Source organism: Narcine bancroftii, chromosome 1, assembly GCF_036971445.1.
Source record: "Narcine bancroftii isolate sNarBan1 chromosome 1, sNarBan1.hap1, whole genome shotgun sequence".
NCBI classification, from domain to species: domain Eukaryota; kingdom Metazoa; phylum Chordata; class Chondrichthyes; order Torpediniformes; family Narcinidae; genus Narcine; species Narcine bancroftii.
The window spans coordinates 278,895,990-279,739,323 of NC_091469.1; the positions used below are offsets into that span (position 1 = coordinate 278,895,990).

The 843,334-nt window shown below is 40.4% G+C and overlaps 9 protein-coding genes, 2 long non-coding RNA genes, 1 other non-coding gene and 1 pseudogene across 55 annotated transcripts; 9 read left to right on the forward strand and 4 right to left on the reverse strand.

The window, feature by feature from the left end:
- Positions 1 to 18,028: 18,028 nt before the first annotated feature.
- LOC138744444 (receptor-type tyrosine-protein phosphatase eta-like) lies at positions 18,029 to 189,658 on the forward strand. Of its 3 annotated transcripts, XM_069900620.1 has the most exons (27): positions 18,029 to 18,265; positions 76,337 to 76,355; positions 90,060 to 90,323; positions 94,657 to 94,914; positions 95,594 to 95,863; positions 103,244 to 103,501; positions 104,123 to 104,392; positions 108,100 to 108,357; positions 108,978 to 109,247; positions 113,059 to 113,316; positions 113,937 to 114,206; positions 127,958 to 128,215; positions 128,838 to 129,107; positions 130,264 to 130,539; positions 131,120 to 131,389; positions 136,382 to 136,648; positions 141,531 to 141,806; positions 143,813 to 144,085; positions 167,706 to 167,978; positions 168,694 to 168,954; positions 171,318 to 171,605; positions 173,638 to 173,784; positions 176,204 to 176,402; positions 181,182 to 181,297; positions 183,772 to 183,859; positions 185,508 to 185,558; positions 189,306 to 189,658. In XM_069900620.1, exons 1-27 carry the CDS (start codon positions 18,209 to 18,211, stop codon positions 189,319 to 189,321), a joined length of 5,781 nt encoding a protein of 1,926 aa, XP_069756721.1. In that variant the 5' UTR covers positions 18,029 to 18,208; the 3' UTR covers positions 189,322 to 189,658. The 3 variants fall into 3 exon arrangements, with proteins under 3 accessions (XP_069756721.1, XP_069756731.1, XP_069756740.1); XM_069900630.1 differs by lacking the exon at positions 127,958 to 128,215; XM_069900639.1 differs by lacking the exon at positions 95,594 to 95,863.
- Positions 183,488 to 189,026, reverse strand: LOC138744453 (uncharacterized). 2 transcript variants are annotated; one of them, XR_011345546.1, is made up of 3 exons: positions 188,777 to 189,026; positions 187,213 to 187,282; positions 183,488 to 183,900 (listed from the first exon to the last, which is right to left on the reverse strand). It is a non-coding gene; the product is annotated as an uncharacterized lncRNA (long non-coding RNA). The 2 variants fall into 2 exon arrangements; XR_011345542.1 differs by having other exon boundaries at positions 188,773 to 189,025.
- Positions 189,659 to 190,311: 653 nt separating the features above from the next.
- On the forward strand, positions 190,312 to 213,803 carry LOC138744461 (receptor-type tyrosine-protein phosphatase eta-like; the record flags this gene model as incomplete). Its single annotated transcript, XM_069900664.1, has 8 exons — positions 190,312 to 190,413; positions 194,580 to 194,670; positions 196,814 to 196,887; positions 198,187 to 198,321; positions 200,280 to 200,399; positions 202,602 to 202,762; positions 205,215 to 205,350; positions 209,699 to 213,803. Coding segments are annotated over 8 exons (975 nt in total), but the record flags the coding sequence as incomplete, so codon positions are not given.
- A 49,222-nt stretch (positions 213,804 to 263,025) lies between these two features.
- On the forward strand, positions 263,026 to 364,033 carry osbpl5 (oxysterol binding protein-like 5). Of its 12 annotated transcripts, XM_069900684.1 has the most exons (24): positions 273,127 to 273,267; positions 283,762 to 283,859; positions 305,037 to 305,119; positions 315,269 to 315,416; positions 316,536 to 316,609; positions 317,379 to 317,459; positions 320,632 to 320,733; positions 321,739 to 321,942; positions 326,620 to 326,704; positions 327,743 to 327,905; positions 333,886 to 334,114; positions 334,473 to 334,657; positions 342,921 to 343,002; positions 345,572 to 345,670; positions 346,227 to 346,323; positions 347,052 to 347,150; positions 348,078 to 348,175; positions 349,295 to 349,384; positions 350,602 to 350,738; positions 352,005 to 352,190; positions 352,364 to 352,499; positions 355,940 to 356,060; positions 362,500 to 362,596; positions 363,211 to 364,033. In XM_069900684.1, exons 3-24 carry the CDS (start codon positions 305,111 to 305,113, stop codon positions 363,344 to 363,346), a joined length of 2,658 nt encoding a protein of 885 aa, XP_069756785.1. In that variant the 5' UTR covers positions 273,127 to 273,267; positions 283,762 to 283,859; positions 305,037 to 305,110; the 3' UTR covers positions 363,347 to 364,033. The 12 variants fall into 12 exon arrangements, with proteins under 12 accessions (XP_069756862.1, XP_069756817.1, XP_069756780.1 ...); XM_069900708.1 differs by lacking the exons at positions 273,127 to 273,267; positions 283,762 to 283,859 and adding an exon at positions 263,410 to 263,424; XM_069900691.1 differs by lacking the exons at positions 273,127 to 273,267; positions 283,762 to 283,859 and adding an exon at positions 264,414 to 264,480.
- On the reverse strand, positions 308,046 to 387,876 carry LOC138744506 (uncharacterized). 15 transcript variants are annotated; one of them, XR_011345599.1, is made up of 5 exons: positions 387,761 to 387,875; positions 346,207 to 346,369; positions 327,595 to 327,930; positions 313,991 to 314,126; positions 308,046 to 308,317 (listed from the first exon to the last, which is right to left on the reverse strand). It is a non-coding gene; the product is annotated as an uncharacterized lncRNA (long non-coding RNA). The 15 variants fall into 15 exon arrangements; XR_011345597.1 differs by lacking the exon at positions 308,046 to 308,317 and adding an exon at positions 308,958 to 308,975; XR_011345600.1 differs by lacking the exons at positions 308,046 to 308,317; positions 313,991 to 314,126 and adding exons at positions 314,133 to 314,553; positions 316,817 to 316,959 and having other exon boundaries at positions 387,761 to 387,876.
- Positions 355,229 to 355,335, forward strand: LOC138752133 (U6 spliceosomal RNA). The gene has a single exon (XR_011350403.1). It is a non-coding gene; the product is annotated as a U6 spliceosomal RNA (small nuclear RNA).
- A 35-nt stretch (positions 387,877 to 387,911) lies between the features above and the next one.
- cars1 (cysteinyl-tRNA synthetase 1) lies at positions 387,912 to 487,038 on the forward strand. Of its 3 annotated transcripts, XM_069900777.1 has the most exons (23): positions 387,918 to 388,012; positions 394,315 to 394,560; positions 413,747 to 413,838; positions 419,067 to 419,155; positions 419,778 to 419,874; positions 421,607 to 421,705; positions 424,300 to 424,449; positions 430,700 to 430,840; positions 432,886 to 432,974; positions 435,307 to 435,428; positions 438,365 to 438,477; positions 441,345 to 441,473; positions 443,128 to 443,257; positions 443,629 to 443,732; positions 453,109 to 453,206; positions 459,122 to 459,311; positions 460,299 to 460,367; positions 461,580 to 461,661; positions 464,191 to 464,271; positions 466,201 to 466,268; positions 475,225 to 475,284; positions 482,362 to 482,445; positions 486,336 to 487,038. In XM_069900777.1, exons 1-23 carry the CDS (start codon positions 387,997 to 387,999, stop codon positions 486,459 to 486,461), a joined length of 2,475 nt encoding a protein of 824 aa, XP_069756878.1. In that variant the 5' UTR covers positions 387,918 to 387,996; the 3' UTR covers positions 486,462 to 487,038. The 3 variants fall into 3 exon arrangements, 2 of the variants coding, with proteins under 2 accessions (XP_069756885.1, XP_069756878.1); XM_069900784.1 differs by lacking the exon at positions 394,315 to 394,560 and having other exon boundaries at positions 387,912 to 388,012; XR_011345578.1 differs by lacking the exons at positions 466,201 to 466,268; positions 486,336 to 487,038 and having other exon boundaries at positions 387,916 to 388,012; positions 482,362 to 482,380.
- On the reverse strand, positions 439,803 to 440,261 carry LOC138754126 (small ribosomal subunit protein uS9-like; annotated as a pseudogene).
- Positions 487,039 to 492,499: 5,461 nt separating the features above from the next.
- On the forward strand, positions 492,500 to 581,467 carry nap1l4b (nucleosome assembly protein 1-like 4b). Of its 5 annotated transcripts, XM_069900899.1 has the most exons (16): positions 492,500 to 492,603; positions 508,410 to 508,443; positions 511,491 to 511,555; positions 517,240 to 517,339; positions 520,697 to 520,838; positions 531,250 to 531,336; positions 538,530 to 538,661; positions 539,680 to 539,751; positions 552,136 to 552,275; positions 553,754 to 553,899; positions 564,042 to 564,067; positions 564,823 to 564,942; positions 567,166 to 567,201; positions 568,602 to 568,655; positions 569,827 to 569,881; positions 572,031 to 572,070. In XM_069900899.1, exons 2-15 carry the CDS (start codon positions 508,427 to 508,429, stop codon positions 569,851 to 569,853), a joined length of 1,164 nt encoding a protein of 387 aa, XP_069757000.1. In that variant the 5' UTR covers positions 492,500 to 492,603; positions 508,410 to 508,426; the 3' UTR covers positions 569,854 to 569,881; positions 572,031 to 572,070. The 5 variants fall into 5 exon arrangements, with proteins under 5 accessions (XP_069757000.1, XP_069756991.1, XP_069756971.1 ...); XM_069900890.1 differs by lacking the exons at positions 569,827 to 569,881; positions 572,031 to 572,070 and adding an exon at positions 580,493 to 581,467; XM_069900870.1 differs by lacking the exons at positions 569,827 to 569,881; positions 572,031 to 572,070 and adding an exon at positions 580,497 to 581,467.
- Positions 573,650 to 800,354, reverse strand: slc22a18 (solute carrier family 22 member 18). Of its 6 annotated transcripts, none has more exons than XM_069900925.1 (10): positions 799,722 to 800,086; positions 793,902 to 793,999; positions 780,833 to 780,978; positions 780,608 to 780,740; positions 735,519 to 735,628; positions 733,985 to 734,095; positions 721,479 to 721,579; positions 665,039 to 665,140; positions 663,056 to 663,176; positions 573,650 to 574,716 (listed from the first exon to the last, which is right to left on the reverse strand). In XM_069900925.1, exons 1-10 carry the CDS (start codon positions 799,830 to 799,832, stop codon positions 574,652 to 574,654), a joined length of 1,098 nt encoding a protein of 365 aa, XP_069757026.1. In that variant the 5' UTR covers positions 799,833 to 800,086; the 3' UTR covers positions 573,650 to 574,651. The 6 variants fall into 6 exon arrangements, with proteins under 6 accessions (XP_069757026.1, XP_069757018.1, XP_069757024.1 ...); XM_069900917.1 differs by lacking the exon at positions 573,650 to 574,716 and adding an exon at positions 652,131 to 658,419; XM_069900923.1 differs by lacking the exons at positions 573,650 to 574,716; positions 799,722 to 800,086 and adding exons at positions 652,131 to 658,419; positions 797,708 to 798,052.
- LOC138751558 (endogenous retrovirus group 3 member 1 Env polyprotein-like) lies at positions 591,591 to 596,039 on the forward strand. Its single transcript, XM_069913996.1, has 2 exons — positions 591,591 to 591,955; positions 593,600 to 596,039. Exon 2 carries the CDS (start codon positions 593,956 to 593,958, stop codon positions 595,567 to 595,569), a length of 1,614 nt encoding a protein of 537 aa, XP_069770097.1. The 5' UTR covers positions 591,591 to 591,955; positions 593,600 to 593,955; the 3' UTR covers positions 595,570 to 596,039.
- phlda2 (pleckstrin homology-like domain, family A, member 2) lies at positions 647,737 to 649,402 on the forward strand. The gene is made up of 2 exons (XM_069901000.1): positions 647,737 to 648,272; positions 649,087 to 649,402. The coding sequence occupies exon 1, from the start codon at positions 647,847 to 647,849 to the stop codon at positions 648,255 to 648,257; it is 411 nt and encodes a 136-aa protein (XP_069757101.1). The 5' UTR covers positions 647,737 to 647,846; the 3' UTR covers positions 648,258 to 648,272; positions 649,087 to 649,402.
- tssc4 (tumor suppressing subtransferable candidate 4) lies at positions 800,147 to 810,318 on the forward strand. 5 transcript variants are annotated; one of them, XM_069900954.1, is made up of 3 exons: positions 800,147 to 800,536; positions 803,352 to 803,421; positions 808,865 to 810,318. In XM_069900954.1, exon 3 carries the CDS (start codon positions 808,944 to 808,946, stop codon positions 810,009 to 810,011), a length of 1,068 nt encoding a protein of 355 aa, XP_069757055.1. In that variant the 5' UTR covers positions 800,147 to 800,536; positions 803,352 to 803,421; positions 808,865 to 808,943; the 3' UTR covers positions 810,012 to 810,318. The 5 variants fall into 5 exon arrangements, with proteins under 5 accessions (XP_069757055.1, XP_069757063.1, XP_069757072.1 ...); XM_069900962.1 differs by having other exon boundaries at positions 800,147 to 800,447; XM_069900971.1 differs by having other exon boundaries at positions 800,147 to 800,364.
- Positions 810,319 to 843,334: the final 33,016 nt, after the last annotated feature.

Below are 843,334 nucleotides of genomic sequence, written 5' to 3' on the forward strand. Positions count from 1 at the left end.
ATGTAAGATTCCTTATTGTCATGTAATGATATAGGAAATGTCATATTAAGCAAAATTTATTTCTGCCTACCATAAGGCAAAGAATCGGTGTTGGTATTGCCCAGCTGTGAAAGAAAAAGAATAGCAAAAGAGAGTCCCTTCATTGACACTGAATTGATTCAGCTCTAGTGCTCCTGCAGCTGCACATTGTGGATTGTCTTCTGTGAATGTTGTCTGACCCACTGAGTTCCATGTTTAATTCCACTCCTTCTTAAACCTCTGCAAATGCAGTGCTTCAAATTTCCACGGACTAAATGACCAGGCTTTTGATAATTTCCAAGTGGTCCAGAGTTTTTGTCCTCATTGCAATTGCCCAACCAAACAAAAATAAAAAGTAGGAAATACTCAGCGAACCAGACAACACCATAGGAGAAAGAAAGTTAATGTTTCAGATTGATGACCATTAAGCTCTAATTCAAGTTGAAATGTTGTATTGGCTACTACTAATCACCAGCAAGCGTAACCATGGAGATCTGTTGGTATGCTTCAGAGTACCCATTAGCATGTTCCAGATTCATTGTGTTGGGATCAGGAAGCCCAGAGCATGCTGGAAGCCAAATGTGTTTTCAACTGACCTTCCACCATAGAATCCAGGGTTTCACTTGAACAATAAGCCGAGGGCCAGATGCACTTCGTTCCTGGCCCCTCAGCTTTTCTCCAGCCAAAGCTGTTGCAGTAGGGCCACCAACCTTCATTAAAAAGGTAAGTGAAGGTCAATAATTTATTCTTCTTAAATATTTTAAATTAATATTTTTTATTTTAATGTAATTGTTCAAAGTGCATATCATTTTAATTCTTTATTAATATATAATTTAAATTATTAATATAAATATTTTCAGCTGATTGTCACCAGTCAAATATATGGAAATGTGTGGAGTTAGAAGGACATTGAGACATTGTGTGAGGAGGGCTTTAGTTTTAGTGCCTAGATACAGCTCATGGTATACAATATACCCTTTGTTGCTACAGTAGTGAGATTATGGAGTCATTGGGAGCCATGTGCCACACAGAGGACTAATGTGTGTTGGAGGATAAGGGAGCCTGGAATTGACCATGAGGCACCATCCAGATATATTTTTTTTCCACAGCTACTGCTTCAGCATTTTCTGTTTTAAATTTCCAGCTCCCAGAAAAACTTTGTACACAATGATAAGATTTGAAGAGGCATGAATTGAGATTAAGATGTGTGCAGAATTGTTTGCCAGGCAGAAAGAAAATGGCAATGAAGTCTCTGTAAAATTTTCCAGCAATGGAGATAAGTACTTTTGTAATCAATTATGAAACTCTATCTGGCAGCCAGATTCTAGCTTTAGTTGAAAAACCAGTCAAACATGTAGGCCAGCCGTTGGCATTGCAGTGACGGTGAAAGGCTTGTGAGCTGATCAAAGCTACTTTAACGTTGACAAGATTGAATAGCAACACAGAAATCAGAGGAACTGGCCCTTACCATGTGGAACCAAAGAAAAAGATGCATATAAATGTGAAAAGAGAAAGGGTAAATGCATTTAGTATAGTTTACCACACAGTGATCAGACACCAAATGCCTTGTTTCTTTGTGACTTCTAAACCTAATATTGACACGTAGAAAATAACTTGAGAGGCTGAGACCAAGTCACTGATCTACAGGTTTTTATTCACAATGGACAGGAACCTCATCCTGAACCATGACCCAAGCTTTCTGGGGAAGGGTTAAGGTGTTAGAGGCTTTATTCAAGGTCAAAAGAGGGAGGGGCCACAGGTAAGTCACAGGTCGGGGAGGAACCAGGTGATCAGAAATACAACAGTTCACCACACTTATTCAAGAGGAATAGATGCTTAGTTGGGAAATTACAATCATTCCATCAGAGAAAAAAACTTGGGTGTGGGAATGGGAAAACACGCACTATATGTTGATGACTTTATGCGGAAGATGCAACAAGCTGGAAATAGATCATTAACAATGATTAATCAGCTCTTGCCACCTTTACTTAACACATACCAAGGTCAACCCAAATATCTGTTTATGTTTCACATGAAAAATAACCTTTTGTTTCTGAGTTTGGAGGTTATTACTTTAATCGATGAGATCAATTCAAAGATAATTCAGAACAAAAGCCAGACAGTTGAAAGAGAGGTTTCTATCTCACCAGAACCAATCACATTGGTTCAAGATCAGAAATGAAAATTGTCCAATCAATTAATCAAAGCATGAACTTGGAGCAGGTGTGTTACTTTCAATTTGGGATCGGGGTCAATTGCAAGCATCACCAGATTATGGAAAGCTGTGATTTATCATGGATTTTTAAATTTCAAATAATTATGGTACTAAATCCATGTTCCATTCCTGAAAACTTTAATGATGCAGTATGTTAGACACCAGAGATGAAAATTACTGTTCTCCATTTTAGTGCTAACATGAACACAAAAATGATAACCTGAGAAGGGTTATGAGCAGAAGCCTAATAGCCTGAATACACCTGAGATTGTCTGATCTCGGAAGCTAAGCAGGCTCAGACCTGGAGGGGAGACGGCCTCGGAACACCAGGTGCTGTAGGTTTCTGTGAAGGGTGATGATAAAGTGGCGACACTCTGTCTTATGGTAGACAAAAGTCAAAGAATTTCATGGATGTTACATTCTAAATGTTGTATTAAGTGACAATAATGGAACCTTTCTCTTTGCAAATATTTAAAACATTGGCATCAAGCAATCTGCTACAGGAGCTTAGCAGGTTGAGCCGCATCAGTGGAAGAAAAAGAATGGTCAACAATCAGGCCTGAAATTTTAATCTTTATGTTGTCCAACTGATGCTGCATTGAGTTCCTCTAGCAGATTGTTGATTGTTCCAGATACCAGCATCTGCAGTCTCCTGTGTGTCTCCATTTTCTACGTGTGGTGTTTATTGACATCCACATTTTAACCTCAAGCTTTAATTTTAAAAATCCACAGAAAATATTTGAAATACTCATGATCTTATCAGTTTGGAAACAAAAGTGATCAGATCAATGTTTTAATGCGATCCTTCATGACGTTAATACATTTTTATCATTGGCTTTGGATTTTCATGCTATTTATTTGGATTCCATTTCATGTGGTCTTTTCCATAACTGTACATTTTATTCCTTAGTAATCTGACCTTGTAAATTATATTGCAGACAACAGATCTGTGTGGTTGTACAAATATATTACATTTCTTTAAAACTTTTTTTTATTAATCAACTCTTAATTACTTACAAATCCATCATTTTCAATAGTTAAGTCAGCACATCCTCCTCTTTGAACTTCCATGGACTTCTGAATAGCATTTTTTTTTGTTCCTGTGAAAGTAGAACACACTCCTGGGCAGAGTCAGGCTCTCCAAACAACACAAGTGCAAGTTGCACTCTATGTACTTTAGCCCGACTTATGAGCTTGTGTTCCATTGCATTTTATTAAACATTTTTATGAAAACAGAAAATGTTAGAAATACTCAGCAGACCAGAGAGCATCTGAAGAAAGAGAGAGAGTTAATGTTTCATGAAAAGTCTCAGACTGGAAAAGTTAACTACCTTATATGTCGGTGTATAAGACAATGCCCAGAAGTTCCACTTAAAATGTAGGTTTTAAGCTATACTTGGTGTACAAGAGTACCACAAGTCTAGCACTTACTGGTGTGAGCTTACTGCCCAAATCTCTTTCTCCCTTTGGCTTGGCTTCGTGGACGAAGATTTATGGAGGGGTATGTCCACGTCTGCTGCAGGCTCGTTGGTGACTGACAAGTCAGGCAGGCAGGCACGGTTGCCCAAATAGTCCTATACCAACCATCCCACTAACCAGTGGACTGATGCTTTTCAGCACACATACTAAGCAACAAAGTCTCGTTTATTTAAAATTTAGCAATTTATTTCAAGTAATGGCAAAACACTATCAATTACCTTCCATAATACCCATCAATCATTCCCAGCTGGTGTAACATTAGCATCGGTTCTTTTATAGGAACAAACATGGTATTTAGTATAATTTTACCATTCACAATATTTTAAAAGCAAATTGCACAGTAAAAGTTTAAATTTTAACAGCATATTTTAATAAAATTATTACTACTTGAGCCTTTCCAAGAAACCTTGTCAGGTATGTTAGACAGGTTTATAATACATTTTTATTTTTTTTAATATAATGTTACTATGAATCCAGTTTCCCAAACGCAAGTTTCAGAAGAAAAAATATTTAGTGGTAGGACCATAGGAGTTATACTAGTGTTTTAGTCTGTTTGCCATGGGGGGCAGGATATTAAGGTTTGGATTTTATACTTTGGCATATAAAAAGACCTCTGGTTTTGGGGTGAAATTTTTAAGGATCAATTCCATCTTATTCGCTGACATATACGGAATGTTTCTCTGTTCACCAATGCTCCCTAACCTGCTGAGTGTTTCTGGTGGTTTCTGTTTCTAATGGACTTGTATTCACGCCTTCAGAAGAGCTGTTTTTCATTGCACACTGCTTGTTGTGAAATGTGGTCAATGTCATAAAGGTTAACTGGTATTCAGAACCACCGTGAAAAAAAGTCCATCTGGGGCATACACTCGCTTTGAAAGAGTTTTCAATTAGTCCCATGCCTGTGCTCTTTCCTCTGGCCCGAAAAATATTTATTTTATAAACTTTTCTTTGAATCTTCTACCATTCCCCTTTCAGTAATTACATTTCAGAGCACAGCAATGTTCTGAGTGAAATGTATAAGATCTATTTCTCTATCCAATCAAACCTTTCAGCAATACTTCCTGCTACTGGAAACAGGTTCTCCCTGTCAACTCTATGCTAAAACTATTCATCAGTTTGGCTATGTCTACTATATAACATGCTATACATTTTAAAGAGCAAAATACTAACTATAGTTCTACACATAACTAACATTCCTCTTCCTTATAACAAAGGTTCACAAGCAATAACAAAATGACTGGCCAGTTAACATTGTTTTTGATGATGCTTTGAGAGAAAGGAATGTTGCCAAACATGAAAAATAAGGCCAATACCTGTATACACAATTGCTTTTGAGCTACCAGCTTGAAGTTCAATGACGTGTAAAACAAGGTTTTTTTAAAATCTTTAGTTCAGTCTGACTTTTTTCATTTATTTTACTGTTTCAGTTCCTAAATCATTCCATTCGAAGTACATAGACTTTTATCTCTATGATACTCATCTAAGTTGAAACTGTAGCGGCGGCTACACTGCTCCTGCAATAACACACGCAACCAGACAGGTTGAGCTCAGTGAGCAGATTAGTTGATTGCAGGCTGCTGGGCTGCATTTATACTCCCAACCCAGACCTGGCTGAGAACTGCGCTGGAGGGCGCTGACGTCATCTGGGCGACACGTGGTCACCAAGCGTGGGTTTCTGAGCCCCGAGCTGGAAGGAAAGCAAACCCCCAACGGCGCCATTTTGGCTGGCTGCCCCGCCGCGTGGCTTACAAGCGGGGCCAGTTCGCCTGCCTTGTGGTGAGTCGGCACACAGCCCTCCCCACCCACCCACCCCCCAGAACCGACGCCAATGTCCTTTTTTGCCAGGCGGCCTCGCTTCTTGAGCTGGCCAACAACCACTGGCTCGGTGGGATCGAGGTGCGCTGGCTTCAGCCTGTCCATGGTAAACAGCTCATGTCTGCTGCCCAAGTCCAGCATGAACATCGAGCCGGAATGTTGTATAACCCTGTACGGCCCCTTGTACGATCGCTGCAGAGGTGCCATGGTCGGGCCCTGTGAAACGAAAAGGAACTCCGTGGAAAGCAGTGCACCAGGAACGTGAGTCGGGAGGTTGCCATGTCTGAGTGGCGGCGGGGGTTTGAAGGAGTCCAAGTGTGCCCTGAGGTGAGGAAGAAGTTTGTGCAGCGACCGCTGGGAATTGTGAGGTGTGTTGATGAACTCACCAGGTAGTGCCAGCGGCACATTGTAGACCAGCTCAGCTGATGATGCCTGCAGATCTTCCTTGGGAGTGGAGCGGATGCCCAGGAGCACCCAAGGCAGTTCGTCTGTACAGTCAGGAGCGGTGAGGTGGGCCATGAGCGCCAACTTAAGGTGGCGGTGCAGATGTTCGACCAGTCCATTGGCCTACGGGTGGTAGACCGTGGTGCAGTGTAGCTGTATCCCCAGCCTGTTGGTGAGCTGTGCCCAGAGCGCAGATGTGAACTGGGCGCCCCAATCGCTAGTGAGGTGAGCCGGGATGCCGAACGGGGTGACCCAACCATGCAACAGGGCTCGGGAGCAGGAGTTGGTGGAGGCGTCTGGCATCGGGATCGCCTCGGGCCACCGAGTGGTGCGGTCCACCACTGTAAACAGGTAATGGTTGCCCCGGGAAACGTGTAAGAGCCTGACGATGTCCACGAGAATGTGGCTAAACTGTTCCCAGATGTGCTCGAAATCCTGTACGGGTGCCCTGATGTGCCTGTGCACCTTGGATGTCTGGCAATGTCTGGACAAGCCTGCAATCTGCTACTGCAGCCCATGCCATACAAACTGTTCTGCCACCATGCGGACCATAGACCTGATGGACAGATGTGAAAGGTCGTGGATGTGATGGAAGACCTGCCTGCGCCACTGCTGTGGAACCAGTAGCCACAGGGTGCCCAAGGAGATATCGCACAGGATGGTGCTTCACCTCTCGGAATCGGGAGGTCTTCGATCCGCAGGGTGACGATGGCAGTCTTGAAGGCCCTCGTCTCCTCATCAGCTTCCTGGTCCCGGGTGAGGCCGGGCGTCACCGCGCAGATGGCCGGTTGCGAGAGTGCATCGGCAACTACATTGTCCTTCCCTGCCTTGTGCCAAATGTCAGTGATAAACTCTGACACGAAGGAGAGGTGATGCTGCTGGCAGGGCGACCAGGGATCCTTTGTCATCGCGAGCGCCTGGATGAGGGATTTGTGGTCGATGAAGATGGTAAAAGTCATCCCATCAAAAAAATAGTGCGGAATGCCGCACTGCCAGGTACATGCCCAGTAACTCACGGTCGAAGGCACTATACTTGTGTTCTGACGGGCAGAGCAGGCGTCTGAAGAATGCCAGCGGCTTCCAATGCCCATTCACCTGCTGCTCCAGGACAGCACTGAATGCTGTGGCAGAGGCATCGACAGAGAGTGCCATATTCAGGTCGGTGTGCGGGCGGACGAGCATGGTGGCCTTCACGAGGGTGTCCTTGGCGGCCTTGAATGCGGTGCAGGCTTCTGGGTTCCAAGCGAACATCTTGTGCTTGTCTGCGATGAGGGTGAACAGCGGCTGCTTGATGCGCACAGCTCCTGGGATGAAGTGGTTGTAAAAGTTGACCATACCCGTGAACACCTGCAGCCCCTTGAGGCTGTTCGGGTGTGGGAACTCACTGACGGTGGCAACCTTCACAGTGGCGGGTGTGGCTCCTTCTGGCATGATGTTATGGCCCAGGAACTGCATGGACTCTTTCCCAAACTGGCACTTGGCCGGGTTGATGGTAAAGCCGAAGTCGGCCAGCCGGGAGAAAATGGCACGTAGGTGGACCTTGTGTTGCGCCCGGTCCTTGCTGGTAACAAGGATGTCGTCCAAATAAATAAAGACGAAATCCAAGTCCCTGCCCACTGAGTCCATGAGGCACTGGAAGGTCTGAGCAGCATTTTTGAGCCTGAACAGCATGTGCAGGAATTCGAACAGGCCAAAGGGGGTGATGAAGGCCATCTTGGGTATGTCCTCAGGGTGCACCGGGATCTGGTGATATCCGTGCACCAGGTCAACCTTGGAGAAGATCATCGCGCCGTGCAGGTTGGCCGTAAAGTCCTGGATGTGAGGGATGGGGTAATGGTTAGGAACGGTTGCCTCATCGAGCCGTCAATAGTCTCCGCAGTGATGCCAGCCACCGGAGGCTTTCAGGACCAGGTGGAGCGGCGAGGCCCATGGGCTGTTTGACCGCCGAATGATCCCCAGCTCCAACAGGTGCGAAAATTCCTCCTTCGCTACCTGGAGCTTGTCAGGTGGGAGCCAGCATGCCTTGGCGTGAATCGGCAGGTCCTGGGTGGGGATGTGGTGGAACACCCCGTGGTGCGGCGAGGCAGCAGAGAATTGCGGCTTGAGGAGAGTTGGGAACTTGTCCAGGATCTGCTGGAACTCATCTCTGGGCATGCTGATCGTGGCCATCTGTGGTTGCAGAGGCGTCAAGGCAAATGACCTGGAAGGTACAGGCGTCCACCAGCCACCTACCTCGAATGTCCACCAGAAGCCCGTGTGCGAGGAGGAAGTCTGCACCCAAGATGGCAATCAGGAGGGATGAGACGGTGAACCTCCACGTGAAATTCTGTTGGCCAATCTGGAAGTGGACTGTCTTGTCTCCATAAGTCCGGAATGCCATTGCGTTGGCCGCATGGAAGGGAGGTCAGTTCCTGGATTCGATAGCCGTGGCCGGTATGACGCTGATCTGGGCTCCAGTGTCAACAAGGAACTGCCGGCCGCCTACTGAGTCCCACAGGTAGAGAAGGCTGTGTCCTTGGCCAGCTGCTGCAGCTATTGACAGCGGCCAGCCTGGTTGTTTCCCTGGAACAAGCAGGGCTGACGACACTTCTGAGTCTTGGCTCCCCAGCACTGGTGGTAGAAGCAGAGGCCTGAAGGGGATGCCATGCCCCTTGGTTAAGCTCTTGGGAGCCCCTGCAGGGGCCGGGTGCTCTACTGCAGCGCTAGGGGCGGTCTTGGCGTGGTCGTCCCCATGCCTCATGACCTACTGGACCACTGAGCCTTCCGAGAATCATGCGAGCCCTAGCTCTTGGGCCTTCTGGGCAACCTTCCTCGGGTCAGTGAAGCTCTCCTGAACCAGCAGTGGGCGGATGTCCCCAGGCATATGTTCGAGGAAGATGCGCTCGAAAAGTGGGCAGTTGGTGTGCTCACCCATGAGCACGAGCATCTCATCCATCAGGGTCCTGTCCCCCAGGGCATTGAGGTACAGCATCTGAGTGGCACACTGTTGTCTGGATAGTCCGAGGGACCCAGTAAGCACTCGCTTGATGGTCTCGTACTTGTCCTCGGCGGGTGGATGCTGAACAAGGTGCAGCATGTGTCTGGCGGAGGCCTGGTCCAGGGCAGCAACCACATGGTAGAATTTGGTCATGTCCGATAAAATCTGGTGGAGGTGAAACTGGGCCTCTGCGTGGACGAACCAGGTCTCCGGCTCCTGTACCCAGAATTCAGGCAGTTTCTCGGCTTTAGCGTTTATCCCATGCTCGCTCATGATGGGTTCAAAGATTTTTGAACCAGTTGGGGTCACCAATTGTAGCGGCAGCTACACTGTTCCTGAAAGAACACACACAACCAGACGGGTTGAGCTCAGTGAGCAGACTAGTTTATTGAAGGTTGCTGGTCTGCACTTATACTCCCAGCCTGAACCTGGCTGAGAACTGAGCTGGAGGGTGCTGACGTCATCCGGGCGTCATGTGGTCCCCAAGCGCGGATTTCTGAGCCCCAAGCTGGGAGGAAGGGAAACCCCCGAAGGCGCCATTTTGGCCGGCTGCCCTGTCGCGTGGCTTACAAGCGGGGCCGGTTCGCCTGCCTTGTGGCGAGCCGCCACACAATGATGAATTCAAAGCAACACATAGGTATTTAAAATTATATTTACCACTGCCTAGCAAGTCCTTGCCATCACATCAGTGACCAAAGCATCCCACTTATAAATGGGATGGGCCAGTCTTCTATATGTACAGCCTAATTAAAATTAATTTTATTTTAAAACTAATTAAAATTTAAATATATATATATATATATATATATATATATGTAGACATGAAAATTTATTGCTGAAACATAAAAAAATTATTTTCCAGGGACGCCTATGTGTTTTTTTGTATTTTACGTTCAAACCCTGAGTATAATTTGATTCACAGCAAATACTTCTACAGCTACCTTCTCTTAATCTTTATGGACACCTTCAAAACCTCATTACAGCTGTCCAGTACCTACGAATTTCAAGACAGCCACCATCATCCAGGTACCAAAGAGGGCAACAGTAACAGGCCTCAATGACTACCACCCCATGGCACTGACCTCCACTATTATGAAATGCTTTGAGTGTCTGGTAATGGATTACATCAAATCACACCTCCCAGAGACATTGGACCTATTTCAATTTGTCTGTGGGAGAAACCATTCCACTGTTGATGCTATAGCCTTATTCCTCTGTATGTGCATTATGCCTGGTTGTGTGTCTGCATGTTTTGCACTGAGGACTAGAGAATGCTGTTTCATTAGATTGTACTTGTACAATTGGATGATAAATAAAATCTTCAGGCCTTTTTGTCATTTCCCCACCAAACCCCTCTCAACTTTCCAGCAACTTCACATTGAACCAAGACATTTAGGTTATGAACCCAGCTCTGTGACTCCATTGTCCATCCCCACTAATCATCCCCAATACTCATCCCCTGATGGCAGCAAAGACTGGATCTCCATCTCCACATTACCCTTCACGAACATGCAGGCCCCAAACAGACCTTCCAAGTGCAGCCACATGTCACCTGTAAATCATTATGGGTAATTTATTGTCTCCAGTGTGTCAGCCAAATCAGATACAGTTTAGGCAATCACTTCATTGAGCATCTTCTCTCTATCTATTGCAACAACCAGGATCTCCCAGTGTCTAGCCACTTTAATTCCACCTCTCATTCCCATATTAACAAGTCTATTGCCTACTTTTTTCCCCAATCTGAAGCTACATGCAAATTAAAAGAGCAACGCCCAATATTCCATCTTGGTAGTCTCCAACCTGACAGTATCAACATTGTAGCGTGAATAAAAACTCTCACGACTGGAAGGAGAACATACGCTTTTATTAGCTTATAACTAAGGGTAGAGACTTACAGTAGTCTTCAGAAGTGCTAAGGGTTTAGGCGGGAAACCAGGGTTATATATGGGTAGATGGGGGTGGAGCTGGGAGGTGGAGCCAGCCATCAGTATAACACACCACCAGTGAATCTCAGTTCACTGCATTCACCCCTTTCTGCAGAATTTAGGGTCTATGGATGAAGACAAAGAACATTGATTCAGAAAAAAAATACTAAAAATATACAGTTATTTACAAATTTAAGTGATCTGGGGGTCTGGAGATCCTGGTGGAGCACCTAAGCACAGGAGGGCCTTGGGCTCCTTGGGTCTCCTGATCCCCTTGTGAGGGAGGAGTGGCAGGCAGGGTCTCTGGCTCTACAGTGGAGGGGGATGCACTTTCCTCCTGAACCGGATTCCTTGAGGCCCTGACTGGGAGTGGCAAGAATGAGCTCCACGCCTCATAGGGCACTTGAGGGAATGGACATTCTGTTCCAGCAGGTGCCAGGTCCCTGATGGAGATGGTGTCCTCCTTGCCATCCAGGTGTATGTGGGATTTGCATGGAGGAGTTTTACCATTTCCATTAGGGTGTCGGTCTTGCTTTTCCTCACATCCTTCCTGAGAAGGACCGGGCCATGAGTTGGGAGTATAGTTCCCGATGCTGACCTTCTCACAAAATTTAATAGGAGCTTGTGAGGAGTAGCATTGGTCACTGTACATAGTAACGACTGGATGGAATGGAGTGCCATAGGGAGAACTTCCTGCCAGCATGAGTCTAGAAGGCCTCTTGACTTGAGGGCCAGTTTGACAGTTTTCCAGATCATGGCATTTTCCTTTTCAACCTGCCTGATCCCCCAGGGATTGTAGCTAGTAGTCCTCTGGATGTGATGCCTCTTGCCACCAGGTACTAACGTAGCTCTTTTCTCATCAAAGATGAGGCCCGGCTGCTATGTATCTAACTGGGATACCTGAACAGGGCAAAAATGGAATCTAGGGTCTTTATGACTGACAAAGTGGATGTGTCTGGACATGGGATGGTGAACGTGAAGTGGGAGTACTCATCAATGACAGAGAGGAAGAAAGTGTTCCCATTCGTGGAGGGGAGAAGTCCCTTAAAATTAACACTGGGCCATTCTAAGGACCTGGATGACTTAATCAGGTGTGCCTTTGCAGGGCAATAGAAGTGTGGCTTTCACTCCACACAGACCTGGCCATTTCCCAGACACCTTCCATGGAGTAGGGCAGATTGCATGCCTTGACAAAATGAGCCAGCGAGTGCCTCCTGGATGGCAGAGCTCATTATGTAGCATCTGCAGTTGAGCTTCCTCTGGATAAGGCATCTAGAGGGTATTTAAGGGCTCCTGGCCAATAGGCAATGTCATAATTGTAGGTGGAGAGTTCAATCCTCCACCTAGTAATTTTGCCATTTTTAATTTTGCTCTCTTGACACTACTAAACATAAATGCGACAGAGCGCTGGTCAGTGAGAAGTGTAAATTTCCTGCCACCCAGGTAGTGTCTCCATTGCTTCATGGCTTCTACAATGGCTTGAGCCTTCTTTTCCACAGAGGGGTTTCAAAGCTCATGGCCTTGCAATGTCTTGAGGGGAAAAAAATGAAACCAGCCTGGCCCCTTGGTTGAGAGTAGCAGCCAGGGCTACGTCCAAAGTGTCGCTTTCCACCCGGAAAAGTACATTCTCATCCACTGAATGCATGGCAACTTTTGCAATATGGTTTTGGAGGCAGTTAAAAGCTGTGGCTTTTAAGAGAGGTTGAACCTTATCAGCATATTGAGGGATCCACTGGGCATAAGATGAGAACATCCCTAGGCATCTCCTCAAAGCCTTTGTGGTCCTGGGAATGGGGAGCTCTAGCAGGGAGCACATCTGATTGGGCCAATAATGCCATTCTCCATCACATAGCCAAGGATAGCCAGCTGTTTAGTCCTGAACACACACTTGCTAGAGTTATAAATGAGGTTCAGGGCTTTCACTGTGTGGAGAAGATTCTGAAGATTAACATCATGGTCTTCCAGATGGCCACAGATGGTGACGTTATCGAGGTAGGGGAAGGTAGCCTACAACCCATACTCATCGACCATTCTGTCCATCTGCCTCTGGAACATAGAAACCCCATTAGTAATGCTGAAAGGGACCCTCTGGAATTGATAGAGATGACTGTTAGCCTCAAATGCCGTGTATGGATGGTCCTCAGAATGGATTGGCAGCTTTTCAGGTCAATGGTCGAATGGACCCAATACAGTGCAATATCATTCACCATGTCCGCAATTCAAGGGAGGGGATAAGCATCCAGGAATGTGTACTGATTAATAGTTTGACTATAGTCAATTACTAGCCTGGACTTGTTATCCCCTTTTACACAACCACTTTCGCTCTCCACGGGCTAGTGCTAGGTTCGATGATACCTTCATTGAGTAGACATTGTGTCTCAGACTTTATGAAGTCTCAATCTGCTGTGCTTTACCTCCTGCCCTTGGTAGCAATAGGTTTGCAGTCCAAGAACTAATTCAGGAAGAGAGGCGGGGTGGGGGGGGGTCGATATTCAGAGTGGAGAGGCTGCCTGTGTGTTCTGATTTTAGAGGCCCTCCGTTCCGAACCATTATAGGGTGGAGGGGACCAGAATACTCCAAGAATACCGAACCATTATAGGGTGGAGGGGACCAGAATACTCCAAGAATATGCTTTTAAGGTGACACAGGAAGTCCAGACTCAACAGCATAGGAGCACACAATTCATCAAGTACATACAAAATTCCCCCCCCCACCACCCTGAATGACAAATGTACTATACAATGTTCTCGAATACAAATGCCGTGCGAATGACCCGCAAGGAATATATAGTAACTGGAAGGATAATCTTTAGGTTGTATTCTTGTACAGTCTGCGAGTCTATGCAGCTTTCAGTAGAGCTTGTGTTGATTAGACATTTAATGGAGTATCTGTTTACCTTAACAGTCACTATGGAGTTCCTAAGCTGGTGAGGTCAATCCTGATCTAGAACCATCGAGGCTAGGACTCCAGAGACTCCATACTCCTCACATGAGTTGCCCCCATGTTCCTGGGTTGCCCATGGGCAAGATGGCGTCGACCTCGTGGCACAGCAAGATGGCTGCCCTCATTCCTTCTCTGACGATGATGGTGCCAAGTTTGAATTTGAGTCATGGCAAAATAGCCGCTGAGACTTTTCACGCTGTTTTCTCACAGCCACCCTTCTTTGGCGCATAACGCAGCAAGTGGCTTCAAGCGAATTTGGGGCCGAAGGCTTGGGGCTGGAATCAGATCCGGGAGCAGTGCAGGCCATGGATAAACCCTTGCCCAATGTCTTTTCTTGCCACAGCTGGAGCAAACTGCGTCTTTAGCCAGGCAATGCGATCAGGGGTGTTGGCTCTTGCCACAGAAAGAGCACTCCCTAGTGCGGGAGCACTCCCTAGCATGGGAAGCGGCAGCCATTAGGGCTGGGGTAATGGGAGCAGCCGGTCCTTGGAAGGAGTCACCTAGGTGAGCGAGCTCACTAGCTTCGATGTCGACATTCTCGAGCTTGGCCTGTTCCAGCGACTTGGCCAATTCAACGTGGCTAGCCAGGTCCTTCTTACCTGACTCGAGCAGTTGCTGCCTCATGTACCTTGAGTGGACCACCGCGAATAGAGTGTCCCAGATCTGTTCTTCCTCACGAACATGACCCGTAGCTGCTTCATACCTGCACTTCAAACGTCCACAGTTCCAGGCCATTGGTGACGTAGAGCAAGTCGGTACCTCACTAGGACCTTGTTTTGCGACTTCAAGTACCAAGCCTTCAAAGCCTCGATGGCATATGTAATGCAGTCCTTAATGACTGCGTACCCTTTTGTTCCCACCCTCGAAATGAGTGCTGACCTCCGAGTTCATCGGTATGGAAGAAGTCTCTGGTCGTGTTCAGGTAGGCCTGGAAGCAGTCTAGCCAATGTGTGAACTCTTCAGTCATGTCAGAGGACAGAGGGTCTATCAGCAGCATACCTCGCTTGAGTAGTGCTTCCATCTTCTAGGGAATGAGCTAATAAAATTGTAGTGTTAATAAAAGCTCTCACAACTGGAAGGACAACATACACTTTTATTAGCTTTTTACTGAGGGTAGGTTCTTGCAGTTGTCTTCAGAAGGGCTCAGGGTTTAGTCAGGAAACCAGGGTTATAAATGGCTAGATGGTCGTGGAGCCAGCCATCAGTATAACACACCACCAGTGAATCTCAGTTCACTGCAAACATTGACTTCTGCAATTTCTGGTAACCTCCCACCCCTTAATTATTCAAATCCCCTTTGCTTTCCCTGATCCCCCTGGCCCCTTTTCTTTCTCTTCCCCTCTCATTGTCTCTCGATCTGCCCATCTCCCACACCTTCCTTCCTCAACCTTCCCACCTCTTTCCCTTCTTGCCTTACTGTCTTCACTTAACAGTGCATCTTCCTCATCCCTTTACCTCCTCCTTCTTTCACCTCTTAGCTCCTATATTATTTCCATTTCTTCCCCCTCATCTCCCCCACCTACCACTGTACTTCCACCTGCATGCACCTAAACCCTGCCAACCTGTGCTCTTCTCCTTTCCTGCACCCTGGCTACTGACCTCTTTCTTCCAGTCCGGAAGGCTTTCAGCCTGAAATCTTATTAGTGTCCATGGATGCTGCCTGACCTGCTGAGTTCCTGCAGAATGTATTGCCCCTATCAAAGTGGAAAAAGATACCTGATGTATCTGTGACAGTTTTGTTTCTACTCTTTATTGCTGCTTTCCATGATGGAACCTTTCTTTGTATTCTCCAGTAGAAGCTTCTCCCAATAATGCAGCTTGATGGAAGTATCCTCACTTGGATGTCTTCTCATCAAACCAATTGTTGCCTTTCTGTTAGTTTTGGAGTCTCTCGAGGATTTATCCTTGAATCCCTCCAATTTTTCATGTACAGAGACGTCAAAAATATAACATCAATTCCATGAGTAGGTTAAAAAGACCAATCTTCATCATACCAACACTGCACTCAACCTCTACAACACTGATATGTCAGGCTGCTTGTTCAACATATAAGTGAGCGTACTTTTCATCCAATTAAAGAGATTGAAGTCATTATCTTCACCCCCATTGAAATTTTGTTTCCAATCACCCACTCAATCACTCTCCCTGACCGCAATGCAAATTTGAAACAAATTCTTTACCTTTCCATCCTCAAGCAGAAACAGAAAATGCTGGAAATATTCAATAGGTCAGGTCGCATCTGAGGTAATGTTTCAGTTGAAGGCCCTTCATCAGAAACAGAAAATGCTGGAAATATTTAATAGGTCAGGTCGCATCTGAGGTAATGTTTCAGTTGAAGGCCCTTCATCAGAAACATTAACTCTGGTTTTCTCCACACCAGTATGGCCTGATCTGATTATTTCCAGCATTTTCTGCTTATATTTTTCATTTCCAGCATCTGTAGTTATTTTATATTTATTTACCTTTCTACCCTGTCTGACCATGATCTAAACTTTCAACACAACATTCTCTCCATCCCAAAGCAAGCTCCCTCAGAATCTGTCATGTTGCCTATCTTCCCAGCTCATATCAAGTGCATCATCTGTGTTTTCTTGCCCTGATTTACATTCTCCAACTGCTATTCAGTCCAGTCATCTTCCCTCTAACAAAATGGGGGACAAACTCGGCGAGTCAATCAGCATCTGTAGAGGCAAAAGGTGTAAATTGATGCTTAAGTTTTGATGCAGGGTCAAAACCCAAGTCAGGTGGTGGAGGCAGGGTCAATTTTGTCATTTAAGAAAGAGTTGGATAAATATATGGATGGGAGGGAGATGGAGGGATATGGGTAGAGTGCTGGTAAGTGGGATTAGAGGAGGGTACTTGGATCAGTGCAGACTAGAAGGGCCAAATTGGCCTGTTTCTGTGCTCTAATTGTTATATGGTTATATATTACATTTTGCCTTCACAGATGTTGATTGACCTGCTGAGTTTTTCCAGCATTCAGCTTTATTTTAGATTCCACAACATCTAGTGTGTTTTGTCTTTGTCCTTATCTCCAACTTGCCAAGACTCTTGGACAGTTGTGTACTTTTCAAATTTTGGACCCTGATTGTCATCGGTGATGACATGTTCTGTCACTTAGCCTTTAGCTCTGGGTTTCCTGCCCTCCATCTCTAGTAGTGCACCAAAGTCAAACATGCTGCCAAACAGAGCGGGGCCAATTGCTATGTTCCACAAGAGCTGCTCAAAATGTACTTCATCAAATTATATTCTGAAATGCCTGGTTAAATGCCTCAACTACCTCATTTCACAGCAAGTACCAAATTCTAACAACTCTTTAGGTCAAAGAGTTAAGAAGTCAATTTTATGTTCCCCTCCATCAATGATTGAAGATCACCTTTTGACCAAACTGTTGGGAACCTGTCATGATATTCTTTTTATATGGCTTGGTGTCACAGTTTTTCTGCACTATGCCTCAAAATGTAACTGCAAAGTGTCCAGAAAATGGCCATAACATGAAACCAAGTTGATACAGGGAGAACTTAAAAATGGTGGGGTGGGTGGGAGTAGGACTAGTGTAAATGGGTGGTTGATGTTTACACCGATTCAGCTGTTCAGTCATATTTCATGGAAACAGGCCATGTTCACACTGACCAGTGGGTACCCATCTGTTTTCATGGCACGGAACTTCTATGCCCAGACCATTCAAGGGCGAGTCCGAATTTCTCATGGAGATGTGAGCACCAAAATCCGGGCTGTTTCACAGGTGTGCGACAAACGAGGAGTTTGATTTATCACTACAACTTCCAATCAAACGAGCCTGCTTTCGGAGGTGTTCCTCCTGGGACCCGGACCTCCAGCTGGTATCACTAAAATCGACGAATCTTTGTTGGAGCTTGCTGCTGGCAGATGCTTTGTCTCCCCTGTTTGAATGGTCAAAATGCGCGAGGAGTTTCCAAAAGAGATGCAAAAGGTGCCTTGGAAATAACACTTTAAAATAAACCTTGGCGGGCAGCAAGCAACCTATTACCCCGCTGCTCGAAGCTCCATCTAGTTCCCCGGGGTGCCCGCCGTGCCCCAAAGCGCGAGCAGATCCCCGGGGTGCCCGCCGTGCCCCAAAGCGCGAGCAGATCCCCGGGGTGTCGCCGCCGCCCCGCCCCTCCCCTCTGACGTTTCCGAGTCCCGGCCCCACTCTTTTCCATTCAACTTTCTTCCTTCTTTCGGTCCGGGTCGGTGCCGAAACGCAACTCAGCGCCAATTACGCGCTTGGATTGAGTGGCCATTGCAAACATTTGTTCTTCCCCCCCCCCCCCACCCTTTCCCTTCCCGTTCGAAACAAAAATAGTTGACCAAGTCCGCTCGGCAAATGACGTGACGCGGAAAGCGAGGAGTTGGTCTCGTTTCCTGGAGGAGATGGCACCGAGTTGGTGGAGGGCTCCGTGGCTGCTGGGCAGCGTCTTCCTTCTCCAGGTGAGGATGCAGGGCGAGCCGGTGATCGGGCGGGGAGGGGGGCTTTCGCGGAGTGGACCTGCTCTCTGCACCTGTCAAGCTGCGTCGCTGCCTCCTCCACTCACGGAAGAACTCTGCGGATGGCAGAGACTCTGAGTTTGGCTGGAGAGTGTTGAATTCTTCCTGCTCCCTAACGCCCAGGGACTGTGAACTTCAGTCGGAATTGTCTCGACGTAATGTTTTACTTAACCAGCACTGAAGGATGGAACACTGAAGGCTGCAAATTCTGTTTTACTCGAACCCTGTGATGTGATGTGTGTAACCTGCCCTGTACTGTTTCAACAGTAACTTAAAAATACTTTTATTTATGTAGAACCAAGTAGGCATCTACCAAACTTTAAGCGGGAAATGTATTTTTAATGTTGATCTACCATAATAATCATCTACCAGCTTTTTTCCTGTTGCATGTTTAAAATCTAAATAGGTGGTGAAAACTTAACCCTCATGCTTTTCCTTTGTTTCCACTGTTCTTTCCAATAGGCAGAAACCAGTTTCACCTCCAGTATCTGTGAACGGCAATCTAATGTTAAAAAAATGTGGTGACTTGCACTTGTGGATACTGGAAACTAGAGCAAGTCGGTAAATTAAGCAGGCACCTGTGAGGCAAGGGGACGATTAACTGTCCCTTTGTCTTCGCAGATGCTGCCTAACCTCCTGAGATCCTCTGACAAACTTGTTGTTGCTTCCAGGATCGGTCTTCCTCAGAAATATTGCTCTACAGTAGATGGTTTCCTTTCCAATAAAGTAACACCAAATAACATGTAATAACTACTTGTATTAACACTTTGTATTCAGTCTTGGTTGCTATTAGGTATTTACGCCTGCGTGTGTATGACAGATGCTCCGCGTGATGGTTTCGTGGCCTCTCTTATATACTGTGCATCTCAGGGAACCATTTTAGTTCTGCATTAAAGAATGAATGAAGCATTCAAATACATATGCAGTTGTCTCCAGCCAGACACATCAACATTGACCTCCAATTTCTGATAGCTTTCCCCCTTGATTTTCAACACCCCACCCCCACCTGCCCACCACGATTTCTCTGATCCCTCTATCCCATTCTTTTTCTTTAGCCCCTTTTCCACTGGCATCCCAGTTAATTGGCTGTGATAGGAAGCCCTTTGTGCTATTTCCACTGGTACACTAGTTACTTTCCCACTGAACGCCCTCATCCCTGGTGATTGGAATGTTCTACCTTCAATTGGAAATGGGTAACTTGCTGCTGTCCTTTTTCCACTGGTTTTATCAGCATATAGATGTCAGATGTCATGAGTAGGGGTAGAGGCAGTTAATCCCTGGCGTGAAATGATCTCATTTGACGCCAGCATTCGGATAGTGTTCCTTTTCCACTGGTACCCCGTCCCAGTTAATTCCTGGGACAGGGTACCAGTGTGTAAAGGGCTTTATTCTCTCTTCTCCACCCTCCCATGCCTTCTCTACATGCCCATCATACTTCTTCTAGCTCCCCACTCCTCCCCTTTATTCCATGATTTACTGTTTTGTCCTATAAAGTGCGCCTTCCTTAACTCTTCCTCCTATCACCTCCTAGACATTTTTCCCCCTTTCCCCCTCCTACCTATACTCAAATATCATCTACCAGCTCGTGCTCCTCCCCCTCTGCCAACCTTTTATTCTGGCTTCTGCCCTCTTTCTTCCCATACCTGATGAAGTGTTTCACTCCAAAAATTATAGTGTATTGCCTTTGATGGATACTGCCTGACCTGCTCAGTGTCTCCAGCTTTTTCCAGTCTTTCTGGTTTCCTGCCTTAAATATCTTTAATCATGGGTCTATCTGTTTTTGGTGTCTAACTTCATGTGAATGATGACAGCAATTAAAATATTTTGCCTGTAAGCAGTAAAGTTAGGCACAATTAATCAAATTTATTTCAAAAATATAACATATTGCTTTACAATTTATGAATGATAAAATATTGTATTTATTTGAAAAATGCAATTGTTGCTCTCAGTGAGAATGCATTGCAAACAGTGATCATAATAGGCAAACACTTTATCAATTTCATGGGCAATGGTGCACATCACCATTATGATTAACTGCTTTTAATGAGGGCTGGGTGCTTCTCCACCCACCTTTTATTATTGTTGGATAAATGGACTGGAGATGATAAAGGTTTGTTTACTTTTAAAAGAACTTGAATAAGCCAAAACAGAACATAGCCGAAGTAATGACACATGTATACAAAGTCCCAGTTGACAATGAGCAAAATTCCAAGTCAACTACACTTAGTTCAACAATTTTGTTTATTAAATAAACTTCCTCTTGTAGTTTTTATTTTTACTGTAGTTTCGCATGACTGCTAAGTCTGGCCTAATTTTTGCCATTTTGGGCACTTCATTAGCTGTCTGGAGGGCCTATTTTCCAAATAAAATTATCTCACTGTCACAATCTGGAAATTTACTCATATTCATCATTCAACTTTTGGAATTACGATTACTTAGATTAAAATGACCATTCAGTTCATTTCAAATCAGTGGCATTACTGGTTTAATTGCTAAATTAAAATTTGAAAAATTAAGGTGCTGTTTACTGTTCATGTCATCGTAGTTTTTTTCTGTTTTTTCAAAAAATCATAGTTTTACATTCTTTAATCACCACATTTTATCAATGAGTTCTTTATCTATTTTATTTTGACTGACCTTGCTCTTGTCCTGCAAGAGGAGAAACTGATAACTATTTGCCACCTTTCACAGCTTTGGAATGTCTCAAAATACTTCATAGCCGAAGAAGCATTTTTAAAAAACATATTGTTGAAATATAACACGGGTCACTTCCACAAACACTCTCTTTCTCTTTATATTGACTGGGTAAAATGCACAATTGAACATTGATGTAAGTCCCTTCATTTCTCAAGAAATGTTTTAAGTCCCTCTTGAGAGGGCAGACTTAAGCTTATCAGTCCTAATTTTCACTCATGAGTCTCTGGTGTGTTGTTATGACCAGAGGGGCTGCCTTCCAAGCTAAAAATGACATTCCCAGAGGTCATATTTCTTTTAGTTTTATATTTTAGAAACAAATAGAAAATAGGCAATTCTGCTCCATTTAGAACCTTACATTTCATGTTGCAACTGAAAATTCACTGGTGGATAGATTCAATGTAACACTTTCTTGAAGGATCTTTGATGTCTCATTTGCATGGAAAGACTGAACCCCAACTGATCTTACAGGACTACTAGATGTTAGGCTTGCTACCTCTGATTTCCATAATTTTGGAGTATATCTTGTTTAAAGTACTTATTGCAGAGGATACTTTCATTATTTTGTACCTAGGTCAAGCCAGCTGATGACAGAGTGGGAATTTTAAGGAATGTTACAGTGCAGGCAGGTTGAGTTAGCATAGTGGGTTTTCTCCAGATTCTCCAGTTTCTTCACACCCTCCAAAATCTATTAGGTTGGTTGGTTAAATGGATGGAGCCTGAGTATCATGGGCTGGAAAGGTCTTCTACTGTCATGTATTGTTTTTTATTTAAAAAGTGCATCTCACAGAGGAAGAATAAGGACAATTTTTTTGTTTATTCTTTAATGAAATTACTTTGAGTTCCAGCAATTATTGCTCATACTAACTGACTTTGAAGAGCTGCTGAATAGCCATTGTATCGAATTACAACAGTCACAGTATTTCAATTCTGTGATGGTGGAGGAGGAGGTATACTTCCAGTCAGCAAGTTATAAGACGGAGTGAACTTGCTCACGCTCAGGTGCCTGTTGCCCTTGTCCTTCCAAATGGTGCTGTCAAAAAAGGCCTGGCAAATTGCTGCTATATATTTTGTAGCCATGGTTTCTGGTGGCAGAGGGTTTACACGCTTACAGTGGAGGATTAGATGCCAGTTCAGTTGTGAAAAGCTTTAAGGTGTTCAGAAATGAGTGTCCACTATAGGAGTCCAAACTCTGACCTGCTCTTATAATGTCCAAGTATTTATGTGGATTGAATGTCTTGTCAATAATGACAATACAAAGACAGGAATGTATTGGCACTAGGCCTTTACACATTGGCAACCTGCTAAATTGGTGTGTCAATGACCTGTTTTGAAATACCAGTAGGACCGTTCACACTGGACTAGGAAAAACTGGTTCTGTGCACCCTTTCACATTACCAACCCGGTATTGTGGAGCTAAGGGGAGCCCAACCTCCAGTGGTGATGTCCTGAGTGACATATTACATACTTGCAGGTAGTAAATGCTTTGTTCTATAAGGAGATTACCCTCACCTCATTCCAGCCCCTCACTCTCCAGATGGCAAAGGTTGGGGAGGGGGTGGGGTGGTGTGCGGGTGTAAGTGTGGGTTGTTATGAGTAAGAAAACAGATTTGATAGGTCTCAAAAGCAAGGACTCTGAATGCAGTTTTGTAGTAAATGATTTTATGTACAAAAGATGGGCATGTATACGTATACACATACGTATACAATTTAAAGTGAGCATGGGAAAGTGGTAGCGGGAATAAAACATATACGAGCATGGAAAAGTTGCACCGGCAATGAAACATGCATAAAAAATGGTATCTTGCCACCCAACCATCAGAACTGCTGTAAGTAATTGAGCATCATTTTTGCTCCATACCACAAATGTTCAATTTGATGAACATTTGTCATTCCAACAAGTTTCTGTTGTTGTTCTCTTTCTGCACTCTTTCCATATGCTAGTTAACCGTGTTCTCTGCTGTGATCTCACTTTTTTGCTCTTTTCATTCCTTGCCTCTCTCCTCCCATACACGCAAGAACATCATCACAAGTGGGACTGGGCATACTGGGTCACCCATTCACACTGAAGCTGGCTTGAAATGATCCTGGCTCTAATTCTACCTCCCTAGGTGCGTCAGTCCCAGGTTGATTTGGACCACCCACCCCCCCAATACCAGGTTGGGATCATTCACACTGGCAGGTGGCCCGGTTAACTGCTGGTTAATTCCCACTTTCAAGTGCCAGTGTGAAAGGGGCTACAGTAAATCTTGAATGTCAACTAGTTCGATTCCCTCTTCCTGAAGAATAATGAGGCCTGAAACTTGTGTGTATGAATGATGATTTCCACAAGAACCTCTGCTTGAAATGATCCAAGTCTTGTTGCACTTGTACATAAATTACCTTGTTATCTGGGCAACTTTATTGGTGATTTCACAATAGCAGAAGACACCTATCAAGAAGCTAAAGATGATTGGGTACAAGAATTCTTGCAATGAAAAGTTGGAAAAGTGAAGCTGTGAGTAGGGTCAGGCAAATGGAAGGTGAACATTGACATTATTTTCAAGTGGGTATGATTTTGAAAATGTGTCATCCAGATACACAGATACTTATGCAGCAAACATTGAAATAATTTTTTTTTAAAGTAAAATGACATGCATTATAGATGAGGTGGTGCATAATAAAGGTGGTCAAGAACCCAGTTAACCCTGATGTTTATTGTAGTATACAATGTACATATGCAGCAAAATTCTTAATTGCTATAGAAAACATACTTCCTGAAGGAAAAAAAGAACTACAATGGAATGTCTTAAATTAAATTTAAAAGTTAATAAATAGAAAAGGTGGATGATAATGTTTACATTTACAGTGTAAGAAAAAATGGCATTATAGTAGTACATAGTCCTTTTTGTGCTGTCGGGACAGTCCATGTTAATGTAACAAGTGAAGAGCCTGACAGCCATTGGAAAGAAACTGTTCAAACCTAGAAGTACTGGACTTCAGACTTCGGTATCTTCTGCCTGAAGTAGCAGTGAGAGGAGGGTGTGATTGGGGTGGTGAGGACCCTTTTATGATGTTGGCTGCCTTCTTGAGGTAAAGCCACGCATAGATCTCTTCAATGGATAGGAGTCAGAGCCTGTGATGAACCTGGCTATGGTGGTTAGCTTCTGCATTCCTGGGCACTCAGATTCCTAAACCAGGAAATGATGCAACCAGTCAGTCTACTTACCACAGAGCACGTGTAGCAATTTGATAGAATATTTGACATTGTGTCAAATATCCTCAGATTTCTTAGAAAGTATGCATTCTTCACTATTACCTCGATGTGCTGGCTCCAAATGTGGTCTTGTGGAAAAATAATGAAGCCACTGCATGAGCTGTAATGGCAGCGTTGCCACTGGTGTGGACCTGGGGGAGCAGGGAGTAGAGACACAGCGCTGGTTGGCAAGGTCCAACCATCAGCTCCTAACGCCGGTGGCTTCTTACAGGCTATAAAGAGCCCGTTAAAGAACCTGATGGTGTTTTTAATTAAAATCCTGCAGCAGTGGATTCAGTGTCCAAGATGGTGGTGCCTGTGCTCAGCAGCAGTCATGAGGGATTGCAGATCCAGGAGAGCAGTAGAGCAGCACAGGGCACTAGAAAAGGGGAGAACACCCCAAGAAGGAGAAGCAAAGGACATGACCCAAAAGGATGGTGACCATGGCAGTGGACAAGCGAGAGGCCCAGGCGCTAAAGGACCCACACAGGCTTCAGGTGGTCAGCAATTTGCAGTCGAGGGTCTCACACAAGCTGCTTGCTGCTGTCAACTTGTAGTCAAGGGACCCACATGGGCTGCTGGAGACTGGTTCACGGGAACCAGGTATTGGTATCAGAATGGGGATTCATGAGGGTGCTGAGGGCAAGAAGAGTCTCAGGTACTGAAGGCTTCCTGATCATGTCGGAGGTTTGGATCTGGAGCTCAGGATGCAAATGCATCGAACAAGGGCCTGTGTGATTTCAGAGGCTGGAGGTGAATCCACGGACACTCAGTATATCTGAAAGGACTCTTTTGCTCCTCTTTCTCTCTTAGTAAGGGATGGAAGCAATACTAATGGTGACTCATTGTGTGCCTTAAGGTAGGCAAAAGAAAATTTCATATATGACATTTTCTGTATTAGTACTTGAAAATAAAGGAATCTTGAATTTTAATATATGGAGTCCCAGAACTTGAAACTCTCTCCACCTCCGTCCCATCAAAATGTTCAGGTGCATGATCCCTTAGCCTCCCCATCCTAAACTCAACAATAAGCTCTTTTATCTTGGTGGCATTGAGAACAAGTTTGTTATTTTATCACCATCTAACTGGGTTCTCAATCTCTATCCTGTATTCTGGATATATTTCTAGTTATTCAGCCAATAACAGTGGTATTATCAGTGAATTTATAGATTGTGTTAGAGATGAGTTTGGCTGTGCAGTCGGTGACCATGATTTCAGCAATATGATGGATTATGTAGAAATTGAGTTGAGTGACACAGATGGAAGGAGATTGTTTTTTGAGGGAAATATTAAACATATTTTGAAGATGTGAATGGACTTGCAGCAGTGAGATGTGATTAAAGTCATTTATTGGTTTTATTGAGGGATAGAATGCACTAGTTACTAAAATATATTGCAGACTTGCGATTCGGGAATAAAACTATACTTTTGCAGAATCTGGCTAATTTATTTGGCATTTTTATTGCTGTGAGTGGCTCATGCAAACTCTTAGCTTCCATCCAACAGGACAGCCAAATATTTTGCTTGCTGTGGTTCACCATTGCATTTCCCTAATGCCAAAAATGTAGCAGTTTTCTGCCATGCCCTCATCGTGATAACACAGTTTTCAAGCAGTGCCCCCCCGCCCCAAAAATAAATTTGAGATGAACATGAAAGGAGATAAGACTACTTCACACATTGAAACACAACATGCTGGAAGGAATCAATCCAATGAGGCAATGGAACCAGACAACAAACCTGGTCGGGTACTGAAGGACTGCACAGATCAATTGACGGAGGTCTTCACAAACACCTCCAACGCCTCACTGCAGAAGTTCAGCATTTCCACAGGGTTCAAGACAGCCATCCAAGAGATTGTCACTAACAGACCTTAATGACTACTTTGAGCATCTGGTGATGGAATGTATCAAAGCACACCTCCCAGAGATACTGGACCCTTTTCAATTTGCCTATAGAAAAAGATCGTTCCACAGTTGATTCTATAGCCTTTTCCATTCACTCTGACCTGATCCACCAAGAGAATGATGCCTCATACGCCAGGATGCTGTTCATTGACTTTAGTCTGGCATTTAATTGTTTAATATGGTCATTCCTCAGAGGATGGTAGAGAAGTTGTTCTTGCTGGTACTCAACTTCCCTCTCTGTAACTGGATCCTGGACTTCCTAACAGAAAGACCACAGTCTCCCCAGGTCCGTAGCAGAACGTTAAGCACCATCGCTGGTGAGCCTCAAGGCTGTGTGCTCAGCCAACTCCTGTTCATGCTACTGACCCATGTCTGCATCACCAGATCCAGATCCAAAAGAATCATCGAGTTTGCAGATGACACAACAGTACTTGGCCTCATCCGGCACAACGATGAGTCGCACTAGAGAGAAGAGGTGGAAAATCTCGTGAAATGGTGCAAGAGTAACAAACTGAGTCTCAATATGGACAAGATGAAGGAAATGATCATGGTCTTCAAGAGGACCAGGACCGACAACCCTCCACTATACATGAACAACTCTGTAGTGGAGACAGTGAGAGCACCAAGTTCCTTGGAGTTCACTTAACCAGTGACTGCCCTTCCTGAGGAATTGAAGTGGGCAAGGCCACGAGCCAACATTATTTCAACCTTATACAGAAGCTCTATCAAGAGCATCCTGGCTGGCTTCATAACAGTTTGGTATGAGTGCTGCAGAGAAATGGACTGGAGGTCAATCCACAGGACCATAAGAGTGGCAGAGAGGTTCACTTCACGTGATCTGCTGGGATTATTGTCTGAAAAAGGTGTGCAAAATAATTGAGAACCCCTTCCACCTTGCTCACAGCATCTTTCAATTGGTCCCATCAGAAAAGAGATATAGGAGTATCAGAGCCAGCACCACCAGGCTGAGGGACAACTTCTTCTCTCGGGTAGTGAGAATGCTGAACAACCAAAGAAACTGCGCACACAAACTATAAGAGACTCTCATATTCATGAAACAATATTTATTTATTTGTATATATGAATACTTTTCCCACATATGTATTATTTGTCTATACATGTGTTATGTCTGGTTGTGTGTCTACAGGTTTTTGCACCGAGGACCGGGGAACACTGTTTCATCGGTTGTACTTGTGCAATCAGATGACAATAAACTTGACTTGACAAGTCAGCCTCACCTGTGGGAGGAGCTAACATTTTAGGCTTTTTTCCTTTCCGTGGAGCCTTCAAATTATTTCCTCGCTACTATGAATTTCACAAGTTGCATCACAATGTAGCTGAAACCTTGTAATAATGTACTAATAGGAGTTATTTCACTGGCAATCTGAGTTTCCAATTACAGGCACTCCCACATGGTGAAACATTGAGTTGACTGTCAAGTAGATTTTCTCGTGTCTTACAGATACTTAAACAGTCCAACTGAAGGCTTGACAAAAAGACCTTGTCTGCAAAAATTGTTATGAAAGATATGAAAAAATTCAGAAAGTCAAAATGTTTCTTTTAAATTGTGTATATTGATTATAAGAAATATGAATGCCATTGGTTCTGTGTCGTCTTTTCTGAATTTACTGACTTCCAGTAATCTCTTCACAAATTATCATTACAAATTTTGGTAATTCCTCCTGTCAATATAACAGGCCCTTCAGTGGCTTTCGTTGTCCTGTTCACCTGGTTTTGGTGCTAATTGTGTCTCTTGTACTGATCCTTTTTGATGGAGTGTCTCTGAGGTGACATGTCAGGACATGGTAAAAGTTTTTTTTTAAAGTCAAAGCTCACATGCACTGAGATTCAGTTAAAAAAAACTTTGTTTTGTGTTCTATCAAGGCAAGTGTTACAATATAAAAAATAATGCAGGGTATAGTGTTAAATGGAGAAATATATGATGCAAATCATCCGACTGCTCTCTTGGGAGGTCCATTCAAGAGTCTGGAACAGCAGGAAATTCAAAGGTCCATGCTTTCAAATGTACATCTTCTGCCTGAAAGGTGTGGGGAGAAAAGAGATTATTGTGTTTTCCCCCTCTCACTCCTCCCCCCCCCCCTCCACTATTGAGATAGAAGGAATAAAAGCATTGATTATTTTCTAAGAGGGAAGATAATTCAGAAAGTGGAGGTCCAAAGGGACTTAGGAGTCCTAGTGCGGAATTACCTGAACTTGCAGGTTGAGTCAGTGGTAGGAAGGCAAATGCAATGTTGGCATTCACTTCAAGAGGACTAGAATATAGAAGCAAAGATGTAATGTTGAGGCTTTACAAGGCATTGAGCAGACCACATTTGGAGAATTGTGAGCTGTTTTGGGCCCAATACCTAAGGCAGCACATGCTGGTGTTGGAATGGGTTCAGATGAGGTTTATGAGAATGATCCCAGTGATGAGAGGATTAATATATGAGGAACATTTAATGGCTCTGGACCAGTACTTGCTGGAGTTTAGAAGAATAGAAGGGAGGAGTATCTCAGTAAAACATAGCAAATATTGAAAAGGCTGGATTGAATGGTTGTGGAAAAGTTTCCATTAGTAGGAGAGTCAAGGACCAGAGATCACAGCCTCAAAATAAAAGGGCATCTTTTTAGAACAGAGTTGAGGAGAAGTTTCTTCAGCCAGAGAATGATGAATCTATGGCATTCATTATTACAGATGGCTGTGGAAGCCAAGTCTTTAAATACATTTAAAGTCAAGGTTCATAGGTTCTTCATTAGTAAGATCATCAGGGTTATGGGGAGAAGGCAAAAAAAATGGGGTTGAAAGGAAGAATACATCAGCCATGATTTGAATGGTGGAGGAGACTTGGATTGAATGGCCTAATTCTTCTTCTCTCTCATATGAACCAAGATGGGATGTGCCCTTCAATATGTTGGCCGGTTTCCTGGAGGGGTAGGTGGTTTGTGTGATGGCTTAAGCTGCGCTATGACTCTCTGAAGTGTCTTGTGGTCTTGCAGAGCATTTCCAGTACTTGCGGGTTTGTAGATTTAATTGGGAACCAGATAGTATACTTCCTCTGTTGTACCTAGAAAAATAGTTGGGAAGGGTCATGTAGAATTTCTTCAGGCTTCTGAGGAAGTAGAGTCACTACTGCATATTCTCAACAGTAGCATCAATGTGGTTGGACCAGGACTGGTTGATGGTTAATCCTAAAAAATTAAAGCTCTCCACCATCTCCACTTCAGTATCATTAATGTGGTGTGTCTCCTCAGGAGCAATGATTCCACCTCTCTTCGTAAAGATGATGACTAGCTCCCTCATTTTACCTGCTTTGTGGGTAAAGTTCTTGTCCTGACACAAAGTACCAGGGCCTCCATCTCCTTCATTTTGACATTGTTTGAGATCAGAACTGCAACAGTGGTATCCTCTGTAAATGTTTCACTGGACACCTCTAATAATCAGCTGGTCTGGCTCACAATAAAAAGAGAGACCTTGCAACAGGATCTTCTGATAACATTAGAAGTTCCTTACCAAATGGGGTGCCCTTAACTGAGTGCACAGCTTGCGGATGATTTCAGCTCATTGATCCCCAACAGCAACTGTGCACATTTAGCCTAAACCTTTTGTAGGCCCAAATCTCTACTGCCTGGAACAATGCAATTAGGATGTATCCAGGTGGAGAAAGTGTATCAGCACTCACTATCTGATGTTAATTTCTTAATAATGGGTTAAATATAGTAACTGATGTCAGCATTTGCAGCTAATTTAGAATTTGTAAATCTAGTAATTTAAAAATAAGCATATTCTATTTGGGACTGGTAAAGAAAATAAACTGTTAATACCTGATTTCAAAATAAATACGGATTATGCTAGAAAATGAACTGTTTATTCGCTAAACTTAACCAAAACTTGTTCCCCATCTGTAGCCCAACCTAAACTCAAATGTTCAAACGCTTGAGGGGTTTGAGTTCAATCTATTTGTAAAATAATGTGAGTTGAAGGCTAAAAGATAGTTGGTAAAGGAAACATTTGAATGATTATGTATGATTTCAATTATTTTTCATTAATGGCTCATAATATCTCATGTAAAATTGTTCTACTGTTTTCAGCAGACAAGCAGGTGATTTTGAACAGGATTTCTTTTGTATTTATGTGGAAAATTGATTGGTATTTATAGATTGCTTGGGTTGTGACCTTTTTATAAATATTTGAGCCACATGGGATTAAATACTCTGAAAAGGGGAAGTGCCTAATACAGCTCTCAGCTGCTAGTTCTAAATGCAAAACTAAATTCCTATAAATATCAAGGGCTGTTCTAATTGCAATTGAAATATTTAAAGAGGATGGGTGTGGTCTATTATCCTGCTTCTTCACTGTTGGTAAGTTTCATTTGTTCAAATTAGTTGATTTTTTAAAGTCAGTTTGTCACTCCTTCCACTAACACTGTCCCCTCTGAACAATGCATCTCCCACATCAAAGAAAAGCTTGCTCATTGAGCAGTTCCCAATCAAATATAAAATTCTAAACAATGGGAGCCTCAGTATACTGTCCCCTTTCTCGATCTCTCTGTTTCCACCTTGGGAGACAAACTCTTAACTGACATCTTTCACCAAACCCACCAACTCCCACAGCTACCTCAACTTCACTTCTTCACACCCTTTCCCCGTAAGGATTCTATTCCTTTCTCTTAATTTCTCCTTCTGCATCACATCTGCTCCCAAGATGAGGTCTTTACTGCCAGATCATCTGAGATATCCTCCTTCTTTAAACAACGTGGCATCCCCTCTACCACTATCAACTTAGCCCTCACCTGCATATCCTCCATTAACTGTACATCTGTGCTGGCCCCCTCCACCCCCACATGCAACAAGGACAGGATTCTCTCTGTGTTCACCTACCATCCTACCAGCCTTCACATTCTCTGCCATTTCCACCACTCCCAGACACGTCTTCCCTACTCCTCCCATCTCTACATTCATCAGGAGCCACACCCTTGGTGACTCCCTCATCCACTCTTCCCTTGGCACCTACCGCTGTGACCACAGGAGGTGCTCCACTTGCATCCACACCTCCTTCCTCACAACCATTCAGGGCCCCAAGCAACACTTCACTTGTGAATCTGCATCTGATGCTCCTGTTGTGGTCCCCTCTACATTGGAGAGACTGAACACAGAGCAGGAGATTGTTTTGTTTGGTATCTCAACTCTGTCCACTGTATTAGTAGGGATCTCCCAGTAACTGACTACTCATTTCAATTTCCTGCCCCATTCCCTTGCCAACACATCTGCCCATGGTCTGATGCACTGCCAGACTGACACTACCCGCAAATTGGAGGAACGATCCCTCTTATTCCGTCTGGGCACCCTCCAACCAGATGGCATTAACGTCAACCTCCAGTTTTTGATGGACCCCTCCCACTCCAACTCTTCCTGATAGGAAGCTGTGAAGCATCAAATTAAGCAGAGAGTAATTCACCACACCAAGAAATTGCTGGAAATCATATGTTTGGATTGGCAGAGGGTGGAGTTAGGAGTCAAGCTAACGGAAACCTCCAGTTTCCGTTAGCCTCTCCCCACCCCCATCTCTTCCCATGTTTCCTTTCCTCTAGCTCTCTTCCCCTTTCCCTCTGTCTCCTTTACCTCAGTTCTGCATTCATAGAGCTAAACCCCCCCCCCCCCACTTCAATTCTCACCTTTCCTTTTTCTTGGTCTCCTCTCCACAACCAATTATCATGATTATCTGTTGGTCTGTAGTCCTTCCCCTGCCATTTCTTTTATTCAGGCGCTTGCCTGCTTTTCTCATACTTTGAAGAAGGGCTCAGGTGCGGAACTTTGGTAATGCATCTTTATCTCCAATGGACACGACGAAGTCTTCTGAGTTCCTCCAATATTTCTGTGTTTATGTATATTACATGATGTCTGGTTATATGGGGAGTTTTAATTAAAAAGAACATACCTGTAACTCTAGGTATCTGAAAGCCAAGTTCCAACAAAAACTAGTGAGCCAACAAGCAAATGGTAGATGGAAAATGTGCACCCACTCATGACAATGCTTGGATCGATTCTTCAGCAGTCAAAAGCATGCATGGTCAAAAAACTGTCTCTTGGGTGAAACAGTGACATTGCTGGTATTGGTGCTCTTTTGGACATCCAATGGGCCAAGGATAATCCTGACCGCAGGTGGTGAATGTGTGGTGTTTGCATGTTCTTGCTGTGACTTCCTCAAGATGTTTGTTTCACATTCAGATTTATTGTCAGAGTACAAACATGACATCACATACAGTCTTGAGATTCTTCCTGCGGGCAAGGCAGAATTACCACTTATTGGCAATGTTAAATACAAAACTAACTCAATGTACACATGTAAGCAATAAAGGAATATAAACAAACTACTGTGTCGGTACGCCATTAGGCAGATGAACCGGCCCCGCTTGTCACGCACACGGCGGGGCAGCCAGCCAAAATGGTGCCGTCAGGAGCTTCCTCCCAACCTCGACACCAGGCTCAGAAGCCCGCGGTTGGCAACCCATGTGACGCCCTGGTGACGTCGGGGCCCCCAGCGCGGTTCTCAGCCAGGTCCAGGCTGGGAGTATAAGACCAGCCAGACAGCCTGCAATAAATCAGTTTTGCTCACTGAACTCAACCCATCTGGTTGTGCCATACTTCAGTTAGCAATGTAGCCGCCACTACAATTTGGTGACCCCGAAAGATTCAAATGTCTTCGAACTCGACATGAACAACCCTTCGATCAACAATATAGCCATCAAGCTTCCTGACTTCTGGGTTCAGGAGCCAGAGACTTGGTTCAGCCACACAGAGGCTCAATTTCACCTCCACCAGATTTCATCAGATTTGACCAAGTTTTACCATGTGGTCGCCGCCCTGGACCAGGCCACCACCAAACGAGTACTGCTCCTCATTCAGACTATCAAGCGGGTGCTCAGCCTCTCCAGGCGCCAGCGGGCCGCTCGGATGCTGCACCTCAATGTCTTGGAGGACAGAACTCCAATCAAGTTGATGGGCGAGATGCTCACGCTCATGGGCAATCACACCAACTGCCCACTCTTTGAGCGCATCTTCCTCGACCATCTGCCTGAAGACGTCCAGTCATTACTGTCCCAGGAGAGCTTCATCGACCCTAGGAAGGTCGCTCAAAAGGCTCAGGAGCTTTGGCTCGAATGATTCTCAGAGGGGTCAGCAGTCCAGCAGGTTACGAGTCATGGGAATGACCATGCCAAGCCTTCCTCTAGCACTGCGGCCCCTGAAGGGGCCTCAAAGAGTATAGGCAGAAGTAAGCCATTCACTTCAGGCCTCTGCTTCTTCCACCAGCACTGGGGAGCCAAGGCTCGGAAGTGTCGTCAGCCCTGCTTGTTTCAGGGAAACGAGCAGGCCAGCTGCTGTTAATTGCTACGGCAGCTGGCCAAGAACACAGTCTTCTCTACCTCCAAGATTCAGTCAGTGGCTGACGCTCTCTTGTCGACACCGGGGCCCAGATCACCGTCATCCTGGCCACCGCCATCGAGTCCCAGAACCGGCCTTGAGGACTTCCCCTCTGTGCAGCCAATTCAATGGAGATCTGAACGTATGGAGACAAGACCATCCACTTCCAGATCGGTCAGCAGAAGTTCTCGTAGAGGTTCACCATTTCGTCCCTCCCAACCACCATCCTGGGTGTCGACTTCCTCCTCACCCACGGACTCCTGGTCGACATTCGAGGTAGGTGACTGGTAGATGCCCGTACCTTCCAATCCATTCGCCTCAATGCCTCCCGCACAGAGCACCCGCAGATGGCCACAGTCAGCATGCCCAAAGACGAGTCAGCATGCCCATTCCTCCTCAAGCCACAATTCTCTGCCGCCTCACCATGCAACAGGGTGTTTCATTACATCCCCACCAGTCCACGCCAAGGCACGCCGGCTCCAGCTGGATAAGCTCCAGATAGCGAAGGAAGAGTTCTCGCATCTGCAGGAGCTGGGAATCATTTGACAATCCAACAGTCCTTGGGCCTCACCACTCCACCTGGTCCCGAAAGCCTCCGGCGACTGGCACACGTGCGGAAATTATCAACAGTTTAACGACGCGACAGTACCTGACCATTACCCGATCCCTCACATCCAGGACTTTACGGCCGACCTGCATAGTGCGAGGGTATTCTCCAAGGTCAACCTGGTGTGCAGGTATCACCAAATCCCGGTGCACCCAGAGGACATGTCCAAAACGGCCAACATCACCCCCTTCATGCTGTTCGGGCTCCCAGACCTTCCAGCGCCTTACGGACACAGTGAGCTGGGATTTGAATTTTGTATTCATTTACCTGGACGACATCCTTGTTGCCAGCAGAGACCGGGCACAACACAAGTCTCACCTACGCACCCTCTTCTCCCGACTGGCCAACTTCAGCCTAATGATCAATCCGGCCAAATGCCAGTTCGGGAAAGAGTCCATGCAGTTCCTGGGCCATACCATCACAGCCGAAGGAGCTATACCTGCCACTACGAAGGTTGCTGCAGTTCGGGAATTCCCACACCCGGACAACATCAAGGGGCTACAGGAGTTTGCGGGTATGGTCAATTTTTAAAACCGCTTCAATCCAGGTGCTGCGCGCATCATGCAGCAACTCTTTGCCCTCATTGTGGCCAAAGAAAAGATACTTGCCTGGACTCCAGAGGCCAGCAGGGCATTCGAAGCCATGAAAGATGCCCTCGCGAAGGCTACCCACGCACCGACCTGCATGTGGCGCTCTCAGTCAATGCCACTGCCACAGTCATCGGCACCATCCTGGAGCAGCAAGTGAATGGACAGTGGAAACCATTGGCATTCTTTAGCCGACTTCTTTGCCCGCCAGAGTGCAAGTATAGTGCTTTCGATCGTGAGTTGCTGGGCATGTACCTGGCGGTGCGTCATTTCTGCTATTTCTTGGAGGGGAGGCCTTTCACCATTTTTACTGACCACAAACCTCTCACTCAGATGCTCACTATGGCAAGAGATCCCTGGCGGCCCGCCAACAGCGTCACCTCTCCTTAGTGTCGGAGTTCACCACCAACATTAGGCATAAGGTGGGGAAAGGCAACATGATGCCGACGCACTCTCACGACCGGCCATTTGCATGCTGACACCGGCCTCGACTTCGATCAGCTCACCCGGGACCAGAAGTCCGACAAGGAGACACAGGCATTCAGGATTGCCATCCCAGGCCTGCTGTTCTAGGACTTCCTGACTCCTCACGGTGAGAGCACCATCCTGTGCGATGTCTCAATGGGCACCCCTCGACCAGTAGTTCCCCAGCAGTGGTGCAGGCAAGTCTTCCACCATATCCATGACTTTTCCCACCCTTCTATCAGGTTCACGGTCCATATGATGGCAGAACGTTTCGTCTGGCACGGGCTTCGGAAGCAGATTGCGGACTGAGCCAGAACCTGCAACCATTGCCAGCTTTCCAAGGTGCACAGGCACACCAGAGTGCCCATACAAGATTTCGAACATGTCCGGGAATGGTTCAGCCACATACATGTGGACATCGTCAGACTCTTACCCATTTCCAGAGGTAACCATTACCTTTTCACAATGGTAGACCGCACCACTTATTGGCCCGATGCCAGATGCCTCCACGGACTCCTGCTCCTGAGCGCTTTTGAACAGTTGGGTTGCCTGGTTCAGCATCTCGAACCACCTCACCAGTGATCGAGGCACCCAGTTCACCTCCGCGCTCTGGGCACAGCTCACCAACAGGCTGGGGATCAAGCTACGTCACACCACAGCCTATCACCTACAGGCCAATGGGCTAGTCGAGCGATTTCACCGCCACCTTAAGTCAACACTTATGGCTCACCTCACCAGCCTTGGGTGCTCCTGGGCATCTGCTTGACACCCAAAAAAGACCCTCAGGCATCATCAGCCGAGCTGGTCTACAGTGCACTGCTAGCCCTACCCAGTGAGTTCAACAATGCACCTCACAACCCCCAGCAGTCACTGCACAGTCTACTTCCCTGCCTCCGGACCCAGTTGGACTCTTTCACACCCCCACCGCCATCCAGACACTGCACACGGGCCTCTTACATCCCTAGTGAGCTGTACTCCGCAGAGTACGTTTTGATCAGGCAGGGCCCATCCACAGCACCTCTACAAAGACCATACGAAGGGCCGTACAAAGTCATCCAGCATTCAGGATCCACTTTCACACTGGACATCGGTGGTAAGAGGGAACTGTTTACATGGTCAGGTTAGAACCAGCCCACCTTGACCCCACCGAGCCAGTAGTTGTGGCCCAACCCAAGAAGCGAGGCCACCTGGCAAAAAAGGACATTGACGCCGGTTCTGGGGGGTGGGGGGCGCTGGGTGGCAGTTTGCCATTAGGCAGGCGAACCGGCCAGCGGCAGGGCAGCTGGCCAAAATGGCACCGTCGGGGGGGGTTTCCTCCCGACCTCGGCACCGGGCTCAGAAGCCCGCGGTTGGTGACCCACGTGATGCCCCAGTGACATCGGGGCCCCCAGCGCGGTTCTCAGCCAGGTCTGGGCTGGGAGTATAAGACCAGCCAGGCAGCCTGCAATAAATCAGTTTTGCTCACTGAACTCAACCCGTCTGGTTGTGCGTTCCTTCAGTTAGCATTGTAGCCACTGCTACACTACAATACAAATAGAAAAATAATCAATAAAGTGCAAAAGTGCATTTCACTTCTGGGGTCGGACACGGACAGCTGCCGCCTCTGCAAACTAGCTGCCAGTGCAGGAGGGCTGTCCCCGATGGCTCAGACCCCATTACGTCCAAGATCCGCCCCACTTCATTGTCCGGGGCATGGATTGCTGTGGGAACAATGCTGGTTGACACTACACAGACCTTTTGACGTCTTCATACAAAGACATGGGAAGTTCACAGAAAGTCATTCCATCTGTAAGCAGCAGTCCTGCATCCAGGCTGTGACTATACTGTCACATGATGGCCAGCCCCAATGTATGTGCGCTGATATCATGGGGTCTGAACACTAAGGCTGAGTGCTGTTGTTCCAGCCACAAGCAGGTTCTCGGAAAGGACACGGCTCATGTATGGAACCCAGCATTGGAGGTGAGATGTGCGACGCCCTGGGAGTGGAAGTGCCCAGTGCCAGGACATAGTGGAGCAGGGCCGCTGCTGTTTTTAATTTGTTTATCTTTTTGCTTTCTCTGTCTAAATGTTTTTTCCCCTCTTGCTCTCCCCAAATTTTCTCAACTGTTTTGTGAGGGCAGTTTCCGCCCCCCACCCCCCCCCCAGATCGTATACCTATGATCCCACTTGTCTGTATTAACTCCTTGTCTCTCTATTCTGTGCTCATTCAAGCGCCAGCCTTGATACCTCTTAAATTTTGTCTCTGTTCTGGTACCCCATGCATCCTCTGCCAGTTTAGCCCAGATGCCAACTATACTGTACATCTATTTGTATGGAAACAGCACCTCCAGTTAACTTTTGAGAGCTCTTTTTTTTTTAAATTATTTTTCACACTATGAACCATATTAATTAAAATACACACAAACATTTCCCTTTTGAATTATTTTTCTTTGGCTTGGCTTCGTGGACGAAGATTCATTTTCTCCCCTTTTTCCCCCCTCCCTTCCCTCCCTCCTTCCCACCCCCCTCCAAACCCATTAAACGTTCAACATATACAATACAATAAACCCATTAAACAATGTCATCACACAATGAAGCTCCTGGTTTTTTTTTTGGTTTTTTTTTATTTTTTATTTTTCACACGATAAACCATATTGACCAAGATACATACAGACATTTTTCTTCTTAAATATATACCGTGTCATTTTCTCCCCCTTTCCCCCCCTCCCTTCCCTCCCTCCCTCACCCCCTTCCCCATTTATTTGAAGTTCACTCTATAAGATACATTAAACCCGTTAAACAATGTTGTCACTTAATAATAATCCTGGTTGATGTTATCAAAATTATAGCCTTTCCCCATTTTATGACAACCTGAGGACCATAGAACCTAGAACACTACAGGCCCTTCAACCCTTGGTGTGGTGTCGACCCATATATTCCTTAAAAAAAAGTACTAAACCCTCCCTATCCCATAACCCTCTATTTTTCTTCCATTCATGTGCCTGTCTAAAAGTCTCTTAAATGCCACCAATGTTTCAATCTCCACCACCATCCCTGGCAAAGATTCAGGCATCCACTACTCTGCATTTAAAAAAAAAACTTACCCCTGATATCTCCGCTAAAATTCCCTCCCTTTTCTGTGGGAAGTTTAAAAAAAAACAAAATGATGAGTGATTATTGTGCTGTTATTGAGAATGACCTTGTGTTCTGGTACACAAATCACTGAAAATGAAAATACATTTGCCAGACATTAGACTTTATTGCAAGAGGGTTCAAACGAACCAGGTATTGGAACCAGGGGCTCAAAAGGGTGCTGAGAGGAAGAAAGGGCTCCTGTAGGGCCTTAGGCTCTGAAGGCTTCCTGATCAAAATTGAGGTTTGGATCTGGAGCTCACGTTGCCAACGAATAGAACAGGGGACTGGGCAGCTGCAGAAGGGCTGGAGGTGAATCCACAGACACTCAGTTACTCTAAGGAACTCTCCTTTGCTTCTCTATCTCTTACTGTAATGGTTGCTGGACAAAACTAACAAGACCATAAGACATAGGAGCAGAAAGAGACTATTCAGCCACTCAAGTCCTCCCCACCATTTAATCATGAACTGAACCATTTCACCCCTCAACCCATAACCTTCTCCCCATAACATTCAGTGCCATGGCTAAAAAAGAATATATCAATCACTTCCTTAAATGTACCCAATAACTTGGCTTCCACACCACCTGTGGCAACAAATTCCAATGTTCACCATCCTCTGGTTAAAGAAATTTCTCTGCATCTCTATTCTAAATGTACTCCCTTCAATCCTTGCGGCAGATCAAAGAAAATTTCATGAAATATTATATTTTCTGTTATATAAGGATCTTGAATCTTGAAAATCTTGAGGGTTTGAGTACAAGAGTAAAAACATCTGACCAGCATTGCATCGGACTAGATGAGATTATGCCTAGAATATTCTGTCCATACCTGATCTTTCTAATTAAGGATGTGCTTGGGATAGAGAGTCCTACTAAGGTTCAACAATCAGCTCTTGAGATTCAAATATACCTTGCAGTTTAGAATGAGATGGGAACCAGATACAGGAATTGAAACAAAAATCTGAAAGGATATTTGTGAAATGGATAGCATTCAATGAAGATTGAGCACTAGGATGAAAAAGTTTATCCTGTAAGGAGAACTTAAGTGGACTGGCCCTTTACTCCCTCAAATTTGAGGAAATGAGAGTTAGTATTAAAATATTCACATGGGACTTTGACAGAATAAATTTAGAGGTGGTGTTTCCCCAGATTGTCTAGATCCAGGAGAAATCGTTTCACAATAAGAATTTGACCTTTCTTTTTTTAACCATTTTTTTAATGTTCTTACATTTTTATCCCTCAATGGAGTAGTCAAGGAAAACAATAATCACAGCAATCCTTTTCCCTAAAACTTTTCATTGTAATATTGCATTTCACCTCCAACAAACTTCCTGCTAGAATAGAATTAATTGATAGGAATGAATGAAAAGCAGTCCTTATTGGACACAGCACAGTTAGATGCTTATATATGCAATGACAACCTCAGAGATTATTGTTATTTCAAGCATTGTGATCTCTTCCACTTCCTTAGCCAACCTCATAGTGATCTCTGACCTTGTTGCAATATGATTGAGATGACCAATAACCTTGTGGTGTACAAATGCATGTTGCAGACAATACAGTATTTTTGAAATGTGGTGACAAATATGAGAAATAAGACAACCAAGTTTGCACTGCAACCATCTGCACATCATTTTGGTAATTAACCAATAGTCCTCGGGTATGATGTTGATTGAGAAATAAATGTTGGTTTAGACCCCAAGCATAATTCCCCTGCCCTATGCAATCTTTAAACTCCATTTATGAGATGAGACAAAGCCTTGGCCTAATCTTCCATCTGAAAGATTGATCTGATTTGACAAAATAATGCATCTGAACAAGGATCTCTGTAAGTGCCTTAGTTGGTCAAAGTATCAAAATCTTTTTTAAGTGGTGCTCTCAGCTGATGAAACTATAGGAATGTAGTTGCATTTGATGTTACCAAGAAGAGGAATTAGCAAGAAAAATAATGTCAGCACATGAGGTTGCAGCGGCCACTTTGGCTCCATACAGTGGTGAAATCCTATACCCTACACATATGGACTTGGACCAGTAAGTTATTGAGCAGTTTAAACTTCCTGAAGGAAGTGAGCCTGACTGCAGTAAACCACAGAGTGGATCCCTGGAGACTGTGGAAGGTCGTCGGAAGCAAAGTGTGAAAAGATAGAAGCACTGCAAACAGACCGATATCAGGATTAGACTGCGAGTTCACCAATTTAGACCTGTACTCTCAACAATCTTACTCACAATTGTAAGATCATAGAGAAAGAAATGGATGACCTGAGGCTGCACCTGAACCAGGAAGAAGTGCAGGGGCTGCTGTGCTCTGGTGATTACAGAAACGTGGCTCCGGGATTCCATTCAGCTAGATGGCCTTATCTCCTTCAAGGTCGACAGAAATGCTGCTACTTCTGGCAAGACTTGAGGAGAGGATCTGTGCATTTACATCAGCGAGATCAGGTGGAAAGAAGTGTCTGTTTAAAAACATTCTGCTCATGGACAGAATGCACAGTTTGCCAAAGAAAGATTCTTCTCCCCCTGAACAACAGGCCTCTTGTATAGCCACAGCCAAGGTGAGGAGAATCCTATCGAGGATGAACCCACACAGAGCAGCAGGACAAGATAACATACCCACCTGTACTGAAGGTCTGCACTGACAAATTGACGGAGGTCCTTGTGAAGATCTTCAGTATGTCATTGGAGCAGTCCATCGTTGTTGTGGTTTCAAAACAGCCACATTCATCCCAGTACCAAAGAGGACGACAGTAGCAGGCCTCAATGATAGCTGCCCCGTGGCACTGACCTCCACCAATATGAAATGTTTTGAGCATCTGATGATGGAATGCATCAGAGTGCACCTCCCAGAGACTCTGGTCCCATTTCAATTAATTTCCTACAGATGGAACCATTCCATTGACGATGCCATAGCCTTGTCCTTCCACCTGTCAAATGATGTCTCATACACCAGGCTGCTGTTCATTGATTTCAGCTCAGCATTTAATGCAATTATGCCCTAGAGGCTGGTGGAGAAGGTGTCCTCACTGCGACTCCACACCCCTCTCTGTACTGGATCTGGCTTTCCTAACATAAACACTGCTATCTGTCCTGTTGGCAGCAGAACCTTGAGCAACATCATGCTGACCCCTGGCACTCCTCAGGGCTGAGTGGTCAACTCACTCCTATTCACACTACTGACCCACGACTGCAACATCAGATGCAGCTGCAATAGAATCATCAAGTTTGCAGATTCAATGACAGTAGATGGCCTCATCTGCAAAAATAATCAATCAATATACAGAGAAGACTGAAAATCTCATCAAATGGTGCAAGAATAAACAACCTGAGCCTCAATATGAAAATACAAAGGAGATGATTGCGGACATCAGGAGGACCGGGGATGACCACCCTCCACTATACCTTAATAGTTCAGTGGTAGAGAGAGTGGAGAGGACCAAGTTCCTCAGAGTCCACTTAAGAAGTGACCTATTCTGAACCCATACTCTTTCCTCACCTCTTTCCTCAGGAGGCACAACAGTGACTACACTTCCTTAGGAGGCAGGCAAAGCTATTGGCTACCATTCTGTCAACTTTCTATAGGAGCTCTATCGGCTGCGTCACATTGTGGTACAGCTGCTGTAGAGCATCGGATCGTAGGTCAATCCACAGGACCAGAAAAACAGCAGAGGTTCACTGGGGGCCCCCTAACCCCCCCCCCCCTCCCCCCTGCCCATTGAAGAGATTCACAGCGATCATTGTTTAAAGAGGGATTGCAAAACCGGGGAGGTCCATGGCCACCTCACACACTGCATCTTCCAGCTACTCCCGTCAAGAAAAAAATACTGAAGCATCAGAGCCAGAGCCTCCAGGCTGAGAAACAGCTTCTCACGGGCAGTGAATTGATGAATGACTGCTAAAACAATTCTCCATGACTTGAATATTTAATATATGTACATATGTACAGTGTTTATGCATCATTTCCCTGTTTGTGTGTTACATCTGTCCTCGTTTGCACTGTGGACTGGAGAATGTGGTTTTGTCAGGTTGTATTGGTACAATCAGATGACAAATAAACTTGAATTTGATCTCCTGTTGCATTTTTTTCAAGATGTGCCATGAGCTGGGAGCTCTTTTGAAGTTCCTTGGTCATGCAATGTACTAACCAAGCTATCTTTGGCTTGGGTTTCCTCAACCTCTTCTACATTTAAATTTCACTGACTTTGGAGTTAGAATTAACATTTATGTTCAGGTTCACATTTTGTAATTTCTTATAGCTCATCACTCACTGCTGCATTTACCCATAGTGACCAATTCATTTTTCCAAATACAGTACTTGGCTGCAGTGTAATCTGGTCAGAAAGTAGTTTCCATTGCCATGCCCATATTGTTGCTGGGGTTTGAGGGTTGGAGGTGGAAATGCTTGGGGTCACCTCTCTATCCCTGGTCTCAGTCTCTGTCACAGTCTGTGAAACTCTGCACAGTTGAGTTTGAAGGGGTGTTGACCTCATTGGGGGTGGGTGGTGTTGGCCATTTGCCCCCTTGTTGCCTGTGTGGTCATTCATGCTTGCTGTTCAACTTTCTCTGATTCTCTATTCTTTGTTCCAACCATGTATCCTGTGCCAGTTTCTTAATATTCTAAGATGACTCCACCTGGTGTGAGAAGGGCTGAGTCTCCCACTTTGAACATTGAATCCTTTAATGTCCAGTACCAGGTTCTTTCTCTCCACATCAGCACATTTTATCAGAATTTTGTTATGTTCTTTTGCATAAAACATAAGGAAGGGGAGTCATTTAAATTGAGGTCCAGAGGAATTTACTCTATGGTGTATGTCTGGAATTCTCTTTCTTGGAGGATTTGGAGGCTAGATAATTCGAAGAATTTGAAGAGGAAGTAGATACATTTTAGGAAGATTTAGGCCATTAAGAGCAACATGGAACTTAGGGTCTACAGCACATCCCATTCAAGGTGAAACAAGCTAATAGGCCAAATGATCTATCCTGTTCCAGTTTTATTGAGTTTGCATTCTTTGGCTGCTACTCTTATTATAATCTCACCTTCCCTCCACTTCCCCCTTATTTCCTTCAAAGCCCTCTCTTTTCTGTTATGATGCTTTGTTTCATCTTGGGAACTCAGTCATCAGAAATGACCATTTTCTAATCCTTTGACTCACTTTGACGTCATGTTATAGGAATGCCTTGGGTTGAGCAGGTGGGGGGGACGGGTTTGGAAGGGAAATTGTCTTGATGAAGGGCTTCAACCTGAAACATTGACAGTTCTTTTCCCCCTCACTGATACTGCTCAATCTGCTGGAGCAGACTTATTTGCTCCAGATTCCAAAATCTGTCATCTCTTGTGTTTCATGGAAAATTATTTTCCAATTTTCAACTATCCAGTCTCTGGTTCCACATACAGGATGATTGATTCACTTGCCTTCATCCCTAATACTTTTATCCCTGATGAAATACTGCCTTTCATAGAAATAGATCTCATCTATTTCTTTTGGATGAAGGGAAGCCTTTCTTTTCAGATCTTTGGTCATCGTCCCTCTGAAATAAAAGCTGAATCTGCTCCTTAGTGCTGTTTCTTTTTCAACATGCTATCCCTCTCCCACCCCCGCCCCCAAATCCTAAATCCCCCCCCCCCCAAATTTTCTATCATGTCCAGTTTTATCCAAATAGCAATCTAGCTGAGTATTCACCCCTTTCCCAGTACTGGTGATCCTCATATAATTACTGTAAATTATTTTTCTTAATCCATCTCAACTTATCTGTATCTTTTAGAACTCTCCAAGCAATCCAACTTTAATACTTCCCTCTGTTCCTGTTAAGCTCACTTCTCTTAACCAGTTCCAGTTTCATCTACATCTACTCCCAGTGTATGTTTCTCAATAGTTCTACTTCCCTTTATTGCATTGTTACAAAGTACCCTTTCAGCTTTCTACCTAAACGTTGCACCTTAAAAATGGTGATTGAACCACATTGCATATGTACCTTGACAATGCCCTTTCCCCCCCTCCTCTGCCTCATGACAATCTCTCTTGACTCTAATTTGTTGCTTCTATAAATGTAACCTGTATGAGCAGTAATTTCTTCCATCTGAAGATTGCTAAATTCACCTTGGTTCGGGCTGAACTAGGCTACTTGCAAACATAGTTTCATGTGTAACCTAGACATTAGATTCCATCTGGTCCACTTAATTCTAACCACATCTGACCCCAATCTTGTCTCAGCTCACCTGCTGAAACTTGATTCATGCATTTTATCCATGGCATTGATTTCTAGTGCTACCCTGACCAGCTTCTCCACCTCCAACCAAATCTCTGCTGACGATGCCTTGCCTTGGAAAAAAATATTTTACTTGCCTGTATTTACTGATCCACAATGATGACTTATATAGTTATATCTTGTCTTTAAATTTCTTATTTTTAATTTCCTATCCATCTGAGTCCCCCTTTATCTCTTGAGCTTCCACCAGCCCTAATCTAAGCTTGTAATGCATCATGCATTTTGGCCTCTATATACTTAATTCTAATCAGTCTACTATTGGCACCTCAGCTCCCTTGGTCCTCAGTTCTGAAATTCCTTTAATAAATTGCTCTGCTTCTGTTCCTCTCCTTTTTATGCTTTTTGAAACATTCCTTTTTTTTCCTCTATCCTGATCTGCCATGACTCAGTGTCAAACCATATTGGTTGGTACTCCTATGAAAAGCTGTGGTCAAATACAAAGTGTTGCTTGGTGAGGATTGCCTTTATCTCATCTATAAGGCTAGAAATCTCTTTAGAATCAACACTTACTTATCCTATCCAATCCTATCCACTCTCAAGATCATGAGGTAATTGCTAACAATTAGTGCAAATCTGACCATGTTTTTCATAACTAAATTTCTGTGAGGGGGAAGAAGGTTAAAAATAAAGTAAGGGGAGGAAAAGGCTTGGTGGAGGTCACTTTAGTTTTAGTGCATTTTGAAATGTTGCCATGTCCCTTGCTATTATATGTCTGTCACCATTCAAAAGACATTAGCTTTCTATTAAAAATTAAATCTGCTTTCCCATTTGGCTGTGCTAATTTGAGGCTGTACATTGGGGTTTAAGCTTCATGAAAGATAATAAATTAAAGAGATCTTGCTGCAAGATTTATAATCAGATTAAGGGGTCCAAGGAATGCCATCTCTTGTTGGGTGGAATGTTGTTGCTTGGAAAGCTTTAAATTGCTCTTTATTCAGATATGTCAATTGAAATTCCATATAATTTCCCCATAATTTTGTATTTGACAGATGGGACACAGATTTTTTCAAAAATAAATAAAATGATGAATTTTTATCTATTGTACAGATTCTCATTTTATTCATTTTCCAAAGTCCTCAAGAAAAAATGAAGGGATTAAGTTATCTTCAATTCTGCATTAATTCTGTCCAGGACACAATCGTATCCTGGCCAACTTTACAAAATGAGACCAATGGTAGTTAAACGTAGCCCATATCTTCAACAAACTTCAATTTAAAAACTGGACCCATGCCACATAAAATACAGACTTTTCAGGAACTGGGTCTGATACTTTTCCTTGGCATGATCTGAAAAGAATTAAGAATCTGTTTCTGTTCCAACCTGATCCCTTCCAAATACACCCCCCCCACCGCCCCATCTATTTGTATTCTTTCTCCTGTCCAAAAATGGTTGCATAAAACTATTTAGAGTATTCTCAGCTTTGGCACCAATTTTGAATATTCAAATTTGCTTTGTTGTTCTCAATCCAGGTACACAAATGGCTGCAAGGTTTTAGATGAGACAATGTAGTAGAAGGAGTTTTTGAGACCAGTATTAGCGCAAATTATGACGACCTGAAAATTTGCTGTTTATTGAATGTTGCTGATGACTTCAAAGTTTTAATGGTGTGATGTAAAGTAGCTTTACTTTGTACCTAACTTGAGAAAGTCTTATAGAACAGTGTGGAATAAATAGTATTTAACCCCTTCTGCGCTAGGCATACGAGTGCATTATCCCTGTGCTAAACGTCAGTATCAAGACTCCCAGCATTTACATCCCCTTGCTTCACTGAGCTCAAATGTTTACCAAAAAACAAATGTTTGAGATTGTAATCATGTCTCAAGTTAGAATTATTTAATTTTCAGAATATACGTAGGATTTCTCAGCTACTTCAGAATTCTGGTGTATCAGCAGGAGCTTTTTCCTTCAAAGTCTGAGTTAACTCGCACAATTTATTGAAAAGTTGTTTTTGATTATGAATTCCACATCTTATGATCACAGGCTGTGACATTGTGCTTCTGTTGGCAGCATCCAGACATACTTAAATGACCTATCACTGCCACTCCCTCATCCTTGTATTATTGATTGCATTTTTTTCTCTATTCTGCTGTGTAAACATTTCTCATTTTCCTGTGGTTGACTTCTCTTTTATAATCCACTGCATGTAGAAGGAATCTTAAGAAAGAAATTAGAAAGGCCAAAAAAAGGCACGAAGAGGCTTTGGCAGACAGAGTAAAAATAAATCCAAAGGGTTTCTATAAGTACATTAAAAGTAAAAGATTAGTGAGGGATAAAATTGGACCCCTTGTAGATAGTGAGGGTAGGCTGAGTGAGAAGTCAGAGGAAATGGGGGAAATTTTGAATGATTTCTTTGCCTCGGTATTCACTAGGGGAAAAAAATATTGAACCAGTTGAGGTCAAGAAAAATAGTGGGGAGATATTGAAGCATATAAGGATAACCGAGGAAGTAGTGATGGCTGTGTTGAAAAAGATAAAGGTGGATAAATCTCCGGGACCGGACAAAATATTCTGAAGGACACTGATAGTGGGGCCATTAACAGAGATATTTAGAATGTCACTGGCCACGGGGGTAGTGCCAAAGGATTGGAGGGTGGCGCATGTGGTTCCGCTGTTTAAGAAAGGGTCTAAATGTAAACCTGGGAATTATAGGCCTGTGAGTCTGACGTCTGTGGTGGGCAAGTTGATGGAAAGTGTTCTGAGGGATGCTATTTACAATTATTTGGAGATACAGGGATTGCTAGGGAGTAATCCGCATGGTTTTGTCAGGGGTAGATCATGCTTGACAAACCTGATTGAGTTTTTTGAGGGGGTTACAAAAAAGGTTGATGAAGGGAAAGCTGTGGATGTTGTCTATTTAGACTTTAGTAAAGCTTTTGACAAAGTTCCCAACAGGAGATTAGGAAAAAAGTGGAGGCATTAGGTATAAATGAGGAGGTAGTGAAATGGATTCAGCAGTGGTTGGATGGGAGGTGTCAGAGAGTAGTGGTAGAAAATTCTTTGTCCAATTGGAGGCCAGTGACTAGTGGAGTTCCTCAGGGATCGGTCCTCGGTCCACTATTGTTTGTTATATATATTAACGATCTGGAAGTAGGGGTGGAGAATTGGATAAGCAAGTTTGCGGATGATACAAAGATTGGTGGTGTTGTGGACAGTGAGGAAGATTACCGTAGATTAAAAGGTGATTTATGAAGGCTGGAGGTGTGGGCTGAGAAATGGCTGATGGAATTTAATACAGATAAGTGTGGGGTGTTACATTTTGGAAAGGCAAATCTAAATAGGTCATATGCATTAAATGGTAGGCTATTGAGATGTGCAGAGCAACAAAGGGATTTAGGAGTTGTGGTAAATAGTACCCTCAGGGCTGATATTCAGGTAGATGGTGTGGTGAAGAAGACATTTGGAATGTTGGCCTAAATTGGAGTATTGAATTCAAGAGTAGGGAGGTTATGATGAAATTGTACAAGGCATTGGTGAGGCCAAATTTGGAGTACTGTGTACAGTTTTGGTCACCAAATTATAGGAAAGATATAAACAAAATAGAGAGAGTGCAGAGAAGGTTCACGAGAATGTTGACAGGATTTCAAGGTTTTGAGTTACAGGGAAAGGTTGTGCAGACTGGGGCTTTTTTCTCTGGAGCGTAGAAGATTGAGAGGGAACTTGATAGAGGTGTTTAAGATTTTAAAAGGGACAGACAGAGTAAACGTGGATAGGCTTTTTCAATTAAGAGTGGGGGAGATTCAAACTAGAGGGCATGGTTTAAGATGGAAGGGGGAAAATTATAAGGGGAACATGAGGGGAAATTTCTTTACGCAAAGGGTGGTGGGGATGTGGAATGAGGTTCTGACAGACGTGGTCGAGGCGGGATCATTGGTTACATTTAAGGAAAGACTAGATAGTTACATGGATAGGAGAAGACTGTAGGGGTATGGACCGGGCGCTGGTCAGTGGGACTAGGAGGGTGGGAATTTGTTACGGCATGGACTAGTAGGGCTGAACTGGCCTGTTCTGTGCTGTAAGTGGTTATATAGTTATATGTTGATAACCCGTGGCTAGAAAATGCTGACGGCCAACTGGGACTTTCATAGTGAGCGGCCAGCTCGCTGCCCCATGTATGTCAGCGCATTCTAGACTTTGGTGCACAATTTTGGACCAGCCTGAAAGTCAATTGTCAATACATCCTCCCTTTAGCCTCACCTCTCAACTGTCAAGACCAGGGTCACCCCATAATTTAATTAGCTGAGAGGTGGAAAGGCTATACCTGACTTCCCTGTTCTCTACTCACTATTGTCAGTGCATTTAATTAAATGGGGCCATTGATCTAAATGGAAAGAATAAACTTGGGTCTCTTTCTTTAATTCCATATCTATATATTTTATTTAGCTGTAATTTGATGTTTTTTCATGTCTTAACTGTTTTTTGATCTTCTTATTGAATTAATCTCAACAGTTATTAAATATTGCTGGGTGTTAGGGACATGCAAGAAAGGTGAGCCAAACCTTGCACAGCACAAACAAACAAGTGCTAGTGCAAAGAAGACTTGATCGCCTCTTACAGCCACTGGCTCATTGGTAGATGGTTGCCATGAGACTGGATGCATGGGGATATCTGTGCTGCACAAGGGCTGATTTAATTTGTTTTTAACTGCACTCAGGGAGCTTCTGTTCATTGGTTCATCTTAAATGTAAGCACTTTTAAATATCAGCTGAGTTTGCACATAAAAGCCTACAATATCTTTTATGATTTCATGATGTTATTTTTAACACCTGTAATAGCATGGTCTCTCAAGCTTTGCTCAAGGGTATTTGCTCCCAGTTAAGACTAAAACACATCTTGTCCAGTACGTACCATTGCTGGACCCATGTGGTCACAAGCCATTAATTTTATAGGAAAAGTTTAATCAGGGGCTGAAGCTAATTCTGAGAAATCTGAAACTGAATAGGTCATGGCCAAAAATGTATGCAAATTAAGTAATATTTATTTGAATAATTTATTTCTGAAGTGCTCACTCACCAGAAGCACAATTAACTGTTGTTAATCAGAAAGTCCTCCTGGAAAATAAATGGACTTGCAACCATTCTGGAGAGAAATTCTGGCTAGTTGCTAGGCGTGAGTTGCTCTATTCCAGATTTCTTCACCTGTACAGTGGCAGAGGGAGAAGTGATGGAGAATTCTATCTTGTGTACCACTTCTGGTCCATTGGCAATTAAGAAACATGTACTTCATACCTTGATCCTCTGTTTTATTACCAACAATGCTGCCACATCTATGGTGGCCTCATTCACTTGAATGAATGACTTGAGCCTAACAAAAGTTTCAAGCACATGCAACTGGTTTGTTTATTTTATTTTTATTAATAGTGACATCTTTAATTTACATTTAAAAATAAACTTTTTTAACATTTTAATATAAATATCATTGTTTTTCAATTGTTTCTAATTATCTCAGATGACCAGAGGTCAGCAAGAAAAAGTGCAACAGGTCTATTGCAATTATTGGCACTACTGTTATATAGGGTTCTCTTAAACAGGTACTACGCCAGTGTTTGTGTATTTCTGAAAATAACTGTTTCATTTATGATTAGTTTAACTATTCCAATTGGTCTCATGGAATTCCTCTCCCTCACCCATAGCTTCTTCACTTCAATATCTGTCCATATTTAGAGTTACCAAGCAGAATTACTGATGCTCTGCTTGCATCATTTTTTTTCTGCTTGGGAGTGTCCTTCAGCTAGTGATTGATGTGTTTTGTATATATTACAACTGCATCAGGCTGCACTTTGTATTTGTTTTTACTTGGTCCTTTGTGGTGCATTAATTTCTCATCTGTACTTTTAAGTTGGTTGCTCTTTGTCAGGGAAGATTGATAGATGGGTGACCAAGATTGCCAGATCTGGACTTATTGTGAAGTCATGAACTTCAACAATCTTCGATCATTATGTTCATTGGCAACTAGGAATCTAAATAATATTAGTGAGAGCAAATGAAATTTTATCATTTAATTATATATAGGTGTGAGATTCGTATGTTATGAGGAACTGCTGCACAACTGGAAAGGGCTAAACTAAGATCTATTCTGCCCTTCGTACAGATGCTGAAGTTCCTATGTTGCAATTATAAGTAAGAAGAGGAGAGTGATCCATAATATCCTTGCCAAATTTTAGTGCCAGCTAACGTCATGGAAACTGATTAGTTAATTCTCATTGCTTTATGCAACATTGTAGTTTGAAGTGGATTGTCATATTGGCAATAGCACGACAGTAATTATGCTTCAAAGGTACATAATTGAACACATATTATTTTAGCATATGCTCAATTCTTTAATTTTTCATATTGTGACAGAATATATAGATATTTTTTGGGAGATAAGTTGGGGAAAGGTTTGTAAGAGTAGGTTACATACAAACACTTTAAAACAGATCTTATGTGAAATACTGGAGCTCTGCTAATGCTAGACAAATCGGCTCCATGGCTTTTACAGGAGCTTTGGAGAGTGCTCAAGAGACTTCACTAATGAATTGTTTTTTTACAAAAGGCAACATATGAAAGATCTTGTTGGAGCCACAGATTGTCTGGAAGAGAACTTGCTGTTTAAGAGATTCATGTGGTTTTTCAAACAGAGAGTCAAACAGGCTTTCTCTCAGGGAGAGAGAGAGAGAGAGATCATTTCTACTGTGTTACAGCCAGCAACAGAAGCAGCTGGAACTAGAACAGGACAAGCTGGCAAGCATATGGAAAGCCCCATTTGGAAGACAGCCTGGTCAAAGCCCTTGTGATTCATGCAAGATGGGAGGACTGGCTGTGTAATGTTTCTCTTGAAATAGGAGATACAAAAAGGAGCTCAGTGGTGACCTGAAAGAAAGACGTTATCATCTGGAGAACCCTGAAAGAGAAAGTTTCGACAATAAGACACTGGAGTGGCTGATTAAAAAGGAATCAGTTGTGGCTGTCCTGGAATAACTACTCTCTCTCTGAAAACCAACAAGAACCATCCTGAGCGGTAACCATTTACCTTTCAAGCACCAAAGCTTGGTGAATTTTATAAATGTTAAATTCTGTGCATAGTATAAGAATTGCCTGCAACCAGTGAACTTGAAGGAATGAGAAGTGAGATTAGACTGTGAACCAAAGAACCTTTCTGAACTTACACACACGTGCTCTTAGAATTAGAAGGGGGTTACGTTAGGTTAGTTAAGTCAGTAGTGATAAGTTAAAGTGTGATTCTGTTTGCATGTTTAAAGATGATTAAAAGCAACTTTTGTTTAAGTTACCATTTGTCTTGGTGAATATCTATTGCTGCTGGGTTTATGGGTCCTCTGGGCTCATAAAAATATATTATCATTTTGTGCTTTCCCTTTCCTTTCTTTGAAAGTAGAATAGGAACTAATGAGAAGGTTCACTTTCTATGATCTAAGCAGCACTTTCAGATTATCAGGACATAGCTGAATGGAAGGGTTTTTATTGTGTGAAACAGTTTTGCACAAATAACATCAAAATGTGCTTTCCAAGATATTGACATTACTGCACACACCAAGAGGTACATATGTACATCCTGCACAGGAAATAAATAAAAACAATGCTCAATTAATCAGTGTTTCTCACACTTTGCTTTTATTTCAGATTTTCAGCAACAGGCTTAAAATTTCTACACGGGGAAAACCTGGTGCTAAACAAATTTCTGAAAGTTCTGTATAAGTTATGTGGTCCATTAACATTCACTGATGGAATTTAAAATGATGAGCAAAGCAAAATAATTTCTTGCCCAGAGTCACAATTAATTTACCTCCATCTCTTTGATTATATCTAACTGAAGTGTCAGTTGATGAAGTAGACAAAGACGATGCGGTCAGACAATATTCATGGCTTTTATTAGCAGAAACTTATGGTACAATAATGAAAGACAATGGGTGCATACACAGTTATACACAAGAGGAGTGTCTATAAAGGTGGAGATAATGCATCAGGGCAGAGAATGGAGAGGGAAGATGGCAAATATAAAGAGAAGAGGGGAACAGCTAAGACAAGGCCCAGTAGTTGATAGGTGGACCGAGGAGGAGTGAAAGATGATGGGGCTGGGTGGGGGAGTTGAAAGTGAAGACAACTGATGGAGGGTGATGAGCAGGGATGCAATCAGCGCTAGAGTCTGCTTGGTATAGAAGATAATCATTGGAAAAGAGGTGAAGGGCAGATGAAACCTTGTGGAGGAGAGTTATAGATTTATGGATGAATGATGTGGAAGAAGCCAATGGTGGGAGGGGAGGTATGAAAATGGAAGACAGGGGGCTGGATAGGACCAGATGTGGATGTGAGGGAAATGCATGAGGAAAGGGTTACTTGAAATACTGGTCCAAATTAATAATCATTTCAAGTTGTTTGTATCCTGTTGAACAACTTCTTGAAGAATTTCCCCTTTGCTATCTTTGCTAAATTTCAAACACCCTATTACAAAAATAGATAATAGTTGTTGAAGGATTTTTTTTGCCCAAGAAAGGAACAATCCTTTCTTCCCAACTCTTCCTTCCTTACCCAATTAGCCTCAACAATTGTAGGGAAAATAAACTGGGGTTACTATTGTTGATATCTTTCCATGTACCACTGCTGAAAATGAAACCAGTTCAAGCAGTGAATTATGATTTGATCCAACGACATTCCGTATCCAGCTTTGTTTGTCAAAGCAGGATGATTGACACCTCTGAAACTGAACTCAAGCAGACCTGGTGCTTCAGTAAAGAGGAAATAAAGACCTATCAGAACAAAGGTCTCCTTTTAAGCTAAGCTGGGCCTGCATGCACCTTACAGAACATGAATAAAACTCCTTTGTTGGAGAAATGCAAAGCAGAGGACTAACGTGTTTTGTTTTCAGATTTCAGATTATTTGCCAGAGTACATACATGACATCACACACAACCCTGAGATTTTGCCTGCGGGTGCGGCAGAATTACCACTAATTGGTAGTGCACAAAAATGTACACAGCATATACATCTAAACAAATAAAGAACAGTAAACCGATAACAAATGTAAACAAACTGTACGATACAGAGAGAATAAAATGAAAAACAATAAAATGCTCAAGTAAGAGTCCTTAAATGAGTCTCTGATTGAGTTTGCCGTTGAGGAGTCTTATGGTGGAGGGGTAGCAGCTGTTTCTGAACCTGGTGGTGTGAGTCTTGTGGCGCCTATGCCTCTTTCGTGATGGTAGCAGCGAGAACAGAGCATGTACTGGGTGGTGTGGGTCTTTGAAGATAGTGGGGAGGGTTTTGCCTGTAATGTCCTGGGCTGTGTTCACAACCTTTTAGAGGGCTTTATGTTCAGTGGTATTGGTGTTCCCATACCAGACCATGATGCCGCTGGTCAGCACACTTTCTACCAGACCTCTGTAGAAATTTGTCAGGGTTTCTGATGTCATATCAGACATCCACAAACTCTTGAGGAAGTAGAGGTGCTGACATGCTTTCTTCACTATGCCATTGGTGTGATGGGTCCAGGAAAGATCCTCCAAGATAGTGACTCCCAAGAACTTAAGTTTGCTCTCCCTCTCCACCTCTGATTTCCCCCAATGATTACTGGATTGTATACCTCTGGCTTTCCTTTCCTGAAGTCAACAATCAGCTCCTTGGTTTTGGTGACATTGAGTGCAAGATGATTGTTGGTGCACCATTCAGCCAAGTTTTTATCTCCCTCCTGTATGCTGACTCATCACCTTTCTTTATACAACCCATTACTGTGGTTTCGTCGACAAATTTGCAGATGGTGTTACTGTCGTACCAAGTCACATAGTCGTAGGTGTAAAGTGAGTAGAGCAGTTTTCTTCTAAATCCACCTCATTCTCTATGTACTGCATTTCTTTCTTGTTTGTTTGTATTTATATTCCATAAAGCTGTCCACACCTAAACTACTAAAGGAACAGCAAAAAAGTTCACAAACTCGGTGGGCCAAGCTGCATCAATGGGCAGAAATTGTCAATCAATAACTTGAGTCGGGACCCTTCATCTGCAGTTTTTGTGGTTCACACCTAAATTAAACCATGTCCAACAGCAAGATAAGTATACAACATAATTGAATGGTTCCATAAAGATATTTGCGAATGGAGAGTGAATAGGGAAGAGATTATTACTCCTCTGCCCTCTCTCCACCCTCTTCTATCCCTACTGTTTCAAGTCTGTGAAATCTTTAGATTCTAGCCCAGTCTATCTTTGTCTTTCACTTTTTAATCTTAATTATGCATTTGACGTAATGAATTTTTCTAACTTTTGAATTTTTAACATTATTTGTTGAACTATCCTGCAGCTCTGTGTTATTTCTGAAGTCCATTGTTGCCTTCAGCGAGTAGTGACATCTATTTCAATGCTGTTACCTATATTGTGGTCATGGACTCCCACTGAAATCCAATGGGACAGCATGAACCTGCTCAGATTTCTTTCCTTTCAGACAGGGATATCTATCTATTCAGGTGACACATTTTAAAACTTGGCACAAGCAGGTTTGGGAAGAAATGGCTCCCAGGAGAGTGTTAAATATACCTATGCATTAGATTTAATTCAGTCTTCAGCATTTAAACTTTTTCAATTTTTCTTAATACTCATAAGATTTTAAAATTTATGACCTTGGGAGTTGGCAATGCCTTACTGGAAGACATTTTAATAAACAGGTGTTGCAGGAGGAGATGGGGAGGAACACCAGCCAAACAGATGAGATGTAATAATAGGTGGATACAAGTGAGATACAAGCCCACCTCACTGACAAAAGACAAAGGAGGAAAAACCAAACGCCCAACCCCAACCAACCAATTTTCCCTTGCAACCGCTGCAACCGTGCCTGCCTGTCCCGCATCGGACTTGTCAGTCACCAACGAGCCTGCAGCAGACGTGGACATACCCCTCCATAAATCTTCGTCCGTGAAGCCAAGCCAAAGAAGACAAGTGAGAATGGAGAAGAGAAAGAAGCTGAGAAGTGATAGGGCTAATAAAGATGGCTCTCATATAGGAGAAGGAAGGGGAGAGAGTGGGGAGCTTGAGGAAAGATAGAAAGGGATGAGGGAAAGAGCGAGACTGAGGGAAGGGTTTAGTGGAAGATGGAAGTTGATATTGATGCCATCTGCTTGGAGATTGCTGAGAAGGAATATAAGACGTTGTTCCTCCAATTTGTGGGTGGCCTCCACTTGGCCGAACATGAGGCAGTGAGTGTGGAGTTAAAGTAGTTGGCCATGGGAGGTCTTTGTTGTTTCAGAAGATTGAGCAATTGCTCAACGAATATCGAGGTTCTCTCCTAGGCCAACAGAGTCAGCAATGAGGCCCTAGTTACTCTTGGTCATTAACATGGACAGGACAGATCATTTACGTGATGACAGCTGCTCAAAATAGACGCTGTATTCTGAGCTCTTAGGAGATTGACAGGTGGACAAAGAAAAGGATTCAAGGCTATGGTTAAAAATTCTCTGTACAGTGGAACAACTTCATTGACTCATGGAAGGAAGCATTGGAGAGTGGCATACCTTTATATGTTTATGGATTTAGCAATCACACGCTAAGGTTTGCTCAGCAGTACTGGTATTGTGATGTTTTTACAAGAGAGGATACAAATAACCTCCCAAGGATGTTGGGAAACATAGAGACTAATGCAAGGGAGGAACTGAAAGAAATCAGTATCTCTAAGGACATGGTCTTGGGGAAATTGATGGGATTGAAGGCAGATAAATCCCAAGGGCCTGATAATCTACATCCTAAGGTACTTAAGGAAGTGGCCATTCAAATAGCAGATGCTTTAAGAATTATTTTCCAGAACTCAATAGACTCAGGATCAGTACCCATGGATTGGAGGGTAGCTAATATTACCCCACTATTTAAAAAGGGGGGGTAGAGAAAAAGCGGGGAATTATAGGCCGGTGAGCCTTACATCAGTAGTGGGCAAAATGATGGAATCCATTATTAAGGATGTAATAGTGGAGCATATGACGAGCAGAGAAGGGATCGGACGGAGTCAACATGGATTTACAAAAGGTAAATCGTGCTTGACAAATCTATTGGAATTCTTTGAGATGGTGACAGGTAAAATAGATGGGGGAGAGCCAGTGGATGTGGTGTACTTGGATTTCCAAAAGGCCTTCGATAAGGTCCCACATAAACGACTGGCTTCCAAAATCAAGGCTCATGGGATTGGGGGCAAAGTATTGATGTGGATTAAGAACTGGCTGGCAGGTAGAAGACAGAGAGTTGGGATAAATGGCTCGTTTTCTGAGTGGCAGGTGGTGACCAGTGGGGTGCCACAGGGATCTGTACTGGGACCCCAGCTGTTCACAATTTACATTAATGATCTGGATGAGGGGATTGGATGTAATATCTCCAAATTTGCAGATGACACTAAGCTAGGAGGGGTTGTGTGCACGGAAGAGGGGGTCAGGAAGCTCCAGTGTGATTTGGATAAATTGGGGGACTGGGCAGATACATGGCAAATGCACTACAATGTGGATAAATGTGAGGTTATCCACTTTGGTAATACAAACCGGAGGGCAGATTACTATTTGAATGGCAATAGATTAAGAGATGGGGAAGTGCAGAGAGACCTAGGGATACTTGTAAACCAGTCTCTGAAGGCGAGCATGCAGGTACAGTAGGCGGTTAAAAAGGCAAATGGTATGTTGGCCTTCATATCAAGAGGGTTTGAGTATAGGAACAAGGATACCTTACTGCAGCTGTACAGGGCCTTGGTGAGACCACACCTGGAGTATTGTGTGCAGTTTTGGTCACCTTATCTAAGGAAGGATGTTCTTGCAATGGAGGGAGTGCAGAGGTGATTCACCAGGCTGATACCTGGAATGGCAGGAATGACTTATGAGGAAAGATTGCGCAAATTGGGATTGTACTCGCTGGAGTTAAGAAGATTGAGAGGGGATCTCATAGAGACCTATAAAATTCTGGCAGGACTGGACAGAATGGATGCAGATGGGATGTTTCCAATGATGGGAAAATCCAGAACCCGGGGCCATGGTTTGAGGATAATAGGCAAACCATTTAGGACCGAGATGAGGAGGAATTTCTTTACCCAGAGGGTGGTGAATGTGTGGAATTCATTGCCACAGAGGGCAGTAGAGGCAGGTTCATTAAATATATTTAAGAGGGAATTAGATCTATTTCTTCAGTATAAGGGTATTAAAGGTTACGGAGAGAAGGCGGGGACGGGGTACTGAACTTTAAGATCAGCCATGATCTCGTTGAATGGCGGAGCAGGCTCGAAGGGTCGAATGACCTACTCCTGCTCCTATCTTCTATGTTTCTATGTCACTCTTGTGTGATGACTGACCATTCATTTCCAGATTCACCGTGATTTTGAGTTCCCAATCATTGTTTATAACTTCTTTGTGTTCTACAGTGGCATCGTCTCAGTGTGCCATCAATTATTGAATTTTGAGAATCATGCACAAATGGAAAATGATATGCATCAGTCATTCTCAATGGGGGCTGGACTCCCCCTTCCCCCTCCCTCCAGGGGCCACAGACTGAAATCATAATTTTTAAAATGTTTTAGATCATTTGTAAGAAAGAAGTTTGGAAGAAACCAACTAAACCTGACTGCTTCACAAGGAAGAGGGCCCATAAACTTTGAGCAAAGTACAGGGAAGTGGGGGCATAGCCAAAAAAAGGTTGAGAATGGCTGATCTCTATGATTATCCTGATCTTTCATCACCATTTAAGTAGTTCTTGGTTCTATGCCAAGATATCTTCCTGATCTCATCCGGTTGTGCATGCCTGACTAGGAAGTGTGTATACTCTCACCTTTTCAACCATTAAAAGATGGCTCCTTTCGTTGCAAATGGAAATGATTTCTTTGTCTACATTTCCTCTTCTCCACTTTAAGTTGGCTATGTCAAGTTCAATTTGGTTCTAAAACCAACAGTTCCACAGACTCAGCCAAGGTGCAGTGGAATGTTCTACATGTCAGAAGGACTTGCTAACCATTGTTAATTTTTTTCCAACATCCCCTCATCTGTTTGAACAGCCCATTCTCTTTCTCCATTCATCTCATGATATGAGCATTTAAGCTGAATGGAGTTGTCCATGTGAATAACAGATTCAAGTTGTACATCATCCTGACTTGGAAATCTGTTGTCTATCTTTCTTCATCACTGGAACAAATCCCAGAACTCTATGTTTGACAATACATTGGGAATACCTGTGCAAAAAGGAATACAGTTGTTGATCAAAGCAGTTCACTACCATCTACCGGAGGGCAGTTCCAGATAAATATTACACATTGAACTTGTCAGCAATGAGCAGATCTTGCAAATGAAGATAAAATCATGAAAAGAAAGTGTCTGGTCACTCAACAAGAAGTCATTTATCTCTTCATACCTCCTATTCTTCCATGCACTGGTTCAAAAGGATATTCAACACTGATTTGAATAAATATTCATGCCTATCTAATCTCAGCTCAGAAAGATTGGTGTAGTCAGATCAACCATTTTTTTTAATAAACTTTATTTATTCATTAAAAAAAATAATATATGACATATACAGCAATTAAACATGAACATTTTATATATATATATATATATATATATATAAAGAAAAGAAAATAACCCCTCCCTTCAGCCACCCTCTTAAGGAGAGCCATAAAAAAAGAAAAAAGAAAATATTTAAAAAAAAGAGTTAAATATACATGTTAAAATCTAATCAATATAAATTGAAATGTAAATATTCCGAGTATAAATGCCATTTATTAATAAAAAAATTATAATTATCATTTCAAAACATATGTAATTTTTTCCCATTATTAAACAATATTTCATCTCATTATGCCATATATTAATATCAATCATATTTGTATCTTTCCACATACTAGCAATACATTTTTTTGTTACGGATAAAGCTAAATATACAAAAGCAAGCTGGAATTTATCTAATCCCAAACCTTTCAGAGGTTGCAAACTATCCAATAAAAATACTGTTGGGTCTAAAACTATTTTAATTTTATACAGATATTCTAAAAACGACTGAATTTTCTTCCAAAAAGATTGTATATGTATACATAACCAAACAGCATGAAAAAAAGTTCCAACCATATCACCACATCTGAAACACAAATCTGATTCATTAAAACCATATTTTTTAAATTTTTCAGGTGTCAAATATAATTGATGTAAAAAAAAATTAATTAATCATTGCATAACGTGCATTTATCAATCTAGTTATACTATCGTAACAGATATCTAACCAATCCTCTTCAGAAAAAATAAAACCAATATCCACTTCCCATTTAATTTTAGATCTATCCCAACCCTTTTTATCCATACCATCCTGTAATATTTGATACATAAATGAAATATAACCCTTCTCTGGTGCCTTCATAAGAAAAGTCTCAAATTTAATCATTTTAGGTAAAGTCATATCTCTACCAAACATACATTTTACCAAAGATCGAATTTGATAATAAAGAATTCTTAGCAAACCAAAATCTTCCCTCATCTGATTAAAAGACAAAAAACTTACCCTCTTTAAAACAATCTCCCAAATTTTTCACACCTTTAAATCTTCAATGCAATAAACTTTGATTATGTAATGAAAAAGAAATAAGTTGATTATTATACAATGGAGTCAAAGCCAATAATTTACCCCTAGAGCCTATCATTTTATTTTTCTTTATCCATAACTTCATTAAATGTTTTAGATTAGACACATTATATTGTAATAAATTTATATTCCACCTAAACAAAAATTGATGTATTTCAAATTCAGAAATACTCGCCATCTCAATTTTAGCCCAACAAGGAGGCTGTACCAAATCCATCAATGAACTAATAAATTTAAATTGGGCTGCCTCATAATAATTTTGAAAATGTGGTAAACGTAGTCCCCCAACTCATATTTCCAAGTTAATTTATTCAAAGCTACTCTCGAAAATTTACCCCTCCATAAAAACTCCCTAACCATTTTATTTAAATCTCAAAAAAAATGTTATCAAGTAAATACGGAATAGATTGAAACAAATGTTGTATATGTGGAAAGATATTCATCTTAATTGTATTTATCCTTCCCATTAAATTAATAGGTAAATCTTTCCATTTAATCAAATCAGTTTTAATTTTTTTCATTAATGGAGCATAATTTAATTTATATAAAGATTGATAGTTAACATTCAAAATTATACCCAGATATTTAATTTGATCAGTCCACTTCAAATTAATAATATTCTTATAAACTGAATAATCTTCTTCACTTACCGGTAATATTTCACTTTTTTCCCCCAATTAACTTTATATCCAGAAAGACATCCATATTGTATTAAACATTCCTTCAAATGCAAAAATGACTGAGCTGGGTTTATTAAATACACCAATACATCATTAGCAAATAAATTAATTTTATACTCCTCATCTAAAACTTTCATACCTTGTATCTGTGTATTTTGTCTTATCAACTGTGCTAAAGGTTCAATCACTAACGCAAACAAAGCTGGTGATAAAGAACAACCTTGACGAGTTGATCGAGTTAACTTAAAAGATTCTGAAATCAAACCATTCGCCAATACTCTAGCTAACGGTTTACTATATAGAGCCCTACTCCAACCAATAAAAGAAGGACCAAACTTAAATTTCTCCAAAACTTTAAACAAAAAATTCCATTCAGCTCTATCAAATTATTTTTCTGCATCTAAGGATATCACCATCGGATGATCTTAAGATTGTCGAAATCTATTAATCAAACTAATCACGTGCAAAACGTTATCTGAAGCATATCTATTCTTTATAAAACCTGTTTGATCAATATGAATCAACTTTGGTTAAAATTTAGCCAATCTATTTGCTAATATTTTAGCTATTATTTTATAATCTACATTTAACAACGAAATTGGTCTATATGAAGATACTTTCAAAGGATCTCTATCTTTTTTAGGAATTACTGTAATTAAAGCACTAGAAAGATCAACCATGATCTTACTGAATGGTGGGCAGGTCTGAGGGACTAATTCCTACTCTTGTGCCTAATGTCTTCACAGTGTTACAACTCAGGAAGTAATGAACCAGTTGACAAGGTACAAGGGATACCAACCTTAAAGTGACAATCATTCTTTCACCTCATACAAAGCAATCACAAATGCAATCAGCAACTATTGATGATGAATCAATATAATGGAATCCGTAGCCACTTCACATTCTGAGATAAAAATAAGGGGCACCTGGTTTTGGAGCTCAGGGAAGGACACTCTAGATCATTGCCTGGAATATTCTGTAATTTTATGGAGAGATGGGGAATTCCTGTCTGCAGCAGGAAGCTGACTTGTATTGTCTTGGGCAGTGATGAAATCCAGTGGGAATTGGAGTGAATGGATGAACTGAGAAAGAGCACTTAGAGGAATGCCAGTATGGACTGACCTGGTGGAAAAGAGCTTGTGCAACCCAAGGTCTGGTGAAATAATGCCAGAAAAATTGAAGAAGTAGAAGTACCAAGTTGAAACAAATCAGAGAGGGAGAGGAACATAATTGAGTCCTGCCATGCATCTGTGATCATAAGCAACCAAGAGCTGTTATTATCTCAGCAGTTTAGATGACCAAAGTCCACCCTATAACAATCCTGTGATACTAATGATATCATTTAGTAATTGAGAACATTTTGGAGTTTGCATTTTAGTTGAGCCATTAGCCTTTCTGTTCTTCCCCACCTCTTTTAATTTAATTCAACCAGTTTACCATTATAGTTTTTCTTCACAAGTACCTATTTTGCTGCAGCAATTAAGAATTTTGATACAAATGTACAATTTACAGTGTGCAGGGCAATAAACTCAATATCATTATCATTAATTGTGGCTACAGTTCTATTCCAAGAGGACCTGTGCCCTTTTATGGTTTGTTCTTGTGGTTATTCTTGTACTTCATGATATCTGACTCTGGAGGGCAAATCTATCCTTGTACAGCATCAAAAGAAAATACTTTTCAGCAGTGATTACAGGACAACGGTCTCTCTTTTTCTTTCTCTCTCTCTCTCTCTCTCACACACACACACACACACACACACACACACACACACACACACACACACACACACACACACACACTAAAATCTAAAAAGAACTGGATTTGAAAAATGTTCGTTATTAAAATTGTGGCATTTCAAAAGTATCTCTTTTACTTAAAAGCATTTTAAAAATATATATTTTGAATGCATCTGAACATTGCTTACAAGACCAGCACTGACTGTTTGCCCATTGAAGATTGAATGGAGAATTCCAGTATTTAAATGTAACTGCATGATGTGGGTCTGCTCAACCCATACTCATTGTTTTGAACTGGCCCAATCCCAAAAGAGCAAGTGAATCTGAAGGCCTTGGGACCACAGATGAGATATCCGACTTAGTATGACCTTCTGGACCAAGTTCAGAGCCAGAACCATGTCAGTCTATGATAGAATGTTGAATAGTCCAGCATAGAATCAGTCCCTTTGGCCCAGATGTCTGATAGGGTGGCCATTCCAAAGGAGGACATGATCATAGGTTACCATATATTACCATATGCAGTGTGTTTGCATTTGTTGTTTTTGCAATACTGTTTAAATATTACAGAAACAACAATTCAAAAACACTGTATGTGTGTGTGTATAGATATATATATATATATCTGAAAGAGAGTAACCTTTGACCATGTCCTCCTTTGGAATGGCCACCCTAGCAGAACCTGATGTCTAAATCAAACTATAACTGCTCCTTGCACATGATAGATATCTTCAATGCCCTTCAAATCAGTTTCTATGTTGAAGTCTTTTAAATGCAAGAATTGTATCTACTTCCACCATTGTTCCTCATAGCCCATTCCAGGCATCCTCCACTCTCTATGGTTCATTTTTTAAAAAAACACCACTTGCCCTTCACATCCCCCTTAAACACATCTCACCCTTATCTTAAACATATCCTCTACTATGTGACATTTTACATTGGGGACAAGATTGTAACTGTCCACTTACTAATGGATCTCATAATTGTATAAACTTCTGTCCACCTTGACACTCCAGAGAAGATAACCCAAGTTTGCCCTCTCCCCACAACTCATTTTCTCGAAGCCAGGTAACATCCTGATAAAACTCTCTGTACTTTTTACAACATCTCCACATCCTTTCTGTAAAGGGAAAACCAGAATTGCATGCACATTTCCAAGCTTTACCTCCCTATGGCTATTTTGATGATGCTTTGGGCCTGGACCACCAGATCCTTCTGCACATCAATGCTTTTAAGTGTTCAGCCATTCACTGTGTACTTTCCCCTTACATTTGACCTCCCAAAATGCAATTCCTCACACATCCTGATTAAACGCCATTTCTCTGCCCATATCTAACTGATTTATATCTTTGATAGCCCTCTGCACTGCCTACACACCCACTTTTTTTCAATATCGCAAACAACAGGGGTCGCAACACAAATCCCTTCATTACACCATTGGTCAGGGGCCTCCAGCCGGAATAACACCCTTCCACTGCTCTCCATCTTCTATGGGCCAGCCAGTTCTATATCCAAACTATCAATTCGCTGTCAGTCTCTTTCATCAGTACCTTCTAGATCAGCCTGCTACCAAGGACCTTGTCAAATTTCATCTGTCCCTTCTGGGTCAGCTTATCATGAGAGGCCTTGTATAAGACTGACTTAATATTGATTCACATTTGAGGGCAGTATTACTAAATGCAAGTCGAGCAAAGAAGAAAGGAACACTGCACATGTGGTGAATAGAGCAGCAAGGAGGCAGCAGAATGGTAGCAAAAGGACCATTGAAGGGATAGTCAATGGAAAAGCAAGAATTAAGGGACCATTAAAAATCATTAAAAATGATAAATATCACCCTGTAGTTATGCATGGTTAAAATAAATTATGTCATCCAGATGAAGACCATTGATTTAAAAAATCAAGTTTTGGGTAGACTTTGATAAAGGGAGGAAATTTGTCCAGTGCAACAGTTTGCCAAGAATCCTGAGCAATATCACCACAGAAACCATTATGATCATGGAAATAGCAATTCAGTCATTTCAAAGTATCCATGACAATTTCTATCAAAAGAAGAACAATAATTTTTGTGCTACTCATAGTACACTGTAATAGGATTGAAGTCGGACTGCAAGATTCTTGCACAACACAGGAATATATCATTGAAGAATTGAGATAGATTCTTGTTGTACTTGGAAATTTGGTAGATTTAATGTCTGGCAGTGGACCATAGTTCATTCTTCATTTACCTGAGACAAAAGGCATCAAATAATGATAGATTCCTCTATATCATTCTGGCTCCAGTGGATAATAACTGAATGAGTGATAAAATGAACCTTGAAGCAAATGTTCAAAGTCAATACCGTTTTGTGATGAATCACAATTTTGGCCAATTGCCCACACACTCCTGCTGTCTTTACTTTGGAAAAAATCTTAATGCATTGTCTTTACATGCATTTGAGTGTGGTACAGCTTGATTTAAAGTGGAAGGTAGAGAGATGGATATTGAAATACAAAGTGACATTTTAAGGTAAAGGAAAGCCATTTCGATTGATTTATCAGGCCAGTGATCAAGACTTACAGAAAGATTTGGTGAAATCCACCCTGTGCATAATCCAAAAATATTATTATTTTATTTTGGAAATCATGTTAGAAATGATACATTTTTAACGTAACAGCATGAGATATACCTATAATGACTGAGGTAAAACATGATAATCTATTTCTGATGTCATTAAAGTTGATTACTGTTCTCAGTCTATACCATATATGAGTGCTTGTGTGATGGTTCTGCACTCCTTCTGCTCCATAAAATATTTTTTTAACCATCATCAAACCCCTGACAAAAGAGATTTCTTTCTTTGTTAAAGCCGAATTAAATTATTTTTGGAAGTATTTTGTTCATGCCTGTAAATGAGAAATCTTCTGGTCTTCTTGATGTCTATGCCTCTTGTTTTGTCTTATAGCCCCTTCTATTGTTGAATCTATCTTTATCAAATGAATATTTTCTTGCAACTAAAACTATTCATAATAAGTTGTACATCATCCTAGAGCAGTGATACAAGTTGACTTGGTAACAAGCAATTTTTAAACAACAAAATGCACCTCTGTTCTTTAATCTCAACTGTAGAACCATTTCTGTAATTTTTTTTAGATCGTGCTGTTCATCCTTTTATGCTTAATGTAAGGTTGCAAAAGTTTTCATTCTGGTAGATACCATTTGGGAAGCCAATATCTTGACTTGTTTGGCATAATTATTTTAAGGAGATTCAGAAAAGTAAAATTTACCCTAAATCTAAATTGCTCACAGTGATTATCTTGGGACCGAGCTTTTGGAGAAAAAATCAGATGTTTGGCTGAATTCATGGTACCCAAATAATTTAGACATTACAAAGATGGCATAGCATCTTCATAAATTCTCTTTCATTTGGATGGCAAAGTTAGCATTGCTGTAAGCACAATCCTATTACAGCGCCAGCAACCTGCGTTCAAATCTTCTGCTGTCTGTAAGGAATTTGTATGTTCTCCACATGGGTTCCCTTCAAGTGCTCCAGTTTCCTCTCTCATTCCAAAGACATGCAGAGCTAGAAGGTTAATTTGTCACATGGGTGTATTGGAGCGTCATGCGCATGTGGGCCGCAAAGACCTGTCACCGTTCTATATCTCTAAAAAATATATATCTATTTACTCTCTTCATGATACATTTCTTTATTAATTTTGTTAAGCTAAGTAGGTATTATGAACATTGTCCTAGACTTGTGAGCACATTTTGAATTTAAGTTTGATGCCTTTGTTTCAAAAGTTCCTTTTAGATTGTAATAAACTCTGAATGCTCTATTCTGTTCAAATTACTTCTCAATAAATTGAGGATCTAAGAATCATTGAGACAAAAAACACTGTTGAAGAATCGAGAAGTTAGGCATAATGATGTTCCCTCTTATTCTATTAATAAAAAAGCAGCTTCTGGTTTTAAATGTGTGCTTTTTTTGGATAGTGTAGTATAGAATAGATAACAATAATGGAAGGATCATTGTGTAGAAGCTGAGTCACATCCTGATGCTCAGAGTTTTTCTTAACAATATTCTATTGTGATGTGTGTGACATGTTGAGTTCAAAAGATGTTTGTAGTTTGTTTCTATTGGGATAATCATTATTGCTTTATTGTGTTTATTTCAGAAAAACAATTTTCTTTATCAAGCACACTTCCGTATGCTTTCTGACAGCATAACTGTCTCCCTCTTCCATGGTCCATTGTGTTAATTTTCAGGCCTATAGTTGATGTAAAGGAAGTAAAGACACTGAAATGCTGGAGGAACTTGGCCAGTCTTTTCAGCATCTATAGGTTTCCAAGAGATATCGCCGGAGTTTTGGGCCTGAGCCCTTCTTCAAGGAAAAATCAGAAAAAGCAGACACGGGATATAGCAGAAAGTCTCAGAATTCAAACAATGCGAGATGAATCCAGACCAACAAAAGGTGTTAATTGGATATGATAAGGGATGAGGTAGAATTTATTATGTCTGTGTGAAAGGAGAAAGGAAATGGAGAGATGATGTGGGAAGAAGAGGAATTTAATGTAACTCAGTGAAATCGATATTAATGCTATCCAGTTGGAGGGTGCCCAGTCAGAAGATGAGGTGTTGTTCCTCCAATTTACAGGTGGTGTCAGTCTGCAATACATGAGACCATGGACAGACCTTTTGGTAGGGGAATGAGATGGGAAATTGAAATGAGTGGCCACTGGGAGATCCACAATATTACGGTGGGCAGAGCCGAGGTGCTTAAGAAAGTGATCTTCCAATCTGCGTTCAGTCTCTCCAATGCAGAGGAGACCACCACTGGAGAACTGGATGGAGTAGATGACCCCTGCAGATTCACAAGTGAAATGTTGCTTCACTTGGAAGTACTGTTTGGGGCCCTGAATGGTGCTGAGGGAGGAGGTATGGGCACAAGTGGAGGATCTCCTGCAGTCACAGGGGTAGGTCTCAAGAAAATGATTGGTGGGGAGGGAGGAATGGACAAGCAAGTCACGGAGGGAGCAGTCCCTACGGAAGGTGGAGAGGAGAATATGTGTCTAGTGCTGGGAGCACATAGTAGGTTGTGGAAATGGCGGAGGAGGATGTGTTGGATGTGGAGGCTGGTGGGGTGATAGGTGAGGACAAGAGGAATCTTGTCCTTGTGTGTTGGGGTGGAGGGGGCCAGGGCAGATATGCAGGTAATGGAGGATATGCTGGTGAGTGCCATGTTGATGGTGGTAGAGGGAAAGCCACATTGTTTGAAGAAGGAGGACATCTCCGATGATCTGGCAGGGAAGGCTTCATCCTGGGTTCAGATGTGATGGAGAGGGAGGAATTGAGAGAATGGAAGGGTATGTAAAGGATCTTGTTTGCTTATTTAAAGGACTGAATTGAGGGATCTATTTGTATTAGAGACAGTTCAAAGATTCACTAGATTGATTCCTATGCTGAAGATGTTCTCAAATTTGAAAAAAAAGATTAAACAAAGTTGGACCTAAACTCATGGGATTTTGGAAAAATAAAATGTGAACTTGTTGTTTGGAAAAAAAAATAGATTAAATAATTAATATTTACAGCAACTGCAGCTGATTTTAATCAAATGTTACTTGAAATCTTGCAAATTTTTTAATATGGAATTTCTCTAGGGAATGATGATTACCTGGTCTAAAAGCTAAAAATTACAAACTACTCTGCAAGATCTGTAGTTTGTCCACAGTATCCAAGTACAAGCAAATATTTATGATGCCTAATGGCAGCCTTTAGGTGGCCACCTACAGTGGCTATGTAAACATCAACAAGCACATGAGCTCAGCAACTGGCTATATTAGCAAATGAAGATGGAGATGCAATGCTACACCGCCAGGGCTAACCATAAACCATGGTTGGATGCAGAGGCCCATGCACTTCTGAGAGCTTGAGATGCAGACTTCAGGTCAGGAAACAAATTGGCATTAAGATTAGCCAGAGCTGAACAATCCAGAAGTCAAAGCCAGGGTATGCAGAGAGGATCTTTAGGCAGCTGTGCGACATTGGGAGCATGAGGCATATGTGCCAAGGTATCAAAACAATAACAGACCCTAAAAAAAACCTTGCATGTCAATGACCAATGACAATGATGCCTCCCTTCTGGACAGCAGAACATCTTCTACCCATGGATCAACTAGAAGAACAGGCTGACACCAAAGAAGTTTCTTTCTACCCCTGAAGAACAGGCCCCTTGTGTAGCTGGAGAATACTATTCAGGGTGAACCCACAAAAGGCAGCAGGACCAGACAACTGACTTGGCCAGGTACAGAAGAACTCTGCTGATGAACTAACAGAGGTCCTTAAGGGTCCATCGTCCCAGCAGGTTCAAGAGAGCCACAATCATCCTGGTGCTAAAGAGGGTGATAGTAATAACTACCAACCAGTGACACTGACCTCCACCATTATGAAATGCTTTGAGCATCTGGCGATGGCATGCATCGAAGCACACCTCCCAGAGACACTGGAGCTATTTTAATTTGCCTAAAGACTGAAGAGTTCCACCGACTATGTCATAGTCTTGTCTGTCCACTCTGTCCTGTCCCATCTGGAGAATGATGTCTCATTTACCAGGCTGCTGTTCATTGAATTCAGCTCGGCTTTTAATACAATCATGCCACAGAGCCTGGTGCAGTGGTTGTCCTTGCTTGGACTCAAACACCCTCTTTGTATTTGAATTCAGTGCTTTCGAATGGAAACACTGCACTGTCCAGATTGGCAAAAGAACGTCAAGCATCATCTCGCTGAGCACTGGCACACGTCAGTGTGCACCGTCAACTTCTGTTCACGCTACTGACTCACAACTGCAATGCCAAATCCACCTCCAATAGGGTCAACCAGTTCATAGATGACATGACAGTAGATGGCCTCATCAGCAACAATGAGTCAAAAAAAACCAGAAAACGGGTGGAAAATCTCATGAAATGGTGCAAGAATAACAACTTGTCTCAACCTGAACGAAACAAAGGAGATGATCGGGGCTTTCAGGAGGACCAGAGATGACCACCCTCCACTAACCATTAATAGCTCAGTGGTAGAGAGAGTTGAGAGCACTAAGTTCCTTGGTCTACTTAAGAAGTGAGATATCCTGGACACATCACTTCTCCTCACTTGTCAGGAAGGCACAACAATAACTGCTTCCTTAGAAGGATGAGATGGGCAAGGCTATCAGCCACCATTCTGTCAACTTGCTACAGGAGCTCCATCATAGTGTGGTACAGTTGCTGAAGAGAAGTGGTTCCCAAACTTCTTTGGGCTTCCACCCCCTTGGCTCCCAGGCCATCCTAGTGCCCTGCCACCCCCCCACCCCCACACACACATCCAACGAACACACACCTCTTTTTTGGTATTAGGTCTGCTGCAAGTTTAAAATAACAACTAATCTAACATTATGAATAAACGTATGTATTTCACAAATAAAACTTACAGTAAACCAATTAATTTTGCAATGTGAAAGGGTAATATTTACATCTCACCTCTAACTAACTTGTCTTCACAGTTTTCACACTATATCGTCCTGAGTGGTCCCGTCCCAGGCAGTCACCATCCCCAGCCATCACCATCCTGGGCAATCACTGTCCTGGTCATCACCATCCCAGGCAGTCACCCCCACCCCCTCCTCACATGACAGATAATGCACGAATAGTGTTGCAGCCTGAGTTTGCCGTAACATTCGGACCTCCTCCTTTTTCCTCACCACCCCCTGACTGTTCCCTTTTTCCTCACCGCCCCCTTAGAACTTTCCACCACTTTTAGGAGGGTGGGGCTGCCCCCTTTGGAAATTACTGCTGTAATGGATCGGATCGGAGGTCAATCCTCAGGACCATAAATGTGGCAGAGAGGATCACTGTACTCGCCCTCCTACCCCTTCTCCCCATCAATAGGATTTAATAGGATTGCTGTTAAAAGAGGGCTTGCAAAATCAAGAAGGATCCCTACCACCTTGCACACAGCATCTTCCAGCTGCTCCTGTTGGAAAAAGAAACAGAGTATCAGACCCAGAACCACCAAGCTGAGGAACAGCTCCTTCCCATTGCATTAAGACTGTTAAAACTATTCTCTGGCTCAACTTTTTATTAAGAATATTTATTTTAATATATGTGCACATGTATTGTTTGTCTCTGTGTGTAATGTCTGTACGTGTGTTTTGCACTGTTCTGAACCGTGAACTAGAGATCGCTGTTTCGTCAGGTTGTACTAGTACAAGTTCGTGACAAATGCACTTGAAATAGAACTTGCTGAAGTTTGCATAAATGCTGATCTTCTGATTATAACCTAAGGCTCTTGGATTTTACAGTCAGTACATTAGAAAGGAAAATTTGTTTCCTGTTTCCTTGTGCCTTGCACTCATTATTTGCAAATTCTGGATGAAAATGGAAACAATAAGGGATACCCAATAGCTGTGGCAGGGCCTAAATTGCCATGACCTGCTACAAGACTAAATCTGGTGAAGTGGCAAATGGCAAAGCTTCCCTCCCAAAGGAACTCAGTGACTTCTACGCCCAATATGATGACAGTAACAGTGAAGGACCACCCCTCCGCACCCTCACACCATCTGATAATCCCACTCTGTCCATATCTAAGGATGACGTGCATGTTGCTTCAGGAGAGTGAATCCAAGGAAAGCATGGAGTACCCAGCGAAATAGTAAAAATCTATCCTTACCAACTTACCATTGTTTCAAACAGACATCAATCATACCAGTCCCTAACCTGCTTTAATGACTATTGACCAGTGGCACTTACATCAACAGTGATGAAGTGTTTTGAAAGGCTGGTGTTGAAGCATATCAGCTCCTGTCTGAGCGGTGACATGGATATGTTTTAGTTTGCCTATCATGGCAACAGGTCTATGGCGGATGCTATTTCACTGGCTCTACGCAAAGCCCTGGAACACCTGTTTGTAAAGGTGCATTCATCAGGATGCTCTTTATCAACTACAGTTCATTTTACACTGTCATCCCCTTAAACCTGATCTGCAAATTCTAAGACCTGGGACTTAACACCCCACTGTGTAATTGGATCATGGTGAGTATTGGGAAGAGCATCTCCTCCACCAGCACCTGAGCACCACCAGGCTGCATCCATAGCCCACTTTAAACCTATGACCATGGTTCGGTACCACAATAACACCATCTATAAGTTTGCTGATAATACCATGGTCGTGTACTGTACAAGAAAAGGTGATGAGTCAGCATACAGGAGGAAGATTGAAAACTTGGCTGAATGATTCATCAACAGCAACCTTGCACTCAATGCCACCAAAACTAAGGAGCTAATTGTTGACTTCAGGAAGAGAAAGTCAGAGGTGTACAATCTAGTGATCACTGGGGGATCAGAGGTGGAGAGGGTGCGAAAATTTAAGTTCTTGGGAGTCACTATCTCAGAGGATCTTTTCTGGATCCAACACACTCAAGGCATCATGAAGAAAGCACCTCAGCACCTCTACTTCCTCAGGAGTTTGTGGAGGTTTGGTATGACACCAGAAATCCTGGCAAATTTCAACAGATGTATGGTAGAAATTGCCCTGAATGACTGCATCACGGTCTGATATGGGGACAGCAATATCCCTGAACATAAAACCTGCAAAAGGTTATGGACACAGCCCAGGACATCACAGTTAAAACCCTCCCCACTATCGAGGACATCTACAAGGTACATTGGAGCAGCAGCAATCATCAAGGATCCATACCACCCAGAACATGCTCTGTTCTCGCTGCTGTCATCAGGGAAGAGGTATAGGAGCCAGATTCAGAAACAACTGCTACCCCTTCCCTCATCACCCACCATCAGATTCCTCAACAACCAACACAATCAGGGACTAATTTAACAACTCTTACTTGTGCATTTTATTGAAATTTATTTGTTCTCTCTGTATTGCACAGTCAGTTTGTTTACATTTGTTATCTTTTTTTACAATTCTTTATTTGTTTACATGTATTCACCGTGTACAGTTTTTTTTTGCACTACCAAGAAGTGGTAATTCTGCCCCGCCCACAGGTAAAAGAATCTCAGGGTTGCAGGTCATTGCAATGACAGTGACAGGGTTACTTGCTATAACAGTTCAGTTATTGAACTATTCATTTCTTTTCTTTTGGATTATTCTGGGTGTCCCAGTGTAATTGGTATCACTTCTGGATCCAGATTTTTAGGTAGAGAAGCATAGCATCCAACAGAAATTGAATCATTGATAATTTTTAATGTGACTCTTGAGGGAATTGTTGTCAGTGAAGTTTTACACATTTTTGTAAATATCGCTGTGGAATATTTCATGAAAAGAACCCTTTTCAGTGTACTTGGTATTTTGTCACAAATAAACTTATGTCTGCACTTCAACTTAGAGAAAATAGTTTTGAAATCATATTGGAAAGGCAATATCTGCAACAGCTCTCTCCATGCAATACTGAAATTTGTGTTTGGGCCTTTCAACCTGTCATCTCTGGTGAGAGGGAATGCTAACATGATGCCATCTGGCATTTACTTTCACTTCCTATTAATGTTGACCTTGTTTATTTACAGCCAGTTCACCAGTTTTGGAGATTATGTCCAAATTAAGTTGCTCCTCAGGACTGATTAAGGAATTCCATGTACCCCAAATCCACCTGCATTTTTTGTGAGTGTAATGGAAGATTTAAACTTTTTTTTTACTTTTGCAGCCTTTGCTTCTGCAAGGCTGAGAACCTGCCTGTTTTTTTAGAATCAGCAGACATAATCTAATTTACACTATGAGGCCAAGGGATGCAGTTAAATAGGAAGACATAATCTAATTTACACTATGGGGCCCAGGGATGGATATGAATTAGTAGATACACCTAAATTCCACCATGGGGCCCAGGATGTAGTTAAATTAGAAGACATAATCTAATTTACACTATGAGGCCCAGGGATGCATGTGACACATCTCAATTCCACCATGAGGCCCAGAGATGTAGTTTTCTTTTGTTGGTCGCAGACTGTCAGGAGACCTTGAAGATAATTAAATCATTTGTTCAAAGAGATAAGCTATGAAGTAAACAACTTTTGGGTAATATAAGCCATGGTCCCACTGCTGAAGTTTGAGACTCTCCGAGAGGTGGCAACATCTCTCAGCAAGAAGAAGAACTTCAAGATTCCAACCAACGTCCCAGTCGGGGGAGGTGGAGAAGCTGCTACCCAGACAACCTACTACAAGTGTGCAGTCGTTGCCTCGCTTCGGCAGTTGGGACCAGTGCAACTATAAGTATAGTTGGGAAGGGCTAGCATATTGTAGTTTGAAATCAGCTTTTGAATTTGTAATAAACATTTGTGTAAACTGAACTGCTCTCGGTGTGTGTGTCTATTTTCTTTCGGTAGCTCAAACACTGTGACCAATCTAAAATGAACAAAGTGAGAGGTACAAGTTTACACAGGACAATGAGGTGTCAAGATGAGAAGAATGGTCAAAGTTTACCCATCAGTGGACAGTAAATAGAAGGCTCCATGTTCAAAGCATGCTCACCAATTTGGTTCCAATTTTTTTTTGTGGTTTATATGCTGGGACTTCCAAGAATTGAATTCAAAATTGTTAGGCTGGAAAGAGGAGAAAATGGTCATTTGTTATCTATCTCTTCCTTCATGTGGAATAATAGGTTAGGGATAGGATTGAATTTATAAGTTAAAAGTGAAGACTAATATTAATACTTGAAGAATTTCAGTTTGAGTGAGTGCCAATTGATGATAAATGATACTCCAGTCAGAATAAACACAGGAAAATTTGTGTTATGTGGCATTAGATATTAGAGATTAACAGCTTTTTCCATCAAATGTTTTTAATGTTGTTTGGAATGAAAGTATTCTCATCAAATATTAGTTAATAAATTTCATGGTTCATAAGTTGGAGTTGATCAATTTCAGTGGGACTCTCCTAGATTTCTAAGACTATGTGTAAATCAAGTTTTTAGTATCAGAACTGACAATAGCATAGGTCAGGAATGCCCTATGATCCAAATTGCTCTTGTCACTTGCTCAGATTTCTATCCTTTTTATTTTTTCACGTTCCTGCCTTATTAGAATATGTTTGCGCATGTTTTTCCCCACTGAATTTTTTTTTCAGGGACTAGTATGTATCCAAAATTCATTTCACTCGGCATCTTATCATGTAAACTCTGATCAATTGGCATAACGTGCAAAGGTATGAGGACTGTGAAGAGGAGATGGTTTCATTGTCTCTGATCTGCCATCACAATATAAGTAAAACACAATAGTTCTAAGGTCAACAGAATAGAAGCAATCATAAAGGTTCTATTATCTGGAAGATTATAGTTAATAAGGGGGTTATGCTTCATGATGCTAACCCACATAAAAAGAACTACAAGAAATCTGAAATAAAAGTAGAAAATGTTAGTGACATCCAGCAGGTCTGAAAGTTTTTGTGAAACTTTTCAGGTTCTGACAAAGGGGGTCAGTCCTGAAAAATTGTTTCTTTTTCTTTCCACAAATGCTATATGGTCTGCTAAGAATCCCCAGCATTTTCTCAGTCCACTATGGGTCCAGAAGTTTGTAGTTTCCAATCTTAATCTCTCCTAAAATAACTAAATACATTTGAATAAGTATTCACACTCAGGAGAATAGAAGGTCAATGATTGCTGTCAGTAATCCAGTTGGAAGATGCACCAAATGGTGATTAGATGAGTTCTGAATAAACTTCCCTTCTAATATTTAGTTTGCGTGTAGAATAGAAAATGACTGTTAGACATGTTTAAAATCACATGTTGGTAATGTCACCAGATAAAAATCTAGAGACCAGGAGTAACATTTCCAAGGAAAACTGCAGTCACTGTGGTTGAAGTAAAAAACTTAACGCTGGAGAAACTTAGCAGGTCAAACAGTGTCCTTTATACAGCAAAAGTAAAAATACATAACTGATGTTTCGGGCTTGAGCCCTTCACGTACCTTAATGGTCGATGTCAGCCCCTCAGTGTCTGGTAATGGGAAGACTCTGGACTGTGGTCCTTCCCCACAGCACCCTTGCGTTGGCTGCACCAAACTTCAGTACATCACTCAGCATGTACTCCTGCATCCTGGAAAGTGCTAGTTGGCAGCATTCTCAGACTGTCATCTCAGTACTTTATTGAAAGACCAACAGGTTTCAGGCAGACCAAAGGGCATCTTTCACCAAGTTGTTTTTCCTTCAGAAGTTCTGGATGTCGGACAATTCCAAGATATTAAAAATGCTACCACAGCATCAAGTTAAACATTTGAATTAAAAACAATCCACTGTATGGTGAGGCAGCACATTTAGCATAGTGTAAACTAGGAGATGGGTAATGGGGTTCGAATCCCACGCTGTCTGTAAGGAGTTTGCATGGGTTTTCTCTGGGTGCTTCGGTTTCCTCCCATCATTCAAAACCTACCAGGGGTAGATCAATTGGTGTAATTGGGCGGCATGGGCTCATGGGTTGAAAGGGCCTGTTACCATGCTGTATGTCATTAAAAAAAATGTTAAGCATCTTCAAGGGAAAGAAATCTGTCATGTTTTATGTTCAAAGATAAACACCAATGTACTTGTACCTGAAATGGACCCATTTCTGAAATGAACTTGTAAAATATTTAAATCATGGGCAATTAGCAATTATGGATAAGTATTGGCAATGCACATCCATTGAAAGAATAAAGAAATAGACCTTGCAAAGATTTGGCAAAGGGAAAATGCTACCCAAACTAAAATGGGGAAGAAAATTGAAGAAATTTTCTAATGTGTCTTTATTTCTTTTTCCCACTTTAGGACATCATCACTTCTGAATGTAAGTATTTTTAAAGATTTAATATAAATTATTTTATTTTGCCAATCAGTATTTATTGCATAAATATTTGAAAAAAAACCTCAAAGTAGAAAACGGCCAAAAAGTGCGAACAGAGGATTCACTTTTTAGAGAAAAAAGTTTTGCCTTTTGCTCTTTATTTCTCAAAATATTTCTGCACCAACCAGTCGACTCCACTGTTCATTGCACCATCTAAGTACCATGGTTCCAATCAAAACTACTGATTTTTTTTTTAGCCCTGGTGATTTCCTCTGGGTTTAGTCCTTTGCTACTCTGAGGATCACCAAGAAGTGAATAAGCCATGCAGCTGGTGTGGTCTTTCACAAGTTCCAAGAATGTTACTCTCCTCAGTTAAACTTAGTGTACCAAGACTATCATAAAATGTACAGTTAGCCCAAAATTTCTTTGTTGTTCCAAAGCCTGTTGTCTTGGATCTATTTTGTTGTTTCCGACATTTTGAGAAACTCGGGATTTTCATTGAAGTCGGGGGTAATCTGTTATCCGCTCCTTCCCTCTAATGAATTTGTCAACATCCATGATTCCTCCCAATTTAAGACCAGAATTTTTATCCTTCTGTTATTTCACCCTACCCCACCACCATGAGACCCAATTTTGTATACACTGCAAGCCCCTAACTTTCTTTTCATGTTCTCATGTTCCTAAATATGTGCCACTTCAAATCCATTGGGGTCTTGTACCTCCTCATTGATCACCTCATATCTTCTTCCTTGCAAACCTTGCAAACTGTTGCACCATCCCCTACATTCACTTTTTCTTTAATCTTGCCTTTCCAAAATGCAGCACCTCACATTTATCTGTATTAAATTCCATCAGCCATTTCTCAGCCCACACCTCCAGTCTTCCATTATTGTCACGTAATACTACATTTAGAATGTAACATACATGAAATTCTTTGCCTTTTGTTTACTGTAAGGCAGACAGAGAGTGGCCACTTTGTCTAACGCTCCTCACAGAAACCTACAGTACCTGGTGTTCTTAGGCAGTCTCCCCTCCAAGTACTGACCAGTCCTGAGTCTGCTTAGCTTCTGAGATCTGACAATCCCAAACTTGTGTTGGTCTTTTAACCATATAACCATATAACCACTTACAGCACAGAACAGGCCAGTTCGGCCCTACTAGTCCATGCCATAGCAAATCCCCACCCTCCTAGTCCCACTGACCAGCACCTGGTCCATACCCCTCTAGTCCCCTCCTATCCATGTAACGATCCAGTCTTTCCTTAAATGTAACCAATGATCCCACCTCGACCACGTCTGCCGGAAGCTCATTCCACATCCCCACCACCCTCTGCATAAAGAAATTTCCCCTCATGTTCCCCTTATAATTTTCCCCCTTCAATCTTAAACCATATCCTCTAGTTTGAATCTCCCCCTTTCTTAATTGAAAAAGCCTATCCACATTTACTCTGTCCCTTTTAAAATCTTAAACACCTCTATTAAGTTCCCTCTCAATCTTCTACGCTCCAGAGAAAAAAGCCCCAGTCTGCACAACCTTTCCCTGTAACTCAGACCCTGAAATCCTGTCAACATTCTCGTGAACCTTCTCTGCACTCTCTCTATTTTGTTTATATCTTTCCTATAATTTGGTGACCAAAACTGTACACAGTACTCCAAATTTGGCCTCACCAATGCCTTGTACAATTTCATCATAACCTCCCTACTCTTGAATTCAATACTCCGATTTATGAAGGCCAACATTCCAAATGCCTTCTTCACCACACCATCTACCTGAGTATCAGCCTTGAGGGTACTATTTACCATAACTCCTAAATCCCTTTGTTGCTCTGCACTCCTCAATTGTCTACCATTCAATGTATATGACCTATTTAGATTTGCCTTTCCAAAATGCAGCACCTCACATTTATCTGTATTAAATTCCATCAGCCATTTCTCAGCCCACACCTCCAGTCTTCCTAAATCACCTTTTAATCTACGGTAATCTACCTCACTGTCCACAACACCACCAATCTTTGTGTCATCCGCAAACTTGCTTATCCAATTTTCTACCCCTACATCCAGATCGTTAATATATATAACAAATAAAAGTGGACCCAGGACCGAACTCTGAGGAACTCCACTAGTCACCGGCCTCCAATTGGACAAACAATTTTCTACCACTACTCTCTGACACCTTCCATCCAACCACTGCTGAATCCATTTCACTACCTCCTTATTTATACCTAATGCCTCCACCTTTTTTTCCTAACCTCCTGTGGGGAACTTTGTCAAAAGCTTTACTAAAGTCCAAATAGACAACATCCACAGCTTTCCCTTCATCAACCTTTTTAGTAACCCCCTCGAAGAACTCAATCAGGTTTGTCAAGCATGATCTACCCCTGACAAAACCATGCTGATTACTCCCTATCAATCCTTGTACCTCCAAAAATTTGTAAATAGCATCCCTCAGAACACTTTTCATCAACTTGCCCACCACAGACGTCAGACTTACAGGCCTATAATTCCCAGGTTTGCATTTGGACCCTTTCTTAAACAGAGGAACCACATGCGCCACCCTCCAATCCTTTGGTACCACCCCCGTGGCCAGTGACATCCTAAATATCTCTGTTAATGGCCCCACTAACTGTCCACTAGCCTCCCTGAGTGTCCTAGGGAATATTATGTCCGGTCCGGGAGATTTGTCCACCTTTATCTTTTTTAACACAGCCATCACTACCTCCTTGGTTATCCTTCTATGCTTCATGACCTCCCCACTATTTTTCTTTACTTCAACTGGTTCAACATTTTTTTCCCTAGTGAATACCGAGGCAAAGAAATCATTCAAAATTTCCCCCATTTCCTCTGACTTCTAACTCAGCCTACCCTCGCTATCTACAAGGGGTCCAATTTTATCTCTCACTAATCTTTTACTTTTAATGTACTTATAGAAACCCTTTGGATTTATTTCTACTCTGTCAGCCAAAGCCTCTTCATGCCTTTTTTTGGCCTTTCTAATTTCTTTCTTAAGATTCCTTCTACACTCCTTGTAGTCCTCCTTCAACTTCTCAGCTCCCTGCTCTTTATACCTCTTGTACACCTCCCTTTTTCTCCTAACCAAATTTCCAATATTCCTCGAAAACCAAGCCTCCCTATGACTTCCAGCCTTTCCTTTGATCCAGACTGGGACATAACTACTCTGTACCCTCAAAATTTCTCTTTTGAATATCCTCCATTTTTCATTAACATCCTTACCTGAAAATATCCTGTACCACTCAATACTCCCCAAATCCCTTCTTATTCCTACGAAATTTGCTCTTTTCCAATCCAGAACCTCAACTTTAGGCCTCTCCGTGCTCTTCCTTAAAACTACCCCAAAACTAACAGAATTATGGTCACTAGACCCAATTGGTTCTCCAACATTAATGTCCGCTACCTGACCTAGCTTGTTCCCTAACAGGAGATCCAGTATTACACCACGCCGAGTCGGTTCTTCTACTAACTGATTTAGAAAACAATCCTGAACACATTTAACGAACTCCAGCCCATCCAGCCCTCTAACCGTATGGGTATCCCAATCAATGCGTGGGAAGTTAAAATCTCCCATGATCACTACCCTATGATTTTCACACATATACATTATCTCCCTACAAATTTGTTCCTCTAATTCCCTTGGCCCATTTAGTGGTCTGTAATACACCCCTATTAGCACCCTCTTGCCTCCTCCACCCCTCAATTCCACCCAAACAGCCTCACTGATCGATCCCTCCATACCATCCTGCCACCTCACGGCAGTAATGTCCTCCCTAACAAGCAGAGCAACTCCTCCTCCTTTTTTAGCCCCTGATCTATCACATCTAAAACAAATGTATCTCCGAACATTAAGTTGCCAGTCCTGCCCCTCCTGTAGCCAGGTCTCACTAATTGCCACAATATCGTGACCCCAAGTATCTATCCATGCTCTCAGCTCATCTACCTCGTTCACTATGCTTCTTGCATTAAATTATATGCATCTCAGAGAATGACCCTCACATATATTCTCTTTTTTACCTTCTACCCTAATCTCCATCCTATCTTTCTTATCTTTTTTATTCCTAGCTAGGTGGCCATACTCCCTGGACACTGCTCTCACCCTCTGTTCCCCACCCTCCTGCCAAACTAGTTTAAACCTACCCCCACAGCTCTAGCAAATCTACTTGCTAGCACATTGGTCCCCCTCCAGTTCAAGTGGAGTCCGTCCCAATTGTACAGGTCCGACCTTCCCCAGAAGAGATCCCAATGATCCAGAAATCTTATCTCTTGCCCCCTGCACCATCTCTTTAGCCACGCATTCATCCTCCACATCCTCCTATTTCTACCCTCACTAGCTCGTGGCACGGGCTGCAATCCAGAGATTACTACCTTGGAGGTCCTGTTTTTTAACTTCCTACCTAATTCTACATTGTTTTAATCATTCCAATTTTATTTCTGCCTTGTCCTGTAACAAAATGATGTTTTGTTTCCTGGAGCTGTTATCTGTTAATGTTAGGGTTAGTTCTCATTTTCCTTGTGGTGCTGTGCCATGCTACCTTTCTCAAATGCACATCCAGCTGAATGCTTCTTTATTCACGGATCAATTTTTAACACTCATCTATTTCTTTTGTTTCATGGACTAGTCTTGTTTCTGGCCTGTCTCCTTTAACAGTGAAAACTTTACAGACTATTTCTCAATGTTTTTCATCTCTTCCCCCTCCCCCCCACCCCCCCACCCCCAACTTTGTGGCTGACTTCTATTAGTTTCCATTTAAACAAGCTCAAGTTCAAAACTTTCATCCACTTTCTAAATGCCTGCATAATTTCTCTGCTCTCAGTCTCTAAAATTGTCTTCAACTCTCTGCCCTGCAGATGTCTGTTGTTATGAGCCCAGAGGACCCAAAAACCCAGCAGCAATAGCTATTCACCAAGACAAATGGTGACATAAACAAAAGTTGATTTTAATTATCTTTATACATGAAAATAGAATCACACTTTATTATCACTATTGACTTAACCCCCTTCTAATTCTCAGCGCACATGTATGTAATGTATGTGTAAGTTCAGAAAAGTTTGTTGATTCACAGTCCAATCTCACTACTCATTCCTCCAAGTTCACTGGTTGCAGGAAATTCTTATACTGAGCACAGAATTTAACATTTCTAAAGTTTACCAGGCTTTGGTGCTTGAAAGGTAAATGGTTACTGCTCAGGTCTTGTCAGAGAGAGATTTGTTGTTCCAGGACACCCACAAATGATTTACTTCCATCAGCCACTTCAGTGCCTTGCTGACAAAACTTGCCCCCTCAGGGTTCTCCAGATGATAACCTCTTTCTTTCAGGTCACCACAGAGTGCTTTTTTGTTTCTCTTTTTCCAAGTGAAACATTGGACAGCCAATCCTCTCCTCTTGCATGAACCACAAGTTCTTTGACCAGACTGAACTAAGCACTCACAAACCATCTTCCAAAATGGGGTTTTCCATAAGCTTGCCAGCTTGTCCTGTTCCAGTCCCAGCTGCTGCTGCTGACTGTAGCACTGCAGAACTGATCTCTCTCTCTCTCTCTGAGAGAAAAGCCTCTTTGACTCTCTCTGCTTGCAAAACCACATGACCCTCTTAGAACAGCAAGTTCCACTGCAGACAATCTACAGCTCCAACAAGCTCTTTCATCTGTTGCCTTTTTGTAAACAACAATCCATTAGTGAAGTCTCTTGGGTACTCTCCAAAGCTTCTGCAAAGACTGTTGGCCCCGTCATGTCTAGCATGGGGCAGAACTCCAGGTTTTTAAATAAGATCTGTTTTAAAGTTTTTGTATGTGACCTACACTAAAAACTCTGCCCCAGTTTATCTCCCCAAAACATATCTATATTCTGTCGCACTGTGCACCTATAGTTCTGCCCCCTTGATCATCCTGGATTTGTAATTTGTCTACCATAAGCAATCAGCTCCTAAGGTCCATGCTAGAATCCTCACTATTAATCTGGTTGTATCTTGTGTTTCTGCTTTTAAGATCTTTCTTAAAACCTCTTTCTCAACCAAGCCTTTGATCATCTCTCCAATGAGTTCATTTTTTTAATGAAACATTTTGGTATGTTCCACTATATTTAAAGTGCTCAAGAAATGCAAGTTTTTGTTGCTGTCCAATATAAGTCTATCACTCTCGTTTCCAAAACTCTCATGTTGGATCTTTCTTCATTTCTAATTTTTCTCTGTCAACATCTTACATTTAACAGGTTGCAGATAATTTTGGGCATCAAAGGGAACATGAATTGTTATCAGGATATCAGGATATTTACAAACTCCAAAGTGAACAGAATTGGAAAGTGGTTCCAAAAGATGATGGGACTCTTAATTGCGGCTGAAGATGTGTACGCTGGTCCTATCACTCCTCAGCTTCTCACAGATAAATGTGACCCAGACTTGCACAAACCTGATGCAAGAGTGGAACCAATAGTCTGATGGATCTCAGTACATCTGTTATATTGCAGTTGCAGTGCCAAAACATGCCATTATTCCCTGGCTGCTTGCTCTTGATCCATCATTAAACATTGGCATGAGTGAGATTACTTATATGGGGTGATTTGACATGAAGATGAAGAGGGAAGAGCCTAGAGTTTAGATTTAATCAATTTTGTTTTTTTTTATCATATTAGCCACTCCTGGCCTTTTTTAGGAGGTGAAAGCCTCCACCTTGGTTTTCTTGTAGCAGAGACTAGGTTGCCACTGAAGTCCTACAAGGGTCACACAGTGCTGCAGCACAAAAAATGGGCCCTTCAGCCCAACGTGTTCAGACTGACTATACTAGTCCTGTGTTCAGCCCATATCCTTCCAAAACATTCCTATCCATGTACCTGTCCAAATGTCTCTTAAACGTTACAATTATTCCTACTTCTACCACTTCCTCTGACAGTTTGATCAACAGGCCCACCATGCAAAGAAGATACCTCTCAGCTCCTTTTTAAATCTCTCCCAGCTCCCAGCTCAATCAGCCTGCCTCATACAGTCGAGGCAAGGGAACGTAAACAGCGGCAGCAGGCCATATCCATTTCGACCACCCATTATTCACACTTTCTCTTGTACTTCAGAAGATTTAATTGAAACAACTACTTTAATGGTTCCTAAACCCACCTCCGCTGAAATATTTGTGAGAGCACTCAAAGAGCCTCTGCAGAATGCTGCACTGATGAGCTGGGAGCCACCCTTCCAATGAAAAACTGTATCCAGAAGCCCACTAGTCAGCAAATCGTTGGCCGCATATGGAAATGCAAGACTTTCCATTTGGTGAAGTTTTTGTCATTGTTAAAATAACTCCCACGTGAGATAAGTATTTGTCAATCTTCCCACTGCAAGCTACCTTGTTTTTTTTGTGTCTGTGACTCTATCAACACTTACGGGAAACAGTAGATAACTATTTGAGAAACAACTAGTGCTTGGCGCTGCTTTGTATTAAGTGTGTTTACAGCACCGTGACCCAGGAGTAGAACATTAGCACCACCTTGTGATCTGAAACAGATGTGGTGTTTCCGGCACCAAATTCCCATCCCCTTCAATCTCTCAGCAGAAAGAGAGAAACCCCTCAGTGAGATGACACCTGCTAAAACTTGATGGAACATTTTCTTAACCAGCTGTTAACATTGACAGTAATATTCTGGATATTTTGTGCTCACCCTCAGCTCTAAATGCAAAGCATGTGAGCTTTGGGCAGACACTAGGAGCTGAAATGGAAGATTAATTATGATCTTATCAAATGTCAGAACCACTCAAAAGACTTTGTGGTTTCCTCTTGATTTGAATACTATTTCAGAGTTTTAAAATGGTGGGGGGGGGGTGAAATTGATAACCATATGGCATGTGATAGCCACATATTATTATGGGCAGCCACATTTGCTCTGTGGAAAAATTCTACGTTCAAACCTCTTCTGAACTTTTCATTCTTCTAATGAGAATTAACAGCCAGTTCATGGTATTTCTTTTTCCTATTCTTTTTGAATTCTCACCAGATTTCTTTCTGTACCAGATAATTTAATGTGTGCTATTGTAGTTAGTGAACCTTGTGTTCCTGTTTGGCTGAATCAAGTCAGAATTATGGTGAATACGTACATTGTACTTGTGAATATGGCAATAAACTCATTATCAGGTGATTGGGCCAGCAATGCCTTCACTTCAGGAGTTCACTTCAGGAGCCAAAATGATGATCCCCAACTTGCAGCCTGTGCCACCCTTCAAACAAAATACAAGTGAAACCCACGGTATCCGGATTTGAGAATTTTCCATTTGCCTGAGACTCACTCTTACAATGCCCAACTAATACACCTGCATTTAGAATAAAGTTTAGAAGACAAAAAACAGTGCAAAATGTAAAGTAATTTGAAAAAAAATTCAAAGTTGTAATTATGTAAATATCACTTTAATCATAGCTTACAAAATTTAAATTTAAATTCAAACCCCAGTCACTTGCGCTGTAACAGGGTTGCACTAGCTGCTACGCTAACTGTGCCGCTGTCATAATTAACCCCTTCCCTCCCCTCCCCCAAGTTTACAAATAAATCTCTACTAATATACTAATAAAGATAAAGACTCTTGCTAGACACTTTGAGAGAGTCACCCCAATGGCAAGAAGCATTGGCTGATTCTTCATTCTGGACAATGCCATTTTATTCAAACACAACTTTGTTCAAACAGCTGCTGCAATTGGGGTGCGACCAGGGCACTCCGCTGGAACGTTTGCTCCCATTTTCATCAAGGAGTTGTGTGTTGCTTCGGAGAACAGTTACTTTTACAATTTTAAACTTGTATTGAAATTTTCATTTATTTATTTTAATTTATGATTATTTCCTTGATTTTTTTTAAGCTGGTTGCTGGTTGCTTGAATTCCAGATAACAGGGATTTTACTGTATTCTCAGCATAACTTTTAAATTTATAGAAAATGTCTTTTTAAATGAGAAATTGCAGATCTGTAAAAGCTTATGCTACCAATTAGTATTAATATGTTCAAATAACACAAGGCAAGTGCATTAATTGTATATGCCTTTCACAAAAAATGCACAACTTATGGGGCATCTTTCTTGCATTGAAAAGGCAACTAGCTAGATCCTGACAACCACAGCTTATTAGTAATTTCAGGTCCTAAAACCCACCGATTCAATCGTTTTAGTTAAGACTCCTATGTAGTCCCTAAAGGTCACCATTTCTTATTCTAGTGTAATGAAAATTAATTGAAAATTGTGTTCTGTAAAAAAAAAGGACCATTATTAATCTTCATTAGTGCAGTCATTAAAAATGAGGGAAAAAAACCAAATCTATACAGGTATGTGTAACTTTGTTGTGCTCTTCAATAGTTGGGTGGGGGGGGGGGGTGGAAACAGAGCAAGAAGTAGAATGTAAGTTAAACAAGAAATCTACAAATGCTGTGTTTATAGTGTACACAAAAATGCTGGAGAAACTCAGCAAGTCACTCAGCATTCTTTATGTAATAAAGATAAAGATACATAACCAAGGTTTCTAGTCTGAGCCCTTCATCAAGGTATATTGATTATCTTATCATACCTTAATGAAAGGTTCAGGCCCAAAAATTTGGTTATGTATCTTGATTTTTGCTGCATAAAGAGCACTGCTGAGTTTCTCCAACATTTTTGTGTAAACTATAAACACAACATCTGCAGATTTCTTGTTTAACTTACATTCTACTTCTTGCTTTGTAAGATTCTGCAATACCATCCCAAGTTCCCCACCATCAATATCCTGATATTAACCATTGAACTAACACTCAGCTGGGCTAGTTATATTAATATTTTGGCTATGCAAGCAGGTTAGAAGCTGGGTATCCTATTGCTGGTGATTCCACATCCCCAGACTTGTGCACCATCTACAATGCACATTAAGAACATGATGGAATACTTTTCATGTGGCTGGAAAAGTGCAGTTTCAATTTAAAAATTCAAATTTAAAATTAAAATTAAATTTAAATTTAAATCAACAACTCTCAAACTCAACACCATCCAAGACAAAGTATAATAAAACTCTGATAATCTGGCGACTTTGGGATTTCGGAACTGCAAGACTTACAAATCTTTGAAAAGATGCAACTCTTATTTGTACCTGATCTCTGTTTCATTTCACTTTTCTTTGTAATTTGATGTATTTAAAGGAAGCTTAAAATGTACAAACACTCATTCCTGAATCTGGTGGTTTGGATTCCAGAAGGCTCTGATCCTTTACTCTGGACCCTTGTTTCACATATGAAATCAGGATTTCAAAGCAATCAGATGGCCAGCTTGACTGGTAGCCCATCAAACAATGTAATTATTTATTTGCTCCACCATTGGCTCAAAACATGCACCATCGACAGCATGTATTGCCCTTATTCACAGCAGGATCTCACAAACCTGCTATATGGGAATGCTGCCTGCCAGATTCTCCACTAATTTGCACACCATCCTGACTTGGAAATACATTGCTGTCCCTCATTGTTGGTGCCTAACACTGAAACTTGCAGTTGTAAATGGAGTTTTACACCATGGGAACAGACACTTCTGCCCCAACTTATCCATGGTCTAAGTTGTCGATCTACCCAGGCTAGTTCTGTTTGCCCATGTCATCCCTCAAAACCTTTCTTATCATGTACCTACCTAATGTCTTTTAAAAGTTACAATTCTTCCTGCTTCTGTCACTTTCTCTAGCAGCTTGTTCCCAATACTTACTGAATGAAAAAGGTGTCCATCAGGTCCCTTTTAAATCAATCCCATCTCACCTTAAATCTATGTCCTCTAGTTTAGACTCCCATATCCTGGGAAAAAGACCATGGTTATTTTACCTCCTCTTTTATAAAACTCAGTACCTCCTCAGCCTCCTGTAATCCAGGGAGAAAAATTCTAGCCTACCCAGTTTCTCCTTATAATTTAACCCTGCCAATCATGGTAGCATCCTTGTGAATTATTTCTGTACCTTTTTCAGTCCAATGATAGTTTTCCTATAACTGGGAGACAAGAACTGTGCACAATACTCCAAGTGCAGTCTCGCCGATGACTTGTACGATTGTAACATGACATTCCAGCTCTGGACCGATAAAGATCACATCCAGTCAATGAATAAAATAAGAGCCAGTTCAATATTGTTGTGAGTGAATAACCGTTTTAGGACTATCTCAGCTCACTTTACCAGGTTCCCAACATTCCAATGTACATTTCCTCAACTCTCTTCTGATAAATTCTGGTCACTCTGGAGATCCTGTCTATTGTGGATCACTTCTCATATTTCATGAGTAAACAAGGGCTGAAAGTGAAGACAAATTCCACCATCTCCTCCAGTGAGCCAACACAGCTTTTGATCACCTGAGCATCTTAAAAGTCATGAAGCACTTTGAACCTTTCTGATGGAGTATGTGAAGGCAGTGGCTCCCCTTGACCTCACCCTTTGTTGAATAGAATAAAGTGATATTAAATGGAATTAAATCAGGGGTCCACAAACCTTTTTAGACCATGAACCGCAGGCATGTACAAAAATAAATAAATAAATAGACGGGCAGTTTCCATGTGCATTAGTGAGAGAAACTGCATACCATATGCATAGTGTCTGGGCCTCCCAGCAACAACCCAAACTTTGTTTTCACACTCCAATCATCAAGAAACAAATCTGTAAAGTAAGCAAGCAAGTGATTGCAATAACAGTTTAAATAAAAATCCTTTGCTTCTGGCTGGAAAGATGCCAAATGGAGCTGGGTCCAAGTCTTTAGCATTGGCGACGACAACTTCATTCTCAACATTGGGTGGGGTACCATCCGCATTGAAGAATTCACCTTGGGCTCCTGAGCAGAAGCTGGGATGGTGGGCTCCTGGCAGGAGTGGGGACCTCAAGCTCTTAGCAGGAGCAGGGACCAAATAAACCATATTTTTTGCTCTCGGCCTTCCACCCTTCCAGGTCCCTAGGTTTAAGCCTACTCAGCCTAATGGTTAATCTGCCACTGTGTGAAGGCCTGCAAAAATGAGTGTGCAACAATCTGAACCCATAGAAACCAAGTTGCTGATCTACATCAATAATTTAGATGTGGGGACCATCTAATTTATCCAAGTTTGCTGATTATTATAAAGTTGGGTGGAAGTGTAAATTGTAAGGAAAATGTAGAGGATGCAGGGAGGTATAGACAGTTTAAGTGAATGAGCAAGAACACTGCAGATGATTATAACATGGGAATTTGTGATTTCATCAACTTAGACAGAAAAGCAGAATGCTTTGAAATCCTGTGGGGCAGAAAGGTGTTAGCATTCATAGAGACTCAGGAGTCATTGTTTGTGAATCCCTGAATGTTATTTCTGTGATGGGCGCAGGACAAAGTGGAAACTCTCTGTCTTCTTTACGGTAGACATAAGTTAAAGAATTTAATGTATGTTACATTCTAAATTTAGTATTACGTGACAATAATGGAACCTTTACCTTTTAATATGTAGGTACAGCAAGGACATAGAAGTCTTTGCTGCAAGATCATTTGTATGCAAGGTTAAATCTGACAGTTATGTAGGATCTGACAGAAAGTGTATTTGGAATCTTGTTTGGTTATCTGAACTCCCTACCAAACAATATACTTGTGATAGAGGGAATAAAAATGAAAGGTCACCCAGTCCTTGATGTGGGGTATTTATTGCTTTACAAGGAGATACTAAGTCTATACCAGTGGTTCTCAACCTTTTTCTTTCCACTCACATACCACTCTAAGTAATCCCTATGCCATGGGTGTTCTGTGATAGGTAAGGGATTGCTTAAGGTGGTATGTGAGTGGGAAGAAAAAGGTTGAGAACCACTGCTCTAGACCCAATTGTTACTGAGATATTTTGCTTGAGAAAAATTGTCATTGGCCCATTTCCTTTGGAGTTATGAAACCATGCACAGAACGAGTCAATGATTCAAACAGTGGTTTTCAAACTTATCTTTCCACCCAAATACCACCTTAAACAATCCTTTACTAATCATAGAACACCCATGGCATAGGGAATACTTAAAGTGGTATGTGGGTGGAAAGAAAAAGGTTGAGAACCACTGGTCTATACCCAATAGTTTAGAAGATGATTTAATTGAATCATGCAGGTTTGATGCAAGAATTAAAGCAGCAAGTACTAGTGATACTCAACAGGGCCATGGCTATAGGACTGAAATGAGAAGGAATTTCTTCACCTAGGGAATAGTGAATTTTAGGAATATTCTCCCCAGAGAGCTGTGAAATCTCAGTCACTGAGTAAATTAATTCTCTCATTCTTGAGATCAATTGGATATTAAAGAAGATGTGTTTAGTATAGGATAGTAGTTCTGGAGTAGACAATCAGCCATGTTCTGATTGAATGGTCTATTTCTGCATTAACTTGTGTTTAGAGGACCATTGGAACATTGTAAAGTGCTGTATATTCATGAAAGCATTGCTGATCCAAGGGGTTTTGGGATAAAACTTTGAGTAAAATAAACATATGATCAATGAGCTGAATTATCAATCAGTCACATAAATTCGGCAAAAGTCCTCATTATTGCACAAAATGTTGACATTGCAAATACAGTATGCTTTCTGTTTCAAAGTAAGGAATGCTTTTGTTTTGCCAATCATCTTTGCTTTGAAACATGTGTTTAAACACGGGATGTAAGTATTTTGCAATACCTACTGTATCTGTTATGAATGAACCTTTCACTAACATGGTAAGCTTTCAATTCTTGTATTACATTCACTGTTTTGTTTTACACAGCTGTTCCCAAGCCTGGAGAAATTGAAGTGAACAGTGTTACCAACAATTCCATCTCTCTGAGTTGGGGCCAGCCTATAGGCATAAACGACACTCAATATAAATTCAACATTACCTACAGTTCTGATGAAATAAATTCCATCATAGAAGCTGAAAATTCTACCATGCTAACCAACTTGTTGTCTGGAACTAATTACACTGTCATGGTAGCAACTCATTCTGTTAATAGGATAAACAGTGATCCTGTGGTTAAAAATATTTTTACTAGTAAGTAAACAGTGCTTTAAATTTTCTATTGGGCTGAAAGTGTAATTTGTACTAAAGACAGCAGTAGTTTGGAGTGAGGAAATAATACCCAATTTTAAAGCAAACATGAGCATGAACTTGAATGTACAATCTCCCTTTGCATTCCTGCATTCAGACATGGGATCAATTGTATTGGACCTTGTGCCTGGACGGAATAAGGTAAATGGGAATTCAAGTGCCAAAGTGGGATGAAAAAAATACTAAAAAGAAAAATGTATTACTTTCCATGCAAGATGAAAGTTACAAGGGAAGTATTTCTTCGCTCTGTGTTCAAACTGAATTCTGCTGTAGAGGGGCCTGCTCCTTCTTTTGCTTATTGTCCATGAGCTGTTCTTGTGCCTGAGACTGGACATAATGTGATGAGCTCCTTTTATGCCAAACAGCTGATGCATTTTGAGTTTTATCAGCAGTTGTATTTTGAGGAAAGGCAATGATGCAAAGTGTATTTGAGCATTGAATAGTTTTTTTAAAAAATTTAATTTATTTTTTTTTAAATTTAGGCGTAAAACACAGTAACAGGTGCTTTTGGTTCACGAGACCATTTCACCCAATTACACCAAATTGACCTACAACCCCCGGAACATTTTGAATGGTGAGAGGAAACTGGAGCCCCCTGGGAAAATCCACACAGACACGGGGAGAATGTATAAACTCCTTACAGACAATCACTGGCGCTGTAATAGCATTGCGCTAACTGCTATGTTAACTGTGCTGCCCCGGGTTACTAGGACAAAATGTACACTATTTCAATATTTCTTTTCATTCTGCCATGATTGCATTCTTTAGATTCCACCCAGATAAATTTATTATTCTACAGCATTCATGCAAAAACACCAATAATTTTTGTACTGAAATCTTGTTAAGTTGCTTGTGAAGGTGATCACAGTCCATATTTCATTGCTTTGAAGTTTTCAATTTATGTAATTATGGAATTTTCCCCATTCCATTCTTGGATATTTGACACCATATGTAATGGCTGTATTCATTGTGGTATACCAAGTTAATAAGCACACCTTGCCAACCAATGAATTTTACAGTTGCCTTGTACAAGATAAATTAATGTCAAGATAAAATATGAACAGATTTTAACAATAAATTCTGACATATACTTTAGCTATTCATTATATCAATGACACCTCTAATTGCTTTTTAAATAGGACTTAGTTTCAAAGGTCAGAGTGTTCTACTGCAGTTGGAACATTTTGGAAATTGTTAATCCTTGTCTGAGTGTTGTATGTTCAACATGATTGTCCTATTGATGCAAAATTAGATGAAGCTGCTTTTATTTCCATAAGTTCTGTGGGCCACATATTCAAAATGCCTTGAATTGCTTGATAAGTTATTTTGTTTCCTTTTATTTTTCATTTTTAGCAAAGGTCAAAATGACTACCAACAGCAGTTAATGCACTCATCAAAAGTACAGCATGGCATTTCATAATTGAAATATGCACCACATTCTCTTCCATTGGCCCTCTCTTTGCCAAAGCACAAAATTAGGGGCTCCATTTAAATGTTCTTGTTGGTCAAATTAAAAGCCCATTCAAAATTTACCACCTTAAAAAGGTACAATTAGTTTACTTCATTTTGTGTCTGAAAGTGGTGGGTACTAAATTGGCTTTCGCATGGTGGTGCTTGGAATAGTTAGAAGCACTTGGATTTAAAACTGGTGTTAATGGTGGTAACATCATTGTTTGAAGTAAATATGGATTTGTTATTAAAATTAGGCGGCATGGTTGGAGTAGTGGTTAGCATATGCCTTTACAGCGCCAGCAATTGGGACTGGGGTTCAAATCCTGCACTGTCTGTAATGAGTTTGTACGTTCTCCCCATGTCTATGTGGATTTTTGCCAAGGCCTCTGGTTTCCTCCCACTGTTCAAAACGTGCTGGGAGTGAAGGTTGATTGGGCGAAATTGGGTATCACAGACTCGTGAGCCAAAATGGCCTGTTACCATGCTGTATGTCTAAATTTAAATCTAAATTGATTACCAGAAAGTACTGAGATCATACTTATTTTCCAAAATCTCTGAACAATGTAGTGAAGAAATTTAGAGCTATTTAGTAACTGGAATATGAAGATGGAAGGAGTAAAATTGGTTCACATCCTCAAAGTGTCATTCAAGTAACAGCACAGTGGCACTTCATTATTGTATTTATAATTGATTAGTATCAATAATTCTTGCTTTAAGCTTGCTGTGGGATATTTTTGTAATATTGACAATGATACCAACGAAGGAAGCATCATCTATATACTTAATTTTTAGCAAAAAAACTATACATTCCAAATGGAGGGAATACATAAATTAAATCATTTTTTCTAACTCAAAGAGTATGATTTCACTAAAATCTTTATAAAGATGCAAATCAACCACCAAAAAGGCACTAAAGTCTGTCAATTCACCATGCAGAGTGTTTGGACATGATAGTGGTAATGCTACTTTCTGATCTCCAGCATCTTCAAGGTGTTTACAAATGCCTGTTACGAGCCCAGAGGACCCCAAAACCAGGCAGCAATAGATATTCACCAAGACAAGTGGTTACTTAAACAAAAGTTGCTTTTAATTATCAATAAACATGCGAACAGAATCGCACTTTAACTTACACTATTGACTTAACTAACCTAACTTAACCCCCTTCTAATTCTAAGTGCATGCAAGTTCAGAAAAGTTATTTGGTTCACAGTTCAATCTCACTTCTCATTCCTCCAAGTTCATTGGTTGCAGGCAATTCTTATACTGTGCGCAGAATTTAACATTTATAAAGTTCACCAAGCTTTGGTGTTTGAAAGATCATGGTTACCACTCAGGAGGGTTCTTGTCGGTTTTCAGAGAGAGGTTTGTTGTTCCAGGACATCCACACTGATTCCTTTTTAAACAGCCACTTCAGTGTCTTGCTGATGAAACGACCCCACTCAGGGTTCTCCAGATGATAACCTCTTTCTTTCAGTTCACCACAAAGTGCCTTTTTGTTTCTCTTATTCCAAGTGAAACATTAGACAGCCAGTCCTCTCCTCTTGCATGAACCACAGGGGCTTTGACCAAGCTGAACTAAGCACTCACAACCCGTCTTCCAAATGGGGTTTTCCACAAGCTTGCCAGCTTGTCCTGTTACAGTCCCAGCTGCTGCTGTTGACTGTAACACTGTGGAACTGATCTGTGTGTGTGTTTGTGTGTGTGTGTGTGTGTGTGTGTGTGTGTGTGTGTGTGTGTGTGTGTGTGTGTGTGTGTGTGTGTGTGTGTGTGTGCGTGTCTCAGAGAAAGCCTGATTGACTTTCTTTACTTGCAAAACCACATGACTCTCTTAGATCAGCAAGTTCCCCTCGAGACTGTCTGCAGCTCCAACAAGCTCTTTCATCTATTGCCTTTTTGCCTTTAAGTCTCTTGGGCACTCTCCAAATATTTTGCAAAGGCTCTGAGGCCCCGATACATCTATCATTAGCAGAGCTCCAGTATTTTAAATAAGATCTGTTTGAAAGTGTTTGTATGTGACCGACACTAAAAAACCTGCCCCAATTTATCTCTCAAAAACATATCTATATTCTGTCACACACCAATATCCAAACTGTCATATTTTCAAATGTAAATCAATTATGGAAAGGCACTAGATGTTCAAAGGGCAACTGAATGTTTCATGATTCACGTGCTCATCAATTTACAAATTTAAAAACCTAAAGGAGAAAGTAACCCAAGTAAGCAACTTATTCAACTTTGTCAAGTGCAGTGGTTCTCAAACTTTTTCTTTCCACTCACATTACCACTTTAAGTATTCCCTATGCCATAGGTGCTCTGTGATTACTAAGGGATTACTTCAGGTGGTATATGGGTGGAAATAGAATGTTTGAAAACCACTGTTTTAATCATACTCAATTGACCCGTTATGTGCACAGTTTCAGAACTCCAAAGGAAATGGGCCAATAACAATTTTTCTCAAGCAAAATATTTCAGTAACAATTGGGTCTCGAGCAGTGATTCTCAACCTTCCCTTCCCACTCACATACCACCTTAAGCAATCCCTTACCAATCACAGAGCACCAATGGCATAGGGATTACTTAAAGTATTATATGAGTGGAAAGAAAATGGTTGAGAACCACTGGCCTAGAGGAGTAACAAAGATAACAATAAATAACTGAGGAAAATATACAACTGAAGTTGAAAATACATGTCCACAATTAGTAAATAAATTGATTGGTGCGATGGACACAGGATTAATAGGCACAGATGCAGCAGTAGTTTTCATAGATGGTGCAGAGAAACATGACATTAATGTTATTCACAACATCTCATTAATAATTTCAGAACCAAACCCTGTGAGCAGCGTAACAGTTTCAAATCACACCACCACTTCAGTTACTCTGAGCTGGGACCGACCATTCAAACATAAGCCAGAGTATACCTACAAGGTAACAGTAAGCGAAAATATCCCAGGAATGATAACTGCTCAAGAATCAATTACTGTGACACAACTGAGCCCTGGAACTGGATACTCATTCAGTGTGTTCACACTGGCAGCAGATAACACATCGGCAGATCACGTCAATGTCTCTTCTACTACAGGTACAGATAAGTTCATTTGGAATTTGATTCAATGAGATCTTGTGCATGCCCAATCCACATTGAGTAAAATTAGAACCAAACTTTTCTTATATGATCCTTTGTAAGAGAATTCATGTGAACATGATCAAAGCATCAAGTTAAATATTCCATGTTGTTTGATAAAATTAATTCCCAAATATTCAACATTTGGGAATGAAACAGTGTTACATGCCAATTGTATGGATTCATGGAAGTATTGAATTGTCTTCTTCAGATGTTGAGAATCTTAAAGTGTGGAGGAAATTGAGTGATTTGCATGGGAAAATAACAGAAGTTTTGAAACAGAATCTTCTGAGCAAAGGAAAGTGTATCCAAAATTCAGTTCATTCGGTTATTGCTAGAGATGTGTCACAGTGAAGAATTTGAGCACTGAAGAGCACAGTGACCCTTGCCACATGTTGAATGAACCTGTTGTTTCCAGTCTTACCTGAGAAGTCCAGTATTTCCACGGTTTGAAGATGTTGAGAACTGTTTAGGAATGAATGAAATATTTTCTTATCCACAAAATTGAGACTAGCTAAGCATTATTTTGATGGTTTTACTACTGAGCTCATGATCAATGTCATCTAAAATTAAAAATAAAGGGGAAAAATAATCAAATAATTCAACATTTGGAAGATAATAATTTATTTTTATACAGTTCCTTCCAAGCCTGCAACCATTACTGTGACAGCCTTCAGCAACAGTTCCATCTCCTTGAGTTTAGGAAGACCTGTGGACATGACTGTAACCCAGTACAATTTCAGCATCACTTACGCAGCTGCCAACGGTCCTGAACGTTTCTTGATTGAAAGTACAAATTCCATCACAATCCAGGATCTGCAGTCTGGAACCAATTATACCATTGTGGTGACAACTGTTGTTCATGGTGGACTGAAGAGTCAAGCTGTGGTTCTGAATCAGTTTACAAGTAAGTGGGAGGCAATTTCTGCTGTCAGCTGAGGTGCAGCCCACAGGTGAGAAGTGTCTCAGATTGAGGTCAATAGATTTCAGATAATGTGATGAAGGGAGTGTCAGATATTTGTTTGAATATATTCTGATGAGTAAATACTTGGTTTTAGTGTGTGCTATGAACGGGTATGAGTTTCTGTACTTTGGCCCCTTGGCAGTAGAGAGCCATTTCAAATACTTTCAGTTTGTTAGCATTGCACCAATTTAGAAATCCAGCCCAGTTACAGACCCTTCCAGCCCATAAGCCCCTGCTGCCCAAATGACCTACAGCCCTCGTATATTTTTGAAATAGAGCATTGTCATCTGAGTATGGTTAGATACTCTGATCACTGAGTTTTTAAATCTCAGCAACACAGAACTAATCATGATCCTGGCAATAGCTATAATTTAGAGATTAGAGCAAGTCCATCTTCAAATCAAAGTTTTCCATTTAGTTGTGGTGAAGTGGAATGATCAGACTTATAGTGACAAGCATCCTCTCGATAGCACACCATTCAAAGAGGTTACGTTGGCAGATCTTTATTTTCAGAGTGAATACAAGGTGGCAAAAGTGGACAGGATAGAGATATGCAGCAACTAATTTGATCTTCACCTGTTCTTTGAATTTTCTATTCACTTTTCAAGATGTGAGATGTGGAAGAAAGGCATTTTTCTTTCATTCCACTGATATCGCAGACTGAATCAGTGTTTAATTTCCCGTCCCTCATTACCCATGATAAGGTAATAGTCATCAGCCTTGAGATGTGAGTATATCCACAACACTGCAACGGAGAGAATTCTAGGATTTTGACCCAGCAACAATGAAAAATATATCTTTCTAAGTGAGGATAGTGTGGGGCTTGGAAATCAACATCCAGGGAGTAAAGGTCCCATCCTTCTGCTACACTTTTCCTTTTGTTACAAGTCCTGGATTTGGAATGCACTTTCTAAGAAGTCTTGGTGAGTTGCTGCAGTGACCATCCCGGTTTCTCTTTGATAAAATCTTGCTTATCCACCACCTGATGTTCTACTGGTGGCAGCACTCATTGTTGTGGACATCAGGGCTTCTATTGCAGAAGTCACTGACTGCATTACATTGCTTCATGTGCACATGTGCACAATACAATGTGGTCCTATTATAACACGATTGTTGGGGTCCATAAAATGTCATCATGGAAAAAACAGGGTCACGCTAAATTGGGGTACAAGAAAATCAGCATTCAAACTGACCCAATGTTGACCTAACATCCTAAATCACTCCTATTTTAGCCCTTTTTGATGTGTTTTTTTCACGTTTACCTTCTGGCAAGTAAATTGCCTTTGAATTAAAGAATTCCGCGAATAAATTGTTGTTGTTACAGTATAAATTAAAGCACAAATTAATTTTTATGAAACAAAGCAACAAATAAAAACATACAAAAATATTAGCAATCATCATATACAGTTTATTTCTTTAAAAAGAGATTGCATGTTCCTTTCTTGAACGTAGCTGGTGGCAGCCCTGTCGGCTGAGTGAATTTCTCCTGACTTTAACTCTTGAGAAATCCCATGATGGTGTTTAAACCGGTCTAGCTATCCATTGCAAGCTTTGAACTGTGACATTTCTCCATTGATCTGCTTGTCAAACTTCTCAGCTTGAGCTTTGAGAATAAGATCAAAAATTTGAAGGTCATCTGAGCAAGCTTGAACTAATCACACGTACAGGGAGTCATCACTTTGCAAAGCAATGCATGTAACCTTTCTTCTTGAGATTTCCAGCCACAAAGTGTTGATTCCAGTATCCCAAGATTTCATGCAACTTGAGTTTGTCTTTTAGTCCTGATTGCATCAAGTGCATGAAGCTTATCCTTTACAGAAAACTATTTTCTTTTTCTAGCAGTTTGTTCCACTTTGATCTAGTTCACTAAAAAACTTCTCAGTTCCATAAAGAGCCAAAAAAAAGGTCTAATGACTCATTGTGTTACCTCCAAATTTGTGTTAAATCATGGTATCTCTGTACAGGCATTGGTTCCTTTGTGTAGAACTTTATACTCTTTCAAATTCAAATCTGAAAATTCTGACTCTTAAACTCAATGCCGTGGTTAACAAATTCAAAGGTCACCCTAACTTCCAGAACAGAATGGAATTATTAATAAATCTTGTCACCAAATTCTTCTGAGGATTTATCTAAATTGGTTCAGTGGTTGAAAGAAAGCAAACCTCCCTTCAAGAATGTGCAAATGTGAAAAAAGGACTTAGAAACTCAGTATTTTGTATGGCCATACATTTCAGCAGAATGTAGGAATGGAAAAGATATAGTTCCTGGAAAAAGTCCTCTGAGAAATGAAGAGTTGGAAGATTGCAAAGGCTTGGTTCCTTGCTTATCGATGATCCTTCGAAGTGCAGGAAGAAATACGGGCAAAAAACTTGGCGATGCTGAAGCTGCTATAATGACAGATTTACTACTGGTGCAGATCCACAGAGAAAGGGATTGGAGACACAGTAATTCCCCCGCGTGGTCCAATCTCCCAGTCTCACCACCATCATGCCCTTACAGACTTTAAATGGCCCATTAAAGGTGCTGATGGCGGTATGGGCCCAAGATTGCTTTGCCTATGATTGGCAGCTGCCACAAGGGGTTGCAAACTCTGAGGAAGCAGAGAACTGGCAGATAGCAATAGAAAATGGGGAACCATCCCCATTTGAGAAGGAGAACTAGAGGAGATGACCTGCAGGAGGATGACCAGGGCAGCAAACAAAAGAGGAGATCTTTTGCTGAAGAACACATAGGCAGTGGCTGTTGGTGACTTGAGGCAAGGAACCCATGTATGATGCCAGCTGCTGGCGACTGCGATTAAGGGACTCACATCAGGCTGCAGACTGCTGCAGCAGGTTCGAGAAGGGATAACAAGTATCAGAACCGGGGCACGAGAGGGTGCTGAGGGTGTTGGAGGCTTACTGATCATGTCAGAGTTGTGCATCTGGAGCTCGGCTTGCTGATGGTTTGGACTGAAGGGTGGGTGGTTGCAGATATTATGGGAGTGCAGGAGACAAAGCCATGGACATTCAGTAACTCTGGGGAGCCTCTATTTTGCTTCTCTTTCTTGGGCTGTAAGGGGAAATTTCTGCTGATAGCATATCTTTGTCTGCCTTATGGTAGACTAAAAGAAATTTCATGTAATATCACATTTTCTGTTTTATTGCATGACAAAAAAAAACTTGAATCTTGAAAATGCTTAGAAAAAATTGCTGATTGTCAGCACTTTCCTGGAAATGTGCATTAATGGATTGTTGCTCGTGGTCACATATCTGCTCGGTGCTGAGGGGATCAAGAGATTGCTATGATCTGCCTTCTTGGTCAGTTAAAAAGACAGATGTCTTGTTGACTGGGACAACTTACTGAGCACCTTTGGTGATTATGATTAAATACCCCTGTGCAAACAAACAAGAAGATAAAGGATGATTCATTGTGGTTACCAGGTTTAGATGCTGGAATTTTAAAAAAGTAGAGATTTGAAGTACGCAATGCTGACTTAAAAATGGAAAGAGATAAAAATGACATGGATAAATGGGCCATCAGTTATCAAACATAATCCAATACAGTATGTTATTCTCAACATCTCATTATTGATTGCAGAACCAAACCCTGTGAGCAAGGTAACAGTTTTAATTCACAACACAACTTTCGTTACTCTGTGCTGGGACCGACCAATTGTACATAGTTGGAGTATACCTACAAGGTGACAGTGAGTGGAAATCACCCAGTAATGACGACTGCTGAGTCCTTGAGTCATTTGAGTCCTGGAACAGGATACACAGTCAGCGTGTACAAAATGGCGGCAGATAACAAGTCAGCAAATCCCATCAATGACTATTCTACTACAGGTACAATAATGGGATCTCCGCCATGACAAATCCACATTGGGTAAAAATGGAACCAAACTTTTCTTATATAGTCTTTTGTAAGAGAATTCATGTGAACATGATCAATATTCCATGTTTTTTGATAAAATTAATCTTCAAATATTCGATATTTGGGAATGAAATAGTGTTTCATGCTAGTTGTGTTGATGCATGGAAGTATTAAATCATCTGGACAATGAAGATTTTGTATCCTGAACACTTTTGAGTGTATTTCGTCGATTTTTAGCTGCTTAACTTGAACTGTTTCTATCACGTATCAATTTTAAGAAAAAACCCATTTTTGATACTTTAAGTCCACTGATATATTGCCCATAAATCAAGCGGTTTTGGTCAGTCCAAGCATGTTTGGACATGCACAGTGCAGGTACTATGTCAATATTGTATTAGGCCTGAGTATGCTTAGTCAGGATATGTGCAGACAGGCAATAAAAGCAGCTCATGTGTATAGATGCTGTGCATTTCATTGATAAATTGAATGCAGGTTAATGGACATGTTCTTCAGGCAATAGCCTAATGAGCATACTTAACAATAGCATTTATTGCCTTCAAGAAAATTCAATATAGCAGAAATATCTTGTCACTATCACAACAGCTGTGATACATTGTTTTACATTTGTGGCGAGTAATCGCTTAAGGCTCAAAGACGCAGCATGGATGCACTTATTGAGAAAACCTATGAGTTCTACTTTGGTTGTAAAATTGGTGACTAAGACTAATCCTGAGCTCCTCACATTTGTTGTGCAACATGTACAGTCAACATGAGCACTTGGCTTAGAGGTATTTGGAAATCAATATCATTTGCAGTCCCGATGATATGTAGAGACCAGAAGGATCATGTGACAGACTGCTATTTCTTTCTGATCAATATATTTGGCTTCTCCATTAAAAAAATAAGAATTCTATTCAATATCCCAATCTGCTTTCAGCCATGAGACCAATGCCACATGAAGACAGTTTTCCAGTTATGAAGCCACTAGAGAAGTTGAAGGATTTCACAATTTGAGACTCGTTTCCAAGAATAATTAATGCTAAGTTTAAGCAAAACATATCTGTTGGTCCACAAATCGGAAACTTTATCAACGACAGGCGATTTGAAGATCTGCTCGAGGCTGGAGAACGTAAAATGGAAAGCATTTAAAAATGTTTCTGAGAATTTTCTTGTGAACAATAGAGCACCAAACTACATCCAGCTGATTGACCACATGCTTCAAGATCACAAAACCATGAAGTGCAGCGTCATTGAAGTTTCATTTTCTGCATTCACACTTGGATTTCATGACGTCAGAGATGAACATGGAGAGATTGAGACCATGGAAAAGCAGTATCAGGCCAAATGGAATCCATGAATGCTGGGCAACAAGAGGCATGTTGAACTAACCTAATGTGGTATTATCATTATGCTGGTGTGGCCCACGCACTGAGACACGGACCAGCCCACAAAATAACCGATTAACGTGGTGACTGCACTGACCTGGTGGTGACACCTGCCATCGTCTGAGGTGACCTCCCGCGCAACGGGAAGATGGTGAACTGTGGTGAGAACACTGGCCAATCCCAGGACTGTGCTCAGAAGATGCAGAGCCCTGACATCAACTCCTGGGGCCCATAAAAACACAACGGCAAATGACGTAAATCAATCTCGACTTCAAGGCTTAGGTCTGCGTGTCATTCTTCTCCACGTCAGCTTGATGAGATCGCTACATTGGTGACCTCGACACATCAAACCGTGAGTTAGACCCAAAGGTTACAGACCAGGCAGAACATGCAACCATCCACCTAGTCTCACGCAGGCTTCAATTTAGCGTGTTACAGCCACATGTCTGGTTCGAGCAGGTCAAGGCTCAGATCAAGATTCAACATGCCATCAGCAATGTCACCCGTTACTCTTATGCTTTGAGCACCCTCAATCAAGATACAGCGACAAGGGTGGTAGACTTCCTATGGCAGCATCTGGAACATTTCAAATATGGGACACTCAAACAGCTGTTAACCCACACTTTTGAGCTCTCCCGGCATTTGCATGCTACCTGATTGCTGCATATGGACAGATTGGGGGACAAGGTCCCGTCCACCCTAATTAGTGAGTTGCTCCCTTTGACTGAGAGCCAGAAGACTTGCATATCTTCAAACAGATCTTTCTAGAGCAGCAGCCCAAGGATATCCTTCTTTTGCTCACGGACGAGCAAATCAGCGACCTCCAAAGGGTTGTAGCCCGTGCGGACATGCACTGGAAAGCAAAGAAGAACACCAGTGCCATCGTAGACCATATCAGCAAGCACCACGACCAAGACCAGCCATTTCCTCTTGTACAGAACACAAGGGTTTTGAACAAGCTGAACTCAGAACACACAACCCATCTTCAAAATGAGGTTTTTAAATAAGCTGGCAGTCTGCCATGCAGCAGAAACCACTCTCTCTCTCTCTCTCTCTCTCTCTCTCTCTCTCTCTCTCTCTCTCTCTCACTCTCTCTCCCCTCCCCCTCCCCCCTTGCAAAACCACATGACCTTTTTAGAACAGCAAACTGCATTCCGACAGATTGTGGTACCATTCATCTATTGCTTTCACAACAATAATCCATTACTCCACAGCATATCCAATTAACACCAACTTGTGAAGTCCTTCAGCAAAGCCGTTTCCATTGCCTTAACAAAGGCACTGGGCCCGGTGTGTCTGGTTTGAGCAGAGCTATTGTATTTAACATGAATTCTGTTTTGTGAAGCGTTTGTTTGTTTGTGACCTACACTACTCCCACAATCTATTTCCTTTAAAACATATCTATAGACAACATGAAATATGCTGTAAATCCATCACAATATAAAAGCACATCATCAGCAAATAAACTAGTTTCATGTTCGTCTTGTCCAACTTTCAAGCTCTTTGTATCCAGATTTCTTCTTATAATCTTCACTAGTGGTTCAATATCTATGGTGAATAATTCTGGTAATAGGAGACACCCCTGTCTACTCAATCTACTCAAGAGAGAAAGTGATAACATTTGATTATTAGTTATAATTTTTGCTTGTGGTTTATGATCAAGGGTTTTTATCCAATTTATAAATTTTCTACCTACACCAAATTTTTCCCATGTTTTAAATAAGAAAGACCATTCTTATTGATCAAATGCCTTTTTCTGCATCTAAAGAAATAGTTATGTATGGGTTTAACCTTGATTTTGACATAGGTATTATATTGAATAATCTACCTAGGCTATTTGAAAATTGATCTTTAACAAATCCAATCTGTCTGGTTATACCTCCTACCTAAGATACACAAATCCAATTATCTATGTTTCTCCAACATTGGGTTTTTACTTCAATCTGAGTGTCTGCAAACTTTTGTGTTTTACTCTGGAGTTTGGAATGACATAGATCAATGAAGCATCAGGTGTCATAGTTAATTCAATGCACACATGTATCAGGCAGCATGAAATTGATAATATTCTCATTAATAATTGCAGAACCAAACCCTGTGAGAAACATAGCAGTTTTAACTCGCAACACCACTTCAATTACTTTGAACTGGGACAAACCAATCAGCTATAAACCAGAGTATACCTACAATGTGACAGTGAGCGGAAATTTCCCAGTAATGTTGACTGCTCAACAATCAATTACTGTGACACAACTGAGTCCTGGAACTGGATACACATTCAGTGTGTTCACACTGGCAGCAGATAACACATCAGCAGATCCCGTTAATTTTTATTCTACGACAGGTAAGGACAGATTTCTGTAGAACTTCTTGTTATTGGAGCTCCTCTCTGATTATGCCAGATGCTTAAGCAATTATCCTATAAAATCAAAGGGTATGAACATAATTGAAAAATCAAGTTGAAAATTCATGTTTGGTAATGAAAATAGTCGTTTAGATTTACAAATGAAATCTTGTCACATCCCATTGATATAACAAGGTGGGGAAAAAGCCCGTGTCGTACCATTTTCATCTGTCTCAAAGTAATGGGGCATTGCTGCAATATCATTTGTGGGATCCATCAGCAGAAGGCTTGATAGAGGGTTAACATGGTGTTGACCTGATAATCGTCACATGAACACTGAATGCTACCAACTTGTGGTTCCATTCACCCCTTTGACTTGACTATTTGTCACATGGATGGAGAATGTTTCAAGTTGCTCATCATCACAAGGTGAGAGCAGTAGGAATGAAAGTCACAGAAAGCTTTTTTAATTTGGAAGTAAAACACAAAATTTGAAAAGGTTTTGCTGAATATTTCTGAAAAATATTATTGTTGAAGGATGTGGATAACTTGCATAAATGTTTATTATTTCTGTTTTGCTCTGTCACTGATGATCATCATTCAATTACTTGCCTGTGACAGTTCCTTCCAACCCAACAACCATTGCTGTGACGGACTTCAGCAACAGTTCCATCTCCTTGAGCTTAGGAAGACCAGTCGACATGAATATCGCCCAGTATAATTTCAGCATCACGTACGCAGCTGCCAACGGTCCTGAACTTTCCTTGAATGAAAGTACAAATTCCACCACAATCCAGGATCTGCTGTCTGGAACGAATTACACCATCGCGGTAATGACTGTTCTTGATAGTGGATTGACGAGTGATGCTGTGTTTCTGAATCAATTTACAAGTAAGTGGAATTCAGTTACCCTGGTAAGTTGAATATTCCATGTTGTTTGATAAAATTAGTCTTCAAATATTCAACATTTGGGAATGAAATAGTGTTTTATGCCAGTTGTGTTGATTCATGGAAGTATTGAATTGTCTGGTCAACGAAGATTTTGCTTTCTGAAAACTTTTGAGTCTATTTTATTGATTTACAGCTGCTTAACAGGAAATATTTCTATCACTTACCAATTTTAAGATAATGTATCGGCAGCTACACTCCTCCTCAAAGAACATACCCAACCAGACGGGTTGAGCTCAGTGAGCAGACTATTTTATTGCAGGCTGCCAGTCCGGACCTGGCTGAGAAACGCACTGGAGGGTGCTGACGTCAATCGGGCGCCACGTGGTCCCCCAGTGCGGGTTTCTGAGCCCCGTGCTGGGAAGAAGGGAACACCCCTGACGGCCCCATTTTGGCTGGCTTCCCTGCCACGTGGCTTATAAGCAGAGCCGGTTTGCCTGCCTAGTGGTGTGCCGCCACAATAAAACACATTTTTTATATTTTATGTCTTCTGGTAAATTGCCCATAAAGCAAGCTGTTTTGGTCAGTCCAAGAATGTCTGGGCATGCACTCAGTGCAGGTACGATGTCAATATTGTATTAGGCCTGAGTATGCTTAGTCAGGATATGTGCAGACAGGCAATAAAATCAGCTCATATGTACAAATGCTGTGCATTTCATTGATATAGATTGAATGCAGGTTAATGGACATGTTCTTCAGGCAATAGCCTAGTGAGCATACTTAACAATAGCATTTATTGCCTTCAAGAAAATTCAATACAGCAGAAATATCTTGTCACTATCACAACAGCTGTGATATATTATTTTACATTTGTGGCGAGTAATCACTTAAGGCTCAAAGACGCAGCATGGATGCACTTATTGAGAAAGCCAATGAGCTCTACTTTGGTTGTAAATTGGTGACTAAGACTAATCCTGAGCTCCTCACATTTGTTGTGCAACATGTACAGTCAACATGAGCGCTTGGCTTAGAGGTATTTGGAAATCAATACCATTTGCAGTCCCGATGATATGTGGAGACTAGAAGGATCACGTGACAGACTGCTATTTCTTTCTGATCAATATATTTGGCATCTCCATTGAAAAAATAAGAATTCTATTCAATATCCCAATCTGCTTTCAGCCATGAGACCAATCCACATAACGACAGTTTTCCAGTTCTGAAGCCACTAGAGAAGTTGATGGATTTCGCTATTTGAGACAAGTTTCCAAGAATAATTAATGCTAAGTTTAAGCAAAACATATCTGTTGGTCCACAAATCGGAAACTTTATCAACGACAGGCGATTTGAAGATCTGCTCATGAGGCTGGAGAACGTAGAATGGAAAGCATTTAAAAATGTTGCTGAGAATTTTCTTGGGAACAATAGAGCACCAAACTGCATCCAGCTGATTGACCACATGCTGCAAGATCACAAAACCATGAAGTGCAGCGTCATTGAAGTTTCATTTTCTGCATTCACACTTGGATTTCCTCCCTGCTGATCTTCGTGTCATCAGTAATGAACATGGAGACATTGAGACCATGGAAAAGCAGTATCAGGCCAAATGGAATCTATGAATGCTGGGCAACGAGAGGCATAAGATGTTGAGTACAAAGGATAATCAGTGGCATAACATTTTTATGTACATTGAACTAACCTAATGTGGTATTATCATTGTGCTGGTGTGGCCCATGCATTGAGATGCGGACTAGCCCACAAAATAACTTATTAACGTGGTGACTGCGCGGACCTTGTGGTGACACCTGCTGTTGTCCCAGGTGACCTCCCACACAGCGAGAAGATGGTGAACTGTGGTGAGAACACTGGCCAATCCCAGGCCTGTGCTCCGAAGACGCGGAGCCCTGACATCAGCTCCTGGGGTCCATATAAACACGATGGCCAATGCAATAAATCAATCTCAACTTCAAGGCTTAGGTCTGCGTGTCGTTCTTCTCCACATCTGTTTGGTGAGATCGCTACATTGGTGACCTCAACACATCCAACCATGAGTTAGACCCAAAGATTACGGACCAGGCTGAACTTGCGACCATCCACATAGTCACACTCAGGCTTCGATTTTGGATGTTGCAACCACATGTCTGGTTCGAACAGGTCAAGGCTCAGTTCAAGATTCAACATGCCATCAGCGATGTCATCCGTTACTCTTATGCTTTGAGCACCCTCGATCAAGACACTGCGACAAGGGTGGTAGACTTACATATGGCAGCATCTGGAACATTTCAAATATGGATCACTCAAACAGTTGTTAACCCACACTTTTGAGCTCTCCCAGCGTGAGCATGCTGCCTGCTTGTTGCATATGGACAGATTGGGGGACAGGGACCCATCCACCCGAATGAGCGAGTTGCTCCATTTGACTGAGCGGCAGAAGACTTGAATTCCCTTCAAGCAGTTCTTTATAGAGCAGCTGCCCGAGGATATCAGCAACCTCCAGAGGGTTGCAGCCAGGATAGACATGCACTGGAAAGCGAAGAAGAACATCATCACCATCATAAACCATATCAGCAAGCACCACGACCAAGACCAGCCATTTCCTCTTGTGTGGACCACAAGGGTTTTGAACAAGCTGAACTCAGAACACACAACCCATCTTCAAAATGAGGTTTTTAAACAAGCTGGCAGCCTGCCATGCAGAAGAAACCAGTCTCTCTTTCTATCTCTCTCTCTCTCTCTCCCTCCTCCCCCCCTTGAAAAACCACATGACCTTTTTAGAACAGCAAACTGCATTCAGACAGATTGTGGCACCGTTCCTCTATTGCTTTCACAATAATCCATTACTCCACAGCATGTCCAATTAACACCAACTTGTGAAGTCCTTCAGCAAAGCCTTTTCCATTGTCTTTACAAAGGCACTGGGCCCGGTGTGTCTGGTTTGAGCAGAGCTATTGTATTTAACATGAGATCTGTTTTGTGAAGCGTTTGTTTGTTTGTGACCTACACTACTCCCACAATCTATTTCCTTTAAAACATATCTATGGACAACATGAAATATGCTGTAAATCCATCACAATATAAAAGCACATCATCAGCAAATAAACTAGTTTCATGTTCGTCTTGTCCAACTTTCAAGCTCTTTGTATCCAGATTTCTTCTTATAATCTTTACTATTCATCTATGGTGAATAATTCTGGTAATAGGAGACACCCCTGTCTACTCAATCTACTCAAGAGAGAAAGTGATAACATTTGATTATTAGTTATAATTTTTGCTTGTGGTTTATGATCAAGGGTTTTTATCCAATTTATAAATTTTCTACCTACACCAAATTTTTCCCATGTTTTAAATAAGAAAGACCATTCTTATTGATCAAATGCCTTTTTCTGCATCTAAAGAAATAGTTATGTATGGGTTTAACCTTGATTTTGACATAGGTATTATATTGAATAATCTACCTAGGCTATTTGAAAATTGATCTTTAACAAATCCAATCTGTCTGGTTATACCTCCTACCTAAGATACACAAATCCAATTATCTATGTTTCTCCAACATTGGGTTTTTACTTCAATCTGAGTGTCTGCAAACTTTTGTGTTTTACTCTGGAGTTTGGAATGACATAGATCAATGAAGCATCAGGTGTCATAGTTAATTCAATGCACACATGTATCAGGCAGCATGAAATTGATAATATTCTCATTAATAATTGCAGAACCAAACCCTGTGAGAAACATAGCAGTTTTAACTCGCAACACCACTTCAATTACTTTGAACTGGGACAAACCAATCAGCTATAAACCAGAGTATACCTACAATGTGACAGTGAGTGGAAATTTCCCAGTAATGTTGACTGCTCAACAATCAATTACTGTGACACAACTGAGTCCTGGAACTGGATACACATTCAGTGTGTTCACACTGGCAGCAGATAACACATCAGCAGATCCCGTTAATTTTTATTCTACGACAGGTAAGGACAGATTTCTGTAGAACTTCTTGTTATTGGAGCTCCTCTCTGATTATGCCAGATGCTTAAGCAATTATCCTATAAAATCAAAGGGTATGAACATAATTGAAAAATCAAGTTGAAAATTCATGTTTGGTAATGAAAATAGTTGTTTAGATTTACAAATGAAATCTTGTCACATCCCATTGATATAACAAGGTGGGGAAAAAGCCCGTGTCGTACCATTTTCATCTGTCTCAAAGTAATGGGGCATTGCTGCAATATCATTTGTGGGATCCATCAGCAGAAGGCTTGATAGAGGGTTAACATGGTGTTGACCTGATAATTGTCACATGGACACTGAATGCTACCAACTTGTGGTTCCATTCACCCCTTTGACTTAACTATTTGTCACATGGATGGAGAATGTTTCAAGTTGCTCATCATCACAAGGTGAGAGCAGTAGGAGTGAAAGTCACAGAAAGTTTTTTAATTTGGAAGTAAAGCACAAAATTTCAAAAGGTTTTGCTGAATATTTCTGAAAAATATTATTGTTGAAGGATGTGGATAACTTGCATAAATGTTTATTATTTCTGTTTTGCTCTGTCACTGATGATCATCATTCAATTACTTGCCTGTGACAGTTCCTTCCAACCCAACAACCATTGCTGTGACGGACTTCAGCAACAGTTCCATCTCCTTGAGCTTAGGAAGACCAGTCGACATGAATATCGCCCAATATAATTTCAGCATCACGTACGCAGCTGCCAACGGTCCTGAACTTTCCTTGAATGAAAGTACAAATTCCACCACAATCCAGGATCTGCTGTCTGGAACGAATTACACCATCGCGGTAATGACTGTTCTTGATAGTGGATTGACGAGTGATGCTGTGTTTCTGAATCAATTTACAAGTAAGTGGAATTCAGTTACCCTGGTAAGTTGAATATTCCATGTTGTTTGATAAAATTAGTCTTCAAATATTCAACATTTGGGAATGAAATAGTGTTTTATGCCAGTTGTGTTGATACATGGAAGTATTGAATTGTCTGGACAACGAAGATTTTGCATGCTGAACACTTTTGAGTTTATTTTAATGATTTACAGCTGCTTAACAGGAAATATTTCTATCACTTACCAATTTTAAGATAATATATCGGCAGCTACGCTCCTCCTGAAAGAACACACACAACCGGACGGGTTGAGCTCAGTGAGCAGACTATTTTATTGCAGGCTGCTGTGCTGTACTTATACTCCCAGTTCGGACCTGGCTGAGAAACGCGCTGGTGGGCGCTGATGTCAACCGGGCGTCACGTGGTCCCCCAGTGCGGGCTTCTGAGCCCCATGCTGGGAGGAAGGGAACACCCCGATGGCGCCATTTTGGCCGGCTACCCCACCGCGTGGCTTACAAGTGGGGCCGGTTCGCCTGCCTAGTGGTGACCCACCACAATAAAAAACATTTTTTATATTTTATGTCTTCTGGTAAATTGCCCATAAAGCAAGCTGTTTTGATCAGTCCAAGCATGTCTGGACATGCACAGTGCAGGTACTATGTCAATATTGTATTAGGCCTGAGTATGCTTAGTCAAGATATATGCAGACAGGCAATAAAAGCAGCTCATGTGTACAGACGCTGTGCATTTCATTGATATAGATCGAATGCAGGTTAATGGACATGTTCTTCAGGCAATAGCCTAGTGAGCATACTTAACAATAGCATTTATTGCCTTCAAGAAAATTTAATACAGCAGAAATATCTTGTCACTATCACAACAGCTGTGATATATTATTTTACATTTGTGGCGAGTAATCACTTAAGGCTCAAAGACGCAGCATGGATGCACTTATTGAGAAAGCCAATGAGCTCTACTTTGGTTGTAAATTGGTGACTAAGACTAATCCTGAGCTCCTCACATTTGTTGTGCAACATGTACAGTCAACATGAGCGCTTGGCTTAGAGGTATTTGGAAATCAATATCATTTGTAGTCCCGATGATATGTGGAGACCAGAAGGATCATGTGACAGACTGCTATTTCTTTCTGATCAATATATTTGGCATCTCCATTGAAAAAATAAGAACTCTATTCAATATCCCAATCTGCTTTCAGCCATGAGACCAATGCCACATGATGACAGTTTTCCAGTTCTGAAGCCACCAGAGAAGTTGATGGATTTCGCTATTTGAGACACGTTTCCAAGAATAATAATTAATGCTAAGTTTAAGCAAAACATATCTGTTGGTCCACAAATCGGAAACTTTATCAATGATAAGCGATTTGAAGATCTGCTCATGAGGCTGGAGAATGTAGCATGGAAAGCATTTAAAAATGTTGCTGAGAATTTTCTTGGGAACAATAGAGCACCAAACTACATCCAGCTGATTGACCACATGCTTCAAGATCACAAAACCATGAAGTGCAGCGTCATTGAAGTTTTATTTTCTACATTCACACTTGAATTTCCTCCCTTGCTGATCTTCGTGTAGTCAGTAATGAACATGGAGAGATTGAGACCATAGAAAAGTAGTATCAGGCCAAATGGAATCCATCAATGCTGGGCAATGAGAGGCATCAGATGCTGAGTACAAAGGATAATCAGTGGCATAACATTTTTATGTACATTGAACTAACCTAATGTGGTATTATCATTATGCTGGAGTGGCCCATGCACTGAGATGCGGACCAGCCCACAAAATAACTGATTAACATGGTGACTGTGCGGACCTGGTGATGACACCTCCTGTCGTCCCAGGTGACCTCCCGCACAGCGGGAAGATGGTGAACTGTAGTGAGAACACTGGCCAATCCCAGGCCTGTGCTCCGAAGATGCGGAGCCCTGACATCAGCTCCTGGGGCCCATATAAACACGGCGGCCAATGCAATAAATCAATCTCAACTTCAAGATTTAGTTCTGCCTGTTGTTCTTCTCCACGTCCGCGGTGTGAGATCTTTACATTGTTGACCTTGACACATCCAACTGTGACTTCAACCCAAAGATTACGGACCAGGCAGAACATGCGACCATCCACGTAGTCTCACTCAGGCTTCGTTTTTGGATGTTGCAGCCATGGGTCTGGTTCGAGCAGGTCCAGGCTCAGTTCAAGATTCAACATGCCATCAGCGATGTCACCCATTACTCTTATGCTTTGAGCACACTCGATCAAGACACAGCGACAAGGGTTATAGACTTCCTACGGCAGCATCTGAAGCAATTAATTATATGTGGGGCACACAAACAGCTGTTAACCCACACTTTCGAGCTCACCCGGCATAAGAATGCTGCCTGATTGCTGCATATGGACAGGTTGGGACAGGTTCCCATCCACGCTAATGAGTGAGTTGCTCCCTTTGACTGAGTGCCCGAAGACTTGCATACCCTCAAGCAGATCTTTCTAGAGCAGCTTCCCAAGGATATCATTCTCTTGCTCACGGATGAGGAAGTCAGTGACCTCCAGAGGGTTGTAGCCTGGGTGGACATGCACTGGAAAGTGAAGAAGGACACCAGTGCCGTTGTGGACCATATCAGCAAGCACCATGACCATTGTTGCACCACAAGGGTTTTGAACAGGCAGAACTCAGAACACACAACCCATCTTCAAAATGAGGTTTTTAAACAAGCTGGCACTGCCATGCAGCAGAAACATCTCTCTCTCTCTCTCTCTCTCTCTCTCTCTCTCTCTCTCTCTCTCTCTCTCTCTCCCTCCCTCTCTCTCTCTCTCTCTCTCTCTCTCTCTCTCCCTCTCTCTCGCCCCCCCCCTTCCAAAACCACATGACCTTTTTAGAACAGCAAACTGCATTCAGACAGATTGTGGCACCATTCCTCTATTGCTTTCACAACAATAATCCATTACTCCACAACATGTCCAATGAACACCTACATGTGAAGTCCTTCAGCAAAGCCGTTTCCATTGTCTTTACAAAGGCACTGGGCCCGGTGTGTCTGGTTTGAGCAGAGCTATTGTATTTAACATGAGATCTGTTTTGTGAAGCGTTTGTTTGTTTGTGACCTACACTACTCCCACAATCTATTTCCTTTAAAATATATCTATAGACAACATGAAATATGCTGTAAATCCATCACAATATAATAGCACATCATCAGCAAATAAACTAGTTTCATGTTCGTCTTGTCCAACTTTCAAGCTCTTTGTATTCAGATTTCTTCTTATAATCTTCACTAGTGGTTCAATATCTATGGTGAATAATTCTGGTAATAGGAGACACCCCTGTCTACTCAATCTACTCAAGAAAGTGATAACATTTGATTATTAGTTATAATTTTTGCTTGTGGTTTATGATCAAGGGTTTTTATCCAATTTATAAATTTTCTACCTACACCAAATTTTTCCCATGTTTTAAATAAGAAAGACCATTCTTATTGATCAAATGCCTTTTTCTGCATCTAAAGAAATAGTTATGTATGGGTTTAACCTTGATTTTGACATAGGTATTATATTGAATAATCTACCTAGGCTATTTGAAAATTGCTTTCTGTGACAAATCCAATTTGTCTAGTTATACCTCCTACCTAAGATACACAAATCCAATTATCTATGTTTCTCCAACATTGGGTTTTTACTTCAATCTGAGTGTCTGCAAACTTTTGTGTTTTACTCTGGAGTTTGGAATGACATAGATCAATGAAGCATCAGGTGTCATAGTTAATTCAATGCACACATGTATCAGGCAGCATGAAATTGATAATATTCTCATTAATAATTGCAGAACCAAACCCTGTGAGAAACATAGCAGTTTTAACTCGCAACACCACTTCAATTACTTTGAACTGGGACAAACCAATCAGCTATAAACCAGAGTATACCTACAATGTGACAGTGAGCGGAAATTTCCCAGTAATGTTGACTGCTCAACAATCAATTACTGTGACACAACTGAGTCCTGGAACTGGATACACATTCAGTGTGTTCACACTGGCAGCAGATAACACATCAGCAGATCCCGTTAATTTTTATTCTACGACAGGTAAGGACAGATTTCTGTAGAACTTCTTGTTATTGGAGCTCCTCTCTGATTATGCCAGATGCTTAAGCAATTATCCTATAAAATCAAAGGGTATGAACATAATTGAAAAATCAAGTTGAAAATTCATGTTTGGTAATGAAAATAGTCGTTTAGATTTACAAATGAAATCTTGTCACATCCCATTGATATAACAAGGTGGGGAAAAAGCCCGTGTCGTACCATTTTCATCTGTCTCAAAGTAATGGGGCATTGCTGCAATATCATTTGTGGGATCCATCAGCAGAAGGCTTGATAGAGGGTTAACATGGTGTTGACCTGATAATCGTCACATGAACACTGAATGCTACCAACTTGTGGTTCCATTCACCCCTTTGACTTGACTATTTGTCACATGGATGGAGAATGTTTCAAGTTGCTCATCATCACAAGGTGAGAGCAGTAGGAGTGAAAGTCACAGAAAGTTTTTTAATTTGGAAGTAAAGCACAAAATTTCAAAAGGTTTTGCTGAATATTTCTGAAAAATATTATTGTTGAAGGATGTGGATAACTTGCATAAATGTTTATTATTTCTGTTTTGCTCTGTCACTGATGATCATCATTCAATTACTTGCCTGTGACAGTTCCTTCCAACCCAACAACCATTGCTGTGACGGACTTCAGCAACAGTTCCATCTCCTTGAGCTTAGGAAGACCAGTCGACATGAATATCGCCCAATATAATTTCAGCATCACGTACGCAGCTGCCAACGGTCCTGAACTTTCCTTGAATGAAAGTACAAATTCCACCACAATCCAGGATCTGCTGTCTGGAACGAATTACACCATCGCGGTAACGACTGTTCTTGATAGTGGATTGAAGAGTGATGCTGTGTTTCTGAATCAGTTTACAAGTAAGTAGAATACATTTACCCTGGTAAGTTGAATATTCCATCTTAACTGATAAAATTAGTCTTCAAATATTCAACATTTAGGACTGAAATAATGTTTCATGTCAGTTGTATTGATATATGGAAGTATTGAATTCTATGAAGACTTTGCATCCTGAACACTTTTGAGTGTATTTTATCACTTTTCAGCTTCTAATCACGAAATGTTTCTATCATGTACCGATTTTAAGATAAAACCCATTTTTTATATTTTGTCTACTGGTAAATTGCCCATAAAGCAAAATGATTTGGTCAGTCCAAGCATGTCTGGACATCCATTCAGTGCAGGTTCTATACCATCATTGTATTAGACCTGGGCATGCTTCATCAGGATACATGCAGGCAGGCAATTAAAGCAGCTCGTAGGTACAGATGCTGTGCATTTCATTGATATAGATTGAATGCATGTTAATGGACATGTTCTTCAGGCAATAGCCTAATGAGCATACTTAACAACAGCATTTATTTCCTTCAAGAAAATTCAATGCAGCAGAAATATCACAGCTGTGATACATTGTTTAACATTTGTGGCGAGTAATCGCTTAAGGCTCAAAGATGCAGCATGGATGCACTTATTGAGAAAGCCTATGAGCTCTATTTTGGTTGTAAAATTGGTGACCAAGACAAACCCTGGGTTCCTCATATTTGTTGTGCAACATGTACAGTCAACATGAGCGCTTGGCTTAGAGGTATTTGGAAATCAATACCATTTGCAGTGCCGGGAATATGTGGAGTGCAGAAGGATCACGTGACAGACTGCTATTTCTTTCTGATCAATATATTTGGCTGTATGATCAATGTATTTAGCTTCTCTGTTTAAAAAAAATAAGAATTCTATTCAATATCCCAATCTGCCTTTGGCCATGAGACCAGTGCCACGATGACAGTTTTCCTGTTCTGAAGCCACCAGCGAAGTTGATGGATTTCACTATTTGAGACTGATTTTTCCAAGAGTAATTAATGCTAAGATTAAGGAGGGCATATTTGTTGGTCTACAAATTGGACAGTTTATCAATTACAGGTGATTTCAAGATCTGCTCATGAGGCCAGATAAAATAGAATGGAAGGCATTTAAAAATGTTGCTGAGAATTTTCTTGGGAACTACAGAGCACCAATCTACATCCAGCTGATTGACAACATGCTTCAAGAACACAAAACCATGAAGTACAACATCATTGAAATTTCATTTTCTGGATTCACACTTGGATTTCCTCCCTGCTGATCTTCCAGTAGTCATTGATGAACATGGAGAATGTTTTTATTAGGAAATTGAGACCATGGAAATGCAGTATCAGGCCAACTGGAATCATTCAATGCTGGGCGATGAGAGGCATCAGATGCTGAGTACAATGTATAATCAGTGGCATAACATTTTTATGTACGTTGAACTAACCTAATGTGGTATTATCATTATGCTGGTGTGGCCCGTGCACTGAGATGAGGATCACCCCACAAAATAACCGATTAATGCGGCAACTGCGAGGATCTGGGGTTGATACCTGCCAGTGACCCAGGTGACCTCCCGCACAGCGGGATAATGGTGAACTGTGGTGAGAACACTGACTAATCCCAGGCCTGTGCTCTGAAGACGTGGAACGCTGACATCAGCTCTTGGGGCCCATATAAACACGATGGCCAATGCACTAAATCAGTCTCTATTTCAAGGTTTTGGTCTGTGTGTTGTTCATCTCCATGTCCGCATACTGCAATCACTACAATGGTGACTCAGACACATTCAACCAGCAGTTAGACCCGAAGATGGCAGACCAGGTAGAACCTGCATCCATCCATGCGGTCTCACTCAGACTTCCATTTTGGATGTTGCAGGCACATGTGTGGTTCGAGCAGGCCAAGGCTCAGTTCAAGATTCAACTCATCGTTGCCGATGACTCCCGCTTCTTTTAAGTGTAAGCACCCTCAATCAAGACTCAGCGGCAAGGATCATAGACTTTCTATGGCAACCTCTGGAGCAAGGCAAATACGTGGCCCTCAAACAGCTGTTAACCCGCACTTTCGGGCTCTCCTGGCACAAGTTCACCAACCGATTGCTGAATATGGACAGATTGGGTGACATTGCCCCGTCCGCCTTAATGAGTGAGTTGATCATTTTGACCGAGGGCCAGAAGCTTTGCCTACTCTTCAAGTAGATCTTTCTAGAGCAGCTGCCTGGGAAAATCTGGCTCTTGCTCATGGACGAGGTCATCAGCGATCACCAGAGGGTTGCGGCTCAGGCTGACATTTTCTGGAGAGTGAGGAAGGACAGCAGTGCCATTGTAAACCATATCAGCAAGCCCTACGAACAGCAGACTGTGAAACCAAGCCCACCAGAAAGGCAAATTAATACCCATGACAATCCTACTACTATCATCAGCGAGGGCCCGTTGATGTCCCCACCCTGTGGGTTTCTGGGAAACATCCTGGCCAACTGTCATTGACGGCTGCGATGGTTGGCCCACATGATAGCCTCCGCTACATTTGGGACTCATTGTCGGCCTGGCATTTCTTGGTCGACACCAGTGCTGAGTTAGGCTTCCTGCCCCCGCAGGCCTTAACACCTGCAATGGCAGGAGGAGTCACGTGATGGAGTAGTGGCCGGTCGTATAAAACCAGCCCTCTCCGAAAAAAAAAATTTAAAAAGTTTGGAAAAGACAAAACTCAACAAATATAAATTATCAGAAATAGAAGATAAATTTACAGAGAAGAGAAAGAAGATGACACCCAAGAAGGAGAAAGTAAAAACAACCGAAAAAAAAGAAAAGTCACCGGAGAAGAAAGAAGAAGGCCTTATCTGCATGAAGGAACAGGGAGCTGTGGTGGCGAGGAGCGCCTGATCCCCGAGGTTGGTGTCTGCCCTGCGGAGTCGTGACCTCCCGACCGGTGAACTTTAAAATGGCTCTCTGAACCAAACAAAAGTGCACAGTGCTCAATCAAGGGAAAAAGAAAACACCGAAGGGAGGGGGGCTCAGCAGAGGAGCGGGCAGCCACAGAACAACTAGCTGAGGGATGCCCAACACCAGGACGCTCAGCTGGAGGATGAGGATGGCGGCAGGGGAGGGATCGAGGAAACAGACGAGAGAGAAAGACGGCAGGGTGACCGACAAGAGGATCAAAAGCCGAGGCCCGACAAATGGGCACCCCAGGAGGGGAGGACCAACAGCAAGAGTCCCAGCAAGAGGAGGCCCAACAAAGAGATATAAGCAACTCATCAGGAAAAACAGAAGAGACACAGACACAAAGAAGAGAAGAAGACACAGAAGAAGAGGAAGAAGAAGACCAAGATCTTCACAGAGAAATAGAAAGTAAAACAAATGGACAGAATATAGATAAAGCCTTTTTTGAAGAACATATGAGATCATTAAAAGAATGGTTATCATTAGAATTTAGTGCAATTAAAAGAAAAACGAAAAGAGCAGAAGATAAAATGCAAAGATTAGAAATGGTCATGACATAAATAGGGAAAAGAGTAGAGAATGTGGAAGAGTGGGAAACAGCTGTAGAAATGTAAGAGAAAAATTGGAAGAAAGTGACAAAAAAATTAAGGAGACACAAGAGTTGTTATCTCATAAAATGATATGTTGAAAAATTATAGTAGGCGAAACAACATAAAAATAGTGGGCCTGAAGGACGGTGAAGAAGACACAGATATGAAGGAATTTATAAAAGGATGGATCCCGAAGATCCTGGGAATGACAGAAATGCAGGAAGAAATGGAAATAGAAAGGGCACACAGAGCATTAGCTCCAAAACCACAGGCACATCAAAAACCAAGATCCATCTTAGTAAAATTTTTGAGATACACGACAAGAGAAAACATACTGGAACGGGCAAGAAATAAAGTTAGAGAAGATAATAAACCATTGGAATACAAGGGTCAACAAATATTTTTTTACCCAGATATAACTTTTGAACTCTTAAAGAGGAGGAAGGAGTTTAATACAGCAAAATCGATTTTATGGAAAAAAAGGTTACAAATTCATATTAAAACATCCAGCCAAACTTAAAATATTTATACCCGGGGAGCAAAACAGGCTGTTCGCGAATCCAGAGAAAGTACAAGAATTCGCAGAACATTTGCAGGAAAGGAGAAGAGATGAAGATATGTAACAAGAATGAAGAATAGCAATAAAATATTTATAAAGATGTAAAAACAATGTATATGTAAAGAACTAAAGAGGGAAAAGAAAAGGGAAGGAAGGAAGTAAGGGGGAAAAAAGAGAGAGCTTTGTTATATGTGTAAAAATAAAGTGTTTTCTGGGGGGGCTGGGGGGGAGAGGGAATAACTCACTGCAAAATCAGTTGACGCTTGCGAGCAAGATCACAATCCAAATGGTAAGGGGAGTTGTGGTTGCCCGGCAAGGGATAAGGGGCACCTCAGAGAGGGGAAAAAGCATTTGGGGTTAAGGTATTATGGGGTGTGGGAATTGTTGAAGTATTTTATGTTGTAAATGTGTTGTCGTACATTGAGTTTAAAAAGGCAAAACTAAGAGATGAAAATGGGAAAAAGAGGGATGGAGGTGGCGAGGAAGCGGAAAAGAGGTATAAGCAAGATATAAGATGGCCATGTTGAACTATATGACTATAAACATTAATGGAATACATAACCAAATTAAAAGGAAGAGGCTACTAAATTTACTGAAGAAAGAAAAAATAGATATATCATTTGTGCAGGAAATGCACCTAACTGAAGTGGAACATAACAAATTAAAGAGAGACTGGCAGCATCCTATAATTCAAAAGCTAGAGGTGTATCCATATTAGTTAACAAAAATGTACCAATCAAAATAGATGAGGAAATAATAGATCCAGCAGGGAGGTATGTAATGATAAAATGTCAGATATACTCAGAATTTTGGAATTTGTTCAATATATATGCACCTAATGAGGAGGATCAAAAGTTTATGCAGGATATTTTTTTGAAGATTGCAGACACGCAAGGAAATAGGAGGGGATTTTAACGTTAATTTGGATCCAATGTTGAATAAAACTGGACAAAAGACAAGCAAAAAGAATAAAGTAGCCAAATTTATGGTTAAATCAATGCAGGAAATGAAACTAATGGATATATGGAGGAGGTAACGCCCAAGAGAGAAGGAATATTCATATTATTCAAGTAGGCATAAAGCATACTCAAGGATTGATATGTTTTTGTTGTCAGCCCATATTCAAGGGAGAGTTAGAAAAACTGAGTATAAAGCTAGATTACTATCTGATCATTCACCCCTGTTATTAGCAATAGAACTGGAGGACATCCCACCAAGATCATATAGATGGAGGTTAAACTCCATGCTACTTAAAAGGCAGGAATTTAGAGAGTTTATTGAATGCCAAATTAAAACATATTTTGAAATGAACACAGAATCAGTGAAAGACAAATTTATATTATGGGATGCATTGAAAGCCTTCATTAGAGGACAGATAATAAGTTATGTTACTAAGATGAAAAAGGATTACAACCGGGAAATAGAGCAGTTGGAAAGGGAGATAGTAAGTACAAAAAAGGAACTAGTAAAAGGGGATGATGTAACGAAAAAGAGAGAATTGGCGGACAAAAAAATTAAATACGAAACATTACAAACATATAAGGTGGAGAAGAACATAATGAAAACAAAGCAAACGTATTACATACTGGGAGAAAAAAACATAAAATATTAGTCTGGCAACTTAAAACAGAACAAGCTAAAAGAACTGTATTGGCATCAAGGAAAAAGGACAAACAAATTACATATAACCCAACAGAGATTAATGAAAATTTTAAGGAATTTTATGAACAATTATACCAAACTGAGAATGAGGGGAAAGATGATAAAATAGAAGAGTTTTTAGCTAAAATTGAACTACAGAAATTGCAAGAAGAGGAACAAAACAAACTAATAAAACCATTTTAAATAGAGGAAATACAGGATAGAAGAAACACAAAACTTGCCGGATTCATGTAAGACAGCAATAATTACAGTAATACCAAAGACGGGGAAGGATCCATTAACACCAGCATCATATAGACCAATATCTCTACTTAACTTAAATTATAAGATAATAGCAAAATTATTAGCAAATAGATTGGCCGATTGTGAACAAAAAATAGTAAAACAAGATCAAACTGGATTTATTAAGAAAAGATGAACAGAGGATAATGTCTGTAAGCTTATTAATCTAATTCATGCAGTTCAAGGAAATAAGAAACCAACAGTAGCTATTGCTTTAGATGCAGAAAAAGCCTTATTTAAAGTATTACAGAAGTTCAATCAACCAGAAAAATATATTAATTGGATTAAAGCATTGTATTATGGACCGTGACTGAAGGTAGCAGTAAATGGATATGTATCAAGCCAATTTAAATTAAGTAGGTCAACTAGACAGGAATATCCATTATCCCCCTCATTGTTTGCCTTAGCAATAGAAACTTTGGCAGAACTGATAAGAATAGAAAATAAAATAAAAGGGATAAAAATAAAGGAGAAGGAGTATAAAATTAGCCTATTTACAGATGACATCATAGTATACCTAACAGAACCAGAGATATCAATAAAAGAATTACATCAGAAATTGAAGGAATATGGAGAAATATTGGGGTACAAGATCAACGCAAAGTGAAGTGATGCCAATGAGTAATGCGGATTATACAGAATTTAAAAAAGAATCACCATTTAAATGAGAAGCACAAGCAATCCGATACCTGGGTATCAGGTTAGATAATAACATAAGCCACTTGTATAAACTAAATTATCAGTCACTAATAAAGAAATTGCAGGAAGACTTAAAACATTGGAAAGAATTACCACTAACGTTGATAGGGAGGGTAAACTGCATTAAAATGAATGTGTTCCCAAGGATACAATACTTATTTCAAATGTTACCAATTCCCTTAACAGAAAAATTCTTTAATGAACTAAAGAGAATAATAAGGAAATTTTTGTGGAAAGGGAGGAAACTGAGGATAGCATTAGATAAATTAACAGAGAGGTATAAGCAAGGTGGTTTGCAGTTACCAAACTTTAGAAATTATTATAGAGCCGCACAATTAAGGTATTTATCAAATTTTTACCCGACAAGGGAAAAACCAGACTGAACTAAGATAGAACTAGATAAAATAGGGGAGAAGGTATCAGAACAAATACTTTATAAGTAGGATGAAAAGTTGGTGCAATATAAAAGCTCACCAGTATTGCATCATTTACTTAAAATATGGAACATCCACTTATAAAGGAAAAAAAAACAAATTACCAAATACCAAAATTATTATTGATGCAAAATCCACTAATCCCTTTTACAATAGATAACCTTTCCTTTAGAGAATGATAGAGAAAAGGAATAAAAAAATAGAAAATTGTTTTTTGGGAAATAATTTATTAACATTTGAACAGTTGAAGTACAAATATGGAATAACTCATGGTACAATGTTTGCATATCACCAAGTGAAAGCTTAATTAAAGGATAAATTGGGAAACAGACTGAGATTACCAGAAGGAAGCATCTTTGAATATGTAATAACAGACACAATGATAATTAAAAGATTTATAACGAACATGTACATTAAGCTACAAGATAAGGAAAATGATGAAATAAACTACAAACCTAAACAAAAGTGGGAAAAGGATTTAAACAAAGTTAAAAAATGAAGCGTGGGAAAAGTTACGTTCTGGAACTATGAAGAATACAATAAACATAAGGTTACGCATGATACTGTACAATTGGTTACACAAGGTATATATCACTCCTCAAAATTAAAAGAATGGGATCCAACATTATCGGATAGATGTTTTCGCTATAAGAAGGAAATGGGAACAACAATACATACAATTTGGGCATGTACAAAAGTGAATACATTTTGGGAAGAACTAAATCAGATATTAAATAAAATCACAAAAAATAACATACCAAAAAATCCAGAGATCTTTCTTTAAAATAACATAAGAATTAAAAAATTAGGCCTCAAATTGGATGAAGTGCAAATAAGATTCATTATGATAGCCTTAGCAGTAGCAAAAAAATGTATAATGTCAACTTGGAAAATGGAAGAGAGCATGAGAATACAACAATGGTACATGGAAATTAATAAATGTATTCCATTGGAAAAAATAACATATAATTTAAAGAATAAATTCACATTGTTTGAACAAATTTGGAAACCATACATGGAACAGAGAGCTTGCCTCGGACCTCCATCCCCTAAAATGATAAGAAGACAAAACGATTCAGTGTGATTCAGTGTGTAACAAATAGATGATGCATTTTTCTTGTTTATTTTCCTCTATGTGAAGATATTGTTTTATGGTTTTATTGTATTGTATATGTTGAATATTTACAGGTTTTGGAGGGGGTGGGAAGAGGGGAGGGAGGAAGAGGGGGGAAAAAGGGAGAAAATGCCACTGTGTATATTTAAAAGAGAAATGTTAGTACATATTTTGGTTGATATGGTTCACAGTGTGAAAAATAAAAAAAATATTTAAAAAAAACACCTGCAATGGCAAACAGGGCTCAGCACTGAGGGCAGCTAACAGTCCCTCCATCCAGACTTTAGATACCCTCACTATCCCTCTTCTGTTCGGTAACAGCCGGTTACATGGACCATTACCCTCGCGCCAGTGGCACAACCACACTGGAGGAAAATTTCCTTCGTGCCCTCTGCCTACCTGTAGACCTCAAAGGACAGCATTTGGTGCACGTCAGAACTTTTCTGACTCTACCTTTGGGGGAAGCCAAACTACCCGCCACCCACCTTGACTCTATAATGCTTTCAGATGACAAGTTCACTCACATCCTAGCAGAGGTGCCCTCAATAGTGGAGCCACAGTTCTCTGTAGCTGGGCCAAACCACGGGGCAAGGCATCACATTCTGTCTGAGGATCCCCGCTCCATGCCAGAGCACGCTGGCTCCTTCCTGAAAAGCTCAGCCGAGTGAAAGAAGAGTTCAAGAAAATGGAGGAGCTATGCATCGTGCGGCACTCCGACAGTCCATGGGCCTCCCCCATCCACATGGTGCCAAAAACAGCAGGGGGGTGGATGCCATGTGGTGATTACCACTGTGTCAACAAGGCCACCATGCCTGGCAGATATCCCATGCCCTGCATCCAAGACTTTGCCGCCAACCTGCATGGGGCACAGGTGTTTTACAAGGTGGACCTTATCCGGGAGTACCACCAAATCTTAGTTCATCCCCAGAACGTCCTCAAGACCATAATTATAACCCCTTTTGGCCTGTTTGAATTACTACACATGCCTTTCAGTCTGAGAAGCGCGCCGAAACCTTTCCAGCAGTTGATGGATGCAGTGGGCCAGGACCTCCTATTTGCATTCATCTATATAGCTGATATCTTCATCACCAGCTGTAGGTACAAAAACCACACAGCTCACCTGAGACAACTGTGCACCCAGTTGAGCAAGTTCAGTTTGACAATTATCCCCACAAAGTGCCGATAACATCGAAGCAGTCTGGCACTTTGCCAAGCCACGTACAGTAAAAGGGCTACAGGAATTCGCTGGCATGTTAAATTTTACCATAAATTCATCCCTGCAACGGCCGCATCGTGCGCACCCTCTTTGCTCTGATAACGGGCAAGTCAAAGGACATTACCTGGGATGATGAGTCTTTGAGAACATTCTAGAATGCCAATGACATACTGGCCAATGCCACCCTTCTGGTACACCCCAGACCACAGGCACCTATTGCTCTGACAGTCGACGACTCCAGCACAACAGTCGGAGGTGTACTGGAACAGCTCATTAAAGACCAGTGGCAACCCTGGCCTTTTTCAGCGGGCACCTCTGTCCCCGCAAAGCTCAAATACAGTGCTTTCATCTGAGAGCTATTGGTGCTGTACCTGGCAGTAAGACATTTTCGTTACTTTTTGGAGGGTCAGCAATTCAAGGTCTTCACCGATCATAAGCCGCTGTCCTTCGGCTTCTATAAGGCATCAGACCCGTGGTTGGCCTGACAACAGAGATACTTGTCCTATGAGCCTGAATTTATCATGGACATACAGGGGAAAAGCGATGTGGTAGCCAACGCTCTATCATGCACTGCAATTGAGTTGGTGCACGCCCTGTCCCAAGGGGTTGACTACGTGGCGCTCATCAAAGCGCAGCAGCAGGACCTTGAGATTCCTGAACATAGGACAGCCATCTCCAGTCTCAAGGTGGAAGACATCCCTGTTGGCCCAGGTAACCTGGCGGTACTGTGCAACGTCTCTAAGGGCAGCCCTCACCCCATTGCCTCAGCCACAAGGAGGAACAAGGTTTTTGAGGCCATACACAACCTGGCACATCCTGAAAACTGAGCCACGATGAAGATGGTGGCTGGCAGGTTTGTTGAGCATGGCCTCCATAAGCAGGTCAGCCAGTGGGCCAAGACCTGTATAACCTGAGAGTCCTCAAAGGTGCAGACTCTCACAAAGGTGCCCACATAGAATTTTGAACCAGCACAGTGCAGGTTCAGCCACGCACATATTGACATAGTGGGGCCGCTGCCAGTTTCCCATGGGGCGAAATATCTGCTGACCATAGTTGACTGCTCCACGAGGTGGCCTGAAGCAGTCCCACTGGCTGATACCACCATAAAAATCTGCACCAGGGAACTCATCGGCACATGGGTGTCCAGATTCGGGGTCCCAGAGCACCTAACCTCAGACAGGGGAGCACAGTTTACTTCTGGGCTCTGGCAGCACTGGCTATCTTCCTGGATACACAGCATCGTCAACACACCATATCATGCCACCCTTAGGCCAATGAGTTGGTGGAGCAGACTTGATGGCCCAACTCAAGGGTCCCAACTGGGCGGACAAACTGCTTTGAGTTCTGCTGGGGATTTGCACTGCTATGAAGGATGATTTCAACACCTTGATGGCAGAGATGGTCTATGGCGCACCCTTAATCATTCCAGGGGAGTTCCTGGCCCCTGTCAAATGCCCAGAAGACCCCTTGAGAATTTCTGGTGACAACTGTGGTCCCTAGTCCTGCAACAATCCCCATCACATGGCCAACCCAAACATAACATCCCCAGGGACTTGTCACTATATGTTCATGCAAAGGGGTACTCCAGCCGCCCCTACAATGACTCCACAAGGGGCTCTACAGAGTTAGCAGGGACAATGGCTCCACTTATGTCCTCGACATGGGTGGTAAGGAAGAGACCTTTACTGTCAACTGCCTAAAGCTGGCATATCTGGATTGTAAAGAGCTGGTCTCCACTCCTCCCCCACGATACAGGGACAGACCACCCAAGTCAATGGATCCAATGGCCCGATTGCTGGTTCTGGGGGGTCATCGTGTAGCGGCCCGAGCATGGAGATGCGAACCAACCCACAAAATGGCTGACAAACGCGGCAACCTCGTGGACCTGGGGATACACAGGCCGTTGTCCCAGATGACCTCCCACATGGCAGCACAGTGAACTGTGGTAGGAAAGCCTGCCAATCCCATGCCAGTGCTCCGATGATGCAGGGCCCTTACTTCAGCGCCTGGGGCCCATATAAACATGATGGCCAATGCAGTAAATCAGTCTCGACTACATGGCTTTGGTCTGTGTGTCATTCTTCTCCACGCCCACGTATCGCGAACACTACATTGCGATTAAACATTCTATATTCAATAAAAGTTAATTTCCTAAGTGATACAGCAAATCTGAAATTATCTTTGTGTTCAGCTTGAAATTGTCTATTATAATCCCTATATTTTTCAGGAAGCAAACCTTTTGAAAAATTATCGTTGTCCAGATTTTTTTAAAGATGTTCTACTGAGTAATTACAGGTAGTTTTTAGCATGTGTTATAAATGGGTATGAGTTTCTGTACTCTTGAAGCTTGGCAGCAGAATGCCATTTCTAATATTTTCTGTTTAATTATCAGCATTGCATTAATTGCATCAAGTGATAGGCCCTTCTGGCCCATGAGCCCGTGCCGCCCAATTACCCCCAATCAACCTACAACCCCTGGTACGTTTGAAAGGTGGGAGGAAACTGAAGTCCCTGGGGAAACCCCACGCAGACACGGAGAGAATGTACAATAATGTTGCAGACAGTGCAGGATTTGAACCCCGGTCCCGATCTCTGGCGCTGTAATGGTGATGCGCTAATTGCTCCGCTAACAATATCACCACTTTTAAATTCCATCCCGAAGATTCTGACTCTTAATCTTAATGGTCCCCATATCTTCCAGAACAGAATAGAATTATTGGTAAATCTTGACTCCAAATTATTTTGAGGATTTTTCTAAACTGGTTCAGTATTTGGAAGAAAGGACAGCTCCATTCAACATAGTGCATGTGTCAAAAAGGACTTCTGAAAGTCAGTATAAGATTGTGTGACCATATATTTTAGTTGGAGGTAGGTGTGGAAAAGGTATGTTTCCTGAAGAAGTCCTCTGAGAATCAAAGAATTAGGTGATTGCTATGAACTTTGTAAAGACTTGGTTGCTTGCTTATTGATGATGAGAGTACAGATAAATGCTTCTTCTTTCTTTTTCAATTTTTTAAATTGTGTTTTAACATACATAAATTACTGAGGTGTATATGATAATAATAAATAAAAATATCAAATAACGGTGAACAAACTACAAGTGAATCCATGTTATTAAAATGGAGAAAAGGGAAAGAAAGAAAAAAGAAAACCATATATTGCTAAACTAAGAATCTAGTCTCACCTTATGAGGAATGCTGGCCAAGTTAAGGAGTCCACTACTTTCTTTTTCAATCTTTTTATTGTGTTTTTTTGGAAATACAATGAAGAAAAGGAGTCTACCTCTAATAATATTAGTAACAATGGGGGTTAAGGGAAAAAATTAACTAATCTGTCAATTTTGAAAATAATTGATAAAAGAAACCCAAAGAGAAAGAAAGTTAAAATCCATTGTAGCAGTAGACACCTAATGTTTTTCTAGAGACAGACATGCCATCACATGCAACAACCATTGAGTATGTGTGGGAGGGACAGCATCTTGTCATCACAGCATTTATAGTGTGATTGTTAATGCCACCCTAAAAATGTGCTTCACTTGTTGTTGGTGGTGGTCACCTATCTTCTGGGTGCTGGTGGGTTCGGGGAATTGGTATGATCTGCCTTGCTGGTCAGTTGAAAAATTAGATTTGTTGACTGGGATAGTTTGTTGATTACCTTTAGCGATTATGATTAAATATCCCAGAGGAAACAAATTAGGAAATTAACAGGATGATTAAATGTGGTTACCAGGTTTAGAAACTGGTATAAAAAGCAGAGATTGGTCATACAGGATACTAGGTTAAAAACAGAAAGAGTTTGGAATGAGTAGGCGGAAGCACAAATTCCAACCTCATCATCAAAACTGAAGACAAGAGTGGAACTGCTGTGGTTTGGCACACTGACTTCTACCTTGCTGAGGCCAGGTGACAGCTCTCAGACATCTCCTCTTACCTACCCCTTCAACCGGATTCCACCAAAGAACATCAAGCCACTGTCTCAAGGACTATCTCTATCAATACCACTTCCGGTCATCTCCCTCTCAGGGCCTCCAACCTCTATTTCCCGTCCCCTGCACTGCCTGATTATATCTCCTACCCACGATACACAAATCCAATTATCTAGGTAGGACCTACTATGTTTCAGAGTGTCTGCAAACTTTTGTGTTTTACTCTGAAGTTTGGAATGACATGGATCAATGGAGCATCAGGTATCATAGTTAATTCAATGCACACATGTTTCAGGCAGCATGAAATTGTCATTATTCTCATTATCTCATTAATAATTGCAGAACCAAACCCTGTGAGAAACATAGCAGTTTTAACTCGCAACACCACTTCAATTACTTTGAACTGGGACAAACCAATCGGCTATAAACCAGAGTATACCTACAATGTGACAGTGAGTGGAAATTTCCCAGTAATGTTGACTGCTCAACAATCAATTACTGTGACACAACTGAGTCCTGGAACTGGATACACATTCAGTGTGTTCACACTGGCAGCAGATAACACATCAGCAGATCCCGTTAATTTTTATTCTACGACAGGTAAGGACAGATTTCTGTAGAACTTCTTGTTATTGGAGCTCCTCTCTGATTACACCAGATGCTTAAGCAATTATCCTATAAAATCAAAGGCCATGATCACAATGGAAAAATCAAGTTGAAAATTCATGTTTGGAAATGAAAATAGTTTTTTAGATTTGCAAATGAAATGTTGTCACATCCCATTGATACAACAAGGTGGGGAAAAGTCCCACGTCATACCATTTTCATCTGTCTCAAGGTAATGGGGGCATTGCTGTATCAATTGTGGGATCGATCAGCACAAGGCTTGATAGAGGGTTAACATGGTGCTGACCTGATAATTGTCACATGGACACTGAATGCTACCAAGTTGTGGCTCCATTCACCCCTTTGACTTGACTATCTGTCACATGGATGGAGAATGTTTCAAGTTGCACATCATCACAAGGTGAGAGCAGTGGGAGTGAAAGTCACAGAAAGCTTTTTTAATTTGGAAGTAAAACACAAAATTTGAAGACGTTTTGCTGCAACATTTCTGAAAAAAAATATTGTTGATGGAAGTTGAAAATTTGAATGAATGTTTAAAAATTTTTGTTTTTGTTCTGTCAATGACGATCATCATTCAATTACTTGCCTCTGACAGTTCCTTCCAAGCCAGCAACCATTGCTGTGACGGACTTCAGCAACAGTTCCATCACCTTGAGCTTAGGAAGACCAGTCGACATGAATATCGCCCAGTATAATTTCAGCATCACTTACACAGCTGCCAACGGTCCTAAACTTTCCTTGATTGAAAGTACAAATTCCACCACAATCCAAGATCTGCTGTCTGGAACGAATTACACCATCGTGGTAACGACTGTTGTTGATGGTGGATTGAAGAGTGATGCTGTGTTTCTGAATCAGTTTACAAGTAAGTGGAATACAGTTACCCTTGTAAGCCTAGGTGCAGACCACAGGTGAGAAGGCCATCAGAAAGGATCATGTTCCAACTTGTGATTGTTATTGTAGTCTTGAAAGTATTTGTAGAGCAATGTTTGGTTGAAGGTGTTCTGCAGAGAAATTGGTTAGTTGGGGCTTGAGTTTTACTTCACCACTCTTTTAATTTTGGCTTTCTCCTTGGCGTTAGGAAGTCACATTTTGACTAGTCTTGTAACCAACACACTAGAAAACCTATCAGCAGTCATGTTCTAAGTGGAAAGTTGAATGTTGTTGAAATTCTGCAATGATCTATCTATCATCAGATCCAAATATTCCTTCTGATTTTTGTCTGAACTCTGGTACTTGAAAGCAGATTTTGCTTGGAAGATGGGGAAGTCTTTAGTGAAGGGAAATAATATGAAGACTAAGGATTGAAAAATGTGTCTATGGTTTGTAATTTTATACAAAATCACTGCAACAAGGCTTTCGGGAAACAAGAGGAGGACTAAAAATATCCTGAAAAGTTTTAATTACCAGAAATAACAATGTGCATCGGAATCCATAATTACTGCTGTAATAAGCTGATTGCTTTTGCATTGTAGCTCATCTCTTTCTTTCCACTTCTTTCTTTGCCTCTTTCTTTGGATTTGAAATTCTAACAGGTTAACTCACACTGCACTGCGTGAAATTTAAACAGATAATCACCACAGTAAAGCAAGGCCTTGTTCATTCACTATCTATGCCTATCTCTGATTCATCCTAATTATTTTGCCAAAAAATGTCATCCTAGGATTTATATTTAATTATCCATTAAATTAAAAAATCACATGGTCTTCACATGGTTTACTGTGAAATCCTAATGACAGCTTTATGAGATTTTTCATTCACTCATCCTTTCCCTCATCAACTAGGCAGTTTGTTGCTGATTTGTTTCTTAAACCCCTGCTATCTCCTCTGCTTTCTTCTTCCTCTTTCTTTTTTCCTTCCGAGAATGAACATTTTTTTTAAAGTATATAACTCCCATTCAGTGCAACCAGATATGTTCTTTGCTTTTAAGCTTGCTTGCAGGCTTCATACATTCTTCAGTAAGACTTTGTTCTGCATTCATCTTCCCTTTGAGAAATATTTGGGGTGCATTTTCTTGACAGAGCCTAACAAAGTGCAGAATGTGAATGTGAAGGTTTCTAGCACCAACTTCATCATCCTACGCTGGACGCAGCCAATGGATTATAAAGAAGGGTATCAATACATGATATTGACTGAGGGAAACCCAGCCCCTACCGGTAACAATGGAAATATAACTGTAAGGGTTGAGAATGCCACAATAGAAGGTCTCACGTCTGGAACCGACTACAGCTTTTCTGTTACCACATTGGTTGCAGATGGAACTCGAGCAGATTCAGTGCAAATTTCTAGTTACACAAGTAAGTGATGTTCTAATGATAACAGATCTTAAACTTGGATCTATTAAACAATACAATTTGTTTGGAACCTTTTTGCTCTTTGCATGAAAACATTATTGTCTGTTCCAAGACTTCGATGTGATGATAGAGATTAGATTGAAGTGAAATGTATAATGTATAATTTTCATGTTGTACCTTTTTTTGGGCCATTGAGATCAAGTTTGAAAATAGATGTTGTGTTCTCAACATGACTTTTGTTGGAAACTTGGAATTGCATCTTGCTCTGAAAGCAATACATGCACTTTTTTTCATCCTAAATCCCTGTGCTTAGTAATGTCAGATATTTTAACAAAACTTCAGCTGAATATGACAACAATAATGGATTTCACTATTATCTTTCATTGGGGGAAGCTGGGCAATTTCCAGTTGTGACTTTTCTGTCTATCTAATTGGATGCAGTTATTAATTTATTTTTTGTCAACTTAATGTGTTAATTCCATAAACACACCTGTGTGTATGATTGTATGTTTGGAGATAATACCAAAGAATTTGCAGTTTACATTCTTCTGTTCAAGCAGAAACTTAATCTTGTTATTCTTAGAACCTGAACAGATACCAAAAGCGAACATCAGTGTGAGTAACAATGGGACACTGGATATGCTGTTTGTCATCTGGACTTCACCACCTGGCAATATCGAGATGTACTTTGTCACTCTTCAAGATGTGAAAAATTCAGACATGAGAATCAATCGTACGAATGCCACATCTGTAAGTTTCAATAATCTTCGGCCTGGCCGGGTGTACAATGTTACAGTGACAACAAGCAGCGGACCTTTCAATATAACCTCTGGAAATGTGCAGGGTATCACAGGTATGTGGAACATATGAAAAATGGTTTCAATTTAATTCAGAAATGGCAAGTGCTGAACACTCCAGTATGTATTCCTACATATAAAGGTAAAGGTTCCATTATTGTCATGTAATACTACATTTAGAATGTAACATATATGAAATTCTTTAACTTTGTTTATCGTAAGGAAGACTAAGAGTTGCCATTTTGTCCAGCGCCCCTCACAGAAATGAGGCCCCAGCGAGGAACAAATTCATGACCCATGGTTTACAAGACCAGTGCTCTAACCACTAAGGTATCGGAGCCTCATATAGAAGTTAAATCACTACAGCTAAGAAATTTGACCTGGAACATAACATTATCACAGATTGTTTGACAAAGATTTGATCTGATTTTTGTGGCGGGGGAGAGGGGTGGTGTGGAGTGTTTCAGCCAAGAAAAAAATAGAATATGGTGATTTTTTTTAACTACAATAGTTTGTCTCAAAACACATGACACTCAAGTACTTTTGAAGTGTAATCAGAATCAGGTTTATTGTCATGAACATGTGTCGTGGAATTTTTTTGTATTGTGTAGCAGTACTCTGTATGACAGGTGCAAAATTGTAATAAATTATGCTTCCATAAATCCAAATTTTAAAATAAATCATTAGTGCACAAGGAAAAAAGTGAGGTTGTGTCTACAGGTTCATTGTGTTGTGAGCCCAGAGGACCCCAAAATCCAGCAGCAATAGATATTCTCCAAGACAAATGGTTACTTAAACAAAAGTTGTTTTTAATGATCTTCAAACATGAAAACAGAATCACACTTTAGCTTATCAGTATTGACTTAACTAACCTAACTTAACCCCCTTCTAATTCTAAGTGCACATGTATTTAATGTGTGTGTAAGTTCATAAAAGTTCTTTGATTCACAATCCAATCTCACTTCTCATTCCTTCAAGTTCACTGGTTGCAGGCAATTCTTATACTGTGCTCAAAATTTAACATTTATAAAGTTCACCAGGCTTTGGTGCTTGAAAGGTAAATGGTTACCGCTCAGGAAGGTTCTTGTCAGTTTTCAGAGAGAGATTTGTTGTACATTTAATTCCATCAGCCACTTCAGTGTCTTGCCAAATAAACTTACCTCCTCAAGGTTCTCCAGATAATAACCTCTTTCTTTCAGGTCACCACAGAGTTCCTTTTTGTTCCTCTTATTCCAAGTTAAACATTAGACAGCTAGTCCTCTCCTCTTGCATGAACCACAGGGCTTTGACCAGGCTGAAATAAGAACCTGTCTTCCAAATGGGTTTTCCACAAGCTTGCCAGCTTGTCCTGTTTCAGTCCCAGCTGCTGTTTCTGGCTGTAACACTGTAGAAATGATCTCTGTGTGTCTATATGTCTCTCTCTCTCTGTTTGACTCTCTCTGCTTGCAAAACCACATGATCCTCTTAGAATAGCAAGTTTCCCTTCCAGACAGAAGGCAGCTCTAACAAGCTCTTTCATCTGTTGCCTTTTTGTAAACAATAATCCATTAGTGAAGTCTCTTGGGGCACCCTCCAAAGCTCTTGCAAAAGCTGTGAGGCCGATATGTCTAGCTTCAACAGAGTTCCAGTATTTCAAATAAGATCTGTTTTAAAGTGTATGTGTCCTATTCTAACAAACCTTTCCCAATTTATCTCCTAAAAACATATCTATATATTCTGTCACAACTGTCCATTCAGAAATCTAATGACGGAGGGAAGAAGCTGTTTTTGTAATGTTGGGTGCATTTCTTCAGGTTCATATACCTCCTTCCTGGTGGTAGCAGTGAGAAAATGGCATGGCCTGGGCGGTGAGGGTTTATGATGATAGAGATTGATTTCTTGAGACACTGCTTCTTAAATATGTCCATGATGGCTCTGGCCAAGTTTAAAAACTTCTGTAGACTTTTTCTGTCCTATGCATTGGCATCTCCATACCAGATAGTGATGCAACTAATCAGAATGCTCTCCACGGTGTACCTATAGAAGTTTGCAAGAGGCTTTGGTGTTGTACCAAATCTCCTCAAACTCCTCATAGTGAGCCTTCTTAATGGATTCATCAACATATAGGCCCCAAGATCGATCTTCAGAGATTTGAAATCCAGGAATTTGAAGTTCTTTACACTTTCCACTGCTGACCACTCAAAGAAGACTCAAAGAATCTTCTCCTGATTTGCCCTTCCTGAAGTCCACAATCAATTCCCTACTGTTTCTAATGTTGAGTGGAAGGTTGCTGTTATGACACCACTCAACTAGCTGATCTAATTCATCACTGTGTATTTCCTCATTGCAATCTGTGATTCTCCCAAAAACCATTTATAGATGGCATTTAAATTGTGCCCAGCCACACATTCATGGGTCTAGGGAGCAGAGCAGTGGGCTAAGCATGCATCCTTGAGGTGCGTCTATGTTGATTGTCAATGAGGACGCGATGCTACTGATTGTGATCTTCTGATGAGGAACTCATGAATCCAATTGCAGAGAGAGGTGCAGAGGCCTGGGTTTTGAAGCTCGCTGACCAGTACTGAGGGGATAATTGTTGAAATTTTAGCTATAATCAATGAAAAACAGACTGATGTAGATACTTCTGTTGTCCAAGTGATCTAGGGCTGATTGGAGAACCAGATTATGGCGATAGGCAAATTGCAGTGGTCCAGGTCTTTTGTTAGGTGCAAGTTCATTAGGGCTATGACCAACCTCTCAAAGCATTTTATTAAAGTGGACGTGAGTGCTACTAGGCGAGAGTCATTAAGGCAGCTAACTCTGCTCTTCTTTCACACTGGTGCAAATGATGCCCTTTTGAGGCAGTTGAGAACTTCCAAATGCACCAGTAAGAGATTGAAAATGTCCATGAACACTGTAGCTAGTTGATTGGCAGAACCCAGTCAGATATGGCATCAGTGCCTGATGCCTTGAAAGGGTTCACCTCTTTAAAAATGATCTGATGTTGACCTTTGAGACAGATATCACAGGGTCACCAGTTTCTGCAGGGATTTTCACAGGTACAGTTGAATTCTCCTTCTCAAAGTGAGCATAAAAGATCTTCAACTCATTGGGGAATTGAACATCACAACCATTTATGATGCTAGGCTTTACTTTGTAGGATGTAATGACCTGCAAGCCTTGCCATAGCTGGAAAGTATCTGATTTCTAAATATACATGGAATTGCCTCTTTGCAGTTAAGATGGCCTTTCATAGGTCGTACCTGGACTTTCTGTATAGATCTGGATCACCGGTCTTGACCTAGCCCTCAGCCAGTTACAAATCCTCTGGTTCAAGTATGGCTTTTGATTAGGGTAATCACAGTTGGTGTGGATGGACACACATTCATCCACACATGTCCTGATGAAGTTGATGACAGCTGTGGCATATTCATTCAAATTGATTATGATCCAGTCTACCAATTCAAAGCAGTCCTGAAGGCACTTCTCAGCCTCCCTTGACCATACTTTCACCATCTTCACCACTAGTGCTGTAGTCCTCAGTCTCTGCTTGTATGCCAGGAGTAGAAGAACAACCAAGTGCTCAGATTTGCCGGGCATGGGTGGCTCAGTAGATGTTCTTCAAGGTGGTGTAACAATGGTCAAGGATCTTGGCTCTTCTGGTTGCATAGGTAATATGTTGGTGATAGTCATGATGGCCTGGTAGGGGACCTACAATGATTGGCAAGGCATCAGGGTGTGCTGTCTCATGGCTGCTGATTGCAGTGCTCAGCCCCTTGAGTGCCAGTCTGATGTTAGTCTAGGGTAGTACACAGTGACCAAGATAATGGCAGAGCATTCCCTCAGTAGATAGATTGGACCACACTTCATCACCAGATGTACCAGGTTGGGGGAGCAGGAGTGGGACAAACCATCACGTTTGTGCACTGCAATGAATTGATGATGAAGCAAACACCCCAGCTTCTGACTTTATCTGATTCCGGTATCAGGTCCAGGTGGTGGAGAGTGAAGCCCTTGGGCTGTAGTACTGTGTCTGGAATGCTTTCATTCGGTCATGTGTCAATGAAGCACATCACGGCAATCCCTGATGTCCCTCTGCTGCTGCAGTCTGGTTTAAAGTTTGTGCACCTTATTTTCTAAAGACTGCACAGTAGCCAGGAAGATGGTATTGAATGGAAGTCTCAGGGCATGGCGTTTTGGTTTAACTTGATGCCCTCATCTCCCCCACCAAACCACCTCCATGTGTCTACATGGTCAGATCTTCCTTAAATCGTCCATGTTCCGGTCCACCGGAATTTCCCATTTCTGTCGATTGCTCAGTTTTTTTAACTTATTGATACAACATTACTTACTTGTATGTCAGTTTCTGTGGCTTTGGTTACAACCTATAGTCATTCTAAATGTGAATATTTGATGATTCCCATTGAAGTTACACGCCAAGAGTCACATGCAAGGCATTTTTTTTTACATAACGTCAGGTAGTAAGGATTATGAACAGTGCTTCATTCTCATCAAAAGCTCATAGTGAAGTTTCTCATTGGGTCTTTTAATAAGCAATATCAGTTTTTCATTTGTGTTTCAACATTTTCTTGAGCTGTGATTGGACACATGATTGCTGTTTACCTTGATGATTGCTGTTGGTTTGAAGCTGTTAAACCTTGGCTTATTTGAATCTAAGAAAATAACACAAACACAGATAAAGAATTGAATTTTAACATTTTCCTCAAAAATGGGGTCATTAGGCCTCAATTAAATTTCTGTCACTTCTGCTCTCACAAGATTTCTATTTTCCTGATTCTGTCTCATTTACCTTAAATTATGCTTTAGAGCATAATTTTTAAGGGACAAAATGTGGAAAAGTATCTCAAAACACTTGGAAAATCTTTAGGTGCTGGCCAGACTGAAATAAATTTGTACATTTTCTTCTATTCTGACCTTAAGTCATGCTTCATATTGGAAAGATAATTTCCAAGTGAAAAAATAGCAATGAAATATCTCAGAAACACTTCTGAAACCTGTATCCATTTGTACTGATTGAAGAAATTGTGCACTTTTTTTTCTCCATTTAGTTCCAAGCCTTCCTGGTATGATCAAGGTGTTGAACTTCAGTACCAGTTTCATTTCATTTGAATGGGGAGCACCAGCTGATATGGATGATGGCAGCTATTCCTTCAATATAACCTACAGCAACAATTCTAATACAGAGTTCTTTGTGCAAGATTTAAATGTCACCACAATTTCAAACCTTGCCTCTGGCACAGAATACACAATATCTGTGGCTACCATTGGACCTGGACATCTGGAAAGTGGCATTAAATCGATTAAGTTCTTCACCCGTAAGTGTAATTAGTTGGAAAATATATAAGTTTCTATTTTGCTAACTCCAAAAATGAATCTTCTTGCCAGGGCACTTTGCAAAATATAGCACCATCTGAGATGAAAAGGTTCTGCGTGTGTGAGTAAATGATTGGCCGATGCAAGTACCAGGATTTGGATGTTTTAAAAGGGATCACAGCTACAGAAAGAGAAGATATTGAGGAGGGATTGTCTACTGCAGTGGTTCTCAATCTTTTTCTTTTGACTCAAATACCACTTTAAGTATTCCCTATGCCATAGTTGCTGTGATTAGTAAGGGATGGCTTAAGGTGGTGTGTGGGTGGAAAGAAAAAGTTTGAAAACCACTGTTTTAATCGTACTTCATTGACTTGTTATGTGCATGGTTTCATAACTCCAAAGTAAATGGGCTAATGATAATTTTTCTCAAACAAAATATCTCAGAAACAATTGGGTCTAGAGCAGTGATTCTCAGCCTTCCCTTCCCACTCACATACCACCTTAAGCCATCCCTTACTAATCACAGAGCACCGATGACATAGGAATTACTTAAAGTGGTATGTGAGTGGAAATAAAAAGGTTGAGAACTACTGGTGTACTGAGTCAGTATGGATGGAAGTCAGAAACAGGAAGGGAGCAACAACTGTATTGGGAGTAGTCTATAGGCCCCCAAATAGCCTTCAGGACACTAAGGAACAGATAGGCAGATTTTGGAATGGTGCAGAAATAACAGGGTTGTTGTTATGGGAGACTTCAACTTCCCAAATATTTACTGGCACCTCCTTACTGCAAGAGGGATAAATGGGGCTGAATTTGTCAGGTGTGTCCAAGAAGGATTCCTGAAATATATGTGGACCTGAGGAGAGACGATATTGGACCTAGTACTGGGCAATGAACATGGTCAAGTGACAGATATCTCGTTAGGTGAGCATTTTGGTGCAAGTGACCTCAACTCCCTGACCTTTAGCATAGCTATGGACAAGGATAGGAGTAGACAAAATGACAAAGTGTTCAATTGGAGAAGAGCTAATTACAATGGGATTATGCAGGAAATGGGGAGAGTAAATTGGGAACAAATGTTCTTGGGGGAAAAGCATAGAAGTAATGTTCTAGATATTTAGGGACCACTTGCGCAGGGTTCAGTTTGTCCCACTGAGACAGGGAAAAGATGGTAGGAAAAGGAAAAGTGGTTGACAAAAGAGCAAAGACTGCTAATTAAAAGGAACAAGGTTTAAGAAGCAAAGTGAAGATAGAGCCATACAAGAATATTTAGAGCCATACAAGAATATTTAGAGAAGTATAGTTTTCTCAGGGATAAACAGCATAGCTTTGTGAAGGGTTGGAGGTGCCTCACAAGCCGAATTGAGTTTTTTTGAGGAAGTAACAAAAGAAATTAATGAGGTAGGGTGATAGATGTGGTGTGTATGAATTTTAGTAAGACATTTAACAAGATCCCCCATGGTAAACTCATTCGGAAAGTCATGAGGCATGGGATCTTGGCTGTGTGGATTCAGAATTGTCTTGCCTGCAGAAAGTATTAGTAGATGGAATGTATTCTGTCAGAGTTCAGTGATGAATGGAGTTCTATGAGGATCTGTTCTGGGACACCTTAATCCTTGTGATTTTTTTTAATATATAAATGACATGGACAAAGAAGTAGAGGGATTGGTCAGTAAGTTTGCTGTCAACATGAAGGTTGGAGATCTTGTGGATAGTGTAGAAGGTTGTCGTAGGTTACAACTGGATGTAGACAGGATGCAGATTTTGTCGAAAAAATGGCAGATGAAGTTCAATGCGAATAAGTGTGAGGTGATGCATTATGGAAGGTCAAGCTTTAAAGCTCTGAGTATATTGTTCATGGCAGGATTCTTAGTGTGGAAAAACAGAGGGACCTTGGGGTTCAAATCCATAGATCCTGATTGGGGGGTTGAGTTCAAGAGTCATGGGGCAATGTTCCAGCTCAATAAAACTCTGATTAAACCACACTTGTAATATTGTGCTTAGTTCTGATCACCTCATTACTGGAAGAATGTGGAAGCTATAGAGAGGGTGCAGAGGAAACTGAACAGGATGTTGCATGGATTAGAGAATAAGCCTTATGAGGCAAGGTTAACAGAGCTAGGGCTTTTCCCTTTGGAGCAAAGAAGGATGAGATGGGACTTCATAAAGGTCTACAAGCTTATGAGAGGCATAGATATGGAGGGCAGCCAGCACTTTCCCACCCCAGGCTAGAGTCATAAACACCAAAAGACATCTGTACAAGATGAGGGGAGGAAAGTTTAGGGGAGATGTCAGAGTAGACTTTTTACAAAGAGAGAAGTGGGTGGCTGGACTCCATTGCCAGGGAAGTGGTGGAAGCTGGTTCAATAAGGACATTTAAAAAATTTGTAGGCACATGAATGCAGGAAAAATAAAGGGTTATGGGTGTGAAGTAGGGAAGGTTTAGTTTGTTAAGTAGGTTAAAATAAGTCGGCAAAACATGGAGGGCTGAATGACTGTATGATACTGTAATATTCTATGTTCTAAGAATGATTACGATTAACTGAGGGGTTGTGAATGGAACTGCCCTATCTTCCGTCATTACTGGACATTTGACATGGAGTGAAGGTCATTGCAAAAACAGTTGAAGTTAGTTTGGCTTGGAAATTGTTCTGAAAAACCCCTGAATTCTTGCAGCTGAGATCACCCCATGGCCATAACTATTTTGCTTTGCACTGGACTATGTTCAGTGGGAATTAAAGTAGGAAATACTGAAGAATCTCAGCAAGGCAGACAATAGCAGTTGAGAGAGAAATTAAGCTAACGTTTTGAGTCAATTACCTTTCATTAAAGCATGCTGTAATCAGCAGAAATGTTTCCTGATACTCATTAACTACACTCTTATTTGAGCTGCTTGCCCTAGTCAGCTGTGTTGATTCATTATTTACTTGCATCTGGGATTTAATTGTGAAATTAAAGAACCATAATGGGTGTGGTTATGCAAAAGCCAGATCAGTCAGTTCACAAACTGCTGGGGAAACTCAGCAGGTCAAGCATCATCAGTGGAGACACAGGGAAAATTGATGTTTCAGGTTGAGACCCTGCATCAAGGCATGACCCAAAATGTCAACTGTCCCTTTGCCCCAACATATAATAAACATATAATACATGATCGCCAACTTCATCAATCAGTTGGTTTTTTTTTGCTCCAGATTCCAGAATGTGCAGTCTTTCTGGTGTCAATTCACATCAAGTGATTTTATGAAATGACTGAGCACTCTACAGACACAATAAAAACTGAGGAACCTGATTATATTCCAGCCATAATAATGAGGGATTGTATTCCAGGTCTAGTTGACAGTTGCAGTTTTCATACCTCTCTGGGGCATGGCATTTTATTCTGCATCCTTCCAACAGGCACATTTTTTATCATGATATTTAATATAATGAGTCCTATCCATCGGCTGATGGAGAGAGCATAGTGGTAATCATCTGGAGGCTTTGTGCTTGCATTTGACCTGATGATGTGAGATTTCTTGAGTTCTAATGTTAAGGAATCCCAGGACTTCTGCAGATTGTACACCATCACTAATGGTGATTCCTTGCTGCCAGAAGGCTGCAAAGTTACTTAGAACTGAGGGTTTGCAATGTTACCGGAGAAATTTTCCTGTGAAAATGATATGCTTGATTAGTGGATTGAAAAGCCCTTCTAAGTTTGATGATATTAGTGAAGAGGACTTTGCAGGTCAATTTTGATTTGACTTTGTATGCTTTTATCATGCTTGAATCGGATGCAATGTTAATACCGCTTGCTTTGTTTTATTTCTTGTTTATCATACTAGTTTGAATCAACCTTTGGCTTGGCCAACTTTTAAGTCAAACACACTGATCTATATCTGGAATTGCACTTTGTCCAGATGTGTAACAATGTAGAGTTGTGTTGGGAAATCAGGACGTAACAGACACATTGAGAATTTAATTCTGTTTTCCAAGTCATCATCCCATATACAGTAACTGGATTACAAATCCAGTTATAATGCTGTTACAGTGCTAGTGACCTGGATTCTAATCTGGCGTTGTCTGTACATTTTCCCCATGTCTGCGTGGGTTTCCTCCGAGTGCTCCAGTTTCTCCTCACCCTATGGAGTTGTCGGACAATTGGATGTAATTGGGTGGCGTGGACTCATGGCCGGGAGTCCTTGTTACCATGCTGTAGGTCTAAATTAAACTTATTCAAGATATTATTCCATTCAGAGCTCACCTAACAAATCAGATACTTCCATTAAAACTAGTGCAGTGCACTCGAGCAGACTATATCATCTTTTCATGCACAGATTGGAATGGACATTAAATACCACCTGCGCTTCCCCAATAAATAATTTGAGGCAAGCCTTTCAAATTGGCTTACTTAGTTTTTGATGTCTGTCCTTTGCAACTGGACTTGTAATTCAAACTTCATTTAATCATTCCAACACAACTTTGTTGTGCTGGCAAATGAAAATAAGAGTGGTTTATTCAGGTGCCTTTTCTTCAGTGAAATTCCCCTTATGTGTTCCCTTGATTCCTCTTTTTTTGTCAATTGATTTTTTTTTATTGGCAGTTTAATTAAAAGACAGAATATCCAGTTAAGCATGACTGAGTTTATTTGCCCACTAACTAAAGCATTTCAATAATATGATTATCTGACATCTTGAAATCACAGTAAATAAACTGTTCTTTTAGTTTGCAGTCCTGCAGAATTCTTTCTTTCATTTGGATAATAAATGATTCATGTAATTTCTCTGATATTTATGCTAAGTAATTTTTGCATCAACTCCAACTTGATTTGGTTGAAAGGCATTCAATGGGGTTTGAGTAGCTATGTCCTTATAAATGCTGCAAAATATCTCTTATTATTTTCAACAGAGCCAAACCCTGTTCAGAACCTGGAAATAGTGAACATCAGTACAAGCAGCATTTCCCTACAGTGGGCCAAACCAGTTGAGTATAAAAATAAGTATAGGTATAGAGTGGTGACAAACGGAAACCCACCACCCAGGGACGATAATGGAAATAAAACTACAGCAACTGAAGCTTTGACTGTGCAAGGGCTGACACCTGGAACCATCTACACCTTTTATGTTATCACACTGGCCATGGATGATACTCAAGCTGAATCAATTAATATTGCCAATTATACAGGTAATGCTCTGGAAATGAGAGGATCAAACTAATTGCGCAGAATTGTTATTTAATTTTTGAAACAAATGTTTGTTCTCATTTTACAGGAATAAAAGTTATGCTGTTCCTAACCACACACCAGTGAGTTCCAGTGTTTATTTCTTGGTCTTTCAGTTAGCAATTTCAACAGTGGTTGGAACTATTACACAGCACAGGAATGAGCCCTTTGGCCCATCATGCTTATGCCAATACATAATGCTAATCAAACTGATTCTATCTGCCTGCATGTGGTCTGTAATTCTCTATTCTCTCTACCTGTTCATCCATTTTTTAAATGCCTCATAAATCTGCAAAGTACTCAGTTCAGACCTCTGGCTCAAAGTGTAAATTCCATCTTTTGTCCTTGTTGTCCTACATTTCCCTAGGGGTCCTCTTGCTTCTAATACACTTATTTCATAGCCCATTTTAGCCCCGATAATTCCTTCCTTTAGTTTGTTCCTGTTTCCTTTATGTTCCTCAAGGGCCTTGTCCGATTTCAACTTCCTAAACCTAACATGCACTTAATTTTCCTTTTTAAAATTTACAATGCTCCTTGTCATCCAAGGTTCCCAAACCTTGCCATCCTTATCCTTCACCCTCACATGCTGGTCTCTGAAAGACTCTCACATGTTAGATGACGATTTACTCCAAACATCCACTCCCAATCTACTGTTCAGTTCAGTGACTTTGAGGGAGGGAGGAGAAACCAGAAAAATATTTCCACCTCTAAATTTTTTCAAGCAATCTCTTGGTGCCTGCCACATTGACCACCGCCAGTGGGCTGATATTGCCTCAAACCGTGCATCTTGGCGCCTCACAGTTCGGCGGGCAGCAACCTCCTTTGAAGAAGACCGCAGAGCCCACCTCACTGACAAAAGACAAAGGAGGAAAAACCCAGCACCCAACCCCAACCCACCAATTTTCCCTTGCAACCGCTGCAACCGTGTCTGCCTGTCCCACATCGGACTTGTCAGCCACAAACGAGCCTGCAGCTGACGTGGACATTACCCCTCCATAAATCTTCGTCCGCGAAGCCAAGCCAAAGAAAGAAAGAAAAGAAATAGAGAGGACTGATTATGATGTAGATGCACATAAAATGAACACAGTCCATTCATGTTCACATTGATAATGAATAGTTATTAGGATAGGGTAATAGAGAGATATTCTTTTTTAAAACTATGTCTCAATGTGATTTATCAACATCAGAAGAAGAATACAAATTACAGCAGTCAATAAAGTGCTTGGCTCCACAGTTTCCTTTTGATCTTTCATCATGTGAGCCAAATATGTAATCATTAGAGCAGACTTAAGAAGAAAGTTTCTGCAGGTCTGAGACAAGTTCATATGCTGCCACAGGAGTTTGTCAATTGGCCTCAAGCTAAAAGACCTTTAGGATCAGATTTATGTGAGCTACATTTGAAACTCCAATTGATGATTCCGGAGCATATCTGTGATAGGTACATTAACAAAAAACACAGGGAAGAATGGAAAATGGTTGAGCCAATTGTTTCTGGTTCTACTGTCACCCCAAGCATCAGGGAGAGGAAAAAAATTGAGGAATGCATCAGCTGCAGTGGCTACCATTCAGATTACTAAAGCAAATCCTAATTTACTCTGTTTACAGTATATTTTGTTGAATATGTATCAGGATAGGATTCCCTCCATTTACTGTAAAAGAAATTTGCAGAATGCTTTCTTTCCTCTTGTTAACCAAATCTGCTTAACTATTTAAACTTAACATGAAGTCTGAAGGAAGATTGAGAGATGTATCTTAAATTCAAAGTATTTTCAGAAATTTAGTTCGAGTCATTTGATCAATCAGCATTATGAAATGAAATATGGAGTTATCATTTCAGTCAAGGACCTTCATCAAAGCTGAAAATTGATCAGTTTGTAAAAAAAGATTGAAAAACATTAGAAAGCAAAGGACAAATGAAAAAATGTTAAGATCTATTATAATGCATTAATTTTGCTTTATTTCCACACAGAACCTTTGAAGATACCATTAGAAAACATCTCTCTGAGCAATGAGAACACAACTAATTCATTGAAAGTTTCCTGGATCCGACCACCAGGAGGTGTTCAGAATTTCATTGTCAGCAGAAATGATTCGGAAACATACAACATCATGATCACTGTTCCGCCTTCAGAAACCACATTTGTATTTTATGACCTTCGGCCTGGGAGGCTGTACAGTGTAACTGTCACAACGATTAGTGGGCCCCATCACATATCCTCAGATGAAGTATTTAAAGCCACCTGTAAGTATTACAATTTGCTTTAGTAATCTAAATATTTTTTTCTAGTTTGTAATTGAAAATGGAATGTTGTACAGTAGTAGTTTCCATAGGTCTTCACTTTTTATTTCTCACCCTCTTCAATCTCTGCACCGTCCAACCACAACTCTTCTCGCTTATCTGGCTCAGATTCCTTTCCATATGGCAACACTGGCCCACAATTGTTCAATTTCTGGAAGTTTTACAGATCCTCTTTTGTCTGAAACAGAGATCCGTTCCTTTGCCCTCCATTTGGCAGAGTAAGCATTTATCTTTTTCAACCACTGTGTTTTTTTAAAAAGTATAGTTTAATACCCTTTGGATTACCAGTCCAGATTTGCAATGCTGGTTCTATATTGGCACTGGTTGTAATTTTATTTAATCAAGTGAGATCTTAATGGAAGTAAATTTGAAAATCATGCAATTTACAAATTCCCTAAGAATTTCTGACCCATTTCCCCATTAAATCTTAGATTATAGGACAGAACTGGAAATTCAGAGAATTTCATCCAGAACCTGCCATAAATGTTGGGTCAGTGGATGACTGCAGACTTCTATCAGCAGCTGCCCAGGAGATGGCTCTAAAATTTTCTAACCAATACCTCTGCCTGAAACCACTTCAAATGTCCTCTATTTTTCGAACTTTCATTTGGGATTTTTTTTCATTCATACCCCTTTCTGAGCACCTTATCAAACCCCTCATTAACTATATTCTAATAGAGTTCACTGATTTTGGTTGTTGTTACTCAAAGCAACTTGGGATCTAAAGATATCCAATCCATACCCAAGCTATCAAGGTTGTGATAATTATCAGCCTCATTCCAAATATCTTAGCCATAGCATTTATCGTGAGATTCTTGCAAGGTTGTTGCAGTGTATGGATTGTTCAGTCATTCATATTAAGATGTCATAAATTTCACTCATTTGATTGGCCTCAGGGCCAGGTGACTCAAAGCAATTCCATGGCAACTTTTTTTTGTCATCCAACTCCCTGTACTTTTCAGTGTTTGCTTTGTCCCCAAAGCTTGTTATTCACAAGATTGCAAGATATAGGAGCAGAAGTAGGCCCATTGGTCTATTCAATCTGCTCTGCCATTCTAATCAAGAATTGATTAATCCACCCACTCAGCCCCACTCCTCAGCCTTTTCCCTGGAACCCTTGATGCCCAGTCAATCTCTGCCTTAAATACACCCATCGACCTTGCTTCCAAAAAGTGACAAAAAGTTCTATAGACTCGCTACCCTCTGACTAAAGTCATTTTTCCAATCTCTGTTTTAAATTTACACCTTTTTATCCTGAAATTATGCCCTCTTGCCCTAGAATCCCCTACCATGGGAAAAATCCTTGCCATATCTTCTCTGTTCAGACCTTTCAACATTCAATATGCTTCGATGACACACATGTCAAACTCTGGCCCGCGGGCCAAATTTGGCCCGCGATATAATTATAATTGGCCTGCAAGATAATTTCAAAAATGTATTAGAGGTGGCACGCTGGCCGCCGCGCCAGTATAGCGCATGCACAGTAATACAACAAATTCCAGAATGCATTGGCATCAGCCCGCTAATCGCCCCCACCTCCGCTGTTTACGTTGCAGGGTTACACCGTGGACTCTGGTTTTGGGGCCTGGCCGGTGTCAGGGGAAGCCAAGGCCGCTTCCCAGCGCCCGGAACCAGAGGCCTCGGGCTTGACCTCGCCAGGACCGTTGCCCACTCCCCCTCCCTGCCGCAGGCCGACCCGCGACTCATGGTGACGGGGCCGCTGATCCACCAAGATGCCGCCCTGCAGCAAGAGCCAATGCCCCCGCACTGTTGTGTCCCCCCACCGCAGCGCGGCCTGGCCGGTGTCAGGGGAAGCCAAGGCCGCTTCCCAGCGCCCGGAACCAGAGGCCATGGGCCTGACCTCGCCAGGTCCGTTACCCACTCCCCCTCCCTGCCGCAGGCCGACCCGCGACTCACGGTGACGTGACCGCTGATCCCCCGAGATGCCGCCCTGCAGTGAGAGCCGATTCCCCCACACTGTCGTTGTCCAACCCAATCGCCCGCACACCCCGCCCTCCCGCACACAGGCCTGAAGAAGTATTATGAACTTTAATCTCAGGATAAAACGATCTTCCAATAGTTTCATGTCACAGTGATAAATATATTCCTGGTTAAAAATGGTCCTGCACCTGGATACAAGCTCATTAGGCATAAAACTTGAAAAGTGTGTCAATCAAAAGATATCTGTACCAATGGAAAAAGGGCATGGCAAATAACCCTGCTAGAGTTCATGCCCACAATCAGTCACCCATTTGATTGTTTCAGGAATCATGTTATTCTCCCACATTCTCAATAGCCCTCAGATTTTACTATTCGACAGCACACTAGCAACATTTGACAAATCCTCTATAGAGAAATATTATTTATTGAATATTTTATTTCTCATTTGTTAATGCTGCTGGAAAGAGTTTATCCAAAACTATTATTAAACATTTATTTTAATAAGAAAAAGTTTAACATTACATATGTTGAAAGAAGAGAAAACATGCAGATGTTGTTGAAAATTTTCAATAAATATTTAGTTCGGCCCTCGACTTAGTCCAAGTTTTTAATTTTGGCCCTCCGTGAATTTGAGTTTGTTCTATGAGGACCCCTCACCCTTCTTAAACAGCAGAGTGACATTTGCAATCCTCCAGTCCAACTGGTCCATGCCAGATTCCATTGACTCCTGGAAGATCATTACCAATCCCTCCACAATCTCTACAGCTGCCTCCATCCAGTCTGGGAAAGATATCTACCCTTAGACTATTTAGCTTCCCAAGTACCTTCTCTCTCGTGATCTTGATGGCACTTGCTTCTCTTCCAAGAGAGCGATGAGAGTCCAGTATGCTACTAATGTCTTCCACAGTGAAAACTGATACAAAAATATTCATTCAGTTCTGCCATCTTCTTGTTTCCGATTACAATTTCTCCAGTGTAATTTTCTATTGATTTTATGTCTACTTTGGTCCTTTTATTCTTTATATATTTTTTAAAAAGCTCTTAGTATCCTGCTTGATATTACTTAATAACCTCCTTTCATAATTCATCTTTTCCTTCCTAACTACCTTCTTTTCCAAGTCTTTAAATGTTTCCCAGTCTTCTAACTTCCCACTTATTTTTGCTTCCTTGTATGTTCTCTCTTTGCTTTTACTTTGGCTTTAACTTCCCTCATCAGCCATAATTGTCTCATTTTTCCATTTAGAATTTCCTTTCTTTTTGGAATGTACTTTCCTTATTTCCTGCATAAACTCCAGCCCTGGCTGATCTGCTGTCTTCCCCATTAGTGTGTTTTTCCAATCAATTTTTGCCAGCTCCTCTCTCCCTTTGACTGTAATTTCCTTTACTCAACTGAAATACCAATACATTAGAGTCTACCCTCTCCTTTTCAAATTTCAAAGTAAACTCAATCATATTGTGATCACTCACTCTTAAGGGTTCCTTATGTTAAGATCTCTGATCTCTAATCTCCTCTTGTTCATTACACAGCTGATCTGGTGGGCTCATCAACAAGCTGTTCCAAAAAGCCATCCTGTAGGCATTCTACAAACTCTCTCTACTGAGGTCCTGCACTGACCTGATTTTTCCCAATCTACTTTCATGTTAAAATCCCCCTACAAGTATCCTTCTGGCATACCTTATCTATTTCCAGTTGTATTTTGTAATCCACATCCTGGCTGCTGTTTGGAGGCCTGTATATAGCTGCCATTAGTGTCCTTTTATATGAACTCAACCATAGCAACTCTACCTTTTCTGATCCTATGTCCCTTTTTTCCAATTATTTAATAGTGGTTCTCACCAGCAGAGCCACACAGCCCCCTCTACCTCCCTGCCTATCCATCCGATACACTGTGTATCTTTGGATGTTCAGTTCCCAATGACATCCATCCTTTAGCCACAACTCAGTATTGGCCACATTATTGTACCCTCCAACCTGTAGTAAGATCATCCACCTTGTTTATAATACTGCGTACATTTTTTTTTTAATTTTTTATTTTTCACACCATAAATCACATTAACCATGATACACACTTTTCACACATATACAATGCCATTTTCTCCCCCCCCCTCCCTCCTCCCATCCCACCCTCCCTACCTCCCCCCTCTCGTCCATTTAAAGTACAAAATCTAGGATACATTAAACCAGTCAAACAATGTTGTCATTCAATAAAAATACACAAGAAATTCCACTGAGTCCATTCTTTTCATTTCCTTCTCCTTCCGTTAATTTAGGTAGTGATTGTCCCCGGTAGGTTTTCGCTATTGTGTTTCATGTAAGGCTCCCATATTTGTTCAAATATTTCAATATTATTTCTTAAACTATATGTTATTTTTTCGAATGGAATACATTTATTCATTTCTATATACCATTGTTGTATTTTCAAATTATCTTCCAATTTCCAGGTTGACATAATACATTTTTTTGCAATGGCTAGAGCTATCTTAACAAATCTTTTTTATGCATCCTCCAAATCAATTCCAAATTCTTTATTTCTTATGTTACTTAGGAGGAAGATCTCTGGATTCTTTGGTATATTGTTTTCTGTTATTTTATTTAATATCTGATTTAGATCTTCCCAAAATTTTTCTACTTTCTCACATGTCCAGATTGCATGAATTGTTGTTCCCATTTCTTTTTTACATCGAAAACATCTATCAGATACTGTTGGGTCCCATTTATTTAACTTTTGAGGTGTAATGTATAGCCTGTGTATCCAGTTATATTGTATCATACGTAACCTCGTATTTATTGTATTTCTCATCGTTCCAGAACATAACTTCTCCCATGTTTCCTTTTTTATCTTTATATTTAAATCTTGTTCCCATTTTTGTTTAGTTTTACCATTTGTTTCCTCATTCTCCTTTTCTTGCAGTTTAATATACATATTTGTTATAAATCTTTTGATTATCATTGTATCTGTAATCACATATTCAAAGTTACTTCCCTCTGGCAAACTCAAACTGCTTCCTAATTTATCCTTCAAGTAGGATCTCAATTGGTAATATGCCAGCGCTGTATCTTGAGTTATATTGTATTTATCTTTCATTTGTTCAAAGGATAATAATCTATTTCCTGAAAAACAATTTTCTATTCTTTTAATCCCTTTTTTCTCCCATTCTCTAAAGGAAAAGTTATCTATTGTAAAAGGGAGTAACTTGTTTTGCGTCAATATTAGTTTTGGTAATTGATAATTTGTTTTATTTCTTTCTACATGAATCTTCTTCCAAATATTGAGTAGATGATGTAATACTGGAGAACTTCTATGTTGTACCAATTTTTCATCCCATTTATATAATATGTGTTCAGGTATCTTTTCCCCTATTTTATCTAATTCTAATCTGGTCCAATCTGGCTTTTCCCTTGTTTGATAAAAATCTGATAGGTATCTTAATTGTGCGTCTCTATAATAATTTTTAAAGTTTGGCAGTTGTAAGCCTCCTTGTTTATACCATTCTGTTAATTTATCTAGTGCTATCCTCGGTTTCCCCCCTTTCCATAAAAATTTCCTTATTATTTTCTTTAACTCCTTGAAGAATTTTTCTGTCAGTTATATTGGCCTATTAGTGTTAGTGGTAAATCTTTCCAATGCTATAAATCGTCCTGTAATTTTTTCATTAGTGGATAATAATTGAGTTTATATAGTTGGCCGAGATTTTTGTTTATTTGTACACCTAGGTATCTTATTGCTTGCATTTGCCATCTAAATGGTGATTCCTTCTTAAATTTTGAGAAATCCGCGTTATTCATAGGCATTGCTTCACTTTTATTTACGTTGATCTTGTAACCCGACATTTCTCCATATTCCTTCAATTTCTTATATAATTATTTTATTGATCGTTCTGGTTCTGTTAAGTATACTATAACATCATCCGTGAATAAACTGATTTTATATTCCTTGTCTTTTATTTTTATCCCTTTTATATTATTTTCTGTTCTTATCAATTCTGCTAATGGTTCTATAGATAACGCAAACAATAAAGGTGATAGTGGGCATCCCTGCCGTGTTGACCTGCTTAAGTTAAATTGCTTTGACACATGTCCATTTACTGTCACTTTCGCCAATGGTCCCTTATATAATGCTTTAATCCAATTAATATACTTCTCCAGTAAACTGAATTTTTGCAATACTTTGAATAAATAATTCCATTCTACTCTGTCAAAGGCCTTCTCTGCGTCTAAAGCAACTGCTACTGTTGGCGCTTTATTCCCTTCTACTGCATGAATTAAGTTAATAAATTTACAAATATTGTCTGTTGTGCGTCTTTTTTTGATAAATCCAGTTTGGTCTAGATTTACCATTTTCGGTACATACTCTGCTATCTGTTTGCTAATAGTTTAGCTATTATCTTATAATCTGTGTTAAGTAAAGATATTGGTCTATATGACGCTGATGTGAGTGGATCTTTCCCTTGCTTTAGTATTACTGTAATTATTGCTGTTTTACATGAATCTGGTAAGCTTTGTGTTTTATCAATCTGGTTGATTACTTCCAGGAGGGGCGGAATTAATAAATCTTTAAATGTTTTATAGAATTCTATTGGGAATCCATCCTCTCCTGGTGTCTTATTATTTGGTAATTTTTTTATTATCTCTTGTATTTCTACTATTCCAAATGGCTCTGTTAATTTATTTTGTTCCTCTATTTGTAGTTTTGGTAGTTCAATTTTAGTTAGAAATTCATCTATTTTCCCTTCTTTCCCTTCATTTTCAGTTCAGTATAATTGTTCATAGAATTCTCTAAAGCTGATTATATGTAATTTGTTTGTCTTTTTTCCTTGATGCCAATACCATTTTCTTAGCTTGTTCTGTCTTAAGCTGCCATGCTAGGATTTTGTGCGTTTTTTCACCTAGTTCTTAATATTTCTGTTTTGTCTTCATTATATTCTTCTCCACCTTATATGTTTGTAGTGTTTCATATTTTATTTTTTTATCCGCCAATTCTCTTCTTTTAGTTGTATCTTCCTTCATTGCTAATTCTTTTTCTATATTTACTATTTCCCTTTCCAACTGCTCTGTTTCCTGATTATAGTCCTTTTTCATCTTGGTTACATAACTTATTATTTGCCCTCTAATGAATGCTTTCATTGCATCCCATAGTATAAACTTATCTTTCACTGATTTCGTATTTATTTCAAAATACATTTTAATTTGTCTTTCAATAAATTCTCTAAAATCCTGCCTTTTAAGTAACATGGGGTTTAATCTCCATCTATACATTCTTGGAGGGATGTCCTCTAACTTTACTGTCAATATTAAGGGTGAATGGTCCGATAGTATTCTAGCTTTATATTCTGTTTTTCTTACTCTATCTTGCATACTAGCTGATAACTAAAATAGGTCTATTCTTGAGTATGTTTTATGTCTAGCCGAGTAATATGAATATTCCTTTTCCTTTGGGTGTTGTTTCCTCCATATATCCAAAAGTTGCATTTCTTCCATTGATTTAATTATAAATTTGGTTACTTTGTTCTTTCTGTTAATTTTTTTCCCAGTTTTGTCCATATTTGAATCCAAATTCAGGTTGAAATCCCCTCCTATTAATATGTTCCCTTGCGTATCTGCTATCTTCAAAAAGATATCTTGCATAAACTTTTGATCTTCTTCATTAGGTGAATATACATTGAGTAGATTCCAAAACTCCGAATATATCTGACATTTTATCATTACATATCTCCCTGCTGGATCTATTATTTCCTCTTCTATTTTAAATGGCACATTTTTACTAATTAATATAGCTACTCCTCTTGCTTTTGAATTATACGATGCTGCTGTTACGTGTCCTACCCAATCTCTCTTTAATTTCTTGTGCTCCAATTCAGTTAAATGTGTTTCTTGCACAAATGCTATATCAATTTTTTCTTTTTTCAGTAAATTTAGCAGTTTCTTCCTTTTAATTTGGTTATGTATTCCATTAATATTTAAAGTCATATAGTTCAACGTAGCCATTTTATACTTTGTTTATCTTCCCTTTCCATTTCTCCATCGTTACCTTTCCTTCTTATCCATTTCTGTTTTCTTGTTTTGAACACTTTATAAGACAACATTCCTAAAACATCAAACATTTTCCTTATTCTCCTATTTAAAACTTCTTTAGCCCCAATCTCCCCTTCCCCTCCTGAGTTGTCCTTTACCCCTTGTCGGACAACCACATCTCCCCTCTCCATTTGGATTTGCGAATTCACTCGCAAGCGTCAGCTGATTTTGCAGTGACCGTAACTCCTCCCCACCCAGCCCCCCCAGAAAAGATTTCACTTTTCATATGTAACAAAGGTCACTCTTTTAATTCCTTCCCTATTCCCTCTATTCCATTTCCTTCTCTTATTAATTCTTGTCTATACTCTCTATATTTTCCTCTAAATATGGATACATTTATATATGCACACTATATATCTTTGGCTTGGCTTCGCGGACGAAGATTTATGGAGGGGGTAAAAAGTCCACGTCAGCTGCAGGCTCGTTTGTGGCTGACAAGTCCAATGCGGGACAGGCAGACACGATTGCAGCGGTTGCAAGAGAAAATTGGTTGGTTGGGGTTGGGTGTTTGGTTTTTCCTCCTTTGCCTTTTGTCAGTGAGGTGGGCTCTGCGGTCTTCTTCAAAGGAGGTTGCTGCCCGCCAAACTGTGAGGCGCCAAGATGCACGGTTTGAGGCGTCATCAGCCCACTGGCGGTGGTCAATGTGGCAGGCACCAAGAGATTTCTTTAGGCAGTCCTTTTACCTTTTCTTTGGTGCACCTCTGTCACGGTGGCCAGTGGAGAGCTCGCCATATAACACGATCTTGGGAAGGTGATGGTCCTCCATTCTGGAGACGTGACCCACCCAGCGCAGCTGGATCTTCAGCAGTGTGGACTCGATGCTGTCGACCTCTGCCATCTCGAGTACTTCGACGTTAAGGATGAAAGCGCTCCAATGGATGTTGAGGATGGAGCGGAGACAACGCTGGTGGAAGCGTTCTAGGAGCAGTAGGTGGTGCCGGTAGAGGACCCATGATTCGGAGCCGAACAGGAGTGTGGGTATGACAACGGCTCTGTATACGCTTATCTTTGTGAGGTTTTTCAGTTGGTTGTTTTTCCAGACTCTTTTGTGTAGTCTTCCAAAGGCGCTATTTGCCTTGGCGAGTCTGTTGTCTATCTCATTGTCGATCCTTGCATCTGATGAAATGGTGCAGCCGAGATAGGTAAACTGGTTGACCGTTTTGAGTTTTGTGTGCCCGATGGAGATGTGGGGGGGCTGGTAGTCATGGTGGGGAGCTGGCTGATGGAGGACCTCAGTTTTCTTCAGGCTGACTTCCAGGCCAAACATTTTGGCAGTTTCCGCAAAGCAGGACGTCAAGCGCTGAAGAGCTGGCTCTGAGTGGGCAACTAAAGAGTAGTTCACGGACAAGTTTCTCTTGTGTCTTGGTGTGAGCTTGCAGGCGCCTCAGATTGAAGAGACTGCCATCCGTGCGGTACCGGATGTAAACAGCGTCTTCATTATTGGGGTCTTTCATGGCTTGGTTCAGCATCATGCTGAAGAAGATTGAAAAGAGGGTTGGTGCGAGAACACAGCCTTGCTTCACGCCATTGTTAATGGAGAAGGGTTCAGAGAGCTCATTGCTGTATCTGACCCGACCTTGTTGGTTTTCGTGCAGTTGGATAATCATGTTGAGGAACTTTGGGGGACATCCGATGCGCTCTAGTATTTGCCAAAGCCCTTTCCTGCTCACGGTGTCGAAGGCTTTGGTGAGGTCAACAAAGGTGATGTAGAGTCCTTTGTTTTGTTCTCTGCACTTTTCTTGGAGCTGTCTGAGGGCAAAGACCATGTCAGTGGTTCCCCTGTTTGCGCGAAAGCCGCACTGTGATTCTGGGAGAATATTCTCGGCGACACTAGGTATTATTCTATTTAGTAGAATCCTAGCGAAGATTTTGCCTGCAATGGAGAGCAACGTGATTCCCCTGTAGTTTGAGCAGTCTGATTTCTCGCCTTTGTTTTTGTACAGGGTGATAATGGTGGCATCACGAAGATCCTGAGGCAGTTTACCTTGGTCCCAACAAAGCTTGAAAAACTCATGCAGTTTGGCATGCAGAGTTTTGCCACCAGCCTTCCAGACTTCTGGGGGGATTCCATCCATACCTGCTGCTTTGCCACTTTTCAGTTGTTCGATTGCCTTATATGTCTCATCCAGGGTGGGAACCTCATCCAGCTCTAGCCTTAGGGGCTGTTGAGGGAGCTGGAGCAGGGCGGAATCTTGGACTGAGCGGTTGGCACTGAAAAGAGATTGGAAGTGTTCTGACCATCGGTTGAGGATGGAGATCTTGTCGCTGAGGAGGACTTTGCCGTCTGAGCTGCGCAGCGGGCTTTGGACTTGGGGTGAGGGGCCGTACACAGCCTTTAGAGCCTCGTAGTAACCCCTGAAGTCGCCAATGTCCGCGCTGAGCTGTGTTCGTTTGGCGAGGCTAGTCCACCACTCATTTTGGATCTCCCGGAGTTTGCGCTGAAGATGGCTGCATGCGCGACGGAAGGCTTGTTTCTTCTCTGGACAGGACGGCTTTGTAAGGTGAGCCTGGTGGACAGCTCGCTTCTTTGCCAGCAGCTCCTGGATTTCCTGGCTGTTTTCGTCAAACCAGTCCTTGTTTTTCCTGGAGGAGAAGCCCAGTACCTCTTCAGTGGATTGCAGTATGGTAGTCTTCAACTGATCCCAGAGGGTTTCAGGGGACGGGTCCGTGAGGCGGGTTGCAACGTCGAGCTTTGCTTTGAGGTTTGCCTGGAAGTTTCCTCTCGCTTCGTCTGACTGCAGGTTTCCAACATTGAACCTCTTTCTGGGGGCTTTATTGTTCCTGGGCTTTGGCTTGAAGTGAAGGTTGAGCTTGCAGCGAACCAGCCGGTGGTCAGTGTGGCATTCCGCGCTAGGCATGACCCTGTATATGCTAGGCATATACACACATATACCTCTTTACCCACATACATATAAATCGTGGTCATTTTTACTCTTATTACATGTTTTCATCTCTCTGCTTGTTTTGTAGTTGTTTTGCAAATTTCCTTGCTTCTGGATCAGAGAATAGTTTTTTTCCATAAGATCGTTTTCGCTGTATTGAACTCCTTCCTCTTCTTCAGGAGTTCAAAACTTATGTGTCTTTTTAGTTCGCAGTCTTTTGTACTCTCGTTACACGTCTTCATCTCTCAGTCTATTTTGTAATTGTTCTGCAAATTTTCATGCTTCCTCTGGATCCGAGAATAGTCTGTTTTGCTGTCCTGGAATAAATATTTTCAATACCGCTGGATGCTTTAGTATAAATTTATACCCTTTTTTCCATAAAATCGCCTTTGCTGTATTGAACTCCTTTCTCTTCTTCAGGAGTTCAAAACTTATATCTGGATAAATGAAGATTTTTCGCCCTTTGTACTCCAGTGGCTTGTTGTCCTCTCTTACTTTCTCCATTGTTTTCTCCAGTACCTTTTCTCTTGTAGTATATCTTAGGAATTTTACTAAAATAGATCTTGGCTTTTGTTGTGGTTGTGGTTTAAAGGCCAATGCTCTATGTGCCCTTTCTATTTCCATTTCTTGCTGTAGTTCTGCAGATCCTAAGATCCTGGGGATCCAATCTTTTATAAACTCTCTCATATTCTTGCCTTCTTCATCTTCGTTAAGGCCCACTATCTTTATGTTATTTCTTCTGTTATAATTTTCCATTATATCTATTTTCTGAGCTAACAGCTCTTGTGTCTCTTTAACTTTTTTATTAGATTCCTCTAATTTCTTTTTTAAGTCCTCTACCTCCATTTCTACTGCTGCTTCTCGTTCTTCCACCTTGTCCATTTTCTTTCCCATTTCTGATATGGTCATATCTATTTTATTCACTTTCTCTTCTGTACTGTTTATTCTTCTTCTTAAATCATTAAATTCTTGTGCTTGCCATTCTTTAAATGAATCCATGTATACTTTAATAAGAGAAAGTATATCCTTTGTCTTGCCTTTCCCTTCTTCTTCTATTTCACTGTACTCTTCCTCTTCTTCTTCCTCTGGGTTGGCCATCTGTTGTTTCTTTGTTGTCCTTTTCTTCTCTTCTTTCTTGTTTTCGTTGTCTTCTATGTTCTACTCTTGCTGCAGCTGTTCTGCAGCTGTCATTGCCGGCTGTGGAGATCGACTCCCCAGCTGGTCCCCCCTCCCGTCGGTGTGTTTTTTTGCATGCGCATCGCGCATGGCGAGGAGTCACGCATGCACGGTTGCGCACTTTTACTCGGCTCAGCGAGCCATTTTTGTAGTCCACTTTCTACCGACCTGAGGGAGCGGGTTTCTCTCTCCACTGCGGGCCTCTTCGAACAGGTAAGGCCTTCTCCTTCTTCTTCCGTTGTCTTCTCTTCCTCTCTTCTTACCGTTGGTTTCGATTTTTCTTTTTTCGTCGCCATCTTCTTTCCACCTTTATACTCACTTTACTTTAATTTTTATTTTTGTGCCTTTGTGTTTTCCTTTATTTTTTCCGACTTTTCTGGAGAGGGCTGGAGTTCACCGTCCGGCCACTACTCCATCACGTGACTCCCCAATACTGCGTACATTTAAGTATAATACCTTCAGAGCAGTTTATGAATGTACTGTGTCTTTGTCATCCAGCTATTATTTTGTCTCGTCCACCTTGCTACACACTATCTTCACTTCACTGCTGTTTTCCCCTTCTTCAGCCCAAGCACTCTGGTTCCCATCACTCTCCCAAATTAGTTTAAACCCTCCTGAACTGCTATATTAAACCTGTCTGCCAGGATATTGGTTCTATTTGGGTTCAGGTCCAATGATCCAAGAATCTGAAGCTCTGCCCCATGCACCAGTTTCATAGCCATGCATTTATCTGTCTGATTTATCTATTTTTGCCCTCACTAGCATGTGGCACAGGCAATAATCCTGAGATTACCACCCTGGAGGTCCTGCTTCTCAGCTTCCCCCCCGTATTCCTTCTTCAGGACTTCCTGACTTACCTTACCTATATCATTGGTACCAACATGTAGCAAGACTTCTGACTGTTCACCCTCTCCCCTCAGAATGCTCCAGTTCCAGTATGAGACATCCCATATCCTGGCATTATTGCTTCTTGAGGTTCATGTTTAGTTGGACATTGCTGACCTATGAGGATCAACTCACGGATCTATGCTCCGAGATCACCCAAGACAGATTTGACCCTGAATTTAAACTTGTGCTGAGCCACCCATGCTTGCCTCTTACTTCAGAAGAAGTTCATCCTTGCCTATAACCCACTTTTGTAATCCTAAATTACTACTGCGTATCGGGATAAGGCATTGAAGACTAGCACCTTCTGCAAGTTAATTCTACTAAGCTCCACCCACATAATGTTTCATTCTACATAGAATAGTACAGTACAATAAGGATGAATAAATCCTCAGGGCCTGACAAGATATTCCCTCAAAACTTGAGAGAAGTTAGTGTAGAAATTGCAGGGGACCTAGCAGAAATATTTAAAATAGGATTGAAGGGTAGCTCATGTTGTTCCACTGTTTAAAAAGGCTCCAGGAAATTATAGGCCAGTGACCCTGATGTCAGTAGAAGGTAAGTTATTGGAAAATATTCTAAGAGATCAGATATACAATTATTTGATACCCAAGGACTGATTAGGGATAGCTAACATGCCTTTGAGCATGCTAGGTTGTGTTTAAGCAATATTATAGAGTTTTTCAAGGAGATTAACAGGAAAGTTGATTAAGGAAAGCTCTTGACAAGGTCCCACATGGGAGGTTAGTCATGAAGGTTCAGATACTTGGTATTCATAATGAGGTAGTAATCTGGATTCAACATTCGCTGAACAAGAGAAGCCAGAGAGTGATAGTGGATGATCGTTTCTAAGACTGGAGGCCAGTGTCTAGTGCTGTGCATCAGGATCAGTGCTGGGACAATTGCTGCTTTTCCATATCAATGATCTGGGTGATAATGTGGTAAATTGGATCAGGAGGTTTGCAAATGACAAAAATATTGGAGGCGTTGTGGACAGCAAAGAAGGCTTTCAAGGTTTGCTGAGGGATCTGGACCAGCTGGAAAAATAGGCTGAAAAATAGGAGATAGAATTTAGTGTAGACCAGTGTGAGGTGTTGCATTTTGGAAGGACAAACCAAGGTAGGATATACACAGTAAATAGTAGGGCACTGAGGAGTGAGGTAGAGCAGAGGGATCTGGGAATACAGATACATGATTCCCTGAAAGTGACATCCTGGGTAGATAGAGTTGTAAAGAGAACTTTTGCATATTGGCCTTCATAAATCTAAGTATTGAGTATAGGAATTGGGTTGTTATGGTAAAGTTGTATGAAGCATTGGTAAGGTTAATTGGTCACCTAATTACAGGAAATATATCAATAAGATTAAACAGTGCAGAGAAGATTTACTTGGATGTTGCTGGGACTTCAGGAACTGAATTACAGGGAAAGATTAAACAGGTTAGGACATTATTCCCTGGAGCGTAGAAGAACGAGGAGAGATTTGATAGAGATACACAAAATTATGAAGGGTGTAGACCAGGGGTTCCCAACCTTTTTGTTCCTCTGTACCCCTTGGGCATTTTTATAAGTTTTCATGTACTCCTAAAATTTGGTTTCACCAATGTCTTGTGCAACCTCACTATAACATCCCAATTCCTGTACTCAATACTTTGATTTACAAAGGCCAAGATGCCAAAAGCTTTCTTTACAATTCTGTCTGCATGTGACACCACTTAGAGGAAATTATGTATCTATATTCCCTGATCCCTTTGTTCCTCCGCACTCCTCAGTGCCCAACCATTTGTTATATAGAGAAATTGCTCTTCATTGGAATGTGGTGGAGATTTAAGCCAAAAATTGGTAGATATTACCATCACATTAAAAATTACAATAATCTCACTCTTTGTGGTGGTGCCAGATTGATAGACTTTCTGAACTATTGAATGTTATTCCTACTAATACTCTCCCAAAACATTTAATTAGTGTATGAATTCATAGATATAGCAAAATAATACAATACACAGTAGTATAACACACTTTCCAGGCAGATTTAAAGGGGATACATTAAACTGATAACTGGGAATTTAAAAGGAGCATGAGAATGGGACACTAATGAATCAAACTTAAGCAGAGAATATGGGATCCTTTTGAGTTTAAAGGGTCCATAGTAGCCTGATGTGTTTAGAAGGTTAGAATGGGGTCTCAGTGAGTGTTGAAGGAGCACAGAAAGGACTTCAGAGGTAGTGTGACAAACAAAAACAGGTACTGCAAATGCCAAATCAGTTGTGGCATTGGAAGGGATCATGAGCAAGGAGTGGAAAGTAGTGTTGAGGTAGGTTCAAGGAGTTGAATGGTCATCCACTCTTCCATTTCTTGCATTCTTCACTCTTTGGAAATGCTGTACTTTCAGCTCATGGTAAAGTTCCCCTTTGGTTTTTTTCAAACTATTTAAAAGATAATAAAAACATAGCATACAATCTAATAACAATCAAAAATTAATTTTACAGAAATATATATATAAAAAAACAACCCAACAAAACAAAAAAAACCATCCCACCCACCCACCCCATCAGCCAGCTCCCTTAAGGGTAGCCAAAAATATGAATTATATTTTAAAAAATTATAAGTATTAATAACAATTCAAAGTATATCTAAATGCATATACTCCAAATATGGAAACCATTTATCAACAAATAAAGAATAATTATCATGTAAATTATAAGTAATTTTTTCCATAATAAAACAAGCTTTCAATTCATTATGCCAGCGTGCTATATTAATCTCTGTCCTATCCAGGTACTAGCAACACATTTACGCACTACTGATGGCACTAAATGTACAAAAGATATTTGAATTTTATCCAGCCCCATTCCTCTCAGAGAAGCCATATCACCCAACAAAAAAATCATTGGATCTAATGGTAATTTAAAGTTATGTAATTTTTCCAAAACTATCTTAATGCCTTGCCAAAATCGTTGAACTTTAACACAAGACCAAACAGCATGTAAAAAAGTTCCAGTACATAAACCACATCTAAAACAAGAATCCAAATTACTAAACCCATATTTTTTCAATTTCTCTGGGGTCAAATATAATTGATGTAGAAAATTATAATTAACCATTCCATATCTTACATTAGTCAATTTAATTACATTATCCTGACACATATCCACCCAATCATCTTCAGGGAAAATAAACCCTAAGTCACTTTCCTATTTAAGTTTAGATTTTTCCCAATCCGCTTTATCCATATTATCCTGTAACAAATGGTATATAACCCTTCTTTGGTACAGAGGAAATCAAAGATTCAAATCTCATCAAAATAGGTAAATTCATCTCTCTACTATAATTATCTTTTACCAAGGCTCTGAGTTGATAATACACAAACAAAGAATTTACAGATATACCAAATCTTTCCCTCTTCAAAACAATCCTGTATTGTCTTTATACCCTTAGAATCCCAACTCTTTAAATAATTATTAAACATTGATAAAGGAGTAAGCTGGTTATTATACAATGGAGTTAAAATTGCTAATTTACCTTTTGATCCCCAAAACCATATTTCTTTTAATCCAAATCTTTAACAAATGTTTCAATACTGGCATATTATGTTCCTGTAACAAATTTGAATTCCAACAAAGTATAAATTGATGTACCTCAGCCTCAGAAATACACGCCACTTCCACCCTGGCCCAGCTAGGGGGTTGATCTAAATCTATCAATCTACTAATAAATTTCAACTGGGCCGCTTCATAATAATTTTGAAAAAGTGGTAATTGAAGTCCACCCAATGCGTATTTCCATGTAAGTTTACGCAATGCCACTCGTTCTAATTTACCCTTCCATAAAAACTCCTGCACTGCCTTATTCAGATCCTGAAAAAAGCTCTTTGAAAATAAACAAGCTATTGACTGAAATAAATATTGAATTCGTGGAAAAATATCATTTTAATACAATTGACCCGGCCAATCAAAGTTAATGGAAGATCTTTCCATTTAATCAAATCCACTTTAATCCATTTTAATATAGGCACATAATTTAACTGATACAATGACTGATAGTTAGCATCTACAAACACACCCAAATATTTAATTCTATTTGTCCACTTTAATTTTGTAATAATTTTTTATTCAGAATAATCTCCTATTCTGACTGGTAAAATTTCACTCTTATCCCAATTAATTTTATATCCAGATAATTCTCCAAATTTTGACAAACACTCTTGTAACTGCTTCAATGACCATTTTGGTTCCGTCAAATATATCAAAACATCATCCGCAAATAAATTGATCTTATATTCTTCATTCATAACCTTCATCCCTCTAATTTCATCATTTTGCCTAATAGTCTGAGCCAATGGTTCAATAGCTAACGCAAATAGGGCTGATGACAATGGGCAGCCCTGCCGAGTTGAACGAGTCCACTTAAATGGTAAAGAAACCCAACCAATTTGTCACCACCCTGACAATCGGGTTTGTATATAAAGCTTTAACCCAACTAATAAAAAAAAGGGCCAAATTTAAACTTTTCTTACACCTTAAATAAAAAAATCCCATTCAACCCTATCAAAAGCCTTAAGTTGATTTTGGTATGCATTAACCAAAGTAATTAAATGAAGAATATTATCTGATGCATTTCTATTTTTAATAAAACATGTTTGATCAGTATGTATCAACTTGGGTAAATACTTAGCAAGTCTCTTAGTTAATACTTCAGTATAATTTTATAATCCACATTTAATAGGGAAATAGGCCTATATGAAGACACTTTTAGTGGAACTCTATCTAAATTTCGGATAACAGTTATTAAAGCACTTGATCAAGATTTCAGTAATGTCTGATCCTCAATAACTTATTTTAACACATCTCCAAATACATTAGATAAATCATATTTTAAAAATTTATAAAATTCCACAGAAAATCCATCATCCCATAGAGACTTTCCATTGCGCATTTCCTGTATAGCTTCCTTAAATGGAGATTCCAATTCCTGAACATCTTTCTCTTCTAATACCAGTAATGTTAATGTAGATAAATAGGATTCGATAGAATCATTGTCCTGCTTCCCCTCAGAAGTATATAATTTTTGATAAAATGAATAAAACTGGTTATTAATTTCCTGAGACTTATAGGTAATTGTTGAATTCAGTTTAACAGCATTAATAGTCTGAAATGTCTGTTCAGTTTTCAGTTACCAAGCAAGTACCTTATGAGCACTCTCTCCCAACTCATAATAATGTTGTTTAGATTATTTAATTAAGTGCTCAAACTGATAAGTTTGTAATGTATTATAACATAATATCAACTTTGCTAAGTCAGCTTTTTTGTCTTCTGTCACATCCTTCTGAAAATCTTTCTCTAACTCAGCAATCTGTTTTTCCAACCTTAAACTTTCTGCCAAATATTGTTACTTAACTTTCGTAGAATAACTAATGATCTGCCCTCTCAAATAAGCTTTCAAAGCGTCCCATAATACAAAATGACTATCCACAGTGTTAACATTCTCAGTCAGAAATAAAGAGATATGTTCTTTAATAAAAGTAACAAAATCTGTTTTTTTAGTAACATTGCATTAAACCCTAACGAATGTACTACTTCTAAACCTTCACAAGAAAAGAATAATAACGAATGATCTGATATAATTCTTTTATATTCAGCTTGCAATACTCTACCCTGTAGGTGTGCTGATACCAAAAAAAATCTATTGTAGAAAATGAATCATGTCGTGAAGAATAAAAAGAAAAATCTTTCTCTGAAGGATTAACCTTTCTCCAAATATCTACCAGATTTAAATCTTTCATCAACACACCAATTTGTGTTGCTATCTTTGATTTCCTTATACTTTTTGGATTTCTATCCAATAAAGGATCCAAAATACAATTAAAATCTCCCCCAACTAAGATATTTTCGTTAGCTCTAGTTAACAATAAAAAAGCTTCTGAAATAAACCGCTCATCATCTACATTAGGTGCATAAAGATTAAACAAATTCCAAGATTCAGCAAAAATTTTACAATTCACTCATAAAACTCTCCCAACATTTCCCTCTGATGATTCCAGTTCAAATGGTAATTTTTTTTATGAATCAAAATCGCTACCCCTCTTGCCTTAGAATTAAAAGAAGAAGAAAACACATGTCCAACCCAGTCTCTTTTCAATTTCAAATGTTCTTTTTCAGTCAAATGTGTCTCTTGTAAAAAGGCAATATCAATTTTCATTTTTTTATATAAGCCAATACCCGCTTTCACTTAATTAGATTATTTAATCCCTGAACATTAAAAGTTGCAAAATTCAAAGTAGACATTTTTACTAACTACTAATATATTTACAGACTATAAAATGACGCTCTCCCTTATAAATCTTCAAAATCAAAAAAACCCGTAATAAACAAAAAGAAAAAAAGAGAGAAAGGAGAAAAAAATATATTTCCCCATTTCTCCCCCTCAAAAAGTAAAATTAACCCAAAAATTTTAAAAACCACCCAAAGGTAGTAACACCCTAAAATTCTGGGTGTGGTAAACCCATTAGTGGCAGATGACTATCAAAGCTGTCGGTGCCATCCACCCCCCCCCCCAAGCCAGACGCATACTCATTATTAAAGTAAGCACAAGAAAATATAATAGATACATTCAGCCCAATGATTCCAAACCCAGTGATTGTTCTGGGTCTTCAATGTCAAGAAGACTTTGTGTCAGCTCTTCTTTTTTTCCATTCTTCCCATACCCATTCCCATTTCCGTTTACCCTCCTCTTAGGAGACGATGGTGAAGACCGACCATTCCTTTGCAATTTTTGCAATGAATTAGCAAAACCCAAAGCATCATGATCATTCTCAAAAAATTGGGATTGAAAATTTCCATTAAAAACTTTCAAAATCACAGGATAACGAAAGGCAAACTTATAACCCTTTCGCCACAGTACATCTTTAGCCAAATTAAATTCCTGTCATCTTCTAATAACCTCCTGGCTCAAATCGGCGTAAAAAAACTCTTGTTATTTTGAACCATCAACGGAGATTGACTTTGCCGTGCTTTCTGTACCGCCATTCGTAAGATCATCTCTCTATTTTGATATTTCAAACAACGAACCAGAACCACTTTTGGTGTTTGACCTGGAAGTGGTTTCTTCCTCAACACTCTATGAGCTCGATCCAATTCCAAACCTTCAGGAAAAATCTCCTTGCCCAATACTTCAGGAATCCAGTGCTTAAAAATTTTTATTGGATCAGAACCTTCAATATCCTCTGGAGGACCAACTATTTTCACATTATTCCTCCGGCTTTGTTTTTCCAACGAATCAATCTTCTTCAATAAATCCTCTTTTTGAATCCCCCAGTCTACAAAGGAATCCTCCACTTTTTCCATTTTTCCCTATTACGTTCCGACTGATTTCGACATTCAGAGAAAGCTGTTTCAATTTTTTTTAAATTATCTTGTACAGTATCAACAGATTTTATGCATCTGTTAATATCACTTTTAACTACAGTCATTACTTGTTTCATAGTTGTCATTTCATCACACAAAGTATTCATTTTTGTTTTCACCTTCATAAATCCTTGGGTCATTTGAGTTGACATTTGTTTTGATATATTCTCCATTTGACAAGCAATCCCTTCCAAAACAGTGAACACTGAATCTAGTCCAGGATCCATAACCATCTTTTGCGGCCTACCTTCTCTAACTTCAGACTCCTCATCCTGAGCAGATTCCAGCAAGGTAAGTCCTCTTCCTCCTCAGACACAATAGGTCCTTTACCTGTGTGGCTGACGGTTTGGATACCCAATGGCAGCACATGACCTCGTCGTGTTGCCGCCATTCGGGCTCCCCCACAGTCCACACCTTTTCCAAAAGTTCACGTACCTGGGAGGCACCGCACATGCCCGGCAGAACCACTAAACACGCAGGTGCGTCATCAGATGCTACACTGCACGTCCCCAGGCCACCAGGCAGTATTGCGGGCTCACAGGATCCTCTGTCAGTTGGGCCGCCCGCGTGCCTGGCATCATGTGCACGTGGGTCGGCAACAGCCAAGCTTACCAATGTGCCGGCGCCATCTTGCGACTGCAGGGTCGGTGCTGGCGTCAAACTCAAGCAGGCAGGAATTCTCTGAGGTTTGGAGGCTCCCAACGACGACTCCATGGATTCAACTGTGAAGGTAGGCCTTGTCACATTTGTGGCCCGAAATGTGAAGTTAATGAAACATTAAACACAACTTTTATCAGGTAAACTTCTGAGTGTCTTTATTCTCCCGTTTCCTTTGTTCTCTTGCTTGTGTTCTTATCTCTCTCTCATACCACGTGACTTCCAGTACATCTCATACATATTCATTATCATGACATCCTCCTTTAATCAGAAATAAACTTTACCTTCACTTATCAATATCCCTCGGAAACATACAAACATCGTAACTAATGGTAATACTATAACTCAACTACATAAAATTTACTTCCTACTGCACTCATACATGCACTTTATGATATAAGATTAAAATACTGTCCCAAAGTTCTTATTAAAACTATGGCACAAAGTCTTCGTATCGTTTGGGCACTTTCCGGTTTAGTTTCGGCCTGCCTGCGATATTGTCGTCGCTTCTCGGTTGTTCACTCTCGGCGTCGGAAATACTGCTCGCCACGGCTTCGGGTGTTTCTGGTGCTCTAGTCACTTCATCAGGAGTGCTGGTAACTGCCTCTGGAACATCATCAGGTCTCTCAGTTTCAACATCTCGTATTGGCCTTTCAACCTCTTCGCTCGATGTATCTCTGGACTGGTACCTTTTTACACTTGATACATTTCTCTTATACAGGACTCCAGTCGGAGACTTGACTGTCACCATACTGCCATTTCTGGATACGACAGTATAGGGTTGATGATAATAAGGTGTGTCTAGCTTACCACCAGTTTCATGCCTCACTAGAACATTATCTCCTGGCATGATGTCTGAGTACTTGGCTCCACGTTTCGAATCTGTGTACAGCTTTGCTGCACCTTTCTCTTCAGTATCGTGGTCTCTCATCTCCTGGTCATCTCGGATTTCCTTTATTTCTGGCATTTTTGTGCGGATTTTTCTCCCAAAAAATGCTTCTGCAGGACTTGCTTTTGCACTTCTTTGCAAAGTGGTCCTTGCCTCACACTTTCTGCAAACTTTGCCTTTAGCCGGGCAATATGAGTCTTTTCCAAAGTGACCTCGGTTTCCACATCGATAACACTCCACGTCATGTGTCGGCGTATATCTTGGCTGGTTATGGCGATGTGAGAGCCTCTTAATTTGCTGGCTTGAGTTGTCTTTCAGGGTCATGGTATGAAATTGCCCTTCAACAGCCTCTAATGCAGCAGCAATGGTTAAAGCATCGGTGAGTTCCAACTCACTCCCTCTTTCCAGTAGTCGTCTTCTGAGTTTATCTGATCTGCAGTGCTGTACGACTTGATCCAGTAATTGGTTGTCCAAATCAGCTGGCATGTAATTGCATCCAACAGCTAGCTGGCGTAGTCTCGTCACGTACTGAGCAATTGTCTGGCCATCTTCTTGTCTCGTTCTCCGAAACAAATGGTGTTGAAATGTAGCATTCGGTGTCACTACACAGTGTGCATTTAATGCATCTACCGCTTTCTGGTACTCATCCTTTCTTCCAGTATTCAAAAGTGTCTTAAATGTTTCCCGAACTGAGGGTCCTGCAGTCAAAAGAAGTAACGCCCTTCTCTGCGCTTTTTGTTCAACTGTACCGGTATCTAGAAATAGGCCATGACTGTCGGCGTAGGATTCAAATTCTTCCAGCCATGCCTTCCACTTCACACTTACAGTGCTTGCATCACCCGTCGGGTCAAAATGAGCAATTCCACTATGTGTTAGAAAGTCACCGTCTGTCCCAGCCATGAGGAAATATTCCAGCCCCCAAAGTACTGAGACAAAGAGAAAATTCTTATCACCTTGAAGTTGTCTGTAAACCTCTGTAATCTTGTTTAGTCTTTAATTTTCTTCAAGTTTATCCCATCCTCGTCGCCAATGTCACATTTGTGGCCCGAAATGTGAAGTTAATGAAACATTAAACACAACTTTTATCAGGTAAACTTCTGAGTGTCTTTATTCTCCCGTTTCCTTTGTTCTCTTGCTTGTGTTCTTATCTCTCTCTCATACCACGTGACTTCCGGTACATCTCATACATATTCATTATCATGACAGGCCTCAATTCTTCTACACTTTTATAAGGTAGTTTCTTCTGAAGTTGAGCTTTAGATTTCTTCACATTAGCAGCCATATTAAATCGTTCTTATTCAGAAGGCTGTAAATACTATTTTTAACCACTTTTGTAATTTTTTAAATTGGGTGCTTAAGAATCTAGCTGGGGAAAGGTGGAATTACACGTCTTTCTTCTACACTATCTTGCCACGCCCCCCATAAAGTTCTCCTTAGTGAAATTCATGGTAAAGATATGAGCGACATGATCATTTTGGAGCACCAATATCATTGAATTTCTTTTGCTTGACAAGCCCATTTCAGGCTAATTCAGTCTGCCTCTGTGAAAGCTACAGTAACAGTATCGAGTGTATTCTGCTTTTGAGATGATAAACTGCATGAATTTTATTCATATTTCAGTATAAAATCTACCATGATGTAATTTTATTTTTCTCGTAGTTCCTTCACCGCCCGGAAACATAGTGGTGACCAATGTCACTAATTCATCCCTTGAATTTAGCTGGGGGAGACCAGAAGACATGGATGTTGAGGATTACAAATTTATTGTTGCCTACGAAATATCTGAAACCAAAAATAGGAATTACATTTCTGTAGCAGAGAACAAATCTACTGTAACTAACCTTAACTCTGGAACCAATTACACCATAATTGTTCTGACCATTATTAGTCAGAAACTGAACAGCAGTTTTGTGACAAAATCCATCTTTACCAGTAAGTGTCTATATTCTTATGCAAGGTTGGAACATTTTGTTTTTCTATGGAAGTTTTTTTTTTCTCTCATTTTGCTTCTTATTGATTTAATCAGAGTGAGTGTTGTTTATAAATGGGGGAAGAAAGTGAAATGGTTGGATCAGGTTTTGAGGTGACAGATTAAAACTTTCATTCCATTTGTTATGGTACTGTTGTTAAAAAATATTATGTTTTAATTCACTAATCCTTGGCTTTATCTTAGCAAAGATTACTTTGTTCCTCCTTTGCAGTTGAGTAATTAATTTTGTTTTGGTCCTGATAGTAAGGTTTCTCATTGATAAAAGAATCTGTGGACCCTTTTGCTTATCTGCCATGCGCAGCTGAATGTGAGTTGTCATGGACCTTCTCAAATTAAATAATATTCAAATAATGCTATGCATTGTAGTATCCTAAATGATTGAGTTACTTTATAGTTTTAATCCAAAATTCCCAAGAGTAATGTATTCCAAAATGACCATCAAAGAGAGCTCAATTTTGATAATGCTGTCAGGGAAATTCTTCTCCCACTGATGAAAGGACAACTTATAAATTGTCCAACTACCTGGCAAGCTTCTGACAGACTTCTTACATTATCTTACATGACCCAAACTTTCGGCGTTGACAACTGAGTCAGGGAGGAAAATTAGACAAGGGAACAAAAAATACATGACGAGTTAACATAAACTTTTATTTCCAGGACCAAATCCTGTCAATAATTTGCGTGTTGTGGAAAAGAAGACCACTTCAATAAGCCTATCCTGGGATCAGCCACTTGGGTACCAGAATGAGTATAGATACAGGGTACAAACAAGTGGAAACATATCTTCCAATGAAACAGTCAGTGGTGAAAACGTACTTGTTCAAGGCTTGAACTCTGGAGATAGCTTCAGATTCACCATCTTCACCCAGGCAGCAGATGGCACAGAAGGCACATCGGTCAGCTTGATCCAGTGCACAAGTGAGTATTAAATCCATTGGCATTTTAAGTGGCCCTCATCCTGATGACCACCTATGTGTGTGGCTGCATCAGGCTGTGTGTGAAATGAAGGAATGAGGGCACCAAATACTGCTATGTGTTGAGGTTCTACCTGTCCCAGGTGTTGCAAAGGATAGGCCTGGCTCCATTGGTGTACAATGTTCCAGTCAGCTGGACATTGCTAGACCACCTATCCTTCATGGAAAACTTTTTCCAGATGAACACCTTGACTGCAAGGCCATCATCAGCCACTCAGCATGGAACATCCTGCAAACAGTGAGAGACAAGGTCTCAATGGACATGGTGAGGTGGTTCCCTGACCAGACCGTCCAGGTCATCTGAAGGAATGCTTCATTGCCAATGCTCATTAACAAGCACCATGACTTGACCTCGCTGGAGGTGAGAAGAGTACTTCCAATCAGATCTTTTCTGTACAACCAGAAAATCACCTATAGCACATGTCATACCCGAGATGACTGCAGTGGAGTGGATATAGTTACCCATCTCTTTGTAAAATGCAGATTCTCTAAAAGTGTGTGGAAACGAATGAAAGGGTCCTTGTCATGGTTCATCTCCAACAAAAGCATGACAGGACTCTCTGATTTACAGGCTGTTCTCAGAGACACAGACAAAGTCAGAAATCCAAAACTCTGGAAGATCATCAGCTCAGTGAAAAACACACTTTGGTGTGCTCAAAATCTGTGGGTCTTTCAGCACATGGATATGTGGGTGAAGGAATGCTGCCCACTGGTAAATTCCAGGCTGCAGATCATGCTAATGGATGCACTGAGGCTTGGCACAGCCAACATGATGGCCCTGTGGGAAAGGACCACAGTCTAGAGCAGCCATTCTCAACCTTTTATGGTTTATACCTCCTTAGCACTCTACTCAAAGTTTATGGACCCCTTTCTCTGTGAAGCAGTCAAGTTTTAGTTTCCGTACCTCTCTCCTATTGACTATATAAAAAATATTAATGTCAGGTGATATAGTTTTTACCGAAATGTGCTAGGAAGCTATTGAGAATGGCTGATCAGGAGATCTGTTCCCAGCCATTGACCGAAGGGAAGCCCCTCAAACAACAGAAGGAAGTAACAAGTTGACAAAGTGGTGGCAATGTTGCTAAATAGAAATGAAAGTAACAATGTGCAGTGATGGATAGGTGTGGTTACGAAACTAAGGGTGGGAAGAAACTTTGAACGGTTTTCTGTTTGTAAATAATTTCCTGGGGAATGTGAATGAAGTCTATTTTTGGTTTTAAAAAAATCCATACAATTGGACAGCAGATGATCACACTGCTTTCGCATGTCTGTTCTGAAGTGATGTTTCACCAGTTGCTACAATAATTATTTAGGATGGCAACGTACAGAGGAGGCCATTTGGCTTGTTGAACTTGTGCCAGATATTTCAAGAATTACCTCAACACATTAGTATTCACAGGCACATTTTCAAATATACCCTTCTTTATGAGACATGACAAAAACTTATTTGAATAAAAATCAGAGCAAGGCATTAGCAAGACTAAGAAGTAAAATCCATCCATCACATTATACTTCCAAATGAAGAATAATAGGACCATCAGTGTTTAACTATAATTGAAATAGATTAACGGACTGATGAAGATGTCCTAGAATTCATCCTTTTCAATCCTGAGCTTAGTTTATTAGCCACACATCTCCATCACTGCACATTGTTACTTTCATTTCTATTTAGCAGTATTGCCACCATTTTCCCTCAAGTTCATGGATGTGTTCTGACTGCCAGTGTCAGCTTGTGGGTGAAGATGTTGTGGAACAGATGTCCCTCAAATTGTGCTGATAAAGATCGCCCTGACCAAAACCCTCTCTCTACTGTATTAGCAAAACCAAATGATCACTTATTAATTTTATAAATTAACTAAGTAACCTAAATTCATGCTAAAGATTTACAAATAAAATATTAAATAACTTCTGGTATTGAACAATCAGAAGTGAAAATCATGATGCTTTCCTTCCTACTTGTTTCACTAAAAATTTAGGTGCAATTAAACCTCAAGTCCCTAGGCCAGAGAACCAAAAAAAAGTCTGTCCCCAGCATTGGGGTCATACAGTAAAGTATAGATTACACACAATTGCAATGTTTCCCTGTGATTAAACAGATTGCCAAGTCTATTGCTGGGTTTATGCATGCAAATCTAGGTAAGGATTGGAAAGGAGTTAATGCCATGAGATAACGAAGCAAATAATTTCTTTAGAGAGGAACAGAATGCAGGAGAAATGGAGCTGGATTAGAATTTTATTTCCCCAAACTATAAATTCAATAGGCAAAGATTTTAATTCTGATACTAATGTGTTTTTTTCTTCCTGTAGATGCATCTGCTGTTTCTTCTCTGAGTTGTGAAGGTGTGAATCTCAGTCCCATACTTATTTTGAAGTGGATGTGTCCACGTGGACGAAGCCAAAGCTTTTGTGTCCAGGCAGAACAAAACTCTGTCATTGTTGTAACCAAAACTGCTCCACAATGTTCATCAGGCCAAATGTATCAATTCAACCTGACCAGTGTTGAATTCTTCACAAACTATGATGTGAACATTACAACATTGTCATGTGGTCTCCCGAGTACACCAACCTTCACAACATGCAAGACTGGAATTTCATGTAAGTGAATACTCCGAAATATGTCTGAGGGGGATGAATTGGTGTAGTCCAAAAATATTTGTGTCAGATGACTTCCCTGACACATCCCCAATATGCATTTGACTGAAGTTGTTTTCTTTCTAACCCAATTGCTGTCATTCCATTAAAAAAGTAGAAAACTGTGGATACTGGATATTTGAAATATTCCGTAATACAGCCATGCATCTATTCCAAAGGTTTACTCTTTGGATCCCAATGCATCCCATCCTTCCTTTTGCAATCCTCTTAATGTTATTCAACATTTATTTATTTATTTTGACACTTCTCCGAGGCACTTATTACACTGAAGTCTGTACTGTTTATGAATGCAACCCTTATGATGGCTCTATATTTTAATCCTGCATTTCAAGGTTTATTCAGGAGGCTCTAGTTTTATAGGATTTTATTTTCCTTTGAATTAATATATTTAATCTGTCCTTGAACAATTTCCTTCATGAAGGGCACCCTTTATTTACTGTCTACCTGCCGATCTTTATTTCCTACATACATGACAGATTCCATTTCCAGTCACCTAAATTAACTCATTTGAGTATCTTAACATTTTATTGTTAATTTGCTTTTCATTTTTCTCCCATTCGATCCTTCCACTATTTGGATTTGCCTTCATTCTGATATGTACTTGATTCCTAGACTTTTACTTCTTCATGTCTTTGGTTGTATAGTTGTTCTTTATTCACCTCCTGCTGATTAACTTATTTGATGTTCCAAATTTTGTGAGTATATTTCACATTATAAATGAAGAAATAGAAATAGAGTATCGATCGGACAACAGAAAAGGGAAGCATTAAAAGAATTAGTTCAGGTGGAATATTACTGGACATTAGAAAAACCTAAGATATTAAATACCTATTCCACAGACAGAGCTTTTAATATCTTTTCCAAAGGCCACATCTTTAATAATGCAACAATTACTCATTACCATCATTATGTGCTGGCAGACTGGAACTCTTAACTTTCTGGTTAGAAGGAGCTGGGTAGGAAACAAGTTAGGCTTTGATTAACATTTGTCTATCCTGACTTTCTCTGCACATTGTCTAGTACTTTAGAAGACTTTGTTGTTCTAAGTAGATGCTAATCGTAATCAGAAATGTTGCTGTTTTCTAACATTTAATGGACAGGAACTTGGAGGCTGAGATTGGATAGAATAGAGATGGTTTGGGGACAGTGAGGTATGAATGATATTGATATACCTATCATGAAATTACTTGAACTGCTGAAATGTTAAAAACAGAATAGTTGAGATATCAGTCGACTGATTCTGTAAACCTTTTATATTTTTCTAATCTAATTATATTCAGTTTTCTTGCTATACATATATTTACTCTCCCAATCCAGTCTTGTTGATAATATCCATGAACTCAGAATTCCGAGGCAATTGTATAGGTGTAAATACCTTCATAGTTCTTTCAGCTGTGTTCATGGCCAGAACATTGATCACACCACTCAGCTTATGTTAAAATGCATGTTGGACTTGAGAAAATCAAATCATCCTTTTTGCCTTGCCATTAGCTGGAGTAGATTAATCAGTCAAAAGGTAATATTGACTTTAAATTGGCTACCTTACTGGAGCCTTGTGTTGTCACTGATTTATGGTTCTACCCAGGTTATGTATAAGTATTTATTCCCATCTATCTTTGGAAAGTGAAGTGAAATTAAATTCTCAATAACTATATACCATGAATTTATTTTCTGTAAATACAAGCAAGAAGGAAAGGCAAGCAGAAACATTTCACCCAGAGCAAAATACCTGATAAGCTGTTGAGTAAAGTACAGTAATCAAAATACAAATGGATTTGAGATGGTTTTTGAAGAGTTAGTAAAGGAAGGGTATAGAGAATGAACAAGTATAGTAAAGTCTTGAATAAGTAGCAATTTTTCTCTTCTGCCATTTTCAAAACTTCACACTTTCTAAAACCCCTCCTCTCATTAATCATGTGCACAAGTAATTCAGTGTAACATATAATCTAACCATATTTGTCTAATTTATTTTCAGCTCCTCCTTCACCTCCCACTAAATTAGATTTGCCAAATCTTGAAATCACCCACAATAGAGTGAAGTTCGATGTCAGAAAGGAAGCATTTAATTCCACCAATGGTCCAATTGTGGCAATTGCTGTAATTGTTACAAAGGATCAAAACAGTAAGTACTCATAGTTTTAAATTATTATTATCCTTCTCCTGGGTAGACTAATACTTAGTGATCCTGAACACAAGGGATTTGCAGCTCATATTGTATCAGAAGTCAAAAATATTCTTGGCTCAGAATTTTTTTTAACTTTGCTTGAGATTGCCCACCAAGCTATAGCATGACATTGGATTTTTTATGTAGATGAGTTTCTGTAACATTTAGAGAATTCCATGGTAACAGGGACCTTCTTGTCCATCCAAACCATGATACCTGCCTACTCTAATCCAATTTGCCCATATTAAGCCTACCCCTTTACTTTTTCCCTATCTGAGTACCTGGCCAAATATTTTTTAACGTGGTAGTTGTATCTGTTGCCACCACTGATTCTGGAAACTAGTACTGGCTACTCACCACATCTGTGTGAGAAATGTATCACTCAAATTTCATTTCCTGCAATCCCAGTAAATTGGCATGTCAATGACTCGTGTCAACGATCCATGTGTTCACACTGAACCAAGAAAAGCCAGTTCAGTGCGACCTTTTACATAGGGACCCTGCATCCCAGTACAAAAGGAAGTGGGACCTGCAGCATAACAGTCCCAGGAAAGTGGGTAAGCGTTTTACACTGGAGCCAATGCAAAATGCATCAGCTTTGATACTATCTAATTTGGCAGGTAGGTACCAGGATGAAAATGACCACCTCATACCATTTTGGTCATGTTCACACAGGTAAGTGAAATGGTAAAAAGGCGATTAATTACCATCTTTCATTGGCGGTCTAAATGGGCATAATCTATACCCTCTCACCTTAAACCAATGCCCTCTAGTTGTAGACACTCTACCCTGGGAAAAAGATTTTGACTACCTATTCTTTATAATTTTATATAAAGGTAACCTCAGCCTCATGCATTCCAATGGGAATAAACCCAGCCTATCCAATCTCTCACAACTACAGCCATCCCTCCTAATGAATCTCTTCTGCACTTTCTCTTGCTACCACACCCTTCATGCAGTGTGTTGACCAGAAGTTTTATTCAATACTCCTAATGCAGTCCAACCTATGTTCTCTAGAGCAGCAACATGATTCTTAAATTCAATAGCTTAAATTATGAAGGCAAGCATACCAGAAGCTATTTTCAAGATGTGGACTTTCAAACCAAGGAATCTTTGCACTTCAATGTTCCTAAGACCCCTGTCACTTACTTTATTTGTCCTGCCAGAATATTGACTCTACAAAAGCATTACCTCACACTTGCCTGCACACTTATCTGCCACTGCTATATCCAACTTTCTAGCTGATATATGTCCCACTATATCCTTGAATATTCTTCTTCATGATATATAACTACCAATTTGTATGTTAACAGCAAATGTACAAATCATTTTGTCTATATTCTCATACATGCAGTGTACCACTTGTTACAGGTTTCCAGTGAGCAAAACACCCATCCACTGCCTCCTACACACAACTAATTTTGAATCCAGTCAACAAGTCTTGGATTCCTTATGCCTACCATGTGGATCCTTATGAAAAGTCTTACTGAAGTCCACGTAAACTGTGTCTGCCTGTCTCTCCGTCAGTTTCTGAGTTAATCCTCAAAAGCCTCAATTTTGGACATGATATCCACTGCTCTAAACCATGCTGACCCCTTCTAATTAGTCTCTGCCTTTTCAAGTGAACATAAACCCTTACCCTCAGAATCTTCTCCCAATTTCCCTGCTACTGATGTAGGGTTCACCACCCTGTAGTTCTGTGACTTGTCCCTGCTGCCTTTTTTGAACAAGGGGAGAACATGAAGGTGCTCTCTTAAGACTTACTGATTTCCCACATTCCCTCTAACCTAACGGGGAGTCCAATATTCTATGCTCTCTTTAAACTAACTGCATTCAGTGGAAATTTATGACCTGATTGTGCTATATCCTAAAAATGTAAATTAAATGCACGACCAAAGTCAAAGCACACCAGATTTAAAAAGTTTTACTGCTCTTTGGGCTGCAAACCATAATGTATTTACTTGAACTATACCTGATCACTTTCATGATGTTATCAGCCAAACTCTCAAAAACATTATCTCCACCAGGTTCTACTGATGAATTTTGCAATTCTTTTCCAGAACTGTCAACATGACGTTCGAGTTTACATTCGCACAGAGTTGCTCATTTTGATTACAATTGGTGGTTGAAGTGGTTCAGAATCAAAAATGTAGATATTGTGGAATATCATAACTTGAGTTATTGCAATTATGAAAATATTAAACTAACCGTGTTTACATGGTTTCCATTTTCAAGAAAACAAACTTTGATGGAAGATTTGTTGAATTAAAATTAAAATATGCAATGATGGGAATTCTATGAAAGGATTCAAATTGATAGATTTGGATGTGGCTCATTCCCTGCTTTATATTCTTAAGATGTCTATTCTATATTACAGATCCTGCTCCTAATGCTGAATCTCTTGAAACAGCATTTAGCCCTGATGTTACTACCTATGTGGCAGAAGTGATACAATTCCAATCTTCTCAAAACACCAGAGCATCTGCTCCAGAAGATCCCATCTCTGTCAGCATAGGAAGTAATACTAAATATTTAGATTATCTTAATCATGAGTTAACTCCTTTGACTGATTATCGGTAAGTTATATGATGATCATCTACCTATTATGGCTGTCTGGAAAGAATATTGGTGTATGATATTGTTATGTTATTGACTATCAGCAATAGAAATTCACCAAGACAATGGTATCTTTAAAACATTATTTTTATTAATAATTACTAAAAATATAACATCTTACTTAAATCTAAGCTTAACCCCAAATATGTGTGTGTGTGTGTGTGGATAACTCAAACCATCACAGTTTAAACACAATTCTGGAAAGTCAATTCCCAAACTTCAGACTAAGAAATCTTGTGTTGAAACTCAGAACTTTTAAACTGTTGTTGAGAAGTAATTACGAAGTAGGTGAGACGCTGTGTGATCAAATTGTTAAAAACTCACAAATTACAAGTTACTTCCAGAGAAATATTCTTTCATCCGAATGATGGTCCCAACTCCCCTCTTCCCTGCATAGGGGAAAAGAAACATTCGATTTCCACAATGCTTTCCAAGACCCAGGCAAGAGTCAGATGAAATAATAACCAGAATGGTCACAATCCAAATCCAAGACTGATCCTGCTTTCTCTACCAATATATGGGTCAATCACAAATGACCATTAGAATGGTCATTTTAGATCACTTCTTTTCCTGAAAAAGAGTAACAGCAGAAAGTGTCCATCTCACTCAAAGTTACTTCATTTTTGTCTTTTCAGATGACTGGCTGATGAGACTGAATTTTGCTCTTTAAGCATCTCAATCACATGACTTGCTTGATCAATACTGGTTTCAGCTTCTGTTTCAATTTCCCAAAACATGAGTCATGATCATATGGCCTATAAATGTCCCATCTGGGCCTTTTTCTTAAATAAACAATCCTTGTTCCCTTTGTTCTTCCAAAGCATTAACTTTGTTTATGGTTTGGACTTGGGACACTTAAAGGATGCCAGGCTATCTGGAAAATGTCGTGAACTCTGTGTATGTTTTGCAACTTGAATTAAACCCCCACCCCCCACCTCCCCTGCCTAAGTAACACTCACTAAAACAAAAGCTTGCAACAATATGCAGGGTGAAAATAGTTTCTGGAATTAAGATGTCCTTCATTCATCTCAGAAAGCATTAGTTAACCTTCTATCCATTAAGGAAGTGGATTGAATTGAACAATTTATTTTCTCACGCAACGTGCAATACCAAGATCCAACATGTTAAGTGTTGGATTAATATACATCCATCTGATCCCTTGGCAAACTTTTAAAAAAATGCCTTGCTGTGGCATATTCTGCTGCAAGACCTTTTAGGTGCGAATTGATCAGATTTATGACGCAATATGATTATTGTGCTTTCATCTGGCTGTGCAAATTTATCGGTGCTCACCTTATCACTAAGATGTATTTTTTAAAGAGACACTGCATGGAAACAGGTACTCTGGCCTACCATACCCTGTTAACCATTACATGTCCATCTGCACTAATCCCACTTTTTCTCTTCCATCTCCATCAACTCCTTCTCTCTCTCCCCCATACCAATTCACCTGCCACTCATTTGAAGTAGGTGCACATTACTGTCACCAATAAACCTCCCAACCATCATGTCTCCGACATGTGAGAAGAAACCAGAGCATTGAGGAATAGGTACACTATTCAGACAGTCCCTACAATTGAACCTGGTCAATGAAATTGTCTTGACATATTTTGGGACATAGATCACATGTAATCTACATTTAATGTAGAGAGCAGCTTGGCATCATTAGTTGTCCTGTGGAGAATTATTGTCCATTCTCTTCTTTTCTTATTCAGAAACATGGCTAAAATGTGGATATTCAGGTCACAGCACTGCAGCCCAAGGGCTACACCCTCCATCACACTGACTGAACACCAGTGTCTGGAAAAACAAGGGGAGGGGTGTTTGTGTCATCATCAATTTATTGTGGTGCACAGACATGATGGTCATGTCCCAGTCCTGCTCTCCCGACCTGGAACATCTGGCGATCAAGTGTCGCCCATTCTACCCACCGAGGGAGTTCACCACCATCATCCAGGTTGCAGTGTCCATTCCGCCCCAGGCTAATGTCAGGCTAGCACTGGAGGGACTGAGCACTGTGATTAACAGCCATGAAACAGCACATCCTGTTACCTTCCCAATCATTGTTGGGGACTTCAATTAGGCCAACCTGAAGAAGTCCCTGACAAACTACCACCAACACATCACATGTGAGACCAGACACTCAATCACTGATACACCACCATGAAGAACGCACATTGGAAAGTGTGATCACCTGGCTGTATTTCTACTCCCAACATATATGCAGAAACTGAAGGCCACAGCACCAGTGGTGAAGATGGAAAAACTATGGTCAAGAGAGTCGGAGGAGGGTCTGCAGGATTGCTTTGAATCGGTGGACTGGAACATATTCAAGAATTCAACCATAGACGTGAATGAATATGCAACAGGTGTCACCGACTTCATTAAGACCTGAGTGGATGAGTGTGTGCCCATGCACATATACCAGGTGTTCCCCAACCAGAAGCCCTGGATGAATCAGAGAATTCGCAACATGCTGAAGGCAAGAACAAGGATGTTTAAGGCTGGGGATCGGGATCTTTACAAGAAGTTCAGGCACGACCTGTGGAAGGCCATCACAGAAGCAAAGTGGCAATTTCAGAGGAAACTAGAGACAGATACATGCTAGCTATGGCAGGGAGTGCAGGCCATTGCAGGCTACAAAGTGAGTGTGAACACTATAGATGGCTGTGATGCTTCATTACCCAATGAGATGAACATCATTTATGCCCGCTTTGAGAACCAAACAGTGCCTAGAATCCCTGAAAAGGCTTAGGAACATATAATATCTGTCTCTGAGGGCAATATCAAAACATAATTCAAGAGAGTGAACCCTTGCAAGGCACCAGGCCCTGATGATGGACCTGGCAGGGTAATGAAAATCTGTGCCAACCAACTAACCAGAGTGTTCATTGGACATTTTCAACATCTCATTGCTTCCGTCAGAGATTCCCACCTATTTCAAAAGGGCATCAATCATCTCGATACCCAACAAGAGAAGTTGGGATCTGACCTGGAGCCTCCACATTGATACAATCACAAAGAAGGCTTGCCTCAACACTACTTCCCAGTACCACTTGCTTCTTCTGTGATGAAATGCTTTGAGAGTCTGGTCATGCGCAGAATTAACACACACCTAAGCAAAGATCTGGACCCATTGCAATTCACCTATCGTCACAGTCGCTCCACAGCAAATGCAATATCGCTGGCTCTCACCTCAGCTCTGGATCAACTCGAAAACAGCAATTCACATATATATGGCTGTTCTTCATTGGCTTCAGTTTAGTCTTCAATACCATTATTTGCTCAGTGCTGGTCAAGAAGATGCAAACTCTAGCCTCTGTACCCCCCTCTGTAACTGAATCCTTGACTTTCTCATCAGAAGACAAGTCAGTGTGAGTTGAAAACAACGTCTCCTCCTCATTGATTATCAACACAAGCCCATCCCAAGGATGCATGCTTATCCTACTGCTGTGTAGCTGGATGGCCAGGTACAATTCCAATGCTATCCACAGTTGTCGGAAGAATTACAAACAGCAATGAGGAAGTGTACAGGAGGGAGACAGATCAGCTCATTAAATGGTGTAACCACAACTTTGCACTCAACATTAGCAAAGCCAAGGAGATGATTGTGGACATTAGGAGGAAGTCAGGGGAACGCGACCCAGCCCGCATCAAGGACTTAGTAATGGAGAGGGTCAAGAACATCAAATTCCTGGGTGTCAATAACTCTGAGGATCTGACCTAGAGCCTCCACAATGATACAATCACAAAGAAGGCTTGCCAGCAGCTATACTTTGTGAGGTGTATGAGGAGATTCGGTCTGTCACCAAAGACTCGCAAACCTCTACAGGTGTATCATGGAGAGAATTCTAGCGTGTTGTATCACTGTCTGGTATGGAAGTGCCAACTCTCTGGACAAGAATAAATTCCAGATGGTTGTTAATTCAGCCTGCAACATCACAGGCACCAGACTTCACTCCATCGAGGACATCTTCATGGTGGTGGTGGTGAGGTGGTGTCTTAAAAAAACAGCCTCTATCATCAAAGATCCCCACCACCCAGGCCATGCCCTCTTCACTCTGCTACCACCAGGAAAAAGGTAGAGAAGCCTAAAGTCGACCACTCAACTGCACAAGGACAGCTTCTTCCCCACTGCCATCAGATTCCTGAATAATTGATGAATCAAAGACACTGCCTTACTTTTTGTGCACTATTATTTGACACTGCTGCAAAACAACAAATTTCATGATTTGTTCATGACAATCAATTCTGATTCTGAATATTTCCATAGGCAGTTACTGTGGTGATACGACCACCAGTCTACTGCAGGGGGCAATCTCTGTACCTGCAGGAACACCACCTAAGGGCTGACTCCACCTAGCCGGCTATCAATCAGCCGACCCAAATATAGACCTGAGCTGGCCCCTCCTGAGCCAGTTACACGGGAGCCACCGAAGCATGAACTGGTGTTCAGACTTTTACCTGAATAAAGCCTGTTGTAGTCTGAGTTTTGTGCTTGCTCACTGCTACCTCGGCGCACCACAGTTACAAAGAATTTAACTAGCACAATTTGAACCATGATGTCTGTTACCTCAAACTTACCATTTGAAAGTAGATGGCCCAATTCTATTTTCTTTTCTAAATGCAACAAAAACATATTTCCTAACATATTGAATTCATACCTGACAAAATTCAAATAAATCAGTTTTAATCTTGAGTGTCTTCTCTGATATGTTTCATTCTGTGCTTTATTTCAGATTTAGTTTGGCTGGATTTACACAAATGAACATTAATAAATCGAAAATTGATTCAAAAGCATCATTCTTTGTAATATATGATTATTCGCAGAGGGTTACAATGCAGCAAGATCCAGGTTTATATGATTTCAGATTTATTTCATGCATGGTTGGAGTTTTTACTATAATTATTTGATGGTTGTTTTGCCATATTTTACGATATTATCCCTCACTTTGTTTGTGTTCAGTCAGTCCTCTTGCATTCCCTTTCTCCCATCTCCAGTATTACTCATATGATAGTCTGCTGTTGTACCTCTCAAGGCCCTAAATTTGCTGCTTGGGTTTTCTGGGTGTACTTCTATTTTCTAACAATCAGAAGCTGAGACGTGAAGATATTATGGTAAATTTAATGTATCACTAGTCTAAGGAAACAGGTGACATTCAATGTGATTGCATTAAGTCAGTGGACTGGTCCACATTCAGGGACTCAATGACCGATATTAACAAATATTTCACCACTATCACTTAATTCATCAGGCAGTGTCTGGAAGACTGCATGACAAAGGAAACAATCTAAAATCACCTGCAACAGATCCACAGCAAACATCATCTCCTTGGCCCTAGACTCAGTTGTGGATCACCTGAATTTTTTTAAAAAAGGCATCTATGTCAGGCTATTCATTGACTACAACCCTACCTTCAATACCATTGTCCCAAATAAAATCATCTCCAAATTCTGAGATCTTGGTCTCAGCAGTTCCCTCTGGGACTGATCTAAGACTTCTTGTCCTATAAACAGCAGTCAATGAGGATTGGTGATAGCACCTCCTCCATAATGAACCTTACTCAGTGCATTGCAAGCCCGTGTATCCTTCCCATGATTGTGTGACCAAACACTGCTCCAACTCCATCTGCAAATTTGCAAATGGCATCACTGCCATAGGATGGACTTCAAACTATCACAAGTCAGAAGGGAGATGGAGACACTTGTGGCTTTGTGCTGGGACAACAACCTTTCCTTCAATGTCAGCAAAACTAAGGAGCTGGTGAGAGACTTCCAGAGGAGGGGGGAGCTATCTCCCAAGAGTACAGAGGTGAAGATAGTAGACCACTTTAAGTTTGTCAGGGTAAATTTCTCCAGCAGCCTGACTTGGTCTAACCACATCAACACAATGGCCAAGAATGTACACCAGTCCCTCTACTTCCTCAGAAGTCTGAGTAAAGTCAGCATGCCATTTGCATCCAACAACTTCTACAGGTGCACCATTAAAAGTATTCCATCAGGATCCATCATTGCTTGATATGGGAACTGCTCCATCCAAGATAGCAAGAAATTGCAGAGCATTGTAAACACAGTACAGACATTCATGCAAACCACACACACCCCTCCCCCAGCCCTCCCATTAACCATCTACACTTCCACCACCCCATTAAAAGCAGCTAATGTACTAAAACACTCATCCCACCTTGCCACACACTCTACAGCCACCTTGTTGGGTAGAAGTTAAACATGTGAAAGATCACACACCACTTGCCACATTCATCACCACTTCTCACCACTCATCCCACCTTGCCACACCCTCTACTCCTCCTTGTTGGGTAGAAGTTACACATGTGAAAGATCACACATCACTTGCCACACTCATCACCACTTGTCACCACTCATCCCACTTTGCCACACCCTCTACTCCATCCTCGTTGGGTAGAAGTTAAACATGTGAAAGATCACACACCACTTGCCACACTCATCACCACTTGTCACCACTCATCCCACCTTGCCACACCCTCTTCTCCCACCTTGTTGGGTAGAAGTTACATGTGAAAGATCACACACCACTTATCACCACTCATCCCGCCTTGAATCACCCTCTACTCCCACCTTGTTGGGTAGAAGTTACACATGTGAAAGATCACACACCACTTGCCACACTCATCACCACTTGTCACCACTCATCCCACCTTGCCACACCCTCTTCTCCCACCTTGTTGGATAGAAGTTACACATGTGAAAGATCACACACCACTTACCACACTCATCACCACTTCTCACCACTCTTCCCACCTTGCCACACCCTCTACTCCTTCCTTGTTGGGTAGAAGTTACACGTGAAAGATCACACACCACTTGCCACACTCATCACCACTTCTCACCACTCTTTCCTCCTTGCCACACCCTCTACTCCCTCCTTGTTGATAGAAGTTACACGTGAAAGATCACACACTACTTGCCACACTCATCACCACTTATCACCACTCTTCTCACTTTGCCACACCCTCTACTCTTCCTTGTTGGGTAGAAGATACACACGTGAAAGATCACACACCACTTGATTCAATGACTGTTTATTTTCACTCTTATCATACTCCTGAATGAAACCTCTCATGAGTAAAATAATGTAGCCTTGGCTCGATTCTAACTGATCTCTCTCTTACTCTGTAATCTGTATTTTTTACTTCTGCACTATGAATGGGTTGAGATTGCACACCAAATGAACCGACTCATTGTGTCTCAGCACATATGTTGGTAAACTTGATTCGAGAGATTTTTTTCCTCAGACTTTCAGATACTTCAAGACCATTTGGACTCATGGCTTTGTTTTGTTTATTGCAGCTGTCATTATTGGAGCGGTGGTAGGAACAATTCTGGGTGCGCTTGTCATAATCGTCTTGGTGCTGCTGCTTTTCTGGTGGAAGAAACGGTAAGCTGTCCCCTGGATGGTGTGTCTGTTGGGTTTGTGTCCTGTCATCAATCAGATAAGATAACTTGTAAGAGCTGATTCTCTGGATTTGCAGAAAAATGAAGTGTCTGCTCACTTAAATTTAAACCCATTTCCCAGATAAATGATTTGAGCAGTTACATGCAAAGGTAATTCAGACAAATTGTTTTAGGGGGTTGATTTGAAGTGGTTCTAAGTTAAGTTCACCACATGTACCCAATTTATCTAGACCTACTGGATCTCTGTACACACAATAGAAAGATCAATATGAACATTTTTGAACCATGGATATTAGCAAACTGCCTCAAGTCTTTCTTTTGCATCACTTTTAATTTTCCTTGTGCCTTGGTGATCTGCATAGAAATGCTAATCAGGATTCAACCTGATTAGAACAAAGTCAGCAGGACTGATTATATTCCTCTCAACCTTTTGAAATGGTTTGACATGGTCTTTTTTAATTGCTGCTTGGCAATGACTTAGACAGGGGTTCGTTTTGAATGTATTGCGGTAAGTTTAACACCACTGATTAATAACATAGCTGGCGTGAGTCAAGCTTAATCACCATCTTGGAATTGATTCGATGATGATGACTTTCACAATCCGAAAACCTTTTATGCCCTATGGGAATATTCATCCAATGAAACAATGGCATAGTACTTGCCTGTAAGAAGTTTGCCTAGCCTCCATCAAAACCTTGCCATGTTGCAGTGGACGCGACACAAAGCTATTTTGAATTAATAAAAAAACAGCATGAAGCCCAAATTGTGAGAGAATTGGGCTACTCTATAAATTATTAGTGTAGCCATATTTTTGACTACCTTAGGGTCAAAAATAGACTTAGATTCAACGAAAAGGTGAAGTGTCCCCAGTTTGATTGTGGAAATGGAGACACTGGATTATTTGAGCATTTAGATGAATAGCTGACTTTCTTTTTGGAAATGGAAAGGCTGGGGGGGGGGGGGGTGATAATTTTGCAATATTGGGGACGCTGAAGATACTGCAATAATGTTGAAATGGCAATCTATTCCTGTGATAGTACAGATCTATCACCAATGTACATAGTGTATATAGTTACTGTATCTAGACTGTGCTTACAGCAATTGGCTGAGAGCTAAGCCATGCCTATTGTCTGGGCCTTAAAGAGTTGTGTCCCTAGCCAGGTCGGATCATTCCGGACTGGTCGGCCACCTGTGAAGAGCTCCTGTCTTTTGCTAATAAAAGCCTTGGTTTGGATCAACAAGTCTTTGATTTTTTCGACGAGCTCTACAATTCCACCTTATCTAGAACAGCAGAACCCACAGAATATGGGTTCCTTTTAAAAATGGGTTGGAGGGGGGGTGTATTCGAACCAATCCTCAGTACTTTATTTCTGTTAGTTGTGATAAATATATTGCAAACCTCCTATAGAATTTGCAGGCTGTCAAATAATTATACATTCACATACAAAATCATTTTAGGATATGTTATATGATAATATGAAGCATAACATATTCTAGTCAATAGTGATTTACTCCCACTGTTAATCAAGAACTCATTTGTTAAATGCAGTGACCTTTGAAGGCAAAATAGAGACTATGGTATTACTCTGAAGAACCTGTCTTATTTACCTCTTGTTTCTGTCTATTCACAGAACAAAGTCCAACAAGAAGGATTTAACTCAATTTCCAATCTCAAATCTCAGGTAACTTTTGGGTAACCCAAGACAAGGACTGACACCACTCCTGCAGACAATCTTTTAAATTGAAAAGAACTTGAACATAGTTTTAATTTTCTGAAAAAATTATTAATTAGAATGGCACATGAGGGGGTGATTATTCAAATCCAACACCCAGTATATGTTGACAGGATTTCAAGGTTTGAGTTACAAGGAAAGGTTGTGCAGACTAGAGCATTTTTTCTCTGGAGCGTAGAAGATTGAGGGGGGACTTGATAGAGGTGTTTAAGATTTTAAAAGGGACAGACAGAGTCAATGTGGATAGGCTTTTTCAATTAAGAGTGGGGGAGATTCAAACTAGAGGGCATGGTTTAAAATTGAAGGGGGAAAATTATAAGGGGAACATGAGGGGAAATTTCTTTACGCAAAGGGTGGTAGGATGTGGAATGAGCTTCCGGAAGACGTGGTTGAGGCGGGAACATTCATTACATTTAAGGATAGACTGGATAGTTACGTGGAGAGGAGAGGACTGGAGGGGTATTGTCCGGGTGCTGGTAGGTGGGACTAGGAAGGTGGGAATTTGTTGCGGCATGGACTAGTAGGGCCGAACTGGCCTGTTCTGTGCTGTAAGTGGTTATATGGTTATATGGTTATAGTGTGGAGTTTTTATGTGGCAACATAAATAAATTAAGGGGAAGAAAGATTATAATTGTACTAATATAGCTAAGGTTAAGGTTGAAGTGTAGAAGCATTCAGAGATACTGGCTGATGAATAAGAGTGGACTTGAGAAAGAAGTAACTAAAAGACCTCCTCATAACAAAAGGGAATTGGCAAAATGTTTTAAAACAGTGGTTGGACTGACATTACAAAACTAAAAAGGGTGTAATGGGAGGCTCTAACTTTCATATCTTCTTTGGCTTGGCTTCGCGGAGGAAGATTTATGGAGGGGGTAAAAAGTCCACGTCAGCTGCAGGCTCGTTTGTATTGATAAGAATAATACATGCAAAAAAATAATGTTTTTTTTTAACACAGTCAAGGCAGTTTTTTTGATTTTCATCTGCAAGAATGTTGGGTGTAAAAATTACAAAAAATTAGTAAATGCAGAATTATTTAATAATTTTAAATCTGATATTGTTAGAATTCTGCTTGCAGCAAAATCATAAGGGATATGAAATCAACCAGGAAATTGGATTTATGATGCAGTTCATTTATAATTTAATTGAATGGTGCAAATAGGTTGGAGTAGGCGATAAAACTTAAAGTAGACCTCAACAAAATCTAACCACAATCAATTCAAGTAAACCCTAAATTTGTATTTTAGTACTCCAATGCACGTAGTGTGCAGAAGGTGCATGATAATATGAGGAAAATTTATCCTGATTTGGATAAAATAATTAGCTGAGCAATCTCAGGACCTGACCCCAAATGTTCAATCAGAATGTACATCAGACTGGAGCTGAACCCAGCAAAGGTGCCATCAGGCACTGGTCATGCAGTGAGACTCTTGGTCAATCAACCCACATGTGTAACATTGCTCAGACACCAGTGATAGTCTGAGTGCAAACAGTATGCATCCAGTTGCTTTATAACAACAGACAAATGCTACTTGACCATGGGTGATATACAATCACCATCTTTTAGCTGGTCTGTTTAAGTTACCAGTCACAATAAAGAACATACCTGGGGAAGGAAGACCACTTTACATGTTTCTGCATCCCTCTGACATAGTGATTTCACAATGTGCCTGAAACTGAGAAGCAAACTGAAAAGTCACTGCATGATGTGACTCCAGGAAAGACACAGGAATTACTTTTATAGAAAATAATTGTTAATTTATCCTTCCTCAATGAACAACAGACACACTATAAAGTGACACTATATTTGTTCTGTTAATCCTCTCTACATGGTCAATGTCACTGTTGACTTTATTTTGCAAGAATGTCAAAGGTATTCAAAGATACTCAAAATTAGAATTTATTGTCATGAACATGTCACAAAATTTGTTGTTTAGCAGCAACATTGCAAATATTACTATAAATTATGTTTAAATAATAAATTAGTGCAAGAAAAGAAAATGAGGTGATGTCTGAGGTGTCCAATCAGAAATCTGATGCCCAGGAGAAGTTGTTTTTGTGCTGCTGGGTGTTCATCTTTAGGCTCCTGTACCTCCTTCCTGATAGTAGAGTGAAGAGGGCGGTGGGATCCCTGAAGATAGAGGCTGCTTTCTTAAGACACCACCTCTTTTAGATGTCCTCGATAGAATGGACTGGTGCCCGTGATGTCACAAGCGGAGTTCACAACCCTCTGTTGTTTTTTTTCCTGTCCTCTGCATTGGCACCTCAATACTAGACAGCGATGCAACCAGACAGAATGCCCTCCATGGTAAACCTACGGAAATTTACAGGAATCTTTGGTGATATACCAAATCTCCTCAAACTCCTCACAACGTGTAGCCACTGGTGATTGCATCTACATGGAGGCCCCAGGACAGATCTTTAGAGATGTTGTCACCCAGGAATTTGAAGTTCTTAACCATTTCCACTGCCAACCCCTTGATGAGGACTGGTTTGTGTTCTCCTGATTTCCCCTCCTGAAGTCCACAATCAGCTCCTTAGCTTTGTTAGCATTGAGCAAAACTAAGCAAAAATTCATTATTACTCATGAATAACTGAAAGGAAAATAGATAAATAAATTATTAGGAAGGAAATTAAAGTATCAATGTATTTAAGATGTCTTAAAGGTAGATATAAAAATGGAGAACAGGAACCAGAGAGTTCCTGCATGTGTAGAGAATTGTTTGGCAACATAAAAGCCAAAAATGAGTGAAGTTGGAGATGCACAGACAGCCACAATTATTGTAATAAACTTGTGTAGATGATACATGTGGAGGAAGTTGCATTGAGTGAGAAAAGCAGGGCCATGAAATAATAATAGTTAATAATAATGAAAGAAAAAGAACATCAAACATAGAATAGTACCATACAGGAACTAACCTTTGGTCCCACTTTGTCTGCAGTAACCAAGATGCCAGTTGAGGACATTATGGAGTTGCATCCCAAGAATCTGTTCTACATTTCTGTTCCTAAGATCCCCTACCATTAACTGTATACTTTCCTCTTATATTTGACCTTCCAAAATGCAACACCTTGTACTTTCCCAGTTTGAACTCCTATCATGATATTAAAAATGATAACAAAGAATTAACTGATGTTAAAAAGAATTTTAAATTAAAGTCGTTACCTACTCGATGCCAATTCAGTCAATAAAGTCAGGCCTTAAAAGCAGAAGCAAGTTGATGCTGACTGATGTACTGGAAACAAATGAAGGTATTCCTTGAGATTTGTGAGCTAGATCAGTACATGTTGGAATATTTGCATCCGGGGGAGGAAATCAGCAAATTCTTGGACTTCGATTCAGCAGAATTTAGAGCTTCTCATTGCTAAGATGTAGCATTGCAGGAACAAGAATGTCAAGGGCAATGTGGTAAAGAGAGCAGTTCTGCCATCCTCTCAACCACCAATTTCCTGGCATCCAAACATGATTCATCCTGATGGAGACATGAATATGCAGAGAATAGAAGGATATCTGTCATATGCAAGCAGCAGAGCTTCATTTTGACTTTGGCATCATGTTCAATGCAGATACATGGCCAAAGAGCCTGTTCTTATCCTTACTATTTCTAGGTTCTAAGTTCAAATATTAAAGTAAAAATATCTTTAAATAATTGTAATATATTGGTTAACAATTAACTCTTTCTCTTTCCCTTTCAACAGGGTAGTAAGGAAGTAAGTATAACTCTTAGTTTTTTAATTTGGTACCTTTTCCACACTGCACAGTCAAGTTGCTTGCTGTCATGTCTGTGGGCAGTAACCACTTGACAAAAATCTAGGGACCATTGAACTAATTTGAGAGTGTCAAGCTGGTGAAGGGCATGAAAGGGAACTGGGGAAAGAGTGAGAAGGTGCAAGTCGATATTACAATAGCTTTATGAAAGTACATACCTGCATGTAGAATGAAGGTCTGTAAACGCTGGATGCCATTATACAGGTGACTCCTGTTGTCATGGTTGCTTAGGTTATGGAAATCTGTTCTTACAGAATTCACAAATCAAAACCCCAAAAATTTGAGATGCTGAATAAAATCTGCATTCATAGAGTTTGTGTGGGGGGGGGGGGGGGGGGGAAGAAGTGCATAAATTAACATTTTAAATTTGCATTTTTTTGTTACATGGGCTGATGACATCTTCACATTATGGAAAAATCAAGATAAGGCCCGTTTTTGAACAATACAAACTATCTTTCCCTTCCCATCCCCCATCTCATAATATAAGGGTCACCTGCATCGCATGCTTCATGGATTATGGAGGTTTCATCTTTTTCATTTTACCAGTGACATTTCGGTGTGATAAGATTCATGTAATTCTGGAATCCACTCAGCATGCCATACTGTAAGTCCATGTGCGAAACCTGAAAGTGGTGATAAAATAAGATTCTTTCTCCTTAATTGTTACCTCTCTCAGATGGCTCCAGTGGAAATGAGAGTAATTATGCATTAATCTGATCTGGAAGTATTGAGAGAAGTTAGAAAAGGTAGTTTAACTTCACAATTGATTTATTTGGTTATTAATGGAAATAAGGTAGCGGGATGTTTCCGTTGCATCTCAGCTGCTGCAGGATGTTGACGGAGTTCTGCTGCATAGCCAATTATTTTAAACCTAATTAAAATTTTAACAATTCCAACATTATAAATAAATTATTTCTCTATCCTAGGAACTGATTATTTTGCTTCATTTTTCTCAGTGCCATCAACGTGGAATACTTTGAAGGATATTTCGGCAAGCAACATGCTGATTCTGATTGTGGATTTGCTGAAGAATATGAGGTTTAAATATTATTCTATCCACGTTATCTGTCCTCATCCACATCTAATGGTTTTAATACAAAATCACAAACTTTCCCTTTCTTTCGTAAACCAACCTAAGATTATTTGCAATGCTGTTACTGTCTGATATCCTGGTTTTTATTACATATAGCCTCCTTTACTGTAACCTCTGCCACTGCAGTTTGATGCCCTTTTATTTACTGTTAAAGGATTGATATGTGAATCTGTCCATCTCCTTCAACCATTTTGTTGGATGAGCAGATTGACAGCTATATTAGTCATTTGAAGAGTTCTGAAAAGTGGTGATCCAGAGTTCATCATTGTTTCTGCTAATTTGTGTATTATATTTTTCAAATGTAAGCAAATGTGTGTTATTTGTTATTAATATTAGATTATATTGATTTTGTATATTAAATATATAATATTGTGAGATTGGGTTTCCTTGCCTGGTGTAACCTTGTACGCATAATGATGTTTGTTCCAATTTAGTACTGATGGATCATGAATCAAGTATTTTTATAACTTAAGATCAAGTGACAAATCATGGAGACTGTTAAAATATACAATGCCCTCCATAATGTTTAGGACAAATACATATTTTCCTTTATTTGACCTTGTGCTCCATAATTTCAAATTCATAATGAAACAATTCACACGTGATTAAAGTGCACATTCCAGATTTTATTCAAGGTCACTTGCGTGAATTTTGATTTGATCGTTTAGAAATGACAGCACTTTTTATACATAGCCTTGTAGCGAGGTCGCTATGGCTACAGCTAGGTTATAGCTCTCAGTTATAGCCCGAAGGCTGAAGCTCGAATCCGCCGTAGAACAAAGATACACACACCAGTAGAGTGTATTCGACACTGAGTTTATTCAGTGGCAGCTCTGCCTTTTATAGTCAGCTCAGCCACATCACCACCAGGCCGTGGCTTGAGCGGGCCGGCTGCTGATTGGTTACCTCAGATGCCTGGACCCCGATTGGGCCTCCTGTGATCCACCAATGGTGATTGGCCAGTTTCACCGCTCTGCCAACGGCCTATGTAAACGGGTATTTTAGCCCACAGATGGCCATTTCCTGTGTAGGCCTGAGGTGTGGGATTGAGGCATATGATTTCACAGGTGTTTGTGATTACTCAGGCGTGTTCAATTGCTTCATTGGTACAGGTATAAGAGAGCTAGATTTGGTTCTAAGCTTTGGAGTCTATAGTTGCCATTTTTCAACAAGAGGAGCAGAGTTGTGCCAATGAAAGTCAAAGAAGCCATTATGAGGCTGATAAACAAGAATAAAACAGTAAAAGACATCACCCAAATCTTAGGATTACCAAAATCAACAGTTTAGAACATCATTAAGAAGGTGAGCTCAGTAATTGCAAAGAAGACTCCACTGCTGATGACAGAAGAATAATGAAGAAAATCTCCAAACATCTGTCCGACAGATCAGAAACACTTTTCAGGAGGTGCGTCTGGATGTGTCAATTACTGTTGTTTGCAGAAGACTTCATGAACAGAAATACAGAGGCTACATTGCAAGATGAAAATCACAAGTTAACCAAAGCTACAAACTGGAAAATTCTTGAATGGCCAAGTCAGTCACCCAATGTAAATCCAATTGAGCATGCCTTCTATATGCTGAAGAGAAAACATAAGGGGACAAGCCTCCATAATGCGCAGGAGCTGAAGTTGGCTGCAGTAGAGGCCCAGCAGAGCATCACCATAGAAGATGCTCAGCGTCTGGTGATGTCTTTGAATCACAGCCTTCAAGCAGTCATTGCATGCAAGGGATATGCAATAAAGTACTAAACTTGCCTACCATTTCTATGTCACTCATCTGAGTGCTACTGGTACCATGTAACCCAGTACTACCTGTCACATGGTCGGTGACTAAATCGGCTCCCTGGACTAGGCTTGCCTGGTGCAGAATTTGGATTAACACCCTGCAGGATGAAAAACAAGATCTGTCAAAGGGTGGATGAACCCTCTCATAGGATCAATGGCCATCTAGCAAACTCGTGCTGTGAAGTACAAAAGGACATCCATTGCATTGAAATTTAGTCTGGCCATTCACTGCAACAGAGCTACCCCCAGCCATCTTCGACCTCACCATGCCACTGGATCCAGGAGGTAATGTCGACCTGCGAAGTCCCCTACTCACCTAAAATCCATTCACGCATATGCTGCTCTTTTCTAGGGAGTGGGGTATAAACCCCACAAACTGACTGAAAGGAACCATCATCATCCTACGGGATGGATATCCAGAAGAAGAAGATATCCCAGAGATTATGATGCCCTGAAATGAGGGGACTATTATAAAAGAAAGTGCTGTAATTTCTAACTGGTCAAACCAAAATGTACACAAATACCCTTGAATAAAATCTGGAAAGTACACTTTAATCACATGTGAATTGTTTGATGAACAATTTTAAAACTGTGGAGCACAGGGGAAAATTAAAGAAAAAGTGTCTTTGTCCCAAACATTATGGAGGGCACCATAGATCGATGTCGTAACCAAATTAATGAACCTGCTTTATAGCTGAAACTAGTATGGTATATCTGTCCTCCCTTTCTCATTATCTTCCCCAATTTCAAAGGCTTCAGACACATAGAATTTCTTTGTCTTCCTTTCACCTACAAGTTGTATTTTGAACTTCAGACCTTCTCCAGTTCTGTCTGATGTTCTGCTAACTCCTTGTCTGGACATCCTGTCCCCTACAAGGATTCCATCCCTTTCTCCCAATTTCTCCATCTCTACTGCATCTGTTCCCAAGATTAGGTCTTCCAGTCCAGATCTTCTGAAATGTCTGCCTTCTTCCACAAACGAGGTTTCCCCTCCACTACCATCAACTCACCCCTCACCTGTACCTCTTCCATTTCCTGCTCATCTGCCTTGGCTCCCTCTGCCCCAGATGCAACAAAAATAGAATCCCCCTCATCCTCACCTACCACCCCACCAGCCTCCGCATCCAACACATCATCCGCTAGAATTTCAGCACTTACTACAGAATACCACCACCAGACAGATTTTTCATTCTCCTCCCCCCTCGGCCTTCTGCAAGGACCGCTCCCTCTGTGATTCCCTCATTCACTCATCCCTCCCCACTCATCATCCTCCAGGCACCTTCCCTGTGCCCGCAGGAGGTGCAACACTTGCACCCACACTTCCTCCCTCACCACGGTCCGGGGCCCAATACAGGCCTTTAAGTGAAGCAACACTTCACTTATACATCCAGAGGACTTATTCCCTGCATCCATATCTCCCCTTGTGACATTCTCTACATCAGAGAGACTGGTTGCATATTGGGAAATCGCATTGCTGAGCACCTCCTGTCCATCTGCAACAACAGCGACCTCCCAATAACCAACCATTTCAATTCCAAGTCACACTCCCAGACTCATGTCTATTTACTATCCCAACCAGATTGGAGGAACACCACCTTATTTTCTAACTGGGCACCTTTCCAGCCCCCATTCCCTGCAGCAGCCCGAAGTCTCCATACCCCGTCGGCAGCCCAAGGACCCTGTTCCCTGCGGCGCACACACACACACACACACACACACACACACACACACACACACACACACACACACACACACACACACACACACACACACACACACACACAATGTAAAAATATGTGTATGTACACAAACAACAAAGGTTCCAATTGCTATGTTACACCACTTTTTACAGACTTCCGGTCAGGAAAACACTCATTCAACACAATCCTCTGTCTTCTACCAGCAAGCAAATTTTGGATTCCCTTTGGCAATGTGCTTCAGATCCTTTAAGCCTTCAACACATCTAATTTCCCTTGTGCCTTCAGCTAGTTTGATTTAAATATGTTTTGTATTTTGAATGTAAAATGAAAATCTTGTTAAACTTTATATTAATATTTTAACTGGCTGTATGAAAATGTAAAACATCTTCGCATGCATTCAGTAACCCAGGCACACTAACATCTTCAATGGCCCATGATTCAGGATGAGAGGGATTTTGTAGATCAAACAATCACACTGACTTGCTGGGAATAGGGTTCCAATGGAGCATGTTGGGATGGAAGTGTGGCACAGGAGCAGAAAGTCGGTGATTTCAGACCAATGAAAATCTACCCCAATATATGTTTCAAGTGAGGAACCATTAACACTCATAAATATTTCCTTTTCAGGAACTAAAGACAGTTGGAACTTTGCAGTCAACCCAAGTCTCTCAGCAAACTTTGAACAAGCCGAAGAATCGTTACAACAATGTTTTACCATGTAAGTGATCTTGACTGTGTGTCTGGCAGTCTGCCCATTTGCCTCTGTTTCTCTCTTCCTCACTCAATCTGTTGATATTTTCAACACCCTTCTCCTCCTTCTTAACTGTATAAATTAATCTCCTCCCCCTCTTCATACCCTGCTATTTTGGTTTAATTGTTGCCCACCTTTTCATTTCATATTTACCTTCCTTAAGAGACAGCCTGAATAATGATGACAATACCACTGCTAGAATGAAATATGAGAAATCTGGCTTTTTGCTATTTACTGTGAAAGAGGGATTTTCAATTCTTTTATTGCTTTGATTTTACGATTTATTAAGTAGTGAATTTCCTCCCAATGCTTCCTGCAGTTCTCTCTCCTCTTCCACTGTGAAACTTCTGAGTAAAAACTAATTTCCATTTATACCAGGCTGGACCAAGCTGGTGTTGGCTGAGAGTTTCATTCAGAAGCTTCAGTAAATTCCACATTTCCACACCAGTGCTATTAGTCATGTAAGTTTAAGAAGACAGAATCCACCAGTTTACTTCCACTGAACCCCTGGTAAAGTTTAATGGTGGAGATGAGGTTGCTTAGATGACATGGAGAGTGAATGAAACAGACAGGGCTCCTAAATACTGTACAGAACAGTTCAGCACAGAGACAGGCCCTTTGGCCTATGATGTTTGTTCCAAATTAAACTGAAGCTCATCTGCCTGCATACGATCTATATCCCTCCATTCCCTGCATATATTCAATAAATAATAGATTTCTTTCAGCTGATCCATTCTTATTACAGAGTCTGCCACTTCAGTGTAAACTCAGCAAGATCCCAGCCGGAAGAAGTTATACTCACTCACAAATATGTATATTTTAAATAAATGTTTGGATATCTTCACTGGAGGTGGAATTGGGGTTGAATACAATAGATTGACACACACCTCACACTCCCATTAGCTAATTCTCAGCAGGAATTGTCTAAAAGAGCCAATCAGCCCTTCAACAAATCAATCCCATTAATCCCACTCCCATTCTCTTTTCCCTTCAGCATTTATTCTCTCACAGATATTCTCAACAGGGACATTCTCATGGTATTGTTGAGATGAGGAACAATGAGCTTACACAGAAATTTGGATTTTTTTAAATGCACAGAGTCTTTATTCAAGTCTAAGATCAATGCATTTATTGACAGTGTGAGAGAGAGGGAGGGAGGGAGGTTATGCTGCAACTGGACAAAGTACTGATGAAACCGCATCTGGAGTACTGCATGGTTCTGGTCTAATATAAGGAAGCATGAACTGGCTTTGTAGGCCGTGCAGAGGAGGATCATCAGGTTGTTTCCAGGGATGAAGGGGTTGGCCTATGAAGAGAGAATGTGTCATCTGGGACTGTACTTACTGGAATTTAGAAGAATGAGAGGGGATCTTATAGAAACATATGAAATTATGAAAGACATACTGGTAGATAAGATGTAGATAGGTAAGTTGATTCCATCGGAAAGGAAAACCAGAACTATGTGGGAACATAGCCTCAAGGGTAGTAAATTTAGGACATAGATGAAAAGGAACTACTTTTCCCAGAGAGTGGTGAATCTGTGGAGGTGTTGCCCATTGAAACAGTGGAGGCGACTTCAGTAAATATATTTAAGACAAAGTTGGATAGATTTCTACATAGTAAGGGAATTAAGAGATATGAGGAAAAGGCAGGTAGGTGGAGATGATCAGTCATGATCACATTGAAAAGCAGAGCAGGCTCAACAGGTCAGATGACCTACTCCAGCTCCTATTTCTTATGTCTTTTGGGCTCCATATTCAAGGATGGATGTGAATGGCATTGGACCAGTTGAGAGAACGATTATTAGACTAAATGGGATATGATTTTTGTTTCTTCCAAGGATTCTACCTTTGATGCTCTAAAAGTAGTGGAATATTTTTGAGAAGGAGAGAATCAATTCTTGATTAAATCAAAGGTGGAAAAATGCAAATGGTTTTCAGCCATCTGTGTTGCCAAGCAATGACTAACAAGGCTTGAATATGCTCCATAGTGTCAGAGCAAAAGCCAGAGCCCATTGAAAAATCTGAAGAACTCTAACCTCTGGTCAATATGTTACATGTCCTTACATGTTTTATGGTGGTAATATGTTTGTGTTTCAATTCATTTCTAGATGATATCAGTCGAGTTAAACTTTCTCTCACTTCAGAACCATGCAGTGATTACATCAATGCTAATTTCATGCCAGTGAGTTTAATTAATTTATTTTATCTGTTAATGGGTATACATGAAATTTTAAAAGGCCGGTGATTATGTCAAAATAACTGATACTATCTCAGGTCTAGAAAAGTTACAGAACAGTAACCGGACTGTTATAAATTCAGAAAATCTGGTGAACATAAGAATTAATTTGCGGAATTGTTTATAAATAATTTTAACTCAAAAGTATCTCCAGAATTTTCTGATGATGTTAGTATTTATAGTTTTATACTCAGCTCAACTGTGACAAAAGATAGTTTTCCAATTAGAAAATGAATTTCAATATATATTTATGTTAGATGATGCTTTTTGGTGGGAAATATGTGGAAATAACTTACTGTTCGGAAAACAATAATCTAAATCAGTGGTTATCAAATTGCCCCCCAAACTCACATTCCAACTTAAGCAATCCTTATGCCGTAAGTGCTCTGTGATTGGTAAGGGATTGTTTAAGGTAAAAGGTAAAGGTTCCATTATTGTCACGTAGTACTACATTTAGAATGTAACATACATGAAATTCCTTAACTTTTGTCTATCGTAATGCAGAGTCGCCACTTTGTCCAGCGCCCCTTTTGTGCAGGTGGTAGATGAGTGGAAAGGAAAGGTTGAGAATCACTGCTCTAGACCCAATTGTTACTGAAATATTTTGCTTGAGAAAAATTGTCATTGGCCCATTTCCTTTGGAGTTATGAAACAGTGCACATAACAAGTCATTTAGGTACAATTAAAACAGTATTTTTCAAACTTTTTCTTTCCACTCACATACCACCTTAAGCAATCCCCTACTAATCACAGAGCAGTTATGGCATAGGGATTGCTTAAGGTCAAATGTGAGTTTAGGGGGGCAGTTTGAAAACCACTGGTCCAAATGGAATAGAGGCACAAGGAGAAGAAATTAAAATGGCAAACAGGTTTGCAAATCTATAAAATGCAACAAAACATTGAGGCTTTATTCATTGAAGGGTTGGAATTCAGAAGAAGAGATGTTACATGAAATTTAAATGGTACCTTGTCAAGACTATGTTTGGAATATTGTGCATTTTTCCAGTTTCACTAAATTACGATCTGCTATATTTTTTAAAATTTCTGAATAAAAAAAAGGGCATGATTATTAAACAATTTTAAAACAATTTAGCTGTCAAGAATATATTTTTTATCCAGTTAAATTGAAGTGTTCTGCAAGAAATAAGAGAAATCCCACTTACTTTTCCCACATTTCTGATTGACCTTTTGTGTTTGGATATTGGGTAGTTTAACCATTTAATCCAATGTCACATTTCCTTCAAGGGATATAACTCAAAGAAAGAGTTCATTGCTGCACAAGGGCCATTGATGAATACAGTGAACGATTTCTGGCGAATGATTTGGGAATACCATGTACCAGCTATTGTCATGCTTACCAAGTGTGTGGAGCAAGGGAGGGTATGTTTAGCATTTTCATTTTTACTGATGTTTAAAATACTTCATGTTATGTTGCAAGTGTAAAAGAAATTCCTGTTTTCCTATGGCTACCAGCTTGATTTTAATATTCTACAGAAGTTCTTACACTCTTGATTTGTCAGCCCGAGGTAGATAATGAACTTGAATATTAAGGTGAGATCCACCTTGAATGCTGCATTTAGATTGAAACCTCCTGTTATTGTGGGCTCCAGTGGTTTTACAATTGTCATTGCTTCATTTGCTAAGATATTCAGAAAACATTGCATTGTGTTAAACGTGCAATACAATAATCTATTGAGCTCTGCCTCTGCAGTTCGCTCGATTGACTTTAGTGGAAACAAGTTTCAAAGGCACAACTCGATGTGTCAACTGTTTAACACATTCAACAGAGGAGGAATTTGCATCTTGGGTCTTGGAACCAAACAAGGAGGGTCATTTTTATTGTCATGCAACAACAACTCACCCTTCTATTCTTGAATCTGACTGATTATCAGATTTATATGCTGGCAAAAATTTTATCAATTGGGGAATTGACCTCTAAGTTCTTTTTACAATTTGCCATTGCACTCTAGTGCACTGGTTGTACGTCATCCCATCCTTTTATAAAATCAATGTGAGATTTCATGAAGGAGGTTGACTTAGGGACGGTGTCTCTGTGAAACTAATGCAGGTCTCCCAGATGCAAAAGATATTTAACCTTGTACTGGAGCTTTGCATGTCAAGCAAGGAAGAAAGTCACTTGTGAACCAACACTGATCATAGAATGCTGTCTCTGAGAAGCCAATAGATTTAGGGGTGGCATGGTTGGCTTAGTGGTTAACTACTAAATAATGCGATCAGGACTAGCGATCAGGACCAGGGTTCGAATCCACCACTGTCTAAAGAGTTTGTATGTTCTCCCCATGTCTATTTAGGTGTTCCCAGGCATTCTGGTTTTCTCCCACCATTTGAAACGTACCAGGGGTGTAGGTCAATCAGGTGTAATTGGGCGGCATGGCTCACTGACTGAAATGGCCTGTTACCATGCTGTTTTTATAAATTTAATTTTTTAAATTAAAAATTTACATTTAAAAATGTGGGAGAACTTCTACATCTGAGGAATCCTGATGTAGAATGAATAATTGGCTGCAAATAAATTGTTAATCCGCTCATTTGGTATTGTCTGACCACTTTGGCTAGATAAGTGTAACTTATTTTTCTGTAACAGATGGGAAGGATATCCTGACAGGAAGTGTCAATGGCCTCTGGAGTGAAAGATTAAGGAGCAATAAGGATTTCCAGAACAATCTATTTAATTACTGAACCTTTCAATGGTTTTTTTCTCTTTGACTTCCAAAATGTTTGGGTATCTTGTTATGACTTGAATTGACTGACTAAGACTTGATTAATGTGAAAGGAAACTGATTAATAATCCATTGAAACATATTATGAGGATGTAGTAATATTTAAGAAAGAAAGGCATCAAAATAGGTGATGTTTTTAAATCCTCAATATCCTTAGCTTTAGAAGTTGTACATGAAATAAATTAACTGAGGCCTGTATTCCTCTTATTAGGTTAGGTCTACATCGCTCTTGCATAACTTGAAGCACATGTGGTTTTTGAACAGATAATGAATAAAAACTTTACTCTCAGCTATGAAGAAACAACATTCAGACATTGGGTTAATAAGACTAGCATTTAAACTGTAGAATCAATGACATGTTTATTACTCATTTAAATCTTTGTCAATTACAATAAGAAACTACTTGGCATTTTTGTTTCTGGGCATGTCTCTCATGTGAAACTGCTACCTGGACTGCCACTTATTTTATCTGTAGAATGTACAATAAAGAACTATTACCTCTGAATTGATATTCTGGTCTTTTATGAAATGAACCAATTCTTGAACTTTGTGATATTCTTGTCAATTTTGATTGAAGTATTCTATGTCACTTTCTAGGCAAAATGTGAGCAGTACTGGCCAACTGAACGTCCTCTCATCATCGAGGACAAAATTGTTACTTTGACATCTGAAGTAATTGATCAAGATTGGACCATCAGGAACTTCTCAATAGTGAAGGTGAGACTTCAAGGGTCAAAAACTTACATAATATCATGGAATTCATTTGGGAGTAGTTGAGTCAGTCATCATTGTTTAGATTTTCACAATCTGTAAGAAGGTGTAAAATGGATCCAAGTAAAGACCTTGAATGTTACAACTGCTGTCATCAACCAGAACATAATTATTGGTGCATCATTCTCCAGCATCACTATGTCAAGAGGCTTGGACAACCTCCACTAAGATATCTGTTTCTCGATTAGTGTAAAAGTTGTCTGAACATTGTTGGGGAAATTCTGATGACATAGAGCAGAGAATATTACCGCACAGTAGAGACCCTTCAGCCCACAATGTTGTGCCAACCTATGTAAATCTACTTCACAACAAGCCTCTCACCTCCATAACCCTCTATTTTCTTTACATTCCTGTGACTATCTTCTTCTTCTTTGGCTTGGCTTCGCGGACGAAGATTTATGGAGGGGGTAAAAAGTCCACGTCAGCTGCAGGCTCGTTTGTGGCTGACAAGTCCGATGCGGGACAGGCAGACACGATTGCAGCGGTTGCAGGGGAAAATTGGTTGGTTGGGGTTGGGTGTTGGGTTTTTCCTCCTTTGCCTTTTGTCAGTGAGGTGGGCTCTGCGGTCTTCTTCAAAGGAGGTTGCTGCGTCTTTTGAATGTCCATATTGTACCAGCCTCCACCACCAACCGCAGTAGCCTTATCTCTGATGTCTCCACTAAACTTTCTTCTACTGCTGTCCTCTGGTGTTAAATGAGAAATTCTGTAGCCACTGTGATTGTAGTTTACACAAAAATGCTGGAGAAACTCAACAAGTCATGCAGCATTCTTTATGTAGCAAACATAAAGATACATGACCAACAATTCAGGCAAAATGCTGGCAGGCGCCAGAATGAAATAATGGGGGGAGGGGCAGGGGAAGGATCAGAGCCCCACAGGCAAGTGGTCAAAGGTGAATATGGGTGGGAGGGCACAGAGATAAAAAAAACTGAGAATTGATGGTGGGGGATAGCTCTCTGAATGGAGAGTGAAAGGAATGGAGAGCTGGAGGAAAGGATGGAGGAGAGAGGCAAGTGGAGACAATGGAGTGGCCTAACAGAAACTAGAGAAGTTGATGTTAATGCCATCCAGTTGGAGAGTGTGCAGATGAAATATTAGGTGTGTTCCTCCAATTTCCAGGTGGGCTTGGGTTGGCAGCTTAGGGAGAAAAAGAGATGTGTCTGGTGGTGGGATCGTGTTGCATCTGGGGAGGGTGGATATAATCTCACCACCAGACATGTGTTTCCTTCTCCTCCACCTGTGTGGGTCCTTCAGCCGCAGAGCCCTTCACTGGTCCGCTGCCATGATCACCGTCCTATGGTTCTTCTGCTTCTGCTTCTGCTTCTCGGGGGGGGGGGGGGTAGTCTCCCCCATTTTCTGGTGCCCTGCACCAGTCCTCCGCTTCCCTAGAGTCTGCAACCCCTCATGGCTGATGCTGATCATATGCGCCGGCAATGTCACTTTGATTTGGATTACGCAACAGTGGTGCTCCACCAAGTCTGAGATGTGGTGAATAGACTCGTTTGATATGGCACAGAACTGTAAAGCAGGGTGCTACTCATCCTCAGTCATCAGAAATCTTGTTCTAAGTCAGTCTCAGATCATCCTTTTAGAATGATCTGAGTTGGACCCTGCTCTGAGTAAATCATATTCCCCATTCACTACACCCAATCATTTCAGTCTCTGAGTTGTTGGACTCCAACATGAACTCAGTGGTGACAATTTTAATTCTTCTCATTTAATATTCAAAAGTATGTGGAACAATGAACAATGATTGATGTTTGTGATCTGCGTGTGGTGAATGTTAACTAATGTTATATTCTTTTGGCTTTGGCGAAATTGCTGCCTGATGATCAGAGTTGAATAGAAGGCACCTGATATTTTAATAATATTTGCAAACAAATATGATCTGCGCAAAGTCTTATAGGTACAATAGATACACATACATTTCCTCACACTTGACTTATTAAACCAATGACAGGATTCAAGAAAGTTATTGATTAGCTGAAAACACAAGAGCAGTGGAATATAATAACAAATGATCATCTTTTACAGTATAGTGTTTACAAATGTACATTTGTCTTGGCTTCATTTTCAGCCCCTCAGTTACCACTTCATTTGTGTTCTAAAATAATCAAAACAATCTGTGTGTTTCTTCTTTTGCTGCAGGATAAATATGGACAGAAATACAATGTACGACAATTCCACTTTACAGGTTGGCCTGACCATGGAGTTCCAAGCACCACTGGGGTCCTCATTGAGTTCAGTAAATTAGTACGACATTACATAAATCAGCATAAGATGAGTGGGCCCACTCTAGTGCACTGCAGGTAAGCTTATTTCATGTATTGTTGAGAACTGCTTACCATCTTTATGTTTATTAATCTCTCGAGTGTGGCAGTACTTAAATGGCTCTCTCAATGTGAGCAGAGAACTGGTCATACTGGATCACAGATATCTTTCATTTCCATATCTCTCTTCTATTTACCTGTAACTCTGGTAGAGTAAAAATGAACCAACACCATTGAACATTCCTGGTTTGCAGCACAGAAGTTTCCAGGTAGTTACAAGATCATCAGTGAAGAATTTCCAAGGCCTCCAAAGTAAATTAATAAGGCCAGGTGGAGCTTCTGATACATTTGCCTTGGCTTCATCATCTCCACCTAAGTTATAATTTAAAAGCATCATGTTATAAAATGAGTATCTGGAATTCTGCCCCCTTGCCCCTGCCTCACTTCAACAGTGAGGTTTTCATTTAAAAGCACCGTGTTATAAAATGAGTATCTGGAATTCTGTCCCCTTGCCCCTGCCTCACTTCAACAGTGAGGTTTTCATTTAAAAGTATCGTGTAATAAAATGAGTATCTGGAATTCTGTCCCCTTGCCCCTGCCTCACTTCAACAGTGAGGTTTTCATTTAAAAGCATCGTGTTATAAAATGAGTATCTGGAATTCTGTCCCCTTGCCCCTGCCTCACTTCAACAGTGAGGTTTTCATATTAAAGCATCGTGTTATAAAATGAGTATCTGGAATTCTGTCCCCTTGCCCCTGCCTCACTTCAGCAGTGAGGTTTTTGAACAGCATCTCCTTCAGGCAATATGCTCAGCACCAGTAGTGTCGTGAAGTTGGGTGGGGTGCTTCAGCCTCCCCATCTTTAGTTCTCCCTCAGCCTACGCTGGCCAGCTGCAGGAGAATCCCGTAAAACTAAGAGAAAATCTGCTTGCCACCTGCTAAAGCTGGTGGCATGGGTAAAATGATACAAAGGATTCATTGGTGCATGCAAGTGTATATCGAAGGGACAAGAAGCATTGAGTCACAGGAAGTCTGAGACTGTGACTGAGAGAGACAAACCAAGACATTGGAAAGGAAATAAATTTGCTTCAGTGGCACTGCCAATTCAATTTTATGTTCAGTGTTTTTTTTATTTGAATGTGTCAAAATGCTAACTGCATCTGCTGGAAAATTAAACATAACTTTCCCAGTTTCATTATCGAGTAACCCCAGAATACATTGGCCAATCATTTTAAAGACTAACATTCCCTCTGACCCCAGAATATGCACAATACTATCCTGCCACTATTAACAAATTGCTAATTAATAACCCCCTGACCATTTGAAAATCATTTCAAAATGTATCAGGGTGACTTTTTTGTCATCCATGTCCACACCAGCTAACTTTTGGGCCTGCTGTGTGAAATGGCCAATTATTGTTAAATTGGTGACGCGTGTGTTGTTGACCCATGTTTATTTGGCAGTAAAAGCTGCTCAGTTCACTTTCATCCTTGGGTACATTATTCTTCATACCATCAGCCTGGCAGTATTTCAACATGCTCCAGTGATTATTAATGCTTAATATTTCAGAATCAGGATTTATGGTCCTGAACAAATCATGAAATTCATTGCTTTGCAGCAACATCAAATTGTGTAAACAAACATATATATTATAACCACGTAACTGTACATCACTATAAATAAATAAAATACAATAATAATAACAATACTAGGGCACGAAAAGTAAGGCCGCGTCTTTGGTTCATCAATCATTCAGGAATCTGATGGCAGCGGGGAAGAAGCTGTCCTTGTGCTGCTGAGTGCTTGTCTTTAGGCTCCCGTACCTTTTCCCCGATGGTAGCAGAGTGAAGAGGGTATGGCCTGGGTGGTGGGGGGTCTTTGAGGACAGAGGCTGCTTTTTTTAAGACATCACCTCATGGAGGTGTCCTGGATAGAGTGAAGTCTGGTGCCTGTGATGTCGTAGGCCGGGTTGGTGCCTCTGTACCAGGCAGTGATGCAAACAGTCAGAATGCTCTCCACTATACACCTATAGAAGTTTACGAGAGTCTTCAGTGATTGCATCCACATGGAGGCTCCAGGACAGATCCTTGGAGATGTTGACACCCAGGAATTTGAAGTTCTTGACCCTCTTCACGACTGAGCCCTCAATGAGTCATATTCCCCTGACTTCCTCCTGATGTCCACAATCATCTCCTGACATTGAGCACAAGTTTGTTGTCGTGACACCATTCAACAAGCTGCCCTATCTCCTTCTTGTACACTTCCTCATTGCTGTTTGTGATTCTGCCGACAACTGTGGTGTCATCGGCAAACTTGTAGATGGCATTGGAATTGTGCTTGACCACAGAGTCGTGGGTGTATAATGTGGTGAATATGTGTGTTTCTGGTGTATGTGTGTGCGGGGGGGTGGGGGGGGTGCAAAAGTATCCCAGAGGAGCTTAATTCTCCTTCCTGTATATATTGTGACTGATTTAATCTCCTTTCTCACAAAGTGCTGGAGTTGGTCGAACAGGAACATTCATTTCCATCGATCATATGATTCATCAGATAGACTACAAGAAAAAGGTCGATATCTGGGGTACAGTTTATCAGCTCCGAATGAACCGACCACTGATGGTGCAAACTGAGGTAAGACACTGAGGAACAGCAAATAGTGCAGATGTCAACTTGTGAAAAGATTTATTATCATTTGATGACCTATTGGGTTAACATTTAAGAGATTCATTCTCTTGCTTATAATTTACTGATAGCTGTCCACTGGTATTTTGCACACATTTCATTGATGAAATTTTAATGTAACATTAGTTAATCTTTTGGGTACTTGTCTTGAATTTATGAATCAATTTTATTTGCTATAAGAACAAGGATGACACTGAAGAGATCTACTGTACCAAAGTCACTATTTTTGCCTCTTTGGTTTCTGAAACTTTGCTTAATGAAAAAAAAATTCCAGGACAGCATCCCTTTCATGTGTATATATATATATATAGTAATTATTGTATTGATTAGCTGTTATATTTGTGGCTACATTTATTTTTTCAAGGAATCAAAATAATTAGACAGCACACCTGTGGATAAAGTTGGTTAACTGACAAGCATAGTCTCAAGGGTAACACAAGCAAAGGATATAATTGCACTTCTAGTGATGAAGAAAAGGGAATGGAAGAAAGATTCATCGGATTCAAAAATAATATTTTCTGAAAAGCATTTCTTTAATATTTCAGAGAGATGGAGTATTGTGATCAACTTTTAAGTCAGAGCTCTTTTAATACCGTATAAATTGTCTGGTATTTATTTGTTGAATTGGTATCTACCTTTATCTAAGCAGGTAATTATTGCATGTAATCACAGATGATCTCTGCCCCTTTCTTTTCTCTTTAGCGAATAGCGAAAAGTCCTTTCACATTGAACCCCTTTATTTACTTTTTCCTAAATTCATTATTAACATCCAGTTTGCATTTGAAATCAGTCGTAAATGCTGTCAGTGGCTTTTCCTCCACCACCCTCCCCGGGTATACATTCCAGGTACTCACCATTCACTGGGTGATAAACGTTCCCCTCTAAACCTCCTGCACTTCACCTTCAATATATGTCCTCTAATTTTATTTATCCTCAATAAAGGGAAAAAACCTCCTGCAGTCCATCCTGTCTATAGCCACTTGTGATTTTATTTATTTCAGTCCAGTCCCTCTTAACCTTCTCCACTTCATGGGAAACAGACTCATCTTCTCTAGTCTCTCATTAAACAGAACCACAAAATTTTTGTAAATCTCCTCTCACGCTGACCAGAATTGCACACCATACTCCAGCTGAGGTCTGACCAATGATTCAAACGTTGGAGCTTCCTGTCTATATTCAGAGTCCTGTCAAATGAAGACCAGTAGTTCATTGGCTTTCCGTAACCACGTAACTTATCTGCACTACCACGTTCAATAATCTTTGGAATTGTGCACTGTAGTCCCTCTATACTTCAATACTCCATGTAAGAATGTAGTTTTTCCCTTATTAGTTCATCAAATGTGTAAAAGCTCACATTTATCTGAATTAAACTCCATCTGCTTTCTCTCAGCCCATTTCATCAACAGGTTGATATCGCCCTGAGGCTACTCTCGGCACTGTCAACAACTCCATCAATCTTTGTGTCATTTATATACTGATCACATCTCCTAAATCTACATCATTCTAATCTTTCTAGATAATTGGAAATAGCAAAAGTCCCAGCACTGATCCATGTCATCTAATCACATATGGCAAGCCCCTACCATCACCCTCTCCCACTATTGGCAAGCCAGTTTTGCATCCAGTTTGACAACTTGCCCTGGATCCCATGGGCCCTGATCTTTTGAACCAGTCTCCCATGTCGAGCGCCTTAGGAACCTCCATGTAAACTACATAGAATCGTAGAAAATAGGTGCAGGAGCCACTCAGCCCTTCATGTCTGCACAATCATGGCTTTTCATTCGACTCCAGTACTCTTTTCCTGCTTTCTCTCCAAACCCCTTGATCCCTTCAGTCATCAAGGCCATATCCAACTCCCCTTTGTGTGTGTGGACATACACTTTGTTACCTTCTCAAAAAATTAAATCAGATTGGTCAGACATGCCAGACAGGATAGCCATGCTGGCATTCTTTGATTAGAAGACCTTTTCCCTGCCACCCATCTTAAAAGGAGGGACCACATTTGTCATTCTTCTGTCATCTGGTACTTACTGTGGGCACTGAAGATTTAATCTCAGTCAACACCACAGCAATCTCGCTCCTTGCTTCTCATAGTAGCCTGGGATAAATTTTATATTCCTGAGGGATTCAACCATCTTTCAGCTTGCTGAGGCATTGACTACTATGTTTTTATGTATGGAGTCTTGTATTGGAATTCCACCTTCACTGAGTTCTGTAACTATAAAATCTGCTTCCTTTCTGAATACCATTTAGGACTACAGGTGGCTCTATGCATGCACACACACACACACACACACACACACACACACACACACACACACACACACACACACACACACACACACACACACACACACACACACACACACAATAAAAATGCAATAATGATGGAGAATCTCAGCAGGTCTTGCAGCATCCATTGGAGGTAAAGATATATTGCCAATCCTTCAAGCCTGAGCCCTTCCACAAGATACCTCCTCCAGCATCTGCACCCTACAAATAGACATCCCCTGTTATCCCACATGGACTCTACTCTTTCCCTGATTATACTATTCTCCTTAATATATTCAAAAAACATTTTTAGATTAATTTTAATCATGCCTATTTAACTTTCACAAATTACTTAATATTGACAATAAATTGAACACCATCATTCCATACAGCCTATTCTTTTTTATGTATAAATATTTACAGTAACTGGGGTCCCAAAAAAGAACTCCATAAAGTACCATGGCAACTTTTACCAAAGTATTCTCTACAGGCCAACTCCATCTCTGTAAAGTTCCAAAAACAAAAGAAGTTTTCAATCTGTTCAATAACATGTCTCATTTCCAATACCATCCTCACAATACTTTATATGCTTGATCCCCCTCATTAGAAATCTTGTGTAAAGTGCTTTCAACAACTTCAATAAGGCAAGGCACGCAATCTCACTCCACAGCTCTGGAGTTATCCAATGGAAGGGATTCTCCTCACCAATCATTTTACACTTCATGGAAAGTGAGCCTCTTCAGGTTTTAGCTCTCATCTCTGCTTCATTGACTCTGTCAGCCATTGCTAAACCCTTCATCATCAGCCCTGCACCTTGTCACATTCTATAACTCATCAATGTGTTAAATTTGGTGACATCCTCTCAAGACATGACATTGTGTTCTACACATGTCCTGATGTCACCTAGCCCATACTCATCATCTCCTCCATTGTCTGTATCTTTAGACTGCTTGCTTGTCACCCAATCCACAATGAGTCATAGTTTTGTCCAATTACAAATGGGAAAGATGAAGTCACATAAAGTTCACTGCAAAGCCTTGTCTTGCTGGAACTACCTGGCACTTTTTCATGTATTCATTTATCTGAATCTGGACTTCACATTATTGGCTGTCCCCAGTTTTTTTGGAGAAGGTGGTGGCGAACCTCCACCTTTAACCTTTGCAAATCTTTCAGGGAAAGTTATTCCCTTAATGTAATTTTCACTTGGCTCCTGCACCAAGCAATTACAACAAATTTTAACCATTGACATATTCTTACACCATTCTTACATTCATGGACAACTGCAAGCTCACAGCTGGCTTCAGAAGAAATAAAGACAAAATTTGTAACAATTTCAAACTCATTTCAATTAATATTTAATAGCCTCCTGCTCTCGGACCCCCCCCCCCCTAACCTTCCATCCATGACCCTCGTATCCCCCCACTCCTCCTTTGAAATAAACAAGGAAGTGAATCCTGTGCCTTCTGATCCCCACCATCATTGTGAACTCTTTGAAGAATGCAGCAAAGGAGAAAAGTCAGCGAAAGGAAGCCCAGTCACAAACGGGAACATGAATTTGGGTGGCACAGGTAGTGTCGAGGTTAGCACAATCCTATTAAAGCACCAGTGACCCAGAGTAAGTTTGTACATTTTCCCCATGTCTCGTTTCCTCCCACCCTCCAAAGCACACCAGGTGGTGGGTTAATTTGGGTGAAATTGGGCAGCGGGTCAGAATCGACTATTACCGTGCTGTAAATAAATTTAAAGTTATCAAAATCCAAAAGGGACCTTTAGAAGTTTGCTCAGGTTAAATCCTACATTTAAAACCTATTATATCCTAGACATTTATTTATGGCATTTTGCAGAATTAGTCATCTCTGCCACACTGAAAAATGAAAGTGAGAGAAAGTGGGAGTAATGCAGCACTAAATCAGTGATGAGTCTGTTTGTTGAGTATTTTGCCAGGGATTCAGTCATCAATCTGGAAGTGGCAGTTCTGGGCTGCCTGAGGAGCTTCCTGTCACTAACTTTCATTTTCTCTCACCAGTCTCAGTATGTTTTCCTGAACCAATGTGCCTTGGAGTATATCAAATCAAGTAAACAGCACACTGAAGAGGCAATCTATGAAAACACACCCGCCCTCATCTATGAGAATGTCTCTGCTGTCCGAGCAGCCCAAGAAACCAATGGCCACCGATTTTGAAGGAAACCTTTTTAAATTCAACTCTCCACCTTTTCCTAATCTTATTCTGTAAATCATAAACTTATTTTATATTTTTGTAAGTAAACAAACCTTATCAAATAAATATATATTCATTTGATAAGATATGTTTTGAAGTTTGTTTTAATGCTGACTTGCTATTTTTTCAAAATAAATATCTATTCTGAAACAATAGCTGAATACTGCTCAAGAACTAAAAGAAATCTTTCCCAATTATTCTGGAACTTCAAGAATGCCTTAAAACCTTGAGCATAATTTGGTGCAAACGGTGACCCCTTTTGAACTTGTTATTCTGATGTTTCATCATTTGTGTTTACTCTCCTGTTTCATGGTAAATGTGATCTTGTCAAGGTAACACTGATTAGTGTGTGAAATCTTTTTCAACAATGTTCCCGAAGTTTCCAATCTTCCCATTTTTTTTTGTCACATATATATAATCTTGTTATATTAGCTAAACAGCAATATTTGAGGCAAAACTACTGAATTCATATGTATAAAGAAATACCACCCCTTGTACACATGAACAGAACCTAATACAAGTTGTGATTTGTTTACAGAAATTAATCCCTTAAGTGTTTCCATCAAATTTGATGAAATATTGAATGTAATTTCTCAGGTTATTGGTTTCTTCAAATTCATACCACACATTAAATAAGAGTAAATTCTGTAGCATTGTTGCATAAAGTGAAGTGGAAGAATAGCTGGATCACTCAACAACCCCAGCATACCACAATTGTTTAATTCTCCTGCTTATAGGTTCTACATAGAAATAATTATGCTGAAATTAATATACAATCAGCATCCTGGATTTTAACTAATCTATCACAATATCCATAAAGTCTGATCCAACCAGGCTCTATTTGTAGACATTCTGAACCTTGCACTAAAACAACCAAAACAGTTTTAAAAAATGGCTGAAAGAACAGAGAACACATAATCATTGTGAGTGTGTCCACTATGCTGAATGACTATTGCATATCAAGTTGCTTAAATGTGTATGGGGCAATGTATAAAAACATTGAACTATTGATTTGCAATAAGCATTAATGCACATCCTAATTGACCAGAGATCTTTCAAGGAATCTCTATCACAATGGGTTCATCATAGTAAATCTAGAGATTGTTCTACCTGTGAGTTGTGCCTTTAAAGGGAAGTCTCTCTGAGTGGTGGGAGACTGGCACTTGAGGCAGATGCCAATTCAGTATCTGTTCTACATTCAATTATTTCAAAGTGTGTAATGTTTAAGTTTTTAATTTAATCTAAATTTGTAGTGAAAAACTGTTTGAATCTCTTGGTGTCCTGAATGTTAATATATTTGTGCTAAATATTTGTAGCTAGATTTGGACAATTACATATAGAACTACTTGAAATTTAAACATGATGTATTTGCATAATCAGGAGTGAAGCCAGTAATACTGCAGCCAAGTATTTCTCACCTAATATGTACAGAATCGAAGAGCATTCTTACAACTTTGAGTATTTGTTTTAATTTTGTCCCCTTATCAAAAACTGCATTGATTTGAGCAGGATGTGTTATTTGGGATTTGACTTGAGAAATACTGAATGGGGATCTATTTTATCTGTAATCATTCTCACTGGGACTGCCATAATTCAGCGGCATTCTGGCAAGGAATCCATGTTCAACAAAAACAGTGGATCATAACAGTGTTCAAATTACTCTTGCCTGCCAAATAGATTTTCAGTAACTGCATAGATTATCGTCACTCACAGTGTCACTGACAAAACTTATATCTAGTAACATTTAGCTGTTTAATGTATCTTTTGGAAGAGCAGAATAAAACCTCAGGCAAAACAGGAAAATTTAACATTAGGTAGCAACACTGCACTCACCCCGACCCAAAACATGCAAAAAACAATCAATGTTTATCTTGAAACTTTGAAATAAATTAGTGATGAGCCATTTGTGCATTTAATATGAAAGGTATTGATTTAATCAGTAAATATACAATATATTTTAGAACTGATTTTTTTCCTTTAAAAATGTTAAAAGCTTATATATTTAGAAAGTGATTTTTTACAATAGATTAAAATGAGAAGAATTATTAATGTTCATTTTTTTATTATGCTGTATTTGAAAGGGATGTGATGTCACAGAATAGTGAGGTCTGGCCTTAGGGCAAGAGCTCTTCACTCTCAGGGACTCCAAGGGAACTTTATGTGAAAATCAGGACCAAATCAAATACAGCTATCTAGAATTCCTCCTTCTGAAGAATTTTTTTAGCTAGACACATCCAACTATAATTTAACAACACATTATAATTCCTTCCTATGGTATGCCTTAATATGGAGCACTGCAACCTGTAGTGAGCACTTTAGATGGTGAATGTTTTTTGTGTGTGCATGCTATTGATTTAAATCAGTCACTACTTTGTGATGCATGGCTCAGGTCTCCACAGCATGCCTCACTGAACTGGCTTTATGCACTGATGTTTTTGTCTCCTCCACCCCCCTTCCCATATGCACTCTTGGTGTTATATGACCTATCTAAAGATTGTTTGGTGTGTATCTTCTAAATCAATGATGTTTTGTTTTAAAGAATGTTTTTTTTTCATCTGTGGACCCTAATGACATGATAAAACTTGTGCTGCTCACTAGAACTCACTGAGCACACCGTCAGAGCTCAAAGGTATTACTTTGGTCACAGGAAGAAGATAATAACTGTTGCATTTTGTTTTATAACAAATTCATCTCCAGAAGAAAGTTGCCAGCAAACCTGTAGACACCTGCCGTCCTTGAGTACCTCCTCCAAATAGTCACTCTCAGTTTGAGTGTCGATAGAGTTTCTAGCTTGTTACATTTAAGAGCAGAGTTATATTAGTGTCTCATGTTCTCATGAACACTTCCCAAAATAAGTCACTGAAGTACCCTCGCTTACTTTACCCCAACCTTTCAGCACAGTGTGATGAGATCCAAACTGTTTTCTGAGTGAAATCTGTTAATACGTCAGACCAGCCCTTCTAATTTTTTTATGATCATGTGCTGGCTTAAGCTTTCACAATGGTCTTCACAGTAATTTTCACATAACTTTACAATTCCATACCTCTAACCTCCAGCAGAAGCTCAAGCTACCATGGACCTGATTCCTACCATCTTTTGCCTTCAGGGTCATTGTTTTCCTCTGCTTTGAGAGATTCTGAAGAGTTAGGAAGGTGGAAGATTCCATAAGGAATGTTAAATACATCCAAGGTACCCATTCACTCTGCTGAAGCAGATCTTCATTCTGCTGATAGCACTGCCATTTGGAGAGGGAGGAATTAAAATGTGCTCTGCTTGACGAGCCACTTGCAGGGGAGTAAGAGAGTGAAAAGAATATGAAGGTGTTTCTACATTCTTGTTGTGATGTTTGCATCTTCAATACAAAGATGCAGAACAGCAAATCCTCTTCTGATTTTGATTAAATATTTCAATGTAGAAAAATCTGTCCATCCTTGGGCACAAACAGTTCAAGTCAGTCCACAGCAAGTGACAAAGGGTAGACGAGATAGGGGTACAGGAATAAAGCACAGCATTAAACAATAACTCTGAGCATCACCATTGTGGAGACAGTTGGAAGTAAAGGAGCAAAAAAATTACATGCAATAGCACTTTCTATCAATCGTTTTCTAGAAGGATCAATATTAAACTCAATCTGTGTGTGTATATAAGGATGTATATCAGAAAATATGTAGCACTGTATCGTTAAATTGCACAGGATGCATCTTTGGGAGATATCAATTTAAACTGTCAGTTCACCTACTCACTGAGAGATGTAATTTTATCAGATGTAATATTTTTTATGACTTGACCCACCTCTAAATCTAATGATCGGTGATGTGTCATTTTGATCTTGCTGTGTTACAATGTGTATAAATCTCATTTCCTAAATAATGTACAATGAATAATTTTGCTATTATTAAAATTATCTTTTTATTCTGTGGACTTGTTTTTGGAAATAAGATTGCAATTTAATGACCACTGGGTAGTAGCAGAAGGATTGTGATGTTCCCGTACTAGAAACTTACACAACCAAAAACATATTCAGAACAACTTACGGCAGGCCTTTCTTTTGGATTAAATACTTCTTCATCAGGCACAGCATGAATGTATAGAAACGTCCCTCTTCTTAAGAGATGTTGAAGAACAATGGGATAGTTTTAACACCACAAAACACTTTCCTGGAAACCTAAGGAATTTTACCAGTTACAGAAAATGTTGAGGTGAATCTGAATCATCTACTCCAACAATCTCACATCTACTACAACCACCACCTTAATAAATACCTACTATCTTCTTTGGCTTGGCTTCACGGACGAAGATTTATGGGTGAAGAAAATGCACCGAGACCATGTAATTAACATCAAATGTTTACATTAAAAGCACAAGCTTAAGAAAGGAAAATAATACTTAAAATAAAACACAGATTTTTTAAAGAATGTTACTAGTGACATAGATGAAGGGAGATCAGTGTTTTTGGGCTTTCCAAAGGCTTTTGTTAAGGTCCTATTTAAGAGGTCAGTGTATAAAATTAAATCATGGGATTAAGAAAATCAAAACATTTTTAATATGCCATTTATTTATTTGCCATAATAATTTCCCCTGTCAATGTATATAACCCCCTTCTCTTTTAAATAGTAGTGGAAGCTCTTATTGTCAATATTTCAGTCATTTGTTCCCTGCTAAGGCTTGCATTCTAAGTCCCTCCTTTTAATCTAGAACAATCAATAACCCTCTTACTTTGTTAAGGACATATATAATGTCCAAATTTTATTTTCAGTGAGATATTACTGAGAATTCTAAAATGTTTTCCATTGTTTTATTTAGGTCAAACTTTTTTGTCTAATTTCCCAAGGAATTTTAACCCATTCACTCTTCATATTTGAGTAATTGATTTTATTTGAGGTAAGTCTGGTTTCTGAATGATTTGTGTCTCACATGAACTGTAAACAAAATTCTGTCACATTGACCATTTTTCCTTGGGGAATATCTGACTGAGGTAGGACCAGATATTTTTCCCAATAGACATCAGAGAACTGGAAAGCTTCTTAATTCAGCCCAATAATTTCCAGATTTGTTATTGAAATTCCCTGGCCGCCATGCTGGTATTTGAATTATGTCCCTAGGTTATTAATCTGGTCTCAGTTTTACAAGGCAAGCATCATAAACCACAATAACATTTGTGATATCAAGATAGATATTCAAGCTCAAGACATCACAGTACAGATTAACCCTGTGTGCCACTGAGAGCACCAGAAATTCTGTTCGATCTTTCCTTGCCAGTCTAGGACCTGGGCATTTCTATTAATATTAGCAACCATGGACAGTGCTTAAACAGTGTGGAACATAATGCTATCTTATCCAGCACCAAACCTCTAGAGCTGGATACCTAGGCCAATAGGTTAAAATTTGAATGCTCACTCCTCCAAAGATATTTAGGAATTTGCAGTTACACAACTGATAAAGATTGATGTTATGAGGCATTAAAAAAAGACAAAAAAGGCAAGAAACAGAGAGCAGGTCAGGTCACATCTGTTGGAAAAGACAGCCCTCTGTTTCTCTTAACATAAGAAATAGACCAGGAGTCAGCAATCTCGCCTGTTGACCGGGCATTCAATAAGATCATTGCAGCTTTTGTCATTGATTTAGATCAGGAGTTGTCAACCCTTTTCTTTCCACTCACATACCACTTTAAGGATTCCCAATGCCATAGGTGCTTTGTGATTAGTAAGGGATTGTTTAATGTGATATGTGGTGGAAAGAAAGTTTCAAAACTACTGCTTTAATCGTATCGAATTGACTCATTATGTGCACAGTTTCCTAACTCCAAAGGAAATGGGCCAACGACAATTTTTCTCAAGCAAAATATTCCAGTAACAATTAGGTCTAAAGCAGTGATTCTCAACCACCTTAAGCAATCCCTTACTATCACAGACCTCGGATGGCGTAGGGATTACTTAAAGTGGTATGTGACTGGAAAGAAAAACATTGAGAACCACTGATTTAGATCCGTAGCTGCCTTTCTCCATTATCCTAAATTCCCCAATTTTGAAAATCTATCTATCTGTGTCTTGAATAGATTAAACAAGGCAGCTACTGTCTTTATGGGCAGAGAATTCCACAAAATCACTGTCGTCTGGGAGAAGACTGAGTCGTGGAGTAGCTGCTTAAATCCACACCCCTGAAATTTGAGGTTGTGTCTCCTTGTTCTGGTCTCACCTACCAGTGGAAACAACTTTCCTGCTTTTATCTAATCCACTCATTTCATTATTTTACCACTCTTCCCACAGATATGACCTGTCCTGCAGGCTGTTCCCAGTTATTTCTATTTCTCACTTTCCAGAATTTGACATTTTTTAATTTTAACTTCAAAGTTATAAGGCATATCAGTACATTCCCATTTCCAATTCCTGTTGTATCATGTTGTTACTACTTAGACCAGCAGCAATAGAAATTCACCAAGACAATGGCATCTTCAAAATAATAATTTTATTTAGTAACTATTAATAACATTTCTTACTTAAGTCTAAACTTACCACTAACTTATCCCCATTGTGTGTGTGTGTTGGGGAGGGGGAGGCGTGAAAACTATTATAGTTTAGATATGAATATAAAAAGAATCAATGTTTAAACTTCAGTCAGTTTTGTGTTGAAACTCAGATTCTTTAAATTGTTGCTCAAAAGTAATTATAGAGTAGGTGTGAGGCCTCAGACTTCTCAAAACTCACGAAATTCTTTGTAGAGTTTTTAGAGAATTGTTTTTTCATACATCTTGCATGGAGGTTTCAGAACTTGTTCTTCACACGATGATTTCACAAACTCAGGTATGAGTCTGACGAAGTAACTATCACAATGGTTATGATCCAGAAACAAGAATGATCTTACTTTCTTTTACCCAGAATTGGGTCAGTCACGTGGTTATTTAAAATGCCACTGTAGCACTGATCTCTCAATTGACCAAGAGAAGCAGCAAAGTAGCCATCCTTTCCAAAGCCTCTGCAATTCTGTGTTTCTCGCTTGACAAAGAGAATACAACATGAACAATACCTTTCTGACCATTGGCTACTGCATTTCTGACCTCGTATGAAAACTAGTGTAATATTAAAGATGTCTCCTTTAAATATCTTTAATCACATGACATGAGCTCACTACTGATTTTGTTTGAAGTTCTTCTCTTCCAAAAGCATTTATGAGCAAATACAACTGCACAGGTCATTGAAGCAAAAGCCTGTTTGAACATTTCAATGAAGAATCACTTCAGGTTTTATGGCTGTTTACACAGCTTCAGCCAACAATGGTTTTGCAGACATTTCAACTTTCAAAATGGTTTCTGTGTGTATCCCTGTCCACCCAGAAAGCCTTTTCTAAGAAATATATATAATTTTACTAAAGATTAATAATAACACAATTCCATCACAAATGCACGATCCTGAGTTGGAAATGTACCGCAATCTGTTATCACTAGATCAAAATACAGGAATTCCCATTCTGAATACATATAAAACATGGATTGCTGAGGTTAAAGAAGACAGCTCCCCATCAATTATTCACTAATTTTCACTGAGAACAATGAATGATGACCTTGTCAACAATGCTCAGTGAAAGATGTATAAATAATTACAAAGAAGGCTTAAAAAGGCATTCATAAATCAAGACATAAATGAGATGTAGATTTAAATAAGCAAATAGATGAATATAGATGGATTCAGATATGCAGAGAAAGTATGAAAAGTACAATTTTATTCATCAGTTATATTTACATAATATGAACTATACTTATTCAGATTTATGTTTTAGATGTGAACAAGAAGATGGTACATTTTTGCATTCGACTTGGCAGTGTACCACAATTAAACCTTTTTGGCTTGAAATTAGTAATTTATTAGAACAAATAACTGGAGTAAGATTCCCATAGGATCCAATGTTATTTTTAACTGGGAGATGTTAGCGGGATTAAACCTAACTTAAAACTGAATAATTATCAAGTAAAATTTCTTCCAATTGCTTTGGCAATAGCTAGAAAATGTATTCTATAACTTGGATACTGATTTGGGAATAAATAGATGGCAGGTGGAAGTTTAGAGTTGGATTCCACTTGAGAAAATTACTTATAATTTAAGTGAGACTATTGTGTTGTGAAATGTTTGTATATGGTGCCCATATTTACAAACTGTTGGTATTAAAATTTAAATGTATATCGAACATTCCCTTTCTCTTATGGGTCTCTATAAATATTTATATGTTTAAAAGTATCAGAAAGTGAGGTACTCCTGTTGTGGTTTTCTTGTCCCTCTTCTTTTTTTCTTTTTTTTAGTTTGTAGGGGGTTGGGATGATTAATAGAAGGTTTTTTTTTCTTTTTTGATAAAAATACCACATGCATTTGGATTGTTTGAAATATTGTGATATGTTTGCTAAGTGGTTTTATTTTAAATAAAGTTAAAAAAAAACAATGCTCAGTGAATAAAATTATAAAACCTAGTGATCTGTACTACAATGAGTGTAATCAAAGACATCGGTTGGTGTTATGGGGGAATATGTGTTCAGGTTACTTTGAACTGGCAAAACATCAGCCTGTTTCATCCGTGGGCTTGGCACAGTTTTACTAGCTGAGGTTGTGCTGCTTCATGAAGACAATCTGGACAGCAGGAGCACTGACGATGTGGCAGAACTGGATAGGACCCAGTGCATTACTCAACATGGGGAGTACACACAAAACTAGTGTCAGTAATAAAGGTAGATGGTTAATTTGTAACCTCAGTTTGATATTGTCAATAAATGCAGGCATTGCCTGGATGCCCATACCCTGAGAATAAATATTTTTAATAACCTGCTACAAATTCCATGTGTGGTCACCTGGTAATACGTTCTTGCCGCATGGAGAGAGGCTGCATTGAGTTTTGAATTTAATTATTTATGAACACGTATTGAGATACAGTAAAAAGTTACGTATGGCTTGCAATCCAGGCAAGTCAACTCAAATTCATTTATTATCATCCAATTGTACAAGTATAACCTAACGAAACAGCGTCCTCCGGTACTTGGTGCAAAAACATGCAAACACACAACTAGGCATAACACACATACAGATAAATAATACGTAAGCACCTAATAGCCTGAATGCACCTGAGATTGTCTGATCTCAAAAGCTAAGCAGGCACAGGACTGGTCAGTACTTGGAGGGGAGACCACCTAGGAACACGAGGTGCTGTAGCCCCCTGTGAGAGGCGCTGGACAAAGTGACAACTCTCTGTCCCCCTTACAGTAGTTAAAAGTTTGAAAATTTCATGTATGTTACATTCTAAATGTTGTTCTATGTTCCAATATATAAAAATAAATAAATGTTATTTAATAAACAGTTGAGCAGTTCATTCAGTCATTCAACAGTTCTGATGCTCCTGTGTCTCTTTCCCAAAGATGATGGTGGAGGGTAAGGTTGGGGTCCTCAATGATTTTGCATTCCTGTTGTCAAACAGTAGATCACATCAATGGAGGGAGTGATCATTGTTTGAAGAGGGTGCGCAAAATTGTCGAGCAATCATTATCATATAAACAAATAACAGTGCATATTACAACCATCCATATAATGCAGAGTATCAAGAAAAGTACAGTTAAAAACTGTATCATCTACATTGTCACTTTGAAAGCATTGCTCAGTCCCATTTCCCATTTTTTTTCCCTGTTAACATATTTCCTCTCAATGCCCAACAACTTTCTCTGGCTACCCACCTGCACAATTTTACAATAGCCCGTTGATGTACCAATTACAGCCAATTTCCTGCCTGCTAACGCACACTCGCTCCCTAGCTCACACATGAAGGAAGCTTGCTTGAATGTGCTACTGCAGACTTTAGGAATCTGAGCACTTAATGAGCTTTCCCTTCTGAGCAAAGGCACTGCTGCATTGTGGATAAGAACCACCCACCAATCTCTCCATCCCCACCCACCTTCTTCCCATAACAGGACCTTCCGAATTTTTCCTTTAAAATGCAATTTAGGAATAAAAGGGAAGGAGGTGGGGGGGGGCGGGGGCAGTGGGGTAGTGCTGTCATCCAGTTTAATGGATCAGTGAACGTCAGGCAATAAAACAAGCTGCAACATTTAAACTGGAGCTTGGATTAATGAAGCTTTGTCATCAATTGGAACTGTTAGCACCACTCAATTGTCTCATCAGAGATAAAAGCTCTCTCAGACTTCGATGGCTTTTGTTGGCCGTATTGAGACTGGAATCACCAGACACTCCAGTCTGTGGAGCGAGAATCTGAAGTAAAATAAGCTGAGACCATGACCCATTGCACTGTTAGGATGCAGAAAGGAAGATCTGAATAATTGTTGCCAGCTCAGTTCTGCCGCCAATAAAGTTGGCATCTGTGGAGTGTGACGGATTATGTTATGTTTTATATTGTATGTAGAAATGTTTTAAAAGGAGATAGATTGTGGGGTTTTTAGTTAGGTCACACAGAGATACAAACACTTCACAACACAGATCTCATTTAAAATGCCAGAGCTCTGATCAAGCCAGACAGTCCAGGCACCGAGTGCCTTTGCAAAATCTTTGAAGAATGCCTATAGAGACTTCACAAGTAGGTGTTAATTGGCCATGCTGTGGAGCAATGGATTATTGTTTTGGGAAGCAACAGATGAACGGACTCAGAAGTTTGATCTGCCACAGCTCTATGCACCTGATACCTTGGGGTTGGACTTTCAATGCAAGTTAAAGAGCATCACTATGGAATATGATGCCCCCCCCCCCCACTCCCCCACCATCTGTAATGAGCAATTTGTGAACTGGTCACTGCCTTTTTCCCACATGGTCGACCAGCAGCCCCAAGCCAAATCTCCACACCTGAAATGTGGCCTTGTCACGCTCCAGATCCCCTAATCTCACCCCTGACTTTAAGCCTGTTGCCACTAAAAGTTGGCAATACAGTGCAGAGGATGGGGCATTCATTAAGTCAGAGGTGGGATTCCTCCTCACTGAGGAGGTGATAGAACAAATTATGAGTCCCTGGAGAGCCCAGATAGTAGTAGTAAAGAGCGGGGAGAAACACCAGATGACCATAGATTACTTCCAGACCATCCACTGCCTGGACATGACTGCAGCCACGACCATAAAGGCTGTTCACTATCTTCAGATACCCCAGCTATGTCCACAGCGATAGGGGTTCATTCTTCATAAGTGATGAGCTGCAAAAACTCCTGCTGTCCAAGGGCATTACCTCTAGCTGAACCACCAGCTACAACCCCAAATGGAATAGCCAGGTGGAGCAGGAGAATGGCACTGTCTGGAAGGCAGTACTACTGGCCTTAAAGTCCAAGGGCCTCCCCGTCCCCCACTGGAAAGAAGTCCTCCCAGAGGCCCCCCATGCTATCCGAACCCTCCTGTGTATGGCCACCAATGAAACCTCATGAGCGTCAGGAATGACCTTACCTACCTGGCTGATGTCCCCTGGGCTAGTACTCCTGCAGAAACATGTAAGGACCCATAATTCTGACCCACTAGTCAAGAGGGTCCAGCTGTTCCACGCCAACTCACAGTACGCCTACATGGCATTCCTGGGTGGACACAGTATCTATCCAGGACCTGGCATGCGCAGAAAACATCTGGACCCCTCCCCCTTCCTTCAGCCTCCCCCAGCTCTCCAGGGCACCAGGCTCATACCCCCACCTCCTTGGCTAATCCGCCAGCAGGTACACAAACACCCACCCCGTTGGCTCAGCTGAACAACCCGGCCAGGCCAACTGAGAAGGAGCAGCTGCAAATAATGGAGGCCACCACACCACCGGAGGTACGTCGGTCATAACGCCAAAGGAGGCCGCCGGATAGGCTGAACTTATGAGGATACCTGACTGAACCACACCCTCACCGAGACTTCTTTTAAAAGAGGGGGTGAATTTGGTGAAAAAAACTTTGTATATGTAAATACCCTGACCTTGTATGTTCGACCCTACTCTCACTGGCCGGCTCGTGACTTCTCCCCTTTATCTCCCATAAGGGCTGTCATGCCACAACCCTCCCCCAGTTCGAATCTGGGTCAGTGTGAGGCAGCCCTCAAGAGATACTGTCCATCTCTAGCTAATAAAAGCCTTCAGTTCCAGTCCTTCAGTCTTTTGGTTAATTGGTCGTGTATAATTGGTCTTGTATTTGTATGTGTGTAACTGATGGCAATGCATTGTGATGTTAAAGCATTCTGTTTATAATTAATACCTTCTCTCATGTTCATTTTCATATGATCCAAGATACAGAGATAGTAGTTTTGTGAACAGACCAGTAGAAACGTGTGATGTAGTGCATTAAATGGAAGTTGATTACAGATAGGACTCAGCTAATGTCTGGCAAACATACTTTTGTAAAGTAATACATGGATTATAGTACCTATCTCTGAGCATTGCAGCCTTGTTCAGTTCAGTGTAATGGTTCTTCCTGCAGTACCCTGTGTCATTTCTGTTAAAATGCCAGATGGTGGCATAATGAGCACTGTTGTGGGATTTTTGTTCAGTGTGTTTGATACTTTGTAGACTCACATAAGTTGGTTAACTTCTAAAAATGCTGCATGTTTTCAAACAGAAATATCACCCTGCTTGTGGGCATATTGTTAAAACATATGTCGATGTGGTATTCATTCATGCATCACAGAAAATTCTTAGCTCAATTGTCACGCTATTCTGAATGAGAAAATGTCAGTCACAGCAGTATTTTGTATCTATAATTGACCTTAATACCTCCAGTGAAGGAACATTTTAACCAGAATTCCTATTACTTAACCACGGAAGTGCATATTAAGGAACTTATAGCAAAAGAGAGAATTAGGCTCAGTTCTGATACCCTATATGTGAGCTCAGATCATTTGTAATGTGTCAAGTAGTCTATTTCCATATGTCTTCTGTGATTTATGATTGTTTGTAATGTCTGTTTTAACTATTCACATCACAATGCAATATCGATTGGCAATGACACCAGCTTCAACTCTTGTCCAGAGAAGACACCCCTGAAGCAAAACAGTGGATATCAGAGAAATGAACAGGTTTAACATTACATAAAATCAAATGAAACTGAAATCTTTTAAATTAGCTCAATTATCTTAAAAAATGAATCTCTCCACTAGGAATTAATAATAGGTTTCTTTAGTTTTTAGTCATTTGCTTTTTCCAACTCCAGACAAGGGTGAGTACATCAGGACTATATTTACAAATAATATGTGCTTAAAATATTCTGTGAAATGGAGAAAAAATTATGTATGTGCAAGATCTAATTGGTGTTTATTAAACTGAGAGGGAAGCAGGTTGACTTCTGGGAGTTTTTGTGATAGACTAACGTCATGACATTGGTTCACTATTCAGTTGACCAAGTGATCCCTATGGAAAGTCCAAGCCACATATCCCAGACATTGGAAAAGGATCAGATCACCTTGGTGGGAAGTAGCTTATCTCTGGAGAGATCTCAAATACAGGAAAGGTGATGAATTATAATGATTTAATGGTGATCTACGTCACTGCTGTGTGGTTTGTTTGAAACAGTATTGCCCATTATTATGGTTTCTGGGAAAGATTTCACAGACACATTTTAGGAGTTCATATTGGATCCCTTTCTGTTTTCTTTTTATTGACAGCTCTTCACATTGATGATGTGATTTTTGGTATTTTCCCCTTCGAGTCCATGCAGCTCTCAGAGCAACTGCCTCAGTGCAATTCCACCACTTATTTCTCTGTGATCTATTCTCTCCGACACATCCCCCTGCCAGCCCTACCCAATTCTCCAACCACTGGGGAAATCTACAGCTGCTGATTCACCTAACATTTAGCATGTCTCTGGGATGTAGGAGGAAGCCTGAGCACTTGGGTTGGAGCTATGAGGCAGCTGTACCACCTTCAGCACTGCTCTGCCAGCCCATCTCACACCTATCCCATTGTAACTTATTGCCATATTAAGAAAATGGACGTAAAATATGGGACATAGATTTATGAAACTAGATCTATGATTGTGATATTTGTGATATCTATGAATTGGCCAGGAGGTGACCACTGTACATTAAAGATACACAGTGCTTTGGTAAAGAAGGTTGTCTACAAAAGCAGGCACTGGTACATACAGAATTTGATGCATATTGGGAGTCACCAAAACTTTTGTGTCAGAGTCATTTCTCGCCGGGGGCAAAAGAGTGTGGGCAGCTTGTGGGGCATCAGCGCACTGGGCTGCCATGCTGTATAGAGTGCTCACCAGGAACCATGTGGAAAGTCAAAGAGGCGAGAGCAGGGAGCAATTCAAGACACATGTATTTGGGATTCTAGGAAGAGGAAAGGACCATGCTTGAAATGGGTCATGAGCGAGCAAGGAGGGGTATGGGAACTGAAGTGAGGGAAATGAACAAACACTGCAAGCAAGCAATGCTTTATTACACCCTGGGCATTCTTGTGAGGATGGCAACAGAAGCTATCATTGCTATTTTAAAAGAACTCTGATGTTAAAAAGTATATTCTTTAAATGATAGGGTAATCCATCTCCCAGAATCAGCCAGCTCATCAATGGCCTCAGGAACCAGGCTCAATGTCAATGTATTTCAAGTTGGAACCAGGCTCAATGTCAATGTATTTCAAGTTGGTTGTGCTCTGGATTATTAATCATTGCAAGAAGTAAGTGCAGCTCTGTGGGTTTCTTCTGTTATGCTGCTTGCAAAAGCAGATAGACCAGGGTGGTCTATTGAAGGCAAAACTCTCGACGAACTAGCAATGTGTCAAGAGACAAACCATGTGATGCAAATTGTGTCTTAAAGGTACACTATCTATATACATAAACAAAATTAAATATTGATGTTCAAATCTGAAAATATATATCACTTTCCTCTCCAGTGTTGAACATCGCATTGAAGTACAATCTCCTAATAATGCCAGGTTGAAGTTAAACCATGGAACCATAGAACACTACAGTGCAGAAACAGGCCCTTCAGCCCTCTAGCTGGTGCTGAACTATTATTCTGCCTAGTCCCACCGGCCTGTACCCAGACCACATACCCCTCCCATCCATGTACCAGTCCAATTTTTTTTTCTTACATATCAAAATTGAGTCAGCTCTACAAATTCAACTGCAGTTCACTCCAGGCTCCTACCACCTTTCCTGTTTCATCCTTAACCCGTGTCCTCTAGTTTTTATCTCGCCCATCCTCAATGGAAAATGCTTGCTTGCACTTACTCTATCTATACCCATCATAATTTTGTATACCTCTATCAAATCTCCTTTCATTTTTCTATGCTTCAGGGAATGAAGTACTAACCTGTTAACTTATTCCTATAACTCAGTTCTTCAAATACCAGGATTAGTATCCTTGCTGTAGTTAGATGACCAAAACAGCACACAATTCTCCAAATTTGGCCTCACCAATGTCTTATACAACTTCACCATAACACTTACACACAATATGTAAATTTATGAAGGCCAATGTGTCAAAAGCTCTCTTTATGACCCTGTGACGCCACTTGCACGGAATTATGTATCTGTATTCCCTCTGTTTTACTATACGCCTTAGTGCCCTACCAGTTACCATGTGTGTCCTATTATGGTTTGTTCTTCCAAAGTGCAACACCTAACATTTGTCTGCATTAAATTTATCTGCCACTTTGCAACCCATTTTTCCAGCTGGTCCAGATCCCTCACAAAAGCCTTCCTTGCTGAGCACTACACCACCAAGCTTTGTGTCATCAGCAAACTTGCTGATCCAATCTACCACATTATCATCCAGATCATTGATATAGATGACAACAGTGGAGCCAGCACTGATCCTTGAGGCACACCAGTAGTCCACCACCACTCTCTGGCTTCTCCCATAAAGCCAATGTCTAATCCAATTTACCAACTCACCATGAACACCAAGCCACTGAACCTCCTGCCTAACTTCCTGTGCAGTATCTTGTCAAAGGTCTTAATAAAGTCCATGCAGACAACATCTACAGTCTTTCCTTCATCAACTTTCCTGGTAAACTTCTCGAAAAACTATAAGATTGGTTAAACATGACCTACCATGAACAAAGCCATGTTGACTATCCCTACTCAGTCTCTGTCTTTCCAAATACTTGTATACCTGGTCTGTTACAACAATTTCCAATAACTTACCCATTACTAACGTCAGGTTCATCAGCCTATAACTTCCTGGAATATTTTTAGAGCTTTTTTTTAATCAATGGAAAAACGTGACCTAGGGACATGATAAATATATCTGACATGGTCCCTTCATTTTCTACATTAGTCTCCTACTAGGTCCAAGGGAATACCTTGCCAGACCAAGGGGAATTGGGGATGTCTGAACTAGGAACAGAGTTGCAATTGTGTCACCAATTTAAAGTCATATTTTCTGTCTTTTTACAGTTAAGTTCTAAATTCATATACTCTAAAATCCACATATATGAAGGAGATTGGATATGTAAGTGTGCCGTAAGCCCGATAAGGGATTAACTGCAATACTATATCAGTAATTTGAATGTGAACTTTATCATTTAAAAATGAAAAGGTTGGCAGAAGTGAGTTTCTATATACATTATCATTTGCTAAAATAATATAGTAGTTCTGTTTTAATTGCTAATCCACTTTGAACAAAAGCAATGCTGAAGATATCCATAAAAACAACAGACTTAACCAGGCCCACGCCCCATGTTCACTTATTGCAGGATGTCCATTGTTACATTGGCCTTTTACAGCTTCTAACAGCTGTCAACTTGGAAACTAGGCCCATTCCCATACACAGACCTGACAGCCTTCTGACAGCACGTACAGTCAAATCTTTTCAGAAATACCCAGGACATGCTCTGTTCTCGCTGCTGCCATCAGGAAAGCGAAATCATAAGACTCGTACCACCAGGTTCGAGAACAGTTGCTATCCTTCCTCCATCAGACTCCTCAAACTCTTACTTTCCACATTATTTATTACTGAATTTTTTTTTCTGTATTCACAGGTTTTTTTTTAACTTTTCTTTCGTTGTTTACATTTCTTTCTTTTGTATACAGGTCTTTTTCTTGAGTATCTTTTACACGACTGATAAGTAGAAATTCTGCATGGCCCAAAGGAAAAAGTATGTCAGGGTTGCATATGATGTCATGCATGTCCTCTGACAATAATTTAAATTTAATGTATAGAAACAGCCAAAAACCTTTCCATAATGGAAATAACATTTTTAAAACAAAAATAGTAAAAATAAATTTGAACCAAGTTAATGCTAATATCAAATATTAATTAAAATAAACTAAATTTAACTTTTCAGGGAAATTTAGCAGACTCATTTAGAAGAGCAAGGTCGTTCTGGATACACTGAGGGGCCTGGTATTGATGCATCCAGCTTCTCTAACCCTTTTCACACTGCCAATTACATCTTAGTTATTCCACCAATATCAGGGGTCAAATCACGCGAATCGCACAGTGTGAAATGACATAACTGGGTAGGGCCAGTAGATTTCAAACCGGGCTCTGATACATGGAAAGAGCAAGTGTCAAAGCCCAGCTGAGTTAACCTGGCAATGTGAAAGCACAACCTGCTCTTGCAATGTCATCGCTGGAGGCAGGAACCCCCCCCCACCCTTAAAATCTCAAGTTGCAGAATTACCTGCAAATAATGGTGCAGTGTGAAAGGCTCCCAGGGTCATCTAGCCCTGCTAATTTTCCCATTTCCTAGGAGGGTTGGCTGCGAGAAAGGGGCTTCCGTTTTCTAATACATTCCCTGCATTCACAATGTAGTACATAACTTGCGAGAGTCCAAGAGGGTGACAAGCACACTGCAGAGTTAGCTGTCAATACAATCTACCCATTGTGTTGGCCAGTATCCTCTTGTTATCTTGTTTGTATAAAGTCAGTGAGCTGTGATTTTCATTGACCTTGTGACATTGAAATGCCAATAAATCGTTCAGTATGTGTCAACTATCACAACTATTCATGAAATCAGTACATGCAGAACCTGAAACAGTGCACTGAAATCATTGTTACATTTTGTATCAGACTTTACACTTGCCCACAAATCAGGGCCATTACCATATATTTCAGTGGATAAGGCAACCTTCAAATAAGACAAGATCCCAATTTCAGTCTGAGTTTCATGGTTTTAGCTCATATCGGTGGTATAAGATAACCCAAAAATATTTTTAAATCAAATTGTTATCATGGAGCCACCAGCAAAACGAAGAAGGTATGGAGCAAGTTTTAAGTTAAATGTCTCTATTTCAATGGATGTTAGGGAGGATGATTTATTGTGGGACACTGACGACGAAACCTAAGCCAACTCACCAGATTCAGACTGGGGCCCATATGATGATGTGTAAACAGTAAGGCTCCGGATGTTCTTGCCGAGTTCTTTGCCTCAGACGATGGAGCTAGTGATTTTCAAGCATTTTAAATGTGTGAGATGTGGTTTTCTTTTTATTTTACAATTCTTTTATTGGTTTAACAGAACATTTATATGCTGGTAGCTTAAAAATGTATTATACGGTGGGGTCTGGGTGGGTTATAGAACCAATCAAGTGGTTTTTTGAGTAGAATTTTAAGGTTACTGCTATTTTTTATCTGGGCTAAAGGATGACCCCATTTTTTGGGGTCTTTTTTGGGTGCTTCAAGTGTCTGTCATCTTATCCCGCTGAAATATATGGGCATTGTGAAAGCCTTTTGTCCAACATCTGCTTAAACCACTGGGTATTGCACTGGGCTTTGGAAGATTGTGGGAGGGGTGGGGAGCAAGCCTTTTTTACAAAGATTACAACCTGTCATTTTGGCAGTTTCTGCAAAACAGGACGTCAAGCGCTGAAGAGCTGGCTCTGAATGGGCAACTAAAGCGGCATCGTCTGCAAAGAGTAGTTCACGGACTGAGGTCCTCCATCAGCCAGCTCCCCACCATGACTACCAGCCTCCCCACATCTTCATCGGGCACACAAAACTCAAAGCGGTCAACCAGTTTACCTATCTCGGCTGCACCATTTCATCAGATGCAAGGATCGACAACGAGATAGACAACAGACTCGCCAAGGCAAATAGCGCCTTTGGAAGACTACACAAAAGAGTCTGGAAAAACAACCAACTGAAAAACCTCACAAAGATTAGCGTATACAGAGCCGTTGTCATACCCACACTCCTGTTCGGTTCCGAATCATGGGTCCTCTACCACCATCACCTATGGCTCCTAGAACGCTTCCACCAGCGTTGTCTCCACTCCATTCTCAACATTCATTGGAGCCCTAACATCGAAGTACTCGAGATGGCAGAGGCCAACAGCATCGAATCCATGCTGCTGAAGATCCAACTGTGCTGGGTAGGTCACGTCTCCAGAATGGAGGACCATTGCCTTCCCAAGATCGTGTTATATGGCGAGCTCTCCACTGGCCACCGTGACAGAGGTACACCAAAGAAGAGGTACAAGGACTGTCTAAAGAAATCTCTTGGTACCTGCCACATTGACCACCGCCAGTGGGCTGATATCGCCTCAAACCGTGCATCTTGGCGCCTCACAGTTCGGCGGGCAGCAACCTCCTTTGAAGAAGGCCGCAGAGCCCACCTCACTGACAAAAGACAAAGGAGGAAAAACCCAACACCCAACCCCAACCAACCAATTTTCCAATGCAACTGCTGCAACCGTGTCTGCCTGTCCCACATCGGACTTCTCAGCCACAAACGAGCCTGCAGCTGACGTGGACATTACCTCTCCATAAATCTTCGTCCATGAAGCCAAGCCAAAGAAGAAAAGAACAACCTGTCACTAATATTCAGCCCATACATAACTGCCTTCTCCTGATAATATTTGGTCCAAAGCCAATTATTGGCTTTGCAACTTTTGCTTTGGTACCATGGTGTGTTACTACAGCAACTTGGGTTCAAAATTTACTCATTGCTATATCTCAAGTTCAACTTTGTTTCTGCCCCCTCCTGTCTGTCTCTAGTTCATATTACCACTATTTGCTCTCTGATTCCTGAGCTCATCCCACCCCAAAATATTTGTCTGAATGGGTCAGAATTTCTTTATTTCCTGACTCAGAAACAATTTATCAAACTTAGTTCCCAGAATAGAATCAAAATGTAAACGTTATCACTGTTGTTTCAAATTCCTCCCTCTTTACCCAAGTTCTTCTGAATTCCTTCTATTGTGGCATTGGAGATCCTCAGCCTATGCTAGAATTATGAGGTTAAAATTATAATTTGTTTTTAAATTCTCCAGACTAGTAAAGTTTTCCCTGAAAGAATAACAATTTTATGATATTTCTGTGATCCTTGATTGTCATCTATTTCAATCCAATTAATTATTATGCAGTAATGATATTGCAGTATTTTAGTTATGGGATTAGATTAGGTTTAGGGGTGGAGGGAAGGTTTAGAGTGTTATAGTTTTTTTATATAATTTTTCAGCATATATTTGTCAACGCTGTATTATGGTTATTTACTACTGTTTGTTATTATTATATGTTGATAGAATAAAATATTTTTAAAGAAGACACTCCTTACAACCTTTTAATCATCTGCCCAAGTATCTTCTTCATTTGCTAATACAATAGAAATATAAATTGCTATTGTTAATTTGCTTGCTGGTCATCATGTGGGTTGTAAGATTATTAACATTGGTTAGTTCAGCTCATATGCAGTAGAACGGCCTAAAAATCAGATGAGCTGGAAAACAGCTAAAGCTTTACAACCAAAGAGATTAACTTTAGAATCCACATTTACTGTTACACAAAACAAGGGGAAAAAAATCATACAGTCTTGGCTGTCAAACATAGTAACCTCCCAAGAAAAATTACATGTAGTGGCCTTCCCAAAGCTCCTACCAGTGTTGGTGCAATATCTCCTCTCAACCCTGTTCAAACTGGCAGGTGTAATACTTCCTTCAAGTCCTTTCCCCTCCCCCAAGAATGGCCTGTGTAATAGCGCCCCTCAGATCTCCTCGACTGCCTCATGTACTACTCTTCCTCAAATACCCAAAGATCTTTTCAGTAACCGCTGCCATTGGTTAGCAATTGTGTGGCTTCAAGACATTATATTTTTCATTGTGACATTTCAAATACCAAGACAGATCTACATCTTTTGATGTTTAACCTCTTTGTGTTGCAACATCCATTTTTAAAAATGCTATTCATTATACTCTATTTTTCTAAATAACAAATTGATAATAAGTGACTATTTGTGGGAAGGAGTAAAGAGAGGTGGTAGGCCTGATACCAATTATTGCCAACTGGAGCTGTCATTTGAGCTCACAGAATTGTTGGACAGGATATGACAATCAAGTCTAATCCAGTACATTCTGCCAAGTGTTCTGACTCGGGTCAAATCAAGAATGGGCTCAGGAATTATGTGACTTTATAAAGAATAAATATGTCAAAATGGTGAACGGAAAAGGCATTTATCCAGAGTGGGTACACAAAAAAGGAAATATCTGTTGGCAAATGTGCACCAAGAAAGGTATCACTTCTGCACTTACTGAGAAGACTGAAGTGGACAAGGCTAGTGGCCACCATTATGTCAACATTCTACAGGAGCTCTATCGAGAGCATCCTGGCCGGATGCATCACAGTGTGGTATGGTTGCTGCAGAGAAATGGATCATTGAGGAACCCTTCCACCCTACACACAGCACCTTTCAACTGCTCCCATCGAGAGAGAGACACAGGAGTATCAGAGCCAGCACCACCAGGCTGAGGAACAGCTCCTTCCATGGCAGCGACAATGCTGAATGACCAAAGGAACTCCTCACACTAACCATAATCATATTCATGAAATAATATTTATTTGTATAGGTTAAATACTTGTACTGCATATGTATTGTTTGTCTGTAGTGTGTTATATCTGGTTGTGTGTCTGCATGTTTTGCACTGAGGACCAAAGAAGGTGTTTCATCAGGTAGTACTTGTACCGTCAGATGACAATAAACTCGATTTGATAAGTGGTATGATTCATACTTCTCTGGAAGCTTCTTCCTGCTGCCTCCACCCAAAAAGAGAACTAACTCCTTTGTACCATTTAAGAAGTTATAGTATCAGTGTCTCAGTGTGAAATGAAGAACAAGAAAATGATCAGACGTAGTCGTTGAAGTTCAGTAAAAGTCATTTACTCCAACAATCACACACAGTTTTTTTAAAACCTCGCACATTTCAAATGATGTCATCACATTGTGACATCATGATCACACTCGGAACCTCTCAAGCCGGTTCGATTGAGCCTCCAGTGAGCTGCTCCAAAGGGATGTAGAACCTTCCACAAGGTCAGTCTGGGATCGAGTTCAACAACATGTCAATTCGCTCTCTTGTGAATTGGACTTCAGGCTTCAATGATGTGAGATGATAATTTAGCGGGTGATCAATAACAGCTCCACCATGGTTAATTCAAGACAGAATAGCCTAAAAAGATGGCTGTTTTTCCTGATTTCCGTAGTTCTTCATCTGTGTGAAAATTGTTCGTTGTGAACAAACATCTTTGATCTGGTTTCATTAGAAAGTTGAACTAAAAAATATTCCATTCCATCTTGTGAACAGCTTTATTTGCTCGTCAATATGGACAGAATATCATCAGAATTTTATGAGCATCTGACTCACAATATTACATTTTACTTTGACATCTAATGTTTGTAGGTGAAAGCTATTACAGCAAGAGTATAAAATGACATTTTAGACCCTATAATCCTTTTATTTACTGCCCCACACTCCCCAAATCAAACTCCATGATAGAGACACTTAAACCTTGAGAATAATTTGCATAATAGATTTTTAAAAAGCATGCACTTGGTTGTTTTTGATATATTCCAATGCTATTGCAACCAAATACTGATTATAGATTTTTATAAGCATTTGGGGTGATTGTTTGCACCTGCATTCATCAATTTGTATTCAGCAGGATCGATTTGACTGAATGCTGTTAAACTAAGAATATAAATTAATCCCATGAGATGAACAGTTTGGAGAATATTATTTTCCTTAAAATAACACCAGATTGAAATTAAGCCCTTGTTCATTGCTCATTCTGTTCCGAATGTTGTGACTTGTTCCAATATCCTGTCTTTTGGTGCTGCCAAAGTATGAAATGTTTCAATGAAAGTGTGATCTTCTATTCACAGTTACAATGGGATGACAGTGTTAAAGGTCGTTATACCTGTTCTGCTGGGATTAATTTTCAATTCTGATTTGCTGGCTGAATGAATTGAGTCAGGTGTTGTTCTTGAATGTGTATTTGAAATGTGATAGACATTTCATCTGCAAAGGGATGAGAAAGGTGTGCCCCTGATGCCGACTGGCATGTCTTTTCTCATACAGCATATAAGCCAATCCATTGGCAAAACTGAAGAGAGCTGCAGACATGACACATCCCTGATGTGATGACAAGCTTAATTTTGAGATGTCTCCACTTTCCAAAGAATCTCATATGAGAGGACGTGGCTTCAAGATATGGGTGGGGTAGTCTTTTGAGACTGAGATGCATAATAACTTTTGCAGATTCTGGTGGAATTCTCAAACTTAAGAGGATTTCTGAGAATAGATCATTTGGGGCTATCTAAAAAGGAAGTAAATATATTTTGAAAGATCGGGAAGTTACTGCTGATGAGGAACTGACAGAGATGCTGAGGCTTGGGGTAGATCATTCATACTCGTATTCAATGGTGGGGTGGGACTGAGTCGCCTACTCCTTTTTCGGGGTTCTCATGTTCAAAGCTAAACTCGTGCTACATGTCAGGAAGGAGTAGCTTCTGGTGATGTTGACCACACTGATAGGGATTTTGCAAAAGGCACCACAATGCTCTGATTGGTGAGAAATAATTCTCAACATCTAAGATTGATGTAGAGTTGTTGTTGCCTTTGCTATTCTGGGCACCGTTCTCTTGCATTTCATAAAGATCCAGGCTACATTTTCATACTCTTTCCAACACTGGACTATGATCTAACAAAACACCTTGCATGGCAAAAATAAAAGTGCAAAAGTCATTATGTCTTTGAGTACTTTGTTCTTCAGTCTCTTTGACCCTCTTGATGCAGGCCAATGTGAATAGAGGGACAGGGAAAGACGTTGTTGAGTCCAGATTTACCCTATCATTCAGCACTTTGAACAAAATCAGCCATGATTATTGCTCAGTTTGCTCTGATATTTTGGCATCCTGATGGACAAAAGTGCTGGAGGAACTCAGCAAGTCTTGCAGCATCCATAGGTGGTAAAGATATATCACTGACGTTTTGGATCTCAGCTCTTCTTAAAGGAATGAACAAAAGGCAGGCAGTCACCTTCATCCAGCACCTTAGCTCTGTCCACTGCAATAGTGACAACCCATTTCAATTCCCTACCCCATTCCTATGCCATCATGTCAGTTTTGTGTACTGCCAGACTGAGACCACAAACACAAACTTGGAGGAACAATTCATCATTTTCTGTCTGTGCACCCTCCAACCATCTGATGTCATTATCAACTTCTCTGGTTTCCTTTAACCCCCTGTCCCCGGTTCTCCCCATCCCCTATCCTTAATTCTCTTTTCCTCTAGTCCTGACTCCCTCTCTTTTCCTTCCCCCCCCAACTCCTTTCCTCCAGCTCTGCACTCACAGAAATACCCCCTCCCCTGATCAATTCTCACCCTTCCTCTCCTGTCCTCCTATCCATGCCCAGTTATGACATTTGGTCTGTCGGACTGTGCTCCTCCTCCCCCTGTCCTTTCTCCCCTTTCCCCCCAGCTTCATCAGGAGCCTGGCTGCTTATTGCTTATACCTTGAAGAAGGGCACGTACCATAAATGTTGGTTGTACAGTATATCTTTATCTCCTGTGGACGCCGTGAGACCTGCTGAGTTCCTCCGGCACTTTTGTGTTTTTACGTCAATCTCCAAGTCTGCAGACTTTCATGTATCATTATGCAGAAGGAGATGTTTAGTTCACAGTGTCCATGCCAACTCTTAGCAGAGAAATCCCATCAATTCAATTCCCTTTCACCCTATTCCCCTGTAGACCTGCATCTTATTCCCTTACCAGCTAATTTCCCAGTTTTTTTCTTTAACCCTTAACCCACACTGAGGAGCAATTTACAATAGTCAATTGATCTATTGATTTCTTCCCAGGATCTTTTTCTATTATTGTTAAGGATTTGAAATTTTGAATGATTAGGTTATCCTGGATTATCGATTAATGTCAAGATTCTCTTCTACCTCTGAGAAGTTTGCTGTTTCTTCAGCAAGTTCTCTGGTCAGCAATCCTTTGGAATACACTATCAACATTTCAGTTATATTCATAGCAATGAGCTGTGTCATTTAAACAAACCTATTTTCTACAGACTTAATTCTCTAGTTATTGGTTAACAGTCTTCAACATGCTAAATAACAATTACTTCCGCCATTTTCCATTTTAATCCTGCATCATTTAATTATATGCATGACAGATTAGTAAAATGGACCATCACAGCTTTTAGGGTTCAGAATACCATACACATACAGCTTCAGAGAGATTTTGGATTAAAGATTTATATCTGCACACGACAAAAATGAGAGTGAATTTCAGGCAATGAGCCAACAGGATTCTGACACGGAAAACATGAGCAAGTCCTTTTTCTATGTTTCTGTATTCACAGATAGATATCATTTTAGGCAAGCTCATTTCAGTCAGGACAAGAACGTGCTGGTCTTTCTTGTTCTGAAGGGAATTTGGTGTCTTTTACGCTAGTTTCAGTGTGAGATTGAACAAGGAAACAAAAGCCAAATCTCTTCCAGCTTTTTCTCTCTGTGGTATAATTTTGCTCTTTGTTTCATGAAGCAAGTAGTTTTCCAATCACTCCGTGTAGTTCTCAGGTTGTGGCAAGTACAACAGAAACAGCCAGCTACATTTCTTAAGCTGCTTTCAGGTGGCCAGAATACCCGAATGTAAAGCCGCCTAAAATACCCTAATGCAGCTGTAGGGAGGCCACCTGAAAGCAGAGAACCCATTCCCGAGGAGCACTGACTCAACCCACCTCAGGGAGGTATATTCTCCACTTCGGAGCGCTCCCCCTAGGCACCTGCAAGGCAAAAGGCTAGCAGCTTTCAGGTGCCTACCAGGGGCGGGTTGATGAAAGTCAGCTGGCAACCCAACTCGCCGCACCTGACAGCCCCCCCTCCCCACTGCCGACGGCCCCTCTCCCTGCTGCTGACAGCCCCCCGACGTCCCGGAAGTCCTGCGCCGGCCACCCCAGCCCCATAGTCCTGCGCCGGCTGCTCCAGCCCTGTAGTCCCACGCCGGCCGCCCCAGCCCTGATGTCCCGCACCAGGGGGCTGTCGGCAGCGGGGAGGCTGGCTGTCAGGTGGCTGCCTCTGCCCCGACTTGGGAGCCAGCGTTTGCTCTGCGGCCCCTCTCCCCACCTTCAGCTGCTGTCACCTGAACGTCCCTTCACAGACACCTGCAGCCGGCTCTGGAGCCGCATTCTCCCAGCGATTCCACCTGAAAGCGGCTTTAGTCTGCACTGAGTTATGATCACATTTATCAGGAAGGGTTCATTATCACCATGCATTGACTTCTCACATATTTAACCAGTTGCTGCAACTGGCAAGTATAGGTTTGTAAATCCAAGAGTCATGTGGACTCAAGTCATGTGGACTCCTACCCCCACCCCTATACCTACTGATAGTGAAGAAAGAAATAGCTGAATGAGACACATGCCAGAAGGACAACAGCACCATGGATTTAACTTAAACTGAATTACTGCCCTTCCCTCCTCCCCAGCTGACTTGACCCTGGCAAGCCACGTGTTTTCTCATTTGAAAACACCAACATCAGAATCAGAATCAGGATTTATTGTCATGAACATGCCATGAAATTTGGTGTTTTGTGGCAGTGTCATATCACAAACATTGATATTAAAACCATCTTACGACATTACTATAAAAAATAAAATAAAATAATAATAACAATAGCCGTGTCTTTGGTTCATTGATTATTGAGGAATCTGATGGCAGTGGGGAAGAAGTTGTCCTTGTGCCGCTGAGTGCTCGTCTTTAGGCTCCTGTACATTTTCCCCGATGGTAGCAGAGTGAAGAGGGCTCATGCAGATGTCCTTGGTGGAGTGAAGTCTGGTGCCTTTGATGTCGCAGGCCAAGTTAACAACCCTCAGGAGTTTATTCTTGTCCTGAGAGAACATATGGGAAAGGGCCATATTACTTCATGTAACTGGTCCTCAAGTTCACAATGTGTCATCCTGTACCCCCTCCTCAATCCCCTTCACACTTCTTTTGCTTTAAAAACTACCCATTTCTTACTTGTCAAAGCTATTGATGCACCATCAATGACTCCAAAAGTCTGAAGTTGAACAAACCGATAGTCTTTTATTTGCTAGAGAACAAAGGCACATCCATAATGCTCGACTGTTCTGCACCTGAAAGGGGGCTGTGGAACAGTCACCTTTATTCAGGAGCCTGTGGGAGGGGCCACAGGTAAAGTCAGCCAATGGGTGTGCCCTCACAGATAAATATATACATATAGTGGTTTATCACATTCGCCCCTTTTTTTAAAAAGAGTCTGACGGGACGAAGTGGTGATGATATAGTTACAAATTAAGTATTTCAAGTGGTCTGGTTTTTTGCTGTGACTGTCATAAAACCAGCTGCGATTGAGGCGCAGTGGAAGGGTCCTGGGCAGTCTGGGTGCCTGTGTGCAATCGTCAGCGTAGGGTTGGTGGGTATGTGGCAATGGATCTGGTGTGTCCTCTGTTGGAGGTGAGGGGATGTGCCACGACCCTGGTGCATTGTGGGTGGCTAGAAGTGACGGGGATGTGATCAGTGGTGAACCCCTAAGGCCAACAGATTCCTAACAGAGACTGTGTCCTCATGCCCATCAGGGTACACCACATAGGCATATTGGGGGTTGGTGTGGAGGAGATGGACCCTTTTGACCAGAGGGTCAGACTTATGGCTCCTCATATGCTTCCAGAGTAGGAACGGCCCTGGGGATATCAGCCACGCCGGTCCCTGTCACAGATTTCCTGGGAAAGGAAAACATGCATTCATGCAGTGTAGCACTTGTGGTAGCACATAGGAGAGACCTAATGGTGTGGAGCCAGTGGAAGACTGGATGGCCTTCCCGACCGTGGTGTTCTCCCTTTCCACCTGCCTGTTCCTGGGGTTTGTAGCTGGTGGTCCTGCTCATGGCAATCCCTCTAGCCAGCAATCCCTCAGCTCATCGCTCAAAAAAGAGGACCCCAGTCGCTACGAATATAGCTGGAGAAGCTGAATAGAGTGAAGAGACTGCACGGGGCCTTGATGTCTGTGGCAGCTGTCGTGTCAGAGCAGGGGGATGGAAAACGGAAAATGGGAGTACTCATCAATAACATAAAGTACACATTACAGTCCATGGAGGGCAGGGGTCCTTTGACACTCAGGCATTCAAAGAGGCAGGTGGCCTTTATCAACTGTGCTCTGTCTAGCCGGTAGGAGTGTGGGGTTTGCATTCCATGCAGAACTGGCAGCTTTTGGTCATTGACCTGATCTCTTCAATGGAGTACATCAGGTTGCAGCCTTTGGTGAAGTGGAAAAACCTGGTAACTCTGGGGTGACAGAGATCATTGTGAAAGGCTTGTAAGTGGAGATCTTTGCACTGCCACAGGTCTTACAGGATAGGGCATCAAGAGGCTTATTGAATTTCCTGGGCTGGTACAAGATATCATAATTGTAGGTGGACAGTTCAATTTTCCACCTCAATATATCGTCATTCTTGATTTTACCCCACTGCTGATTCTTGAACATAAACGCAACTGCACGTTGTTCATTTAGCAGGGTAAATTGTTTACTGGCCAGGTAGTAAAAAAAACAAGGGTGAATGTGATAAACCACTATATGTATATATTTATCCTTGAGGGCACACCCATTGGCTGACTGTTCCTGTGGCCCCTCCCACAGGCTCCTGAATAAAGGTGATTGTTTCACAGCCCCCTCCCCAGTGCAGGACAGTTGAGCAGCATGGACATGCCTTTGTTCTTTTGATAAAATTGATGCACCTTCAATGACTCCAAAAGACTGAAGGTGAGCAAATTGATAGGCTTTTATTCACTACAGAACAAAGGCACAGCTATATATTCCCTTTGCTTCCTAATTACTTCTTCCCATACCTCCAAAGTAGTTAAATATAAATAACTGTTCGCCTTCCCCTTACTGTGCTTTCTAGCTGGAGTTTGGTAAGCATTTATTTTTGTTGCCTACGTTCATTAGAATACTGAAAGTTTTCATAATGTATCCCTAAAGTCTCCTTTCATGCAATGTAAGCACTCCCAGCTTCCTGGATTTTTTTTTCCATAAAGCCTCACCATTTAATCTGATTCTACTCCTCTGTTGAAATCTAATTTCTCCAAGCAGTAAGCAGAACTGAACTTCATGTAACAATAATGGCGTTCTGGATGAGCTTAATGTTTCTGCTGGGACTTTTCTATTTGTTACCACATACAGTACACCAATATTGTTTCCTTCTTGATGGAACTCAGGAGGGTTTGAAATAAGACACAAAGGTTCAATTGAATGTTTTTACTTTGGTTTTCTCTGTAAAGATATTCAGTTCCAGTATGTGAAACTGAAAAAGAACACAAAATGATTAAGCAGGATGCAACAGTTGAATCCAACCCAATCATCAAGTAATAAATATTAGCATTCATAAACTAGTTTGCAATCAGAGAGACATACCTTTAAATAGTACAACTTGATATTTAAGACTAAATTGACATTTGAACCTCAGGAAAGACTTAAAACCTCCAACAATGCAACACTTTTTTCAGCACTGGACTGGCATGTCTGTTCAAATTTCTGGTATGAGACTTTAATCCATGATTAGACTAGCCAAAAGTAAATTTGCCAAGATTTCAAAAATGTCAAGTGGAAGCTGAGTAACCTCAAAGGACTATGTATAATGGATTGCATACTCCTGCATTCCCAAATTCCCTTTACGTAGAAACTGTGCTCCCATCCTTTGTTCACTGTCCTCATTACCCTCAGTCAGGTCAACGAAGTAATTCATCATCTCCTCACTCAGCAAAACACTGGAGAATTGTAGTCGTGGACCACATGGCCCCCCTCTCTGTCAGTAGCTTGTTTTGTTACTTGGCACGAAGGTCTGTGCTAACCTTGGGGCATCTAGCCCTGTGCAAATACATAGGTTCCTTTGCCAGTTTCTGTTTTTCATTGAAACGATGCCAAATGACCAGAGCTGCCATGTGCTGAGCAAAAATAGTTCAACATAATTGAAGCCAGTGGTTGTTTGGCACATCAAACCACAAAACATTTTTCTTACTTCAACAGGAACACTGAGCTTTCCTCCTGACTCATTTGGTCATGTATTGATTGGGGTGAGAGCACATTACACAGGCCAGGAAGGATTCAGGACTGCACCATGTTGGCTGAACTCCGAGCAACAATTAGCTTTGGAACGAGGCAAGCAATAAACTATCAGACGGTACTCCTTCAACTGTTTCCATCAGTATAATCCATGGGTACCAAGATTGGATATGTTGTGGTGCTGGCCATGGGCATTATCTCAACAATTTCCTGCATCTGTGGAATTCTTTTGATGATTAGGGCTGCACGTTTGGCATAGCAGTTGGCGCAACGCCTTTACAGGTTAAAATCCTGCACTGTCTGTAAGGAGTTGGTACGTTCACCCCTTGTTTGCATGGGTTCTCCCCGGGGGGCTCTGGTTTCCTCCCACCATTCGAAATGCACTGGGGATGTCGGTTAATGGGGTGAAAATTGGGCGGCACGGACACGTGGGCCAAAATGGCCTGTTACTGTGCTGTATGTCGAAATTAAATTAAAATTCTTTATTTTTATAATTTAATTGTATATTGTTTGATAAGATGTACAATTGTGTAACCACAGATAAATAAATTCCATTTGAAACTATGGAATTTCAACTTTAATTTTCTGCTCCCTGTTTCCAATCGTCTTCTGATTCAAATGTGCACTGCTTTAAATAACATATATGAGATGTGCAAGTTATTGACTTTGGAAATCATGTTAAATAAACCTATTTAACCTTTTTTGAGTCTCATAGAATAAATAAGGGTGAATCATTTAATGTGGTATATTTGGATCTTTAGAAGACAATAGATCAGGTGCCGCAAAAGAGTTAATTATACAATGCAACATGCATTGGATTGGGGATAATATCCTGGCAAAGGTTAAGGATCGGTTAATGGACAGAATACAGAGCAGAAATAAAGAGATCCTATTTGGGTTGGAAAAGGGTAGCTACTTCAGTGCTGCAGACATCTGTGCTACAGTTCCAGCTGTTTAGAATCTACATCAATTATTAAGATCAGGGGACCAAATCTATTACATCCAAGACATCTAATGGATACAAAGCTAAGTGCCAAGCAATTAAGAAGGTTAATGGTACACTGGCCTTCACCTCAAAACAAAATCTTTATCTTACTCCAAATATATAGGACCTTGATGAGAGCCCATCTGAAATATTGTGCACAAGTGTGGTCTTACTGGCTGAGGAAGGATAGATTTACAACAGAAGAGGCACATTGGAAATTTATCTGATTGATTCCTGGATTCATGAATTGGCTTATGGTGATCCCATTGCAACATATAACATTACTCCAACACTCGCTCTATGGGATGAGCAGTTTGGGCATGAACTTTTTTGTTGATTTGGAACTTGGGAACATTAGACATGTAACCCTGCTCTAAGACCATCAAGGATCTGTCTGCACGATTGAAATTTTTTTTTTTGCACAACAGCTTATTCCTTTATGCTCATCACCTTATTTTTCTCTCAGACACATTGCGTCAATTTAACTTATGCTTGCGTGTTTTCTGTATCTGTGTCACAAGCAAGAATTTCATTGCATAGATATATTGTGCTTATGTGTCCGATAAACTCTCATCTCAACATTTTGTATGGAGCTTGATGTGGGATAATGTTTCCCCTGCCTAATGTTGTAGATCAATTTCTGAGTATATTCAAGTTGATATCAATGGATGATTGAATATTAAAGGAATTAAGGGTAACTGGGATTGTAGAAAATTAGCACTGCTGTAAAATGTCATTGGTGATCAGCAGACTCAAGAGGCCTATTGACCTGTTCATATGATCTTGTGCATCAACTAAACATACATTTATTAAGTCTGTGAGATTACTTCTGATTCCATTTTTATCTACAATGGAATTCATCAAGGATTCATGATTTCCAATTTATAGTAATTGTATTAAATTTCGATTACCAATTTTCACTCCACATAAATGTTTAATTTGATTTTCTATCATTTCCAAGCTGCCTGCTACAATCTCCATTAACTGCAGGAGTGATTACTTTTGCATTTTAGGTGCTGAAATGAGAAACCACTGTGATAGTTTCTGTTGCCTTGGTCTATTGGTCCCAGCATTGCCAGATGAGCTGTTTTGGGGGCAGGTTATTGAGTTGAGAGATGGGGGAGAGCCTGTTATCACTGAGAACTAGAGGTCCTGCCTTTGACAGGATGAGGGATGATGTAGTTCTTGACAGAGGGGAGTTTTTGGTTGTTTCAGGATTAGAGATCCTGGGATGATGAATTTGAGGGAGTTCTGTGGGACAAGTATTGGAATTTTGGGGACATTTTACAAGTAAGGGTGAATTTTATTTCAAATGTCATATATTAGGACTCACGCTAAAGTTCACAATTTGGTGTCCTGCTCCATCCCAGTCAGCAAATCGCCTGTATAAACCAGAAGCACGATTGCTAACTTAAACAGGCGTGCTTACTGCAAAGCTTCAGTTCCTGTTGAATGTTATTTTGGTTTCAGCAATGAGCACTTATGAAATGAATGTCATGAATATTTTATTTCCTTCCATATTTTGATTTTCTGTTGAGGCATCTTGTAGGTGCCCCTGAAGCTTTTCTCGTGACTCCCAGAAGCCCATGTTGAATTTAATTTTCTGCATATTTATTGCTAATTTAGTCAGTGTACATCCAAGAATCTGCTCACTGTTCGGGCTATGCAAATTCTAGCATGTAACATTCTAAGAATATAATTAAAAATCAGCTATTCAAATAATTCGATAAAATGATTAAGCAACTCACAATCAATTGTAAGAAGCTCTCTGCAAAAATTTCCTCATTCAAATATTTAACTTACCTAACCAGACCATTAAACAAAACCATTTCCCGACTCCACTTAGCAGAACAGAACTTGTGAAAGTCCATTTGCTCTGGCACATTTCCCTTTGATAAATCGTTCAAGTTTCGCATGGGGCTTTACATTGGGCTGCAGCTTGATGCATTTCTTTTTAAAAATATTTTATTTTTGATTTTCGTTGATCATAAAAATTCAAACAGCCAATGCAATCCCTTTCAACACCCATACACCTTCATCCCAATACATGTGGTCATGTAAATTGTATAGATACAAATACCTGTGGGATCCATGACCCTGACAGAAATCTAGGCAAAAACAACCAGGGTGATTAAATAACAAAAGGTGAGGAATTAAAAAGAAAGTTTTTTTAAAAAAACTAGAAAAGCATGTAATCTGGGTCATGTCCCACTTCCTTAATCCCACTCATTTCCCTGCTGGAACAGATTGTTACAGTACCCCTATTTCAAAGGGGGGGGGGGGGGTGGAGCTAGTCAGATCTGTGTGCCAATGTATTTCAAGTAGGGTTGCCACACTCTAACGAATGTGTTATGTTTTCACCTTTCTTTTCTGTTCTTTTCTATTTAATATCTTTCTCATTCACCTGTGGTCTTCCTCCTTTTCTCCACCTTCCTCATCCACCTCGCTCTCCGGCATCAGGTCGTCCAGCCTTTCTTCCCACCCAGCATTCCTGACATCTCTTCAGCCTCGCCACTCCTGCTTCCCGCCTGGCCTGACGACTTGACTTCTTGATGGAGCTCCACGAATAGCCTCCTCTCGATCCCCAGGTGAAACAACCTTTGATTTTTTTTGCAGCCCATTGTGATCCCTTATCCATCACCACTGCTGCCGACACTGCCTCAGGCCAACTCCCTCATGTACAGGCCTTCTTGTTGTTCACGCCCAAAAGTGCTCCAGACCGTGGTCCCACTGTCTCACTCACAGCTCCCCAACAACCTCCTCTCAGGTCAGCCCCACCACAGCTGCATCTCTTTCTGCTCCGGGGGAGTTCTCGGTCTGACAGGGATCACAATCCCACATCCATCACTGCTGCTGCCGTCACCACCTCAGGCCAACTCCCTCACGTATGGGTCTCCTCGCTGCTCATGGCCAACAGCACTCCATCCTGCATTCCTACCTCCTCACTCTCAGCTCTCCACTGACCTCCTCTTGGGTCATCCCCATTAGGGCTGCCCTCTCTTACTGTTCCGGGGGAGTTCTTAGCCTGATGGGGGTGGGGGGGGGGGGAAGGGAAGTCGAGATTTTACAATCCCGGTTCCGGTGCAGTCGTCGGTCTCTTGTTGGCCTTGTGGTCGGGTAAGTCCTTCCCACACTTTATTTTTCCCATTCTTCTTAACCTTTTTTTCTTCTTGTATTATTTCTATCTTTTCCTATTAATTTTCTGGGGTAACCTTATTTTTTTTAAACTGTCTGGGGAGCTCGAGAAATCAACGCCCACCCCTCTATCACCATCTTGGATCCTGCTTTATTTTTCAAATTTTTTATTTTTTACACAATAAACCATATTGACCAAAATACATACAGACATTTTTCTCTTGAATATATACAGTGTCATTTTCTCCCCTTTTCCCCCCTCCCTTCCCTCCCTCCCTCTCCCCCTTCCCATTTATTCAAAATTCAATCTATAAGATACATTAAATCCGTTAAAGAATGTCGTCACTAAATAAAATAAACAATAAATTTTTATCTTTTACTTTTATATACTGAGTCAGTTCATTTTGTTGTCTTCTCCTTCTGTCATTTTAGGTGGTGGAGATTTCTTTCCTTCAAGTACATCCCTGTTCTTCCATGCATTTCCTCTGGAGTATGAGGTTAGCACATTCTCTTGGTTAGTTTGATGACTAATGGTGCTTTCATTCCCTGAGGCAAAAAACTTTCATGGCATCCTGATTATCATCTTACTTCACACATTTTTTTTTAAATTTTTTATTTTTCACACCATAAATCACATTAGCCCTGATATACACTTTTTCTTTTTCACACATATACAGTGACTTTTTCTCCCCCCCCCTCTCATCCATTTTAGGTATACAATCTAGGTTGCATTAAACCAGTCAGACAATGTTGTCATTCAACAAAAATACACCAGAAATTCTACTGAGTCCATTCTTTTCTTTCCTTCTCCTTCCACATTTAATGCAAAATTGTAGCGGCTACTATGGTAGAGCTACTGAAGTAATACAAAAAAAACACACGCCAGACTAGTCAACTGAAGACTGATTTATTCAGGGTTTACAGGCTTCTTTTATATACTGCATGTCCCGGACTCCACGTTACAAGGTGGGATGTCACTATGAGAATGATGCCAATCCATGGGACCGGCAGGTTTAAATTTAGCCTTATAAGTGTCCCACACCTTCCAGTGGGAGACTCAATAGGTCAACGTGCTGTTCCTAGACATTCAGTATCCCTCGCGTGCGGCCCATTAGGTGAGTATGCAGCGTCCGTATTATGGTTCTGTTCTCCCACAGAGCTGCGCCGGCAACAGTTCGCATTGCCGCGCTATGCGCCCACTCGGCCCGCTACACGGCTGCTACATATTAAATGAATGTCTGACTGCCCCAAATGTTATCAAGAGTTTAGATCCTGCTAATGTTTTTTTTTACATAGAACATGTTTTTTTTCATATTCTGAAGTGTCTCCCTACCTCCCAGGAGTGGCTGTTCACACAGGAATGACCAAAACTCCAAATATCTCTATCACACCGCGAGTTTAGACAGAATACCTGGAGTGCGATATTGATGTCCTATTCATTAGTCCGTTGTTCACAGATTGCCTGCATTTCAGACTGCAGGCAATCCATGAAACTATCTTGGGGTCGAGGAGGTAAAATTTCAGATTGGGAATTCCTGTTACGATCTTTTTACACAGACTGCATTCCAGGAAGTTGGGAATAATTTCCCGGAATGCAGCGACTGTGTAACTATTGGTTGATTAACTTTAACTGTTAAATACTGATCATACAGTAATGTGATGCATTAGCAAGTGCCACAATTGCACTTACTATGATTCCAGATAAATTGGAGATTTTCTTACGATGTAGTGGAACTTCTCAGGATAGCTCTTTGAGAGGTCACCTGCATGAGGCATCAAACATGTTGCGATAGTACAGATTCTATCACCAATGTGTATATGGACAGATGGTAGTGTAGGATGACTGTGATTGGCTGAGAGTGTAGCCACACCTACTGGCAGGTCTTAAAGGATTGCTCCAAGCCAGACCAGGTCATTCTGCACTGGTCGACCTACATGTGATATGCTCCAGTCTTTTAGTTAATAAAAGCCCTGGTTTGAATCAACAAGCCTTTGGTTCTTTTGATGCACTCTACAATTTTATTAACTAAAAGGTTTCGAAGGGATGGAGCATATGCTACGGCTGGAACGCCTCGACATCGACCCACAGTCAGCTACAGCCTCGAATGACCTTAAGCACTGGGTGAGATGCTTCAAAACATACTTACAGCTCTCTGATCCTGCCGTGATAGAGGACAGCCATTGACTACTAATATTGATGACTATGGTGTCCCCGAGAGTCTACCAGAGCATCCAGGATGCGACGATTTACGCCACAGCCATGAAGGTGCTGAAAGGGCTCTATGAGCGACCAGTGAACAGGGTCTATGCTCGGTACAAACTTGCAACAAGGAGGCAACAGCCCAGTGAGTCCTGTAGAGCTTATATTCAGGCACTAAGGGCAATGGGCTGGGACTGTGCCTGCACAGACAGAACTGCTGCAGAGACCATACACGATTTCATTCGGGATGCTTATGTGGCCGGGGTTCGATCGAATGAGGTGAGTTAGCGCCTGCTAGAGCACAGGGGAGAAAACCTAGAGGACATGATCCAGAATGCAGAGACAATGGAGGCTGCGGTCTTAAGTATGGACGTGTACTCTCGGGGCTGGACCCCACACTCTGATGTGAGTAGGATGCCCTCCCACTACCCTACTACCCCCCGGCACACTGACGGCCTGTCGGCTGCCGCTACACTGCCCGATGCAACCCCAAAGTGTTATTTCTGTGGGAGGAACAAGCACAGCAGGTCCCAGTGCCTGGCGAGAAAAGCCAGGTGCCAGAAGTGCCTTAAGAATGGCCACTTTGCTGTAGTCTGTCGCTCCAAAATGACCACCGTCAAACACAGTACCTCATGTGAAGCCCAATCGCCACCCTCCCATTGAAACACTTCTTCCTCAGAGCTCTCATAGAATGAGAGCGAAAGCTCCACTGCGTGGCAGCGCCTGACGTTAAGGGGCAGATGCTGAGCGCGGAAGGTACAACCCACCCTTGCCGCAATGACGTCCACCCTCCCTCACGAACCAACGTCCGACCAGGCCCCAGACCCAACCTCAATGGCCGCCGCCGGTGCCGCTGCCGACCAGGGACCCGCTACCGCCATCACCACTGAGTCTGCCACTGCCATCACCACCGCCCCTGCTGACCAGGGACCCGCCTCCGCTGCCGACCGAGGACCTGATACTACGTCATCAAAACCACCCATCCCTTTGAATGTCTCAGCGTGGACTTCAAGGGGCCCCTATCGTCGACCAACTGTAAAACCTACATCCTTACAGCTATTGACGAATACTCCTGCTTCCCGTTCGCTGTGCCCTGCTCGGACATGACTGCCTCCTCAGTCATAGAAGCCCTGCACAGCATCTTCGCTACCTTCGGGTACCCCAGTTACATCCACAGTGACAGGGGGTCCTCGTTTATGAGCGCAGAGCTGCAGCAGTACCTTCTGGAGCATGGTATTGCTTCAAGCAGGACCACCAGCTATAACCCACGCGGTAATGGGCAAGTCGAAAGAGAAAATGCCACCGTCTGGAAAGCGGTTACGCTTCCACTCCGGTCCAAAGGTCTCCCCACCTCTCGCTGGTAGGACGTTCTCACTAGTGCCCTACACTCCATCCGCTCCCTCCTATGCACCATGACCAATGCCACCACCCCCCCCCCCCCCATGAAAGGATGTTCTCTTTCCCGAGGAAATCCGAATCGGGAACAACCATACTGGCATGGCTTACGGTTCCTGGGCCGGTCCTCCTACGACGCCACGTCCGGTACTCAAAGAACGACCCCTTGGTTGATCGAGTGACTCTGCTCCATGCGAACTTGCATTATGCCTACGTTGAGTACCCGGACAGGCGGGAGGACACAGTCTCGGTAAGGGACCTAGCCCAAGCCAGATCAGGCGCAGCAGTGCCTTTAACCCAACCTCCCCCAATTCCTTCTCCCCCATGTCATGTGCTTGAACAGAGGGACCAGCACCACCCCACCAGCTCAGGTCAGACTGTCGACAACGCCGTTGGGGAATTGAGCGAAGCAGTGGGCGCACCCTATGAGCCTGCCGGCTACACGACTTCAGCGACCCCAATCCCGGCATCACAGTGGTCATGCTGGCTGGTCAGGTCCCCTGACTGGTACAGCCCCTAACCTCCATTCACCCCAGAGTCAGTTCTCAAAGAAGGGGTGAATGTGATAGTACAGATTCTATCACCAATGTGTATATGCACAGATTATAGTGTAGGATGACTGTGATTGGCTGAGAGTGGAGCCACATCTCTTGGCAGGTTTTAAAGGATTGCTCCTAGCCAGACCAGGTCCTTCTGGACATGTGATATGCTCCAGTCTTTTAGTTAATAAAAAGCCTTGGCTTGGATCAACAAGTCTTTGGTTCTTTCGACGCGCACTACACACGTCAAGTGCATGGATACCTTCACTAAGGATTTATAAACACTGAATGCCACTTTGAAAAGCCTTCCCTTTCCATTGCCCCATTGATCTGCAGCAAAGTATGCACTATCTGGCTCCTCTGGAAAAATTTAGGTGGATTGTTGAGGAATGATGATAAACCTTTGTCCCCGTATCAGCCAATGCTTCTTCAAGCCCGGTTCCTGCACAAAACTACGTTCCAAACCATGCACAATGTTGGCCAAGAATATTTCACCAGAGCAGAGACAACCACTCATTTATGTCCTGAAGCGAGTGGTACTACAGCATGTAAAATGCTAGGAAGTATGTAGTTTGGCCCTGCTCTCTTGTTAGGTTCTTGATTCAAAACTAACCCACTTAAATATTAATTATTTCCACAAGTTTCTTTTTTTTTCCATTTTTTAACTGAGTAAATGAGGAAGGCAACTCTGATAGAATGACTGACACAGAATCCTGGAAAAGTTCACATTCTTTTCTGGAAAAACTTCCATTTATTATGTTAACTGTAAACTCTGTCAACTATGTATAATAATGTCCAACCCAACCCTCACCACCACGCCTGCTTAATTCGCAGATTAGTTGCAGTCACAGACTCCTGCCCCAGCAAGTTGACCTCATTGCACCACCAGCTGATTATTAGGCACTTTTACATAGTCACTGAGAAGCAGAAAGTTTGTGCAAAGTTTCTGCTCTGCTAACAGTGACGGAATGTTGTGACGGAATTTATTTGCTAAATTCCATCCCGTAATTTTTCCACCAAGACCCCTACACATTTTTATGAAGCAGTTGCTGTCTAAATCGACCGCAGGCTCTCCATAAGAAATTGGGCTAATGAATACAACATTCCTGGTGATGCACTCTGAAGCAAGATGACACATTCAGCTTACGGCGGCAATGCGGGACTTCTAAAAACCAAGGACACATTTGACTTACATGCAGCAGACAACCACGATGGCCATGTCGAAGCACAGGACTGCCTCCGAGGTCCAAGACCTCCTCTGCATCAGTGCTGAGGAAGAAATTGACCACAGGATTTTGGTCACAGGATAGTGACATCAATGATGATGTCAGTCCAGTGGCATAATTCATGGAACTAATGCCTCCCTGTCCCAGAGACCCAGGTTCAATCCTGACCTTGGGTCTTGTGTGTGTGGAGTTTGTCCATTTTTCCTGTGACTGTCTGGGCTTCTTCCCGAATCCCAAAGACATGCAGGTTGGTAGATTTAATTGTCACCGGAAATGTCCCCTGGTGGGAGGTGAAGAGAAAGTGGGGAAAAAAATGAAATTCATTAAAATTGATGGTTAATGACTTGTCTGGCTAAAGGGTCTTGATTAGCACTATGCCAACATTGCAGCCTTGATTCAAATCTGGGGTTGTTGTCTGTAAGGAGTTTGTAAGTTCTCCTCGTGTCCACGTGGGCTTCCTCCAAGCTCTCCAGTTTCCTCCTACATTCCAACAAAATACGGGATTTGGAGGTTAATTGGTCACATGGGCATATTTGGGCCACACTGTCTCGTGGGCCAGAAGGGCCTGCTACTGTGCTGTGTCTCTAAATTAAAATTTAAACTCATTTCAAACAACAAAATAATTTTTTTAAAAATCCATCTGCATTACAGTACCCCAAGATAGAATTCTTAATGAAATTATGTTTAAAAAGAGATACAATTGCACAGGAAGTATCATATTTAACAATCAACACATAGGATTATTGTAAAAGGCAGTCAGTGAAAGAATATGTTTATAATTTTGGCAGCTAGGTATCCAGACCCAATATTAAGTTGTAGCCTCTGTTCCGTATCTTTGATGCATCTACTTGATGTTCAACAGACTCAAACTATGCTTGAACATTACTTTTCTATGATAATTAAATCCCATCACAATATCAAGTTATAACAAATGGCTGTGAAGAAAATGGAAATTATTCTCGTTACAAAGTCAGGCAAGAGGCCACCATTAATTAACCATCTAAAAATGTTCTCTAATTTTATTTGACTTATTATTTGAATGTTTTAATCATAATTTTTCTGGGGCTGCCTTGACAAATAATTAAAGAATTAATTATTAAAAATGTTATAATTAAATGTTAGTTTCTTCGAAGAATACACTCCCTGAAGCAATAACAATTGAGCTTCTTGTATGCAAGGAACATTTCTGAATTAATGTAAAATTTTCATGGTAAATACAATTACCTCATCATCCACAATCTTCTTAGTGGCTTACATAGCAGGAGAGGATGTAATGTAAAGTACCTGATAAAATCAATGTAATTTGGATGAGCAACAGAAATTTAGCTACCAGGAAGGTTTATTTCAATTGCTGAGTCCGGTCTGGGACAGTATAGTGAAAGTCACTTCTAAATCATAGGGTGGCCATTCCAATGAAGGACACGGTCATAGGTTACTATATGGTAACCTGACCATGTCCTCCTTTGGAATGGCCACCCTAAAATCGAAATCCCAAATTGATCTCAAGATTTAATTTTTTTCCTGAAGTTTTGATTAGTTTTAGGCCTCTTGCCAATTAGCACAATGCATCAAAACTTCTCAGTAGAGTTAGATTGCAAGGCAGGAGATTTAGTTCCCAGCAAGATTGTGAAGGTTGGTGGGGGAACCCTTTTCACCAGTCAGTAGATGGGGTGGGGGCGGGGGGGAAAGTGTTTCAACAGTCAGAATGAGTCTCTCACAATCCACTCCCACCCCTCCTAACCAGAAAGTACAGCCAGCAATTCCAGCGGTAAATGTTTGTGGCGAGATCATACGATCTTATCTAACCCAGGAAGTAGACTGAACAAGTAAATCCAGAGTTAAACTTCAAAATACATTTAACTATCACTTGAAGAGAGTGAGCATCCAATGGAAATTGGCAAGCTGCCTCTGCTGAGGAGTTGCTCTCACATTGTCCAATGGGAATTAGTTTGTGGTTTTCATTTGTGCTGCTACTTGAACTTTCCCAATACTCCCTAAACCCACATCCTGCCCTGTGCAACATTTCACAGCATATTTCAGATTTTTAGCATTCATCAATAATTTCTGATTTCTAACTTTATGGGATTAGGAATTCAGATTAATTTCTGTTCCCCATGATTTCCTTCACATGCAGGAAATGAATGACAGCATTACTCAGTTTCTGACTCCACCAAGACCTTTCCAAGCAATTATCATAGACTTTTAGAGTCTTTGACAGGCAGTTTTTGAGATCAAGCGCAACTCTGATTTTGTGGGTTTTGAGGTGAGAAATGGGATCAATGTAGAAATGATAGGCCATTGTCCAGATTGAGCAAAAGAATGCCAGATCGGGTTGTTGGTGGATGAGCTTATGCAGGACTTTCATAGATTACAGGTTTTTGCTATCTGCCTGAATGATCCTGCTACACTTTGAGCAATTATGGACCAAAGATTTTCGGGAGTCGATCCTAATCTTTACGAGAGGCTTTGAGCACATCCCTGAACCTGTTCCTCTCTCTGTCTGGCAGTATCTCCCTGTAAAAGAGCTTGAAATAGATTGTCAGTTTTTGGGAGTCTGCTGTCAGGCATGTGAATGACATGGCTTGCCCAAAAGAAGCAACCTAACAGCAAGCATTTTGGGATGATATTTGATGCATTTTGCACCAAAACTTCACGTCTCATCTTATCTGTTCATTAGCTGAAAATCACTTTGCTACTTAATTGGATATCTGAGTGCATTAAAATCAGATTCATTTTAGCAGCCACTGTTTTATTTATGGAGAAGTGTGCAGTCATACATTTCAGATAGTGAGATGTGTTGTTAACCAATTGGTTGGTTGATATGTCACTGTGTAATTATCAATAAATGCACTTAGAGTAATTCAGACATCATCAAAATTCATCGCTGAAGTTGTGAACTTACATTTGACATCATCACAAGTTTTCTAGTAGCCATAAAGCTCCCTCCTTGAACTGGGTCTAGTTTTGATCTCTTGAAATATGCATTTTTGACTAGAATCTTGCTTGGATTAAATTCTTGTAAAATGATAGAAGTGCAGATTCAGAGAGATTGAATGGAAAATGTTGAGGCACAGTCTTGTCCTGTATGAAGGACATCATTGCATATTTCCCTTGAGGGAGTTTGACTTTGATTTTCTTCTTGGGCTGTCACAGGTTCTGTGACTTTGGGTGTAGCTCTCCCACAGAGTAAAGGAAGAAGAGTGGTCTGTGTTGAATTGAATAAAGACTGCCAGAAATAATCACTGAATTAGCAAAACACAATCAGGGCTCCAGTAAGAGAAATGCAATTGTGCCTTAACAAATTTGGGAGAGAAATGTCAGCCAGAATTATCAGAATGGGATAGCAGAGCTGGGGCTATTTAGCTCTTCAAATCCAGACCAGTACTTGTCACACAATCCAGCTACCACACTCCTCCGTCCTCTCTCCACATTTCTTTAATTTCTTTCCTCTCATATACTCATCTGCTTCCTTCTGAACACTATCATTAAATCTGCCTCTATTATCACCCTGGCATGCATTTCAGAACACAACCAATTGCTGCATAAACCTTTTCAGTTGACACTCGCTTTCATTTCATCTCTAGAGTCCTCTGCCAATGGGAACAGTTACTAATCACCAATACCCTTCATGGATTTAAATATCTCAATTAGATCCCCCCCCCCCCCCCAACAACTTCTTTTCTAAGGAGAACAACTGAGGCTTCTCTGCTCTATCATCTGCCCTGGAATCACGACGATAAATTTCTTTTGCGAAATCTCTCAAACCTTGGCATCTTTCCAAAAATGTGATGACCAGAAGTGGACCCAATTCTTCATCTGATGCCAAAATGAAGTTTAATTAAAACTTCCTTGATCTTGTATTCTATCCCACTATTCATAAAGCCCAGGATCTCAGCTGCTTTGTTATAAAACTTATTCAACCGCTCCTGCCATTTCCAACAAACAATTCATGCATTCTCCCAAACCTCGCTGCACTTTTATGTCTTGCAGAATTGTGTCCCTCAATCTTTTCCACTTCCTTCAATTCTTCCATCAGAAATCTAGTAATTTGCATTTCACAGCATTCAGATTGATTTGCCTCCTTTCCACCAGCCTATTTGTTATAATCTACACCTATCCTCCTCACAGATCACTACCCATTTGTGCAGCCTTGAGCAACCAATTTCAAATCCAATGCATGTCAATAAGTGAGCCTGGTGCTGATAACTGCACACCACCCTAAGTCCAAAATAATTTTTTCACGACCTATTTTCAATTTGCAGTCCTTTATTCCATGGCTTCAGTCATGATGATATCTATTCTGATGCACTTTATCAAATGTGTTTGCAGCTCATATGGACCACAAGAGCAGTTAAAATAACAATAAACCTCTGAACAGCTGCTGCTTAACCCATTTTGTGTTTTCAACATTTTCCAATTTCTGTTTTAAAAAAAAAACTTAACAACTAAGTCCAGCCTGATAGGCAGGTCCCATCACCTTACTTCTTTTTTCTTTGGCTTGGCTTCGCGGACGAAGATTTATGGAGGGGTATGTCCACATCTGCTGCAGGCTCGTTGGTGACTGACAAGTCCGATGCAGGACAGGCAGGCACGGTTGCAGCGGGTGCAAAGGAAAATTGGTTGGTTGGGGTTGGGTGTTGGGTTTTTCCTCCTTTGTCTTTTGTCAGTGAGGTGGGCTCTGCGGTCTTCAAAGGAGGTTACAGCCCGCCGAACTGTGAGGCGCCAAGATGCACGGTTGGAGGCGAGATCAGCCCACTGGCGGTGGTCAATGGGGCAGGCACCAAGAGATTTCTTTAAGCAGTCCTCGTACCTCTTCTTTGGTGCACCTCTGTCTCGGTGGCCAGTGGAGAGCTCGCCATATAACACGATCTTGGGAAGGCGATGGTCCTCCATTCTGGAGACGTGACCCACCCAGTGCAGTTGGGTCTTCAGCAGCGTGGATTCAATGCTTGTGGACTCTGCCAGCACGAGTACTTCGATGTTGGTGATGAAGTCATTCCAATGAATGTTGAAGATGGAGCGATGACAGCGCTGATGGAAGCGTTCTAGGAGCCGTAGGTAATACCGGTAGAGGGCTCCGAATCATGGGTCCTCTACCGGCATCACCTTGCTATTTACAGCTTATTACACAGGCTAGACAGCTGAATGGGCTCATCGCCATCCCCATTAACCCATCCTATCACAGACCTTCTTGTGCTCCATAGATTCTTCCTCCATCTTTTCTCCAGCTGAAAATAGATTTGCTTCCCTTTCATTCTCAGTTCAGATGAAAGGTAGCAAACCAAAAATATTAAGTTTCTCCACAAAGAGGCAGGAGTAACGGGTGGGAAACAGATAACTTCTCCATCATGTCTGGAGTCAGGTGGGGTTTCCCGCTCTCTCCAGTCTTTTGTGTGCGGCATAGAGCCCATCCTTAGATGCTGCATCCTTCAGGAAGGACAAGGCATAACAGGAGTGATGTTGCCAGGTCAAGGCCTCCCTGTACAGGGTACAGCATAGCCGGTTTCTGTTCAGACACATGATTGATCAACATCAGCGGCCAATTTGAGTTTGCATTAGGCACCAGGGTAAAGCAGAAGAAAAGCAAGGCAAAGCTCTTCAGTAACTGATCTGACCAGCCCCATTCTCTTCACTGTCAAAACTGACCACCTGAAGCTGTTGGGGAATCTGGTTTGGAGGGCCTGAGGAATTGGTCAAAATGGATTGCAAAAGTCTACCAGAAATTAGGCCTGTGGGTGCAGTGCTCCTTATCAATAACAGGGAAGAACCTGGTCATCAGGTACTCCTGAACATGGTGCAGGTGGTCAACTCCCACACCTCCACCCTGTGGTCACCAGAGCAGTCTTGCGATTCATATGTGGATTTAAGATGAAAGGGGTCCAAAGGGTTGCCAGGTTCAAATCACCAGACAATAGGGGCAAGGGTATACCCAAGCAGGTCCTTATCTGATGACCACTTTGGTGTGTGGCTGCATCAGACTGCGTGGAACCAAATGGCGATGGTTGCAAGCACTGCTATGTGCCGAGGTTCCACCTGTCCCAGGTGTTGCAAAGGATAGGCCTGGCTCCATTGCCACACAATGTCCCAATCAACTGGATTTTGCCAGACCACCTATCCTTTATGGAAAAGATTTTCCAGACCAACACCTTTGACCACAAGGCCATCAGGAAGTGGAAGGCATGGATCATCTTGCAAACACTGAGAGATGAGTTCTTTTCTGTATAATTGGAACATCACCCACAATCCATGTTGTCTGCTAGATGACTGTGGTGAGGAGGAGACAGTCACCCACCTCTTTGCAGAATGCAGATTCGCTAAGAGTGTGTTCAAAAGGTGCAAGGAGCTTGGTCACAGTTCAACAGCAGCAGCAGCATGACAGAGGACTCTCTGATTTACGGGCTTCTCCTGGGGACACACACAGGCTCATACATCCAGAATTGCTGGAAGACCATCAACTCATACACTCTGATCTGCCCGAAACCTGTTCAGCATACGGAGATGTCGATGTGGGAATGCTGCCGACTGGCACATTCCAGGCTGCAGGAGTGTGTGTTGTGGGATGCACAGAGGCTTCGTGCAGCCAGTGTGAGGGCACTCTGGGGAAGTCCTCCCATTATCGGGTATTGAATGGCTGAGACCTCGAAGAAGCCCCTCAAGCAAGGTACCAAAGTTGTGGCAATGGAGTAAATGGAAATAAATGTAACAATGTGCAATGGTAGGAATGTATGAATACGAAACTAAGAGTGTGAAGGGACATTGAACAGTTTAATTTTTTGAAAATAATTTATTGTGACTAAAGTCTGTTCTTGATTTTAAAAACTTTCTTTTAACACAATGCTGCCTGACCTGCTGAGTGTTCCCAGCACTTTTTTTGTTTCAGATTTGCAGCATCGGCAGTTTTCTGATTTTCATTTGCTAATTCTCCCCCTCATTTATTGCTTTTGGAAGCTTCTCTGCCCATTGAGTCTTAATCCTAAACGTCAACCATCCATTTGCCTCCACAGATTTTGCCTGCCCTGCTGAGTTACACTAGAAGTTTGTTTTGTGCTCCAGATTGCCACATCTGTGGTCTCCTGTGTCTCCAGTAAACCTACGGGACTTTTGGTATTAACTGGATTTATTCCTAAACCCTTTGATTGAAAAATGATGTACCATTTTCAGTTCTCAGCCATCACTTCTTTATTGATAGGTATGTGGATAATGACAGCCAGAACCTCTGAAATGTTCTCCTGTATTTCCATCAGTTAGCCAGGATGCATTCCATCTGAACCAGTTGATTGATCCATTTCAAATCCAATTATTTATTCCATTAATTTCCCTAAAACAATGTTTTTATTCATCCAGAATCTCAAATTGATCTTTCCTTAGTGAGACTCAAGCAGAATCATCTTCTTTGGTGAAAACCGATGGAAAGTACTTATTCTCAGTCTCAATGAAGCATTCTGACCTTAAACATTAACCAGTCTTTTTCTCCAACTAATCCTGCTCGACCCATTGCGTTCCTCCATCAGATTTTTTTTTCTTCTCCAGATTCCAGTGTCTCAGTCACTCTTGTGTCTAAAGTACTAAGTTTCTGCCTTAGCCATGCCCGGAAACTGCCAAAATGTTTGGCCTGGAAGTCAGCCTGAAGAAAACTGAGGTCCTCCATCAGCCAGATCCCCACCATGACTACCAGCACCCCCCCCCCCCACCCCCCACATCTCCATAGGGCACACAGAACTCAAAACGGTCAACCAGTTTACCTATCTCGGCTGCACCATTTCATCGGATGCAAGGATCGACAATGAGATAGACAACAGACTCGCCAAGGCAAATAGCGCCTTTGGAAGACTACACAAAAGTGTCTGGAAAAACAACCAACTGAAAAACCTCACAAAGATTAGCGTATACAGAGCCGTTGTCATACCCACACTCCTGTTCGGCTCCGAATCATGGGTCCTCTACCGGCATCACCTACGGCTCCTAGAATGCTTCCACCAGCATTGTCTCCGCTCCATCCTCAACATTCATTGGAGCGACTTCATCCCTAACGTCGAAGTACTCGAGATGGCAGAGGCTGACAACATCGAATCCACGCTGCTGAAGATCCAACTGCGCTGGGTAGGTCACGTCTCCAGAATGGAGGACCATCGCCTTCCCAAGATCGTGTTATATGGCAAGCTCTCCACTGGCCACCGTGACAGAGGTGCACCAAGAAGAGGTACAAGGACTGCCTAAAGAAATCTCTTGGTGCCTGCCACATTGACCACCGCCAGTGGGCTGATATCGCCTCAAACCGTGCATCTTGGCACCTCACAGTTCAGCGGGCAGCAACCTCCTTTGAAGAAGACATCTGATCACATCCTATTGAAACTGGCCTTTCTCCACTTAACTATTTTCAACATACAGTGATAGTACTATTCCGTAGCTACTCAAAATCTTATGATACTATGATTACCATTTCATGTATGAAATCCCCCACCAATATTTGCACTATTTGGTCTGGCTCATTTCCCAGAATCAAATCCAGCAGGGCCACTTCCTCACTGGGCCAAAAACTTCTCAATGGGGTTCTTCTCAACATATTTCCTGTCTTTCCCCTTGTGTTTTTACTATACCACTCTATTTCTGGTAAATTGAAGTACCCCTTTAGCACTACATCTTTAACACATCTCTGCAAATACTCCACAAATGGTTCCTCAATATTCTTCCCACTTGTTGGAGGCCTGCAGAATAGGCCCAGTAGTGGAATCATATTTCAAGTTCAAGTTTATTGATTGCGCTGATAGTACATGAACAAGTCCTCAAAACAGCATCTCTCCAGACCATGGTGCATGCACAAAAACACATAATGCACACTACATAAAGAATCAAAAATTAATATATATAAATATTTGGGATGATTTTCACAGATACACAATATTGTTCATCAGTCTCACAGCTTTTGTGAAGAAGCTATTCACCAGCCTGGACATCCTGATTTTGAATCTCTTGCACTGCCTTCTTGAGGGTGGTGTGTTGAAGATACTGTATGCTGGATGGTAGGGGTCTTCTATAATTGCTTGAGCTCTATTTAGACAGTGCTCCCAGTAAATGTCATCTATGGAGGAAAGTGAGACCCCAGTGATTCCCTCAGCTGTTTTAACGATCCTTTGTATTGAATCCGGTCTGATGCTTTGCCATGACTAGACAGGACATTCTCAGTTGTGCTCTTGAAAAAATTTGTCAAGATGGGGGCTGGTAGCTGTTACTTGTAAAGCTTCAGACTTTAAACAGATAAATCTTGTCCTGATCATTTCAGGACAACTTCTCTCTCCTGTGCTGCCATATTCTCCTTGATCAAATTTGCTATTCTCCTTCCTTTCTTCCAATCCATATTTTAACTGAATATCTAGGAATATTTAGAATCTATATCTTTCCTTTTTTTGCCAGGTCTCTGTTATTGCTACAACATCATAACCCCATGTAAATAATTGATCCCACAGCTCACTAGCCTGTTTAATGTACTTCTTGCGTTCACATACATGAACTGTAAACTTAACTTGAATCTTTTTGTACTCTCTCTTTGTCTGGTCCTGTGTAAAAACCTTCTATTTGTTATTCTGATGCTATTTGTCTCTCCAAATGCTTTGCACATTTCTTTCTATTTTAATACGACTTGAAGTGTGCATTCCACTGCCAAATAAGTTTACCCCCCCCCCCCCACTTCCCTCTCTCCCAACCCATTTCCAGGGATTCAGCATTGTCTGTGAGATGAAGTTCCTTTCGACCTTAATTTTAACTGATTGGCCCCTCATCTTGTAGCTAGTGGAAATGTCTCAGTATCTGCTCTGCAATGGCTCAGGATATTATATTTTTCAGGATCATACCACATTCTTCTGACATGAATAAATATAGATCCAATTTCTTTTGCCACATGATAAGATGACACTCTCATCCCAGGATCTAGACTAGTGAATCTCTTTTGAACCATGTTAAATGCCAGGATATCCTTTCTTAAATAAGGGGACCAAAACTGTGCATGGTACTCCAGATATGGCCTTCCTGTGCCCTGTATAACAGTAACAATACATCCCTGTTTCCAAACTCCAACCCTACTGCAATAAAGGCCAAAAAGACATTTCCTGCCCAAACACTGCACCTGCCTGCTAGTCTTTTGTGACTCGTGCACTAGACCCACTTACTTGGCTCATAGAACCATGGAACATTGTAGCACAGAAACAGGCCCTTCAGCCTTTCTAGCTCCATTTTCTGCCTAGTTCCACTGGCCTGCACCCATATAGCCCTCCATGTCATCTGCAGTCTTTCTCCATTTAGATAGGTTGCACATTCCATGGGTCTGGAATAATCTGCCACACCTCTGTTTGTTAGGACAAATAATATAGCTAATATCCCAATACTGTATTTTAAAATGGAGTAGTCGAACTTTGTGATGCATGATCTTAATCCAAAAAGCTGACAGTTTTCCCACCAAAAAGATAGTGCTCACATGCTGGGTTACTCCAGAAGATTGTTTTTTTTTCTTTTTTAATTTTTTTAAATTGGTTTTTTAATGAAGAAAAGGGAACAAAACTGAAAATACTGTATTACATATATATATATATATCTATTTGTGTTTGTTTGTCTGTCCTCCATGCAAATCATTATGGAGCTCTCTAGAAATGTCCAAGGAGGTTTGATGCTGAATGTCAGGATGACATTGAATTTAACCTTTAAGGTCATATGAAGTTCAAAAGAAATCGAACTTGCACCAGGGACATCTCAATTAGTTACAGTGTTGTGCATCATTGTACATTCAGAAACCAAACTCAGTTCAATATGGACTGACATATTGACAGACGCTCTTCCCAAGCCCGTAGAGTTAGACAAAGGAGGAAGCAAGAGACAATAGAGGAATATCAATCTCACCTCACTGTTGATGCTTCCAGACTTGCAAGGAGCAGGCAGCAGGAAATAAAACAGCAACATTAGGCTTGCCTCAGTGCTCAGGCCTCAAAACAAACAAGGAGGAGGCAGCAAGAAACTGAGGAACAACACCAAGCCCTAGTGTTTTATTTCCTGGACAACGCCAGGTATCCTGCTAGTATATTAATATAAAACCAAACAGTATAACCTTGATCTCCCCTCCACTCCAATGGATGAAAAAATTTAAAAAATCAAAAATATTGTATAGAAAACCCCACTTAACCAACTCTAATTAAAAAAAAAACAAGTAACAAAACTCAGCTGAGCAGCTTAAAGCAGAAAGATTTTTTGATCCACTACTTTAAAATTACTGTTTAAATTGTTAAATTGTTTTACTTTGTCTGAATTATTTTTCTAAACTCCCTGATTCTCTGTTCAAGCTCAAGGCTTTTATGAACTCACTGGACTTTATTTCCCACAGTTCTTTCACTTTTTTTCTGGGCATGATTGAGTGGTGCAAAGAATTATAGGAGCGGTTGAGGTAGAAATCAATCAGACTGTCTAAATTATTTAAAAGAAATATTTATCAGGAAGTGAATCCTATAATGCTGGTGTCTTTCACTTTATAATTCACATGAGTTAAGCTTCTTTATGGTCTTTGTGAGCTGGAATGTTTAATGTAGACTGGGCTTCATTTTGTGGTTCCATGTATCGGAGGGGTTTGGATACCCACAAAACACTGGAGTTGCAGTAAAAGAAAAATGCGAAAAAGAGGCCAATGCTTATAATAGCAATGGAGAGGAGAAAGCTGAACTGCTACTGATGGTGACAGAATGACAACTCGACCATGTCCTCAGTCATTAGGGGCATCGAATAGCCTGAGAAAATGTTTGCTGTGAAACAGTTTGGAAAATATCAACAAAAAACATCGGCAAGTTGAATGATCAAAGATGTCCACAACTCCTTTTGCATTTTTTTTATCCTGTTGTGACATATGGGCAAAGCCATCATTTATTCCTGTCCCTTATTGTCTTTTCTGAACCACTGAAACTATATATTAAATGTATTCCTGCAGTATTATTAGATAGGAAATTCCAGGATCTTGACACCACAGCAATGCAGTATTGGAAGTACACTTCCAAAGTAGGGAGGTATGAGAGTTGGCGTCAACCTGGATTTAACACCATTCCCATGCACTATCTGTTCCCTTGGTGGTAAACTTGTAGTTTGACCAATATTGCTTAAGAAGCCATGGTGAGTTTGCTACATGTTGATGTTGGGCTACTTTGCAATTACCAGACAAAGTATTAAGATGGTGGATCCCGATCTAGCAGGGACTCCACCTATCATCTTAAAGTCAGTAGCTTTCAACTTACTGAGTGCTTTTGGAGCAGTGTCATCAAAATAACTAGCAAATATTGTTTTGTTTTTATTTCTTGCAGATGGCGAAAACATTTTGGGAAGTTAGGATATAAACTGCTTAATACCCCGTCTCTCACCTGCTCTTGTTCCCAGATTATGTAAGTAACTGCCTCCATTCTAGTCAGTGTTGCCCACCAGGATATCAACAGTGAAGGGTCTATGATAGTTATGTCAAATATTCAGTGAAAATGATTAGATACTCTCTTGTTGGACATAATCATTCTTCGCACTTGTATAACAATAATGTTACTTTCCACTTATTAGCCTCTGCTTAAATGGAACTGAACCTCTTACAATCATCCGTGGACAACCCAACTTCTGATAAGATCATTGTTGAAGCAGCCGAAGAGACTTGTGATGGAATAAATTTCTGCTGCTGATGACCTCTCGTGTCCCAGAAATGTTCCATTTTGTGCGACCAGACCTGTCTTGATTATATCATTAAGGACAGTGAGAGTGCCATAACGTTGGAGAGTATTATGGGAATGTTGATGAGCCTTGGTCTGCACAAGGACAGTGTAGTTGTCATTCCAACTATCTCAGAATCTGCTTGAACCATTCCCAGCGTTTTGTTCTGGATTTTAACATCTGCACTCTCTTGCCTTCAAGTGCAGTGCCAGCTAATGCTCCCTGTAATATTCCCAGAGTTGTCACACAACGAAGATCCCCCCAGTGATGTGGAGAGCAGCCATTCAGCCTCTGGGGAAGAGATGTTGAGGGGGGAGGGGTCGTCCCTGGTGAAAACTTTCCCCCTGTTTGACACAGTCGGACTTGCTCTCCTTTCGAGAAGTTAGTTATGATTAGGGCATCTCCAGGACCTTCTCCTTTTCCCAGATGTGGATCTGTAACCACAGCTCGTCGCCGCCTAGTTTGAAATGGTAGCTCCAGGATTTCTAGCTCCCGGATTGTCTGCCATTCCTTTTCGTTCCTGACAGTTTATTCCTTCTTTGTGCAACCGAAATGCATAAATCTTAGGCGATACGTGCGATTGAATAGGAGTAACAAAGCTGCGTCACTCGTAACATTTACACGGAGACGGCGTCCTCCAGTCCAGACCCAATCCTTGGCTTGAAATCCGCTCCACGTTTTGCCGCGAGCTCGCCGTTCTGTGGTATTTCCTGCCACAAGCTCGCAGACAGCTGGAAGGGGGCTGAGATGCTGATACATCTTGGAGACTCGCTGAGCCTCTGCCAGCCAAACTGGTCTCTCTAGTACCCTGGTTTCTTTTATCATTTGGGCCTCGGGAAGGTGGTGCTGCCGCAGCAACAGGAATTGGGATCGAGGGATGGGTGAAGTGGGGAGTCAGAGGGAGGACACCCTTTTCTGAGGAGGCTGGTGGGCTTCCACCCCCCCCCCCCCCCCCACTTCAGTCCGACATCATGGTTGTTGATCCGTGCGCGAAACGGGTCTCTTGGGACTTCTCGGGGTCTGGGGGCCATCGCCAAGAGCCTGGAATTTAAAGCCTCGCTGAATGAAGCGTTGCCCGCTGGTGTGTGAGATGCCTTCCATGTTGCAAGAGGTAAGCCGTGTCTGGTCACGTAGCGGCTCTGGAGCCGGGTCTGCCAAGTGATGGTCCCTACCACCAGCATCATTCGGCAGATATTTTCTCCCTCGTCGTTTTAAAAAAGAAAACCTTAGAAAGTAAAGATGGGGCCGGAGCAACAATTGAGATCCGCCCTCCCTCCCTCCCCTCGCTCCCTCCCTCCCTCCCCTCGCTCCCTCCCTCCCTCCCCTCGCTCCCTCCCTCCCTCCCCTCGCTCCCTCCCTCCCTCCCCTCGCTCCCTCCCTCCCTCCCCTCGCTCCCTCCCTCCCTCCCCTTACGCTCCCTCCCTCCCTCCCCTCGCTCCCTCCCTCCCTCCCCTCGCTCCCTCCCTCCCTCCCCTCGCTCCCTCCCTCCCTCCCCTCGCTCCCTCCCTCCCTCCCCTCGCTCCCTCCCTCCCTCCCCTCGCTCCCTCCCTCCCTCCCCTCGCTCCCTCCCTCCCTCCCCTCGCTCCCTCCCTCCCTCCCCTCGCTCCCTCGCTCCCTCCCCTCGCTCCCTCCCTCCCCTCCCTCCCCTCGCTCCCTCCCATCCCTCCCTCCCGCCCCTCGCTCCCTCGCTCCCCTCTCTCCATTTGAGTGTTGTGGAAGATTACTAAATGTGTATAGTGAACAAAGAGCAGCGGGGCTGTGAGCAGATTCCACAGTGAGTCACGGGCAGCTATGAGCAACACAATGGTTCATTCACAACCAGGCTGTGTCTGTGTGCAGCCCACCTCCGTGTCACTTGGAGGGAAGTGCCTGCACCAACGCTGCATCCCCAAGTTGGCAGTCACTGGATTCGCGAAACCCAAATCACTTTTTTTGTGGGGGGCGGGTGGTTTGACCATCGTGAATGAGGCAAAGTTCGTGGCATTTGTCCGACGGGAACGGCCGGGCTGAGGCTGCCACCCTCGGGCATCTCTGTGCGCCTCCTCGCTCGGGACGTTCGGATCTCAGCCCGGGAGAGTGGGCTCCATTCTGGTGGGAGTTTCTTCGGATTCCCTCCCCCGCAGACGAGACGATCGCCGGTCACATGACGTTTTAAAAAAGAGTTTAGGTTGGAAAGAAACCTCTAACATTTGCTTCTGCGTCGGCACCCGAGGCGCGTTGGGCAACGAGCGAAGTGGGCATGAGTCAGAAATTGGGCGGATTCTAAGCGGCGGAGCCTTGCTCCCGGGGACGGATCCCAACATTGAGCGACAGTCGACAGCTCTGGGGCTTTGGCGTCTCCCCAACCCACTGCCCCACCAGGTGGCTTTCGCTCTGCAGGCCCAGGGCGAAGTCCATTTGTGGCAGAAGGATCAAGGTGCTGTGACTGCGTAAGTTCGGACTGGCGGAGATGAGCTTCACGTGTCACTATCCTGGCTTCTCCCCGGGCGCTGTCCACCTGTGCGAGCGAGCACGTCTTGTCTGGAGGCTTGAGCCCCACAAAGGTTGGGTTATTGCCGGCGCATTGGAGCAGTAAATAGTGTGATTCAATTTGTTTCAAAGCTTTGATCGCTGCGTCACGTTACACGGTGTATTTACTGGGCTGCATATCATAACATCCAACTAAAATATAGGGAATTTGAGTTTATATCTGTCTGGGAATTGGAAAGAGAGAATCTTGAACTTGTATTCGCCGTCAGGTCCAAGGGTCGGCAGCACCTTGAATTTTTCTTGTGATGGAACGAGATGGCCAGCAAACAATCAACACCAGTGGCTGCCCAGTCTGAGTGATGTTTGGCCAGGATTTCTTAAGATAACTAAAGAGCGAAAATGTACAAACAAGAACAGTAGCTCCGTGGAGCAAGGTTTCAAATTGTTGACCTTTGTCCAGTTGTGCAAGAGTACACTCTTTGTCTCTGTGATCACTTCCTCGGTCATTAGTAAAGTTGTGGGGTGGAATTTTTTTAGATTGTGAAAGCAGATGGCCTTGATCTCATGTCCCACCCTTTGGCTAAGCAGCTGTCCTCCAGTGCTTTAGTCAGTGTCAGCTGGTCCTTCAACTTCAACCCACAACCTCTGGAGGTGAGCAACTGATATTATTCCATCAGTTGAGATCTATTAAAAGGGACTGGAGTGTGTGTAGTGTGGGGGGGGGGTGGGGTGGGGGGGGAGGGGGGGGTGGGGGTGGGGGAGGGGGGGGGGTGGGGTGGGGGGGAGGGAGGGGTGGGGGGGAGGGAGGGGTGGGGGGGAGGGAGGGGGTGGGGGGAGGGAGGGGTGGGGGGGAGGGAGGGGTGGGGGGGAGGGAGGGGTGGGGGAGGAGGGGTGGGGGGAGGGGGGTGGGGGGGAGGGAGGGGTGGGGGGAGGGAGGGGGTGGGGGGAGGGAGGGTGGGGGGGAGGGAGGGGTGGGGGGGAGGAGGGGTGGGGGGGAGGGAGGGGTGGGGGAGGGAGGGGTGGGGGGGAGGGAGGGGTGGGGGGGGGGGGTAGGGATCCTTCTTCCAGTCCTGGAGCCTGCATTGAATGTCTTCAGTGTTAGAAATGAGGGACTAAGAGAATAACTTTATTAGATATGTGTCCAGCCTCTGGCTCCTGTAAAATCTGTGGGATACGAATTAAATTAAAATGAATAAATTGTTCATTTAGGTAAGGGAACCTGGCATGGGATGTAGTTAGGCTTCTGTAACAAAAAAAGCCAAGATGGTCTCCCTGGTTACCCAATTTTATCATGACAACTGTAGAATTACAGTCGTACTTGAGGCTTGTTAAGTTACGATTGTTGTAAACAACTATCTGGTTCACTGATGTTATTCAGGGGTGAAATCTGGCTTTTTTTTGCCCAGTCTGTCCAAAATGTGACTCAAGACTCATTACAGAGGAACATGTTAGAGAAGATTGTGCTCCTCCCCAATATTGTGTGGTAAAGTAACCTTCCACTTGCTGGAGTTGTTTATTGTACCCTATGTTTGTAGTCCAGTCACTACAGTAAACTGCTGACTGCACAGTGCTACCCAAGAGATTGACATGGCTTAGATTGTCTTTAGAGGGAAGCTAATTTTTACTTTGGTCTCTTACTGCCAGAAATGAAATATGTTATTGGCAACTATGAAATCTTTGTTCAACAAACGGTGTTTCTTTGTACTGTATATAAACCTGCAATCAGATCATAAGGCAATCAAAAGCACATTGCTCAGGGCTCTTTCTGCCCACCTTTCCAAAACTTGGTCCTTTATTCAGTATGGTGCATCTCTTTACAGAATGCAAATGCACAGATTCCTATAATATTTTGCACCGTATGGTTATGATTCATGAGAAAGTGCATAAATGCCAACATAGAATATAAGCTAAATCTGACCATCAGCTCTGGCAGAGCCCCAGTCATTGTTATCACTGGGATTTTGAAATTCAAGTTCTAAGTTTGCCCAGTATTTTATTTGTTTGGGAGTTGCGAGAGGAAAAAAAAACCCACAGGAATACAAATGCTGGAAAGGGCATTTTTGTTCCACTTCGTCTAAAAATGAGTTAACATGTCATTTGGAATTCATTCTGATTTTTTTTTTCATTGCAAAAGGATTGGCCTAATTCCCTGTCAGATGGCTATGATTTGCTGGTTTTTTTTCAGGCTGTGTCAGATATATTGGGCAAACCTATTGAAGTTCATTTTCCAGGAGACATGCCAATGTGGGCTCTCAAGTAATTGAATGATGCCCATTGTTCCATTTCCTAATGGCAAAGTAATATATAAGCTGCCAATCATAAGCATTAGCTGTGATGTGAACAGTCTAGGCTGAAATGAGTGTGGAATTCATGATGCGTATTCAATTTTTGGTATAGAAATTAGCAGGGGGGTTACAAAGAACAGTATAGTACAGTGCAGGCCCTTCAGCCCACTATGTTGTGCCAACTCGAACCTACTCCACAACAATTTAATTTTTTTCTACATCACGCCCATAACTCCTCTTGCATCTAAGAGTCTTTTGAATGTCTCTGTTATACCAGGCTCCACCACCATCCTTGGCAATGCATTCCGGCCACCCACCACTCTGAGTTAAAAAAAAATCGTACCTCTAACATTCCCCTTAAACATTTCTCCACTCAGTGTAAATATGTCCTCCAGTATTTGCTATTGCTGTGCCAGGAAAAAGGTGCTGGCCGTCCTCGCTATGTAAGGCTTTAGATATCTATAGTATGCCTCTATTAAGTCACCATTCATCCTTCGTTGTTCCAAAGAGAAAAGCCCCAGCTCTGTCAACCTTGCTTCATGTGACATTTTTCTCATATCCATGGTAAATCTCCTCTATACACACACTCTCCAAAGCATTTACTTCCTTCCTGTAATCAGGTGACCAGAACTGAATGCAATACTCCAATTGTGACCTCAGCAGAATTTTCTAGAGCTGGAAGATTACATCATGAAATCAATCACCCAACTAATGAAGGCCAAGGTACCATAACAGCTCCTTAATCATCCTATAAACTTGTGGGGCAGTCTTGAGGGATCTATGGATCTGGACCCCAATATCTCACTGTTCCACACAGTTAAGAATCCTGCCATTAACCATATACTCAAACTTCCAAAGTGCATCATTTCATGTTTGTCCTGATTGAGCTCAATCAGCTCAATTTTTCATCCTGTAGATAACCTGTTGTAACCAAGGACAACTTTGTACAATATCACCAACCTTTATATCACCTGCAAATTTGTTGATGCACCCCTCCACTTTTTCCAAGTCATTTATAAAAATTATAAAGAGCAGGAATCCTAGAAGAGATCCTGCAAAGTGCCACTAGTCTCTGTCCTCCAGGCAGAATACATTCTATCTCTTTACTACCCTCTGCTTTATGGAGGCAAGCCAATTCCAAATCCAAGAAGTCAAGCTTTCTTGGTTCCAATGCCTCATGACTTTCTGAATGAGCCTATCATTGCAAGACCTTGTTAAACACCTTCCTAAAATCCTTATGGACAAATCCTCTGCCCTGCCTTCATCAATTTCTTTTGTCACCTCCTCAAAAAAGCTAATTAGGCTTATGAGGCATGGTTTTCCACATTCCATGCATGTTTTTTGGGACAGGTCAGAATGATTGATATACAAATAACAAATGAACTTTACTCAGCTTTATTTAATTGCCCTTTAGGAAAATATTTTAATAATATTTTAAAACTTATTTCTGCTAGATAACACATCATTTAATGTAGTGCATGAAAAATCAGAGATTCATACATTAAAGAGAGACAAAAGTAAAGTACTCTTCATATTTCAGATCCATATATGGCTGGCTTTATCACGGTGATACTTGAGACTGTCCAATTAATTGAAAAAAAACAGAAAATTTGTTTGAGTTTAATACTATTCAGAAATGAGTTATACTGCAGAAGCCCTATAAAAGCCTTGGAAGGTATAGACCCCTTCACTTCAAAGTTCTCCACCAAGCAATACCTGCCTCATCCGTGAGTGTTGTGCTCAGTATGTCTTACGAAGAATTAATTTTGTAAGGAATATAATGTAGATGTGCAAGAAGTAGAGTTAAATTACAAGGAAAGAACAAGAACTGTATTGTCTGCAATTTAAGATTTTAAGGACAGCTGATAATGCAGAAATTTAAAAAGTTATATTTCTGCTGGTTGGGACATCTGGTATCAGGTATATCAGCTATTAAATTAGGTAATACTTCCACGTGAAATAAAATTGACTGATGCTTGGTTAATTATTAATTAGCAAGAGTTTTCTTATCTATAGAGATTAGTTCAATCCAGTCGTGCTGATATTATGAGAGCCATCGTGAATCAGAATTAGTTTTAACATAGCTTCTTTATCTGAAAGGGCATTGATTGCTGTCCACTTGACAGAGTGATTAATCAATGACTCTTGTTCAAGCGATTGCTGATTTTTGCCCCAGTTCATTGTTTCTAGAACTTTCCCCATACCCAAGATGAAAGTAGTTACTGGAATTATCCTTGTATCCTTTTTCTGCTTTATGGAGGCAAGCCAATTCCAAATCCAAGAAGTCAAGCTTTCTTGGATCCAATGCCTCATGACTTTCTGAATGAGCCTTGTTAAACACCTTGTTAAACACCTTCCTAAAATCCTTATGGACAAATCCACTGCCCTGCCTTCATCAATTTCCTTTGTCACCTCCTCAAAATTTAAAATTAAGGCTATAACATTTGCAATTTTCCAGTCGTTTGGCATAACCACAAACTTGATGTACCTCCCTGATGTTCCAGAAGTTATGGCCAGGTTCTCCCTCAGGATCCAGTCTGACCAGATGATTTATTCATATTAAGTGCAGTTTATCTTTCTCTTCATCAGTTTTTAGCTCATTCAGAATCTCAGCTGCACCATTCTTTGATGCCCCAGCAACAAGATTTCTTTATTGTCATGTGCATAAATACATAAGATTTTGCTTGTAAAGACACACAGGTGCCACTAGCTTGGCGCCCCCACCAATAAGCAAAAGAGAAGTAAACGAGAGTTCCTTTAGGGATATCTTCCTCCCTCTTTTCTGTCCCTCCTTGTTTCTCCTCCATAACAATTTTTTTTCATGTTGAATGTAGAATATTTTTGGATTTCTTTTTTGCTGCCAGTCTGTTCTTGCGTTCTCTTTATTTTAAACTTTTATTTCCTTTTTACTTCACCTCTGAATTTGGTTAACAAGGTGCCATCTGTCATGTACACTTTTTTCTCAGCTCCATTTTATTTGTATCTTTCTGTCAGCCAGGTATCTCTGGCTGTAATTCCCTCTCCTTGCCCCTTGAAGTCTGTAGAATCTCCACCTCAAAGCCTTTCCATTGCCTATTGAGCTTTGATTCCAATTTGACCCAGCCACATCTACTGAAACTGATCTTTTTCCATTTGGCTCTTTCTACTTCAGAATGTGCTTTGTTCAACATAATTATTTTAAATCTTATCTCTAGTGTTTTCTCAATATTCCCCATTGTTGCTTTTTCCACTGCACCTTGTTGTTTTCCAAAACCAGAAAATTAGTAATCACTTAAGACACTTCTGCCCCCTTTCAGCCCTGATGCTATTGCTTTCCCACTATGTGCCAGGAGAGCTGGGGTACCTTCCCATCCCCCCCCCCCCCCCCATCCACCCCCACCCCCCCATCTCATTATAGTTACTTTATGGTTTTGGAGCATCCCTACAATGGCCCTGCAAATTTCCACCTTTCTATTTTTGCCACAAGCTGATAGCAAAAATAAAATAATCTCAGTTGTATCATCACACACATCAAATGTGTTATGCAAATATGAATTTCACTGGAAGTGTGCAACATCAAAAAGACTTGAAATCTGACACTGTCCAGGCTGAAGAAATTTCTTTGATAGAGATACACAAGAGACTGCAAATGCTGGAATCTGAAGCCAAGCAGCTTTAGTGGATGAAACAATGTTGATGAGAATACAGGGCCTTTAAATTCCTCTGGGTCTCTCACCAAAGTTTCTGTGGAACATTCTAGTTGACAAGCATAGAGTTTTCAACTAATTGCAACTTTGAGATAGTGGTGGTTCAAACCCCTCTCCCCCAACCCCATCTCTCTCTCTCTCTCTTACCTTGTGACAAATCAAATTAATTTCAATTCCAGCAAGCAGGTCTATTGTGTCCTCACTTCAATTCAAAGTTTTAAGCATATTTTGAATGGGTTTTGTTCAAGATATCTCTCTCAGAAGAAGTTCAAGGTATTGGAATAAAGCATCTTATTATATAATTCCTGATGTCTTCACGTCGAGCATTTAGCAGAAGCTGCTTCTCAAATAACACAGGAGTTAAAGCCATACCTAGAGCAGCACAAAAAAGAGTGATTACAAATTGAGTTGCTGGCTAACACTAATTGGTTTGTCTAATGAGGAAAAGGTACACTTGTACCAACAAAAACCCAAGCATGTTCCTTGATAAGCCAGAGACCAGAAAATAAAACCCACTTTACAAATAACATAATTAGCAGTAACATTACAAGTAATACATCAGAAAAGAACAGGCAGGAATACCACCTAACAATATTCAACCCCATTTAACTCATCTGTAATTTATTGTCATGAACAAGTTGTGAAATTCGGTGTTTTGCGACAGCGTCATAGTGCAAACACAGTCATGGGTGTATAACGAGTAGAGCAATGGGCTAAGCATGCATTCTTGGGGTGTGCCTGTGTTGATAATCAGTGAGAGGGAGATGTTGTTTCTAATTCACACTGACTGTTGTCTTCTGATGAGAAAGTCAAGGATTCAGTTGCAGAGGGGGATACAGAGCCTAGAGTTTGTAGCTTCTTGACCAGCACTGAGGGAATAATGGTATTGAAGGCTGAGCAGCCATAAGTATGAATTGGTGTTTTCGAGGTAATCCAGAGCTGAGTGGAGAGCCAGCGATATTGCATCTGCTGTGAAGAGTTTGTGTCAATAAGTGAATTGCAATGGGTCCAGATCTTTGGACTTGTTAATTCTGGCCATGACCAGCCTCTCAAAGCATTTAATCACAGTAGATGTTAGTGCAACTGGGCGATTGTCGTTGAGGCAGCTCACACTACTCTTCTTGGGTACCAGGATGATTGATGCCCTTTTGAAGCAGGTAGGAACCTCAGACATTTTCAACCTTTCATTCCTGTAGTCAGTAAACACGGCAGCTAGTTGGTTGGTGCAGATTTTCAGTACCCTGCCAGGTACGCCTTCAGAGCCTGATGCCTTGCGAGGGTTCACCCTCTTGAATAATGTTCTGATGTCACCCTCAGAGAGAGATATCACAGGGTCCCCAGCCTGTTCAGGGATTCTAGTGAGCATTTTTGGTTCTTCTCATAGAAGGTGATCAGCTCATTGGGTAATGAAGCATCACAGCCATCTATAGTGTTTACCTTCACTTTGTAGGCTGTAATGGCCAGCACTCCCTGCCATAGCTGGCATGTATCTGTCTCTGTCTCTAACTTCCACCAGAATTGCCACTTTGCTTCAGAGGTGGTTTTCTGCAGATCGTACCTGGACTTCTTGTAAAGATCTGATCCCCAGCCTTAAATGCCCTTGTTTTTGCCCTCAGCAGGTTGCGAATTCTCTGATTCATCCAGAGCTTCTGGTTGGGGAAACCCGGTATGTGCACATGGGTACACACTAATCCACGCAGGTCTTGTTGAAGTCGATGACTCCTATTGCACATTCATCAAGTCTAAAGATGTGTTCTTGAATATGTTCCAGTCCAGGTACAATCTTCCGCATGCTTGCTTTTCAAAGCAAACCCTGAGAACCTAAAATTGCTGTCACTAGATTTTAAGGTGAAAGTGACATTATGATCTTTTGCCAACATTGTAAAAGAATGTGCAAAAGATAACAAGGGAGCCATTTTCCACCACAGCCACGATGACTTTGGGAACTGATCATTTGCAAATTGAATGAAGTAACTCCTCAGCTAACCAAGTGAATACCTGCCTGGGTTTACAGAACACTGGGATGAGGAGGAACTTTCCTGCCTTAATTAATCTTAAAGTTGTAAGCATGCATTTTATTTTTATTCAGCCTTCAGAAAATTTTGTTTGCTTGGTGGATTTCTGAATAAAAGTTAAAACATTCAAATGTTGTGGATAAACATACCATTGTTACACTCGTACCTTCTAGCTAAGCATTTTAACTGTATTTTACTTGCTATATAATTCGCATTTGGAAATGTAAATATCCTCTTTTAATTTTATAAATGATTTCCCTGACCTATTTAATCCTTTAGTTTTACTAGAATATCTGCAAAGGATAGAGCAGCAGATTGGAATTAGTAAAAGCATTTGCCTCGTTTTTTTTTCTCTTTGCATATCACACACGCATTTGGCCGAGAACCACCTTGGCTCTGGAATAACCTTTTAAAACTTGTCGTCGTGTGACCTGTCCAGACAAGTGAAACCTTTGAAAACCAGGAGTGGGCCAAGATTATAGAAGTCAGGCAATGGAAGGTTGGATATATCAGGCTCTGGACCTGTCTCTCAGCCTACACACCTTGTGATGTTTGCCTCCATCTGTCGCTCCTATCTTCCTCTGTGAGTCTTAGTGTGTGTGTGTGTGTGTGTGTGTGTGAGAGAGAGACTCTTTCTATCTGTGTTTCAACTTGCTTTTTCATCCCCATCCTCCTTTGTGCTTCATTGCTGATGTGACCATTTTAGTTATCTGTGCAGAGTAGTGGAATGGTGGAGGGGGCTTAGAAATAGAAAATAGTTCAGGGTACTGAGAGATCTAATGGAAGAGGGTGTCCACTCTACTTTAAAAAAAAGAAATGCATCAAAAAGGGAATTCCCAAATGCATTTTTTTAAAATATGATGCTGTTGGTGACCTCAAATTATTCCTGAAACCAGCCAGAAAAGGGTTTTGGAAGCTTTATGAGCAGGGAGAGTGAATTTGGATAATGGGTCAGATTATCAGCTGTAGGTATTATTGGGATGCAATAATCTATTGTTAAATCTCAGGAATATCAAATCAAGAATTACTCCTTGTCCAGAATATTGACTGTGGTGGCCTTGAACTCTTAAACAGTCAAAAACTCTGTTGCACTGTTGTACTAGGAACATGGAGCGAACTGTTGGAGCTGAGCAACACAACAATGTTTTGTAGATCTTCAGGCTTTTCATATCACAATGGTAATAATTTCTTAATGATCAATAGCAAATAGTGATAATAATCTCAAAGGAGTATGATCCAATGTGATGAGGTGGTTTGAAAAAAGAGAGGTTGTGGTGAAGGTGGTGAATTGGTGAATTTGTTCAAACTTGCAAGATCCTAAGAGGGCTTTGACAGGGTAGATGTTTGTACTTGTGAAGGAGACATGAACAAGGGGACAGTTATTTAAAACTGAGCAGTATAAATAAATATATTCTTCTGGAGATGGTAGAGACAAGGCGTGAAAGATCGAGGAATTGAAGGTGATGGCATAGGAGGCGTTGAGGCAAGCATAGATCATATTGAATGTTGGGCAGGGTTGAGGGGCTTGATGGCCCATTTGTGGAGCTATTGTTTTTTGATGTGAATTGTTCGATATCTAATCATACACGTGTCTTGGTGCTGAGAAGCTAGCTTTGCATGTGGTTGCCAAAGTTCTTGTTTATTTTCCATGTTTAGTTTATTTTATTTATATAGCACATTTTAAACAACTCGCATTGACCAAAGTGCTGTACAGATAGATCATAAATTACATCTTAACTTGAGCAGCTATTTAAAGCGCAGTATAAAATGGGTACCCAAGATTTAGAATTGTGTATACAACTTGGTAACAAATACTTCAAAACACTTGCGAGTAAAAATAAACCAGCCTGGATTTAAAGGAAGGGGTTGATTTGAAGGAGGGAGGAGTATTGTTTCACAGTTTGGGGGCTACTATTGTGAAGGTGCAATCTCCCTTGAGTTTGTGATTTGAACGTGAAACAACCAAGCGCCCTAAATTAGCCGATCTGAGGGGGTCTTGAAGTGGAGTAGGGCCTTAGGAGATTGGTGATGTAGGAGGGGACTAGTCCATTAAGGGCTTTGTAAACAAACTGGAGAACTTTAAAATCTATTCTGAGCTGTACTGGCAGCTAGTGAAGGGAAGCAGGAGCCTTGCTGCAGCATTCTGCACAAGTTGCAGATGGGATAATGATGACTGACTAATTCCTGTATATAGAGAGTTAAGAGTAGTTGAAATGGGAGAAAATTAGGGTGTAAATAACTTTCTCGAGGTCTATCACTGACAGGAATGATTTGATTTTGGCATTAATGCGGAGCTGGAAAAAAAAACAAGCTTTTACTACTGCATTGACTTGTCAAACTTGAAGGTGGAATCGAATATCACTCCAAGGGATTTGCTACATGGTTTAATGAGGGTGGCTAAGTTGTCAAAAGGTATTGGTGTGGGACCCCGCAGAAAGGGTAGCAAATGAGGATGAAAATTTGCTTATTTTGACTGAGAAAGTCCTATCATTAAGATAAGATTTAAACCAGTTCAGGGCCGTGCCATGGACACTGACCCTCTGCCGGAGGCGATCCACAGTATCGAATGCTGCACTAAGGACGAGGAGAATTAGAACGGCGGAGCTTCCTGAGTCAGTGGTGAGGAGCATGTCATTGTATACTCTTAATAAGATTATGGTCTGCTGTATGTGTGTTTCAGCCCCTCTAGAACATCTGTATTTGTGTTGCCCTGTAGTCAGGGAGAACTGTGTGTAGAATCTTCCCCACCCAACAGTCACAGATAGAATGAGCAGATCACAAACTGAATTGTTCAGCTTCCTTTTTTTAAAACTCTTGAGTTAAAATGTAACCTGAAGACATCAAATACAGAATAGACAGAACAAACTGTCACCATGAATATTGGAGGATTTCTCTTAAATTCTGATCCCATTACTTTACAAGTTCCCAAATCTAATGGTGATGTAGCGTAAGCAAACCATCAAGTGTGATATAAGGTTACAAAGTTGAGGAAGGTTCCAGGTTTCATTTTTGACCTTGCTGATAACATTCCACCTGGGGCAGTAGCCAGTCATTACATTTGGATGCAAAGTTGAAGGAGTGGAAAATCAGCTAGACCATTTCTCTCAATGTTCTGGATTGGCTTCTGATGGCAAAGGCTCTTGGGGACATTGGGTATATGGACAGGGTCAGGCATATTTAATCTCCAATAATTTGTATTTTTATAATAAACAAAGTTCTGGACGGGTAGCAGTTGTGCTTCGAGAAACAGCATTTCATACCCACATCTTTCATTAGACCTGCCTGAGGAAAGTTTTACACTGGATGCAAGTCCAGACTGTCAACCAAATTAACATCCAAGGGTGGCACAGTAGCTAGCACAACATTATTACAGCACCAATGACCAGGACTGGGGTTCGAATCCCAGTCCGGAAGGACTTAGTACGTTCTCCCTGTGTCTGTATGGGTTTTCCCCGGATCCTCTGGTTTCCTTTCATCATTGATAAACGTACCGGGGATGTAGGTCAATTGGGTGGCATAAGTTTGTGCGTCTAAAAGTCTGTTACTGTGCTGTATGTTTAAAAATTTAAATTTAAGCCCATTCTTAGCTAATGGGAGAGATCTCCAATCCTGTAGTTGTTCATCCAGACTCCAGGCCCATGAGACTGAAATTAAAACCTTCCATGAAATATTACATTTCAGGAATATTTGAATCCACATTTTAAAATATTTTTTGTGTTTATAGGCATGAGAAATGTAAAGAATCATTTTGAAATAACCTGTGCTGCTGGAGAAAGATCCACAAATAATGATGTCCACAATCTCAGCAAATTTCCATTTATATCGGAAGCTGAGATGAAGTGTCAAGAGCCTTGGAGTAGCCTGGGAACTTGCAAACTTCCGACTTTAAAATTATTCAAAAGATTGTAGTGGGGAGAAGGTGGAGGTGAGAGGATGGAGGGAGATGGCCCATTCTTTTATCAATACTTTTAAAAATCTAATTAATTATTATTTTTTTAAAATCTTCTGAATTTTGAAGAATACCAGCATACCTATTCCTTGTTCAAAACACCCAGAGGATCCTTGGAACAGTTGGTGGTGAGAAAGGCATGGATAGAGTTTAAATAGCTGTATGTTGATGTGATATTATGGAGTGGTGGTCTCAGGTGACATAAAAGATTCACAAAGTTGGATCAGCAATCTATTATTGCAGCAGCGCAAGGATTGCATGCTATGTTGCTGTTTGGATTTCCTGTGTACTCGGCAGGGAAAGAGTTACTCACTGTGCACTTGAACAGAGTTCTTATTTATTCAGCAAGGTGTGATTCAATATTGCTTTAATAAAAGTTCTCCTGGGTTTGCTGTTAACATTGAATAATGCCCAGGGAGCAGAAGTAATTATATTTCCTGTTCATTGTTCTACTGCACTAACTGTGAGATCTTTTGTGAATGTACAGATGCTACAGCAGGAACTTTGCCAGGTCATGATGCCAGGTGTAGAGCTCTACTGCTGTTTTTACTGGCAGCCCATTGAGATAGTCTTCAATGGGTATTCCTTCAGATGTTTGTGGTTATATCTCCTGTGATCCTAATAAAGGTTTTCTAACATTGGGAATAATTCGTCTTCAACTGCTGCAATGGTACAGGGTGTTGGTGAGGCTGCATCTGGAGTACTGTGTGATGTTCAGGTCTCCTTACTTGAGAAAGGATATATTGGTTTTCGAGGTGGTGCAGGGGAGGTTCACCAGGTGGATTAGGCAAGAAGGAGAGATTGAGTCACTCAAGATAATCCTTGGAATTCAGAAGAATGAAAGGGGATCTTATGGGGGCATATAAAGTTGTGCAAGGGATAGATAAGATAGAAGCAGGGAAGAGGTGAGACTAGAGAAAAGGGGCATAGACTCAAGAATCAGGAAAGTAGATTTAGGACAGATATGAAGAGGAACTGTTTTTCCCAGAGAGTAGTGTATCTGTGGAATTCTCTGCACAGGAAAGCAGTAGAGGCTGTCTGATTAAATATACTTAAGACAGATTTTTGCTTAGTTGGGGAATTAGGGTTTATGGGGAAAAGGTGGGTAGGTAGAGCTCCACACCCAATCAACCATGATCTTATATGGTGGAACAGGCTTGAATGTCCAGTTGGCCTACTCCTACCGATTTTCTTACTTTGTGTCCACAGGAAGAAGCAAGAGGCAGGGAATGGAATCTGGCTTCCTCCTCAGTCCCATATTGAATAGCAATTTCATAAATCCCACCCATTTTCGAGTTGGTTGTGCCCTGAATGAACAACCAGCCATCTTCAATATTATTGCTAATGGAGTAATATGTTCAGAGGGTCATTGTCCTGACCAGGTCCTTTCGTCTTACAGGAGCAGTGCTGCCTTCAGCCCAGTATTCCTTACAGGAAATTTGGTGTAAATTATTATTTATTTAACTGCACAGCATCATAATAACTCAAAGCATTGGTTTGACACAAATTATGACAGGTAGACCATCTGTCAAGTAACAGAGCTTAATTTTTTTTATTTAGCTGTCTGTGCTGTTTGAAAGAGATGTATGTCTATTTAATTATTACAACACCATACAATTGTTGTTGTTTGCATATAATTAGGATGAGCTGGCATTGCTGTTCCTAGTTGATAGTCATCCCCAGAGTGATCATTGAGCTGTAGCGTGACTTTTAACAGGTGGTTCTATGTTTTTATTTCCTTTGATAATTCAACCCCTTTCTAATTATTTTCCTTTTCTGGGAGATCATTGTAGTGTTGGGTTGATAAATAGTGTTGAGTTGAGAATACCAAATTGTTACTTGTGTTGGGGTAGCCAAACATGATGATCATTGAGTACAGGTACTCCCTGACTTATAGCCTACTTGACTTGCGTCCATCCGCACTTATGACCACTTTTTTTAAACTACGCATGCACAATATAGTGCAATAAAGTGTCCGGCGCACAGTTGCCATATTGTAGGGATGCTGGAAAAATGGCAAGCAAGAGGAAAAACCTATCTCTTGCCAATAGATTGTCTCATTCCATCATTTCAACAATTTTAAAGGACAAAGAGAAAATGCGTGAGCCTGTAAATTGCAAATATAAAGAGCTATCTTCATTCCTGTGTGCGTGCGCAAGTCTTCGGTTGGCACAAGCATGGTGGGTTTGCGTATTGGAGTTTGGTTGGCACATGCGCGAGAGTTAAACATCCTTAAAATATTTAATTCTCATCCTTAACTCTCGCGCATGTGCCAACCAAACTCCAATATGTATGTGCCAACCAAAGACTCACGCATGCACAAATGAATCAAGATGGCCGCGCCCAGCCTATGGACCCCAGGATGCCAACTAACAAAGTATGCACATTTTGGCTCTTGCGTGCTCTGTATCCCTGTTATAGTTTGTCAAATACAACATTTGATTAAAAAGGTTTCTTTAAAACTTAGGTACTTTATGTACGCGAGCAAAATTCCGACTTGCGTCCATTCCGAGCTACGACTGATCCTTCAGTCCCAATTACAGTCATAGGTCGGGGACTAGTTGTATAGAAGTTGGGATGTTATGGAGACATTGGTGAGGCCAAATTTGGAGTGTTGTATGTAGTTTTGGCCACCTAATTACTAGAAAGATATCAATAAGATTGAAAGAGTGCAAAGAGATTTACTAGGATTTTGCTGGGACTTAAGGAACTGAGTTACAGGGAAAGGTTAAACATGTCTCGACTTTAGTCCCTGAAGCGTAGAAGTATGAGAAAGGATATGAAAGAGGATTACAAAATTGAGCAGTATAGATGACCACAAAAATAGAAGAGCAGAAGTAGGCCAATTGGACCATTGAGTCTGGGCTCTGCCAGTTAATCGTGAGCTGATCCTTATCACTCAGCCTCACTCCTTTGCCTTCTCCCCTTAACCCTTGATGTCCTGACTAATCAAATACCTGTCAATTTCTGTCTTAAACACACCCAATGACCTTGCTTCCACTGCTGCCTGTGGCAAAAAGTTCCACAGACTCGCGACTCTCTGGCTAAAGAAATTTTTCTGCACTTCTGTTTTAAATTGACATCCATTTATCCTGAAATTGTGGCCTCTTGTCCTAGATAGAGTAAATGCATTTTGTGGATTTTTTCCCACTGAGGTTCAATTAGACAAGAACTGGGGGACATGGGTTAAGATTTAAAGGGGAGATGTTTAAAGGGAATATTAGGGTGAATTTCTTCATCCAGATAGTGGTGAAAGTGTGGAACAAGCTGCCGGCTGAAGTGTTGAATGTGGGCTCCATTATGACATTTAACAAGAGTTTGGATAGGTACATTCATTGGAGGGTTATGGTCTGAGTGCAGGTCAGTGGGGCCAGGCAGATGAGATGGGCTGAAGGGCCTATTTTTGTTCTGTAATGTTTCATGGTTTTAAATAATTAGGAAGGGTATGGAGAACAAGAATATGGAATTTTAATGCAGCTTTTTGGGTCACTGGTGAGACAGCACCTGGAATACCTTGAGGTAAGGAAGCATGATTTTTACACACCAAATTAAATATTCAGCAGAGTCTTGGTAGTGTAGAGATAGTAAGTGTGGGGAAAATTAGTCTTAAGACACTCAAAGCTGTGCCTTTATGCAGTCAGGTTATCCATTTTATTTTAAATGTATTTTTTTTTCCACTGGTAAGGAAAATTACTGCAGGAATAAAGAAAGATTATTTACAACTAAACACTGCAGGAGAGTGCCTTCAATCCTCCGAGAGATCATTACTGGCAGCTCTTGTGCAATCAAGTTGCTCAAGCAGAAATATCGTGTAATGTATCTGAACGTTATTTAATTGGAGACTGGGGAGATGTGCAAATTTGGAAGGTGGAAATTTTTAGCGTGCACTGTGGTAAATATTAGATGTAATTGCTTATTGGGAAAGCTGTTGCAGAAATAAGAACCTTTCTCTCCCATTTTTGACATTCTTCATATTGTATTATTTCATCAGGCACCAATTGTTGGATTGCACCACAGATCTACTCTGGTGGCAGTTCATCAAAGAGTAGTAAGAAGAAAATGTCCCTTTTCATCCATCCATCCAACTTAAATCCATCGAGTAAAAAAAAAATCAAAACTATAATTTTCCTTCACAATTGTCCCTGTCATAACTACCGAGTTTTAACAGACCAGATCCCTTATGTACACAAAATGTACGTAGTCTACACAGTTGATTTTCCAGTTGCTATTTATCACCCTCTGGAGAAAATGTGGAAGATTTTCCATCTTCTTATCACAGAGGACATGTTTCCAAACCTGCTCAAAGCAATTTTGACAATGATGTTGAGCTCTTCAGTTTAAATAATACAAAAGAATCGAATGCCAGGGCACAATGCTTGACAAGGGAAAAACACAATTATAATTCATTGTCCAAGAGTTGAAAGATTCTCTTGTGGCAATGATTCTCAGTGAGTCTGAGGAGCAGATTGAAATTGTTGGTAGTTGTCTCTTGGTCTACAACAAGCTAAGATGTCACTCATGTAGGACTCATGATCAGCTATAACAACTGTGTTTGATTGCATTAAACAGAACTAAGAATCAGAGGTGCACTTGTCACCTAGGGAATTTTTTTTCAGTACTTAATTGAAATAAATTAAACTTCAAATTATCATGGACTTCCTCCATAAATTCTCTCGCAGGAGGAAATAATCTGCATGACTGTTTCAATCCATGCAATAACATTTCAGATTGGCCAAATCCATTGCTAAATCAATTTTGACAATGGATTTCTAAAAATAATTATTTGCCACAGTGAATGAGGATCACTTTCATTTAAGTATGTTATTGATCAAAAAATGTTTGGTACAAATACTGTGGTAAAATCTATTAATCCACTGGTCCTACAACTCTCCACGTCTTCTCACTGTACCTACCCCGGTCCAAAGTAAATACCTTGGTCATTAAAAATAAAGCACTTCAATCAGGGTTTCAGAAAGAGGGTAAAGCAGGCAGACAATCAGTATTGGGGAAAACAGTCAATTCAGCTCTCTTTTAGCAGGTTAGTTGGTATAAAGAGGAAAGTTACTTCTGTTGCTACAAGTTGTGCAGCAGACAAGTAGACTTCTAAGCTAAGATGATTGACGGAATAAAGTGTGCTTTATATTGGATCCAACTAGTGTCGTCTTTGATATGGAAATACTTTGAGGGAGGTTGGTCATGCACAATTGTATTTGTTAGTCATAGAGCCATACAGCACAGTTCCAAGTCCTCTCTAAATCTCTAAATGCCCTTAAATCTCTGGAATTTCAGAAAGAAACATTTTCTCACTATCTACCCCATTCAGCCTCCTCTGTTGCAGGGAAAATAAATGCAGACTACTCAGCTTCTCCTTGTAACTGCAAAGCAATTCCATCTGCACCTTCTCCAGTGCAATTACATCCATATGATGTGGTGATCAGAAATGCATGTGACCAAATTAATATTTTGGGTAGTTTTACACCCTAACAATTGAAAAATATTCAGGTATTCTGTGTGCCCTAACTACCTTGTTTATCTGTGCTGCTGCTTTCTAGGTTCCTTGGATATGTATACAAAGTACATATTTTCATTGCTTTTCAGTACAGATTGAACTCCAACCATTCATATGTCTGCCCAATCACTTAGGAGTCCTCCCAGAGTCGTCATCTCACATTTACTGAGAATTAAATTTAATCTGCCTAATTTAATAAATTCTTTACCCCACTCTTACTTTTTAAATGATCATTTCTGTGCACCTATTGGGCTTTTCCTGCTTTCATTTCCCTAACGTGGTAAGATGCCTTTTTTAATCCAAGACTCTTTCGATTTGGTCCTACCCTTTCTAATTTGTCCCATTGATGATCATATTTAGATTTGACTGCATGTCGACCTCCAGGTTTACTTGTCTGCCTGTCCTAATTTGCAAAGGAAAGGAAGCACGGGTCATCTTTTGAAATCTCATCTGGTTCTGGCCTTCAGGGCAACATTAATGAAAGTGGTGGTTCTTTGTAAAAAGAGAATAATTATGATTGCTGGAAATGCTGAAATAAATGACAAAGTTGAGTTGTTTCTTGTTGAGATGCAGTAAAAATGCTTCATTTTGTGTGCTGTCCAGGCAAGTCAACTCACTCAGGATAGTGCAAAAATAGCAAATAAAACAACAATGTAGTGTTACAGTATTTGGAGCAAAGAACAGAAACATAGGGCAGGGTATAGAGAAATGCACATTGATAGAATCTATGGATTTGCCAGTGAGAGAGATCCATTTGAGAATCTGATCTCAATAGGAAAGAAACTGTCTTTGAATCTGGAGATTTGCCGTTTGTTCCTGATTGAAGGAGAGAAGAGTGTATGAGCAGGAGAGGGTGGTACTATTAATGTTAGCAGCTTTCCAAAGACAACCAGAGATGTAGGGGGGGAGTCGGTGGCAGGGAGGTTGGTTTAAGTTATAATCTGAGCTGCATTTATAACTTACTGATTTCTTGTGGTCTAAGGATCAAGTTGATGTGAAATTTTAACCATATTTCTCTATCCACAGATACTGTCAGACCTGCTGAGTCTTTCCAGTGTTTTTCATCCTTTATTTCACTTTGCACCTAACCAGTAATATTTCTAGTTTGGGCATGTTTGATGGAATGGTAAAGTGGAATGAATTTCAGTATTCATCTGCTTTCCACTTGATCAATAAGTGTCTGAAAATATAATACACACTGCATGCTATCTATATTGGATATCTAATACTTGAGTTCTCTGAAGTTGATTTTTTTAAAAATTGACAGGGTAAACTTGCTTCTACTGATGTCTTGTTAAGAGCACAACGTAGGTATATATTGCCAAACATCTGATGATGTTTAAATGGCCCAGCAAGCCACTCAGTTCAAGGGTAATTAGAGATACATTGGTCCTGCTGTTGCTACCAGATCCCAAGCAAAAGAAAATCTTTTTTTTTAAATAGAGTGGACTTCTCTGTTCTCTTTCGAGGAGTCTTACTGCTCAGTAACACCATGAAGTTAATTGTATGCTGAAATTGCTCTGCTCTTTGCACAGATTCCAGATGGACCCCTTCTGATCCTTGCTTCGTTAATTTCATTCCAGTTTAATTTTCTCATGGCCGGTTTTGAAATGCAAACACAGTTTAACAGCAGGTAATGAGAATTCAATCATAAATTGTTCTCCAGTCAAATTATTATTATGTGTGAGTTGCACCCCAACTCCAGAATTCATCACATGGAACTTTCCTTCTTGTGGGCGAGTTTCGTGATTTGGCTCTCAGCAAGGCCAAACTTGTTTTTATTACATTGGCTGTGAACCAGATTCATTGTGAATGTGGAAAGGAAATGGAAGGTGAAATGCTTTGGGCATACTTAAACCCCTAAAATGGGTGTGGAGTTTTTTGAAAATATAAAGATTTGGAGTCAAATAAATTATTATTTATTTGGGGTGATAGCAAATAGAATCCTTTAACTGTAGATATGTTATGCTGACAAAAAGTTGGAGAAGCAGAGCTATTGCCAGGTACAGGTGTGGAGTAAAGACCTGTACTCAAATGTCCCAGGCTTGAAGGGTCTTTATGAATTTCTATTCCTTATTCATGTTCTATAGGTAAACAACCCCCTCCTAAATTGGCGTTAAAGCTAAATTGGACAGCAATGTCCAAACATTGTGTTTGTAATTTCATTATAGCTCACAGATGGAGAAGCATTCTGAGTGAGACTGAAATTCAGATTCTAATCGACTGAACTGCCCTTCTTTGAAAAGATAACAATAGCTTCAAACAAGATGAAAGATGAGTGAAACTAATTTTCTGCACGGAGCAGTTTACTGTTCTCTGAAACATGCACATCGTTATGACAGCCAGCTCATATTTCTATAAAGCTGTTGCAACTCTAGCTCAATTTTGACCTCTGGTGCAATCTGCATGGAATAGGAATGTCTGTGAGTGGGTTTCTTCTTGGTTCTCTGGTGGTTTTCTCCCACATCCAACATTTAATTGGGCACTGTATACTGCTCTTCTTAATGGTGAATGGTGGAATGTGGAGGAAATAAAGTTAGGATGAATGCAAATGAGTGTTTGTTTATTTGGGTGGACAAGTGGGCTGAGAAGCTTGTTTCTATGCTGTTTGTCTCTAAACATCCCATATTTTCTCTCCTTTGTCAGTTCATTTACACTGAAATCTCAATTATTGTTCAGTACAATTATGGAATGTGCTACAGAAAAAAAGAGCATTATGAAAGTAATCATGCGTACAAATTCCCAAAACACAACCATAATAATAAAGAATTGGTGTAATAAATTTAAATTTTCCAAACACCCTACCCCTAAACAAGGTTGAAAGTTAATGTTGTTGAAACAAAGTAGATCACTCTGAAGTGGGACAACACAATGCCAAAGTTCTGTATTAACAGTGAGCCTAGAGATTATGGTAACAGTCCATGAACGGGCCCCATAACGTTTGGAATCTAATGTTTGAATCGTTAATTGCATATCTAATTTTTTCCCCCCCAAATTTAAACAGGACATAATGTCCCTTAGCATTGGTGAGGTACTATCTTTCCACTTAATTAAAATAGTATGTCTGGTCAACAACGAAGTAAAATATAAAATGCAACATTTAATTGGAGTTAGTAAAACATAATCTTCTCCAATTGTTCCAAAAAGAGCAACTAAGGGATTTGGAAAGAAAGAGGTTTGAAAACCACTGTTTTAATCATACCTAAATGTCTTGTTACTTGCATGGTTTCATAACTCCAAAGGAAATGGGCCAATGACAATTTTTCTCAAGCATAATATTTCAGCAACAATTGGGTCTGGAGCAGTGATTCTCAATCTTCCCTTCCCACTCACATGCCACCTTTATCAATCCCTTACTAATCACAGAGCACCAACGGCATAGGGATTATTAAAAGTGGTATGTGAGTGGAAAGAAATAGGTTGAGAACCACTGGTCTAACCAACAATTAAAGTCTCCACCCAACACCAATGAGTAAAGACTCAAATCTATTAGAGCTGAGAAAAAAAGCTTTCAAAATATCCTGCGTCATCCACGTTTGGGGCATATACATTAGCAAAAACTACCATTTTATTATATAATTTGCCTGAAATGGTAATGTATCAACCAAATTTGTCTGATATAACATTAGTATGTAGGAAAATAATGTTTTGGTTAATTAAAATAGAGGACCCCCCTCCCTCTCCAGCTTTATCTTTGGAGGAATGAAAACGATGCCCTCTCCATTTTAACATAAGATGAGAATGATCACAGCTTCAGATATGAGTTTCTTGTGGGGGAAAAAAATCTCAGACCTCAACTGCTTAATATATGCAAGAACTTTCTTGTGCTTGATTGAATTATTTAAACCTTTCACATTCCAACTAAGAGCATTGATAAGATTATTCATGGTTTTAAAATAATGTTATCGAAAAAAAAAAAGGCATACATTATCACCATACTCCAGGTGGCCACCTTGAAGCTTGCACAGAACTTAAAACCATAATGACCATGTAAATCTGAAACCAAAATATCAACCCTTCTTCCCAAACAGCGAAAATCTGAAGGTTGCTGTGTGCAACAACAAACTTAAAAAAACACATTTTAACCCCAAAACATTTCTGCTGTAAGTTCTAATTATAGCTAATTTTTAAAAAAAATGATTAATGTTTCTAAGCAGTATAAAATTGTATTTAAAGTTGCAACCAAAGTGAAAGACAAAGAATTTACATTAAAGAGTCAAACACAAGTCCCTAATGCATGCACATTACCATGGTCGACTGTAGAATAACATGTGCATTAACTTCTCAAGTGTTTTTGAGCAATAAGAATCCAAAGTAGACAAAAAGTAAGCCGTTAATACCAAAAGAACAATGAATGTGTAAATCTCCGCCTACTCCCCATTTAAATTTGCAGGCTCAGTAGAACAAATAATCAAAGCACATACATGACTAATTTTAAAATTCCCCATACATAACTAGGACTATGTTCATGTAAATTATTATTATTACTGTTAACCTTATTTTCCACAGTCAGCTAATAACCTGTAAGCATGTTAAACATTTCAGAAGTGAATAACTAAAGTAGTGAATATAAATTCTCATCATGAAGATAAAATTAATGTATTCATCTTCGAACTCTTATCCAAGAAAAAGCAATTAGAGTGTAGTGAGATTAATAGAAAAGAAACAAACACAGAATTATAAACCAAACAAGTACATTACCCTTCCAATTAACAAAAAGGAGAGAACAGCCAAATTTCTCCCAACCAATAAAAACAACAAAAAAAATGTTCATGTGAGATTTGATGTTGAAGGAGAATCTTTCAAGGATCTTCATGCCTCTTCTGCTGAATTCAAAAACTTCTTATGAACATCAGAAAATTTAATACTGAGGTGTGCTGAGAATAACAAAGCAGGCTTAAAACCTTTCTTGTACAGTTCAGCCATCTCTATATTCTGCACAGAGATTCATCATTTCAAGACGGTAATCATCTACAAATCTGTTCTGTTGCTCATGATACTAAGGAATTCCTTTCTGACGAGCTTTACAAATTATGAGATCTTTTACTTCATACCGGTGAATCCAAAGAATAACTGAACTCGGGTGATGTCCCGGAGTTGGCTTGGGATTGTTAGGTAAAAACATCATGAGCTGGGAATGTAGAAGGAGTCACCCAGTGCTGGGCCGTAACAAGATGCAGTTGTGACCTTGTACTCTCAAGATAAGAGTGGGGATGACAAATTGATGTGCAGGAAACTAGCAGAGAAGGATAGCAACAGTTTATTCATTGGACAATGTCATGGTATGATAATTTACTAAGTACGTATCCTAAGGTATATAAAAAACACCACTTGCTGATAACGGCAGAATGCGCCTTCTCCAACTAACACTGTTAGTTGCAAGTGTTACAATCCGGCAATAAAGAACAAAGAACCTTGATTTCGACTCAGTCTGGTGTTTGACTCACTCATTCATGAACAAAGCAGACCTAACAGGAATCAAAGAACGATAAGCTCTGTTGAGCTTTGGCTTAGGAGGAAAGAATTCCTGTCCAAAAACTTCCAAAAGTATCTCTGAAAAGAAGTTGGTCAGTTTTGATATCTTCAGCCAAGCCCAAATTTCGTATATTCTGTTATCTGTTTCTGTTCTCCAAATCAACCACTTTCAATGTTAATTTAAAATTGCTAGCAGACAGTTCAGAACAAAGTTCCTCTAATTTATCCACATGATCATTGACTGTATCCAAGTCTTGTTCCACAGATTCCAGACGTACATCGATTTATGATACAGACTCCAAAACCTTTTCAAGTGTAGATTTAACTTCACGTTGACTTTCTTTTACTGTTTCGGTTATCTCCCGTGTATGCTTATTTAAAAGATCAGAAATGGAGTCCATAATCAGAAATGGAGTCTCTTCCTCTTTTTTTTTTTTTGCTTATTTTTCCAGCTTTGGCACTCCTCATAATCATGTTAAATTAATTAGCAATGATAACTAACAAAGGGGTAAAGTATAAAGACCTTTGGTTGAAATGAATGAATGGAAGAAATATTTAAAAAAAAACAGGAGCACCTAACTATTGCTGCTAACCCATGCAGTAGCCAGCCTGGAGTCTCCATTTTTATTACTTCCTGACTAGGTGTTTCAGTAGTTCTCTATTCTATTTGCACCTTGCACCCTCCTTAAACTTTTTCATGCCATTTCTTTTCTTGCTACCAATACTCACTATCAGCTTGTTACTTGCTAATCTGATAACTTATTTTTGAGATCCATCCATCAACGAGCTGAGACTTGCCTGTCTCTCAAACCTACGAAAGTTCTGCACTTCTCTAAGAACCCTCCAATTCTGGCCTCTTGGGTACTGTATTTCTAATTTCTGTCAGTCCTTCATTAGTGGTTCTCTTCAGTTACCCATGTCGTACGTCGTTCCAACAGCTTTTTTTTCTTTCTTTCTATAACATTTTTGACACCAATATGATTAAGCTTTTGGCTACCTTTCCTGATATTTTCTCAACTGGTTCAGTGTAAATTTTTGTTTGATGCACTTGTGAAGCACTTTGGGTATTTTATTTGAAAGATGCTATGTAATTTCAAGTTCTTGTTGCATTGAGTACTCTGCAGACTTGTTTCCCATTGAGGACTTGGTTCAGGTGCACTTTGAATCTTTGAAAAGCAGTGACCTAAAAGGAGGCCTTTCTGCCCACTGTGATCTTCAGCAATTTATTTCAAATCTCTGCCCCTTGCAAAGGAAAATTGGTCCCTCAAATCTAGTCAATATGGTCTTATCATAATTTTAAGTGCTCAGGCCAAATCATGAACCTCGTCAATTCTTCCTTGTGCTAAAATTTTCCAGTACTGATTTTCTTTTCCAGTTTTAGCACTTTTATTTTCCTGTGATGTTGTGACCACAGCTGTATACACTCACGCTTTGGTTAAACTAGTGGGGGACCTTGTTCTAGGCCATAGTGCCCTTGCATTGCGTTCAATGCCACAGCCAAGAAAGGAAAACATCCAGCCTTTTTAATCACTTTAATCAAGCTGTGCAATCTTAAAAGATCTGTGGACAAACACTCCCAAGGTCACTCTATTCCTCCCAATTATTGAGCATTTCTTTGCACTATTCCCTTTCCCAAATTGCATTACTTCACACTTCTTCTGATTACATTTCTATTTGAAGCTTTTGTCTCCGCCCACGTGACCAGTTTTAAGGTTATCTGCAAATTATTTATTGGACCTCTCACTTTTAAAACATTAATATATAACGAAAGCAAGAGATTGAATATTGGGCCCTGTAGAATCTGATTGGTAACAGATTGCTAATTGCTTAAAGATAATCACAGCTCTGCTCCCTCCAGTAAGTCAGTTTTGGATCTAATTTGATGTCCTGCATTAGATCCCATGAGCATTTATTATTTTGGAAAGGCTTCCACATTGAATCATGTCAGAAGTCTTGCTAAAATCCTTGGAGACTACACTCTCATCAGCACTCTTAGTTGTTAATCAGATGTGTCTTTCCCCAAACAAATCCATACTGACTTACCAGTGCTTTTCTTATTGAAGCTTTGAATGCTGAATGTAAAGCTGCAAGCTTTCAGACAAAATTGCAGTTGGAATATGTAAGGAGTGTGTGGAACTGGGTGAGCAGATCAAATGGGAAACAGTGGCTGAAACAGGGACCCTTCATACCTGCAAGAAGGAGCAGTCAATTTAGTGGTAAAGGGGATAGGTTTGGATGATAGGACAGAGAATGGCTGGGTAGGACCTTCAGTGGAGAATGTTACTGCATTGAGATATTCAAGAGGAGTGTCTGAATTTGTGTGTTGAGGGAGACACAATTGCTGAATTGGAAGCCGGAGAAGAAATGGAGTGGCTGCATCAGAGGATTGCGGAGAAGGGGAATCACTAAAGTTACAGGGTAGGGAGGAAAAAAGTGGATTTAATGCTGATGAGCAGCTAAACTGCAGTGGCCATTTGTAGGGAATGGTAGAATGTCATTGGTTTGTGCCCATTTTATTCTTGAGATAAACCTGGCTGAGAGTGTCAGCCTCAAGAATATCTTGCTGGGTCTGCATTCAATCTTTCCACTCTATGCCTGCAAGCATTTTCTGTTACCTGCATGAACTTTTGTGGAAGGGCTTATTAACAATGATCTTGAATGGATGGGCTGTGATCACTACACATAAATTTATCCAAATGGAATGGTGACACAAATTCAGCAAGTACAAGGCAAGGATCAAAGAGTTTTTGTCCCAATGTTTTCTGTGTTTTTTTTTGTTTTATCTGCACATATACTCTGGTTTTAGTAAAAGTAGGTGGTTGTAATAGGACTGCACCAGTTCAACAGGTACTTTGAATGCAGATCATTCAAATCACCTCCGAATGTGCAATATATGACTGAATATTTCGATTGAAAAGGGACTTGAAAAATCTTTCTGGACATTGTCCTTCAACATTTTGCATGGTGTGTCCTGCAGTCCCATTCATCAGTTGCTTGTCTTTCTGAGCAATTTCCCCAAGATAAGGAGTACATTAAAATGCTGTTTGGAAGGAAATTTATGGCTAACACTTCAGCCAAATTAAAGGAAGCTGTTAATTTTGATGACAAATCTCAATTATTTTGGTAACTTGGTTAATAATCGAGATGGGAACTCTGTTATGTAACACTACACCAGAGTGGATATTTGGCTTTTGTTTGAGTTCCACCTTGCGATATTACATTAAAGCTGAAAAGTTTTCTGAGTCTGGATTCACATGCAAGAATTTTTCAGCATGGACCTGACTTGTGGCCTAGCTGAGCATTAAGAGAAGTTGAAAATAAAATAGAGAACTACCTAATCTTTGTATTTCAGGATTTTTTTTTAAACAGAATGAGTTATCAGAGTGAACTGAACAGACTTCTGTATTAAGTTCTACAGACATAAGTAAGTAGCAAAGTTGTCTTTTTTTCCCATTTGATTTGAACACTCCAGAACTCCAGTTCTTTTTGGCACCACACCATTACTGATGTTAAATCTCGTTCACCTTTAAATATAACTGTATCTAGGTTATCCTTTCCCTTCTCTGTTCTGTAAACCTTGACTTATTGAACAGTCTGCTGCATTTATTCTGGCATATGCAATCCCTGCCTGCTTGTCAACCCTGAGCTTCCTGAACCAAAATCGATGCTGGTTCCGCAAAACATCCCATTTTAAAATTAAATTTTGTGTTTCAATCTTTATAAGGCCTTAGCATATTCAGTTCCATGATCTCTCACCTCCCCCCCGAACACACCAATCCCTTAATGTTCGCCCTTCTTTCTTGATTAAATGTTCCTTGAAGCCCAATTGTGCATTTGTAAAGTCCCCTTTTCATGCTGCAGATGTTACTAAATGTATGTTGCATCAGATGGTACATGTACTGAAGGGGTACATATACTGAAGGGGTACAGTTTATCTGCATGCTTTTCATCTATATATAATTTGCTTCATCTTCATTGTTGGGGTCTTTCTTCAGCATCATGCTGAAGAAGATTGAAAAGAGGGTTGGTGAAAAGAGGGTTTACATCCGGTACCGCACGGATGGCAGTCTCTTCAATCTGAGGCGCCTGCAAGCTCACACCAAGACACAAGAGAAACTTGTCCGTGAACTACTCTTTGCAGATGATGCCGCTTTAGTTGCCCATTCAGAGCCAGCTCTTCAGCGCTTGACGTCCTGCTTTGCGGAAACTGCCAAAATGTTTGGCCTGGAAGTCAGCCTGAAGAAAACTGAGGTCCTCCATCAGCCAGCTCCCCACCATGACTACCAGCCCCACCACATCTCCATCGGGCACACAAAACTCAAAACGGTCAACCAGTTTACCTATCTCGGCTGCACCATTTCATCAGATGCAAGGATCGACAATGAGATAGACAACAGACTCGCCAAGGCAAATAGCGCCTTTGGAAGACTACACAAAAGAGTCTGGAAAAACAACCAACTGAAAAACCTCACAAAGATAAGCGTATACAGAGCCGTTGTCATACCCACACTCCTGTTCGGCTCCGAATCATGGGTCCTCTACCGGCACCACCTACGGCTCCTAGAACGCTTCCACCAGCGTTGTCTCCACTCCATCCTCAACGTCCGTTGGAGCGCTTACACCCCTAACATCGAAGTACTCGAGATGGCAGAGGTCGACAGCATCGAGTCCACGCTGCTGAAGATCCAGCTGCGCTGGATGGGTCACGTCTCCAGAATGGAGGACCATCGCCTTCCCAAGATCGTGTTATATGGCGAGCTCTCCACTGGCCACCGTGACAGAGGTGCACCAAAGAAAAGGTACAAGGACTGCCTAAAGAAATCTCTTGGTGCCTGCCACATTGACCACCGCCAGTGGGCTGATAACACCTCAAACCGTGCATCTTGGCGCCTCACAGTTTGGCGGGCAGCAACCTCCTTTGAAGAAGACCGCAGAGCCCACCTCACTGACAAAAGGCAAAGGAGGAAAAACCCAACACCCAACCCCAACCAACCAATTTTCCCTTGCAACCGCTGCAATCGTGTCTGCCTGTCCCGCATCGGACTTGCCAGCCACAAACGAGCCTGCAGCTGACGTGGACTTTTTACCCCCTCCATAAATCTTCGTCCGCGAAGCCAAGCCAAAGAAATAAGAATTTGCTTCATCCATCTTTTAAGTCTTCATTGCTTGCAATTTGAACTTGTATTTTAACATTGATAGAGAGTATAGAATTTTTGGATATCCTTAACTTATCCAGATATAACCATCCATTACTAATTCAAAACATGGGTTTTCCCTAAAACCTCTAAGTTTCAAGGTAATATGATGATAGTAAGTGATTTAATTGGTCTCTGGAAATATTTTGGGTCTTTTGAAATTGTTTTTCCCTATTTTGTACCACCACACTCCTGTGTGCCTGTTGTAAGGAATGGAAACCTCATCTGTATTTGTGCAATAGACTTCCAGAGAAGTTAAAGCAAAGGGTAATGCATTCATAAAGAATTTATTTGCTCTTTTAATGTTAATAACATACTAATTTAATCCTTCAACTGATTTACTGAGAGTTTTTCTATATCTATATTTTCATTCCCCTAACAATGTTAAACAGGCCTCAACCTTTTTGAAGCAGGGTAATGGTGTCGTTATTAGAATTTTGGAAATGCAAGTACTTTGTCATTCGGATTGCAAGAATAACTGTGTGATAACAACTGGTAAATTTGATTGGAAGGTGGGTTGACGATAAGTATTGCTGGGCCACTAGGAGAATTTGCCTGCTCTCATTGGAAATTGTGCCGTGGCATCCTCTAAACCAGCCATTTGCACCCTTTTTTTTGGCTATGGCCCCTTAGGACTCTTTTCAATTTTTATGTGTCCCCTTCCCTGTGAAGCAGTCGTTTAGTTGGTTTCTTCTGTTCTACAGAAAAACCACAAATAATTTTATGATTTAAGTCTGTGCCACCCCCCCCCCCCCCTTAAATGTGCTGTGGTCTCCGAGGCAGCTGTATTACACCTTTTGAGGATGGCTCCTCTTTTTTAAAAAAAAACAGTGAGAGAAGGTAAAGTTTTGTTGTAACACTGTCAGAGAAATGCAAAACAAAATGCCTGAATTTCTTCCCACCCCATTCAACATCTTCCAAAGACCATTGAAATTTGGGTCACTTATCAGTGCAGGTCTCCAGATATCGCAGAGATGCACAAAATTTGAAGATGTAAAAAAAAAAAGACTGTTTCTAGTTTTACTAGCTTGGATAAATGGGTGAGTAATGCTAGAATTAAATGAAATTAATAAGTAAAAATGGGTATTTAGTCTTGCAATCTCAAAGTTGCCCTGACTTTAATCTGCCACTGACGATGTGGACTGAGTTTTTAGTGTGGCTGTAACTTCCTTTAGTTCTTTGAATCTTTCTGCTGTATGTAATTTTATCCTACAGGAAGAGTGAGCTTGGGATAATATTAGGCTTGTGAACAGATGGGAGATGTGAGACAGCTGAGAGGGAGAAGCAGCAGGTGTGAGTATGAAGTGTGGGGGGGGGGGCAGGTTGCAGGGACTGCGTTTCATTGAATGAAAGTGGATGCACATTATGTTAAGAATCAAAAAGAAAACAGAATCAGGAGAATTATTCCTTACACCTTTTAAGGAAAAATATCTGTGCTTGTCTTGAAGCAGAACAGATGGCAAATGTAAACTGGAGATTTATGAAACATTCTTTTGTTTTTTATTGAATATTTTAAATCAACTCATGATAATTATAACAATATCAAATGACAATGTTTGTGTTTACAAATCTATGTTGATAATATATTTTAAAAAACCTATAAAGAACTACTAAAACTAAAAAGAACACCTAAAACCCAACTAAACCCTCCCCTTAACCTAAACTAATCCCAGTAACTAAAATCTAAATATAAAATACACAAAAACATAACTATATATTAATTTGGATTGCTTCAGATGATGCTCAAAGATCCCACAAAAAAAATTATTCCAAAAACTATTACTTATTTAGGGAAAACTTCACTGGTTGGAGAATTCAAAACAGAAAAAAAATTATAATTTTAATCTCATTATTCTAGCATACAGGCTCCAAACTTGTAAAAATACAGAGTATTTACCCCTTAAATTATATGTAATTCTTTTTTCTAAAGGAATACAACTTTGAATCTCTGTATGCCATCTTTCTAATGTTGGTGAAACATCTGATTTTCATGTAACAGCAATACATTTCCTTGCTATTACCAAAATAACAACAAATTTCAATTGAAATCTGACAGATAATTTATCTTTTATCATTTTAAAAATGCCATTAATTAATCCTCTCAATTTTTTCAATAGATTTTTTTGAATATTTGGAATAATAAAGGAATTTCTAAATTGGGAGATTGTTATGTAATGATAGACTGATGTCATTTGATCAGTTAAAAATTAAACATGATATTCACGTTATTAAACACGTGATTTTATAACTTTCAATTAAGAGCCTATTTAAGAGAGAAATTAGGATCTGAAATGATTTTTAAAAATTTTACAGATTTGGTACAAATTATTGATAGAAAGACTGAAAAATTAATTTGAATAGCAGATTTGTTGTTACAAGAACAAGCACCTAAAGTAGGTTTGTTTAAATCAAAGGAAAGATGAGAACTAGATTTAAATATAACAATAGATCAGCAGGTTTGGCAAGATTTATGTAAAGAAGTTGTGCCCAATACAATTAATTAAGGTATAGATTACTCCATTATAATTTTACATCAATTATATATTGCACCTCAGAAATTGAACAGATGGAGATCTGATACATTGGACTAATGTTTTGGATGTGGAAAAAAAGGTGGAACTTTTGTTCATTCTACATGGTCTTGTTTGAAGGTTAAACCTTTTTGGATTTCTGTTAGTAAGTTTTTACAGTGAATTACTGGTGTTTTTCCATTAAATCTTGAATTATTATTGTTGAGAAATTTTGAGAATATAAACCCCGAAATTATCTTTGACAGAAACATCCTTTTGTGATTGAATGAAAGGACTTGAACTGTCAAGAGAAAGGGAATGGTGAAGTTGAGGAAATAAGTGGAGCTGTTGCACTGTTAGTAATCAACATACTGCCTTGGTGGTTTCACAGATCAGACCATGGCATAGAAACTCTCATTTTAATTGACTGAAACTTTCCTTACCATGTGAATGATTTGCTGACTAGTTTGGCGACAATGAAAACGAAACATCCTCCAGGAATTTCCTCAGAAGTCTTGACTGTTTCTTCTTACACTGTAATAAAACCTGAGAATAACATGAGTCACAACCTACATATTTCAACTATCAGAATGCATGAAAGAATGACTGGTGCATCAGGTGCACTCGCTAATGCATGGTCTGCTTGTTGTTGAGTCTGCATTTCTCCCACTGAGATGGCCTTTGACTGCTGGGTGTTAGATGAAGTGCTGCACATGCTTATTGGCCCTGGACAACATGATGAATAATTGATCAGTTCCTGTTCCTTCAGGTAACAGTTTGTTTAGGCCTGGTTGGCATCTTCTAAACACAAAGAAGCAGCCCAACTTTCACAGTCCACCACATATGACGTCTAACAAATTCAGCTGGAATCCAGCATGTTCCAATGCAAGCTTCATTTTGACGAAACCTTCGCTTGTGAAATGTGACTCTGTATTTCAGGCAATTTCCCATTACCATGGAATTCTGTTTTATAGGTACTAATTATGTTAAACATTTCAGCCATTCTGGGTGATTCACTGAACCTCTTTCACCTGCTGAAGTACCATTACTGTAATTAGTTGACCACCTCTGCTTACCTTTTAAAAGTTCTGCAGATTTCAGACAAATAGGTATGGAGGAGCTGCAGAGGAGTAACACTGTTTTATCAGACTCTTTATTTTTGTGACAAGATCACCTGAAATAGCTTAATGGTTAGCACAACACCATTGAACGGCCATCTTCCTGAGTTCGAATCCAGTACCATCATCAGGTTCTCCCTGTGACCTGCATGGGTTTTCTTCAGGTGCTCCAGTTTTCTCTCACCCTCCAAAACCTGTGCGGTTGGAAGGTTAATTGGTGTAAATGGGTGGCACAGATTTCATGTGCCAGAAGGGCCTTCCATTGTTTAAATAATGGGCCAGATAAAGCTACTCATTCAGTCTTCACACATTATACTCCATGTTATCATACAGCAAAGGAAGGCGGCATTAACCCCATCCAATCTCTGCTGGCTCACGTTAATCCATCCCATTCTTCCACTAACTTCACCTGCATTTATTTCTCACCACCTCTTCCACCCCTCCACCCCCCCAAACCCCCATACATTCCCCCAGATTCTGATGTTTACCAACCCATGTATCTTTGAGATGTGGGTGGGAGGCGGAACAGAGGGAGACCCTGTGAGCTCCATGCAGCAGCAGAGGTCAGTGTGGGTCCAGCAACACCTCTGCCGCACCCTAACTCCAACGAATCTGATTTGTACAATATGAAACTGTAAAGTAGAAAAATTCTTTCAGGTGCTCCATAGGCACTTTATTAAACCAAATTTAACAGACAGGATTTACTTCATCCTACTTGTCATCTCCTGATGCCTGAGAACATGTGCTCTCCTGCCACAGTTGTGCAGAGGAGAACTGTGACATTGTGGCTTTATTGACGGCTAAGTAATCTAGTGGCCTGGGCTCATGACAGCAAGGCCACGGGGCGGTACAGTGGTGGAACTGCTGCCTCACAACTCCCATCCACCCAACCTCAATCTGCCAGTGAAGAACTTGAGGTTCTCCTTGTGAAGGTTTGGGTTTCCTTGGAGTCCTCCGGTTTCCTCCTATATGCCAAAGAAGGACTGGTTAATAGGCTAAGTGCAATAGTAAAGTTGTCCTGAATGTGGTGCTTAAGTGGTTGGATCTAGGGCAGGTTGAGGGGAATGTAAACCAGCAGTTAGCAGAGCAATGTCCTGGATTTGAAGGCCGATCAGTGCAATCTCAGTTGCATGGGATTGTGCTTCCAAAGCTTAGTCATTTGCCAGAGTTCCGGGAATTTTGTCCATTACCATTGAAGGACAAGTGATGGTTTATGATTTGAAGAGCAACTTGGACATAATTGGCTGTTTGACCTGGGTTCCAGGGCACTGCAGGTTGTGGGTTTGAGTGATGTTGAAAAAGCTGCGGTGAGTTGTTGCAGAGGATTTCATGTTGGAAGGTATTGCAATTATGGTGAACAGAGTAAATGTTTGGGTTGTGAATGGAGTGCAAGCTGATTTATTGTGGGTATCATTGAGGTTGAGTGTTGAACTATAGTTATCCAAGCAAGTGAAACATACCCTTTCACACACGATGAGTCTTATTGATGGTTATTACTTTTAATGAGTGAGATGAGTCCTTTGCAGCAGAATAACTTTGTATAGTCACATTATTAGGGCAGCATGGGTAGTATAGGAGTTAGTGCAACACTATTACAACCACAGTGACCTGGGTTCGAATCTGGCACTGTCTGTAAGGAGCGTTGTACATTCTCTCCGTGTCTGGATGGGTTTCCTCTGGGTGCTCTGGTTTCCTCCCACCTTTTAAATATGCATGGGGTTGTAGGTTAATTTGGATGTAATTGGGTAGCATGAGATTGAGTGGGCAGAATCGGCTCCTACCGTGTTGTAAATTAAAATTTAAAAATATTTGTGTAAATTGTTTAGTTTCTCTTTAGTCATGGATCCCACACTATTGATGCTTGTAGCACTGCTTAATGTCCAAGAAGGGTGCTCATTTTCTGGCATTTGTGTGGCACGAATAATAATTGCCAGTTATCAGTCTAAGACCCTTTGTAATGATGTTCTGTAGCTGATTGTGTGGAGATGTGCTTCACTCCAGTATCCAAGCAATCAGAACTGAGGAATTGGCTCTTTTTAAACACTGGCTAACCTGTAAATTGGCCATTCAATGAACGTTTAAAGAAGCTGTTTTTGATATTCACACTGGACCACTGTTAACCAATTCTCAGCGTCCTTTCATACTCACCACCAGGCATCCCTGGAGAAAGGGGACCTATCCTCTACCATTGATATCTGAGTGGCGTATCGAGTGATGGTGGACCTCTCAGAATTCCGTGCAGCAGAGAAACCCCTCCATGAGTGCTCCGTGGACATAGCCCTTTCTCTGCTGCACAGAATTCTGGGAGGGCAGGTCTGGCATCATGCACATGTGTGCTCTGTCTCTCCCCCTTTCCCTCTCCCTCTCCCCCTTTCCCTCTCCCTCTCCCCCCTTTCCCTCTCCCCCCTTTCCCTCTCCCCTTTCCCTCTCCCCTTTCCCTCTCCCCCTTTCCCTCTCCCCCTTTCCCTCTCCCCCTTTCCCTCTCCCCTTTCCCTCTCCCCTTTCCCTCTCCCCCTTTCCCTCTCCCCCTTTCCCTCTCCCCCTTTCCCTCTCCCCCTTTCCCTCTCCCCCTTTCCCTCTCCCCCTTTCCCTCTCCCCCTTTCCCTCTCCCCCTTTCCCTCTCCCCCTTTCCCTCTCCCCCCCTTCCCTCTCCCCCTTTCCCTCTCCCCCTTTCCCTCTCCCCCTTTCCCTCTCCCCCTTTCCCTCTCCCCCTTTCCCTCTCCCCCTTTCCCTCTCCCCCTTTCCCTCTCCCCCCTTTCCCTCTCCCCCCTTTCCCTCTCCCCCTTTCCCTCTCCCCCCTTTCCCTCTCCCCCCTTTCCCTCTCCCCCCTTTCCCTCTCCCCCCTTTCCCTCTCCCCCTTTCCCTCTCCCCTTTCCCTCCCCCCTTTCCCTCCCCCCCTTTCCCTCTCCCCCCTTTCCCTCTCCCCCCCTTTCCCTCTCCCCCCCTTTCCCTCTCCCCCCTTTCCCTCTCCCCCCTTTCCCTCTCCCCCCTTTCCCTCTCCCCCCTTTCCCTCTCCCCCCTTTCCCTCTCCCCCCTTTCCCTCTCCCCCCTTTCCCTCTCCCTCCTTTCCCTCTCCCCCCTTTCCCTCTCCCCCCTTTCCCTCTCCCCCCCTTTCCCCCTTCCCCCCTTCCCCTCTTCCCCCCCTTTCCCTCTTCCCCCCTTTCCCTCTTCCCCCCCCTTTCCCTCTTCCCCCCCCTTTCCCTCTTCCCCCCCTTCCCTCTTCCCCCCCTTTCCCTCTTCCCCCCCTTTCCCTCTTCCCCCCCTTTCCCTCTTCCCCCCTTTCCCTCTTCCCCCCTTTCCCTCTTCCCCCCTTTCCCTCTTCCCCCCCTTTCCCTCTTCCCCCCCTTTCCCTCTTCCCCCCCTTTTCCCTCTTCCCCCCCTTTTCCCTCTCCCCCCCCTTTCCCTCTCCCCCCCCTTTCCCTCTCCACCCCCTTTCCCTCTCCACCCCCTTTCCCTCTCCCCCCCCTTTCCCTCTTCCCCCCTTCCCTCTTCCCCCCCTTTCCCTCTTCCCCCCCTTTCCCTCTTCCCCCCCCTTTCCCTCTTCCCCCCCTTTCCCTCTTCCCCCCTTTCCCTCTTCCCCCCCCTTTCCCTCTTCCCCCCCTTTCCCTCTTCCCCCCCCTTTCCCTCTTCCCCCCCTTTCCCTCTTCCCCCCCCCTTTCCCTCTTCCCCCCCTTTCCCTCTTCCCCCCCCTTTCCCTCTGGCTCTCACAGATATCTATCTCTCTATCCTTGATTCTTGTATGTACCTACTTCATTGTGTGTAGTTCATCCCCACTGCAACTTTCCCATAGTCTTTATAAATTGTGTGCCTGTGTTTTATTGCTGCCATCTGCTTTCCCATGGTCCTTCATAAATTTATAAAGGTTTATACATGTCAGCACAACAGCAGGGGCTGAAGGGCTCATACAGTGCTGTACATAATGCTTAATTATATTATTAGGCATAATTAATTTTGTTTAAATAGAAGATCATAATACATTGATCAGGATTTAGTAAATTGAATACAAAGCTTATATCTTTTTAATCTTTTGTTTCTTTCACGTTCCTGCACACATGCAAAAACATCATCAATGTATCACAACATTGTTCCTGGATCGTCCCTTTCACACTGGGCTAATTGGCATGCAGGTGTCAGATGACCCCAGGGATGATGCACCCTACCTAGGCAGTCCATCCCTGGGGTGATTTGACACCCATGTGCCAATTCACAAGTGTTCACACTGGCCCCTTTAATTGGTGTATTGGCTGTTAGGATAAGATAGATACCAGTGTGAAAGAGGCTATTGTTAGTAAGCAATCCCCTTCCTTAATGTAGTGGAAGTCAATGACGTGGCAGCTGGAAAGTAGTTTGTGACTTGTGTGTGGACTTGTCTGAAAATCTCTGTAATGATTGGCCTTGAATACCAACAGCCATTTTCTTTTGTGGTTGATGTGACTGCCACTGATGGGAAACCTCCCCATGGCTGTCCTTGTGATTTCACTCTAATCTATGAGTGCTGATGGAGAAGATAGGACTGGGGAAGGAATTTTGCACAGGCTAGGCTGCTACCAAACTGTGGTACTTCTGGCAAAGTCCCTGCTGTGATCTGTGTTCATCTGCAGTCTGGTCAAAACTGAAAGAGAGGCATCAGACAGCTGGACTTGTCCAGCTTCAGTCATAGGCCAAACCATGTAGAACCCAGTGGCTGGCTCTCGAATGCCCCCACCATGAAGAGTGGAAGGAAGCCACTGGAGAGAACATAGACTCAAATTTCCTATTTTTTAGTATTATTTGTGGAATTTAGATTGTACCCTCATCCCGTATCCATGATTGTGTGTGAGAGAGAGTGGTACTGAGTTATGCAGGCAGCAGGTTTGCTTTAGTTTGATTCCAAGTTGTGCAATGAGTTATGAAATGTAAGCCGGGGATATCAATTGTTCTCTACTAGAGGTGAAAAATGTGTGATTGTAACTGTTGGTCTCTTTTTTGGCGTGATAAGAACATTCAAAATAATGCCCTTGAGTTTGCTGTCAATTGGTATTGAAACTGATTCTGCATTTCAGCCACTTTTCTATGGAATCTCCAAATCCTTTCATTCACTTTCCAAATATCTACTAGTCTCAGCCTTGTATTCATGAATGAGCATGGACAGGCCTCTGGATTAGTGTACTTTAAAGATCTACATTTCTGAGAAATCTTCCTTGGTGCCCTAAATGACTGACCCGTAAGCCTGTGACAATGCCTGTGTGAATCCAGTGACATTGTGATTATGAATAGTGACACCTGATACTTGAGTGAACAGATAATATAGCCACCTTGGTGCAGTATTAAGGGCTCTGTTAGATGCCATTGATTTAAATATGTTGGAAGTAAACTCGGTATTTTCCTGAATGTCTGTGTGTTCAGGAGCTGTGCAAGTGTGACCTTTCAGAGTCTTTATATTTGGCAATTTCAAATGTGAGGTCGTAGGAAAGATATTTTGTGTATTAACTTCCTATGTTTATATTGATACCTTATCTGCACTGAAAACCAAAGGCACACAATCTCATAACAACAGACTAGCTGAATTTTGTTTTTATTTGAGGATTAATGATTGAGAGATCAAGAACAAGTCATGGTATGGGAGTGGGCGCTCCAATTAAATTCTCCAGAGATTGCTTGAATTTCCACTTGAGGTATTTTTAGTTTTCTCTTGATAATTAAAATATAATCAAATAGCAACAATAAGTGCTTAAACCAAACACAACATTGTTGTGTTTGAATAGCAAAGAAGAAATTTTAAAACCGTATTTTGCTTGTTCTGACAGTGTTAGTCATAGACTGGGAATAGATACCTGCTGAGTGGATGAAAATGCAGCACTTTTGAATTGTAAATGTCACAGTGGGAAATGGCATTAAAAAGCATAATGTAAATGTACCTTTCTTAATTGGGACTTGTTTAGCTGATGTAGCTTCAGGTTTAAGCATTGTTTCCAACCTAAAGGCAGTTTCAGATAGGGTAAAAGTCCAAATGTAAAGGCAGAGAACCTCTGCCAAAATGCATAACCACTACCTCTCTGAATGTGTGGAGGCCATCTCCGAGCTGCTTAATCCAACCCCTCTTGGAGAGGGATAATTGGCAGAATGCAGCGCTCCGCCAATCGATCTGAATCAATCTGATGATGCCGTCAGCCTGCGACCCATCTCCCAACATCCCCCTCTCTCCAAGTCAAGAACAGCGGGGCAGTGGGAGCCATCAGCAGGGGCTAGTATGAGCTGTCTGCTGGATAGCCACACAGGGCCTCTTCGGCCTTTAGGGCCGCTCTCTGTGGTTCCAGCTGTCTGAGGGATTACGGGTAGGGAAGACGGCCATTGCTCTGCTGCGTTTTTATGACAGGTAGCGCTATGGCACCAGTCCCCTCACCTCCATCGGATCCGGAGGGCACTACAAGGCACCTCTGGATATGAATGGGATGCTAGAGCAGCCTTTTAGGGCTGCTGTCTGAAAGATAAGTTCTTAGTTTTCCATCTGCTCTTGTAGGCCTGATATGAAATGGCCTTGCGTCTCTTGGAGAGCAGTTGACACTTAACTAAATTACCTGGCCTGCTGACCACTTTGAACAACTCTGCACTAAGATCCTGACCCAATGCTGGCAGAAGCCCCTTTCACACTGCCGATTCTGTGTGGGTTAACTGGCTAATTTAGCGGATCTGTTCCTGGTAATTGTGTGGTGTGAAACATCCCAACCTGGGTGGGCAAGTTAAATTCAACCTGGCTCTGACACTTGGTGGGGGCAAGTGTCAGAACCTGGCTGAGTTAACTCCCTAATCACCTTCTGGCGGTGTGAAAGCACAACCTGCTCTTCCATTGTCACTGTTGGAGGCAGGACCCCCCACACCCCCCCACTTTTTTTAAAATTCCAGGTTGCTGATTAACCAGGTAAATCATGGTGCAATGGAAAAGGCTCCCGAGTGCAGCATGCCCTGTAAGTTTTCCCACTTCCTAGCAGAGTTGGCAGTGTGAAAGGGGCTAAAAGTTCCCATAGTCCAGCCACAGAATGCCAATGTTAATCATGTAATCTGGGCCTTGCTTTCATTTCTAGTTTGAGGAGGGTTGACTTTGAATGTGTCAGACAGCCTCTCAGGATAGAGAAACTCCATATGTGCAACTCTTGTATACCTGTACTTTTACTACATTTCTGTTATTGTGGAATCTTTCTCACAACATTACAAAGAAAGTGTGGGAGATGTTGTTTCCAGTAGCTCTGTGCAAAAACTGCTCTTTGAACATGGATGCAAAGTTGTCTGTGAGGCCCTCAAATCAAGAACAGAATGCCTTTGTCATGTACGATGACACTGGGGTTTGAGTCACAAAAAGGCACAGCACAGGAACAGATGCTGACCATCAACTATCTAATTATACTACTTTAATTACAATTTTATTCTCCCCAAATTTTCACATATTCCCCAGATTCTACCACTCACCCACACTATTGAGGCAATGTACAGTAAATCAGATCTACTTGAGATGGCTGCAGATTGTCCTCATACTTGCACTCAGATTTTATCCCTGATCCCTTAAAATCTCAAGGCGCAGGTTTGAAACATGATGTACCACCTCTCCCTCAGAAAAATCTGTGCAGAATAACCATGATTAAGTCAAGTATTCAGTGTCCTCTTTGTTCTGCGGCAAAGGAGACGGTGGATCTTGTGATATGGTTCCCAGAGGAGGACGTCAAATTTGGTAGGCAGAATACACCACCAGGAATTTCAAACAAGCACCAAGATCTTCACTTGGATGAGTGAGAAGGTTCTTTTATCCACAGACAGGTTTCAGCAGGGCACCACACGGTACCCTCGAGATGATGACAATCAAGATGAGAGTGCCATCCGTCTGAAACATCTTTGCCAAGAAATTCTGGAAAGAGATGCAATTGTGTGTGTAAAGGTTTATGTGTACCACTCTTTAAAACAGGAGTCTGTGCTCCACAGACCATCTGCAGGATTGCACACTGGGACATAGAATGACCGTTGCCAGAAGATCATCAGCTCTGAAAGGTGCCCAAATTTACAACTGCCAGTGTAAGTAGCTAACCACAAGCAAACGTAGTGGATTGCACATTCCAAGTTCCGTGACTGCTGAAACTTGGTGTAGCCTCCATGAAGGCCACAGGTCAGAGGCCTCTTGAGGCAGAAGGGCTGAAGCCTATGTGAAAAGTTTTAGAGATAATATGGGGGCTGCGAAAATTGTGTGGTGTTGACATACTTGGAATAGTTTTGCATGATGTATCATCATTACATTTAATGCTGTTAATAATTTGGTGATAAAGAAGCGCAACATAACAGTGCTAATCACATACACAGTCACCTTGAAGTTGAACGTTATCCTGACCTTGAAATCCATCACTGTTCCTTTGTGGGCAGTGGGCCAAAAGGCAGCATTGTGCAAATACCTTCTCCACAAGGATTTCACAGGGTCACGAAGGTGGTTGCTCATATTCTGAATCCGTAACAAATGCAGGCTTTGTCTGCAATGTCTGCTCTCTTTTTGAAGGGACAGCGAGGGACTGAAAGGGAGCATGTCTTTCTGGACTGTTGGGGCTGGACTTTTCCTGATGGTGATCAGCTATGATGTTGGTAGGTTTGAACCTTGCCTGATGACAATGTAGATGAGAATATCACAGGATTTCTGAGACATTCTAACAGATGGTGTAGATCTCTGATGGCAGATATTCAGAAATACAATTCTAGCGCTCAATTATTATACCAGTTTTCTTCACATCTGTTGATGTTCCACTGAATTCTTCTCTTTCCTCATCAATCATTTTCAATCTTCTGTCTCTTTTTAACCTTTACTACATTGAAACCAAGCTCACCTCAGCATATTGACTTATTGCTTCTTCCAATCACAGAACAAGAAAATTTCTTCCCTTCAGTCTTTCTCCTACAATGTGGAGTTTTTTGAAACAAATGTTTGTGTTTTAGTTCACTTTATACACTTTCACCCTCTGGGGTCCTGTATTATGAGCCTTTGTCCTTCATGTGGATTCTTGATTAAAGGGAAATCTTGAGACAATATTTAACTTCACCTATTTACTATTTGGATCGTGCATATTATTTAACTAGTTAACTTTCTAAGGTAACCTATGAAATACAAAGGTCAACACAGTATTGTAATAATTACCTTTAAGTAAAGAGAAGTCACCTTATCCTACTATACTACCCATCATAAGAACATAAGAAATAGGCAAGTCTAAGCTGTAAACCCCTTGATGGTGAGTGACATCTCCATCTAGTGACAAGATATGGTATTTCAATTTATTCTAAATCTGGATTTTTGTTTCCAGTTTTGAAATTTTAAGAATAGAAAATTCAGTACCGTTGTTTGGACCTGAGCCCCAGTATATCAAATAACGGTTGTGCAACTACTATATTGAGATGACATCAGAATCCAAATTTGTCATGGTCCATGTCACAAAATTTGTGGTTTTACAGCAGTATCACAGTGCAAATGTTACTATAAAGTGGCATTTTAAAATAAATAAATTAAATTAGTGCAAAAACAAGAGAAAGTGAGGTAGAGCCTGTGGCCTGTGAATCAAAGGTGGAGAAGGTGAGCAAATTTAAGTTCTTGGGGTCACTGTCTTGGAGAATCTTTCCTGGACCCAACACAGTAATGACACCATAAAGAAAGCACGTCAGCACTTCCTTTTCCTCAGGAGTTTGCAGAGGTTTGGTATGACATTGGAAACCTTAGCAAATTTTGACATGTGTGTGCCATAAAGTGTGCTGACCGGCTGCATCAAGGTCTGGTATGGGAACATCAATAGCCCTGAGCATAAACCCGCAAAAGATAGTGGACACAGCCCAGGACATCACAGGCAAAATCCTTTCCACCATTAAGAACACTGGGAACACTGTCGTCAGAGAGTAACAGTAATTATCAAGGATCCACACCACCTAGCACACACTCTGTTCTCGCTGCTGCCATAAGACTCACTCCACCAGGTTCAGGTACAGGTATAGCTGCTACTCCTCCACCATCAGACTCCTCAACAACAAACTCAATCAGGGACTCATTTAAGGGCTCTTACTTTTGTACTTTTTTAAAAACTCCTCTCTGTATTGCACAGTTGTTTATTTGTTTACATGTGTACAGTTTTTTTTACACTATTAATAAGTTATAATTCTGCCTGGCCCATAGGAAAATGAATTTCAGGGATGTATGTGATGGCATGTATATACTCTGACAATAAATCTGAAATATGGTTCATTGCCAATTAAGAAATATGATGGCAGAGGGGAAGGAGCTGTTTTTGTACTATTGGGTGTCCATCTTCAGGCTCTTGTACCTCCTTGCTGACGGCAGCAGTGTGATGAGAGTGTGGCCTGGGTGGTGAGAATCCTTGAAGATAGAGGCTGTTTCTTAAGATAACCACCTCTTGTATATGTCCTCAATGAAGTTGAGATGATGGCTTTGGATGAGTTCATAACTCTAGTTTTTTCTTGTCCTGTTCATTGGCACTTCCATACCTGACAGTGATGCAACCAGTCAGAATGCTCTCCATGGTACCTGTAGAAATTTGCAAGAGTCTTTGGTAACATACCAAATCTCCTCAAACTTCTAGTGAAGAATAGCTGCTGTCGAGTTTTCTGTGTGATTGCATTGCATCAACGTGGAGGCCCCAGGACTGATCTTCAGAGATGTTGACACCAAGGAATTTAAAGTTCTTTGCCCTTTCCAATGCTGACCACTCAATGGGAACTGGTTTGTGCTCTCCTGATTTTCCCCTTCCTGAAGTCTGCAATCAGCAACTTGCTTTTGCTAACAGGGAGTGCAAGGTTGTTGTTATATCACCACTCAACTTGCTGACTGTGATTCTGTCTCTGGCTCAGTGTGATGTCAATCACCATTGGAAATATGATGAGTTGGCAGATCAGTGGTGCTGATCTGAGACCAGTGTTTCTGGATTAACTCCGATTTGTACCTATTCTTGGTCTTCCAAGCTGAATAAGCATATAGGAATAACATGAACTTCCAAACTCCTCCATTTCTGTTTAAAGGGACCATTTAAGTTGCATCCTCATCTGAAGCACCATATCTGTTTAAGGTGCCTCACCACCACCCTCTCCCAGATTATTACTTCTGTCTGGTCAGCTGTGATCATTGCATTTGTGCCACTACTGCAAACAAAAATGAATTTCTGGATTATGAAGCAAACATGAATGAGATGCTGTTAGAAAGAACACTGTCATGTTCAAACCATGATGAGCCCTGCAGATGGGTTCTTGGAGTTGCAGTGGATTGCTGGATGCTGCACAACCTTGTCATCAAGTCTCGGTGTTTGCCAAAGCTGCTTGATGATTAGCCGTGGAGCAGGAAGAGGGGTAAGAGGAGGAAACTGCTGGCTGGGCTCACCATGACAAATGCAACTGCTTTCAATGTAATGTCAGTTCCTACTCATCAACTTTCAGTGACAATGCTAAAATAATAACCAACACCAAATAAATATTCCAAATCAAGTTAAATATCACAGTAATATCACAGTAACAATCTTCAATGTATTTTTGGCTTTACAAGTGTACCCATGTAGTACGTCAGTAATTTGCAATGTCTCAGAAGATTAGAACTCTGCAGATGCCTCAGAGGAAGACCTTGAGCTGCTCCACGCCCTTGAATACCTGGGTTCAGATAACATCTTCTCTCCATGCACGGCAGTAGTTGGGCTGGTTAATTACCAGGCAATGGCAATGCGACTTACCAAATGGCAATCGTGGGATCCTGAGCATCATCAATTGGCAAAGAAAATTAGTCCACTCAGAGTCTGAGCATTACTGCTGGAAGAGAGGTGGTTGGATTGTTAAATGTTGTTTGTGCCTTTTGACCACTGAATTCCACAGCTATATTGATAGCAGTAGGAGATAGCACAGTGTGGAGCCACTGCAACACTGGTTGACTTTTGCTTGTTATGTTTCAATGGAAACTTGGGCAGTAGCGGTTAAATTCCTCCTGTATCTGCAGCAGAAAGGGTAAGCTTCAAACTGAAAGAAGCCATGTGTTTGTTGCTGGAAGTATTCATTGCATCCAGGCAATATCCCATCCATTAGAATATCTACCAGCCTCCTTTAAGCTGGCATTAAAATTCTCAACCTATTACAAAACCCAAATCTTAGCTAATGTGGACTGTGAATGGCCAAGTTGGTGATTGTGAATGTTAAATAGCTTGCTTTTAGTTTTCACACTCTTCACACTTCTACAGCTTTCGCAGATTGCCATTCCTTGAAAGAAGAATGGCACAGCGTTTGGGGGAGAGGAGGAAGGAAAGTTGTATGATTTTCCCCATCAGTTTGGAGAAGTTATGGAATGAAGGGGAAGTACACTGTGAGGCACAGAATTGGATATGAATGTATCACTTTCAGCTATATCGAGCTTGACGATGGTTCTTCAAAGATGCGACTTGCCTGTATCTTCTGCTATCAAAAGGCACTTTACCTACATAACAAAGACAGACTTGAGGGGAAATGAATCTGGTGCTCGTCATAAAACTTGAGACCCTCATTAGGCTGTACATAAAAGTGCTGGATAAGCTCATCGGGTCACACATGCATCCTTCGGCAGTAAAAAGGCAGAAAGTATTTTGCGCTTGAGCATGAATTGCTGGGTTTTCTTCATTGAGAACCATAGAGGTTAAAGAGAAACATTAAGCCCTTGACCTACTTTTGGGATTAAACCTCTTAAATCTGTACTAGAGTACAACAAACAGTCAGTTATTTACAAAGAGTAAACCTATTGAGAGTAATTCAGTCTCTGTAAAATTCTCATCTTGTCCATTTGTCTCTCTGCTGTGTGAACCATCAGAAGCACATTACAATTTTTACTTTTGTGTTCTCTCATGGAGTGAGATCAATGACACCATTAATAGACATTACTGGCGTATCTTTCTCACCTGGGGACCTACTGTATTTTAATCCTGAATAACCACAAAAAAAATTACTAGGCTTATAGTTTTGGACTTGATTAGTCTTTGGATAAGCCTGTAGAAAATATCTAAATATAATAAACAAATCTTTTTTTATGAAACAAGTTCTCTCTTTTTCACTTGCTCTTGAGACTAATGATGTCCAAGTCAGGCTCTAAAATATTTTAATAACAAAAATGAAATGTCAGTGCAATAAACAGAAGTACTGGAGAAATTCAGCAGGTCATGGAACATTCATAGGAAGTCAAGATATACAACCAATGTTAAGCTATGAGCAAAAAGCAGCAAGCCTCTGAATACATAGGGCGGAGGAGAGAAGGAGGAGCAAGGGGAGGTGCGCGGGCCAACAGGTGGGTAGAAATGGGTGGGAGGGCATTAGTGAAAAAGGCTGAGGTGATGGGAGGAGGGGATAGCTCTTATTCTGTCTGGGCACTTTCCAATTGGATATGGCATAAACATCAACTCCAGTTTTTTCTTTCCCTCTTCCCCCCCCCCTTCCTTTCCTCCAGCTCCCATGCCCTTCCTTCTCCAGTCAGTTTCCCCCCTCCCCATCACCAGATTTTTCTCTTCTGCCTTCCCACCCATATCCACCTATGACCTCTGTTGGCCTGTGCTTTTCCCCATGCCCCTTCCCTCCTCTGCCACCTTGACAGAGGGCTCGGGCCCAAAACATTGGTTATGTACCTTCCAAAAGATGCTGCGACCTGCTGAGTTTCTCCAGCACTATAATCACAGTGTCTGCAAACTTCCAGTTCAACTAAAAAGAAATGTCAGAGTATGATTAAAGATGAGATTGTTGTCCCTGGTGTTGTGGATAACCAGCTCTGCCCACACACTGATGCTTTAATAGACCCTCTACTCCATGAGCATTGATTTTGTTAACTTGCCTTTTATATCACCATATACAGCACATAACAGGCCAGTTTAGCCCTATAAGTCCATGCCGGAATAAATCCCCACCCTCCTAGTCCCACTGACCAGCACCTGGTCCAAACCCCTCCAATCCTCTTCCCTCCATGTAATTATCCAGTCTTTCCTTAAATGTAAATAACGTCCTTGCTTCAACCACCTCTGCCAGAAGCTTATTCTACATCCCAACCACCCTTTGCGTGAAGAAATTTCCCTTCATGTTCCCCTTATAATTTTCCCCCTGCAATCTCAAACCATGGCCTCTGGTTTGAATATCCCCCACTCTTAATTGAAAATGCCTATCCACGTTAACTCTCTCAGTCCCTTTTAAAATATTGAACACCTCCATCAAATCCCCCCTCAATCTTCTACGCTCCAGAGAAAAAAGCCCCAGGCTGCTCAACCTTTCCCTGTAATTCAAACCCTGACATCCTGTCAACATTGTCGTGAACATTCTCTGCACTCTCTCTATTTTGTTTATATCCTTCCTATAATTTGGTGACCAAAACTGCACACAGTATTCCAAACTTGGCCTCAATTTCATAACATCCCAACTCTTGAATTCAATACTCCAATTTATGAAGGCCAACATTCCAAATGCCTTCTTCACCACTCTATCTACCTGAGTATCAACTTTGAGGGTACTATTTACGATAACTCCTAAATCCCTTTGTTGCTCTGCACTCCTCAGTTGTCTACTATTCAATGTATATGACCTATTTAGATTTGCCTTTCCAAAATGCAACACTTCACACTTATCCGTATTAAATTCCTTCAGCCATTTCTCAGCCCACTCCTCTAGCTTTCCTATATCTCTTTTTAAGCTACGGTAATCTTCTTCACTGTCCTTAATACCTCACAAAGATAAGCATATACAGAGCCGTTGTCATACCCACACACCTGTTCGGCTCCGAATCATGGGTCCTCTACCGGCATCACCTACGGCTCCTAGAACGCTTCCACCAGCGTTGTCTCCACTCCATCCACAACATTCATTGGAACGACTTCATCCCTAACATCGAAGTACTCGAGATGGCAGAGGCCGACAGCATCGAATCCATGCTGTTGAAGATCCAACTGCGCTGGGTAGGTCACGTCTCCAGAATGGAGGACCATCGCCTTCCCAAGATCGTGTTATATGGCGAGCTCTCCACTGGCCATCGTGTCAGAGGTGCACCAAAGAAGAGGTACAAGGACTGTCTAAAGAAATCTCTTGGTGCCTGCCACATTGACCATCGCCAGTGGGCTGATATCGCCTCAAACCGTGCATCTTGGCGCCTCACAGTTCGGCGGGCAGCAACCTCCTTTGAAGAAGACCGCAGAGCCCACCTCACTGACAAAAGACAAAGGAGAAAAAACCCAACACCCAACCCCAACCAACAAATTTTCCGCTGCAACCGTGTCTGCCTGTCCGCATCGGACTTGTCAGCCACAAATGAGCCTACAGCTGACGTGGACATTTACCCCTCCATAAATCTTCGTCCGCGAAGCCAAGCCAAAGAATACCACCAATCTCTGTAGCATCTGCAAACTTGCTTATCCAATTCACCACCCCTTCTTCCAGATCGTTAATATATATAAAACAAACAATAGTGGACCCAGGACCGATCCCTGAGGAACTCCACTAGTCAGCGGCCTCCAATTTGACAAACAATTTTCTATTAGTATTCTCTGACACCTCCCATCCAACCATTGCTAAATCCATTTCACTACCTCCTTATTTATACCTAATGCCTCCACCTTTTTTCCTAACCTCCTGTGGGGAACTTTGTCAAAAGCTTTACTAAAGTCTAAATAGACAACATCCACAGCCTTCCCTTCATCAATCTTTTTTGTAACCCCCTCGAAAAACTCTATAAGGTTTGTTAAGCATGATCTACCCCTGACAAAACCATGCTGACTACTACCTATCAATCCCTGTTCTTCCAAATATTTGTAAATGCCATCCCTCAGAACACTTTCCATCAACTTACCCACCACAGATGTCAGACTCACAGGTCTATAATTTCCAGGCTTACATTTGGACCCTTTCTTAAACAGCGGAACAACATGAGCCACCCTCCAATCCTCTGGCACTACCCCCGTGACCAGTGACATCCTAAATATTTCTGTTAATGGCCCCACTATCTGTACACTAGTCTCCCTGAGTGTCCTTGGGAATACATTGTCCGGACCCGGAGATTTGTCCACCTTTATCTTTTTTAACACTGCCATCACTACCTCCTTGGTTATCCTTATATGACTCATGATCTCCCCACTATTTTTCTTTACTTCAACTGGTACAATATTTTTTTCCCTAGTGAATACCGAGGAAATCATTTAAAATTTCCCCCATCTCCTCTGACTTTTCACATAGCCTACCCTCCCTATCTACAAGGGGTCCAATTATATCCCTCACTAATCTTTTACTTTTAATGTACCTATAGAAACCCTTTGGATTTATTCTTACTCTGCCTGCCAAGGCCGCTTTGTGCCTCTTTTTGGCCTTTCTAATTTCTTTCTTAAGATTTTTTCTACACTCCTTGTAGTCTTCCTTCAATTTCTCATCACCCTGCTGTTTATACCTCTTGTACACCTCCCTCTTTCTCCTAACCAAATTTCTAATATTCCTCGAAAACCAAGGCTCCCTATGACTTCCAGCCTTTCCTTTGATCCTCACTAGGACATATCTACTCTGTACTCTCAAAATTTCTTCTTTGAATATTCTCCATTTTTCATTTACATCCTTTCCTGAAAAAAATAATTTCCCACTCAGTACTCCCCAAAGCCATTCTCATTCCTTCGAAATTTGCTTTTCTCCAATCCAGAACCTCAACTTTAGGCCCTTCTTTGCTCTACCCTAAAACTAATAGAGTTGTGATCACTAGACCCAATTTGTTCTCCAACATTAACCTCAGACACCTGACCTACCTCGTTCCCTAACAGGAGATCCAGTATTACACCATCCCGAGTCAGTTCTTCTACTACCTGGTCCTTGACCTCCCCTTCCTAGAATCCACAATAAACTTCCTGGTCTTGCTGATGTTGAGAGCAAGATTGTTATTCTGGAACCATAAAATCAGATTCTTGATCTCCATCCTTTATTCTAATTAATCATTTTCCTTTATTCAGTCAACAACTGTGGTGTTACCAGCAAATTTATTGATTGTGTTGGAGCCAAACCTGGCTATTAATCATGAGAGTAAAGGGAATAGAGCAGGGAACAGCACACAGCCTTGAGGTGCATCAGTGTTGCTGTTAAGCGAGGAGGAGGTGATGTTGCCAATCGGCTCTGACTAGAGTCTACCGATGAGGAAATTGAGGATCCAGTTGCAGAGGGACGAAGAGAGTTCCAGATCTCAGAGTATGACTATTAGGTTTGCTGGTATGATGGTGTTAAACATCGAGCTGTAGTCAGTGAACAACAGCCTGATGTAGGCATTCTTGTGCTTCAGGTGATCTTGTACAGAATGGAGTACCCGTGAAATTATGTCTGCTATTGACCTATTTGGTGATGGGAGAATTGAAATGGGGTTGAGATCCTTTAACTGGTGTGGATTTGCTCATTAACCAACCTCTCAAAGTGCTCCATCGTGGTATATGCAAATACCAGCGGTTAATAGTCATGGAGGCAGATTACCTTGCTTCTTTTGGACACTGGTATCATGGATGACTTTTTGAAGCAGGTGGGCACCTCAGAGTAGCAGCAAGAGGTTGATAATATCCATGAAAAATAGTCACTTGGTTGTCTTTTATTGTTAAGAATTTCTTCTTATCTGTGAGGGGGGAAAAAAAATTCTTCAGAATTTTGTACATATCTAAACCTTTGAACTTCACTCGACAAGAACCATCTTGGCTTTTCTGTGTCCCTCGCACTTGGTTAGCAACCTTGGAGAAATGCTGAGATTTCTGTTCTCTGGGATTAAAATTCAAGATCCATAAGGGAGATTTCCATCCATTAATCTCCAAAATGAACTCCTTAGGATCCTGAATGTTCCATCTGTTGTGCAGCATAAGGATCAGAATTAAAGTGCTGTGTAATTTCTGCTTGATTTGTTTCAACATTTCCTGTAGAATTTTGGCTGTCTTACAATGTTGTCCATTTCATATGTTGATTATGCTGCTCTAAGAAAGCCTGCAATTTAATCTTCTTCCATGCCATGCCAACGCTTGTAAACTAAGGCAACCTGGTTTGAGGGAGGTCTGGCAAATTTTAATGAGATATTAATTTACATTCATCTGCAATTCGCAACTTCAGATTTAAAATTAACATCAGAAATGACTGAGGGTTAATTGTAGAAGTAGTCTAAATTTCTTCCGGTCTCTCCATGCAAAAGTACTCTCATTCGGCCCTAATATTTAGGCTATCTAGGGTGCTGAGGGTAAGAAGGGCTCCCGAAGGCTTCCACGTTATGTTGGAGATTTGGATCTAGGCTCGGGTTGCCAGTGGTTTGAATTGAACTGGAGACTTGTGCAGCTGCAGAGTGGGAGCACTTGAAGCAAATCCACAGACACTCAGTGATTCTGAGGGGACTCTCTGACTAACAGGCATCAGGCAATGCCAATGGCGAACCTTTGTCTACCTTATGGCAAACTAAAGATAATTTTGTGTAATATAACATTTAAATATAAATTACATGACATTAGTGTCTGATCTGAGATTGTCACCTGGTACTGTGGGAAGGAGTGAACAAACAAATGTCTGGTTCAGATGTTTGGATTGATTTCTTTATGCTAACAATGTATTGTCTGGCATATAGAAGTTATTTGCGAAACTGTACCTAAATGGTACTGGAGCACGCTTCGTCAAGGAAAACAAAAATCTTTTGAATTAATTTGCAAAGTCCTGGTAAGAGTGTTTCATTTCTTGTAAGAGGCCCTCCAGTTAGGACTCATTGGTACTTGTTGTGTTCCACAGAAAACACATACTATAATGGAGGACCAAATGTTGCGGCGCAGGTTTTCTCTCTGCACTGGATTGGCTACGCTACAGAAAATTGACCCTCGTGAGTTCACCCGAAACACTTCTTTTGGTGGATATAATGAAATCTGTCCTTTAACTCCAGGTTTGGCTCACTTTTACTTCATCCTTACTATATGTGTCAGTCCAACCATGATCCTTAACAGAAAATAAACAGATGAAGGCATTTTACAATAGATTATGAACGCTTAAGTAAAGTGATTAGAGCAATGCACATATTCCAGTATTGGGATAACTTCTGTTTTTGCATTAAGATAATTTTGCTGAATCACTCTCATATTTCAATTGATGTTCAACCACAGGATTGCACTATATATCTCGATTATCTTCCCATTACCCGTGTTTCTGTGCAGTTTCTCTGTTGGGTGACACTGGGCACTGACATAACTGCTGAATGAGCTACATATCTGATAAAATGTGACACTGTGCTCTTACACTTCCTGGTTTGATCTCTGTTTTATGTTGAATTAGTACTCTTGGAGTCGCAATCGACATTTTTTCCTTAATTTTTTAAAGAAATTGTTCTTGGCCATATTTTTGGAGCCATTAATTCTGAAAAAGTAAATACTCAATTTACTCAATTCTGTTGAAGCAGGAATTCTCTAGTATAAATTTCTTGTTAGATATTCATCTTCATTTAAACGATGTAAATACACTACATGCCATAACTGATGTATGATGTTCTATGCTGCTGACATCAAGGGAATCCTATTCTGAAAACAGAATAGAACCCGGAGGTGTTGCATAATCAAATAATTTGTCAATCTAACATGAATGTGCCTCATTGATCCTCCAAATTTGATCAGCATTATTTGAAGGATTGAGTATTAGTGAACTGGCACAGTTAACACCTGGGGTAAAATAGCCATGATCAATCTGATTGGTGTGAAAGGCTAGAGGGACCATGCCAAAAAAAGCTACTCCCGCTTCTATTTTCTTGTATAATTGAGTAAGATGCTGGAAGAACTTCTGAAACTTGTCATTGTGAACCAGACAGCTAAAAGCATTGGCAATAAATTTGTGTAGAATAATTTCAGAAAACACTGTCTTGATCTATTTATGGCATAACTTTATTGATCATGCTTCAGCCAATCCAGTTAAGGTGGATTGGCTGAAACATTGGCCTGTTGGCCATAATATATCTGGTTATAAGATGCTTCCTAGCTTTAATAGCATTGTTTCTAACTGTTCACACTTACCACAGGTAATGAAGTGGAAAAGAATGGATTTTCAGCTCTTACCTATGAGGTCACTTCAACACCCATTTCCAGTAGTAAGGTAGGCACTTATGGTGAGCATAAGGTCACAAGTTTTGGATTGGTATGAATCATTCTTGCACACGAGGTCATCAAAAATTGACTAGATTAGCTGTGCAAAATATTCTATGTCAAATGCTTATTCACTTCCCCATCTCAGAAAATTCTTCTTGACTATTAATGGGATACATTTATCCACCTTTTTTTAAATGGACGACTAAAATCTCACCTCTGGCTATTTGACTCAAACACGAAGATATCTCAAACTGGCTCTTCGCCTTTCCTTCAGGAATGGGAAAATAAGTGCGATTATGGAGTCCAGAAGTAGATGATGGATGATGGTTAAGAGGGTGTTTTCAGTCTGAATATCTACTTTTTGGATGCAGTCATAAACAAATCATATATATTGTGAAGAAACAAGCACTTTTTTTCTATTACTGATCATCTTTTTTTCAAAATGATATTAAAACTGATAAAAAGAAATTCATTAAAGATTTGGGAGGTTACAAAAATTGAGTTTCAAAGATTGTTGAAATTGATGTATACTGTAACAAATGAAGGAACCAAGATTTCCTCTTGAAAATGCATGACATGGATGTGGGCTTGCTGATTGGTCCTTCAGTTAAAAACTAGGCCAATAATCACTGTTTAAGATTACTCTGTGTGATCTCAAAGGTTGACCTTTGTGTAATATATTTATTTGTTTTTTTTTAAATGGATCCCTAGCTGTTATGCTAGGGACTTGCTATGGTGAAGCAGTGCTGATCTGGTCTCCTTCATTTCTCTCACAGTCTGATTCCAAACTATACAATGGCTGCACTAAGGACTGTGCGTCACCTATCTCTAAACTCACAAAGAAAGAATCCTTGAAGGTATGTATCTCCAGCAGCAAAAGATGATGTCTTTCTAATGTCCCACATTGCTCTCTAATTCATGAGATGCAATCATTGATCCACGTACACGTGAAAATAATCAGTGGATTTGAACACTCCCCAGCAAAGCCTTCTGTTAGATTCAGGAACAAGCCAATTTGACAAATATGTGATCACAAGTGTGGGCAAAGACCAGAATTTGGAATTAAAAATAATCACACTCAGATTAGCACTTTTTGAGAGTGAAGGTTAGGGGAGGGAATTGGCCTAGCTTTTTCTATGTGGGACTGAGTATTGTCGTGTACACAAGTACAATGCACAGATGGACCCAAATTTTTCCTTGCTGCAGCTAAACAGGTACGCAAGGTACCCCAATTAAAATAGTACACATTAGATGACTGCAATATGCCAAGACAGAAAATAAATATTTACAAATGAATTTCGTGCAAGAGAAAGATGATGTTTGAGTAGTGAAAACATTTTTTTGGTGGTCCCAGATTAGTTTATGATTAGGGCTAGGGTAGTTTGGAATGGTTCAGTAGCCTGATAGATGTTGGATAAAACACTTATTGAAATTAGAGGGGCTGGACTTCAGGCTTCTGTACCTTCTGGTTTGAAGGTAGCACTGAGAAGAGGTTATGACCAGGGTGATGAGGGTTCTTTGTGATGTTGGCTGCCTGTTTGAGGAAGAGTCTGACATGGATATCTTCAGTCTAAGTATGGGAGGTCAGTGCCTGTGAAGCTACATATTAGGCCATTTCAGATAGGCCAAAAAGTTGAGATGTAAAGATGGAGAAACTCCACCAAAACGCATAATCACCTACCTTTCTGAATGTGCGGAGGCGGTCTCTTAGCCGCATATTCCAACCCCTCTCTGAGTGGGATCATCTCCGCAGCGCAGCCCTCCGCCGATCAATCTGAATGTACTGCTGTGCTAAGCGGCTATTTAGGAGCGGGCTGATGGTGTTGTCAGCCCGTGACCCATCTCCCCACTTGCCCCTCTTCCTCCAAGTCAGGGGTGGTGGGGCAGTGGGAGCCCTCTGGGCTGTCAGGCAGCGGGGACCGTCGGGGCGGCCGGTGCAGGCTGGGACAGCCACTTTGGCCTTCAGGGCCGCTCTCTGTGACATAAAATGCAGCAGAGCAATGGCCATCTTCCCTACCCATAATCCCCCATGCAGCTGGAACTGTTCTGGGAACCATAGAGCAGTTTCAGCTGCCTGGGAGATTATGCGTAGGGAAGACGGCCATTACTCTGCCGCATATTTATGACAGGTGGCGCTACAGCACCGGTTGCCCCACCTCCGTCAGATGTGTAGGGCACTACGAGGTGCCTTTGGATATGAATGGGATGCTGGAGCAGCCTTTTAGGAGTGCTGTCTGAAAAGTAAGTTCCCATTTTTCCATCCGTTCCAATAGCTGGTCTCAAGGCGGAGGCCCGACATGAAGCCTATTGTGAGGAAGTAAGGAAGTGGAGATTGGAGGTACCTTCATGTTCCATTGAAATACTCCAAATGTAATGATATATTGGAAATTACATGCCTTTAGCATCCAGGATGAACAAATTCTAGCAGACTGGTGTCTGGCCTAATTTTTCAATATGATAGGGAAACACCCCATAGGTTTTGTATATTTACTTCTTTTGCATAATACTGGAAAAGGCTTTATTATGAAATTATTCCTGATCAGAACCACTCCTAATTGGATTGAGTTAGAGATGGAAGCAGATACCTTCTCAGCATTTAAGGAGAAGTTAAATATGTGGTTAATAGAAAGGGAGATAAAAAGAAGTTAAATCAAGTCAAACACATGGAATTGAAATGATTGATCAGTTAAATATCGATATGAATTCTGTTTGAAAGACTGGTGTCTCTTTTGCAATTGCTACTGTATATAACTCCAATATGTCTCTTCAACTGTGTGCAACACTACAAAATGTTATAACCCAGAATTTATGATTGGGAGCAAACTAAATAAAACCACCAAACAAAAGTTTAAGCTTTCATTGTGAAGTTCACCCTGCAGGAACTTGCAGTTCAAAGCTGGTTCTAATCCTTGCAGAGAAGCCTTGTGCTTCAACAAAGCTGTCATGGGTGTATTGGATCTGGAATGAGCCATATCCACTATGAAGCCAACTCAGCTGTGTTCCTGGCTTAGTCAGCAGTCAAATCTCCTGAATACCCAACCTTTTTTACTGATATTAATTACTAAAATTACTTTTTGAATGTTAGATTCTAAAATGTTTTAATTTTTAAAATCTCTTGCAAATTCTTAAAATTTAATTATTTAAATGTTCAACAAATCTAAATTATCTACCGCATCACACTCTTTCCATTAAAAGGATTGGAGAAGCAGTTTGGATTCTGCATAGTTAGTGGTGTAACTTGGGCTCCCTCACTTGTCAGTGCTTTTGAAAAAACAGTGGTAAATCACTGACTGCAACTTTGGAACGTCCATGTTCATGCAGAAATCCAGTAAGTGCTCGTGGCAAGGTGGGCATTCTCAATAAATACACAGGTAAATGGACTTTAATTCTTCCTGATATGCTCCACATTTTGATCTCAGCTCAACCAAAAGTTTGCACAAACAACTAGTGTGCTTGAACATCCATATCAAATTTTTTTACAAATTTCCTCTCAAAGATGATTTGCATTTTCCAGTAATTCTAGAACTGAAAAATATCAATGTCCAATAACTGAGTCAGAAATCCAGAGATTCAATTTCCACACCAGGGTTTGACCAAATCATCCTTTCATTGCAATGCTAAAATTATGTTGCATTTTCTGGATATGCTTCTGTTTGGATCAGATGACATGATGTGCCTCTTCAGATAGATGAAAGACAGTTTTCCTGGATATTTTCTCCTGAAAAATATCCTAATCAGTTTATCATTAACTAACTGGAAACTTTTACTGCAGAAATTGACTGTTACATTTGTGCATCTCAGAAGTGGAGTCCCTGAGAATGTCTTCAGGACACTAGATATTTAATGTAAGGGATTACATTAACAAAACAGCTACATTTTCATTTATAGAAAATTAAATCATGGACCCATTATGTTGTTATCAGTGATTGTTACAAAATTCATTCACTAAATGTTTCCCAATGACTCTTACTGTTGAGTATGTTTCAGTGCTTGATTTTTCTGGTGGGATTGAATCTATATTTTAAATAGGTTCAGAAGAAAAATTACAGAGAGGAAAAGAAAAGGGCCAGCAAAGAGATGTTCAGTGCTTTGAAAGACCCATCCGTAGTGGTGATGGAGGACTGGCTGAAGGTAGGTCACCCAACACATTAGAGTTTAAATCTGTCACATTAATGTCAACTGACTGAATCCAAACAGAGTATTGAGACCCACTTCAGCTAGTAAAATCTAATTGAATAACTATTGGTACTCTATATCCAAGTCATAGTTAACCTGAAAAGTGGGCATTCAGCCCTTTAACAAATCAGTCTAGCCAATGGAATTTAAGATCATCTCAACTAATAACGAAAATCATCAAAACCATTTGTATTTAACATTTTCAATGAATTTTTGTCATCATTTCAACCAACAATTTAAACCTAAGTGCCTCTTTTGCCAACACCTTGCCTACCTCAAATATACATGTTAATATTTTGTGATAATTCAAATATTTAGCAATCTCAACCTTTAATATATCACATGATATGGTCTCCACCATCCTTGAGATAAAACACCAGGAATGTATTTCCCTCTGATAAAAGACATTTTTATACATCTTAGTTAATGTTATTACAGTGCCAGCGATTGGGGTTCGAATCTGGCATTGTCTATAAGGAGTTTGTACACTCTCCTTATGTCTGTGTGGGTTTCAGTTAATATTCCTATAGAGCTTGAAGCAGATAAAAGGAATATGCTGCAGAATACAGCAAACCAGTTTATGTATGTATTGGCAAAGTGATCAAAGAATCAGTGGCTATTATTCCTGCTTGTTGGATATTGAAGTATTCCTGGTCTAGATAGACCATTATAATTCTATAATGGTGAAAGCAATAAAACACTTTTCATTATATTTCAGGGATTGAACAAGAAAGGTCAACAATAAATATATTGCATTGAAATAACCAGCAATAGGTATTGAGTGAAATTATTTTTTGCTGTATGCATCATTATCTTTTTGGCAAGTGCACAAGATGAGTTGCTGCACTTTTGCAGAGATATTGGTTTGATAAAATTGCTTTGTTTTTTAAAAAAAAGAACTTATTTAATATTTTATAGTCTCTGTTTCTACAAATAAAAGACCCACGACCTGTATTGCAGATCCGAGGTACTCTAAAGAGCTGGACCAAGTTCTGGTGTGTACTCAAGCCTGGCATTCTGCTTATTTACAAAACACCCAGCAATGGCCAGTGGGTAGGAACCATCCTTCTCAACACCTGTGAGCTCATTGAAAGACCTTCCAAAAAGGATGGCTTCTGCTTCAAACTATTCCATCCTCTGGATCAATCTATTTGGGCAATTAAGGTAATTTGTACTCAGTATATCAAAAAACCCAGAAAATTAAGGACTGTTTTCATATTTGTACCTCAATTTATTTTATACTCTAATTTATCTTTCCTTATTAATCTTTTAGTAATTAATTGCTGTTTCATTTATTCTGTCCAGTTTCTCTCCTGCCACTTATCATTACACAAGTACATGCTTTTTAATATTTAATATCATCTTTATCCATTTTAGTTGACCATGGATAGTGGTGAGTTCCATAACTATTGTGGATACTCAAGTAAAAGAAACTTCATATTAGTGACTTAGCTGTTGGAAGCAAAACTGTAATAAATATGGCAGTTCATGTAAACATTATTTTGGGTATTACAGTCCAAAAAGGACAAGTATATAGTGATAATCTATTAGTTCTATCAGTGAATTGTGCAGGAATCAAGCCAAAATTATTCTAATTTATAAAATATCCAATCAGAAATGGTGCAGGTCGAATTGACCTTGTGATGGCAACAAGGAAACATCAAAGTCTGCCCAATTTTCTGAAAGATCATAATTTAGCTACATGGATAAAAATCAAATTGAGTAACTGGCATCAATATACCAATAGGTCTGGCTGGATGCCCATGCTTAAGGATGGCAATTGTTTACTTCGTAACTATTATTGCGCCCTCCTCTGATAAATATGGATAAATTATCTATATACTGGGTTCCAGCTGACATAGAAATACTGCTTTTACTTTGTAGTGCTACTGTCAAATGTATGGCTGTCAATAAAATGCATGGTTCACAACATAAATTCAGCAAATCTGCACAGCAAGTGTGATCTCATCTTGGTTCTTTAGAACTATCCAAAAAAAGCCACCTTACAGCGGTGACTCTGCATGCAGCTTCGACAGAAATAATCATATACTCCCAATTAGAACTAATACAGTTCTAAACCACAGTCACAGAAACGGACATATATAAGTAACGCTGAACATTGAAAGACTTGGCAATTGACAGAAATGGCTAACTCCGGCAGACCAATTCAGGCAGCTGGAGCGTGGGCATTTTAAGGAAGATCTGACCGTGCTGATGCAGAGGGTTGTTACAAAGACACTGGACCCTGAGGATCCATACCATCTTCATGGCTAATGTCCAGTCTTTAGAAAATAAGATGGATTAACTCAGAGCTAGATTACGGTAGCGAAGGGAAATCAGAAGTTGCTGTGTGATGTGTTTTATTGAGACAAAGCTGAATGAGAGCATTCTGGACAGCCCAAGGGCTTCACGTTCGTTATGGGGCACGTAATGACCTGAAGCATTTGCTGATCAAGTGTCATCCATTCTATCTACCGAGAGTTTTCTGCCATCATCCTAGTCACTGTATACATTTTGCTCCAGGCTAACATCAGGCTAAACACTGTAATCAGCACCCATGAGATGACACTTCCTGATGCCTTTCTGATCATTGTAGGGGACTTCAACCAAGGCAGATTGAAGAAGGCTCTGACAAACTATCATCAACATATAACACCTGCGCAACCAGAAGAGCCAACGTACTTGACCACTGGTACACCACCATTAAGAACGCCTACCAAGCCATCCCATGCCCACACTTCGACAAGTCTGATCACCTGGCTGTCCTCCTACTCCTGGTGTGCAAGCAGAGACTGAGGACCACAGCACTAGTGGTGAAGACGGCGAAATATGGTTGAGGGAGACAGAGGAGCACCTTCAGGACTGCTTTAAATCTGTGGACTGGATCATATTCAAGGATTCATCTTCAAACTTGAATGAATATGCCACAGCTGTAAACTTTTTAAAATTAAATTTAGACATAGAGCATATTAACGGGCCATTTCGGTCCACGAGACCGTTCCAACCAATTTACACCCAAATAACCTACACCCCCCCCCCCCCAGTACGTTTTGAATGGTGGGAGGACACCAAAGCCCCCGGGGGAAAACCCACACAGACATGGGGAGAACATACAAACTCCTTTCAGACAGCACAGGATTCAAACCCTGGTCCCAATCGCTGGCACTGTAAAGATGTTGTGCTAACTGCTATCCCAACCGTGCCACACCACTTCATCAGAACCTGTGTGGATGAGTGCGTACCTTCGTGCACAGACCTTGTGAATCCCAACCAAAAGCTGTGGATGAATCAAAGGATTTTCAACCTGTTGAGGGCAAGGTTGATGGCGTTTTAAGACCAATGATCCAGATCTTTACAGGAAGTCCAGGTACAACATACAGAAGGCCATCTTAACAGCAAAGAGGCAATTCATGGTTAAGCTAGAAACAGAATCAGATACTTGCTAGCTATGGTAAGGCTTGCAGGCCATTACATTCTGCAAAGCAAAGGCTAAAAATCATAAATGGCTGTGATGCTTCAGTCTCCAATGAGCTGAACACGTTTTATACTCTCTTTGTAAAGGAGAATTCAACTTCTACTGTAATTAAGTGCTTTAACTTGTACCCAAGTAAAGCCCTGGACCCACTACAATTAGCCTATTGCCACAGTCTTTTCACAGCAGATATAATCTCATTGGCTCTCCACTCAGTCCTAGATCACCTGGACAATAGCAATACTTATCAGGCTGTTTTTCATCAGTTGCAGCTCACTTTCCAGCACCATCATCCCCTCAGTACTAAGTATTTTGTACTCGGTACTCTTATACCTTCATCAAAGACTCAAGCCCAAACTGTTAGTTATATATTTTTATCTTTGCTATACAAAGTACCCTGTTTGACCTGCTGAGTTTCTCCAGCATAGTGTTTTTATATAAATCACAGCATTTTCATGTTTTATCCCCTTAGTACTGGTCAGGAAGCTTAAAAACCCAGGCCTCAGCACCTCTCTCTGCAACTGGATCCTTGACTTGCTCATTGAAAGACCAGTCAGTGTGAATGGGTAACAAAATCTCCTCCTCCGCTGTCATTCAACACAGGTGCTCCCCAAAGATGCGTGCTTAGACCACTGCACTACTCTCTCGAAACTCATTACTCCGTGGCTCGCACAATTCAAATACCATCTACAAATTTGCCATTGATACCACGGTCGTTGGTAGAAGGATGGAAATAAGAAAGTGTACAGGAGTGAGATAGATCTGCTAGTTGAGTGATGTCACAACAACCGTAAACTCAACATTAGAAAAATAAGGCATTGATCGTGGACTTCAGGAAGGGGAAACCAGTCCTCATCGAGAGGTCAGCAGTGGAGAGGGTAAAGAATTTCAAATTCCTGGGTGTTGACATCTCTGAACATCTATCCTGGGGCCATCATGTGGATGAAATCATGTAGAAGGTTTGTCAGTAGCTATATTTTGTTTGGAGTTTGAGGAGATTTGATATGTCACCAAAGACTCTTGTAAATTTCTACAGGTGTGCCATGGAGAGTATTCTAACTGGTTGCATCATTGTCTGGTATGGAGGCGCTAATGCACAAGCCAGGAAAAGGCTAGAGGATTGTAAACTTGGTCAGCGCCACCATAGGCATCAATCCTCACTCCATTAAGGACATCATTTGAGGTAGTGTTTCAAAAAAGCAGCATCTATCCTCTATCATCACGGACCCTCACCACCCAGGCCATGCTCTCCTCTCACTGCTAACATCAGGAAAAAAGTACAGGAGCCTGAAGACCAACGCAGTCAGTACGAATTGGAAACAATGTCTCCTCACTGATTATCAACACAGGCACACCTCAATAGTGCGTGCTTAGCCCACTGCTGTACTCATTATTCACCTATGACTGTGTGGCCAGGCACAATTCCAATGCTATCTACAAGTTTGCTGATGACACCACAGGAGGGAGGTAGATCAGCTCACTGAATGGTGTAATGATAATAACCTTGCGCTCAACTTTAGCAAAACCAAGAAGAGGATTGTTGGCTTCAGAAGGAAGTCAGGGGAACACAACCCAGTCCTTATCGAGGGTTCAGTAATGGAGAGAGTCAAAAACTTCAAATTCCTGGGTGTCAACATCTCCGAGGATCTGACCTGGAGTCTCCATGTTGATGCAATCACAAACAAGGTTTGCCAACACTTCACTTTGTGAAGTGGCTGAGGAGATTCGGTATGTAACAGAAGACTCTTCTAAACTTCTACAGGTGCACTGTGGAGAGCATTCTGGCTGGTGTCATCACTGCTTGGTATGGAGGCGCTAAATCTCAGGACAAGAATAAACCCCAAGGGTTGTTAACTCAGCCTGCGACATCACAGGCACCAGACTTCACTCCATCAAAGACATCTACATGAGGCAGTGCCTTAAAAAAGCAGCCTCTTTCCTCAAATACCCCAGCACCCAGGCCATGCCTCTTCATTCTGCTACCATCAGGGAAAAGGTACAGGAGCCTAAAGACGAGCACTCAAAGGCACAAGGACAGCTTCTTCCCCGCTGCCATCAGATTCCTGAATAATCAGTGAACCACAGACACTGCCTGACTTTTCATGCACTATTATTTTTATTTATAGTCATGTTGTAAGACGGCTAATTTTGTACCATGATGCTGCTGCAAAACAACGAATTTCAGGACACATGTTCGTGACAATAAACCTGATTCTGATGCCAGCAAAATCAATGCAGCCATCCTCTGTAGAAATATACTGTACTTTGAAAGGAAATAGTGGTTCTTACAACTCACAACCTGCTTTCCTACTATCAAATGTCACTCAACTCTCTTTTCTGCCTAAAAGTGATGGAATTGTTTTTCCCAGGGTCCAAAGGGTGAGAATGTGGGATCGATAACACAGCCTCTTCCCAGTAGTTACTTGATCTTCCGGGCTGCCTCAGAGTCAGATGGTGAGATTATTGTCTTTGATGCCTCTGTCATTTTAAAAATGAAAATATATAAGGGTATACCAAGGGTTAGAATGAAAATGAACAGAATTGATTCGTCTTGGAAAGGAAGATACATATTCTGCAATGATTGCATTGTGTAACTCTGAGAAATCTGGCATGCATAATTGAGGGTTGTGTTTTTAATTGGAGAATTATATATTCAGAGTGTTCAAAGATGTTCCAAGAGAAATCCAATTGATACTGTATTTATAATTATCCTGTTTGATCCTTACAGTCATGTGGAGGACTACTTGGGTCACTAAGTAAAATCACTCCAAGTACTGTCAAAATGACCATTTTTATCATAATTGACTCAACTTGCATTACTTCAAAGATGAGAGAGCAAAACTAAGATCTTTAAAAAAAAATGAAAATAAACATGCAAAATGAAAATAATAGTTGATGGCCTCATTTTAAGAAAAAAAGCAATATGGGTGATACAAGTTTTAAAAATGTAGAAATTGTATTTATTGATAACAGTGGTAGAGAGCAACTAATAATGAATCCATGAATGGAACCTGACAGTTGATATGGGTAAACAAAATTAGAAAAAAATATTAAAAATAATTAAATATACAGCATGGTAACAGGCCCTCTGGCCCACAATCTCGAACCACCCAAATATCCTAATGAACCTACAACCCCTGTAGGTTTTGAAGGGTGGGGAGAACCTGAAGCACCCGGAGAAAACCCACACAGACACGGGGAGAACGTACAAACTCCTTAGTGAGTGCCAGATTTGAACACTAGTCAGTGATGCTGTAATAGCGTTGTGCCCACCGCAGTGCTATCTATGCGCTGCAATCTCTAATGGTTGACTAAGTAAATTCCATCCCTTGGTTTATGTTTACCTTATAGCTGTTTTTTTAAAAAAAATACTCTTCCTGTTTCAGGTTGAATCTATATTCTTGGTGTATTTCTGACAGATATTAATAGCTGGCTTATTTCCCAAATGTATCATTTGTATATATTCACTGACTTCTGATTTTTGACTCTCAGGTCGCTGTTGGATGGATGCTCTTGAATTAGCTCTAAGATGTTCGAGTCTTCTTAAGCGTGGTACATTTAAAGATGGTGATTTGAACAGCTCAATGGATGCAACTCACCCAGGACTCTCTAGTCTGATCCAAGGCTTCAGTCCCACCCACCAGGAGCTCTCCCAGTAGGTGCACAGATCAACAGCTCTCCTGCAAACAGATTTCACTAATTTAGAGAGTGAATATTGCGCATGTATATCTAAGATAAAAGATGGGATCAAAGAAAGTAATCTCCCAGAGAGCCTTGTGACTCTTGTATAAGGAATTCTGCTATGCTAGTAATCAGTATAGGAAAGATATTCATTTCTCTTTTGTAACTCTCTGAGAACATCTCAAAGCAATTTACAGTAAGTGAAATATTTCATAATGGTCTCTGTTTTAATAAAGGAAACATGGCAGCCAAATTGTACTCAGCAGGCTCTCACAACAAACAATATGATAATTATCATGGTACTATGATGCCTTTTATAAACAGCTGGGGAAACAAAGCATTTTTTTTTAAACATCAACATAGACACTACTTCTGACTTCCTTAGTTCATCACTTGTAGACTTGAGTACAGAAGTCTGTGAAATGAGAGGAATCCAGACCTTTGTGAGGTGAGTTCGCTACCAACAGGATTAGGATTGACAGTAAAATACAGATCAGGATGATACAGGTTTAATTGTCATAATGCATGAAGCATTAATGGGTACACTTCATGAACAGCATGGATGTTATGAAGCATAGGATACTTGGATCAAACTGCATAGGATTAATAGAGAAATAGTGAGATGGGTTCAGAGGTGGCTGGAAGATAGACAGCAGAGAGTCATGGTGGACAATTGTCTGTCAGAATGGAAGCCTGTGATGAGTGGTGTGCCTCAGGGATCGGTACTGGGTTCCCTGTTGTTTATCATTTATATTAATGATTTGGAGAAGGGGGTGGTTAACTGGGTAAGCAAATATGCAGACGATACGAAAATAGGGGGAGTGGTGGATAGTGAGGAAGGTTTTCTTGGATTACAGAAGGATTTGCTTTGTTTGGAAAAGTGGGCTGAAAGATAGCAGATGGAATTTAATGTAGACAAGTCAGAGGTGCTGCATTTAAAAAAAAAAAACAGAATAGGACTTATTTAGTTAAGGGGAGGGCATTGCGTTATGCAGAGGGATTTTGGGGTTATGGTACAGAATTCCTTGAAGATGGATTCCCATGTAGACAGGGTGGTTAAGAAGGCATATGGTCTGCTGGCCTTCATAAATCATAGTATAGAGTATAGGAGCTGGGAAGTGATGCTGCGACTATTTAAGGCATTGGTGAGGCCAGGTGTTCAGTTCTGGTCTCCAAATTATAGGAAGGATATAGATAAGGTGAGAGGGTGCAGAGAAGATGTTGCCTGGCTTACAACATCTAGAGTACAGAGGAAGATTAAGGAGACTGGGACTTTATTCATTGGAACGTAGACGGTTGAGAGGGGATTTGATAGAAGTATTGAAAATTATGAAGGGAATCAAAAGATTAGATGTGAGTAGACTCTCCCCTGAGGGCAGGGGAGGTTGGAACAAGAGGGCATAAGTTAAGGGTAAGGGGGGGAAAACTAGAAAAAATGATAGAGGATGCTTCTTCATCCAGCGAGTAGTGGCAGAATGGAATGATCTTCCAGAGAAAGTAGTTGTGGCAGGGTCCTTTCTGTTATTTAAGAGAAGGTTGGATGTGTACATGAATATGAGGGGGTTGGAGGGTTAAGGGCGGAGAGTGGGGGGGGGGGGGAAGCTAGTGGAGTTGTTCAAGTGAACCGGCACGGACTCGTAGGGCTGATATGCCCTGTTTCTGCGCTGTAAACTGTTATTATAATAAGATTTCAAGACACACTCAACCATGGTTCAGTTTCTTACCCCCCCCCCCCCCCCACCACAAACCTGAGTACTGGAAATTGAACTCATTATAGCTGCAATTTGTGATAGAGGCACTGAGAAAACCAAACTGTGTTCAAAATATTTGTTATTAAATTTAAACATGAGGTTACACAGAACATGAGATCAATCACCATTGCCTAAAGATAGTCAACATACCACTGTAAAAGGCAATACCATTGAACATTTCAGCACAGAAACAGGCCCCTTTGACCCTTCTAGTCTGTGTCAAACCATTGTTTTTGCCTAGTCCCACTGACCTGCACCCATTCCATAGCCCTCCGTACCTCTCCCCAAAATTCTTCTTGAGTGTTAAAATTTCAGCTGGAAGCTCATTCCACACTCCCACCAATTTTTGTGTGGAAAATGTTCCCCCAAACCTTTTCCACTTTCACTCTTAAATCCATGTCCTCTGGTTTGTATCTCACCTACCCTCAGTGGAAAATGCCTATCTACATTTCCTCTGTCTATCCCCCTCATAATTTTAAATACTGCTATTAAAGTTGTAACCTGTTTAACCTTTCTCTGCAATTCAGTTTCTGAAGTTCAGGTACCATCCTAGTAAATCTTCTCTGCACTCTTTCTATCTTAACATACACAGCCTTTCCTTCATCAACTTTCCTGGTAACATCCTCAACAAACTAGAAAATTGGTGATCATTTCCTGGCTCTCCAAATAATTGTAATTCTGATCTTTAGAACACCTTCCAATAATTTACCTACTACTGACATCTGGCTCACCAGCCTATAATTTCCAGGGTTATTTGTGGAGCCTTTTTTAAACAGAACAATGTGAGCTACCCTCCAATCCTCTGGCACCTCACCTGTGGCTAAGGACATTTGAAATATTTCTGCCAGAGCCCCTGCAATTACTTCACTAGCCTCCCTCAAGATCCTGGTGAATGTCTTGTCAGGCCCTTATTTGCTTTAAGACATCAAGAACTTCTTCCTCTTTAATCCATGACCTCACTGCTTGTTTTCCTTACTTCCCATGACTGTGCCCGTTTCCTGAGTGAATACTGATTGGGGGGGGGGGGAAATTTTTTTAAAGATCTTCCCCATCACTTTTGGCTCCCTACAAAGCCAACCACTTTGATCTTCAAGGTGAACAATTTTGTCCCTTACTATCTTAATATACTCGTAGAAGCCCTTAGGATTTTCCCTCACATTGTCTGCCGAAACAACCTCGTGTCTTCTTTTAGTCTCCCTGAGTTCTTTCTTGAGGTTTTTCTTGCACTCTTTATACTCCTCAAATATCTCATTTACTCCATGTTACCTAGACCTGCTACACACCTCTCTTCCAAATCAGATCCCCAATGTCCCTCGAAAACCAAGTTACACTATGCCTCTTAACTTTGCTTTTAATGCTGACAGGAATGTACAAACTCTATTCTCAAAATTTCACCTTTGAAAGTCCTCCATTTACCTCACACATACTTGCCCAAAAACAACTAATCCACATTCTAGATTCTTCTCATTTCCTCAAAATTGGCCTTTCTCCAATTTAGAATCTCATCCTGAGGACCAGACCTATCCTTCTCCACAATTAACTTGAAACTAATGGCATTATGATCCCTGGACCCAAAATGTTCCCTACACATACTCCTGTCATCTGTCCTATCTTGTTTCCTAATAGGAGACCCAGTATTGCACTCTCTCTCTCTCTAGTTGGTACCTCTATATAAATTAATTTAGAAAACATATTTGACAAACTCCAAGCTATCCAGCCCTTTTACAGTATGGGAGTCCCAGTCAATATGTGGAAAGTTAAAATCTGCTATCACAACCTTATGTTTCCTGTAGCCGCCTGCTATCTCTCTACAGACTTGTTCCTCCAATTCCCGTTGACTATTAGATGGTCTATAATACGACCCAATGATTGTGGTCATACCTTTCCTGTTCCTCAGCTCCACTCATGTAGCCTCTGTAGATGAGCTCTCTGGTCTGTCCTGCCTGAGCATAGCTGTGATACTTTCCCTGACGAGTAATGCCACTCCTCCCCCTTTCATTCCCCACCCCCTCACCCCCTTCCTGTTCTATCGTGTCCAAAGCAATGGAAGCCCAGAACATTGAGCTCCCAGTCCTGCCCCTCCTGCATCCAAGTTTCATTAATGGTCACAATGTCATAATTCCACATGCCAATCCACACTCTAAGCTTGTGGATTGCACCATGAGAACATTTCCACCCCGTACAACGTGTTGACTTCTAATGCTGCATGCAATTTTAACATAATCTTTTCCCTCCTCTATATGCTCTGGCATTCTGGTTCCAATCCTCCAGCAAATCTAGTTTAAACTCTCTGGAGCAGCACTAAAAAACCCTCCCGAAAGGAATTAGTTCCCCTCCAGTTCAGGTGCAAACTGTCTGTTGGAACAGGTCCTACCTTCCCTGGAAGAGCCCAAAACAAAAGTAAAAGTTGAATAGAACAGTTCCAGAACCAATATGAATGAAAGAAATTGGTAGAAAAAATTAAGAGTGAAGTACAAAATTGCTCAGCAGATATTTAAGGATTTCAGGGTGCCCAGGTCATAATTAATCAGTTTGGTTTCCATGCTTGGAGTTTTGGAGCCATGGAGCATAGAAACAGTCCCTCAGCCCAAAGTGCACATGCTGACAAAATGTCCCATCCACTCTAGTTCCCTCTTCCTGTGTTGGCCCATATCCCTCTGAACATATCCTGTGTATCCATCCAGATGTTCTTAAATGTTGCGACTGTACCTGCCTCAACCACCTGGCCCAGCAGCCTGTTCCATACACCTACCATCCTCTCTGGGGGGGTGGGAAGTTATCTCTTAGGTTCCTGTTAAACATCTCCCCCTCACTTTAAACCTATATCCTCTGGTTACAGATTCCTCTATTCTGGGCAAAAGATTCTCTCCATTCAGTCGATCTATTCCTCTCATGATTTTGTAGACCTCTGAGATCACCTCTCATCCATCTGTTCTCCGAGGAATAAAGCCGCAGCCTGCACAACCAGGTCATCAAGTCCTGGCAACATCCTTTTGAGTACATAAAAGTGCTGGAGATTCTCCTGCACTTGTGTATTTGCTGCAATCAGTGCAGAATTTCTTGTTTCACAACATTTTTTTTACACTCTCCAGCTTGACAACATCTTTCCTGCATCACAATAGCCAAAACTGAACACACTTCTCCAAACAGGACCTCACCACTGTCTTACATAACTGCAACATGACCTCCTAACTCTGACTAATGAAGGCCAAAGTGCCTGAAGCTTTTTTGACCACCCTATGACTCAATTTTCAAGGTACAATGTACTTTTCTCCTAGATACCTAAGCTCAACAACACTCCCTAGTCCTCTACCATTCACTTAGCCTGTTTTACCTATGTTAGACCTCCAAAATGCAACACCTCACATTACTCCATATGCAATTCATTCTACCTGCCAAACCAATTAAGATCCTGTACTCCGGTCACTATCAAATTCACTGCCTAAAAGGAATTTGAAGATAAATGCAATGAGAGCCTCTAATGAGTATGTAGGTGAGCATCGAATGTGAGACCAACTGAGTTCCACCAGCATTTTTGTGTGTGGTTTACTTGAGTTGCTAGGTCACTGAAGGCAACAGGCTGATTGCTGGAAGTAGGGATAGGTATAAGTGGGTAATTGATTGTCAGGGTGAGCTCAAGGGCCTATTTCTATGACATTTTTGCTTAATCTTTCAAAGTCTGAGATCAGATCTCTTCAACTTTGCCACATTGTCATGAGGTCAGAAACAGTTCCAATGAAAATTGCAAAAATCTAATCAACTACACTTATGGAAATTTTCATCTTTTCACAAGGTGTTTAATAGTTAATAAAATGTTTCTGATGCAATACAACTCCACTGTTATCTAGTTCCTTTACATGGTTCTACTTTGATCTCTCCTACATAGTATCTGCAGCTCTGACTGTTTGCTTCTCCTCCTGTCCCGAAGATTCAATTCTGGGGACCTTTTCTTCATTTTATGCCTCCCTTTGTGGCTGTCAATACGAATGTTAATATTAGTAAGACATTGAATCTGTTCTGAATTACCACCTTCTGGTGGGTAATTTCGTGGTTGGCATTAAATATGGCCTTGCCATACAAACATCCTTCCTAAATTTGATTTTTCTACTTGCCTTTTTCAACAGCCTTTCTGAAAGTTGATAGTAGAGTTTTTCAATTCTTTTGACCTTTTTTGTTAACATTTTTTCTCATCTTCCACTTTAGTGATGTTGTGTTTCCAGATGTTGATTACTACAAAAGTTCAGATATATACTCCTACAAATTGAATCAAGATAACGATCCTCATCTTGAAGAGTTAGAAAATGCCACCCATGATAAGAGCAGTAGGAGTGATGAAAGTGACACAGACTTATCTGATATCCAGGAAGAATTGGCTATGAAGGACTTATTGGAATCAACTTACTTGGCAGAAAATTCAGAGGAGTTTGGAGAAGTAAGTAAGTCATAGAACAGAGACTTTTGTTTTTCTTAATTTAATAAAAAGTTGCACAGCATTTTTTTCTAAAAACCATTACCATTTTATGGTCATTGAACACCCTTTGGTACCTTTCCCAAACTGCTATTCTCTAGTAACGATTCAGGACATTGATAGGTTGGTCAAATGCAAAAGGCATACTTGACTATATTCTGCCTCTACAACAGTAATACCTTTGTGTGAAATTCCTCCTTGCAAATAAACCCATTTCAGAGGTCTTCTTAAATCTAATATGATGAAGTTTGCCTCATTGGTTTTGAAGAAATATGCCATATGTTACTGATGGTAATTTAATATTTTTCATTTTGATCTGCAGGTTGGTGAAACCACTCAGACTGAAACAGTGACCGAGGAAAACAAGAGTCTAATGTGGACAGTTTTGAAGCAGCTGCGACCTGGAATGGACCTATCTCGAGTGGTGCTACCCACTTTTATCCTCGAGCCACGATCATTCCTTGATAAATTGTCTGACTACTACTACCACTCTGACCTCCTCTCTCAGTAAGTCACGTTCTATTTCCTATATGCAACCCTCATCTAATCCAGTACCAACATCAATGAACTTGGTTGTTCTGTCGTGGAAAGAGTGGAGAGCACAAAGTTTGTTGGCCTGTGTATAAGGCACGACCTGTCCTGGAATTGCAACACCCCCTCATTAGTCAAAAAGTTGCAGCAGCTCATACACTTCCTCGGGAGATTAAAAAGGCCAAGGTTACTGATCCCCATTTTGACAACCTTTTATAGGAGCACAGTTGATGATATCCTGTCTGGCTGTGTCATTGTGCAGTCTGGTAGCTACAAAGCATTAGACTGGAAGTCTATACAGAGGATCATTAAAGCAGCCAAGAGGATCAATCAGGTCTTACTTTCCTCTGTAGGCAACATTCACTGGGAGCATTGCCTAAATAGGGCTCAAGGAATTTTAGAACACCTCTTCCATCCAGCATGCAGTATCTTCAACCCACTACCATCAAAAAGGTACAGGAGCATCAAATTCAGGACTGCTGGATGGAGAAAACCTTCTTCCCACAGGCTGTGATACTGATAAACAGTATCCTGTTTACTATGACATTCATCCCAAATATTTATATATGTTTATTTTGATTATTTATGTAATCTTTATGTACTGCATATTGTTTGTGCATGCACCATATTCTGGAGAGACACTGCCTCGTTAGGTTGTACAATAGGATGATATTGATTGGATGAACTTGAACGAGTTCATAAATGGACATAGGTAGAAAGGAAGAAGATAAAAGCTGGGAAGTGAGAGAGGAGAAGGTAGTTCTGTAAATGGAGAGGGAAGAGAAGAGCTGGGAAACTAGAAGAAAGAAGGCAGGAATATGGAAAGAGACTTGGGGAAGAGGGGTAATGGAAGCTGGAGAAGTCAGTTAATGCCATCTGGTTGGAGGGTGCCCAAACAGAATATTAGATGGTGTTCCTCCAAATGGTGGGTATCTTCAGTTTGGCAGTGCATGAGACTTTGGATAGATATGTAGGTGTAAGAATGGTGTGTGGAATGAAATGGTTGGCTATTGGGTGGTCCCTGTTAGTGTTAGGATATTCAACAGAACAATCTCCCAGTCTGTGCCCAGTCTCTCGGAGATAAAGGAGGCCACACAAGAGTACCAGATGCAGTAGATGACCCCTGCAGATTCGTAAGAAATTTTGGTTCACTTGGAAGGACTGTTTGTGGCCCAAAATGGTGGTAAGGGTGGAGATGTGGGAGTAAGTGTGGCATTTCTTATGGTCACAGGAATTGAGTGGTGGGCATTGAAGAGTGGATATGGGAGTCCTTGGAGAGAGCTGTCACTGCGGAAAGCAGAGGGGGAAGGGAAGATGGGTCTGGTGGTGGGATCATATTGTAGGTGGCAGAAATTGTGGAGGATATGTTGGATTTGGAGGCTGGTGGTAGGTGAGGACATGGGAAATCCTGTCCTTGTGGCATCTTGGGGTGGAGGAAGCCAGGGCTGATATGCAGCAAATAGAGGTGATGCAGGTAGAAGCTGAGTTGATGGCAGTAGAGGGGAAAACCATATTATTTTTTTTGAAGGAGGACGACATCTCAGATGTTTTGAAAAATTCATAAGATGACGTGTGTCCACGAATTTTTTTAAAATTATTTTTATTGAAGTAAAATAGCAATATTTTTATAAACAGATCCACATAAGGAAAAAAAGCGAACAAACCCTGGTATGGTAGAAATTTCTCCCACGTTCATAAATGAAAAATAGCAAAAATAAAATTCGATCAAGTAAGGTACAAGGTCCTAATCTACATTAATAAGGTATATATTACTACATTAAGTAGATAGTAGTACAGGAGGACAGATTCATTCTAATTTTAGTAGCTGAGGTGTAATGATGGTAATAAGGCTAAAAAATAGCCTCATTTTTTCATGCTGCTGGTTTAATTCTCGCTATACAAGATATTTTCAGGTGTACTATAGGATGTTAACTTGTTTAACCATTGCCTCTGTGAAGGAAGAAATTCAGCTTTCCAGTTTTGCGGGATATGCTTTTTCCCCCACTGTGGCCACAAGTATTTTTTTTATTGTGAATCTCCCAAAATCCAGACCCTGTAGTGTCAAATGAAATTTCAATTTTTATATTCTCTGAGGTTATACTAACAATCTATTTCCAAAAGGCTTCTAGATAAGAACAATTCCAAAGCATATGAATTAAATCTCTGTCACAAGTTTTACATCTCTGACAATTGGGAGAGGGGTTTGGTATATTTTATGCAGTCTATGTGGAGTGTGGGAGGTCCTATTAAAGAGATTAAACTGTATTTGTCTGTTTAGTTGGAATTAATGCAGTTTGAGACACTTGAAGAATGTTACACCAATCAGCATCATGGTAATTGCATTCAAGATCTGATTCCCATTTATATTAAATTTCACTCTTAGTATCGATTGGCAAGCTACTGTTTAAAATAATATAAATAGATGACGTCAGACCCTTTGTAATGTATAGGGCTTCACTAAGCAAGTGCTTTTCAAATGGGGATTTTGTTGGAATTTGAGGATAGTCTGTATAATTGTTAAGGACCCAGTGTCTTATCTGAAAATATTTGAATAAGTTATGATTTGGTAGATTGAATTTACTAGACAATTGTTGAAAATTGGAAAAGTTATCTTAGCTATATAAATCTCAACTCTTTTTATACCACTATTAACCCAATTTTTAAAAATTCCATCTGCAATCAGGTAGGGGATATTGGGGTTATTCCACAGAGGAGTTTTCTGAAATAATGAGGTATTTTATACCAATAACTGCGTGAGCTTCTTGCCATATTGCAAAAGAATTTAGAATTATAGGGTTCTTAGTAATATTTAAGAATGTTTTCTTAGATGTTAAAAAAGTAAGAACTTTTAAGGGAACCCTCTTTAGTTGATGTTGTTTAATAGGAAGCCATTTAGCCTCATTGTCCTCAGAGAACAACCAACACCACATTGGACAGAACTGAGCTACAAAGTAGTAAAATTTAAAATTAGGAAGATTTAATCCTTCCTTGGTGTAAGGGGCCTGAGGGTTGAGAGTTTGACTCTTAAGGACTTTACCTTTCCATAAGAAGCTAGACATTGATTTGTTTAATTCGTTAAATAGACTTTTGTGAATTTGAAATGGGACAAATTGGAATAAATATAGACATTTGGGGAGTATATTCATTTTAATTACATTTACTCTTCCAATTGAAGATAATAGCAGTCACCTCCATTTCTGTAGATCTAATTTAACCCGATTCAGTAATTTGATGTAATTATCTTTAAGGATTTTGTACGGAGATCTCCTAATTTCTATGCCTAAATATTTAAATCCATTTGGGCACCCTTGCAAGGGTTTGACAAGGTTCGTGATGCTATTATCATGTATATTAAAAGGCATGACTTCACTTTTTAAAAGGTTTAATTTATATCCAGGAGCAGCAACATATTGTTGGAAACATTGTAGGTGGAAGGGTAATAATTTTGTTGGATCAGCCAGGAAAACTAAAAGGTCGTTGGCGTAAAAGGGGTAGTTTGGGTTCATTTGACTTAAATTTAATGCTGGTGATGGTGGGAATAGAATGAATAGCAATGGCCAACGGCTCAATAGCTATTGAGAACAGAGCGGAGCACTTGGACAACCTTGGTGGATGCCTCTGGATAGCAGGAAGGCACCTGACAGGATTCCATTAGTTAGAATTTGAGCTTTGGGATCAGCAAAAAATATTTGAATGTATTGAATAAATCTCTCTGAAATTCATCGCTTTAAGAGTTTGCAAAAGGAAACTAGGCTCAATCCTGAAGTACGCCTTTTCCGCATTCATTGACATTATCAACATAGGATAATTTTTAATATGAGCTGCTTCCATTATGTGAAAATGTCTCCATACATTGTCAGATCCATATCGGTTTCTGATAAAGCCTGACTGATCAGCATTAATAATTTTATGGATATTATCATCTATTCTTAAAGCAATTAATTTTGATAAAATTTTGTAATCTGAATTCAAAAGATCAAAGGGCCAATAAGAAGTATATTTTTGACCGTCCTTCTCGGGTTTTGGCAGTAATGTTATTGTAACCAATTCCAGAGAACTACGTAGAGTTTTATTAGTCAGTGCTTCCTTAAACCTATTTGTTAAAGGGGTTAAAAGCTTATCTGAAAAGGCTTTAAAGTTTTCAATTGAAAAGCCATCTAATTTCCCTCTAATCAGGATAGAATTATTAGTATGTTTATGAATTGTGGATATGTCTTATAATTTCTGTCTTTTTTTAATAATTTACTTTTATTTACACTTAAAACTGCACAATTGCTTTTTGTACTTATGTTTTTTGCTTTAAAATCAAACTAATAAAAATACTTTAAAAGAAAAGACATCTTGCCCCAGGGCTTTATTGTTCTGTTGAGACTTCAGAGTGCCAAGAACCTCTTCTTCAGATATCTCAACGTCAAGTCAATCCCTGTTCTTAGGATCTAACTTAAGCAGATTTAATTAGTTCAAGAAATGTGTTGCTCTGGTGTTTTCTATATCATGATCTGACTTATATAGTATTTCATAAAACTTTTTAAATTCTTGATTTATGTCCTGTGAATTAATGAGGGATCTTCCATCTGTAACAATAGATTGGATAAATCTATCAGTCTCTTAGTTTTTTATTTGCCAGGCTAATAATTTACTAGTTTTGTTTCTGAATTTGTAATATTGATAATTAGTCCTGGCCATATCTGCTTGTACGTAAATTATTATATTGGATCCATTTTAAAGCCAATGTATTAGTACTTTTCTTTTAGTTAAAGTATGTTCACGTTCAAGATTTCTAATCTCTTCCTCGACAGATACAAGAGTTTTCCTTTTTTCTCTTATGAAAGGACATCCTCTCATTTATGCTTTTAAAGTCTCCCATATGTTACCACAGGAAGAAGAATTTGAATTGGTTTCCATAAATGTGGCTGTTCATAAATCTGAGAAATTCAGGACCATTAGCATATTTATTTTAAATCTCCAACTGTAAGATGATGATTGTGTAATATTCATCCTCTAAGACATCTTTATTGGATTATGGTCAGAAAGTGTAGCCAGTAGACAGGAGCATTCAGTAACCCTGGATACCATCCTTTGGGATGTTAAAAACATGTCAATTCTAGAATAGGAGCCATGGACATTTGAAAAGAAAGAAAAGACTTTTACTTTTGGATTAAGCTGATGCCAACCATTACATAGCCCCAAAACCCTGATCCAGGATCAATGCTGCCCTTGAATTATTAAAAGATCATAGTGTGGATCGATTCGTTGCTGAATCTAGGACCAAATTGAAGTCACCACCATCCAGAAAGTGTTCCAAATCTGTTGTAAGTTTTAATACCAAATCATTTTAAAAAAAAATCAGGATCGCCATGGTTGGAGCCATATAATCAGTGTGACCCTGACCCTGTTCTTATTCAGTTCACAATTAACTAAAATAAGTCTCCTGTTTTGTCTTTTTCAGTTGATATTAGTTTAAACCTTGTATTTTTATTAAGTATAGCTACTCCCCTTGCTTTTGTGGTAAATGAAAAATAGTAAACATCCAACCCAATTCCTTTTTAACTTTGTTCTGTGTCAGAGATGAGTCTCTTGAATAAACACTATATCAGTGGAATATCCCTTTAAATATATAAAGAATTTTTTTTCCTCTTAATTGGAGTATTAATGCCCCTTATAAATTCAAGATTATTTTAAATTGACTAATTGTACCTTATAGGAAAATATAGATACCTCAGATCATATGGAGCAAAAACTATAAAAGTGAGAGAAATTAAAAAACAGAACCATACCATATAACTGTGTGAGACCCACCTGTTAATGGTCCTTAAACTAAACAGGGTGTAGGCTACTCTCTCTAAAAATGTAATAAGCATTAAACCTCATTAAAATAAGAATTCTGTGTTAACAGATACTTAACGAGTATAATCAAAGCCTAGGAGCATGTACATAAAACCTGGTAAAGCAACATGAGTAGAACATGTAAATGCTTAGTAAAAGATACTTCACAAACCAAAAATATCTTAAACCACTAGTGTGAGACAAAGTGAGGAATCAAAAACTGAGATGTATTTTCATAATAGCCAGGTGGGAAAGAATCCATGTTGTGAAACTTACTCGTGCCCTCATATCAGCATCACAGCAGTCCATCCAATGATCACTTAAGTAAATGTCACCCAATGTATAGAGTGCATAAGCGTCAAAATGATCCATATGTTGTGCATGGAGCAAGAAGACTATCAGTCATTATTGTTGATAGATTTCAAAAACCACTTGGTGACTCCCTTATGCATAACCCAAAGTTTAGCTGGACAGTGCAGGGAATAGTCAATGTCCCTCTCCCGTAGGCTCTTCTTGACCTCCTTGAAGGTGTCCTTAAGGTGTTGCAATCTCAGGCTACAGTCAGGAAATATGTAAATTCCATTATTTTCATAGTGAATCTAACCTTTTTACCTGGCCAAGTGCATAATCTTGTTCTTAAAGTTGATTATAGGCCTTGATCTCTGTGAGTCATCACCATGGCTGGAGAGTTTTTACAAGTGGTGGGCTCACTCGCAGGTGATGGGAGCAGGAATGTTTTCAATGCCAAAGATTTCTGATAGGATTTGTTCCAAAATTCCAGCTGTATTACGACCTTCCACTTTCTCAGGGAGATTAAGTATCCGAATATTGTTCCGCCTGCTCCTGTTTTCCAAGTTGTCTACCTTGTTTTTTCAACAACTGCACCTCTTTCTCGAATTTCTCAATATGCTTGGTGACTTCTATCATGTTGTCTTTATTAGCCATTGTAGGCCCCTCCATTTTCTTAACTTGGTCAGCAAGTGTTAATAATGCAGAATCTATCTTAATCCACAAGGACTAGAGGTCAGTTGTTTTAATGTCGATTCGTGTTGATATTTCTACCTTGCTTTTCCAAATGGCTGTCATGACTGTCTCGAGTGAAAACTTTCCCCCTTTTCCAGAGCCAGTCACCATCTTTTCAAAATACGAAGGTCTGGTTATTTCTTCAGTAAACAATTAAAATGTCTTTCTTGTTTCTAAGATTATAGCATGACATGCGCTAACTAGTAGCATATGAATTTTGTTTTGAAAATTTTAGGAATGCAGATTTAACAATAATATAACAAAATAAAAGATAACTATTGAGAGTCTCTAGGGAGCTCACATTTACATATCTTGTTGCTCCCTCAGGTGACCCCATCGTGTCTAAGAATATTAATGCATTCTGCTTGGGCTCAGCAGTCGAAAACTATAGGCAACCAGACTGGAATCTGTATAGTTTTGACATGGAAAAACATGCCAGCTGATAGTCAGAGAACATTACAGTACAGGCCTTTCACCCTCTCTCCTTTACTAGATTCCAAAGTTGGCAGCTCCATGACTAAATATGGTGGGTGGGAGGGGTTGATCCTTTCATCAAAGTCAGGGGATTATGATTTTTGGCTTTGATGGAAAAATTGGGAACTAGCACTTGAGGAGTGGGGCAAGTAGGATTAAAGCAAGGATATCAGTATTCATGTCAGAAAGATGTGATTAGCAACTTGCAGAATTCAATTCAGGGGAAAGAAATCAGGGAAAATTGAAATTGATGGGGCAGAAAAGATGGGTTGAGGGAGCTGCTATGGGAGTTGACATTGTCAACTGACAGAATCAATATTGAGAGCTGAATGTGGAAACAGAAATATGATTAGGAACTAGCAATTTCAGTACAGTTGGGAAGAAAACATGGTTTATTAGAATGAATGCAGGGGATTGGAACTGAGGACCACTAAAGTATATGGAGGGATGGGGAGTGGAGGTGTTTGGAACAGGGACCAGAGAATCAACAGAGGTATTTGGATCAGGCATTAGCAAAACAAAAATAGGAAGGTTGGGGGAAGATTCTTGACCTTTTGCATGGTTTCCAACAAGAATCAATTTTTACCCATATCTAAAAAGGAAAGAATCATCTTTACACCAAATGTTAGACTGCTAGCTCATTCAATGGATGTTCTACTTCATTCGTGAAGAAAATCAAGGATGCAAATTCAACTGACTTTTTTTAAAGTGTTAGAATATTTGGAAATTAATTGCCAGTGTTAATGATAAATGGCAAAATCTTTCTGAACCTTGGTTTAAAACATGAAAAATGTATTTGAACTGTTTGAGATTAGGGAAGATATCTGGGATGGACAGAAGATGAAATAACATGTAAAAATCTTAAATATATACCTGCAGTTGGAACTTTGATATTTCCTGTTTATTTTTCTACCAGAGCTGCCCTGGAAGACGATGCTTACACTCGCATGAAACAGGTGGTGCAATGGTACCTTTCTGGCTTTTACAAAAAACCAAAGGTAAGGCTGGTGACATGGGTAGTACCAGGAGAGAAAGACTAGAGGGGCAGGGGGTTATATGGCCAGTGAATAGGAGTCCAATGTCATAAGGGTTTGGAGATACTGGCCATGGAAATTCAGAGGATCCATGATCACGGCTGCAGATGATTCCTTTGAATACACAATTTACAGCTGGAGCTACACCCAATTTTGCTACATTCGCTTATGGGAGCTCTGTGATATTCATACAAAATCTATGAAAGATTTTAAAAAACAAAAAGGCTGAATGAATGACAGGATATACATAACAAATATTTTGACTTGGAATTTGAGTAAATAAAGCCAAAGATAATAAAACCATGGTTGAGTTCTTGGGTTTAAGTTAAGAAGCAGTGTTGTTTCAAAAGATGGAAGTAAATGACCTTGTTGAGGTAATCCCAGTAATAGTTAAATGATTAAACCAGTTGTGATGCAGTTTGGCAATGTGAAAAAGTAGAAAAATTTTGAGAAGATATTAAGTATTTTATTGGAACGAGTTATGAAGATGCAAGTTTTGAAAGACCCCAAAATATTTTTTTAGGAGATATTTTTGATTTGAAGTTAGATATTTATCAGAAGTTTTTAAATGTAGCAATAGCAGTAGCAAAGAAATGTATAGCTGTAATGTGGAAATTAGATAATAATGTGGGGTTGAATGAATGGCAAATGGAATTACTAAATTGCATACCATTAGAGAAAATAACATATAATTTATTGAATAAACCAAAAAAATTGAAAATATTTGGAAACCTTATGGATTTCATTGCTATGACTTCATCTACAGCAGGGGTGTCAAACTCAAATTCACGGAGGGCCAAAATTAAAAACTTGGACTAAGTCGAGGGCCGAACTAAATATTCATTGAAAATTTTCAACAACATCTGCATGTTTTCTCTTCTTTCAACATATGTAATGTTAAACTTTTTCTTATTAAAATAAATGTTTAATAATAGTTTGGGATAAACTCTTTCATTGTCATTGGCCCATTTCCTTTAGCGTCTGAAACCGTGCACATGACGAGTCGATGAGGGATGATTAAAGCAATGGTCTTCAAACTTTTTCTTTCCACCCACAGACCACTTTAAGCAATCCCTTACTAATCACAGAGCACCAATGGCACAGGGACACGAGTGGAAAGAAAAAGGTTGAGAACTGTTGTATTGTGGTAACTCCACATCTGATTAGGTTAATTGTTAGGCAAGTGGTCAGAGAAGGACCCCCACCCCCCCACCCCAAGAAAGGCTTAAATCACAGGAACAAAATAAGCTTCCGTCTCACTGCTCCCAATCTTACACACAGTCCTGATGTGGAATGTGGGGTCACAGCTCCACGTTCACCCGAGTTCAGGTGCTGTCTGTGTGGAGTTTGTACGCTCTCCCCTTGTCTTGGACCAACAGGTCGGTCGCCTGACAAAGGCACCCGAACTCCCCGTTGAAACGCCGGCATCCGGGGCGGTGGAGGAATTGGCTGAGAAGAACGCGTTGCTCCCTCCCCCTCCCATGGTTAGAGAGGGATTAAACTGCGATCTCACGGCGCCAGGCTCGTCTCCAACAAAAGGAGAGGGAGGCAGGGTCTGCCGCGCACGGAGCGAGGGGGAAGGCATCGCCAACGAGACGTTCGGTCCGGCGTCACCGCTGAAGCGCAGACCCAGCGAGGATGGTCCCCAACTCCAGCCGCGTCTGTGTGTTCGGGAGCCGGGCGGGCTGAGTGTGGCGCTCCAATCCCCGGGATTCGGGACTCTGAGATCCCTCCACACCTCCGGCATCTTCATTTTCACCTTCAGTGTGCATGCGCTATACTAGCGCGGCGGCCAGCGGGCCAACTCTAATATATATATTTAATATGATCTTGCGGGCCAAATATAATTATATCGCGGGCCAAATTTGGCCCGTGTGCCAGAGTTTGACATGTGTGATCTACAGCATCTACCACTCTCGCTCCAAATCAATTAATTCAAGGTTCAAGATCATTATGTAAATTTAAAATATAACTAGGCCTTCTTTTCTTCCATTTTTCATACTTTTTGGGGAGGGAAGGGGGAGAAAATATGTATTCTTTTTGCATCAGTTTTTATTATTTTGTCTGGATAAATACTGTACTTGTATTGATGCAAATGAAAAATAAAATTTACAAAAAACCAGTTGTGCACCTAGTATGCTCAAATTTATTATTTTACAACCCATCCCAGTACATTAGCTATTGTTCATTGCTGTAACACATCAGTATAATAAATCGAGCATTTTCTTGACAGTCAGTCTGATTTATACCTATACATGAATGTGCATATCATAGAACAAACAGATTTTAAGAAAAATCTGTCCACTTAATGCCCTTTTGAGATGTTTCATTCCAAATTATCAAAGCCTCTCTCCTCTGAACTTGGCCAATGAGAGAAATTAAGTATCAGGATTCAAATTCTGTTTCTTGTGGCCAATGCATCACCTTCAGTCCTGAGTCTGGCTGAGAAATTAACCCAGATTGAATGCTTTTTTGAGTACAAGTCTCATAGACAAAGACAGATGGTTTCATTTCTTTCCTTCCTTTTTATCAGGGTCTAAAGAAACCATATAATCCAATCTTGGGAGAGACCTTTCGTTGCTACTGGTATCATCCTAAAACTGACAGCCGTACCTTCTACATCGCAGAGCAGGTAACCTTGCTTCAACTTGGCATATGCTACATCCATCTCCTTGAAATGTCCATAAAGACAAGAGGAATGATATTGATCCCCAACCTAGTTTTGGATACTCATAAATATTTGCATATTCTTTCATCATATTAATCAATTTCTGGGATAAAAATATCAGATCATTTGAATCACTAATGTCTTCTCCAAAAGGGGTGCTCAATGTTGGGACACCAAGAGAAAGTTCAGGGATAATTTGTTCAAAACTGATCATGGATAGGTGTCTTTAATAAAGGTGGATGGAGATGATGACAAGTAGATTGTAGGTCACAATATCTGAATTGGTTTCAAACATGCATAGTTGAAGATGAGGCAAGGAAAAAAAGAGACTGACACAAATATATGCAAAGAAGAATAAAAATACCTAGATTACTATTGGTAGATGCGAGAGATACTCATGCAGCTTGGTTTAAGATAAGGAGCGCTAGCTCAAGCCAACTATATGAGAGTCCCTTGCATTAAGGAAGGTTTTCTAACTGGTCATGGAGTTCCAGACTTACTGTGTCCTGCTCTTTCATAGGTATCCCATCATCCTCCGGTTTCAGCCTTTTACATCAGTAACAGGAAGGACAATTTCTGCATCACTGGTTCTATCCTGGCTCGCTCCAAGTTTTATGGTAAATTCATTGGCATCCACAGACTTCAAACAAAATATTCCAATTTCTAATGAGAGAAAAAAGAAAGAAGATTTGAGGAAAGGGAAGGTTGGCAGGCAATAGGGGTGTTGACTATATTAGTGGTTAATCAGCATGCAGCAAACAGTTTAAATTACAGGATATTTTAAGTTGAACACTTTAAACTCTAAACTTTGCTTGATAAAAACGAGTAGTTCAACATGGTAGATCAGAAATGGCATGTTATTGCTGCTCAAGTTCTCAAATCCTTAGTTCTGGTGAGAAATCATGGAATTATCTCTTCACTGAAAATATCTTCAAGTTATTAAATGGCTCTATTTCAGCATCAAATGGAAATCACAAAGAACCAGGAAAAGATACATTTGTGGTAGAGTTTATGAACTTGTATCTAAATGTGTTGGCCAGTTTTACTTCATTGGCTGTTAATCACGTCGGAGATAACTCAAATATTTATCTGCCTCTGACCATTAAGACATCTGAAATGTAATCCTCCATTCCCCACCACTAACGTGCCTCCAATCTGAAAGTTTTAAATATATTGAAAGCTTGGATACATTGCAGCAGAGAAGATGCCAAATTATGAAAATTCTTGACAAAATGCAAGAATGCATTCTGCAGCATGGTACACTGTTTCACTGCAGTATAAATTCAGTTTAGATCATTCATGTTTAGAAGGGACTTTCTGATATCTTTTTATTTCTCACCTGCAGGGAACTCACTTTCTGCTATTTTGGATGGGAACGCACAACTCCGGTTTCTCAATAGAAATGAAGATTATGTCATCACCATGCCATATGCACACTGTAAAGGTATGGCTGAATATTTTTTTTTTGCCTCTAATTTGGAAATCCTTTTGTGTCACTTGGAAAAGTGACCATAAGCGTCCTTCCATTGCAGTCTTTTGAATGTTCTGGACACTATTCCTAGTTTAACCATTCTTCTTGAAAGCTTCCTGCATGAAGAAATGTATCCTAACATCTTTATTGCTTCCTTTCTGATGCACAGACTAAGATAAACCAAAACTACTGCTGGTAGCCACCCTTCCCCACACTTTTTGCACCACTGTTGACAGTTTCTTTAACTCCTAGATGCAGATATTTTTGCCTTTATCCTAGCCCTCAATTACTTCCATAATATCTTCCTCTTAAACTACCAGCTGGTGTCTTCTGCTTTTATTTTTAGTCACTTAAAGAGTGGTCCAAGGTATATTGTTGAAGGAGCATATAGAAATAAAACTGCTGTTTATGACCATTCTGAATGTTTTTCTCCATATGCATTTCAGGGGAAGCTGGTTAAGTAATATGGGAAAAGTATAATTTTTTATTCTTGTCTCTAGAAGAGCAAAATCATAAATACTAGTTGGAGTATGTGGCTTGTTTATATGTGTCTGATTTAGTACTTTTCGAACCACAGTCATTGTATTACTCATTCTTTCAATGATGTTGGTTAGTTTGCAAAACCTGACTGCATTTGTAAACCCTGTGCGCATTTTTCATCCTTGGAGAAAGGTTAATTTTTTTAAAGCCATTAATCTCACTGCATATTTATTTTAAACAATTACTGCATTTGTGTCATTGTGGTATGTAAAGTTGTTAAGCTCTATTTTCCATTTCCTGTGCAAAGAACAAGCTGTTAAGAACATTTGGTGAAGTTAACACTGTTTTCTTTCAGCATCATGGTACAGAAAAAAAATTGAGCTCATTTTGAAAATGCCAATTTTAGTCACTTTTTTCCAGGTCTCTTGTATGGAACACCAACCCTGGAAATGGGAGGGAAAATAACCATTCAGTGTGAAGCCACACATTACCAGGCAGAGCTTGAATTCAAGCTGAAGGTAAAAGGAGATATTGCCAAATGTTCCTGTACAATTATATTAGGGAGAATTTATAAATTGAAATGTATGTATGTGACTAAAATAATAATTTGCAAGCAGTGGAGTACCATATATACTCATGTAATAGTCGACCCTCTTTCTTTGGCCCAGAAATTGCGTGTTTTCCGAATAACATGTAAAAATCAACCCCCCCACCCTTGTTTTTTGTTCCAACTGCCCACCCACCAGAGCTCCATATACCCTGACCATCCACCCATCCGAGATCCCAATGCCTGGATCATGGATCCTCGCCCCAGCTGCACATCCACGGGAGCTCACATCATCCTGGCCACAAGCTTTCTCCATCCCAACCACCCCCCCACTGGAGCTTCTGATGCCTCAATCACGAACCCTCACTCTTGCCGCCTGCCCACCGGAGCTTCTGATGTCCCAGCCACAGACTCCATCTTAGGCGCTGGCCGCCTGCTCATCTGAGGTCTTGAGGCCCCAGCCAAAGGCTCTCTCCTAGACCCCAAAAACCCACCCATCTGAGTTCCCAACGCCATGACCGCCTGCCCACCACATCTTCCAATGTTCCAGCCACAGACTCTCTCCTGGAAAGAGTCCCTGGCCACTCACTCATCCAAACTCCTGATGCCACCAATGTGGACTTACAATCCAGTCCCGGCCATCCGAGGTCCCAACACCTTGAATGATGCAGGTACATTCCACAGTCAAAAGCAGGATCCATGTGAAAGTTAACCCACCACTCTGCACACATTTCCCCCCCCCCCCACAATATGACCCAAAAAACTCAACAATAAAATTATACTTACAGAAGATATACTGTATATTTTTATTTTGTTGAACAAATTTGTTTCTTGTTTTCGAGTATGCTGGATTGTCATTTAATTGATTCGATTAAATGAAAATGGGTGATTTGTGCACATGTCATCACTCTAACACTTGCACAATGTTTGCACTTATTTACCCATGTCCCAAAATGTAAACAGTGGCCAAACTTACTAGGCTTTCTTGTAATCCTGAACTTGTCACATGTTGGCTTTTGATTCATTCTGACACATCAAGCTTCACAGAATTGCATAATTCCAATCATAATTATTTCATGTTTGTTCGTAGCCTTTTCTAGGAGGCAATGACAGTGTAAACCAGATCACAGGGAAGATATCACTGGGTGAGGAAATAAAGGCCACACTTCAAGGACACTGGGTAAGTTCCTGCACCAACTCTGAATTAATTATCTGCTTTGAATTCCCCCATCTATTGCCTGAGTCTTGTTTTATTTTTATGGGAGCCAACCATTAATAGGACCTTCTGAATGGGCATTTATTCCATTGTGAAACTAGATAGCTAGTGTGAACAGAGTATTTAATTGTGGAAGCATCGTAGGTGAGAACAACACTGTCTTCAATCTTCATCCATAGTGCTGGTAAATAGGATTAGTATAGATGTATATTGTGGGTCAAAGGACTTGTTTCTGTGCTGTCAGGGTCCTACATATTTTTGAACCCTGGCCACTGAATTGGCTTGTGGTATGCTCATTGGTAGTTCTGAAGAGGTAAGCTAGTTCAGAACATAAACTCGGGGTCTTTGTCATTCTAGCTTATTACCACAACTGTCTCTTTATCAAAGGATCATTACAAGGGTCACAATTCTTGGCTTCTGCTTACAGAAAGTCTCTAGCTATAGAGCAAGCCCCTTATATATCTGCATTTATATATTTCTTATTAACTCGCTTTTTGCTCAATCTAAAAAGAGGAAAACTGCATGATTTTATTTCTTTACTTCCACCATCCCTGCACCAAAAAAGTTGACTCACCTCTGGGACCCAAACTCAAGTGAAACCCCTCATTGCAAAGCATCTGGATCCAATGCAAAAGGAGTTTGACCAGTGTTCCTATTATTTCAGGTAGTCAAGAAACAGCAGCAAAAAAACAAAAATCTCCAATTGTAGAAGCAAAATTAGATACAAGTGAGAATACCAGGGTTGGAAATAAATGGCCACGTTTGTGACAGGATCATACTAATAGGAAAGTGTACAATAAATTTCACTATGTTCTGCATTGTATCTGAACTGGATGTTCCTGGTAGGGTCTTTAGAAAGATCTTTATTTTGTGTCAAACCTATTTTTTTATCTATGCTATCAGTTCTTGGTAAATGATTTAGAAATTGCTTTACTCTGTATCCCAACCTTCTACACCCAACCTTGGATTAGTAAACATCTTGTTCTGTGTGAAACCCATGCACAAGAATGACTCTATAATAGTAGTCTGTAAATTATTTTACATTCTTCTGCAAAATTCATGGCAACAATTTCACAAGCTAATGATTAGAACATTGATAAGTAGAAAGAACATTCTGAAGCCACAATATTTGTGAAGTAGGTGCCTTTCCATGTTAGTCAGTGTTTTCTTTTCTGCAACAGGATCAGGAAGTTTATATCCAGGAGAAAAAAACTGAATTGTCTGTTACATTCTGGAATGTCACCAGTGAGATTCAGAAACAACGTCTAATACGTCATATTGTGTGCTTGGAGAAGCAGGGAGACTTTGAGTCTGAAAGGTATGTCAGATAGATATCAAACATTGTTTCAAACCAATGAAGAGGTGTGAATGTGCTATTTTTGAAATGATAAAGTGAGTTCCATAAATTAGCTATGGGAACAATGCATTGTACAATGCAGGAATCATTCAACAGGTCCGAATACAGTGTAAAGTGACTTTCATTGATGTTTCTGTCAGTTCTGCTCAGTCTTATTAAATCATAGTTGAGAGCTTAAGATCTATCCCTGCTGAATGCCTTCCTTTATATGATGATAAACTATGAAAATAATTCTCTCTATTTTGGTACACAGTTCTGGTGTTCTGGGCATGTTCTTTTAATTACCATAACCAAAACCAGATTAACTGGCCAATCATTAGTATTTATTGGATTGGTGTTCTAAACAAATCTACACTTCACATTCATTAATTGCAAGTGAAAGAGGTGTTTCTGAGATAAGATAAGTAGCAACTGTGCATTTGGCTCTGCTTCTACAGATGTATTTAGTGCTATCCAAGGAAAGTAGGTCTCCTCAGAGATGTATCGCTACACCCGTATTTCTTGGCTGCAAAGAAGATAGATTAATAAGTGCCTGAATAAAAGAGAAAGTGATGGAAAGATCAGACAGCATTTATGGAAACCAAAGCAGTTAACGGCTCAGGTTGATGTTTCTTTATTACTAACTTTCTCTGGTTCTGATAAAATGAGGGGAGGGGAAGAGATAGGTTGAACAAAAGGAATATCTGTGGCAGGTGAAGACCAAGAAAAAAATGAATAACACAGATGATGGTAATGTCCACAGATGACGATGAAGGCAATGATGAGTGCATGATATGCCTGGAGATGTTAAATGGAAAACAATGAGTGATGGCAGAGAGAAAATGAATTAATGGGTACAAAACAATGTAACTGCTAGAAACGTGAAATAAAAGAAATGCTGAAATACAGATCAGGCAGCATTAGTGGGGAAAAATAAGTTTAGTTAATACCCGTACTACAAAATGATAACCTTTCATTAGTCCTAATAGTTCCTGTAAAAATTGAAATGTTGACCATCTCTTTCTCCACAGGCCTCACTGACCTGAGTATTTGGAGCAGTTTCTGTTCTATTACAGATTTGCACTTTTTTTTAAATTTTAAATTTTTTAATTTTTGCTCGTTCGTTATCTGGTTTGCTGCTGTGTTGGAATTTTACAGCCAGAACTTGGCACATTTCTGTATTAATTTAGTCGGTCCATCTGCGGTATACTACATGAGGAATTTTAATCCTTTATGATATTTTTCTAGTCTGTGGCAGCAAGTGACCAGAGCAATAAAGAATCGTGATCAGGAACAAGCTACACAGGAGAAGTTTATTCTGGAGGAAGCACAGCGAAAGGCCACCAGAGAGCGTAAAGAACAATGTCAGGTTTGGATGCCAAAGCTCTTCCAGCAGGATGAAGTAACAAAGAACTGGAAGTACAAGTTCATAGAGTACGTACCATTTGTCTGACACTTTTTTGTATATTGAAATGAGGTTTAAAACCACCCTCTAGCATAAGTGTCCTGACAAACAATCCTATCATTCAAATATTAGACTCCATTGACATTAACCACCATAGAAAATTAGATACAATATGATGCTTGTTCTTCTTTTGTCTTTCCAGCCCTTGTCCCTGGGATCCTACAAATGACATGATCCAATTTGAGAAAGATGGAATTGTGCAGACAAGGATCCGCCACAAATCACTGACAGTGAAGTCAAGGAACATCGGCAGCAGCAGAAGTCAAATTAGACAACAGGTCATTAATAAAATCCTTGTAGGAGTAAAGTATATAATTGTAATCACCACACTTGAAGGAAGGGTGTGATAGTATTAAAGGTGATGCAGAAAAATTTCCTGGAATGGAGTGCTATAGTTATGAGATATTGAATGTGTAGGGTTTATTTTCACTGGACCATAGGAGAACGAGAGGGTGGTATATAAAATCATGATGGCATAGCTCATCTTTTTCCTCAAGGAGGAAGAATCTGGAGGGGCAAAGTTTCAAGGTGAGGGGGGAAATTTAAAGGATAGCCAAGCAGCAGGTTTTTTTCCCCCCTCAGACAGAGTTGTGGTCTTCTGGAATTAAAAACTGTCAAAGGAGGGGGTAGAGACAGATACAATTGGAGTGTTTAAACAGCCTATGGACAAGGATAGTAAAGGTGTGGAAGGATGATCTGAAACACAGGAAAACTAGGATTATATGAGATGGATATCACAGTTAGCATACTATAGATAAGGTGGGTTGAATGTCTGTTTCTGCGGCATATAATTGAAGAGCCATCTCTATTGAGTAAGCCATTCGGCCATGACCACTTTGCTGGTTCTCTGAAGGAAATATCCAGTTAATTTCATTCCCCTGTTGTTTTATTATCTAAATAGCTATCAGCTTCCTTTTTAAACCACATTATTGTTTCTGTTTTCAGCACTTTTTCTGTGGGATGCCAATTATTAGATCATTGTTTAAAGATTTGATCCATCTTCTCTCTTTCCTTATTTGCCTTAAGTTTTATGTTTCCAGCAGAAATCACTTCAGATTTATTTTATAATTATGTCTAACGGTTTTCTTTATCACCTTGAATATAGCTTCCTTTTTTCAGCTAAAGCCTTTTTAATCATTACCACTGCCACCCTTTCATTCATGAAATTTGTTATCCTTCCCTGTCTTTCTACTATTCTATTCCAGATACCTATTTAAATCTTTTGGCTACAATTAGTAAAACATGAGGAATTAGAAAATGAGCTCATTCGGCACTAAAAATTAACAAGAGGATCTAGCCATAATTTCACAGATCCCTTGTGCAGGTTTTGCTTCTGGGTCTTGTTTCTTATTTTGGGCAGCACTCAATATCTGCAGCTAGACTGATGATGTGTTTGAATATGGGCCGTATAGTCTCATCTCTCCTTCCTTCCACATCAAGGCACAGAATGAGGAATGAAGAGGAAATCATTTAACCTTTCATACATGTCATTGCAGCGTTTTTTTTTACTGCAGCCAGCAAATCTAATCTCATTCCCCTTTGCCCTGTAATTATTTTCATCTTTTAATAGTTAATGGATGTTGCGATTGAATAAACTTCTGCTGCCATCCTTTGAGATGGTGCATTTTCGATCACAAATATTGCTGTTTAAATTAGACATAAAGCACTGTCACAGGCCAATTCGGCCCTACGAGTCCGTGCCACCCAAATTACACCCCATTAACCTACAGCCCGGTATGTTTTTGGATGGTGGGAGCCCCTGGAGAAAACCCACACAGACACAGGGAGAAGGTAAAATCTTACAGCGTGGGATGCAAACCCAGGTCCAGTCTCAATCTCTGCCACTGTAAAGGCATTATGCTAACCGCAACGCTGACCATGCCGCTGTGCAAAAAAAAACTTAATGACCCTTTCCTCTCAGTACTGTTGTGATCTAATTTGCCTCAAGTTACTGTTTCAAGATCAAACCAGCAACCACAAAGAAGGCATATCACACAGGGGTAAAGATGAACAATTACTTTATTAACAAAAAATTCACCTTCGAACTTTAATTCCAAAATCCCCCCCTTTTATAATAATGCCCACTGGTTACTATGCAAATTTCTATAAAAGTGTAAAACTAATAAATTCCCCAGCCTAAATATAACATATGTAATTAAAGTCTAAGTTATATTTCCAACCAGCCCACACAAAACACACAAGACTCACAAAACTTGGATCTCAACTGAAGCAAAGATCATAAACAAAATTCAGTTTGTTAACTATAGCCAAAAGATCTTTGTGTGTGTGTGAGAGAGAGAGAGAGAGAGAGAAAGAGAAAACACAAAATTCAAAGTGGTCTTGTGTTGGTTGCAGAGAGAGGAACAACTGGCTTGGTCCGTATCCTTCTGGCTGCCTTCGGAATGTTCATGCTTTTTGAAATCCCAACATTCTAAACTGTCCTCCAGACCATGACTCATGCTCTGGGCTGCCTTCCACTCCACAGCACCACCCAGTGGTGGTTTATCATCCAAGTCCAGAAATTTTTAGATAATTTTCTGCACATGCTCAGTCCGTCACCCACTCTCTCAGTAGTTCACCTTCACCTTGGCTCTCTAAGGCAAACTCTCACTTTTTAACATAAAACCACACAACACATAGGCCAATACACAACACAGAACTCTGTAACATTACACTTAAATTATTTCTGATATTCACAGTTCAATTTGAAAATCTTCCATTTATTGCCCTGAGCCCTACATTGCTATGGCGTTACCACAGAACATCCTGAGCTCAGAAGGGGAGAGAATAGAATGAAGGGTATGGTAGTACAAAGTAAATTTCAATATCCTGAAAGCTTGTTACTAAATCAGATTAGTTTAGTGCTAAACAAAATAAACTAACAAAAATAAATATTTCCTTAGGCTGTTTCTTCTCTGGCTTTGCTGTTCATGTAAACTTGTACATTAGCTTTTCATAACTGATGCTGTATTTCAACATTTGTCTTAAAGCCTAGATATTTTTCCCATTCCTCACTTCGGCAGCACATGTACTAAAATTGGAATGATATAGAGAAGATTAGCATGGCCCTTGCGTAAGGATCACATGCAAATTTGTGAAGCGTTCTAAAATTTTTGGGGGCAGCACGATTGAGGTGGCGGTTCACACAATGCCTTTACATCACTAGCAATTGAGTCTGGGGTTTGAATCCTGCATTATCAGTAAGGAGTTTGTACATTCTCCCCGTGTCGGTTCTAAACATACTGGGGGTGTAAGTTAATTGGGTATAAATTTGGCAACAGACTCTTGGGCCGAAATAGCCTTATACTATGCTTGTATGACTAAATTTTAAAACAATTTAAATCAAAAAAATTCTCTTTCTTTCTTTCAACTGGAAATTTAATCCTCCAGAATTCAGTTCCTAGTCAGTTGAAAAAAAATTACCAAAGTCAATCTTCCAGCCTTCGAGTCCTGAGCATTAAAGTTGATCTGTTCTCATCAATCTGACTTACTTTTTTGAGTTGTTAATCTATTATGTGAGAGAAACAAAATTCTCTTTCTAACATGTTTACATATTATTACACGTTATTTTCTTTCTTTTATCTAAAGATCAACCATTAAAAATGTGTATGTTTAAAACAAGATTTATGAAGAGAACTGAATTGTATTGTGTACATTTTCTATTCTGCACATTGAACATCAGGTGTCTGCATTGCTGACAAGTGCTTTCTATTGGTAGGTTCCAGTTCAGGAATATGTTGGGTGTAAAAACAGTGATCTTCAAGTACTCAGCACATCGCAGAACACGGAGAGCAGTTGTTCAACACCGGAGCCAGTCCAAGATGACTCATCTGATGAGAGTAAGTGCTCTGTTTCCCTCATGTTCAGAATGAACTGATCATGTGATGACATTTTTCTAATTAAGCTTTTAGAAAGTCAGATAAATTGGCTTGAAAGGTGCAATTCTTTCTGGTGGATATCACTTGCCACTGACTTGGACAGATGAAGATCTCTCTGGAAAGAAGGAATTTCCCAAAATATTTGAGGAAACTGATGAATTATAATGATGTTTGTGGACCACTATGGGTAAAACCCCTTCTAGAACAGATATGGGTATCCTCAAAGTTTTCATGTATTCTATATGTTAATCTCAATAACAAGAAATGGGAAATTACACCTTTTCCTGTATAAAGGAAAACAAAATGTCAGCCAGGGTTTCTCATGTCAGTGATATTCAGTGGCTTGTGGAAAATACACACATGAACTTCGGCTTCAACTAAATCTAGGCTTCTCTTCACACAAAGTCATAACTTCATGTAGAGACTGTTGAAAACCATGGAAAAAATACTGGTAAATGGCTGTTTAACCAATTTCTCCAGAGTTTCTGCTAAATTGTTGTCAAAATTCTGCCATTGCATCAAAATTTATGCAGAAAAATATCAGCACCTTCAGCTGAAGAGAACATTTTAAATTAATTATTTGATGCTTGTACATTTAGGATCCAAGATTCCATAAATTACTTTCTTTGTTGTTCACAGGGAGAAGGCATGCATTTTGGCAAAAAAATCTACATGGCAGATTAGGCCATCATGAGGCTTTCTTTCACAGCATGTGGCTCATTGGCCTTTTTTCCCCAAAAATATTTCATTTAAATTTCCATACATATATTAATGTCCAAATAGAGACAATATCTATCATACATTTCAAATCAATAGTATATACTATTATACACCCCTGAATCCCTCCTGTCCCCTCTCCCCCCCCATAATAACCCCAAATACCAGAAAAACAAGGAGAAAGAAGAGAAAGAAATATGAAAAAAGAAAAGAGAAAGTATGAAAAAGAAACACCTGGTTACTAAAATTTTAGTACATTCATTCAACTTTTGCCTTTACATTATTAATCGTATACCAATTCCAAGGAGTTGAAAAGATTTTCTGAGGTTCATGGGATAGCTTTCATAAATTAATACCTACAATATGTAAAGATGGGCACCAGATTTTTTTAAAAGTATCACATTTATTTCTTAAATTATATGTAATCTTCTCAAGAGGTATGCAACTGGGACCCCTAAGCCAGGAGTTCATAAATCTAGACAAAGATGGGAGACAGACTTAAATGTAACAATAGATGAGAAGAATTGAGCTGATTAATGTCGAGACTGCAGGATTAATACGATAAATGTAAGATATAGCCTGGTACAATACAATTTGCTATACCTCACACCACAGAAATTAAATAAATTGAAATCTGATTTATCAGATCAGTGTTTTAGATGTGATGAAGAGGTGTGAACTTTTTTTTACATTCAACATGGTCTGTGATAAAATAAGACCTTTTTAGCTGGAATTGGGGAGTTTTTTTTTAGAACAAATTACAGGAGTCCAATTTCCACTAAATCCAGAATTAGGTAACATTGTAGGGATAAGACCTAAATTGAAACTAACTAAATACCAGATAGAATTTGTTAAAATTGCATTAGCAGTGGCCAGAAAGTGTAATCCAATTGCTTGGAAATCTGATTTATACTTGTTTGGAACAAAGGAATGCAGAAATGTATAGTTGTGTTCCTCTCAAGAAAATTATGTATAATTTAAGGAAAAAATTATATTTTTTTACAAATTTGGCACCTGTATCTACAAAAAAAGATTGAATTTTTAAGTTTTAATTTTTTTTTAGATTTCTAATTGTTCTTAACCTCAAAGACCTACGTGGAACTCTATTAACGATGAATTATTAACAGTCCATTTCTTTATTTCTCTTTTTATTCTTACTTTTCTCTTTTTTTTCTTTCTATTCTAATATCTTATTTTGTATTTTCTTTTCTTCATCTTGGTATTGTAGAAAGTGGGGAGGGGGTGTTGGGATATTATCATGTACATAATACTTAACATTTTTATTCTGAAATATTTTAAAATGCATGTATGTTTTAAAAACTGTAAATAAAATATAAGAGGTATACACCTATGTATTTCAGCATGCCATCTGTCCATTCCCAAATGTGAATCTGATTTCCATGTCACTGCTATACATTTTCTTGTGACTGCTAATACAATTTTCACAAATTCCTTTTGAAACAAATTAAATTTCAATTTTGGTCATATCCCTGATACATTCCCTAATAGAAAAAGCATTGGATCTTGAGGAAATTTAACTCCAGTAACCCATTCTAAAAATATACCTAATTCCATCCAAAATGGTCTCAATTTTGGACATGACCATGTGGAGTGTAAAAATGTACATATCTCTTGATTACACATAAAACATTTATCTGATTTCAATCTATTTAGTTTCTGTGGGGTAAGATAATAATTGATGTAAACAATTATATTGAACCAATTTATGTCTGACATTTATTGTATTTGTCATACTATCATGACACAATTCCAACTAATTTTTCTCCCCAATACTAATATTTAAATCTGTTTCCCATCTCTGTCTAGATCTATGAATTCCTTGTTTTTGTATTCCCTTCTGCAATAATGTATACATAGATGAAATAAATTTCTTAATAGATCTATTACAAATCAAAATTTTTATTTCACTCCTTTCAGGCTATAACATTGTTGGTCCTAATTTATCTCGTCAATATGCCTTAATTTGATAATAACAAAATATTGTATTATTTTGTATCTCATACTTTTAGGTTGATCAAATGACATTAAATTTCCCCCATCAAAATAGTCCACTATCCTCCTAATTTCTTTGGAAAATCAAATATTGAAAAATCAATTGTTCATCATAAATGAAATGTCTATTTTGATCAATGGCATTTTAGATATCACATAACTCCTCATTCCCATTTTGAAATTTACCTCATTCCATATAGTTGTTAAGCAAATGTTATTAATCTTGTATCCTATTTATATATAAAATATTCAAATATTGCCTCACCTATTTTATCCATCTGTATCTTAATCCACGTTGGTTTCTCTCCTCCAAAAAAAGAGAAATCTCATTTGTGCCGCTTTATAATAATTTTTAAAATTGGAAGTTGTAAACCTCCAAATTCAAATACATTATCCAATTTGCAAATATACATCCCAGTCCAAACTTCAAGTACTTTAAATTTAAAAAATCCCATTCTTATATTATCAAATGCTTTTTCCACATCTAAAGCCACTGCTACACTTAGCTCCTTTTTTCCCAAATGTATTATACTCAACAGTCTAGTCACGTTAACTGCTGACTTTCTTTTTTGAACAAATCCAGTGTGATCCATATTTATTAACTTTGGCAAGTATTTTGCCATCCTATTTGCTAATATTTATAATCTGTGTCTAATAAAGATATAGGTCTATATGAAGATGGTTTTAAAGGATCTCTTTTTTTTTTAAATCACTGTTGTTATTGCTGTTTTAAAAGATTCCGGTAAATTATGTGTTTCAGTCGCCTGCCTCAATACTTCCATAAATAGAGAAATTAATAAATCCTTAAACTCTTTATAAAATTCAAGTGGGAAACCATCCTTCTCAGAGACATATTACTTTGTAAAGAACTCAGTGCCTCCCTAACCTCAATTCATGAGAAAGGAGCAGCCAACTCTCTCTGACCATCCAAATTTAATTTGGGTAAATTAATTTATGATTTAAAAAATTATTTTTTATTATCTTCTTTTAAAGATTCCAATTGATATAACTTTGAATAAAATTGTTTAAAATTGTCATTAATTTCTTGAGATTTATAAGAGAATAAACCAGTAATTCTTAATTGCAATAATCGTTCTCGATGTTTGTTCTGTCTTTAATTGCCGTACAAGAACCTTATGCACCCTTTCACCTAATTCATAATACCTCTGTTTAGTTCTTAATATCGCTTTCTCTGTTCTGTATGTTTAGACAGTATTATATTGAAGCTTTTTATTAATAAGAGATCTTCATTTACCCTCATTAATTTGCCTCTGTCAATCTTTTTCTAAATTTGTTATCTCTATCAATTGTTCAACTTCTTTCGTATAATCCCTCTTAATTTTAGAGGTTTATCTTATTATTTGACCACGTAAATAGACCTTCATCGCATCCCATAAAGTAAATTTATTTGCAACTGAGAATTGATTGCAAAAAATTCTTCTGTCTTCTAATAAATTCACAAAAATCTTTTTAATTACATAGAATTAAACCTCCATCTATTGACTGATTCTTCCTTATCCACCGTTATTGCCAACAACCAAGGAGAATGATCAGATAAGAATGCTTGCTTTATAATTTCTTGTATTCTGCCCTGAAGTTGTGCAGATATCAAAATAAGTCAATCTCAGATTGATCATATCTACTAGAATAAAAAGAATAGTCTCTTTCTCTTGGATGAAGTCTTCTCCAAGCATCCATCAAATTTAAATGTTTCATCAATGATAATTAGCTTTGGCTGCTTTTGTCCTTACTATAATTCTTGTGGATCTGCCTAAAATTGGATCTAAACAAAAATTTAAATCTCTCCCTATTAGCATATTCTCATGTGCACTTGCCAAATTCAAAAAGGTTTCTTGTATAAATTTTTCATCATCTGTGTTTGGTGCATATATAAGTGATCAATACTCTAGTATCATAACATATCTCCCTGCAGGATTAGTAATTAGCTCATTGGTCTTTTTGATTAAATTTTCCATTTTTCCTGAGGTTAGAATATTCATTTGCAATTTTATAATGTCGGTAGCTCTGCTGACACTCATGGAAGAGGGGCATAGTTTTGTATTATAGCCACTGACTAAAGGACATTTAAAAAAAAAAGGTATTGCAGGAGGAGGAGTGATAGCATTATGATCACTTATGTGATGGTGATCCAATGAGAAGGTCAGAGCAGTTTGGAAAGAAAACGAATGTATTGTTATGTCTAGAGTTTAATTTTTAAAAAGCCAGTTTTCATGGTGTGCTGTAAGGAACAAGTGATTGTATTCTTTATTTATGCTGTTACAAGTGGTGACTTTAACACTAGTGTGCGACAGTCCATGTTCTGCTTCGAAGACAGAATCAGAGGACCAGACAGGCCATGCATCATCTGTCTTGCACTATCGTACTAGGTCGGGCCAAACCGTCAGCCCTCTGGACCGTTATGTAGCAGGACAATTCCAATGAGCCATCTCCTTGCATGACTTAGAGGGGACAGTAGCAGGAGGAGCAGAGCGATAGCGTCACGATCACTCATGTGGCGGTGAGCCAATGAGAAGGTCAGAGGGGTTTGGTTAGGTGGTGTTTGGAAAGAAAAAGAATATTCAGAGCAGTGGTTCGCATCCTTTTTTTTCCCCACTCTCATACCACTTTAAATAATCCCTATGTCATTTGGTGCTCTGATTAGTAAAGAATTGCTTAAAGTGGTACGTGAGTGAGAAGGGAAGGTGAAGAATCACTGCTCTCGGCCCAACTGTTACTGAAATATTTTGCTTGAGAAAAATTGTCACTGGCCCATTTCCTTTAGAGTTATGAAACTGCACATAACAAGTCAATTAGGTACAACTAAAACAGTGGTTTTCAAACTTTTTCTTTCCACCCACATACCACCTTAAGCAATCCCTTACTAATCACGGAGCATCCATGGCATGGGGATTATTTAAAGTGGTATGTGAGTGGAAAGAAAAAGGTTGACAACCACTGGCCTAGAGTTTAATAAAGAAAGTTAATTTTCATGGTGTGCTGGAAGGAATGAGTGAGTGTATTTTTTATTTGTTTGTAAGCTGTTATAAATCAGTGCTGTTACAGCATCTAACTTAGCAAAAGATCTCCATTCTACCATATTTCTAAAATCCAGTCCACAACTTCTCTCAAATTTAAAATGTTCTTCATGGACTCCACTTTATGTCAACTCCTGTATTATTACCAAAAGGTAGAACTATCGTTTTGCACTTCAGGATAATTAAGGAAAATCTCATAGCTCCTTACCAAATTGAAAATCTTAAGACATGAAGCAATGATGCACTGCAGAATTTTTGTATTGGACTCAATTCTGAATGACATTTTTAATCAAGTGTCAGAGATTGATTTTGGTTTATTATTTAAACTGCTACAGATCCTCTGTGCAGTATCCAGTAACTCTTAATAGTGTATGGATAGGATCATATTCCATCTCTCTCTCCCTCTCCCAACCCACTGGCAATGTTTGTTTATGCTGAAAAATGAGCATATTGGCCAGGAAATTGAAGCCAACGAAAGTAACCTTGTAAGAGAGTACCTCCAGAAATTCAGATGAGAAACTGGATAAACAGAAGGAACAATAAATCATCATAGGGTATATAGAGATTTAAGGGCTCAAAGCAAATGTTTTATTGTTAGCTTGGGACTATGATAATCTGTAATGTTAATTTTACAGGGTTGCTGTGTCCAAGATGCAGAAAAGGAATGAATGAGCTAACAAATATTCACACAGCTATTCAGTCCATACAGAGGACACAGCAAGAAATTCACAGGTAAAGCAGCAGGCAGTTATTGGCAGTGTTTATCACTTGTATAAGTATTCATTGTGTAAAAAGAAATGTCTCTCTTCTGTCTAGTAGCTATGGCTACCTATCAGCTTCACTTGCTGAATTCTGGTTTGTATATCTAGTTTGACTGTGTACCGTCTGAAAATGTTATGATACTGAGCACCCAATATGTTAATACTACTTGTTAATGGGGGTGCAGGTATCTCTCTTTAGTCCAATTCCTACCCCTTGGTTCTCAATCTGTTGTGTAGTTCAACAATCCTTCAAATGTATACTGATTAACATGAAACAAAGACAAAGGAGGCTGCAGTCTGACCTCCATATTCCATCTTAGCTTAACCATGGAGAAGAAGTACTACAAAACATTCCTTTAAAGAATATTTGCTAAAATTCTTCATGGGTGGAAATGATTAGTCAATGTTTCAAGTCTAAACCATTCATCAAATATTCAGAAATATCCAGATTTGAGCTTCATTCATTTCTTAAAACAATTCTAGAGGGACCAGGTCTAAGCCTTCTTTTAGTTCAAAATGATATGTTGGAATTGCAAAAAATAAACATTTGACTAACTTTATAATATTACTTATGCTTATTTTCAGGAATCTCACTGCACTTAACCGGCAAGCCTGCCACAAACAGTACACCTCATGGACCAGGCTCCTATATCCACGCTACTTGCTGCTTATTTGTATATTTGTATCATTCCAATGTGTCATCAGTTATTTTTATGGGTGAGCAGCAATCAAATTGAAATGTATTGCAGAGTATGAACAAGATCCTTTTGGAAAAGAGAACAGAATTTCCATTAGCATAAAGTGTACAATCACAGTACCCTTCAGCCAACTTCAAAGGAGAGAGATTCTGGAGGGGGAAAAAATGAATATTCTGGACAACTTCCAGTTAAACCTGGTTTTGGGTGGACCATATTGATGGATATTTTTCCTGCACACCCCATCTCCAAGGACAACCAACCCCAACTAGGCCTTAATGCTGAAGCCAAATAAGACTTTACAAATGTGCAACTTTTTCCTTCCTCTGTTGTCTTTCTAATACAAAGCAATTTAGAATCCTTCCTAGCGATATTTATAAACTGTAAATGGTCTTGTTGTGGTATTGTTCTAAACATAAATTTTGACACTCTGTTGATGTCCTTGAGTCTGCCCTACCACAGTCTCTATTTACAATGGCAATGTATAAAACCTGTTGCATCCTTTAGTGCTATTTAGGACAAGATTCACTAAATTAAAAAGTTCCTGAGCAGAGTATTGTGGGTTGAAACAGAAATGCCTCCAGGATGGCAAGAACCTATAGTGTCAGTTTGCTTCAGGTCTACAATACAAGTTCACATCTATGACATTCTATGAATGAAATGTACAATGTGTAAACAGATCCAGATAAATAAAAATCTTTTTTTAAAAAACACGAATGATTACGTTATAAACTTAACAATATCACAAGACTATTTTAAATAGATAATTCTCCCATGACTAATAAATTGGGCCATTGTTTTTGTCATTAACCCAAACAGTTTAGGGGAAATTATTGAATAATAAGGCCATGCTGTGCAACAGTTAACAGTTGAAAATGTGATGCATAACTGGTACCAGTGTAAGTGTAGAAACTCAAAATTCTGTTGCTTAGTTAAACATTTGTGTTTGAGACTTCACATTATTTTGTAAAATCCTCAATTTACCAACCCACTCCTGACAGACTTTCAAACACCAAGCTTTTTCTTGGCCAGTGCCCACCAAAGTTAGAAAATTGTTATACAATGGAAAAATAGAAGTGGTGAATACAAGTCTTCTAGGTTTTGCTGTCATCATACCAAATCGGTACTCCGTTCACCACTTTCCTCTCAATCCATGTGTTAAAGTACAATTTTTATGATCTCTAGTCAGGTACTGTATCTATGGCAGAGTTCAGTAAGTAATTAATTGAATGCTATTTCTGCATTTTTGCTACTTACCCACTTTTTCTGCTTACATTTAGGTTTTCAAAAACCTTTATGCAGCCTAATAGATTTTTTTTGCTACTTATGACCATCAATAGCCATTATTTTCTTATCTTTTGTATTGCAAAAGGAAAAACAGACTTGGTCTGCATGTGGCTGCAACAACAATTTGTATGGACAAAAAAAGTTTTCTCACAATGCTTAAACAAAGTGGAGTACAACTTTTCTTTCGCTTGGCTTCGCGGACGAAGATTTATGGAGGGGGTAAAAAGTCCACGTCAGCTGCAGGCTCGTTTGTGGCTGACAAGTCCGATGCGGGACAGGCAGACACGATTGCAGCGGTTGCAGGGGAAAATTGGTTGGTTGGGGTTGGGTGTTGGGTTTTTCCTCCTTTGCCTTTTGTCAGTGAGGTGGGCTCTGCGGTCTTCTTCAAAGGAGGTTGCTGCCCGCCAAACTGTGAGGCGCCAAGATGCACGGTTTGAGGCGTTATCAGCCCACTGGCAGTGGTCAATGTGGCAGGCACCAAGAGATTTCTTTAGGCAGTCCTTGTACCTTTTCTTTGGTGCACCTCTGTCACGGTGGCCAGTGGAAAGCTTGCCATATAACACGATCTTGGGAAGGCGATGGACTTCCATTCTGGAGACGTGACCCATCTAGCGCAGCTGGATCTTCAGCAGCGTGGACTCGATGCTGTCGACCTCTGCCATCTCGAGTACTTCGACGTTAGGGATGTAAGCGCTCCAATGGATGTTGAGGATGGAGCGGAGACAACGCTGGTGGAAGCGTTCTAGGAGCCGTAGGTGGTGCCGGTAGAGGACCCATGATTCGGAGCCGAACAGGAGTGTGGGTATGACAACGGCTCTGTATACGCTTATCTTTGTGAGGTTTTTCAGTTGGTTGTTTTTCCAGACTCTTTTGTGTAGTCTTCCAAAGGCGCTATTTGCCTTGGCGAGTCTGTTGTCTATCTCATTGTCGATCCTTGCATCTGATGAAATGGTGCAGCCGAGATAGGTAAACTGGTTGACCGTTTTGAGTTTTGTGTGCCCGATGGAGATGTGGGTGGGCTGGTAGTCATGGTGGGGAGCTGGCTGATAGAGGACCTCAGTTTTCTTCAGGCTGACTTCCAGGCCAAACATTTTGGCAGTTTCCGCAAAGCAGGACGTCAAGCGCTGAAGAGCTGGCTCTGAATGGGCAACTAAAGCGGCATCGTCTGCAAAGAGTAGTTCACGGACAAGTTTCTCTTGTGTCTTGGTGTGAGCTTGCAGGCGCCTCAGATTGAAGAGACTGCCATCTGTGCGGTACCGGATGTAAACAGCGTCTTCATTGTTGGGGTCTTTCATGGCTTGGTTCAGCATCATGCTGAAGAAGATTGAAAAGAGGGTTGGTGCCAGAACACAGCCTTGCTTCACGCCATGGAGAAGGGTTCAGAGAGCTCATTGCTGTATCTGACCCGACCTTGTTGGTTTTCGTGCAGTTGGATAATCATGTTGAGGAACTTTGGGGGACATCCGATGCGCTCTAGTATTTGCCAAAGCACTTTCCTGCTCACGGTGTCGAAGGCTTTGGTGAGGTCAACAAAGGTGATGTAGAGTCCTTTGTTTTGTTCTCTGCACTTTTCTTGGAGCTGTCTGAGGGCAAAGACCATGTCAGTGGTTCCTCTGTTTGCGTGAAAGCCGCACTGTGATTCTGGGAGAATATTCTCGGCAACACTAGGTATTATTCTATTTAGTAGAATCCTAGCGAAGATTTTGCCTGCAATGGAGAGCAACGTGATTCCCCTGTAGTTTGAGCAGTCTGATTTCTCGCCTTTGTTTTTGTACAGGGTGATGATGGTGGCATCACGAAGATCCTGAGGCAGTTTACCTTGGTCCCAACAAAGCTTGAAAAACTCATGCAGTTTGGCATGCAGAGTTTTGCCGCCAGCCTTCCAGACTTCTGGGGGGATTCCATCCATACCTGCTGCTTTGCCACTTTTCAGTTGTTCGATTGCCTTATATGTCTCATCCAGGGTGGGAACCTCATCCAGCTCTAGCCTTAGGGGCTGTTGAGGGAGCTGGAGCAGGGCGGAATCTTGGACTGAGCGGTTGGCACTGAAAAGAGATTGGAAGTGTTCTGACCATCGGTTGAGGATGGAGATCTTGTCGCTGAGGAGGACTTTGCCATCTGAGCTGCGCAGCGGGCTTTGGACTTGGGGTGAGGGGCCGTACACAGCCTTTAGAGCCTCGTAGAAACCCCTGAAGTCGCCAATGTCCGCGCTGAGCTAGGTTCGTTTGGCGAGGCTAGTCCACCACTCATTTTGGATCTCCCGGAGTTTGCGCTGAAGATGGCTGCATGCGCGACGGAAGGCTTGTTTCTTCTCTGGACAGGACGGCTTTGTAAGGTGAGCCTGGTGGGCAGCTCGCTTCTTTGCCAGCAGCTCCTGGATTTCCTGGCTGTTTTCGTCAAACCAGTCCTTGTTTTTCCTGGAGGAGAAGCCCAGTACCTCTTCAGTGGATTGCAGTATGGTAGTCTTCAACTGATCCCAGAGGGTTTCAGGGGACGGGTCCGTGAGGCGGGTTGCATCGTCGAGCTTTGCTTTGAGGTTTGCCTGGAAGTTTCCTCTCGCTTCGTCTGACTGCAGGTTTCCAACATTGAACCTCTTTCTGGGGGCTTTATTGTTCCTGGGCTTTGGCTTGAAGTGAAGGTTGAGCTTGCAGCGAACCAGCCGGTGGTCAGTGTGGCATTCCGCGCTAGGCATGACCCTGGTGTGGAGCACATCTCGTTTGTCACTTTCTCGCACCAGGATGTAGTCCAGGAGGTGCCAGTGTTTGGATCGGGGATGCATCCAGGTGGTCTTAAGGCTGTCCCTCTGCTGAAAAAGGGTGTTTGTAATGACAAGTCGCTGTTCTGCGCAGAGCTCCAACAGGAGGCGCCCATTGTCGTTGCACTTGCCGACGCCATGCTTGCCCAGGATTCCTGGCCAGGTTTCTGAGTCTTTGCCGACACGAGCGTTGAAGTCGCCCAGGATGACAACCTTGTCGGCTGTAGGGGTACGTTGGATGAGGTTGCGCAGGTCGGTGTAGAACTTGTCCTTTTCTGCTGGTTCCGCCTGGAGGGTTGGAGCATAGACACTGATTAGGGTGATGTGACGCTTGTTTTGAAGTGGGAGTCGCATGGACATGATTCGGTCCGAGAGGCCTGTCGGAAGGTTATCGAGTTTGGAGGCAATGAAGCTCTTGACCATGAAGCCTACACCAGATAGGCGTCGTTCATCCGAAGGCTTGCCAGACCAGTAGAGTGTGTAGCCCGCGCCGCGTTCTTGGAGGCTGCCTACATCTGCAAGGCGGACTTCACTGAGAGTGGCTATGTCGATGTCAAGTCTGAGGAGTTCATGTGCAATGAGGGCAGACCGACGTTCAGGTCGGTGGCTGTCAGCCTTGTCTAGCATGGTTCTGATGTTCCAGCATGCTAGCTTGAGTTTGTGAGCATCTTTTGAGGGGGGAGGACGTGGAGGGGGAGGACGTGGAGGGGGAGGACGTGGAGGGGGAGGACGTGGAGGGGGAGGACGTGGAGGGGGAGGACGTGGAGGGGGAGGACGTGGAGGGGGAGGACGTGGAGGGGGAGGACGTGGAGGGGGAGGACGTGGAGGGGGAGGACGTGGAGGGGGAGGACGTGGAGGGGGAGGACGTGGAGGGGGAGGACGTGGAGGGGGAGGACGTGGAGGGGGAGGACGTGGAGGGGGAGGACGTGGAGGGGGAGGACGTGGAGGGGGAGGACGTGGAGGGGGAGGACGTGGAGGGGGAGGACGTGGAGGGGGAGGACGTGGAGGGGGAGGACGTGGAGGGGGAGGACGTGGAGGGGGAGGACGTGGAGGGGGAGGACGTGGAGGGGGAGGACGTGGAGGGGGAGGACGTGGAGGGGGAGGACGTGGAGGGGGAGGACGTGGAGGGGGAGGACGTGGAGGGGGAGGACGTGGAGGGGGAGGACGTGGAGGGGGAGGACGTGGAGGGGGAGGACGTGGAGGGGGAGGACGTGGAGGGGGAGGACGTGGAGGGGGAGGACGTGGAGGGGGAGGACGTGGAGGGGGAGGACGTGGAGGGGGAGGACGTGGAGGGGGAGGACGTGGAGGGGGAGGACGTGGAGGGGGAGGACGTGGAGGGGGAGGACGTGGAGGGGGAGGACGTGGAGGGGGAGGAGGGGGAGGAGGGGGAGGAGGGGGAGGACGTGGAGGACGTGGAGGGGGAGGACGTGGAGGGGGAGGACGTGGACCTGTCCTCAGGCCTGCGCAAAGGAGCTTTTAGGTGGAGTGCAGTGCGCGCAGCCCTGGCCCCACCCTTTACACCCATGGTTCGTGTGCCGTGGCCAAGCAAGCTGGGACGTGGCAGCGAGGTCCTTGGGTCGTAGGTTTTATATCGGAGTGGCCTTCTCCTATGCAGGTTTCTTACCCGGGCTGGAGGTGCCTGCCTCCCCTCCTAGGTCGGTCCATACTGCCCGGACCGGGGCCGAGGCCGCCGCCTCCCACTCTCTGCCCGGAACAACTAATTAGGGCTAGAAACAAGTTTGTGGATAAAATTCTGGATGGCTGGAAAAAAGTTCAACAAATGATTGCCTGGTTAGCTGCCAAGCATTTGTTGTAGTGAAGGAACAGATTCAATGGGTCTTGAAAGCAAGGACTCTGAACACAGTCTGACAGTAAATGACTTTATTTACAGAAGGCAATACTGACAATCTCTTGACTCAGTGCAGGGTACTCAGGACACTAAGAAGGTCCCAACCCTTTACTAGTGCACACCTTACCAAATGATTTCTCCAGCACCATTCTACTTTACTTGGAGTGAAGCAGGGTGGTCCCTTGGAGATGGCAAAAAGAGAGAGGCAAGTGCATGTGATGCCGTTTATAGTACTGGAGGGCTGGGGAGTCCGGCCCAGGTAATCTACAGGGTGCCAGAGGCTCAGGGCCAGCAGGTTCTGATTGAAGACAAAGGCACTTAAAGGGGCCAATGGTCAGGTGTGCACTGATGGGCGAGGCTGAGCCAAAGCTCGATTGTCAGGTGGTGTGTCTTCTGACCAGATAATGGACTTGACAGCCACAATTCTCCACAATACAGCATGTTATAACTTCCAACATCATGGAAATTTTTTTTCTTATTAGTTCCTAGCATCACCATCTTCAGCTTACAGAGGATGAGTGCATTGCTCTTGGGTAATTGTGTATCTGATGTAAACATTATACTGTATTTCATAGTAATTTGTTGATCTGGGCATATTGGAATATTCATGTAATTCTAGCACACAAATTTTCCAATATTCCTCTTTCAGTTCTTTTGTTTTTCTTTTCCTTTTAGCTTGTTGCTTATGATGAGGTTTAGAAGTGACCAATAAGCAGTAGAAGGAACAATGAACAATGCTTGAGCACATTTTGGTAGGTCATCTGCAGCTCAGGCCAAATTCATTAAACCAGCAAGTTGCCAAACTTCATGGGATCAATGAACTTAATGTTCCTTCATTGACTGGTATTCTGATGCCACCACATCTATGTTCAGTAGATGCCAATACATTACCTCTGCTATCTGTACCAAGGGGAACTTGAAATTATCAAAATTAGTTCTCAGTGTGATTGGGAGCGGGAGACAAGTACTGAATGGTAATGTGTGGTTAAGACGTGGCCTGCAGCAGCCATTGAATTTCACGAATAGATGAAAGGAGATTGCATCCTACCACCTTAATTTAGATGATTTTCTTTTCCATATTACTCCTTTTAAGGCAATCTGCATTGATCTAGATCAACTGGTTATATCATAATGCCCTGACATTCCTTAAAAGCCCAATTTTTTGTGCATGCAAAAAAAATCACTATACCATACATAAAGCTCACATATATAATCAAAATAAATAGGACAGGATAAATATTTGGGATGACTTTCACAGTTGTAGGATACTATTCATCAGTCTCACAGCCTGCAAGTAGAAGCTATTCCCCAGCCTGACAGTCCTGATTTTGATGCTCGTAATAGAACATAACAGCACAGAAAACAGGCCCTTCCAGTTGGTGTCAAACTATTATTCTGCCTCATCCACTGACCTGCAGCCACTTCACAGCCCTCCATACCCCTCCTATCCAAGATTCAATTTATTGTCATAGTAATAAAACAGGTTCCTATTTTGCCTGCTGCAAAACAGACAGGTTCGCCACTGACAGAAATTGCCTAGGCGCCTCTTAGATTTCTTAGTCAGAGAAAGAGAAGCAAAAGAGAGTCCTGTCCAAATTTTTCTTAAATATTAAAATTGAGCCTACATTCACCACCTCAGCTGGCAGCTCATTCCACACTCCCACCACTCTCTGTAAGAAGTTTCCACTAACGTTCCCCCTAAACTTTACCCCTTTCACCCTTAACCAATGTCCTCTAGTTTGTACCTCACCTACTCTCAGTGGAAAAAGCCTGCTTGCATTTACTGTCTATTTACCCCTCATAATTTTGTATACCTCAATCAAATCTCCTCTCATTCTTCTGTGCTCCAGGGAATGAAGTCCTAATGAGGCTGAAGTTTGTACTGAAGAACACTTCCTTAATACCAACAATTAAGAAGCCATATATATATTTTTAAAAATTTATTTATATATATGTATATACATATAATATATATACACACACACACACACACACACACACACATATATCTTCATCTTCTTTGGCTTGGCTTCGCGGACAAAGATTTACAGAGGGGTATGTCCACGTCAGCTGCAGGCTCGTTGGTGACTGATCAGTCCGATCCGGGACAGGCAGGCACGGTTGCAAGGGAAAATTGGTTGGTTGGGGTTGGGTTTTTCCTCTTTTGTCAGTGAGGTGGGTTCTGCAGTGGGATGGGAGGAGGGGTGGGGGGGGAGAGAAAATGACACTATATATTTGAAAAGGAAAATGTATGTATCATGGTCAATGTGCATACATATATATGCATACATATATATATATATGCATACATATATATGCATACATATATATATGCATACATATATATATACATATATATATATATGCATATATATATGCATACATATATATATATATATGCATACATATATATATATGCATACATATATATATATGCATACATATATATATATGCATACACATATATATATATGCATACATATATATATATATGCATACATATATATATACATATATATATATGCATACACATATATATATACATATATATATATGCATACATATATATATATATATATGCATACATATATATATATACATATATATATATGCATACATATATATATGCATATATATATATGCATACATATATATATGCATACATATATATATGCATACATATATATATATATATATGCATACATATATATATATACATATATATATATACATATGCATACATATATATATATACATATATATATATACATATATATGCATACATATATATATATATACATATATATATACATATACATATACATATATGCATACATATATATATATACATATACATATATATATGCATACACATATATATATGCATACATATATATACACATACATATATATATATATATACACATATATAAACTTCCAAGTGATTATGGACAGGTTGTTTGGTTGTGGAATGACACATGTGTACTGATTAGGATAGATTACACCATGTAACCTTTCACCTCCATCAAAAAGTAAATATTAGATCAAATACTGCAACTGTGGCAATGAACAAATAGTACAAAGGTACAGCCCAAATTCTTGCAGGGGAACAGAGAAAGAGACTATTTACCCACAGAAGGAAATTTACTGACATGTCTCGAAGAACAATTATCTCATATACCATCTTTTTGATGGTGTGGGTGAAAGATACTGTGCACTAGATGGAAAGGCCTATTCAGATAATGCTCCCAGTAAATGATATCTATAGAGGAAAGGGAAAAGCCAGTGGTCCTCTCAGCTGTTTTAATGATCCTCTGCTTTGCAGCCATCATACCACACAATGATGCATCTGGACAAGACTCTCTCAATTGTGCTCCTGTGAAAGGTTGTCAAGATGGGGGCTGGCAGGCTTGCTCTCTTTAACCTCCTTAGGAAGTGTAGGCGCTGCTGCGCCTCTCTGACGAATGAGGAGGTGCTGTGTAGTGGAGAATGGTCAACCTTTGTCCTGAAGTCCACAATCATCTCTTTTGTCCACACAGTGTTGTTCTTGCACCATTTTACAAGTCTTTCAACCTCCTCTCTGTAATGTGACACAAAATCCAAGTCACCCTCCTTAGCCCAGATATTGATTTAGAGGCTGTCAGTGTTCAAGTCTCTCTGAAGTCCTGATTGATATCAATGCTGTCACAAATCCAGTTCTCAATACATTTTTTCCCCAGAAGCCAGTCAGCAGCAACCCTTGGCCTGCCATGTGACTGTCAAAACCTTTGGTCTGCTGCTGTGGTTTCCTAGCCTGTTGGGTTCTTTCCTTGGTGTCTCCCTCTTGTCAGTGTAGGAGAGGAAGGGGTGTTCTCCTACACGGGTGCACTGCACTGTTCTGCTGTTTCCTTGGAGCATCCAACCCTCGCGTCAACACGATCCAGATCTCCAAAGACGTCAATGTGAAAACTGCCATCAGCCCCATTCTACAGGCAATTTAAACCTGGACAGAAACATCACACAGGCTGGCTGGGCAGCAGGACTCCATAGAGGAGCACTAAAAGACCATGGCCTTGCTCCCTGCTCCTCCAGGTCTGCACCAGCAGCGGTGCTAGTTCCCACAGCGACAGCAGCCTTGACCTACCATCCTTCATTTTCCAAAAAAGGAAGGAGCAAATAAATATTTCCATCGTTATCATTATGCTGAGGGCAAGAAGGACTCCTAAAAGGCCTTAGGTAGTGAATGGTTCCTGATTGTGTTGGAGGTTTGGATCTGGAACTCAGGTTGCCGATAAATAAAACAGGAACCTCTGAGGCTGCAGAGGCCGTGGGAGCGCTGGAGGTGAATCCACCGACATTCAATGACACTGAAGGGACTCTCTTTTGCTTGCCTTTTACTGTGAGGGACACTGGCTGACACTCATGACTACTTTTTGTCTGCCTGACAGCAGGCAGAGGCTATTTCATGTAATATTACATGTTCTGTATTATAACAGAACAATAAAGGAATCATGGAATTTTGAATCTATATCATAAACATGCCTAAGGGCAACAAAAATAATCCAACACCCAAAATTTATCTCCCCTGCCATGTTCAACAATATTAATCTGAAAGAAATACCTTTTGACTTCCTCACAAAACAAATAAGTTTTTAAATGACACTTTGCAACTGAAGCCATGTTATTAAAAGGGTGAAACATTCAAATTAAATTCATTGCTAGGATGCTCCATCACCAGTTACTTCATATACAGCTACACGCAAGACCAAGACTGCAATAGGTCTTCAAAAACTGTACATTACAGAACACTTGTAAGCCATCTCCACGACATCTAACAGGCATTACTAAGAACAAGCAAGCATGTGGACCTGGAGGAAGAGGCACAACTTGGAGCCATTCTTTGAACTAGATATCTCCAATAAATAATGTTTAGGCAGAGTAAATGTCACTGAGATACATAAATATGCTAGAGAAAGAATCAGCAGGTGAAGCAACATCTAAAGGAAGTAAAGGGAAACCAAGGTTTCGGGCCTCTGTCCTTTGTCAAGGTATGGAAAAAAACCAGGCACACCTTGAAGGGGTCAGACCTGAAGTGTTGGTTACCCTTTACTTCTTTGGCATGGCTTCGTGGACGAAGATTTATGGAGGGGGTAAATGTCCATGTCAGCTGCAGGCTCGTTTGTGGCTGACAAGTCCGATGCGGGACAGGCAGACACGGTTGCAGCGGTTGCAAGGGAAAATTGGTGGGTTGGGGTTGGGTGTTGGGTTTTTCCTCCTTTGTCTTTGTCAGTGAGGTGGGCTCTGCGGTCTTCTTCAAAGGAGGTTGCTGCCCGCCGAACTGTGAGGTGCCAAGATGTACGGCTTGAGGCGATATCAGCCCACTGGCGGTGGTCAATGTGGCAGGCACCAAGAGATTTCTTTAGGCAGTCCTTGTACCTCTTCTTTGGTGCACCTCTGGCACGGTGGCCAGTGGAGAGCTCGCCATATAACACGATCTTGGGAAGGCGATGGACCTCCATTCTGGAGACGTGACCCACCCAGCGCAGCTGGATCTTCAGCAGCGTGGACTCGATGCTGTCGACCTCTGCCATCTCGAGTACTTCGATGTTAGGGATGAAGTCGCTCCAATGAATGTTGAGGATGGAGCGGAGACAACGCTGGTGGAAGCGTTCTAGGAGCCGTAGGTGATGCCGGTAGAGGACCCATGATTCGGAGCCGAACAGGAGCGTGGGTATGACAACGGCTCTGTATACGCTAATCTTTGTGAGGTTTTTCAGTTGGTTGTTTTTCCAGACTCTTTTGTGTAGTCTTCCATAGGTGCTATTTGCTTTGGCGAGTCTGTTGTCTATCTCGTTGTCGATCCTTGCATCTGATGAAATGGTGCAGCTGAGATAGGTAAACTGGTTGACTGTTTTGAGCTTTGTGTGCCCGATGGAGATGTGGAGGGGCTGGTAGTCATGGTGGGGAGCTGGCTGATGGAGGACCTCAGTTTTCTTCAGGCTGACTTCCAGGCCAAACATTTTGGCAGTTTCCGCAAAACAGGACATCAAGCGCTGAAGAGCTGGCTCTGAATGGGCAACTAAAGCGGCATTGTCTGCAAAGAGTAGTTCACGGACAAGTTTCTCTTGTGTCTTTGTGTGAGCTTGCAGGCGCCTCAGATTGAAGAGACTGCCATCCGTGCGGTACCGGATGTAAACAGCGTCTTCATTGTTGCGGTCTTTCATGGCTTGGTTCAGCATCATGCTGAAGAAGATTGAAAATAGGGTTGGTGCGAGAACGCAGCCTTGCTTCACGCCATTGTTAATGGAGAAGGGTGCAGAGAGCTCATTGCTGTATCTGACCCGACCTTGTTGGTTTTCGTGCAGTTGGATAACCATGTTGAGGAACTTTGGGGGCATCCGACAAGCTCTAGTATTTGCCAAAGCCCTTTCCTGCTCACGGTGTCGAAGGCTTTGGTGAGGTCAACAAAGGTGATGTAGAGTCCTTTGTTCTGTTCTCTGCACCTTTCTTGGAGCTGTCTGAGGGCAAAGACCATGTCAGTAGTTCCTCTGTTTGCGCGAAAGCCGCACTGTGATTCTGGGAAAATATTCTCAGCGACACTAGGTATTATTCTATTTAGGAGAATCCTAACGAAGATTTTGCCTGCAATGGAGAGCAGCGTGATTCCCCTGTAGTTTGAGCAGTCTGATTTCTCGCCTTTGTTTTTGTACAGGGTGATGATGATGGCATCACGAAGGTCCTGAGGCAGATTTCCTTGGTCCCAACAAAGCTTGAAAAACTCATGCAGTTTGACATGCAGAGTTTTGCCACCAGCCTTCCAGACCTCTGGGGGGGGATTCCATCCATACCTGCTGCTTTGCCACTTTTCAGTTGTTCAATTGCCTTATATGTCTCATCCTGGGTGAGGACCTCATCCAGCTCTAGCCTTAGGGGCTGTTGAGGGAGCTGGAGCAGGGCGGAATCTTGGACTGAGTGGTTGGCACTGAAAAGAGATTGGAAGTGTTCTGACCATCGGTTGAGGATGGAGATCTTGTCGCTGAGGAGGACTTTGCCGTCTGAGCTGCGCAGCAGGCTTTGGACTTGGGGTGAAGGGCTGTACACAGCCTTTAAAGCCTCGTAAAAACCCCTGAAGTCGCCAATGTCCGTGCTGAGCTGGGTTCGCTTGGCGAGGCTAGTCCACCACTCATTTTGGATCTCCCGGAGTTTGCGCTGAAGATGGCTGCATGCGCGACGGAAGGCTTGTTTCTTCTCTGGACAGGATGGCTTTGTAAGGTGAGCCTGGTGGGCAGCTCACTTCTTTGCCAGCAGCTCCTAGATTTCCTGGCTGTTATCGTTGAACCAGTCTTTGTTTTTCCTGGAGGAGAAGCCCAGTACCTCTTCAGTGAATTGCAGTATGGTAGTCTTCAGCTGATCCCAGAGGGTTTCAGGGGACGAGTCCGTGAGGTGGATTGCATCCTCCAGCTTTGCTTTGAGGTTTGCCTGGAAGTTTCCTCTCACTTCGTCTGACTGCAGGTTTCCAACATTGAACCTCTTTCTGGGGGCTTTACTGTTCCTGGGCTTTGGCTTGAAGTGAAGGTTGAGCTTGCAGCGAACCAGCCGGTGTCAGTGTGGCATTCCGTGCTGGGCATGACCCTGGTGTGGAGCACATCTCGTTTGTCTCTTTCTCGCACCAGGACGTAGTCCAGGAGGTGCCAGTGTTTGGATCGGGGATGCATCCAGGTAGACTTCAGGCTGTCCCTCTGCTGAAAAAGGGTGTTTGTAATGACAAGTCGCTGTTCTGCGCAGAGCTCCAACAGGAGGCGCCCATTGTCGTTGCACTTGCCGACGCCATGCTTGCCCAGGATTCCTGGCCAGGTTTCTGAGTCTTTGCCGACGCGAGCGTTGAAGTCGCCCAGGATGACAACCTTGTCGGCTGTAGGGGTGCGTTGAATGAGGTTGCGCAGGTCAGTGTAGAACTTGTCCTTTTCTGCTGGTTCCGCCTGGAGGTTTGGAGCATAGACACTGATGAGGGTGATGCGACGCTTGTTTTGAAGGGGGAGTCGCATGGACATGATCCGGTCTGAGTGGCCTGTCGGGAGGTTTTCGAGTTTGGAGGCAATGGAGTTCTTGACCATGAAGCCTACACCAGATAGGCATCGTTCATCCAAAGGCTTGCCAGACCAGTAGAGTGTGTAGCCCGCGTCGCGTTCTTGGAGGCTGCCTACATCTGCAAGGCGGACTTCACTGAGAGCGGCTATGTCGATGTCAAGTCTGAGGAGTACATGTGCAATGAGGGCAGACCGACGTTCAGGTCGGTGGCTGTCAGCCTTGTCTAGCATGGTTCTGATGTTCCAGCATGCTAGCTTGATTTTGTGAGCATCTTTTAAGGGGAAGGACGGGGAGGAGGGGGAGTGGGAGGGGGAGGGGGAGGGGGAGGAGGAGGAGGGGGAGGAGGGGGAGGGGGAGGAGGGGGAGGAGGGGGAGGAGGGGGAGGAGGGGGAGGAGGGGGGGGAGGGGGGGAGGGGGAGGGGGGGAGGGGGAGGGGGGGAGGGGGAGGGGGGGGAGGGGGAGGAGGGGGAGGGGGAGGAGGGGGAGGGGGAGGAGGGGGAGGGGGAGGAGGGGGAAGGGGAGGAGGGGGAAGGGGAGGAGGGGGAGGGGAGGAGGGGAGGGGGAGGAGGGGAGGGGGAGGAGGGGAGGGGGAGGAGGGGAGGGGGAGGAGGGGAGGGGGGGGAAGGGGAGGAGGGGGAAGGGGAGGAGGGGGAAGGGGAGGAGGGGAAGGGGAGGAGGGGGAAGGGGAGGAGGGGGAAGGGGAGGGGGAGGAGGGGAGGGGGAGGAGGGGGAAGGGGAGGAGGGGGAAGGGGAGGAGGGGGAAGGGGAGGAGGGGGAAGGGGAGGAGGGGGAAGGGGAGGAGGGGGAAGGGGAGGAGGGGGAAGGGGAGGAGGGGGAAGGGGAGGAGGGGGAAGGGGAGGAGGGGGAAGGGGAGGAGGGGGAAGGGGAGGAGGGGGAAGGGGAGGAGGGGGAAGGGGAGGAGGGGGAAGGGGAGGAGGGGGAAGGGGAGGAGGGGGAAGGGGAGGAGGGGGAAGGGGAGGAGGGGGAAGGGGAGGAGGGGGAAGGGGAGGAGGGGGAAGGGGAGGGGAGGGGAGGGGGAGGGGGAGGAGGGGGAGGGGAGGAGGGGGAGGGGAGGAGGGGGAGGAGGGGAGGGGGAGGAGGGGAGTGGGAGGAGAGGAGGGGGAGGAGGGGAGGGGGAGGAGGGGAGGGGGAGGAGGGGGAAGGGGAGGAGGGGGAAGGGGAGGAGGGGGAGGGGAGGAGGGGGAGGAGGGGAGGGGAGGGGGAGGAGGGGGAGGAGGGAGGGGGGGACGGTGGAGGGGGAGGGGGAGACGGGGGAGGGGAGGGGAGGGGGAGAGGGGAGGGGGAGGGGGAGGGGGGGGAGGGGGAGGGGGAGGAGGGGGAGGGGAGGAGGGGAGGGGAGGAGGGGGAGGGGAGGAGGGGAGGGGAGGAGGGAGGGGAGGAGGGGAGGGGAGGAGGGGAGGTGGGAGGGGAGGGGGGAGGGGGAGGAGGGGAGGGGGAGGAGGGGAGGGGGAGGAGGGGAGGGGGTGGAGGGGAGGGGAGGTGGGGAGGGGGAGGAGGGGGAGGGGGAGGAGGGGAGGGGGGGAGGGGAGGGGGAGGGGAGGGGGAGGGGGGAGGGGGAGGGAGGAGGGGAGGGGGGGTGGGTGGAGGGGGAGGGGGAGGAGGGGAGGGGGGGGGGAGGGGGGAGGGGAGGGAGGGGGAGGAGGGGGAGGGGGGAGGGGGGAGGGGAGGGGGTGGAGGGGGGAGGGGAGGAGGGGAGGGGGGGAGGGGAGGGGGAGGGGGGAGGGGGAGGAGGGGGGGGAGGGGGAGGGGAGGGGGAGGGGGGGGAGGGGTGGGGGGAGGGGGAGGGGGAGGGGGGAGGGGGAGGGGGTGGGGGAGGGGGGGTGGGGAGGAGGGGGAGGACGGGGAGGGGGAGGACGTGGACCTGTCCTCGGACCTGCGCAAAGGAGCTTTTAGGTGGAGTGCAGTGCGCGCAGTGGCCAGTTATGGCCAGCATCAGTGGCCATAACTGATGCTGCATAACCTGGTGAGTTTCTTCAGTACTTTTTGTGTATTGCACTGCAATCACAGTGTCTGCAGACTTTTCTGTTTAACTCAAAAACAACTGAGATCTGTGACCTTCAATTACAAACAAATGACTTTTCACATCTGTCAAAATGGGTTTGAACACAAAAATAAAGGACATCACCACTCTGTTTCCAAGCTTCTGGCTGATCTGGGCTGATCTCGGTCACTTCTAACAATAGCTCACCATTGGGTTCTGAATGACACCCAAGCTTTATCTACTTTTCCTACAATTAATTCCAGCTTCCTATCCTTCAGGCAAAGCAGAATGGTTCTCCCAATGCAAGCATTCGTACACTGCATTTGAAATATTCCCTTTGCAGAGTCCAACACCAAATCTGGAGAGCTTCGAATACCTGCTTCCACAAAAAAAAATCCTGCACATAATGATGATTTCCACCAGCCTGTCTGATCTTTCAACAAGACATAGGAATGGAACTAGGCAATTTGAGTCCGCTTGGCCATTCCATCATGGCTGATTTAGCATCCTTTACAACCTCATTCTTCTGCCTTTTCACCATAACTCTTGATTCCCTTCCTATTGAAGAAACGACCTCTGAGACTGTTGAGGACATCAAGAGTATCAAGTTCTTTGGAGTACACTTGGCAAAGAATCTCACATGATCCCTTAACACCAGCTCCATAGCCAACAAAGTCCAGCAGGGCCTCTACTTCCTGTGAAGGTTGAGGAAAATTCATCTCCCATCCTCCAACTACTTGGAATCTTGTGCAACTGCATCACCGCCTGGTGATGTCTCTTCCTTCCATGAAGGACATCTACAACACTCAATGCAGCCAAAAGGCAATAAACATTGTGAAGGACTCCACACACCCCTCTCATGAACTGTTTTCCCTCTGTCATCTGGTAGGAGGTACCGTAGCATTACAGTTTTTTTTCCTCAAACCATCAGGCTCCTGAATTCCCAGAACATATGTGGATAGTGTACTGTGGACTTTTACTGAATACATCTTATTATTTTAATATTTTATTGTGTTTAATTTCTAACATGTATTTTTAGATTTATGTAAATATGCTCTATGGTCCTGAGAAACGCTATCTCATCTTTACCATGATATGAACAACAAATAAAGGTGACTTGACTCTTGTCTTAAATAGACCCAATGACTTGGCCTCCACAGCCATCTGCGGCAACGAATTCCATAGATTTACTCCCAACTGGGGGAAAAAAAATTCCTCCTCAACCTAGTTCTAAGGGAACGGTTTTATATTTTGAGACTGTGCTCTCTGATCCCAGATTCCCACACCATCAGAAACATCCTCTCAATGTCCACTCTAACCAGGCATTTCAATATTTCCTGGGATTCAATGACATCATCCCCCCTCACTTTTTTTAAACCCCATCAAATAGAGTTCCAGAGCCACCAAATGCATGTCATATGATAACCTTTTCACTGCAGGGATCAATCTCATGAAACTCCTCTGGATCCTCTCCAATCCCAATGCATCCTTCCTTAGATAACAGGTCTAAAATAGCTCACGATACTCCAAGTGCAGTCTGACCAATGGCTTATGAAGGTTTTGCATTACATTCCCACTTTTATACTCTATCTTTCTCAAAATGAATGTCGGCACTGCATTTATCTTCCTTAAATCCAACACCATATGCAAGTTAACCTTGAGGGAATCTTGCATGAGGATGCCAAAGTCCTTCTGCTCCTCTGATTTCTGAACCCATTAGGCATTTAAAAAATAGTCTACATCTTTATTCCTTCCACCAGAGTACATTATGATACACTTCTCTGTACTGTATTCTATCTGCCATTTCCTTGCCAAATCTCCTCACCCGTCTTAAGCAAGTCCTTCTTCAGACTCAGTGCTTCCTCAATAGTACCTGCCCCTCTTCCAATCATTATATTGTCTGCAAACTTGGCCACAAAGCCATTAATAATGTAATCCAAATCATTAACATTTAACATGAAAAGCCATCCCAGCAGTGACCCCCTCCGGAACACTACTGGTCACCAGCAGCCAACAGCAAAGGCCCCTTTTATCCCCACTTTCTGCCACCTGCCAGTCAGCCAATCTTCTATCCATGCAAGAAGTAAAACATAAAACTCTGCAGATACTGTGGTTAAAACACAAAACTGGAGTTTCTCCAGATTTGTGTTTTTACATCTATCTACGCTATGAAATTTACTGAAATACTAAAGGGCTTCTGAAAATCCAAGTACACAACATTGATTGACTCTCGTCCTTCCTGTTACTTCTTCAAAGAATTCCAACAACTTTGTCAGGCAAGATTTCCCCTCAAATAAACCATTGATTTCTACCTATTTGTCATGTGCCTCCAAGCAACCCAAAACCTCATCCTCAATAATAATTCTAGCATCTTGACAACCTCCAAAGTCAGTCTAACCGGCCTAAATTTTCTGTCTTTTGTCTCTTCTTATAGAGTGAAGTGACATCTGCAATTGTCCAGATTTCGAGAACCATTCTAGAATCTAGTGATTCTTGATAGATTGCTTCTAATGCCTCCACAGTCTCTTCAGCTACCTTTTAAGAACCTTGGAGTATCACCAATGTGTCCAGGTGATTTATCCATCTTCAAACTTTAAAACTTCCCCAGCATCTTTTCCTCAGTAACAGCGACTACACTCACTTCTGCTCCCTTACACTTCAACTTCTAGTATACTGCAGGCATCTTTATTCCATTCGTACGCTGATAGATCTGATTTAAGTTTTTCCTCTCAAACTGTGGTGTGAATTCTATCCCTATTATGCCTCCAGAATGTTCCTTTATACAAATTAAAAATTTAAATTTAGACATACAGCACGGTAAAAGGTCATTTCAGCCCACTAGTCTGTGCTGCCCAATTTACACTCAATTAACCTACATCCCCGATACATTTTGAACGGTAGAAGGAAACCGGAGCCCCCGGGAAAACCCATGCAGACGGGAAGAACATACAAACTCCTTAGAAACAGCATGGGATTCAAACTCTGATCCTGATTACTGGCGCTGCAAAGGCATTAAACTGACTGCTACACCAACCGTGCCGCCTCATTTTATCAAATCTGGTTCAGAACGCAACAATCAATCAAGAGTTGCCTTTTCCCTGGTCAGCTCTGCTGCTCAAAATAAACATCCTGTAGGCATTCTATACATTCCTTCTCTTGGGGACCAGTACCAACCTGATATACCCAGTCAACATGCATATTAAAATCCCTCATGACTATTGTAATATTCCTTTTTTTGCATGCTTTTTCTCTCTCCCACAATAATTTTGACACAACCTCATAGCTACTGTATGACCACCACTGTTGTGCAAACCACCTCAGACTGAGGCAAGCAATTAAGTCTCATCTTCAGGAACCCTATGATATTTTCTACTGACACACTACTATACTGGTGCAATGAACTGGATTTCACCGTCTATGTATTGTTCAGATGGCTGGCTCCTCTGCTAGCTCCACTCTCACTGACCCCAATATAAACCCTGGTTTTCTTGCCTTACCTCAGAATCACCTGAGGATTATTGTGCCTACCGGCCATTGATTGTAAGGTATTAAAAGCATGTTGTACTCACTTGTCTCTGAGTGCATTCAGTTGCATTACAACTGGTAAATTGGGAGTTCTCTTTGCATGAGTATTAGTTGTTGTGGTTAGTGAGCAACAAGTGTGTGCACACCCACAAAAGTACTAGGTAGCCTAGTCCCACAGAAATTGTCCCTGCTGTTGAAAATGCTTAGCTTTGCAGGATCTCTTGCAGTATACGAGTCATGGGTACATCCATAAACAAAACACATTGGTAGGAAATCAACAATCTGCACCCTGCAATTAGTTCTGCAGCTAATCATTCAGATCTCCCAATATCAGAGGGGCATTCCTTTAGGAACATGCAAAGGGATAAATATACACAATATGCTCCAAACTCGAGTGACACTGTTGAATGACAGTCAGTGTGTAGATTTTTGCTCCAGTGTGGGCAGGAACAAGTCATACAAGACAAGGAAATATCAGAGGTAACCCAAAAGATTGCAACTGAATAGTCCGAATTCACAATTGACACAATTTGACTTCAAAAAGATCATGAATACAAATGTGCTGGAGAAACCCAATAGGTCACGCAACATCCTTCACTAATGGGTAACCAACATTTCGGCTTGGTTTTAATTAATACAACTTGCTCCAGCAAAAATCAAAATTGGGTCATGTAGTGCTGATCTTTTTGTTTAAGTGAATCTTGACCCAATTTCTAGCCAATTGTTGTCTATTTTAATTTTTACTCTGATACTAATATGGAAAATGAAATGGAGATGCAGAATAATTTAAGAAAAATTCACTGTTAAATTTTACTCTATCAATCATGTTGACAGAATGGCAATAATTTCTGGGGACATAATTGTTATTGGAGTTCAACAAAAAAACTGCAGATGCTGAAGATCGAAAACAAAAATCAGAAAATGCTTGAAGGATTCAGTTGGGGACAAACTGTCCTGTTCATTTTGTCCTATTTCAAAATTGAAGCAATACAGTAAAAGTCCCAAAATCCAGGCTGCCGGAGATTGGGTCAGTCCAGATTTTCGGGATCTCAGGCAGTACTTTTAAAATTCAAAGTTAAGGAGAATAAATAAGTAAATTCTGATAGTTTATTAACAAAACATTTTTTTATATAAAATACAAAGTAAAAAAAAAATTCTTAAATTTCCTCGACTTCCACGTGATCACTTGTTGCCAACGTGCGTCTGCAACGCATGCAAAAGCAGAGAGTTTTTGATGTCCAGATTCTTGGGTGGTTCAGATTTTAAGCAAGAATTTTTGAGGTCCAGATTCTCAGATGGTCTGGATTTCTGGCAACCCGATTTTCAGATGTTTACTGTAATACAAAAGATCTTTACATTTCCAACTTCAACAATCAAGAAGAGTCCCCAGGATACAATGACTACCCTCACTCTCCAAAGATACATAAAATCATCCAGCACAGAATGAGCTCATCTTTGTTTCTTTGATCCCTCCGCCATAGAAACATAGAAGATAGGAGCAGGAGTAGGTCATTCGTCCCTTCAAGCCTGCTCCACCATTCAATGAGATCATGGCTGATCTTAAAGTTCAGTACCCCGTCCCCGCCTTCTCTCCGTAACCCCTAATTCCCTTATACTGAAGAAATATATCTAATTCCCTCTTAAATATATTCAATGAACCTGCCTCTACTGCTCTCTGTGGCAATGAATTCCACAGATTCACCACCCTCTGGGTAAAGAAATTCCTCCTCATCTCGGTTCTAAATGGTTTGCCTATTATCCTCGAACCATGGCCCCGGATTCTGTACTCCCCCACCATTGGAAACATCCCTTCTGTCCAGTCCTGCCAGACCAGTCACACCTTCCTCTCTCATCTGCCTTCTACATGGTCCCTTCTCTTCATGACTCTCTGGTCCATTCATCCATCCTCACCCACCTCTCCTGGTCCCCTGCTACTTTCCTTTTTTTTTTAGGGATAATATCTACCCCTTCACTTTCCCTCCCAATCAACTAGGTATCAAAGCAGCTGTTCCAGGTGATGCAGAGGTTCAGCTGCAACTATTCCGACTTAATTTACTGCATCCAGAGCTTACAATAGAGCCTTCTATGCACTGGTGAAACCCAAGTGTAGAAGAGACAAATGTTTTGTAGAGCATGCCATTTTAAGTTTCCTATTCAGGCCTTCATCAGCATTGCTCGTTATAACGGAAAGATCAAACACAAATTAGAACAAGTTAAACAAATAGCTTGATGAAGGGCTCGCACTTTTGTTTATTGCATTGGAACAACATATTGTAGTCTGCTTGGATAGCTTACCACCCAATGGTATGAATACCGATTTTTCTAATTTCCTTATTTTCAATAACATAAATACTACATCCATTTCATTTTATTTTTGCTCTGTTCACCTCTCTCATCTCATCTCCTCTCATCTGGTTTAATTCTCTTATCATCCCGCCCAGACTGGCTTCACTTTTCATCTGATAGCCTCAATTTCACACCCTTCCCCCTTTGTAATCAATCTTTCCTCTTCCCTCTCCGGCTTGTTAATGTTAATTTTCATTGATTTTCAAGATCTTGCTAACTTCTTACAGTGTTCTAATTTTGTTCCGGATTCCAACGTTTGCAGTCTCTGTTGTCTTCACACATGGTATTATTCAATTTAATAATTTCTGCACCCTATCCAAAGCATTGACACCATTTCTCAAGAACAGTGACCAGAATTTAACACAGTTGTCGAAGTCCAGTTATAGCTGAACAATCTTTTGATTTCCTTGCTTTTCAATTGAACTGTTTAATTGTCAGATGTACCATGATACTGTTACGGGCCCAGAGGACCGCAAAATGCAGCAGCAATAGAAATTCACAAAGACAAATGGTTACTTAAACAAAAGTTATTTTTAATTTTCTTTAAACATAAAAATCAGATCAAACTCTAACTTATTACTATTAACTTAAACCCCTTCTAATTCTAAGCGTATGTGTATGTAATGCATGTATGTTCAGAAAACTTCTTTGATTCTCAGTCCAATCTCACTACTCCAAGTTCACTGGAATCAGACAATTCTTATACCTTGCACAGAATTTAACATTTATGAATCTTCACCAGGCTTTGATGCTTGAAAGGTAAATGGTTACTGCTCAAGGAGGTCTTTATTGATTTTTATAGAGAGATTTGTTGCTCATTGGACACAAACTGATTCCTTCCGATCAGCTACCTTAGTGTCTTGTCGAAGAAACTTGCCCCATTAGGGTTTTCCAGATGATATCCTCTTTCTTTAAGGTCACCACAGTGTCCCTTTTCAGTTTCCCTCATCTCAGGTGAAACATCATACAGCTAGACATCTCCTCTTGTATGGACCACAAGGGTTTTGAACAGGTTGAACTAAGAACTCACATTCATCAAAATGCGGTTATTCCACAAGCTTGCCAGCTTGTCATGTTCCAGTCCCAGCTGCTGCTGCTGAACTGTAGAACTGAATATTCTATCTCTCTCTCTCTCTCAGAGAAAACCATATGACCCTCTTAGAACAGCAAACTGCATTCAGACAGACTGCAGCACCTGTGCCAATCTTCTGAATCCATTCATCTGTTGCTTTTCAAAACAATAATTCATTACTCCACAGCATGTCCAATTAACACCTACTTGTGTAGTCCTTCAGCAAAGCAGTTTCCATTGTCTTAACAAAGGCATTGGGAGCCTGGACTGTCTGGCTTGAGCAGAGCTATGGCATTTTAAATGTGAAGTGTTTGTGACCTACACTAAAACCCCACAATTCATCTCATTTAAAACATATCAACATACAAAATAAAATATTACATAAATCTGTCACAATACAAAGGAAAACTTTGTTTTGCATGCTATCCAGGCAAGTCAACCCATCCTTGACTACAATAGGTAGTCTAAAATAAAATAAGTGTAGAGCATAGTGTTTCAAATAAAACAGTGCAAAGACAAAATAATGACAAAAATAGGGTCCATTTAACAATCTGACAACAGCAGGGAACAAACAACCCTTGAATCTGGTGGTACACACTTTAAAACTCGTGTATCTCTGCCTGACAGGAAAGGAGACAGAGTGCGACAGGGATGGGACTTTTAATTATGTATTTTCTCAAGGAAGTGGGAAAGAGTCAGTTGGGGGAGGAGGAGATAGGTTTGTATGATGGCCTGAGCTGCATTCACAGCTCTCTGTGGTCTTGGGCAGAACAGCTCCCATAACATAATGTTATGCATCCAGACAGAATACCTTCTGTGTGTTTGCATATAACTTGGCAGTAGACAATGGGGATATGCCCAATTACTTTGGCACTTGTGCACCTTCTTGACCATAATGCCAACATGGTTGGACCAAGACAGTGATAATGATGCTTACAACTAAAAACTTAAAAGGTCTCTACCATTTCCACCTTAGCATCACTGATACAGGGCATGCGCTCAAGAAGTCAATGGCTAGTTCCTTTAGTTTGTTACTTTTTTAAAAAAAAACCTTCTAAACTTGCTCTGCCACTTTCACATTGTCCAAGTGTCTGTTTTAGCACAGCTTTTAAACTGTACAATCTATTTCTACTTTCAAATCTCACGACTCATACATTTCATATATGACAAATATTTACCAATTATGTTCGACTGGGCATTTTTTTTCCACCCGGATCCCATTCTTAAATTTACACCTTTTGCACCTTACTTTTTGAACCCCATCGTTGCAATCAGATCCTTTTGCAAAGACAAAAATGCTGGTGAAGTCACGCAGTATTCTGTTCGTAGCAAAGATAAATATACATAACAAACCCTTCATCAAGGCGAGCAAAATATAAGTAGGTAGGATATGCAGATTTTGTTTTGCAAAGACTACCGTTTACTTCAATGCAGGTCAGAACATCAATAAATACCACTCTAACTCTTCAGTTCATGTGGCAACATCTAACGTCAACATGGTGTAGATATGCAATAATATAATCAGAACAAAATTTACCAACAGCGGTACTTCAATCCTTCCAAGAAACAACCTGGACGTCTTGAACTTCGTGCTCATCAGTTTCCATAGAAACCTTTCTCCTGGCCCCACCCATCCGGATGACGCAGGGAACTCCAGTGTCGCGGACGCCGACCAATGGGCGGCGTGTGGGATGGTAGCGAGGGTGACGTAACTTCCGGTCTTGCTCTGCCTCTTGCATCAGCTACGCGGGCGGCAGGACAGGACAGAATAGAATGGAGACAGGCGAGGGTGAGTGACCCAGACTATGGTGTAAAGCGCAGCACAAGTTCTTTATGCTGGTTCCGTTGTGGGGTTGGGAAAGCATCTCACTCCAAGCAGCTGTGAGTGGAGCTGGTGAGAGCGGTCCCTCAACTTGCAGCCTTGCTAGCAGAGGCTGGCCCTGGTTAGATGGGGCGACAATCTCAGTCATTTCACAGGAAAGAGAAATTAAAAACAAGGTGCTGGAAATACTGAACACGTCAGAGCTGTATCCGTGGGGAATTCTAGAGAAGATGATTGACCTGCAATATTAGCGCAGTTTCTGACTTCACACATGTTCCCTATTGTCCAGTGTTTTCAGATTTACAACTTAAGTGGTTCTTTTGGAAGTGAAAGTGAAACTCTCTTGATCTGAGGTTTTATGTATAAAATGTATCCACTTGTATCCGTTATTCCAGTCATCATCTTCCACAGATTTTCTTCCTAACTGGTAGTGATTATAATACCTTGAGATTTCGTAATGTGGTGAAATCAAGTCAGTGCGAAAATGGCCTGCAAGCAGCTGCGTGGCGTAACAAAATAATAGGAAACATTCAAGAGCAATATGCTAAGCAATGGTGTTCCTACAAAGAAATCCAGAATCCCATAAATGGCAAAGAACATTTTGAGTAGGAAAATTAAACCAGGAACCTGTTTCTCTGCCAGTTAATCACCTAACACCACTCCTTTTCATGACTTCCAAATGAGAACCTGTATAGATAGGCTTCAGTACCATAACCTGAATAGAATTCTACCAGAATTATAACTTTGGTTTATGCAGTTCTTATTTCTCTGTCACTATCTCTGAATATTGTGCCTGCTTGCCAGTCAAGTCAAATCCTCTGCCAGCCACTATACAATAAAACATTTTTGGTTGATTTTTTTTTACATAGCCTATGCACCAAGCTACTTACATCTGTAACTTCAACTTCTTAGTTCATCGTCCTCTTCAAATTCATTAACTGGCAATCCATAATTCTCTTCCTCCAGAGAATCGCCTTCTTTCTTTTTCACGGACAACCCTTGGGGTTGTCATCTCAAACATCCTTCATATCAATCAAGCACAACATCATCCTTAATTTTTCAACTAGTGGTATCTACTACTACTCCTTTCTTCCCAAATTCACTTTTCTTCTGTAAACTATTTCCACTTTCAAAACTTCTTAGTTTAGCCTTTGGTCCACTATTTGCGTTCACATTTCTGCAGCTACTAATCTGCCAAATAGTGACATTCTGGCTGCTCCACATCTTTAAATTCATGTGAATTAAATTGTTTTAGAGAATGGGTGATTTAGTCATTCAATGCAAAGGTGGCTGGAAGGGTCAGAACATTTGTATTCCTTGTCCATCCTGCCAACATTGCTTACTTTTGCAGGATTCTGGTTTCATTGAGCCTTGACAAATTATCATCCTAGAGTCCATTTCCACATATATTTACCACCCTCATGTTCAAAAGTTGCTTTGGAGCACTTGCATTTCTGAGTACATGTCGGCTGTCTTGTATTATGATAATACATTACAGTAACTGCATGTAATTACCATGTTGTGGCCAGTACAGAGACTTGGCTGTCATAAAGACTCATTGGCTACTTGATGCTTCTGGGTTTAGATGTAGCAAAAGTGATAGGGAAGGAGGTAAGAGGGGGTGGTGCAGGGGAGAATAACATTGCTAATCAGGGATAGAATCATAGCCGCAGAAGGGGAGGTTGCTGTAGGGTTGTTGTCAAGACTGCTTCAACTACCCTATTACTGATAGGAACCTCCTTAGTGCAAAAGGTATAGATGGGGCAGAATTGTTAGGTGTTTCCAAGAAGGATTCCCAATATGTTATGTGGTCAGGCTGATTATTGGAGAGGACTGGATCTAGCACAAGGCAATGAATTTGATGAGGTGAAATCTCTCAGTGTGTGTGCATTTTGAAGGTATTATCCACAACCCCCTGACCTTTAGGAGTAAAACATGAAAGTCTACAGACATTGTGATTGAAGTAAAGACAATGCTGGATAAAATCAGCAGGTCAAAAGATGTACTTTATATAGCAAAGATTAAAAATACGTAACCACCATTTTGGTGGATTTGACAAGGTTCCCCATGGTATACTCATTCAGAAAGTCAAGAGGCATGGAAACTTGGCTGCATAGATTCGGAATTAGCTTGCCCACTGAAGGCAGAGGATATTAGTGTTCTGCCTGGAGGTTGGTGACTAGTGGCATTCTGCAGGGATCTATTTTGAGATCTCTGCTCTTTGTGATTTTTATAAATGACTTGGAAGGAAGGGAGTGGTGGGTTAGAAAGTTTGCTGATGTCACCAAGGTTGGAAGTTTTGGAAATAAAGTGTAGAAGATTGTCATTGGTTACACCTGGGTATAGACAGGATGTAGAGTTGGATGGGGTAGTGACAGGTGAAGTTAATTCCAGAAAAGAGTGAAGTGATAGCCACTCTGAAAGATTGAACTTGAAGGCTGAATACTCAGTTAATTATACGATTCTCAGCATGGTGGCTCCAAGTCCATAGATACCTCAAAGTTGCCATGCAAGTTGATAGGGTGGTTAAGAAGGCATATGGTATGCTGGCTTTCATTTGTCAGAAGTTATGAATCTCGGTAAAACTCTGGAATATTATGTTCAATTCTGGTCACCTTATTAAAAAGAGGGGTGTGGAAATTTTGGAAATGGTGCATTTACTGGGATATTGCCTGAATGAGGTGACTTAATAGATATGTATAAGATTATGAAAGGCATTGATGGAGTGCACAGACATTACCCTTTTCCCACAGCACCAATGGGCAATACCAAAGTGGAGGAAGTTTAGGGGAGATGTCAGTGGTAGGTTTTTTACTCAGGAAGTCAGATTTATTGTCAAAGTACATACATGACACCACATACAACCTTAAGTTTCTTTTTTCCTGCAGATGATGCAGGAATTACCATTTATTGATAATGCAAAAAAAAAACTATATACAACATACACATGTTAATAAATAAAGGAATGTAAACATTTTTAAAATGTGAACAATCTGTGCAATACAGAGAGAAGAAAAATAAATAAAGTGCAAAAGTAAGAGTCCTTAAATGAGTTCCTAGTTGAGTTTGTTGTTGAGGAGTCTGATGGTGGAGGAGTAGCAGTTATTCGTTAAGCCGGTGGTGCGAAGTGATAGGTACGTGAAACGCACTGCTAGGGATAATGGTAAAGGCTGATACAATAAGGACACTTGAAAGGCACTTAGAAACATGGATGTAAGAATAAGTGAACTGTTTTTGGCTGATGGGGAGGGAAGGGTAAGATTGTGGAGTAGTTGGCACAATATCACAAACCAAAGGTCCTGTACTGTTCTGTTCTATGATAAGAAAACTAAAACGTCACACCAGATATGGCTCAACTAACACTTGAACTCTGGAGAGATATTTTACATTGTTACCTCCTAGTTGTAAAGTCCAATATTTCTTTCATCATTTTCAATAATAGATCTATTCTTCTTTTAAAGTGGACTTCATCTGTGGCTTCATTGAAATTTATCACATTAAATACAGAATTTTACAGATTCATTTTATCATTATCTTTTTATAACAGTACAGGTACACAATCCTTTATTTGGACATCTAAAATCCAGAAAGCTCCAAAATCTGGCATGTGGGGAGAGAGACACGGCAGCGCGAGTCGGACGGGCAAGGGGGAGAGACCAGCAGTGCCAGTCGGGCTGGCGAGAGACCAGCAGCGCGAGTTGAGCGGGTGGAGAGACTGGCAGTATGAGTCGAGCAGGCGGGGGGGGAGACAACAGCGCCACTGGAAGGGGGTGGGGATGGATACGGCAGCACAATTTGGGTGGGCTTAAATCTGACTTTCCGAAATCTGGAAAATTCCAAAATTCGGAACACACTGTCCCCAAGGGTTCCAGATAAAGGATTGTGTACCTGTACATTCCCAGCTTTATTATAGCATTAGTGATGCCACTGCATTAGTAAACTTGCATCTCCATTGTAATATTCAAACCTCAAAAGGATAATTGAAGAATCAACAAGAATAGAAAAAACAGTTAGTAGAGGAGGCAAATCTAATATTCTCAGTCTATTACTTAATTCACTCTTGATTTATTTTAAAAAAAGCTTTTAATTTCATGATCTTTATTTTGAGCTCAGCCTGTAATACCCTTTCAAATTTTGTAAGTACCAGTGACATTTCCTCCCATTTTTAATTGAATCATCTTCTCGTATTGTAAATTTACCATCCTTGTCACTACACAACTAAATTGTTGCTGCATTTCTTTATGGCAAATACACATGTATTTTCTTTTGAAGTCATTCTTTTCAAATGCTCATCACCCATGACATACTCAGTATTTCTTCATTTTGATTCTAGCTAGCAATTTTCCCGTGATTGGTGATAGATCAAAGGTTAGTAGTTTTCGTTTTTTTTTCCCTCTTCTCGAACATTGGGACACGTTTGTCCTTACTCCACAGGATTAGCTCCATGGTCAATAGAATTTTGGAAGATGATAACCAGAGCATTCATATCTCAATAACTGCTTCTTTTGTACCGCCAGGATTTGGGCCATTGGGCTTTTGGGATATATCAGCAAAATCTCTCTAACTTTTTTTGGTATTACTTGTTTCCTTCCTCCATTTACTTAATTTCTGACAGACATTTTGTTTTCTGTAATGGCATTCTTAAAGTAATTGTTGAATTATTCTGCCATTTCCTGATTCCCAATTATAAATTCTGTCATCTGTTTGTAATGAACACAAGTTTGCTCTGTACAAGAATACCTCATTTTATGAAACTCGAGCATTCCTACGAAACCTTTCTTAAGCCGAAATGCAGTAAAGACCCATTCACTACTATTGGAGGCTATTTTCGTAAAGCGAAGCCCCATTCAAATATTTTCATAAAAGCGAAAGGTTTCTTCGTAAAAGCGAATTTTCGTAAATGAGGATTTGTAAAACGGGGTATACCTACACAAGAATTTTACATATCAAAAATCTCTAAATTTTTGTCCCACCAGTCCAAACATTTGCTTACCAATAACTATGATGAGAAATATGTTGTAAAACCTTGCTTTTATTTTTTTAATAGTGTTATATTACAAGTGCCTTCATATTTGGTTTCTACTTGATGTACTTTGACATTAATAATAATCTCAGTGTATCTCTAACTTTGCTACATAAAGGAAAACTGTTTGAGTCTCTCCAGCATTGTCTTTTTACTTTAACCATGGTGTCCACAGAATTCTGTGTTTTTCCTCCAATGTATAATAATTGAGACTAACACTGTGCAAGGCATATTTTTGTAAATCCCTCCTCACCAAATTTGTATTGTATTCACCAGTTTATGAGATGAATCATTATGCAAATGATTTTAAAAAATGGTTTGTAATGCAAATTGTACTTGAATATAAATTTTGAAAAAAAAATACTGCCTTTTATCTTCTCAAATTGCCAAATGGACATGTAGAATTGAGAGCAGTGATCTATAATTTTTATTTAACAATCATTTTGATTGTGGAAGTTATTCCAATGCAGAATAGACAGCACTTAGATAGTCATTCAGTCCATCTGGTCTGAGTTATTGGTTTTACTACATTTACATCTACCTTTCTCATGTTCTAATTCATTTCTAAACTGGGTAGTGAGTATGTTTTGTAAATTCTGATACATTGGTGGCAAAGGGTGCAATTATTGTGACACCATGGTAATTTTTCAGACAACTTGGCCTGGATATTGAGCTTCTTAGGGAAAAGTCATTGCTGAAATTACTGACTTTTACTAGACACTTCTGTAATGAACTCCTGCAGCAATATTGTGGAGATGAACTGATTAGCATCCATCAGCCATAAGCATCTTGTGTGTCAGATATGGCTAGCTAGTGGAGTTTTTTGTCAGTTCCTATTCATTTCTATTTTACCAGAGTTCAGTCAAAAGCATTCACTCTCACTTCTCAGCTAGAATTTAGTTGAATATGTTAGTTTGGACCAGAATAGTGGTGAAGTCTTTAAGAGTTGTTATTACAAGATCTCAGTATCTGGAAACAGATTATTGATGGGGATGTGCCACACAATAGTGGTGCCTACAACATAGAATAATTTTGCTGCCAATTGAGTACAGTTTGATCCTGCATGTGAAAAATCCATAATTGGATAATATATTCTCCAATTACCAGACTTGTGGTTACAATAGATTAGCTTGGTTAGTTCTGAGTTCAATAACTAAAGAACTGGAAGGATGCATGACTTGATGTTCACGAAAAACAGAAACATTGGTTCTGAAAATGCATCCATTCCCCAAATTGTGTCTTGCAGCTTTGTATTTTGGCGAGCTCCTTGATATAAGACCTGACAAGAATGGAATGGAGGCTCTAAATGATTATCTCGCAACGCGAAGTTACATCAATGGTTTCGTATTTTCACACGCTGACGTGGAAATATTTCAGTCAATTCAAAAACCACCTCTTGATCAATACTTCCACGTGGTACGGTGGTATAAGCACATTGCAGCAATTTGGGATGGCACCCAAGATGATGCCAAGACCTATGGTTTTCACACATGTGAGTAGTGAGCATCTGTGTAGTGGTTCACATGGAACACAGTAAATTCATGGGGCTTTTTGCATAATTTTGCAAAATATCACATTTTGAATTTTTATTTACTTGTTTATTTGCTGAAAATAGTAGTCAGGCTTTTTATTGTACTTTTTGAGATGCTCGAGAGGGAGTTGGTAAATTGCTGCCTTGAACTCCTGCAGTCACTTAGTTTGTTGGAGACTTGCAGTTTGAAGGATCAGTGATGCAAGGCTGAATGTCAACACAGGTTGGAGATGAATGTGCTCCAATGCTCCTGCAGCCCTTTGCAAGGTTGTTTATTTGACAGCTGCTGTTGAAGGGACCACTACAACATGTCCTCCCTCACTCATACTCAAGTTCCCTACCACCACCACGTATCCTTCCACGTGTCCTTCCTCACTCACACCCACACTCGTTACCACCGCCATGTGTCTTTCCTCATTCACATCCATGCCATTACTACCGCCACATGTCCTTCCTCACATCCACGCTCATTACTACCACCACATGTCCTTCCTCACATCCACGCTCATTACTACCGCCACATGTCCTTCCTCACATCCACGCTCATTACTACCACCACATGTCCTTCCTCACATCTACGCTCATTACTACCGCCACATGTCCTTCCTCACATCCACGCTCATTACTACCACCACGTGTCCTTCCTCACATCCACGCTCATTACTACCACCACGTGTCCTTCCTCACATCCACGCTCATTACTACCGCCACATGTCCTTCCTCACATCCACGCTCATTACTACCACCACGTGTCCTTCCTCACATCCACGCTCATTACTACCACCACGTGTCCTTCCTCACATCCACGCTCATTACTACCGCCACGTGTCCTTCCTCACAGCCACGCTCATTACTACCGCCACGTGTCCTTCCTCACATCCACGCTCATTATAACCACCACATGTCCTTCCTCACATCCACGCTCATTACTACCGCCACGTGTCCTTCCTCACATCCACGCTCATTACTACCGCCACATGTCCTTCCTCACATCCACGCTCATTACTACCACCACATGTCCTTCCTCACATCCACGCTCATTACTACCGCCACATGTCCTTCCTCACATCCACGCTCATTACTACCGCCACATGTCCTTCCTCACATCCACGCTCATTACTACCGCCACGTGTCCTTCCTCACATCCACGCTCATTACTACCGCTTCGTGTCCTTCCTCACATCCACGCTCATTACTACCGCCACGTGTCCTTCCTCACATCCACGCTCATTACTACCTCCACGTGTCCTTCCTCACATTCACGCTCATTACTACCGCCACGTGTCCTTCCTCACATCCACGCTCATTACTACCGCCACGTGTCCTTCCTCACATCCACGCTCATTACTACCACCACATGTCCTTCCTCACATCCACGCTCATTACTACCGCCACGTGTCCTTCCTCACATCCACGCTCATTACTACCACCACATGTCCTTCCTCACATCCACGCTCATTACTACCGTCACATGTCCTTCCTTACATCCACGCTCATTACTACCGCTACGTGTCCTTCCTTACATCCATGCTCATTACTACCACCACGTGTCCTTCTTCACATCCACGCTCATTACTACCGTCATGTGTCCTTCCTTACATCCACGCTCATTACTACCACCACGTGTCCTTCCTCACATCCACGCTCATTACTACCGCCACATGTCCTTCCTCACATCCACGCTCATTACTACCACCACGTGTCCTTCCTCACATCCACGCTCATTACTACCACCACGTGTCCTTCCTCACATCCACGCTCTTTACTACCGTCACATGTTCTTCCTCACATCCACGCTCATTACTACCGCCACGTGTCCTTCCTCACATCCACGTTCATTACTACCACCACATGTCCTTCCTCACATCCACGCTCATTACTACCGTCACATGTCCTTCCTTACATCCACGCTCATTACTACCGCCACGTGTCCTTCCTCACATCCACGCTCATTACTACCGTCACATGTCCTTCCTTACATCAACGCTCATTACTACCACCACGTGTCCTTCCTCACATCCACGCTCATTACTACCGCCACGTGTCCTTCCTCACATCCACGCTCATTACTACCGCCACATGTCCTTCCTCACATCCACGCTCATTACTACCGTCACATGTCCTTCCTTACATCCACGCTCATTACTACTACCACATGTCCTTCCTCACATCCACGCTCATTACTACCACCACATGTTTCCTCACATCCACGCTCATTACTACCGCCACATGTCCTTCCTCACATCCACGCTCATTACTACCGCCACATGTCCTTTTTCACATCCATGCTCATTACTACCGTCACGTATCCTTCCTTACATCCACGCTCATTACTACCGCCACGTGTCCCTCCTCACACCCATGTGGAAGCCAGTCTGACCTGTAATAAGACAAACAACAGAATCAGCAGAACCAATTAACCTTACAATGTTACTTTATTTATCTTGATAATGCTAACGAGAGTAAAGGGTACAAAGAATGAGTAGGCAGTGTCACTTGTTCCCTGCAGTGTGCCTCACTCAATTCATACAGCATTTAGGTGCATTTAGGTCATGTAGTTTCACAAGTTATTTGCACAGGTTTCTTGCAGCTGATTGTTCCTGTTTTTCATTAATATCTGTCCTTAATCTAACTTAGACAGGTTAATCTTGCTCAACTTTGGTCATTCTACATTTGTCAATTTGAGCCACATCTTGTGGTTTTGTTTTCAGATATTTCAGGCAACCTTGTACTTGAAACTAATTGTGAATCTTTAACTGCAAGGCTAGCAAATCTTTACTAGTCTGCACACAAAGCAGAGCCCCTCTTTCCTTAAAGTTTAGCATCATTGACATTCTTTTACATTCCCTCTTTTTATCATTCCATGATAATTACAAAAGGACTGTGGAGGTAACTTATTGCAACACACTTTTGCAATGACCGCATAAAAACAGTACAGCTACAAGGATAGCTGGGAGAATAAAAAAACTTTCCCAGCCACTGGATCCACCCAATGCCAAACCATTGTGTATAGTGGTTGGTGTAATAGTCATGCATATCCACATCAATTTCTCATAAATCCTGTATCTATTTTTGCATGTTGCTCACCAAATTTGTGATGTTTTCAGAGCTATCAGGAATATACTTACAGCAGTCTTGACATATAATTTTACAGGTCTCCCCACGATCAGCCAAAATAAAGTGAAGGACAATTTGGTTCTATATCACCACAGTACGGATGGCAACCATCTCCACTGGTAGTTTAGAAACTGCCTCCCCAGCTTCTTGAGCTCCTTAGCCAATAGCTCTAAACCTGAGGCTGGGCATGTCAGCTCTTTGGATGCTTTTCCTGTACTGTAAAAGAGGAACAGAATCATAAAGACCTGCTCCATCTTAGAGATATTTTTCTTTGTCCTTAACCCGGCTACATCTGGCCAATCAGGATGTTCTGTACATGATGTACTGAGGAAAGCACGCATCCCAAATAACAGGACCTGGCCAATTAGCAGTCAGCATGGATATTCCCTATGTCTGCAAATAAAATGTTTTATTGTATGCAGTAAGAATTTTACACCAACTTTCTCCAGCTTGGTATGGTTATATAATGGGAGGTACCATTTAATAAAAGATGTCATGTTATATATACCCTGCTGACCTCCACATGTTTATATCCTCACTTTCACTTATCTGTGATCGGTCTGTCTCAAAATCTTAACTAACAGTCAAAGCAGTATTTATTGTTGGTGGTTGGGATAGCTTCCATCCATCGACTAAAAACATCCACTATCACCAAGTAACATTTACAGCAATGCACTCACGATAATTCAATAAAATTAATTATAAACAAGAAAAATGGCCTGGCAAGGGGTACCTGCTGGCATGGTATCCCTTCACTGACATTGTGTAATTGGCATAAAGCAGTTCTTTTCTCTTTTTACAATTGCTTCACTAAAATTTGGGTTCCACCATGTCTGCAGTAAGTGTATTATCCAGGCGGGTACCAGTGTGTACATAATCAAGTAACAGGTAAAAAGATATTAGTTACACATGTTGGGCTGGCGTAACCCATAACTGAGTGTCGGGATGTGGGGCATATTGTTCTTTCTCAGTGGCAGAGGCGTCCCGCTGATGATGGTGCATTTGTAATGTATAGGGCAAATTCAGTCTGTCGACTAACTGCAAAGCAGCTTGTTTATCCCCCACCAGGACCTCCCACTCAGAGTTTTCTGCCGTTTACAGGCAAAAGAATACAGACTGAATGAAGTGAATAATTCACATATTGAAAAATGGAAAGCTCTGTGCAGAACATTGGGAATATAGGAAAATTTGGGATAATGTAGTGTGGAGATTCAGCAATAAATGTGTACTATTTTAAGGGAAAAAATGGTTGCAGAAGAGCAAATATGACGATCAGTCAATGGTGTTCACCTTCTAACGTGTTGAATTAATGTATGAAAGCTCTAGAACAAAAAAAAGTGGGCACTTGATTTTATATTGCCTAAACATTTTTCTCCATATTTATAGCAAATGTCAGATCTTTAATCTGAAATTCTAAATCAATTTCACGTACTGTAGATGTTGCTAGACTACTGAATATTATCAGAATACCATGTTCCTTATTTCAATTGTGACCATTTGTGATTTTTAAATATCCCGTTTAATTTTTATTTCAATATTGATCACTATTGAGTAATGCATACTACAGGGCTCCAATTGTGACGCATGCAAGCCTCCACTTTTTTTTTGATATCCATCTTAGCCAAATAACTTAGCTGGGTATTTTTAATTTAGTTAAATTAGTCCCCTTGAATTTTCTAAATCAACATTATTTGGTATAATTAAAGAGCAAAATATAATTTCAAACAGGCATTTGTTGAATGTTGAAAAAAATAGTTACATTGACTCATGTAACTCATGGAGAAAAGTTTAATTTCAGAATCTTAAAATTTTTTTTGGATATCATAGTTTTTCTCTTGCCGTTCCTGTTGTAACTACCATATTTTCATTCATATAATGCACAGAAAATCATAAATTGCGTAAAAATGTTTTCATATAGCACACACGCATATACTAGATGGGTGTAGTATTCTAAATTCCGACTGACAAAAGCAATTTGCCTTTACTTTCTTTCTTTGGCTTGGCTTCGCGGACGAAGATTTATGGAGGGGGTAAAAGTCCACGTCAGCTGCAGGCTCGTTTGTGGCTGACAAGTCCGATGCGGGACAGGCAGACACGGTTGCAGCGGCTGCAGGGGAAAATTGGTTGGTTGGGGTTGGGTGTTGGGTTTTTCCTCCTTTGCCTTTTGTCAGTTCAAAGGAGGTTGCTGCCCGCCAAACTGTGAGGTGCCAAGATGCACGGTTTGAGGCGATATCAGCCCACTGGCGGTGGTCAATGTGGCAGGCACCAAGAGATTTCTTTAGGCAGTCCTTGTACCTTTTCTTTGGTGCACCTCTGTCACGGTGGCCAGTGGAGAGCTCGCCATATAACACGATCTTGGGAAGGCGATGGTCCTCCATTCTGGAGGCGTGACCCATCCAGCGCAGCTGGATCTTCAGCAGCGTGGACTCGATGCTGTCGACCTCTGCCATCTCGACATTAAACAAAACACATTCCTCTATTCCCAGTGTATGCCACAGTTAATCTCCTGCTATTTACACCCATTCAACTTCCCCCGAGGTGTTAGTCGGCCATTATACAGATGATATCCTCCTCCAACACATTAACAAGCTTTGGAGAGGAATGAATTAAATCAGAGTTGAGCAGGATTTTAATTCTGTTGTAGCGGTAGGTACACTGCTACTGAAAGAACACACAACCGGACGGGTTGAGCTCAGTGAGCAGAACTGATTTTTTGCAGGCTGCTGGGCTGGACTTGTACTCCCAGCCCAGACCTGGCTGAGAACCTCGCTGGGGGGCACTGACATCACCCGGGCATCACGTGGTCCCCCAGCGCGGGCTTCTGAACCCTGTGCTGAGAAGAAGGGGAAACCCCCAACGGTGCTATTTTGGCTAGCTACCCCGCCGCGAAGATTACAAGTGGGTCTGGTTCGCCTGCCTAATGGTGTGCTGCCACACAGCCCCCCAGAACCAGCACCAATGTCCTTTTTAGCTGGGCGGCCTCGCTTCCTGGGCTGGGCCACAATCACTGGTTCAGTGGGGTCGAGGTGCGCTGGCTTCAGCCTGTCCACAGTAAACAGTTCCCACCTACTGCCGATGTCCAGCATAAACGTAGACCCTGAACACTGGACAACTTTTTACGGCCCCTCGTAAGGTCTATGCAGAAGTGCCGCGGGAGGGCCCTGCCGAATAAAAACGTACTCTGCGGAAAGCAGCTCGCTGGGGATGTGAGATTGCCATGTGCCGTGTCTGGATGACGGTGGGGGTGCGAAGGAGTCCAAGTGGGGGGAAGCTGCTCGTGCGGCGACCGCTGGGGGTTGTGAGGCACGTTGATGAACTCATCAGGAAGTGCCAGAGGTGCGCCGTAGATCAGCTCAGCTGATGACGCCTGCAGATCCTCCTTGGGCATGGAGCGGATGCCCAGGAGCACCCAAGGCAGTTCGTCCACCCATTTGGAACCGGTGAGGCAGGACATAAGTGCCGACTTAAGGTGGCGATGCAGACGCTCGACCAGCCCATTGGCCTGCAGGTGGTAGACCGTGATGCGGTGTAGCTGTATCCCCAACCTGTTGGCGAGCTGTGCCCAGAGCGCAGAGGCGAACTGGGTGCCCTGATCGCTGGTGAGGTGATTCGGAATGCCGAACCGGGCGACCCAACCATGCAACAGCGCTCAGGAGCAGGAGTCCGTGGAGGTGTCCGGCATCGGGATCGCCTCGGGCCAACAAGTGGTGCGGTCCACCACAGTGAACAGGAAATGGTTGCCCCGGGAAACGGGTAAGGGCCCAACTATGTCCACGTGAATGTGGCTGAACCGTTCCTAGACATGCTCAAACTCTTGCACGGGCGCCCTGGTTTCCCTGTGTACCTTGGACATCTGGCAATGGGTGCATGTTCTGGCCAAGCCCGCGATCTGCTTCTGCGGCCCGTGCCAGACGAACTGCTCTGCCACCATCCGGACTGTGGGCCTGATGGACGGGTGCAAAAGGTCTTGGATGTGTGCCACTGCTGGGGAACCACTGGCCACAGGGTGCCCATGGAGACATCACACAGGATGGTGCTTCCGCCGCTGGAGTCAGGAGGTCTCGGAACCGCAGGCCCGTGATGTCAGTCCTGAAGGCTCGCGTCTCCTCATTGGACTTCTGGTCCCAGGCGAGCTGGTCGAAGTCGAGGCCGGACGTCAGCGCGCAGATGACTTGTCGCGAGAGTGCATTGGCGACCACGTTGTCCTTCCCTGACTTGTGCCAAATGTCGGTGGTAAACTCCGACACGAAGGAGAAGTGACACTGCTGGCGGGCTGACCAGGGGTCCTTCACCATCGTGAGCGCCTGGGTGAGAGGTTTGTGGTCAGTGAAGATGGTAAAAGTACTCCCCTCCAAGAAACAGCAGAAATGCCCAGTGACTCACGGTCAAAAGCGCCATACTTGCGCTCTGGTGGGCGGAGAAGCCAGCTGAAGAATGCCAGCGGCTTCCATCGTCCGTTCATCTGCTGCTCCAGGACGGCGCCGACAGCTGTGGCAGAAGCATCGATGGAGAGCGCCATATGCAGGTCAGTGGGCAAACATGGTAGCCTTCGCGAGGGTGTCCTTGGTGGCCTCGAATACACTGCAGGCCTCTGGGGTCCAGGTGAGTGTTTTGTGCTTGGCTGCGATGAGGGTGAATAGCAGCTGAATGATGTGCGCAGCTCCCGGGATGAATCAGTTGTAGAAGTTGACCATACTCGCGAACTCCTGCAGCACCTTGAGATTGTCCGGAAGTGGGAACTCCTTGATAGTGGTGATCTTCATAGCGGTGGGCGTGGCTCCCTTGGCCATGATGGTATGGCCCAGGAACTGCATGGGCTGTTTCCCAAACTGGGATGGTGAAGTCAAAGTCGGCCAGCCAGGAGAAGAGGGTGCGCAGGTGGGCTTTGTGTTGCGCCCAATCCCTGCTGGCAACGAGGATGTCGTCTAAGTAAATGAAGATGAAATCCAGGTCCCGCTGGAAGGTCTGAGCGGCGTTCTTGAGCCCAAACGGCATGCGAAAGAATTCAAACAAGCCAACAGAGGTGATGATGGCCATCTTGGGTATGTCCTCAGGGTGCACCGGGATTTGGTGATACCCGCGCACCAGGTCAACCTTGGAGAAAACCTTCACACCATGCAGGTTGGCCGTAAAGCCCTGGATGTGAGGGATGGGGTAACGGTCAACTGTCGCTCATGATGGGTTCAAAGACGTTTGAACCAGTCGGGGTCACCAATTGTAGCGACAGCTACACTGCTATTGAAAGAACACACAACCAGACAGGTTGAGCTCAGTGAGCAGAACTGATTTATTGCAGGCTGCTGGGCTGGACTTATACTCCCAGCCTGGACGTCACCCGGGTTGGGGGAGACGGCAGCGCGACCTGGGCGGGTGAGGGGGAGAGACGGCAGCGTGACTTGGGCGGGCGAGGGGGGGAGAGACGGCAGCGGGACTCGGGCAGGCGAGGGGAGAGAGACGGCAGCACGATTTGGGCGGGCTGGCGAGGGGGAGAGAAACAGTAGCGCAACTTGGGTGATGCGCAGAATACCTAAGACTAAAGTTAAATTATTTTGTTTTTAATCCTGATATGGATCCATATGTGCTAAGTGTAACTTTTTTGAAATTTTTACTTAATTTCACATATGCATTAAAAAAACATACATAATTTCCTTATTTGAAAATAGTGAAAAAACTGGATTCTCCCCCATTCTCGAAAGTTTCTCTCTCTCTCGCTTGCTGCTCCATTAATTTAACCGGACAGACTGTTTCCGCTAGGAAGTCTGCTAGGAAGTCGAGAATCCAGTTTAGAAAGAATTTGAGTCCCAGCAAGGACAGCTTCTCCATTAGCCTCTGAGCTATGATTATATTGAACGCGGAGCTGAAATCAGCAGTAGCCTAGCGTGGAAGGACAAAGCTCTAGCATTGTCAGTGGAATAGTTCCATCTGTGGTGAATTGAAATAGGTCCAGTGTCACTTCGATTCATTCCATCACCAGACGCTTGAAGTATTTCATAATAGTGGAGATTATTGCCACTCAATGGTAGTCATTGAGGCCTGCCACACTGTTGTTCTCTTTGGGACCAGGATGATGGTGGCTGTCTTGAAACCCACGGGGACAATGGACAGCTGCAATGACATGTTGAAGATCTCAGTAAGAGCCTTCATCAGTTGGTTAGCATAGTCCAGGTATATGATCAGTTTCTGCTTCCTTGTGGGTGTTCACCCTAGATGGGATTCTTCTCATCTTAGTCATTGTTACACAGGGGACCTGTTTTTCAGGGGCAGGAGGAGTTTTCTGTGGCGTATGTCTGTCCTTCTTGTTTAATATGGAGCCGAACTGGTCGCTACATTAATTACAAGTTCTTCAATTAAAATAAATTTAGTTGCAGTTTCATCACATGTGGAAGGACACAAGTTTCAGCTTCTTATTTGAAAAACTACAAAGGTACATGAAAATGGAAATCTGAATTATATTTAAAGCTATCTGCTTTTTTGTTAATATCATTCAATTACAACTGCTTAATGAAGCATATTTTATGCCATCTACAGTATTCATTGCACAACATCACAATGCTTGCTATCTTCACAAACTCATATTATTCACCTTTCTTCACAAGGTTGCTTCAATGTATTTATGTTTTTGATTGTCGTATCTCCATTCATTTGATGATCTCATTAATTTTCTGAATGACAAAAGTTTTCTACCAATTGCTTTACACTCTTCAATTTACCCATATCAGTGAGCTGCATCAAGTGTTTTTGTGCTTTAGCTTAGCAATTTTCCCAGAAATCATTGATCCTTGGAGTGATCCCTTGCACAGTTCGCTGTAGACAAATGATCTCTTGGCATACTCCTTTGGGGCCCATGCTTTGTGTATTATCTTGAATAGAGTTTAAATTCAAGACCTTCAATTGCAAGCCATACCCAAGATTGCCACAATTGATCACCATCTGCTGCTCTTGTATTTTTTGGGAGAATCAGTAAATATCTATTAGAAGCAGGAATGTAACTAACTCCTACCCTGTCTCAAAATCCTTGTAATTATGAGACACTTGATAATGTGTTCAGAATTAATTAAATCCCATTGGTCCCCATGAACCAGAAGCTGAGCAAAGGATCTTTTTTCTTTTGTATTCATTCCTGCTTTTGGGTGTATGTTATCCAGTGAGTGAATATATCTTTTTTAAACTAGTATCTTTTAAAGGTACCAATTGTTTTCAGTATTCCTTATGCAAACTCATAATTGTAATTAAATGTTTAATGTTAAGTTTTTCCCTGCTAAAATGTAACTATACTGCAAATTCATGCCCAGATTGTCTTAAATGAAAAGATGTGATTGGTTCTAGTTTGCAAATAGATAATATCCTTTTTTATTTGTCTGTAAAATACTTCAATTTACAGTGCCTTCCATAATGTTTGGAACATAGGCACTGCTTTTTCCTTTATTCGTCTCTGTGCTCCACAGTTTTAAATTTGTAATCAAACAATTCACATGTGATTGAAGTCCATACCATATTCCAGATTTTATTAAAGGGTAATCGCATATGACCATGTAAACATTGTCCTCTCAATTCAGTGCATCATAATATTTGGGTCATAGTAATCATATTTAGTACTTTCTTGCATATCCATTGCATGCAATGACTACTTGAAGTCTGTGATTCATAGACATCACCAGGTGTTGAGTACCTTCTCTGGTGATGCTCTGCCAGGCCTCCACTGCTTGTTTTGGGGGCTTGTTCCCTTAAGTTTTCTCTTCACTATATGGAAGGCATGCTCAATTGGATTTAGATCAAGTGACTGACTTGGCCATTCAAGAATTTATCAGCTTTTAGCTTTGAAAAGCTTCTTTGTTGCAGTAGCAGTATGTTGGGATCATTGACTTGCTAAAGGGTGAAATCCTGGCCAATGAGTTTGATGAAGTTAACATCCAAAGATGCAAGTAGCTGTTAATTATTAATGAGTTTGGATAAGATGGTATTAGTCTGTGCTTGGGTGAAGTAGATGTAGAATGCTTTAAAGAGAATTATGTAACGAAATAGCTGTCTGAAAATGGGAAAGATAACTCCTTTTTAAGGGAAATAGCTAGAATCTGCCTTGTACACTTAAGATAAGGGTTGAATTCCGTAAATTCCTTATTGTAACATCTGCTGATAACATTGCTTGAATGGAATACTGTATCTGTTGAAGAATGCTGTCTCAGCAAACAAAATGAAAACTTTGATTAGTCTGAATAGTATACAAGTCCATTTTTATTATACACAGTGATTGGACACTCAGAGCAAAGCAGAATGCAGCTGAGTTCTACCACTCACGTCCTGGACAAAAGTAATAAATGTTGTTCTGTTTAACTAACTTGTTAATTATTATTTTGTTAGAAGGAAACAAGCTTTAACATGTTTCGAGGCATTTGCAGATAAGAGGTTTCTATACACCTCAGAATTTCATTTTCCTACTGGCATCAGCAATTGCAATATCAATGAAGATAGGTGCACCAGCACTTGTGGTAGCCATACATGCCCAGGCCATAACACCCCCACCACCATGTTTCACAGATAAGGTGGTATGTTTTGGGTCTTGGGCAGTTCCTTTAAGCCTTCACACATTGTTCTTGCCATCATTCTGATGCAGGTTAATCTTGGACTCATCTGTCCACAAGACCTTTTTCCAGAATTCTGCAGGCTGTTTTAAATCTTGGCAAACTGTAATTTGGCCATCCTGTTTCTGTGGCTAACTAGCGGTCTGCATCTTTTAGTGTAGCCTCTGTATTTTAGTTCATGAAGTCTTCTGCGGACATTAGTCATTGACACATCACATCTGCCTCCTAAAGAGTGTTTCTATTCTATCAAGACATACATTTGGGGTCGAGTCACGTGATGGAGTAGTGGCCGGTAGGGGAATACCAGCCCTCTCCAGAAAAGAAGGAAAAAAGTAAAGAAAAAGCAAAGCCACAGACACACAAACCACAACAAATAAAAAATAAAGGTGTGGAGGAAATGGTACCAAAGAAAGAAAAGCCAAAAACAACGGGAAGAAAAGAAGAAGGAAAGACGTCGGAAGAGAAGGGTGAAGGCCTTACCTGTACGAAGAAGCAGGGACCTGCCGTGGAGAGAGGAGCCCACTCCCTGAGGTCAGTGGAAGCCCCGAAGTGTCGCGACCCTCTGAGCGCAGGACTACAAGGATGGCTCACGGAGCCAAACAGTGGTGCGCAACCGTGCATGCACGAGGAGTGGCACATGTGCAATGCACACGACAAAGACAACACCAACGGGAGGGGGGGACCAACTGTGGAGTTCCACTCCACAGCTTGAACAGCTGAGTAAGGCCCAACAGCAGGAAGATACAGAAAATAACGGGAATGAGAAGGAGAATGAAAAAATGAAATCAGAGACTCAGCAGATGACCAGCCCAGAGGAAGAGGACCAACATCAAGACATTCATTAAAAAAAAATACCCAGCAAACTGAGATAAACAGCCCAACAAGAAAGTCAGAAGAGACACAGATACAAGGAAGAGAGGTAAAGGACACAGTTCCTGGAGTGGACTCAGGGGAAGAGGAGGGAGAACATCAAGCTCTCCACAGAGAAATGGAAGATGAAAAGAAGGGACAGTACATGGATAAAAAAAAAATTCAAGAATATATGGAAGCATTAAAAGAATGGCTGACATGAGAATTTAGTGAAATAAAAAGAAGAATAAAAGGTACAGAAGAAAAAGTGAGTAGATTAGAGATGGTCATGACAGAAATAGGGAAAAGAGTGGACAAGGTAGAAGAACGAGAAACACCGCAGAAATGGGAAGTGAACAACTTAAAAAGGAAATTGAAAGAATCTGATAAAAAAGTTAAAGAAACACAGGAGTTGTTAGCTCAGAAGATGGATATAATGGAAAACTATAATAGGAGACCATGTCAGTGGTTCCTCTGTTTGCTCCAAGAAAAGTGCAGAGAACAAAACAAAGGACTCTACATCACCTTTGTTGACCTCACCAAAGCCTTCGACACCGTGAGCAGGAAAGGGCTTTGGCAAATACTAGAGCGCATCGGATGTCCCCCAAAGTTCCTCAACATGATAATCCAACTGCACGAAAACCAACAAGGTCGGGTCAGATACAGCAATGAGCTCTCTGAACCCTTCTCCATTAACAATGGCGTGAAGCAAGGCTGTGTTCTCGCACCAACCCTCTTTTCAATCTTCTTCAGCATGATGCTGAACCAAGCCATGAAAGACCCCAACAATGAAGACGCTGTTTACATCCGGTACCGCACGGATGGCAGTCTCTTCAATCTGAGGCGCCTGCAAGCTCACACCAAGACACAAGAGAAACTTGTCCGTGAACTACTCTTTGCAGATGATGCCGCTTTAGTTGCCCATTCAGAGCCAGCTCTTCAGCGCTTGACCTCCTGCTTTGCGGAAACTGCCAAAATGTTTGGCCTGGAAGTCAGCCTGAAGAAAACTGAGGTCCTCCATCAGCCAGCTCCCCACCATGACTACCAGCCCCCCCACATCTCCATCGGGCACACAAAACTCAAAACGGTCAACCAGTTTACCTATCTCGGCTGCACCATTTCATCAGATGCAAGGATCGACAATGAGATAGACAACAGACTCGCCAAGGCAAATAGCGCCTCTGGAAGACTACACAAAAGAGTCTGGAAAAACAACCAACTGAAAAACCTCACAAAGATAAGCGTATACAGAGCCGTTGTCATACCCACACTCCTGTTCGGCTCCGAATCATGGGTCCTCTACCGGCACCACCTACGGCTCCTAGAACGCTTCCACCAGCGTTGTCTCCGCTCCATCCTCAACATCCATTGGAGCGCTTACACCCCTAACGTCGAAGTACTCGAGATGGCAGAGGTCGACAGCATCGAGTCCACGCTGCTGAAGATCCAGCTGCGCTGGATGGGTCACATCTCCAGAATGGATGACCATCGCCTTCCCAAGATCGTGTTATATGGCGAGCTCTCCACTGGCCACCGTGACAGAGGTGCACCAAAGAAAAGGTACAAGGACTGCCTAAAGAAATCTCTTGGTGCCTGCCACATTGACCACCGCCAGTGGGCTGTTAACGCCTCAAACCGTGCATCTTGGCGCCTCACAGTTTGGCGGGCAGCAACCTCCTTTGAAGAAGACCGCAGAGCCCACCTCACTGACAAAAGGCAAAGGAGGAAAAACCCAACACCCAACCCCAACCAACAAATTTTCCCTTGCAACCGCTGCAATCGTGTCTGCCTGTCCCGCATCGGACTTGTCAGCCACAAACGAGCCTGCAGCTGACGTGGACTTTTTACCCCCTCCATAATTCTTCGTCCGCGAAGCCAAGCCAAAGATAATAGGAGAAACAATATAAAGATAGTGGGCCTTAAGAGAGATGAAGAAGGCAAAGATATGAAAGAATTTATAAAAGAATGGATCCCCAGGGTCCTAGGAGTGCCAGAATTACAGGAAGGAATGAAAATAGAAAGGGCACACAGAACATTAGCCCCAAAACCACAGCCACAACAAAAACCATTCTAATAAAATTCCTGAGATATACGACAAGAGAAAATATATTGGAGAAGGCAATGGAAAAAATGAGAGAAGACAAAAAACCACTGGAATACAAAGGTCAAAAAAAAATTTTTTTTACCCAGACACAAGTTTTGAGCTCCTGAAGAAGAGGAAGGAGTTTAACGCAGCAAAATCAATCCTATGGAAGAAAGGCTAAAAATTTATGTTAAGATATCCAGCGGTGCTTAAAATAGTTATCCCAGGGCAGCAAAGCAGACTGTTCTCAGATCCGGAGAAAGCACGAGAATTTGCAGAATGCCTGCAAAACAGACAGAGAGATGAAGAGATGTAACAAGAACAAGAATGACGACAAACTTCATATAAAGAAGAAAAATAATGTATAAGTAAGAACTAAGAAGGGGAAGAAAGGAAGTAAAGGTGGAATTAAGAGGATGAACTTTGTTATATGTGAAGATAAAGGTCTTTTCTGGAGGGGGCAGGGTGGGAGAGAATAACAGTCACTGTGAAATCAGTTGACGCTTGTGAGCAGATTCGCAATCGAAATGGAGAGGGGAGATGTGGTTGCCCGGCAAGGGATAAAGGGCAACTCAGAGAGGGGGGGGGGGGACATTTGGGGTTAAGGGAATTTTAGATGTGGGAATAATAGAAATATTTTATGTTTTAGAAGTGTTGTCTTACAGTGTGTTCAAAAAAAGAAAACAGAAATGGATAAGGAGGAAAGGTGGTGATGAGGAAGCGGAAATGAGAGGTAAACAAAGTATGAAATGGCCATGTTGAACTATATGACTATTAACGGAAATCATAACCAAATCAAAAGGAAGAGGATGTTAAATTTACTGAAGAAAGAAAAAATTGATTTAGCATTTGTGCAAGAAACACATCTGACTGAAGTGGAACAAGAAATTAAGGAGAGACTGGGTAGGGCACGAATGGCAGCATCATATAATTCAAAAGCCAGAGGCTTAGCTATATTAATCAATAAAAATATACCTATCAAAATAGAGGAGGAAATAATAGACCCAGCAGGGAGGTTTGTAATGATAAAGTGTCAGATATATTCAGAATTTTGGAATTTGCTCAATGTATATGCACCTAATGAAGAGCATCAAAAATTTATGCAAGATATCTTTTTGAAGATTGCAGATACTCAGGGGAATATACTGATAGGAGGGGACTTTAACCTTAATTTGGACTCAAAGATGGATAAAACTGGAAAAAAGACTAGCAGAAAGAACGAAGTAACCAAATTTATGGTTAAATCGATGCAGGAAATGCAACTTTTGGATATATGGAGGAGACAACACCCAAAGAAGAAGGAATACTCATATTATTTGTGTAGACATAAAACATACTCAACGATAGACCTGTTCTTGTTATCAGCCCACATCCAAGGGAGAGTTAGGAAAACGGAATATAAAGCTAGATTGTTATCGGATCACTTTCTTCAGCAATAGAGCTGGAGGACATCCCACTGAGAACGTATAGTTGGAGATTAAACTCCATGCTACTTAAAAGACAGGATTTTAGAGAATTAATTGAGTGACAAATTAAAATGTTCTTTGAAATAAATACGGAATCAGTGAAAGATAAGTTTATGCTATGGGATGCAATGAAAGCGTTCATCAGAGGGCAGATAATAAGTTATGTAACTAAGATGAAGAAGGACTACAATCGGGAAATAGAACAAACTAAAAGAACGGTATTGGCATCAAGGAAAAAGGACAAACAAATTACATATAATCCAACGGAGATCAATGAAAACTTCAAGGAATTCTACGAGCAACTAAATCGAACTGAGAACAAAGGGAAAGAAGACAAAATAGATGAGTTTCTAGCTAAAATTGAACTACCAAAATTGCAAGAAGAGGAGCAAAATAAATTAATAAAACCATTTGAAATAGAGGAAATACAGGATATATTAAAAAAACTACCGAACAATAAAACGCCGGGAGAGGATGGACTCCCAATAGAATTCTATAAAACATTTAAAGACTTATTGATTCCTCCTCTCCTGGAAGTAATGAACCAGACTGATAAAACACAAAGCTTACCAGATTCATGCAAAACAGCAATAATTACAGTAATACCAAAGACAGGGAAAGATCCACTCGCACCAGCGTCATATAGACCAATATCTTTACTTAACACAGATTATAAGATAATAGCTAAACTATTAGCAAACAGATTAGCCGACTATGTACCAAAACTAATATTGACGCAACTAATCCCTTTCACAATAGATAGCCTTTCCTTTAGAGAATGAGAGAGAAAAGGGATCAAAAGAATAGAAAATTGTTTTTCGGGAAATAAATTATTATCTTTTGAACAAATGCAGTGCAAATATGGTATAACTCATGGTACAATGTTTGCATACCACCAACTGAAAACCTACTTGTAGAACAAATTGGGAAGCAGGCTGAGGTTACCAGAAGGAAACAATTTTGAGTATGTGATTACAGACACAATGATAATTAAAAGATTTATAACAAACATGTACATCAAACTCCAAGAGAAAGAGAACGAGGAAACAAGCTGTAAACCCAAACAAAAATGGGAACAAGATCTAAACATAAAGATAAAGAATGAAACATGGGAAAAGCTATGCTCCGGAACCATGAGAAATACAATAAACACGAGGTTACGCATGATACAATATAATTGGTTACACAGGCTATACATCACACCCCAAAAGTTAAATAAATGGGACCCAACAGTATCAGATAGATGTTTTCACTGTAAGAAGGAAACGGGAACAACATTACATGCAATTTAGGCATGTGAGAAAGTGGAAAAGTTTTGGGAAGATCTAAATCAGGTATTAAATAAAATCACAAAAAGCAACATACCAAAAAAACCAGAGATCTTTCTTCTAAGTAATATAAGAAGTAAAGAACTTGGACTCGATTTGGATGGAGCACAAAAAAGGTTCATTATGATAGCCTTAGCTGTCGCAAAAAAATGTATTATGTCAACCTGGAAATTAGAAGATAGCTTGAGAATACAGCAATGGTACATAGAAATGAATAAATGTATTCCATTGGAAAGAATAACATATAATTTAAGAAATAACATCACAGTATTCGAACAAATTTGGGAACCATACATGGAACACAACAGAGAAGTCCTACTGCGAACCTCCACCGCCTAAAATGACAGAAGGAGAAGAAGACGAAATGAACTGACCCAGTATGTAAAAGTAGAAGACACTAATTCCTTGTTTATTTTCATTGTGTGATGACATTGTTTAATGGGTTTAATGTATCAAATATGTTGAACGTTGAGTGAGTGGGGGGGGGTGAAGGAGGAGGGATGGAAGGGGGAAAAAGGGGAGAAAATAACACTATATTCAAGAGGGAAATCTTTGGGTGTATTTTGGTCCGTATGGTTCATAGTGTGAAAATTTTTTAAAAAATTTTAAAAAAGACATACATTTGGAGATTTTTCTTCATTATGATGAGAATTCCTCTGTCATCAGCAGTGGAGATCTTCCTTGGCCTACCAATCCCATTGCAATTACTGAGCCCACAAGTATGTTCTTAATGATGTTCCAAACTGTTGATTTTGTTAATCCTTAGGTTTGGGCAACGTCTCTGTTTCATTCTTGTTTTTCTGCCACATAATTACTTCTCTGACTTTCATTGGCACAACTCTGGTCCTTGTGCTGAAAAATAGCAACTACAGAGTCCAAAGTTGATCAAAAGCTTAAAATGAAGCCTTGCTCTTTTATACCTGCATCAATTGACCACCGCCAGTGGGCTGATATCGCCTAAAACTGTGCATCTTGGCGCCTCACAGTTCAGCGGGCAGCAACCTCCTTTGAAGAAGACCGCAGAGCCCACCTCACTGTCAAAAGACAAAGGAAAAACCTAACACCCAACTCCAACCCACCAATTTTCCCTTGCAACCGCTGCAACTGTGTCTGCCTGTCCCGCATCAGAGCCTGCAGCTGACGTGGACATTACCCCTCAATTAATCTTTGTCTGCGAAACCAAGCCAAAGAAATGAAGCAATTAAACATACCTGAGTAATCACAAACACTTGTGAAGCAAAATGTTCCAAACACAATGATGCCCTGCAATGGGAGAACTATATATAAAAAGTGTTGTAATTTCTCCATGGTCAAACCAAAATAGCCTTGAATAAAATCTGGAATGTGCACTTTGATCACATATGAACTGTTTGATTACAAATTTAAAACTGTGGAGCATAAGGTCAAATAAAGGGGGAAAAAATAGTGCCTTTGTCCTAAACATTAATGTATCATCTCATGGTGGTTTTCATGAAGACTTTTATTAATGACTGAAACTCTCTATTCTTATGCTTCTTAAGAGTCACAGCTTGTTTGACGCTCTTTACATGTGTCGTACTATTAGAATTTGATGTCCTTGTGAATGATCGATTCCGAGACCTCCCACTGTCTTGGTTCCTTCAAGCAATCACTTAAAAAAAAATTAGTCTTGGGTCAATTACAACCAGCAATATCATACCACATCCTCATCATATGTGATCTTTGACTATGACCATTTTTTTTCAGCTAAAATGAAGAGAGCTCAACCACCTTGGTCTCCACCGTCAGAAGTGAAACAACCTGAGCTACGGCTGTACAACAGTTTGACACGTAGTAAGGTTAGTATTGATAATAAGAAAAGCAGGATTACAGTCTGACATGGTATGAAGTTGTGATGAAAGGCTGTGAAACAGACCAACATGCAGTAACGTCACATAGCGACGTCTATCTCATTCCTATTGGCGTTCAATCCCTGAAATTAAGGTAGTACTTGACCCAGCCATCCAAGGGATTCTCTATCCTTGGTACGTACTGTCTATTACTAGATGAATAATGAACCACCTTGACGTTCTTTTTCTTGAAATACTTTTATTTGTAAGGTGGTTTATTTCAATGTTTGCACAGTGATCTGCTACAAAACAATGAATTTCATGACATGTTCGTGACAATAAATTCTGATTCTGTTGTATCAGTACCCAGCAGTTATTGTCATTGAGCCTAGTTGTGACTAAAAAGTATTTGAGAAAATTGCTATTGTTTTGAAGAAATGTAAAGATGATTGAAATTTTAAACATTGGTTAAGTGTAGAGCATGCAAACTAAAATGTATCTTTACCTCGTCATTTATTTTCAGATGCTGTTAAACATAATTTTTTTCCAGCTGTTTATAGTCAATGTATTTCTGTCATTTTGCAATTCTATGTAGCAATCAAAAAAATAAGAATTTAAAAAGTAAATTATTCTGATTTAGGTCCAAATTCAGTCCTAGCAGCTCCAGATGGGACTCAAAAATGAAGAACATTGAAGCTTTATGGTAGTTGTGATTCACATGGTCTTATTCCAGGAACATTCTCTTTGGAGTCATCATTATATCAGGATTGAAGCAATTTTCTTTCACTCCATTGTATATGCTGTTTGTTTGTTTTGGGGCAGAATTCCATAATAAAGGGCTCTTGTGCAAAGGACCATGATTCTAGTGCTTGCAACTAAAATCAAATTTTATAAAAGAAATAAATGAATCATGATTAACAAGAACAAGTCTGGCTATATTTTATTTCCATTTTTCAATAACCAACCTCCCCATAATACAATCAGCACTTTTCACCACACATCTGTAGAAATTTACCAGGGTTTTGGATATACCAAACCCCTGCAACTGCTCTGGAAGTAGAGCCACTGATGTACATTTTTCATGATGCCTTTAGTGTGTTGGCTCCAGGAAAGATCCCAAGAATTTAAATTTTTTCACTCTCTCCAGCTCTGATTTCCCCGAGTGATCACTTGATCGTACACATCTGTTTTTTCTATCATTGAGAGCGAGGTTATTGTTGATGTATTATGTGACTAAGTTTTAAATCTCCCTCCTGTATGCTGACTCATCACCTCTTTTTATACATCCCACTGCCATGGTATCGTCAGTGAATTTCTCCCTCCCAAGTCAGAGGAGGTGGAGTTGATAGAGGTGGGAGCAGCAGCCATGGGGCCATCACAAAGTGGAAGGTTGTAACCTGTGGACCAGGAAACTCTGGATTGCATTCCCAGCAATAATCTGCCTGAACATACAATGAATGACTTGAACAAGCAAGTTTGTCCTCCTGCTTCACAAGATACTATCAATCAATGATGATGGTACTGATAAGCAATGGGGGAATACTGCAACACCTTCCTCAGAGTGGCCCACAAGTAAGCCAGCAGAGCCAATACATCAGACTGCTGAATTTGCATGAGGATACCTATCTACACTGCTGAAGGATTGGTGTTGCTGACACCAATTCCCTTTGATACAAGCAAGCGACACTGTTGAGGGAAATTGTCAAACTCTTCGGATTTTGGTGTCCTGTTTTGGGGGAGGCCTGGTTCCCAACCAACATCGCCCTATGGCATGGGAAAAGCAGCAAAAAGCCTCAAACTCAGTGACCCTCATTGGCTTGGGTGTTTCAAGGACTGATGTTTCCCTGCATACAATTTGGCCTACACCAAACCCGACTCTCTGAGGGATTCTGTTGACAGTGAGCAAAGGCAACGAGTGTTTAGTATAATCAGCACCGGTCCAATCATTCGGTAGAACACAACCAATACAAGCAGCAACTGTGTCCAGTAATGATGGTGCCCACAGCTGATGGTCTAGTAAAAGTGGGTGCTCCCTGGACGCTGATTCATACTCATTGGATATGCAGCCACTAGGCCTAAACATGGCTCCCTTATCTGGGATGTGTTGTGCCATATATACACCACCTCAACAACATGGGGGAGCAATCACTGAAACGCAGGGGTTCTGGATGATGGCCTCCCAGTATGGCTCTGCTTGATTGTCCTGAGATGTGAGACATGTTACCTTTATGATGGAGAAGCTGGTCAATGAGAATGCTGTGGCACTTCAACTGACTAAGTGGCAGCTGGACTTTCAACAGAGCAAATGGTAGCTTTTCAAAATTGTGTGAGCTTGGACTGAGTACCTGCTCACTTCCAAGGGTGGTACCTGTTCTGCTATTGGCAAGGAGTGCTGCATTTGGATTCCAGACAAATCGGGGAATATCACTCACTTGGTCAACCACATATGAGAGTCGTTAAACAAGGCAGAGACTGGTTCCTTGACCATGACACATGATGGGGTAATTGGTGACCTTTTGGAGCATTAGGAAGTTGGTAGACCATTATAATTCATTGGCGAACAGCCATCGGGCTCATAATCCTGGGCATAATCCTACTCTGTTGTGTGCGGTAGTTGATAAGGCATCCCCAAGGTTTATACTAGCCTAGGATAAAATGTCTCAGTATTGTAACCTTAGGGGGATGGAATGTAACATGGAGGATCACCTTACTGGTCAGAAAGGAAAGGAGGTTGAGGGTCACTGCCGCCCATGCCATTGAATGTCAGACCTGTCCACAGATGGTTGTCTGAGGTCGCATTACAATTGGTCACATGAACCAATACCTGGGTCAGCTTCTGTATGATGCAACCACTTTCTCTTTTGTTCTCTTGCTGAGGTAACGACCCAAGCCATTCCAGACTGGGGATCGTAAACAGTGCTGGAAAACTAACTAGTTTGTTTTATCTGATTTGTAAATGGTTACTTTAAGTTGAATGCCATGTCTATTTGGTAGGGGAAGGGGGTGGCAGGTATAATTTGATTTCATCCTCTCTATTGTGTATATTTGTAGGAAAGCTACCTTGTATTATGGCGAAATAGGTTTGCATCTGGGTGTGCGTGTCTCTGTTGCATGTTTGTTTCCTCTTTATAAATAAAATTCATGTTTTAATATTACCAGGTGCCAGGCTGTCACTCTGAACCCAATGAACTTGTTCCCCACCACACTTGTTAATATAAAACAGCACAGCATAGGAAGGGCCCCTTCAGTCAACAATGTCTGTGCCAACCACAATACCTAATCAATTAAATCCATATGGTTGCATATGATCCATATTCCTCCATTCCCTACATGTTCACCTGCCAAAATGCTTCTTAAATGTCACAATGGTATCTATGTCAAAATTTCTTTTCCCTCCTCCCCCCCCCCCCCCCCACACACCTTCCCATGCTAGCCCACCAGCCTGTTCTAGTCACTTCCCACAGTAGGTAGAAAAACGCCTCCCACATTCTCTTTACATTTTCCCTCTCTCACCTTGGAACTATATCCTCTAGTATTTGGAACTCTGGAGGGGAAAAAGGCTACTTAGAGTAAAACAAGAAAGAGCGCAGACACTTTGATTGTGATTCAATGTACAAAAGTGCTGTGGGACTTGCTAAGTTTCTCCAACACCTTTGCGTATTGACTACCTACCTTAGTTGTTCCTCATAATCTTACGGACTTCTGTAGGTCTCCTCTTGGCATCTGATGTTCCAGAGAAAACAGACATTGGCTTCTGTTCATTTAGTCAAGTAATGTGATGCAATTTTATATATATATATATATATATATATATAGATGATTAAGATTGAAAAAAATTCTCACTTTGGTCTACTTGAAAAATTATTAATCTTATTTTAAATGTTCAACTGCTGTTGGAGGTGCATATGGTCTTGGGAGTACTCATGCAGGATCCCCTAAAGGTTAACCTCTGGGTTGAGTTAGTGGTGAAGAATGTAATGTTGGCATTCCTATCTGGAGAAATAGGATATAAGAGCAGAGATATAATGTTGAAGTTTTTAAGGCACTGGTGAGGCCTCACTTGTAGCATGGGGGTACAGTTTTTGGGATTCTTGTTTAAGAAAGGATGTGCTGATATTGGAGAGGGTTCAAAGAAGATTCACAAGAATGATTCCTGGAAGGAGAGGATCAGCATATGAAGAGCGCGCACAGTCCTTGGACTGTACTCCTTGGAGGGGACATCAGAAGCATTTAGTTTGTCGAAAGGCCTGGAATGAGTACATGTGACAAAGTTGCTTCCCATGGTAGGGGGAATCTTGGACAATAGGACACAACAGAATTGAAGAGCGCCATTTAAAACGTGGAGGAATTTCTTTAGCCAGAGTGGTGAACCTCTGGAATTTGCTACCATGGACTGCTGTAGAGGCCATTTGTTGTGTGTATTTAAGGTGGAGATTGATAGGTATCTGAATTGTCAGAATATCCAGGACTTGGGGAGAAGGCAGGGGAGTGGGGCACAGTAGGAGAATGGATCAGCTCACGATGAAATGGCAGAGTGGATGCGATAGGCTGAATGGTTCCTATATCTTATTGTCTTGTGTTGTCTTGACTCTGTTAATTTTGACCTGAGGTGATGACTTGTTCCTTTTCCTTGAATAAAGGAATGATTTTTTTTGTAATTGAACTCTAAGAGAATCTGCCATCTTTCAATATAATTTCCTGGCAGCGTCCCACACATTTCAAGATACGTTGAACTTATCTGCTTCTTTTCCTGGATTCATGCACATGGTCCAATAATCAGGAGACTACATTTCTAAATTTAATGTAAATGCATGTTACATAGATCTTGATGTATATCAATGGATGTAAACTATTTCAAGGGTATCTCTGTGAGTTTGGTGTATGTAGAGTGCTTGTTGCTGACTGAGATTATACCATGTATAAGACATTCCAGCCATTAAAAGCAATGATTGTGAGAATTACATGGGAAGCCAATAATTATGAGTTAGCTGTAACTTATACCTACTTTTTTGAATATATTTTCAAACACTGGGCTTTTCCTGATTCTTTCTCCCAAGCACCTTTTTTTTGTTTAATTAAGGGATATCTTTCACAATGATTACGAGCTTTGTTTCAAGTATTTTAACCGCAATTTGGAAAGTTTGTCTTTTATTGTGTTTGCCAGTACATATCTATGTGAAAATATGATTTTATTCTTGATATATTGGTCAAAATCAATTAACTCTTGTTTCTTTCAGGAGATCTTTCATCCTCAGAATGGGAAGAAGGTGTTGTGGTACTGTTGTGGCCCCACTGTTTATGATGCTTCCCACATGGGGCATGCCAGGTAATCTGCCAGATAACTTATTACATTACTTCCTCAGGTTACTTTATCTTTTGGAAAATCAATGTGCCAAATTTAATGTAATTCCAGTAAAAGCACTACAAGGTATTGTTCACGAGAGTGAGATGATCATCTGTAAGCGGCAGAATTGCATTTTTATGTTGTGTCACCAGGTGGCATTAAAAACCCAGATTCAGCATTGTAGTGTATTGTCATCAGTTAGTCGTCTTGTGAGACTTCTGTTGGTCAATGTTTTGACTAACAGACATTGGGGAATATGGTATAAGGAAGCTTCAGTTCCAATTACTGCAAATCTGCTAATTTAGCTAATCTTTGATCTTGATATCGCTGTTTTACAATTGGTTTTAATGTCATCAGACATGAGGGTAGTGCAAAATAAGTCAGAATTTCTGTGTCACTTTGTTCTCTATTGACAATTCTGATACTGATTCCAAGGCTAGGAAGAAACATGAATGTGATTCAGCTTTGGTCAAACAATATTTTAAGCAAATTGACAACCCATAATTTCACCCAGCTATTTTGCAATTTACTACACGATGAAATTCCTGCAATGACCATAGACTTCATCCACAGCCTTCAATCCAGTGCCTGTTTCTTTCCCCAGGTCCTACATCTCCTTTGACATTTTGCGAAGAATTTTAATGAATTACTTCAAATATGATGTATTTTACTGTATGAACATTACAGATGTAGATGACAAGGTAAGTATGTGTTGCCATCAAGTGTCACCTGCCCTTTGGCAAAATCTTAACCCTTCATTTGATTTTGCAAATGTTGCATCTTCTTTCATGACTTTCAGCCTCAGCCATAATAGTAAAGCCCAACTATCTTCTTCACAGTAGCATTAGTAAGCAGGCTTGTGTTGATCCGGACAGCCAGCAGAAATAAAGTGCTAGATGTATGCACTCAATTTGTACACTGCCTTCTCCATATTAAATATGGTAAATAATAAAAATAGAATATAGATAAAAGAATAAATGCTTTATTGATTCATTGTTTTCACACAATAATATATTGATTCATGAAATACGATATCCAAAGCATAAAGAAAAATTCAATAAATACACCAATAAAAAATCTGATCAAAGTTACCCTATTAGTATAATTCAACCCTTATTATTAACTAACATAGTTTCCTCTGATAAACCTGTGAGCCATAACCATGGAATTAATTTACTATTATTTTGTGAGCTTGCAATGAAATTGGTTAAGTCCAAATTGGAATTGAAAATGTGCTGAATGGGTTTTAATTAAAATGGGAACAGCATCCCATTCTTTCAAACTTAATTTGGAAAAGAGCTGGCTGAAGACTTGGAAGATTAGGAACTGGCGCCAATTGTAGGCTTTTATCTGGGGTTTTCATATAAACTCTGCAACACATTAGAAGCTCTTTTTTTTAAACTTTATTTAAGATTTTATAACATGAATAACATATAGGATTACATTTAAAAAAATTAAGAATAAAATAATAAAATTACAATACAGTATCAGTAATCTAAATAAACTATACCCTCCCCAATAATTATTACACAGCTCTTTATCAACAGTCCTGGGGTCAACTGAGTTTGAGAAGCAACAGTAATGAGTTTATAAAATGTCACTCTTGCCTCTCAGATGTGGGCTCTTTATGTAAAATTAGAATTATGCACAATTTTGTTTTGTGATATCCAAACTAACTAGTTGGGTTGTACTATTTTAAATCTTGTCAAGAGTGTCTAGAGTTAGCCAAGCATTAGTATAAGAGCTTTGCATAATGAATTTATCATTTAGAGTTGAAAGCTTTATTATCTGTTGAGTTGAATCACTCTGTGTATTTAAAATGCATGTATCACGATGATCTACAGTACAACTCCGACTGGGGACCTCGGGCTGCCAGTGGCAGCAGGGATCTTGGTGGGGAGGTGTCGGTGATTGGCAGTGGCCAGCATTTTTTTTTGATGAGAGTTAAGCATTATTTTAATGTTAGAAATGCCTTCCCTTGTTGTTGTTTAAACACTGTTGCAAGTGATTTGCTGTTGCTACTGAGCTGTTTTTTTCAAAAATGACCAGTTCTCTGAAAAAACCGTTCATCCGAAATAGGCCCAGTCCCGACCATTTTGGATAATCGTTGTACTGTATTTATGATCCATTTATTAATGTCAGTGTATTTCCCTCCTCTCTTTCATTTTCCTTGAATAACTTCTCCAAATCACCAGTTGTAATGTTCTCCGTTCTCTTTGTGTATATCTGAATACCACTCTTCATACAATATTGCATCATATTTATTGGTCAGTTTTTTTACTATGCATGCGAGTCCGTACTGTGATGTATTTGTGTCTTCCCCTGACAGCAGCATTGTGTAACCCATTCATTTTTAATCTGATATATTAAACTCTGGGCTTTGTATTCTATAACGCTGCTTATTCTGCTGTTACTGATGTTACATTTGTATAGATCATTAAGCGAGCCCGGCAAAATCACCTATTTGATCAGTACAGGGAGAAAAATCTGGCACCTACTCAGCTTCTACAAGATGTCAAGGAAGCTCTGAAGGTAAAGTGATAGAACAGAAGTTTTCTCCTTTTGCGTAATTCCTCGACTGAAACATGATTATCACTACAGACTATTGTATATTAATGTACATTTCATGGTCCAAGTGAAAAGGTTTAAATTACTGATATCCAGATTTTCCCATTATAGCCACTTTCTTGTCGATGTCTACATAGGATTAAAAAATTGTGAGGCAACACAGCTGACTCTCCATGTCCTTGGTTATCTCCATGCCCCAGAGATAGTAAGAAGTGAATGTCTGCCATTTTCTCTCTGTTCACCTCCCCTCTTGCCGCCTGCCACCCCCTACAGCATAATAAGGCATGTAATGAGGAAATTTACTTCACTGTGGGATCAACAGCACTGTGGATCACATTATCATTTTTTCCTTGTTTGTACAAAACTAATTCTTTTTGAAGTTTCATAATATCCCAAACACTGTAGCATGTCATTCAGTCTGCCGAAGGTTTTGACTCTTTCTGTTTTGGCTTCCTCTTGGGTAGTGATAAACAGTGACTGTTGTAAAATTGTTCATTCTCTGGACCTTAGTTGCGTGTAATCCTATTCCATATTACAGACGTGCATTATCCAAGCAAGATATCTAAATAATAATCAGAATTGGAATATTGGCCTATTTTGTAGCATTCTATAGCTATCTTCACAAGCGATAAGAGAATTGATTTACACATGAATCAATTTTGGAACAACCTGGTTTATTTACTTGGTCCACCATCAGTTTTATCAGCTGACTAATTGTGGAAACATCTTGATATTTTTAAACTCTAAAATATTGAAGGCATCAACAATGCCTCATGTTAAAAGATCTTTGTAACACTTGCATAATGGAAATAAAAACTGAAAATGCTAAAACCACTGAGCAACATCTCTCCTTTCACCTCCTCTTTTCCTTCAACATTGGATAAAACAAAAACAGTGATCACTTGACAGGCCATCATTCAATCTGCAAGGGGGTCCCTGAACTTCCAGATACCTATTGCATTGATTCTCCATCCACATTCCACACCATCCTTTCTGACTTTCCTTCCGACATTGCTCCAATGATAGCCAAAGAATACTAGAGGAACAGAATCTGCTATTTCACTTGGGCACATTGTAACCATTGAAATTTAATTGTAAGAATTTCAGACACCCATCACTTTTTTTTCTCTCTGAAAATCTTTCTGTTTCAATTATTTCTTTTTTTTTAACCACACAGTAGAATCCCTATTATCCAGCGCCTATGGGGATCACAGATGCTGCATATGCAAATTTTCCGGTTGACTGAGACACTGGTACAATGCCTAACTAATACATCTGCATAAAGAATACATTTTAAAAGAAGAAAGGCAGTGCAAAATGTAAAAGTAATTTGAAAAAAAATCAGTATTGTAGGATTTAATTATGTAAAGTTCACTTTAATCAGCTAATTACCATAAATTTCTATTTGAACCATGGTCGCTAATGCTGTAACAGCTTTGCTAACCGTGACAAGTTTAAAGATAGCCTTACTAATATATCTAATATGATTAAAGATAAAGATTCCTAATTGGCAGGGATAGGGAGACACTTTGGGAGAGTCGCCCCAGCGGCAAGCAGCATTAGCTGGCTCTTCATCCTGGGCAACGCCATTTTATTCAAACAGCTGCTGCGGGCCGGGCACAACCAGGGCACTCTGCAAGCTGAATGTTTGCTCCAATCTTCACCAACATGTGTTGCTTCAGAGAGCATTTACTTTTACAATTTTAAACTTTATTTAATTTAAAATTTTATTCATTTGTTTTATTTATTCCTCTAATGTTTTTGGCCAGTTGTTTGGGTTTCCAGTTGATTGAATTTCAAATAATGAGAATTCTACTGTACTAGCTTTTAGGAAATTGTCAACTTGGCAACATTAACACCATTTCACTGAGAATTCTTTTGATGTCTCCACTCCTTCATCCTTTACAACTTAACCATGCTGGTTTTCTCACTTTACTAGTTCAATTGAAGGATTCTTCAACTGAAATATCAGTTCTGTTTTTTTATTGACCTAGTGCTTCCGGAATGTTTGATTTGAACTCCCAGCATTCCAAAAAAAAATTAAAGGATGATATATTTTTAAACTTCAGCAGCATGTATTCACGTTCATGTTGTTCTCGGTCACAGGTCTTTTGACGTTTATTTTGTTTTTCCCTTGTTCACTTTTGCCAAAATTCCATGAAGCTAAACTTTTTTTTTAAAAAAGGGCAGAACTCAAGTTACTAACAAGCAAATGATGATTTAGACAGTAGCTGTAGAGATGTTGGTTCACTATGGATAGTAACAGATGAAATGAATGGACTGGATTTAGTTTGGAGCTGATTATGGTGATAAAAAGGAAGAACGATAAAAATTGTGCTCTTATTTGGCATATCTGTACTTTGGCAGGAATGCAGAATTCTGTATTTCTCAGAATTATCATAGTTTGACCTGTCAGAAATGTTTTTATTCTCTCTCCTGCTGATTTGTGGAGAAGCATTTGTCACAAAAGACATCAAAAATTGGCACTTGGTGATTTTTTTTATGACTTCATTGAAATAATATTAATTTCTGAATTGTTTCTTATTCTCTTGATCCAGCCTTTCACTGTGAAACTTGGTGAAGCCACAGACCCCGACAAGAAACAGATGCTGGAAAGGATAAACCATGCAGTTTTGTCATCCCTTAAAACCCTAGAGGATACCATACATCAGGCATTTCCCCAAGAGGAGATTACCAAGCAAGCTCAGGTACAGAGGGGATTTAGCAGGATGTTACCTGGATTGGAAAATATGTCTTACGAGACAAGGTTAGCAGAGCTTAGACTTTTTTTTTCTCTTTGGAGTGTAGAAGGACAAGAGGAGACTTAATAAAGGTCTACAAGTTTATGAGTGACATAGGTAGAGTGGACAGCCAGCACCTGTTTCCTCGGGCAGAAATAGCAAACACGAGGATACATGTACAATGTAAAGGGAGGGAAGTCTAGGGGAGACTTCAGGGTAAGTTTTTATGCAGAGAGTTGTGGGTGCCTGGAATGCTTTGCCAGGGATGGTGGTGGAAGCTCAAACATTAGGGCATTTAAGAGACTCTGAGACTAGCACATGGATGAAATAAAAGTAGAGGGTTATGAGGTAAGAAGGGTTTAGTTTTTTTTTGTTAGGTATATATAGGTTGGCACAACATCGAGAACTGAAGGGCCTGTATTGTGCTGTAGTGTTCTATGTACAGGACCTAAGGTGAGGTAGAAGGAGAAATTGGCTCATCAGATTGTAGTGCAAAATGTGAATGCTTGTTAAAAATGAAATTGCAGAACTATGAATAAGTATATTCTACTTAGTAAAAATTAGCAGTCATTTCAGAATTAATAAACTATGAAACAAGAAACCAATTTAATTTGAACAGAAAAGTCTGACAATAGTGGGGAAAAGATTATGAAAATGTCAACAAAATTATTTCACATGAAGTATCTTGGAGTGCAGGCTGCAGTCTCCTCTGCTTATCAGCTCTAAAAATCTACCTCCTCAATTACATTTATACAGAGAGAGATAAACAAGCTTTTACATAAATTATGATTACATCATGGAATAACACCATTGTATACGATATTAGACAGTTACAATTTTTATTAAGACATAGTTTTTGTCTCATGGCAAGAAAAATATATCATTAACCAGTTAGCATCCTTGGCTACAACTTAGCTTCCAAATCATGCGTCTTGCTAAACACAATAGGTCCAGGCCCTGTATTAAAACAAGCTGTTTTCCAACTATGTTAGAGTTGATGTCGACCTCTCCGCATGAAATTTCTTCTGCAGAAAATAACATGAAAAAATACTATAGTTTTAGAAGGAATGGATTGTTCATTTAAAAAAAAATCTTTGTTAAAATTGGTGCTCTAGGTGAGAAGAATTGCAGCAGTTTCCTCTAGTAAGGTGTTCCTAGGAGCAGGCTATTTCAGAATTTTGTGTAATGAGGAACTTGATTCGTTATCTCATCATAAGGGATCCTGAAGAAAAGGTGCTGGTAATTTGGAAAAAAAATTCCTTTCTACTGCTTATTTGTTTGGTGGACAGCGAATTTATACACTGCTCAACACTGAAGTGATTGTCCAGAAAATTATTTTTGTTCTGTTGATTGAGGGATAGATTTTGGCTAGGGCATTAAATTAGTGTTCTATTTCTTGGGGCAAGTAGAAATATCAGCAGCATTCACAATTACATGGGAAAAGTGTTATTTTAAAATGGAGAATAGGAACAGGGCATATTAATATGATTTTTTTTCCACATGAAGATAATACTGGTTAGAGTAAAATCCTGTTTCCATGGGAAATTGTATTTATCTGTATGGGAAGGATAGTAAATTTATATAAATACTTGATTAAGCATAGCCATTATCACTGTTAAGGAGAAATGAAAATGTCTTGCACAAGTTTTTATAATGCTACATAATATTCTTGATGTTTAAAAAGATAAATATTTGGAATGGAACTTGTGGAATGGGAGATTTTTGTTACAGTCCAGGCAAAATTTCTACTTATCTTAACTGTAAACTGTATTCAAGAAGAACAAAAAATACAAGAGAGAAATTTAAACAAAGAAAGAAATGTAAATGAACTGTGCAATACAGAAAAAAAAATTCAGTAATAAATAATGTGCAAAGTAAGAGTCCTTAAATGAGTCTCTGAGTCTGTTGTTTAGGAGTCTGATGGTGGAGGGGGGAGCAACTGTTCCTGAATCTGGTGGTGTGAGTCTTGTGGCACCTATACCTTTCTGATGGCAGCAGTGAGAACAGAGCATGTCCTGGGTGATGTGGATCCTTGGTGATTGCTGCTGCTCTCTGATGGCAGTGTTTTTCTTGACGGTGGGGAGAGTTTAGCTGATGATGTTCTGGGCTGTGTCCACTACCTTTTGCAGGGCTTTCCTCTTGGAGGTGTTGGTGTCCCTATACCAGGCTATGATGCAGGCGCTCAGCACACTTTCCATTACACATCTACAGACGTTTGGTGAGGTTTCTGATCTCATAATGAACCTCCACAAATTCCTGATGAATTAGAGACGCTAACTTGCTTTCTTCACAAAGATCTTCTGAGATGGTGACCCCCCCCAGGACTTCAAATTTGCTTACCCTCTCCATCTCTGTTTCCCCACTGAAGCCTGGATCATACGCCTCTGGTTTTCCTCAAGTCTACAATCAGCTCCTTGGTTTTAGTGACATTGAGTGAGAGGGTTTTGTCACTGCACCATTCAGCTTAAGTTTTCAATCTCCATCCTGTATGATGACTCATTGTCCCTTTTTATGTAGCCCATTACGGTGGTGACATCAGCAGATTAGTGAATGGTGTTGTCATAGACATAGGTGTAAAGCAAGTAGGGAAGGGGACTAAGTCCACAGCCCATGGTGTTCCAGTGCTGATGGAGATTGTGGAGGAGATGTTCTTGCCAATCTGCTATGATTGGGGTCCGGAGGTGAGGAAATCCAGGATCCATGCTGAACTACAGTCAATAGAGAGCATCCTGGTGTATGCATCTTTGCTGTTTGATGTAGAGCCAGTGAAATGGCATCTGCTGTAGATCTGTTATGGTAGGCAAATTGGAACGAATCCATGTCGTCACTCAGACAGGAGCTGAGAGGCTTCAACACAACCCTCTCAAAACACTTCATCACTGTAGAGGTAAGTGACACTGTACGATATTCATTTAGGCAGGTTACCGTTCTTCTTAGACAGCAGTACAATTGAGGTCTGTTTGAAATAGGAGGGTGCCAGATGGTCTGAGATGTTGAAGATATCTGTGAATACATTGGTCAGTTGGTCAGCACTGGTTTTCAGTACTCTGCCGGGTACTCCGTCCAGACTGAATGTCTTCCTTAGATTTACTCTCCTGATGGCAGCCCACCCACATCACCCTCTGTTACTGACAATTGAGAGTCGTCAGAGGATGTGGAAGTGTGCAGTGGCTCTTTTCTGGTGTTCAAATTGAGTGTAGAAGGCATTGAGCTCATCCGAGAGCACTGGATTTGGTTTTGTAGCAGGTTGTGTCATTTGGGCCCTGCCACAGCTGTCAAGTGTCCCTCATTGTTTCCATTCTCATCCAGAATCTCCACTTCACCCAGGAGAACTTGTTCTTTGTGGAGTGTTCTTGATCTTCAGACTTAACCATTTGGCCTCCAGGCATTTTTGACCTTTCATCGTCTATAATCTGGACTGGATCCATGGATAAGCCTTTACAGTAGTTTCTTTCTTTCTTTGGCTTGGCTTCGTGGACGAAGATTTATGGAAGGGTATGTCCACGTCTGCTGCAGGCTCGTTGGTGACTGACAAGTCCGATGCGGGACAGGCAGGCACGGTTGCAGCGGTTGCAAGGGAAAATTGGTTGGTTGGGGTTGGATGTTGGGTTTTTCCTCCTTTGCCTTTTGTCAGTGAGGTGGGCTCTGCGGTCTTCTTCAAAGGAGGTTGCTGCCCGCCGAACTGTGAGGTGCCAAGATGTACGGTTTGAGGCGATATCAGCCCACTGGCGGTGGTCAATGTGGCAGGCACCAAGAGATTTCTTTAGGCAGTCCTTGTACCTCTTCTTTGGTGCACCTCTGTCTCAGTGGCCAGTGGAGAGCTCGCCATATAACATGATCTTGGGAAGGCGATGGTCCTCCATTCTGGAGACATGACCCACCCAGCGCAGTTGGGTCTTCAGCAGCATGGATTCGATGCTTGTGGACTCTGCCAGCTCGAGTACTTCGATGTTGGTGATGAAGTCATTCCAATGAATGATGAGGATGGAGCGGAGACAGCGGTGATGGAGGCATTCTAGGAGCTGTAGATGATGCCGGTAGAGGACCCATGATTCGGAGCCGAACAGGAGAGTGGGTATGACAACGGCTCTGTACACGCTGATCTTTGTGTGTTTCTTCAGGTGGTTGTTTTTCCAGACTCTTTTGTGTAGTCTTCCAAAGGCGCTATTTGCCTTAGCGAGTCTGTTGTCTATCTCGTTGTCGATCCTTGCATCTGATGAAATGGTGCAACTAAGATAGGTAAACTGGTTGACCGTTTTGAGTTTTGTGTGCCCGATGGAGATGTGGGGGGGCTGGTAGTCATGGTGGGGAGCTGGCTGATGGAGGACCTCAGTTTTCTTCAGGCTGACTTCCAGGCCAAACATTTTGGCAGTTTCCGCAAAATAGGACGTCATGCGCTGGAGAGCTGGCTCTGAATGGGCAACTAAAGAGGCATCGTCTGCAAAGAGTAGTTCACGGATAAGTTGCTCTTGTGTTTTGGTGTGAGCTTGCAAGCGCCTCAGATTGAAGAGACTGCCATCCGTGCGGTACCGGATGTAAACAGCGTCTTCATTGTTGAGGTCTTTCATGGCTTGTTTCAGCATCATGCTGAAGAAGATAGTAAAGAGGGTTGGTATGAGGACGCAGCCTTGCTTCACGCCATTGTTAATGGAGAAGGGATCAGAGAGCTCATTGCTGTATCTGACCTGACCTTGTTGGTTATCGTGCAGTTGGATAACCATGTTGAGGAACTTGGAGGGACCTCCGAGGCGCTCTAGTATTTGCCAAAGCCCTTTCCTGCTCACGGTGTCAAAGGCTTTGGCGACGTCAACAAAGGTGATGTAGAGTCCTTTGTTTTGTTCTCTGCACTTTTCTTGGAGCTGTCTGAGGGCAAAGACCATATCAGGAGTTCCTCTGTTTGTGCGAAAGCCACACTGTGATTCTGGGAGGACATTTTCGGCGACACTAGGTATTAGTCTATTAAGGAGAATCCTAGCGAAGATTTTGCCTGCAATGGAGAGCAGCGTGATTCCCCTGTAGTTTGAGCAGTCTGATTTCTCGCCTTTGTTTTTGTACAGGGTGATGATGATGGCATCACAAAGGTCCTGAGGCAGCTTTCCTTGGTCCCAGCAGAGCATGAAAAACTCATGCAGTTTAGTATGCAGAGCTTTGCCGCCAGCCTTCCAGACCTCTGGGGGGGGATTCCATCCATACCTGCTGCTTTGCCACTTTTCAGTTGTTCAATTGCCTTATATGTCTCTTTCCGGGTGAGGACCTCATCCAGCTCTAGACTCAAGGGTTGTTGAGGGAGCTGGAGCAGGGCGGATTCTTGGACTGAGCGGTTGGCACTGAAAAGAGATTGGAAGTGTTCTGACCATCGATTGAGGATGGAGATCTTGTCGCTGAGGAGGACTTCGCCATCTGAGCTGCGCAGAGGGCTTTGGACTTGGGGTGAGGGGCCGTACACCGCCTTTAGTGTCACATAAAAACCCCCGAAGTCGCCAATGTCGGCGCTAAGCTGGGTTCAGTAGTATAGCACAGTACAAAACAGCAGGTGGTTGGGTACAAAGCCAGTCCTGGAAACTGGGACACGGGGTCCAAAGCGTTACATGCCTGTGATCCAGCTCTCCGCACGTTCCTGATTTCATTGTTCATTCAGGAATTGTGGTTGGGGAAAGCCCTAAATAATTTGGTGGGGACACATTCATTTGAATTGATCAGAATCATGACATAACTGTCCAGGTGTTGTGCAATGTTGCAATCAGTTTCAGTTGTAATATGGAAAATCAGACAAGCTTTTCACCCTGGATCATCCTGGTGACGAGTTCAAAAATCTCCACCAGTGATTTTGCTCATGACGTTTTTTCATACAACTGTCACCTGTAAAGTAATCTTAGTTCTTTAATCTTTAAAAATGTTTTCAATCTTTTGATATTTTAGTGCTATGAACAATTTCCCCAGTACCATGTTATAAATTCAGTAAATATGTTTCAGTCGGTGATCTTAAAAAAAATTCTTTTCAGAAAAGACTTGCTTTATGAACAACTACATTATTTAAATTTCTAATATTCTGTCTCCTATGTCACTTGTATCTTTACCCTCCATAAATTCTGTTATGAAGTAACTAAAACTTTAAGCAGTATTCGAGATGCAACCTGATCCCATGCAACAAATATAAAGTATCTTTTGATTTGAATACTATGTTTATTAATTATTGAAGACATTATTTTTTTAATAGGTTCTGTTAGTTGAAGCAAGGGAGGTATTGTCTGATTGGCTGGATGTTCAGTTTGGCAGTCAAGTTACTGACAATTCCATCTTTTCAAAGCTTCCCAAGTACTGGGAAGGAGAGTATCACCAAGATATGAATGCACTCAATGTAAGTAACAATAATTCTCATTGAAACGTTTGATGCGATTTATTTAATACATGAGGATAATGTTATTGATCTGAATAAAGTGTTGGTACATTCAGAACTCTATGGTAGAATTGAGTAATAGATCAGCTCAGCTTCATGATTTAATTTGCAAATTGCAATGCACCTGATGTTGAGCTACAGTTATTAAGTCACACACCATCAAATGCTGTGATATAGTAATTAAGTCATAAACCAACTAGTGCAATTATACAATGGGCAGATAATGAATGATCCAGTGCTGTTGTTTAACGAACAATTCACAAGTATGTGCTATGGAAATTGGGGAGCTGGTGAATGTACAAAGCTTTCTAGAAGGTATTTAATTAGATGCTGCATCAAAATGTTCACAGTATAGAAAGTAACCTTTTGATGTGACTATCAATCGGCATAATGAATGGTGTCAAAGGAATTATAACTCAGATATTTAGAATTGTTCTGCATTTTCCCCTCAATTTTTTTAAAGATAAATTGAAGTGAATTGAATGATAGTACCAAAGGTGTGGTTGCTGAACTTGCTGAGGATACAAAGAAATAAAGGTACAAAACAAATAGGCTGTGAGATGGATATAATGAGACTACAAAAATAGATTAAGCAAGTGGGCAAAGATCTGGAACAAAGTAAAATAAAATGATCTCCATTTGAAGTGAGAGAAAATAAATTTGCCTCTTCTCCAAGAGTTGAAAGTCTTCATAACATTTCCTTTAAAAAGTCTGAATTATGGCGTGATTCTTGATAAGTAAATGTGGTGAAAGGTGACCAAAAGTAGAAATGTGGAGTTGAGTCATTAGTCAAATCAACAGATATCTTTTTCAATGATGGAACAAACTCAAGATTAATTCCCATGTTTATTTATTCACTCAGTGCAGTAAAACAATAGATAGGTCTAAACCCATATTGTCAACTGTTATAAGAGAACTCAAAGTAACTTGGTTCTATTATTGTCAAATAGTGACCATTCAGTGACACAAGAAAATTAAAATACAATTGACTTCTTGCATTCCATTCCACATATATGAGTTGAGCAATGTAAAGAACTTGGGAATTTAGCACAAAAATATTACATTTTCTGATACCCATGTATGTTTTATTTGGGAAAAGGTCATTAAAGTGACAGTGCTTTTCCACCTTGCAATGTGATTAAGACTTTTGCTGGTTTGAAAAATTGTGAAACCAATGAAATATCAGAACTCGCTGGAAAAGAATCTATCAAACAAATCTTTATTCATGCCAAGATCACCACTCCAAAGTGTGGGAACTGTATACATTTTCTTTTCAAATTAAAATTTATTGTTACATACTGATATACAGTGAGAAATTTGTATTGCAAGTAGTCCAGCAAGTTGGCCATACATAGTACAGCATAAAGACACAGTATGAAGTGCAGGATTTTAATTAGAAGAGAGAGATCGATTAGAACTGAGCATAAGCAAAATTCTTTCACTTGTATGAGGTTCATTCAGGAGTCTGATGATGGCCAGAAAGAAACTGTGTTTGAATCTGATGATGTGTGATATCACAGTTGTAAATCTTTTCAACAGAAGGAAAGTGAAGATTGTGGGGTTGGGGTGGGTGAGTCTTTTAACAGGTAGACTGCTAGTCCAAGCCTGTGGAGAATGTCATTGGAGTTGATGAAATGGAGGTGGGTTTGTGGGATGATCTGAGCAGTGTAGGTTGTCCTCTGCAGTTTTTTTCTGGTCTTAAATGGTGCAGCTCCTGTACAACACCGTGATGCATCCTGGCAGAATATTTTCATTGATGCATTTATAGAAGTTGTTGACAGATGGAGGTGATGTGCCAAATTTCTTCAGGCTTCAAATAGAGGTGCTGATGCTCTTTCCTGGCCATTGTATTGATGGGAGTAGACCAGAACAGGTTTACTTCAAAGAACTTGAATCCATTTCTTTTGAAAATATTCTGACTTTTTAAAAAATCTACATATTGGGTTTTATTTCAAGGCTCCTTTTATACACTATGCACTATTTCTTAAACTGTTTTTGTTCTGCAGGTTCTGCCTGCAGATGTTTTGACTCGAGTGAGTGAGTACATTCCTGAGATTGTACAGTTTGTCCAGCAGGTGGTGGATAATTGCTATGGGTAAGTGCTTGCTTTCTGAAAGACTAATCCAAATGCTTTTTATATGTTTTAATAATGTAATTGAGGATTTACATTGGAAATTGGAGGCGGAGGACAATTGCATCTCTCTGTGGATGAATACTTCATTGAAACACTTTGTATTCTAAATTAAGTATTGCACAAGCAAGATAATTAAGGAATCAAATAGAGTAGGTGGTTTGAGCAGATGTAAAGGACTAGAAATTCCCAATTCTGCAGTCACTGCTGCCATATGACCCAGGCCCTTTCACACTACCAAGTACATGTGGGTTAACCAGGAAATTTACCTGGTAACTTGCCCAGTAATTGTGGGGTGTGAAATGTCCTGTCCCGGCTGGGCAGGTCAAATTCAAACAGGCTTGGAGAGACATTGGAGGGAGAGGATGTCACTCTTTGAGCCCAGCCAAGTTAACCGACAATCACCTTCTGGCCATGTAAAAGCACAACCTGCTCTTTCATTGTCACCGCTGAATCTTAAAATCCCCAGTTGCCGATTTTACCAGATAATTCATACTGCAGTGTGAAAAGCCATCCTTCTTGGGAACTCTTCCTGGTTCTTAGGAAGGTTGGCAGGAATCAGCAGTGTGAAAATAGACCTGGCCTTTTCCAAGCCCCTCAGTATTGACTTGCAAGCAATATGACCCTTACACAATAAAGCAGAATCACATTAGTAAAGGTAAAGCAAGTTCTGCCCTTCAATGTTCATAATCTTCAAAGATGTGAATAAAATCAATTAATGTCAGAAATGTATATTATTTTAAGAATTGTATCAATCAAAATTAGTTTTAAACAATTTAAAATCAATAAGGAAAACTCGATGAATTTAAAACAGCTGTTACCTCCATATGAGCAAGTTGTCCCCGGGCAGATTCAGCAGGTAAAGGGAATATTATGCTTGTGCTTTGTGTGGACAATCATAAGAGCATAATCTCCTTGAAACATACTTAAACCAGTGATTCTCAACCTTTTTCTTTCCACTCACATAAGTATTCCCTGTGTCATCGGTGCTCTGTGATTAGTAAAGGATTGCTTAAGGTTTTAAACATACCTAATTGACTCATTATGTGCACAGTTTCATAACTCCAAAGGAAATGGAGCAATGACATTTTTTCTCAAGCAAAATATTTCAGTAACAATTGCATCTAGAGCAGTGATTCTCAGCCTTCCCTTCCCACCCACATACCACCTTAAGCAATCCTTTACTAAGCACTGATGGGGGATTACTTAAGGTGGTATATGAGTAGAAAGGAAAAAGGTTGAGAACCACTGCTTTAAAGTGTGGTTCTTGTTTAAGTTTAGAAAGAAATTAAATATGCCATTAAAGAATCAAATATTGACTTTCAAAAGACATGGGTCCTATTTATGGACTATTATCATAACCTAAAGAATTAGGGTTGTTCTGAAGCTTTGGTACTATGCTGTCCATCTCCAGGTTGTTGTCACTTGATTCCTACATGTCATCTTTTAAATTAGATTTTGAATTATAAGTGTTTTTTGCATAATATAAACATCAATAAAAAAATTTGAAAAGAAAAAATATAATAATAATAAATAAAGGGTGGACACAGTGGTAATATTTCATCCCACTGAGGTATCAAAATTCAGGGATTAGTTTCCAAATTGGCTGTCAGCCATTTACGATTAAGATGAAAATAAATTCCTTATCCTGAGGGTTGTGAATCTTTGGCTCAATTGCTGAATATATTCAATGCCAAAAGATGAAAATGTGTAAAATTTTAGATATTAACAAAATCAAGGGATGTGGTTTAGTTCAGTAAAGTGCCAGTGAGGTAAAGCATCAGCCATGATCAATGAATGATTAAGCAATTATGAGGGGCTCGAAGATACTGGACATGTTCAAGTGTCTTCAGTTTTGAAGATCTATGAACTCCTGGAAATTATAGTCAAATTTAAAGTTGGTAGAAGCAGGAAAGATGAACTAAAAAGAGGCACCCAGGAAGAATGATTTTGTCTTGAATATCAAAAATAATCTGGGAATAATTATGATGAAATTTGCTGAGAGAGAGAGTGAAGCCAGAAAGGTGGCAGTTTACTCTGGTAAAAATTGAGGCACAGAGAAGAATTACATTAGAGATGTATTGTAAAATAATTAGAATTTGCTTGGACTGTGTCAGAAATCATCAAGATGGTATGTCAGATATAATGATTAGATACAAAAAAATCAAAGTTGATGATGAGTACTATTTTTGAATGGATTATACAGAATAAATATTAGTTAGGGTCAGGAGATCTTGGCCTTGGGCAGTATTTTTGCTGTTTGTCTTCAATAAATATCTCTGTTGTATTTTGCCAGGTATGTCTCCAATGGTTCTGTGTACTTTGACACAGTGAAATTTGACAGCAGTGAAAATCATTCATATGCCAAACTGGTGCCTGAGGCCGTTGGAGACCAGCAAGCACTACATGAAGGAGAAGGTGAGAATTTCAGGAACATATACAGTATGTCAGGTCAGCTTGAGCGCGCGCACACACACACACACCCCTCTCTTTCCCCCCCCCCCCCCCCCCATGCACAGACACCCACATGCAGACACAAAGCCTTTTTCTTCATTATTTATTGCCACAAATGCAAGAATTAAACAAACAACAATGTCAAGGAAAACCCAGTAGAATTTGCATTATCCAATTTGGCCATCTAATGTCATTCAGGGCAATTATCTCATGCAAATTGGAATGAAATGCAGTCAGTCACAGCTTGGAGCAGACCCTACTACCCAACTAGTCAATGATGATCTATGTGGTGTTCTGGATGGGTATCCTATTTGCCTACCCTTGATCTGTATCCCTCTTGTTCATAAATCTGTCTAAATGCCTTTTGAATGTTGTTATTGTGGCTGTTTCTGCACTTTCTTATGTCAGTCCATCTGAGATGTGGACCACTCTCTGAGTTGGGATAAAAATAGTCTCTAATCCCTCCTGAATCTTTCCCTTCTCACCTTAAACTTGCCTGGGAATCATATATCCTGTGGGGGGGAAAAAAAAGCTGTGCATATTCACTTTATCCATGCCCCTCATTATTTTGTAGACCTTGATAAGATCGCCTTCTGTCTCTTTCACTCTAGAGAATAAAGATGCAGCCTATCCAATCTCTCCTCAAAACTCAACCCCTCCAGTCCAGCAACATCACAGTAAATCTCCTCTGCACCCCTTCGAATTAATTGATGTCATATATATTTTATTGATGTATTATATATATTATATATATTGATGTCTTACCAATTCCTGTAGAGCTGACTCATAAGTTCCTGAGTTTTGTTCTCTATACCCTGTCCAATGAAGGTCAGCATGTTCAATGCTGCCTTATCCACCCATGTTCCCATTTTTAAGGAACTATGCACCTGTATCTATGCTGACTACTTCCAATCAGTCCCTAACTATTCAAATGCAAGTATATCCTGTCCCTCTGAATTCAAATTCAGCAGTTTTTTAACTACTGACATCAAGCTATCTGGCCTGTGGTTCCCTGACTTGACCTTGCTGCCCTTTTTAAATAACAGCACAAATATTAATCACCTTCCAACACTTCATACAAGGCTAAAGATTATGAAAACGTCACAGCAAGAGCCTCTATAATTTCTTTCCTAGCTTCCCACAAGATACAAGGATGCATCTTTTGCTAGGCCATAGATCACTTCGATGCACTGCAATAATGTTAAGAAATTCCCCCATGGTCGTTCTAATATGGTTCCTCCAATTCCCTGGCTTCCATAATCTCTTCCACAGTCAAGGCCGATGAGTATTCATTCAAAATCCCACCCATCTTCTGTGGATCCACACAAGGAAGGCCATACTGACCTTAAATGGGCCAATTCTCTCCTGTACTACACTTTTATTTCTCTTGACCTTGTAGGTGATCTTCTCTCCCTAGCTATTGTAATATATATAGATATAGAATTTCTTGGGATTCTCTCCCTGTAGAATATCTTGGTATCCTCTATTATCCTGCCCACCACCTCGATCTCATATTCTTTTTGTCCTCCTGAATTCCATCTTAAGCATACTCCTGCACTTCCTTGGTCATCAAGGGATTTTCTGGATTTGGGCATCTAAAGTGAGACATATGACCAGAGCCTCAATAATATCCTTCAGCCAGGGTTCTTTAAACTTACAATCCTTAACAGGAACAAGCCATGCCTGAATTCTTTTTAAATTTGTGTGTCAAACCTTCTCTCTTTTCATACATTCCATAAATTGCAAATATCTTTTCCCAATTAACTTCTGCAATTTCCTGCTTGGAAATCAGTCTTGCCCCAATTTAGGACGTTCACCTGCCAGACCAGTCCCATCTTACTCCGACTTTTAAATCTTATGGAATTGTAGATCTAAATGAGCATGTGGTAAAAATGGATAATAAGGAACTGAGTGAGGGGATGTGGCTGATCAGAATTCTCTGAGAGGGAGCATAGTCTTGCTGATGCAAATGGACTCCCTCAATGTCATGAAAAAATAAATAATGTTGCTTCCTCACTTCAGTCACTTGTCTATTTTGTTCCCCAAGATGAGGTCCAGTGTTGAGCCCTCTCTAGTAGGGCCCTCAGTAGAATGATTGAGGATTCTCTCTTGTATGTACTTCAGATTTCATCCTGACTAAGACCCTTATACTATGGCTGCCTCAGTCAATATTCGAGGTTAAAATCTCCCAATAATATTGCTCTATTATTCCTAGAGCTATCTGCAACTTTTCTTCACATCTGCTCTTCCATTTCCCATTGACCATTGGTCCATCAAAGAGATCATTCCTTTGTGTTTAAGTTCCACCCATCTAGCTTCACTAGATGATCTCCCAATAAAATCCCCTCGAGGCACTGTTGTTGTCTTCCCTTTTTAAAAAATACAACCTCCACCCCCCCCTCCCCCCAAACCACCTCTGTAATCTGCCCTTCTATTACATCTGTAGCATCTGTATCCTGGAATCTTGTTCTTCGCTCAACCATGTTTCTGTTGTGCCCATAATATCCCTGTCTCCCAAGCTAATCCTCACCCTGAGTTCATCTGTTTTCCCTGTATTCTTCCTGTGTTGAAGTAAATGCAATTTAAGCTGTGGGTCTTTCCTCTCGCTTTGCTGTACACCTAGCTATCCTGTCCACTGCCCCCTGCCCCCTACCAGTCTGTCTCTCAGTATTGAGATTATGGGTTGAAAGACAATGAGGAAAAAAGGTTCAGTGTGGATGTAGTGGGCCAAAGGCACCTATTCGATGCTGTGGGATTCCATGAGACCTCACTACATGGTGGAGTAGGTCTGAGCGGCCAACTGAATTCACATGTCTTGAGGGTGAGTGGAAGGCTCCAATATGCAAAAATCAAAATCATTCTATTAACTTTTTCATGGGAGTGGGAAAATGTTCTTGCAGGTGATCTAAGTATTTCAGCTGACCGGCTGAGTGAGAAGCGCTCTCCTAATGACTTTGCACTGTGGAAAGCTTCTAAGCCTGGAGAACCATCTTGGGATTCACCCTGGGGAAAGGTAAGAAGTATGTCCTGCATCCGTCACAGCTTAAGTACATTGAAACCAAGCACGCTTTTAAACATATTTTAAATGTATTCTTGATTAAGGGTTTTTGCCTCAAAATATTGCTTGACATGGTGGCTGCAAGTCCATCTGAATTCATCCAGCATTTTGTGTGTTGCTACACTGTTAAATGTTATTTGGTTGACAAACTAATTGGGATTGATGAAGAACAATTCACACTTTTTTGTTACTGATTTCAATCTGAAAGCTCCACACTGAGAGGGCAACTGATTGTCTGGTACCTGCTTCCTTAAACTTTACCATTAACCATTCCGTACCTCGATTTTAGCTTTTCAGGTGTGGGTATCCAGTATATTATAAAACATAGAATGAAACAGCACAGATCATTGCATAATAGTTCTGCCTGCTTATGAATTAGTCTCTTATTAAATCTGTTCCCTTCAAGTATTTATCCACCTCACTTTTCAATGTCACAATTATTTCTCAATTTATGAAATAGATAGCTCCCTGGAAAAGATTTGTAAAGTGATAAAGCTGGCCGTAAAGTATTATGGGTATTTTGATTCCATGTTTGCGAATGGAAGAGAATATTTGTTATTGTGAAAAATAGATTTAAAAGTATCTCCCTTAAAGAGTCAATGGCAATGTAGTGAAAATTCCATAAATCAAGCATTCTTAAACTGAGATGTTAACTTGGCTTTGACAACCTTTTCAAATTGTATTGCAGATTGGTACAATTTGTGTTGGGAGGGGAAAAAAGTTCCTGTTGTCTATTCCAGATATTGTGGCGAGGTCACTACTGCTACAGCTAGGTTATAGCCCTAAGGCTGTAGCTTGAATCCACAGGTGAAGAAAGATGCACACACCAGTAGAGTTTATTCGACATTGAGTTTATTTAGTGGCAGCTCTGCCTTTTATCGTCACCACCGGGGTGTGGCTTGAGCGGGCTAGCTGCCAATTGGTTACCTCAGATATCTTGGCCTTGATTGGGGCCCCCTGCGATCCACCAGCAGTGATTGGCCAGTTTCATCACTGCCAGCGGCCAATGGAAGCAGGCGTTTCAGCCCCACGATGCTTTGCCAGTCATTGTGTTTGGCCATTTCCTGTGTGGACCTGAGGCGTGAGCTGCTACAATATCAACTTTTTTTCCATTAGAAATTCTTTAATATTTTGTACTATCAAAGCCACATGATTTTTAAATTACACTCTCAATATTCCTCTTAAAAGTCTGTGATAAAAATATCTCATTTTATAATCATCCTATAGGATTCACATCAAATAATTGTTTTCAGTATCTTTTTTTAAAAAATGTTAGATATTTATTGGCCACAAATTAAAATAAAACATTTAATGGTAAGATTTTGGTAACGTACACAGGCACCGGGACCATCAAATTTCTTGGCCTCACAATGATGAGGATCTACAACCAGTAGAGTCCTGTCATACTGTATGAGGATGTCCTTGATCTCCTTCTTGGAAGCTTCATCTACATATTTCTGGTAGTAAGCCACCAATGTATTATAAATGGATTGACTGATCTCGTAGATCTGAGATACGTGACCACCACCCTTCACACGAACTCTTATGTTGACTCTTTCCTTGCCTAAGAGCAGAACTGGTTCTAACAGTTTGTACTCTAAAGTCTTTGGCTCAGTCTGCTCCAGAGGACTGCCATTCACTTTGATAAGTCCATTTTCCCTTTTTCAATGGGCATCAGCAGTTGCCGTTTTCTTTCGCCCTAAGACCTGAACGTACTGCAGGGGTCCTTGAGTGGGCATGTTCCTAGCTCAGCAGCAGCAAAAAAGGCTGTACGTTGATATCCTTGCTGAATTTAAAATTCAGCATATTTGCTTGGTTTTGCAATCTTTCTAAAGCCAACGATCCTTGATTTTTAAAGTAACTTTTTAAAAATTCTGTTTCTTTCAAATATTTTTCTTGTGATTGGCCTCCTTATGGGACACAAACAACTCTGTCCTGCAGCCTATTAAAATTATGCCATTTACTTCCTATTTTCTCTTTAGTTCACATTTTTTCATAATAAATTTCATCTGCCTTACATCAGCCCATTTTATCAGTCTGTCTGCATCTTGCAAAATTCTGTTACCATCTTCCAAGGCACACAGCAATTCCTGTTGTCTGCTTTCCTTGTTAGTTTTATGAGTGTAGATTAACGTATATCAGAAAATGTAGTGGTCCTGTAATGACTTGGGGCGAGGCTGGGGGGAGGAGGAGGGACACCACTACCTACTTCCTCCAATCTCGGGGGAAAAAATAATTAATTCAGTAAAGTTCATAAATACATTCTGATTCTGTTCGAGGATCATTGATCTGAAATGTTAGCTGCTTCCTTTTCACTAGATGTTGCCAGACATGACAATGATCTGCACCATTTCTGCTTCATTTCTTATCAACATTGCCTTTGTCATTTTAACTTCAGGGCTTTATCTTTTGCCTAAAATTTCATGAAGTAAAACCTCAAATACTTTCTGAGACCCCAGTTAAGTATCAATTGTGCAGCCCTTTTCAACCCTCACTGTTGCTTTTTCAAAGAATGTGATCCAATTAGTTGAAAACATTAGGGTCCTAATCCAGATTCCAAGCACTGATGACTTTTGACCCAATAGTCATCAAAAAGAATGTTTGTGTGTCTTTTTTTCAGACAGGTTCCAACAGCTACAATCCACCAGATTTCACATTGCTCCCATATCAAATGAAGATTGTAATTTCCATCCCTATTTGTTTTCATTTGCAATTCCATTTTAGTTTCTTTTTGTGTGCTTGATATTTTGCATTTTCTAGTACAAATTTTTAATAGTTAATTTTTCATCTAATCCATTCTCCGATTTCTCTTTACCTGGCAGGGACGTCCTGGTTGGCACATTGAATGTTCAGCAATGGCAGGTACAATTCTAGGACAATCCATGGACATACATGGAGGAGGGTTTGACTTGAGGTTTCCTCACCATGACAATGAGTTGGCACAGTCTGAGGTAATTAGCTTCTGGAGCCGGGATGTTGAAAGATTTTTTGCAATCTTGAGATAAAACTTTCACAGTATTGTGAAGCAGTAAAGAGCTAGATGTGACTTGACTGCAAGGATTTATTGCATACATGGTCCTTTGATGACCAATGCATCTTATTTTCTCTTAGGAAATTTTGGGTAGACAGTTAGAAAGAACCAAAAAAGGCTCAGTATATCAGGCCATATATAATTCCAATTTCTTGCTTCACATAGCAAAAAAGGTCTTAAATTTCCAACATCTAAGCTGATAAAGTTAATTAATATTGATGGGTGTAGAAAAAATTGTATTTGTTTACTCCAAAGATGTATATCAGAATCAGTCATTGAGTCATTAAGTACAGGTACTCTCCAACTTACCATAAGTTGGAATTTTGCCTCCATGCATGGAGTACCAGTCTTAAAGCAAACTTTTTAATCAAATCTTTTTTTCATCGTGGATTTGACAATAACAACTTGAAGTTTCCTGAATTTGTCAATTAACCTTGGTGAATCTTTCCACATTCTGGTCCAAACTTGCATTGTTAGTCAGTTTCCCGAGGTCCGTATGCTGAGTGTGGCCATCTTGATTCCTGTGCACATGCATAAATCTTCAGTTGGTGCATGTGCGATGGGTTCGTGTATTTGAGTTGGGTTGGCGCATGCTCAAGAGTGAAGCGCCCTTACTATATTGATTTCACACCCTTATCTTGCGCATGTCCAACTCAACTCCAATGCACAAGCCCACCATGAATGCGCCAACCGAAGACTCAAGCATGCGCACAGGAATCAAGATGGCAGATTCCAGGCTAAGGATCCTGGGTCACTGACTAACAAGGTAAGTACGCACATTTTGGCTCTTACATGCCCTGTATCCGTGTTATAGTTTGTCAAATACAACATAAACTGTATAAATTTTATATTTTATCTAATTTTTTTTAAATTTTGGTCGTATGGATGAATAGGTCACAAGTCAGGAAGTATCTGTACATTTATTATAGACTTTTGTTAAACATTCAGTCATAATTCTAAATTACACTAATTGGATGGAATTTGGTTATGTTCACACAAGGATCAAGAAGCCACGAAAAAACTTAAAGAACTGAATATTTATTTCAGATTTAGAAGTGAATGCAAAGCATTTCTATAGGTTATATTTTTGTCGATATGTTTCTTATCCTTACTGTCAATACAACTGGTGATCTGGTCTGATCTGCGAAGTCCAATTTATGTTTTTAACAAATGACATGGGCTTCAGGTTTTTGTGCAAAAGCATTTTGTGGGAAGTTCTAAAATATTTTGAAACTCATGAACCCACAGCAGAAAACAAATCTTAATTCATCACTTTTTGCAATTTCTTGGAAGTAATAGAATAAAAATATGGAAGTGGTGATTTTTTTTTAAAGGCCTGCACAACCATACTTTCCACAATGTCTGGAAGTCCCAAAGCAGTGCACTGATGGCAATTTGAAACTGAGTAGTCTGTGTAATTAGACTTGAGCCCACTGTGGGCTGCAAACTGAGCCAGAGCTTTACTGACGTTATGGCAAATGAATTGGAAATTTCAGTTATGCAGACTGGTTGTGGATGAGAACATGAATAATCCAGTCATCGTGTTATTGAAAATCATCTCTTTTTGTCCACAGGCATATTTTGAAAATGACCACTGGGTTCGATACTTCCTTCACACTGGGCACTTAACCATAGCTGGCTGCAAGATGTCAAAGTCTTTAAAAAATTTTATAACCATCAAGGAAGCACTGAATGCAAACACAAGTAATTGTTATTTTTGCTTTTATTACCAATAATATTATTAAAATAAAGCTCCAATAATTTGCTATCCAACTATTCATAGATCCTATTGGTTCAGCACCTGGCTCATAAGTGATGTCTCCCCATAATTGTCTGAATCCCACCAGAACCCTGGTCCCAGTGCACTTTTCAAATTTCCTGGGTTTATTACAATACTATGTAACATTTAAAAACAAAGAATATTTAAATAGATCAGAAAATCTGCCAGTCTGTCACTACCAAAGTCCTGAGCACATGTGAGTTTTATGAAAGATGGCATTTCTTTTTGTGTTTTACTCAGACATAGTTTCTTCCATTCTCTGTTTTCATACTGTGATAATATCACTTGGTTGCAGATCGGCAATTGCGTTTGGCATTCCTCATGCATTCCTGGAAAGACACATTGGATTATTCCAGCAATACCATGGAATCTGCCATTCAATACGAGAAGTTCTTGAATGTAAGTAATTTAATTCTCCTTTATTTCATAAAAATACTGATTTATGTGATCTTGGGAATATAATTATATTTGAAATAACATCTTTTCCCACATCAAGGTTTCAAAGTGAAACAAATAAAAATTTCAAGGACAGAGAGAGCACAAAATTGTTTTGAATGTTGCTTTAATGACTGAGAGGGTGTCTTGAGGTTTGGTCACATACTAACTGGTCATGGTTAGGATCATTGAACACTACAGCACAGAAACAAGTATTTTTCGTCTGTGCTGAACCATTGTTCTGCCTAGTCCCACTGACCTGCACCCAGACCATATTCCCACCATACCTCTTCCATCCATGTACCTGTCTAAATGTTTCTTAAAGATCAAAATTGAGCCTGCATTTAACAATTCAGCTGGCAGCTCGTTCCATGCTCCCGCCACTCTGCGTGAAGAAGTTCCCTCTAACCTTCCCTTTAAGCTTTTACCCATGCATCTTTAGCCTATGTCCTCAAGTTTTTATCTCACCTAAACTCTGGAAAAAGCCTGCTTGCATTTACTCTATCTATATACATCATAATTTTGTAGACCTCTATTAAATCTCCCTTAATTCTTCTGCACTTCAGGGCTTAAAATCCTAACTTGTTTAACTTTTCCCTGTATGTCAGTTCTTCAAGTCCCAGCAATATTCCTAGTAAATTTCCTCTGCACTCTTTCATTCTTGAATCCTTCTTGCAGTTACGTGACCAAAACAATATGAAATGCTTCAAATTTGGCCTCACCAATGTCTTGTATAACTTAACTATAACATCACAACTCCTGTACCTTAATTTATGAAGGCCAATGTGCCAAAAGCTCACTTTATGATCTTAACTGCCAGTGACTCCTCCTTCAGGGAATTGTGTATCTGAATTCTCAGATCCTTGTGATCTACAGCTTTCCTCAGTGCCTTACCATGTACCATCTATGACCTACCTACCTGCCGTAATGTATTTTTCCCATTTTTACAGCTGGTACAGATCCCTCTGCAGGCTTTCTTGCTGTCCATATCACCTGCAATCTTTGTATCATCTGCAAACTTGCTGATCCAATTTACCACGTGATCATTGACATAGATGACAAACAACAATGGACCCAGCACCATTCATTGAGACACACGACCAGTCACAGGCCTCCAAGTTAGAGAGGCAATCATCCACTACCACTCTCTGGCTTTTCCTGTAAAGCCAATGACTAACCCATTTTACCACCTCACCATGAATGCCAAGTCACTGAACCTTCCTGACTAATGTCGCATGCAGGAACTTTGCAACGGCCTTACTAAAGTCCATGTGGACAAGATCCACAGCCTTTCATTCCTCAACATTCCTGGTAACACCCTCGAAAGATTCTAAGATTTGTTAAACATGACTTACCACACACAAAGCCATGGTGACAATCCTTAATTAGTCCCCCTCTATCCAATTACTTGTATATCCAATCTCTTAGAACACCTTCCAACAACTTGCCCACTACTGATGTCAGGCACGCAAGCCTGTAGTTTTCCCAATTATTTTTAGAGCCTTTTTTAAACAATGGAACAGTGTGAGCTACCTCCAATCCTCTTGCTCCTCACCCATGAACTAAGGCATGTTAAATAGATCTGGCAGGGCTCCTGCAATTTTGACTCTATCCTCTCTCAAAGTCCAAGGAAATTCCTTGTCAGGCTCTGGGGATTTCTCCACCCTAATATGCCTTAAGACAGGAAGCACCTCCTCTTTAGTCTAAACAAGTTCCATGACTTCACTACTTGTTTGCTTCACTTCCTTAAACTCCTATTGCAAGTTTACTGAGTAAATATAGATCCAAAATAACATTTAAGATTTCCTTCATCTCATGGCTCCATATATAGTTGACCATTCTGACCTTCAAGAGGACCAATGTTGTCCCTTAATATCCTTTTGCTCTTAATATACCTGTCAAAGCCCTTTGTATTTTCCCTCACTTTGTCTGCCTCATGTCTTCTTTTAGCCCTCATGATTTCAAGTTTTTTTCTTGGATTTTTATACTCCTCAGGAACCACATTTGCTCCTTGTTGTCTATACATGCTTTACACCTCTATTCTTCTTAACATTGAAAACCAAGGTTCCCTATCTTTGTTAACTTTGCCTTAAATCCTGACAGGAACATACAAGCTCTGTATTCTCAAAAATTCACCTTTGAAGGCCTTCCACATTATTGCCAGAAAATAACTTGTCCTAATCCATGCTTTCTTGATTTCAGATTGTCAGAGTACATACATGACATCACAACTCTAAGATTCCTTTTTCCTGCAGGTGCGACAGAGTTACCACTAATTAGTAGTACAATAAATAAACTGTACACAGCATAGAACATTTAAACAAAGAACTGTAAACAGATAACAAATGTAAACAAACTACAATACAGAGAGAACAAAAGGAAAATCAATAAAATGCACAAGAGTCCTTAAATGAGTCTCTGATTGAGTTTGTTGTTGAGTATGATGGTGGTGGGGCAGTAGGAGTTCCTTAACTTGGTGACGCAACAGCAAGAACAAAGCAAGTGCTGGGTGGTGAGGGTCTTTGATGAATGCTGCTGCACTCTTGACGTCAGCTTTCTCTGTAGATGTACTCAACAGTGGGGAGGATTTTGCCTGTGATGTCCTGGGCTATGTCCACTACCTTTTGGAGGGCTTTATGCTCAAAGTTATTGGTGTTTCCATATCAGACCTTGGCACCTCAAGAAATTTGCCTGGGTTTCTGATGTTATGCTAAACCTCTGAAAACTCCTAAGAAAGTAGAGGTCCTGGCATGCTTTTTTCATGATGCCATTGGTATGTTGGGTCCAGGAAAGATCCTCTGAGATAGTGATTCCCAAGAACTTAAATTTGCTCACCCTCTCCACCTCTGATCCCCCAATGATATACCTCTGGCTTTCCTTTTCTGAAGTCAACAATCTGCTACTTGGTTTTGGTGACATTGAGTGTGCAAAGTTGTTGTTGGTGCACCATTCATCCAAGTTTTCAATCTCCATCCTGTATACTGACTCATCCCCTTCCTCTATACAATCCACTACCACAGTATCCATATATATATTCCATATGACCATTTACAGCACAGAAACAAGCCAGTTTAGCCCTACTAGTCCGTGCCAAACATCTTCTCCTAATTAGTCCCCACTGACTCGCATATGGCCCATAACCCTCCACACCTCCCAACCATGTACCAATCTAACCTTTCCTTGAATATTAACATCAATCTCGCTTGTACCATCATTGCCAGAAGTTCATTCCATACATCCACCGTCCTCTGCGTGAAGAAATTCCCCCTCATGTTTCCCCTACACTTTTCCCCTTTTACTTTCAATCCATGCCCTCTTGTTTGAATCTCCCCCACTATCAGTGGAAAAACCCTATCCACATTGACTCTATCTGTTCCCCTTATAATTTTGAATACCTCTATCAAATCGTTGGCAAATTTGTCATACCGAGCCATACAGTCGTAGGTGTAGAATAAGTAGATCTTTTCTTATTTCATTAAAATTGGCCTTTTTTTCATTTAGAATCTCGACCCAAGGACCAGACCTATCCTTATCCATAATTATCTTGAAACTAATGGTATTATATTCACTGGACCCAAAGTGTTACCCTATACACACTTCTGCCACCTGTCCTGTCTCATTCCCTAATAGGAGATCTGGAATTACGCTCTCTCCAGTTGGTTTCTTTATATAATGATTTTGATTTTTTTTTTGTCTGAATACATTTGACAAACTTGAACCCATCCAGCCCTTCTACAGCCTTCCACTCAATACATGGATCTGTGAGAGAGTTTTAACTTTCACCTTGGGCAAGGCTAGACTCAGATTATGGCAATGCACAATCTTGGAAGCACACCTTGGTGCCAACACAGAGTACTATGGATCTCTGCTACCAACTTGTATGATCTCTGTGACATGAGCATTCACTTTAATTTCAATGTTGACTCCAACTCAGTGGCATCTGGTCTTGTTGAATATTGTTTCCCCACATCTCCCTTCACTTTGGTTGTGAAACAGACACGCATTGACCTGTCCATTAAGACCTTTCAAATGCCCCAAATCTCCACATTGTTTAAAGAACCTTTTCTGTCCTTGCTTGTAAATTTTAAGTCATGAAGAATGGAATACAGTCTGAAACAAGGAACTAATTCACAGTCCACTTCAAGGCTTCTGGGTTTACCAATCTTTTAGAACATGGATAATTCTAAACAAGATATGAATAGGGTATGGCTTCTTAATTCATCTGCGGCAAATTAGGACTTCCTCCGTGTATGAATTCAATCATTTGGATTTTAAAATTTGATCACATACTGGGTTTGATACAAATTTGATGTAGATACTATAAAGATAAATTCACTTTCTGTGAACATCAACTCTTTTAAATATTGCCCCAACCATACACAACAAGCTAGAATTGTAACTAGCACAAAGAATTTTGGAACATTATCACCTCAGCCACAGGACGTTCCTGTCAGATTCCTAAGAACATTGCTCGCGGTTAAATTATATTCATACAGTTCATCAAAGATCTTTCCATATGGTCAAAATAATTTTAATTCTCAGTTCCTGAATTGATGATGAATTCTATACCCACAAGCATGTTCAGATCCATGCTGATAAGTAGAAAGTCACACTGATGCACCATGTTGGACAATGTCCCATTTCCAATGAGAGAGAACCACCTTTTCTTTGGATGATGGCATTCAAAGGCATTAACACTACTAGATCCTTCACCAACAACACAGAAGTTATTGAAGAGACAGATATCTGCACTGCGGCCAGAACAATGGTTTGAAAGTTGAATATTCTGGGTCAAAAACCTTGCCTTTAGATTTTTTTCAAAGAATTTCCACAATCATCAAAACCTGTGAACAAATATTTTCTCCTTGCCTGAATGAATGTGGCTGCAATAACAACTGAAGCTTGTCACCTTCTATGACATCCTCAGTACTTGCTCGCTCTACCACACAGTGTCACTGCTGCACCCATGTGCAGAATGCACCACAGTAACTTAACAAGACTCCTTCAAAAGCGTTTCCCTAACCTTTGACCTCTGCAAATACCACAATCTACAGTTTCCTGTCCAAATCTTGCATCATTCTCATTTAATTTATTTTTTATAATTTGAAATTACAACTTGGCCCTCTGGTCCACAAACCCAAATACAACAATTAACATAAAAACACTATGTTTTTGGATTAAAATCCTGGGACATTCTGCATGTCATTCCTGTGAACCTTAATATACACAGCAGCAGTTCAAGAAAGCGCAGTAACCTTGGGCAATTAGGAATGGGCAGCAAATCCAAGCCTTGGCGGCAATTTATACATGACTGAAGAAAACCAAAAGCTAGGTACAATGCTGTTCTTACAGGCACTTGACTGATCTGGGATTCTCCCTTCTCCCCCACAAAGTTTTATAAATAGGATTTGTTCTTGTTGAATCCAGCAACTTTGGCAGTCCTGTGTATATATTAATGCAGTATGTGTCAAGAACCTGCCTTTGTGTTTTGAAGAAGATTTGATCTCAAATGCCTGTGTATGTGGGAATTCTGATCCAACTTTGGGACAAAAATAATTGTCACTAAAATGAAGTTATGTCTGAGCCACTTTTGGAGACAATCATTCTGCATTTGAAGTTGGTTTCAAGTTTAATGTTAGACAATGAAAAATAGTTTCTCCCATGTCCTTTGGTTAGTCCTCCAGGTGGCACTGCTGATGCATTTCATATTTTAAAGCTCGATCATTCTGCTGACCACGCCTGTTTGGTTGCTTGTTTAAAATTAAATTTTATGCATTCATCAAGATTGCATCTAGCACATAATTGGCCTGCTGAGTTCCTCCAAATTTTCCTGCTTGACACATTGAATTCTTCCATCTGATGCTGCTTGACCCACAAACTTCCTCCAACTGATTCTGCTTTTTGCCCCTTACAAAATAAATTTCCAGTGTAATTTTGGTAAAATGAATGAACTGTATGTTTCACAAAAATCTACATTTTAACCTCCCAGTTAATTATCTTGAAATCTTAAGTCATTGCCCTCTTTTTAATATTTCTGTGGTCAGTGTAAACAACTATTGCTATTTTCAATATATGACAAATATCTTGTAAAAAAGGTATTGCTAATCACATCATGAAAACTTCATGACAAAAATCTCTCTGGTCATCTGTTAGGCTTCTCTGATCTCATCACAAAAAGCCCATTCCATCTTGCTCTCTTTATTACTGCAACCAATAAATTCTAACAGAAGTATATTAAATCAACTTGGCATAATTTTGCTTCTATTTCACATATATCAATTCTGCTCCCCTCTAACTCTGAATTTAGCATCATCTGCTTTTGTTACAAGTTTTGAGATACACATTGTTATTTTAAATTCCTTATCCAATCATAATAATTCTATGAAAACAAGTTGATAAAGTGATTTCTGTTTGATTAGATTATTCCATTCTTTCTTGTTCACAAAAGATCTAACATCAGTCAAAATTCAAGCTTGCAAAATGTACATCTTCAAAACCCAAGAAAGCAGAGGCTGGCTTAGTACATGAAAACTTTAACTCTATAACCATTTACGGAGTGGAAACAGGCCATGTTGGCCTTTCGAGTCCGCACCGGTTCACTGATTTTGTGCGCCCTCTTCAGGCATTGGTCTCAGTAGATCTTCATTCAATAACGATGGGCGAATTCAATGCAGGTGGAATCAGTCGTAGAAATGTTTGTGAAACGTGCAGTTTTCTTACCTTCACATCCATGACTTCTGTGATCTTCCAAAGATCAATCAACTGAAGAATTTATCCATTCCAATTCAAGGTTCCATCTACTGCTAATCAGCATCAACAAGCAGAAAATGGATCCTTGCTTTCTTCTCAAACTGTAGTTCATTTGTATTTGCAATTAAAACTAATCACAGATTTGCACCCAACTCCTGACAGATTATTGAAGTTCTGATTCTGTTGTCTATGCAAGGTGAGTGGGGAAGGAAATTAATCCTACTCCTACACCACAAAATTATGTAAGTGAGACAAATGGAGATCATAACATGTGAAATTATTGCTTTGAAAATGACTGGGTTGCATGGATTACCTGCAGGTATCAGACTGAAGACAACCAACATGTATTTTTCTGAGCACTGCCTTTACCCGTTCACTGTTCTAATCCCAGACACAAGGAACCATGTTTAATGCAAAACCCTGTATATTCATTGTTAAAATATTTTGTTAGTGATGGCACTCACTGAATATTGGTCTGCATTGGTTGGTTATTGCCATTATATTTTGGAAACTTATCATAAGATCCTTTTTAAAAAGTCTCAAAACACCATTAAATAAGATATTCATGTGCATTTGTAGTTTTTTTTTTAAACTTTTATTCTATACCTAATTAATTTCATTTAGTTGAAAAGGAAGATAGTTCGGGGTCCTTTTTTTTGCAGTAGATATTCAAAGTACTTTAGGTTAACAGTATGCGACTCAGCTGATTACACCCAGGCTATGACCCCAAATCCATAGCATCTTCCATATTTTCTGCTGAAAGCACTGTCCCTAAAGAGGAAGCTCTGTTATTCTACTACACAGGAGTTATCATGAGAAGTAAAGTAGGTTTCTTATTGATCTGGCCTTATGCAAGTCAGAAATCATGAAGAATGTGGGCTTGAAAGAGATTGCTTGTTTAAGGCCTGGTGATGGGGAGAGGTTTTAATGGGTGAGTAAAGAGAAATCTCAAGGATCAGTTTCCTGCACTAATTTTTTTCTGTCATCAATGTTCTATAATCTCAATATACAACACTCCATATCTCTGCTACCTGGAAACTTGACCCTTTTTCCTTCTGATCCCAGCACTGGTAACTTCCATATATTAACTGAAAAATATTTTGGTAAATTGTATTTCATATCATCTGTCGTTTACCTTGAATTTTTCCTGACTCTGGTAAGGAGTCCATATATTGAGAATATAAAAACTAAAATATACTGTACTTGGAGTCATAGCACAGAAACAACTCCTTTAACCTAAATCGTCTCACCAAGCCAGTCCCATTTTCCTGCTTTTAGTTGTTTCTCTCAAAACATTTCCTATCCATGTACCTGTCTTGAGTGTCTTTTAAACCTGTCTCTCGGACTTCCTGTGGGAGGTTGTTCCATATATCCACCAAGTTCTGTGAAAAATGCACCTCTTGGGTCCATTTTAAACTCTCACCTTAATATTTGTCCTCTTGTTTTCTCAGTCTTGGAATAAGACCTTTGGCAATATAACTTGTACTTGCCCCACCTGATTTTAATCTCTATAAGGTCCCACCTAAGCCTCCAGCACAACAGGGGGAAAAAAATCCAGCTGATCCAAGCTCAAGGTTTCTTTTATTGTTATGTAATAATACATTAAAAATGTAACATACATGATATAATTTAACTTTTGCCTGCCATAAGGCAAATAAAGAGTCGTCATGAGCATTGCTCAGTGCCCCAAACAACAGGGAAAATAGAAACAAAAGAGAGTCCCTTCAGAGTCACTGAGTGCCTCCAGCACTCCTACAGCCTGTACGGCTGGCACAGACACTAGTTGGATTTATTGGCAACCTGAGCTCCAGATCACAACCTCCAACACAATCAGGAAGCCTTCAGCACCCAAGGCTCTTCAGGACTCCTTCTTGCCCTTAGCATCCTTTCAAAACTTGGTTCTCACTAGCCAGTGTCCAGCAGCCCACAGCAAGTGCAGGTCCCCCCCCAACCGCATTGCCATATTGAGCACAGACCTCGTGGTTGCAGAATTTTATTTATCAATACTGTCAGCTCCTTTAACAGACCATTTAAAGAATGTACTGGCATTAGGAACGGGAGTTCAAACCTTCAGAACAGTCCCAGGTCCGTTGCCATGACAGTATCTCTGGCAACACTGCCATTTTTTCCCCTTTACAATCCAACCCCACTAGTTCCAGTAACATTTTTATGTATCTTCTCTTCATCCATTCCTTTTTAATTGCATCTTTCCATAGCTGGGTGACCATAATGGTGCACAATGCTCCACATGTGGTTGTGCCAATACCATGTCCACTTGTAACATGATGTCCCTGTTCATGTAAACCATGTCCTGATCAATGAGGGCAAGTGTATCAAATGTATTCTTCTTCACCCTATCTACCAATGTCCATGCTTTTATGTAACTGTATACCCATTCTACCACTACCCCCACCTCGCCAAGCACTCCCCAGGATATTACCATGCAAGTCCTGCCCTGGTTTCACCAAAGTACAACACCTTGCACCTGTGTGAGTTAAATTCCCATGAATTCATCATATACACTCATAGGCTGAATGATAGATACCCTCCAGTGTATATACTTTTGAGACTAGTAATATTAATTTTACAGGAGTTCTTCCTGAATGTCAAAGATATTTTGCGAACTCCAGCAGACATCACAGGACAGTTTGAGAAGTGGGAAGAGAAAGAGGTGGCACTTAATAACCGGTCAGTATCAACTCCATCTCAGGTGGGCATGGACAGTAGAAAATATTTTTGTAATCAATAATTGGTGGAAGGTTAGACAATTACAACTCTGTTGATTGATCGCTGAATTGTACATTGTTTCGTGGGCTGAATTTTAAAAAAAAAAAATCAAAATCTTAGTTTTGATTTCTGGTGTATGGTGTTTGCTGATTTTGTTCAGAGCAGCAGCTTTGGTCTAATTAGTAGCCTCAGTGACTTTGCTGAACAAACATGTGATTTGCTTGGAAGCCATGGTTTACAGCACACTTGTGTGTAATCATGTTTATGTTCCTGTACTTTATCTGTTTTGTACTGCATCAAAAAACTGGGTTTTCCCTCTTTTGTGTGCAACATCTTGCTCATATAGTTTCCTGTGAAAGCTGGGAGGTAGTTTTAGCAAATTCCAGAAGGGATACTCAGGAAAAGGATCAGTCAGATGGGATCGATTAGAACAATTCCTTCCAACACCTGGGATTAATTTTTTTTAAATACTGTCTTTCCTGGTCTGGCAATAAACTCGTTGTCAATGAATCACTGTGGAGCCTAGTTTTGCCTACATGCAAATGGAATAGTCATAATTTTTAGTTATGTGTAACTATTAATAATATCAATAATTTGCTGATAATTTGTCCCATTAACATCTATAATCTTTCCAAAAGATGTGACCCTTGAATACAATTGTGCTTCTAGATTTGTATGCAGATGTTCAGGAGTGAGGAATTTAAATCCCATCTTGAAACAATGAATTTTAGCTCAAAAATTAACTCAATTTGAAATTAAATTCCAGAATTAGTCCTGGTGACTGAAACCCCCGTCTGGTTCATTAATGTGTTGTAGAGAGCAAATGAACCATTCAATTCAGTGGCAATAATGGATGGGCAAAAATTTCTAGAGGGTGAAGATCTTGAAGATAGTTCACTCTGCTCCTAAGTCATGTTTGATGGTTTCAGAGATGGCCTGAAGCCAGGGCAGAAGAGAAAGGAAAGAATCTGCATATATTGAAAATATGAAATAAAATCAGAAAATGCTAGAATATTTAAAAATGTAAACATCTGTGGAAAGAGAAATGGGGTTAAAATTTCAGGTCTATGACCTTCAGACATGTGAACCAACCTGAAAAGCTGTCTCTGGTTCTGTCTCCTCCCTTCCCCACCCCCCGCATGCTGCCTTGCCTGTTGAAAATTTGCAGCATTTTCTGCTTTTATTTTATGAGAGAAAAGGTATAAAAGTCGAAACTCAGCTCTCAAAGTATGGTGAGTTTACAAACATGCTAATCACTTCACACCCAGATCAGGGACAGGAAAAGGTTTCTCATGGAGGTAAAACCTGACAGCTTTGTTTTGCCAAAAAATAAACTCGAGAAAATGAGGAATCAAACAAGACTGGCGCCAAATATGCAGGTTCATTACATGGAATAAATGGAGAAGTTAAGAGAAGATTTAATTTAATCGCTGTCTATTCTGATGAGATTTAAAAAGTTAATTGCACAATGCACATACTCACCTTCGATAGGCAATAACTTCTGAATATTAATAGAAACATTTTTCATTGTCAGTGTTGTAATTAAAAAATGAATATATTAAGGAAATCGGTGTTGACCTTTTCCCGCTACAGTCAAGTTGTAGGCTTGTATATAAATCTGCAGACCTCAAGTGTGGGTCTTTTTTTAAAGTTTTTTTTTAATGAAATGGTGTCAATTAAAGAAATTTATCACTACTGGTTTCCAATTTTAGGTTTTTAAAAAAATATAATTGGCTGATTCTTGAGAAATACATACAGCTCTACAGTGGGCTTCCAACATTTATCTGCATAAAAATTAATGTTTATTCAGATCAGATTTGGGAGGTCATGGAAGGGAGGGAATGTAAATCACATTTAATTATTATTTGCAGTTGACAGAATATTTAATAATTTATCTTTTTAAAAATGTATCTGCCTTTTATTTCATTTTTTATTATTTTCATAATTTCTTATGAATATCGGCAGGCCTAATTTTTAAGCTTTTTCTTGTAACTTTAAATTCCTGTATTCCATTGACCCATAGAACACTACAGCACAGAAACAGTCGCTTTGGCCTTTCTAGTTTGTGCTGAACTTCATTTTTGCCTAGTTGTCTTGGGTAAACTTATACCTCTCATTTTGTTCATTTTAGATTGGTCACAGTGTTTGAGCTACCGAAAGAAAATAGACACACACACCGAGAGCAGTTCAGTTTATACAAATGTTTATTACTAATTCAAAAGCTGATTTCACACTACAATATGCAAGCCCTTCCCAACTATACTTATCAACGCTTGGACTGGTCCCAACTGCCGAAGCGAGGCAACGACTGCACACTTGTAGTAGGTTGTCAGGGCGCTGGTAGCAGCTTCTCCACCTCCCCCGACCGGGACGTTGCTTGGACTCTGGCTGTTCTTCCTTCTTGACAAGGGGTGTTCCCACCCCTCGGAGAATCTAAACTTCAGCAGCAGGACCACAGGCTTATATACCCCAAAAACAATTAATCATGAGCCTACTCCTTCTAATATTTTTTCGTCAAAATCAAAACTGAACATTACATTCTACAATTTAGAAGATTAATTATTATGGAACCAGGATGTTATAATTTCCTGGTTTATCTCGTAGATACAAAGACTTATTAAAACTTCTCGAGCAAGACAGGTTGTGACCAATTCGTCAATTTCAGAGTGTTGCATTTGACAACTGCTTTCCCTGGGCCTCACAGTGGAATTCCATTTCAAAGTGTATCTTCAGATAAGTCCCCATGGCTGAGTTTAATTACATCTGCTAGTTCTGAAAGTAAGGTGTCCTGCGTGTGGACCCAGTGTCGTCAGTTCCACATAAGCAAAAAGCATCTGGGTACATGGTTTTAATCCTCCATTACACTAGTCCGACTAACCTACAACCAGTCCATAGCCCTCCATACCTCTCCCATCTATGTAACTGTTCAAATTCTTCTTAAATGTTAAAATGGAGCCCGCATTCACCATCTCAGCTGGCAGCTTGCTCCGTACTCCACCACTCTCTGTGTGAAGAAGTTCCCCTTTATGTTCCCCCTAAACCTTTTCCCCTTCCACTCTTAACCCATGTCCTCTGGTTTGTATTTCACCTACCCTCAGTGAAAAAAGCCTATCTACATAATTTTAAATACCTGTTTCAAATCTCCACTCATTCTTCTTCACTCCAGGGAACAAAGTCCTAACCTGTTTAACCTTTCCCAGTAACTCAGTTCCTGAAGTCCAGGCAACATCCTAGTAAATCTTCTCTGCACTCTTTCTATCTTATTGTTATCTTTCCTGTATTTAGGTAATCAAAACTGCATATAATACTCCAAATTTGGCCTCACCAATGTCTTATAAAACTTTACCATAACATCCCAACTCCTATACTCAATACTTTGATTTATGAAGGCCAATATGCCAAAAGCTCTCTTTTCAACCCTATCCACCTGTAATGCCACTTTTAGGGAATTGTGTATCTGTATTCCCAGATCCCTCTGTTCTACTGCACTTTTCAGTGCCTTACCATTCACCATGTATGTCCTTTCTTGGTTTGCCCTTCCAAAATGCCTCACACTTGTCTGCATTAGGTTCCATCTACCATTTTTCACAACATTTTTGCATCTGGTCCAGATCCATCTGCAATCTTTGAAAAACTTTGCTGTCCACCATGCCACCAATTTTAGTGTCATCTCCAAACTTGCTGCTCCAGCTTACTACATTATCATCCAGATTATTGATATCGATGACAAACAACAACGGTCCCAGCACCGATCCCTGAGGTACACCAAAGGCCACAGGCCTCCTGTTTGAGAAGCAGTCGTTCACCACTACTCTCTGGCTTCTCCCGTCCAGCCATTGTCGAATCCAGTTCACTACTTCACCTTCCTGACTAACCTCCCATGTGGGACCTTGTCAAAGGCCTTACTAAAGTTCATGTAGACAACATCCACAGCCTTTCCTTTGTCAACTTTCCTGGTAACTCCTTGGAAAAACTCTAAAAGATTGGTTAAACATGACCTGCCATGCACAAAGCCATGTTGAGTATCCCTAATCAGTTTCTAGCTATCCAAATAATTGTATATCCTATCTCTTAGAACACCTACTACTGACATCAGGCTCACTGGCCTATAATTTTCAGGATTACTTTTGGAGTCTTTTTTTAAACAACAGAACAATGTGAGCTACCCTCCATTTCTCTGGCACCATACCCGTTGCTAAGGACATTTTAAATAATTTTGCCAGAGCCTCTGCAATTTCTACTCTAGCCTCCCTCAAGGTCCGAAGGAATATTTTGTCAGGCCCTGGGAATTTATCCACCCTTATTTGCTTTAATACAGCAAGCACTTCCTCCTCTTTAATCCTCCCCATGACTCTGTGCCCATTTCCTGCGTGAATACTGATTATTTTTTAAAAATCACCTCTTTTGGCTCCATACCAAGTTGACCAGTCATATCTTCAAGGGGTCAATTTTGTCCCTTACTATCCTTTTACTCTTAATATGCCTGTAGAAACCCTTAGGATTTTCCTTCACCTTGTCGGCCAAAGCATCCTCATGTCTTTTTTTGTCTTGATTTCTTTCTTGAGGTTTTTCTTGATTTTTTTTTATATACGTCTCGGGTACCTCATTTTCTCCTTGTTGCCTATATCAGCTATATTCCTCTCCTTCTCCAAACCAGATCCTCAATATCCCTTGAAAACCAAGGTTCCCTATGGCTGCAAACTTTGCCTTTAATCCTGACAGGATCTACAAACTCTGTTTTCTCAAAATTTCACCTTTGAAAGTCCTCCACTTTCCTGAACATACTTGACAAACTCAAAGCCATCCAGCCCTTTTACAGTATGAGAATCTTGGTCAATATCTGTAAAACTAAATTCCTCTACTATCTCAACCTTCTGTTTCCTGCATCTTATCTCTCTACAGATTTGTTCCTCCAGTTCTCATTTCAGATTAGGTGGTCTGTGTTACAATCCCATGAGTGTGCTCATTCCTTTCCTGTTCCTCAGCTCCACCCATATAGGTCTGTCCTGCCTGAGCACGGCTGTGGTATTTTCCCTGGCGAGTAATGCCATTTCTCTTTCCCCCACTCTTCCCCCCCCACCCCCCCCACCCCACCCCAGCCCCTGCCCGGGTTTCTATTGCGTCTAAAGCAATGAAAGCCTGGAACATTGAGTTGCCAGTCCTGCCCCTCCTGCAGCCATTTCACTAATGGCCACAATGTCATAATTTCACGTGCCAACCATGCTCTAAGCTTGCCTGCCTTTCCTACAATATTTGCATTGAAATAGATGCACCTGAGAACATCTCCACCACGTACAACCTGTTGACTTCTAATGCCGCATACAATTTTAACATCATCTTTTCCCTCCTCCACTCCTCTATCTGCTCTGGCACTCTGTTTCACATTTCTTCCCCCCTCCCACCCCTTGCCCCGCAAATCTCATTTAAATCCACCGGAGCAGCACTAGCAAACCTTCCCACAAGGCTAGTTGTTCCCCTCTAGTTCAGATGCATATCATCCCATCGGAACAGATCCCACTTTGCCTGGAAGAGAACCCAATGATTCAGAAACCTGAAGCCCTCCCTCCTGCACCATGTCTTCAGCCACTTGTTAAGCTGCATTATCCTCCTATTTCTAACCTCACAAGCAGGTGACAAGGGTTGCAATCCTGAGATCACTACCCTGGAGGTCCTGACCTTCAACCTTGTGCCTAACTCCCTGAACTATCTTTGCAGGGCCTCCTCACCTTTTCTGCCCTTGTCCTTGGTCCCTATATGAACTATCCTCTCTCCTGAGTCATTCATGATTCAATACTTGAAAATTCTAAGTATAATTTCAAATGAAGTAAAATTGCAAACTGTTATTTTAGAATTAATATTTCATTATTCTATTGAAGCTTTTATGAGAAGAAAGTAGCTGTGCACAGAGCACTGTGTGACAACATTGACACACGCACAGTGATGGAGGAGCTACGTACCCTTGTGAGCCAGTGTAACACATACAATGCAGCAAAGAAGAGTAACAGGGAGTTGCCAAATCGTATGCTGCTGAGAGCCATTGCAATCTACGTGACAGAGATGCTGAGGGTAAGATGAGAAAATTTAATGAATGCTATATATCATGCAGAGCGGGACACACAGTCACTTTAACATTTAATGTGTAACTTCAAACTGCCAAAATTTCCAAAGCCATTGATCTAATGGTAGTTCTAGAAAAAAAATCTTATATATCATTAATTTCATTCAATAATAATTTGATGTCCCAGCAATTGTTTATATCAGTGGTTCTCAACCTTTCTTTGCACTCACATACCACTTTAAGTATTCCCTATGCCATAGATACTCTGTGATTAGTAAGGGATTGCTTAAGGTGGGATGTGTTTGAAAACCACTGTTTGAATCGTACCTCATTGACTTGTTATGTGCACGGTTTCATAACTCCAGAGGAAATGGGCCAATTACAATTATTCTCAAGCAGAATATTCCAGTAACAATTGAGTCCAGAGCAGTGATTCTCAACCTTCCCTTCCCACTTTCATAGAAGGAAAAAGGTTGAGAACCACTAGTTTAAAAGATTGGAGCCTGCGCCTGATGTAACATGGCATGCGTACCAAGTAAATTTTCCAGCGTAGCTTGACTCTGAGAAGTACTTAAGTCAGAGTGCAGCCGGAATTATGGCAGCAAGGACCTCTCGGGGTATTTTGAACTTGTATATTTGCACCTGCTCGTGAGATGGTCCAAACTAGCAAATATCCACATATACACAGTGAATCTTAAGGGTCTCTTCTTCTCGTACTGTAAGGGGCTCCGGGTAATAGTGTTGGTGACTTTGTCTGCCTTACAGCAGGCATGGGTTGAAGTATGTTATATTTTTAATGTATTATGTGGCAATAAAAGGAACCTTGAAATACTGGGTTACAAAAGTCTGATTAAAGGTGAAAGATCTCAATGCATGAGAAGAATTTTGTCTTTGAAATGTAATGGGAAAAGAATATTAATTGTCAAGCCTTGTAAGCCTAGCAGTAGGAAAAAAATTGCAATCTTGGTTGCCTTTATCTTATCTTCTATTAACAGATATTTGGAGCAATAGAGGGTGATGAGCCAATCGGGTTCCCTGTTAGAGTAGATGGCCAGAATTTAAATGTAAGTATTATCATTCCCAAAAGTATTTCGTCCAGCAAAAGGATTCATCTAACTTGAAATCCCTATGTATTTTTTTTACATCCTCCTGAGAAGGAAGATGGAACCCATGTTTTACATTACATTTAGCACTTACCAATGGTGCATCTGTGTCTGTGTTCAAGTGCTGAGATGGGGCATGATTCCCACAATCTTCTGAATTTGAGTGGTGTCAAATATTCCTTTACAATGAGTGCACAATTACACTGGAATCACAATGTATATATAGATGCTGTAATAAGCTGCCTGCATGATGACCTAGAACAGGGGTGTCAAACTCAAATTCACAGAGGGCCAAAATTAAAAACTTGGACTAAGTCGTGGGCCAAACTGAATATTTATTGAAAATTTTCAATATCTGCATGTTTTCTCTTCTTTCAACATATGTAATGTTAAACTTTTTCATTAAAATAAATTTTTAATAATAATTTTGGTTAAACTCTTTCCAGAAGAAGCATTAACAAATGAGAAATAAAATATTCAATAAATAATATTTCTCTATAGCCTTTAAGCTTCTTTTAAATGTATTTTTTTCACAAGCCAACAAATCAAATAAATAACAACTTGCTTCAATTAAAATCCAATCTTTCAACTATGAACAGTCCAAAGTTAACCAAAGAAAATATTAATCCAGGCTTAGCTTGCTACACTGTGATTTACTCTGATGCACCTGGGTCTAAACCAGATACTTGGCATCTCTTCTTAGATACAAGTTCATCAAACTCTGGGGTCAGAGTCTGCCTCCCACCTGTCTTGAAAGGTCCTGTTTTCTGTCTTTCGTTTGGCCATTTTCCGTAAGGGGTTTATTACATGTGAGTTGGGCGACAGGTCGCAGATGCTAATGAAAGTAAAGAGAGGAGGTGGGGGCGATTAGCGGGCTGAGGGGCCGGCGCCAATGCATTTGCAAAGCATTCTGGGATTTGTTGTATTAGCTGTGCATGCGCTATACTGGCGCGGCGGCCAGCGGGCCAGCTCTAATACATATTTGATATGATCTTGCAGGCCAAATATAATTATATCATGGGCCAAATTTGGCCCGCGGGCCTGAGTTTGACATGTGTGACCTAGAAGGTCTGTTTTGGTGTAATGTGTCCGAGTAATGAAATTTGGTGAAAGCAGTTACTGTAATGGCACCAACGGTCAGTTTTTTTGCTACATTTACCTCAACTTCTTTAGCTGGAAACCACAGTGATGCCTTACCTGAAGGTTCTTTCAGATTTTCGTGAAAATGTACGAAAAATTGCTCGAGAGAAGAAAGGTATGGACATAATGAATTCATCTGTATCCATGTATGTCTTTCTAATAGCTAATATTCTATCACCTAAACATTTCTTTTAATTAGCCTTGATGCAAACTATGGCTGGGTAAAACTGGGAGAAAGAAATTGCAATTAAGTGTTAATTTTTTTGCATTTGCTGGTTTACATGGAATCTCCACCACTTGAATTTTTAATAGCATTTTGTAGATAATCAAAAAAAGAGTGAAGAAAGAAATTGATATTCCATAACACTTGCACAGGAACCCTGCCATCATAAGCTTCAGCCACATTACAACTAAAATATAACCAAATATAACCTTTGTTTCAAGGTTAAATGAGTGGTTTATAATAGATTAGTATCCATTATAATCCATTAGTGATGGATTCTTAGGTGCCATAAGACTCGCACCACCAAGTTCATGAACAGCTGCTACCCCTCCAACATCAGACTCCTCAAAGACAAATTCAATCGGAGACTCATTTAAGGACTTTTACCTGTGCCCTTTATTGATTTTCTTTTTTATTCTCCCTGTATTGCACAGTCATTTTGTTTGTGTTTGCAATTTGTTGCTGTGTTCAGTTTTTTGCACTACAAATTAGTGGTGCTTCTGCTGCTCCCACAGGAAAAAGAATCTCAGGGTTGTATTTGATGTCATGTATGTACTCTGGCAATAAATCTGAAATCTGTTCGTCAAGGGTTTAAAGGAGGTTTGTCCCATGTTTCCTTCTTAACCTTTTCTAATTTTTCTTCTGAGCTAACCTGCTTTTATGCTGTGAAGTTAAGCACGAGGAAGATGCTCAATTATCAAATCAGCTATTGATGCCATTTCACGATGTACAGTAGGTGTAAGGAAGCAGCTTGCAAGATTGGCATATTCTTGCTAATTACCCTGAAGCATTTGTCTTTGTCTTTTAATATATGACTTGTTCATGGCGGATGCTTTACTTGATAATCGATGAGCAGTGTCAGCACCAAATCCTTTAAGCTGATGCATCCTGTTTTTGCTGTTTTACCAATATTTTGTTCTCGACCTTCCAGGGACACAAACCTGATTTCAGCATAAATGTGTTACAAACAGCATAGCCAATGTAAAGAATTTCATTAAATTAGACTCTTGACAAAGCATCAACTCCAAATTTGTTGTAATTTCTCACAAACTTGCAATATTCTATTCCTTTAAATGTAGTGAGAATGCCTAAAGGCAACAAAATAATTGTGTTCTCACAGGACTGAAGTCAAATGCATTTTATTATTTCAAGAGCCACTGTACCATTTATTATGTGATATTTGAGTTTTTTAAATAATTGAGACAAATCTGATTTCAGAAGGAGAATGGAAGGATTGAGAGGGATATGAATGAATAATCCGTTTCTGAAGCATTCATTGCATCATTGAAATGTTTCAGTAACTGTTGCTGCAATGCTCTAATGAATGTAACAACTTCCAGTTCCCCACACCACTGCACTTGTTGCTTTGAGTAATCTGAACCTGAAACACTATTCATAATCACACAGTTGACACATTGGTTTTGTTTTTAACTTCAAAGAATTGATCCAAAACATGTGAGCTGAGATATTTAAATCCTCAATCAGAAATGATTGCGAAGGGAAATTACCATGTTTGACAGCATATAAAACCCACTTTTTCGCTCCCCCCCCAAAAAAATTGGCTCAAGAATATCCCCCAGGTCTTATATGCGAAGTTGAAATTGAGCAGGTTGCCCAGCTTCAAGAAGCCTGCAGAAGTGCTGTGGCTGTCCAGGAAACGGGTCTCCAGTTTTGTGACCCATGTTTTCTGGAGCTGCCATCACCACTCACTTCCCCTGGTGAAAAGGCCGACCACAGTGGCCCCCTGCCAGCAGTGCAAGACCATCCAGAGCCACCGCCTCTGCTCACTTACCCTGGTGAGAAGGCTGATCACGGTGCCTCTGCGAACAGCATAAGAGGTGCAGGAGGAACTGGTTCGCCAATTTACCCATAAATACACAAAAGAAATTCTAAGTATTTCCTGCTAAAATGGGAGGTGGGGTGGTCTTAAATGCCTGTGGGTCTTGTATGCTGTAAAATACAGTAATTGCATTGTTTTGAACTCAGTAGCAAAGATATTGAATGAGAGTTTTATATCTTGATATTTAGACATAATCCAATTGAGTTAAACTATAACTAAATAGTACATAGTTATCAGTGCTGATCCAGACAGAAATGAATCCAACATGATGAACTTGGCCTTACTACAATCATGGGCAAATATGGAATGCTAGTAGATAAAGAACTTGTCAAATAATGTTAAACAAAAGTTTAATCTTTACCAAACTTTTTTTTACTTCATCTGACTCTGCTTCATAGCACAGAATCCAAATTGCTTTAATCTATTTAATATATTTGTTTTAACCTTATATTCCTGACATTAATATCTGTCACTTCAATAACAAATAAGGAGACATCAGAAATAGTTTGTAGATGATATAGAAGTACTCTCCAATTCTGATGCTCTCTGAAATATGCGTGTTAACTATTTGTGCATTATAGTTGGTGAGGTTCTGCAACTGTGTGATGCTCTTCGAGATGACATCCTTCCAGAGCTTGGAGTTCGCTTTGAAGACCATGAAGGTACTTGTAATATTTGACCAGTTAACAGGTTGTAGAAGTTTAAAAAAAAATGCAACTGCAAGTGCTAGAAATCTGAATTTTAAAAAAATTGGAGATACTCACTTTGTCTCTCTGAACAGTTTCTCTCCACCAATGCTGTCTTGACGATGAATTACTCGAGCATTTTCTGTTCGAGCACCAATATTGGGTTTTGGTCACTCTAATTCACTGAATGTTGTGAGGGTTCTGAATACCTGCAAAATAACTGTGTGCTAATAATGCTGAATTCTGTAAAAACACAAATTGCTGCAGCAGGCTCAGCAGGTCAAACTGTGTCCTTCATACAGACAGAACTGATGTTCCGGGCGACATTGGTTATGTATTTTTACCTTTGCTACATAAAGGACACTATTTGACTCTCCAGCATTTTGTTTTTACTTTAACCGCAGTGTCTACAGATTTTCATGATTTACATATTGAATTCTGTCATCACCTCACTGGGAGGTTCCTTTCTTCTCAATTTTCTTTTGCGCCCTACAAATTTTTGAAGCTCAACTGATCACGAGGCATTGTGGGTTTTTTGTTCCCCTCTTTAAAGTCAATCTGTTTATAAAAATATTATCCATCATTTGAAAAGAACCTCCTTTTTCTGACCTATTTCATTGCCTTCGTTCATTCTGTTAATCAGAATTGTAGCTCAGTGCATTCTTTCTTGTCTGCAAACTCACAGTAAAGATTTCTTCAACAGAGTGCTTTAATTCCATCCATTACACTAAATGGGCTGTGTTGCAGCAAAACCTACTGGGGAATGTCTCCTCCAGTGTTCAATATCTGGGGTACTGAAGATATTGTAAATGATGTCTGTTTAAATGAGTTAGTTTAGTATTGGCAAAAGATTGAAATTGGATCTTCAGGCTGATATCACCACAGTGAAATTGTATTCAAAGCTATTGGAGAAACTTAGTGATATTTTGTAAAATGAAAAGTTGTTTCTGTAACTTCAACAAATTGTGGAGCATCAGTGACAGGCTGCCAAGATTACCAATTTAATTCCCAGTATGCTATAGTAGAGCATTACCATATATATTCATATAATAGTCAAGTTTTTTGACCACTTTTTTGGATGAGCTGGCAGCTGGGGCCAAGGAGAGAGTCTGTAGCTAGCGTGTCAGGAGCTCAGGTGGGTGGGCAGCCAGAGACTAGGAGAGAGTTTGTGGCTGGGACGTCAGGAGCTTCTAGTGGATGGGTGGTCAGGGTGAGGGTCCATGGTCTATGCTTTGGGAGCTTGGGGTCGGGGTTTTGAGAGCTTCAATGGGCAGGCAGAGGGGAACAAAAATAAAGGAAATGACTCTTACGTGGGTCACGTGGAAAACTCAATTTTGGGGCCAAAAAAGGGGGGGGGGGTCGACTGTTACATGGGATTGACTATTACATGAGTATATACCATATATTTGATTCTAGGGTTACCGAATAAGAAGAGAAAAGAAGCCATTTGAGATCATATCCAAATTCACAAATGTGGATGTGTGGACTCAAAGAGTTCTGATTAGGAGTTGTGACTTGATTAATATGGAAAATTATTTTTGACAATTGTATGCCTGTTGTGTATGATCTTCGTTAACATAGACTGTTGAATACCTTAAAACATAAAATTTCAGGTGGACAGTTATTCTTCATGCTGATAAGAAAATTCATCCTGGGGTTTAGCTGTTGAATCTGACCTTGGCTGGAAAATTCTTGTTACTGGTTGTTGTTGAAGTTAGAAATTAAATCTGATGTCAGTGATCTCGCATACGCATACTGTTGCTATGTATTATCCACTTCTGCAGCATTTTTGAATAACTTCTATTCCCATGATGTTGCAGCCTGTTAGAGAAGGGAAGGAGCAATCATCTGGTGTGTGTCTGAAAGGTTAGGCTGAGTACCTGATGGATTACTTTATAATTGCAGGGTTACCCACGGTAGTGAAGTTGGTGGATAGAGAGATGCTGCTGAGGGAGCGAGAAGAGAAGAAAAAGGTAAATTTCACCACCACAAGTTGCAGATTTCCATCCTTTCACGGAAATAAAAAGTACACTATGGAACAGAGAATATTGAACAAATTGCACATTCTTTGGCCATTTTAAAATTTGGAGTCTCCACTGCCTCCAAGAGAAAGGAATATGGCAACAGCACAGTTAATCCTCCCTTCACTAGAACCCTAGATTAATTTCCCATCAATTTGTGGTGGTGCAACAGGCAGCCTAAGTGGTTTGTAGGTTGAAACTTTTCTTCCTGGAGCGTAAGAAACTAAGGGGGAACCTTATTGAGATTCACAAAATTAAGAGGAGCAAAAATAAGTTAAATATTTTTTTTCCCAGGGTAGGGGAATCCAATCATTTTAAGATGAGAGAAAAAAGATTTGAGAGATTTATGGGCACTTTCACATAGAGGGCGATGGGTATGTGAAATAAGCTGTCAGAGGAAAGTACAATTGAAACATTTAATGGACGTTTAGAGATGTGGTTAGGAAAGGTTTAGTGGGATAGGGGCTTAATGCAGACATTAAAAGGGATCAGCAGGAACAAGTTGGGCTGAAGACCTGTGTTTCTCAAACTAATCTAAACCTAGACACTCACAAGTATAGTCAATTCTAAACTAATAAATTAAAACTGTTGAGTCGAGAGTGAAACATCTCTCGTAACACTCTCCCCTTTCTCAATCTCTCTGTCTCCATCTCAGGAGACAAACTCTCGACAAGTATCTTCTACAAACTCACCAACTTCCACAGCAACGTGGACTACAGATCTTCATATCTTGTCCCCTGTAAGGGTTGCATTCCTTTCTCACAATTCTTTTATCACATCTGCTCCAAGGATGAGGTCTTCCATGACAGATGATCTGAGATGTCATCCTCCTTTATGACCATCACTTTCCCATTTACAACCATCAACTCAGCCCTCACCCATATACCGTATATTTTGCCATACAAGTCGAGTTGTTAAACCCAAAAAAACCTCAAAAAATGGGGGTTGACACACGCTGGTTGACTTGTATACATTGAAATATGTGATATCCTCCATTACCTGCACATCTGCACATAGAATTCCCTATGTCCTCACCTACCACCCGCAAGCTTCTGCATCCAACACAACTCTGCCATTTCTGCCACCTACTATGTGATCTCACCACCAGATATATCTTCCCATCTCTGCCTTACACAGGGACTGCTCCCTCCGTGACTTCCTCATTATTCCTCCCTTCCCACCAATTGCTCCCTTGACATCTACCCCTGTGACTGCAGGGAGTGCTACACTTGCACCCACACCTCTCTCACCACCTTTTGGGGCCTCAAACTGTCCTTCCAAGTAAAGCAAAATTTGTGAATTTGCTAGGGTCATCCAATACATTAGGTGCTGCTGCTGTGGTCTTCTGTACATCGGAGAGACTGGACGCAGACTTGGAGATCGCTTCATTGAGCATCTTGCCTCTGTCCGCCTCAATCGTCAGGATCTCCCAGAGGTAACCCATTTCAATTCCCATTCCATTCCCTTGCCGACATGTCTGCCCATGGTCTCATGCACTGCCAGACTGAGACCACCTGCAAAATGGAAGAATAATATCAAATATTCCATCTGTGTACCCTCTAACCAAATGGCATTAACATTGACTTCTCTAGTTTCCATTAGCTTCCCCCCCCCAACTCTATCATCTATCTTTCCTTCACCTCTGTCTCCCTCTTTCTTTTCCCTGTCTCATTTCCTCCAGCTCTGAATTCACAGAACCACCTCTTCCCCTCATGTTTCCTCTCCTCTCCTCCTATCCATGTCTAATCATCACCTTTTGGCTTTTAGACTGTACTTCTTCTCCTGCCCTTTCTTTCCCTCTCCTCAACCTTTTAATTCATATGTCTGCCTGCTTTTTGCTCATACTTTGAGGAAGGGCTCAGGCCCAAAACGTCGGTTATATATCTTTACCTCCTGTGGATGCTGTGAGATCAGCCGGGTTTCTCCAGCATTTCTGTGCTTTTACTGAGATCATCACTGAGGTCCCCCTTCCCTCTGTCGACAACATCTACAGTGAATAGTGCTTAAAAAGGACTCAGATAATAATTGAAAAGTCTTAACATGCAGTCCGCAGTATCTTTGAAACAGTACCCTCAAAGAAGGGGTACAGGAGCAGAAAAAACAGAACTGGGAAGCAGCTTCTTTCCTCAGGCAGTGAGACTGTTGAACAACCCTGTTAACCTGTCAATTATTTTTATACAATACATATTTATTTTAGCTCGCTTTGTATACAAATCATTTGTCTGTAGGGTTGTACTGTGTGTGCACCATGGTCCAGAAACATGCTGTTTCATTGTGATGTATATCCACAATCAGATTACAATAAAGTTGAACTTAAATTCTGACCTTGCAGCATCCAGTTCTTGTGTTCAAATGTAAAAGTTGATCCTTTGGATTTATTGGAAGATTTTACGGTTATGTTTCTTGCACCTGGTACTCCTCAGCATAATCTCACTGTCATGGAGCATATTGCAGGAAAATTTGAAAACAAAAAAGCAATTTACTTAAATGATGAGAGATTGCCTAGCCCTTAGACCACACATGTCAAACTCTGGCCCGCGGGCCAAATATTTGGCCTGCAAGATCATTTCAAAAATGTATTAGAGGTGGCCCGCCCTGCAGCGAGAGCCGATGCTGTTTTTTGGTAATGTCACCCCCACCATCCTCCCCCTTCATTGCACATCCTTCCCCATTGTAACACGAGAAATTGTAACATGAGAAGTCATCAGCCGGCAAGCCAGTTGGAAGGCTCCCCGCACAACCAGTCACTTCTCCCACCTGTCGAGCGGTGCGGCGGATGGGCAAGCGCCTGTGATTTCCTGTCGGCGCGACGGGCATGGCAGGCTGCGCATGGCCCCCGGGCAGCGCGAGGCCCGCGCGACTGGCACCGGACGGCCTTTCCACAGCGTGAGCGCACTTCTCCCGGTCGCCACGGCCTTCAGCGCTTGCACCCGCGCGGACCCCAGGGACGGCTGGTTCGGCCCTGCACGTGAAGAGAGAGATGGTGGCTGTCCACAAAGGCTGATCGGCAGCGCACTGGGCCTGAGTGAGTGGGTAAGCAGGGGTGGGCAGAGGGTGTAGGTGAGGAGTAATGGGCAGGGGAAGTTATGGTGGTGCGAGGGGCAGTTAGAGGGAGGGATGAGTAGAAGGAGGTGTGGATAGGGAAGAGGTAAGAGGGGAGGGGCAGGGCGAGTAGGAGAGGGGTGATTAGAGAGTGAGAGACGGGTAGAGGAAGGAACAGGTTGAGGGAAGAGGCAGTAGAGGGGCGTGTATAGGATGGGATGGGTAGGGGCAGAGCGAGTGGAGTGAGGGGTGAGTAGAGGTTGGGTAAAGGACTGGTCAGGTAGAGGGATGGTGGGTCGAGGGTGAATAGAGGCCTAGAGCCTGAGGAGTGAGCAGGAAATGCTGAGTCCTGATGCAGGTCAAAATGGACACAGCCTGTGAATGCTGACTACATCTCCACAGGGACCAAATAGGCTTCCCTCAGGTCAAGCAAAGGGTGAACTTGAGCTACCTACTCCTGACCTGTAACATTATCCTCCTAAAGTTATATCCTATTAAGTTTAACATTACATATGTTGAAAGAAGAGAAAACATGCAGATGTTGTTGAAAATTTTCAATAAATATTTAGTTCGGCCCTCGACTTAGTCCAAGTTTTTAATTTTGGCCCTCCGTGAATTTGAGTTTGACACCCCTGCCTTAGACACAAGGGAACTGGTTGTCCCATAGAGGAACAGCAAGTAATCGGAAAGTTAGCATAATGCTATTGTTTATTGCAAGGGGAATTAAATATAAAAGGAGAAAGGTTGTGCACCAGTTATATTAGGGCATTGTTGAGACCATGTCTGGACTACTGTGTGTATTCAAATTGGTTTCTTCATTCAAGACTGGGTTATATATGTGTTAAGAGTAGTTCAGTGAAGGTTTAGCAGACTGATGTTTAGCAGGCTATCTTGTGAGGAAAGTTTGGACACACTGCTGGATCTAGCTTGTATCTGCTGGAGTTTCGAAGAATGAAAGGCGATTTGATTGAAATATACAAGGTCCTCAGTGCCCTGTGCCTGGACCGGGGCCGCGCCTCCTTCTTTCTGCCCGGACCGGGGCCTCCGCCTGCCTCCCCCCACACCCCCCCCCTCGCTTTTGCCCGGTCGGGGCCGCCGCTGGCTTCCCTGTGCCCAGACCGGGGCCGCTGCCTCCTTCTTTCTGTTCGGACCAGGGCCTCCGCCTGCTTCGCTCTGCCGAGGCCGGGGCCACCGCCTCCCCTCACTTCTGTCCAGACCGGGGCCTCCTAACATACTCCTAACATATAAATATAGGAAATGGCAGGCGGAGGCCAACAGGTTGGATTGCGACCAGGTATGGTCCGACCTAGGAGGGGAGGCAGGCCTCTCCAGCCCAGGTAAGAAACTTGCATAGGAGAAGGCCCTCAGATATAAAACCTACGACCCAAGGACCTCGCTGCCACGTCCCAGCTTGCTTGGACATGGCACATGAACCATGGGTGTTAAGGGTGGGGCCAGTACTGCGCACACTGCACTCCACCTAAAAGCTCCTTTGCGCAGGCCCGGGGACGTGTTCACATCCTCCCCCTCCACGTCCTCCCCCTCAAAAGATGCTCACAAACTCAAGCTTGCATGCTGGAACATCAGAACCATGCTAGACAAGGCTGACAGCCATCGACCTGAACGTCGGTCTGTCCTCATCACACATGAACTCCTCAGACTTGACATCGACATAGCCACTCTCAGTGAAGTCCGCCTTGTAGGCAGCCTCCAAGAACGCGGGCTACACACTCTACTGGTCTGGCAAGCCTATGGATGAACGACGCCTATCTGGTGTAGGCTTCATGGTCAAGAACTCCATTGCCTCCAAACTCGAAAACCTCCCGACAGGCCACTCGGACCGGATCATGTCCATGCGACTCCCCCTTCAAAACAAGCATCTATCACCCTCATCAGTGTCTATGCTCCAACCCTCCAGGCAGAACCAGCAGAAAAGGACAAGTTCTACACTGATCTGCGCAACCTCATTCAACGCACCCCTACAGCCGACAAGGTTGTCATCCTTGGCGACTTCAACGCTCGCGTCGGCAAAGACTCAGAAACCTGGCCAGGAATCCTGGGCAAGCATGGCGTCGGCAAGTGCAACGACAAAGGGCGCCTCCTGATGGAGCTCTGCGCAGAACAGCGGCTTGTCATTACAAACACCCTTTTTCAGCAGAGGGACAGCCTGAAGACTACCTGGATGCATCCCTGATCCAAACACTGGCACCTCCTGGACTACGTCCTGGTGCGAGAAAGAGACAAACGAGATGTGCTCCACACCAGGGTCATGCCCAGCGCGGAATGCCACACTGACCACCGGCTTGTTCGCTGCAAGCTCAACCTTCACTTCAAGCCAAAGTTCAGGAACAGTAAAGCCCCCAGGAAGAGGTTCAATGTTGGAAACTTGCAGTCAGACGAAGTGAGAGGAAACTTCCAGGCAAACCTCAAAGCAAAGCTCGAGGATGCAATCCGCCTCATGGACTCGTCCCCTGAAACCCTCTCCGATCAACTGAAGATTGCCATACTGCAATCCACTGAAGAGGTACTGGGCTTCTCCTCCAGGAAAAACAAGGACTGGTTCGAGGAAAACAACCAGGAAATCCAGGAGCTGCTGGCAAAGAGCGATCTCCCCACCTGGCTCACCTTGCAAAGCCATCCTGGCCAGAGAAGAAACGAGCCTTCCATCGTGCATGCAGCCATCTTCAGCGTAAACTCCGGGAGATCCAAAATGAGTGGTGGACTAGCCTTGCCGAACGAATCCAGCTCAGCGCGGACATTGGCGACTTCAGGGGTTTTTACGAGACTCTAAAGGCTGTGTACGGCCCCTCACCCCAAGTCCAAAGCCCATTGCGCAGCTCAGACGGCAAAGTCCTCCTCAGCGACAAGATCTCCATCCTCAACCGATGGTCAGAACACTTCCAATCTCTTTTCAGTGCCAACCGCTCAGTCCAAGAATCCGCCCTGCTCCAGCTCCCTCAACAGCCCTTAAGGCTAGAGCTGGATGAGGTCCTCACCCGGGAAGGGACATATAAGACAATAGAACAACTGAAAAGTGGCAAAGCAGCAGGTATGGATGGAATCCCCCCAGAGGTCTGGAAATCTGGCGGCAAAGCTCTGCATACCAAACTGCTTGAGTTTTTCATGCTCTGCTGGGACCAAGGAAAGCTGCCTCAGGACCTTCGTGATGCCATCATCATCACCCTGTACAAAAACAAAGGCGAGAAATCAGACTGCTCAAACTCTAGGGGAATCACGCTGCTCTCCATTGCAGGCAAAATCTTCGCTAGGATTATCCTAAATACAATAATACCTAACGTTGCCGAAAATGTTCTCCCAGAATCATAGTGCGGCTTTCGCGCAAACAGAGGAACTACTGACATGGTCTTTGCCCTCAGACAGCTCCAAGAAAAGTGCAGAGAACAAAACAAAGGACTCTACATCACCTTTGTTAACCTCACCAAAGCCTTTGACACCGTGAGCAGGAAAGGGCTTTGGCAAATACAAGAGCGCCTCGGATGCCCCCCCAAGTTCCTCAACATGGTTATCCAACTGCACGAAAACCAACAAGGTTGGGTCAGATACAGCAATGAGCTCTCTGAACCCTTCTCCATTAAAAATGGCATGAAGCAAAGCTGCGTTCTCACACCAACCCTCTTTTCAATCTTCTTCAGCATGATGCTGAACCAAGCCATGAAAGACCTCAACAATGAAGACGCTGTTTACATCCGGTACCGCACGGATGGCAGTCTCTTCAATCTGAGGCGCCTGCAAGCTCACACCAAGACACAAGAGAAACTTGTCCGTGAACTACTCTTTGCAGACAATGCCGCTTTAGTTGCCCATTAAGAGCCACCTCCTCAGCGCTTGAGGAGGTGTTTTGCGGAAACTGCCAAAATGTTTGACCTGGAAGTTAGCCTGAAGAAAACTGAGGTCCTCCATCAGCCAGCTCCCCACCATGACTACCAACCCCCCCCATATCTCTATCGGGCACACAAAACTCAAAACGGTCAACCAGTTTACCTATCTCGGCTGGACCATTTCATCGGATGCAAGGATCGACGTGATAGACAACAGACTCGCCAAGGCAAATGGCGCCTTTGGAAGACTACACAAAAGAGTCTGGAAAAACAACCAACTGAAAAACCTCACAAAGATTAGCGTATACAGAGCCGTTGTCATACCCACACTCCTGTTCGGCTCCGAATCATGGGTCCTCTACCGGCATCACCTACGGCTCCTAGAATGCTTCCACCAGCATTGTCTCCGCTTCATCCTCAACATTCATTGGAGCGACTTCATCCCTAACATCGAAGTACTCGAGATGGCAGAGGCCGACAGCATCGAACCCACGCTGTTGAAGATCCAACTGCGCTGGGTAGGTCACATCTCCAGAATGGAGGACGATCGCCTTCCCAAGATTGTGTTATATGGCGAGCTCTCCACTGGCCACCGAGACAGAGGTGCACCAAAGAAGAGGTACAAGGACAGCCTAAAGAAATCTCTTGGTGCCTGCCACATTGACCACTGCCAGTGGGCTGATATCGCCTCAGACCGTGCATCTTGGCGCCTCACAGTTCGGCGGGCAGCAACCTCCTTTGAAGAAGTCCGCAGAGCCCACCTCACTGACAAAAGACAAAAGAGGAAAAACCCAACCCCAACCAACCAATTTTCCCTTGCAACTGCTGCAACCGTGTCTGCCTGTCCCGCATCGGATTTGTCAGCCACAAACGAGCCTGCAGCTGACGTGGACATCACCCCTCCATTAATGTTCGTCCGCGAAGCCAAGCCAAAGAAGGAAGACAAGGTCCTCAAGGGTCTTGTTGAAGTTTTAGTAATGTTTCCTCTGGTGGAAGAATCTAGAAGTGGGATCATCATTTAAAAATAAGGAAACAGCCACTTGAGACACAAATATTTTTCTCCAGACATTTGGGGATCCGTGGAAATCTTTTCCTCAAACTGTAGTTTAAGGCAGAGATAGATTTCTCATAAGCAAGGGGGTGAACTATTAATGTTGGTTGGTGAATATTTGGGGAATATTAAATGGCTCATGACGTCCTAATTTATGTGATATCCAAATCTGTGAAAATGGATCTCACAAAAATGAAGCACGCAATGTAATACACGACTGATGCTGAATAGACAAACATGGAAAGTGACTGTTTTGAAAGAATGACAGAGTACTTTGACATCTGTAGAATCACGTAAGGTCTTCTTGAGAGAGAATTAGTTGCACAGTATGTCACAAAAGATTGATATTACCCAATCTGAGAAAAAAAATGGTTTTATTACTTATTGTTAATGATTGGAAGAGAACCACCAGCAAAATGCTCTTTGCAGCTTTGGCAGTCCTGACGTTCTTACCTGCAGTGTTTGACCCCAGACACATTCACCTCAGCAACAGGCCTGAAGCTAGTTTTGCTGAGATGAAAGACCAGCTTTGTATTTGGGCCTCAGCTTTATGCCTGTTGTGTTTCTAACACAATTGCATTCATTTGATTCCATTCATTACGATTGCACTCCCTATAATCCACACCTGTGGATTGTAAACTTGAGTGCAGGGAAGCGATTTGATTTTTAAAAAATAATTTTTTGTTGATGTTTTTGTGAAATGTACTTTTAATTTTTTATTTGATTTTCGTAGTATTAAATATTTTTTCCGATCACTTAAATCTATTTAAATCATTTTTAAGTGTCTCCAATGATAAAACAATCCCCAGCAGCAAGAGGTCAAGCATCATGTGTCTGAACCTCTACACTCAGGTTGTGCAGCTGCAGAGATTGTGTGGAATGTGAATGCACGATGTGCACTGAGAGTTGAAGGCAATCAGGGCCCATTGTGTTTATGGCAAATTTTAGCCTTTTAACTCTGCTGTTTCTTCAATAGATTGAAGAAGTGAAAAATAGGAAGAAGGAAGAGGCAGCCCAGAAGAAAAAGGAGCTGGAGGTAAGCACTTGCCACGTGTTGCCAGGGACATCGTACCAATATATTGTTTGTTTCAAGTAACTTGACCGCTTTGATGGAAATTAGCACTAAGTAGAGGGCAAGACTCTGACTGATCATTTATTTATCTCAGTGCTTGGGTATTTGCATCTCCTTTTTATATTGAACCATAATTATACACTGTAAAGGTTAGTATACTGAGGCACTTGCATGAAAACAAAATGGGGTATTGGATTCCCATTGTGCATTTGGGCTTTTTTCTTCTCAAAATTTAATGTGGGTGGAAAGAAAAAGGTTGAAAACCACTGTTTAAATCATACTTAATTGACTCGTTATGTGCACAGTTTCAGAACTCCAAAGGAAATGGGCCAATGACAATTTTTCTCAAGCACAATATTTCAGTCACAATTGGGTCTAGAGCAGTAATTCTCAACCTTCCCTTCCCACTAACCTTAAGCAATCCCTTACTAATCACAGAACACCAATGGCATAGAGATTACTTACAGTGGTATGTGAGTGGAAAGAAAAAGGTTGAGAACCACTTTACAGTCGTATGTACATGTTAATGGTATGTTAGTGTACAGTGTACATTAACCTGCAAATTAACTTTGCGTATATTGAAATGGCAAATGGAGTGTTTGCCTTTGTTTACTCGAAGGATTGAATTTAAGGGGAATTCGATTTCAACTATACAGGGAAGTAATGAGGAGTACTGTGTGCAATTCCCCTCAATGCAGAAAAGAATATACTGAATTTGGAGGTGATGCAGAAGTGGTTGGCCAAATTGTTTCTGGAAATAAGCAGGCTATCTTATGAGGAGAGATTGAACATCCTTGGACTATATTCATTGGCGTTCAGAAGAATAAGAGGAAATTTGAGAGAAATGTATAAAATAGATGAGATAGAAGCAGGTGAGATGAGAACTAGGGGAGATAGCCTCAGTATTCTGAGATGTAGATTTGAGACGGAGATGAATGGGAACTTCTTTTCCAGAGAGCAATGGATCGATGGAATTCTCTTGCCCACTGAAGCAGAAAAGGCTGTATATTTAAATATAGTTAAGACGCAGATAGATAGTTGAAGAATGAGAAGAATTGGGGAATAGGCAGGTTAGTGGCACTTGTGGCCAAATCAGCCATAATCTTGTTGAATGGTGGAGCAGACTTGCTTCTGCCCCCATTTCTTATGTTCACCCCTTCCTCACCGTGGCATATTATCCAACAGCCGTGGAGATACAGCCCCTGTTCTTGCACTCCCTCCTCAAGCCATCCAAGGACGAAAATAATCTTTCCAGGCAAGGCAATCATTCACATGCACATCATCCCATGCTCCTGGTGAGAGAGAGACCATGTGCGGACTGGGCACCCAATTTGCAGAGCACTAGCAGTGGCCATCCCAAACTCCAATTGCTTACTATTTCAACTCCCCTTCCCATTTGCACACCAAGCTGTCTGTCCTTGGCCTTCTCCACTGTCAGGATATGACCCAGTGCAAACTAGGGAGAAAAAAAAACCTGTCTGAGTAAAGTATGCCCCACCCTTTCACTAATTTTGATAATTACAGGGAATCATTACCTCCTGCATTTGCCTCTCTCATAAGAACATAAGAAATAGGAACAGGAGTAGGCCATCTGGCCTGTCGAGCCTGCACCGCCATTCAATAATATTGTGACTGATCTGATCATTGACTCAACTCCACCTACCTGCCTTTTCCCCAAATCCCTTAATTCCTTTTTTATGTAAAAATCTATCTAACTGAACCTTAAATATGTTTAATGAAGTAGCCTCAACCGCTTCACTGGTAGAAAATTCTACAGATTCACTACTCTCTGGGAAAAAGTTTTTCTTCATCTCCATCTTAAATCTACTCCCCTGAATCTTGAGGATGTGTCCCCTCATTCTGGTCTCACCTACCAATGAAAACAATTTTCCTGCCTCTGTCTTATCTATCCCTTTCATAATTTCATATGTTTCTATAAGCTCTTCTCTCATTCTTCTGAATTTGAGCGAGTATAATCACAGGCCATTTAGTCTCTCCTCGTAGGTCAACCTCCTCATCTCTGGGATCAACCTGGTGAACCTCCACTGTACTGCCTCCAAGGCAGTATGGAGACCAGAACTGTACACAGTGCCTTGTATAGTTGCGGCATGACCTCCCTGCTCTTGAATTCAATTCCTCAAGCAATGAAGGCCAACCTTCCATTTGGCTTCTTAATAACCTGTTATACCTGCAACTCAACTTTTTGTGATTCATGCACAAGCACTCCCAAGTCCTTCTGCACTACAGCATGCTGCAGTTTTTCACCATTTAAATAATAATTTTCTACTCTATTTTTTTCCTACCAAATGGATGACCTCACATTTACTAATGTTGTACTCCATCTGCCAGACCTTTGCCCATTCACCTAATTTTACTATATCCTTCTGCAGTCTCTTTAGATCCTCTGTACAATTTACTTTTCCACTCAATTTAGTATCATCTGCAAACTTGGCTACACCTCACTCTGTCCCCTCTTCCAAATCATCAGTGTAAATGGTGAACAGCTGCGGGCCCAGCACTAACCCCTGCATCACCCCACTTGCCATTGTCTGCCAATAAGAAAAACACCCATTTATCCTGACTCTCTGCCTTCTTTCAGTTAACCAATCCCCAATCCATGCCAATATACTTCCCCCACCTCCATTCATCTGTATCTTATTGATGTCTCTTGTGCAGCACCTTATCAAACACCTTCTGGAAATCCAAATATACAACATCAATCTGTTCCCCACTATCTACTGCACCCATTATATCCTAAAAGAACTCCAGCAAGTTTGTCAAACAAGACATGCCCTTTCTGAATCTATGCTGCTTCTCCCTGATTGAGCCCCTTTCATTCTAAATGTCTCACTATTTCATCCTTAATGACAGCTTCAAGCATTTTCCCAACTACGGACGTTAAGCTAACTGGCCGATAGTTGCCCTTCTTCTGCCTACATCCCTCTGGTTCTCCATTTCTTTGGCTTTTTTCCCATAGCCGCTCATCACCCACTTTCATCCCCCTTCTCCTTCCATCCATTTACTACACCTACTGGATCTCCTCTCCCTTCTACCAAATTGAATCTCCCCAAGTGGTTTCCATAATCAATCTTCCTTATCACCCTCCAGCAACTATCCTCTCCTCATCTGCCTCTCTGTCTGTATCTACCTATCACTTGGTTGCCTCTGCCCCCCTAATTCTACACTTCCCTGTATCCACCTCAGCCCAGCACTAGCTCCTGTCTCACCTGTTCACCCTCTCTTTATACTGCTCATCTTCTCTCTCCACTCAGACCTAATACAAGGCCTCAACCCAAAATCTCAACAATTGCTTTCTTCCCCCACTGATGCTCTTCAACTCACGGAGTTCCTCCATTAATTAGTTGTACAAACCTCAATGTGTTGTGGGAGGAAACTACAGCACCTGCTGGTTATGTGCAGAACCTGCAAACTCCACCCAGTCAGGACAGAGTTGAGTTTAAAGCCAGGATGCTGGAGTTGTAAGGCAGTGCCTTCAGCTACGATGGTGAATCAATTAATCTTAACTAGAATAGATTACAATTCCAGCAATAAGAGCTTCTCGTCTGGCCATGGAGGCCCAATATTCCAATACAATGTTTTTTCCAAAAGACAAATATATGTGTGTGATGTTGGGTGCCAAACAGGGATTTTCAGATATTTACATAATGGTTGTTAATTGCAGTTAATTTATTACATTGTCAACTTTACTCCTGTTGAAACTCATTTTATCATTCACATTCCATCTGTATAATCACTGATATCCCCTTACCAACTCTCCTCCCCTCCCACTACCTCTCCCCTTTGCCTTCCCCTGACCATCCCCCTTGCCCCCTCTCCCCCAGCCCTTACTGCACTGATTATTGCACATTTTCAAATCAACATTCCATTATAAAGATGTTAAATAATTGGAAACTTCCTATACAAACTGTCACATTATGATAACACGCACTTGTCAATCGCACCGGTGTTTCATTTTCGCACTGCTCCTGAGCAGAAAAAACACATTATTCCAAACAAATCTACAGTTCATCTTAAACTAGTTGAAATATTGTATTTTAGTTTATAATCCATATAAAAAATAAAACTGAAATCAAATTTGATATGGCATTAATTTCGAGAGTATGTTAGCCCGCTCTCTATAACTGCTTTGTCTGAAAAATCCATCAAATAATTTAATAATTGAGTGCCGTTTTTATTTAAAAAAAAGGTTAAAACTAACAACAGGCCAAAACTGTTAAAAAGCTTGACAAGACTGATTAAAATTATGCTACTAAGGTAAACACCTGAGATAGTTCAAAAATTAATTGGAAAATGTGATGTGCAGCTTTGCGAATTGATGAACAAAGATGAGCCAAATGGATTTCCTTACTAATTATTATTTCTTTAAATACATTTATATATTGCAGCAAATATATAACAATTTCAACAAGGCCTGAAATTGAAATCATTTTTAAACAAACTCTTTACATCAAGAGATGGAGATTTTTTTTCTAGTCAAAGTCAAGTAATTCTATATCTATTCATGTAAACATTCTAAAAGCCAAGGTCAATGATATTGAGAGTCTGGACACAATAGGAAACTTTGACAAATTAAAATGGAATGGAGGTTCATGCATGAGAGTTTTGTGGAGGAAGTTTGAGCCTTGTTTTTATACGAAGACTGCCCAGCTTGTGGGGAAAGAAAATGCTGAGTTGAAGAGGGCAGAATTATCAATGATCATTCATAATTCTTTTCAACCTATCCAAGACCTTTCAAACAGTGAAGGAATTTAGCCTCTGCAACAGCGATATTTAAAGTTTTTCATTGGATTTGGCCAAGTAAACATTGGTGCAGACTCCTGGCAGAGGTTAGAGAGCCAGGGAGCACCTGAGTTGTAATTGCTTTTTCTTGTGTCATGAAAGATCATTAAAAATGGAGAAAATTCAAGGATATGCCTTGAGTTGTCTTTACAAGATAAGGAGGTGATTTAATCACACCAGCACTGAAAAAGTCAGTGAAATGGCAGAACACCTTAGATTTCAACATTCAGGGTTGAAATGTTAAATTGTCAAATCCTGCAGAGCTGGTAGAAACCAAATTCTACAGAGTAGGGGCTGGAATAACTGTAGTTTTGGATTGACTGTTGCAAACTCAAGGATGCCAAAATCAGAATTTATTGTCATAAGCAAGTCACAAAATTTGTTGTTTTGCAACAGCATCAGAAGGCAAACATTCATATAAAACCACCTTACAACATAAAATAAAAATAGTGCATGAAAAGTCAAAGTAAGGCAGGGTCTTTAGTTCATTGATCATTCAGGAATCTGATCGCAATGAGGAATAAACTGTCCTTGTGCCACTGAGTGCTTATCTTTAGGCTCCTGTAGCTTTTTCCCGATGGTAGCAGAGTGAAGAGTGTTATGAGCCCAAAGGACCCCAAAACCCAGCAGCAATAGACATTCACCAAGACAAGTAGTTACTAAAACAAAAGTTGTTTTTAATTATCTTTAAACATGAAAACAAAATCAAACTTTTAACATCTCTATTAACTTAACTAACCCAACTTAACCCCCTTCTAATGTAATGTGTGTGTAAATTCAAGAAAAGTTCTTGAATTCACAGTTCAATCTCACTTCTCATTCTTCCAAGTTCATTGGTTTCAGGCAATTCTTAGACTGTACACAGAATTTAACATGTATGAAGTTCACCAGGCTTTGGTGCCCAAAAGGTAAATGTTTACCTCTCAGGAAGGTTCTTTGTAGATTTGCAGCGAGATTTGTTGTTTCAGGATTTCCACAACTGAGGTACCACCATTAGTTACCTCAATGCCTTGCTGATGAAACTTGCCCCATCAGGGTTCTCCAGATGATAACCTCTTTCTTTCAGCCTACCACAGAGTTCCTTTTTGTTCCGCTTATTCCAAGAGAAACATCAGACAGATAGCACTTCCAGCCATCCGCCACTCTGGAGTTTCTGTTTCAGTTCCAACCAGCTTCTCCTGCTTGTTTCAGCTGTGACTCTCTCTCTCCATCTCAGATTCCAACTGCCAGCCACATGTCCTCTCTCTCTCACTTGCAAATCCTTCTCCAGCAAACAATAGGAGTCAGTCTTCTGCTCCAATCTGTTGTTTTAGGTAAACAAACCTCTCAATGACCTTTGAGTGAGCACTTTGCAGAAAGGTCAGAAGTCTTGTAAAAATATTCCACACAGAAGACCTGTCTCCAGTCCATTCAATTCATGACATCATTTCAATTAACACCTACTTGTGAAATGTGCATAGCATTCTCCATAGTTTTTGTAAAGTCAGTGAATATGAATTCTTCAGAATTTCAATTAAGATCTGTTTTAAAGTGTGTGTATGTATGTAACCTACTCTAATTTTACCAATTTATCTCCCAAAAAAATCTCCAAAATATTACATGACAAGGCGTGGCCTGGTTAGTAGGAGTCCTTGAGGATAGAAGCTGCTTTCTTAAGACACCGCCTCTGGTCAATGTCCTCCATGGAATGAAGTCTGGTGCCAGTGATATCGCAGGCCGAGTTAACAACCTGCAGGAGTTTTTTTTCTTGTCATGAGCTTTTGCGCCTCTACCAAACAGTGATGTAAGCAACTTGAAAACTCACCATGGTACACCTATAGAAGTTTTTGAGAATCTTTGGTGACTTACTGAATCTTCTCAAACACCTCAAAGTATATCTGCTGGCGAGCTTTCTCACACCAGGAATTAGAGGAGGATCACAAAACCAGTTGTCAGTTTTGGAACAGGAGCCAAATTTTGGACAGCTCAACTGGTGTTTCAGGGAAGAAGATTAAAAATAAGTCAGTCATACTGTAAACATTAACCATCTCTGACAGAACTGGCAGAGGTCCATCATCTTCTGATCAAATATGTGTGTTGGGGTAAGAGAGAAGAAAGAAGAGGTAAGGGTGAAATGGAGGTTGTAGAGCTGATCAGATGTACAGATTAACAGAATTATCAAATCTAACTCTGCCAGACCAAGTAATTACATTTTATTTCAATGTGAGAGATGAGTGACTAACAGTATTTATCTCCTTAAAGGCAATGAAACTAGCAAAGAAGAAAATCCCTCCCAATGAAATGTTCCGATTAGAAAAAGACAAGTATTCCAAGTTTGATGAAAATGTAAGTATTACATGACATGGAGCTAACCTCATCTATCGCCTTGGCTAGAGACAGCTTCTTAAAGAGGTATTTAGACCACAAAGACCCAAATTAAATCTCTGCTGATTGCAATCATATGAATGATTAGAAATGCTGTGTTCTTACAACATCCATCAGAATAGATGGATAAGTTTTCCCTGTAGGAATTCTTGGTGGAAAGTGAAAGTAGAAATTAAGTAAGAATATTATCAAAGAGTGCTGTCTGTAAGGAGTTTGTACGTTCTCCACATGTCTGCATGGGTTTTCTCTGGGGGCTTTGGTTTCCTCCCACTGTTCAAAATCTACCGGGGTGTAGGTTAATGGGGTGCAAATTGGGCAGCAGGGACATGTGGGCCGAAATGGCCCATTACTGTGCTGCATGTCTAAATTTGAAAAAATAAATTTTTAACTTTAATGCCTTCCAGAATTAAATGTTGTTAAAATCAGGACTTACTGATAAGGAATGCTAACTTGAACATAGTGAACTAAATTCCATTTTGGTTGATTGGTTGGTAAAGAGAATAAAGGAGAGCTTTATTGAAAGATCATTATACAAATTTTGTGTTTTTGTTTTGAAAGCATAAATTCTAATGGTTCTGCAGATGTAGATTGTGTCCAGTACTTCATCCAAGTGTCCATCATTTAATTATGTAGTTATGTGCCTATCAAGCCACCACAACAAGACATAATATAAGTGGCATACAGAATTTACTACAGAGGAAGTGTGTGGGATGGGAGGGCAACATTAGTATATAGTAACAATAGGGTGTTGAGGAAGGTTCATCTGCATAAATCTTTCAAGATGATAAGATGGTGATTGCCTAAACATATTATTCTTCATAATGAAGATCAGAGTACAAAAGCAAGTAACTTGAGAATTGTCCTGTTAGCACAATTACAACAGATATTTGTCTGTGAGAGCTAAAGATATATGCCAGAATTTCTTTTTAATTTTGACGATTTGACACACTAGAAGGCTCTTCCAGCCCATGAAACCCCTACTGCCCAATTAACCCACCTGTACATTTTGGAGGGTGAGAGGAAACTGGAGCATCTGAAGCAAACCCACACAAAGGAGACCGTACAAACTCATAGCAGACACCAGCTGATTTGAACCAGGTTCGCTGGCATTGTAGTAACGTTGTGCTAACCATGCTACCTGTGGTTCCAGGATGAAAGGTTTGATTATGTGTTTAGGTTTGAGAAGTTGAGGTTCTTCTCAGAGCTAAGAAAGGAAAGATTTGATGGAGGTATCCAAGATTATGACAAGTTTAACTGAGGTGGATAAAGATAAACAATAACAGTATAAGGAATATACTGTTCATTATAAGGAATATACAGTACAAAGAATATAGATGTAAATCTTTGAAGATAAAAGGGGGGGGTATGGGAGGGTATGAGGAACAGCTTTATACTGGATCAGCATGATGTAAGTAAACTTGCAAGGAGACAGGTGGGGGGGGGGACACATGAATAGAGTTGAGAAATGGGACTGACTGGAATTGTTTTATGGAGATAGGACTTGAGCCTCCAGTTTCTTAATGACTAATAATTGTCATTGAGGAAGATTTGCATATATTGAATTCACAAATGCATGACACAATTAAATTGGAGTTACTATTTCTATGCAATAATGGCCAGATTATCTGATTGAGAGATAAATGCCCTTTTTCAGAAAAGCATCAGGGGACCTTGATATCCATGCAAGAAAGAGCAGAGGTCTCTGGTTTAATATTCCATTTGAAATTGAGCATCCCCAACGATGAAGCATTTTCTCAGTGGTTCAGAGGCCAGGTTCATCTGCTGGTGAAAAAACACAGCTGAACCATTCTCATTCATCAATCCAGCATGGGCTTCTTGTATCTCTTCTTTAATTTAACTTAGTAATGTTGGTTTTATGGTATGCAGAGCCAAGCACTCAAATAATTGAAGCAGGGAAAGAGCATTCACCTATTCAAATCGGAAGCACTTCCCAACTCTGGCTATCAGGATTTCCTGATGTGGTCATTTCTTTGAAAACTTTGGTTCTTTGCATTTGATCTATTGATAAATCAAATGAATGCCTTGCTTTGGCTGTAGGTCTTCAATTTAGAATGTCATTTTTACCCTCTTACACTACAGCATGTCGACAATAACCAAGAGATTGCCATGCAAATTAAGTGAACAAAGACAAATATAAAGAACTTGTCAATTGTTTCATTTGTCACTTTAGTTTCACAGTGAGCAGTTTTGAATGTTGTCATTTAGAATAGATAGCAGTTTTCACACAACTTCCCCATGATGAAGACTTAGGGACCCTTACGTTATGGCTGTTCAGGAAATGGAAATTAGCCCTTACAAAATTCACAAATTTGAGATGCAGAGTAAAATTCAATCTCACACAATTTATGTTGGGGGGGGGACAAAAGTAAATGAACACAATGCTTTTTGATGCATGCGCAGATGGCACTACACAATTCAAAAAATTGCAATGTCGACCATTTTATCAGAAAGCAATCCACCAAAATTTGGCCAGAAATCCTTCAAAGAATTGTGGGATGTTTGGCATTAATTTAAAGACACAGAATAGCCCAACAGAAAGTGTCTTATAAGGTATGTGACTTGATAGCTATCCCTGAGTACCTTCCTGGAGCATTGGCACATATTTTGTAGTAAATGGGATGACACTTCACCCTACTGCTTTGTGTATTCAGAAACAGTATTGTCAATAAGCTGCAGCTCATGCAGATGCTTTTATCAGACTACCTTCCCATTTTATTCCTATCCATCTGAAGAAGCAGTGAAAGCTAATGTGATTATTTTTTGTGCACTAACTCAAAGAAACAAAAATAAACCATGGTTTCAACCTTTATAATTGCATTGTGTGATCCTTTCAGGAAACTGTGTGTGAGGTGTTTAGGTGGGAGCACTTTGCAATCTTATTTCAAGAGTATTAAGTATCAATTGGTATTAACTGCTCCAGCTCGCATTTTAAAATGGCCAGAAAGTAACTGATGAAAACATATACCCAAGCATAAACCTCCAGAAGATTCCAATTCCATGAACGACCACTTCATTGTCACAATAGACATCCAATCTCTCTCCACTTCCATCACCTATCAATAAATTCTCAAAGCACTTCATTTCTTTCACCTCGTCCACAAACCTCCATTATTTGGGAATAGTGTAGGGAATTAAAATCTGAACTTAAAGTTGTTTAAGTATTATTTTATATTTCAAAGAAGTACGATCATTGTTTTCCTTTGATACCAATTAAAATTCTTCATTTTTTTGTGAACAATTGCATAAATAACTTTCAGTATTTATTGGATAGCATATAGGTCAAATACAATGAAGTGGTAACATCATAGCAGAACTTGCGAGAGTTATAGCTTAATTGTTTAAATTACTTATTCACATTTGAGCCCAGTCCTGGCTGACTATACCTTAAAACAGGGGTGGCCAACCTTTTAATTTTAAATTTAGACATACAGCACAGTAACTGGCCATTTCAGCCCACGAGGACATACCGGGAGTGTAAGACTCGTGGGCCAAAATGGCCTGTTACCATGTTGTATGTCTAAATTAAAAATTAAAAGGTTGGCCACCCCTGCTTTAAATGAAGGGAAATGAACCCAATTGTAGAATTGCAACTGCAAGATCAGATAATACAGATGGGTGATTGGGCCTGCTTAGTTCATCCATGTAGTAATTACCGCATATTTTGTCATGTTACAGGACTGAAAGTCCAAAGTTCCTTTGAAAAAATGTATGGCTATTTAGAGTAATAATGACTTGTTTTGTTATGACAAAATTTAAGCTTTGCTTACTTTTCATTGTCTGTTGTGCTATTTTTCAAATACTTAAAGTTAGTTTTGCTTATTTTCTTAAAGGGATTTCCAACTCACGATACTGAAGGTAAAGAACTCAGCAAGGGACAGATCAAGAAACTTAGAAAAATTTATGAAACTCAAGAGAAGTTGTATAATGAATATTTGCAGAATGGCAGCACCAGCTAAATCTACTACCAGGATGGTGTTTTCAAGAGAAAGAAGCACAATAAACGGTGGAAATAAACAAATGTGACTTATTTTAAATTCAGTGATGAGAGGTGCCATGAGGAACAAACTACTGGACGTGACAAAAACTGAGGTTCTGAACGGTTAAATTTGCTCTTCAATGAAGAATTAAATCCAAATGATGAGAGAATGGATAGCATATAGGTCAAATGCAGTGTGTTGGACACTTGCTATTCACATAGAGGACTCGATTTTAATCCATTCTGGGTTGATTAAACCTGATGATTTGTGAACAATCCATGTGCTGTTCAATTCAGTTCCTAATCGCGCGTACTCATTAAACAGTAATTGGTAGCATCATTTAAAATGAAGAATGGCTGGTGAGCAATATAAACCGTTTTGAGAGTAAATATGAAGGATCACTAATGCATCTAACCAAGCTTCAGATGACCAAGAAATAGACAATTCAGATAATCCATACAATATACACTAAAGTTTGACTAAATCATGTTTGGGGGAACATGCTAATTGCTTGATACTTTCCTTCTCCCATAAATAAATAATTTCCGTCCATGAATTATGTACTTTACTGTCATTTTTATTAATGGTCTTTTGATTTAAAATGTGAGATTTAGGTGTAGATAAAATCTACATAAAATCTGAAATACCAAAATTTTGTTTTCTGCTAGTCTGCTTTGAGAAAACAGAACTGATAGGGACCAGGATATTGCTTGATCAAGCTTTTTCTTGATCATTGGTAAAACACAAAAATCTGCAGACACTATGGTTGAAGTAAAAACATAAAGCTGGAGGAATGCAGCAGGTCAAGTAGTGTCCTTTAAATAGCAAAGGTAAAAATACATAATTGATGTTTTGGTCTTGAGCCCTTGTATCTGACTCAAAAGAGAAAAGAAGCTCTCTTTTTCTAGTGTTAAACTTTATACTTCTGACTTATGTGGACAAAGTACTCTAGCCCAAATGTAGATTATTTTTTCTGGAATATGAGTCTGATTTCTTTTGGATTTGTGTATCTTTCACAGTTCTCAATTGGGAAGTAACTAATTCCTACAGGTCTTCCTACTTAAACTGTTGCACCTTAGCAACTCTTGCAAACAATGATCACTTTATTTTAAAAGATGTTTTGATACTTGGGATTTCTAAGTATACTATTTCTTAAATGCAATCTCTAACTTTTAAGTAATTTGTCTGCAAAACTGCATTGAAAAATGAGAGGCAAACAATATAAAAACTTTGGCAACTTTTTTTAACAAGACGATTGATTTATCAGTTTTAAATTATACTAATAGTAGTTCATTGATCATTGTCATGCTGACTTGACCTCCGTGGACTGAGCAAGAAGAAGAATGCTTCATTCTCACTTTCTGGTCTTAATTTTTTTAATGGAAATCTGAAATAGGAGAATTAAATGCTCTGTCTCTGTGAACCATTAATATTCTGATTTGGGAAGCTTTGCACATTCTTTCCAGCCAGACTGTATGTAATCAAATATTAACAAATTTTTCCACCTGTAAATTAATTTTTGTAACTATTTTCACATCTCCATCTTAAGATACCAATCCTGATCACCCTCATGAACACTTCCCATTGACACTTCTCAGAATCAAATTTATTCCAATTTATTGTCAGTACATACATGACATATAATCTTGAGAATTTTTCTTGCAGGTGAGGCAGAATTGCAACTTTTTGATAGTGCAAAAAAAACCAGACTCGACGTACACATCAGAATCAGAAATTGTTGTCATGAACAAGTCATGAAATGAAATGTGTTGTTTTGCAGAAGCGTCACAGTGCAAACATTCATGTAAACTTTATAAAAATAGTGCACAAAAAGTCAAAGTAAGGCAGTATCTTTGATTAATTGATCATTCAGGAATGTGATGACAATGAGAAAGAAGCCTCCTTGTGCCGCTGAGTGCTCATCTTTAGGCTCCTGTATCTTTTACCTGATGGTAGCAGAGTGAAGAGGGCATGGCCTGGGTGGTGGGATCCTTGAGGATAGAGGCTGCCTCATATAGATGTCCTCGATGAATGAAATCTGATGCCCGTGATGTCACAGGCTAAGCTTTGCAACCAGCCAGAATCTCTCCATGGTACACCTGTAGAAGCCTTTTGAGTTCAAAATACTGAATCTCCTCAAACACCTCACAAAATATAGCCATTGGCAAGCCACCTTCATGATTGCATTGACATGGGGGTTCCAGGACACATCCTTGGAGATGTTGATACCCAGGATTTCCACTTTTGAGCCTTTGATGAGTACTGGTTTGTGTTATCCTGACTTTCTCCTGAAGTGCACAATCATTTCCTTGGTTTTGCTATTGAGTGAAAGGTTGCTGTGGTCACACCACTCAACAAGCTGATCGATCTCCCTCATTGCTGTTTGTGATTCTGCAGACAACCATGCTGTAATGGGCAAATTTCTAGATAGCATTGGAATTGTGCTTGGCCACCCCTAAACAAATAAAGAAATGTAAACAAACTGACTGTGATACAGAGGGGGGAAAAAAATCAAAAGAATGCAAAAGTAAGAGTCCTTAAATAAATCCCTAATTGAGTTTGATGGAAAAGTAGCCACTGTTCCTGAACCTGGTGGTGCGAGTCTTGTGGCACCTAAACCTTTTTCCTGATGGTAGCAGCGAGAACAGTGTGTGCTGGGTGGTCCTTATGCAAACCTTGAGTTTGTTCGGACGTAGAATAGATCATGCCACAGAATTATATCTTCCATAGATTCACACTTTCCTGAACACTTCTGTTTTTTGTACTCCTTCTCAATTCATCCCAACTTCTTATCCCTGGTAAGTTTAAAACAAATTATAAGTTGTAACTTTTTTCCCAGTTAAGATGTACTTACCAAATCAGCTTCACACGACAAAATTTGCTGTTTATGTTTCAATATTACAAAGATGTTAATTTTTATTTTTGAGATTGTAACAGGGCATTTTATTCTAAAGCCTGAAACTTTAACTCATAGTATTTGTCAGAAAATTGTGAATAAGTAACATAGCACAAATTGAGTGTTTTACCTGTACACCACTCATTTCTGAACATTGGACACTGAGGATTGTGCATGACTGCAACTCAACCTGCAAACTTGGTTATTAATGCTACAGAGCAGCAAACTGATAGCTGAGAAACCAGAAATATCTCTGTCACGGTAAAATGTAGGACATTGTTCATTTTGCTATGATTATAGAACTTTAAAAGGAATGAAGTGTTAAATGACAATCAAAAAAATAATGTTGGGTTCTCACTGAAGAATTTGGCATTAATCCAATCTGCAATACTGATTAAAAGACAAAAGTTTTCATCGTGGTAAAAATTAACTGGAGAAAGTGTAAATAGTAATGCATATAAAATCTGAAAATGCTGAAAGAAAAAAAATCTGCATACTGGAATAATGAAATGCAAAGGCTGACATTTTGAATTACCTGAAATAGTCAAATTCCTAAGGCTGTAATATCTCTAGTTGGAAGGTGAGGTGCTATTGGTTGAGATGAGAGTGGATTGAAGAATAAACACAACTGGAAGATTGGGGTCAAATGTACAGATTCAAAATTATCATCCAATCTAAGTTCCCACATTGTGGCCACTGAAAGTGTTTTAAATTGGAAGAAGTAACTAAATCACTGTTTCATCAACAGTGGTGAGGGAGGAGGTGAAAGAGCAGGTCTTGTATCATCTATAGGGGGCTTGGTAAGTGCCATGAAAAGGGTAACAATCCCTTCAGAATGCAGGGAGAAGTGAAGATGTGACGTGGTCGTGTCACTTCAGAGATATTGGAAGTTAATGGTTGGAGCTGTTGAATGTAGGTTAGTATTGTAGATGATTGAAGAAACATTTAAGAACTGTGTGTACAAGTTCACCATTGCTCTTGTAAATTTGGATGCAGGCATATAAGGTGTGATTTATTCTATACTCCCTCTTTATTCCCAACTACCTATTGCAACCCATCATGTAGAATTTAATCCTCAGTAAGACAGGACATGTCTGTTGAACATTATGATGTTACTATCAGCATATAGAACAATGATAATGGCTTTAGTGTTAGTTTGACTAAATATTTTTTCTCTGCGACAATATGCTCCACATTTTTGTTTTATTTTGCACTACCTATTGTACTCAGGGATAGGTTGACTTACCTGGATAGTGCATAAAATAAAGTTTTTCCTTGTATTTCAGGACATGTCAATAAACAATACAATTCCATGCTTGAATCCATTTTGTCATTTTTACATCAGAAATGACAATTTCTGATGCTTTTGTTCCTTAGATGTTAGTGTGATATATGTTGTTTTATATAGTATATAGATATGATTTTGGGAGATAAAGTGTGGCAGGTTTTTTAGTGTAGGTCAAATACAAACAGTTCAAAACAGATCTCATTTAAAATACTGGAGCTAGACAGGTAACTAGTGAACCTGGAGTAGTGAGAAGTGAGATTTGACTGTGAATCAAATAACTGAACTTGCATGCACATTACATACATGTGTGCTTAGAATTTCTTCTCTTTGGCTTGGCTTCGCGGACGAAGATTTATGGAGGGGTAATGTCCACGTCAGCTGCAGGCTCGTTTGTGGCTGACAAGTCCGACGCGGGACAGGCAGACACAGTTGCAGCGGTTGCAGGGGAAAATTGGTTGGTTGGGGTTGGGTGTTAGGTTTTTCCTCCTTTGCCTTTTGTCAGTGAGGTGGGCTCTGCAGTCTTCTTCAAAAGAGGTTGCTGCCCGCCGAACTGTGAGGCGCCAAGATGCACGGTTTGAGGCGAGATCAGCCCACTGGCGGTGGTCAACGTGGCAGGCACCAAGAGATTTCTTTAGGCAGTCCTTGTACCTTTTCTTTGGTGCACCTCTGTCACGGTGGCCAGTGGAGAGCTCACCACATAACACGATCTTGGGAAGGCGATGGTCCTCCATTCTGGAGATGTGATCTACCCAGCGCAGTTGGATCTTCAACAGCGTGGGTTCGATGCTGTCGGCCTCTGCTATCTTGAGTACTTCGATGTTAGGGATGAAGTCGCTCCAATGAATGTTGAGGATGGAGCGGAGACAACGCTGGTGGAAGCGTTCTAGGAGCCGTAGGTGATGCCGGTAGAGGACCCATGATTCGGAGCTGAACAGGAGTGTGGGTATGACAACGGCTCTGTATACGCTAATCTTTGTGAGGTTTTTCAGTTGGTTGTTTTTCCAGACTCTTGTGTAGTCTTCCAAAGGCGCTATTTGCCTTGGTGAGTCTGTTGTCTATCTCGTCGATCCTTACATCCGATGAAATGGTGCAGCCGAGATAGGTAAACTGGTTGACCGTTTTGAATTTTGTAAAATTAATAGTAATAAGTTAAAGTTTGGTCGTTTTCATGTTTGAAGATCATTAAAGTCAACTTTTGTTTAAGTAACCATTTGTCTTGGTGAATATCTATTGCTGCTGGGTTTTTGGGGTCCTCTGGGCTCATTAACATCCTTTTCAATGAAGTTCCTTAAAGCACTGTTGCCAACTCACTCATTTATCCCTTCACACATTCAATTTAGACTCCGAACATCAGGAGACTGCCCACGAGGTGACTAACTCGTCTCTTCTCGTTGCACGATGTCTCACTCCCAGGGTCGCGCCAGAGACGAAAAGGATGAAGGGCAAGGGAAAGACTGAAATGGTGAACAGTGAAGATACCAACGCCTTTGGCAAGGAAGGAAGTGCTTTGAACAAAAACCACCGGTGAAACGCAGTGAACATCGCTGCTACAATTCCCGGCGACTGAAACGGGAGGACGAGCAGAGTTTAGTCGTTGATTGGATGATGCACCTTTCACAATATTGGAAGGACGTGACTTTCGGCATTTCAAATGCAGCTGAATTATTACTATTCGATGCAGAAGAACTTGAGGATTCCCCTCAACAATCTGCCCCTTTCGAGTTGGACTTTCCGACGGTATTTTCAGATCTCAAACCGCGACACCAAAGCGAATGGCTACTTCTCATTGGTTGGCGGCACGGAGTGCGATGTCAGCGCGTGAGCCGGCCTGGGCGGTGGCCAATGGGATGCGGTTTCTTTGGTGTCCGCCATTAACGCGAGGAGGTGACTGAGAGGCAGCGGCGGGGGAACTGTCGCGGAGGAGAGCCGGTGAAGCGGTGAGTGGGAGCGCGGAGGGGTGGGTGAGTGAGAGCGCGGAGGGGTGGGTGAGTGAGTGAGGGTGGGGAACGGCGGTGGAGGGACAGGTGTGCGTGGGTTGGATCTGCCGGGGGGGGACGGACGGACGGACTGGCCGAGCTGCTTCAGGCGGGCCTGTTTCCTCTGCGGCTCCCCTTCACCACGCTGCGGGCTGCGTTCAGCTGCGGGCCGCGCCATGCCAGCGAAGTGAGCCGCCAGTTGAGAGCCAGGCAGTAAAACCAAGCCACTGCTTTGTGGAAATTAACCCACGAAATTTAAACCCAAGGGTTCAGGCACTTGGAGGCATTATAACTGGAACAAACTATTGCACCCCTGTCGGAAATTTCAACTTTAAATCGTGGGTCACAAAAGTTCACGGCAGAACCTGTGATTTTTTTTTTTGAAAAATGAACAGCTTTTCAAGTGTAAATTGTGTTAATTTAGCTGTTTATTAAAGAAAGAATTCAACACTGGTGTGGCAGTTCATTTTGAGCGAGGTACTTAGAAACGTGCGATATTAGTCGTTACAAATGATTGTAATCCAAGTTGTCCGTGTCCTTTCTCAGTTTGAAACAAAATGTGGATTTCAGGTTGGAACCTATTTAAGATTGTAGAATTAAAAACATCTGAATATTAATAAATAACCAATATCATAAAATTACAAGATCATCAACTGATTTAAAAACTGGAATCTGCTCTGGACTCGAGGTACCCTGCATTTTTATGTCATAGCGGAAGTTGGTGGATAAATTGGTTGCAATCTAAAAGGTCATAAAAGTAAATATAACATCCTTCGCTTGGGAAGGAGGGAGACATAAAGCAGAAAATAATTATCCTATCATCTGGAAAAATTGTAAAAATCATTATTAGGAAGTATTAGAGTGATTTTAAAACAAAATGAAAATAAGCAATGCTGATGTGACTTTCTATATTAATAAAGTCTAACTCTTCAGAATTGTTACGCCACTTGTTCATAGAATTTAAAACAATTATTATTCCTAAACTGTTAATATTAAGACTGGCATTTGATTACTTTGCTGGAGTTTTTTTTGCAAAAATTGTAACATGGAAAGATTTGGGATACACGCAAGAACCTGGAGATCTTGAGATCTGCAGCCACACATAATCTGCTGGAGGAACTCAATGGGTCAAGCAGCAATCAGTGAGAGGAAAGGAATTGTCAGAATAGTGTAAAATAGAGGTAGCTGGTATGATGAGAAAAGACCTGAAGGGGTTATTGCGACTTGTGGAACCAGGGAGAAGTGAAGGATGACACACCACAGGCAGTTGACTGTCAGATGGGGATCATTTTTTGGATTAGCAGTAACTCGTGGGTGCTATAGGATTATTGTTTGGGCCTCGACTGTTGAAAGTCTGTGTCAATGATTGGACCAGGGGACTGGGTGACCAGAAGACTGATTTGCTGATTACACAAAAATGGGTTGATTAACAAATTCTGAGGTGGATTTTGAATCTTTGGAATTTTTCACTCCAGAGAGCTTTGGCATTGGATAAATTGAAGGTGGGCATGCTGAAACAACAAGGGATGTAATGGTAATAAGGAGGATTGGAAAAATGGGGATGAAGACAAAATTGGATCAGCTGTGATGTTGTTGAATGAATGTGCAGACTTGAGCACCTAGCTGGTTTCTTTTTAAATTACATTCTAATGCTCATTATAGTCGAGAAATAATTAGGCATTAACTTGTTAATTTGGTACATGTATAGCTGTGAGCTTGCTTTCAATTCTCAGATTTCAGTGGATGCTGGTTGGATGTATAATTGCATTTTAAATGAAAGGTTGTAGTTGGGCATAGCAATTTACATTTTATGCAACAACATGCACAAAATTATGCATGCTAAGGATCTGAAACAAAATAGAAAACATCAGAACTACTGGGATCATCCTGAGAGAGAAAATCAGACAGAACTGGTTTTATATTGTACAGAAATTAGGAAGGGAATGTGAGAATGAAATACAAAGTGTGTGAAAATGTGGTAGATCAAGAAATTTGGGAATAATAATGAAAGGCAAAAGAATTAATAAAGGGACAAGTTAGGAAGGCAGATTGCTGTAGAGAATGTGACGTGCATGAAACAAAATCTGAAATGATAACCAGACAGAAGCTTTGCTGTATCTCTTTATTGTGGGATTAAGAGTGGGATGGAGTACATCATTAAAGTGATAATTGGTGAAAACTTTGGGTCACACTTGTGGTCTGGGTATCAAGGAATCCAATCTTAAGCAATTATGGTTTTTAGACTGCAGGCATATAACAGCACAATCAAGGAATTTTGCAGCTCCACAGGCAGTCTGAAAAGAAATGTGCAGGAAATATGGGTCAATTCCTGCACCATGATTTATCCTGCAGGACTCTCTACTGCACATCCAACCAGTGGGACTGTTGCACTTGGGTACTTGCAGTCTAAAAGGACGCCCAGTATGAATGACCACGTGGGCAGAAATTATGTTAATTTTTTTCTGTGATTTTCCCAACATTGCAGTCTAAAAACCATAACTGAATAAGAATCAGTAAAGGGATGCTAATATGTAAATTGTTACTGTTTCTGGAAATAACCTTGCATGTGGATGATGTGGAATGTGAATTTTCTTTGGTTGCATTGTAATGACCTAGAAATTCACCAAGACAATGGTATCTTCAAAACAATAATTTTTATTAATAAACTTAACCATACTACGTGCAAATATATATAATGTGTGTATGGCAAATCCTAAAACCATTACAGTTCAGATATAATTCTGAAAAGTCCATTTTTAAAGTTCAGTTAGTTTTGGTGTTGAAAATCTGATTCTTTAAATTGTTGCTCAAAAGTAATTATGGAATAGGTGTGAGGCATCAGACTTTTCAAAACTCGAAATTCTTGTAGTTTTCAGAGAATTGTTTCTTCATATGAATAATTTCCCTCTTTCGCATGGAGGTTTCAAAACTCATGTTTTCTTCTACAATGATTTCACAAACCACAATTTATGTAAAACAATTTAAAGATTTATACAAACTCAATTTTTCTCCTATTTGAGTATGAGATTGCTCTTTTATCATAATCTTTAATAGGTTGTATTAATGGAGTTAAAATTGATAATGTTACCTATGTTTTTATATCTATTTCAAGAGATTCCAGTTTTCATCCTGAAGTATTTTTTGCTAATATTGACTCAAAAGTTTCTTCCTTTATTTGAAGGAACAAAAATTCTAGAAATAGTAAATTTCATTTACAAAAATTGAAAAAAAGATGGAAGTATGGCCCTACCTAATTTTAGATGTTATTACTGAGCTGTTAAGACAACAGACTCGTCAAGGCAAATAGCGCCTTTGGAAGGCTACACCAAAGAGTCTGGAAAAACAACCAACTGAAAAACCTCACAAAGATAAGCGTATACAGAGCCGTTGTCATACCCACACTCCTGTTCGGCTCCGAATCATGGGTCCTCTACCGGCATCACCTACGGCTCCTAGAACGCTTCTACCAGCGTTGTCTCCGCTCCATCCTCAACATTCATTGGAGTGCCTTCATCAGCAACATCGAAGTACTCGAGATGGCAGAGGCCGACAGCATCGAATCCACGCTGCTGAAGATCCAACTGCGCTGGGTGGGTCATGTCTCCAGAATGGAGGACCATCGCCTTCCCAAGATGGCGAGCTCTCCACTGGCCACCGTGACAGAGGTGCATCAAAGAAAAGGTACAAGGACTGCCTAAAGAAATCTCTTGGTGCCTGCCACATTGACCACCGCCAGTGGGCTGATATCGCCTCAAACTGTTCGGCGGGCAGCAACCTCCTTTGAAGAAGACCGCAGAGCACACCTCACTGACAAAAGGCAAAGGAGGAAAAACCCAACCCCAACCAACCAATTTTCCCTTGCAACCGTGTCTGCCTGTCCCGCATCGGACTTGTCAGCCACAAATGAGCCTGCAGCTGACGTGGACATTTACCCCCTCCATAAATCTTCGTCTGCGAAGCCAAGCCAAAGAAATATTCATTATCTAACTTTTGGGATTTTTTTATTCTGACAAATTGGATTGTCCATTATGGACAGATTTACAATTGAAATCTATACAGCAGTATTCCATCCTTAGAAATATATATTGGAAAGAAAGTTTTAATATCTTTTCAACTGTTTAAAACCAAATCGAATAACTGCTCTTTTTGGGGTTATTGAGCCAGATATAGGGAGTTTTTCTGTATCTGCGTAACAGGTTGTGGCCTTCTCTACATTGTTGGCTAGAAGAGCCATCTTATTCAAATGGAAAGACTCTAGATCTTCAACAGTGTTTCAATCGTTCTTGTATTATGTCCTTTTTAAGTTTAGAAAAAATTAGACATCATGTATCAGTGAAATTTGAAGATGCATGGTGACCGTTTATGTCTTGTTTTCCTTTGACGTAAATGCTTTTAATGTGATTAGATGTACTCGCTCTTCCAGATGAGATATAATCTTAACTTTGGTTTTTGATTCATGGTATAAAGCAAAGCTACAAAATATATGTAACCCTCTGGTTAGTTTTTTTTAAATAGAGTATGTTAGGTGGATTTTTTTTGTCTTTCCTGTCTTCATCCAGAGCAGTGGAGAAGGGACCGAGTTTATGCTGTTTGAAGTTTTATCTTGAAATTTATATTTACACACACATATGTGATGTTGTATCTTCAGTTTTGTTACCTTGTACTGTATTTATTATAAAAACCAATAAAAAAGAAAAATTTCACAAACCCTGGCAAGGGCTACATGAAGCAGCCATGTAAAAATGGACATGGTGAAAATATCCCCTCCTCAAAAAGGCAGCTGAAGTGGCTTCTTCTGATTCTGTGTATCTCCCATGGTAAAGAGAACATGCACTGTACCTCTAACCGGAGGCAACTACATTTCTGACCTCAGATGAAAACTAGTATAATATTAAAGGTGTCATTGATCACATGACATGACCTCACTGCTGATTTTGTTAAATGCTTCTGAGTTTCCATTCTAAAAATATGGGTAAACATATTTTTAACCAGATAATCTTCTTGAGCATACCCTATTGTTCTAGATATTTCAATGAACAATCACTTTTCTGGTTTTATTGCCCTTTTACCAGACTTTGTGTCTCCGACAATGGCTTCTCTCTGAGGGTAATTGTGTCCAGCCCACAATTCCTTTATTTTAAAAAAATATATATTATAACTAAAGATTAATTAGAGCACAATTCAGTCACAGCATAGAATTTTGTAAGAGTGGATTGGAGGAGTAAACATTGGGGTTGGGGCTGGTTAAGTAATGGGTGGGAGAGTGCAGTAGGGAAGAAGTATGAGGTGGATTATCAGTTAAATTTGAATGCTATTCTTTGATGTCTTCTTTGAAGATAGTATTGCCTAAAATCTCCTTTTGTGGTTCGTGGTCATACTTTGATAATATCTAGAATGCTTTGGGACATTTTGTGTAAAAATGCTCTGTCATAACTTCACCCAGTTCCCATGAAAGTTCATCAGCTTGAAGCTTCAGTGTCATTTTTAAGAACACCATTATATTCTCCAAGTTCCTATCTTGGAATGTGTTCAATTGTTGGTACTCTTATTGCTTATGATTAACTTTTCTATTTTCTGATTTATTTATCTATCTATCTATTTATTTATTTATTTATTGCTGCCTTCTTGTTCTGCAACAGAATTTATTGCACCATTTAAGCCAAACCTTAATGGACATCAAGATTAACTTTTGACATTTCATGCGCTGAATTTGATGTCTTGCTGTGCACATATTAGCTGAGGAGCTTGCAGACAATGTTGGTAGTACTCATAGACAGGTGCAGTACATTTAATATTTATTTGACGAGTTTATTTTTAATCTGCATATTCTTCCAATTTATCAAAACTTTGTGAAATAATGAAGTACATTTGAGTGCAATACTATAGCACACTCTACTCACTGCAAGTCACAAAAAAAAATGCATTATAACTCCAATAATCCAAAATCAGATTATCCGAAATCCTCAGTTATCCTACATTTTTTTGGACCTGGAAGTATGGTCTTTTCGGCTCTGAATTTTTTTTGCAGACAATTTGAGGATTTCAGAAAAATCAGATATTTCCAATTATCTGAAAATTTTCAAAGCCGAAATCATGTCAATTGCCTCCAAAAAATTTCTGATAAATGAGAATATCCAAACAATCAGAAATCCTCAGTTATCTGTAACTTTTTCGGAGCCAATCTGATATCACAGGTTGAAAAAATTTTGGAAACACCTCTGACTAGAATTTTGAGGTTTTGGTCTTCGATTTACTGTATCATATTTTGTTCAGGTTATTTTTTTTTCTGAGAATTAAACATTATTTCATGCATTAAAAGCCTTCCCTTGTTGTTCAAACACTGTTACGAGTGATTTGCTGTTGCTGCTGGGCTGTTTAATTTTTTTAAAAGAACGGTTATCCAAAAATATTGCTTATCTGAAATAGAGCTGGTCCCACCTTTTCAGATAAACCTGAGTTGTACTATTTGCTGCATATTTTATTTTGTTGAATGAAGAAGGATACGTGCTGGGTAACGTCATGATGTCATTTCCGGTGCAAGGGAAGGGCTAACCCGCGGCCTTATAAGGTGTGGCACAGTTTAGCACAGCCATTTTCAACAATTTTTAGCTATAGTCCTGGGACTCTGCTCAAAGTTTATGGGTACTCTTTCCTGGGAAGCAGTCAAGTTTAGTTTGTTTATTCTGTACTTCTATAAACTACATAAAACACAAAAAAATTTTTTATCATTTCAGTTTGTGTCCCCCCCCCCCCCCCCCCCCCAAATGTGTTGTGGATCTCATTGAGAATGGTGGTTTAATATGTTGTTGAACTGTTCTTCCCTTCCTTAAAAGTTCAACAAAACTTAGCTTGTAGTGGTAGCTAAATGGAGTCGGGAAGAACGATACAAATAGTTGGCTTGTTTGCACTCCAGTTGTTTATTGAATCTTCCCGCGCTGCACCTTATAAGGCCGAGGGTAAGCCCTCCCCTTGCGCCGGAAATGACATAATGACGTTACCCAGCACGTATGCGGGCCCCACTTGGCCAGCAGAAAGGACTATCCCAACGGCACCATCTTGATGTGGCTGCTCCGCTGCCGCAACCGTAATACACGGAGCCAGTTTGCCTGCCGTCAGTGATGCGGCAACACCCCCACCCCCAGAATCGGTGATAGTGTCCTGCGCCCCTGAGTCCTGTGTTTGTTTTGTTTTAGGGGGCCTGCCCCTATGCCTGGCGGGCTGTAGGGCAACTGGCTGGCTGAGGTTGAAATGCACAGGCTTCAGGCGGTTGGCTGTGAACACTTCGTCCTGTCCCCAGTGTCTAAAGCGAGCGTGCTGCTGTGTATCACCTTGTAGGGTTGCTGGGGTGGGGGGGTAGTGCACACCTCAGCAAACGAGCACATAGTTGTCTTTAAGTCTGCGGTCACCAAGGTGGGGGGGGGGGGTGTCCATGGTACGAGGGAGGACGTGGTACAAGGGAGCCAACCTGTCCCTCAGTTTTTGCAGTGCTCCCCTCCTTCTGTGTCTGCACCCTTGGTGGCGGGAAGAAACTTTCTGGGGAGGGTTAAGGGGGCTCCTGTTAGGTCTGCTTTGTTCATGAATGAGTGAGTCAAACACCAGACTGAATCGAAATCAAGGTTCTTTGTTCTTTATTGCCGGGTTGTAACACTTGCAACTAACAGTGTTAGTTGGAGAAGGCGCATTCTGCCGTTATCAGCAAGTGGTGTTTTTTATATACCTTAGGATACGTACTTAGTAAATTATCATACCATGACATTGTCCAATGAATAAACTGTTGCTGTCCCTCTCTGCTAGCCTCCTGCACATCAATTTGTCATCCCCACTCTTATCTTGAGAGTACAAGGTCACAACTGCATCTTGTTACGGCCCAGCACTGGGTGACTCCCTCTACATTCCCAGCTCATGATGTTTTTACCTAACACTCCGTATACCAACTCGGCTGTCCAGAATCCAAAGAGCACCCATGGGAGCTTGTCCACTCAATTGGGTCCAGTCAGGTGGGCCATGAGCTGGAAACATTCCATCAGGCCATTGGACTGTGGGTGGTAGGCGGTGGTGTGGTGGAGTTTCGTGCCAAGGAGGGAGGCGAGCTGTGTCCACAAGGCCAAGGTGAATTGGCAGGGAGATTTCTTCGAAGTGGAGGCTGGTGATGGCTGTGCAAAAAGCCTGGGTCTCCACGTCATCGTCTTGCACCCGTGGAAGCTCAGGATAGTCTAGGTCTGGTGCCAACGACTGGATGGCTGGTCTTGAGAGGGTGTCAGCGGTGACATTTTCCTTGCTGGAGATGTTTTGAATATTGCTGGTGAATTCCGAAACATATGCCAAGTGACGCTGCTGGCGGGCCAACCAGGGGTCTGAAACCTTTGGTTGGTAAACATGGTGAAAGGCCTACCCTCGAGGAAATAACGGAAATGCCTGACCGCAAGGTAGAGGGCTAAGAGTTCCAGGTCAAAAGCACCGTATTTTAACTCGGGGGTGGAGGTGGAGGTGGACCCGCAAATGGCGGATGTAAAAAGCCAGTGGCCTCTAATGTTTGTTGACCAGCTGTTCGAGTACGCCCCCTATCGCTGTGGCCAATGCGTCGACTGTCATGGAGTTGGGAACATCCTTTCTGGGGTGGACCAGCAACGTGGCATAGGCTAGGGCCTCCTTGGACCTTTTGAAAGTAGTGCTACCTCCTCACTCCAAACCAAGTCCTTCTGTTTGGAGGTCATTATGGCAAAGAGGGGGCACATGGTTCGTATTGCAGCGGTTGTAAAAATTGATCATGCCGATGAATTCCTGAAGGCCCATGACCGTGGTTGGCCTTGTAAACTGCCGAATGTTCTCCACCTCCTTGAGCAAAGATGTCACTCCATCCCTTGTGATCCTGTAGCCTAGGAAATGATCATCTGGCTGAACTGGCACTTTACTGGGTTGACTGAAGCCACAGTCAGTCAGGTGGGAGTAGAGTTTGCGTAGGTGGGTAGTGTGTTCCTGGTGGTTCCTGCTGGTGATAAAGTTGTTGTCCAGGTAGATGAAAACAAAGTCTAGGTCTCTGCCCACTGTATCCATTAGGCGCTGGAAGGTCTGCATTTCATTTTAGTCCAAAAGGCATGCGCAGGAACTCAAAACAGTTTTCAAAAAGGCCTGCTGTGATGGTCATCTTCCCGATGTCATCTGTGAACTGGGATTTGGTGGTAGCCTTGTACCAAATCGATTTTGGAGAAAACAATCGCACCGTGTAGGATGGCTGTGAAATCCTGTATGTGGGGGACTGGGTAGTGGTCTGGGGTAGATGAATCGTTAGGCGCTGATAGTCCCTGCGAAGTCTCCAGCCCCCAGTGGCTTTGGTTACCACATGCAGAGGGGAGGGCTACGGGCCTATGGATGATCCCCAGCTCCTCTGTATGTTTGAACTTTTCCTTAGCCAGCTGGAACTTGTCTGGGGGAGGCGTCTGGCCCTCAAGTGGAGGGGAGAACCCTGCGTCATGATGTGGTGCTGCACACCGTGTCTCAGCATTGTGAACGTGAACTGAGGCCTGAGGATGGAGGGAAATTCGGCCAAAAGTTGGCTGTACTTGTTGGTGGGAGTGGTGACTGTGGCCGTTTGCTGGTTCTGAACTTTGGTGGCAGCAAGTTGGATCATCTTGAACATCTGGGCATGCACCAGCCGCTTGGCCTTGAGGTCCACGAACAGGCTGTGAGCTCAGAGGAAGTCTGCGCTGGGCAGTGGCTTCTCCACCGTGGCCAGCGTGAAATCCCAGCGGAAGGTTTCGCTGCCAAGATATACCACCACTCTCTGTGTGCTGAAAGTCTTTATGGCAGTATTGTTGGCCACCTGCAGGGTGAGCCCATGTGGCCATGTTCAGGTCTCTAGTGGTGTCAGTGGAAAGACGCTGAGTTTGGCCCCAATATCAACGAGATGGCCAGTGGTCTTGTCTGTCACGTAGTAGGCTGTTTGCATGGCCAGCCGCCAAAGCCATTAGCGGCAGCTGGCCTGGGCATTTCTTGGAAATGCGCAGGGCTCCTTACATTTACGAGCTTCTCGCTGGTGGTAGAAATACCATCACTCTTCTGCTCCCTTTGCTGGTTTACAAGGGCTTGGTTCATCCCTGCTTGTTTGGGTTTTGGACTGCTGCTCTATTTGGGAGCATGTCAGCTGATTCATGGCAGCTTCATTCTTCCTCTGTGCGCATGTCTGCCTTTGCTACAACTGCAGGGTCGCTGAAATCAGCATCCACTAGCAGCGGCTAGATGTCATCAGGCATCTCTTCTAAGAATGCCTGCTCAAACATGAGGCATGGTTTGTGGCCCTCTGCCAGCGTGAGCATTTTGTCCATTAGGGCAGTTGGCGTTCTGTCCCCTAGGCCGTCCAGGTGCATGAGCCTGACTGCTCTCTGGTTTCTGGAGACCCCATAGGCGCTGATGAGCAGCGTCTTCAACGCAGAGTATTTGTCTTCCTCTGGTGGGTTCTGTATGAGGTTGTCCACTCTAGCTGCCATTTCTTGGTCAGGGGAGCTGTTTAATGTTAAATTTTGGAATGGGTGCAACTTTTTGTCTCCTAGGTGCTGACATTGTCTGTTAGTTAAATCATTGCTGCAAATGTCGAGTAATGTAAAATTCCTTTGCCCAGTTTGATATGAACTTTAATCCACTTTTTTTTAAAGAAATCCATGGTTCAAATTTTCCCTTTTTCAAAACTTTCACTCCCTTTTGTGTTCTGGTTTCCCTCCCAATGTTCAAAAATATTCGGGAGATGTAGGTTAATTGGGGTATTTGGGTGGCTGGGGCTCATGGGCTAGAAGGGCCTGTAACCATGCTGTATGTCTAAATTTAATATCTTCATTTAAATAAAAATAAATATCTTCCTTTAGTCATAATCACTGCAAGAATTTATGAAATACAACAGCTAATTTGTGTGCTGCAACTCCTACAAATAGAAATGTGATGATGACCAAAACATGAAAGATTAAACAGGACCCCCAAGGATGCCGTATGATCTATTCATGTCAACATGAGAGAATTGGTGGGGCATCGCTTCAGGGTTGTATCTGACAGACTGCATTTAATAGAATGTTGTAGTACCAAGTTGGATTTTTGTTTTTGAGTGTCTGAAGTGGAAACTGAACCAGGAACTTCCTGAAGTGAAAAGCCAACAATTGACAGCTTGAATTCTTTTGTGGAAGCATAATTATTGTCCTGGGATAATCCACAGGCTTGTATAATTGATTCAGACTTGAATTTGCATCTCTACAATACATCAAGGCAATTTAAGTTTAATTAAATGTAGAATAAAGAGCCTCTGTAATAGTATATTGAAAGTGCAGTGTTTTAAAATCTCATTAGATTCATCAATAGTTTACCATCTTTACCTGGTTTGCCTTGTATTCTCCAATCTAGCAATATGTTTATTACCTTGTATGGTCCAGTAAACAATTCAGTTTTGAAGGCATCTAAGATGAGTAAAAGGTGTTTACTTTTCTGGGGTCTGCATTTCTGCAGAGAAACCAAATCTGCTGTATCATTGCAGACAAGCATGTCTTTTGTGATTATATATTTTTTTTTAAAAGTCAAAATATGTACTCCTTAATCTTTTGCAATAAATGGAAAAGCTAGTATTCATTAACAGTATGTGCTGCTCTGAATTAAGGCCTGATCATAAATATCCAGGGTTTGCAGACCTCCAATAGAACAATTGGGTTTAGGGAAGGTTTGCTCATAGTGGACAGAGAGGCTGAGTTTTTTTTAAGCGAAGGGGTCATGTAGAAGACCCAAAGTGGGAAGAAATTGTCAAGTCAGGATGGAGATAAGATGCAGAGAATTTCAGGATATTTATGGGTCAAAATATACAAGTGAATATAAAAGTTGGAGCAAGTAGAATATTGGATAGTCAAGTGACAGTTAGGATAAAGAGCACTGAGGTTAGGGAAGGGTTTGGGTTTCTCTAAATATTCAATTGCACCAGATAAGCATCTTTAATAGTAAAGGCATATATTTGGTGGTGAAAGATTAATCTGTGGTAGATTGCAGAGGTGTTGGAATCTGAAAGTGAAGTTATGGAAATACTTTGGCTACATTCAGATGGTTGGCAGTAGAAATATTTAAAGAAGAATCTCTCATGGTACTGAGTGAGCATAGAAGTGAAGGAGGAGAAAAATGTATCAAATTCGAAGTTGTAGAATTCAAAGAATTGCAGTCAGAACTTTTCTCTGGCTATGATGAGCAGTTTTAACATTGCATGGGCATTTAGTCACTGATGGGATTCATTATTTTTAGTGAATTGGTATCCATTATTTCATAAATAGAACTGATGTGAAAGTTGGTGAGAATTTTTTTAAAAATTAAATTGATTTAACCTGACATCTGTGAAGATTTTGTTGCAACTTGCTGATTTGTTGTCAAGTTCAACATTGGTGGAATTTACTTCAGCTATATGGTAGTGTGTAAACTGGCACTGTAAATTAAGTTTCCTGGATTGATTAAACCTGCAAGTGTAACTGCAGCTCTTATGGTGTGGCAGACTTGTTTCTCAAATTGTGTGATTTGAGTAATTCTGGTAACCTGACACTTCAAAATTCTATATGATCTTGGGTTAAATGCCAAGATAGATTTTTGCACCTTTCATTCTGATTTCTAATTTTTGGGAGATGCTCAACTTTTGAGATAAGTGAACCTGCAGGAATTTTATTTGGACAAGATAGGAGTTCCAAAAAGAATGGAAGATATTCGTTGATCAAGAACTGCAGGTTTAAAATGCATTTTCATGCTTTTCAACCCACCTTGATATCTGCTCTGATCCATTTGTATTCCCAGTCATTTTAAACTACAGTACTTAGTTTGTATCACTGATAACTTAGCTTCTATCACTAGAATCAGCCCCTCTGCAATATAAACATTATCTGTTGTTACGAGCCCAAAGGACTAAAAAAACCCAGCAACAACAGAAATTCACCAAGACAATGGCCACTTAAACAAGTTTTATTTTTCTCAATACATAATAATAAGATCAATACTTATTACTGTTAACTTAACCTAACTTAACCCCCTTTAAATGGTAATCGCACGTGTATGTAATGTGTGTTCAGGATGGTTATTTTTCACTGTCAAATTGTTGACTTTTAACCTCCAAGTTCACTGGTATCAGACAATCTTCCATTCTGTACATAGAATTTTTCTTTTTTTTTCTTTGGCTTGGCTTCGCGGACAAAGATTTATGGAGGGGTAATGTCCACGTCAGCTGCAGGCTCGTTTGTGGCTGACAAGTCCGATGCGGGACAGGCAGACACGGTTGCAGGGGAAAATTGGTGGGTTGGGTGTTGGGTTTTGTCAGTGAGGTGGGCTCTGCGATCTTCTTCAAAGGAGGTTGCTGCCCGCCGAACTGTGAGGCGCCAAGATGCACGGTTTGGGGCGATATCGGCCCACTGGCGGTGGTCAATGTGGCAGGCACCAAGAGATTTCTTTAGGCAGTCCTTGTACCTCTTCTTTGGTGCACCTCTGTCACGGTGGCCAGTGGAGAGCTCGCCATATAACACAATCTTGGGAAGACGATGGTCCTCCATTCTGGTGACGTGACCTACCCAGCATCCGATGAAATGGTGCAGCCGAGATAGGTAAACTGGTTGACCGTTTTGAGTTTTGTGTGCCCGATGGAGATGTGGGGGGGCTGGTAGTCATGGCTCTTCAACATAGAATTAAACATTTATTATTCACCAATCTGTGGTGCTTTAAGTTGTTACCACTCAGGAACATCTTTGTTGGTTTCAGAAAGATATCAGTTGTTCATTAGACACAAAAGCTGATCTCCTTCAATCACCAACTGAAGTGTCTGACGAAGAAATTTCCCCCTTGGGTTTTTCCAAAAGATACCATATATTTTGGTTCAGGCCCCTCTTAGGACAACAAACCAGAAATTTTAAAACTCTGGCACCAGTCTAGCAGCAAAAGATTTCTCAGTTCTCAAGCCTGGACACTGTTCAAACATGCTGGACCATTCACACCTACTTCTGAAACTCTCACAAGCATTCCCCATTACATCTGTTTGTGAAATGTGACCTAATAACTCAATCTCACAATCTTATTACCCTTTTAAGATATATTTTATCATAATTTAATTTAGCAAACTGACCATTCATGCTAATGGAAATCAAATCACAAGACCAGTAATTCCATTGGAACTGTAGTTTACTGTGCTTTATTCATTAAATTGCTGGAGAATTGTCTTGGCAGTCTGTTCTGATAAGCTGATGCATTTATTGCAATTTCATTAAATATTTTTTGACATGGTTGTACAAATTATAAAGCACATGGCAGAATACAATTCAGATCATCCCTATCCAGTCTAGGTACCAAAAAATTTTATTGATTCATTGGCATTGTTGGTAAGGAGAGCATTTATTACCCATTTATTAAATCTTAAGGAAGGAACCTTAGCCGATTATAAGAAGTTGATTAACTGACCTTTGCATTGTGAAAAGGAATGATGGATAGATTACTTTTGAAATTATGAAAGGTTAAAAGGAATTGAAGTGGAACCACATAATTTTTATTAATGTTTAAGCAGTAACCATAATGCTGTGAAAATATTTTAATGTTTCAATAAATTGTAAAATGTTAGTTTCAGTATCACCAAAAATTCTTAACTTTTCCATTCTATTTTACAATATGAAAACCTGTATGCTTAATGAAAGCAGCATTGGGAGAGTTCAGCATAGAAGTTGGTGTTTGGAATATATTGGGGGGCTGAGTAGGGTGGCCAGACATCCAGTTTTAGGCTGGACAGTCCAGCTTATGACCCTTCTGTTCTCTGTCCAGTGCCACCTTGAGGCAGATGTTAATTTGTCCTACACCCCCAAATGGAGGGCAAATTAAGGGCAGAAAGCAATGTTCCAGGGTCTGCAGGTTGTGTGCAGCCGGCTAGCGCATGTGCAATGAGGGGATAAGCGTGATGGCGCCATATAAAGGTTCGTGGCAAGTAAGCCTCCCCCACCTCCTGTGCTGGACTGTTGGAGGGTGTGGAGGTGCTATTTTAAATCAACTGTTTTCCACCCCATGTTATCAACCCCCTTTCAATCCCTTTGATGGTTCCACCGACCCCCTGGGGGTTGATATTGACCACTTTGGAGACCCCTACTCTACTGCGATTCTTCTTTAAGGGATGCCTACCCTGAAGAAATTCTCTCTTTGAATGGACTGAAGTTCTGTGAGATCCTATCTCACTGCTTTGGTATCTTGCTGCCACGGCTCTGAACCTCACTCGCCCCAACATGCCACAGACCCCACCAACATTTCATCCTCTGCCAGATCCACATGTTCAACTGTTACTTCTACACTCACCTTGTGTTCATCAAAGATCGAAAGTTTACCTCCCTAGAGACTGTCATGTCTGAAGAAGGGCTCAGGCCCGAAATGTTGGTTATGTATCTTTACCTCCTTTTGACAATGCTAGGCCTGCTGAGTTCCTCCAGTATTTTTGTGTTTCCATGGTGTTATTTTGTACACAGAGATAGGGATGGAGATTCTGGATTTGCTCCTTGTTTTCCTATTTATTTTTCTTTGGTTTAAAGTTGTATGAAATATAAAGGCATTTTTGCCTTGCAGTAGAGTTTTTTTTTCTCTTGATCATATTATTTGTCTTGGGGCTGCTTAAAATTACTGATGATGATGGGTTCAATTTTCTGCTATTTACAGTTTGTTTTCCATCCATAAATAACTGCATAGTTTTTGTCAAATTGCATTATGTATAAAGGTTATAACTTAAATTAATATTGATTTTTTTTCTTCCAAAGTTGGACCATCGTGCAAGATGGCAGAAAAGAACAGGTAGGCCTGTTTAACTCAGTACTTGTCGTTTGGGAAGATCAAAATGGAAACAACATGCCAAAAATGTTTAAAAACATACAAAATTAGAAGTTTGATATCTGTGCATAATAGAATGTGATTTAAGTTGCAGAATTCAGAAAATTTGATTTATGTTTTAAAATGGCCTGGGTTGTAACTCAGTGGTATCTTCAGTTATTGTGCAGAGTACTTTGATCTTTACTATGCCAAGTTACTTTCACCATTTTTCTCTACTCTGGTTTTAATGTTTGAAGGCAACAATTTTAATCAATACCTGAACTAAAACATTGCTTTTAGAAATAGAGTAAAATGCTGGGATAAAATGGATCTTTATCTGTATTTTCTCTATCTTGATTTCAACACAATTTAATGAGCATTTGTAAGCAATGGGAAGAATGCATACGAATATAACAAACAAAAGTAGGATTTAATGTATATACTTGTAAAAATCAAATATTGTGTACCACATTAAATATATGGAGTCGATTATTATATGGATACTAGTTTTGAGAGGCTGAAATTCACGCTAGAATCCAAAATACTATGTCAGCAGAAGTCCAAATGATCTCTGAACAAAAACACAATGAATTAAAGTCATAATGCATACTCTACACATTAAGGAACATGTCCTATCATGGCGGAGGTCAGGACTGCAGTAAGTATATGTGTCATTGGATGCATCGGGAGTACCAATTGGTGAACGACCAGGGCCTAAGCATGAATTCAAGTTCAAGGCATCAGGGTTCCAATCGGCGGGGAGCTGCAATTCAAAGCATTGGAGCTCCAATCAGCAGGCAGCCAGGGCTGAGGTGAGAGTTCGCGACTGAGGCATCAGGAGCTCTGGACCATGACTGGCTGGGGCTGAGGGGAGTGACCAGGGTTGACTTTTGCACGACATGGAAAATTCCAGATATTTTGGCCAAAAATGGAGAGTTGACTTTTATGTGAAATGTGAATATATATATATATATATATATATATATATATATGGTAGCCATGTAGCCCCTGCAGTATGATCACAGTTGATTAGAATATTGGTCTCAACTTCAAAATCCTTGAATAGAAATCCATCTCAACTTCAGAGGCAGTTAATGACTGCATTTACAATTCTGTAGAATAGAATTCTGATTATCACAATTCTAATCACTTTGATTGTGGATGTTTAAAAAATTGTTATTTGTGTAACTTTTAACCAAAGTACATGACACCTCATTTTGTATTAAATAATATTGAAGAAAAAGAAAACATTTGGATGGTACATTAGTGCAGCTAATTGAGCTGCTGCTCACGGCTCCAGCAATTTGTGTTCTCTTCTGATTTCCAGTGTGGTCTCTGTGGAGTTTGCATGTTCTCTCTGTCACTATGTTTGATTCTTCAGGGTGCAGGGCACAAAGGTGCTGGAGAAACTCACCAGGTCATGTAGCATCCATAGAATGTAAAAGACCTTCGAGCTTTGAGCCTGAGCCCTTTGGGTAACTCTTCACACCTAAGAAGAGCCCAACCCCAAAACATCGACTGCCTTCTCCTTTCCATGGATGCTGCATGACCCGCTAAGTTTCTTCAGCACTTTTGTGTATTGCATGAGGCCCCAGCATCTGCAGATTTCTTGTTTACCTTTCTTGTTTCCTCCAAAATCTCAAAGACATTCAAATTTGTCTGTAAATAGCCTCGAGTGAAGAGGTGAGTGGTATATTTTTGGGGAGTTGCTGGAGTGGGGGGAGAATGAAATGGGATAGGTGTAAATGATTGCTTGATGGCAAGGGCTTGGGCTCAGGGTATTGTGCCTTTGTGGGATCAATATGCTATGGAACAATTTAGTGCCTCACTTGCATGAAGCTAAATTAATGCATCCTCTTAATAGTAATTTCTTGCTGCCTTTTTCTGAAGTACAACTTTAAGTAATCCCTTTCTAATCACAGAGCACCTAGGGCATAGGGACTACTTAAAGTATGAAAGGTGGTGGGGGGGGGAGCGGGATAAAAAAGTTAGAAAACCACTGAAGAGCTTTAGAGATTTGTTCAGTTCTCTGTCTCACAATACCAAGTTGTTGATTTAGGAAGTAGATTTCTGCAAAGGCCATCATTGGAACATGTGACTGGAGGGAATAGCAAAGTGAAAAATCCAGTAGGGAGCAATAAATGGTGTCATCTTATGATGCCTCCTTTCCCATCCTGCCTCTTCCCTCTGTTTTAGCCATATGAGCAACTTGAACATGGGATTCATCTACCCTGGGTGGGAGCTTTGAGAAGTTGATTACAAGCTAATTCATGTTTATCAGTTGAATGCGATGCTCGACATAAGACTTGGTTTAGAAATTTCCCATGCACAAACAGGAAATCACCTTGTGGATTAGTGATTTATCTGCATTGTTATTTGGGTCTGCAGTGAATTATAGCAGGTGGCAACACCAATGCTGTTGCTATTAATGAATTCTCGTCATTTGTGCTGAAGCACGGCTGGAACTGCAGACATTATATTTGGTTCAAATCTTACTTATTTTTGTGCCAGACTTGTTTGGTTGTGTTTTCCGCAATATTTCTTCCGAGAATTTTTTTTTACTTACAGTTACAAAAGCTTTATCAAACAAGTACTCAAAAATCCTAATAATGTGGCTCTTGGGAAACTGATGTAAAGGGGAGAGGATAATCAAGATTTACTCATTTGATTTCAATGTCATTTATTACATTTTAAAAAAAATTAATTTAGACATAGAGCATTGGAGCTCCAATCAGCAGGCAGCCATTTTACACTCAATTAACCTACACCCTCAGTAAGATTTGAGTGGTGGGAGGAAACCAGAGCTCCCGGAGAAAAACCACACAGACGTGGGGAGAACGTAGAAACTCCTTACAGACTACATTGAAAGCACTGCCCTGTGATTTCATTGTAAAATAACATGATTATTATGTTGCAGTGTATATATATTCCTGTTCGTGATATGTGTAGACTACTTAAAAGAAGAGACTTGGCTAAATTAATTTTGCAGTCGTATGTTAAGTAACATCTCACAGTGGTGTTTTGTGTTTCAGTAAAGGAGATGATGCTTCTGTGGAGGCTTTGCCTGACAAACAGCCAACTGAGAGCAAAGGAAAAGGTACTGTTATTAACATAGGACCTATGGTAATCAATTTTAAAAGTAGTAAGTTGCAATATTTTAGATTAAATTGAGCAATCAATATGCATTTTTTGGTATTCCTTTCCATAATTACTGATTTTGTACATCCAGCCGCACTGTTCGTAACCTCCTGTTGTTCCTCAGACTTGGGGTTCCATTCTGGTGCCATATTAAATCCAGATAAACTGCAATGTCTCCACTGTACCAATGGGACAAGCAAACAAGTCTGGAACATGACATAACCTGTTTTGGAAGAATAAATGCTTTTCATAAATCATTCAAGGCAGCTTGATGGAATTATTTTATGTTCTAAAACTATATGATGTTCATACATCAGCGAAAAGAGTAACAATATTCAGAAAAGTTAGACTTATAAAAACCTTCAGCTTATTAAAAAAACACATCTGGTTAAATCATTGCACTGTCAAATATTACTAATTTTAAGAATTTGTGATTGAGGAATTTGGGTTCCACATTGATGATGTTGGTCTACGGCTTTAATGTACATGTTGAACCTCTATTACCAGACTCTCTGTTGTCCGATAATTCACGTGGTCTAGCATGTTTTGAATCTGCTACCATTAGTACATACCCCTTACAGACAGCATAGGATTCAGAACTCCCCCCCCCCCCACCATCCTGATCACTGGTGCTGTAAAAGCATTGCGTGAACCACTGTGCAAACCAGGATTTGATTTATGATATATTTGATCCTTTTAGCTCAGAAAATGGGTCTGATTGAGGCATCTAACACTCCTTTGACAGCTGTTTTATGTGTATTTTTTACTTTCTGGCATTTTCTGTGGTCCAGCAATGGCCAGATTAATGAGGTTCAACCTGCACCATATAACCATATAACCATTTACAGAGCGGAAACAGGCCATGTTGGCCTTTCGAGTCCGCACCGATTCACTGATTTTGTGCGCCCTCTTCGGGCATTGGTCCCGGTAGATCTTCATTCAATAACAATGGATGAATTCAATACAGGTGGAATCAGTCGTAGAATGGACGTTTTCATTCTAGTAGAAGGCATTCGAAAACTGTAAAATGCCAAGCAACTATTTGGTTCTCATAGGAATCCTGTGTCCTTGATTTTTGATGCACAGAAAGTAATATATCCAATTACAATAAGAAATTGATATGTTTATTGCAAAGGAGTTAAATTAGGAAACTAAAATTCCTGCATCAGTCCTTCAGGGCTGAGATGAGGAAAAAATTGGTTTACTTGAGGGCTGAGTGTCCTTGGAAGCTTCTTCTTTCTGAGTGATGTGGACGCTCGGCCATGGAGTATATTCAAATTGATAGATTCAAATCAAAGAAAGTATAAGGCTTCCCATTCCCTAACAATTTGACCCCAATACAGTCTCAAAACATGTGGTGAACTTATTTTAACCTCATCATTACAGATGATATGACAAATTGGAGTGAATAGTTGGTGATTTAATAGTCCTTTTTATCATTTAAATGTGGAATATTGAATCCTCAAGCTTTTTAAAGATTTTGGTTTCTGGAGTAGAGATCTTATTGGACATTTGCTTTTTTTTCTGTTTTCATTGTTTTACCTTTTTACATTTTAAAGACCAACTCCTCGGTTCATCTATAATTAGTAATGGCTTCTGAAAAAATATTTTTCTTGTGCCCTTGGATAAGTATTGTTGAATTGTTTGACGAGCAGATCACACTGATTCTGCCCAGGTCCATGCACTTTTTAACAGTTGGAGGTCACTGGTACTTTTGTTTATAGATTAAGAACTTATTAGTTAGTTGTGCAGAATTAATACAAAAATGAACATCTTGTTAAGCAATGTTTAACAAAATCAGATTTTCAAATTAAATATGAACTGCTTGAAATGGTTACTGGCATAATTATTGTTTGCACTTTTGTGGAGATCTGGTGAGAAAATACTTAATGGATTCCTCAGCTTTTAAGTCTGTGTTTGTATAATTGCCACTACTTTGGAGGCAGGGGGTTGGGGTTAGGCAGGATGCAGAACAATCACCACTCAACAACTGCTGAGAAAATGGACAATGCCCCATCCTGTGGCTTGGGTTAATGTCAAACCTGCCAAAATGTTTCTTAATATCTCTTGTATTTAAAAAGCATTCAAAACTTTATTTTTAAAAAGTAATTAAAACATTTAACTCAGCAAATACGCCACATCTATTGGTGATCCTGGTAGGTGCACTCTTATGGAATTCTAAATTTGTCAGAATATTTCTGTTTCATAAAATCAGTTTGGTTCACTAATTGTTCTACTTTAGCCCTATTACTAGTTTCTTATCGATTCCAGCATTTTCCCCAAAGACAAATGTTAAGCTAACTGGCCTCTAGATGTCTGCTGCCTTTCGCAATCCTTTCTCAAATAGGTTACTCTGCAGTTTCCCAATCCACTGACACTCCAGAATTTTAGAAGGTTGCACTAATAAATCACCACCTCTGTGGCCATTCCTTTTAAGTCTTTGGGTTGTGGACCATTGGGTCCAGTGGAATTGTTACTCAAGTTCTTGTCATTCTTTTGCTGCATTGGTTTTAAGATACTTCCTGCTCACTTACTGACAGTATTTTTGGGATACTTCCAGTGTTTTCAGTTATGAAGGAAGGTACAAAAACATTTGTTCAAGTACTACTACTTTGTATTTCATATTATTTTGGCTTTTTTATTCTCTTCAATTTTATATCCTCATAAAAGTTCTTCCTGTCTGCTTTTTTTAAATTTCTTGTTAGTTTTCTCTCATAGTCTGTTTTCGCTTTATTTGATATCCTTTGACCCATATCACAGTATGTGTGGCTTTTGGAGTTATGGAGATGCAGGCCCTCTAAATCACCTGAGAGACATGCTGATCATATTTCGATTATTTCTTGATTTTTATTTTGTTAACCTCAACATCCTTTATATATTCCAATTTGAAAAGTATCTATCCTTTGAGAAATGAATTATTTTTTAAAATATATGTAATTGCCTTTTCATAGTCTTGCTTTAATTTTTTTTCTGGTCTAGCCAATGGTGTTATCACCTATATAATATTGTTACTTTAATGTAATAATTTTGAGACCTATGTTTCTGGCTGAAAGCCTAATGTTTTTTTTTCTTTCCCCTGAGGAACCTTCACTAGAAGATCAGTAAATAATCATGTTTCATTGCACATGACTGAATGTAAAATAACCTGTACCTATGTGAGTTTCACAGATGCATGAACTTAGATACATGGCATTTTGACCAGTTTGATTTGCCTAATTTCTGCAAAAATTATCTTATGATCATTTATTTTTATTCATGCCATCAATTTAGATTTCAGATTTATTGTCAGAGTACATCCATGACATCATATAAACCCTAAGATTCTTTTTTTCCTGTGGGCGAAGCAGAATTACCACTGATTTGTAGTATTGGTGTAAAAAAAACTGTATGCAACATGCACATGTAAACAAATAAGTTCTGTAAACTGTGCAGTACAGAGAGAAATTTTAAAAAATCAATGATGTGCAAAAGCCAAGAGTCCTTAAATGATTGAGTTTGTTGTTGAGGAGCCTGGTGGTGGAGGGGTTTCAGCTGTTCCTGATCCTGGTTGTGCAAGCCTTGTGGCACCAATACCTCTTTCCTGATGATAGCAGCGAGAATAGTGTGTGTGCTGGGTGGTGTGGATCCTTGATGATTGCTGCTGTTTTGACAGCTTATCTTTCTTATGAATGCTGCACCTTGTACTATTTGTCTACTTGTACCTTCTTTTATTCTATTTGAAGTAGTTTTCTATATTTATGCACTTTGTTCCTCACACATTGTTTATAACCAAGTCACCTTGTCCTTTCTACATCTTTCTAATTTTGTTGTGCTGCAATGAACCACAGTGGCATCTACCAGATCCCATATTCTGCCAGCTGCATATGGATGTTTAGCCACATAGAAACATAGAAGATAGGAGCAGGAGTAGGTCATTCAACCCTTCGAGCCTGCTCCGCCATTCAACGAGATCATGGCTGATCTTGAAGTTCAGTACCCCGTCCCCACCTTCTCTCCGTAACCTTTAATACCCTTATACTGAAGAAAAGGATCTAATTCCCTCTTAAATATATTTAATGAACCTGCCTCTACTGTCCTCTGTGGCAATGAATTCCACAGATTCACCATCCTCTGGGTAAAGAAATCCCTCCTCATCTCGGTCCTAAATGGTTTGCCTATTATCCTCAAACCATGGCCCCAGGTTCTGGATTTTCCCATTATTGGAAACATCCCATCTGCATCCATTCTGTCGAGTCCTGCCAGAATTTTATATGTCTCTATGAGATCCCCTCTCAATCTTCCAAACTCCAGCGAGTACAATCCCAATTTGCGCAATCTTTCCTCATAAGTCATTCCTGCCATTCCAGGTATCAGCCTGGTGAATCGCCTCTGCACTCCCTCCATTGCAAGAACATCCTTCCTTAGATAAGGTGACCAAAACTGCACACAATACTCCAGGTGTGGTCTCACCAAGGCCCTGTACAGCTGCAGTAAAGTATCCTTGTTCCTATACTCAAACCCTCTTGATATGAAGGCCAACATACCATTTGCCTTTTTAACCGCCTGCTGTACCTGCATGCTCGCCTTCAGAGACTGGTCCCTCTGCACTTCCCCATCTCTTAATCTATTGCCATTCAAATAGTAATCTGCCCTCCGGTTTGTATTACCAAAGTGGATAACCTCACATTTATCCACATTGTAGTGCATTTGCCATGTATCTGCCCAGTCCCTCAATTTATCCAAATCATACTGGAGCTTCCTGACCCCCTCTTCCGTGCACACAACTCCTCCTAGCTTAGTGTCATCTGCAAATTTGGAGATATTACATCCAATCCCCTCATCCAGATCATTAATGTAAATTGTGAACAGCTGGGGTCTCAGTACAGATCCCTATGGCACTCGCCTGTCACTCAGAAAACGAGCCATTTATCCCAACTCTCTGTCTTCTACCTGCCAGCCAGTTCTCAATCCACATCAATACTTTGCCCCCAATCCCATGAGCCTTGACTTTGTAAGCCAGTCGTTTATGCGGGACCTTATCGAAGGCCTTTTGGAAGTCCAGGTACACCACATCCACTGGCTCTCCCCCATCTATTTTACCTGTCACCATCTCAAAGAATTCCAATAGATTTGTCAAGAACGATTTACCTTTTGTAAATCCATGTTGACTCTGTCCGATCCCTTCTCTGCTAGTCATATGCTCTGCTATTACATCCTTAATAATGGATTCCATCATTTTGCCCACTACTGATGTAAGGCTCACCGGCCTATAATTCCCCGCTTTTTCTCTACCCCCCTTTTTAAATAGTGGGGTAGCATTAGCTACCCTCCAATCCATGGGTACTGATCCTGAGTCTATCGAGTTCTGGAAAATAATTCTTAAAGCATCCTAATTGGTCATTTTTTTTAAAAGTAATTCTTATTGATTCATTAGGTGGTTTCATGCAGGCCCAAAGCAACCTTGTGATTCCGTTGAGCCATAAGCAGAATTATCATTGCATTTTAAACGAGATAATGTTGTAGGACAAGAGAAATAGTGATATTGAGTAAATATGAAAACCTGTTGTTATGTAACAAATTAAATAGGAACTAACTAATGGTGATTTTTTTTTTGTCTGATGTTGAATTCTTAGCAATAATTGTGATACACCTTTCCTTCTACAGCAAAATTGACAGCCCAGGTTATGCCGAATCCACAGGTATTAGCAGCTTTGCAGGACAGACTTGACAGCATTCCACAGCCTCCTCCAGGTTACATTTTAGCGTGAGTATCATGGTGCACAAATTAAGGTTGTTTAAAAGTTAATTTTGGGCTTTGCCATTGATGAATTGCAGCCTAATCATCCAATAATTTATTTCCTTTTTGATTTTTATTTGTTCCTTTTTGGGATTCCTTTTGCACAATTTCTGGTACTGGTTTATTGTCCTTCATCTTTTTGGAATACTATTGTGGCCCAGGAATGACGAATGTTCAGTTTGTAAAGGAAATATCCACATATACAATGAAAACACAAAGCTTTATATATCCATCATACTGTTGTATTGCCAGATTTCCCGAGCTAAATCCAATCCTGGATAAGCTGCAGTTATCAAATAATGGGTGGGCAGAAGTTGCTGTCTTTAGTTGCTACAGTCAAAATGTTATCTCTCCGTATATTGGGGTGTGCCAGATTGTTAGAGATCTTTGTTTTTTTTTTTAAAACCCTTGTGTGGTGTTTCTTCATGTTGTCTTTTTCTGCTGCTGAAGCTCTTTTCTGAGAATTGATGGATCTTGTAGATGTCCACTCACAGAATTCTTTAATCTGCCAGCTCATCCAAAGCTTTTCTTCTGTTCTCTCCAATGTATAATACAACTGTTCCTTGACCTAGATGAGCTTCCAATTCCCTTTTTTCATATTTAAATTTTTTATTCTTGTATTGATATGCATTCAGGACCTCCTTAACTCCATCTACCTTAAGATCCATGATCAAGCCTATTCTTGAACTGACTTAATTTTGACCTATTGTGGGCCTTCTATCTCCACATTTGATATTCTTGCCTTAAAAGCCATGATCAGCACTGGAATTTCCTAAACCCTTCTGCCACTTTTAATCTTCAAAAGGCGATCTTGAACCAAACATTTGGTTACATGATTGTGTCTTTCTTTTCTACTGTGCCCTCGTGTATGTGAGTTTGTCTGATTGCATCTCAGCAGTGATGTGCTATTCCTCTGTTTTAGAAGTATAATGGAAATTAATTTTCTTTTCATAAACATTGGTAATAACTATCTTTTTGCCTTGGTCTTACTTAGAGATGGTTTAAATAATTTTTAAAGTAAAGAACTAATTTTGAAGGTGATAAACTTACCAACCAGTATAACAAAGATAGTCGTGGATTTGATGCCTGTTCCAGGCTGGTAACAGCCAAGAAGGAAGGGGCATGCACGGGTTGTATTTAAAAGCTCGGAGGCACGGGTTGTTTCATGTGAAGTGAGTTTAATTTACTCTGGAAAAACTGGAACCAAGAATATTGATAACTAGGATTCTGTTTTGTATTTGCACTTGATGAATTGCAGTTAAGACTGGTGAAAATTGAACGAAGCAAGGCTTTGATGTACAATGCATATGAATTTAATGGGATCAGCAGTAGATTAATCGCTCTTATAAACCTTCTCCACTGTTAATCAAGATCATGGCTAGTCTTCGGGCCACAACTCAGGCCAACAATTTATCCATACAGCATCCCTGGTGATTGAAATTTTCACCAAGTTCTTCCTTCCCTTCCAATTCCATGTTTATCGCTATTTCTGGAATAATGCTTGCTATCCTTAATTATGGATGCAAAACACAGCTATTTAGCAACTGCCATTTGTTGATTTTCATTTATAATTACAAAATTTTTTCAAAGGACCAATCTCATTTTATTTACATTTTTAAAGATAACTGTAGAAATTTTTACTGTGAGCTTTAAAATTTGCATTTTTTTTCCTTCCCTGCTAGCTTTTCAGTTATTCTTTGTTTTTTGAATTCTGTCCAATCTTCAACCTGTCACACAATGTCTGCTTTTTTATAAACCTTGGAGCTCTTTGATGTGTAGTATTGTGGACAGTGGACATGAACTTTCTCATTGGAATGTTTCATCAAAATATGTCAGCAAGACACATTCTGAATGAAGTCACAAATTAATTTATGACTGAACATTAATGTTCTTGATCTGAATTATGCCCATTTTTAAAATGTGCAAGAGGAGTCTAATTCATTATTACTCTATAGTATATCCATTACAGTGGAATATCAATGCAGTAAAACTTGATTGAAATCTGATCTGTAGCATAGCTTGGTCAAGAGATGACAAAATGTTCACTTGTACATTAGGTTACGGAACATCGGTGTGAAGTGATGGTTTTGGACAGATGCAAAATTGATACTGCTAATTGCTTGCATCATAAGTCTCATCATGTCTTTTTGCTTCATATGGAAAAGTAATAGGAAGTTCTTATTCCTTATTACAGCAGAGTCTATTACTTAGTCACAGTAATCCAGTTGACATGTGTCCCAAGGTATTCCACTGTGATCAATTAAGATCCCTGCTTCTAGGTCTTATAGTGTTATAAATCTATGAATTAGTTTTTCCACATAATGTAAACATTTTTTGCCTGCAAAATTCTAAAGATGCCATTGGAATACAGTAGAAATGATTCTCAATTATCCACTGGTTTCCTTTGGAAACATTGACAGCTTGATGGAATATCCTTTGATGCTTATTGGATAGCAGCAGAAAGTGATTGCTGCAGGTTCTGTAGCTTATGATCATGGAGCAGTCGGAATCTTGAGTGGCTCATGAATACTGAGATGATGGAGTTGCAGATCTGGGGTGCAGATCTGTCACCAGTGGGGTCATTATGTTGCCAACATGCTAAAGTAAATGCAGAATTTATCTTGGGGGGAAAAAATTCCAAGCATCTCTAGATTTTTAGCAGGACTTTGTAATGCTTACTGTCCGCTTTAATTGCAGACACAGCTGTATGAAAGAGTTGAATTAATAATTTGGGTATCATGGGTACTCGCAGATTGGTAGGTCTGGGAAATGCTGGCTGTTTCATGGTGTCTGCTGAATCTGTGCCAGGTTAAAACTAACTGAAGAACAGCAAGTCCATTAATTTCAGTGTAGAGGTAAGGCTGATAAGGAGAAAGGATAGTATTAGTTCATTTGCATTTTAAAAAAATGAGTGAATTGTATATTGTTTTGTTATTGGATGCCAAGGGCTTGACAGTAATAAAATCAGGATTGTGGCTTAGCCAACTGTCATGTTTTCAACTGCTTTCTAGTCAGACTTGTTCTTGGATTTTCATGCAATAGTATTACGTTGAGCCTGAGTTAAAATTTGGTCAGCCTCGTATGGAAAATCTGACTTGGAAAAAATAAATTCGTATTCTCCTTTAGCAAATGCTTATGAATTGCCGCTGGCAGCATGTTTTGGCACATTGCTTGAATAACTAGGCTATTAACAGTTTAAATTGAGTGGACAAGCTGGTGGGGGAAGGGAAGAGGTATTGATTTTAAGTTCATTATTTCATTAAAAGGGTGGAATGATATACATCACCTTTTGTTTCAGCTCTTTATAATCAACTTTTTTTGCAGTTTACCTAAAGCAGTAAAGAGAAGAGTAAAGGCTTTGAAGCAACTTCAGGTTAAGTGTGCCCACATAGAAGCCAAATTTTACGAGGAAGTTCATGAATTGGAGCGGAAATATGCAGCCCTTTACCAGCCATACTTTGAAAAGGTATGAGTGTGTGAAAGAAAAAAAAGCATTGTCAAAAGCAATCCCTTGCCTTGTAAGTAACCCCATAATTTGTTTAGACCAATAATAGCATTTGGTGCACTTGAAATTTATTAATTAGAATTTTTTGAAGAAGCCCAAATTATCATATTTTTCATTTTTATCACATAACCGTGTGTCAATCATATAGTTTTTTAGAAACAAAATAACTTTATGCTTGAGGGAGGTTTCAGCTTAAAAATCCCCTTTGTGATGGGCCAAGAAAATCCTATTACTGGTAAACATTGATATAGTATTTTGCAAGGTGCTTGGTGTATTTTCAAGCATGGAATGTGAGTTAATCCTCTAGTTATACATGCAGCTGAATGGTCTCATACCTGATTGCTTTACATTTTAGAGTCATAGATATTAAATGTATAAATAGGCACTTCAAACCCTACAACTAACCATCAAGCATCCATCTTGTGCTCATCCCATTTTACTCTCTCCAAAACATTCCACAAATTACATCCCTTCGCTATTCACTCGGGTAGTTTGCAGTCGATCATCATTTCTTGCATCTTTTGAAAACGTAAAATCCATTGTATAGCCCTGGAGGTCTTAATCACTAGAGGAGTGAACAACAATCTTCTAGCATCTATCATTTGGATGCTTTAATAGAATTTTTGCAGAATTATATATCCAGGGTGGTTATCAGTTGTGCAGCTGGTAGAGCTACTAGGCATTTACAAGCTGGGGCTGCTCAGGACCTGTGTATCGTACCTGTGTAGCAGGCCCCTGCAGCCCCTCAAACACTCGAACAGTTGAACAGCGGCTGGGAAATTTAAGGATGCTCCCACCCTTTTGGTGATGCAATAATGTGTCACACAGTCACCGCGTCACCAGAGGCCCTGCAGGGAATCCCCCTATTTCTTGTATTGGCCTCCAAAAAGTAAGTGGCTGGGGCAGGGTGGGCGCTTTTGGGGCCGGGCCAAGCACAGAGTCGGTACACTGATGGGGCAGGGGACAGGAATGCGGAGTCAGGAGGGGGGACTGCTGTCAAACTCAGGGGAGCAGAGTGGGCCAGCGGGTAGTGGAGTTGGGGCAGGATCAATGGCTGACCTTCTTACCCATAATTCCCCACACTGCTGGAACTCTGGCATTCCAGCGGCATGGGAGAATTATGGATAAGGAGGATGGCCATTGCATGCAAGCGCTGACATCATTTTCTACCTGGGCAGCCATCGATCACTTGCAAATTGATCAGCAGCAGCTCTATGGTGCTTGACCATCCAACTCCAAAGTGATTTGCCTACCCGTGCAGTTTTAAAAATTCTACCCACTAATGGGCCTGTGCACGGGTAGATAATCTGACAAATTTCCTGGTTAAACTCATGTTACAATGCAATTTGTAAACTTCTGTCTCGATTCTAGTGATCCACATACAATCCTGGCCTCTGGCCCTGTCCAAGTGGAATGTACTTTCTTCTAAGGACTGCAAGGGTTTCTTCCAGTTTCCTTTCCCATCTCAAAACAATGCAGAAGCTAACCTAATTGATCACAGTCAATTGCTTCTTGTGTATGGATGAATGATGGAATCTGGAAGAGGATAAAATGTACAGAATTAAAATTAAAATGGGCCCATGGACTTAGTGGGCTGAAAGGCTTGTTTCTGTGCTTTATCTCTCACATTCAGTGATTATCAGTGCTTGAACATTTTTTTTATATTATAACTTTGCAACCTGCACATGCATTGTCAGATATTGAGCGTAAATTCAGGTGGCTTACTTCATTTTCCCTCATCATCTTGAGTTTTATGGCATTGTCTGGGCAGTGCTTTAATGAGTTCCTTCCTCCGAAATGACCCTGCTAATTGGCAAAGCTGCGTTCAACCATATAATTTTCATAAATTTTAAATGTCTAGCATTTTAAGAGATTTCAAAAATTATGATAATTTAAGTAAAAAGTTAAAATGATCTAATTTTATATAATTTAATCATCAATAATAAAGGCTAATTGTGCTATCAGCCTAAACCTTCATTCTCCAGTCCTCAAAATAATTTGTCTGATTCTGAGCAAATTTTGACCAGGACTGGAATCCCAAGATATGATTTCCTTGGGTGATGCTGTGAAGAACTTGTAAGACTCAGCTCTGTCACTGGACTCCACATGGGAAGTCAAACCTGCCATCTCCACCAGAAGTCAGCAAATTTTTGTTCATTGTTGCTTGGCTTTTAAATCTTCAGTTGCTTCATCTTCCTGACCATTGCTCATTGCCTCAAACTGAGGGTGATGCATTAACATTGTGCCCTTTTCACTGTCCGTTGCCTTGTACCACTGATTTTTGCCTTTCTCAGTTTTCTTGCACTTGGAATATTTTTTTTAAGCATTTAATTCCACTCAGTTGTTGGTTATACATGTTCTTCTGTTATCATTATCATGTCTTAAAGCTTCAATTTTTCAATGGAGATTATTGTGAATTTCAGTTCAAAGGTGTTTGACCATTATCAAAATCACCATTATCTATTTCACATCAATGTGCAGAGCACATTTTTTTGGTGTAGATATTAAGAACAACCTATCCTGGAACCACAACACCACCTCGGGTCAGGAAGGTGCAACAGCACCTCCCCTTCCTAAGGATATTGAAGAAAGCAAGGCTACAGGCATGAAACATGAAAGTCTGCAGAAGCTGTAATTGTAGTAAAAACACAAATGCTGGAGCAACAGTAGATTTCACAACATCCATAGGTGATAAAGATATATTACCAACAGGGTGGCACGGTTGGTGTAGAAGTTACCGAAATGCCTTTAGAGCACTAGCCATCGGGACTGGCCCTGGGTTTGAATCATGTGCTGTCTGTAAGGAGTTTATATGTTCTCCCCGTGTCTGCGTGGGTTTTCTCGAGGGTTTCAGTTTCTACCCACCCTTCAAAAAAACTGTACCAGTGTGTATGTAGGTTAATGGTGTGTAACAGTGCTGTATGTCTAATTTACAACAACAAAATTTAATTTAAATTTTGGGCTTGAGCCCTTCCAAGGTATGAGTAAAACAGGTACCAACCAGAATAAAAGAGAGCAGGGGAAGGAGTACAGACCAACAGGTGTTAATTGGATATGGAGAGGAGGCCAGGTGAGAGGAAAGGTGATTAGGGGAGGGGTGTGGTTGGCTTACTGAATGCAGAGCTGGGGTAAAGGAGGCCGAGAAAAGGGAAGAAAGAGGGCGATGGGGGTTACAGGAAAGGAGAAATAAAGAAAATTAGAGGGGAGGGGGCAAACAGAAACTGGAGAAGTCGACATTAATGCCATCTGGTTGGAGGGTGCCCAAATTGAATATGAGGTGGTGTTCCTCTAATTTGTGGGTGTTCTCAGTCTGGCAGTGCTGAGATCATGGACAGACATGTGAGCAAGATAATGGGATGGGGAACTGAAATTTGTGGCCACTGGGAGATCCATGCTACAGAGCCATGATGCTCCACGAAATGCTCTCCCAGTCTACGTCCAGTCTCATCAACATTTGTGGCCCAAAATAGTGGTGAAGGAGGAGATGTGAGTGCACCTCCTGCGGTCACAGGTAGGTGCCAAAGGGGGCGATTCGTGGAAGGGAGAAGTGGACATGGGAGTCATGGAGGGAGCAGCCTCTATGGAAGGGGGATAGGAGGAGCAGGGATACTATGTCTGTTAGTGGGATCACGTAGTATATAGTGGAATTGGCAGAGGATGATATGTTGGATTCAGAGGCCAGTAGGGTGGTAGGTGAAGGCAAGGGGAAACTTATTGCATTGGGGTTAGGGAAGGCCAGGGTAGATGTGCGGGATAATGGAGGATATGTGGGTGAGGGTAGGGTTGATGGTAGTAAAGGAGAAGAAGGATCATCTCTGATGATCTGCTGTGAAAGACCTCAATTGGTTCCCATCTTGACAACTTTTTACAGGATCACCTTTAGGAGTGGTTGCAACATTGTGTGGTATAGTAGCTGCAAAGTATAGGATCGTAAGTCAATATAGAGTTTCATCAAAATAGCCGAAAAGATTGCTGTCGTCTCCCCTTCTATAGACGACATTTACTGAGTGTGTTGCTTAAATGGGGCTGAAATAATTATAGAAGATCCTTTGCATCCAGCATGTAATATCTGACCTATTACCATCAAGTAGGTACAAGAGCATCAAAGTCAGGACAGCCAAGCTGAAAAATAGCTTCCTGCAGGCTATGAGATTGATGAGCGGTATTCTGTAACCGAGTAAATCATGCCAAATATTTATATTTTTTAAAAATTTATGTGTATATAGATATAATTTTGTGTGTGTGTGTGTGTGTGTGTGTGTGTGTGTGTGTGTGTGTGTGTGTGTGTGTGTGTGTGTGTGTGTGTGTACTCTGGGCCAGTGGAACGCTGTTTTGTCAGATGAGAATTTGGCATCATTGGGAAGTTCACCATTTAATGACCATCCCTGTTGCCCTAGAGAAGGTGCTAAAGATCCTTTTCATAGAGCTAGTGGCAAGGATCTTGACATAATGACAAATAACAGTGATGACTGTGAGTCATCCTTGTGTGCAACTTGGAGAGTGAATTAGTGTCATTGTTTCCTTGTATCTGTTACCTTCCCCTTTTTGGTGGTAAAGGTAATTAATTTGGGAGGAACTATCAAAGAAGACAAAATAAATTATTGAAGTTTACTGTCACTTTGACTTCCCTTCCCTTTTGCTTCCAAACACCAGTCCTAAACTTCTTCATACTTAGTGATGCTTTTTGTAATTCTTTAACCTAGCTTAAATGGATACTCTGGAGGAATTTGTTTTCAACTTTTCATAACAACCATTACAGGCAGTTTACTTAAATTTCTCCATCATTAATGAGTCTAGAGGATAAATTTAATTGATATAACGAGGCCACTCAACCCCTTAGAAAGAGACTACTCGTTCTACTCTAGGGTACATAATTTAACATCTGCCCAGAGTGGTAAAAATTGAGTATTTGGCAAGAATTTTATCAGACCATTATTACAATAATGGAAAAGCAAGAAAGTATGTATAGATGGCGCCTTAATGCTACGTTATTAAAGAGGAATGATTTTTGTGAATTTATGGAGACAAATATTTTGTGGAAACAATTTTCCTTCCACTGACAACAGTTTTCTTTGAGGGGACAAATGATTTATTGAGAGATAATATGCAGGAGATTTAGAAGGATATAACAAAATTGGAAAAATAATATATCAGGAACACAAGAAAAATATAGAATATTAGAGAATAAAATTACAATATAATATACTATAAACATATGGGAATGGGAAAAAATATTAAAAACTGAACAAAAAAATAGATTATGAACTAAAAGAACGGCCACACAGTGTTATCTTGGCATGTTAAAGCAGAGGAGTCATCCAGAATGATAAATGCCATAGAAACAGAAGCTGATACTGTAACATGTAATCAAAAAGAAATATGTAGTTTGTTTAGACAATACTATGTGAAACTATATAAATCCGAATTAGTAGGAGATGAAAATGAAATGGAAGAATTTTTAATAAATGTTGAACTCCCTAAACTAGAAGAGAGAAAAAGATGACTTAGATGCACCTTTTACAAGGGAAGAAATAGAGAAAGCTCTGGGTACTTTATAAGCTAATAGTCCTTGGGAGAAGATGGGTTCCCTCCTGAGTTCTATTGACAATTTAAAGATTTGTTGATGTCGCTTTTGATGGATGTGTTAGACCAGGTGGTGGAGACCCAAACTCTCCCGGAAAGAACAAGTATTTACCATCTATTTTTCTCTTGAGTAGATCAAGTAGACAGCGGTGTCGCCTATCTCCAGCTTATTCATACTAGCTATTGAACCTATAGCAGAGATTAGAAGAGATCCGGATATTGAGGGCTTCAAAGTTGGACAGGAAGAACATAAAATTAGTTTATTTGCTGATGATGTGCTATTATATATGTCTGACCCAGCTGAATCACTGAGAAGATTACAAACAATGTTAGAAAAATGTTGAAGAATATCAAGATATAAAATAAATAAGAATAAAAGTGAGATAATGCCATTGCAAAATTTTGATTATGAAAGATACCAGAAAGGTGGTAGATTTAAATGGAAGATGGAATTAAATACTTAAGAATAATGACATAATAATTGACATAATTTAGATAAGCTTAGTTATACCCTTCTATTATAAAAAAATTAGAAAAAGGCCCACTGAAATGGAACGATCTATTACATTAATAGGAAGGGTAAATTGTATAAAAATGAAGGTAATGCCAAGACTACAGTATCTCTGTCAATCGGTGTCTATTGTACTCACTAAAATTTTCTTTAAATTATTACATAATTGTATAAGATAATTCCTATGGAATAACAAAGTATCAAGAATTGCACTGGAAAAGTTAACATGGGACTATAAATTGGGAGGACTTAGACTACTGGATTTTAAGAAGTGCTCTCTATCAGCACAAGCAAGATTTTGATCATCTTTCTTTGAAGAAAACAGCCCCACTTTGTGGATTCGAATGGGATGGAATTCAATAAAAGACTTAATTTATGTGGAATGTTGTCAATAATTAAAAAAAGGATAATCTTATATTAATACACATGATTAGAATATGGCAAGAAATAAATGAATGTATCAGGAAAAAATGTACTACTGCCTATGAATCTGAGTAACAAAATACTGAATTCATTGTATGATAGGAATATGATGATGACTGCTATATGGAAGGGTCTCTTTTGTCTTTGAACAATTAAGAAATAAATGTGAAGTAGTTAATGGGAGATTCTTTTGTTTTCTCCAGTTAAGATTGTTGTTAAGAGAAAGATGAGGACCAAACTTGGCCCCACCTGAAATTAGTGAAATGGAATGATCGATTTGGCTGGGGAACATACCTAAATTTATATCTAAAATGTACTTTGCTCTCCAAAATGAAAGTGCAAAACCAGGTTTACAGAGATCGAGAGAGAGATCAGAGATCGAGAGAGAGAGAGATGGGAGTCAGATTTAGGAGTTGCAGTAATGGAAAAATGTTAGTCTGATTGGAGTTTGGATAACATGTCGTCAATTATACAATATAATTTTCTATACCAATTACACCTTAAACCATAAAAGTTACATAAATAAGAAATGGAAATATCAAAGATGTGTATTAAATGTGAAATAGGAATGTTTGTACATGCTATGTGGTTGTGTATGAAAGTAAAACCTTTCTGGCAGGATATAACTGAAATACTAACTGGAGCTTTATCCTTTGGGCAATGTTATTGAAATAATTAATAAACCTGACTAAATTCCAAATTTCATTTGTTTAAATAGATTTAGCTGTGGTTATAAATGTATTACGATTACTTGGAAATCTGACTCACCTCTACAGACAGCACGATGGAAGACTGAGATGAACAGTTATATACCTATGGGGGGGGAAATCACATATAATCTAAAGAACAAATATAACAAATTTAGAGATAAAATATACAAGTATCTAGAGAGACCAGGTCTGAACAGGAACATACATCCGATTTGTGCGTGGAAGGTCTTGTTGAATTTTTTGAAGAGGTGGCTAGGTACGTTAATGAGGGTAGAGCAGTGGATGTTGTGTATATGGACCAGTAAGGCCTTCGATAAGGTTCCACATGGAAGGTTAGTTAAGAAGGTTCAGTCACGAGGTATTCTGAGATAGTCAAATGGATTCAACAGTGGCTGGAAGGGAGATGCCAGAGAGTTGTAGTGGATAACTGTTTGGCTGGAGGCCGTTAACAAGCGGTGTACCCCAGGGATCTGTATTGGGTTATTTACATTAATGATCTGGATGATGGGGTGCTAAATTGGATTAGTAAATATGCAGATGATACTAAAATAGGTGGAATTGTGGATAATGAACAAGGTTTTCAAAGATTGCAAGAGAATTTGGACTGGTTAGAAGAGTGGACTGAAAGATGGCAGATGTAGTTTAATGCTGAAAAGTGTGAAGTGCTTCATTTTGGAAGGAATAATAAAAACCGGACATGCGTAGGAAATGTGAGGACATTGAAGAATACAGTGGAGCAGAAAGATCAAGGAATAATGGTTCATCGTTCCCTGAGGGTAGAATCTCATGTGGTGAAGAAGGCTTTCAGTATGCTGGCCTTTATAAATCAAAGCATAGAATACAGGAGTTGGGAAATGATGTTGAAACTGTTCAAGGCATTGGTAAGGCCAAATTTGGAATTTGTGTGTGCAGTTCTGGTCTTCAAGATATAGGAAGGATATCAACAAAGTAGAGAAAGTGCAGAGAAGATTCATGAAAATGTTACCTGGGTTTTAGAGTCTAGATTACAAAGATAGATTGAGCAGATTAGGTCTTTATTCTTTGAAGGTTGAGAGGGGATTTGATGAAGACATTTAAGATTATGAGGGGGATAGAATGAGTTGATGCAAATAGGATTTTTCCTTTGAAGGTCGGAGAGATTGAAACAAGAGGTCATGAGTTAGGTGTTACGGGGCATGTTTAGAAGTAACACGAGGGGTAACTTCTTTACTCATAGAGTGGTGGCTGTGTGTAATGAGCTTCCGGGAGAAATAGTGGAGGCAGGGTCCATTTTGTAATTTAAGGAAAAATTAGATGGATATAAGGATGGGAGAGGTTATGGGTAAAGTGCAGATTGGTGGGACTAGAGGAGAGTACTTAGTTCGGTGCGGACTAGAAGGGCCGAAATGGCCTGTTTCCGTGCTGTAATTATATGGTTATAAAAATATGGCAACCATATATGGACTATATAGAAGCCCAAATATAATATTTTTTTTAAAAAGGTACTTCTATTATAAAAATATGTGACCTCCCAATGAAGACTTTTTTAAAGACCCATCTGCAAGTACGGATTTATACTGTGAAGGGTGTGGGAGGGAAGGGGTTGTTTTGTAAGAAAAAGTTCTTTTTGAAAAAAAATGTATATACATCTTGAAAATGGAAAATTTTGATTTGTTTTTTTATGGGGGGGAAAAAAGTAAACTATTCCCAAAAAAATGAGACTATACATTCCATTATACAGAATCATAGAAGGGAATCAGCATGAAGGAGGTTTGTCAGGATGTCAAGTTGACTAATAATAACTATATATTTTATGCTGCCCTCCCAGCACTCTTCATAGCCTTACATATTTTCTTTTGAATAGTTTATTATTCTTACAGACTTTATTATCATGAATTTGTGATTGTGAGCATGCTTGAGATTATAGGCATCTTACTACCTTTGTTTGAATAGTTGCATTCTGTGCAGCTAAAGGATTCCATGATGCAACTAAGATGATGGTAGACAATGAAAAATCCATAATGTACTTCCAATTCATGTCATTGAGTATATCGTGTTTAATTGCCTGACCAGCATCTAACATTGTTGTGGAAGCAGGAGAAATAGCAGGATTAGAGTTTAACTAAGGTTTACCACTGCTTTGAGCAAGTAGAAATTGGGGGGTGGGGGGGGGGGAAGAATTATGCTCTTGACAGGGTCAACTTTGATCTAAATAACGAGGATAACATTAGGGCTTTAAAATGTTGATAATGACTTCTTATGATAATGGCTTCTCAGTTGCTGATGGCTGCTTGTGTCTAATATGTTTGATATTGGGCCTGGAACAAATAATGCAGATGTGAGTGAAAAACCATAGTACATTTAAGACTGGTATTTTTCAGTGCAGAACTTTGAATTGATATCTTTCGTACCTTATCTTTAGTTCTCAATGTGAAATCTGATACCTAATCCTTTAATTGCTCTTTTTAGATCAATTAAGGCAACTGATTCAAATTTAACTCTCAATCCCATGTAGTTTTTTTTGCTTCCCTTATTGCTAGACAATCAATAGTGATGAGATGGAAAGATACTGTCCCTCCTACTCGATGGCTATTTGATATGATGGAATGTCTTGACTTTGAAAAAAATCAGATACTCTTCTAATGTAATGGAGTTAAAACTTTTTTGTTTATGAGGTCTTTTTATTAATTTTTTTCATCTATAAGATCACTTTGACTTTGTTTTCTTTTAACAGTAGTGAAATTATGTGTATTTACCAAATAATTGGAAGGGAAGCGGGTGGAGTATAATATTTACTTGTTAAAATCTTCAATTTGTTATATGTTACGATATTGTGTTTATTTGTCATAGGTTTTTCTTATTTCAGGCTTTCTTTTGTATATTCCCTTTTATATATTAATTTTGATTTATGGCTACTATTTGTGTACTGTTATTGTAAAATTCAATACAAATATTGAAAAAGATCTGGGATAAACCAAGCCTAGATAAAGTAAGCTTCACATACAGCCTGAAGGGTGAAGGGCCATCCTTATTTAAATTGCCAATTTATCGTAAAGATGTATTTGCAAGCAAGAATGAAGTTCGCTAAAAATATTCTGGGATTCTTTGTGGAGCATTATCAGTTTTTTGCAATTCATTAGTTGCTCAGTTAATTTTATTTTGGCAGAGACGAGACATAACAACAGGCAATGTCGAACCTACAGATGAAGAATGTGAATGGCATAGTGACAAAGAGGAAGAGGGAGAATTAGCAGTAAGTTTTTTTTAATTTTCTTCATTGTTGGATTAATTTTCCTATCGATCCTATATGTGATAAATGTCAATTGGAAATAGCTTCCCTTACACATATGTTTTGATCCTGTCCCTCTTTACAGAATTATTGGAAGGAAATTTTTTCCATTATATCTACCGTTTTCAATATTGATTTACAACCACATCCCATTACTGCAATTTTTGGATTACCTATGATAGATTTGACTTATTTATCTCTTCCTGCGGATCGTATGATTGCTTTTCTTACACTAATGGCTAGAAGATCTATACTATTGAATTGGAAAGAGGTTAATCCTCCCACTGTTTTCCAATGGTTTACCCAAACTATACTATGTTTAAATTTAGAGAAAATTAGAAACTCTGTCTATGAATCCCCTTCTAAGTTTGAGTTAACCTGGCGACCATTTATTCAATATTTTCATTTGTGGTGAGTTGATCTGGCTCTGTTTTCTTTTTATGATTATGTATGATAATTGGGCTGTTAGATGAGATCGGAGTGATCGGCGTGATTTAGCTATATCGGTAGGTTTTTTTTTTAAAGTTTTTAATTCAGATTTGTTTTTTCTTCCTTTTTGGGGTTTTTTTCTTTTTTTTATATATTTTTATTAATTATATCATTTTTTTTAGAGATAGTTCATACTCTAAACTGATCTAAAAAAAATTTTTATGATATATTTTTATTCTGCAATATTATTGTTTAATATCTCTCTATTAATTCATTATTTACTATGTATTTTTCATATCTCTTTGAACTGTATGTGTTTATAAATTATAATAATAATAAAAAGATTGGAAAAGAAAAGGATTAATATTGAATTAAGCCTGACCCACCGTGTGACACTTCTGAATGCCTAATTTCCAGTCAAAAAACTGAGATATACTTTGAAATCTAATGCATAAATTAGAGCTGTAGGAAAGTTGATCCCATTTTATTTCAAGACATCAATTTTTAAGAAAGCCTATTTCTTGAAAAATCCTAGCATATTTTCAATGTTCAATTGCCAAAAGTGAGTACCGTAAATATGCATGTATAATGCGTTCCAAGTATAATGTGACCCTCCATTTTTGAGGGGAAAAAGGGAGAAAATTTTTACTTCCAATATAATACGACCCCCCCCTCCCTTTTCACGCCTGATTCGCGCTGGTGTTTCTCTTTTCCCTTGCTTGCCTGCTTCGCGTTGCCATAAATATGCGTGTATAATGCGGCCGCCCCCCCCCACACCCATTTTGAGCTTGAATTTTCGTACAAAATTTTTTACGCATATTTATGGTAATTACTGTGGTTCTTTATTTTCAAACAAACCAGGTTGGGTATTGGCTGGGGAAATGCACACACAGAAAAAAAAATTAAAAAGCAGATCCTGGTGATAGTCTGTTTTTGGTTTAACTGTGTAAATTGTGGACCAGGTGAGAGGATTGTGTAAACTGAAGCCAAGCTTCCACCTTGATTCTCTCCTTTGTCTTTCTTTGTTGGACTGTTTCCATCTGTTCCATGACTACTTTTGTCCACCCGCTTAAACCATGCAAAACTTTCATTTTTCCCCCACCTGGCCCTCCATCTCAAATCTACAAGCCCTTTTTCCTATCACCTTAAAATCACACTGCCGGAATCTTCCATCGTAGTTGATTTTTGTATCCTGTCACACCAAAGGACATAATTGGATGTAGACAGGAGGCTAGGAAATAATCCAACATTAAGTCTGGCATCCAAAAGAGTGACATGGGGACAAATGTGGGCAAATAAATTCTTGCTATCCTTCTGTAGGAATTTGCCGATGATACCACAGTTGTTGGCAAAATCACAACTGGCAATGAGAAAGTGTACAACGGGGAGATCAGCTTTTGAGTGGTGTCACACCAACAACCTTGCACTCAGGGTTAGCAAAACCAAGGAGATCATTGTGGATGTCAGCAAGAAGTCAAGAGAGCACAAACCAGTCTTCATCGAGGGCTCAGTCATGGTGAGGGTCCAGAGCTTCAAATTCCTGGGTGTCAACATCTCCAAGGATCTGTCCTGGAACCTCCATGTCGATGTAATCACAAAGAAGGCGAGCCATTGGGTGTACTTTGTGAGGTGTTTGAAGAGATTTGGTATGTCAACGAAGACTCTCAAAAACTTCTACTGGTGTACCATGGAGAGCATTCTGGCCGGTTGCATCACTGTCTGGAATGAAGGTGCCAATGCACAGGACAGAACAAACTCTAGCGTTGTTAACTTGGGCTGCGACATCATGGGCACCAGACTTCACTCCATCAAGGACATCTACAGGAGGGGATGTCAAGAAAGTAGCCACTAACCTCAAGGACCCCCTATCACCCATGCCATGCCCTCTTCACTCTGCTACCATTGGGAGAAAAGGTATAGGAGTCTAAAGATGAGGACTAAGCAGCACAAGGACAGCTTCTTACCTGCTTCCATCAGATTCCTGATTGATCAATGAACTAGATACTGCCTTATTTTGACTTTTCATGCACTATTTTTAGTTATTTTTGTAAGGTGGTTTATATGTGTTATGGATCATGGAGTGACCTTTTGGACTGTCATTATAAAGGATGCATTTCTACTAAGAATTTTTGAACTTGTTGTTCAGCTGAGTGCTGGCATGGCAATTGCTTGGAACTTTTGAGAACAAAGGGAAAATCCAGCTGTGAAGCAGAGAGCAGCTGACGCGGCAAAGTGTCCGCTGGAGCGCTGAGTGAAATGCACATGCCTCATAAGTGAGGATTCGTACATTTACTGCAACCCACCATCAGTCATTTCTCTCTCCCACGTTCAATATGACAGGCTTTGTTGTCAGTTAAAGAACTGAACTTGGACATTGAACTTTGAATTCAGTGGACTGATTTTTGGACTGACTGACTTGGAGTTTTGGGGGATTTTTCCTTTTTGAATATTGGGCAGACTAATAGTCTTGGTTTTTCATATACACACTTTATATGATACCTGTCTGTTTGCTATAGATACTTAGAGTGGGCTTAATTGTGTTAAGACATTATATTGTTAATAGTTATTAATAAATATAGTTAAAATTTATCCCCTTTGAATTGTGTCTTCTGTTGTTGCGGGTTTGAGTCGTAACGTTTGCACTGTGATTGCTGCTGCAAAATGATGAATTTTGTGACTTGGTCATGACAATAAATTCTGATTCTGAGGATTACAAAGGACCCACTATCCTTAGCAGATGCACCTATATAGAATAATTTGAAGGAGCATTAAAGTGGGAATGGCCTGAAATATGCTCCTCTTAGGGATTTCACTGGCTTGCTAGCACAACTCTTGACTGATCTCTGAGTCCTGACGTTTGTAGTCATAAGACTGAGTTTGTAACAGTTATTAACCAAACCATTCAAAGGGATAAAACTACCTGACTTTGTTCTTGCCAATCTACTTTTGGTAAATATATATGTTCATGAGAGTATTTGTAGAAGTGACCAACAAACGGCCCTTATCAAGACCGTCTCTTTATCACAAAACAGTAATTTTCTTTGTGCTCTGTGGTACTACAAGTATGCTGAATGGAATTGAACTCATAGATCAGGCAACTCAAAATTGTGTATCCTGATGCACTGTGGGCCATCAAAAGCATCCAAAAGGGTTGTGCATATCCCTCACTCTGCCATTACAATCAACCCTTCTTTAGTGAGAAGTGCAAAATATGTTCTGGGAGCAGCACCATGTCTATCAAAAGATAATGTACTCGCCTCACAAGGTGACAATATTTAATCTCAATGTGAACCACAAGATGCTATTATTAGCATATTTTAACAAGTCTAAAAGTGCTTTCTGTTAGAGATAATCCTGTTTACTTTTGCAGTTTGCTACAGTGAATACTATTTTTCCTGTCTTGACTACAGTTTTGCTACTTTTTCTTTCCAAAGTTTATTCCTGTTTTAGTACTGAATACAGGTAGTCTTCATCTTATGACCATATTGGGGACCGAGGGATTGGTTGTAAGTTGGGAAACCGGGACCTCTGGCTGCCAGGGAGAACAATGTCTTTGGGCTGCTGCCAGGAGTGGGGACCACTGTATACAATACTTTTAATACAAAATATATACTTATACAGATGTTTTAATAAAGATTTTTTAAATTTTGGTCATATGTGCGGGTGGACATAACTCGCGTAGGCATTAAGTCGAGGACTACCTGTAATTAAGCAGGAGAAGGAGGTTTCAAGAATATTCCTCCTCAGTGATGGCAGGGCCTTTAAAGCAGTGCAGAGGAATATTTCCATCACACAGATATAACATTGTATTTGAGCCCAACATCAAAAGTAGTGCCCCTGATCAATTTCTCACATCAACTATTCAGTGGCTTTCACTGGCTTTGTTTGTTTACAGCTAGTTCATTTTGTTTTAAATGTGATTTTTGTGTTGAAAGCAGATCCTAACTGGAAGGTCAAGTGGTCTTAAATTAATATTTCTCAAGTTTTAGAACCAAGAAGAGACTGGTTTCTAATTTAATGTTATGCTTCCAGTCATGAAAAGTCAATAATTAACAGAGCTCATCAACCATTTGCCAGAAAATGTACTGAGAAAATCTATCCAAGGATAAATGCACTGACATTTTAATGATGGAAGTAAACACCTTCTGTAAAACTTAATTATTTCTGAAGATCAGACTGGTTTTATAAAAATCATTATTCTTATTTTAATATACATTATATATTGAACCTTTTGTATTTAACCCACTTGTCTCCCTGAATGTGTCCTTTCGTTAGATGCAGAGAAAGCTTTTGGCTGGATTGAATAGGGTTATTTATTTGTGATCCTGGAAAAATGTAATTTTTGGAGCATGTTTTATTAAATGGATTAAGTTATATTTAAGTCCTAATGCTTCAATTCTTACTAATTTACAACAATCAAGACCTGACGGGGTACTCGTCAGGCATTTCCTTTAAGTCCACTACTTTTTGATTTGGTTTTAGAACCATTAGCAATTGCCTTTCGTGAGTGCAGAGATTTTTCAGAGATTTATAGGAGGGGTATTGAACATAGAGTTCCCTATACACAGGTGGATTAATCCAGATACTTTACCATTCATACCATCTTTGCTATCTCAATTTGGTCAGTTTTCGAGATACAAGTTAAATCTGCATAAAAATGAACTTTTACCTTTAAATGCTTCAATATCAAGGTACTTTAATTTTTCTTTTAAGATTGTGAGGGATCAATTTACTTGGTATTAAAATTACAAAAAGTTATAAATATCTTTTTATGGAAATTTTTTCTATTTTATTTAAACATGTTAAATTATCCATAATGAGATGGTCACCTTTATCTATTTCTATGATTGGTTGTATTAATTCTGTTAAAATGAACATTTTACCTAATTTTTTGTACCTTTTTTTATTCCTAAATCTTTTTTGATTCTCTTTTTTCCTTCTTGCATATGGCTAGGACCACTGGAATAAAGTTCATTTTCAAAAATCTTAAAGGAATGGTGGTTTGGTGTTGCTAACTTTAGGTTTCTTTTTACTGGCAGTTGATATACGTAACTTGATTCTTTTATTATTTGATAACCAAATTGACCACCACATTTGGGTAGAAATGGAACTAAACTTTACTAAGAATATTTCCATGTTGGCAATTCTTGGGTCATCTTTATCATCTTTTTTATACAAACTAACTGACAACCTGATTGTTAAACACAGTTTGAGAATATGGACACAATTTAAAAGGTTTTTTTGGTTTTCAGAGCTTTTCGCTTGCCCTATTATATCCAATCACCTCTTTCAACCTTCTTTGCTAGACTCTGCCTTCAAGGATTGGCACAGATTGGGTTTTAAATGTTTTAAAGACCTTTATGTTGACAACAATTTTGCATCTTTTGAATAATTAGTGGTAAAATTTAAATTATCTAAAGATTTTTTTTTTAATATTTACAATCTAGAAATTTTGTTCAATCTCAGATTCCTGATTTATTTTCCTGGGAATCCCATTGGAAATATTCTTGATACATTTCTTAAACAACAACCTTTCTATAAAGGCTTGTTTGGCTGATTTAAGACGGGCCCTGTTAATTAAAATCAAGAATGCCTGGGAACAGAGTTTGAACCATTCACTGTTCAATGCAGTTTTTCTATTTTTAAACTGATTTACTCTACATCCCTCTGTGCACAGCATTGTCTGCTGCAATTTAAAGTGGTTCATAGAGCATATATATCTACATTTAAATTATCTCACATTTATTCAGACATAAATCCCCCGATGTGATAAATGTAAAACAGGTAGTGCTTCCTTAATTTGTATGCTTTGGACCTGCCTCAGCTTAGAAAAATTTTGGAAGTAAGTTTTTCAAACATTATCAGTGATTTTAAATTTAAAGTTGGATCCTAGCCCTTGAATTGCTCTTTTTAGAACATTCCGAGAAAATGTGTCTAACTTTATTTCAGTGCCTCGTTTTATGGTTGCCCGACGTGCAATTTTGATAAAATGAAAAGATAATACTCCACCTAGGGATATTATGTCTTATCTTAACTTGGAAAAAATAAGATATGCAATTGATAACTCAAATATAAAATTTCAAATGGTATGGGGCTCAGAGTGTTAAACTAGAATCTTGGCATTGTGTTGTCCCTCTCTAAGAATGTACCGCCTGGATTTATTAATCTTCAACCTTGCTTTGGGGAAGGGGTTTGACATTTTTTTTGTTTCTTTTTGATGTGCTACTTTACTGTATTGAATGTGCTTTGGAACTTGTACGTATGGACATTATTACAACTTTTTCTGATCTTGTAGCACACTTCATAATTGTATTCAATTTTTTCTTGTAAAATATCAATAAAAATATTTTTTTAATATTTTTGAGTTTAACAAAAGGTAAACTAATGATTACATAAATCAAATCATATCATAATCATATACATATCAATTGTAAATGAGAAGCATAATTATTACATAACTTATTTCACTCAAGACATCCAATTCTAAAATTATAACTAAATAACTAAATCATAACTTGTACTATGTCCAAAAAAACCCCAAAATTATACAAATATACACGTAAAATATTTTAAAAGGAAATTTTAATGATTGAAGTAAACACCTTCTGTAAAACTTGCATTTTCATGGTTGCGTGTAAAATGGTTGTGATCAAGTTTGCTTTCTAATTATTAAAGAATATTGATTTTTATATTTTGACATAATTGAAATGTAATATTTGTTTGAATAGGAAGAAATGAAAAAGAAAGCAGCAATAGATGAAAAGAAAGAAGAATCAGAGCAGGATGAGAATCCCAAAGGAATCCCTGAATTCTGGGTCACAATTTTCAAGAATGTAGATATGCTAAGTGAACTTGTAGAGGTAAGCAAAGCAAAGACATGATTATCATCTTCAGTACAATCTCTTCTAAATGTGTTGTTGCAGTATTTTTGCCAAAATTAAGAATGAATTTTGTTTCCTTTTTGATTGGCTCTTGGTTTCATTTTCAGCTCTTGACATTAATTGTTATTAAGTCGTTCAACATTTTTTTTATATAATGCACAGGTCTTCAAATACATTTTAAAAATAATTTATTGCCCAAGTTATCATATTATGCATTATGTGGAATTTTGCTCTGTTACTACATATCTTGAGTGCTTTGTGGAAAAGAGAGCTCATACCTGACAAATTTGATTAGAGTTTTTAACCAAATGACTAAATCAACAGGGCAGTGTTTATGTATTTTGTATAAACTTGCAGAACACAGTCATGAGAGACTTTTAATAAAGAATTGAAGTTTCCAAGAATGAAGAGGCAAATAAATATTTGCCTGGTTCAGAATTCAGCTGAGCAAAAATAATCAAGTACTTATCCTGACAATGTGTGAATTACATGAATATCTATTTCCTGGTACAAGTACACAATCCTTTATCTGGACATCTAAAATCTGGAAAGCTCCTGCTGCTGGTACAGCGGAAGGAAAGAGACAACAGCGTGACTCGGGCAGGGGGGAGAGACGGCAGCGTGACTCGGGTGGGGGGGAGAGACGGCAGCTTGACTTGGGCAAGGGGGGAAGAGACGGCAGCGCAACTCGGGCGGGGGGTAGAGACGACACCATGACTCAGGTGAACGGGGGGGGGTGGATAGAGACGCCAGTGCAACTGGGTGGATATGGCAGCACAATTCAGGAGGGGCGGCTGGCTTTTGTTCTGAAATCCAGAAAAATCCGTAATTAGGAACACGCTGTCCCCCAAGGGTTCCGGATAAAGGATTGTGTACCTGTACCTGTATTTGTAGGATAGAATAGGCAGGATGTTTGACATAAAGTCTTGTTTTTTTTATTTGGTTCAAGGATACAACTTGTCACGATCTGAACATATTTAAATCTATTTCTCACCAGGACCACGATGAACCTATCTTGAAACATTTGCAAGATGTCCGGGTGAAGTTCTCTGAACCAAATGAGCCTATGGTGAGTAATATTTTAAAGGGTAATGTTAGCTTGTCAACAGGTGCAGCAGGTACTCCACATCCTCATAATTTCATACTTGGTCGTTGACCAAATTTATAGTCCAGGTTTAGTCTAATGAGGAAGATGGAAGTAGAAGAGGAGCAGGATGACATAATGTTTGGTTAGGTGGATATAAAATTTGGGATCCCATTTTTAACCTATGTTTCTTTTTACGGGGAGTAGTGGTGCATTCTTCAAATTCCATTCTTCTTGCGGGGCACTTACCAAAGATTTCCTTGTCCTCCTTTTATTAGAGGAGTTTCTGTACTGGAAATGTATCTACCGTATATGCCGTTGTATTGGACGATTCTGTATAGGATGCCCTGCCAACTCCCGCCAGCTTTGAGCAATTCCCCTTGTAAAAGACAATTCCGCAAATTGGCCACTTATTGCTGAGCAATGGATGCTGTTAATAGCAAATTATCAGTATTATAATAACAAATGATAATTTAAAGGTTTATTTGGATATTTTAACATAAACCACTCTTGGCTCATGTAACAAGCTGTTTAAAGCCTGTACAGAGCTGACAGTAGTCAGACTGGGCAGATGGACCCTGGGGATGAGCACTGAATCTTCGCAACAGCGCATGTGTGAGATTGTGTTGGAGCCAGCAGGAGGATGGTGATGGTGTTGAGGCTTTGTCATAAAGGTAAAAATTTACACCTTTTGTCGAGGATGACCCTTATTTTAAGGTGAATTTTTTAAGTTTCAAGGATCATCCTAAATAACAGCATATATGGTAGTCACAACTGAACTTGCAAAATCTGTTGTTAACTTTATTTAAATATTTCAATTGATAATCTTTTGTTAAATGTTTACCTCTTACCTCTGTTAAAGAGAGAGATGGTCAGTGGTGATACAATAAAGAAATTGTAAGTCAACATTAGCCAGGATAGTTTCTCATCTCTGTATTAAATCTGAACATATCTGGTAGACATTCAAAAATTGGACAAAAACATTAGAGACTTGCATGGTTTAAAAAAAAAAATCTTTGGACTTCTTGATCGACTAGATTTTTTAAAAATTTAGATATTCAACACAGTATCAGGCCTGGCCAAATACTCTTATTAACCTACACACCCCGTAAATTTTGAATGGTGGGAGGAAACCAGAGCACCTGAAGGAAATTCTCACCGACACGGGAGAACATACAAACTCCTTATAGGCAGCGCAGGATTCGAACCTGCATCACTGGCACTATAATCGTGTTGCACTAATCATCTGTAATGTAGGTAGAAAAAAGGCACAAAATGTGTGGCTTGGTGAAAATTAGGAAACCAATTCATCAATGCAAATTACATCTTCAGAGATACGAAATATCTACATCTTGAATAAAGAAACGGGAAAAAATGTAATTTCTTTCAGGAAAATGCAGTAACCATGTGTTGAAGCTTTCCCTTTTCTGAATGTATCCGATCAAAAGTTGAAAGGATGTTCTGAAAAGTTAGAGGATTTGTAGGTGCAATGAACAGTGCATAGAACAAAACGTTGCTAAAATTCAAGAGAATGCATACTTGTGGAAAAATGATTAGAATTCCGCTCTATGTCAGATTGTTATTGTTGAAATACACTACTTAAAATGCTCTGAAAGCAGATTCAATAGTCATTGTCACATTTGTGGCCCGAAATGTGAAGTTAATAAAACATTAAACACAAGTTTATCAGGTAAACTTCTTAATGGCTTTATTCTCCCGTTTTCCTTTGTTCTCCTGCTTGTGTTCTTATCTCTCTCTCTCATACCACGTGACTTCCGGTATATCTCATACATATTCATTATCATGACATCCCTCCTTTAATCAGAAATAAACTTTACCTTCAATTACCAATATCCCTTGGAAACATACAAACATCGTAACTAATGGTAATACTATAACTCAACTACATAAAGTTTACTTCCTACAGCATTCATACATGCACTTTATGATATAAGATTAAAATACTGTCCCAAAGTTCTTATTAAAACTATGGCACAAAGTCTTCGTATCGTTTGGGCACTTTTCGGTTTCGTTTCGGCCTGCCTGCGATATTGTCGTCGCTTCTCGGTTGTTCACTCTCGGCGTCGGAAATACTGCTCGCCACTGCTCCAAAAAATGCTTCTGCAGGACTTTTTCCAGTGGTTGCATGAGGTGTTGCTCGATAGACAGCCACATAAGATAGCAATGCTTCTCACCAATTTTGTCCTTCTGCGTATGCAATCCTCAATCGTTTTTCAATGGACTGATTTTGTCTCTCTACTTCTCCGTTGGCTTGCGGCCATTTCGGAGTTACTTTATGATGGTGGATACCTGTGGTCCTCATGTATTCCGCAAATGTCTCTGAAATGAATTGTGGACCATTGTCAGAGTATAATGTAACAGGTAATCCATATCTTGCGAATATCTCTGCTAATGCTTGTATTGTTTTTTCAGTGGTTGTGGACTTCAACACCACGTACTCATAGTATCTGCTGTAGTAATCTATCACTACCATAATTGATTCACCCGTCAGTAAAGGTCCAAGAAAATCAACAGCTACGTCGATCCATGGTCCTGTCAGAAGTTGCGTACTCCGGATCGGTTCTGGCGGATTACTCCTACTTGTGATTTGACATCCGTGACAAGTTTTAACAAATTTCTCTGCGTCTTTATCACAACTTGGCCACCATACCTTGGTCCTGAGGTTTTGCTTGGTACCAACAATACCTAGGTGTCCTTCATGTGCTAAGGATACGATCTTCGGTCTCAATCTTTGCGGAATCACCAATCTGCAACCTCTCAATGCACACTGTCCGATGCAACAAAGTTCGTCTCTAATGGGAATGTAAGCCTTGTGAGTACACTTGTCCCATTGTCCACTCTGTATGCATTCTCTTACTTCCAAGAGTTCTGGATCACGTTCGGATTCTCCCTCGACTTCCTTCGTAGTCACAGCTTTCGGTGTCGCCTGAATAGCTACGAAGCGTACAAAGCTCTCTGTTTCTGTTCCCAATTCTGACTTGGATTGTGGACCTCCATCCTTCACCAATCTGGACAGCGGATCCTCAATGTTTGCTTTCCCTGCAATCTGGATTACTTTATATTTGTAGGGTTGTAGTCTGAGTACCCATCTCTCTATTCTGGCACATGGTTTGGATCTAGGTGCATAGATCACCTCTAATGGCTTATGATCTGTGATGAGTTCAAATTCAATGCCGTATAAATATGCATGGAACCTCTCACAGGCCCATACAAGTCTGAGTGCTTCTTTCTCTGTCTGAGAGTATCTTCTTTCCACATCTGATAACGATCTGCTGGCATAGGCAATGATTCTTGGTCCTCCATCATGCATCTGGATCAACACGGCTCCTAAACCAACTGGGCTGCCATCCGTTATGACTTTGGTTGATGCCGCCTGATCGTAATATCCAAGAGTTTTTGCATCTGTCAGGCTTTGCTTCAGCGCTGTGAACGCTTTCTTCTGCTCAGATCCAAAATGAAATGGTACACGTTTCCTGGTTAGTTTCCTTAGTGGTTCTGCCACTGTAGCGAAATTAGGAATGAACTTTGCACAAAAATTGACCAATTCCAGGAAACTCCTCACCTCTGTTGCGTTCTGAGGTGCACGTGCCTCTGCAATAGCTTTCACCTTGGCCTCTGCAGGGTTTAGTCCTTCCCGTGTAAGTCTGTGTCCCATGAAGTCCATTTCTGACACACCGAACTGGCACTTGTTTCCATTCACGGAAAGGCCTGCCTCCTGTAGTCTAGATAGTACACGCCTCAACCGTTGGTCAGGCTCTTCCTTCGTTGGTGCATGGACTATGATGTCGTCAGAAATGTTGGCAACTAATGCCTTGAATCACTCGATGGATTTCATACTGGTAGATCTCCGAAGCTGCATTAATTCCAAATGATAGTCTCTTGTAACGATACAATCCACAGTGAGTCACAAATGTAGTTACATCTCGGGAACCTGGATCCAGCTCTAATTGATGATAGCCCCATTTCAGATCAATTTTTGAGAATACCTTGCTGGTAGTTAGTTCTTGAAGTATTTCCTCCACTGTTGGTATAGGGTGTCGTTCTCTAATTATAGCTTCATTGGCCATTCTCATGTCAACACATAGTCTTATGTCACCCTTTGGTTTGGGCACAATTACTACTGGACTGACCCATTGTGTTGAATGTTCCACCGGTTCAATAATGTCTTGTTCGATCAATTCTTTAATTTTGGCTTCGACTTTCCCACGAAGTCCAAACGGAGTTCGGCGCATTGGTTGTACCTTGGGTTTGACCGTTTCATCTACCGCTAGCTTCAATTGTCGACCTTTCAGCTTTCCTACTCCTTGGAAGACTGCGGGGAATTCTTGCTTCATATCCTCATATGACTGAATTGAATTGACACAAGCTCCAATATGAAATATTGCCAGGACTTGCGCTGTGCTTCTACTCAGCAATGGTTCTCCCCTCTCTTCTATGACCATAAACTCTGCTTCGGTGTACTTATCTCCAGCTTCAACAGTTGCAGTAAAACATCCAATGGTCTGCAATGGCTTGGTTGCTGTGTATGGATACAGTTTCTTGGAACACTTCTTTGAGGTACAGATGATCTTTTTCCTTTTCAACTTCTCCCATAAATGTCGATCAATCACATTACTGTCACTGCCTGAGTCGACAATGACCTGCACTGTCACTCCACCAATGATCACTGGGACCTTCTCATGATGTACTTCATTCAACGTAAATTGGTAACAACTCTGTTCCTCCTGGGTATCATCATCGTCACCGTCTATCTGGCGAATGGTATCTTTCTTTCCAGGATACTTTCCTTTCCCCCAGGCTTTGCCTTTGGAAGTTGTACTCTTCCTCTTCTGGTCTGCATTGGACTTGCTTTTGCACTTCTTTGCAAAGTGGTCCTTACCTCCACACTTTCTGCAAACTTTGCCTTTGGCAGGGCAATATGGGTCTTTTCCAAAGTGACCTCGGTTTCCACATCGATAACACTCAACATCCTGTGTCGACGTATATCTTGGCTGATTATGGCGATGTGAGAGCTTCTTAATTTGCTGGCTTGAGTTGTCTTTCAGGGTCATGGTATGAAATTGCCCTTCAACAGCCTATAATGCAGCAGCAATGGCTAAAGCATCGGCGAGTTCCAACTCACTCCCTCTTTCCAGTAGACGTCTTCTGAGTTTATCTGATCTGCAGTGCTGTACGACTTGATCCAATAATTGGTTGTCCAAATCAGCTGGCATGTAATTGCATCCAACAGCTAGCTGGCGTAGTCTCGTCACGTACTGAGCAATTGTCTGGCCATCTTCTTGTCTCATTCTTCGAAACAAATGGCGTTGAAATGTAGCATTCGGTGTCACTACATAGTGTGCATTTAATGCATCTACCGCTTTCTGGTACTCATCCTTTCTTCCAGTATTCAAAAGTGTCTTAAATGTTTCCCGAACTAAGGGTCCATCAGTGAAAAGAAGTAACGCCCTTCTCTGCGCTTTTTGTTCAACTGTACCGGTATGTAGAAATAGGCCACGACTGTCGGCATAGGATTCAAATTCTTCCAGCCATGCCTTCCACTTCACACTTACAGTGACCCGTTGGGTCAAAATGAGCAATTCCACTATGTGTTAGAAAGTCACCGTCTGCCCCAGCCATGAGGAAATATTCCAGCCCCAAAAGTACTGAGTCACAGAGAAAATTCTTATCACCTTGAAGTTGTCTGTAATCCTCTGTAATCTTGTTTAGTCTTTAATTTTCTTCAAGCTTCTTTCATCCTCGGTCGCCATTGTCACATTTGTGGCCCGAAATGTGAAGTTAATAAAACATTAAACACAAGTTTATCAGATAAACTTCTTAGTGGCTTTATTCTCCCGTTTTCCTTTGTTCTCCTGCTTGTGTTCTTATCTCTCTCTCTCATACCTCGTGACTTCCGGTATATCTCATACATATTCATTATCATGACAGTCATTTTCACAAAAGTGCAAGGAATTTGTATTTGTAAAATATGCATTTTTAACTTAGATTATTCAAATCTTACAGTGCCAGTATCTGAGCTGATGCCTGGTGGATTTGAATACAATGGTCCTTGGAATATTTTTGTCTGGAGTGAAGAGGCCACCGCCTTTCTCTCACCACACTGTCCTCATCATCCTCATATGTAGGATGGTAGTCTGTTTACCTCTGTGGGGTGAAGGTAAATATAAGCATAGAGTGGCAGTGTTGCTTGCTTTATTGTTATAAGTAAAGTGTAAGGACACAAGATGCTTTTATCAAAAAACTAAGAAACTGCAATGCTGGAAATTAAACATAAAAGGTAAATGCTGGAGATCTGCAGGTCTGGTTGGATTCATGGAGAGATAAACACTTAGCATTTCCAATCAATGAACTTTCAGCAGAACTGGTAAAGTGAGAAAAACAGTTGCAGAGGGGTGGCATAAACAAAAAGGATCTTGGAGACTAAGATTGTCCAGGTTACAAAAACATTCTTGTCCATCTAAGAAAGGTGGTGAATGCTTTTAATTATAGGGCAAAAAAAGCAATAATGGAACTGCAAAATGAAAAACAATAGTTGCTAGAATTCTTGAAATGCAAGTTATTTTGTAAACTATCAGAACAGGCTCATTTGCAATTTGGGGCTTCCTCATCTCTCAATTTTTTCTGGCTTTATTTTAATGAAGGGTTTTAGGGAGGGAAAATGATAAATGCAGATAAGATGTGGACAAGTTTTTGCAGAGAATTATTAAATGGAATTCAGAGAGATTAAATAAAAAAGGGCTGAAAAATACATGGGGAGATTTATGCAGAGCAGGGCAGGTTTTTGAGACAAAGTAAGAAGTGGCCAGAGAGTGACAAGGAACTCCAAAGAGTAAAGTAAAAGATGGCAAATAAAAGATTTGCTGTTTTTCAAAGCAGGGTGTTTTGGCGACAATAGAGTGCACAGCCAGTGGATCAAGTAGAAAGTCAGCATTGACATTTACACACAAAGGAATGGAGAGGTTAGGGCTTTTTTTTCAAATCCTATTATAACCCTCCCAGTTTTCAAATTTTATGAATCACCATGCACAACCTTCTTGGAGCCAGTTGGGAAAAAAATGTCAGGCTACAATGAATTGTATCTGGTTTTCACTGCCAGGTATTAGAATGAACCCCCATGCAACATGCCAATAAATAGATTTTGTATGTTGGAAACAAATCCATTACGAAGGTGGTGTATTTCAACATTTCTTTCGTGCAGATCTTTTTACTTATGCTTTGACTTAGACCATAGTTCATGTTACTTGGTGACACGTATAGAATCTGTTTTTCTGGTGTCATTACCGTTCTATAGAATGAATGGTGCGTTTTTTTTAAAGAAAAAGATACATCAGGCAACAGTGTCCTTAAATTATAATTTCAAGGTTGCAATCTACGTACAGAGCCATTAAACAGTCCTTGTCTTTGGGTGTTTGTTGAATAGTTGGTTCTGAACAAACAATAGAGCAAAAAAATTCTCAATTTTTGAGAAGCTTTAATATATTTATTGATGCAGATTAATAATAGAACATCATAATCATGCTTTATCATGAAACTAGAGCAATATCGCAATGCTTGATCTTGAAGCTGTATGATGCACATTTGCCACATTCAGGTCTCTTTGCAGTGTGTCATGACCATTTTCCATCTTGGGTATTTTGTATGTTCTTGCACTCTGCCTGGCTCTCCAAAGTCATTCTGGCCCTTCCCCAATGTCACTTTTTTGTGTTTCCCTGTACAACCCATTGCCCTTGCCCTCTTTCCCCCACCCCCCCCCCCCCCCACCCATCTACTTCTAATCTGTGCCCTGCCTGACAATCTCTTGATTTTACTCCTCTTATTTTCTGTCTTGTGTGACACATTCTCAATGTAAGGTAGAATATTTTATAAATGTCCTCAAGGTGGCACTGTAGTACACTTTTTGGAAGGTTCGACAATGAGCATTATTTAATAATATGCAATGTTATTCTCCTGTTCGGCTCCGAATCATGGGTCCTCTACCGGCACCACCTACGGCTCCTAGAACGCTTCCACCAGCGTTGTCTCCGCTCCATCCTCAACATCCATTGGAGCGCTCACACCCCTAACGTCGAGGTACTCGAGATGGCAGAGGTCGACAGCATCGAGTCCACGCTGCTGAAGATCCAGCTGCGCTGGATGGGTCACGTCTCCAGAATGGAGGACCATCGCCTTCCCAAGATCATATTATATGGCGAGCTCTCCACTGGCCACCGTGACAGAGGTGCACCAAAGAAAAGGTACAAGGACTGCCTAAAGAAATCTCTTGGTGCCTGCCACATTGACCACCGCCAGTGGGCTGATAACGCCTCAAACCGTGCATCTTGGCGCCTCACAGTTTGGCGGGCAGCAGCCTCCTTTGAAGAAGACCGCAGAGCCTACCTCACTGACAAAAGGCAAAGGAGGAAAAACCCAACCCCAACCAACCAATTTTCCCTTGCAACCGCTGCAATCGTGTCTGCCTGTCCCGCATCGGACTGGTCAGCCACAAACGAGCCTGCAGCTGACGTGGACTTTTTACCCCCTCCATAAATCTTCGTCCGCGAAGCCAAGCCAAAGAAAAAAGAAAGAAAGAAGAAGATGGATTCAGACCCTATTGGGTAAAAATGGGTGTGTAAATTACGTTTCAGAGAATTTGAGGGATTTCCACACACTTGAGTAAGAAGTTACAAATTGAATCCAGTAAATATAACTTCTCCTTAGTGTTTCTTAGTCATTCTTAAAATCATAGGAAATTGTGTCCCTATGGTTGAGACAGACCAATGCAACGCATTTCCATTTTGTTTCCTGTAGTAACTTCATTGTCTTGCAGCATCTCCAAGTATACTTCCAAAAGTCTTAGTTTCAGAATTCACCAGATCTTCGCACAATGAGTTTCAGATCCTACCATTGTCTGAATGGAAAATGTTTCTTGCTTCCAATCTAATTGTTTTACCAATTATCCCTTTTTTTGTTCCTTTTGCTTTTAGAAATATTCCTTTATATTTATTATTGGTATATTTTACACACACACAATCTGTACAATCTTTTCTCGTAGCTAAAATTTTCCACTATACATAAACTTCATTGTAAATCTCCCCTGCACCCACTTGTACATCTATCTTCACTGTAATTTGGCAATATGAACTATTCATGGTAGTTGTGCTGGGAATAATTGATGTCTATCTTTCTATCATCTTCCTGCTCTTGTATTCAGTGCCTCAGTAAAGAAATACCTCAGTTGGGCCTCATGTTCTCAACCTATTCTCCTTTAAGGATCTATGGATATATGCTCCAAAATATCCCTAATTTCATTAGGGCAGCAAGGTTGGCATAGCAGTTAGTGCAGTGCTTTTTACAGTGCCAGCAATTGGGACCGGGGTTAGAATCTGTATGTTTGTATGTTCTCCCCGTGTCTGCGTGGGTTTTCCCCGGGGACTCCCACTGTTCGAAATATACTGGGGGGAGTGTAGGTTAATTGGGTGGGACGAAATAGCCATTAATGTATGTCTAAATTTAAAATCTCCCTATCATTCCTTTCATTGAGTTTTCTCTTGTTCCACATAAATGCATTATCTTAGAATTCTCAAGATTTAATTTTTTTGTCACATTTATATCAAATTGGTCAGTTTGTTTCTATTATAGTTGAAACCTTGCTAATAAGCAATAGCTTTTTTTGTAAACCTTTACATAAGCATGTCACAATCCTGCAGCATTGAAACAGGAATTTTGGTCCACCATGCACTTACTGCACTAATCACATTTACCATGTACTTCGTAGCCTTTTATGTCCAGGCACTTCCAATGCTTGTCTAGATAGTTGAATGTGTGAGAGTACCTGCTTCTACCAGCTGATCAGAGAGTGCATTCCAGAGTTCAACCTCTGTGGGCTTTTTTAAAAATAAATAAATAAATGTTTTTCTAAACCTTTTACCCCTTAATGTGATCATTTTGCCATCTATTTTTAGCCACCTTCAGACTGGATAAGTTTGCTATTGTCTCCCCTATCCATTGCCCCTCATCGATTTGTATATCTCTTTGTGTGACTTAGTCTCCTAGTTGATCCATTCTCTCCTCATATTTGAAAGGCACTAGACAACATCTTTCTCTAATGAAATCATATCCTTCCCACAGTGTTGTGACCATACTGCATGTAGATGTATTAACTGTATTTTATGCCCTGGCTCCTAAACGCAAATGTGTTGCTTTCACTTCTTCTTGTGATGCCACCTTCAAGAACAGTTATTAGTCCCCTCAAAGAATTACAATTGCCATGGCTCTACCTATCTTAACTACTGATTAGTGTTATCTGATAGCCTCACTTTCAACTACACAAAATTGTCATTTGCTAACTTATTAAATGTACATCCTGCATTTGTACCCAAATGATTAATGTGTATAGCAAACAGTAAAAGTACCAGAACTGATCCCTCTGCATCTATATCCAGTTGGCCAGGTCACATGCAGTCTGAACTTCCGGATTAACTACCATACAGTACCTTGTCAATGTGGTCATTAAGTAGGACACTTAATATTTGCAGAAAGAAAAATTATTGAATTGGTCTTTCTTCTAACTTTGGGTATCCTGGTTAATATCCACCACAATGGCACAGAAAGTGCTGCAGCTTCCAGTTCAGCAAACAAGGGGTTGATTCTAACTTTTGGAGTTGACTGTTGTATTTGAGATTCCAGAGGTATTCCCATGGTGCTCAGATTTCCTTCCATGGCCCAAACATTCTAACGTAGGTTAATTAGCTACGGTAGATTACCTCTAGTGTGGGTGAGGAGTTGATGTGGTGAGAGTGGCATTCACTTAACTGGCCACATGCCTACCTCCTATTACCCCTTTATTTAACAAGAGTTGGAAGAACTGTAGACTGATGAGCCTTACATTAGTGATGGGAAAGTTAAGGAGAGGGGATTATGAGGAAAGCATCTATTGACATTTGGAAAGGCAATGTTATGTAAGGGGTAGTTAGCATGACGTTATGCATGGGAAATGTGTCTCATCACTTTTTTTTTAAAGGCCATTGATGAGAGTGGGACATTGACTATTGTATTAGGGTTTGGGTTAGCAAGGTCCTGCATGGTATGCTCGTCTGAGAGTTCAGATTGCATGTAATCCATGGTAAACTGGATATGTGAATGCAGAATTGGCTTAATGGTAGAAGACAAACAATGATAATAGAAGATAGTTATTCATATTGGAAGCTGATGGCTTGTGGTATATGGCAAGGTACAAGTTCTGGGTCATCTGTTGTCATATATACTAATGATTTGGATAGCAATGTAGTTAGCATAATTAGTTAGTGGACAATGAAGAACGTTGTATCTCGATGGAATGGAATTTGACTCGTACAGGTGTGAAATGTTGCATTTTGGCAAGTTAACTTAGTGCAATGCATGCAATATATAGAAGGGCCCCAGAGAGAGTCATAGAAAAGTGACCTTGGGATACAGGTATATAATTTCATGAAAGTGGCAAGACAGGTTGTGGGAAAGAAGTATTTGCATTCTTGCCTTCATCGTTCAGGGCATTGAGTACAGCAGGAATGTCATGTTACAACAGTACAAGATATTGGTGAGACTACCCAGCTAGAGAAAGAATGTTTTTTTTTCCAGCTGAAAAAGGTGCAGATAAAAATTCACAAAGATGTTACAAGGATTGGAACAGGGTTGGCCAATTTTTTAATGTAGACATACAGGCCATTTTGGCCAACGAGTCAGTGCTGCCCAATTAACCTACACCCTACTCAAGCGCCAAAATGGCCTGTTACCATGCTGTTGGTCTAAATTAAAAATTAAAAAGTTGTCCAGGTTGGGACTTGAGGCTGGTTATGTGACAACAGTCAGCACACGTGGGCACTTTCAGCAGAGCTCGTTGATTCATAATTCTTCAAACTGTTATCGATTTCCTTCAGAACTCCATTGGGCTAATATTAGTGTGAAAGGGGGACTGAGGAAAAAAATGTTTACCTCTTGCCTTGAACAGCTGGATTCTAAACAGATCCCAATGGGTATATGGGAAAGGAAGTGTTTATACCTCTTTTTACAGAAGATATCGCTTGAAAATCGACAAAGGGACTCTGAACCAGCAGGCTAATCCAGGATCAGCCCAGGTTTGATGGTACAGTTTCAAGTTCAACTTGCATTATACACTCTTGCTTTGCATTGGTGCTGATAGAGCTATTGACATCTCACTGTTTGTGTGAATGGATGTTGGATCTAGTTAATTGGCAAAGGAAATGGGTGTTATATTTTCATGTGACCAGCACTCGCCTTGAATTTGTTAAAGGATGAAAATGGTGAAAAATTTGCTTTTTAAGATTATTTTTGTTTTGATTTGTATCCCACTCCTGCCCCCCCCCCCCACAGAGTTTTACACTAGAATTTCACTTTGAACCAAATGATTACTTCACAAACAGTGTATTAACGAAAACCTACAAGATGAAGTCTGAACCAGATGAGACCGATCCTTTCTCCTTTGAGGGCCCAGAGATAGTTGACTTTGTAGGGTGAGTGCAAGTTATAATTGGCTTGACATTTTATTTCGACTTTAATTTTGGCACCTATGACCTTGACTTGAAATAGACAGTCGATGCAGTAGAGTTAATTAAAAATCGAAACAGAACAAGCAGCAGATTTCTGTTTCATTTTTACCATGTCTTGATATTACAAAATCTAACCAACCCTATTCTTTGCAATTTGCTTTCACCTGCACTCATGTACCAATTTCTTTGAAAGGTTAACAAGCTACTGAATTTTCTTCTTTTCCTACTGTTTGAATTAAAAACATTTGCATTCTGCTAAAATTTTAATATAATTATACTCTTAAAATTAAGCCAAATGCAAAATTAATATTGCATGAGTAATGTGCCAAATTTCATCTTTCTGTTCTCAAATCTATCCAAGTCAAGTGGATTTCTTGGTCTTTGCACTGTTCGTAACCTACTGCTTGTCTGTTGTCTTGCATCAGGTTCCATTCCAGTGCTACATTAATCCTGGCACAATGTAGGTTCATGCTACCTCTGACCTCTACAGAGTTAGGAACTTGATTTTGCCACAAAGGGAAACTGCAGTTGTAATTTGTCATTATTTCTAAAACCTAGGAGCTGGAGGGGTTTAAATTTATGAAGTAATACTTAAAATTAACATGCATTACATTTGAACCATAATTATAATTATGTTCAAGCTTGAATTCATTTGAAACATTAGAATAAAACAAAAATAGGAGTACAAGTTACATACTTGTTAAGTGTATGTGGCCAGGAACACTATAGACCAGTGATTCTCAACCTTTTTCTCTCCACTCACATACCACTTTAAGTATTCCCTATGCTATTGGTGCTCTGTGATTAGTAAAGGATTGCTTAAGGAGGTATGTGGGTGGAAAGAAAAAGTTTGAAAACCACTGTTTTAATTGTACTTGATTGACTCATAATTCCTAAAGGAAATGAGCCAATGACAGTTTTTCGCAAGCAAATTATTTCACTAACAATTGGGTCTAGAGCAGTGATTCTCAACCTTCCCTTCCCACTCACGTACCACCTTAAGCAATCCCTTACTAACCACAGAGCACCAATGACATAGGGATTACTTAGTGGTATTTGGTGAGGTCAACAAAGGTTAAGAACCACTGCTATAGGGCATAGTCTGCAAGACAGATTGATTTTTTTTCTTGTGGATTTTAGCTTTAGGTTATGTTCTATGGCTGTATCTTTAAACCAAGTATTGTTTGCCAAGTATGAAGGTGAAACTGGACTCATTTCAGATACATTATGTAGACAGAAAATCAAATCTGGTTTGCTAAAATACTTATGTAGATTTACCATACATTTCCCTCTGTTGCCTTTAATGCATTGGTTTTGAATGTTAAGAGAATGAATCATGGATACATTTAAATATAATTGGGTCTGGTCCCCAGAGCTGCTGAATTAATTGCTGTCAATTCTGTGTCATCTTCGAATAAGACGAATCATTACTCTCTTAACAGGTGTACTATTGACTGGAAGAAAGGAAAGAATGTAACTGTGAAAAATATTAAAAAGAAACAAAAGCACAAAGGGAGAGGGACTGTGCGAATCATCACCAAACAAGTACCCAATGATTCCTTCTTCAATTTCTTTAATCCAGTAAAAGGTAAGGGATGTTGTAATTGTGAGTCTAGTTTTTTTTTAAAATTTTAATAGAATTGAAACAAACTGCACGTTCAGATTCAAGAACAATTTATTTCCAACAGCTATCAGACTCTTGAACTTCCCTCTTTGGTGCACTATTGCGAGTAACTTCTTTGCACTTGGATTACGGTGAATATTTATGATCTACTTTGTATCTTCACTAATTCTTTTAATTTAATTTGATTTGTTTACTATTATAGTTTTTCTTTAAGTACCTGTTGAACTGCAGCAAGTAAGAATTTTGGTCATTTGTACATTGTACAATGTGTATGACAATAAACTCAGCATTATTGTTACATGTGCAAGTTCATGTTTAAGAAAACAGGCATTTTTGCAGCAAACAAAATTTTAAAATTACATATATTGGAAATTGGCAAGTAACCCTTTGGACCAGCTATTTTTAATCTTTCATCTTAAATACTCGAGATGGGTCTATAAGTAAACCTTCAGTATTGAAGTTCAGTACATGGTTGGGTATAAAACTAGTCTCAGAATTCCAGGACACGGAGTATATTCACTTGTTGGTAGTCCCAGAAAACTGGGACATAAGAGTCCAAATGGTTAAAACAGAGTGCTGGAAACATTCAACGGGTCAGGTAACAACTTTGGAGAGAAAAACTGGAGTTGTTTCTGCTCAAATAAACCCTTTGTCAGAGCTAACAAAGGGAAAAACTTAAATTGCTGGTACAATGGGAATTGTCAGTAAAAGGGAAAACTCTGCATGCCAAACTGCATGAGTTTTTCAAGCTTTGCTGGGACCAAGGAAAATCTGCCTCAGGACCTTCGTGATGCCATCATCATCATCACCCTGTACAAAAACAAAGGCGAGAAATCAGACTGCTCAAACTACAGGGGAATCACGCTGCTCTCCATTGCAGGCAAAATCTTCGCTAGGATTCTCCTAAATACAATAATACCTAGTGTCGCCGAGAATATTCTCCCAGAATCACAGTGCGGCTTTCGCGCAAACAGAGGAACTACTGACGTGGTCTTTGCCCTCAGACGGCTCCAAGAAAAGTGCAGAGAACAAAACATAGGACTCTACATCACCTTTGTTGACCTCACCAAAGCCTTCGACACCGTGAGCAGGAAAGGGCTTTAGCAAATACTAGAGCGCGTCGGATGCCCCCAAAAATTCCTCAACATGGTTATCCAACTGCACGAAAACCAACAAGGTCGGGTCAGATACAGCAATGAGCTCTCTGAACCTTCTCCATTAACAATGGCGTGAAGCAAGGCTGCGTTCTCGCACCAGCCCTCTTTTCAATCTTCTTCAGCATGATGCTGAACCAAGCCATGAAAGACCTCAACAATGAAGATGCTGTTTACATCTGGTACCGCACAGATGGCAGTCTCTTCAATCTGAGGCGCCTGCAAGCTCACACCAAGACACAAGAGCAACTTGTCTGTGAACTATTCTTTGCAGACGATGCCGCTTTAGTGCCCATTCAGAGCCAGCTCTTCAGCGCTTGACGTCCTGTTTTGCGGAAACTGCCAAAATGTTTGGCCTGGAAGTCAGCCTGAAGAAAACTGAGGTCCTCCATCAGCCAGCTCCCCACCATGACTACCAGCCCCCCCACATCTCCATCGGGCACACAAAACTCAAAACGGTCAACCAGTTTACCTCTCGGCTGCACCATTTCATCAGATGCAAGGATCGACAACGAGATAGACAACAGACTCGCCAAGGCAAATAGCGCCTTTGGAAGACTACACAAAAGAGTCTGGAAAAACAACCAACTGAAAAACCTTACAAAGATGAGCGTATACAGAGCCGTTGTCATACCCACACTCCTGTTCGACTCCGAATCATGGGTCCTCTACCGGCATCACCTACGGCTCCTAGAACGCTTCCATCAGCGCTGTCTCCACTCCATCCTCAACATTCATTGGAGCGACTTCATCCCTAACATCGAAGTACTCGAGATAGCAGAGGCCGACAGCATCGAATCCACGCTGTTGAAGATCAAACTGCGCTGGGTAGGTCACATCTCCAGAATGGAGGACCATCGCCTTCCCAAGATCGTGTTATATGGCGAGCTCTCCACTGGCCATTGTGTCAGAGGTGCACCAAAGAAGAGGTACAAGGACTGCCTAAAGAAATCTCTTGGTGCCTGCCACATTGACCACCGCCAGTGGGCTGATATCGCATCAAACCGTGCATCTTGGCGCCTCACAGTTCGGCGGGCAGCAACCTTCTTTGAAGAAGACCGCAGAGCCCACCTCACTGACAAAAGACAAAGGAGGAAAAACCCAACACCCAACCCCAACCCACCAATTTTCCCCTGCAACCACTGCAACCGTGTCTGCCTGTCCCGCATCGGACTTGTCAGCCACAAACGAGCCTGCAGCTGACGTGGACATTTACCCCTCCATAAATCTTCGTCCGCGAAGCCAAGCCAAAGAAAGAACATTGTGGGCAAGTCCAACTGGTTAATGGTGGCAGCAACATGAACATAGCAATCTTAGGAACAAAAAAATGATAAAATATTGGCATGTTTGCAGATCAGGCTGTGGTAATAGAGAACCAATTACATCAATGGGTGACTAGCCTGAAGTTGTAGATTAGATACTGAATCCAGAGCATTGCAATGTAGATTATATTGAATGCATTAAAATTTTGTTTTAAAATGTTGATCTTAATACTTCTGGAAATTGATGGAAAGTTTTGTTGATAGAAAATTACACAGGGTTAATTGGCTTTTTCTGGAATTTATCTTACAGAATTCAATTTTAAGTTATCTCTGGGTTATATAAAGTCTTTTGGAAAACAACAGTTGAAGTTGACATGACCTGTCAACTTCTGACTGAATGAAATAATCTTTAAAGGCATAAAAGTTGCTTGGTACCATGAATTATGAATTGTACCATGTCCAGTAGAATTTGTAAATCTACCTGATGATCATCATTGAAACAAATACTCTTATCATTTGTTTCAATTCTTTGCGAGTTTTCATCAATAACTTAGTTGAGAAGACAGCTTTTTTTTTAATAAGTTTTGCTTCTGTCGCAGTTTGTAAACATGCCTTTCATTTTTGTAATTGAATTCCTCATAGAGGAATAACCTAAGTTAAATGCATCATGTTCATTTTTTACCCATCATAAAGCTCAATTTTGCATTATATATGATGCCCATAAAAGCACAATGTAAATGGAGTGACAAGTTTGGCTATTCACAGCATATGTACAAAAAAAATTAATCTCAGCACATAATACACACAAAGAAAAAGGCCAAAAAATATTGTGAATAAGAAATGTTCTAGTTCAAGGGAATAAGTGCTTATAACAGACATGCTTTATGTATTGGGTTAAACAGCAGCTAAACTCTTGTATAGGTAAGGAGGTTGAGAACGGGAGAGGTGTCAACTCTTAATTATTAGATGTCATGACCAAGTTGGAGTGAAGGGCTTGTTTCCACCCTGTATGACTCCAGTACTTAAGTACAGAAGGTTGAATAGAAAAGCATCGAAAATCAGCAGTGGATTTGGAATATTTTCTTTTAAGATCGAAAAAGAGAAACTAAAGAATGGCAGTCAGTAATTTTTAAGATTTGATTTCTGGATGAATTGCATTAAAAGTGATGATTGTATTTATGGGTTAAATTTGACACTGTTGAAGACCAGTTTAATTAATTGGGTTGAGATGGCAGTTAACTTGTCAAAATATTGTGACAAAAAGAAATTGTGGATCTCCCACAATAGCAGTTCAGGATGAGCTATTGGGAAAGCTGTGTGGAATCTGTTGTCGTGGTGAAAAGAATGGTTTGAGGGATGGGAGTTCCATTGAATTAGCAGATGCAAAATAGTTGTTTAAAAAAAATTTTTTTTTTTAAAAACTACAGATGTTGGAAATCTGAAATTAAAACTAAATGCTGATAAAGTATTCTGGACCTGAAATGCTATTTGTTTATAATGAGCACAAGAAAGTAAATGCAATAATTCACAAATTATTTTGAGGTATCTCACTCAGTTTTTCTGTGTTTATATTTTTAAAAAATTGCTAACATCACTGGTATTTTGAGTATGAACCGAGGCCATTGGTACAACTACTACTGTAGAATAAAAGGGACTTTCCATCACTTTGTCCTTCTCTTGAAATTAGGAATACTAAATCAGATTTCCCAAGAAAGAGAGCTCTTTTGTTCATAATCGCTAGCTGTTGATTCTTTGTGCTTACTGCTAGAAAGACTTTATTAAAAGTGCACCTATTGAAAGATCAATGTTTGTGTTTTGTGGAATTAAAAATATGAAATACCAAATAGTGTCCTTTATTGGATCCTAAAATGTTTAGTTACTGGATTTAGATTGTCCGTGGTGAATCATCACCAGAATCCATTTGCCCTTGCGTTCTCCCACTTACCATTTAAAAGATGCTCTCTACTTATCTGATAACTTCTCAAATTTCTTAACTGCTACAGTGCCAGAAAATAGAATTGAGCTCAGTATTCTGGGAATGATAACTTAAAATGGTGTATACAGGAGTTGACTCTAAATTGTGTGATTTCTTCATTCTGAGTCGTCTTTAAAAAAAATCTACAGTGAATTTGTTTACTGGTGGTAAACAAAATAATTACACGATTTAGTGGGGGAAAATTAATGGTATTATATGTTCACATGCACAACTGGCTGCAGAGTGTATTGTTCACTGATAACTTCATTTTGCAGTGGAACAAAATTGGTAGAGCAGATTGACAACTGTATATGTTTAATTTCTTGAAATGTGCCATTCCTCTTTTACCAGCTTAATCCAAATGTTGTATCTAGTTTGCCCAAGCTCGGAAGATAATTTGCTTTCTATTTGACCACTTCAAAATGATACAATTTATATGACCATGATTTATTTATCGATCAAAGATTTGAGTTTAATTGAATCAATGTGGGTAATTCTAAATTACAAGCAATTTGAAGATATTGATGCATAATGGAAATTGTGTTGAAATACATTACTGTCCTCACAGTAGGTTCTTCAGCATGGGTGGAATTTGACCTTGTCCGCTGGCTGAAATGTCAGATAAGCGTGCGGCCACCTGGAATCCAGTTTAAATGGAATATTTCTATTGGTGCTGTTTTTGTAAAATGCTGACAATTCTGCTTCTCCCACTGAAGTTGCTTGACCCACACATTCTCCAGCAGATTATTTTGTGTGCCAGACTCCAGCATTTGAGTCTCTTGTATATCTCCAAGACTCTGTCTATGATCAGAATAATATTTTTAAAAGATGAAGTTCAAGAGTGTTAGCCAAAACTATCTTGCATAAACATTAAAATTAGTTGACTTGAATAGTGCAAGGGTTCAGTCGAGTGATGTGAAATTCCCCTTGAGACAGCAATGAACTAGTGAAATTCCCCTTGAGACAGCAAAGAACTAGGTTGAATTGACTTAAGAAATCTTTTGCATGGCATTCTCACCATTTTAACCTACAGGAAGATCATTGTGGAAAGAAACTGAACACTGGCGCAAAATCTGTACCTACAGAATTCCAGACTACTCTAGACAACACAATAAATTTTAAAGGATTTACCTTTTCCACAGCTCAATCCTATCATTTCAGTTATTCATTTTTCATCTACTGAAATGATAAGTGTCATGGTGTAAACTTAGGCATTCTATAAAATGTGACTAAAGAAATATTAAATGAAGAAAGAGAATTTGGTTAGTAAAAGCCCAAGAATAATATCAATGACAGGAAGACCAAGAAAGAGACAGGTCTGTTTGATGTGCAGATAACCTGCTGCTCTATTGTCATCAATTTTTGTCCTACTATAATGTTTTAATTTAGAATCACCAGTCTAAAAGCAATATTGTGAAACTCCATGAGTAACTGGAAACTTTTGAAGAACCAGTTGCATTATACAAAAGTGGCTATGTGTAAACACTTGAATTCCTCCTATTGTAAGTTTTTTTTAAAAAAGGAATACTCATATTTGTTTAATTCAAAACTTGTTGGTAATGAATGCATTCAGGTTGAAAGAAATCAGGTTAATTCTTAGCAATAATGCTGAGTGATATAAAGTAAAAACACAATGCTGGAGAAGCTTAACAGGTCAAACAGTGTGGTAAAAATACATTAACGATGTTTTGGACTTGATCACTTCATCAAGGTATGAGAAAATGCAGGCAAGTGTCCAAACAAATGGGGGGAGGAGAGAGGTAAAGGCAGGAGATGATAGGTGGAGAGAGGAGGCAGGGTACAGCAGCAATAAGGGAGAGGAGGGAAGGAAGGCTGGGTGAATAAGGGGAAGGGAGAGGAGAACTAGAAAGATTGGATAGGGGGAGGGGAAAGAAAAGCCGAGAAAGTTTAGCAGAAAGCAGAGAAGTCAATGTTAAGGCCATCTGGCTGGAAAGTGTCCAGACAGAAAATAAGATGGGTGTTGCTGCAATCTGCAGGTGGTCAGGGTGGGATAGTACATAAGATCTTGAACAGACATGTGGGCTTGGGAGTGTTACTTAGAACTGAAAGGAAGACTCAAGCTAGAAACATTAGTTATGTATTTTAACCTGTGCTACATAAAGAACACTGACCTGCTGAACTTCCCCAGGATTTTGTTTTTAATTCAATCAATTCGATTTTGTGCTTCACTTCCGAGTGATATAAAAAAAGTGCAGTTTTTGGCTTGAACAATCTCCATGCCCTTTTTCTGCTTTCCAAACAATACATGAAGCATCAAATGTACTTAAAGGGATGCAATTTTTTTCAGATCCAACAGATTTGGTCTATTCCCATAAAATCATTATGGAATCTCATCCACCAAAAAAAAAGAATAAATTTGAATAATATTGCCACTTTACACTTTTAATGACCCCTCCTTAATAACGTGTTTTCCTCTAGTCGTTAGCTTTCATGTCCTCTAATGAATGTTAGAAGTCTTGGCAACAAGAATTATTCAGATTCAAATGGAATTTGATCAGCCAAGCCTTCTGTGCAACTGATGGAAAGGAATGTAATCAGCTCAAAGTTCATGTGAGAAATAGGTAATGGGTGTGGATGTTTAACATTCCTCTAATTACACCAATGATAAAATTGTTAGCCAACAGGAAGCAGCAGTACCTTACTCCTGACATCGACTTGGTGGAAACCATGATAATCATGATTTATTGGCTGGAGCAAGCATCAGCATGGTTCAGTTTTGAGGTTATACATTAAGAGATTTGATTCTGATTAAAGAATGTGTTAGCAGATTGGATGAAGCAGTTTCACTATTGCTTTTGAAAGCTTTTTATCACATTCCTAAAATCTTAATTACAGGAACTCATGTAAAAGCTCAGCTTTGAAGCATTTAAAATTAGATGTGCTCAGGTTCAAAGAGTAGTTGAAATCATTGATCTTTAATGCCATTAAGGAAAAGAATTATCAAATTTTACCACAACCATCAAACAAACACCTTTGGACTAACTGTCAGACTGATGTGCACACAGTAAAATTTGTACAGTGCATTTTAACATGTGCATGGTGACATTCAACAATACTATTAGCTAAATGATGGACAAAGAAAAATGAATAAATAGCCATGACCACCTGGTCAAGCAATATCCTGCAGTGGATTTGAAATTACATTAATGTGTATACCAGATGATTGTGTCTGCATTTCTACCACTCTTGGGCAGACGTAAGCAAAGTCAATTTATGCAGCACAGCGAAGTAAAATAGTTTTAAAAGTACCTCTATTAACTGTTACTTTTGAAGGCCTAGTAGGTTAATGATGCTGGGCTACATTGCCTCTGGCAATTGGTCAAGCTGCCAGATATTTGGTCAGTTTTGCACTAGATTCACTTTCATGATTTGTTATTTTGCAAAGCATTATATGATAGAAAAAGCTTAATTTGAATGTGTTTATTCTTGACAAACCAATAGTTTTCTAAACATTTTGCACCTTTCTCAATTTGTAAAATACTGAAATTGGTGTGTGGGAGGTGGTCCAATTTCAGTATTTTCCAAATTGATAATGCTGAAATATCTGAGCACAGTTACCTGCTTTGGCAATGCGGGTTTTATCAGGATAGTATTGTCACGGCAAAGTCCTCCTCAGCGACAAGATCTCCATCCTCAACCGATGGTCAGAACACTTCCAATCTCTTTTCAGTGCCAACCGCTCAGTCCAAGATTCCGCCCTGTTCCAGCTCCTTCAACAGCCCCTAAGGCTAGAGCTGGATGAGGTCCTCACCCGGGAAGAGACATATAAGGCAATTGAACAACTGAAAAGTGGCAAAGCAGCAGGTATGGATGGAATCCCCCCCAGAGGTCTGGAAGGCTGGCGGCAAAACTCTCCATGTCAAACTGCATGAGTTTTTCAAGCTTTGTTGGGACCAAGGAAAACTGCCTCAGGACCTTCGTGATGCCACCATCATCACCCTGTACAAAAACAAAGGCGAGAAATCAGACTGCTCAAACTACAGGGGAATCACGCTGCTCTCCATTGCAGGCAAAATCTTCGCTAGGATTCTCCTAAATACAATAATACCTAGTGTCGCCGAGAATATTCTCCCAGAATCACAGTGCGGCTTTTGCGCAAACAGAGGAACTACTGACATGGTCTTTGCCCTCAGACAGCTCCAAGAAAAGTGCAGAGAACAAAACAAAGGACTCTACATCACCTTTGTTGACCTCACCAAAGCCTTCGACACCGTGAGCAGGAAAGGGCTTTGGCAAATACTAGAGCGCATCGGATGTCCCCCAAAGTTCCTCAACATGATTATCCAACTGCACGTAAACCAACAAGGTCGGGTCAGATACAGCAATGAGCTCTCTGAACCCTTTTCCATTAACAATGGCGTGAAGCAAGGCTGTGTTCTCGCACTAACCCTCTTTTCAATCTTCTTCAGCATGATGCTGAACCAAGCCATGAAAGACCTCAACAATGAAGACGCTGTATACATCCGGTACCGCACGGATGGCAGTCTCTTCAATCTGAGGCGCCTGCAAGCTCACACCAAGACACAAGAGAAACTTGTCCGTGAACTACTCTTTGCAGACGATGCCGCTTTAGTTGCCCATTCAGAGCCAGCTCTTCAGCGCTTGACGTCCTGTTTTGCGGAAACTGCCAAAATGTTTGGCCTGGAAGTCAGCCTGAAGAAAACTGAGGTCCTCCATCAGCCAGCTCCCCACCATGACTACCAGCCCCCCCACATCTCCATCGGGCACACAAAACTCAAAACGGTCAACCAGTTTACCTATCTCGGCTGCACCATTTCATCAGATGCAAGGATCGACAACGAGATAGACAACAGACTTGCCAAGGCAAATAGCACCTTTGGAAGACTACATAAAAGAGTCTGGAAAAACAACCAACTGAAAAACCTCACAAAGATAAGTGTATACAGAGCCGTTGTCATACCCACACCCTGTTCGGCTCCGAATCATGGGTCCTCTACCGGCATCACCTACGGCTCCTAGAACGCTTCCACCAGCGTTGTCTCCGCTCCATCCTCAACATTTATTGGAGCGCTTTCATCCCTAACGCCGAAGTACTCGAGATGGCAGAGGTCGACAGCATCGAGTCCACCCTGCTGAAGACCCAGCTGCGCTGGGTGGGTCACGTCTCCAGAATGGAGGACCATCACCTTCCCAAGATCGTGTTATATGGCGAGCTCTCCACTGGCCACCGTGACAGAGGTGCACCAAAGAAAAGGTACAAGGACTGCCTAAAGAAATCTCTTGGTGCCTGCCACATTGACCACTGCCAGTGGGCTGATATCGCCTCAAACCGTGCATCTTGGCGCCTCACAGTTCGGCGGGCAGCAACCTCCTTTGAAGAAGACCGCAGAGCCCACCTCACTGACAAAAGGCAAAGGAGTAAAAACCCAACACCCAACCCCAACCAACCAATTTTCCCCTGCAACCGCTGCAACCGTGTCTGCCTGTCCCGCATCGTACTTGTCAGCCACAAACGAGCCTGCAGCTGACGTGGACATTTACCCCCTCCATAAATCTTCGTCCGCGAAGCCAAGCCAAAGATTGTCACTAGCTGATATTTTTAAAATCTTTGTTAAAATTGTTATTTTACGTCGCATTGCTTAGAACACTTCCCATCTCCTCACTCCCATCCACCCAACCTGCCCCCAAGAAATCTGCCATCAAAACTGATTTTTTTTATTTTTTTATTTTCAGTTTCTGGACATGGTGAGGAAGAAATGGTAAGTGCTCTCATGAGGAGAAAGGAATTAGTACTGTGCATTCCAATTAAATTTCAACAGTATTATGCAGGCATTTTCTTATTGTATTTATGTGATAACTTTCAATGGTTCATACGCACCCTGTAGTTGATTCTGAAAGGTTTTAGCAAACACACCTTTTTTCAAGTGGCATCTCAAGATGGGTAGCAAATGCTGTCCTTATGATTAATGCAGAGGTTTTGAAAAACTTTTTTTTAAAAAAAATCTTCCAGTCTTCAATCAACAGAATGTTTATGAAATGCTGTGAACATGCTGCTGTTAACTTTTCTATTGTCCTTTACCTGGGGGTCTTATAACAATGCCCCTGAGACAATAAAGTAAGTGTTGTTGAAGGTGAAATTATATTTCTACATATTTATTAACCTGGCGTGTACCACTTTTATTAATGGAAGTGACAAAGTTTGTCTCAAACTTTATTTCATTGCTTTAGTTTTATGGGAATATATGGTTTCTGCACAAATATATATTTCAGCTACATTTAAATAAAATTAAAGAATTCTAACCTTGGATATGATCTCCATTAATGAAATTGATATACCTTTCTGTGTCCATGTTAACAGGTCCTAGCTTAGCCAACAAACGGATTTTCTATATGATTTACCATAAATGAAGAGTTTGTCTGATTGACAATACTAATATTGCTACAAAAAGATTATTAAATATATTGCATGGATTAGCATGCAAGTATAGTTATTGAGCGGGTTTTGTTTTTCTAGGATGAAGATTCAGAATTTAATTTGGCCACCGATTTTGAAATTGGGCACTTTTTCCGTGAACGGATAGTCCCTCGAGCAGTTCTGTATTTCACTGGAGAAGCTATAGATGATGATGAAGATGTAAGTATATTTTCAATGTAATTTTTACAATCTTTTGAAACAGGAAATAGTCAAGAAATAATTGAGCCTTGAATTTCTTAGGTAAAACCAAGGTTGTTCAGGAACTAAGAAACTGAGTAAGTACTTGGTGTTCATGATGAATTTGCAACTCAAAAAAATTAATGCAACAATTCTGTTTTTCAATGTGGAGGAATAATTTAATATCTTTCCAAAATCCTTGCATGAATACTGAAATTATGATTTTTGTTGTTTCAGTGAAATTGGCAGGCATTATTTTAATCAAGAGCTTCCAACAAATCATTGAATTAATTGGATAGGGAATAGATACTTTCTGTAGACTGTTTAGACAATGACACTTGTAAAAATGTTTTTAATTGTTGCTAGATAAAATGCAACTTTAGAGTAAATTTTAGTGTACCATTTTTCAGGTCTTGCAACTTCATTTTTAGGTTCGGTGACCTGAACATAGTGGCACCCATGTGTGCTCTTTATTAATCACCTTGTAATTAAGGTTTAAGATGAAATATTCATGGACTATGTTTTAGCACACTAAAATAGCAAGATAATTCCAAGGAAAAAAAGTCATTAGAAAGTATTGCTGGAATACTTAGTGGACAAATGGTAAGGACTAAGTCTTGAAAGTGGAGAGCTTTGCATGAGAAGTCAGAAGATAGGAAGCTGCTTCTTCTACCACTGCTGACATCAGATCACTTGTTGTAAACTTGTAAATGCTTTTTTATTGTTTTTTGTTTTGATGGTTTAGTTTTTTGGGCACAATATTAACTAGAATGTGGGAGAATAGTTATGTAAGGCAGAGTAGAAACAAATGCTGTGAGAATGTGAACAAGGAGAATCTGAAGCCGAGGAGCACAGTCGTCAATTCCTTGGAGCACTAGTCACACGAATGCGTCCAAGAGTACGTTGAGAATTATTAGACCTAGACTTGAAAATCATTATCCTGTCCTTGTAAATTGAGCCCTGGTCATATTTGGTAACTCAATATAAATTCTATCTTTTCTTTAGGTACTTCAGAGAAAATAATTCTGAGACTTTACCTGTTAACATTTATAGTTTGTTGCTATCTTAAATTCAGCTTAAATCATTTTCCTTTGTGGACTGTTTATGTTCATTTTGTAGATTCTAATATCCAATTGTTATTTTCTGCATCAGTAATTCTGTTAACTTGAGCATGTTGTTGGATGGAATATTACATCTTGAATAGTGGTTATGGCTCTTTAAAAATTATCTGATACCCTTTATATTGCTGTTCACAATTTTCTTTGCCATCAATCCAGAACAGTAGATTATTTCCACTATATAACTTTGTTCTGTCTGAAGGAAACAATTTTCAGTGACTATGGAAAAATTGTCAGTAGTATCAAATCTTGATCCATTGAATTTTAAAAAAGCAGGAGTCTCTACTAACAATACGCTCATATTCACTGTGATTAAGCTGGCTGCCAGTTTGCAGCACTGGACGTTGAGTTATTTTTGTTCTACTTGAATCTTTTGCAATGATTAATAAATCTATTACACATAAAATTGGCAATTAACAGGGTAAACAAAAATTTTATAAAATACATTGTCATATATAAATAATGCATTAAAATAAAGCAAGCAAAAAATAAACTTTATTAACAATCCAAATATTTGAAAATCCTACTCAAATTAAAAGGGGATTCCTGTACAAGTTGTGCATGATTGGTGCAGAATCACAAGCAAATTCCCCATTTTGAAGCTGTGGTGTTTTTGTACGTTAGGATTCAGCTGCTGGAATCTTTTCAATGTCAATGATAGAGCTGAGTGACAAATGCATCTCACACTTAGTACATCTAGGATTGCTGTACAGACACGTCATTCCAGAATGTGTTTGGATCAGCTGAACTCTAGCTGCTAGCCACCAAAGGTTAATTCCACCCTTTGGTTTAATGTAAAATTTTCATTGACTTGTTGAGACAATTGTATGAATACAATAGTCTTGTATTTGCAGACACTTGCACTTATAATTTAGAATCATTTTAATATGCAGAAAAAATAATTTCTCTAAATTAGGATTCCTAATGCATTGCTTTCTTGTGTGGGATGAACAGTTCACATTTTGGGAGAGAATTTAATCTCCATTTTTATTGAAGATTTCTTGTAGATTTTCAAATTAATATCTGAAAGTACATGACCTTTTTAATAAACAATAGGTTTCATGAGAAATATGCATTTATTTTTCAGTATGAGGTGGAGGAGGGAGAAGAAGGTGAAGAGGAAGTAAGTAATAATGCAAAAGGTTTAATTTCTTTGGGATAATGTATAAATAAATCTTTTTAAAGCATCCTTTTATCTCAGAAATATTTTGACTTCAATTTGTCTTCTAAAGGTTAAGTATTAGAATTATCTTGATTTTCTTTTTTTGAGTTAGACTAACAAGTTTTCACTGATTATGAAAATTGTATATTTGCAAACTCTTCATCTAACTATTTCAGTGGAAACAATATCAATTGTATTCTTTATCCATAAGTTAGTAAATCTGTAATTGGCCTAACAGGATCTCCTATTACTTTATAAGCAATCCACTGGTGCCAGACACAATTCGTATTTTGTATAGTTGTTGCTTCTCATACTGTTCGTGATTGGTGAAATTAAAGCCATGATGGCAAGGCACTCAGAAATATGCAAGTTACTTTTGCAGAGGCCAAACAATTTTATGAGGGGAAAATAACATTTGACAAATCTGTTATGATTTGCGATGTATCAGATGCCTATGTTAAGGTAGGTCCAGCGTAGATATTTGCTCTCGTAAATGAATAACAGACCAGGTCATAGCCCAATGAAAACCAACCCAAGTCCAAAGATACTCTTGCAAAACCTGTACAAAAGGCTATGTCTGGCTCAGGTTGGATAAACAGGTCCTGATCCAACAGGTATTTGATTAGATGCCATGCATGGGATTGTTGCACACTATTGTGTCTCAAAGAATTGGTCTATTGTATAAACATGAATTGTGTATTGGTTAACAGAAAACAAAAGGAAATAAGGTTATTTTCAGTGTCACCCATGAATGCTTCAAGGATCAGGACTTAGGCTTATGTTTAAAATCTGTATCAATGACTTGCAAATTAGTGTAATATTTCAAAACTGGGTCAAAAATTTAAACTGAGATGGTTACAAAGAGATGTAGAATGGTCAATTAATTGCCCAAAAGTATTGCGCACAGTTTCGTATGTGGTGTACAGAAGGGAAGAGTAGAAAATTAAGAACCAGTATTGGCTCTTCAGGGTAAATGGGGTTTCTTGATTATGTTGCTACTTTGAAAGACTCATTGCATTAATGCTGCATTTAAATGAAAACATTGATAATTATGTTGCTTTTATGTGTTGAAATGGCTTTTAATGTTTGGAAGTGGGAAAATCATGCAGTGCAAAGTATATTTTCTTTCCAAAGTATAAGAATGACCACATGCCTTCTGTCTAAGTGAGGATCCTGATGGCGCTGCTTCAGTTAATCTGAAGAGCTTTTGTGGGGGGGGAAGGGGGGGGCGGGCGGTGGAGAAGGAGGAAGACATTTATGGTGACTTAAGGATTGGTTTCATCCACTTCAATTGATGTTGAATTTGTTACCTCATGTTCTGTTAATACCATGTCCACTTTAATATTACATTCTCTTAACAGGACGACGATGAGGAAGAAGAAGGAGATGATGATGATGCTGAGATTGATCCTAAAGTGAGTATTTGTTAGCTTCAAATTGGAATGCAAGTATTTTCATTGTAAACTAAACAGAATGACTGTCAATACAAGGTACCTAAAGGATTTCAAATTTACCTGTTATGAGTATTCAACTTCAGTTTTATCTACTTTTTTATTTGTATATATTCCAAGTATTCAAAATAGGTCTTGAACATTGAGTCATTAAATACTGTACAAACTATTACATCAGAAGCATCAATCTTCATGTGTGCTGCTTTGTGAATAGAAAGCCACCACTGTATGATAGGTATCATCTTTGTTGCCCCCCCATTAAATTGTTACTCGAGAAAGCCGGATCCTGGTCATGCTCCACTCAGTCGGTGAATTCTGGTTCCAGTTCTTGAAATTTGATAACTTGTACAAGAGTCAGCATATAGACATACGAGAAGGAGGCAGTCAATTAAACAATGTCAACTGATCTTTGATTTATTGAATTTTCAAAAAATATTTAATTTTCTGAGTTAATGAATGGCTCTTTAAAACAGCTGTAAACTGTTGATCTTGTTTACCTTAACTTGTTTCACTTCCATCACTGGTCATCATTAGGCAGCTGAAGTCAAATCAAGGTGGGGTTTTTTAAAACCATGTGTGTCATCAATTATTATAGCAGTATTTAGATTCCATGGATTTGGACGAGCATTGGTGTAAACTAAGACCAGTAGTAAATCCAAGATTTTTGAATTTGAAAAAAGGCTTTGGTCAATTTTTTTCTTCAACAATTTTGTAATTTCCCTTTATGGAATTAAATATCACAATTTGCATAAATGTAAGGTTACCACACATCAATTCAAAGGGTTTTCGATAAAAATTATTGGAACATTGTTCTAGTGTTTGCAGAGCTCAGTATCAATGTTTATTTTAATAAAATGACTACAATTCATTATCAGGGCTTGAGTTTAGACCTTTTAATTGTTATTTTTATGCTGGCTTGTTTTTGTGTTCTGATGTATTATGTGTATTTCCAAAAAAGTAAGTGAATTGCAGCATCTAGTGATGTAAGAGGTAAATAGTTATCCTTCAAAATTTTAAACATTTATATTTAGATATGTTGCCTTGGGATTCTGAACCTATTAATCATTCCTCATTTTCATAGATTAACTATAGCAGCACAATGCCTTTGGGTTTGTTTTCTTTCCACAATCCTTAGTGTCGTCTTCAATCGCAGCAACTGTGAAATACAGTTTCCTGTACAGAATGTTTCAGTAAGTTTTGAGTTGTAGTTTGATCTTTTAAAGTTGGACATTTTGTTTTTGCACAACACAATGAGGTCCTTACAAAAGTGAAGTCAGTCCACAACATTAAAGCAGTGACCAAAGTTGAATTTTATTATATTTCCAAGTGGTCCAGACATTGATGCAAAATTTGAATTTTACCAAAAGCAGATTTTTTTTTTAAAAAGCAATCCTCTTCCTTCAGTACGTCCTGCTGAATTAGCCTTTCAAAACAGCTATCCAAAATAATCTCCAATTTGGGATGAAATTGTATCTTCCTGTCCATGTTATTCCCAAACTGAATCTGAACCTCATTTCCCAGTATTAGGGAAAAAAAAGTTGAAGGCATTGATGTAGAACTTGGACCATTTGGATTTGAAGAATTTGAACCATTGGGCTTCAAAAAATAAACATTACCTTTCAACAAATAGGTAACTGAGGTTTAATTACTTTAAATGTCTAGAAAGTTGGTGTTCAAGTAGCTTTTTCCACTCGTGTTTTGGAATGTTAGTGTTCCAATTCTGACGTTTTCCTTATTTTATTCCACTAATACATAAAGATCGTGCAGCATTCTCCAAATTAATCAATTAACATCAAATTTCACTTACCTGGAGGTGTTTAGAAAGACAACACAAATAAATATTGTTCTTGCTACAATTAATTTTAGGGACGTGAAATGGTTTTCGGTTTTCACTCTTGTACAGTTCTTTTGCTGTTAGTTTATCCTTCCCTTGGTCAATTAACATGGTAATCTTTTTTACAATCTCAGTGCATAGCAACAGTTTTCAGTTGAGTTCTTGCACTAAGGGAGATATGATGAGATCAAATCATGAGCAAGTCTCATCTATATATTTGTATTCCTCAATTTGCATCTTGTAAATCTTGAATGTCTTCTCTATCCTTCCTACATTGTCAAATCAATAAATTAAAAATTACATCTTTTTTTCCCTTTTTAAAGAACATTGTAATTTAACCATAATCCCATTATGTTCCATTCCTGTAGCTAAATTGGATAGAGCACTGCATCTAGCACCTCAGTAAAATCACTAACTCCAGATGGTCATCCTCAGTGAAGAAAATTAGTGACTTGTCTGCTATCAGCTTTTCCAATACCATCTCTCAACTTTTTAAATCTTAAAAAAGAAACATCTTGGCAAACTTATTAAATGTAGATTTCCAAAGACATTTTGAGTTGTGTATACAATGCAATGTTCCTTGCATTGTCATTTAGTTGTGTCATTTTATATACCACTAATTAATACAACAGATAAATGGACTTTTTGAAAGCAGATAAAGATCTGCATTTATCTTAACCAGAATGAAATATTTGATGTGGCTATACTAATACACAATGGAAATTAATAAAGTGCCAATGCAATTACTCTTCCTTTAATTGCTTCTTCATTGAATTGGCAATGTAGTTGCAGACCATTTATGAATCATTGCAGTTACGCAGGCAGTTATCCCAGATTTTTTTTCCCCCTGAAGTTGGATAGCTACCTTTTCCTCTTGAAGTTATGGAAATGGGATTGATCGTTTACCCTTGCGTAACAATTTGAATTACCCTGACTGCTTTGTAATAATTCAAAATATTACTGAATTGATTTTTACCAACACAAGTGATTGTCTCTTTGTAGATTGAGAGAGAGTGCACATTACTATAAATGCTTAAATAACTTTTAAATTAATTGTGAGAAACAGTTCCTTCTCAAAATCTCACTAACCTTGATTTTGGATTTGGAGACTGGTAAGCACTTTTAATCAGATTGGATAAGGAATATTAATATTGTGATTGTGCCTTTAGAATTGAAATTATAAATCAGAATGGGTATAGCACAAATTAGACTGTGAGTTAGAACTGTTTAAATAATTAAGCAAATACTTTTAGGGATAAATTTAGGGGATTACCAAGTGCACCTCTGCTTCATTTACTAAGTGTAAATAATAGACTTAGATGTAAAATAAAAGTATCCAATCTTTTCAGGTATCAGTAAATGCTGATTCTTTCCACCATTTCTTCTACATTGCTATTTAGAATCTGGCAGGTTTGGATATCTTTTAGAGTTTGCCTAGCCCTGATTATTTAATTTCGGTAACATTGATATTGACCAATTTTGTTCTGAATTTTCCCCCTGCTTAGGTATAATTCATATCTCAGTAAAACAATTGTACGTTTCTAGGTAAGGGAATTTTCTGCCTTATTTCTCTGATCACCTTTTGCTTTGTACCTTTAGTTACAAGTAAAATAATTTTAAGGTTGATCCAGTTTAGAATTTTCTTTGTATTAATGTTAGTCTTGACAATTTGACTGCTGAGTTAGCCCTGTTACTGTATCATAATTTTATTTTCCAGTCTGTTTTGAGGAAACTATATTTAAATAATTTGACTATAATTAGTGTTGAACTATTAATGTGTGATATTTTGTGGTTGAAAATGCTTGATTGAATTGGTGAAAGACTGCAGTAAACACCAATGATGGTATCCAAATGTTCTGAAATAGCCTTTTTAAAGCAATATTTCAAAGTCGGCTTGGACCTCGATGAAACCTGGGGAACAATTATGACAGAGCTGCTTTGTCTTTATTTACAATCATGGTTTCTTCTGTGACAGTGAAATAGCTTGACATTGAATTCTTAATACTGGTGCACATGTTCAGCACTATAGCTGATGTCGACTCCAACAGGTTTTGCTGTGTCCAGCACACACAACTGTTTAATTTTATGATTTTTAACCAAGTTGGCTAGATACTGGAATCTTCAGGGACTCCACTAAGAGCATCATGTAGCAATGCCTGCTCAGTACATTTAGTTAAGACACTTGAAAATGCTTCAGATTCGTATTGGTGACTGAATTCAGAATTACGTTATTGAAAATATTCTTTGTCTTTCTATCACAATCCTTAACTACCTCTGGCAAGAAAGCCATATATTGTTCACATCCATTTTGATTTTAAGAGTTGAGGGATGTGAATGGACTAATTTTGGTTTGGACAATTTAACATATTTCTCATGGAGGTCCTTACTTGTATGTTTCAATATCCATAATTGGAGTTGGTGTCCTGGCTTAATCAATTTTCCAGCAATGATTCTCAACCCATAATAATACAAGAATTAAGAACAAAAATGGGACATTTGGCTGTTCCAACTTCCTCCATTTAAAGTCATGACTGATCTGCCTTTTTACCATTTTCCTGCACTATTTCCACCCTCTCTCTGGATTTTTTAATATCCAGAAATCTTATCAGTTCCTGTTTTGAATGAATGGCCTCCACAGCTCACTGGAGAGGAAAATTTCAAAAATTCTCTGGCCTCTGCATGAAAGAATTTTCCTTATTTCAGTAAACTCATTGTTCAAAGATAGATTCTAGTTCCAGACTCCACAGTATATGGTCCGAGAGAGAGGTTTAAATATCTTCCATCCTGCCTGTGGACCCTTGAATATCCACTTGGCAGCTAAATCTTTTTTGAGATTTTAAAACCTCTCAAACTATTTTGCATGCTTTTGATTTTCCTTAACGTTTCCTCAACTATATTTGATGTAGAGTACCAAATCAGCCAGTTGAGGTATAATACATGGTAACTGGCTACAAAGACAAGAATTTTCACCAGTTGCAGACGTAACAGAAAACTATTCTAGTTTGAAAGTATACCACTTGTCATTCCTCCCTGGTTATGTGTGTTGTAATGAAATGATGCATAATGGAGGATTTTGCATTTTGGCTAATTGAGATGATTGAGTGATCTGACTTCCACACAATGGTTTGTTCAAAGCATCAAATCAACCACATATTTTATGGATCTTGTTAGATGCAAGTTAAACTAGACAAAATAAACAAGTAGTTAGTAGGGATCTTTTAGGAAAGATCTACAATCTTTCTGAATGTAAGGAATGTTTTTTAAAAAACTCATTGTTTACCATTGTGAGACTTGAAATTCAACTTCCCATGACTGAGAGGGTTAATGTTTGATGATTGTTTAGTTGCCTCTTGGGCCTGCACTTGCAGGAGTTTAGAAGGATGAAAGGTGGTTCTTACTGAAACCTACCCAATATTGAAAGGGCTGGATGGAATGAATGTAGAGAATATTTCAGATTTATTGTCAGAGTACATAAATAACATCACATACAACCCTGCAATTCTTTTTCCGGGGTGAGGGGGAATTACCATTTATTGGCACTGCAAAAAGAATGACTCCACAAATGTAAACAAAATGTGTAATACAGAGAGGGAAAAAATCAATAAGGTGCAAAAGTAAGAATTAAATAAATCCCTCTTTGAATTTGGTGGAGGGGTAGCAGCTGTTCCTGAACCTGGTGATGAGTCTTGTGGCACCTATACAAGTACCTCTTTCCTGACCATGGTAGCAGCAAGAACAGGGTGTATGCTGGATGGTGTGGATCCTATCTTGATGAGTGCTGATGTTCTCGATGGTGTGAAGGGGTTTGCCTGTGATGCCCTGGGCTGTGTGCACTATCTTTCACAGGGCTTTACGCTCAGGGGTGTTGATGTCCCCATACCAGACTATAATGCAAATGATCAGCACACTTTCCACCACACACCTGTAGAAATTTGCCAGGGTTTCCGATACTATACCAAACCTCAAATTCCTAAGAAAGTAGAGACGCTGACGTGCTTTTCTCACATTGCCATTTGTGTGTTGGGTCCAGGAAAGATCCTGTAACCTAGTGACTCCCAAGAACAATGTTTCCAATATTGGGCATCTTGGACTAGAGGACACAGTCTTGGAATAAAAGGATATCACTTTAAAACAGATGAGAAATGTCTTCATCCAGAGGGGGCTGAATCTGGAATTTGTTGCTGCAGACTCCTGTGGAAGACAAGTCATTTGGTATATTTAAAGTTACGGTTGCTAGACCCTTGATTAGTAAAGGTGTTAATGGTTATTGCTCCTATGTCCACCACTACTGTGTACATCTACTCACTGGCTATAGCCTAAACCTTTTTAAGATTCAACTGCACAGTCTTCATGTTTCATGCTCAGTTTTTAATTAATTGAATCATTAATTGGTTATATGGCTGATCAAATTGCATCCATTTTGTGATTATTAGTTGTAGCTTTTACTTGGGGGCAGGCTCACTCTATGGAATACACTTTTATAAATTGGTTTTAAGTTTTATATCTTTACTTTCCAAGTGCATGCCAGAGGAGGGAGATCAAATGTTATGGTGTTTTATTCTTTCAGACTTCAAGATGCACCTGGAATGGTGAACATTCTGGACTAAGTGTTAGATAATCTTTAGTTCTGCTCACTCATAGAAAGCACTTCTATTCTGCTAAGTATTTTGCTATTTTACTTGAAACAGATTCCCATGTGCATGCTCTTTACTTATCCTGTGGGTCCTGCAATATATGCAAATGAGTTGCACAAACCCTTTCTGATTATCCTTCAAGGATTTCTGGCATTGCACGAACTTCTGCCCTTGAAGTTGTAATTCATAATTTAGATCTATCATTGTAAAACTTTTAGCATGGTGGTGCACAACTCTTTGCAGGGAGAATTTGATGACTTCTGTGACTGTTTGAGGAGATGCAAGTTTTATTTAGCTGTAAAACCAGATTCTAATATTTTTAGTTTTAAGATGAAAATGCTACCTCATCAATTTTGTTAACTCCTTGAAATGAATAAATAAAACTGAAAAGGGTTAGAATTGAGTGAGGGACAACCAGGTTTGCTCTTTTATCTTTCTTTACTATTTGTATTTTTCTTTCTTTATTGGGGTTATTATTGGGGGGGGGGGGGAGATTATAAAACAATTTATGTATAATGGAATTGATATGACTATTCAATGTAGTACATTACACCTGGATCTGGAAAATGAGAGCTGGTCAGATTAAAGGCCTTAAAAGTGTCTCACTTAGCAATATTCTTTGTAAAGTGAGAAATATTCCCCATAACTCATTGAGCATGTTCTTTCTTGAATCTGTATCTATATTTCATGTAACTTTAATGTTTGATTCTTTCCAGGCAGTTGTTAAGAACATCAAAAAACTCCTTTGAAAACTATAATGTTAAATAAATACTTCAAAACTCTGAAATCCTGGTATTCAAATATTCATAAAGTTCATTGGTTTGGTACCTGGCTCACTTGTTGGTCTGGAATGCAAGGAAAGGGTTTGTGGCTGGAGCAGGAGTCTAGACTCTGGGCTGGGTGTCCAGTTGGGGTTGGGAACACCTGAGTGTGGGTAGGACTGTGGCTGGAGTCAGGGTCAACAGTGCTTTTGTTAGTTTGTTTTGAAGAACAAACTTGCCAGCATCTATTTCCTACTCCCTATAAACTGGGATTTTCTTTTAAAAACTGAAATGTTTGGATATTAGTGCTGATGCAGTATTAAAGACTCGAGGATGTTGGGTTATTGGAGTTTATTTGACAAATTTAGTGGATTTATCTAATAGAGTGGATATAGGAAAAACAAGATGCAGAGCACTTTGATTTTGGAGGCATTTATGAAGTTCTAAATAAATAAAGGGCTAGATATATTGAGGGTAATAAAATGGCATGGATACAGGAACAATTAAATGACAGGAAAGAGTGAACTAGTCAGACAGCAGAAAGGGATTGGTGTTAGGGTCTTGGCTATTTACAATGTCAGTAACTTAAAGGAACCTCATATTTTGTATATACTTGAGTGAATGCAATTTTGAATTTAAGTTGTGAAATCTGCAACTGGATGTCAACAGGTCAAAAATAAAATAAATGAGGTACAGGTGTAGAAATGAGATTCTCCCCTTTGGGGAGAAGAATAAAAGCCAATCATTCAAATGATGTGAAAGTGACTTTTATCCAGTGTTATAACTTGACAACAATGTTATTGGTATATTAATCCCAGTATCTTTTATCTCAAGGATGACATGCTTGATTCTGGTTCCTTTTATCTAATCACACCCAAAACATCCCCAATAACAGGTTTCCTTCTTGTAATCTGAATTTCATGCATTTCAACCCCCATCCAAAAATATTCTCGTGTCCCTTTTTTCTCATTCACTCACTTGCTTCTATAATAACAGGCCTCAATGTCTATCACCCTGTGGCACTGACCTACACCATTATGAAATGCTTTGAGCGTCTGGTGATGGAATACATTAAAGCACACCTCCCAGAGATGCTGCACCCTTTTCAATTTGCATATAGAAGAAACTATTCCACCAACAATGCTATAGTTATGTCCCTGGAGAATGACACCTCATACATCAGCCTGCCGTTTATCGACTTCAGCTTGGCGTTTAATACAATCATTCCCCGTTGACTGATGGAAAAGCTGTCCTTGCTGGGACTCAATGCCCTCTCTGTGACTGGATTTTGGACTTACTAATGTAAAGACCACAGTCTATCCAGTTCAATAGCAGAACATCGAGCACTGGCACACCTCAGGATTGTGTACTCAACCTGCTCTTGTTCATGCCACTGACCCATGAATGTATCGCTAGATCCATCTCCAACAATGTCATCAGGTTTGCAGATGACAAACAGGAGTTGGCCTCATCACCAACAGCAATGTGTCACACTACAGAGAAGGGATGGAAAATCTTGTGATGTGGTGTGAAATGAAGGAGATGATTGTGGACTTCAGGAGGATCAGAAATTACCACCTTCTACTTCACTTGAACAACTCTGTAGTGGAGAGCACCAAGTTCCTGAGTTTACTTACCTAGTAACCTATTGTGGACACTCAACATCTTCTCGCTTGCCAGGAAGGCACATCCTGATAAGACTGAAGCGGGCAAAGCCACTAGCCACCATTTTGTTAATCTTCTGCAAGAGCTCTATTGAGAGTGTCCTGGCTGGCTGCATCACAGTGTGGTTCTGTTGCTACAGAGAAATGGATCAGAGGTCAATCCTCAGGACTATGAGTGGCAGAGTGGATCACTAGTTTCTCTTCCCCCTCCCCCTCCCCTAATCAGCAAGATCTACCAGGATCATTGCCTGAAGAGGGCATGTGAAATCGTTGAGGACCCCTTCCATCCTGCACATAGCATCTTTCAGCTGCTCCCTTCAGGAAAGATGGGAATATCAGAGCCAGCACCACCAGGTTGAGGAACAGCTTCTTTCCACTGGTCATGAAAATGCCAAATGACCAAAGGAACTGCTTACACTAACCATCCAAGACTTATTCATGAAACAAAATATATTTATTTGTATATATGAATACTTGTCCTGCATATGCATTATTACAAGCCCAGAAGACCCATAAACCCAGCAGCAATAGATATTCACCAAGACAAATGGTTAGTTAAACAAAAGTTTCTTTTAATTATCTTTAAACATGAAAACAGAATCACACTTTAACTTATCACTATTGACTTAACTAATTTAACCCAATTCTAAGTGCACGTGTATGTAATGGGTGAGTAAGTTCAGAAAAGTTTTTTTTGATTCACAGTCCAATCTCACTTCTCTTTCCTCCAAGTTCACTGGTTGCAGGCAATTCTTATACTGTGCACAGAAATTAACATTTATAAACTTCAGGCTTTGGTGCTTCAAAGATAAATGGTTACTGCTCAGGAAGGTTCTCGTCGGTTTTCAGAGAGATGTGTTATTCCAGGATATTCACAACTGATGTACTTCCATCAGCCACTTCGGTGTCTTGCTGACAAAACTTGCCCCTTCAGGGTTCTCCAGATGATAACCTCTTTCTTTCAGGTCACCATAGAGTTCATTTTTTTTGTTTCTCGTATTCCAAGTGAAACATTAGACAGCCAGTCCTTTCCTCTTGCATAAACCACAAGGGCTTTGACCAGGCTGTTTTCCAAATGGGGCTTTCCATAAACTTGTCCAGTCCCAGTTGTTTCTGCTGGCTGTAACACTGTAAAAGTGATCTGTGTGTGTCACTCTCTCTCTCTGCTTGCATGACCCTCAGAAAAACCAGTTCTCTTCCAGATAATCTGTTGCCTTTTGTAAACAACAATCCATTAGTGAAGTCTCTTGAGCACTCTTCAAAGCTCTTGCAAAGCTGTGAAGCCGATATGTCTTGCATGGGGGAAGAACTCCAGTATTTCAAATAAGATCTGTTTAAAGTGTTTGTATGTAACTTACTCTAATAAACCTTTCCCAATTTATCTCCCAAAAACATATCTATATACTCTGTCATAGCATGTCACCACCTTCACCCGAGCTATGTCACAACTTTACAGAATCTATAGAGCATTCTACACACTCACCAGAGACCTATCATTTACTGTGCAAGTCCTGCCCTGATAGAGCCCACAAAATTGTAACACCTTCCGCTTGGCATAGTTTCATTCCATTTGCCATTCCTTCTCCCATTTATTAACCACCTACACTGTCCACTATGGCAACCATTCTCAACCTATTTTTTGCATTGCCCCCATAGGACTCTGCAAAGTTTATGGGCCCCCTTCCCTGTGAAGCACACAAATGTAGTTGGTTTTATTCATACTTCTCTATCAACTACATAAAAACTATTTTATAATTTCAGTCCATGGTCCCTTTAATAGGGGTGTAGCCCCCCATTGAGAATGACTGTACCATGCCATCAATTGTGTTGTCACCTGAAAAATCAATAGACATCTTAATTACTTTGTTATCCAAAGTGTTAACTAAAGATGACAAACAATGGTCCATTCCAATCCCTGCAGTACACCACTGATCACAAGCCTCCTATCTGAAAAACACCCCTGCCAGAGCCCCTGCAATTTATTCCCTAGTTTGTCACAATGTCCTAGGAAACACTCGGTCAGACTGCAGAGTTTTATCCATCTTAAATGTGCTTTAAGTTGTCATTCTTTAATTTTTAGTACATATTAAAATTCCTCCTGGGCAGATTCTCTTTTATGGTGAAGATATGAAAATAGTTTTAGAATAATGTTGCTTGGAAAAATATTGGAAAAGAGCATGGGGAAGAGATTGCAAACAGCTCAGTGAATAAGTGACAAGTTTTTAGTGGGAGAGATACTGTTCCAAAACTTTTGAAAACCTCTGAATATTTTAGTTGCCATGTTAGTATTTTAACAAAACAAGAGTTGGTGACCAGGGAAATTCACTCAGTTAGATTGCTTCCACCAGACCTGGTTATTGGGGATATTTTCATTGTTTAAACTTAAATGTTCAGCTTTTCTTATTCACAGTACTTGGTTTTAAAACATGATAAATAATTGCAGCTCCAGTCATTGTATTCTTCTCTCTCCCTGGCTTTCTAACATTTCAATGATATTGAAAATCCAAATGTCTAGTCTCTCAACTCTATCAACTCTTCCTCCATTCCATTCCAGGTTGAACCTCTTTAATCAAGCAATGTCAGGGCCAGACCACAGAAAATGCCAGATATTGTTCCCTAAGGGAACCGCTTATATAAACATAACAAAGGTAGAACTAACCTTAAAACAGGAAATAATATTGTTGGGTGGCTCAGTAGCATAGCAGTTAGCACAACGCCTTTACAGTGCCAGCGATTGGGACGGGATAGAGTCCCACAGTGTCTGTAAGGAGTTCGCACTAACGGCGGTAGATTCAAAATATGCTAGACCACAGAGTGCTGGATATTAGAGGTTCAACCTGTACTGCCCAGACATTGAATAGTACACCTGTAATAATTCCCACTGACCAGATGTTTTCCTTTTTTCCAGAAAGAATCCAACCAGCCTGCTGAATGCAAGCAGCAATAGGAGTGTGGTACCAAGGAAACACCACTGCCTAGAGACTGATGCCATGTGATAAAGAAGTGTATCTGAAATGCTCTTGTGCAGTTGAGGCAACACCTCCCTACTGCAGCACAATCTTAAGCTAAACACTATTTTAAAATGCATGGGTTGCTCTTTAAACTTCAATTTTTTTTCCTACTTTTGGCTTACTTTTACAGTGAAAAAATACAAAATTCTACTTCAAAAATGCTGAAGGGTTCACGACTGTAAGGTAAAGCAAACATGCACTCCGCAGCTAAAATGAACACTGGTATTTTGAAATGTAACGAGTGTTATACTCTTGTTATTTGCAACTAAGGCAGCAATGCTGAACGAGTCAGTGGTGATTTTCATTGACTTCTGAAGTGCATCTTTCCTGTGCTGCCCAATATTTGAGCAGCTACATAGTTTTAGTATTTTCATCAATATTTATATTTAAATACATTACAGAAGCTTAATTTCCTATCCAACCCAACTGTGATATGATCACCATTGCAGATTTAGTCCAAAATGGTGATGGTATACAAAAAAAAACATACATATATATATATATATACACACACACACACAGGCTGTGCTGAAATGTTGTCACGGACTTATTTATTACTGTTAAACAGAAACTACTAACCAGTATGTGGGGGGGTGGAATTAAGTTCCATATTAGTTCCAGTTTCATTCACTTCATCTCCAGAAAAGATGCACAATAGGATGTTATGAGAATCAGTCAGTTTTCCTGTGGAAGTAAAATCTTTAACACAGATCTGTTTTATTTTTGTGTCCAGTGCACAGCACTATGTCCAGGCATAGAGTGCTCTAGCCTTACCTTGTTCTACACAGTTGTAATGTACCTTAATATGCCTTTTTCAATTTGTACAAAATAGGCAAGAGTATTCTAATAAAGTTGTGCAACATTAAGCAAAATGCTGGTTGATTAATTCTGTTCAGTAATCCATCATGTTGAATGTGGGGGGCGAAATAGGAAGCGTGAAGTAACTACAAAAGTTTCAATATAGATGGAAGTGTTTAACAGGAGCCAAGACAGTATTCTAATTACAAAAATGTAAAGGTTTCTCTTGTGGATTTGACTACGGATTCTTTTTGCTATCCAACAAAGTATGATCATTGCATCTTTTTAAGAAATACACTGGCACACCATTTAACATTGCATGGAGTACAGATTCGTAAGAGTTCTCAATCCTGCACAAGCATTCGCAGAGCTATAACCCTCTTTTTAAAAAAAAAATTACATGGGGCTGAGCACTTCTGCTGAGAACCTGCCCTTGCTCCCTGCCTTCTGGTGCTCAGAGCTATGAATAGTCCACTGCTCATTGCCTGCAATGCTTGGGCTGACCCAGCCAAGTGGTGTGATAGTGGCACTCAGGCTGGATCCACTGGCAGAGAAGATGCTGTGTGTGGCTGCATTTCCTTACCCCAGCCTAAAGATTATTACTCCATGGTGATGGGTTAAGTAGCCATTGACTTCACTAGAAGATGTATGCCAGGTTTTCTATTGGTATGGTGTTTTAAGCACTGATCCCATCAGTACTCTTTCCTGGGAATCTATCATGAACACAAATATAACAATGTTGAAAATGACTAGTTCCACTGGAACGATTATGGTATATCTATTTTATAAAAATCAACACTAATGCCCATCCCAAACTGCTTCTGAGAAAGTGTGGTGTCTGTACTTGACCATTGTTTCCTGCACCAAAAGATTCACAGATGTCTGTGATGAGAAGGGTAATGTTTTAGTCCAATATCTTTTTAACTGGGATGAGTGTTAAGAAAAGTGGTGGGGAGGAAGTATGGAAACCAGGAAAAATAAATAACAAGCAACACTGGAGACTGATGAAATCTGCAATAAAATAAGTAAATGGGAAAAGCAGAATTTCAGTTTGTTGAAAGGCTCTTTGGTTACATTGAGCTGCTGTATGATAAATATACAAAGCCAATTCTAGAGTATTAAATTGGTGACAAATTAGCTGGACCTCACTTGCAGACTGAGCAGAGGTGATTACAGTCTCAGTAATTCCATGGAGAACACAATTAGTACTTGTCCAGGTCCCAAGCTCAGATGAAACAGCAATTTGATTTGAAACGGAAACAGCTGGTGGTGTGATTTAGGAAAGGAAACTGTTGTTTTAAAAAGCCTAGAATTTAATGAGTGCTGAAATAAGTAGAGTGTAGGTTATGCCACAAGTCTAGCCCCATGAAGGTAAGGAAAAAGAGCAAGATTTTATAACACATTAGGTTTGCTAGTTAAAAAGTGTCCAGGAAAGATGATGATTTTATGTCATATGGAACAATGGTCACTTGCCCTGGGTGGAGGTGAGGAGATATTGAAGCAAGTTTGCACTTTGTGTTTACAGCAGGAAGTGCCTCAGGAGGTGGGTGGAGAGCAAAGAGCAGATTGGGGAGTCGGAGATGTTGATCCTTGCAGAAAGTGGAAGGGGTGGGGAGGTGGGGGAGAAGATTAGGCTGTGATGTTGGGATTGAATTAAAGTTGATATGCTGGAAAGTTAGGTCTCAAGGGACACTGTCCTCATGTAGTGAGAGCAGATGTGCAAGAATTGGAGATGCTGGGAAAGGCTTTATCAATGCCAAGAGGAAGGAAAGAAGCCACATTTATTGAGGAAAATTTTTTGGATGTCCTGGACTGGAAGGCCTCATCCTTGGAACAGATGTGGCAGAGGAATTGGAGAAAATGAATGGCATCCATGCAAAAAGCAGTTGGGGGGTGGGGGGGGTAAAGAATGTACTCCAAGTAGCTGTGGGTTTGTAAAAAAAATGTCAGTGGACATTGAGGTGGAGGCAGAGGTCCAATTTGTGTTGATCGCTCTGGTGGTGGCCAGGAAGTGTATAGTGGTTACCTGGAAGTCCTGGGCATTGCACATTGGAATATGAAAATGCAGAATTGTGTTCCATGGAGAAAGTTACTTATAAGGAAAAGATATGAAACAAAATATGGCAAACCTACCTGTGTTATGTAGGTGCAAGGATATAGTGCAGTTCCCTGTGCCTTGCTGCCTGCCCAACCCTCCCTCCTTGTCCTTCCTCTCCTAGTGGGTGGACAGGGGTCCATTCCAATCAGGCTAAGTCGAGATGAATGTAAGAGACCCGGAGGATGGGCGTTGAGCTCTGACAGATGTGTTTTTCTTTTCTTGTTTCTTGTTAACGCATGAAAAGGCAAAAATGCTTATTTAAGTTTCTTTATTTTAATAGTTAATGTGGGTTTTTTTTTTGTTATTTTGAGTTGTGGGGGGAGGGGGGATAAAACCAGACTCAGTATAAGAAATGTAAATATATTTGATGAACGTGATTGTTGTACTGTTAATTATTGGAACTGAGTTTGGAAAAATCATAAATAAAATATTCCAAAAAAAAGAATGGGAGAGAGTTGTCAGAAACAGTCCAAGTAAATGCAAAGGAAGGGTGGAAGTAGAAGTTAATGAAATTGTCCGGTTCTGCATAGGTACAAGAGGTAGCTCCAGTGCAGTCATTGATATAGTGGAGGGGTGGGTACTCAAGTAGAATTGGAATAGGGATTGGTCCACGTGAAAAAAATGCAGGGATAGCTGGGTCATACACATATCCACGGCTTTTCTTTGGCTTGGCTTCGCGGACGAAGATTTATGGAGGGGGTAAAAAGTCCACGTCAGCTGCAGGCTCGTTTGTGGCTGACAAGTCCGATGCGGGACAGGCAGACACGATTGCAGCGGTTGCAAGGGAAAATTGGTTGGTTGGGGTTGGGTGTTGGGTTTTTCCTCCTTTGCCTTTTGTCAGTGAGGTGGGCTCTGTGGTCTTCTTCAAAGGAGGTTGCTGCCCGCCAAACTGTGAGGCGCCAAGATGCACGGTTTGAGGCGTTATCAGCCCACTGGCGGTGGTCAATGTGGCAGGCACCAAGAGATTTCTTTAGGCAGTCCTTGTACCTTTTCTTTGGTGCACCTCTGTCACGGTGGCCAGTGGAGAGCTCGCCATATAACACGATCTTGGGAAGGCGATGGTCCTCCATTCTGGAGACGTGACCCATCCAGCGCAGCTGGATCTTCAGCAGCGTGGACTCGATGCTGTCGACCTCTGCCATCTCGAGTACTTCGACGCTTGGGGTGTAAGCGCTCCAATGGATGTTGAGGATGGAGCGGAGACAACGCTGGTGGAAGCGTTCTAGGAGCCGTAGGTGGTGCCGGTAGAGGACCCATGATTTGGAGCCGAACAGGAGTGTGGGTATGACAACAGCTCTGTATACGCTTATCTTTGTGAGGTTTTTCAGTTGGTTGTTTTTCCAGACTCTTTTGTGTAGTCTTCCAAAGGCGCTATTTTTATTAACAATGGCGTGAAGCAAGGCTGTGTTCTCGCACCAACCCTCTTTTCAATCTTCTTCAGCATGATGCTGAACCAAGCCATGAAAGACCCCAACAATGAAGACGCTGTTTACATCCGGTACCGCACGGATGGCAGTCTCTTCAATCTGAGGCGCCTGCAAGCTCACACCAAGACACAAGAGAAACTTGTCCGTGAACTACTCTTTGCAGATGATGCCGCTTTAGTTGCCCATTCAGAGCCAGCTCTTCAGCGCTTGACGTCCTGCTTTGCGGAAACTGCCAAAATGTTTGGCCTGGAAGTCAGCCTGAAGAAAACTGAGGTCCTCCATCAGCCAGCTCCCCACCATGACTACCAGCCCCCCCACATCTCCATCGGGCACACAAAACTCAAAACGGTCAACCAGTTTACCTATCTCGGCTGCACCATTTCATCATATCCACAGCTACCGCTGGATTAAATGGGAGGAGTTGTGAAGGACAAGTTCTGCCACGCAGAGACTGAAAGTAGAGGGGTACAACAGCTCTGTGTTCAAGAAAGTGGAGGGCCCCTGAGGCTTTCCAAATGGAGAATTAATATGCACATCCACAGCAAAGAGGAGGCAGTACAGGCTGGAGAATTGAAATTCTTCAGAGTTGGAGAGCTAAGAGTATGGGGTGGAGGGAACAAAACAGAGTTGAGGTACAAGGAGACAAGTTTGGTGGATCAGAAACAACTGCAAGGGCAGTTTTGATTTTGAATCGTGTTACAAATACACAATTCCATAGTGGTCTAGGGCATATGTGAAAAGTTGTACAGTATTTTCTGCATCAGCTGCATATTGGTGCAGTTGCCAACCCTCAAGAACATTAATGAAATCTATTTATATAAAAAAAGTGTCTAATTACATGGTAACAGAAATCATCCAATGAAATAACATTTCAAACCTCAAAGGAGGTCCCACGAGGTCAGGCATTCATGAATATGGAAAGATTCTCATTGAGCCCACACATTACCCAATGCTGAAGGAATGTTCAAGCACTTTGTATCATAATGAACTAGTGATCCTAGGTAAACTTGCTGAAACAAAAGTACGGATTAAAACATTGAAAAATGGCCTGTGAGAGATGCTTAAAAATCCACCTTACAGCACCCTGTTGACAGAAAATTGATTGCCCAGGTGAAAATGAGGCTGATACTTGGAAAAACTGCATGTGTACCTCCTAATCAATTGTAGCTGACCCCTGAATCTTGCTCTTAATCATTTCAAAAACTTTGGATATGTTCCAAAGCCTGCTGAACCAAATGCCAGAGCCTTTGGAAAGAAATTTAAAGCAAAACAATAAAAATTTACAAATTCAATAGATAGCACCAACATTCTAACTGGGATGAATCCATAGAAGTTAGTTTTGTTCGACGTGGCACCATAAATTAATTTTGTGATACCTGGTATTGGGTGTTTTGATTTAGAATATGTAACAACTTGCTCAGTCTTGCATCTCAAGTGTATCCTTTGCTCAACTGATGACATTTTTCCTGGTCAAAGTTAAAAATGCCATGGCAGAAGTAAAGATATTCCTGGGCCTTGATTAATATTCCCCATTAATGCCACTAAAATTTGATTCTAGGCATTCTGCTGATTGCAGAATCACACTGTGCACAAAATTACTCAAACTTTCAGAGGGAAATTTGAGAAGTGTTAAATGAAAGCAGGTGAAATTTTGAGAGTACAGTTTGTATGTTCCAGTCAGGATTCAAGGCAAGGTTTTCGATGGATACTGAGGATCTGGTTCAGAAGAAAGAAGTGTATAGCAGGTATAGGAAACATGGAGCAAATGAGGTACTTGAAGAATGTATATATATTTTAAAAACAAAACCCTCAGGAAAGCTAAAAGAAGGCATGAGGTTGTAGGAGTTTAGAAACAGTTATTATTTTAATGGTAGAAGGTAGAAAGAAAAAACAAGGAAAAATCTAAAATGTTCTTTGTGTAAAATGGCGCATGAAAAAGCAGAACAGAGTAAACAAGATAACAGAGGAATTTAAGCAGACATAGAAATATGCACGACCACACAAAGAGCTTGGTTAATAGGGGGTGGGGAAAGCAGGTGTGAGCATGGGATAAGAGAAAGTTGGAGTCAGTCAAGAGTCAGACAAATAGGGAAAAGTGCCAAACCAATCCAAGAAGGACAAACGTAAGACAAATGTAAGGGGAGGTGAAGTAAAAATTGTATAAAAACAAAGAGGCTTCCTGCCCGCGGGGTACTTTCCCGAGGTAAGGGGAGAGTACCCAACCTTGCAGTGTTGTAAATATAAATAAATGTTCTTTGTTCTTAACTTTATCTCGAGCATATTTTGTGAACGCGAAGGCACTTCTCACAACTTGGGGGCTCGTCCAGGATCACACTCCCTCCACTGACTGGTGCTTGTCTGAAAGGGGGTTGGTGCACTCCGGCTGATTTAGCCGGACTCCTGGTCATCGAGTGTCTGGCCAGTGGACGTAGCGAGTGATATCCGAGAAGAGGCATTGAGAACAAACAACGGGACAGCCGTATAAGTGACGTGCTTCAACAGCCGGGTAAGATCTATTTTTTTCCACCATGGGTGGGGGAGGGAGCAAAAAGAAAGGTCTGAGAATAGGACTGATTGATAGAATTCCCCTGGGAAGCCCTTGGGGAGGCAACTTTATCCACCATGGGTGGGAGAGGGAGCAAAAAGAAAGGTCTGAGAATAGGACCGATTGATAGAATTCCCCCGGGAAGCCCATTGTGGAGGCAATTGATGAATTGGGGTGCGGGAAAGACCCACGGGAAAGATAAAAAGAAAATGATCCAGTACTGTGCCACGAGTGGCCTGAGAATCCAATTAAGGGGTCTTCAGTATTTTGGCCAAAATACAGTTCGGATGAGGATTGGGTATGTCAGGCACTGAATACGTGGCTTTATGAAAATAGACCCGATGACTCCGAGAGCAGGGATTACGCTGCCTGTTGGTTATTTGTAGAATCGAACCAAATAGTGATGACTACAAGGGATCCGGCAAAACCTAAGGAACAGGAGCCTTTGGCTCCTCTCCCTGAAAATTGGGACCCCTTGCAGGCATTACCTCCACCATATCCTGAGCCAGCTCCTCCCTTGCCCTCTCCTCCCCGCCCGCTTTATCCTCCCCTCCCTACGTCTTCCACTCCAACCCCTCCACGACTCATTAATGAATATGAACGAGAAAATACGACAAGGATTAGGTTACAAGCTAAGGGCCCTCTGCCGCCTCTTACCCCCCAGGCATATAACCCAGGCTGTACGGGATTATCGGAAGAGCAGTGTGAAACCCTCTGTGAGGAAGAAGCCGGGGAATTTGATTTGGGTCCTAGACGACATAAGGGAGACCCCGCTTCACCAGGAGCCTGGGGACCGGACCCGTCCCAGGCGCACATGTGTCCCCTTTGTGAGGTGGCTTTGGGGGAGGGGTCCAGGAGGTGCGATGGGATTTGTTAATGTTCCCCTAACTAGTACGGAAGGGAGGAATTTTAAACAAGAAATGAAGTCTGACCCCCAAGCCTGTGCAGAGCAATTAGATCAGTTTTTGGGACCAAATATTTACACCTGGGATGAACTAATGTCCATATTTAAGGCTTTGTTTACTCTAGATGAGAGGGGAATGATTAGACAGCGGGAATTAGAGTATGGGATCGGGAACACCAAGGAGGTCCAGGAGCTGTGGCGGGAGAAGATAAGTTTCCCTTGGTGAATCCAAATTGGGATAAAGGAACTGCTGAAGGCCGAACTCGAATGGAAGAATATAGGGTTAATTTAATAAAGGGAATGAGAGAGTCGGTACCCAAGGGGCAAAATTTTAAAAAGGCATTTGAAGTCCCTCAGGGCCCAGAGGAGACTCCTTCAGCTTTCTTGACTTGATTGCGGGCGGCAATACAGCAATATGGGGGGTTAGATAGAGAGTCGCCGGCGGGGGAACAGTTAGTTTTGACAGGATTTGTTACAAATTCAGCCCCAAACATAAGAAAGAAACTCCAAAAGACTGAAAATTGGCACGAACAGGGATTATCACAACCTACAAATAGGCCAGAGAGCTTACGTTCAGAGAAGTGAGGATAAGCAGAAAGGAAAGGCGAAGATATTAATGCAGGCGGTAAAGGAAATCGTAGATGGACAGCAAGGAAGTCAAAGACGCTGGACCAATGGTCCGGGCGGATGGATGAGAATGAGAAAGAGGAGGGCCAGAATTTGAAGGATGGGACGAACCACAGGGTCCCCGACTACGAGCGGGCGCCCCAAGAGGTGGTCCCAACAAAGGATGGCAGACCGGGCCCAAGGTTTGTTACTATTGTAAAAGAGAGGGACACTTCAAGAGGGAATGCCCTCAGAGGGCTAGGGACACACGGTCCTATGCCCTGATGGAGGAGGAAGATTAGGGAAGTCAGGGTTCTCCCGTAAAGAGTGCCGTGGGGCTGCATGGAGAACCATTGGTAAACTTAAGCATAGGACTCCACGAAGAGGACATGATCTTTATGGTAGACTCAGGAGCACCTCGTTCTAGTATTCTAACCAAACTCAAAGGAACGGTGCCTAATGGAAAAGTAGTCATTTCGGGAGTCAGGGGATATAATTTTGAAGTTCCAGAAGTAAGGGGCCTCAGGATATAAATAGGGAGAAAAGTAATAAGGGGAGACATTCTACTGGTTCCCCAAGTAGGAGTCTGCCTGCTGGGATGGGATTTGCAGGATTTATTGGGTATCAGGACCCGGCCTCAAGGAAAGGGAATTGGGGTCCAGTTCTACACATTGACACAAGAAGATCCCGAGTTGATCGACCCCAAGGTGTGGGCCACGAAGGGAAATAGAGGGGGGTTGGATGTTCCCCCACTTCGGGTCCCACTAAAAGACCCCAATCAGATTGTCAGACGAAAGCAATATCCAATCCCAATGGAGGGAAGGAAGGGACTACAACCCGTAATTGATCAATTATTATTGGATGGGTTATTTGAACCCTGTATGTCCCCCTTTAACACCCCAATACTGCCAGTTCAAAAACCAGACGGTACTTATTGGCTGGTACAGGACCTACGAGAGTTAAATAAGGTAATTCTAGCCCGATACCCCGTTGTGCCTAATCCATATACTATTATGGGGAAAATAGATCCAAATAGCAAATAGTTTAGTGTGATAGACCTGAAAGATGCATTTTGGGCTTGCCCTCTGGATGAGGGTAATAGGGACATGTTTGCCTTTGAATGGGAAAACCCATATACTGGATGAAAGAACCAGTATCGCTGGACAGTTCTCCCGCAAGGCTTTACAGAGTCCCCTAATCTGTTTGGCCAGGTATTAGAACAAGTATTGGAAGAAGCTCCAAAAAGATCAGACTGTCAACTAATACAATATGTAGATGATTTATTAATCACAGGAAAAGAACAGGAGGCTGTCAAACAATATACGGTGGATATGTTAAACTTTCTGGGAGAAAAGGGGCTGAGAGTAAGTAAGGCGAAATTGCAATTTGTGCAGCCAGAGGTAAAATACTTGGGCCATCTAATTAGTCAGGGGTGTCGGCGAATAAGCCGGGAGAGAATACGTGGTATTTTGCAGGTCCCACCTCCCAAGGATGCCCGAGAGCTCAGGAAGTTCCTTGGTCTGGTGGGATATTGCCAAATTTGGATAGAAAATTATTCTAGTTTGGTAAAATTTTTGTATGATAAGTTAGCTGGCCTAGATAATTTTCTTGTTGTCTGGACAGAGGAAGAAATGGAGGGATTTAAGAGGATAAAGAGTTGTCTCGCCAAGGCTCCAGTGTTGGCATTACCTGATTTGAATAAACCATTTGACTTATTTACTAATGCAAAAGATGGGGCAGCTATGGGTGTATTGACCCAGGAGCGAATGGGGCTCCGGCAACCAGTGGCGTTTTTGTCCAAAGTATTGGACCCAGTTTGCTGCGGATGGCCGGAGTGTGTCCAGGCTATTGCTGCCACCACTCTCCTGGTGGAAGAGGGTCGAAAGATTACCTTTGGCACACCCGTGACTGTCCATACCCTGCACACAGTTAGAACTATTCTGTTACAGCGTGCGGGTAGATGGTTGACTGATTCGAGAATTCTAAAATATGAGGCAATTTTGATGGACCGAGATGACTTGACACTGGTTACTAATCGGGACCAGAACCCAGCTGCATTCTTAGTATCTCCGTCAAGTGAGACGGCCTATGATCAGCTGGAACATGAGTGCTTGGAAATAATTGATTTGCAAACTAAGATCCGGAGCGATCTAGGGGATGAGCCTCTATGTGAGGGAGAGAGATGGTTTATAGATGGTTCTTCTCGTTGCATAGAAGGAACCCGTTACAGTGGATATGGCATAGTGGATGGAAAAGATGGTTCTGTTATCGAAGCTGGTCGCCTCCCCGGTCTCTGGTCGGCTCAGACATGCGAATTATATGCGCTGTGTCGAGCCCTCCAGGGGCTACAGGGGAAAGTAGGAACAATTTACACAGATTCTAAATATGCTTTTGGAGTTGTACATACCTTTGGAAAAATTTGGAAGGAACGGGGGTTAATTATAGGAAAGGGCCAAAAGTTGGTCCATGAAAATTTAATAATCAAATGTTTGGATGCTTTAATGCTGCCTAAGGAGGTGGCCGTGGTCCATGTACGGGGACATCAGATAGGGGAAAGCCCCGAAGCCCGAGGTAATAGACAGGCAGATGAGGTCATAAAGGAAGCATCCATGGGAGAGACTATACAAATGTACGTGTTGTTACCTGTCCCCAGGAGTTACAGAAAAATCCTATTTTTACCGAGGCAGGGCAGAGGCAGATGGAGACACAGGGGATGGACTGTGGTGGACAACAGGCGGGTTACAAGTATTAAATCCGGCAGTAGCAAGACAGGTTATAACCGAACTCCATCTGCGATCGCACTGGGGAACACAGGCATTGGTTGATGCCTCTAGTAGCCGATACTATTGCTTTGGTATTTATACCCTCGCTCAGCAAAGTGTTCAGGGGTGTCCCCTATGTCAATGGGTAAATAAAGCCTCCATGCGTACATCCGTGAGTGGCGGTCGTGGCCTTACAGTGCACCCCTTTCAGCGCATGCAGGTTGGTTTCACTGAATTACCCAGGTCCGGTAATTATAAGTTCCTGTTAGTAATGGTGGACCACTTTACCCGTTGGGTTGGGGCTTTTCCTACTTCAAATGACCGAGCCGGATCAGTGGTTCGATTAATTCTAGAGCAAATAATTACAGAATTATCGAGACCATTGACTCGGATAGAGGACCACACTTTACATCCCGTGTGCTGCAGGAGGTCTATAGATTTTTGGGCATAGATTAGCAATTAGTTGCCCATTCAGAGCCAGCTCTTCAGCGCTTGACGTCCTGCTTTGCGGAAACTGCCAAAATGTTTGGCCTGGAAGTCAGCCTGAAGAAAACTGAGGTCCTCCATCAGCCAGCTCCCCACCATGACTACCAGCCCCCCCACATCTCCATCGGGCACACAAAACTCAAAACGGTCAACCAGTTTACCTATCTCGGCTGCACCATTTCATCAGATGCAAGGATCGACAATGAGATAGACAACAGACTCGCCAAGGCAAATAGCGCCTTTGGAAGACTACACAAAAGAGTCTGGAAAAACAACCAACTGAAAAACCTCACAAAGATAAGCGTATACAGAGCCGTTGTCATACCCACACTCCTGTTCGGCTCCGAATCATGGGTCCTCTACCGGCACCACCTACGGCTCCTAGAACGCTTCCACCAGCGTTGTCTCCGCTCCATCCTCAACATCCATTGGAGCGCTCACACCCCTAACGTCGAGGTACTCGAGATGGCAGAGGTCGACAGCATCGAGTCCACGCTGCTGAAGATCCAGCTGCGCTGGATGGGTCACGTCTCCAGAATGGAGGACCATCGCCTTCCCAAGATCGTATTATATGGCGAGCTCTCCACTGGCCACCGTGACAGAGGTGCACCAAAGAAAAGGTACAAGGACTGCCTAAAGAAATCTCTTGGTGCCTGCCACATTGACCACCGCCAGTGGGCTGATAACGCCTCAAACCGTGCATCTTGGCGCCTCACAGTTTGGCGGGCAGCAGCCTCCTTTGAAGAAGATCGCAGAGCCCACCTCACTGACAAAAGGCAAAGGAGGAAAAACCCAACACCCAACCCCAACCAACCAATTTTCCCTTGCAACCGCTGCAATCGTGTCTGCCTGTCCCGCATCGGACTGGTCAGCCACAAACGAGCCTGCAGCTGACGTGGACTTTTTACCCCCTCCATAAATCTTCGTCCGCGAAGCCAAGCCAAAGAAAAAAAAAGACCCCATGGCATCCTCAAAGCTCCGGACGGGTAGAACGTATGATTCAGACGTTTAAATTTCAACTCACCCGCCTGTGTGCTGAGACAGGTCTCTCCTGGCTTAAATGTTTACCCCTAGCTTTGATTCGTATTTGTACCGCTCCCCATCGTGATATTGCCGTCTCCCCATATGAAATGGTGTTCGGCCTTCCTTATCTGGGCTTCCATACAGACCTCCCCAGACCAATTTATATCTAAGTATCTGCAGGAACTTACCACCACGTTGGCTGATCTGAGAAGAAGGGGGATTCTAGCGCAGACGCCGCCTTTGGAATTCCCCATACATACCATTCAACCTGGTGACTGTGTATTGATAAAAAGTTGGAAAGATGTCAAGTTGACACCAACCTGGGATGGTCCTTTTTGTGTCCTTCTTGTTACAGACACTGCAGTTCGCACTCGAGAAAAGGGTTGGACGCATGTTCAGCGAGTAAAGCGGTATTGTTCGCCCCCCGAGACTCACGAGGACCCACGGGACTCCGAGTGGTGGTCCGAATTACACCCCGATAGAGTTAAATTGACTTTGCGAAAGAAGGATCCAAGAAAATGTTAAAAATTTGTCTTTTACTCTCTATTGTGGGGATGGGTGTGTTTCATTGCTGTTGTTAAACTAATCGATGTTACAAGCTGTGAGAAAAATATTTGTAAGAGGACTACCTTACCCCTCTGTTCCCAGCTGGGTTGTGAAAAATCCTACTGGATACGGGGCAGCACTGAGGGAGGTGAGAAGGGGGGTGGAATGAGACAGGAGAACATCTTTGAGGCTTGGTCGAATGTGCCAGTCCAATGCGTGGCAAATGTTACCTTTAAGATTTGCTCCTTCGGGGGCAGGACGTTTTTGGCTCTTTGGTGTCGTGGGGGCGGTGGGTCTCGTGGCTGTCCACCCCAGGGCCGGATATGTATGTATCCTGGCTTCGGCAATCCAGGGGACCCCTTAATTCGAACGGAAACGTACCTGGAACTGGATACGACCATGGCTCCAACTACCACCTCCCCAGATGGAGTCCGCAGGAGCCTGTATGCGAGGGCCAGGAAACAGGCGAATAGACACAGACTTCGGGATAACTTATGGGTTGATTTACACCAGCTTACAGTCCAGGAGCTTGGGGTCCATAACTGTTGGATTTGTAGTGGACCAACCCGGGATGGAACTTGGCCATGGAGAGGTGAGCCATTAGATGATCGTACACTTCTTGCCTCCAATCTTTCCACTAGCACTTCTGGTCGATCCCGTGAGTCTTGGAAGTTGGAAAATCATCCACAAGGCTTTGAGTGCTTGGTAAAAGAACACGGCAGGTACCCAAAGGGCGATTTGGCTTGCCGGCGCTGGAAAAATATTACTATTGGAAATTGGGTCCCAACCCCGCCTACCGGATTCCTGTCCCTTTCTAATCGATCAGATGTTTCCTGTTTACCCCCGGTTCCCATTAATGACACATCTGACCTTGCCGACGTTGAGTTTTGGAATTGCACTGGTTTCAACCCTTATCAGGCCATTCCTGCGCTGAGATCCTTCTGGGAAGATTCTAGTCCTTCCGGCTATGCACCTGACGGCTTATATTGGATTTGTGGGAATATGGCTTATACATACCTTGAACCTGACTGGAGTGGGACTTGTTGTATTGGTATGATTCAACCACATTTCCAACTTCTTCCTCCAGATTCCGATGAACATATTTCCACTCGATTACATTCCCCCATACCACGCCGTTCGGCTGAGATCAGCAAATGGGGGGATGACTGGCCCCCTGAACGCATAATTTCATACTATGGACCGGCTACGTGGGCACAGGATGGTTCATGGGGGTACCGAACTCCAATTTACATGCTTAATTGTCTAATCCATTTGCAGGCTGACCTAGAAGTAATTACTAACCAGACAGCTACTGCCTTAGATATGTTGGCAGAGGAACAACAGCAAATCCGGGCTACCGTTTATCAGAACCGCCTAGCCCTGGACTATTTATTGGCTGCAGAAGGTGGTGTGTGTGGCAAGCTGAATCTCTCCAATTGCTGCCTTACAATTGATAATAATGGACAAGCTGTTAAAGATATCTCTTCAGGTATACGGAAACTCTCCCATGTGCCTGTACAAACATGGAACCCCGCCATTGGCTCATGGTTGTCTAAATGGTTTAGTGGCTCCTGGTCATGGATACATTCAACACGTATCTTTTCTGCCTTTATACTTCTTGCCTTAATACTGATCCCTTGCATCCTTCCTTGCCTCCAGTGTTTGGTGAGACGAGCCATTCGACAAATCAGTCCCATTATGGTTCTGCAACAACAGGATTATGCTGAGGCAGCAGAGAACCTTCTGAAACTATGGGAAAAAGATACCTCTATTATTTAGACAGGTTTGAAAGCGTAGCTCTTTTTAAGGGGTGGATTGTAGGAGTTTAGAAACAGTTATTATTTTAGTTAGGAGTTTAGAAACTTATTATTTTAATGGTAGGAGTTCTGAAACAATTATAGAAGGTAGAAAGAAAAAGCAAGGAAAAAGCTTAAATGTTCTTTGTGTAAAATGGCACATGAAAAAGCAGAACAGAGTAAACAAGATAACAGAGGAATTTAAGCAGACATAGAAATATGCACGTACACACAAAGAGCTTGGTTAATAGGGGGTGGGGAAAGGAGGTGTGAGCACGGGATAAGAGAAAGTTGGAGTCAGTCAAGAGTCAGACGAATAGGGAAAAGTGCCAAACCAATCCAAGAAGGACAAATGTAAGACAAATGTAAGGGGAGGTGAAGTAAAAATTGTATAAAAACAAAGAGGCTTCCTGCCCTCGGGGTTCTTTCCCGAGGTAAGGGGAGAGTACCCAACCTTGCAATGTTGTAAATATAAATAAATGTTCTTTGTTCTCAACTTTGTCTCGAGCATATTTTGTGAACGCGAAGGCACTTCTCACAAGGTTGCTTTGACAGATATGTTCCCCAATTTTCCAGTTCATTTGTGTGAGGGACTGTCCCTTTAAGAAACCAGATGTAGTAAAAGCCTGCAGGTTTTGGAAAGTGGCTGAACTAGCAGCAAGCTTCCAAGACAGCATGTTCCAAGAAGTTGATACATTTGTAGAGTGAAGGGGAGCATTCCTAGAGAAGCCAGGGGAAGAAACCATAATTATAGAGGGATGAGAAATCATTTTGACCCCAGAAAAGGGTTTCCAAAGTTGCAGAAGAAATACTGCACTCCATTTCAACTGACCCGTAAATGGGGTTCTAATTGCCCTCGTCTAAAAAGGACATTTCTCTGAGGTACCAAAGCAAAGGTTTTCATGAGTTAATCAACTTCCTGTCACCCCCCACCCCCCAGTCTCTTTCATCCACTTCATGAACTGCTCCTTCCATCTAAATTATTGGAAGGTGTTCTAAGAAATAAGATGTACAATTATTTAGATAGTCAACATGGGTTTATGCATGAGTTTAATCAATCTTAGAGTTTGTCCAGGAGGTTACCAGGAAAGTAGATGAAGGAAAGGCTGTGGATGTTGTCTACATGGACTTTAGTCAAGTTTTTGACAAGGTTCCACATGGGAGGTTAGTCAGGAAGGTTCAGATCCTAGATATACATGGTGAAGTAGTGAAGTGGACTTGATAATGGCTGGACGGGAGAAGCCAAATACAGACAGTCCCTGGGTTTAAAAACTAGTTCCGTTACCTAGGTCTGTCTTTAACTCAAATTTGTCAGAACGCATACATACGGTTCTTGTTTAGCACCAGTCAAACATAGATATTGTACTTTTTTATTCATGTAAAACGACTTAAGAAACACATCCAAACACACATCTTAAACACTTGACTGGATGATGGAGAGGATGGACCCGGTGCGAGAGAGACAGGGTTTGATTTGTTGCTGGAGAGGGGAGGTTCACTACTGGTCAATTTCTTGAAGTAGGCATCAAGGGAGGTTTGTATAGAGCTTTTCTTCTCAACATTAATGGCCTTAAATCCGCTGGTAGATTTGGTACAGTCTGAATGCAGTACAGGTGTACAGTATTAGGATTTTTGTCACGTGAAAATTGGAGATGGAAGCAACTGCAAAGAAGCATCAGTTCATTTCTAGCTGCCTTTAACCCAAGGAGGCAGTGGTCACCAAACTGCTGGTTCACAAGTCACTTGTAAACCAGACGAAATAAAGAGTATACAGTGATGAACAGGTGCGATGTTCAAATCCGTACATTCCGATTTCATATCTGTTCCCGCGCTTGCGATATACGGTACGCTACTTTCTCGCAATGCTGACTCAACCATGCTTGAACTGGAAGTTGACGGCTTTCTATTTCCGACTGGCTTGTCGGTTCTTAAGTACAAGTAGTTCGTAAATCAAATGTTTTTGACCTGGGGACTGTCTGTTGTAGTGGTGGATGATTGCTTTTCAGATTAGAGACCTTTGTCTTGTGGTGTGCCTCAGGGATCGGTGCTGGGACCATTGTTGTTTGTCATCTATATAATAAATCGGAGCAGCAAGTTGCAGATGACACTAAGAATGGAGGCATTGTGGACAGCAGAGAAGGTTTTCAAATCTTCCAGAGGGATCTGTACCAGCTGGAAAAATAGGTTGAAAATGGCAGATAGAATTTAAGTGTGAGGTGTTGCAGTTTGGAAGGACAAACCACAAAAACACAGATGAAAAATGGTAGGGCACTGAGGAGTGTGGTAGAATAGAGAGATCTAGGAATACAGAGACATAGTTCCCTGAAAGTGGTGACACAGGTGGATAGGACTGTAAAGAGAGCTTTGGCATATTGGCTTTCATAAATCAAGGTATTGAGTACAGGGGTTATCTTAAAATTGTATAAGACATCGGGGAGGCCAAATTTGGAGTATTATGTGCAGTTTTGATCACCTAACTGCAGGAAAGATATCAGTAAGATAGAAAGACTGCAGAGAAGATATACTGGGATTTTGCCTGTATGGAACTGATTTACAGGAAAAAGGTAAACAGGTTAGGACTTTATTCCCTGGAGTGTAGAAGAATGAGGGGAGATTTGACAGAGGTATTTAAAATTATGAGGGAAATAAAGTAAATGTAGATAGGCTTTTATAACTGAGGGTAGGTGAGAATCAAACTAGAGGGCATGGGTTAAGGGTGAAAGAGGAAACATTTAGGGGGAACATGAGGGAGAACTTCACTTTGGGATTGTGGAATGAGCTGCCAGCTATGGGAGAGGTATGGGGGGCTATGGACTAGTTGCAGGTCAGTGGGACTAGGCACAGACTAAATGGGCCCTGTTTCTATGCTATGTTCTAAGTCACTTTTCTACTCACTACTATTCTCCGATAAGCCACCAAAACCTCCATTCATTACACTATGGAAAATAGCAATATAGTGGCTATTCTTTGATAATTTTGCTGTCCATTGTGGATCACCTCATGCAAAAATGCAGCAGGACAAGTTATCAATACAAAGTAGGTTAGGGATGCATTTAAGAGGACTGGGTCAAGAATAAGTGTGCCTCAACTAGTTATTAGTATTGAATGGATCAGGAGCAATATAATGATGTATAGTAATATATAGACTAGTTTATGCAGTTTGCAAAGAGTCTTTGAACATGTTTTAGACTTCACTAACATCAACCCTGCAGTATACTACAGTTAGCTCCAACATTCCAGGTTTCATCCCGACCTCCAATGCTTCCCGGAGTTTGTACATTCTTCTCTGAACTCTCTTTCCCGATCCCCTCCCAGAGTACTCCAATATCCTCACATCCCAAAGATATTTGCAGATATTTACATGCATAGACCACTAAATTTAGCCCTAATGGGACAATCACCGGGGTGCTAATAAGCATGAGTGAAGAGAATAAATAGCGGTGAAGTAGGGAAATGAGATTGCTCTGGAAATAGACATGGACTTCATAGATTGTAAGATAATATGAATGAGTGCCTGACTCATTCATGGCTCTGATTGCAACATTAAGAGAGCTATTTTATCTCAAACTGTCTAAGGTGCAAGTCAAATTGCATCCAATTCCTGTCATTACAGTAGATCCTGGCAATCAGCTGAATTTCATGTTGTGGATATTAGACAATGCAGTACTGGATATATATGGGTTGATTAGGTCTATTATAAGAATGCATATTTATGTAGACATCAGCTCTTTAAAATGCCAAACGTATTCTAGTCTATGCCCGCTTCCAAGTGAACAAAGGCCTTTTAGTCTTATTTGGTATCACCTGAATAGAAGGCACAGAAGTCCTGGACAATGTGCAACAACAGATAGCTCTGATTTTGGACATCAGTATCCTACTTTCTATCCAAATCGCTTATGACTTCTTTGGGATATAATATCCCACAGACAAACACTTCTCCGATCCAATCCTTCTCTCCAGCACCCTTTTGTTTTTTTACTTTTATCAAATTTGAAAACATTCCAAAATTCTATAACTTCCCGCGCTGTCTGTAAGGAGTTTGTATGTTCTCCCCTTGTCTGCATGGGTTTTCCCCAGGGCTCCAGTTTCCTCCCACCATTCAAAACGTACTGGGGGTGTAGGTTAATTGGGTGTAAATTGGGCAGCATGGGCCGAAAGGGCCTGTTACCGTGCTGCATGTCCAAATTTTTTTTTTAAGTTCATTTGTTTTGAGAGTCAAATATTAGTAGAAATATAAATATTTAGGTGGGTTCATAGAACCAAGACTGCCATCTCTATTGTAGTGTGAATTTTTAAAAAAAACTAGGCTGAAGAGGGTGGGGGAAGGAGGAAAACACAATCTGCTTGCTACTCCAGCAACCTTGCATGGAAGACAAATACATGCTTTATGAAAGCTTTTCCAGACTTCAACTTCAGTTTGGTGTGATACTTGCAAAAGTATTTCACAAATTACCTCCACTTCAATTAAAGCTGTTACCAATTCTTATTTTCATTCTCAGATATACAGGGGCTCCACGCCTTTTGATGGGATGGCTTTCCAGCAAACCCATCTTAAATCAAAACAATCCTAAGTGGAAGAAGAATACCACACCTAAATACCTTTAAATTTTAAATACCTTTATGTCACACTGAAAAAACCATTAACCTACACACCTGAAAGCACACTGGGCATGAAGAATACAGAATAATTGCTTCCCTCTTTCTTTTCACCAGAATCAGGAGACACAGACGAGCATTTAGTAGACATGATGGATTGTTTACACTGCACTCGTTTGTTTGAGTGCTGCAGTAATTGTAAGCCTGGTTGAGTCAGCATACTGCATATCGCAAGTGCAGGAACAGATCTGAATATGAAATTGAAAGTACGGATTCAAACCATCGTAACTTCAAAAAAATCGTAAGTAGAGGAGCACCTGTATTGGCCTTCATAAATCAAAGTATTAGATATAGGAGTTGGAATGTTATGGTAAAGTTGTATAAAACATTGGTGAGGCCAAATGTGGAGAATTGTGTGCAGTTTTGGACACCTAACTACAGGAAAGATATCAATAAGATAGAAAGTGTGCAGAGAAGACTGACTAGGATGTTGCCTGGACTTTAGGAACTGAGTTCCAGTAAACAGTTTAGGTCTTTATTTCCCTGAATCACAGAAGAATGAGGGGAGATTTTATAGAGGTATTTAAAATTATGAGGGGGATAGACAGGTTTTTTCCATTGAAGGTATTGGGTTAAGAGTGAAAGGGGAAATAGGACAAACGAGTTATCAGTACAAAGTAGGTTAGGGATGCATTTAAGAAGGCTGGGTCAAGTGCCTCAACTAGTTATGGTATTGAATGGATCAGGATGATACAGCAGTTTTAGGCTTTGGTAAGGCATGGAACTTCTGGCTCTGTTTAGATCTCTAAGACTCCAGAGTGCACTCCTGGACCCAGGGTTGGAGTTTGCAATGGAGCTTTGGTCCTGTAGATTGGAGGGGCCAAGATGAAAACCTGCATCCAAAGCTCTGTCCTATTAGGGTGAAAGTAAACGTCAGAGGCTCAATCATGATCAGGGCTGAGTTGGAGACCACCCCCCCCCCCCACCTCCCCACCACAGATGTGAAGCCTGGACCTGAGGGCCAGGAGGTTCAGGGTGCAAGTTCATTTCGGAGGCTTGATTCTGTAGGTCACTGAGGCTAAGGTGGAAACCCATGACGGGAGCTCTGTCCTGTAAATTGCCAGGGCCAGAGTGGAGACCAATGTGGGAGGTCACCGAGGCAGCAGTCTCCAGGGACATGAGCTTCCAATCCTTGATGGCTGTCAGGTGTGCGTAAAATTGGCGGTTGAATGCATAGATCTGCTGGAGGATGGCATGTAGAAGAGGTCCATGGCAGATCGTGGCAAGTTAGGTATATGAGTTTGGTAGAGAGGGTCCACTGGGTACCTGCGCATCAAGCCGAGGGTAGTACATAGGATAGGGTTGGAGAAGTGGATAATTATTGGGAGATATATCGAGGCCGTCTTGCTGCAGAATGCAGAGTTGGTGATCCTTTCATCCAGAGAGCACTATTGCTGGATTTCAGCACAGAACGAGGTAGCTTACAATCTGTGCCACACGTGAGTGAAAGGCAGGGAATAGGAAGATGGTGCAGTTCAATGTATGGCTAAGGAGCTAGTGCAAGAGGAAAGGCTTCAGATTCATTTATCATTGGGCTCTCAGTTGGCACTGAACCAGAGGGATAGATTGCACCCAAATTGGAGCGTAACCAATAGTCAACTTCCAGGGGAGTAGGTCCAAAGCAGCAGTGTGGCACATGAGCAATGGGAGGCCACTGAGATGTTAAAGTGAGCATGTTCAGTAGAAAGGATAGGCAGGAATAGGTCAGAGAGTGTGGAAAGTCTGACAGATTGATGGGATTTATTTTAATGCAAGAGTTCTGACAAAGCAAGGAGAACTCAGGGCATGGTTAGTTTCAAAGGACGAGGATAATATAGCCATAAAGTAAACATGGCTGAGAAAGGCAAGACAGAAAGCTCAGTGTTCCAGGAGCAGATGGTATAGGCAAGATGGATATAGGATTAAGAGGGGATGGGATGTTGAGTTTTTCTTGGGGAGAACATAACAGATAAGACTTGCTTGGGGTGAAGTGACCAGTAAGGCTATAGAGATGGAGCTTAGAAATAACACAATTGGTTTGAAAGGGTTGTATTATAGCTGCCCGACAAACCACACCATCCCCACAATAACCATCAGGAAATAGAGGAGTGTGTAGGGAGATTCAGACAGCTGTAGGAATAAGAGGATTGTAATAGCAGACAGTCTCACTTTTCCTCACATTGAATGGGACACTCACGGTCCAAAGGGCTCGGATGGGGCAGAATTTATTAATGAACACAAGAAAGCTTTCTCACACAACGTAGATGGACTGACTAGACAGTTTGCGACACTGGGCTTTCTCTTAAGAAACATGGCAGGCCAAGGAGGAGTGAACAAAAATCCATTCATTTTAGTAAAATAGTTATGGAAAAAGAGAGGACTGGTTCCAGTCGTAAATTGGAACGAGGCAAACGTTGATAGCACTATACAGGATCTTGCAAAGATTGGGAGAAATTGTTTTCAAGTCAATGGGTTGTTTGAAGTCTGGCATGTGGAAGGGATTTAAAAAGTGATGTAGGGAGAGTTCGGGGACAGAATGATAATGTAATTCATATGTTTAGTAAGATTAGAGATGACACTAGAATTGGTGGGGAACAAGGTTATCTAAAATTATAACAGGTTGAATTGGGAAAGTAGGCCAAGGAAAGGTAGATGGGATTTAAATTTGGACGAGTGCAGTTTAAACTAGGGGAGGACTTGCATAGTGAACAGTAGGACCTGGAAGAGTTTTGTGGGACAGCCCCATTCACACTGGCACTTTATCCCAGTAATTAAAGGCTAATATACCAGTTAACATGCCAGTATGAAAACTTGTGAATCGGCATGGGTGGATGGGATCAGATCACCCTGGGGATGGACCGCCTAGGTAGGGTATATCATCCCCAGGGAGAACTGACACTTGCATACTGGTTAACCCAATGTGAAAGGGATAGAGGTTATCCTGGGACCAATTAGTGACGATAGGCACCCCTCTCCCCTGGGATGCCTGGTGGTGAGTGTAAAAGGACGCAGAGAACTGGTTAACAGTGGTCCAGTGGATAGGGCAAAAATGGTTTCTTTAACCGGTTCGCTGATTAGCCAGAGACCTAGGAGTACATGATATCAGTGATACAGGAAGGCAAGGGTGGTGAAGAAAGTGTTTGGCCTGCCTTTATTGGTCAGGGTATGGAATACAGGAGCAGGGACATCATGTAACAACTGTACAAGATGTTGGTGAGACCTTACTTGGAGTATTCTGTTCAGTCCGGGCCATAAAGCTTATGGAAAAGACATCATTAATCTTGAAATGTTTTAGAGGAGTCACGTGATGGAGTAGTGGCCGGACGGTGAACTCCAGCCCTCTCCAGAAAAGTCGGGAAAAACAAGAGAAAATACAAAGGCACAGAAATACAAGTTAAAGAAAAGTGAGTATAAAGGTGGAAAGAAGATGGAGACAAAAGAAGAAAAATCAAAATCAACGGTAAGAAGAGAGGAAGAGAAGACAACGGAGGAAAAAGGTGAAGGCCTTACCTGTCCGAAGAGGCCCGCTGTGGAGAGAGGAGTCCACTACCTCAGGTCGGTAGAAAAAGAACTACAACAATGGTTCACAGAGCCGAGTAAAAGTGCGCAACTGCTCATGCGCGACTCCTCGCGCATGCGCGATGCGCATGAATAAAAACACACCGACGGGAGGGGGGACCAGCTGGGGAGTCGATCTCCACAGCCGGCAACGACAGCTGCAGAACACCTGTAGCAAGAAGAGACCACAGAAAACAATGAAAACAAGAAAGAAGAGAAGGAAAGGGCAGCAAAGAAACAACAGATGGCCAACCCAGAGGAAGAAGAAGAGGAAGAATACAGTGAAATAGATAAAGGGAAAGGCAAGGTAAAGGATATACTTGCTCTTGTTAGAGGATACATGGAGTCATTTAAAGAATGGCAAACACAGGAATTCAATGATTTAAGAAGAAGAATAAACAACACAGAAGAGAAAGTGAATAAAATAGATATGACCTTAACAGAAATGGGGAAAAAAATGGACAAGATGGAAGAACGGGCAATAGCAGCAGAAATGGAGGTAGAAAACTTAAAAAAGAAATTGGAGGAATCTAATAAAAAAACTAAAGAGACACAAGAACTACTAGCTCAAAAAGTAGATATAATGGAAAATTATAACAGAAGAAATAACATAAAGATAGTGGGCCTTAAGGAAGATGAAGAAGGCAAGAATATGAGGGAGTTTATAAAAGAGTGGATCCCTAAGACCCTAGGATGTCCAGAACTACAGCAAGAAATGGAAATAGAAAGGGCACATAGAGCATTGGCCTCTAAACCACAACCACAACAAAAACCAAGATCTATTGTAGTAAAATTCCTAAGATATACTACAAGAGAAAAGGTACTGGAGAAGACAATGGAAAAAGTAAGAGAGGGCAACAAACCACTGGAGTATAAGGGGCAAAAAATCTTCATTTATCCAGATATAAGTTTTGAACTCCTAAAGAAGAGAAAAGAGTTCAATACAGCAAAGGCGATTTTATGGAAGAAAGGGTATAAATTTACACTGAAGCATCCTGCGGTATTGAAAATATTTATTCCAGGACAACAAAACAGACTGTTCTCGGATCCAGAAGAAGCACGAAAATTTGCAGAACAATTACAAAAATAGACTGAGGGATGAAGACGGGTAATGAGAGTAAAAATGATCACGATTGATATGTATGTGGGTAAAGACAAAAATAGACTGAGGGATGAAGACAGGTAATGAGGGTAAAAATGACCACGATGGGCATACGTGAAAGTATCTGTAATTAGAGGAAAACATAGATAGTATAGACAAGAATTAATAAGGGAAGGTAATGGAATAGAGAGAATAAGGAGGGAATTAAAAGAGTGACCTTTGTGACATATGAAAAGTGAAATCTTTTCTGGGGGGGGGCTGGGTGGGGGAAAAGAGCGGTCACTGCAAAATCAGTTGACGCTTGCGAGTGGATTCGCAAATCCAAATGGAGAGGGGAGATGTGGTTGTCCGACAAGGGATAAAGGACAACTCAGGAGGGGAAGGGGAGATTGGGGATAAAGAAGATAGAAATAGGAGAATAAGGAAAATGTTGGATGTTGTAGGAATGTTGTCTGGTAAAGAGTTGAAAATAAGAAAACAGAAATGGAAAAGGAGAAAAGGTAATGATGGAAAAACGGAAAGAGAAGATAAACAAAATATAAAATGGCTACGCTGAACTATATGACTTTAAATATTAATGGAATACATAACCAAATTAAAAGGAAGAAACTACTAAATTTACTGAAAAAGGAAAATATAGATATAGCATTTGTCCAAGAAACACACTTAACTGAATTGGAGCACAAGAAATTAAAGAGAGATTGGGTAGGACATGTAACAGCAGCATGTATAATTCAAAAGCAAGAAGAGTGGCTATATTAATTAGCAAAAATGTGCCATTTAAAATAGAAGAGGAAATAATAGATCCAGCAGGGAGATATGTTATGATAAAATGTCAGATATATTCGGAGCTTTGGAATCTACTTAATATATATTCACCTAACGAAGAAGATCAAAAGTTTATGCAAGATATCTTTTTGAAGGTAGCTAATACGCAAGGGAACATACTAATAGGAGGGGATTTCAATCTGAATTTGGATCCAAATATGGATAAAACGGGGAAAAAAATTAACAGGAAGAACAAAGTAACCAAATTTATAATTAAATCAATGCAAGAAATGAAACTTGTGGACATATGGAGGAAACAAAACCCAAAAGAAAAGGAATATTCATACTACTCGACTAGACATAAAACATACTCAAGAATAGACCTATTTTTGTTATCAGCTAGTATGCAGGATAGAGTAAGAAAAACAGAATATAAAGCGAGAATGCTATCGGACCATTCACCCTTAATACTGACAGTAAAGCTAGAGGACATCCCTCCAAGAATGTATAGATGGAGATTAAACCCCATGCTACTTAAAAGACAGGATTTTAGAGAATTTATTGAAAAACAATTAAAAATGTACTTTGAAGTAAATACGGAATCAGTGGAAGATAAGTTTATACTATGGGACGCAATGAAAGCATTCATTAGAGGACAAATAATAAGTTATGCAACCAAGATGAAGAAGGACTATAATCAGGAAACAGAGCAGTTGGAAAGGGAAATAGTAAACATAGAAAAAAAATTAGCAATAAAGGAAGATACAACCAAAAGAAGAGAATTGGCGGATAAAAAAATAAAATTTGAAACATTACAAACATATAAGGTGGAGAAGAATATAATGAAGACAAAACAGAAATATTATGAATTAGGTGAAAAAACACACAAAATCTTAGCATGGCAGCTTAAGACAGAGCAAACTAAGAAAATGGTATTGGCAACAAGGAAAAAAGACAAACAAATTACATATAATCCAAAAGAAATTAAGGAAAACTTCAGAGAATTCTATGAACAATTATACCGAACTGAAAACGAAGGGAAAGAAGGGAAAATAGATGAATTTTTGACTAAAATTGAACTACCAAAACTACAAATAGAGGAACAAAATAAATTAACAGAACCATTTGGAACAGTAGAAATACAAGAGATAATAAAAAAATTACCAAATAATAAGACACCAGGAGAGGATGGACTCCCAATAGAATTCTACAAAACATTTAAAGATCTATTAATACCGCCCCTCCTGGATGTAATCAACCAGATTGATGAGACACAAAACTTACCAGATTCATGTAAAACAGCAATAATTACAGTGATACTAAAACAAGGGAAAGATCCACTCTCACCAGCGTCATATAGACCAATATCTCTGCTAAACACAGATTATAAGATAATAGCTAAACTATTAGCAAACAGATTAGCAGAACAGGTACCGAAAATGGTAAATTTAGACCAAACTGGATTTATCAAAAAAAGACGCACAACAGACAATATTTGTAAATTTATTAACTTAATTCATGCAGTAGAAGGAAATAAAGCACCTGCAGTAGCAGTTGCTTTAGACGCAGAGAAGGCCTTCGACAGAATAGAATGGAATTACTTGTTCAAAGTATTGCAAAAATTCAGTTTACCGGAGAAGTATATTAATTGGATTAAAGCATTATATAAGGGACCGTTAGCGAAAGTGACAGTAAATGGACATGTATCAAAGCAATTTAACTTAAGCAGGTCAACGCAGCAGGGATGCCCACTATCACCATTATTGTTTGCGCTAGCTATAGAACCACTAGCAGAATCGATAAGAATAGATAATAATATAAAAGGAATAAAAATAAAAGACAGGGAATATAAAATCAGTCTATTTGCGGATGATGTGATAGTGTACTTAACAGAACCAGAACTATCAATAAAAGAACTATATAAGAAATTGAAGGAATATAGAGAAGTGTCGGGATACAAGATAAACGTAAATAAAAGTGAAGCAATGCCTATGAATAACGCGGATTTCTCAAAATTTAAGAAGGAATCCCCATTCAGATGGCAAATGCAGGCAATAAGATACCTAGGTGTACAAATAAACAAAAATCTAGGCCAATTATATAAACTCAATTACAATCCACTAATGAAAAAATTACAGGACGATTTAGAGCATTGGAAAGAGCTACCACTAACACTGATAGGAAGGATAAACTGTATTAAAATGAACATTTTTCCAAGGATACTATACTTATTTCAGGCATTGCCAATACAACTGACAGAAAAATTCTTCAAAGAGTTAAAGAAAATAATAAGGAAATTTTTATGGAGAGGGGGGAAACCGAGGATAGCACTAGATAAATTAACAGAATGGTATAAACAAGGAGGCTTACAATTGCCAAACTTCAAAAATTATTATAGAGCCGCACAATTAAGGTACCTATCAGATTTTTATCAAACAAGGGAAAAACCAGACTGGACGAGATTAGAATTAGATAAAATAGGGGAAAAGATACCTGAACACATATTATATAAATGGGACGAAAAATTGGTACAACATAGAACTTCTCCAGTATTACACCATCTCCTCAATATATGGAAGAAGATTCATGTAGAAAGAAATAAAACAAATTATCAATTACCAAAGCTAATATTGACGCAAAATAAGCTACTCCCTTTTACAATAGACAACCTTTCCTTTAGAAAATGGGAAAAAAAAGGGATTAAAAGAATAGAAAATTGTTTTTCAGGAAGTAGATTCTTATCCTTTGAACAAATGAGAGATAAGTACAATATAACTGGAGATACAGCGCTGGCATATTACCAACTGAGATCCTACTTGAAAGATAAATTAGGAAGCAATTTGAGTTTACCAGAGGGAAGTAACCTTGAATATGTGATTACAGATACAATGTTAATCAAAAGATTTATAACAAATATGTATATTAAACTGCAAGAAAAGGAGAATGAGGAAACAAATGGTAAAACTAAACAAAAATGGGAACAAGATTTAAATATAAAGATAAAAAAGGAAACATGGGAGAAATTATGTTCTGGAACGATGAGAAATACAATAAATACGAGGCTGCGTATGATACAATATAATTGGTTACACAGACTATACATTACACCGCAAAAGTTAAATAAATGGGACCCAACAGTATCTGATAGATGTTTTCGATGTAAAAAAGAAAGGGGAACAACAATTCATGCAATCTGGACATGTGAGAGAGTAGAAAAATTTTGGGATGGTCTCAATCAGATATTAAATAAAACAACAGAAAACAATATACCAAAGAATCCAGAGATCTTTCTCCTAAGTAACATAAAAAATAAAGAATTTGGAATTGACTTGGAAGATGCACAAAAAAGATTTGTTAAGATAGCCCTAGCCGTAGCAAAAAAATGTATTATGTCAACCTGGAAATTGGAAGATAATTTGAAAATACAACAATGGTATATAGAAATGAATAAATGTATTCCATTAGAAAAAATAACATATAGTTTAAGAAATAATATTGAAATATTCGAACAAGTATGGGAGCCTTACATTAAATACAATAGCGAAAACCTACCGGGGACAAACATTACCTAAGTTGATGGAAGGAGAAGGAAAGAAAAGAATGGACTCTGTAGAATTTCTGGTGTATTTTTGTTGAATGACAACATTGTCTGACTGGCTTAATGCAACCTAGATTGTATACCTAAAATGGATGAGAGGGGGGTGGCTTGGGAGGAGGGGGGGGGGAGAAAAAGTCACTGTAAATGTGTGAAAAAGAAAAAAGTGTATATCATGGCTATTGTGATTTATGGTGTGAAAAATAAAAAATTTAAAAAAAAACAAAAAAAAAATCTTGAAATGTTTTACATGAATATTACTGGGACTAGACTACAAGGACAGGCTGGGGGGATTTCTCCCTGTAGGGTAGAAGACCAAGGTAGGGAACGTGTAGATGTTTAGCTAATTATTAGGGGCATAGATAAGGTTAATAGCCAATAGTCTTTTTCCTCAGGGTAGGGAAATCTAAATGGAAAGGGCTGAGATTTAAAAAGGGACCTGTGGAGCACAGTTTACTACACAGAGGGTAATGGATATCTGGAACAAGCCACCAAAGGAAGTGTGTAATACATGTATTATTCAGATATTTAAAAGGGACTGTTTCATTGCAATCTTGCTCTATGACTCAGTCAATGGGAGAACAAGACAGCCTGATTCAGAATCTCCTGACTATGTGGTGAGAGCAGATAAAATGTATGACTGTCATTCAACCATATAATGAAAGGTACACACCCATAATTACACCAGCTTAATTTCTCTCTAAATTTACTGAGCTGGAGTGAATTTCTAGAATTTTGAAATAATAAAGATCTTCTGGCAAGGTTCATTGAGAGATTTATACAATTTTGGCCGCATGTTGTGTTATCTACATATTTCTTAACCATGGTGCAACAGCAGTAATTTTTAGATTTAAAATCAGCATGTTCAATGTGCAACCCTTAATTATAGCCTTACAGCGACTCATTAGATAGCAGAAGACTGAAGCCGAGCTGAATGGAGCTGGATCAGGGGCCTCATCCAGATAAGCGACCTATTGCAAGACAGGCGTTCAGCAGCATGTGGCCAACAGCAACTCCCAGCCATGAAGCACGGGAAACTAGTTAAGCAGGGTCTATTTGAAACCACACTGTTAACAAAGACCTATCTAAGTCAATTCTGTACCAGTGCTCACAACTGACTCATTACATAGATGGCTGGAGATAGTGACTGAGATTCCTCCGGTTACATAGGAACATAGGAAGTAGGAACAGGAGTAGGCCAAAAATGGCCCATCGAGCCTGCTCCACCATTCAATACGATCATGGCTGATCTAATTTATGACCTAACTCCACCTACCTGCCTTCTCCCCATATCCCCTAATTCCTCTATCATGTAAAAATTTATCTAACCGAATTTTAAATATGTTTAATGAGGCAGCCTCAACCACTTCCCTGGTTAGAGAATTCCAAACATTCACTACTCTCTGGGGAAAAACTATTTTTCCTCATCTCTGTCCGAAATCTATTCCCCCGAATCTTGAGACTGTGTCCTCTCATTTTAGTTTCCCCGGCCAGCTCAAAAAACCTTCCTACATCTATCCTATCCATACCTTTCATAATCCTATATGTTTCCATAAGATCTCCTCTCATTCTTCTGAACTCGAGCGAATACAATCCTAGATGATTTAATCTTTCATCACAAGTCAACCCCTTCATCCCAGGGATCAACCTAGTAAACCTCCTCTGGACCGTCTCCAAAGCCAGTATATCCTTCCTCAAATATGGAGACCAGAACTGGACACAGTACTCCAGGTGCGGTCTCACCAGTACCTTGTACAGTTGCAACATTACCTCCCTACTCCTGAATTCAATTCCTCTAGCGATGAAGGCCAACATTCCATTTGCCTTCTTAATAACCTGCTGCACCTGCAACCTAACTTTTGGCGATTCATGCACAAGCACTCCCAAGTCCCTCTGCACAACAGCATGCTGTAGTTTTTCACCCTTTAAATGATATTCAGCTTTTATTTTTCTTGCCAAAGTGGATAACCTCACACTTACTAACATTGTACTCCATCTGCCAGACCTTTGCCCACTCATCCAGCTTAACTATATCCCTCTGCAGACTCTCCACATCCTCATTACAATTTGCTCTTCCACTCAATTTGGTGTCATCCACAAACTTGGCTACACCACATTTTGTCCCCTCCTCCAAGTCATCAATGTAAATGATGAACAGTTGTGGGCCTAACACTGACCCCTGCAGCACCCCACTTACCACTCTCTGCCAACCTGAAAAACTCCCATTTATCCCGACTCTCTGCCTCCTGTCAGACAACCAATTTTCAATCCAGGCCAATATACTTACCCGGACTCCACTTTCCTGTAACTTACTGATAAGTCTCTTGTGCGGCACCTTATCAAAAGCTTTCTGGAAATCCAAATATACAACATCAACCTGTTCTCCTCTAACCACCGCACCCATTATATCCTCAAATAATCCTAACAAGTTTGTCAAACAAGATCTTCCCTTTCAAAAACCATGCTGCGTCTGCCTGATTGAACTCTTACATTCCAAAAGTTTCACTAGTTCATCTTTAATGACGGCTTCAAGCATTTTTCCAACCACAGACGGCAAGCTAATTGGCCGATAATTTCCAGTCTTCTGCCTACATCCCTTCTTAAAAAGTGGCGTGACATTTGCTGTCTTCCAGTCTGCCAGGACCTGCCCAGAATCCAAGGAATTTTGGTATATGACCACCAATGCATCAACTATAACTTCTGCCATTTCCTTCAGAACCCTTGGATGCATATCATCAGGACCAGGTGATTTTTCTGGCTTTAGTCCCATTAGTTTCTCCATCACTACTTCCTTTGTAACAACTATATTATCAAGGCCCTCCCCAACATTCGCATCCTTAACTCCGCACTTAGGCATGCTGGACATGTCTTCCACCGTGAAGACTGACACAAAATATTTGTTTAATGCCTCGGCCATTTCCTCATTTTTTGCTACTAGTTTTCCTTTCTCATCCTCCAAGGGTCCTATGTTAACTCTGGCCACCCTCTTCCGTTTTATATATTTATAAAATTTTTTGCTTTCTGTTTTTATATTTTGTGCCAATTTACTTTCATAATCCTTTTTCCTATTTCTTATTACCCGCTTTGTAACCCCTTGTTGTCTCTTAAAGTTTTCCCAATCTTCCAGTTTCCCACTGCTCTTTGCAGCTTTGTACACCTGCGCCTTCAATTTTATACTCTCCTTTATTTCCTTTGTTAACCACGGTTGATTTTTCCCTCCCTTGCTGCCCTTTTTCCTGACCAGAATATATTTTTGTTGAGCATTACAAAATATTTCTTTGAAAATCTTCCACTGTTCCTCAACTGTTTCATCAATTAGCCTGTGCTCACGTTAAGAAGAGAGGAAGAGAAGACAAAGGTGGAAAAAGGTGAAGGCCTTACCTGTCCGAAGAGGCCCGCTGCGGAGAGAGAAACCCGCTCCCTCAGGTCGGTAAATAATGGACTACAAAAATGGCTCGCAGAGCCGAGTAAAAGTGCGCAACCGCGCATGCGCGATGCGAATGAAAAAAAACACACCGACGGGAGGGGGGACCAGCTGGGGAGTCGATCTCCACAGCCGGCAACGACAGCTGCAGAACACCTGCAGCAAGAAGAGACCACAGAAGACAATAGAAACAAGAAAGAAGAGGAGGAAAGAGACCAAAGAAACAACAGATGGCCAACCCAGAGGAAGAAGAAGAGGAAGAGTACAGTGAAATAGAAGAAGAAAAGAAAGGCAAGGTAAAGGATATACTTGCTCTTTTAAAGGATACATGGAGTCATTTAAAGAATGGCAAACACAGGAATTTAAGGATTTAAGAAAAAGAATAAACAACACAGAAGAGAAAATAAATAAAATGGAGATGACCTTAACAGAAATGGGAAAGAAAATGGACAAGATGGAAGAGCGGGCAGTAGCAGCAGAAATGGAGGTAGAAGACTTAAAAAAGAAATTGGAGAAATCTAATAAAAAAACTAAAGAGACACAAGAAATACTAGCTCAAAAAATAGATACAATGGAAAACCATAACAGAAGAAATAACATAAAGATAGTGGGCCTTAAGGAAGATGAAGAAGGCAAGAATATGAGGGAGTTTATAAAAGAGTGGATCCCTAAGACCCTAGGATGTCCAGAACTACAGCAAGAAATGGAAATAGAAAGGGCACATAGAGTATTGGCCTCTAAACCACAACCACAACAAAAACCAAGATCTATTGTAGTAAAATTCCTAAGATATACTACAAGAGAAAAGGTACTGGAGAAGACAATGGAAAAAGTAAGAGAGGGCAACAAACCACTGGAGTATAAAGGGCAAAAAATCTTCATTTATCCAGATATAAGTTTTGAACTCCTAAAGAAGAGAAAAGAGTTCAATACAGCAAAGGCGATTTTATGGAAGAAAGGGTATAAATTTATACTAAAGCATCCAGCGGTATTGAAAATATTTATTCCAGGACAACAAAACAGACTATTCTCGGATCCAGAAGAAGCACGAAAATTTGCAGAACAATTACAAAAATAGACTGAGGGAGGAAGACGGGTAATGAGAGTTAAAATGATCACGATTGATATGTATGTGGGTAAAGACAAAAATAGACTGAGGGATGAAGACGGGTAATGAGAGTAAAAATGATCACGATTGATATGTATGCGGGTAAAGAGGTATAAGAGTGAATAGAGACAATGAGCATACATGAATGTATCTGTACTTAGAGGAAAATATAGATAGTATAGACAAGAATTAATAAGGGAAGGTAATGGAATAGAGAGAATAAGGAGGGAATTAAAAGAGTGACCTTTGTGACATATGAAAAGTGAAATCTTTTCTGGGGGAGGCGGGGTGGGGGGAAATAGCGGTCACTGCAAAATCAGTTGACGCTTGCGAGTGGATTCGCAAATCCAAATGGAGAGGGGAGATGTGGTTATCCGACAAGGGATAAAGGACAACTCAGGAGGTGAAGGGGAGATTGGGGATAAATAAGATAGAAATAGGAGAATAAGGAAAATGTTGGATGTTGTAGGAATGTTGTCTTATAAAGAGTTGAAAATAAGAAAACAGAAATGGAAAAGGAGGAAAGGTAATGATGGAAAAACGGAAAGAGAAGATAAACAAAATATAAAAGGGCTACGCTGAACTATATGTCTTTAAATATTAATGGAATACATAACCAAATTAAAAGGAAGAAACTACTAAATTTAAATGAATAAATGTATTCCATTAGAAAAAATAACATATAGGTTAAGAAATAATATTGAAATATTCAAACAAGTATAGGAGCCTTACATTAAATACAATAGCAAAAACCTACCGGGGACAATCATTACCTAAGTTGATGGAAGGAGAAGGAAAGAAAAGAATGGACTCAGTAGAATTTCTGGTGTAATTTTGTTGAATGACAACATTGTCTGACTGGCTTAATGCAACCTAGATTGTATACCTAAAATGGATGAGAGGGGGGGGGTGGGGGGGGTGGTTTGGGAGGAAAGGGGGGGGGGGAGAAAAAGTCACTGTATATGTGTGAAAAAGAAATAGTGTATATCATGGCTAATGTGATTTATGGTGTGAAAAATAAAAAATTTAAAAAAAAAATTAGCCTGTGCTCCCAGTCCACTCTGCCCAATTCCTCCCTCATCCTATGGTAGTCACCCCTGTTTAAGTACTCTTCCAGACTCCCACAACCAACTTGATTTTCCCAATCGATGTGGAAGTTAAAGTCCCCCATGACTGCTGTCGTATCATTATTACATGCCTCACTTATCTCTCTATTTATTTCCTGTGCCACTAAACTATTGTTATTTGGTGGGTGATAGATAACACCCACCAATAATTTTTTCCCTTTGTTATTCTTTATCTCTACCCAAATAGACTCAACATTATGCTCTTTAGATCTTATATCATTCCTCACTACTGCCTGGAGCTCATCTTTGATTAAGAGTGCAACTCCACCTCCCTTACCATCCTGTCTATCTCTTTGCACCACCTGATACCCTTGAAAGTTTAATTCCCATTTTGGGTCACCTTGTAGCCATGTTTCCGTGATGGCGACCCAATCATAGGCATGGGTACCGATTTTCCCCTCAAGTTCACTAACCTTATTTCTAATACTGCGGGCATTCAGATAAAGTGCCCTTATGCTCTTTGTCCTTTTAATATCTAGTGACTTCTGTAACCTTTTCTTTTGATTTTTCTGCCCACTATTTTTCTTTGTAATTTTCTTAACACTATCATTGACTCGAAAACTCACTGCACCATTTGATTTTTTACTTTCTCTTCCCAACATTACTTTTCCTATTTTACTTTTCCTGGCCATTACTTTATCTTCCCTACCCTTTTTCCTATCACTCTGGTTCCCATACCCCTGCCAAATTAGTTTAAACCTTGCCCCACTGCTGTACCAAACATACTTGCCAAAATGTTGACACCTTTTGGATTTAGGTGCAACCCGTTCCTCTTGTGAAAATCATGCCTTCCCCAAAAGAGATCCCAATGATCCAAGAAGCCAAATCCTTGCCTTGTACACCAGCACTTCAGCCACACGTTCATTTTCCTTATCCTTACATTCTTTTCATCACTTGCATTTGGAACAGGTAGTAATCCCGAGATCACCACCCTAGCGTTCCTGTCTTTCAGCTTTCGACCCAGCTCACTGTAATCCCTTTTTATTACCTCCTCTTGTCAATGTCGTTTGTACTCACATGTACCAAGATATCAGGCTGCTCTCCCTCTCCTCAGAATATTTTGGAGCTCATTTGTGATATCTCGTACCCTTCCACCAGGGAGGCAGCACACCATGCTGGTATACTTATCTGGCTCACAGAACTTCCTGTCCGTACCCCTGACAATGGAGTCCCCAATAACTACTGCATTTCTCCTTTTCCTTTTCTTCTGCACCACTCTGCCAGGCTCATTGCCATTGACCTGGTACCCGTGGCCATCTTCTGTCCGGTCATCTCCCTCAACAGAATCCAACACAACATAACTGTTGCTGAGTGGGAGAGTCACTGGTGTGCTCTCCGTTTTTCTCGCTTTTTTCTTTCCCCCCCTGACTGTTTCCCACTTACCTGACACGGGTTTTGGAGTATTTATCGCCCTGAAAGTTGAGTCGATTAACTCCTCACTCTCCCTTACAAGCCGCAGGTCATCAATCTGCAACTCCATATCCCTAATTCGCTCCCTTAGTAACTGCATCTCGGTACACCTGGTGCAGATGTGGCCATTTGGGAGGGTGGAGGTCACCCACTGTTCCCACATCTGACACCCAGTACTGAGCACTAACCCTATTGGCATGACTCTGAATACGAAGGCAAATAACTCAGCTTACCTTTTCTCCTTGCCTGCTTTTGCCGAAGCCTGATAAGCCAAAGCCAGGAAGTCTCACTCTTTCACTGCTCCACTTACTCATTGAGCCACTCCTCGCTGGCCGCTCCCTCCCCTTTCACTCCTTTTATTGGTCCCTTGACCAATTAACCCTGTCACTTTCAGCAAGCTCCTCCTCCTCTGGCTCACTTTCAGCAAGCTCCTCCTCCTCTGGCTCACTTTCAGCAAGCTCCTCCGCCTCTGGCTCACTTTCAGCAAGCTCCTCCGCCTCTGGCTCACTTTCAGCAAGCTCCTCCTCCTCTGGCTCACTTTCAGCAAGCTCCTCCTCCTCTGGCTCACTTTCAGCAAGCTCCTCCTCCTCTGGCTCACTTTCAGCAAGCTCCTCCTCCTCTGGCTCACTTTCAGCAAGCTCCTCCTCCTCTGGCTCACTTTCAGCAAGCTCCTCCTCCTCTGGCTCACTTTCAGCAAGCTCCTCCTCCTCTGGCGCACTTTCAGCAAGCTCCTCCTCCTCTGACGCACTTTCAGCAAGCTCCTCCTCCTCTGACGCACTTTCAGCAAGCTCCTCCTCCTCTGACGCACTTTCAGCAAGCTCCTCCTCCTCTGACGCACTTTCAGCAAGCTCCTCCTCCTCTGACGCACTTTCAGCAAGCTCCTCCTCCTCTGACGCACTTTCAGCAAGCTCCTCCTCCTCTGACGCACTTTCAGCAAGCTCCTCCTCCTCTGACGCACTTTCAGCAAGCTCCTCCTCCTCTGACGCACTTTCAGCAAGCTCCTCCTCCTCTGGCTCACTTTCAGCAAGCTCCTCCTCCTCTGGCTCACTTTCAGCAAGCTCCTCCTCCTCTGGCTCACTTTCAGCAAGCTCCTCCTCCTCTGGCTCACTTTCAGCAAGCTCCTCCTCCTCTGACTCACTTTCAGCAAGCTCCTCCTCCTCTGACTCACTTTCAGCAAGCTCCTCCTCCTCCTGACTCACTTTCAGCAAGCTCCTCCTCCTCTGACTCACTTTCAGCAAGCTCCTCCTCCTCTGACTCACTTGCAGCAAGCCCCTCCTCCTCTGACTCACTTGCAGCAAGCCCCTCCTCCTCTGACTCACTTTCAGCAAGCTCCTCCTCCTCTGACTCACTTTCAGCAAGCTCCTCCTCCTCTGACTCACTTTCAGCAAGCTCCTCCTCCTCTGACTCACTTTCAGCAAGCTCCTCCTCCTCTGACTCACTTTCAGCAAGCTCCTCCTCCTCTGACTCACTTTCAGTAAGCTCCTCCTCCTCTGACTCACAGCCCTACTCTCTCCAAGCTCTTCCTCTGACTCCCAGCCGAACCAAGTAGCTAATGTTAACAGCTTAAAGTGACCAACATCCTCATTTAAAGGCCAATTCTGGCAACAAAAAAAAACACCCAAAAGGTTAACAATGTGAATATTTTTCACAATCTTGGCTCCATCACTGTTGTTTAACATCCTTATCTCAATTGTGGGAAACATGTCTCTGAAGGCAAAGGGTATTGGTTGAACATTTGCAGACTTAGACCTTGAGGTTAATGATGTTTTAAAAACCTATGGATGCTGGGAATACACAAGGCCACAATATTATGTTCATTTCTGGTCATCTCACTACAGAAGGATGTGGATGCTGCAGAGAGGGTGCAGAGGTGATTTGAAAGGATGCTGCCTGTATTGGAGACCATGTCTTAGGCAGAGAGGATGAGTGAACTTGGTCTTTTCTCCTTGGAGCAACAGAGGATGAGGGGTGACTTCGTAGAGGGGGACATGATAATAAGAGGCATTGATCGTGTGGATGGACAGAGGCTTTTTTCTCAGTGCTGAAATGGATAAATAAGGGGTCTTCATTTAAGGTGCTATGGAGTAAATCTCCAGATATCCATCCTGTTGGATGATGCTGGCTCCTTTCAGTCAGTTCGTATGTGTCCTAGAGTGGCTGTACAGGCCGATCCTTGTCAGCCACATACTTGGCAGGTGAGACCTGCGGGGGCAGCAGGGGCAGAAGCTCTGTTGTGGAGCTTCCTGGTCTTTTCCCTGTTGCCTCCTTTGAGCTTGTTCTCAGTAGTGTCCACCCCTTTTCTGATGGTGTCCCTCCACTGTAGGCGATCTTGAGCCAGATCATCCCATGTTGATAGGGCATTTTCGGGTACACTGGACAGTTGGCTGTACAAAATGTCCTTGGGCAGTCTTCCATCGGGCATTCTGACATGTTCTGCTCAGCCCAGTCGGGCTGACATCACCAAGGATGAAACTTCTGGCATTCCAGCTCGAGAAAGGACCTCGATATTGGAGACCTTGTCTCGCCCGGTGATCTTCATCAGAGAACGTAGGCGACGTTAGTGTAGTTGGTCAAGCTGACGATAGTGGCTCTGATATGGGCACCATGTCTCACATTCGTATGGTGTAATTAGAGATTGATTTTGACAGACTGATGTGCAGCCTTTAGCTATTTATTACCTGGAGGAAGGTGGCTCGAGTTCCCCAGGGTGAGAAGATTGAGCAGGGATATCAGTCAAAGCCAGGAACAGATGGTAGAGCAGAAAATATGTGCAAATAGACAGATGTGAAATAAATCTTGGGGCAGTGAGGGCAGAGATGGACAGATGTGAATGTAGAAAATAAACAGATGGGAGATCAACAGATGGACAGAGATAGCAGGAGAGACAGACTGGCTGTGGAAGTGGCAGTGTTTAGTGATTCAGATGACATGAAAATCTCGAGCTTTTGTTACTGCTTTCAGAATCATTTGTATTCACTTACTTCCTACTGGGACATCTCTGAACACTTCCAATGGCATGGATCACATGATCATTCTTAGTTACAGAGAATTTGTGACTCCAGGATCCACTCCCAAATTCATTAAGCAAGTGTACATATTTATTGCTTGGGGTTGGAAGTGTCTGTGGTTGGGATTCTGTTACATGTTGTATGATCAGGCTGACTCTGGACACACCCTCTAAACAACTACTCTATTGTAATTAATCAGGAGCTGAGAAGTTCATATGCACATGACTAATTTTGCTTTCCTTTTATACTTTTATTTCCCCATTGATGTTTTATTTGTTCCTGGCAACTGAAGAACCTGCAGACAGTACCTCACTCAAACATCCTTTACGTCATCTCTCCATCTTGACAGCAGAATACATCACAACTGGACAGCAATATCAATATGTTACTGATTCATAAGGCTTTTTAACAATCAAAGATGTGAACCCCCTCCCCTCCCTCATTACCTGAAATTTTGAGACACACTGAAGAGTGATCAGACACAGGTTCCCCAGAGTTAACCACGGGAAATGAGTTTAAAAACCTATGGATGCTGGGAATACACAAGGCCACAATTTTATGTTCATTTCTGGTCATCTCACTACAGAAGGATGTGGATGCTGCAGAGAGGGTGCAGAGGTGATTTGAAAGGATGCTGCCTGGATTGGAGACAATGCCTTAGGCAGAGAGGATGAGTGAACTTGGTCATTTCTCCTTGGAGCAACAGAGGATGAGGGGTGACCTCATAGAAGGGGGACAAGATAATAAGGGGCATTGATCGTGTGGATGGACATAGGCTTTTTTCTCAGAAAAGAGAAAGGTAGGGTTTGGACCGACTTTCCTTGGACAGCCGAGGATGCCCAGTTATTGAAGTCATTCTAAAAAGACTAACAGTTTTCAAGGCATACAGTGCATCGTGGGACACAGGGATGGTGCTGGAAAATGACACTGAGGTGGAAATTTGAGGAATGGAGGACTTACACCTGCTCCTTCATCATTTGTTTTCTAAAAGGGCGGCACGGTTTCCGTAATGTTTAGCGCAACGCCTTTACGGTGCCAGCGATCGGGACCAGGGTTTGAATCTCGTGCTGTCTGCAACGAGTTTGTATGTCCTCCCCATGACTGTGAGGGTTTTACCCGGTAGCTCCGGATTCCTCACACCATTCAAAACGTACCAAGGGTGTAGGTTAATTGGGTGTAAATTGGATGGCACGGGCTTGTGGTACGAAAAGGCCTGTTACAGTACTGGATAACTACATTTAAAAAAAAACATTAAAGTTAAATTAAAATAATATTTGGAATGGTTGGGTCATCTAAAGAGGAAAGGTAGGTCACAAACCAGGCCATTTCTGGAATTTAGAAGAAAGGAATCTGATTTTTTTTTAAATTACTCCTTCAACCGAAGTAAACTGATACATGACAGAAAGAATTGAGAATATGGTAATGAATTTCACAAATACATGGTACGACATACATATGCGCTGAAATTGTACTACACAAAAATAGTGTACATTAAATTAAAAAATAAATTTAAATATAGATGATTAATACATGTATTCAGTTACCATATTACAGGAAGTATTAAATACTGGAGACAGGCCTTTTGTTTGTTGGAGCAGTCCATAATTAGTATAACAAAGGGAGGTTCAAGATACCGATAACAGTTATAAAGGAATAGTTCTTGAACCTGGAGGTGCTGCTGTTCGGGCTTCTGTACCTACTTCCCGAAGGTATGCAAGAAGAGATTGTGATCAGGATGTTGGGGGCCCTTTCTTTCTTTGGCTTGGCTTCGCGGACGAAGATTTATGGAGGGGTAATGTCCACGTCAGCTGCAGGCTCGTTTGTGGCTGACAAGTCCGATGCGGGACAGGCAGACACGGTTGCAGCGATTGCAAGGGAAAATTGGTTGGTTGGGGTTGGGTGTTGGGTTTTTCCTCCTTTGTCTTTTGAGAGTGAGGTGGGCTCTGCGGTTTTCTTCAAAGGAGGTTGCTGCCCGCCGAACTGTGAGGCGCCAAGATGCACGGTTTGAAGCGATATCAGCCCACTGGCAATGGTCAATGTGGCAGGCACCAAGAGCTTTCTTTAGGCACTCCTTGTACCTCTTCTTTGGTGCAACTCTGTCTCGGTGGCCAGTGGAAAGCTCGCCATATAACACGATCTTGGGAAGGCGATGGTCCTCCATTCTGGAGACATGACCTACCCAGCGCAGTTGGATCTTCAGCAGCGTGGATTCGATGCTGTCGGCCTCTGCCATCTCGAGTATTTCAATGTTGGAGATGAAGTTGCTCCAATGAATGTTGAGGATGGAGCGGAGACAAAGCTGGTGGAAGCATTCTAGGAGCCGTAGGTGATGCCGGTAAAGGACCCATGATTCGGAGCCGAACAGGAGTGTGGGTATGACAACGGCTCTGTATACGCTAATCTTTGTGAGGTTTTTCAGTTGGTTGTTTTTCCAGACTCTTTTGTGTAGTCTTCCAAAGGCGCTATTTGCCTTGGCGAGTCTGTTGTCTATCTCGTTGTCGATCCTTGCATCCGATGAAATGGTGCAGCCGAGATAGGTAAACTGGTTGACCGTTTTGAGTTTTGTGTGCCCGATGGGGATGTGGGGGGGCTGGTAGTCATGGTGGGGAGCTGGCTGATGGAGGGCCTCAGTTTTCTTCAGGCTGACTTCCAGGCCAAACATTTTGGCAGTTTCCGCAAAACAGGAGATCAAGCGCTGAAGAGCTGGCTCTGAATGGGCAACTAAAGCGGCATCGTCTGCAAAGAGTAGTTCACAGACGAGTTGCTCTTGTGTCTTGGTGTGAGCTTGCAGGCGCCTCAGATTGAAGAGACTGCCATCCGTGCGGTACCGGATGTAAACAGCGTCTTCATTGTTGAGGTCTTTCATGGCTTGTTTCAGCATCATACTGAAGAAGATTGAAAAGAGGGTTGGTGCGAGAACGCAGCCTTGCTTCACGCCATTGTTAATGGAGAAGGGTTCAGAGAGCTCATTGCTGTATCTGACCCAACCTTGTTGGTTTTTGTGCAGTTGGATAACCATGTTGAGGAACTTTGGGGGGCATCCGAGGCGCTCTAGTATTTGCCAAAGCCCTTTCCTACTCACGGTGTAGAAGGCTTTGGTGAGGTCAAGAAAGGTGATGTAGAGTCCTTTGTTTTGTTCTCTGCACTTTTCTTGGAGCTGTCTGAGGGCAAAGACCATGTCAGTAGTTCCTCTGTTTGCACGAAAGCCGCACTGTGATTCTGGGAGAACATTTTCGGTGACACTAGGTATTATTCTATTTAGGAGAATCCTAGCCAAGATTTTGCCTGCAATGGAGAGCAGCGTGATTCCCCTGTAGTTTGAGCAGTCTGATTTCTCACCTTTGTTTCTGTACAGGGTGATGATGATGGCATCGCGAAGGTCCTGAGGTAGCTTTCCTTGGTCCCAGCAGAGCTTGAAAAACTTTTCAGTGCCAACCGCCCAGTCCAAGAATCCGCCCTGCTCCAGCTCCCTCAACAGCCCTTAAGGCTAGAGCTGGATGAGGTCCTCACCCGGGAAGAGACATATAAGGCAATTGAACAGCTGAAAAGTGGCAAAGCAGCAGGTATGGATGGAATCCCCCCAGAGGTCTGGAAGGCTGGCGGCAAAACTCTGCATGCCAAACTGGGGGCCCTTTATGATGTCGGCTGCCTCCTTGTGGCAGTGCCTCACATAGATGTCTGCACTGGAAGTCAGAGCCTGTGATGGACCTGGCTATGTTTGCCTCCTAATGCATTCCTGGGCACTCATATTATTAAACCAGATATGATGCAACCAGTCAGTGTACTTTTGAGAGTGCACCAATAGAAGTTCGACAGACATGCCAAATCTACTTGGGCTTCTTAGAAAGTATAGGCGTTGGTGGTTTCCTTGATGTATTAGACAACTCTGAGGCACTTGAAGCTACTAACTCTCTCCAGATCCATTCTATCAATGTGGACGGGTCCTTTCTCCTCCTCTTCCTAAAATCCACAATAACCTCTTTGGTCTTGTTGACATTGAGAGCAAGCTTGTTGTTCTATAACTACCCAACATGGTTCTCGATCTCCATCCTATATTCTAACTCATCATTCCCAGTTATTCGGCTAACAATGCAAATAATTGCAGATGCTGGAATCTCTAGTGAACAAGAAAAGCTGGAGGGGCAGTCAGGCAGTAACCATGGAGAGAAATGGGCAAACAGTGTTTTGACTCAGGACTCTTGAATCGAGAATGGCCCTTCTGTACCATATTGGATAGACGGCATGTATATAAAGTACAAATTTCCAAACATGCTATAGAAGAGGGGTGCTTGCTAAAAGCAGACAGCTTTTAAGCAACAGATCAAAGCAATGACTGAATTACACAAATGGTTAACCCCAGGAGTGGGTTTAGTCTTTTAATTCTGCATTATAACAGTGACTTTTTTTAAAAAAGAAACATTTTATTGGTCAACTACTATGGAATGTCATGACAATAAAGATAATGTTTTGGATAAAAAGTGAAAATTGCAGATGTTGATATTATGAAATAAAAACCAAATGCTGGAAGTACTCAGCAGATTAAAGGGAAACAATTCAGGTTGATGACACTCAAGACCTTTGACCTGAGTGGGTGCTCAGAGAGGTGCAAGTGTAGCAATGTGGCTTCAGTTTGTTCAGGGAAAGAAAAATTGTGTAATCTACTGTTTAAATATGGTCTCGTAGTTTCCTGCATGTCAACTTGGTCTAATTATCCATTTTACTTTTATATTTGCTTTAAAGTCTTGAAGGAATTATCCAATTTTGCTTTAAACAAATGTGTAAATTTAGCTTCAACAATAATCCAGTCCACTCGTTATCCAATTAAACTAAATTTGACCAATTTATGCCTCAAATCCAGATAGGACTGCAGATTTGTATATTTAAATCTAACAGGGAATGTATATCAAAGGGTCTTTTGAACAATGTATGATAAAATAGAAACAATGGAACAAGTGACATGCTATTAATGATACTGCTAAGAATCTTGGATAATTTGCCTTGTTCCTCTGGTTTCACCTACTACGAGCCCAGGGGACCCCAAAACCCAGCAGCAATAGAAATTCACCAAGACAAATGATTACTTAAACAAAAGTTGCTTTTAATTTTATTAACATTAAAAACAGATCAAACTTCAACTTATTACTATTAACTTAACCTCCTTCTAATTCTAAGTACACTTGTATGTAATGTGTATATGTTCAGGAAAGCTTTTTGCTTTAATAATCCAATCATTCACTTCTCACCCCTCCAAGTTCACTGCTATCAGGCAATTCTTTTACTGTGCACATTTAACATTTATGAATTATCAACGGGCTCTAGTGCTTAAAGTTAAATGGTTACTACTCAGGAAGATTCTAATTGGTTTCAGAGAGATATTTGTTGCTCATTGGACACACACAAATGGATTTCCTCCTATCAGTCACTTCAGTTTCTTGCCGAAGAAACTTGCCCCAGCATGGGTTTTCCAAATGATAACCTCTTCTTCCAGGTCACCACAGAGTTCTTCTTATTTCCCTTATTTCAGGAGAAACACTCTAACCAGCCATTTCCTTTTGTAAGGACCACAAGGGTTTTCAATAGGCTGAACTCCAAACTCACAACCCATCTTCAAAAATGGGAGTTTTCAGCAAGCCTACCAGCTTTCCATGTTGCAGCCTCAAAAGCTACTGCAGAACAGTCTCTCTCTCTCTCTCTCTCTGCTTGTAAAAACCAGACCGCCGCCTCCCAAGGAACCAAACCCAATCCTTGAAAGATCTTTATCAGCACTTAAGCCCAGACTTTCCATTTGCACCCACTTTTGAAAGTGGGCAGTGAGACTTCCCCACTTCTACATTCAAAACCTCTAATTGTAAAGGCCAACATTCCATTTGCTTTCTTCATGACTTTCTGTGTGACCAATTCACCCCTTGAACCTTGCGTCACAATCCTCTGGAGTGGATAGCATACCCTGACAATTCTTCTCTATTTTCTTTTTCATGTCTTCCTATTTTCCTCTTTAATTATCTTTGGGATTCTTTCTTTCTTTATCTTTACTTTTTCAGGAGGGAGGAGGCTGGGAGGGTTGAAGGATTATAGCCACCATGCATCATAGATTACAAATTCAAAATTGCACACTGATTATTTTTTTTGTTGATAAATGTATGGCTTTAAAAAAATGAAAATGAAATATTGTGACAGATAATGTTTGTTTTGTATATAGATAGGTTTTTGGGAAATAAATTGGGGCATTTTTTTTTAAGTGTAGGTCACATACAAAACACTTTAAAACAGATTTTATTTAAATACTGGAGCTCTGCTCATGCTAGACATGTCGGCCCCAGAGCCTTTCCAAAAGCTTTGGAGAGTGCCCAAGAGACTTCACTAATGGATTGTTGTTTTCAAAAAGGCAGCAGATAAAAGAACTTGTCAGAGAGAGAGAGAGAGAGAGAGAGAGAGAGAGAGAGAGAAGATGGATTAGTTCAGCCTGGTCAAAGCTCTTGTGTTTCATGCAAGAGGAGAGGACTGGCTGCCTAATGTTTCACTTGAAATAAGAGAAAAAAGGAACTCTGTGATGACCTGAAAGAAAGAGGTTATCATCTGGAGAACCCTGAGGGGGGGGGGGGGGGGGGGAGTTTCATCAACAAGACATGGAAGTGGCTGATTAAAAAGGAATCAGTTGTGGGTGTCCAATGAACAATAAATCTCTCTCTGAAAACCGACAAGAACCTTCCTGAGCAGTAACCATTTACCTTTCAAGCACCAAAGCCTGGTGAACTTTATAAATGTTAAATTCTGTGCACAGTATAAGAATTGCCTGCAACCAGTGAACTTGGAGGAATGAGAAGTGAGATTGGACTGTGAACCAAATAACTTTTCTGAACTTACACACACATTGCACACATGTGTGCTTAGAAAGAGAAGGGGGTTAAGTTAGGTTAGTTAAGTCAATAGTGATAAGTTAAAGTGTGATCCTGTTTTCATGTTTAAAGATAATTAAAAGCAACTTTTATTTAAGTGTACCATTTGTCTAGGTGAATATCTATTGCTGCTGGGTTTATGGGTCCTCTGGGCTCATATCAATATTTTTTTAAAAACTGATTTACCATAACACCAAGGTCTACATCAACCATGCATCTATACATTCGCCTAATCTATCCAAGTCACCCTGCTGCTTCTTGGAATCTTCCTCACAGATCACACTACCACCCAGCTTAGTGAAAAGAAGATGCATAAGCAAATTTCAGTTGCATGAGACCTGGTACCCTGTACACCATAGAATGGGCCTTGCATTTGTAATGGTTCGGTCACCACTTCTCTGCTCACTCTGTTGAGTGTCATCAAACAGTGCCCTACATAATGTTTGGGGCAAATACCATTTTGTTTGCTTTATTTGCCCCTGTGCTGCACAGTTTTAAATTTGTAATCAAACAATTCACATGTGATTAATGTGCACATTCCAGATTTTATTCAAGGTTATTTGTATACATTTTGGTTTGACCCATATGGAAATTACAGGAGCTGTTTGGATAAATTTTCAATAAAGTTATGTTTGAATAAAATGGTGGTGCCCAGAATGAAGAACCAGTCACATAGGGTGACCCTCCCGATGCCTGCCTAGTTAGACTCTTTATCTTTATTAGTGTTTAGTAAGGCTTTATCTGTACACTTGGGGATTGGGAGGTAATTACGACAATGGACCGGTTAGTGTCATGGTAACCACAATGTGGTTAGGGTGCCAGCAACCGGGGTTTGAATTTAAATTTCGTAAGTTACAGGAATTACTTGATTAAAATGAACTTTACATAATTAAGGATTACAATATTGATTTTTTTTTCAAATTACTTTACATTTTGCATAGGTTGCTAGATTTGCCGAATAGATACAGGACACCCTGATCAAATTTAAATTCAAATTATTTCTAATTTGCATATACATATGTACATTGAGCTACAATATTATTGCAGTACATGGGAAAATACTGGTAACACAGTCATCTGGATAAAATTCAAAATTTAATCATGTTAACTTTATGCAGGTGAGAGAAAGACCCTGTTACCAAAATATTAATTTCTTATCCAATTAAAATAAAGGTATGTAATTTAAATACTTATAATTATATTTCACTGAAGACTTGGCTCTCCTTAACAGGTCCTTGTTTTGCAGAACGTGCTCATAAAATTCCTTGCACTGACAGTCTAATGTTCCATTTACATTGTAACACTGCTTCTGCTGTGGTCACATCCAACTTATTTTGTTCTTTTGTCCATTGAACAGTCATCAGGAAGAAAACACACTCAACATTAGCATTATGAGCTGGAGTGATGAACATGAACTGGCATAAAATTATCAACTCAGAATTTCTCTTCAAATATAATTTGTTGGAAGCACAGAATACCATCTTCCATGGCATAATTTGCTTTTCCATTCTTTGATTTCAAGTTGCATTATTTGATCAACGACATTTTTTTTTTAAAAAAATGTTGTCCACTGACAAAAATGAACATTGTCATCAATTTTTATTCCATTTTTTTTTTTCTTTTTAAACACATGATGACTGTACCCCATGCTGGAAGAATATTTAGTAACATCCACATAAAGGTATTGAATTCTTCAAGAGATTAAATCCATTTCACAATATAGTCATGGCAGGTGCCATAATAATTATCTCAAGTTGGAATTTCTTTTTCTGTTCAAAAGTGATGTCACTTTTAAGGCAACCCTAGATACTTCAAGGGATAAACTTTTCATCAATTCTTTCTTTTACGCAGTCATCAAGTTACTTTAAGCCATGAAATACTTCAATAACACTGTTCTTTTTTCAATTTGCATAATCCTGTTGCTATAGAGATATTGAAAGCTGTGAACAAGTAGTAAGTAGGCTTTGCTCAATGGATGATTGAAAAAGTCGTCAAGAATTTTCAGGACCTTTTCTCTGAAATAAACTTAGGATTCTCTCAACTACATTTATTAAAGCGACCCAATGGATTTTTAAGAATGAGAGAGAACTGAAGAATACTGAATCCACCCCCCCCAAAAAAAAATCACAAAAATCCTTTAAATCGCTCATTTCGAACAGTATCAATACAAAGGACATCAGATGTGGTTTGAGCAGCATTATGCAGAATATAAGAAGGAAAGCCAACACCTTCCATAGAATCATTCATGCTTTGCTTCAACTTCAAATAGATATTGTTCACACCTTTACTCAAACCTCCACCAAAAATAGTATTTGTAAAGCAGCTCAAATGCATTTTATTGCATTTATTGAAACCAGTATGACATGGATTAATATAGAAACAGAGAAAATTGGAGAGAAGTCAACTAAGACTTCTTTATAAATGGAATTCAAGATTGATGTCAGGAATTAAAGATACACCTTTACTGAAATATTTAATAGATATTTGGGGTAAGATAGATGGGGAAATTGGGACAAAGGGGGATATATCACTGTATATCCATCCCTCTGTTCCAGAATAGCTTGATACTTTTTCCCAAGACAACAAATTTTTGAAATTGCGATAAAATAAAGGAATTAAACTAATAGAAGATTATTATGAACAAGGCCAGTTGATGTCTTTCATTCAACTGAAGGATAAATATGGTACATCCAGAAATATGCTTTTTTGCTATTTTCAAATAAAGTGATTCTTAAGAGATAAACTCAGACCAGAAAGTTTATTACCGCCATGTAGTGATGTGAAAACTCTTGCCCAATGAGGACCAGTTCAGAAATTTACCTCAGCAATGTACCTTTTATTGGAGAGAGCAAGATGTAAACTGGGACTCTATAAATCAAAACAGAAATGGGAACAGGATCTCAATAATACAATTGTTGAGCAATTATGGATGGATTTGTGTAGAGACTGAATGTCGAACACAATTGGTGTGTGAAACAGATTAGTATAGTATAATTTTTTTTACATCAATTATATATAATCAAACCATTCAAGATGCATAAAATAAAACTGGTGTGGTACAGAGGAGGGTACTTTTCTGCACTCCATATGGATGCATCCAAAAGTAAGACCATTTTGGGTAAAAGTAGGGGAATCATTGGAACAAATTACTAATATTTCATATCCACAAAATCCAGATTTATGTTTTGTTAGGGAATGCTGAAGGAACCAATTCTAAACTGGTCCTTACACCTACTTAACAAAGTTTGTGAAAATATTGGCAGTGACAAGAAAATACAATGCATTAATATAGAAGTCAGATCCTTATTTGGGCATAGAAGATTGCATGTGGAAATACAAAAATTCATTCCATATGACCATTTACAGCACAGAAAGAAACAGGCCAGTTTAGCCCTACTAGTTTGTGCCAAACATCTACTCCCAACTAGTCCCCACTGACTCGCATTTGGCCCATAACCCTCCATGCCTCCCAACCATGTACCAATCCAACCTTTCCTTCCATATTAACATCAATCTCGCTTCTTCCATCATTGCCAGAAGTTCATTCCATACATCCACCGTCCTCTGCGTGAAGAAATTCCCCCTCATGTTTCCCCTACATTTTTCCCCTTTTACTTTCAATCCATGCCCTCTTGTTTGAACCTCCCCCACTATCAGTGGAAAAACCCTATCCACATTGACTCTATCTGTCCCCCTTATAATTTTGAATACCTCTATGAAATTATCCCTCAACCTTCTACACTCCAGGGAATAAAGATCAATCTTTCCCTGTAACTCAAACCCTGATACCCCTGAAGCATTTTCATAAATCTCCTCTGCCCTCTCTCTATTCTGTTTATATCCTTCCAGTAATTCTGCGACCAAAACTGCACACAATATTCCAAATTTGGCCTCACCAATGCCTTATACAAATTCTACAGAGCATCCCAACTCCTGTATTCTATACTCTAATTTATGAAAGCCAACATACTAAATGCCTTCTACACCACATGATTCAACTTTCAGAGAATTATGTACCATGACTCCTAAATCCCTTTGTCCCACTGTACTCCTCAATTGTCTACCATTTAACTTGTATGTCCTATTTTGATTAGTTCTACCAAAATGTAGTACCTCACATTTATCAGTATTAAACTCCATCTGCCATCTTTCAGCCCACTTTTCTAACGGTCCTATATCACCCTGTAAGCTTTGATAATTTTCCTCACCATCCACAACACCACCAACCTTTGTATCATCTGCAAATTTATTAATCCAATTTTCCACCCTATCATCTAAATCATTAATATATATGACAAACTGCAGTGGACCCAGTACTGATCCCGGAGGCACTCCACTCGACACCGGCCTCCAATTCAACAAATAATTTTCCACCACTACTCTCTGGCATCTCCCATCCAACCACTGCTGAATCCATTTCACCTCTTCATAATTAATAGCTAATGCTTCCACCTTCCTTACTAACCTCTTATGGGGAACTTATCAAAAGCATTTACTAAAGTCCAAATAGGCAACATTCACCACCTTCCCACCATCAACATTTTTAGTAACCTCCTTGAAAAACTCTATAACATTTGTTAGACATGATCTACCATGTACAAAGCCATACTGACTACTCTGAATCAAATCCTGTCTTCCCAAATAGTTGTATATATATCATCTCTAAGAACACTTTCCATTAATTTACCCACCACCAACATCAGACTTACAGGCCTATAATTACCAGGTTTACTTTTGGATCTTATTTTGAACAGTGGAACAACATGAACCACACTCCTGTCCTCCGGCACTTTCCCTGTGGCCAGTGACATTTTAAATATTTCTGTCAATGCCCCCACTTTTAGTTCACTAACCTCCCTCAGGGTCCTCGGGAATATTTTGTCAGGACATGGAGATATATCCACCTTGATCTTTTTCAATATAGCCAACACTACCTCCTCATTAATTTTTATATTATCCATGAACTCTCTACCATATTTCTTCACTTCATCTGGCTCAATATTCTTTAGTGAATACTGAAGAAAAAAAACATAAAATTTCACCATCTCCTTTGGCTTTTCACGGAGCCTACCCCGTCATCTTCAAGGGGTCCAATTTTATCCCTCACTATTCCTTTACTTTTAATGTACCTATAGAAACCTTTTGGATTTATTTTTACTTTGCCTGCCAAAGCAGCTTCATATCTCCATTTAGCCTTTCTAATTTCTTTCTTAAGATTAATTTTTTATATACATATACACACACACACACACTCCTTATATTCCTCAAGCAGTTCATCCATTCCCTGCTGTTTATACCTGTTGTACACATTCCTCTTCCTCTGAACCAAGTTCCCAATATCTTTTGAAAACCAAGGCTCCCTAGAGTTTCTAACCTTTCCTTTAATCCTCACAGGGACAGATTGACTCTGCACTCACGGAACTTCTCCTTTAAATATCCTCCATTTATCTGCTACATTTTTCCTTGGAAATAATTCTTCCATTGAAAATTATTTGAGAAATAAAGATAATACATATTTACAAATATGGAGCCCATATATACATAATACATAACATGGGTTAGTTTTATTCTTTTCTAATTGCCGCCCCCTACAACCCCGCCAGATAACACACACAATATTTGATAGTTGAGTCCTCTGACCTGCCTTAGTACCATCCAGCATTTTTATCACTTTTTTTTCTTCTTTTATTTTCATTAATATGTTATCATATGTTATTAACATACAAAAGTAATGATTATTTTTGAGGGGGTTGGGGTTAGGGAGGGGATAAACATTTTGATTTTGTAGTCAGTAGCAATCTGTATTAAAATGATGGATGTATGTGGTTTATATATACATGTATGTAAAAATAAAAGTATTTGTATTATCTCCACCAAAAGCTATACAATTTTTCTCATCAATTCCTAATTCATTAGTGGTTTCTTGGCAAAAGCTTGCTACAGTTTTGGAGGTCTCATCTACAAAGGGTTTTACTTGCAACAGCTTTATCAGCATACTGCTTTCTTGGGGAAAAACAACTGCACGATTAAAGGGAAAAGTTTTTTCTGCATTGCAATTACTTGCATCTGTGGCTATGCTGTAAAAAAAAAAATAGGCATTTCTACTGTATCTTTGACAATCTCTGCAATGGTATATGGAGCTATTACATTTTTTACTATTGTGGTAGATTTTGTCCTGGCACTTGGAATTTTGGATGCAATTTTGGAATTAGAAACATTTCCGGTAGAAATAAATTCATACAGTATTTGAGCTGAATGACTGATAATGATGAACAGTGTAGAAGGCCATTACAACTTCTGCAACTATTGTTTTATCTTCTTCTGCATTTCTCAATCAAGAAATTTGTTATCTTATAAGTTTCTTTTGTAGTCAAGGGAAACATCCATCTCTTGTGCTTCATTTCCAACTTCCTGCCATTTTCGATATTGAATGAATAATTGCCTACTCCACAAAAAGCATCAAATCAACTTTTCCCTTGTTAAATAAATGTCCATTCTTCAGAGAATTCATCATGAAATTTACACCTTTGTTGTTGGAGTTAAATTACAAAACACAAATGGTTCTTAGTTGCCCAGAGGTGGAGAGGGTGAGCAAATTTACATTCCTGGGAGTCACCATCTTGGAGGACCTTTCCTGGATCCATTATACTAATGTCATCATGAAGTAAGTATGTCAGTGCCTCGACTTCCTCAGGGTTTACGGAGGTTTGGTATGACATTGAAAACCTTGGCAAACTTCAAAAGATGTGTAGTAGAATGTGCTGACTGGTTGCATTATGGAATGGGGGCACCAATACCTCTGAGTGGAAAGCTCTGCCCAGTATAGGTCAACCACGACTTACAATTAGGTTCAGTCTGGGACTTATGTCCTAAGTAGAAATTACCACAAGTCAGGTTCTACTTATACAGGTAGTGTTCTGCCTCGTCGATGTCCCTGGTGCTGCTGGGAGGCCGAGGTGGTGGCAGGTTACTAGGGATAGCAGCATTACCTCACAACCGATGTTGTGATTTGGAACGCATGCACAGATTGCCATCGCTCTCTCCCTCTTCAATCTCTCTCCCTCCCCAGTGATGGAAATCTGCGCAGGTGTTCCAAATCACCATTTTATTATTTTTTTTTAAATAAATCGGCATTGGGTCCATCAAAGCATATTTCCTGGGAGCACTGAAATGATGGCATTTAGGGGGGTGGTGGTGGTGGGAAGCGATCTGCGTGCACTGATTGGATGGAAGCATTTCCTTCAGAGAAGGAATAGCAACCACGTTGATACAGATAGACCCCGACTTACCTTTATTCAAAATGGATTCTGATCATCGTGACTTTGAGATATCGGAAGCCGGGGTCGATCTGCATCCAAAATTCCAAGTGCCAGGACGAAATCTACTGCAATCTGAAATTCTATATGACCATATACAGCACAGAAACAGGCCAGTTTAGCCCTACTTGTCCATGCCAAACATCTTCTCCCAACTAGTCCCCACTGACTCGCATTTGGCCCATAACCCTCCATGCCTCCCAACCGTGTACCAATCCAACCTTTCCTTCAATATTAACATCAATCTCGCTTCTTCCATCATTGCCAGAAGTTCATTCCATACATCCACCGTCCTCTGCGTGAAGAAATTCCCCCTCATGTTTCCCCTACATTTTTCCCCTTTTACTTTCAATCCATGCCCTCTTGTTTGAATCTCCCCCACTATCAGTGGAAAAACCCTATCCACATTCTGAAAGAAAATCTGAAATCTACCGCAATAGTAAAAAATGTAATAGCTCCATATACCATTGCAGAGATTGTCAAAGATACAGTAGAAATGCCTCATCTTTTTATAGCACATCAGTAATCACAAAGCAGAATTGTGCCGTTTCTTTCCCCCGAGGAAGCAGCTTGCTGATAAAGCTGTTGCGAGGAAAACCCTTTGCAGATGAGACCTCCGAAACTGTAGCAAGCTTTTGCCGAGGATTGGAAGAAATTCAGAGTTCTACAGAGGAAAACAAAGGGATTAATCAGGAAAGGCAAAAGAGATTATGAGAGAAAGTTGGCAGGGAACATAAAAAATGACTGCAAAAGTTTTTATAGATATGTAAAGAGAAAGAGACTAGTAAAGACAAATGTGGGACCCTTGCAGTCAGAAACAGGTGAATTGGTCATGGGGAACAAGGACATGGCAGACCAATTAAATAATTACTTTAGTTCGGTCTTCACTAGGGAAGATATGAATAATCTTCAGGAAATAATAGGGGACCATGGGGCTAATGTGACGGAAGGACTGGGGAAAATAAGTGTAAGTTATGAGGTTGTGTTGGATAAATTGAAGGGATTAAAGGCAGACAAGTCCCCAGGGCCAGATGGTCTGCATCCCAGAGTGCTAAAGGAAGTAGCCCATGAAATAGTGGATGCATTGTTGATAATTTTTCAAAACTCTTTAGATTCTGGAGTAGTTCCCGAGGACTGGAGGGTGGCTAATGTAACTCCACTTTTTAAAAAGGGAGGGAAAGAGAAATCAGGGAATTATAGCTTGACTTCGGTAGTGGGGAAAATGTTAGAGTCAGTCATTAAAGATGTGATTGTGGCACATCTGGAAAGTGGTGAATTCATTGGTGAGAACCAGCATGGTTTTATGAAGGGAAAATCGTGTCTGAATAATCTTATTGAATTTTTTGAGGATGTAACTAATAGAGTGGATAGGGGAGAACCAGTGGATGTGGTTTACCTGGATTTTCAGAAGGCTTTTGATAAGGTCCTACACAGGAGATTACTATACAAACTTAAGGCACACGGTATAGGGGATATGGTATTGAGGAGGATAGAGAATTGGTTGACAGATAGGAAGCAAAGAGTAGGAATAAACGGGTACTTTTCAGAATGGCAGTCAGTTACTAGTGGGGTACCACAAGGCTCAGTGCTCGGACCCCAGTTATTTACGATATATATTAATGATTTAGATGAGGAAATGGAAAACAGCATTTCCAAGTTTGCAGATGACACGAAGCTGGGTGGGATGGTAAGCTGCGTAGAGGCTGTTAAGAGTGTACAGGGTGACTTGGACAGGTTGGGTGAGTGGGCAAGTGCATGGCAGATGCAATATAATGTGGATAAGTGTGTGGTTATCCACTTTGGAGGAAAGAATGGGAGGGCTGAGTACTATCTTAATGGTATCCAATTAGGAAAAGGAGAGCTGCAAAGAGACCTGGGAGTCACTGTGCATCAGTCATTAAAAGTGGGCAGGCAGGTGCAGCAAGCAGTAAAAAAGGCGAATGGTATATTGGCGTTCATATCAAGAGGATTCGAGTACAGGAGCAGAGAGGTATTGATGCAGTTGTATAAGGCGAGAACAACTGGGCTTGTACTCGTTGGAGTTTAGACAATTAAGAGGAGATTTAATAGAAGCATTCAAAATTCTTAAGGATTTGTCAGGCTAGATGCAGGAAGATTGTTCCTAATGTTGAGCAAGTCTAGAACCAGGGGTCACAGTTTAAGGATAAAGGGGAAGTCCTTTAGGACTGAGATGAGGAAGAATTTTTTCACTCAGAGGGTGGTGAATTTATGGAATTCTCTGCCACAGGAAGTGATTGAGGCCAGTTCCATAGCTATATTGAAGAGACAGTTAGATTTAGTACTTGTGACTAGGGGGATCAGGGGGTATGGAGAGAGAGAGAGCTGGAACAGGGTCAGCCGTGATCAAAATGAATGGCGGTGTAGGCTTGAAGGGCCAAATGGCCTACTCCTACACCTATTTTCTATGTTTCTATTACCCAGTATATTACAGGAAAAGTTCTTCCCACCATTGTGAAAATCTATGTGCAACGCTACCGTCAGAGAGCAGCAGCACTCATCAAGGATCCACGCCACGCAGGACATGCTGCCATTAGAAAAGAGGTATAGACTTGAACCACTAGGTTCAGGATCAGTTACTAGCAGGATCCTTCACCATCAGTTAATCAGAGACTCATTTAAGGACCTCTTACTTTGCATATTATTTATTAATGTTTTTTTTTCTGTGTTGCACTGTCAGTTTGTTTACATTTATTTCTTCATTTACAGTTCTCTCATATATTTATATATATATCCTTTTTTGAGTATAACTTTTTCCAAACTGATAAGTGTAAATTCTGCCCCACCCACAGGAAAAAGATTCTCAGGGTTGGATGTGACAATAACTCTGATCTTTGAACAATTAACCAACTGAATCAGAAGATACTTTGTTGTGAACCACCCAACTCTCAGTGTTTCTTTGGACCCATGGGGTGTGAGGGAATGGAGATGCAGCGCTCCCACGGGGCGCAGCCACCCAGTCAACAGCCGTCGGCTTCGCACTGGCTTTGAATGGCCCATTGAGGGAGCTGACGAGTTTTTTTTTCTTGAAATCCCGCAACTGTGGGTCTGTGCCCAAGATGGCGGCGCCTAGTAAATCAGCAGCAGCCATGAAGGAGGCAGAGAACACCAAAGGGCAGAAAGACATGTCCCCCCCCCACCCCACCCCCCCCCGTCTGAGAAGGAGAAGAGGAGGTGACGACCAACGGGGACAATGACCAGTGAGGGGGCTCTGTGGGTGAAGGACCAGTGCCTCTGACCGTGTCAGAAGTTCAGCCCACCCCCCCTCCCCCCGCCCCTCCTCTCCCTCCCCCCGCCCCCCCATCTCCCTCCCCCCGCCCCCCCATCTCCCTCCCCCCGCCCCCCCATCTCCCTCCCCCCGCCCCCCCATCTCCCTCCCCCCGCCCCCCCATCTCCCTCCCCCCGCCCCCCCCATCTCCCTCCCCCCGCCCCCCCATCTCCCTCCCCCCCTGCCCTCTCCCTCCCTCCCTCCATCCCCCCCACGTCTGACTGCAAGTCTGATTGTAATTCCTGCCAGTGGCGAATCTGTCTGCCTTACAGTAGGCAAAAAGAAATTTCATGTAACATGATACTGTTTTATTACTATAAAAATTTGAATCTGGAATCTTGATCTTGATATGGTTCATTGTCAATTATATGTTCTGAAATTCACAGCAAATCATGACCTTTGAATTTCCTTTATATATCCTTGGTTTTCCAACACTTGGACCTATCCCAAACAGAAATGCAATGGCCAACAAGCAACTCATGTTTCCCCTCATGCTCAGTAAACTTAAACTCCAAAGCACCAGATGCTAACTTTGCCAGCAATCCAACCAAGTCCAACTGACCTCTTATATTCTTGTACATCCTTGCACTTTTTTTTGCTACATTTCAGTCTTGGGGAATAATTGCAGGAGTTAAACAGGAAAGTCTGCTGATGTTACGATTGGAGAGTGAAAGCAAACTGGGAGATAGTTTCATTTCATTGAGCACCTTCGCTCTGCTTGGCCAACCATTTCAATTCCATATCACATTTACACACGGATTTGTCTGTCCAAGGCCTCGTGCACTACCAAACCAAGGCCACCCACAAATTGGGGGGGGAAAACAACACAACATTTTGTCTCCGCACCCTCCAATCAGATGGTACTAACATCGACTTCTGTCTTTAAGGCCCCTCCCCATCTCTCTCTCTGTCTCCTTTCCTCTAGCTCCACAACCCTTCCCTCTTCAATCAGGGAGCTACCCCTTCCTCCTATCATTTCTCAGCTTTTTTTTTGTCTTCTGTCCTCACACCCTTATCCAGCTAGGATCTCTTGCCTGTCGGCCTATGCTCCTGCCTTCGTCCTCCCCCTCCCCACCTTTTTATTCAGGCACCGGTCTGTTTTCTGCTCATACCTTGACGAAGGGCTCAGGCCCAAAACATTGGTTATATCTAGGCACTGCCTGACCTGTGGAGGTTCTCCACCGCTTTTGTGCATTGCAAAGAATCGCAGGAAACTGATCACAGTCTTTACCGTGCCCTCCTTTCGGACTTTCAGTTGGAAACTATGTAGCTGCGACAATCTAACCATTAAAGTAATTATATTGTGCAATGAGACCTAATCACTACCAACTCCAGACCACTGAAATTCCTGCTCATTTCAATCAGACATTTATTTAGTCGAGGTTTTGGGGATGATCCCGATGGCTCACCAGTGGGTTTTGTGTTTACAAGAACATGCCTGTGTGTCTGCGGGATTGAATCATGAGTGAGGCCATTCAACGTTTGCTCGATGTCCCAACATTTACATGGTCTGAATATTGGCGAGCTGCTCATACATTTGTAACACTGAAGAGTAAGGGTTTTTTTTTTTTAAATTCGGGAATATGGAGGTTACAATCGAGTGTTGTGTGCAATGTGGAGCCTGAATTTGCACATTAATCTGGTTCCTACATCAGTCACTGTTCACTGATAAACTGCAGGAGGGCCAGGTGGGAAAGATGTTACTCCTGCTCTCATTTCTGCACTTCAAGCTGTCTGGTGGAAACTGAGGTGAGTGGGTGGGAAATATTTCTAATCTTTATTACTGAGGGAAGGTCTGGAATTATTCAGTCATGATTTAGCCAACACTGACTACTCCTACTCCTTGCTATTTCCTGAAGGCTGTGGCTTCCACACACATTGAACAGTCCTTCAGGGAAACATTCTGATTGTGTACATGTCATCCTTCCCATGTCATTCCAACTCCAGATGTTCACATCACCAATTTCCATACAACAGATTTTATTTTAACTACTCAATAATGAAATAAATGTTTCTCCCTACCCACCCACCTTTACTCAGTGTCTGTCCTGGAGATGATGACTCCCTCTGGGTTTTAGTTGCCCGGAGAACAAGTTGACTCATTCTCCAAGTAATGATTCTTTACATTGGTCAAGGCCACTGCAGAAGAAATGGATGCACTCAACATAATGAAAAATATTTAGTTTCACAAAGACTGACAGACGGTAAAGAACCATCTATCATATTCTGGACAAATGCAACTCATGGGAAATCCAAACATGCACACACCTCACCCCATCTGTGATGTCCTGGGACAGCTGAAAAACCAGAGAAGACCTCAGTCCACCAAGTGGGAATGAAGTACTTAGAATTTGCTCTTGGAGCAAATTCTAAATACTTCACGACAATTGAAACAATCATGTGATCTTACTAACACTGGTGATTTTATACAATTCCAACAAGTACTCGGCAATAACAGTCTAATCACCTTCTTCTGATATCCAGTGTTGAGTTCCCCACCATAAATATCCTGGGTGTTAACATTGACAGAAACCTTACTGGACCAACCACATAAATAAAAGAGAAGGCTAGAGATGTGTTATTCACCTCCTGACTCTCCAGTCTTTCTACTGTCTACAAGGCTTAAAGCTGTGTGGGTGTAGCCTTAACATTACTCAAGCAACTCAACACCAATCTTAATAAACCAGCTGCTTGATTGACGACCCATCCATCACCCTAAACATGCACTCTTTCCATCATGACTGCCTTCAAAATGCAGTTCAGTTACTTGGCAAGACAACACAGCAACACTTTCCAAACCCCTGACCTCAATCACCAAAAGGTTAGTGGCTGCGTCAAAATCCTTGTCCATGAGCCAGGAGTTATCCTTGAATAAGAATGATGAAATTAGGCTGGCCTCCCAATAGCCATCAGGAGGTGGAGGAACAGATGTGTAGATAGATTGCAGAAAGTTGCAAAAGTAACAGGGTTGTTGTAGAGGGAGACTAATTTTCCTAAAGTTTGATTGGGATGCTGTACTGCCAGATTGGCAGAATATGTTACATGCACCCAACAGAGTTTCTTGAAGTAGCATGTAGATAGCCCAGGAAGAAGGCCATACGAGACTTTGTATTAGCAAATGAGCCCAGTGAGTTTCAGTGGGGGAACATTTTGAGAGTAGTGATCAGTCTTCCTTAACTTTCAAAATTGTTATGGGCAAGAATAAGCATGGGTTTCATAGAGAAGTTCTAGATTAGAGGGTTAATTATGTTATGATTAGACAGGAACTAGGGGGAGTTAGCTCAGAGCAGCTGTTATCAGGCAAGCCCACAAATGACATGTGGGAATTGTTTAATGACTATCTCATGACAGTTCAGGATCAACATGTTCCAGAGAGGAGGAAGGACAGGGCTGGTAAGGTGAGGAACCTTGGTTGACGAGAGGTCATGAACGTAGTCAAGAAGAAAAAGGAGGTCCCTTTCACAACAATAGATAACCTTTCCTTTAGAGAATGGGAGAAAAAATGGATCAAAATAGAAAACTGATTTTTGGGAAATAATTTATCTTTTGAACAAATGAAGTACAAATATGGTATAACTCACAGTACAATGTTTGCATGTCACCAAATGAAAACCTATTTGAAGGACAAATTGGGAAACAGACTGAGGTTACCAGAAGGAAGCAGCTTTGAATATGTGATTACAGACACAATGATAATTAAAAGATTTATAACAAACATGTACATCAAACTGCAAGAGAAAGAGAACGATGAAATAAGCTGTAAACCCAAACAAAAGTGGGAACAAGATCTAAACATAAAGATAAAGAATGAAACATGGGAACAGCTATGCTCCGGAACTATGAGAAATACAATAAACACGAGGTTACGCATGATACAATATAATTGGTTACAGGCTATACACCATGCAGCCAAAAGTTAAATAAATGGGACCCAACAGTATCAGATAGATGTTTTCGCTGTAAGAAGGAAACGGGAACAACAGTACATGAAATATGGGCACGTGAGAAAGTGGAAAAGTTTTGGGAAGATCTAAATCAGGTATTAAATAAAATCACAAAAAATAACATACCAAAAAATCCAGATATCTTTCTTCTAAGTAATATAAGAAGTAAAGAACTTGGCCTCGATTTGGATGAAGCACAAAAAAGATTTATTATGATAGCCTTAGCTGTAGCAAAAAAATGTATAATGTCAACCTGGAAATCAGAAGAGAACCTGAGAGTACAGCAATGGTACATAGAAATGAATAAATATATTCCGTTGGAAAAAAATAACATATAATTAAAAAAATTACATCACAGTATTCGAACAAATTTGGGAACCGTACATGGAACACAACAGAGAAGTCCTACCGTGGACCTCCACCACCTAAAATGATAGAATGAGAAGATGAAATGAACTGACCCAGTGTGTAAAAGTAGAAGACACAAATTTCTTGTTTATTTCATTGTGTGATGACATTGTTTAATGGGTTTAATGTATTGTATATGTTGAACGTTTAGTGGATGGGGAGGGGGTGGGAAGGAGGGAGGGAAGGGAGGGGGAAAAAAGGGGAGAAAATGACACTGTGTATATTCAAGAGGGTATTTTGGTCAATATGGTTCATAGCGGGAAAAATGTTTAAAAATTTAAAAAAGGAGGCATAATGTAATAGTCAGAAACCTATAATCAGACAGGGACCGAGAAGAATATAAAGACTGCAAGCAAGAAAGAGCTCAAGCAGGCTATTAGGGGCCAGAAGAGGCCATGAGATGTCCTTGCTGAGCAGGATGAAAGGAAATCCCAAGGAATTCACCATTTTATACTTGCATTAAAAAATGAGTGTAACTCACGATAGGATCACTCAAGGACAAACGAGGGAATTTATGCTTGGTGTCAGAGGAAGGAGGTGAGATACTAATTGAGTAATGTACATCAGGGTTTACCAAAGAGAAGGACACAGTTAGTGATAAGGAGCATAATGTGGAGAATTCAAGAAGAGGTAGTATTGCATCTTTTGATCATCATTCAGCAGCTCTGGGCCTGATGAGATGTATCCCCGATTATTGAAGAGATTGCTGGGCTTTGACAAAGATCTTTGAAACCTCACCAACAACAGAGAGATCCCAGAGGACTGGAGAGTGGATGATGTTGCATCTTTATTCAAAGAGGGGAAAAAACAATCTGGAAAATTAATGGCCAGTAACCCGTACATTCGTGGCAGGGAAACTATTGGAAAGTATACTTGGGGATAGAATGTATGCACATTTGGAAAGTCAAAATCATATTAAGCATGGCATTTTGAGGGGCAGGCCATGTGTTACCAGTTTTATTGGTTTTTTTTTGAGGAGGTGCCAAAGATGGTTGATGAGGGCAAGAGAGTAAATATTGTCTACGTGGACTTTAATAAGGCATTTGACAAGGTCCCTCATGGTAGGCTGATAAGGAAGGTGAAGATGCATGGGATCCATTGTGAGTAGCTAATTTGAAAACAAAACATGCCAGCTCATTAAAGACAGGAGAGTGGTGGAAGGTTGTAATTCGGGTGAGAGGCCCATGAACAGTGGTGTTCTACAGGAATCAGTGTAAGACTCCTTGTTGTTTTTAGTGTACGTGAATGACTTGGTTGGAAAAGTAGGTGGGTGGGCAAGTAAGTTTGCAGATGATCAAAGATTTGTAGAGTTATGGACAATGTAGAGGGTTATCAAAAAATACAAGATATAGGTAAGATATGGGTAGAGAACTGGCACTTTGGGGTCAGATTTAAAGGGAGTATATACAATTAATGGCAGGGCTCCAGGACCATAACTCATTGAAAATAGTCATGAAAATAGATAGGGTGGTAAAGAAAGCTTCATTGGGTGGGCATTGAGTAAAGAAGTAAGACTATCACGAAGCAGCTATACAAAACTAAACTTAGGCTACACTTGGAATACTGTGTGCAATTCTGGTCACCCCCATTACAGTAAGGATATGAAGACTGGAAAGGGAGAAGATGAGGGTTACCAGGATACTTTCCGGCTTAGATAGTCCACTGTATGTTATGGGGAGAGATTGGACTTGGGTTGGTTTCTCTGGAGTATTGAAGGCTAAGGGACGACCTGATGAGGTGAATAAAATCTTGAGAGGCATTGATAGGGTGAAGTGTCAGAATTGTTTCTCCAGGGCAAAAGTGTCACACACCAGAGGATATGCATTTAAGGTGAGGGTAAGAAATTTAAGGGAGATGTGTGGGGCAATTATTTTACATGGAGAGTGGTAGGTGCCTGGAGTAGGCTGTCAGGTGTAGTGGTGGAAGCAGGTACAATGATACCATTTAAGATGCTTCTGGATGAAGGGGATGGATTTTTAGTTTGATTTAGACATCGTTTGGTAGAGACATGTGAGCCAATGGACCTGTTATTGGGCTGAACTGTTCTGTGTTGTAAGTCTATGGAAACATTTTCACCAGAAATGTTCCAGCAGTTTAAGAAGATAGCTCATTTCCAACTTTGCGTGGACAATTGGAGATGGGTAGTAGGTGCTGCCCTTGCCTATTAAGTCCTGATATCCACACACTGAAGATGCTGTGGTGCTGCCCAGGATGTTAGAACCTCACTGTAAGAGTCCAGCCAATCAACAAGGTAGTCAGTACTGATTTCTACAACTATAAAAGCTCCCTGCATGAGTCAAACCGATACAGATTCAACAAGTACTGGAATGGGTTAGGAAAATTAGAACAGATAAAGGACAGCGGAATTGGATCTGGGGTGAGGGTTACCTGAAATTAGAAAATTCAATGCTGTTGGCTATCCCAGCAGAATATGAAATGCTGTTCTTCAAGTTAATATTTGGCCTCATCCTGGCAAGGGACAAGGACAGACAGGTCTGTCAGGGAAGGGGGAGAAGAACTAAAATGGCTGAGAACAGTGCACTGGACCATGGACAGTCATGTCAGCAAAGGAATGGGATGGAGAATTGAAATGGATTGTCACTGCGAGATTCACACTATTGCAATGGAGAGAGCCGAAGTGCTCAACAAAATGATCTCCCAGTCTGCGACTAGTCTCTCCAATGTAGAGGAGACCACAGCGGGAGCATCGGATGTACTAGATGACCCCTGCAGATGCACAAGGGAAATGTTGCTTCATTTTGAAGGACTGTTGGGGCCTCGAATGGTGGTGAGGGAGGTAGTGTGGGCACAAGAGGAGCATCACCTGTGGTCACAGGGGTAGGTAACAAGGGGATGATTGGTGGGGAGGAAGGAGTGGACAAGAAAGTTACGGAGGGAACAGTCCCAGCAGAAGGTGGAGAGGGGAATATATGTCTAGTGAAGTAGGTGGCGGAAATAGCTGAGGAGGATGTGTTGGATGCGGATGCTGGTGGAATCCTGTCTTTATTGTGCGTGGGGGCTGAGGGGGCCAGGGCAGATGTGCAGATAATGAAAGATATGCAGTTAAATGCCAAGTCAATGGTGGTAGAGAGAAAGCCACATTGTTTAATGAAGGAGGACATCTCTGATGATCTGGAATGGAAGTCCTCCTTCTGGATGCAGATGCAATGGAGAAATTGAGAGAATGGAATGAAAACCTTACCGTAGGGTGGAAAGAGGTGTCATCAAGATAGCTGTGTGAGTTGGTGGGTTTGCTGTTGATAGTTGAGATGGGGGCAGAGAGATCAAGGAAAGGGAGAATGTTGCTAGAGATGGTCCAAGTGAATTGAGGTCAGGGTAGAAGTTGGCCACAAAGTGGATGAAGTCAATGAGTTCATCATTGGTACATGATGCAGCACCAAAGTAGACATTAACGTAGTGGAGAAAGAGTTGAGGGGCCTTGCCTGTGTAGACTTATAGCTCGACCCTTCCATTTTGTCCAACTGACAAGACATTAAGACTCAATAAGTGCTGAACATGAAATAACAGATTAAAAATTCAGTTTTCTTCCAGACCAGACCCCACAACTATATTACATATAACGTGTGTGTGTGTGTGTGTGTGTGTGTGTGTGTGTGTGTGTGTGTGTGTGTGTGTGTGTGTGTGTGTGTGTGTGTGTGAAACATAGAAGATAGGAGCAGGAGTAGGTCATTCGACCCTTTGAGCCTGCTCCGCCATTCAACGAGATCATGGCTGATCTTAAAGTTCAGTATCCCGTCCACGCCTTCTCTCCGTAACCTTTAATACCCTTATACTGAAGAAATAGATCTAATTCCCTCTTAAGTAGATTTAATGAGCCTGCCTCTACTGCCCTCTGTGGCAATGAATTCCACAGATTCACCACCCTCTGGGTCAAGAAATTCCTCCTCATCTCAGTCCTAAATGGTTTGCCTATTATCCTCAAACCATGGCCCCAGGTTCTGGATTTTCCCATCATTGGAAACATCCCATCTGCATCCATTCTGTCCAGTCCTGCCAGAATTTTATATGTCTCTATGAGATCCCCTCTCAATCTTCTAAACTCCAGCGAGTACAATCCCAATTTGCGTAATCTTTCCTCATAAGTCATTCCTGCCATTCCAGGTATCAGCCTGGTGAATCGCCTCTGCACTCCCTCCATTGCAAGAGCATCCTTCCTTAGATAAGGTGACCAAAACTGCACACAATACTCCAGGTGTGGTCTCACCAAGGCCCTGTACAGCTGCAGTAAGGTATCCTTGTTCCTATACTCAAACCCTCTTGATATGAAGGCCAACATATAATTTGCCTTTTTAATATATATATATATATATTATATCTCCATCGGGCACACAAAACTCAAAACGGTCAACCAGTTTACCTATCTCGGCTGCACCATTTCATCAGATGCAAGGATCGACAATGAGATAGACAACAGACTCGCCAAGGCAAATAGCGCCTTTGGAAGACTACACAAAAGAGTCTGGAAAAACAACCAACTGAAAAACCTCACAAAGATAAGCGTATACAGAGCCGTTGTCATACCCACACTCCTGTTCGGCTCCGAATCATGGGTCCTCTACCGGCACCACCTACGGCTCCTAGAACGCTTCCACCAGCGTTGTCTCCGCTCCATCCTCAACATCCATTGGAGCGCTTTCATCCCTAACGTCGAAGTACTCGAGATGGCAGAGGTCGACAGCATCGAGTCCACGCTGCTGAAGATCCAGCTGCGCTGGATGGGTCACGTCTCCAGAATGGAGGACCATCGCCTTCCCAAGATCGTGTTATATGGCGAGCTCTCCACCGGCCACCGTGACAGAGGTGCACCAAAGAAAAGGTACAAGGACTGCCTAAAGAAATCTCTTGGTGCCTGCCACATTGACCACCGCCAGTGGGCTGATAACGCCTCAAACCGTGCATCTTGGCGCCTCACAGTTTGGCGGGCAGCAACCTCCTTTGAAGAAGACCGCAGAGCCCACCTCACTGACAAAAGGCAAAGGAGGAAAAACCCAACACCCAACCCCAACCAACCAATTTTCCCCTGCAACCGCTGCAACCGTGTCTGCCTGTCCCGCATCGGACTTGTCAGCCACAAACGAGCCTGCAGCTGACGTGGACTTTTTACCCCCTCCATAAATCTTCATCCGCGAAGCCAAGCCACACATACATACACACACACATTTTTTTTTAAATTTATTGTGGGGCCCTAGTTCAGATGCACCCTGGTAAATCCGGCACTGGAGAAAAAACTCTGGTGCCCCCTTTCTTTGGTGCCCCCTTCCTTTGATGCCCTACACACATGCATCTTTTGCTTAAATGGTTAATCCAGGCCTGAATGCAGTAGACTAGGTAAATGTTCAACTCTGTCTCACTTGGAAGATCAGTTTCTGACCCTGAATACAGGAGCTTGAATGTTACGTTACAGCTGTACAAGACGTTGTTGAGAACATACTTGGGAGTATTGTGTGCAGTTTTGGTGTCTAGCTCCAGGAAGTTGACATTAAGTTGGAAAGAGTACAGTCAAGATTCACAAGTTATCGGAACTGGAGTGCTTGAGCTCTGAGGAGAGTCCGTGACTTTTTTCCTCTGGAATGTTGGAGGCTGAGGGGATGCAAAAATCACGAGGGGCACAGACCAGGTCTTCTTCCCAGGATAGGAGAGTCGAAGGTTAGAAGGAAATATGAAGGGAAAGAATTAAAAGGGAGGCGAGACCTAACGAATTCACACAAGGGCGAGTTATTATGGAACCTGCTCCCAAAGGAGGTGGGAGAAGTGTGTACAATTACAACTAGACAGGTACCCAGGTAGGAGAGGTTCAGAGAGGGGCGACCCACGAGCAGAAAATTAGGACTAGCTCAGGTTGGCATGGTCGAGTTGGGCCGAAGGGCTTGTTTAGCGGATCATTCGATTTTATTGTGTGTTATGTTTGCATTTTAACACATCAGAGATCGCCCGTCATCCTCTCAACCCCTTTGTATTTAGCTCGCCAAACTAAAGATTTATTAGCCTCTTTCCGAGCTGCAAAAATAATTTGCATTTAAACGTATTTCTCTATGTTGCGCCCAAATCTGCCCGTATTCGACTGCAATCGACCTTTTTTTAAAAATTGAGCGGAAAACAAGATCCCGAACGCCAGTTCTGCCTCGGTTTTTACATCGCACCGAGACATTCCGCGCTGCCCACACAGGGGGCAGGGAAACGCCGAGCCCGACGGCTGGGGGAGGGAGCGGCGCCGAGAGCCCGATGCCTAGGATGCGTCGGTCACCCATCGGCGCCCCCACCCAGTTGAACCTCAGCGCGGAGGCGCCGCCTCCCCCCCAGCCCGGAATGTGCCAGTGTTGGATGCGAAAGAGAATTCCGCCTTTTCCAAACATCTTTCCAGGAGGGTGGCCACCAGCCTTGACCTTTTACTTGTTGGGGGGGGGGGGGGGGGGGGGGGGGGGGGGAAGAACCGCTTGCATCAGATCCTACCCAAAGAAACGGATCCTTTTCCCGTAAGGTGCCCCTCCTCCGGCTCCTGCTCCAAAGCGGGCTGACATCAGAGGGGTGAGGCAGGAAATGGGAGGAGCGCCCGGAGCCTTTATCTCCCGTGGAGAGTGGCTGCGCTGTAGACTGTAGTCAGGCTTCTTCTTGATAGAAAGGCTCCTCGCTTAAAATTTTAAAAAAGCCCCCAGCATGAAGAAGACCGTGGATTGCGCCCAGGCGATGAAGGAAGGCGTTCTGGAAAAGAGGGGCGACAACCTGCTCCAGCTCTGGAAGAAGAAATACTGCGTCCTGACCCAGGACTGTCTCCGGCTCTTCCCCGATTCCCAGAAACGCTCCCGGAGTAAAGACCTCAGCCTGCAGGAGATCAGGACGGTGGACTGCGTGGAGTGGACGGGCAAGTACATCTACTTCACCGTGGTGACCACCGACAACAAGGAGATGGACTTCAGGTGCCTGGCAGAGAGCTGCTGGAACTCGGCCATCACCATGGCTCTCATTGAGTTCAAGAACAGGAAAGCCATCCAGAGCTTCAGGTCGCGGCAGGACGCCGAGATGCTCGCATCGGGGCAGCAGGAGAAGCTGCTGGGAAGGGCTCCATAAAAGCCAGCTCCAGAGGTAAAGGGCTCGTCCGAGCATTCCACCCAATCGCTCTGTGCAAGGAGAGGGGAGGTGGGGGGGGAAGAGAGAGAGAGACAGAGGAAGGTTCGAGCCCCGCTTATCCGTCTCCGGGTGAGGTGTCACATCCCCACCCTGTCCCGTCTATTCCGAAGGTGGTCCAAGTCTCTGTGACTCCTTTCGAAGTTTTGTGGATTTTTGGGTGAAGTTCCGCTCCACCACTTCAACACGTGGAGGTGGAATGGCTGGCCCGGGATCAGGGAAAGCGGGCATTCAAGCCCCTGGTAGCCATCCGGTGTTTCCCAGATTCTCTCTCTCCGCCCCCCCCCCCCCCTCCCTTTAAGATTCCAGCGCCACCAGTTCTTTATCACCGGCAAGTAAGTTGTCCAGTTAATGTGGAACTCATGCCACGTGGTCATCGCTTTATCTGGCCTCTTGGTGCTGTTGAGCGGCACATCCAGGGAAGGCTCAGATGACCTTTGTAAGGGTGATTCAGAGGATGAAACAGGGGAGTTGGCCAGGGCTGGATCAGGATCAGTCTGAACACTGGAGTTGGATCACCAAGATCCACTCCTACCAGACCACTCCTTTATGACAGACCAGCATGAATCAGTGATGTAGGGATATGGTATTGTCCGGCAGTTTGTTTCAAACGAAAATCTCAAGTAAAACCTAGATTTTTTTTCCATGAAGAAGTGTGGCTTCACATTCTTGTGAAGATTTCCCTCATTAAAGTTAGTTTAGAAGCTACCAATACCAAACATTTTAAGATGGCCTATGTTCTGGTCATTGATCAATTATCCTCCTTGTCCAGGTTGATCGTAAGGATTGTGGAAGACACATCTGCGAGTAAGCAAGTGAATGAAGAAACCCAGGAGATTGAGAGCCATTTGAAGAGACTTCAGTTTCATCCTCTGCTGCTTCCTTTGGGTGGATCCAAGCTACAGTAGCCAGGCACCGGATGGACACCCAAGATCCAATGCCTGGTTGAAGTGAGCCCACAGGGCTAACTGGAAATCTGCTTTATTTATTTATCAAATTGCAGCATTCGAGAACACTCATTGTCATCATCTTATAAATTATTTGTAATCTAATTTTACATATTTATTAAAGTTTTTTTAAAAAAAAAACTCTGCTCTCTCTTCAGTCTATATTTTCATAAAATAGGTTGACAGAAGATTTATTTTTTGCTTTTCTGCAAGGAATGCTTGTCACTTGCAAACTTCAGTATTTATTGTCCATCCCTAACTGCCTTGAGGAGTGGGTTTGGCTCACACAAACTGAATAGGGAATGAGCTACCCTTCTGCAGAAGGAGATCAGATGGCCAATAAATAATTTCTTTCAATCCTGCAGACCAAGGAAATTCAATCCCAACTCAAACAACCATCAAGTCTGCAGATGCTGTGATTGTAGTAAAAACACAAATTCTGGAGGAACTCAGCAGGTCTCACACTCTCCATAGGAATTATATCTTTACCTTGGAGATATCTTTACCTCCCAAGGATGCTGCAGGACCTGCTATCTCCAAGGTAAAGATGTATTTACTTTCTATGGAGAGTGAGAGACCTGCCGAGTTCCTCCAGAATTTCTGTGTCATAAGCAAACCAGCGCAGCCAGGACTGCATCATTTTGGCATTTAAGGTTATGAGGGCAGGCATCAAGGGCTGTGACCACAGACTAGGTATGTATGGAATTGCTTTGTACCTCCTAGGAAATTAGTCTGGGAGCCATAACTCTCTATGTAGTTCCTTCCTGCCATTCCAGTACTGGAATATCCTCTCCTAAACAAGTGGCATCATCCAGAACTTTGCAAATTTTTTTTGTATAAATGAGCCTGCAAGGTGTCCACTTGTAGAGAGTTATATGTTAAATCCTCAATTTGTCGTGGTTGAGAGCATTGGTCAATGATTCTGAATGGGAGACACCAGCAACTGAAATCTGGTGCAAAAAAACCCAAACTGCTGAGGGTTGAACAGCATAGGGGGCGGGGGGTTGTCAACATTTATCATTAAAACCCTGTATTGGGACTGCAACAGCCAGTGTAAAGAGATTTCTGAATGGAAATTCTGATTAGCCTAACTGCAATCTTCACTGAAGTTGACATCAAAAAATGAAGCCTGGTTTTCAAATGTCTCTGAAATAGAAATCTAACTTTGCAACACTTGACTTGCATTTTTGGGAGCAAATTATGAGAGCTGCTGTCACTTTAACCCATGCCAATGCAAGTTGCAGAGGGTTGGCCCTTTGCATTGCAACACTGAGTACTGGTACATGGGTGTGGAGATGTCTTGCAACAGAATGTGACTAATAATGTAATTGCCCTCATCTAATCCTAAATAGGCTGTAATCCTATCGATCCCTGCAGTATTTGAGCACTTCCAATTTGCCATTTCCCAATTTTGCAATAATGAAATCATGACCAACACCTGATTTTTGTTTCTGACCTCACCCCTGTGCAGGATTAAGGTAGTGTTTGCAGACAATAGTTTATCTCCCAGTTTGCCAACAAAACAAACTGAAAATTTTGAAAAGCTATGTATTAAGGTTGCCAACAAAAATTCTAAATTAATTTTTTTAATCTTCCTGACTTTTGAGCTGAATCCGCCTTTTAAAAGTAGTCAAATAACCTTTACATTTATGTGAAGTATACAGAAGACACGAATTAAACAGGAGTCCTTAGTTTGGTACCTTTAACTCTGGAGTTTGTGGTTTTTTTCCTCTGTTTACATCCTTTCTCCTGCTGCCACTGTGTTGGTCGATGATTGGTGGGATATTGGAAAAAGTAAAGTTCAAGCCCCGCACAAACTCGGGAAAATTTGTTTCCTTCGATTTAAATAAGTAATTGGGAGCTTTTTAAGAGTTGTGGATTTAATTTCCTTAATTTTTAAGAACACATCTTCACATTTATACATCAGGGAAAGGAAAAGTTTTGTTATAACACAACTTTAAGAACGATTCAAAACAAGCAAATCAATGTAGCCACACAAAAAGAATGGACACACGGCTGGTAACTATTCCGCGGGCATTACTTCCAGTGGACAACACCTGCAGTGGATGTTGAAGGGAGAAGGGAACAACTAGTCATCTTGCAGGAACAGCGTCCTACCTTCTTCCCCGGCCCAGATTCTAGCCCGTGGCAACGCACTTGTCCACGCGAAGGCTCTGGAGTCCAGCTGCCCGGGTATCTCCTGTCGCGGACGCAGTGACAAGAGGTGGGGGGTCCGAGCCAGTCCCCTTGAGCAACAGCTGCCGTGGAGGAGAAGGTACGGTGCAATGGCACGGACCACACACGTCTCAGACCCCAGCAGAGCTGAGCATGTGGGGGGGGAACCACGTGGTGGGCGGGGGCTACCCCAACTCATGGCCACAGGCAGCCTCGCGACGCCCACCGCATTTGCAGCCACTCTCGAGTGGGTGGGGGTGGGAGACCCAGATATACCAACATTTGAAACTCTTGCTCGGGGAAATAAGGTGCAATGTCCACCAGGCTCCTGATTGACTATCCCGTGACAAATGTTAGCGGGTGCATCAGAGTTCAGCTGTGAGGAGACCGTTCAGATGTAATGGCATAGCTCCACAGTAGATCAGCCCACTAACTCAAAAGGCAGACCCTTGAAGTCTACCGCCTGAATCGACAAAGGTGGAGAGAAGCATCGTTCCAGTTTGTAATTTATGTCCCTCCTTGTTTTAGGTTTACACATGAGGATTGGTCAGATTGTGAAGGCAGAGAAGGTAGCTGCTATTCTCCTAAGAGTTCTTTTAAAAATCGTCATTCACTTTTGAGGTTTATTATTGTAATAATGGGATGGCAGCTATTTCCTGGATGACATGAGTGTAGTTTCCATGAAGTTTTGGGATACAAGGTTTTCGTCACCCTTTATTGTAAGACAATTGTTTCCTTATCCTATTTACAACACTCACAAAAATTTCATGTTTACAATCCATAGTGATAAAAAAAGATGTACAGAACATGACCTCATCCCGTACAAGTGAGTGAAAATTCAGCATTGATCTTTTTAATAACAAAGGCATTATTTGCTTTCACTGTGGTACATACAATTGATCAATAATTCACATCACTAAAATTGCAATTTCAATCTCTTAAGCGTTTCACTCCTGATGGGGATGGGACAGTACACAGCCAAGTCGATAAATGGGTCCCACCTTGCACATCCAATATTGACTCCCTTTCCCCAATCTGTTTCGCAACTACTTGATGTCACTTTCACCTCATTGAATCATTTGTCACTGTACCATCAAAAGATCTCTTAATCATGCCCATCCCACTTAGTTCACTGCTGGTTTAACAATATTACAGATTCCTGTTCTTGCCAGTCTGTGCATTTACAAAGCTACTCAGTCTGCAAACTTAACTTCTCCCTCGTGTATCTGCTTTCTGCACCCTCCAACACACCTTTGTTTTATTATATCTCTGCCTGCTTGTTCACCATCACCCAGATTCCCCAGATGCATCCGATCCCTGATCGTAATTCTTCAGGTTACACAGAATTTATTTCCTGTGTGAGATCTACTTAGGTGTAATTCTCCTATTCCTTACAAAAGAGTGTTTTTATAGATGCATATAAGCACTTTGCAATCCTCAGTGGAAACAAGTTGTTCTTGATCCCGAGGACTGCCAAACAAGATTGTTTGGCACAAGCAATTATGTGAAAGTGGATTCAGTATGAAGCTGCCTAGCTCTCCTCCTTCATATCTTCAGTGTCCACTTGTACCGATGGATGTGGCTACACTCTTCATGCCACTGTTCAACTTCCATGGGGAAACCAAGGCTGATCTTCCCTGTCAAACAAGGATTTGTCAACTTTGGATTTACATTGTTAGATTTAATGTCATCTATGTGCCGCCACACATAGCTCAGAAAACCTGTGACAGGCATTGGTCTCACAGAGCCTTTGGTTGAGATTTCCCCAAATGGAACAGATTGAAGGCCTTCTCCAAGAGACAAATATTCCTTTTCTTTCCAAGATTGACCTCCCCTGAGTGATCTGGTTGTTTGGGAGAGGGGTTGGCAAGTTAAGACCATAAGACATAGGAGCAGAAATAGGCTATTCAGACTATTGAGATTGCCTGCCGTTCATCCTGAGCTGATCCATTTTCCCACTCAGCTCCACTGCTTGGCCTTCCTCCCCATAACCTCTGATGCCCTGATTAATCAATAACCTATTAATCTCTCCCTTAAATACACCCAATCATCTGTGGCAACAAATTCCACAGATTCACCAACCACTGGCTGAAGAAATTCCTAAGCATCTCTGTTCTAAGCAGACGCCCTCTTGTCCATGGGAAACAACCTTTCTACATCTATTCTGTCCATGCCTTTCAATATTCAGAGTTTCAATGAGATTTCTCCCTCAAAACTCCTAAATTCCAATGAGTACAGGCCAAGAGCTGTCAAATGCTCCTCATATGATAATCCTTTCATTCCCAGAATCATCTTGTAAACCTCTGAACCCTCTCCAACATCAACACATCCTTTCTTAAATGAGGAGGCTAAAATTGCTCCCAGTTTTCTTAGTGAGGTTTCACCAGTGCCTTATAAAGCCTTAACATCACATTCCTGCTCTTATATTCTATTCTTCTTGAAATGAACACTGGCATTGCATTTGCCTTCTTCACCACTGATTTAACCTGCAAGTTTACTTTCAGAGTACTCTGCATGAGGACTCCTCCCAGGTCCCTTTGCATGTGGGAATTTTCAATGTTCTCCCCATTTAGAAAATAGTCTGCCCATTTATTTTTTTCTACCAAAGTTCGTGACCGTACTCTTTCTGACATTGTATTTCATTTGCCATTTCTCTGCCCGTTCTCCTAACCTAAGTCCTTCTGCAGCCGCCCTCTTTCCTCAACGTTACCTGCTCCTCTACCTACCCTTGTATCATCTGCAAACTTGGCCACAAAGCCATTAATTCCATAATCCAAATCCTTGCTATACAACATAAATGTTATATGTTATATGGTTATAACATGAAAAGAAGCAGCCCCAAAACTAACTCCTGTGGAACACCACTTACAACTGACAGCCAACCAGAATCTCTGTATTCCAACTCTATTTCCTGCCAATCAGCCAATACTCTACCCATGCTAGTATGTTTCCTGTTATACCATGGGCTCTTGTTTTGTTAAGTAGGTTGAGTCCTTGTCAAAGGACTTCTGAAAATCCAAATACACAACATTCACTGCATCTCCTTTATTTAGCCTGCTTATAACTTCAAAGAATTCCTATTGGTTTGTCAAGCAAGATTTTCCCTTAAAGAAATCATGCTGGCTTTGGCCAATCTAGTCAGGTACCTCCAAGTGTTCGGTAATTTAAACCTTGACTATCAACCAAATGTACCATCTTAGGGCCCTCTCTAAGGCCCCTCTTTCTCCCAGTAGTTATAATGGTTACCTTAGTGTTAAAGCCATGCTCAGAGCTGCCACATTGTTCTGTTAGGCACCTCTGTGAAGCAGACAGGTATATTAAAAAAATCAATTCAATTATACCAACAGGAAGGGACTGACCAAATAAAGGTCATAAATCTTTAAAAGAAGTGCCTAAGCCAATTGTTTTTCCATATAAACTTATCTTTATGAATTTATGATATAACATGGCCACAGGAACTTCCACCCAAAGTCTGTTTTAACCACATGAATAGAGTTAGCAGATCAGTGAGTCACAGAGGAGAATTAACTGAATTTAATGTTAATAGAAATCACACTTTGTAACATTTTGGATTCAGCGGTTAGCCAGACACAATAAATTTTAATCTTTGTTGGAACACCTGGAGGATCCACTATTCAGATCATAATTTTAACGGAGGTCTTAGAATTCCAAAGTTCACGTTTATTATCACATAATACCTGGTACATTGAGGATTCACCATGTTTATAGAGCCATAGCAATTTACCACAGACCCTATGGCCCTTTGTACCCCTGTAAACTATCAGACCTATCTATATTAATCCCTTTGCCTGCATTACTTATATTCCCACCATGGCCACCTAAAATGCCATGTTTGTGTGTAACATGACCAGCAACATTATTGCATTGAAATAAACCTTTTGGTCAAAATACAGCATTGAGGGTAGAGGCTGTTGTTTGTTGTTGTTTAACAGCTGATACAGGGATTATGCTGATGGCACTGTCCTGCTTGGTTACCCAAAACACATTATTCCAAAATCCGAAAAAATCCAAAATCTTAAAACACTTCTGGCCCCATGCATTTCAGATAAGGGGTATTCGACCTATATACTGTATCTCCATCTTTTACTGTCCTTCAGTATCAATACATTTTTCTATTCCATTTCTATTTGTCATCATCTTATGCTTCAATGAGATCACCCCTTATACTTCTAAACAGCAAGAACATAGATCAAAACAGTGAACATACAACACCGCAGGACACATAGTATTGTCAAAAAACAAACGATAGAGAAAATGGAAATGTTCACTTTTATTGGCAAAAATCAGAAATACTCTTAAAATTCAAGAGGAATTTGGAAATGAGTGGAGTATAGCCAAGGTTATAATTACCTATAAAAACCTGAAATTTAATATTTAGTTCAACAAAAGATCATGACGGTTTTTTAGGAAAGCATCAAATGTACTTTTGTTTACTGCACCATCATTTCTGATTGCCATTTACACAGTTTAACATCTACTTTTAATTTTCATTTAATGCAATGATTGAAGGTTGATTTTGAGACGGGAGATTCTGGACTGTTCTGTGGTGATTTTATGGTATTTAGTCATTAGAAATTAAGATGACCAGGTTGTGATTATATTTCCTCGTCGTGAATCATCATGAGTTCTACAACTAGGCTTCCAACAATTCTTACAATGGGGCAAAGCTTTCTCCTTTCACTACATGACCCATTGAATTTTTACTGTAAAAACACACTGCTGGAGAAACCAGCAGGTCAAACAGTGTACCTTATATAACAAAGATAAAAATGTGTAACCAACATTCTGGGCTTGAGCCGTTCATCGAGGTGTGAGGGAAATGTAGGCAGGTGCCTGAATAAAATAGTGGGGGGAGGGGCAGGGGGAGGAGCACAGGCCCACAGGCAAGAAGTAATAAGTAGATAAGGGAGAGAAGGTACAAACAGGAGTGAGGGGATAGCTTTTTGAATGGAGAGGGAAGGGGATGGAGAGTTGGAGGAAAGAGACAGAGGGATTGTGTAGAGAGGGAGAATGGGGAGTGTCCTACTGAAACCGGATGTCGATATTAATGCCTCCTGGTTGGAGAGTGCCCAGAGGAAATATTATTTAGAGGCTGCCTTTGTTTGGCAGTGCATGAGTGCATCAGTGTGGGAGTGGGGTGCAGAAATGAAATAGTTTGGCACTGTGAGATCCTTGTCATTGATGCTGACAGAGTGAACGTACTCAGCAAAGAGATCTTCCAGTTTGCATTCAGTCTCTCCAATGTAGAAAAGGCCACAACGGGAGCACTGGATGTACTTAATGACTCCAACAGATTCACAGGTAAAGTGTTGCTTTACTTGGAACAGCTGTTTGGGGCCCCAAATGGAGGTAAGGGAGAAGGTGACAAAAGTGCAATTAGCGGGAAAGGACGAGGGAGTTGTGGAGGAAGAGATCCCTGTGGCAGGTGGAGAGTGGAAAGGGGAAGATATACCTGGTGGTGGGATCATGTAGTATGCCACGGAAATTGTGGAGGATCATGTCAACATATACATGAGGTAGCTGGTGGGGTGGTAGGTGAGGACATGGGAAATCCTGTTTTTGTTGCATCTAGTGACAGACAGGGCCAGGGCACATGTGTTGAAAATAGAGGAAATGGGGGCCAGGGCCAAGTTGATGGTGGTAGGGGGAAAGTCACGTTTTTTGAAGAAGCAAGTCATTTTGGATGATCTAGACAAGAAGTCCTCATCTTGGGAGCAGATGCGACAGAGAGAGAGGAATTGAGAGAAATAAATAGAATTCTTGCAAGGGACTGCAAATGTTTACTGTATTTTGTTCAATTTCAGTGCTTTTGATTATTTTTATGTTGTTGGCACAAAGGGAAAACATTTTCATGACTTGGTATGGTGGGACAAACTAAAAATCTTTACTATCTGATAAACAGCAGAATCACTATATTATTTCACAGAAATTACTCCACTGCCTCTGTCCACCCCAACCCCTGTCCTCCTTCATTCTTCATCTTTGACAGAGAAAAATAAAACTTGTCATCTCTGAAGAGCATTCCCTTGGCAAGCAGACTGCTGGGTTGTGGGAAGCTGATGGTGGTTCAGTCAGTGGCATTGTGATTATAATAGATTTGCCACAGGGAAAATCATTGCCAGTCTCATCTAAGCTTTCTTGAAAAGAAGTAACATTCCCAATAACATGATCACATAAAATGGTGAAAATCTCAATTCCTTGGGAGCATTCAAGAATGCATCACCTCTCAAACTACCTAGCACATGCCTCCTACTCCACCTATGCCAGAGACTGCAGGTGCCACTTTGTTTCCACAGCCACCTGAGAATACACATCATTGGTGGGAACCAAGACATCTTCAATGCTGAATGATTGCTCGAGATGAAGAGGAACAAAAGTTGAAGATGCAACACAATAGCACCCATTTGAACTGTCCACTTGGAGAACTAATTATCATGCAGTCAAATTAATTTATGTGCAATATTCTTCATATTTTTGATTATTGATTTTCTTTGTGTCAGCTGAACACCAATTTTGGGATTTACTGTGATTTCTAATCAAGAAAACCTTAAAACATTTCACCATTGAACTTCAAAATTCAAATCAAGACACTGGCTATTTTATATTTTCAATACCAACAGTTGCTTGTCTCTGGTATCAAACTGCTGATATACTAAGAGATGAAATTATTCACAAATTAGGTCACTGCTAAAGGCTGACATTCTGTTGAACTGTTGAGGTTCTGGACTTGAAATATGTCTTCACATCTTTATGTAGCATCTAGTTCCAAGAGTCTTTCTGGAGTTGATGGCATTTTCAAATGGAAATCTTCTTAAAGACGTAGAAGAAGACTAGCAAACTGACTGCAAACTGCAGGTATCCAAAGGATGGGTACCCGTATAATTGGTATAGGAAGCCTCCAATAGTGGGAGCCAACGAACGGATGAGAGAGTGAACAGCCATATTCAACCCAAGCATTGCACCTACAGTCAAAAGGATTCACAATTAAATAACAAATGATGGAAAATGACAAGAATTATAACAGACCTATTGCATAAAATCCTCTCTATCAGTGCATCAGCATGGCTTCATTATCCACCTTCATAATAACGAGATGAATCCAAGATCATCCAGCTAAATTTTCCTCGCAGCATAAGAAACCATCCACCTTTCTACTTCTAAATCTCCTAACATCTCAGTAACTAAGCTTGATTCCTGGCCAAAATCCCTCAATGGCACAGAAACTCACCCCAATTCAATACTTCCAGTAATCCCGCATCCTACTGCTCATATCTCTCAGTCAATATGGTAAACATCCTTGTCTTTTTGAAGGCTATCACTCCCAAAGAGCATAGTACACTAATTAGTAGCAACAACAACCCAACTTGCTCAGACTTTACAACACAAAAGTTGGCAGTTTTATTTGGATAGAAGTAACTGCTTAGGCTTTAAAACTTGCTCATCTTGATAAGCTAACTCATCTTGGTCATCCAGCCCAGGCCTTTCGTTTAGGACTAAGTCAATGGCAACTTCATTACATTTCCCTCCTACTCAATTATATCAATGATGCTTGAGAAAGGGCAGGAAACTCACAGTGAACTTTAAAAGTGCTCTATGTAGAGAGTTGAGAGAAATCAGGCAGGGAATCAAGGGGGGAATTATATTTGCATGCAAATACACTTCTGTGACATTCCTCATGTGCACAAAGCTATCTCAAGCCACAATATTAGGAACATTAAACAGTGGATATTAAACATAGAATGGGGCAGGACAATGGGTAGAGTCCCAAAGAATAATAAAACTCCATGCAAGGTTTTCAGGGTGAATCCACTGATGGTGCTCCAATGGGATTATGGACAGAAAGAGGTCAAAGGATATCCATGGAGAGAAAAAAAAAGTTGCATCCAAAACAGTTTTTCCAAAGCACTTAAAAGCCAAGTGAAGTATCTTTGGATCCTTGCAATGTTGGCATCTCTGTAGGCAATTTTGCACAAAAAGATTCAAAAACAAAATGATAAAAGTAGTAATGTTGCTAAAAGGTAAGAAGTGGTCAAGACAATGAGGAAAACTTCTCTCCTCTTCAGTAAAATGGTACTACAGGTGTTTCAACTTTGCTTCATAGTGCAGTTCAGCTTAACATCTCATCCATTAGACATTATCACATCTCATCCATTAGACATTATCACATCTCATCCATTAGACATTATCTCTTGTAGCAAAACAGATTTGTGTCTGAACCTTTTCAACCCATGCAATTAATGTAGAGGAAAAAGTGAAAGGGAGAGGAAAACAAACATGAAGGGATTATGAAGCTAGTGTAATGGAGAGAGGGCAATAGAGAATGGTAATCTGGTGGAGATAAAATGTGGCTGCAGTTCTAAATGGCTGAAACTCATCAAGTAGAGACAGGAAAGAAGATAGAAGTGAATTCTGGAGGTTCGTGCTTAATGTGATCAAGCTAGCATATGTTCAGACTCAGGAAGAGAGATTGGTTCGTTCCCTTTCTGAACCTTATTCAAGAGTCTATTTACCAAACCATATAATCATATAACCATATACAGCAGAGAACAGGCCAGTTTGGCCCTACTAATCCATCCCGGAACAAATCCCCACCCTCCTAGTCCCACTGACCAGCACCTGGTCCATATCCCTCCAATCCTCTCCCCTCCATGTAATCCAGTCTTTCCTTAAATGTAAATAACGTCCTTGCTTCAACCACCTCTGCCGGAAGCTTATTCCACATCCCAACCACCCTTTGCGTGAAGAAATTTCCCCTCATGTTCCCCATAATTTTCCCCCCCCAATCTCAAACCATGGCCTCTGGTTTGAATATCCCCCACTCTTAATTGAAAAAGCCTATCCACGTTGACTCTCTCTGTCCCTTTTAAAATCTTGAACACCTCCATCAAATCCCCCCTTAATCTTCTACGCTCCAGAGAAAAAAGCCCCAGGCTGCTCAACCTTTCTCTGTAACTCAAACCCTGACATCCTGTGAACCTTCTCTGCACTCTCTCTATTTTGTTTATATCCTTCCTATAATTTGGTGACCAAAACTGCACACAGTATTCCAAACTTGGCCTCACCAATGCTTTGTACAATTTCATCATAACATCCCAACTCTTGAATTCAATACTCCGATTTATGAAGGCCAACATTCCAAATGCCTTCTTCACCACTCTATCTACCTGAGTATCAACTTTGTTGCTTTGCAATCCTCAGTTGTCTACCATTCAATGTATATGACCTATTTAGATTTGCCTTTCCAAAATGCAACACTTCACACTTATCCGTATTAAATTCCATCAGCCATTTCTCAGTCCACTCCTCTAGCTTTCCTATATCTCTTTTTAAGCTATGGTAATCTTCCTCACTGTCCACAATACCACCAATCTTTGTATCATCTGCAAACTTACTTATCCAATTCACCACCCCTTCTTCCAGATCGTTAATATAAATAACAAACAATAGTGGACCCAGGACCGATCCCTGAGGAACTCCACTAGTCATTGGCCTCCAATTTGACAAACAATTTTCTACCAGTACTCTCTGACACCTCCCATCCAACCATTGCTGAATCCATTTCACTACCTCCTTATTTCTACCTAATGCCTCCACCTTTTTTACTAACCTCCTATGGGGAACTTTGTCAAAAGCTTTACTAAAGTCTTAATAGACAACATCCACAGCCTTCCCTTCATCAATCTTTTTTGTAACCCCCTTGAAAAACTCTATAAGGTTTGTTAAGCTTGATCTACCCTGACAAAACCATGTTGACTACTACCTATCAATCCCTGTTCTTCCAAATATTTGTAAATGTCATCCCTCAGAACACTTTCCATGATCTTACCCACTACAGACATCAGACTCACAGGTCTATAATTTCCAGGCTTACATTTGGACCCTTTCTTAAACAGCGGAACAACATGAGCCACCCTCCAATCCTCTAGCACTACCCCCGTGACCAGTGACATCCTAAATATCTCTGTTAATGGCCCCACTATCTGTACACTAGTCTCCCTGAGTGTCCTTGGGAATACATTGTCCAGACCCGGAGATTTATCCACCTTTATCTTTTTTAACACTGCCATCACTACCTCCTCGGTTATCCTTATATGATTCATGACCTCCCCACTATTTTTCTTTACTTCAACTGGTACAATATTTTTTTCCCTAGTGAATACCGAGGAAAATAAATCATTTAAAATTTCCCCCATCTCCTCTGACTTTTCACATAGCCTACCCTCCCTATCTACAAGGGGTCTAATTTTATCCCTCACTAATCTTTTACTTTTAATGTACCTATAGAAACCCTTTGGATTTATTCTTACTCTGCCTGCCAAAGCCTCTTCATGCCTCTTTTTGGCCTTTCTAATTTCTTTCTTGAGATTTTTTCTACACTCCTTGTAGTCCTCCTTCAATCTCTCATCACCCTGCTGTTTGTACCTCTTGTACACCTCCCTCTTTCTCCTAACCAAATTTCTAATATTCCTCGAAAACCAAGGCTCCCTATGACTTCCATCCTTTCCTTTGATCCTCACTGGGACATATCTACTCTGTACTCTCAAAATTTCTTCTTTGAATATTCTCCATTTTTCATTTACATCCTTTCCTGAAAAAATCATGTCCCAGTCAATACTCCCCAAATCCATTCTTATTCCTTCGAAATTTGCTTTTCTCCAATCCAGAACCTTAACTTTAGGCCCTTCTTTGCTCTTCCCTAAAACTACCCTAAAACTAAGAGTTGTGATCACTAGGCCCAATTTGTTCTCCAACATTAACCTCAGACACCTGACCTATCTCGTTCCCTAACAGGAGATCCAGTATTACACCGTCCCGAGTTGGTTCCTCTACGTATTGATTAAGAAAGTATCTTGCACACATTTGACAAACTCTAGCCCATCCAGCCCTCTTACTGTATGGGTATCCCAATCAATGTGAGGGAAGTTAAAATCTCCCATGATCACTACCTTATGTTATTACACATATATGCTATCTCCTTACAAATTTGTCCTTCCAATTTTCTTGGCCCATTTGGTAGTCTATAATACACTCCTATTAGTGCCCTCATGCCTCCTCCACCCCTCAATTCCACCCAAACAGCCAAGTGTGAACAAAGGCCAATAGTCAAGGCAAACTGAGGAAGGATATCATTGAAGCAGTTGATTTTGTCCTTTCCTGGTATAAGCACACTTCCCACATTCAGTGAATAATGATGTGATACAGAATGATGCATCTGTATAGCTTGAAAGTGCCCATTCAGCCTATTTATATCAGTTCTTAAAAAGAAATAAAAATACCTTAGTGATATTTTCACATCCATGAGGCAGGAGAAATAGAGGTACATGAGAGAATATCAACATCTCCTTAAAACTATTGAACACTACAACACAGAAACAGGCCCTTCAGCCTATCTAGTCTGTAATCACTATTATTCTGCCTAGTTGGTATCAGGAGCATGCATGGAGTCTCAGCAAATAAATTTTGGACCTTCTATGCTGACTTGACTGCAAATCACTATACTTTGCAATTCACAATGAGTCATGAGGGAGGATAAGGGTTTAAAGGGAAAGTTCAATAGAAGTAAAAGTTTATAATTACACTATTGTATGAACCACTTACCAGTATCTGCAGGGGAAACAATTTTAGTTAAGATACTGTTTGTGGTGAGGTAGAATCCAGAGATTCCCAAAGACATGGGGATGCAAGTTAGACAGAATTGGAGTACGTTGTTCATCAATGCCTGAGGGAAATACAGTAGATTGGAACTATTAATCATAGTATGGAGCGAACAAAAAAACCAAAAGTATTATTTAAAAAAAAATTGGATTTGTGATGTACCAACTGTTATAGCACATTCTTTATTTTTTTTAAATGTTACCAATGTCACTATTTAAGCTAGTGTTGAAACATGGTCACTTGGGTGTCTTGTTGGAAACCTCACAAGCTGTTTCCGGAATGGAGAGTGTTTTACAAACACTGGTGAGAGAAAATCCCTGATTTCTTTTTCAGCTGTGATGTGATCATCCCAGGCCTGTACTTCACTGCAAGAAAGCCAAAAAACACCAACAAAGCATTCAAAGGACTTCAAAGGCATCCGGCCTCACCACACTTCCAGATCCATAGTTGTAGCTGCTCCAAACTGAAAGCACATCAGACCCTGTGCTTTCTTCCCATCCATTAGCATGCTTAAAGATTGACAGAATCCTTGACCTTTACCCTGTGTACCCTTCTTCACATTAGTATGAGGATGTAGCCAAGCCTCAGGCTATGAGCTGCATCCTGCTATTAAAGCCTCAGACATAAGCACAGCTGCCACAGTGATGCAGTTCAGGATGTTGGGGAGGAGGTTATTGAAGTGATAAGCTTTTATTTAGCATGTCTGTTTTGATAATTAAACAATTTTTCTCTTTTTATTGCTAATTTTGTTCCCCCATTTCCCCTCCTCCCTCTCCCCAGCCCCCACTACTTTCTTTCTCTGAGTTGCCAACCACCCAGGGTTGACTTAGAATTTTCAGAACACAGAAGCTCAGGCATTACAACACAGGAGCAGGCAGTTTAACCCTTGATTGAAAATGTCGTGGCTGTGACCAACCAGAGAATGGTTCATTAAAAATAAATTGTGGCTTGTGTGAGTTTCTTTTCAATGTCCTTGGCAACATCCTTATAACATATTTATAATATTTTCCCAATGGCTCTATAACACAGTAGATTACTCAATGGGCCATTGAAAAAAAAGGCAGCGCTGCTGGACCTGCTATAATAGCAGTGTTTCCACTGGTGCAGACCCGGGAGATCGGAGAATGGGGACTTGGCAGGGTCCTGCCACCCACTCCTGATGGTGGTGGCTCTTTACAGGCTTTAAATGCCCTGTTAAAGGAGCCGACATATTTTTAAAGAAAAAATCCTGCAATCTTGACGGTCTGTGCCCAAGATGGCGGGACCTGTATTGGGCAGTGTACCAGACTCCTGGGGAGCAGGAGGGCACCAGAAACAGGGAGAACAACCCCTGTTGAGAAGGAGAAATAAAGGAGTCGACCCTACAGGATGGTGGCTGTGGCAGTGGACCAGTGAGGATCTGTGCACCAGAGGGTCCCACACAGTCACAGGCTGCGGGGTGCTGGTGACTTGCACCCACACAGGCTGTGGCCTGCTTCAGCCTCGCTCACGGGAATGAAGTATTGGAACTGGGATTTGAGAGGGTGCTGAGGGCAAGGAGGGATCCTGAAAGGACTCGGGGGTTGATGGCTTCCTGATCATATCGGAGGTTTGGATTTGAAGCTCGGGTTGCCAATGGTTTGAACTGGTGTCTGTGCAGTTGCAGAGACTGTGGGAGACTGGAGGCGAATCCAGAGGCGTTCAGTCACTGAACGACTCTCTTGCTTCTCCTTTTCCCATTGTTCAGGGCACCGGACAATGCTAATGGCGACTCTGTCTTTTGCCTGATATACACAAGTATATCTTGTATATTACATTTTTAACTATTTGACAAAAGGAATCTTTGAAATTCATGTGCTCTCACTACTTTCTTGTAGTATTTGATTTGAATACAAAATTTGAAGAATTCCACTCAGTATAACACGGGGACACTCAATTAAAACTTACCGTAGCTAAACCAACCAGACTAATCACCAGGATGAACCAGGCGAGCAGGGTTTTCTCATTTAGCCGCTCAGTCAGCCATCCAACCACCAGACCCTGCATAATCTAGGGAAGAGTAAAAAGCACTAAATACCATCATTTTAACTCTTAATTGCAAAATATGTAACACATTAATTAGTGTTATTCTTTGAGCTCTATGATCTGAGTTTGAATCCAGCCCAATGAGATAAACAGATCCACTTTCATACTATGAAAGTATTAGATACATTTATTGTTACCTTTCATTCATATGTTTGAACTCAGGACTCAGAAGACCATCCTGTTTGGTGTAAATAAAGCAATGTCTTACTCATTGGTTTAAAGGGTTTCTGTGAACAGCTTTGTTAATAATGTAATGTGAGGAACTGCAAATTTGAATGCAAGCTGTATGATTATAATTCCTTCTTTAAACATTTGTCACAAACAATGTTTAAGGACAAACAAACATGATGATCACATGTTTGCTCCAACCATATAATTTTTTGTTGCATGTTGAATTGTCCGTACTTTTCAAGATTCAAGATTTTTACGTGGAAGAGAGGTGTCTGGGAAAATATCTACGGAGCTCGCTAAATTCAGGACTTATTTGATTGGTTGTATGTGAAGTTAGCACTCACTTTTATTTGAATTTACTGAGTATAGCAAGGCAGGTTGTACTGCTGGGTGGTGCTTTTGTGACTCAATCATTCACTGATGACTGTCCACTTGCTTCATTCACAAAAGCGAGTTTATTTCCTCTCCCATTAAAACCATTGCAATCTTCTTTTGTCTGGTGTCAGTAAGCTCAAATTCTGGTTGAGAAAAGAAATATGAGACAAGTGGATTCAGTGACCTCTTGTTACAGGACCATGCCCTTGCACAGTATGCGCTAGAACCAGCTCTCTCCAGACCAGTGCACCTGCTGTGGCATTGAGACAAAGAGTTTAGAAGATTCCAGATTCAGGGCTGACATAACCAATTTCAATTTCAGCAACAATAACTTGAATTTATACTGCACCTGTCGCAGTCACAAAATAAGCAGCCCTTCATTTGTTCTGAGTGCTCTTGGTTTATAGGTAAAATGAAGGAGAGTTTACTATTTTTAATAACATAACATAACATAACAATTACAGCACGGAAACAGGCCATTAGGCCCTTCTAGTCCGCACCGAACCAAACACCCCTTTCTAGTCCCACCTCCCTGCACAATGCCCATAACCCTCCATCTTCTTCTCATCCATATACCTGTCCAACCTTTTCTTAAATAATACAATTGACTCCGCCGCCACTATTTCTCCCGGAAGATCATTCCACACGTCTACCACTCTCTGAGTAAAGAAGTTCCCCCTCATGTTACCTCTAAACCTCTGCCCCTTAATTCTTAACTCATGTCCTCTTGTTTTAATCTTTCCTCCTCTTAACGGAAATAGTCTATCCACATCCACTCTGTCTATCCCTTTCATAATCTTAAATACTTCTATCAAATCCCCTCTCAACCTTCTACGCTCCAAAGAATAAAGACCTAATCTGTCCAATCTCTCCCTATACTCTAGATGCTTAAACCCAGGTAACATTCTGGTAAACCTTCTCTGCACTCTCTCCACTCTGTTTATATCCTTCCTATAATTAGGCGACCAGAACTGCACACAGAACTCCAAATTAGGCCGCACCAACGTCTTATACAATCTCAACATCACCTCCCAACTCCTATATTCCATGCAATGATTGATAAAGGCCAGCATACTAAAAGCCTTCTTCACCACCCTATTCACGTGAGTTTCTACCTTCAGGGAACGATGTACCGTTACTCCTAAATCTTTCTGCTCTTCTGTATTCCTCAATGCTCTCCCATTTACCACGTATGTCCTATTCTGATTCTTCTTACCAAAATGAAGCACCTCACACTTATCAGCATTAAATTCCATCTGCCATTTTTCAGCCCACTTTTCTAAGCAGCCCAAATCCCTCTGCAATTCTTGAAAACCTTCTTCATTATCCACTATTCCACCTATCTTAGTATCGTCTGCATATTTACTAATCCAATTCACCACCCCATCAACTAGATCATTAATGTATATAACGAACAACAATGGGCCCAATACAGATCCTTGAGGCACACCACTGGTCACCGGCCTCCAACCTGACAGACAATTATCCACTACCACTCTCTGGCCTCTCCCTTTCAGCCAATGTTCAATCCATTTGACTATCTTAAAATTTATACCTAAAGACTGCACCTTCCTAACTAACCTTCCATGTGGTACCTTATCGAAGGCCTTACTGAAGTCCATATAGACAACATCCACTGTGCTACCCTCATCCACATTCCTAGTCACCTCTTCAAAAAATTCAATCAGATTGGTCAAACATGACCTTCCTCCCACAAATCCATGTTGAGTGCTCCTGATCAGACCCTGTCTATCCAGATGTTTATAAATACTATCTCTAAGAATTTTCTCCATTAATTTACCTACCACAGACGTCAAACTTACAGGCCGATAGTTGCCAGGCTTCCTCCTTGAACCCTTTTTAAATAACGGAACCACATGCGCAATGCGCCAATCCTCCGGCACTATCCCCATATCTAATGACATTTGGAAAATTACTGCCAGAGTAATTTCCTCCTTCACTTCTCTCAATGTCCTGGGGAAGATCCCGTCTGGTTCCGGAGACTTATCCACCTTTATATTCTTCAAAAGCCTTAAAACTACACCTTTTGTAATCTCTATATTCCCCATATTTACCCAATTTGCTTTTTTTATCTCACATCTCCCAATATCCTTCTCCTTAGTGAATACCGAAGAAAAGAAACTGTTCAATATCTCCCCCATTTCTCTAGACTCCACACACAGTTTTCCGCTCTGATTTTCTAAGGGACCAATTTTGTCTCTAGCTTTCCTCTTACCATTAACATATTTGTAGAACTCTTTTGGATTAGTTTTCACCCTGTTTGCCATAGTTTTCTCGTACCTTCTTTTAGCTTTCCTAATTCCTCTCTTAAGATTCCTCTTACATTCAATGTATCTTTCAAACATCTCCTTAACTCCATGCTTCTTATATCTAATGTACGCCTCCCTTTTTCTTCGAACCAAGTTTCCAATATTCCTTGAAAACCACGGCTCTCTCAAACCTTTTGCCCCTCCTTTTAACCTAACAGAAACATAAAGCTTTTGCACTCTCAAAATCTGATCTTTAAAAGACTTCCATCTCTCTACTACATCCTGCCCATAAAACAAATTGTCCCAATGCACACCCTGCAAGTCCTTTCGCATCTCCTCAAATCTAGCTTTTCCCCAATCAAAAACCTCAATCCTTGGCCCTGATTTCTCTCTTTCCATAATGACATTGAAGTTGATGGCATTATGATCACTGGACCCGAAGTGCTCGCCAACACTAACCTCCGTCACTTGACCCATCCCATTTGCCAACAGTAGATCTAACACTGCTCCTTCTCTGGCTGGCACCTCTACATATTGTTGTAAAAAACTATCTTGCACACATTTCACAAACTCTAACCCATCCAGTCGTTTCACAGAATGTGTTTCCCAATCTATATGTTGAAAATTAAAATCTCCCATAATTACAACCCTGTGCTTATCACAAATATCTACTATCTCCCTACAGATTTGCTCCTCTAGGTCTCGGTCCCCTCTGGGTGGTCTATAATACACCCCTACAAGTGTAACCTCTCCTTTCCTACTCCTCAGTTCCACCCAAATAGCCTCCGTGGATGTGCCCTCTAATCTATCCTTCCTAGGCACCGCTGTAATATTTTCCCTGACAAGCAATGCAACCCCACCTCCTCTTGCCCCTCCGACTCTATCACACCTAAAACAACGAAACCCAGGGATATTCAGTTGCCAATCACATCCCTCCTGCAACCATGTCTCACTAATCGCTACCACATCATACTTCCAAGTATCAATCCACACCTTCAGCTCATCCACCTTTTTTACAATACTCCTGGCATTAAAATATATGAATTTCAGAGATTTCCCAATTTTTAATCCCTGTTTTCCCTCATCTTTAATAACAACATTATTTACTTTTCCTGCCAATTGCCCTTCATCTTCTTCCAGAGCATTTCCCTTCTCTATCACCTGCCCATCCATATTCAAATACTTACTACAAACTTTCTTTGTTTGCATTCTAACCTTCTCCTTACTGCTCTGTACTATTTTGTTCCCTCCCCCCAACCATTCTAGTTTAAAGGATCCTGAGTAGCCCTAGCAAATACCTCTGCCAGGATTCTGGTCCCCCTGGGATTTAAGTGTAACCCATCCTTACTGTACAGGTCACACCTCCCCCAAAAAAGGTCCCAGTGATCCAGAAACTTAAAACCCTGCCCCTTACTCCACCCCTTCAGCCACGTGTTAATCCTCCACCTCATTCTATTTCTATTCACACTGTCACGTGGCACAGGGAGTAATCCAGAGATTACCCACTTTGCGGTCCTTCTTTTTAACTCCCTACCTAACTGCCTGTACTCACTTTTTAGGACCTCTTCTCTAATTCTCCCTATGTCATTGGTACCTACATGTACCACGACCTCTGGCTCCTGTCCCTCCCACTTTAGGATATCTGGGACACGAGCAGCCACATCCCGGACCCTGGCACCAGGGAGGCAAACCACCATCCGGTTCTCCTTGCTGCGTCCGCAGAATCCCCTATCCGTCCTCTTAACTATGGAGTCTCCTACCACAATTGCCCTCCTCTTCCTTTCCCTCCCTTTCTGAGCTACAGGGGCTGACCTCGTGCCGGAGGCACAGCCACTGTCACTCCCCCCAACCTTGATGTCCCCCTCAACAGTGCTCAAATTGGGCGATAAACCTCCTCCAAACTACATCTGAGTCACCTCATAAAATTATTTATTGACAATTTACTCAGTCCTACTGATAATAGTATCTATCAGCTCAGAAATAGTACCCTCGGAATAAAGACATTATGGAAAATGATTAAGAACCCAGTTCACACTGGGTCTATCAGGGGTTCCAAATGCAGTGGGGTGAATATATATATTAAAAATAATCAAATGAGGAATTCAAATCGAGCTGTGCGTGCAGTTTAACCTGCAGTCTCTTATCTGTGGTTGTCATGTGCACAACGTGCCGGTAGCTTTGCCATTCAGGAATCTGAGATGATTGACACCAAACAAAAGAGAAAGGAAATAGTTTGAAATGAATGTGATAAAACCACCACCTTAAATGTGAATGAAACAGGTTGAGCAATTGCATTGAATCATGATGGAATTTCCCATTGAGATGAAAGGAAAAAACTCAAACGATCACTGGCTTTGTACAAAAAGAAGCCATTGAATGAATATTACACACTATCATATCTTGGGGAAAAATACTGTTCCTTTACAATTGCAGTCAAAATCCTGGATTATTTACCCAACAACTGTGCAAGTATCGATAAGAAACTGCAATAGTTCAAAACAACAGCTCAACACCACTTTCTCAAACCCTTACTGTAGTACTTAGGGTTGGACAGTTAAAGCAGACCTATTTCTTCATGCCAAAAAAAAGAACAAATAACATAGACCAAATTTAAAATTTTTGCTGTTGCATGATTTACAGGAGTAATTATATTGGTCAGTGTGTGATATAGAGCCATTGTTTTTTCCCCCAGAAATAAACCTTATTCATAATTTTAAAAATATTAGAAGGAAAACAGTGCTACCCCACCCCTCAGTGCCTGATAGCAGACTATGGACCTTCCCCACAGAGCACCAAGCCTCAGTGCATCCCACAGCACGTACACTTGCAGCCTGAAATGTGCTAGTTGGCAGCATTTCTTCACTGCCATCTCACTGTGCTGGAAGACCAACAAGTTTCAGGCAGACCAAAGATCATCTTTAACCAACTTGTTAATCTTCCAGCAGTTCAGTTTTAACCACAACAGTTTAAATGTTCAGGAGATTTCCAGTGCTCACTTCACACATCGTTCAATCAGTTTAAAGCTGAGAGAAAGAAAAACACATAAAAAGGTTTAAGAATCATCACTACAAAGGAAGCTAAAACAGGAAAAGATTATTTGTTTTTCTCATTTAAACAGGTATTAAAGAGATAATAGTAAAGACCGCCATATATTACTTCTAAGTATTATTCAGTTACTTCAACTGGATTTTGAGAGTTTTGCCAGTAGACCTCCACATACACCCCTGCAGGTGCAGCTGTACATGAATTAAAGTACAAAATGGTACCTCGCTCCGTTACTGTTGCTACAACTCCATGTGAAGTGGTATTTTTTTAAAAAACAAGTTTGCTTTAGTGTCCTGTTCTACAATTACCTAAACGTTGTGTTTTTAATGAACTTTTCCTCTCTGCTGAGGTTAAATTGACCAAACGTCTTGTGAGGAAGAGGAAATTGTCAAATATAAGCCAACAGGAATGTCTTGCTCATAGGAACAGTGTTTGACTTTGCCTCACAAGGTATACCAGGCAGTTTTTAGAAATACAGCGGAATAACAGGCTTTCTGATCCACCAGCCCAGGCCATGCAAATACACCCAATCAACCTACCAACCAGGTACATCTTTGGGATATCAGATAGATAAAAACTATTTTAAAATGTACTGTTTTCACGATTATATAGTCCTGATCCAGCTTTGCTGACTGCGAAATACTTTCATGGGCATTTCAGGCATGGGGCCTCTGCACTAAGCCATCCATGGAACCATGTTGCTGGATTTAAGATGGCAGGGGGCTACTGTGCTGAAAGACAGGAACCCCCATCCAGTCTAGAAAACCATAACTGTACATCAACTGCAGGTGTCAGTTCCCAGAAACAATACAGTAGAAGTCCAAAAATCCAGATACCAGAAATCTGGAATACCTGAGAATCCAGACTTTTCAAAAACGTTTTAAATTTAGCATGCTTCTGTGTGCATGCGTTCATGCCACAGATGCACAGTGGCAACAAGTCACCATGCTTGTTGACTTTATTTTAAAACTGCTCATTTTGATAAATGAAGCACGCTGTATCTGCTAATGTATAAACTATCAAAATTTACCTGTTCATCTCTTCTTTATTCCTCCTTAAATCTGCATTTTAAAAGTACTGCCTGAGAATCCAGAAAATCCGACCGACCCAATCCCCAAGCAGATTTTCAGACTTCTACTGTTCCAATCTAGGATAATCTAGCCTGATAGTCTGAGTGATTTAATATTCAATTCCTTCACCATGGACCATGTGGTCACATGGCAGTAAATGAACTTGACTGTCCTGGCAAAAAAACTTTCAATCTTTGGGCTTGTTTATATTTGGTACTTCTAATATTGCAGAAATATCAAGGTTGGTATTACTTCAAAGAGCTAAATTCTATTGAATAAAAACAGAAAATGCTGAAAATCAGGTTAGGTCATGTGGACCTATGAAGAGAGAAACAGAAATGTTTAAATTTAAAAAAAAATTAAAATTAAAATTTACACATACAGCATGGTAACAGGCTATTTCGTGCCACCCAGTTAACCTACATTTCGAACGGCGTGATGAAACCGGAGCCCCTGGGGAAAACCCATGCAGACACAGGGAGAATGTACAAACACCTTACAGACAGCATGGAATTCGAACCCCAGTCCCAATTGCTGCCGCTTTAACAGTATTACGCTAACCGTGCTTAAACAGTGCGTGTAAGATTGATGAGCTTTCTTCAGAACCAGGAAAAGATAAAAATCAAACAAGTTATAAGATTCAGCATTGTATGAATGTGGAGGATGAAGAGAAAAGTGTCTGTGATAGGGTAGAAAGCAAGAGAACTGTATGACACAAATGATGATACCGGCGGAGAGAGGTTAGTGAAAAGTTAATCAATTTGGACAACATGTAAAGATATCTGCATAGATAATATGGAATTAGAAATAATGATAAATAAAACATAATTGAAATTCTGAAATGCAAAGCACTGGACAGTTGGATACCAAATTGGAAGTACAAGAGAATCACTGCTTCAGCTGTAAGGAGTGTTTCAGTCCTTGGAGGGTGAGAAGGGAAGAAGTACAAGGCTGAAGTTGCATCTCCAGTTGCATGGGAAAATGTACAAGAAAGGAGTGGACGATGATGGAGATGAAAAAAAAGTAAACCAGCTAATCACAGAGGGAGAAATAGCTTCAAAATGCTGAAAGAGGAGGGGAAGATGTGTCTGCTAGCAGCTTCATGTTTTTTTTTATTTTTATTTTTCACACTATAAACCATATTGACCAAGATACATACAGACATTTTTCTTCTTAAATATATAGTGTCGTTTTCTCCCCCTTTTTCCCCCCTCCCTTCCCTCCCTCCCTCAACCCCTTCCCCATTTATTTGAAGTCTAGCAGCTTCATGTTGAAGGTGACAGACTTCAGAGAATAATTTATTAAATATGGAGGCTGTTAGGTGGAAGTTGACATCATGGGAAACTGCTGTGGGAGGTGTGCGAGAGGAGAAGTACAGGAAATTGAACACAGATGGCTGAGAGCCATATCAACCATGATGAAGAAACAGCCATGGTTATAGAGAAAAAGACACTTCAGAAGCATTATCTGTCTGCCACTTCAATTCTCCATTCTATTCCCACTCTGACCTCTCTAAATATATCCTTTTACAATGTTCATATGAATCCTAACAGGGAACAATGTCTTCCATACCTATTAGGCATGTGACAGGTCTAGGGAAACTGAACTGTTTACATCAGGATAGAGATGACTGATTAATTGGAAAAATGGAATTGACTTCTTATGAGAATCAGGATGGCAGGTGGTGTGGTCAACATACATGAAAGAACTTGCTCTTCAGGTCTCTTTTAAATCTTTCCCCTCTCTTCTTAAACCTATGCCCCATTGTGACTTTGGACAACCTTCTTCACAATCAATTTTTTTTTTCACACTATGAACCATATTGACCAAAATACACATAAACATTTCCCTCTTGAATATACACAGTGTCATTTTTTCCCCTTTTCCCCCCCTCGCTTCCCTCCCTCCTTCCCACCCCCCTCCCCACCCACTAAACATTCAACATATACGGTACATTAAACCCATTAAACAATGTCACCACACAATGAAAATAAACAAGAAAATTGTGTAATCTACTTTTACACACTGGGTCAGTTCATTTCGTCTTCTTCTCATTCTGTCATTTTAGGCGGTGGAGGTCCGCGGTAGGAGTTCTCTGTTGTGTTCCATGTACGGTTCCTAAATTTGTTTGAATACTGTGATGTTATTTCTTAAATTATATGTTATTTTTTCCAATGGAATACATTTATTCATTTCTATGTACCATTGGTGTATTCTCAGGTTATCTTCTGATTTCCAGGTTGACATAAAACATTTTTTTGCTACAGCTAAGGCTATCATAATAAATCTTTTTTGTGCTCCATCTAAATCGAGGCCAAGTTCTTTACTTCTTATATTACTCAGAAGAAAGATCTCTGGATTTTTTGGTATGTTGCTTTTTGTGATTTTATTTAATACCTGATTTAGATCTTCCCAAAACATTTCCACTTTATTACATGCCCAAATTGCATGTACTGTTGTTCCCGTTTCCTTCTTACAGCAAAAACATCTATCTGATACTGTTGGGTCCCATTTATTTAACTTTTGTGGGAACAACATCTAAACATAAAGAATGAAATATGGGAAAAGCTATGCTCCAGAACTAAGAGAAATACAATAAACACGAGGTTACACATGATACAATTGGTTACACAAGCTATACTTCACAATCAATTTTGATGTTATCCGCAAAAATACTAACCCCTGTGCCACACACCTGGCCACAGGTCTCCAATTTGATAAACTATCCTCCACTACCACCCTCCAACTCCTACCAAACTAACTTTGTTTTCTAAGTGGCTGACTTGCTCAGGATCCCATGTCATCTAACCTTCCAGACCAGCCCACCACACATATGCTGGATTATGTACAGTGTCAGATGTGAGATGGTTAATGTAATTTGAGCTGTTAGCCATGAATAGATCTAAAGAGGGCCCAAGGCTAGAAGGAGACATGAGATGGATCAGAAATTTTAAAGATGGGAGAAAAGGGATTCAGTTTGGGGGCATTGATATACCTTGATAGCCTTCTTATGTCATCTTCACAATTTACAATGCAAATTAAAACTTACAAATAAAAGCAAACAAAATATTGTTCATTTCTTGAGAAATAGAATTGAAAGAGAGGCAACTTGTGTTAAATGAGTACAGATTGGGTCATTTGATCTTAAAAAGTGATGTTTCCTTATAAATAATCAGTAGCGGGAGCTATAAATAAATCACAGATATTAATAAATTGAGGATTCAGAGGAATTCTCTTTGCCCAGAGATATGCATCAGCTGTAGTTGAATGACTGATATATTGAATAGAAAAAAAAACCACATTATGTGAAATAATTTGATGGAAAAATGTCAGAGGAAGTTTTCTGTCAGAATGACAGGAATCCATGATGCTGAATTCTTTGCAATTCGCATTCAGCAAGAGCTCATAAGAGATAATTGATAGTCTACTTTTATAGTGGGTGTGGGCAGAGGGAATATTGATAGCCAAGATGTTCAGTCCACTCCTGTTCATTCTACTGACCCATGACTGCAATAGCAGATCCAGTTCCCACAGTTTGCGGATGACATGACAACTACTGTTGCTCCTGGATGGCTGCATCAGTGTGGTACGGTTGCTGTAGAACATCAGATCAGAGACCAATCCACACCAATCCAATACAGAGAAGAGGTGGAAAATCTTGTGAAATGCTGTGAGAATAACAACTTAAGTCTCAACACGGACAAGACAAAAGAGATGATTGCGAACTTCAGGAGGACCAGGAAAGATCACACATTAATAGCTCAGTAGTGAAGAGCACCAAGTTCCTTGGAATTGACAAAAAGTGGCTGATCCTGGACACATCTCCTCACTTATCAGGAAGGAGCAACTGCCCTTGCTTAGAAAGGTGAGGAGGAAAAAGCTACTAGCCTCCATGCTGTCAGCTTTCTACAGGAGCTCTGTCAAGAGTGTCCTGGCTGGCTGCATCACAGTGTGGCATGTTTGCTGTTGAGCATTGGATCAGAGGTCAATCCACAGGACCATAAGAGTGGCTGAAGGGATCACTGGGGTCTCCCCCCATCCCATCTATGTAAAAACCACCAGACTGAGGAACAACTTCTTCCCACGAGCAATGAGACTGCTGAATGACTGCTAAAGCAACTCTCCAAGACTACTATTTAGTAATATTTATTTTAATACATGTGCATATGTATCACTCATCTGTATACGTCTGCACTGTTCTGCATCGCGAACCAGAGAACCCTGTTTTGTCGGTTTGTACTGGTACAATTGGATGACAAATAAACTTGAACTTGAAGGTGTCGTGGAATATGCTCTTCATTGAACATGATACTTCACATCAATCTGAAGCTTCATTTATGAACTGGGCAGCATTTCCCTCAGTCACACACTGAAGCTTAGGCACAGGTGATAAACCCAATAGATTTAGGACAGATCAGAAAGTCAGCAGAGATATATCTCAAAATTGGTTCATTCCAGTAATCAGTGTGCTAATATAATAACATAATACAGAAGTCAGGGAGGAAAACAGACTGATATGTAAGGGGTAATAGGTGGGAAGGTAGAAGAGAAAGAAACTGAAAAGTGATAGGGAAAGAGGGCGAGCAAAGAGAGCTCTGATATGAGAAGGGATTGGGGAGCTGGAGGAAAGAACATAGAGGGATGAATGAAAGAGAGAGCACAATGTTCCAGGGCTCTGTTGTTTCAGACGTGATAGAGGGGGAGGGATGAAAGTGGCATTGCTAGTCAGGGAAAATATCACAGCTGTGCTTAGAAAGGGCAGCACGAAGAGCTCGAGTACAGAGGCCATGTGGGTGGAGCTGAGGAACAGGAAAGGTGTGACCGCACTGATAGGGTTGTATTATAGATGATCCAATAGTCAGAGAGAATTGGAGCAAATCTGTAGAGAGACAGAAGGTTGTGATGGTCGGAGATTTTAACTTTCCACATATTGACTGGGACTCCCATACTGTAAAAGGGCCAGATGGCCTTGGAGTTTGTCAAATGTGTTCAGGAAAGGTTTCTAAATCAATATATAGAGGTTTCAACAAAAGAGGATGCAATACCTGACCTCCTATTAGGGAACCAGACAGGCCAGGTAACAGGCGAATATTCTGGGTCCAGTGACCATAATGTCATTAGTTTTGTTTATTATGGATAAAAATAATCTCAAGTTGAGATCTTAAATTGGAGAAAGACCAATTTTGTGGAAACTATAGGTTGGTGAGCCTGACATCAGTAGTTGGTGTATTATTGGAGGGTGTTCTGAGAGATCAGATATAAAAGTATTTGGACAGCCAAGAGCTGAAAAGCCAAAAGCCAGCAAGAGTTTGTGCATGGTAGGTCTTAGAGAATTTTTTAAATTATTTTTTTATTTTTCACACTGTGAACCATATCAATCAAAATACATACAAACATTTCCCTCTTAAAAATACACAGTGGCATTTTCTCCCATTTTTCCCCCCTACCTTCCCTCCCCCCTTCAAACACATTAAATGTTCTACATATACAATACAATAAAACCATTAAACAATGTTATCGCACAATGAAAATAAACAAGAAAAATGTGTCATCTACTTTTACATACTGGATCAAGTCATTTTGTCTTCTTATCATTTTAGGGGGTGGAGGTCTGAGACAAGCCCTCTCTATTATATTCCATATACGGTTCCCAAATTTGTTCAAATAATGTGACTTTATTTTTTTTTAAATTATATGTTATTTTTTCCAATGCAATACATTTATTCATTGCTGTATTCTCAGGTTCTCTTCTGATTTCCAAGTTGACATTATACATTTTTTTGCTAAGGCTATCATAATAAATCTTTTTTGCGCTTCATCCAGTTTGAGGCCTAATTCTTTACTTTTTATATTAATTAAAAGAAAGATCTCTGGATTTTTTGGTATGTTGCTTTTTGTGATTTTATTTAATAACTGATTTAGATCTTCCCAAAACTTTTTCACTTTCTCACATACCCAAATTGCATGTACTGTTGTTCCCATTTCCTTCTTACAACAAAAACATCTATCTGATAATGTTGGATCCCATTTTTTTAACTTTTGGGGCCTGATATATAACCTGTGTAACCAATTATACTGTATCATGCGTTACCTTGCGTTTATTATATTCTTCATAGTTCCAGAACGTAACTTTCCCCATGTTTCATTTTTTATCTTTATGTTTAAATCTTTTCCCACTTTTGTTTGGGTTTATAGCTTATTTCATAATTTTCTTTCTCTTGCAGCTTGATGTACATGTTCGTTATAAATCTTTTTATTATCATTGTGTCTGTAATCACACATTCAAAGCTGCTTCCTTCTGGTAATCTCAGTCTGTTTCCCAATTTATCCTTTAAGTAGGCTTTCAGTTGATGGTATGCAAACATTGTACCATGAGTTATTCCATATTTGTACTTCAACTGTTCAAATATTAATAAATTATTTCCCAAAAAACAATTTTCTATTCTTTTGATCCCTTTTCTCTCCCATTCTCTAAAGGAAAGTCATCTATTGTAAAAGGGATTAACTGATTTTGCGTCAATAATAATTTTGGTATTTGGTAATTTGTTTTTTTCATTTTGAAGTGAATCTTCTTCCATATAGTAAATGATATCATACCAGCTTTTATATCGTACCAGCTTTTCATCCCACTTATAAAGTATATGTTCTGGTACCTTCTCCCCGATTTTATCTAGCTTTATCTTAGTCCAGTCTGGTTTTTCCCTTGTCTGATAAAAATCTGATAAATGCTTTAATTGTGCTGCTCTATAATAATTTTTAAAGTTTGATAACTGCAAAACAACTTGGTTGTACCTCTCTGTTAATTTATCTAACGCTATCCTCGGTTTCCCCCCTTCCAATAAAATTTCCTTATTATTCTCTTTAGTTAATTAAAGAATTTCTCTGTTAAGGGAATTGGTAATGATTGAAATAAGTATTGTATCCTTGGGAAGACATATATTTTAATGCAATTTACCATCCCTATCAACGTTAGTGGTAATTCTTTCCAATGTTCTCATTCTTCCTGCAATTTCTTTATTAGTGGCTGATAATTTAATTTGTACAGGTGTCTTAAATTATTATCTAATCTAATACCTAGGTAACAGATTGCTTGTGTTTGCCATTTAAATGGTGATTCTTTTTGTAATTCTGTATAATCCGCATTACTCATTGGCATCACTTCATTTTTATTTGGGTTGATCTTGTACCCCGATATTTCTCCATACTCCTTCAATTTCTTATGTAGTTCTTTTATTGATATTTCTGGTTCTGTTAAGTATACTATGATGTCATCTGCAACTAAACTGATTTTATACTCTTTCTCCTTTATTTTTATCCCTTTTATTTTATTTTCTGTTCTTATCAGTTCTGCCAATGGTTCTATTGCTAAAGTGAACAGTGAGGGAGATAGTGGACATCCCTGCCTAGTTGACCTACTTAATTCAATTTGGTTCGATACATATCCATTTACTGTTACCATCGCCAATGGTCCATTATATAATGCTTTAATCCAATTAATATATTTTTCTAGTAGATTGAACCTCTGCAGTACTTTGAATAAATAATTCCATTCTACCCTGTTAAAGGCTTTTTCTGCATCTAAAGTTACAGCACCTGTTGGCTTCTTATTTCCTTGAACTGCATGAATTAGATTAATAAATTTACAGACATTATCCGCTGTTCGTCTTTTCTTAATAAATCCAGTTTGATCTTGTTTTAGTATTATTGATGCACAATCGGCCAATCTGTTGGCTAATAATTTTGCTATTATCTTATAATCTGAATTAAGTAGAGATATTGGTCTATATGATGCTGGTGTTAGTGGATCCTTCCCCGTCTTTAGTATTACTGTAATTATTGTTGTCTTACATGAATCTGACAAGTTTTGTGTTTCTTCTATCTGGTTCATTACTTCCAGGAGCGGAGGAATTAATAACTCTTTAAGTGTTTTATAGAATTCTATTGGGAATACATCCTCTCCAGGCATTTTATTGTTCAGCAGCTTTTTTAATATATCCTGTATTTCCTTATTTCAAATGGTTTTATCAGTTTGTTTTGCTCCTCTTGCAATTTCGGCAGTTCAATTTTAGTTAAAAACTCTTCTATTTTATCATCTTTCCACTCATTCTCAGTTTGATATAATTTTTCATAAAATTCCTTAAAGTTCTCATTAATCTCCATTGGATTATATGTAAATTGATTGTCCTTTTTCCTTGATGCCAATAGAGTTCTCTTAGCTTGTTCTGTTTTAAGTTGCCAGGCTAATATTTTTTGTTTTTTTTTAGCTCATAATACTTTTGGTTTATTTTCATTATGTTCTTCTCCACCTTACAAGTTTGTAATGTTTCGTATTTTATTTTTTTGTCTGGCAATTCTCTTCTTTTTGTTATATCGTCCTTTCTTGCTAGTACTTCTTTTTCTGTACTTACTACCTCCTTTTCCAACTGTTCTATTTCCCGATTGTAGTCCTTTTTCATCTTAGTTACATAACTTATTAACCGCCCTCTGATGGAAGCTTTCATTGCATCCCATAATATAAATTTGTCTTTCACTGATTCCATATCTATTTCAAAGTACGTTTTAATTTGGTGTTCAATAAACTCTCTAAATTCCTGCCTTTTAAGTAGCATGGAGTTTAAACTCCATCTATATGTTCTTGGTGGGATGTCCTCCAGTTCTATTGCTAATAACAGGGCTGAATGATCAGATAGTAATCTAGCTTTATATTCAGTTTTCCTAACTCTCACTTAAATATGGGCTGACAACAAAAACATATCAATCCTTGAGTATGTTTTATGCCTACTTGAATAATATGAGTATTCCTTCTCTCTTGGGTGCTGCCTCCTCCATATATCCATAAGTTTCATTTCCTGTATTGATTTAACCATAAATTTGGCCACTTTATTCTTTTTGCTAGTCTTTTGTCCAGTTTTATCCAACATTGGATCCAAATTAAGGTCCCCCTTTTCCCCATTTTCATCTCTCAGTTTTCCCTTTTTGAACTCAATGTACGACAACATTTAAAACATAAAATACTTCAACAACTCGCACATCTAATATTCCCTTAACCCCAAATGTCCCCCCCCTCTCTGAGTTGCCCCTTATCCCTTGCCAGCCAACCACAACTCCCCTCTCCATTTTGATTGCAAACCCGCTCGCAAGCGTCAACTGATTTTGTAGTGATGGTTATTCTCTCCCACCCAACCCCCCAGAAAAGACTATTTTTTTCACATATAACAAAGCTTACCCTCTTTTCCCCCTACTTCCTTTCTTCCCTTTTCTTTCCCTTCTTTAGTTCTTACATATACATTATTTTTACTTCTTTATATGTATCTCATCGTCATTCTTTGTTCTTGTTACATCTCTTCATCTCTCCTTCTGTCCTGCAGGCGTTCTGCAAATTCTCATGCTTCCTCCGGATCAGAGAACAGTCTGTTTTGCTCCCCAGGGATAAATATTTGAAGCACAGCTGGATGTCTTAACATAAATTTATAAACTTTTTTCCATGGGATCGATTTTGCTGTACTAACCTCCTTCCTCTTCTTTAAGAGTTCAAAACATATGTCTGGGTAAAAAAATATTTTTTGACCCTTGTATTCCAATGGTTTATTGTCTTCTCTAATTTTATTCCTTGCCCGCTCCAATATATTTTCTCTTGTCGTATATCTCAAAAATTTTTACTAAAACAGATCTTGGTATTTGCTGTGTCTGTGGTTTCGGAGCTAGTGTTCTGTGTGGCCTTTCTATTTCTATTCCTTCCTGTATTTCTGTCATTCCCAGGACCTTTGGGATCCATTCTTTTATAAATTCTTTCATAACTGTGCCTTCTTCATCTTCCTTTAGGCCCACTATTTTTATGTTGTTTCGCCTACTATAATTTTCCAACATATCAATTTTCTGAGCTAACAACTCTTGTGACTCTTTAAATTTTTTATCACTTTCTTCCAATTTTCTTCTTAAGTCATTCAGTTCCATTTCTACAGCTGTTTCTCGTTCTTCCACATTTTCTAATCTTTTTCCTATTTCTGTCATGACCAGCTCTATTCTACTCACTTTTTCTTCTGTACTTTTCATTTTTCTTTTAATTTCACTAAATTCTAATGTCAACCACTCTCTTAATGCTCTCATTTGTTCTTGAAATTTAAAAAAAATCTATACTGTTTATCTATTTTACCTTCTATTTCCCTGTGCGGATCTTGGTCTTCTTCTTCCTCTTCTTCTGTGTCTGCACCTGTGTTCTTTTCTTCCTTGTATCTGTGTCTCTTCTGACTTTCCTGATGAGTTGCTTGTCTCACTTTGTTCGGCTTCTTCTTGCTTGGCTTCTTGCTGTTGTTTCTCTTCTTCTGGGCTACTCATCTGTTGAGCCTCCTGTTGCTGCTCTTCTTTCTTATCACTCCCTTTCCTGTTGCTTTCCTCTTCTTCCAGCTGAGAGCTCTGGTGTCGGGCATCCTGCAGCTGGTCGCGCTGTGTTTGCCCGCTCCTCAGCTGGGCCCCTCTCCTGTCGGTGTTCTCCTTTTCCTTAGTGAGCGCACCGCGCATGCGTGACTCCTCGCACATGTGCAGTTGCGCGCTTTTGTTTGGCTCAGAGAGCCATTTTTGCAGTCTAGCGGTCAGGAGGGTCATGACTCTGTGGGATCCTCACCAACCTTGGAGAATGGGCTCTCTTCTCCATGACGCTTCTCTGTTTCTTCATGCAAGTATGGTCTTCTCCTTTCTCTTCCAGCGTCTTTACTTTTTCCTTCTTGGGTGCCATTTTCTTTTTTTTTCTCAACAACTTTATCTTTTATTTGTTATGTTTTGTGTTTCTTGAACGTAGTATTTTCTTCACTTTATTTCTTCTTTTCTGGAGAGGGCTGGTATTCTCCTACCGGCCACTACTCCATCACTTGACTCCTCCGTCTTACAGAATTTTTTAAGGCAGTTACCAAGAAAGTAGAGAAGGCTGTAGATGTTGTCTACATGGACTTTAGTAAGGCCTATGACAGAGAGGGTGTAAATGGATTCAAAATTGGCTGAATGGGAGAAGACAGAGTGGTAGTGGATGATTGCTTTTCAGACTGGAAGCCTGTGATTAGTGATGTGCCTCAGGAATCGGTGCTGGGACCATTATTGTTTGTTATCTCTATCAATGATTTGGATGATAATGTGGGAAATTGGATCAGCAACTTTGTTGATAACACTAAGATTGGAGACATTGTGGACAGCAAGGAAGGCTTTCAAAGTTTGCAGAGGGATCTGGATCAACTGTAAAAATGGGACAGAATATGGCAGATGAAATTTAATGCAGACAAGTGTGAGGTGTTGCATTTTGGAAGGACAAACCAAGGTAGGATATACATAGTAAATGGTACGGGACCGAGGAGTGCAGAGAAACAAAGGGATCTGGGAATTCAGATACATAATTCCCTGAAAGTGGCAATATATGTAAACAGGGTTGAAAAGAAAGCTTTTGGCATCTTGGCCTTCTTAAATCAAAGTATTGAGTACAGGAGTTGTGATGCTATATTCAAGTTGTATAAGACAATGGTAAGGCCAAATTTGGAGTATTGTGTTCAGTTCTTGTCAGCAGACTACAGGAAGGATATCAATAAGATTGAGAGTGCAGAGAAGATTTACTAGGATGTTGCCAGGTCTTCAAGAGTTGAGTTACAGGGAAAGATTAAACAGGTTAGGATTTTATTCCTTGGAATGCAGAAGAATGAGGGGAGATTTGATAAAGGTTTACAAAATTATGAGGGGATTAGACAGAGTAAATGCGAGCAGGCCCTTTTCACTTAGATTGGGAGAGATAAATACAAGAGGATATGACTTTACAGTGAAAGGCAAAAGGTTTAGGGGAACTTCACTCAGAGAGTGGTGGGAGAGTGGAACAAGCTGCTATCTGACGTGGTAAATGCAGACTCATTCAAGTTTAAAGAATAAATTGGATGCGAGTGGTCTGGAGGGTTATGAACCGGGTGCAGGACTAGTGGAATGATGTTTCGGCACAGTCTAGAAGGGGTGAATGGCTTGTTTTCTGTGCTGTCATTTTCTATGTTTCATTGGTTTGTAAGAAAGTGTAAGGGATAGGGATAAAGAGAAAAGTACAGTCAAACAGTGCAGAGCATAATCTTTTACTAATGAGAGCTTTGCTCAAAAATCTGATAATAGCAGGAAAGAAATTGTCCTTGAATCTGGAAGCATGCATTTTAAAACATGTATTTTCTGTGGAGAAAAGAATGTGACTGAAGTGGGAAGTGTCCTTTAATTTGTTGGGTGCATTACCGAAACAGTGGGAGGTGAAGATGGAGTTGATGGAGAGGAGGTTAGTTTGCCTGACGGCCTGATCTGCATTCAGGCTTGAGCAAAGTAGTTTCAGAAGTTGTGATATTGCATAAGCTAAGATATTCTGAACAAGAACATGTTTGAATAAGAGTGGCAAGGCTATTAAAGAAACTGTATCACTCCACAAGATAAAGGCGGCCGGCACTACCAGTGTGACACTATCACACATGCTAGACTTCCAGTCTGCACTGAGTAGCAAGAAGACAACTCTCAGCACCCGAGGCACATCTTCTTATTCGTTTTGCACAGGAACTTTTTTCTAGGTAGCAGTAATCATGAGTGGAAGCGCTTGCTGAATTTTTCTTCTCCAGAATATAGCAACTTCAACTTCGTTCCAATTGTGCATGTTTCAGACATTTGATGAACGAATTATGGTATGTGTCATCTGTGGGTTGGTTCAGTTTCATGCAAGAGCCAAGAATGTATTCTGAATGCACCTTATCTGCATTATAATTTAACTGTGATGCAATATAATAGTTACCGACAGAATTTTCTAAAAATTGGTAAGGTACATTGGAGATATGCCAAATTTCCTTGTTTCTGAGGAAGGAGATGTCAGTCCTATGCTACTAATTTGATTGAATAGCTCATTCAATTTTCTATGCAATTCTTGAATACTCTGTCCACTAAATTAATTTAATTGAAAAGCCACGTTGTAGAAATGGGCCCACGCCAGCTGCAAATTTATTTTACGGCATGATCATTTCTACACAACTTTGCATATAAATGTGTTTCCAGTTTGTGGTTTATTTTCCCTTAGGGCATTTTTAGATTCGCATCTTTCCCACGGTTGCACTCTCAACTATTTCTCTGCCACCCAATTTGCATTCTCTTACCAGTTTACACAGTATAGGTGACAAAGCATTAGGATCATGAAAGAGAAGAAATGCAGGTATTTCAGGTTGTGCAATATCACAATTGGCAGTTAATGTATGAAAGGGATTATGCAAAACCCCTTGATCTTTTAATGCCACATCATCAAAAGTTCAAAGGAAAATGGCTTTTCCAATAATTAGCACTACAAGCTAAGATCTGAACAAGAACATTTGAATAAGACTGGCAAGGCTAATTAAAGAAACTGTATCACTCCACAAGATAAAGGCGGCTGGCACTACCAGTGTGACACTATCACACATGCTAGACTTCCAGTCTGCACTGAGTAGCAAGAAGACAACTCTTCATATTTGATTTGCACAGGAACATTTTTCTAGGTAGTAGTAATCATGAGTGGAAGTGCTTGCTGAATTTTTTTCTCCAGAATATAGCAACTTCAACTTCGTTCCAATTGTGCTTGTTACAGGCATTTGATGAATGAATTATGGCATGTGTCATCTGAGGGTTGGTTCAGTTACATACAAGAGCCAGGAATGTATTCTGAATGCACCTCATCTGCATTATAATTTTACTGTGATGCAATATAATAGTTATGGAATTTTAGATTTAGGAGATGTCACTGGCAGGAGCGATGCACCCTTCAAGGACGGACTTGCAGGATACTCTTCATTTTGCAAGCTATTAGAAGTTTTGCAATGAGGCCCAATTTGGAATTCTTTACCTAAACACTCCGTCTTATTAGCTCATTTATTGCTAAAAAAATTCTTCAAACATCAGCGTTTGACCCTGACTTCACTTACATTTTCCAGCTCTTTCAGAGAATCCTACTCAACTATCTGAATTTTAACCCACAATCCATCTGCAGTCCTCTTCTTCAATACGCTGCAGTCAATAAAAAAATATCGCGCAATGACTGAGTGAGGTTGATGAGAAAGTAGAGATAAGTTAATACAAGAAGCAGGTGGCATCCTGCAGTAAATGGCAACAACTCAAGAAATACTTGGTTTGGTGTCTGACCTTTATGGCGTTGAGCAGAAGCAGAAACGTATGCAGGGGCACCATCATGCTCAATGACACACAGGATCATCTTGCATCAATTTGATTTTCCTTGATAAGTCCTGGATAGATAGACTACAGAGTATTATTTTTAAATAATTGTAAATTGAAAATAAAATAAATACTTGTGAAAAAATACAGCAAAGATCATCCACATCTGAAATGGAAGAACATATTAATATTTCAAGTGGAACTGCCTTGTCAGAATTGTTCAAAATGATGTGCAAATTGTCAGCCTATCACTGTTTATTTCAGATGCTTGTCAATGTTTCCTCTATCTTTCTGTGGATAAAAATATGAAATACTGAGGATAAAATTGTGAAATACTTTGCACACGTATTCCATGAAACATGGTCGCATTTTATTCCAAAGGCAACTATGTGATACTGTATATTTCATAGCTGCAAAAATCATCAATCAAGAATGTAACACAGAAAATATACAAATGCAGATTTATTAAAAGGAAGACAATTTAACCCAGTTAAGAAGACTCTTTGGGAAAAAGATTTCAAAGTTATCATCCTGCAATCTTGAAGATTTTCTTGCCTGAAAGTGAAAATAAGTTCTTCTCGAGTTTTGTACAAGCAGAATAGTTTGTGCAAGATCTTCCAAGAGCCCAGGTGGAATGAAGAATTAGAAAAATCAATTGTTGCTACTGTGTCCTAGATGGATTAAATTTATTTCACACACACACACACACACACACACACACACACACACACACACACACACACACACACACACACACACACACACACACACACACACACACACACACTAGGACTGAATAATTCAGAATAATACCCAGTCATTTTTTTGTTGGTTTTTGTAAAATTTTTTATGTATGAATTAAATGATTAAAGATTAAATGGTGAATGTACCGGAGGGTTGGGGAGGGAAGATGAGGCTCTAACTCCTACTGGATCATGTATTTGTGACCATGGTCACAGCCTGGAAAATAGAGGATGGTAGGTATTATTTAATCAAAACATCTTTTTTTGGAGGGGGGGCAGAATTCTGTTTATATATAGTTACAAATGTTGGAACGTGTATTCTTTAATTGTAATCTGTTTTCTTTTTGATATCTAGATTGCTGGAGGAAGTGTGCAGAGACACATTAGATATTGAGCAATGGAGTTGAGGGAGGAGGGTTTGCAGGTGGAGGAAGTAATGGTTAATTAAGATGAGTAATACAGTGAAATTTGTAAATGTTAATGTTAATGAGTTAAACAGACTGGTGAAGAGGAAGAAAGTATTAACATATTAAGAAAATGGGAGCTGACTTCGCTTTTTTGCAAGGAACACATTTAAATTAAAGAGAACATTTGAAATTAAAAAGCAACTGGGTTAGGTAGGTAGTGGTTTCTTCATTTAATTCTAAGGCAAGAGGTTTGGCAATTTTGATGAAAAAAAATCTTCCAATTAAAATCCAAAATGTAATAACAGAGCCTGCAGGGAGATATGTGATGGTACAATGTCTAATATATTCAGAATTATAGACTCATCTAAATTTGTATGCACCAAATGTGGATGATGAGAAATTTATTCAAGAAGCATTTCTTAATTTAGCAGAAATATTTAACAGGAGGAGATTTTAATTTTTGGATGGATGCACTCTTAGATAGATCCACTAGAACAGTGGTTCCCAACCTTTATCTTTCCACTCACATACCACTTTAAGTAATCCGAATGCTATTGGTGCTCTGTGATTAGAAAGGGATTGCTTAAGGTGGCATGCGAATGGGAAGGGAAGGTTGAGAAGCATTGCTCTAGATCCAATTGTTACTGAAATATTTTGCTCAAGACAAATTGTCATTGGCCCATTTCCTTTGGAGTTGTGAAACTGTGCACATAAGAAGTCAATTAGGTGCAATTAAAACAGTGGTTTTCATCCATTTTCTTTCCACCCACATACCACCTTAAGCAATCCCTTACTAATCACAGAGCACCTATGGCATAGGGAATACTTAAAGTGGTATGCGAGTGGAAAGAAAAAGGTTGGGAACCACTGCACTAGAGGAATAACAAGAGCTAAAGCAGAAAAGACTACATAGAGATTTGAACTTAATAGATGTGTGGAGGAGAATTCATCCTAGAGAGAGGAATTATTCTTTTTATTCAAATAGGCATGCTTCTTATTCTTTATTTTTAATTTCTGCACAAATACAAGGTAGGATTTTTTTTCAAACTTTATTTAAAAGATAACAAAAACATAACATACAATATAGAAATAGTCAAAGAAAATTTTTCATTAATCCCACCCCTACAGCCAGCTCCCTTAAGGGGAGCAAAAAAATATTGATTATTTATAAATTTTAAAAAGAAATTATAAATGTTAACAATATTTCAAAGTATATCTAAATGCATATATTTCAAATACGGAGACCACTTACTAACAAAAGAAGAAGAATTATCATGTAAAGTATAAGTAAATTTTTCCATAACAACACATACTTTCAATTCATTATGCCGATGTGCTATATTAATCTCAGTATCATCTTTCCAAGTACTAGCAACACATTTACGCACTACTGATTTCACCAAACGTACAGAAGCAATTTGAATTTTATCCAATCCCATTCCCCTTAATGAATATAAATTTCCCAACAAGAAAATCATTGGATCTAACTGCAGTATAAAATTATATAATTTCTCCAAAACTAATTCCTTGCCAAAATGATTGATCTTTAACACAATTCCATACAGCATGTAAAAAAGTTCCAATACATGAACCACATCTAAAACAAGAATCTGAATTACTAAACCCATATTTTTTTAACTTTTCTGGGGTCAAATATAATTGATGTAAAAAATTATAATTAACCATTCCATATCGCACATTAGTCAATTTAATTACATTATCTTGACACATATTCACCCAATCTTCTTCAGGAAAAATAAATACTAAATCACTCTCCCATTTAAGTTTAGATTTCTCCCAATCTGGTTTATCCATACTATCTTGTAACAAATTATACATAACTGAAATATAACCCTTTTTCTGTTTAGAGGAAATCAAAGATTAAAATCTCGACAAAGTAAGTAAATTCATCTCTCTACTATAATTATCTTTTATCAAAGCCCTAAGTTGATAATACACAAACAAAGAATTTACAGGTATATCAAATCTTTCTCTCAGTTAGTTAAAAGAAAGAAATTGCCCCTCTACAAAACAATCTTGTATTGTCTTTATATCTTTTAAATCCCAAATCTTTAAATGATTATTAAACATTGAAAAAGGAATAAGCTGATTATGGAGTTAAAATAGATAATTTATCTTTTGACCCTAACACTCTATTTTTTTAACCAAATCTTTAATAAATGCTTTAATATCGACATATCATATTGCTGTAACAAAATCAAATTCCAACAAAATATAAATTAATTCATTTCAACCCTAGGAATACATGCCATCTCCACTTAAAGAGGCTAATCTAAATCCATCAATCTACTAACAAACTTCAACTGGGCCGCTTCATAATAATTTTGAAAATGTGGTAGTTGTAGTCCGCCCAATAAATGCCAATCGAGCTAATCTACCTTTCCATAAAAACTCTCGCACTACTTTATTCAAATCTTGAAAAAAGCCCTTAGGAAGTAAACAAGGTAGTGACTGGAATAAATTTTGAATTCGAGGAAAAATATTCATTTTAATGCAATTAACCCGACCAATCAAAGTTAATGGAAGATCTTTCCACTTAATCAAATCTGCTTTAATCCATCTTAATATAGGTACATAATTTAATTGATATAATGATTGATAATTCATATCCATAAACACACCTAAATATTTAATTTTACTTGTCCACCTTAATTTTGTAATTGTTTTAAATTCAGAATAATCTCTCACTCCAACTGGTAAAATTTCACTTTTATCGCAATTAACTTTATATCCTGATAATTCTCCAAATTTCAACAAACACTCTTGCAATTGTTTCAACGACTGATCCGGTTCCGTAAAATATACCAATACGCCATCTGCAAACAAATTAATTTTGTATTCTTCATTCTTAACTCTTATCCCTCTATCGTCATTTTGTCTAATAACCTGAGCCAATGGTTCAATAACCAACGGAAATATGGCTGGTGACAATGGGTAGCCCTGTCGAGTTGAATAAGTCAATTTAAATGGTAAAGAAATCTGTCCATTTGTCACCACCCTAGCAATCGGGTTCGTATATAAAGCCTTAACCCAACCAATAAAAAAAGGGCCAAATTTAAATTTCTCTAACACTTTAAATAAAAAAAATCCCACTCAACCCTATCAAAAGCTTTTTCTGTATCTAATGCAACCACCATAGGATGGTTAGGTTGCTTTCAATATGCGCTGACCAAAGTAATTAATCAAAATATATTGTCCGATGCATTTCTATTCTTAATAAAACCTGTTTGATCAATATGTACCAATTTAGGCAAATATTTAGCAAGTCTATTAGCTAATACTTTAGCTATAATTTTATAATCCACATTTAATGAAGAAATAGGTCTATACGAAGACACTTTTAATGGATCTCTATCTTTTTTTTGGAATGACAGCTATTAAAGCACTGGAACATGATTCTGGGAACTTTTGATCTTCAGTAACTTGATTCAACACTTCTCCAAATTCATTAGAAAAATCATCATAAAAAAGTTTATAAAATTCCACAGGGAATCCATCGTCCCCTGGAGACTTTCCATTAGGCATTTCCTGAATAGCTTCCTTAATTTCAATATCCGTAAATGGAGATTCCAATTCCTGAACATAATTTCCATCTAATACCAGTAACTTTAATTTAGATAAGTAAGAATCAATAGAACCATTATCCTGTTTCCCCTCAGAAGTATATAATTTTTGATAAAATGAATAAAACTGGTCATTAATTTCCTGAGGTTTATGTTATTATTGAATTCTTCTTAATGGAATTAATAGTCTGAGACACCTGTTCGGCTTTCAATTGCCAGGCAAGTACCTTATAAGCTCTTTCCCCCAAATGCATAATAACGTTGTTTAGATCGATTAATTAAGGGCTCAAACTGATAAGTTTGTAAAGTATTATAACGCAATTTCAACCTCTCTAATGCAACTTTTTTATCGTCTGTTACACCTTTCTGAAAATCCTTCTCTAACTAAGCAATCTTATTTTCTAACTCTAAACTTTCTGCCATATATTGCTTCTTAACTTTCGTAGAATAACTAATGATCTGCCCTCTCAAATAAGCTTTTAAAGCATCCTATATTACAAAATGACTATCCACAGAATTAATATTTTCAGTCAAAAATAAAGAAATCTGCTCTTTAACATAAGTAACAAACTCTGGTTTCTTCAATAACATTACATTAAACCTCCATCTAAACGACGGACATACTACCTCCAAACTTTCAGAAGAAAAAAGTAATAGTGAATGATCTGATATAACTCTACTTTTATATTCAGCTCTTAATACTCTACCTTGTAAATGTGCTGATACCAAAAATAAATCAATTCTAGAAAACGAATCATGTCTTGAAGAATAAAAAGAGAAATCTTTCTCTGTAGGATTAACTTTTCTACAAATATCCACCAAATTTAAATCTTTCATTAACGCATTAATTTGTGTTGCCATCTTTGATTTCCTTATACTTTTTGGATTTCTGTCCAATAAAGGATCAAGAACACAGTTAAAATCACCACCAACTAAAACATTTTCATTAGCTTGAGTTAACAATAAAAAAAGCTTCTGAAATAATCCGCTCATCATCTATATTAGGGGCATTAAGATTCAACAAAGTCCACGATTCAGCAAAAATTTTACAATTCACTCTTAATTCCTTAATATTCTCTCAGGTTTTACTATTTATCTTTTAGTTCTCCAAAAATATATCATCTCAAACTTCAATTCATCATATATCATCCTGTTGCATATGATCACCCTCCTCATAATTAATGGCACCAACAATTTTGATGTAATATTTTAAATTTTTAAGTTTTTCTTAATATAAATTTTTAAATTTAAATTTCCAAAAAAGAAATTTAAAAAATGTAGATTTTGTAGAGTATGCCAGCATACCCCTCTGAAGATTCCATTTCAAATGGTAAATTTTTATGAATCAAAATCGCTACTCCTCTTGCCTTAGAATTAAAAGAAGAAAAAACATGACTAACCCAATCCCTTTTCAATTTCAAATGTTCTTTCTCAGTCAAATGTGTTTCTTGTAAAAAAGCAATATCAATTTTCATTTTTTAATACAAGCTGCCAATATTCTCTTTCTTAATTGGATTATTTAACCCCTGCACATTAAAAGTTGCAAAATTCAATTGAGACATCTTTTTAAACTATCTATATATTTATACACTATAAAATAATGCTCTCCTCTATAATTCTTCCAAAGAAGAAAAACCGCCTCAAAATTAAAAAAAAAACCACCCAAAGGTAGTAATACCCTAAAAAACTGGGTGTGGTGAACCCACTAGTGGCAGATGACTATCAAAGTTTTCAGTGTCATCCACCGCCCCCCAGCCAAATACATATTAATTATTTAATCAAACACAATCAAATATAATCCATATATTCAGCCCTATGATTCCAAGCCCAATGACTGCTCCGGATCTTCAACATCAAGAAGACTTTGTGTCATCTCTTCTTTCTTTGCATTCTTTCCATACTTTTCATTCCCATGTCCATTTCCATTTCCGTTTACTCCCTTCTAAGGAGATAACGGAGAAGATCCATTTCTTCATAATTCCGGCAAAGAATTAGCAAAAACGAAAGCATTATGATCATTCTCAAAAGACTGAGATTGAAAATTTCCATAGAAAACCTTCAAAATTGCAGGATAACGAAAAGCAAACTTGTAGCCTTTTCGCCATAAAACATCTTTAGCCGTATTAAATTCTTGTCGTCTTCTAATAACCTCTTGACTCAAATCAGCATTAAAAACACCCTATTATGTTGTACCATTAATGAAGATTGATTCTGTCTTGCGTTCTGCACTGCCATACATAAAATCATTTCTCGATCTTGACATTTTAAACAATGAATTATGACTGCTCTCGGTGTTTGTCCAGGAAGTGGTCTTCTTCTCAGAGCTCTATGAGCCCTATCCAATTCCAAACCTTCAGGGAAAAGCTCTTTACCCAGCAACTCAGGAATCCGGTGCTTAAAAATTTTTATAGGGTCAGCACCTTCAATATCCTCTGGGAGACCAACTATTTTCACACTATCCTTTGGCTTTGATTTTCCAACTAATCAATCTTCTTCATTAAATCTCTTTTCTGAATCCCCCAATCTACAAAAGAACCTTCCACTTTTTCTCTATTACGTTCTACCTGAGTTTGACACTCAGAGAAAGCTGTTTCAATTTTCTTAAAATTATCTTGCACAGTATCAACTGATTTTATACATTTATTAATATCACTTTTAACTAGTCATTTCCTGTTTCACAGTTGACATTTCATCACAAAAATTATTCATTTTTATTTTCATCTCCATAAATCCTTGATTCATTTGAGTTGATATTTGTTTTGACATATTATGCATTTGCTGCATTTGACAAGCAATCTCTTACAAAACAGTGAACACTAAATCCAGTCCATATTTCACTTCCACTTTTTGAGATTCACCTTATTTAACTGCAAGCTCCTCCTCCTGGATGAATTCCAATAAGTTAAGTTCCTCTTCTTCCTCAGTCATCATAGGTCCTTTGACTGAACAGCTGTAGGTCTGGACACCCAACGCCGGCACCCCAACCTCTTCAGGATGCCGGCATTCAGGCTCCCCCACAGCACTGACTTAATCCAGCAGCTCTCGGACCTGTGATGCCACCTGCAGGCCAGGCAAGGCCATCGGACACGCAGAAGCATCCTCCGACGCCCAGCAAGATCCCCTTATCGGCCATGCCACCCACGCACACGGCTTCACGTGAACGCAGGTCGGCAGCGGCCGAACTCACCGATGTGCCGGCATCATCTTGCGAATGTAGGATCAGCGCCGGAGTCAAACTCAAATGGGCTGGAGTCCTCTGAGGCTTGGAGACTCCCAGCAACGACTCCAAGGATTCACCTATGCAGGTAGGCCTCAATTTTTCTGCACTTTTATATGGTAGTTTTTTTCTGAAGCTGAGGTTTAAACTTTTTCACATTGGATGCCATCATAAAGCACTGGTATTTAAATAACTGTAAATCTTATTTTTAATCACTTTTATACTATTGAAAAACCGGTAGGATTTTAGAAACAGGATATAAAGTGAGAATTTTGTCTGATCATTCACCTTTATTAAATAATGACAATTGAAATGCCTGATAAACAGAAATTGGTTTATAGATGGAGATTGAATTCATTATTACTAAAAAGAATGGATTTTTGTTATTTTATTGGAAGCCAAATTCAGTCATTTTGTGACACAAACTTGAACCCATGAATGATAAGTTTGTAATATGGGGTGCTTTGAAAGCATATTTGAGATGGAAAATTATAAGCTTTACTTCTAAAATTAAGAAGGAGATAGATCAATTAGAACAAGAAATCATGGCTTTGGAAAAAGATCTTCAATGAAGTTGTTCTGGAGATAAACATAGACAACTAATTAATAAAAACTTCATTATTGTTGAGTATAAGCCCACCCTCTGCTGAATATCATGACACCCACAGCATGATGTCACCCTTCCATATATATAACCCTGTGTATCAGTAGCCAGGTTAGTCTAATAGAAGTAAAGGATGAGAAAGCATCACGTCTCAAAAGTCTTAATTGTGTGAGTGCATACACAACAGTGGGGACGAGGATGGGAAACTACGAAGAACAGTTTAACTACTGCATAGCCCACATATTGTGGAAGGTCCAATAAACTGTAAATGTTCCCTCTTCCTCAGTATAATGGGCAGCAAAATATTTGACTTCCTTAAGACCTTGCTATCCCCGGAGAATCCAGGGATGAAGACATTTAATGAATTATGCACAGCTCTTAGGAACCATTTAATTGTGTGAGTGCATGCACAACAAATATAATACATTACAAACTTAAAGAACAGAAAAAGTGATTATAAGAACTAAACAGAAGTATTATGAGTTAGGCGAACAATCACAAAAAGTTACTTACATGACAATTAAAAGCAGAACAGGTTTCAAGAACAATTAATGTAATTAAAAAGGATTTGAATGTTGTCAGTTATAAACCTCAAGAAATAAATTAATATATCAAGAGTTTTTATTCTAAATTATATAGGTCAGAGACTTTAAAAGATGATAATAAAATAGATAGATATTTATCTCAGGTAAATTTACCTAGACTGGGTATGGAAGCACAAATAGAATTGAGTGCCATTTTATACAGATAGAGGTGAAGGAGGCAATGTGTTCATTACAAAGTAATAAATCTCTGGGATAAGATGGTTTTCCGCCTGAATTTTATAGAGAATTTAAAGATTTATTGATTCCTATCTTTATGGAAATGTTAAACCAAGCATCAATAACTCATTTTTCCAGAATCATTTTCAACAGCAATAATTACTGTGATATCAAAAAAATAGAGACCTTTTAAAACCTTCTGATTATAAGATTCTTGCCAAAATATTGGCAAATAGAATGACTAAATTATTACCTTAATTAATAAATACGGATCAGACAGGCTTTGTTAAAAAAAAGACAATTGGCTGACAATGTGGTTAGATTAATTAGTATTATACATTTAGCACAAAAAAATTTAAGTGTTGCAGTGGCTTTAGATGCAGAAAAACATTTTGATAGATTGGAGTGGGACTTTTTCTTTAGTGTTGGATAAATTTGGATTTAACCAGACTTTTAATTAGATTAAGGCATAATGATCCCAAAACTCTTTGGCTTGGCTTCGCGGACGAAGATTTATGGAGGGGGTAAAAAGTCCACGTCAGCTGCAGGCTCGTTTGTGGCTGACAAGTCCGATGCGGGACAGGCAGACACGATTGCAGCGGTTGCAGGGGAAAATTGGTTGGTTGGGGTTGGGTGTTGGGTTTTTCCTCCTTTGCCTTTTGTCAGTGAGGTGGGCTCTGCGGTCTTCTTCAAAGGAGGTTGCTGCCCGCCAAACTGTGAGGCGCCAAGATGCACGGTTTGAGGCGTTATCAGCCCACTGGCGGTGGTCAATGTGGCAGGCACCAAGAGATTTCTTTAGGCAGTCCTTGTACCTTTTCTTTGGTGCACCTCTGTCACGGTGGCCAGTGGAGAGCTCGCCATATAACACGATCTTGGGAAGGCGATGGTCCTCCATTCTGGAGACGTGACCCATCCAGCGCAGCTGGATCTTCAGCAGCGTGGACTCGATGCTGTCGACCACTGCCATCTCGAGTACTTCGACGTTAGGGATGTAAGCGCTCCAATGGATGTTGAGGATGGAGCGGAGACAACGCTGGTGGAAGCGTTCTAGGAGCCGTAGGTGGTGCCGGTAGAGGACCCATGATTTGGAGCCGAAAAGGAGTGTGGGTATGACAACGGCTCTGTATACGCTTATCTTTGTGAGGTTTTTCAGTTGGTTGTTTTTCCAGACTCTTTTGTGTAGTCTTCCAAAGGCGCTATTTGCCTTGGCGAGTCTGTTGTCTATCTCATTGTCGATCCTTGCATCTGATGAAATGGTGCAGCCGAGATAGGTAAACTGGTTGACCGTTTTGAGTTTTGTGTGCCCGATGGAGATGTGGGGGGGCTGGTAATCATGGTGGGGAGCTGGCTGATGGAGGACCTCAGTTTTCTTCAGGCTGACTTCCAGGCCAAACATTTTGGCAGTTTCCGCAAAGCAGGACGTCAAGCGCTGAAGAGCTGGCTCTGAATGGGCAACTAAAGCGGCATCGTCTGCAAAGAGTAGTTCACGGACAAGTTTCTCTTGTGTCTTGGTGTGAGCTTGCAGGTGTCTCAGATTGAAGAGACTGCCATCCGTGCGGTACCGAATGTAAACAGCGTCTTCATTGTTGGGGTCTTTCATGGCTTGGTTCAGCATCATGCTGAAGAAGATTGAAAAGAGGGTTGGTGCCAGAACACAGCCTTGCTTCACGCCATTGTTAATGGAGAAGGGTTCAGAGAGCTCATTGCTGTATCTGACCCGACCTTGTTGGTTTTCGTGCAGTTGGATAATCATGTTGAGGAACTTTGGGGGACATCCGATGCGCTCTAGTATTTGCCAAAACTAAAGTAGTGACTAATGGACAAATATCTGCTCCATTCCAACTAATGAGTCCCTCATCTCCAGAACCACTAGCAGAGGCAATTATGAGTGATTTGGAAATTAAGAAATTTAGGGTTGGTCAAGAAGAGCATAAAATTAGTCTATTTGCAGATGACGTTCTAATATATTTGACAAAGACATCCTTGCAAAAATTACATTTTAATTTGGAAGAATATGGTAAAATTTCTGGTTATAAAATAAATTGGGAAAAAAAGTGAAATTATGCCCCTTACAGAAGGCGATTACAGTCATTGTCAAGAAATACTCAATTTAAGTGGCCAAAAGCTTGGTTTAAATATTTAAAGATTTGTATAGTTAATAATTATTAAAAAAATTATATAAATTGAATTATTTGTCATTACTTAAAAGAGTTGAAGAAGATTTTGAAAAATTAATGATTTTACCTATAACATTAGTAGGTTAACTGTGCTAAGAAGAATGTTTCCAAGAATACAATACCTTTTTCAAACCTTACCTATATTATTACCTCAAATTTTTTTTGAAGAATTAAATAAATTGTAAGGAAATTTCTTGGCAAAGGTAAAATGTCAAGAGTTTCTATAGAAAGATTAACATGGGAATATGAATTTGTAGGCCTACAGCTTCCTAACTTTAAGAATTATTAACAAGCAGCTCAAATGAGATTTCTCACTTCTTTTTGTTGAAGGAGTAGAAAAACTGGCACAGGTTCAAATAGAATTGGTTAAAATAGGTGAGAGATTAGCAGAGAAATTTATATACAAATGGGATTCAAAATTAATAATTGGTGTTAAAGAAACACCATTGTTGAAACATTTGTTTACTGCTTAGAATAAGATAATTGATGAAATTGGAAGAAAAGGAAGCATATCACCCAAGATACCTCAAATTCGAAACTATCATATAACTTTTTCAAAGGATAATCAATTTTTAAATACCTGGCTTCATAAAGGCATTAAAAATAAGATTTTTATGACATATGGCATTTGAACAACTAAGGAATAAGTATGGAATAACTAATAATACTCTTTTTTTGTTATTTTCAACTGAGAGGATATTTGAGAGAAAGGTTACATCCAGCAATGCTGTTATCTACTTGTAGCGAGGTGGAAACTCTTATTAGGAAGGGAAATACTAAGAAATTTACTTCTGCAATATACCTTTTATTACAAACAGAAACTAATAAACGTGGAGTTCATAAATCTCAACAGAGGTGGGAGCTGGAGTTGAATATTATAATTGATGAGAAAAGGTGGTCAGATCCCTGTTGAGATTGTGTGACAAATGCTATTAATGTAAGGTATGGATTAGTTCAATATATATTTTTTTAACATCAGCTATATTTGACACCACAAAAATTGAATAGAATTTAATCAGACTTATCAGATCAATGTTTTAGATGTGGTGAGACGGGAACTTTCTTGCATTCAATTTGGTCATGTTCCAAGATAAAGCCTTTTTGGGTGGACATAGGAATTTTTTTAGAAGTTACAGGCATTTTATTTCTACAAAACCCAAGTTTATTTCTATTGGGAAAAAGAAGGAACAAGATGCAAGTCAAAACTATCAGTAAACCGAGTAAAATTTGCTAAAATAGCATTAGCGGTGGCAAGAAAGTGTATTGCAGTGACCTGGAAATCAGATTCACACTTGGGTATGGGAAGATGGAATGCAGAAATTCAAAGATGTATTTCCTGGAAGAAAATTACATACAATTTGAGAAATAAATATGGTATACTTTGGTATACCTTTGGAAATTTGGAGCCCATATATGCATATTTTAGGTATAAATATGTAGTGGTATTCTTCCAGCCTCTTGAGACCTATGTTAATCTTCTTCCCTAAGTTGATCATATAAATCTTGATGGAGTCCTGTGTGTTGCAAAGTGATCCTCCAAGCAATCCATGAAACTATTTTTCTTTTTCCTTTTCTTTACTTTATATTACAATTATATCCTTTTTATATATAAATTTCTTTGGGGGTGGGGGGGTTTAGGGAGGAAGGGTATGGGAGGGAATGGGAGGGATTATAACCATCATGTAATGATTGAAATTCTCTTAAATTTAAGTTCTTACTGTTTTATATCAATTGTTTATTAATTACATGTATGGAAAATTTTAAATAAAATATTAATTAAAAAAAATGTGACATCAAAAATATGAAAGAAAAAAGTTGTTAAGGATGTTTGCAGGTTTGTTAAAAAGTGACAGGTTAGATCTAATCTGTGAGACAATCATTGAGAAAGAAGAATGCTGCATGAAAATTAAAAGAGCCATTGAATTTTTCTAATTTTTTTCTTACCAACTTCCTTGAATTGCTCAAGTCAGATTTTCCCAGTCATTCACCCAAAGCACATTACTCATGCAAGAGTCAGAGCAAATTTTAATTGGAATTTTTAAATTTTAAGCTTATAAAGGACTATCGCATTTCTGTTCATTTCCAATGTCCTGGTACAATGCACTTTCCATCAGAGCTCAATCTAAACAAATCAGGACGAGAAACACTGGTTGATTTTTTTTTAACCTTTCTAACTTATGAATGGATACCAAAAAACAATCATAGCAGCCTGACTGTTGATTGATTTTAAACAGTCCATGACATACACTAATTGAATTGAGACCCATTTCTCTTTACATTACCAAACCTGATTGTGCCATTAGCCTTTGAAGCATTTGGAAATAATCCAAATTATTCCAATAGATTCTAGGCAATGGGACAGTGATGGATCTTTCAAAATTACAATTTAAACTTTGGCGTGCAGTTGTAGAATTTCCTTGAGGCTAGAACAGCTGTTGCATTTTACTGGGACTCCAATTTGTGTGCCTTGATCTGCATCTGTCTTTTTGTCCCAAGCTCATTCCATCCTATATTAATTATTCTAATATATTCTAAATTGATTTGCCATTTATTTTAGGTGATAGGCAATCAGTACTTTCTTCTTTTATAATTTTTTTTATTTTTCACACTGTGAACCATATCAACCAAAATACATACATATGTTTCCCTCTGAAATATACACAGTGGCATTTTCTCCATTTTTTCCCCCCTACCTTCCCTCCCCACTTCCCACCCCCCTCCAAAACCAATAAAGATTCAACATATACCATACAATAAAACCATTAAACAATGTCATCACACAATGAAAAATAAACAAGAAAAATGTGTCATCTACTTTTACACACTGGATAAAGTCATTTTGTCTTCTCATTCTATCATTTTAGGGGGTGGAGGTCCGCGGTAGGCCCTCTCTGTTATGTTTCATACACGGATCCCAAATTTGGTCAAATAATGTGACTTTATTTTTTAAATTATATGTTATTTTGTCCAATGGAATACATTTATTCATTTCCATGTACCATTGCTGTATTCTCAGGCTCTCTTCCGTTTTCCAAGTTGACACTGTACATATTTTTGCTACAGCTAAGGCTATCATAATAAATCATTTTTGTGCTTCATCCAGTTTGAGGCCTAATTCCTTACTTCTTCTTAGAAGAAAGATCTCTGGATTTTTTGGTATGTTGTTTTTTGTGATTTTATTTAATATCTGATTTAGATCTTCCCAAAACCTTTTCACTTTCTCACATGCCCAAATTGCATGTACTGTTGTTCCCATTTCCTTCTTACAGCGAAAACATCTATCTGATAATGTTGGATCCCATTTTTAAAAAACTTTTGGGGCGTGATATATATATATATATATATATATAACCTGTGTAACCAATTATACTGTATCATGCATAACCTTGTGTTTATTATATTCTTCATAGTTCCAGAACATAACTTTTCCCATGTTTCATTTTTTATCTTTATGTTTAAATCTTTTTCCCACTTTTGTTTGGGTTTACAGCTTATTTCATCATTTTCCTTCTCTTGCAGCTTGGTGTACATGTTCGTTATAAATCTTTTAATTATCATTGTGTAATCACACATTCAAAGCTGCTTCCTTCTGGTAATCTCAAGTTGTTTCCCAATTTATCCTTTAAGTAGGTTTTCAATTGATGATATGCAAACATTGTACCATGAGTTCATATTTGTACTTCAATTGTTCAAATGTTAATAAATTATTTCCCAAAAAACAATTTTTTATTGTTTTAATTCCTTGTCTCTACACCATCTAAATTGTAAAGGGATTAGCTGATTTTGCATCAATAATAATTTTGGTATTTGGTCATTTGTTTTTTTCCTTTCTAAGTGAACCTTCTTCCATATATTGAGTAAATGATGCAATACTGGTGAGCTTTTATATTGTACCAGCTTTTCATCCCACTTATAAAGTACATGTTCCGATATCTTTTCCCCTATTTTATCTAGCTCTATCTTAGTCCAGTCTGGTTTTTCACTTGTCTGATAAATATCTTAATTGTGCTGCTCTATAATAACTTTTTAAGTTTGTTAACTGCAAACCACCTTGGTTGTACCTCTGTTAATTTATCAAACGCTATCCTCGGTTTCCCCCCATTCCTTATTATTCTCTTTAGTTCATTAAGGAAATTGGTAATGATTGAAATAAGTATTGTATCCTTGGGAAGACATTCATTTTAATGCAATTTACCCTTCATATCAACATTAGTGGTAATTCTTTCCTATGTTCTAAGTCTTCCTTCAATTTTTTTTATTAGTGGCTGATAATTTAATTTGTACAAGTGGGTTAAATTATTATCTAACCTAATACTTAGGTATCGGATTGCTTCTGTTTGCCATTTAAATGGTGATCCTTTTTGAAATTCTGTGTAATCTGCATTACTCATTGGCATCATTTCATTTTTATTTGTGTTGATCTTGTACCCCGATATTTTTCCATACTCCTTCAATTTCTTATGTAGTTCTTTTATTGATATTTCTGGTTCTGTTAAGTATACTATGATGTCATCTGCTAATAAACTGACTTTATACTCCTTCTCCTTTATTTTTATCCCTTTTATTTTATTTTCTGTTCTTATCAATTCTGCCAATGGTTCTATTGCTAAAGCAAACAGTGAGGGAAATAGTGGACATCCCTGCCTAGTTGACCTGCTTAATTTAAATTGGTTTGATACATATCCATTTACTGTTACCTTCGCCAATGGTCCATTATATAATGCTTTAATTCAATTAATATATTTTTCTGGTACATTGAATCTCTGTAATACTTTGAATAAATAATTCCATTCTACCCTGTTAAAGGCTTTTTCTGCGTCTAAAGCAACAGCCACATTTGGCATCTTATTTCCTTGAACTGCATGAATTAAATTAATAAATTTACAGACATTATCTGCAGTTCGTCTTTTCTTAATAAATCCAGTTTGATCTTGTTTAACTATTTTTGGTACACAATCGGCTAATCTGTTTGCTAATAATTTTGCTACTATCTTATAATCTGAATTAAGTAGAGATATTGGTCTATATGATGCTTCCTCATCTTTGGTATTACTGTAATTATTGCTGTCTTACATGAATCTGGCAAGTTTTGTGTTTCTTCTATCTGGTTCATTACTTCCAGGAGGAGGAATTAATAACTCTAATAGAATTCTATTGAACATACATCTCTCCAGGCATTTTATTGTTCAGTAGCTTTTTTAATATATCCTGTATTTCCTCTATTTCAAATGGTTTTATCAGCTTGATTTGTTCCTCTTCTTGCAATTTCGGCAGTTCAATTTTAGCTAAAAACTCTTCTATTTTATCATCTTTCCACTCATTCTCAGTTTGGTATAATTGTTCATAAAATTCCTTAAAGTTATCATTAATCTCTATTTGATTATATGTAATTTGTTTGTCCTTTTTCCTTGATGCAAATAGAGTTCTCTTAGCTTGTTCTGTTTTAAGTTGCCAGGCTAATATTTTTTGTTTTTTCTCCTAGTTCATAATACTTTTGCTTTACTTTCATTATGTCCTTCTCCACCTTATACGTTTGTAATGTTTCGTATTTTATTTTTTTGTCCAATAATTTTCTTCTTTTTCGTTACATCATCCCTTTTTACTAGTTCCTTTTCTGTACTTACTATCTCCCTTTCCAACTGTTCTATTTCCCGATTGTAGTCCTTTTTCATCTTAGTTACATAACTCATTATCTGCCCTCTAATGAAAGCTTTGATTGCATCCCATAATATAAATTTGTCTTTCACTGATTCCATATCTATTTCAAAGTACGTTTTAATTTGGTGTTCAATAAACTCTCTAAATTCCTGCCTTTTAAGTAGCATGGAGTTTAAACTCCATCTATATGTTCTTGGTGGGATGTCCTCCAGTTCTATTGCTAATATCAACCAGTTCTATTGCTAATATCTGAATGATCAGATAGTAATCTAGCTTTATATTCAGTTTTCCTAACTCTCACTTAAATATGGGCTGACAACAAAAACATATCAATCCTTGAGTATGTTTTATGCCTACTTGAATAATATGAGTATTCCTTCTCTCTTGGGTGCTGCCTCCTCCATATATCCATAAGTTTCATTTCCTGTATTGATTTAACCATAAATTTGGCCACTTTATTCTTTTTGCTTGTCTTTTGTCCAGTTTTATCCAACATTGGATCCAAATTAAGGTTAAAATCCCCTCCTATCAATATTTTTCTTTGTGTATCTGCAATCTTCAAAAAAAATATCTTGCATAAACTTTTGATCCTCCTCATTAGGTGCATATATATTGAGCAAATTCCAAAATTCTGAATATATCTGACACTTTATCATTACATACCTCCCTGCTGGATCTATTATTTCCTCCTCTATTTTGATTGGTATATTTTTATTAATATAGCTACACCTCTAGCTTTTGAATTATATGATGCTGCCACTACATGCCCTACCCAGTCTCTCTTTAATTTATTATGTTCCACTTCAGTTAGATGCGTTTCCTGCACAAATGCTATGTCTATTTTTTTATCTTTTTTCAGTAAATTTAATAGCCTCTTGTTTAATTTGGTTAGGTATTCCATTAATATTTTAGTCATATAGTTCAACATGGCAATTTTATATCCTGTTTATACCTCATTTCCGCTTCCTCACCACATCATCCCCCTTTTCCCCAATTTCATCTCTCAGTTTTCCCTTTTTAAACTTGAAGTATGACAACACATTTAAAACATAAAATACTTCAACAACTCGCACATCCATTATTCCGTTAGCCCCAAATGTCCCACCCCACCTCTCTGAGTTGCCCCTTATTCCTTGCCGGGCAACAACAACTCCCCTCTACATTTGAATTGTGAACCTGCTCGCAAGCGTCAACTGATTTCGCAGTGATGGTTATTCTCTCCCTTCCAACCCCCTCCAGAAAAGACTTTTTTTTTTTTTTACACATATAACAAAGTTCACCCTCTTTTTTTTCCCCTTACTTCCTTTCTTCCCTTTTCTTTCCCTTCTTTAGTTCTTACATATACGTTATTTTTACATCTTTATATGTATCTCATCGTCATTCTTCGTTCTTGTTACATCTCTTCATCTCTCCTTCTGTCCTGCAGGCGTTCTGCAAATTCTCGTGCTTCCTCCGGATCCGAGAACAGTCTGTTTTGCTCCCTAGGGATAAATATTTTAAGCATAGCTGGATGTCTTAACATAAATTTATAAACTTTTTTTCCATAGGATCGATTTTGCTGTACTAACCTCCTTCCTCTTCTTTAAGAGTTCAAAACTTATGTCTGGGTAAAAAAAATATTTTTTGATCCTTGGATCCAATGGTTTATTATCTTCTCTAATTTTATTCCTTGCCCACTCCAATATATTTTCTCTTGTCGTATATCTCAAAAATGTTACTAAAACGGATCTTGGTTTTTGCTGTGTCTGTGGTTTCGGAGCTAGTGTTCTGTGTGGCCTTTCTATTTCCATTCCTTCCCGTATTTCTGTCATTCCCAGGACCTTTGGGATCCATTCTTTTATAAATTCTTTCATATCTGTGCCTTCTTCATCTTCCTTTAGGCCCACTATTTTTATGTTGTTTCGCCTACTATAATTTTCCAACATATCAATTTTCTGAGCTAACAACTCTTGTGATTCTACCTTTTTTATCACTTTCTTCCAATTTTCTTAAGTCATTCACTTCCATTTCTACGTCCGTTTCTTGTTCTTCCACATTTTCTAATCTTTTCCCTATTTCTGTCATGACCAGCTCTACTCTATTCACTTTATCTTCTGTAATTTTCAGTTTTCTTTTAATTTCACTAAATTCTAATGACAACCATTCTTTTAATGCTCTCATTTGTTCTTGAAAAAAAAACTTTATCTATATTCTGTCCATCTGTTTTACCTTCTATTTCTCTGTGCAGATCTTGGTCTTCTTCCTCTCCTTCTGTGTCTGTACCTGAGTTTGTGTCTTCTTCTTCTCTTCTTTGTATCTGTATCTCTTTGGACTTTCCTGTTGAGTTGCTTGTCTCACTTTGCTGGGCTTCTTCTTGCTTGGCTTCTTGATGTGGTTCCTCTTCTTCTGGGCTACTTATCTGTTGGGCCTCTTGCTGCTGCTCTTCTTTCCTTTCACTCCCTTCCCTGTCGCTTTCCTCTTCTTCCAGCTGAGAGCCCTGGTGTCGGGCAATGTTCAGCTGGTCGCGTTGTGTTTGCCTGTTTCTCGGCTGAGCCCCCCTCCTGTCGGTGTTCTCCTTTTCCTTAGTGAGCGCACTGTGCATGGGTGACTTGTTGCGTGTTTTTGTTTGGCTCAGAGAGCCATTTTTGCAGTGCAGCGGTCAGGGGGTTGTGACTCTGCGGGGGCAACATCAACATCGGAAAACGGGCTCCCTGTTTCTTCATGCAGGTAAGTCCTCCTTTTTCTTGCTTTACTTTATCCTTCTTGGGTGGCATTTTCTTTCTTTTCTCTACAACTTTATCTTTTTTTTGTTAAATTTTGTATTTCTTGAACTTTGTATTTTCTTCACTTTATTTCTTCTTTTCTGGAGAGGGCTGGTATTCCCCTACCGGCCTCTCCTCCATCACGTGTCTCCTTGGCAATGAGTACTTCCTGATGAAACAGAGCTATAACTCTGTGCGACTTGCCAATTAGTCAAGAGATTTGAAGAATGCTAGATAAATGTTGCAAGAGAAGGCAACAACCTTGTACAACTGTCTTCAGGTTCTTTCAAGAAGCTGAGAAACTGGAAATACAAGGTAACTACAAAAATGACAAAAATTATACTTGTAAGCATAAAACATTTAATAAAACATCCCTCAATATTGCACAAGAATAAATTTCTCCTGAATCAACTCAAAAATGGTGCAAAAATATATCCAACTGTCCTTGGATCATAGACTTTCATCAGAAGCAGACAACAAAAGTAAACCTTTATCACTAACTCAGTTCTGAATGATGATCATTAAATCAGTAGGATCTGTGGAAATGCACTGCAGCCCCAAATCATTGGGTGTATGCATAATAATGCTCAGCTACTGCAAAGTAGCAAAAAGAATCCTGGGTTTGGATGTTGCTTTTATAATCACAATCATTCAATTGTTTGATTTCTCACACATCACAGTCTGAAGAACATTATATGACATGACTGAGCATGCATATATTCCCAGGAGAAAGTTTTCCACATCCTTAAATGAGAATATACAACATTTAGAGGATGTTGGAAGCAATCAATATTGCTTTGTTTTAAATCATTCAATGCTTCCATCATTTTTTGTTTACAACATCATGATTGAATAATGTATTTTCACTGGGAAAGCAAGTTGAGTGTTTGTCAGAGATAGAAATTACTATCTCTATAAGTTTATTTCAAAAATAAACTTTATTCATAAATTATATTATCAAGAAATACAAAAATCAATGCATGGCTTTATTTACATTCATAGTGTTGTTCAATCTATATGTTCATACCATTATTAAATCTATGCATGTGCAGCTTTAACACATTTTGTGCTCAGCCACCAGTGCCACTCATGTGGTCTCCTAGGATGGTACAAACTTTGTATTGGAAGGGAGTTCAAAAAAATGCAGGACAAACTCAGTAGATCATGCAACATCCATGGAAAGCAAAAGACAATAGACATTTCGAACATGACCCTTTCTTTAGATAGGTTTTGAGAGAATTCTACACGAGACTTTGGTCCTCAATATCTAGTGGCAGAAGGACTCTAGCATGCAGTTCTTCCCCACATAGTCTTTGCATTGGCTGCACCAAGCTTGAATACATCTCTCAGCACATACTCCTGCAACCTGGAAGATGCCAATTGGCAGCATTCCTTGACGGACATCTGGCTATGCTGGAAGACCAACAAATTTTGCAAGACCAAAGTACATCTTTCAGCTTAACTTGATTATTGTCTTCATGTGTGTCCCTGCAGCTGATTCTGACTCCCAAGGTTAATTCAAATTAGTTGCAGAAACGTATCAATCTGCATACTGACCAATGAATCTGAGCAGAACGTGGTCACATTGTTCATATAGAGCAACAAAGACAGGGGAGAGTCAGCAACTCTGCCTTACTCCAAACTGTAAAGGCCTTCACCTGCTCAAAGTTGACCAGGCAACTGTTCATCCTTTTTCCTGCCTATAACATGAGAACATTTCTGAGCATTGTGGCTGTTTGCCTGCCATGTTTAGTCCAGGTGGATCATCTGTCCCAGAACAGACCAGCACTTGATTGGGGATGATCTTGGACATGATCCTGTCGTCATCATTCAACAATGAAATCGGGGTCTCCAATTCCTGAGTCCTCCTTCTTTCCTTTCTGATGGTAGATGGGGTGTTGCTGGATCATGGATTCTAACATTCTACCAGCCAGAAGTATAGGTTTGTAAACCAGGACGGTCTAGGCTCACCTGGTCCCAAAGGACAAGTTACAACTCAGCTAATAACAGGGTATAGATGGAGCTCATCAGCTCCTGTCAGTGACAGTCAGCCCAAAGGAAGTCAGCCCAAAGGGTGGTAGAGAAAAAGTGGGGAATTATAGGCCGGTGAGCCTTACATCAGTAGTGGGCAAAATGATGGAATCCATTATTAAGGATGTAATAGCGGAGCATATGACTAGCAGAGAAGGGATCGGACAGAGTCAACATGGATTTACAAAAGGTAAATCGTGCTTAACAAATCTATTGGAATTCTTTGAGATGGTGACAGGTAAAATAGATGGGGAAGAGCCAGTGGATGTGGTGTACCTGGACTTCCAAAAGGCCTTCGATAAGGTCCCGCATAAACGACTGGCTTCCAAAATCAAGGCTCATGGGATTGGGGTCAAGGTATTGATGTGGATTGAGAACTGGCTGGCAGGTAGAAGACAGAGAGTTGGGATAAATGGCTCGTTTTCTGAGTGGCAGGCGGTGACCAGTGGGGTGCCACAGAGATCTGTACTGGGACCCCAGCTGTTCACAATTTACATTAATGATCTGGATGAGGGGATTGGATGTAATATCTCCAAATTTGCAGATGACACTAAGCTAGGAGGGGTTGTGTGCACGGAAGAGGGGGTCAGGAAGCTCCAGTGTGATTTGGATAAATTGAGGGACTGGGCAGATCTATGGCAAATGCACTGCAATGTGGATAAATGTGAGGTTATCCACTTTGGTAATACAAACCGGAGGGAAGATTACTATATGAATGGCCATAGATTAAGAGATGGGGAAGTGCAGAGAGACCTAGGGGTACTTGTACACCAGTCTCTGAAGGCGAGCATGCAGGTACAGCAGGCGGTTAAAAAGGCAAATGGTATGTTGGCCTTCATATCAAGAGGGTTTGAGTATAGGAACAAGGATACCTTACTGCAGCTGTACAGGGCCTTGGTGAGACCACACCTGGAGTATTGTGTGCAGTTTTGGTCACCTTATCTAAGGAAGGATGTTCTTGCAATGGAGGGAGTGCGGAGGCGATTCACCAGGCTGATACCTGAAATGGCAGGAATGACTTGTGAGGAAAGATTGCGCAAATTGGGATTGTACTCGCTGGAGTTTAGAAGATTGAGAGGGGATCTCATAGAGACATATAAAATTCTGGTAGGACTGGACAGATGGATGCAGATGGGATGTTTCCAATGATGGGAAAATCCAGAACCCGGGGCCATGGTTTGAGGATAATAGGCAAACCATTTAGGACCGAGATGAGGAGGAATTTCTTTACCCAGAGGGTGGTGAATCTGTGGAATTCATTGCCACAGAGGGCAGTAGAGGCAGGTTCATTAAATCTATTTAAGAGGGAATTAGATATATTTCTTCAGTATAAGGGTATTAAAGGTTACGAGAGAAGGCGGGGACGGGGTACTGAACTTTAAGCCATGATCTCGTTGAATGGCGGAGCAGGCTCGAAGGGTCGAATGACCTACTCCTGCTCCTATCTTCTATGTTTCTATGAGAGAATAGTTATGACGCTTGTGGGTCTGATTCTGAGTGATTTTAACACAAAGAGAAAGTCTACCCAGTCAATCAACCACGTGGATTGCAGCTGTGCTTGGCAGGGATGTTTGTTGAAGACATCACACAAGAGTGGAATGACTGGCGTAGTGGTTAGCCATCGGGACCAGGGTTTGAATACCATGCTGTCTGTAAGGAGTTTGTATGTTCTCTTTGTGCCTACGTGGGTTTTCCCAGGGGGATCCGGTTTCCTCCCACCATTCAAAACGTACCGGGGGGGTGGGGGGGTGGGGTTAATTGGGTGTAAATTGGGCAGCATGGACTCATGGGCTGAAATGGCCTGTAACTGTGCTGTATGTCTAAATTTTCTTTAAAAACTGCATCCTTTACAGTTTCCTTTAGGAGTCTGGAAGTGTTGGATTGTCTAGTTGCAGTTGAAGCTACCATCCTGAACAATCAACGGGACATTGTCAGCAGTGGTGGGAGCTGCTGGAGGACAGCAAGCCACACACTTTACAGGGGCAAAGCATACTGTACACTTTGGTTGATCACAGCAGAGCATTTCTGTATATTATATCCACCAATAACCTTTTTGACTGACAGACTCATTGACTAAACTTTTGTAATTTGCTTGCTGGGATGTGAAAGTCAAAATCACTATAAATCTTTCAAAGAAAAGGTGACAGTCACATTCATAAATATAAAAATATTGGAATATTCTATGTTAAAAATATTCTCTGAGCATTATAGAAACATAGCTAATAAGCAATGAAATTTCTTCTGTTTCAGGAAAGTTTCTTAAAAGTATACTCTGTCTGGTGTGGAGATCACTTACAAGCAGGTGTCTTTTTTGTATTAATTCAAGGGATGTAGGGGTTGCAGACTGAACCAGTATTTAATTGTATATTCTTGATTATCCTTGAGAAAATGGTGCTGTTAAGCTTCAGTCCTTGAGTTGTGGGTAGATCCATAGAACTCTCAGGAAAAGAGTTCCAAGATTTTGATTCAGCAAAGATGATTTATTTCCAAGTCAAGATGGTGTGTGGCTTGGAGGGAAACTTTCAGATGGTGGCGTTTCTATCCTTTTGCTGCTTTAGCTGGTAGAAATTATGCATTTGGTAGGAGCTTTTGGTTAGTTGCTTCAGAGTAATATTGGAGATGGTACAAATTGCTGCTATTGTGCATCAATGGGGGAATGAGTAAGTGGTTATGGACGGGGTGCCTATCAAATTAGTTGCTATGCCATGTTTGGTGCCAAGCTCCCTGAACATTGTTAAAGCTGAACTTATCCAAGCAAATGGCTGTGAGTAACTCATCAGGAGATGAGTTACTCATTACAAGATTCCTAGCCTCTGAACTGCTCTTGTAGTCACATTTTGTAAATGACTATTGCAGTTCACTTTTAGTTTTAACATCAGATTCAGGTATAGCTTCTTTCCTGCTGTTATCAGGCTCCTGAATAAGCTTCACAGAAGTAAAATTATGTCGTCTTTGCTTTGCAACAACTGATCTCTCTTTGTAACTCCACTTTTCTGCTGTATCTTACTTGCTGTACAAAGTATGGGACGACTTGCAAAAAAAGCTTTCTCACTGCACCTTGGTACATGTAACATTAAACTTGTACTTCTGACCTTAAGCATTGATGAATGGTGTAAATATGTAATGTTTATCAGAGCGACTGTGGTTATTTGGATTGGCCTTGGTAAAGATGTGAAAGTGGCACAGAGGAAAAGCTGAGAGGCTCCTTGAAAAAAATCCTACTTCCCCCACCATGCAAAGCAGAGAAAGAGTGTATTAGACAATACTGAGAACCTCAAGTTCTGAGAGTACAGGGGAGTCCTTCATAAATGATGGAAGGAGCACCCCACTTCACTAGAAATTTCCCAGCACTTCTTTTCACTCAATAGGTGGGCAACCTTTTTAAAAAAAAAAACTCACTTTACACCTTAAGTATTCCCTATGCCATAAGTGCTCTATGGTTGTTAAGGGATTGCTTATGTGAATGGGGGAAAAAAGGTTGAGAAGCACTGATCTAGATCGAATTGTTACTGAAATATTTGCCTGAGAAAAATTGTCATTAGCCTATTTCCTTTGGAGTTATGTAACTGTGCACATAACAAGTCAATTAGGTTTGATTAAAACAGTGGTTTTCAAACTTTTTCTTTCCACTCACATACCACTTTAAGCAATCCCTTACTAATCACAGAGCACTTATGGCATAGGTAAATCACAAAGTTCTGTAGACACGGTGGTTGAAGTAAAAACACAAAATGCTGGAGAAGCTCAGCAGGTCAAACAGTGTCTTTTATGTAGCAAAGGTAAAGTTTGAGAAAACTTTGATGAAGGCCTCAAGCCTGAAATGACAGTTCTGTATCTTTGCCATTGCTACATAACGAACACTGTTTGACCTGCTGAGCTTCTCCAGCATTTTGTGTTTTTACTTATTCCATTAGGGATTACTTAAAGTGGAATGAGAGTTTTTAAAAAAGGTGCCCACCCCTGGTCGAGGTCTTTAATCTGCTGTTTTTCCTACCAAATTAGAGAGTGTATGCAAGATGATGCACAAAAGGCAAAAATTGCTTTAGATGGGCTGAAATGTTTTATAGCCTTTTTTACTATAAAATATATATGGAAATTTTAATCAGTAGCTTCAATCTCTTGATTATTAAGGAAGCCCATAATCCATTTAAGAGCTACTATTTATTAAGTGGTGACTAAACACTGTTCCTACTGTGACTAGAACAAAGTTTGTTCTTTGTCTTGTTGTGAATGTTCCACTGTTTTGAATTTATGGAGTGGAAGTGTTCCTTGGCATCAAGGCAGAGGTCAACCTCTGCTGTGTGTGGCAATCCTCCTGCATGGAAACTGACACAGTCAAAGCACACGACATTGAGGCAAGCACCTTCTTGAAATCTTATTTCTTTAACTACCTTTAATTTATTGAAATGTTGCAAAACTTCCACCGTTATACTGTCCACCTAAAGCACATCTCATTGCTTCAAACTGAAGATCTCTTTCATGAGTGTTCTCAGAAAACCTGCTTTCCTCTCCCTCCTCCCAAGCTGAAATACCAATCCACATGCTACCCACCATACCTGCCAAATTCTCCTCCAGTGCTGCAGAGCTTTAGAACCTTCATTTCATCACCCAAGCCTGCAACTGTATTTGACCATATAACCATTACAGCCCTTCTGGTCCGTGCTGAAACTCTTACACTCTTCTAGTTCCACTGACCTGCACTCTGCCCATAACCCTTTCCATCCATATAGCTCTCCAAATTTTTCTCAAAATATCGTACCTGCTTCCACTACTTCCACTGGAAGCTCGTTCCACATAGACACCACTCTCTGAGTAAAGAAACTACCCCTTGTGTTACACCTAAACTTTTGCCCCCTGACTCTCAGCTCATGTCCTCTCGGTGAAATCTCCCTTATACTCAATGGAAAAAGTCTATCCACATCTACTCTATCTATCCCCCTCAAAATTTTAAAGACCTCTATCAAATCCCCCCTCAGCCTTCAATGCTCCAAGGAATAAAGACCTAATTTGTTTAACCTATCTCTATAACTTAGGTGCTGAAACCCAGGTATCATTCTGGTAAATCTTCTCTGTACTCTCTCTCTATTTTGTTCACATCCTTCCTATAATTTGGTGACTAGAACTGAACACAATATTCCAAATTTGGCCTCATCAATGTCTTGTACAATTTCAACATTACCTCCCAACTCTTATAATCTATGCTCTGATTTATTAAGGCCAGAATTCCAAAGGCCTTCTTCACTACCCTATCCATCTGAGATTCCACCTTCAGGGAACTGTGTACCATTATTCCTAGATCTCTCAGTTCAATTGCATTTTTTAATGCCCTACCATTCACCATGTATGCCCTATTTTGATATGTAGCATCTCACATTTATCAGCATTAAACTCCATTTGCCAACTTTCAGCCCAATCTTCTAACTTGCCCAAATCTCTCTGCAAGCTTTGAAAACTTTCTTCATTATCCACAACACCACCTATCTTGGTATCATCTGCATACTTACTAATCCATTTTACCATCCCATAATCTAGATCAGGGGTGGCCAAACTTGCTTAACATAAGAGCCTCATGCCTTAAAATTCAGATGTTTGAGAGCTGGAGTAATCATGCGATCGTGTCATACCCACTAACACTATCGTTAGCCCCTTTCAGGTGGCCATAATACCTGAATGTACAGCCGTCTAAAATATCCGAATGTGGCTGTCGGGAGGCCAAGTGAAAGTGGAGAACCCGTCTCCAAGGTGTACTTAGTCAACTTATTCTCTGCTTCCGAGTACTCCCCCCAGGCATCTGAAAGCAGCTGCCTGAAAGCGGCTAGCCGCTTTCAGGTGCCTAGCAGGTGGCGGGCTGATGAAAATCAGCCGGCGACCCAACTCTCCGCTGCCTGACAGACCCGGTGCGGGACATCAGGGCTGGGGTGGCCAGCGTGGGACTACGGAGCTGGGGCTGCCGGTGTGGGAGGTTGCCCACCCCTGGTACAGTTTTGTTGGGAAAAGTATTTCCAATCCTTGTCTTGCAAATCATCCATTTGAAAAATGCTGATACACTTCAGATAGTGAAGAAGTACTGAAGAAGTACCCACCCTGCCCTCCCCACAAGCCGCACACTGCATGTCAAAGAGCCGCATGTGGCTCGCGAGTCACAGTTTGGCCACCCCTGATCTAGAGCATTATAATAAACTACAACAGACCCAGTACAGATCCTTGTGGCACACCACTAATCACCAGCCTCCAACCTGACAAACAGTTATTCACTACCACTCTCTGGTATCTCCCATCCAGCTACTGTTGAATCCATTTTACCACTTTAATATTCACACCTAACATTTGAACCTTCTTAACTAATCTTCTGTGTGGGACCTTGTCAAGGACTTACTGAAGTCCATATAGTCAACATCTACCACCTTACTCTCGTCAATTTTCCTGATAACTTCTTCAAAAAATTCAATAAGATTTGTCAAACATGACCTTTCTTTTTTTTTCTTTTTTAAAAACTTTATTTATTCGTTCAAAATACAGATAGTAAATAACATTTACAACAATAAACCAAAAACATGAACGATATATTTTATGGAAAAAAACAAAAAAAGAGAAGAAAAAAAACACCCCCCCTCCCCCCCTTCAACCAGTTCTCCTAAGGAGAGTCATAAAGAAAGAAAAAAAAGTAAGGAAAAATTAAACAGACATATTAAAATCTAATCAACATAAATCAAAATGTAAATATTCTGAATATAACAACCATTTACTAATAAAAAAGCTATAGTTATCACACGAAACATACGTAATTTTTTCCGTTATTAAACAGTATGTCCTCTCACTATGCCATCTATTAATATCAATCATGTTTGTAACTTTCCACATACTAACAATACATTTTTTCTATACAAATAATGCTAAATATACATAAGCAAATTGAAATTTATCTAATCCCAAACCTTTCAGAGGTTGCAAACTGCCCAATAAAGATACTATCAGATCTAAAGGTATTTTAGTCTTATACAGAGTTGGATTTATCCCAACCCTTTTTATCCATACCATCCTATAACATTTAATACATAAATGAAATATAACCCTTCTCTGGTACCTTCATAAGAAAAGTCTCAAATTTAGTCATTTCAGGCAAAATCATATCGCTACCAAACACACATTTTATCAAAGATCAAATTTAAAAATAAAGAAACAAAGAATTCTTATCAATACCATAGCTGTCCCTCATCGTTATGCTTAATCGAACTGTATAAACCTCAAACATTAAAAGTAGCAAACCTCAACTTTAATATATCTACTAATATTACAAAAGACCAATAATATCTTTATATAAAAACTCAAATCATTGTCTATAGGCCCTCCAATAGGAGAAAAAAAATCACAAAATAAAAGCTAGATAAAATGAAAATAAAAAAAAAAAGAAAAAAAAATTAACAAACCCCCCCACCCCCCAAAAAAAACTACCAAAAGGTAGTAATCCCTAAACAAAATTTGGGTGTGGGTCACCCACCAGTGGCTGATGACTAATAGAACCTAGAACAAATCTCTTCCTCCCCAGCCGAACAAAAATCTCAAAATATCATAATAACGTATAAAGTAAAATATGAATAAGAAGATTCTGCTATTCATCCAAGAGGTTCCAAACTCGGAAATCCCATTTCAAAAGAAGTTGGACTCTTTCCATTCCCGTTTTTCCCATTTCTACCATTTCTTCTGTTTCCAGAACCACCAGATTTTTCTTTAGGAGACAATGGTGGACTACGTCTTTGTCCTCTTATATCTAGCAATGAATCAGCAAAAATCATTGCTTCTTGATCATCCTCAAAAAACCGAGATTGATAGTCTCCATGAAACACCTTCAACACTGCCGGATAGCGAAAAGTAGACTTATAACCTTTATGCCACAAAACTTCTTTAAATCAACATCGACATTGAATAACCTCTTGACTCAAATCAGGATAGAAAAAAACTCTGCTATTCTGAATCAATAACAGAGTTTGTCGTTTTCTCGCATTTTGCACCGCCAGTCGAAGTATTACTTCTCTATCCAAATAATTCAAACATCGAATTATTGCAGGTCTCGGTGGCTGACCAGGTAAAGATGATCTCCTTAAAGTTCTATGAGCCCTTTCGAAAACTTCAGAGAATTCTATGAACAATTATACCGAACCGAAAACGAAGGGAAAGAAGGGAAAATAGATGAATTTTTGACTAAAATTGAACTACCAAAACTACAAATAGAGGAACAAAATAAATTAACAGAACCATTTGGAACAGTAGAAATACAAGAGATAATAAAAAATTTACCAAATAATAAGACACCAGGAGAGGATGGACTCCCAATAGAATTCTACAAAACATTTAAAGACCTAATAATACCGCCCCTCCTGGATGTAATCAACCAGATTGATGAGACACAAAACTTACCAGATTCATGTAAAACAGCAATAATTACAGTGATACTAAAACAAGGGAAAGATCCACTCTCACCAGCGTCATATAGACCAATATCTTTGCTAAACACAGATTATAAGATAATAGCTAAACTATTAGCGAACAGATTAGCAGAACAGGTACCGAAAATGGTAAATTTAGACCAAACTGGATTTATCAAAAAAAGACGCACAACAGACAATATTTGTAAATTTATTAACTTAATTCATGCAGTAGAAGGAAATAAAGCACCGGCAGTAGCAGTTGCTTTAGACGCAGAGAAGGCCTTCGACAGAGTAGAATGGAATTACTTGTTCAAAGTATTGCAAAAATTCAGTTTACCGGAGAAGTATATTAATTGGATTAAAGCATTATATAAGGGACCGTTAGCGAAAGTGACAGTAAATGGACATGTATCAAAGCAATTTAACTTAAGCAGGTCAACGCGGCAGGGATGCCCACTATCACCATTATTGTTTGCGCTAGCTATAGAACCACTAGCAGAATCGATAAGAGATAATAATATAAAAGGAATAAAAATAAAAGACAGGGAATATAAAATCAGTCTGTTTGCGGATGATGTGATAGTGTACTTAACAGAACCAGAACTATCAATAAAAGAACTATATAAGAAATTGAAGGAATATGGAGAAGTGTCGGGATACAAGATAAACGTAAATAAAAGTGAAGCAATGCCTATGAATAACGCGGATTTCTCAAAATTTAAGGAGGAATCCCCATTCAGATGGCAAACGCAGGCAATAAGATACCTAGGTGTGCAAATAAACAAAAATCTAGGCCAATTATATAAACTCAATTACAATCCACTAATGAAAAAATTACAGGACGATTTAGAGCATTGGAAAGAGCTACCACTAACACTGATAGGAAGGATAAACTGTATTAAAATGAACATTTTTCCAAGGATACTATACTTATTTCAGGCATTGCCAATACAACTGACAGAAAAATTCTTCAAAGAGTTAAAGAAAATAATAAGGAGATTTTTATGGAGAGGGGGGAAACCGAGGATAGCACTAGACAAATTAACAGAATGGTATAAACAAGGAGGCTTACAATTGCCAAACTTCAAAAATTATTATAGAGCCGCACAATTAAGGTACCTATCAGATTTTTATCAAACAAGGGAAAAACCAGACTGGACGAGACTAGAATTAGATAAAATAGGGGAAAAGATACCTGAACACATATTATATAAATGGGACGAAAAATTGGTACAACATAGAACTTCTCCAGTATTACACCATCTCCTCAATATATGGAAGAAGATTCATGTAGAAAGAAATAAAATAAATTACCAAATACCAAAACTAATATTGACGCAAAATAAGCTACTCCCTTTTACAATAGACAACCTTGCCTTTAGAAAATGGGAAAAAAAAGGGATTAAAAGAATAGAAAATTGTTTTTCAGGAAGTAGATTCTTATCCTTTGAACAAATGAGAGATAAGTACAATATAACGGGAGATACAGCGCTGGCATATTACCAACTGAGATCCTACTTGAAAGATAAATTAGGAAGCAACTTGAGTTTACCAGAGGGAAGTAACCTTGAATATGTGATTACAGATACAATGTTAATCAAAAGATTTATAAAAAATATGTATATTAAACTGCAAGAAAAGGAAAATGAGGAAACAAATGGTAAAACTAAACAAAAATGGGAACAAGATTTAAATATAAAGATAAAAAAGGAAACATGGGAGAAGTTATGCTCTGGAACGATGAGAAATACAATAAATACGAGGCTGCGTATGATACAATATAATTGGTTACACAGACTATACATTACACCGCAAAAGTTAAATAAATGGGACCCAACAGTATCTGATAGATGTTTTCGATGTAAAAAAGAAAGGGGAACAACAATTCATGCAATCTGGACATGTGAGAGAGTAGAAAAATTTTGGGATGATCTCAATCAGATATTAAATAAAATAACAGAAAACAATATACCAAAGAATCCAGAGATCTTTCTCCTAAGTAACATAAAAAATAAAGAATTTGGAATTGACTTGGAGGATGCACAAAAAAGATTTGTTAAGATAGCCCTAGCTGTAGCAAAAAAATGTATTATGTCAACCTGGAAATTGGAAGATAATTTGAAAATACAACAATGGTATATAGAAATGAATAAATGTATTCCATTAGAAAAAATAACATATAGTTTAAGAAATAATATTGAAATATTCGAACAAGTATGGGAGCCTTACATTAAATACAATAGCGAAAACCTACCGGGAACAAACATTACCTAAGTTGATGGAAGGAGAAGAGAAGAAAAAAATGGACTCAGTAGAATTTCTGGTGTATTTTTGTTGAATGACAACATTGTCTAACTGAATTAATGCAACCTAGATTGTATAACTAAAATGGATGAGAGGGGGGGGGGATGGGGGGGTGGCTTGGGAGGAGGGAGGGGGGAGGGAGAAAAAGTCACTGTAAATGTGTGGAAAAGAAAAAGTGTATATCATGGCTATTGTGATTTATGGTGTGAAAAATAAAAAATTTAAAAAAAAAAAAAAAAAAAAAAAAGTTCTATGAGCCCTTTCCAATACCAAGCCTTCAGAAAAAAATTCTTGCCCTAGTACTTGTGGGATCCAATCTGTAAAAAAACGAAGAGGATCTTGTCCTTCCATACCTTCTGGCAAACCAACAATTTTCACATTATTCCTTCTACTTTGATTCTCCAAATAGTTTATTTTCCTCTCTAACTCCTTCTCACGTTCTCGCAATTCTATAACGGATTTTTCAACCTTCAACACTTTTTCTGTATTAGAAGCCACTTGTTGTTGACATTCCAAAAAAGCAGATTGAAATTTTTAAAAATCTTCACAAGATGCTTCTACACGTACTTTAACTGTATTCAATTCTGAACTTATCCTTTGAGCCAACTCATTCATTATAGGCTGAATGACAGCATTTAACTGCTTACATTGTAATTCAGAAAAGCTCAGCCTTGCTTTCTCTAACGTAGTGGCAAAACCAGGTAACTGCAGCTCCTGCTGCAACTCAACAACAGGCATTTTAACGGTCTTACTGCGGGTCTGGACTCCCAGCGACGGCACCCCAACTTCCTCAGGGGGTCGACGCTGGACTCCCCCTACAGCTTGCAGTTTTTTCAAAAAATCACGGATGAATTCGAGATCTTCAGGTTGAAATGCTTCCTGAAGCGTTTCAGACAATGGAGTCGTCTTCCTGCGAGTTCCCTCCATTAAAATCGGCAGGCTGCCAGAATCGGGATCCACTGCTTGGGAACACGCACCTTCCTCCAGAGAACGGATAATTCCAACGCTGTCCTTCACTTGGTGAGTAGTAGACATTTTTTTGTTCAGCTCCCACAGGCAGTCTTTGTAGTTTAGGCACTGAAGAAATTAAGCCTGAGGCTGTAGTAAGTTGTTTACGCCCCAAATCTTCAGTACTTCGAAAATGTAACTTCTTCTGCACTTGAGGTTTAATCTTTTTACCATTAATGGCCATAATAGTTCCTTAATATTTTAAACTAAAATTTAAGAAGTTTAAACTTGAAAACAAAGGGTACTTAAAAGTCCGGCCAGAGAGGTTGAGATTACACATTTAGACTCTACGCCATCTTGCCACGCCCCCCCCAAACCTGACCTTTCAAGCACAAATCTATATTGACTGTTCCTAATCATACCAAGTCTATCCAGATAATTATATATACCATTTCTAAGAACAATTTAAAAGTCTCATCTTCTTTGATAAAATTCTGCTTGCTTACAAATAAAGAAAATATCTGATTCAATCTGTACAGCAACATTTTAGGAGGCAGTGATTTCTATTGTTTTGAATTTTTAGCTATTCCAATTGCCCTCCTCTCCACTAATCCCTACATCATGCCAGATGTGCTTAAAGAGAAAACAAGGATCCTGATAGCTCAGCAGGATAGAGAACTTGCTGTGAGTAAAAAAAAACACTGGAGGGATGGAGTGAGTCAAGCAACTTCTTTGGGGGGGGGGCGGTGGGGGAATGAAGGAACTGATAATGTTTTAGGTCGAGACCCATCATCATGACATACTGATGAATAAATCTGATCTTAGCAGGGTCAGCAAAAAAAGACAAATCACATTCAGCATGGAGTGGCAGAGGAGAAGGAGAGGTAGAGAGAGAGATGAGAGGGAGAGGGAAGATGAAAGAGCAGGTAAAGAGAGGGGAAGGAGGTAAAGAAAGATTATAAAAGTTGTAAACTATTGTGAGAATGTAGCAAACTCCATTTAATACTCCTGAGGGAACCCTACCCACCTCCAGCCTTAAACATTGTCACTATAGCAAATTATGTAATACTTTGCATGACTGCAGTATATCCAGTTAAACAATAAACCCATTCATCACAGGCACCAACCACTCTAATGCAAATATATTCTTCCTTATGAAGGATTTGGAAACTAGACTTGTACATCATATTCCCACTGCAAACTCACCAAGGATAAATTATACAAGAAGTCTTTACCCTTGAATACAAATCCTTTTCAATATCAGTCAATTTATTATTTGCTGCATTTGCATGTCACTTTCCAGTAATTGGTTCACAAGGATTCTTAAAGACCAATATCTTTTAATCTCTCAACAACAACAAAAAATAGCTTTTCTATATTTCCGATCAAAGAAGATACACATAAACAACTAATCAAGCCTCTTTTCACTTGTTTTTGAGGTTGTGGAAACATCAAGGAAATTTGGTCCCAATGTCTGAGAAGTGTACCGGAAGTCAGTCAGACAATAAAAAAAAACAAACCTGATCCAGTGTGTTAGCTCCAGTATTGCTCAGCACAGCGGGATAGAATATTATAATGTGACTTACCATTTGCAGAACACCAATGTAAGCCATGAGAAAGCCATTGTACTCTGCTTCCAGATTAAAATAATCCATAGCAACAACTGAAAACATACTCTGGAACACTCCTACAATAGAACAAGATAGCCAGAAGATGTCATTTTTAATGCATTTCAGTTCTACAAAATTTGTGAAAAATTTAATAGAATACAATCAACTTGAGTACCTTCTTTACTTAAGTAAAGTGAAATTTGGACACCTAAACTTGTGTAATTGACAATATACTACCTATTGATTAGACTACTCAAATCATTTTGACGAATTTAACAAGGAGGTTCTTTGCCTACTAACAGATCTATTTAATCATTTTTTATCATAATAAAATACAAGAGATGGTGAAGAGAATGAATGAATAAATCAATTCTAACTTGTGCATTCTCGCATTCATCATTTGTGTATCTGCTTCTGCTTTCTATAGCCAAACTGAGTGTTTATTAAATAGCACAATTTCCCTCCAAAAATGTACCTTATCTGTCAAATTTTCAAATTAATACAGTACATTTTGCAGCCCACAATATTTTCTTACAAAATTCATATCAGCATGACATTAATTTTTCCTACACATACATGTAATAAGTCAGAGATGTTTTTTCACACAAGTTTCACTCCCTGAGTGTGCATTGGCAGGAGGGCTCCACATTATCTGCAGCAATTGCTCTGTGCTTCACTGGAGAATAGCACCAATTAATTAGGTTGCAAATTGCTGTAAAAGAAAAATGGCAGGATTTCTCAATGTAATTTTGTGCACTGATGAATTATTCAGACTGGAAAATGAATTATTCAGACTGGAAAATTACAGAATTTACTGTCAGGTTAACTGATTGGTGCACGATGTCACCAATCTGGTTAAGTGGAAAAAATGGCTACATTTCCTACTCTTGATCACTGTCATATGAGCCCTGTGCGAGCATACTCATGTTAAAGAAGGAATAGGTTTTATGAGCTATTAATGCTGTAAAAAAGAATTCAACAGTTACCTATAAACCTCAGGAAATTAATGACCAGTTCTATTCATTTTATAAAAAAATTATATACTTCTGAGGGGAAACAGGATAATGATTCTATTGATTCCTTTTTATCTAAGTTATCATTATCACCATTAGAAGAGGAGGATGTTATGGATTTGGAAGTACTGTTTACAGAAATAGAGATTAAGGTGGCTATGTTGGAAATGCCAAATGGAAAGTCACCAGGTGATGATAGGTTTTCGGTGGAATTTTGGTGCTTTAATTACTGTAATCCTGAAAAAAGATAGAGACCCGTTGAAAGTCTCTTCGTATAAACCTTTTTTTAATTGAATGTTGATTATAAAATAATAGCAAAAATGCTAGTAAATTGATTTGCTAAGTATTTATCTAAAATTGATACATGTTGATTAAACAGGTTTTATTAAGAACAGAAATGCTTTAGATAAATATTCTTTGATTGATTAGTTTAGTCAATACATATCGACAGTAGCCCAACCATTTGATGTGGAAAAAGCCTTTGATAGGGTCGAATGGGATTTTATTTAAAGTACTGGAGAAGTTTAAATTTGGCCCTTTTTTTTAATTGGTTGGGTTAAAGCTTTATATACGAACCTGACTGCTAGGGTGGTGACATATGGTCAAGTTTCATTACTGTTTAAATTGACACGTTCAACTCGATAAGGTTGTCCATTGTCACCAGCCCTGTTTGCATTGGCTATTGAGCTGTTAGCTATGGCATAATGAATTGAAAGCTTGTATTGTTATGGAAAAAATTATATATAATTTGCATGATAATTTTTTTGTTAATAAGTGGTTATCATATTTGGAATATATGCATTTAGATATATTTTGATTTATTATACATTCTTAGTTTTTAGTTTTAGTTTTTTTGGCTCTCATTAAGAGAGCTGGCTGACGGGGTGGGAGGGTGGGTGGGGATTTTTTTATATATATACTTACATAAAATTGTTTTTATTGAATGTATGTTGTATTATTACTAATTATTTTTCAAATAAATAAAGTTTAAAAACCAGCACTCATTTCTTTAGTCTCACTATTACAAGTTGCCTTTTGAAGAGAGACAATGGGAAAAATAGAATGAGTCTAATAATGATAATCCTTTGCGTAAGCAGCACTTAGTAAATAATGTTAAATTATTTCTGCTGTCTTCTATGCTATTAAACTGAAAAGACCAAAGCAATTATTGCCAGGTGCTTAAATACATTAAGTTACTATCAGTCTAGCAATCTTGTAGTGATGATATCGCATTCAGGACACAGATTATTTGCCAATGACCATCCGATGGTGATATCTCTTGATGCAGAAAAGGCTTTTGACAGAGTTGAATGGAACTTTTTATTTAAAGTCTTAGAGAAATTTAAGTTTGGTCCTTCTTTTATTGGTTGGATTAAAGCTTTATATAATAAACCAATAGCCAGGGTATTGACAAATGGCCAGACCTCGGAACCTTTTAAATTAACTCATTCAACTTGACAAGGTTGTCCTTTGTCTCCAGCTTTGTTTGCGTTAGTAATTGAACCTTTAGCACAGTTGATACGACAAAATACACAGATACAAGGTATGAGAGTTTTAGATGAGGAGTATAAAATTAATTTATTTGCTGATGATGTACTGGTGTATTTAACAAACCCAGCTCAGTCACTTTTACACTTGAAGGAATGTTTAACACAATATGGATCTTTGACTGAATATAAAGTTAATTGGAAAAAAGTGAAATTTTACCAATAGGTGAAGAAGATTATTCAGTTTATAAGAATATTATTAATTTGAAGTGGACTGATCGAATTAAATATTTGGGTATAAATGTGGATGTTGATTATCAATCTTTATATAAATTAAATTATGTACCATCAATGAAAAAGATCAAAGCTGATTTGATTAAGTGGAAGGATCTTCCTATAAATTTAATTGGAAGAATAAATACAATCAAAATTAATATCTTTCCATGTATACAATATATGTTTCAGTGAATTCCGTGTTTTCTTAATAAGAATTTTTTTCGATATTTAAATAAAATGGTTAGGGAATTTTTATAAGCTTTGAACAAGTTAACCTGGAAATATGCATTAGGGGGATTACGCTTACCACATTTTCAAAATTATTATGAGGCAGCTCAATTTAAATTTATTCATTTATTAATGGATTTGGAACAGCCCCCTAGTTGGGCTAAAATTGAGATGGGAAATATTTCTGAATTTGAAATACATCAATTTTTGTTTCGGTGGAATTTAAATTTATTACAACAATATAATGTGCCTATACTAAAACATTTAATGAAGTTATGGATGAGGAAAAATAGAATGATAGGTTCTCAGGGTAAATTATTGACTTTAACACTGATATATAATAACCAACTTATTCCTTTTTCAATGTATAATCAATGTTTATTATATTGGAAATCTAAAGTTATAAAAAACTTGGGGGATTGTTTTAAAGAAGGTCAATTTTTATCATTTAATCAAATGAGGGAAGATTTTGGTATTAATGAGAATTCTTTATTTGTTTATTATCAACTTCGATTTCTAGTAAAACAAATATTTGGTAGAAATATGATTTTACCTAAATTGACTAAATTTGAATCTTTTCTTGTGATTGCACCAAAGAAGGGATATATTTCATTGATGTATCAAATATTACAGGAAAGTATGGAAAAAAAGGGATGGAATAGATCTAAGATTAAATGGGAAAAGGGATATTAACTTTACTTTTTTCTGAGGATGACTGGTTAGATATTTGTCATGATAGTGTTACTAGATTGATAAATGTTCGTTATGCAATGGTTAATTACAATTTTCTACATCAATTGTATTTAACACCTCAAAAGTTAAAAAATATGCTTTTAGTGAATCATTCTTGTTTTAGGTGTGGTAATTCGGTTGGAATTTTTTTTCATGGTGTTTGGTTATGTGTACATATACAATCTTTTTGGAAAGCAATTCAATTGTTTTTAGAACATTTGTACAAGATCAAAATACCTCTGGATCCAACAATATTTTTGTTGGGTAAGTTGAATCCTTTGAAAGATTTAGGATTAGATAAATTTCAGATTGCTTTTGTGTATTTAGCTTTATCTGTTACAAAAAAATGTATAGCAAGTACATGGAAAAATGCTAATGTGATTGATATTAATAGATGGCATAATGAGATGAAAACTTGTTTAGTAATGGAAAAAATTATGTATGTCTTATATAATAATTATTCTTTTTTTTAATAAGTGGTCTTTATATTTAGAATATTTACATTTAGATTTACCTTGATTAGATTTTAGTAAATATATTTCAGTTTTCTTTTCTCTTTCTTTGGCTTTCCTAAAGAGAGTTGGCTGAGGGAGGGGGAGGGGTCTTTTTTCTTTTTTTTTATATATCTATAAAGAAAAAAAAATTTATTGTTCATAATGTGTATTTTCCTTATTGTATGTAATAACTTTGTTGAACGAATAAATAAAGTTATGGAAAAAAAAGAAAATATACGAGCCAATTTGTCTTTTGACATATGAGCCCGATGTCCCACTTTAAAATGAATCAAAGAATGACAAGCACATATTGAAGAGGTATTAACCAATCCAAAAATATTCACCATAATTCCTCTGGAAGATGTAACTGAAGTTCCTCTTTCCAAGCCCTTTTAATTTTTATCATTAGAATTTGATTGCAATAACATTATAAATGTTACCTATTAAACCCTTATGAAAAGGGTTCAAATGAAGAAAAGTATCAACTAAGTCCAGTTGGTTCAATATTAGACAGTTGAGCAATAAAGTATTCAGAAAATTTCTAATTTGGAAGTATCTAAAAAATATGACTCAGGTAAATTATATTTATTAGATAATTGTTCAAAAGATATCTATGAACAAATCTGAAAAAAAAAAATTCCTTTACCTTTCCAAAAAGAGAAGGCTTGATCAATTATAGAAAGTTGAAAAAATAATTAAGAGAAATTAATTTGAAATAGCATTGATGGGTGGGCATGCTTAACAACAGATTTCCAAAGCAGTCTATGCTCTCTCACAACAAGAGATTTCTAGCTTAGTCTAGAAAGCATTCAAGCACATTCACAAAACCTCCTTTAAAAAAAAGCAACATTGGCATTAACTTGTGGGAATTCCTGGCTCTTGAGGCCATCAAGCCACTTCACCAGAAGTATATGAAAGCCAAGTAGAAACACAATACTGGAGAAACTCTGCAGGTCAAACAGTGAACTTTATATAGCAAAAATAAAGATACATAACCAATGTTTCAGCTTGATCCCTCCATCAAGGTATGGAAAAATGTCGGCAAGCATCCGAATAAAAGGGTGGGGGGGGGGGAAGGTGGGGGAAAAGCATGATCCCAAAGACAGGAGGGTGGGTTGATATAGAGAAGGAGGACACGGCAGCAAGCAGAGAGATGAGGGATGGCTCAGTGTACAGAGAGGAAAGGGAGTGACAACTAAGAGAAAGGAGACAAGGGAAAGGGAATGGAGAGAGAATGGAGAGTAGGATAGCAGAAAATAGAGAAGCCGATGTTAATGATATCCAGTTGGAGAGTGCCCAAACAGAAAATCATGTTGGTCCTCTAATTTACAAGTGGTCTTGTTGGGATAATACACGAGGCCATGGACAGACATGCGAGTATGGGAGTGGGATGCAGAATTGAAATGGTTGGCCACTGGGAGATTCCTGTCACTGGTGTGGACAGAGTGAAGGTGCTCCACGAAGCGATCTCCCAGTCTGTGCCCAGTCTCTCCAATGTAGAGAGAGTCACAAGAGAAGTACTGGATGCAGTAAATCACTCCCGCGGATACACAAGTGATGCAAGCAAACAGAAATGTAGAACCTCCCAAACAATCTTATCAATCACTTTCTGCCTCACCTGTGGGAGAGTCTGTGGTTCCACACAGATTTCATCAAACATCCCATAGCCTATAAAAACTTGTCATCCTCAACCCCGAGGAATTGTGCAGGAAGAAGAGTTGGTTGGAGGTCTGGACTAATTATTCCAAAAACACTTCTTCAAATTGTTGCATATTTGAACAGTGACACAGAGAAGCAGTGTGGCACAGCAGGTAGTGTGGCTGCCAGTCAACTCTAGTAACTCATGTTCTAGTCTGACATTGAGTGCTGTGCCTATGGAGTTTGAATACTCTCCTTTTGAGCATATTTTCTCCAGGTTCTCCATTTTCCTCTCACATCCTAAAGAATATACTGGCTTGGGAAGTAAATGGAAAAAGAATGAAAGAGGCAATGATGAATATGTGAGAAGGAATGAGTGATACAAAACAATAAGGGGAGGTGTAATGGGACTGCTTTGATTGCTCTGATAGGCATGGTGATGGTTGGGAAGGGGTACAAGTGGATTGCTCTGATAGAAATGGTGGCTGAATGGCTTTTGATTAATATTTTACTGGACCATTCTGTGATTGTATGAACAAAAACTCCCATCATCTGGCTTGCCCGATCTTTTCCAAACTACAGAAGATCTCTGCCATATTTCCCCCCACTTACTTCCAGCATCTCTAAATGAACCCTGACAGAAATCTTCACAACTGCTGCCTCAAGATTGGTCCAAACCTGTTTATTTTTGCAGATTGTGTTCAGCAGTAGTAATAATGTCTTTTGATTATTCCCCCATTCTGAGAAGTAAACATCATGTCCTGTACCACAGATTGCTGACCACACTTTTTATTCCTCTTCAGATTTCTTTTTGTTGAGTTTACTGGATGTTTCCCTCAATTCTAATAGATGTGTACATCACCTTACTAGGCTCCTAACATGGTTGGAACCAACTCCTGATGTTACAGACAAGTCACTCTCAGGCTCCATCTGGTAGTGGACACAGACCACTACCAGATGGAGGATTCACAAGCAAAACACTCCTCGCCATTGAGAACATTTATGGGCAATGCTGCCAATGGAGAGCAGCACCAATCATCAAGGATCCACTTCACGCAGCCCACGTCTATTCTCACGAAAGTGGTACAGGTGCCACAAGATTCACAGCACCAGGTTCCTCAACAATAAACGCAATTAGGGACTTATTTAAGGACTCTTACTTTTGCACTCCACTGATTTTTTTTTTCTCTCAGTATGATTTTTTTTTGTACAGTCTGTTTATATTTCTTTATTTGTTTACATGTTTACGTTGAGTCCAGTTTTTTTTGCGCTACCAATAAGTGGTAATTCTGCCTTGTTCACAGGAAAAAGAATCTCAGGGATTAATGCAATGTCATGTTTATACTCTGACAATACATCTGAATGTTGAAAATTTTAGCTAAAGGCCTGCCTGACACAATCATCTAGTAGGGACAAGGTATGCAATTCCTGGGCTCTTTTAGATCCAACATTCTGGATCAGTTTCTTTGGCTTAGAGGGCTGTTTATTTTAAGAGGGAGAGAGAAATCAAGGAATTAATGACCAGTTAGCCTGACTTCAGTGGTGGAGCAAATATTGGAGTAAATTATTAAAGAGGAGTTTCAGGATTAACCCAAGGCAGCATGAACTAATAAAATGGAAATCATGCTTGACAAATTTAGAATTTTTTGAGGGTGTAACCAGTTCAGTAGACAATGGTGAATCAGTTGATGTGATGTATTTGGTGATCAAAGTAAGTGTGTGTGTGTGTGTGTGCACACGTGCTGGGGGAGTGTGGAGTTTTGTGTGTGTGGGGGGGGGGCTGTGGAGTTGTGTGTGTGGGGTGGGGTGTGGAGTTGTGTGCGTGTGGGGGATGTAGAGTTGTGTGTGTGTGTAGAGGGGGTATGTGGGGGGGTGTGGAGTGTGTAAGAGGATGTGTGTGGGTGTGTGTGTGTGTGTATAAATAATAGGAAAGCAGATTTTTACCTGAATACTGACAAATTAAGAAAAGGGGAGATCGAACTAAACCTTCATGTCATGGTGCATCACTCATTGGAGGTTTGAATGTAGATACAGCAAGCAGTGAAGAAAGCAAATGCTATGTTGACCTTTATTGTGAGAGAGTTCGAATGTAGAACCAGGGAGGTCTTACTGTGGACAAAAAAGGCCTTGGTGAAACTACACCTTGTGTATCGTGTACAGCTTTGGTCTCATAATCTGAGAAAAGAACATACAGCGTAGATTCACCACACTAACTCCTGGGATGACAGGACTGATGTGTGAAGAAAGTCTAGATAGACTGGGGCTATACTATTGGAATTCAGAAGAATAAGAAAGAACTCATGGACTCATAATATTTGGACAGAATTAGACAACAGGAAGACTGAAAGAAGAATGTTCCTGATGTAGGTGATGTCCATAACAAGGTGCCACAGTCTAAGGAATAAGCCAATTATATTTTATTGACGGATCCTGATTTTTTTGAATTTCTTAAAAATCAAATTGCTTTCTTTTTTGAAAATAATTCCTCTTTGGAGGTCTCTGGTTTGGTAGTATGGGACTCTTTTAAAGCGTATATTAGAGGTCAAATTATTTCATTTATGATTAATGTGAATAAGAAAGCCAATTTGGAGAAAGATGAAATGGCCAATCAAATAAAGTTCATAGATCAACAGTATGCTGTGGCCTTGAAGCCTGAGCTTTTTTTAAAAAAAGGGTTGAATTAAAAACTAAATATGCCTTACTTCTTATGTATCCTATTCAGACTCAACTTTTGCTCAGTAAATCTAAATTTTATATTCACAGTGATAAAGCAGGAAAGCTAGTAGATAGTCAACTGAAAGATTACACTGCTGAGCAACTTATTTCAGACATTTGTAAAAATAATGGGATTATTACTACTGAACATGTGGAGGTAAATTAAGTGTTTTGATAATTTTACTCCAACCTTTAAAGATTCAATTCTTATGGAGAAATTGCTAGATAATTTGACTGTTTCTTTGCTCTCTTTAGTAAACCAGACAGTGTTGGAAAAACCTGTCTCTTCTGAGGAGATAACTGCAGTAATTAACTCTTTATAATCTGGCAAAGTTCCAAACAGCCTCCCAGCTTTTTACAAAACATTCTCTCAACCATTGGCACCCTATTTAGATTGGGTTTTTTTCTGAATTTTTTTACTGTTGGGTATTTACCTGCTACTTTTTACTGAAGCTTCAATTTCACTTATTTCCAAAAATAATAAGGATCTAGCTGATTGTTCATATAGGCCAATTTCTATTTTGAATGCTGATGCTTTGTCTGAAATATTGGCCTGTAGGTTGGGAAACATTATGCCTCTTATTATTTCTGAAGATTAAACCAATTTTATTAAGGGTGGTTATTCACAGTTTAATATCCGTCACTTATTGAATATTCTCCATTCTCCTCCTGTCTCATCCTTTGAGTGTGTTATTTCCTTAGATGCTGAAAAAACTTTTGACAGGGTGGAATAGGACTATTTATTTAATGTGTTAGAAAAATTTAATTATGGCCTTAAAATTATCAATTGGATTAAATTGATATATTTATCTCCTGTTGCCTCAAAATCTTTAAAATCCAAACCTTTTAATCTTTACTGTGGAACTAGCCCTTTGTTATTCAATTTGGCGTTAGAACTATTAGCAGTGGCCTTTCACCGATCCACTTAGCCCTTTGTTATTCAATTTGGCGTTAGAACTATTAGCAGTGGCCTTTCACCGATCTAATAATATTTTTGGAATCTTAAGAGGTGGAAGCATTCATAAGATTTCCTTATATGTGGATGATCTTTTGTTGTACATTTCAGATCCTGATCATTCAATTCCATCCATTGCTTCATCAATTTGGCCAATTTTATTAAGGGTCATTATTTACAGTTTAATATCCATCATTTATTAACTATTCTCCTCCTGTCTCATTCTTTGAGTATTATAAATTAAATCTTCAGAAAAGCAAGTTGATTGTATTAAACTCTTCTGGTTCTCTAGGTACTGCTTTGCCTTTTAAAATAGCTAAAAATTTCTAATAATTTGTTTAAATAGAATTTTCTTACTTTACTGAATCATGTTAAGATGTCTATCTCAGTGGTCTCCTTAATTGAGCCAATTAATGTTATTAAGATAAATATTTTACCTAAATTTTGTACATTTTTCAAGCTGTTCCTGTTTTTGTTTTTAAAACTTTTTTTGATTCTCTTGAATCAATTATTTCCTTATATATTTGGAAAAATAAGTGTCCTCATCTTAATAAAGTTTTTCTTCAAAACCTTAAAAAAAAGGTAGTTTGGCTTTACATAATTTTAGATTTTATTATTGGCAAGTTAATATTAGAGGTATCATTTTTTGGATTCATTGTAAGGATGGAATAGATGCCTTTCAAATTGGATTAATTTAGAAATTAATTCCACTAAAAAATATTCTCTTATTTTGATACTTGGAGCACCATTTAATTGATAATTTTGTTGATAAACATACTTTGAGAAATTGGTTTCAATTTTGAAAATCTTTTCATTTTCATATATTTTACTTACTAGCCCATTATTATTTAATTATCTTTTCCACCTTCTGTGCAAGATACTGCTTTTACCTAAGTATCATTTCTTTAGATACTTACAAACTAGGAGATTTTGAATTCACTATTGTTGAGGCTTCCTCAGCACCTTGCTATAAATACAATAGGGATGATTTATAATTTTAACATGTCAAAAATAAGATTATATTCGGTATATATGATTTACTATTAAGGTCAAAGGATAACTCCCTAGATAAGATTAAAAAGTCACGGGAGCAAGATTTTCAGCTCTCAATCTCAAGTACTACATGGGATTCTATCTCAAAATTGGTAAATTCCTACTCTTTATGTGCCTGTCATTCACTTCTACAATTAAGGTAGTACATCGAACCTATTTTTCTGAAGTTCAATTGGCTAAATTTTATCCTAATATTTCTTCGAATTTTGATAGATGGAAGACTGAAGAACATATGTTTTGGTCTTGTTCCTTCCATTCCAAATTTTGGGAAAATGTCTTTCGTACCTTATCTTAATATCAATTTTATACTTAATCCTTTAATTGTCTAACTTTGGAAAAAAAAATCAAATGTTCCTCCAATGTAACGGATTTAAACTTTTCAAATTTATTGTTTTTTATAATCTATAAAACCATTTAGATCTTGTCTTGTGAGTTTATGGGTTTTTTTTTAAAGTGGTAGTGAAACTGTATGTATTTACCAAATAACCGAAATGGAAGAGGGTAGAATTTGTTGTATGGTATTAATTTACCTTTTTTCTAAAAATATATATTTTAATTAGTTACATGTTATAACTGATTAAATTATTACTTGATTATTTCCTTTTTTTGTTTGATTGTTATGATATCTAATTTATATATAACAGATTTTCTTATATCTCTTTCTTTTGAATATTTCTTTTTTTCATTTTACCTCTACTTAGATAAATATGGCTTCTACATTCTGTATTATTATTATAAAATTCAATTAAAATATTGAAACAGACTGGGGCTATACACATCGGAATTCAGAAGAATGAGAAGGGAACTTATTGAGTAATATAATAATTGGACAAAATTAGACAACAGGAAAAATGCAAGAAGTATGTTCCCGATATAGGGGACATCCAGAATAAGGGGTCACAGTCTAAGAATAAGGAATAAGCCATTTAGGACTGAGACAAGGAGAAACCTTTTTACTTAGAACCTACAACAGTTCATTAGATACATTCAAAAGGGAGTTGGATGTAGCCTTAGGGATCAAGGGGTATGGTGAGAAAGCAGAAATAGAGTAGTGATGTCATAGAAGGTGGTGCTGGAGGAGTGGAGGCGTGTCTTCCAGTGTGCACCTCCTAGGATTCTACTGCCCGGTCACCACGCCTGACAGTAACAATAGAGCGACCACCTATAGAATGGGGAAGCCAGTGTTTTTCTCCCCTTCACATTAGAGAACCCATGGAGGTCCACGTTCAATGAGAAGGATCCATGCTTGGCAGCCCAGATCACAAGGGTTGCGAACTCCAAGCGAGCAGCAGACCAATGCAGGGCACCAGACTGGGAGAACATCTCTCTCCCAAGAAGGCTGGGAAAGGACTTTACAGGGTATAAGACCACAGCAACGGACCAGTGAGGGGTTCAGTGGCCAAATCCTTACACTGGGTTGCGGGCTACTGGAGATTCATCTATGGGAACTAAGTATCAGGACTGGGATTCATGAGGATACTGATGGTGAGCAAGGCTCCCAAAGGGCCTTGGGTGCTGACAGCTTTCTAATCATATCAGGGAGTTGGAACCAAGGGTGGAAGAGGGTCACCTGGATGCCTGGAATTCTGGTTCTCAACAGGAATGGATGGGAGGCTGTACTACAGAGGTTAGGGACCACAGGAGTCGGCAGCATCAGAGGAGATGGTGGGATCCTCAGACACTCAATCTCTCAGAGGGGTCTTAATTTGCTTCTCTTTCTCTTCTTAATAGGGGTGCTGAACCACTAGTACATCTTCATGTGCCTTTATGAGGCAAACAAAAATACATTTTGTATATTTATGTGCTGAGCAACATTGAACTTTGAAGTCATATAGTCAGACATAAATGCAGTTATTTTCTATGTTCATATAGATAATGAAAGATAACTTACCCATGGGCAGTCCAATAATTGTTTTAATGGCAAGTATTTCTGCAGCTCCAGGGATGCTCAGCAATGTGAAGATTTTTTTCAGACTGAAAATGCTCTTACTGGATGTTTTTTCTGAAATTGAAATGAATATGTCACCACTGATTGATCTGCATCTACTTCATACCTACACCTTCACTAGTGTACTTTTTACCACTCATCCCTTTGTTGATTACCTCGCTTTCTTCTCTTACAGCATATTCCAGAAATTAAATAAGGGATATTCTATTCTACATGGTTTCCCACAAATCCTACAGCTAAATTCATCATTATTTTATTACAACGCAACTCGAATTGGACAGAGGGGTATCTCTCACACATCTTCTCTGATTGAAACTGTCAAAGTAATGCAAGTTTACAATGTGCTGGGTTGACAATATCTAAACTTCTTTGGCGTACCAAACAGCCATTTAAAAGCAAACTTTAATTCAATTTCACAATTTGCTATTCACAATTCCTGTGCAAAAGTCAATCACAGTGTTGCTTAATACTGGAAAAAAAAAGGACCTTCCAGTAATCTGGAGTAGAAAAGTGGTGATTTGTACTACTGAGCAATACAAATTAAATTATAGAAATAGGAACAGACAATGCATCTTCTGCAGTTAATCTGTTGTCAGGAATTTTATACGGAATGGCAACATCTCGTTTAATTCATCTTTGTCCCATTTCCTTGAGAGCTTGATAAATATCTTCAGTCCTCAGTTTTAAAAGATTAAGTTGGCCTAGCATCTCCCATAATTTTCAAAGCAACATCTGAGAGAAAATAGCTCAGGTTCACATCCTACTCTTTGCTGAGCCAAAGCAAAATATCATTGCATTGACCTCAGTATTGGTTAACAGTGGAAAAAAATTAAACAGTCATCATATTCTTGGCTGAACTAATCAATCCCTGTTGGACAGTTCCTGTGGATGGATGCCTGCAAGTGCTGTCTGGCAGGAGTTGAAAGCTGAATATTTGGTTTCAATAGATCTCCTCGATTGGAGGTCCATTGAATTGAGTAGGTTCAAAAAATGTTTACTCTGGCAAGTGGGTTGATCACCAGATGCTAAAGATTTAAAATAAATGGCAAAAATATTAGAATGGAAATTAGAACGTTTTCTTCAGAGGGCGTTGTCAGGAGTTGGAATGTGTTACCTAACACGATGCTGGAATTGGATTCCACAGGAACAACCAAATGGCAATTGGACACATACATTAAGTGAACAAATTTGCAGGATTATGGGAACAAAATAGGGTCTGGGATTAAACTGAACAGCTCTTTAAAAGAGATAGCACAGATACAGTGAGTCAAACACCATTTGATGACATCCAATGATCTGATTAAACATTTGTAAGCATCTCGATCCCTATAAATTAAAAGTTTTTTGGATAGGAAGGTCAAGGCAAGAAAACATCTAAACAAGAAAATATAGGACAGAAATATGAAGATTATAGATTTACACAAAATTTGTTAGCCATGGTGGTTCTGTGCTGTGACATACATAAAATTCAGCTGACCTGGTTTTTTCTCTTGTGTCAAGGATTTGGTATGTTCTGGGATGTATTTCATTACGACAATGGCGTTCAGAACAGAACCAGCTGCTGCAACGTAGGCTGCAACTGGATCCCTAAAGGAGGCAACAGAGGTTAAATCAACAATTTGGATTTTCAAATTTGCATCATACATCTGTCATCAATTAAACATTATGCAAAGACATTGATCAGAACAACTTAGATCATTGGCACAAAGGGGTTGATACAGATCATATTGATTCTCAGAATCAGATTTATTGTCATGAACATGCAACATGAATTTTATTGTTTTGTAGCAGCTGTGTTGTGCAGAACAAGGTGCAAAATTATGACAAATTACAATTCCTTAAATACAAGATTTGAAAAAAATTAAGAACTAGTGCAAAACAAAGAAAAAGTGAGTTACTGTCCATATGTTAATTGTCAATTCAAAAATCTGATGGCAGAGGGGAAGAAGCTGTTTTTGTAACATTGAGTGTGTCTTTAGGCTCCAGTACCTTCCTCCTGATGGTAGCAGTGAGAAAATGGCATGAATTGGCTGGTTTCTCAAGGCATCACCTCTTGAATGGAGACCATGATGGCACTGGGCAAACTTACAACCGCACTGTTCCTGTCATGTGCATTGGCACCTCCATACCAGACAGTGATGCAACCAGTCAGAATGCTCTCTACAGTACATTTGTATAAATTTGCAACAATCTTTTTTGCAAACCAAATATCTTCAAACTCCTAGTGAAATATAGCTGCTGGCGTGTCTTCATGATTGCATCAACAAGAAGGTCTTCAGAGATATTGCCACCCAGGAATTTGTTCAAATTCTGTGCTCCTGACCCCTCGATAATGACTGGTTTGCCTTCTCCTGGCTTCCCCTTCCTGAAGTCCACAATCGATTCCTTAGTTTACTACGTTGAGTGCAAGGTTGTTGTTGTGACACCACTCAACTAGCTGATCTATCTGTACTTTTCCTCATTGCTGACTGTGATTCTGCCACCAACCGGGATATCATCAGCAAATTTGTAGTTGGCATTGGAATTGGGCCTGGCCACAGAGTCATGGTTGTAGAAAGAGTAGAGCAGTGGGCTATGCACATTTCCTTGAGGTGTGCCTGTGTTGATCATCAGTGAAGGGGAGATGTTGTTTCCTCTTCGTACTGACTGTGGACTTTCATTGAGGAAGTCAAGGATACAGTTGCAGAGGGAGGTGCATAAGCCCAGGTTTTGACGCTTGCTGACCAGAACTGAAAGGATGATTGTGTTGAAAGCTGAGCTATAATCAATGAAGATCAACCTGATATATGTATAGCTGTTGTCCAGATGATCCAGGGCTGAGGGGAGATTGAATCTGCTATGGTATGACTGTGGTGATAGGCAAACTGCAGAGGGTCCATGTCTTTGCTTAGGTATAAGTTAATTCTGACCAACCTCTCAAAGCATTTCATTAGAATAGGTGTGAATGCTACTGGGGAATAGTCCTTGAGGCAGCTTGGGCACCAGTATGATTGAGCAGGTTGGAACCTCAGACTTTACCAGTGAGAAATTGAAAATGTCCATGAACAATCCAGCTAGTTGGCTGGCGCATATTTTTAGCACCTTGCCAGGGTCTGACGCCATGCAAGGATTCTGATGTTTGTAAGGTAAAACATCATGAGATGGGAATGTGTAGGGAGTTACCCTGTACAGGGCAGTAACAAGAAGGGGAGGTGTCCTTGTACTCCTGTTAGGTAAAACATCATGAGATGGGACCGGAGAAGGAGTCACCCAGTACTAAGGAGTAACAGAATGCATCCTTGTACTTACAAGATAAGAGAGACATTGATGGATTGAGAGGCAGGAAGCTAGCAGGGAAAGGATAGCAACAGTTTTAGTCATTGGACAAGTAATGATATGATGATGTTCTAAGCATGTATCCAAGGGTATAAAAAATCACCATTTTGCTGATAACGGCAGAATGCATTCTCCGACTAACTTTGTTAGTCGCAAGTGTTACAATCCGGTAATAAAGAACAAAGAACCCTGATTTCGACTCAGTCTGGTGTTTGTCTCACTCATTCATGAACAATGCAGACCTAACATGTTGGACTCTGAAACAGATATCATAGAGTCGTCAGCTTTTGCAGGGATTCTCATTGGTACCTTTGAATTCTCCTTTTCAAAGTGAGCATAAAAGTTGTTCAGCTCATTAAGGAATGAAGCATCACAGCCATTTATGATGTTAGGTTTCACCTTGCAAGATGTAATGGCCTGCAAGCCCAAGCTGGCGTGTATCTGATTCTGTTTCTAACTTCACTCAGAATTGATTCTTTGCTGTTAAGATAGCCCTCTGTAGGTCATACTTAGTCTTCCTATAGAGTTCTAGATCATCATCGATCTAGCCCTCAGCAGTCTATAAATCCTTTGGCTCATCCATGGCTTTTGGTTAGGGTTCTCTCTGAATACACGAGAAGGCGCATACTCATCTACACATGTCCGGTGATAGTTGTGCCATTTTCAATCAAAACTGTTCTTACATGTGACAAATCTTTACTTTGACAAATTATTAAAAGGCACAAACATTGTAAGTCAACATTTTACTGTCAGCCCAGAAAGAAGGGAACAGTGAAGCCTTATTAATCATGACTGGGGGGGGGGGCGTGGCAAGATGGCGTAGGGAGCGGACGTGCATTCCCGGTCTCCCCCAGGCAGTTATATAAATACCCATTTTAAGAATATTTCTTTTCTGTTAAAAGTCTTTGTTTTGTTTATCAATTGTTTTTAGTTTAAAATGGCAACAAAGATTAAGGAAAATAGAGTTCAAATACAGAACAAAATTACACTCTTCGACTTTGGAAGAAACTAGGCCTACTTGCCCAGACAGAACCACGGAGTCAAGGCTGGAATTTTTTTAAGAACGGAGCTCATTAATTGGACTGTCGGATAAGCTGGTCTTGGACACCCCTCTGAAAGATGGTGATGAATATTGATTTGAAATGTTTTATGAAGATAAATTGCAGTAATTGGCATTGGTTGCCCGTGAGTTTTAAAAATCCAGATAACATTAAAGTTTATTAGTGACTTTTTTTGGATGGAATATCGGAAGGATGAATTTATTATCTATAAATACAGAACAAAATTACATTCTTTGACTTTGGAAGAAATTTGACCTATTTGCCCAGACAGAGCCGGAGTTGGTGCTGGAATTTTCTCAAGAACAGAACTTACTAAAGTTGATTTCGGACTCCTTTTTGAAAGATGGCGACGAATGTTGATTTGAAATATTTGAAATGTTTTCTGAAGATAAACATATATATGGAACTCCTTGACCTGCAATAAGGTTTATCAGTGATTTTTTTTGGATGGAATATTGGAAGAGTGAATTTATTATCTGTGAGTATGCATACATTGCAAACAGATTTTAATAGTTTTAAAAAGGTTTTTTTTAAACTAAACAACAAGATCAGTTTAATATTGAGAAAATTGGAAAAAACGGAAACTTTATTATTAAATTTGGAAATTCAGTAGAAAGAAACTATGAACAAGATTGATGATTTATAAAATTAAAGTCGAAGGAGCAATGTCCAAGAAGAGTTAAAAATTTTGAATAAGTTTTTCTTGAAAATAAACAATAATTTCAACTTAACATTGAGAAGATTGACAAAGTGGAAAATTTGGTATTAAATTGGGAAACACAGAAGAAAGAACTTATGAATAACATTGATCAAGACCGAAGGAATTATGTTCAAGAAAATTTTAAAAGATTTGAAAAAAACTTTTTTTGAAAGTAAGCTACAAATTCAACTTGAGATTGAGAAGAATGGAAGATTCGGTGTTGAACTGGGATGTTCAGAGGTGTTTTAATTCAGTGGATGAAATTCAGGAAGACTTGAAAAAAAAATTAAAAAAAAACTTTTATTGATTGTAAACAATGTTTAACTCAGTGTTGGGAGGGTGGAAAGGGTGCAAAATTTAATATCAAGTTTGGATTTTCAAAAAAAAAGAGTTTATGAATAAGATTGGTTAAATTGATGGACCGGGGTTTTATGGATATAAGAAATGATGATTTTTCGGTTTATACGTGTATTTTGTCTGCCTGGTGGGGGGGGGAGGGAGTGGTACTTCTGCTCCTGAATGTCATATGCCACTTGTGGTTTATACCACACCCATTTGGGTTTTTGGGAATTAACCACCACAAGGTGGTTTCCTAAGGGGTTAGGGGAGGTGGGGGGGGGTGAAAATTTGAAAATTATTTAGTATCTATTATGTAATATTATACTAAGTCAATTTGAAATGAATGTATGGAGATACTATAAATAAATTTTGAAAATAAAAACCATGACTGGTTTGGATATGGCAAATAAAGAGTTGATCCCATGAGAAAATAGTTCAAGGACCACAAATAAAGTCTTCAGCAAAAGATTTAAAAAGGATGTGAATGAAATGTTTTAATAATTCCATAATTCTATGGTAAAATTAACTCGTATTTCTTATTAATGAAACTGCCACAGAAATTTGAGAACATAGAACACAACAAGTAACTAAGTAATGAAAAAAGACTCAGTAGCAACATTGAAGTGTAGGCTGAAATGAAGCAAATAACATTTGCACCACAAAAGTACCAGGCAATGACCATCCCTACACACCAATAGATTTGAACCATCCACCCTTGACAGTCAATGACATTATCACTGCTTAGGTTCTTGGCATTATATTCCAGGAGATCACTGATTAGAAACACAAGTGGACCTAGCACATAAATACTGTGAGTACAAGAGTAGTTCAGAACTGTGTATTCTAAGATGCATGATTACTTCCTGATACCCCCAAGTCTTTTTTTTTACTGTCAACAAGAGACGTCAGGAGTCTGAATGAGTACAGTGCCTTTAACTCTCAAGCTAAATGCCATTTTGGATAAAACAACCCACTTAATCACATCCCATCATCCTTGCTACTCATTTCCTCATGACTGCTGCACAGTGGCTGTAGGGTGCACCCTTTATAAGTTAACTGCCCAATGCACTCAAACAACACCTCCCAAGAATACCACACCTACTATCATGAAGGACAAAGGGAGCAGGTGCAAAGGGAAACCATAATTGACAGGTTCCTATCCAAGCTGTCTGCTATCATGATGTGGAAATGTACACTCAGACCATTTTTCTCATGCCATGATTATTTGTGCACCACCTCGCCCAACAAATAATGTGTGGTCAATAAAGCAAAGTGAAATTGAATGGGCTTATGAGAAAAACAAACAGGGAAATTAGTGGTGAAACTGATGGAATTTTTGGCATTGTTCAGAGAGCTACCACTGACTCAGTGGATTCAATGCCCTCCTTTTCTGTCATGGTTGAGCATTTAGTGAGGTGCACATCCAATTGAATGATAATGGGTGTGTACCATTGCTGAGAGGAAGGGTGTGATATACCACATGAATGCTAGGTATGAGTTGTATTTGAAAAATGCATTTGCTGATCTTAACCACTTGCCAAAATTCACAAACTTCTTGAAGTAAAGTATCCACAACATCTACATTTCACTTGGACATTGATCTCTGGGATTATTTGTCTCCACTCCCTTCTGAAAAGGTATCCAGGGATAGGGAATATAAGATAAATAGTGTTCTGAAGATGAGTGTGCCATTGGCTATGATTTCATTGAGTGGCTTCTCATTGATGGTCTGTCTCACATTCCGATTGGGATGATCACATGCAAGCTACGACAATATGTGCTCCACCATGCTGTAGCTTATGATACAGGACATTTCTCTGCTTTATCATCCATTCAACCAAGATTCACCATTTAGCTTCAACTGATGTAGCATCTCACTACAGTCGCCCTCCACTGCACAGATCTAGCCAACAAACTAAATTGCCACTAGTTGTATGCGATAATCATTTAAATGTGCAGACTAAATGACTACCGCTTGAAGGCAATGACGTCTATGATCGTGAGATGCTTTGAACAGCTGGTGATGGAATGCATCAGAGCTCACCTTGCAGAGGCATTGAACCCGTTCCAGTTTGCCTATCATTCAAACTGGTCCACAGAAGGATGATTCAATAATCTTGACTCTCCACCTCATCCTGACCCACCTAGGGAATGAGACCTCATACGTCAGACTAATCATTGAATTCAGCTTGGTGTTCAACATGATCATACCTCAGAGGCTGGTGGATAAAGTGCCTTTGTTTGGACTCGTCACCCCTCTCTTCAACTAGATCCTGGATTTCTTGATGGAATGACCACAGCTTGTCTGGATGGGAGAAAAACCTCAAACCCCATCTTGCTAAGCAATGGCACAACTCAGGGCTGCATGCCCAGTCCATTACCATTCATGACTGCACACCCAGATTCAGTTCCAACTGTCATCAAATTTTCAGATTATACAACAATAGTTGGCCTCATCAGCAACAATTGTAATAGGATACCCTGTATCAGGACTGAGAGGGAATGATGAAGATTGTTAGTAAATAGCTGTATGTAAGGGGATAGGGTAGAGGGTTTTAGGCAAATGGGGATTATGGGGGGGGTGGTGGTTCGCTTATAACTCCTCTCACATTACAGAGATGAGGTTGAAAGACTCATAAAATGGTGTGAGAATAACAACCTAAATCTCAACATGGACAAGACAAAGGAGATATTTGTGGAAAGGTTGACCATTCTTCATACACATTAATGGTTCCGTCATGGAGTGAGTGGGGAGCACAAAGTTCCTTGCCATGCATATAAGGGTCAATCTATCCTGAACTCACAACACCTCTCCAAAGAATGAGCATCAGTGGATTTAATAAAATTGTAAATTATAAAGTAAATCCTGTCTTTCATTGGACGTGGTTATGACTGCAGAGAGCATAACTCACGAGAAAGACCCTAGTTAATTTCACCTCCACTTATCCCACAGTCACTGATATTATTGTTGTAGCTCAAGTCGATTCAGAATAAAATCAAAACACTAGAAGAACTCAGCAGGTCAAGCAGCTTCAGTTAAGGCAGAGGGTGTAGGATACCCTGTATCAGGACTGAGAGGGAATGGTGAAGATCGTTAATAAATAGCTGTATGTAAGGGGATGGGATAGAGGATGTTAGGCAATAAGGGGATAAATGAGGGGGGGGGTGTTCGCTTACAACTCCTCTCACTCTGCTTTCAGAAAGGATGTCATCCCCTTTACTCAATGTCTCTGCTTTTTGCCACATCTAGGCACTAAAGCTTCTGATATGTCCTCCTTTTTCTGGAAGCACGATTTCCCCACTACCATAGCTGATGGAATGCTCATGTATGTTTCTTCCATTTCCTTCACGTTAGTTTGCAGCCACTCTTGCCCATAACATTGGATTATCTAATTGAATTCAGATATAAATAATGGAGATACAGTGATTTATTGGGACATCATTGTCAATGAGTGCAATTGGGTAAGCTTGACAATAAGGTGCATCTTGAAAAGAGACATGTTGTTGATCAAGTAATTAACTGAAAGTATGATTTTTCTCACTATCTGTTTGGCCACTGTATCTAATCTGCACCCTCTTTTGTCCTCAGACCAATTCAGTACAATTCCAGACCAAAATCTGCAGCTTTTGATTCCTATGGTTTTAAGATTCAAGATTCCTTTATTATCAAGTACATAAATGAACAAAATCATTTTCTTTTGTTTGCCTGGCACCTCTACCAAGAAGGGAAACAGAAGCAAATAGAGTCCCTTTAGAGACTGATCGTCTGTGGATTCCATCACCTCCTGCTCTCCTCTAACCACTGTAGCCGCATAGCCTTCTGTCTGTTCCATTCGTGAACCTGAGCTCCAGGCACCCAGAAACAAGGCACACAAAGTCTTTTAAAAAATACACCATGGAAGTCCAGTCACAATAAACTAAGAAATACTTGGAGGAAAAGATTTATGACTTGACATTAGGATGATTAAGGAAGTTTTTTGAAGTTACATTTATATTGCAAGATATCAAAGATATACAAATTGCAAGGTACTTTGCAGCCAATTAATTATTTTGTTACGTGTTGTAAGCAAATGCAGCAAATATTGACACACAGCACATTCAATAAACTGCAATGAGAGAACTAACTTAATAACAGTGGCTTTGCCACTAAAGGTGACTTTTCCACTCTGGAACAACTTCCAATGTAAAATTTATGGCAGAATTCAGTCAGAAATTGAATTTTCAACTATTGCACTTTGCATGTCTTTCCTGTCGAATGCAAATACTTTTCACCAATTCAATGATGTCCTAAAATCCCTGTTTACCAGCTTCTTCAACCACAACTGGCCACAAACCAACAAAAATTAACTTCTGAAATTTGATATGAAGCTGAACTCTTTCCCACTCTTGCTCTTTGCTATTTGATTGTGGAATACTGTGTTTTTATTTTAGTTTATTTACCACACACCAAAAAGTTAGAAACTGAATGCATGCTACAATACACCTTCTATTAGGGACATTACTCCTTGCTTGGCTCCCTCAGTGATGTCAATATTCTTCCGTTCCTATACAGCTTAGTCATTTAGATATAGGAACAAACCTAGTAAACAGACTGTGAGAAAAATCACACCTTCAGTTCATTATTTGATCAACATTTCAAGACACACAATATGGTCGAACTTGCCCTAATGCAGTAATGAATCCTTGAAAGCAGATGTTCCAATAAATCACTGAACTCCACAATGTATTAGGATTCTTAGACGATCCATAGTTATGTGGTTACATCAACTCGGAGGCCAACAAAAAACAGTATTAAAATGATTTAGACATCAGTACAGCAGCTATAGTCTGGTTATCTAATCAATTCCTTCTCCTCCACCCCCAAACAATCACCTCCCTGGATTTCCATTGATAATCACCCATTTCCTATGTACAATTGATAATTATCCTCTGATTAGTTATTTATTTTTAACTCTTATGACTGAAGGGCAGGTATATTGCTCAATACGATCCCTAGAAAATAACTGGAGGACACGTTTTCAAGTATTTTGCATTTTGTCATCCTAAGTTTTAATAATATACATCATTTTCTTTATTTTCTCTTATCTCCCTCTTACTGTGCTAGTGACAAAAAATACTGTTCTGCTTTTTTCTTCTGTATTCAATAGCTAAGGGTTTTTATGTCCAGTGAAATTAATGTGAGAAAGTGTTTTGACCTGGAACAAGCTCACAAGAACTACAAGAATTATTGAAGTTGCCTTTATATTTTAAGTCATCAACATTGTTAGTATTAATGAAAGTTTGGTTTTTTTGTGCTTGTTTTTACAGTTCAACACCAGAAATTACAACATTCATCACCAAAATATATTCAGATATAAATATTGGCCAGCAATATATTAACTTTCCAATAGAGAAATCAGAACTGCATCTTATATAAGATTTACACTAACTACTTAGAATCATATTAAATATATTCATAAATCACCAGCACTCCCTCTCCCATGAGGGAATAGCCTGGTATTAGTCTCTGAGTTTTATCCTAAGAAAGTTTACTTGGACAGGATACCAGCAAGATTCTCCAGCAAGCAATGACAGAGGAAACAAGTGAGAGAAGAATAATTTTATTTTATGAAAAGGTCACATTCAGGAAGGAAACATCAGGCGTAGGAGGATATTTTTTAATATCAAAACCCCACATGTAGGGTAAACAGTTCATCCTGCCAGTTTCCTACCATTTAAAAATACTCCTGCTGTTGAGTGTGTAAGTGCCAGGAAGTGGTTTAATATTGACTCCAACCTCCTGAGGCTAATTATATACAGGCAAAGCACAGCATTACATGTTCAGGATGTACCATTTCCTCCCTCCACCCTCCATCTTTCATAACCTTGACACAAACCATTAGCCATCTGACTCAATAGAAATCCAAACATACGTACAATGAACTGTGAGCTACTCAGCAGTCAAAACCAACGGTGACTCCTATCCCAACACCTCAATGGCCACAAACACATCACATGACACAAAGATAAACTGTTTCTAAAATTAGTTATTTTTAACACAAACAAATGGTGTTTTCATTCAATTGTATTTATGCCCAATTGTGCCATGTTAAATTAATCCACACATTTCACACTACACACTAGTAAAGTTTACAGGACAGATGGAGATCATACATTGTATGTTTCTGTCAAGTATTTATCAAAATAATTAACACTTCTTCATTCTCTCCAGAGCTCTATATTTTCCTCCAGCTCAAATATTTATCTACTTTTCCTTGAAAAAAGAATGCAGTCCTTGCCTCAATTGCTCCGTCAAAATATTTCAATGCTCCAAATCTCAAAGCATTTATTTGAATGACTCTTCTGTCCATGTGGAAGAAAGTATCTTTCCTCTTCCACTATTCTGCAAATCTCCATTAAACTTCTAAGTTGATTTTTAGTTCTAATATCTTGCCTCCGATCTCTGGTAATAAAAACTGTGGTGAATTTGAAATGTATACTTTCTAGATGTATTCATGGCCTTTTTTTAAAGTTTAATCATTACCTTGTAGAAATCGATCATTCCTATTAATAAAACATAACATAATATTAATTTCTCAATAAAGGGTCCCGATCCAGAACATTGACCATTGCTGCACATGAGTGCTGCAGGGGCCCACTGAGCTTCTCCACATTCTCATTGCTTCCTCAAAATTCCAACAGCTTCAATTTTTATGTTTCAGGTGGTATTAATTTGCTCCTGTACTTTCAAGAGATGTCCTCCTTCATCCTTTTCTTTTAAACCAGCCATTTATCTAATTTCCAAGTGCTTTGAAACAGAACATATTACAATAAAAATTACTGTTATCTGGAAAGGGGCTAATGACTGTTCCCTTCCTGAGAATTACATGTAACCTATCTTCACCAGGACCTAACTACATCAGCTAATAGGTCTTTTAAAATATAAATGAACATCCTAACTCAACTGAGCATAGCCACAGTATCAACAGGTTGTTGGAAGAGACAGTTAAAAAAAATATTATTGTGGGGCTAGGAAGAAGTGCTTCACCTGCTTCCACAAAAAAAACTAGGCTAATCTCAGTCTCCGTCCTCTCACCCCCATCCAGCACAATCTCTGGACTTTACAAGTTGATCCCTTAGTGCACAAAGCTCGCTTGCTTCACAACTGGCAATCCTACAATACTGAAGCCTGGTCCTTTTATCATATCCAATTAACACCTTTTGTTGGTCTGGACTCCTCACTCTCCCATTCTTGTCTTTAGGCTGACGCTTTCCTGTTCTTTGCTTATACCTTGAAGAAGGGCTCAGGCCTAAAACGTCGGTAATATATCTTCTTCTCCTGTGGGTGCTGCAAGACTGGCCGAGTTCCTCCAGCGTGTTTTTACTACAATCACAGCTCTGCAGGCTTTTGTGTTTCACCTTGTGGCTCGGTTCATTTGAATTCTGTGCTTGTACATTACAAAGTGGAAGTCAGAGTTGAGCTGGAGAACAGATGTCAAAATACTGACCACAACGGCTATGGTAAGTGCGTCCCCATTCATCTAAATGGAGAAACTGATCTTAATTAAAAAGGTTAATGTGGCTAAATGATTTGTTTATTTTTTAAAAATTTTACTTTATGTTTTTTGACTGTGCCTTAAACCATTTAAAAGTATATTTATTATTTGTTTAAATCTATTTGCACTGTTCCTTCTAATGCCTTTAACTGTCAGGATTTCTAAAAACAGTTAAAAAGGTCAGTGACAACAGTTGCTAGCAGCTTACTCTGCTTCATGGGATGGCTGCAGTGCTCGGCCTCAGGCTCCATGGCAACCACAGAAGCATGATCAGTAAACACACCTGAAGGAAAAACAAGGGGACGATGAGGATGGCTATCAGAATCAAGTCCAATCCAGGCTGCAGCATTGCATCAGGACTGCCAACTGGTATGCAGCTCACACTTTGCTCAAAAAACATGCTTAACCCTGACAATTTTAGTGACATTACAGGCACATCAGAAATATCCCTGTATTCCATTTTTTTATGAACAAGGTCAGTTAATGTCTTTTTTTCCAATTGAAGAATAAATATGGAATATCGAGAAATATGCAATTTTGCTATTTTCTTTTTTTTTAACCCCCACTGAAAAAATAGGATGTTTTGACATAAAATTAAATTTTATTAAGTATAATTTTGCTGAATCTATAAAACATGACTGAAAGAAAAACCTTATACATAAATAAATATATTCAATGATCAACCAAACTGATTTAATTAGCATGAAAATAGTCCATAAAAGAACTCCAAATTTTATGAAAATTATTGTTAGTATTCAACACAGAACACCTGATCTTTTCTAAATTAAAACAAAACATGACATGGCAATAACTGCTGAGTACAAGTGGGTGGAAAAGGAACTTTCCATCTAAGTAGGATAGCTCTTCATGTCATAAGAGTTGTAAATAATATGACTTGACGATCAGATGAAAAAAGTAACTCGTTAATGTCATCTAACACACCATCAAAGCCATTAAAGGATAAGGTTCAAGATTACACATAATATTATTGACAAAACATGAAAAATCTCCTTCCAGAAAGGTTCAAGAACTTGATAAGACCAGAACATATGTATCAAAGTTTCTTCCTCATCATTACAACCTTGAACTGAAAAAGAGAATGTCAAGCACATTTTGAAGAAGTGTTAACTAATTTAAGAATCAAATCCCAATTTTTGTCTGAGATAGAAAACTGTAGATCATGCTCTTTTAATCTTATCAAGGGAAACTTGACATGATTTTGAAAGTATATCATATATAAAGGTTATTAAACCCTTCTGGGAAGGGTTGTAATTTGAAAATTACATCCAGCATGTTTGATTCACAAGTCATTGGAAAATTTGGGAATTGAGCCTATAAAAAATTTCTGATCTGCAAGTATCTAAAAAATTATGAATTTGGTAAATTAAACTTCACTGATAACTGTTCAAAAGACATGAGATAATTGTCAACAAACAAGTCTCAAAAAACACTGAATACCATTATCATACTAATTGACAAATGTTGAATCATATAAAGGAGGAAATACATAATTAGATAATATAAAACTTAAGAAAAATACCTTTTAAATCAAAAAAAAATCCTGAATTGAAACCAGATACACAAGGAATCTCTTTATTAGCAAAATGAAGATTTTTTTAATATAATTTCCTGAGTTTTCCAAATGCTCACTAATTTCACCTTTAAACCTTTATTCCACAAATAATGATTCAGAGAAATACATAAAATCAAGACCTATATCAAAAAAATCAAGAGCAAGGAAATTACAATGCATAGACCAGAAGGTCAGGCATTCACCTTCAATTCCTCAGCAAGAACCTTTTTAATAACAGAACTGGTTGGATTCGATCACAGATTATCACTTCAAAATGTTGGCATTTTTTTCTCTGTTACTAGCTGCTGCCTGATCCACTGAGGATTTTCAATCATTCCATTTTTATTTCAAATTTCCAGCATGAGCATAATCTGATTTCTCTGGATTGTATCTCAACGCTCCTGCATTATCTTATTTGTCTCCTACTCACATCTACCCTGGGCATATCACCTGTGATTAACAAGTCTTCACCACCCTTTCTTTGCTAGTACAATCACCCCTTGTGTCATTTAATCTTCCTTGGTGTCCATCTAATACTCACTAATTCTCCACCTCTTCCCTCTCTGAAACTTTAAATGTGTTTTATTTCTAGCTCTTCTCAGTTCTGTGGGAAGGCCGCCCGCATGAAATGCTAAATTTGTTTCTCTCTCCACAGATTTTTCTGACCTGCTGAGCGCTTCCAGTATTTTCTACTTTTGTTCTGGGAAGCATCATCTCGAGTGATGGGTCTTTGGACAAAGAAATTGACTCCAGGATCACCAAGGCTAGCCAGGCTCTGAGGAGGCTGGGTACCTGAGTGTTTAATCAACACAACGTATGCATTACTGTATCTGGGTCCATATGTGGTCCAGGTATGGCTGCCAAACTTTTACAAAAGTGTCATATTTATTCTTTAAGTTATATGTGATTTTTTTCCCGTTGATATGCAGCTGTTCATTTCCGCAGCCCTTCGAGCTATAAGTAAAGGGGAGTCGGACTTCCAAGTGATTGTGATACCACTACTGCCAGTGCTATTTTTATAAATATAATTTGATATTTGGTCAATATGTTGCTTATTTCTATAAAATTACCTAGTAGATATAGCCCCAGGTTGCCCGTGAAGGTCACTCCTGTTATCCTGGTGAATTTTTCTACGCTTTCTTGCCAAAATGGGCTCACCTTCACGCACGACCACGTGGCATGTAGAAAAGTTTCCGTCTCAGTCCCACATCTGAAACATCTCTGAAATTTTGGTTTTTGATCTGTGTAACTTTTATGGGGTAACATATAATTGGTGTAAAAAAATTATACTGAACTAGTCCACATCTTGCATTTATAATTGATGTCATGCTTTTTCTACCAGCTTCTTTCTGAAATCACCACACCCAAGTCTGACTTCCATCTTTCCACTTTCTCTCCTTTTTAAATTTATCCACATCTGATTGTACAAGTACATTCTATGAAACAGCATTCTCCAGTTCTCGGTGCAAAACACGCAGACATACAACCAGACAAAACACACATACAGCAGGCAAACAATATAAATGCAGGACAAGTATTTCATCTCGACAAATAAATAAATAAATAAATTGATAGACAAATAGATAGGGTTTCATGAATATGAGAGTCTTGTATGGTTAGAGTGAGCAGTTCCTTTGGTCATTCAGCATTCTTACTGCCCGTGGGAAGAATCTGTCCCTCAGCTTGGTGGTGCTGGCTCTGATGCTCCTGTATTTCTTTCCTGATGGGAGTCGTTGAACAATGCTCTGTGTAGGGTGGAAAGGATCCACCATCTTCAGTCATCAATCCAAGTAGATCACATCAATGGGGGTGGGGGTAGGGTGTGGGAGCGAGACTCCAGTGATTCTCTCTGCCACTCTTATGGTTCTGTGGATTAACCTCTGATCCATTTCTCTGCAACAACCTTACCGCACTGTGATGCAGTCAGCCAGGATGCACTCAATAGAGCTCCTATTGACATAACAGTGGCCGGTAGCCTTACCTGCTTCGGTCTTCTCAGGAAGTGTAGTTGCTGTTGTGCCTTCCTGACAAGTGAGATGTTGAGTGTCCACAATAGTTAAGTGAACTCCAAGAAACTCTCTCTACAGAGTTGTTGATATGTAGTGAAGGGTGGTTGTTCCTAGTCCTCCTGAAGTCCACAATTATCTCCTTCATCTTGTCCCTGTTGATCCTCAGGTCGTTACTCTTGCATAATTTCTTGAGATTTTCCACCTCTTTTCTGTAGAGCGACTCATTGTCGTTGCTAATGAAGCCAACTACTGTTGTGTCATCTGCAAACTTGATGACAATTGTGGAGTTGGATCTGGCAATGCAGTCATAGGTCATGACCGTGAATAGGAGGACTCAGCACACAGCCCTGAAGTGTGAGTGCTCGACATTCTGCTACCGACCCTCAAGGTGATCCAATTCTCTCCTTGTCCCAATGGCTTCTTTTTGAGTTCCTTCTAAGGTGGTAATTTTAGTTTAGTAATTGCGGCATAAATAACCATTTCCATGTGCTGAACCAATTTAGCTCAGCTTGGGTGGCAGAATAATTGGTATAATTGCATGAGTGCCACTGATCAAAGACAAACTAAGAGTAAGCAGCCAGGGATTTTGTCCATGCTTGTGCTCAAGTGGCTGAAGTAACTGGAAAGGTTTCATGCCATCATTAAACGAGGACAACATTAGCCTGGAACAAAGAATGTCATCCTACCTTTAGACCTTTAAGGTTACATTGCTACCTTCCACCATTTTGATATTCACTGGGTAGATTTATATAAATAAAGGGCAGTTGAGTTATAAAATGTAAGACTTTCTGTGTCCTCTGGTGAAAGGAAAAAGGGGAAAATTGAAGGGCGAAGGGCTTGTATTAATTTCCTCATTGTTCGTTGAATTAAGCCACTCAGTGAATTCAATACAAGCATGTCCTGAGTGACTTGGAAATATTTTGTGGACTGAATGGCATTCCATTGAACTTTCCCCAGGCCTGATGAGTACTAAACTCCCTACTTACCAGTATGTATGAACAGGAATCAGGTGATATCATGAACTGAAAAAAACTTTTCATCTCCTTGCCGATCCGCATTCCTGTGAAATTGACATTTATACATCCTGCATGCTTAGAACCTGTGAAATATAATCCTAATTCTTTTTCTATGTAATTATCCAACAGTTAAAAAGTTCCCAGTGTGGTGGAACACTGTAATAGATGCATTGTACTGGTTGGCTTGCCCCTGATACTGCAACTGCTACCCCTGAGGATTCCTAATAAAGGTGTTACCATCCAATCCCTTCCCTCAGTACTGGCTTGGAATTGGGCCAACAGCATGTAGATATGCCTGTAGGTTTACAGCAATTAAAGCCTATTAAAATCTTGACTTCTGGTCTGTCAAGTCTAATTGATAGCACTACAATTTAATCGCTACCTTTCGAGCCACGGAAAGGGTATTCGACTGGAGAAGCTGGACACTGACCCTAAGGATCCAGAGGCCTCCATAAAATTTGACCAGTGGGTGCACTGCCTGAATACCATTATGAGGCTACATGACAGTCAGGAAGAAGTCAACAAGAGAGACTTGCTGTTTGCACAGTTTGGCCATCATGTTTCAAGGTGATTAAAGACTGTGACACTTAACTCAGCCACTAAGGGGCTCCAGCAAAAGTAGTACCGGGCCCCGAAAAATATAATCTACACTAGATACCTCCTGGGCAGCCGTCGACAAGCACCTAGTGAGTCCGTTGATGAATACATTTGGGCCTTGTGAGAGCTGGGCAAGCTTGTGGCTGCACTAACAATACAGCAGCCATCTATCAAGAGGAACTGATCAGGGACAAATGTGTGGCTGGCTTCAGGTCTGACCAAATCAGACAAAAGCTCCTGGAGAAGGCGATCAGACCCTGCAGTACGTGGTTCATCTCAGCAGAATGCAGAGACTTACTCCTCCTGCAAACATGGCTGCCATGTGGGGAGCATGGGCACTGACATCTTGGGATGTGGGGTCCTAAACAGCAGCCGCTATCGCTGAGTATCTGAAGTGCTATTACTGCTGCTAGATGAAACACGCACAGAAGAACTGACCAGCTAAAAGTGTGACATGCTCCAGCTGCGGAAGGACACTATGCAGACCTTCCCCTTGTAGGGCCGTGTGCAGGCAGCAGCCATTGCCATCTTGGACCACTTCATTTCCAACTCCACTTCTGGTCGCGGAGAACAGTGCAGCAGGAACCCGGGGACAACGGCCCAGGTCGACATCACTTCCGGCCTAATTTCTGCTGGTGTCTGTGTGCAAACCATGGGTGCAGCATCTTCAGGGTGGACATCTTGGAGGTTGCCAACGTACACATACAGTAGCAGCGAGTCAGTCAATGAGCTGACACTGGCGTCTATTGTTCCGGTCCAGAGCAGCCCACATCAATTTGTAAGGTCCACCATGGACATCGAGGTAATGGCCACATTACAAACTGCTTGTTTGACATGGGAAATACTGAAAGCTTTATACACCCAGGCACTGTACAGCACTGCTCCCTCACAGTGACCCCAGTTCAGTGTAAAATTTTGCTGGCCTCCAAGTCTCCCTCAACCATAACGTTAACCATGGGTGGCACCAAGTACAAGAATTTTAAATTGCTCGATATGCCACAACTCGGCACACCGGTCATACTGGGGCTGAAATTCCAGTGCCAACTTAAAAGTATTCTGATGGAATATGACAGGCCCAACACCCACCCCACCCCAACAGTCCGTAATAACTAACTTTTAAACCACCTGCCCATCTCCCTGAAAATAGCCAATCAGCAACCCAAACACCACCCACTGCTCACAACTTGCAGTCTGTCCACCCTCAAGGTCCCAGCATCCCACCCCCCCCCCCCCCCCCATTCAAGAACCTCTCTCCCGACTGTAAGTCTGTGGCAATTAAGAGCTGGCGATTGCAGTCCTGGGGACAGAGCCTTAATCAAGGCTGAGGTTAAACAATTCCTGGTGGAGGGCATCATAGAGCCCAGCACCAGCCCTTGAAGAGCACAGATAATGGTGGTAAAGAGCAGAGAGAAGCACAGGATGGTCATAGACTACAGCCAGACAATCAACAGCTTCACCCACTTGGATGCTTACCTCTTCCCCCGCATAGCCGACTGACATGGTAAACGAGATTGCCCAGTACCGGGTCTTCGCCACTGTTGACCTTAAGTTGGACTATCACCAACTCCCGATCTGCCCAGAGGACAGCACATACACGGCGTTCAAGGCAAAAAGCCACCTCTACCATTTCCTCAGGGTCCCCTTTGGAGTCACAAGTGGGGTTTCGGTCTTCCAGAGGGAGATGGACCAAATGGTGGACGACCACCAACTGAAAGCCATGTTTTCCTGCTTGTACAACATGATCATCTGTGGCCGTGGCCAGCAGGATCACGATGCTAACCTGCAAAAATTCCTCCAGGCAGCTAAAGTCCTAAATCTCATGTATTACTAGAAGAAATGCACGTTCTGCACTTCATGTCTGGTTATACTATGGTGCATGGTGGAGAATGGAGTCATGGACGTCTGGTTATACTAGGGTGTGTGGTGGAGAATGGAGTCATGGAACCTGATCCTGAGCATATGTGGTCCCTGCTGCAGCTCCCACTCCCCCATAGCCTCAAGGCCCTGAAAAAGTGCCTGGGGTTCTTTTCATATTATGCACAATGGCTCCCTAATTATGCAGGCAAAGCCCATCCTCTGGTAAAAGCAATCACCTTTCCCCCTTTGGCAGAAGCCCAAGCAGCCTTCATTCTCATCAAAGACAATATTGTCAAGGCAGTGATGCACACTGTAGATGAATCCATCCCATTCCAGGTGAAGAGCAATGCGTCCATTTGTTCAAATGTATCCCAAAAAACAATTTTCTATTCTTTTAATTCCTTTTCTCTCCCACTCTCTAAAGGAAAGGTTATCTATTGTAAAAGGGGTTAGTTGATTTTGCATCAATAATAATTTTGGTATTTGGTAATTTGTTTTTTTTCCTTTCTAAGTGAATCTTCTTCCATATATTGAGTAAATGATCCAATACTGGTGACCTTTTATATCGTACCAGCTTTTCATCCCACTCATAAAGTATATGTTCCGGTACCTTCTCCCCTATTTTATCTAGCTCTATCTTAGTCCAATCTGGTTTTTCCCTTATCTGATAAAAATCTGATAAATACCTTAATTGTGCTGCTCTATAATGATTTTTAAAGTTTGGTAACTGCAAACCACCTTGGTTGTACCACTCTGTTAATTTATCCTCGGTTTCCCCCCTTTCCATAAAAATATCCTTATTATTCTCTTTAGTTCATTAAAGAATTTCTCTGTGAAGGGAATTAGTAACAACTTAACGAGCTTTCCAATGCCCTGTCCCGGGTTACCTGCACCAACATGCAAGCAGACCGCCTCCAAGGCCTTCACAACAGCCTCTGCCACCATGGGGTCACCAGACTCTATCACCGTGAGAGCCTGCAACCTCCCATACTCGGTTGAGGACATCAAGGAGCTGACCTGCAGCTGCTCGGTCTGCGCAGAGTACAAGCTGCCCTACTACTGGCCAGAGGAAGCTTACCTGATCAAGGCCACCACCCGTTTGAATGTCTAAATATGGACTTCAAGGACCCCCCCCCCTTCCCTCCACAAGCCAGAACATGTATTTGTTTTTTTTTTTTTTGTTTTTTTTTTCACACCATAAATCACAATAGCCATGATATACACTTTTTCTTTTCCACACATTTACAGTGACTTTTTCTCCCTCCCCCCTCCCTCCTCCCAAGCCACCCCCCCATCCCCCCCCCCCTCTCATCCATTTTAGTTATACAATCTAGGTTGCATTAATTCAGTTAGACAATGTTGTCATTCAACAAAAATACACCAGAAATTCTACTGAGTCCATTTTTTTCTTCTCTTCTCCTTCCATCAACTTAGGTAATGTTTGTTCCCGGTAGGTTTTCGCTATTGTATTTAATGTAAGGCTCCCATACTTGTTCGAATATTTCAATATTATTTCTTAAACTATATGTTATTTTTTCTAATGGAATACATTTATTCATTTCTATATACCATTGTTGTATTTTCAAATTATCTTCCAATTTCCAGGTTGACATAATACATTTTTTTGCTACAGCTAGGGCTATCTTAACAAATCTTTTTTGTGCATCCTCCAAGTCAATTCCAAATTCTTTATTTTTTATGTTACTTAGGAGAAAGATCTCTGGATTCTTTGGTATATTGTTTTCTGTTATTTTATTTAATATCTGATTGAGATCATCCCAAAATTTTTCTACTCTCTCACATGTCCAGATTGCATGAATTGTTGTTCCCCTTTCTTTTTTACATCGAAAACATCTATCAGATACTGTTGGGTCCCATTTATTTAACTTTTGCGGTGTAATGTATAGTCTGTGTAACCAATTATATTGTATCATACGCAGCCTCGTATTTATTGTATTTCTCATCGTTCCAGAGCATAACTTCTCCCATGTTTCCTTTTTTATCTTTATATTTAAATCTTGTTCCCATTTTTGTTTAGTTTTACCATTTGTTTCCTCATTTTCCTTTTCTTGCAGTTTAATATACATATTTTTTATAAATCTTTTGATTAACATTGTATCTGTAATCACATATTCAAGGTTACTTCCCTCTGGTAAACTCAAGTTGCTTCCTAATTTATCTTTCAAGTAGGATCTCAGTTGGTAATATGCCAGCGCTGTATCTCCCGTTATATTGTACTTATCTCTCATTTGTTCAAAGGATAAGAATCTACTTCCTGAAAAACAATTTTCTATTCTTTTAATCCCTTTTTTTTCCCATTTTCTAAAGGCAAGGTTGTCTATTGTAAAAGGGAGTAGCTTATTTTGCGTCAATATTAGTTTTGGTATTTGGTAATTTATTTTATTTCTTTCTACATGAATCTTCTTCCATATATTGAGGAGATGGTGTAATACTGGAGAAGTTCTATGTTGTACCAATTTTTCGTCCCATTTATATAATATGTGTTCAGGTATCTTTTCCCCTATTTTATCTAATTCTAGTCTCGTCCAGTCTGGTTTTTCCCTTGTTTGATAAAAATCTGATAGGTACCTTAATTGTGCGGCTCTATAATAATTTTTGAAGTTTGGCAATTGTAAGCCTCCTTGTTTATACCATTCTGTTAATTTGTCTAGTGCTATCCTCGGTTTCCCCCCTCTCCATAAAAATCTCCTTATTATTTTCTTTAACTCTTTGAAGAATTTTTCTGTCAGTTGTATTGGCAATGCCTGAAATAAGTATAGTATCCTTGGAAAAATGTTCATTTTAATACAGTTTATCCTTCCTATCAGTGTTAGTGGTAGCTCTTTCCAATGCTCTAAATCGTCCTGTAATTTTTTCATTAGTGGATTGTAATTGAGTTTATATAATTGGCCTAGATTTTTGTTTATTTGCACACCTAGGTATCTTATTGCCTGCGTTTGCCATCTGAATGGGGATTCCTCCTTAAATTTTGAGAAATCCGCGTTATTCATAGGCATTGCTTCACTTTTATTTACGTTTATCTTGTATCCCGACACTTCTCCATATTCCTTCAATTTCTTATATAGTTCTTTTATTGATAGTTCTGGTTCTGTTAAGTACACTATCACATCATCCGCAAACAGACTGATTTTATATTCCCTGTCTTTTATTTTTATTCCTTTTATATTATTATCTCTTCTTATCGATTCTGCTAGTGGTTCTATAGCTAGCGCAAACAATAATGGTGATAGTGGGCATCCCTGCCGCGTTGACCTGCTTAAGTTAAATTGCTTTGATACATGTCCATTTACTGTCACTTTCGCTAACGGTCCCTTATATAATGCTTTAATCCAATTAATATACTTCTCCGGTAAACTGAATTTTTGTAATACTTTGAACAAGTAATTCCATTCTACTCTGTCGAAGGCCTTCTCTGCGTCTAAAGCAACTGCTACTGCCGGTGCTTTATTTCCTTCTACTGCATGAATTAAGTTAATAAATTTACAAATATTGTCTGTTGTGCGTCTTTTTTTGATAAATCCAGTTTGGTCTAAATTTACCATTTTCGGTACCTGTTCTGCTAATCTGTTCGCTAATAGTTTAGCTATTATCTTATAATCTGTGTTTAGCAAAGATATTGGTCTATATGACGCTGGTGAGAGTGGATCTTTCCCTTGTTTTAGTATCACTGTAATTATTGCTGTTTTACATGAATCTGGTAAGTTTTGTGTCTCATCAATCTGGTTGATTACATCCAGGAGGGGCGGTATTATTAGGTCTTTAAATGTTTTGTAGAATTCTATTGGGAGTCCATCCTCTCCTGGTGTCTTATTATTTGGTAAATTTTTTATTATCTCTTGTATTTCTACTGTTCCAAATGGTTCTGTTAATTTATTTTGTTCCTCTATTTGTAGTTTTGGTAGTTCAATTTTAGTCAAAAATTCATCTATTTTCCCTTCTTTCCCTTCGTTTTCGGTTCGGTATAATTGTTCATAGAATTCTCTGAAGTTTTCCTTAATTTCTTTTGGATTATATGTAATTTGTTTGTCTTTTTTCCTTGTTGCCAATACCATTTTCTTAGTTTGCTCTGTCTTAAGCTGCCATGCTAGGATTTTGTGTGTTTTTTCCCCTAGTTCATAATATTTCTGTTTTGTCTTCATTATATTCTTCTCCACCTTATATGTTTGTAATGTTTCATATTTTATTTTTTTATCCGCCAATTCTCTTCTTTTGGTTGTATCTTCCTTTATTGCTAATTTTTTTTCTATGTTTATTATTTCCCTTTCCAACTGCTCTGTTTCCTGATTATAGTCCTTCTTCATCTTGGTTGCATAACTTATTATTTGCCCTCTAATGAATGCTTTCATTGCGTCCCATAGTATAAACTTATCTTCCACTGATTCCGTATTTACTTCAAAGTACATTTTTAATTGTTTTTCAATAAATTCTCTAAAATCCTGTCTTTTAAGTAGCATGGGGTTTAATCTCCATCTATACATTCTTGGAGGGATGTCTTCTAGCTCTATTGCCAATAACAGGGGTGAGTGGTCCGATAATAGTCTAGCTTTATATTCCGTTTTCCTAACTCTCCCTTGTATGTGGGCTGATAACAGGAATAGGTCTATCCTTGAGTATGTTTTATGTCTAGTCGAGTAGTATGAGTATTCCTTTTCTTTTGGGTTTTGTTTCCTCCATATGTCCACAAGTTTCATTTCTTGCATTGATTTAATTATAAATTTGGTTACTTTGTTCTTCCTGTTAATTTTTTTCCCCGTTTTATCCATATTTGGATCCAAATTCAGATTGAAATCCCCTCCTATTAGTATGTTCCCTTGCGTATTAGCTACCTTCAAAAAGATATCTTGCATAAACTTTTGATCTTCTTCGTTAGGTGAATATATATTAAGTAGATTCCAAAGCTCTGAATATATCTGACATTTTATCATAACATACCTCCCTGCTGGATCTATTATTTCCTCTTCTATTTTAAATGGCACATTTTTGCTAATTAATATAGCCACTCCTCTTGCTTTTGAATTATACGATGCTGCTGTTACATGTCCTACCCAATCTCTCTTTAATTTCTTGTGCTCCAATTCAGTTAAATGTGTTTCTTGGACAAATGCTATATCTATTTTTTCCTTTTTCAGTAAATTTAGTAGTTTCTTCCTTTTAATTTGGTTATGTATTCCATTAATATTTAGAGTCATATAGTTCAGCGTAGCCATTTTATATTTTGTTTATCTTCTCTTTCCGTTTTTCCATCATTACCTTTCCTCCTTTTCCATTTCTGTTTTCTTATTTTCAACTCTTTACCAGACAACATTCCTACAACATCCAACATTTTCCTTATTCTCCTATTTCTATCTTCTTTATCCCCAATCTCCCCTTCCCCTCCTGAGTTGCCCTTTATCCCTTGTCGGACAACCACATCTCCCCTCTCCATTTGGATTTGCGAATCCACTCGCAAGCGTCAACTGATTTTGCAGTGACCGCTCTTTTCCCCCCACCCAGCCCCCCCCAGAAAAGATTTCGTTTTTTATATGTCACAAAGGTCACTCTTTTAGTTCCCTCCTTATTCTCTCTATTCCATTACCTTCCCTTATTAATTCTTGTCTATACTTTCTATGTTTTCCTCTAATTACAGATACTTTCACATATGCCCATTGTCTCTATTCACTCTTATACCTCTTTACCCGCATACATATCAATCGTGGTCATTTTTACCCTCCTTACCCGTCTTCATCCCTCAGTCTATTTTTGTCTTTACCCACATACATATCAATCGTGATAATTTTTGCTCTCATTACCCGTCTTCATCCCTCAGTCTATTTTTGTAATTGTTCTGCAAATTTTCGTGCTTCTTCTGGATCCGAGAATAGTCTGTTTTGTTGTCCTGGAATAAATATTTTCAATACCGCAGGATGCTTCAGTGTAAATTTATATCCTTTCTTCCATAAAATCGCTTTTGCTGCATTGAACTCTTTTCTCTTCTTTAGGAGTTCAAAGCTTATATCTGGATAAATGAAGATTTTTTGCCCTTTATACTCCAGTGGTTTGTTGCCCTCTCTTACTTTTTCCATTGTCTTCTCCAGTACCTTTTCTCTTGTAGTATATCTTAGGAATTTTACTACAATAGATCTTGGTTTTTGTTGTGGTTGTGGTTTAGGGGCCAATGCTCTATGTGCCCTTTCTATTTCCATTTCTTGCTGTAGTTCTGGACATCCTAGGGCCTTAGGGATCCATTCTTTTATAAACTCCCTCATATTCTTGCCTTCTACATCTTCCTTAAGGCCCACTATCTTTATGTTATTTCTTCTGTTATAATTTTCCATTATATCTATTTTTTGGGCTAATAATTCTTGTGTCTCTTTAGTTTTTTTATTAGATTCGTCCAATTTCTTTTTTAAGTCTTCTACCTCCATTTCTGCTGCTATTGCCCGTTCTTCCATCTTGTCCATTTTTTTCCCCATTTCTGTTAAGGTCATATCCATTTTATTTATTTTCTTTTCTGTGTTGTTTATTCTTCTTCTTAAATCATTGAATTCCTGTGTTTGCCATTCTTTAAATGACTCCATGTATCCTCTAACAAGAGCAAGTACCTCCTTTACCTTGCCTATCTTTTCTTCTTCTATTTCCCTGTACTCTTCCTCTTCCTCTTCTTCTTCCTCTAGGTTGACCATCTGTTGTTTCTTTGCTGCCCTTTCCTCCTCTTCTTTCTTGTTTTCGTTGTCTTCTATGTTCTCCTCTTGCTGCAGGTGTTCTGCAGCTGTCGTTGCCGGCTGTGGAGATCGACTCCCCAGCTGGTCCCCCCTCCCGTCGGTGTGTTTTGTTGTATGCGCATCGCGCATGCGCGAGGAGTCGCGCATGCGCGGTTGCGCACTTTTACTCGGCTCTGTGAGCCATTGTTGTAGTTCTCTTTCTACCGACCTGAGGTAGTGGGGTCTTCTCTCCACAGCGGGCCTCTTCGGACAGGTAAGGCCTTCACCTTTTTCCTCCGTTGTCTTCTCTTCCTCTCTTCTTTCCGTTGATTTTGATTTTTCTCCTTTTGTCTCCATCTTCTTTCCACCTTTATACTCACTTTTCTTTAACTTGTATTTCTGTGCCTTTGTATTTTCTCTTGTTTTTCCCGACTTTTCTGGAGAGGGCTGGAGTTCACCGTCCGGCCACTACTCCATCACGTGACTCCTCCCAGAACATGTATTTGTTGATGAATGCTCATGATTCCCATTTGTCATCTCCCGCCAAGATATGACCACAGCCACGATTATTAAGTTCCTGCATAACCTCTTCACGCTGTTTGGACATCCACAGTGACCGAGGATCCTCATTCATGAGTGAGGAGTTGTGCAATACCTGTTGGTCAAAGGATTAGCCACGAGCAGGACCACGAGCTATAACCCCTGAGGGAATGGCCAGGTGGAAAGAAGAAATGGCACCATTTGGAGGGTAGTCCTCCTGATGCTCAAATCAATAGGGCTGCCTGTCTCCCAGTGGCAAGAGGTCCTACCAAAAGCCCTCCATGCCACCAGGTTCCTCCTCTGTACTGCAACAAATGCTATCCTGCATGAAAAATTATTCTCCTTCCCCAGGAGGTCGATATCAGGAACCATGCTATCAGTCTGGCTGATGACCCCAGGGCCTGTGCTTCTCCGCTTACACACCAGAACCCATAAAGCAGACCCCCTGGTCGAGAAGGTCCACCTTCTCCATGTGAACCCCCAGTATGCCTATGTGCAGTACCAGGATGAGCAAAGAGACACCATATCTGTACGAGAGAGACCTGGCACTCGCTGGTCCGACCATGGTTAACTGACCGGCACCTCCCTCCCCCCACAACCATCAGTGACACAGTCGGGTGTCCAACCCCACTACTGGCACCAGTTGTGCTGCCCAAACCCCAATCTATACCCCCACCCCCTCGAACCTGCCCCAACTAATTTTGTTCCACCATATGAATTGTAGCCTGTCATACAGAGCACTTCCCAGGAGCCAATAGCTACACCACAGCCAGCGCTGCAACAGTCAGTTTGACAGATGAAACCACTGGGCAGGCTGAACCTGTAAATAGACTCTGATATTTCACCCTGCCGGACTTTGTTTTAAAAGAACATGCATTGTACAGGTTGGCCTGCCCCCTTCAGGATTCCGAATAAAGGTGGTACCACCCAATCCCTCCCTCAGTACTGCCTTGGAATTGGGCCAACAGCATGTAAGTTTATAGTGATTAAAGCCTATTAATCTAAACTTCTGGTCTGTCAGTTCCAATTGATAGCGTTACACCCTGTAATCTTGCTAGAATATATAATTTTTCTGTTGTCTCCTATTTTGCAATCAATTCTAAATCATGCATTTGTCAATCTTTGTATCTGAATAATTGGAGAACAAGAAACTGAAACAAATGGTGCTGCTATACCAAGTTCTGGTTAAAACATTCCTAGAATATTGCAAGCCATTGCAGAGGAATATACTGACCTTGGAAGGAGTGTGACATGAATTTATTAGAATAATACCATATTTCATGGACTGATTTACTGAAATTGAACAAAAACTTGGTTCTTTTAGTGTAGTTTAAAAAAGTTATTTAGAGAAGGTGACAGAGTCAAGAGAACTGGAAGCACAAGTCTAGAATTAAGGAGACGAGATCAAATTCTTAAGGCAACCCATTCAGGAGTGATGTCCAAAAAAATTTCTAAAAAACAGTAAGATTTGACATTTAAATGAAAATTGTTTTTTGTCAACCAGACATTTCAAGGGATATGGACAAATGCAAAGAATGTAAATTATAGAAGAGCTATGTCTTAACTGTATACAGGAATAGATTTGAAGGGATAAATGGCCTATCCCTGTGTGCTAATTCCAATTACTGTTACTCCACTGAAGAGGTTTACTGAAGAAATGGAACAATTGACAAGCTGTATTTTTAGCAACATCTTTTAAATGCTTATCTTTTACCATCCCACAAAGTCAAGCAGCAGGTGCATGGGAATGATAACTTGTGACTCAGAGATTTATTGCTATTCCTTTGTCACAGGAGTAAAATCTTGGAGGTTGTTACCTGGCAACACCTCATATAGCCTGTAGCAGTTCAAAAAGGTTGCTCAACATCACCTTCAAAGGCAATTTGGAATGGGAGCCAAATGCTGGCCCACACCCTGCAAAAAAAATTGTATAGCCAATCATTATCCTGAAATTAACTCCAGACTTTAATCACAAAGTAAATATTTCAAATTAATGGGAAAGACACTGGAACTGCTTAGTCAATCAGAAATCTTTTCCCCTTTTTGTCTCCAGATGCTGTGTGACCTTGCCTGTGCTTCTGGTATTTTATACAGGTTTCCTCCTATAGCTGAAAGTAGAGCATTCCTATGAAACTTTTCGTAACCCAAAATGGCGTAGAGCGAAGAAGCAATTACAGATAATTTTTATGGAAAAATTTTTTGAGTGTTCCCAGACCCCCCAAAAAATAACCTACCAAATCACACACAAAACCTAATGTATCATTGTGTAAAACCAATTCTTTCTCTCTACAAAATAGTACAAACAGTAGATGCAGGCAAGTTCAATGCACGCACAATGTCTTTATTTCATTCACTACGAATGAAATGCTTAATTACATCAAGTTTTATGCTAAGTGTAACACCTTTACGAGCTCTCTTAGGCTTTTCTGATATCTTAGGACACATCTTGCTAACGGATGCACAAAATAAATCGAGATAAAGCACAGATGCTCACTGACATAATTCAAAGCTACGGCGGCTTGATGCTGACATGCTGAGTGTACTTCCCGGGTAAGGAGCTTGGCGCGACACTCTCACTGCTCAAGGTGCATGCTGCCTCCATACTGGCTCGCTACAAAACAAACGCGGAACGCTATTTTCACTTTTCACCTTTTTTCATAAAGCAAAAATCCTTTTCAGATTTCTTTTAGTTAGCGAAAACAAGTACTAATGTAGGTTTTTCGTAAAAGTGGAGTGGGAGGATGTCCAGTATCCTGTAAACAACATTGTCCACTTTTCTCCCTTTTCTACATTGTGCTTCCAAATTCAGATTACCAATTAGCAGTCAACAGAAATGTTCGTTGAACGGAATAGCATAAATGGAAAAGAATCAGTCAAATGAGTGCAATTAAGTAGATTGGCTCTTGATCTAGGAGCTGAGGAGTTGTTTTTGTTTTCTTCCACTTCCAATTTGTTTTGGATTCTCTGCTTGTCAGATCCCTCAGGTACCTTCTCTGATTTCCATTCTTCAAGAGTGGCCCACCTGAACTCCCTCTCTTTTTACCACTCCCCCACCCTTTCAATTTTGAGACACCCTGGCTGAGATGAATGAACTCAGGACAAATAATAATAAAAATGATACCTGGAACTACTTGTCTGTACCATATTAACATTGCCCATTCAGTAACCTAAAAGCAGAAAATGATTTCTGGGTTATGTAAACATAACATTTTTGTTTCCTTGCATTGCTACCTCTTAATATTTAGCTCAGATCACCGACCTCTGTTGCTTTCTACATCATTGCAGGGAGGGACCTCCCACAACACTTGATTTCCCATTATTAACTGAGGCAAGTTCTGGTATCAGGGAAGTATTTTGAGATATTGTCACCATGGAAACATCAACATGAAGATTAAATCTAACAAAAGGGAGGAAGTCTGGAGGCACGATGGGACTTGTCCAAACCAATCTGATGTGCTTAAAGGCCGCCTTGTATAAGTGAAATGAGTGTTGTTGCAAAAGGACAGAGAGTGCAATTGTAAAACTTGCTGAAATCATTCAGTAGCTCCATGCTGGGATCACTTAATACAGTGTCCCTTTCATGCCTCTATCTGACCTACTTTCTAACTGTAATCTACGATTTCGATTTTCAGTTCCTCTTGTCCAAAAGAGCTGATTTTTCATAGTTAGCTTATACAGTATTTCCAAAATTATTACGTTTCTTACTTGCATGCAAAAATAAGCAGCTGTAAATGATATTTATTGCTTTATCTTTCGGACTAAAATCCACATCAGTGTCAACATCAATGATTGCTGTGGTTGAAGCTTGTTCATACAGTCTGTGACAGTGATTCAACCTGGCATTATCTATATGCCTCACCATTTATATATGAGACATATAGGAAATTCACAAGTTTTCTTTTTAAATTGAGAATACAGTTTGTCATCTTGACATTTCATTAATTGCAATCCTTAATGTCTTTTTCCATGTATACCTAGAAGTTGATTATGGCTTACCAAGTTGCATTTTTAACAATATTAGCAAAGAAATGGGATCAGTTAGCACCTGGTTCTCATGAGCTGATCATGGAAAAATTCAGTTGTCAAAGAAAGGATGGCCCAAGCAATCACTGCTCGTGAAATGCTGCCCATCAAGACTGCTCATTTGCTTATGCTATTCACGCAAGTGGTCCCGTTCAGGTGCCCACCCAATGGCATCATCGTTCCAACAACATGCACTGCTGCTCTCACCAGCATAAACTGAGTTCACTGGCACAACCCTTGACCTTTGTGGAAAAGACACAATGCAACGATGACCAAATCTTTATTATCTGCTGCATTTTTCATGAAATAAAGGGACATTCCTCTACAATGTATAGCGATGACCTGGAAGTCTGACTCCCCTCTTATACTGAGATGCATAGCTGTATTCCCATGGAAAAAAATCACGTACAATCTTAGAAATTGACACAGCACCTTTGTTAAAATATGGCAGCCATGTCTGATGGGAGCACAGCTGTAGACACAGCCCAACAAGAAGACTCGGAAATTTACCAATAGATGGATTAATAAAAGTAATTATATAAGAGTGGCTCCACTGCCTCTATGGACACTTACTGGAAGCGCTGACACCACATCCAGCCTCTTTCTTTCTTCCTCTCTCCTCCCCCCCCACCCCATTTTTTTGTTTTCTTTGTCTTTCCCTTATTTTTTTGGAAGGGTGGGGGTGGGAATGGGAGGAGGAGAAACACCCCATATATGTAGAATGCTGGGAGATGTTGATATGTTCTGTAACTGTCAGTGGTTATCTCCTTATTTATTGATGGAAAATTAAAAATAATCAAATAAAATAAAGGGACATTCTGTTGATAGTCATAGCATCATATAACACAGAAAGGGTCCTTTCAGCCCATCTCATCCATGCCAATCATGATGTCTACCTACACTAATCCCATTTGCCCGCATTAGGCCCATTTCTCTCCAATGCCCTGATTAGAAGATCTATTTCAGCAACTTCAGACTTGCAGGCTGTTGACTATTCAAACACCTTCTACAGACTGCAAAGGGCCTTAAACTATCAGGGATTCTTTACTCCATCATTTAGCTGCCAATTATCTTTTGTTTTAAAAACTCCAGATGCTGAAAAATGGAAGCAGAAAATTTTGGAAGCGCTCAACATTTATAGCAGAACAACAGCATTAAGTTTCAGGTTAAAAATACTGAGTTTTAAGTTACTGAAAAGATGGGGTGGGAAGGAAAATGAGACAAGGGTAATGTCTGTGTAACACCGAGGTGAGGGTTGCTATAGAAAAAAGTTGTTAATGAGAAAGGAGCATCTTTAACTTGAAATGCTGACCATTTCTCTTTCCACAGACCCTGCGTGTCCTGCTGAGAGTTTGCAGCATTTTGTTCAGCAACTAACATCAGGTGTGATGGTTAAATTAGAGGACTGGTCACCCTATGCCTGGGAATTTAACTTCAGTAAAGAAGAAATTTTCAAGTTAATTATGAAGCCAGTGGATTCGTGTAAACACCCATCTGTCTTACAAATAGAACCATAGATCTCTAGAGAACAGAAACAGGCCCGTCGGCCCATCTAGTCTGTGCCAAAGAATTATTCTGCCTAGGCACTTTGACCTGCACCCGGACCTTAGCCCTCCATAATCCTCCCTACCCAATTATTTTATTAAATGTCAAAATTGTGCACGGATACAAAGGCAGGAGGCCTTTGGGACTGTTTTCCTCTCCCTACTCCTCTTCCCCCCCCCCCACCATTTTATTCAGACACCTGCCAACATTTTCCATTCCTTGATGAAGGTCTCAGGCCCGAAATGTTGGTTATGCATCTTTATCTTTGCAATATAAAGGACACTGTTTGATCAACTGAGTTTCTCCAGCTTTGTCTTTTTATTTCCAGCACGATGTCTGCAGACTTCTGTGTTTTATTTTTGTGATATTTACCTGGTCTGCCTTTCCTGCAGATCCTAATTCAGAGCAATCTGGTTGACTCTTAAAACACCCCCTGTAAAAGGAGATAAATACTAGCCCTGCCAGTGCTGCCCATATCCTGAATTAAAACAAACACTCATTCAATGGATGCCTTGACAGTGTCTCTGCAGGAAACACAACTAGCAACTATTCCAAGAGAAGCAAAGCTGATCGTATATCAATGCCATCATCTACTGCACCAGTGTCACTTGCACGATTATATGATTTTCCCTTAAGGGGAACTCATTTCAACTTTATGGTTAATACAAAAATATTGACTCAAATAATTCAAAAATCTAAAATCACAAATGTTAGCCTTCATTGCTAGAGGGATTGAATTTAGGAGCAGGGAGGTTATGCTGCAACTGTAAAAATTCTGGTCTTCTTACCAACACCTCCCAGCACACGCTCTTTTCTTGCTGCTGCCATTGGGAAAGAGGTATAAGTGCCACAAGACTCGCATCACCAGGTTCAGGAAAAACTGCTACCCTTTTACCATCAGACTCCTCAACTGACAAACTCAATCAGAGACTCATTTAAGGACTCTTACTTGTGCATTTTATTGATTTTCTTTTACTTCTCTCTGTATTGCATAGTCAGTTTGTTTACATTCATTATCTGTTCACAGTTCTTTATTTGTTTACATGTTTACACTGTGTACAGTTTATTTATGCATTATCAGTTAGTGGTAATTCTGTTGAGCCCGTAGGAAAAAGGAATCTTAGGGATGTCCTGTATGTAATCTGACAATAAATCTGACATCTTTCTTGAGGAAGGATGTACTGGCTTTGGAAACAGTGCAGAGACGACTCATCAGGTTGATTTCAGAGAATGAGTCATCTGGGACTGTACTCACTGGCATTTAGAATGAGAGGGAATCTTCTAGAAACATAATATTTTGAAAGGCATAGAGAAAATGGTAAGGTAGGTAAGTGGTTTCCATTGGTGGGGGAGACTAGAACTAAGGAGCATAGCCTCAAGATTCAGGGTAGCAGATTTAAGACAGAGATGAGGAGAAACTGCTTTTCCCAGATGGTGGTGAATCTGTGGAATTCACTTCCCTGTGGAGGCGACCTCAGGAAATATATTTAAGACGGGGGGGCGTGGCAAGATGGCGTAGGGAACAGACGTGCCTTCCAGACCTCTCCTGACTCTGATTTATTGTTTTGTCTTTAAGTGCCCGTTAAAGTTCTTTTAAAAGTTTATAAATAATAAGAGGTGCTGGATTAATACCTAATGGTTTATATGCAAAAAAAAAGGTAAAAGAAAACATCAACAGACTATTAAAAAACTACATTTTCCGAAATTATCTGAGCCTACTTGTTTACAAGAAGCCAGGACTCAGCGTAGAATGGATCCAGAGGAAGAAGTGCAGAGTTCGACATTGAAACTCTGTTTTAAGCTGGTGAGGCTCTCTGAAGGTTGCATTCAACAGCTTTCAGACCAAAGAGCTGGACGGGTGCCAGTATTTCACACAATGGCCACTGTGAGTGCTGTTACTGAGACTTTGACAGTTGAATCAGCTGGGGCGCCACCAGCTGGAGAGTTACAGAGCTGTCATTCGATTGCTACAGTGGTGGCGCTGCAAAATGCATCTTCAATTACAACGGTTTTTCCAGACATCGATTCAGTGAAGATGATAAAAGAGATTTGGCTTAAAGATAACCCTGATCTTCAGTCTCCTGGCATTGCTGGGGGGACTTTGAGAGGGATTTTTATACGAAGTCAAACTGCTAGAAAAGATACTAAATTAAGGGAAGGGACAGAAGATCCTGTGGTCTCTAAGGAACAGCAAGACCCCATTATGCCTGAATCTACTTCTGTTGAAATGTCTGTTAAGGATCTTGAAGATAAGATGTATTCTGTATCGAGTCACTTAGCTAATTTTGTGAACCTGTTTATTTCCAAGATTAATGCGATGGCGGAAGCCATTAATGGAGCTTTTAAGCTTGAAGCCATTGAAAGATTTGAAATGTGTGATCAAGGTTTAGTCGATGCACAGGATCAACTGCAAGATGAAAATAGAATAATTGAAACATTGCAGATCCAAAATAAAAATTTAGCAAAAAAGGTTGATTATTTGGAGAATCAATCTAGACGGAACAATGTGAAAATTGTTGGTTTGCCAGAAGGTATAGAAGGACCAGATCCAAGAAATTTTTTACTGAATGGATTCCACGAGTGTTAGGACAGGATAAATTCCCTGAAGGTTTAATACTGGAATGTGCTTATAGAGTTTTAAGAAGAAAATCTTTTTCAGGACAGAATCCAAGACCTGTTCTGATCCGTTGTTTAAACTATTGTGACAGAGAGACAATTTTACATACGGCTATTAGAAATGCCCAGCAAAATAGATCTCCTTTGATGGTTCAGAATAATCCTGTTTTCTTCTATCAAGATTTGAGTCAAGAAATTATGTTTCAATGACGCGAATTTAATTCTGTGAAATAATGGTTGTGGAAAAAAAGACATAAGGCAACATTCAGGTATCCTGCGGTACTGAAGATTTTTCAGGATGGAAATCAGCCAAAGTTCTTTGACAATCCTAAAGAGGCTATGGACTTTGCTCAGTCTTTACTAATCATGCAGTTTTAGGAACGATGTAGTCCTTCAAGGTCTCTAAAGAGAGTAGAGATGTAAGGTGGGATCCAGATTTTTAAAAGAAATGGAAGCAATGGTGACCGAAGTGGTAACGTTGATTTAAAAAAATAAATCTTTTTTTTTGAGAAGAGTTTAAATAGTTTAAATAATGATGATAGTTTAATGAAATGGGAGTTGGGAGAGGGAACTGGGTGGGCACTAGTTTCCAGAAGTCATCAGCTACCTGTGAGTTATCTCACACCCAATATTTTGGGGGAGTTACCGCTTTGGGCGGTTTAAACAGGAGGAGGTAGTCGTGACCTCTGACCTGTTTTTTTTTCTTTTTAATTTTCAGGTTAAGAAGTGAAGGTTTTTTTTAAAAACTCTTTTTGTTTTCTGATTGTAATTGAGAGGGAATTAGGAGGGGTTTTTTTCTCTCCTTTTTTTTCTCTCTTTTTTTTGGGGGGGGTTTTCTCTTTTCTTTCTTTTTTAAGAGGATGATGTCACAGAAGATAATAAGTCAAAAATTGAGGATGTTGAATTAGATGAAGAGGAAGATGAGGGGAAGGTGATAAGAAAAAGAAGAAAACTCAGTACAAATACATTGAGGGAGAAGAGTTTAATAAAATTAAGTTAATTTCGATAGAGAATTTTGAAGATGTTATAAATGAAGAATATGGAGAATTTTATAAGAGTTTGAACTTTTTTTTCTTTTTTTTTCTTTTTTTATATAAGGGGAGGGGAAGGGAATAAAAAGTTTATCTGATTGTTTTTCTAAGGGATGTTTTTGTTCTCTCGATGAATTAATTATAAAGGAAACTTGGTATTGATGGAAATTCTGTATTTATGTATTATTAATTATGAATTTTTGTATAACAGATATGTGGTTGATATATGATTTTAATATTTGAACTTAGTTTTAAAGTGGATTTCATTTGTTAAATACATGTATTATGTTTGATTTAAATATATGTTTAAGGGTATTATTTTAGTATTGATTTTTTTTTGTTATTAGTAATTTTTTTTGTTGTTAAGTTTTATCCTTTTTTTTGTAAGTGGGGTTTTTTCTATTTTATTTACAACATTGTTAATTAATTCTTCACTCTTTATTTTGGGGGGAGGGTTGGACTAATTTTAAATTAGATGATTAATGTTGTGTTATAATTATTGGGGGGTTAATTTGTGTAGTTTAATGATGTAGTATTCTAATTTTTATTATCTTATTTTTTATTATTTCTTTAAATGTAATTTTTATTTTATTCATGTCATAAAATTTTAAATAAAGTTTAAAAAAAAAAGGAAATATATTTAAGACAAGGTTGGATAGATTTTTACATAGAAGGGGAATTACGGGATTATGGGGAAAAGGCAGGTAAGTGGCGATGACCCTATCATCAGATCAGTCATGATCTCACTGAATGGCGGAGCAAGGTCAACAGGTAAGATGGCCTGCTCCTGCTCCTATTTCTTATGATCTTATGTATTCTATTTCCTTTCCTTTTTAATAATTATATATCAATTTCAATGCCTTAGCGCTATATTGTAATGTCTCCTATTTTGCTGCACCTGTTTTCTTTGAGACTTCATACATGTTCTTAACATCCCCAAGAAACTTTAGCCGTAAACAAGCCAACTTCAAACTGAAACCCAATACCAACTGAATAAAGAGTCTGATATGTGGAATTTTCTGCCCAAGAATGGGAAACGCTGCTCTTGGGTGCAGGGAAAAAGACATTAATCTGCTGAACTTGCAAACCTTATTGACATCCAGACTGCTCCATTATAGCTGATATGCCTTAGACATGGACCATTCAAAGTATTACACCAATACAGGGCTTTTATTAACAGACTAGAACCACCTCTAAACTGCCCAGTGGGAAAGAATCTCCATCTGTTATACCAGTAGGGTGGAGTATCTCCACAGACATAGCCAATAGCAAGCGATCAGTATAATACGCCACCCACCTCCATTACATCATCACAATAGCGTCAATCTCCAGACCCAGACTGATCTCCTCGAGGTAGCTTTCCACAAAATCTAAGCAGGATTCTCTCAACAACAATGTGTGTGAATTTTGGGGAACAGCTTGTGTGGGGTTGGAGCTGGTTGGGGGTTGTGGGGATGTGGAAAGAGGAAGAATGTGTCAATGCTTCTACCAAAGAGAGAGTAGCTCCCAAACACCACATCAGAGCTCCCCTAGTGGAATATTCTGCTCACACACGACTTCTGCTCATGCAGAAATATGCTTACTGCAGATTATCTCTGCTTGTGCAGAAGAGCTAACAGTTCAAAACACCATCCCTTTGCTCCTGGAAAACTATAAATTGCTCAGAGGTAAAATTCCTGCTTTGAATGAGTGCAGCTATCTGCTCACATCTCTCCATTCCACAGAACATCAAGCTGCTTGCTTCAAAATCTCTCTGTTCTTTCAGAGGCTCATGCTGCTCCTAATACAAAGATTGGACCTCTAGCTTAGGTGGATCAGTGTGGGTCTGCAAAGAAGCAATAAGACTTAATGTGGCCTCCATTTGTGCCTTCAAAGTAGCTGTCACCAGAACCAGAAGTGCAATGCATCTTGTCAATTCTAAACAATCTAATCAAAGAAGAATACAAGCCTCAGGCAAGCAAGTCATGGTTCCTGGCAAGTCTTTGCACTGATTCCCCAAGGAATCTGGTAGTGCCTTTTGTACCTCCCTGTGACATATGTTCCTTAACCTAATGATCTCATCCCTCATGGTGCCAATGTCTGATGCACTTCTGTGCACTGAGGCACAATGATACGCTGTTGTCTTCATTGTCATCTCGGATGCAAGGATCGACAACAAGATAGATAACAGACTCGCCGAGGCAAATAGCGCCTTTGGAAGACTACACAAAAGAGTCTGGAAAAACAACCAACTGAAAAACCTCACAAAGATTAGCATATACAGAGCCATTGTCATACCCACACTCCTGTTCGGCTCCGAATCATGGGTCCTCTAGCGGCATCACCTATGGCTCCTAGAACGCTTCCACCAGCATTGTCTCCGCTCCATCCTCAACATTCATTGGAGCAACTTCATCTCCAACATCGAAGTACTCGAGATGGCAGAGGCCGACAGCATCGAATCTACGCTGCTGAAGATCCAACTGCGCTGGGTAGGTCATGTCCCCAGAATGGAGGACCATCTCCTTCCCAAGATCGTGTTATATGGCGAGCTCTCCACTGGCCACCGAGACAGAGGGGCACCAAAGAAGAGGTACAAGGACAGCCTAAAGAAAGCTCTTGGTGCCTGCCACACTGACCACCGCCAGTGCGCTGATATCGTCTCACAGTTCGGCGGGCAGCAACCTCCTTTGAAGAAGACCGCAGAGCCCACCTCACTGACAAAAGACAAAGGAGGAAAAACCCAACACCCAACCCCAACTAACAAATTTTCCCTTGCAACCGTGTCTGCCTGTCCCGCATCGGACTTGTCAGCCACAAACAAGCCTGCAGCTGACGTGGACATTTATCCCTCCATAAATCTTCATCCGCGAAGCAAAGCCAAAGAAACAAAGAAGCATACAAGCCTCAGGAAAGCAAGTCATGGTTCCTGGCAAGTCTTTTTACTGATTCCCCAAGGAATCTGGTAGTGCCTTTTGTACCTCCCTGTGACATATGTTCCTTAACCTAATGATCTTATCTCTCATGGTGCCAATGTCTGATGCACTTCTGTGCACTGAGGCACAATGATACGCTGTTGTCTTCATTGTCATCTCCCTTCTCCTCCTCTCCCCCTCTCCCTTCAACTTCCCTTCTGGTGCACCCTGTTCTCTCTTCTCTTCTGGGCATATAGAAACAGGCAACTTATCCCTTCAATCCAGCAAAGAGATTGCATTTGTCAGCTCTGGAAAAAAAAAGCTTCGTGGCAATGCATTAGCACAGATGTCCGTAAAATGTGTCTATCAAAGATCAAATAAAATGGAATGAAGCGGTCTTAACCAAACTGGGTGACTGAAGATACCGGAGAGATTGTAGATATTACTTTACGCAAGGAGACATGGGGTTTAATAGGCCATCTGTCTATTAGCTATAAGAAGACCCTTTAACTAATAAACCAAATCTGGTGTAGGAGATGGCTTCACTCCCATTTGAACTCAATGCCTTCCATGGCAAATTCGACCACAAGAACAAGGAAGAACCCCCACTGCGTACTCCCAAGTCCCCTGATGATCCTCTCCTGTCCGTATCAGAGGATGACACGTGGGTTGCCTTCAGGAGAGTGAATCCAGGGAAAGCATCTGGTTTGGATGGAGTACCCGGCAGAGCATGTGCTGACCAACTTGCCAATGTATTCACAGATATCTTCAACATCTCAGTCCAGCAGGGCACGGTACCTATCTGTTTCAAACAGACGTTAATTGTACCAGTGCCCAAGAAGAGTGTGGTAACTTGCCAAAATGACTACCTACCAGTGGCACTCACATCCACAGTGATGAAGTGTTTTAAAAGGTTGGTGTTGAAGCATATCAACTCCTGTCTGAGCAGAGACCTGGATCTATTCCAATTAATCTATCATAGCAATAGGTCTATGGCGGATGCCATCTCACTAGCTCTACACAAAGCCCTGGAAACGAAAGATGCATACATCAGGATGTTCTTTATCGACTACAGTTCGGCATTCAAAACCATCATCAATACCAGAGCACCAAAGGGCTACATTCTTAGCCCCCTGCTCAACTCGCTATACCCCTTTGATTGTGTGGAATGGTATGACACCACCACCATTTACAAATTTGGAGATGATACCATGGCAGTGAGTTGTATAAAAAGGGCAATAAGTCAGTATACAGGAGAAGGATTGAAAACATGGCTAAATAGTGCACCAACGATAGCCTCACACTCAATGTCACCAAAACCAAGGAGCTAATTGTTGACCAGGGAAAACCAGAGATGTACAATCCAGTGATCATTGGGGGATCAAAGGTGGATAAGGGGAGCAAATTTAAGTTTTTGGGAGTCACTATCTCTGAGGATCTTTCCTGGACCCAACACAGTAATGGTATCATGAAGAAAGCACATCAGTGCCTCAACTTCTTCAGGAGTTTGTGGAGGTTAGGCATGGCATTGGAAAACTTGGCAAACTTCTACAGATGTGTGTAGAAAGTGTGCTAACCAGCCGCATTACGCTCTGGTATGGGGATGTAATGATATGGTATTGTATGTATTGGCCAGTACAAGCACTGGTTGGCCCGCCCTCCTGATTACACCCTCTCCTAGACTCCTCCCCTGTGGCCCAAGCCATAAAGGTTAAATCATCTCTTCCTTCCCTGCACTTCCCTAACTTGGACCCAGGGCAGCAGTCTTGTGTGTAATAAAGCCTATTGTTCCCCTCAGTCTTTGTCTCTGTGATTATTGGGGCAACTGGTAGTGCCCAACAGGGGACACCAATACCCCTGAGTGTAAAGCCTTGCAAAGGTTAGTGGACATAGCCCAGGACATACTAGGCCAAACCCTCCCCACCGTCAAGAACATCTACAGGGAACACTGCCCAGCAATCATCAAAGATCCACACCACCAAGCACACACTCTGTTCTCGCTGTCATCAGAAAAGAGGTATACATACCACAAGACTCCCACCACCAGGTTCAGGGACAGTTGCTACTCCTCCACCATCAGACTCCTCAACAATAAACTCAGTCAGGGATTCATTTAAGAACTCTTGCTTTTTGCATCTTATTGATTTAATTTACACCTGTATTACAGTTTTTTACATTTCTTTATTTGATATATGTATGCAATGTGTACTTTTTTTTGCACTACCAGTAAGTGATAATTCTGCCTTGCTCACAGGAAAAAGAATCTCAGGTTTGTATGTGTTGAAATGAATGTACTATGGCAATAGATCTGAAATCTGAAAAATCTGATTCTGGATTAATCACACATGCACGAAGCAGCCTGCACCTCCTTCCTACATCAGACACAATGCCTTTGCTTGTAACTTTTTACTTTTTTTCCTTGAATTGTTCTGTGTCCATTGGCACAAATTTCATTAAACTCTCCATTTTGTCCTTCGCTCTCTGCTTGTTGTAACCCAAACTGCTCTGAACACATACTTGCTTTCTCCCCTTCCCACTTACTCTCTATTAAGAGTCCCAACCAGAAAAATTGACTGACCATTTCTCTCCATGCATGCTGCCTGACCTGCTGAGTTCATTCAGCTTTTCATGTCTGCTCTAAATGTTGTGATCTGGTTATCCTTTCTTTCTTAAATTAACCAACCTCTCCTGAACACCACCACCACCCCACCCCCCCAACAAACCCAGCTATTTCTTTACTTCCTTTGAAAGCCCTTTTGACAGCTTTTGTTATCAATTTGTCAGGATGCTGGTTCTAATCTGGTCCACGTGGAGCACACTGCAACAGAAAGGCTCTCTTTTCTCCAGTACAGGCGCCAGAAAACTATGAATAAAACCTCTGTCTCCTGTAACATCCTCTGATGACCGTATTCAGTTCTTGATCTGGGTGGGAGGGAGAGGTCTGAAGAGGCTTTGACGTACACCACCAGGAACAAAATATAAGGATTTCTTGTGTAAAAACCATTGGGTACAAACTTGGGTCTCTGTACCCACAAAATTGCAGTGTACTCCTAAATCATCCACTATTCATGGGACTCCTCTTATGAGGGGCATCCATGGAAAAGGTGGATTAAGGTTGGCCAATATCTGCTGGAGTTTGGAAAAATTAGAGCTGTTCTCTTGGAAACAAAAGATTGTTAGAGGGAAGTCAATGCAATCTCAAGCTAGAGGATCAATAACTGAATTCTGATGAAAGATTGATTTTGCTTCTCCCTCACTGACACTACTTGAGCTGCTGAGTATTTGAGGTATTTTCTCTTTCATTTAAGAATTAAGAGTTCATGTCAGGTGGAGGGGTGGGGAAGGAATTGTCTCTAATATGTGGCCTGACATTCAGGCTGTTTTCAAGAGAAATGTCTTTATTTAGAGAACTGTGATACTGAAATTCCATCCCAAGGGCTGTGGATAGCCCACCGTCAGGTCTCTCGATGACTGAGACCAATAAGATTCTTGCATAGGAAGGATATGATAATTGGGTGGGAAAGGGCCAGTCATGAACTTAATAGAAACAGATTAGTAGCAACACACAGCATAAAAACAGGTTCTTTAGCAGAGTCCATGCTGACCATTGAAGCAGCTATTTACACCAATCCTACATTGGTCACCGGATGGCAGTCTCTTCAATCTGAGGCGCCTGCAAGCTCACACCAAGACACAAGAGCAACTTGTCCGTGAACTACTCTTTACAGACGATGCCTCTTTAGTTGCCCATTCAGAGCCAGCTCTTCAGCGCTTGACGTCCTGTTTTGTGGAAACTGCCAAAATGTTTGGCCTGGAAGTCAGCCTGAAGAAAACTGAGGTCCTCCATCAGTCAGCTCCCCACCATGACTACCTGCACCCCCCACATCTCCATCGGGCACACAAAACTCAAAACGGTCAACCAGTTTACCTATTTCGGCTGCACCATTTCATCAGATGCAAGGATCGACAACGAGATAGACAACAGACTCGCCAAGGCAAATAGCGCCTTTGGAAGACTACACAAAAGAGTCTGGAAAAGCAACCAACTGAAAAACCTCACAAAGATTAGCGTATATAGAGCCGTTGTCATACCCACACTCCTGTTCGGCTCCGAATCATGGGTCCTCTACCGGCATCACCTACGGCTCCTAGAACGCTTCCAACAGCGTTGTCTCTGCTCCATCCTCAACATTCATTGGAGTGACTTTATCCCTAACATCGAAGTACTTGAGATGGCAGAGGCCGACAGCATCGAATCCACGCTGCTGAAGATCCAACTCTGCTGGGTAGGTCACGTCTCCAGAATGGAGGACCATCGCCTTCCCAAGATCGTGTTATATGGCGAGCTCTCCACTGGCCACCGTGACAGAGGTGCACCAAAGAAGAGGTACAAGGACTGCCTAAAGAAATCTCTTGTTGCCTGCCACATTGACCACCGCCAGTGCGCTGATATCGCCTCAAACCGTGCATCTTGGCACCTCACAGTTCGGCGGGCAGCAACCTCCTTTGAAGAAGACCGCAGAGCCCACCTCACTGACAAAAGACAAAGGAGGAAAAACCCAATACCCAACCCCAACCAACCAATTTTCCCTTGCAACCGCTGCAACCGTGTCTGCCTGTCCCGCATCAGACTTTTCAACCACAAACGAGCCTGCAGCTGACGTGGACATTACCCCCTCCATAAATCTTTGTCCGCGAAGCCAAGCCAAAGAAAGAAGACATTGGTCACCAATATTGAAGTCCTCAAACAGATGGAAGTTACTAGCATCAAGACCATGCTGTTGAAGATGCAACTACGCTGGGCAGGGCACGTCTCTAGGGTGGAGGATCATCGCCTGCCCAAGATTGTGCTGTATGGCAAACTCTCCACTGGGCTCAGAAAGAGGTACAAGGACTCTGAAGAAATCCCTTGGTCCCTGTCACAATGGCCTGCTCTAGCCTCCGATTGGGTGCCCTGGCACATAGGGCTAGCCTTGAGGACAAAAGGAGATAGAGGAAGAACCATGATACGGCAGTGCCAAACCCAGAACAGAATTTCCCTTACAGCTGCTGCAACTGGCATGTCTGTCCTGCATTGGCTTTGTCAGCCACCAGTGAGCCTGCAGCAGACATGGACAGCCCCCTTTCTACATCTTCGTTCGTGACGCCAAGCCATGACATTGGTCACATCTTCAGTGTTCTCCCAACATTTTCACCAATTCTTCCTGAATGAACGTAATACAGGTAGCAAATAATCCACTCCCTCTTCTAAATGGCATGATCAATTCTGCCAGCAAAACTCTTACCTAATCTTGCATATTAATTCAACAAATCATCAGTAAGCAAATTATTGTCCCCAAGAAATAGTCAGCATCTTTAATAGGAAGTGTCCAGTCAAGAAGAGGGTGCAGGATCCTTTGGTTGAAGACCATCCACCATTAATAGTACACACAATATGGTTCTTGTCTTGGACACACCTCAGAGAGTGCATGAAGTAGACAGATTTTCATATTTATCCTTTAAAACAAGCACCAACAGCTCCCAGTGAATTTACAGTGAATGTTTGCGTATACAAACTCCTACACACATTTAGCTCTTTAGCTCTTAGTCATGATCTTGGGAGGTGGCTCTCATATCTGAGTCAGAAGGTGTGAGCTGAAGTCGCACTCAAGACACCGAAGCACAAAAATCTGGACAGTCTTCACTGTTTTTCCAGATACATTAAATCCCCTTGTGAGGATCATATCCTATGGTAGGGTTTCAAAGAGCTGGTGTCCTTGCCAAAATGTACTAAAACAGATGGACACCAATTGTATGTTAAAAGTATTTTATTGAAGTGTTTTGGGGCATACATGGGTTAAAAAGATTGTATTTAATCGAATACAAGTATTTGTTTCCAAATCCAAACGCTTCTTTTAAATTCTACATTATATTTTTGCTGCGGTAAAGTGCAAGGAAGAAGAAAAGCTGGATATGAACATGTGCTGCAATTATGGTTGAGCCTGGCTAATCCAAAAAGAGCCAACCACACTCTTGTGATCTGTGGTTTTGGCCAGAATTCATCCATCCAATGGTAGCAGTTTGCTCCCCTCTGGTGTTAAACACGTGGATTGCAAAGAGGTACAAGCCAGGGCTTGGTTTTATACAGCTATTTCGTTCATTAATGTTAAAATCAAAAAGAAAACACCTTAAAATAAAACACTAATCACAAAAAATTGTTATGGACTACAGTAAAAATATTGAAATTATTGAATTTCAGAGGTTAATGATTACATCGGATTCTATTAATTGTCATGTACTAAAACAGAACTGTAATATTACACAAAATTGCATTTAGTCTCTCAGAAGGCACACCAAGATTCACCATTAGCATTGCCCGGCACCATTTACAGAAAGAGAAGCAAAAGAGCATACCCTTTGAGTCAGTGAGTGTCTGTGGATTCGCCTCCAGGGCTCCCACAGCCTCTGCAGCCACACAAATCTCTAGTTCAGTTCAAACCATCAACAACCTGAGCCCAGATTCAAACCTCTGACGTAATGAGAAAGCCTTCAGTGCTCAGGGCACTTCAGGAACCCTTTTTCCCCCTTGGCAACATCTCGAATCCCGGTTCCAATATCTGGTTTTCTAATCTCTAGCATCCCGTAAGTTGGTGTGAGCCCTTTGACCTGATGTCGCCAGCAGCCCACAGCATGTGTGGGTTCCTTGTCTGCAAGCCACCAACAGCTTGCCACCTGTGTGCGTCCTTCAGCTGCAGAGCCTCTTGCTGGTCTGCCACCATGGTCACCATCCTTAGGATCTTTTCCTCTGCTTCTCCTTCTCAACGGTGGGGGGGGATGGGGAGGGGTGTTTTCCCTTTTACTGGTCCCCTGTGCTGACCTGCTGTTCCCCCGGAATCTGCAACAAACACAGGCCCCGCCATCTTGGGTCCAGAACCAGCGGCCACAGGATTTTAAATAAAATATCATCTGCCATTTTAAAATGCTGTTTAAAGCCTGCAGGGAGCCATCCACAGTAGGACTGGATGCTAACATCTTTTGGGAGGGTACTGCAACTCTGCTTCCCACTCTCTCTGGTCAGCAGCTTCGGCATTACCGCCATTTGGTTTTTGACTACCAATGTAATAGTAATTGGGACGCAGCTGCTTGAAAGAAGAGAATGCTGGGAATGATAATCATTTTATTACATGTTGGATTGACTTCAGTACAGGACATCGATACATCAAGTTTCCACTTACCCAAATTTGGAGGTCAGAAAGCCACCAGCTGAGGAGCCAATGATCATTCCCACACCATATGAGATACCAAGCTTTCCAAGTGCTCCAGCCCTCCCTGACTCAGAAGAGAGGTCAGTCACAACCATCTGAGCAGCTGGGAAGGGTTAAAAAGGAAGAAAATGGATTTTAAAATCATGCACTGGAGAGGTGAGCATAAATAAGTGGAAGGAATATATCGTACTGTACCTTGCATCCCGTGCATGAACACGGAGGGCACTCGAGATAGGAAGAGCAGAGACACATTTGTTGAGAGTCCCATCAGAAGGGAGGTGAGGCTGGAGGAGAGGTATGCCAGTGATAGGGCAGCTCGGCCTCCAAACAAATCTCCAAACCTGACAATAGAAAAATAAGAATACACTATCAAAGACTCTTGGAGTTTCTTGAGAGTGCCAGGTGCTGGAATCAAAACCAAAATTAAACTGCTCGAGGAATTCAGTGCATCACACACATCAGTAGAGGCAAGAGATGGTAGCTGTTTTTGGGTCAAGACCATGCATCACGACTAGCAGATGAGAGTGTTAATGGAGGGGAAATGGTTGGGACTGCTGTTCCAGAAAGAAACAAAGGGTCCGACACCTTCCTAATGGAGCATGGAGGTATATAAAGATTGACATCCATTGTGCAGATGAGGCGGTTAGAACATGAATTAAAAAGCTGTGAAAATGGGAGAGGATAAAAGATGTTCTGGATAGAGGAAGGATTGGTTGGTCAAGTGGTGAAATGAGAGAGATGAGAAATAAAGAAATAAGTTTGGTGAGGTAAGGGGAAAGATTGGGTCTAAAGATTCCTTCCCAGCCACAAATTAACACAAATAACCAATGAACAACCAGGAAAACACTATGCTGGGTAAATCACCTGACATCTGTCCAGAAGTGGACAGTAAGATAGCTGAAATGTAGGTAAGTTCCAGCTGAAACAAAAGCAGAGCAATGTTTAAACTAATTTGTACCTTTAATTCGTTGTATTAAAATAGCTAGAATTAAAATGTATTTGTCTTTTTTAAAAATCAAAATTCACCCAGAGAATGACAGCAATGTTTGTGTAAAATATTCACGATGCATATTTTAAAAATCAACTCCACATCATGCCAATCAGTTAGCGTGTTAACTTATAGTCAGTATCACAAGCCAAGGAGCTATAGATAGTATCTTAACTGCCCAAGCATTAAAAATGTTTGCCACCCAAATCAGCAAATCTTTGAGAGAAAATGCTAAACTTATCATCAATTAGGATTGCTTTAACATCAAAGAAACAGCACTCAAAAACTTAAAAGATAGCCCAGGAATGTCATTTCTCTGATTTTGATTTACTTCTCTATTCTTTTCTTTTTTTCTTTCTTTGGCTTGGCTTCGCGGACGAAGATTTATGGAGGGGGTAAAAAGTCCACGTCAGCTGCAGGCTCGTTTGTGGCTGACCAGTCCGATGCGGGACAGGCAGACACGATTGCAGCGGTTGCAAGGGAAAATTGGTTGGTTGGGGTTGGGTGTTGGGTTTTTCCTCCTTTGCCTTTTGTCAGTGAGGTGGGCTCTGCGGTCTTCTTCAAAGGAGGCTGCTGCCCGCCAAACTGTGAGGCGCCAAGATGCACGGTTTGAGGCGTTATCAGCCCACTGGCGGTGGTCAATGTGGCAGGCACCAAGAGATTTCTTTAGGCAGTCCTTGTACCTTTTCTTTGGTGCACCTCTGTCACGGTGGCCAGTGGAGAGCTCGCCATATAATACGATCTTGGGAAGGCGATGGTCCTCCATTCTGGAGACGTGACCCATCCAGCGCAGCTGGATCTTCAGCAGCGTGGACTCGATGCTGTCGACCTCTGCCATCTCGAGTACCTCGACGTTAGGGGTGTGAGCGCTCCAATGGATGTTGAGGATGGAGCGGAGACAACGCTGGTGGAAGCGTTCTAGGAGCCGTAGGTGGTGCCGGTAGAGGACCCATGATTCGGAGCCGAACAGGAGTGTGGGTATGACAACGGCTCTGTATACGCTTATCTTTGTGAGGTTTTTCAGTTGGTTGTTTTTCCAGACTCTTTTGTGTAGTCTTCCAAAGGCGCTATTTGCCTTGGCGAGTCTGTTGTCTATCTCATTGTCGATCCTTGCATCTGATGAAATGGTGCAGCCGAGATAGGTAAACTGGTTGACCGTTTTGAGTTTTGTGTGCCCGATGGAGATGTGGGGGGGCTGGTAGTCATGGTGGGGAGCTGGCTGATGGAGGACCTCAGTTTTCTTCAGGCTGACTTCCAGGCCAAACATTTTGGCAGTTTCCGCAAAGCAGGACGTCAAGCGCTGAAGAGCTGGCTCTGAATGGGCAACTAAAGCGGCATCATCTGCAAAGAGTAGTTCACGGACAAGTTTCTCTTGTGTCTTGATTCTCTATTAAAGAGCCAAAAAATGGACAACTCCTGTGAAACTCCCTTCAATGGCTCAATCAGAAACTGCTAAGTTCTCAAAGAACTTTTTTTTATATATCCACACATTGCGCACAGCACTCAATATTTTGAGTAAGTCCATTGCCTCCTTTACAGATGCAGTCTGCTTTTCTTATCACCATCAATATTTTCATATTTTTCACCATCAATAAAATACAATATTTTTCACCAATAGTTCGAGGATTTATTCGCTAGCAAGAGTACGTTACTATATTTGTTTCAGATTGCTTCCAAGACACAAATGAACACACATTGGATCACCAGTGGATAACCAGGGAAAACCCACAGAGCAAGCTGTTTTGGTCAGATAAGCAGGCCTGGCATGCATTCAGTGAAGGTGTTATGTAAATATTTTCTAAAGCCTGGACATGCTTAATCAGGATAGTGGCAGACAGGCTATAAAAGCAGCTCATATGTACAGATGCTGTGCATTACATTGATATATGTGTAGATTGAACACATATTGATACACATGTTCTTCAGGCAACAAAATAGTGAGTGTACTTAACAATAGCATTTATTGTCTTCAGGAAGATTCAATACAGCAGAATATCTTGTCAATGTTGCAGCAGCTGTGATACATTCTGTTACATATGTGGTGAGTATACGATTAAGGTTTAAAGACACAGCGTAACTGCACTTAATAAGAAAGCCTATGAGTTCTAATTCAGTTGTAAAATTGGTGACCAAGACAAACCCTGGGCTCCTCATATTTGTTGTGAACATGTGCAGTCATCTTGAGACCTTATGTCAGCATCATTTTGTAATTAAATATACTGAATTCTATAGTAAAAGTTAATTTAACGTTTCTCCAACTTCCTACATAAAACAGCAAATCTGAAATTTCTTTGTGTTCAGCTTGAGGTTGTCAATCATAAACCCCAAATTTCTTATCAGGAAGCAAACCTTTTGGGATTAAAAAAAAATGTTGTCCAGTGATATCAGGTATAATGTCTATTTGTTTCTGCCTATGTTTCCATTCCTTTTGTAAAATTTGTTTTGGCTATCATTAATATTAAAAGTAAATCTATACTGTGAAATTTGTATTTTTATAACCTGCAATCTTTTACCTAGTCAAGATAATGTAGTTAGTGTTACAGCGCCAGTGATCAGAGTTCGAATCCAGCACTGTCTGGAAGGAGTTGGTAAGTTCTCCTCATGTCTCTGTGGGTTTCCTCCCAGTGTTCCAGTTTCTTCCCATCATTCAAAATTGGGTGTAATTAAGCGGCATGAGCTCATGGGGTGAAAGGGCCTGTTACCGTCTAAATTTAAAATTTATTTGGAGGAAATCTCCAATTCTTGAGAGTACTTCAAGAATTACACAAATTGAAAGAATTGGTGTTGTTGACAAAGGTAAACACTATTGTTTTATTCTTCCATCATTTCCATGAAGTATAGAATTATTACCTCACAAAAGAAGACAATTCACCAAGCCATTGAACCCTTGAAAGAACTGCCCAATTTACCCCCATATCCCAGGTTTTTTAAATAACACAACCTTGCAAATAAACTCTGTTCAAGTATGTTTAAGTAAAAACACAAACTGCAGGAACTCAACAGGTCTTGCAACATCCAGAGGAGGTAAAGATATATAACCTTGAAGAAGGGCTCAGCCTAAAACTTTGGTAATGCATCTTTACCTCCTAATCTGAGTTCCTCCAGCATTTTTGTGTTTTACAACTTTAGGTTGCGCTGGATGGGTCACGTCTCCAGAATGGAGGACCATCGCCTTCCCAAGATGGTGTTATATGGCGAGCTCTCCACTGGCCACCGTGACAGAGGTGCACCAAAGAGGTACAAGGACTGCCTAAAGAAATCTCTTGGTGCCTGCCACATTGACCACCGCCAGTGCGCTGATATCGCCTCAAACCGTGCATCTTGGCACCTCACAGTTCAGCGGGCAGCAACCTCCTTTGAAGAAGACCGCAGAGCCCACCTCACTGACAAAAGACAAAGGAGGAAAAACCCAACACCCAACCCCAACCAACCAATTTTCCCTTGCAACCGCTGCAACCGTGTCTGCCTATCCCGCATTGGACTTGTCAGCCACAAACGAGCCTGCAGCTGACGTGGACAATTCCCCTCCATTAATCTTCGTCCGCGAAGCCAAGCCAAAGAAAGAAAAGAAGACAATTACAGCATCTGCAGACTTTTGTGTTTAACCTCAAGTAGGTTCATAATTGTTTTTTTTGGTAGTTCCTATGGAATTATTTTTCAGGTAGTGTTCTCCTGATCATAATATCCATCTGTGTGAATTATTACTCCTCCTTTCCCGGTTCTTTATTTTGAAATAATTTAAACTGGTTAATTATCAACTAGAATGAGGAAAGAGTTTTGTACAACATCCCTCTACCAAATTCCTCATAACTCCAATCCTCTCTGGTAGGACTCTTCTCGATCTTCTTTGAGAAGAACTACCCCAGATTCTTCAGTATCTTGACATAACATATCACACATTGCTAATATCATTTTTCTACTTTTCCTCCAAAATAAATCTTCACAGGATGCCAACAAAATGCATTGTACACATTTAGAGCCATAGAATATTACAGCACAGAAACAGGCCATTCAGCCTTTCATCTGTGCTGAACTATTTTTCTGCCTACCACCACTGATCTGCACACAGTCCATAGCCCTCCATACACCTTTCATCCATCTACTTATCCAAATTCATCAGTGAAGAAGTTTCCCCTAATGTTTGCCCTAAACTTTTCCCCTTTCACCCTTAACCCATCTACCTCACCTACCCTCAGTGGAAAAAGTCTACCTATATTTATTTTGTCTATACCTTCTATAATTTTAAATACCTTATCAAATCTCCCTTCATTTTTCTAACTTGCTTCTAAACTTTTGATCACCTTTGGAGTCTGTAGTTGCCATGAGAACCAGAGTTATGTCAATGAAAGTTAAAGAAGCCATTATGAGGCTGAAAAACAAAAATAAGCCAGTAAGAGTGAAGTGGAAAAGTGAAAGATCCAGTGGACAAGTGGACAGAGGGTGAATGTGCAAACTCCACAAGCACAGCAACTAAGATCGGATCAAAACCCAGGTGCCTGGAGCTGAGGCAGCAGCACTGCCTGCTGTATCACTGTAGTTCAAGCAAACAACAAGAAGCTGGAAGGACTCCATGTTCAGGCAGCATCCACAGAGACAAATGGTCAGCTAATATTATGGGTCAGGAGCCTTTTCTCCAAAATGCTTTAGTTGTTTGTTCGAATTTTAATAGTTGTTTCAAAGTTTTTGAATGTCAGGATCATTTAGAAGCATTGAAAATACTGACAGTTTAACAGGTGGCAAAGTTGGGGTGTGGTTTCACCAACTATTTTAAGGAGATGCCCTGTTCAGGTCTGCCCACATGACCAGATTACATCACAAGGCCCTGATATCATGCAAGATGCTCTCAGCAGCATCCACATTTGGCTTAAGTAAATGCAGCATAATTTGGTATCTGAGCAATGAGTACAGGCAGTAAAATCCAAGCCAATGGTCCAAATTCTAATCCTTAAAGGAACCCACTCTATACTACTCTCTGCTCACCAGAGCATCTGTTCATCACTACCCTCTGCCTGCTATTCCTTGAGCCTTTATATAGACAAATGATATAAGAAGCAGGAATAAGATAAATCAAGCCTGCTCTCCTTTTCAAAAATGTAAGAATATTCTCAGATACAATTGCCATTTTCTTGGATTCTTAGAGTTCAAAAATCTGTTGCTCTAATCTTTGAGTGTATATGCATTCACAAAATGTATTTGTGCTCACTGCCCTCTGGAGGTTAAAAATTTATCTCCATCTCCGTGCCAATAATTTGAGATCATGCAACCAACCCTTCAATACAACATTGTTACCTGTACTTTAGTTCAAGTTCATTATCATCTGACTGTTCATGTATATCCAGATGAAACAGTGGTGCGTGTGGTGGTACACCACTGGTCTACTGCAAGGGGAAACCTCTGTACCTGCAGAAGAGCATGGGGACAAGACAACACCTGGCCGGCTGTCAATCAGCTGACCTGAATGGACCAAGCCCCATCCAGTCGGATATCAATCACCCTCTGGGATATAAAGCTGGGCCAGCCCTTCGAAGTCACTCTCAGAGCTCATAGCAGCACAATCTCACAATCTCTGTGGAGTTTTACATCGAGTAAAGCCTGTTGTACAGTCTTTTGGTTTTGTGCTTTTGACTGACAACGTACCACAGTGCACACATACCCACAGATATACAGTGCCCTCCATAATGTTTGAGACAAAGGGATACTTTTTCTCCCCTTTATTTTGCCCCCATGATCCACAGTTATAAATTTATAATCCAACAATTCACATGTAATTAAAGTGCATGTTCCAGATTTTATTCAAGGTTATTTATACATTTTGGTTTGACCTTGTAGAAATTACAGCACCTTTTATATAGTCCCCTCATTTCAGAGACTTCTGGCTTCACAGCTGTTTGTGAGTACTGAGGTATGTTTAATTGCATCTTCAGTACTCACAAACACCCATGAAACCAAATGTCCCAAACATGATGGTGCTCTAAAATGCAGGAACAATGTAAAAAAAAGTGCTGCAATTTCAACAGAGTCAAACCAAAATGTATACAAATAATCTCGAATAAAATCTGAAATGTACACTTTAATTACATGTGAATTGTTTAATTTCAAATTTAAAACTGAGAAGCACAGGGGCAAATAAAGGAGAAAAAAAAGTGTCTTTGTCCCAAACATTATGGAGGGCACTGTAAATACAGAATCAATTTAAAATAAATATAAATTCATACTTTGGAATAATTTGCTGGGTTATAAGTTACTTTCCCCACAGGCTGTGAGATTGATAAACAGTCATTCATCAATCTCACAGCCTGAGGGAAGAAGCTATTTCCCAGCCAGGCATTCCTGATTTGCATGCCTCTGCACCTCCTTCTTGATGGTCGTGGGTCAAAGATACGCAGGCTGGATGGAAAGAGTCCCTATTTAAGCAACACTCCCAGTGATCGTTAGCAATTGAGGAAAGGGAGTCCTCATTGATCTTCTTGGCCATTCTGATAATCCTCTGTATTAACTTCTAATCCGATGTTTTCCAACTATCATGGCAGACAATGATGCAGCCAGTCAGGACACTCTCAATCGCGATCCTGTAGAATGTTGTCAAGATGGGGACCAGATGCCTTGCCCTCAACATCCTTAAGAAGTGTCGGGGTTGCTGCGTCTTCCTGACTAATAAGATGGTATGGATCCAGGGTAGCTCAAGTTTAAGTTTATTATCATCTGATTGTACAAGACAACCTGATGAAACAACATTCTTTGGTCCTCGGTGCAAAAACATGCAAACCTACATAGATATTTCACAAATGCAGACAAACGAAACATATGCAGTACAGGTACATATAAATAAATAAATTTTGCTACATTAATAAATAACATTGAATAATTAAATAAATAGGCCATTATATGCACACCAAGAAACTTAGGCTTTCCTAAGTGTAACAGAGTGGTTGTCCTTCTGCAGTCCACAATCATCTCCTCTGTCTTGTCCAAGTTGCAACTCTGTTGTTCTTGCACCATTTTATGGGCCACTCAAGCCAACACATCAATGCTGCCAGTGAGGCCAACTATTGTTGCAGCATCTGCAAACTTGACGATTCAGTTTGAATTGAATTAGGCAGAGCAGCAATATATTAGTGGTACCAACAGTGGTGGACTGAGCACCCAACCCTGAGGTGCACCAGTGCTCAGCAGGATGAGACAACATTTTGCTGCCAACCCAGACTGACTATGGTCTTTTGGTTACTTACCAGAATGCACCAGTTCTTCGTATCACCTCCAGTTCAGATGCAGCCTCAGGTAATCTAGTTGATCTTACCAGTTGTCGGGAATGCGGGCCTGCATGGATTTGCTTCAAACCTTGCACAAATGCTGGCATGCTTAACTCACTTCTGCTTCCTTGCACACTGTTTCTGATGACCTTTTCCCTGAGTTTCTACAGTAGGCTTCAGCCTAGTGTTTGGGTTTGTTTCTTTCATGAAGCCATATCTGCAATAATAAATTCTTCTAGCATGGTGGACCTGCATATTTTAGTGTTCCTTACATTTAGCAATCCTTTTCAATCACTGAGAAGATGGACAGAATGAGAGGTTTCAGTGTTGTTTGAAGCTGGAGCTGTAACCATCTGCACCACCATTGTTTTATTAGATATTTATAATATTTTCATCAACAAACTCAATCAGAAAAGTGAGAATTAATTTGCTTTTAATTAATTAACTGGGTAAGCATTCATTCTGTTTATGACAGTGCCCCCTTGTACCTTCACCCCTCCCTCCCCCCCACAACCCATCTTCAAAATGGGGTTTTCAAACAAGTTTACTAAAGCCAGCAATCTCTCTCTCTCTTACACACAGTTAGAGAAAAAAGCCTGTTTGACTCTCTCTGCTTAGAACAGCAAACTGAGGCACCAGCCCCAATCTTCTGAGTCCGCTCATCTGTTACTTTGCAGAACAATAATCGAATACTCCACACCATATCTAATTAACATCTACTTGTGAAGTCTCTATTGGCATTCCTCAAAGTTTTTGCAAAGACACTTGGAGCCTGGACTGTCTGGCTTGAGCAGAGCTCTGGCATTTTAAATGAAATCAGTTTTTAAGTGTTTGTATCTGTGTGTAACCTAACTAAAACGCCAACAATCTATCTTACAAAAACATATCTACATACAATATAAAATATAACATAACCCGTCACAGGAGTTACAGGGCCACTATCAATCACACGTAGGAGGCAGGAGAGTGACAGGAGAGAGAAAAGGAACAGGCAGGCAGTGCAGGGCACCCATGTGGACCCCCCATTTTGGATAATGTTTGTTTTGGGGAGGAAGGAGAAAGGGAAGACTACCTACAGGGAACAAGATACAGAAATCAGGTGTCTGGCACTGAATTTGGTCCTGTGGCCAAGAAAGGAAGGGAGGAGAAGAGGCAAGCTGTAGTGATAGGGGATTCCATAGTTAGGGGGACAGATAAGAGCTTCTGTGGAAGAGATCAAGTATTCCGGATGGTATGTTGCCTCCCTGGTGCCAGGGACCGAGATACCTCAGATCGAGTTCACGACATTTTCAGGAGGAGAGGGTGAGCAGCCAGATGTTGTGGCCCATGAGGGGACCAATGACATGGATAGAGACCTCCAGAGTTGTGGTCTCAGGATTTCTAGCCGTACCACATGCTAGTGAGGTTAGAAATAGATAGATAATGCAACTTAACATGTGGCTAAAGACATGGTATAGGAGGGAGGGTTTCAAGTTTCTGGATCATTGGAACCTGTTCCAATGGGATGGTTTGCACCTGAACTGGAGGGGGACTAAGTACAGATTGAAGTTGTTTGGAGAGCATGGAATATCATGTATGTTTTGCTTAATGACTCATATAGCGGTGGAAAAATGAAGAAGGAGGACCAGGTGCTTGCTCAAATAAAGGATGAATGAGATTTTAGCAGCTGATGAGCAATGGTAGGGAGAACTGGAGGGGGGGAGGGCGCGTAGGTGGGTATTAATCAGTTTCACAGAGGTGGAATTGGTTGTCTTAGAAGTAGCATAGGTGTACCATTGAATTTTTTCACAGGATAAAAATGTCACCATGCTGCAAATAGGTTGGAGAGGGTGAAATCAGTAACTAAGGAATGACACGTGAACAGCCACAATGGCCTTAATACACAAAAGTGCTGAAGAAACTCAGCGTCTATAGGAGGCAAAGATATATTACCAACATTTCTGGCCTGAGTCCTTCATCAAGGTAACCCTTCTCCCACTTAAATCTTCTTCCAACTCCATTCATCCACAATGGCTTCATGCTTCTCTGTCTGTTTATTTATCTATTACTTTTTCTAAACTTAGGACATTAGGCTTAATATATTGTGTAGTAAAGAATGATAATTGTCAAGTGACTTTTTCTCTTTATTTGTATTTGACCTTGGTCACATAAGGAAGTGAGCTTGGTGATTATGTCTCATTCTGAACAATGTACCAGATTATTCCCTCCTCACTCTCAGGTTGTTTATGAAGAAGGACGCTAGCTGAAACATGGCTTCCTTCACCATGGGCTGACAGGTTTCAAAACCCAAATTGGACAGCTGTGTAACCTGGCATCTTGCATAAGGAATTGATGGATATTCCTGCTATGAAATCACTCATGACAGGAACTTTGATGAAGTCATGGAGAAAAATTTAATTCATCAAAAAGGCCCTTTTCCAGATCATTTAAGATGAAGATGTCAATGAATACTGATTGCATAATCAGAGTGGGGCAGATCATTCAAACTAGCATTAAGTAAATAAGGCAAAGTCAAAGGTGGAGAAAGATGGGCCACATGGAGGGAAATGGAGTTTGTCTCTCTGGTGTGTTTCAACAGTTGTGTGAGAGAAGAGGAAGGCTGAAAAATTATTTAATACAATAGAAATGGAGTTGGGGAATATTTGCCTATCAGGAATGACTGGGTGCCATGCAGTTTAGTAACAAGCAGTTTATTGTGCCGTTGATATATCCTAATTGGGTACATAAATTTCAGTGATTGGTAAACATTGTGAGAAGGACAAAAGAACATCACTTGAAAGTGATGACACCAGAAGTTTTAAGTTTGGGAAGAAAGTAAATCTATAATTAGTTGATTAGGTCAGATTCCTGATGATGCGTTATATAAATTTTAGTTCACTCAAAGAGGATTAAGATAAACTGCTTTATTTTCAGTTTTGATAGGATGTACGTGAGAAGTTTAAAAAAAATACTGGCAATATGTTGATTGTACACAATGAGGCGGGCTTTATGTTTTAAATCATTTCTGTCAGGAGTGTTACACCATTCACTTCTCTTTATCATGAGTTCTACATTTGTGGAGTCATAAACTGGGCTTTTCAAAAGCACCCTCAACAACATTTCCACTGTTTCCCAATGAGGTTGCGCTGACCATTAATTTTCAAACTGAGGGGGCAGTTGTTTAATGTCTCCAACCTGACTGTAGGCTAGCCTGATTCACCTCCAAGTGTTGAGCACTGAGATATACTCTACTAATCCACTGGGTTTTTTTTAATGGAGGGGAGGGGACTGCTGTAACATCAGAAGGCAAGATCAGAATACAAGAGTGTGTCATATTTTGTTGTTACATCAAAATGGTTAGCAGTAGTGTTGAAAAATGATTGATTAACTACAATGACATGGTAGGCAGGTATCAGAGATTGGAGAAATTCCCTTCATAGATCTGAAAGAGGTTGTTCAAATCCTCTTGCTGTTAGCAAAACACAAGCAGCTAACAGTCTTGGATCGGATAAAGATTTTTGTGACACCAGAGGTCACAAAAATCTTGTTTCCTTCAATTCTGCAGTGCCTCTTCTGTACCCTTTTGGTATTAGAAAATAACGTCCTTGTCTCAGGATTAACAGTTTCATTTAGGGCTGCATATTTTGAAATCTTTGCTTAGGAAATGTTGTCCCCTCTGAGCATGTTCTTCCAGAACACTTGCAACATGGAGTTTGGACTTGTGTCATAGCTACTGCTTTTCAGGCCATCCTTCAAGGGTCACTTAGCTCTCCTTTTGGTGCAGCAGTTGGAATATGACAAACACTGCAGGCTGCTAAGAAACAAGTTATTTGAGCTTCCTTGGAATGCTGCAAGGACTTTGAGACATTTCATCTTATGGTCACAGATTGGTTAGTTGATGGTCAGTGCAATTCCTCTAAAGCTTTCACATCCATGAAGGAGAATGAAGCATCACACGAGTGCACCCTAGCCTCCAGGAAATCCACAAACCTGGCAAAGCTGCACAATAAAGAAAAAGGAGACGAAAACCACTCTTCTGGAGTATAGAGTATTGGTGACACCTGAACGTGGTGTGAAGCATAAACATTGATTCCATATACAGATCAGCCATCAAGTCCTGGAACATTCTGAAAGCTGAGACTTTGAGAATCAGCCATAATGACCTTGATTTTTACAGGCAGGGATAGTCAGATATAGGGGTATTGCAGGAACCTCCCTTACAGAAGATTCTATTTCACAAGTGCCTTTGTAAGCACTGCTCCCCAACAAGTTGCAGTTACTGGTCTGGTTCTTTTTAATGTTCTCAGAGAATAGGTTCTGCAGGCAGGAGCTGGTCTTCCCCTCTTCCCCTGCGGTCATTTGGTGTGTTTGCCTTGTCTATGTCCCCTCTCCCCTCTTGATGCAGCTTAACCAATAGGAAATAACAACTGAGGAATGTCTACTGACCCCATCCTATATCACCTTTATTGCTCTTGGTTCTCTTCCAGCCTCCAAACTCAGTTCCAAAAATGTAAAAGTGGTTGGGTAACCCTTTAAATAGAACAGGCTCTGTTCATGAGACATTGTGAAATCTTGGTTCCCTGTTAGTAGCTGTTTCTTAATCAAACAGAAGTGATGTACTTTAGTGGGAGAGTTTAAAAAAGTTCCAGGAGAATGTTATGTGCTTTATTTTCTTTTTCAATCTGTTCAGTGGTCACTGACAGTTCATTACACAATGCAGGGACAATAAACCATAAAAGATGAAAGGAATAGGATTAACATTTGTAAACTACAATGTAGAAAATAAACTGATATCATCAATGCTTTCCTGAGCCGAATATCTTTACAAACCACAAGAATAAAACTGTCAGTCTATTTCTGATTCATAGACAAGATATAAAAAAAATGAATTTCAAAGAAGAGGACACCATGTATAAGAGGTGAGCACACTCTCAGGGTTAATCAGAAGTCCTGTGTTGGTCATGATTCTTCACCCAGCAGACTTCCATTAAAAGAAAACTGAAGAAATTTCCCTGGAGAATTCAATTTCCAGGTCTGAAACATTTACCTGCCAAACAAAGGTCCTCCCAGAAGTTGGATTAAAGCAAAGGTTGTCTGTAGATAACCATACATGACTGTATCCATCCCCAATCTCTTCGACAAATACTAGGGGCAAAACATTAATGTTAGAATCTGGGATAATAATGTGTACTGTTCCAAGCCCTATAACCAAACAAACTACACCTCTGGTAAATTTTGCCCTCTATATTTGTTAAATGGAAAGATTACTGCACATTTACTGCTCATTACTGAAAGTGGTTGTGTAACCCATGAAATCAACTCTGTTGAATACAACATACAGTATGAACTCAATGGTGAGAAACTCAGCAGGTCAAACAGTGCTTTTGTACAGAAAAGATGAAAATACATAAATGATGTTTCAAGATTGTGCCCTATCTTGATGAAGGGCTCAAGCCCAAAACATCAGTTATGTATTTTTATATTTTCTATATAAAGGACACAAATATTAATATAATAATACAAATTGCAAAAGAAAACAAACTAAAAACTACATATATGACAGTATATATCCCCCTGCCAAAGACCCCACCCTCAAAATATTTAATATATAGAAAGAAACAATATAGTTATATAAAATAAAAGAAAGGAAAAAGAAAATTTCAGGATTGCACAGAGGGATGTCATCTAACATACAGGTTTAAACAAAGTTCTTTAATACAATTCAGAGGAGAGTCTGAACTAACATTGAACAGTTTAAATTCAAGATGTAATTTACAGCAGGAGGTTCAGCAGTCCTTTAAAAAGTTTCAGCTACTATTCATACACTGAACAGATTGTGATGGTAACAAAACAGTGGCAAAACCAACATCAGGGGTGGGAAAGTTTATTTAGATAAACTGAATTGAACATCAACATTTTCATTTGTCAAAATTGGGGTTTATAGTTGGTACTGGGGAAGATTGCAATAAAATAGAAAGCAATAAAAATGGATAATTGGCACATAAATAACAAATTAATTTTAACATTGTTAAGTGGAAGTGATACCTTTTGGTGAGAGGTAACAAAGAGATTAAGGGTTACAGGCACACAAATCATTAAAAATAGCAATAATTTTGCTATAAAATTGCTATAATTTTAGCAAATAAATTCAAGAGGGAGAGAAGTTAAGTTAAAAAGAGTTTACAGAAAACAGAAACACTGAGGAAAATCAGAACAGTCATGAAAAAAAAATCTGGACTGAGGCCTTCCTTTTAAGAGATTGAGAAGTGACATCATAGAACTAATTAAAATAATAAATGGATAGTTGCAAAGAACCATAAAACACCACAGCCCAGAAACAGGCCCTTAGGCCCATCTAGCCCATGCCACTCTATTAATTCTGCCTAGTCCTATTGACCACCACTTGGATTATAGCCCTCCATATCCCTCCCATCATGGTCACATTTAAAATATTGGATGGACTAAAAGAGAGGAAATATTCCCCTTGTAGGTGCATTTTCAGTATACAGTAAAAATCTCAATGCCAGAAATACAGACCACTCAAGAATCCAGACTTCTCAAAAATTCTCGCTTTTGTGTGCTGCTGTGCATCCATGCAACAAGTGACAAAGCAGAAGTCACGGAAATGTAAGAAAAAAAACCTTCTTTTGTACTTTGTATTTTATATGAAAAAAATATTTTGTGAGCAAACTATCAAAATTTACCTGTTTATTCTCCTTAAATTTGAATTTTAAAAGTACTGCCAAAGAATCTGAAAATCCTGACCAACCCAATCTGTGATTTTAAGACTTTTACTGAAAAATAAACATTGATTTATGAAGAAACTGGATATGAATTAATGACTATGAAGAAAGAAATTAAGTTGACGATGATAACACGATATATATTTTATAAAGAGCACAAGAGTACAATGTCAAAAGACGTAAAATGAACTTTTATTGAACACCAATTGATCCACAATTGGGGGAAAAAATGTAAGCCGCTGCAGATGACACATTCAAAACATTAACCCCACTGTTAGGACAAAAAAAAAATCACAGATACACCTCACTTTGGAAACATGGATATGTAGGCAACAGGCCATAGCTCGTGTCTGTTGGTCTTCCAGACTGCAGTTTGGATTTTTTTTTTAACAGCTGCGTCAGCAATGTACTCAACTCTGATCCAATCCTGGAAATAGCCAATCATACCAATTCTGCCCGTCTACATTGATCAGAATTTGTTGTCATGAATATGTCATGAAATTCATTGCTTGGGTTATATAAATCACATTACAAAATAAATAAATAAAGTCAGTGCAACAAAAAAAAGATAAAGTAGGAATGGTTCATTGTTCATTCAGGAATCTGATGGCAGAGGGGAAGAACCTGTCCTTGTGCCACTGACTGCTTGTTTTCAGGCTCCTGCACTTTTTTCCTGATGGTAGCAGAAATAAGGTACAGAAGCCTGGGTAGTGGGGGTCCTTGACTATAGAGGCTGCTTTCTTAAGACATTGCCTCTTGTAGATGTCCTCGATGGAGTGAAGACTGGTACCAGTAATGCCGCAGACTGAAGTAATAACCCTCTGGAATTTTTTTCCTTGTCCTGAGCATTGGCACCTCCGTACCAGACAGTGATGCAAGCAGCCAGAATGCTCTCCACCATACATCTGTGGAAGTTTTCGTGAGTCTTTGGTGACATACCAAATCTCATCACGTTCCTCACAAAATATAGTTGCTGGCGAGCCTTCATCGTGATTGCATCGACATGGAGGCTCCAGGATAGATCCTCAGACATGTCGACACCCAGCAATTTGAAGTTCTTGACCCTCTCCCCTGCTGACACCTCAATGAGGACTGGGTTGTGTTTTCCTGATTTCCTCCTGAAGTCCACAATCATCTTCTTGGTTTTGCTGTCAGTGAGTGCAAGGTTGTTTTGATTACCACCAAAATAACTTTAAAAAAAAATTAACAGAAAATCATGGGTGAATCCGGACTCATATTCACCATTCATTGTAAACCAAAATACATTGTATCCCATAATGGATCATAGTTTACGTCAACACAAGTTTGAATACTTGAAAGATAATGATATTTAGCATACTCTCATTTCACCACACAATCTAGTGTCAAGTGAAGCACTTGGAAGATTAGCATGAGTATATAACCAAGCATTAAAAACCAAAATGATTGCTATATTATTGACAACAATGAGTTACATATTATATTTCAGGCTATCAAACCTTTTGTTAAATATAGAGTTACTCTACACTTGATACACAGGAGACTTTGAACTTAGTTTTCCCAAATGCTGATCAGGTGTTGCCTTAGAACCAAGGCAAGTACACAGACATCAAGGGAGTGCCATTGCAAAGGATTGAAGAAAAGACCGGCAGAAATCAAGGTTTACTGAAGTTTCGATAATGCTCATCCCATTTTACAAACAGTATGCATAATATTGGGCAGTTAACGAAATTGTTGGAATTTATAGTGCCATGTTGCACTGAAAATTGAAAGGTAGCGAACAAAGTATATACCAATTACAAACCAGAGATGGGTGTAGATTAGTGAGGTGCAAGGCAAAAGAATGATATCTTAACATCTGTGTAGGCACTTTGCAATCTTCTGAAATGCCAAAGAAAGCTCCATATCCCTCTGATGAACTTTCCCCCTGCATAGTCACAGCCAAGGTGAGGAGAACCCTAACCGACATACCTGGTCGAGTACTGAAGGACTACGCAGACAAAATGACAGAGGTTTTCATGGACATCTTCAACATATCACTGCAACAGTCCATCGTTCCAGCCATCATCATCCTGGTACCAATGAGGGCAACAATAACAGATCTTAATAACTCTCACTTTGTGGTACTGACCTCCACCATTATGAAATGCTTTGAGTGTCTGGTGATGGAACACATGAAAGTACACCTCAATTTGCCTATAGAAGAAATGGTTCCACAAATGAAGCTATATGCTTGTCACTTCACTCCATCCTAGTCCATGTGGAGAATAATGCCCATTTCGCCCATTGACCAGCTCAGCATTTAATACGATCATTCCCCAAAGGCTGGTGGAGAAGCTATCTTCACTGGAACTAAACACCCCTCTCTATAATTGGATCCTGGACTTCCTAATGGAAAGACTACAGTCTGTCTGAGTTGGTAGCAAAATATCAAGCACCATCACGCTGAGCTACCCAGGGATATGTTCACGCTACTGACCCATGACTGCATTGCCAGATCCAGTTCAAACAGTGTCATTAAGTTTACAGATGACACAACACTAGTTGGCCTCATCAGCAACAACGAGTCACACCACAGAGGTGAAAAATCTCGTGAAATGGCACTACAGTAACAATCTGAGTCTCAATGTAGACAAGGCAAAGGCGATAATCGTGGACTTCTGGAGGACCAGGAACGACCACCCTCCACTACACATCAACAATTCTGTAGAAGAGAGATTGGAGAGCACCAAGTTCACAAAGTTCCTTCGAGTTCACTTAACTAGTGAGCTATCGAGGACACTCAACATCATCCCAGTACCAACGAGAGCAACAATAACAGATCTCAATAACTACCACCCTGTGGCATTCAACATCTCCTCACTTGTCCAGAAGGTACAACAGCGATCGCACTTCCTGAGAAGACTGAAGTGGGCCAGGTTTTCGGCCACCATTATGTCAACCTTCTATAGTTCTATCAAGAGCATCCTGGCTGCCTGCATCACAGTGTGGTAGGGTTGGTGCAGAGAAATGGATCAGAGGTTAATCCACAGGACCACAAGAGTGATAGAGAGATTCACTAGAGTCTCCCTCCCACCCACCCAGCCCCCAAATTGATGCGATCTACTGGGATCGTTCTCTGAAGAGGGCTCGCAAAATCATCGAGGACTCCTTCTCCCTGAACACAGCATCTTTCAGCTGCTCCTGTCAGGGAAGAGATACAGGAGTAAGAACCAGCTCCACCAGGCTGAAGAACAGCTTCTTCCTACAGGCTGTGAGAATGCTGAGCGACCAAAGAAATAGCTCACACTGAACATCCGAGACTCTCATTTGTACAATACAATTATTTATTTTTATAGATGAAATACTTGTATTGTATGTCTGGTTGTGTGTCCGCATGTTTTGCACCAAAGGCCAGAGAACACTGTTTCGTCAGGTTGTACTTGTACCATCAGTTGACATTAAACTTGACTTGAAAGTTCCATGATCAGGCTTGCTCAACCCGTTTCGTTAAAATGCCTTACGATCCTTCTCATAACTCCCCTTTACAGTCTTTTGTCTTGCACCCCAAACTCCTCCTCCCTGCCATCCTTCCCTTCATAACTCTGTGAAAAGTAATACTCTTCCACTCTCCCCCCAGATTCATTCTTGACATGAAAAGTAACTGCTTCCATGCGACGAGCTGAATTTTGTTTGCGTTTCCAGCATCTGCAGTTGTATTTGTAAACAAACTGAACAAGGCATGTCTGTACATAGCCTATATCAATAACAGCTAACTTTCAACCACAACGATGCCTGATTAGATCCACTCATGACAAGGGTGATGCTTTTCACCTACCAACCCTGGCAATAAACAACTATAAATGAGTGGCTTCATGGAGACTAATCTGCCAATATTATAGGAAAGGTAGAATAAATTGGATTAAAACATAGGGGATACGCCTGAATGGGAGAAATGTATCTCTCCCCAGGTGAGAGACATCCTGGGTGTTTAGAAAAAATGGCACGACAATGCGTTTTACTCAATAACCTGATCAAAAGAGTCCAATTATTGAATCACGGAAATAACTTTAATCTCACCCCAATCATTGCACAATGCGGAGGCACAATTCACAGGATAACTCTCAGGAAAACGAAGCTTCTCGACTGGTTAAAAAAAAACTCACCGGCATGACTCCATTCTGGATCCAGAAGCAAGTGGAATAAAGGGCCATGTTGATGTGAACGATGAGAGTGATGAATTCCGCCCCGGTAAATCTCTCGGGACCGGTCATCATGTCCAACCACAGACTGAGTTCACCCTCGGACTGATGGTGACAGAGCACTTGCAACTCAGTTAATGGTCTCGCCGACAGCTGTCAAACACCATGAGCCACTGACCCCGGGATCACTCCATTCGAACCCACATACGCCCACCGCCGCTCGAAACTTTCGGCCCCCGAACTAACCAGCCCAGCCCGGCCCGGCCCACTCACCGCACTGGAGGCAGAACCAAGGGAGCCGATGCCCAGACTGACTCCGCTTGGGGGAGGTCGCAAGGCAGAAGGCTGGCCTCCACGCTGATTGGCTGCGATGTGATCATGTCGTCACCATCAACGAGGTCAAAGATGCCTCAACTTTAACTCGCTCAAAAATATCATCAACATTGGTGGCATATTCCACCGGACAAAGTTATGGTCTCTTGAAGAACGGGAACATCAAGATTCTCGGAACGTGGTGGCTCCGTGGGAGCCAGGCGCTGAAGGGAGCCGAAGATGGGCGATATGACTCCAACTCCCGGTGTGCACCGCTTCTGAGCAGTCACTTCCGGTAGGGGACGAGGGCGAGGTGGGCGAACGTCTGTAACGGAACGTGTGGAGCCGTACCTAGGAATTGGGTCGCACCGAGACAAGGTGGCTATGGACTCGGATTCACAGCTCAATGAAGATAGAACTGCTGTCCTTTGCGAGTTAAACAGTATTCTGTCCGCCACTCAAAATCTGTGAGTTTTGCGCGGGGGAGGAAGGCAGCGCTTCCTGCGTCATTTTGCGTGCCTTTGATCGCTGGTTGCACGAAGATGCAGGCGGAGGGAAGGAGGGAGGGATAGATAGTGCTGGGAGCAACGGTGTTAGTGTCAGTGCTGGACTTCATTTTTTCTTGTTCGATTCATTTGAAGACTTGCAGTTCAGCGAAGAATCGAGGGGAGGGGAGGGGGGGCTGCAGATCTGAAATCAATCTCGAATCAAAATTGAAAATGTTGGAAACAGTCGGCCAGGCAGTATGTGTGGACATTTTGTCCAAGTAGCTGGTGTTGGTCGACTATTGGAGGGATACAGTGCAAAGATTCATTGCCACCCAAGCTAATTCACCTTGAGCTTTGCAAACTGATAGAAGTGAGCACAGAAAATAAGTGGGTAACATTGAATGCAGCATATTAACATAAATAGTAAATGTATGATCCAATGAACTCTTGGGCAGGAATTACCATTAGCAACTGGGGAAAGCTGGGTTTTTTTCTGGTTTAAGAACCTTATTTAGTCCACCTAAGTTTTTCCGAGTGTGAGACAGGTGAGAACATTGAACAATGCAGCACAGAATCAGGTCCTTTGGCCCACATGTTTGTGTTGAATGTGATGTCCAAATCAAACTAAAAGTCTTCAGCATGCACTTGATAAATATTCCTCTGTCTATCTAAAAGCTTCTTAAATGCTACTTTATGTCTGCCTCCACCACTACTTGCAACCTGTTCCATCCACCTACTACTCTTTATATAAAATATTTGCCCTGCGCATCTCCCTTAAACTTCCTCTTCCTTCTCACATTAAGCTAATTTCCTTTAGTGGTTGATGCCTTTGATCTGGGAAAAAGATTCTGACTGTCCACCCTATGAATTCCTCTTGTTATTTTATAAACCTATCAGGTCTCCCTTCAGCTTCCTGCACCGAGTGAAAACAAGCCAAGTTTGTTCAATCTCTCCCCATACTTCATAACTTGTAAACTATGCAGTATCATTTTCAAAATCTCCATAGCCTTCCTGTAATGGGATGACCAGACAGTGTTCCAAGTGTGGTTTAACCAAAGTTTTATATAGTGATGACATGATTTTGATACTCAATGTGCTGCCTAATAAAGCCAAACTTGCCATACACCTTCTTTGCCCTATCTACTTGCATGGCCACTGTCAATGAGCTCTGGACCTAGACTTCCAGTTCCCTTTGCGCATCGATACTTTTGCCATTACTGTTTACATTCTCCTTACATTTGACTTCCCAAATTTCAACACCTCACACTTGTCCAGATTAAACTCCCATCTACCATTTATCTCCCCGTCTGTAACTGATCGATATTTGATTGTATTCTTGATATTTGATTGTAATCCTATACGATGTCCAATCTTTACATCATCTACAAATGTCCTAATCTTTACTACCTACTTTTCATCCAAGTAATTTATGTACATCACATGCATCGGGGAACTAAACACCAATCCCTGCAGAACACCATTGGTCACAGGCCTCCAGCACAAATAACTGCCTTCCACCCTATCTTCTATGAACTGGCCAATTTTGGATCCAAACTATCATCTCACAAGTGATCCAGTGCATCTGCACCTTCTGAATCAGTCGACTATGAGGGACCTTGTCAAATGCCTGACAAGTCTATTTATATAACATCCCTTGCTGTACCCTCATCAACCTTTTTATGTCACCTCATCTTGAACCTCAATCAAATCGGTGTGACAGGACTTGTCCCTCTCAAAGCCACGATTTTCCAAATGTGTATAAATCTTATCCTCCCCAAGTATTTTTTTCTGGTTGTTTGGCTATAAACTAATGTGAGGATTACTGGCAGATGATCCTGTTTTCCCTTCTTGAACAAGGTTAGGTTCCAAATAAACCTTTCACTTTTGGAGCCAGAAACATAGCTGGAATGCTTGAGAATAATCATAAATTTCATTGTTTATAATCCAGACCCAGAGGGGCTGCAGGAGATGGTCATAAATCTGGGTAGCAACATGTAAATGGAAAGAATTTATAAACAAGATGAGGTCAGTAAATTTGAAAATAGAGAGACAGAACTCCAACTTGGATAATTTCCAAACCCCTCATGACCTAAATGGTAAAAGCACCAGATTCAGAAGTGTGCTAACTACCTGCACAGTACACCTTGTATAACTACACAGTTATATAAAATAAAAAATAATCTATTGGTTCTTTATAACGCAGAATATCACCAATAAACAAGATTTCTAAATCAGAAGTGAAAGCATAGGGAATTATAACAAATAAAACCTGCAATATTCTGGAATGATCACTGGTGATCTGATGTATATTGATTATGTTCCACAAACATTCAGCAATATGACAGCTAAGGAAAGCAGTAATTGAAACCATTCATAGCATCTAGTATGCTGAAAGAACAGTTGTGTACACTTATCATGATTTGCTGAAGGAAGGGTTATCTTTAATTGCATGCTTTTACAAAAAAACAAAGAAATCAGTTTATATTCATCTCAAAGCACTTGATGTACATAAACTGCATTGAAAGTATGGTGAATCAATCTTGGTAGTGTTTATTGAGAGGGAAAAATGTAATCTGGGGATCTTGGTGATGTATGGAATCATGATCTATTGCTGAATGCCCACTTTTAGTTGACCTGTAAAAATGATTAATATGGATCTTATGCGATGCAATTACAAAAAACAGTGGCAAGTAGCAGGTTCATGCTTAAAACATCATGTATATCTGTGTATGCTTGTGATGTTCTCTTATAATTAGCAAATAAAATTGTTTAAGAGCTGTTGATATTCTTACAGTGTATCTGAACTCAGAACCCTGGTAGCTTTGACAGACCAAGAAGGGAAATTAACCCAATCTCAGAACAAAGTAAGTAGATTGCCATAGTGGTTAATGTAAGAAGGGAAACTATACAAGTGCTTTGTTTAATATTAGGCACAAATGGCAACATCACTCCAAAAGGTGGTTTTTTTAAAAGGTTCCCTTTATCGATCTTATTGCAAAATTGTTTGATATATGAATTATTTAATCTTCTATGCTATATAATGACTATGACACAGGATGTTCTTGATGACTAAGATATCAGCAGTCCATGTATTTAATAATTTATATGATCTACTTTGGGGTAGAACCATTTAATAGATAATCATTTACCGCAGCCAGGACAATCAATTGGAAAATATGATGGTGATTTTTTTTTTGCATTTTCTGAATGGGGTTATGTATTTATTTTGTGTATTTATTAAATTGAGCTTTGTATATTTTCTGCTTGAATACCAGTTGTAAGAGATGGGGAAGTGCAGAGAGACCTAGGGGTACTTGTACACCAGTCTCTGAAGGCGAGCATACAGGTACAGCAGGCGGTTAAAAAGGCAAATGGTATGTTGGCCTTCATATCAAGAGGGTTTGAGTATAGGAACAAGGATACCTTACTGCAGCTGCACAGGGCCTTGGTGAGATCCCACCTGGAGTATTGTGTGCAGTTTTGGTCACCTTATCTAAGGAAGGATGTTCTTGCAATGGAGGGAGTGCAGAGGCGATTCACCAGGCTGATACCTGGAATGGCAGGAATGACTTGTGAGGAAAGATTGCACAAATTGGGATTGTACTCGCTGGAGTTTAGAAGATTGAGAGGGGATCTCATAGAGACATATAAAATTCTGGCAGGATTGGACAGAATGGATGCAGATGGGATGTTTCCAATGATGGGAAAATCCAGAACCCGGGGCCATGGTTTGAGGATAATAGGCAAACCATTTAGGACCAAGATGAGGAGGAATTTCTTTACCCAGAGGGTGGTGAATCTGTGGAATTCATTGCCACAGAGGGCAGCAGAGGCAGGTTCATTAAATATATTTAAGAGGGAATTAGATCTATTTCTTCAGTATAAGGGTATTAAAGGTTACGGAGAGAAGGCGGGGACGGGATACTGAACTTTAAGATCAGCCATGATCTCATTGAATGGCGGAGCAGGCTCGAAGGGTCGAATGACCTACTCCTGCTCCTATCTTCTATGTTTCTATGTATTTGTGTAACTTTCAGACTCGTTAGAAATGGATGTTTGCTTTTCAGTATATGAACCTTGCACTGTCTTTAGTGCTAAATTCACTTTCATTTCCATTCAAAAAAAGGTCTAAAAAGTTTATGAGGAGCAGTTCCTTGGCAATTACCACACAACTTCACACACTAAAACAGTTCTTGATGATAGCATCTATGCAGAGCTTGCAGTTGTGTCATTGTAGAGTGTACAATGAGTCAGATTTAACTCTCCTGTGGGAGCCCTGATCAATGGCAAAAAAAAGTTGCCACAGTGGTCAATACAAGAGAGGTGGTGTGTGGGCGATGCTCCTCTTTGGCCTCTGTTCTTGTTAAGAACTGGCCCATTTGATTCCTTTACTTCAGGTGGCTCCGAGCTCCTGCAAGCTGATCAACCAGTCAGTGCTCCCTTCATGTAGGTTACAAATAGTTGCCGATATTCCTTTCTTAAATCAATAAAGGGCTATCCAAATAATTAGTTAACATTATGCTGGCCACTGAGAAGTGAGATGTGATGATGCCTTGTTCTGTAAGTGCATTGATGAGCAATTTCACTTGGGGTAATCAATGTCAGAAACAATGAAAGATGCACTGTGTTCAGTAAGGGATATTCATTAGGTTGTGGAAAAACAAATAATACTTTGGTATTAGATATAACAATGTGGAAAGTGGAAAAAGTTGTCAAACTGGAAAGTATTCAATTTTTAGTACTAATATCAACCCTAAAAGAATGTATGCTGGAAGCACCAATCACAATATGCACAAATGCTATATCTATTTTTTTCTTTTTTCAGTAAATTTAATAGCCTCTTCCTTTTAATTTATTTATGTATTCCATTAATATTTATAGTCATATAGTTCAACATGGCCATCTCATACTCTGTTTACACCTCATTTCCACTTCCTTACCATCCCCTTTTCCCCATTTTCATCTCTCAGTTTCCTTTTTTGAACTCAATGTATGACAACACTTCTAAAACATAAAATACTTCAACAACTCCCACATCTAAAATCCCCTTAACCCCAAGTGTTCCCCCCTCTCCCCCCCCCCCCCCACCCCCGAGTTGCCCCTTGTCCCTTGCCGGGCAACCACAACTCCCCTCTCCATTTGGATTGTGAACCCGCTCGCAAGCGTCAACTGATTTCGCAGTGACTGTTATTCTCTCCCACTCATCCCCCTCCAGAAAAGACTTTTATCTTCACATTTAACAAAGCTCATCCTCTTTTTTTTCCCCCTCCTTTTTTTTCTCCTCCTTACTTCCCTTTTCTTTCCCTTCTAGTTCTTATACATTATTTTTACAACTTTATATGTATTTTATCGCCGTTCTTCATTCTTGTTACATCTCTTCATCTCTCCTTCTGTCCTGCAGGTGTTCTGCAAATTCTTGTGCTTCCTCCGGATCCGAGAACAGTCTGTTTAACTCCCCAGGGATAAATATTTTAAGCACAGCTGGATGTCTTAACATAAATTTAAGACGTTTTTTCCATAGGATCGATTTTGCTGTGTTAACCTCCTTCCTCTTCTTTAGGAGTTCAAAACTTATGTCTGGGTAAAAAAATATTTTTTGACCCTTATATTCCAATGGTTTTTTGTCTTCTCTAATTTTATTCCTTGCTCTCTCCAATGTATTTTCTCTTGTCATGTATCTCAGAAATTCTACTAAAACGGATCTTGGTTTTTGTTGTGACTGTGGTTTCGGGGCTAGTGTTCTGTATGTCCTTTCTATTTCAATTCCTTCCTGTATTTCTGGCATTCCCAGGACCTTTGGGATCCATTTTTTTATAAATTCTTTCATATTTGTGCCTTCTTCATTTTCCTTTAGGCCACTATCTTTATGTTGTTTCACCTACTATAGTTTTCCATTATATCCATCTTCTGAGCGAACAACTCTTGTGACTCTTTAACTTTTTTATCACATTCTTCCAATTTTATTCTTAAGTCATTCACTTCCATTTCTACCGCCATTTCTCGTTCTTCCACATTTTCTAATTTTTTCCCTATTTCTGTCATGACCAGCTCTATTCTACTCACTTTTTCTTCTGTACTTTTCATTTCACTAAATTCTAATGTCAACCATTCTTTTAATGCTTTCATTTGTTCTTGAAAATTTTTAAATCTATATACTGTCCATCTATTTTACCTTCTATTCCTCTGTGCAAAGCTTGGTCTTCTTCCTCTTCATCTGTGTCCTGCACCTGTGATTGTTTCTTCTACTTCTCTTCCTTGTATCTGTGTCTCTTCTGACTTTCTTGTTGAGCTGCTTGCCTCAGTTTGCTGGGTGTTTTTTTGCATAGCTTCTTGCTGTTGGTCCTCTTCTTCTGGGTTAGTTATCTGTTGGGCTTCCTGTAGCTGTTTTTCTTTCCTATCATTCCCTTTTCTGTTGCTTTCCTCTTCTTCCAGCTGAGAGCCCAGTTGTAGGGCATCTCTCAGCTGGTCGCGCTGTGTAAGTTCACTCCTCAGCTGGGCCCCCCTCCCGTCGATGTTTTCTTTTTCCTTCGTGTGCGCACTGCTGTTTGCCTCAGAGAGCCATTTTTGCAGTCCGACGGTTGGGAGGTCGCGACTCTGCGGGGTCGCCACTAACCTCGGAGCGGGCTCCTCTCTCCATGGTGGCTCCATGCCTCTTCATGCAGGTAAGGCCTTCTTTCTCTTCCGGCGTCTTCTTTTTTTCCCGTTTTTTGCTTTTTCCTTCTTGGGTGCCATTTTCTTTCTTTTCTCCACACCTTTATCTTTTATTTGTTGTGTTTTATGTTTATTGAACTTTGTGTTTTCTTCACTTTATTTCTTCTTTTCTGGAGATAGCTGGTATTCTCCTACCAGCCACTACTCCATCACGTGACTCCTCCCCCAATCTCAATATGCAAAGTAAAATCCCATCACAGTATTGAATTATTTCTGAAATCTAACAAGATGAGCTGCAATTGAACTCCAGAAGTCAAAGCAGGTCTAGGGTAAAGCTAAACAGTTAATTTGATAACCAGCGATGAGGTTGGTTATTTTTGTAGAATGTTCAAATTATAAGTACATTTGTCTAATTACTCAAAAATATATTTAATGGTAGATAACTGGTTGACAATTTATAGACAACTCCCACTGGGTATAAATAGCTGGTTGTACCTTGGTGTGAGGAAAGTTAGTAGTCAAAGCTGATGTGGCACTGAGAACTCACAACTGCCTTTAGGCTGGGAAAGTTAAAGCTCACCCATGGTTCTCCTTTTGTTTACTGGTTCAGTAATGCTCACTGAATGCTCATGCCTCAAAAGGAATGGGACGATTGGTACTTGTAGAGCGGGATGAAGTGCAACTATAATGAAATAAAAGCCACTGTTTAGATAGGGAAAGTTTAATATTTTGTATTTGCCATCCAATTTAGATCATCAATTTTTGTCAGATTAGTACATCACTTTGTAAACCTTTTTACAACTGTATTAAAAGATTTTTTTTTACTTAAAAGTCACCCATGTTCAAATAAAAAATTCAAATGAAGTATCTTTTGTCAAGTGATTCACCGCAGCTATTCTGGGGCATTAGCTATGGTTGCAGTATTTCTCAATGAAGTGCTCAGCCTGAAAAGGAATTTATTACCTTTTGTGAGTAATTTTACTGGTGAACTACTGTTGGGTCAAGGTTACATTTAATATTGTTTATGAGGGGGTTTGAATATAAAAACAGGCTAGATAGGCTCATGACTTTGTTCTTCTGGAGTACAGGAGGATGAGGAGAGACTTCATAGTGAAAATGATCAAGGGTACAAATTAGGTGAATAATCTTTTTCTCAGAAAAGGAGAATCTAAAACTGGAGGGTGTAGGTTGAAGGTTTGTGGGGGGAGGGGCCTAAAAAGGACCTGAACGTCAACTTTTTGCACATATAGGCTGGTGGGTATGTGTAATTAGCTGGAGAGGAAATGATGGAGGTGGGTATGATTACAAAGTTTCAAAGACTTTTAGACAGGTACATGAATAGAAAAGATTTAGGGAGATGTTAACCAAATACAAGAAAATGGGATTATTGGATGGCATTTCCAATTTGCGTCAGTGGGCCTATTTGCATGCTGTACAGCACTATGAATGATTCTTTTGTTGCAATGAATTGATGCCATAGCAGTATACTAATTTTTTTTAAATAATGTACTTACACTTTTCTCATGTCATTAATACTTAGATTTTAAAATTTGTCACATTTTTAATACAAAAGTACATTATTTTGTAAATAGTTTGTGTACTTAAAATAGGCTGAACTTTGCACTGCATCACAAAACTTTGTTCTTTTCTTACCAGGCTGTGAACTCCCTGGACATCTGGAAGCACTTGTTTGCTGCAGTGCCTGAGGAAAACGACGCTCCATTGTTACAATAAAATGGCAGATGGGGAGACCAACTTGGTTTCTGCGGATCCCTTACTTCTAAGAGACCCAGACCATGAAAATAGATTGATTGGTGATGCAATATCCCTCAGTGACACTGACTCGGAGACTAATCTGCAATCACTTAATTCCATGTCACCTCTTAGTGATTCAGATTCTTGGGGCCTCGATGACTCGCTTGTTGAACCCCATTGTGATTATATGTCAGATCATTCTCTGACCACTGTTGGAAACAGTCCTCCATTACAGCTGTTTCAGCTACGGGGAACTAGTTCTGGGTTCACTTCACGTAGTCACAGTATATTCAGTGGCTTGGAGAACGCAGTAAAGTTTGATGCATCTCAACCCAAGGGCAAGAGGATCATTGATGGAGAATTCAAACGCCCATCAAATCCAGCTCCCCAGAGGAAGATGACCGAAGGATCACTTCTAGGAAACTTAAACAGTTCTCCTTCAAAGGGTAAGATAGTCATGGAATCTCCCAGAGAAAAGCAGAGTGGTGTTTTGTGCAAAAAGCCACAGTCTGTCCCAGACTATCTTCTGCATCCAGAACGCTGGACCAAATACAGCTTGGAAGATGTTCCAGAAACTAGCAATAAGAAGAATACAGCAGTGGCATTTGAGTTTATGGATGGCTTGAAGAGACAAAGAAAAGAAAAAGTTACAACAGACTTCAACAAAACAGGAAGTGAAGCTTTCAGTCAGGGGTCTGACAGTGTTGCTGGTAAAATCCTTTTCATAAAACCATCAAAACCAGAGATGACAGAAGAAGATAGTCCTGGGAATAAGCTTGATGTGATCAAGAAGAGAGAAAAGAGAGGTGAATTTAGTCCTGTAGATCCTGCTCAGGTGGATCTGGCACATCTAGATTACAGTGATGTCAAGGATGTGGGGGATACAGAAGCATGGTGGCATTATAAAGATTCAGGGGAGCTATCAAAAGGCAGGAATCAAATGGCCACAGAGGGGAAGGAGCAAGAGTCAGTCGTATTTCACAGTGGAAGAAAGAGAAGTCGGAAGAATATCCGAATGAAATTGAATAAAGACAGCGAGGATGACTAAAAGTCATGTGATTGGTTGTAAGGCTGTATATGCTTTTTAAATACCTTAAAATCAATATTTAGTTAAATGTTCCTTGAAGAGCTGTCTCCTTTTATGTCATCCTCTAAGTTTTCTAGGATGGCAACAATTATTTTGAATAGCTATTACCAGTGAATGTGGGAAAGGAGGGTGGGTGAAGGTCAGAGAAATGCATGAAATTCTGAAATGTGTCAAGTTTGTGATGGAAAGGAAAGAAAGGTCATAAAACCTTAACTGTGGTAAAAGTAAAATGTACACCATTAATAAAAATTTTATCTTTCAAGTGCCATTAACTGTGTTCTCATTTGACCATAAGATATTGCAGAATTAGGCTATTTGGCCCATTGAATTGCTGGATTATTTTTCCCTCTCAAATCCATTCTCCTGCCTTCTCCACATAAACTTTGCTAATTAAGATCCTCTGCCATCAGGAAAAAAAAGTATAGGTGCCAAAAGACTTGTACCACCAGATTCAGGAACAGTGGCTCCCCCTCCACCATTAGACCCCTAAACAGACTCAAACAAAGACTCATTTAAGGACTCTTACTTTGCATGTTATTTATTACTGAATAATTTTTTTCTGTATATCACAGGCAGTTTGTTGACATTTATTTTTACATTTCTCTCTTTGGTTTATGTATCCTTCCCCTTGAGTACGGTTTACAGTTATCAATAAGTAGAAATTCTGCCTGGCCTGCAGGTAAAAGAATTTTAGGGTTGTATGTACTCTGACAATAAATTAGAACTTCAAAATATTACCCATTGACTTGGCCTCCACTGCTGTCTGTGGCTACAAATTCCACAGATTCACCAGCCTCTGGCTGGAGAAATCATTCCTCACCTTTGTCCTAAAGAGATGTCCTTTTTATTCTGAGGCTGTGCCTCCCATTGCTCAACTTTACCATTACTGAAACATCCTCTCCATGCCCACTCTAGGCTTTCAATAGGTTTTAAAGCGTTCAATAGGTTTCAATGAAATCCCTGTCCTGAACTGCAGTGAATACTGTCCTAGAGCTTTTTGACACTTTTCATATGCTAACTCTCTCATTGTTGGGATCATTCTCTTAAACCTCCTCTTGACCCTTACAGCACATTCTCCGATACGGGGCCCAAAGCTGCTCACAATGTTTCAAATGTGGTCTGACCAAGCCAGGCCTAATAAAGCCTCAGTGTTACATCTTTGCATTTATATTCTAGTCCTCTCAAAATGAATGCTAATATTGCATTGGCTGCCTTTGCTACTGATTCAACCTGTAGGTTGACTTTTAGGGAATCTTGCACCTGGAGTCACCTAGGACCTCCACTTTTTGAATTTTTCCCCATTTATAATATAGCCTCCACCTTATTCCTTCTACCAACATGCATAAACTGATTTTAAAAGCTCAATGCAAGATTTGCTAGAGGTGATTACATGAAATTCTAATTAACAACTGTCTGAAATTGAGAGTAAAATATTAAATTGTATTTAGTACTTACAGGGTTTGGTAAATTTCATATAGAGAGAAACACAATAGGTTGTGGATGCTCTGATTGTAGTAAAAACACCAAAATGCTGGAGGAACTCAGCTGGTCTATTCAGCATCATTATGAGACAAAGATATATTGCTGACATTTTGGGCCTGAGCCGCCTTTCAAGGAAAAATCAGAAAAGGCTGAAACAGGATATATCAAAAAGTCTCAGAATTCAAACAACGGGGAGGAATCCAGACCAACAAAAGGTGTTAATTGGATGTGATAAGGGACTAGGTTAAATTTATCATTGTCTGTGCCAAAGGAATATGACCAGCCCATTTTGTTAATGTTCTGTGGCTTAATAATTATTAGTTATATTTTTAAATAATGTATTGCATAAGTCGGTATTGGTGGCATGACCAACATTTATTGTCCATCCTTAATTGCCTATGGTCATTGATCAAGCTTTAATTTGGGGGGTGGGTAATGGTGATACAGAGAGGAGAGGTTCTGAGCAGCACACACCCAGGTCTTCCATCACCCACATAAAAGACTTTGGAGAGCATTGTGTGTTTATTTCAGACCAGGCATTCTCATGATGTACAAAGGTGCCTTTTGCTCACTGTTGGCTGATCTGAGCAGTGCCCATACTTGTCAGGTCAGAATTGATTGTCAAAAATAATAATGATTAGACACTCCATGCTTCATCCACCACTATGCCCAATTTCCCAATCTTTCACTCCTGCTATACTCTTTTCTCGATCTTCCTCTCCATTTGCATCCCATATGTAGTCTCTTGAAACAAATGCACCACTATTGAAGAAAAAAAAACCCACCCACAGTAGTTCTTTCTAATTTTGACCCTGGAGCGCGACACTCAGAAAATGCTCGAGTCCATTCACAAACTCTCGACCTACAGCAGCACTGGTGAGGACAGTGGCTAATACTAGGCTGAAGTGACATCCATTGTACATTCTCAGCAACTCAGAAAACAGCGCGGCTGGGACCATTTCAATAACACATCCCCGCTAAATGTCCCTACTTTAACAACATGTCATGCAAAAGAATGATTTCTTTAAAGTCATAGGTGGCGCTCAGGAAGCGAATGTTGACTCCTACCGCAGAGTGGAATAGTTTCTCAGATGATGTACCACTGAATTTTAAATTTAGACATAGATCATGGTAACAGGTCATTTCAGCCTATGAGCCTGTGCCCCCCAATTAACCTACTTTCTCGGTATGTTTTGAACGGGGTGGGGGGGGGGAAACCAGAGCCTCCAGGGAAAACCCCAGATATGGGGAGAATGTACAAACTCCTTACAGACAGTGCAGGATTTGAACATCCCCGATTGCTGGCGCTATAAAGGTGTTGCGCTACGCCAAACGTGCTGCGCAAGAGAAACAATTCTGACTTTTGGAGATAACAAGAACTATTATTAAAATAACCAATGTTGAAGAGGAAAACTTCACTACCTACAGGTTACTCCTCAAGTCACAAACTATCATGAGTTAGAAATATGGTTACTGGGAGGAGAGAGAGAGAACTATGTTTGCAGTCCACAACCTTTCATCAGAACTGAATTCTTCAAACAAATGGAGACATAAACAACTGTAGATGTGAGAATCTAGAGCAAACAAACAAAACGCTCGGATGAACTCTGTGGGCCAGTCAGAACCTATAGGGAAAATGGGCACTCGACATTTCTGGCCTGAAGCAGGGTTTCGACCCAAAACGTTGACTGTCCATTTCTCTACGTGGATGCCTCTCGACCTTTTAAGTTCCTTCAGCAGTTTTTTTTCTCACTTTAATCAAACGCTGGTGAATAGAACTGAGTGCAAGCACAGAAGGTAAGCTAATATATTAACTTGCTCTTAGCGAACAAGTCATTGCAAATCCCTGCCAGACCTGTTTGACTCGCTGGTTAATGATTTAACATATCCATTCAGGTGAACATGTGACAACCATCACCTAGGTACTTTTTTGGAATCTGGGTATCAAAAACATCAATGTTAATGTCTGGTGAGTTGCCTTTTTAAAACTGAGAAGGCATGCCCACATTCCCACAACTATGCTGGGGAAGGAGTTGCAGGGTTAATATGCAGTAATGATAAAGGAACTATGATATATTGACAGTGATGTAACAGTGTGTAGAGCGCGTCGAAAGAACCAAAGACTTGTTGATCCAAACCAAGGCTTTTATTAACTAAAAGACTAGAGCATATCACATGTAGGTCGACCAGTCCAGAATGACCTGATCTGGCTAGGAGCAACCCTTTAAGACCTGCCAGTAGGCGTGGCTACGCTCAGTCATCCTACACTACCATCTGTACATATACACATTGGTGATAGAATCTGTACTATCACACAGTGGTATATCCAAAACTTGCAGAATTGCAAGTTAATTGTGTGTAATTGGGGAGCATGGGTATCCATAGCCTGAATCAGCTTTCAACCTGGTTGTAAATTTGTAAAAAAAAATCAAGACAGGATTGTGCATCTTAGGGGAACCTATTATTTCCATGCACCAGAATGTCCCATCTCTTTTTCTAGCCAACTAAAATGTTTCAGATGCATCTGCTCCTTCATAGCAATAGTTTAGTTTCTGAAGTGTGGGGTGATGTTATGAGGATGTGGGGAATTGTTAAACACATGAAAAAGTGTTTAAGTTTTAGTGTTAGTGTAAGTTTAAGTGTTAGTGCATTAAGTTCTGAAATCATCTGAATGATCAGTGAACCAAAACCACTGCCTTACTTTGACTTTTCATGCACTATGGTTATTTAGTTTTTGTGAGGTGGTTTATATGAACGTTTGCACAGTGATGCTGATGCAAAACAACCAATTTCATGTCATGTTCATGACAATAAATTCTGATTCGGGTTCATCTACCTACAGATGCACAGCCTGTGCGTGCGGTCTACTATCGCCCTTTTGATATACAGATTATCTTAATCTACTCCTAAACAGCCAAAGCCAATAATTACTTGATACTTTAGTACGAAGAGAATTAATGTATTGTCGAAAGTTGCTATTCCTTCCATGGCGTACTCACCTTATTTCCATAGACTGACCAATAATATTTCTCTCTCAGTTAATATCTGAAATAGATTTTCTTATTGAACTTATTTTACTGGTGTTTGTGCAAATCAAATGAAAGTATGATCAGAATAATTCACAGTAAGGCAAATCAGCAAACATGACTTTAAAAGAATTACCAAATAGATGTAAATATTTTATAGGCAAGAAATACACATAGACAGATTAATAAGGTTTAATCAGATATATAAAATTTGGAGCAAAAAATAAAATCTAGGACCCATATTTAGGACAGGCTATTTCAGTGAACATCAGTCACACTCTGACCTATCCAATTTTTGGGGTATGGGTTTGTATGGATTAAATTGGGAGCCAGACCATACAGGATGAAATCATTATCAGGAAAACAGGTGTAAACGTGTTGACCCAAAGAAGGTGAGAAAAAAATGGTCAATCATACCAGCAAAACAATGGAATTTAAAAATGTAACTTTCCTCAATGATCCATGAAATGGGCTGAGAACATGAAATCCTCAGGATCTGCATTACCCTTAAATTAATGTGATTATGGTTTCACACATTAATGAGTGTGTGAATTTTGCAGCTAAATAGACAAAGGTTTACAGAAGTTCATGGAAAAAAAAGCACCTGGAATCCAAGGTAATCAGATCCTAACCACAATCTTCATTGCAGGCTAAAATAATTGGTTTGTTGACATTAATATGTCCTTTGCATTATATTTTGGGCACCACACTGAAGTATAGTAATATTTTTAATACTTTTTTTGGACACAGTAGTCTATCTGCAGTTGCATTAATTTTGATCTTAAATATTTCTATCTTCAGACTGATCAGGCATTGTGATATATTTTTAAATTTTTTTTATTTTTCACACCATAAACCACACTGACCAAGATACATACATTTTCCTTTTCAAATATATACAGTGTCATTTTCTCCCCCCCTTCCCTCCTCCCATCCCACCCTCCCTACCTCCCCCCCATTGATTTAAAGTACAAAATCTAAGACACATTAAACCAGTCAAACAATGTTGTCATTCAATAAAAATACACCAGAAATTCCACTGAGTCAATTCTTTTTATTTCCTTCTCCTTTCGTTAATTTAGGTGGTAGATGTCCCCGGTAGGTTTTCTCTATTGTGTTTCATGTATGGCTCCCATATTTGTTCAAATATTTCAATATTATTTCTTAAATTATAGGTTATTTTTTCTAATGGAATACATTTATTCATTTCTACATACCATTGTTGTATTCTCAAATTACCTTCCAATTTCCAGGTTGACATATTACATTTTTTTGCTACGGCTAGAGCTATCATAACAAATCTTTTTTGTGCACCATCCAAATCAAGTCCAAATTCTTTGTTTTTTATGTTACTTAGGAGGAAGATCTCTGGGTTTTTTGGTATATTGTTTTCTGTGATTTTATTTAATATCTGGTTTAGATCTTCCCAAATTTTTTCCACTTTCTCACATGTCCAGATTGCATGAATTGTTGTTCCCATTTCTTTTTTACAACGAAAACATCTGTCAGATACTGTTGGGTCCCATTTATTTAACTTTTGAGGTGTAATGTATAGCCTATGTATCCAGTTATATTGTATCATACGTAACCTCGTGTTTATTGTATTTCTCATAGTTCCAGAGCATAACTTCTCCCATGTTTCCTTCTTTATCTTTATGTTTAAATCTTGTTCCCATTTTTGTTTAGTTTTACCATTTGTTTCCTCATTCTCCTTTTCTTGCAGTTTAATATACATATTTGTTATATATTTTTTGATTATCATTGTATCTGTAATCACATATTCAAAGTTACTTCCCTCTGGTAACCTCAGACTGCTTCCCAATTTGTCCTTCAAGTAGGATTTCAGTTGGTAGTTTTATCTGCCAATTCTCTTCTTTTAGTTGTATCTTCCTTCATTGCTAATTCTTTTTCTATATTTACTATTTCCTTTTCCAACTGCTCTGTTTCCTGATTGTAGTCCTTCTTCATCTTGGTTACATAACTTATTATTTGCCCTCTAATGAACGATTTCATTGCATCCCATAGTATAAACTTATCTTTCACTGATTCTGTATTTATTTCAAAGTACATTTTAATTTGTCTTTCAATTAATTCTCTAAAATCCTGCCTTTTAAGTAGCATGGAGTTTAATCTCCATCTATACATTCTTGGAGGGATGTCCTCTAACTCTATTGTCAATATCAAGGGTGAATGGTCCGATAATATTCTAGCTTTATTTTCTGTTTTTCTTACTCTATCTTGCATACGAGCTGATAACAGAAATAGGTCTATTCTTGAGTATGTTTTATGTCTACCCGAATAATATGAATATTCCTTTTCCTTTGGGTGTTGTTTCCTCCATATATCCAAAAGTTGCATTTCTTGCATCAATTTAATTATAAATTTGGTTACTTTGATCTTTCTGTTAATTTTTTTCCCAGTTTTATCCATATTTGAATCCAAATTAAGGTTGAAATCCCCTCCTATTAATATGTTCCCATGCGTATCTGCTATCTTCAAAAAAATATCTTGCATAAACTTTTGATCTTCTTCGTTAGGTGAATATACATTGAGTAGATTCTAAAACTCCGAATATATCTTACATTTTATCATTACATATCTCCCTGCTGGATCTATTATTTCCTCTTCTATTTTAATTGGTATATTTTTACTGATTAATATAGCTACTCCTCTTGCTTTTGAATTATACGACGCTGCTGTTACATGTCCTACCCAATCTCTCTTTAATTTCTTGTGCTCCAATTCAGTTAAATGTGTTTCTTGCACAAATGCTATATCAATTTTTTCTTTTTTCAGTAAATTTAGCAGTTTCGTCCTTTTGATTTGGTTATGTATTCCGTTAATATTTAAAGTCATATAGTTCAATGTAGCCATTTCATACTTTGTTTATCTTCCCTTTCCGTTTCTCCATCATCACCTTTCCTTCTTATCCATTTCTGCTTTCTTGTTTTGAACACTTTATAAGACAACATTTCTAAGACATCAAACATTTTCCTTATTCTCCTATTTAAAACTTCTTTAACCCCATTCTCCCCTCCCCCTCCTGAGTTGCCCTTTATCCCTTGCCGGGCAACCACATCTCCCCTCTCCATTTGGATTTGCGAATTCACTCGCAAGCGTCAACTGATTTTGCAGTGACCGTAACTCTTCCCCACCCAGCCCCCCCCGAAAAAGATTTCAATTTTCATATATAACAAAGGTTACTCTTTTAATTCCCTCCTTATTCCCTCTATTCCCTTTCATTCCCTTATTAATTCTTATCTATATATATTTTCCTCTAAATACGGATACACTCATGTATACACATATATACATACACATCTATATATATATATACCCATATACACACATACATATAGTTCGTGGTCATTTTTACTCTCATTACATGTCTTCATCTCTCTGCTTGTTTTGTAGTTCTGCAAATTTTCGTGCTTCCTCTGGATCCGAGAATAGTCTGTTTTGTTGCCCTGGAATAACTATTTTAAGTACTGTTGGGTACTTTAACATCCTTTTTTCCATAAGATCATTTTTGCTGTATTGAACTCCTTCCTCTTCTTCAGGAGTTCAAAACTTATGTCTGGATAGAAAAAAATTTTTTGACCTTTGTATTCCAGTGGCTTTTTGTCTTCTCTTATTTTCTTCATTGCTTTCTCCAATATATTTTCTCTTGTTGTATATCTTAAAAATTTTACTAAAATGGATCTTGGTTTTTGCTGCGGTTATGGTTTCGGGGCTAATGTTCTATGTGGCCTCTCTATTTCCATTTCTTCCTGTAATTCTGGTCTTCCTAGGACCCTGGGGATCCTAGGGTCCTCATATTCTTGCCTTCTTCATCTTCCTTAAGGCCCACTATCTTTATATTATTTCTTCTATTATAGTTTTCCATTATATCTATCTTCTGAGCTAACAGCTCATGTGCCTCTTTAACTTTTTTATTAGATTCTTCTAATTTCTCTTTTAAGTCCTCTACTTCCATTTCTACGATTATTTCTCGTTCTTCCACATTATCCACTCTTTTTCCTATCTCTGATATGACCATTTCTATTTTATTCATTTTTTCTTCTGCACTCTTAATTCTTTTTATCTCATTAAATTCTTGCAATTGCCATTTTTTCACTGATTCCATATATTCTTTAAAAAAATATATATCCATTGTCTTGCCTTTCTCTTCTTCTTCCATTTCTTTCTGTTCTTCTTCTTCTTCCTCTGGGTTGACCATCTGTTGTTTCCTTGTTTTCTTTTTACCTTCTTCTTTCTTGTTGTCGTTATTTTCTATGTTCTGCACCTGTTGCTGTGTTGCAGCTGTCTCTCTCAGCTGTGGAGATCGACTCCGCAGCTCTTCCCCCCTCCCATCAGTGTGTTTTTTTTCATGCGCATGTGCGGTTGCGCACTTTTACTCGGCTCTGCGAGCCATTTTTGTAGTCCCGAGCCCGGGACTTCCACTGACCTGAGGGAGCGGGCTTCTCTCTCCGCGGCGGGCCTCCTCGGACAGGTAAGGCCTTCACCTTCTTCTTCCAATGTTCTTTCATCTTCTCTTCTTCCCGTTGTTTTTGACTTTTCTCTCTTCGCTGCCATTTTCTTCTCACCTTTATTTTTACTTTGTTTTAATTTTTACTCTTGTACCTTTGTGTTTTGTGCATTTTTTTTCAACTTTTCCGGAGAGGGCTGGAATTCCCTGACCGGCCACTACTCCATCTCGTGACTCCTCGCATTGTGATATTAAAAGGAAAGACTCACCGAAACACCATTTTACTTCGTGCACATAATCTTTACCTCAATACAACCTGATTAAAAACTGGCAAGCTTGGACCAGCCAAGTTTTTTAGTAACTTGTCAACATATTCTTTTGCTGATATCCACCTGTCCTTCAAAATCTTCGTGGTAAGTATGCATGCATTCTTGCCATGTTGTGATTTCACACATTTCATTTGTTAAGTGTGTCTACATCTCTGACATTTCATTGAGCAGTCAGATATTAGCTTTGTTTGCCCTGTTTTTCATCATCTACAAACCTTGTTAATTTAATCAACCTGTTAGCCACTTATCAATGCTAGTTGATTATGATCTATGCTGAGAAAACACATGTAATATTTATACGAAATGAGTCATAAACAAAATTACTCATTAGAATGTCACAACATCAGGGGGCGTGGTCATGCAAAGGACTTAGACAAACATGTCTTGGTTGAGCTCTCCGAGAAGAGTATCAAAAAGATTGTTAAATCCACAAAACCAAGAATCTTTTCACCAAAAATGTATAAAGCAGGTACCAAAAGATCAAGGCAGCAATAAACAAAAACCAAGGAAGTTTCTACTTGTAAGGTAAAAACATCATGAGTTGGGACCAGAGAAGGAGTCACCCAGTACTAAGGAGTAACAAGATGCAGGTGTGGCCTTGTACGCTCAAGATAAGTTTGGCAATAACAAGCTGATGAGCAGCAGACTAACAGAGAAGGGTAGCAACAGCTTATTCATTGGACAATGTAATGGTATGATAATTTACTAAGTACGTGTCCTGAGGTATAAAAAAAACACCACTTGCTGATATCGGGTGAATGCGCCTTCTCCAACTAACACTGTTAGTTGCAAGTGTTACAATCCGGTAATAAAGAACCTTGATTTCGACTCAGTCTGGTGTCTGACTCACTCATTCTCAAACAAAGCAGACCTAACATACTTAGCCAGGAAAATCCAAGCAAAAGCCTGAAAGGGAGTGGCACAAGATTGGCCTTGGAACCAGCAGACCCTGGCAGAGCTGTGGAGTCAGGATGAGATTAAATATTATCCTGGAGAAATGGAAGATTTGTGTAACCATTTTACAGGCATTGAAACTGCAATGTCAGAGAGGATGAATGAATTTAAAGACATTGTTGAAGATTTAATGCAACGAATGACCTATGTGGAAATTGATTTGGCAAAAACACAAGAAAAGCTAAAAACTATGGAAGAAGATGCAAAGATGCAGACAGACAAGGTATGCTGGACAAGATTGACCACATGGAGAATTTCAGCAGATGTAACAACGTCCAAGAGGGGATCAAAGGGAGAGACCCAGTGAACTTCTTTGAAACATGTATCCCACAAGTGCTAGGAGAAAATCAATTTAAAGAAAAATTACAGATTGAAAGGGTTCATTGGACTCTTGGACCCAGAAGAACTGGCGATCAATGACCATGACTGGTCGTGTTAAGACTTTTGAGTTACCTGGAACAGGAGACAATTCTGGGAGCAACATATGAATACTCCAAACAAAACAGTAGTCTGCCTGAGAATGACCATGAAAAAGTGCTATTCTTTCAAGATTTTAGTCCTACTTTGATTAAACAAAGGAAGTCATTTGACTATGTAAAAAGACAACTGCTTTCTAAAAATTTGAAATACACTATGATATATCCCGTGACTCTGAGAGTCAAAGTAGCAGAAGGCAATCGGTGATATTTCAAGACTAAGAACGAGGTGGAAGATTTTTTTTTAATGAAGATTGTGAAAAGATTAAGGTTATCAAATAAGAAGACTGAGAAAAATGTTTACAATAGAACTAAGTGAAAGTTATATTTTTGAACCGTTTGTATTTATTGTTAAAAAGGAAATATCGAAATATTTGTGGCAAGCTCAAGAAAAAAAGGGAAAACTTGGGTAAAAGTAGTAGCAGGGTGGAGATTCTGGTCTAATGGGGAGAGGAACATTTTTACAAGATAGCGCTAAAAGGAGGGGTTCTTTGGAAATTCCGCGGGCTTTTTTTGCGGGCTTTCGGGACTTTTTTGTTTATGTCACTATGAGAGCAGGGATATTGTATGCATTTCTTAAAGGGGAAAGATTACTATTATTTAAACAACTGAAAAGATTTCATTGCCAAACAATATTTGTTTAAAAATTGGTATGGATAGAATGTTAAAGTTTATTAGTCTTAATACCAATGGGACAAATGGATTAGTGAAAAGGAAGTGGGTCGGCACACTTTTAAAAAAAAAACTAAAGGCAAATATAGTCTTTCTACAAGAAATGCATCTTACCAAATCAGAACATGCTAAATTAAAAATAGGATGGTGGGATAAGTAATATTGTCTTCATTTAGCTCAAAGACAAGAGGTGTAGCAATTTTAATTAATAACAATTTATCAGTAACAATAGAAGATGCATCGACTGACCAAACTGGAAGATTTGTAATGATACATTGTAAAATTTATGCAGATTCATGGACGTTTGTATTTATGCACCAAATTATGATGATGAAGCCTTTATGAAGGATATATTTTTAAAAACAACAAAATATATTGGTCAGGAGAGATTTTAATTTCTGTTTGGACCCAGTATTGGATAAATCAGCAAGAATGGTAACAAGAGCAAAAGCTGCAAAAACAACATTATCATTTATGAAGAATTTAAACTTGATTGATAGATGGAGGCAACTTAACCCTGTCATGTTCTATTCAAGGGTCCATGACTCATATTCAAGGACTGATTTTTTTAAATGTCTGCCATTTAAACAGTAGAGTGATAAAAACAGAATATTTGGCATAACTTCTATCAGATCACTCGCCATTAATTTTAACTATTGCGATAATGGAAAAACAAAAAATATGTATAGATGGTGTTTCAATGCACACCATTAAGGAAAGACTTTTGTGAGCTCATTAAAAGATTGATAGAACTGTTTTGTGAAACTAATCTCCCTTCCACCAATAATAACTTTTTAATATGGGACATGATTAAAGCATACTTAAGAGGACAAATTATTTCTTGTACAAAAAAATCTCAAAAGAGAATATACTACAGAACTGGATGGTCTGGAGAATGATATATCAAAACTGGAAAAAGGATATCAAAGAATGGGTTGCGGGGGAGGGCTGGACTAATTTTAAGTTAGATTACTAATATTGTGTTACAATTAACGGGGGGGGGGTTATTTTGTGTAGTTTTCTGATGTAATATTGTAAGCATACCATTTTAATTTTTTTAAATTTTTCTTTAAATGTAATTCTCTATTGTATTCATGTTATAAAATTTTAAATAAAGTCTTAAAAAAAAAAGAATGGGTTGCAAGAAAAGTATAGACTATTGGAGAAAAAACCTGAGATATAAAACATTACAAATGTATAAAACAGAAAAAAAAAACAAAAATACTATGAATTAGGAGAATGGGCCACAAAACTTTAACTTGGCAAGTAAAGGCAAAGGAGTCATCAAGGATGATAATGCAATCAAAACAGGCTAATATTTTCTTCTTTGGCTTGGCTTCGCGGACGAAGATTTATGGAGGGGGTAAAAAGTCCACGTCAGCTGCAGGCTCGTTTGTGGCTGACAAGTCCGATGCGGGACAGGCAGACACGATTGCAGCGGTTGCAAGGGAAAATTGGTTGGTTGGGGTTGGGTGTTGGGTTTTTCCTCCTTTGCCTTTTGTCAGTGAGGTGGGCTCTGCGGTCTTCTTCAAAGGAGGTTGCTGCCCGCCAAACTGTGAGGCGCCAAGATGCACGGTTTGAGGCGTTATCAGCCCACTGGCGGTGGTCAATGTGGCAGGCACCAAGAGATTTCTTTAGGCAGTCCTTGTACCTTTTCTTTGGTGCACCTCTGTCACGGTGGCCAGTGGAGAGCTCGCCATATAACACGATCTTGGGAAGGCGATGGCCCTCCATTCTGGAGACGTGACCCATCCAGCGCAGCTGGATCTTCAGCAGCGTGGACTCGATGCTGTCGACCTCTGCCATCTCGAGTACTTCGACGTTAGGGGTGTAAGCGCTCCAATGGATGTTGAGGATGGAGCGGAGACAACGCTGGTGGAAGCGTTCTAGGAGCCGTAGGTGGTGCCGGTAGAGGACCCATGATTCGGAGCCGAACAGGAGTGTGGGTATGACAACGGCTCTGTATACGCTTATCTTTGTGAGGTTTTTCAGTTGGTTGTTTTTCCAGACTCTTTTGTGTAGTCTTCCAAAGGCGCTATTTGCCTTGGCGAGTCTGTGTCTATCTCATTGTTGATCCTTGCATCTGATGAAATGGTGCAGCCGAGATAGGTAAACTGGTTGACCGTTTTGAGATTTGTGTGCCCGATGGAGATGTGGGGGGGCTGGTAGTCATGGTGGGGAGCTGGCTGATGGAGGACCTCAGTTTTCTTCAGCCTGACTTCCAGGCCAAACATTTTGGCAGTTTCCGCAAAGCAGGACGTCAAGCGCTGAAGAGCTGGCTCTGAATGGGCAACTAAAGCGGCATCGTCTGCAAAGAGTAGTTCACGGACAAGTTTTTCTTGTGTCTTGGTGTGAGCTTGCAGGCGCCTCAGATTGAAGAGACTGCCATCCGTGCGGTACCGGATGTAAATAGCGTCTTCATTGTTGGGGTCTTTCATGGCTTGGTTCAGCATCATGCTGAAGAAGATTGAAAAGAGGGTTGGTGCGAGAACACAGCCTTGCTTCATGCCATTGTTAATGGAGAAGGGTTCAGAGAGCTCATTGCTGTATCTGACCCGACCTTGTTGGTTTTCGTGCAGTTGGATAATCATGTTGAGGAACTTTGGGGGACATCCGATGCGCTCTAGTATTTGCCAAAGCCCTTTCCTGCTCACGGTGTCGAAGGCTTTGGTGAGGTCAACAAAGGTGATGTAGAGTCCTTTGTTTTGTTCTCTGCACTTTTCTTGGAGCTGTCTGAGGGCAAAGACCATGTCAGTGGTTCCTCTGTTTGCGCGAAAGCCGCACTGTGATTCTGGGAGAATATTCTCGGCGACACTAGGTATTATTCTATTTAGTAGAATCCTAGCGAAGATTTTGCCTGCAATGGAGAGCAACGTGATTCCCCTGTAGTTTGAGCAGTCTGATTTCTCGCCTTTGTTTTTGTACAGGGTGATGATGGTGGCATCACGAAGATCCTGAGGCAGTTTACCTTGGTCCCAACAAAGCTTGAAAAACTCATGCAGTTTGGCATGCAGAGTTTTGCCGCCAGCCTTCCAGACTTCTGGGGGGATTCCATCCATACCTGCTGCTTTGCCACTTTTCAGTTGTTCGATTGCCTTATATGTCTCATCCAGGGTGGGAACCTCATCCAGCTCTAGCCTTAGGGGCTGTTGAGGGAGCTGGAGCAGGGCGGAATCTTGGACTGAGCGGTTGGCACTGAAAAGAGATTGGAAGTGTTCTGACCATCGGTTGAGGATGGAGATCTTGTCGCTGAGGAGGACTTTGCCGTCTGAGCTGCGCAGCGGGCTTTGGACTTGGGGTGAGGGGCCATACACAGCCTTTAGAGCCTCGTAGAAACCCCTGAAGTCGCCAATGTCCGCGCTGAGCTGTGTTCGTTTGGCGAGGCTAGTCCACCACTCATTTTGGATCTCCCGGAGTTTGCGCTGAAGATGGCTGCATGCGCGACGGAAGGCTTGTTTCTTCTCTGGACAGGACAGCTTTGTAAGGTGAGCCTGGTGGGCAGCTCGCTTCTTTGCCAGCAGCTCCTGGATTTCCTGGCTGTTTTCGTCAAACCAGTCCTTGTTTTTCCTGGAGGAGAAGCCCAGTACCTCTTCAGTGGATTGCAGTATGGTAGTCTTCAACTGATCCCAGAGGGTTTCAGGGGACGGGTCCGTGAGGCGGGTTGCAACGTCGAGCTTTGCTTTGAGGTTTGCCTGGAAGTTTCCTCTCGCTTCGTCTGACTGCAGGTTTCCAACATTGAACCTCTTTCTGGGGGCTTTATTGTTCCTGGGCTTTGGCTTGAAGTGAAGGTTGAGCTTGCAGCGAACCAGCCGGTGGTCAGTGTGGCATTCCGCGCTAGGCATGACCCTGGTGTGGAGCACATCTTGTTTGTCACTTTCTCGCACCAGGATGTAGTCCAGGAAGTGCCAGTGTTTGGATCGGGGATGCATCCAGGTGGTCTTAAGGCTGTCCCTCTGCTGAAAAAGGGTGTTTGTAATGACAAGTCGCTGTTCTGCGCAGAGCTCCAACAGGAGGCGCCCATTGTCGTTGCACTTGCCGACGCCATGCTTGCCCAGGATTCCTGGCCAGGTTTCTGAGTCTTTGCCGACACGAGCGTTGAAGTCTCCCAGGATGACAACCTTGTCGGCTGTAGGGGTACGTTGGATGAGGTTGCGCAGGTCGGTGTAGAACTTGTTCTTTTCTGCTGGTTCCGCCTGGAGGGTTGGAGCATAGACACTGATGAGGGTGATGTGACGCTTGTTTTGAAGTGGGAGTCGCATGGACATGATTCGGTCCGAGAGGCCTGTCGGAAGGTTTTCGAGTTTGGAGGCAATGAAGCTCTTGACCATGAAGCCTACACCAGATAGGCGTCGTTCATCCGAAGGCTTGCCAGACCAGTAGAGTGTGTAGCCTGCGCCGCGTTCTTGGAGGCTGCCTACATCTGCCAGGCGGACTTCACTGAGAGCGGCTATGTCGATGTCAAGTCTGAGGAGTTCATGTGCAATGAGGGCAGACCGACGTTCAGGTCGGTGGCTGTCAGCCTTGTCTAGCATGGTTCTGATGTTCCAGCATGCTAGCTTGAGTTTGTGAGCATCTTTTGAGGGGGAGGACGTGGAGGGGGAGGACGTGGAGGGGGAGGACGTGGAGGGGGAGGACGTGGAGGGGGAGGACGTGGAGGGGGAGGACGTGGAGGGGGAGGACGTGGAGGGGGAGGACGTGGAGGGGGAGGACGTGGAGGGGGAGGACGTGGAGGGGGAGGACGTGGAGGGGGAGGACGTGGAGGGGGAGGACGTGGAGGGGGAGGACGTGGAGGGGGAGGACGTGGAGGGGGAGGACGTGGAGGGGGAGGACGTGGAGGGGGAGGACGTGGAGGGGGAGGACGTGGAGGGGGAGGACGTGGAGGGGGAGGACGTGGAGGGGGAGGACGTGGAGGGGGAGGACGTGGAGGGGGAGGACGTGGAGGGGGAGGACGTGGAGGGGGAGGACGTGGAGGGGGAGGACGTGGAGGGGGAGGACGTGGAGGGGGAGGACGTGGAGGGGGAGGACGTGGAGGGGGAGGACGTGGAGGGGGAGGACGTGGAGGGGGAGGACGTGGAGGGGGAGGACGTGGAGGGGGAGGACGTGGAGGGGGAGGACGTGGAGGGGGAGGACGTGGAGGGGGAGGACGTGGAGGGGGAGGACGTGGAGGGGGAGGACGTGGAGGGGGAGGACGTGGAGGGGGAGGACGTGGAGGGGGAGGACGTGGAGGGGGAGGACGTGGAGGGGGAGGACGTGGAGGGGGAGGACGTGGAGGGGGAGGACGTGGAGGGGGAGGACGTGGAGGGGGAGGACGTGGAGGGGGAGGACGTGGAGGGGGAGGACGTGGAGGGGGAGGACGTGGAGGGGGAGGACGTGGAGGGGGAGGACGTGGAGGGGGAGGACGTGGAGGGGGAGGACGTGGAGGGGGAGGACGTGGAGGGGGAGGACGTGGAGGGGGAGGACGTGGAGGGGGAGGACGTGGAGGGGGAGGACGTGGAGGGGGAGGACGTGGAGGGGGAGGACGTGGAGGGGGAGGACGTGGAGGGGGAGGACGTGGAGGGGGAGGACGTGGAGGGGGAGGACGTGGAGGGGGAGGACGTGGAGGGGGAGGACGTGGAGGGGGAGGACGTGGAGGGGGAGGACGTGGAGGGGGAGGACGTGGAGGGGGAGGACGTGGAGGGGGAGGACGTGGAGGGGGAGGACGTGGAGGGGGAGGACGTGGAGGGGGAGGACGTGGAGGGGGAGGACGTGGAGGGGGAGGACGTGGAGGGGGAGGACGTGGAGGGGGAGGACGTGGAGGGGGAGGACGTGGAGGGGGAGGACGTGGAGGGGGAGGACGTGGAGGGGGAGGACGTGGAGGGGGAGGACGTGGAGGGGGAGGACGTGGAGGGGGAGGACGTGGAGGGGGAGGACGTGGAGGGGGAGGACGTGGAGGGGGAGGACGTGGAGGGGGAGGACGTGGAGGGGGAGGACGTGGAGGGGGAGGACGTGGAGGGGGAGGACGTGGAGGGGGAGGACGTGGAGGGGGAGGACGTGGAGGGGGAGGACGTGGAGGGGGAGGACGTGGAGGGGGAGGACGTGGAGGGGGAGGACGTGGAGGGGGAGGACGTGGAGGGGGAGGACGTGGAGGGGGAGGACGTGGACCTGTCCTCGGGCCTGCGCAAAGGAGCTTTTAGGTGGAGTGCAGTGCGCGCAGTACTGGCCCCACCCTTTACACCCATGGTTCGTGTGCCGTAGCCAAGCAAGCTGGGACGTGGCAGCGAGGTCCTTGGGTCGTAGGTTTTATATCGGAGTGGCCTTCTCCTATGCAGGTTTCTTACCCGGGCTGGAGGGGCCTGCCTCCCCTCCTAGGTCGGTCCATACTGCCCGGACCGGGGCCGAGGCCGCCGCAGCTCACCCTGTGCCCGGACTGGGGCCGCCGCCTCCCACTCTCCGCCCGGATCGGGGCCCTCGCATTGCCCCACTTCGCCTGGCCAGTAAACAAAGATCAATATTGACGGCGGTGGCCCCGATACGGGCAGGAGCAAGGGGGAAACGGCGGCCCCGGCCTCGGTCGAGTGAGGCAGGCGGAGGCCCCGGTCCGGGCAGGGAGCGGGAGGCGGCAGCCCCAGTCCAGGCACAGGGAGAGCAGCAGCAGCCCCGGCCCCGGTCCGGGCGAAGGGTAGACGGCGGCGGCCCCGATACGGGCAGGAGCAAGGGGGAGACGGCGGCCCCGGCCTCGGTCGAGTGAGGCAGGCGGAGGCCCCGGTCCGGACAGGCTGATATTTTAATGTCATCAAAAAGGAATAAATAATATTGTTAGATAATACTATACAAAATTATACAAATTACTAGGAGACGAAAATGAGATGGATGGATTTTTAGTGAATAGTGAACTTCCAAAACTAGAGTATAGAGAAAAGACTGATATAGATACCTCTTTCACGAGAGAAGAAATTGAGAAGGCTTTGGGCACATCACGAGCTAATAAGTTCCCAGGGCAGGATGGGTTCCTGCCTGAGTTCTATAGACAATTTAAAGATTTGTCGATGCCTCTTATGATGGATGTACTGGACCCAGACTCTCCCAGAATCTTTTTCAACTGCTATAATTATAATTATGTTGAACTGCAGAGATGAATAGTTGCATACCTATAGAAAAATTACATATAATTTAAAGAACAAACATGACATATTTATTAAGATATGGTAGCCATATTTGGATCATATAGGGGCCCAAATATAATTATAACTCCAATAATAAAAAAAATAATAGATGCTGCTATAGTACAAATACGTGACTTCCCTATATAGATTTTTATGGTCAATATAAATGTGAGCCCTGATGGTGTGCAGATTTATATTATGAAAGGGGATGGGGAGGGGGCTGTTTTGTTTGTTTTTTTAAAAGAAAAAGTTTTTTTATATATCTATCTATAGATATAGATAGAAATTGAATGGTTTATTTATGAAAAAAAAACAAAAATAAAATATTCAAAAAATAGAATGTCACAACATTAAAGCTAGTTGCTTCAAACAATAGCAAAATGTATTAATAGTAAGTGGGGAATAATCACCTATAGTCCCATCAGCATCCCATTTTCCTTTATTCCTTATGTGTTCTTGACAGCTTTTCTGAGCAAATTATTTTTAAATGAACATTATACAATTTTGAAACTGTTGTTATAAAGCCAATACAAGAAGGGAAACAGTGTCAAGACAAGGAAATCTGCTGATGTAAAAGAAGGTGAAATTGTAAACAGGGAGGAGGATATGAATAAGCTTTAAATAACACAGGTAGGTTGACTGAGTTGGTGAGAAATAGCAGTTGGAAATAAAGCAAAAAAGTGAGCCCATTTACTTTGGTACACAAACAAATTGTGCAATGTTTTAATTATCAGTGTAATTGTTCTATTTGTACACTTCATCCATTAAATATGGCATATTTTTAAAAATCTCTGATATTGTTCGGTTTATGAGAAGTATCAGATACTATTTATGATCGTGTAATAAATCAAAAATGTAGTATTATGCAAAATTGCCTTTAGTCAGACAAAGATTCACCATTAGTATTGCTTGGCACCCTTTACAGTGAGAGAAAGAGAAGCAAAAGACAATCCCCTTAGAGTTATAGAGTGTCCATGGGGTTGTCTCTATTATTCCTGCAACCTCTGCAGCCACATAAATTCTTGTTTAGTTCAAACCTTTGCAAACCGAGCCCAGATCCAAACCCTCAACACGATGAGGAAGCCTTCAGGGCCCAAGGCCCTTCAGGAGCCCTTTTTGCCCTCAGCATCCTCTCGAATCCTAGTTCCGATACCTGGTTCCCAAGAGCCAGCCTCTAGCAGCCCACAACTTGGTGTGAGTCCTTTGACCTCAAGTCGCCACTCAGTTTGCAGCATCTGTGGGTTCCTTGTCCACAACTCACCGAGAGCTCACCGCTTGTGCATGTCAAATTCATTCAACCACAGAGCTAATCGCTAGTCCTCCACTGTAGTCACTGTTCTTAGGGTTATTTCTTCTGCTTCTCTTTCTCAACAGGGGATGTTCTCACCAGTCTGCTGCTACCTCAATGTCTGAAACCCCTCGTGGTCACTGCAAAACATAGGTGCCACATCTCTTCAGGTGTGTGTGTGTGTGTGTGTGTGTGTGTGTGTGTGTGTGTGTGTGTGTGTGTGTGTGTGTGTGTGTGTGTGTTTTCACTTTGATAGTACTCTCAGGAAAGCAGTTTTATCCCAGAAAATGTGTTCCATTGGTAAATTCCATGAAAATGGTAAGTATGCTGAAAATAAGTGCATTACTCCAAGGAGTAGCATCACCAATAACCTGCACATTTGTAACAAATCCCCCTTATTTTTCAACTCCAGCACTTTTGCAATAAAGTCCAAAATGCTATTTGCTACTTAAATACTGCTAACATTTTGTGATTCATCTACAAGGACATCTTGATCCTTCTGTGCTTCAACCATTGCAATTTCTTTCCATTTAGATAATAATCTGCCTTTTGATTACTCTTGCCAAAGTACATATGTTCTCTTGTCCTCTTCTCTTTCTTAGCAACTTGAAACATGTTTGTTTTCTAACTTTTCCTAGTTCTTTAGAGAATTTAAAATGAAAGATAGCTAGAATCTTAAGGTTAACCTTGTGGATTGAAAGTAGATTTTTCACAAAATGGTCAATCAATCTGTGTTTGATTTCTCCGATGTAGATACACCTCTGTGGTAAACCAGTTTGCATATAGTTGTCTGGTCAGGCACACCCATTCGCTCGACTGACCTGCACTGAGAAGGGGGATGTGGAAGTCACCTTTAACCAGGAGGCTCTGGGAGGGGACACAAGTGCAGTCAGCCAATGGGTGTCCTGACCAGATAATTATATACCACATTCACCCCTTGTTCTTCAGTGAATAAAAGCCTATTAGTTTCTCCACAACAGTCTTTTGCGTTATTGATGGTGCATCAGTTTTATTAATTGAAGAACAAAAACACATCCATACTGCTCGAACTGAGGAGGGAGCTGTGGAATAGTTATCTTTATCCAGGAGCCTGTGTGGGGGGGGTTTGCCATAGGTGCAGTCGGCCAATGGGTGTGCCTGACCAGATAATTATATGCAAACAGTGGTTTACCACAATCTCCTAATACCAAAAGCCTTTAGATCAACTATAAATTAAGAGTGTGTCAGAATACCATGTGCATACTTATGTGAATATGGTTGCAATAAAGCACAAGAAGTGTGACAGCATCCAAGACAATGCCATTTGCTTGCCAAGCATCCTATTCACTATCCCTAATGGTAGCACTACTGTTGATGTGGACCTGGGAGGAGTAGGAATTAAAGATGCAACTTCCAGCACTCCTTTGTGGGGCCCTACTGTCAAGTTATTCCACCAACAACTCTAAGCAGGTTTAAACTGCCTATAGAATGGGGCTGGACTTTTTTTTAAAACATCAGAGAACCCATGAAGCTCCGGGCCTAAGATGGCAGCAGCCCAGACCATGGGGGTTCTGGCTCTGGGGGACCAGACTGGAAGAACACTACCCTGCCAAGAACAAGAAGCCTGGTAGCAAATCACAACACCAGATCACCAAAGAACATGGCAGCTGAAAGACTTGCACTAAGTTGCTGGAGACTGACTCATGGGAACCAGGTAGCGGGATTGGGTTTCATGAGAGTACCAACGGTGTTAACAGCTTCCTAATGATATTGGGGGTTTGGAACCATGGTTTGAGGAGGGTGACTTGGATGCTTGAACTTGGGTTAATTGCTTGAAGAGACAGGAGGCTGTACAGTTACAAAGGTTATGGGAGCACAGGAGGCAGTGATATTGAAGGAGTTGGCAGAATTCATATATACTGTGCCTCTGAAGGGACTCTCTTCTGCTTCTCATTCTCTTGTTATACGGGAGGTGGACAAGTGCCAACTCTTTGTGTGCCTTTACAGGCCAACAAAAGAAAATGTATTTTGTGGATTTATGTGCATGAGATTAAAGGAACTTTGAAGCTTAACCATTTAGTCCTCCACCATCAGGGCACTGTGACTGCAGTAAATCACACAGGTAAGAATGATCCCTTATGATAACCTACAGCCATTAGATGACTTTTGAAATTCAGTTAAAGTAGGTAAATTCTCTCTTTGGCTTAGACACAGCAAATTAATAACTAACCACATAGTTTCTTTCTGGTGATGTTGATTGAAGAAATAATATTTATTTTGAATGATGTCACTTTAGTTTTTATTACAGGTCTCTAGTACACTGTTTGAGAGACAAGAGTACTGCAAGATGACTATGCAGAATGAGGAATGGGCAGAATCAGAGAAGTGACTTCATTTAGTGCCCTATGGTGCCCTGTATTTTGCATTGTCAGCAGGCTTCCAGAAGCAGCCATAAATGGGATGATTTTTCACAGGGCTCTATATTTTATTCTTGATTTCTTAAATTTTAAATTTAGACATACAGCACGGTAACAGGCCATTTCAGCCCACGAGTCCATGCCGCTCAAATATCCCATTAACCTACACCCTGTTTTGGACAGTGGGAAGAGAAAACCCATGCAGACATGGGGAGAATGTACAAACTCCATACAGGAAGCGCGGAACACGAATCCCCAGTCCAGTCCCGATCTCTAGCACTGTAAAGGTGTTGCACTAACCATTACACCAAGGGAAAAGGAGAAACACAAAAATTGCAGATGCTGGAAATTTGAGCAAATAACGAGAAGCTAGAGGAACTCAGCAAATCACAGCGTCCATGGGTGGAAATGATCAGTCAACATTTCAGTTGGGACAAATGTTGGGAATGAAGTACAATTGGGTGATAGCAAATATATCAGGGGAGGAAATAAAGAGGGAGGCAAGAAGCTTGGGAGGGGCTTAGAGGTATCATTTCAGATATTCAGATTAACTCTTGATTTTAAATACTATCCTGGAGCTAAATGGAAATTGAAATGCTTTGATGATAAATAATTCTATTTTTGAGAACTTGTATGGAGGGAATGACTGAGCAGATTTAATAGATTAATAGTTTGACTATTTTTTTAAACTTGGACTTCTCACAAGCATTACATGAAATTTTATCTCACTCCCTGCCAAAAACTAAAATCTCAACGTTGCATTCTTATTTAAAATTTTGAATATGGAAGCAGAAACTACGAGTCGGAGAGGTTTCCAGCAAAGTAACAGGTCCTTTGGCCCAACTTGTCCATGACAACCAGGTTGTCTACCCAAACTAGTCTAACTAGAAAACAATGAAACAGAAAACTGGTTAAACATTTTGCCATTTCCCGCAGCTTCCTTCTTGATTGCTTTTTCCCCACTCCCAGAAAATAGTCAATTTTCTCGTAAAATGCACCTCCAAACTTCTTCTGTACTCTTCTGACATTATCTTCTCTTGAATTCCACTAACATTTAAACAAAAGGAAAAACTATAAAAAAGAGGGAGTACACTCAGAAAGGGTGAACCTGAAGTATTTATATAATTATATATATGGTCTGAAGACATCGATGTATATTATATACATATAATCACCAGTCATAGGATGTTCCTTGTTGTTAGAGTTAGAATAAATGTTCATTTGAAGTCTTTCCAATTGCTACATTATAGAATGACTTAGCAATAAGACACCACTGCAGCAGTAACCAAAACTTATTATTCCAATGAGATAGGCTATTGCACTGGCCAAGCCCCTCAGTGTCCAGTGCTGGCAGGATGCTAGGCTGTGGTTCATGTCCACAGACCCTTTGTTTTGGCTGCTTCAGTGCATTCCTCAGGATTCACTCTTGTGCCCTGGAACGAGCCACCATATGAAGTGGTAGAGGTGGGTCAATTGTAATGTTTAAAAGATATTTAGACAGATGCATGGACAGGAAAGGTTTGGAGGGAAATGGGCTGAACACATCAAAATAGGTCCAGCCTGCATAGACATATTGGTGCAATGAACATGTTGAGTCAAAGGCCTAGTTTTCATGCTGTGAAACTCCATGACTCTGGAATGTTCCAGTTCACAATTTTTGCTCATGAACAGCTCCCTATACACTGGAAGACCAACAAGTCTGAAATGAACCTCAACAAATATTCCTTTCCAACTCTTCTTGGCAATACACAGCCCACAGAAAGATAGGCAATCTTCGGCACTGCAACCATCTCAAGGACATTGTGCATTTGGAGTGATACAGGTTATGCAGGAAGGACCTAATGGAGAGGCCCCTGTCACTACCAGCTAAGAAAGCTCCTTGTACTTGCTTTTGAGTTCAGATGAGAAGGCATTCTGTTAAATTACTTTGACATTTTGCTCAGAAAACTGTCCCACAGGTTCCACCACGTCCTTCTCCTGCAAGGTCTGCAGGTTGTTCCATGCTGACCATTGACCTGATGGACATGATCAAAGATGACTTTCTACAGAAACATTTCTTTATCACATTTACTGTGATAAAGTCAAAATTTTTGGAACCAGGCTGATCCTTCACCACACCAGGGACTGGTAGAACCTCAGCACAACAAGACACCTGCTTTAAGAGAACTTAATACAACATACAAAGAAGACAATGGGATAAGATTTGGAACTATTCCCCAACCCCTTACCCCCATTGCTTAAGATTGTATATATTTTATAGTGAAGCATGTCACTTTTGACAGAAACACAGATGACTGAAGATCTACTTTCTCTTAAATGACACTGAGGTGACGTACTGTTATCCAGAGGATTATCCAACAGGTCAGACAGGAAACTACTCTGAACAAAGGATAATCCATGTGCTTGCTCCTGGAGGGTCATCTGACCAGGCAGGTCAAAGTCATTTCCCCATGTCAATCAACATTAGCTCACTCACAGGTAGGTGCACACCTTGCTATTGGCTCCTTTTTATGTATACACAGCTCACAACTGGCTCCCTTAATCACTTTCCCTATTTTGGTCATTTCTGAGCCGACACCTCCGGCCGCCTGCTCCATAAAGCCAAATATGTCAAGGAGCTGGCTCTCTTTTTCCCCTGAGAATGAACTCTGGCCCCACTTCAGGTTGCAAGTCATGGGCATTGCTGGAAGGTCAAGGGTAAGGTGTGTGTCAGTGCAAGGTGGGGGAAGCTATAGTTAGTGCATGCCTGAAGAACTGTTGTAATTTTTCCTTTATTGTAACCTTGTAACATATTTGCAATCAATTGTGGTCCTGTGCTGCTGGTTACCAAGAGGTGGTGGGAACTGTTTGTTTCATCTTTGCTTTTAACCGTGGGAACTGTGATTAACAACAATTTGTCTGCTTAACCATGGGAACTGCTAGTAATAGCAATCTGACGGTTGTAGTGGGTATTGATTGTTTAGCTGCATCTGATGCAAGTGTATTGCATGTGCCTTGTCTGAGTTTGTTTGTGTGTGTGTTTGTGATCCCTTTGACGACTTTTCCTCATGGGCAAACAAAGATCTTTTGTGGCAATCAAGCCACCTTTATTTATCGTCCATACCATGCTCACATGATAAAGATGAGATAGAATTTCTCCAGGACCACAGAGAATATTTACATAAATTAGAAGTTAAACATATTGAAATATTAAAATGTATACAGTAAAAGTCCATGGTACACTATCCACATATGTTCTGGGAATTCAGGAGCCTGATGACTTGGTGGAAAAAAAAACTGTTGCCCCATCTGGATGTAACGGCCCGAGTGCTATGGTACCTTCTACCAGGAGTCCTTCACAATGCTCATTACCTTTCACCTGCATCGAGTGTTGTAGGTGTCCTTCATGGTAGGAAGAGAGCCCTCAATGATCTTTTCTGCTGACTTCATTATCCTCTGCAGGGTCTTACATGGGCATTGCTGGAGAGTCAAGGGTAAGGTGTGTGTCAGTGCAAGGTGGGGGGAGGGGGGAAGCTATAGTTAGTGCATGCCTGAAGAACTGTTGTAATATTGTGGTATAGCTTCCAAATCAGGTGGTTATGCAGTTGCACAGGATGCTCTCAATATATCCTCTGTAGAATGTAGTGAGGATGGAGGGTGGGAGATGAATTTTCCTCAGCCTTTGCAGGAAGTAGAGGCACTGCTGGGCTTTCTTGGCTATGGAGCTGGTGTTAAGGGATCAGGTGAGATTCTCTGCCAAGTGCACTCCAAGGAACTTGATACTCTTGACGACCTCAAAGGTCGAGCCGACATTGGTCAGTGCAGCATAGTCCCCCTGGGCCCTACTAAAGTTGACAACCATCTCTTTTGTTTTATTAATGTTCCAACACAACTAACTTGTGTTCAGACTTGTTGCTTCTCAGACCCCCTGAACATCTTCCTCACATCACACTTACATCAATAGATAATCAATCAATCAATCAGATCTGGTATAAATGAAATTTATGACTGCTTTCTTGATTAGTGGGCATCAGAAGGACTGGAGTGTCTAATCAACTTCTAGGATAACATTTGAATGTTTTTTTTCCCAAACTAATTATTTTTGCACACATTGAAGACCATGAGTTATCCTAAAATATGGACTAGTCAGATCAAAAGACTGTAAAAAATATTGAGCTACTCAAAGTTATGAGATGATTCAGTGTGATAACATCTAGTTCTCAGACCAATGCTAACACAAATTAAAAATAAGATGTAAAAATGATACTGATTGATCCAAGCGACATCTGAATTTGATTTAATTATGATTTTAAATCTAAATGGCCTGTTTTTGGATTTAAATATCTGCATTTAACACATTTAGCAATTAAATCTTCATACAGATGTCCATTGTTTTATCAAACTGATTGACCTCCAAAATTCCAACCACCATTGACCCATTAGCCATAATTTTTCTGGTAGTTTCTCCCAGATCCTTCATTGTCTCCACCAATGGGAATAGGTCATCAGTGTACACCAGCCTTCAGAATTCTGTAATAAATTCAAAATCTTAGTTCTCCTCTTCTCATACTTCAAGCTTCAAATTCAGATTTATTGTCAGAGGACATACATGGCATCATAACCCTGAGATTCTTTCTCCTGCAGATGAGCCAGAATTATGACTTATTGGTAGTGTGACAGAGTATATAGAGGTGTTTGGGAGATAAATTGGGAAAGGTTTGTTAGAGCAGGTCAGACACAAACACTTTGAAACAGAATTTTTGCAGGAGCTTTTTCAAGAGTGCTCAGATTCATGATGGACTGTTTGAAAAGTGTTATAGATAGAGAATTTAGGATAAAAAGGGCTTAAGTTAAAATGTGATGATTAATCATAAAAGGGGAAGCCAGAATAGACAGGGAGCTTACCATAAAAGTTCAGCTAGACAATGTTATAACAAACAGAGATTTTCATGGTCACAGAGAGACATGTAGGAGCCAAAGATTGATAAAAAGAGTGAGAAACAGAATTTAGTGTGTGTAGAGTTCGTAGTGCACGTGACAAACATGACAATTACAAATGCAAGTGTACTTAGGATGATTTTGCAAAAACTAACCAATTAAAACAGTGTTAAAAAGAAGGGGAAGGACAAGCAAAAAAAGGTATAAAAATCAATGCACTGTATGTATCGGGGCTTGACTTGGCGAGAAGCCAGTTGAGTCCAACTCTGCAGACTTGTAAATAAAGCTTGTCGTGTCATCAATTTTAAAGAGACTCATGTGTGAGAATTTGTACTTCTGACAATTGGGGGATCGTCCGGGATCTACACTCCAGCCGTGGGAGGAGGCGAGAAAGAGGGACATCGGAGGTGGTGCACCCCGCTGAGTTCAGCGGCTCCTAGTCCCTTGCTCGTCGCCTCGGGCGGCTTGAGCGAGTGGTATCCGGACAAGGTGACACGACAAGACGAAAAGGAGAGGGGTGATGGTTCAATCCCCAGGAAGACACCGGTAAGTGACGACTTACGATTGTGGTGTGGGGATTGACGGATGAGACCACCCAGGTAACGGTCATGACGGGATAAAAAACTATAAAACGATAAATCAGGTGTAGAGCCTTTGTCGTGGCGTGAGGACCCTGTCATGGGACCCTAGGATAGACCCCAGGGAAACCTCGGCGGGAACCGGTGGAGGGATAGTACCTCCGACGAGGCGTCCGAGAAGAAAGGGAGTAGGGTCCCAAATGGGAGGGTCCTCAGCAACGATAAACGGATCTAGGTGGGAAAAATGGGAGGATCAAAATCTAAGGGCTCGTCTGAAAGATCAGGACATTTCCCGGGAGTTCCCCTTGACAGCCCTTTGGGGAGAATGTTTGAAAATTGGGATAGTAAACGATATCGAGACAAAAACAAGAAAAAGATGGTTCAATATTGTCTTCTTTGGTCGAAACAGCCTATCAAAGGTTCCTCGGTCTGGTGGCCGAAATTTGGATCTGATGAGGATTGGGTTAGACAAGCATTAAACATATATGTAAATTCGAGACAAAAGGTAAATCAAGAAGAGTCAGCATATGCATTTTGTTGGGTTCCCTGGCCAGGATCCTTAACAAAATGTTTTAAATTGAGGGTAGCGGGAGAAAAGAAGTGGGAACCTCTGGACAACCTCCCCCCTCCTTATGTTCCCCCGGTGCCCACTGCGCCCGAGGGAAGCTCGCTGCTGGAGGGGAAAGGTGATGAATCTGATTGCCCCGGAAGGGGCCGAGAACAAAGGGATGAATTAAGGGAGTCGGACCCTAAACTTTCACCGGTAAACCGACCCTGGACCAGATCCCAGACTGGTCCAGGACCATCGAAGTCTTCAGTAAGCCTAAATCCCCTGAGGGAAGTTCCTATGGGAGGACCAGGAGGGGGAACGGGAAATGTAAACGTTCCCCTAACTAGTACGGAGGTGCGGGGATTTAAGAAGGAAATGAAAAATCTATTGGAAGATCCCATGGGACTGGCCGAACAGTTCGACCAGTTCCTGGGACCAAACACATATACCTGGGAAGAGATGCACGCAATAATGGGAACATTATTCTCACCCCAAGAGAGGCAGATGATTCGACAGGCTGCTCTCCTCATGTGGGAACGTGAACAACCTGGGGACCCCAGACCCCATGAACAAAAATATCCCTTGAATGAACCCAGGTGGGACAAACGAACACCCGAGGGATTGGCAAGTATGAGACAATATAGAGAGTGGACGATTAAAGGGATTCGGGAGGCTGTGCCAAAGGGTCACAATTTCACCAAGGCATTTGGGAACCACCAGGGGAAAGATGAGTCCCCTACTGATTTCTTGGAGAGGGTGAGAAAGAATGTCCAACAGTATGCGGGTGTGGACCCTAGTACACCAATGGGTGAACAGCTTATTCGAATTGAATTTGTTTCCAAATCGTGGCAGGACATTAGAAAGAAACTAGAAAAGGAGGAGGGCTGGAATGAAAAACCCCTGAGCGACCTGTTGAAAAAGGCGCAAAGAGTATATGTGCAGAGGGAAGAGGAAGGTCAAAAGAGGGCAGCGAAGATTATGGTACAGACTATCTGACAGATAAATGCCGAGTCCAGAGGGGAAAGGAAACAAAACCTTCTTCTAAGCAATCCAGGATATCCAAGAGAGGGGAGACCCCGGAGACCCGTTAAGTGCTATTACTGCAACGAGGAAGGACACTTCAAGAGGGAATGCCCCCAATATAAGAGGGAAGTGCGTACCCTCGAACTCATGGAAGAAGATTAGAGGGGTCAGGGGTTCCGAATGTTGGGGACCAGGTATAAGAGGGAACCCTTGGTAAAACTAAAAATTGGTCCCCAGGGAGAAGAGGTGGTGTTTATGGTGGACACGGGAGCGGAACGAAGTAGTGTAATAACTGTGCCGATCGGGACCGAGCCTGTAAAAAGCAATTTGAAAATTTCTGGGATAGAAGGGGCTCCCAGAATGGTATCGATAATTCCCCAAGTGACAGTGAAGCTGGAAGGGAGAGAAGGGGTACAGGACCTCTTGTTGTTACCGTCGGCCGGATTTAACCTCCTAGGAAGAGATTTACAGGCTCTCCTAGGTTTGGGTGCTCTCCCCGTGGACGGAGAAGTGCGAGTCCACCTCTGTGCTCTGAAGGAGGAGGATGAACGGCAGATTGACGAGAGAGTCTGGTATAAGAAGGGAAATCGAGGAGGTCTGGACATCCCACCTTTACATGTCACATTAATACCAGGTCATCAGCCAGTAAGGAAACGTCAGTATCCTATTTCTTTGGAAGGGAGGAAGGGGCTACAGCCGGTAATTGAGACCCTAATACGAGACAGACTATTGGAGGAATGCATGTCACCCTATAACACCCCTATACTCCCAGTGAAAAAGTCAGATGGATCCTATCGTCTAGTTCAGGATCTAAGAAGTTTGAATGCTATTGTTCAGACCCGCCACCCAGTGGTGCCTAATCCCTATACTATTATGAGTCGGATTCCCCCAGACCATGAGTGGTTTAGTGTTATCGACCTGAAGGATGTCTTCTGGACGTGTCCACTAGAAGAGGGAAGTAGAGATATGTTCGCGTTTGAATGGGAGAATCCATGGACAGGTAGACGAAGGCAGCTTCGGTGGACTGTATTGCCCCAAGGGTTCACTGAATCTCCGAACCTGTTTGGACAAATGCTAGAACAAATCCTGGCGGACTATCCACGATCCGATGATTCCCAACTGATGCAGTATGTGGACGATTTACTGTTATCAGGACCCAAGGAACAGGAAATGAGGGGAGACACAATTAGACTCTTGAATTATCTGGGGAAAAAGGGTCTGCGAGTGTCCAGGAACAAGTTACAGTTCGTTGAGAGGACTGTGGTATATCTGGGACACCAGATAAGTAAAAGACCGAGACGGATTACCCCTGAACGGATTGCGGGAATCACTAGAATGCCGTTACCCCGTAATAAGAAGGAAATAAGACAATTCCTGGGACTCTTAAGTTACTGTAGGTTATGGATAGAGGACTACTCAGCGTTGGTGAAGTTTATGTATGAAAAGCTGACAAATGAAGATGAATATCCATTGAAATGGACCCAGGAGGAGAAGGGATGGTTTGAGGACTTGAAGCATCGCCTGACGCGAGCCCCGGTACTCACTCTGCCCTCTTTAAAACAACCCTTCCAGCTATTTGTCACTCATAACCAAGGAACAGCTGTGGGAGTTTTAATGCAGGAAAAAGGCGGTCAGCGACACCCAGTGGCTTTCCTATCCAAAATGATGGACCCAGTGTCTCGCGGATGGCCGACGTGTATCCAGGGAGTAGCGGCTGCTGCTCTGTTGGTGGAGGAGGCACGTAAACTTACTTTTGGAGGAAGGATGACTGTGTATACCTCCCATTCTGTGAGTGTTCTATTAACACAAACCGCCCATCGATGGCTGACTGATTCCCGCATATTAAAGTACGAGACCATTTTAATGGTCGGAGAAGATCTACAGTTTGCTAAGAATAATAGTTGCAACCCAGCTCAGTTTTTATACGGCAGTGAAACAGGGGAAGAAGTGGAGCACGACTGTGTTGAGTTGACGGATCTTCAGACCAAGACCCGAGAGGACCTTTGCGATACTCCTCTGGGAGAGGGATATGAATTCTACATTGACGGCTCTGCCAGATGTGTTGATGGAATGAGGAGAAGCGGGTATGCCATAATAGAAGGAAATGCTTGGAAAGTGGTAGAATCCGCGAGGCTACCCGGAAGCTGGTCGGGACAGTCCTGTGAACTATATGCCTTGCAGAGAGCCCTCAGAGTACTGGCAGAGAAAACTGGAACAATTTACACTGACTCCAAATATGCATACGGGGTAGTGCATACCTTTGGTAAGATCTGGAAGGAGCGCGGTCTGATTACATCAAGAGGAAAGGAATTGGCACACGAACAGATGATTACTCTGACTTTGGAAGCCCTGACATTACCCCGGGAAATAGCAGTGGTCTACATACCAGGCCATCAGAGGGGAGATACCCCGACCGCAATTGGGAACAGACTGGCTGATGAAGAGGCCAAAAGGGCAGCCATGCAACAAGAAGTCCGTTTGCTGACCTTAATCCCAATAAGACAAGGTATAAAAAAGGCTCCCATTTTCACTGCTAAGGAAGAAAAGGACATGGCTCAGCTGGGTGCAAGCCAGCTGTCTGATGGAACATGGAAGACACCGGATGGAAGAATGGTTCTAAATAAGGAAATAACTCGCAATATTTTAAAACACCTGCATCATCAGAGCCACTGGGGCACCCAGGCCTTGTGCGACACAGTGCTTCGAGAATATGTGTGTAAGGGGATCTACACCTTGGCCCAACAGGAGGTGCAGAACTGCCACATCTGCACAAGAATTAATAAGAAGGTAATGAGGACGAATACCATGGGAGGTCAACCGTTGGCCATACGCCCCTTCCAAAGAATCCAGATTGACTTCACAGAGTTACCTCAAGTCCAAAGATGGAAGTATCTGTTGGTGGAGATAGATCACTTTACCCGATGGGTGGAAGCCTTCCCAACAGTAAATGCTACAGCTCGCCTCCTCCTAGAGCAGGTGATCCCCAGATATGGTATAATGGATTCTATAGACTCAGACAGGGGTCCACATTTTTGCTCCAAAGTCCAGCAATTGATTTGTGATGCATTGCAGGTCTCTTGGAAATTGCATACCCCTTGGCATCCACAAAGCTCAGGGATGGTTGAACGTATGAATGGAACCCTAAAGACGCAATTGACAAAATTAATGGTGGAGACTAAAATGCCTTGGATAAAGTGTCTGCCCCTGGCCTTATTGAGAATTCGTACTGCCCCACGCAGGGATGTGGGGTTGTCCCCTTATGAGATGATGTTTGGGCTTCCCTTCTGGAGTACAGCTGAGGGGTGTCCCACCTTGGGGGAAGGGGATATTTTTGTTAGGAACTATTTACAGGCACTGTCACGCTCTCTTACAGATTTACGAAAGAGGGGACTATTGGCACAAACACCGCCTCTAGACTTTTCTTTACACAAGGTGGAACCGGGAGACTGGATTCTCATCAAGATCTGGAAAACTGAAAAACTCCAGCCACAGTGGGAAGGTCCATTCCAAGTTCTCTTGACTACAGAGGCTGCAGTACGAACAAGAGAGAAGGGGTGGACGCACGCATCCAGATTTAAGGGACCTGTAGAGGCGCCTCAGGACCCTGATACGGACTCAGATTGGACTTGTGTTCCTGGAGACAAACCTCTTACTTTGCGATTTCGCAGAAAGACTTGATTGACAATGTTATTGTTAAATGCTTTGATTTTTCTTGGTTTGCCTATGTCTTTGTCAGGTCTGAAGTGTAAGAAGTGCAGAGACACAGTAGTCCTTTTTCAGGACCGCACTTGGGAAAGAAAGGAGGGTAATTTCATTTCCCATACCTCAGTTCCTAAGAAATGCTGGGCAGAAAAATACCACCCAACATCCATATACCCCTTGTATGGAGAAAGAGGGAAGTAATGTGGGTCATCGGGGGTGTTTTGTTCCTCCTGCTTGTTTTGCCCTGTCTTATTCCCTGTCTGCGCAGCCTAGTGATTTCG

Excerpts from the sequence above, each read along its gene's own strand:
- LOC138744444 (XM_069900620.1), top strand. The coding sequence starts at position 18,209 with ATGGCACCGAGTTGGTGGAGGGCTCCGTGGCTGCTGGGCAGCGTCTTC. Across the intron at positions 94,915-95,593 it reads CAATGTCTCTTCTACTACAG|TTCCTTCCAAGCCTGCAACC; the intron begins GTACAGATAAGT and ends ATTTTTATACAG. Across the intron at positions 136,649-141,530 it reads ATCGATTAAGTTCTTCACCC|AGCCAAACCCTGTTCAGAAC; the intron begins GTAAGTGTAATT and ends TATTTTCAACAG.
- osbpl5 (XM_069900679.1), top strand. The coding sequence starts at position 263,377 with ATGAAGCGTTGCCCGCTGGTGTGTGAGATGCCTTCCATGTTGCAAGAG. Across the intron at positions 326,705-327,742 it reads GGCTGCCTCAGAGTCAGATG|GTCGCTGTTGGATGGATGCT; the intron begins GTGAGATTATTG and ends TTTGACTCTCAG. Across the intron at positions 352,500-355,939 it reads GAAGTCAAATTAGACAACAG|GTTCCAGTTCAGGAATATGT; the intron begins GTCATTAATAAA and ends TTCTATTGGTAG.
- cars1 (XM_069900777.1), top strand. Across the intron at positions 443,733-453,108 it reads AATACGAGAAGTTCTTGAAT|GAGTTCTTCCTGAATGTCAA; the intron begins GTAAGTAATTTA and ends TTAATTTTACAG. Across the intron at positions 466,269-475,224 it reads AGCGAGAAGAGAAGAAAAAG|ATTGAAGAAGTGAAAAATAG; the intron begins GTAAATTTCACC and ends TTTCTTCAATAG.
- nap1l4b (XM_069900870.1), top strand. Across the intron at positions 520,839-531,249 it reads ACCAGCCATACTTTGAAAAG|AGACGAGACATAACAACAGG; the intron begins GTATGAGTGTGT and ends TTATTTTGGCAG. Across the intron at positions 538,662-539,679 it reads TGCTAAGTGAACTTGTAGAG|GACCACGATGAACCTATCTT; the intron begins GTAAGCAAAGCA and ends ATTTCTCACCAG.
- LOC138751558 (XM_069913996.1), top strand. The coding sequence starts at position 593,956 with ATGAGACAGGAGAACATCTTTGAGGCTTGGTCGAATGTGCCAGTCCAA.
- phlda2 (XM_069901000.1), top strand. The coding sequence starts at position 647,847 with ATGAAGAAGACCGTGGATTGCGCCCAGGCGATGAAGGAAGGCGTTCTG.
- slc22a18 (XM_069900917.1), bottom strand. The coding sequence starts at position 799,832 with ATGATGACCGGTCCCGAGAGATTTACCGGGGCGGAATTCATCACTCTC. Across the intron at positions 780,979-793,901 it reads GGAGGACCTTTGTTTGGCAG|GTTTGGAGATTTGTTTGGAG; the intron begins GTAAATGTTTCA and ends TTCTATTGTCAG. Across the intron at positions 658,420-663,055 it reads TGTTTCCCCTGCAGATACTG|GTGCAATGCTTGGGTTGAAT; the intron begins GTAAGTGGTTCA and ends TTTTGACTGTAG.
- tssc4 (XM_069900954.1), top strand. The coding sequence starts at position 808,944 with ATGGCAGATGGGGAGACCAACTTGGTTTCTGCGGATCCCTTACTTCTA.